This window comes from Schistocerca americana, chromosome 1, assembly GCF_021461395.2.
Source record: "Schistocerca americana isolate TAMUIC-IGC-003095 chromosome 1, iqSchAmer2.1, whole genome shotgun sequence".
Taxonomy (NCBI): domain Eukaryota; kingdom Metazoa; phylum Arthropoda; class Insecta; order Orthoptera; family Acrididae; genus Schistocerca; species Schistocerca americana.
In genome coordinates, this window is record NC_060119.1 from 521,499,866 (window position 1) to 522,653,298 (window position 1,153,433).

Here is a 1,153,433-nt window from a genome sequence, read left to right on the forward strand (position 1 = left end):
TTCCCTTTTCATCTGATACGAATGAATGGCATATCATGGATGAAGTGCGTTTCGATTTCCTACAAGAAATCAAGTGACACTGAAGTACGCTCTGAATATCCTCCTGCACTTGACGTAATCCTGTCAAAAATACACTCCTGGAAATGGAAAAAAGAACACATTGACACCGGTGTGTCAGACCCACCATACTTGCTCTGGACACTGCGAGAGGGCTGTACAAGCAATGATCACACGCACGGCACAGCGGACACACCAGGAACCGCGGTGTTGGCCGTCGAATGGCGCTAGCTGCGCAGCATTTGTGCACCGCCGCCGTCAGTGTCAGCCAGTTTGCCGTGGCATACGGAGCTCCATCGCAGTCTTTAACACTGGTAGCATGCCGCGACAGCGTGGACGTGAACCGTATGTGCAGTTGACGGACTTTGAGCGAGGGCGTTTAGTGGGCATGCGGGAGGCCGGGTGGACGTACCGCCGAATTGCTCAACACGTGGGGCGTGAGGTCTCCACAGTACATCGATGTTGTCGCCAGTGGTCGGCGGAAGGTGCACGTGCCCGTCGACCTGGGACCGGACCGCAGCGACGCACGGATGCACGCCAAGACCGTAGGATCCTACGCAGTGCCGTAGGGGACCGCACCGCCACTTCCCAGCAAATTAGGGACACTGTTGCTCCTGGGGTATCGGCGAGGACCATTCGCAACCGTCTCCATGAAGCTGGGCTACGGTCCCGCACACCGTTAGGCCGTCTTCCGCTCACGCCCCAACATCGTGCAGCCCGCCTCCAGTGGTGTCGCGACAGGCGTGAATCGAGGGACGAATGGAGACGTGTCGTCTTCAGCGATGAGAGTCGCTTCTGCCTTGGTGCCAATGATGGTCGTATGCGTGTTTGGCGCCGTCCAGGTGAGCGCCACAATCAGAACTGCATACGACCGAGGCACACAGGGCCAACACCCGGCATCATGGTGTGGGGAGCGATCTCCTACACTGGCCGTACACCACTGGTGATCGTCGAGGGGACACTGAATAGTGCACGGTACATCCAAACCGTCATCGAACCCATCGTTCTACCATTCCTAGACCGGCAAGGGAACTTGCTGTTCCAACAGGACAATGCACGTCCGCATGTATCCCGTGCCACCCAACGTGCTCGAGAAGGTGTAAGTCAACTACCCTGGCCAGCAAGATCTCCGGATCTGTCCCCCATTGAGCATGTTTGGGACTGGATGAAGCGTCGTCTCACGCGGTCTGCACGTCCAGCACGAACGCTGGTCCAACTGAGGCGCCAGGTGGAAATGGAATGGTAAGCCGTTCCACAGGACTACATCCAGCATCTCTACGATCGTCTCCATGGGAGAATAGCAGCCTGCATTGCTGCGAAAGGTGGATATACACTGTACTAGTGCCGACATTGTGCATGCTCTGTTGCCTGTGTCTATGTGCCTGTGGTTCTGTCAGTGTGATCATGTGATGTATCTGACCCCAGGAATGTGTCAATAAAGTTTCCCCTTCCTGGGACAATGAATTCACGGTGTTCTTATTTCAATTTGCAGGAGTGTAGTTACGGCGGCATGAGCGCGAATCTTAGCTGCCCATATACTGTACAAGTATGATGTACGGCTTCTTGCGTTCCTGCACCTTGAAGCCTTGCGTCATTAATACTGTCTGGTAGTTGTTCGTAGATAAATTCTCCAATCAGCGGCTGCAAACGCTTCGATATGCGATATGGCTTCTCAGAAACTTGAGCACTGCTTTCTGCTGATTTGCAATTTTGGGTAATACGCGTCGTGCATAACTTGCCGCTCACTGCGTTGCAGATGGCTCACTTTACTTCGTTACGCAAATCATTCATGGTAAGCTTGTGGCTGTGGTCGGTATATGAGCTGCCCATATCATCTTTCTCCAAAATATCGATTATGGCGATCATTAAGCCTTTCGGTAGATTCGTACATACCGAAATTATCCAGGCTATCGGGAATCACATTTTTTTTTACGTTAGAAACGCGCTCTACCCTTCTTCGCAGAAAACAGAAACAACGCATTTCAGGCAAATGCTCGTTATTCTCCATTGGATCAACGATGCATAACATCTCCTGTGCCAAGTCTGAAACCACGGATACCCGTGCGTGATCGAACACTATCATGTGGAACCATTTTCAGCGTGCGAGGCAACACCTCCATGATTGGTGTGCCTTGCGACATTGCCTCGCTTGGAGTGGTATCGCCCGCGAAAACAAAGTACCTCCAAGTTCAGCTCTACGCTGCGAAATTTTGATTTTGGCGTATTATTTAGTAAGGAAATTAGGGGCGAGAACCACAGAATACTCCTGCTCCGCTTGTGGCAACGTCTTCATGTGCTCAGGAAGAGTCTTAGCTCTCACGTTGACATTGAGATGTATGGTCTCCATTGAATCTTTTTCATTGTTTCCCACTCCACGTAATTGATAATGAGGAGCTCCTAGTCTCTTCGTAACCAAGAGATCTAGTGCAACAACCGATATATGCTTCCCCGTATATAATTAAAATCTATTTTCCTCGCTACTAACAAAACTGCACAAGCAAAAATTCGTCTCTGCATCTAACTATGCAGTATCACATTTCCACAGGCTTATACGTTCCGGTTCGTGTTTAACGAACGTTTGTCCCGAGATTGATTCTCTCGTTTCTTAGCCCTGCACTCCCACTCCTTGTGACCCACTGGTCCACATTCAAAGCATTTAGGCTGAAAAAACTTTTTCTGGAGATGTCCGACATGTGTGCAACTGTGACAGTTTACTGTACAAGCTAGGCTAATACAAAAAGGGTACAGAATAAAATTTTGGATGGTTTTTTGAAGCGAAGTTATTTGTGTTCAGTTTATTCTGCTTCTTATTTCATTGGTAAGTATAAGACATCTGAAAACCAAAAACTGAATCACATGTCTAAATTTATTTTGGGTCTCTCATATATATAAATAAAATTTTGACTTTTTATTCACTTTCGAAATTCGTCCTGATACAGTTGATTTAAACACACGACGATCACAACGCTGCTTGGACGCTGTATCTAAGTGTGTGGCTGTCCGCCTCGATAACTGAGTGGTCAGCGCTTCCGAATGCTGTGCAAAGGGGCCCGGTTTCGATTACCGGCTAGGTCGGAGATTTTCTGCGCTCAGACCATGGGTGTTGTGTTGTCATTCATAAATTGGCCATACGAAGGTAAGCTTCGTCAGAAGATAGGCAGTTATGTCCTCCGTTGCCTTATCAACAAAATGTGTTATTATACTGCTATAGCTGGGTGAAATGAAATGAAATGTCGTGTGACGAGGGCCTCCCGTCGGGTAGACCGCCCGCCTGGTGCAAGTCTTTCGATTTGACGCCACTTCGGCGACTTGCGCGTCGATTGGGATGAAATGATGATGATTAGGACAACACAACACCCAGTCCCTGAGCAGAGAAAATCTCCGACCCAGCCGGGAACCGAACCCGGGCCCTTAGGATTGACATCTGTCGCGCTGACCACTCAGCTACCGGGGGCGGACTTATAGCGGGGTAAAGGGAGGATACACTCCGCGTAGTTTTAACTTCTTGAAATTGTCTCTGTACGTGTTCTTTGTCGTGCTGAAGTGCTGCTCCCTGGCTTCTGTAATGTTCCCATTCCCCACATTTCAGCTCAAGCGCAGCTTGTAAACTGCCATCTCATTCCATCATAGTGACAAACAATCATTCGTATTAGCGGAACATGTTTCCATCGGCATTGTGGGTACTCTACTACTGCCTAACCAAATAAATATACAGTACAAATCAAGCGATCACCAAGTTCAAATTATTAAATACACAGTACGAAAGGAGATACTCCAGTTCTTCCGGCGTATCGTTCGTTACAGTCCCATGCCAAATGACATCAACGTGGCAAGGAAAACATCTGGCTGGGATTGTCTTTGTGCACGACAAATGATGTTTGCAAAATGCACACCTGACGGGGTTCAAGTACGTTTCATTACAGTTTCCTCTGAACTCGAATAGATTAGGAGGTTCACAGCACTGTTCAGATTGGAATCAGAATCTCTGCGATCTACCACGGCCAACAAATTACACATGAATGTTTCTCTCAGCACCCCTCATTCTGAAGCACAGGCTGCAATATGAGCGAAGCTGATTGCAGCGATGTCGATTTAACGAACAGTTGTGAAGATGTTGGCTTCGAATAATCACCGGATGGAATGGTGACAGGTGTCGAGAGGCCCACTTCGTTACACCACTTGTAACAGTCACCACTCTCGTATAAGGAGATTAGTGGATATCGGTGTAGGACAGGTGAGGCAGTGATAGAGGTAATGCTCTGAAAAGACAGAAAGAGAATGCTGAATCATATGATTCCGCACTTAAGAAATAGTTCATACGACAGAATCGCACAGACATACCGTCGTTAGGCTGGCGCACAAACTTCCGTATGGAGGACATGGTAATTGACGTCCCTGGCAATGACAAGCGGCTGAACAAGTCGAAAACTCATGAACCGAAATAAGTCACCGCTCAACATGGAATCACAGTTCGGTTTCACAGAGAGTACTCTACTGCACTGAACCCTTACTTTCCTTGCATTTATCCCGAATCTCTCGTCTAGCGCAGTCCCAAGCGACTGGAAAAAAAGCGCAGATGACTCCTGTATATAAGAAGGGAAAAAGAACGGACCAGCAATATTACTAATAGATATCCTGAACATAGGTTTGTGTTCCGGCGTGACGACAAGCAGCGGCGCGAAGATCAAGAACGTAACCGCAGAGTAGGCTGTGAGACGACGTTAGCCAGTGGTACGCTGACTAGGACCACACCACGACAGGAGAGACCTCTACCTGAAGGGAATATAGGTGCCGCTCCTGCCAGCCTAGGCGGACAGTAATTGATCGGCACTAGTAGACCCGTAGATCCGAACGCTAGAAGAGGGACACTAGTAGACCCGGACTAGAAACCAGGCACTGTAAGAGAGGCACTATATGAGCCCTGATTAGTGATCCATATGAACTTGTGTGAATTACGTGTATGGACATTGTATACAGCGGCGGATATTTTTTATTTCCATCTCGCTAATTGCTTGCGACCTAAAGTTAAGAATTGTCAATCTACTTTATTGCAATAAAAACCATTAATGTGATTTGCTTGAATTGTTGTATAGCTACCATATCCGAGAAAGCAGCATCTTCTAGGCATCCTATAAGAGACGAGTGGGCAGGACACCACAGTTTCCTCCAGAAATATTGAACATTTTCTGAATTGGAATGAAAGAAATTTGACTGAGAAATACTTCTGCCCACAGACAAGCAAGGATTTAGAAAGCTTAAGAAAACATAGCTCGTGCGAAACTCAGTTTGCCGTTTTCTCCTATGATATACTGCGAACAATGGATGAAGGGCAACAGGCAGATTACCTGTTCCTGGATGTATAGGGAATGTTTGACACAGGGTCCCAATGCAGATTATTTAATAGTGTCCGAAAAAACGGATTATGTTCCCAAAAATGTCCGTGGCTCGAAGACTTCCTAAGTGATAGAACCCACTTCGTTGTCTTCGACGGCGAGTGTTCATCTGATGAACACTCGCCGTCGAAGAGAAGGGTATTGTCAGTAGTGCCCGAGTGAAGTATGATGGAACCACTCATATTCCTTAAACTCACAAATGATCTGACGGCCAGGACCAGCAGCAATCTACGACTTGGCGTCTTAATTTTCGCATATGTTAATACATTACCTGTCCATGAAATGGGATCAGAGTATCGCCCGTACAGATGAACCTATTCAACAAGTTACAGACATCTGCTATTCGTGCCATGTACATCTACATTCGGCACGGAGCAAGGCGTAAGACTCCTTGTACCTAGAGCTGCGCTCTACCAAAACTACGGTTCGCTAATTTTGTTACAGTACATAAATGATGTAGTAAATGGTAGGATTACCCGTAGAATTGGTAGCATTGGTAGGGAAAGAAAAATAAATATCTGCTTTTTTCTACATGTTTTACACGTGATTAGAGCCGTACTTCACTCAGTGTTAGTACATTGTATATTTTTAAATTCTTTCAAAATATAAATTACATATTATAAGTAATAAAAATTAGCTACTAGCGTAACATCTGCGCTTCTATGTAACCAAACCAATAACTTCTGACGCAAGTACAGTTTACATGCTCAAACACAAAAACAAAATCTGTATGATTATTATTGTTATTTTGTGCTCTACAGAATATTCATCGTCATGATGAAAGAGAAGAACTTCCTGTTATAATTCATAAGCGCTAAAACTGTTTAGCCATAACAGAAACATGTCTTATACAAGCTCGGAGAAGTTTCTAAATTTATGTTCTACTAATGAAATTGCGTTTTCTGATGCTGTACTATAAATCTCTATTTTTTTATTTATACTGTTATATCCCTCTTTTTCAAGTTACAAATAAACAATTTTCGAATAAAATTTCGATTAAACACAGTAATTTAAATTCTGCTATAAATGCTGTTTGCATTTAAGTATCAAATAGGAAGACAATTGTGTAGAACAAAAATGTTCTGTAGATTATGCGGCCCTTTATATATCCTGAATCAGCAGTTCCCAGCTTCCAATTTCTGAGGGGAATCTGGTATGACACTGATCGAAATGAGTTAACGTGACTGAAATGTGGTAGCGCCCAGTAGTGTCGTGCAGGTAATGCGCTTACGATCTTAACCAACCAGAGCTACTAGGAAAACTAGCGGAGTCTACGCTTATTTAGCCTACAGCGGTCTACAGTAGTTTCAGAACATTGGTAACGTATCTAGCAGTATGCTTCTCAATTGCTCCCATTTCTTCCCTAATCCGACCTGCTGGTGTCCCAAACATTCGAGAAGTGCTCAATATTGGCTCACTCAAGTTGTAAGTAGGCTGTATAGGTTTTTATGTTGGTAACGCCAAGTAGCGCTGTGTATGAAAATCACTGACTGCGCTGTGTGCAGTCTGTGGCTGGTTGGACTCGTTGTTGGAATATACGCACTTGGATGTGAACAGCCCTTAGTGTTGGGCTCTTGGAGGTGAGCCGCCAGCAGTGGTGGCTGTGGAGAGAGGTGCCAGAATTTTGAGATGTTAATGATCTGGACGTGTGTCCGCCAGAAAAAGAAATTCGTTAAACTGGATGTCACGCATATATAATGACTTTGGAACATTATTAAGGTAAATACATTGTTTGTTCTCTATCAAAATCTTTTATTTTCTGACTATATTCCAGTCAGTAGTTAGTGCCTTCACTAGTTAGAATCTATTGTCTAGCTGGCAGTATTGGCGCTATCTGTATTGCAGTAGTTCGAGTAACGGAGATTTTTGTGAGGTAAGTGATTCATGAAGGTTATAGATTATTGTTAGACAAGCTTATTCTTTTGTAGGGATTATTAAAAGTCGGATTGCGTTGTGCTAAAATATTGTGTGTCAGTTTCGACAGCCTCAGTACGTTCAGTTTCATTCTGGAGTTTGAAAATAAGTAACATAGCAGTTTTACCAGCACATTCATTCTTTACATTTAAAGAGTGTAACCTCCCCACAATAATATAATAAATATTATGGATAATGATTCTGATTTAGTGTAACCTCAAAACAAAATTCTTTCACAGTGTAACCTCCCCACAAAATTCATTTACATTTAATCTACCCACAAAATTCTTTCTGATTTAATCTAAGCTCAAGATTCATTCACATTTAGCGTAACCTCACAACAGAAAAATTCCTAAAACTATCAACAGTAAAAATTATAATTATGTCGTTCACTTTCAGAGCAACGTCCCAATAAAAAAAAAAATTCAGTAACCTGGTAATAAAACAATGTAACTAACCTCTCAATTAAGTTGTCGCTCACTTATGACTTTTCAATAATTCACTGTGAATTTAACCTGGTAAATTCTGGACGACAGCAGTGCTGCGTCATGGCCCTGAAAGATCATTCTGAATAAAAAAAGGAAAAATTCTTACCTCAATGAAGTCGCCGGATATATCTGCTCTTACAATAAATTTTTCCGGCACAGCTCTGTGCAATGCCGGCCGACCTATCTGTCATTTATGAAAGGAAGCAACTGGTTTTTCTATTGCAATAATCGGGATGATCATGGATGGGAGAAATTAGTAAATTCTTTAAATTGAAATGAATGGTTGTTAAAAGTTATTTTTTATGAGGAAGATTGTTATTACGAGAGTTTCAAAACATTTACATGCGACTTGAGATAACATTACTACATATGCGCGAGGCTGCTTTTTACCTTATACAATAATACTCAGGTTCCGGCATCGCTGCACCGTGACCGGGCCAGCCAACACGATACACCAGACCAGACCAGAGCAGATTCCAGACTAGCAACAACTTACTGCTACAGCTACACAGTTCCTACTGCAGTCAACACTGTTCTCTGGTGAGAGACCTTGCATATCGCAGGCAGCGCATGAGCAATACATCGAAATTACATCTGCTCGGACCTCTTCCATAACCCTCCACTGGGGGGCAAAAATTTGGCAGCAACGGTGAGTCAATTGGACTTGCCATGAGCAACAAATTTTTCTAAAATTTACTTGATTAACTAAGTTTGCACTCACAGAGTATATACATATATACAAACATACAATATATATATATATATATATATATATATATATATATATATATATAAGGGCAGAACATGAAATGAAATAGAGTGCACAGGCACTTAGTACAGAACATATCAAGCAATGACAAAATGTATACACAATGAGTACAAAACACATTAACAAATGACATAAAGTGCACACCCACTGTATATATTTTTTACCATTTTACAAGAACTAGGATACGCAATGAGTACAAAACGTATTAATGAATGACATAAAGTGCACACGCACTAAAAGTCCATATCTTTCAACAGAAGCACAACACCAAGTGAGACAATCTGAAGTTCTCTTCCCTGGAGTATGAATCAGTGTAGCCAAGACACTGAAACGTCGTATTAATATTCAATGTTATCATTTTGGTAGTAGATTAGGTACACCAAACAGTGGGACCATAATAACATCTCTATCGTTCAAGGTGGTGGACAGCATGATGTGTCAACACCACATTCTTGTAAGATACACCAACGTAGAATTAGTGCAAAAACCAAATATACAGCTCCATGATCATGAGGATAGACAGGACAACCGGATATTGCAGTAATTTCTGGTAATTAGGTCAGAAGGTGTAGGATATTAAGTCTTGTGCTAGTCATCATTGAGAATTACACTAGTCTATCAACCGATCTGCGTAATTGTTGGCACTTATTGCCTAGTTACTAAACATTTCTGTACTATGTATGGAGTATTACAGAACATTATTCGTAAGTCATCTGATTACACTAAACATTGGCACTCATTGGCCAGTTACAAACCATTTTTATGCATTATTCAGAAGCGATCATTCAAAGCAAGAGTTAATTAATGGCATACCATTTACATAATTCATCTAGTTATAGTAATCATTGGCACTCATTGCCCAGTTACAAACCATTTTTATGCATTGTTCAGAAGTCATCATTCAAAACAAGAGTTAATGAGTGTAGCATCAACCTACTGGTATTCATATATAATAGCATGTAAGTGACATAAGACAAATTTAAAATATAAGAAACAGTGGCATTCATTGGCCAGTTACAAAGTATTCATACAGTTTTATCAAACATTATTCAGTATTATTCAGGAGTCATTATTCAAAATAAGAGTTAATTATTGGCATAGCATTTATAGAGTATAACAAAAATATTATTTACAGAAATTATTGGCATAGCATTTATGCTTTATTACAAAACATCATTCAGTATTACTCAGAACTCATCATTCAAGTGACATAGGACATGTTTAAAATGTGACACACATTGAAATTATTACTCCAGGTCTGTGTTCCAATAATACATAAATATAATGGATTCAATACATCTGACAAATCTACATTATATTTAGTACTATAAATGTCTCTTAAACTAGTAGCATTAATTGGGACTGGTAATACATTTTTTTTGTGCTAGCAACACATTGCGTTGGGATCGATAATTAATTGCTGGGGGGATGAAAAATATTTGCTTTTGACTTATTGCTGGAAAGAAGGATTAATTACGTCATTCGTCATGAGTCAGCTGTAGCAAGGCTATGAAACAAGTAGAGCAGGCGCGGCTCGTAATTAAAGGCTCTGAAGCGGAGCCGCCCCAAAATATATGTTAAAGTAAATTTCGCAAGAACATATTACAAAATTTAAATTATCAGGAAGAATTTCGCACATTTCCCACTCCGATTAAAATAACGACGGTCAACGTTTTTGGGACTGTTTGTATCGATAGATGTTTTCGGAACGGTTAGTAGTGTTTAGGCTGCGCCTTGGAACGTCCGTAAGCTGCATGTAGTAGCGGTTTGGGGGCGTGGCTTCTACATAGTACCGCTCTTTATGGGCGACCCGAAGGCTCAGAGCTTGCAGCCTAAGGGTGTCATACCAACCACCACACGTTTTTCACGTTCCACTATCTATGTAATAAAGGAATGCAGAGTGGCCGAAACTTCGCTATCCAATCTCTGTCTCTGCACATCTCTACTACGCTTCGATGCGTCATTAATCGACGTTTAGTATTATTGTTTTGATAATGTTTTACATTGTTGTTTTGTTTCTACCATTGGCTATTTTATCCACATTTAGAATAAGTTTGCAAATATCCCGCCAGAGTGCACTAGACTACCGTAACTACAGGCTCTCTAACCGTAACAACAGTACTGCCATCTAGCGAGAGTTTCATAAGTGATTAGAGGACAAAGCGCGCGAAATCTGTCCCGTGACTTTACTTTCCTTGCTTGCTGATGCTGACTGCTTTTGTTGATATCGTGTGATATTAGCAAGTTTCTTTTTCGGAGTGTATTTTGCAAGATTTTAGTGAGTTTTACTTGCTTGTGAAACCAGCGCAATATGAATTCAGTGTGCAATTCAATAGGTAAAAACTTGGAACACGGCCATAGGATGCAAGTGAAAGAACTTTGTGCACCCAGACCCGATCTAACGATCAATCAAGAACAGAAACAGTGCAAATCTAGGCAAGGATACAACCGCAGTTTTAAAAGAGCAATGTACGATGCAGCCGAGTGGTTGTGTGGTTGTGAAGTGAAAAATGCATTTTTCTGTTTCACCTGTCTTCGTACAAATAGTACTGACAGTGCCTGGACTGAAACTGGTATCACTGACTTAAAGAATTTTCACGCAAAGGTGAAAAAACATAATTCCAGCGAAAAACATTTAACTTCGAGCTTTGGAGGTAAACTACATTAAACGCCTTAAATTTAGAACTGAAAACACCAAAAATATTAAGCAGCCGCAAAGTTAACATTCATCGCATTAAAGATCTCTCCGAAACGCGTCTTTTCATATGATTTGCTGCAAAGTGTCAGAAAATGTAATGATGACGTATAAAAACACTAACCAAAGATTTTAACTCGAAGTTAGCCTCTAATGATATTTAATAAATACCTGATTATAGAAGACACAGTACGTAAAATTATGGGTAGAGAGTGATCTACCCACCCCCCTTCCCCTGAATTCTTAGTTGTTTATGTCAGACTAATTTGTAACGTAACCAGAGGTCTATATTGGCTCCGATTGATAAATGCCGCAGCCTTCCCCAGTATAGAAACCACGAGCCGCGCCTGAAGTAGAGTATATGTGATCACATTCATGAATGACACACACAAATGGGTAAAAAATAAAATGCAAGTACTAGAACAGGTTTAATAGCTAACTGCTGATAGCACATTAATTTCATGAATAGCTTCTCCTGGAAAAAATACAAAATGGATTATTCAGCTGAAAGAAGAAACGCATATTATGCTGAAAAGTAGTGAACTTCGAATTAACAGGTAATGAAACGTGTGCTCAATATGTATGTACTCTAGCTGTCCTTTCCAAAACATTCAGTCATTATACCATGCAACATAAGACATACTGTCAAAACGAACTGCAACAAATACTTAAATAACTACATAGCATCTCTTAGCTGATAGTAAATATATAAACTTCATCATTATTCTCATCTGCAACGGAAAACTTCATTATTCATATTACCATAACTTCATTACTATCATCAGCTGCAAAGAAAAACCTCATTATTCATATTAGCATATTCTTCATATAACTATTCATCATCATTCATTATCATCTGCAAAAAGACACTTCATTATTCATTATTCATATTACCATTTACCTCATAAGCTATTGATAGTATAGAGTTTCTTATTTCTAGCATATTTCATCACTAAAACTAAGATGTGTAGTTCTGTCTGACAGCCTGCATCAATCGCCTCGTATTCTGAAAGAACAAAATTAGTTAAGACTGCTATCATACGATGTGTATAGTATATTCTTGTTAATGCTTGTTAATTCTGATCCATTTACTCTTCATCACAAGGTATTCCATTTTCTTTCGTTCATTCCGAAGGTCAAATTCCCATTTCATAGTAATCCACTGTGGTTTGTTTAAGTTATTTCTTTTACACGTTATTGCTTCCTGAAAATGATGAAAAAGGATTAATATCTTGCATTTAAATCGTATACCCATTAAATAAAAACTGGTTTCTAGTGATATAATTAAGCATACAGCATAGCATGACAGAAAACGTATTATGTCAAAAACATAGACGGTTTTCAAGTGCAAAAAATGTACACAGAGTATCATAATGCAGTAGCAAAAAAAAAAAAATAAATAAATAAATAAAAAAAAATTAAAATAATCACGATGTTGAGATATCATAAGGCAAAATGTCAAAGTCAACTGGTGTTTGTTATATCTTAAAGATTTCGTAGTGCATACAAACAAAAGAGGAAAACAATCATACATACACGAAAAATGGAAAATGTGCACGGTCTGATATATAACGACAAGAAATGACTTTCTTTGTGTTCAGCTTGTATGTTGTGTAGTTGATAGAGGCGAGAGTTGTAGACTTTAATAGAGAAAGAATTTGATAAAATTAATATGTCACTAGATAGAATTGCATAATTGGTCACAAAATATGTAAGTTTATCTGGAAAAATGTGCACGGTCTGATGTGTAATGAGAAGAAAAGCGACCTGCTAACCTTACCTTGCCAGGCACTTGCCAAGAAAAAAATATGATAATCATCAGTAAGTGTTCATATAAATATCTGCAAATGGCTTTACAGTGTGATAAATCTTAAAGTATATTCATTGAATAAAGGGTTTAATATTGGAGACATGGTGATTGCCTTTACTTTTTCTGGTTCTCAGAGTTTCGACGTGTACTACATTGGGGTGAGGAATGCTGCGAATTCTGTATGGACCTGCATATAGAAGCTCAAATTTACTGCATCTACTCTTTCCTCTGTTGGATAAATAATGAGTGCGTACTAATATCTTCTGTCCAATGTGAAAGTCACGGCGTGTCCAAACCTGTTTTTGCTGCTTTCTCCGGAGCTCTGCGGCACGTTTGATGTTGTTCAGCGCAATGTCAATTATTTCATGGTGTCGTAGTCGACGAGATGTAGGAAAGGATACTAATTCTTTAATTTTGTTAGGTGGTTCAAGATTTTTCAGTATAACAGTCGGAGATAGCATAGTAGAGTCATTTGGTATGGAGTTAATTACATCCTGGAATGACAGCATGTGTGTATCCCAATCAATATGTTTTTTATGGCAGTATATTCTACATAGTTTACCAATTTCTTTCATTAGACGTTCACAAGGGTTCGAAGAAGCGTGATACTTGGATATATAGATCGGAGTAATGTTTCTTGTTCGTAACATACGTGTCCATATAGCAGATCGATTTGGTCCATTGTCGAAAATTAGTTTCAATACATGCCCTACATAAAATAGAAAATGTTTTACAAATGCTTTCGAAACAGATTTAGCAGTAGCTTTGCGTAACGAAATGAAGGTAACAAATTTTGAAGTGAGTTCAACAGCGACAAAGATGTAGCAAAAACCTCTATTAGGTCTGGGAATCGGACCAAAAATGTCTACAGCGGCCATGTGTCTCAATTTAACAGGTACAATGGGATGTAACGGAGGAATATGTGAAGTCGTGTCTGACTTAGCTTTCTGGAAGATCTTACATGACGCTAAAACTCGTCGAATACGTTTCTCCATGTTGGCAAAATAACAGTTCTGTCTCAGTATGAGGAAACATTTTCTGGCTCAATAATGTGCGTAACTTAAATGAGTACACCAAATTAATTTGTTAACAAGCTCGTCAGGAATACATAGTAACCAACTGTTGCTGTCAAGGTGAGAGCGGCGAAACAGAATGTTATTGCGTACAGTGTAATGGTTTCTAATGGTAACATTATTCCTATCTTGCCAAAGGTGTTTAATTTCTTTCCATACGTTGTCGTTGCTCTGCTCCTGTGCTACATCTCGTAATGACGACGAAATGAAATTTTCAAATGCAACTTGTTGAATATACATGACGCTGAAATTTGCTTGGCAGAAGTTGGCTGCGATGTCTGGCTGATTGTTGCTGAGAGAACGGGATAGTGCGTCTGCTACAATATTTTGGGTACCGGGAATGTGAACAATTGTAAAATTAAATTCCTGTAAATAAAGTTTCCATCTGCTTAAAATGTCATGTGTAAATTTTGCTGAAAGTAAAAACTGGATAGCTCTATGATCTGTATAAACGGTCGTATGTCTTCCATAAAGAAAATGCCGAAATCTCGTAAATGCCCATACAACACATAATGTTTCAAGTTCTGTAACAGAATAATTGCGTTCAGCAGGTGACAGAATGCGACTCGCAAAGGCGATGTTTTTAATTACTGTAGAACCATCTTCTTCAATTTCTTGAAAAATGTGTACGCCTAAAGCGGTGTTAGAACTGTCGGTGGCAATGGAAAAATTTCTAGTAAGATCTGGATGTGATAAAAGTGGTGCGTTCAACAAAGCTTGTTTCAGAGTGACAAATTCAGACAGCGCTTGGCTATCCCAGGACCAAATAGTGTTTTTACCCGTCAATTGACATAATCTAGGGGTGTCTAAAGCAGAGTAATGAATAAATTTACGAAAAAAGTTAATTCAACCCAAAAAACTGCGTAGTTCTTTCTTCGTCGTAGGAACAGTAATGTCACGTAAAGCTTGATGTTTTTTCGGGTCAGGCCCAATGCCTTCTGCTGAAATTACATGACCAAGAAATTTTATGGAAGTTTTACCAAAGTGCGATTTGCTAAGATTAACTGTGAGTCCTTGTGCACGAAAGGTTTGTAACAGTTTTTCAAGAATCAAATTGTGTTCAGACCAGTTAGCTTCTGCAGTAAGAATGTCGTCTACATACGTTGGGATTCTGTCTTTTAATTCTGTCGGAAGTATAGTATTCAAACCGCGAATAAATGCTGCTGAAGAAATAGTTAAACCGAACGGTAATTTACAAAATTGATAACAGTCACCAAAACAAAGAAAAGCTGTGTACTTTCTGCAGTTTGGATGGAGCTGAATTTGCCAAAATCCCGATTTCAAATCTAATGTGGAATAAATAGCAGTACCATGAAATTTCTGTAGAAGTTCTTCTAGTGTCTGTGGGCGATCTGTTTCATTAATAATAATGTCATTGATGTGACGCGAATCAAGTACGAGGCGAAGTGAACCAACCTTTTTCTTAACAATATGGAGCGGGTTTATGTACGGACGAACTGCCGGTTCAATAATTCCTTGGTCAAGCATAGCTTGCAATTCTTTCTTAACTTGTTCTCTGTGAATGTATGGAATAGGATAATGTTTGGCTTTAAACGTGTCGTGCTGTTTAACTTGAAATTCATACATAAATCCGGACATAGTACCAGGGATGTTGTCAAAAACTGGAGCTTGTTGTAAAAGAATTTTGTGTAGTTGAGTACGTTCGTCGTCTGTATTTGCACTGTTCTGTTTAACTTTATCAGAAATCATCTGTATAACGTCATAATCGCCTTCGTCTGGAGTATTATAGTTGTGTACGTACGTATCTGTGAACAATGTGGAATGACAGTCTATGTTACGTGATGCAGAAATGACCTCTGTCCGATTAATTGTTTGTTCTTCTGCAGATAAAGAGTGCTGAAATTCTAATGCCAGTTGTACATTTTCATCCTTTAACATTAAATAGGAATTTTGAAAGTCAATAATTGCGTCGTGTTGTACCAGAAAATTCGTACCTAAAATAACGTCTGTTGTCAATAAGGGAACAATCCAGAAATTTTGAGTGAAACGTATGACCTGCAATACAAAACGATAAGTGTGTCTGTAATTTTACATCTACTCCTTTGCCAGATACTGCTCCTTTTACTTTAGTTTTGCCTAATGGTAACGTAGGATAGGTATTCTCTTTGTTACACTCGTTGAAAGTTTCCTCATTTATAACTGACATAGGTGATCCAGAATCGATTACTGCTGAAAATTTGGATGATCCAATCTTTACTTCAATGACAGGTTGTGAAATGGTTTTTTGAATAACTGGTTTTTCCTGCAAAAGAGGGTCTCCAATGTCGTCAAAAGTAATAACATTTTCGTGAACAAGATACTGTGTGTCAAAAGTATTGCTTGCGTTGCTGGAAGATTCATTCCGCACTGTATCTAGTCAAATTCTTTCTGACGTGCTATTATTTGCTGGAGGATGCTGTGGCATTTCGACTTTTTGTACTGTTCTGTTATTTCGTCCTGACGCATTAGATTCGGGATGATACCGACTGTCTGATTCATTCATGATAATCTGTTGTTGCGGATGATTTTGTTGCTGGTAAGACCGACTGTTATTAAACGTACGCTGAAAGTTGTGCTCATTACTTTTACATCTGTCACGATAGTCATTTCTATACGGTGCATTTCGATATGAGTTGAAATGGTGTGTTTTCCGTACGTACTGATTTCCTTGTTGCTGTGCGTTACTATTTGGCGGAGCCGACGCTATACGTGTAGGTGCCGAAACATTAAAGCTTGGTTGACCTTGCACATTACATTGTTGGTTAGGTATGCTAACCGGCTGGTTTTGTTGCTGTTGTGGGGAAAAACCTCTATTGTTGCCAAAATGCTGTTCCTGATAATTTTGACGATTGCTGAAAATGTTGTACATACTGATGATTACAATTTTATCTATTATTAAAATTACGGCGGTAGTTGTCATTTCGGGAGTGTCTAAGGAAAACTGTCACTTTCGGTAAAACATGTCATATCACGTTTTTGTTACTCATTCTTAATCCTAGATAAATCGATAGTTGAAGAGCTGTTTTGATAGATATAAAGGATAGTAGAAGAGAAGGCAGCAGTGCAGAAAACTAAAGATGAAATAGCACTACTACAGCTTGGGGCCCTGTGCACGCTTCGGCACATATTCATCGAAGTGTAATGAATCCCCTGAGATCTATTACGAGCTGCAAATAAATTTTAGTTTCTGCATTACAGGCAATGCCGGTGAAAGATCAAATGCAAATCGTTGTATCCAATCCAAGGGGTGAATCTGTATTCTGTCATTTTTAAATACTTTAAATTTTCTCACGGATAGAAAGTGCTTGTAATCAAAATTTTCGTCTCTGAATGTCTGAACAGGTTCAGGACTGTATGTTAATCTGTTTGTCTGTGACTGTTCGGAATATAAGTCACGTACTCTCCGTAAATTACCTAAATTATACTGGGTGTGTGAGTCTGACAAATGTTCAGAAAGTGGCATATGCTGTGATGTGTTAAAGGCTGAAATATTTTTCATCTCTGTCACTTCTTGCTGTAAATATGACAATTTTCTACGTAATTTATTATTGGACGAACCTCTCTCACTGATCGTCTGCTATAAATTTTGGAATTTGGGTGTTTGATTAAGCGAAACTGGTGATGTTGTAACAACAACAACGCTGTACTATTGTACATATAACAATTTTTTTCTGATTTTTCGATAAATTAATCTAATCGATGTTCTACTTTCATTTCTTTTTTTTTTTTTTTTCATGCCATTATGTTAAAGAAACTGTAAACAATTTTCGATGTGAATATTAATGTTTATGTCAAATTTCAAGCAATATTGTAATAGAATTGAAGTGTAACAAATGTTGTAACTGTTGTAAGGTGTTAAAGTTGTAATTGTGCGTCTGGTCCATACATAGGCAATGTATTAGGATATGTAGAATGCAAAACCTCGGGTGAATACCCGGCTTGTAAGGGAGCGGTAAAAGGTGGATGGCAGGCGAGCGCGGGAGAATGCACACGGGCGCTGCACGGCATAACGGGCTCAGCAGTAGTAGTCGGAGTTGGGCATTGGTCTGAGCAAAATGTTCTGGATCGAGGAGGCTCTCCTGGAAGACGACGTTTCATTGAGCGTCGGATATGCCGTTCCGACGCCTATACAGCATGGCAAAATTCCATAGGCACTAAATGGAAAAGTATTGTGACGCTATGAAGAAGTAAAGTGCCGATACATCAAGAGCCATTGCTGTGGTTGTATGTGTGCTCTGTGCCTCACCATCTCGCCGCCCGCCAACCGTCACATTGATACAAACAGGTTGAAACTTTAAGGACTGTATTCGTGTGGACCAGTGTTACTTTTGTTCCATACTGTTCAATAACAACTTAAATTTTACCAGAACAGTCCTATCATTTAATTATCCTCACAACTAACCTAGATGGGGTCCTTTCCAAATGTTGCACAATCCGAGTGTCCCGAAATGAAGAATTAAAGTTTATGTTAATAATAATTACCTGCAGACCTAGCTATATTAGAATGATGTTTGAAGAACTTTTTTTGTTAATGAACTAATAGATGAATAACAAAGGTCTGACAAAGTTGGAAGATAATTTTGATACTGATTCAGTAATGAAGCTTAATTATTTCGAGACAAATATAATGGTATTTAAATGAGTAGAAAATAAGACAAAATGAGTAGTAAATCATATATTGGAAATCTTGAGGGCATAATGATTTCAGTAATTAATTGTTTTAATACAGTGATCATAACAGTTTCAGGTTCCCCCCCCTTTTTATTCATTTGAATTCTGAAGTGTTCTAAACTGATTTGACCAGCAAAGTCAAAGCCAAAATAGAAACCAAAATTTATCAGTGTTTTACCTTTATCAAAATTGACATTGTGTGTGTGTTTCGAAAGTGTTATTTCTAGGGTAACCTATGCCCAATTTTAATCAGATCAATAGACAGTACGAAGTTTTGTAGTAAACATTAAACATTATAGTGTAATGTTATGTATTTATGGTTTATCGATATTAGTACAGAAAGTGACATTATCAGTTCAGTAGATTTTCTGGTTCTAATATTTACCATATTATGCAGTGTTATTACGTGTTGTTTTGTATGAACGTACATCAACTTGTACAGGGAAGAAACTCAGTTAATGCCTAATTAGGCTGGCGACCGTATTATTAGCAAATTGGTAGCATATTCTGTGTTGTTTCTTGTCCATCCTGACATGTAGTTGCATTTCGGACTTGCTTGACGTATCATTGTTATTACAGAGTGGGTGTAAGTCTGATTTGCCTCCATTCAGGTACACGCGGTCAATTTCCATACAAAAATCCTTTCTCATAAGGTGAATCCCGTCAACTTACCATAGCACAGGCTTTAAAGAGTATTGTGTGCCCCACGCGCACGTTACAAGTGGCTCCTGGTGACAGGACATCCAGTTGTTGTCGGTCACAAATCAATGCGAATACCGAACAGTGGATGTTCAGTGGCACATATTGCAATAATATTTAGTAAAGTAAATAGCAGTGAACGTCAAGTACGGTGGAGAGGTGTAATTTGCATTCAGTATGGACAGGGACGTAGACACAGTAGATGTGCCGAGCGTAATGGAAAATGCGGCTGCCAATAGCAGGAGTTTACGTGGCCAAATAACAGATGGCGTTAGTGGTAGACTATTGGCATACATACAATAACACGAACATGTGAACGAACAGATTGAAATGTCGAGATTGCCTCGAACACAGCAAGGAATAAAACAGGAAGTAGAAAATGACTTTGTAGATGATAGTGGGTATGTGAACGAATCCACTGAGATGTTTGATTCACCACAGATAAAGAAAGAAGCGAAAGAAAATTTTGATGTAGGATCAGAACACACCGATTTCGTAGAACAAAACAACGTGAAAATTTTAAGCATGAACAATTTATTTGAGCAACTAACCAAACAAATTGCAGGACAGAATGATCAGCTTAAAACACATGTTGATGAGCTCAAAACACAGTATGATCAGCTTAAAACACACATTGACGAGCAGCTCAAAACACAGAATGATCAGCTTCAGAAACAAGTCAGTAATCAGGTTAGTCAGCTTACAACACACGTTGATCAGCAGCTCAAAAAACAAGTTGGTCAGCTTAAAGCACAGGTCGAAGAACAAGGAATTAAAATTAGTAAACAAATAGAACAGGTAGAACAAAAAGTGGGTAATTTAAGTTCTGTGGTAAATACTATCAAATTTGAAATTGACACAATTAATAAAAATATGGATACTATGCAGGGGAAACTGACAACATTAACAGTAGGTTTGATGTTGAAATTCTCAGCATCCAAGAGAAAGTAGAGCCTCTGGTTGAAACAAAAGTAGACGAAATAGTTTTCGGTCTTAACACTGAGATCGTAAACGAATGTCAACACGGAATATCACAGTTGAAAAGGGCAGTTTCAGACACTGAAAGAAATTTAGGCGAAAAAGTTACCGGATGTGTACAAAAGTGTGAACAAAATACATCGAAAATTCAAGGCAAAATTTTCGATCTCGAGAGTAAAATCAAAGATAGGCCTGGTGTTGTCTGTAATGGCACACCACTTACGAAGCTGTTGGAAGGTGAGGAACGCTTCGATCCCGCCAAGAAACATAAAGGATGGCATCCGTTGGATTTCATCAAAAATTGCGAGAGAATGTTTCCTGAACACTTGTCTGGTCAGGAAAAGATAAACGTAGTAATTAGCGCCTTAGCAGGTGACGCTAAGCGATGGGGAATTAATTTGAATACCGAACAAATGACGTTCGAAGAATTTAAGCAAAAGTTTACGGAAGAATATTGGTCCGAACAAAAACAGGATCATTTGTGGCGCAAGTTTATCATGGCCAAACTTCATGATAACAGGGGCAGGAATTCTTTGAAAGATTTCTGCGAATATTGGTATAGAAAGTTGACGCATTTAAGAGGGAGAAGATCCGATTCTGAAATAATATGGGAGCTATATAAAAAGCTTCCAGAAGATTCAAAGAGATATGTAGGAAGCAATCATCGTAGCTTCCAAGCGTTTCTCGAGAGGGTCGAAGACGAAGACCATTGGCGTAAAAGTCGTGCCAATGATCAGAATTTTGGTAACAGAAATATTCGCAATGATGACGAGAGAAATGATGGCGAAGGGTTTCGCGTCAACGTGATACAGAGAGGAAGAGGCAGAGGAAGAGGAAGAAGGAGTTATCTATGTCGCGGTAGAGGGTACACCGCGCAGAATAATAACGGCACGGGAAACTGATTTCCACGAACTTTGCGGGCCAAACGGAAGCGGACAGTACATACCGGCCCCGATTTAAGAAATGTTACCTTACTGACAGTAAAGTTATGAGACAGGTTCTAGACAGGCGTGGAACGACGCAACGTGTCGTTGTGGAACAAGCGTCAGGTGCGCGCACAGATGACTCATCTTCGCCGCGCAGAGCGATGCATGTTAACAGGCGAATAGAGCCTCAGAGGGCAACGGCCCAGCCTAGCAGAACAGCTATTCAGAGAGAAGCCGCTAGCAATGCGGCAGCATTAGGTACGAACATTGCCGTAAGAACTGGTGAATACATTACGAGTGGTGATTCCGTGGCGAAGGAAATAGTGGATAGAACAGTGGATACACAGAGAGGTGTGGTTAGCAGTGTTAGTAATGAAGTAAATGGCGAGAATGAATTAGCAGAAGTAACTGATTGGCGTGTGCAGATCGACGATCTGTACAAAGGCCTCAAGCAATGTGAGTGGGAGGATTGTAAGAAGGAGTATGAGGCAAGGAGGTTAATTAGTGGAAAAGGAAATAGTAGGGACGTCGAGAAGGTGACGTGGCCCAAATTTGAAGAGGAGAGAGTAAATAGCGCCGCGCAAAGTACGCGTGCTGCCGATAGGACAATAATTAAAGATAGGAAGGAATTGGAGGATGAAATCCTAAGCATTGACAAGGAAGTAACTTCTGTTAACGATCCGCCAACAGTACAAGCTGCTACCGAAAGGCTCCGTGGAGAAGGGGCAGGTAATTACCTAAAAGTAATTGAAGTCCACGAGGATCACACTAAATATGAAGTAACAGTGCATGTGAGTAAGGCTGAGAATGAGGTCATTTTGCCGAAAGAGGATACTGAGTTAAAATTAAAGCCTGACGAAAATGCAGAGGAAGAACTTAGTGCCTGTCTCAGAAAAGCTTTTATGTTAGAACCTGAAAGCTATCCAGAATGGTCGGATTCGGACGATAGTTCAGATGACGAATATTTCGGTACTAGTGAAAATAATGGGAATACAGCTAATTGCGATATTGTACCTACCAATGATGAAGTGTCAAAACAAAACCCAGATGTTGAGGCTGAATACAGAAAGAAAGAGCCACCTGACGACTCAGGGTCTATTGTACGAAGAGTTCAAGTAATTAATGACTTTGAACTCCCGGAACCAAAGAAACCGCCAGATATAGGTGATATGAATGTTAAAAGCATATCTTGGGACGATGTTATAGTCGACCCGGATTTGCTCAGGGAAGACCACAACAATGAAAAACATTTAGCGGTTAAACAAACTGTAATACCAGTTGAAATTTATAATGTGAAATTGCAGGTACTTCTTGATACTGGATCTCAGATAAGTGCAATCTCCCAGTCGTTTTTCGAACACATTTGTGATAAGCCTGGACTAGTAATCATGTCAGTGACGGGTGTAAAAATTGTTGGTGCTACTGGCAAGACTAGCAAGCCGGTAAAGAACCAGATTTTGGTTGAATTTAGTATAAAAGAACAAAAATTTGAACACGATTTTTTGGTTGTGCCAGACTTGAGCACTGAAATGATTCTGGGAATAGATTGGTTAGATAAAGAAAAGGTTATTATTGATTGTAGCCAGGAAGTGATCAAAATTAATAATGCATCTATGAATTTGGAATTAAAATTTGAGGAAAGTGGGAAGGTGTTCGATTCAGAAATTGATTCTTTATTGTTGGAGATCGACCAAGGGAATGATGGTTTGACAAACATGTATGAGGTGTACCATGTCAAGAGGTTAATAGATGAGAGTGACAAGCAGGGGCATGATTTTAAAGAAATTGTGGAAAATTTGAAGGAGGTATCTCCTGATCAGAAAACAGAATTGCTTGATATTTTAGAAAGTAATAGCACCGTATTTTCGGACAAACCTGGCCTAGTTAAGAACTTTGAATACCAGATTGAGACATTAGAGCATAAACCTTTCTTTGTAAGACCGTTTTCGGTACCCATATCAAAGAGGCAGGCTGTTCAAGTGGAAATAGATAAAATGATAGAATGGGGTGTAATCGAACGGAGTAGCAGCGAATACAATAGTCCCCTGATCATTGTGAATAAAAGGGATGGGAGAGTAAGAGTAGTTATTGACGCCAGGACTTTGAACAAAATTGTAAAGAAGGAAATAGACAAACCTGAAAATCTGGACGAAATGGTCCAAAAGTTTTATAATGTGAAGTATTTAACCAGTCTGGACATGACCGCCGGATACTGGCAAATCCCATTGAGCAAAGAATCCCGTAAATATACCGCTTTTCTATTCGCCGGTAAATGCTATCAGTATAAAGTGGTGTCATATGGGCTTAGCACTTCTGTGGCAGTATTTATTAGGGCACTGGACTTTGTATTAGGGAGAGAATTGAGTTCCCAGCTAACCATTTATGTAGATGATTTACTGATTGCTACAGAAGAATGGCAAGAGCATTGTGAATTATTGCAGAAAGTTTTTGTTGCTCTACAAGCAGGGGGCATGACACTTAAGTGGAAAAAATGTGAATTCGTGAAGTCGGAAATAGAGTTTCTGGGGTACATTATTACTACGACCAGTATTGGCAAGGACCCGGAATAGTTAAGTGCAATAGCAGGATGTCCATCTCCTAGAAATAGAAAACAGTCGAAAGACTTGTTAGGTTTATGTGGGTTCTATAGAAAATTCGTCAAGGGGCAAGTTTTTAGTAGTCCTCATTTGAATAATCTACTTAAAAAAAATAGTGCTTTTGTGTGGACTGAAGAGTGCATGAGAGATTTTGAAAATTTAAAAAGTGAACTTTTGAATGACAATATTTTGCATCACCCCATACTGTCAAAACCTTTCCACATGAGTACTGACAGCAGTGCTTATGGAATTGGTATGGAAGTTTTCCAAGAAATCTGTGATGGCAAAGAAATCGAACACAGGACTATCACGTTTGCAAGTAGAACTCTAACAAAATACGTGAGAAACTACACTATACCGGAAAAGGAAGCTTTAGCTATTATATGGGGGTTAAAGAAATTCAGAAATTATCTGTAGAGCCATAAGCTCATCATACATACTGACCACAAAGCCTTAACTTTTCTTAAAGATTATCGTTTACTTAATCGCAGGCTAACTCGTTGGGCTTTGTACCTGCAACAATTTGATTACGAGATTTGCTATGTTAAGGGTACTGAAAATTACATGTCAGATGCTTTATCTCGATTGCCTAATGGTATGAGTGAAGTGCCCAATGAAAATGGTGAAGAGGGTACTTTTCAGATAAGGTATATGAAAGAGATTTCAGGAAAAAGGAAAATTAAGCAAATATGTAAAAATATGAGATACTATCAGAATGAGGATCCGACATGGAAATCTGTGAAGGTAAATTTTGACAGTGTGCAGTATCCTCAAATTAAGAAGTATTACAAAATCTTTAAAGGCATTTTATATGGGAGGAAAGATTTAGTCACTGAGGAATGGGGAGTATGTTGGCCACACCAGATTGATACGGATGTCATAGACAATTTTCATTTAGCATTGGGGCACAGTGGGCCAAAGAAATGTTCAGATAAATTGAATAATGTAGTAGTGATTGCTGGTAGTGTCAGTAAGAAGGTAAAGGAACGAATTAAGTCGTGTGATGTCTGTCAAAGGGCCAAAGTACCGAACAGAACTAGTAGAGGTCCAATGCAAAGTACATTACCTGAAGACACCCTAGAATTATTATCAGTAGATTTGTATGGTCCCCTCCCAAAGACTTCGGGAAATTGTGCATATATTTTAGTAATTTTGGAAGTATTCTCAAAGTTTGTGAAATTATACCCCTTGAAGAAGGCAACAGCAAAAGCTGTATTTAGTAGGATGATCGAATACTTCAGAACCATTGGAATACCCAAGGCAGTACTATCTGACAATGGACCCCAGTTTATATCCAAAATTTGGAAGGAAGGAATGGAGCAAATTGGAGGTTAAATATATCTCAGCATATCACCCAGCTAGCAACCCGGTTGCAAGGTACATGCGAGAAATCGGGAGATTGTGTAGAACGTACTGCAGTCATAACCATAGAGCCTGGGGAAGGCTTATATCGGACTTTGAGAATGTCATGAACACCTTACATCATGAATCGACTGGGTTCCCCCCGGAAGAAATTCTGTTAGACAGCAGAACTAAAAGTTTAATTGAGGAAAAACTAGAGTTTCCGCCTTGTACAAGATTGGGGTTGAGTCAAAAGAAAGAATCAGTCGGAAAAAGGGCAAAGCAAAAAGCTGAATCTAGATCTAAAAGACATGATAAAAATCTGAAAGTTTCAAAATTTAAAATTGGCGACTATGTTCTTTTAAAAACCCACGAAAAATCTAGTGAACTGAACCATGAAATTTCCAAATTTAAATATATTTATAATGGACCGTATATAATACAGAACATTCAACACAATAACGCTTACTACCTGATCTACCCAAAATCCAAGAGACCTTTAGGTGTAAGAAATGTTGTGGACCTGAAACTGTATATTCCTAGGAGTGAGTGACTTAAGTACAATCAGAAAGCAATCTGCAGTAAATGTGCTGTATCTTATGCTGAAACTATTTTATTCCAAATGTAACAAATCTTTGTAAATATATGTATACCAATATCAGTGTATTAATGTACTTATGTAAGTTTCAGATTACCAAATGTACTATAAATGTAATGACGTATGGAGAAAAGGACCGAAAAGAAAGGGTAAATGCTGCAAGCCAAATAAAAGATGGGACTGCCAAAAACCAAAGTGGGTAGTAAATGAGTCATAATATAAAGGACTGCCAAAAATCAAAGAGGGCAGATAAATAGTCAAAGGAGAATTGTAAGTGTGGTACAGGTGATGTGGTAAAATGATGCGAAATGGACTGCCCAAATCTGAATAATAGGCAGCAAATAGCTGTAGTGATTTTTCTAAATAGTATTGTGTGTTTATTAGTAGATAACGAAATGGACTGCCAATCGATGCAAGCAGCAACAAATTGTCTTATAGTGTATATAGGTATTTGTATTTGCTTTTGTAGCTAAGTGTTTGTGTTCCAAAATTTGATTTTATTTTTCTGAGAAATTTAATAATAATGAGTAATTTGCTATTTAAATCATGTTGTGGTAGGAGGTTGGACTGTGCCAAAGGCACTTGAGCAAATGATAGGTAAATGTTCTTGATATGTTAAAAAGTATAGATCTATATAATGTGAGTGAAGGGAAGTTGTGGTAAAAACTTTTATGATGGCACATTCATGCAAAGATTCAGAACCCCTGTATAAATATATAGTTCAGTGTTCCCATCAAATTTGCACTTAGTGAAATTTACTGGAAACAGGGGCATGTGTAACAACAACGCTGTACTATTGTACATATAATAATTTTTTTCTGATTTTTCGATAAATTATTGTAATCGATGTTCTGATTTCATTTCTTTTTTTTTTCATGCCATTATGTTAAAGAAACTGTAAACAATTTTCGATGTGAATATTAATGTTTATGTCAAATTTCAAGCAATATTGTAATAGAATTGAAGTGTAACATATGTTGTAACTGTTGTAAGGTGTTAAAGTTGTAATTGTGCGTCTGGTCCACACATAGGCAATGTATTAGGATATGTAGAATGCAAAACCTCGGGTGAATACCCGGCTTGTAAGGGAGCAGTAAAAGGTGGATGGCAGGCGAGCGTGGGAAAATGCACACGGGCGCTGCACGGCATAACGGGCTCAGCAGTAGTAGTCGGAGTTGGGCATTGGTCTGAGCAACACGTTCTGGATCGAGGAGGCTCTCCTGGAAGACGTAGTTTCATTGAGCGTCGGATATGCCTTTTCGACGCCTATACAGCATGGCAAAATTCCATAGGCACTAAATGGAAAAGTATTGCGACGCTATGAAGAAGTAAAGTGCCGATACATCAAGAGCCATTGCTGTGGTTGTATGTGTGCTCTGTGCCTCGCCATCTCGCCGCCCGCCAACCGCCACATCGATACAAACAGGTTGAAACTTTTAGTACTGTATTCGTGTGGACCAGTGTTACTTTTGTTCCATACTGTTCAATAACAACTTAAATTTTACCAGAACAGTCCTATCATTTAATTATCCTCACAACTAACCTAGATGGGGTCCTCTCCAAATGTTGCGCAATCCGAGTGTCCCAAAATGAAGAATGAAAGTTTATGTTAATAATAATTACCTGCAGACCTAGCTATGTTAGAATTATGTTTAAAGAACTTTTTTTCTTAATGAACTAATAGACGAATAACAAAGGTCTGACAAAGTTGGAAGATAATTTTGATATTGATTTACTAATGAAGCTTAATTATTTCGAGACAGATATAATGGTATTTAAATGAGTAGGAAATAAGACAAAATGAGTAGTAAATCATATATTGGAAATCTTGAGGGCATAATGATTTCAGTAATTAATTGTTTTAATACAGTGATCATAAAAGTTTCAGGTCCCCCCCCCCCTTTTTATTCATTTGAATTCTGAAGTGTTCTAAACTGATTTGACCAGCAAAGTCAAAGCCAAAATAGAAACCAAAATTTATCAGTGTTTTACCTTTATCAAAATTGACATTGTGTGTGTGTTTCGAAAGTGTTATTTCTAGGGTAACCTATGCCCGATTTTAATCAGATCAATAGACAGTACGAAGTTTTGTAGTAAAAATTATAGTGTAATGTTATGTATTTATGGTTTATCGATATTAGTACAGAAAGTGAAATTATCAGTTCAGTAGATTTTATGGTTCTAAAATTTACCATATTATGCAGTGTTATTACGTGTTGTTTTGTATGAACGTACATCAACTTGTACAGGGAAGAAACTCAGTTAATGCCTAATTAGGCTGGCGACCGTATTATTAGCAAATTGGTAGCATATTCTGTGTTGTTTCTTGTCCATCCTGAAGTGTAGTTGCATTTCGGACTTGCTTGACGTATCATTGTTATTACAGAGTGGGTGTAAGTCTGATTTGCCTCCATTCAGGTACACGCGGTCAATTTCTATACAAAAATCCTTTCTCATAAGGTGAAGCCCGTCAACTTACCATAGTACAGGCTTTAAAGAGTATTGTGTGCCGCACGCGCACGTTACAACGTATCGTCTGATTTGGTGTCACTATTACTTTCGATAACGTCAATACAACTGGCCAATTCATCATATTTTTCAGTCAGTGCTTTTACCTGATCATCGCTTTTAGTATCACAAGCATTAATTTGTTTTGTATTTTACGTGTGATTTTGTTCAACTTTTTAACGTCTGCTTTGATGGCATCGGGATTCTTTTCAAGTCTGTTGGTCATTGTCTGAAAGTCTAATGTGTGTGTGTCTGTTTTTGTTTTAAGATCGGAGATTTCATCATGCAATTCGGTGTTCAACTGTTTGATAGTATTAATTTAGTTTGATACTGTAGCAATATTGTTGTCTGCGTATGTTTTTGCTTTCGTAAACAATTTACGCTTATCTTCCGTCTTTGTACAGTAATTGTTTCCATGACTCGTTGCTTTACTTTATTCTGTTCCTGTATAAATTTACTGTAACGCGTTTCACTGTTGTGTAGGTGGTGATTAAAACGTTCGTCAATTTGGCTGTTCTGTTGGTCAAATTTCGCGTCTACTTTCGCATCCAGCGTGCGTGAAAGTTCTGTTGACATTAATTGAGACTCGTCGCGTAACTGTGTTGCGTTTTCAGAACATTGTTTAGCGACTGTACTAATTTCGTCTCTAAGTAATTTAGTTGTGGCTGCATGTGTATTACTTAATTCTTGAGCCACAGATCTAATTTCTTCACTACTGCTCCTAGCACAAGCCTTAATCTCCTCACGTAATTGTTCTTTAGTATCACGACATTGCGCGGAAACGGCTGTAATCTGTTCACTAAGTTGTTTGTTCTGTTCATTAAGTTGTTTGAAATTGTTATCTTGCTTTTCATTCAACTGTTTGGAATTGTTGTCTAGTTTTTCATTAATTTGTTTGTTCGATTCATTAATTTGTTGTTTGAAATTTTCATTAAGTTGTAGCAATAATGCCATAACTTGATCCATGCCAATATTACCTACTCTATTCTCTGTGCTGTTTGATGGCGTACCTACAATTGTCACGTTTTGTGTAACCATTTGGTCATTCTGTGATTCTCGAAAAGGTTTGCCAATCGGATGTGCACTGTGGGTCACTACCTCGAAATCAAATAAATCTGAAGTATTTTGACTACATTGCTCATCTTCGTGAGAAAAATTTATCTGTTCACTACGCAAATTTTGCAAATCAGGCGTGTCAAATTGGGCAGCGTTCATTGTATCAGAACGTGCCGCATCATAAATTGTTACATTTACTGTGGACATAATTGAATTTGTTTGTTCATCATTAGGATCAAATCATTACTAGTGGTAGGTACGCACTGATTATCAGTAATTAGAGGGTTATCGCTATTACACTGAGTGTCGCAAGTATTGTCGGTCAAATTATTACCCACAAAATTCTTTCTGATTTAATCTAAGCTCAAGATTCGTTCACATTTAGCGTAACCTCACAACAGAAAAATTCCTAAACCTCTCAACAGTAAAAATTATAATTATGTCGTTCACAGTCAGAGTAACGTCCCAATAAAAAAATAAATTCAGTAACCTGGTAATAAAACAATGTAACTAACCTCTCAATTAAATTGTCGCTCACTTATGACTTTTCAATAATTCACTGTGAATTTAACCTGGTAAATTATGGACGACAGCAGTGCTGCGTCATGGCCCTGAAAGATCATTCTGAATAAGAAAAGGAAAAATTCTTACCTCAATGAAGTCGCCGGATATATCTGCTCTTACAATAAATTTTTCCGGTACAGCTCTGTGCAATGCTGACCGACCTATCTGTCATTTATGAAAGGAAGCAACTGGTTTTTCTATTGCAATAATCGGGATGATAATGGATGGGAGAAATTAGTAAATTCTTTAAATTGAAATGAATGGTTGTTAAAAGTTATTTTTTATGAGGAAGATTATTATTACGAGAGTTTCAAAACATTTACATGCGACTTGAGATAACATTACTACATATACGCGAGGCTGCTTTTTACCTTATACAATAATACTCAGGCTCCGGCATCGCTGCACCGCGACCGGGCCAGCCAACACGATACACCAGACCAGACCAGAGCAGGTTACAGACTAGCAACAACTTACTGCTACAGCTACACAGTTCCTACTGCAGTCAACACTGTTCTCTGGTGAGAGACCTTGCATATCGCAGGCAGCGCATGAGCAATACATCGAAATTACATCTGCTCGTACCTCTTACAAGAGGAAGTATCATAGTGTTTACAGGTGGTCTCTTTCACAGACAAACTACATATTCCTAAAATCCTTCCAATAATCCCAAATCGACCATTCGCCTTCAGAACTACTGTCCTTAGTTGCTCGTCCCATTTCATACCGCTTTGCAACCTTACACTCAGATATTTAATCGATGTGAATATGACAAGCAGCACCCTACTAATGCAGTATTAGAACATTATGGTGTTATTTTTCTTATTTATCTTTGTTAACTTACGTTTCCCTATTTTTATAGGAAGCTGCCATTTATCACACCAATAAGAAATTTTATCTGTCTCGTATCTTCCTACAGCCACTCAACGACTCTGTCCTATACACCACAGCATCATTAGCAACCTGACGCGAATTGGTGCTCACCCTGTCCATTTCCCTCCGTTCGTTTCCTTCTATACAAGTTTTTATTTTTCTTGTGGAGGAAAGAACAAATTTATACTTCTGCTAGTGAGGTACAAATGAAGCCAAACTGCGACTGTGCTATAAAAGTTACATTTCGCATCGTATCATCCTGTTTGTTATATTCTGCGACCAAACAAAATTTCTCATCACTTCCTGCAAGACGCTGTATGGCGGAAGCGCGTCTCCTAGCCGGAAGCCGGCCCCCGGTAAGAGCAGTTTCTTATTACGGGAGGGGCTGCCGCCCACGGCGGGGGCGTCGGCCGCTAATGGGCGGCGTGGGGCGGCGTGGGCAGCCTAATGGCGGCCATCGCGTAATTAAGGCGATCTGTCAGGCCGGGGCGACCATTACACGGCGCGCCGGCACAATGGCCTTTGTCCGGCCGCCGCCGCCGCCGCCGCCGCCCCCAGACGATCCGGCCCGGCCGCCGGAGAGCGCGCGGCCGCGCGGTGACAGCTCCGGCTTCCGCCGTCATGGGACGGGGACAACGCTAATTATGCGGCCCGCCTCAGTCGCTTACCGACGTCCTAAATCCCCCCATTGTGCTGTCATTCACCTGCGATCGTAATTATGCGTGAGCTAGTTCTGTCACGGGGCTCAAGATGAAATCGTTAATTAATCCTGACACGGTCGCCATATGAGCCCGAAGGCCAAATGCCTTATTACTCTGCTGATGTATGAACATACTTTCTATGTACCTCAGAAAGTACAGTGTTGATACTGATCTAGACACAGTCTACAAATTCGTTCAAAAACCGAGTCTGAGCCTCCGTGAAACTCGCTGCAGGGCGCAGATGCAGGAATTTCAGGTAACGTGTTGTTCTCTGTTCCAACGGCCTTGCCGAAGTGGTAACAGCGGTTCCCGTAGATCACCGAAGGTAAGCGCTGTAGGGCTTGACTAGCACTTGCATGGGTGACTGTCCGGTCTGCCGAGCGCTGTTGGCACACGGGGTGCGCTCACCCCTTGTGAGACAAATTGAGGAGCTACTTGACTGAGAAGTGGCGGCACCATTCGCGACAACGGCGTGGAGAGCAGTGCGCTGACCTCATGCACCTCCGTATCAGCGTCCAGTGACGCCTGCAGCCCGACGATGACTTGGCGGTCGGTCAGTACCATTGGGACTTGTGAGTCTTGTCCGGACAGAGAGAGAGAGAGAGAGAGAGAGAGAGAGAGAGAGGAGTTCTCTACACCAGCTGTGAGATGTAACGCTGCTGGTGGTACAATGTGACAAGTTTCCTTGACACATTGTTCGACGGGTGTTGGGCTAGGAGTTCAGTGATAAATACGATTCTTTAGATATTCCCACAAAGATAAATGTACAGACAGCCTATTCCGAAGACCCAAGACGTCCCTCAAACAGCACATCGAAGAAGCCTGTCGCTCGCTGTAAGTCGTTTACAAAGCGCAGTGAGTTGTGCATTCAGGAAAATGGACATCCGCTTGAACACCTCGTTTAAATGAACATTCCGCCACCAGAACATCTGTCTCATCACAGCCGCCACTTCTGTACTGGGTGTCGCAACCACCAATAAAACTCTGAATGTTTCTGGCTCCCAACGTAAATCTGACTAAAACTGATTTCTATCCATTTGGTGTATAGACATCAGCTGCACAATAGGAAAAGTTATTTTTTATTTGAAAAATTATAAACTGTTGCTGTAACTCTCAGTAAAGTACGTAATAGACGATGTTGATGACTAACCAGAAACAGTAACAATTTTTAAGTTTACTTATCTAAATAAATGTTCATTTCACCTAGTATTTTGAAAGTCAAAAAGAAAAATCCATTGTCTGAAACACCTTGTATGCAGATACAGTGGTGGCGTATAAGTCTAATAAGTCTATTGCGCATTTCCGTTACCCAGGTATATGTTCAAACTAAATTCGTTGTATTCTCTTCGCGGCGTGAAGGGCCATAATCTTAGACGAAGGTCGGATATACTATTCAGGATGTAAAGTGTATTTTTCGACCTACTTATAAGGTTATGACCGTTTTAAGAATGATCTTAGTTTGTGCAAGGCGGATGTCTATAGTATCTTCTAATTAAAACATTTCAGTATCAGCTGTTATCAAAATCTACAGAGGACTTATAATGGATTATACTGAAAATGATGAAAGTATGTGAATGCAGCTTGCTGCTAACTTGGTGTAATGTCTCTCACACATAAACCTGTACAGTAAAGTAAGGGCCTCCTGTTTTATCTTTAGGCTGATCCGTGATAAGACAGGCAAACAATTATACTAATGGAGGATTCTGCGTATTTTCTCTAATTTCATCCGCTCTCTCTCTCTCTCTGTCCTTTATCTATATACAGTTTTAAATATAATATTTCATTACGTGAACTCAGCCCAATAGAATCTCTGGTGGAGCCCTTCGTCTTAATATTCAGCGGCTGGCTTGCTGTAAAAGATCTTTATATCTATTATTATTGTTAAGCGCTGCATTCAGTTGGGAAAATCGATCGTTTGAACAATTCGTTCATTTTACGATAGATTTAGAATTTCAGATGTGTCCGAAGCCTTTTTGGAGGATTTTTATAAAATCTCGGTGATTGCAGGCTCTCTTCGTCACAACTGAAACTTCCCCACTAATTACAGGGCCAAGACAATCATCAATGATTCAGACAGAGAACTCATTCGTCATTCACTCTAGAATAAAAGGGTCACAAACCTTATTTCTGAGGAAAATTGTATATTCAATCCATCTCCATTACATGTTCCGTTTTCTGTTGATTCCCAGTCTTACTTAATTTGCGTTTACAATTTTTCTCTCTCTTCAAATAACCCGCTAGTGGCACAAACGTTAATAGCTCGCTTTAGCGAGAAGAAGAGCAAATATGTCTCTTTTAGCAACCAGACAATCTTCCAACAGATCATTCCGAAGCTGTCCTAGTTATCCGTCTATAATAACCATGGAGAATACATATATGTACCTCTGTTATTCCAAAGAATAAACTTACTAGAAAAATACCTTGGCGTCGACGAGCTGTCGGCGCATATATTACTAGAAAATCCGATCAGATACTTTTCAAAAGTGAATAAATGTGGATGATTTGATTGACCATTATTAATTATTGCGTGGTAGAGGGTAATTTTCCGTGGAGAGATTACAATGCCCCTCGCAGCGAGCGAAGTTTGTGAGCTCAATTTTGTTTTACCGAACACACTTCGCGAGCTATCTATTAGTGTGGATAACCCGGAAGTGATGATTGTCAGTCCTCCGACTGAAAAAGAATATTCTGTTTAAGACAGACGAAGAAAAGAAATGTTGAAAACAGAAGAAATGAAGAGACAGTTACCGCGGCTGTATTGCTTTTACGTGCATCTAGGTGTTATGTTTGCTGTGCACAACCAAGGAAGATGATCTTTCATGAAACTGTTATCAGGGTCTACCCATTTGGGAACTTTCTTAAGCAGGGAAACCTTGGAAAACCTCTTAAGCCTAGACCCCCAGCCTACGGTACATAGAAGATAGGAAAGCCTATAGAAGAAAAAAATAATTTTGAAATAGATCTCTAAAGGAAAGACAGGGATCAATTTATATCACGATTTGGAGAAGAGTGATTTGTGCCTCTAGCAAAAAAAAAAAAACATTTTACAATAAATAACGTGAATTTTCGTTTTACAATCTTGTTCCTAGGACAATATCTTGAGGTGCTAAAACTCCCCCGGGTCTTGCATGTCCCCGACGTCCACATTTGTAGTCGGTCTTCTACGCGGCCCACTTTGTAGTCGGTCTTCTACGCGGCCCACAATGGGAAGAGTAGAAGGGACAGGGATACTCGAATTCACATGCAACATTCATTCCAAAAGAATTAGCAATGACCAAAAGGGAAACTCTTCCTGTAAGAGAACTGGTTAGGTTGCACAGTCCAAGATTCTCCTTTTTGAAAGCAAAATCTTTATGGCTTCATGCATCCTTTTTGTTACGACGTACTTCAAGGAATTTAGCCATTAACTAATGATGTTGCCAAAAGCATCATCATATTTACTCTCGTTTGAATACTCTTTTTGACTTTGCATCCCCACTTGTGCTTATAAGTCCAAAAGTTCTGACACATTTTCTATCACTGATTTGTTCTTCGTAATTTAAAGGATTCATGTAACTTACAATAGATTTTGGATTCAAATCACCGAATAATGGAAAGTGTAGTTCATGTTATACACAGGCATAATCCATCATTTCCTTGAAAAGTCATATAATTTATCTATACTCAAAAACTTTTTATTCTAAATACATATATTTCTCCGCTTGATTGCTGTAATGTAAAAGTTATTAGGATTGAGGAATGCGGATTCACTTCTTTCATTTATTCTCTGATTCATACGGCGTTCATACATGCACATATATGGAAATGGATTTTCAAACACAATTCCAAAACGAACACGAACCATTAAATAACTACTAATTCTATGAATATTACTTTCTTTAATCATTCATTAATAAATTAAAAACTCTTAACTTCTAATTATAACACCTTTTCTTTTTAAAGTTCAACATGAATCAGTTTACCCTCGCGTTTGATGCGAGTCTCTTACAAAGCATATCTGTGTCGTCTATATCGATTTTAACTCTCGCGCCGACGTCAACTGTTTTGCGCGGGAAATTATCTTTGCGGCGTTAACCGTCACTCACGATTCACTGCCTCAACACATCCCTTCACACGTTTACACATCTAAGCGTGCACTTGAGATTATATATGAACATTCACTCGGAACCTCTTTTGATTATTCAGCGTCATTTACGGGAAACATTTCATTGTTCTTGAAGGTCTGTTAGATCCTTTATAAATCTTGATGACATTAGCAATGTTAAAGTTCCATGTTCACCCAAACACAGGTGAAGCCTATCTCCACTATCTTCTTTGCAACACTCGATAGTAATAGTTAGTCACTATTTCTATAGTCTATGTCACTGATTAATTATTTCAATTTAAAGTTTTCTAACACTACACACACAGTTTATTGTTTTTTTTTATTTTATTTTATTTTTTTTTTTTTTTTTACGAGCGTTCATCTCTGTCACTCGCAACACCATTCCTCCCTATCTTCTAATCTTCATTAAATTTCTTCAAGTCGTTATGGGAAAATAACCCTTTTATTTTGTTCGATCCCGTGTATGCTAATAGATAAGTCCCAGGATTCGGAATTTGTAGGATAATGTATGGGCCAGTATATAGTAACTCCCATTTCTTTATACTTTTCTTTATTAAGGATGATTTGGTATGTCTTTTGACTAATACCTTTTCTCCGATCCGGTATGTCTGTACCCTCTTGATTAATTTGTCAAATTGTTGTTTTCTCTGATCAGCTTTTTTCGTCATATTTATGATGGCTTGTCTTACTTTTTCTTCCCAAGGCATTCCAGTTTCCTGAGTTTTGGGCATATGGTCAGTCCAGAAGCTTTCCTCTTTTGCTTCGAACATCAATTCACGAGGTGTATATCCAGTTGAGGAGTGGGGCATGTTATTGTATATCTGCTCAAACTCTTCCACATAATTTGCCCACGCAGTCTGCTTATTATGGCAATACGTCCTCATAAATCGATTGAATTCTCTAAAAATTCTCTCAACCAAATTGCCTTGTGGGTGGTAAAATGATGTTAGTATGTGTTTCACACCGACTTGAGACAATGTCTGTTTCCATCGGAGTCCCGTGAATATTTTAGCATTGTCTGTTATGATCGCCTTAAGTGTACCAACATGTGGAAGATAATCCCTTATCAATCTTAATACAATTACTTTGGCTGTAGCCGCCTTTATCGGGTATAGCTTTACGTATTTCGTACACACATCGAGAAATGCCAACACATATTTAACACCACCTCTTGAAGTAGGTAACGGTCCACACAGATCGCACGAAATTAATTCTTTTGGTTCTTGGACTAATATAGAGCATAGTGGGTGCTTAGTCCCTTTTGAATCCGGCTTTGTTTTTTGACAGATTATGCATTTCTTTAAGACCTCATGCACTCTGCGCTTTATGTTGGGAAAATAACAGTACCCATTTATCTTGTCTGCACATTTTGTCGCACCGAAATGTCCCCAGGTTAAACGGGTGAACCATACAAGTTTCTCTATTTGCGCCTCAGGTATACAAACACACCAACGGACTTTGTTTGGCCTTCCACAGCGGAAAAATAAAACGCCATTTACCAGTTTGTAATAATTTGCCATCTGATCCGAAGGTTGGTGTTGTAACCTTTGAATTACACTTCCCCATTGAGCATCTCTTTTCTGTAACTGTGCCATATGCGCACACAAATTGACGTAGTACGTCTTAAATGGATTTTCCTGCAGCAGCAATACAGGGAATTCAGAGTTATTATTTACTTCAATCTCTTTAGTCAAACCCTGCGGTGACCTTGATAGAGCGTCAGCAATAATGTTTTGCTGTCCTGAGACATGCACGATCTTAAATTGGTATTGTTGCAGAGCTAGAGTCCATCTAGCCAGTCTGGGATGTAACAGTTTACACGTTTGTAAAAACGTTAATGATTGATGATCGCAATATACGATAGTCTTTGACCCATATAGATAATAATGAAATTTTTTAAAACCCCAGACGACTGCAAGAGCCTCGTGTAAGTTCGTTCACAGTTGGACAAAACACGACTGGCAAACGCAATAGGACAGAAGGTGAGTTGTCCATTTATCTTGCGTACTTGGAAAAGGCACGCTCCAAGACCCACATTCGACGAATCTGTTGACAAGTAAAATTCTTCTTGCATGTCCGGATGGTATAAAAGCGGTGCATTTACTAATTGCTTCTTTATCTCTTCGAATGCTTCTTGACACTCTAATGTCCAGAGCCAGGGCACATTCTTCTTCAACAGACTATTTAGAGCTGCTGCGTTCATGGCCTGATTTGTTATAAATCTTCTAAAAAATGAGGCAAGACCCATAAACCCCTTTAATTGCCTCCTATTTCTGGGTGTTGGAAACTTACTAATCGCAATTAGCTTCTCCTTGGTTGGTAAAATTCCCTTTGCGTCAATTATATGTCCCAGGAACTTGATTCTGTTTACTGCAAAATGGGATTTCTGTAGGTTAGCAGTTATTCCCATGGTTTTGAACACGTCCAACACCCGTCTCAGTAAGGTAATATGCTCCTCCCAAGTCTTCGATGCAATAAGCAAATCATCAACAAACACTGTTATCCTGGTTCTTAGTTCTGGGCCTAGTGCATAATCTAGAGCTGCTATAAAGATTCCAGCACTAATGTTGAGTCCGAAAGGAACTACAGTAAATTGGTAACTTCTTCCGGAATAAATGAAAGCCGTATATTTCCTTGATAACTCATCCAGCTTGACTTGCCAATAAGAACTCCGGAAATCAATGCTCGTCAAATATTGGACATCCTGGAACCGTTGTATAAGTTCGTCTATGTTTTCCGGATGTGTTCTCACTGGAATTATGATTTTATTTATTTCTCTGGCGTCGAATACCAGTCTCACAGTCCCATTTGCTTTTGGCACGACCCACAATGGGGAGCAGTATGGGCTTGTAGAGGGTTCGATCAAACCCCATTTCAACATGCGATCTATTTCTTTCTGAACTTGAGCCTTTAACCTCCAGGGAACAGGATAGAAAGTTCTACAATACGTTTCGTGCGGCTTAACGTAGAGATGGCATATGTATCCCTTAATAACTCCTGGCCTTTCATCAAACACGTTTTCATACGCTAATAATAATTCTTTGAGCTGCTTCTTCTGATCTTCAATAATGCAGTCGGATTCATTTAACTCCTCATACACTAATTGACCGAAATCTCCTTTGATTTGGAACTCATTAATTACGTGCTGTTTAGAATTTTGTGCCGTCCTGATTACTTGCACACTGATCCCACTATTATATTTTCTGGTAAGGATTTCTTTTTTCAACAAGTCCAACTCAATTTCTTGTTTATTTACATTTAACCAAATTTTTCCTGTTTTAAAATCTATTCTGCATCCGTATTGACGTAGGCTGTCGACTCCGATAATGCAGTCTACCACCAAATTTTTCACAACAAGGAATGTGCTTAAAATTGCTACATTTCCGACTTCTACACTAAGTAGTGACTGCACTTTTACATTAGCCGATCTAGCCCCAACGGCGCCTATTATTCTGCAATTTTGAACTGGAAAAATTGGTACTCGTCTTATATTTCTGATCTTGTTGAATAGTGCCTCCGAAATAACATTTGTGGTTGCAGCTGTGTCTAAAACCGCCACTATAGGTACAGTCTCCAAAATGACTTGCACTTCGGCTACTGTCACCTGTTCCTTATCCTCATCCTGTGGTTCTAAGTCCTCGGTCAATTCATCTGCCAGTAATCGTCCATCATTATACGTTAGCATGGGTACCCATATCCTGTTGCCCCTCAACCAATTGTTGACCGCTCCTCCGGGGCACGAGTGGGTCCTTACAAATTTGTTGGATTTTGATTTGCCTGCTGGTTGACATCATCCGTCACTTCGGTAATTACCGGTTGATTCGTAGATGTCCGTCCCCACTGATGTTGATTATTTCAATTCATTCCCCCCGGTTGATTCCACTTTCTATTACTGTTATTATTCCAGGCTTGGGGTCTGAAATTCCTTTCGTTCCTCCACACGGGATTGTATCTTTTCCCATTCCTGTTGTTCCTTGGATAGCCCCTCGAAAGACTATTGCCGGTATTACTATTGAGATTTTGAGGGGTTTCTCCGCTATTTAACGATCTCTGTCCATTCCCTTGCCTACCGTTTGGCGGAGGTTCTATCTCCCTATATTGGAATCTGTTATTACGTGCTTTCTGGTTGTTCTCTTCAATAATATCTATATGGTCTAACGTCGTGAGGAACGACTCCAAGTCTTTATCATTGCCGTAAATCAATTGATTCCGGATGCTAATTGGTAGTCTTGCCTTAAGTATGTTTATTATGTCTGGCAAGGGCATAGGTCTGTCCCAGTATCTAGTTTTATTTATATATTTTTCAAAATACTTCCTAAGGCTTCCTTTTGAAAAGGAGAAAGGCTCTGGGTAGAGCACCTCCTGCCTTAGGCGTTCCTGTACCCCTTCTGGCCAGAACTTTGCTAAAAACGCCTTCTCAAAATCGTCATATGTCGAGCAAACAGAAGTCATGTCCGAGGCCCAAATCGCCCCCGAACCTTGTATATATCCTGTAACGAAACTGATCTTCCGCCACTCCGACCAATTTCTGGGTAGCACTCCTCTGAAACTTCGAATAAAAACAATTGGATGGACCCCCCTTTTGTCAGTGTTAAAAATCTGGAATTGCCGATGCTTTATCATTTTTTCTTCGGCATGGCAAAGGCTTTCGTAATCTCCGTTAGATAAGACTTCACGCGAACAACTAGCTCGAGGCAATTTAATGTTTGAGTTACTTACACAAGTCGGTATCGTGTGCGAATGTGCAGTAACTGGCTCTATAGTCGCTGCCAACTCTGCTGCTGGCCTGTATTCATTTGTTCTGAGGCTTGTTGTGAAACGCGCATCGACTCTTCTATCGTTTGTTTCCAATGCTCGAAATCAGCACCTAACTGCTGTCGCACTTCCTCAAGTCCTTTCGCAAACAAATTCTCTTCCTGTTTGCCAGATAGACTCTGGAATGCTGCCTTAACATTTTGCTCAACGTTTTCACACATTAGCCTTTTGTTTTCTAATGTGATTTCGGATAATTTACCCGTTAATACATTAATTTGGTGGTCTATAACATCTTGACGCTCTGTCAGATGTTCAACACTTTCCTTTAGGTTAGTCTGCGTACGTGCCAATTCAGGAAGTTGCCCAATTGCACATGACATGGCATCTTGCTTTTGTACTAATTGCGGAACCATTTCCACCTGTTCCCGTACGGTATCTATCTTAACAGCCACATACTCCTTCATTTCTACACGTACGCGGTGAGTAGATTCCTCACATTGAGCTTTCACCAATTCTATTTGTGCAGTTAATTTTCGTTCCGTCTCTTCGGCCTGATCTTTAAGTTCCTTTGTCTTCGCCTCTATCCGCTGCTCTAATTCGGAAAAACTGTCTTGTAACTGTTGCTTAATCTCAGTTTTCAAATTTTCCTGCCCTTCCGTAACTGAGGCTAATTTCGCGTTCAAATCATTTTGCCCTTCAGTAACTGAGGCTAATTTTGTATTCATATTATTCATGCTCTCGGTTATCATCTGCATCTGTCTCATGATAATGACCAATGGATCTAACCCATGTTGCGTACTTGCCGTTTCATCTCCAGCCGTGTCTACAGGGCGTTCTCTTGCGCTATCTGTAGCGATCGGTTCTACAACACTTCTTACTACATCATTATTATCAGTGCTAACAGCTGAAGGCTGTTGCGTGCTGCTCTGCTCTGCTTGACTCATCTTAAACATTGCCCTAGTTAAAACCATATAAATGTTCTACCGTCAATATATATATCTCTCCCTTCTACTGTCACTATATGTAACTCCGTTCACACAAGGGTGCTTCTTCTTACTACATCATTATTATCAGTGCTAACAGCTGAAGGCTGTTGCGTGCTGCTCTGCTCTGCTTGACTCATCTTAAACATTGCCCTAGTTAAAACCATATAAATGTTCTACCGTCAATATATATATCTCTCCCTTCTACTGTCACTATATGTAACTCCGTTCACACAAGGGTGCTTCTGTGGCTAGTTTCTTACTGTGCTTATACAAATAAATGCAACTGGGGCAGGTCAATCAAACTATGAACACAATTTTTCAATATTCAAATATCCATTCTGTACCAGCAAGCTTTAATAAGAAAATTATAGATCTGGCCTTTTCTCCTTCCACTGTCATACGGAGTATGTCACCAACAACGGGCAGGGGCTAACCAGGGCTTGGTGCCCGCTCTTTCGCAGTAGGGGGCTTGATCTGCATACCAGGTTCCGCATATACCGAGCAGTGATCCTGCTTCCCCTCGCGTATGGATCTGCTGCATGGGCCGCGATTAGTGTCACCAGGATGCGGTCATTGCAGCGCCCGCAAAACAAGGTGCTGCGCCCAGCGTGTTGTTTTATGTTCTTATTTGTAGATCCACTTAATGTGACTGCGAGTATTTCTTCTCTTTTCCAAGCGTCAGTTAAGTTGGCTCGTCATAGTTCACATGAAACAGAGAACAAAATTATTTTAACAACGTCCAAAAACGTGTCCTGTCACGGATTGGCCATTATAATGGATTATACTGTAAATGATGAAAGTATGTGAATGCAGCTTGCCGCTAACTTGGTGTAATGTCTCTCACACATAAACCTGTACAGTAAAGTAAGGGCCTCCTGTTTTATCTTTAGGCTGATCCGTGATAAGACAGGCAAACAATTATACTAATGGAGGATTCTGCGTATTTTCTCTAATTTCATCCGCTCTCTCTCTCTCTCTGTCCTTTATCTATATACAGTTTTAAATATAATATTTCATTACGTGAACTCAGCCCAATAGAATCTCTGGTGGAGCCCTTCGTCTTAATATTCAGCGGCTGGCTTGCTGTAAAAGATCTTTATATCTATTATTATTGTTAAGCGCTGCATTCAGTTGGGAAAATCGATCGTTTGAACAATTCGTTCATTTTACGATAGATTTAGAATTTCAGATGTGTCCGAAGCCTTTTTGGAGGATTTTTATAAAATCTCGGTGATTGCAGGCTCTCTTCGTCACAACTGAAACTTCCCCACTAATTACAGGGCCAAGACAATCATCAATGATTCAGACAGAGAACTCATTCGTCATTCACTCTAGAATAAAAGGGTCACAAACCTTATTTCTGAGGAAAATTGTATATTCAATCCATCTCCATTACATGTTCCGTTTTCTGTTGATTCCCAGTCTTACTTAATTTGCGTTTACAATTTTTCTCTCTCTTCAAATAACCCGCTAGTGGCACAAACGTTAATAGCTCGCTTTAGCGAGAAGAAGAGCAAATATGTCTCTTTTAGCAACCGGACAATCTTCCAACAGATCCTTCCGAAGCTGTCCTAGTTATCCGTCTATAATAACCATGGAGAATACATATATGTATATCTGTTATTCCAAAGAATAAACGTACTAGAAAAATACCTTAGCGTCGACGAGCTGTCGGCGCATATATTACTAGAAAATCCGATCAGATACTTTTCAAAAGTGAATAAATGTGGATGATTTTATTGACCATTATTAATTATTGCGTGGTAGAGGGTAATTTTCCGTGGGTAGATCACAGACCTTTTTATATAATTTATACAGGGTGATTCAAAAAGAATACCACAACTTTAAAAATGTGTATTTAATGAAAGAAACATAATATAACCTTCTGTTATACATCATTACAAAGAGTATTTAAAAAGGTTTTTTTTTTCACTCAAAAACAAGTTCAAAGATGTTCAATATGGCCCCCTCCAGACACACGAGCAATATCAACCCGATACTACAACTCGTTCCACACTCTCTGTAGCATATCAGGCGTAACAGTTTGGACAGTTGCTGTTATTTCTCGTTTCAAATCATCAATGGTGGCTGGGAGAGGTGGTCGAAACACCATATCCAAAACATACCCCCATAAGAAAAAATCGCAAGGGGTAAGATCAGGGCTTCTTGGAGGCCAGTGATGAAGTGCTCTGTCACGGGCTGCCTCGGGTAGTTTGGTTTTCAGCCTAGTCAACAGCGCCTCAAGCGAACAAATGTACAACTAAATGAAACTTTATAGCTCCTTTAATTCTCCGACAGATAGTGCTTAGCTCTGCCTTTTGTCGTTGCAGAGTTTTAAATTCCTAAAGTTGTGGTATTCTTTTTGAATCACCCCGTATTTCTACTGCAAAAGGGTTAGAGCGAGATGGTTCGGATCTGGCCCATTTGCAACATTTGGATGGCAATGACCATATCCGGTATTTGCCTTCTAAGTAGAAATCTTAATACATCGGTCAGAGCCTGGAGATTCTACTACTTTTAATATAATTCTGGGACAATGACATCCATCACTAATCCAGACAACAAGTTGAAATTTATATATATATATATATATATATATATATATATATATATATATATATATATATATACATATCTGTGTGTGTGTGTGTGTGTGTGTGTGTGTGTGTGTGTGTGTGTGAGTACTGCCCAAAAATATCGGAACGAAACGAATTTGGCCGGCCGGGGTCGCCGAGCGGTTCTAGGCGCTACAGTCTGGAACCACGCGACCGCTACGGCCGCCGTTTCGAATCCTGCCTCGGGCATGGATGTGTGTGACGTCCTTAGGTTAGTTAGGTTTGAATAGTTCTAAGTTCTAGGGGACTGATGAGCTCAGATGTTAAGTCCCATAGTGCTCAGAGCCATTTGAACCATTTCTTTGAAACGAATTTCGATCGGAACGATTTTTATGTAGCCCACATAACTAAGCCTTAAAGCAGATTTCCTCATCGCTCCGCAATAAAGTCTTGTGGTTATTCTAAATTGTCATCACAGGAGAGTAAAACTGGGAGTACTGTTTCATGTGAGAATCGATGTAGATGGAAACTGATATGTGATACTTACATCGATTTCTAAATGAAAAGTAGAAAACAACTGTTCACTCCAAGTTTGAATAAATTTCATGTCCAAACTAAGAATGGTCACGAGTCACAGCAATACTACGTAAAATTTATACCCATTCATTCGAACTGCACACGAATCAGATAATTACTATCACGCCATTCCACTCTCAAAGAAATGTGGTGTCACGTGTCGTACTCTCTCCTCTACACTGTCATCTTCATGTAAACGGACCCTTAACGTTGGTAACAGGACTTTCTTTCAGTGAATGAAACATCTGAGAGAACAAATACGGTAATTCTATCTCACAGTTTGTCGGTAACCCTGGCCTAAAATGAAATTATATGCGGATAAGAAATTATACTGGAATAGCTGGACTGCTATACGACAGTTAGGTTTTTTTTATCTTTAAAGGATTGCTAGTCTCGGATATTTCTTAAAAATTTATCGAAACCTGCTCTTCTTGCTACATAAAGTAAACGCTAGTTCACGTAAGTCGTGAGATAGACGTGGACTAGAAGCGGATGTCGGCGACCGTCCTCCCCTTCAGTAATCGCTGACTCGAGTCTCATGCATAAGAAGGAAAGGTATGCTCCTGTCGTGTGTCTGCTTCAGAGCAGGGACTGGAAATTAACCGTTGCCCTCTTTGCCAGTCACCTATTAACCGTCGTTCCCATAGCGAGCGGTTTAACGTAAATTTGTTGATCAATTTACCCTATAGAAAAATCACGAATTACGAGTTGAAGTGTTGTATGAAAACCTCACAATCCTCCTATTATTAACAGATTCTTACGATTAACTTCCGGAAGTCGTGTATCGTCCCGTCTTTGCTTGATCAAGCAGATTTCGTTTGCTCTCTTGTCGAAATCATCTTCCGTCTTTGTTATCAAGTTGGAAGTGACGTCCTATATCTAATGCGCTCAACAGGAATTAACTGCGTGCTAGCTTGAATGTTACTTTTATTTATTGCTTCCACAACTAGGCGATAATATGTTGCGGAAAAAATTTAACCTTCTACAGAAAAATCTAGCACAGATCGTATTGCTGTGACTAACTAGCATGAAAATGGTCTGTATCGTGGGTGGGGTACAAATGTATTGATCCTCTTCACAGGCTGTTGCGTAGTTGTTTAATTAATTTTGGGTTATAATGCGGCGGACTGTGACCGCTATTACAAAATGCTTGTAGTATGACATGAGGTAGCAGTACGTCCCCACACGTTCCAGCATCAACTGCCCTTTTTGTCGTCCCCTGATCTTGCTAAGTGGTGTTGTGTCCAAATTCCATTACAAGCAGATTTTTTAAAATCTCTTTTTTAAAATATACCGTGCCATTGAATCCATCAACAGAACAGAACTTGGTTATCTTGCTATTTACCACTTATTGTATCAGTCTGTTCTACAGATTTCTCCTTTATCAAACTCACACACATATTGCTATAGCTTACTGGTATCGTTGATATGAGACCATCAGACAATACATTAAGAGCAAGCTGCGCCAGCTTGAGGTGCTGCGTTGAAAATCGGCCCCACGATCAATTACGGGACCCTCTTATTGCAAATCTGCTTTCTTTCGTAATCATACTCTAAAATCTATTGCTCAGTTTTTTATGGGCCAAGCATCAGCGGGGCATATTTTGTAATAATAATGTTAGACGTTATTTTGATAATTATAAATTGAAAGACAATTTTGTATAATGCTGACTTGTGGAACACGTTACAGTCAACAAAAAATGGTATCCACGTTTTCACTTTCGAACTGTTAAGATCAGAGAACGCATCGCTGTATACCACCTAGTGCAATGGCTTGCGAAATCGTTAAAATAATATGGCCCATTAAACTGTATCAAATGCCCAACGGAAGTTTATATCACGATTTCAACACGATGGTCCAGGGAATGGATTATATGAAACGTACAGTAATTATTTTTTAAGAATGGAGTGCTATTGTCAGTATTCTCACAGGGCTTTGGTAAAGATGGTGCAACGCACATGAAGGGAAAACAGAAAACGAATTGTGTCCCATGAAATAATCATTTAGTATCTTGTCAACTCTGATTTCTTAATTTGCTCATCGTGTACCAAAACGCCGGCCGCTGTGACCGAGCGGTTCTAGGCGCTTCAGTCTGGAACCGCGTGACCGCTACCGTCGCAAGTTCGAGTCCTGCCTCTGGCATGGATGTGTGTGATGTCCTCAGGTTAGTTAGGTTTAAGTAGTTCTAAGTTCTAGGGGACTGATGACCTCAGCTGTTAAGTCCCATAGTGCTCAAAACCATTTGAAATTTGTACGAAAGTAAGAGCAAAATTATTGATGTGGTTCCTTAAAGTGGGCTCTTTTTCCAGTTAACGTCACCATCAGCAAGGCATCTTTACCCAGAGGAAATAATTCTCTGATGCACTTTGGAATATAGTAAGCTATAACATTCGTAACATCCAAGAACTGACACTGACTAAATAAGCAGTTACAGGAGAAAAGTACACAGGATTCGTACTGCAATAATAAACGTCAATCCATTCTGCTCACCTATGATCGTTCTGATTTCATGTGAGGCTGAGAACTTGATCGATGAAATCACACATACCTCACAATCAGGAAAGCGACAGGTCTTAGGAAATTCATGGCTTCATTCATTACAAAAGGTCATTTATTCTCCTGGTGCCCGAATTTAAAAGAAAAACGCAGTGATTGCCTACATTGAACTACAAATTAACTAACGTAACCTAACCGAAAAGAACTCATACTAGGTGGGCTCGAAAGAATGTTGTCTTCGTTTTGGAAGTGTACTTCACCCGCATCTTGATAAAGTGGGGACCATCCACCAGGAAAACGCTCAAGAGGTGCAGCTGCTTACCTAATCAGGTGGAAGCTAGCAAACCGCTTAGAAGATAACAGGGGAAAATTTGAGCACAGGAAGCAGTGAAAATTTCCAGCTTCCAGCATTGATTTTACTTGACTAATCACAAACCGTACTTGAAAAACAGAGGGACACACATTCTCCCCAACCACCTCAAGTCGAGACAGATCTGAAAAAAAAAAAAAAAAATTCAACGGAAATATATCTAGCCTCTACACAGAAAGAATAAAGCGAAACTACCCTGAGTCTGCAGTTATAAGAACTCATCCAATTACTGGCTCATCCACATATTACAGAACTTTCCCATGGTGGAGGTTACGGAGAGAGGGAAACAGAGGTTACTAATGTGAAATGAAGAAAAACAAAATCAGTAAGCGATGGTTTCCTATGCAGTCCTTCACCCCGTTATGATTCATATGCAACAGCAGAAGCGTAATGTGCTAGACTAACTGAATATAAATTAAGCATTCGAGATATAAATTACATAAAACGGGCTGAGAAAGGACTCTTTCAACATACTGCGTTTCTGTTATTACTCCCTACTTTCAGTTCTTTACGCCTTTTCGGCATGATTTCTCGATCACTGAGCAATACCTTTCACACTATTGATTTCAAACTTTGTATTGTTTGCTGGCCACGGAATTATGTCGTGCATTTTGATGTTTCGTTTTGCAACGTGTAAAAACAGCAATTTTTACCTATTACATAAACATTGGTAGAGATTTAAGAACAGTATTCAACATTCACTAAGAGAGGTATTGAACAGAATTTCATTGTGTATCATTAATTTACAATTTGCAAACATACCCTATTGCTGGAAATGTGCAAGTACAGCAGCTTGTGTTTGAGGTATAGACTCTCAATAAGTTCTCATTAGTGAAACAATTTTGCTGAATGGGATAAAGAGTTGTAGAAGGAACGGATGAACAGGAATGTGAGAACAGAATGGTTAAGTTCTGGATGAAGAGTTCTGGACGGAGGAAGTTGTTGTGAAGGTAGCAAATAATACGGTTGTAGAAGATGAAAGCGGGAAAGACATTGACATTTATGTTCTAGTTATCTAAATGGTGCAAATGTCAGCTTGAAGACGGCGGGTGAAACAAGAGATACTACTGCGGAAAGATTAATACCTTTTGGAAGATCCACTAACAAGTATTTACAACGAAAGAAACAAGATATCATAGAATCATGGTATAAGGAGTTAATTGGAGTTCGAAAATTAAACTTTGTGTTTGCAAGAGTGGTGCAGCAGCAAGCGCCAGAACTCGATTAGCAACTAAACTGGAAGTAGTAGGGGAGAAGGAGCAGCAGACAGTTTCCGTAGACTATACAAGGTACCATTGTATGTTCCGAAGCCAAAGGTTAAGAGACCACCTGACAGTCAGGTGAAATTATCAAGTACGAAAGGTCTGTTAGGATGGTCCATTTACGAATAAAAGACAGTATATTAGGAGAATTTGTCTGAAAAGAAGGGTTTTAAATTATTAGTCTACCATTTTATTTTATTGATGTGTATAATAGAGATTCAGTTCAGTAATATTTATCAAGAGAATGAATAAAGGCCTATGACATTAGAGCCAGTTCTGCAGTTAAGTCAGTCAGGCCCTCGTGAATTCTGTAACATTGGAAAGTGTCACACTTGATCGCTGAAGAGCAGACGATGGTTTACCTGTTGTCTTAAAGCACCAGAAGCAACAGTGGTGAGTATACTGGTAAACAAAGAGGGGGTACCCGAGGCGGTCCTGTTGCAACGAAGAGACTGAATAACTGAAGAGACTGAATAACTGCAAGCAGTTACAAAGACAAGATAGAGAACACCTGAAAGGGGTGTGCACGAGCTACAGCCTTCATTACGATAGGAATTAATGAAAGAATGTGCGAGTGTATGTGTCTCATTTCAACCCTGTTATCGTGTTCTGTTTGTAGGTAATTCTAATAATAATAAATTGTTCTTCAATATTAGGAGGCGTATGTAATGGACATTTTTTCAGCCGTGTTCTGTGATTACCCAACAGCGTCTCACCATTTTAATATGTACCAGAAATGTATTGGTTCAAATGGCTCTGAGCACTATGGGACTTAACTGCTGTGGTCATCAGTCCCCTAGAACATAGAACTACTTAAACCAAACTAACGTAAGGACATCACGTACACCCATGCCCGAGGCAGTATTCGAACCTGCGACCGTAGCGGTCTCATGGTTCCGGACTGTAGCACCTACAACCGCTCGGTCACTCAGGCCGGCTCCAGAAATGTATTACACATTTGTATTTTGATAATCTCTTTCCATTACTTATTTTATGAGTTTATGTAAATGAAAATATAAATAAAAATGTTGCATGAGTTGGCAACATTGTTCTGTCAATGCAGTTACATGTAACATCTGTATAATTTAGGTCTTTGGTCCGAAAGGACACGTTTTATCCATAAGAAATGTTCGTGAGCGCGGACGTGACAAGTAAAGGCAAGACTCAGAACTGTTAAGATGGTCTGAAGTGGTATGTGTGATTATTAGTGGAGAATTGGTTGTATTTTGCAAGAAGGAGATGTTTCCTTAACACTCCAGAGTGCATAACTTAAGGACGAAAATAAGTCACTGAAAAGTAACATAGCTCGATGAAGCGTTGATCACACATAGAAAGGACTGTTAAAGTATAGTGCAGGACATAAATGGAATACACAATGAGACGAACTGAAATGACACTTTTATTCAAAGATAATAATTATACTGGAGTTGCCGTGATTTATGACAGTCCCATGGACAATAGTTGGGGAACGGTTCTTCTAGGGTCTTTGATCACTGTTGGCGGTAGTGCATGTTTCGTAACGTGCCCCCTGACGGCTAGAAGTTTGGTAAGGAGTTCCATTCTTCTACTACCGCGGTTGACAACTGCTGAATGGTTGCTGGTGCACGTGGACGCTCTGCAACATGTCTCCCCAACGCATCCCATATGCGCTCACTGTGATTTAGGTCGGAAGGTTGGGGGGACGGGGTAAGCCAGTCGATTCACCGAATATCCCCTCTTTTCAAGAGTACTCCACCTGCGCAGTTCGATGGGTTCGCGCATTGTCGTCCATAAAAATTAGGTCAAGACGGATGAACCTCTGGAAAGGTACACATAGGGAAGGAGCACAGTGTCGCAATAATGGTGACTGGAGCGTATAAACTGTTCAAAGATTTGGAGGCCACCACGCCCCTGCACCCGTGATCTAGGGGAGCGTCTTTGATTAACAGTCAAAACGTACTTCGTTGCGGGTTCGAAACTAGCAACCATTTAAGTTTTGATTAATAATAAAAATTGGCGGATGAAGACTTCCGGAATAAAAAAATCGCCAACATTCTGCCAACGGACATTTCAAACAGGACGGAGGAGGGGACAAAGTTTTAAGGCACTCTCTGGTCTTTGGAATGGATAACTGCCCCTAAAGGCGGAAGAATCACCAATAATCAAGCGCATGAGGATCCCGTACACAATGAAAGCCACTGTATTAATGACACATAAAATGTATCCCAAGGACATGTGACCTGTAATTCAAAAAGTGTCATGATTATACGTCCATTGGCAAAAGATCCCAGAACAGTCTGACATTCGGATTTCCGGGAGGTGATCATGAGAAAGGGATTGAATAAACAATGAAAGGATGACGCTCTACGAGTCGGGGCATGAATTGTCAGAAGCTTGAACATGGTAGGGAAGTTAGAAAACCTTAAAAGGGAAATTCAAATGCTCGATCTATATATACTAGGTATAAGTAAAATGAAATGAAAAGAACACAAGGATTTCTGCTCAGATGAGCATAGGGTAATAACAACAGCATTGGAAATTGGTATAACGGGAGTAGAATTCGTTGAGAGTGGGAAGATAGAACAGAGAGTGTGTTAGTGTGAACAGTTCAGCGATAGGGTTGTTCTTATCAGAAACCTCAGAAAACCAGCACAGTCAACGATAGGGGCTTGGGACAAGGATTGCGAGAGGAGAAAGGCTAATTTTCTTTAATAAATTTCAGCTAGTAACAGCGAAGGACGTCTACATGGAAAAGGTCCGGTGATGCGGGAAGATTTCAGTTAGTTTACATCATGACGAGCCAATCACAGAATTTCGACAGAAAAACGTATGTACGATGACGGTAAGTACGAAGAAACCATGGGTAACACAAGAAATACTTCAGCTGTTCGTTGAAAGAAGGAAATACAAAAATGTTCAGGGACGTTTAGGAATACAAGTCACTGAGGAATGAAATAAATACAAAGTGCAGGGAAGCTAAGACGAAGTGGAAATCGAAGAAGTCGAAAAAGAAATAATTGTCGGAAGGACTGACTCAACGTATAGGTATGTGGAAAGATACATTGAAAGCCTATATGAGAGGGAAGATTTGTTCGGTGCGATAGAACAAGAAATAGGACTCGATTTAGAAGCGATAAGGGATCCAGTGTTAGTATCAGAATTTAAGAGAATTTTGGAGGACTCAAGATCAAATAAGGCAGAAGGGATACACAACATTCCATCAGAATTTCTAAAGTCATTGGGGAAAGTGGCAACGAAAAGAGTATTAACGTTGGTATGTAGAATGAACGAGTCTGTCGACATACCATCTGACTTTCAAAAAATATCATTCACACAATTCCGAAGACTGCAAGAGCTGACAAGTGCTAGGATCATCGCTGCATCCGAGTTGCTGACAAGAATAATACACAGAAGAATGGAAAAGAAAATTGAGGGTGCGTTAAATGAAGATCAGTTTGGCTTTAGGAAAGGTAAAGGCACCATAGAGGCAATTCAGACGTTGCGTTTGATAATGGAAGCAACACCAAAGATCAATCAAGACACTATCATACGATTTGTCGACCTGGAAAAAGCGTTCTGCAATGGACAAAGGTGCAAGATGTTCTAAATTATGAGAAAGTAGGGGTAAACTGTAGGGAGAGTTGGATAATATACGAAAGGTAGGTCTTAGTTTGATGAAGAAATTTCTGAGAATATACGTTTGGTGCACAGAAGCGTAGTGCAGTAGAACATGGACTGTGGGAAAACCGGAAAAGAAGAGAATCGAAGCATTTGAGATGTGGTGCGACAGAAGAATCTTGAAAAGTAGATGGACTGATAAGGAAAGGAATGAGGAGGTTCTGCGCAGAATCGAAGATGAAAGGAATATGTGGAAAATACTGACAAAGAGAAGGGACAGAATGACAGGACATGTGTTCACGAAATGACTTGAGTGGTGCTAGGGTGAATTGTAGAGGGTAAAAACTGATGAAGAACACAGGGATTGGAATACATCAAGCAGATAATAGTGGAAGTAGGTTGCAGCTACTACTCTGAGATGGAAAGGTTGGCACAGGAGAGGAATTCGTTGGGAGTCGCGTCAAACCAGTCTCATGACTCATTGAAAAAAAGAGACGCAGCTTTATGCCTCCTCCCATATAACGCATAAAACATTCAGAGAAATGGGTCCTGCGACACTTGGGACATTTATAACAAATGAATTAATGAAACTTTTCCTCTTCCCCATGGTACATTAATTAGGTCGGAATACTGCTGCAGCAGCAACGAAAAAACCTTAAGACATTTAAAAGACCACTGAATTGCCAAGAAGCTCGAAACTTAGCCCGGACCTCAGTGCGAGATGATTTTAATAGCTTCCACAACGGAACCCTGTTTCGAAGTCTGACAGAAAATCCAAAGAGATTTTGACGTATGTAAAGTACACAAGCAGCAAGATACAATCAATACCTTCACTTGGTGAAACCAAAGGTAGAATTACCGATGACATCGCCACCAACGCGGAGTTATGAAACAGTTTTATGAAATGCCTTCACAAAAGAAGACAACATGTTGCGGGTGCTGAACAGAACAGCGGGTTGGGAATCTACAACTGGACGTCTTGGGCGGCAACAAGCCGGACGGGTGAGGTCCACAGATATGAACTAAGACAAATTCAGCCCCATTGCCTCAGTCCATTCCCATCTCTGACGTTATTTACACAGTCTCGTCTTGAAATATCATGCATGTTTCGCAAAATGATCCCATTTGTCCTCATGAATTTTCGGTGCACAATATTCACAAGGGAATCTAATAATTACAGTAACCTATAAAGTGGATACGGCACAAAGTTATCAGTTATCTCTGACCCGCAAAACCCTACGATGTTCTAGTCTCGACTTAGGTTTATATTCCAGAGCGCCGAGGTTAGGCTAAGAACGCTGGGTTTGGTTGGCCGCTCCTTGAAGAGAGGGCGTGACGGGCTGCGCGGGTTGAGTTGGCACGGAGCATTGTTGCAGTGAGTTGGTATAGCGGAAGAGCAGTGGCGGCGCGGGGCGCGGCTGTATTTCTTGAAGAAGAACTGGAGTTTGGCAGTTGTCGCCAAGCAGATTCAGTCACTTTTCGTGGGCTGTTTGTGCCTGATTGCGACCGCAGTAGCCTGTCCTGGATATGGTGCAGTTCCAGAGCGCCGAGGTTAGGCTAAGAACGCTGGGTTTGGTTGGCCGCTCCTTGAAGAGAGGGCGTGACGGGCTGCGCGGGTTGAGTTGGCACGGAGCATTGTTGCAGTGAGTTGGTATAGCGGAAGAGCAGTGGCGGCGCGGGGCGCGGCTGTATTTCTTGAAGAAGAACTGGAGTTTGGCAGTTGTCGCCAAGCAGATTCAGTCACTTTTCGTGGGCTGTTTGTGCCTGATTGCGACCGCAGTAGCCTGTCCTGGATATGGTGCAGTTGTTGCTACCTTCCTATGCCTCTGCTGTTGCCGAGTGGAGATTGTGATGAATGGAGAGCTGACTTGTTCCCGCAGATCTGACCTTCAAGTGGGTTCGTGCAACCGCGCAGTTTCTGGCGTTGGAATAATTTTGCTCAATATTGGTTGAATTGCTCAGACAGCGCCGTGGTTGTTATTTGAAAGTTGTGCTTAATGATTCAAAATTTTTCATTGTGTTACTGTTTGTGAGGACATCTAAGATTTGGTAGAAATATGTCAGTTACGTTACTTCGCTTGTCACTGGGGCTCAGATCACAACTGCAGGTAATTCTACTCCAATCAATGAGATTTCAGGCCGAAGACGTGTCTGGAGACGCCGCAGGCAGCGGAGAGTAAACAAGCTGACTGTCACCCGCTATACAGCCGACCAGGAGTGATGGTGTGAGCTCACATTTCTTTTCACATCAGTACCGCTTTGGTTGTCATCCGCGGCGTTCTTACAACGTAGCGGTACGTAGATGATAATCTACAACCCGTTTTGTTGCCTTTCGTTGCAAGCCATCCTCAGCTTATATTTCAGCAAAATAATACCCGCCCGCACACGGCGAAATTTTGTACTGCTTGACCTCGTGTTTACCAAACCCTACCTCGGTCAGCAACTTCCTGAATCTGTCCCCAACTGAGGACGTTTGGAGCATTATGGACAAGGCCCTTCAAAAATCACGGGATTTCGACGATCAAACGCGCCAAGGCACAATATTCCTCAGGAGGAAGTCAAACAACTCTGTCTGTGCCTAGCCCAATAACCACTTGCATAAGCACTACAGTTGGACGAACGCTTTATTGACTTTTTCAATTTGTGAAGCTCTTTCTCTCGGATAAATCATCAAACTTTGTGACATTGTGATCATATGTTTGTATGTGCGTGTTCATCACATCCACTGTTTTCCATCACATTCCGATAATTCCTTCGTGGTGCACGTTTTTCTTTTTGCCTTAGAGTATTATACACTTAGACAAATTAAGCTTAATTTATGGTCAACGTGTTGTATGCTTGTGTGATGCAAGTCGACCTCTCTGGTAGACAGAGTAAACCAGCAGCTATAATCAGGACTTTGTCGTCTAACTCTTTCATGAGCCTCATCACGTACTTGATTTCAATTCATTCTATTTCCAGACGGAGTTTAGTAGGGATCCTTCAGAGTTGCTGGGTGTTCATGCATTACTTTTCAACTTACTTGTAGCTCCATCCATTGTATTCCAGAGGATGGAACAAAGTGACGCATCTACAAAGTAGTACTTAAGGCATAGACCCAACTAACAACAAACATGAAAGGGACATAACCGTTCGCTGAGCGCTAGACTGCGGCCGACTTTTCATTTACGAAGATGTCTGTGTCCTTGCTCGACAGCCATGGATGCAGCAGTGAAAATGATATAGGCTATTGAGAAACAGGACGGATGCCTACTAGGTATCAAAGGTCTAGCTGCCTGTGATCCTACCACTACCATCCCCAGACCCAGTGTCACCAACAAAAACAAGCTACGGGAATCGACATCTTGTTGCAAGAGAACCTTGCCCCTGGGTAGAAGCTGCTGTTTCATTGTTGCCTGCTACTCATATGATAGTGTAGCACGGGCAATAGCCATTCATATAGCCACCCATAGAGACATATGTTGTCTGACTCTTATGTTACATGCTGGCCAGTTCTGGCCGCAGAGACATGAGGTAAATTCTCCAGTAGTGCGCCAGGTGCAGAACCTGGAACGTTTACTCACCAGGATTATTCTTGAGTAGTGGACATCTCTTACCTTATACTGAGTCATCGGGAAGTGGTGACAGAATTATGCAGTTGTAAAAGGAAAAAGTTGCAACGGTCTGTCGAGCCAGAAATGGTTATCAGGTCACACTGCAGTGAGACAAGAGCTGGTCAGTGACCAACGTGCTCAGTGGACGGACACCTACTCCACGTTACGAAGCCAGGCTAGTCACTGGGTAGTACTTCATCCCGACCCCCACAAACTGTCGTTGCCTCTGGATGTCTAATCAAACACCTTTCAGCCGTCTCATTTCCTAACTGTTATTTTATTAGGCTACCAGTTTCGGCGATTTAGTATGCCATCTTCAGTCTCCCTGACCGACGTGTAGGAAGACACCAACCTCGGTTTCGTGCAATATAAGGGGCCAGCATTAAAATACCGGTAACTGTAGATTTCTGCCTGATACAGCGATCACTTCAACCTTTATCTGCCGACTCGCCCCTGTTTTGACCGGTACCGAGGTTGGAACCTCCGAACACGTCGGTCAGGGGACGTGAAGATGGCGTAGTAAATCGCCGAAGTTGGTAGCCTAATAAATTAACAGTTCGGAAATTACACGAATAAGAGGTGTTTGATTTGACATCTTGTACTGAACAGTCGACTTCAGCATCCATATCTGGATAGACGGACGTAGAGAGAGCCGTTCCCCGTGTTCCAGATAATTCGGCGTACACACAAACGCCGCCGCTACCGCAAAAGCATGGGGGAGCAGCAGCATTTAAGGCCGATCGATCTAGTCAATCAGAACTCGAGCAGCTCGAAGATATGTGACACCGAGTTCGCGCTTCTCATTGCCATTGCCATTTCGATGACACAGACATGTGTACCACAGTCAGGACACATACAGCTGCCTGTTGCCAAAGCATCTGGGTGCAAGGGCTGCCCGGCCTTCCCACCGTCCCAGGAGGATGACGTGAGGGTCACTCATCCCTGCCCTCGCTAGAGTATCAACGGAGGACCTCTATGCTTCGGGCACTGGGTGGAGACACAGTCAGACGTTATAGTAGCATATGTCTACAGCCACACATTTTCTGACTGGAGAATCCGAGAATCTGGCGCTGCAACAGCAGCAGCAGGAGTAAGAGTATGCCGCCAGCAGATGATGGCAGACGCAATGAGAAATGTCGTGATACTCACCTAGCGAGCCATCATTACTTGTAGTCCCATCCCAATGATTGTGAATAAGCTACAGTAATGAAAGTGTTGTAACTTTTGCCATACTTTCTTTAGTTGCACACCACTTCATTCTTTAGCAGAGAACGTCAGGCCACAATTAGCTATCCCGGAAATCCTATCGCAACAAATGGTGCAGAAACCAGCCATCCTCGGCACCGTGACACCGCCGTGTGTTAGCTCCCCAGTGCAGCTGGGCTAGAGGGCGGTATTGGTGTGCATCGAATGCAGTAGTAGGTGCAAAGGCCTCACACGAGAACCAGGCTCTTTCGAGGCAGGCTGCAGTGTTAGACAAAGCCATCCAGTGGGTAGTCTCTCTTCAGCAGCTTCCGGAACCATCAGGGCCAACCGATGGTTCATAAATCAGTGGCCTTCCCTAAGTGATGATGCTGCTGGATTGGGCTACAGTGACTGAACCGCACATTCGACCATTGACCGACACGGGGTCTTTGCCACACCGGCCGGCTGACGGGGTTAAAGTAGTGATTCGTGTAGCTCAGGTTGATTCTGCAACACATGAAATCTGATGTACATTAATTCTCCTAAAACGCAGTAAATACGTGTGCCGTGATTTGTCATTTATTGCATCTGTGCTGAATCGAAGTTCTTATCGATTTCATCATACCTGTCGTGTAATGTGTTAGCCGTAAGCAGTTAAAAAGTAATTTTACTGTGTGATATGGTGGCTAACTACAGCTTAGGATTAAAATCCAGAGGCCTGGGGTAATTCCCCGGTCGGGACTGGTAATTGTTTCTGTCATCGCTTCTTCCACCTCTGGTAACGACCTTCACATGTAAGAAAAGCGAAATTCCGCCTCTTACAGAATGCACGTTAAATTGTAAGTGTTCTCCGTAGCTGGTTGGGTGCATTAAAACGTCGTAGAAAGCGAAAGGCTTACGGTCTGCAACAGTATGCTGCCTAGGAGACCAATGCGATTTTCAAACCGACCTTCTAATTGAAGACGGCTTCACTTTATAATTTTATTAGTTATAGTCATTTTCCTGCGAAAAAGTTAAACGGTCTTAAACATTGTGAAAGTAGTGTGGCTAGAATTGTGATATTCTCCACCTGATAACAACAGTAACAAAACTGCAGAGACCCTGTCTGATGCATGAGGAAGAAAACTAATCAGTCGTAATGGTGTCAGCAGTGTTACGTAGAGCAACCCCGCTGAAGAGTGGGAGAACAGTTGCCGGCCTAGCATTGTGACCGCTGCGACCTCCTCACCCTGAGCCTGGGGGTTCTCTTGTGGACAGTCGGAGAATATGTAAAAAAAAGCTCATACGACAACCATACACGTTTATGAACATTGGTAATGTTACAGCGATGCTCCAGGTCGACGTGCAGTGAGTAGGATGGGCATCGAACCTACATTCCTTGGTGACGGCTTGCTGTCAGCGCAGTGTGGTTCAGAGCGGAACGTTCATGCTGGGCAGTCGTCCTGTGCGGCTGCAGCTATTTGGTGGGGTTGCGCACGAGAGAGAGCGACAGCTCGGTGCCTTCTGCGTGGACTTTGCCGCACCACCAGTGTGCGCTGCCTCCGCCGCCATAACTTGAGCTGCAGCTGCTGTTATATACTGGATACCGGCAATGCAGGGATGAGCGTTACACCGACCACCGAATAGATAGATTCCAGAAAGGAAAGCAGCGAGCTGCTCCTTTGATTTGCAAGCTGTCGAGCGTTGCGCTAGATGCCATGTTGAAACCGAGTAGAAGCAAAACGATTGCCGCCTACTACTACGATTTGGAATGGGCGTTCTTACGAAACGGAAGTAATCTAAACTGTTAAGAAACGGAAACGCTAAGGGAACAAGGCGTGATAAATCTTTAGCTTTTACATTCATTTCTGTTCACGTGTGCATTCCATGAACCGCCACTGCTTTTAGCTCCAGATGACAATGAAGCAACTGTTTTGTAGCTATCAGTTTTCTCCTTGCAGGAAATTTGTTTTACTTCTTAATCTTTCTTTTCTGGGGCTTCGATCTGTTCAATTAACTTTACTTCCAATAAAAACAGTTGTTGTGGGACAATCTGCAGGAATCAGTGTTTGTATCAGTACCGAAATTTTAATTTATGTTTCCAACCTGAAAGTAACACTTTAAAAGAAGACAGTAGGCGGCATCAAAATTTAATTTATAAATATTTTTTTTAATTGGGCAAGGGCCTTGAGGCAGTGAATACACCGGCTCCCGTCAGATCACCGAAGTTTGGCGGGCATGGCCGTCACTGGGATGGGTGACACCCGGGTCACCATGCACTGTTTTCGGGGTGCAGTCAGCCTCGTGATGCCAATTGAGAAGCTACTCGACCGAATAGTAACGACTCCGGTCAAAGAAAACCATGATAACGACCAGGAGAGTAGTGTGCTGACCCCAAGCCCCTCCTATCCGCAGTTGAGGATGACACGGCGGTCGGATTATCCCGATGGCCCACTTGTGGTCTGAAGACAGAGTGCCTGTATTGCTTTTGAATTAGTGCCAGACGTATAAATGCACTCCAACGTATTATGTAATATGACTCATAATCCTTATAAAACGACGAATGATAAACGTCGCAGTTAAACTTTTATCAGGTTTTGTTCTAAATACGAATATGAGCCGCGTTTCAGAATTTCCATTATATGACTGTTGGCGTAGAATGTCTTCTTCTTCATCATCATTTTCTTCCAGCAGTCAATGCAAAAACAAATCGCGATCACCAATTTGAGAAACGTCATTCTACTTGCACTAACTGTACACAATTGACCTCCAGAATATTTGCACTTGGCGCTGTCAGGCAGCGCACTCCAACAAAATAATTTAAATTCTGTTTCTCCATGCTGTAGACAGATGTGGCTTTCCTTTCAACTTGAAAAACAATTTCGGTATGTTAGCTACATTTAGTGTACAGCAACACCTAGAATGAACCGAACGTAAAGCTTCCTGTGACGTCATTTTTCACTGCAAACACTTCAAATTCTATGCTGCAGAGTACTTCGAAATTAAATACCACAGTAATTATGACCAGTACCGAAAACATAAACACTCCATCATCGAGCTGTGATATAAGGCACGAAAGAAAACAATTTTATGCGGTGATTAGTTTCCTCTGAATCGAATAAGAGGTATTCTACACTGTAGTGAAGAAAATGCCCAAATGAGAAACAAGAAGTATTTAATTTTTTAAAGGAAAAGGAGAACGTCTGTTCAGAAAGTAGCTACAGTAGTTGCCGTACTTTTCCTTCATTTAGGAAGAGTATTTTTACAATTCATTGGCCTTTTGTCGTTTAGAGGAAGAAAATCTGGAACTCAGCTAGTTAATGGAAACCGCCTGTTACTTTCCTGAGGCTTTTTGTCTTACTAACGTTCATAATATATCTCTAACAGTGTATGAAACAACTGTTCAGCTCCAGGTAGACCCAGCAACTAAACTCCACTACTAATAAAATAAACAAAACTTATCCTTCCGCCTCTGGCTTCAGACCTAGCTGTTTACCTGGTTTTAATATAACAGACTTCTTGAATGTGCACTAATTTAGGCACATGGATTGCAGCCGAGTGGCCATTCTTTACACTCTCTATTCTGTGACTGGGACACTGTGTCTGCTTCTGTCTCTCCCCGGTAGAATTAATACAGTCGGTAAGCCATCATTCTTGCTTCTTAACGGAATACGTGCATGTTTGCTTTATGTTACCTTAACCTAAACTGATATTAAAATGAACTCTGTGTGTTTTATATGTGCCCCAATTCACGTGCTACTAGCAGACGAAGCAAGATAAACTAGGGATGATTGTCTGGAAGGTCACGTGGTAAATCTCTTTGCCTCACTATAGCGCTAGTTACGCAGTCGTGCATCAAGGCTGGACAGCAACCGAGTGATTTTGCTAGCCATCCCAGAAGCCGCTTGCGTCGAACGCAATGTTTTTCAGGCAGCGAACTTTGGCTCTCGAAGTCTGGTTGACGGCAGTTCCTAAGCAGCGGTGAGTAGCACGGTTCCCGTTCGAACCTCGTGCCCTTGGTGCTAGGTGCAGGATTCCACGGTAAACATTTGCGTTGAATGATGATGACACTGACGGTCGCACCAACGGATGATGATTGAGTGACGATGCTTCTTCGGTCTCACACCAATTACCTGTTCACCAGCAGTCACCAACTCGGTGCCTTTTCTCGGCTGCGTGTGTTGCCGTTTGGATGTTCTGCGATGTCATGTAGTCCTTATAGCAAGCGGAAGGTAACCGTACTGCACAGGAAGCCTTTTCCTAAGCTTTTAACCTAAAACAAAAGATTAATAAGATAACTCCGACAAAAATGTAATAACTGTTCATGTTGACTCAGCTGAAGAGGGGGATATACTAATCTAAGATGTAGTTCTCTATAAAAGGACTAAGTCTGAGCCACCCACAAAGCGAAATTCACTTTTGACCTTCTACAGCGTCTCATCAGCCATAAAGGCTAAGGCAACTGCGCACAGTGCACGAGAGCAAAACTATGATACGTTACCTGTAGAGCAGAAACATGTTCAAGTACCGCTACAAAACATTCCATAGGGCCAGAATGATTGTACATCACGTAGATAAAGTAACTGCTCCTCTGCGAAATAGGATTCTAACCTGACAGACTCCCTATTGGTTACAATTCTGTCGCAGCTGCATATGCGCTGGTACCAAGATTCTGCAAGTGCCATGACAGTAATCACGCCAAAAGGTACTGAACAAATAAGCGTAAGTGCGCTCGCTATGGCAGGGAGGTGCACGAGTGGAAAGAATGTCACAGACTAAGTGGAAGCCACGTTGCTTTACGTGCAAAAAACGGGGAGAGATACGCCTCCCCTCTGGCCGTGTCTGGAAGACCTATGAGACGTTTGCACAGAGGCTGATCCAACGCACTGATTATGGACAGTAGTTTACAATCCTGTATGGAAGACAGGAGAAAACACAACCCACCAAATAAACGGAGGAGAGATGCAACCAGCGCGCAGAAACCTAATAGAGGAGGAGATACACCCTCTCCTAAAACGGGTGTGTTGTCCAATACTCAACTAGCTTACACGAACTGTAAAAGCGATTCGAGGATCCGGCAGTTACGAACCACGGCCTTATAGCACATTGTGCGCTTGAGGCACCTGAATGGAAAACGTATCTCCTTTCTCGTGATGGAGGCAATCCAGAGATACATTTGAAGTTGATGAATCTCTAGACTGTCCAAGAGGATCTGATCCAGCTGGTAATAGTAGTCTTCCAAAGGAGAGGCGAATTATGTGACACCAAAGAGATTAATAAACAGGCGAACCGCTGCCAAGGTACAGTTTTTTTTCGATTGGCGGAAGCAATCTCCGAACTGCAATATCCGTATTTACCGTTATACCTAATAAAATTAAAATAGCACAGTTAACGTCATTAGGAACATACTGATTTAGCAGTAAGTCTGGAGAGCGAAAGGAGAAACTATGTTTTTCTGTGTTCAGGATCCATACTCTCTCTGATCCTATGCATTGCTGTCTTTTTTTATGTTATTTTTTGTTTGGTTTTGTGGTATCAGTTTTCTCACAGATTTGGTGCAGCTCGCCACGAATTTCTGCTCCTGGGCTGCACTTGCACTCTACGACCTCAGTTAATAGTTGGAAGCATTCCAATCCAGGCCTCCCTCTACAGTTTCTAACCTCTACAGCGCCATGGAACTTATTCGCTGTTGTCATAACACATGTACTATCATTCTGTTCCTTCCTTATGCAGTGTTTTCAGTATATTACTCTGTTTTCCAATTCAAGACCTTATCAGTTCACCTAATTTTCAACATTCTTCTGCAGCACTACATCTCAGACGCTTCCATTCTCTTCTGTGGTTATCCCACTGTCCGTGGTTTTTCTAACACTGTGTTCCAAAACTACATTCTCAGAATTTTTTTTCTCAAATTAAGACCTATGTTTGATACCAGTAGACTTTCCTTGACCATGAGTGCCTTCTTTGCCTCGTCTAATCTCCATTTCATGTCCTCCTTGCTTTCTCCATCATGGATGGGATATTTTACATCCAAAGTAGCAGAATTCCTTTTCTCCGTCTGCCTTGTGATCACCAATTTGGTACGAAGTTTCTCGCTTTTCTGAATTTTGCCACTTCTTATTACTTTTGTCTTTTTCAGCTTCACTCTCAATCCACGTTCTGTACTCAGGCTATTCATTTCATTTAACAGATCTTGTAATTATTCTTCACTTTCACCGATGATAGCAAAATTCACTGCGAATCTTATCATTGATATCCTTTCAACCGGAATTTAAATCTCGCTCTTGAACCTTCCCTTTTTTTTCGTAATTGCTTCTTCGATGTACAGACTGAATAGTAGGGCACCCCTGTCTTACACCGTTTTTAACCGAGCGCTCAGTTCTTAGTCTTCCAGTCTTATTGTTACCTCTTGGTTCTTGTACAAACTGTGTTATTATTCATCTTTCCCTCTAGTTTCTCCTATTCTTCTCAGAATTACGAAGTTCTTGCACCATTTTGCATTGTCAAACGCCTTTTCTAAGTCAATAGATTCTATGATCTCGTCTTGATTATTCTTCAGTATTTCTTCCATCATGAAATGCAATGTCAAAACTGTCTAGCTGGCGCCTTGACATTTCTTAAAGCCGAACTGATCGACTTCAGACAGCTCCTCAGTTTTGTTTTCCATTCTTCTTCTTCTTCTTCTTCTTCTTCACTGCAAGACGTAGATCTATAGCCTGTTCCGTCTTCACGAAGGCTAGGTTTCCCTCAGCTTTCCGTTGGTCTTCCTGTACCTCTCATTTCTGAAGGTCTATAGTTACTTGCGGCGTCCGCTGTGTTATTCAGTTGTTTGGTATTTAACTAATTTGTGAATGAAAATGATAATCTTATTTCATTACAGTGAGTAATTACTAAATAATTTTATCTCTCGGCTAAAGATTTAGTCAAGTTGATAAAGAACTCCAAGTTAACGTTGTGTTAAAGAGTTGTCTGTAAGTTTTGTAAGTGTCACTAACTCACAGTTCATACAACAGATTCTATACAACTATTGATTATGATGGAAACAGTTATCTTCAGCAAAATGATCATTAAAACCACCGATTATCAGCCGCGCACAACACTGACGTATGTTACCTGAAACAATATTCTTCGCAACTCGAGCGTAATTAATTTCGGCTCCATACATCAGCAAGAAAAGTTTGTTATATGGATCGTGCTGTGAGTACTGTTTTTATTTTCACACATTTTTATTACCTTCGGCATTTATGTCTTCAGAGTTGCGTAATTTGAATTTGCCGCTGAGATAATTGTTAAGATGGCGGCAGACAATTGATAGAGACTTTCTATTGTTAGAGCAAATTTCCTTTTAACAGGATCAGTATTTGAAATGATTATTAAACTTTACTTTCATATTGTGCACTATGTAGACTAATTTTGATCAAGCAAACCTTTGATACTTTCGTAAGAAACAGATAAAAACGCGATACAAATCGCTATCATCAATGGCTGCGCTCCTTGCAGCGGAAAGAAATAACTAACACAGATAATGCTTATTGAGAGAGGAATTAAGGATACAAATAATTATTCATTCATATTTATAATAATAATGAACTCTATTCTCAAGTAATAATTAACAAATAATTACAATTTTTTAACAGACCTCAGTTTGATATGCGCCTTGCGTCCGCAACCTACAAAAGCCAACCAACAAAAGGTAAAATCAAAGGAAGACAAACGCAGATCATAAAAGGAATTTACAATTATCATTGTCTTTGTATGATACACATCGATATGTCCAATTACATAATAAAATATTATATAAATACTTAATATTTATCATCATTTTATTTCACTGTTTTTTCATATGTCGGTTAGATAATGTTTATAACTGTTAGAGGAATAATTTCCTCTCGTCGCACTGTAGGTAAAATTTATCTCGTGGATGTTACATGCTACATGTCTGAATTTTCTTTCTGCCCCCATTCTTTCAGCATACTCCTTCCATTCTGTTATTCAGTTTCTTATCCTTTAATTCAACCAAAATGTATTTAATTCTTTCCTTATTTGAGAAACCTTTATTTGGCGTCACAGAGCGTAGCCCGTTCCTTTTCCAAAAATTTCATATCAGTTTGCTGTATCCTTCTTTGATCTGAGTTATTTTCCAAGTCTCACTTCCGTATGTGAGCGCAGGTCTTGTCACCCCTTTGTACAATATTGTCTTTGTGTGTTTCCTGGTTTTATTGGCTAATGTTCTATGTGTAGAACTACATACCATTTGCAAATTATTTAACTTTTCGGAACTGTCATTATCATTTTCATAACTTACATCACATCCTAATAGCTGAAAGTGAGAAACTAGTTCTACTGATTTTCCATTTCGCGCTGTTTTAGAGGGTACTACGTATTGCTTTTTAAAACCAATAACTTTGGTTTTATTTTCTGATTTATTTATTTGTTGATTTTGCGTATAGTACTACACATCAGATATAATCAAGACTACATACGAATACGTAAACAGACACGAATGCAGTTAATGCATTAGAAACAAGTGCTTTATTTTCTGATGTATGCAAGTTACAAAATTTGCGTTTGAAGCCCTAGCGCTGTAGAGCAAATTGTAAACCATCCTCTGTCTTTTGTAAAATTGTTTCGTCATCAGCAAAGAGTTAAATATTCAAATTTACTTTTCTAGGAATTATTTTTATTGCTGAATTAACTTTTTCAAATACAAACTTTTTATCACTTTTATTAAATGTTTACGATAACCTCGTCTTCGTATTATATGCCACAGCATATACCCATTCACACTATCGAAGGCTTTGTCATAGCCATGAAACGCAATATGAACTCCCAGATCTCGTCGATTTTCGGTTATCTGCCTCACTATTGTACGAGGGTGTGCTAAAAGCAATGTCTCCAATTTTTCTAATCTGTTCTCAATATCGGTTGAGGCACTACACGTCATGCATATTACATGACTGACTTCCCCGCTTCATTGAAGCAAATTGCAACCCTCTGCCGGCAGAGGTCTCCGAATAGTAGCGTCTAACATGACGATGTGTAACAAGTGCTACATTCGAAATTCTAACAACGAAGAAGTCCGTCCACACATGGAGCACCCTGTCCTTCAGTATGATAATGTCAGACCAAAGACCAGCGCTGCGACGTCCGACACCTTGGGTTCCCTGCCATCGCTCACACTCGGTATAGTCCTAACTTTGGTTCATCCGATTTTAAACTGCTTCCAAAGCTTAAAAACATCTTCAAGGACTTCTTTGAAATTATGACTGTAATACAGAATTTATAATCGACTACAATTTCTTCTTCTATCAAGTCATCGAACAAGTTCTCCTCCTCATAGAGGCCTTCCCTATACACTTTCCATCTATCCACTCTCTCCCCTGCGTTCAACAGTGAAATTACCATTGTACTCCTAATGCAAAGGAGTAAAATAATATCACAAATTTGCCACTGTTTCTGTAGTGGTAGAGGTCCGATTACCCGCGCCAATGAAGGAAAAAAGAAAAAATGATCGTGTGGCACTGATGGCCAGGAGGTCTCGTCCGGGAAAGTTCGGCCGCCGCGTGAAAGTCTTATTTCAAGTGACGCCACATTGGACGATTTGCTCGTCGGTGATGATGAGATGATGATAACACAACACCCAGTCAAGGGCGGAGATAATCTGCAACCCGACCGAAGATCGAACCCGGGCCAGCTGCATGGTAGGCAAGCACATAACCACTCTTTCTTTTCCCAACCCCTTTTTTTCTTGCTTTGTATTTTCGGTCTGTTAGGGCCACAGGCAGCTACAGATTGGAGGAGACGAGGTGCGCAGTGGTCAAATCCCGAGGCCTGTCCGCGATGCCTCCCCGTTTCCGTAGTCGTGCTGCACCTCCACACTGCTCACATTAATTTTACTTATTTATTTATTTCATTTTTTTCCACATATCTACATCTACATCTACTCCGAAAGCCACCTTAATGTGTGTGGCGGAGGATACCTTGAGTACCTCTATCGGTTCTCCCTTCTATTCCAGTCTCGTATTGTTCGTGGAAAGAAAGCTTGTCGGTCTGCCTCTGTGTGGCTCCAATCTCTCTGATTTTATCCTCATGGTCTCTTCGCGAGATGTACGTAGGAGGGAGCAATATCCTGCTTGACTCCTCGGTGAAGATATGTTCTCGAAACTTCAACAAAATCCCGTACCGAGCTACTGAGCGTCTCTCCTCCTGCACAGCCTTCCACTGGAGTTTATCTATCATCTCCGTAACGCTTTCGCGACTACTAAATGGTCCTGTAACGAAGCGTGCTGCTCTCCGTTGGATCTCCTCTACCTCTTCTATCAACCCTATCTGGTACGGATCCCACCCGGGTGAGCAGTATTCAAGCAGTGGGCGAACAAGTGTACTGTAACCTACTTCCTTTGTTTTCGGACTGCATTTCCTTGGGATTCTTCCAATAAATCTCAGTCTGGCATCTGCTTTACCGACGATTAATTTTATATGGTCATTCCATTTTAAATCTCTCCTAATGCCTACTCCCAGATAATTTATGGAATTAACTGCTTCCAGTTACTGACCAACTATATTGTAGCTAAATGATAAAGGATCTTTCTTTCTATGTATTCGCAGCACATTACACTTGTCTACATTGAAATTCAGTTGCCATTCCCTGCACCATGCGTGAATTCGTTACAGATCCTCCTCCATTTTGGTACAATTTTCCGTTGTAACAACCTCTCGATATACTACAGCATCATCAGCAAAAAGCCTCCGTGAACTTCCGATGTTATCCACAAGGTCATTTATATATATCGTGAATAGCAACGGTCCTACGACACTCCCCTGCGGCACACCTGAAATCACTCTTACTTCGGAAGACTTATCTCCATTGAGAATGACATGCTCTGTTATACAAAGAAAAACAAATTAGAACTATTCTACCCGTCCGGAACCCTAGAAATCTCGCATCTTGATACAGAATGGTAGGTGGGCCGAGTCCAACGTGTAAGCGTGTCATGTTTCATTTCGAATCGGGCAGGCAGCTGCCACGACGGGAACAAGCAGAGTTAGCGGAGACTTGGTAAAAACAATGTTAAGATAATTGGCAAAATACGCCCGATAGCAAGATCTGCGTGCAACCTCGACATTTGCAATCTGCAAGAATCGCCAAAAATCAATGCGGGAGTGATGAGCACTCTATATAGATATGCCAAAGCCCCGCCCTGCATCCAAAGAACCGACCGACACTTCAAACCACTTGGTACAGAAAGCACTCGGAGTCAACAACATGCAGCGGCACTCGTAGAGAACGCGTGACCATTTGTCGCCACAACAACCAGACATTCACAACGGCTACACAGTTGAATCTGTGATGATCATCGCTGACACTGCGACAGACAGCGTGGAGGGAAGAGTCCGCCAGTCCTACGACATGGAGCCGCTGATTGGTTTCATACTTCCAGCAGGTCACATGTTACCAAGTAGATCTTATATGCGTCTGAAAGAAACTGTGATGAATGTACCGCCAAATCACAGTCCGCCGCAACAATGGTAATTTGCCTCCTAGACATTACAAGCGACACAACGCAAGAAAAGGATGTGGAAATCCTTCGCCCGCGGCAGGTGCGTTTGTGGGAGATCGGTGAGAGCACATCCCAGTTCCACAGTGAAGCCTGCGATGTGTGCAAACGCAGGCCTGATTATACCAACCGAGGCCGGAAGATTGACGGGTATTGGCACAAGAGCGGCAAGTAAATGGTGCGCCATGTAAACTGCAGCCGCACGATAGCGGATGTTTGTAAGACCTAACCCCCTACACTCGTGGGTGGAGTGAGTGCGTCGCAGCGAACTTTGGATCCAGCCGTCAGAAAATATCTGAATTCCGCTTGAATACAACGTCCTATCGTAATCAGTAGCGGTAGAATCTGCGCAATATGAACCACTCTGGATGCTACAAAGGCATTCAGGCAGGCAAAGCGCTGCAAAGGTTCGAGACAGGGTAGGGATCTGTGACTGATCATGATATGGGTAATTCTCAAAACTCGACGAAAGTTGACCGCCGCTGTACGGCGCGTTGACGAAGTAAAGGTGATACCAAGATAACTGAGATGTTGGACACGGGATAGCTAGCGACCAATAGACAGCGCTGTGGATTCTCTGCTAGGCAGGCGGACACTATTGACGGAAGTTAGCCGGAATATCCTGCCGAGGCTATGGGGCGATTATAGTAGGGAGAGCATTCTAACTATACTCGGTCGGTAGGTTTGTTAAGCATGAATAACATGGCAAAAACTGCAACATAACTATTAATATATTGAACTGTAGATTGATAATTAACAATAAATAAACACTGTTACAGAAATATGCAGTAAAATTTGTACACAGCCGGGATAGGCAGCCTTTGACGAGGTATGGATATGATTCACATGCGTACCTAAGCTCATGGGCCACCTTCTCACGTAACATAACAGAAGCGCTCCGGTACACGAAGTCAAAACTATAACGACTGTAAGGTGAATATTTATGGAGCGACGCACTGATATGAATGGTACCCATTTTCTGACAGCCCAACAACTTACGCTTCAAAACATTTTTGAGAGTACATTCCTTTTATATTCATTCCTTCTTCAGGTATTTACATTCATTTACGCTTCGAGAACTTTGTTTCTTTACTAACGATGTTTTACAATATTAGTCTTAAGAATTTCCGTTGCAGAATTCTGCAATGTTGTTAGCAAAGAAAGGATGTTCAAGATGCGTAAATAAAGGGAAACATCTGAAGACGTAATGGCAAGCACCTTGATACATCATAACAGAAAATCAAACACCTTTAGCAAACAACTGGCTGCAGCAATTCGTCTCGTTCTCCTGCGGACAGGATTGAAACAAATCGAGGTCTGACCCGTCCACCCGTGGTATACATTGTAGATCCCGTTAATGTAGTAAAGTGTCCGGCTACTTATTGTATAAAAAATTAGAAATGTCCCTTTGGCATGACGCTTAAGTGGCATCCCGAATTTTGGTAACACAACTGGTTTCTGAACGGTGGCCGCACCAACATGCTAGTACCTGATGATAACATAATGTTGCTGCAGCAGCATACAGGAACCGGCAGCAATATGTATTCATCAGGCGATGATCTACAAGCGTGGTGTTACACAAAGTGTCTCCAGTCCATTCCTGGAGATGGTTTACCTCTTCCTGTTCTACGTGTTTTAGGATGAGTCGAATGAAAACGAGACAGATGTAATACATATAAGCCAACTGTTTATTATTTCAAAAGTAATGGCCACAACTGTTAATATATTTTTACCACTGAGAGAGGAGACGACCAGTGTTTAAAGTTGTCTACGGAACCATGACTGTAGCCAGGCGTACTGCTCTTCGAAGCAAATCGACCGCCATGAAAGTCTTCCTTCAGCGCTCCGAAAACAAGGAAATCGCATTGGGAGAGATCGGTACACTACGGAAGGTGTGTAAGGCCTTCTCTGCGAAACTTCTGCAGCGTACTCAAAACAATCATGGCAACATACACTCCTGGAAATGGAAAAAAGAACACATTGACACCGGTGTGTCAGACCCACCATACTTGCTCCGGACACTGCGAGAGGGCTGTACAAGCAATGATCACACGCACGGCACAGCGGACACACCAGGAACCGCGGTGTTGGCCGTCGAATGGCGCTAGCTGCGCAGCATTTGTGCACCGCCGCCGTCAGTGTCAGCCAGTTTGCCGTGGCATACGGAGCTCCATCGCAGTCTTTAACACTGGTAGCATGCCGCGACAGCGTGGACGTGAACCGTATGTGCAGTTGACGGACTTTGAGCGAGGGCGTATAGTGGGCATGCTGGAGGCCGGGTGGACGTACAGCCGAATTGCTCAACACGTGGGGCGTGAGGTCTCCACAGTACATCGATGTTGTCGCCAGTGGTCGGCGGAAGGTGCACGTGCCCGTCGACCTGGGACCGGACCGCAGCGACGCACGGATGCACGCCAAGACCGTAGGATCCTACGCAGTGCCGTAGGGGACCGCACCGCCACTTCCCAGCAAATTAGGGACACTGTTGCTCCTGGGGTATCGGCGAGGACCATTCGCAACCGTCTCCATGAAGCTGGGCTACGGTCCCGCACACCGTTAGGCCGTCTTCCGCTCACGCCCCAACATCGTGCAGCCCGCCTCCAGTGGTGTCGCGACAGGCGTGAATGGAGGGACGAATGGAGACGTGTCGTCTTCAGCGATGAGAGTCGCTTCTGCCTTGGTGCCAATGATGGTCGTATGCGTGTTTGGCGCCGTGCAGGTGAGCGCCACAATCAGGACTGCATACGACCGAGGCACACAGGGCCAACACCCGGCATCATGGTGTGGGGAGCGATCTCCTACACTGGCCGTACACCACTGGTGATCGTCGAGGGGACACTGAATAGTGCACGGTACATCCAAACCGTCATCGAACCCATCGTTCTACCATTCCTAGACCGGCAAGGGAACTTGCTGTTCCAACAGGACAATGCACGTCCGCATGTATCCCGTGCCACCCAATGTGCTCTAGAAGGTGTAAGTCAACTACCCGGGCCAGCAAGATCTCCGGATCTGTCCCCCATTGAGCATGTTTGGGACTGGATGAAGCGTCGTCTCACGCGGTCTGCACGTCCAGCACGAACGCTGGTCCAACTGAGGAGCCAGGTGGAAATGGCATGGCAAGCCGTCCCACAGGACTACATCCAGCATCTCTACGATCGTCTCCATGGGAGAATAGCAGCCTGCATTGCTGCGAAAGGTGGATATACACTGTACTAGTGCCGACATTGTGCATGCTCTGTTGCCTGTGTCTATGTGCCTGTGGTTCTGTCAGTGTGATCATGTGATGTATCTGACCCTAGGAATGTGTCAATAAAGTTTCCCCTTCCTGGGACAATGAATTCACGGTGTTCTTATTTCAATTTCCAGGAGTGTATGCGCGGACGTTACCTGTCAACACTCCTGAGTGTTTGGACTTGATGGCGCGCTTAATTTTGTACCAAATGTTCACGTACAACTGTGCGTTAATTGCAGCGACGTACCTGTTGTGTTACCCACGCTCCAGAAGCTTCACTGGAAAGCCCAAATACATGCTCTACAGACGATTCCCATATTTTTGGAGCCCAAAGAAAGACATTCGTGGCCGTCGATTTTCTATGGAGGAAGAGGTGCACGCGTGGGTACATTCTGGTTCCCGTAGACAACTGCAAATATTTTTCCATAAAGATACCGAGTGTCAGGTCTCACGTTGCAAGTGTATTGACAGCTAGAGCGATTACTTTTGAAACAATAAACAGTTCGCTTACTTTTTCTCCTTCTATATTGTTTTCAACTGACTGCCATCAAACACGGTCCAATCACATGAATATGGCGACCGGTAGCAGTGGAGGACATATAAGACATAGAGGGGGAACGCGGGAAACACTGCTGTCGTAATGCGGAAGTGGAGCGATTTATGTGACGTACAAAAGGACATGATCATTGGCTATCGGACAACGGTGGGAAGCATTTCCGACATGGCTAAGTTTGTGAATGTTCACTTGCTGCTCTGCTTGAAGTGTAGCAAGCGTGGCAAAATGGCGCCATCCAGAACTGGCGCAGATGGGAATGTGGTGCACCACGCGCCGTAGAGGGCAGGGGTGAGTGACAGCTGCGGACACGTGTACGGGCGAATAGACGTACAGCTCTTGAGCAACTGACCGGCCAGATCAACGAAGGGGCTACAAACAGTGCCTCCTCAACAACCGTTCAGATAATGTTCCCAGAATGAGATTTTCACTCTGCAGCGGCGTGTGCGCTGATATGAAACTTCCTGGCAGGTTAAAACTGTGTGTGGGACCGAGACTCGAACTCGGGACCTTTGCCTTTCGCGGGCAAGTGCTATTTCTGCAAGGCTCGCAGGAGAGCTTCTGTAAAGTTTGGAAGGTAGGAGACGAGGTACTGGCAGAAGTAAAGCTGTGAGGACGGGGCGTGAGTCGTGCTTGGGTAGCTCAGTTGGTAGAGCACTTGCCCGCGAAAGGCAAAGGTCCCGAGTCCGAGTCTCGGTCCGGCACACAGTTTTAAACTGCCAGGAAGTTTCGTTCAGTTAATGTTCCTGCGTACGGGCCATCGCATCGGGCGCCTGGTTCACGCTCCCACGCTGACTGCTTATCAGCGACGAAGACTGAAATTTACGCACCATTACTGCAACTTGACGCCCACTGAGTGAAGACGGATGGTCGTTCTAGATGAAGCAGATTTTACACTCCATCGGGCAGATGGCAGATGGCCGTGGGCGTGTACGGCCCTGCAACAATCGTCGGATGGTGCAGGCCGGAGGGAGTGTTCTGGTCTGGGAAATGTTCTCGTGGCGCTCCCTGGGTTATCCAGACACGGCTCTGGAGTCGGTACGACTCCACATCCCTTTCGGTACCTTCCAGTACGTTTTTCCCTCCTCAGAGATCATGCGATTGACTACTGAAGGTTTCTGTCTTCATCGACAGACAAGGTAACGTCGAGACATGAGAGTTTCACGTAGTGGCCAGCTCTCCTCGACTCATGATGTCTCCTCTTGTGCAGAGGATAAACGCGTGTAGTGTAGAGCTTTGCTCTTATTCAAGTGGAAGGAGAAGGAAATCCGGCTGAAGCTTGTTTTTATGTTTTGGCAATATTAAAACGAAACGTTCCCTCAGACTTCTTTCAGATTCTCTCCCTGGAAATGGAGAGAGATTTAAAAAGAGCTTATAACAGTGTAAAATAACTTGGAAACGGCTTCCGTTCGCTTATTGGCCCTTGTGCAGCTACTTTAACAGCCCAGATCCTCGGGGAACTGCAAGCCGGGCTGGGCGCGGCGCGTCTGCCGGTCCTTAATGACGCCATTTAAGCCGCTCAGCCGTGGAGAGGCAGTCCTCCAGCAGCGCGCTTAGGGCGGTCGCCACTCTTCGGCAACCACTCCTGCCCACGCGTATTTTACTGTCTGACGACTGTTCCTGTTTGCATACCTTCTTCATTTCTCCTTCACATTCAACCGTATGCGACGACTCTGCAAATAAGCTTCCTGGATAAAATATTAGTCACCAACTTCAAAGAGCCCACCGGTCGTTTTGCGTCGCTGTACACTATATAGAAGTGGTACCAGGTAGTCATATGGCTCCCCACCACTGTTATAAGTGTTGGCAGTAAAGTGGTGTATATTTTCGAAGTGGTGCATACCGTTTTGGCCCGAAAATGAGCAGTACTTTTTATACAAATTTCATCCAAGAAAGCTCTATGTGCATTCACTGGTTGTAGACTGGTGGCAAGGCATTTTATTATGCGGTAATTGCATTTTAGATCCATATATCTACTGACAGTGCAGCTATCATCAGAGCGTTATAAGCACTCATGCAGACTGAATGTAATTATAACTACAAACGGACTAATGCTTGTACATGTCTGAGTTAGATTGGAATGTGTCGTTATAGTTACGCTCAGTCTACGTGCCTACTTATAATAACGCACTGAAGATAACTGCATTGCCCATTGAAATATAGATTTGCAATTCAATAAAAGGGACAGATCACATCATGATCTGTGCTTATCTTCTTTCTTTCCTGGATTACATCACAGTCCTGGTGCACAATATTTTCATGGAATCAAACATGATTGGTGTCAGCATTGTGTAGGGCTACCAATCTCGTTTCGTTGCCTTATACTTATGATCCAGTTTTAGTTGGATACCGGTAAGGAAGTCTGATTTATCTCAATATGAACGACCATTTAGCAAAAAAGAATCACCAGTACAAGGAATTCGGCAACGTTATGATGCAAGGTTCAAACTTACATTTGTGCGTTATGCCAAAACTATAACGAACAGAGAGGCCAGAAGAAAAAGTGAACTGGACATACCTAATGTGCGACTGGTTTGTTTCAGAAGGTAAGTGGAGGAACGTAGTTTCAACGAGAAAATTCTTCAGGGAACCGAAATGTGGCAAATAACCGGAACTTGAAGTTAAGGTTCTTTCCTGTGTGAAAGAGAAGAGGAAAGACGAGATGCCTATCTCAAAAGAAGTAATCCAACTGAAGGCCTTTTAAATCGCAGGAACCTTAAATGACCAACAAGGAGAATTCCTTTCGTTACATCTGTTTATGCGAAGAAATGGCCTTACCCCCCCCCCCCCCCCCCCATCAAAGTACTATACTAGCGCAAAGAATACCTGCAGATTTCGAGGAGAACACTGGTTAACTTCTTTTTTATCACACTGGCAGTGCTGACGGAACGCCAGTTGCGAAAGTGTCACTCATATCCTTTTTATCAGACTGGCAGTCCTGACGGAACGCCAGTATTTTTTATAAGCCGATCAGTAGGCCATTAGAAATGAAATAAGTTAAAGGTATCCCGTTAAGCTGAACCAGGAATGAATAATATAGAATAACGGTATGTTACCTGTTACAGCAGACGGCGGAAAGGCGTCCACTTATGTCAGTCTCAAAAAAAAAAAAAAAACTATACCCAAAGAAATCTTCCCTAATGGCTTAGTGACTCGCTGCGAAGAAAAGGGCTGGTTGACAGCTCAAGTAATTGTCAACCGGCTGTCTACTGTTTGGAATCACAAACCTGGGGCACTGCTCGCGGAGAGCCATGCTAGTTGTGAATGTCTTTAAGGAACTTCAAACTGTTGCACTAAAAAGTGAACTTACTGCACAAAAAACACACCTTGCGATAATACCTGGAGGAATAACTTCAAAACTACAGGAGCTAGACGTAGCCATGAACAAGTCGTTCAAAGTCAACCTCCAAGAAATGTATTCAGATTCCCCCTGAAAAAAGATTACATCCTAACATCATACGTATGGACTGAAAATGGATAAATCCATTGAGATAAGCGACTCAAAGGGCAGATTATTATTATGCATAGGCCTGTAAACAAGAATCTCGAAAACGGTGAAGCTGGTAGAATGTTGAAGTCCTACCGTCGTGAAAAACTGCGGAAAGAGGTAGGTGGATACTGAAACTACCACTCGGCGCCAAATTTAAACGGTTGAACGTCCACGAGTCTTCACAGAACGTGGGGTTCGGAAGCTCCTCCCCCCGGTAAAGTAGGATAGATGGTGATCTGTGGCAGCTCTACCGAAAGAGCACAATGCTGGAGCACGCATAAGTGTTTCGGAGTACGTTGTGCATAGCTGAATTTGGATCTCCGAAGCAGACCACACCTACGTGTTCCATGTTAGCACAATGACATCGTCAATCACGATTGCAGTGGGCACGAAACCATCGGGATTCGATAGCCGGTTAATGAATCACATTTTTGGTACACTAGGTTGCTGGTTGTCTCCACAAACGCCGTCATCGAGGTGAACGGCAGCTCGAAACGTGCAACGCGTCGCGGATGTAGGCTGATGGGAGCAGTGTTACGCTCCTGCGCTTACATGGGACCTGTGATAGTAATCGAAGGTACGCTGACTGCTGCGAACCACCTGCAGCCCTTCATGCTTGATGTCTTCCCCAACGGCGATGTTGTCTTTCACCACTATCATTTTTAGTGTCTCGGAGCCAGAAACGTGCTACAGTGATTTGAAGAGCATTGTAGTCAATTCAGGCTGACGTTTCGCCTACTAGATTCGCCTGATGTGAATCTTGTGGAAACGATGTGTGTCGCTATCGGACGCCATCACCGCGTGTGGAAAAAGTGGGCCGTTAAGAAACTTCCTGGCAGATTAAAACTGTGTGCCGGACCGAGACTCGAACTGGCAGAAGTAAAGCTGTGAGGACGGAGTGTAAGTCGTGCTTGGGTAGCTCAGATGGTAGAGCACTTGCTGGCGAAAGGAAAAGGTCCCGAGTTCGAATCTCGGTCCGGCACACGGTTTTAATCTGCCAGGAAGTTTCATATCAGTGCACACTCCGTGGCAGAGTGAAAATCTCATTGTAAGTGGGCCGTTATTTCAGCAAACTTCATGGCCTGTCCGTAGATACCTAACGCCACATACCTCCACAAACCTAACAACAAACTTTCGGATTCCTGACACGCAGAAGCAGTTCCAAAGGCGGCGAAACAAGCTATTAAGCAGTTAGTATTACTGTTTTGGCTCATCAGTGTATGGTACTAGTGTATTAGGTGCTGCTGTTGTGGTCTTCAGACCAGAGACTGGTTTGATGCACCTCTCCATATCTTGTACAAACTGCTTCATCTCCAAGCAACTACCGCACCCTTCATCCTTCTGAATCTGCTTAGCGTATTCATCTCTTGGTCTCTATCTACGATTTTTACCCTCCGCGCTGCCCTCCAGTACTACATTGGTTATCCCTTGATGCCTCAGAACATGTCCTACCAACCGATCCCTACTTCTAATCAAGTTGTACCACAAATTCCTCTTCTCCCCATTTATATTCAGTACCTCCTCATTAGTTATGTAATGGTACCATCTAATCTTCAGCATTCTTCTGTAGCACCACATTTCGAAAACTTCTATTCTCTTCTTGTCGACTAGTTATCGTCCATGTTTCACTTGCATACATGGCTACACTCCATACACATACTTTCAGAAAAGACTTCCTGACAGTTAAATTTATACTCGATATTAACAAATTTGTCTTCTTCAGAAACGATTTCCTTGCCATACCCAGTCTACATTTTATATCTTCCCTACCTCGACAGTCATTAGTTATTTTGCTTTCCAAACAGCAAAACTCATGTACTACTATAAGTGTCTGATATCCTAATCTAATTCCCTCAGCATCAGCTAACTTAATTCGACTGCATTCCATTATCCTCATATTGCTTTTGTCGATGTTCATCTTATATCCTCCTTTCGAGACACTGCCCGTTCCTTTCTGCTGCTTCCGCAGGTCTTTAGCTGTCTCTGACAGAATTACAATGTCGACGGCAAACCTCAAAATTTTCATTTCTTCTCCATGGATGTTAATTCCTACTCCAAATTTTCCTTTTGTTTCATTTACTGCTTGCTCAATACACATATCATTACATATATATATATGTCAGACAAATGTTTACGGTAGATAAACTATGTGAAAAAAGTATCCGGGCACATGGCTGAAAATCACTTACAAGTTCATGGCGCACTCCATCGGTAATGCCAAAATTCAGTATGGCGTTGGCCCACCCTTAGCCTTGATAATAGCTTCCACTCTCGCAGGCGTACATTCAGTCAGGTGCTGGAAGGTTTCTTGGGGAATGACAGCCCTTTCTTCACGGAGAGCTGCACTCAGGTGAGTTATCGATGTCGGTCTGTGTGGCCTAGCACGAAGTCAGCGTTCCAAAGCATCCCAGAATTGTTCTATAGGATTCAAGTAAGGACTCTGCACAGGCCAGTCCATTACAGGGCTGTTGTAGTCGTGCAACCACTCCGCCACAGTCCGTGCTTTGTGAACAGGTGCTCGATCGTGCTGAAAGATGCAATCGCCATCCCCGAATTGCTCTTAAACAGTGGGACGCAAGAAGGTGCTTAAAACATCAGTGTGGGCCTGTGCTGTGACAATGCCACGCAAAACAACGAGGAGTGCAAGATCCCTCCATGGAAAACACGAACACACCACTACACCACCGCCTCGGAATTTTACTGTTGGCACTACACACACTGGCAGATGACGTTCACGGGGCATTCGCCGTACGCACACCCTTGCCATCGGATCGCCACGTTATGTACAGTGATTCGTCACTCCACACAACGTTTTTCCACTGTTCAATTGTCCAATGTTTACGCTCATTACACCAAGCGAGGCGTCGTTTGGCATTTACTGGCGTGATGTGTATCTCATGAGAAGCCGATCGACCATGAAATCTACGTTTTCTCACCTCTCACATAACTGTCATAGTACTTGCAATGGATCCTGATGCAGTTTGGAATTCTGTGTGATGGTCCGGATAGATGTCTGCCTATTATACATTACGACCCTGTTCAACTGTCGGCGATCTCTGTCAGTCAAGAGACGAGATCAGCCTGTACGCATTTGTGCTGTATGTGTCCTTTCACGGCTCCAGTTCACTATCACATCTGAAACAGTGGGTCTAGGGATGTTCAGGAGTGTGGAAATCTCGCGTACAGACGTATAATACAAGTGACACTCCATCACCTGACCACTTTCGAAATCCGTAAATTCCGCGGAGTGCCCCATGCTGCTCACTCACGGTCTCTAATGACCACTGAGGTCGCTGATTTGGAGTAACTGGCAGTAGGTAGCAGCACAATGCACCTAATATGAAAAGTATGTTTTTGGGGGTGTCCGGATACCTATGATCTCATTGTGTACCTATGTCTTTATTTTATGTTATTTTCTTTTGGATCGTCAGTCTTTTGACTGGTTTGACGCGGAACGCCACGGATACCTCTCCTCTGCCAACTTCTTCAACGCACAGTACCAATTTGAACCTACGTCCTCAATTATTTATTGGATGTCTTCAATCTTTGTTTTCCTCTACAGTTTTTATCCTCTACAGCTCGATCTAGTACCATGTAAGTCATTCCCTGATCACTTAACGGATGTCCTATCATCCTGTCCCTTCTCCTTGTCAGTGTTTTCACTTATTTCTTTCCTTTCCGATTTTCTGTATAACCTCCTCTTTCTTTATCACATCAAACCACATAATTTTCAGTATTCGCCTGCAGCACCACATCTCAAATGCTTTGATTCTCTTCAGTTCCGGTTTTTCCCACAGTCCATGTTTCACAAACATACAATATTGAGCTCCAAACATACATTCTCAGAAAATTCTTTCTCAAATTAAGGGCCATGTTGGATACTAATAGACTTCTTTCACCAGGAGTGCCCTTTGCGCCAGTGTTAGTTTGCATTTGCTCTGTCCGTCATTGGTTATCTTGCTGTCTAGGTAGCAGAATTCCTTAACTTCATCCCCTTCAGGACAATCAGTCCTAATGTTAATTTTCTCACTGTTTTCATTTCTGCTACTTCTCATTACTTTAGCCTTTCTTCGATTTACTCTCAGTTCATATTCTGTATTCATTGTTCATTCCTAACAGCAGATCATTGAATTCTTCATCACTTTCAATCAGGATAGTAATGTCTTCAGCGAATCGTGTCACTGATGTCCTTCACTTTGAATTTTAATTCCACTCCTGAACCTTTCTTTTATTTCCATCAGTGCTTCTTCGATGTACAGATTAGATAGTAGGGACGACATCCCTGTCTTAGATCCGTTCTAATCCGAGCACTTCCTTTTTGCTTGTCCACTCGTATTAAGCCCTTTTGGCTTTTGTATGTATTGTATTATTACCCCTCTCTCCCTAAAGCTTACCTTTATTTTTCTCAGAATTTCGAAGATCATGCAAGATTTGACATTGTCGAACGCTTTTTCCCAGACAGGTTCTATGAACGTTTCTTCACATTTCTTGAGCCTTGGTTCCATTACCAACTGCAACGTCATAATTGCATCTCTGGTGCCTTTAATCTCCCTAAAGCCAAACTGATCGTCATCTAACACATCCTCAGTTTTCTTTTCCATTATTCTGTATATCATTTTTATCAACAAGTCGGATGCTTGAGCCGTTCAGCTGACTGCACTATAAGTTTCGCACGTGTCATCTCTTGAAGTGGAAAGAATTGTGTGGATGATATTTTTCCTAAAGTCATGTGGTATGTTGGCAAATGGCTCTGAACACTATGCGACTTAACTTCTGAGGTCATCAGCCGCCTAGAACTTAGAACTAATTAAACCTAACTAACCTAAGGACATCACACACATCCATGCCCGAGGCAGAATTCGAACCTGCGACCGTAGCGGTCGCTCGGCTCCAGACTGTAGCGCCTAGAACCGCACGGCCACACCGGCCGACTAGGAGATGTAATGGCGGAAGTTGAGCTGTGCTTAATGTAGAATTGTAGAACAAATTTTATGCTTGCGAGTATTGACTGTATGTCGGCAGACTCATGTATTCTTCACATCAACATGAATAGTCGTTTTGTTGACACTTCCTTCAATTACTTTAGAAATTCTGAAGTTGTGTATCCCCTGCTCTTTATTTGATCTTAAATCCTCCAAGGCTCTCTTAAATCCTAACTCTAGTACCGCATTCTTTATCTCTTCCAAATCCACTCCTGTTTCTTCTTCTATCACATCAGACAATCCTCCTCCCTCATAGAGGCCTTCAACGTACTCCTTCCAGCTATTCGCTCTCTCGGCTGCACTTAACAATGGAATTACCGATGCACTCTTAATGTTACCACCTTTGCTTTCAATTTCAATGATCCTTTTTTGACTTTCCAATATGCTTAGTTAGTTTTCATGCAAATATTTCATCTTACGTTTCCTGCACTTGCTATTCATTTCATTTTTGCACTTCCTTCTTTCATCGATCAACTGAAGTCTCTCTTCTGTTGTTCACGCTTTATTCGCAGTTACCTTTCGTGTACCTATGTTTCTCGTTCCAACTTCTATGATTGTCGTTTTTAGAGATGTCCTTTTCTCTCCAACTATACTGCTTAGTGAGCTGTTCCTTATTGCTGTAACTATAGCGTTAGAAAAATTCAGTCGTATCTCGTCATTCCTAAGTAGTTCTGTATCCTACTTCTTTGCTTATTGGTTCTTCTTGACTAAACACTTGAGCCAATCTTCATCACTACTACGTTGTGATCTGAGTCTATATCAGCTCCTGGGTACGCCAGTATCTGATTTCGCAACCTCTGTCTGACCATGACTTAATCTAACTGAAATCTTCCCGTATCACCCAAAAATTTTCTGAGTATATCTCCTCCTCTTGTGATACTTGAACAGAATATTCGATATTACTATCTGAAATTTATTACAGAACTCAATCACTCTTTCTTCTCTGTCAGTCCTTGTCCCAATCCCATATTCTCCTGTAACCGTTTCTTCTACTCCTTTCCATACAACAGCATTCCAGTCCGCCATGACTATTAGATTTTCATCTCAATTTACAGACTGAATTACTCGTTCTATATATTCATATACTTTCTCTATCTCTTCATCTTCAGCTAGCGACGCTGGCATGTACACCTGAACAATCGTTGTCGAAGTTGGTTTGCTATGGATTCTGACAACGACACCCCTACCACTGAACTTTTTACAGTAATATTCTCCGCCCTACCTTCATATACATAACGAATCCTCTTCCCGTTATACCATTTTCTGCTGCTGTTGATATTACCCTATACTCATCCCACCAGAAATCATTCTCTTCTTTCCATTTCACATCACTGACCCCTACTATAGATTGGGCCTTTGCATTTCCCTTTCCATATTTTCTAGCTTCCCTACTTCGTTCAAACTTCTGACATTCCACGCCTTGTAGAACGTTATCTTTCCGTTGGTTGTTAAATCCTTTTCTCATGGTCACCTCCAACGTAGCAGGCCGCTCCCGGAGACCTGAATGGCTGACTACTCCGGAACCTTATGCCAATGGAGAGATGATCATGACACTTTTTCAATTACTGGCCACACGTCCTACTGATAAACGTTATTTGTCTTTAATGCAGTGATCTCCTTTGCGTTCTGCATACTCATGCTGTTGATCAATGCTCATTCTTCCGCCTTTAGTGGCAGTTTCCCACCACATGGACAGGAGAGTGCCTTGAACCTCTGCCCACTCCTCCACTCTCTTTGACAAAGCTGTTGGCAGAACGAGGGTGACTTCTTATGGGGAAAGTTTTCGGCCGCCAATGCTTATTATTGACCAGAATTTTGGTGTCTGGGTGTTTCGACCGCGGGACAGACGATCTTTTGATTGTTAATCAAAGACACTACCCATAGACGACGTGTGCAATCTTACTGAAAGTAAATGTCTGGGAATATTTTTCTCTCAATTATTTTCGCGCAAAATACATTTTTTAAATTTCTTCCTCAAAAGTAAAGGGTACGGCTTATATGCAGTAGCGGCTTATTATCGGGAAAACACGGCATGTACAATCATGCTGAAAAGTATCCGAACGACCTGAATTGCATTTCGCCTGATTCGCACGCAACAGTCATAACGCGGCTATCTAGCAGGTCCTCTAATCGCTCCTTGGTACAGTCGTTTGACTATTGAAAATGGTTCCAACAAGTCACCACTAGAAAACACTGCTCTGTGTCACAGTAACCCAAGATGTAAAGTAATACCACGATGCTACAAATATCAGGGAACACCTTATCACAGATAAGACTGTCCTTAAGACTTGTAAGCTCACATTTATTACAATAAATGACATACCTGAAATGTTACCACTCTCATTATTACGTCAGATTGGCTATACACGTACTAAGTTCGTCGTATTCATGACTTCCTCTTCAAAGTAACATACAGTACTTATTATTAAACACAAAATGACATTAAAAATTTAATTATCCACGAGCAGCTAGTTGAGAATATGTATGAAATTCAAATGACACGACGAACCGTCTCGTTCTGCATATGGATTCAAACCCAGGTCAGGCAGACTGAGCAAAGATTTCGTGACTGACGCAAACTAACAGTCACTCCTGATTAGGCATACAGAAAGTGATGTACCTCGATTTTAGACAGTATCACTTAGCAAATATCAACTTTAAATTACATAACGCTAACATTTTTAACGGACGCGAATTCCTACCCAGCATCTCTTGTCCCTGTTAACGAACTACGAGAGATGTTAAATATTGCTTCTTCACAAGTAACTTACTTGAAATTCCGTGAGGTAAAGCCTTGTGTTGGACAGGGATTCGAACCCAGAACCTAATCGGATTGATATCGAAGCACAACCAACTGTGACATATCGGATTTTCTCGGCACTAACTAGATGTTTTAACTGAAATGACGAGACGAAACATTAATTTTTTCCTTCCCAGGACTCCAGCCCGCCACCTATCGCTGTTATATTCTAGAGAAAACGAACGTTAAATATGGGTTTGTTGCACCAGCAGCGACATGTGAGCATGTTTGAGCTAGAAATAATATGACGAAGAGTTCAGTGCTCACAGGGAATAGAGCCCCACATATATCGTTGTTGACTACACACAAAGAGACGTCAGCTACCGAATTTTTCTCCACCAGCAGCTCGGAATAACATCTTGAACTTACAGTGATCTCGCAAATAGTTCTGTGTCCCACTGGGAGTCAAAAACGTCAGATATCGTTAGTGTTGACAACGAATGAAAATACATTAAAAATCAAAATTATTATCCACCAGCAGATAGGTGTTCTCATGCTAGAGCTTGATAATACATAGTGAAATCATTAGTGCTGGGCCAGGATTCGAACTCATTCACGCGTAATATGTGGAGATGTTGAGGAATCTGCAGTTTTGAACAAACAACAAATTGTAGCCGAGCTGTATTGTCACGAAGGGATCAAATTCCGCGTTAAGGGCGGTCTGCGTTGCATTTTCAGTTCACAACCAATTTTATCGACATACAGAAGCTCAGACAAAAGATGGAATAAGTGTCCTGTGACCCTACATAACGTTTGTTTCGTCACTAGAAATAAATAACTAGTATAAGAAAGGTTACTGGTGATAGAGTTTCTACATGTCGCCACTCCAGACTTTATTGTGGTTCAACCTAACGTCTACATGGCAGCGAAGGAATATCATTTTTAACGTTAATTTCAGACCACACTGCCATTATATCTCCTTCACTTGGTGTAGCCGCAAGAGAATGGAATCTTTCTCTCCCTATCTAAAATCATTGACGGAAGTGGGAATCGAACCCAGACCACAGGTAGAAGCATCTATCATCAGTCCAAAGGACCACCAAATCCTCAATTCCGTGACTCATTTTTCTACCATAACACCGTTGCGCCACACTGGATGAAAATTCTGACACACAGGTTCCCTGTAGTAGATTGTAGCATGTTCAGTAAATTCATTTACTTGGTTGACCGAATCACCATGAACTAGCTGCCTCGGCTACCCAGTTCATACATTCGACCCTATTTTGTAATCACCGAAATAAAATCACGTAACTGCCACCTACACAGAACTGCCAACAGTGTAGGATGCAGAAATTTAAATAGGAAGTGTCCCTTTCCACTTGAGCTATTGTATTCCGCTATCGGTTTGCAGAAAACGTCGTGCAGCGCAAAAGAAAAACTGTAACTGTTTCTCTCAGAAGTCTAGACCCGGCCATTTGCATTATCTCGCAGCGTTGTGGTATGCAGAAGTTCTGGAGGCATTGTTGTTCAGCTCTGGAGCTGTTGTAGGTATGTGTCAGCTACTAGCGTAATGGTAAGTGTCGTTCACCGTAGATAAGATGTCGCGACTTCGATTACATTTACTACTAAATTTTTGTAAAGCGCAATTTTGCTGTCTGCTGAAGTTACCAATCTAATGGAACTTTGAACATAATTCCCTTCACTTCTCAACCCAAAAGAGTCATATGTGGAAAAAGGGCTAACTTCTGTGACATTTTGTTCTTTTCACGTTTAATAGACATGCAGGCAGCAGATGCATCTCGAAGCTTTTGTATTATGTATAGGGAGAGCGCATCGTGTCCAAATACGCCAGAAAAGTATTTTCTACATTAGCTGTCGTGTGGTAGTGGCATTTTATTCTTATCCAAACATTGTTTGACAGCTTTAACTCAGAACAAGTTTTCTACATGCATGTAAACAATAAACTGCATGTGCATTGTCAGACTGTTATAGATAACATCAGAGAATTTGCATAAATCATTGATGATTAATTTCGCTCTCATGTTTACTATTGTTTCAACAACACTAAAGGAAACCTTACGAAAATTGTGTACTGTATTATAAGAAATGAAATGAAACTACCCTCGTTAACCTTACGACGAAAGTTTGTTTCAATAAAACTCAATATCTGTATACAAGCGTGCCTCTATTGACACGAATTAGCAAAATACTACTCACTTAAATTTTGATTGGGTCTGTGTTTAATTGGTATGCTGTGTCATACTCAAGAGGTATACAAATGTGGCATTTCATAAATTTAGTTATATATTCTAGAAACCCAAAATTTGCTTGTCGCAGCGGAAAGAGGCGTTACCTGTTGTGCAGCCTTGTAAGTTTCTCACCATTGCACTGTGAGCCGAAAGTATTTTCTTGTGATTTCCTTATTGTTGTTTGATCTGACTGCTTGTAGCTCTTTCACAGAAGGGATAGAAACGTTGCAGTCAGTGCGATTTTAACTGCGAACCATAACAGGAGCTTTTTCACAGATCAGCACGTTACCACAGAGTTAGCGAAGAGGTATGTGTCTCACCTTCCTTTTACGAGGACAATACAGGCTAGAACACATAAACCGATATTTTAAGGACGCGATTAGTTGCGATTTCCACCTGTAACGATTTTCCTAGGCTGAAAACTGTAAGTTTACAATCTTTTGTTACAACTCATGCGATAATAACTCAGATTATTCAATGTAAAAGACACGTAAAATCAAATGAACTTTAAGGCTTAATTCTGTGCACACCAGGAAGTAACTTCTTTTTTTTTTTTTTTTAATCCCCTTCAGCTACCTTTGTTTGCAACATGGCTTGAATAAAAATAAATGTAAATTCCATTGAGAAGGCAGTCACATAATTGTCATGGAAATGTAACTGCATCTGTAAATTTCGTTCTCCGTGCGTGGATAAACGGAAAGAAGCAAACTCATTATTGCTGATAAGTAAAATTCTCTTCTTCAGAAAGGTAATGATTTAAAGTAGGCCTCTGCTGCTTGATTTTACACATAAGTAACATAAATATGTCTTCCTGTGAAACGTAGGAGTGAAAGAAAGAAACTAAATAAAGGTTAGATACCAGTTTCATCACTGTGTCGTATGCTTCCCTCAAAACAAAGTAATATATACATATAGGCTTAACTGGTTTAAATTTATGATCTTCTCTGATTACTTGCTGTTAGATATCCTCCTCTTGCTACGTGAAGTGGAACCTTGTACCACAAAGCATTCGTCTAATATACGTAATGCTTCGGTGGAGCCGGCCGCGGTGGTCTAGCGGTTCTAGGCGCTCAGTCCGGAACCGCGCGACTGCTGCGGTCGCAGGTTCGAATCCTGCCTCGGGCATGGATGTGTGTGATGTCCTTAGGTTAGTTAGGTTTAAGTAGTTCTAAGTTCTAGGGGACTGATGACCACAGCTGTTAAGTCCCATAGTGCTCATAGCTTCGGTGGATAATGTAAATTACACACTTCTATTGGTTACAGTATTGTTTTAGTTAAAAAATTTGCGTAGTTTTCCTTGTATTTTTTAGTATACATCAACTTTTGGTGCTCAGTTGTAAGGTATACCCAGAAGTCCTCCCTATTGCTTGATTCTTTTGCTAGGATGTAATGCATCGTTTGGCCTTTCAACCAGTTGATTGCGATTTTAGGGTAAGGTATACTGTCAGGGTTTAAAAATGCAGCAGGCGTAACGGCGTTGGGTGTAGTTCTGCTGACGCACGCTATCTTTTGCCTTATGAAGAGCCATATGTCTTTTACCTTATCACAAAACAATCTATGCTCTTCGGTATCTGGTATATTACATAATAAACACAGCGGTGACTCGGCCAATCGAATAGAGTGCAGTTTAGAGCTCGTCGTAATTTTCCTGTTTACAGCATAGTACCAGGTCGATCTAACAAAGATTGGCAGGTTCCGGCAGTGAATATTTTGCCATATTGTTTCCCAGTTATAACAAGGATACTTTTGTTCTACGTCGTTTCTGGGTTTGTCTTTCATCAAGTTACTGTAAAGTTCTTTCACTTTCATGACGTCTTTTTTCAGGGATCCTTGCCTGTATGTAGCTGTATTCCACTAAAAAGTATTTCAAGTGGTATAGTCCGTTGGGTATGTGTTGGACATTTATAGGTGCACTGATGTCAGCAGGAGCTATTTCATTAACAAATGTGCAGCAAGGGTGCCACGTGGAAGTAACTCGTCGATCACAGAGTTGCCAAACATACATTGCCTTGTTGCCAAATCTCAGTTACAGTACCAGCAGGAAGAAGACGAACCGATGTGATCCTACAGCGGGCTGGGAAGTGACCATAGCTGGTGTCTCCAAGTCGCAGCTGCTACGGCCTGGAATACGTAATGCCTCTGATTCGCATTTCTGTAGCTAGATTTAGGGACTGGAGCGTAGTTACTAATAATACTCAGAATTGACTGCAAACTAAGCACCATAAATCAGTATCTCTCATAGTTGTTTTTATATTTCTTTCATTAGTGTGCTCAAAAGTAAGAAACTCATTCACAGGCGTTTTCATGCCTCGCCGATAGTCGAGCACAACAAACAAATAAAAATAAAAAAAGAATGTGTGTGTATATGTGTGTGTGTGTGTGTGTGTGTGTGTGTGTATGTGTGACTGAGGCATAGAGAGAGAGAGAGATAGAGAGAGAGAGAGAGAGAGAGAGAGGGAGGGAGAGAGAAGAGAGAGAGAGAGAGAGAGAGATAAAAAAGAATGAGGGAGAGAGTGTGTGTAAAATATTGTTGTAAAGAATTTGAATCATGGTATGTAAATAAATTTTTCATTTAAAATGACATGTTCCACATCATTACGAAATGTCGTATTCATGATCTATGGAACAAGAATTAATCTAATGTAATCTAATTTAATCTAATCACATCATATTGATCACTAGCCATGAAGAGTCATGAATTACCGACATTTTTGCCAATACCAGTAACCAAATCTAAACTTGAAAATATAAGACGACGATTTTTGTAATAAACCGGGACTCCTATCAAGACCCTTTCGTCCCTGTTAGCTAACCACAAAATATGTCTGATATATCTCCATTCTGAAGTAACAAAGTGTGCATGCATTTAAAGATGAAGTGCATGATGTGAAGTTCTGTGACGAAGATACGAACCCAACACGTAACCTGATTGTTAACTAAGAAAAATCAAATGTTACGTATCGGTTTATCTTACGAACTGCTAGGTGTTTGAATCTAAAATAAGGATACAAACTTTTGTGCCTAAGTGACAATCGAACTGCACAACTAACGTGCATCCACGAATATAGCTTAAGTATCGGTTGCTTACTCACCAACAGTAAGATGTGTGCGTGTTCGACCAGCAATAACGACACCTACTGCGATTGTTGGCAACACATGAACAGAGATTAAAAATACACGTTAATTTTCACTAGCAGGTGTATGTGCACTTGATAGGGCTTGAAATGAAATTATGAATATTTTTGTACTGAATCCTTTGGAGAAGACCTAGAGAAGTTTGCAGTCTTGGGAAAAGGAACGAAATGATTGAACTATACTGTTCCGAGAGATTTAGATCCTCGAAAGAGGAGGTACGATTTCGAATCACAGTCCAGCACCAAATTTTTCAAGGTCTCTAGTTCAGTCAAGTACAAGTAAAATAAGAGCTCTGTTCCTTTAAATGGCTATCGGTTCATCAAATAAAATAAAATTTTCTAATGTAAGTAAGTTTACTGGCGACTGTATTTCTGTTTGCTATGACTTCCGCTATGTCATTTTCCAACGTAAACCGGCTCTGCCCAGTTGGTAATGAAGGAACGTGATGTTTATTGCGGATTATTGATTATAACGTGTTTCTCTTGAGGTTACCAGAGGTAAAATCAATCTGTTCTGCCTCTTAAGAGTAAATGCCTGAACCCACGCACTGCACCTGTGATAATTCGTTCCACAAGACCATTGTGGCCCCATTTCCCAGCCTCAAGAGTGTGCTGAAACGGATGACGTGCTTAGCTTACAAAATTAGTCACGGTGGAAAAAAAGGTGAGTCTATGAAATGGTTAAGTAGAAGCAAGCTGCTGACGCGGAGATTATGCTATTCTCACGTCAGCAGGATGTAAAGACTCTTCTAGGCATCATAGGCTCGAAGTAAAGCCATTTTGAATTTTCACAAATAGAGCAAATTTCTTAGTTCGAGAAAATCCACTGTGAAGTTACCGGATAATTCGATTATTACCGTCCTCATTACTGTCATTTTATTCACACCGCTGCTGGAACACATGTGCTTGAAGTCCTTTACATATCGGTTTATGAGTTCTCGTCTGTATTGGCCTCGTAAAAGGAAGGTAAGACACATACCTCTTCGCTAACTCTGTGGTAACGTACTGATCTCTGAAACAGCTCCTGTTATGGTTCGCAGTTCCAGTCGCACTGACTACAACGTTTTTATCCCTTCTGTGAAAGAGCTACAAGCCGTCAGATCAAACATCAATAAGGAAATCGCAAGAAAATACTTTCGGCTCATAGTGCAATGGTGAAAAACTTACAAGGCTGCACAACAGGTAACGCCTCTTTCCGCTGCCGACAAGCAAATTTTGGGTTTCTAGAAATACATAACTATTTTTATGAAATGCCACATTTGCATACCTCTTGAGTATGACACAGCATACCAATTAAACACAGACCCAATCAAAATTTAAGTGAGTAGTATTTTACTAATTCGTGTCGATAGAGGCACGCTTGTGTACAGATACTCGGTTTTATTAAAACAGACTTTCGTCGTAGGGTTATCGAGGGTAGTTTCATTTCATTTCTTATAATATAGTACACAATTTTCGTAAGGTTTCCTTTAATGTTATTGAAACAATAGTAAACATCAGAGCGAAATTAATCGTCAACGATATATGCGAATTCTCTGATGTTATCTATAACAGTCTGACAATGCACATGCAGTTTATTGTTTACATACATGTAGAAAACTTGTTCTGAGTTAAAGCTGTCAAACAATGTTTGGATAAGAATAAAATGCCACTACCACACGACAGCTAATGTAGAAAATACTTTTCTGGCGTATTTGGGCACGATACGCTCTCCCCATACATAATACAAAAGCTTCGAGATGCATCTGCTGCCTGCATGTCTATTAAACGTGAAAAGAACAAAATGTCACAGAAGTTAGCCCTTTTTCCACATATGACTCTTTTGGGTTGAGAAGTGAGGGGAAATATGTTCAATGTTCCATTAGATTGGTAACTTCAGCAGACAGCAAAATTGCGCTTTAAAAAAATTTAGTAGTAAATGTAATCGAAGTCGCGACATCTTATCTACGGTGAACGACACTTACCATTACGCTAGTAGCTGACACATACCTACAACAGCTCCAGAGCTGAACAACAACGCCTCCAGAACTTCTGCATACCACAACGCTGCGAGATAATGCAAATAGCCGGGTCTAGACTTCTGAGAGAAACAGTTACAACTTTTCTTTTGCGCTGCACGACGTTTTCTGCAAACCGATAGCGGAATACAATAGCTCAAGTGGAAAGGGACACTTCCTATTTAAATTTCTGCATCCTACACTGTTGGCAGTTCTGTGTAGGTGGCAGTTACGCGATTTTATTTCGGTGATTACAAAATAGAGTCGAATGTATGAAGTGGGTAGCCGAGGCAGCTAGTTCATGGTGATTCGGTCAACCAAGTAAATGAATTTACTGAACATGCTACAATCTACTACAGGGAACCTGTGTGTCAGAATTTTCATCCAGTGTGGCGCAACGGTGTTATGGTAGAAGAATGAGTCACGGAATTGAGGATTTTGTAGTCCGTTGGACTGATGATAGATGCTTCTACCTGTGGTCTGCGTTCGATTCCCACTTCCGTCAATGATTTTAGATAGGGAGAGAAAGATTCCATTCTCTTGCGGCTACACCAAGTGAAGAAGATATAATGGCAGTGTGGTCTGAAATTAACGTTAAAAATGATATTCCTTCGCTGCCAAGTAGACGTTAGGTTGAACCACAATAAAGTCTGGAGTGGCGACATGTAGAAACTCTATCACCAGTAACCTTTCTTATACTAGTTCTTTATTTCTAGTGACGAAACAAACGTTATGTAGGGTCACAGGACACTTATTCCATCTTTCATCTGAGCTTCCGTATGTCGATAAAATTGGTTGTGAACTGAAAATGCAACGCAGACCGCCCTTAACGCGGAATTTGATCCCTTCGTGACAATACAGCTCGGCTACAATTTGTTGTTTGTTCAAAACTGCAGATTCCTCAACATCTCCACATATTACGCGTGAATGAGTTCGAATCCTGGCCCAGCACTAATGATTTCACTATGTATTATCAAGCTCTAGCATGAGAACACCTATCTGCTGGTGGATAATAATTTTGATTTTTAATGTATTTTCATTCGTTGTCAACACTAACGATATCTGACGTTTTTGACTCCCAGTGGGACACAGAACTATTTGCGAGATCACTGTAAGTTCAAGGTGTTATTCCGAGCTGCTGGTGGAGAAAAATTCGGTAGCTGACGTCTCTTTGTGTGTAGTCAACAACGATATATGTGGGGCTCTATTCCCTGTGAGCACTGAACTCTTCGTCATATTATTTCTAGCTCAAACATGCTCACATGTCGCTGCTGGTGCAACAAACCCATATTTAACGTTCGTTTTCTCTAGAATATAACAGCGATAGGTGGCGGGCTGGAGTCCTGGGAAGGAAAAAATTAATGTTTCGTCTCGTCATTTCAGTTAAAACATCTAGTTAGTGCCGAGAAAATCCGATATGTCACAGCTGGTTGTGCTTCGATATCAATCCAATTAGGTTCTGGGTTCGAATCCCTGTCCAACACAAGGCTTTACCTCACGGAATTTCAAGTAAGTTACTTGTGAAGAAGCAATATTTAACATCTCTCGTAGTTCGTTAACAGGGACAAGAGATGCTGGGTAGGAATTCGCGTCCGTTAAAAATGTTAGCGTTATGTAATTTAAAGTTGATATTTGCTAAGTGATACTGTCTAAAATCGAGGTACATCACTTTCTGTATGCCTAATCAGGAGTGACTGTTAGTTTGCGTCAGTCACGAAATCTTTGCTCAGTCTGCCTGACCTGGGTTTGAATCCATATGCAGAACGAGACGGTTCGTCGTGTCATTTGAATTTCATACATATTCTCAACTAGCTGCTCGTGGATAATTAAATTTTTAATGTCGTTTTGTGTTTAATAATAAGTACTGTATGTAAAAATGTTTGCGTTATGTAATTTAAAGTTGATATTTGCTAAGTGATACTGTCTAAAATCGAGGTACATCACTTTCTGTATGCCTAATCAGGAGTGACTGTTAGTTTGCGTCAGTCACGAAATCTTTGCTCAGTCTGCCTGACCTGGGTTTGAATCCATATGCAGAACGAGACGGTTCGTCGTGTCATTTGAATTTCATACATATTCTCAACTAGCTGCTCGTGGATAATTAAATTTTTAATGTCATTTTGTGTTTAATAATAAGTACTGTATGTTACTTTGAGGAGGAAGCCATGAATACGACGAACTTAGTACGTGTATAGCCTATCTGACGTAATAATGAGAGTGGTAACATTTCAGGTATGTCATGTATTGTAATAAACGTGAGCTTACAAGCCTTAAGGACAGTCTTATCTGTGATAAGGTGTTCCCTGATATTTGTAGCATCGTGGTATTACTTTACATCTTGGGTCACTGTGACACAGAGCAGTGTTTTCTAGTGGTGACTTGTTGGAACTATTTTCAATAGTCAAACGACTGTACCAAGGAGCGATTAGAGGACCTGCTAGATAGCCGCGTTATGACTGTTGCATGCGAATCAGGTGAAATGCAATTCAGGTCGTTCGGATATTTTTGAGTACGACTGTACCATTCGTTTGCATGGAATGAACAGTGTAAGATGTAATTCTTCAGGCTTTCCCGGCGTGGCGTTGTGATGTTGATTATTCTGGTTTCTAACAGTTATTCGCGTCTTTCCTGCACGACTCGCAGTCTTCTTCAGGTGGTGTCTGATACTCATTCCACTTTGGAACGAGTCCGATATTTATGCCTACGTTCTGCTAAGGCGTTCCCTCTGCGGTTCGCGCCGCATCTGGCGCTCTGTCCTTGCTATGCGCCGACCAATAGCAATAGCTGTAGCGTTTTCTTCTAGCCGTGGCTGTTACGAACGCTGTGGCTATTATCCGTTGTCAATACAGCTGAATTAAGTTCTGAATGTCGTCCACGCTGTGCTAGACGTTTTATCTGCCGATTGTCGTCATTTGAGTCCTTCTGTGAATTGAGACGTTCTCGGTACTAGGCGCTTCAGTCCGGAACTGCGCGATTGCTACGGTCGCAGGTTCGAATCCTGTCTCGGGCATGGATGTGTGTGATGTCCTTAGGTTAGTTAGGATTAAGTAGTTCTAAGTTATAGGGGACTGATGACATCATGTGTTAATTCCCATAGTGCTCCGAGCTATTTGAACCATTTTTTGAGACGTTCTGTTACCGTGGTGTGCCTTTAAGCGTTCCGTCTGAAGTTCTTGTCCCCCAGGAACGGCTGCAGTATCATTTTCTGGCCAATTCTGTCCAAATTGTCACTCGAGACTCGGAAGAACGCCCTCAGATACTGTGTCTGTTGTCTGAGGTACCATTTCACGTACGTCCTTTGTTACATGTACTGGACTGTTACCCCTAATTCCATCTTTATACTTGTGTCCCTTGGGGTCTGGACGTTTCCTACGTTACTTCAGAAGATAGAGTGCTGGGTTCCAAGCCGAGCTCAGATGGAAACCGGTGTCCCGTTTAATGAGATTCTCCGCGACGTTAATCTCAATAGGTTTTTTGATGACGCTGTCCCAGGATCTCGATGTTTGTGTTAAAATATTGACATCATTATCCTTCATAGAATGATTGAGTTCTAAATAATGTTCGTCAATCGCTGACTTGGTCGCCTGTCTCAGCCTGGTGTGCCTTTGGCGCTCTTTGCACCTGATGGCAACAATCCTGGTTGTCTCGCCGATGTATGCTGTTGTGGCGTAGCAAGACAGCCACGCCACGGAAGTAGCCGAAAGGCACGCGTTTAGTTCACGCAGGCAAGAGATAGGTCTGTAACAGGATACGTAATGAATGCTATAAAGAAAAGTACGTAGCTTCTGCAATACTTAACTTTAATCCATCCTTGGTACATCGCTATTGACGATATAAGTAAGACTCCATAGATACATGCAATGTGACTAGTGGCGCCTTGTTAGGTCGTAGCCATTGACTTAGCTGAAGGCTATACTAACTATCTGCTCTGCAAATGAGCGAGGCTTCGTCAGTGTGCATCGCTAGCTACGTCGTCCGTACAACTGGGGCGAGTGCTAGTCAGTCTCTCGAGACCTGCCTTGTGGTGGCGCTCGGCCTGCGATCCCTGACAGTGGCGACACGCGGGACCGACATGTACTAATGGACCGCGGCCGATTTAAAGCTACCACCTAGCAAGTGTGGTGTCTGGCGGTGACACCACATTCCTCCCCCGCAAATCGGCGAACGGTCGTGTTATAAGGCTTCCGCCCACCGTGGGGAGGACCCCATGTTGACGTATGCGAAGAGGTGGGGAGCCTAACAACAGGCGAGGCTGTGGCACCCGCACCCGGCCATTCGGTCCGAGGGGACTTAGGAAACGCCTGAAAACCTAGTCCAGGGTGCACGTCAACATGCGGTGTATGCGCCCGTAAAGAAGCAGGAGGGGCCGAAGGGTCGACCTCCATTGTGTCGGGGTACTCGACGCGCGAAGACGCCATGTGGTCCGGAGCGGGCAAGAGTTCCATGGCGGAGGACGGCTGGTCACGGGAAGCGATGGGCGGCGCGTGACCCAGGGAGGCGCGTGGCGGCTGCAGCGAGGCGTCCACTGCGGGCGGCGCCGGCTGGAGGACAGGCGGCGGCGGCGGAGGCGGCAGCGGCGCGTCGCCATGGGGCAAAATGGAAGGCATCGTCGGTAACACCTGGGGATGAGGCGAGCCAGTAGATGGGTCCCCAGGGCGCTGACCGGACGGCACCGTCGCTGAAAGCAGACGGGGAGCGGCAGAACCCGTGCGACGACAGAGGCGCAGCTGATTGAGACGCCGACGCACCTCACCAGAGGCCCCCAAAACCAAATACATCGCGCGGCCGAGGCAGCGAAGAATGCGCCCTGCGAGCCAACGCCGTGAACCTCGATAGTTGCGATAGAATACAACGTCGCCTGGAGCAAAAGCAGGTGTCTGCCGCTGCACAGAAACCTGATGCGGTGGATGCAGCAAAGACATCAAGGTTCGATGAGGACGACCGTGGAGCAACTCAGCCGGCGAGCGACCATCTTGGGGCGGAGAGCGATACGAAGACAAAAAGAGCAACAACGCGTCCTCCCGAGAATGCGACTCTTTTAACTTCAACATCTGTGACTTGAAAGTCTGGACCAATCGTTCAGCGGCACCGTTTGACTGAGGCGAAAACGGCGCGGATTTGACTTTCAGTTCCAAATGTACTTCATAGTTCTTAGCGCAACCAAGGCCCAGTGCAAAAATGTCTGCAATTTCTTCACATAGACGAGAAACACTGGCGGAAGGCACAGTCTGGTTCACTGATAGGACCTGATTGACTATAGACAAGTTAAACAACTGAAATAAATCTAAACCAAGCAAGTTCACTGCAGTAGAAGAACGACACAATGACACAAGTTTTGTTTCTCCCTTGTATGTTGCAAGAAGAGTGCACTGTCCTAACACAGGGATATTCTGACCTGAATAACTAGTGAGCTGAACATTTGCGGCACGCAACGGAGGTGTGCCCAGTTGTTTGTACGTGTCGTGATTGAGCAATGAAACTGCAGCTCCGGTATCGAGCTGGAATGGTACGACCTTGCCATTAAAGTCCAAATCTACAAAAAGTTTGTTGTCCTGCCGACGACAAGAGCGACTGTCTCGTGCAATAGGAACTGATACTGGTACAGAAGCACTCGCGACTTGACGGGATTTCCGGCGACGTCGACGCACACGTTTTGTGGGACGAACACAGTCACTGTTAGAGAAAGTGGCACTGGACGAAGTGGAATTAACTACATGAATGTCCATGGGCGAAGGTTCACGTGCCGGAGTGTCCGTGGTTCGATTCCGGCGCGAAGCAAAGGGCCTGGAATGATTAAGAGTGACTGATCTGAGCTTTTTCTGGCAAACACTTTGAACATGTCCTTTTTTATTACAGTAAAAACAAATAGCTTGGCGTGACGGGCAATTGTCACGCGAATGTCTAGTTGCACACCGCGGGCATGATTTCACTGCATTTGTATGCTTGCGCGGCACACGTGGAGAGCTAGGCGGCAGCTGCGCGGACGAGCGCAAGGGCACTTATCGGTCCGTGCAGCGCGCCCGGCGGGCCGGTTAATGTGACACACGGCTGGCGAAGTTTCAAATGATTCCTGTGCAAAGTCAAGTGTGTCTTGTCTATCTAATATGTCTATCACTTGTTGAAGGGAGGGATTGACGAGTTTCAAAATCTGTTCCCATATGCGAACATCAGAAACGTTCTGTGCTCTTGCATCACGTACCAAAGTATCTGAATAAGGGAGTCCACATTCACACTCAAAAGCACAATCCCGAGTAAGGCCTTGCAATGTTGCAACCCACTCCCTATTAGTCTGACCAGCCGTACGTTTTGTACGAAAGAACGTATACCTTTTTGCAACTACATTAACTATTTCAGCCGGCCGAAGTGGCCGCGCGGTTCTGGTGCTGCAGTCTGGAACCGCGAGACCGCTACGGTCGCAGGTTCGAATCCTGCCTCGGGCATGGATGTGTGTGCTGTCCTTAGGTTAGTTAGGTTTAACTAGTTCTAAGTTCTAGGGGACTAATGACCTCAGCAGTTGAGTCCCATAGTGCTCAGAGCCATTTGAGCCATTAACTGTTTCTTTGAAATAGGCGTCCAAGGCCGACAAAATTTCTTCGTGGGACAGAGTTGCTACGTCGCGTCGGGGAAATAATTTCACTATCACACGGTACGTTTGCACCCCTACACACGCCAATAAATGAGGCTGCCGCTCGTTACCTTGAATTCTGTAGGCGGCGAGATGAAATCCAAACTGGCGTGACCACTCCGTCCATGTTTCCGTAGCTGGTTCATAGGGACGAAATGGGGGTGCAACTGCATGTTGTGGCTGCGGTAGCGGCGAAGTGGCGGCCGCCGCATCGATTTGCATTGCACGTTGACCCTGGACGAGCTGTCCAAGGGCATCCAATAACGCCTGCGTCTGCTGACTCTGCAAGCGATAAAATTCGGACAGTACATCTGGCGAAGCCATGACACAAGTAAATGTAAGCAATTAGAAAGAACAAGACCCTTTTTTGACTCGTCGCCAACTGTTGTGGCGTAGCAAGACAGCCACGCCACGGAAGTAGCCGAAAGGCACGCGTTTAGTTCACGCAGGCAAGAGATAGGTCTGTAACAGGATACGTAATGAATGCTATAAAGAAAAGTACGTAGCTTCTGGAATACTTAACTTTAATCCATCCTTGGCACATCGCTATTGACGATATAAGTGAGACTCCATAGATACATGCAATGTGACTAATGGCGTCTTGCTAGGTCGTAGCCATTGACTTAGCTGAAGGCTATTCTAACTATCTGCTCTGCAAATGAGCGAGGCTTCGTCAGTGTGCATCGCTAGCTACGTCGTCCGTACAACTGGGGCGAGTGCTAGTCAGTCTCTCGAGACCTGCCTTGTGGTGGCGCTCGGCCTGCGATCCCTGACAGTGGCGACACGCGGGTCCGACATGTACTAATGGACCGCGGCCGATTTAAAGCTACCACCTAGCAAGTGTGGTGTCTGGCGGTGACACCACATATGCCATCCCACATTCACATGGTACATGCTAAACGCCCTGTCGTGAGGTCAGTCGCTTGACGGCGCGTTTCGGCGGGGGCCCGCCCGTTGCCGGCGCGCCGTAAGGCACGGTGGCTCGCACTGGGGCGTATCGCTTCCCAGTCGGGTGTGCCGCGGCAGTCCTCACAGGGGAAGTGAAGCGTCTCTTACAGCCTCTCATTCCCAAGTGGCTCTTTCCGCCTTCCCGTGGTGCCAGACGTTAAGCTTGGCATTCTGCCTTGCGACGAAAGGGAGAGCTACGACCCAACCCGATGCGAAAGTGAAGGGTGCGTGGCACAGGGGCAGCTCTGTCAAGGGACCGAACATCAGTCCCTTTTGTTCGCAGGGTACAGACCATCACGTGCCCTGCATGCCGGCGATCTCGTTTGTCGGCGTGGGATCGCGGCGCGAGTCGGCAAGGGTGCTTCGCCGCGCCCCTGGGTAACCGGGGCGTGTTCTGCCAAACCCAGGTGGTGGTGACATCGCCTGGGCCAGGTTAGATGGGTCCAGACCGCCGAACGTCTGGGGGACCGGCCCGCCACCTGAGTGGGAGTGGGTCCTTGGCCAGGAGGTGGAAACTCGGGCAAGTAGGCGGCGAAGGGCGAGAGGTGCATCCGCCTCTCCGGAGTGCGGGGTGCAGTTGCGGAGGAGCGTCGCGTGAAATCGTCGATGACGGGGACACCGAGGAGGACCAGTGCACTGGTGACGGTGCGCTGAACCTGGCAGCTCGGAAATGCCCTTGACCTAGGGGCGAGGTCGGTGGGCGAGCTGCAGAAGTCCCCCCCCCCCCCCCCCCCCATGCCAGAGAAGCCGGTCCGGGGCAAGAGACGGGCTCCCACCCCTTTTTTATCACTCCTTAATCATGGCTACGTACGAAACGAGTGATTCTTGTGCGCCTCTACGAGCTTCCTTTGCGCCTGATCCCTCTCCCCAGGACGAGCAGGGACAGGCAGAGACTGAAACAGTCATGGAAAGGTATACGAGAATCATGTCGCTCATGGAGCAGCAAATTAAAAACGGAAAGATAAGCCAAGCAGGACTTGCCATTATCAAGAACGAGCTTTCAGCTTGGGCTATTGCCCACGCTAAACTAGAAGGTAGGGTAGAGGAACTCGAAAAGGAGAATAATAGATTAAGGAGTCAACCGACAAAGACGTGGGCGGCTGTGGCCGCGCAAGCGCCCACTAAGCGCCCACAAAACACGACAAAAGACACCATTGAAAGAATGACAAAGAGAACAGACACAGCAGTCTTCCTCAGGACACTGCCTGGGCAAGACACAAGTGTGAAAAAGATTCAAGAATTATTTACAAAAAGCATAGACTCTGTGAAAGACAAAATCAGAATCAAGAAAGTAAAACCGAGTAGAAACTCTGTTATCGTAGAAGTAGCCTCTGAGGAAGATAAAAATAAATTGCTGAACAACCAAAAAGTGAACTCGGTAGTCAAATGCGAACCACCGAGGAAAAGAAATCCTCTCGTCATACTATATGACGTTCCAACAATAATGACCAATGGCGAACTCTTAAATACAATTAGAATGCAAAACTTTGACGAAATAGACGAAGAGGAATTCAAGAACTGTTTCAAATTAAAATTCAAGACCGGGCCAAGGGGTCGTGATGTTGTACATCACGTCGCCGAGGTATCAGCGCAGATGTGGAGAAAAATAATAACAATGGGCAGAATATATGTTGGCTTTCACGCCATAAACAGAAGGGATTATGTCGTGGTACCTCGTTGCCACAACTGTGGTGACTTGGATCACGTCTTAAGGCTGTGCACCAGGGAGCCGGCATGCACCAGGTGTGGGGAGCACGGTCACAGCCGCAAAGACTGCAAGGCGGCGGCAGTCTGCATACCATGTAAGAATCGCGGGAAGAAGTCTTGCGGAGCCACAGGCAGGAATTGCCCGACATACAAAATGTTGGAGCAAAGGTTAATTTCTAGAACCGATTATGGCTGAGCCCGGCATACCGAACAGGATGCCAAAGCGAAAGTCCCCGAGCAAAAGGAGGAGGGACGCCATGAGGGCAAACAGATTCAAGGATTTCTTGAGGTCGCTCTCGGGCGCCACCAAAACTGAAATAATAGATAAAGCAATACAAACCGAATTTCCAACTATGGACGTTGGTACACAAACCGATCTCCCCCTCATGGCCGAAACTCTCTCCTCTGGAAGCCGGGGAACAAAGCCGGAATTACACCAGCAACGGCAAGGGCATCCTGTGGCTGTGGCAACGCTTAAAGACAATCATATCAACCACACAAATCAACAACCCATACAAGAAAATACAGTAACAAGCTCAAGTACGAGCCCCACTGTACAAAGTTCACCAATAATCAGACTGCCACCAGTTGATCTAGTCAGGGTGTACCCCAACTTGGAGTACACCATGCAACTATCCAGATTGGAGCAGCCGGCTACCCTGACCACTGCCTTGAGACATGTGGTCCGCGTAGGACATGAAGACGGTAGAAAGATAACCTTCTCGGTTATGGAGGCTGTCGACAGAATCCAGCTAAAATCAGTGAATCTTCCCACCGACTTCGGAGCCTTGCGAGATCTGCTCAAGAAAGTTTTTGAAAGACGAGGTGAGAAATTTGACCTTGACGACATTTACAAACAATCAGTAATAGCACACGGACGGATTGCATTCGACTGGAGTAAGACTTGGCCACATGACCGAACACATACGTACTTCCCCTAATGACGAAAATAACTATTGGACAGCTTAACACTCACAACAGCAGACTCGTTATGCAAGAGCTCCGAAGGGAGGTGGAGGAGAGGAGACTAGATGTACTCTGTCTACAGGAGCCATACTCCCTGGCCGGAAAAATAGCATTTGCTGCTGCGAGCTGGCAAATAGTCAGCAGAGGGGACGACCCGAAGGCAGCAGTTATAATTGCAAATAGACTCTTGAGAGTCACCACGCTCTCACAATTCACAACGAGCCACTGTAACGTCGTGGAGCTTCAAACCCCTATAGGGATCATAACTCTCATAAATATGTACTTCCAGTACGGGGATAGTATAGAACATCACATAGACCATCTAGCGAGAGTTACCACGGTGTTACAGGGAAGAAAGATCGTGATAACAGCTGATATCAATGCCAAATCCCCCCTGTGGTACAGTGGCACAAGAGACGCTAATGGCGAAAAAGTTGAAGAATTTATAATGGCATCACAACTTGTGGTTGCAAATAGGGCCGGCAATCCTCCTACCTACGCTGCAGGGGGAGGACAGGGCACAAATATTGATGTCACCCTTGTAACTCCAAATATGGCAAACATCATCCAAAATTGGAAAGTCATAGAGAACGCCACCACAAGTGACCACAATCTAATATGTTTCACCTTGGGAGAAATAGAGTGCCACTGGGCCACGGGGTGGGAGGTGCAACTGGACTACAGGAGAGCAAATTGGGAACGTCTAGCGAGGGAGTGTGACATTCCTCCATTACCAGAAGGTGACATGCAACTGGACATAGACGTAGACCAGAGAGCAGAGGAACTGGTGAATGCAGTGACAAGAGCGGTGAAGGCAGCTGTACCGACAAAGAGGAGGGCCAGAGCGGCCTCTCCGTCACCATGGACTGCTGAACTGGGAGAACTGCGTCAATCTGTCAGAAGGCTGAGGAAGCACTACCAGCGCAGTGTCGTCTGGCAGGAACGACAAAGGTGGCAGATGCTATACAGAGAGGAAAAGCGGAAGTTCCAAAAGGAACTGCGCGAAGTCAGGATGAGAAGCTGGGAAAACTTTGTGCTTAACCAACTAGTCACTGACCCATGGGGGCTTCCGAACAAACTGGTAAGGGACTAAATCCGCTCTCCTCTGGAACTATCAACAGTCAGGCACGGGGACGGGATGACGGAGTCCTGGCAGGAGACTGCAGGGGTCCTCCTCCGGTCCCTGTTGCCTGACGATAATGCGGATGGGGAGACAGAGGGGCAGAAGCAACTAAGAGACGAAGATCATGAAGAATATGTCGATGAAACGGCTGTCTACCCCTTCTCGGAGGAGGAGGTGGCAACCCATATAAGATCACTGAAAAAAGGAAAAGCACCTGGGCCAGACGGCATTGTGGCGGAGGTGGTGCAGTTTCTGGCGCCTCAGATAATTGCGCCACTAACACATCTATATAACGAATGCCTCAGACAGAGAAGATTCCCGAAGAAATGGAAAATGGACAACGTAGTTATTATAAAGAAAGGACTAGACAAGGACCCTGCAGAAGTAAAATCCTACAGGCCGATTTGCCTGTTGGACGTATTTGGTAAAATATTAGAGAAATTATTGGCTGACAGATTGACAGCACACAGAGTGTTGTGTGGGATGAGTGACAGGCAGTTCGGGTTCAGGCCGGGGCGATCGGCATCTGATGCAATTGCCCTGGCGGCCGAGGTCTGTGACTCGACCCCGCACAAATACGTGATTGGCATCATGGTGGATATCAGTGGCGCCTTTGACAACCTGTGGTGGCCTTCGCTCTTCTCCTGCTTGCGGGAGAAAGAGTGTCCAGAGCCGCTATATGGTTGCCTGAGGAGCTACTGTAAGGATCGGGAGGTCTGGTTATCATCGTCTAGCGAAAGAGTTGGGAAGGTAATTACCAAAGGATGTCCCCAAGGTTCTGTTTTAGGACCCCTCTTTTGGGACATGCATATGGAGCCTTTATTAGATAGACTGCAACAAAGTAATGAGGTGCTAGAGGTGATAGCCTACGCAGATGACCTCCTTCTGTTGGTCGGTGGCCGTAGCCGCGAAGACATTGAACCAAAAGTAGAGACAGCATTAGACAAACTCCAACAGTGGTGCCACACGACTAAAATGACGATTTCACCCAGTAAATCCACCTACTTACTACTAAAAGGACAACTCATCAGAAACCCGACAGTAAGAATAGACGGTTCACCAGTTCTCCGACGACGAGAGACGAGAGACACGCTACCTGGGAGTAATCATTGATGAGAGGTGGAACTTCGGAAAACACATTGATACTGTCACCCAAAGAGCCCTTCAGATATTAAATAATCTCATTTCAATAGGTCACAAAAGATTTCATCTTCCTCCACACTTAATCAGACTCTATCACAATAGTATTTTAACCTCAGTTGTGGGCTATGGCTCAGGAGTCTGGGCGCACAGGCTCACGAGGGTTGTGCCCGCCATGGCCGTGAGAAGGGTCCAGAGAAGTATGGTACTAAGAGCAGTAGGCGCCTATAGAACATCTCGGGGGGGGGGGGGCTATTAGCCATAATGGGGCTCTGCCCCCTAGACATAAAGATAAGAGAGCAGGCGGCATGGTATTGGGCCAAGAAGGGAAATCATGAAAAGATTGCTGATATTATGGGTATTAGAGTGGGGGATAAGAGAGAGATAAGGAAAAGAGCGGAGGAGCTCTGGCAGCAGACTTGGGAGGCAGAATAGACGGTACGAAGAACCTTCCAGATCCTACCTGATGTCAGGGAACGACTTGGAATGAAGTACTTCGAGCCTACGCGAGGGTTGATCCACTTTCTCACTGGCCATGGACCCTACCCGACTTATTTATGTCGATTTGGGAAGAGGGCAACACCAGCGTGTGACTGTGGTGATCCGGTGGGTACACCCGAGCATGTAGTTTACGAATGTCCCCTCTTCAATGATGTTGCCAACACACTACGAGACAGACTACCCAACCGCGTCACATACCAACTACTCAGACAAGAGGGAACATTTCAGACCTTAAACACCTTGGCTAACGAGGTATCTCGAAAAGTTCTCATTGACTATTTAGGCGAGATACAATAACCACCAATTGCGTCTAGGAGCCCTACTCCCATGCCGCCTGTGCGTGGACTGGCCGACTACATCTAAGTTGGAATCCGCCACGTGCAGGACTAGGGGGAGTGGGGAACAACCACCGATCGTGACACACACCGGATTTGACGTAGGATAAGTTAGTTTGTAGGACTTAGTTATGGGAAATTAAGATAGGGACTGCAGCGAATAAACATCGAGGCCCGCCCAGTGCCAGGGGCATGCTCTTCGGGGTTAGCTCGAAGAGCAAGACCAATGCAAGTAGGTTTATATCTTTACTGACACACATGTGACGCTGCAGTATAATTAAATTAGTCATAGGAATAGGAAATAAATAGTATATGTAGATATTAGATGCCCATTGTTATTAACATTAATATTAACTGTAGCTCACCAACTAATACTAAACTAGCTGCAACATTTCAATAAAAATGTATAAATGTTTAGGACCCACTAATGTAGTAAGGTAGTGGGTTAGTTTGTATAATTAAAATGGTTTTGATAATAAAGAATTTTTTTTTCTTTAAAAAAAAACAAAAAAAAACGCCCTGTTTCTGTAGACGCAGGTCATCCTTCACACTGCCTAGCAGAGCCTTAATCTTGGTGGCTGGATGGAACACGCTTTTAATGTTATGTCTGAGGAAAATTATGATGATTTTGGCAGATATTGGCCCAACATATGGCAAATGTGTACCGTTTTGCATTTCTTCTTGTATCTCTTCAGGAACCTCTGGTGGCGAAACAGGGCGCAGCCCATTTTGAACATCTAAGGAAGAGTATCCATTTTTGTAAAACATAGATTGTAGATGTTCTACCTCCATCGTCAAATTATCCGGAACTGACAGGGTTTGTACCCGGTGAATCAGTGTTCTGAGTACACCTTTTTTCTGTGCCGGGTGGTCGCAACTGGTGGCTTGCAGGTACAAGTTGATGTGAGTGGGTTTGCGGTACACACTGTGACTGAAGGTACCACACCCTTTCCTCTTAACTGTGCATATAGAAAAGGGAGTAGTCCATCTTTCTCGAGTTCCATGGTGAATTTAATATTAGGGTGGCGTGAGTTTAGATGGTCCGAGGAAACATCGAGCTTTTCCCTCTCCTGCGGCCATATGATAAAGGTGTGATCCACGTATCTGAAACAGCATTTCGGCTGATCTGGGGCCGATGTAAGTGAGTCCCCTTCAAATATTTCCATAAAAATTTGGCCACCACCTCTGAGAGCGGGCTGCCCATTGTCACCCCTTCCGTTTTCTCGTAGAATTGACTCCCATATAGGAAATACGTCGAAGTCAGTATGTGTCTGAATAAGTCCAGGAGAGGACCGTCGAACTTTTCTAAAATCAGCTCAAGTGCATCACTCAGTGGTAAGCGGTTGAATAGGGATACCACGTCGAAACTGACCATTTCTGAATTGCGAATGTGATGGGCGCACTTCCCCTGCTATGGCGAGAGCATCTTCTTAAAGTGCTGAGCAGTGAGATATGTGGCTGCGCCAGTATTGCTGACTATTTGACGTAGAGGAACCCCTTCCTTGTGCACCTTAGGCAGGCTATAAAATCTGGATGGTACTGGTGCTTTAGCAAATCTTCCTGAACAAGCTTATCCATAATGCTTTGAACTTCCGTTGTTATTAGAATTTGTTGTTTTAACACATTTTAACGAACGTTGTCTCTGCTTAGAACGAATTTTCACTCTGCAGCGGAGTGTGCTGCGATATGAAACATAATGACAGTTTAAAACTGTGTGCCGGACTGGGACTCGAACTCAGGTCCTTGGATTTTAGTAAATCAAGCACGACCCGTCCTCATAGTTTGACTTCCACCAGTACCTCATCTGCTACCCTTCAAACTTCACAAAAGTTCTGCAGCGAAACTTGTTCTACTAGCAATCCTGCAAGAAGTAAAGCTATGAGGACGGCTCGTGAAATATGCTTGGGTAGCTCAGTTGGTAGCGCACTTGCCCGCGAAAGGCAAAGGTCCAGAGTGGAAGTCTCGATCCGACACACAGTTTTAAACTGGCAGGAAGTCTCGTCTCTGTTTCATGAATGAACGCTGATGATGTCGCAGTTCAGCTCACTAAAGTACTAATCACTAACTAAATGTACTTAACCACTTGAATATAATTTGCTGTTTCAACTCGTAAATAATAGCTCTTAGATCTTATGAGAAACTGAGAAGAATAGAGCAGATATAGTGACTAAATGATACGCAATATCAACGAAGTTTCAGTGCCAGTCACTTGACAAGAATTAACTTGTTACGCTTCTTTAATGTTTGAATTTGTTCTTGTAGTATTTGTTTTCGTATATTTTGAACACCCTTGTTTACAAGCATATTTCAGCTCGTTTCACTTTCCAAGTGCCCTACGTTTCAGTTCTATGCAGTACTGTTGATATGCTGAAGACATTAAACTACCTGAACACTTAATTTTCTACAGGACAGAACACCACGACACTGGCAACTACATGGAAGAGCATTCTATCAGTGAGATACCTCAACGATGAATCATCAGTAAAGAAACTATGGACATATCATCGACTGAGTGGCCGCACACATCACATGATTATTCCTTTTTCAAGAATTTCTGGAACATACTGTATAAGTGCCACCCTTCCAAACAACTTTGGGTGCAATGCCACATGCAGCAACAGTGAATGCCTCAATTCCAGACATGTATACAAAGGTAAGGAGCGACTTTAGCTTGCGTTTGGAATTTTGTTGGCTATCCGGCGGACGGTACACGGAACATTTGTGATACGTAAATGAAAACTATGGTCCTGAATGTAGTTGTAAAAAGTACTCCAAGCTTGTGCATGCATGTACGTGCAAACTCCGCGTGCGAGAAATGGACTGAACTGAGTCATAACTAACCGTGATACACACACACACACACACACACACACACACACGTGAGCCCCGAATCTGGTTTAAATGAACACAATGGCTGGATTAACGCTTTGAGAGATAGTGCCCCTAGTAGTTAACTTAAGGTCCCGAATATCCTTTTTGTCGTTGAAAAGTATTAAATGTGATGATGAAGACAAGAACTAAATGAACTCTTTAGTTAATTACGAAACCACTAGAATGGATAAGAATCTAAATAAGTTATGAAATCACTACACTTACAAACGTACAATTAACCACGAGGATTAGACAATGGAACTATCGGTTGGCAAAGTTACTTAACCGGAGCTCATCTGACTTTGTGAAATTTATCTCAACTTGTTTACTCAACAATTAGTCACTGCTTGTCTGAAAAGAGAACCAAAGAAGCCCATGCATCTGAGGATGCGCTGATGAACGTTCGACAATGAATCAGGTCATGAATCTGAATTTAGAACTTGTGAGTGTCCTAACAAATGGGAGCTAGCTACGTTCGCGACTCCAATATCGTATCTCAGCAAGCTGTTCCATTTGAGGATGCCACCAGCGGTAAGTTCAGAGATGACGTCTCTGTTTCTAGTTAGTGAAGAACTGACTGCTGCCCACTTAAAAAAAAAAAAAAGTTTCAAATGGGTCTGAGCAATGTGGGACTTAACATCTGAGGTCATCAGTCCCCTAGAACTTAGAACTACTCAAACCTAACGAACCTAAGGACATCACACACATCTATGCCCGAGGCAGGATTCGAACCTGCGACAGTAGCAGCCTCGTGGTTCCGGACTGAACCGCCTAGACCCGCTCTACCACAGCAGCCGGCTGCCCACTTTTCACCAATAATCTGAGAAATCAATACTATTTAAAGTTACATCACCCCATCAATGGTGTGAATGTTTGCTTAACGGCGTATCCCTCCAAGAAGGCATGAAACGCTAAACAGTCAGCGATCTCAATTTCGTCCCCTCTTTTTTAAAAGACTTCCCGCTACATGTTACATCCTCCTGACATAACACCAGTTTGATCAGTTGATGGCCTCTCAAGCAGTAACTAGCCTTGCATTTAAGACCTGGGAAAAACAAAAAATTGTTCTTGAGGCTAGCTATCATTTCTGTAGCGTTTTCTGAACTGGTAGTATTCCGAGCTGTTTCTACATGTCATTTTTTTCAGGGGGGTGGGGGGGGGGAGGGGAAGAGTAGGAAGCCAGGAGATGTTTATCTGCTGATAGCATTTTTATGAACATGACTCGAACGCGTGGTAGCAGAGTTTCGTGTCCAGAATGAATGCTTTCAGCTTGGTCGTTAAAAATGGACACGTGCAGTAAACTGCACAATAACCCGGGCGCCAGTATGACAGTAGCCGAACCGACTTTCTCGACTTCAACATGAAGGTGGCTTCAGTTGTCGCTTTCCTGGCCGCAGTTCTACAGAAAGCAACGTTCGCGTGTCTTACACGAAGGGCGTTTTGGCCGATCTACAAGCGATCTGGTCTGTATCCGCAGCGCTCCCCACCACTACAGCTCGCCCAAACAAGAAACTAATATAGCCAGCAGCAGGTCAGATTAAAATAAATAACAAGAAAACAATATCAAGTCAGCACATACAACCACTGTAACTCAGTAATCAGTTTTTACTTTTATATTGTCAGAACCCGGTAAATGCAGCTCCCAGCCAGTCGAATCTTTTTTTACCACAAACGAACGAGAAAAGAGGAGCCAAATTGCTTGTACCTTTCCTAAAGTAAAAAAAAAAAAAAAAAAAAAAAAAAACCTCGTAAAATCGGAACGTTCTTTAGAAATCTGAAACTTTCGTAAGCGCAAGTAAAAATTCACCTCAAATTTCTAAATACATTCCTGTAAAAGATCTAGTCATCTGATGAAGGATGCATCTTTTTGAAACTCTTCGTCTTGGAGAGCGATACAAGATTTGTTCGTCGATTTTTCGTTGGATGTTTTTAAGAGGAACAATAATAATCCAATTCATCAGTCCAGCTCAGCGGTTGCACAGAAGGAAAAAGAAGTAGTCTAGTTTCTGGCATTGTTGCCTGCCAGACCTCGACACTATAGTGGAACGTATTATTGTTTTTTTATCTCTTCGCTAACATTCTTTTCTTTTCTTTCTGAAACTGTGCATGTGTGTGTGTGTGTGTGTGTGTGTGTGTGCGTGTGTGTGTGTGTGTGCGATGTCTGAAACCTACTGTTTAGTTTGCCAACTAGTGTGATTGTGACACACGAATATTCTTATTGTGGCTCTACAACAGAGGCATTGTGCCTTACGGAGAGGTTATATGCTGAAATTTCTAGAGTATATTTCAAGAAGAGCAAGCCTTATGTTATTTCCTCACACATACGTCTCGCGAAACGGCTGCATCGAGGAAATCTGAGCAATTTGAGCTTACACGGTGGCTTACTGTCAATCATTCTTCCCACGCGCCATTCGTGAATGGAACAGGAAAAGAGGGAAAGATATTGATATCAGAATGGCTTTCGGAGTAGTTGTAGATGAAGTGTTTTGACTGTGATTTTGCCGGCGTAGGGAGACAGTTAAATCTGATTCTGGCACTTAGCCTTTTCATCTCAACCAGCAACATCAGGGCAGCAGAGCTTAATCCCTCCATCTGATGGTGCGAACGCCATTAGCTTTGTCAGATGCCTTCATTTCATGAGACCCTCATTATCCCAAAACACGGGCGTTCAGCTTGGTGTCCAGTACTAGTCACAATATTTTCATCCACCTATTTAGTACCGTATTAATCCGCCTTCGGACCGTAGTACAGTAGCGCTTCTGCGTAGGATGGATTCGGCTAGGCAGTGGATCAAGTGCGCCTGTCACGAGAGACGCTCCACAGGCAAAACGCCGCCAACGCCCTCTCGACGGCAAGTGTTTAGGCTGCCGCCGCTGACCGGAGGGCCTCACTTGCTCAGTCGCTCAGTCACTGACGCACTAACTCACCATCCAGTTTGGCGTCTGTCATTCATTCGCAGATGGGCTTAGGCTACATAGCGACCAGAGTGGTGCCTATAGTGGGAATTGTACCTCACCAGCAGGGAGGCTAACTTGGACTATTACTGATGAGCTTGTACTATAGCACATGCTCTCTATTAAAGTTAAGTAGGAGCTATCTGTTCATTTAAATAAATAACCGTATTAATACACATGTACATTTGTATTGTAGAAATAGGATACCAGCCACTCATAATAAAATCCTCTGCCTTACTTCCTATGGTACGAGGACACTATAGTGGCGACGAGTAAACTACACTTTCTATGCCGGTACTGTACTTTATTCACTTCATTCGAACTTCCAAACTTCATATTTGCAGTTACGTTACTTCTTTTTCTTATTCTGTCTCTACTTCTGTAGACTGATGATAGCATCAAATACACCATTTTGATGCATATTATCTGTTTTGTAGCTCTTTCATGAAGACCCATGGTTAACTTCCTTACACTACGTTACGAATAGCGACTTTCTTATTTCTCGTTATTTCCTATTCTTAATTTATCCAGTTTTTAAAATGCTTGTATTAAATTATATCAGTTCACCAGTGTTGTTTGGGTATTGCTAAGAAAAATTGTGTGCTGGGATTTTGAATGAATTTATTCTGTCTGCTTTGTGTATTTTCAGCCGTTATTTTATATCTAACAATACCGTCTACTAAATTCCTTCGCTGCGGTTCCATTGAACAACATCGTCAGTAACGATCAAGTAGAGCTGAAAAGTGACTATTTGTACCAATTGGTCAATGTCAACCATTATCTTAGAACGAATCTTTCGGTTTTAAGCGGAATGTGCAATTATTTGTAACGACCTGGCACAATCAAACTGTTTCGTACCAGCACTCGAACATGAGGCCTTGCCTTTTTTCAGGCAATATTTTTACTTACTGAAATATCCAGGCATTAATCACGATCCCCTTTCACAACGGTAACTCTCTACTACCTTCTAAACATCACGGATGCCATGATTACTTTGAGGGTTCAAAAAATGGCTCTGAGCACTATGGGACTTCAAAATGCTTTTTTATTCCAGTCTCTGATCACAAATGAATTCTGTAGACGATGACCGGTGTCAGTCTGTAATGACCACCTTCAGATCTTTTTTACACCATGTCCTAAAGTGATACGGCCATAATGGCATCGCCAAAACATATAAATATAATTAGTATAGCATCGTCACATAGATTTAAAATGTGTGACGATGCTATGGTGATAATATTTATATGTTTTGACGATGCCATTATGGCCGTATCACTTTAGGACATGGTGTAAAAATGATCTGAAGATGGTCATTACAGACTGAAACCGGTCATTATCTAAAGAATTCATTTGTGATCAGAGATTGGATTAAAAAAGCATTTTACAGTATTGGATCACTGTTTGTACACGCGATTATGTCGCAGTTGGTGAAACTATGGGACTTAACTTCTAAGGTCATCAGTCCCCTAGAACTCAGAAATACTAATACTAATTAATCTAAGGACATGACACACATCCATGCCCGAGGGATGAGTCGAACCTGCGACCGTAGCGGTCGCGCGGTTCCAGACTGTAGCGCGTAGAATCGCTTGGCCACCACGGCCGGCTTACTTTGAGGGGACTAGCACTCTTGGAAGACAGTATATTTGATACCTATGGGTCACACAAAACGTGGAGGACTATTTCACTCTGCAGCAGGTTTGATCATCAGTCCACCAAATTTTAATCTGCCCAGAAATTACAAATTTAATATTACGCACATAGCGTGTGAAGCTCTTAATGTTTTGGTTTTGTTGACTTCCATGTAAAAGAATTTCAGCCCAGATTAAATATAGAAGAGGTGAAAGAAAACAAGATACTGCTGCCATAAGAAACTGTCGCACGCGTTAAGAGCAGTTATTTGTCTAGCTCAACAGTACGGTTTAAATGAAATTTTGCACCCGCCGTAATGAAAGCAGGAGAGCAGAACACCAATGGAAAGCGAAGCTCTTGGGCCTTGCTCGGTATGTGCTTGTAATTTAAAAAATTCGCAGCCACCTCGCTAACGCTACGGTAGCATAACGTGAGAATGACGTCACGGGAGGTGTAGATTCTCGGTTCGCTGCCGATCGGCACAGCTGCAGCCAACTTCCGCCGGCCGCCGAAACGGTTGCGTCCTATATTTGCATGCGCACAAAATAAACACTGTTTTATTCGGGCGGATATTTGCGCACGCTGTCACCAATGCGGCCGTGCAGCCGAGGTATTAACGCTCCAGGAAGCTCCATTTGTATCGAAATCGATTTCGTGTGTCAGCAGCCGATTGCGTGGCAGAGGGCGATGGAAACGGCGCCCAAGTGCTGCCTCAAACACTTGCCCATTCCTAACGAACAAACTGTTCATTGCTTTTTTGAGAAGATAGAAAGTTTTCACTAAAAAGCGCATCTGCGTGTGAAAGGGTTTATTCGACGAAATCAAATGGAAAACTCACTTCCGGCAGCTTGCATTCGCGATACCGATAACAGGACGAGCACGTGATTACTAGTGCAAAATATGATAGTCCTGCATAGAGAAATAGCTACAGGGACTGCACCAAAATATGGAAACTTCGGCAGAAATGTATGCATCGACATAAATGAAGGGTAGTAAAAGAGGTCCCCAAAACTACCGTCCAATATTCTTGACATCGATTTGTTGTAGAATTCTTGACATCGATTTGTTGTAGAATAACCAACTGAATATTGACTTCTGTCACGGGTTCTTCGGCGGACGTTCATCTGATGATTTTACTGACGTTTCGCCAGCACGAGTGGTTGGCATTGTCAAAACATCACCCTCCATTTCCGGTGGTGGACTGAGCCAATAAGCAGTTTGTCAACAAGGGCCACGAAGGCCTTAACAGTTTTGTATTGCTGCAGAATCTTAGAACATATTCTGAGAGCAACATAATGAGGTATCTTGAACAGAATGACCTCCTCAATGCCAAGCAGCACGGATTTCGAAAACATCGATCACTTGAAACCCAACTCCCACTTTTCCCACATGACGTACTCAATGCTTTGGATCAAGGCAGTGAAGTAGATGCAGTATGTCTTCATTTCCGAAAACCGTTTGACTCAGTACCGCACCGAAGCTTATTGTCAAAAATACGATCATATGGGGTATCAAGTGAAATTTTTGATTGGACTGAGAAGTTTTTGATAGGGAGGACTCAGCATGTTATCTTGGATGAAGAGTCATCGTCAGATGTAGAAGTAATTTCGGGTGTGCCTCAGGGAAGAGTGGTGGGACCCTTGCTGTTCGTATTCGATGCTAATGACCTTGCAGACAATAGTAAAATTAGGCGTTTTGAAGATGATGCAGTTGACTATAATGAAATATTGTCTGAAAAAAGCTATGCAAATATTCAGTCAGGTCTTGATAAGATTTCAACGTGGTGCAGAGATTGGCAAGCTGCTCTGAATGTTAGTAAATGTAAAATTTAGCCCTGCACAAAACGAAAAAACCGCAGTATCCTGTGACTACAAAATCAATGAGTCAATACTGGTATTCAAATACCTGCGTGTACCACTTTGTAGGGATGTGAAATGGAGTGATCGCATAGGTTCAGTCGTGGATAAAGCAGGTGTTAGACTTTGGATTATTGTTAGAATATTGGGGCAGTGCAATCAGTCTACAAACGAGACTGCTTATAAATGACTCGTGTTAGCGCTTCTAGAATATTGCTCAAGTGTTGAGACCCGTACCAGACAGGACTAACAGGGGATGTTGAGCTTACAGAGAGTAGCGCAGCACGAATGATGACGGGTTTATTTAATCTGTGGGAGAGTGTCGCAGAGATACCGAAAGAGCTAAACTGGAACACTCTTGAAAACAGGAGTAAGCTATCCCGAGAAAGACTGTTAAAGTTTCAAGAACCGACTTTAAACCCCCAGTAACCTCGGAATAAAAATCTGACGAACCTCCCAATGAAAATGTTACTCATATATAGCCTTTCAATAATTAACTGACTGAGAATATAAACAGGAAAATCTAGACGTCAGCAATGTTGCGCCATGGCCCTGAAAAGTCATTTCGAATAAACTGAAGAATCTTACCTCAATTATGTGGCCGGATTACGCGTATACATCTGCTACTGTAAGAAATTTTTCTGGCACAGCCCAGTACAATGCTGGGCACTAGATTTTGTGACGTATAAAAAAAAGTGCTTGTTGTTTACGATAATTGGCATGACTATGGATAGGAGAATCAGTAAAAACTTTAAATTCAGATGAATAATCGTCAAAAGTTATCTTTATAAGAAAGATTATTATTGAAAAATTATTGAAAATTATTTACATGTTACTTGGATATAACAATAGTACAAAATGAGTTGTTGCATATTACATATGCGCGCGGCAATAAATAATAATAATTTATGCTTTTACGTCATACTACATCGCTCAGGCACCGCCATCGTTTTTCACGACCGGCCTTCGTAATTCCATACAGGACACAAGTGCTCTCTATGAGCTACACAACTGCTCTCTAAGAGCGACCTGACCCCACCGCCTGACTGCGAACTACTACCACTACTGCTGCCGACACTGCTCTCTGGTCTGCGATTCTATTGTAGCATATCTATTGTACATATCGCAGGCAGCGCGTCAGCAGTCCATCGAAGTTACGTCTGCTCGAGTGCTCTAGCAATAAATTGCTTAGTCATGGACCTCTTACACCCCTATTTATCGCACACATAATGATCGTGAGGATAAGATTGGCATAATTACTGCACTCACAGAGGCGTTCAATCAAGCATTCTTCCCGCCCTCCCCACGTAAAAGAAACCCTAATAACAGGTACAAAAGAATCTATCCTCTGCCATGCACCTCACGCTGGTTTGCAGAGTGTAGATGTAGAAATACACATGCTGGCCACGCCTGACACTAATGTATTTTAACATGAACGCTATCCGTGCAACGTCCTCCATCTTACAAGTTTTATTAGTGATCAGAATGTAGTTCTGTATATTCTCGAAAGCGTTATGTGGGCTTAGTGCTCTCGAAAATGGCGAAATTGTTGGTGCTCGTAGGGTGGATGCTTAAGCAACTAAGGGATCCGAAATGTTTCATATTTCAACAGGCACCGTGTCAAAGATTTATACCACATACAAGGAACACGGACAAATGTAATTTGTTAAGTCATAACGTGCACAAAACTGCGTGTTGAGTGATCGTAACCGACTATCATATGAGGAGATAGTGACAAAAAATAAGAGCCCGATAGCTGCAAAAGTCACTGCAGAACTGAATCTCGCACTCGTGAGGCCGGCCGCGGTGGTCTAGCGGTTCTAGGCGCTCAGTCCGGAGCCGCGCGATTGCTACGGTCGCAGGTTCGAATCCTGCCTCGGGCATGGATGTGTGTGATGTTCTTAGGTTAGTTAGGTTTAAGTAGTTCTAAGTTCTAGGGGACTGATGAGCACCTATAGTGCTCAGAGCCATTTGAACCATTTTTGAACCGCACTCGTGAAATCTTCCAGCAACAAAACATCACCAAGAGAACTCTATAAGCTAGGAATTGGAGGACGGTGTTGAATTCCAAAACCACACATCAGCGACGCAGGTCCCCGTAAAACGTGGTGCCAAGACTATAAAAGACTAATAAACCAATGGAAGACGCTTGGCCGGATTACTCTTGTTCCGCGCTGTTTCCAGCTTCCGGATGGCTTTAAGTCTGGCGTACACAATTCCAAACCTATGGTGCAGACTGACATGGCAGGGGTATACCAGTGGCCACACGGTTATTCTTCAAGGTCGCATTACTGCTAAGCTTTATGTAGCCGTCCCAGTTACGGAGGTACTGACAAGGCACTGTGCCCAGGAAACGGACAACACAGCTAAAACTTTCCAGCATGACAGAGTAAAAAAAAAAGGAATGGGAACAAATGAAATGTGGTGCACATAAAGCAAAATGGTTCAAATAGGTCTGAGCACTATGGGACTTAACATCTGAGGTTATCAGTCCCCTAGAACTTGAAACTACTTAAACCTAACTAACCTAAGGACATAACACACATCCATGTCCGAGGCAGGATTCGAACCTGCGACCGTTGCGGTCTCACGTTTCCAGTCTGGAGCGCCTAGAACCACACGGCCACACCGGCCGGCACATAAAGCCACGGAAAAGATAGTTGGTAAAACTAAATCCAAAACAAAGGAAATTAATTACAGCAGATGTTTTTCAGCTTTCCGTAACGGAAGACTAAGCAAAAATGTAAACGATTATCAAGGAAATCTGAATACAGAAGACCAAAGAATTTAGTCAACAGAGAAGTTAGGAAACCGAAAGAAAGTTTTCTTGCAGAGAAGTGTAGAACATATAAGAAATGGCAGAACTGATGTAGCCCATCGAAGGGCAAATAATTTTTTTAACAAACGCAAAACAACAAATTCATCAGAAGACAAAGCGGAAAAGTGCTGTTTGTTGCAGTTGTGGTGAATAAATGGAAGGAATGCATTGAGGAATTGTATGATGGAACACCTCAATAAGTCCAATTCTTCAGTTCAGCAACCTATAGAGAAATTTTGTGAAGCTGCTCAGGTGAGGATCAATGGGCAGAAGGTAGACGTGTACCGTTACACAGATGGTATTGCTGTGTTCACGGAGACGAAAGATCTAGAGGAAGTCCTCGGCAGAATGGAAATGATCTTCTGCAATTAGTATGGCATGAGAATGTGTTGTTGCTGTTGTGGTCTTCAGTCCGAAGACTGGTTTGATGCAGCTCTCGATGCTATTTTATCCTGTACACGCTCTTCATGTCCGAGTAACTTTTACAGCCCACATCCTTTTCAATCTGCTTACTGTATTCATCTCTTGGAATGCCTCTACGATGTCTGCCCTCCACACTTCCCTCCAGTACGACACCGGTGATCTCTTAATGTCTCAGCATGTGTCCTGTCAACCAATTCCTTGTTCTATACAGGTTGTGCAACGAATTTCTTTTCTCCACAATTCTGTTCAGTACCTCCTCATTAGTTAAGTAATCTGTCCAGATAATCTTCAGCATTCTTCTGTAGCACCAAATTTCAGAGCCTCCTATTCTCTTCTTGACTATGCTGTTTATCGTCCATGTTTCACTTCCATATATGGCTACAGGCCATACAAACACTTACAGAAAAGACTTCCTGGCACTTAAATCTATACCCGATGTTAAAAAATTTCTATTCTTCAGAAATGTTTTCCTTTCCATTGCCAGTCTACGTTTTATATTTACCTATTTCGTCCATTCGTCCATCAGTTATTTTGCTTCCGAAACAGCAAAACTGATCTACTACTTTCAGTGTCTTAATCCATAATCTAGTTCCTTCAGCATCACCTCATTTAATTCGACTACATTCCATTACCTTCATTTTGCTTTTGTTGATGTTCATCTTATATCCTCCTTTCAACACACTGTTCATTCCGTTCAACTGCTCTTCGAAGTGCTTTGCTGTCTGACAGAATTGGAATGTCATCGGCAAACCTCCAAGTTTGTATTTCTTCTCCCTGAGCTTTAATTCCTATGCCAAATTTTCCTTTGGTTTTCGTTACTTCTTGCTCGGTGTACAGTGTACAGATTGAATAATGTCGGGGATATGCTACAACCATGTCCCGCTCTCTTCTCAACTACTGCCTCCCTTTTATGACTCTAGACTCGTAACTGCCATCTGGTTTCTCTTCAAGTTGTTAATAGCATTTGGCTGCCTGTATTTCAGCCTTGCTACCTTCAGAATTTCAAAGAGAGTATTCCAGTTAACATTTTCAAAAGCGGTATGGGAATAAATAAGCGAAAGACTAAAGTAACGGTATACAGTGCTAAAGAAGAACATGAATCTTTAACAATGAGAATTTTGAAGACAGGGGCTACAAATGACAGAGGATTTACGTATTTGGGAAGCAGGAATACAGGGAATGATAAAAGTCGGAAACAAACTGTGAGTAGAACGCAAAGGCAAAAATTGCATTTCATTTAAGAAAGAGCTTACGCAAGAACAGCAGTCTGGAAATAACGAACCTGGTTATGAAAACACTTATTTAGAGTGCGGCTCTATACGGGAGTGAAAGCTGGACAGCAGGAAAACTAGAGAGAAATCGGGTAGAAGCCCTGGAGATTTGGTGCTACAGAAGGATGATGAAGATCGGCCGGAAAGACAGTGTTGCCGATGGAGAAGTGTTGGCAGGAGTACAGTGAACGTCCGCAGCTCGTGGTCGTGCGGTAGCGTTCTCGCTTTCCGCGCGCTGGTTCCCGGGTTCGATTCCCAGCGGGGTCAGCGATTTTCTCAGCCTCGTGATGACTGGGTGTTGTGTGAAGTCCTTAGGTTAATTAGGTTTAAGTAGTTCTAAGTTCTAGGGGACTGATGACCATAGACGTTAAGTCCCATAGTGCTCAGAGTCATTTGAACCATTTTGGACGGGGAACCACACCTGTTTGGAAGCATATCTAGAGGAAGAAGAGATAAACACATAGGACTAATTTTAAAATACAATAACATCATTGGAAAAAGCGGCAAGAGGAGGTATTAAGGGAACCAATCATCGGGGACGTCCTAGAAAATCACACACGCAGCAGATGACGACTGATGTGGGATCCACTACACACGCGGCAATGAAGGGGAAGGCAGACAGTAGAGGGGAATCGTGTTGTTGTTGTTGTGGTCTTCAGTCCTGAGACTGGTTTGATGCAGCTCCCCATGCTACTCTATCCTGTGCAAGCTACTTCATCTACCAGTGCTTACTGCAACCTACATCCTTCTGAATCTGCTTAGTGTATTCATCTCTTGGTCTCCCTCTACGATTTTTACCCTCCACGGTGCCCTCCAATGCTAAATTTGTGATCCCTTGATGCCTCAGAACATGTCCTACCAACCGATCCCTTCTTCTAGTCAAGTTGTGCCACAAACTCCTCTTCTCCCCAATTATATTCAATACCTCCTCATTATTTATGCGATCTACCCATCTAATCTTCCGCATTCTTCTGTAGCACCACATTTCGAAAGCTTCTATTGTCTTCTTGTCCAAACTAGTTATCGTCCATGTTTCACTTCCATACATGGCTACACTACATACAAATACTTTCGGAAACGACTTCCTGACACTTAACATACTACACTCCTGGAAATTGAAATAAGAACACCGTGAATTCATTGTCCCAGGAAGGGGAAACTTTATTGACACATTCCTGGGGTCAGATACATCACATGATCACACTGACAGAACCACAGGCACATAGACACAGGCAACAGAGCATGCACAATGTCGGCACTAGTACAGTGTATATCCACCTTTCGCAGCAATGCAGGCTGCTATTCTCCCATGGAGACGATCGTAGAGATGCTGGATGTAGTCCTGTGGAACGGCTTGCCATGCCATTTCCACCTGGCGCCTCAGTTGGACCAGCGTTCGTGCTGGACGTGCAGACCGCGTGAGACGACGCTTCATCCAGTCCCAAACATGCTCAATGGGGGACAGATCCGGAGATCTTGCTGGCCAGGGTAGTTGACTTACACCTTCTAGAGCACGTTGGGTGGCACGGGATACATTCGGACGTGCATTGTCCTGTTGGAACAGCAAGTTCCCTTGCCGGTCTAGGAATGGTAGAACGATGGGTTCGACGACGGTTTGGATGTACCGTGCACTATTCAGTGTCCCCTCGACGATCACCAGTGGTGTACGGCCAGTGTAGGAGATCGCTCCCCACACCATGATGCCGGGTGTTGGCCCTGTGTGCCTCGGTCGTATGCAGTCCTGATTGTGGCGCTCACCTGCACGGCGCCAAACACGCATACGACCATCATTGGCACCAAGGCAGAAGCGACTCACATCGCTGAAGACGACACGTCTCCATTCGTCCCTCCATTCACGCCTGTCGCGACACCACTGGAGGCGGGCTGCACGATGTTGGGGCGTGAGCGGAAGACGGCCTAACGGTGTGCGGGACCGTAGCCCAGCTTCATGGAGACGGTTGCGAATGGTCCTCGCCAATACCCCAGGAGCAACAGTGTCCCTAATTTGCTGGGAAGTGGCGGTGCGGTCCCCTACGGCACTGCGTAGGATCCTACGGTCTTGGCGTGCATCCGTGCGTCGCTGCGGTTCGGTCCCAGGAGAACGGGCACGTGCACCTTCCGCCGACCACTGGCGACATCGATGTACTGTGGAGACCTCACGCCCCACGTGTTGAGCAATTTGGCGGTACGTCCACCCGGCCTCCCGCATGCCCACTATACGCCCTCGCTCAAACTCCGTCAACTGCACATACGGTTCACGTCCACGTTGTCGCGGTTAAAGACTGCGATGGAGCTCCGTATGCCACGGCAAACTGGCTGACACTGACGGCGACGGTGCACAAATGCTGCGCAGCTAGCGCCATTCGACGGCCAACACCGCGGTTCCTGGTGTGTCCGCTGTGCCGTGCGTGTGATCATTGCTTGTACAGCCCTCTCGCAGTGTCCGGAGCAAGTATGGTGGGTCTGACACACCGGTGTCAATGTGTTCTTTTTTCCATTTCCAGGAGTGTAGATGTTAACAAATTTTTCTCCTTCAGAAATGCTTTCCTTGCCATTGCCTGTCTACATTTTATATCATCTCTACTTCGACCATCATCAGTTATTTTGCTCCCCAAATAGCAAAACTCCTTTACTACTTTAAGTGTCTCATTTCCTAATCTAATTCCCTCAGCATCACCCACCTTAATTCGACTACATTCCATTATCCTCGTTTTGCTTTTGTTGATGGTTATCTTATATCCTCCTTTCAAGACTCTGTCTATTCCGTTCAAATGCTCTTCCAAGTCCTTTGCTGTCTCTGATAGAATTACAATGTCATCGGCGAACCTCAAAGTTTTTATTTCTTCTCCATGGATTTTAATACCTACTCCGAATTTTTCTTTTCTTTCCTTCACTGCTTGATCAATATACCGATTGAATAGCATCTGGGAGATGCTACAACCCTGTGTCACTCCCTTCCCAACCACTGCTTCCATTTCATGTCCCTCGACTCTTATAACTGCCATCTGGTTTCTGCGCAAACTGCAAACAGCCTTTCGCTCCCTGTATTTTACCCCTGCCACCTTCAGAATTTGAAAGAGAATATTCCAGTCAACATTGTCAAAAGCTTTCTCTAAGTCTACAAATGCTAGAAACGTAGGTTTTCCTTTCCTTAATCTTTCTTCTGAGATAAGTTGTAAGGTCAGTATTGCCTTACGTGTTCCAGTATATCTATGGAATCCAAACTGATCTTCCCCGAGGTGGGCTTCTACCAGTTTTTCCATTTGTCTGTAAAGAATTAGCGTTAGTATTTTCCAGTTGTGACTTATTAAACTGATTATTCGGTAATGTTCACATCTGTCAGCAGCTGCTTTCTTTGGGATTGGAATTATTATATTCTTCTTGAAGTCTGAGCTTATTTCGCTTGTCTCATACATCTTGCTCACCTGATGGTAGAGTTTTGTCAAGACTGGCTCTCCCAAGGCCGTCAGTAGTTCTAATGGAATGCTGTCAACTCCCGGGGCCTTGTTTCGACTCAGGTCTTTCAGTGCTCTGTCAAACTCTTCACGCAGTATCGTATCTCCCATTTCATCTTCATCTACATCCTCTTCCATTTCCATAATATTGCCCCCAAGTACATCGCCCTTGTATAGACCCTCTATATACTCCTTAGACCTTTCTGCTTTCCATTCTTTGCTTATAAATGGGTTTCCATCTGAGCTCTTTATATTCATACAAGCGGTTCTCTTATCTCCAAAGGTCTCTTTAATATTCCTGTAGGCATTATCTATCTTACCCCTAGCGAGATAAGCCTCTACATCCTTACATTTGTCCTCTAGCCATCCCTGCTTAGCCATTTTGTACTTCCTGTCGATCTCATTTTTGAGACGTTTGTATTCATTTTTGCCTGCTTCATTTACTGCAGTTCTATATTTTCTCCTTTCATCAATTAAATTCAATATTTCTTCTGTTACCCAAGGATTTATACTATTCCTCGTCCTTTTACCTACTTGATCCTCTGCTGTCTTCATTACTTCATCTCTCAAAGCTACCCATTCTTCTTCTATTGTATTTCTTTCCCCCATTCCAGTCAATTGATCCCTTATGCTCTCCCTGAAACTCTGTACAGCCTCTGGTTTAGTCAGTTTATCCAGGTCCCATCTCCTTAAATTCCCACCTTTTTGCAGTTTCTTCAGTTTTAATCTACAGTTCATAACCAATTGATTGTGGTCAGAGTCCACATCTGCCCCTGGAAATGTCTTACAACTTAAAACCTGGTTCCTAAATGTCTGTTTTACCATTATATAATCTATCTGAAACCTGTCCGTATCTCCAGGCTTCTTCCATGTATACAAGAGCGGAATCGTGTACTCCTCCAAATCAAACTCAGGGGTGATCGCTACAGAGAGGAACATCCATCGCTTTTACAATATTTTTCCCCAATGGTCATAACGGCATGAAATTTAGCTGAATATTCCTATTTCCTTTCTAGAGTGTTGGTGTGACCTGTAACAATATCCAATCTTCGGGCACGAATCTTTCGTCGTTGTAACCGACATGACGGCGAAATATGGATCTATTTCGTCAGCATACTCTGAAAGGAGTGTAATTGGTGTACAATCTGAAAAGGTAGACTTGCTTTTATTAGGTGATTTAAGCTGCTTCGCTACACTGAGGAAAATATTTCTAAGTTACAAAGGTTGTAAACTGCCACTGACTCAAATTCAGGAATATTTACTTCGTCTTCTTTGATGACAGAATTCGAAAATCCGTGTCAAGTAACTCAGCTTTAGTGACAATGTCATCGGTAATATTACCACTGAGGCCTCCAGCGAAGGTATTTATTATGTCTGGCCGTTGCTGTACTTATATACAACAAGCATCTCGTTGGATTTCCTGTCAGATTTGGAGAGTGCGTTTAGTTGTGGAAACGATTGAAGGCATCTCGCTTAGAAACCCACGCTACATTTCAAGTTTCAATAAGACATCGCGAACTTGGACATTTTGCGTTCTTTTAAAGTTGGCACGATTTTTTTTTCGTTGCTTCTGCTACAGTTTTCTGACTTGTTTTGTGTGTCATGGAGGAACAGTTCCATTAACTTATTTGGTGTAACTGTCAATTGCCATCGATATTGTTTCTTTGCATTTACGTCACATCTCGTCTACATTTACATAGTTTGGGCGCAGTGGACACTGTCTCCTAGGAGGGCAACAAGAGAAATTTTACCTGTTTGTTTTAAATAGTTATGATGTGCGTTGATTTTTGGTGGATTTGGATATTGCAGTATTCAGCATCGCTATAACGGCCTTGTCCTCACTAATCTCTGTTTCCGCCCAGACGCTCTCTATTTTTTCTGGGTTACTAGTTGCTGTCAGATCATGTACGTTTCCTCTAACACAAGACGATTCAGCGCATTTGGACATCCCATTCCATCGTTATCACACACCAGCGATTCCGCACCGCACTCAGAAAAATTAACAGTACCATACGACAAAAATTCTTTATTTCTTCTTTTAAGATCTTACGTAGAAAAAAAAAAACATGATAATTCCATTCCATTCAATTAGTTTTGTTAGTAACATTGTAAGAGAAAGTCTATAATTGTTTAATTACTCTTTTAGGCTATATGGTAGCAAAACTAACCCCAATGTAGCTGATAATAATCCACCACGCTGGGTTCCAATATATGTCAGACACCGAAATTTAAGTTACCAGAGGTTTCCCACAACTGGCTTTTGACGTGTCCCTTGAAGTGACAATGACGACAAGTCTAAGCAAATGTAACTCCGTACCAAATTACGGCTTGGCCCTAATGAATTTTCTGAATTGTCGGAACACACTGTCATATGTCCCACTTTTGAGATGGCTGTGTGGGCACATCTCTAAAGCCAATAAAAAAAACTAACAATGGCCCTAAACATTCTCTTAAACCTTTGAATAATTACTGTGAATTTGTGGGATTGTGCAGTTTGCTTCTTTGTTTGAACTGTGATAATAACATCATTTTACGATTTATCTTGCACTGCAATCTCTAAATTATTTACCTTGAACTGAACCATTGCAGAGTGAAAATGAATTTATAGTTAGTAGACTGTGATATATTAAAACACGTATTTTAATATTCACGTATTACTTCCTATGCAGCTGGAAGATCGCTGGCTATACGTGATATTTGTATAAGTACCGCTGGGACATCTATACCGGCAGCAAATTTCAGTATTCATAAGCTCAGACTGCAGCTACAGCGGCATTAATTTTCAAATGAGGCATGGGAAACATACTAAATGCATGGATATCCTATCGTGGACTGTACTCCATTACTATATTATTCACAGTTCTTGATGTAATTTATAATTTGGAACTCTTATTTATTCAAGCAGTACGTTTAGTTAACTCTGCAATATCTGTCAAAATCTGTCTGATGAAACTGCCAAACTGCTGTCGGAAATGAGTAACTGTTGGTAATTCCTCACTAATCGGTACAGAGAGAATATGTATGAGCAGTAAATGTGCTGTATCAACCGTACGACTGAATTATTAAAACGCTTTGGAGAGTGTGTTGTGCGCTGTAGAAGACAAATGTGAACATACACGTCGACAAATATGCCAAACTTAAGTCAGGTCTTACGAAACGAAAACGTATTACAAAGACAACAATGAGGCGAGAAGTAAGCAGCAGATGTATTGCCTTCCGTGCGGGCAGAAGCAAATTTTGTATCAAGAATACTTTGACGAAGTATAAGAAATGGAACCTCTATAAGAGTTGACAAGCGACATTACATTAAATATTTAAGGTACGGTAAAACAGCTTAGCATGCATCTTTTCAAGTGTCTTACTGTTTTGGTAGGCCTCGTAAAGTTTTTAACTGAAGTATGTACTTTATTTCTTTACTGTACTACACGCTTCTTTGAACGAATTCGCGGATTTAGCAAAAAAGGCATACGAAGATCTTTTTGCACAGCTGAATTTACAAAGCGTTACCGAAAGTTTTTGTAAAAGACACGAGCTTAAGTTGCGATATAAAGTCTGGTAAAGTGATCTGTCGACCGTTATGTAAACTCTCAGTATGTCTTGTGTCACTGATTTATTAGATCGTGAATCATCACGTCACTTCTTGTAAAAATTACATTCACTTTCAACAAGTGATCTGCTGATTTTTGTGACCAACAAAGCAGTTATATAAGGTATATTCAAAGATTCCTTGCGAAATATAACGAATATATTATTAGTGTACTGTTCTTTAATGATGACCAACAAAGTGCGCAAATCCGTTCAAAAATGGTAGTTGCTTGAGTCTGAGGGAGGATAAGAAACACAACGTACATTTTCAGTTTGTAAGGACTCACACCAAGAGTGATTATCAAGAACAACCTAAAATGGAACGACCACATAAAACAAATAAATCTACAGCTTCATCTACATGGTTACTCTGCAATACACTTAAGTGCCTGGCAGAGGGTTCATTGAACCATTTTCATACTACTTCTCTACCATTCCACTCTCGAATGACGCGTGGGACAAAAGGAACACCTAAATCTTTCCGTTCGAGCTCTGATTTCTCTTATTTTATTTTGATGATCATTTCTCCCTGCGTAGGTTGATGTCGACAAAATATTTACGCATTCAGAAGAGAAAGTTGGTGATTGAAATTTCGTAAATAGATCTCGCAGCAAAGAAAACCGCCTTTGTTTCAGTGACTGCCACCGCACTCGCGTATCATATCAGTGACACTCTCACCCCTACTGCGCGATAACACGAAACGAGCTGCCCTTTTTTGCACTTTTTCGATGTCCTCCGTCAATCCTACCTGGTAAGGATCCCACACAGCGCAGCAATATTCAGCAGAGGACGGACAAATGTAATGTAGGTTGTCTCTTTAGTGGGTTGGTCGCATCTTCTAAGTGTTCTGCCAACAAAGCGCAGTCCTTGTTTCGTCTTCCCCACAGATATATCTATGTGGTCTGTCCAATTTAAGTTGATCGTAATTTTAATTCCTAGGTCGAATTGACAGTCCTTAGATTTATTCGATTTATCGTATAGCCAAAATTTATCGGATTTCTTTTAGTACCCATGTGGATGACCTTGCACTTTTCTTTGTTTAGTGCCAATTGCCAATTTTCGCACCATACAGAAATCCTCTCTAGATCAATTTGTAATTGGAATTGCTCGTCTGATGATTTTATTAGTCGGTACATTACAGCGTCATCTGCAAACAATCTAAGGGGGCTTCTCAGATTATCACCTAGATCATTTATGTAAATCAGGAACAGCAGAGGGCCTACGACACTACCTTGCGGAACGCCAGATATCACTTCTGTTCTAGTCGTTGATTTACTGTCTGTCACTATGAACTGTGACCTCTCTGAGAGGAAATCACCAATTCAGTCACACAATAGAGGCGGTACTCCATATGCACGTAATTTGATTAATAGTCGCTTGTGAGGAAGGGTATCAAAAGCCTTTTGGAAATCTAGGAACGTGGAATCGATCTGAGATCCTTTGTCGACAGCACTCATTACTTCATGGGAATAAAAAGATAGCTGCGTTGCAGAAGAACGATATTTTCTGAATCCGTGTTGGTTATGTATCAATGAGTCATTTTCTTCAATGTGATTCATAATGTTCTAGTATAGCATATGCTCCAAAGTTCTACTGCAAATTGAGGTCAGTGATATGGGTGTGTAATTCAATGGGTGACTCCTATTTCATTTCTTGAATAATGGTGTGACCTGTGCTACTTTCCAGTCTTTCAGAACAGAGCTTTCGTCAAGTGATCGGTTGTATATGATTGCTAAGAAAAGCGCTATTGTGTCTGCTTACTGTGAAAGGAACCTGATTGGTATACCATCTGTACCGGAAGACTTGCCTTTCTTAAGTGTTTGAGTTGTTTCGAAACACTTAAGATATCTACTTTTATGTCACTCATGCTAACAGCTGTTCTGGTTTCGAATTCTGGAATATTTACTTCATCTTCTTTCGTGAAGGAATTACGGGAAACTGTATATAGTAACTCCGCTTTAGTGGCACCATCATCGGTAACATTTCCATCGCTATCGCGCAGTCACGGTATTGACTGTTTTTCTCACTGGTGTACTTTTACAAACGACCAGAATCTCTTTGGGTTTCCTACCATATTTTGAGACAATGTTTCAGTGAACAAATAACAGCAAAGGACGTACCAGTCTTTCATACCTAAGGAAATTTAATTGATGCACGAAGGAAGTGAATTCGACCAATTGCTATGCCCTGTTTTCAGTCTCGGAACCTAACAATAAAGGGTTAATACAGTAAGTAGAAAATAAGTATGAGCGGCGTGTTTCGTCAGGGGATCGTTTACTCAACACAAGAGTCATATGGATGCTCAACAAATTACAGTGGCAGGTGATACAAGAGAGGTGTTGTGCATCCTGGAGAGATTCACTGTTAATATTTTTAGAGCGTACATTCCAAGAAGAGCTGAGAAACATATTACTTCCTCCCACACATATCTCAGATAAACATGGCGAGACCACAGTTTTGCTGAAATAATTCTTCCTTCGTCCCATACATCAATGAAACAGCAAAGGGAGAAAAGATAGCGGTACCAGAAGTATGCTGTACCACAGTAGTGTTCCTCTACATGTCTGGCGCACTTTGTACTTAAAAGACCTTGAAAAGTCCATGGGGCACAGAAATTCGATCGCCGTACTACCCGTCACGTCACTAATCCGATACGGCGGTTGGTGAGATAACAAAAAGGCAAGATGGCGGTAAATACAAAACAATTCAATATAAAAATAAAAAAGGGTTCAAACAGTCCAGGATGGTGAATCTAGCTTACTTGTGGTTTGCAACAACCACACTCCCATGCTGCCTTCCCCCTTCCTCTCCCCTCACCTTTCCACCTATTACATACAACATACAAGTATTTCAACAACTATTAAAATAAAACAGCCCATGACAATGTAGCCCAAGAGCAGCCACCTAGGTTTAGGGGGACGCCTATTCATTACGTGAGCTAAAAATGAAGGATGGAAGGGGAGGGGGGGGAAGAAAAATCTCACCGAACCTCATTTAAAGAGGGGACGTGAGAACGGAAAATCCCACGTCAGCTTTTTAATTCGAATAATATACATTATTATAATAGATAACCATCAACGTTTTCATTCAAATAATATACATTATTATAACAGCTAACATGTTGCTTTGTAAAATTAATTACAAGCAAATATATTAATTAAATGCCCATCAATCCTTGTGGCTTCTCTGAGCTGAACTGAGTACTTTACAGGCGTGTATGCATGGGATTTTCCGATGTGAAACAACTGCAGCACAAATGTAAGATTATTCAGGGAGTTCCTGCTGCGCTAGTCTAAATCACTGCACATTGGTCAGTTAGTCAGTTGTGAGATTCTACAATGAATACAAAGCCAATTATCTTCCGTTCTACAGGAACCTGTATCAAAACTTGTACAATGCGTGTATTAAACGGCGTGCCGAAAGGTCGAAACAAATGCGTCAGCAAGGACTATATCGTTTGTGGAAGGGAGCCAAGCTTCAGGATTTGCAGCATCATCCTTACTTCGCGTGTGAAGCTGCAGAAAAAAACGTCGGAGCTACAGGCAACACCTGAGCACTTGTGATCTGTCGGACATGTGCGGTTAAATATCGGTCTGAGGAGCTGCTATAATCCGTGAGTGATGGGCTGGAGTGACTGCACAACAATATGTGCATTGGCTGTCTTCTTGTGCAACCAAGACACACAGATGTCATGTGCCCACTCATTTCAATAGAGGAAGCTCTTGAATTTTCATGGACATAGTTAAGAGAGAAAGTGGAGTCGCAATCTGTTTTGTATTTGTCAATTTGTAGAAACTGTTTGCAAATCCAATACATATCGAACCATTTGGAAACTTTCAAGACAATTAACTTCATTGAATTCGTTATACTGTGCCTTAAATGTAGTTACCATTTTAACCTTTAATTCAACAGAAAAAAAATGTAGTACATAGAAATATGCTTTAGGTGTTTCAAGTGGTATGAAGCACAAACATGAAGATGTCAAATAAATTTAGTTATGTAATCATTACTGGGTAAACCTCATGCGAGGGGGAGGGGAATGTGGTTCCACCACATCCCAAAAAATATTACGAAGGGGGAAACTAGTTTGAGATTCAGGAAGGAAAACCTCACATAATTAGTGGATGTGTCCTTAGATCGATTGTATACTAACGACCTGAATATTTGCACATTATTCGTAAGTACTGTTGATGATGGGGTCATTCTGCCTTCTGCGCCCAGCGGACAGGTCGTTGCTTACGAGCCGGCCGGGGTGACCGAGCGGTTCTAGGCGCTTCAGTCTAATCCTGCCTCGGGCATGGGTGTGTGTGATGTCCTTAGGCTAGTAGGGTTTAAGTAGTTCTAAGTTCTAGGGGACTGATGACCTCAGATGTTAGGTCCCATAGTGCTCAGAGCCATTTTGAACCGTTGCTTGCCTATTCGCTCCGCCGTAGATTTCCAAGTGTTTGGGATTCTGTCGCTTCAGTGGTGTTTCTGCCTTTGTGTGTGTGACATTGTCGTTGTCTCGTTCATCTTTTGTTCGGTGTGAATCTGACAGTGGCCTAGTCCGCTCCTGTTTGTTTCTCATGGCGTCACAAGTCGACATGTAGCGTGCAGCAGGGTTCTTCAGAAATCCGTGACTTGTTACCTGACACATTCCATGTTAGTTCGGAGGAAGTACATACCGCCTAGACTGATACTGAAAATCACGTATTCTTTGTGAAATTCGTAGCTCCCTTACAAGTAGACAAGTTCCTTTTCAAGCATGGTACTCGGGTTCTCTTCCACATAGAGATGGTTCGGTCAGTATGGTGCTGGTTGAGAATGCGGACATTGAATATATGAACGTTTGAATTTTCTGTCTTCCTCCTGAGGTATAGGATATTTATGTCAAGGAAGTTTTGGTCAATATGGTGGCGTGAGAGGCATTCGCCGTCAGTGTTGACACAAGCTACAATGTTATAGCGGTATCCTTTCGGTGGAAATGCTAATTAAAAAGAACGCTGCGTTTCATTTCAAAGTTTGTAGCTATCGTGCACATATTACGTATAGCGGAGAGGTGGGGACCTATTTTCTGTGCAACGATAGTGGCCATCTTCTAACTAAATGCCCGCCGAGAGTATTTGTTTTACGGTTTCCTTGGAACAGAGTCGCAGGTTAACGATTACTGACCTCCTCCCATCTAGTAACGAACATATAGTTATCTCTTCCCTCGTTTCTGGAGATCATCTGACTGTTTCCGATACCACTGCGGGTAATTTTCCACCGTTGCAAGCAAAGCCTTATCCCGTTCCCGCTACTGCTTGGACGGCGACGTGAGCGATTCATGATAAGCAGCACCGCACTCAAGGTGGTGAGGAATTAGTTGTACCTTCCTCTGCCGCACCTTCCCGATGTTTTTCTATAAATGATACCAATATTTTGGTACCACTTTGCCCTGGCGAGGTGGAGATCGGGCAGGCAGTATTAGGTATTCCTGCTTCTTCAGGGTGGCTCCTACGACACCGCCCCGGAGGGAGTATTGTCGGAGTCGTCTCCCTAGCAGCCTCAATCACAGGTCCAGCCGGTAATACAGCAATGACCTCCTGTTGCCCTGTCTCCTCTCAGTGATGGAGATCGTGATTTGCTGCATATTACGACTCACGTTGCGGAATCTGTTACCCTATAGTTCCCTCCCACTCTATGTGAGGTTCTCTTTGATAGCCCTCCATTAGGGAGTCAGTATGCTTGCAGCTTGACTCTTCAGCAGGGTGGACCTCGGACCCAGAGCAGTCACGGATTGTTGTGGATTTGGTGCAAGATCCGCCTACGCCACCTACTGCGGAGGCTATTGCGCCTCCCAGCCGGCTTAAACGACGAGTACAGTCGGTACGTGCAGCGGCGCGAAAAAACACGCAAGGGTAAAGATTCAGTAGGGGCCGGTACTGTCTCCACCGCTCTCGGATTAGTTACGGACCTTGGAGTGATGACTCAGGCGTATACATTTGTCACGCTAAATGTTAACAAACTCGTTTCATAGTTACACCTAGCTTCGCTGCGCCCGTTTATACATAACTTCTGCGCAGATATAGTGTTCCTGCAAGGGGTTTTATTTACCATTCTCCCTCTTCCTGGATTTCGCATTGCTTTTAATGTGGCGCCTGAATTTTTGACGTGCACTACCCTATCTTTTCGAGAAGATAAGGTAGAGGTTTTAGAATGTGGCAGAGATCTAGGCTATAGGGTTTTTGATTTCACCTTGGTTGTCTTATATGCTCCGCGTGGTTCTGGTCACTCAGTGGAACGTTCACATTTTTATAAAGAGGTGATTATTTATCTTTTACGCAGCAGTCCTCGGTGTCTGTTGTTGGCTGGTGATTTTTAACTGTATTCTGTGTCCTGTTGATCAGTCTCCCCATTTTAATTACTGTCGAGATTTAAACGATATGAAACGCTCGATGCACTTGAAAGACGCTTCGGAATGTAAATATCCGACCTAGGTTAAATTTACGCTTTTCACTGCGACTTGTAGTAGCTTGATCGACCGATTCTATTTATCGGATCTGATACTTGATCGCACTCTTGCAGTCGACGTTATCCTTGCTAGATTTTTGGTTGCTGTGCTCTGGCCTACACTCTCCAACTTGTTCGGCAACCGGTGAAGCTACACGCTAAATGTCGTTCACTTAGCAGATCCTTCTCTCGTTGATGTGATACACAATGTGCGGGGGCTTAGTCTTCGATCCGCTGGGATGTACCACTATGGAAAGGTGGGCCGCCCTGGCTAATCTAAAGCTCCATCAGACTTTTACTTTGATTACGTATTGCGCTGCTAGGGGTAGGATTTTTCTCTTGCACCACTTGTGGAGTGCAGATGTACGATGCAAAGTTGTTGCAGCTGAAGCGGCAGCAGATGGAAGGGTTACGGATACGATCGAAACCACGATCACTAGTGGCGGAGAAATTGGCTTCGTTATGCCATTTGTTTCTACATCAAATGCTGCGCCGCCTTTCGCATTGCTTCTCTTACAGCCACTGACGGCCGTCAGCTAACAGCTCAAGCTGACGTACTTAACGTCTTACATCAGTACTATGTGGGTCCCTACGACGTGGATACACCTAACGGCTTTCCCTTCGACCGGCGGTTGAGACCCTAAATATGACAGTCACGACTCAGTAAACACCGACTTCTTGGCCACCTTTAACCAATACAATGTTCGCGATCTTATTGTTACTACTCCTTCTCACAAATCGCCAGGTTTGGACGGGCTCTCCAAGGAGTTTTAAGTGTCATGTTCGCCTAACGGCTTTCCCTTCGACTGGCGGTTGAGACCCTAAATATGACACTCACGACTCAGTAAACACCGACTTCTTGGCCACCTTTAACCCATATAATATATGCGATCTTATTGTTACTTCTCCTTCTCACAAATCGCCAGGTTTGGACGGGCTCTCCAAGGAATTTTAGTGCCTTGTTTGCCTCTCTTCGGCGTCAAATATACGTCCATGTTGTACGAGGGGATCAGGTGCACTTGTACCCACTCTATTCAAGATGGGGAAAAGTGTTTTGAAACCTAAAACTGGCTGCTCATAATAATGTAGATAATTTTCGTCCTCTCACGTTACCAAAGTTTGATTATAAAACAGTGGCGAGAGCGGTGAATCGTAGGATGTCTGGGATGTCTGCCTTGCTGTCAGCCCTACTGTTGGTGAGTATCAGAGTTGTCTCTCTGGTCGCTGTGTTCTTACTCCTGTGGCCGAATACCGTGATGCGGTTCCGGTTACTGCCGCTGCTTCTGTCCATTGTGCCTTCGCTTTTTGAATTGTAATAAAGCTTTAGATCTTGTAAATCCTAGCTTTCTGCACCAGATTTTGAAGATAATCGGGTTTACTACTGAGGCTCGTAGAGTGTTATCGAATACGTTCATAAGCTTTGCAGCTTCGGTAGTTGTGAATGGGCAACTGACACGCCTGATTCCCATCCGTCGGGTAGTGCCACAGGGTATTCCGCTCTCGATGTCTTTGTTTGTAGTATCTCTGGAGTCGCTGCTTTAGAAGGTCGCGTCCAAGCTTCAGAATCGGACACTTTCTGGAAGGACCCTCGGTGTTTGCGCGTACGCCGATTATGTGATCGTTTTACTCCGTCGACGTCCAGAAATACATCTCCTGAAGGCGATCATCGATGATTACTGCAGTGCCTCAGGAGCGCTACTGAACTAGGACAAAAGTAAACTCCTTAATTTACTGGATGAGTAGTAATCGCGTGGACTACTGTTGTGGATCATAACACGTGTTGTTATTGATGGCGGTCCGCTCAAAATGGCGACTCTCAGTTGGAAACTGGATACTTATCAGATTCTGGGGCACTACTGGTATATGTAGGTCGCTCTCTTACCCTTCTTCTTTTGGGTACGTATGTGTTGTGCAAAACCCATTACGTCGCACAACGTTCCCATTTCCCTTTATGATGGCTAAGAAACTGAAGCAGTTGTCTGGTCGCTTTCTATGGAAACCTCATATCTTCAGCTTGCAATTCGAGACCGACGAAACTGCGTTCCCTCAGCGGATAGGGCCTTTCTCAGATTACGAGGAAGGCGCACCATTTTGATGATTACTGAGGAGCAGCATACCTTTACGTCTCGGCTGTATATCTTAGTGCGTCCAGCGAGTCTTGATCCCCCTGCTGATGTTTCATATTGAGACACATTTGAGAGCTCCACCTGGCTGTGAGCTGTATGGGGACTGAGGTGGTGCAGTGGTCGGTACTCACGACCAAGTTTTTGTTGATCCGCTGGGAAGGGATTCCATGCCTCAAACCTGTGGAACAATTATCACTGCGTATTTCCTGGAAAAATTGAGTGGGTCGACATCAACCTCCCGGTAGAGAGTAGTCAACAGCTTGATTTCCACCAACGATCGTGTATGTCGTATCGAGGCTACTGACACCCATAATTGCAATAGGTGTGCGACCTAGACAGCCTACAGCTTTGGGTTGACTGGCATGGTCACCTAGCCAACTGGTCTGGGCTCAGGAACTAATTGGCTTTCCTCACTCCGTATGATGAAGCTGCATACTCCACTGATACCATTTTGTGGCCGGCTAATTTTTCCTTTATCCTTTTTTCTGAGGACAAAGACTAAATCGCCAGTTTTCTGCTTGGTCATTTTGTTTGTTTTGTCGTTGCTGGTGAAGGAGGTGATGACGATTTCGCATTCCACCAGTTTACGTCTACAGCTTATTGGTCGTGTTTGCAACTGCTCCGACTTCGAGAACTCTTTGCCAAAATGCTGAATCTTACCTTTCAGAGACAGAGCATCGGACAGTTCTAGCAGCATCAGCTGCAGTTCTCATTGTGCTTTTGTTTACTTGTCTCTGTTTCTCCTCTGTCTTTCTTCCTTTCTCGCTATTGGTATTATTTTTGGGTTACTTAAACAAAACGAAACAAAAAAAGAAAGAGAAAGATATGAAACTATGTGAGAGGACATCTCAGTGACAGGGGAGTGGGAGGCATTCTGGCAATGCCTCGGGATTCTATCCTGCCCACTTTGTTTCCACCAGCCTCAATCTGCCTGTTACTATTAATGCTAGATTTTTGTAAAACGTATTTCCCAATTGGACGAATATTCAGATACTTCTATTGGGCATTTCCCAATTAAATCTAATTTCCCACATTTAAGTTGTGTTATGATTACTGTCATTATTTCAATGTAAGTTAACTGTGCCAGTCACCTATCTATATCCGGATCCCGCTCCAGCTATTGCCAGGTCTGGGTGCTGACGAGTCCTTTCCTTTTGGCTCGGTCCTTCCACCACTTTTCTTCCTCCACTTGCTGCCAGGTCATGCCTCTCCTTTCCACAGATATTCTCACTCCCGTTTTCCTCCATGTTCTTGGGCGCCCTCTAGGTCTTTTTCCATTCGCCTTTAGTTCTTATCAAAACTACACTACATATGTTTTTCCAAATTTATACCTTTATGAAGTGGCCATATGAAAATCCCCATACAAAATACTTACATACAGTGTATTGTACATTCGCCAAATATCAACAAGTTATAATTTTAATAAAAATCACGCATCTTCATCATAAGTGATTTCATTTTAGGATACACAATATTACATTCTAAGGTACGTATCACTTGATACAGTGCTGTCTCGCTTCAAATAATAAATCATCATGGGTTGCAATAAGTTAAATTACACTGCGCATTGCAGTTCACTTTTTTTTAGATAGAAAATTTCGTTTACTCAATATTTAGAATTTTTCAACAGTACTTTCACACTTTTAATGAGCTTTTACCCACTTTTCCACCAAGTTGTCAATGCCTTCAACAGCTCCAAGTAGCAGTTAGTAAGGAAATGCACTGCTATCAGTTCCCTTGGAGGTGGCTCTCCTCTGCCACAATACATGAAAAAAATGAGACAAAATACCCTACTTTAGTACCCTTACTTTTACTTCTAATTTAAGAATAAGAAAAAAATGTTTAACACTAATGGAAAATATTGGTCATTACTTCCTAAATAAATAAATTACACAGTTGTCAAATATTACAATAATCTGCACTAAAATTGCCTACAGTACAAAAGGTATGGACTAGAAAAAATTCAAAATCAAGTACATTTTACACTACAAAACATTAACTCATAATTGTCTAAAATGGGTTAAACTTGAAAGAATTTTGTTTCTCTTTCCCATCTGCAAAAGAAGCAAAAAATCAGGATGTGCAGTAGCACAGATTTACTAATATTTACTGTATGAAAAAAGAGCAGAGTTACCATTACATAACTTAATTAGGGTTAAGGGGATGGAAATTGTACCAAATCAATGCCCTACTTCTCTGCTCTACTCTGAACACTACTCTCATTCAACCAGAAAATTAAATCGTCACAAAATCACTAAATGTTACCAAACAGTTGACCTGTCAGAATTACTCACAACAGTTTAGTACCACAGTTATCAGTTAATCAGCAGACATATTGTTCTTCATTCCAGTATTACCACTTTAAGCTCATAATTCCTAAGAGAACAGAGTTTTCAGACAACCTATAGATCGGATAAAGCCGAGTTACATGACTTGTACCTCACTAAAATATTGTTCTTTCTGTTGTTAATCATTTCTGTCAACACTATTATTTCACTCACATTTCTGTCAACACTATTATTTCACTCACATTTTAGCTTGCTAGCCTGTGGAGTGCATTCCCAAAAAATATCCCTACTGTAGAGACAGGATCCCTAACCATTAAGACTCTAACATTATTCATTATTATATTATTCCTTATTGTTTCACTATCTAATAAATGAAACCTGCTCTGTTTATCCAATGCAAATTTCATTCCACATAAAAACTCTCCAGTAACAGATCCTTATGCAAAGGCAAACTTAACTCTCATTACCGATCAGGCAAAATTATCACTTAGAAAAATTATCATTTTCATGCCATTCTAGCCTGAAGGGCGACATACACACTACTCTTGCTTATTCTTTCCACACATTACTCAAGCAACTCTGTCTAAAATTGGAATTCCTTAATGTTAGAAAAGGCTGTACCATGACACGGATAGTTATCTCTGTATACTGATTGCACTGAACACAAACACTTCTATAATATCACAATTAATATTAAGATCTCCTATTTAAGATGGTTTTACTGCCTATTACATCTGCTGCTGCACTCATTAGCTGATTACTTCAGATGCTAATTATGCACAACATATGTGGACACCTTTCATTTTCTGTTTACCTTACCTTCTTGACAGAAATTCTTTAACCATGGTACCAATTTACTTTCTTCCATCCTCTTATGATTCCCTTACTTAGAACTAACACAACTTAATATATACATAGATAACACTGGATAGAACTTTTCTAAAATATTTCTATACTTAAGCATCCTGCTGTACAAAATCACATGAAAGTCGGAGTAGAATGTTTCTGATTCACTTATAATCTACAGATAGGATAGGAGAAGATTTTGACTGCCTCAGGAATCATGAAAATTGAGACAGACAGCTAGGGTATGCATTATAGCCACATAATGAATCCAATATAGAATGCTGAACCCCATACTTGCTAATTGCACAAGGAATTAGTCCCAAACATTACATCAGTGGTGAGATTTTGTGTCACCAACAAATTGCAGTTCAACAACTGTCCTGTCAACTCCATAGTTAGTAGTACCTCTTGTTTCACACTTTGATAGCTTACCAGTAGCACCAATAATCTTTATTTCAGAAACATACTTGACTACTATACCCTCTGTGTTCTTAATAGATTCAAAAAATGCATGTGAAATGCCATTCAAACCAGTACCACTGCCCAGTAAGCACTTAACATCTCGTACACTAGCTGTTATTACAGGGTGCCACAACTGCTGTTTACTTACCTCACTGCCATCATTATCGATGGTAAATTCAAATACCCCATCCTCATCACTACGGAATTTGTCATTGCTATCATCATTACAACTGCTGTCTGAATTAGACCCACTTTCACTTTCTCTATACGTTGTATCTGGTACCTCCTCCACGTTTATCTCCATTTCAGCCAATTTTGAATCTATTTTAATATACTTTTATCAGTTTTTCCTTTGCCACTACTCCACACTTGGTTTCTGCCTCTGTTTCTAAATCATTTTTAATTTTATCGGTTTAGTTCCCAAGTTTAACACTGTTTTGAGCAGCAAATTTTTTTGGCAGCTTGTACTTCATCTTTACACTGTTTTTCAGAAGCCTCCACCTTCCTACTATAGTCATTACATAGCTTCTTTCTCTCTGCTACATATTTACTACTCATTAACATTAATTTATCTTTAGTACTGTACCGAGCGGGGTGGCGCAGTGGTTAGACACTGGACTCGCATTCGGGAGGACGACGGTTCAATACCGCGTCCGGCCATCCTGATTTAGGTTTTCCCTGATTTCCCTAAATCACTCCAGGCAAATGCCGGGATGGTTCCTCTGAAAGGGCACGGCCGACTTCCTTCCCAATCCTTCCCTAATCTGATGAGACCGATGACCACGCTGTCTGGTCTCCTTCCCCAAACCAACCAACCAACCATCTTTAGTACTGTGCTCTACTTTCTTTATCTTTTCATCACAATCACTCCCTACTACCTCAACCTTCTTATTTAATGCTTAAAGGCTAGAGCTAACTACCATAATTTCCTTTTTAATTTCTTTCTTCAGTTTATCTTTTAGGCTAGTCATGTCAGTTTTAACACTACTAACGTCTACTTTCATATTACTGATCTCTTCTTTCATACTGTGTTCCACCCTACCAATGTCTTCTTTCGTATTCATATTTTTCAAACAACTCAAACTACTCATAATTCGCCTTAGCATTGCTTCCGCATTTCCGTGTGCCACAAACTTTTGCCCTTACTGACTTTCGCTACTAGGTTCCTCCCTCTAAACCTTAATTATTTCATGTACTTCAGTACTGTTTTCGTCCATTTCGCTCACATCACCATACAATGTATATGACGCTTTTATCATTCCATCTACAATAGGACTTTCGTGCTCATCATTCAAAGTTACATTCATATTTGATTTATAATCACTATCGTCTACAGAACCAGTCCCACTTAGGTTTTTCTGTTCATTTAACAACTTAACCGCTACAAATGGCTCTGAGCACTATGCGACTTAACTTCTATGGTCATCAGTCGCCTAGAACTTAGAACTAATTAAACCTAACTAACCTAAGGACATCACACACATCCATGCCCGAGGCAGGATTCGAACCTGCGACCGGTGCGGTCGCTCGGCTCCAGACTGTAGCGCCCAGAACCGCACGGCCACTCCAGCCGGCCCAACCGCTGCAGCTTTGTTCTCAGTCACACTGTCTTGTTCGTTAAGGTCACTTATTATGTATCACTTAATACAAAACAGCTTTTGCAATGAATTACCTTGTTTCTAATCACTCGTCTGCTGCCGCTCTGCTGTGGTTGTCATCGCGACTCGTCGTCTGCTGAAAGTTGTATTTCTCTCGGCGAGTCGGCCTGTTTACCTCGGTCAGCTGTGCCCCCCCTGCATGCTTCTTGGCTGCTTCTGTACTCAATCTCAATGACTGCTTCCATAAAACCCCCTCGCTGACTGGCTCCTGTCCCACTGTGGCCATGAAACCCCAGCGTTGATTGGCTGTAGCATGTCTTACATTTAAATCACTGTAAGCCGCTCGAGTTCACACTTCACTGTCGAAATTCGTGAGTCTTAGTTCATTGTGCCAAAATACAATAGTCCTAACTCGTGACACCAAATACGACGGTGCGCCCGCTTTTATTTCTTCGTTGATTGTCCTGGGTGTCGACGTACTGGCTGAAATATTAGGGACTGTGAAACGTAACTGTGCATTTGTTGGCGACATCTTTTACAGTAGACAGTACTGCACGTCCACCTCCTATTTTTTCAGCCAATACGTCGAACTGAATACAATCAACAAAGAAATAAAAGTGGGCTAACCGTAACGCCTGGGGTGGGAAACTAGCCCTAAAATGAGGAGGAATCATCAATAATCTACGGTAGGAGGATGCAGAAGCCACAGGAAACCACTGCATTGAAGACACGTTATATCTATCCACAGGACATATGGTCTGTAATTCTAAAAGTATAATGTGTCTCCATTAGCAGAAGATTCCAGACGTTCCTTATTTGGATTATGGCAGGAGGCTGCCAAGGTGGACGTAACCATGAGAAAAAACTGAATAACCAACACAAGGGTAATGTTCTGCAAATTGAGAAGTGGACAATGAACATGCTAGTAAAGCTATAAAATCTGAAAAGGAAAAATCTATGTCTGAATCTAGGTGTAGTGGGGGCAGTGAAGTGAAATGGAAAGAAGTTAAAGATTTCTGTAATGGGAATAGGTTTTGTTATGAACTGAAAGGTAGGATAGAGAATGAGTTTGTGTGAACAGTTCAGTGATAACTGTTCTCATTAGAATCGACAGCAAACCAACAACAGCAACAGTATTCAGGTATATATGCCCACATCACAAGCAGAAGGTGAAGTGACAGAGCCAACATAAGGATAGAGAAAGAGTAATTCAGTACGTCTAATGTCATTGGTGACTAGAATACGGTTCTATGATAAGGAATAGAAGAAATGGTTACGAAAGAATGTGGGCTTGATAGTTGGACTGAGAGAGGGGAAAGACTAATTGAGCTCAGCAATAAATGTCAGCTAGTAATAGAGAATGCTCTGGTCAAGAATCACAAGAGTAGGAGATATACTTGAAAATCGCTGGGAGATACGGGAAGATTACAGTTAGAGTACATGAAGGTAGGGAGATATTCCGAAATCACATATTGCATTGTAAGGTGTACCCAGAAGCAAATATAGACTCAGATTATAATTTAGTAATGCCGAAAATCAGACTGAAAATTAAGAGACTAGTCAGGAAGAATCTATGGACAAATAAGTTGGGTATGGAGATACTAATGAATGAGGAGTTACACTAAACTTCTGTGAGGCTATAAATACTGCGTTAATAAGTAGCTCAGCTGGCATTTCAGTCAGCAGGAATGTACTCGTTCACCTCTTAAAAGGGTAGTCACAGAATTTGGAAGGAGAAACTTAGGTACAAAGAAGGTAGCTGCTAGGAAACCATGTGTAACAGAAGAAATACTTCAGATAATCAGTGAAAGAAGGAAGAAAAGCGACAGCTAACATACAGTATGAACAAAACTAAGATGTAACAATAAGACTGGTAGACCAAGAACGACATGCTCGAATTAAAAAAGGTTGAGACAGGGATGTATTCTTTCACCTTAACTGTTTAGTCTATGTATCGAAGAAGCAATGATGAAAATAAGAGGGAGATTCAAGAATGGAATTACAATTTAGGACGAAAGAATGTCAATGACAACATTCATTGACATCGCTATCCTCAGTGAAAGTAAAGCTGAAATTACAGGATATGTTGAATGAAATGTACAGTCTAATGCCTACCAATACGTATTGAGAACACATTGGAGAAGGCGAGAGTAATGAGAACTAGCAGGCAACAGTGCAATGAGAAACTTGATAGCAGATTTGGGGATCACGGCATGGACGAATTTAAGGAATTCAGCTACCTAGGAAGCATAATAACCTGTTACTGAAGTAACAAGGAGGACATAAAAAGCAGACGAATATTAACAGAAAGGGAATTTCTGGCAAAGAGAAGTCTGTTAGTATGAAACATATACATTAATCTGAGGAGGAAATTTCTGAAAATGCACATTTGGCACACTACAATGTATGGTAGAGAAACAAGGACTGTGGGAAAACTGAAACAGAAGAGAATTGAATAATTTAAAATGTGGTGCTAAAGACAAATGTTGTAAATTAAGGGAACTGAAAAGGTAAAGGAATGAGGAAGTTCTCTGCAAAATCGGGTAGGAAATGAATGTATGGAAAACAGTAACAAGGACAAGGGACAAGGTGATTGGAATGTGTTAAGATATCAAGGAATAACTTTCATGGTACTAGAGGGTGCTGTGGGGATAAAAACTGTAGAGGAAGACAGAGATTGGAATACATCCCATCAATAACTGGTGACATAGGTTGCAACTGCAATTCTGAGCTACAAAGGTTGTCACAGGAGAAAAATCCGAAATGGGCTGCACTAAGGGCGTCAGAAGCCTGTTGACAAAAAAAAAAAATTTAAAAAAACGAAATGTAATGTGCGTATCTTGTAGTATCTCCACATTTAAACTACAGTACATATACACACAGAAATACACACACACACACACACACACACACACACATATATATATATATATATATCCACAGATCTGTCAACTGTCAAAATTTGTGCCCAAAATGGTTTTGAATCCTCAAATTAAGCGTCGAATGCAGTATTCATGCATAACATGTGTGGCTAAAAATTACATACCAATCTGGCAATTTATCTTCATGTTTAGGCTTAATTTACTCGATGCAGCAAAACTAACCTTACCAAGCTTACAACTGCAGGCAACACTTGTTCACGAAATACTAAATTAAAGCGGCAGCACAAGAAAGATAGGCAGTCTGAATTACTGTTACCCACTGGAAGCATATACTTTATTCCATTATTTAAGCCTATGCATGACTTCAGACATGACACATCTTCAAATTAGACAAGTCCACATCTAAATAACGGTTGTGTGATGCTTATTAAGATATACAGTGGCATCTCCACATCTTAAATATATCAAGGTTGCTATTATTTCAATCTGAGACAACACTTTTTAGGCTTGCTGAACGAACTCTTATCACATAGCTATTTTGCAAGTTGTCAGTAATTCTCCTCCTTAGCAAGCACCTATTTAAAAGGGGCAAACATGTTACTGATGCTAACAAAAGCCTAATGTTGCTTCCTCCTCGAGTTTGACATAGTCATACTAGAGATTATATACAAAACGAACTTTTGAGGAATGCTGTAATAATCACCAATCGGAATTACGCTCCCAAGATTCTCTAAAACCGCCATAGACTTTATTTCCTACAATCAAATACTAAATAATAGCAAAATATAATCAGAATATGTGATGTAAACACAAATATAAACAAAACACAGACAAAAGACAAATGTACTGGTTAAACATGTTTTTAGAAAGAAATGAGCTAAGAAAGTGTCCTGATGTTATTTTTATTGTGTTGGAGCACTTAAATTGCTTATTTTCGCAGTTAACAACGAAAACTTTTGCGATGTTTACGTTTCTCACAACAAAATCAAAGATGGTAGTTGAACAGTATAGAGATATTACTTAGCCAAAGAGGATTGTGCAAAAAGGCATTGAAAATAAAATCTTTTCTACTGATATATAATTATTTATCATAATAAGTAACGATTTCAAGTACAAAACACATGGTGATTGCTTAATTTAGTATGAAAGTACATTTAGAAATTGCTGATCACAAATAGAAATCCAAATGTAGCACCAAATTTAAATATACCATTTCGCAAAACATGCAAGATATTGAGCAGATATGTTGTTTATGTGGTAAATAACATTGTGATATCTGACATGAATATGCATACTTTATACTGGTGACATATTTTTAGAGATATTTTAAACATGGAAAGGAAGATAGTGACATTTCACAAACACATAGAACAATTTAGATGTAGAAAATAATGAATTTACACCTTCATTTTGCCCTCTACTATATACTGTACAGAAACTGAAATTTACACATTCACTAGTGATGCTTAACATTTACATTAATGATATAATCATTTGTATGTGTACATTTTGTGTGTGTGTGTGTGTGTGTGTGTGTGTGTGTGTGAGTGTGTGTGTGTTTTTGTTTCGGATGTGGAAATTCTACATGTATCTTTAACAAAATTCGTATACTTTTTATCACAAGATAGCTACTAAAAGACCTCAAACCTCTCATTCTGCAACCCAAAACTAACTTATGTAAGAAATCTAAGATATTTGCTTCCATATGAGTGGTATTACGATGTCCTAGTTTGCTGAACAACTGGTTATTTATATATATATATATATATATATATATATATATATATATATATATATATATATATAACCAGTTGTTCAGCAAACTAGGATATTGTAATACCACTCATATGGAAGTAAATATCTTAGATTTCTTACATAAGTTAGTTTTGGGTTGCAGAATGAGAGGTTTGAGGTCTTTTAGTAGCTATCTTGTGATAAAAAGTATACGAATTTTGTTAAAGATACATGTAGAATTTCCACATCCACAACAAGAACACACACACACTCACACACACACACACACACACACACACACACACACACACAAAATGTACACATACAAATGATTATATCATTAATGTAAATGTTAAGCATCACTAGTGAATGTGTAAATTTCAGTTTCTGTACAGTATATAGTAGAGGGCAAAATGAAGGTGTAAATTCATTATTTTCTACATCTAAATTGTTCTATGTGTTTGTGAAATGTCACGATCTTCCTTTCCATGTTTAAAATATCTCGTGTGTGTGTGTGTGTTTGTGTAAGAATAATCATGTTTTAGTTTAAAATACGTGTGCTGGAGTAGTTTGTTATTTGAATATTCAAACATGGCGGAAATTCTAAATCTTTAACTCGCCAAGAAGGAAGAATGTTATACATGTATCAAAGAAGCTATTTTCATGACAAGTGGGTTACTTATCAAACTTTCTTTGAAGTTATTTTTCTTATAAGTTTATAACTAACACTTTCGATATCCATGACTTCAAATGGAAATAAAATTCAACAAGTAAATTTCGATAGAAATCCACTGTATGAGAAATAATTAAAGTTTCTAAAAGTACATAATTAATTAATATTTTGTATTACGCTAGATTCTTGTTTGAACGCATACTCAGTACACATCTGCTTAAAAATGTTAATTAGACTCATTAAAACTTTACAGAATGTAAAATTGCAGTTCGAAACCAATCTGTTTCGTATGGTTTAATTTAGGATGAGTTTCAAAAAATACACTTATTTCTATGTAAGAGGAAGTACTATACATTGAGAAAGTTCAGCTATTGATCATTTACACTATGGGCTATACTATAATGTGCTGTTTAGTTTTAATGGACTGTGAAATGCTGGGATGTGATTGGAGGAGCGGAGAGGGAGCAGGAGGGAGAGGAGGGAGGTCAAAGAGTAGTGTCTGGTAACCACAACTGGAATAGTTTCACTCTTGAATTTTAAGAAATTTTGTAATTTTTCAAAATTTATGATTTTCTTTAATTTCCTGCCATCTTGCTTTTTTCAATTTCCCACAAGTGCCATCTTCCGTTTTCTAACGTTCCGCCATCCGTTATGTCTGATTTGTTACATCAATGGTACTAGGTGTTTTAAGTGTAGCTTGGCCAAAACAAACATAATTATACTGCTCAGCTCACACCATAGCGGGCGTTACAAAGTGTAGATGCAGATGTGAAATACTTATCCAAAACCGTGTTTCAGTACTGTAATATAATTCCATAGAATTATTCGTTCTTTATCTGTCTACAAATGTTCGCTGGGATCCGATCTACATACAATTGATTACTTCATATGGAAACCTTTTGTTTATCATAAACTTAATTTCCATGTTACATAATTTGTTTCTGATATAGAAAAACAGACACATACTCAGCAGCAACATAAAATTATATGAAGTTATATGTCTCATTTGATACCAGTCATTCACATTTAAATGGAGTCCGCACTCATAATCTGCCTTAAGTATATACTGATGGTTTCTGTCGTAGTAATTATGGCTAAGGTTCCCATCGTTTATTGGAAGTCAGACCAATGTCTTATCAGTGAGATAATAGATTTTGTAAGGTACAGCCTTCATAAAGTAATCATATGACACCATTTCTCAGTTTAGTATTGACAACTTTTGAAAAGAGCATTTTGAAGCTTGAAGTATCTCATTCAAACAACGAAGTCAAAACTGGTCGATTCACTTAACTAGTTTCACAAAAAAGATGATGTTGTAATTAGTACTAAAATACAATAAAAACATGGATAAAATGTATCGATAACTTTCGAAGGATTCTTTCGTAGTTAAATTGGATTTCAAATTAGTTCTCTCCTAATTAAATACAATAATTTTATATTCATTACAACATTCAGTTTAATTCTTAATTTCTATCTCTGTAGTGATGTTTATTATCGTATGTTTTCAGCCATTGTATCCTCACGTCATCTCGGTTCAATCATGATATCATAATCTTGATTTGCGTTTGAACAGCATCAGCATTCTATGAGATACAGGGACTTTTTATTACGATGTGCTGAATATGCCATGGAATTGCCTTCCAGCGTCATTTGAAAGAAAAGGTGACCTATTACAAGAGACATTTCGTAATTTTGATATTGCAGTGACTATTATTCTAATGAGGATGCACTGGGGCGACCACAGTCGTTACGAAAGGCATTAGATGAATTCGCAGTTGCGAGTAAGGACTACCATCAGCTGTAGAATGGAATGACGACAATGAAAATTTGAGCCAGACCGGGACTCGAACCTGGATTTCCGGCTTACCGCGAGCGGTCGCCTTACCATTTTTTTCTTTATTTTTTGCTGCTGATCTTATTTTTGTTCTATACTGTTTGTTGAATTGGTTCGGGGTGGACGTCCGGTGACATTCGTTTAGGTTCTTCGTTGATCCATTCACTCAGTTTTTTGTTACAAAGGTTAGCTAACCCTCTGATCGAACACTCTGAGCTACCGTGCCTGCTAACTTTTGGCTATACATGCTCGACTCACGGCCAAACACAAACTTCCGTATGTCGTCAACCACACGCCTACTATCTGTACTCACATATCCATTATGTGTATTCCCGTACAGATCAGGCGCTGTGCTTGAAAGTCGCACGCCGGTATCGGAAGATACTTTCAAGCACAGCATCTGATCTGTACTGGAATACACATATTGGATGTGCGAGTACAGATAGTAGGCGTATGGTTGACGACATGCGGAAGTTTGGGCCTGGCCGTGAGTCGTCCACGGATAGCCAAACTGTAAGGCGACCGCTCGCGATAAGCGGGAAAAGTGAGTTCGAGTTGGTCCACTACAAATTTTCATCGTCGCATTTCATTCTACAGCTGATGGTAGTCATTATTCGCAACTGCGAATTCATCTAATGTGTTTCGTAACGGCTGTGGTTGCCGCAGTGCATCGTCATCAGAACAGCACAGTCACTGTAATATCGTATTTATCTGCCGATACAGTGCGTGCGACTTTGATGCACAGAGTCTGATCTGTACGAGCTTAGACATCAATCGGCGTTTGGCCTTGGAGCGGCGCGATACGTCCCAGCCGCTCCGTGTCCTTGCGTTGTTTTTTTACCGAGCCACTGCGTTATCGTTGAGTGTTACAGTTGCGTTCCTGACATCCGATAGCTCTTTCGTATCGGAAAGCCACGATCAAGCTGCAGTTCGACGCTACGTACTCTAGACCCAAGGCATAAGAACTACAGAGATTTTTACGCGATGTGATTCACGTTGACCAGAAACAGCTGCTAGGTATCCGCTTATCTATCGTCTCCAGCATTTTATATCTTCAGTTGTTTGATAAGTAGGTCTGTGACAAATTTCTCAGACGCTCAACGGAAGTTTATAAGTTCTGCATCTCTGACGGAAACATGGGTGTGGTAAAACTTAACGTCCTGGACTGAGAATACAAAATGGGCGCTTGTTTGAGCTACCATTTGAAGTTCCACAGGATTTGGTCACCCTTGCTCTTCGACCCTGTGGCACAGTCCTCGGCCATACGGCCGAAAAATGGAAGACCTTCAAAACTTATCCTGCGCTTAACGGGATGCGACAATCTGATTCGAGCGTCAATAGCGACCTCTATGCCGATTACGAACGTTGCGGAGGCGAGACGCCAAACGCCAGCTGTCTATGACGACCCTTCTGTGTTGGAGGCAGCTGCAATCGTTCCTGAGGAGCCTCCGGCGTCTTACAGCGCCGATGCCCCTGTTGCCCTCTCGTCGAGTGTTCTCCAACGCTAGAATCCTGCTAACGACATTGTACGACGCCACCCCAACGTCGACTGGACGCGGGTTTGGCGAGCCATGCGACTTTAGCGCAGACTACGTGGTATGTGGTCACTAACGAGAAGTTTCCGACCCGACGAAGTCTACGTGCCATTCACCTAACTGACGATCCTATGTGCCCCCATTGCGCGACGGTATACACTAACGAACACAGACCGAACTGTGGCCACGCACGGGAGTGCTGGAAACTGATCCGCCAGATACTGCCTTCTTTTTTTAGCCAACCCCATGTTCATACCGACGCCGTCTATTTCCCGATGACCCGGACTAATGCGATCATTTGGGTACAAGGAATAGCGATACGCTACATGTACTGCGACGGCGAAAAGGAAGTCCTCGATTTGTAGCAATACATGATCGACGAGTTCCTGGTCTTAACGAACAGAACACAATACCGGATCCTTTTTGCTAACTATTTGGGATCGTAATTCATGGACCCTCCGCCAAGCTGGGGTGTGCCGCGTGTGAGAAGAAATTGACTTGCAGACATGTTTCCACGCTTCCTCTACGATAAAAGAAAGACTCTCTGACTGTGTGCAGCGGCCCCGGACGCTCCGACGGTTGATGACTGGTGAAGTCCATTGCAATGACGACCGCCTCTTACAGGCCGCCTGCTTCGATAACGCGACCCTAGCGGGTAAACTTGCCCCTTTGTAGTTCACATTATCGGCATAAATTTTGGCATATTTCTCCCTTTCTTTTGTTACTTACTATATAAAAAAAGTAAAATGAGAACCAGAAAAATGTGATGATGCGCTTCGGTGGTGGGAGGAGAGAGACATCGTGGCCAGGCCTCGTAATTCGCGATTTTCGGGCCATGCATTTATTAAAAAAAGAAATTAAATGAAATATCGTGTATCTAAATTCTCCAGTTGGGTATACCTGTCGCCTGGTGTAAGTCTTTTGAGTTGACCCCACTTCGGGGACTTGCGTGTCGAATGTTTTTAATTTATTGTTCCTGTTCCATAAATAAGAAGTAGAAGAAATGCAATAATCATTTTCGTCAAGAAGCAAACAAAAGTGTTAGTAGAGCACCTGCCCGTGCAAGCAAAGGTGAAAAAAAAAAAGAAAAGTTAACGTGATCGCTCGCGATAAGCAGGAAATCCGGGTTCGAGTCCCGGTCCGGCCCAAATTTTCATTGTCGTCATTCCATTCTACCGCTGATGGTAGTCGTTATTCGTAATTGCGAAATCATCTAACATGTTTCGTAACGGCTGTGGTCACCGCAGTGTGACTATCTGAGTAACACAGTCACAGCAATGTCGTATTTATTGGCCGATACCGGGCGTGAGACTTTCAAGCACAGTTTCTGATCTGTACGGGAATACACATAATGGATGTGAGAGCACAGAGAGTAGACGTGTGGTTGAAGACATAAGGAAGTTTGGGTCTGGCCGTGAGTCGTTCATGGATGGCCAAATGGCAGTCTGCCTTTGGCGGTTCTGCGGAACGGACGTCTGTTTACGTCCCTGCCGTGGAAGTTCGGGCGCAAGTGGTTGTTTACCTACTCGGCGTACTGGCACGTTTCGAAGACTCGATATAGAATGGTACATGCATACCAAAAGTCGACTCTCAAGATTAGTTTTTCGAATGAATATCAGAGGCCGAAAGCCTATAAAATTGAAAGGTTGCTCCGAGACGAAGTTAAACTTGACTACAACGAACTTATTGGAATACACCTCTCCATAGTGAGCAGTGTCGTCTGCGTCAAACTGATTAACGATGCAGTGTGTGACAGAATGATTCGAGATAACATGGACTCAAATTTCGTCACTCTGATGGACATGTTGGAGAAGTAACTATTAATCACGCAGGACTGCGATTACGAAGCATACTTATTTTCGAACTTCCCTTCGAGGTTCCGACTGACTTGTTGATTGACGCCTTACTCCCATATGGAAGAGTGCTTAGACACGTCGAGGAAAAATGTACCAGTTTCACGAACTACTCCGTTCTCTATATGACGCGACAAATCAGAATAGAACGGACATAACATGTACCGTCATATATGTTCATCGGCGGATGCAGAGCAATAGTCATCCACGATGGACAACCCAAAACACGGCCGGTCGGTGTGGCCGTGCAGTTCTGGGCGCTTCAGTCTGGAACGGCGTGACCGCTACTGTCGCAGGTTCGAATCCTGCCTCGGGCATGGATGTGTGTGATGTCCTTAGGTTAGTTAGGTTTAAGTACGTCTAAGTTCTAGGGCACTGATGACCACAAATGTTAAGTCCCATAGTGATCAGAGGCATTTGAACCATTTGAACCCAAAACACGCTCTGGATGCGGGAAAGAGGGGCACGTCCGTTCAGAATGTACGCAGCGGAGGATTGTGCAATTTTTCAATTGGCGAACCCGTGCCTACGTCCACGCTGACGTCGCTGGCACTAAAGTATGTGAACGCGTTTCGGACGTATCCCAACTCGAAGAATGACCAGCTCCAACATCCTGACAGTTTACGGCAACCGACTGCAGCAGAGACCGCCGCCTGTGACGAAACGACGCACATTTCTGCCACTCCGGCGCCAACGACGCCGTTAACCTACCTGAAAGGTTCGGTAGGAGGTATGAAAATTGATTCTACGGTTGTGGTGACAGCTGCATTGGTCCCTGAGCACCAGGAGTCACTTCCGTTCTCTAACACGGAGACGCAGAGGCGCAAACAACGATCACCGAAGCGCCACAAGACACCTGCTTAATGCATTTCACGTGAGACGGAACTGCGTGTAACGACCATACAGAGAGTCTGGATGCGCAACGCGAGGTTCAACCTCCCACACAGCAGTACGACGCGAATCAGACGATACGGGGGCTGAATACAGACCCACCGGATGGAGAGCCATCGGTAGGAGTCCCTCCAGCCACCGTAGCAACACCTCCGCCTTCGGTCAGCCCGCCCGGAGAAACACAGAGAGAGATGTAGCTCCAGCACAGGAACTGGGTCGATGAATCCGACACTGATCCACAGATCGACGACGCAGCCGCGATGGCGAGTGCGGCGTCCACCGGATGTTAACCGCGCACAAGACGCAGACTGTCACACAGAATGCATTTCACCGAGCAATAGCACACAAGTTAACATACGCGTCCATGTGCGCTTTACGCACTGAGGAACAGCGGCGGGTGTACTGAACAGCCGCTATTAATATTAACACAATTAGAACGCCGGTCAAATTACAATTTGTGCGAGACATGCTGCATGCACCAGACGTCGACATTGTCCTTCTGCAGGAAGTATGTGTCGAGAGCTTCCCCGACCTCTATGAGTACGATACATACATTACACCCACAACAGACGGCGCTAGTGGAACAGCGAAACTTCTACGTGGCGGCACAGTGGCCGAGGACGTGGTGTACCTGCCGTCAGCGCGAGGACCGGCGCTCACTGTGCTCGGAGTAGGGGTAGTTAACATTTACGCACCGTTGGGGTCCGACAGACGGCGCGATCGATCCCAATTTTACGCAGCGGAGATTGCACCGCTTTTCTTAGGCCAGTATGAACATATCTTATTTGGAGGCGACTTCAACTGCGTGTTCGCACTAAAGGATCAGCAGCCATGCGATATCTCATGCCAGGTGCTGCGGCAAATGATACAGTACATGAATGTAATCGATACATGGGATAAAATATATGGTGACAGACGCGGATACCTATGTCACAAGTCACTCTGCAAGTCACCTCGATCGAATTTACGTAACACGTCGTCTCGAGTCTGCGATCCTCGATGCAGAATTGTGAGCCGTCGCCTTTTCCGATCACCATCATCATAAATGTACCACGTTATCAGAGAAAAACAACGTAGTCGCAGAATCTTAACACAGGCGGTCGTACTGCCGGACGGTCGCCATGTCAACGCAAAAAGACATCGCCAACGCCTTTGTCGAACAATACGGTCATCTCCATGAAGAAGCGGAACACGATCAGGCAGCCTTTCATGAGGTCCCAACGAACGCTATCCGCATGCTTCGGCACGACGGCCGATCGAGAGTTAAGGGGAGAGATCACAGGTGGCGACGGAATAGAAGCGCTCGATAAGGGAGTGTCGAACAAGACCCCGGGGCCCGACGGATTTCCGTTAAAGTTTTATAGCACACTTAAAGATCTCATGACCCCGCGGTGGACTTCCATGTACCGCGAATTGATGGCTCCCAATGTGTCTCTCCGACCCTTCTTCGTGGATGCAATGATCATCCTTATCGAAAAACCATCTGGCGGCACAGGGATACAGGCCTACCGGCCACTAACCATTCTTAATTGCGACTACAAGATCTACACCAGGATACCTGCAGCATGCTTTAAACGCGTACTACGCCAAGTGATATTACTCGACCAAACCCAGCTAGGAGGGGATAGCAATACACAAACGGCACTCAGCGATTACCGCGTTGTTATGGCACTGGCAAAAACATGTCGTCTCCGGGGTGCACTGGTATCGATAGGCTTCGATCGCGCCTTTGACAGGGTGAGCCACGCATACCTCGTGGAAGTGATGACGCATATGAAGTTTCCAGAGAGTTTTGTCACCGTCGTTATGCGACTTCTCCACGGCGCCTCATCCAGAGTGCTCATCAAAATGGCTCTGAGCACTATGGGACTTAACTTCTGAGGTCATCAGTCCCCTACAACTTAGAACTCCTTAAACCTAACTAACCTAAAGACATCATGCACACCCATGCCGAAGGCAGGATTCGAACTTGCGACCGTAGCGGTCGCGCGGTTCCAGACTGTAGCGCCTAGAACCACTCGGCCACCCCGGCCGGCTGCTCATCAATGGACGCATGGTGGAGCCCATCATCGTCTTACGGTTGGTCAGACAAGGGTGCCCGGTGTCGACGATGTTGTATGCCATCGTTGTCGAGCCGCTGCTCTGTGGGCTCCGAAATCGATTCCAAGGCATGACGATAAGACACACCAAGTTTATATGCAGAATATACGCGGATGGCCTAGTGTTTTTAGCACGGTCGGGCCACGAAGCAAAAGCAGCCTTGCATTGCATTACTTTTTATGGTATGCCAACGGGAAGTCGTATGAACATGGCGAAGTCGGGAGCGATAAACATAGGGAGAGGACTACCGACGGGAAGCGTAGCACCATTACAACCGATAAAGAAGATGAAATGTCTGTGAATTATCTTCACTTCAGACGTTCGACGCACGGCAGCATTGAGTTACAGACATCTTCTGCAAACAATTCAAGCGAGCGTCCGAAGTCACAGGTTAAGGGCTCTGGACAGGATACAACGGGTTACCTTTGCCAAAACTCTCCTAGGTTCTCGCATACCCCACCTGGCCCAAGATCTTTCCATGCCGGGGGTTTTGGCGCGGTGAATCCCGGCGGCATAAGGATATTTTTTGAGCATAGGTCTGCTTTTTAAGGTCGGATACGAAACCCTCACCCTTCCTAATAGTCGTGGAGGTCTTGAACTAGTCCACATCCGCGACCGAACAGTGGCTACTTCCGTAAGCACGACGATAAAGATGTGGACACGACAACAGACAAGTTTGACTGACACCTCGATAGACGAATTAGCTCCATGTTCTCGTTTGCTACCAGTAGTGGTGGCTCACATCTCACGATCACTTGTCCACATAGAACCTTTTTTGTGGAACACAGTTACGTCCATATGGACCTACCGACTACAAGGACAGCAAAGGAACGAGATATAATCGCATCTTTAATCGACGGCGGCCGAATAATGCCGTAGAGCGCCGACAACCAGCCGTGACATGGTCAGTGGTAAGGCGTACAGGTTTTGTTTGTTCTGTTTTGCTTTACGGAGCAAAAAGCAACTGGGGTCATACGCGCCCAAGTCAGAACTATAGAACACGAATACAGAGAGAAGTTAAACGACTATACGTTAGTCCCAATGGACAGAATAGGAGATAACTAAAAACGGACAGGGGGAAAAAGAATTGAAAGCAATACCACGCAGAAATGGAGGTCCAAAACTAAAAATGAAATGGCCTTCACCATATTGCTTCGGCGGATAAAAAGTAAAACGTGGTCAACAGCCCGCGCGTCATTCACTAAAACGGCTGATAAATCAGACGGCAAACCCAAGCTGGAACGTAAATTGTTAAAAAAGGGCATTCCAGCAAGGAGTGGCGGACAGTTAAAATTTGGGCGCAATGTGTACAAAGTGATGCCGTAGTGCCACTTAGCAAACGACAATGGCTAAAAAGGCCGTTCTCAATACGTATCCGAGTTAAAATAATCTCCTCCCCGCGGGGGAGCCGAGAGGAAGTCGCCCAAGGAGCTGGGAGAAGCTTAATGAGCCGAAGATTTTTCCCGTGAGGGGAGGACCATTGGCGATGTCAAAGGGACACCACCTCCTTGCAAACGCCAACCCAAAGATTATCGGAGGGAACATAGGTACTCGCAGGCTGAGGTACGAGGACTGCAGCCTTGGCAGCAGCCTTGTTCCCTGGCAGGCTGGAATGACCAGGGACCCACAGAAACATCACACTGGCTCCACGAAGAGTGAGAGTTTTCCTGGGCCTGCTGCACTAAGGGATTAGCATTGTACAGCGCACATAGACTTTGGAGAGCACTGAGTGAATATGAGTAGAGGACACAACTGGAAAGCCTGTGTCGTTGGATGTACTCCGTGGCCTGATACAAGGCGAAGACCTCGACTGTAAATACTGAGGAGTGTGCCGGAAGCCCATATTGAAGGACACGGATGCCAATGACGAAGGCACTCTCGACTCCATGGTCAGTCCGAAAGCCATCAGTGTAGACAAAGGTATCATTCCGAAGTTCCATGTGAAGGTCCTGAAACTGGAGGTGATAGACAGAGGATGGAGTAGCGCCCTTAGGGAGCGAATGAATGCCAAGGTTAACATGGGCCGCTTCACGAAGCCAAGGTGGTGAAGGGTTCACTCCCACCAGATAAGTTACAGGTAGTGTGAACTTAAGCCGCCGTTGGAAGTGGCGAAAGCAGACTCCAGGAAGTAACAGAGAAGAGGGACGAGCTCCATACCGACGATCAAAGGAATCATCAAAGAAGGAGGCATAGGGGGAGTGGCCACCTGCTGAGAAGAAAGTCACGGCGGTATGACAGTGGGAGTTCAGCAGCTTTAGCATACAGATTCTCAACCGGGCTTGTGTAAAATGCGTCCATGGCCGAACAAATGCCATGATGGTGGATAGTGTTGAGACGGTGTAAGAGGGATGGCCGTGCAGACGCATAAACAACGCACCCATAGTTGAGTTCCGAACGGATAAGGGACCGGTACAAACGGAGGAGAGTGGTTCGATCAGCGCCCTAGGAAGTACTATTGATGACACGTAGGAGATTGAGAGACCGAGTACAGTAGGGTACCAGGTAAGACACATGGGAGGACCAAAAGAGTTTCCTATCGAGCATGAGCCCCAGAAATTTCGTAGTTTCAATGAACGGAAGGGCAACAGGCCTAAGATGTAGAGATGGTGGGAGAAACCATTTGCGTCACCGGAAATTCATGTAGACGGTTTTGTCAGGGGAAAAGCGAAAGCCATTGTCGCTGCTCCAGGAGTAAAGACGATCAAGACAGCGCTGAAGACGCCGTTCAGTGAGACAGGTCCGTGTAGAACTGCAAAAGATGGCAAAATCGTCTACAAAAAGAGAGCCGGACATGCCCGGCAGGAGACAGGCCATTATGGGGTTAATGGCGATAACAAAGAGAACGACGCTCAGACGGTACCCTGAGGCACACCATTATTTTCCTGGATAAAGGTGTCCGACTAGTCAGAACTAACATGCACCTTGAAAACTCGGTCTTGTAAAAATGCCCAAAGAAAACAGTACAGGCGCCCATGGGAGCCCCACGTTCTCCAGCAGTTGTCATAGGCCATCTCCAAATCGAAAAAAACGGCCGCAGTCTGGGATTTCCGCACAAAACCATTCGTGGCATGGGTGGACAAAGTAACGAGATGGTCAACTGTGGAACGCCGTGCTCGAAATCCACACTGTGCATTCGTTAGTAAATGTCGAGACTCGAGCCACCACACCAGCCGGGCATGAATCATATGTTCCATCTCCTTGAAAAAAGGCAGCTGGTAGGAGAGACGGGTGGTAGCTAGAAGGAAGGATTTTGTCCTTGCCGGGCTTAGTATGGGTACGATGGTGGCTTCATGACAGCGTCCGGGAAATGTGCCCTCTGCGCAGATGCGGTTGTTCATGTTAAGCAGAAAGTGCTTGCCCGCAGGAGGAAGGTGCTGCAACATCTGAATGTGGATGGCGTCTGGCCCTGGGACGGAGGATTGGGATGAATTGAGAGGATTATCGACCTCCCTCATAGTGAGCACTCACGATCCGGAAAAGAGAATGGTATCGCCGAAGCCTCCTCCGCTCATTTACGATGGAGGAAGGCATGGTGATAGTGCGAAGAGCTCGTAACTTCCGCAAAATGGTAGCCCAAGGTGTTGGAGATAGCAATAGGGTTCAAAATAACATCGTCTGCTACCGTCAGGCTGGATATTGGGGAATGGATCTTGATCCCAGAGAGCCATCGGAGGTTGGCACACAGGACAGAGGAAGGGGCAGAACTCTTAAAAGAACTAGTGAATGAACTCCAGCTACTTCGTTTGCTATCCCGAAGGACGCGAAGATACTTTGCACGTATCTGTTTATAATGAATGTAGTTTGCCATCTTAGGATGATGATCATCGAAGATCGCCAGAGAGGAGTAAAACTGCCAGTCAGCCTTAGTAAACTGCCATTTGGGCGTGCATGCGGCTGGAGTAGGAGTCAGCAAACGGAGAGCACACGGGAAATGGTCGTTCGAATAGGCGTCAGAAAGAACGGACCACTCATGACGATGGGCAAGCTGGGCAGTGCGAAAGGATAGGTCCAAATAGGAACAGGTGTGCGAGGAGTCAGAAAGGAAAGTAGGTGCTCCAGCGTTAAGGCAAAAGAGGTTGAGTTGGTTAAGAACGGGGGAAGCAGCTGCCCAATAAGGTGAAGAAAGGCTGCCGTGGTGATATCGAAGGGCAGAGGTACATAAATGGTGCAGAGGAAGAAAGTCCGGGGGGGAAGGAAAACGCGAACTGCAACAGCTTGTAGACGGATAATCAGGGAGATTGGTTGACAATGAAGGTCATGCCGTATGAGCAGCATGACGCCCCCGTGAGACGGAATGCCGACCTCAGGGGGAAGGTCAAAACGAATCGGTAAATAATGTCAAAGCACAAACCAGTCGTGAGGGCGCACTTTTGTTTCCTAAAAGCAGAGTACTAGGGGATGCTACAATGCTAAAAGCAGCCGTAAATCGTCTTTGTGGGACTGAAGGCCGCGAACGTTCCATTGGAGGACAGTCATGAGGAAGAAGAGATGAAGGGGTGTCAACTCGGCGGCCACCGAGTGACAGCCGGTGTAGAGTCGCTACTACACGGCACAGAAGCAGGAGGATCCTGCTCCGTGGGTTCCACAGAAGAATCAGCTTGCTTGTGCGGTAGGTCAGTTGAGTCCAACGCTGAAAAGCGGTCGTTGGTGGGCACTGGCAAGACAGAGGCTGGCTGGACTAAGGTAGCATGTGGCGACACCATCGAACAGGATCTTCCAGTTAGCGAAGGAGAAGACCGTTGACCTTTAGCGGACTTTTTCGAACCTTTCCGGTTAGAGGAAGACTCGGGTGTTGTTTGGTTGAACGGACAGAGGAAGACTTGACAGGAGTAAACGAGAAAAGGATTTCACAGGGCCAGCAATTGCATCAACACCTTTCTGAATTGATTGAGGCGAAGGACTGCATCTTCAGTATGTGAGACCACAAGGAACCGTGGTGCAGCGGGAAGGGTCTACGAATCAACAGCCTCATTACGTTTACGTTTTGTAGAGGTGGATTGGGAAGATGGGTGACTCATTGCGAGAAAATCCCCCATGATTGGCAGCGCCTCCGATGGCGCACTCCTTCCAACTGGGGGATCCTTCACAAGGGAGCACACCCACCTTAGGTGATTGTTCACACCTCAGGTCACACGTCCCGAACATCTGACACAGGTACCAATCGGCAATTTGGGAAGGCTGCAGCTCATACAATCAGCCCTCCCTTTGCCTGTCCTGTACCATGGGGTACGTGCAAACCCTACCTGTCGACCTGGGGCTGGGAATTACGCGTTATCTAGTCACGTGGGCTGCCCTTCAGGAGCGCACAGAGGGGAGAAGAAAAAAGAGGATCCTCTAACGCCGGAGCGGAGGAACGCGAGGAGAAGGGAAATAAAGAAAGGAAAAGGGAGCCAAAAATAAAGCCGAGACTATTCGTACGTCGGCTACAGAATGCAGAACATTCCCAATAAATACACAGACATGTTCCCAAAGGGAGGGGAGAAAGAATAGCAAGAGGGTAGACATGTAGCACGTAAGGGAAAAGATGCTGCAAAGGCTAGGGCCCCGTGGTAGCCAAGCCCGAACCCTCCGAAGAGTGTCGAGCACCCTGGGGGAAGGTGTACAGTGCACCACGTACACCTACATACGGGAACGCACGCACTGTGGTATCAGGCAGTAAAAGGAAAATACATGACTCGTTCCAGGCTGCATACAATTCATATGGCGGATGCGCTCATGTGGCCACAGTGTGCCCACAGTGCATTGTTATAGACGCAGAAGAACATCGCCTAATATGCGACCCTTCGGCGGACGTGTGGTGTTTTGTCCAAAAAATGATCACCTTCCTCCTTAGTGTGGTGCCACAAGACATAGAACCACGGATACTACTTCTCCCAGATGTGACATATTATCCCCAAACGAAGGCAAACGCAATTACTTGGATTCGGTGTCTGACTGTGCTTTACCTTTTCCGAGTGGACAGTAAGAATATCCTCGAGTTATGGGCCTTACAACAAGAACATCACTCACAGATGATGAGAAATCCGTGATATAAACAGATTACGCTAATTCTCTATGGAGTGACTTGCTTGTCGCGCATCCAGTTGTGGTGTACCAGACAGCAGAATGTACTTATTACCTGTAAGTATTGAGAGTAAGAAAGGACCGGGACATTGGAGAGGATCTGCCACCATACGTGAAGACGTACACGGCACCAGCGCGAGGTACAACGGGATTAGCGAGAAACACCCCCAAGAAAAGGGAAATGTTTGTTATTGTTACACCATTATGTAAAAAAAGGAGTCCACTTATTTACGTTTTCCTGAAATATTTTATTTCATAAAGAAGAAAACGGTTAGGCGACCACTCGCTATATGCTGGAAATCCGAGCTCGAGACCCAGTCCGGTACAAGGTATCACTGTCGTTATTACATTCTACAGCTGATGGTAGTCATTATTCGCAGCTGTGAATTCTTCTAATGTATTTCGTAATTATGGCGTACAGCATACTTAACGGATTAACGGTGACATCACAGGCCACTGTCACGAAATTGGTGGCCTCACCTTAAGGTGGTATGATTATGGGCAGTGATGGTGTTCGCTGACCTGACAACAAGACCGTCAGTCCAGGTGACACTGTAGCTTCTGTTTCAGTAATGGTATAGTTGCAACACTGATGGTTGCCATGTCTGAACGATAGTGATACACCTTTTTACCAGAGTTGAAAATTGAAAATAAACTAATCTTCCGAAAAGTCTTTGTTTTACTCAAACTTCATTATCATCCCTGGCACTAGTTGCAGCCGTGGAGCTTTGACTATGGACGAAACATTAACTGGCATTCGATCTACATCCAGCAAATTACTTGGGACTATGTCTTCGGCTGCTGGCGTCTGGGTATCGAATCATTGGACTCTACCGGTTTTAAAAAACACACGTAAGAATATTTCAGAGCATTGACACTTACTGAAATATTATGTTTGCACGTCATGCACACACGTAACTTCAAAATGTTCTAGGAGATGCAATGAACTGTAAAAATTTGTGTAATGAACGTGTCCTTTAACTCTACAAAAGCAACAGTTATTAGGTTACCAAATCTCTGTCAAGCAATACACAACAAATTGTATGGCATTATGTACGTGAAATTTCTTACGGACCACTTCAGATAGGGTCATTACCACGCAAAGTAGCAGCAAGGCATTACAATAAATGTAGATATTCTAACTGTGGCGTTTTGTTAGCTATTCTGGAAACCTAGAAAATCTCGCGCGTGTACTAAATAATAAATGGTACATACACTGGATTCAGTTTTCTTTCTATAGTCCATAGTGGAGTTTAACAGTTTCATTTAATTTGTTTTGATTTTATCTCGCATATAATTGTGCGCTACATATTTGTTTTGCTAAAATAACTTACGACCATAATTTATGCAGCGACTAATTGCATGTTATGATGAAAAAATAACAAAGAATTGTTTGGTTCCCTTCGGAATGTCCTACAGTACTGAGTTTCTGGCTGGGGTGTATGTTCGGCCGTTTAATTACTTCACTATCTTAATAATTTACACCCTAGTTTAATTAATTATGTAGCTAGTTAATTTACAGTATCTCTTTATAGTTCTTCAGTAAAGTCTCATATTTTCTCAGTGAGTAAGCTATAAAGTTTTGAATCCTTTCCTGTTTCATCCAAGAAACTATGCAAGTTAATTTATATATCGGCTCTGGTGAAATCGGCAGAAAGAGGGAGAAGATGAATTAATAAGGAGTGAGAAGGTTCTCTGCAGAATTTGCGAAAAAAGGAATATGGGGGAAACGCGGACAAGAAGAATGGACAGTGTGACAAGACATTTGTTATGATCTGGGGGAATAACACCCACGGTACTAGTGCAACTGTAGAGATACAAAATGTAAGACAAGACAAGACTGGAAAAAATAATCGAAGATGTAGGGTACAAGTGCTACTTGAAAATACGAGGCCGTTACAAGAAAGGAATTCGTGACGGGCCGCACCGAACGAGTCAGAAGACCGATAACTCAAAAAAAAAAAAAAAAAAAAAAAAAAAAAGGTTGTAGTAAATGCGGCGAAAACTGGAAGAATGAGTTGTCCCAGCGAGATTCTGACTTCGGAAAAATGGCGAAGCTTGGTGGGCTCATACCCGGGCTGTACTTAGGACATCGTTTGCATGAAATTACGATAATGAACTGCAGGGACATCAGCTACCCATGGATCTAACAACCCCCTGTGATCGGAAGAAAATATCACAGTTGTTTAACCTTTAGCAAAAGTCATCAGAGGAATTTTACTAATGAGGAAGACGGAGGACATCTCCAGTAGATGAACTGTTATTTCAACTCCAGCTACGTGTTTTTTATGTAAGAGTGATAGTAAGAATGGTTTTTCCAGTAAGACTGCGATGACCATATGTTTCTATTATTTCTCATCCTTCAGTTGAAGAAGCCACCCGACATTTTTCTCTTATTTGAATGATTGTAAAGTTTTAGTAATATCTGAGGTGGTAAAACCGCCACAGTAGCCCCACCTCAGTTACACGATTCGCAAAAATTTAGAAAACTTTTGCTCACTTTCACATGAACAACACTAGACACAGATATATTCAGTTTCTGGTGGCGACAGGAAGGGCAAGAGGCCACCCCTAAACCCGTTCAGGCCTGAATTTTATCTGGCAGACTGACAACTTTTCTTTATGTGGTAAAGATATTAGGTGATATCTTCATGATTCTGGCTGCAAGATTTGAAATAGCTTATGCAGAAGAACATGCAAGCAGAGTAATTGAGCGGCACTTCGATACTCGAACATTAGACGAAACCATTCACAGTTGGCGTACAAGTAAAGAAGAACTGAAGAAAATGAGGAATACGAAATGTGCAGATGGAGGACTGAATGCAAAATGGCCAAAACTAGAAGATTACTTATTGAAATGGATTCATGGACACCGTCAAAATGGCACTGGAATTAATACTAAATTGATTGAAGTACACGTTCGTAAGCTAGCTCTAAGTGGAACTCAAGCGACTTTAAGGGTAGAGTTTGTTGGTGCTAGAGGTTTACGAAGCGTCATGAATTAAGCATGGGAACCAAAACCAAAATGTCGTAGAAAGCCGGCCGAAGTGGCCGTGCGGTTCTAGGCGCTACAGTCTGGAGCCGAGCGAGCGCTACGGTCGCAGGTACGAATCCTGCCTTGGGCATGGATGTGTGTGATGTCCTTAGGTTAGTTAGATTTAATTAGTTCTAAGTTATAGGGGACTGATGACCTCAGAAGTTAAGTCACTTAGTTCTCAGAGCCATTTGAAACATTTTTTTTTTTTTTTTTGTCGTAGAAAATGCCACAAGAATATGAAGAGAAAATATTGTCTTTCCATTGCTTTATCATCCAAAATCGAAAGAAAGCCAGTGTGGAACTCAGCTAAATGAGGAATATGGACGAAACTACCCTGACATTTGATATGCCAGGACTGTTTTCATGAAAGCTACTAAAACTGTAAAAGCAAGTGGATATCAAAAAATTCGCTACAGTGTTACCGCTTCACGTTGTACTGACAGTGCTAAACGTAATCTAATGATCATTTTCTAGGGCAAAACAATGCCGAAACCTCGTGAAATACGACCATGTGCTGTTGTTCCCGTACATGATAAGGTTGGAAGGACGAGGCTGGTATGAAATTATGGGTCAATGGAGTGTGGCAGAGAAGGACAGGTGCTTTATTGAGGAAGTGTTCTCTTCTTGTGCTAGGTCAGTTTAGTAGTCATTGGAAAAATTCTGTGGAAGAGAGATTGATAGAGGGAAACACACAGCTTGCTGTTATTCCGGGAGGACTTACTCCAAAATTGCAACCTCCATAAATAAACCATTTAAGTTGCATATGCGAGAGGAATGGAACAAATGGATGGTAGATGAAACCCAACGTGAATTCACGCCCAAGGAAGCTTTAAAACGACCTACAATCAAACAAGTGTGTCAGAGTATAGAAAGGGCGTAGTCTACAGTCAAAAAAGACATTGTTGTAAACTCTTTCAAGACAATCCTATGTATGAAAATGATGATGAAGGCGAGGAAGAAAACGAAGAAGAAGCAGAAAGGTTACATGACGATTTTCAGGGATTTTAAAGGTCAATTCGGTTTTATAAACTAAGAATTTTATAAATTCTAACTTTGAAATCTTATTATAAATACGGTAAAAATGTTATTATTTAAAATGCCGTCTTATAGTAAGTAAAATATTGTATTCGTTTTCAATACACACTTTGTAAACTTGGCTTCATTTTATGAACTAAAATAACTAATTACGAAATATTCCCTAGCGTAATAAATAGTAAAATGATCGTTCACAAATGATATAATCTGCTACATGCAAAGTACGCTGTCAGTTTAAACTAACAATACGTTTTATGTGTCTACACCCCGCTGCTGTGATAAAGACATTCGAAACTAAGCGACAACTGTTAAAATTTTTCTTGCTTCCTTATTCAGTTTACAATATATTTCAGTTTATGAAAAACAACCTGACACTAATAGCTAAATTTATATTGGTAGGTGAACGTTCGGTGCATAGTGGAGCATACTTCTAGTACCACTACATTTTAAAGAGCCATTCCAGTATCTAATTTTACACAACAGTTGCTCAATAATTTCAATAATTTATGAGAGTTTATACTTCTGTAACTTTACTCAGGAAAGCCCACGAACATTTATACATAACCATTCAGTCGGTAGACAGTTCATGTAGCAAATCACTTTCCGGTTAACATATTCTATGCAGTTTACTCAATAGATGTTAGTAATTAACGTTAGTTTTGACTCTTATAATTGCATGCAGTAAGAGACCAGCTAACTGTATTGACACCCAGCAGTTCAGTGGAATCTGGACAAACAACTTATCTCTCAAAATAGCTACATAAATGACATTGTGTTTTCATGTTTGTTTCTTAAGCTGTGTAAGTGCGATTGTGTGGATGAGTGTATGTGTTACGTCATCTGTCATAGACAAGAACAGACGTGAGGTTCAACAGAAGGATTGGCCTAGTAGTAAATTATTTTGGGTCAAACAGTAGTAGAAGAACTGGTAGCCTTTCAAATGTTTGCCATTGAAAGTGTCGGTATATAGTCATCCAAACGTGTTTCAGTGATACGTCGTGCGTCTTCAGTCGTACGAAAGTGGCAACAGTTCCAGTATTATTTACGCAGGTAGACAGGCATGTTACTGATATTACACCAAATAAAACAAAATATTTTAAACGTTTTAATATAAGTACTTCACAGTCACAGCTTCGTTCTATTGGCCAATTTTAATTTTCTTGTCCGCAATCACTTACCTGAGTATTGCGTTTCGGTGTTCATTTGCCGATGGAATGGAAGGAAAACATTACCATTTTTCGTTATGAAACAGCTCCAGTAAAAGAAATTGAACATTTTGTTATTCTGCCTATTGTTTAATTTCGTTTCTAGTATAGTAATTGTCCTGTTGAATATATTTCTTAAATAACACTGTAATTTTTTATTTTCACTGCTGGCCAATTTCTACTGTCTTGTTATTTTCAAGTTGTAGCTGATTACTGGTTGGAACTAATTCTATTGACGTTATTTTGGCACGTATCACAATTGGCCAGTTTCGATTTTAATGCCATTTTCAAGTGGTAGTTGACGTGCATGAGCATAAGACACTCAAACTTTACAAGCACCAATATTTTGCAAGTAAAGATAACTCTTATGACAAATGGTCATGCTTACAGTTTTGTGCCAATTGTACACATTCCTACTTGCCATATGTTTTCTGGGAACATTCTTCAAAACAGTTGGACAGGTAATTACTTATCATAAGTTTTGTTTCTGCCCTTCATAAGTTGGAGGCAGGATATCCCGGTGGCTAGTGCACAGCACGTGATCAACTCCGGAATGAATCTTCTCTGTGAAATGGAGTGCGCGCTGATTTGAAATATTCTGGCATGGACGATTCGTGAATCGTGCTTGGATGTTAAATAGTTAGTTAAATGTTCCATACATAATTTGAACGATACGTTTATGAAAATGTTGTGGAACGAGTCAGTTTAAAAGGTATTTATACACGATTAGTGTTAACATTATTGAATTCATTATTATATCTAGTCCTACTCATGCAAGTGAACTTTTACTGTCCGAACGTTACCTGCCAGACATTTTATGCTATTGGGCAAACGCTCAAAAATTATTGTTGCTGCATATTGACAGGTTCTTCCCTTTACATCTACATCTACATTTATACTCCGCAAGCCACCCAGCGGTGTGTGGCGGAGTGATGTTGTTCTTCTCAAATTGTGATGGTTTAGTACGAAGAATTTCATTAGCGAATGCATGTAGAGCTAAAACGGCTAGCACTTTGAAGACGTAGCTTCATGTCCGTACATGAACCCCGTATGTTATTTTTATTGCTCGCTTTTTTTGCAATAAATACTTTCTTTCTAATTGATGAGTTACCAAAAAAATTATTCCGCACGACATTGCTGAGTGGAAATAAGCAAAATATATCAGGAGGTTGATACGTTTGTTTCCAAGATTTCCAATTATACGAAGAGAAAAAGTAGCGGAACTTAATTCTTTGAGAAGCTCAGTAATAAATTTCATCCAGTTCAAGTTTTTATCAGTTTATGCACTCAGATATATCGAGCATTCTATCCTGTATACTGACTCTTGGTCAAATGCTAGATCAGTTGTTGATATGATGCTGTTTGTTGTACAGAACTGAAGAATTTTAAGTTAGGGAGAGTCCGCTCCAGACGCTCACTCGCTGGTGCATTTTGCTGCGAAAGGATAATGTCTCAGGCTCGAGTCCCGGTGCGGCTCACTGTTTTAATCCACCAGGAAGTTTCAGGTCAATTTCTGTTAGAAAATGGAGTAATAGCCAAAAGTAACCAACATTGGGAAATAAGTAAGTACGAGTGTGTCTGTGAAATCTTATGGGACTTAACTGCTAAGGTCACCAGTCCCACACCCATGCCCGAGGGAGGACTCGAACCTCCACCGGGACCAGCCACACAGTCCATGACCGCTCGGCTAATCCCGCGCGGCAGTAAGTACGAGTACAAAGATGCGAAATGTCGTTCCATAAATTCCATAGGTCTGTGGCACTTGGCCAAAGATCTGTATCGAGATGGTACCACGTAAGGCATTCAGTGGGACCTGGAAAAGTCATAATATCTGACCTAATGAGATCAGTCTAAAACGATCGGTCGTCCTTGATTGAAGTGAGCTTGTACTCGTATTTTATAATGACTTCCTTACGACGCAGGCCCGAGGGGCTGCTCGTCGCACTCTGGTTATGGCTGATATGCACGGAAACATGCCATTACGCCCTGTAGTACAGCGCCGTCCACAGAGGAGCGGCATTGTTACCGGCAGAAGATGCACGCTCTGATGGTGCCTCCTCCACCTGTCCCAGTCTCTGTAGCGCGTGCTGGCTCTGCAAATTTCTTTGAGCATTAGCCGCGCTTCTGCGCTGGAGGTGTTGCTAGCGAGCGGAATTGGTCCATCTTGAGGCCGCGTTCCGCAAGACGCTCGTTAGGGCATTTCCTGGCGAAGTCTGCCCTGCCTTGCCCCTCGCAGACCAAGTTTTATTACAGACACGCTCACGGTTTCTCGGTCTGGCAACATAGGCGTCCCTCCTTTCCATCCCCACACCCTTGCTTGATAAACAGGAGTCCGCAGCTCAAGCAGTGCGCTTCGGGGCACACCAGACTGACGCAGATGTGCGGAAACTTTTCTCTGGATTTACGCCTGCCTTTTCAAAGAAAAATGCGACGGGAACATCCGCTGAGGCGAGGAGGACACGCTCAGTGGCGGGAACGTCGTTGCAACTAGGCTGCTAATACGCTGCCTGAGCACTCCACTTGCAGTGCAAAGGGGTTCTGGGACGTACTGATCTGTAAAGTGCAGTGACACATAAGAGTTTTGTCCGAGCAATGCCAGTATACGCATAGTGATGGTTATAGGAGGGAAAAATTGTAAACCAATAATTTTCCTTGATCTTGGGTGCAGTAGGGTTTTGGAACATATACTGTATTCGAACATTATGAAGTACCTCGAAGAAAACGATTTATTGATACATAGTCAGCACGGATTCATAAAATATCGTTCTTGCGAAACACAACTACCTCTTTGTACTCATAATGTAATGAGTGCTATCGACAGGAGATATCAAATTGATTCCATATTTTTAGATTTCTAAAAGGCTTTCGACATCGTTTCTCGACAGTGTCTTCCAACCAAACTGCATGCCTATGGAATATCGCCTCCGTTGTGCGGCTAGAATCGTGATTTCCGGTCAGAAAGGTCACAGTTCGTCGTAATAGACGGAAAGTCATCGAGTAAAACGGGAGGAATATCCGGGGTTCTCCAAGGAAGTGTTATAGGCACTCTATTGTTACTGATGTATATTAACGACAAATGAGACGATCCGAGTAGCCATCTTACATTGTTTGCAGTTGATGCCGTCATTTACCGTCTTGCAATGTCATCAGATGACCAAAATGAATTGCAAAATGATTTAGATAAGATATTTTTATGGTGCGAAAACTGGTAATTCACCTGAATAAAGAAAAGTGTGAAGTAATTCATATGAGTACTGAAAGAAATCAGCTAACTTTCCATTACGCGATAAGTCACACAAATCTTGCGGCTGTAAATTCAACTAAATACTTAGGGATTACAATTACAAATAACCCAAATTTGAACGATCGTATGGATAGTGTTGTGGGTAGAGCAAACAAAAGACTGCGATTCATTGGCAGGACACTTAGAAGGTACAACAGGTCTACTAAAGAGTCTGCTTAAACAACGCTTGTCCGCCCTATTCTGGTGTATTGCTGTGCGGTGTGGGATCCGCATCAGGTGGGACTGACGGAAGACATCGAAAAAGTACAGAGAAGGGCACCTCGTTTTGTATTCTTGCGGAATAGGGGAGACAGTGCCACAGACAGGTGAATTGGAGTGGCAATCATTAAAACAAAGGCATTTTTCGTAGCCACGGGATCTTCTCCTGAAATTTCAGTCCCCAGTTTTCTCCTAGGATTGCGAAAACATTCTGTTGACACCCACCTACATAGGGAGAAATGATCACGACGATAAAATATGAGAAATCAGGGCTCACACAGAAAAATTTAAGTGCTCGTTTCTCTGCGCACCGTTCGAGGGTGTAACGGTAGAGAGACAGCTTGAAGGTAGTTAATTGAACCCTCTGCCAGGCACTTTATTGTGAATAGCAGAGTAATTACGTAGATGTAGGTGTAGATGTAGACAATTGTAATGAGTTCTTAAGCGACTCTTAACAGCCTTCAGTTTTTAATTTTTAGCTCATGGATGTGTGTCAAGTGGTTGAAGTTTCGTATCCTGCACCTCGAGTGTGACTGTGTGTCTTAGTGTTATATGTGATTCCAACCCTTTGACATGTCGAAAAACTGTAGTTTCACATTTTAAGTACGCAAATGATATCCGCCCTACAGAAGTACTAGGCTAATAGGCGTGCATCATTAACAACACGGACAACAGAGCTGTATGGTAATGCTGAAACAGGTTATGGTAATGTAGCCACTGTGAAAAGGTGGAACCACTTTCTCAGTTGTATGGCTTGGAAACAAAAGCACGTTATCCACCTCTCTCTCTCCCGATTACGCCTAAAGCATCGAAATCATTTCTTACTACAAGCGTATTTCGACTAGTTTGCGTTATCACAGGGGAACAGATCCGAAGTGAAGACAGATTATGGACTAATTTGAAAAAAGAAAAAAAAGTCTCAAATGCCTCTGAGCACTATGGGCGGCTCCCTGCCGCCGTTGGATAAGCAGCTGAGCAGCAAGTCGTATACTCCTAGCTCACTCATTTGTTACATAGTTTAATTCTTAATTTCTTTGCGTGTTTTTGGTACTTGCATTGTTTAATTCATAAATTTCGGGCGTATTGTAGTATTTGAGAGTTGTAGCATCGCGTTTTAGTACCTGAATAGTGTAAATTCGCGTAGTCGTTTGTCTTCTGTTTTTGTTTTGAACGGCCAGTGTCGGTTGGTCACAGTCAGTGTGCTCCCTGCCGCCGTTGGATAAGCAGCTGAGCAGCAAGTCGTATACTCCTAGCTCACTCATTTGTTACATAGTTTAATTCTTAATTTCTTTGCGTGTTTTTGGTACTTGCATTGTTTAATTCATAAATTTCGGGCGTATTATAGTATTTGAGAGTGTAGCATCGCGTTTTAGTACCTGAATAGTGTAAATTCGCGTAGTCTCTTTCCGCCGCCGAGCAGTGTCAGCAGTGCGCAAGTAGCAGCATTACTGCATTTACTAGGCAATCTTGTATTTCAATAACCGTTTAAATTTTGTTGATTTGTTTGCGCACTCTGTAGATTAGCTCAGACGTTCTTTGCAAAACAGTTTTTAGCATGGATAGGGACTGCAACTGCTGTGTTCGGATGCAGGCTGAGTTGGCATCCCTTCGCTCCCAGCTTCAGGCAGTGTTGGCTTCGGTCACACAGCTTGAGCTGTTGCCAATGGGCATCACTGTGGGGGTCCGGATGGGGGTTTGTTGGGGACGGCCAGTTCGTCCCACGCATCCCCTGATCGGACTACGTCTGTGGTTGCCCGGGATACTGCCCGCATTGAGGCTGATCCCTCACCTGTGGTAGAGTGGGAGGTCGTCTCAAGGTGTGGCAGGGGGCGAAAGACATTCCGGAGGGCTGAACGGAAAGCCTCTCCAGTTTGTCTGACGAACCGGTTTCAGGCTCTGTCTCAGGCTGATACTGATCTTCGGCCTGACATGGCTGCTTGTCCTGTTCCAGAGGTTGCCCCTCAGTCTGCAAGATCCGGGCAGTCGCAGAGGGTGGGCTTACTGGTAGTTGGGAGCTCCAACGTCAGGTGCGTAATGGGGCCCCTTAGGGAAATGGCAGCAAGAGAGGGGAAGATAACCAATGTGCACTCCGTGTGCATACCGGGGGGAGTCATTCCAGATGTGGAAAGGGTCCTTCCGGATGCAATGAAGGGTACAGTGTGCACCCATCTGCAGGTGGTCGCTCATGTCGGCACCAATGATGTGTGTCGCTATGGATCGGAGGAAATCCTCTCTGGCTTCCGGCGGCTATCTGATTTGGTGAAGACTGCTAGTCTCGCTAGCGGGATGAAAGCAGAGCTCACCATCTGCAGCATCGTCGACAGGACTGACTGCGGACCTTTGGTACAGAGCCGAGTGGAGGGTCTGAATCAGAGGCTGAGACGGTTCTGCGACCGTGTGGGCTGCAGATTCCTCGACTTGCGCCATAGGGTGGTGGGGTTTCGGGTTCCGCTGGATAGGTCAGGAGTCCACTACACGCAACAAGCGGCTACACGGGTAGCAGGGGTTGTGTGGTGTGGGCTGGGCGGATTTTTAGGTTAGATGGCCTTCAGCAAGTACAGAAAGGGCAACAGCCTCAACGGGTGCGGGGCAAAGTCAGGACATGCGGGGACCAAGCAGCAATCGGTATTGTAATTGTCAACTGTCGAAGCTGCGTTGGTAAAGTACCAGAACTTCAAGCGCTGATAGAAAGCACCGAAGCTGAAATCGTTATAGGCACAGAAAGCTGGCTTAAGCCAGAGATAAATTCTGCCGAAATTTTTACAAAGGTACAGACGGTGTTTAGAAAGGAAAGATTGCATGCAACCGGTGGTGGAGTGTTCGTCGCTGTTAGTAGTAGTTTATCCTGTAGTGAAGTAGAAGTGGATAGTTCCTGTGAATTATTATGGGTGGAGGTTACACTCAACAACCGAAATAGGTTAATAATTGGCTCCTTTTACCGACCTCCCGACTCAGCAGCATTAGTGGCAGAACAACTGAGAGAAAATTTGGAATACATTTCACATAAATTTTCTCAGCATGTTATAGTCTTAGGTGGAGATTTCAATTTACCAGATATAGACTGGGACACTCAGATGTTTAGGACGGGTGGTAGGGACAGAGCATCGAGTGACATTATACTGGGTGCACTATTCGAAAATTACCTCGAGCAATTAAACAGAGAACCGACTCGTGGAGATAACATCTTGGACCTACTGATAACAAACAGACCCGAACTTTTCGACTCTGTATGTACAGAACAGGGAATCAGTGATCATAAGGCCGTTGCAGCGTCCCTGAATATGGAAGTTAATAGGAATATAAAAAAAGGGAGGAAGGTTTATCTGTTTAGCAAGAGTAATAGAAGGCAGATTTCAGACTACCTAACAAATCAAAACGAAAATTTCTGTTCCGACACTGACAATGTTGAGTGTTTATGGAAAAAGTTCAAGGCAATCGTAAAATGCGTTTTAGACAGGTACGTGCCGAGTAAAACTGTGAGGGACGGGAAAAACCCACCGTGGTACAACAACAAAGTTAGGAAACTACTGCGAAAGCAAAGAGAGCTCCACTCCAAGTTTAAACGCAGCCAAAACCTCTCAGACAAACAGAAGCTAAACGATGTCAAAGTTAGCGTAAGGAGGGCTATGCGTGAAGCGTTCAGTGAATTCGAAAGTAAAATTCTATGTACCGACTTGACAGAAAATCCTAGGAAGTACTGGTCTTACGTTAAATCAGTAAGTGGCTCGAAACAGCATATCCAGACACCACGGGATGATGATGGCATTGAAACAGAGGATGACACGCGTAAAGCTGAAATACTAAACACCTTTTTCCAAAGCTGTTTCACAGAGGAAGACCGCACTGCAGTTCCTTCTCTAAATCCTCGCACAAACGAAAAAATGGCTGACATCGAAATAAGTGTCCAAGGAATAGAAAAGCAACTGGAATCACTCAATAGAGGAAAGTCCACTGGACCTGACGGGATACCAATTCGATTCTACACAGAGTACTCGAAAGAACTTGCCCCCCTTCTAACAGCCGTGTACGGCAAGTCTCTAGAGGAACGGAGGGTTCCAAATGATTGGAAAAGAGCTGTATAGTCCCAGTCTTCAAGAAGGGTCGTCGAGCAGATGCGCAAAACTATAGACCTATATCTCTGACGTCGATCTGTTGTAGAATTTTAGAACATGTTTTTTGCTCGAGTATCATGTCGTTTTTGGAAACCCAGAATCTACTATGTAGGAATCAACATGGATTCCGGAAACAGCGATCGTGTGAGACCCAACTCGCTTTATTTGTTCATGAGACCCAGAAAATATTAGATACAGGCTCCCAGGTAGATGCTATTTTTCTTGACTTCCGGAAGGCGTTCGATACAGTTTCGCACTGTCGCCTGATAAACAAAGTAAGAGCCTACGGAATATCAGACCAGCTGTGTGGCTGGATTGAAGAGTTTTTAGCAAACAGAACACAGCATGTTGTTATCAATGGAGAGACGTCTACAGACGTTAAAGTAACCTCTGGCGTGCCACAGGGGAGTGTTATGGGACCATTGCTTTTCACAATATATATAAATGACCTAGTAGATAGTGTCGGAAGTTCCATGCGGCTTTTCGCGGATGATGCTGTAGTATACAGAGAAGTTGCAGCATTAGAAAATTGTAGCGAAATGCAGGAAGATCTGCAGCGGATAGGCACTTGGTGCAGGGAGTGGCAACTGACCCTCAACATAGACAAATGTAATGTATTGCGAATACATAGAAAGAAGGATCCTTTATTGTATGATTATATGATAGCGGAACAAACACTGGTAGCAGTTACTTCTGTAAAATATCTGGGAGTATGCGTGCGGAACGATTTGAAGTGGAATGATCATATAAAATTAATTGTTGGTAAGGCGGGTACCAGGTTGAGATTCATTGGGAGAGTGCTTAGAAAATGTAGTCCATCAACAAAGGAGGTGGCTTACAAAACACTCGTTCGACCTATACTTGAGTATTGCTCATCAGTGTGGGATCCGTACCAGATCGGTCTGACGGAGGAGATAGAGAAGATCCAAAGAAGAGCGGCGCGTTTCGTCACAGGGTTATTTGGTAACCGTGATAGTGTTACGGAGATGTTTAAAAAACTCAAGTGGCAGACTCTGCAAGAGAGGCGCTCTGCATCGCGGTGTAGCTTGCTCGCCAGGTTTCGAGAGGGTGCGTTTCTGGATGAGGTACCGAATATATTGCTTCCCCCTACTTATACCTCCCGAGGAGATCACGAATGTAAAATTAGAGAGATTAGAGCGCGCACGGAGGCTTTCAGACAGTCGTTCTTCCCGCGAACCATACGCGACTGGAACAGGAAAGGGAGGTAATGACAGTGGCACGTAAAGTGCCCTCCGCCACACACCGTTGGGTGGCTTGCAGAGTATAAATGTAGATGTAGATGTAGAACTTCTGAGGTCATCAGTCCCCTAGAACTTAGAACTACTTAAACTTAACTAACCTAAGGACATCACACACATCGATACCCGAGGCAGGATTTGAACCTGCGACCGTAGCTGTCGCACGGTTCCGGACTGTAGCTCCTAGAACCGCTCGGCCACTACGGCCGGCAAAAAAGAAAAGGTAGGGCCACAATTACGTCAATAATGGAATTGATAAAACATAAAACGGCACTAAAATTGAGGGAAAGGTGCCTTGAAACAACACAGAGATTACAAGACTGAGAGACAATGCTTGGTCAGTCGAGAAATAGTGTATGCATTTTTTATTAAATGACCCTTAACAAGGGGATAAATAGAACACACAACTGAAGACCATTCATTCATGGCATTAGAGCAACGTAGTTTACCTTTGTGGGTGCCTGGAGGCGTCGGTGGTCCAGTCGCGATTACAGTTACGTGTGTGTATTGTCTATTGAACTGGGGACCTAGACACGACGGAGATGCTGCGACCCGCTGTAGGCCTGGGTGGTTCACAACCCCACAATAGGCCTCAGCATTCAACCCATCCAGCCGCCGCCCCAAACTGTCCCAGGGTTATTGTGCAGTATCGCCAACAGTGTGACTGAGGCGGAATAAGGGGAACCATCCCGCATTCGCCGAGGCAGGTGGAAAGTTGCCTTAAGAACCATCCACAGGCTGGCCGGCACACTGGACCTCGACACTAATCTGCCGGGTGGATTCGTGCCGGGGACTGGCACGCTTTCCCACTCGGGAAATAGCGCGTTAGACAGCGCTGCTAGCCGGGCGAGCCATAGTTATGGGTAGCCATCACAATATTACTAGCAGGCAACCCTGCATGGACTTATTCTCCCACTAATCTGTAAACTAGATTGACATCCCGGTGCCAGTAGACACCTAAATGGTAGGGCTGTGAAGTTTGGACTGATTGTATTAATCACGCAAGCAAACCTAGAGTGCAGAACAACTCGTGTCTGAATGAAGAAGAGCGGGGACTATTTAGCAACGGCTGACTGTGCAGAAGGTTCCTCTACTTTTCACACCTAACGTAATAATGCTCATTTTCATAGTTTTGGACAGACTTCAAGGTCAGGCTGGCTAGCACTGTCTTCATCTAATTGCCGCGACCGTGATGTGTTGAAACTGGGCACCAAAGGCTCACTTGTAACAGAAAATGCCAAGTCCTAAATTTATGGGAAACTCTAGCCGCAAAACTTACAGACAATAATCCTATACTGTGGCATCTTCAGCGTCTATTTCTATCCAACTTCCGTCCTCGTAACCCATGTAAAATCACAAAAAACTTATACTGATATTTTAAGGTGGCGTGGTCTCCTGACATTCATTTCTTACATATTCTGTCCTCACAATCGTATTCTGCACATCAAGACGCTTCATTCGAATCCAAACTCGATAAGGTAGTGTCAATTTTGTATGACTTCATGTAAGCGATATGCAAAATCTAATAAGGAAATTGCAAGTGCGTACCGAGGTTGAAAAAGTAATTGCTGGCGTACAGGACATGATGACCAAAGGAATTTTCGTTCTAAAGAGGAAACCAGCCCTCTGGGAAGACCATCCCTTCAGAGGGCTGGGTCAACAACATACCTACTTCGGCTGAAGCGACCGCCCAGAGAGAAATCAGCTTTTGCTGGAGCAAAGGGATAACGACACCCGTGTTCGACTTAAAAGCAAATTCCGCTACATTGTGTGGGAGTGCCCAGAAGATGCATTTTTCCATGGACTGACTGCATAGTTACAGAGTTCTCACAGGAGGACAGTATACACCTTCAGATTTCCGCATTGGTCGACCTGAACGAACCTCATTCTCCACTTTAAAAAGCAACGCTGATTGGAGGAATATTTCTGACGCAAAGAGTCGGAGGAGTGAGGGTAGGCAGCGAATGATATACCCTTGCAACTTTTCCAGGAAAAGAATCGTTCCGTTGTCGCTCTTGGAGCGGGAACACGTAACGAGAGCGAGTGCGCTCGTATGTGAACGCAAAGAGCGAGGAACAAAGTCGGTCCTTGATACTACACTGGGAGAACACCTCTGTCGTTAGCGAATCGGAGTGACACTCTATATTGAGTCGCTCGCGATTAAGTGTTGTTCACTCCGTTGGCTGCCACACATTGTGCAATGTGAACACGGACAGAGTACTAGTTAAACGCCTGCAAGCGAGTACTGAGTGGCATCGGAGTGGCTTGGTTATCTGACCGGTGTCCCACGCCAATAGTTAGACTAGGGGCGGATAGGAGTCCTTGACTTCACCAAGGAATGGGGAGAGTTTCACTGGCGAAGGTCAATCCAGATAGAAAGAGATAGTTGTGTTATTTGTCAGCAGTGAGCGATGCAGGCAGTAGTCGTCACAGCTCACGGTATTGTGCGCTACAGCGTATGCGTACCCCATCTGTTCTCCATAACAGTACACTCCTTTACATTTCTTATGTGATTGCCTTGACCGTGCCCAAAAAAGTTACTCAAGTTGTGTAGGCAAGGCTCTCAGCCATTCTGTTGAGTAAATGACATAATTAAAGAAAAGAGAGAAAAGAACCTAACCACATTTTGTAATATAATAGCATTCCTGTCCGTAAGAGGCAATCTACTGTTCCGAATAGAACTTGGAAATTTATTACTTTTTTTTACAACAAAAAGTTCCACTTGATTTCTCAGAAGTTTTTGTAATAAATAATATTTTTCGTTCGTTTAATGTTTTTCTTACACTAACTAGCAATACTCCCATACCCAAGTATCCCACTAATTACGTAAGAATATATACATAATATTTTTGTGTCATTTCCTTACAGCAGACGACTCCAGAAGATATTTGTTGCTGAATGTTTTTCAAGCAGTTCCTGTTGGTACATTAGGAGCGTCTGTCTGACTTCTGTAGTAGTGTGAGGTGGAAATTGTTTCTTGCAGGAGTCAAAGGGTACTTCTTGGATCAATCCAGTGTGCAACTCGACAAAATAAAATCCACGCACTCACCGAAAATGGCGACCCTGCCAGGATAGGTAAAACTACCAGGATTGGTAAAACTGCCAGGATAGGTAAAACTTTCATGATAAGTAAAATAGGTACATTACCAAGATAGAAAAGTGTCAGCATAGGTGATATATGATAGTTAGGCATGGCAGGTCGCAGCATTATCACTTTGGAAAAGAAATTCTTTCATGTATTAAGGAGTTATTTGCAAAGATGATGGATTAGAATAGATACAAGTAGCGAGGAAAGTAGAACTGTAGGGACACGGTCGTGTGTCATTGTATTGGAAAATTTTGGATTTTTACAATTTGTGAGTAGCTGTTAGGGCATAGGAATTTCAGGTGATAGACTTAGATCCGGAGTGATACAGAGACGCAGAGCGATGCATTACAAATAAGTTAGAATTAAGAAGCAAAATTTTTCTCCCTTTGCAAGCGCAGAGGTGGAGATTGGAGACTAGCAGAGCAGACAGAACAGCGGAGAAGTCACGACCTTGTCGTTGTTGGTTCAACCAACTGGTAAGTGGTTGTACAGTTTTGAATATAGGGTTGTGGTGTGTTGAAAGATTTTCCATGTTACCTAGAGCAAAAGCTGGAAGGTTGCGTGATAGACATCAGGTACACAAGATGGGGCAAAATTAATCAAATAAACAGCAAATAAACGAGCTTGTTGAGAATAGGATAGATGGTGAACCTGAGAACAGGACACACGGTGGATCAGAGAATAGGACAGTCGGTGAGCTGCAGAATCAGCAGGCTCAGTTAGATTGGGATAAAATTGAGACAGATCAGACAGATGGGAATCGAAGGGATGAGAACATCGAATTTCCAGAGTACGAAATTCCGTTTATGGCACATTCTGAGCTAGAAATAGAGAGCCCACGCAGGAAATGGCAAAGATTAGCAGCGAAACGAGCTAAAAAAAGTGTTTGTTTGGCGCATATTCAGAGACAGAATACGCGTCAATACAGTCAATGAATCGGCAGTTAGCTGACTTCCAAAGAGAAGTAGACAGTGATTAAGAGGGGGAACATTTACAATACGTCGAACCTCTCGTACACATTCTGAATATGCCTCAGCAACAGGCACAGAATTTTGTGGAGTTACGAGCGCCACGATAAGGTTCCGTAACAGATGCAACTGTACCTGCAAACACAAGACAAACACAACAGAGGGAGCAGTGGGAGTAGTTGTTTGCGCCAGTAGTGGTTCAATGACATACGAAACTAGTCCTCAACACAAAGGACAACACAGGGAGAAGCCTCACGGATTGTTGCAGTTATCAAACTTAGAAACGCCACAGCATAGCCCAGTAAACGACGTAACTGACAATATTTTTCGTTCGTTTAATGTTTTTCTTACACTAACTAGCAATACTCCCGTACCCAAGTATCCCACTGGTTACATAAGAATATATAGAACATTTTTGTGTCTTTTCCTTAGAGCGGACGACTCCAGAAGATATTTGTTGCTGAATGTTTTTCAAGCAGTTCTTGTTGGTACATTAGGAGCGTCTGTCTGATTTCTATATTAGTGTGAGGTGGAAACTGTTTCTTGCACGAGCCCAAGGGCACTTGTTGGATCAATCCATTGCCCAACTTGATAAAATAAAACCCACAAACTCACAATATTAATAACCTAACGTAAGTAAATCTTTAAACGCCTTATAGGCTTGTTATGGTCTAATCCAGATGTGCCGGCAATAGTTTCCTCTACACGGAGGGTGGAGCAGCACATTACTTGAAATCTTTGTCTAATGCAGATATTTCGACAGACAAACACCTCTTCATTTTAAAGGTTCATACGTATTGCAACAGGTGAACATTCTGAAATTTTCCAGGTACACACATCTGTGTATCGAAAGAGAATGTATGTTGAGATATCGTCGGATGGTGAAGATGCCACAGGGCTGCTTTCCTTTCAATCTTCTGAATATTCTGTACGTCGACAGAAATCCACGTTTCAGAGTGTGGCAGTATTTGCCATTGTAGAGCTTCTTGACCAGACACCAACGAATAATAGTTGAAAAATGTATAAAGCACTACGAGATTTAACATCTGAGTTCATCAGTCCCATAGAACTTAGAACTACTTAAACCTAACTAACCGAAGGACATCACACACATCCATGCCCGAGGCAGGATTCGAACCTGCGACCGTAGCGGTCGCGCGGTTCCAGACTGTAGCGCCTCGAGCCACTCGGCCACCACGGCCGGCAGCTTTAGTAAGACATAATGCCAGACCACTTAGAAAACCAGCCAACAAACTTCAGAACAAAGTGATCTAGCGACAGGACTACTGGTATTCGGTTTTGAGCGGTTGTTGATGGACGGGTAGCTCGCTTGAGGATTTTGAAGACCGCAGGAAACGTTTCCAATACAGCTCAGAGGTTGATTGAATGACGCTATTAAATCTTTTCTGTTTGATGATGAATATGACGCAGGCGTGCCGAACTGTGAGGAATATATAGACAAATGCGCTGTACAGAAGGCTAAAAAAAAAGTGATTAGAAGCTTTCGCCCTTAACGTCGCAAATGAGTAGCACCTCGCCTATAATGTCCACAGACGCTATCGAATTTCACTCTGCCAAGCCACCAACTATTAAGCTTGAGCCATTTTTTTAGAGATTTCGAAATGTCTCCATCTTTTGGAAACAATTTTCATCAACCATTGTGAGATATCCATCACTTTCTAAGGTAAACGAACGTGTTTTTCTTCCAGGGTATCTGTCAGGCGAATCGTAGTTCTTAGTGAATGGATTATATTTAAGAAGTGACCATACGAGAAGATAAAATGAAAATCTTACGGAATCGGCACAGAGATAGCAGCCACATTAAACAGACACATCTTGATTGTCTGGACATACCAAATCAGTCAACGACACCTGGAACGCTGAACTGATCATTCCTCTAACTTAACAACCACTGCAGCTACACTTCAGATAAATTCAAAGCCAGCCAACAAATAGTGAAAACGTAAAAGTGAAGTACAACCATACTGTGTATTTTGTGAATCTGGCACTCTTTTGGGTCAAGGCTGTAATACAGTGCTTGACAGCCAACGTACTGATAAGCTAAAACCGACAATCATTATTTTGTATGCTAAAAATTGCAGTTAAAAGGGGAAGGTCTCGTGTTCCAGGTACAAGAAACGTCATCACAAAGTTGTCTGTAGTAACATTGCAACCTCTACTCCATCTTCTCAGGACGTTACCAGTACTCGCGTATGGAAAATCGACTTAAGTTCAGCAGGTTTTTGTGTGTCGATCATTTTGACTCGAGGTCTGGGGTGCACGGCCGTTCACTATTGTAAGAAAATGAAATGCCTACAGTCATCCTTATGATCTTATTTCTTGTGTAACTACCATTTTCGGCACTCCAGGTCTTAGTTAATGCTGATGGTTTTCGCAAACTGTCTGTAACTGTGATTCTCCAACCATCTGGAGATAATGGTCGGAGAGACAACTTCACAGTTACAAATTGTCTGTGTACAACAGTTATGCTGGCTACTGATTCATCGTACGTGTAGAGCCTGATAACCCCTTCAGCATCAACTAAGACCTGAAGATGGCGCACTGAAGCGCTGACAGTGGTAGCTACACAGTATATAAGATCATAAGGACTGCTGTAAGAGTTTAATTTTCTCACAATATGTTCATCAGATGTTGCTTATCATGAGATTTTTATCATGAGACAGCTCGAGTTTGGTTAGGCTGACTATGACGTTTAAGCAGATTTACTCGCTGCGTTACGTACAGGGGTAGCTAGTCAAGATTCATTTCCAATTTCCTCACTGATGAACTGGATTCTGAAGCTGTTGAACATCGCGACCTATTAGTTAGTGCCTTTGAAATGTCATCCGCAACTTCGATGCCTAATGGAGTTTGAGAAATCACTATGAACGGGATCTAAAAAATTGTTCAAATGTCTCTATGCAGTATGGGACTTATCATCTGAAGTCATTAGTCCCCTAGACTTAGAACTACTTAAACGTAACTAACCTAATGACATCACACACATCCATGCCCGAGGTCGGATTCGAACCTGCGACTGTAGCAGCAGCGCGGTTCCCGACTGAAGCGCCTAGAACCGCTCGGTTACAATGGCCGGCTAACGGGATCTGGACAGGTTCCACGACATCTGTAACTTTATTTCAAAGCACGTACTCATATGCGCCCAGTCGAAATGTACCTTCCAATACCGAAAAATAGAGTGCTCATGGACCCTTCAGTTGGCGCACACTCAAGGACGTAGAATATCTTGCCATGGGGTTTCTTATCGGAGCAGACTGCTGCACGAAATCGTTGAAGATTCAACTAACGTCATGTACTGTGCTGTTTGTTTCTTTTCTAGATTGTATCCTTAATGGGAGCAAGTCTAGCACCATGACAAGCCCTGAGATGTTGGACTGCATCAGTTTAGGAACAGCGACGCCAGTCAACGACCTTCACGCGTCTTTCTGGAATTCAGACAATGATGATCACAGAGAAGCAAACAAGAACTCCTAATCCAGGGAAATTGGCCTTATTACAAGATTTCTCAGCGTCCTACAGAGTTTACAGTAATCGTAGGTCAACTAAGACACTGTATTACAACTGACGAAAGAATTACGTACCACTTCACGCATACGGTTTCTTCTTGCATTCATGCTGAAAGAACCTGTTACAATGCACAAAGCAAATGTGCCACCTACAAACACACACCGCCGATTTGATAGTTCAGAGCCTTCTCTATTCCCACCATACTCCGTAGAACTATCCCTAGACAGATGTGAGTTATGGACGTCTTAGAGCTCAAAACTTCGTATTACTTCAACGGGGCGTATGTGTCACATCAACCACGAAAGGTTTGAAATCCATAAATGTATTTTTCACTGTGTCACCTTTCTAAAAATTCTTGTATTACTAACGAATCATGCAAGCTTTAGTGTGCAGATACGGAAATTTCGATTGGTCGAGAAAGCCGACCGAATCTCTAATTTCCACACAAACGTGACCTAGTACAGATACCGAGGCCAGCATTGTTTGTAAAAATAACTTCAGTTTAAAAATTGAGCAGCTGAAAGTTCTCAGGGCTGCCCAGCTAGCCGAGTGGTCTAAGGCGCTGCTTCCCGAGCGGAAAGGCGTACTGGTTCCCAGCACGAATTCGCCCGGTGGATTAGTGTCGAGGTACGGTGTGCCGGCCAGCCTATGGATGGTTTTTAATGCGTATTTCAATCTACCTCGGCGAATGCGGGCTGGTTTCCCTCATTCCGGCTCAGTTATACTACGTCGGTGATTGCTGTGCAAACACTGTCTCCACGTACGTGTACACCATAATTACTCTACCACGCAAAAATTTTGGGGCTACACTCCCTTGTATGAGACGTTCCCCGGGGTTGTCCACTGGGGGCCGAACCGCACAATAACAGTAGGTTCGGTGTGGGGTAGCGGTGAGGTGGGTGGACTGCTGTGGCTTCTTGTGGGATTGTGAACCACTGAGAGCTACGTCGTTTCTAGGTCCCCAGTATAATACACAACACACACAGGGTGCTCAGACTACTTGAATGAAAGAACAGAGGAATTTTACTATACAATACTGCAGTGCCTGTGTTATTCCGAATTATGATGGAATGTTCCTTCGAATGTGCACGCATGTCCGAAGGAACAGCCACAGCAGCTACTACTGTTGTTATAAAATACATGTATTTCACACATGTGTTTCATTCATGTACTTGACTGTAGTCGCCACAGTGCTAATTCCTTCAGAATAACACAGGCACTGCAGTTTGCAGTTTCGTACTTTTCTGTCGACACCGGGCAAGCGACTATCAAGTAAAATGTCTCCCCTGTACGGGAACATACGTATTGTACGTAAGAGTACAAACTGTAGACATGTTGTTGACGACATATGGAAGTGTGGGTCTAGCCATGAATCGTGCTCGGACAGTTATGTGGATATGTGGAGAAAACCAAAACAGTAAACACTCTGCCGTCCGGCGGCACCACAGTGGTGTCGTGCGCAAAATAGTGGTCAACGGCCGGTGAAAAAATGGTTCAAATGGATCTGAGCTCTATGGGACTTAACATCTGCGGCCATCAGTCCCCTAGAACTTAGAACTACTTAAACCTAACTAACCTAACGACATCACACACATCCACGCCCGAGGCAGGAATCGAACCTGCGACCGTAGCGGTCACGCGGTTCCAGACTGAAGCGCCTACAACCGCACGGCCACATCGGCCGGCCAACGGCCGGTGACACTGCAGCGGTGTCATGTGCACAGTATCGGCGACAGCACTTTCGTACTTTTTGCATTCTGTTGGTGTTTTGTTTACGTAACAATAAGTTACACACGTCCACTAGTTCTTTTGTTTTTACAAGTATTTGTGTCCTTTCATAGTGGCAGACGAAGAAACGATACGATTATTTACGATGAATGCGAGGAGCATAACTTGGAAGTTGCCACTACATCGCATACGTCTCATCATGATCCGGTTGACAGACTTTACAGCCACATAAAGCAATACCAGCAAATAGGCTTTTGTATTTCCGAAACGATAAACGAAAACGAAGAAACTGCCATATATTTTCCAAAAACAACAAAAGAACAACGAACTTAATGTCCAAGTCCTGTCGAGTTGCGTTACATCTTGGAGACTATTTTTCTACATATCATATGAAAGATAAATAGTAAGTACCAAAGACAATGCAAATAAACAAATATACGAAACAAACAAATTTTGTATTTTATTTACGTATGTATATCTTCGAAATTTCATGACAGTATGGAAACAGGGTTGAGAACTTAGGAGAACTAATGATGAGATTAGTAAAACGTAACAATTGACAATCTCTCGATAATGTTCAGAACGGCCGGCGACAAGCCAAGTAAGCCGCATTAGCCCTGCCGGCGCTAAGAGAATAAATTTGTACGAGACGCGAGGACGGTAAAGTGTTAACTACCGTAAAAGGAGCTCCACTTCAGTCGGGAAGACCTCAACCAACAAAGCATAACTGCTCATGAATTCTGTTATACGACTACCACATTGGCTTTCGGGTAGGTAATGGCACCAGAGAAGCAGTCCTGACATTGCGCTTGATTATGGAAGCAAGACTTAACAAAACTCAAGACACGTTTAAAGGATCTGTAGACCTAGAAAAAGGGTTCGACGATGTAAACAGCTGCAAGAAGTTCCAAATTCTGAGAAAAAGAGGAGCAAGTTATAGGGAAAGACGGGCAGCAAACAGTATGTACAAGAACAAAGGTGAAACATAAGAAACGAAAACAAAAAATGAAATGTCCTGATTAAAATGGGAGTAAGGTGGGATGCACTCTTTCGACCATACTGTCCGATCAATACACAGAAGAACCAACATAGAATGCAAAAGAAATGTTCAAAGAAGGGATTAATATTCAATATGAAAAGCCATAAATAAAAAGATTCGCTGGAAGTTAACCTCAGTGATAGTTAAAATACGAATTACAGGACTGTTGAATGGAATGAACAGTTTAGGGAGTACAGAATGTAGTTACACAGTAAACTAAAGAAAAAAGGAAGTATATACAGGAAAATAACATTCGCATTTTGTGACAACGAGTTTGAAAAAGAATGAAAGGTGCTATATCGTTGACAACTGTTGCATTGCAAACAGAGCTTGAACAGTTCACTACCAATGCAAGCAACATGATTCAGAAATGGAACGCAAATCAGTGTTATCAACTTCGGGAATCATTTTTCTCTCCCATTTACATGTCACAGCCTGTAACATTTGGTTCAATACACAGAAAGTTTGTGTTATTCTGCCACCTAATTCTGGACGTCGAAGTGCTTAAGAGCCACAAACACAAACTCTCTCTCTCTCTCTCTCTCTCTGTCTCTCTCTCTCTCTCTCTCACACACACACACACATACACAGTCAGAATAGTGGCCAACAGTGGCTCTCACACAAGAAAGAGGGGTCGACAAGCTAGTACTACAGAGAATGGCCGAAGTTAACTCAATGTAAGAAGGCACAAGTGAAAATCTGCATGTAGCAATGTGAACCTTCTAGGATATATTTAACAGCGGAAACTTCTAAGAATATTAATAGAACAAAATAATTACACACCTCTGGAGAACTGTATTATAAGTGAGCCACGCGTCGTTTTCAAGCTGGAGACCACACAACGAGATCAAAACACATTCTCAGCATAATATCGGGAAATCAACATACGTAGAATCACCCACAGAGAAGAATCTCAATGTTTTTGCCACAAGTGGCAACCTCAACGCCTTTGGCTGACGTATTGGTTCTCATTTTACTTGTCTGACGCGAATAAAAGTGTAAAAACGTCAATAAAGTACGAATCTTTGATAGGCAACAGGCGTTAACCGTCACGTCAGCAGACGTTTCCACGGAAACCACGCTTGCTATTGTCGAGCGCTTATAAAAGACAGGGCACTCGGCGGAATTCCATTGTTTCTCTTCCAACAGTTCCTGAGTAAGGCAGTTCAGAGTTGGTAGCGCTCTGCAGAAGTCGAACTCAGTTCCTGCTGATTCCGGCGACTTCGCAGCCTAACAAGATGTAGCAATGCTGTGGTGGTCAGTTGAAAAGAGGCAGCAGAAGAGCGAAACCCTCGATACGTCGGCATTTACGGCAATCCGCGTGGAAGACTGCGTGCTTAGGAAATTTCGGCGAAGCATCTTCGTGCTGCTTTGTAGTGTGTCTAATCGAAATTTCAGGTACAAAAATATTTCACTACGGTTTTTTACTTTCGTTCGATCGATACGAACTTAAAAAAAGAATTTTTGTGTGTGAGTGTGTGTATGGATTTGAACCTGTCGTCTGATATATTTTTCTCTTTTTACCGATTTAGTTGGTTTCGGTATGTGCCCATACATCCACCTCAAGTGTGGAACGTCAACTATGGCGATACGCATAAACGACGACACAACAGGCACTCCCGGAGTGGAGAAATTTTCCCACCCGTCTGGGAATCGAACTCGGGCCCATTCGGTCGGCAATCTACCGAGCTGACTACGCAGCTACCGAGGCGGACGCTATCTGTATTTGGACCTGTTATTTGCGTTCGCCTGCTGCTTACGTGCAAGAATATGTGACCTGAACCTGTATTTGTATTTGGATCTAAACTTGCATTTGTCTTTTACCAGTATTTGTTCGTGTTTTCTCATATGTTGGCGTTTTGGTATATGAAATTATGTCTATATTTTGTATCTGTACTTGCTATCACGTTTTTAATGTGTGTGTGTGTTCGAAATTTTGTATCTATATTTGTATTAGCACTGTAATTCTGTTTTGTATTTAGTGTCTGTTCGTGTATTACGTACATACAAAATAATAATAATAATAATAATAAAAGATACCCGTGTGAGGGAAAGCCTCCCAGATATGGGTGGCACCGAGGAAATCAAATACTCGGGGCGGACCAAAACTATCACATCCTCGAGGATAAGTACCCGGAGTGAAAACCGGCGAAACGAAGAAAACTAACACAAAAGCCCAGACACGTCTGTGTGGTAACCACCGGTACTCTGGCCAGCGTCTGTCACCAATGGTGCGGCTGATACGAGCTCCAGGAACTGAAAATCCCTGGTTCTACCAAACTGGCGCAAGCCAGACGAATTACAAGCATAATGGCAAGTACACCTAAAAACAACATTACCCCAGGTGGACGATCCACCCGTCGCAAGACGGCAACCAGGCACTCGGATTCTGGGGGACCTGGAGATGTACTAAAGGGCGAGTCGGAGCGCTCTGGCAAACTACCCAAGAAAACACACACATACTTTGGCACCTTCAACATACAGGCACTAATACAAACGGGAAAATTACACAATCTAACAACGGAACTCAACAGTCAAAAGATCTCGATCCTAGCGCTACAAGAAACAAGATACACGGATTCAGACACAATAGACTACGGAAACTACAGATTCTTCAAGAGTGGAACCAACAGGAAAATCGGCAAAGGAGGAGCACTCCTCGGCATGGCCTTCGCAGTAAACAAAAACATCCTAGACTCAGTAAAAGAAGTCAACGCGATCAACAACAGGCTCATGACCATGCGAATCAAACACGCCAACAAGAACTATACCCTCATCAACGTACATGCCCCCACGAACGCAGACAACAAGGACAAATCAGAAGAAACAGACAAATTCTGGGACAAACTCGAAACCACCCTGGCAAAAATACCCCAAGACAACGCGAAAATTCTACTAGGCGATTTCAACGCACAAATCGGCAGAGAAAAACGCTACAGAAATACAGTAGGAAATTTCCCTGCACACAAATTCACCAACAAAAACGGCACCAGACTGATCGAACTCTGCCAGCAAAACAACCTCAAAATCATGTCAACCTCCCTGATGAAAAAGCCCAAGAAACAAAAGACGTGGCGATCACCAGTCCACTCACTAGGCGAATTCCAGATAGATCACGTGGCAATCTCCTATGAATACCAGAAAGAAATCCACGACGTCCAAGTGAGAAAAGGCGCCAACATAGATTCGGACCACTACCTAACAAGAATCAAAATCAAACTCACACCAAGAAGACAACACAAAAAGAAATTGACCTCACCGAAATTTGATACAAGGAAAATCAGAGAATCGAACATCACAGAACACTGGGAAAAACAAGAGGCGAAAGATTGGACCAGCTTTAAACAAAAAATTGTGAACACAGCCAAAGAACTGATCCCGCTGACTAGAAAACCCAGGCACCCTTGGTGGAACACTACCTGCGAAATCGCCCTACAAAATCGAAGAACAGCTTTCACAAACTACAACAGCAACAAAACACAAGAAACACAGGACAACTTCTATGAAATTCGAAGACAAACATCGAAAACAATAAGACAAGAGAAACGCAAATACATAAACGATCAGCTAAACTCCATCGAAGAAGACTTCAGAAATTTCAACACACGGGATTTCTACAGGACGTTCGCCAACCAAGTCAAAGGATACTCACCACAGAACCTCTGCTTCAGGAAAGAAGACAGAAAACTGGCACTTACCAACAAAGAAAACTGTGAAGAGCTCGCGAAGTACTTTTCAAAATTACTAAATTGCCCGGAACCTAACTCAACCTTCGAACCCCGAGAACCGGCCAACGCACCGGAAGACTCACCATCACCAACAAAAGAAGAAATCCTCCACTGCATAAAGAAACTGAAAAACAACAAGGCAGCCGGTGAAGACAGAATAACGGCAGAACTGCTGAAGAACCTAGGACCAAACTCGCTAAACGAAATCACACAAATCATACAGAACACCTGGACAACCGAAATCATACCTGACGACTGGAAGACCGCACTCATTCACCCGCTACACAAGAAAGGTGACAGGACAGACACAAACAATTATAGAGGAATTTCCCTGCTACCGGTCATCTACAAAATTCTATCAACCTGCCTTCTCACCAGAACGCAAGGACAACTGGAACCCGCCATCTCGGAATACCAAGCGGGTTTCAGACCCAACAGAGCCTGCCCCGAACAAATCTTCAACCTGAAATCAATCATAAAATCCCACATGACAAGCCCCAAAAAAATCATCTGCACTTTCGTCGACTTCAAAAAGGCTTACGACTTGATCGACAGAAAGTCCCTCATCCAAATCCTCAGAGAAAAAGGCCTAGACCAAAAGACCCGAAGACTAATCGAACAGACACTAACCAATACAAAATCCAAAGTCAAATTCATGGGCGAAATCTCGGACCCCTTTGAAATTCACACTGGCCTAAGACAAGGAGATGGACTATTCCCGCTATTGTTCAACATCGTCCTGGACAAAGTAATGAGCGAATGGGAAGCTGAAGTCAGGAGACAAAACACCTGGAGACCAGTCACATTAGGAAGGAAAAGACTGGAAATCCCTTACCTAGCATTCGCAGACGACCTAGCGATACTGACCTATGACCCAACATCAGCAAAAACACAGATCGAAATCCTGAAAGAATGCGCCGAGAAAGTCGGCCTACAAATCTCTTTTGAAAAAACGCAAGTCCTAACAAGAGAAGGCGACGACATCACAACCAAGTACGGCAAAATTAAAGGGGTCACACACTTCAGATACCTAGGCGAAATCATCGAACCGACCGGAACAGAGAAACTGGCTTACGAAGACAGATAACAGAAGACACGGAAATCACTAGGCATGGTACGAAACGTCTACAACAAACAATGCATTTCCAGAAACACCAAGATCAGACACTATAACACAGTGATCAAACCCGCCGTACTGTATGCCAGCGAAACACTAGCACTCAACAGAAAAATCAAAATTGAAGAAATCAAGAAAGAAGAACGCAAAATCATGAGGAGAATTTTAGGAGGAAGACCAACACCAGATGGCTACAGACTACAGAAGAAAACAGTAGAAGCATATTCGAACATCGAGAACGATATGAGAAAAAGGCGCCTTAAATTCTACGGACATTTAGATAGACTCCCTGAAACAAGACTCACCAAGAAAATTCTAGAACACATCAAGACACTTAAAGTCTCGACACCCTGGATGGAAGGAGTCCGAAAAGACCTACAAGCAATTGGCACCACAAACACCACAGACAGAAGCACCTTCCGAAAACACATAGACAATTGGGAAGTAAAGTCAGAAGCGCTAAAACAGCGGACCAAACAAGAGTGGTCTGAGGAGAGAAAAGAGGCCGTCTCCAAGAGAATGAAGGAGTACTGGAAGGACAAGAAGAACAAGCCTTCAAAGTCATAAGCTTAACGATTTCCTTTTAGGGAAAATCCGCCAACAATAATAATAATAATAATAATAATAATAATAAAAGATATCTCTCTCTCTGTGTGTGTGGGGGAGGGGGGTCTTCCTGTCTGTATCTGGACCTCGTGTCCGTATTCTGACTTGTATTTGTGTTCGTGTGCTATTTCTGTGTGGAAACCGTGACCTGTATTTGTATTCAGATCTGTATTTGTGTTTGACTTTTTATATTTGTGTGTGGTATCAATTTTTAAATGTTACTGTGTTTAAATTTTATACCTGTTTTTATTTGTATCTGCATTCCGTATTTGTGTCTTGTGACTATATATGTTGCTTCTAATAAAGTTTCCCGTGTGGAGTTTGCTAGTCTCCCATCGGGCGCCTCCCCAGGTGGCGCTAGGGGAACGCTCGCAATATGTGGCGGGTACCGGGAAAACAAAACTCCCGGGGCGGACCAAAACTAGCACTAGAGCAGATGTGGATCTAGTTAGCCGTGGAGGAAACAGTATAAGAGAGGGACTGAAATTCTCAAAGATAAATTTCGGTGCTCCACGTCGGGAGTACAAAGAAGAGTGCCATCCAATCACAGACAGATAAACTACAGCGATGGAAGCTTCGAAAGTTTATAGAGATTATAATGCTTATGAACATTGTAATCATCATAATAAAGTTAACATGTTTCAATTTTTTTTTCCTTCTGTGATCACTGTAGATGTAGGTAAAGATAAAGTAATTTTCTGAGTTTCCCAGAATGTTCACCAGAAACGTTTCTCGGCTGACCCGTGCCGTTAAAAGTTCTGAAGTAGGTTAATGTGTGTTTGTCTCAATGACCGCTATCATCTCCCTGCTATGCAAACCGATTCTCAAATACAGTGTTTGCGTCATCTATATGCTTTGATCGGGAATAGCCATGTTTATTTGCTTTACTGCTATTCAAATCATCTACCTTAGCAAAATAAAACTGTCACGTCCTCACCACATTCCTTTATACTTAAAAAGTATTCAAATAATCAGTGTTGCCCCAACAAAGTTATTGCTTTACTATAGAATCAAATAACACCGTAGGATTTCTGATCAACATTATTAGTAGTTTGTGGACCTATTTTGAAGCAGCAGCAAAAGGACTCGTGAAATCTTCCGGAGTAAGTCATATCACTTATTCGGCTATTACTCTTTCGTCTATTAATCGGTATGAGTTGCATCTGTTCTTTTAGTAATCAACTCACTATTTAACATTATTTCAAATATTTTTTACGGTTTTTACTATTCGCTTGTAACAAACAATCCTTATCTATAACGGGAAATAAGTTAGAATTCGCTACTTCTGCAGTGCTTGTGAAATTCTGCAGCGCACACTAGTCTTTATGTAACACGTCAACCTGCAACTGCAGAGCATAATTGCTACACAATCACTCTACTGACTTCTTCTGCTATCTGTGTTACTTAAGGCAGCAAAAAACTGGTTATACGACTGAATTCTGAATTACGAATTACTTATTCCATACCAAAATTCATATGAAATTATTTCTGTATGCAAAAATTGTAAATGTACTTGGATATGGACATAAACAGACATTCTTCTTTCTCTCCTTATGCTAATAGAACGAAAAGAAACCCCACGTTCTACAGAGCTAAGTACTATGACGGACAAAAATATAGAAACAGCAGAAACACCACATTAGAAAATCTAATACGGTGTAGGAAAACCGTTGGCATTCAAAACATCTTAGTCTCCGCTGCATTGTAACTTGGGTTTGTAGCTCCTCGTAGATACTATGGCGATGTCGACTATCTGTTACTTGAAATGCGTTGTGTATTCTAGGATGTTAAGTTTTTTGGAAGAAGTAACCGGACAACGAACAACCTCGTATAACAAAAAACGTAATTCATCGACCGGGCGACACGTTTCCATTGAGCAATGGTTTCTATTATTTCGTGTCCACTGAAATTGCAAGGTAAGGGCGTATAGGGATCGTCTCACCGTCCTTCATTCATTTTCCTTGGGTGCCTACATCAGCAGTACGTGGGCAGCAGACCATCTCCGCCGTCTCCGATGTGCTCGTTCCCAGGACAATCGCAATTTGCTGTTTGTCAAAGCCGCTTATGTGAGTGGATTTTCTCAGTGTCGGCACATTTCGTAGCTAGAATTGCAGATCTGGACTTGTTAAGTATAAAAATCAGTACAAATGTACAAATCTCAAATCTTGTTTTCTCAATTCAAAATGTATCGTAAGTTATCGAAGCATTAGGATCGCTCTTTTATTTAATTAGTGTTGCCTAAATCACAGCTTTTTAATTGAGGCTGATTACCGATATCTATGTATTTCGCCCTTACACATCGTCTGTTTTTGCTTCAAAGTATTTTTCAGAGAAAGTGTTGATGACTGAATTGAGCTGTCTTTTCAAGTAATGCTTTGTGGGTTACGAGGAGGCCATCGCTTACAGTATCTTTTAAATCACTTGAAAAATGTTTGTTGTTCTGGATAATTTCTCAAACGGAAACTGAATGTGAAAGAATTAATCACAGGAAGGAATCATATAATGTACATATAAGTAAAAATATTGATATCAAAGAGACTTAGAAAGATGCGTGTATTTTGAGTATAAGTGTCAATCACTATCAGCGACAGTGACCTGCAAGCCCTGATATGATAGAATAAGTACAGAATAGCATACGTAAATAAACAAAATCAGGAAAACAACAGCTGCTACAAAAGCTATGTTAGCTCCTCACTTGTAGCGATACGCAACGAAATGGGACTGCTTCCCCGAATGTGCACTCATCTACTCACAGCAAATGTAGCAGCTAAGCATCTGAATAAGAACCGCTCAGTAGCAATACTTCTCGTACGTAAAATTACTTACACGCCGCGCGGAGTGGCCGCGCGTTTTGAGGCACCTTGTCACGGATTGCGCGGCCTCTCCCGCCGGAGGTTCGAATCCTCCCTCGGGCACGAGTGTGTATGTTGTTCATAGCATAAATTAGCTGAAGTTGTGTGTACGTCTATGGACCGATGAGCTCAGCAGTTTTGTCTCTTAGGAAATTACAAACATTTGAACATTTGAAATTACTCTGAGACACAGTGTTACAAAACGTAATAGAGATAATTCAAAAGCCATGATCGCTTGAATACTCATTACTGGATAACCGGTTTCAACTCACTAAAGGTGCCATCATCGGATCTGAATGCAGCTTAACATTTACAAACCATTTGGATATAACGATACATGAGGCAGACCAGCGGATATAAAATCATTGTAACAAAAAATAAAAAAAACTGCTCTTATGAAAAGAATGACCACAAGAGCAGTTGATTTTTTATTTTTTGTGACAATGATTTTATATCAGCTGGTCTGCCTCATGTATCGTTATATCCAAATGGTTTGTAAATGTTAATCTACATTCAGATCCGATGATGGCACCTTTAGTGTGTTGAAACCGGTTATCCAGTAAACAGTATTCAAGCGATCATGGGTTTTGAATTATTTCTACAACAGAGTGATCGCCCCATTACGCACTATGTGTTCACTGCAAAACGTAATAGCCTGATGTCCAGTAACAGCAACTCACCTATCTCAAAATAACCAACTACCATGCAGGGATAATGTGTCAAAATTTGTCATCTGTTTTTAACCTTGAATCACAATATACACTCCTGGAAATTGAAATAAGAACACCGTGAATTCATTGTCCCAGGAAGGGGAAACTTTATTGACACATTCCTGGGGTCAGATACATCACATGATCACACTGACAGAACCACAGGCACATAGACACAGGCAACAGAGCATGCACAATGTCGGCACTAGTACAGTGTATATCCACCTTTCGCAGCAATGCAGGCTGCTGTTCTCCCATGGAGACGATCGTAGAGATACTGGATGTAGCCCTGTGGAACGGCTTGCCATGCCATTTCCACCTGGCACCTCAGTTGGACCAGCGTTCGTGCTGGACGTGCAGACCGCGTGAGACGACGCTTCATCCATTCCCAAACATGCTCAATGGGGGACAGATTCGGAGATCTTGCTGGCCAGGGTAGTTGACTTACACCTTCTAGAGCACGTTGGGTGGCACGGGATACATGCGGACGTGCATTGTCCTGTTGGAACAGCAAGTTCCCTTGCCGGTCTAGGAATGGTAGAACGATGGGTTCGATGACGGTTTAGATGTACCGTGCACTTTTCAGTGTCGCCTCGACGATCACCAGTGGTGTACGGCCAGTGTAGGAGATCGCTCCCCACACCATGATGCCGGGTGTTGGCCCTGTGTGCCTCGGTCGTATGCAGTCCTGATTGTGGCGCTCACCTGCACGGCGCCAAACACGCATACGACCATCATTGGCACCAAGGCAGAAGCGACTCTCATCGCTGAAGACGACACGTCTCCATTCGTCCCTCCATTCACGCCTGTCGCGACACCACTGGAGGCGGGCTGCACGATGTTGGGGCATGAGCGGAAGACGGCCTAACGGTGTGCGGGACCGTAGCCCAGCTTCATGGAGACGGTTGCGAATGGTCCTCGCCGATACCCCAGGAGCAACAGTGTCCCTAATTTGCTGGGAAGTGGCGGTGCGGTCCCCTACGGCACTGCGTAGGATCCTACGGTCTTGGCGTGCATCCGTGCATCGCTGCGGTCCGGTCCCAGGTCGACGGGCACGTGCACCTTCCGCCGACCACTGGCGACAACATCGATGTACTGTGGAGACCTCACACCCCACGTGTTGAGCAATTCGGCGGTACGTCCACCCGGCCTCCCGCATGCCCACTATACACCCTCGCTCAAAGTCCGTCAACTGCACATACGGTTCACGTCCACGCTGTCGCGGCATGCTACCAGTGTTAAAGACTGCGATGGAGCTCCGTATGCCACGGCAAACTGGCTGACACTGACGGCGGCGGTGCACAAATGCTGCGCAGCTAGCGCCATTCGACGGCCAACACCGCTGTTCCTGGTGTGTCCGCTGTGCCGTGCGTGTGATCATTGTTTGTACAGCCCTCTCGCAGTGTCCGGAGCAAGTATGGTGGGTCTGACACACCGGTGTCAATGTGTTCTTTTTTCCATTTCCAGGAGTGTATATCAGAATAACTTTCTTTTCGGCCGCTATTGTCTGTTAGATCAACAATACGGCGATGCTGTATGTTCAGTACATTTAACCTAAAACATGAATAAAGGAATCGATGTACAAGGAAATAGATGTGTAATACATTCAGTTAAAAAGTACATGTTGCTCTTCAAATGCGTAGGGACAAATTACAAGCGTACAATGAGAATTGTATGCCTATTCAAGCCTACAAAAAACCTAACATCGTCAGAAGAACAATGCAATAATATTATTTTTCAAGGTGACCTTTCTCTTCTCACAAAATTTTGGATGGAGGGATAGAATACGAAATAGGATGAAATGAACTTAGAAAAATCGCAATTCCTTTTATCAGTGTTCCGGCTCGATTTGATTCTCGCGCTGATCACGCTTGAGATTTTCGCTACACATCTGTTTCCTTTGGTCGCCGTGTGGACACCGGTGGCGTGGCAAGTGGGTAATTAGCGCCTATCGCGCCTGCGCAGAGGGAGAGCCGGTCGCTTCCCGTTTAGGACACCGGGAGGGCAGTTGGTGGACGGAAACACGGCTGGACTTCAACGTGGGACTAGCAGTGCTACTTCTTTGATGTGGGTCGAAATATTGCCTGGACGATTAAGTGGAAGCTCTTGGCCCAGGTCGCTCCTGAGTACACTGTACATTACGTGACTGGCCGTGCTCTGATTCCATGCACTTTCCCAGTGAAAGTGCGTTTATTTTTAACGCCCAGGGAAGGTATTAGTTCAAAAATGGCTCTGAGCACTATGGGACTTAACATCTGTGGTCATAAGTTCCCTAGAACTTAAAACTAATTAAACCTAACTAACCTAAGGGCATCACAGACATCCATGCCCGAGGCAGGATTCGAACCTGCGACCGTAGCAGTCGCGCGGTTCCGGACTGAGCGCCTAGAACCGCTAGACCACCGCGGCCGGCTTAACTAACCTAAGGACATCACACACACCCATGCCCGAGGCAGGATTCGAACCTGCGACCGTAGCAGTCGCGCGGTTCCGGACTGCGCGCCTAGAACCGCTAGACCACCACGGCCGGCAGGTATTAGTTGTTACCATGATTGACTGTTATATAGAAATACCTTCAGCAGTCAGTTTCTGAATTGTGCAGGACACTGACAAAATGTTGTTGTCTGATTTGCTTCTGAAATCCCGCAATATGTATCGTGTGCTGCATTGCCGTTGTGTTAATTGCTTTTTTCTGTTGTAGTAAGAGGAATGTCGCTTGATTATTTGTACTAAGCTGGGTCCCATGAACGGTCGGACGAGCGTGTGAGCTATAAGGATCACGGCGACATTTCACTTCTTCGTACAGAAGCCAGCTCATTCACCACTTTTGCTCATGTATTTCTTACTATCACATTTTCTCCCAGTGTAACAGATGTACGTAATGTGAAGCATATAAGAAGTCTGCGTAAAAATTTCTTAAAAACAACTCGGAAGTAATGCTTTCGAAGTATTAAGTTTTATCGGGTTAATTAAGTTTTATGTCAATTCATATTGAATATTCAAAGGTTCATGAAAGCCCATTTGCTTGAAAACACGTAGATTTTCTTAATTTCGTCTTTTGTTTTAGCTGAAATCTTTCATTTAAAACTAAGACAAAAACAGTAACAGCGGATATGAGCACATTTGTTTCTTGATTTATTTACTTGATTCTATATATAACGGTTACTAACCCGCCAGGGTAGCTGAGAGTGCTAACGCGCTGCTTCCTGGACTCGGATAGGCGCGCCAGCCCCAGATCAAATCCGCCCAGCGGATTAACGATGAGGGCCGATGTGCTGACCAGCCTGGATGTGGTTTTTAGGTGGTTTTCCCCATCCCGCTAGGTGAATACTGTGCTGGTTCCCATGTTCCGCCTCAGTTGCACGGCTCGCAGGCATCTGAATACTTTGACACTATTCCATGGATTACACTCGACGCAGCCAGTTGGGGTGGCGGTAGGAAGGGCATCTGGCCACCGTTTAAACATTAACATGCCAAATCCAATTAACAATGGCTGACCCTGCGTAACTGCGGGACAAGGCTCAAGCGATAGACATAATGGTTACGATTGTACTAAATTTCCTTTTTCTAAAAACAGAAAGAGAAGAAACAAAACGACTCTCGGAAATAAATGTGTCACAGTTTAACACAAATATTACTTTGTGGCTAATCAGCTCTTGCCACTTCCGTGCCCTTGCCTTTACCGTCCAGGACAATTTCAAACCTGCTTATCAGTATTGGATAAATTGGCACCCTGTCTCAACCTACATCACTGCATGTGAATTCGGGTGAGTGAAAATCAGAGATCAGAGGAATACAGAGTGACGAACTAACTCGCTTCAAACGGTGGCAGAGAATTCCGCACAATAAATTAACTTTTAACTTCCTTATGGGTAGTTTTGCGCAACGTTCTGACTATTCAACATCATACTTCTCCACCAGACAAAAGTAATTTCATCAGAACTGCATGTTATATCAAATGCAGCTCCACAACCGGATATTCTGAGCACTTTCAACACGCTACACTAGAACGAAGAAGTAAGGTGCCTGACACAATTTAGAATATAAATTCTCCCCTCTTACAGATAAACTGAGATGTGAAGGATCAAGACGAGAAACCTTGCAGAACCGCCGACTCTCCACCATCCCAGTTACCTGATAGCATTCTTAGTTGGCCCATATGAGCTATGACATGTCTCTTAGTAATTCGGTCCTAGATAAGACAGCTGACCGGGCATACATCATAAAAATGGCTCTGAGCACTATGGGACTTAACAGCTGTGGTCATCAGTCCCCTAGAACTTAGAACTACTTAAACCTAACTAACCTAAGGACATCACACACATCCATGCCCGAGGCAGGATTCGAACCTGCGACCGTAGCAGTCGCGCGGTTCCGGACTGCGCGCCTAGAACCGCGAGACCACCGCGGCCGGCATACATCATAAGGACGCACCCAACACAGAAGCATTTTAGCATTGATCTTCTCGCTTCCCTTACCCTAGGGCCGGAAGACTTTTTAGAACAAAACATCGCCAGCTCTCATCGAGACAGGGCGCATGCTCGTATCGTAACTATTTACTCCCCTCCAGTGCGCCGCATGTATGTTATTCCTATATGCTACACAGTTTTTCTTAATGATATTGAGATTAAAGTCTTCGGGGAGAAGATCCCTTAATCATCAAAGGTTTAATAAAGGGGAACTAATTTTGATAGCAAACTCGACACGACAAGGTGGTCTGGTGACTGTCATGTACCGCCGTGTTGAAAGCAAAATTTATTCAAGCAATTGACTCATCCCACCTAGTATGCGAGATGTCATGGGATTTAATTAAGGAGGACTTCAAGTTTCGATTCACACACTTGGCGAAAGATAATTGGGGATAAGAAGCGATGGTAGTACTGTGAGATATAGCAATGTTGAAATAGAATTTTTTTAAACCCTGTACACAAAATTCGGGGCATTTTCGCTCATCAAAACTATCGGGGCCCAAATATCGAAAATACCCAACTCAAATGTTTCATCGTGACCTCGGCCGTGGCTCTCTTCCCACCTATCAACCGACATCCTAACATCTGTAGACAACGTCAGCCATTTAAAATGTTCCTAGATTTTCATCTCTGTGTTCTAAATCCCTGATGTCGCCCGCAAACTGAATGGTGGAAATAACTATCGGCTCTATAGAATGACAAATGTCCTTTTGTCATACCCAGTATGGTAATGCAGCAAACTCCTACTAACGGAACACCTAGACACCTCTTCATCTGCTGCTTGAGTGTACTCAACCGGAGATCCGCATCTTGCTTTTCCTGCAAATAGCCGATGAGACACGGAATTTCCCCCGAGATCACGGATACACGCACACACTCGTCGACCTCCTGCATGGTCCCAGAAAAAAACAGCATGTGCTTCCATTTCATAAACTAGGTTGTTCGTCTCAGCACCCGACAAAGACTTCTTGTGAAGCCTCACAGCTTCTCTTCCAGAATTGGATGCATCCGTGTGCTGAACGAACTCGCGGCCAATTAGGTACGGCCAACACCAGAATATTACAAAACCCATGCTTCAGTGGATCAAATGAGGGTTCTTGGCTATCAAATGGTTCAAACGGCTCTGAGCAGTATGGCACTTAACATCTGAGGTCATCAGTCCCCTAGAACTTAGAACTACTTAAACCTAACTAACCTAAGAACATCACACACATTCATGCACGAGGCAGGATTAGAACCTGTGGACGTAGCAGTCGCGCGGTTCCTGACTGAAGCGCCTAGAACCGCTCGGCCACCGCGGCCGGCTCTTGGCTAGCAGTCCAAAGAAATGTTTCACCCCACACCTAATCTGTCTTGATGTCACTAGTGAACACTTATTTTATGTTATTTATTTATGTATTTATTTTATTTTTTGAGTCATCGGTCCGGACTGGTTTGATGCGGCCCGAAACGAATTCGTCTCCTGTGCCAACCTCTTCATCTCAGAGTAGCACCTGCAACATACAACCTCAGTTATTTGCTGGATGTATTCCAATCGCTGTCTTCCTTTACAGTTTTTTCTCTCTGCAGCTCCCTCTAGTACCGTTGAAGTCATTCCTTGATGTCTGCAGAAATGTCCTATCATCCTGTCCCTTCTTATCAGTGTTTTCCACATAGTCCTTTCCTCTCCGATTCTGCGCAGAACCTCCGCCTTCCTCACCTTATCAGTCTACCAAATTTTTGACATTCGTCTGTTGCACCACACCTCAAATGCTTCTATTATCTTCTGTTCAGGTTTTAGCACAGTCCATTTTTCACTACCATACAATGCTGTCCTCCAAACGTACATTCACAGAAATTGATTCCTAAGAATTACGGCCTATAGTTGATACTAGTAGACTTCTACTGGCCAAAAATGCCCTGTTCACCAGTACTAGATGCTGTTGATGTCCTCCTTGCTCTGACAGTCATTGGCTGCTGTCGGAGTAGTTGAATCTCTTAACTTCATCTACTTCGTGTTCTGCAGTCCTTATGTTAAGGTTCTTGGTTTTCACATTCCTGCAAAAAAAAAAAAAAAAAAAAAAAAAAAAAAGGTTCAAATGGCTCTGAGAATGTGGGACTTAACATCGGAGGTCATCAGTCCCCTACAACGTAGAACTACTTAAACCTAATTAACCTAAGGACATCACACACATCCATGCTCGAGGCAGGATGCGAACCTACGACCGTAGCGGTCGCGCGGTTCCAGACTGAAGCGTTTAGAACCTCTCGGTCACTGCCACCGGCACATTTCTGCCATTTCCCGTTACTTTTGTCTTTCTTCAATTTCCTCTCAGTTCATATTTTGTAGCCATAAGACTTCATTCCATTCAGTAGATCATGTAATTCTGCTTCACATTCACTCAGGATAGCAATGTCATCAGCGAATCCTAACATTGATATCTTTTCATCTTGAATTTTAATCTTACTCCTGGACCTTTCTTTTATTTACATTATTGCTTCTCTGATGTCCAGACTGAGCAGTAGGGGTGAATATATCCCTCTCTTGCAGCTTTTTTAATCAGAGTACTTCGTATTTGGTCGTCCACTCTTATTATTCCCTCTTGGTCCATGCGCGTATCGTATATTACACTTCTCTTGCTATGGATTACACCTATTTTTGTCTGAATTTCGAATATCATGCACCATTTTACATCGTCGATCGATTTATCCAGGTCGGCAGGTCCTATGTACGTGTCTTGATTTTTTTTTTTACTCTTGCTTCCATTACCAACCGCAACGTCAGAATTGCCACTCTGGTGTCTTTATCTTTCCTTGCCAAACTGATCGTCGTCAAATACGTCCTTTTTCTTTTGCCCCTGTATGTCCATCGCTTTAGCGATGGTTGCGGGACCCGGCTGTTCTATACAGGACGTCTTACTCCTTTCAGCCGTCAATTTTAACCTTGTTTTATTGAACAATCAGTTACAGCGTTTTACAACGCCATCTTCAGGCTCCTGACCAGCATGTAGGAATAATCTGCCTCGCTTGTGATCAGAACAGGGGCCTGCAATACTGGTATTAATAGATATTTGTGCAGTGACCACTTCAATCATCACCTGCCGTATTTGATCATAGGTCCGCCAAAGCTCTCTTCTATCCTGATTCCAATACTGGATATCCTATCTCTTCGAAATCGATTTCTGTTTCATATTCTATCGCATCAGAAAAATCTTCCCCATCATGGAGGCCTTCAGTATACTCCTTCCACCTATCTGCTCTCTCCTCTGCATTTAACAGTGCAATTCCCGTTGCACGCTTAATGTTACCAACCTACCTTTTAACTTCAAAGGTTATTTTGCCTTTCCTATAGGCTGAATCAGACTTTACTACAATAATATATTTTTCGACTTGTTCACACTTTTCATGCATCCATTTAGTATTAACTTCCCAGCAATTCCTATTTATTTCATTCGTCAGCGACTAGTATTTCTGTGTTCCTGAATTTTCCTGAACATTTTTGTACTTCTTTCATCGATTAACTGAAGTATCTCTTCTGTTACCCATGGTCTTTTCGGAGTACCTATGTTCCTCTATGCAACTACTGAGTTTGCCCTTTTTAGAGGTGTCCATTCCTCCTCAACAGTACTGCCTAGTGAGCTATTCTTTATTGCTGTGTCTTCAGCCTTGTAGAACTTCAAGCGTAATTCGTCATTCATTAGTAATTCCGTAAACCACTTCTTCGCATATTGATTCTTCTTGACCAATCTCTTAAACTTCAGCCTTCTCTTCATCACTATTACATTGTGATCTGAAGCTCTATATGCCCCTGAGTACGCCTTACAATCCAATATCTGATTACGGAATATCTTTCTGGCCATGTTTTAAAGTACCTGAAATCTTCCTGTGTAGCCCGGCCTTTTCCAGGTATACCTCCTCCTCTTGTGATTCTTGCACAGAGTATTCGCTGTTACTAGCTGAAATTTATTACAGAACTCAATTAGTCTTTCTCCTCTCTCATTCCTTTTACGAAGCCCATATTCTCCTGCAACTGATTCTTCTACTCCTTCCCTATAACTGAATTCCAGTCCCCTATGACTATTTGATTTTCATCTCTCAATATATACTGTATTACGCTTTCAGTATTCTCAATTACTTTTTCTTTCTCTTCATCTTCTGCTTGTGACTTCGGCATGTATACCTGAACCGTCTATGTCAGTGTTGGTTTGCTGTCGATTCTGGTAACAACAACCCTACCACTGAACTGTTCACATATCACACTCTCTACCCTACGTTCCTATTCACAGCGAATCCTATTCCATTTATACCTGTTGATATTCCCTGTACTCATCCGACCAGAGATCGTTGTCTTCTTTCCATTTCACTTCACAGATCCCTATTATATTTTGTGGTGTGCGTACTGTAAGACCTTCGGTACACACACCATCAGATTATTTGACTTGTCGCGCTAACGAAGTAGGCGAGTGTCAGCAATATGTCTCGTGGTCTTATCGTGGCGTGTTTATCTTCTACCGTTAGGTCAGACGATAGAAATGCCACTTGCACGCTGAGAGTAGCAGATTGACGGTGACCAACTTTAAACAGAACTTGATTAATTTTCACACACATTTATTAAAATAATAAAAGGCATAGACATTACATAACTTGATTCTGGATGCTGAAGTTCCTTTGGTCTTGGCACGTTAATCTTATTCTCACATATCTCTGATACTTGACAAAGTGTCTATTCATTTATCTTCATGGCTATGTACAGGAATATGGTGATCTTATTAGGAGCAGACTGCAACTTGACTATAGACTGGTACAGACTAATGCAGACAAATGCAGACTGACTAATCGGAGGTCTGTACACTCGTTATAATACCTCGTGCGTTCAGGTATCACTGCACGAGTGTGATCCGCGAGGAGAAAAGGTTCTACGTTAGCAGCAATCTCACTGGCTGCATTACATATTAATACGTGGATCGGCGGAAGCAGAATTTGGTCCGTCTCTAATGCAGCGTCATCTCGTAGTGCGGAGATGGACGAGCGCTGCGCCTGCGCTGTTGTGCTTAGTGGGACGCGCTCTAGTGGGAAAGTTGTGTACATGCTGACTACACGGAACTATGTACACAACATATTTAGATTGGGCCTTTGCATTTCTCTTTTCAATTTTTCTAGCTCCTATGAAGTTTAAGGCTCTGACATCCCACGTCCTGACACCTAGAACGTTATCCTCTTGTTGGTTATTCAGCCTTTTTCTCATTGCCACTTCCCCTTTGGCAGTCTCCTACCGGAGCTCCGAATGAGGGTCTACATCGGAATCTTTTGCCAGCGGTAAGATCATCATGACGCTTTCAATTACAGGCCACATGTCCTGTGGATACACGTTATGTGTCTTTAATGCAGCAATTTCCATTGCCTTCTGTACCCCATGCCGTTGATCGTTGGGGAGACCATGCGGCCTGAAAAGAATAGTTTGTAATGAGCCAGAACTACCACCAACCATCAGGCCATCACGGAATTGACATAAAACTCGATGCACATGATTGACATGTCCTTCAAACTTCATCTACATAATTATAAAAATAATCCAACTTCAGATCCCTATCACTTAATCTAAGAGGTGTGACAAACTGCTGCTCCGGTTGCTAGGCCAAATGATACTCGGTTATAATTGAAGAGGTTCCTATCTGTACAGAATGCCGTACGAGACTTAGACTCTACAGCCAGTGGGACCAGATAATAAGCATGAATTAAGTATTGTAAACATTGTCCCCCTGAGAACCATGTAAGGCGGTTGTGAAAGTCACATAAAGACACCGATTCTAAGACAACCTTCTGGTTCAGCAGACAACAGCCAACCGCTGACCAGTACGCCTTAACAACCGACTTCGGCACCAAGGAAATGTTAGATTCTGTTGTGTACATAGTTCCGCGTAGTCAGCGCGTACACAACTTTCCCACTAGAGCGCGTCGCTAAGCACAACAGCACAGGCGCAGCGCTCGTCCATCTCCGCACTATGAAATGGCGCTGCCTTAGAGACGGACCAAATTCTGCTTCCGCTGATCCGCATATTAATATGTAACGCAGCCAATGAGATTGCTGCTAACGTAGAACCTTTTCTCCTCACGGATCACACTCGTGCAGTGATACCTGAACGCGCGAGGTATTATAACGAGTGTACAGGCCTTGTCTGCATTAGTCTATAGCAGTCTATAGTCAAGTTTTAGTCTGCACCTAAGAAGATTATCATATTCCTGTACATAGCCATGAAGAGATATGTATAGACATTTTGTCAAGCATCAGAGATATGGAGAATAAGATTAACGTACCATGACCAAAGGAACTTCAGATTATCAATTGTAAACAGCACCCAGAATCAAGTTACGTAATGTCTGTGCTTCTTATTCTTTTAATAAATGTGTGTGAAAATTAATCAAGTTCTGTTTAACGTAGGTCACCGTCAATCTGCTACTCTAAGCGTGCAAGTGGCATTTCTATCGTCTGACCTAACAGCAGAAGACAAACACGCCACGATAAGACCACAAGACATATTGCTGACACTCGCCTACTTCTTTAGAGCAACAAGTCAAATAATCTGATGGTGTGTGTACCGAAGGTCTTACAGTACGCACACCACAGATTCCTAAGAGGAAAAAAAAACCGGATCACACCAGCCGAAAACCGTTGATCTATGATCTTCATTAACTCCCTCGTTCTAGGATGTGACTGCCTATAAGGTAATTGCCAGACAGTAGTTTGATCATTCAATTCGATTTTGTACCCCATGCCATTAGTTACTCATACCTTGATCCTATTACTTACTTTAACTTGTCAGTGAAGACATCCACGAATTCACCACCTGACATGTCCAACAAATAATGAGGAACTTTTTATCTAAAAGGGCTAAACTGAAAGGCGCCTGATCAGTTTTAACACTGCACAAACGTTCGAGGAGACCATACTTACACAATCCATAAATTGCACCTGGCTCAAATTACCCATTAACTTTCTGCTACTATAATGCAAAATACACCCATCGTGTTCAAAGAATCACACCCCAACAATACTTGGGTAAATAAACCCCTCACTACAAAAAAATCGGTCGGCCATAACAGCTCCTACATTCTTAAATTTATATTAATTTGCTCCACAGTCGCCAAAAACTCCCTGTTGACTGACTGGCATTGTGTGTGTGCTTTGTGCAACTGAGGTAATTCACAAATCGTAACAAAATGGTAGCACCACCTGAAATGAATCAAATGTACATTACTACCCGAGTGGAGCAGGGAACATACAGGTTCGTGATTCAGGGTAGCACAAAGGACCGAGAAGTGAGCTCGTGAGACAGCTTCAGCCATACTACACGTGTTAATAGCCAACCTAGTTTTTTTAGGGTTGGGTATGTTTCCTTTGCGTAAGCTTTGCTTTATCCTTCCTCGTGATACCGCGCTATCGCATTCCAAGTGGCCTGCCTCATTCCACCAGTAACAAGTTCTCTCATTTCTTACCCTCACCTCAGATGCACCGCGCTGTGGGACGCCCATTTCTACCAGCGGCTCGGTTCTACAGCGACTAGCCTTGCGCTTCTCATTACCAAAATGAATATTTGCTATGCTGGCCACTACCCTACCTAAATCAGAAAATTTTTTCGCTTTCATAGTGAAAAGAATGTGTGACTGGACGTCGGGTCTTATCCCTTCCATAACACCAATAACTACCTCTGCTTCAGTTAACCTAAGCATACACTACCTGCTACAATACACTTCTACACTACCTTCGCAACATAACAAACTAACTTTAAGTTGTAACTGAATAGGTTTTCTCGACAAATACTTGAGACACAAATCCTGAATGTGATTACCCAACAAATCAACTTATATTCTGAAAAGCTGTGCACATGTAGGAGCACTACGTAGAAAAAGTTAGATATTGGCCTGGACACCGGACAACAAGCTATCACAGGCAGTGCAGGTGCCACCTAACTCATTAATTGTGGCAGCGGTGATAAACAGATGGCAGTCCAATGCACTTCATAAGTGCTTGCTTAAATCTGTCAGGCCGCCTCGCACTGGCACATCTTATACCACGAGGCCAAATTGCAACTACACCTTGTTCTAGTAGAAGATCACGATATCTGAAACAAAAAAAACACAACAATGTACACAAGTAAGACAACTTTTCCCCATCTAAGCTCAGGATAGGAAAACAGCCACCTAAACGCAACCACGTTCTGCTACTGCTGAAGTGGTAAGGAGCTAGGTGGTCGAGTGGTAAGTTGCTGGGCACAATTTAATGTAAATATTACTTTCAGCGTCAATTTATTTATTATAAATAAGTAATAACACGTTATTCTGTTTTCATAATTCACTTTTTACAGATGGCAGAGTAGTTTGAGCCCCAGCTTCAGAGTTGCAGGATCCCTCCGGCAGAAACAGTAACCAACGGCTCCGAGAAGGAGAACGAACCTCACTGCGGGTAAACACATTCGTTACACACCTAAAAGCGAACAGTATCAGTGCACCAGTCCCTCGGCCATAATGCGCAACCATGATGCACTGCAAGCCACTTCTGCCAATGAAGGCCAGAAGCATCATCTTCACTCCACGTGTGGATGCAAAACAGCCGATAGTTCGTCAAAGGTCATAACCAAACAGAGGCAGGAATCGGTAGTATCTCCAACACGGCTCAGTAATGGCTCTCAGCCTTTGAATGAGGAAGGTACGTAGCATGTCTATGACCAAATCACGTGATGGACTGAGAGCCAACGGCTCACGAAAGGTAAGATTTCTGATACAGTGGTTACGCAAAGAGTTTATGAAAGTATCAGAATCGATATGTATTCAAGCTGGCTGGCTTAGTATCTCAGAAATAGTTGAAAATGAATATAATGTATCTTAAAAAAGATAAAAAAGCTAGCGAGAAAATGAAGTAGCTAACAAAACGTACATGTAACATTACTGTTTATGTTGAAGGTTAATGTGTCTTAAGGTACGTTAGAATTAACTTTTCCATGCACTGACATAGTTAGCACGCTATGAGTTGTGAGTACGTGCAATTGATCTTCAGTTGATGAAAAAGGGTGAAGAATTAAATAGAATTATACAGTGTGAAACACATTAGGCTGAAAGGACGATTGCAAAATGACATAGTTCTGGAAAATGTTCACACAATCCCAATGTAGGAGTAAAAACTAATAATTTGGTGTAGCAAAGATCGAATTACGCATGATATTTAGAATTAATTTTAATCTATTTTCTTGGTATATATAAAAGCAACAACCAATATGTGGTCGAAAATTAAGTGAAACAGAGCTAAATATAAACGGCCCGTACTTATTTGCTAAAAAGCTCGAGAATACGCTGTAGAACTTCAATACTTCCACAAATCACTGTGACAAGTCAGTTCTCCCCAGGAAACTGTCGTTGTTAGGGGTTTCGCTACAAACTAAAAACCCTACTATAAGTGGGCCGCCTGATTGTGAAAGACCTGTTACTGATTATGGCTTGAGGCACTTAATAATAAAACCTTGAAAGGGGGTCAAAGCACCTGGTGCCCTGAGTAATAAACTCTAATTGTTTATATAATTAACAAAATTCGTTCCTTGTATACTGAAATAGTTCTATTATTCTCAAATAAATCCTTTTGGTGGAAGTTTTCAGGTGAAAGCCGGGTTTCGTGAGTTCACAGAAGGAAAAGATCCTTGAACGTCAGCTGTGCGTTGGAAGTTATCCAGCAGTAAGGATACTTCTGTGACATTCAGCGACTAGATGAAGAAGAGCGCAACAAATATTTCTGCGGTTCAGTTTTGGACAATAACAACCAGTAAAATGCCGTAACATCTAGAGCCTCTTGTTCGCTATGAGGTACAGAAACTACCACGTACACGTGAGCCAGTGTCTGTACTATACCGGGAGTTACACCTCCAACATGGCGAACGTTTCTATTGCCTACAGCACTGAAACTACCTGAATCTGCAGCACGGCACTGTGCCAAACCGTCACACTTAGGTGCATCATATGGTGGAATACTCCACAGCCTGATGTCTACTAGCACTTTCCCACCCAGTTCCCCACATCCCAGCACCATCAGACCTCAGACTTAGTGAGCACTTCTAGGTGACAGTAGAAAGAGCTTTGCTTGCCCTGGACCCAGCATCGATCATTCTTAGAACCCGTGGTCGGGGTTGAATGGTCGAGCACCAATTTGGCTCCCCCACACTTTTGATGAGTTGTAGAGTGTAGGCCACTCCTCATTGCAGGCGTCGTCAAGGTGTGAACGGTTGTTACTAGCTACTAGGCAACTACACGCAATTCGTGTGCGAGAGACTAAGAAACCGGTACCGAATTTAATACCCAAGCTTTCTTTGTCACGAAAATTAGTCCTACTACTCATTGGAAGTACCATAACTGATTTGGGACAGTAAAATTAATCTTTCATGATACTGGTAAGGTATTGGTAAAATGACGTATATTTGTTTGAATGTGGAACGTGTGTGTAAGGAAACTGATAACTACCATTAGGAGTGGAGAGAGGCAGGTATATTCATTGTCTCTACATCCAATATACCACTGAGGAAGCTATAAAACCATTACACAGTACATAAAACCGATGCATCAGCGAAAAGGCAAACAAAATTACCTTTAGTGGTGGCATAGTGGCAGTTACAGGCATAGAAAATAGCTGAACAAAAAGAGATGACGGAAAGTAAACATATACAGGAGTTGGCCAAAAATATGGAAATACCGCGAAAAGTGTATGAGTGAACACAAATTGAGATATTAGCCAAGCGTGCAGGCTGCGCTGTTCTGTTTGAAAACGGACGGCACCTGCGTAATGCCCTTAGTGCGTCACTGGTGTCGGTCGTGGTCAGCAAAGTGTTTTTTGTAGTTGTGAGTGCATTACGTCGGAAATACGTGAATTCTAACGTGTGCAAATTGTTTGTGCTAGTATGGTGAGTGCTTTGCTTCAACAGGCAAGGTAGCCCACATGAGTAGGGCTTCAAGTGTAACCACATCGGAAACACATATAACACATAGCGAAAGTACTGAAACATCATCCGGTAAGTCACAACGCGAACGAAAGCGTGTGTTTTATGAGATCATAATAGTGACGAAAAATAGGACGACAACTGATAAAGTCAGTGCAGAGCTCAATATTGCACTCACGAACCCTCTAAACACCAAAACAACGCTTAAGGAACTCCATAAGTAGGGAACAGCAGAGCAAGAGCGAGAATTTGAAAACCACTCATCGCTGCAGCAAATGTCCACAAGAGGAAAACGTAGGCCGTGCGACTGCTACGGTCGCAGGATCGACTCCTGCCTCGGGAATGGATGTGTGTGATGTCCTTAGGTTAGTTAGGTTTAAGTAGTTATAAGTTCTAGGGGACTGATGACCACAGCAGTTGAGTCCCATAGTGCTCAGAGCCATTTGAACCATTTGAAAACGTAGGGCCGAAGGCGTATAAACTTCTCTGTGTAGTAACGGAAGGAAGCCTCTTGGCCGGACGAGTAATGTTGCATGTTGTTTAGAGCTTTTGGCCAAGTGAAAAGCCCCAGGAGTTCGGTGATGATTTGGTCAGCCATGAGTACTCTTGGAGGACGCATTACTGCCAAGGGCTACGCTACTATTGTGGTTGATAAAATCGATCTCATATAAAATTTGTTTACCATTGGTGATGCTGTGTACCAAGACGACACCTCGCATCGTCCAGGACTGGTTTTCTGAGCACGTGGATGAAATGTTGCATGTCCCCTGGCAAACACAGTCAGCAGATGACGGTATAACTTAGCCCTTGCAGCTTACTTTGGAGAGAAGGGCGCGTGATCGCGTTCCACGTCCATCATCGTTACCTTCATCAGCCATTTAATTGCAGCAAGAATACCATATCACTCCTTTGGAGACCAAACAGAACATATAATTATAAACTCCGAAACGACTGGAATCTGTTTTGAATGACAAAGGTTTTCCTACGCCGTATTAGACATCTTAATGTGTTCTGTTTCTGGTGTTTCCGGAGTTTTGTCGCTCCTTTTTAACTAAATACATATTTTGTTAACAATATGGTACTTAGCTCTGTAGAACGTGGGGTTTCTTTCCGTTCTAGTCGCGTAAGAAGCTCAGGGAGAATGATTTATGAGCTACCATATCACCAGCTGGTGTGACCGAGCGGTACTAGGCGCTTCAGTCTGGAACCGCGCGACCGCTACGGTCGCAGGTTAGAATCCTGCCTCGGGCATGGATGTGTGTGATGTCCTTATGTTAGTTAAGTTTAAGTAGTTTTAAGTTCTAGGGGACTGATGACCTCGGATGTTAAGTCCCATAGTGCTCAGAGCCATTTGAATTTAGCTACCATATTGATTTATATTTACGGCAGTTACGTACAGAAATAATTTCATGCCAATTTTGGCATGGAATAAGTAAGTCGTAATTCAGAATTCAGTAGTACAACCAGCTTTTTGCTGCCGTACATAACCGAGATAACAGAAGAAAGCAGTAGCGTGATTATGGCTCAAATGGCTCTGAGCACTATGGAACTTAACATCTATGGTCATCAGTCCCCTAGAACTTAGAAGTACTTAAACCTAACTAACCTAAGGACAGCACACAACACCCAGTCATCATGAGGCAGAGAAAATCCCTGACCCCGCCGAGAATCGAACCCGGGAACACGGGCGCGGGAAGCGAGAACGCTACCGCACGCGTGATTATGTAGCAATTAATTATTCCGTGAAGTTGCTGGTTGACAGGTTACGTAAAGGCGAGAGTGTCCTGTAGAATAGTTTCAGAAGCTTTACAGATGCAGCAAAGGAATTCTAATTTATTTTCCGCAAGAGCTTAGGATTGTCTGTTACAAGCGAAGCTTAAAAACCGGAAAAAAAAGAAAATTGGTAGATTGTTAAGTAGTAAGTTAACTACTGAAGAAGAGATGATCTCATACGCATTAATAGACGAAAAAAGTAATAGCCGATTTAGTGTTAGAAGCTACACCGAAAGATTTGAGTTTTTTTGCTGCTGCTTCTAAACAGGACCACAACCTATTCATGATACTTATCAGAAATGCTAGGGTGCTACTTGATTTTATCGTACAGCAGTGAATTTTTCGGGCCAAGCTGAAGATTCGCATACTTTTTAAGTATAAAGGACGTGATAGCTTTATTTTTCTTGCATAGATGCTTTGTGTAGTAGCATGGCTACTACGATCAAAGCAAGTAGATGACGCACTGTAATTGAGAATCGGTTTTCATAGCATGGAGGGGAAGGTCATTTAGACAAACTCACACGTATTGACCTATATCAGCATTTTTAGAGGCACGTCTCATTCGAGACTCAAAGAACTACATTGCCTACTTTTATAGTCATGACAAATACAGGATGTTTCAAAAATGACCGGTATATTTGAAACGGTAATAAAAACTAAACGAGCAGCGATAGAAATACACCGTTTGTTGCAATATGCTTGGGACAACAGTACATTTTCAGGCAGACAAACTTTCGAAATTACAGTAGTTACAATTGTCAACAACAGATGGCGCTGCGGTCTGGGAAACTCTATAGTACGATATTTTCCACATATCCACCATGCGTAGCAATAATATGGCGTAGTCTCTGAATGAAATTACCCGAAACCTTTGACAACGTGTCTGGCGGAATGGCTTCACATGCAGATGAGATGTACTGCTTCAGCTGTTCAATTGTTTCTGGATTCTGGCGGCACACCTGGTCTTTCAAGTGTCCCCACAGAAAGAAGTCACAGGGGTTCATGTCTGGCGAATAGGGAGGCCAATCCACGCCGCCTCCTGTATGTTTCGGATAGCGCAAAGCAATCACACGATCATCGAAATATTCATTCAGGAAATTAAAGACGTCGGCCGTGCGATGTGGCCAGGCACCATCTTGCATAAACCACGAGGTGTTCGCAGTGTCGTCTAAGGCAGTTTGTACCGCCACAAATTCACGAAGAATGTCCAGATAGCGTGATGCAGTAATCGTTTCGGATCTGAAAAATGGGCCAATGATTCCTTTGGAATAAATGGATGCCCAGACCAGTACTTTTTGAGGATGCAGGGACGATGGGACTGCAACATGGGGCTTTTCGGTTCCCCATATGCGCCAGTTCTGTTTATTGACGAAGCCGTCCAGGTAAAAATAAGCTTCGTCAGTAAACCAAATGCTGCCCACATGCATATCGCCGTCATCAATCCTGTGCACTATATCGTTAGCGAATGTCTCTCGTGCAGCAATGGTAGCGGCGCTGAGGGTTTGCCGCGTTTGAATTTTGTATGGATAGAGGTGTAAACTCTGGTGCATGAGACGATACGTGGACGTTGGCGTCATTTGGACCGCAGCTGCAACACGGCGAACGGAAACCCGAGGCCGCTGTTGGATCACCCGCTGCACTAGCTGTGTTTTGCCCTCTGTGGTTGCCGTACGCGGTCGCCCTACCTTTCCAGCACGTTCATCCGTCACGTTCCCAGTCCGTTGAAATTTTTCAAACAGATCCTTTATTGTATCGCTTTTCGGTCCTTTGGTTACATTAAACCTCCGTTGAAAACTTAGTCTTGTTGCAACAACACTGTGTTCTAGGCGGTGGAATTCCAACACCAGAAAAATCCTCTGTTCTAAGGAATAAACCATGTTGTCCACAGCTCACTTGCACGTTGTGAACAGCACACGCTTACAGCAGAAAGACGACGTACAGAATGGCGCACCCACAGACTGCGTTGTCTTCTATATCTTTCACATCACTTGCAGCGCCATCTGTTGTTGAAAATTGTAACTACTGTAATTTCGAAAGTTTGTCCGCCTGAAAATGTACTGTTGTCCCAAGTATATTGCAACAAACGGTGTATTTCTATCGCTGCTCTTTTAGTTTTTATTGCCGTTTCAAATATACCGGTCATTTTTGAAACACCCTGTATAAAAAAATTCAGACGTGTTAGCTTTATTATGATCATTATAATGTTCATAATATTATGATCACTAGCAACTTCCCAGGCTTTCGCTGCAGCTGAGCTGCCAGTGATTTGATGACGCTCTTCCGTACACTCCCGACATGGAGCATCGAGTCTTATCTTTGAGGTTTTCCTTCCACCTTTTGCTTTGCTTCCCCAACTGCTGAGTAGGTCAACCTATCTTCTACTGCTAGTTTTGGTCCGCCTCGGGAGTTTTGTTTTCCCGCTACCCGCGTCTTGGGCGCATTTCCCTATCCGCCACCTGGGGAGACGCTCGATGGAAGACTAGCAACCTCCGCACGGGAAATGTAATTAGAAGCAACAGGTACAAAATTTAGAACGCAGCAACATTTAAAAATTGATACCAGGCACAAATGCAAAATATAGACAAGGAACACATATACAAATGCAAACGTAGTGATATGATAATCACACACAAATAAAGATTAAAAGTCAAACGCTAGTACAGATCTAAATACAAATACAGGACAGATCGCTTCTGCACATAAAGAGCAAACGAATGCAAATACTGGTCCATAAACAGACACACAGATAGATCTCTATTTTTTTTATTTTTTTGTATGTATGTACTACACGAGGAGACACCAAGTACAAAATAGAAATACAGGGCTAAATACAAACAGATACAAAATTTCGGACAAACTTTCATTAAAAATCTAATAATAAATAGAAATACAAAATATAAACAATTTCATATACAGAAATGCAAACATATGTACATTTGAACACAAAAACACACAAATAAAAATAGCAAGACAAACACAAGTAGAGACACAAATGCAAATAAAGATACAGGTCGCACACTTGTGCACTCAAGCAGCACACAATCTGAAATACAGATCCAAATACAGGCATCGTCCGCGTCGCTAGCTGCGTCGTCAGCGCTGTGGATTGCTACCAGAAGGGGCTCGGGTTCTGTTCCAGGCCGCGAGGGGATATTTTTTCCAGACGGGAACTGGATGGTGTGTTTTCCCTACGTTAGTATCATGAAAATTAACATCCCCCAGATGAGATGGTTGCATAGGCACGTACCGAAGCCACTAAATCTAAAATGCAAAAAAAAAAGCAGTCATTAGTTCCTAATGCACGCAGACTCACAAAAAGCACCTCTTTTATATGTACGTAGAAGTCGAACGAAAGTACAGATGCGTAGTGAAATATATTTGTACCTTAGTAGCACACGAACATAGTACAATTTTGCTGCAGCGACGCTAACTTCTCGTCTGGTAACGGCATCTTCCTGGAACTTCGAACAGGCGCGCTGCGAAGCGGCACGGAGATGCGTCGCCGAAATTCTCGCGGATTATTTTGCGTTCCAATGCATCCGACTTTCCGCTCTTTCGCTGCCAATTTTAAGTGATAACCACAGCACTGCGGCATTCTGTTCGGCTGCGACGTCGCCGGAACCAGCAGGAGCTCAGGTCAACTTACGGGGAGTCATCTGTGAACTCTGCTATTCTGGAACGGTTGCGTGAGAAACAAGGGAATTCTGCATTGCGCTGTGTCTTTTATTGGTGCTCTACAATAGCAAACCTAGTTTCCGTGGAAACGTCTGCTGACATCATTGCTATGCCTATTGTCTATTAAAGATTCATACTTAATTCACATCGTTACGCAGTTATTCGAATCAGCCTAGTAAAGTAAGCGGCAATACGTCCTCCAAAGGTTTTACGGTTCGCTTCATTGTTGATTTTCTGATACAATCATGAAAACATGTTTTGATCTCGCTGCGTTATATCCTGAATAGTAATGATGCGTGGCTCACTTTTAATCAATGTTGCAATGTTGTTTGATTATTACCGGCCTGAATGGCCGAGCGGTTCTAGGCGCTACAGTCTGGAACCACGCAACCGCTACAGTCGCGGGTTCGAATCCTGCCTCGGGGATGGATGTGTGTGATGTCCTAGGTTAGTTACGTTTAAGTAGTTCTAAGTTATAGAGGACTGATGACCTCAGAAGTTAAGTCCCATAGTGCTCAGAGCCATTTGAACCATATATTTTTATTATTTTGCCCTATTACGATGCTAAGACATTTACATAACTGGATGTATCCTAAGAGTTTCACATTGCTAAATGGAGATTTTCACATGTGCTTTGTTACCTTCTGTTAACCTCGGGCATTATCTGTAGTATTAGCTTGTTGAGACCTTCTATGTTGCGCGAAAATCGCTGCTTCTGAAATGGCGTGTGTGTTTGATTTTTAAGCGTTACGACGTCGAGAGGTAGATGGCAGAATAACATAAACTTCCCATCTATTGGATCTAATATAACAAGGTGTAACATGTAAATCAGAGACAACAATAATCTGGAAGGTGGTAATGTCGACTTGTCTTCTTTTCTTTGTCATGTTGCCTGTGTAGGTGGTGGACTGTCCGAGCGTTGTTTGCAACACTTGTCAACCAAATAACACCTTTGATTCTTTTTCTTTCAGAAGCTGGTCGTCCCTATAAAACATATGCAGCTAAACTTTTTCTGTTTTTTAATTTTAAATTTTTTATTTTTCCTAAGCCATAGGTCTTCTGATTGGTTTGATACGGCGCGCCAAGAATCCGTCTGTTGTGTACAGCGTCCCCAGTGCTATATTACGAAAAGACTAAAAAAACAGTATTTATAAAGAAGAGACATTTAAAAATTGAATAATATATTTTTATCATGTAGCCGTAAAACAATAATTTCTCTGTCGAGAAATGCAAGGAAATGCAATGCAAAGAAATAATTTATGACAAAATGATCTAAAGAGACGACAAGATACGCTCTTTTGTTAATTTTTTTAGTCGACTTGACTTCCTATCTTGTCTTTGTTGTGTATAGGCGGACATCTTTCAAGTGCTGGCAAATGTAAGCATATTTGTATGAGTTAAGCAGATAATATATTAATTGAATATTATTGTGCACTTTTAATTTGTAAGAGGTGATCCCGATTTCATGTCCGCCTTCCTTGAATTAACCTGCATTCAAGTAATTTACAGTTCAACAATCGCAGCGGCCGATGCAGCCAAACGACGCCATTACGTGGCGATATTAACTTATGAAAAATTAGCGGAAGCGGTAAACTCGCCCGCTATTAACATAATATTAATTTTTCTCCACAGCCGCACGAAGTTGCAGAAATACGTAGCTTTAAAAAAATGGTTCAAATGGCACTGAACACTATGGGACTCAACATCTTAGGTCATAAGTCCCCTAGAACTTAGAACTACTTAAACCTAACCAACCTAAGGACATCACACACACCCATGCCCGAGGCAGGATTCGAACCTGCGACCGTAGCAGGCCCGCGGTTCCGGACTGCAGCGCCAGAACCGCTCTGCAGCGCCAGAACCGCTAGACCACCGCGGCCGGCCGTAGCTTTAAGACTCTTATTTTCAGTACCATAGCCGAGAGCCAGAGCCAGGACTCCGACTACAATACAATGGTTAATGGAGGTAAGAAAAATACTCTCGCGCGTGTGTGGGCCGCAATTGTAATTAATAACTAAAGATCTTTTGCTTTAAAGTGAACTGACTATCCGAGGAAATTAATATGAAAAGTGTATTACATTGTTCAGCTTGTATGCTCATGTTTTAAGATGCAGCGAGTCTAACATTCATTAACGTAACAAATAATTTTAGATTAATATTGTTAAAAAGGAGAACTTCAGGAAAGCATTTAATCGTAAAATCAAAATTAAATGAAATATCATTTTTATTAAGGCCCACCACGTAAGTCGGCAACAATCAAAAAATAATAATAACAATAATAATATATTAAATTACGACGGCCGACGGACGCGAGATTGGCGCCGCAACTTTGGGGCCCGATCAAAGAAAATATGAAATTTACTAAATCTGACTCTATTGTAATGAATGTAATTATGTATGTGTCTAATTTTTGTAAAATATTAATGCTTATATGAATTCTTTTACATGTACAACAACAAAACCACACCCTGAGGAGATCTGGAGAAGAAAAAGTGTAGAAAAGAAAAAGGATTGCGAGAAAGAAAAATAAGTAAGGTAAGGCCTATTGTGCAAGCATCCTGTGTAGCTCTGTGCGGAATATCGAACCCATGTGCACATGAGATACCTTCGGTGTTTTGTGTATTTATGTGTTTATTTTTGGAGGGGATAATTATACGTTTTGTTTATTTATATGTTTATTTTTGGAGGGGATAATTATTCGTGTGTGTATCGGTGTTAAAGATTCGTCAGTGGCTTAAAGTGAATTTATTGTGGGTAAGATAGGACAAGCTAAAGCATCCGTACCAGACGAACAAAATTTTGTTAATATGGAAAGTGAGGGTCATTTGCAATACGCAAACGAATCCCAAGCCACCGCCTCGGGTAACATAATTTCCGGAGCGGGGGGCGAGGATCTGTGGACGGTGAATGACGCTCCACAGCAGAATGGGAATAGAGTCACAACTCCACTGCCTGGGCAGTGGGGCCAATCGAGTGCTAGATTAAGCGGGGCACCAGTATGATCACCGATTGCAGACCCTTTTGCTGAATTTCTGCGTAGTCTCGAAGAAAGAGATAGGGAAAGAGACGAAAAACTGGCTCAGATGCTACGTGAGCAAGAGCAGCGCAATGAAGCGAAACTAGATAGGATCCAAAGCGAACTTGCCGAGATGCGGGGCGCTTGCAAAGAAATCCCCGATCTTGTGCAAAGCTTAGCCGGCGAGATGCAAAAATTACAGAATCGCAGGCTAGGCTTGAAGATAATGTCCAGACTTTAACCAACCGCATGGATAATGTGGAGATAGATGCACGGAAAAGTATTGACGCATATTTGGAAGTGCAAGCTCAAAAAGTAGAAAAAGAATTAAATGAATGGCTAGAAGTAAAGGATCGCGAGATATCTGCAAAGATTGAAAGCGACGTAAAAACAGCTGTAGAACAAGCGACTGCGGCCGCGAGTGTAAATATTGACGCTAGCGCTGCTGCACTACATGCCCAATTAACGCAGATCAAATTCCGTGTGACTGTGGAGTTGCCAAATTGGCAACAGGAGGTCGCGCGGAGACTGTCTGCGTTGGAAAGCAATGTAAACAGTGGCGGACAGATCATGAATCCGACTCCGCGTACTGATTACTACAATAACGCTGACGGTAGGCAGGGTGCGAGTGCGCAACCGCAACCTAATGCGAATTATGAGCACGAACAACATGCGATACCGTGCAGCGCACATCACGAAGTAATGAATGTCACAGAATGTAGCAAACAGATGTGCAAAAAAGAGGACAATGTAATAAAACACATGACATTCCAACCCTTCAATAGCGAAAAACGGAATGTCCACCCTGTTGTATTTATTAAGAGCTTCAGGAATGTGTTTCCCAGGACATGGACGGAAAGACAAAGAATACAGTTCGTGGTCTCCTTTATTCAAGGTGACGCGGCACTGTGGGCCACCGACGTGTCCGAAAAATGTCTAACGATGCAACAGTTTGAAGGTGCTTTCTTGCAAAAATTCTGGTCCGATAGCGTCCAAGAAAGACTACGAAAGGAGTTGTACAGTCCAGAAATGTACAATCCTAAGATGGGAACGTTACGCAAATATTTCGAAAAGTATATAAACAAAACCAGGTACTGGGACGAGCCAATGTCCGATCGTGATATAATCAGATTAATAAAAATGAAGTTGCCCAGTGAAATTAAAAGATATTTCATCAATGTGCCAGAATACGATATAGAACAATTCATGGAATTAGTGGATTCTGTTGACTTATTGATCGAAGATATGAAAACCGAAAACAAGTGGAACCATGCAGGCTGTAATCAACAAAAAGCCGATTACAATAGCAGCCACAGCAACGGTAGTAACTTAGTACCAAATGGTAACGGAAATAGGCAAGAGCACCGGCAACAGAATCGAGGCACAAACAATGGCAATGGTTATAACGACAACGGTTATAATCGTCAAAATCGAAAGAGACATCATGATGGACGCATGAGTAGTGGATATAATGGTAACGGCAATCCGCAATGGCAGAATAACCGAAACCAGTGGCGTGGTCGTAACGAACCGACACCACAGTGGCAACAAAACACAGCGCCACAATGGAACGCCAACCCAGGTCCATCACGGAGCATGTCAGGAAGTTACAACCGACCACCGCAAAACCAGAGCCATACACAATATCAAAATAGAGCCATACATAATATCAAAATACGCCATCGGCGAGGCAGGGCGGCCAACCCAACAGTAGCAACAACAACAACCAGAACCACAATGTGAGGTTAGTGGAAGTGACAGACAACTGTCAACCCACTAATGCTCATCCGTTAAACTAAGGACAGCCACAATACGCTCTCCGTTGTTGGCTGCAAGATTGTGTATGGAGGGCACATTCACGGATGACAGCCATAAACTTTGTATGCTGAGATACAATGAAGGAACAAAAATAGAAAAGGAACTTGTAGACATACCGCAGAAATGTAACCGAACTGACAAAAGTGTTGTGCAGGCTATATTGCAAGCAGATATGTACGGAGCACCAATACAGAAATAGTCGATACCGGTGCGTCAACCAATGTCATGAGTGCAAATTTTTACAAGTACTTGAGTCAAAATAATAGAATACCAGTATTGCCAGTGAAGAATTGTCGTGTAACAGGTGCACAATCTCATATCATAAAGCACCAGGTGCAAGTCGAGTTTACAGTAGGAAATGAAGCAATGAAAAGCTCGTTCCTGGTAGTTAAGGGATTAGGTGTTGCTTGCATCCTGGGGATAGAATTTTTACGCCAGAGGGACGCAAAAATCGACCTCTTGTGCGGGGAAGTAAGCCTTATGAATGAGGGTACACGTGTAGTTTTGCCGTTGTTGAGGACACGGGAAGTGCACGGTAAATATTGCCGGAGCTTTCAGTCGAGATTCGACGGAATACAGGTAATGAATTTATATTCTGACTTAAGTACAAGACAAGTATATTTTAAAGATTTTATTACTGAAGACAAAGAGGAGAAAAGGAAACGGATAGCCATGAAAGTCAGGGAGTCAGAACATTTGACTGAAGCACAACAAAACGAACTGACTCAACTACTCACAGATTATGAGAATGTGTTTTCGGAAAAACCCGGTGTTATCGAGGGCTACACCTGTAACATCGAAGTGGTACCTCACGATACTTTCTGTCACGCAAACTACACCATCCCGTGGTCAAAGAAGGAGGCAATTACGAAAGAAACAAGAAAAATACTTACAAAGACTTAAAGAAGTTCGCTGAGTAGAGTAACTTTTACATATGTGAATAATAGATTAAGTTTATAGTGTATTTTTCTCTGTGTGTGTAAATGTTCAGATTTTAGTGTACATTTAAAGACAATGAGGCACACAAGATTAGTGCGATTCAGTTTTGTAGATGTTAAGGAATAATAGTATTTTTAAGCAATTGCATTTTGAAAGAAAAAAAATGAACGTAGGTTTAAGAATATTTTGCAAATTTCATGTTTACAAATGCTTTAAAAAAATATTTAAAAAAAATTCAACAGCATTTAATGATGAAAGAATTTTTCATTAGTGTGTCATGAATATTTTTGAACTGTAGTAGTAATGAAACTTATGAAATTCAATATTATAGTGTATATGTTGTTCCATGTATTTATGTCTATACCGATCTTGAAATATGCTCAATCATAATTTACTAAACAATATGAGTGCAGGGTGTACATCACCCAAGGTACCTCATGTGTTGTGGACAAGGTACAAAGCAAATCAGTAAACGCGACTACCGCTAAGCACGGTTAAAATATATTGCCATCTGCTAAGGCAGAGATTTGCACGAATTTGTAGTGTAAACAAAAGTCACAAATCTAACATTAATCTAGGAATTTGCACGCTAGGCCTAGATTATAAAATGTCTACAATAATGCGAGAGGCAAAATTTTGTACAGTCGAGCCTGGCTCTGGAGGGCAAGTACGCAATGAGTGGGCAGACATGACATGGGGACTTACCTCAGATGAGACGGAAATACAATTGTATAGTCAAGAAATCTGAAGGCAAGTACGACTCTAAGTGGAAAATGAAGAGAGATAATTAGTGCGAGAGACTGGTAAAATCCAGCACGTGCCAAAATCCAGTTCAGACTGAATGAAATACATTAGTGTTTGTGAACTAATCGAAACAGTTACTTCAAGCAGTGTGAAAAACTGTGAAGGTGAAACTGTGATACGGACAGTGAAGTGCTAGTATTGAATGTTCAACAGCGGTAAGGACGCCAAACGCCAATATTACGCACGAAAAACTGTGAATTTGCTTCTAAATGTAAACTGTTAACGTGAAGTGAACCCACAGTAAATATTTTTGGGACAGACTGTAATTTCAGTGAGTACAACAATGCGAGATTGGAATGCGATGCGTGGACTGTTGCAAAACAGCGACCGCAGAAACGGCGAATGTTTGTGCTAAGCTCGTATTGGGACACTCACCAGTGCCTGCGAGTGCGGCGAAAACATAAATAATTTTGTCAAGACAAAAACTGACGTGTAATGGAAACAGTATTGCATCAAAACGGCATTCACGGGAGAAGATCCATGTCATGTATTCTGCAGGACAGTGCTGGCTTGACACTCGGAAACTGGCGAAAGCTTAACAACAACTGCCGCACTAATAAATGCTTCTTTCCCACTAGTGTAACCATCTGCAGCGGGAAACAAATATTACGTTGGTTGTGTGTATGTTTCATGCACTACGTCGGAGATGCGTAGCAGAGCAGACTCCTGCCAACAAGAGCGGGGGGCGAATATCATCCCACTCCGCCACGCCCGGGCGAGACAGAAGCGCATCGCCGACAGTGCAGCCGATCAGCTGATTCTGACGTTCCGCGACGGCGAGAGACACGCTGGCGTCGAGCGGGCGTTGACCTCTCCGCAGCCGCCGCGACCGCCGAGCACCGAACACACCAACCGACGCCGTCGCGAGCTAAACGCCGCGGCGTAGATCATCAACGACACCGCAATCAATTGTTATAATGACCTCATTTCTTTGCATAGAGCAACAAAACATTATTTGTAATGTATGCACATCCTGTACTCCAATGACATCCCAGAAACATTTAAGTGAAGGTGACCCAAGCAGTTAGTCTGTCGCTCCGCCGAGGTTTTCCCCAGGTTTCCCTACGGCCGCGCCAAATGGGGAGCGAACAGTTGACACCCCTTGGACTTCAAATATTCCGGACTAACTCGTGCTTGTATACCTTTGAACACTGCAAAAGTTGCAAACCGAAAAAGAAGCAGCCAAAATAAAATTAATTGTATTCTGTGTCCTTTTGTATAAGACTGTATAGGTAACCAATTGTATATTATATTGTTATGTAGATAACGTCATCTGTATTACACTTATGTGTGCAACACACCTCAGTAATTACAATATACGATGTGACATATGTAAACTGTGAAAGAAAAATCTGCGTGTGGACACTGTGGACATGAAAGAGGAAATATTTATGTCAAAAAACACGAACATTTTTTATGACATATACATTTCGGCGGACAATATAGCTATATTACGAAAAGACTTTAAAAACAGTATTTATAGAGAAGAGACATTTAAAAATTGAATAATATATTTTTATCATGTAGCCGTAAAACAATAATTTCTCTGTCGAGAAATGCAAGGAAATGCAATGCAAAGAAATAATTTATGACAAAATGATCTAAAGAGACGACAAGATACGCTCTTTTGTTAATTTTTTTAGTCGACTTCACTTCCTATCTTGTCTTTGTTGTGTATAGACGGACATCTTTCGAGTGCTGGCAAATGTAAGCATATTTGTATGAGTTAAGCAGATAATATATTAACTGAATATTATTGTGCACTTTTAATTTGTAAGAGGTGATCCCGATTTCATGTCCGCCTTCTTTGAATTAACCTGCATTCAAGTAATTTACAGTTCAACAATCGCAGCGGCCGATGCAGCCAACGACGCCATTACGTGGCGATATTAACTTATGAAAAATTAACGGAAGCGGAAAACTCGCCCGCTATTAACATTATATTAATTTTTCTCCACAGCCGCACGAAGTTGCAGAAATACGTAGCTTTAAGACTCTTATTTTCAGTACCATAGCCGAGAGCCAGAGCCAGGACTCCGACTACAATACAATGGTTAACGGAGGTAAGAAAAATACTCTCGCGCGTGTGTGGGCCGCAATTGTAATTAATAACTAAAGAGCTTTTGCTTTAAAGTGAACTGACTAGCCGAGGAAACTAATATGAAAAGTTTATTACATTGTTCAGCTTGTATGCTCATGTTTTAAGATGCAGCGAGTCTAACATTCATTAACGTAACAAATAATTTTAGATTAATATTGTTAAAAAGGAGAACTTCAGAAAAGCATTTAATCGTAAAATCAAAATTAAATGAAATATCATTTTTATTAAGGTCCACCACGTAAGTCGGCAACAATCAAAAAATAATAATAACAATAATAATATATTAAATTACGACGGCCGACGGACGCGAGATGTGCCAACCTAGTCATATTGGAGCAGCGCTGTTATCCTACGTCCTCACTTATCCGTTGGCTGTACTATAATCTATGTCGGCCTCTATAGTTTTTCCCTTCTTCAGCTGCCTTCACGATGAAGCTAATGCCTGATTTCTGAGCACATGTTCTATCGTGTTGTTCCTTCTTCTAGCCACCGCTTTCCCCACGTACCTTTTCTCTCCGTTTCTGAGAAGAACGTCCTCATTCCTTATATTAGCAGACCATCTAAAGTAGACATCTTTCTATAGCGTTGACTCTTCGATGCTTATGTTTTCCAGTTTTCCCTGGCACCACCCTTCGTGAACATATACTCTCAGAAATTTCTTCTTCAAATTAATGTCGATGTTTCATAAGATATGCCTTTTTTTGACCAGCAATGGTCTCTTTACGTGTGTAACTACTTTTTATGTGCTCCTTGGTTCGTCTATCATATTATTTTGTTTGCATAAAATCTAATTACCTAACTTTGTCTATTTCGTGGTCAACAGTTTTTGAATTTTACTGTCAATCCATATTCCGCACTAACTGGACTGTTCATTCCACTCAGTAAGTATTCTAATTAACTTTAATTATCACTGAGAATAGCAAACGCCATCAACCAATCCTAGCATCAATATCATGTTGCCCTGAATAATAACCCCTCTCCTGAACCTTCTTTTTGTACCCGTCATGGCTTCTTCGACGCGTCGGTTGCATGCCTGTCTTACACATTGTTTAACGTGGGAGCTTCGCTCTTGGCTTTTCATTCTTCTTGGTTGTTGTAAATATTGTTAATTATGCATCTTTTACCCTTATTTATCACATTTGGACCAATTTACTATGTTGAATGGTTTTCCCATGTCGAAAAAACCTATGAGCGTATAGTAATTTTCCTAACTGTTGCTTTCACTATCAGGAGACGTGCCTTTACCTACCGGAAAACCAAACTGATCGTCATATAACAAATCCTCATTTTTCTGTTCCATTATTTTCTATATCATTCTTGTCAGCTGCTTGAATGCATAATCTGCTAAGCTCTCCTGCCTGATGCTTTCTCAGCGGACTAGTTGTAGATTTTCGGACAATAGTGTTGTTACATGGCGAAAACCTACTATGGGCAAATACAAAATTTTCTTAAAATCTTTGGTGGAAGGGCTATGCTGTCGTCCATCTCCACACCGCGCAAAGCTGCTGATGGATGAGTCGAGCGCACCCTTTGATCTCCACGAGAGTGGTCTCGTAAAGCACAGTGGCCATCTTGTTGTATGGCCAATATCAGACGCCAACCAGGCTCATCGCCCGCCCGGCACCGTGTTTATGAGAATGGACATCGCCGGGACCACGTATTCTCAAGATTAAAAACAGTTCAAAAATGAAGACTTCTTTAGTTGATGTTTGACTTTTGCCCACAAAATAATTTTTAAAGATCTGCTGATGTGTGAGTTAAGTCAGGAAACTGAAAATGTTGAATATGATATTGATCTGGGAATGTGACACACACTACTAAAACTAATTTTTGAGTTAAGACTGACTGGAATACTTAAAATAAATGTGGTAGCCAGTACGAGAACTCTAAAGAAAATACATGTTTTTTTTTTCAAAATTTAAAATACACTACTGGTCATTAAAATTGCTACACCATGAAGATGTGCTACAGACGCGAAATTTAACCGACAGGAAGAAGATGCTGTGATATGCAAATGATCAGGTTTTCAGAGCATTCACACAAGGTTGGCGGCGGTGGCGACACCTACAACGTGCTGACATGAAGAAAGTTTCCAACCGATTTCTCATACACAAACAGCAGTTGACCGGCGTTGCCTGGTGGAACGTTGCTGTGATGCCTCGTGTAAGGAGGAGAAATGGGTACCATCACGTTTCCAACTTTGATAAAGGTCGGATTGTAGCCTATCGCGATTGCGGTTTATCGTATCGCGACATTACTGCTCGCGTTGGTCGAGATCCAATGACTGTTAGCAGAATATGAAATCGGTGCGTTCAGGAGGGTAATACGGAACGCCGTGCTGGATCCCAACGGCCTCGTATCACTAGCAGTCGAAATGACAGGCATCTTATCTGCATGGCTGTAACGGATCGTGCAGCCACGTCTCGATCCCCGAGGCAACAGATGGGGACGTTTGCAAGACAGCAACCATCTGCACGAAAAGTTCGACGACGTTTGCAGCAGCATGGCTGCGGTTACCCTTGACGCTGCATCACAGACAGGAGCGCCTGCGATGGTGTACTCAAAGACGGACCTGAGTGCACGAATGCAAAACGTCATTTTTTCGGATGAATCCAGGTTCTGTTTATAGCATCATGATGGTCGCATCCGTGTTTGGCGACATGGTTGTGAACGCACATTGGAAGCGTGTATTCGTCATCGCATACTGGTATATCACCCGGCTGTGCCATTGGTTACACGTCTCGGTCACCTCTTGTTCGCATGGACGGCACTTTGAACAGTGGACGTTACATTTCAGATGTGTTAGGACCCGTGGCTCTACCCTTCATTCGATCCCTGCGAAACCCTACATTTCAGCAGGATAATGCACGACCGCATGTTGCAGGTCCTGTACAGGCCTTTCTGGAATGTTCGACTGCTGCCCTGGCCACCACATTCTCCAGATCTATCACCAATTGAAAACGTCTGGTCAATGGTGGCTGAGCAACTTGCTTGTCACAATACGCCAGTCACTACTCTTGATGAACTGTGGTATCGTGTTGGGCAGCTGTACCTGTACCTGTACACGCCATCCGAGCTTTGTTTGACTCAACGCCCAGGCGTATCAAGGCCGTTGTTACGGCCAGAGGTGGTTGTTCTGGGTACTGATTTCTCAGGATCTATGCAACCAAATTGCTTGAAAATGTAATCACATGTCAGTTCTAGTATAATACACTTCTCCAATGAATACCCGTTTATCATCTGCATTTCTTCTTGGTGTAGCAATTTTAATGAACAGTAGTGTATAAGGTAACTGACCAGATTGCAGTATTTTCGATAGGTCGACACGAGGTATTCCCCCCTCCTCCCGCCCTCCCCTCTCACCATTGGTATTGGAAGGGTTAAGGTATTCATCGTTTTTTTCGAATTTAATTACGTATCACTATAAATGCGTAACTTCTACATTTCACAATCTCTTCTAAGTCACAGTGTCGCAGAAACTGTCTTCTGAGCTTTGTTTTTCTTTCCCTCTGACTCTGGTCACTAGAGCTACCTACTAGACAACGTGGTCGTTTGCACTCTGTTACTCATCTCACTTTTCTACTACAAAAGCGGGATTTTAATAATAGCGGAATTGTTTTCTGGTTACGAAATGTATACAGTTCATACGGAAATATAGCATCTGTTCATCTACCAAATTGCATCGGAGAAACACATTCTTCATGGTGGTCGCTTGACGCTCCTTTCTGCCATGTGACAACTGTAGCGTTTCTAGGCGGTGGTACTTGAAAGAATAACAGCGGATGTGTCCGGCGAGTCCTATCAGTAGCCAACAGAGGGGCAGAAGTGGGTTTGCTCGTCTGTCAGATTCGCAAGCGAGCAACGAGTGGATTTCAGTGTCGGGCGCGGACCGCCTGCCAAGCCCGCTCCGGATTGCTTCCACCCACCACACCCCCTCCGCCCTACGCACCACCCAATTCCCGCCCCCTCTCCCCCCCCCCCCCCTCCCAGGCCCCTTCCTACACCAACCGAGGCCCGGCCCGACCCAGCACAACGCACGGCAACAGGCAAGAGTTTACTGCGGCATCCGGCACGCGGCTGATCCAGTGCCCATATCTCCTGCGCTGCGCCCTGCCGTGCCGGCTCTGCTGCAGGCGTGTTTTGTCTTCCCTCTTTATAGCATCTCCAGTAGTCCATTTCCATGATCCCGGCTCTCATGGTATACTTTTTACTGCCGGCTCGGAGTTTAGCTTGGAAGATGTCCAGTCACTGCGTGGCCCCCGGGTTATTATCCAACGTACTTACGAGCCCTCGTTTCCCTGGAAAGAGATCTTCCTACGAAATTTTCGTTACAAAAGATCACTGTAACTACCCTCGAAAACATCACAACATAAGGTCGTGTGCCCACATTTGCTTTCAAACGCTTCGCTTACTGCAATGCAAGGAAAGGAAAATCTTCACAGTGGCACTATCCTAATGACCAGTTTTAGTCTGTTGGAGGTAAATCTTTCAACACTGTAATGAATAATTACTTAATGTAGTAATATTTACTATAATGCTCTTATCTCGGTCATCAATTTTCAGGGTAGTAATACGATCAACGAGTCTTATCAGACAGTTTTACACCGAATTTTAATCTTCCTTGTAACAGTCATGTGTAATTGCTTCTCTTAATGATCAAGATCGTCTTAGAAAATTAAGCGAATCGTTTCCGAAATAATAACTGGTCATCGAGGTTAGTGTACAACAACGTACTTCTGAAAATAATTCGCATCACTTTCCCCTTCAGTAAATTTTGCATGATCACTATAAAACAGTGTAAATCACATATAACGAAGACTACGGAAAGTGTATTCAAATTTTGGGTTACCCACCACAAATTAATTTTAAATTCCATGGCCAGTCCATTTGGACAAAATCTGTTCAGTAATGAAATGTTTACAAGAACAGTAATTAGTACGTAACTTATCAGAACAAACGTATGATGTCGAAGTCGTTCGCACTCTAAACAAAAATAGTTGCTTTATTAAATAACAAAGACAAATATTAAAAATTGTTTTAAATTACTAAAGGAAATCAAAGTCATAATTTGGAAAACATTTAAATATTAATTTTGCAAATGGTTAATTCGTGAGCTCTCATAATAAGCGAAAGTGACGTTTACATGCACAAGCAAAACTCAACGACTATGTAATTCCCTGTTTTAAATGATTTACAAGTCTTTCAGTCGAGTAATAATAATCAAGATGTCAATTTTCTAAAGTCCTGAAACAGCGAGCAAACAACATAAAGCACTTTCACAATCTCAGTCATGAAACGTCCGCCTGCTTAACTTCGCCGGGTCCGCAGCTCGTGGTCGTGCGGTAGTGTTCTTGCTTCCCACGCCCGGGTTCCCGGGTTCGATTCCCGGAGAGGTCAGGGATTTTCTCTGCCTCGTGATGACTGAGTGTTGTGTGTTGTCCTTAGGTTAGTTAGGTTTAAGTAGTTCTAAGTTCTAGGGGCCTGATGACCATAGCTGTTAAGTCCCATAGTGCTTAGAGCCATTTGAACCAGTTTTGAACTTCGCCAGCACGGTAGCTCAGCGTGTTCGGTCACAGAGCTGGCTGGCCTCTGTAATAAAAACAACTGAGTGAAAAGGTCAACAAAGAGCTTCGGTAGATGTCATGTGATGTCCACTAGGACAGAAAAAGAAGAAGAAGAAGCTGGGTTGTAACGTGCTCGCCTCCCACCATGCAAGCGGGCCAGGGCTCGATTCCCGGATGGGTTGGATATTTTCTCCGCCCGGGGACTGGGTGTTGTGTTGTCCTCATCATCATTTCAACCTCATCACCGACGTGCAAGTCGCCCAGTGTGGCATCGACTGCAATAAGACTCGCACTTGGCGGCCGAACTTCCCTGAGAAGGGTCTCCCGTCCAACGATGGCATTTGCTCATTTTATTTCAGTTCAGTCAAAGTTTTAGTTTGCCAGTGTTATTCCCTTGGAATTGTTTTCCTGCTAGTTTAACAGCACTTTGATTCAAGCTGTGCCGGCCGTTGTGACCGAATGGTTCTACGCGCTTCAGTCCGGAACCGCGCGAGTGCTACGGTCGCAGGTTCGAATCCTGCCTCGGGCATGGATGTGTGTGATGTCCTTAGGTTAGTTAGGTTTAGGTAGTTGTACGTTCTAGGGGACTGATGACCTCAGAAGTTAAGTCCCATAGTGCTCAGGGCCATTTGAACCATATAAACTGCAATGATTTTCTCAGTGATTGTTATGTAGAAGACATTGACTTACTGATTAATACATTATTACTGAAAAGCTTAAATTGTTTTCGAACAAGACAGAAATGGCATAATTTTAAAATCTGTTTCTTTGTTTAGTCCAAAGGTTAGATATTCATTAACGGCACTCCACTTTACAGATATTACAGCAGGAGAGATGCAGGATACGAGTCAAAGTACCAATGACAGACATCATTGAGAAGATCAGGAATTCAGAATTTTATATACACTAAACAAGATTTCCATTCAGTTTTCTCAATGAAATTCACAGTGCAGCTTATCGACCATATTTGGTTAAAAAGTACACCATAGCAGATGTGAGTTGCAAGAGAGCCAGCCACAGACAAACAACAGTGTTATACATTGATACATACTGAAGCAGAACATGACCGACAGGCATTGCCTAGCCTTTGCCATGGGAGAGGGCTGTCTACCCTGAGTCATGATGGGCCACAACTGGAGCAAAGACCTTCTGCTCGCTGGAGTGAGGTCGCGGCCGCCCCCACAGCACTGTCGGCTGTGTTGCCATAGTTTCATCACAATGACATCCAGAGACATCGCTGAGAGTGCCATTTGAGTGGTTCCATGCTCAGCAATGCTGGATGTCTACTGTTACACATTAGAGGCAACTGGATGCCTCCACCAAGCTGTTCTTGATGTACTACGGCCAAGTAATGGAATAAAAAGTTGTTGATGTTGTGGTCTTCAGTCCAGAGACTGGTTTGATGCAGCTCTCCATGCTACTCTATCCTGTGCAATCTTCTTCATCTCCAAGTACCTACTGCAACCTACATCCTTCTTAATATGTTAAGTGTATTCATCTCTTGGTCTCTCTCTACATCATTTAGGTGAAGCCATTGCCGGCATAGAGAGGTCGCGATTGGAATCTGTACCAAAAGATGAACTAATTAAACTGCAAACGATGACACTAAGACTTGATTCGCATGATTGTGTACCAAAGGCTAACGGGAAATCACTTTGCGTCGGTGTTGAGTCTAGCTTGCTGGTAGGCATTTTGTGTGTAGTAGAACCGTTAGAAGAGAATGAAGTGTTAGATCAGGCAGGTTGGTTAGTGAAAAGAGATATTGTATGCATACAATTAATTGCGGGTGAAATGAGATTACAGACATAGGATTAACGAAGGCGTTGTTAATCGCGAATACGGATATCCTGGAGGAAGAAGAATAGAACACGAGGGGTGCCAGCCATGGATAATAGTCAGATGCATTAGGAGGAAAGGTGAAGCATCTAGAGGGAACCAACAGGGAAATTACTTTTGGAATTTAAGGATTTGTTTTTTCCAAAAGGGTCATTACCAGCTAAGTACATTACACAGCACCACACACCAAAGGAAAACGAATCACCAAACAAACTACCTAAATATTTACAGTCAATTTTGGACGAAATTATTGATCAACAGCTGAAAGATGGAATAATAATTTAAGCAAGTAACAGTGCATGGGGGACAGGAATAGTTGTCGTGGCAATGTGCAAAATTAAAAAAATAAAAGTTAAAATTAAAAAAAAAATTAACGCCTCTCCTTTGCCAAACAGCTATGCACTCTTGGATCAATTAGAACAATGCTAATATTTCTCAACAATGGATTTGGAAATTGGCTATCACCAAAATGAAGTTTTCACGTGGATAGGACACAAAACAGCATTTCTGGCACTCTGGGGACACTACCAATTCACGAGAATGCCGTTCAGATTTTTAAAAAAATTAACCTGTAACGTTTCTGAAGTTGTTGTACAGAGTACACAGAGGGTTAAAACCACTGTAATGCTTAGTTTATCTCGATAATATAATCGTCTATGGGAGTGATATGGAACAGCATATACAGCAATTACTGGAAGTATTCCTACGTCAAAAGCAGCGATATTAATATTGAGAACAGTAAAGTGCAGTTTTTAATGACGAAGACGCATATACTAAAGACATATTATAAAATATGAGGTTAAGAGAGACCCAATATTAATAAGAGCTACACGTTAACTTTCTGTACCAGAACCTGTAAATAAGTAGTCACGAACTATTATCGCCGGTTCGTAAAATGAGTTACAGATATTGTTGGACCATTGACAAGATTTTTAAAAAAGGGTACTAAATTCGTATGGTTAGAAGAATGCTAGTATGCTTTTAAGGAGCTAACAGCAGATTTAACATTGAGTCTGATATTGATATTTCTGAATTTTACTAGAGAACTGGTTTTATCATGTGATGCATCAAATCATGCACTAGGCTGTGTGTTGTCACAAGAGGTTAGGCGTAGAGTATCTGGTAGCTTAAGCATCAAGACCACTAAATTCTGCGGAAAGAAATTCTTCCACAATGGAGAAAGAGATGATGTTATGCCTTATTTATGGAATCACATATTTCCAACACCATCTGTACAGTAAAAAGTTCAGAGGAATAACAGATCACGTGGCATTAAGATGATTGCTGGCGTTAAAGGATCCTCCTAGTAGGTCGACACGATGGGCAGTAACGCTAAATGAATTCGATTTCGAAGTCATGCACAGACCTGGGAAGAAGCACAGAAACGCGGATGGCTTAAGTAGAGAAGTAGCAATATTGCATAATATTCTGAGTAATGAGCATAAGGAATGGCAAACTGCATAGAGTGCGGATGATTAATGTAAGAAGTATTTTAAGCAGTTACTTTTTAGTATATAGGATGGGTTTCTACGTACAGGAACCACATTGGGACCACAAGTATGTGGTAAAAGCGAAACTAAGGAAGAGAGCGCTACAAGAAGTTCATGATCAGGTGTTATCAGGTCATGGAGATTGCAAGTCCACCAACAGAAGAGTAACAGAAAGGCATTGGTGGAAGAATATTCCGACTGACAGTATGTGCAGAATTGCATACAGTGCGCCCAGAGAACGAATTTGTGTCGAAGAGGAGTGCCATCACATAGTTTACCTGAAGCATTAGCACCATTCGAATTTCTGGGGATAGCTTTTTTAGGTCAATTCAATAAAACATCTGCAGTGGATAAGTACATACTCACAGCCATGCAAAATTTTTCAATACATGTGGAAATGGTAGCGACATCAAACGAGCAGGTCGCAGCAGTGGCACAAACATTTCTGAATATTGGATACTGGAACAATACTAATAGACTGGGGAGCGAACTTTATGTCAGATCTGTTCAATGAATCGTGTAAGTTATTGAATGTGAAGCTGCAAAAGACGAGTTCTCTCCATCCACAATCCAATGGAAGAAATGAAAGAGTGCATAGCACAATCGTGAAAATCCTTGGATACTTCGTTGACTTACATCACACCAACTTGGAGGTCTATTTGAAGCATGTGGTCTCTGCCTACAGCTCCAAATAGCATACGAGTACATGATTACCACCGTATAAAATAGCATATGGTCGTAATATGCCATTACCGTTCGACGTATTTAAGACGATGAAAGGGAGGACAGAGTCTGTTAAGGAATTTTCCAGATTGATTAGGGAAATCTGGAAGAGAGTACAGAGAGCAAACACATGAGCGCTGGAGAAAAAGGAAGAAACAGTGCAGCAAGAACGCCACAGTGTAAGGTTGGTCAGATGATGATGCTGTCAGGCTCGTATAATCCGAACGAAAAGCCAAAGTAGGTTTTTTGGAAAGAATCAGGGGCCATGCCATACCAAGTGGTACAGACTATGTTGCCAATAAATGCCAGAACTCAGCTGCCGACGAGATTGAAAGCTGTGCATGTTGGATGGTTGCTATCTTTTCAAGGGAGTCCGGAAGTTATTCCAGGGATAGAAGATGCGGACCAAAAAGGGGGTGTGAGGAGAAAGGTATCAGAAGATAAGCAAGAGATTGTGAATGAAACGGTGACGAGGAACCCTTATGGATTGAGGCCTATGAGATAGTCATTTAATATCTTCTTAGGTTGTATAGATTTAGTGTAATTACTAGAAGCATCTGCGGAGTAGCAAAGAATTTAAGGGGAGGAAAGCAATAGGTATTTCTGCCCTTAAATGAGGTGTGGAGAAGGCGAGAGGATGCGTTTCACAGTGGGACTACTGATCTTCATCGGGGTGGAAGCATTACGGAACCAGCTCCCGGAAGGGCGAGCGCTGTTTGCCAAGCAGGAAGACTTAGTGATCACCAGTCGTTGCTGGGTTATACGAGTGGTATTCATAGCATCGGAGATGCATAATGAAGTATGGAAGAGCATTCGAAAATGTTGTCAGGAAACGAAAAACAATGAATCATACAAAAAAAAGCGGGGATATGTGAGAGAGTACATGGAGCGTACCAGAAGTTGACCCAGGTATTCCACATACGCGAAGGAAGAGGGGCTGGATCGACACTGGAGGTCAGCTTATGAAAACGGTATGTGGCACTGCCGATGAGGAAGAAATTCGAAGATCGACACCATAGATCAGCTTAAGCAGAGACCGAAAGGGAACAAAGCCGCGAGTGATTGGCACACTAAGCAGATTGCAAGTTGAGAGAAATACTTGAATAATATATGACTACAACTGACTGGAGAAGAGTCAGTTAATCACAATATCAGGGAACTACTAACCGAAGCAGAAGTCTTAGAGCCGCGCGGGGTAGCCGTGCAGTCTGGGCGCCTTGCCACGGTCCGCGCGGCTCCCCGCGTCGGGGTTCGAGTCCTCTCTCGGGCATGGGTGTGTGTTGTTGTCCGGAGCGTAAATTAGTTTAAGTTAGATTAAGCAGTGTGTAAGCCTAGGCACCGATGACCTCAGCAGTTTGATCCCATAGGAACTTACCACAAATTTCCAAAAGATAGCGAAGTAATAATGGCAAAATGGTTGCGGTCTGTAGAAGATAGTGTCTAGGAAGCACGAGGGAAAGCACAGATGGAACTACTGCCAGAGTTGGGGTTGGTTTTAGAACCTGAGCACAAAAATTTATCTATTTACTTCAAGGTAGCCACAGTACCGGAGAGAATCACAGGAGTGAAAGTTTACATTTCTGTTTCTATACCAGTAGCAGGAAAACTAGCACCTTACGAATGCCACATAGCTCATGAGTACCCTGTCAAGGGGGGATATTGAAGAAATTGGTGACAGCAAAAACGCAGCGACTGTTATTAATTGAAGACGGCAATGGAAGGTACATGAATAAAGGAGGAAATAAAGTTACAAAAATGATACTGAGGAGTGACATAGCCCCGCACGCGTTAGCTGGGATACATACGGGGGAAAACAAACAACGCCCGAAAGCCAATATCTTGCATCCGTGGAAGTTGTGGGGAGTAAGCCCAGGCTCCGTTTCTCTAATAAAAGTTTTATTTTTTACCTTTAAAATTTTGCAACTTTATTAACTTGATTTTAAAATAGTAAGTGAACATTCGTTATCATGAACAGCAAGATCCCCAATATAGTTTGTTAATGAAAGTTCCTGAAGCATTATTTAAACAGGTCAAAGAACAGCTCTCAGAATCAATTTACAATGCTTAAATCTCAAAGTCCCTATTTAAGCAAAGAAAAAAATTACAAATTGCATAATGCAAGGTGAAATAAAAGATTATAACGCCACATGGCAGTACCACAATTTTCCTAGGTATCAACTGTGATCTCTAAAGGCTATAAAATACTGATCACAAAATTTTAATTAAAACAACAAGTTAAATGCAATAAAATCTGATATCTATCAACGTCCTCTCAAACCACGTAACCACTGCGATACGCACCGTATCACAAAACATTTTCCTTCCTTTTAAACACTTTACAGTATAAAACTCCCTACATATGATGCATACTACATCCAACGAATTGTGACAATTAAGCATAGATGTTATATTTAACCTGCTATGTAAATCTTTTCCTTTCAAAATATATCACAAGAACACACAAATCAACTCTTAAGTCATACGCTGTTGTGCACCGTGCTCTCCTTCAGGGTCACGTGCGACACGGGAAAGATTTTCCACGATGTACGAGTACTAAACGTTATCAGGGCCCAACCAACTTACACAAATTGCATACTCGGATTATAGTCCATGTGGGTGCGGCCCACAAATCTTAAAACCGGCGAGAGAGTAGATGCGCACCAAACAGCAGTACGTTGGGGTAAACAAGAAACAAATCAACAACCTCAGCAAGGCAGTAAGAAAATATTTGGTGCTTTAAACTCTTGGGATGGCCACACCAAACCACAGAATGACGTCCCAAGCTAAACTGTGAAGATACTATCGGCGATTTCGCCACGATAAGTAGAACCGTAAAATACCATTAGAAGTGAACTGTAATTAATACTTTTCATAAGCGTCCGACTGAAAAGCTCCACAGTCAATCTTTCCCTTACTACAAACACTTAACACTACCTCGAAAGTTCACTCGTGGACGCTACCAGAGTGTCGATTACTTCGTTATAACTACAGATAACAGAGTTTAACATGCTGGAGGCCGACTTAGGTTTCTTAATAAGACAAGCAAATATTCGGTCCCTCACTTGGATTCACCATCGATCCGAAACAGTTGTTTGCTTTAAAGCAGCTAAATAGATGACAATGCTGATATCAATGCTGTCCTCCCACGCAGCTCTCTAACTGGAGACTGCAATACCGAAGCCAAGCCTACACCACTCACAAGTCTGATATAAGAGCCACCAACGTGCACCTTTTTAGAATTATTATGTTCACCTTATACACCAAACGTACGGTAATTCTTCGTCGAAATCCGAGGGAAGACCCAAGAAAACACTTCTCAGCCTTTGAATGACCACACGATAATCGCCATCGGGGCAACACCGGCCATCCACACTAAGATCTTCGAGCCCACGGCGTTCCGTCCCCAACCGACTGCTTCCGCGGGGCCCACCAAACAAGTAGCCTCGTCCTCCGACACCGACGTCGCTCAACACATACAATCCAGAGCTAACTCACAGTAATCCCTTCTTCCTCGTTTCGTCGCCTCGAGGCGCGCGGGAAGCCCATTCACCAAAGATATGCGGCGACCAGAGACTCCAATCCGATCTCGATACTGACATCGCGGTACAGATGGTCCCAACCACATGCCGAATGGACCGTTCAGAATTGGTATCACGTCCTCTTCACCTGTGAGTGTGGCATTTTCCTTCAACCAATAGTCTGAGACGCGTTTGGAGGCAACCCGTTCTGGCTGAACACCTTAGACACTCTGTCCAGCGAGTGCAGCAAGATGAAGGTTCCCTGCTGTGTTTGGGTGGCATTATGTGAGACCAACGTACGCTGTTGGTGGGCATGGAAGGCTCCGTAACAGCTATACGGTGCGTGACTGCCTTCCTCCGACCGACAGTGCATCCATATCGGCAGCATATTGGTGAAGCATTCGTCTTCGTGGACAACAATTCGCGCCCCCACCGTGCACATCTTGTGAATGATATCCTTCAGGATAACGACATCGCGCGATTAGAGTGGCCAGCATGTTCTCCAGACAAGAACCCTATGGAAAATGCCTGGGATACACTGAAAAGGGCTGTTTCTGGACGACGTGACCACTCTGAGGGATCTACTCCGAATCGCCGTCTAGGAGTGGGACAATCTGGATCAACAATGCCTTGATGAACTTGTTGCTTGTATGCCACCACGAATACAGATATGCATCAATGCAAGAGGACGTGCTACTGAGTATTAGAGGTACCGGTGTGTACAGCAGTCTGGTCCATCATCTCTGAAGGTCACGCTGTATGCTGGTACAACATGCATTGTGAGGTTTTCATGAGCGATAAAAAGGGCGGAAGTGATGTTTATGTTGATCTCTATTCCAGCTTGCTGTGTTGGTTCCGGAACTCTCGTAACCGAGGTGATGCAAAACTTTTTTTATGTGTATATGCTATTCTTGTCAGCAATTTGGATACATGAGTTGTTAAGCTGATGGTGCTATAATTTTCGCACATGTCGGCTCTTGTAGCCTTCGGAATCCTGTGGATGTTGTTTTACTGAAAGTCAGATAATATATCATATATCGCGAGACTCATACATTGTCATAAGAACGTGAATAGTCATTTTCTTGCCACTCCCCCCCCCCCCCCCCCCCCAATGGATTTAGAAATTCTGTGAAATTTCATCTATATCTTCTTCCTTATTCGATCCTAAGTCTTCCAAAGATCTTTGAGATAGTGATTATGATGTTGGGTCCCCTACAAAATATTCCATTTTTGACGGTTTCTTGCCGAAAAGTTGACAGTGCCCTGTTGTGAGCAGTCGGCCATAGACCTCGCGCGCAGCGTATGACATGGGAATGCTGCGTGGTCGTTCTGGGCGTGGCGGCGGTGTCGGGGATTTGGGCCGGCGCCTCGCCTGCTGCCCTCCCTCTGCCTTCAGAGGACTAATGCAACTGTTTATAAAGTAAAAAGAGGCCCGGCACATCAAAGGCAGCGGCGGGCCGCCGGGGCGGCTCCGGTGTCGCGTTACCCGCCGGACGCCGCGTCTGTTTCCACAAAGCAGCAAAAGGCCGGGCCCGGAGAAAATAATAAAAATGGAGAGCGTAAAAAACGAATCTGCGGAACACGAATTGGGAAATATGCTCGGCGGCCTCGCAAAGGGGTCGATGCTTTTCATGCGCTCGTGTGTACGTGGGTGCGTGGAATTATTACGTGTTGCCACTGTAACAAAATTGCACTGTGCGTGTCAGAGAGAGTGAACGTAGATGAAATTCTGTATCTGGACACGGGCTCTTTTGTCACTTGACACACTTTCGTGCTGTCACAGAAAAGTAGAGGACGCTCGTAGCAACGTCAGACAGGAAATTTTATGAAAATGATATGGAGACAGAAGGTGAATGAATCCTGTTTCTATAATAATCTGAAAGATTTTTTTCTAAGAACAAAAGTATTTCGTGTCAGATTGCTGTCATGGTGTTTGCTACTGTAAGGTTTTCATAGTTTTCTGCCATCGTAATTATTTTACCTTTACTGTACTTGGTGAACGAGCGCGCTGCACGCATATTGTATAAGATCCTTGACTGCGCTCAATGTAATCTGGGCGGGCTCGGTGGCCAGTCAGTTGCACAGCGCTAGGGCATTCTTGTTAGAAGATCAGCAGCGAGCTGTTGAATTTTACTGTGGGAGATCTGATAACTGTGAATCTGGGGGGAAATTTTCTGGAATACTCTTTTACAGACAAATTTTCTTGACTGTATGGATGGAGAAGATTTTAGGAGGAAAATTTCAAGCTAACTGATGAATGCGCAAGAATGAAGTAATTCTTAGCTACAACTATTAAATGAAGGAAATCTTCGTCGTTTAGATAACTAATAATATTCATGATTAGTGTTAATGTGATCTCTTTGCATTCATTATGTCCCACATAACAACTCTTGTTCAAGTGTCTGTAATTATTGTAATGAGTGAATTCGCAATTGATGCAGTTCTCTTATACATATTTTTCAAGAACGCGTTTCTTTAAAGTGAAACCCTAATTCATCAGTAAAGTTTTAAATATTTTGTCGTGTAAGCTTTGTACCTTACACCACAGAGTCAATACGTTATTTTTCTTTAGCTGCAGCATTTGCTGATTTCAGTTTGCTTTCGAGAACGTCAGCACACAAGACACAAAATTTCATGCTGAGCAAGGGATAAGTTGCTTTTCTTTGGATGCAGATCTCACTTGTATCTTTGTGAGCAAACAGAATTTAGTCAGAATTTTCAGATGTTGTGCGAAGTTAGCAGATTATTTTACAGTGAACACTGAAGGCAATCTTAAACAGTTATTTTCTTCCGAATTGAGCTGTATTTTATCTTGTGGGTGTTTCAAGTCAGACATTGCACTTCACGTAACGTAACTTTCATAACGTTCTTCAGTATTGAGTTTCAGCTAAATAGTTTTCACTGAGTACACGAATAGTTTATCTTGGGTTATAAGTGGGTTATTTTTCGTTATTTCAAATTCAGCTTTTCACTAAGTTTAAAATTTTCTTTTACGACAGTGTTCACAAGCACAATACAAGAATTACCAAAAATCAGTACTGCTCAGGGCTCAAATGGTTCAAATGGCTCTGAGCACTTTGGGACTAAGGTCATCGGTCCCCTAGAACTTAGAACTACTTAAACCTAACTAACCTAAGAACATCACACACATCCATGCCCGAGGCAGGATTCGAACCTGCGACCGTAGCGGTCACGCGGTTCCAGACTGTAGCGCCTTTAACCGCTTGGCCACCCCGGCCGGCACTGCTCAGGGGATGAATATGATATCTTAACGACTCGTTACTCGAGGAGAATATTTTTGAGAAAGAGTTTTCAGTATTTCATATATATATAAATTACATGGAAATCTTACACTGCCAAGGGCGATAGTACGTCAATGATAAGATTCACTGATATTGCTATCTTTAGTGAAGATTGGTTCAAATGGCTCTGAGAACTATAGGACTTAACATCTGAGGTCACCAGTCCCCTAGAACTTAGAACTAAGCTAAAGACATCACACACATCCATGCCCGAGGCAGGATTCGAACCTGCGACCGTAGCGGTCGCGCGGTTCCAAACAAAAGCGCCTAGAACCGTATCTTTAGTGAAAGTTAGGAGAAATTATATGTGGAATAGAATGAACGGTCTAATGAGCACACAATGTCAATACGTGTCTTTCAGAACTGACACCAAATATTCAGATAATTGCGCCTTCTTCATTGCGGTTGCACAACTGCGTATGACCTCCTGCGCGAATCCCATAGTAGCGACCGTGGAGGACATGGATAAGGACTGCGGATAGGTGGCGCTAGGTGTGAGTGTTGGTCGGTCGAGAGGCGTGTCGAGATAGCCTGCGCAGTTGCGATCCCGGTTTCAAACCCCGGTCGGGTACGCATAAATACTCCTCGCCCAAGATTTCGTGCGAGATCCTGATGCTACTGACGTCGATAGTCTCTTTGCTTTTTTTTCCATTTCCCTTCTCGCCGCTCTACAGATTTGCACTTACACCTTCAATTTAACAAAAACGAGATTTTCGATAATCATAAAAAGTGGGAAAGATGAATTAGCCGAAATGAAGGCATTCTGCTACCCTGGACGCCAAATAACACTTGACGGAGAAAGGAAGAAGGAGATAGGAAGCAAACAAGCTCGGCAAAGATACCATTCCTGGACTAATAAGATACATCATCCTTAATGTGCCGAAGACATTGCTGAAAATTTACATGTGGAGCGCAGAATTCTATGGAAATGGATCACGGACTGTGGAAAAACCGGGAAAGACCAGAATCGAGGCGTTTGTGATGTGATGCTTTAGAAAGATGCCGAAAATTAGATGGATGGATAAAATAAGGAATTGGGAAGTTCTTGGCACAAGCGATAAGGGGTCGTATCCGAAACACCGGTCGGACGATTAGATATAATGTCAACAGATCGCCGGGAAAGCCTGAAAAATTATAGTAGATGCGCTAAAAGATCAAGGAAAACCTTCCACGATCCTTGAAAGAGCTGTAGAAAGTAAAAACTATGGGAGAAGACAGGGGTTAGAGTACATCAAAGAAATAACTGAGAACGTCGAAGGTGCAAGCGCGATCTGAGATGGAGAATTTGGCACAAGAGAGAACAAAAAAGGGGTGGCACCATCTAGCCAGGAGTAGTCAGTTCGAGTGACTGTCGTGGATGTCATGTGTGCCATCTGAATTTGGTCGACAAAAGGAATGTTTATGGTATAGGGTTTCAGAACCATAGACTTCCTACACTGTCGTAGTTTCAAACGAATTGTCATCGTAGAGTAACCATAGCGAGTGTTTATGACACGGTCGAAGAGTCTTCCGTCACTTGAAGCAATGGACGCTTCTGGCCCCTTAGGGTACCACAACAGGATCAAACAATGTTCCTGTAGTGGATTTCACAACATGACTTCTCTCATTGTAGAAATGACCATACACATCGTCTTGTCAGTCACAGAAACAATACACTTACACAACTGGCATATGCGACGCACTGCCAGCTGAAGTGACGTTAAGACAAAGCATATGCATTTATACAGATCTTCCCTTAATCCGCCAGGATAGCCGCATGCGTTAGCACGAAGAACGCACTGGCCTCATATTCGCGAGGACGACGGTTCAAACCGGCACCGGTCATTCTGTTCACGTTTTCCATGATTTCCCAAAACCGCTTCAGCAAAATGCCGGGATGATTCCTTTGAAAGCCTATGGCCGACTTCCTTCCCCATTATTCCATAATCCGATGGGAACGATGACCTCGCTGTTTGGTTCCCTCCTCCAAAATCAACTAATGAACGAGGAAGAGCGCGCCAGCCCCGATCGAATCCGCCCGGCGGATTGAGAATGGATGCGTCGCCACGGCTTGGTGTGGTTTTTATCCGGATTCCCACTTGTGACTAGGAGATTACCGGGCTGGAACCCACGTCCAGCCTCAGTTACATGATTCGCAATCATTACTTAATCGTTCACACAATTTCGCTTTAGATAAAACTACACGCAGACAGTTGGGATACACGCATTGTCCGGGTAAGAAAAAGGGGGTGGCGACAGGAAGGACATCCCGCCACCACCTGCCACAAACATTGCGAAGACCAATCATTAAGACGCTGACCCCGTGAAGACACGTGATAAAGGCCAACAAAAAGAAGACGAAGGTACACGAATTTTCTTATCCTCATAAAATCATTTCCATAAGACGCTCTGTTACATCTGATCACTCATTCTTCACATTTTTTACTATTTGTAATGGTACCGTGTATATAATCAAACATGTCGACGTAATACTAAAAGAAAAAGTAGAATCAGTAAAAGTTTACGTTTGTTTGCGTAGAACAATAGAGATAATTTTACAGATAGTAAAATTTTGTACTGTAGTCTGTGAGAGCAACGGGTGCGAGAAAAGAAGTTAGGGAAAGTGATTAGAGGAAAGTACGAAATATCGGAAAACAATAAAGAAATGAAGCGAATGAAATACAGAACAAAGTAAATGAATGTTTAGACTTAAATGTAAGAAAAATATGTGGCTCTACGTTAAATTTCGAGCGAGACGTTCGAGAGTAACTAGATAAAGAACCTGAGAGTTTTCTTAAACATATAAACGCAGCAGGGGACTGAAACATGTGTGGAGTGCAGGGTGAATTGTTCCGAAAACTTCGGCGAGCGATGAAGATAATATTAGGATTTTTATTTTAGGGACAGGAACAATTGTGATACTGGATGTCTGTGAAATGGCAGTGGTGGAGCAGTGAGGGACTGGATTAACTAATAAGCACATTGTAGTTTAAAACACGTTTATGAGAGATAAAATTTGCCAAAGATAAACAGGTCCTGAATTACACCTTTAATTGATCACGTCTACAAAGGAATTACGCACGCAAGCATTACAAACAAAATTCAATCACAAACACGCTGTTAAAATTTGAAATGTTCATTTAACTTCAGAAAATTACTGCGGCTACAAGCTAAAGAGTTATTACAGTGACAAAGTTTACTAGTGGCCAAAGTAAAATTGCGAGACACTAAACAAAGTTAAAAACCAGCTAAAAGTTTACGCTGCATTTTATCAAATGAACTACTTTCGGAGTCACTTAAGGGATTAAGTTTCAAACGTGAGTAAGGCGGCGCGTTGTCACAATAACTAAAGTAATAACAGACTTAGCCATCACACGCAGAATCAGTGGGTCGTAGTTACTGGCATCAGGTGACGGAATAATTACGCATAGGGGTAACAAAGGACCAATAAACTATGACGTACGTAACGCTCGTTCGCCATCAGCACAAGCTTTAGTATTTGCAAGCCACCAGAAACACATGAAATAGGTATAAGCGCAGTCTCACAACAAACGAACATACACATTTTAAAAGGAACTCGTTCAGCGCTGCCATATCACAACAGCCGCGCTGCTCCCAAGGAGAGCAGCAGAGGTTTGGAGTCAGTTATGCCCCGGGGCAGCGAACCCTCTCCACGCGACACGGCTCAAAACACCACGGCCATGCAGGCGTGTTCTATCCTTTTTTAGAGACTCAAATTTGTAGCAAGTGCCCAACTACTAGGAACGCACCAGATCTCACGCCGTCTCAGCAAGCGAAGTTCAGTCTAGTTTTACTGTCGATTTCACTAACTATGATCTGCTCCCCTCCATCATACCCTCTGTTCGCAACCAAAGAAATGACCACTGTCGCTATATATGGCAAAGAAGATACGAGGGTTATTCGGAAAGTAAGGAACGATCGGTCGCGAAAACGAAAATACACTGAAAATCTGATGAGGCTTTGCACAGGTGCGTTGGGCACTGTGCCTAGTCCGAAGAGTTGAATTATACTCCTGAAAAATTGTCACTTCAAGATGCAGTTCTTTAGGGTGTAATGAACGAATTGCAAACCGAGTGAGGTGGCGCAAGGATTAGCACACTGGTCTCGCATTCGCGAGGAGGACGGTTCAAACCCGCATCCGGCCATCCTGATTTAGGTTTTCCGTGATTTCTCTAAATCGCTTCAGGCAAATGTCGAGATGGTTCTTTCGAAAGGGCACGACCGAGTTCTTTGCCCATCCTTCTCTAATCCAATGGGACCGACGACCTCGCCGATTGGTCCCCTTCCCCCAGCCAACCAACGAATTGCAAAAGGTAGTATGGTTAACTAATTGTAAAAGTGCTTTACAAAATACAGAAATTTGACCACTTCTGCTTGTATTAACGATATAGTGAGTTCAAATTATACCACGACATACGCGTCAATGTCGTATACTTCACTCGGCACTTGGCCATAATAGGCAACGAGATAACAAACAAAAATGTTACGTCAGAAAAATTTCAAAAATTTCACTTCGTTAACAATTTAGTTCCGCTAATACGCCAACAACTTCTGCCAAATTAGGTCAAAAATGGACCGCACCGCTAAATAAAAAGGGGGAATGTAGTCCCGGATGTAGCTCAATCTGCAAGGGAAAGTATTGTCTGTCGGACTGAAAATTAAATGACACCAGCGAATCGTAGTACCTATATTGTTAGATATGGTTGTCTCACTCAGTTCCACAACACTAAAATTTTAGTCTTCTCCACACGTAGACATGACGGTGAAGAAAACTCCGATTTGAAGGAACTATTATTAGCATACATAAAATAAGCGCACCGCAATGTAAACAAGCTTTAGTTTACGAGCTACATTACCTTATTTCCTACTGAAGCCTCGAATCTGGCTGACTCTAGTTGATTCTGGCTTTGTTAAAAAAATTGTGGAATTCCTCTTCAACAAACTGTCTAACCAATCTCTACCATATATACACGCAACCGGGTTGAAGCTGTTCATTTTTTTGTTCCTTTCTGTAAATTCAAATGTCGTTCCTCAAAGATATAGAATACAGGTGCCATAAGACATGTCTGCCAACTTCTTGGCACTATCTACTATTTCTTTCACCTGCTGAACTTGCGACCCATTGCAGGGGCGTCCTACATTTCCTTCTCTATTCGCTCCTGGAGGATGCTCAAATGAATTTCTTGCTCTTTTGCCACTGACCTTATAGATTTCACATTTCTGCAAGCCTTAATAGCATCTTGCAGCTGTTCTTGTGTCCAGGCTGTCTTAATCGAAATTCTTTTTTCGATTTCTAGCCATATAAATGAGAGTAAATGCAAAACTTCATGACCTATCTGACAAGTTAGATGAAACATTGCAGTTCAGCTTACACATCAAACTGATTTCCTTTATGTAACGAAGATATAAAGAACAAGTATTCTACAAAACTAATAAGTGTAATCATATTTCGCTCTGCTAAATTCTACAGCTAGAATTGAGGAAATTGAGAAAATCTTTAAGAAATACCTTATCTCTAAGCGGTACCAACAGACAATGGCTGATGGAGTTGTGTTGGTTCCTACTGACGTTCTGTAGATGGCTGTACCATCCAGGACACTTCGGAACGACTTTTTTACTACGTCGTCAAGTGACCGGCATTATCTCCAGGACCGGGGTTTCCCCCAATTCCCCTACTCTCCTTCAAGTTTCCGGTCGACAACGGCTGATCATGGCAAGGGAGGACCATCGTGCAGCGCACCAAGAATTGCACATCGTGACCCCTCCACATCTGTGTCTGCTATCCCTGTATAACGAACAGACAACATTCTGTGTTGAAAGTTGTCTAAATTGCAGTAATATGATTGTTGTCAATCATTACAAATTTTGCTTGCTGGAAGCTAATGTTAACTTTCAGCCTAGGTATTCGATTTTGAACATAAGAATTCGACTGCGAGAACGTGTTGTAAAATCTGAGTGCGAGAAAGTAACTTGAAAGTGCCAGTTTTGGTTACCTCTCTGTTTAAACATTCGCAATGGCAAGAATACCGTCTGAGTTCAACACTGTGAATCATTAATCTCTTAAACTGATAAACTGGCCTTGGAAAAACTGAATGTTACCTTTTCTTTATTATTTACTTTTGGCTTGCCTGTTGCACAACGGAAGCACTGTGAAACTCGTCTTGTAAGCGCGTCCCATCTGTTGGGCCACAACTAACTAATGAGATACGCCTGGTTAATGTTCTCCCATTCTTAAAAAAAGAGCAAAACGTAATTGGTTCATAAAAAATCTAAATAAGTAAAAATGATAACTCATATTTTGGCACGGGCTTTGGATGCGGACAATGACTTTGGATAAATTATAACATAAAATGTATTTAGTTTTCTCATTAGAAAAGATCTGTATTGCAAAATTACCTATTTCTTTGCTTCACAAATATTAATACATAAGAAGATTGCAGTCCTTGAGAGCACAAACGTAGGTAGTCTTTAACATCAAATGTGATATTTTCAAAAATGCAACTCATAAAAGGAACATTAAATATTCAACAGTTATTCCTACCCCAAAACTAAGATTGAAAATTAAGCATGACTGTTTATCTTTCCCTATACTCAAGTCTCTGGATATCTGAACCAAGAATGCGTAACTACTTTCAAAAATGGTACGAATGGCTCTGAGCACTATGGGACTTAACATCTGAAGTCATCAGTCCCCTAGACTTAGAACTACTTAAGCCTAACTAACCTAAGAACATCCACACACATCCATGCCCGAGGCAGGATTCGAACCTGCGACCGTAGCAGCAGCGCGGTTCCGGACTGAAGCGCCTAGAACCGCTCGGCCACAACGGCCGGCTGCGTAACTACAATCTGCCGCAATAAAGTACAAAATTTGAAATTAATTAACTTAAATTACTTATCAAAATAGCCATAATAAAATATTCCTCTCAAAATATTACAATCTCTTTCCTCATCTCAAATATTTAATCAGTAAACCAACAAGTTCCACTTACTCAGAATATAATTACAACGACTCAACTCGGCCTATTTCGTACTATTACTCATGCCGCATCACTGTCGACAACTGTGTCTCCTCATGTCATGATTAACAGTGCACATCATCTCCCGCGCGCCTTGCAAAGCAGAGATGGTGCAAGCAAGCCACAAGGCGACACAGCATCTCTAATGACTCTGCGCGCATATAATTTCAAACGCGTTCATGACGTCCCAGTACTACTGTCGTATTTATGGTCAGTTGAAATAGATTAATATAAGTTTCTTACTCATTTATTGTAATAAAAGAACGGGGATCATTTACCAAAACCAGCTGGAGGAGGTGCCATCATCACTCACAAGGTGACACAACTCATTCTTTTACTACATGTGATTTGCTTGTATGTTAATCAATTTTTACACATGGAATACGACCAGTAATGCAACTGATTATTTACAATACTTGTAAATACAAGATAACTTATACAATCAATGAGTATCTTAAAGGCACCTGAGATATGTCGCATCTATCTTACTGACCTTTTGAAATTTGATTATGGATATGAAAGAGGTGAGTAACCCGTCACTGCCATGGGTACAACGCTGAAAGGAATGCATCAGAATGTTAAAGACTTACTCGAACACTTCTGATAAGGTTTTGATACCTGTTATAAAAGGACGTCGGCAGGGAAGTTAACTTGCCTCAACACGTCTCTCGATAAACTCTTTAGAGTTTAGGCCAACGACAAATGTTCGAATAGCGTCTCCTAGTACTTACAGCTAACAAAGCAGTTGTACGAAAGGGGGGCAATATATAAATACCCTCGTTTCTCTGTCATGAGCGAATACTTATATTTTTTATGCTTCTTAGAGAGTAGTTCCTAGGCCGAGGTAAAAGTGGTGTGTCCGATGGTTATAAAAAAATTCTTTTAGTACTCTGAGTCTCTCAGTGAGTTATTGTAGGAAAGCATGATCACAGCTAAATACAAGATCAAAAGAATTTCGTCATCCGTTAGCAGGAAAGCACGCAGTTTGATATCGGCTTCATATGTTTTTTGATCTCGTACAAAAAGGCTACTGATGGCAACGGCATCTGACATAACACGGACAGCTACATTGGTCGATTGTCAACTTTATTCGCTCTTAGAATGGGGTTGTTGGCTGATATGGTGTGTGGGCTTTTGTTGCGTTTATGTTTCTTTCTACTCGCTGATTTCCTTTATTACACACAGATTTCAAAATATGTTTCTAGTGGATTTAATCTGTCACGACTTGGATCATACTTCGTTTTGCAAGGCGATCACATGGTAATAAAGCCAAAAAAGTACCACTTTTTATGAACACTTGGTGACCCTATCTTTCCCAGAGGTCTCCTGATGGAGAAACGATGCGCTGTCGTTGTCTCCAACTTGTATCATTGTGTCTGGGGACATCAAAATTGCATCGTCTATATTAAAAATGCTGATATGTACACAATTAGAGACGTGAAAATGAATCCACATATGCTTAGGAAATTTGAAACATAACTAATTAGACTACTTTCGTGATATGCATGCTGTGTCAGTGAAACGAAGGCTCAAACGATGGGAATATTTCTCGCTGTTGTCACGTCGACAACCATGTTGTTGTTGTTGTTGTTTTCAGTCCGGAGACTGGTTTGATGCAGCTCTCCATGCTACTCCATCCTGTGCAAGCTTCTTCATCTCCCAGTACCTACTGCAGCCTACATCCTTCTGAATCTGTTCAGTGTATTCATCTCTTGGTCTCCCTCTACGATTTTTACCCTCCACGCTGCCCTCCAGTACTAAATTGGTGATCAGTTTATGTCTCAGAACATGTTCTACCAACCGATCCCTTCTTCTAGTCAAGTTGTGCCATAAACTCCTCTTCTCCCCAATTCTATTCAATACCTCCTCATTAGTTATGTGATCTACCCATCAAATCTTCAGCATTCTTCTGTAGCACCACATTTCGAAAGCTTCTGTTCTCTTCTTGTCTAAACTATTTATCGTCCATGTATGGAGTGTAGAGATACATGGCTACACTCCATAAAAATAGTTTCAGAAACGACTTCCTGACACTTAAATCAGTACTCGATGTTAACAAATTTCTCTTCTTCAGAAACGCTTTCCTTGCCATTGCCGGACTACATTTTTTATCCTCTCTACTTCGACCATCATCAGTTATTTTGCTCCCCAAATAGCAAAACTCCTTTACTACTTTAAGTGTCTCATTTGCTAATCCAATTCCATCATCATCACCCGACCTAATTCGACTACATCCCGTTATCCTCGTTTTGCTTTTGTTGAAGTTCATCTTTTACCCTCCTTTCAAGACACTGTCCATTCCGTTCAACTGCTCTTGCAAGTCCTTTGCTGTCTCTGACAGAATTGCAACGTCATCGGCGAACCTCAAAGTTTTTATTTCTTCTCCATGGATTTTAATACCTACTCCGAATTTTTCTTTTGTTTCCTTTACTGCTTGATCAATATACAGACTGAATAGCATCGGGGAGAGGCTACAACCCCGTCTCTCTCCTTTCCCAACCGCTGCTTCCCTTTCATGTAACTCGACTCCTACAACTGCCATCTGCTTTCTGTACAAATTGTAAGTAGCCTTTTGCTCCCTGTATTTTACCTCTGCCACCTTCAGAATTTGAAAGAGAGTATTCCACTCAACATTGTCAAAAGCTTTCTCTAAATCTACAAATGCTAGAAACGTAGGTTTGCCTTTCCTTAATCTTCCTTCTAAGGTAAGTCATAGGGTGAGTATTGTCTCACGTGTTCCAACATTTCCACGGAATCGAAAATGATCTTCCCCGAGGTCGGCCACTACCAGTTTTTCCATTCGTCTGTAAATAATTCGCGTTACTATGTTGCAGCTGTGACTTATTAAACTGATAATTCGGTAATTTTCACATCTGTGAACACCTGCCCTCTTTGGGATTGGAATTATCATATTCTTCTTGAAGTCTGAGGGTATTTCGCCTGTCTCATATATCTTGCTCACCAGATGGTTGAGTTTTGTCAGGACTGGCTCTCCCAAGGCTGTCAGTAGTTCTAATGGAATGTTGTCTACTCACGGGGCCTTGTTTGGACAACCATATGACAGGGGATATAAAATGGCATTTACATACACATTTATCGCGAAGACCACAAACTTATCTCTTGCCTAGAATGTTGTTGAAGTACGAAATATTGTGTCCACTCATTGATGTGTCACGTACACATTCATATGTAAGGTGTACGTCGAAGTTCTAACGCTTTTAGATGTCCGTTATCAATTAAAAAACTTTGTTTGCTATCTGTAAATGTGACCTTTTCTAAAGTTTCTAACGTTTTTCAATTACCTCACATATTTCATTCTAAGTATTGAAATCATACTTTGAGCAGCTTTTTTATTAGCCTCTGTGGTCAATTTCCTCAGACGACGTACTTCCATTTCCCACAGACGTTGCTGGTCTTATTATTTTTATCCAACTTCGTCAGTGCTTTCGTTTTATGGATTTGCCCGACCCTACAGCCTCTTATTTGTTAGGCGGCTGCCTTGATGCTGTCCTGCTCTTTGTTATGTCTCGGTTTTGAGTTCATTCGCAGCAGAAAAATGAACGCTTCCTCTTAAGATTGTTTTCCATTGTTTGACTGTAGACGATTCATGCAGCTGTTTCTGTCTCGTCTAAGATATTGTAAAATACATGTATCGGCTATTTCCTGCAACCAGCCTTGGGAATTTACGAAACATCTGATCAGCGATATCCACACCATATTTCGTGGCGCTGTAGAAAGTAAAGAATCCTGGTTCCTTCTATCTTAATTCGTTCACTGCTGCTTCAGGATGTACTGTGCCGAAAATAGTGAGAGTACTACTCGTCTTCCATTGCTACACTATCACGCTGCATTGTGGCATATGTATTTTTCAAGGTGAAGGTGGAATGTAAGTGGGAACTGTTCTTCTTCAAGGAGTTTGGGATTTAGTGGAGACCCTTGAGCATCGTATCCAACAACCACGTTTTCGCCTGTTGGAGGTTCTTCGAAAGCTCTGAGGTTGTGAAGACAGCGTCAGTTGTTATGTTCCTATTTTTGTTTGCAAATGAAAACATTTGGTGAAGAACTACATACTCTGCCATCGTCTTGTTGTCTGGGCCACTTTCCTCCTTACGAAGATACGCTAAGGAATTACTATTGTGTGAGGGAGTCTTGAAAAGTAATGCTGCTGAAGTTTCTATGTAAAAGCCCTTAAAACTTGTTAACTTTCTACATCTATATTTTTCAGCTACGAACACAGTTCTTCGAGTGAGAGACCAGTTTGTCTATACCGCCAATGTAGAATGTTTGACTTGTTTGACGGAGCGAAAACCTCATCTCCGCTTACACCGCTTCATCACTATCAAAGCGAAGTGCTTGAAGGTGTCCTTTACGTTTTAGTAACAGATGAAAATCGGAAGGGGCCAAATCGGGACTGTAGGAGGATGTTCGATGCAGTGAACTCAAGATCACGAACAATCCAAAGTCAGACGTTATTGATGTCGATATAATCATCACCTCGCGCAGATTTCAATAGATTTGATTCTCGGCTCTGGTTCAAATGGCTCTGAGCACTATGGGACTTAACAGCTGTGGTCATCAGTCCCCTAGAACTTAGAACTACTTAAACCTAACTAACCTAAGGACATCACACACATCCATGCCCGAGGCAGGATTCGAACCTGCGACCGTAGCAGTCGCGCGGTTCCGGACTGCGCGCCTAGAACCGCGAGACCATTTGATTCTTCTACTGATTTCAGTTGGAAGCACATTTTTCCCGTTAGAAACATTCACGCAGTACACTGTTTCTCAGCCACCGACATCGATACGTTACGCACCGCGATGTTATACGCTACAATTCGGAGCCGTCTAGCCGTAGATGTATGTAACTTGCGTCAGCGATACTGGAAATTGATTTAGTAATATGCACGACATGTAAAACCTCAACCGATACTGAGAACAGAATGAAAAATTCGGAAGTATTACTTCTCAGCGTATTACTTTTCAGCACGCCGTTTTACTTGGATGGCACGTCTACAGCTGTCCAAAACTTGAGTCTATATTTGTACGGCTTGTTTGATTAAACCGATTAAATCTGTAACTTGCTCCTACTGCAAGTAACTATTCAGCCATTGCAATATGTTCTCCAGGGAGGCAACAGCGAATGCAGTTTCCACGAACTTTTTCAACATTTCCAAAATAAGAATTAACTCAGCAGCTATACTTTGACTCCTAGATAACTTCTCATTGAAAGGGAATTTATTTCTTGTCATTTTATCACTGATAAAATTAGGCTGCCGAAATTGTGCTCAAAGTTCATCCAAGGAAAATGGAGAAGTATGTCTCACATATATGACCATCGTTGCCCTCAGTTCCTCCAACGTAACGCTCTAAACGGTGCCGCACATTTTATTCCAGTCTTTTTTTTTGTGATACGCAGCATTGAATCGTCAGAAGTCTGAGGCACGGACGATGGAGCTATCCACTCTGTGGCAAGCGCAAACAGTGGACCTTCCTCTCTACTCTAGAACGTTCAAACAAGGCTTCCTTCCAGGTGACGACGTGTTAGCTATCTATCACACGGTTCCGTTTGTAGCAGCTTTCTTCAGTGTTGAGTCAGTTGGGTCCTGATATTGTTTTAGGAGGAATTGGCTGTAATTTCGCTTCAGGTTCTCCATCTTCATCTTGTTCCTGGCATATAGAGAAACTAATAGAACCTTTCCTTGGGGGAGGTTACTTTGGGTTATGGATAAATTTTTGAACATAAGAGGCAACAATGACCCTCGACTTACCTTAGAAGACAGTTTAAGGAAAGGCCAATCCGCTTTTATAATGTTAGTGGTTGTTACGTTGCCATTGTTAAATTAATGTTAAAAAACAAAAGTTGACCCTGTCTCTGACATTTGTCAATTAATCACCCTCCAAAATAGTGAAGTAGGAGTCCTATGTCAACTACATCAGAGAAGAATTGCAATTATTTATATTTGTTATGAAAAAAATTTGCATGAAAATTTGACAATACTTATAGGAGAACACCTTGGCATATCTGACATAGAGGTGGGGCGAAAAGATTCTAATAATTGTACAAATGAATTAATTGCAATCAGAAAATTGATAGTGATAGCTATGATTTCAATCGAGAGGCAAACGATACTGCATGAGGTAATGTGTTGTACCTATGATCGGAGTTGAAAGCTGACTGTTCATTAAAGAAAGAGTGCAAGTTTCCGAAGTGAAGCTGGAAGTGTTCAGAATGTTATGAAATGACTTTCAATTCCCTCCACATCATGTCACGGGTGTGGTTAGAACTCACCATAATCTACATCTACATCCATTCTCCGCAAGCCACCTGATGGTGTGTGGCGGAGGGTACCTTGAGTACCTCTATCGGTTCTCCCTTCTATTCCAGTCTAGTACTGTTTGTGGAAAGAAGGATTGTCGGTATGCTTCTGTGTGGGCTCTAATCTCTCTGATTTTATCCTCATGGTCTCTTCGCGAGATATACGTAGGAGGGAGCAATATACTGCTTGACTCTTCGGTGAAGGTATGTTCTCGAAACTTTATCAAAAGCCCGTACCGAGCTACTGAGCGTCTCTCCTGCAGAGTCTTCCACTGGAGTTTATCTATCATTTCCGTAACGCTTTCGCAATTACTAAATGATTCTGTAACGAAGCGCACTGATCCCCGTTGGATCTTCTCTATCTCTTCTATCAACCCTATGTGGTACGGATCCCACACTGCTGAGCAGTATTCAAGCAGTGGGCGAACAAGCGTACTGTAACCTACTTCCTTTGTTTTCGGAGTGCATTTCCTTAGGATTCTTACAATGAATCTCCGTCTGGCATCTGCTTTACCGACGATCAACTTTATATGATCATTCCATTTTAAATCACTCCTGATGCGTACTCCCAGATAATTTATGGAATTAACTGCTTCCAGTTGCTGACCTGCTATTTTGTAGCTAAATGATAAGGGATTTATCTTTCTATGTATTCGCAGCACATTAAACTTGTCTACATTGAGATTCAATTGCCATACCCTGCACCATGCGTCAATTCGCTGCAGATCCACCTGCATTTCAGTACAATTTTCCATTGTTACAACTTCTCGATACACCACAGCATCATCTGCAAAAAGCCTCAGTGAACTTCCGATGTCATCCACCAGGTCATTTATGTATATTGTGAATAGCAACGGTTCTATGACACTCCCCTGCGGCACACCTGAAATCACTCTTACTTCGGAAGACTTCTCTCCATTGAGAATGACATGCTGCGTTCTGTTATCTAGGAACTCCTCAATCCAATCACACAATTGGTCTGATAGTCCATATGCTCTTACTTTGTTCATTAAACGACTGTGAGGAACTGTATCGAACGCCTTGCGGAAGTCAAGAAACACGGCATCTACCTGTGAACCCGTGTCTATGGCCCTCTGAGTCTCGTGGACGAATAGCGCGAGCTGGGTTTGACACGACCGTCGTTTTCAAAACCCATGCTGATTCCTGCAGAGTAGATTTCTAGTCTCCTCTGTAGAAATCAGCATGGGTTTCGAAAATGTTGAGGGTGGAGGCTGGAAGGACTGCAGAAACAGTCATTAGCAGCGTCAACAACCCTCGCCATTTGGTGATGTGCGAATCACCCCAAATTTTCTCTAAATTCCCACCCGGCACTGATAGTGACAGGATGGAGGCACGTCATGAGAGTTGAAGTTTGGAGCAGAAGTTGTCAGCGAAATAGATGAATATGAAGAAGTTACTGGACAAGTCTTCAGACTGGTTGGGCTTCAGATCTTCCAAGTGCTGCTCAATGAAATTGCTCCTTAGCAAATGCTATTCCCTTTCCCTGGGCTATCCTCCCTTCGCTTAACCAGTAACGTGCATTCTAACACTTTACACAAAAAATACATCTCTCTACATCCCTCTCTTTGACCAATGGGATCGCCCTCATCAGCATTGCCGAATATCTTTACCTAAACATTTGTTTATTTACTTATGGCAATCCCTGTGATTGTTATATCAAGTACATATTTAGTTTTCATTAAGTCAATGCATCCAGCGGCATCTCATGTTCTCGAATTCCCAAAACTGTGGGCCCTCATTCCATTTTCGAGATGTCTACTGTGTCATCCAGTGCTTTATGGAGAACAACTTAGCTTTATACTTTTGTGTACAGAAGTGCCGTCTGCTGAAACATTTCTCCTTCTTCTCCCATTCTCCAGGGTTGTAAACTTTCTTTCTTCAGGGGCTCTTGCACCACAGGACATCCCGGTGTGGCCAATACGAAGAACTGTCTAGCCTGAGGGCTATTGACTCATCCGTTCATTGGGTGTCCTTCGGCAAAATCGCTCAGTGTGAGATGGGCTAATTTTATTCCTGTGGCAGCCTATGCACTTCCGCACTGCCCAGAATGCTTTCAACATCCTCAGCTATATAAGGCATGCAAATCTGAATCAAGCGCAACAGAAGCCTAAGGTTACATTATTCAATTGCTGATAATCGTCAGTATAGCGGTTTACCGTATTTTTCAATGTCAATTAAATATTACGATCAAGTGTGTCTTTCATTATGAATTTATACGCGTTACATGACCTTTTCCGGAAAAACGGTCGTGTAACAATAGTATTTGTAGGTAAGCGCGAAGATTTTGACAATATATTTTTAAATTTCTGGAGGTATAAGATGTAAAATACAGGGAGCGGAAGATTATTTAAAACTTGGACAGAAAACCGACAGCAGTTATAAGAGCCGAAATACATGAAAAGGATCGAATGGTTCTGAGCACTATGGGACTTAACATCTGTGGTAATCAGTCCCCTAGAACTTAGAACTACTTAAACCTAACTAACCTAAGGACATCACATACATCCATGCCCGAGGCAGGATTCGAACCTGCGACCGTAGCGGTCACGCGGTTCCAGACTGAAGCGCCTAGAATCGCACGGCCACACCGGCCGGCACATGAAAGGGGAGCAGTGGTAGAGAAGTGAAGGAGAAAAAAATTTGTAGCCTATACGAGTACAGTAAACAGGTTGAAATGGATTTAGGTTGCAGTAGTTGTTCAGAGACAAAGAGATCTGCACAAGTTAGACAGTTGTGAAAAGCTGTATCAAACCAGTCTTTTGACTGAAGACCACAACAGCAAAAATGGTTCAAATGGCTCTGAGCACTATGGGACTTAACATCTGAGATTATCAGTCCCTAGAACTTAGAACCACTTAAACCTAACTAACCTAAGGACATCACACACTTCCATGCCCGAGGCGGGAAGCGAACCTGCGACCCGAGTAATCCAGAAAACGCTAAATCTCTTCATTATTGACACCGTGCTGACACGTTACAATTATCGTCATCTGTTACAGGTAACAGCTGTTTCAATATCTATTTCACAAGGCGAACAGCAACAAGAAGACACGGGACATAACAGAAAACTTACGTGACGATGTCCAGCATGTAATGTATGTGTAATTATTTGGTGCTGTGCTTCTTGACCGTAAGAAAATATTCAAAACGCAGCGTTGTAAAAATGGAATTAAGCTAGGGATCAGCTGACCTCTCCCATTATTCATTCCATGCGTCTGATTGAAAACTATATTTGGGGTCAACTCTTCTGTTATACTATCTAAAATCGTTGACATTATCAGTCCCGTCGCTCCGTTTTACGGAGTCTGTTGACGGTGGAACATACCAATAAAGTTTTTTTCAATTGGTTCATAATTTATTTCACTAACACCATGAGTGTGTCAAATTTGTTTTGCTTATCCATTATGTGCAATGGATTTCAAGACCATACAGTCTCACCATCGGATGGAGAATACGGCTCAAAAATCGTGTTTCACAAGTTTCAACAAAGTTCATCCAGGAACAGGAAGATGACTTTAGGAACACCAGTAAGAGTGTAGTATTCAGCGTACCGCAAGTTCAAAAATACAGTACTATTCCGCGGTAGCAGAGTGTCACATGACGACTGGAAGCAATACTTTGTTACGTTACAAGCAGTAGGGCACATACACGTATTGATCGGGAAACGGAAGGTTTAATTAAGCGATATGAAGCTGTCCAGTTGCAGTGTTTTGGGCGGGCCCCACCGGTAAACAAGAGCAGTCGTAGGTCTGATGTGCTGCAGCGAGCGAGGCGAACCAGTAGGCTGGTATCTGGTCGGTCAGAGGGCGGATGTGGCTTGGATTTTCGCATGGGATAGAGCGCTGTAGCCAAGCCAACGGATGGCTATGAACGTTAGCAGCATGGTGACGTTCCGACTGTGTCTAAAACTCTAAAACTTTGTCCCAAAGCAAAGTTAAAATAGCAATAAGGAGAGAATTCCTATAAAATTATCATTATATTTGTACGATAAATATTAACAAACTTATGAACGTTTGTACGTGATACACCACGTTAACACTTGACATCAGCTACAAAATGAGTGAATTTGATGTACATATAAAGAAACTGCCAATTTAGTATAAATAAAAAAAACATATATTATTATTACTGAGGGATAAAACAAAACATGGAGTTAGTGGCAATTAAGGTAACGAATAGTTTATGCTATTGTTTATATTCATTTAATACATTTGTCGATTATCATTTACAAGAATGCTTCTACATAGAAAAACAGTGCTAAAGCAACAAGAGAAAATCAAGGTGGGCAGTTGACTAGCAGGATTTTAATTTTACTAAACTAGCAAACTAAGATAGCTTCCCAAGCGTATAGCTGCCTGAAATACATTTCAGCGCATGCCCAAAGATGCTCAAAGCAATGCTTCAACTCATTCGAGAAAAATCTTAGATGAAAATTTTCGTTTTCCAGTTCGTACAGAATACTGAACGTTAACTTCCTGTTAATAATTTTACAATGTTAACTAAAAGTTATTACTGTCCAAATATATACACTGATCATCCAGAACATTATGACTAATACTCGATACGTCAAAATTTCACACGGATAAAAGCGGCAACGCTTAGTGGTCTATAAGCAGTGACGCCTTTGTAGGTCGCTGGATGAGGCTGGCACCACATCTCCACACACAAGGCATCTTATTCCCATACATTCCGGGAAGGGGAGCGGTGAGCTCTGTCGCCACGCGGCCAGCACATCAATTGGAACTCGCCACTGTTTTACTTGAACCACTTCATCACAATCATGCCGTTGTAACATGGCGCATTATCTTGTTGAAAGTAAGCCACGACCGTCGGGAAACATGTTAGTCACGAAGGTTTGCAACCAGTGTACTATATTGCTTCGCCGTAATGATGCCTTGCAAGAGCTTCACTGGAACCATGGAACCCCACGTGAATGTTCCCCAGAGCACAGTGGAACAGCCACCACTTGGTCTCCGTCACGCAGTCCAGGTGTAAAGGGGCCATTCCATTCCCCTGGAAGACGACGGATCCGCGCTCTCCCATGGCATGATGAAGAAGGAATCGGGATTCATCACACTGTTCAACGCTCTGCCGCTGCCCCAATGTGCTGTGCCGATGGTCAGGTGCTCATTTCAGTAGTAGCTACTGATGTGTTAACATTGGCACATGCATGGGTCGTCAGCTGCGCAGACCCAACGTTACGAGTATTCAGTGCACTATGTGCTCAGATAGACTTGTGCTCTCCCCAGCATTAAAGCTTGGTTTTACTTCCGCCACAGTTCACCACCTGTCCTGTTTTACTGTCTGCCTAGCCTATGACGTCCGACATCTGCAATGAGGGGTGGCTTCCCAACCCCACGACATCTGGGTGTGGTTAAAGACACTCAGTACAGTACTCCTAGAACACCCTGTGGGGCAGCGGGTTACATAGTATTCTTCACCACCATCTTAAAAGAGCCGGAAAACTATTTTTGTGGTCAGCCAGAAAGCAATGGAGGACATACTGATCATAATTTTCAGTCTGCGAGACCACACTCTACTTGTATTACTTGTGGTGTCACCGCCAGACACCACACTTGCTAGGTGGTAGCTTTAAATCGGCCGCGGTCCATTAGTACATGTCGGACCCGCGTGTCGCCACTTTCAGTGATAGCAGACCGAGCGCCACCACACGGCAGGTCTAGAGAGACGTACTAGCACTCGCCCCAGTCGTACGGACGACGTAGCTAGCGATGCACACTGTCGAAGCCTCTCTCATTTGCAGAGCAGATAGTTAGAATAGCCTTGAGCTAAGTCAATGGCTACGACCTAGCAAGGCGCCATTAGCAGTATATTTTCTGAAACTATAGAGTCTCACTTGTATCGTCAATAGCAATGTACCAAGGATGGATTAAAGTTAAGTATTCCAGAAGCTACGTACTTTTCTTTATAGCATTCATTACGTATCCTGTTTCAGACCTCACGCCATCCTGCGTGAGCTTATAGCATGTATTTCGGTCTCCTCAAACCACACTGTGTCGGCACTTCTGTCGACACATCATTTGGCGACGAGAGTAAAAGCGGTCTTCTTTATACTTGCTTTGCTTACATTTGCCTGTCATGGCTTCGCCACAATCTCCAGATGTACTGTCCGAATTTTATCGCTTGCAGAATCAGCAGACGCAGGCCTTATTGGATGCCCTTGGACAGCTCGTCCAGGGTCAACTTGCACTGCAAAACGATGCGGCCGCCGCCGCTTCATCGCTACCGCAGCCACAACATGCTGTTGCACCCCCGTTCCGGCCATTTGACCCGGCCATGGAATCCTGGACGGAGTGGTCACGCCAATTTGGATTCCATCTCGCCGCCTACAGAATTCAAGGTAATGAGCGGCAGCCTTTTTTATTGACCTGTGTAGGTGTGTCCACCTACCGTGTGATAGTGAAATTGTTTCCCCGACGCGACGTAGCGCCTCTGTCCTACGAAGAAATTTTGTCGGCGTTAGATGCCTATTTCAAAGAAACAGTAAATGTCGTTGCAAAAAGGTATACGTTCTTTCGTACAAAACGTATGGCCAGTCAGACTAATCGGGAGTGGGTTGCAACATTGCAAGGCCTTACTAGGGATTGTGCTTTTGAGTGTGAATGTGGACTCCCTTATTCAGATACAATGGTAGGTGATGCAATTGCACAGAACGTTTCTGATATTCGTATACGGGAGCAAATTTTGAAACTAGTCAATCCCTCCCTTCAACAAGTGATAGACATATTAGATAGGCAAGACACACTTGACTTTGCACAGGAATCATTTGAACCTTCGCCAGCCGTGTGTCACATTAACCGGCCCGCCGGGCGCGCTGCACGGAACGATAAACAGCCCTCGCGCTCGTCCGCGCAGCTGCCGCCTAGCTCTCCACGTGTGCCGCATAAGCGAGCAAATGCAGAGAAATCATGCCCGCGGTGTGCGACTAGACATTCGCGTGAACATTGCCCGTCACGCCAAGCTATTTGCTTTTACTGTCATAAGAAAGGACATGTTCAAAGTGTTTGCCAGAAAAAGCTCAGATCAGACAATCACAACCATTCCAGGCCCTTTGCTTCGCGCCGGAATCGAACCATGGACATTCAGGCTCGTGAACCTTCGCCCATGGACATTCATGTAGTTAATTCCACTCCGTCCAGTGTCACCTTCTCTAACAGTGACTGTGTTCGTCCCACAAAACGTGTGCGTCGACGTCGACGGAAATCCCGTCAGGTCGCAAGTGCTTCTGTACCTGTATCAGTTCAAATTGCACGAGACAGTCGCTCTTGTCAGCAGGACAATAAACTTTTTGTAGACTTGGACTTTGAAGGCAAAGTGATACCATTCCAGCTCGATACCGGAGCTGCAGTTTCGTTGATCAATCACGACACGTACAAACAACTGGGCAAACCTCCGTTGCGTGCCGCAACTGTTCAGCTCACTAGTTATTCAGGACAGCCTATCCCTGTGTTAGGACAGTGCAGCCTTCTTGCAACTACCAAGGGACAAACAAAACTGGTGTCATTTTACGTTCTTCTACTGCGGTAAACTTGTTTGGTTTAGATTTATTTCAGTTCTTTAACATGTCTATAGTAAATCAGGTACTATCAGTGAACGAGACTGTGCCTTCAGCCAGTGTTTCTCGTCTATGTGACGAATTTGCCGACATTTTTGCACCGGGCCTTGGTTGCACTACGAACTATAAAGCACATTTGGAACTGAAAGTAAACGCACGACCGAAATTTTTCAGAGCGCGCAATGTTCCCCACACATTGTGTGATGAGGTAGCAAGAACATTACACGATTTGGGATCACAAGGTGTGATTGAATGTGCGCAATACCTCTTCTCTTTCAGCTCCGCTTCATCGCTTACGCCATAAAGGTGTTCCGTTCGTCTGGACGACGGAATGCGAACGCGCCTTTCGCCAGTTGAAATCGGCGTTGCTTTCAAATACATGCCTTACGCCATTCGATCCCCAGAAACCCCTTTTGTTGATGGTCGATGCATCGGATTTCGGGATCGGTGCTGTGCTTGCGCACAAAGATGGATCGCATGATCGCCCTATTGCATGTGCGTCAAAATTGCTCTCATCTGCGCAAAGAAATTATTCACAGATAGAGAAAGATGCTTTGGCTCTCGTATTTGGTGTTACTAAGTTCCATGATTTCTTGTATGGTCGTCACTTTACCATCATCAGAGACCACAAACCTTTGACATCACTTTTTCATCCGAACAAGCCTGTAACTCCATGTACAGCGCAGAAATTCCTTCGCTGGTCTATTTTCCTCTCGCAGTACCGCTACGATATCTTGTATCGGTCCACTGCTAAGCACGGAAACGCTGATCCGTTGTCCCGTTTGCCTGTTGCTGAGGATAAAGCATTCGATTCTTCCGAACTTGCTTGCATGTTCATTGATTCGGAAACCGATGACGTGGTCGAATCGTTTCCGATTGATTTTCGTCGTGTAGCTACAGCCACAGCTGCTGACCCTGTCCTTGCTACGGTTTTGCGTTTTGTTGCTACGCAATGGCCCTTGTCAAAGTCGCGGATCGAGGATCCGCTGGTTCGCCGATTTTTCGCTCACAAGGAGAGACTTTTTGTACGACGTGGTGTTTTGTTGTTGCGTTCTGATAATGATCAGTCCAGAGTCGTGGTCCCACGTTCGTTAAAGTCCTCTGTCTTACGGCTTCTCCACCAAGGACATTGGGGTATAGTGCGAACGAAACAACTTGCTCGTCAGCATTGTACTTGGTTCGGAATCGATGCTGCGATTACGAATATGTGCTCTTCTTGCATGGCGTGTGCCGAACAACAATCCGCACCGCCGCGGAATTTCTTTGCATGGCCACAAGCCACTTCCCCTGGGCAACGCTTGCACATCGATTTTGCTGGCCCATTCTGGAATGCTCGATGGTTGGTTGTGGTGGATTCTTTCAGTAATTTTACTTTTGTTGTCCGGATGTCTTCCACGACGTCATCTGCCACCATCCAAGCGTTATCCGCTATTTTTTGCATTGAAGGCCTTCCACAGACTATTGTTTCCGACAATGGCCCACAATTCACGTCCGCAGAATTTCAGTCATTCTGCACGGCCAATGGTATTCAACATCTGACATCCGCGCCGTTTTCGCCTCAGTCAAACGGTGCCGCTGAAAAATTGGTCCGGACTTTCAAGTCACAGATGTTGAAGTTGAAAGAGTCGCATTCTCGGGAGGACGCGTTGTTGCTCTTTTTGTCTTCGTATCGCTCTCAGCCCTGAGATGGTCGTCGCCGACTGAGTTGCTCCACGGTCGTGCTCATCGAACCTTGATGTCTTTGCTGCATCCGCCGCATCAGGTTCCTGTGCAGCGGCAGCCACCTGCTTTTTCTCCAGGCCACGTTGTATTCTATCGCAACTATCGAGGTTCATGGCGTTGGCTCGCAGGGCGCATTCTTCGCTGCCTCGGCCGCGCGATGTATTTGGTTTTGGGGGCCTCTGGCGAGGTGCGTCGGCATCTCAATCAGCTGCGCCTCTGTCGTCGCACGGGTTCTGCCGCTCCCCGTCTGCTTTCAGCGACGGTGCCGTCCGGTCAGCGCCCTGGGGACCCATCTACTGGCTCGCCTCATCCCCAGGCGTTACCGACGGTGCCTTCCATTTTGCCCCATGGCGACGCGCCGCCGCCGCCTGTTCTCCCGCCGGCGACGCCCACAGTAGACGCGTCGCTGTAACCGCCTGGCGCCTCCCTGGGTCACGCGCCGCCGATCGCTTCCCGTGACCAGATGTCCTCCGCCATGGAACTTTTGCCCGCTCCGGACCAGATGTCGTCTTCGCCCGTCGGGAGCCCCGATCCAATGGAGGTCGACCCTTCGGCCCCTCCTATATCTCTCAGGGCGCATACACCGCATGTTGACGTGCACCCTGGACTAGGTTTTCAGGCGTTTCCTAGCTCCCCTCGGACCGAATGGCCGGGTGCGGGTGGCACAGCCTCGCCTGTTGTTAGGCTCCCCACCTTATCGCATACGTCAACATGGGGTCCTCCCCACGGCGGGCGGAAGCCTTATAACACGACCGTTCGCCGATTTGCGGGGGAGGAATGTGGTGTCGCCGCCAGACACCACACTTGCTAGGTGGTAGCTTCAAATCGGCCGCGGTCCATTAGTACATGTCAGACCCGCGTGTCGCCACTTTCAGTGATAGCAGACCGAGCGCCACCACACGGCAGGTCTCGAGAGACGTACTAGCACTCGCCCCAGTTGTACGGACGACGTAGCTAGCGATGCACACTGTCGAAGCCTCGCTCATTTGCAGAGCAGATAGTTAGAATAGCCTTGAGCTAAGTCAATGGCTACGACCTAGCAAGGCGCCATTAGCAGTATATTGTCTGAAACTATAGAGTCTCACTTGTATCGTCAATAGCGATGTACCAAGGATGGATTAAAGTTAAGTATTCCAGAAGCTACGTACTTTTCTTTATAGCATTCATTACGTATCCTGTTTCAGACCTCACGCCATCCTACGTGAGCTTATAGCATGTATTTCGGTCTCCTCAAACCACACTGTGTCGGCACTTCTGTCGACACATCGTTACTGAAAGAAAATGTTCCTTTCTCTCTATTTACTCAGCGTAATCAGGAACTATGATTATAAATAAAAGTTCTGAATTCTAACTGATTCATACATTCAGTAAAAGTTCACACGCACAAACACAGTGATATTCCTGACGACGATAATAGTAATAATAATAATGCCCCTATCATAAACAGCATTACGAGCAGTTCAGAAGTGACGTCTATGGTAAGTTCCTATTAAAACGATCTTTCGTCCTGACTTCTAACCATCAAAGTTAACAGCTCGTTACAAAAGTGGAAAATAATCTCACCACCGGCCATGCAGTTAGTTATGGTAACATTACGGACTGCACACAAACGGCTACTTTCGTGAAATCTAAGCGATCCAGGACGGTGTAGAGTCCTCGCGAGTTCACTCCCTACTTTTGCCAAACACGTATTTAGTAGAGGCACAGTGTAAGCCGGCGTTGAATGACGTGGACCCATTGATAGCTGGGTGCTGTGTATGTTTGTGTGTGTGTGTATGCGTGTGTTTGTGTGTGTGTGTCCACCGCTTCTCTGGCCGTCGTTTTATGCGAGCGCAGCGGACGGCTGAACGTAAATCTGCTGTCAACCGCTCTGTGCCCTGGTAGTAGCATCTAAATGGCTGTATCTCGGACACATATTATTTAATAGCTCTGTTGCTTCTCAGTTTTTAATGTTCGTAATTTTTATGTGAATTAAGTTGGCTTAAAGTACAGAAAAAGTTTCAGGTCAGCTGCATTAACCTTTGCCGGCTAGAATTTTTAGAACCGAACCGACAGTAGAACATGATGTCTGAACTACTTCTTTAAGAGTTCTTGCATTGACTATATTTACACTGAAGTCTTGAAACTTGGTACAGATGTAAACAAGTGCTGTAATTAGAATTCTGTATTACTGATACAAATGATACTTAATCTATTATGAATAAGGACATTTTTGTTCCAAATTTTCAGTAAATTACTTGAAAACTATTAGAGGTAGCTTAATGGAGTCACGTAGGTAATGGTTTTATATAAAACTGAAGCTTCATACGGTTTTTCATCTTTCTGAATGTAATATTTAACGCCTTCAAGTTTTCGTAAAAATGCCGATTTTGACCAAAATATTGCTCTGACCAAGTTGAGACTTGTAACTGTTGCTTGTGACATACATCTGCACATTCTGAGCAATTTTTAGCTTTCTGTCTGCATTAATTAGCGCCACTTGATTTTTGAAAAGAACATTGTACTTAGGGAAACATGTTTATCTGATCATTTCGAGATTTAACAACTTTAATATTTATACACTGAAGCATACGTTGAGAAAGTCTGGAAAAGTTACTTTAATTTTTAATTTAATTCTTAGATTATGGTGCAATGCTTCTTACGCTACACACTACTCGTAGGCGCGTTATGCTGATTTCGCACACGCTCGCCTCTGTATCTCTCGAATGATACAGCGCTTGTTTCGCCACAACACGGGTCGTGTAGTTTCCGAAATGCTCGTGCCGAGCCTCTGGGCCATCACAATCTGCCCTCGGTCAAACCCCGATAGATCGCGCGCCGTCCCCAATCTACACATGGACAGTACGCTCAGTTATAGTCCATGCACCTTTCATTTGTCTAGCAGTCATTCCTCGCCAGGTTCAGATGAAGTTGATTTCGCCTAGACATATCTACATCGGTGGTCATAATGTTCTATCTGATCACTATATATATCATGGTCTTTTGGTCGCTGTTCTTGGTCGGGCAATATCGTATGAGCTCATGTGTGTTAAAGTGCTAGAGTAATATTTCTGGCTTTGCAGCCGTCATATTCGGCTACAAGAAGCAATTGAGACGGCAGCTGTGGCAAGATGTAATTTGGTGCGAGGTACGGGTATAGTGAGAAAGACGGCCTAAATTATGGTCCTTCTCTGCGACTGGCTGCTGCGTTCGGAAGCTGCGTGCCACATGGTTCAAATGGCTCTGAGCACTATGGGACTTAACTTCTGAGGTCATCAGTCCCCTAGAACTTAGAACTACTTAAACCTAACCAACCTAAGGACATCACACACATCCATGCCCGAGGCAGGATTCGAACCTGCTACCGTAGCGGTCGCGTGGTTCCAGACTGTAGCGCCTAGAACTGCTCGGCCACTCTGACCGGCTTGCGTGTCACAATGGTAATTTTCTATTAGTAATATTAGATAAATTAAACAGCGTATTTAGTTGAATTTTAAGTTAAGGCATCTCTCAATCTGTCTTTTAATTATTTTACAGGAATTAATAACCAGAAGAGTAACAAACAACTGCGAAACAAAAACGCAGACGAAGCACTTCGGTGATTTCCGTATCGCGCCTAACTTCGATGGCGGACGAAGTGGTTCGGCTGTAAGATCAGAGCTCGTTCGGCAGTCTCGGAGAACTGACATGTTGTCCGCCGCGGTATCAGCTAAGACTTAAGTTACGATGTCTAGTTGTGAACAGTGTGACTGTAATTACCGTAATACGAAGTTAATTTTTTTTGAAGAGTAGATTCTACAGTGGAATTTAATTTTTAACTTTCTTGCGTTCTGCCAATAAAAAGCGAGTGGCATCTCGTATAAACAAACTGATCGAGTAATTTAATTGTTTCCAAAATAACAGTTCGTCGCTAGGAGTTTCTTACGGACTCAAGATTATGGACTCACGACCTACGTGCTGCATTCTGCGCAGGGGACAACAACTATAGAAGACTGTAGGTTGCTGAACATTTATTAGAACTTATGCATTCCACTCAGGGCAGGAGAAGCAAATAGGCGCCTCGCGTGTACTGCAATCGCAGTACACATGAGATCAGTGACACATCATCTGTGGTAACACAGAGGAGGTATGTAGAAGAAAAATATTTTTCAGGGAAGGGGTTGATTATACGAACGTATATATCACTTCGCTTCTCCCACACTCTTTTTCTCAACTTGCCGTACTAGTACGGGGTACACAATGATCAATCGAAATCATTTCAATGCAACAGTTTGAAACTTGATAATGTGTGGTAATTGCGAGCTAATATAGACTTATGACACTGCACTTCGTTGTTGGTGAACTGGCATTCAGACACACTGGAGTTAACAGTTAAACGTAGAGTGTTTCTTCAGGCTAACTGCACAGTGCAATTGGCTCACTCAAGTTACACTCCATGTGTACTATCTCCGTGCTTTAACTGCACTGCTATAGCAGATCATAATATGCTACACTGTGTAGAATATTTGTCCCTGTGAGGTCACTATTGAATGCAACTTGTTTACATGAGCTAAATGAGACTGAGATTGTATATTATACCATTGTCAGGCTACGTCCTTGTCCTAATGGACTGCTCCTACATCATCCCGTTTATTATTTGACAATCATTTGTGCTTATTTATTCATTGACTGTTCGTTAGGCCGAGCGTTTATGATTCAAACGATTTCATTAGTGTACAGTGCAACAGTGCATAACCATACCGGTAGACTAGGATTCGAGCCATTAATTTAGTGAATGGTCTTGCGTTCGCCCCTGTTGGTTGGAAAGTAATAAATTAGTTCATTGGACAATTAATATCACTAGATAATTTTGTTAATACATACCACTGCGGTATGTTGCAGTTTTGTGCGACAGTTACAGAGTAACACCTTCTCTGCAAGGGGATCATATCAGAAACATCAATGCATTTCAAACCTTTCAGTTTCCTTTGTGGCAGCAAGTTAACAAAGAGCAATGTGGTTAGTATCACTAGCATGTTGGGATTGTATTTTTCTTTAACGGAATTAACAAAGAAATGATTGCCTTAAAATTATGCATATCTTATTTTTTGACTATGTGAAACATTTGACACCGTAATTGAAGGACTGTGTCATTTAAAACAAATTCATGAATATTTAGTTAGTCAACGACCACAACTATGGTGGTGCAAGATATTAGTACAACGTGGAAGCTTAGCTAATACGACTGCGACTGTTATCGACCTCGTCCATTTCTTACCGTTGTAAAATATGAATAACGTTTGAACACATATTCTCAGAAAACTAAATCAATGGTGTTGTTTGAGAAACCACAGGAATATTATTCTTGATGGGTGATTTGTAACTGAATGTGGTTCCTCCAAAATGCGATTCCAGCTCGTTATCCTCTGCACCGACTCACTTCATTAAGAAAAACAGTGGAGATGCAGAATTTTTATACGTTTGTGAACTATGCTAGCAACATATCATTAAACATGTAAACCTAAATACGAGTATAAGAAAGATGCCTCGAGAACCGGATGGGCTTCACACTGAAACAATTGGAGATCTGAACGAAGTCGCTTTGAATATTTCTGTGAAGGACCTTCACTGAAAGCCAAAAGAAAAATGGACTGCTCTGTGACGTCCCTGTAGACTTTTTATTGAGAGTAAACTGAAATGCAAGTTATGTTCTATCGATTCCTTTAATTCTGTGTGCTTTTTTCCTGTGAGACCGACGTTGCGTTCATTAGTCAAATGGAACATACTTCATTAGAACGTATATCCAATGAAACTTATGAGTTACAGGCACATCCCTGATAACGAGCTAGTACCTTTGTGCTGCCGCCTGAAGAAACAGCACGTCTCTGCTCGTTAGCGAGACATTAATTATTTTGGAATAGATAGTGTATTGCACGAAACTATCGATGGGGGTGATGTTGAAATCTTGGTTGGGTGCATGATTAAGAGTACACGCTTGTCGGGCTGAAGTTCCAGTAACACAACAAAGCACACCACTGTAGCTATCATGTACTCCGTATTTACACAAGTATGTTTCTCCTGCTTCTCGTAGACAAAATTATACCTTGAGTCTCGTGTTCCATCATGAAAAAGATGTGACTCTAGTTATAGAATTTTTTGTGTGTCTAAATACAAGGGGCTGTGTAAATACAAGGGGCCGTCAAACGAAAACAGATGGAAAAAATAAGTAAACTGTTTGTCATGTCAATAGTCATCACCATAAATGTTACTAAATTTATTCCATTGTGAGACAAGACGGTCACCGACCTCACAAGAAAACATTTGCTGTAGCCTATGGAGCCATGATTGTACCCAGCCGTGAACCTCTTCGTCCGAAGCAAACCGACGGCAACGAATGTCTTTCTGCATGGCTCCAAAAACATAGGAATCACGTGGGTAGAGGTCGGGACTGTATGGAGGATGTGTAAGTGCTTGCCAGAGAAACTTCTGAAGCTTAGGTCGAAACCACCTTGACAGAATGTGTGACGTTGCTGTCTCACATTGAGGTAAATATATTAACAGTTACGGCGATTAGTCTTGAAATAAGTAGCTGACACTTTTTTTAACTGATATCTATGTGTCAGTGAAACTGGCTGGAACGAAAGTATGTAAACTGTTTATTATTTCAAAAGTAACAGCCATAACTGTTAAGACATTTATTCTCTTAATAACCAAACTATGGTCTTTCTTGTAGGAAATCATTAAAGAAACAACAGAACTACAGATGAAGCTAATATTGTCATATTGCGCCGTGTATTAATCTGTAAAATGAGTTAACACAACACAGTGTGGCCATGTTACTAGCTTCACAATGTTAGCAGTACGATTCTCAATTAAATATTGTCACTTTATCTGTTACTGCATATGAATCGGTGCAATTACAAACAGGAAATGAATTATGTTCAGCTTTGATAAAATGACACGAAGTCCAAAATGTTTTCGTCTTTGGCACGTATTCAAATGAGTCTTTCGTTACGGCAGATAACCACATTTCTTGCGCTTTCTAGACATTTTGTTGTACACGAGACAGAAACAGAGGTGTGTACCAGTCTATCACATTTCACCATCACCAGGGTATAACAGCAACTATGCTTAACAGTAGTTGCTACGTCCAAAGCGTAATAACATGGTAGTAAAGCGAAATGCAAATAACCGTTATGGTGTTGAAATGGGATGTGAGTGGAACTAATGATGCTGATTGTCTAACGCTACAGAAGAATACCTTCAGTGCATACCTCAGTACTGTGCACTATTGGCACATGTATGAGTATTAGTTGGTCACAAGTATAGTAAATATCAGATTCATAGTGTTGTGTACATAGTTCCACGTAGTCAGTGCGCCCCGCTAAGCACAACAGCACAGGCACAGGCGCAGCGCTCGTCCATCTCCGCACTACGAGATGGCGCTGCCTTAGAGACGGACCAAATTCTGCTTTCGCCAATCCATGTATTAATATGTAACGCAGCCAATGAGATTGCTGCTAACGTAGAACCCTTTCTCCTCACGGATCACACTCGCGCAGTGATACCTGAATGCACGAGGTATTATAACGAGTGTACAGGCATCTGATTACTCTGTCTGCATTTGTCTGCACCAGTCTGTACCAGTCTATAGTCAAGTTTCAATCTGCGCCTAATAAGATTACCGTATTCCTGTACATAGCCATGAAGATAAATGTATAGACATTTTGTCAAGTATCAGAGATATGTGAGAATAAGATTAACGTACCCAGACCAAAGGAACTTCAGATTGTCAATTGTAAATAGCATCCAGAATCAAGTTAAGTAATTTTTATGCTTGTTATTGTTTTAATAAATATGTGTGAAAATTAATCAAGTTCTGTTTAAAGTTTGTCACCGTCGATCTGCTACTCTAAGTGTGCCAGTGGCATTTCTATCATCTGACCTAACGGCAGAAGATAAACAAGCCACAATAAGACCACAAGACATATTGCTGACACTCGCCTACTTCGTTAGAGCGACAATTCAATAATCTGATGGTGTGTGTACCGAGGGTCTTACAGTACACACACCACACATAGCAAAGAAGGTCTTCCTTTTCATGTCCGAACACAGTTTGTCTCCATAGTTTCTCAATTAAACCACTGTTTACCCGTTTTTAAATATTTCATTTGTCTCTAACGAAATATTCTCTGTCAAACAGTTTAACATCTCTTTCTCTGTTCTTCATTTAGTAATCAGTGTCAAAGACGAGTTCTAGGATGGAACTGGCAGAAATTTTCGTAGTCTAATGAAAACAGTTGTTTGCTATGTGATATTCATCTGGATAGTAGCTCGAGTCAGATCTCACACGTTTCTGTTGTCTGCGTCTCTTCCTCAGAGTCGTGAACCATTACTTTCGGGAGATTAAAAATTTCAGTCTGAGTCTTTTAATAGAAGTCACAAAACTATTTTTTCTCGTCTCTCTACTAATTTTGGTAGTGTTATTGCGAATGTATTGACATAACCTATTCGCTACAGAATAAACATTATTTCGTTCATTGCTGTCCACTAGGGTTCTAACGGCAACCATAACTCTTTCCGCAAGTAACTATTACTGACGGAGCAACGTCGCTTGAGTTTGCTGTTAATGCTGTATCTGGTTTACTAAATAAATAGAACTTTATATAATAATGGCATGACGCGATGTGAACCCAGCTCCTCTTGAAAATAAGTTCATTGTTACAATAGTTACATATCGGACTTTTGTGATCACAAAAATTGATGAGGGTATGTGGATTTTAAATGCATAGCACCGTCGGATTAATGAACTAAGTTTTTTAAACTGACTCTGTCGCACACAACTGGGAGAAGCTAAGTACTTTTATACTTTCTTTCAGTGTGACAATAGCTCGCGTTGGTTAACTTCACATTTAAATTTGAATATACTACGTTGAGTTTAATAGGTTATGAGCAACAGCTGGAAATCATACCAATTCTCACTCAACCTGTTTAATATTTAAGACTCGTTTTGAATATTACAATTGAGTTTCAGACGAATACATCTGTTATGATACACCGAAGCGCGCTGTAAAATCGAAATGGAGCAGTAATTTGTAACGTTCGTGTATATAAATTAATTTCAACATAATCTTGTGCTAATGTGAGGGTTTGAGAACAAATAAAAATTTTGGTTCTTTGGAGCTGTTACCTTTCTCAGTGCCCACCTTCATACAATAATATGAAACAGCGCAACGCCAAAAATATCTCTTTGCATGAACTCCGCTACGCCTTTCCATCGGAAACTTGTGAAAATATGCGACCATTGCACTAACAAAGAGGGTTTCTCTCCTGTCATCCTGTCAATTGCCGGAAAAGAAGAAAGGAGGGAAGGTTGTTGAGAGTGAATGTAGATTCTTCCGCCGTACACTACTGATGTAAAGCTTTCGGTTTTCCACCCGGATGACAACGTAGAGGTACCGTGACCTTTCGGTGAGTGCTATAGTCATCAACATCTGGCGAACTCTCAAAATACTACGAGTGTCTCAAAATATAAGGGACTTTAATACAGAAACGAGCCGGAGTCTGGAATGCACAAACTGGTGACAGGAGGGTAATATCGTGGTGTGTGTAACGAGGTGTGGTTTCGAACAGAGTGGAAGCTCATAGCAGGTCGCCGGAGGGCACGCGTGCACGTCACGTGACTATACAGAGCTAGCAGCAGCTTGCATCAACCGTCCACTGCTGCCAGTTACATTTCAGACAGTGACACGGAGGCGTCAACAGAAGAGCAAGAAGATGTTGTTCGTTTTCTGACAGCAGGAGGAATAGGAGGAACGGACAATCATCGACGATTGTCGTTAAGTGTACGGCGAACACTGCATACCCCTTCCAAGCGTCAAGGCGCGGCAAAAGGGCTTCAGGGAAGGACGGGTGTCGTTAGCCGATGATGCACGGTCTCGAGCATCACACTGCATTACCGATGACATCATCCAGCTGGTGTATGCACTCATTACCCAGGTCCGCCGAGTGACAGTGAAAGCCATAGCCGCTGTTGTCGGATTGAGATTCGGAAGTGTTCACACTATCATGAAGGGACGACTGCACATGCACAAAGTGTATGCCCAATGGGTGCCCCACAGTATTCAACCACACCAGGAAGCATGTCTAATGGCCCACTGTCCTCATATGCAGTGCTATGCTCGGGAAGGGAAAGCGTTCCTGTCACGAGTGGTGGCTGGTGATGTCATGGTGTCATCACTCCGAACCAGAATTACATCATCAAAGTCTCCAGTGGAAGCATCCAGGGTCACCACCACCAAAAAAGGCCATCCGCACGAGTGCAGGAAAGGTTATGCTGACGTTCTTCTTTGACCAAGATGGCTCCCTTTCAATTCACTTTGCATCACGGGACAACAGTGAATGCCCAGCGTTACTCGCAAACCTGGACCACCCTTCTCCAGCGGTCAAATCAAAATGACCAAGTAATCTCACCCGTGGGGTCATTGTGCTCCACGACAAAGCAAAGCCTAATTCAAATGGGGGGGGGGGGGGGGGGGGTTCTCTGCCATCCTGCATACAGTCCGGACCTATCTCTCTTTCTGTGATCACGCCGTTTTTGTCCCCATTAACAGGGCTCTTGGGAAAACAATTCACCTCGGATGACGACATCCAGCTGTACGCGCAGAGCTGGTTAACATCGCAGCCCCGGGAATTTTATGAGACAGTAATTCACCGCCTTATGTCACATTGGGACAAGTGCCTCAACAGCCAGGGTCAATACTTCTAACATACAGGTACTGATTTCTGTAGTTATGCCTCCGGCTCGTTTCTTTTTGAATACCCCTTACATATACTTGCGATAGAAATAATGTCAATAGGAAGGCTGCCAAATTAACTCAGTATAGAATTCCGCATTATCGGCATTACGACGAGAGCACGTCCAGCCCAGACCAGCACGAAGGACGCATCCGTAATGCCCAAAGACTCAAGTGCAACTTCCAGCCCTCCCACCACGCCCACCCGTGTAGCCTGATACCCGCAGGTTGCCTAGGACAGCGGCAGCCAATCATGTGGTATAAATATTGAGGTACCCGCAACATGTCGTCAGTTCGTCAGACGAGGAGTCACGGTAGGTTAACTACGACACCTGGACGGAAACCCTTGAGCCTTTCCTGAGAAAGATGTGTGTTTAGCATACTGTGGACGATTTCGAGAGCTGCTGCTACGGTCGCACGTTCGTATCCTGGTTCGGACACGGATGTGTGTGATGTCCTTACGTTAGTTAGGTTTAAGTAGTTCTAACTCTAAGGGGACTGATGACCTCAGATGTTAAGTCCCATAGTGCTTAGAGCCATTTGAACATTTTTTGACGATTTCGAGACAGAAATGAAGCTTGGATTGGAGAAGGATGACGAAAGAAATTTTTCGTTTCTTTCCAAAGGCACGAACGTGGCACTTGTCTTAAGTCATAAAGGGAAATCTGAATGGTTGGTGGTGGATTTTAGCCACCGTCTTCTCGAATGTAAGTTCAGTGTCTTAAAAAATGCGCCACCTCACTCGATGGGGAAGAGGAAAATGACAAAAACTGTTTTATTGGAGCTGTGAAGTGCAGCCGGAAGTTTCTGCATTCAGTAATTATCTACAAGAGCTTGCGTTTTGGCCGCGCTATGAAGGTACGTTTTGCAATGGTTCTAGACGCTGACGCGAATATCACTTAGAAAATTGTGTCTCCTGCACCTTTTCTGAAAGATGAACAATAAAAGAAATTGTGGCGATGTGTTTACTTGCAACGACACAGTGGAAATTTTTTTACTCTTCGAATCCCTATTATCTACATTTTTGTGGGACTAATATTATTGGGGAAGACTATTCTCCGCATGAAACGGGTCCAGAGACGGTGATGTTGTCCAGCTAGATCCCTATTGAACGTGAGACGGATAACAGAACCAACAAGATCTCCTGCTAGATTAAATTAGACCAAATTCAGTTTTAGTTCCACAGACAAAAAAATGAGAGGATTCTTGTGGGTCTGGGACATGTTAGAAAGTACCTACCCTGATCTTTTGTCAGGAGACTGTCAAAACAGGTGAATACGTTACGGTAAACTGGAACTAACAACATTTACAGATTGAAACATAGCTATGCATGCACTTTTAATACATTTATCATACACAAAATGCCTAATCTTGACTGTTGTGACCAAGTGCTGTCAGAACTGAAATCTAGCTGACATTTTTACTTAAACTGGTATAATAGTCCCTGTTGAGTTCTTCATCTACAGAGCAGGAGTTTCCTATCAAAAAGCCTTCAAACTCTGTTAAACTGTGCGTTACCTGAAACCATATTTTTAATGGTTGCTAACAATTTATTGAAAATGTGTGTCCCTGAATATTGCACCCCTTTTTGGGCCAACATAAGTGATTTTAGGACTTCATGCATGTTGTTCTTATTTCTAGCATTGGTACTATGAATTGAGCTATTGGTTGGAAATAGAGACCCAAAGAAACTGGTACACCTCCATAATATGGTGTAGGGCCCACGCGAGCACGCAGAAGTGCCGCAACACGACGTGGCAATTACTCCACTAATGTCTGAAGTACTGCCTCCCAGATATGTTCAATACTGTTCGTGTCTAGGAAGTTACGTGCACAGCGGAAGTGTTTAAATTAAGAAGAGTGTTCCTGGAGCCACTCTGTAGCAATTCTGGACCTGTGGGGTGTCGCGTTGTCCTGCTGAAATTTCTCAAGCCCCTCGGAATGCACAATGGATATGAATGGATGCAGGTGATCAGACATGATGATTACGTACGTGTCACCTGTCAGAGTCGTATCTAGACGTTTCAGGGGTCCCATATCACTCCAACTGCACACGCTCCACACCATTACAGAGCCTCCACCAGCTTGAACAGTCCCCTGCTTACATGAAGGATCCATGGATTCATGAAGCTGCCCCCATACCCGTACACTTCCGTCCACTCGATACAATTTTAAAAGGGACTCCTACGACCAGACAACATGTGTCCAGTCTTCAACAGTCCATTGTCGGTGTCGACGGGCCGAGGTGAGGCGTAAAACTTTATGTCGCGCAGTCATCAAGGGTACACGAGTGAGCCTTCGGTTTCGAAAGCCCATATCGATAATGTTTCGTTGAATGGTTCGCACGCGGACACACGTTGATGTTCCAGCATCAAAATTGCAGCAGTTTGCGAAAGGGTTGCACTTTTTTACGTTCAACGGTTCTCTTTAGTCGTCGTTGGTCCCGTTCTTGCAGGATCCTTTTTAGGTGGCAGAGCTGATGTTTTACCGGATTCCTGATATTCACGAAACACTCGTGAATTAGTCGTACGGAAATCCCAGTTTCTTTGGTGCTTCAGTATACTACTTGCGAAAAATTTCATCAGGAAATAAATTTACTCAGAAACAGTGGCTAAACACAAAATTTCTTGAACAGGTGTCTAGATGATATTCTTGAATTTACACGCAAATGATTCTTATTACACGCTTTTGCACGCTACAAACATTTGCTCGGTTTGATGGGTTACCACAGTATATGATCCCATGTGACATAAAAGAACAACTATAAGCCACGTATGCAAGTTTTCTTGTATTTGTATATCCTACATCTGACATCATCCTCATTGCAAATAAAAAGTTGATTAGGTGCTTCAGCAATTCTGTGGTATTCCCTCCCCAAGTGAATTGTTTATCGAGTTGTCATCCAGAAATTTAACACTGTCAATCTCTTCGATCTGCATGTCTTCATATGTTACACAGATGCTGGAAGGAAATTTCTTACAAGTTCTGAACTGCATTTAGTGGGTCTTTTCAAAGTTTAATGACATTGAAATAGCTTTAAACCATTTATTTATGGCAGTGTAAGTTTGATTAGTAGCTATTTCTAAATCTGTACTTGACTTGCTGCTAATTGCAATGCTTGTATCGTCTGCAAACAAAACAATTTTGGCATCTGGCAATGTAACAGACGATAGGTCATTAATGTACATGAGAAGAAGCAACAGACTCAAGATGGAACCTTGAGGAATACTACATGTAGTCAATTCGCATTCAGATGAAGACTGACTGCTTACTGCACAGTTATTCCGCAACAATATCCTTTGTTTCCTGTTACTTAGAAAAGATTAAACCATTTCGCAGCATCGCCACTGATATTGTAATTTACTTAAAATAAAGCTGTGATTCACACAATCAAAGGCTTTTGACAGCTCACAGAAAATGCCAGTGGCCTATCACTTATTATCTAATGAATTAAGTACATTTTCACTGTACATGTAAATAGCTTTCTCTCTGTTAGAACCCTTAAGAAACCCAAACTAAGACTTGGATAGTATGTTATTTGCAGTCAGATGCTTAAGGAGACGTTGAACACTACCTTTTCAAATATTTTTGAAAAAGCCAGCAAAAGTGAAATTTGTTGGTAGTTTGATGGTATCTCTTCATCCTCCTTCTTGTTAAGAGACTTAACTTCACCATATTTTAGCAAGTCTGAAAACGCTCTACTGATAAGGGATTGATTACACAAATAACTTAAGATAGAACTCAACTCACATGAATACTCTTGACTAACTTCATTGTTATTTTATCATAGCCACCAATGTACTTAAATTTTAAAGATTTTATGATTGATGCTACTTCTTTCGGAGAAGTGAGTATCACTTGCGTTTTACTGAAGTTATTTATAACATCAGGTCTCAGATACTCTATTGCACCTGTTTCTGTCTTCACCACATTGCATACAGTTTTTATTTTGCCGCCTGATGTAATTATCTTTTTCTCATAACAAGGTGCCATGATTTACGTATTACTTGCTTCAAAATTTTGCAGTATTCTATGTAATACATTATAATACTAGCACCAGAGCCGTTCCTGGATGGTACATACAGTCTCCTTTTTGTTCCACATGACATTTTTCTTCCTTGTGTAATCCAAGGTTTACTTTTGTTTGATTCGAGTTAACTTTACGGGAAAACAAGTTTCAAAAGAGGAAGCAGCCTTATTAGTAAATGGTTTCTATTTTCCATTTGAGTCAGAAATATAGTAAACATCTAACCAGTTCATGTCTCTGAGAAATCTCATAAAATTCTCTATTTTGACTGATCTATCACCCTCTTTTACTCAGATTTAACATAGTTTTTATCCTGAAAAGTTTCAACATTTAACACATGATGCTGGATGTGATGATCAGAGAGCTCATTTACTACTGGTTTTATGATATTTTTCCTAGATTTGTCTCCAAAGATAGCAATCTCAGAGGACTTACATAACCTGGTTGCAAAATTCACAGTAGGCATTAAATTGAATGAAAGTGTTATTGACAGCAATAACAGTTCACTGGCAGAGCTTTTCAACAATTCCACATTAAAATTATCAGCAACCACTATTTCCTCGTTTGTTCCTGTGAGATGAGACAACAGGGCTTCAGGACTTTTTATGAAGAGGTTAAAGTTTCCTGAAGGTCCTCTGTATACACTTACTATTATAAAGAACTTATTATGAAATACTACTTCTGTTGTTCAATCTTCTAAGGTTTTCACCACGCATTTCCACTATTATTTAGCAGCTGATATTTCTCCATCTACGTGCATACACAAATTTTATCTTCATTGACACGCAAGTCACTGAAGGGGCATCAGGTAAAAAGACTTACACCATACAACCAGTCTATCTAACAGGAGGCCTTAGCCAAATGCCTGTTTCGTTTCACTATCGTGTCGCCTCTTTTTATCATTGTTTTCCATACATTCCTTTCTTCGTCTATTCTACGGAAGACCTCCTCATTCCTTATTTTATCGGTCCACCTAATTTAAATATTCTTCTGTAGCATGATATCTCAAATTCTTTCATATCTTTTGTTCTGGTTTTTCCACTGCCCACGATTCACTACTACATGATGCTGCGCTCCGAAGGTGCATTATAAGATGTCCTCTTCAAATTAAGGTCTACGTTTGATATCAGTGGACTTTCCTACACCGTAAAAGCCTTCCTTGCCTAGGCCAGTCTGTTTTATATATCCTCCTTGCTTTGTGCGTTATGGATTGTTTGTCTTTCAACGTATCGGTTCAAATGGTTCAAATGGCTCTAAGCACTATGGGACTCAAGAACTGAAGTCATCTGTCCCCTAGACTTAGAACTAGTTAAACCTAACTTAACCCAAGGACATCACACACATCTATGCCTGAGGCAGGATTCGAACCTGCGTCTGTAGCAGCTGTGCGGACTGAAGCGCCTAGAACCTCTCGGCCAACGCGGCCGGCAACGTAGCGGACTTCCTAACTGCGTCATACTTGTGATCACAAAATTTAATGTTTTCTCGCTATTTTCATTTATGCTATTTTTCATTACTAATGCCTTTCTACTCTCAACCCGTAGTTGGTACTCATTAGACTGTTCATTTCATTCAGCAGGTCCTGTCATTCTTCTTCACTTTCACTGGGGATATTAATGTCATAGTGAATCTGGTTATTCATATCCTCTCGCCCTGAATTTTCTTCTCACAGTCGAATCTTTCATTTCCTTCAATAAATTATTCTTCGATGTACACATACTGCGCCCCTGTCTTACACGCGTTTTGTTCTTGGTATACCTGCTCTCGATTGTCTCCCGCATGTGCTGTATATTAGTGTCCGCTGCTTGCAGTTCATTATTCTCTCCTACATCTTACACAGTCGAACACCCTTACTAGGTTGACGAATCGTATGAGTATGCTAGGATCTTTCTTCGGTCTTACTTCCATAATGAAGCTCAACGTCAGAACCACTCCTCTGATACCTTTACCATTTCCTAAGCGAAGCTGATCGTTAGTTACTAAGTTTCATGTTCCTTAGATCTCTTGAATGATTCTTTTATCGAAATGATGTGGAACCTGTGTGTTCACAGGCTATGTACACATGGCTATTGTTAACGTTAATGAACATATTATTTTGTGTCCTACTCATGGAACTACACTTAAAAAAAGGTGTCCTCTTTTTAAAAAGAGAAAGAAAAAACTGGCTACCAGTTTCTAAGTAAATATTCGTTAATGGATAGAAGGAATTGTCTAGAAGAAACAATTTTAAGTTAGATTTAAAATTTGGTCTGCTACCAACATACATGGGTAATAAAGATCCTTTTCCCTCTAGTGTCGTAGGTATGGACATCACTTTTATTCCAAATTGTGATCCTTTACTTATGACGGATTTCATTAGCGAATATATTCAGTGAAGTTAGATTGGCTAGCTCCTTGATGTGGTACCTACGTGACGTCCGTGGTGAACACATTATTCATACTGCTCGCACTTTGTGCAATCAATACTTTCCTAGTAAGTGATGAGTTACCCCAGAAAATTATTCCATAAGACATTATTGAGTGGAAATATGCCAGGAAGTAGATTTGTTTGTTCCAAGATCGTCAATTATACGAAAAGTAAGAGTGGCTGATCTTAATTGAGATCAGTAATATGCATCTTGCATTTCAAGCCGTCGTCGATATGTACACCGAAAAATTTAGACCATTCTACCCTATTGGTACTGTATTGCTTCTCATGTGGTACCCTGCTACTTCTCATGTGCTACATCACTTGTGAGTACGTACAACTGTTTGTCGCACAGAACTAAATACAATGTGGTTTTTCATAATTTAGGGAGAATCCATTTTCTGACAACCACTTTAAAATTCTTTGTAAAATATAATTTAACATCTGTTCCTTTCCCTCTAACTGCAATTTTTCTAGCACTATTGTCATCTGAAAAAGTACCAATTTTCCTTGATGAATGTTAAGAGGAATGTCGTTCAGGTATAAGGAATAGGAACGGACCCAAAATTGAGCCCTGTGAGGCTCCATTCATGATTTCCTTCCAGTCAGTAAAATTTTATACCCTTCCGACATTGTTTGAACTTTTCAGCACACCATTCTGCATTCGGTTTGTTAAGTATGGTTTAAATCAGCCGTGCTGTCCTAACAGGTTCTCAGTTGAATCTTCCTGGCAGATTAAAACTACGTGCTAGGCGGAGACTCGAACTCAGAACCTTTGCCTTTAGCGGGCAAGTGCTCTACCAACTGAGCTTTTCGAGTACGACTCACGACCCGTCCTCACAGCTTTATTTCTGCCAGCACCTCCTTTCCTACCTTCCAAACTATACAGAAACTCTCCTGCGAACCTGCAGAACTTGCACTGCTAGAAGGAAGGATTCATATCACCGCACACTGCGCTGCGTAGTGAAAATTTCATTCTGGAAACATCCCCCCCGGCTGTGGCTACACCATGTCTCCACAGTATCCTTTCACCCAAGAGCGCTAGTTCTGCAATGTTCGCAGGAGAGCTTCTGGAAGGTTGGAAGGTAGGAAACGAGTTGCTGGCAGAAATGAAGCTGTGAGGACGGATCGTGAGTTGTGCTCGGATAGCTCAGTCGGTAGATCACCGGCCCGCGAAAAGCGAAGTTTCAGAGTTCAAGTCTCGGGCGGGCACACAGTTTTAATCTGCCAGGAAATTACATATCAGCGCACAATCTGCTGCAGAGTGAAAATTTCATTCTAGATTCTCAATTTTCTTTTCGGTTATTCAGACTATTATTCTTGTGAGGAAATTGGAAGCATGAGCTGTTAATCTGATTGCGCTATAGTTCTCTCATTTATCCTTCCTTTCTGTCTTCGGAATTGTGTCGACAATATTTCTCCGAAAGTCTGATTGTATGTCGTCAATCTCATAGATTGTACACAACATCTTGAATAGACGTTTGGTTGCCTCTTCTCCCCAGTAACTTTAGACAGTCCGATGCAACTGTATCTATTCGTTCTGCCTTTTGATCTCAAACTTTCCAGAGCTCTTTTTAATACTGACCCTGATATTGGATCCCCTCTGTGTTCTACGTCGAGTCCTATTTCTTTGTCTATCACGTCATTATGGAAAAGCTCTCTCCCCCCTCCCCCACATAGGCCTATCAGCTCTCTCTTCTGCGTTTAGCAGTGGGATTCCCACTGAAATCTTGATATTACAATCCTTGCTTTTAATTTCGCTGAAGGTTGTCTGATATTTTTCTTCACATCTACCTGGCGTCTATTTCGCCTCGGCCGCCCTGCACATCCTATCTGTTTCATTTCAAAGTCCTGCCTTTCCTTCAACAGTTTTATACTTCCTTCCTTCTTAGATCAATTCAAGCATTTCTTCTGTTAGCCAAGATTTCTTCACAGTTACCTTCCTTGTATCCACGTTGGTTTCCCAACATTTATATTTGGCATTTTTAGAGATTTTGAAAGGCAACTTGTTTGAACTATTTAATTGATTGAGAATGTTGGCAAAATTAAGTGCACTAACAACATTTATTTTAATAAACAAGATATAAATTATACTAAACAAGTTATAGACTGAATTCCCTAAACAATTAACAGATGATTTAATATTCCACTGGGTGGATCCTGGTTGACAAAGGCAGTTTAACTAGGTGATCAGTCAGTCAAGTACTGTGCCCCTAAAAATGTGGATAACGCAAGCTGAATAGATCTGCCGCTGTGCAGACTTTGATCAGCTCTCTCTTCTGCGTTTAGCAGTGGGATTCCCACTGAAATCTTGATATTACAATCCTTGCTTTTAATTTCGCTGAAGGTTGTCTGATATTTTTCTTCACATCTACCTGGCGTCTATTTCGCCTCGGCCGCCCTGCACATCCTATCTGTTTCATTTCAAAGTCCTGCCTTTCCTTCAACAGTTTTATACTTCCTTCCTTCTTAGATCAATTCAAGCATTTCTTCTGTTAGCCAAGATTTCTTCACAGTTACCTTCCTTGTATCCACGTTGGTTTCCCAACATTTATATTTGGCATTTTTAGAGATTTTGAAAGGCAACTTGTTTGAACTATTTAATTGATTGAGAATGTTGGCAAAATTAAGTGCACTAACAACATTTATTTTAATAAACAAGATATAAATTATACTAAACAAGTTATAGACTGAATTCCCTAAACAATTAACAGATGATTTAATATTCCACTGGGTGGATCCTGGTTGACAAAGGCAGTTTAACTAGGTGATCAGTCAGTCAAGTACTGTGCCCCTAAAAATGTGGATAACGCAAGCTGAATAGATCTGCCGCTGTGCAGACTTTGATCAGCTCTCTCTTCTGCGTTTAGCAGTGGGATTCCCACTGAAATCTTGATATTACAATCCTTGCTTTTAATTTCGCTGAAGGTTGTCTGATATTTTTCTTCACATCTACCTGGCGTCTATTTCGCCTCGGCCGCCCTGCACATCCTATCTGTTTCATTTCAAAGTCCTGCCTTTCCTTCAACAGTTTTATACTTCCTTCCTTCTTAGATCAATTCAAGCATTTCTTCTGTTAGCCAAGATTTCTTCACAGTTACCTTCCTTGTATCCACGTTGGTTTCCCAACATTTATATTTGGCATTTTTAGAGATTTTGAAAGGCAACTTGTTTGAACTATTTAATTGATTGAGAATGTTGGCAAAATTAAGTGCACTAACAACATTTATTTTAATAAACAAGATATAAATTATACTAAACAAGTTATAGACTGAATTCCCTAAACAATTAACAGATGATTTAATATTCCACTGGGTGGATCCTGGTTGACAAAGGCAGTTTAACTAGGTGATCAGTCAGTCAAGTACTGTGCCCCTAAAAATGTGGATAACGCAAGCTGAATAGATCTGCCACTGTGCAGACTTTGATCAGCTCTCTCTTCTGCGTTTAGCAGTGGGATTCCCACTGAAATCTTGATATTACAATCCTTGCTTTTAATTTCGCTGAAGGTTGTCTGATATTTTTCTTCACATCTACCTGGCGTCCATTTCGCCTCGGCCGCCCTGCACATCCTATCTGTTTCCTTCAACAGTTTTATACTTCCTTCCTTCTTAGATCAATTCAAGCATTTCTTCTATTAGCCAAGATTTCTTCGCAGTTACCTTCCTTGTATCCACGTTGGTTTTCCAACATTTATATTTGGCATTTTTAGAGTTTTTGAAAGGTAACTTGTTTGAACTATTTAATTGATTGAGAATGTTGGCAAAATTAAGTGCACTAACAACATTTATTTTAATAAACAAGACATAAATTATACTAAACAAGTTATAGACTGAATTCCCTAAACAATTAACAGATGATTTAATATTCCACTGGGTGGATCCTGGTTGACAAAGGCAGTTTAACTAGGTGCTCAGTGAGTCAAGTACTGCGCCCTTAAAAATGTGGATAACGCAAGCTGAATAGATCTGCCACTGTGCAGACTTCGATTGGTCAAATCTACTGACGTTTCTCTACGTAGGTGCAGCTGAGAGCAAGTAGCGATTGAGATCTGTACGCCCTGACAATGCCGGAGCGGCAGTACGTTACCCTGTTTATTTCGTGCGGTGACGTGACTTGCAGCTGGCAATGTGTGTGGCGGAGGAGGTGAGATGTGGAGGTAAAACCCGTGAATCGATCGCGACCATGAAAGAAACGCTACAATCTGACTGTCTAACGGTCAGGAAGACAGATCGCAATTTACTCTCTACCAGAGTCCTCTCTACCAATGACACATGCCAGAGCTTCGACCAGAAGTCCTCACCAGACCAAAGACCCATACCCCAGAACTTCTCACCTCTACACAAAAAAAAAAAAAAAAAAAAAAAAAAAAAATCCATTTTCCCACAAGATGCATGAACGACACCGCCTTCACACCATCTTGAGCCAATCACAAGGCTTAGAGGCGCCAAATCTCCCCTCCCACACGACAGCACAAACTCATGTCGAACCAGGGCAAGAGTTGAGAAACCTGCATATTTTTTTTTAAATAGAAATTGCTAAATACTGGCTTTTTTTAAGTTGTTGCACAGGGGGAAGAGATGATTTTCCCCAAGGTCATGTCACTTCCAACAATAAGCAAACAGATACAATCTCAAAGATCTTTATCTAAATCGCCTGTACCTTGGAGATTGTTAGTCCTAGCTAGGTCGTCTAATAAAGATTCTGTCTCTAAACGTTTCCCAGAGAACATGAAAACATGTGAATTTTTACTACATGTGGCTCTGCACACAATGCCTGGCTTACGACTCCACTGGGTAGACGCATTCCTTAAACCGTCGCCCGTGTGAAGTCTTCTGCTGGTGCCATGGCAGGTATAGTGGCATTGTTCTGTTTGAGCCCTGTCTCGATAAGGGGCTACCCTGTCTGCCCTGTATGGCTGTGGGACTGTCTGATAAGATTTACTGAGGGATGGGCTCGCCGTCGATTGCTTTCAACTCCAAACAAGCCATTTCTATGAGCTAAGAATCATAACAATACCTCATGCTTTAAGTGCCCTACCAGGCTCCATCAGCATCTGCTCAGGCCATAAAATTTCTGGACTCTTGCTCAAGGTGTGTCAGGTTATAATAAAATCTTTAATAATTTTCCATATGTGAGAAATAGGTGAGAGAGTAAATCGTCCTCTCTCAACGTCCACTCCCCTTCAACGGAAATGCTTACTCCAGTATTTCTTATCGTAGTATCCACATCCTTAGCGAACTTCAAATGAGTCTCATCATTCCAGTATTTCAGTACCACACTTCCTTCTACTCTGATTCCTCCAGAGGATTCTCTTAAACTTCAGTCTACTCTTCATCATTACTAACTTGTGATATGAGTCTGTACTTGCACCTGGTTATTTGGAAGCATTACATACTGTTTCCTAATCAAATAAAAACTCAAGATCAGAAAGAAACTGTGATGCAACAGCATTAAGTAATAGGCTGAATGGACTCAGCTCTACTGCAGTCCACCATCACCTTCACTGATGGAGTGAATGGTTAAAATAAAATATGGTTGCTTGTCTAAACGGCGGACCATGTACAAAGTATATTGGTATTTCCTACTGCAGCTGGTACCCCTAAAACTTTGCAGCAGCTTGTGAAATAAAACACACTACTGGCCATTAAAATTGCTACACCACGAAGATGACGTGCTACAGACGCGAAATTTAATCGACGGGAAGAAGATGCTGTCATATGCAAATGATTAGCTTTTCAGAGAATTCACACAAGGTTGGCGCCGGTGGTGACACATACAACGTGCTGACACGAGGAAAGTTTCAAACCGATTTCTCATACACAGACAGCAGTTGACCGGCGTTGCCTGGTGAAACGTTGTCGTGATGCCTCGTGTAAGGAGGAGAAATGCGTACCATCACGTTTCCGACTTTGGTAAAGGTCGGATTGTAACCTATCGCGATTGCGGTTTATCGTATCGCGACATTGCTGCTCGCGTTGGTCGAGATCCAATGACTGTTAGCATAATATGGACTCGTTGGGTTCAGGAGGGTAATACGGAACGCCGTGCTGGATCCCAACGGCCTCGTATCACTAGCAGTTCACGATTAAATGCCTGACAGGTGGTTCGTCGAATCAACTTCACGCTCCTTCTCTCCGTGCCACATTACAAAATAACATTTAAATCTTCCGTGCAAGCTCTGAAATCTTTTATTTTATGATGATGATCATTTCTCCTTAAGTAGATGTTCACTAACCAAATATTTTCACAATCTGAGGAGAAAGCTGGTGATTGAAATTTCATGAGAAGATCCTCCCACAACTAAAAATTGCTTCATTTTAATGATTGCCATCCCAATTCGCTTATCATAAGTAATCTGCCAGTAAAACGCATTCTTTGATGTGCTTTACCCACAACATTGTATGTATGATCGTTCCAATCTAAGTTATTCGTAATCTTAGTACCTGTGTATTTAGCTGAATTTACTTCAGATTAGAGTTATTTATCGTGTAACCGAGATGTAGCGGATTCCATTGTGGATGATTTCACACGTTTAATTATTTAGACTTAATTTAGTAAACGAGAAACTTTTTTTCGTTTAATCGTTTTGCAGGGGCCGTTATCGAGAAAGAGTTCCGTGGAGGTCCGAAACTACGTGTAAAGTTTGTTGCAAACCACTTAGTGCCTCAGTTCTCAGGACCTGGATGTATGTACCCGTTAGTTATGCTGCCTGAAAACTGTTTCTAACTGTAATACTTGTCTTACTGTGTTAGACAACTATCGGTGAGTAGACTGTGACAACTTTTTGAATTTTCGAACTGAAAATCACGTTTTCGTTCTGTTGCTCTTGAAACTCATTATACAGGGTGTTACAAAAGCTACGGCCAAACTTTCAGGAAACATCCTCACACACAAAGAAAGAAAATATGTTATGTGGACTTGTGTCCGGAAACGCTTACTTTCCATGTTAGAGCTCATTTTATTACTTCTCTTCAAATCACATTAATCATGGAATGGAAACACACAGCAACAGAAAGTACAATCGTGACTTCAAACACTTTGTTACAGGAAATGTTCAAAATGTCCTCCGTTAACGAGGATACATGCATCCACCCTCCGTCGCATGGAATCCCTGATGCGCTGATGCAGCCGTGGGGAATGGCGTATTGTATCGCAGCCGTCCACAATACGAGCACGAAGAGTCTCTACATTTGGTACCGGGGCTGCGTAGACAAGAGCTTTCAAATGCCGCCATAAATGAAAGTCAAGAGGGTTGAGGTGAGGAGAGCGTGGAGGCCATGGAATTGGTCTGCCTCTACCAAACTAAAATGAGCTCTAACATGGAAATTAAGCGTTTCCGGACACATGTTCACCTAACATCTTTTCTTTATTTGTGTGTGAGGAATGTTTCCTGAAAGTTTGGCTGTACCTTTTTGTAACACCCTGTATATGTACCCTGCAACTGGAACCAGGTTACCTGTTTAATGACATAAATTATTGTGAAACAGTCCGTCAAGAGCCGTCCGTGACTGTGAATCGTAGGTTAGGGATATTTCTGTTACTGATACCTTCCAATGTTGTAAGCAATAAACTTATTACTTTATTGCAAACATTTAAGTGCAAACTTGTAAGGAACGCCTCCACCTACCCCCCCCCCTTTCCCCGGTTGGTAACAGTTCTCAGAGATATTAGAGATACTCATTCTTTATAGCGTTTTCTGTTGATAAAAAATAGCTTCGTGTCCAATTTTGATATTGCATGATAGTGGAGTGCTTTGTATTGTATTCAAAACTTAAAGCTCAGGTTTCTGAAAAGTGGGGCGAATTGCCGCAGAGGTTTTGTAACTAGATCTTATAAACCAGACAGAAAGAGAGAAAAAGAGGAAAGAAGGATATATAAAGTCTCTTTACGCTGCTTCTATTATTTAAAGCTAAATATAACAAAAATTGTTTATAAAATTGCCCTCCGGTATTCTGGGAGGCGTGCTGGCTCCTGATTGGTCCGTCCAGTGGACCAATGACGAGGGCAGGTGTGCCGCAGTCTGAAAGTCATTTTCAGGTGGTTTGTCACATCCGAGTAGACAAATACCGGGCTGGTATCCACATCCCATCTCAGTTACACGATTCCCAAACATTTCGAAAACGTTCGCACGCTTCCAGATGGGATAAAACTAGACGTAATCAAATAGGGTGCAGAAATTCGGTCACAGGGTGGAAGGGGTAGTCACATGGAGAGCATCTGGCCACCATCTACCACTAACAACGCCAAATCCAAATTAACATGCCGAATCTGTGAAGGTACTGGATGAAAGAATAAGGGCAAATGGAGAAGGTTTTTACCGATGCAGAAAGTATACATTTTTTGCTCAACGAAGTTGATGGACAACAGTGCGAAATCCAGACTCGTATTCTGACCCCATGAAGATACGGTAGGAAGGAAGATGAGCAAATGTAAGACATTCTCACCGATGCAGAATGTCATACCCAACGAAGATGATGAACTTAAGAATACGTAACGTCCGGAAAAGTCAAATGTCAACGAGAGCGGAGATGCTCGACCAAAATGTAAAAATTAAATATTGCAACTGAAGACGACGTTTTAGCAGAAAGGAAATATTTTCAAACTAAGCAGCCTTATTTACGTTGTCTCTGTTTCTCAGCGTTCATCAGTTATACTGTGTAGAGCAATTGTTCCCATTTGCCAATCCAGTGCACTTATGAGCAAATGTACGTGAAACATGGGAAGCGAAGAAGCAGCAACTCCGAAGGAACAGAGCAATGTAAGCCGACTGTGTCCTCAGAGCTCCGGCTGCGATGCAGTTTCACCTTACCTCGTGACCCTTTTAGCGCCGTTACAGAGATATGCAAGGCGGGCAATTCAGGACGCGCGTCTTATCTGCGCGTTCCAGGAAGCACACTTGTTAGCAGCGGATGGGCCCGGAAGCCATCGTGCTTCGCGCGTGCGCACTGGCGCAGAGTCTGCAAGTCCGACTCGCACACGGATGCAGCCCTCCATCAATTTCAGCGAGAAGAAGCAGCCGCCCCTCGATTCGTGGCTCCATCAGCGCCGCGCCGTGGCTCATTTCGGCGCTATTCACACCACTGCAGACTACAGCGGAGCGGGGGGGGGGGGGGGGGGGGTGAGGAGCGAGCAGAGTGGGGGCAGGGAGGTTCTCTGTGCTGCACGTCATCACTCTGCCTGCCTCACTAATCCACTGCTCTTTTATTCCCCCACGACTCACCCCTCGTTCGCACATCAGCGGATACAATATATTGGCCAATCTGCATCCGTACACCTATATACCACGACTAACAGTAATGCAAAGTAGAGCTGTAATTACTTTTGTACAGGTCAGCACTGCCATATTACCTTTGTTAGCAATCGGCCCAGGTTGGGTCGGTACACATACAAGTTTTCAAATGGGCTGACTAAAAATCTTCTCCAAACTTTTTTTTTAATTTTTTTTTTTTACTATCTGCAAAAGCTGACATCGCCTGAGCTTCAATTTCCAGCCTGTGTACATGAGTCTGGATTACTTCATTAGAAGCTTCTGACTAAAGAATTTTATCTATCGAATTAAGTGACTAAATGCTCTTTTTTATTCGTTACATCAAACGCAGGAGAGCATTTGACCTTGTGCTGCGCATTTTGCCTCTAAATTTAATATTCATCCATTCAGTACGTTTTCATGAATGTGAACTTCCTTTAGGTTATAGTGTCTATGTTTTAAGTATTTGCTTCTACTCTTAACTGCAAAATCTGTGTTCAAAATTTTCTTACTAAGTGATTTAAGTGATCTTCATGTGTGACGTAGTGATGAAAAGTAACGCCTCCGAATATGCAGAAGACCGTGTTCTGCGATTAGAAGCTCGATTGCAGCACACTGTTTCTCACGCATCGACATAGTCATGTTACACACCGCCATATTGCACTGTCAGATTCGGGGCCCCTCTAGCGACAGAGGGTTGCAACTTGCGGCGAGGTAGTCAGAGTGATACACATCAGATACAATACCGATTTTGATAACGGAATAAAAATTTCGGTTACATTACTTTTCTGCATGCCCAAATAATGTAATGTAATGTGGAATGTTTCGTCAAGAGCATAGCGATACTACAATTCAATGACTTAATGCTGAACACTACTTTCGATACGCATTACTCGGATGACAGTAATGAAACGTGTAAAAATAACGTTGCGATTACTATACATATAATCTGCTTTGGTGGAAAAAGTTCAGTTATCAAGGCTGATGAGTCATGATATAAGAATTAATAATACACTGCGTAAAAGGACCAAAACCCACACAATATCAATCACTTTTTCCGTGGCTCTTACTAGCAAAGTGTGTCTCCTAACAGCATTGTGAGCGTATGGGTGCTGTTCTGCCATTCTGCGCAATGGATTAATCTGAGATGTACCCTTTACCCTGTGGCTCCTGCAAGATGCAATTTGCACCCCCTCACTACTACAGAAGTCAGACAGACGCTCCTAACGTTCTAAAGAGAAATGCCTGAAAAACTTTCAGCAATAAATATTTTCTGGAGTCGTTCGCTGTAAGGAAATGACACAAAAATTCACAAAATTTCTTACGTAACTAATGGGATACTTAGGTACTGTAATAGTGCTAGTTAGTGTAAGAAAAACATGAAATTAATGAAAATTATTATTTATTTCTCAGAAATTCTGAGAAATCACGATGGTACTTTTGGTTATGAACTGAACAAGTTATTTCCAGGTTCTTTTCGGAATGTGAAGTTACCTCTTAAGGATAGGATTCGCTAATGAAATTTCTATACAAAGTTTAAGATTTATAAAACTTTGAACATAGCTGCTAGGGTTCAGTGACTGTGTCAGAATTATATTGGAAAAAATAAGCCCTCGGTCACAAATATTAAGTCAAAATATAATATTAGTGACCGAGGGCTTATTTGTTCCAATATAAAAGTTTAAGATTGTTATTGACTTGGCAGAATGGCTGAGAGCCGCGCCTACACAACTTGAATAATTATCTGTTAGAATGTTGCTAGGTATGGTCGAGGCTGTTGCGTGTGAAATACAGTGAAGTGTACTGTTCTGGAGGAAACATGGGGCTCGCAAGAGCTGTACTGCACAATACCGTAAGCTGCGAAGACTGCTGCCTGCACCGCTCGCTGCTGACAAATAAGATAACTCTCGTTCTATCTGTATTGACCTTCGCCAATCAGACTCTCCCTACGCCTTGATGAAGTCAATGACTCCTATTCGCCACTCAAAAATTCGCTCACAGGCGTTTAACTATAACTTAGTCTGTTCACACCGCACAATAAGTGTGGCGGCCAACACAGTGAACAATGCTTAATTGCAAGGACTCTATATAGAGTCGCACTCTGATTCGCTCTCGACAGAGGAGCTCCCCAGTGAAGTACTGAGGAGAGACTTGTTCCTCGCTCTTTGAGTACACATATGAGTGCACACGCTCTCGTTACGTGTTCTCGCTACAAGAGCGACAACAGAACAGCCCCTCTCCACGCAAGACATGAAGGAGTATATCTTTCAGTCTCTTCCATTACTCCTTCAGCATAAGGCGTCAGAAATACCATGTGCCAATCAGCATTGCTCTTCTAAAACGGGAGAATGACGTTTCGTTTAAAGCGACCAATCCAGAAATCTGTAGCATCTGCGTTTGGCGTTTGCTGTCTCTCTGTGAAAACCTCTGAAACTGCGTGCTATATTTGTAAAGAATGCGTAGTCTGGGCGCTCCCACACAATGTAGCGGAATTAGCTTTTAAGCCGAACACAGGTCGTTGGCCAATGTAGGTAGGTTGACTGGTCCTCAAGAAGGGACCAGCGTCCTGGTATGCGGTTTGCCTCGCCAAACTAAAATCTTTTGTGACCGTCGTGTCTTGTATGTGTGTGTGTGTATGCCAGCCTCGAGTATTTCAACCACGGTGCGCACTTGTAATTTACTTGATATTTGCATATCGTTTACATGAATTCATACAACATTGACTTTATCTGTCGAATTTGGGTTCGAATGAAGCGTCTTGCTATGCGGAATATGATTGTGAGGGCGGAATATGTAAGCAATGAAGGTTAGGAGACCACGACGTCTTACAGCATGAATAACCATAGATTTTCGTCTGAGTAGGAGGCGACAGCCATCTATTTACGGTTCCCTGCTAGAGGAGCACGTACATCATTGTTCACTTAACTAGCATATGTTGTGCGGCAAACAATAATTTACTGAGGCCACGGTGATAATTACGTTTCTAATAGTATTGAATGTAATGACAGAAGGAGAGAAGGCCGCATCTTTTCTGCCGAAGATATAGCTCTGCTCTTACAGGGCAATGGCGACCACTTAGTAGTAGGCAGAGATTCAATTGTGTGCTCAGACCATCCTACCAGGGGCCGCACTATACCACCTGTCCAGCATTTCAGGCACTTGTAAGGGACTTGGTTTCGTTGGATACTTTGGTCATACAACACGGCGACCTAAGGCATACAACTACTTTACTAGTCATTCCGCCGTTTGGATCGAGCCTAAGTTACATGCGACCTGCGGTCGGCAGTTGCCGACGCTCAGATGTGGCCGTCAGCGTTCACTGATCTCCTAACGTATGTGTGTACTCTCGCCCTCTCCCGCCAACGCGTCCGACGAAGTAGAGGTCCGTGGCGCCTCGGTGTGGCCCTTCTTGATGAGGTAAATTGCAGACGCAAAGTTGAATCGACATGAAGCAAATGCCACCGGCGATTACCTGCCTACGGCTCCGTACTTCAGTGGTGGGTACGGTGTGTCAGAGCCGCCTTGTGCCGAACATTAGCCAGCTATAGACGAGATAGAGCGCACTGGTATACTGCGAGCACTGCTCCCTACTACCCTACGCTCCGCGAACTGGCTGTGCAACCACCGTCGCCGGAACGACAATCGGCGGAAAACCACGTCAAGTCACAGTTGCAACATATCGCCGCCGTATGTCTGGTGGGTGTACGTGCGTTCACACAGTCATATACACTTCTCTACGAGAGAGAGTAAAACATGGATGTACGAGTCAGGGAAGTCCTCTCTGACCCACCCATGTCTCGGAACCCACAACGATCTTGTCGGAGGGGACTTTTGAAGAACTACGAGAGGCTATGTTGCGTGGTGCTCCCAACAAATCGCCAGTCCCTGACGGACTCCCTCTTTATTTTACAAAAGGTTATTTGATCTTATGGGCCCAATGTGGATCAGGATGTACAGAGAATTCCTGAACCCCGATTTTCAGGTACAATCTGAATTCACTGAGGGTCTCTTGATTCCGGTGCCGAAACCCGGAGGAGGCTGTCGCCTAGCTAATTTTCACCTGTTGAAAATGCTAAACACCGACTACAAGCTGTTGACATGCATCCTACATGTGAGGCTCAGATCTACGTCAATGGCGGCCTTTCACACTGATCAAACTCGCCTCGGAGGCGACACTAATGTGTTTACGACTTTAGGCACCTATAGATACGTGGTGACGCTCATGCAAACATACCGCTTCCATGGTGCTCTTGTTGCGCTGGATTTTTACCATGCTTTCGATAGCGTCGAACGTGGTTTCCTGCTTGCAGTTATGAATCACATCGATATCTCACGCATGACGACATCTATTGTACTTCGTGTGATCCACGGGCTGGTCATGAGGATTATGGTAAACAACTATCGGTCAGTGTCCGTCCGTGTCAACATGTCTGTCCGACAGGGTTGTCCTCTATCTGCCATGTTATTCGCCATTTCCCTCGAACCAGCTTTTCACGGACTGCGGAGACGCTTGTAAGGTCTTAGTCTCCGCTCATTGACCTCTAGATGTGGTGCATACGCCGACGATGTGATGTTCTTAGCACGGAGTGGTGACGAAATACAAACGATGCTTTTCCGGCTCCAACAGTATGGCAGGAGGCAGGCAGTGTGATCAACCGCCGGAAATCACGCTACATGGAGGTGGGACGAGGCATGCCTGCAGAACAGGATGTGCCCCTGACAAAGGTCCCAATGCTGAAATATTTGGGATATCGCTCCATCGACAAATACAACGTACGGTGGCCTTCAAGTATCGTAAGTTATTACGACGACTCCGCATAGATTCTCACCTCAACAAGTTCAGATCGTTGGACAGTTTGCAACGGGCTCAATACGTCTACGTGTACATGGCTTCTCACCTTAACCATTACGCCCACTTATTGCCGATTACATACACGATAGCAGTGTTTGGACACGTGGTGAACGCTGGTGCCGTTTTTAAGATCTGTTTTGTTGCTCTTATTTTATCCTCCCACAAAGGAGGCATTGGACTCACTCAAGTCAAGCATAGGGCATTGGCACTGTACCTTCGCTCAATGCGGTGACTCTGGCTTTCACCAACAGACAGTCTTACTGGCATCCTGATAGCAAAGGCAGAGTCGCACACGCTGTGCCCACGGTACCTGTTGAACATTTATCACTCTCGGTATCACATATTAGGATGTTTCTCGTGGAGCACAGCTATATGTTGGGGCTTATATCGGTGACATGGAATCCGGCAGCAAAGACTTATTATAGCGTTCTCCAACGCTGGAATCCAGCTAACGACATTGTACGACGCCACCCCACGGTCGACTGGACGCGAGTTTGGCAGCCATCCATGTGCCCTTCCTCTCAACGTTATTGCAGTGGACGTAGTATGTGGTTGCTAACGATAAGTTTCTGACCCGACGAAAGCTACATGCCATTCACGTAACTGACGACCCTATGTGGTCCCTTTGCGCGATGGTAGACACGAACGCACACACCCTGAACTGTGGCCCCGCACGCGAGTGCTGGAAACTTATACGCCAGGTACTGGCTTTCCTGCTACGCTGCCCCTATGTTTTGCTTGTGCCCCTGGACCTCTTTCATCCAGACGCCGCCTGTTTCCCGATGACCCGGATGAATGCGGTCAATTGGGTATAAGGAATAGCGATACACTACATATACTGCGATGGCGAAAAGGAAGTCCTGGATTTGTAGCAGTACATGATCGACGAGCTCCTGGTCTTAACGCACAGAACGGAATACCGGAGCCCTTTTGCTAACTATTTGGGATCGTCATTCACGGACCTATGGCCCAGCTGGGTGTGCCGGGTGTGAGTAGAAATTGACTTGCACACGTGATGTTTCCACGATTCCCCCACGGTAGCAGAAACAGACTGTGTGCAGCGGCCCCGGACGTTTCGACGGTTGATGACTGGTGAAGTCCATTGCAATGACGACAGCCTCATACTGGCCGCCCGCTTCAATAAGGCGATCCCAGCGAGCAAGATGGCCTTGTTTAGCTCACATTATCGGCGTAATTTTTAGCGTGTGGCTCCCTTGTTTCTGTTGCTTCTTATATAAAAAATACAAAAATACAAAAAAAAAAAAGAATTAATGTTGCACTTAAATGGCAGGAGGGGAGAGACATCGTAGCCTCGGAATTCGACCCCTACCCTCCTTGCCTCCACCAACCTTGGTCAGCAACACGGGTTAGATATCTGGGCGATCAATTTGTTTTTAATTTATTGTTCCTTTCCTGTATACAAGAGGTAGAAGAAATGCAGCAATCGTTTTAGCCATAAAACAGACAAAACCTTTCTTTTTCTTTTTTTCGAAAAAAAGTCTCATAGAGCGTCTGCCATGTAAGCAGGAGATCTTGGGTTCGAGTTTCAGTTGGGGCACACATTTTCAACAGTCTCCGTTGATATTTATCGATGCGTGCAAGCAGCTAGTGGTCTGGATTTCATTGTAATTTCATTGTCAATTTGCGTGAATGGAGCCGCTACTTCTCAGTCCAATAGCTCATTAATTAGCCTCACAATATCTGCGTCAAGGGACTAAAGGTAAGAAACACAAAATGAGAACAGCTTTTGCTTGGCTGCAGCGAGGAAAACAATCATGTAACTTCTACCTCCAATGATGATCACATTTACAAAAAGGCTTCGAAATTTACTCCGTGTGCTTCAATACAAGTGCTCCATCGCTTAACCGTTCCTTCACGGACGTGTAAATAGAGATCGTGCGAAACTCAGCTCGCTCTGCCGGCCGAAGTGGTCGTGCGGTTCTAGGCGCTGCAGTCTGGAACCCCGAGACCGCTACGGTCGCAGGTTCGAATCCTGTCTCGGGCATGGATGTGTGTGATGTCCTTAGGTTAGTTTGGTTTAAGTAGTTCTAAGTCCTAGGGGACTAATGACCTCAGAAGTTGAGTCCCATAGTGCTCAGAGCCATTTGAACCATTTCAGCTCGCTCTGTCCCTACCTGAGGTCGACAGCGCCATAGGCAAGGGCGCTCAGGAAGGCATGTGACACCGTCCCGCACTGCCGTTTAGTGAAAAACAAATACGAGCTTATAGAGTATCAGAGCAGATTTGGGTCTGGATTCAACACTTCCTTGCAGACAGAACTCAGCACATCTCTCTTAACGTAACAAATTCGATAGATGTAAAGGTAATTTCGGTATCACCCCAAGGAAGTGTGATAGGACCATCACAGTTTACAATATATATGGGAAAATGCTGTAGTAGAAAGGGTCCGATGCTCTTTGTTCGCAGATGATACTCTTGTCTATAACAAAGTAACTACACCAGAAGGTAGTAACAATTTGCAGAATAACCTCCAGGGCATTGATGAATGGTAGTTGACCCTGAACGTAGATAAATGTACTACACTGCGAATATATAGGAAAAGGAACCTGCAACTGTACAGCCGCACTATTGATGACAAACCGCTGGAAACAGTATCTGCCGTAACATTTTTAGGAGTGACTGTCCATAGCGGTATTAAGTGGAATGACCTGATAAAGTAGGGAAAGCAGATGCCAGACTCAGATTCATGTTAAGAATTTTAAAGGAAGGTGACTCATCCACGAAGGAAATTCATTATAAAGCGCTCGTTCGATCAATTCTTGAGTACTGTTCATCCGTCTGGGATCCCTACCAGGCAAGACTAACAGAAAGTGTAGAGAACGTCCAACGAAGAGCGGCATGTTTCGTCACGGGATCGTTCAGCCGGCGTGAGAGTGTTACGGAGATGCTCAACAAATTCCATTGGCAGACATTACAAGAGAAGCGTTGTGCATCACGGAGACATTTACTATTGATATTTCCAGAGAACACTTTCCGGGAAAAGTCGGACAACATAGTACTTCTCCCCACGTATGTGTCACGTAATTACTACGAGGAGAATATCCTAGAAATTTTAGAGCCAATACAAAGTCTTACCACAATCATTCTTCCTAAGCGCTGTTCGCGAGTGGAATAGGGTTGGAGGAATCAGTGATACAAAAGCACCCTCCGTCACACACCATCAGGTGGCTTGCTGAGTATTATGTAGATGTAGATAAGCCTTACTACAAGTGTATTGGAATTAGGAATATCATAATAGAGATTCATGTGTGCAAGCTTGTTAAATGTAAGCCGACTCATCGTAGTCTTCTATTACCACTACAGCGAGCACTACCATATCACATCGGATAATAAAGGAAAACAAAGTCGCCTAGCGTATCATGTGTAACAGCGCCCCTGCAGCGAGGGTGGGATCGCTCCACGACCGCGAAGAACATCACCTGGAGACGTCACATGTTCAACTTCTGTCGTCCATTTGTAGGATATCTCACGACATTTGCAGCCCCATGTGTCTTACATTAAATTACTTGTCTCAGCATAATCTATCTCTCCTCGGGAGTTTTTAAACATTGATAAGAGTCACCCTGTGTAAATGTGACGTTTTATTTAGGCTTTACCGTTGAAAAACTCCCTTATTAAATCACCGTTATCAACTGGTGACCGCGTGCGACTGATAAAGGCTGATCGGTTAATATTTGAATGGAAATTGTTTCGTATCAAATCCAACAAAGCTAATTAGGATATCAGGTGGCAATAATAGATACATACTTCTTTGTTACGGCTCAATATCTATTGTCTAAGGAGCATGAATGAGGCAGTTACTCCCTTCGACTGACAAAGTAATATCAGTTAACTCATCACAGGGCGCCTATTAATATCATCGTAAACCAATATTTTCCACGTGGCACTGAAAACACAATACTTACTACAATTCAAATTGTGGGAGCCCGGCGCAGTTGTCGCGTAACCACGGTGCACAAATGAACACTTATAAACGTCAACAAATCACTCAGTTAATGACATTCATGTATTTGCTGGAGGTCAGGCTCACGACGTTGGATGACACACACAGCCGTTAAACACCTGTAAACGCCGTCGGCCGTCCTACCGAAACCCGCCCTGCTCGTTTAGCAGCCAACAACTAAAAGTCTCAACACAAACTCCTGGGCGCACCGGCCGCTTGGCTAGTAGTACCTACTGCGACCTGCATGAGGCAAAGATATATTGTTCTCAATACGCAAGGGGCGATTGACCCCTTACACCATGACTGTTATTGATACTAAATGAAACAACAAATAAATTGTGACTGCGTTACAATACCCTTGTTCTTTCATTTTGTACAATCAACAAGCAACACAGATTCGTAAGTTTACTGCTGTATATTTACCATGCCAATTCCCTAATTTGTTATTTCCCTTGATATTTGGTATGAGCACTCCAGAACATACGTTGTTTATAGCATGAAGTATGGGTATTTAATAAAGCGTTGAGCACCCCATTTAGAGTCACATTTTGTCTCTAAACAATTTGTTACTGGAGAGTTACCCCATGTGTGGTGTACTTTGTCGGACGACTTTGGTTGACTCATTTATGTGATGATGGATTCTAGCCAGCTTGTGGAGATACTTGGCATGAATTATATTTATTGACTGGAAATAGTGAATGCAAAATCATCAAATTGCTGTCAGGCATATAAAGGAAGTAAAATAATTCAGTGTGGCATGTGCAAACAATAAAGTTAAATGATTGTATGTGGCACCAGAAGGAATTTTATTAAACAACATGATATTTGCTGTTCTTCCACATAAATTATCCAGATTAGTCCTTCGCTAAACTTGTGTTGTACCCTTTATGAAACTACTTAATAGCTTTATAGTAACATCATTACATTAAAAATTAAATTGAAGAACAGTAGTACGCACATTCCATAAATTATAATACCACAGTCTGTTTCCTGACTGTTGTTTATTAAATGGAAACAACAGGAAAACTTGTAGACTGTCCTTACGTTATTGCCAGCTGATGTACAGCCAATTTATGCAGATTCCATAAATGGTAATACCAGAGTCTGTTTCCTGGCTGTTATTTATTACATGGAAACAACAGGAAAATTTGTAGACTGTCTTTCTGTTATTGCCAGCTGATGTACAACAACCAATGTACTAGTGTTGACTGTACCATGAGGCTGTGGAGGGGGTGGGGCCTATGCACTGGTGCACAGAGTGAGGCCTGTATAGCGTCATAGTCTGATGAGGTGCGCACATTGTATGGGGTCCTGCCCGCTCGTCTCTTATAGGGCGCCTAGGAAGCTGTTTTCTCGGATAGCTAGACAACATAACAAGCAAATCATATTAATGGAGTTTATTACAGCAATTGAATTGAGAATACTTAATTTTTGTTTCTACAATGACGTGTCGCACGGAATTGGCGACGTGCAAATGATCAATGGCATTCGGTATATACAATTTCCATGCAAGTAAATAATACTGTCCACCAGTCATGGCTCGTCTTCTTGCATGGCTCTTCTAGAGCGTCTTCTAGTGCAGGACTTCGAGTGCGGCCGTGGATAGGCGGCGCGTCGCTTTTGTCCTCTTCGTGTAGATGCCCTTTCAGTCGTGGTGTCTTCCTAGTCATCGTGCTATTGGCTGCCGTCGTCTTGCAGCCCTTTCTGCTCTTGCATTCTTGACCTTCGTGCCGGCGCTTGTCGTTACGATGGAACACATTTTCGTTTTTGTCTGCATGTATTTGGACAAACACATCACATTGGGGTAACTAATCAAGTCAAGCTAAAGTTATCCGATTCCAAAAACGTGTTGTACGAATTACTTGTGGCGTGAACTCACGACCGACCTACAAATACATGTACAAGAAACTGGGGATATAACTGCTGCTTCCCAACATATCTCTTCCTTAAAGAAATTTGTAATAAATACTATATTCTTTTCAAAATAACAGCTTGGCTCATAGAATCAATATCAGAATTAAGAATAGTGTTTAGAAAGATTTCAAATCACTTACTTCTGTCTAGAAAGGTGTCGGTTACTGTTGTTGTTGTTGTGGTCTTCAGTCCTGAGACTGGTTTGATGCAGCTCTCCATGCTACTCTATCTTGTGCAAGCTTCTTCATCTCCCAGTACCTACTGCAACCTACATCCTTCTGAATCTGCTTAGTGTATTCATCTCTTGGTCTCCCTCTACGATTTTTACCCTCCACGGTGCCCTCCAATGCTAAATTTGTGATCCCTTGATGCCTCAAAACATGTCCTACCAACCGAACCCTTCTTCTAGTCAAGTTGTGCCACAAACTTCTCTTCTCCCCAATCCTATTCAATACCTCCTCATTAGTTACGTGATCTACCCACCTTATCTTCAGCATTCTTCTGTAGCACCACATTTCGAAAGCTTCTATTCTCTTCTTGTCCAAACTAGTTATCGTCCATGTTTCACTTCCATACATGGCTACACTCCATACAAATACTTTCAGAAACGACTTCCTGACACTTAAATCTATACTCGATGTTAACAAATTTCTCTTCTTCAGAAACGCTTTCCTTGCAATTGCCAGTCTACATTTTATATCTTCTCTACTTCGACCATCATCAGTTATTTTACTCCCTAAATAGCAAAACTCCTTTACTACTTTAAGTGTCTCATTTCCCAATCTAATTCCCTCAGCATCACCCGATTTAATTTGACTACATTCCATTATCCTCGTTTTGCTTTTGTTGGTGTTCATCTTATATCCTCCTTTCAAGACACTATCCATTCCGTTCAACTGCTCTTCCAAGTCCTTTGCTGTCTCAGACAAAATTACAATGTCATCGGCGAACCTCAAAGTTTTTACATCTTGTCCATGAATTTTAATACCTACTCCGAATTTTTCTGTTGTTTCCTTTACTGCTTGCTCAATATACAGATTGAATAACATCGGGGAGAGGCTACAACCCTGTCTCACTCCTTTCCCAACCACTACTTCCCTTTCATGCCCCTCGACTCTTATAACTGCCATCTGGTTTCTGTACAAATTGTAAATAGCCTTTCGCTCCCTGAATTTTACCTTGCCACCTTCAGAATTTGAAAGAGAGTATTCCAGTTAACATTGTCAAAAGCTTTCTCTAAGTCTACAAATGCTAGAAACGTAGGTTTGCCTTTTCTTAATCTTTCTTCTAAGATAAGTCGTAAGGTCAGTATTGCCTCACGTGTTCCAACATTTCTACGGAATCCAAACTGATCTTCCCCGAGGTCGGCTTCTACCAGTTTTTACATTCGTCTGTAAAGAATTCGCGATAGTATTTTGCAGCTGTGACTTACTAAGAAACACAAATTTTCGATAACTTGCCAGCAGGCATAAAAAGTTTAACTACTTATGAAGTTTAGTGTAAGACTACAATGAAGGATTTACTGTTGATCAATTCTTACCCTACTAATGCTTTTCTTGGTATAGCTGACTGACATAGATATATTGTTAATGATAACAAATAACTTGAGTGTTAAGTAAAATCTGATATATTCGTCTTTAGCTCAGTAATGTGATCAATGTTAGAAAGGTAAACTTGTTTTCTATTTAATGGCTTACCCTACGTAAAAATTATTACGTGCTCCACAGTGTATTGTATATATATAAAAATTTTGTAACATATTTACTATCACGATTTAAATGAAAATACGATAAAAATTTTATGACCTAGTCCACATTCATAAAGACCATTTCACTTGTGATGACGATCTCACTTGTGGTCTGTGGAAGATAAATTGCCGTATCTATTTTCTGTTTAAAATGTGTATTATGTTACCTTTTGCGACATATAGTACAGCCTTGAGGATCCCCTCATTATGGTTCAATGGAACAAAAAGTACAGCTGATGTAATTTAAAACACAAGTTGTTATTATTGAGCTATCAGTTATATCGGGATTAGGGTAAGTAACTATTACAGTCTCTGTGTTCGAATGTTTATACAGGGTGTTACAAAAAGGTACGGCCAAACTTTCAGGAAACATTCCTCACACACAAAGAAAGAAAATATGTTAAGTGGACGTGTGTCCGGAAACGCTTAATTTCCATGTTAGAGCTCATTTTAGTACTTCTCTTCAAATCACATTAATCATGGAATGGAAACACACAGCAACAGAACGTACAGCGTGACATCAAACACTTTGTTACAGGAAATGTTCAAAATGTCCTCCGTTAGCGAGGATACATGCATCCACCCTCCGTCGCATGGAACCCCTGATGCGCTGATGCAGCCCCGGAGAATGGCGTATTGTATCACAGCAGTCCACAATACGAGCACGAAGAGTCTCTACATTTGGTACCAGGGTTGCGTAGACAAGAGCTTTCAATTGCCCCCATAAATGAAAGTCAAGAGGGTTGAGGTGAGGAGAGCGTGGAGGCCATGGAATTGGTCCGCCTCTACAAATCCATCGGTCACCGAATCTGTTGTTGAGAAGCGTACGAACACTTCGACTGAAATGTGCAGGAGCTCCATCGTGCATGAACCACATGTTGTGTCGTACTTGTAAAGGCACATGTTCTAGCAGCACAGGTAGAGTATCCCGTATGAAATCATGATAACGTGCTCCACTGAGCGTAGGTGGAAGAACATGGAGCCCAATCAAGACATCACCAACAATGCCTGCCCAAACGTTCACAGAAAATCTGTGTTGATGACGTGATTGCACAGTTGGGTGCGGATTCTCGTCAGCCCACACATGTTGATTGTGAAAATTTACAATTTGATCACGCTGGAAAGAAGCCTCATCCGTAAAGAGAACATTTGCACTGAAATGAGGATTGACACATTGTTGGATGAACCATTCGCAGAAGTGTACCCGTGGAGGCCAATGAGCTGCTGATAGTGCCTTCACACGCTGCACATGGTACGGAAACAACTGGTTCTCCCGTAGCACTCTCCATACAGTGCCGTGGTCAACGTTACCTTGTACAGCAGCAACTTCTCTCACGCTGACATTAGGGTTATCGTCAACTGCACGAAGAATTGCCTCGTCCATTGCAGGTGTCCTCGTCGTTCTAGGTCTTCCCCAGTCGCGAATCATAGGCTGGAACGTTCCGTGCTCCCTAAGACGCCGATCGATTGCTTCGAACGTCTTCCTGTCGGGACACCTTCGTTCTGGAAATCTGTCTCGATACAAACGTAACGCGCTACGGCTACTGCCCCGTGCTAATCCATACATCAAAGGGGCATCTGCAACTCCGCATTTGTAAACATTGCACTGACTGCAAAACCACGTTCGTGACGAACACTAACCTGTTGATGCTACGTACTGATGTGCTTGATGCTAGTAGTGTAGAGCAATGAGTCGCATGTCAACACAAGCACAGAAGTCAACATTACCTTCATTCAATTGGGGCAACTGGCGGTGAATCGAGGAAGTACAGTACATACTGAGGAAACTAAAATGAGCTCTAACATGGGAATTAAGCGTTTCCGGACACATGTCCACATAACATCTTTTCTTTATTTGTGTGTGAGGAATGTTTCCTGAAAGTTTGACCGTACGTTTTCGTAACACCCTGTATAATATGGATATTCAAAGATATGTGACATTAATACTGAACTTGTTAATATGTAATCCTTCTCTGACCTTTTCTGACAGGTTTACGGACATTACGAGAAGTGCATTGTTTGGAATGGGTATTATTTGGTAAATGTTGTTTGTTTTAGGCTACTGTTCACTGAATGCCTTTTGTGCAGCTTATATTTAACTACTATCATATCTGGAAAATATCATGCCCTGGCATATGTCTCGAAGTACCTACTTCAAAACTTTGCTAGGGATGGTCTCAAGAAGTCAGTAACCTTATTTTTCATTGATTCTCACAGTGTTTATTTACCTTCTTTTCGAATACCTATTCATATTTACATGTTACAGAGAATTAATATTAAGAGAGATGTTTTGAAGGCGACTGCCGATAGCTAAGAAAAAGAAATCAAAGTAAAGACAGAGCTGTTTATTGCAATTCATGCTGAAAGCTACTAAAACATGTTACATAAAACATTTACTCTAGACATGAAAATAAAATGGATTCATACCACAAAAGTACAGATGCACAAGAGTACGATGAAAAAAAAATAGTACCATCTCAGAATCAGTTGTGTGAAAAGGGTAATAATATAAATTGGAATATAAGTATGTATAGATAACGGACAAATGGAATTTGTGAGTAGTAACATTATGTGAAAGACAATAATTACCACCAAGTCATATAAGGAGTGCCACACTTATTTTTAAAATTAGACACGTTGTAGAAGTATGTGAGACACCAGTAATTACAACTCAGTTACGTCCCAAGTGTTGAACACTTTTAGAAACATAAAGTATAAGTAAAATACAACAAATTTTCTCATGAAGTACCTTAAATACATGAAGCGCTTAAATTCATTGCACAACCTCATATACCGGGTGCCTCTCCTATGGGTGGTCAGTAGCATTTTCTCTGGTGTTTCGGCAGATATATGCAATTTTGCTTTTGCAACACATAAATCGAGTCAGCCCAAACAAATGCCGCCCTTTACGTCTTTTTAAGACACCCGGGGTAGATGTAAAGTGTAGGCTTTTTCTCATTACAAGCAAACTGGTTTTAAGAAGTGGCTTTTATGGGACCATTCGACAGAGCAATCCGACATCGGTCTACCGCGATGTTTGTTTCATAGATATGCTTTACCACGCACACTGAAACGGATGAATAGCAAGAACTGCAGCAGCGACTGAGCACCATGTCTCTGCATGGCGGTGCGGCGGTAACAGTCTGCGGTGCTGTCACCGCTGGGGTACTCATTATTCATCTGTTTTAGTATGCGTGGTAAAGCATATCGATGAAACAAATATATTGCTAGACTAATTTCGGACCGCTGTGTCGAATGGGCACGTAGAATTTCTCTTTACAAATGAATCGTTTATTTCCGAAACAACACTTGTCTTCTCAGTCACATTTCCTAGGAAGAAAAAAGTCTGAAAGGGAGAATCTGGTGAGGAGAGCTTTGGGCTTTTTTTGATTTATCTACAGCCGAGTGCAAATATTTTTACGTCTTGTTCGTTGATATGAGACCAATATAAAATCCTACAGAATTTTTGTAAAAGTGAAGGAGAAATGCTGTTTCTGAAATACCTTCCTGTAGTAAAGACGGTTTGGAGATATCTAACCAGTGCTATTTTTATATCACCTGGACATCCATTTTGTAGGAGCCTAGTAGAACTTCGTAACTCACTGTTAATGTCGTGTAAGATAAAATAGCAGAATTCATCCGGAGTTTTATTAGCCTATCTCGCATGACATATATAAAAGTCTGCAATATTGATCTTCGCGTTGTGAATATCAACTGCATTAATGCTGAGTTACTTACAAAAGAACGCTTCCTTTGGTGATATCTCAGGCAAACATTTACAACACAAATAGCATCTCTCCAGGAGAAGTGACGTTCCTGCACAAAGCTGAAATTTTGCATGCTGTGTGTACGTCATGGACACATGGTAGACGCGTTCCTTCTGTATAAAACTGTAGGTATTTATTCTATAATCACGAAAATATGAATAACTCATATAATGTATATGAAGGAGAGAAGTGCTTTCTGCACCATATCTTAACTATTTTCTTTCTAATGGGAAACAAATGATTATTTTCCATCGGCAGTGGGCGTCGTATGAAGGATGTGATGAGCAGCATTTGTTTTGAATGACTCCACCCACACCTTTCGAAAGCTAAACTGGAAATACTTGTCGAAACCCCAGAAAAAATGCGCATGACGGCTCTTAAGAAGACACCCTACGTAAATGATTTTAATTTATGCTTATCTGGTAGTTTCACGCTTTTTTTCTGTGTGCAGATACTGTGATGCAGACTATCAACGGGAATCGGCAGTGATAATATTGGACACATAAACGGCTGCATGTGGTAAGTTTCGTAAAACTCTGCACTATACTTTCTACCACACTTTCGTCCTAAAATCATAGCCACAGATAACATGTGAAATCTGCAGCTTTTGCAGGCTCTTGCCCCTGAATTCGCTGATGGTTGATGTAGTTCTCGCAGAGAATTCTTTTCAATTTATTTCATACAATAGTCCGGTTCCTTTCGTTCTCCAAACAGGATCCTTGATTGTACGAAACGCAATACTCGGGCACCGGCAGAACGCGAAAAACTTCCGCAAGAACGACTTGGGGGAAAAAATGGATGTGGTGAGTGGCTGGGAGGTCGGCGCTTCCTTCTCCCTCCCCCCGCCCGTTCGCTCGCTCGCACGCCAGCCTTTGCGTGGCCTGGCCTCCTCTGCTCTGGCCCCAGCCCTAACTCTTCAATTGAGGCGGCCACGAAATTGCCGGCAGTTACGGGCCTTTCAGCGGCACAGACCGGCGATCGAGAACCGATTGCTAGCGCCACAAGAGGCAGATGCGGTGCGCGGGCCCCGCCTGGTTTCCCGCCGCAGATTAACGTGCAGACACCGCCAGCGGGCGTGGGACGGGGCTGCGAGCTGCGACCAGTTATTCTCTCACTCGCAAGGATTTCTACAAGAGCTGTGCAGCACTTTCGTTCACGAGGGTACAGATCAAAAAAGCATCGTCTTCGTACATCTATCTTCAGACAGGCAGAGGACAGCTAGCTGTTGGTATGGTTTGGAGAGTTAAGCAATCCTTCTGATGTATTTAACACCATCAGCACCAACACATTTTCCATAATGGATGCCATCAAGGGGAGTGCGGTAAGAGGGAGGGGAGGTGTGGGGGGGGGCACTTTATGTCCACCACAATTAAAAAAAACTAATTTCGTTAATTGTAGCTATCGAGCGGGGTGGGGGGCAATAAAGGAAAGAAAACAAATTTCGCTAACTGTTGTTAATTTTTGCTGACAACATGACTTTTAAACAGGTGCTGAAGTACAGGAAGATTCGAGACCCTGAAAATATCCTTCAGCACAATCTTTTTTCACACCACAAAAAAATTTCTAAAAATTCAGATTTCCTTAACTATCGTTAAATGGGTATGACGGAAGAGAACTCTGGATATAGGATCTGTGATGACGGTAAAAAAACTGCATCACACCTAATCTTCGAATCCATGGCATTGGAGAGTAAAAGATACAGAATCTTCGGGACAACTAGACCCGAAGAAATTGTGTCCAATAAAAAACTGGTAGAGGGACTCCCTGCATTACTAAAGGGCACTGGTTGGCTTTACTAGATACACAGGTAGCGATACCACACAATAAACCTAGTTTCGGTGCGGGCAGTGGCGGGTCAGACATAAGCTGTTGTAGCTTCCCTGTTAAAATCGTTAAATTGTATTCACAACATACTTTTTAAAGTTGTTTAGATGTATAAGAAGGTCCTGAATTAGAAAATATCAGTGTTTGTTACAAAAACTCACATTTACTTTTTTTTTATTTTAGTCATCAGTCTACTGACTGGTTTGATGCGGCCCGCCACGAATTCCTTTCCTGTGCTAACCTCTTCATCTCAGAGTAGCACTTTCAACCTACGTCCTCAATTATTTGCTTGACGTATTCCAATCTCTGTCTTCCTCTACAGTTTTTGCCCTCTACAGCTCCCTGTAGTACCATGGAAGTCATTCCCTCATGTCTTAGCAGATGTCCTCTCATCCTGTCCCTTCTCCTTATCAGTGTTTTCCACATATTCCTTTCCTCTCCGATTCTGCGTAGAACCTCCTCATTCCGTACCTTATCAGTCCACCTAATTTTCAACATTCGTCTATAGCACCACATCTCAAATGCTTAGATTCATTCTGTTCCGGTTTTCCCACAGTCCATGTTTCACTACCATACAATGCTGTACTCCATACGTACATCCTCAGAAATTTCTTCCTCAAATTAAGGCCGGTATTTGATATTAGTAGACTTCTCTTGGCCAGAAATGCCTTTTTTGCCATTGGGAGTCTGCTTTTGATGTCCTCCTTGCTCCGTCCGTCATTGGTTATTTTACTGCCTAGGTAGCAGAATTCCTTAACTTCATTGACTTCGTGACCATCAATCCTGATGTTAAGTTTCTCGCTGTTATCATTTCTACTACTTCTCATTACCTTCGTCTTTCTCCGATTTACTCTCAAACCATACTTTGTACTCATTAGACTGTTCATTCCGTTCAGCAGATCATTTAATTCTTCTTCACTTTCACTCAGGATAGCAATGTCATCAGCGAATCATATCATTGATATCCTTTCACCTTATATTTTAATTCCACTCCTGAACCTTTCTTTAATTTCCATCATTGCTTCCTCGATGTACAGATTGAATAGTAGGGGCGAAAGGCTACAGCCTTGTCTTACACCATTCTTAATACGAGCACTTCGTTCTTGATCGTCCACTCTTATAATTACCTCTTGGTTAGTGTACATATTGTATATGACCCGTCTCTCCCTATAGCTTACCCCTACTTTTTTCAGAATCTCGAACAGCTTGCACCATTTTATATTGTCGAACGCTTTTTCCAGGTCGACAAATCCTATGAAAGTGTCTTGATTTTTCTTTAGCCTTGCTTCCATTATTAGCCGTAACGTCAGAATTGCCTCTCTCGTCCCTTTACTTTTCCTAAAGCCAAACTGATCGTCACCTAGCGCATTCTCAATTTTCTTTTCCATTCTTCTGTATATTATTCTTGTAAGCAGCTTCGATGCATGAGCTGCTAAGCTGATTGTGCGGTAATTCTCGCACTTGTCAGCTCTTGCCGTCTTCGGAATTGTGTAGTATATCGCCAGACCCATATATTCTACACACCAACGTGAATAGTCGTTTTGTTGCCACTTCCCCCAATGATTTTAGAAATGCTCGTGGAATGTTATCTATCCCTTCTGCCTTATTTGACCGTAAGTCCTCCAAAGCTCTTTTAAATTACGATTCTAATACTGGATCCCCTATCTCTTCTAAATCAACTCCTGTTCCTTCTTCTATCACATTCGCCAAATCTTCACCCTCATAGAGGCTTTCAATGTATTCTTTCCACCTATCTGCTCTCTCCTCTGCATTTAACAGTGGAATTCCCGTTGCACTCTTAATGTTACCACCGTTGCTTTAAATGTCACCAAAGGTTGTTTTGACTTTCCCGTATGCTGAATCTGTCCTTCCGGCAATCATATTTTTTTCGATGTCTTCACATTTTTCCTGCAGCCATTTCGTCTTAGCTTCCCTGCACTTCCTATTTATTTCATTCCTCAGCGACTTGTATTTCTGTATTCCTGATTTTCCCGGAACATGTTTGTACTTCCTCCTTTCATCAATCAACTGAAGTATTTCTTCTGTTACCCATGGTTTCTTCGCAGCTACCTTCTTTGTACCTATGTTTTCCTTCCCAACTTCTGTGATGGCTCTTTTTACAGATGTCCATTCTTCTTCAACTGTACTGCCTACTGCGCTATTCCTTATTGCTGTGTCTATAGCGTTAGAGAACTTAAAACATATCTCGTCATTTTTTAGTACTTCCGTATCCCACTTCTTTGCGTATTGATTCTTCCTGACTAATGTCTTGAACTTCAGCCTATTCTTCATCACTACTATATTGTGATCTGAGTCTATATCTGCTCCTGGGTATGCTTTACAATCCAGTATCTGATTTCGGAATCTCTGCCTGACCATAATGTAATCTAATTGAAATCTTCCCCTATCTCCCTTCCTTTTCCAAGTATACCTCCTCCTCTTGTGATTCTGGAACAGGGTATTCGCTATTACTAGCTGAAACTTGTTACAGAACTCAATTATTCTTTCTCCTCTTTCATTCCTTGTCCCAAGCCCATATTCTCCTGTAACCTTTTCTTCTACTCCTTCCCCTACAACTGCATTCCAGTCGCCCATGACTATTAGATTTTCGTCCCTCTTTACATTCTGCATTACCCTTTCAATATCCGCATACACTTTCTCTATCTGTTCATCTTCAGCTTGCGACGTCGGCATGTATACCTGAACTATCGTTGTCGGTTTTGGTCTGCTGTCGAATCAAAGAAGCTACCCCTAGACCACGGGTGATGTCACATTTACTTAGCGAGACTAAAATTACTGGATTACGTTCAACTGAAAAATTCAAAACAGTTACCGAATCTCGTATTAAAAAACCATTATCTTGTGAATGTAGTGGTTTCCATTGCCTTCTGTATACTCATGCCATTGTTCACTACTGATTCTTCCGTATATAGGGGCAGTTTCCCACCCTAAGGCCGGTCGCGGTGGCCAAGCGGTTCTAGGCGCTTCAGTCCGGAACCGCGCGACCGCTACGGTCGCGGGTTCGAATCCTGCCTCGGGCGTGGATGTATGTGATATCCTTAGGTTCGTTAGGTTTAAGTAGTTCTAAGTTCTAGGGGACTGATGACCTCAGATGTTAATTCCCATAGTGCTCAGAGCCATTTGAGCCACCCTAAGGTCAAGAGAGTGTTCTGAACCTTTATCGCTCCTTCGTCCTCTTTGAAAGTGCCGTTGGCAGGAGGAGGGTGACTTCTTATGCCGAAGGTCTTCCGCCACAGATACTTATTTTTACTCAGAATTCAGGCGGTGGTGGGGTTCTAACAGAGAACCCTAGGAGGTTTTCATTACCTATAAGAGACGCTACCCCTAGACCTCCGGTATCTATACCATAAGGATAACAAATATAAAATATTGTGACAACAGGATAGTCAGCAATGGCTTAATCATGAAACATTTTACCTAAACGAGTGCCAAATGTGAAGAAAACCCAGAAACGAAGCGTGTACTCTGATAGACTGATACCATAGAGGTGCAGGGAGTAAGTTAACGACCTACACGATCTAGAAATTGAGAAATTCATAATACAAAAACCATTATTCTTGTAAGTACTGTACAGTCATTTAACTTTTTGTCAAGGAGCATCGAACAAATTTTCTACGAATCCGAAGTTGCTCCACTCTTCTATCTCTGTGCTCTAAGTATTTTCATACACTGGAAGTATTCTTTTCGTAGTATAAATGACGTGTGTTCACGATAACAACGTTTTAGGACTGTAACCTACTCACAGCTTTTGGGAGAAATATACATACATGCCACTACGATACAAGGTATTCTATATCATAATACCCCTAACAGCAGCTAGGTGCTATACGAAATTTATGAACAATCTCATTTAAATGGCCTTTCTCGACGTCGTTAGAGATATAGAACTTGCCCTGATTGGGCTGTAGGTATGGTTGCCTATAACTTCACAGAGTCTCGTGGCCCTTTTTATTGATAGTAAAATGAATATTCAACCATCCTCGGACGCCAGAAGATTTCGCAAGGAGATCCCAGTAGAGGGGCCCAAATTTCTAGCATTGCGGAAGTTTGAAGATGGATACGATATGGTCTGATACCTCAAATGGTTTTACCGTCTGTATGCTTGTTACTTGGAATCAAAGTAAGGTTTAACAGAGGAAACAAGGAATGTATCATGTAAGCTCCCCCCCCCCTCCTATGTCTCCCTATATGAAATTTAGGTAAATATTTACCTCCTAGTCTATAGAAAATCCACGCATTACCAAAACTATTACCCACAAAGTGTTATCAAACCTGAACTTATATGCTAACCTTTGACTAAACAGGACCCAATTTGAGCTGAAGTGTAACTGGGTTGTTTTTATATTAAATGCGCAACTGTGGGACGGGGAGAATAACTATATCTATGAAATGATATTCCAAGCCAACTGTTTTAGAATGTCTTGGTATACAAAAGACAGAGTAAAACTTCCCATGATAGTCACGCATAACATTGGTCTAGACAATACTAAGCTTAATAAAGTGAACAATAAATTACAGTGGGTACAACGTTAACAGGAATTTCTATAAAAACAAAACAGCTCACTCCGTTGATATGTTACTGTATTAAATCATTCAGACATACTAGAAGCACAGTGCTGCTGTCTTACATCAAAACCTTCCTTAAAAAAAATCAAAATTTATATTATTTTCGTCTTTCAATATAGACTTCATATTCATCCTTTCTGCCTTGTTGTCCTTTACAATAAATCTTAATACATCGAATAAATATCATCACAAGTCAACACAGTACTATTGAATACGTCCAACATGTCCGTCGCGTAAACATTGCGACGAATGTCTCTACCGTTTTCCTTCTGCGAAATCTTGCTTCCGGGCAGCGCTAAAGATTATATCCGCTGTCACGGTTGAACTTCTTCTTGTACATTCTTATTTCCAAAGACTCTTTAAATAGAGAAGCCGATTATGTAGGAGCCTTGTTTCATAAACAGTATCTAGTATTTGCTTATGAGGCTGTGTTCAACAACTTCAGATTTCTACAATTTTCGACTTTTAATATGCCATTGATGTTGACCTCAGCGGTCGAAAACGATTCGGTGCGGCCATCAGCGCTGACGTTATCGCCATCTGTGACAGCATGACATAATTACTGATCAATCAGGAGCCGTCCATGGACTGTATATGATCACCACAGCAACAGTTTAGAACCTCACTCCATCCTTCTTTCCTCCTTCCCCCTTCGTCCCCCTTGCTGACCTCAAGTCGCTCCTGAGGTTCTACAGTCATACTCATCATCGCACCCTCATCATGACAATTATTTTCATGTATCACCTAAAGTTACCAATGCGAAATGGCACCATTAACATTCATCAGGGACTATATTTTAACTATAACATAAAACTGTCAAGCGAAATTTAGGAACCACCAATGTTTTCCATCTAGCCTGTGTGTGTCTTACAAAAACCTTGTTTACTGTCATTTTTTTGTAAAACTCGTGAACATAGTTCACCAACGTGTGTTTCTTTTTTTAATTATCTGTTTTTGCCAGCTTTTTACGTATTTTAACGATCTTTTGAATATACATTTACGTAACTTTTGGCTGAAGAGCGGTTTTTATTATCCACTGCTAGCCCTTTGTAGGCCACTGAAAAAAAAAAAAAAATTAAACTTGCTCCTGAAGATGGAGGGGATCATCTAAAGCTCGAGGCTGTACCCTGAAGTGACGCGGTAAGAAGTCCCAAAATATGTTACACAAAGATATAACTTACCTGACAAAAAATAAAACTTACAAATTACGGTACGATTGATTTGTGGGTAGCAGGTACCTATTACAATTTGGGAGCACTAGCGTGCTTGATGATCGATAAACACAGTTTCTCCATATCGTTCAGATTTACTGTGTAAGAAAGTGGGCCCCTTTTCGTCTGACACATATTACATAACTGCTGAGAGTCACTCTGCTCTCCTTGTCCCCCCCCCCCCTCCTACCCCCTGCCCCTACCCACTTCATGTCACTAGCAATGCATATGATCGTTTCCCTGCTGTAAGCAAAAATGGTCACAATCACTGGTTGCGTCACATTTCAAATGCTTCCAGCAATTTTGCTCTTTTTCAAGAGCCTGTAAAATTTTTTTCAAGTTTTCCATCACATTAACCATTTCCTCTTCTATATACCTTGATCGGCTTGAAACATGCCAGGAATTAATTCAGGTATGGCATAATTCTCATTGTCAGCCACATGCAATTCGGATGATCTTTTGAAATCAGAAAAATAAACAAAAATTAAAAGTAAAGAAATCTCATAAACTGTTATTAGTCGCCGCGTCAGCTAACTTACTTTATGGAATGTTATGTGTTACCCACATAATATTCTGGTTTTAATTCATTTACATTGCAATTATTCTCAGTTTTGTTCTATTAACATTGAAAATAACTTCATTTCATTAACCGGAATCTATGTTTTTTTTAAGGTCTGGTACTGTGTCATTAATGATTTGAATGAAAGAATACTGCATGAGTTGCGCTTTTTGTACGCATAGTACGACACGTTCAGAGAATTTATGCTCATTATGAAGCACAAATATGAGGGTTGTTCGGAAAGTAAGGAACGATTGGTCGCGAAATGGAAACCAAAGTGAAAATCAAAACTGTTTTCTTTACACATTTAGCTACACCCTCCAGATACTTCTCTACACAGTCGCCGCTCCGACTTAGACATTTGTCGTAGCGTTATTCCAAATTTCCAGCACCATCGTCATAGAAGGCCGCCGCCTGTGCTTTCGATAATTCTGTACGCTGGTCTATAGCGCGCAGCCTGCGCCCAAGTGTTATCTTCGTATCCAGCTTTTCATGTGAACATAGATGATACACAGGACGAGCTAATTGGGGCTGTGTTGTGGGCGATCGAACACGTCCCATCGAAAAGGCTACAGGAGCATCTTCACTGCCCCTGTAGAGTGCGACTGAGAATTGCCGTGGAGAGGGAAGCGTGTGGTAGTTGTAAGGTGGGCTGCATTCATTAAAGTGAAGCCTCTCAGCAGGCCCTCCTACTTGGTGGGAGACATTGTTGTTCTAGGCACCTTTACTCGCTCACAGTGCGCTCACAACTGGAAAGAGCGTCTTGATTCGATCGACGGGCATACTAGAGACACTGCCCAAAATGTCTGTGAAGAGCCTCGTCGGAATGTCACAGTGGTTTCCATTTCGAGACCGATCGTTTCTCACTTTCCGAACAGCCCTCGTATTTACACTGGTATTTTACGTGATGTCTAAGTATGCGTAGTTCAGCCTGTCCTGTCATGTAGTCGCCTTCTTGTGGTTTTACAAGAAACGAGAAGTCAAAATTATAAATTTTGGGATTTGCTGCGGTGGTAATGTTTGAAAATAGTAATTTTTGTATGTCTGCTTAGAGGTGCCGTGCCTCCTCCATTTTGCAGAAATCCACACACACTCAACCATCACATAGTTTGGCTTCCGGAGAGTTTGGATGGAGTAAGAGGTGTTGCATTTTTGGTGGATTACATTGTTAACATAATGGTAGCATTTACACTAAAGATCATTTCAGGTACCGATAAGCCTTAATTTTCATTTTATAATAAAATAGGGCATTCCTGCCAAGACAAGTCTACTAGTATCTGACATAGGTCTTAATTTGAGGAAGAAGTTTCCGAGAATGTACGTTTGGAGAACGGTGTTGTACGGCAGTGAACCATATTCTGTCGGAAAGAAGTATTTGGCGTGGCGCTTTCGTTCACGTTGTGGCTTAAAGCATGATGTTATTCTGCTTTCCCTGTATGCGATTTAAATCTTCGTTTCGCTACTTTGGTTAAGGAACCACCCACCATACGAGCAGTATCTACTCCCCCACGTACGAATTCACTGAGGCCCGGCACAGTGTCCGGTGATTACTCCTGACTCCTGACCACAGTGGTCGAGATAGGCATCGAAAGCTCACCAATTTTACTCAAACTGACGCGCCTTGAAGACAGAGACGATTTGATTCACGTAGTCCGAATACACTGGATGCGTTTTAAATAATGTTTAACGTTTAAAGTCGGTGTCCTTGATGAGTCCTTCTACCACAGCGAAATTTAAAAAAAGTAAGAGGTCCTAACCATGTAAATATACAAAATGTGTGAATTTTTATCAGTGTATTCGATCCACATCTACACATGTATCATCAAAACGACAGGTTGAACATATATCAAACCTAAATTTAACTCCACATATATCATGGGGCTAGAGAAAGACCTTGGAAAATAGGCACACAAAAATGAAATGAACAAGGCAGCGTACATATTTGGCTACAAGAGGAACCATTGACTGAAAAGGGAGCACATGTTGGGAAGTCTGATAAAATATCAACCAGTGGTCCCTTTGGCAGTATAGTCAGTAGAAGAATGGTGAAAATTTAGGAAGATATACGACTGCCGTAAGAAGGAGGTGATGAAAATATTAACACAAAAGTCCTTACAAGCATTAGAAATGTTGCTCAGTGTTCTGCACGTTAGGCTAGGCTATTACTTGGAATGGTAAGCAGGACAGAACGCCTGTCATAAACTGTCGGTTCTCATATAGAGAACTCTGTGCCTCAGATGGCGCTTTTCCAACATCAGTAGACATACCTGATTTTTTTCGGTTGGATTTACTTATTTACGTTATCTCAAAGCCTCTGATGGTGTATTTACTTTAAAATAAATACACGTACACCTCAAGAAACTTTCGAATACGTCCAATCCGAAATGAAGATGATAATATACTTATTTACTTATTTACGTTATCTCAAAGGCCCTGATGATGTATTCACTTTAAAACAAATACACTTACACCTCAAGAAACGTTCGTATACTTCCCATCAGAAATGAAGATGATAATATACCGGTTTAATTCCTCGCAATTATCTTTGGCTTAACAGAAATTAAAATGGAGAAATGCCGTTTTAACTTAGACATTCCTTTCGAATAAGGAAAATACTGGCTTCCTGACACCTTACTCCGCGAAGAAATGAGCCAGTATTAATCTGGAGGTGGTGCCGGTTGATGCTGTAAATAAGTCAGCGAGAATTATTCAGCACGTCGGCTTTTATTTCCGGGCAGCTTCTGGTATTAAATCTTAATCTTCTAAAGTTCATTAATCTCGTGAGTCAGACATACAATGGATATAAAGAGGCTGAATAAAAACGTAGAACAATGGAGGCTGGCTAAGCAAGATTTATTGCGTTCGAGTAAGCAGCGAGGCGTGGAAGGGGGGTCTGGGGCAGCTCTCAGCACGCCAGCGCAACGATCTCAGACGCCTGCGTAATTACCCACGCAATGCGACAACTGACTCAGGTGTGCAGCAATGCATGCGTTAACGTGCAGAGACCACAACGCACCAGAAAAATTCAATACTTACTGAATATATCTGTCTGCAGCACCAGTTTAGAGGACATACATTAATTATTAACGCAAGTACCGAATATTTCCGCTGTAGTCTACAGTTAGTTGGTTTCAAGGAATATTGCCGCCAGGCAGTTCTACTCCTCAGAATATATCGGCTTCTTCTCACAGTAAGTTCCACTCTTACAACGCAGCACCTTTTTTTTCCGTGAGTAACAATTTTATGCCTTCCCATTAAATATTTCATACAGGTGTGGGGTGTATTTCCAGTTGTATTTACATCCAAGCGGTGCCGGAATCTACCGATTTGAAATTGATGGAAGAAAGGAACTATGTTTTCTCTTTCAACAGGGACTCTAATGAAAATCTTAAGTCATGCTATTATGAAGCGCTGCTGCTGAAAGTGATCCAGGCACCTTTTAGTGATTATAAAATATATTTTAACTGAGGTGAGGTATTATAACATAATGTGTACGGAAAACGCAGCTCAAGATTTTTTTTCCATTACAGTGATCTTCAGTAACGCGTTTACCACATAACGGAGAAGGCATTTTGTGTCGTTCATGCTGCAATTGCAAGAGGAGAGTGATAATGTCTTTTTTCAACAGGGTGGTGCTTCACCGCAGTTTCACAAACATATTCTTGGATGCTGAGTTCTTAGATGCTGAGCTACTAAGACGATGGATCAGTCGTACTCCTGTTACTGTAATGGCCTCCAAGTTCTCCGGACCTGTTTCAGTGTGACTTTTACGTGTCGCATTGTGTCAAGGACATTGTTTACACTCCTCCGTTTCTCCACAACGTCGCTCACTTCCGAAGACGTGTCACGGGACGTCTGAAACAAAATGGAATGGCCGTGAGGCACTGACGACCTGGAGTCCCTACCCCCGTAAGTACGGCCTGGGGTTACAAGTGGGTGGATTGCTGTGACCTGTTGTGGGTTTGTGAACCACTGAGGGCTACGGTGGGACGAACCCTTTCCATCATTTACAGGTCGCCGGTTCAATACACAATGTATACCTTACCTCAGTACAAACACCTTTACAATTATCTGAAAGTATCTGTATAATTTTGAATAACGTTCTATTATTCTTTCATGAAATTTGTCAATCAAAATACATCTCTTTTTCAAACCAGTAGTGCAGTTTATGAAATAAGTACTAGAAAGAGAAATAATCTCCAAAGAGGAGTCTGTTGTTCAGGAACGCATATTTTGCCACCGCCCATAGAAAATTTAACTATAAATACTGTTCAGTTCAAGTGGAGCGTAAACTATTTGTTTGTGGCCAACTCCTCTTCCACTGATGCATTTCTTTGTGAACTCATGTGTATGTGTTAATACCAAATAAGGCAAGTATAATCTGACTTCTGTACAAATTCAGAGGAGTAATACGATCACTGTAAATCACTGTTACAAAATGATTTTTCTATATGATGATGCTTTGCTACAGCAGCCTAAGAATTTCCATATGAACCTCAGTCTGTTGCACATTTACGTGTTTTGTGACAGTTTTTTACTGTCTCACAGCAATTGTAAACCAGCATGTTTGTTTTTCTTCTTAAATATTTACTATGTGTTCTTGTTTTTCTGACATTTTCTACATCCTGGACTATCTCCTCAATATGTATCTACTGCGACCAAAAATACATCTAATCTAATCTAACGCACACATCAGCCAGATATGGCTTCTGACGTATGCCGTTGGTTATCAATGCCGTTTTGACTGAATGTAAGATGTCTGGCAGTTGGTCTGTGAGCATGCTACCCACAAGAGCTATACACTTAAAAAAAAGCGTTTCCACCGGAAGCCATCTGTCTTTAGGCCTCAAGCGGATGCGGTATGGAGGGCCATGTGGTCAGCACAGCACTCTCCCACTCGTTGTCGGATTTCTTGACCGTGGAGCAACTACTAATCGGTCAAGAAGCAGCTGAGTTGTCGTCTTTAGACTGACTGCGCCCCGTCCAAGTCCTCACACCAAGGAAAATTCCTTGGAGGTACCGGGTGGCATGTATGGCCCTAAATATGCATTGATGGGTACTGCAAGCATTACACCGTGACTAAGCTGAGCGACCGCTACCAAGATGATGCTATAGTAGGGGGTACCAGTGAGCTTTGTTGCCTAAAATAGCCTACTAGTGTAGTTAACAATTTTCGCCGAAGAAAAAAGAAATACACATTACCTGAACTTTGTTTTACTTACCTGTTGCAATGCAGCAAAGAATTTTTTAGGCCCATTTATAATCCATTCACCTTTTCTAAATTTGCAGCACAATTCCTATCATTTCTATTATATTCCTAATAACAGTATGATAACTGGAAAGTCGGGTGGGAAGATTTGGCATCGGATCGCCGTAATGGAAGGACTAGAGCCCCCACATACCTGCTTCAGCGTCCATAATTATAATACGTAACTTGCCTTTATTAAAGTGAAACGAGTTCTAAAAACAATCAACAATGAAACTGACTAAGCAGACTTTAGAAAAATGACTTTTATACAGCTGCCTCTAATTATAAGCCACCAGTCACCACAGACCAAAAGTACAGAATTCTAAAAACAAGTAACTGCAGTTAGCAAAATTCACTGACCAGTTTTTTCAACTAAATGACCTTCAAAAATCTGCCATTAATTATGAACCCAATGTCACTCAGTAGGAAGCAAAGGTACAGAATTTAAAAGAAATTAAGCACTGAATAGTTAGCTACATTTAACCAAAATTCCCTGTTCAGATTTTAGGCAAATGATTTTTAAACAACTGTTGTTTATTATGAACCTACTGTCATTCAGTAGACACTAAAATACAGAATTTAAATTAAAATTAATATTCACTTATCTGCAGTTAGCGAAAAATTCACTGATTAGATTGTAAGCGAATGGCATTTAAACAGCTGCTATCAATTATTAACACACTGTCGTTTTGTAGACAGCAAAATGCAATGCAGAATTTTAAAAACAATTAAGATCTTTGAATAAATGGCGACAGTTAACCAAAATTCACTGATCAGATTTCAAGCAAATTACTTATGAGCGGCCACTATAATTATGTACCCACTGTTTTTCAGTGCACACACTAGCATGAAACATTAACAACATGGCCTCAAATTACTACCCATGCGCTCAGAAAAAGAGGGCTGGGGGGCAGTAAGGAGTGGTGGTAATATGCCTAAAATCAAGATCGAAACAAAATCTTCTTAATTCCCTTGATGAGAGTGCTGGGCCATAATGACTTACTCGACAAAGACAGCAGAGATTTTTGTAAGATGCTCTACAGAGTGGCTTCTAGTGACTCTGAAGCTGGGACTAACCACTGAAACGGGAAAAACAATCCACCATCCCACAACCCGAGTACTAGGAAGAGATCCTGTGTACTCCACAAAGAGAGGTTCCATTCCGTATGCCTGCTTTCACCAGTACACTCGAGAAGACTCTTGCGTCGGTTAGAACTGGGATTCTCTTGTTTGTAAAACTGATATTCCCTTCCCCCACTAACCGACGTATATCCTCACACATATACGGCCAAACGACATGTTGTCCAGTTTGCGCCAAGGTATTTTGGAAACCTAGATGACTGCTCGCTATAGAGCTATGAAAATACCGAAAAACAGCAGGAAGCAATACCTGAGACAAACAAATTTTGAGTGTGTTGTCATTTTTCGCCTTTTGACACACAATACCTTTATTGAGGACCTACCCGTCTATGAGCTCAACACTTAAAAGCCTTTTATTACTTGTAAAATACGAGAATCCTCTTCACGTCTCCCCTTGAGATGGAAAAAATGTTCAAGAACTTCAGCCAACACAGCGCCGCCAAAGGCAAGGTGGCAACCATCCTCCGCATAGTGCAGCGAGTCGCAATCTCATACATGTGGCCTAAAGAGTCGGCCACGTTGTTGTCTGGACTCCTGATATGATGAAATTTAAAACGAAATGCGGAGATGCAGACTGCTGAATGAGCAACCCTACCAGTTTTTCTGGGGTCGGTCAGTACCCAATTCAACGCCTGATTATCAGCCCCTAGAACAAACTCCTTATGGTATAGGTAGAACTTAAACTTCTCCAGCGTGAACAGAACTGCTAAAGCTTCCCATTCATACAACGAATATTTTAATTCAGCGGGAGATAAACAGCGACATGCGTAGGCGACTGGACACCGCTGCCTTTGATGTTCTTGGAGGTCTGGACAATAAAGCGCTTGCTGAAGCCGGGATAACTAACACATGATGGTTGCTAGGGACGTCGAAGGAAACTTGATGACCCTCCCCCTTAGGAAAGGCTCTCCTTTCTAGCACAAGTTATTCGAGGTCGCCTGTAATTGGGCCACATTAGGAACAAACTTCGGAAACAAATTCACCATTCCAATAAATCTTGACACTCCCTTCTTGCTCTTAGTGGTGGGATGTCACGGAACGAACGAAACTAGGTGACTCAAAAGGGCTATAAGGAGACGAGCCAAGCTAATCTTAGAAAGCTTGAAAGCAAGCCCGGCCTTTCTAAGACGTAACAGAACTTCTTCGACGTGGTCTAAATTCTCGCCGAATTCTTCGCACTCTAAACTGCCACAGCTTCAAGATAGTTATAAACATGGTACAAAAGACGAGACAACACGGCCGCGCCTGCAGACAATCCGAAAGGAACGTTATTAAACTCGTAAAGTTTCCTGTCAGTACAATGAGTTACTGGTTCGGAATCTTCAGTCAAGGGTATCTTGTGGTATGCTTCATTGAGATCCAGTGAAGAGAACTAGCCAGCAAACCAGGTGAAGCGATTGTGAAGGTCGGGCAACGGAACTGATTCCAAGATTACCTTCTCGTGGAATGCCCTTTAATCGGCGACTGGCCACTTTGTCCTTTAAGAACAAGGAAAGTGGGTGAGGCATAGCCTATACCATCCACAGCTCTAAACCTCTCGTTCCCCAGGCCGACTCGCTCCGCACGCCACACACTCACTTTCGAAAGTCTAATGTCATCATCCCGAAGCATGTTATTAATTATCCGTTTAAAATCTTCGTCTTGGATGGAATAATCTGCAAGGACCTGACGAACAGGAATATCGTCAAAAAAGCGAATCATATCTCTGATCTTACCAGTGCCGCCTAATTTATTGGCGATGACATCGGGAAATCTGGATAACACACTGAACAGCTGCCTATCCTCACCTGGTTCCAAACGATCAGTGCTAAGCGCAGACGACCCCAGCTGTACATTTCTAATCGCTTGAGAGCGCCGACATGAACACAGTGCTAACCTTTCATTAGAGCAAAAGCTGAAATAAAAGATGAGAGCTTCATAACCAAGAAGCAGAGCGGTGCGCTCTGTGAAATCTCAGCCCATTATCAACTGACAAATTCTTAGCAAGCAAAAATTTGACAGGTCGTGTAAAATCCAGTAAACCTAACTTGCCCCGGAATTCTCCTGCCAGATGTAGCACTTGTCCATTAACTACACGACATCTCTGAATCTGAGTTGGGCGCGGGGGGAGAGGGTTACAGAGGAAGCATTCTACATAAATTCCCAAATTCAAGACGCCGAAAAGGGAGCACTAGTTTTCGCTCTGCTCTAATGTGGGAGCAATTCTTAACAGGAAGACGTGTACCTCTTGTCAGCAATGTCCTATGGCTTCACCCGACATGACCGCACAAAATGTCTATTACCGTACCTGAAACACGCATTAGGTTTAACCTCACCGAGCGCAAAGCGGGTGACCTCCTGCTGGTTCACCTCAGACTGAGTAACTAGGTGACCATCTGCCTCCCGTTGCTTATCACTAAATCTTAACCCTTCCCACTTGTCAACCAACGTATATAATTCCACGAAGGTGGTGGTTTTCCTAGAAAACGCCAGACGTAACCTGTCCTCAGGCTTCATGCCTTCTAATGAGGTCTTGACAACATCAGCTTCAACTACTTGCAACGCCGGAGCTGTGTAGATCTCATCAAAGTATGTAGGCAAGGACTCGTGCCGGTATTACACATGCCAAAAATGCTTGAGCTCCAGCTCGTGCCTCATCGAAGGTGCCAACATTAATTGAATTACGTGCTGTCTTAAATCCCATTATTTCAGCGAAAATCTTGCTTAAAACCCCGCAGGTTAACGGATAAAGAAGCTCAAGAACAATGGCGTGTGAAATGCGCAATGCATCAGCATGAAATTCAGACCGAACCGGTAACCACAATACAAATTTACCCCGTCCATCCTACTCGATTGACAGCTCATTAATCCTCGGTAGTGGATGAAAAATGAAGTTTGGAAACCTAGCAAAAGCACTGGAGGAGACCACATTTACTGACCCCTCGGCTTTCTGCCATGGTCCCGGCGGCACAGATTATCACCTACAACATCCCTCTCGCAAACTCTAATTAGGTCACCTAACGCGACAAGACGTACATTTACCTGTAGCTCCATAAATTGAATAATTAAACTATCAACGGCAGCACTTTCGTCGGGCTTCAGTGATGCCTGCTTTAAATCGTCGAGAAAATTCACCCAATGTGAAGCTTGCACTTGAACCCTTTACACACTTTCGCACATAGACTGGCTGTCCCGTAAGAAGTTCACGTTTTTCCGCAGTCCTACCAACGCAGCCCAACCATCACAGAGCGCAGCACCTACCACGACATTGCACCCGAGGCTGAGGTCCAAGTCTCTCCCCAAAGCGCCGCGAAAACGAGCAGCCAATTCACGTACTGCGCCTCGACCGGTTGCTGCCGAGTTCGTACAAAAAGTGGTCTTTCTTGGTTATCTTTAGGTATGTCCTGGCTTCCGTAGTGACTATTGCTTCCTGGAAAACAGTACGTAAGTAACCAAATACTGTTAACACGAGTAAGGTACTAACTGAGAACGCTGTTGCAACAAGGGAGAGGATGGCTACTTCACCCCCCCCCCCCCTTGGCTCTTTCCAGGAAAAGGGGAATAAGCATTCCCTGCTACCAGTTGCTAACTAGGAATTCCGGTCGGAAGCTTTTAGATCGGGTCACCCTAATGGAGGAGGACTGGGATCCCTATGTAACTGCTCAGCCATTATCATTTTTTATACATGACTTGCCTTTATTAATGTCAAACGACTTTTAAAAACAATCAACAGTAAATTTGATGGAGGAAACTTTAGAAAAATGACAACTACCACTAATTGTGAGCCATCATTCATTAACCATAGACCAAAATTACAGGATTGGAGCCGCGCGGGATTAGCCGAGCGGTCTAGGGCCAGTCACGGACTGTGCAGCTGGTCCCGGCGGAGGTTCGAGTCCTCCCTCGCGCATGGGTGTGTGTGTTTGTCCTTAGGATAATTTAGATTAAGTAGTGTGTAAGCTTAGGGACTGATGACCTTAGCAGTTGAGTCCCATAAGACTTCACACTCATTTGAACATTTTGAACAGAACTGGAAAACATTTAACTACAGTTAGCAAAATTCACTAGGCACTTTTTTAACTAAATGATATTTAAACAACTGCCGTTAATTACGAACCACTATCACTCAGTAGGCAGCAAAATTACAGAATTTTAAAAACAATTACAGTCATTGAATAAGCAGATACTTTAACCAAAATTCATAGATTAGGTTTTAAGCAAATGACCTTTAAACAGCTGCTGTTAATTTTGAGCCCACTGTCATTCAATACACACACGTTACAGAATTTTAAATCAATTACGAGTCACTGAATAGGCATCTGTGATCAGTTTTTAACCAAATGACTTTTAAACAGGTGCTATTAATTATGAGCGCTGCCCCACCAAGGGGGGGGGAGGGGGGGGGGGGGAGGTGGAGAGAAGCGCGAGTGGCATCCACGGAAATAGCCTGGAGACGATGGCCTCCGTACTTCAACTCCTTAAGTCTGCATGAGACCGGACCAGGTTCACTAGCGTACGACCGGCCATATAACCTACAAGCCTTTGGCGTGTTTTCGAAAATACCAAGCCCAGGCACGGAAATCGCCGGGTAGGCGATAACCAACAGTCAAAACTTGTCTCGGCGCCTTCACAGGAGCCGATTCGTTTTCTCTTATACCATCCAGAGCTCCAAACCTCTCGTTCCCCAGGCCGACTTGCTCCGCACGCCACACACTCACTTTTCAAAACCTTCCTGCTTCGCGGCTTTTGTCCCGTCTGATGGTGCTACCGGCGTACCTCCAAAGTTATCCAGACAAGTTTTTTAACGAGAAATCGATAGAAGGCCGAGCCCACACGGCTCGCAGTGTGTCTTCCACTCCTGTTTGCACCCCTATACATTTCTTTTATTTATCTGTTTCCACTAGCAAATATCAATTTGCATCCTTCATAAATTTAAATGGTTGTTGCTTTCATCACCCACGTGTCGCTGTCGTGTGTCAAAATTGGCAATACACACTTATTGTTAACTTCCAGTCAGATACATCATATGCTTCATTTGTAAACACTATTTACTTTACCAGAAGGATTCCTGGTCATTGCTATTTTCCTACTAACTTTTCCAGATGCTGGACATTGTTGAGAACCTCCTGTTGTCGAGCCGGACTATCGTCGGTCAGATTTTGCCACATGAATCAACTAATTGGTGACTGCTAGTGAAATAGTAGGCCAACGACCTCGTCGCAGTGGTAATGCCGGTTCCCGTCAGATCACCGATGTCAAGCGACGTCGGTCTTGGACGACCGACCCTTCGGGTCTAGTCTGCCAACACTCAGCCCTTGTGATGCCAATTGAGGAGCTACTTGACCGAGAAATAGTGGCTCCGGTCACAAAAATCGAAAAAATGCCGGGAGAGCGTTGTGCTGAGCAGATGACCCTCCACAACCGCATCCATTGACATCGTCGTCTGAGGATGGCGCGGTGGTCGGTCGGTGTCGTCGGGCCTTGAGGGGCCAGTTCGGACGGAGTTAAGTGAACTGATACAGTGATGTACTGCACCTTGAAGAAACAGCTGTGTGCTGGTGCACTTCAAACCGGTAGAAAATTACAAGCTAGCTCATTCGTTGAAGAATAATAATTATACTGCAACAATGAGTACCAAATCGTGGAACTAGAAAGTAACAACTGTGTGAATGGATTTCATCGAGGATACTTCGTAGCTACCTGGAGTTAAATGCTCTCAATTAATTCACACAGTAAATAACCAACTGCCTTTCCTAATTTTTACATACGCCCTTTATGGGTGCTACTTTGTTGTTACCTAAAGATAGTCCATTATGACTAACTCAGGCATGTAACGAAATTTATGCTAGTAAAAGCGATTTGTGTGCTTGTGAATCTTAAATATTGAATTGCCTTACCATGGAGTCAAGAATATGTCCATTGCTGTCATCCTCTGGTTCCAGATATTACATAACGTTGCGAGCCGCGCTTGAAATCAAATCCACTATCACAAATTAGTTTCATTGCACGTATTTGCAGTTCTGTTCCGAATAACGGCAGTATTTATTAAAACTGAAACGTGTCCACTGGGAATATTCGATGGAGTATCCAATAAATCAAATTAATTTAGGTCGCTTTTCGTGTTCGCTCCACGTAATTTGACGCACGCGTCGGATGCTAGATAGAATATTTTATGACCTGGTTCACCCAGCCTGCGATATATTTTCAGTACGAAGCAGAGTAGACGCAGATGAGGGGGTTGGCAGCACGAACAAATAACTCAACTCTCAACACGGAGTTTTGTTGTTCGTGAAAGTTGCCCTATGGACAAAGGCACCCTTGCGATCGCTGGGAATGCAGCTGTTTCAAACTATATTTCGGTTATCAAAGTTTTTGTCTTTTCTTTTCGCGGAGTGATTTTGCAACCCACGTATTCTTTTCTTCCACTTAGGTAACACGTGTTTTCCGATAGTCGATCCTCATATCAGTCTGAGTTTGACTCTACTAATCCTAAAAGCAATGTTACCTTCTCATTCTGACGTGGGATCTAAAGCGCGAAATTTACTCCTGTTCAGGCACGTTCGCGTATTACGTGGGCACCCTAGAGTCACTTATGTTGATCACACGTCCTCTGCCCATTTATCAATGTTTCTGCTTCTGCCATTGGTAACTGTGTATTTGCATATTTATGGAACGAATGCTTCAACTGATATCTTTAGTAGTACTTGTATCTTTCACTTGCAGCTTCCCATACGAGTTACGAAGGACATGAATATCAATAATAAGTGGTGGCTGTCCAGGGTGCACAGCACGGCTCCTGGAATTAGTTAAAATTATTTCTTGGGCATATCAGGCAGTGCGTTCACTAAGAGAGCATGATTAAATATTGAAACACGTATGTAACGCAGCAGCGATGGTGAGGCACGTTAAAATCTCTGACCAGAGAGCCATTTATCGTAGTTAGTCTGCGCTTGACCGCGCGAGTGTTGCGAGCAGTTCGCTAGTAGTAGTCGTGCAGTGCAGTGCAGTAGTAGTCGTCATGTAGAGCAGTACGCTAGTAGTCGTCATGCAGAGCGGTCGGTCAGTGGTAGCAACCCAGTGCGGTTGTGTGATGTAGTCTGTCGGCAACACTGGTCAAGAGGCTGAATGAGGTATACTGTTAATTAAGATAATCATCGGATAATGTAAAGTTTATTTATTGTAATTAATCTCCAACAAGTGCCCCAATAATAATTTTTATTTCAAAAGCATTTTTTCAAAAATTTAATTTTTTATTGAACTAAAGATTTCGTTGCACTTCCCATTTCATTCCACTTCTTTTGAAGAAAAATTTCAGTAAAATCACAGAAAAAAGGAATATTATTATTTGCAATGCAGTTCCTCCAAGCCGTGCGCACGAATAAGAGCAGAAATTTGACTACCAGTTACAATGAGGTAAGACTTTAATTCTGATTGTTTTACACAGGGCCAAAGACCGATATTTCGGTTTAATTGAATTTTCGTATCACTGAATAGAACTTAATTTTTTGTGAAGAACTTATATTTGAGTCAGATTGCTAATTTTTGTTTAATTGTCATTGTCGTTAAATTTAATTGCTAGGGGGGTTACGCTTTGGCTCCATTTCTATTAAATAATATTGTTCATTCTTTTAAATTTTTATGGGGAGGTTACACTCGGCTCTCATTTGTATTAAGTATTGTCCTTTTCTTTTAAAAATTACGGTGGGGAGGTTACACTTGGCGACACCCAGTCCAGGATCGAATTTCGTTGAGAGTCTTTTGAACAACAGTCAGATATCTGCTCTTATTTGCTTAGATATAATTAGGATTTGGCGCAACGCTTTTATTAACTTGTGACTTTCTTTCTACAGGTCAACGGCAATTCGTTGCTCTGTTGTATTTGTGTGTTGCTTTTGCATTGTGCTTATTTATTTTGTGAAAAATTGTGACTATTGTAAAAATGCCGCGAAAGACTGTGAATAGTGTATCGCGAGGTATTGTGAACGAAATTACCGACTTAAGCAACTTAACTGATAGTAATTGTGACACGCAGTGTAATGATGTCAATCCTGCGTTCACTAACAATCAGTGTATTCCAACCACTAATGATGACTTTTGTCTTAATGATGAACAAACGAACTCGATTGTGTCTTGTGTTGATTTGACGACAATTGATGACGCGGGACGCTCCATTGTAATGAGCGCTACCCAGCTTAACACAACCGGTTTGGAAAATTCAAGTAACATACAAACAAATTTTTCGAATGAAAATGGTCAGTGTAGTGAAAGTACGACGGATTTATTTAATTCCGAAATAGGGACTGACAGTGTATGTTTAACTGGCAAACCTTTTTGTAAATTACAGAATGACCAAATGGTCACGCAAAACTAGACAATTCCAGATCGACCATTGAATAGCACAGAGAATAGAAATGCTAATTTTGAATCGGATCCAATTATGGCATTTTTGCGGCAAAATTTCAAACAGTTTAATGAAAAATTTAATAAAAATGACGAAAATCTCAAACAACTTAGCGAACAGGTCAAACAACAGAGTGTAGATAGCAAACAAGATAACGAAAATCTCAAACAACAATTTAGTGAACAGAACGAAAATTTTAGACAACTTAATGAACAGGTCAAACAACAGAACGAAAAACTTGACAATAATGCCGAAGATCTCAAACAACTTAGGGAACAGAACAAACAGCTTAATGAAAAATTAGACGACAATTCCAGACAGCTTAGTGAACAAATTAGAGCCGTTGCCGCGCAGTGTCATGACACTAAGGAGCAGTTGCGCACGGAAATTGAGGCTTGTTCACAAAAAAATAGCGAAGAAATTAAGTCTGTTGCGCAAGAATTAAGGGAAATGCAAACAGCCGCAGCAGAAACACTCAGAGACGAAATTAGCGGAGTCGCCAAACAGTGCTCTGAAAAAGCTACACAATTACGGGACGAGTTTAAAGCAATGACGGTAGAACTTTCGCGCACAGTGGACGCAAAGATAGACGCGAAATTCGAACAGCAGAACACTCAGATTGACGAACGCTTTAATCTTCACATACAAAACAGTGATACGCGTTTCCGTAAATTTATTCAGGATCAAAACAAAGTAAAACGACAAGTCATGGAAACAATCACTGCTCAAAGACAAGAAGACAAACGTAAAATGTTTGCGAAGGCAAAAACGTATGTAGACAATAATATTACTACAGTGTCCGACAAAATTAATTCCATCAAACAGTCGAACACAGAATTACGTGACGAAATTTCCAATCTTAAATTAAAAACAGACACACACACAGTAAATATTCAAACAGTGACCGACAGATTCGAACAATTAGAACTAGCACATGATTCAGATGTCATCAAAGCTGATGTTAAGAAACTGAATGAAACTACGCGTAAATTGCAAAAACAGATTAATGCCACTGACACTAAAACCGATGATCAGGCAAAAATACTAACTGAAAAATATGATGAATTGGCCAGTCGTATTGATGCTATCGAAAGTACTAATGACAATAAATCAGACGATACTGCACCGATTTCATTTAACCAAACACCTGAATTTCAAAATTTACAGCAGACAATTAATGAGATCGATTCGTCTAATAACACGTTGCATAGAAAATTGTCGAGTTTACAACAAGAAGTAACAGAGATGAAAAGTATTTCAGTTAATAACACAGCAGACGCCACTTTGCGAGCATTTATCAGAGTCACGCAGCGCGTATAATGTGAGCAATTTACAGAGACTACGAGACGTAAAATCCGAAAAGCCACGCGACTTAAAATCTGAAAAGCTATGCAACTTGAAATCCGAAATGACACAGACAAACCGACTTTCACACAAACCTGAACGTGTTCTCAAATTCAGTGACGAGAACGTTGATAATAAGCAGTTTGCATTTGTAAGAAAATGTAAAGAGTTTAATAATGACAGAACACAGGTACACGCTTTGAGCTGTATACGACAATTTGTTTTTATGCTTTCACCGCTATTACCTGTAATGCAGAAGCTAGCTTTGAACCAGATGCGACAATTTATTTTTGTATTTTCATCAGCATTACGTATTATGCAGAAACTGGAATTAGCAAGAATACAGCGATTTACTTTTGGAATTTTACCGCTATTGCTTGCAACGCAAAAGCTAAAATTTATTTGCAGTGCGTAATTGACCTCAGGGGATTCATTACGCTTTAATGAATATGTGCCGTAGCGAGCATAGGGCCCCGAGCTGTAGTAGTGCTGTTTCATCTTTAGTTTTCTGCACTGCTGCCTTTTCTTCTACTATCCTTTATATCTATCCAAACAGCTCTTTAACTATTGCTCTATCTAGGATTAAGAATATGTAATGAAAACCGGATATGACAAATCTTTGCCGAATGTGACAATTTTCAGTAGGCACTCCCGTAATGACAACTACCAGCGTAATTTTAATTACAGATAAAATCATAATCATCAGTATGTGTAAAATTAACAGCAAACGCATTTTTTTGGTAACAATAGACCTTTTCACCACAACAGCATGAAAGTCAGCCGCTTAGCATACCTAACCAACAATGCAGTCTACAAGGTCAACCAAACTTTAATGTTTCGCCGCGTGCACGTATAGTCCCAGCCCCAACAAATAGTAACGCATGGCAGCAAAGAAATAACTACGTACAGATAACACACTATTTCAACTCGTATCGCAATGCGCCGTATAGAAATTACTATCATGACAGACGTAAAAAAAAAAAAAAATGATGAGCACAATTTTCAGCGTACATTTAATAACAGTCGATCTTATCAGCAGCAACAACATCAGCAACAACAAATAATCATGAATGAAACAGACAATAGGTGTCATCCATAGCGTAACACGTCAGTAAGAAATAACAGAACAGTTCATATAGTGGATATGCCACAACATTCTCCCGTAAATAATAACACGTACGATAGAATTTAACCAGATACAGCACAGATTGCATATTACAGTAACGCAAACATTACTTTTGACACGCAGAATTTTGCTCACGAGAGTGTTATTTGAAACATGCTCTGTTGAATGCACCACTTTTATCGCACCCAGATCTTACCAGAAATTTTTCCATTGCCACCGACAGTTCCAATACCGCTTTAGGCGTACATATTTTCCAGGAAATTGAAGAAGATGGGTCTACAGTAATTAAAATCATCGCATTTGCAAGCCGCATTCTGTCACCTGCTGAGCGAAATTATTCTGTTACAGAACTTGAAACATTATGTGTTGTATGGGCTTTTACGAGATTTCGGCACTTTCTTTATGGCAGACATACCACCATCTACACAGACCACAGAGCGATACAATTTTTGCTTTCAGCTAAATTTACTCACGACAGGTTAAGCAGATGGAAACTTTATTTACAAGAATTTAATTTTACAATAGTTCACATTCCTGGCACACAAAATGTTATAGCAGACGCACTATCGCGTTCTCTCGGCAACAATCAGCAAGACGTAGCAACCAACTTCTGCAAAACAAATTTCAGTGTCATGTACATTCAGCAAGTTGCATTTGAAAACTTTATTTCATCGTCATTACAGGACATAGCACAAGAACAAAACAAAGACAATGTGTGGAAAGAAATTAAACACCTTTGGCAAGATAGGAAAAATGTTACGATTAGGAACCACTACACTGTACGCAATGACATTCTGTTTCGCCGCTCTCATCCTGACAGCAACAATTGGTTATTATGCATTCCTGACGAACTGGTTAACAAACTAATCTGGTACACTCATTTAAGCTACGCACATTACGGAGCACGAAAATGTTTTCTTATACTGAGACAGAACTGTTATTTTACCAACATGGAGAAACGTATACGACGAGTTTTAGCGTCTTGTAAAATTTGCCAGAAAGCTAAATCAGACACCACTTCACATATTCCTCCTTTATATCCCATTATACCTGTTAAGTTAAGACACATGGCCGCAGTAGATATTTTTGGTCCGATTCCGAGAACTAACAGAGGTTTTTGCTACATTTTTGTCGCTGTTGAGCTCACTTCAAAATTTGTTACTTTCACTCCATTACGCAAAGCTACTGCCAAAACTGTTTCGAAGGCATTTGTAAAACATTTTCTATTTTATGTAGGGCATGTAATGAAAGTAATTTCTGACAATGGATCTCAATTTCGTAGTAGCGTATGGACACGCATGTTACGAGCCAGAAACATTTCTCCGATTTATATATCCAAGTACCACGCTTCTTCGAACCCCTGTGAAAGATTAATGAAAGAAATTGGTAAACTGTGTAGAATATACTGCCACAAAAGACATATTGATTGGGATACACACATACTCTCATTCCAAGACGTAATTAATTCCATTCCAAATGAATCCACTATGCTATCTCCGTCTGTTATACTGAAAAACGTTGAACCACCAAACAAAATTAAAGAATTAGTAAAACTCCCCAAATGTCGGCGACTAAGACACCACGAAATAATTGACATTGCGCTGAACAACATCAAACGTGCCGCAGAGCGCCGGAGAAGACAGCAAAAACAGGTTTGTACACGCCGCGACTTTCACGTTGGACAGAAGATATTAATACGTACACACTATTTATCCAGCAAATTAAAAGGTAAGTGCAGTAAATTTGAACTTCTATACGCAGGTCCATATCGGATTCGCAGCATCCCTCACCCCAATGTTGTACACGTCGAAACTTTGAGAACCAGAAAATCGAAAGGCAATCACCATATCTCAAACATTAAACCGTTTATTGAGTGAAACCACTGTATGATTCAACACACTATGATGCCATTTACTAATGCAATTATTTCACCTGACTAATTACTGATGATTATCATATTTTTTCTTGGCAAGTGCCCGGCAAGGTAAGGTTAGCAGGTCGCTTTTCTTGTCGTTACACATCAGACCGTGCATATTTTTCCAGATGAACTTACGTATTTTATGAATAATTATGCAATTCTATGTAATGACGTATTAATTTTATCAAATTCTCTCTCCATTAAAGTCTTTAATTCTCGCCTCGATTAACTACACTACATACAAGCTGAACACAACGAACGTCACATTTTGTCTTTTTTATGTACGATTGTATTCCAGTTTTGTTTATATGCACTGTGAAATAGTTAAATAGTTAAGATATAACACACACCAGTTGACTTTGACATTTTTTTTTTTTTTTTTTGCCCTATGACATCTCAAGATCGCGACTGTTTTACATTTCTGCTGCTGCATTGTATTATTCTGTGTACATTTTTGCATCTGAACACTGTCAATGTCTTTGACATATTACGTTTTCTGTCATGTTATGCTGTATGCTTAATTGTGTCACCATTAACCAGTCATTATTTAGTGGGTATATGATTTAAATGCAAGACATTAATCTTTGTTCATCAATTTCAGAAAGAAATGATGCGTGTAAGAAATAAATTCAACAGAAATGGAATTTCACCTACGGAATAAACGAAAGGAGATGCAATAACTTTATGGGGAAGAGTAAATGGATCAGGATTAACAAGCATTAACAAGAATATACTATACTCATCATAGAATAGCAGTCTTAACTAATTTTTTCTTTCAGAATACAAGGTGATTGATGCAGGCTGTTAGACTGAACTACACATCTTAGTTTTAGTGATGAAATATGCTAGAGATAAGGAATAGTTGTATAATGAGTAATGAAGTGATTTTTTTGCAGATGACAATGAATGCTGATGAATAATGATGAAGGATATGATGTTGTGAATAATGAAGTTTTTCTTTACAGGTGATGATAATAGTGAAGTTATGATGATATGGATAATGAAGTTTTCTTTACAGATGAGGATAATGTTGAAGTTATGTATTTATGGTATGTAGTTATTTAAGTATTTGTTGCAGTTTGTTTTGACAGCAGGTGTTATATTGCATAGTAGGATGACGGAAAGTTTTGGAAAGGACAGCTATGGAACACATTTTTATACACATTTCACTACCTGTTAATTCGAAGTTCACTACTTTTCAGCATAGTGTGCGTTTCTTCTTTCAGGTCAATAATCCATTTTGTATTTTTTTTTCAGGAGAAGCTTTTCATGATACTTACTAAACGTGTTACTTATTATACCTGTTCTAATACTTGCATTTTTATTTTTTACCCATTTGTGTTTATCATTTATAAATGTGATCACATATACTGCCTTGTTACATAATCTTGCTACAGCTGACTCATGACGAATGACGTTACCTATCCTCATTTGCAGCAATAGGTCAAAAGCAAGTAGTGTTATGCCTCAGCAATTAATTATCGATCCCAACGCAATGCATTGCTAACAAAAAAAAAATGTATTACCAGTCCCAAATAGTGACAACAGTTTGAGAAAATTCTGAATAATACTGATCAACTCTGAATAGTATGTCACTTCAGTAATGACTTCTTAATGATACAAAAAAGTATATATATTTAATAATGCTTTGTCACTAGTTAATAACTGCCACTGTTTATTGTAATGAGACTACTTATAATGCCAGTGATTATTAATGCTATGACTGTAATTAACTGATTTTCATAATGACTTTGTAATGATCTGAATACTACTGAATGAGGAACACTGTTTATTGTAATGAGTACTTATAATGCCTATGATTATTAATGCTATGACTGTAATTAACTGATTTTTAATAATGACTTCATAATGATCTGAATAATACTGAATGATGAACTATGTTTTATTCTATTCAATACTTGCTGGCCACTGAGTGCCAATAATTAATGTCACTTGAAGAATTGTTATTAATTATGCCATTGATTAGCTCTTGTTTTCAATGTTGATACTTTGTAACTGGAAAAGAATATGATTGTTTCATAATGCTTTGTAATTAGGAGAAGGCTAATGATTCTTACTATACTAGAATGACAAATGATTAATTAACTGTAATCAGGAAAAGGCTAATGATTATTACTATTGGAATGACAAATGATTAATTAACTGACAAATGATTAATTAACTATGCCATACTTTGTAATTGAAAAGGAATGCGATTGTTTAATAATACTTTGTAATTAGGAGAAGGCTAATGATTCTTACTATATTGGAATGACAAATGATTAATTAACTGTAATTAGGAGAAGGTTAATGATTCTTAATTATACTTTGTAACTGGAAAGGAATGTAACTGTTTAATAATGCTTTGTAATTAGGAAAAGGCTAATGATTCTTACTATATTGGAATGACAAATGATTAATTAACCATGCTATACTTTGTAACTAGGAAAAGAAGGCTACTGATTCTATGTACAACAATTAATGAACATTTTTCTGTAATACTACATACTTGGTACAGAAATGTTCAATAACTGGGCTATGAATGCCACAAACTACTAATGAAGACTGTAATTGTCAATATTATGTGACTTAATGTCCTTCACCTCATGAGCTACTACCCTGAATTACTGCAATGTCCATTTGTCCTGTTTATCCTAGTGATCATGGAGCACTATATTTGGTTTTGCACTAATTCTACGTTGGTGTGCCTTGTAAGAGCGTGGTGTTGACACAACATGCTGACCACCACCGTGAGCGGTGAAGACGTTATTATGGTCCCACTGTTTGGTGTACCTAATGTACTGCCAAAATGAAAACATGGAATATTACTACGACAATTCAGTGTCTTGGCTACGCTGATAAATTCTGATGGGAAAAGAACTTCAAGTTGTGTCACTTGGTGTTGTACTTCTGTGGAAAGATATGGACTTTCAGAACAGCTGTGTGCAATCTAAAGTGCTACAACCATGATGCAATCCTTCCCTTTCCTATCCTAATTCTTGTCACATAAAGAAAAAAAATTTTTTTTTGGTTAACATCATTTATGTTCATGGGTTATACATTTTAGATTTGCTGAACTCCAGTTCGAGTACACTTATGTCACTTGTCGATATGATTTTTTTTGCCATTATGTTTATTTGTTGTGAAAATGCTAAAGACATTTTTCGATTTGTTCGGAAGTACAGTATATGTGCACTCTTGTCTTTTATATTGTATATATATATTTTTACTTTGATGATATGTTCTGAACTACAGTGCATGTGCACTTATGTTATGTGTTAATATGTTTTCTACTGAACTTCAGTGCCTGTGCACTTTTCTCATTTTTCAATATGATGTGTACTCATTCTGTATGTTCAATACTTCAGTGCGTATGCACTTATGTCATTTGTTACTCATTGTATATACATTTCGTCATTTACTGATATGTTCTCAACTGCAGTGCATGTGCACTCATGTCACTTGTCAACATAATATTTTTTGCCAGTCTGTTTATTTGTTCTGAATATGCCAAAGAATTTTTTCATTGCGTGTGCACTTTGTTATCTGTCAAATAATTTGTATATACATTTTTCTGATTTGCTACTATGTTTTGTACTCACATTTTGTCTTTGTCTGATATATTTTGTACTTACTGCGTGTGCACAACATTTAATTTATGTACTACATCTAAATATTCTGTAAATTGTAGAAGTTTATTAATTAGAGAAAAAATTTTGCCGCGATTGGCAAGTCCAAATGACTCACCATCGCTGCCAAATTTTTGCCCCCCCAGTGGAGGGTTATGAAACACGTATGTAACGCAGCAGCGATGGTGAGGCACGTTAAAATCTCTGACCAGAGAGCCATTTATCGTAGTTAGTCTGCGCTTGACCGCGCGAGTGTTGCGAGCAGTTCGCTAGTAGTAGTCGTGCAGTGCAGTGCAGTAGTAGTCGTCATGTAGAGCAGTACGCTAGTAGTCGTCATGCAGAGCGGTCGGTCAGTGGTAGCAGACCAGTGCGGTTGTGTGATGTAGTCTGTCGGCAACACTGGTCAAGAGGCTGAATGAGGTATACTGTTAATTAAGATAATCATCGGATAATGTAAAGTTTATTTATTGTAATTAATCTCCAACAAGTGCCCCAATAATAATTTTTATTTCAAAAGCATTTTTTCAAAAATTTAATTTTTTATTGAACTAAAGATTTCGTTGCACTTCCCATTTCATTCCACTTCTTTTGAAGAAAAATTTCGGTAAAATCACAGAAAAAAGGAATATTATTATTTGCAATGCAGTTCCTCCAAGCCGTGCGCACGAATAAGAGCAGAAATTTGACTACCAGTTACAATGAGGTAAGACTTTAATTCTGATTGTTTTACACAGGGCCAAAGACCGATATTTCGGTTTAATTGAATTTTCGTATCACTGAATAGACCTTAATTTTTTGTGAAGAACTTATATTTGAGTCAGATTGCTAATTTTTGTTTAATTGTCATTGTCGTTAAATTTAATTGCTAGGGGGGTTACGCTTTGGCTCCATTTCTATTAAATAATATTGTTCATTCTTTTAAATTTTTATGGGGAGGTTACACTCGGATCCCATTTTTATTAAGTATTGTCCTTTTCTTTTAAAAATTACGGTGGGGAGGTTACAATATAATGAACGACTATAATAATAATATTATTGATACAGCTCTGTTTCAGAAAGAAAGGACTATTTAAATTACGGAATACGAAAAGTCTGAGAAATAAGACAATGAAGAAATAAAAAAAAAAAAATGAAAACAACGTCCGTATATGATGTCCCGTCATTATCAACATCATTACTACGGACAAAATACTGGCTTCGGTACACAAATGATGAATGTGAAGGGGCCACATCAGTCTCTTTACTAGCGTTGATCACGTCCTACGGTGTCGACAGTTCAAATTATGTCGTGAAATTATATTGATTTCAACTTTGCCACTGACGCCGGTTAACCTAATGGAAGGAGATCGTGTATGTCATTTGTTCGTCAACTGTGTATTGTGCTAGTGCAGCATTTTAACAGTTTGTGTATTTTCTGAGATGGGTATTTGAGACAAGTCCACATTTACTTAAACCACAATGAAAAACCGACTGAAACCACAGTTGGACTGGCTGTTGAAATCGATCCGGGTCTGCTTCCCTACCTATCTAGCCAAATAGTGCACTGCACGTTAATTTATACGAGAAGGTCTCAAAGAGGACTGCAAGTTTCATAAAAAGAGGTGTAATCTCTAGGGACGAGATCCAAGCGACAATAACTGGAATAGAAAACAAAGGAAAGGTACTCAGATTAAAAAAAAAAAAAAAAAGACGTTGTTTTCTGTATGATAGAAATAAAAGGAAAGTTGAACATGATATTTGACTTTAAGGATGCAAGGACGATAAGGATAATATTCGCTAATGATGCTGTTATCTTCAGTAAAATGCTTATAGGATCTAATAGAAGGAAAGTGCACTCTAAAGAGCACGGAGTGTGCAATGGTAGTAAGCACTGATAGTAAGCCAAGGAAATATGAAAGTAATGAGGGGTAACATAAAAAAGATGAATGATTAGCTTAACATCAAATTTGGAGACGATGAATTAGGTGAAGAAAAGGAATTTTTCTTCAAAAAATGGTTCAAATGGCTCTGAGTACTATGGGACTTAACATCTGAGGTCATCAGTCCCCTAGAACTCAGAACTACTTAAACCTAACTAAACTAACCTAAAGACATCACACACATCCATGCCCGAGGCAGGACTCGAACCTGCGACCGGAGCTGTCGCGCGGTGCCGGACTGAAGCGCCTAGAACCACTCGGCCACACCGGCCGGCAATTTTTTTTTTTTTCTACTCTCGACGGACAGAGCAAGGAAGGCACAAGAAGCAGACGAGCACAGGGAAATAGGTCGTCGTCCCTCTAAAAGAAGACTACCTATACCAGAAGTACCACCTAATTTGAGAAAGACACCTACAAGAACGTGTTTGGAGAAACACTGAACAGCATCCTATGAGTGTGAAACGTGGATTCTGGGACAAAACGGAAAGTAATGGAAACGAATCCATTGATGTGTAGCGCCACAGAAGAGCATCGAAGCTGTGGTGAACTGATGAGGGGGGGGGGGTTTCTCAGCAGAATATATGAGATATTCAAGGGTCGTTACCACCCCCGCCAGTCACACATATCAATATATTGTAGTCCCTACCTATATACCCTATATAAGGTAGTTAATTCCGTAGTTCCATTTGTCTTTAGAGACATGGAGAGTCCTCGTCTACAGAGAAGTTTCAGAAACCTACGGCGATCCCTATAATAGCACAGACATTTAGATGCTGCATCTAGCTACATGTGTAAGTGCAGTAAGATGGTGCCAATGAGGCACGGAAACTGGGCGTCAAAGAAAATAGTTCATAAAATTACGTCTATCGGTATTTATTTTCTTCATGTCATCTTATTGGTTGAGGTTATTGGCACACCCTGCTTGGTTGCCAAATCTCCTCAAGACGGCGAATCAAGATGTCGGAAAGCCAAAAGGTGAACAAGACCGCTGCTTCAGTTAGCTATCTCGCTGAATTGTCTTCAAGTTTACCACTCTGATGTCAGTCTGATGTAAAAATGGTGAAAAATCCAAATGAGATAGCTTGCCTATTGCATGGTCTTTTTACTAAAAACCATTTAGGAACGTTTATAACGAGCTGCATATTCTTTAAGTGCATGTATGTGGGAATATTTCATTCGTGAAGTGTGACAAGCACTTTACACGTCGCGTGGCCTATTTATTTAAAAGCTCTGGTGCAATTCAACATTTTACGAGGTATGTGTATAGTAGTATTTTGTAATAAACACGATGCAGGTTTCATGTTATATTTACTGAAATGTTTTGGAAGTCTCGTTGTTACAATGTTTAAACGTGATCACCAGGGATTACAGTAGTGTCTTGGTTGCAACTGCCTGCTGGGTCTTACTACATATGGACATTGTGTCCGCCACTAGGGACTGTGTCCGCACTGCATGCACCTCCAGTTAGACAGCCGCAGCTGCTATCTACCCAAACACTTGGCGGCACTGAACCTGCACCCCATTGCTTTCCTTCCATACACGAACGGAATATCCCAGTAGCTCTAGCACTGTCCATAGACATCGAATATTACGTACGTTACTTGCTTGAAAAATACTTTTAAATATAAAATTTTCCGATTCGTCATTAAGGCCGAGACTCAGACGACGTACGACGATTTTTCAGGTCATACGCTGGTGCATATGGAATATGCCACATATGCAGGAATCGCTAGTACTTGCAAGCCACTACGCTGTCCATCTGGCAGCGATGAGACAGCTGACCGACCTCCATCAGCGTGTGGCGCTCCACCGTTCGATGAGTCGCTGTGTCTTGTTGCAGGTCGGATACTAGCTCTGCAGTTTATTTAAACACAAGCAGTTTCGGCTCAAGTTTAGTTACTACAATCAGCGGTCACACAGCATCAATGTCTCCTCATTTTTAATGCACAGACGCAAACAGATTTCTTAGCTATAGTGGTATTATTTTTATTGCGTCTACCGGCCCACACAATCGACGAGGATACAGATGAGATCAGATACTTAACACACTTTTCAACTTTTCTGTAAGAGTATGTCCTGTAGTCAGCTGTGAATTATATAGTAACTTCCTTCACTTACGTTTGTAATATTTATACATTGCCTAGTTTCACAACACCGGCCAACATTATTTCACATATCTTCTTTTGAGATGACAGCAGAATGTACAGGTACTTAAAGAGTGCGAAAAGAGTTAGGTATTTAATACATGCGTTGTTCATTTTTTCCCAATTGTTGTTAGAGGGTAGAACGGCCTAAATCACAAACTTTCATACCAGTTTTAGCTGAATTAAGACGCCTGTGTGAAAATAAATACACATTTTATACATGGGAATAGTTTGGTACAAAGGCAAAACCAGTCCTGTCAAGATCGGTAGGGTGGGGTTGATACGGGAGAGTGGTGGGGTAGGGGAGAGGGGGGGGGTAGTTAGGAACAAACAGCGAAGTCATCGGTCCCCTCGGGTTAGGGAAGGATAGGGAAGGAAGTCGGCCGTGCCCTTTCGACGGAACCATCCCTGCATTCTCTGAAGCGATTCAGGGAAATCACCGAAAACCCAAATCAGGATGGTTTGTACCTTCGTTCCGAATGCGAGTTAAGTGTGCTGACAACGGTACCACCTCTGTTGGTAGTCCTGTCAGCAAATACACTCTATAAGTATTAGGGAATGGGCACTGACAACTTAAAAACACTGGACGCAGCTTAAAAACAAAGTCTAATTTCTAAGTGCTACGAAACTTATTCATCGTACAGTTACATCACCTCAAAACAAAGGGAAGGTAAGGATTGGATATAAAACCTAGGTGTAATAGGTACCGCTGTTGTAACAATATCTGCAGAGCCATTCGAGAATTTCAATAACATTTACCTTGCAACAACTAAGGTCTAAATAAATGTGTAGAGGGAGTAACGCACACACAGGATTGCAATGTGACTCATATATGTCTCTCACATACAGGAATCATTTACTGGCTGGCGAGGAACACCTGGACATTGCAAACATTGCAAAATGTGGTCTTCGGAAATTTGAGTCACAGATGCGTGTTCCAAATCGGTAGCACATTTAAAAAGAGTAATACTCGTACAGAATGCTACTTCCATAGTAATGCAAAAGTCATAGTAAACAATTCTCACATTATTATTTACAGAGCATTGCCATTCTGCCACTGAATCTTTTGCTTGTAATAGCAGTAACGACTCCATTTCTGAAGAAACTTGGAGATGCTGAGTTTTTTATAAGAAAAGAATCATACATTTATCATTGCTACGTAGTTTCCATGCAACATACACTGTTCAGCCAGGACATTATGACCACCTACCTAATAGCGAGTAGGTCAAGCTTCGGCACTGATAACAGCAGTGACGCGTCTTGGCTTGGAAGCAATGAGACCTTGGTATGCCGCTGGAGGGAGTTTGCATCACATCTGCACACACAAGTCACCCTGTTCCTCTAAATTCCTGGAAGTGTAGCAATGAGCTCTGACGCCACCTTCAGTCACATCCCAGATGTGTTCGATCGGAATGAGATATGGTGAGGTGGAGGCCACAACATCAATTGACACTCGGCACTGCGTTCTTCAAACCATTCCATCACCATTCTCGTTGTGTGACATGGCGCATTATCTTCTTAAGAAATGCCACTGCCGTCAGGAAACGTGATCGTCATGAAGGTTGAAATGGTTCAAATGTCTCTGAGCACTATGGGACTTAACATCTGATATCATGCCTTAGGACTACTTAAACCTAACTAACCTAAGGACATCACACACGTCCATGCTCGAGGTAGGATTCGAACGTGGGACCGTAGCAGCAGCGCCTAGAACCGCTCGGTCACAGCGGCCGGCTCGTCATGAAGGGGTGTACGTGCTCTGCAATCAGTATACGATACCCCTTGCACGGGCTCTACTGGACCCATGGATCCTCACGTGATTGTTCCCGAGAGTATCATGGAGCCATCGCCTGCTTGTCTCCATCCGGCATTGGAGGTTTCAACGAGCTGTTCTCCTGGAAGATGACGGTTTTGCGACCGCCCATCAGCATGTTTAAGAAACTGTTGGGATTGATCAGACCATATACAGCAGGCTGTTCCAACCGAGCTCCAGGGAGCCGGAGAGCTCCAGAGCGCTCACTGCGGCAGCTCGGAGCCCACGTGGAGGGGGAAAGCGAAGTCACTGCCCCCTGGCCGCATGCAGCCGCAACTGACGCAATAATCCGTGTTCAATGACAGTTATGACTAGCCGCGGGAGCCCTGTACCTCCATTGGAGGACACCTTTCTGTTCATTGAGAGGGAGGGTTGTCCACAGTGTCTTGTATGTCATAAAGTACTTAATTCTGCGAAGAGGTACAATATACTACGACGTTATACACATCTTCACACAGCGCACTACGATCAGGTAGGAGGCGTTGTACGCAGAGAACTGGTAGCCAGGCTTAAGAACGACATACCAGGAGACGCAAGTTTAAAAACGGTTTCGTAGTACGGAGGGTATCGAAACATGCAACATAGTTAGTGTTCTGTAATGCGTTTACAATTTTCAGGTGAATGAGAGCGGAGAAAACACTACTGAATCTGCAATTCGAGCAAGCTACAGGGTCGCTCATATCATTGCGACGAATGGCAAACCGTTTTCGGTGGGACCACTCGTAAAATTGTGCGTGGTAGCAGTTGCAGAATGTTTGTTTCCAAGGGAGGTGCAGGCAATTGAAGTGGTTTACCTGTCTAAGCAAACAATGTCTCGTCGAATCCTGGACATGGCAGCGGATTTAGAGACACAGCTCAGCAAAAGGCGGAGAGCTTTGTTCCATTTTCGCTAGCGCTTGACGAAAGCACCGACATATCGGACTGTGCTCAGCTTGCAGTCTTTGTGCGTGGTGTCGACATGGAGCTGCTAGTAACTGGAGAACTTTCGGATGTTATACCACTCGATTACACCGCAACAGGACATCACATTTTTGAAGCTGTTTGTGAATCAGTGGACAATACGAATTTTTCGTGGGATAAGCTCCATTCTGTACCGACAGACGGTGCACCACAAATGATAGGGCGTCACCACGGTTTTGCTTCTCGTTTGAAAAATAAACTCAGGGACGAATTCAGGAAAGACATTTTGACTCTTCATTGTTTTATTCACCAAGAGGCACTGTGTGCTGAAACAGTAGAGCCAGGTGGCGTAATGAAAGACGTCGTGAAGTGTGTGAATTTTGTGCGGCGTCACGGTATGAATCATCGCCAGTTCAAAGGATTCCTGAAAGATATGGAAGCGGAGTATGTTGATATACCTTACCACAGTACAGTTCGTTGGCTGAGTCGGGGAAAAGTTCTTGATGTTTTCTTTGCCATTCGTGAGGAAATATCCCTTTTTCTCGAAATGAAAGGGGAAGAAATGCGTTGTCTGAAAGATATAAATGGATATCAGACCTGGCGTTCCTAGCTGACATGACTATGCATCTGAATAATTTAAATCTGACATCGCAGGGCAAAGGGCAGCTAATCGTTGACATGCACGACCAGATAAAAGCGTTCATGGAAAAGTTACGTTTATTTGAGAGGCAGATGGTTAATGGACATTTAACGTTCTTCAAAAGTCTTGCTTCTTTAAAAGTACCTGAAGGTACTACTTTCGGCGATTACCAAGCAAAGTTAAAGCAGCTCATTACGTCGTATGAAACACGATTCAGAAACCTCGCTGGTTTGGAAATGGAACTTACGGTGTTCAGCACTCCTTTTTCAGTTTTTCCCGATGACCTGTCATCGTCACTTCAATTGGAGATTATTGATTTGCAAAATTCAACTTTGTTGAAAGAGAGGTAGGCCTACTACAACACGATGGATTTGTCACGATCGTATCGTTCATTACAGCAAAAACACTTCACAAGCTTCACAACAATGCAGCTCAGATCACGTGCACGTTTTGATCTACGTATTGTTGTGAGCAGCTTTTCTCAGCAATGAAAAGAGTAAACAGTAAGCAACGATCGTTTCTTCAGGATGCAACAATAAAGGCCATCCTCCGCATTAACGCTGCGAACACTTTGACGCCTGATATTTCCGTGGTCTAGGGGTAGCGTCTTTGATTCATAAGCAAAACGTCTTCGGTCCCGGTTTCGATCCCCCCCACTGCCTAAATTTTGATAAATAATCAGCATTGGCGGCCGCAAACTTCCGGCATAAGAAGTCAGCCTCATTCTGCCAACGGCCTTGTCAAAGAGGGCGGAGGAGCGGATAGAGGTTCAGGGCACTCTCTCGTCCTAGGGGTGGGAAATTGCCCCTAAAGGCGGAAGAATCAGCAATGATCAACGACATGAGGATGCAGAAGGCAATGGAAACCACTGCATTAAAGACACTTAACGTGTATCCACAGGACATGTGGCCTGTAATTGAAGAAGTGTCATGATAATCTCTCCATTCGCAAAAGATTCCGGAATAGTCCCCCATTCGGATCTCCGGGAGTGGGCTGCCAAGGGGGAGGTTACCATGAGAAAAAGATTGAATAATCAACGAAAGGATAACGTTCTACGAGTCAAGGTGTGGAATGTCAGAAGCTTGAACGTGGTAGGGAAACTAGAAAATCTGAAAAGGGAAATGCAAAGGCTCAATCAAGATGTAGTAGGGGTCAGTGAAGTGCAGTGGAAAGAAGACAAGGATTTCTGGTCAGATGAGTATCGGGTAATATCAACAGCAGCAGAAAATGGTATAACAGGTGTAGGATTCTTTATGAATAGGAAGGTAGGGCAGAGGGTGTGTTACTGTGAACAGTTCAGTGACCAGGTTGTTCTAATCAGAATCGACAGCAGACCAACACCGACAACGATAGTTCAGGTATACATGCCGACGTCGCAAGCTGAAGATGAACAGATAGAGAAAGTGTATGAGGATATTGAAAGGGTAATGCAGTATGTAAAGGGGGACGAAAATCTAATAGTCATGGGTGACTGGAATGCTGTTGTAGCGTAAGGAGTAGAAGAAAAGGTTACAGGAGAATATGGGCTTGGGACGAGGAATGAAAGAGGAGAAAGACTAATTGAGTTCTGTAACAAGTTTCAGCTAGTAATAGCGAATACCCTGTTCAAGAATCACAAGAGGAGGAGGTATACTTGGAAAAGGCCGGGAGATACGGGAAGATTTCAATTAGATTACATCATGGTCAGACAGAGATTTCGAAATCAGATACTGGATTGTACGGCGTACCCATGAGCAGATATAGACTCAGATCACAATATAGTAGTGATGAAGAGTAGGCTGAAGTTCAAGACATTAGTCAGGAAGAATCAATACGGAAAGAAGTGGGATACGGAAGTACTAAGGAATGACGAGATACGTTTGAAGTTCTCTAACGCTATAGATACACCAATAAGGAATAGCGCAGTAGGCAGTACAGTTGAAGAGGAATGGACGTCTCTAAAAAGGGCCATCACAGAAGTTGGGAAGGAAAACATAGGTACAAAGAAGGTAGCTGCGAAGAAACCATGGGTAACAGAAGAAATACTTCAGTTGATTGATGAAAGGAGGAAGTACAAATATGTTCCGGGAAAATCAGGAATACAGAAATACAAGTCGCTGAGGAATGAAATAAATAGGAAGTGCAGGGAAGCTAAGACGAAATGGCTGCAGGAAAAATGTGAAGACATCGAAAAAGATATGAATGTGGGAAGGACAGACTCAGCATACAGGAATGTCAAAACAACCTTTGGTGACATGAAAAGCAACGGTGGTAACATTAAGAGTGCAACAGGAATTCCACTGTTAAATGCAGAGGAGAGAGCAGATAGGTGGAAAGAATACATTGAAAGCCTCTATGAGGGTGAAGATTTGTCTGATGTGATAGAAGAAGGAACAGGAGTCGATTTAGAAGAGATAGGGGATCCAGTATTAGAATCGGAATTTAAAAGAGCTTTGGAGGACTTACGGTGAAATAAGGCCGAAGGGATAGATAACATTCCATCAGAATTTCTAAAATCATTGGGGGAAGTGGCAACAAAACGACTATTCACGTTGGTGTGTAGAATATATGAGTCTGGCGACATACCATCTGGCTTTCGGAAAAGCATCATCCACACAATTCCGAAGACGGCAAGAGCTGAAAAGAGCGAGAATTATCGCACAATCAGCTTAACAGCTCATGCATCGATGCTGCTTACAAGAATAATGGAAAAGAAAATTGAGAATGCGCTAGGTGACGATCAGTTTGGCTTTAGGAAAAGTAAAGGGACGAGAGACTCAATTCTGATGTTACACCTAATAATGGAAGCAAGGCTAAAGAAATATCAAGACACTTTCATAGGATTTGTCGACCTGGAAAAAGCGTTCGACAATATAAAATAGTGGAAGCTCTTCGAAATTCTGAAAAAAGTAGGGGTAAGCTATAGGGAGATACGGGTCATATACAATATGTACAACAACCAAGAGGGAATAATAAGAGTGGACGATCAAGAACGAAGTGCTCGTATTAAGAAGGGTGTAAGACAAGGCTGTAGCCTTTCGCCCCTACTCTTCAATCTGTACATCGAAGAAGCAATGATGGAAATAAAAGAAAGGTTCAGGAGTGGAATTAAAATACAAGGTGAAAGGATATCAATGATACGATTCGCTGAAGACATTGCTATCTTGAGTGAAAGTGTAGAAGAATTAAATGATCTGCTGAACGGAATGAACAGTCTAATGAGTACACAGTATGGTTTGAGAGTAAATCGGAGAAAGACGAAGGTAATGAGAAGTAGTAGAAATGAGAACAGCGAGAAACTTAACATCAGGATTGATGGTCACGAAGTCAATGAAGTTAAGGAAATCTCCTACCTAGGCAGTAAAATAACCAATGACGGACGGAGCAAGGAGGACATCAAAAGCAGACTCGCAATGGCAAAAAAGGCATTTCTGGCCAAGAGAAGTCTACTAATATCAAATACCGGCCTTAATTTGAGGAAGAAATTTCTGAGGATGTACGTCTGGAGTACAGCATTGTATGGTAATGAAACATGGACTGTGGGAAAACCGGACCAGAAGAGAATCGAAGCATTTGAGATGTGGTGCTATAGACGAATGTTGAAAATTTGGTGGACTGATAAGGTAAGGAATGAGGAGGTTCTACGCAGAATCGGAGAGGAAAGGAATATGTGGAAAACACTGATAAGGAGAAGGGACAGGGTGATAGGACAGCTGCTAAGACATGAGGGAATGACTTCCATGGTACTAGAGGGAGCTGTAGAGGGCAAAAACTGTAGAGGACGACAGAGGTTGGAATACGTCAAGCAAATAATTGAGGACGTAGGTTGCAAGTGCTACTCTGAGATGAAGAGGTTAGTACAGGAAAGGAATTCGTGGCGGGCCGCATCGAACCAGTCAGTAGACTGATGACAAAAAAAAAATTCCGATCTTGGAATGACAAGAAAACGTCAAGCTACAGAGGCCCAATAAATTTAGTATGCCATTTCGTATTTGCTGGTGTTGCATGTCACCACGTCTTAACAGCGAAGAGTATGAGGTTGTCGATCTTGAAAGACGCAGCTGGAACACCAAAACGCTTGCCTTGCCGCCTGCCGCAGCCAGCCGTGCCACGTGCGGCCCACTTGAATGGTCACAGCGAGCGACCCGGCTCCCTGGAGCAGGGAGCGCTCCGCAGCTCACGACGGAGCCGACGAGCTGGAACAGCCTGATATACAGTGTCTGACTACCTGTCATTCTGTCATTACTCTTCAGGTGACGCTTCTGTCGCCTGGACGGGCTTAAATCGGTAGGTCAATGGAAACACTATTCATGTTGATCAACATACGTGTTACTGGCAAAGACTGATAGTTTACAGGTAAACAGTAAGGTGCACATTAGGATTTGAGAACATACGGTACCTTGTTTGTATTTATGCAGTCACTGGTTGAAAAAAGAGTTAGATTATTTTCATGTAGTTTTAAATTATAAGTAAAAAATTGATCTGCATGTTATTAAAACTGCATCACACAAATATAAAGGGAAACTTTTCTTCCGTGTATAAACTTATGTATAACTCGGTAAGATTATGGACAAGCATATTTGTGATTATTATGATGATTAGATTCTCCTGGATGTTGTACCACGTTATGTGAAGAATATTTGTTTTCTTACTCGCTTCTCTGTGAAACATCTTCAAAATATCTTATTTTGTGTGCTTGTGGATGATGATCTTAAAAACTGAAAGTCTGTAGTTGGCTGATCTGTCCGCAACTAGATAGCCAAAAGTACAGTAATATGAATAGGATAGACGGAGGATAGGGGAGCGGAAGGGGCAGGGGCAATAAATCGTTGACAAGGATGGGCGTGGTATGGCAATAATGTAGGGTGTACCAGAATCAGAAAAAGCAGCATATTGATATCTACTTATAAGTCAGGGAGTGACTTTCCAAGAAATAGAGGTAAAAAACTGTAGGGGAGGCCAGAGGTAAGACTATGCCGAACAAATACAGGGAATACAGGGTGTAAGTGCACCTCTGAGGCCGGCCGTTGTGGCCGAGCGGTTCTAGGCGCTTCAGTCTGGAACCACGCGAAAGCTACGGTCGCAGGTTCGAATCCTGCCTCGCACATGGATATGTGTGATGTCCTTAGGGTAGTTAGGTTTAAGTAGTTCTAAGTTCTAGGGGACTGATGACCTCAGAAGTTAAGTCCCATAGTGCACGGAGCCATGTGAACCATTTTTTGAACTCAGTAAAGCTTAATTATTTTTGGATAGACCCCATCCACACCAGTGACAATGGATTTTGCACATTGCTATTTCAGTTTTTTTTATTTTATTTATTTTTTGTTCCGTGAGACCAAATTAAGGAGAAGTCTCCATGGTCATGGAACGAGTCAATACATGAAATTATAACACGATAGTAGAAACAGATAAAATGAAATATAAGAAACATATTCAGGCGACAAGTCGTAAGTTTAAATAAAGAAAATCAACAATGTAACACTGGAATTTGCTTAACTTTTCAGCTCTTCCAGGAGCTCCTCGACAGAGTAGAAGGAGTGAGCCATGAGGAAACTCTTCAGTTTAGACCTGAAAGTGTTTGGGCTGCTGCTAAGATTTTTGAGTTCTTGTGGTAGCTTATTGAAAATGGATGCAGCAGAATACTGCACTCCTTTCTGCACAAGACTCAAGGAAGTGCACTCCACATGCAGATTTGATTTCTGCCTAGTATTCACTGAGTGAAAGCTGCTAACTCTTGGGAATAAGCTAATATTGCTAACAACAAACGACGTTAAAAAAAGTATGTACTGTGAGGGCAATGTCAGAATTCCCAGACTATTGAATAGGGGTCGACAAGAGGCTCTCGAACTTACTCCACATATAGCTCGAACAGCCCGTTTTTGAGCGAAAAATACCCTTTTTGAATCAGAAGAATTACCCCAAAAAATAGTACCATACGTCATAAGAGTATGAAAATATGCGAAGTAGACTACTTTTCGTGTTGAACTGTCACTTATTTCAGATTCCGTTCTAATGGTAAATAAAGCAGCATTTAGTTTCCGAACAAGATCCTGAACATGGGCTTTCCGCCTAGGAACTTGAACTGTTACGTCTCGCTTATAATATGCCATTCTGTCTGTTCAAAATATCGGTTCTCGTTGAATTGTGAATTACAAAATGCAAAAACTGAGCCTTACTGTGATTTAGCATCAAATTACGAGTATTTTCCATAATCCACGAAGTTATTTCATGAACTACATTATTTGATACTGTTTCAATATTACTCACAAGATCCTTCACTACCAAGCTGGTGTCATCAGCAAACAGAAATATTTTTGAATCACCTGTAATACTAGAAGGCATATCATTTATATAAATAAGAAACGGCAGTGGCCCCAGCACCGACCAATAGGAAACAGCGCCCCTAGTTGCTTTTGTTACTAAAGATTAATGATGGAGGTACACGACGTCCACAAAAGAGCACCAGTCATACTTTTCCTAATCACTACAGTTCAGTGTCCAGAAATGTCCTTCTAACACGGTTCCAGGCCACAGTGAGACAAAAGGCCGTTTAGAAGTGAGGAGTGAGCTGGTGTCCCGTCGCCTACAGCCTGAGTGGGCGCTATTTGCCGTCCGCCTCGGCCACTGTGTACCAGCAAGAGCGTCGCCGGCCGGCCGTGGACAGAGCCGGCTATTTGCCTTCGTCCGTCCAAGATGGCGCTTAGCGAGCGCACACAACAGCCGAGCAAAGCCGCCGCCTGGCAACTACGCTCTCCGTGTCTGCTCGCGGCCGTTCCCTGTTTTGCTGTGCAGCGCAGCCGAGGCGACAGGGGCGCGCAGGCGACCTGGACACACAGCCAGTTAACTGAAGCCCGTCCTCAGGGCACCAGAGCGGCGTAATCGAGCGTGCTGGTGCAGGCTTTCTGCTAGGTAGGCACAGTTTCAAACTGAACTTTTATGTTCGAGGGAAGTCCGAAAGCAAGTACATACAACACTTGAGTTCTAGAAGGTTTACTGACAACACATTCAGTATGGGAAATGCGAGAGGTAGACTTAAAGTTTTAACTATCTTCGCGAAGAAAATATGGTTGTGGAGTTAACATTTTATTTATTCATGCTTCAATTTCCGTGCCACACACCGTAGCAAGGTGATACGCCCACTGATAAAAACCAATTAACAGCACCTCTTTATTTTGGCTCATTTAGTGACCTGGTAACGGTGACACGCCAGGGTAGCCGAGAACAGTCTGCCGCCGGCAGTGCTGCGAGGCGGTCACGCGCCAGAGCGCTGCGGGCGAGGCGCGCACGGTGTGTTTGTGTTTACTTCGGCCGCTGTAAGTGCCGTTTTCCTTCTAGACCACCATGGCGCACAACTATCGGAAGAAGACATTACGTTTCAACTTTTGTTCCGACTTCGCCCGACCCAAGGCCCTGGAGGTAGAACGATTTATACGCGATGAAGTTGAAATATCACCAACGGATCTAATTGGTATCCACTTGTCCATAGTTAGCAGTACCGTCTACGTCAAAATGATCAACGATGCGGCGTGCGACAAGGTGTTTCAAGAGGCAAAACGTGGACTGCACTTCTGTCATTCCGACGGCAACGTCGGACCCGTTACCGTCGATCACGCAGGTCTCGGCACACGGACGATAAGGATCTTCGAACTGCCGTTGGAACTACCTGCAGACGTCGTCATCGAGGCGCTCCGTCCCTATGACAACGTTCTGGAACATGTTGCCGAACGATGGGTCCAATTTCAGACCTATCCAGTTTTAAACGGTGTTAGACAAGTCCGCATCGAGTTGCAGAAACACGTGCCTTCCTATCTAGGTATCTGAGGCTGCCGTGCCATTATAATGTACGACGGCCAACCTCGGACCTGTTCCGGTTGCGGGAAAGAAGGTCACCTACGGTCTGAATGCATTCAACGACGTGTCGCGCAGCTCCCGTTGTCGGAAGCGTCCGTCACTCCCACGATGACCGCCCTACCAGTCACTTACGCAGCGGCTCTTGCCACGTCTACAGTTTCGTCCAGTCCGTCGCCCGGTCCTTCCGATCGTCACGTCCCACCGTCCCAGTCACCAACGGACGGTGCAGACGTCCCACCTGACAACCTTGCCGCCGAACAGGCTCCCGCACCGGACGCTGAGGAGACCAGTACATCTTCACAACACCTGTTTGACAATTTCATTGTACCTACCGACGCCTTCGAACCAGGTCGACGCTCCTCCTTGCCGTCGTCCGACACTGAGGAACACGTGCGCAAACAACGCTCGCCACATAGGCGCAAACGCCATCGCCATTCACCCACGGGCTCTCAGAGCGTTGCCACCCGCGACGACGAAGACGACACCCAAGCAGCCGACATTTCCACGCAGAGGTCGGCGGACAACTTTCACGATGAACAAGACGTTTCGCAGGACGGGACCACTATGGAGGTCGCCACGCACAATGTAACGATCGGTGCGCCGGTTGAGACGCCTGTCTCCCCGCCGACAACTCCAGATCTCTCTCAACACGACGCAATTCCCATGGACATTGGACAGACCCACGGCACAGGAGCATGGGCCGACGACATTGAGGAAGGTACGCCCCCTCCTCCGGATGAGTTGCCTCCGCCGGACGAGGCTGCCTGTTGACATCAAAAGCGAGGCATTGCAGCTGATGGGACGGGACTTCCTGTCGGTGCCCTCCTCTTACTTCCCTTGGTGATGGTACGAGGGGCGTTCAGAAAGTAAGCTCCGATCGGTCGCGAAATGGAAACGACTATGAAAATCCGATAAAGCTTTGCACAGATGTGTTGGGTAGTGTCTCTAGTATAACCCCAGTTAGCATCACGTCGCTCTTCTCATTTCTGAGCTCGCAGTGAGTGCGTAAAGATGTCTAGAAAATAGTGTCTGCCGCCAAGTACGAGGGCCTGGTGAGAAATTTCGCCTGAAGCTATGCAGCTAACATTACATAACTGTCGTGCTGTTTCGTCTTCACGACAATTCTCAGCCGCATTCTGCAGGGGCAATGAAGATGCTCCTGCATCGTTTTCAAATGGAAATGTTAGATTACCCACAATACAGTCCGCAATTGTCTCCCCCTGAGTTTCATCTCTGGTCACATGAACCGCTGTCTTTGAAGACAACATTTTGACACAGACAACGAGGTGTAGGCCAGCGTGGAGAATTGGCGGAAAGCACTGGCGGCTGCCTTCTATGATGAGGCTATTGAAAAGTTGGTACAACGCTATGACAAAAGTCTAAGTCAGAACGGCGACTACGTAGAGAAGTAGCTGAAAGGTGTAGCTAATTGTTACAAGTAAAAGATTTCTGATGTTCACTGTGGTTTCAATTTGGCAATCAATCGGAGCTTACTTTCTGAACAGGCCTCGTAGATGCGCGTCCACCACCACTGAAACAAACGTACCGGTTTGCCACACTGAACATCAACATGATCGGCACTGCACCCAAGCTGCAACTCCTATGTGACATGCTTCGGGCCTCTGACGTCGACGTCGCCCTTCTTCAGGAAGTACGCGTTGCCACACTACCACCAGTCTACGGCTACGACTCATACACGTCCACATGTGATCCATCAGGGCGTGGAGTGGCTTTCTACATACGCGAAGGAATCCCACTCACGGACACGACAATCCTTCCCTGTGGAAGAGGCATGGCTGTTACCATCTTCGACACGCGCGTCATCAATATCTACGCCCCGTCTGGCTCCACGAACCGTCGGCAGCGGTCCACTTTCTTCGGACATGACGTGGCGCCCCTGTTTTCTGGACGCTATGATCGCCTTATCATGGGAGGCGATTTCAACTGTGTCCTCCATCCGCAGGACCAAGTGCCTGGTTATTCGCCATGCCGGCGCTGCTCATCTTAATCAAAGATTTTCATCTATTGGACGTTTGGGAGAAAATTCATGGCAATACCCCCGGTTTTACCCATTATACAGCACATTCTGCGAGCAGACTGGACCGGTTTTATGTCTCTGCTCACCTCGGCAATGAAGTCGTCCAAGCTGAACGATGGCCCCTTGCATTTTCGGACCATTGCGCCGTCATTTGCTCCCTGGCTCTGCCACCTCAGTCAGTGTGGCGCAGCAGAGGTTACTGGAAGCTTAATACCTCCCTCCTTAATGATCCACACTGCCGACAATGTATTGCCACTACATGGGCGTCTTGCGAAAGACGCCTTCCGCAGTACACATCCACGTTCCATTGGTGGCTCAAATGTGCCAAACCTGCGATCAGAAAGGCCTTCATACAATGTGGCAAGGAAGCAGCAGCATGGCATCGAGACACCACAAATTTTCACTACGCCGTCCTCCGTGAGCTCGATGCGCTCCCTCCATCACCAGACACCCACAGGGAACGACAACGTACTAAAGCTCGTCTCCTCTCTCTTCAACGTGCACGACTGCATGGTGTCGTGGTGCGTTCCCGACGACAAGACCTCCTCCACGACGAAACCCCATCCACCATCCATGCCGCATCCGACCATAGTCGTCGACGTCGGCTTTTCGTCCCCAACATCACGACCTCCGATGGTGTTCACCACACAACACAGGCGGCAGTTGTGTCTGCCTTTGCTGAACATTATCGCCAATTTTATGATGATGAACCGATGGCGACGCCCATTCCTGATGATCTCCGTCCTTCCCCTGGTCGGACCCTCACCGTAGCGGAGTCAACGTCCATGATGTCTGCAATCACCGCAGAAGAGGTGGTAGATGCGATCAGCAAAGGGGCCAAGAACAAATCACCCGGACCAGATGGTCTCCCAGTGGAGTTTTACCGGACGTTCACCACGTTAATGCTTTCTCGCTGGACGGAAATGATTCAGGAACTCTTTACTCCGTCCTTCCCAATTCCACCTGAATTCGTCACTGGCATTCTTCTACCTGTGCCTAAACCGAAGGGAGGGTCTCATGTCTCTGCATATCGCCCCCTTACACTCTTGAATGCAGACTATAAAATCTATGCACGCCTCTTAGCAGCGCGCATACGCACCGTCTTACCTACGGTCCTTTCACCTGAGCAGACTGCACGTGGTTGTGGGGCCACCTTACAAGCAGCCCTAGGAGAATGCCGTGACCTCATTGCACTTGCGTCGGTTTGTCGCCTTCGTGCAGCACTGGTATCCGACGATTTCACGAGTGCGTTTGATCGCGTTCGACACCCATTCCTCCTCATGGTGGCGACACGTATGGGGTTCCCATTGCTTTTTGTGGATGCCATTCGCCGGTTACTACTTCCCGCGGTCTCGATGGTACAAGTCAATGGGAGGCTTGTAGGACCGATTCCTATACGCCGCTCTGTGCGTCAAGGATGCCCTATGTCTACTTTACTATATGCCATTGCACTTGAGCCCCTCATCACTGGACTTACCTCTAGACTGCAGGGCCTCACTTTGCGTGACCACACCTTTCACTGTAGGGCTTATGCGGACGATCTCCTCTTTCTCACCTGTTCCTCCACGGAACTCAATGACGCCATCCAATGGATCCACCAGTATGGACGTCTTTCTGGTAGCATTCTTAATGTCCGTGAATCGACTATGATGCACATTGGGCGCGGACTCCCGGCTATGGTGCCGACCCCACTCCCAGTCAGTGCTACCCTTCGTTACTTGGGTATCGAATTTACGAGCTCCACACACCGCACAGTGGCCCTGGCTTACCGGCGGCTTTTGCAGTCGATTCGGCACCATGTCCGTGGTCAAGTGCACCGTAACTTAAACCAACTCCAACGTGTGTCCTATGTCAACATCTATGTCGCCCCTAAACTGGTACACGTCGCCCAGATCCTACCAATGCCGTTACTCCTTGGCCGCCGCATCCAATCAGCCTTTGGATATTTCGTGTCAGCAGGGGCACTTTTCAAAGTCCGCTACAACACTCTAACACTGCCTCCTGCAAAAGGTGGCCTCGGACTCATCAACGTGCGGGCACGCTCTTCTGCACTCTTTGTCTATTCTCTGTTGCGGCACTGGCAGGGGCCGGACCCGTCCTTAACACGCAGTCTCTTAGATATCCTCCGACCAGCTTCTCTCGATCCACCGATCAATGTGGCACCTATTTCTCCATTATTGTACTACGTCGCCAATTGTTTCATAAAACTCAGCTACGTTCGGGCCGATCTTCCAGTCACCCGTCCCCACCGTACAAAAGATTACTATCGTTTGTTTATGCTGTCCAACCCTTGCGACCCCATGGTGCTACAGCATCCTGACATTAACTGGCGCACGGTTTGGGGGTGTGTGCATGCACCCTTTTTACCGTCGTCTGTGTCTGCACTCTGGTATGTTTTAGTCTATGGCAAATTCCCGACTAATAGTCGACTTTATCGCATAGGACTGGCCACCTCCCCACTCTGCCCTGACTGTCAGCTCGAAGACATCGACGAGCACCGTCTTACGTGCCCCCTGAAACAAAACGTATGGCTCCTTATCCAACGAATCGTGGGCTTTTACCTCCGTGCCCCGCCAACGACGGTAACCCCGGATTTCCTGTCGTTGCCCCAGACATTTCACTACCCTCTTGCTAAGCACCATACCCTAATCTGGTTTCGAGGACAAGCTTTAGAATATCTCTTTCAGAATGGTCCGCATACAGTCCTTGACTTCTGGTACAAAGTTGTGACCGCGCATAGCACCCTCATCCGAAAACCATCTTACCGACAAACTTTTGCCGGTTATCTCCGCAGCGTCTTCCTTGACCCCCCTCAAAGTTGGGGTGTACCATGCCTACCTGTCACATGATGCACCACCCTTATCCACGTTCTCATGCATCGACCACAAAAAAACACAATTTTTTTTTAAAAAAAGGACGAAGACAGAATATGTTATATTTTGTTGTATTTAATGTTTTTCTTTTTTAATATTTTTTTTGTTTAACTAACAGTCATTTGTATATTTTTAAATGGTACCTTGAAGACCTCTTGCATAGTGAATATATATGTACTTTTAGTTTGTTCAATACAAATTTTTAAACAAAAACAAAAAAAGAACAAAAAAAAGGAACACAGGATATGTTCTATTTTGTTGTATTTAATGTTATTCTAATAATTTGTTTATGTTTAACTGGTACCTTGAAGAACTTTTTCTTTGTGTATATATATATGTACTCTCCGTTTCTTCAATTAAAAAAAAAAAAAAGTCGGTAGAGCACTTGCCCGCGAAAAAAAAAAAAAAAAAAAAAAAGCGCTAACGCGCGGATTAACGACGGGGGCCGCTGTGCCGGCCAGCCTCGATGTGGTTTTTAGGCGGTTTTCCACATCCCGCTAGGTGGATACCGGGCTGGTCCCCATGTTCCGCCTCAGTTACACGGCTCGGAGACATCTGAAAACTTTCTCTCTATTCCATGGATTACACTCGACGCAGACAGTTGGGGTACACTAATTCCGTCCCGGGAGGGTACGGGGTGGCGGCAGGAAGGGCATCCGGCCACCCCTTAAATATTAACATGCCAAATCCCATTAACGATGGCAAACCCTGCGTCACTGCGGGACAAAGCACAAGCGATAGATAGTGACCTGGTAACGGTGTTTAAGAGAAGATTTACATAGTATTATTTTTTCTTTTTGCTAATTTAAACTACATGAATGCACCTAATTCTAGTTACACGGTGTCTGTCCAAAAGATGAGATGTTCCCCTCGTATAATTTAGTTTACCACTATTTACGCATTGGAAAGCAGTTAGATGAGATGCAATACATACAGGGATTTTACAGAACTTCCAGCGACATTTTCAGCTATTAGCTCAGAAACGTACGCTATAGCGGTTCAGCGGAATTACTTGCAGAATCATTTGAGATACTGTAGTACTATTTCAACTAATATGAATCTTACGAATATCCGCACTAAACGACATATGGGTTCGTCTCATAGTTTTCTTTATTAATTACAGAGATATCGGTGCCAAATTTACTTTTTCCAGCAGAATGATTGTAAACTACCCCATAAGCTAACTCATTTACTCGATTACAATTTAATTCGCGCCCCTGTACAATATGATCCAAAACCACGCAGTGTGGCTCATGGGTATTCGTTTGCAGAGATGTTGCCCTAGGTAAACATACCGATACTAGTAGCCCATCTCTAACAATGCTCCTAATTATGAAACGTGACCCTGGGAGTATGAAAGAAGTCTTGGAACGATCTCTGGAGCTACCTTATTTGTGTTTGCATCCAAGTCATCTCGCCGTCCTCTTGCTCCGCCAGTTTTTTCCGGAATCCAGCACAGTCCAGAGAGCTATTTTATCACGGAGAAAAGATATACAACCGGATCTTTCGCGCCAGGGATCATACCGAACACTCTCCCCCATGCAACCATCACAGTACGTTTGTGCCCTAATGAAATTCGTCTCATCTCAAATTGCGAAGAATAGTGATGTCCATACCTACAACACTAGATCAAAGCTACCAATGTCTCAAAAAGGAGTTCAATATGCAGCAACTAAAATGTTTGATCATTTCCCCAATACTATAAAATGTACGAGAGCGAGCAAAGGAAGTTTTAAATCTATCCTAAAACCATTCCTCCTGGACAACTTCATCTATTCCACGGGCAAATTTTTATTTAATAACTGATACATAGTGGGTAAAATAAAGAGAACTACTTTTCAAGTGTAGCTGCATGACAAGGATTAGAAATTGTACGTTTACTAAAATTAGCACTAATCACATATACATATTCTATAAAGTGACTCGTTCCGAATCATTTCGACAAAAGAATCGTTCCAACGATCTGTTGAACACTTAACTAACTAACTCATTCATTATAATGAAGTCAGGCAGTTAAAGGTGACATAACCACTACACTGAGCAAAAATGGCTGTGAGCATGCCAAAGTCTACAGCTTGAAATATTGCCGCGTCACATGATGTTAGCAGTCCTATTTGTGGCACAGAAATAGAAATTTCCCCTCTTGGGCTGCCTTGCGACCATGATGCAAATATACATAACGCGGCGATGGAATCACGTGGCATCCAACGGAATAACAAAAGCGTTTTCAAGAAGCTCAAGAGTTATGACGGTTTTGGAGGACGAAAATCTCCACTGTAAAATCGAAAAAGGATTCTGTTAACAGATACATTCAGAAATTCAGCTACCTCTGTTCCCCCATGATATCAGTAGAGCTGAAGAGAGAGCGCACAAGTTTTGCCGTGTTCCTTGGGTTCAGGAAGGCATTTGACACTATCCCGCACTGTCATTTAGTCAATAAAATTCGAGCTTATTCAAATAGGATCACATTTCCCATTGAATTCAAGACTTCCTTGTAGACAAAACTCAACATATAACTCTTAACAGAGAAAGATCGACAGCGCTAAACGTTATTTTCGGAATTTCTAAGGAAGTGTGGTCAGGTGGTTACTGTTTATAATGAATACAGTGTGTTTCAGAATGATGTTTAAAAATTTAGAGATAGTTTCTCTATACCAAAATAAGAAAGAAAAAAAAAATACAGTAAACATGGGCTCTAATATACATACATTGGGAGCTGTGAGAACTTTTTCATCCTAGATACTGTGAGACGCATCTCTTGTACTGTAAGCTTCTTTTCCTCTCCATATTCTGGGATGGGATAGTATGAACCAGAACAAGAAGAAAATGTCAGTAAATATGGCATCTAAAGTGCGTCCCGTAAGAGCTACGAGCACTTTTTCCAGTAGAAGAGATGTGTTTCACAGTAGTGAATGAATCGATACAACTTAAATTTTATAAAAGATTTGTAAAACATTTTTTATTAAGCAAACACTTTGAAAAACGATGCATCAGTTATCAATTGTATCGAGACGTTAAATTTGTGTGCCTAAGAGTTATAATAATCACAAAGGAATATTTGTTTATTTAACTGAGATTAAAACTCTGAATGTTTATTAAGAACGTAAAGACTGTAATATTCACGACTTAATTTAAAAATGTAAAACAGTTCACCTCTGTGAATGGAAAGAAAGAGGATCCACTATAGGTTTTGAACCTGACGTTGTGTGGACCTTGGCACACAGAGTGTACGGGCAGAAATGAAAAGAGGCAGGTGGAAACAGTTTAAGTAGAACTACAGATGAGGAGCCTGGATTCCTATCGCAGAGAACAGGATACTGATCCTCGACTATGTGAAACAAAATATCAGCTTAAGATAGGTGAAGAGGTGCCAAGCTATTTGATTAACAAGGGACTACTTCGCTTCTGCGCCTGCTATTAGGACAAGGATAAAATCTGAGTAACCCTCGAGCTGATCGCTCTTTTGTTTAAGTACTTTCACCATTCATTATGTAGAGGGTACTTAGGGATCTAGAATACTACCATGTGGATCAAGGAGTATCTCACTTGCCCTGCTTTTCATGGCGATGATCGTGAATTAATAGGCCACTAAGAGTAATGCTTGAGAGCAAAACCCAACCCCAACACATGGATGGGGAAGCTTAGCTCAGATGGAGCGAAACATTGGACAGACAAGGTGTTCATCGATTACCTATGTCCCATACTTTATCTACACTACTACGTAGGTCCCCTACAGTATATTAAACAAGGAAGTTGGTATGTGTTGGTCGTGGTGGACGACTTCTCCCGTTTTGTTTGGCTACTGCTAGCTAAAGCAGGTACTAAAAGTGTAACCATTACAGGCCATACTTATGATTTCCCTTTCTCTGGGATTCCAAAAGTTCTGATTTGTGACCATACTCAAGTTTCTGATTCTCGAGAATTTAAGAAATTCTGGTTTACCAGCGCTGTTTCTCATGTAACCCTAACCTCCTACTATACACAACAATCTTTTGTTTAGCGTGTGCACCGCAACCTGAAACCTGCCTTTGTCATACACCATGTGATGTCGCAGACAAGATGGAATGAGAAGACTGAGTGACATAATTTTGCTTCAGCACAGACGTGATTGAATAATCAACGGAAGGATAACGTTCTACGAGTCGGAGCGTGGACTGTCAGAAGCTTGAACGTTGTAGAGAAACTAGAAAATCTGAAAAGGGAAATGCAAAGGCTCAATCAAGATGTAGTAGGGGTCAGTGAAGTGCAGTGGAAAGAAGACAAGGATTTCTGGTCAGATGAGTATCGGGTAATATCAACAGCAGCAGAAAATGGTATAACAGGTGTAGGATTCTTTATGAATAGGAAGGTAGGGCAGAGGGTGTGTTACTGTGAACAGTTCAGTGACCAGGTTGTTCTAATCAGAATCGACAGCAAACCAACACCGACAACGATAGCTCAGGTATACATGCCGACGTCGCAAGCTCAAGATGAAGAGATAGAGAAAGTGTATGAGGATATTGAAAAGGTAATACAATACGAAAAAGGGATATGAAAATCTAATGATCTTGGGAGACTGGGACGTAGTTGTAGGGGCCGGCCGTTGTGGACGAGCGGTTCTAGGCGCTTCAGTACGGAAGCGCGCGGCTGCTACGATCGCAGGCTCGAATCCTGCCTCAGGAATGGATGAATGTGATGTCTTTAGGTTAGTTAGGTTTAAGTAGTTCTGAGTCTAGGGGACTGATGACCTCAGATATCAAGTCCCATAGTACTTAGAGCCATTTGAACAGTTTTTAGTAGTAGGGGAAGGAGTAGAAGAAAAAGGTTACAGGAGAATGTGGGCCAGGGACAAGGAATGAGAGAGGAGAAAGACTAATTGATCTCTGTAACTAGTTCCAGCCAGTAACAGCGAATACTCTGTTCAAGAATCACAAGAGGGGAAGGTGTACTTGGAAAATGCCGGGAGGTACGGGAAGATTTCAGTTAGATTACATCATGGTGAGACAGATAATCCGAAATTAGATATTGGATTGTACGGCATACCCAGGAGCAGATATAGTCTCAGATCACAATGTAGTGGTGATGAAGAGTAGGCTTAAGTTTAAGACATTAGTCAGTAAGATCAATACGAAAAGAAATGGGATACGGAACTACTGAGGAATGACGAGATATGGTTGAAGTTCTGTAAGGCTATCGATACAGCAATACGGAATAGCTCAGTCGGCAGTACAGTTGAAGAGGAATGGACATTTCTAAAAATGGTCATCACAGAAGTTTGGAAGGAAAACATAGGTACAAAGGAGACAACTGCGAAGAAACCATGGGTAACAGAAGAAATACCTCAATTAATCGGTGAAAGGAGGAAGTACAAAATTGTTCTGGGAAACTCAGGAATAGAGAAATGCAAGTAGCTGATGAATGAATTAAATACGAAGTGCAGGGAAGCTAAGACGAAATAGCTGTAGGAAAAATGCGAAGACATCGAAAAAGAAATGATTGTCGGAAGGACAGACTCAGCATACAGGAAAGTCAAATCAACCTTCGGTGACATTAAAAGCAAGGCTTATAACATTAAGAGTGCAACGGGAATTCCACTGTTAAATGCAGAGGAGAGAGTAGATAGGTGGAAAGAATACACTGAAAAACTCTGTGAGGGGGAAGGTTTGTCTGGCGTGATAGAAGAAGAAACAGGAGTCGACTTAGAAGAGATAGGGGATCCAGTATTACAAACAAAATTTAAAAGAGCTTTGGAGGACTTAATATCAAATAAGACTGAGGGGATAAGTAACATTCCATCAGAATTTCTAAAATCATTAGGGTAAGTGGCAACAAAACGACTTTTCACGTTGGTGTGTAGAATGTATGAGTCTGGTGACATACCATCTGACTTTCGGGAAAAAAGCATCATCCACCCAATTCGGAAGACAGCAATTTCTGACGATCGCGAGAATTATCGTGCAGAAGAAAGGAAAAGAAAATTGAGGCTGTGCTGAATGAGGATGAGTTTGGCTTTAGAAAAGACAAAGGCACGAGAGAAACGATTCTGACGTTGCGGTTAATAATGGAAGGAAGACGAAAGAAAAATCAAGACACGTTTATAGGATTTGTATACCTTGAAACAGCGTTCGGAAATGTAAAATGGTGCAAGAGGTTCAAAATTCTGAGAAAAGTAGGGGTAAGCTATAGGGAGAGACGGGTCATATACAATATGTACAACAGCCAAGAGAGATTAATTAGGGTAGACGACCAAAACAAAGTGCCTGTATTAAAAATGGTGTAAGACAAGGATGTAGCCTCTCGCCCCTACTGCTCAATCTGTACATCGAGGAAGTAATGATGGAAATAATGGAAAGGTTCAGGAGTGGAATTAAAATTCAAGGTGAAAGGACATCAGTGATATGATTCGCTGATAACATTGCTATCCTGAGTGAAAGTGAAGAAGAATTAAATGATCTGCTGAACGGAATGAACAGTCTAATGAGTACACAGTATGGTTTGAGAGTAAATCGGAGAAAGACGAAGGTAATGAGAAGTAGTAGAAATGATAACAGCGATAAACTTAACATCAGGATTGAGGGTCACGAAGTCAATGAAATTAAGGAATTCTGCTACCTAGGCAGTAAAATAACCAATGACGGACGGAGCAAGGAGGACATAAAAGTAGACTGCCACTGGTGAAAAGAGCATTCCTGGCCAAGAGAAGTCTACTAGTATCAAACATAGGGCTTAATTTGAGGAAGAAATTTCTAATTATGTGCATCTGGAGTACAGCATTGTATGGTAGTGAAACATGGGCTGTGAGAAAACCGGAACAGAAAGGAATCTAAGCATTTGGGATGTGGTGCTACAGACCAATGTTGAAAATTAGGTGGACTGATAAAGAAGTGAATGAGGAGGTTCTGCGTGGACTAGGAGAAGAACGGAATACGTGGAAGACACTGATAAGGAGAAGAGAGAGGATGATAGGACATCTGTTAAGACAAGAGGGAATGACTTCCATGATAATAGAGGGAGCTGTGAGGGCAAGAACTGTAGAGGAAGACAGAGATTGGAATACATCCAGCAAATAATTGAGGACGTAGTTTCAGAATACTGATGAAAAAAAAAAAAAACAAAAAAAAAAACGCACATGAGACTCACAAGACCACTCCCTCCAATCTTACCTTCATATTTCATGTTAATTCATCTCTTTCCAACCTGTGGTCAGTTAATGACCTTCTTCTTGAACTCAGTGACCCTAAGGCCATTGAGAAAAATTGGGAATATGTAAGAAATAAAATCAGGCTTCCACACTAGCAAAGTCACTTGGTATAACAAGGGCAGGCGTCCAACCTCACTATGACCAGCAGACAGAACTTTTGGGCACAACGCAAAGGCGGATAGTTTGTCACATCTGATATCTTACCGAGACAAGTAGTACCACGCAAGGTGGTCCGAATTACTTCCCTAGTGAGCTTTCTAGTGCAGAACCTTTTCACCACTAAAGTTGTGAGCGTTCACATCAGCCAGGTGAATGTTGCCACTGGGAACTATGATACGAGTGCTAAGGAACCTTCTCATATATTGTCTCTTCCGGCCCACAGATACGAGCTAAAGAGGGGAAGATTTCTCTGTGTATGCATGGCTAGTATCGACGCAATCACATTAGATCTCAAAATGGTTCAAATGGCTCTGAGCACTATGGGACTCGACTGCTGAGGTCATTAGTCCCCTAGAACTTAGAACTAGTTAAACCTAACTAACCTAAGGACATCACAAACACCCATGCCCGAGGCAGGATTCGAACCTGCGACCGTAGCGGTCTTGCGGTTCCAGACTGCAGCGCCTTTAACCGCACGGCCACTTCGGCCGGCTAGCCACATTAGATCTGTTTCTGGCCAGTTGCTGGGAGACGTGAGGACGTTTCGTCGCAAGAATGCACGTGTCAACACCGACGGACAGGATATAAGGCCGTCCTCGGATGGCTATTTGCAGCAGTGGCAGTTGAAGGTCCATGTTGATTCTGGATGTCTGAGTACTCCATGTTGACCGAAAATTGCTAAACGGCGGCCGCCTCGTCTGCGGAGTGTTACTGGTGCCACCACGCTGGTTAGGAACTTGAAAGTCATCTACCAAGTATTGAAGGAACTGTTGCCAGTCCATATTGTGGAGTATGGTGAGATGATTTGGTAACAGGTATTAAAAAGTGCTCTTTGGTCTTTTGATATTGACTGTGACGAATGTGTATCAAGTTAAACATTTGTTATTCATTCTACACGTTACTGAGTAACGTGGTTGTTTCACGATGAGTGTAAGACAAGCTTCCTGTTATATTTTTTGTGGCGTACCTGCCCTGTACTTTTGTCTCAAGTTGGGCAGTGTTTTTAATGCGTTTGGTATTTCGTTAGGAATCTACTGCTTAGATTACCTATATTTTGTTTGCTCATATATTATCTGGTGTCTTACATTTTATGACAATGGTGTGTACTCAATTCCTTTCGCTAGTCTTTTCTGTGAGTGTTGAACTTATTTTACTTAATGGTTCGGTTTCACGGACCTCAGTGTACAGTCACCAAACTGATTTTGTAATAAATCCGTCAAAAGAGATGTATTGTGATAAGACAGCCGGCTAATTGAGAGTGTTAAATCATATCAATTCTAATTTACGTTTTTTTTTTACCTGGTCTTCTGTCTGTTTATTTTGTTTTTATTTGTTTGTCATGCTGCTAGGTGGCCCTTGCTCCCTTTGTCTGTGTTTCTGAACGACTGCTGCCATTGTCTGCAAGACATGAAGTTAAAGGTTGGTCTCGCTAAGAATTTTTAGTTTTTCAATTCATATGTGGTTTATTTTAAAGAGTGTCGTTAAACCTTTATGTACAGTCGTGGACAAAACGAGCGAGACCCCTCGCCTTTTCGTTATACTGATCCGCACAGCTTTAAAGTCTGCTACACAGCATAACAGGCAAGGCGACGAAGTGCTACCAACATACTACGCACAGGCGTGAAATTGAAAAACTATCGGAACTTTGTCAGACTGTTTTCAATCATGTGTAAGACTGTATTAATGCTGAGTTGTGTGTTGAACATATCACGTAGTAAGATATAAATGAAAGAAGAAACTGTAATTAGTGTGAACTGTACTAATAAAAATGAATTTCAGCTTATCGAGATGAGCTATAGTATTCCTGCTCGGTATGGAATCCTTGACAGACGTGATTGACGCTGCACGCCAAAAACGCCCAAGGAACAGTAGCACGATTTGTAATGTCACGGAATAGGGGAGAGAGAGTGCCAGAGTTGGGGTGACATTCATGAAAACAAAAGCGTTTTTCTTTGGGGTGAGATTTTTCACGAAATTTCAATCACCAACATCTGTTCTGAATGCCAAAACATTACTTCCACGGGAACTGACACAGGAAGAAATGACCATAGTTATAATGTAAAAGTCTGGATTGCAAAGACATCCTGTAGATGTAGTCATGTAGATGTAACAACGAAATTATGTTGTAACTGCGGCATGTGAGTTACATTTGATTTGAACATCGAAGTTGTTTGCTGTTTACTTATTTTTTGTTCATTATTTTCAGCCATACACAAACACCTAAGTGTATTAAATTGATACTGAAATAAAGTGTCATGCATGGATCAATAACAATAGATTCTTAACTACTTGTGATGGTACTGCAGTATCTGCCAGCGTCTTCAGAAGTGGATATCGCATACGACGTTCATAGGATGTTTATAAGTGGATATTGCAGACGACTTCGAACAAAACTTGAATGTAGTTTTCGTAAAAGTTCCGTGATCAAACATGAGGTGGAAACGGTTTCGCCGGGTGCGGTGGCCGAGTGATTCTAGGAACCTCAGTCACGAAGCGCGCGGCTGCTTCAGTCGCAGGTTGGAATCCTACCTCGGGTACGGATGTGCGTGATGTCCTTAGGTTAGGTAGGTTTAAGTACTTCTAGGTCTTGGGGACTGATGACCTAAGCAGTTTGGTCGCATAGTTCTTAGAGCCATTTTTTGACTTTTCGCGTAAATTTTCTTCACATAAACGGCCGTATCTTTAGATTGCATTGACATAGAAGCTCAACAAGGGGCCGTATACAGCAGGAAGTGCGATACGTTTCCGCTTATTATGTCTACCTGTATTCGAGGTAAACGGTTTTTAAGGGTTGGGTGGACAGACAGACAGTTAAGAAAGTGAGACTAGTAGGGTTCCATTTTTACCGATTTAGGTGACGAAATCCTGACAGCAAAAATAGCTACGACAGTTACTGGACATGAGGGCCGCATAAGTAATTCCCCCTTCTCTTTATTCTAAATGATCTAGTTGCAGTCGATACATCAGCATATTAATCGTAGCTACGCTTTCGATCCAACTCACGTTTACAGGAATGCAAATAAAATTCGTTTGCCTATACAAGTAGATCCCAGTATTAATGCCACCGCGTTTTAGAAGTGCGAGCATTCTCATTGCTAGCTAGCTTAAAACACTTCGGCTAATGAACGTTTTCTGGCTGTGGCGAATGTAATGGAGAATTCGAAATATTGTAGAATATGTTTGGCAGCTATGTCGCCGTTTATTTCCTGGCGTAGTGCAGAATTATCGTACTAAATTTACTCGCTAATAACAGTATCTTGTTATTTCGAATGATTGTCACATAAGCAGTGACATAAAGGTAGAAAATTCATGTTTTTCAGTCCAGAAAGCTCTATGCAACAGAAACCAGATCAGTTTGACATTTTCATTGCGAAATTGCCGGCTTATTCATAGCTGGGGTAATAATAGTGAGCTGTTTGCCTGGGTTGTCTGCTAGTGTGGTGAAAGGTGTTTTCTACTGCAAGGGAGGTTTGTTTTCGGTTCTAATCTCGATGGAGGCAGATGGACTATCAGTAAAGCAATTTTAAGAAATTCTCGCGACCTCAATACGTTATTGCTACTTTTATTCTGTACTGGTGCCCTGTGGATGTCAATATGAAACTCTTTTAGACTTCCATACTTGTTACTGCCTACTTTTTCCACTTCTGTCAATAACTGAATTGACTTAAGTGTGGCACTGAACGATTTTTAACTGAATTTCGTTATGAATTTTCACGCATTGTTAAATTTGGACACTTTCATGGTAGGTCAGAAACGGTAATCCAGTATGACTGGTCTGAAAGTTGACACAGACCGTTTCGAGGCCGAATGCGCTTAATATTTTGCTAATTCGTAACGATCTGGGGTACTTTGTCTTACTAAAACAGTTATGTTATCTCGATAAGCTGAAATTCATTTTTATTAGTACAGTTCATACTAATTAGCGTTTCTTCTTTCATTTATATCTTATATCTACGTGTTGTGTTTAATACACTAATCAGCATTAATATAGTCTTACACATGATTGAAAACAGTCTGACAAAGTTCCGATAGTTTTCCAATTTCACGCCTGTGTATAATACGTTGGTAGCACTTCGTCGCCTTGCCTGTTATGCTGTGCAGCAGACTTTAAAGCTGTGCGGATCAGCATAACGAAAAGGCGAGTGGTCTCGCTCGTTTTGTCCACGACTGTACATCTAAGAAATACCACATAAGGGCGTCGTTTAGTATACGAACAGGCTAGTGTTTTTCTTGGCCACTGTGCACAAGAACCTGTTCTATAGTTACTTACGTACTTCTCGAATTTTCAAAAATGTCAAGCGAAATCCTAAGAAATGTTCGCCAATTGTAAGGTTCGCCTTTTTGGCCGCAGCCCATTAATTCTGTACATCTCTTTCCTTTAAGATACAGTTAAGAGTTCAGTGTAAGAAAAGTCTTAATATTTGGTTCTGGCTATAATTTAGATTTAGTACTTACGTTCTTAATCCGAAACTGTTCTCGGTATTCTCACTGCTACCACTTACTTCACTGTGACAAGCCATTGGTGCAGTTGCTAAGATTAATTTTGGATTTACCTTGCAACTGTATCTTGTTAACTATACGATGCTATATTTCAGTCTCTGCTCCCTTGGTCTAGGGGCAAGATATTTTGGCATTCTGTGACTTGCGTTGTGTTCAGGCGGAAATTAAAGATAGTAATATGTAACAAGGTTGCTAAATATCGTGTGGTGTAGTAGTAGAATTTGAGCAAAAGTACATTAACGTGTGAGACATGGATACTATCGAAGTATCACGTGTTTGCCTGTGTGGTGTGTGGTATCAACGAAGACGCATGGGCGGTTTACGACGATAGAGGAGAGAACCATGTGGTTAGATATTCCACACCATAGGCTACACCATTTTAGAGTTTTTTTATATTTTGACGACTACGTGGAGATGCACCTTGGAAGACACGGCTGCAACAAGGGAAGTAACCACGATGTTTTAATTTTATTATCAATTTTATTGTGCCTGATGCATGTTCCATTTTAGCGAGTTTTAACAGGTTCTTTTACTTTTTATTACTCTGATGATGGAAGCTTGACTTCCGAAACGCGTCAATCTTAGTGTTTTACACTGAGCCGATATATTTTTAACATTGACATTCACAACCACGACCTCTCATCCAGTATGGATAAAATCATCGATGACTTGTGTTGAATGTTCTAAATTCATTTGCATTATCAAACGTGCTTATAAAAATGCTTGAGCTATTTTGAAGTACGTTTGACACTTGAAATATGCGTGGAGACTATCATATATTGTGCTGTTGTCTAAGTCAATACCTGCGATCATGCTTTTGCTTGTAATATCAAATGTCATGTTTTAGCGAAAGCTAAAGGCTTTGTCAGACATGTATTCATAGTTTAGATACAATTTGTTAAGATTCTTCCAAAAGTGGTATTCTGTTAAAAATTCCAGTAAATCCAACTTCATAACAGAAAAAAAGGATAGCGTCTTCCATTAGTAATCACAACGTCATCAGTCCCAGGTTCTAATCTCGCCGCCGCTTAAATTTTGACTAATAATTAGCAATGGTGGCCGAAGACTTTCGGCATAAGAAGTCATGCTCATTCTGCCAACGGCCTTTTCAAAGAGGGCAGAAGAGCGGACAGAGATTCAAGGCACTCTCTTGACTTTTGGGTGGGAAATTGCCCCTAAAGACTGAAGAATCAGCAATGAACAACGGCATGAGCATGCGGAAGGCAATGGAACCACTAACATGTGTCTCCATATGACACGTGGCCTGTAAATAAAAATATGTAATGATGGTTTCTCCATTGGAAAAAGATTCTGGTATAGTCCCACATTCGGATATCCAGGAGGAGACTACAAAGAGAGAGCTGACCATGAGAAAAAGATTGAAAAACCAACGTAGAGTAAGGTTCTACGAGTCGGGGCCTGGAATAACAGAAGCTCGAACGCGGTAGGGATGATAGGATATCTGAAAAGGGAAATGCAAAGGCTGAATCTAGATATAGTAGGGGTCAATGAAGTGAAATTGAAGGAAGACAAGGACTTCTGGCCAGGTGAATATAGGATAATATCAACAGCACCAGAAAATGACCGAGCGAGGTGGCGCAGTGGTTAGCACACTGGACTCGCATTCGGGAGGACGACGGTTCAATCCCGTCTCCAGCCATCCTGATTTAGGTTTTCCGTGATTTCCCTAAATCGTTTCAGGCAAATGCCGGGATGGTTCCTTTGAAAGGGCACGGCCGATTTCCTTCCCAATCCTTCCCTAACCCGAGCTTGCGCTCCGTCTCTAATGACCTCGTTGTCGACGGGACGTTAAACACTAACCACCACCACCAGAAAATGATGTAACGGGAGTAAGATTAGATATGAATAGGAAAGAAGTAGGGCAGAGAATGGATTACTGTGAACAGTTCAGTGAAAGTGCTGTTCTTATCAAAATCGACAGCAAACCAATACCGACAACGACATTTCAGGTATATATGCCGAAGTTTCAAGATGAAGATGAAGAGACAGATGAAGTATATGAGGATATTGGGAGAAAATAATCCAAGCATTTGAGACGTGGTGCTACAAACGAATGCTGAAAATTAGATAGATTAGATGTGGTAAGGAATGAGGAGGTTCTGCGCAGAATCGAAGATGAAAGGAATACGTGGAAAATACTGATAAGGACAGGATGATAGGACATCTATTAAGACATCAGGGAATGACTTCTGTGGCACTAGAAAGAGCTGTAGATGTGAAAAACTGTAGCGGAAGACAGAGGTTGAAATACATCTAGCAGATAATTGAAGACGTAGGTCGCAAGCACTACTTTTAGATGAAGAGCATGGGAGGCATTCGTTGTGAGTCGCATCAAACCAGTCAGAAAACTGATGACTCAAACAAAAAAACAAAACAAAAAATATGTAAAGAAACAAAGAAAAACTGCATGCCTCTCCCTGTGGTTGGAGACATCGAGTTGACGCTCGACAGTGTTGCAGAAATGATTCACTGGCTACACGTCAGCCAAACGTAGTGGCCAAGCCATCAATGTGAGTACATTGCCATACTTTTCAAACCACTGCTTGCCACACGTCAGTTAGCCTCATGCAGGTGGTACAGAGTAATGTTCACGTTGTATACAGAGTGATGGTGCTGCTATCACCGCAGGTTCCGTGCCTACACAGGTGAATTTCTCTCATAGCACAAAACTGCCGCCGCAAGTCAGACCATGAGCAGCTTTTCCCTTGAATGACTGCGTATTCAGGCACGACCAACGAAGTAGTGTATATGAATGGTGATTCATGAGACCAGGAAATATAGTTCCATTGACCCGCCGTATCATCTTGCTGTATACCGTACTTAGTGCAATCGTCATTGATATGTCATCGTCATTGATAATGTCATCGAGAGGGGCACACTCAGGTGTCTGTTGCGGATCCCCATGCTCGACAATGTGCACTGAACGGTGTGCTAGGAAAAAGTTGTGGCACTATCGGTGTCGTACTCTCTGTTGAGATCTGCCACAGATCGCCATATATCCCACTTTGAGTGGGAAAACCTCCTCGTTCTTTGATAAGACTTCGATACCCAACACCTTGTCGCCAACGACAAGTTTCATAGTACTGAAAGACGTGCGTCTACCTTGCACTTGTTTCACTTACCTACGATTTACGATATTGTTGTCATATTATTATCATTACTAATACGGCAATAGCATGCTTGCTACTCTGCTGATTTTTATCAGTACGACAGCACAATGAAACTGGAGAGAGGATTGGAGCAAGGTACTTTTATTTTATTTTCATATTCAGTAGTCTCCATTAGCTAGCCAAGTTGCTTTTCTTTTCCCGCGCTGATCTTTGAGCTTGAAAGCATGGGCCGGTAGTTTGAATTACTTGGAGAAGCCAAAGTAGACGTTCCTCTTATTCTTCTAAGTAGTGGTACCAATCTAAAACTCAGCTTCTCCTGCACGTTTGGCCCTGACTAAATTCTATCCAATCACGAGTCACTCAGCTAAGTCAGGAATGTCTGCTTGAACGGCTGCTAGTTCGGCGACAGATCCGTGCCCCCCCCTGACTGGCCAGCGTAAAGTGCACCAATTCCCACCCCCACAAGGCCCGGCTCCGCTGGAGCAACGGCCGGTGGGCGGTTAGCAGTCGTGGGGAGTTGTTGGCGAGATCTACATCTACATGATTACTCCGCAATTCACATTTAAGTGCTTGGCAGAGGGTTCATCGAACCACAATCGTACTATCTTTCTACCATTCCACTCCCGAACAGTGAGCGGGAAAAACGAACACTTAAACCTTTCTGTTCGAGCTCTGATTTCTCTTATTTTATTTTGATGATCATTACTACCTATGTAGGTTGGGCTCAACAAAATATTTTCACATTCGGAAGAGAAAGTTGGTGACTGAAATTTCGTAAATAGATCTCGCCGCGACGAAAAACGTCTTTGCTTTAATGACTTCCATCCCAACTCGCGTTTCATATCTGCCACACTCTCTCCCCTATTACGTGATAATACAAAACGAGCTGTCCTCCGTCAATCCCACCTGGTAAGGATCCCACACCGCGCAGCAGTATTCTAACAGAGGACGAACGAGTGTAGTGTAAGCTGTCTCTTTAGTGGACTTGTTGCATCTTCTAAGTGCACTGCCAATGAAACGCAACCTTTGGCTCGCCTTCCCGACAATATTGTCTATGTGGTCTTTCCAACTGAAGTTGTTCGTAATTTTTACACCCAGGTACTTAGTTGAATTGACAGCCTTGAGAATTGAACTATTTATCGAGTAATCGAATTCCAACGGATTTCTTTTGGAACTCTTGTGGATCACCTCACACTTTTCGTTATTTAGCGTCAACTGCCACCTGCCATACCATAAAGCAATCTTTTCTAAATCGCTTTGCATCTGATACTGGTCTTCGGATGACCTTACTAGACGGTAAATTACAGCATCGTCTGCGAACAACCTAAGAGAACTGCTCAGATTGTCACCCTGGTCATTTATATAGATCAGGAACAGCAGAGATCCCAGGACGCTTCCCTGGGGAACACCTGATATCACTTCAGTTTTATTCGATGATTTGCCGTCTATTACTACGAACTGCGACCTTCCTGATAGGAAATCACGAATCCAGTCGCACAACTGAGACGAAACACCGTAGGCCCGCAGCTTGATTAGAAGTCGCTTGTGAGGAACGGTGTCAAAAGCTTTCCGGAAATCTAGAAATACGGAATCAACTTGAGATTCCCTGTTGATAGCGGCCATTACTTCGTGCGAATAAAGAGCTAGCTGCGTTGCACAAGAACGATGTTTTCTGAAACCATGCTGATTACGTATCAATAGATCGTTGCCTTAGATGTGATTCATAATGTCTGAATTCAGTATATGCTCCAAAACCCTAGTGCAAACCGACGTCAATGATATAGGTCTGTAGTTCGATGGATTACTCCTACTACCCTTCTTAAACACTGGTGCGACCTGCGCAATTTTCCAATCTGTAGGTACAGATCTATCGGTGAGCGAGCGGTTTTATATGATTGCTAAGTAGGGAGCTATTGTATCAGCGTAATCTGAAAGGAACCTAATCGGTATACAATCTGGACCTGAAGACTTGCCCGTATCAAGCGATTTGAGTCGCTTCGCAACCCCTAAGGTATCTACTTCTAAGAAACTCATGCTAGCAGCTGTTCGTGTTTCAAATTCTGGAATATTCCATTCGTCTTCCCTGGTGAAGGAATTTCGGAAAACTGCGTTCAATAACTCCGCTTTAGCGGCACAGTCTTCGGTAACAGTACCATCGGCACTACGCAGCGAACGTATTGACTGCGTCTTGCCGCTTGTGTACTTAACATACGACCAGAATTTCTTCGGATTTTCTACCAAATTTCGAGACAATGTTTCGTTGTGGAACCTATTAAAGGCATCTCGCATTGAAGTCCGTGCCAAATTTCGCGCGTCTGTAAATTTTAGCCAATCTTCGGGATTTCGCGTTCTTCTAAACTTAGCATGCTTTTTCCGTTGCCTCTGCAACAGCGTTCGGACCTGTTTTGTGTACCATGGGGGATCAGTTCCATCTCTTACCAGTTTATGAGGTATGAATCTCTCAATTGCTGTTGCTACTATATCTTTGAATTTGAGCCACATCTCGTCTACATTTGCATAGTCAGTTCGGAAGGAATGGAGATTGTCTCTTAGGAAGGCTTCTAGTGACACTTTATCCGCTTTTTTAAATAAAAATATGTTGCGTTTGTTTCTGGTGGATTTGGAAGAAACGCTATTGAGCCTTGCTACATCGACTTTGTGATCACTAATCCCTGTATGAGTCATGATGCTCTCTATTAGCTCTGGATTGTTTGTGGCTAAGGGGTAAAGTGTGTTTTCGCAACCATTTACAATTCACGTGGGTTCGTGGACTTACTGCTCGAAATAATTTTCGGAGAAAGCATTTAGGACAATCTCGGAAGATGTTTTCCGCCTACCACCGGTTTTGAACAAGTATTTTTTCCAACATATCGAGGGAAGGTTGAAGTCCCCACCAACTATAACCGTATGAGAGGGGTATTTATTGGTTACGAGACTCAAATTTCCTCTGAACTGTTCAGCAAATAAATCATCAGAGTCTGGGGGTCGGTAGAAGGAGCCAATTATTAACTTACTTCGGCTGTTAAGTATAACCTCCACCCATACCAATTCGCACAGAATATCTACTTCGACTTCACTACAAGATACAGCACTACTGACAGACACAAACACCCCACCACCAATTCTGCCTAATCTATCTTTCCTGAACACCGTCTGAGACTTCGTAAAAATTTCTGCAGAACGTATTTCAGGCTTTAGCAAGCTTTCTGTACCTATATCGATTTCAGCTTCTGTGCTTTCTATTAGCGCTTGAAGCTCAGGGTCTTTCCCAGCACAACTACAACAATTTACAACTACAATTCCGACTGTTCCTTGATCCAAGCACGTCCTGTATTTGCCATGCACCCTTTGAGGTTGCAGCCCACCCCATACTTTCTCGAGGCCTTCTAACCTAAAAAACCGCCCAGTCCACGCCACGCAGCCTCCGCTACCCGCGTAGCCGCCAGCTGAGTGTAGTGAACTCCTGACCTATTCAGCGGAAGACGAAACCCCACCACCCTATGGCGCAAGTCAAGGAATCTGCAGCCAACACGGTCGCAAATCCGTCTGTGCCTCTGAATCAGACCCTCCACCCGGCTCTGCACCAAAGGTCCGCAGTCGGTTCTGTCAACGACGCTGCAGATGGCGAGCTCTGCCTTCATCTCGTAAGCAAGACCGGCAGCCTTCACCAAATCAGATAGCCGCTGGCCTCCATAGAGAATTTCCTCAAATCCAAATGCGACACACGTCATTAGTGCCGACATGTGCCACCACCTGCATCTGGCCGCACCCTGTGCTCTTCATGGCATCCGGATGGACCCTTTCCACGTCAGAAATGACTCCACCTGGAATGCACACGGAGTGCACACTGGATTTCTTCCCCTCCTTAGCCGCCATATCACTAAGGGGCCCCATTACGCGCCTAACATTGGAGCTCCCAACTACCAATAAGCCCACCCTTTTTGATTGCCTGGACCTTGAAGGCTGAGAATCATCCTCTGAAACAGGGCAGGCAGCTGTATCTGGCTCAGCCAGAGGCAGTACCTGAAAGCTGTTTGTCAGACGCACCCGCGAGGCTTTCTGATCAGCCTCCGGGAACGTCTTTCGCTGCCTGCCTCGCCTTGGAACGACCTCCCATTCAACCACTGGCGAGGGCTCACCCCCACTGCGGGCAGCAACCGGGGCAGCCACAGCGGCAGACCGATCTGGGGACAGACGGGACGAGGTTGGCATCCCTGTGATACCCAAGTCCGGCTCCCCACAGTGGTGCCCATAGGCAACAGCCTCAAGCTGCACGACCGAAGTCAGCGCCGCCTGCAGCTGTGAGCGAAGGGATGCCAACTCAGCTCTCATCCGAACACAGCAGTCACAGTACTTGTCTATTCTAATCGATGTTGAACAACAGTTACTGAAAGACGAGTGCCTAGATAACGCAAGGGAAACTCGCAAAGAATGTATGAACTAACCTGTACAAATGCCTAACGACTGCGCTGCAATCTGCCTGAATTTACGATTACGGTAACTAAAACTCGAAATTACACCTCCTATACGAAACTCACACGCAATTAAAGTAAGAAGCTACGAAGTAAACACAGAAAAGAAGCTATATACGTATCTTTCTGCGCTGTCGATTTGCACCAACTGGGAGCTCAGGCGGCAGGCAGCACACTGGCTGTGACCAACCGACACTGGCCGTTCAAAACAAAAACAGAAGACAGACGACTACGCGAATTTACACTGTTCAGGTACTAAAGCGCGATGCTACAACTCTCAAATACTATAATGCGCCCGAAATTTATGAATTAAACAATGCAAGTACCCAAAACATGCAAAGAAATTAAGAATTGAACTGTGTGACAAATAAGTGAGCTAGGAGTATACGACTTGCTGCTGGCAGCTGCTTATCCAACGGCGGCATGGAGCAGAAGAAGACGGTTGAAAGTTGGTAAATAGACGTGCTCTTGCTAGATTCAGAAGTGGATTGAGTCGCAAATGTTAAGTGTTAAGTGATATTTAATTTCAGGAGAATTTGCACCTCATTGCTTTTATTTCTTCCTCATTTTGCTATTTTGTTTTTGGACTCGGCGTCAGAGCCTGGTCGGTTGCAGTATGTAAAACATACGTGGGACTCTCAGTTACCTCGTTCTGTATCGTTCAACCTGCCTTGTAACCACTTCGCCATCCACGAATGTCTTTCCTTCTCCAATACTCCGTGATATTAGTGGACATCTCATAACGGCCTTTTGTGTGTTAGGTTTTCCCTTCTTTGTCTCCCATGTGTGAACACGTGGCGTGTAGTTCTGCATACGATATCTAAATTGAACCAGAAGTAGCACTGGCCGCTTTTCTTGTTATTTGTATTCGTAAATCAGGGTGCTGGGAGGGCGAGTTTTATGAATTTTATTACTTTGCGGACGGGAGGCCGCTTTAATAACGTGCATCCACAAGTAGTTCATATCTTGTCTTTTCAATAATAGCTAATATTTACGTAAGAGACGGGATTCAATAGCTAATATTTGCATATTACCTATTGGATACCGTCTCTTACCATTCACCAATTATTAGAGCAAATTCTTTTTTGGATGGTCAGCTGTCATCTTTCCTTGTCCATTTCGAACACTAGTATTGTGGGTGACTGCTGAATTTAGGCCATATCCCCCTATGCCCCTCAGTCTTGTATTTACGTCCATAGGTAACAAAATATGTATAGTCAATAACTGTACTTCGTTTTTACAAGTGTAACTTCGATTTATAATAAATTGTTGTGCTTTTAATCCGACATTCAATGAAAAGTGTTATCCCCATTAATAGAGATATCGAGAAAATGTTAGCGTTGCAAGGGTCCCTACTGAAAACGCTCCTCTTAAGATGATAAAATTAATAGTAAATCCAATGAGTAGGTTTTCTTTGATCGTGGTAGATATTTTTTATGCAGTGAGATAGACGATCCTTGTGCCAGGCCCTAATCCATTCTGATGCGCCGAGGACTCTTGTATGTAGTAATCTGTATGAAATTCAACCCAGTCCTCCCTTCTATATAAGGGAAAGTCACACTGATAGGGAAGTTCTGAGCAAAATGCACGTTATGTGGTGAAACGGAGGCCCTGGCATTCCCGATCCCTTTTAATTGGCAGGGCACCTCTTTTAGTACTTCAATCATTTGCTATAGAGGCTCACAACAGCAGTATGCGAGCAGCAACCAGTCCTTATCGTTTCCGTGCTGCTCGGTCATAGGCACCGGTCGGCTATAATCTGTACTTTGTCAAGGTTGCTTATGTGAATGGGTTTCCCCATTTACGGAGCGTATCGTCGCTATAATGATTCACCATTCGTCGCTGTTGCACTTTTACGGTTTCCTCACCTTGTGAAGTGCCCGCAACGCCTCCAGGCGTCATTCACCGTCACGGTGGGCAATCGTTGTGATGTTTAGATTCATCAGTTCACGTAGTGCTGAAACAGCAAGTGTCAACAGAGCATCTTGGTTCGCCTTCTTATGTAGCACCAAATGAAACGCTTTTAAGTATTGTCGCATGTAGATGGTAGAAAAAAAAAAGAAGCTGTAGTGGCCAGGATTCTTACAACAATTCATGACAGGAAGCTTTCTGCAATGTCATCGCTGATATTCACTGTCGGACGATGAGGGAGACTTACAAACAACCTATGGGAATGGAGGTGGATGACGTCATCGACAACCACCGATATTTTCAAGGCAACACTGTAGCAAGTAAGCTCTGCGCAAGGGAATTTGAAACTTGCCCCGGGTGAGCGATGATAATATCAGTGTGGCACATAAATCTATGGAGTTTGTGCATTAGGCAGGGAGTATTTAGAACGGGATTGTTCGTATCTTACTCGGATATAATTCGAAGGGTGTTTTTCGATCGGCATCTGAGATCAGAGTCCCATTGGGATCCGTAAAGGATCATCCTGGTTTGCGTAAAGCGGGTGTCAGCCGTATTCCTAACAGTTGTGGCATGTAATGTATCGGTCAGAGGGCGGCGTAGCCGAGCGGTCTGTGGCGCCTTGTGACGGTCCGCGCGGCTGCCCCCATCGGAGGGTCGAGTCCTACCTCGGGCATGGGTGTGTGTGTTGTCCTTAGCGTAAGTTAGTTTAAGTTAGATTAAATAGTATGTAAGCTTAGGGACCGATGACCTCAGCAGTTTGGTCCCATAAGATCATACCACAACTGTCCAAAAATATCGGTCAATCAGGACCGTGAAAGACCATTGGGCTGAGCATAAGTGGCACACATGGTTAGAACAGCCGAGCAAAGCCACCATTGTAGAACACGGTCTTGGTACCGGTCATCCAATTGGAATATAACAACGAGATTCTGGCGTGCCCCTCCAGATATTTGGATAGTATTATTAGAAAGCTGTTCCAATTACTTTAGCAGGTAACCTTCAAATAGGCACGGTGGTTTATGTTTAAATTCTCTGTGGCATCCAGGTCTCTCCTTTGTCAAATCACAGAGGGACAATGTTTACACTACCTCGCCCGTCGATTATTAATTTCACTATCGGTAACTTCTGACGTCGGTTACCTGTCATTTGTGATGGCGCTAGTGCTTACAAGGGAACCTCCCCATCGCACCCCCTTCAGACTTAATTACTAGTTGGCACAGTGGATAGGCCTTGAAAAACTGAACACAGATCAATCGAGAAAACAGGAAGAAGTTGTGTGGAATTATGAAAAAAACAAGCAAAATATACAAACTGAGTAGTCCATGCGCAAGATAGGCAGCATCAAGGGCACCGTGAGCTCTGAAGCGCAGTGGTCCCGTGGTTAGCGTGAGCAGCTCCGAAACGGAAGGTCTTTGGTTCAAACCTGCCTCGAGTGAAAAATTTTTTATTTTCAGACTATTATCAAAGTTAAGGCACTCAAACATAATCAACTTCGCTCTCCAAAATTCCAGGACATGTTCAGATTTGCTGGGACACATGCAGGATTTGACGGTTTACACACGGAAAAATTTGAAAACGTTAAAAACATATGTTTTGACAGAGCACAGGGAAAACTGTGCGACTGTGAAACTGTTGCAGTCATTTGTTGCAGTTCATGTGACAAACTCTTATGTTTTCATCACTTTTTTGGGAGTGATTATCACATCCACAAGAAAACCTAAATCGGCAAGGTAGAAGAATCTTTTTACCCATTCGCCAAGTGTACAAGTTAGATGGTTCGACAACATATTCCTGTCAGGTGACGCACATGCCGTCACCAGTGTCGTATAGAATATATCAGACGTGTTGTCCTGTGGTGAACTCGGTTGACCTATGACCTTGCGAGCAAATGTTTTCGGTTCCCATTGGAGAGGCACGTCCTTTCGTCTACTAATCGCACGGTTTTGCGGTGCGGTCGCAAAACACAGACACTAAACTTATTACAGCGAACAGAGACGTCAATGAACGAACGGAGAGATCATAACTTTGCGAAAATAAAGAAAATAAATAAATTTTTCACTCGAAGGGAAGACTTGAACCAAGGACCTCTCACTTCGGAGCTGCTTACGCTAACCACGGGACCACGGCGCTCCTGAGCTCACAATGTCCTTAATGTTGCTTGTGTTGCGCATGGACTACTCAGTTCGTATATTTTGCTTATTTTTTTCGTAGTTCCACACAACTTCTTCCTGTTTTCTCGATTGATCTGTGTCCAGTTTTTCAAGGCCTATCCACTGTGCCAACTTATAACAAAATCTGAGGGGGGTGCGATGGGGAGGTTCCCTTGTTAGAGTGGCTGTGTTATCTTTCGGGGTTTCTCTACAAACCTGGATTTTAAATTCTCTTACACAGTTCTCGTTTGCTGCAGTTTTTCCCTGAAAATTGGCAGGTGTGCTCCTGTCGAAATATCGGTGATAGTTGACGACGTCGCCCGCCTGCCTTCCCTAAGCTATTTGAAACTATATGTGCCGGATAAACTGAGGAGCCATACGTACTTCACGAAACAATACTCGATAGTTTCAGGATGTGCAAGCAGCTGGTGCAGAAGAACATAAAATGTGTAGTAACGGAGGCTCCCACTTCCGATCTTGGAAGTGAGTGCAGTCTAGCCCAGTGTGACTCGTGAAACCGGAGCGCATGCAGCAGTAGCGTCGGAATGGAGGGTTCCCAGCGGAGAATACAAGTTCTCCGGCATAATGCGTCCCCGGTGGCAAACTTAACGCGCGCCCCAGAAAAAGAGTGCGCTGCAGAATTTTACTCGCCTCCGTCGGAGGCTCCGGGTCCTGCGGCGCTCCGATAAGGGTCCGGGCCCTGATAATTGTTGCGGTCGCACCTCGGCGCGGGGGCCGTGGCGGCGGCAGTGGAGGCGGCGGGGGCAGCGGCGGCGGCGACAGGCCGGGTGGCGGCGTGTAATGGCCCGTCTGGCAAGTCGACAAGGCAAACATTCCGGCCGTAATGGAGCGGCGCGAGCGTGCCAAGAGCGCATCCCGCCCGCCGCCAAATGGCCCGTCAGCGAGGGAGCATTACCGCGCGCCGCCGCCGCCGCTGTCTCGCCGAGGAGGAGCGCCACCCGAGGAGGGCACTCAGTCTCCGGCCGCGGCGTAATCTGCGCCGCAATCCACGTGCCTCTCCGGCTGCTCCGTACGTCACACTGAAACACTTCTGGCTGTGTCACACCGCCGTGGTGTAAAATACACTAACGGAAAAATATCGCTACACCAAGAAGGTGTTCTGCGACGTAAACGAAAGTTGGTAGGCTTGTTTTTACACCTGAAAGATGACGTCTGTTCATATTTCACACCAGTCGCATAACAGTGAAGCTAGTAGCGCCACTGAGAGGACACATATTAGGTTTGCTTTAAATACGCGCTCTAGACGTCGTGAGCGTTAGTTGCCTCCGAGTATGGACGTGGTGAGTTCGATGTCTCACTCGGTACGGGCTTTTGTTAAAGTTTAGAGAACATACCTTCACCGAAGAGTCAAGCAGCATATTGCTCAGTCCTACGTATATCTCGCGAAGAGACCATGAGGATAAAATCAGAGAGATTAGAGCCCACACAGAAGCATACCGACAATCCTTCTTTTCACGAACAATACGAGACTGGAATAGAAGGGAGAACCGATAGAGGTACTCAAGGTACCCTCCGCCACACACCATCGGTTGGTTTGCGGAATATGGATGTAGATGTAGATGTAGATGTGAAGAATGCCTTTAAGGCGACAAAGAAGCCATTATCGACACCTCATTGACTTAAACGGGGTCGTGTAATTGGGCTACGTGAACCTGGACGTTCCTTCTGCGATACTGGAGAAAGACTTGGCAGGAATGTAGCCACTGTACGTGACTGCTGGCAGCGGTGGTCATGTGGCACTAGCGAGAGCGAAGACCATCGTGTTCGGTGTATGGCTCTGTCGCAGCAGCAATTTGAACAGCAGTTGGCAACACAGTGACACAAAGAACTGTTACAAGTTGGTTACATCAATGACAACTAAGAGCCACACGCTCTGTAGCGTGAATTCCACCTAACAAAGTTTCAAGAACCGATGGTTCTAGGAATATTCTACAGTCCCCTACTTATCGTTCACGCAGAGCTCGTGAGGATAAGATTAAAATAATTACTATACACACAATGGCATACACGCAATTATTCCTCCCGCGCTCCACTCTTGAATGGAACGACAAGAAACTCTAGAAGCTGGTATAGTGAGACGTAACCCTTTATCAAGTGTCTCACGGTGGTTTGCAAAGTATACGTGTAGATGTAGACCCCAAACCATCCCCAACTGGGACTTCAGTAGTATCAAGTGAGAGCTCATTGGAGGGCACAGTGGAGATTTGTTGCATTTCCTATTGTAACCTGGTTCTGCCCCGGCACCAGTGACGGCTGTATGTTACAAAAAGGCCAGTTGAAGGTGTGCAACCAACCTGCCTGCGTGCGAGACACGCTGGACCTACACCTGGAGTTATGATCTGGAGTGTGATATCGTATGGCAGTACGGGCGCTCTCGTGATTATCCCAAGCACTATGACTGCAGATCTGTACTTCTGTCTGGTGATTCGACGTGTTGTGCTGATGTTGACGAACAGCTTACCAGGAGGTGTTTTCCAATAAGATAATGCTCGCCCACGTACCACAGTGTTAAGCCAACATGCTCTACAGAGTGTAGACATGTTAGCTTGGCTTCCTCGATCACCATACCTGTCTCCAGTCGAGCACATACGGAACATCATCGGACTGCAACTCTAGCGTCATCCATAAACACCATCAAACTGTTCCTGTATTTAGTGACCAAGTGCTACAGGCATGAAACTCCATCCCACAAACTGACAACCGGCACGTGTGCAACACAACACATGCACGTTTGCAAGCTAGCATTCATCATTCTGGTTGTTACATCGATAATTAATGTACCAGAATATCCTATTTCCAACGGCTTATCTCGCGCTTACATTGACCTTTCATTTTGCAATCTTCATCACTTAAATACATCACCTACAAAACTGTGTTCCAGAAATTTCATTACTCTACGTTAATAATTTTTTGTTTTGGGCTTTTTTCCATCAGTGAGCGAGTGGTGCCCTGTAAGTCCTGCTACAGTGTTTTTATCGGCCAGTTTCGGTCGGAAAAATGAGGAATTTGCTGTGGAACATCATGGAATATTCCTGTACAGCATCTATAGTGTCATGAAGTTTCGCTAGGTGGCGCGCTAGATGTAGCCTTCAAAATGGCGCCTTTTAACGAAGGTACTTTCCAAGGATAGAGCCGTTATTGAGTTTCTTTTGGCAGAAAACCAAAGTGACGCAGATATTCATAGACGCTTGCAGAATGTCTACGGAGACCTGACAGTGAACAAAAGCCCGGTGAGTGGTCCGGCGAGGCGTCCGTTGTCATCGTAACAAGGTCGCACAAAAGCGTCCGACCTCCATCCAGATACCCTCAGGAAACTTAAGAAAAGACTTCGTGTTCGTCGCCACAAATATGCGAACGAATTTCTCCATCTCCATGAGAACGCAAGGTCTCACACAAGTCTGCGCCCCAGAGATGCGCTCACAAAACTTATTCTTACTGCTCTTCTCATCCACCCTACAACTTGGATCTCGCACATTTCAACTTATATCTGTTTAGCCCAATGGAATGCACTCGGCGGGAAGCAGTACGTGTATGATGGGGAGGTAGCTGATGGAGCGAGATGCTGGCTCCGACGTCGACCAGCAGAGTGGTGCCATGCAGGCATACACGTCCTGCCAGTAAGGTGGCGTAAAGATGGCGCACTGAACGGAGACTGTGTTGGAAAGTAGGGTTTTGTAGCCAAAAGCGTGGGGAATAATATGGTGTACTGGAATACTGAGCAAAAATAACCTGCATTCAGAAAAAAATTTGTTGAATTACTTATTGAGCATCTATCATATTCATTTCAACAGTTAAAGCAGGAGCTTGTGCACTGCTGGCGCCAGTCTCCATCGATTGTCATCCTGATCGTTGTGAGTCGATTTTCGATGCCTGCTTGTCCTCTTCGCATCAGTTGTGTGGGCGACATTGACGTGTGGCGCTGCGGATTCAAAGTTTTAACGACCATCCCGATGGATGACTGTAACATCTCAACATCTACATCTACGTCAGAACTCCGCGAGACACCCTGTGGCATGTGGCGTAGGGTACTTTTCCTACCACGAACTGATCCCCGCTTCTCTGTTCCACTAGTGAAGCGTGAAGCATGAGCATCTCTCCAACTCTCTCGCACTGACTAAACGATGCCGTGAGGAAACGCTCCGCTCTTCCTTGTATCTTCTCTATCTCCTCTATCAGTCCTACGTGGTAAGCGTCGCAGAGTGATGAACAGCACTCACGATCCGGTCGTACAAGCGCAATATATTCCATTTATTTTCGTTCAGGGTCAACTGACAGAGAGTGAACCATTCATCAGACTGCTGTAGGTCATTCACCTATACCGTCTTCTCGAACTACTACTTCCTCATACATAATTGCAACATCTGTAAGTAGTCTTAAAGAGCTTCTGACACTTTCTACATCATTTTGTACATTGTAAACAGTAACCCATCTTAGGATCTACGGAAATTAATTTGCATTTGTCGATTTTGCTACATTAAGGGCGAAGCGTTGAGTTCTATCTTGAATCCGGTCACAATTCTGGTCTGACACTCAATAAGCTCGTATTTTTGTCACCAAACGGCAATGTGGTATGATGTCAAATACCTTCCTGAAGCCAAGGAACACGGTGTCAACCTAAACGCCGTTGTCTACTGCGCTACGGACCTCATGGAGATCTGATTGTGGAATCCTTGTTTTTATATGGGAGATTTTCGTTCTCAAGAAAGTCAGAATTCTTGAGCGTAAAACATGTTCCACAATTCTACAACTGATTGACGTCAACGATATGGACCTATAATCATGTGCATCTTTCCTACGAGCCTTCTTATAAACGGGAGCGACCTGTGCTTTTTTATAGTCGCTAGGTATCCTTCTTTGCTCTTGCAAACTACTATAAATTGCTGCTAGAATAGAGCAAGTATTTTTTGCATAATCTATGCGTAATATTGACGTACGTTATATTGTCCTGATACCTTCCTTATAAACGGGAGCGACCTGTGCTTTTTTATAGTCGCTAGGTATCCTTCTTTGCTCTTGCAAACTACTATAAATTGCTGCTAGAATAGAGCAAGTATTTTTTGCATAATCTATGCGTAATATTGACGTACGTTGTATTGTCCTGATACCTTCCCTTTATTAAGCAACTGTAATTGATTTTCTATTCCGCGATCTGTTTTCTCAGTATCTACCATTTCCACGTTCGTATGAGGATTGAAACGACTGTCTGTATTACGATCTTTCGCGATGAGACGATTCTGAATGACCGAACTCAATATTTCAGTCTGCTCTCGGTTATCTTCCGTTTGGGTGCCTCTAAGGTCACTGAGTGGCTGAGTAGGTGATTTCGAACCATTTACTGATTTTCCGTAACACCAAAGCGTCTGAGGGTTTCCAGTCATATCGGTTGACAAAATTTTACTTTTAGTGCCATTGAGCACTTCTCTCATTGATTCCCTAACCCCCATTTTCACTTCTTTTGGGTTTTGTTTTCCTGCTAGCTGTAGAATTCAATCTTTGATGAAGTTCTCTGTTTCTACGTAGCAGTTTTCTAACACGATTGTAAAACCACGGTCGATATTACCCAACCGTTAAGACCACGCTCATCTTCAGACAACTCCCATGTGCTCTTCTTCTTCTTATAGACAAGGCTGGGATCAAGCGGAAGGAGGCTTTCTTCATCGTGGAGCTGATGGACTGGTATTTTCCCTAATCATCCCAAAAGGGTTGTGGGCGGAGCCAGCTAGGTCGCTTTTAAGAGCACTTTCCTTGTGACGGCCCTTATTGGCCGATATTGGTGGCAACTGAACTTCTGAGTGTACTGCCAGGAACCAGTATTTCACAGAACCGCTGTTAGTAGGAGTAGGAAAAGGCCAGTAAAAATGAGTAGATTTGATTGGCTGAAACGCCCATGTGTCACACAATGTCTGGCAGTCGACCGGCAGCTTCCGTGGGGTGCGGAAGAGGTGTAGCCTTCAGGGGCTGGCTGTTTTCATTGCGTGTTTGACACAGGAGAACAATTCGCGGCGGGCTGCATCAAACCAGTCAGAAGACTGATGAACTAAAAAAAGGATTTGAAGTCTATAGTCTGTGATCCTTCGTGACCAACATAGTTGTTACTGCTTTACTGAAGACTGAAAGTATCTTCCGCAGACGCAGGGGCAGAATTCTGCTTAGAAACATTCCTGTTTTTCACGGTAAATGTTGCGATATAATGAATGTCGACTCGTTCTGTAAAAAGTCAGACCTCAGACTAGAGCGTGTAGCCACTAGCTTCCTTACTGGTAGAGATTTTTGTAACGCGCCAGAGAGAGAGTGAGGAAAGTGCAATAACTTTCTGATGAGATCATTAATTCACCTCCACGTGACTATAACTCAATTATACTACAACTCAGTTGCATGGCCTTAAGATAAACCACCAGTTACGGACAACAGCATGGTATCACATTTACCAAACCAATCACTTCCCTGCCAACGCTACATAGATCACTGACAACATCACTCTTGCAAATTAAACATTTAACCGTCATTTTTATAGGATTTTATTTTACATATAAGCTCATTTAACAAATGCAAACAAAGTACTTGGCTTAATAAAGTGAAAGTAGCTCCACTACATTAACACGAGATAAGTGAAGTTACTTTGTCCGTTCACATAAGAGAACTGGACAGGATATGTTCGGGAGGAACGGCCTGTCAGTAAACCGAAAAGCGAGTAGCGCTCGTTGTGAGTATTCAGCTTTCTCGAAATAACGCCACAGCTGCCGTACAGGATGACTAACATTCAGTTTCCGTCTAGCAATGTAGGACAGCGTGCCAGTATTTATGTAGATTCTGTCCACATCCATCCCTAGCGTTAGTATTATTGGATACCTCATGTCTGTATTTCATGTAGAGTTGACACACAGGTACACTGCGACGCCAGAGATTCATTAGTCGTGCTGCGGAGGAGTCATTATAACTTTGTAAAACAGTCTATAGTAGGATCTTGTGACGTACTGGGGTAGGGTAGAGTGAATGAGAAATTGCCTGCTCGCTCTTCAGTTATGCCATTAACTTAATGTTTTTAGTAATCAGGGGTTTTTCCGGCCGTTGGAACGCGGAAACTATTAATTTTTTTGTATGTTCATCCAATGAAGACCGCGCAGTGAAGCGCCGAAAGTGGCTGCAACAACATAAATAAAATCATAACGACGGCTGTAGGCGTTTTATTTTCTCACAACGTAAACTATTAGTCCCAGAGATAACTGTGTATGACTTTTTTCGTGGGAAATGTAGTTTAATTTTGTACTGCGGAACTTTTCGCTAGAGGCTGCTGTTTCCGAGATTTGCAAGAAAAACATAAAAAAAACATAAAAAAGTGATTAGATTGGAATCCATATGGTCCCGTTGTGGACAGCGGTCGCTGAACATAGACAACTAAAGTAAGAACAGCAATGGTTCGCTAAGTCCAACGTTTTATTACGGCAGATTTAGGTTTCAACTGTTACATAGTCATCTTTTAGTGCAAAGTGCCAGGTAGTAAACTACATTGGTTGATGCAGAAGATACAGGTGTCTATCATGAGCGCTTATGTTCTACATATAAGTGACAGGTCTAATGTCACCTGTTACATGCACTGAAGATGCATGAATCTAGATCTGTTGTAATAAAATGACAGATTTCGCTATCGATTATTGCTGTTATCTTCGTTATCTCCATTATCTTTACGCGTCTCCAATCCAACGCTCAGAGCTCACCGGCCGGGATTTTTAGTATGATGCTCTGCCTCGTACCACTGTACAAAAATTTGCCACTGTACGAACTTGGCACTGAAGAGCACGGGGTTTATCGCCACGGCCGCGATGGCCGATCCGCGGGACGCCACGAAAACTCCGGAGAGTGGACAAAAGGAATGGTTCAACTTCTGACAGAGCTCGGTTGTAGAATGCATTCTGGCTGTTCAGGAAACGTCAACCTCGAAAATGTTTTTCGTAATTCTCGGTATTCCTGCCAAGCAATGGTTTCTTTATCCAAGGAAAGAGGTAGAAGTCACTGTGCCAGTATGTTACGAGAATAAGGAACTCCACGAAAAATTTGATAAACAAAAGGAGCAGCATGTGGGTCTTATGAGGAATGAACCGTGGCGTTTTACAGAAAAAATGCATTTTAATCAGCTTCCCGCCACACTTCGTCTGGAGAGCACCCAGTAAGCTGGATTTCGGCAGTTTCTTTCCGTGACGGTTTACCCCTTACGAGCTTGCTAGCGCCACGCCATGTCAGCATCGCCGTGCTCAATCATGTTCGTGCCTTCACCGTTTTCGATGGCAGTGAATCTAAATACATCCAGTGCTTTCTGTTTTCCTTTGGGTCATACTGATGCGTTCAGCATTCGTTCATGCTGATTATACGAAGTCATCTCGGCTAATCTGTCGTAGCTGTAAATTTTAAGCTGCTGGAACTATGGGCCGCATGTAAAAAGGGTGACCCGGCTGAGTCACGCAATTTGACTCTTAGTCTGAACACGAGGTGTGGCCATTGATTTCACGCGTTGATCACGTAGGCTGACGTGAGTATCAATGAACTATACTTGACTGGATGTATCTGGAACATCTTAGGTCATTACAAAGTTAGTAGACAGGAATACAATTAAATACTTAGCTTTAATTCAGCATCAGCGGTGAACGTCGATCTTGACCTTGTACAATAACATTTACAAGTGCAGTTATAGACTGAATTGCAAATACTTCTTTACAATTTTGATTGCTTCAAACGTATAGATTAATTGTGAATGCATGAACTGTATGTGGCGCCTGGCTAGGTCGTAGCTACTGACTTCGCTGTAACTAGCGTCTCTGCAAATGAGAACTCTGAAGCTATAACAAGTGAACCATACCTATTAAAGTCGGCTGTAGAACTGGCCAGTGCGCTAGCTTGTCTCGTAAGACCAGCCGAGTGGCGGCGCTCGGTCTGCAAGCGTCGACAGTGGCGACTCGCGGGTCCGATGTGTACTGACGGACCGCGGCCGATTTGAAGCCCACAACCTAGCAAGTGTGGTTCCTTGCAGTGACACCACATGAACAGTCAAAATTCCACCAACACAGAATGCAGAAAACAAATTACCGCACGATACTATACATCAACAACCAACTTTTACCCTGTTTGTCTCCTCTGGCGGTGTGCTTCGGTACTGTAGCATAGGATTTACAAGTGTATCAAGACTGCGCATAATTAACACTTGAACCATAGAACTATTAATTTTGACGATGAAATAATACGCATTTCTACCACAAAGGTAACTCTAATTGCGCAACACTGCTAAATAAATTGCATTATATTTGATCATTGCTAATTTATTTCGCTACTCCATAACAATCACATACAAAGAAAGCTAGGTAATTCTTTTAAAAAATCTTTAATTTCACGATACAACTGTTTATAGAAAATAAAGTATCATCGAAACGTTTCACACTCAGTTCAGTTTTCCTTTTCCTTTATCATCTGCTTCGCTATTCATTCTATTTGTCAGGATAAGGCGATGTAAAACATTCTCAGCCTGCCGGTAAAAGACTGCGTTTTTCAGCTGCAAGTGCACTGGTGTTTCGAAGTACTGCCGTGAATGTATCTTATACTTCGCTTTCCCACTGAGTACATTCCGTACCTTGGATAAATTTGATGTTTCGATTTAGTGTGTTTTGTTTGATCAGTGACATGAGGGATTTGGTGAGTGTGGAGCAGGTAACGTAATCCACATGCTGCTATAGCTTTATATGTTTCAACTCCAATATATCACAAAAACACACGGTTTTGCCCATTTTCTTAAAGTGCAATGAACTAGACGTTTTCCCGTGACGTTGCTTCCGGAGAAGTTCCACACGCATATGACACACATCTGCTGCCCCCTCCCCCATCTCCCCCTCCATCTTTTCTTCTGCCCATCTGTGTCCTTCGTTTGCTGCCAATTTCCTCCTCCCTCCACATATCTCTCTATCCCCTCCTTCTCCTCCATCCATCGCCTCCTCCCACCTCTCTCTCTGGCCATTGCCTCCCCGCCCTCTGTTTATTTTCTCCTGCTGCATCACCCAGGTCTCTCTTCTCCTGCCACATCTCTTTGTCCATTTCCTTGGCCCCTTCTCTCTAGCCTCCCTCCTCCCATTTCCCCTCCTCTTTACCCTTCTCCTCCATCTCCCATCTATTCCCTCCCGCCTCCCTCTCCCTATTCATATGCAAGCATCTCCTCCTCTCTGCCCATCTCCTCCTTCCACCCTCCCCCATTTATCCCCTCTGGTTCCTGATTCCCTGTCCATACTATGCCCTTCTCCCTATTCATATCCTCCTGCCCCGGCTCTCTCTGTACAGCTTCTCCTCTACCTTCTCCCAGCCGTGCCATCTACATAGGTAGCGCCTGAAAAACAGGTCGATAAAGCAAGCTGATGCTACTCTCACAGCATGATCATTCTGTTGGGCAGTCTCGCATGAGGGCGTGAATACAAATTCTTTGTACTACGTGTTGCTCACAAGTGTCAGGAAATGATATTAGCTCCTAAACATGCAACCTATAGATCATATCTTAGAGTTAGCTTATTCGTTTTATATTATTCTATTGGTTTTTTCTGTTTTTTCTTTGTAGACCTATATCATCCCCTCGTCCCTTAGTGGTGAGTGTGTGCTGGCTCTGTCCTCCAGCTAAAGGGGTTTAAAATTTACAAAGATGGAATGAAAATTTGTGAGTGATGAACTATATACAATGTTTGAAAATACATAAAAGAGTTCGTTCATTGACGATATTGAAAACAGCACATAGAAAAAGCTGTCCTACATGCAAAAGTCTGTGAGTTAACAAGGGTTAAAACAAGCATTGCACTATATTACAATTCACTACCACCTGACAGGAGGGACATTTAGCCACGCGGAGTGGCCACGAGGTTTAGTGCGCCATGTCACGGATGGCGCGGCCCCTCCCACTGGAGGTTCGAGTCCTCCATCGGGCATGGACATGTGTGTTTTTAGCGAAAGCTAGTTTAAGTTAGTTTAAGTAGTGTGTAAGTCTCGGGACCGTGACCTCAGCAGTTTGGTCCCTTAGGAATTTATACACATTTGAACATTTTGTGGGACGTTAATTAGGGAAAGTACTGGGGAGAAGAATGGATCGTTCCGTTCGGGTAGTTAGTTTATGGAGCTACTTAGTTCAGGTGGGTTGAGTTTTTGTGGTATAGGTATAACGTGGAAGGATTCGGCATACAGATAGAATCGTGGGGGAGGGGGGAATATTAAGTTCAACAGGAGGGAAGAAAAGGGGGGGTTAGGGTCTGAAGGGAAACAAACGTGCAAATGTCAGCTGCTAAAGCACTCAGCTAGATCTCTTCACTTCATGCAGAAGCATCTTTGCCTCCACAAGGATCGCTGCCCACCCAGCAGGAAAAGATGTCAACACCTTAACTTTATGCCCATCTTTTGCTAATAGTGAACCTTCCATTTTAAAATTTAGGAAAAATGTTTTTATTGTTTTTAATGAACTCAGTTTTGAAATTAAACGTTATTCACACATTCGAGGTCTAGCCCCATTAGTAGTAGACGTTTCGCAGCGAAAGTCATGTTCAATATTTTGAGGTTCTATGCCACACTTACACATCAGTTTATTCTTGACTCCAGGCTCAGGTTCGCGTTCACCTTGACCTCAGCTCGCTCCCAAAGGAGGCTACCCCAGCTTCGGTATACCGCTCCCGGTTTGTAGAACTTCGTTGGAAGTTCATTAATATGATCTTCATTTATACAGATGGCTCTAAGACACATGACGGTGTCGGGTATTCGTTTATTGTCGGGGCACACAGTTTCAAATACCGGCTCCATGGCCATTTTTCGGTCTTCACAGCTGAGCTATTTGCCCTCTACCAGGCTGTTCTTTACATCTGCAGCCACCGACATCTGTTTATGTCATCTGCTCTGATTCCCTGAGCGCCATCCAGAGCCTCAGTGATCCGTATCCGGTTCATCCTTTCGTGCACCGGATCCAACGCTCTCTTCAGCAGCTGGCGGACGACGGTTCTCCGGTTACCTTTATGTGGGTTCCTGGCCATGTCGGTATCCCTGGGAAAGAAGCTGCAGATGCCACGGCCAAGGCTGCGGTCCTCCAGCCTCGGACAGCTTCTTGTTGTGTCCCTTCATCTGACTGTAGCAGGGTCATTTGTCAGCGCAATTTATCGCTGTGGCATGCGGATTGGGCTACCCTTACGGACAACAAGCTTCGGGCCTTGAAGCCTCTTCCCACAGCTTGGACGACCTCTTCACGCCCTTCTCTGCGGGAGGAGGTCGTTTTGGCCCGGTTACGAATTGGACACTGCCGGTTCAGCCATCGCCATCTGCTGATGGCTACGCCGGCGCCGTTCTGCCCATGTGGGCAATTGCTGACGGTACGCCACATTTTAACGTCCTGTCCGAATTTTAACACACTGCGCGTTGATCTTGGCCTGCCATGTACTCTGGATGCCATTTTAGCTGATGACCCAGGAGCAGCTGCTCGGGTACTTCGTTTTATCCGCTTGACAAACCTGTCTAAGGACATTTGATTATGCTGTTTTTTAATCCTATGCCTGTTAATGTGTCTTTTATAGTGTTGTCCCTTTTAGTTGCTGTTTTAACCTTGTGCCTCGCAGTGCATTCCTAACTTAGTCTGGGCGCTAATGACCATTGTAGTTGTGGGCCCTAAAACCACAAAAAAAAACAGTGGCTAGTATACTGCTAGTATACTGAAGCGCCAAAGAAACTGATATACGCATACGTATTTGAATACAGAGATACGTAAATAGGCAGAATACGGCGTTGCGGTGGGCGACGCATAGACGGGGTGTTACAAAAAGGTACGGCCAAACTTTCAGCAAACATTCCTCACACACAAATAAAGAAAAGATGTTATGTGGACATGTGTCCGGAAACGCTTAATTTCCATGTTAGAGCTCAATTTAGTTTCGTCATTATGTTCCTCCACCTACGCTCAATGGAGCACGTTATCATGATTTCATACGGGATACTCTACCTGTGCTGCTAGAATATGTGCCTTTACAAGTACGGCACAACATGTGGTTCATGCACGATGGAGCTCCTGCACATTTCAGTCGAAGTGTTCGTACGCTTCTCAATAACAGATACGGTGACCGATGGATTGGTAGAGGCGGACCAATTCCATGGCCTCCACGCTCTCCTGACCTCAACCCTCTTGACTTTCATTTATGGGGGCATTTGAAAGCTCTTGTTTACGCAACCCCGCTACCAAATGTGGAGACTCTTCGTGCTCGTATTGTGGACGGCTGCGATACAATACGCCATCTCCAGGGCTGCATCAGCGCATCAGGGGTTCCATGCGACAGAGGGTGGATGCATGTATCCTCAATAACGGAGGACATTTTGAACATTTCCTGTAACAAAGTGTCTGAAGTCACGATTGTACGTTCTGTTGCTGTGTGTTTCCATTCCATGATTAATGTGATTTGAAGAGAAGTAATAAAATGAGCTCTAACATGGAAAGTAAGCGTTTCCGGACACATGTCCACATAACATATTTTCTTTCTTTGTGTGTGAGGAATGTTTCCTGAGAGTTTGGCCGTATCTTTTTGTAACACCCTGTATAAGACAATAAGAGTCTGGCGCAGTTGTTAGATCGGTTACTGCTGCTACAACTGTAGGTTATCAAGATTTAAGTGGGTTTGAACATGGTGTTACAGTCGGCGCACGAGTGATGGGACATAATAGCATCTCTGAGGTACCGATGAAGTGGGGATTTTTCCATACGACAATTTCACGAGTGTACCGTGAATATCAGAAAGCAGGCAACACATCAAATCTCCGACATCGCAGCGGCAGGAAAAAGATACTTGAAGAACGGCACCGACGACGACCGAAGAGAATCGTTCAACGTGACACAAGTGCAACCCTCTCGCAAAATGCTGCAGATTTCAATGCTGGGCCATCAACAAGCATCAGCGTGCGAACGAAGCATCATCGATACGGGCTTTTGCAGACGAAGGCACACTCATGTGCCCATCAAGACTGCACGACACAAAGCTTTACGCCTCGTATGGGCGATAACTTGAAACATATTTCCTGGTCGGACAAGCCTCATTTCAAATTGCATAGACCGAGTGGACGTGGACGCGTTTGGAGACAACCTCATGAATCCTTAGACCCTGCATGTCAGGAGGGGACTGTTCAAGCTGGTGGAGGCTTTGTAATGATGGTGTGAGGCGTCTGCAGTTTGAGTGATAAGGGGCCCCTGATACGTCTAGATACGATTCTGAGAGGAGACACGTACGTAAGATCCTGTATGACGACCTACATCCATTCAAGTCCATTGTGCATTCGGACGGACTGGGGAAATTCCAGCAGCATAATGCGACACGTCATACGTCCAGAATTGCTACAGAACGGCTCCAGGAACATTCCTTCTGAGCTTAAACTCTTCCGCTGCGCACCAAACTTCCCAGACATGAATATTATTGAGCATATGCGGGATGACTTACAGCGTGCTGTTCAGAAGAGACCACCTCCCCCTCGTACTCTTGTGAATTCATGGACAGCCCTGCAGGATTCATGGTGTCAGTTCCCTCCAGCCCTACCTCAGACATTAGTCGAGTCCATTCCACGTCGTGCTCCGGCACTTCTGCGTGCTTGCACGTACCCTACACTATATTAGGCAGCTGAACCATTTTCTTTGGCTCTTCAGTGTGCATCATGTCTCTTCCTGCTCAAAGCCCGGATTTTTCATTGACGAAGAGTGTTGCGTTGCAGGGTTGGTTGGTTGGTTGGTTGATTTGGCGGAGGGGGCAGAAGAGCGAGGTCTCCGGTCCCATCGGAATCAGAATGGACGGGGAAGGAAGGCGGATGTAAGCTTGTAAAGGGACCATTCGGACATTTGCCTGAAGCGATTTACGGAAATCGCGGAGAACCTAAATCAGGATGGCCGGATGCCGGTTTGAACCATCGTCCTCGAGTCCAATGTGCTGATCACTGCGTTAGCTCGCTCGGTGTCTTGCAGGTCCAACGTACTGACCAGATGGTACAAACGCTGCAAGGAGTAATGCAGCTTGCTGTCACGCCACAGCAAGAGCCAACCCCAGTCTCAATACCGCCAGTGCATGATGTGGCCCATGCACCGAAATTCAATGCACATAAAGTAGTGGTAAAGAGGAAGACTGGACCTTTAGCGCATTTCCACGCCTACATCAGAGGTACCCAGCGCATTCTTCATTATCTTTGCACGTTACATGCGGCAGTGTATAGAATCACAGTGAAACTTTCCCCTTATATCAGTCCACACGAAGTGCCATACATCATTTTTGTGCGTAAACGGTCAGAGTATTTTGAGTCTGAAGTTCATGTGGCACCTGCAAGACACAAGTTTTTTTCGTTTAAAGCAGCAGCCTTGTCAATCTTACAAGCCATGGGCCACAGAGTTGCGTTGGTTAATAAGAAAGTGTCAGTTTAAGTGCTCGTGCGGTTTAAGTTACAGTGACATTACACTAGTAGGCACCTTTACTCAACATGCAGCCCATGCACGTACTCACGCTTCTATTCTCACATTGCCGAGCCTGCAATTGCAAACTGTTTTCTCTGTTACTGAGTCTCAGAACATAGCTGATGTTACAGAAATTTAAATGCAAGCTCCAGCAATTTCATTTGTACAAAGTAAGAAAAGACATGAGACAATCCCTCCCCTCTCCTCATAGAATCGCCGTAGACCCTTGCCTCAGTTTTGTGCTAGCTAGTCGCTCAATTTGCATAAACAGCCGGACTGCCGTTAAGGAAATCTTGCCCTCGCTGCTATTGCACGCACCAACGAGCAAAGTGCCCTTTTCGTGAGGCGACGTGTTTCTCCTGCCGAAAAAGAGCCCACAGAAACAAAGTGTATGCAGTCTTCCGCGAACTGGACAGTTTCTAAGTCTAGTTGGAACTACGTCCCTTACAACGTGGACATTGTTTCTGCCAAGCCTGTCCACTCGGAACCATTCAGTGGCTCAACTCATTTGCCGTAGAAACCGTTCCTCAGTGATTACACGGCAGGAAAATAAACTGTATGTACATGAACGTGCGGCAAATCACAATGTTAAATTCCATTTCGGGACCTTTGATTCCGTTACACTGATGAATCGTGTAACTTTTGAGCGTTTAGTTATTCCGCCGCTACGGCAGCCACTTGCTATACTTACAGGCTTTCTATCGCTTGAGCCTTGTCCCGCAGTGACGCAGGGTCGGCCATCGTTAATCGGATTTGGCATGTTAATGTTTAAGGGGTGGCCGGATGCCCTTCCCGCCATCACCCCATACCCCGCGGGAATGAATTAGTGTTCCCCAACTGTCGGCGTCAAGTGTAATCCACGGAATAGCGCGAATGTGTTGAGATGTCTGCGAGCCGTGTAACTGAGGTGGAACATGGGGACCAGCCCGGTATTCACCTAGCAGAATGTGGAAAACCGCTTAAAAACCACATCCAGGCTGGCCAGCACATCGGCCCTCGTCATTAATCCGCCGGGCGGATTCGATCCGGGGCCGGCGCGCCAACCCGAGTCCCGGAAGCAGCGCGTTAGCGCTCTCGGCTACCCTAGCGGTGCCATACTTACAGGGTTTAATAGACAATATATCCCTGTGTTAAGTGTGTTCAGTTTGCCTGTTTCTTCTCATGGCACTCAGAAAACAATTTTTTTCTTGTGTTGTGTTTATGTGACAGCAAGAATATTATTGAAGTGGACAATTTTGATTTGTTTCGTTATAACATTCATGGCAATATGTTGTAAGTTAATTCAGTTGTGCCACTTCACAATGTTCTTAACCCACTCATAATGACTTGGTTTTAACGTTCGCTGTCGCATTTCTAACCTCCATCGCAGAGGTGTCGAAAGAGGTTGTGAAATACGGGTAAGTGGATCTATGACGACCTTTGACACGTCCACGATGGTGTCTGCCATAATTTTGTTGAAATTTTGTGCCAATGTGACATGATTAGGTCACTTTACACGTCGCATAAACTTCTGTGCTCCGGCCCTTTTCCCGCACGTGCCAGCATGTTGCTGTATGAAGCGTCTTCGAGACCAACAGTTTTCAGGATTGATAAGTATATGGGTAGTGTAGAGTAAGGCCTCTGTGTCTTCATGTGTGTGACCACTACATGCTAGTTAGCAGTAGCAGGGAGGCCGCGGCGTAATGGATGCGTGTTGACGATGACGTTAGGTGGCCTGCCCGCGCGGCAGGAATTCCCTTTCAGCGGCGCTCTCTGAGGGCCTGGCGTCTAGCCGTGTCTGTGCCTGGAAGTCACTCAGCGGGGACGTGCGCGTCCCGTGTGGACATAACTAATGGCAGTCAACAGCTCAGCCGACGGCCAGCAGCGGCCAGGTGCAGCCCGCGCCTCCGCCTCGGTATTTACCTGGCGACATGCCGCTACAAATTGCCTCTAAATCAGGCGGTCGCTCCCCTACTTGCCGGTCGGGGTCAATTTGCAGCCGGGCAGCGGCGACGCCGCGTTCGGGGGTAGGGACGTGGGAGGAGGGACATACATCACCGCCTCGGCTCGCCTCACCGCTCTTCCCGGAGGCCTCCTCGGCCGGCCACCACTGTGCGTCACCCCCAAACACCCCCAAACTGCTGGCCGCCGAGGCAGCGGGCACAGGCGCAGCGCTCAACAGCGCGGAAATCTAATTTCGATCGACAAGTATTCGACGAGCCCGCTACTTTTGAATACAGTCTTAAACGAGGTGATATACAAGTATTTGGCAGGTAGTGGTTATAGAATGTGAGACGAAGAAATAAATATCATTTGCTATGACGACGTGCAGACCTGCTGCAAACAGTGAAGGTAACCTGCGGATTCTTTTACACAGAAACGTAAATAGGGTCACACCCACTCAGGAAGCCAAATGTATGTGGGATCAATTAGATGCAAACTACGAGGGTTGCCCAGAAAGTAATTGTGGTGTGCGTACTGTAAGACCTTCGGTACACACACCATCAGACTATTTGACTTGTCGCTCTAACGAAGTAGGCGAGTGTCAGAAATATGCCTCGTGGTCTTATCGTGGCGTGTTTATCTTCTGCCGTTAGGTCAGGCAATAGAAATGGCACTTGCACGCTTTGAGTAGCAGATTGACGGTGACCAACTTTAAACAGAACTTGATTAATTTTCACACACATTTATTAAAATAATAACAAGCATAAAAATAACTTAACTTGGTTCTGGATGCTATTTACAATTGACAATCTGAAGTTCCTTGGCTCTTGGTACATTAATCTTATTCTCACAGATCTCTGATGCTTAACAAAGTGTCTATTCATTTATCTTCATGGCTATGTACAGGAATATGGTAATCTTATTAGGCGCAGACTGAAACTTGACTACAGACTAATGCAGTCTGGTACAGACTGGTGCAGACTGACTAATTGGAGGTCTGTACACTCGTTATAATACCTCAAGCATTCAGGTATCACTGCGTGAGTGTGATCCGTGAGGAGAAAAGGTTCTACGTTAACAGCAATCTCATTGGCTGCGTTACATATTAATACGCGGATCGGCGGAGGCAGAATTTGGTCCGTCTCTAAGACAGCGCCATCTCGTAGTGGGGAGACGGACGAGCGCTGCTCCTGCGCTGTTGTGCTTAGCGGGACGCACTCTAGTGGGAAAGTTGTGTACGCGCTGACTACGCGGAACTATGTACACAACTGTAATGAACCGAATTTTTTTCTTGGCTTAAAACAATGATACGAATGCAGAACGTTGAGTATGTATTATTTGAAGTCTCCTTAGTGAGCGCGCCAATTTTCCGTCACTTCTGACAGATAGCGTAGCTGCCGTACACTTTCAGAATGGCATCTGCAGATGATGTACTTTACAAGCAACGTGCCATCATTGAATTTCTCACTGCAGAGAAAGAAACCGTGGGGAATATACACAAAAGCTTGTCCAAAGTCTATGGAACGTCTGCTGTCGAAATACAGTTAATCTCTGGGCACAGAGGGTGAAGTCATCAGAAGGCGGTTCGGCGAAGTTACACGATTTGCAGGGGTCGGGGGAGACCATCCACGGCTGTCACATCTGACACGTTTAGCGTTTGACTTTCGAGAGATATCTATAAACTATGGGGTATTAGCTAGGTAGAGAAATTATTTCTACACGAATAACTACAAACGAGACAGGAGGAAGGGTCCTTCAGATGCATTGCATTCTGGCTACTAACAGCAAAGACACTTTTCGAAAGTCGCAAGAGGAGATATGCACATGAAAAGAGAAAAATGAGGAGAGATTCCGTATGGACTAAGGTTTTTAAAAAATAATTAATTCAGAAAGGGATTGCAAGGCCCAAGCGGGAACAGTTAAATACATAATTTAATAACGATCAAATTAAAGGTAATGGTGGTGAAAATCTGCCTACAGAATTTGATACAGGATTATCGAGCATACATTATGTACGTTTCAAATTCTTTGAGGCGTTACACATTGCTCTAGTGAACAACAAGGCTGCCAATCCAGTTGCAGACGGATGAACATCCCTAAAGTTTGGAACAAAAAGGGCCGGATATTGAAATATAGGTAAATGGAAGACTACTACGAAAAAACCGTGGGTAATAGAGTAATAGAGGCAATACTTCCATTGCTCGATGAAGTCGGAAACACAAAAATGATCAGAGAAAAGAAAGGAATGCATCAAATTACGTTACTGACTAACAGCTATATATATATATAAATATAGCAGCGGTGTTCCGGACTGAAGCGCGTAGAACCACTCGACCACAGCGGTCGGCTTATATTGGTGGTGAGCATATAAACCGACCGCTGTGGCTGAACGGTTCTAGGCGCTTCAGTCCGGAACCGCGCTGCCGCTACGGTCGCTGGTTCGAATCCTGCCTCGGTCATGGACGTGTGTGATATTCGTAGGTTAGTTAGGTTTGAGTAGTTCTAAGTCTAGGGGACTGATGACCTCAGCTGTTGAGTCCCTTAGTGCTTAAAGCCATTTGAACCATTTTTTTGAACCACCAATATGGAGGGTACGGGGAAATAAAATTTCCCAGGTCGACCAAAACTAGCGGCTCCTGCCTTGTAGCGTGATACTTTTATAGCGTGATACTTTTATCATTGGCTAGAGGAAGAAAGCCTTGAGAATAAACTACCTGGTCCTCTAGGCCTGGGCGCCCGGGTTCCCGGGTTCGATTCCCGGCGGGGTCAGGGATTTTCTCTGCCTCGTGATGACTGGGTGTTGTGTGATGTCCTTAGGTTAGTTAGGTTTAAGTAGTTCTAAGTTCTAGGGGACTGATGACCATAGATGTTAAGTCCCATAGTACTCAGAGCCATTTGAACCTTTTTTCAACCTCTAGGCCTGGGGTTGTGCAGTGCGCCAGCTCCTTATTCACGTGAAAAATTTAAAATTCTCAAAACATAATAATATGCCTCGGAAAAACTGGGATCTTGGACGAAGAAATGGCGAAGAAAAAACGAAAATGACATGTCGATGTCATTCATTAAAAGACTGTGGGGAACTGTATCGAACGCCTTGCGGAAGTCAAGAAACACGGCATCTATCTGTGAAGCCGTGTCTATGGCCCTCTGAGTCTCGTGGACAAATAGCGCGAGCTGGGTTTCACACGACCGTCTTTTTCGAAACCCATGCTGATTCCTACAGAGTAGATTTCTAGTCTCCAGAAAAGTCATTATACTCGAACATAATACGTGTTCCAAAATTCTAAAACTGATAGACGTTAGAGATATAGGTCTATAGTTCTGCACATCTGTTCGACGTCCCTTCTTGTAAACGGGGATGACCTGTGCCCTTTTCCAATACTTTGGAACGCTACGCTCTTCTAGATACTTACGGTACACCGCTGCAAGAAGGGGGGCAAGTTCCTTCGCGTACTCTGTGTAAAATCGAAGTTGTATCCCACCAGGTCCAGTGGCTTTTCCTCTTTTGAGCGATTTTGTTTCTCTATCCCTCTGTCGTCTATTTCGATATCTAGCACACAGAAGCATACCGACAATCCTTCTTTCCACGAACAATACGAGACTGGAATAGAAGGGAGAACGGATAGAGGTACTCAGGGTACTCTCCGCCACACACCGTCAGGTGGCTTGCGGAGTATGGATGTAGATGTAGATGTAGTGTATTGCCAACAGAAATCGACAGTTTCAAAATGGATGTTTTCGTACTTTCTGAGACCAGGCGGAAGGCAAAGGAGAAGAAGAACGTGATAATTACGAGTATGTACATATTTGGAGTGGATGGTCGAAAGCAGGAAGAGCCAAAGTGGGAGACTCCGTTATGTAAAGAAAGCATGGAAAAAGAGAATCACAAGTTGGAAATTTATTAATGAACTTATTATTGTGGTATAAATGACTTTATTTGCTAGAGAAGTTGTAATTATTGGTATATATGCACCCACGAATGATGCAAGAGAGAAAGAGAAAGAAGCTATCTGGACAATCCTTAGGGAGACTACAGAATAAAGTCCAAGGAGGAAGAAACTAGCTATTATGGAAGAGTAGGAATTGAATAATCATGTCAAATAGTGTGAAAACATGGAAAGACAGAATATAATGACAATGAAATTCGACTGATTGAAATTTGTGAACTGTTTGATCTGAAAATTACTATCACATATTTTAAGTACAAGGATATTCATAAATATACTCATCAACAAAATACTAGAGAATGTCATTCTATAATAGATTACATCATCATTAGGCAGACAAGTAGTTCCAAGGCAGCAGGTGTTAGATCTTATAGGGGAGCCCAGTGTGGATCAGACCATTATTTAGTAAAAATGAAGAGTTTTTGGCCATGGAAAAACGCAAAGAATTATTCTAAAACATGAAAACGAATTGTGCTGAGACTTTTTTTTCTTTATTGTGATTTTGATCACCTTACACAAGGCGGGCTGTCAGCGGCAGAGCACGCAGCTCTTCAGCCTTGAGTTTTACAATAAGTAATACATATAGGTGGCACAGAGAATACAATCAAAACGGTGGGCAAAAAATGTAGACACTAAAAAACAAAAAACATGGAGCCGTTCACGCTGGACGAGAAACATCACTAACACTAGTTGACACGGCGCACATGACATGGATGATGGCGACGGTACACATGAACAGTGGTGGCGTGACGGCGAACAAACACTAAACACAAACGAAGGCACACACACGAGACACTGATGGTGATGATCTCCGGCGCGCGAATGTTTACTGAGCGTGTGCGAGTCCGGGGACCTGCCAAGAGAGGAGGAGGGCGAAAGGGAGTGAGAGAGAGCATGGCGTTCAAGGATTTGAAGGGATTTATAAAAGGTAGGGGGGGGCGGAGATCCAGGCCGGATGGGCGTAACAAAGGATAGGGCGGATGAGGGATTTATAGGTGTGGACGATGGTGGAGGGGTCCAGACCCCACGTACGGCCGGAAAGGAGCTTGAGGATACGGAGTCGGGAGCGTGCCTTGGCAGGGATTGTCCGGAGATGGGGAGTCCAGGAGAGGTGACGGTCAAGGGTGACGCCAAGGTACTTAAGGGTGGGAGTGAGGGCGATAGGACGGCCATAGATGGTGAGATAGAAATCAAGGAGGCGGAAGGAAGGGGTGGTTTTGCCTACAATGATCGCCTGGGTTTTGGAGGGATTGACCTTGAGCAACCACTGTTTGCACCAAGCGGTGAACAAGTCAAGATGGGATTGGAGAAGGTGTTGGGAGCGCTGCAGGGTGGGGGCAATGGCAAGGAAGGCGGTGTCATCGGCAAACTGGAGAAGGTGGACGGGGGGTGACGGCGGCGGCATGTCCGCCGTGTACAAAAGGTACAGAAGGGGGGAGAGGACGGAGCCTTGGGGCACACCGGCGGAGGGGAAAAAGGTGTAGGAATCCGTGTTATGGATGGTGACGTAGGAAGGATGGTGGGAGAGAAAGGAACCCATCAGACGGACGTAGTTAATGGGAAGGGCGAAGGTTTGGAGCTTGAAGAGGAGACCGGAATGCCATACACAGTCATAAGCACGTTCGAGGTCCAGGGAGAGGAAGGTTGCGGAGCGACGGGAATTAAGCTGGTCAGAAAGGAGATGAGTGAGGTGAAGGAGAAAGTCGTCGGAAGAGAAGGACGGCCGAAAGCCACACTGGGTAACGGGAAGGAGGCGGTGCTGGCGGAGATGCTGGTGGATGCGTCAGGTGAGGATAGATTCCAGGACCTTGCTGAAGACCGAAGTAAGGCTGATGGGACAGTAGGAGGAGACGGCGGACGCCGGTTTGCCAGTTTTAAGGAACATCAGGATACGGGAGGTTTTCGACAGGTCGGGGTAGTAACCGGTAGATAGGACTACATTGTAGAGCTGGCTAGAGTGGAGAGGAAAGAGACAAGAGCTTCACAAAGGTGACGGTAGGTGACACGATCGTGACCAGGAGCAGTGTTGCGTTTTGTGCGGAGTGTAGCAATGAGATCCTGTGTAGTGATAGGGGCATTGAGTTCCGTGTGTGCAATGTTGTCTAAGTACTGGAAACCAGGTGCGAGGGGAGGGACAGAGGTGTCAGTTCGATTGCGGACATCCGGGAAGAGGGAGTAATCGAACTGGGGATCATTGGGGATGGAAAACACATTGGAGAGGTAGGTGTGCAATGTTGTCCAATTACTGGAAACCAGGTGCGAGGGGAGGCACAGAGGTGTCAGTTCGATCGCGGACATCCGGGAAGAGGGAGTAATCCAACTGGGGATCATCGGGGATGGAAAACACATCGGAGAGGTAGGAGGCAAAGTGATTGGCCTTACTAAGGGTGTCAGGGAAGGGGTGATCACCATGGAGAAGAGAATAGTAGGGGGAGGGTTTAGTTCCGGTAAGGCGACGGAAGGCTGACGAGAACTTGGACGAGTTGATAGGTAGGGTAGCATTTAAACGGGTGCATGTCTGTCGCCAGTCCCGGCGTTTCTTAGCCGCGAGCAAATTACGAATGTGTCGCTGGAGTTGCCGGTGGCGTCGTAGTGTGTCCGGGTCACGCGTGCGGAGGAAGGCACGGTAGAGACGACGGGATTCACGGAGGAGGAGGACGGCCTGTGGGGGTAAGGTAGGACGGGGGGGGGGGGATGGCGACAGTAGGGACGTGGGCCTCCACGGCCTAAGACAAGGTCTGCGGGAGAAAGGAGGCGGCATGGGTTACATCGTCAGGGTGGTGGTAGGTGAAGGGGTGGCTATCGACCAGGCTGGAAAGGGATCTCGGTAGGCATTCCAGTTGGCACGGGAATAGTCATGGACGTACTTAGGGGGAGGGTCATTGCGAGGGTCGGGGCGGGGGCGACGACCGTCTGAAACGGTGAGGAGGACAGGGAGATGGTCGCTACCAACAGGCTCCAGTGTGCTGAGAAAGCTCAAAGTCTATACTTCAGTATTGATAGCTCGCAAGATGAAAGTATACGAACATTCTTTGCTGCCGGAAGAATCATTTGAAGGAATTAAAGGGAAATGTATGATTACAAAAAAATACAATGTTAAAAATATAGCTGTTCCGGCTTAACATAAAGAACAGGCACGTAGACTTGAACGAAACAGCAGAAAAGACTGTGAGATTTCCGGCAATAGAACGCTGACTAGGACGACACCACGACAGTAGCGGCATCTATACGAAGCGGATATAAGCGCCTGTCCAGCTAGCCTCGGCTGCACTACCAGAGCCGTACTAGAAACGAGCCGTGATTCAAACGATTAGCCGTGACTTGTGGTGTATATTAATTGCTTGCATGGAAACTGTATATATCGAGTGGTACTGATTATTGGCATGTCGCCAACTGCTTGCGATACTTCATTGTAAAATGGCAAAATTAATTGTTGTCAATTCATTTTACTGTAATAAACTACATTAATAAGATTTACTTGAATTGTTGTTTAACTCTCCAAGAAAGACGTTTCCTAGTCACCCTATATTACACGAGTGGGCAGGATCCCACAATAGCAACAGAGGTGCTGGGCATAAGGGGAAGTATGGGGAAGGACATGTACCACTGTCAATAGCAAACAACAGTTTGAGTACGAAACAAGCGCGGTTTGCATTAAAAGGACTCCGACAAGAGACAAAAGCCAAAACCAACCTCCAACTGATAAAACCAAAGGAATGGGAAGAATATTTCCCGAAATTATTCAATGAGAATAATAGAGAGCACCTAGAGAAAGGAACAGTGGAAGAAAATGAGCAGGAAGGGGAACATATCCCGGTTTAGAAAGCGAGGTATTAAGCATAGGGAAGAGTGGTAAATCACCTGGACTACGTAATGTCAATCTGGAGCTCTTAACATAAGGTGGTGACAAAATTGTGAAACTATTAACGCGATTATTCAATAAAATTATGTGTGTAGCCAATTAGCAATGGAATACATAAACTGAGATTGAAGGTTAATTACCAGGAAACAGGAAACCTCACTAATGATTCAGATGACTTATACGTAGACAGAAAGAAAATTAAGACGGTGAATACTTTCTGTTATTTGGAATCAATTTTAGAGTTGCAGGGAAAATCAGAGGTAGAGATTAATAAAAGAATTAGCAGTGGAAGTATGGTCATTGGGACGCTCAACTAAATCTTATGGAGCATAAATATCATAAACCGAACCAAAAAAATTAATATATAAATCGATACCAGAGAGCATAGTTTTGTATGGAGTAGATACTTGGACTACAAATTTGAAACACCTAACAAGCTGCAAGCAGTGAAATGGACTTCTGAAGAAGACAAGCAAGAATTTCCGGAAAAGAGAAAGTAAGCCGCGCGAGATTAGCCGAGCGGTCTCGGGCGCTACAGTCAAGGACTCTGCGGTTGGTCCCGGCGGAGGTTCGAGTCCTCTCTCGGACATGGGTGTGTGTGTTTGTCCTTAGGACAATTTAGGTAAAGTAGTGTGTAAGCTTAGGGACTGATGGCCTTAACAGTTAAGTCCCATAAGATTTCACACACATTTGAACATTTTTTTTTCAAAAAGTAAGAAGCGAAGAAATAATGAAGACAATGGAAGTAGCAGAAAGAATACATGACGTAGTGGATAGAAGGAAGTTATGTGGTCATGTAAGAAGAATGGAGGAAGCCAGAATTCCGAAAATGATCCTGGAATGGGAACCAGGGAGAAATAAGAGGACGCCCTATGACCACCTGGCTCCAAAATGTGCGATTAACAATGAGAAGACTTAGCACAGAGGAAGAACATATACAAGATCTAACCACCATGAAAGCCATCTTGAGGAGATACATAAAGATCTTATGTAAAAGATGTAATAATTTCCGGGTATTTGTTACGTTGTAGAGAAACTTTTGCATAGAGGAAAATCTCAATAAATAAAATAATTATATATTATTCTGTAGGACGCCATTCTGACCAGTGCTGTTATTTCTACAGCATTTTGAAAGTAACGTTATACATATATATATATATATATATATATATATATATATATATAGGGTGTTCCATTGATAGTGACCAGGCCAAATATCTCACGAAATAAGCATCAAACGAAAAAACTGCAAAGAACAAAACTCGTATAGCTTGAAGGAGGAAACCAGATGGCGCTATGGTTGGCCCGCTAGATGGCGTTGCCATACGTCAAACGCATAACAACTGCGTTTCTTAAAAATATGAACCCCCTATATTTTATTAGATATTCGTGAAATACGTAAAGAAATAGGAACGTTTTAGTTGGACCACTTTTTTCGCTTTGTGATAGAAGGCGCTGTAATAGTCACAAACGTATAAGTACGTGGTATCCCGTAACATTCCGCCAGTGCGGACGGTATTTGCTTCGTGATACATTACCCGTGTTAAAATGAACCGCTTACCATTTGCGGAAAAAGTCGATATTCTGTTGATGTATGCCTATTGTGATCAAAATGTCCAACGGGCGTGTGCTATGTACGCTGCTCGGTATCCTGGACGACATCATCCAAGTGTCCGGACCATTCTTCGGATAGTTACGTTAGTTAGGGAAATAGGAAGCGTTCAGCCACATGCGAAACGTCAACCACGACCTGCAACAAATGATGATGCCCAAGTAGGTGCTTTAGCTGCTGTCGCGGCTAATCCGCACATCAGTAGCAAACAAATCGCGCGGGGATCGGTAATCTCAAAAACGTCCCTGTTGAGAACGCTACAACATCGGTTGCACCCATACTATATTTCTATGCACCAGGAATTGGATGGCGACGACTTTGAACGTCGTGTACAGTTCTGCCAGTGGACACAAGAGATATTAAGGGACGATTACAGATTTTTTGCACGCGTTCTATTTAGCGACGAAGGTTTCATTCACTAACAGCGGTAACGTAAACCGGCATAATATGCACTATAGGGCAACGGAAAAGCCACGATGGCTGCGACAAGTAGAACATCAGCAATCTTGGCGGGTTAATGTATGGTGCGGCACTGTGTGAGGAAGGATAATTGGCCCCCATTTTATCGATGGCAATCTATATGGTGCAATGTATACTGATTTCCTAAGTAATGTTTTACCGATGTTACTACAAGATTATTCACTGCATGACCAAATGGCGATGTACTTCCAACATGATGGATGTCCGGCACATAGCTCGCGTGCGGTTGAAGCAGTATTGAATAGCATATTTCATGACATGTGGATTGGTCGTCGAAGCACCATACCATGGCCCGCACGTTCGCCGGATCTGAGGTCCCCGGATTTCTTTCTGTGGGGAATGTTGAAGGATATTTGCTATCGTGATACACCGACGACGCCTGACAACATGCGTCAACGCATCGTCAATGGATGTGCGAACATTACGGAAGGCGAACTACTCGCGGTTGAGAGGAATGTCGTTACACGTATAGCCAAATGCATTGAGGTTGACGGACATCATTTTGAGCATTTATTGCATTAATGTGGTATTTACAAGTAATCACGCTGTAACAGCATGGGTTCTCAGACATGATAAGTTCACGAAGGTACATGTATCACATTGAAACAACCGAAACAAAATATTCAATCGTACCTACATTCTGTATTTTAATTTAAAAAACCTACCTGTTACCAACAGTTCGTCTAAAATTATGAGCCATATGTTGGTGACTATTACATCGCCATCTATCACAAATCGAAAAAAGTGGTCCAGCTAAAACATTCATAATTCTTTACGTACTACACGAATATGTAATACAATGGTGGTTCCTATTTAAAAAAACGCAGTTGATATCCGTTTGACCCACGGCAGCGCCATCTAGAGGGTCAACCATAGCGCCATCTGGTTTCCCCTTCAAGCGAGACAAGTTTCGTTCTTTGACGTTCTTACGTTTGACGCGTATTTCGTGAGATATTTTTCGCCCAGTCACCATCAGTGGACCACCCTGTATATATATATATATATATATATATATATATATATATATATATATATATATATATATATTACCGTGAATGACCGAAATTGGAGAATGTCGACTTTCACCGGTGAATGTCGACAGATACCAAATACGTCAGTGAAAGATCAATTATTTCATTACATTGTAGTACATTCGGACCCTCTCTGGTGTGTGTCGATAATCACAGATATGCTCTGGTGAAGGTCCAAAACAGAAGAGTCAAAAAACAAGCGACTCGCTCTCTCCCGCCAAATCCTTTGTTCTGCTCGGAGTCAGCTTTGTCAGTCTTATGCAAGCTTTGATAACGCGAGCAACGTTTTTTTAATTTTTTTCCGATACCCCAGTTTATACTAAATGGATACTGCAGTAAATCGTGATCTTTTTAATGAAAAGTTTAAAGCATTAATTGCGGATAAACGAGAAGACAATTTTTTTATTTTTCTCAAAAAAAGTATTCTAAAATATTTTCTGAAGTGGTTTCTGCTAAAATTAAATGCAGTACACCTTTAGATTACAGACGATTAAAACGTTTTGACGTTTTAAAAATTAATGATGAAGAGAAGTTAATTGTACCATTAAAACCAGGGGAAACAAACATACAGTATTATGCCACCAACGAAGAATTGCACAACTCACATAAGAATAGACCACGGAGGAAGAACACGTATGCTTAAAGAGGTGCAAGTTAAATACAAATATATTACATATGAAGTTGTAATGTTGTATTTAAATTTATGGAAACAATGTCAGATGAAACACAGTGTACCGGCCGGAGTGGCCGAGCGGTTCTAGGCGCTGCAGTCTGGAACCGCGCGACCGCTCCTGCCTCGGGCAAGGATATGTGTGATGTCCTTAGGTTATTTAGGTTTAACTAGTTCTAAGTTCTAAGGCACTGATGACCTCAGCCGTTAAGTCCCATAGTGCTCAGAGCCATTTGAACCATTTTTTTGAAACACAGTGCACCTAAGAAAGGTATTGTTGTGAAGCCAATGGTTAGTTCTGAATAGTTCTGAATTAAACTCAGGATGTCATATTGATCTGGTAGATCTGCAGTCAAACAAAGATGGCGAATATAAGTTCATAATGGTGTATCAAGATCATTTAACTAAGTTTGTCCAGCTGCGACCTTTGAAAACTGAAAGAGATGAAGAAGTAGCGCATCACGTTCTTTCAAAATTTTTAACATTTGGTGCAGCAGCAATATTGCAGTCAGACAATGGTAGAGAATTTAGTAATCAAGTCATATCCGAAATATGCGCTATGTGGAAAGATGTTAAAATAGTTCATGGAAAGCCTCACCACAGTCAAACACAGGGCTCAGTTGAAAGGGCCCATCGGGATATACAGAATATGCTAACTGCATGGATGAATGATAACGATACAAATAAATGGTCAGATGGTTTATCCTTTATCCAATTTGCCAAGAATACTACATACCACGATGGAATACGAAAAAGTCCTTATGAAGCCATGTTTGGCGTTAAAGCAAAAAGAGGCATAGCATAGTCTTCTTTGCCTGGCGAACAAATCGCAAATATTGAAACTGAAGAACAACTCGAAGAAATTTCCAATACTTCTGAAACCGAAGAACAGCTTGAAGAAACTGTTAATGCATATAAAAAGAAATTTGAGCGGTGGTCATACCGGAAACCATATTCCACAGAAAAATATTGAAGAGGACCTACAACCTACAACGTCTCCACATCAAATTCTGTATGAAAAACATGGGATTGCTGAAAAAAGAACGGCCGCGAAAGAAAATCTTCTACTGCAAGCAACAAAGATGTTACGAACCTCACAAAAACAATTTCCTACTACTCAAATTGGCGATAATGTACGAATACAAGTCCTTGATGTCGACCGTACAGATAGGCGAAATGCGTTAGAGGTTGTTGTTGAAACAGAAGACTGCGACTTCTATAAACTGGCAAATAAAAATGGTACCCTCAAGCAGCTTTACACACGTGACGTGTTATAGCGATTGAATTATGGAGAAGAAAATATAAATCTCCAACATGTTCAACATTCACCATTAGTGCATTGTGAATGTCAACATTTACCGGGGTAAGTCAGAAATAAGGGTATTTAGCAAATATTTCGGACATACACTAAGCGACTATGTGAATGTTGACATTTACCGGTGAAAGTCGACATTCTCCAGATTTCGGTGTTTCACTGTAATATATATATATATATATATATATATATATATATATATATATATATATATATATATATTGGTTGATTATAATTAAAGGTAGACTTTCAAAATGGTATAGAAATAACAGCACTGGTCAGAATGACATCAAATTGCAACGGAATAGTATCGGAGAAGGGGGACAACGAAAAAATATAGTGTTAAAATTGATCAATGGATGGCGCTGAATGTGTAATAATACGTAAATAAAAACACCTGTCACGCGCACGACCCATTGAAGTTGGTATTAACACGCCGGGTACAAGCCTTTTCCTCCTTTCGCGTGTGCGATGTTCGTCATGGCTGTCTCAATGCAGGATCACGCTCTGCTTGTAAAGTTGTATTACAAGAAAGATGACTGTACACACGCCGCTCTGCAGAAGTTCCGGACATTGAAGTATTTGAAAAAAGCCGTTGGTCCGATGACTGCCGTGGATCTGGAGAAAATGATTCGGAAATTCGAAAAGACGGTTTCTTTTGGTGTGCAACCTGGTACAGGAAAGAAATGAATTGATTAGATGTCAGTGGAAGCAGTGACCACAACAATGCAGGAGACGAGTGGTGGCGTGCAAACGTGTAGTGCACAGAGAACTGGCGGAGCATTGGACATAAACGTGAGAACGGTGCGTAAAATCCTACAAAACATCCTTCTTTGCTCTCCATTCAAAATTATCCGTGTGCACGAGTTGCTTCCTGTTGATATGCCAGCAAGAGTAACCTTTGCTTTAGAATTTCTTTCTCGCACGAAACTCGACAATGACTGGCCGTGGAAGCTCACTTCCACCTGGCAGGATATGTCAATACACATAATAGTCGAATATGGGCAACGGAAAATCCACATGCAAATCAACCACTACTGTTTCATCCTGAAAAGGTGGCTGCGTGGTGCAGGTTTACGGCATCATTTATCACAGGGCCATATTTTCTCGAAGAGACAGGTCCTTCCGGTCCTGTTACCTGTACCGTCACTGGTAAGTGCTATGAGTGTCTTTTGCGCAACCGCGTCATTCCAGCTCTCCAACAGCGTGGATGTTTGGATGAGATCATTTTTATGCAAGATGGCGCACCTCTGCACACTGCAAATCCAGTTAACCATCTGCTGAAGAGCCATTTTGGAAATGTTTGAATTATCAGCCGCCATTTACCCGCAGCCTGACCGTCCCGGTCACCTGATGTCAATCCGTGTGACTTCTGGCTGTGGAGCTATCTGAAAGATTCTGTGTTCAGTGTTCCGATTGCAAATTTACCTGCCTTGAACGCATGCATTGCGCACCACATTATGAACGTGATATCGGAAACACTACGATCAGTTACGGAACATGCTGTTCCTCGATTTAAACTTGCAGCAGAAAACGGTGGACAGCATATTGAACAAGTTTTGCGCCAGTCACATGGATATTATTAATCCGATTTGATTTTGATTGATGCTTTTTATGCGGTTTTTGGCCCAAGGACAGCTAAAAACCGGTGTGATTTATGCGTTTTATGCGCTTTTTTGGCCTCAGGACAATTAAAAACCGATATGACTAATGCTTTTCATACGGTTTCTGGCCTCAGTACAACTAAAACACAATGTGAGTAATGCTTTTTGCCTCAGGACAAATAAAACCGGTTTTTCCCATGCGATGTGATATGACCTTGCTGCGGTGGATGGGCTCACGTAACGAACAGTGTCACACATGCACACTCGTGCACACTCAGTAGTACAGTTTGCTTAACGTCAAACGTACATATTAGGCATTGTTGTATGATTCCTTTGTCATTTGTAGTCTACCACTAATAAATTATGATGCTTTGCTACATTTTTTAACTATTTAATTTTCTTCTGCCATATGTTTCCCCCTTCTCCGATAATATTCCGTTGCAATTTGACGTCATTATGACCAGTGATGTTACTTCTCCAGCGGTTTGAAAGTTTATAATTAACATATATACATACGGGGTGAGTCACCTAATATTACCGCTGGATATATTTCGTAAATACTGACGAATCGATTCCACAGACCGAACGTGAGGAGAGGGGCTAGTGTAATTGGTTAATACAAACCATCAAAAAATGCACGGAAGTATGTTTTTTAACACAAACCTACGTTTTTTTTAAATGGAACCCCGTTAATTTTGTTAGCACATCTGAACATATAAACAAATACGTAATCAGCGCCGTTTGTTGCATTGTAAAATGTTAATTACATCCGGAGATATTGTAACCTAAAGTTGACGCTGTTCGATCGTGTGTATCGGAGAGCACCGAATTACGTAGGGATCCAAAGGGAACGGTGATGGACCTTAGGTACAGAAGAGACTGGAACAGCACAATACGTCCACATGCTAACACCTTTTTATTGGTCTTTTTCACTGACGCACATGTACATTACCATGTGGGGTGAGGTACACGTACACACGTGGTTTCCGTTTTCAATTACGGAGTGGAATAGAGTGTGTCCCGACATGTCAGGCCAATAGATGTTCAATGTGGTGGCCATCATTTGCTGCACCCAAATGCAATCTCTGGCCTAATGAATGTCGTACACGCCGCAGTACATCTGGTGTAATGTCGCCGCAGGCTGCCACAATACGTTGTCTCATATCCTCTGGGGTTGTAGGCACATCACGGTACACATTCTCCTTTAACGTACCCCACAGAAAGAAGTCCAGAGGTGTAAGATCAGGAGAACGGGCTGGCCAATTTATGCGTCCTCCACGTCCTATGAAACGCCCGTCGAACATCCTGTCAAGGGTCAGCCTAGTGTTAATTGCGGAATGTGCAGGTGCACCATCATGCTGATACCACATACGTCGACGCGTTTCCAGTGGGAAATTTTCGAGCAATGTTGGCAGATCATTCTGTAGAAACGCGATGTATGTTGCAGCTGTTTGGACCCCTGAAACGAAGTGAGGACCAATGAGATGGTCGCCAATGATTCCGCACCATACATTTACAGTCCACGGTCGCTGTCGCTCTACCTGTCTGAGCCAGCGAGGATTGTCCACGGACCAGTAATGCATGTTCCGTAGATTCACTGCCCCGTGGTTTGTGAAACCCGTTTCATCGGTAAACAGGTAGAACTGCCACGCATTCTCTGTTAATGCCCATTCACAGAATTGCACTCGATGATTAAAGTCATCACCATGTAATTGCTGATGTAGCGACACATGAAACGGGTGAAAGCGGTGACGATGCAGTATGCGCATGACACTACTTTGACTCAGTCCACCGGCTCTCGCAATGTCCCGTGTACTCATGTGTGGGTTCATGGCAACAGCAGCTAACACACCAACTGCACCCGCTTCTCCTGTGACGGGCCTGTTACGGACCCGTTTGCGTGCTACGACCATACCTGTTGCATACAGTTGGCGGTAGATGCTTTGCAATGTGCGGCACGTTGGATGCTCTCTGTCCGGGTACCGTTCTGCATAAACCCTGCAGGCTTCAGCTGCATTTCGTCGACACTCGCCATAGATGAGTATCATCTCCGCCTTTTCAGAGTTCGAATACACCATGGTCACAGTTCCTACAACACTACACTATCACAGACGTCTGGTAACACGGTGTACTACAGTTGGTCTGCGTGCGGAGACGAATGCAGAATAACAACAGCAGCAAGCGCTACATGCGGCCACTGCGACAGCTAGACCAAACTACAACAGTGCACTACAGCCACACTCGTAAACACGGTCGTCATCGTAAACATGTCCCTGCAGATGCTGCTCGCCGACCATGGCCCGTGTTTGTTACAACACGCAACTGAACGTCGGAGGTTTCAAGAGTCAAATTTAGGTTACAATATCTCCGGATGTAATTAACATTTTACAATGCAACAAACGGCACTGATTACGTATTTGTTTATATGTTCTCATGTGCTAACAAAACTAACGTGGTTCCATTTAAAAAAACGTAGGTTTGTGTTAAAAAACATGCTTCCGTGCATTTTTGTATGGTTTGTATTAAACAATGACACTAGCCCCTCTCCTCACGTTGCGTCTGTGGAATCGGTTCGTCAGTATTTTATGTGGTTTACGAAATATATCCAGCGGTAACGTTAGGTGACTCACCCTATATGAGAGAGAAACAAAATCGACATGGTTGGAAGAAGAATGTGACGAAAGCAAGAAAGGAGTGGTGTTAAGGACAGATTCAGCATGCAAGTAAAAAAGCCAACAAGTTTCGGTGCACTCGAGAAGATGGGTCCGAACACTCAGAGAGAAAAACAAATTTCACTGTTAAACACAGAGGAGAGAATGAAGTGGCGAAACGTAATATTCAGGGCCTCAGCAGTGTGAAGAAACTGTCTACAGGGACGGATGTAATGGGCGTCGATGTAGATGACACAAGGAAAACCCCACTGTAAGACGTGTAGTCAAATAACATTCACCACGAATTTCTAAAATCATTTGGAAAGTAGCAATCAAGCGATTATTCATGTTAGTATCTTGGTGCTGTACATGTAATTGAATAAAAAATTCAGGATACGTTAAACAACAAGTTATTAGAAAAATTTGGGGAAGATAACGGCTCAAGGAGGGCAGTTAAAACGTTGCGTTTGGTAACGAAAGGAAGATTTATGAGAAGTCAAAACACTTTCTTGGGATTTGTAGACCTGTTACACGAAATCGACAACTTAAATTGGAGCATACTACTTTAAGTACGTAGAAAAAAAGTATAAGCTGTAGAGAAAGACAAGAACAAACAAGAACCATAAAAACGGAAGACCAAGGACTATGTGTTTGGATTAAAAACCATATACGACAGGGATGTAATCTTTCACTTCTATTGTTAAATCTATCGATGAAGCATTGATGGAAATAGAGGTTCAGGAGTAGGATTACAAGGTGAAAGGATATCAACGACAAATTTCGTTGAAGTGAAGGTTTTCTGCTACTCTGGAGTCAAAATAACAGTTGTCGGACAAAGAAAGAAGCATAACGTATGGTATTAAAAGGAAAGAGGGCACTCCTCACGAAACTACGTTCAGTACTATCAAACAAAGGCCATAGTTTAACTGAGAACGTACTGTGATTATATGTCTGGAGTACAGGCTATATGGAAGTCAATGGACTGTTGAAAGTCGGAAGGGAATCGAAGTGTCTGAGATCGTTCAGACTACTGGTAAGGTAAATAAAGTTTACAATAACAAAAAATATCGAAATTTTGAATACGGCCTTGTGTCAAAATGGGACATCGAATTAGTAGTGTTTCATCTGGACAAATGAAAACCAGTATTTAACCATGCTGTATGGACTGTGTGGCCATTATCATAAATTATTCACCTATTATATCCTCTCATATGTAAAACAAACATAATGATAATGTATCACCTTCTAAATCACCTAGCAGAGAGAAGTAGCAGTTTTCGCCTGTCACAGATGGAGCATCTCACTTACATCATGTACCTAAGTGACGTAATACCGTACCCTGCTTCCAAAATTATTGTATGATTATTTTTGACTATGACTATAGAAAATTTTAATGTTATGTTCTTTCTGACATTTCTATAATTTCAAGACATAAAGAGGTCAAGAAATATATTAACTCACAATGACTAAATAAAGCGGTTGTGATTTGTATGCACTTATTACGATTTTTAAATTTGAAAATGTAGAGTTTTGGACATAAAACCTGGGTGCAGGTCTTCCGTCACAGTCCTTTAGTCAAGGAGCAAATAAAACCGGCCAACCCTCAGATTTCTACATCCCGCCATATTTATGATCTGGCAACAAGTAGGATGCGGAGGTGCCTGGAGGAAATTTTGTCTTCAGCTTCGGCTCTTTCAGCATTACATCAGCTCGTGACTTTGTGCCAACCATCTGTGATAAAAGAATGAAGTGAAGTTCTCATTGACAGAATGTGAAGATGTCATGCGATATAAAGACAAAAGAAAGAGAACAGTAAACATCCCGCAATGTAGACAGTAAGTCACAACTTCGAGTCCACTCCTCCTCCTTTGTTTCTTTTTTTTAGTCATATTTCGATTTCCTGCTAAAGGTATCAGTTTGATGGAAATTCAGAGATAATTCTCTTCTCTAAAACAGCCCGTAGCTGCATCAAGATGAGAAAATTCCACGCTTGAGAGTTTCCTATCATACAGCGGACTCTGCAGACACGTCAAAAGCTTATCATGAATCGCAAGGTCTTTACGTCAAACCTATCATACTTCGATGTCTCAAAGAAAAAGGCAATCTTAGATACTGTGAAAAATATTTCCTCTCTTTCGACCTCTTTGCTTTCAATATCTTGGGTGGAGGCAGTGTAGGCCAAAACAAGAAGAAAGTGTCCAACAGAGAGTCAGTTATCAGCTACGCAATGAAACCTTCATTTGGTTCATAATGCCGGTTTCGACAGTTTAATCTGTCATCTTCAGACGTGAAATAGGCTCAGCCAACTTACAATTAAGAATCGGACGGTAGTGTTCTTTGCTACAATAGCAATAAAACAGGCTGACGTTGCTAAGAAATGTGATATGTGCGATGAGTGGCCAACAATTAACTGTCAAATCTCGAGTCGTTCATGGTATTTGCGATGAAAGTCAGCCACCATCAGTCTGACAGAATGCGACAAATGCCTAAACTCGGATGCTGATGATGATTATTGTTATTATTTCATTATCTATTCAAAGCTATTCCAGTCTGGTTGAAATGCTTTCTAGGAGATATGTATGTAAAATAGAATGAATACATGATTCATAAGTCATGCAGGCTTCTTATTAGTGTCATCATGACACAATAATAATATATACTTGTGTTGCAAGCTAAGGAAAGCGTACCACCTCTGCAATTCACAACTGTGTAAACAGTAATAACAGTGAACACACTGGAAAAAACCGCCACCAGACTTGTAGATCATTTTTTGTTAGAAAGCAATTCTAAAAATATACAAATTAATCTCCAAGTTAAGGATGCAGTACTTATAATACACTCTACGACCTCTTTGTTTCTAAAATAAGAAATAAGTAGACTGATCCTAGAAATTACAAGATGTCACTCACAAGAGAGAACGTACTCTATCTGAAGCATGTGAAAAAGTCATAAGAGAATTAATGCGCGTGGTCCGTCGGATGACAGATACGAGGGTTGGGACTTTATTAGTGACAACTATTTATTTACAGCTCGTACAGAATAGAGAAGTGTTTCAAAGTTTTACTGACCTTCAAAGTAGTCACCAGCATTGTGTATAAGCCGTTGCCAGCGATGTGGAAGTCGAAAAATGTGTGTGAAATCTTATGGGACGTAACTGTTAAGGTCATCAGTCTCTAAGGTTACACACTACTTAACCTAAATTATCCTAAGGACAAACACACACATCCATGCCCGAGGGAGGATTCGAACCTCCGCTGGGACCAGTCGCACAGTCCCTGACTGCAGCGCCCGAGACCGCTCGGCTAATCCCGCGCGGCGATGTGGGAGTCGTAGGATACTCTTAGCAATGCCAGTTGTATTGACAGTTCGAGCGACGCGGTCTATTGCCCGACGAATCTGTAGCAGTTCTTAAGCGAATGCCGTGAAGTGTTTCCTTCAGTTTAGAAATCGAGTTAAACCCACGAGGGCTTAAGTCAGGGGTCTGCAGTTGGTGGTATAGCACTTAGCAGCTCCACCAGTCAAACAAATCAGTAACCAATTGCACTGTACGTGCTTGAGCATTGTCCTGCGACATGATGGTCAGGTACTGCAGAAGGTGTCGTCACCTTTGTCTCTGAGCTGGTCTTAGGTTGTGTTCCAAAACTGAACAGCATAGAAACAGAAGTGATGACACTTTCTGCAGGACCTGACCATAATTTTGCAGGACAATGCTCAAGCATGTACAGTGCAAGTTGTTACTGATTTGTTTGACTGATGGGGTTGCTAAGTGCTATTCCACCTACCGCACTCCCCCGACTTAAGCCCTCGGAAATTTAACTTGATTTATAAACCGAAGGAAACACTTCATGGCATTCGCTTCAGAATTGCTACAAATTTGTCGGGCAATAGACCGCGTCGCTAGAACTGTCCACACAATTAGCACTGCTAAGAGTATCCTACGACTTCAACACCGCTGGCAACGTGTTATACACAACGCTGGTGACTACTTTGAAGTTCAGTAAAAGTTTGAAACACGTGTCTATTTTGTACGAGCTGTAAATAAATAGTTGCCACTATTAAAGTTCCAACCCTCGTATAATGCTCCTAACGTCTTTTCCTTAGTTAATGTGTGGTGTCAGATACGTTTCACTGAGACTCTACTCCTCTGTATATTCTTAAAAGCTTTTAGTGACTTGTTATCTAGTTCGGAGATAACGCTGGTTAAAACAAGTGTGAGTTGTAAATATGAACGAAACACCGGATCTCTATTAATTATCTTCACGGTATTAGACAACAATATCTTAAGAACTGTACTACCTTTCAATTTGGGGAAAGATGACACACATTATACAATAATAATTTTGAAACTGTACTTGGTAATAAAGCCTGGTTTTCAACAAGATAGGTGACAGCATTTTTATTTCTAGTTTACAGGTAGCACGCATTGACGAAAACGAGTATAGCTTGTTTTCTTGAAACGAAGTCGGTTATCCAATTGCAAAGATACTGTCAGACACAGGGTGGAAAGGAAACGTCGTTCCAGCCAACTACTCTGGCTTATTTTCTGGAAACAGGCAAGCAGGCAGTGTTCTCCACGAACAGGGCCGGGTCGTCCCTTTGTTTCAGACACCAACGTGGGCTATATGTACCGGATGTTTACAAGGAAATTAGTGCACAGTATCTTCCATAGGAAGTTACGCATTCAATCCACGAAGTGCAACGCTTATATGTTATCCAACGTTGACGCAATCAGTATATTTTTGGGAAAATGTGTCCACAGAACTGAACAATAATAACTTTCAAATATGGATATCACAGCGTCCTCGCGTTATTTGGAAGATTGATAGAGACTATCCTAAGGCCAATGTATAGTGATAATTATGCACACTTGCATCGTAAGTCTATCCTTTTTCGGCTTGTCTACAGTGATGTTTACTCGGACTAGTTTTATGCGTTTGTTGAGTTACAGTTTGAGCGCCTGCATCCTGACATCATATTCCAGAAGCGTGATCTCAAGATGTCGGTCAACTTTTCGGAGCAGTGGATTTGAAGAGATGGTCTGCTTTGGTGGACGCCACCGTCATCTGACCTCACTGAGCTTCGCTGTGAATCGATAGGTCACGTGAGGTTCGCAAGTGCACCAGAAGAGCGTAGCGTTCCAAAGGATTGGAAAAAGGCACAGGTCATCCCCGTTTTCAAGAAGGGACGTCGAACAGATGTGCAGAACTATAGACCTATATCTCTAACGTCTATCAGTTGTAGAATATTGGAACACGTATTATGTTAGAGTATAATGACTTTTCTGGAGACTAGAAATCTACTCTGTAGGAATCAGCATGGGTTTCGAAAAAGACGATCATGTGAAACCCAGCTCGCGCTATTCGTCCGCGAGACTCAGAGAGCCATAGACACGGGTTCCCAGGTAGATGCCGTGTTTCTTGACTTCCGCAAGGCGTTCGATACAGTTCCCCACAGTCGTTTAATGAACAAAGTTAGAGCATATGGACTATCAGACCAATTGTGTGATTGGATTGAAGAGTTCCTAGAAAACAGAACGCAGCATGTCATTCTCAATGGAGAGAAGTCGTTCTAAGTAAGAGTGATTTTAGGTGTGCCGCAGGGGAGTGTCTTGGGACCGTTGCTATTCGCAATATACATAAATGACCTTATGACCTTGTGGATGACATCGGAAGTTCACTGAGGCTTTTTGCTGATGATGCTGTGGTACATCGAGAGGTTGTGACAATGGAAAATTGTTCTGAAATGCAGGAGGATCTGCAGCGAATTGACGCATGGTGCAGGGAATGGCAATTGAATCTCAATGTAGACAAGTGTAATGTGCTGCGAATACATAGAAAGATGGATCCCTTATCATTTAGCTACAATATAGGTCAGCAACTGGAAGCAGTTAATTCCATAAATTATATGGGAGTACGCATTAGGAGTGATTTAAAATGGAATGATCATATAAAGTTGACCTTCGGTAAAGCAGATGCCAGACTGAGATTCATTGGAAGAATCCTAAGGAAATGCAATCCGAAAACAAAGGAAGTAGGTTACAGTACGCTTGTTCGCCCACTGCTTGAATACTGCTCAGCAGTGTGGGATCCGTACCAGATCGGGTTGATAGAAGAGATAGGGAAGATCCAACGGAGAGCTGCGCGCTTGAAGTTTCGAGAACATATCTTCACCGAGGAGTCAAGCAGTATATTGCCCCATCCTACGTATATCTCGCGAAGAGACCATGAGGATAAAATCAGAGAGATTAGAGCCCACACAGAGGCATACCGACAATCCTTCTTTCCGCGAACAATACGAGACTGGAATAGAAGGGAGAACCGATAGAGGTACTCAAGATACCCTCCGCCACACACCGTCAGGTGGCTTGCGGAGAATGGATGTAGATGTAGATGTAGATCTTTGGTCAAAGGGCGTGGCTGTCGGTCTGATCCACCGCCCGGAAGGGGCTCGCTCTCTTGAAGTCAGACAGCGAGGCTGGCAGGAGAGCAGCGCCCGGAGTGGGTCACAACATTATTCCCTACTGAGTCAAGTCACATCGTATCCTGGGCCGTGGTTCGCAGCCGAAGCCTTTCCTGGTGCACGTGGGGCGTGCTGCTGTGGCGACTTGAACGGGCGAGAACGGAGCCGGATGAATGGAGCAAGCCGCTTGCTGTTTATCGCTGTAACAGTGCTCCAGTGGGCAACAGCTAGCAGTGAAGGAGTTATACCAGTGGGAGAAAGCGGCTGTTATACGGATGTCAATCTGTGTTCTCTAGCAGCTTCGGGACACTTAATGCGGGTGTGCACGTTTCGGAACTTCCCTTGTGATTAAGTTCGTTGTGTTGCACGTTGTGGCCTTGTGGCAAGACAGATTGCTGTGCAACCAATTCTTTCAATTTTTTCAGTGGCTTTTACCGGCAGTGCTACGTATTCTGTCCCTTGTGTTGCTGTCTCATAAATTTTGTTTTCCGGGGCCGAACAAGAGGGTTTTAAATTTATAAACGTGATTACGGTGCAACTCAGCCTCCTTAAAGTACTTTTCGTTTCTGTTATTAATAAGCGTTTTTTTTCTTTTTCCTTTTTCTTTAAGAAACGTTCTTCTTTAAATTTTGCGGTGACGCACTCCCCATTTGCGTTTCGTCTGAATGGATAATTCAATCAGGCTAACTTGTGAAAATTAGGCAAGTAAATTCAGCATCCTTTCTGCCATCCTTATTTGGCACTTTAACTCACTGTGCGGTAGGCATCAAGTATAGTTAATATGACAAAGTGGATGTGTGGTTTCATTCATCATTTACTTTTCTGGCATGTAAGGTGTGTGTGCATTTAGCTCATTTATGAAAGAAGTTGATCTTACTGGATTCATGTTATTTATTCTAATAGTAGCTTGGACGTCTGTGCGTCTTTGTTTAGCTGCTGTCTCTGGAGAATTGTTTTAAATTAATTCGGGCTGAGCCCTGGAGTTTTAAATCAATTTAAGTATGAATTTGATTTTCCTGTTAAATTTGTTAAGTGATTGAAGTTTTTGTTTGAGCGCAAATGCTTTATCCAGAATTTTGACTGTTGGGTTATTAATCTTGATGCATATCTAGTTTGCCTTCTTAATATGTTGGTAATTTGGTTAAGAAGTGCATATTGCAAACTGTTTCGAGTGGATGTGCGTGGTTATATTTTTTTCTTTTTTCAGCATTCACTACACTCAAGAATACATTCAAATAGATTTTAAAAAGGCTCTTGTCACCAAATACAAAACGTAATCTGTTAATCTGATCTAGTGTTATTCTATGCATTGCAATGTCATTTTATGTGTATGTTTTAGAGTGAAAGGACATCTTAGTTCCTGGTCAGCCTATCTTGTGGAGCTTCACGGTTAGCAAAAGAGTCGGAACTCAAAATTTTAACCTTTAATTTCAACTGTTACTATTCACTAGCATTGTTAATTCCCCATTGTCAAGGAACTGGTTGTTGTAATAAAAAGTACTTAAAATTTCTCACGAAAGGTGTTCAATCGATGTTCGTCCAGTCGTTCCATCGAATCACGGATACAGATCTACAAGACTTTGATGTTCCACATTCTTGGTTGGTTGGTTTAAAATTGGGACGGGGAGGGAGGGAGGGACTAAACTGCGAGGTCACCGGTTACACAAGGGAAAGAAGAAAAGAAAGGAGACGTACAGCACATAACAGGAGAAAGGAAGAACCAGAACAATGACAGAAGGGCAACTAACACTACCATGGACAAAACAGGAACAGAAAACCACAGAGAGAAGCAAGAAACAGGTATAAGGGGTAGAAACAAGACAGTAGATGACCGCGGCTGGCCAACCACAAGAACAAAAAGGAGAAGCCAGTCACTCTGCTACAAATTAAAACATCCACCCTAAAATCATTAGAGTGGAGAACGCAAAGGGTCAAAGGAAATGCGCTAAAACTTATATAGAATGATAAAATCCACCGTCAAATTGTTGTTGTGGTCTTCAGTCCAGAGACTGGTTTGATGAAGCTCTCCATGCTACTCTATCCTGTGCAAGGTTCTTCATCTCTCAGTACCTACTGCAGCCTACATCCTTCTGAATCTGTTTAGTGTATTCATCTCTTGGTCTCCCTTTACGATTTTTACCCTCCACGCTGTCCTCCAATACCAAATTGGTGATCCCTTGATGCCACAGAATATGCCCTACCAACCGATCCCTTCTTCTAGTCAAGTTGTGCCACAAACTTCCCTTCTCTCCAATTCTATTCAATACCTCCTCAATAGTTATGTGATCTACCCACCTAACCTTCAACATTCTTCTGTAGCACCACATTTCAAAAGCTTCTATTCTCTTCTTGTCTAAACTATTTATCGTCCATGTTTCACTTCCATGCATGGCTACACTCCATACTAATACATTCAGAAACGACCTCCTGACACTTAAATCTATACTCGATGTTAACAAATTTCTCTTCTTCAGAAACGCTTTCCTTGCCATTGCCAGTCTACGATTTCATATCCTCTCTACTTCCCCAAATATCAAAACTCATATACTACTTTAAGCGTCTCATTTCCTAATCTAATTCCCGCAGCAATACCCGATTTTATTCGACTACATTCCATTATCGTCGTATTGCTTTTGTTGATGTTCATCTTATACCCTCCTTTCAAGACACTGTCCATTCCGTTCAGCTGCTCTTCCAAGTCCTTTGCTGTCTCTGACAGAATTACAATGTCATCACCAAACATCAAAGTTTTTATTTCTTCTCCATGGATTTTAATACCTACTCCGAATTTTTCTTTAGTTTCCATTACTGCTTGCTCAATATACAGATTGAGTAACATTGGGGAGAGGCTACAACCCTGTCTCACTCCCTTCCCAACCACTGCTTCCCTTTCATGTCCCTCGACTCTTATAACTGGCATCTGGTTGCAGTACAAATTTTAAATAGCCTTTCGCTCCCTGTAATTTACCCCTGCCACCTTTAGAATTTGAAAGAGAGTATTCCAGTCAACATTGTCAAAAGCTTTCTCTAAGTCTACAAATTCTAGATATGTGGGTTTGCCTTTCATTAATCTTTCTTCTAAGATAAGTCGTAAAGGTCAGTATTGCCTGACGTGTTCCAACATTTCTACGGAATCCAAACTGATCTTACCCGAGGTCGGCTTCTACCAGTTTTTCCATTCGCCTGTAAAGAATTCGCGTTAGTATTTTGCAGCCGTGCCTTATTAAACTCATAGTTCGGTAATTTTCACATCTGTCAACACCTGCTTGCTTTGGGATTGGAATTATTATATTCTTCTTGAAGTCTGAGGGTATTTCACCTGTCTCATATATCTTGTTCACTAGATGGTAGAATTTTGTTAGGCCTGGCTCTTCCAAGGATGTCAGTAGTTCTAGTGGAATGTTGTCTACTCCCAGGGCGTTGTTTCGACTTGGGTCTTTCAGTGCACTGTCAAACTCTTCATCTACCATCTCTTCCATTTCTATAATATTGTCCTCAAGAACATCGCCCTTGTCTAGACCCTTTATATACTCCTTCCACCTTTCTGTTTCCCTTCCTTTCCTTAGAACTGGGTTTCCATTTAAGCTCTTGATATTCATGCAAGTGGTTCTCTTTACTCCATTAATTTTCCTGTAGGCAGTAGCTATCTCGCCCCTAGTGAGATAAGCCTGTACATCCTTACATTTGTCCTCTAGCCATCCCTGCTTAGCCATTTGGCACTTCCTGTCGATCTCATTTTTGAGACATTTATATTGCTTTTTGCCTGCTTCATTTACTGCATTTTTATATTTTCTCCTTTCATCAATTAAATTCGACATCTCTTCTGTTACCCAAGGATTTCTATTAGCCATCGTCTTTTTACCTTCTTGTTCCTCAGCCACCTTCACTATTCCGTCTCCTCTCTCAAAGTATAAAACGTAAAACTAAACTGGCCGATGTGGCGTTGTCAGCTAAAATTAATGGCAACGAGTCCGGTAAATGAATAGTCCGTCGCAGGGCAGCCAAAGAAGGACAGCTCACCAAGATACAGGCCATTGGCGGCTGGGCGCCGCACCGATACTGAGGTGGGTCATCAAGGCGCAGGAGGTAACCGTGTGTCACCAAAGCGTGGCCAATGCGGAGCCGACAGAGAACCATAGAGTCCCTGCGAGGGGCCCGCATGGAAGACTGCCACACTTTCGTAGTGTCCTTAATGGCATGCAGTTTAATATGCGTGCTGAGGTTATGCCATTCTGTCTCCCAAAACCTTGCGGCGTAGTACTGAACGCAGGTCAGTTGCAGAGAAGCCGATCTCCATAAGCGGTTTCACGTAGCCTGTTTGGCCAGCCTGTCAGCAAGTTACCTGAGATTCCGACGTGACCTAGGGTGCAGACAAACACCACAGAATGACCAGACCGTTCCAGGGCAGAGACTCCTGGATGGTCGCTACCAAAGGATAACGACGGTAGCACTGGTCGATAGCTTGTAGGCTGGTCAGGGAGTCAGTAAAAATAAGGAACAACTTCCCAGGGAACGGATGTGCTCAAGAGCACGAGATACAGCCACCAGCTCGGCAGTGAAAACGCTGTAGCCATCGGGCAAGGAATGCCGTTCAATATGTCCTCCATGGACATAAGCCATGACCTGGGCTGATGAACCACCGTGAGTGGGAAAAGGAGATGTTGATTCGGATGCGCAGGTAAACTACGAACGTATGCAACGTAACTGGCCAGCAGTTGTGCACGGTTAAACTACAGTGAAGGGAATCTGGCCTCCAGAAGGACGCTGATCACCGGACTCGTCCTAAAAGCTCCTGTCGCTAGGCGAACGCCACAGTGGTGCACTGGGTTCAGTAAACACAACGCTGAGAGTGCCGCCAAACCATAAACCAGACTCCCATAGTCAAGGCGGAAATGACCGAGGGCTCTGTAGAGCTGCATCAGCGTAGAGCGATCTGCACCCCAGTTGGTGTTGCTCTGGCAGCGTAGGGCATTCAGATGCTGCCAGCATTTACACTTAAGCTGACGAAGGTGAGGAATCCAAGACAATCGGCCGTCGAAAACCAGTCCTAAGAATCGATATGTCTCCACTGTTCTGGTTCTGGATGAATGGGACGACGCTGACAGAAGTGCATAACACAAGACTTTGCCGCCGAAAACTGGAAACTGTGGGCTAGAGCCCATGACTGCGCCTTGTGGATGGCTCCCTGTAGGCGCTGCTCAACAACAGCAGCACTGGTGGAGCAGTACGAAATGCATAAGTCGTCTAAAAACAGAGAAGGTGAGACGGACGGCCCTACAGCTGTGGCTAGACCATTAATGCCAACTAAAAATAGAGAGACACTCAATACAGAGTCCTGCTTGACCCCATTTTCCTGGACATGGGGGGAACTATGGTAGGCACCAACTTGGACACGGAAAGTACGAAGCGTCAGGAAATTTTCGATAAAAATCGGGAGTGGGCCTCAGAGACCCCATTCGTATAATGTGGCAAGGATATGATGTCGCCAGGTGGTGGCATAAGCTTTTCGTAAATCAAAAAAGACGGCAACCAGGTGTTCGGATGGCAGGCTCGAGGGACACAAGATTATCAGTGGTAGAGGGACCCTGGTGGAATCCTGCCTGACATGGAGCCAACCGCCGACGCACTGTACATTCCAGCAGCTCACAAAGAACGTTGGCCTGATAGCTATCCACATAAAGCCGGTTTTTACCGGGTTTCAGCACCAGGATGATGGTGCTCTCACGCCACTGCGATGGAAAGACGCCATCGCACCAGATCCGGTTGAAGATGACGAGGAGATGTCGCTTGTAGTCGGATGAGATATGTTTAATCATCTGGCTGCAGATCCAATCTGGCCCAGGAGCTACGTGGGGGGGGGGGGGAGGGGGGGCAATGTGCAAGGGCAGTGAGGAGCTCCCACTCTGTAAATGGGGCGTTATAGGATTCACTTTGGAATGTAGTGAACGAGAGGACTTTCCCTTCCATCCGCCATTTGAGAGTGCGAAAGGCTGGAGGGTAATTCTCCGACGCAGAGGCTCGAGCATAGTGCACAGCAACGTGATCGGCAATCGCGTTTGCGTCGGTAGATAACACGCCAGTTATGTTAACACTGAGAACACCTTTTGGGGTCTGGTACCCGAAAACACGTTTGATCTTTGCCCAGACTTGGAAAGGTGACGTATGGCACCCAATGGTCGGGACATATCTCTCCCAACGCTCCTGCTTACGTCGTTTGAAAAGTGGGCGAATGTGGGCACGGAACGGCTTAAAGGCTATGAGGTGCTCGAGGGAACGGTGCCGCTGTAGAGCTCGCCGACGCTGCTCAATTGTTTCAGCGACTTCCGGCTACCACCAAGGTACTGCCTTTCATTGGGGGCACCCTATAGAGCGAGGGATCGTGTTTTCTGCCACAGAAACGATTGTTGTAGTCACCTGCTCAACCATCACATCGATGTTACCGTGTGGGGGAGATTCAACAGTGACAGCAGAAGTGAAAGTTTCCCAGTCCACCTTGTTTCAAGCCCACCGGGTAGGCGTCCGTGGGCAGTGACAGTAAGATGGGGAAGTGGTTACTACCACACAGGTCGTCATGCGCTCTCCAGTTGATAGATGGGCTGCAAATTGATAAATCAATGGCCGAGTAACTACAATGAGCCACACTGAAATGTGTGGCGGCCCCAGTATTTAAGAGGCAGAGGTCGAATTGAGGCAGTAAAGTTTCGACATCTCTGCCTCGGTCAGTAAGCAGTAAAGTTTCGACATCTCTGCCTCGGTCAGTAAGCACGGTGCCACCCCACAAGGGGTTAAGGGTGTTAAAACCTCCCGCAAGTAGGAAAAGTTGATCAATCAGTGATCTGACACCAGACGAAATGAACACTTCGCCGCTCTAAATTGGCGCGAAGCTCGTCCTCGTACTGCAATAGAAGGTACCCGTGTAATATAATAACCTGGACCATATTTAATTTCTTATGAGGCGTGATGGTAACAGAAAAATCCCCCAACTTGTCACAAGCGAGCATTGCCTGTGACTGGGCAGAGGATGCTGTTTTTATTAAGACTGACCCAGAGTGCATTTTGGACAAGCCCTCCACCTCCCAACATGATCAAGATGAAAAGTTGATCAATCAGTGCAGTTAATATATTCAGGGATACTACACCATCTGGAGGAAGATATATATTGCACACAGTTTCTTCCTGCGTCATCCTTGTTCTGACAGCCACAGCTTCAAGAGGGGTTTCAAAGGGCACAATTTTACTTCAGACTGAGTTTAGCACATAAACGCAAACTCCACCTGACACTCGCTTATAGTCTCTACGGTTCCTGTGGTATCCCTTATAGCCATGGAGGGCAGGGGTCTGCACTGCTGGGAACCAGGTTTCCTGGAGGGCAATGCAAAAAGCACGTTTGAAGCTTAACAGCTCCCATAGCTCAGTCAGGTGGTGGAAAAAACCGCTACAATTCCATTGGAGGAAAACATCATCGTGAGACTGGGAAGGTATGGATCATTCAATGAGGCAGTTTACACTTTAGGGTTACCTGCTGCCACATAATTTTCGTCTGAGCAGTCATTATCCATTGTGTCTGAGGGTTCGGTGAGATCTAGGTCCTCAGCGAATCTCCACCTCATCTACAGATGCAGAGCTTGTAGTTGTGGGTGCCACTGCAATTCCCCTGGTCTTGCGGGCCTCCTTTTTGGGTTTCCCTGGCTGGGAGAACTTCACTGACTCAGTCTCCAGGAATGAGGATGAGTGTGAAGCCCTACGACCAACTGCTTTTGGGCTCTTCAGCCACTAGCAGGTGTCATCTTTCCCACTAGCAGAAATCTGGGAAGGGAGTGACCCAAGGGACCCTTTCCTAGCGAGAGGAGCTGAAGAAGACAGGCTTCTCCAGTTCAGAAGTGGGGACTGATATCCCCGATGGTTGGGGGGGGGGGGGGGGGGGGGGCTGTGGCTCCCATAGTAAGTGGTGTGGAAGCAACAGGGAGGGAAGTGGCCCCAACCATCAAGGGGGCAAGTGTAGTCTTCTGTTTCTGAGAGGCGACAGCAATGAGAGGAACAGGTGGGGCCTCAACTGTTCACATAGTGGCGGCATAAGAGGAGGTCATAGTCACAGGATGTAGGTGTTTTAATTTCCTCTTAGCCTCAGTGCAGGTCAGTCGGTCCAGCATCTTATATTCCATGATTTTATTTCTGTAAAATCCTGCAGTCTGGCGAGCAAGTCTCCAAAGCTGATACTGATGGGAGATGGGGCATGTGGATTATTTGGACGTGATGGACGTCCACAATCTCGACATGTGACGCTGGAAGTACAGCGGAAAGACATATAGCCATACTTCTAGCATTTAAAGCACCATGTTGGGGGAGGGATATATGGCTTGATGTCACAGTGCTAGACCATCACCTTGACCTTCTCAGGCCATGTGTCACCCTTGAAGGTCAAGATGAAGGCAGCGGTGGTAACCTGATTATCCCTCAGACCCCGATGGGTGCATCAGATGAAATGAACACCTCGCCGCTCTAAATTGGCGCACAGCTCGTCCTCATACTGCAATAGAAGGTACCTGTGGAATATAATAACCTGGACCAAATATAATCTCTTATGGGGCGTGATGGTAACAGAAACATCCCCCAACTTGTCACAAGCGAGCAATGCCTGTGACTGCGCAGAGGATGCTGTTTTTATTAAGACTGACCCAGAGTGCATTTTGGACAAACCCTCCACCTCCGAAGCTGGTCCTGCAAATGTTCCAGAAAAAACTGAGGCTTCATGGACATGAGAGATTCTCAAACTCTCGTACATATGAGGTACCAGGGCGAATAAGCTTCACTGCCATCCTTAGCTTGGCATGCCTCCCATGTTGTGGCCAGGGAGGGGGACGATTTGGTGTCATATTTCTTACTACTGAAGTTAGACTTTGCCCACTTAGACTGCTGGTGGCAGACCGCCAGCAAGAGATTACGTACTACACTTCATGGTGTGTCATCCACCCTGATGCCACCCACTCTGAGCAGGGACCCTTCCCATAGGTGCCACCCAGTCACAGCAAGGGCCTATCTGACAGGATTGCCATTGCCAGTAGTCCCAATGCCCCAGGGAGATAGGCACCTACTCCATGGCAGGCATTAGCAGAGGAATCACTGTGTCGTCAGGGGGCTACAACCAACAGGGAATATGGCGGCCCCACCGCAATGGACTGTCTACCATGCTGGATACGTGGGGCAAGTATTCTATGGTTCTGAGCACTATGGGACTTAACATCTGTGGTCATCAGTCCCCTAGAACTTAGAACTACTTAAACCTAACTAACCTAAGGACATCACACACATCCATGCCCGAGGCAGGATTCGAACCTGCGACCGTAGCAGTCGCGCGGTTCCGGACTGCGCGCCTAGAACCGCTAGACCACCGCGGCCGGCAAGTATTCTATGGTCTTCGTCGGCGAAGAAAATGACACTGCATAGTGAGCGGAGGAAAATGCACCCAGGAAGGTGTCCTCGTTCAAGAGATGGAGGATGAGCGGGACCGCAATGCCACGACGAGAAAGTGGGGTAAAGATGTCAATGCACGATGGACACGATGCACCATATAAGGCGCCCTTCCCGAATTGTCTCGCTCTTCGAGAAAATTTTGAAAAATGGAGGTCAAACCTTACAGGGGACCATCACATAAAGGCTGAAAGGTGAGAGACTCTTTTTAGCCGCCTATTACGACAGGCAGGAATACCTCAGTCCTACTCTTAACTCCGGACCCGCAGGGAGGAAGGGGGGGGGGGATGGAGAGAGGGGGGATCCGCATTCTGAATGCATCTGAACATGTAGCCGTAGATTTCATAGAGCCGTCCGTACATGGAGAAAAAAGAATACCGACCACACGCTGTCCGCATCATTAGTACAGATACTGTATACTGACGTGTACGAAAGAGCAAACCCAAATCTATGAATTATCTTGTAACATGTTGATAACCAGCTAGAATTATGTACTGCAATTTCAAAGTTATAAAAGTGTAAAATTGTATAGATAATTTATAGATAATTTGTGGACACCTTTTTTTTCTTCTTCTTCTTCTTTTCCTTGTTTCTCCTCCGTGCAGCACACTTTCTGCGAGGACTACCAACTGAAAATGAGATGATCCGGCAAGTGATGTATGATTCAGCGAGTGTGCTAAGAGGCAGAGCACGGCTGATGAAGTCTAACGAAGTACTTTAATATTGTACTTAGTTCCGAAGTTCAGCAAGGAGCGCTTCACGCGTGACTTTGCGCCTAATCTGGCCTTGGGCGCCAGCACAGGTGACGCAGCTTAAACAGCTCCTCCCGTAGGCCACACATCTGCTGGCGGGGGACGCTGTGTACACGGTTAAACATTCACCCTCCCCCCTTCCCACCCCTCCGCCCCCCACGTTTACTTGCTGTGCCCACACCGCTCTTCCAACTAATGATGTTGTCGCGTGTTAACAACGTGTGTGAATAAAGTGCCAACACTGGAGGTAGGGAGTACCGTAATGCAGCAATGAAGGCATATTCGTCGCTTGACTTCTTGACTGACAAATGTTTTTTATTCGCATTTCAACTTTAGAACTTGATCGCTATTGTCTTAGCATCGTTTCGATGTTGAGTTTTTGCATTTACTTGTTCTGTACGAGAAATTCAGACACACTTAGCAATTTTGTCGATATTTTTATCACGTTAGACTCACTAAAACCTGTAATAAAGTAGTTGTAGCAAATTGGAAACAATACAGAATTTCCCTGATCGTGGTTTGGGATGAAATATATTTTCTGTATTTAACAAATTCGTTAAATATTACCCCCTTCTCCATTCAGATCCTGTAAGGAATATGACGTCTACATGATACAGGAATCATGCACTGGATAAATATAACTCGGCACTAATGTTGGTTTCTTAATGGTGCCTGAGACAAAGGTGTAGTGGTGTGACATAGAAGTCATTCTTGGGAAGCTATTATTCTATATAACCACGTCGTGAAATGCTTTATATTTGCGATTTATTGAATAGTGTCGAGGCTATACGGCAATAACATGAATAGCGTAATCTAAAATTACATTAAATTTGTAATCGGTTTCCCTCAGGGCAGAATTTTTCACAATTTATTTACCGTTAAAGAAGACGAGTACACAAAAAGTGAGCTTTCAAAAAACCGAATCACGCATTTAATAAAAGGAATATAAAAAAATTGAATCGTTGGTGTAACTCTACCGACTCACAAACATGTATAGGTAAAGTATAATGTCAGTGTCATGACTGAAACTTTCAAAGTATACTTCGTGATTCAGAATATTTTCATAAAGAAAGAGAGCTTTCATAAAGAAAAATCACTTGAGGAAGAATGTTGCTATGTGAATGCATGACATACATGACATATCACTCACAAGTCCAGTCAGTTTTTCAAATGGAATGATTGTGTATTTAGTGATAACGAAGAATTACATTTCTCAGGATTGTGGTGCAGCTCACAAACTAAAAAGCCTTTTCTGTCATCGTCCACCAGGTCACCAACTTGTACCACCTTCTTCCCTTTTTACCTACATCTACATAAACTTAGATACTCCGCACCAAACCGTACGGCGCGTGGCGGAGGGTAACCTGTACCACTATTTTTTCTTTCCTGTTCCACTCGCAAATAGAGCGAGAGACAAACGACTTCTGTATTCCTCCGTATGATCGCTAATTTCTTGTCTGGTTTTTATTTTAGTAGGCGAGAAGTTCGTCTATCATGCGACTCACCATAGAGTTAACACCTATAATGCTGAATTGGGTATTATCCTTAAAATAGGAAAATCAATGATATAATAAACTTAATCCCAATTTTTCTGTCAGTATACACCTCTGTAATACGTACATATATACTGTCCAGTCACATGCCGAGAGAAGTGCAGGAAGGGAGTGAAGGATGTTCTGTGACGTACCGGTTTGTAGGTGGAGCTATGCCGGCTCTAGTGTCATGGCCAGATGCGCTAGGTTTCTTGGATGAGGATCAATGGTACGAAGAACCTGGTCGACGTAGTCCCACAGATTCTCGATTGAGTTTCAGACTGGGTAGTTTCGTGGCCAAGGGAGAGCACTAAGCTCACGCTGGCGCTCTTCGAACTACGCTCGTACACTGCTGATACATGCCATCGCGCCCAGGAAGACAAATTGCATAAATTGCATTTGGGGGGGGGGGGGGGAAGAATGATGTTGGTCCCCCGAGCTTAGGCGAACATGACGAGATCAGACAGGGAATGCCTCGGAAACATTCCCCAGCCCCAAAGCTCCCTCCTAAGATCTGGACTTCCTAGAATCCATCTGTACGAGGGAGCGAAAACCGTCACTCATCTGAAAGGGCCACCTGTCGCTACGCAGTGAACGTACAGTTGCGACATTGACCAGATGTCAGCATGTGGGCATGAACCAGGCGCCTACTGCGGACACCCATAAGCAGTAACGTTCGCTGAGCGGTCGTTGAGCAGACACTGTTTGTAGCCATTTAGCTCATCTTGGCGACCAGTTTCTCAGCAGTTGAACGTCTATCCGCCCTTACCCATCCCCACAGCCGTGGTTCACCCTTGTCATCTACTGCTCGTGGTTCACCACTGTTACCTCGCCGGTTTTGGATGGAGCCATTTAGCCGTGCAACACTCAAACAGTTTAAAAACTTAGCCGTTTCAGAAATGCTTCCACCTTTGGCCAGTAAGCCTTTTGGACGTCAGTTAAATCGTTCCGTTCCTGCATTATGACAACGACTGCACTGTTACCTGTGTCACTGGACACGCTTTGTATACTCTCCATTGATAGTCCTGACACATACCAGTCGCTGAGCGCTGATTGCACGCTGTGGAATATAGGGTGTGGTCACATTAATGTGACGGGTCATTTATATGGATGAGTCAAAGTTATGTCAACATTATATGAGAGAAAGCGTTTACTCAGTGTTTTCGTATTACATAACCGGCAGCACGATTAATGCACTGAAGCTTACGTTCATCAGCACCCCAGGAAAATTATGTTACGACAACATGGCCACTGGTATAAAAATAGCTTACCGCAAGTCATTTGCCTGACAATGGCAGTTCCGCGCGGACCTGTTTCTCCCGAGCGGTGAAATCTTGGACGACATGGTCACGTGCCAAGACCCTAAGATAGAAATCGGTTCACTGTCCTCTGTGGAATTCCTGTTTCCAGACTGTAACATCTCCTCGATTATGAGGGTTTCCGTAGTATGCCCTCCTGCCTTGTAGCAACGTTTACTTCACTTTTGCCAGTTCTAGATCGCCCCCCTATTTCTTTAATAATTGTCTGCTACTGATAAATGGTAAATGCAATAAACTGTTAAATAAGTTTGTGCCTGTCTATCCGTAAATCGTCTTGAAAACCCTAGACGCCTTTTGTCGTTGACCGCACGACTTCCATTAAGCTTGTAAGCACTTTTCTCTGCTCCATTGTGAGCCTCCAGACATAGGTACTGAAATTCTAGAATAGAAAACGAAACAACATTAAGAGTGTTCACACAATTTTGACTCAGCCATGAGTACTAACAATATAAAACGAAACAAAGTCAAGATATTTCACATAATTTTGACTCACCATATGCATATTGCTGGGTTTTGTTTTGTGAGTAAGCAGTTTATCAGTCGCTAACGATTGATCGGTCAAAAGTCGCTATTTATATGAAATAACAATTACTGAAACATAAGCAATCATAGTTCAGTTTTATGTTTGCAATCAGCCGTGCTTGATAGCCGCCCGGTCTGAGGCGTATTGTCACGGTCCAGGCAGCTCCACCCGTCGAAGGTTCGAGTCCTCCTTCGGGCATGGGTGTGTTTGTTGTCCTTCCTAGTTTAAGTTATATTAAGTAGTGCGTAAGCTTAGGGACCGAAGACCTCAGCAGTTTGTTCCCATAAGACCTTACCACAAATTTCCAATTTTTCTATGTTCGCAATCCAAAACACAAACATTTCGTATAGCCAAAACTCAGCCTGTAAAAGCAGAGTTTGTAATTTCGCGTCATCTGCACGTCTCTGATTGTACCACAACTGATGTCACGCCTACAAGTTAAGAGTCGTATGGAAACACAGTTGTAGAAACAAGTCATTATAACATCCTATTCTTTAAAAATGACATGAGCATCCTTAGTTTACTACGAAACACAATAACAAAACTTCCGTGACGTCCAGTACTACCACCTTAAACTTAATTTCTACTGACAGTAGCCCCAAGAGCGTTCGTCTTCATGTTCCACTGCTGTACTTTTATCGCACCAGAAGGTTAGCAAAAAATATACGTGAAGAATGGAAAGACTGCACGTACTTTCTGAATACGTGTAGGAAACTTTGAAAATGAACCGTTGGCGAACATCAAGGAACAACTCGATATTTAGCGCAATATTTTTACATATTATTTAATGTATGTTGTAGCCCAAATGCACAAACGCCAGTAAACCTGCAGAAGCTTTAAGACCTCCTCCCATGAACCATGGACCTTGCCGTTGGTGGAGAGTCTTGAGTGCCTCAGCGATACAGATAGCCGTACCGTAGGTGCAACCACAACGGAGGGGTATCTGTTGAGAGGCCAAGCAAACGTGTGGTTCCTGAAGAGGGGTAGCAGCCTTTTCAGTAGTTGCAGGGTCAACAGTCTGGATGATTGACGGATCTGGCATTGTAACATCAACCAAAACGGCGTTGCCGTGCTGGTACGGCCAACGGCTGAAAGCAAGGGGAAACTACAGCCATAAATTTTCCCGAGGGCATGCAGCTTTACTGTATGGTTGAATGACGATGACGTCGTCTTGGGTAAAACATTCCGGAGGTAAAATAGTCCCCCATTCGGATCTCCGAGCGGGGACTACTCAAGAGGACGTCGTTATCAGGAGAAAGAAAACTGGCGTTCTACGGATCGGAGCGTGGAATGTCAGATCGCTTAATCGGACAGGTAGGTTAGAAAATTTAAAGAGGGAAATGGATAGGTTAAAACTAGATTTAGTTGGAATTAGTGAAGTTCGGTGACAGGAGGAACAAGACTTCTGGTCAGGTGAATACAGGGCTATAAATACAAAATTAAATCGGGGTAATGCTGGAGTGGGTTTAATAATGAATAAAAAAATATAAGCGCGGGTAAGCTACTAAGAACAGTATAGTGACCGCATTATTGTAGTTAAGATAGACATGACGCCCAAGCCTACCACAGTAGTACAAGTTTATATGCCAACTACTTCTGTAGATGAAGAAGAGATTGAAGAATTGTATGATGAGATAAAAGAAATTATTCAGACAGTGAAGGAAGACGAAAATTTAATATTCATGGGGACTGGAATTCGATAATAGGAAAAGCAAGACAAGGAAAAGTAGCAGGTTAATATGGAATGAGGGTAAGGTATATACTCGAAAGAGGCCTGGAGATACAGGAAGGTTTCAGATACATTATATAATGGTGAGACATAGATTTAGGAATCAGGTTTTAAATTTTAACACATTTCCAGGGGCAGATGCTGACTGACCGCAATCGTTTGGTTGCGAACTGTAGATTATAACAGAAGAAACTGCAGAAAGTTGAAAATTTAAGGATCTGGGACCTGGATAAACAGAAATAACCAGAGGTTATAGAGAGTTCCAGAGAGACCATTAGGGAACGATTGACAAGGACAGGGGACAGAAAAACAGCAGAAGAAGAATGGGTACCTTTGAGAGATGAAATAGTAAAAACATCAGCAGAGAATCAAGTAGGGTAAGAAGACGAGGGTAGTAGAAATCCTGGTTAACAGAATAGAAATTCAATTTAATTGATGAAAGGAGAAAATATAAAAAAGCAGTAAATGAAACAGACAAAAAGGAATACTAACGTTTCATAAATGCGATTGACAGGAAGTGCAAAATGACTAAGCCGGGATGGCTAGAGGATAAATGTAAGGATTTAGAGACATGTATCACGACGGGTAAGATAGATACTGCCTACAGGGAAATTAGAGACCTTGGGAGAAAAGAGAACTACTTGTATGAATATCAAGAGCTCAGATGGAAAATCAGTTCTAGGCAAAGAAGGGAAGGGAGAAAGGTGGAAGGAATACATAGAGTGTCTATACAAGGGCAATGTACTTGAGGGCAGTATTACTGAAATGGAAGAGCCGTAGATGAAGATGAGATAGGAATTACGATACTGCATGAAGAGTTTGACAGAGCACTGAAAGACGTAAGTCGAAGCAAGACCCCGGGAGTAGACATATTCTATTAGAACTACTGATAGCCGTGGGAGAGCCAGCCCTTACAGAACCCTACCATCCTGTGAGCAAGATGTATGAGACAGGGGAAATATCCTCAGACTATATTAATTGCAATCCCAAAGAAATAAATGTTTACAGGTGTGAAAATTACCGAACTATCAGTTTAATAAGTCACGGCTGCAAAATACTAACATAGACGAACGGAAAAACTGGTAGACGACGACCTCGGGGAAGATCAGTTTGGATTCCGTGGAAATATTGGACCACGTGAAGCAATACTGACCCTACAACCTATATTTTAAGGAAAAGCAGACTTACGTTTCTAGCATTTGCCGGCTTAGAGAAAGCTTTTGACAATGTTGCCGGGAAAACTCTCTTTCAAATTTTGAATGTGGCAGGAGTCAAATACCGGGAGAGAAAAGCTATTTACAATTTGTACAGAAACCAGATGGCAGTTATAAGAGTCGAGGGGCATGAAAGGGAAGCAGTGGTTGGCAAGGGAGTGAGACGGGGTTGTAGCCTACCCCCGATGTTATTCAATCTGTATATTGAGCAAGCAGTAAAGGAAAAAAAAGAAAAATTAAATTTGGAGTAGCAATTAAAATTCATGGAGAAGTAAAAGAAAACTTTGAGGATATAAAATGTTGACTGGCAATGGCAAGGAAGGCGTTTCTGAATATGAGAAATTTGTGAACATCGACTATAGTTTTAAGTCTCAGGAAATCTTTTCTGTACGTATTTGTATGGAGTTAGCCATGTGTGGAAGTGAAACATGGACGATAAATGGTTGAGACAAGAATAGAAGTTTACGAAATGTGGTGCTGTAGAAGAATGCTGAAGATGAGATGGGTAGATCACGTAACTAATGAGTAGGTACTGAATAGAATTGGGGAGAAGAGGATTTTGTGGCCCAACTTGACTCGAAGATCGGTTAGTAGGACACGTTCTGAGGCATCAAGGGATAATCAATTTAGTATTGGAGGGAAGCGTGGAGATTAAAAATTGTAAAGGGAGACCTAGGTATGAATACAATAAACAGATTCAGAAAGATGTAGGTTGCGGTAGTTACACGGAGATGAAGAAGCTTGCACAGGATTGAGTAGCTTGGAGAGGTGTTTCAAACTAGCCTTTGGACTGAAGACTACAACTACATCGACAAGCTTTAAAACTCTTTTCTTTGTAGTGTTAAGTGTGTCTGAAGTTTCGATGGGACCTCTTTCTAACTACGCACCTGTTTCAGTGTCCTACAGCATTATAGAAATACTTATTACATCACTACGTGTACTTGAACAACGATTAACGTATATAATGATGATCACTCTTCGCAATTTTTCTGTAGACATGGAACTACATCATAGACTGTACTTTTCATCAGATGTTTACTTTATAATTTTCAGTCACGTTTGAGACGCAGATGAAGCACACACTGTGCATTCGATCACATGAGGTGGTGGGCGTTGTTAAAGTGTGTATGAATATGACCCTACTGCCTTTAAAATAAACGTACCTTAAACCGTTATTCGCATACTGCACGTTCACGTGTACCACTGCTTACATGCGTACGTATATTTTTTAATTAATTATAATGCTTCCAATGGTTCACAACTATGTTAACCTTTATATATCGGTTTTACGAATCAGTGCATACAGGGTGTTACAAAAAGGTACGGCCAAACTTTCAGGAAACATTCCTCACGCACAAAGAAAGAAAATATGTTATGTTGACATGTGTCCGGAAGCGCTTACTTTCCATGTTAGAGCTCATTTTATTACTTCTCTTCAAATCACATTAATCATGGAATGGAAACACACAGCAACAGAACGTACCAGCGTGACTTCAAACACTTTGTTACAGGAAATGTTCAAAATGTCCTCCGTTAGCGAGGATACATGCATCCAACCTCCGTCGCATGGAATCCCTGATGCGCTGATGCAGCCCTGGAGAATGGCGTATTGTATCACAGCCGTCCATAATACGAGCACGAAGAGTCTCTACATTTGGTACCGGGGTTGCGTAGACAAGAGCTTTCAAATGCCCCCATAAATGAAAGTCAAGAGGGTTGAGGTCAGGAGAGCGTGGAGGTCATGGAATTGGTCCGCCTCTACCAATCCATCGTCACCGAATCTGTTGTTGAGAAGCGTACGAACACTTCGACTGAAATGTGCAGGAGCTCCATCGTGCATGAACCACATGTTGTGTCGTACATGTAAAGGCATATGTTCTAGCAGCACAGGTAGAGTATTCCGTATGAAATTATGATAACGTGCTCCATTGAGCGTAGGTGGAAGAACATGGGGCCCAATCAAGACATCACCAACAATGCCTGCCCAAACGTTCACAGAAAATCTGTGTTGATGACGTGATTGCGCAATTGCGTGCTGATTCTCGTCAGCCCACACATGTTGATTGTCAAAATTTACAATTTGATCACGTTGGAAAGAAGCCTCATCCGTAAAGAGAACATTTGCATTGAGATGAGGATTGACACATTGTTGGATGAATCATTCGCAGAAGTATACCCGTGGAGGCCAATCAGCTGCTGATAGTGCCTGAACACGCTGTACATGGTACGGAAACAACTGGTTCTCTCGTAGCACTCTCCATACAGTGACGTGGTCATCGTTACCTTGTACAGCAGCAACTTCTCTGACGCTGACATTAGGGTTATCGTCAACTGCACGAAGAATTGCCTCGTCCATTGCAGCAGGTGTCCTCGTCGTTCTAGGTTTTCCCCAGTCGCGAGTCATAGGCTGGAATGTTCTGTGCTCCCTAAGACGCCGATCGATTGCTTCTAACGTCTTCCTGTCGGGACACCTTCGTTCTGGAAATCTGTCTCGATACAAACGTACCACGCGACGGCTATTGCCCCGTGCTAATCCGTACATCAAATGGGCATCTGCCAACTCCGCATTTGTAAACATTGCACTCACTGCAAAACCACGTTCTTGATGAACACTAACCTGTTGATGCTACGTACTGATGATGCGCTTGATACTAGTATTGTAGAGCAATGAGTCGCATGTCAACACAAACACCGAAGTCAACATTACCTTCCTTCAATTGGGCCAACTGGCGGTGAATCGAGGAAGTACAGTACATACTGACGAAACAAAAATGAGCTCTAACATGGAAATTAAGCGTTTCCGGACACATGTCCACATAACGTCTTTTCTTTATTTGTGTGTCAGGAATGTTTCCAGAAAGTTTGGCCGTACCTTTTTGTAACACCCTGTAGTTTGAGTCTCTTACTATGGATGTATCGTGTCTAGTGAAATAACCTCGCGATGTTTAGCGGGAAGAACATTAGCCTGCCTGCAACTATTTTCGTTTGCTGTCTGTGACCAATAAATTTTATACAATTCACCGATTCCAATATTATGTTCATGTATATCTTATATCGGTTTTGTTGCACTGTATAACATGCACCTGAAGCTAAATTTTCGGTAGTGCTGTTTTGATATAAAAATCACTCGATACTGGGGAGACTTAACAATCCATTTACTGTACATAGTGCACGTCTGAAGTGAACGCTCACAATTGACTACTGAGTGCACACACACACACACACACACACACACACACACACACACACACACACACGGAGAAAATTGTAAAAGGCTCTGAGCACTATGGGATTTAACTGCTGTGGTCATCAGTCCCCTAGAACTTAGAACGACTTAAACCTAACTAACCTAAGGACATCACACACACCCATGCCCGATGCAGGATTCGAACCTGCGACCGTAGTGGTTGCGCGGATTCAGACTGTAGCTCCTAGAACCGCTCGGCGAGTCCGGCCAGCAAAAATGGTAAAGCTGGTGCACATTTCTGTGACCGATTCTAAGAGACCAAAGAAGTGTCAAGGATGCGGGTCGCAATAGTTACTTATTGGACCAAGGATGTCGCAGTCAATACCAGTACAATATGTGATAAGAAATGTAAGCAGTCAAATGTTTTCAGAGAGGCACTTTTTAACTTAAAGTGTGTCTGGCAGTTTTGAGAAAGCAATGGCATTCTTCAGGTACTTACAACGGATTTTGATGTTGTTTAACTGCAACGGAATTTTCTTGATTCTCTACGCTACGGTATAATAGGACCAATGAGATGCCAAAAGAAGCAACAGAAACGACAAAAATATCTATACTGTACTGTAGCATCATATCTGTTACCGTGTATACCAATAGCGCATAAGGTGAGGCGCAGTACAGCGATAGCTGCGGCCAGTTCTGTCGCACAGTCATGATTATACGTTTCGGCGACGTCTGAAGAGGGAGCTGCGGGCAGGAGTGTCCTACTTAGGGCTGAGCTGAGTAAAGTTTGTAACACGTAAGTCGCCCTGCAGACTTCGTAAGAAACGACCCTGGGACAACCCTGAACACTTCTACGAAAAGTAAGTACAAGAAACCGGAGTAAATGAGACCTTCTGGGCATAGTCTGGTCGACTGTTGTTTGCCTTCTTTGATGTCCGTAGTTACAACTTGAATATTTCTACGTATCTATAGTTAGCGTGTGGTGGCTTCGTGAGCCATTCAGCCCACAGAAACGCGGTGGCGATGCACTATATAGGAACAGTTAAAGAAAATGGCAACCTCATCGAGAAAAGAGCAATACTATTTATCTCTCGAGAGAAAGTACCTGTAGGCTAGAGAGCCCGAGATATTGATATCCATAGGCATTATGGCTGTTGCGAAACTGATGTTCACGAGGTGTCTCGGAAACTTGGAAATGCAGGATGTTTCGTGTATAATGCAAGTAATATGTTCTGTTTAGGTCATGAACCAAGACTTCCGAGGCAGGCGCTAATCAGTAGTTAAGTTCCAACAGATCACTCAGAATATTCCAGGCGGCGTAGCGGATGTAGTCGAAACAAGACTTACGAGCGACCTAGATATGAACTGGAGAAAGTCGTCGCGCCGTTTAGAAAATCAGACGGATGTAGCAGCAGTACCAGCTCAAAGAACTGTGCATAAACGCAGACTGAAACAACACAAAGTAACGGTGGTGTGTCGATCGCCCAGTTCTAATGCCGGAGGGTTTTTGTTCCCATCATCCTGTCAGGAAGATAAGCTGTTAAAGAATTTAGTCAAAAATTATTGAATTAAACTGAATCATATCATTGTCTGAAATAGCAGTTCTGCTTTATAATAATGAACCTATCGAGACACCATGCTAATAGATCACAAATCCAGTGTTTCAAGACTGCTACCCATTGTCAAAGAAAAGTATCATTATCTGTAGAAACTGAGGGTGTTCTGTGACGCAGAGGCCAATAATATTTTAGCAACATGCCTTCCTGGCAGCAAATTTATTGTTTTTTCAATCCCATTTTGTATTAGGTGATTTGCATAAGTAAGCAGTAAAACATGAGCCCTGTGATATACAAAAATCGTGATTTGTTAACTGTAATTTTAATACATGTGTTGCAATCACTGATTGATTGATTATTAGAAGTAATGTACTAGGGTATATAATAAGGCTACAATAGTTGAGACGCTTTAGTATCACACTGACTTACAAGGCATTGTAATTTATTCATGTTAATTCAAAATAAAAGCAGAAAATTGATAAACAATATTATTCTTAAGGGCCAATGAGTCACGAAAATACTGTATGATAGAGGATTAGACTTGCACAGGGATAGAATTTTATGGAGGGCGTTGCATAGGGGTTATCAAAAGAAATATGATCTCGATATCACATTGGATTCTGAATTTTAATGTGATTGGAGGGTTGCACTAGCAGACTTAAAATTTGTCGTAAAATTTAAAAATATTTTTATTGCTTTTAAAGAATTATAAGGAATTGCTATTCAGTGTACTGTATAAATTACAAAATCGTATATCAATAAATACTGAAACTGTTACGTTCCCAACTTCAAAACTGTTGCCCTGAAAAATCTATAAAATGGGATTAATCCCTTCTTCCCGTGTCGTCGTCAATTATTAACACTAAAATCCCTCAGTATGCGCATATAATACCCTGGCGCCACTAAATACAGTCCTTGAGAGTGTTCCACCTTTTTCTGCAAGTGTAATTGTATTTATTGGGGTACCAGAGCTCCGAAAACAGCCGACGCTGTACAGTTTCTCAGCAGTTGCACAAACTGCCTCCAAATAATGTGAAAAACTTGTGTGTCGTGCAATTACTGCAACCTTAATGTTAGAACCGATTCTTTTGCATGAGACCACAGCTTTTGATAGGTACAGTATATGAACAATACACTGCGAACATTTTTCTGAAGAATAAAGAGCTGTCAAAATTGTCTGATGGTATTTGACGCAGGTCAGTGCAAGAGATTTAATACGATCAAACAACTACTATAAAACACTTTCAGTGACAGTGACTGTTCTTGCAATACAGTAGACCGTCATACAATCAGGCTCTTGATGAAACGTGTTACCGAACTGAATCTGAAATTTGATACCATGCACTTCCACGATAGCACACTGATAAGAGATGACGAAAGTAAAGTGTGAATAATTCACAATAGCTACTGTCGCACCTTCCAGTCCGAAGACTGGTTTGATGCAGCTCCCCAAGCTAATCTATAATGTGCAAGCGCTCTCATCACTTCATTATTACAGCATCATACTTCAAAATGGTTCAAATGGCTCTGAGCACTATGGGACTTAACTGCTGAGGTCATCAGTCCCCTAGAACTTAGAACTACTTAAACCTAACTAACCTAAGGACGTCACACACATCCATTCCCGAGGCAGGATTCGAACCTGCGACAGTAGCGGTCGCGCGATTCCAGACTGTAGCGCCTAGAACCACTCGGCCACTTCGGCAGGCATCATACTTCAGTTTGAATCTGCTTACTGCAGTGAAGCTTTGGTCACCCTCCATGTTTTCTACCTTCCAATTATGCCACAATTACCCAGCTGACGACTTCATTTATTTGATCGGCATTTACAATGGCATTTGCCACATAATGTATTCAGTAAAATATTCTGACGACATGTTCACGCCTTATCATGTGTCCTATTACACACCAGATTTCAAACGTTTCTTATTTCTTTACCTGAACTGTCTATCGTCCTCGTTTTACATCCATACAAAGCATCACATAACACAAATACCGTCACAAAAGACTTGTTAACATGTGACGTTAACGAATTACTCTTTTTCAGACCTCATTACCAGTCTCCATTCTGTATCCTCTCGAATTTTGGCATCGCCTCTTATTTCACTGCCTTAATAGTAAAACCCGTCCACTAACTTTTGTGTTTCCTAATCTGATTCGTCAGAGTCGCCTGATTTAGTCTACTAAATTCCACTAACTTTATTTACTTTTCTTGGTGCCTGATAACTTCTTTTCAAGACACTGTCCATTTCCGTCAGCTATACTTCTAATTCCTTTACCGTCTCCAAAATAATAAAAATCTCACCCGCTTAACATCAAACGTTTAATTCCTTCTCCTTGAACTTTAATCCCCTTTTGAAATTTCTACTTCCTTTACTATCTGCTCAGTGAACAGATTGAGTAGCATCAGGCATAGGCTACAGCCTTGACTCATTCCATTTGAATCAACTGCTTCCCTGTCATGTATTTCAGCTCTAATATTTCTACTCTAATGACTGTAGTTTGGTTCCAATATAAGTCGCAAATTACAGCAAGTACCATAATTACAATGACTGTATTTCAGTCAACTGTTTCAAAAGCTGTCTTTCAGTCTATAAATACTATAAATGAATGCTCGCCTTTATTCAGTCAGTCCTCCAACATAAAATGTGTCAATATTTTACAAGCATGACTTATTAGTATGGTGGAACGATAATGTTCACTTTCTCCTTTATAGTTGAAATTATTACATTCATTTTGAGGTCTGAGGATAAATAATGTGTCCCATTCAGCATGTACAAAAGGGTATGACGAATCCTTGATGAGATGATAGAGGATGTAATTTGCTACTAAACGCTTTAATCAATTTTTTCGAATTCGTCATAGTTTTGAAGCTACATATGTAACTCCAAAATGTGGAGTTTCTCTTTCTTTTCAATAATAATCCCAATTGACGCATTTCTTCTATGATTCAATTTACTTTATGCTTCTAATTTCTTTAAGAATTACATTAATACGTATCATTGCCCTTGGTTCTCTTAATCCTATCGGAATAGATGCTCGCCACATCCACGAATACGAGCTTCAGCACGCCGACTGATCTCTCGCTGCAAGTTATGAAATCCCTGCTGACATATCGCCATGGCCACCGTTTGCTTCTTTGCAAAGAGCCCTTCTTTGCTTGTTATTTCTGAATTTCTGATCTGTTTACTTTCTCTTTGAGGAAACCCCACAGAAAAAAGTCCAGCGGCGTCCAAACGGATGACTGTGATGGCAAGGAACGGAACCGCCACTTCGAGCCGTTGTAGCTGATGAAAGGTCGTCCTACCACTGTCGTTCTCTTAGCCGGAAATATGCTGGACCACCATATTTGTCCGTAGGTGTTGTCTGTAGGGAAATATCAGCCAGTATTTTTGAAAACACGTCTTCTAAGAAATGAAGGTAATCAGCACAACCCATTCCGTTCTCCAGTATGAACGAGTCAAACAGTGTACCAGGGAGGATACCAGGTCATCTCGTTTAGAATAATGCGGAATGAGTTTCTCGACGATTCTCGTCAGCGTAAATGAGTAACTTGTGTTCGTTCATAATACCAATCAGTGTGTACCCTGACTCGTCAGATGATGTTCTCGAAATCTGATAGTCATTAATCAACTGAAATAAACACTGTCCATGATCATGAGGCTTTAATTCTTGTACAGTGATAAGATGGTACGGATGAAGACCTCTCTGATGAAGTAATAGCCAAACAGATAGCTGAAAGAGTCAAAAATTTCGCCCAAGACGCCTTATAGTGATAATTAGAGGTGCCTATACAACATCAAGAATTTTTTCATCACTATCTGGAGAGTGATCTGGTCGCCCAACATGATACGTAGGTTGAGGCATTTTTGTATCCCCTTGCCTTGGTGCAGTGCTTAAAATACCTGCGTCCTTGGATGGCGTAGTTGCGGAAATCTCTCTCGGTATTCTCTTTCATTCGTGGCCGCATTGCAATTACAGAAACCATAAGCAAAGTGAACATCCCTGTATTCTTCGTTACTAAACATTGCGGACGGTGCTACATGGGCTTAACCTATGCAACTGATCATCTCAGCTGTCTCGTCCAGGTGCACATATGACTAGACAAAAGAAACGCTACATGCGTAACATTGAACGTTGTACTTAGCTACATAAACGTACACAAGTAGTAGCTAAAGAAATAACGCTGACTGACAACGCACATCGTTCAATGCGGCGTGGAAAAACACCATCTCTGAAACGCTGCTTTTGACGTGTAGGGAAACGAGTATGGAAAAAAAATTCTAGTCACAGTTTATTTTGAAAATAAGTTATTCTATCGTCTTACCAAGGACTGACCTTACCTTTTAATACTCACTGCATTTCTCGCATTGTAGGTGAACTATTTTTGTCACTTCCCCCTTTTGCAGTCCCGTCCCCGAGATCCGAATATGGAGCCAGTCAAGTATCTTTTGCCAATGGAGAGACCATCACGACACTTTAAGTACAGAGGAAGTGATCTTTGCATACAAATAATTCGTCATTAATGCAATCATTTCTACTGCCTTCTGCATTCTCATGTCGTTAATCATTGCCGATTCATCCGCCTTTTAGAGCCAGTTTCACACTACAAGGACTAGAAAGTGCCCTGAACCTTCTGTCCTCTTTGACAGGACCGTTGGCAGAACGAGTGTGACTTATAATGTCTGCCATCTTCGGCCACCAATTGTTGATGATTTTTATTCAAAATTAAATCTGTGACGAGGTTCAAATCCGTGACCCAGAACGTTTTGATTACTAGTCAGATACGCTACTTCTAGACCAAGGGTTGAGAATAAAAACTACAGACTACAAAAACAGTAGTGGAAGAGAGAGATTGGTTTATATCCAGCAAATAATTGAGGACGATGGTTTAAGTTGCTAGTCTAAGATGAAGGGCTTGTCACAGGAGAGGAGTTCGCGATGGGCCGCATTAAACCAGTAGAAGACTGATGACTGAAGAAAAAATCCAAGAATGTCATTAGTTCTGATGGGTGCCGTCTACCCATGTGGCCTTGATTCGTCTTTGATCTTTTCATATTCTCCTATTTTCTCTTCCATTTCAACGATACGGACCGCGAGTTTCCCCCGTAAATAGTAAGGAATAGCGTTCCTCGACGGACGTGTGCTGCAACCTCCCCGCCCGCGGCGCCGAATCACTGCGACGTCCACAGGTGCTGTGTTGCGGGCGAGAAGAATCTCCAGGCGCCACCTGCCCCGTCGTTTGCCGGCCGGTACCCGACTCGCGCATTCTGTTTGTGCTGAGACGACACGCGGCGGTGGCGTTTCATAATTCACCTGCCAGATAAAACAGGCCGCTGTCAGCACTGGGTTGGCCCGCTGGCGCTGCTGCTGCATATGTATGTCGCAGTCTGCACAATGGCGGCACGTAGCGAGCTGCACATGTGGCCGGCGTGCCATACGCGCGGCGCGGCCGGCGTCGCACGCTGCTGCGCGCCTCGGGGTTTGCATCTCTCACCAGTGCCATCTTCCGTGCTCCAATCTCTACGGCCCTGAAACACAGCTGTAACACACAGGATGTCCTGTTTATCACTATCACACCAAATAACTTCATGTCCAGAAGCAAAATGAAAGTTGTATCAAGTAAATAACTGAAAAGGTATATGTTTGTGTCTAGAGTGGTAATTTATTATTTTGTCTACTAGCTACCTCAACCCACCCTGTGGCCAACAAATTCGATTTCATAACAGAACAGCAGTGCAAGAGCAACTTACAAAAGTATTATCCTTTGTGACAGCAAACGCATGATGTGTAGTGAACCTTGAAATGAATAGGTAGCCTCTTACCTCTGAAATGCAAACGTCACGACTGCAGACAAAAACTTATACTTTCTCAGCATCTTCCATCGAAACTAAGTCGGGAATGTTGTTTAGCTACCAGGAGCAAGATGAATGCCTTTTTTGTTAATTTGATGATTCGGAAGATATGAACAGTACAAAGCCTAATTTAAGTACAACCATACACGTTTTATTTGGTAATACACTTCCTCTCCTCAAAACCTGTTCAAAATCGTATCACATAGTACCGGTCACATAGACATTAAGCTGTTACAAACGTGACGCAAAATTGGTCTTCCGACAAGCACACAGTGCAGATAAAAATATGGACAAAAATGTGGGAAAACACAAACACAACGAAAATGGTTGAAATGGCTCTGAGCACTATGGAACTTAACATCTGAGGTCATCAGTCCCCTAGAACTTAGAACTACTTGAACCTAACTAACCTAAGGATATCACACACATCGATGCCCAAGGCAGGATTCGAAGCTGCAACCGTAGCAGTCGCGCTGTTCCAAACTGAGGCGCCTACAACCGCTCGGCCACATTGGCCGGCACAAACACAACACATTAGCATACCGTGTAAGAAAACTGTTGACATTCATAGCAGCTTCCAGTCATCTGGGAATGGATAAATAAAGACCCTGATTGGTTTTCAATGGAATCTTATGACGTTCAGTCCGCAAAACATTGGCAAGTTCAAGTAACGATCATGGAGGCGGACGGCGATCACGTAGCCTTCTTTCCAAAGTACACTAAAAGGCTCAGCAGTATTCGGATATGGTAATTTTGGTGGCCAGAGGAGATGCGATACGTCATCTTAGTGCTAACACAAACAGTCCTGGACGATGCGACCTGTATGATCAGAGGCTCTTTGCCTTGGAAACAACCTTACCATTGTGCCATGAGACAGACCTGATAAGCCAAACTGGTCAAATACTCCTTGGTAGTAACGCAACCTTATACAGAAACCACGGGTCCCATGGAGTACCACGATATGGCTGCCCAGATCACCACCAAATGCCAACCGTGTTTCACAGTTGGGAAGTAAACTCACCCAGAAGTTGGAAACTGTGTGAAACAAGACACATCTTACCAAATGACTTACTTCCGCTGCTACATGGTTCAGGTTTTATGACTTCGGTATCACCTTTCACCGACATTTGCATCTGTTATGAATGGATCTAGAACTGTAGCTTACCCTACAGTTCCCTTCTTCCGGGCCTCCCTCCGTGTTGTTTTGGTGCTAAGAGGGTTCGGGAGAGCGACTTTATGGTCCAGAAGCGACTTTTGCAGCTGTCACAATCCTCTTCAATGACCGACCGTCACGATCAATTAGCACACACTTTCGTCAGCATTGTGACTTAGCAGGTGATGTTTCTCACTTTCTCTGTGTATGGTATAAATCTGTCTTGCGGTACCTTTGAAACGGTTTGGCTACCTTTGCCCACGTTCGGATTCACTTAGAACCGACATGATGCACTGGCAGCTGTACTGTTCTGGCTACGACTGCACGTGAAGGGGACATTTCACAGGTTCCGTTGGCGGTCAACCTGCAGGCTTGATTAGCATCTGCAATTATGTAGAAGCAGCCATTTCTTACAGTTTTCCATATTTTTGTCTAACAGCTGCACTCAGGGTAACATAACTAGGCCACTTGTTGCAACTGAGTAAACAAGTGGAAACACAAGGAAAATGTACGACGACCATTCAGTCGCTCGTCTTCGCTTGAAAATAACATTATTAGTCGGATTAACATTCATATTTTAGTACTTGGTCTCGGTGTTCCAATATACAACAATTGCAATGTGTTAGTATAGTTAATGACATTTTCTAAATGAGGAAATTGTGGACAGAATATTCTTGTGACGGCATGTGTAAACTGTAGCGCGCTTGAACCTGGCGGGGGGGGGGGGGGGGGGGGGCGCAGCGATTTAGTCATAGGAGCGACTCAGGAACACATATTCAGTGGTTCTTACATGCAAAGGAACTTCTGGTTGAAGTACCCTCTTCCTTCTGCTTTCTGCTTAGAGTCAGATAGAAGGCGCCGGTTGGCAAAACAGGTCCCAGTTCGTCATGTAAGATGGCTGAATGACTTAAAGTGGGAGAAAGAAGCCGCCGTTTAAGAGAGACTGAGCCACAGATAAGGTACCGAGGTCCCATCTTGGTAGACGTTTTTTGCCAAAACGTGGCAATGATTACTGTGAGAACGACGCGTCCCTAGTTTAAAATGTCCTTTTTTCATTCAAGAGATATTTGGAGTCGCTGATTGTGCAGTGTGGGGGTGGTTTCGTTTTGCTAATTTGGCTACCGTATTTAGGCTTGGTGGAAAGTGGTGGTGATTTTTCGAGGTCTTTGTCTTCTGGCCGTTGCCTAGTAGAGAACTTCCATAGTGGGTGGGATTTGTGGTCCGTATCTTGTGATGCACTAAGAGCCTGTGAACTTATTCATTCCGATTCATCCATCTCACATTTGACAATTGCAGCACACACCATCGTGCCTTTTAGTCAAGTTGGTTTGGACAGACCAGGTAACTGGTGCACCTCACGCTGAAATCTGCAGAGATTTTAGTGCTCTAATAGCAAAGTTCCATGAGTTTTGATAATCAGAACATTATAGCTGCTGCAGCGAACGCTCCTCGCCCGCAGAACGCCATTTTCTGCTGCTGCTTAACTCAAGGTGAAAGGGGTGAAAGGGTAAAGTACTTCTGCACCAGCGTAGCGTTGACAGTTGATATTCACAGTTCCCTGTGCTCAAGTGAACCATAGTTTGTGGTAGAGCTGATCTTAGTTGATTCGATTTGAATAGAGTTGAGCCTCATGATGGGTTTGTGTAATCGAAGCCAGATTGCGCTGTAAAAGGAATTAATTTAGTGGAGAATTTGTGTAGCTTCCACCCTCAATGTATTCTTTGCCTGTCAGACACCGTTCCTTTTATAGTTTGTGTTCGTCTTTTTTGTGTAAGATTTATCAGCTAGTTGTAGTTACTAGAAGTTTAGTATACTTTGTCATTATTTGTTAACTGAAGTACGGAACTGTTATCATTCATGCTCCCTCTACTATTCTTTGTTCTTATTTGAGTGTGGTGGTACATGTGTAGCTTCGCTCGGATGTATATTTACGATTAAAGTGAGCGATGACTCGTGGTATATGCGAATAAATCAAAGCAGAGAAGTCAGAAATGCTACATATTGTTAAAAATACTGGCTGTACTGATATTATAAGTACGAAAACATTTTTGCAATTAAAGTTCTCCCAGCTTTCATTCTCCACAGACGACTAACATGTCTACCTTCACTTCGTCGCTGTACAGTTCCCTCACCATCGACCACTCCTCGTCTTACTGTTTCCTGCCTCTGTGACTCACCAGCGAGATGATAGGAATCAGTACCATAAACAACAAATGTTTCTCACACTTTGTTGAATTCCCAAGCCTCAACTAATTAGTTACCTAGTTGACCTACAACATTTGATTCTATTGCCCGAAAAGAGAGCTGGCGTCCATCAACTCGATTTCGCGATTGTTATCTGCGTTTACATGTACAGCAAATATAGTTCTGCTAACTGTCTCAATAAATGGCAGCAGACTGCTACAACTGTGGCAGCACTTTCAGAAATGCATTAATTGTTCAGTGAAGATCTAACATACGCTAATACAGTAAAATGTTTATTGATTCATGAATTCATTATTCAAGATGCTTTTTGGAGCGTTATTTCTCAGTGACGTTCTTCAGTGATTGGAAACGTTAATAACTGATAGGAGTTTCAACGACTTGTTTTCGGGTGTTTTAGTCGCTCTGCCAGTTATATGCACAGTCACAAACACAATCACGTACGCTCACGAGCGGAATGTTGGGAAGCGCAGACAAGAGCCTACTCTGCTGACTGCTTTGAGACTCGGCAGCTATGGCCAGACGCAGATACTGTGGCAGCCTCCACCCACCCTGCGCTTCCTCCAATTAAACTGCAACCTGATTTAGAGGCGGGGTGTTGCCTCCTGGAGGTACCTGCCCGCTGCTTTGATGTAAGGCGATCCATTGTCCTGTCGACAATAGCGGCCATCTCGCGCCGCGGGCAACACGGCCAATGCCATCGTGCATCCTCCTCAGTCTCCGCCGATAGCCAGAACATCCTCCTCTATTCCGGGGCCCTGCACACTGTTCACGGAAAATAAGATAATGTTTCTGCTTCTCGGAAGTAAAACCGGCACGTTTGCTAAATTAATTTTATAGTTTCTCGGGTGGACAGCACACTCAAGATGTGAAGACTTGATCATCATCAACAAATTATTATTATCATCATTCAGTGCAAGAGATTTTTCGTTGCTGTACTGGTAAACGTCTCTTCAGAGTTTCTTTATATTTGGAGGAAGATTCTTGTCACAATCACAACTTCATTAACTATTCTTTCTTCCATGGGTTCTAAACCGCATGCAAACTACAAAGATGAAACTTCGTGTGTGTCGAACAGTGACTCGACACTGGCACCGCTGCATTTCACGGCCACGTGTTCTATCAATTGAGGTACCGAAGCACAACTTACGAGCCGCCTTCACTGCTTTACCTCCGCCATTTCTCCAGTCTCTTACATTCCTAACTAACAGACGTTCTACTGCAAAACTAGCGGGACTAGCAACCCTGGCACAACGAGGCTTAACCACAGCCTGAGGGATGTTTCGAGAGTACACTTTTTCGCTCTGGAGCGGAAGTGATGAGAAAGTTTGGACGGTAGGAGCTGACGCACTGGTTGAAGTAAAGATGTGTGGACAGGTTGTGAGTAGTGCTCGAGGAGCTCTATTGGCAGAGCCTTACTCGTAAAAGCAAATATGCGGAAATTGAGTCTCTGTCCGCGCACAGTTTTACTCCAACACGAAGTTTCACATCAGCACACACTCCGCTGCATAGTGTAAATATTCATTGTGGTTATTGAAAAGATGCTTCTGTGCCAAGAAAACCATGGAAGTAAGAAAAAAGAAGGAAGATGACGCTAAAGACTAACGTTGTCCGTTGTTTTGAAGACAGAGTGGGTGGGTCTTGCCACCACCTGAAACAGCCCAAATCGTTACCGGACTACTGTCAACGGTTGCTCCTTGTTTATTATGTCTGTCGTGTGTGTCGTAAAATTTCAGTGCTTACGCGAATAACATAGTGTCAGGAAGGCAATTTGGAGCGTTTTTCTGCTCTTGAATGCATATTTGTTCTAGCAATACCACACTTTGGCCTCGTTAATATAGGTTGTTTTTTGTTGCTTTATTTCGATAACCAAGAAAAAAGGAAGTGAGGAAATTTCGAAGAATGATTGCGTAGCGAACGCGCCGGCCCCCAACAATATATATCTAATGCGCGACTCGATGTCGACTACACGACTACGGTGACGCGAATTATTGTAAATGTATAATGCGTAGTCAGAGGAACATAGCTTATCACTTGCTGATGAGAAAAGCATGGTTTCGTAACAAATTTAATTCCACTTTTACTGTATTTGTATCGATAGCAAATGGAGCTGGAACTCTGAAACCAATGCTTGTTTTCTTAATGATACTGCTTCTGCTTAGTTACATTGTCAGCTTTCACCTCGTATGCATAATATATTTAATGTTCGTGTTTGCAAAAAACTTACCTACATCTCCTTTGGTAGCCCATAAACGTATGCAATGAGGGAAAAAAAGGAGAAGAAGAAGGAAGGCGTGCAGTCGTATATTGTGCATGTCATCCATGTGAACCATTATTGAAATGTCAAAGAAACAGAACTGCATAGAAGAATCCCTAAAAGTAGAAGAGAGTTCTTGTTTTATTAGATTGTCAGGGCATTAGTTGCACTATAGTTTAGGCATCGTCTTATTCTGAAATCTTACCTACGATGCTTCATCCACTGTATGACCAATAACAGCAATTTACACGGAAAAAACCATACAATTTCTTTTAAAAATGCTCCAGCATTGTACAATACTGTAAATGCGATTAAGGGTGTGATCTGAAATGCTTAGATCGAGTAAAATAAATAGTTTGCTTTAAGATGTGTGTAAGATATTTTTTTTAAATAATGATAGTCTAACCCATGTAGCATATAGGACTACCTTTCCAAAAGTAGCCCATTTGCTTTCTTTCCCGGAATATTTCTCGCCAGTAACAGTCAGTTTTTTAGGAATGACCAAATACAGCAAAATGTTCAAATGTGTGTGAACTCCTTAGGGACCAAACTGCAGATCATCGGTCCCTAGACTTACGCATTAACTTATGCTAAGAACAATACGCACGCCCATGCCCAAGGAAGGACTCGAACCTCCGGCGGTAGTGGCCTCGCAACTCGTGACACGGCGCATCTAACCGCGCGGCCACTGCGGGCGTTAAATATAGCACAATTGGAGTATAAATCTACTTTAATCATCTGGCGCATTTTACTTTTGACTTTGATTTTGAGATTTACAAAGTATATATGCCTATACCTTGCTTTGTGATATATCAGTAGTTAGTTACTTTCATGTATTATGTAACACACGATAAATCGTAGGAATGTATAACGAGTCATTTTATATTAACATCCATATTCTAGTAAATATGGCTCAATGCTGATAATTTATTAGATTTTTTGTTTGTTGATTAATAACGGACAGATTTTAGTCATTAATTCCTACCCATCACCAACTACACATTATAATAAAGAAAAATCTTCTGCATATTTGAAGGAGTTGTGAAAGAGAAACGTTCTGAGTTTAGTTTCAAATTATACTTTCTTGTCTTATTACTGGGTAAGTTATCAAAAGTTTTGGTTGCAGCGTTGTGAACTTCCATGAGCTAAAAAAATGGGACTTAACATCTCAAGTCATCACCGCGGCCGGCTATTCATGCTACAGATAACCTTAATATGGAGTAACGAATGTCAATTTTTTATTCTGTTATTGTAATTACGTACATCATTCTTCCTATTGAAGTGCAGTGGATTGTCCACAAAAAATTTCGCGCGTGAATAGCAATGCGAAAATCTATATTGTGAAGTAGATATATTGCTGCTCACACTTCTAGCAGCAGGCAGGCACGGCGAACACTGTTTTCACGTAAGTTTTCGGCCATAGTTTTGTTCAGAAGGGAAGCAAAACAGACACAAAAACACACACACACACATTCATACAATCATACACACAACTCCCTTACACACACACGCACACACACACACACACACACACACACACACACACACACACACACACACACAACAACAACAACAACAACAGGTGCCTCCGGCTTTTCTAGCCAGAATTTATTTGAACAGGGAGCAAATATGAACAGTGACTAGGAGGAATTTAGGGCATGATACGCTACATCAGCAATCAGCATGGTCACGTAGCCGTCTGTTGTGTGGGAGCGGGACCGTTGTTACAGTGTGACTCGGACGTCGGAGTGTTTGCATTCTGGAAGGCAATGAAAAACACAGGAAAGAACAAAAGTAAACATCGCAACCATAATTTATGAATACAAAAGAAAATATTGCTTACGAATGAAATGTGATTCCTTTAAACTTTTGATTACAATCGGACTGATTAGTACACCGGTAAACGACGCAAGCTGGCATTTTTGATGAAACAAATAAGTCTCCACGTAATCAGAGCGTCAGATGCTATTTGAGATACAACCACAAAAGTCGATAGATACCCCCAACGGTAGAAACTGGGTACAGGCACGTCATAGTGACATCATCGAAAAATGCCACAGTGGTGAATCATGAAAGTACAATAGCGGTGAGTGTAATATGTATTGCCGGCCGGAGTGGCCGAGCGGTTCTAGGCGCTTCAGTCTGGAACCGCGCGACTGCTATGGTCGCAGGTTCGAATCCTGCCTTGGGCATGGATGTGTGTGATGTCCTTAGGTTAGTTAGGTTTAAGTAGTTCTAAGATCTAGGGGACTGATGACCTCAGCTGTTAAGTCCCATAGTGCTCAGAGCCATTTGAACCATTTTCACCCTGTATTTTGGGCCATGTAACATGGCGGGCGCCGGCTTAAAGTTTGTGACGTAGTCACGACTCCTTTTTTTACCTCCATGGAGCAAACGATCACTAATGGCGTTGCTGTCTTTGACGAGCTTAGAATTTATATCAGCTGGGCCAGTTGTGGGACTCACCATTGGGAAGTCAGGCCGACTACGAGCGCGACCTCGACCACGTGCTCCTCTGTGTTCCGCTGTGTGGAGGCCATTCGAACGGCTCAAAGGAGGTCGTCGAGTCTAGCGTAGTCGGACCTGGGTCTTCGTGTCGGTTTTCTCCAGGTGCTCCGGACCTGCTGAGTACGTGTAATGTATTAGATTGCTTTAAAGTCGTTTCTGTTGGCCATTCTCAAAGTACGTGTTGTAAATACATGGTGATACTCCGGCTGGTTAATTTGTCTGCAACATTCCCACATCATTAGTGTCGGTTTACCTATGTACACCCTCAACATTCATTGTTCTGTCAAGGTATTAGTAGTCAAGCCACGGTACAGAATCAGGTATCCATTGGTATGTCCAAGTAATAGGACTGCTGAATTAGATACACCTTTGCCTACTAAAGCATTTTTCAATGCATATGGATTTATCGTTAGTCAGTTCTGTTTTCTTTTTCTGTCATCCATTACACAAAGAGCTTTCTGTCCAGTCGAATGTATGCCTTATTGCAGAAGTGATTATGTTTTGAGATGAAATTATTATCAGTGACACACAGCTTAAGAAGTTTATTCCTTATCCCCTGTCACTGATAAATTTGTCCTGAATAATTCTATTACCTCTTTGGAATTGCGTGCACGTTAAAATCTGCATTAAGTTACAGCACGAATCTTTACACGTTCTCTGCCTTCAGCAGAACTACTATTCAACGTGATCCGCAGTTACAATCAGCATACACAGTTCTCAGAACTGCAGTTAGCCAAATGTTATTGCTGTTTCTTCGCGTCCTTTGCACCTCATAAGGTAAGTTCTTACGTGGAGCATATATAACAGCAAATGGAGTAGTGTTTCTGGGATTGAGATAAGCGTCGATATAAGTATATAATACCTAATGGCTTCTATTTTGAACGAGATATGAGTTATTGGAGTGGAGCATAAGTTCATAGCGTTTCTCTACAAGTCTAATAAACGCAACAGACATACATAACAGACATCTAAGTCTGCCAGCTATGGGATAACTTTCCGAGACCGTGACAGTAGAAATCAGGTGATTTTGATGCGAACTCACCGAGCAATATTCGGTGCGCATTTTCATCCGGAAAGGAAGCTCCTTGAAGGTTGTTCGAAAGAGCGCGGGAAAGGTGAAGAACTGAGTGGACAATAACGTGCGGCAGAATGACTCCCCAACCCATCTCCTGTGCAGTATTTATTGTCAGTCTAGCAGAACGCAGACGGACGTTATTGTGGATTAGCGTCACTTCGCGCAGTCTTCCTAATCGTTGTTCTTGGATTGCATCTGCAAGACGTCTCGTTTGTTGACAGTAAATGTCAGTATTGACGGCTAGGCCTCGAGGAAGGAGTTCTTAGTTAATCACAGCGTCGCTATTGCACCAGATGCATAACATTGTCTATCGTGCATGCGCGGAGGTCTTTGTGTAGGGATTTACTGCTTTGTTTAGGCTCAGCCAACCACTTCTTTTGTTGTGTTAAAACGTAGACACCACTTCTCGCCACCACTAATGATAGAAGATAAGAATGGTCGGTGTTGTCCACAAGCCAATTGACGACGAACAAGCTGAGGTGTACATGTGCCCTCAATCTGGTTTTTTAATTTTGGCTTAGAGCATTCGGAACCCATGCACCCGATTTATGAACCTTCCTCATTGCGTGCAAATGTAGCACCATAGTGGAATGATCACAGTTTATCACATTTGCCAGTTCTGGAGTGGATCATTCTGGATTAATGCGTTTAAGCGATCTTCACGGAACCCTGAAAGTCTTTCTGAACGTTGAGTCACTAATGTCAAAACGAATCTCCTTAAAACGAGAAAACCATTTTCTTGTCGTGCTCTATCGAACTGCATTATCACCATAAACGGTGCAAATGTTTCTGGCTGCCTCCGCTGCTGTCACCCCACTGCTGGACTCAAACACAAGAAAACATCAGAAATTTTCCGATTTCTCCATCTGGCACTCTGTTTTCTATCGTCCAAAACTCTACTCACTACCTCCAAATGTAAAAATGATATGTAAACTCAAATAACAATAGTGACCTACAAATGAAAAATGACAATTGATAAATAAACCCATTGCAACAGGAACGCCAACGTGCAAAATAAAAACGAAACTAATATGTAGACGAATAAATAAAATTCTTCCAAATAAAAATTCCCGTTTTATTTTAACGTGCCCTGTATGCTCCATGACTGACTGCAGCTACACTTATTATCGTAGCTCATCGATCCGTGAGATGTCAGATTATTTCGTTAATCTTAGGAACTCTCCTGGCGTCATAAATAAAACACTGTGCAACACCAATGCATGACTTCACGTTCAAGAAATAGGTTTCTGTATACTGTTGCTTCACGCAGAATTTCCACTTACAGTAGGAGACTATTAGAGGAAAATTTTCCACAGGCTAGGTTCACTTCCCAGGTTGCCAAAATCAGATTTCTTGGTTTTCATTGGTATGGCGTGCCACATTTTTCTTCTGTAAATTATGAACTCACGCCTTATAGTCAGTTCTTAAGAGATTTCTGTTACTCAGACCTGTTGGAGGGTTATCCTACCGGAGCATCGCGATATTCTCTCTGGAGAGATTCGAGATGTAGGAACGAGCAGCGCCCAGGAAGCCCAGTATCTCGACGTCGGTTAAATCGATCCCTTCTTTACTAATAAAAGTTGTATCGATTCTTGAGGGAAAGAATCGCCATGGAACACTAGGTAAGAAATACTCATCTTATTTAGAAAGCCCACGGAAAACATTCTTAGCGTAAACCCCAGTGTGTGCCGGCCGCGTTTGTCTCGCGGTTCTAGGCGCTCAGTGCGGAACCGCGCGACTGCTGCGGTCGCAGTTTCGAATCCTGCCTCGGGCATGGATGTGTGTGGTGTCCTTAGGTTAGCTAGGTTTAAGTAGTTCTAAGTTCTAGGGGACTGATGACCACCGATGTCATGTCCAATAGTGCTCAGAGCCATTTGAACCACAGTGTGTATTATCTTGAGGAAAGCGTTTTCGTTTATATTTTGTTGTTGTTGTTGTTGTGGTCTTGCTGCTCAAGAGCTTGGTAAGAAAATGTAAGAAACTTTACACACTTTTAATGAAATACGCGGATCCCAGAATTGACTCAGGGATCAACTTTCATAGGGCAATTACACCGTTGTATCACCTTCTTACTGATAATTAGAGAAAGGATTATATGCATTTGCATATGTCATGTTGTTGTTGTGGTCTTCAGTCCTGAGACTGGTTTTATGCAGCTCACCATGCTACTCTATCTTGTGCAAGCTTCTTCATCTCCCAGTACCTACTGCAGCCTACATCCTTCGGAATCTGCTTAGTGTATTCATCTCTTGGTCTCCCTCTACAATTTTTACCCTCCACGCTGTCCTCCAATACTAAATTGGTGATCCCTCGATGTCTCAGAACATGTCCTACCAACCGGTCCCTTCTTCTTGTCAAGTAGTGCCACCATCTCCTCTTCTCCCCAATTCTATTCAATACCTCCTCATTAGTTATGTGGTCTACCCATCTAGTCTTCAGCATTCTTCTGTAGCACCACATTTCGAAAGCTTCTATTCTCTTCGTGTCTAAACTACTTATCATCCATGTTTCACTTCCACACATGGCTACATTCCATACAAATACTTTCAGAAACGACTTCCTGACACTTAAATCTACACTCGATGTTAACAAATTTTTCTTCTTCAGAAACGCTTTCCTTGCCATTACCATTCTACTTTTTATAACCTCTCTACTTCGACCATCATCAGTTATTTTGCCCCCCAAATAGCAAAACTCCTTTACTACTTTAAGTGTCTCATTTCCTAATCTAATTCCCTCACCATCAACCGACTTAATTCGGCTACATTCCATTATCCTAGTTTTGCTTTTGTTGATCTTCATCTTATATCCTCCTTTCAAGATACTGTCCATTCCGTTCAACTGCTCTTCCAAGTCCTTTGCTGTTTCTGACAGAATTACAATGTCATCGGCGAACCTCAAAGTTTTTATTTCTTCTCCATGGATTTTAATTCCTACTCCGAATTTTTCTTTTGTTTCCTTTATTGTTTGCTCAAAATACAGATTGAATAACATCGGGGATAGGCAACAACCCTGTCTCACTCCCTTCCCAACCACTGCTTCCCTTTCATACCCCTCGACTCTTATAACTGCCATCTGCTTTCTGTACAAATTGTAAATAGCCTTTCGCTCCCTGTATTTTACCTCTGCCACCTTCAGAATTTGAAAGAGGGTATTCCAATCAACATTGTCAAAAGCTTTCTCTAAGCCTACAAATGCTAGAAACGTAGGTTTGCCTTTCCTTAATCTTTCTTCTAAGATAAGTCGTAGGGTCAGCATTGCCTCACGTGTCCCAACATTTCTACGGAATCCAAACTGATCTTCCCCAAGGTCGGCTTCTATCAGTTTTTCCATTCGTCTGTAAAGAATATTCGTCTGTAAAGAATATTCGTCTGTAAAGAATATTTTGTTACCTTCACTATTTCCTACCATAGAACTTTCGTTTTCAGCGTTTATGAAGTTTAGCTGTCTTTCTCATGACTCTTAAATCTTACGTGCTACGAAGTCATGATGTTAATAAGATCAGTAACATTCATTTCAGAATTTTCCTTATACGTGCATTGTCGTACTTACGACCTGCGATTTTTCATACTATACTCGCTCATCCAATGATCTGATTTGTATTCAGTGTGAATCATTGACTATAAACTCTCAGTAACATGTAAACTGTATAGTTGACTTAAAAGAACTCCACTACTCTTTGACTAATGTAAATGTCTAAAGATTGTTAGTTAGTACTTTAGTTGGGCGATCTTTCGCCTTTAACATAGCCTTTAAGAAGCCGCGAAATTCCGGTTGAAAAATTACGGAGCTTAACACTACATTCCCCCGAGTGCCATGTCAGCCGACATCCCAGAAATATTAATTCGATTCTGGCTCATCTATCGCATAGAAAGCACACATGTGAAGTGTAATGTCGAAGTTCATGTCGACGAATCAGGGACTGAACATTGTTAAATGATTCCTGCTAAATTTCTCTTACAGGTTACATGAGGTCAGTGATCACAAGAAAATGGAGGGTATGCTAGTAGACAAATTGAAAGAAAGTTTAGCGAACTAAATTGCTTACTAAGAGACATTTAAATACGAAGTGAAGTGTAATGGAGAACTATATTTAAAAACTAACAAGTATATAATGTGAACACTGCGTTTCCGTACGAGAAAACTGTATTAATCACTGTTATTAAGCGAGTGTTAGCTTGGCTCAGGAAAGCAAAATGGGCAAACGGATGCTCACACTAAAGAGTCAAACATTCACAGAATAACCGAAGGTGATATACACGATTTCCTAGGAAAAGTTGAGTGGTAAAACCATGGATGTCCCCCACAGAAAAGAGAAACTCGAAACACAGTGGGAATCACGATCCATTTTAAGTGAATTGTAACCAGGTAAAGAACAAGTACTGCCCAATCTAAATTTAGTTGAATGAAAGCAAAATTATCACTCGCGAGAACCCCATAAAACCTCTAACAAATCATTGTATAGTTACAGAAAGTTCGTAACTCTTATAATTCCTTTAAGTGTGACCAGGGACGGCACGTCATATTCGTCACTGACCAGCTCAGCAGCTCGTCTAGGACACACAAAGCCGTACAACTTGTCTCACTTCTGTGTACAAAGAACGGGAAATGTGAAGAGGGGAAACTGCACGAAGATGAAACTTTCATTGCAGTCAGACGCGTCCCCCAGTCAGAAGACAAAATTTTTCACCGGTTACATATACAACATTTGGAAAAAAAAGGCCACCCTCAGGTGCAGGTGAGAAGTAATCAATTGAGAGGACCTCCGTTACGAAAACCCAATCAGGTAACGACCCGCTTCTCGCCTCAAACCAGCTTTAACCGTTACACTCAACTGCGGTTCCCAGCCCTTTGCCGCAAACCTGAAGCAAGTTCGTCCATCCGAATTCTCCAGGTTATGCATCTTTCTAATTACACCCACATTCATTCATACCAGAAATCGTCTTTCTTTTGGACAGATGGTTACAAGTACATGGTACGCTGAGTAACAAATGTAATGCAAATCAAAATGAAACACAGTCAATTTCTGTTTACTGGTACAGGAAGAATATAATAAGGCAAAAGGAGAAAAAAGACTCTCGGCAGAATTTGATACAATTACAAAATTATTTGGAAGGTAGAGTGTCTGACACCTTTCAGACAATGCATACAAAACAGAGGAAATTTCGTCTTTTTCTGTGGTGTGTTGTCTCCAAAATAGAATTTCGGACGTAGAAGACTGCCATTATTAACACCATCTTTCATTCCGTCTATTTTTGTCCCTTGGAATAAGTGTAGGGAATGAAATCTAACAGAATTAAAGTAATCCTGAAATAAACATACTCACAATGTGATTCCATAACCTGAAAGAGTCGGAAAACTGAGCCGCGCGGGGTAGCCGCGTGGTCTGGGACGTCCTGTCACGGTCCGCACGGCTCCCCCCGTCGGAGGTTCGAGTCCTCCCTCGGGCATGTGTATGTGTGTTGCCCATAGCGTAAGTTAGTTTAAGTTACATTAAGTAGTGTGTAAGCTTAGGGACCGATGACCTAAGCAATTTGGTCCCATAAGATCTTACCACAAATTTCCCAATTTTTTCGGAAAATTTAAAAAAAGAGGAAAACCTGATTCAAAACGCATTTTATGTAGACGGTGACAATTATTGAACTATATGAAATAAAATCGTCATAAATTCTGAACGGTTTGCGTTAGGTCGTTCAAATTACACGGTTGGCCGCGGGGCCTTATGGGAATTAGTATGGTTTTATTTAGTGGTGAAGGCCACTTTCATTTGGATGGGTTCGTCAATAAGCAAAATTCGCACATTTGGGGGACTGAGAATCCGCATTTCGCAATCGAGAATTCTCTTCCCTCTCAACGAGTGACTATGTGGTGTCCAATGTCCAGTCACAGAATAATCGGCGCTATATCCCTTGATGGCACGGTGACTACTGAACGGTACTTGTTTTGGAAGATTATTTCATCCCCTTTATCAAAAGTGACCCTAATTTCGACAAGATGTGGTTTATGCAAGATGGAGCTCTACCCCATCGAAGCAGAACATGTCCTCGAGGAGCACTTTGGAACTGTATTCTAACTCTGGAGTACCAAGAGGCCACTGGCATGGTCATCGGTTTGCTGTCATTTCCTCCGGATCTGAACACATACGATTACTTCTTTTTGAGGATATATTAACGACAAAGTGTACAGTAATAACCTCATAACCATTTAGTTAGCTGAAAAAATCATTCAGGAGATAGTCGAAAGCATCGATGTTCCTAAACTTCAGTGGGTCATGCAGAATTTCGTTATTTGTCTGCACCACATCATCGCTAATGATGCCAAGCATATCGAACATGTCATAATCTTAATCTAAACATCTGTAGTGACGTTTACATTTTGAAAAAAAGTGTGTGCACGCCGTAGTTTGTAACTAATTTACGCTTTTTTCATATAGTTAAATAATTGTCTCCGTGTACATCAAAAACATTTAGTCAAAATAGATACATTCCTAACACTAAATTGTTTTGTACGCCATGTGCACGTTGTTGGCCTGCACAGCAGTCAAAACTGTTTAATAAACAAAAACGATAAATAGTTCTTGTCTCCTTGGCGTATCACAGTAACATACACTTGCGTACGAATATAAACTCTATACTTGCACCATTGTATATGTTGTCTGTTGTTTATGCTTTCACCTAGAGAACTATCAATTTGTGCCACTTGTTATAAATTACGACTGCCTCTGCAAGCTTTTGGAATCTATTCAAGTTATTTAGTGAATCTATGCGTTTCGGAACACATCTGGAGGCTTCCGCAGATTTATCGTCCACAAGAACCAGAACACAGCAAGAACAGATAATTGCGATATTTATCGTTCAATCATTTTAGCAAATTACACGTCGAAGTGTCAGTAATAAGTCTGGAAAAGAAAACTGAGGATTTGTTAAAGAAAAATCAATGACGATTTTCGAAAGCTAAAAGCCTTAGAGAGACTGTTCTGTGATTATACTTGATAATGGAAGAGAGAAAATTCGATACACGTTCAAATAATTTGTCGATTTAGATAAAGCATCGTAAATTTTTAAATACCATCTTTTTATTCTTTATTATAATGGCATGAAAAAAACTTACATCTGATGCACACATGTCAACTCCTCTATTGTTAAATGAAAAAAATTATATACATCAATAATGATCTTCAGCCTGTAGAAATAAATCAGTGTTTAATTTTCATTTTGATATTTGGCATTTTTGAACTAAATTTTATTACGTATAATCGCATTTTCATGCAAGCAGTAACTGTAAACGTGAATATTTCTATTAAAATATTCTATCTAAAATTGTGATTCAATATTTGTTAATTAACAGTATCATTTAATAATATAGAAGGGCTCTGTAGCGAAGCAGCTTAATAAAGGCAATTTTCTGGTCCAGAGTGTGCTAACATAATAGCTTCCACAGTAGTCTTACACAACCTCTTTGTCAATGAAAGATCCGTGTCTAAACACTGGAAACTTGCACAGGAAAAAATAGGAGTAATTCGCTGAATTACAGATGAGTATACTGACGTCGACTTTCAGTAGGATTTTGGAACACGTGCTGTGTTCGAGCATTATGAGTTACCGTGAAGTAAACGATCGATTTACCTATTGTCAGCAGTGATACAAAAAATACCATTCTTGCAAACTCTACTAAATCTTTATTCACATGAAGCAATGTGTGCTGTAGACAGGGGCTCTCAAATTGATCCCATATTTCTGGATTTCCAGAAGATCTTTGCTACCGTTCCTAACAAGTGGCTTCTAGAAAATCTGCGCTCCTATGGAGTATCAGAAATGTCACAGATCGTAGTATCTGACGGAATAAAACGTAAGTGATAACTGGTGCTTCCAAAGAAAGTGTTTTAGGACCTCTACTGTTTTTAATCTGCATACATTATTTAGGAGGCGAATAAAACGTAAGTGATAACTGGTGCTTCCAAAGAAAGTGTTTTAGGACCTCTACTGTTTTTAATCTGCATACATTATTTAGGAGGCATTCCGAGCAGGCACCTTAGATATCAGTGAAGAAATAACACAGCCCGCCGGTTGTAAATAATTGTTTAATACACTGACAGAGGTTTCGACACCTCTAAGTATTTCTTCATCAGAATGAAAATATAAAACCCTTAAAGATACATTATAGAAGGCGATAGTCAAAGTCTGATGTTATTCCTTGCGAGGTGCACATACCAAAGGCTGGAACGTTTTTAATTTTTGACTTGAGCATGTCTGCACTAAACTTTCACTGTTTCCTTCCCGCAATGCAACTTTACGGCTTTTTAATTTTCATTCTGAAGAAGACATTCTTAGAGGTGTCAAAACCTAGGTCAATGTATTAAGCAATTATTTGCAACCGGTTGGCTGTTTTATTTCATCAATGAAACTTACGTACGGTCCCTGATAGACAGCCATGTCTAAAACTGCATCTTAGATTGGTTGCAGATGTGAAACGTCCCCTTTGAACAATTATACAGGACTGTGCTTAACCTGACACACAATATTTTTAGCGCAACGCAATCTGACTTTCAAAACTCCCTACTAAAGAATGGCCCTGACAAACATTAAACTATACCTTTCACAAATCACTTACCTCACAAAAATCTTCGCTGCTCAAGCTACTGCAATACAGCGAGCGCCACTACTGCCAGCTAAATAAAAGATTCAAACTACTGAAGGCACTAACTACTGATAGGGGTAGTTAGCAAATGAAAGATATTAATAGAGAGCAAACAATGTATTTACCTTAATATCATCACAAATCATAATATATATATCAGTTCATGACAAATTACAAACCTCCGCCATCTCTCTCCCCACATCCACCACTGCTGGCGGCTCACCTCCAACTGCGCAACGCTACGCGCTGTTCACAGCCAGCTGCCTAACACTACAATGGCGAGTATTACAACAATGCAAAGCAGCCACAGACTGCACACAGCACAGCCAGTGATTTTCATACAGAGGTGGCGTTACCAATAAAAAAACCTAAACAGCCTACTTACATAAAGAAAACATAAACAGCCTACTTACATAAACATAAACAGCCTACTTACATAGCCCCGATGTTCCCCACAAAAAATTTTACAAAATATTTTTGGGCAGTGGCCAATAATGATTTAATAAAATTTTTCATAAATACAATAACAAAGAAATCAAATGCACACACTTATTTATACAATGTTGGTCAAAAGCTAAAAATTTCTCACAGTCCATAAAGACAGTCCTGATCATTCATTACGGTAATCACAGGTTTTTTTTCACAAAGTCTCATTAGTAAAAGAAATTGCACACAGAAGTAGTGGATTTCCATGCTCTTGAAGAAGTAGTGTTGTCCTTCCAACGGAAAGACAGTGCTGACTCTTGACATGCTGACAGGTAATGGGCCACAACAGAGCAAACCCACAGCAGAATTCATTCGAAGTTTTGAAGAGTATTGGTAGGTAAGTCATCACAGAGCAGACCCACTGTAGTCCTGGTAGAGATTACGGTATTGGTGGGCCACCAGAGGTGCAGACCCACTGCAGTCCTTGTAGAAATAAGGATATTGATGGATCATCAAAGATGTAGACCCACTGTAGTCCTTGTAGAGATAGCCAGCAGCCATCTGTTGTGACTGTGCAGGTGCACAATCACCATTGAAGAGTCTTGCGGATAATGTAGCAAGTCCATAAACCACCACTTGTGCAATCACAAAGTTTTTGGAATTGTCCTTAGAACCAGCAATGCTGTTATCCAGTCCCTTGCTGAATTATTAACACACGTGCAAACACTAACAGTCCCTACATCTCACGTATTGTCCATATACTATGACCAACAGAAACGTGTGCAGTGAAATGTTACTTAATTTGAAGAACTGGTAACAATTACAATTTGGTAACATAAAAATACAATAACAAAGGTACAAAATACATCATTAAAAACATAACAATACAGATAACATTTGTAGTAACACAGGCTTTACAAAAGAATCGAACTAACATATACATCAGTGGAATTATGACATGAGTACATACATAAAAGATCACAATAACTTTTGAAACATCAACTTCACACATGAGCATTGAACAGAACAGAATTAATAATGTCTAACATCTTTACAAAGTAAATAACATATTATTAATGCAAATTATATTTGAGGATAACAGTATTCCTCATCATAGTGAATGTAGCTTAATATTAAAAGAGGAAAAAATTCTATGAAACTACACAGAGACAGGAAGAAAACAAATACTCAAGGGTACACAAACACATAGTGGGATAACACCAATAGGAAAGGACAGGGTTCGTTTTCAGTGTAACATTTGGTACTGCAGTCCAACCCAAAACTTCATATATCTTTCCTCTTATTTCATCCTTTGTTTCCACCAAAAAAAATTCTATCTAAGCATGCTTTCTGTATTTATATGTTCACACATTTCTTACCTCAACATTTATTTCCAAGAAAATCCTACCTAAACCTGTTTTCTCAATGCATTTCTTCCAATTCATCGCAACTCATTCTCTTAGAGGCTACCCCCTCTTAAGCTAACTTAAATCTACTGAGCTCAGATGCTAAACTAAGGGACGAGGCAATGCAGCATCACATAACAAATCAACACAAACAGCAATGCAAAAAATGCAAATTGGCAAAGCTAGCAGCATAAATGAGCAAAAGTCAAATTCAATAACACTATGCCTGGCAAACAGCAGCAACTTATACCTAAACATGACATAGCGCAAGCAGAAAAAATATTACACTAAACAACAATGCAGATAAGGGAAATGTATATTCACATCTTAATGTCTATGTAATTAAACTGGTGCACCACAAGAAGTTATTCTACCAAAAAGTTACCAATTACTTGAAAAGAAAATTATGAATGCAGTTACTAGTTCCTTCTTATTGTTCTTTCCTTTCCAAGTGCTCCTTTTTTAAAGAATGTGGATCATAAAATAATTATTTAATAGATCTGTTGACAGAAAGTGTTCACATTAGCAAATGCATTTTATTTTATAAAAGCAATGCTGCAACACAGCTGGAAAACAGATGTCAAATGAAATAAGCAACTATGAAAAGCAAAGCATAAAAATATCATTCAATAGTCATGTGGCATTTCGTAAGTTAGTAGAAATTCTCTCAACTCTCATAGAAAGACGCTTGTCATAATCAGGTGTGCAGATGTAAAAATATTTCTTGTCATTTTATTAGGCATTTCAGTAAATATCGTAAATTAAGAGCTAGTGTAATCATATGTTTTCAAGTTCGACCGTGTCGTTTTTTGCGATGCTTTCTCTAAAGGAATGACAATGGCCAGGATAATGGCCTTCCCTTTCTTTTTTTTTCTTTCTTCCTGTGCTCTGAAAGGTACACGCTAATGACTTTTTCTCCAGGCGTCTGACACAGCTGGGTGCCCGCAACGCATTACGTGCAGGTGGTCACTTAACTTTCGTACGGAAATATTTACGACAGCAATTTTCGCTAAAGTGACAGTCTCACATAAAAATACTTCACAGGTCAAGAATTAGCGTTGCAAATCTGTAGAAACAAAATCCTATGAATATAAAAGTGTCCAAAAAATGTTCAGTGGCATTGTGATACATTCACACATGATTCACACATGTCATAACTCTTAAAGTACGATTCTTGGTTTCCAACATCCTTTTTCACAAGTCAAGAGTCCCTACCCACTATTCATTACTCCTTACCTTATTACACATATACGTATCCATCGACACTCGTCAATATTTCGTCATTATAAATATGAAGCATAATCAAATAACTCATATAGTAGCCTCAGCATATTAATCGTAAACATACCTCAGCAGCATAATACACATCGTCGTCGTAAAAATAACATCATAACACCTCTGTCAACTCTCAAAATCGTCGTAGCTTCCTCCAATAATTAAAAAAATTCTCTGCTCATGTCAAAAGTGTCATCTGCCTCAAACGTACTTTAAAAATCATAATCCCTTTACCAAATACATCATTCAAAGCTCTCATAGTATCACAATGGTTCCGAAAAAATATGAGCATTTCACAAAGTACAGACAAAATACAATTTCATAAGTGTGAAGTTATCCAACTGTGTAATTGCGTAAACATGTGTCACTGACATAGTAAAAAGAATGTTTGTTTCTCTGTCAAATAATCAGATTGCTGTGTAATTCTGTGTTAGAGAAATATGGTACCGATGTGTAAAGTTGTATAAGCAAATACCATATTAGCTAGGGTTCCTTGTGGTTGCCACACACATGGTACACAAAGTAAGCGTGTACCCCCCTGAGGATTAATGTAATTATACCCTCAGGTGTTACAGATTACAGCAATGCAATGAAATGTATCACGGAAAACTTTCTTTGTAATTCAAAAATCTTTAAAAATAAATGTTTTAAGTACAAAATTAATCACTCAAATACGTGTACTGTAGCGCTAAATGTGCGTCTTGTTGCAACATAATCTGTGTGGAAGTGTCGTAGTTATCGTCCTCCGAAAGCTAAGTTCTGCATAAGTCAATGTACTTACCTCATAATACACAAAAGTGAAATGCTTTGCGTATAGATATCGTAGTTATTACGCTTATTGTTGTAATGAAGAAAGTACTGTACAGTAACGTATTGTTATGCCACGAAAAAGGCTGTCTCATTGTTGCTATACCACAAAAGTTACTACTAAAACATGTTTTTCTTTCCAGAAGAATTCAGAAAACTGTGCAGATATAAAACAGATACACCGCAAAAGCAACATTGTAAATTGTCACTCATTAGTAGCGTCGTGATAAAAATCGTGTAGCTGTCACATAAACTAACCACTGTGTCCTCTGGTATCTCACAGAAAGTACTTTAAACCCAGAATGTATTTTCAAGTAAACCAAAAGTTGCATTAAAATCTCATTAGCAGTACTGGTAAATGTTCTAAGTATGTGAGCCTTATAGTCGTTACGTAATCGTGCAACAAACAAGCAAGAATGTACACACACAATAACACTGTGACGTCTGTTCACTATAACAATGCATTCGTCATTTCTGTTTAAATAAGTTCTCTTGGTTCTTGACTGGATATTTCACTTCAAACATTGTTACATGTTAACAGATTCTAAATCTGACAAAGCATATTAGTAATGTGAAGCGAAAAATTTTATGACAAAGACTAAGTTAAAAAGCAGATTATCTTTCAATAAACGGTTTTACATGTGAAATGCGGTGTAAACCTTTACTCTTCCTAGTACGCAGAGTTTCAACTTCAACGCAATTATCGTGTGGTATACGTCGTTAAACAATACTGGAATTTTTCTTAAGGTTAGCGTCTATGTCATTTTTCTCTGAGCCAGCCGGCGCAAGCGGCTGCCTGCGGTGTGAGTCATTGTCTGTTTCTTTGTTGGCGCGCGTCGTTACTGGGATTAGGAGGTCTAACTTCCACAAATTCGCCTTGCCGAGAGGGCCCAGCTCTGTTTAAAGCTCGCCAGTTCTGATAGAATTCAGGTCTGTCGTTTTGTCGGTGGTTTACACAGTTTCTTTCGTGTCGGTCACGTGGTGGAGAATTTCTCCCTGAATCGTAACTGCGCGCTGAACTGTTGCGTCTGAAATTATTCTGTCTCCCTTGATAATAATAGTTCTGATTACCATATTGTCTGTTTCTATGATTGTCTCTGTCATATTCATTACTACGGAAATGTGATCTTTCTTTGTAACTATTATTACTCTGCCAGTGGTTGTCATATGGGTGGTGTCTGTTTTGGTCACGATTTGCATTGTAAGAATAGCCTTGTCGTGTCCAGTTATTGTTTCTGTCATCGCGGAATTGTGACGTATGTGACCTGTAGTGATTGTTTTCCTGTTTTCGCATCCCGCGACGGTCTGTGTCAATTTCCAGTTCTTGTAACAGTCCCTGAAATGCTTCAATGTCGTCTTTGCAACGTCCTGCTAAAATAATGTGTCGTAAATGTTCAGGCAATTTGAGTAAGCAAATGCGGATGAGTTCTGAGGGGCTGTATGGGTTTGACAGGTACTGATTCTTGTGCAACATGTCTTCAAAATATTTCACAAGACTGGAAAATTCAGATTGTTCGAAATGTTTCATCATTATGATGCTATATTTTACCCGGTCTTGTGTGGCTTGAGACCAATATGCTGAGAGGAAGGCATGATAAAATTCTCCTTCACTGTGACAATCGTGAATGACCGATCGCATTCTTACAGCTGGTTCATTCTCTAAGTAGCCACACATAAATTCTAATCTGTGTTCTAACGACCAGTTGGGAGGAAAACAATGAGAGAATTGATGGAGCCATGCTTGTGGATGAATGTCGTTGCCTGAATTCTTAAATGTTTTGAATTTACGTGTAGTAATGAACAGCTTATAGTCAAAATCATCATGTCGGCGAGTCGCATATCGGTCATTGTTAGGTCGTGTCGGCCGTTCCATCTCGAAATTCGGTGCACATTGCCAGTTTCTTTCATAACTTCCGAAATGCCCTGTGTTATTATTTTGCGTCTTTTCCGTATTTCTTAGTCCCTCTTCCCGTGTTGGGGCGCGAGTGTCCTCTGAAATACGTAATTCTTGTATTACCTGTGTCAGCTGATCTTGTACTTCCCGGATTTCTCTTTGGTGTTGCGTATTAATTTGATTCTGATTTTGTTTGAATTTCCTAATTTGTTCATACTCTTCTGTGTCAGTGAAGGCTACAGGTGTTGTGTCATTCAGATCATCATCTACCTTTGTAGATAAGTTAGTGAACTGATCTGAAAGTTCGGCTACTTTATCTGATAGTGTACTTATTTCCTCAGTGTGTTTTTCTGAACCAAGTTTCAGAGTATCTACTGTGTCCTTTAAGTTTTCCTGAGTTTTTGCAAGTTGCGTAACCGAATCGGTAGATGCAACTGAGTCAAATTTAGCTTGCAAGGTCTCATGATTTTCATGAACAATAGTTTGCAGTTCTTTTATGGCTGCTTCGTGATTCCGTAATGCATTTTCATGCCGCGAAAAAATAGGTTGAAAATGCTCACAAATTTGAGTTTTTACGTCATTACAGACCTTTTGACATTTCGATTCAATGTTATGTAACTCAGCAGTTAAATCCTCACGTGTTTGTTCGAGAGTTTGTTCCAATGAGTCTAACTTTTTGAGATTTTGTTCCACTGTGTCTAACTGTTGCTGTGTTTGTCTCTGGTGTTGTTCCATTGTGTCTAACTTTTTAAGATTTTGTTCCACTGTGTCTAACTTTTGAAGCTTTTGCTGTGTCTGTCGCATTTGTTGTATTAATTGTAATAACAATGCATTGGTGTCTGAAACATGTTCCTCAGTGCTTTTCGGCAGTGAATTTACACCGGAAACATTCACATTTTGACAAGCAGAAAATGTGTCTTGACTTATTCGAGAAAACGGTGAGGATCCAAAACCTGAATCTACAGTATTTGCGAGATCGTGTCGTGTCATTTCGGCTTCCTGAGGCGAGCTATTGCCGACCGGTCGATCGATAATGCTTCCCTCTTCACTAATTGTTTCACTGTCCACGCCATTGTTTGACGCCCGCTCCATTTCCCTGTGCACAGTTACCAAATTACTACTTTGAACATTAGTAAATTCATTACTCGGCGGCGCTGATAAGCTACGCTCGTCATCACTATTATTTCTCAGTTTAGTTTGGAGCCTAGTGTTACGTTTTTCACACGCCATTATTGTCACAGTATTTTACACGACAACACAGAAAAACACAATTTGAAGATCAAAAATAAGAGAACACATTAACATAGCACTGAAAATAATATCTAGTTAATTGCAAGCGCAGCTGCGAAATACTTGATGCAAATCTACATGCATGCCACAACTGTTTTACTATACAACAATGAAAGACTGCAACTACAAAGGAAATTCTCTCTACAATTACACGCTAGCAATAAACAAAAGCTACACTAAATACACAAACTACAAGAAAAAATCAGAAGATTCCAGTGAGGTATCCTGGCAGGGTCGCCATATGAAACATCCCCTTTGAACAATTATACAGGACTGTGCTTAACCTGACACACAATATTTTTAGCGCAACGCAATCTGACTTTCAAAACTCCCTACTAAAGAATGGCCCTGACAAACATTAAACTATACCTTTCACAAATCACTTACCTCACAAAAATCTTCGCTGCTCAAGCTACTGCAATACAGCGAGCGCCACTACTGCCAGCTAAATAAAAGATTCAAACTACTGAAGGCACTAACTACTGATAGGGGTAGTTAGCAAATGAAAGATATTAATAGAGAGCAAACAATGTATTTACCTTAATATCATCACAAATCATAATATATATATATCAGTTCATGACAAATTACAAACCTCCGCCATCTCTCTCCCCACATCCACCACTGCTGGCGGCTCACCTCCAACTGCGCAACGCTACGCGCTGTTCACAGCCAGCTGCCTAACACTACAATGGCGAGTATTACAACAATGCAAAGCAGCCACAGACTGCACACAGCACAGCCAGTGATTTTCATACAGAGGTGGCGTTACCAATAAAAAAACCTAAACAGCCTACTTACATAAAGAAAACATAAACAGCCTACTTACATAAACATAAACAGCCTACTTACAGATGATTCGGTTATTTTCCGTCTAGTAAAGTTATGAGAAGGCCAAAACCAATTGCAAAATGATTTAACACACGACATCTGTATCGTGAAAAATGTGCCAATTTACACTAAGCAATGAAGAGTGCGAGGTCTTCCGCACTGCGTTCTGAAAGGAATTTGTTAAATTTCGGCTACACGATAAATCATACATATCTAAAGGCTGTCAGTTATACTAAATACCTAGGGACAACAATAAGGAACAACTTAAACTGCAACGAAGATGTAGATAACGTTATAGGGAAGGCGAACCAAAGACTGCGTTGTACTTGCAGAATACTTAAATGAGGCAATAAGTCCACTAAAGAGACTCTGAAGACTGAGACTTTCCCTCATTCGCTAGAGTATTCTTCTGTTGTATGTGATTCTTACCAGATAGGATTGGCGGAGGACGTCGAAAAGATTCAAAGAAGGCAGCTGGTTTTTCTACTATCGCTTAACAGGGGAGAGAGTGAATGCATATGACACTCGAGTTGTGAAGGCAATTTGTAAAACAAAGTCGTTTTCCGATGCGGCCAGATCTTTCCAAGAAATTCTACTCTCTAGCAAGGGTATCTTCCACAGGATGTGGTCTCATGCAAAAGATGACACGTCAAGATGGCTCCACGATTACAGATAATATCTGCCAAGCGCAGCATCGGATCGAAGACATCGGTATAGACAACCCCCCCCCCCCCCTTGTGTTTCTTTACACCGCCGCAACAAGGCCTTTTTTGCGTTCAGAACTTATCTGTTTAGCCATCTAAGCACTAGAAATGTCACACAAGTGTTGGTTTTGGCAATTCAGAGTATACATAGGTTTCAGGCGTACCCTGTATCGAATTTATATTGGCTTAACAAAGGACAGATTTCGACGTAAAACTAATTTTACGTCCTTTGTTTAGTGAAACCGGCAAACAAGCATTTTCGTGTCCGAGCGCAGTGCCGCTCAAGCCCCTCTCTATGCAATCAGTAACCTACTGTAATCATCGCCAACGACGACAGTAACGTCGCAGTGCAGATCCGGCTGCGTGCCACTGCAACAGTTATACTGAACTGTATGTTATGTTAAAGAGAAGTGCCGGCCGGAGTGGCCGAGCGGTTCTAGGAGCTTCAATCGGGAACCGCGCGACTGCTACGGTCGCAGGTACGAATCCTGCCTCGGGCATGGATGTGTGTGATGTCCTTAGGTTAGTTAGGTTTAAGTAGTTCTAAGTTCTAGGGGACTGATGACCACAGATGTTAAGTCCCGTAGTGCTCAGAGCCATTTTCACCATTTTTTTTTTTTAAGAGAAGTAGTCTCTATTATGAAACTTTCCTGTAATAAAGCGCTAAATGTTGTAAGAGTTAGCGACAGTGTCAGTTTCATGCCGGCCATGTGAACGAGTATGTATTATGTCCAAGTTTTAATAAATTACCTATATATTCTTTGTGTGCTGTAGTATCCACTCGATCTCCTACTGAACTAGCTACAGTATGCCACACCAGCTTTCTCCTCCGGAATATGTTGTTGACACCAACCTACCTAGGGAGTAATGATTATCGTAATAAAATAAGAGAAAACAGAGAACGCACTTAGGAATTTAGGCGTTCGATTTTCCAGCGTGCTGTTCTATAGTGTAACGTTAAACAATATGAAAGTGGTTTGTGAACCTCTGCGAACCATCTGTCTTGAAAGATTCAGCAACTGTGTAGATATTGAAGATGATTCTCAGCTATTGCTCCGTCTCAGTTGGACCTTTTTAATCAGACTACATGTTTCGGTTACTCTCGCTCATCTTCAGATCCAAGTTGTTGCGTCAGCGACGCGTCTTGTATACTCAGAACCATCTACAGGAGCTTTCTGACATGTGGTTCTGAGTAGAAAATACAGGTCGCAGACGCAACTGCTTCGATCTGAAGACGAGCCTGAGTGATCGAAAAACGTAATAAAAAGAAGAATTATCTTTTCCTTTTTACCTTTAAAAAGGAATTTTATTTTATTTTGTTATTTAGAACTCTATTCACCTCAAGGCACGGACGTTTAAATCGTATACGCATGCAGATTGTCACTTTGCAAGATGCAGAGATCTGATGGTCATTGTATTTATTGAAGTGTTATTATCAATAACAATGCCATAAACTATTTAAATCACTTTGAAATGTGTATAATGCAGCTTTGTATGTTTGAACTACATGTGGCCAATAAATAAAATAATAACCTTAAAAACGATTTGTTTCATCAGAATAAATTAATGAGCACGAGGCAAGCTCCTACTGCTCTCCACATATACTGGACGCCACTCAGAAAATTTTATTAAAATCGTGAAAGCCCTGCTGGTTTTTACACCTGTAGCTAGACATCGCCTCACCGGCTCTGCGGGTATCACCTGGCAGCTCAGGCTACTGGTAGCTGCTTCAGCAGGATTCTCGCCGGAGAGAGGCTAACGCTACCGCGGGTACATTAGCAGCCCGCGCCGAGCGCGTGTTGGCGCCGTGTTCCATTGTGAACCCTAAAAGGGGAGGCGTATTCTGCGACAGCAGCAGCAGTGGTGGGACAGCAAGATGACACCGCGGCCATAGCCGGTGGCTGCTGCCTGCTGGCTGCGCTGCGCTGCTCCCCATCCGGCCCTTTCGGCGCGCCCCACTGCGCTAATTGGAATGTCGTTAATGGGCTCTCTTTCAGGCGGCTCCTCCCCCACCCTCACCTCCGCCCCCTCCCCCGGCTCTGAAAAGGCTGGGGGCGGTGGCGACCGGCCGCGCAGCCGCCGGCGAGGCGTGCAGCATCTGCCGTGCCATCCCGTCGTGTTCCATTGATAGAAACTTTCCGAGGGGAAGTGTCCTCCACCTCGCGATACGTTTCAATAGGAGCAAATGACATTACGAGTAATGAGGGAAAACCGCATAAAAATGAAAGCGGAAGTAATTTTGTTTTTCAGTTTCGTTTGTGTGTGTGTGTGTGTGTGTGTGTGTGTGTATGAGTGTCTGTGTCAGTGTGTCTGTGCGGCGACTCACAAAACCGACTGCAGGATGTACCATCCATTCTTTCATGGCAGCAGTACAACCAACTTCGAGAAACGATGCAACCGGCAGGCAACAGCCTACTCGTGTTCAGCGTGTATAAAATGACAAAGCGACGTGAATGCATTGCGTTTTTCCTCATAGGTGAATATCTGCGCTCTGGCTAGCAGATAGAATATAACGAAACAAAATTTTCTGAAAGGCTGGCTTCCGAGTGACGCGTCGTTCAAAAACTAAGAGAAACACCCAGGGAAGCGCTGAAGGGGATACTGTATTTTTCAGCATGTTTACTGAAACAAAAAGGACCTTAAAGTACAACACAGGCTTGACATAGATGTAAAATTAAATATCCTTTCGCCACCTAGTTCTGAAAAAAATGGTTACTGAACTAAAAAGTAAAACTAAAACCCATGTCTTTTAGTCTCAGAAATTATTCAGACTATTCGAAAGGCCTGACGAAAAGAAGAAATGATATCTGGAAGATCGGCCTTAAGTGTTGCGGTAGAGTGCTTTTGATCTTTTGTCGTTGCGACTGGTAGGTGCAGCCCCAAGAAATCCTTTCTTGTGCAAGTATCGTCATCTCAGAGGAACGCTTGCACCCAATGTTAGCAGTTACTTCTGCAATATATTCTAATCTCTCTCTTCGACTATAGTTTTCAGTCTCCACGTCTCCCGCAACTACAGTGGATGGTATTCCTAGAACCCTTAACACATAACTTATCATCCCGTCCCTTGTTCTTGTCAACAATTCCCATATATTCTCCTCCTCATTTCATCAAAGAAGGGAAAGCAGAAAGGTGGAAGGAGTATATAGCGGGTCTATACAAGGTCGATGTACTTGAGGACGATATTATGGAAATGGAAGAGGATGTAGATGAATATGAAATGGGAGATACGATACTGCGTGAAGAGTTTGACACAGCACTGAAAGACCTGAGTCGAAACAAGACCCCAGGAGTAGACAACATCCCATTAGAACTACTGACGGCCTTGGGAGAGCCAGTCCTGACTAAACTTTACCATCTGGTGAGAAAGATGTATGAGACAGGCGAAATACCCACAGACTTCAAGAAGAATATAATAATTCCAATCCCGAAGAAAGCAGGTGTTGACAGATGTGAAAATTACCGAACTATCAGTTTAATAAGTCACAGCTGCAAAATACTAACGCGAATTCTTTACAGACGAACGGAAAAATTGGTAGGAGTCGACCCGGGGGAAGATCAGTTTGGATTCCGCAGAAATGTTGGAACACATGGGGCAATACTGACCCTACGACTTATCTTACAAAATAGATTAAGGAAAGGCAAACCGACGTTTCTAGCATTTGTCGACTTAGAGAAAGCTGTCGACAATGTTGACTGGAATACTCTGTTTCAAATTCTGAAGATGGCAGGGATAAAATACAGGGAGCGAAAGGCTACTTACAACCTGTACTGAAAGCAGATGGCAGTTATAAGAATTGAGGGGCATGAAAGGGAAGCAGCGGTTGGGAAGGAAGTGAGACAGGGTTGTAGCCTGTCCCCGATATTATTCAATCTGTATATTGAGCAAGCAGTAAAGGAAAGAAAAGAAAAATTCGGAGTAGGTATTAAAATCCATGGAGAAGAAATAAAAACTTTGAGGTTCGCCGATGACATTGTAATTCTGTCAGAGACAGCAAAGGACTTGGAAGAGCAGTTGAACGGAGTGGGCAATGTCTTGAAGGGAGGGTATAAGATGAACATCAACAAAATCAAAACAAGGATAATGGAATGTAGTCGAATTAAGTGGGGTGATGCTGAGGGAATTAGATTAGGAAATGAGACACTTAAAGTGGTAAAGGAGTTTTGCTATTTGGGGAGCAAAATAACTGATGATGGTCGAAGTGGAGAGGATATAAAATGTAGACTGGCAATGGCAAGGAAAGCGTTTCTGAAAAAGAGAAATTTGTTAACATCGAGTATAGATTTAAGTGTCAGGAAGTCGTTTCTGAAAGTATTTGTATGGCGTGTAGCCATGTATGGAAGTGAAACATGGACGATAAATAGTTTGGACAAGAAGAGAATAGAAGCTTTTGAAATGTGGTGCTACAGAAGAATGCTGAAGATTAGATGGGTAGATCACATAACTAATGAGGAGGTAGTGAACAGAATTGGGGAGAAGAGGAGTTTGTGGCACAACTTGACAAGAAGAAGGGACCGGCTGGTATGACATGTTCTGAGGCATCAAGGGATCACAAATTTAGCATTGGAGGACAGCGTGGAGGGTAAAAATCGTAGAGGGAGACCAAGAGGTGAATACACTAAGCAGATTCAGAAGGATGTAGATTGCAGTAAGTACTGGGAGATGAAGAAGCTTGCACAGGATAGAGTAGCATGGAGAGCTGCATCAAACCAGTCTCAGGACTGAAGACAACAACAACAACATTTCTTCAGAGGATTTCCTAATTTATTGTGTTATGAACTCACGTAATTTCCATCATCTTTGTTATTTTATTCATGGCTGTAATTTTCAGCAACTATCGTACTTTTTTAGGCAAATTCTCAGTCGTCACTTGCAAATACACTTATTATCCTTACCCGTTTGGACAAACTAATTTGTCAGCTTCCGAAGCAACTAATGACTGAAATTTATCCTGAAAAAAATTTCAGTAATTGTCTGTAGCCCTACATCTCTCAAATACATCTATATCTGCATGGAAACTCTGGAAATCACACTGAAGTGCCTGGCAGAGGGTTCAGAATTATTCGCCATTATTCCAGTCTCGAACACATGGGAAAAACGAACACCTATATATTCCCGTGCGAGCTTTGACTTACCTTATTTTGTTATATTGATCGTTTCTCCATATACATGTCAGCGACAAAAAAATATTTTCGCATTCGGAGAAGAAAGTTGGTAATAGAAATTTCGTGAGAAGATTCCGCCGGAACGAAAAATGCCTTGGTTTTAATTATGTCCACACTACATCCTGTATTATGTCAGTGATACTCTCCCCTATTCCTCGGTAATACAAAACGTGATGGTCTTCTTTGAACTTTCTCGATGGTCTCGGTTAATCCTACATCGCGCAACAGTACTCCAAAAGTGAACGGACAAGCGTAGTGTAGGCAATCTCTTTAATAGATGTATTACATCTGCTAAGTGTACTGCCAAATAAATTGCTTCTACTCTTTTCCTTTCGTGTTTTTCCGGCGGTTCCTGATTCACTGCCGTACAGTATCATGGTGCAAACATACATTCTCATAAATTTCTTCCTGATATGAAAGATGGTGTTTGATACCGAGAAAATTGTTATTGCTACTAACGCCACCTTTTCCTGTGCGAGTGCTTTTTAAGGGTTCCTTGCCCCGTCTACATGTTACTTTGGTTTCAAGGTAGCGCAATTCCTTCACTTAGTCGTCCCTAGTTACAAGGAGTTGATCGCTGATTTCATTTCTATGCTCCTCTTTAATTTTCTCGTTCTTCAATTTACTTTCAATCCTTAAGCTGTCAGTCCATTCAACAAGGCCAGTAATTCTGCTAAGTGTGTGTCTGGAGCTTATGAGCACTGAACGGCGAGTATATCAGCACCCTCACACATGTAACTGTGTAAAATTATAATAAGTGTATGTTTATATTAGACTAGTATTTGTGATGTCTGATGGTCAACAAGGGAAAAAAGTGAAACATGGTGCCAACACACAGACTAAAACTTTGAACTTAAACAAGGAGGCTACTGAGCGTAACGTCCGCATCTTTAGGATGCATCCGCATCAACAGTGTGACAGGCCCTCTCTCACAAAGGTCCTGTGGAGTGTGAACATACTGACACAAAGGAATGTCCTCCATGGAGGATACAACCGAAATAAAAAAAACACTTTAATACTGAAAACTCCCTTAGTGCTTGGCGAAAGGTACTAAGCGGTAGCTAATCCATGAGCCCTGCGGCCTTGGTCTAGGGATAACCTGCACGGTAGCTCACCGTGTTCTGTTGGAGGGTTAGCTACCCTCTGTAATAGAAGAACTAAGTGAACAGATCAACGATGAACGGGTCTCATGGGACGTCCGCCCCGGGCAAATACAGTAAACAAAATGAGTTAAGCAAAAACGGGAGTCGCGTCTTTGATTAGTACTCAAAATATCCACCGTCCTGTGTTCGAAACCCACCACCGCTAATATTTTGAATATTAATCAGCACTGGCCGCCGGAGACTTCCAGCATAAGAAGTCACGCTCACTCTACCAACGGCCTTGTCAAAGAGGGCGGAGAATTGGACAGAGGTTCAGCGCACTCTCTTTTCCTTGGGGTGGGGAACTACCCCTAAAGACGGAAGAATCAGCAGTGGTCAACGGCATGAAGATGCAGAAGGCAACGAAAACCACTGCATTAAAAACAAATAGCGTGTATCCACAAGATATGTGGCCTGTTATTGAAAAAGTGTCATAATGATCTCTCCATTGTAAAAAGTGTCATAATGATCTCTCCATTAGGGAATAGTCTGCCATTCGGACCTCCGGGATGGGACTGTCAAAGAACAGATGACAAAGAAAGAAAGACTGATTAATCGACGAAAGGATAAAGTTCTACGAGTCGGGGTCTGGAATATCAAAACTTCAACGTCATAGGAAAGCTAGCAAATTTGAAAAGGGAAACGCAAAGGCTCGAGCATGATGTAGCAGGGGTCAGTGCAGTAAAATGGAAAAAAGACAAGGATTTCTGGTCAGATGAGTGTAGGATAATATCAAAATGCTATAACGTGAGTAGGATTTATTGTGGATAGGAAGGTAGCGCTGAGTGTATGTTACTGTGAACAGTTTAGTGATACTGTTGTTCTTAGCAGAATCGACAGCAAACCAACGCCGACAACGATAGTTCGGCTATACATGCCGACGTCGCAAGCTGGAGATGAAGAGAGAGAGAAAATGCGTGACGATATTAAAAGGGTAATGCAGTACATAAAGGGAGTTGAAAACCGAATAGCCGTGCGGGACTGGAATGCAGTTGTAGGGAAGGGAGTAGAAGAAAAGGTTAGCGGAGAATGTAAGCTTAGTGCAAGGAATGAGAGATTAGAAAGGCTAATTTGAATTCTGCAATAAATTTCTGCTAGTAACAGAGAATACACTGTACAAGAATCACAAGAGCGTGAGGTATACTTGGAAAAGGCCTGATGATACGGGAAGTATCAGATTAGATTATGTCATGGTCTGACAGAGATTTCGAAATCATATACTAAATTGTAAAGTGTACACAGGAGCAGATATAGACTCAGATCACAATGTAGCAGACATGAAGAGTAGGCTGAAATTTAATAGATTAGTCACGGAGAATCAATACGCAAAGAAGTGGGATATGGAAATACTAAGGAATGACAAGATACGATTGAAGTTCTCTAAAGCTATGGGCACAGAAATAAGGAATAGCTCAGTAGGCAGTACAGTTGAAGAGCAATGAGAATCTCTACAAAGTCAATCACAGAAGTTGGAAATAAAAACACAGGTTACCTGTATCAAATTCACAACTGTTTTTCTGACATTACACTCGCTCCATACACTTTCGCAAGTGGCAATGAATTACTTTCAACGCTAGATCCGTCGCATTTTAAAAGTAGATCACGTACCCATCAATATCTCTAGCTTTGTAATTCGAAGTGCAAGAGCACACTTTCCTCCATCTGTAAGCAGCGTTCGAAATTCTGTCCGTATTATCTATCTGGACAGGGAATTTAATTCTCTTTTACAGTACCCTCGTATACAGTTCACAATGCATTGTAGACGGCATGGCGAAGGATACTTTACAGTGTCAGCGACTGTTGTCGTGTTTCATTTCCATACTGAGCGACGGCACGCCTCTGTTTGTACATCTCTGTACGCGCTCCAGCTTCTTACCTTAATTCTTATGGTCCCTACATGTGATATACGTTGCAAACAACTGAAATAACACTCGAATATAGTTTCCATTAATCCAAGCGACATCTATACTAGAATTTCTTATGCACTGTACCAAAATTTTACGATCTTAGTAGTGTTGTACCGGTCACTGTTTTCATGGTTACTCAATAAAGATGTGTAAAGTTGCCGCAGATGCACCTTCAGATGCTATAAGAATGTGCCAAGGAGTGGAATTTGCATGCTTGATTTCTTTTTTTTTCTTTTGAGTCGTCAGTCTTCTCACGGGTTTGATGCGGCCCACCACGAATTCCGGTCCTATGCCAACCTCTTCATCTCTCGCCGCGCGGGGTAGCTGTGCGGTCTAGGGCGTCTTGTCACGGTTCGCACGGCTCCCCCGTCTGAGGTTCGAGTCCTTTCTGGGGCATGGGTGTGTGTTGTCATTAGCGTAAGTTAGTTAAATTAGATTAAGTAGTGCGTAAGCCTAGGGACCGATGACCTCAGCAGTTTGGTCCCATAGTCCTTACCACAAATTTCCAAATTTCTTCATCTGGGAGTGGCACTTGCAACCTAGGGCTTATATTATTTGGTGGATGCATTCCAATCTCTGTGTTCCTCCACAGTTTTTGCCCTCTACAGCTCCCTGTAGTACCATGAAAGTCACTGCCTGATGTTTGAAACACATCCAACCATCCTGTCCCTTCCGTTGTCAGTTTTTCACGTATTTCTCTCCTATCAGATTCCGCGCAGAACCACCTCGTTCCTTACCTCATGAGTCCACTTAATTTTGAACATTCGTCTGTATCACCACGTCTCAGATGCTTCCATTCTCTTGTGTTTCGGTTTTCCAACAGTACATGTTTGACTACCATACAATCCTGTGCTCCAAACGTAAATGCTCAGGAATTTCTTCTCCAAATTAAGGCCTATATTTGATACTAGTAGACTTCCCTTGCCCAGGAATGCTCATATTGCCAGTGCTACTCTGATCTTGCTGTCCTCTTTGCTCCATCCGTCATTGGTTCATTTGCTGCTAGGCAGCAGAATTTCTTAACTTCGCTTCGTGACGACCAAACGTGATGTTAAGTTTCTCACTTTTCTCATTTCTGCTAGTTCTAATTACTTTCGTCCTTCTTTGATTTTATCTCGATGAGACTGAAGCAGATCATGTAATTCTTTATTCACTCTCATTGAGGACAGCAACGTCATCAGCAAATATACTTTCACATCGCAATTTAATCCCACTCTTTAACCTTTCTTTTCTTTCCATCACTGCTTCTTCGATGTACCGATTGAACAGCAGGGGTGAAACACTACGTCAGTCTCTTACACCCTTCTTAAACCGAGCACTTTATTCTTGGTCGTCCGCTCCTATTAATCCCTCTTGAATTTTGTACATATTGTGTATTACCCTATTCCTCTCAGAATTTCGAATATCTTGCACCATTTTCCATTCTCAGAATTGCTTCTCTCGTGCGTTTACCTTTACTAAAGTTAAACTGATCGTCATGTAACACATCATCACTTTCTTCCATTCTTCTGTGTCTTATTCTTGTCAGCAATTTGGATGCATGAGCTGTTAAGCTGATTGTGAAGTCATTCTCGAACTTGTCAGCTACTGCAATCTCCGGAATTGTGTGGATGATATTTTTCCGAAAGTCAGATAATATGTAACCAGACCCATAAATTCTACACACCAACGGGAATAGTCGTTTCGTAGCCACCTCTCATAAAAATTTCAGATATTCTGATGGAATGTTATCCATCCCTTCTGCCTCATTTGATCGTAGGTCCTCCGAAGCTCTCTTAAATTTTAATATTAATTCCGGATCCCGTTTCTCTTATAAATCGGCTCCTGTTCTACTACCACATCAGACAAATCTTGCACCTGTTTATTCCTTTCTCGATATCTTCACATTTTTCTTGCAGCCATTTCGTCTTCGCTTCCCTGCATTCCGGTTTATTTCATTCCTAAGCGTCTTGTGCTTCTGTGTTCCAGAATTTCCATTAACTTTTTGTACTTCTTTCTTTCATCAATCAACTGGAGTGTTCTTCTGTTACCCACGATTTGTCCGTAGTTACCTTCTGTAGAGGGCAAAAACTGTGGAGGAACACAGAGATTGGATAGCAATGAGCACTTCTGAGAGTTGGAACGCCCCTTGCCATCGGATAAACAACAGCCTGGAATGATGCACTAGCTGACTTCGTCTGCACCTTTCGCTGTTCATCGCCAACAGCCGTCGCCTTCTTCCAGTCATCTTCACCAGTCACCACATTTTGATAGTCGTCACCGTTAGTCACCCCTTTCGCCTGTTATCGCCATCAATCTTCGATATCCAACAATCACTATCAGACATTGTCTTCTACCGCTCACTGCCACGAGTCATGCCTGTCATCTCCACTGGTCACCACCTTTTCAGAGTCATCAGCTTCAGACATCACTTTCTGACCATTATCATTGCCTACAGCCAGCTATTACCATCATTCACCACCTTCTGTCAGCCATCGCCATCAGTCGTCACCTCCTGCCAGTCACAGCCACCAATCATCGCCGTCAGTTATCACCCTCACGTCCAGTCATCAATACTGTCATCGCCAGTCACCACCTTTACCAGAGTCATCACCATCCCTGCCAATCTTTGGCGTCAGTCATCGCCAGTCATCACTTTTGGCGTCAATGACTGCCATCACTGACTTTTCGCTGCCTGTTACAGCCTTTGCCATCGTTGCATTGCCAATATCTGTGATCACCTTCCTCGAGGTTATTTCTCCTTCTAGCCTCAATATTGCCACCCTTATAGTCTATAATGGACCAGTCCACGCCAACATTTTCGCTGCAGTAGAATGACCCACATCTCCATCAGTTTCAACTCAACCAAGGAAGTGACGCTACGATGTGAAATTCCATCCCACTCTCCATTCAATATCTTCACAAGACTCATCAAAAAATCGTCACAAAAAACCTAGCATCGATTCCTCACCCATTCCAAAAACCTAAGCCCTCCTCCCCCCTCCCCTTTCTCCCACTTCAGAACCTCATACAATGATTACCATCGCTGACTTTTCGCTGCCTGTTACAGCCTTTGCCATCGTTTCATTGCCAGTATCTGTGATCACCTTCCTCGAGGTTATTGCTCCTTCTAGCATCAATATTGCCGCCCTTACGGTCTATAATGGACCAGTTCACGCCAACATTTTCGATGCAGTAGAATGACCCACATCTCCACCAGTTTCAACTCAACCAACTTCAAGGAAGTAACCCTACGATGCGAAATTCCATCTCACTCTCCATTCAATATTGTCACACGACTCATCACAAAATCGTCACTAAACTCCTAGCATCGATTCCTCACCAATCGCAAAAACCTAAGCCCTCTTCCCCCTCCCCCCCCCCCCCCACCACCCCCTTCTCCCACTTCATAACCTCACACAATATAAACTGTGGACTTTGCTTCCATGACATCTCGAATATACACCATCTTATGGCATCTAAAATGTCTATCCTTCGAAATAAAGAACATTCCATACCTCACGAACTCATATCCTTCAAAGACTCTAAAGTCCTTTAACGTATAGTTCCTGTGCCGCTTGCTACACTGGCTTTCTGTCATGACTTTGTCTTAATGCCACTACCTTACGGCCCACTGCATCCCGCTACACCTGTCCTCTCTACCCACTAATTCTCACTGGTATGCTCTGTGATCACAGGGAACTTGAATGATAGATAAATTCCAGTCCAGACTCCGGAGTTCGGAAATGTTCCAAATCTGCAACAGCTCTGATCCCACAATCCTCATCTGCATTTCCTCCAAAGACCCATCCGCCAAAGATCATCACATTGAAAAGAAAATGGTTCAAATGGCTGTGAGCACTATGGGACTTAACATCTGTGGTCATCAGTCCCCTAGAACTTAGAACTACTTAAATCCAACTAACCTAAGGACATCACATATCACATTGAGAAAGGGCCTACATACATATACCGTCGTGCAAAACATGAGGTCGGAAATGACTTGCGTATGATGAGTTATTGCCAGATTCTCAAAACCCATACAAAAGCCCAAATCGCACCAATTTTTTTTTCGCACAAGACAGTCGGTTGAAACAGTCTTAGTTGTTATCTTCAGATCTTAAACATTTTTTTAGCAAAAGGAAACCCCAAAAAATGCTTTAAGACCTGAATATGACAGCTAAGACTGTTGAATCTGGTTTCCATGAATTAAAAAAAGTATTTTGTGCAATCTTGGCTCATCGATATTCTCATAACGAGAAAGTTCAGTCATTTTCAAATGACATAGCTCCATAGAAGTACACAATGACATGAATAGAAATGACATGTTCATTCAAAGACAATAATTGCAGTGAAATCTCTGCGACTTACGATAGCCCCACGGACGAGACATGGTTTTTAGTAGGGTGTGTGATCACCATAGAGAGCAGTACATGTTTGGCATCGTGCTGGCCCCTTGGTTGGTAAGACGTTCTTGCTGTAGGGCATTCAGTTCCTCCACCAGCGAGGTTGACAACTGCTTGATGGTCGTTAGTACAAGCAGACTTACTTCATGCTTCTCCAATGCATCCCACACATGCCTGATGGGTTTTCTTGTTGGGGAACAGGCAGGCCAGTCTATTTGACAATTATACTCTCGTACCAAGAGCCCTTCATCTACGCCGATCGATGCAGTCGTGCTACATAAAATTGAAGTCATGGATGGATGCACCCCTGAAAAGGCGCATAACGAAAGAAATACAGTGTCACAATATGCCTCCCCCACCATAGAACCTCGGCCGCCAAAGTGTAGATCATGGACAATATTTCTCACCATATGAGGGCACATACAGAATCACTACTTAGACTGAATCTGTTCTCTTCCATAACAGCACGCGACTCCAGTATCTATGATCTTGGGAATGCAAACGGTGCTGGCGATGTGTGAATGTCAAGGTGTACAATGTACGGTGGTTGGGCAAAGAGACCTCCGGCATCTCTCGGTATACCACTGTGGAGTCTTGAGATGTGTACCTTCCAGAATGTTAGACGTGGTTTCAATTCCAACCACTGTTTGACGTGGGTTTCTTCTTGCCTGATGCGGTCATCTAGTGCTGCAGTTGTGTTAGGTCGACACGTCCTCTCCTTTGGGCAGCCTGTGATGCTAATGGGTATGGAATACTGCTGTGACCAATACCTGACTCCTGGGCTACACTTCGCCCTTCCTCCACTTTACCCATGATTCTTCCCCTTGTCAAGTCATCCATTTTGCAATGATGAACACCACCACAGTGCACCGTCACTACGCGCTAATTAACAGAAACTGTCCTTTCCGCCGGCCGGGGTGGCCGAGCGGTTCTAGGCGCTACAGTCTGGAACCGCGCGACCGCTACGGTCACAGGTTCGAATCCTGCCTCGGGTATGGATGTGTGTGATGTCCTTAGATTAATTAGTAGTTCTAAGTTCTAGGGGACTGACGACCTCAGAAGTTAAGTCCCATAGTGCTCAGAGGGTTCTGAACCATCTGTCTTTTCTTCCCTTTTCCTTCAGGGCCAGCAACATATGGTGTTGTAGTCATTCTGACCTCATGCCACGTGCCGCCCAGATTTATGAGCATGATAGAGACCTCGGGCCCTCACGTTCATTTATTTTCACCGAGTAGTTAATGTGTTATTTTACTCTACCTATGTCACCTATAAGTTTTACAGAACGGCGTATTGTTAAATCATATCGTAGTAAGTCTCAGACCCCGAGGCTACAGTTGTAAAAACGCCTTAACTCTTGATTGTAGAAACACACCAAATAACTCCATGATTAAGTATCTATATTGAGCCGTGCGTGTGTCATATTCAAGCCCTACAAATGCGACTTTGATAGAAAGTGCTCTGTAGGGATGTTTTTAACTGGTTGCTGGGTAACTCGTGCGCTGACTATGACACCAAGCTCAAACGCAATTACATCCTGATAACCTGCCATTTTATGAGCAGTAACCGATCTAACAACTGCGCCAGACACTTTTCTTATATACGCGTTGCCGACCGCAGTGCCGTATTCCACCTGTTTACGTATCTCTGTATTTGAATACTTTCTTTAACGCTTCAGAGCACATTAAATGTATACACAGTTATGAATGTGGACCACCATCAGATACATAATGGTACGACGATAATGAAAATTTACTCTGGACCGGGATTCTAACACGGATTTCCCACTTATCGCGAGGACTCGCCTTACCATTTGGCTATCCGAGCAAGACATATGTCTAGACACAAACTTCCATATGTCGTCAACCATGTGTTTACATCATATACTCGTACATCCGTTATGTTTGTTCCCGTACAGGGCAGACTTTTTAGTTGAAAACTGATTGCCGGTGTCAGCGGATAAATACGACATTATACTGTCGGTGGTTGTCCGTATTGGAAGCTACGAATACATGTCATTTATTTCATGATGGCTGTAGTCACCTCAGTGCCTGTTACTTCCGACATGCGTGCATGTCCGAAGAAACTTTGCACCGTATTTCTGAATAACACAGGCACTACAGTATTGTATTTATTCGCAGACACTGGGCAAGCGACTTTCAAATAAAATATCTCCCCTGTACGGAATATACATAATGGATATACGAATACAGGATGTAGACACATGGTTGACAACATATGGAAATTTGAGTCTTTCCATGAGCCGTGCTCGGATAGCCTAATGGGAAGACGACCACACACGTTAAGTGGGATACCCGGGTTCGAGCCCCTGTCTGGCACAATTTCCATTGTCGTCATTCCACTACACAGCTGATGGTTATCTGGAACCGGCAGACTCTGGACATCTGCTCTGGACATCTGCTTTGCGGCTCTGATAACCTAGATGCTCTACCCCCATCGCCGGACAGACAATGAGAAGGAGACCGAATCGAGACTCACATATGATCGTTGAAGAAGCGCTCTCAGAAGGCGCTGACGTCCGCTCGCGACGACACGATCCAACTTCTGCAGAGGTCCCCACTAAGCACCACAGGGTGGCGGACTTGCGGCCACACCACCGACAGTGAATCACACGCCTTGATACCAGAATTCTACTGCACGAAAATACAGTGAATGACGTGGAGCATCATTTTCGTAATTTTTTGCAGGAAAGAGTCGTAGAAAAGGGGCTTTCTCTACTAATATCAATGTAAGTAGGCTGTTTATGTTTTCTTATTGGCAATGTTATGTGGCGCTCTGTATGAAAATCACTGGGTGTGCTGTGTGCAGTCTGTGGCTAGTTTGCATTGTTGTCTACCATTGTAGTGCTGGGCAACGGCAGCTGGATGTGAACAGCACGTAGCGTTGCGCAGTTGGAGGTGAGCCGCCAGCAGTGGTGGATGTGGAGAGAGAAATGGCGGAGTTTTGATATTTGTAAGAATGGATGTTATGGACTCCTATATATATTATGACTTTTGATGATATTAAGGTAAATACATTGTTTGTTCTCTATTAATATTTTTCATTTGCTAACTATCCCTATCAGTAGTTAGTGCCATCCGTAGTTTGAATCTTTTATTTAGCTGGCAGTAGTGGTGCTCGCTGTATTGCAGTAGTTCGAGTAACTAAGATTTTTGTGAGGTAAGTGATTTGTGAAACGTATAGGTTAATGTTAGTCAGGGCCATTCTTTTGTAGGGATTTTTGAAAGTCAGATTGCGTTGTGCTAAAAATATTGTATGTCAGTTTAAGCACAGTCCTGTATAATTTTTCTAAGGGGGCGTTTCATATGGCGACCCTGCCAGGATATCTCACTGGGATCTTCTGATTTTTTTCTTGTAGTTCATGTAATTAGTGTAGCTTTTGTTTATTTCTAGCGCGTAATTGTAGAGAGAATCTCATTGTGGTACAGTAAAACAGTTGTAGCATGCATGCAGTTTTACACCAAGTATTTCTCAGCAGCGCGTGCAATTAACTAGATATTTTTTCAGTGCTAGGTTAATGTGTTCTCTTATTTTTGCTCTTCAAATTGTGATTTTCTGTGTTATCGTGTGAAATATTGTGACAATCATGGCGTGTGAAAAACGTAACACTAGGCTCCAAAGTAAACTGAGAAATGACAGCGAAGACGAAAGCAGTGTGTTAGCGCCACCGTGTAACGAATTAACTAATGTTCAAAGTAGTAATTTGGTAATTGTGCATAGGGAAATGGAGCGGGCGCAAACAATGGCGTAGGCAGTGAAACAATTAGTGAACAGGGAAGCATTATCGATCGATCGATCGGCAACAGCTCACCTCAGGAATCCGGAATGACAGGACACAATTTTGGAAATACTGTAGATTCGGGTTTTGGGTCCTCACCGTTTTTGCAAATAAGTCAAGACACATTTTCCGCTTGTCAAAATGTAAATGTTGCCGGTGCAACTTCACTGCCGAAAAGCACTGTGGAACACGTTTCAGACACCAGTGCATTGTTATTACAGTTAATGCAACAAATGGGACAAAGGCTACAAAAGTTAGACACAACGCTTGAACAAAATCACAAACAAATAGGACAACATCTTCAAAAGTTAGACACAATGGAACAAAATCTTCAAAAGTTAGACACAATGGAACAAAATCAGAGACAAACACAGCAAAAGCTTCAAAAGTTAGACACAATGGAACAACACCAGAGACAAACACAGCAACAGTTAGACGCAATGGAACAAAATCTTCACACCACGCTTGAACAAACACGTGAAGATTTAACTATTGAGTTACATAACATCGAATCGAAATGTCAAAAAGTCTGTAATGACGTAAAACACAAATTTGTGAGCATTTCCAACCCATTTTTTCGCGTCATGAAAATGCATTACAGAATCACGAAGCAGGCATAAAAGAACTGCAAACTATTGTTCATGAAAATCACAACACCTTGCAAGCTAAAATTGACTCAGTTGCATCTACCGATTCGGTTACGCAACTTGCAAAAACTCAAGAAAACTTCAAGGACACAGTAGATACGATTTCAACACAAATGGACACTCTGAAACTTGGTTCAGAAAAACACACTGAGGAAATAAGTACACTATCAGAGAAAGTAGCCGAACTTTCGGATCAGTTCACTAACTTATCTGCAAAGGTAGATGACCTGAATGACACAAGACCTGTAGCCATCACTGACACAGGAGAGTATGAACAAATTAAGAAATTCAAACAAAATCAGAATCAAATTAATACGCAATACAAAAGAGAAATCCGGGAAGTACAAGATCAGTTGGCACAAGTAATACAAAAATTTCATATTTCAGAGGACACTCGCGCTCCAACATGGGAAGAGGAACTTAGAAATACGGAAAAGCCGCAAAATAATAACACAGGGCATTTCGGAAATTATGAAAGAAATTGGCAAGGTGCACCGAATTTTGAGATGGAACCGCCGACACGACGTAACAATGACCGATATGCGACTCGCCGACATGATGACTTTGACTATAAGCTGTTCATTACTACACGTAAATTCAAAACATTTAAGAATTCTGGCAACGACATTCATCCACAAGCGTGGCTCCATCAATTCTCTCATTGTTTTCCTCCCAACTGGTCATTGGAGCACAGGTTAGAATTTATGTGTGGCTACTTGGAGAATGAACCAGCTGTAAGAATGCGATCGGTCATTCACGATTGCCACAATGAAGGAGATTTTTATCATGCCTTCCTCTCAGCATATTGGTCTCAAACTACACAAGACCGAGTAAAACATAGCATAATAATAATGAAACATTTCGAACAATCTGAATTCTCCAGTCTTGTGAAATATTTTGAAGACATGTTGCACAAGAATCAGTACCTGTCAAACACATACAGCCCCTCAGAACTCATCCACATTTGCTTAATCAAACTGCCTGAACATTTACGACATATTATTTTAGCAGGACGTTGCAAAGACGACATTGAAGCTTTTCAGGGACTGTTACAAGAACTGGAAATTGACACTGACAATCGCGGAACGTGCAAACAGGAGCACAACAATTACAGGTCACATCCGTCACAATTCTGTGACGACAGAAACAATAACTGGACACGACAAGTCTATTCTTACAACGCAAATCGTGACCAAAACAGACGCCACCCATATGACAACCATTGGCAGAGTAATAACAGTTACAGAGAAAGATCGTATTTCTGTAGTAATGAATATGACAGAGATTACCATAGAAACAGACAATATTGGAACCAAAACAATTATTATCAAGGGAGACAGAATAACGTTAGATGCAATGGTCCAGCGCGCAGTTACGATTCAGGGAGAAATTCTCCACCACATGACCGACTAACAAGAAACTATGTAAACTACCGACAAAACGACAGACGTGAATTTCATCAGAACTGGCGGGATTCTAACAGAGCTCGGCAAGGCGAATTTGTAGAAGTTAGGTCTCCTAATCCCAATAACAACGCGCACCAACAAAGAGACAGACAATGACTCGCGCCGCAGGCACCCACGTGCGCCGGGTGGCTCAGAGAAAAATAACATAGAAGCTAACCTTGAGAAAAATTCCAGTATTCTTTACCGACGTATACTGCATGATAATTGCGTTCAAGCTGGAACTCTGAGTACTTTCAAGAGTAAAAGATTGTACCACATTTCACATGTAAAACCGTTTATTGAAAGATAATCTGCTTTTTAACTTTGTCTTTGGCATACAATATTTCACTTTACATTACTAGTATGCTTTGCTAGACTTAAGAAACTGTTAACATGCAACAATGTTTGAAGTTAAATATCCAGTCTAGAACCTAAGGAACATTTTTAAACAGAAATTACGAATGCATTGTTATAGTGAACAGACGACACAGTGTTGTATTTGTACGTTCTTGCTTGTTAGTTGCATGATTATGTAACGACTATAAGGCTTACATACTTAGAACATTTACCAGTACTGCTAATGAGATTTTAATACAACATTTTGGTTTACTTGAAATTTGGTGTATCATGTGGTAAGTACATTGGCTTCTGCAGAACTTAGCTATCAGAGGACGAAAACTACGACACTTCCACAGAGAGTATGTTGCAAAAAGACGCACAGTTTAGGGCTACAGTACACGTATTTGAGTGATTAATTTTATACTTAAAACATTTATTTTTAAATGTTTTTGAATTACAAAGAAAGTTTTCCGTGATACATTTCATTCCATTGCAATAATCTGTAACACCTGAGGGTAAATTACATTAATCCTCAGGGGGGTACACGCTTACTTTGTGTACTAAGTGTTTGGCAAGCACAAGGAGCCCTAGCTAATATGGTATTTGCTTATACAACTTTACACATCGGTACCATATTTTTATAATACACAAATTACACAGCTATCTGATCATTTAACTGAGAGATAAACTTTTTTACTACGGCAGTGACAGATGTTTACGCAATTACACAGTTGGATAACTTCACACTTATGAAACTGTATTTTGTCTGTACTTTGTAAACTGTTCATATTTTTTCGGAACCATTGTGATACTATGAGAGCTTTGAATGATGTATTTGGTATGGGATCATAATTTTTAAAGTACCTTTGATGTAGATGACACTATTGAAATGAGAAGAGAATTTTTTTTAGGTTTTGAAATTATTGGAGGAAGCTACGACGATTTTGAGATTTGACTGAGGTGTTATGATGTTATTTTTACGACGACGATGTGTATTATGCTGTTGAGGTATGTTTATGATCAATAAGATGATGTTACCATAAATGAGGAATTTGATTATGCTACGTATTTATTAAGATGAAATATTGAAGAGGTGTCAACGAATATGGATATGTATAATAAGGTAAGGAATAATGAGTAGTGGTTAGGGACTCTGATTTGTGGAAAAGGTTGTTGGAAACCAAGAATCGTACTTTAAGAGTTATGAAATATGTGTAAATGCGTGAATGTATCACAATGCCGGCGAAAATTTTTTGGACACTGTTATATTCAAAGGATTTTGTTTCTACACATTTGTAACGCAAATTCTCGATCTGTGAAATTTTATTTTGGTGAGACTGTCACTGGGTCGTAAATATTTCGGTAAGAAAGTTAAGTGACCTTCACATAATGTGTCGTGGACGCCAAGCTGTGCCACCTGCCTGGAGAAAAAGCCATTAGGCAGAGAAAAAAAAGGGAGGCCATTAACCACGCTATTGACGTTCCTTTGTAGAAAGCATCGCAAAAACGACATGGTCGAACTTGAAAACATATGATTACACTGTGGAGCTTTTAATTTATGATATTTACTGAAATGCCCAATGAAATGACGAGAAATATTTTTATGTCTATACACCTGATTATGACTACTGTCTTTCTAGTTGAGAGATTTTCTGTACTACCGTATGAAATGCCATATGGCTCATTTTCTTTAATATCTAGTTTCTAGCTGCACTGCAGCACTGGTTAAAATAGAATTTTATAGATGTACTAATATAAATATTTTCTGTCTACAGATCCAGTAAATACTAATTTTGTAATACACTTTCCAAAAAAATGAGGGAGCACAAAGACATTTACCTTCACAGGAACTGCATTCATAATTTTCTTTTCAAGTACTTGGTAATTTTTTTGGTAGAATAACTTCTTGTGATGCACCACTTTAATTACATAGACATTAAGATGCGATTATACATTTCCTTTATCTGCATTGTGGTCTTTAGTGTACTATTTTTTCTGCTTGAGCTTTGTCATGCTTAGGTATACGTTATAGCATTTAGTGCTGCTGTTTGCCAGGCATAGTGTTACTGAATTTGACTTTGTGTTACTCTGCTAAGCCAGTTTACTACTGATTTATTTTTCTTGTTTGCTGCGTATTGCCTCATATTAGTTGTAATGTTGAATTGCTTGGTAATTTAGATTTACTGCAGCTTGCTTTGCCAGTTTGAATTTTTTGTCATTGATGTTTTTGTTAATTGTTTTGTGCTGCTGCATTGCCTTGTCCCTTAGTTTAGCATCTGAGCTCAGTAGATTTAAGTTAGCTTAAGAGGGGGTAGACTATATAAGAGAATGAGTTATGACGAATTGGAAGCAATGCATTGAGAAGCTACAAGAAAATGGTCTGGCCATAAAAAAAATAGTGTACAGTGGAGAAAAACTGTATTTGAAAGACGATACGAACAAAAAAGTAGGGTTTAGTGACAACAGGTTTAGGTAGGATTTTCTTGGAAATAAATGATGAGGTAAGATAATGGAAAATAAATAATAAGGTAAGAAATGTGTGAACATATACATACAGAAAGCATGCTTGGATAGTATTTTTTTGGTGGAAACAAATGTTAAAATAAGACGAAGGATCTATGGAATGAAGTTTTGGGTTGGACTGCAGTACCAAATGTTACCCTGAAAACGAACCCTGTCTTTCCTTTCGTATTATTCCGCTATGTGTTTATGTATCCTTGTGTATTTGTCTTTTTCCTGTCTTTATGTGTTTAGCTAATATTATCAAATTGTAATTGTTACCAGTTCTTCAAATTAAGTATCATTTCACTGCACACGTTTCTGTTGGCCATAATACATGTACAGTATGTGAGAAGTTGGGACTGTTAGTGTTTGGACGTGTGTTAATAATTCAGCAAGGGACTGGATAACAGCATTGCTTGTTCTAAGGACAATTCCAAAAACTTTGTGAGTGCACAAGTGGTGGTTATGGACTTGCTATATTCTCCGCAAGAATCTTCGATGGTGACTGTGCACCTGCACAGTCGCAACGGATGGCTGCTGGCCGTCTCTACAAGGACTACAGTGGGTCTACACCTTTGCTGACTCACCAGTACCATTATTTCTACAAGGACTGCAGTGGGTCTGCACTTCTGGTGGCCCACCAATACCGTAATCTCTACAAGGACTACAGTGGGTCTACTCTGTGATGACCTACCTACCAATATTCTTCCAAACTTCGACTGACTCTGCTGTGGGTTTGCTCTGTTGTGGCCCATTACTTGTCTGCATGTCAAGAGTCAGCACTGTCTTTCCGCTGGAAGGACAACACTACTTCTTCAAGACTGCACGGAAATCCACTACTTCTGTGTGCAATTTCTTTTACTAATGAGACTTTGTAAAAAAAAACTGTAAATACTATTATGATGAATGATCAGGACTATCTTCGTGGACTGTGAGACAATTTTCGCTTTTGACCAACATTGTATCAATAAGTGTGTGCATTTGATATCTTTGTTATTGTAATTATGAAAAATTTTATCAAATCATTATTGGCCACTGCCCAAAACAATTCGTAAAATTTTTTGTGGGGAGCATGGGGGCTATGTAAGTAGGCTGTTTATGTTTTCTTATTGGCAATGTTACGTGGCGCTCTGTATGAAAATCACTGGGTGTGCTGTGTGCAGTCTGTGGCTAGTTTGCATTGTTGTCTGCAATTGTAGTGTTGGGCAGCGGCAGCTGGATGTGAACAGTGCGTAGCGTTGCGCAGTTGGAGGTGAGCCGCCAGCAGTGGTGGATGTGGAGAGAGAAATGGCGGAGTTTTGATATTTGTAAGAATGGATGTTATGAACTCCTATATATATTATGACTTTTGATGATATTAAGGTAAATACATTGTTTGTTCTCTATTAATATCTTTCATTTGCTAACTATCCCTAACAGTAGTTAGTGCCTTCCGTAGTTTGAATCTTTTATTTAGCTGGCAGTAGTGGTGCTCGCTGTATTGCAGTAGTTCGAGTAACCAAGATTTTTGTGAGGTAAGTGATTTGTGAAACGTATAGGTTAATGTTAGTCAGGGCCATTCTTTTGTAGGGATTCTTGAAAGTCAGATTGCGTTGTGCTAAAAATATTGTATGTCAGTTTAAGCACAGTCCTGTATAATTTTTCTAAGGGGACGTTTCAACAAGTTTGAAAGAAAACTTCATTCATAATTTACACTCTATTCGTTCCCCTTTAGAAAATTCTGGTGCCTACAAAATTGTCTGCGATACTTGGTCCTCTTACTACATAGTACAAACTGGAAGTGCCTTCACTATCAGATATAAAGAACACTTGCTAAGAAAAAATGGCACTACCCTCCAAAATTCGTCTTTTGCCCACCATCTTCTAATTACAGGTCATCCACTTACAGCCATCTGCGATAGCAACATTTTGCACAACGAAAAGAAAGGGCGTAGACTAGATATTCTAGAAGAATTAGAGATTTTCGAACATCTTTCTCGGAAAGATAGACTCATACTTAACGAACAGCTACAGCTACGTAACAAAACTTTTTTCAACGGTATAAAGCCGTTACTCGATATGTGACTTCGGGTCTCATTGTACAGATTGCCGAAATGTTCTTTTCCTTCTAAGGCAGTCCTATGTTTTATAATTATCAAATGTTTCTTGGCTGTATTTCACGTCAATATTTCTTTCTAAAAGTTGTCATTCAGTCCTATCTACCTTTTCATTATGATATCTTCATGTTTCATCTTACTGCTATAAACTTCGATGTAGACAAAATGTTATGTTGTATGCTACTATCAAACAAACATTGCTTTCCATTATGTACCAAATACTGTTCATTTATAATCATTTCTGAATATATTTCAATGTGAAGTAGCCTAATTGTATCTACGGCTACTAGATGGCGCGCTCGTTGCAGTGCCTGGCCGCATTTGTTAACGCGGGCACCTCAGTCCGTTTGCAACCTGTAACCGCCTCGGTAATGAGCAGCCCTTAGTGGCTCGCCATCACAGGTATTCATCTTAAATATCTTTGTGACTAATGCCCTTTTGGCATATTTATTATTATATAAATAACATATAAGTACTGCCAGTCTTTCACATTTATTCTTTACTTATACTCGGTATCATACGTTTTAGTCATAATTCTGTGACCATGTTATAGACCATTCTTTGATTTAAATTATGAGGAAGACACTCCTAGCAGAGTTGAAACCCGGTTAATTCGTTAAAAATTGTGATCGAGGGCTGTTTTTATGGGTTACAATGTTCCGCCAACTCAAGCCTCCCGGGCTACAAAATACCGCTTTCCTTCTTCGAAGGGCTTCTCGTACCAGTACACAAGCCAATAGGAGGTCTTCAACAGGCGTTTGGCAGGCCGCATTAAGATCCTCGTCGCAGAACAGACGTAGCAGGTGGCAGACGCCACCGGCGACTGCCGGGAAGTAATAACTATCATCTCGGCATGCCGCATACGAGTGGCCATCGTCTGCATTGATTTCAATCGGTCCTTTGATAGGGTATTTATTTCTCAAGTAAAGACCTGCTGCCTATTATTGTATAGTTGATCGTACGTTGTGTGATTTTACATGTTAAAATGGTTCAAATGGCTCTGAGCACTATGGGACTTAACATCTGAGGTCATCAGTCCTCTAGAACTTAGAACTACTTAAACCTAATTAACCTAAGGACATCACACACATCCATGCCCGAGACAGGATTAGAACCTGCGACCGTAGCGGTCATGCGCCCAGAACCGCTCGGTCACCCCGGCCGGCATTTACATGTTACATCACACAAAATTCAGTTCTATTACTAGTACATTGTTTTTGAGAATTTTAGAAAATGATAAAATAAAAAATAAGAAATGAAAATATATAAAAAGTACAAATGTGTTTACACAGTTTCATTTAAATTAGTTGTTAACTTAGGTAATGACAATAAATAAGATGTAATACGCTGTGGATGTATTTTAAATTAAAATTAAGTGTATTTAATGGAAGAAACAAGAGATGACAATTCGACTTCGATAGGGTGTGACGGTTCTTCCCTTTATACCTTCTATATGTATCGATGCATGTGTTACATATGTTGTCTTGACATTGGTAATATTTAATCAACAATCTATAGAAAAATTAGGTTACAATGTATTTCCAAAATTAGGGTAACCGTGGAGATTGGGAGTTGATTCAAATTGTCATAGCTGCAACAGGTGCGAGGGCCCAGCTAAACTTCGAGCCAGTCACACCTCATACAGCGAAAGAAGAGAAAATATCACATCTTTGCATAGTAGTACACGCTGTGACATGGTATAACAACCAACTACACAGAGAGATACGTTTTCAGATGGATTCGATTTAGTGCCGGAGAACCTTAGCTTACTTTTGCTATGTTTGCATCATGCTTATCTCGCCTTCACTTCCTGTGTGTGATATAGCATCCGATTCAGTGTCTGTGCCTCTAGCTGTGTCGTTTACTGTGTACTGTTGATCTGTCAGCTGTGGAGCCTACCTTATTGTAGTGTATGTTGTATGCCATATGTAGTGCTAGTGGTACTTCATCTGCGATGTTGTTTGTAGAGTTCCAGTCATCCTGTCTGCGTATTAACTGTCCTATGTCCTGGTTCGCTAAACTCGGTCTTACATGACCTAGGTCATCGCGGATGAGCCCTATGTGTTCAGGGGCGCCACTCTCAGCACTACCACAAGTGCAAGTCTTTTTTAGGCCAGACTTGTGACATGCATAGCACACTAGCTATGGCTCCTGAGAAAGTGCACCATTCCACGTGCTGGATTTATGTACTTCAAATCCATCCGCTCTCGGATACAGCGTAAGAAGGAGTAGACTCTTCTTCCTTTATCAGCTGTGTCCCGTTCTGTCTGCCATGTAGTAATTTGTCGGTTATGTCTTGTTCGGTTATTTCTCGTATTTTATCGCACCTTCTCCTCTTCAGCCAGTAGGCAGCTGATCTTCCGCGAATTGTAGTACCTATAGGTAAAACTCCCAGTAGCAAACACAGCACCTCAAATGACGTCGTGTGAAGAGCCCCTGAGATTCTGAGAAGAACACTCTTCTTGCAGCGACAGACAATGGTTTTATGCCCACCTACACGTAATCGATGTGCCCAAGCACTGGCCGCGAAACAAGTTCTTGACTTCAAGAATACTGTGTAATATGTCCTCATTGTCTGTAGGGGTAGTCTTTATCTTATAGTGCTCAGTCTTGCAAGTTTACGGATAAGTTTCGTTGCTTTGGTAATTCTTAGTCTGGCATGTCCATTACAGTGTAAATGTTTGTCAGTATAAATGTCGAGGTATCCTGTCATAGCTTTCCTTTACACGCATATGTTTTTTAACTTTGTAATTGAATTTCTTTTCAGTGTGGCGCAAGGAGCCGCGTCCCTTCACTCTCTAATTTGGCCTTTGGTTTGCAGTTGCCATGTCGTTGTGTAGTAGTGCATTCAGTAGTGGTTCTATGGTTCTGTCCCAGAAAATCGGTCCGCATATGGATCCTTGAGGACATCTCTTTCTTCCCCTCTTTATTACCTCTTGGCGGCCAGTCTTCCATTCCACTATCCTGTTTTTACAAAAATCTCTAAAGCTGTTGTATAGAATCTGCGAGATATTCGTCTCTCTAAGACAAGGTTGTAGAAAGCATCAGTTATGTCAGTTAGGATTGCTATTATGTATTTGTCATATATTCTCTGTGTCATTTCTATAGCTCTACTTACTGCGTCGCAGGTGGATTTATGTGGTCGGAAACGAAACTGATGTGGTCTAAGGCCGAAGAGCTGCCGATGCGATTGAAGTCTGTCTCTCAGCAATCTCTCCTGTACCTCTGCCAGCAAGTTAATGAGCCGTATTGGTACGTACCTCTTACGGCCAGTCAGTTCTTAGTTCTCTCCTGTCTTTATAATAACTGCATATGCTGTCTTCCATGTATTCCTTACTCGTTCTTCTAATAGAGTATCGTTCAGTGAGTGTGTCAGGTGTGATGCGATAAACGGAGCACCTTTTTAGGCGGATGGTTTCATGGTGAATGCCATCAGGACCCAGCGCCTTATGTTCTTTTATTTTATGTATGGCCAGTGCAATTTGCTCGTGAGCAAAGGGGATGGTAGAGCGTATCACCACTTCCTCTTACAGGTGATGGTTGGCATGGGATTTCCCCCTGGGCTCATTGACCCCTAGAGAACCATTTGACCCAAGCTGTTTCTCGAGTCCATCGCAACGGACGAACGGTGGGACAAACACTTTGCCGGCCGGAGTGGCCGTGCGGTTCTAGGCGCTATAGTCTGGAGCCGAGCGACCGCTACGGTCGCAGGTTCGAATCCTGCCTCGGGCATGGACATGTGTGATGTCCTTAGGTTAGTTAGGTTTAATTAGTTCTAAGTTCGAGGCGACTAATGACCTCAGAAGTTAAGTCGCATAGTGCTCAGAGCCAACCCAACACCCATCGATAGGCCTGTACGACAAGGCTGACCCCTTTCTACACACCTTTATGAAACAGCGCTCGAGCCACTTATCGGTGGCCTCAATCACAGGCTATCTGGATTCATCCTACAGGACACCACTTTCCGCTGTTAGGCGTATGCCAATGACTTCCTATTGCTGGGGCGATCCGACAATGACGTCCGCAGCGTATCGAGCGACATGGGCAGGCTGCTGGCAGTCTTCTGAACATCAACAAGTCGCTGGTGCTCGATATTGGGTGTTTCTAAGGACCAGGCGCTGTGACCACCCTCCCAAGAGTTTGGGAATCACGTTTACGAAGGATGTGCGCGGAACGCCTGCGGCAACTACAGACGTTACTTTACCATAAGTTGCACGCGTATTGGTGCGCCACAACTTGCTGCGGGACTTGAAGCAGAGGCAACGCGTGAAATACGGAACTACTCCGTGGCTTCCAAACTCAATCACGTGGCACAGGTCTTCCCCTTACAAACTGCGACAGGTTGCGGAATTCAAGCGGCCTTTGGTTATTTCCTATCCACAGGACCCTTTTTTAAAGTGCGTTATGAAACCCTCACCATCTCCCTACCAGATGGAGGGCTTGGAGAACAGGCAGTATGTGGAAGTGATGGCCCGGTCAACTCACCTACCTCGAGGGTCATCTATTGGACGTACTTTACTAATCCCGGTCTCCTACGTCCCGCCGGTTTCGGTAGAGCACGTCACGTCACAATAGTCCCGTTTATCGACATTCGTTCTGGAATACAGCTATTTAGCTTCGGATCCCCCACAAAGCGCCAACCGAAGGCGAAAGATTTTTGCACCAGCTTCCTGCGGGCAGTTCCTCGTAACGTGGTAGAAACCAAGTACCCAATTGTCAATTGGCCACAATTGTGGAAAACCATACATCACCAACTCTGCGGACCACTGTGCTACCGACGCAGTATCAAGTTACAACAAACAATATGCTACAAGACGCCGTCCACACACTACGGGATTAACGGAATCCCCACTTTGTCCCGAATTGCCTCCTGGACACCGATGAAAATCACTTTATGTGCATCTCGTCGACCTGCGTTTGACGACTGACACAGAAGATCTTAGCTTCTCATCTCTGTGTCCCACCCAACCTGATTGATCCTCGGTCCCTTCTGTGACCGGATGACTCTCCCTAGCCAAATATCATTCGCTTACATGGTTAAATGGAATGACAGTCGACTGTATCTTTGGTGAAGGGAAGAAAGTGGAGTCTGATTACTGATTGTACCTGCGAAACACTTACAACACTCTTGAACGCACACCGAGGTACCGTATGTCCTTTGCAAATTAACGCAGTGTTTTCGTATATCCCCCAGCTAGCTGGGGAGTACCAGGCTGTGTAACGTAACACGCAGCCTCACATCGAAGAGAGAATGACCTGAATTACAAGCAGTGCGGAAGGAAAGCGGTTGGCTGATTCAGGGAACGCTGCATTCGTTGAGGCAGTAGCAATGCAGCATGGGTCTGTTGTTGACATCTTGGATGACATTATTGGGAACAGAAAATGTCAGTGACAGTGGACAAGAAGACTCCATTTGCGCCATTACACAAAGAAGTGCCGCAAGCAATATACAAAAGCTATTTCACTTTGTGTTTGGAATCATATTTTTGTTATAACACTCTGTATTATGGCATTTTCGTTCCTCTTCATTTGCTTATTATAATCACGCAAATAAAAAAAAAACAACAAGGGATTTATAGAACCGTGGAGCCTATCCACCTTGGGAGAATTTTTGGAATAGTTTGAGACAACGCAAAAAATGGGTGGGGGGCGTGGTTAGCTAATGTCTGGATCCCTAGTTCGAATTGACCCTTAGAGAATCACTGCTTAAATCCTGAATAAAAATCTTCGGCAATGGCGCCAGAAGATTCACCAAAGGAAGTGACCCTCATTTCGCCAAGAAGCGGACAGAGATTCAGAGCACTCCCTTGCCCCTGGTGTGGTAGAATGCCCCTAAGGGGTGGAAAAATCATCAATGATCAACGGTATGAGGGTGCAGAAAGGCCATAGAAACCACTGATTCACAGACACATAATGTGTATATACTGAACACGTGCACTGTAACTGAAAGGTGTCATAATGATCTCTCCATTCGAAGAAGATTTCCGACTGGTCCCCCATTCGGATCTCCAGGTGTCGACTGTGGATTGCCAAGGGAGAGGTGAACATGAGAAAAATACTGAATAATCAACGAAAGAATAACCTTCTTCGAGTCGGGACGTGGAATGTCAGATGTTTGAACGTGGTAGGGTACCTATAAAATCTGAAAAGTGAGACACTAATGCTCGGTATGGGTACAGTGGGCTTCAGTGAAGAGAACAGAGAGTGAGTTACTGTGAACAGTTCAACGACAGGGCTGTATCTTCAGAATCGACAGCAAATCAAAACCGGTAACAATTCAGATATGTATATGCCGGTGCTGAAGGAAGCTGAAGAGATAAAGAAAGTATCTGACGATATTGTTCGAAACCCTGACTAAAACAGATGTACGCTATAGGAAAAGACGGGTAATATACAGTATGTATAAGAGCCAAGAGGGGAGAATAAGAATGGAAGGCCAAGAACGGATTGCACGGATTAGAAAAGGTGTAACACGTAAATGGAGATGAAAATTTAATACTCATAGGAGACTAGAATGGGATTGTCGGAGGAGGAGGAGAATATAGGCTGGCTAGCAGGAATGGAAGTGGAAAAGTAATTGAGCTGTGTAGCAAATTTCAGATGATAATAGCGAATACTCTGTTCAAGGATGATAAGATACAGGAAGATTTGAGACTATCATGGTCATGCAGAGATTCTGAAATCAGATATTGGATTTTAAAGCGTACCCAGGGGCAGACAGAGACTCAGACCACTGTTTGTTAATGATGAGGCATAGTCTGAGGTTTAAGAGATTAGTCAGGAAGAATCAATGTGCAAAGAAGTGGGATACCGAAGTACTACGGCATGAAAAACACTCTTGATGTTCTTTTAAGCTATAGATACTATGATAAAGAAAATATCTCTGTAGGTAGTTCAGCTGGAGCAGAATGGACATGTCTAAAAAAAAGGGAATCATATTAGTTGGAGAGAAAACCGTAGGTACAAGGAAGGTAACTGCGTAGAAACCATGGGTAACAGCAGTCAGACTTCAGTTGATCGACGAAAGCATGATGTACAAAAATGTTCAGAGAAATTCGGGTAAACCGTACACAAAGTACTTAGGACCAAAATAAACAGGAAGTGAGGGCAATTTAGGGCGACATGACTACCTGAAAAATGGGAAGAAATTGGAAAAGGAGTTGCTGTCGAAAGAACTGCTTCAATATATATACAAATCAAAACAAACTTTATTGAAATTAAAGGCAAGGGTGGCAACATTAGGAGTGAAAAGGGAATTTCACTGCTAAGTGAAGAGCAGAGAACGGATAGCTGAACAGAGTGCACTGAGGGCCTCTACGAAGGGGATGACTTATCTGATGACGTTAAAGAAGAAGAAGAAACAGGATTCAATAGGGAAGAGATAAGGAATCCTGTAGCAAAATCAAAATTTAGATAAATTCTGGGAGACTTAAAATCGAATAAGGCAGAAGGGATAGATAACATTCCATCACAATTCCTAAAATCGTTGGGGGCAAGAGCAGCAAACCAATTATTCACGTTGGTTTGTAGAATGTACGAGAGTAACGATATACCATGATACATTCGGAAAAATATCATCCATACAGTTTACAAGATAGCCAACAAGTGCACAAATTGCTGACAGGAATGATGTACGTAATAATGGGAAAGGAAGTTGAGGTTTTGTTAAATGACGATCAATTTGGAAAATTTGAAGTTTGTGGTACGTTCTTATGGGACTAAACTGCTATGGTTCCTAGGCTTACATACTACTTAATCTAACTTAAACTAACTTACGCTAAGGACAACGCACATACCCATTCCCAAGGGAGGACTCGTACCTGCGACGGGGAAAGCCGCGTGAACCGTGGCAAGGCGCCTGAGACCACGCAGCTACACCAAGTGGGGGTCAATTTGGCTTAAGGAAAAGTGAAGGCACCAGATCGGTTGTTCTAACATGGCGGTTGATAATGGAAGCAACACTGAAGGAAATATGAGACACGTTCATACGATTTGTCGACCCGAAAAATGCGTTAGGCTATGTAAAATGGCGCTAGATGTTCGAAATCCTGATAAAAATGGGTACGCTATAGGAAAATTAGGGTAATATACAACACGTACAAGAACGAAGAAGAGACAACAAAAGTGGAAGGCCAAGACCGAAGTGCACGGGTAAAAAAAGTGTAAACCAAAGATGTAGACTTTCGCCCTTGCTGTTCAATCTATACGTCGAAAAAGCTGTGACAGAACTGAAAGAAAGATTCAAGAATGGGATTAACACTGAAGGTGAATGGATATCACTATTAAGATTCACTAATGACATTGCTATCCTATGTGAAAGTGAAGAAGAATTGCAGGATCTGTTGAATGTAATGAACAGTCTAACGAGTACAGAATACGGACTGATGGTAAATTGAAGACAGACCAAAGTGATGAGGAGTAGCAGAGTTGAGGACAGCGAGAAACTTATCAGAATTGGGGACCACGAAGTAAACGAAGTGAAGGAATTCTGCTACCTAGACAGCAAAGTAATCCATGACAGACGGAGAAAAAGGACATAAAAAAGAGAATAGTACTGACAAAAAGGGCATTACCTTGCAAGAAAAGTCTGCTAGTATCAAACATAGGCCTTAATTTGAGGAAGAAATTTCTGAGAATGTACATTTGGAATACAGGATTGTGTGGTAGTGAGACAAGGACAATGTGAAAAGCGGAACAGAAGAGAAGCGAAGCATTTGAGATCTGGTGCAACAGAAGAATGTTGAAAATTAGATGGATTGGCAAGATAAGGAATGATGAGATTCTGTGCAGAGTCGGCGAGGAACGGGATATATGGAAATTTGAGGAAGAAATTTCTGAGAATGTACATTTGGAACACAGGATTGTGTGGTAGTGAGACAAGGACTATGGGAAAAGCGGAACAGAAGAGAAGCGAAGCATTTGAGATATGGCGCTACTAAATAAATGTTGAAAATTAGGTGGACTGGCAAGGTAAGGAATGATGAGGTTCTGTGCAGAGTCGGCGAGGGAAGGAATTATTGGAAAACACCGACAAGAACGAGGGACAATATAACAGGACATTTGTTAACACATCGAGTGATAACTTCCATGGTACTAGAGGGAGCAAATAATTCAGGACGTAGGTAGGTAGTTTTATTCTGAAATGAAAAGGTTGGGAAAGGGGGGGAGGGAAGGATTTGTGGTGAGCTGCATCAAACAAATCAGAAGATCGATGAAAAGAAACCTCGCAAATGGTATAAGTCGGCAAATTCTGACTTAAAATTTTCTTTAGTGTCTGTGGGTGTCGCCTAAATTCCATTGTGGTTTTCTGTTTACGTTGAATACAAGTCCGTGGTTCCCCACTTACTCCACACTTATTATTGGCCGCTGGTTGTAAATATTGTTCTTTTATTGCTGCTAATGATTCATTTGCCAGAAGATTTGACTATTTTCTTTAACTTTTGGAATTCTAGGTTCTTTTTAAATATAGTAATGAGAGGTTCGTGTTGTTAATAAGCTTATAATTTTCTCTGGTGCAGTAAGAAGAGCGACCAACTATCTTTCTAAATTACTTTCTCGGTCGAGAATTGTAATATTTATTTATTCTGCCTTGCAAGGCGTTTTCTCAAAAGATATAAAACCTTCCAAATTAAGTGATTACTGTTTCCTTCAGTAATTTTCGGGTTTGCAGCAGGATCACTTCAACAATCTGCCACGATATTTGGGCCGAGAGACGTTCAGCCATCCTCAGGTGATTACACGAAGTACTGAAGAGACCTTATGCAGTCATGGCATGTATAGCGAATTCCGCGCATGCGAATCGTACTGTCGGTTTACAGCGCATGCGTTAGGAGGTGATACGCGCGAGGCAGCCAAGTTGTGTCTGCTGCCTTCTGTAGTGAAGTAATCGCTGAGTATCGACTGAGCATGTCGATTCCTTTGTGACCGCATAATTTTAATAACTGGATTCCAATTTTTATCCAGCTGAAAGCTGATATCAGCAAGACATTTCCACGGATTCTTTAATTTCAGAGTCTCAGAAACTGGAAATCGGTGCTAAGAATTTGGTATTATTGTTTTCCATTGACTGTACCATGAAATGCAATAGTCTACCGCTGCTGGTTTTGAAGGTTGACGCAGATGGGTGTGTCTTTCATGTTCTACACAGCGTTCCAGGACCGTTCGTGTCATCTGACGTGTATATGCAGAGCCAGACTCACAGGGAATTTTATGAATAGCCGCCTTCCTCAATTGTAAATCGTCTGTAATGGTTCCAACTAAGGCCTTCTTCTTTGCTGGTGGACGGAAGATGACATTAATATTATTCTTCCTCAGCAATCTGCCTATTTTAGAGGACACGTTCCGGGCATGTGGAAGGAATGCTGTTGATTTATAGTCGTCACCAGTCTCCTCAAAGCGTTGATTCTTGTTATTGTAATTGTGCATGGCCTTCCGTATTTGACGCAAAGTATAGCCATTCTCTTTAAAACCCCTCTCCAAATGCACTAATTCTTCGTTAAAGCTATCAGCATTCGATATTACTTGCGCCCGATGAATTAAAGTACTGAGAACACCGGCGCTTTGAGCGGGGTGATGGCAACTGGACGCCTGAAGACATAGATCTGAATGTGTGGGTTTTCTGTACACGGAGTGTCCCAAAGAAAAGACCCATCATTCTTGCGGCGTACTAACATGTCTAGAAAGGGTAAAGTTCCATCTTTCTCAATCTCCATAGTAAACTTGATGTTCTCATGTAAAGTGTTTAAATCACAAAGGAAGTTTTCCAGTTCTTGTCTGCCATGAGGCCATACAACGAAAGTATCATCTACGTAACGCCGTAAGAACCGTAGCCTTTAAGGCGGACGACTTAAGAGCTTTATCCTCAAAGTCTTCCATAAAAAGAATGGCCACCACAGGGGACGAGGGACTCCCCATGGCGACACCGTTAATTTGTTCAGAAATTCGTTATTAAATACAAAATAATTTGAGGAGAGAGTATGTTCAAACAAAGCCGTCAAATCATCACTGAACACGTTACAATAAGATGTAGCGAGCCAAATAAAGGCACTTTGGTGCAAAGTGTGACCACATCGGGGCTAACTAGTAAATCCGAGCTGCTCAGCTTAATAGTTTTCAAACATTTGATAAAATCCTTGGAATTACGTAAATGGTGGCAGCATTACACACATACGGCTTGAGTAAGGAGGCCGGATCTTTTGCAGTCGAAAAAGTAGAAGCACATGCAGTCTTGGTGGAACAACATCGTGTGGTCTCAGCCTCTTGATAACTTTACAGTTTTTCTGGATATGCGGCTCGTTGGGTCCTTATCGATTTTGCAGTACAGAGAATCAGTTAACTATATATATTCTCGTTTCAGGCTTCCCTTGTCAAAAGGACCGTAGCATTATCCTTATCAGCCGGGAGTACGACCTCACCAATATCTTCACGGAGTTTGCGAAGAGTAGCTCTTTCCGCTGGAGGGATGTTACTCTGTTGTGGCGCACATTTCAGTAAGGTACGACACGATTCCCGACGAACTTCGTCTGCAGAATCCGCGGAAAGAGGTCTAATAGCCTCCTCAATAGAACTGATGAAATCCATTAAAAATGTGAAGAAGTTGTAGGAGCAAAGTTTAAATCTTTCGCAAGCATGAACATCGTCGATCGTCAAACGATTTCCCCATGAGATTCACAACGGATCGTCTAGAAGGAGCTTCTGCGGTTTACGTGTTGCGAGACGATTAAACTTAGTACTTTGTCTGTTTGTACTATACCTGTGGGCCCAGTCCGCCTTGGCCCAAGTTACACCATCAATCCAATCACAACTAAGGGACGAGCGCCTTGCCGCAATCTTCAGATGTGAATAAAATAAATCCTCGAAAGTCACCTCTAACTCTCGACGTGTAAAAGGGATTCGGTCTGTAACCAAGGCCATACTTGCCCTGCGCTTAATCGTATTTGCAGTAACACTATTAACAAAGTGAACAACCGTAACAAAAATTGGAATCAATTAATTGTCTCTACATTACAATAGGAAATTACGTGAGCACAGTAACTTGGCTCTTTTCTCAGGTAATTTATCCAGTCTGTGGATATCCTAAGCCTTCTCCTCCCCGTAGAGGTATTTGCTGTGACTTCTGAGATTTTTCCAGTGCATTTCTTCTTCCAGTAATTTTCGGGTTTGCAGCCGGATTCCATCAACAATCTGCCAGATATTTCGAACCAGAGTCGTCCGGCCATCCTCAGGTAAGCAGACGAAGTACTGAAGAGAACTGATGCAATCTTGGTATTTATAGTGAATTCTGGGCATGTGAACCATACTGGCGGTTTACGGCGCATGCGCTAGGCTGTGACATGCACGAGGCAGCAAGATGTGTGTGTTGGCCTCAATAGTGAAGTAAGAACAAACTAATCGCTGACTATCGACTGAGCATGTCGATTCCGTTGTGACCGCATAATTTTAATAACTGGATTCCAATTTTTATCCAGCTGAAAGCCGTTATCACGATTCATTAAATTATCAGCAAGACGTATATTCACGGATTCTTCAATTATTGGATTATCAGCAAGACGTATTTTCACAATTCGTTAATTAGAGAGCCCCAGAAGCTGGAAACCGGTGCTAAAATTTTGGTACTATTGCATACCGCCAGTACGATTAGCATGCACGGAATTCGCTGTAAGTACCATCACTGCATCAAGTCCCTTCAGTGCTTCGCCTACTCGAGAGTGGCCGGACGTGTCTGTTCCAAAATATCGTGTGTAATTTTAGTTGATTCTCTTATGCACAGATGGACAGTGATATTTTTTATTGCGTCACCCAGGAACGGTTTATGAAGGAGATTGGCGGAAATCGAGAGGGACCGCTTCCGAAAGGCGTCACGTTGTTACACGACAGAGCCAGTCGGCATACGACTTTCGTTGTGCGTGTTTGGAACGGCTTTTCTCAAGGGTTGTATTGAAACACAATCCATATAGTCCACATCTCGAAGGCACCAACCAATTCCGTTTCCTCGGACCTGTAATGAATCACTTCTCCGGTCACCACTTCAGTGTGTGTTGTCCTTAGGTTAGTTAGGTTTAAGTAGTTCTACGTTCTAGGGGACTGACGACCTCAGAAGTTAAGTCCCATAGTGCTCAGAGCCATTTGAATCATTTGAACCACTTCAGTGTTTCTGAGACGTGAACCATGATTTCCGTTATGCTGATTTCAACAGAAGAGGGAGGCTATATGGATAAATAATATGCACCAGTAGATTACTATGAAGAAGCAGATACAGGGGGTGGATAAAAATGTAGAAACACCAGAAACACAACACATTACCATGTCTTCTATTGAGCAGAGAAACCGTTGGCATTCAAAACAGTTTCTAGTTGTCTTGGAATGAATAAATACAGATCATGAATGGTTTCCATGGAAATTTGATACCATGTTTCCTGCGAAATAATGGTGAGTTGAGGCAATGATTTCGGAGCTGGATAGCTATCACCCTCCTCTTTAAAGCCAACCAAAAAGGCTCAATAGCAATGAGATCAAATTATTGTGGAGGCAATTCATCTTCGAGTTGACAAAACTATTCCTGTATAATGTTAGCTGCATGAACAGGGACCTGTCGTCTTGAAACAGAACATCACCATTGGAAAACAAACATTGTACAACGGGCTGGAACTGATCAGCTCAAATTGCCACGTAGTCTCTGATGATAATGAGGCCTTGTAGAGTAACCATGGACCCTCACCATATTCGCGTTTGGGACGTAAAAACGGCTGTAAACTGGAAACAGTGTGAAAGAAGACTCATCCGATCAAATGACATACTTCCAGTGCCCCACAGCCCAGGTTTCATTGCTTCGACACCACGGTTTCTCTTACGGGCATGAGTGACTTCGCAATTGCATCTCGCACTGCAATTTCCCTCTGCTGTGTTGGTGCTGAGAGGATTCGTGAGTGTGACTTTCAGTTTTTCTGTTAATTTTCGTCACAATCCTCTTCAGTGATTGTCCTTCACGATTACTCGACACACACTTTTGACCTCGTTGCGACTTAGCGGGTGATGTTTTTCTGTTTTTCCTGCATGCCGTATAAATCTTCGATACGGTGTCTCTTGCAACAACAAACACTTCGGATGCCTTGGTTACGGAAGCACCCACTGTTCGAGCAGCACAATTTGCCCACATTCGATTGCACTGACGTCCGGTAAAAGGCACTCACATCTATACAGAACCATGTTATTGCCACGACTGATACTTTCAACGTATTGAAGACAACACACACGCGCTGTAAGTGGTCTTATACAACAATACAGTCTGAACGGTGGGCTAGCGTCTGCATTTATGTTGGAACACGGTACTTCTCGCACTGTCTCCGCAGTTTTGTCCACCCATTGTAGATTATATCAGTCACGCTAAGCAGTTTCTCAGCATTTTAAATTTTACATCAAAAGTAGCTATCGATGTCATTATTTGACTTATATGGTTCAAATGGCTCTGAGCACTATGGGACTCAACATCTTAGGTCATAAGTCCCCTAGAACTTAGAACTACTTAACCCTAACTAACCTAAGGACATCACACACACCCATGCCCGAGGCAGGATTCGAACCTGCGACCGTAGCAGTCCCGCGGTTCCCGACTGCAGCGCCAGAACCGCTAGACCACCGCGGCCGGCCATTTGACTTATATCTTGATAGTAAATGCATCATATCAATAACATAATATTTTTCGAGCCACGATAGAAACTGCTTTTACCCACCGCAGAAAGGAGAAAATAATTTGTCACACAAATTATCTGACTTTACACAAGTGAAAGCCGATGAAAACATCTTCAGACGCGCCTACGGGTTCTATCTATTCTGATGTCATATTATCAAACGTAGCTCACCAGTATTTTTCCAAAGAGTTTTCAAAACTACATGAAAGAAGCGAATACTTTCATAAATCGTACTGCCGGAACAGATTTGTTTGCCGTATGAGAGAAAAGGTATCACCGATATATAAGCGTTAGATGTATTTTACGCAGATACCGCGAAGCAGCGGTTAGTTTCTGCAGTAGCTGGACAATCAATTTGGTTTAGAAATTCGGTTCATTGGGTGTGAAATAATTAATTGAGAACAAATGAAAAATCTCTTTGTGTGTATTTCAGTAGAATTGGCTCAGTAGGGTGGCAAAATGAGAATGAATTATTTCATCACCGGTTATGAAACATTCTGTGTGAATGGTTCTGAAATTAATGCGTTCGATAACAATGCGTCCGAAGAAATGAAAATTCACGCTCGCGTTTTGGGGGGGATAAGGTTCGCATACACTGAATACCAGCACGAGAGCAATTTACTGATGTATGCAGGTCTACAGAACAGTGATAAATAAAAGCTACCCCACAGTTAAGTGAAATTCTTCTGCCAAACTATTCTTATCGTTCGTGTGTCATTTTCCTTATTATTACTATAGGTAAGCCTCTTCTTTACATGTAGAAATATACAAACAATAAAGACTCTTGATTACTGCAGACTAAATGTATTTCTAGTGAAGCATTTAAATATTATTTATAGTTCCAGACGTGCGCTTTGAGTCAATACACTGTTCGTGCTATCACTACATTCGCGTCTTGGTGACGTTGCGTTCACTTCTTGTTTACCCTGCACAGTGAGAAAAATTCAAAGACTACTTCTGTTCGACCATTAGCTTGAAATAAACTTTGTAATGCCAGCATCACGAAATCCGCATCAAATTTAAAAAAAAATTATCATGGATGCACATGAAGCCTGATTTTCATACGATAGAATTGCTGCCTATGTGTATAGATTTCCTGATGTATCTGAATATTCTGAAATCCACATATTTACCAGTCTTATCATATTGTAAGGGAGGTTCCAACTAGCCTACATCATGGTCATACAGAGTTACCGAAATCAGACCCAGGACACAGATGGAAATTCAGCAGTGATGAAGTGTTGCCTGATGTTGAATGTCCAAAAGAATCAAAGTAGAAGGACGAGGGACACTGAAATACACAGGAATGACGTTAAAGTTCGCTAAGGATGTCGAATGTATTGTAGTGTATGTGAACCGGGGACCTTGAAACGACGGAGAGGCTCCGTCCCCGCCGCAGTCACAGTGATCCAGAACCCTACGACGGCTACCCCAGTCCACTTCACCCCTCCGCCGTCCCACAAGGTTATTGTGATGTTTGGCCCCCGATGGATCCCTCCCTCTCCCCCCCCCCCCTCCCAAGCTAACGTCTCACACCAGACGACACTAGACGAGTGGGTTGTGTACGCGTACATGGAGAACTTGTTTGTGCAGCAATCGCTGGCATAGTGTAGCTGAGGGGCAATAAGGGGAACCAGCCCGCATTCGCTGAGGCAGATGGAAACCACCTAAAAACCATCTACAGAGAGACCTGCTCGCCGGACCTCGACACAAGTCCGCAGGGCGGATTCGTGCCGGGGACCAGGCACTCCTTCCCAATCCGGAAAGCCGTGTGTTAGACCGAACGACTAACTGGGTGGCTAAGGATGTGTATACTGCAATAAGGGATACGGGAGTTGGCAGATCAATTGAAGGGGACTGGACATGTCTGAAAAGGGCAATCACAGATGTCGGCCAGACAGTCATGTGTACAAGAGACGTAACTCCGATTAAACCTTGGGTAACAGATGAAATACCTATGTTGATCAACGAAATAAATAAGTACAACAACATTAAGGGAAGGACAGGAAAACAGCAATATAAATTCCTTAGGAATAAAAGAAATAGCAAAGGTAAGCAAACCAAGGCGAAATGTAGGAAACATGGAGAAATCTAAAAGGAAACGATAGTCAGGAGGACTGATTCGGCATATGGAAAAGGAAAGCAGCCTTCGGAAAAATAAAATGCAACGGTGGTACCATAAAGAGTGCACTGGGCATTCCACTGTTAAACTCAGAAGAAGAGCAGGTAGGTGGAAAGAGTACATGGAATTCCTCTATGAGCGGGAAGACGTGCCTGTTTAAATGTTAGAAAAGGAAATTACAGTCGATAGGGATGACATAAGGGACCCATTGTTATGAACTCATTTTAAAATAATTCTTGAATAGTTTGGATCAAATAATGCAGTAGGGATGGACAACATCGTCATCTGTAAATCATTGATGGAAGTGCCTGGCACGGAGTACGTGCGTCAGGCTGTATGTGGCAGGAACGACAGGGCCAAATGAGGACTGAATATCATTCGTGTTATGAATTTTCTCTTTACGTAAACAGAACACCCTAAATTATATTTATTAAACATTTATTTAAAATAAGAACTCCATTGTTATTGGTTACGAAGAAACAGAATAAATTACAAACATAATAAATACAATAATAAAAAATGTAGCAGTGCAATAAGAGAGCTAAAAGCTCTTTTCCGAAAGAAACTTTAAGTGTTACAATCCAAAAAGGAACTATTCTGCGCAAATTAAGGCCATATAAGAAAATTACTGTACCGCCTGATAGCGGAGGTGCGCAAGGAAAACAAGAGAGATATCCAAAAAAAACTTATGTTAAATATTGCGTCCTGAATGACACAAAGGGTCAGTGAGAACCCTCACGAAAATAACAGATATTAAATCTGTTACTGTCTAGCCAGTTCAAAAACCAACAGTGCACAGGGAGTAAGATTTTTAACCAATCAGTTGGCCAAGTCACACACTGAAGTGAATAAATCTAGTAATTATTCAACTGCCAAATTAGCCGATTAACGCTTCAGAAATGTACATGAACTACAAATAAAAGGAATTGAAACGAGAACTGCAGTAGGAGCGCAGTTATTAAGATACAAATAAAAGGAAATTGACGTACTGTACAACCCTGCCTTGGCAAGGCGTAATGGGCTGGGAAAGATTAAATGGTGCAGGTGGCCGTTGGGTCGAGCGCGAACTTGACTCCGCTTTGGGGCGGCAGGCGTGCTGTATCAGTCAGGCAGATTTCACATACGTCCCGCCAAAAGAAACAGAAATGGTAACCTAATTAACAGAGGAATACAGAATTTAGAACCAGAAATGGGCCAAGCGTCTACTGCACACCGAACGCCTCCGCACGACAGTCAAAAGTACAGAGAAACTAGTAAATAGGTTTTTTTTTCGGTGGGTGAGTGGAGTCAAATGAATGAAACAAGTAAGGTGTCTAAACTCTACATACAGTTCCAAATTCAGTTGCCGACCGGGAACTTAGACTGCCTCGCCACGGGGCAAGGGCTAAACAAGTAACCGCCACAAGGAGCGGAGTACTAAACCCCAAGCAAATGTGTTTAGTTGTCAAACTAATCCCTGACTAATACCAGGCGAAACATAACCTTTCGTATAACATTGCAGCCACGTATAATACAGTAGTAACAAAAGCAAGATAAGGTCCCCACTGAAAGAGACTTAATTATTAAGGTAAAGAATCCCCACCTTTACAAACAGTAAAAAACACAGTGAAACTTGGTAGTACAATCACCCAATAAGACAATAAACGAGATTGTGCACCCAACTGATAGTTCATTCAGGGCACGGCACATTAAATGAAATGACTAAATGTATAAATGCGTGCCGCCACAAATCCGATGCCTTGCAGTAGCTAACTGGGAAGTAGAGATCGAATTCCGCAAATAACACTCAGACTGGAGCATTAAATAAAGAAACAAATTAAGGATTTCTGTAGGAGTGTACACGCAACTTCCTTGCCTAGAGACAGAAGCGGGATCAGTAAACAAGAGTCTAAAATGGAACCGGACGTGAACCTCTAACAAACTACCGGAACACTACCGAACAAAACAGTCACATTACTGGTACAGGAAGTGGCAGTTATACCTCCTGTTACTGCCGATGCTCCGCTCACTCGTATCCGGTAAACCAAATTGGAAGGTCACCAGACGAATCCGTACAACGGTCCGGGAAGGACAGTGTGGAGCCTCCACACGACTTCAAGACAACGGCGGTCCTCCGCGCGACCCCACGCCCGGCCAGTCTCTGAAACACTCAACACGCTCCTTCCATCGGTACGCGCCCCACTTGTCCAAAGGTATGCAGACGGTCAAACCGAGGAAATAATGGTTCACAATCCAGGAACCCTCCTATGTTTCTCTTCCTGGTATCGCTGCTATGCACAGGGCCGGTTACTATTAACCGCCGAACCTCTGGTAGTCGTGAAGCACCTCGTCGCCAGTTTCCAACTAGGCCCGAGAGAACCATTTCACCTTCCCGGTCTCACCGCCACTGCTCTTGCGCCTCCGATCTCCGGGCGAACCTCCTAAGGCAAAGATGTTCTACTAGAGACCATGGCGCAACCTATCGATGGGACAACGGCCAGTGGCGATCACACAACCATTCAAGCTTGTTTGTAGATCATATGAGATTGGCGGCGTACCATGAGACTTTTGGAAATACTTCATCCACACTATTCGAAAGATGACAAAGGCAGAAAAGTACGAGAACTGTCGCGCAATCAGTTTAGAAGCTACCGGCACTGTAGTTCAGCGTGTTCGATCGGAGAACCGGCTGGTCTTTGTAATAAAGAACTGAGAGAAAGAATGATGTGACGTCCGCTACGACCGAATACAACGAACAGTAACGGGCAGAATGAAATAAAAGTGGTCAGTGCGTCGGATTGTCATGCAAAGGGGTCCGAGATCGATTCCCGGCTAGGTCGGAGATTTTCTCCGCTCAGGGACTGGGTGTTGTGTTGCCTTCATCATCAAATCACCCAACGACAAGCAAAGTCGCCGAAGTCGCGTGAACTAAAAAGACTTCCACTAGTTGACCGGTCTATCCGATGGGAGGTCCCAGCCACACAACATTTCATTTTTTTCAGTTTAAAAGCTCGTGCATTTAAGGTAATGACAGAGGTAATATACAGAAGAATGGAAAAGAAAACTGAGTATGAGTTGCATTATCAGTTTGGCCTTAGAAAATGTGAGGGCACCAGAGAGACAGTTCGCATGTTGCGTTTGATTATGGATGCAAGACTGATTAAAAATCAGGGTTCACTCATAGCATTAGCCGACCAAGAGAAAGCGTTCGGAGGTGTAAAATGGTGCAAGATGTTCGAAATTCTGAGGAAAATCGTATAGGGAACGACGAGAAACATACTGAGCTGTGCTGTCTTGCCTCCGTTCATCTTTCGACCTGCTGGCGCTTGCGCTCCATGGGGTGGCTCTTCGGCTTTTGGCGAGCAGCCGTAGCGGCAGCGTGCTAGATGAATAGCAACTAGGCAGCGTTCCGGGCCGGAGGCAGGGCCTGGCGGTGCGCGACCGGCATTAAGCACATGTTGCTCTTTGTGTCTAGGCTTGCTTCTATTTCCTGTTTGTGGGCAGTTGGCGGGTTCATCGGCTGCTTGCCTTTCGAGGGATATACGCGCCTTGCTTATGTGACCTGATCTCGCTGGCTTGCTCTTATCGCCGAAGCATGACTTCGCTGGGTAAACCTTGTGGCTGTTGGTTCTGTGGTCCTGCCTGCCGTTACGTAATCTAACGTTGCTCGGGCCCCCATTGCTCAGAACTGGCTTGTATCGTACGGAACTGTGGACCTAGAAACGACGGAGAAGCTTCGTCCCCGCCGTAGCCCTGAGTGGTTCACAACTCCACAACAGGCTACAGCAGTCCACTCACCCCACCGCCGTCCCACAGCGAGCCCAGGGCTATTGTGCGGTTCGGCTCCCAGTGGACCCCCCCACCGCCGTCACGGGAACGTCTCACACCAGAGGAGTGTAACCCCAATTGTTAGCGTGGTAGAGTAATTACGGTGTACGCGTACGTGGACACAGTGTTGGCGCAGCAATCGCCGACAGTGTAAGTGAGGCGGAATAAGGGGAACCAGCCCGCATTCGCCGAGGCAGATGGAAAACCGCCTTAAAAGCCATCCACAATCTGGCCGCCCTGAAAGCAGTGCGTTAGACCGCATGGCTAACTGGGCGGGCCAGAACTGGCGGCTTAATCCATAAATTTGAAGGCGTCTCATTAATGTATACTTGATATTTGTAAAAGGTTTTTGCCCGCGTAGAGTGTCCTCGCGGCTCCCCTTCTTAGTATAAGTTAGTTTAAGTTAGCTTAGTAGTGTAAAAGTCTAGGGACGGATGACCTCAACAGTTTGGTCCCTTAGGAATTAACACACATCTGAACATTTGAATATAAAAGGTTTTTTGAGCGTACCATTGCTTCCGGGTGTGTTGTGCAACGGTTTGCTCATCTTACGTATCGCTTTAAAAACTTATTAATTTAAACTGTTCTTCTACATAAGTTTAAAAGATTATACTTTCTAAATTTTGTATTTATTATGGTCATTACCAGTTTTTAGTCAAGTAACTTATTTAAGTATGTTTTAGAAGTCCTTGTGCACCACACCACACATTTACTCACGTGTCCTATGGTTAATGTACTTGTATTATTTAAGGACAGTTCGAGGGTGTGGACTTATTGCCCGCGCCGCTGTCCTTCCAGTATTCTTGGTTCAAATGGCTCTGAGCACTATGGGACTTAACATTTGAGATCATCAGTCCCCTAGGACTTAGAACTACTTAAACCTAACTAACCTACTGACATCACATACATACATGCCCGAGCAGGATTCGAACCTGCGGCCGTAGCAGACGCACGGTTCCGGACTGAAGCGCCTAGAACCGCTCGGCCACCGCGGCCGGCTCCAGGATTCTTATTCGAGTGAATACCTTCAGGCACGTCTTTATGTAAATTTAATAAGGTCATTTCGTCTATTTATTTTACTGCTTGTTAGTTACCTATAGATGCTCTAGTGAAATGAAATGATCGTATGGCATTGTTGGCTGGGATGTCCCATTCGGGTTCGGCCAACAAGTGCTAGTCTTATTTCATTCGGCGCCACATTGGGCGAGTTGCGGCCGATGGTGAGGATGAAATGATGAAGAGGACAACACAACACCCAGTCCATGAACGAGGAAAATCTCCGATCCGGTCTTGAATCGAACCCGGGCCCAGTGCATGGGAGGCAAGCACGTTACCACAGAGCTAAGCAGGCGGACAGACGCTCTAGTAAAATGACGCTACTGGGACTTGGAAAGAAGTATGAGTAATTCGGAACCTTTCAAAAAAAAAAAAAAAAAAAAAATTCAGTTGTGTGTGACTTCCTGAGGGACCAAACTGCTGAGGTCATCGGTCACTAGACTTACACACTACTTAAACTAACTTGTGCTGAAAACAACATACACACACACACCCATGCCCGAGGGAGGACTCGAGCCTCCGCCGAGAGGGGCCGCGCCTTTTGTGACATGGCGCCTCAAATCACGCGGTCACTCCACGCGGCGGGGACCTTTCATTAGGTTATTGAACGTCGATTTTTTGAGTGAAGTGGTTTCACTTACGTGCCTTAGGCATTTATATTTATTCTTCAGGCGGAACTCACTGTAGCTTCCTGCCTCTTGTCGCGGAGTAGGACATTGTGTACTCGCGCGAGGCGGGCGCAGGGTTGGGTTTTAAGGGAGAATGTTTTATCCTTATGTTTTTAAAACGTTTTTATTTCACTTACATAGCAACTGTATATCTGCTGTCACCCATTTTATTCTAAACCCTCGTTGCTAGTATTATAAAGTCCTCGTCGCTACTGTTGTTATGGTACGCCGAGTCTGTGAGTTTGTCTAACGACTTCTGGTACAGTAAACCGCTAATACAATTATCCCCGTCACTATTATACAGCTATGCCTCAGGCTCATGTAACAGGATAGGTGAACGAAAGCCCAGCAACACTCAACAAATTATTAACTAAGTCACAGGAATGTACTATCTTTGTGACTTGTCGAATAATCAAGTCTGCAAAACTGCATGTAATATAACACAAAAAAGGCTTTCAATGACTAAGTGCAAATAATCGTATTTAAACTCCACAGTACACAGCAAATGCAATTTACAACAACTCTGTTTACTTCTAAGAATTCACTAAACGGGGTTCCCCTTCTAAGTCAGTTCTGGACAATGGTCTGTATACAAGTGGGTGAGAGCTGCCCTTCTGTCATCCGAGCAGGCTTCTAACCGTTGTCATCTGGTCATTGGCGGATTGTACTCGGCGGGCTATTAGCCGAGCTGAAGTCATATCTTCATTCTTAGCGCCGCCCGTGGCGCTGGTGAACTTGCGCAAGTGGCGAGTCTCTATGGCACTGGCACCAGCTTGCATCTCTGCGCCTGTGGTGCTTTTTGACCTGGTTGTGTCTTGTTATGACGACATAGCAACACAGGTTATCCTGGTAACGTACTGTAGTCGATTGTCCTTCCTTGTCAATTATTTCATTGTCAGGATTAACTGATTAATTTACTCGAGCTATTGTAATTGTCATTAACTATTCTTTTGACCTTATAAAATTGTGCCTGAAAAATTACTCTGTATCTGTTCTGGGGAGTTGTCCATTTATTGTTAGCAATAATTTTTAAGGGCGTTTCACTCGCCGCTTGGTGAAAGAATTCAGTTTAGTGCACTTAAATGCATATGATAATTCTTAGGTGGCGCCCAGTCCAAGGCGTCTTGTTACGGTTCGCACGGCTCCCCCTGTTGGAGGTTCGAGTCCTCCCTCGTCCTCCCTCGGGCATGTGTGTGTGTGTGTGTGTGTGTGTGTGTGTTGTCCTTAGCGTAAGTTAGCTTATGTTAGATTAAGTAGTGTATAAGCTTCGGGACCGATGACCTCAGCAGTTTGGTCCCATAAGATCTTACCACAAATTTCCAATTTTTTTCATATACCAATGAGCTCCACAGATGATGAAGATGCTGAAAGAATGTACGACGAGGTCAAATAAGGTCTTCTTATACTTGTGGAAGAGGAAAACTTAATTCTGGTCGTTGTCTAGAATTATGTAGTAGTAAGAAGCAGAAAAAGAAAAATACTAGGACAATGTGGATTGGGGTAAAGGAGTGAAAGAGGAAGCTGTCTGATAGAATGTTGCACAAATGATAATTTGATCATCGCTTATATTACGATTAACAATCGTCACATAATTTTGTATGCGTGGAAGAGACCTGGAAACACTGGAAGCTTTCAAACTGATAATGTAATAAAACAGAGATTTCATAACCGGATCTTAAATTGGAAGACATTGGCAGGGGGAATATGTTGACTCCGTCCATATATTATTGCATGAACAGTTGCGGTATAAGGAATGAAAGGGAAACGGGATGGGAGAGAGATGGAATGGAGATAATGACATGCTATAGCACAGAACATTGCTGCAATGTAACGGCGAGGAGTTGAATACCAATTCCGGACTGGCACTCGAACCCAGCGACTCCGCTTCTCTAGAAAGAGTACCTTAATAGCCTCGGCCATCTGCACACGATTACTGCCGGATCCAAAATCGCAGCTTCCCGCTCACCGTACCGCAACGACCCTAGCCAAATAATCCTCTACTCGCAGGGCTCTGATACCCGTAGGAAAATGTCAGTTGTGTATCCGCAGTGAAACTTTTTTATCAGGCAGTCGGTTATAGCAAAGCAGATATGAGTTGTGAATGTTCTGTTGGTCCACTTCTTAAGAACATGTGTTCTCCATAAAGCCTGGAAATAAGGACTAGTTGAGCCACTACCTAAAAAGGACATTGGCGCATTTGCATTCTTCCTGCTCTGTCTAAGGGCTTAGAATATTTATTTCAAAAATAACTAATGGACTACCTGAGTACAAAAAATCTAATAGGCTAATACCAGTAGCAACTCCAATTAGTCACATACCTGCTACAGCAACAATAATGATTACTACTGCCCATGTACGCACTCGTTACCCATGTACATCTTTCTTTCCTACCACACCTTCCTCATTTCCCAGTATTCATAGCTGGTGCAATGTCCTTAAATTTCCTTGTCACGGAACTCGCCATAGCAGCTTACAAACTCATTTTATATGTGCCACTACCATTATTTTTATTATTGCCTTTATTATTGCTATTATTATTATTTCTTTCCTTTCTCAGACGTTACGTCTGTTTAAAAATGGAAAGTGACGCGGACCTTGATCAAGCGCGACTTCCTTTTAACTGTACGGTATATGTTACATTGCATTTAGGAACTTTCGGGTAATTGAACATGTATCAATTACTACAGATTTCTGTAGTTGTATATATACGTTTAGATGTAGCTGTATTGCGTTGATGTACTGGTGGATATTGTGTGGTATGACTCTTGTAGTTGATAGTATAATTGGTATAATGTCAACTTTATCCTGATGCCACATGTCCTTGACTTCCTCAGCCAGTTCGATGTATTTTTCAATTTTTTCTCCTGTTTTCTTCTGTATATTTGTTGTATTGGGTATGGATATTTCGATTAGTTTTGTTAATTTCTTCTTTTTATTGGTGAGTGTGATGTCAGGTTTGTTATGTGGTGTTGTTTTATCTGTTTAAATTCATCATTCTCCAGTACATTTTGTGGTGCATACTTGTGTGTGGGAACGTGTTGTTTTATTAGTTTATGTTGTATGGCAAGCTGTTGTATTATTTTTCCTACATTGTCATGTCTTCTGGGGTATTCTGTATTTGTTAGTATTGTACATCTGCTTTGTGATGTGGTCTACTGTTTCTATTTATTGTTTGCAAAGTTTGCATTTATCTGTTGTGGTATTGGGATCTTTAATAATATGCTTGCTGTAATATCTGGTGTTTATTGTTTGATCCTGTATTGAGATCATGAATCCTTCCGTCTTGCCTTTTCTTAGCCATGTCTTGGATGCGTCTTGATCGATGTGTGGCTGTGTTAGATGATACGGGTGCTTGCCATGTAGTGTTTTCTTTTTCCAATTTACTTTCTTCGTATCTGTTGATGTTATGTGATCTAAAGGGTTGTAGAAGTGGTTATGAAATTGCAGTGGTGTAGCCGATGTATTTATATGAGTGTTTGCTTTGTGTATTTTGCTAGTTTCTGCTCGTTCTATAAATAATTTTCTTAAATTGTCTACCTCTCCATAATGTGGGTTTTTTATGTCGATAATTCCCCTTCCTCCTTCCTTTCTGCTTAATGTGAATCTTTCAGTTGCTGAATGTATGTGATGTATTCTATATTTGTGCCATTGTGATCGTGTAAGTATATTGAGTGCTTCTAGGTCTGTGTTACCCCATTTCACTACTCCAAATGAGTAGGTCAATAATGGTATAGCATAAGTATTTATAGCTGTTGTCTTGTTTCTTGCTGTCAATTCTGTTTTCAGTATTTTTTTTAGTCTTTGTCTATATTTTTCTTTTAGTTCTTCTTTAATATTTGTATTATCTATTCCTATTTTTTGTCTGTATCCTAGATATTTATAGGCATCTGTTTTTTCCATCGCTTCTATGCAGTCGCTGTGTTTATCCAATATGTAATCTTCCTGTTTAGTGTGTTTTCCCTTGACTATGCTATTTTTCTTACATTTGTCTGTTCCAAAAGCCATATTTATATCATTGCTGAATACTTCTGTTATCTTTAGTAATTGGTTGAATTGTTGATTTGTTGCTGCCAGTAGTTTTAGATCATCCATGTATACCAAATGTGTGATTTTGTGTGGGTATGTTCCAGTAATATTGTATACATAATTTGTATTATTTAGCATGTTGGATAGTGGGTTCAGAGCAAGGCAGAACCAGAAAGTACTTAATGAGTCTCCTTGGTATATTCCACGCTTAATCTGTATTGGCTGTGATGTGATATTTTTGAATTTGTTTGGATATTAAGTGTGGTTTTCCAATTTTTCATTACTTTGTTTAGGAACTGAATCAATTTAGGATCTACTTTGTATATTTCCAATTTTTGTAGTAACCATGAGTGGGGTACACTATCAAAAGCTTTTTGGTTATCAATGTATGCGTAGTGTAGCGACCTTTGTTTAGTTTTAGCTTGATATATCACCTCTGCATCTATTATCAGTTGCTCTTTACATCCTCGTGCTCCTTTGCAACAGCCTTTTTGTTCTTCATTTATAATTTTGTTCTGTGTTGTATGTGTCATTAATTTCTGTGTAATGACTGAAGTTAATATTTTGTATATTGTTGGTAGGCATGTTATGGGGCGATATTTAGCTGGGTTTGCTGTGTCTGCTTGATCTTTAGGTTTCAGATAAGTTATTCCATGTGCATCAGGGAATTGGTATGGGTCTGCAATGTAACTGTTAAATAATTTAGTTAGATGTGAATGTGTTGAGGTGAACTTCTTTAGCCAGAAATTTGCTATTTTATCTTTTCCAGGGGCTTTCCGATTGTGAGTAGAATTAATTTCTTGAGTGACTTCATGTTGCAAAATTATCACTTCAGGCATTTCTGGTATCATCTTGTATGTATCTGTTTCTGCTTGTATCCACCGTGCATGCCTGTTATGTTGTACTGGGTTTGACCATATGTTGCTCCAGAAGTGTTCCATGTCTGTTATGTTTGGTGGATTGTCTGTTTTAATGTGTGTGTTATCCATTGTCTGGTAAAATTTCTTTTGCTTTGTGTTGAATGTTTGGTTTTGTTTCCTTCTATTTTCACTTTCTTTCTATCTTCTAAGTCGTTTGGCCAATGCTGGTAATTTCTGCTTCTTTTCATCTAATTGCTCTATCGCTTCTAGTTGTGAGATTTTACCTAACCTTTTTCGTTTTTTTTTCTGACATTTCATTTCCTATAAATTGTGTTAGCTGTCCGATGTCTTTTCTCAGCTTTTCTATTCTGATCTGTAGCCTGTGTTGCCATGCTGGTTTTGTGCGTTTCTTCCATGTGTTGGTTGGTTCTGATCTCTGCCAAGTGTGTATATTTAGTGTAGTGAGTGCTCCTATATAAACCAGTAGTTGTAACTCTTCCATAGTTGTGTTTATTTTGTTGTGTATGATTGTATTGATAGTTTTTATTGTTGTTTCGACTTGTGGGTTATTTGGCGGTCTATGCAAGAATGGTGCAATGTCTGTATTTGTGTCTTTGTATTCTATATATGTCAGCTGAAATTTTTCTTCTATATCTAATATGTGTGTTACTTCGAGTTCTGTTTGTGCTTATTCTGGTGACTGTCTTAAGATTTCGTTTTCCTCTGATTGTTTATATGATGCGTGTTTTTCTTTTTTTGTTGGCTCTGGGATGTTTGAGTCCATTACTGTATTTTTTTCTTCTTATGATTGCACGTTATTTTGTTCCAGTATTTGTTGTACTTGCTGTTTGTTAGCAATAATATTTAAGGGCGTTTTACTCGTAGCTTGGTGAAAGAATTCAGTTTAGTGCACTTAAATGCATATGATAATTTTTAGGTGGCGCCCGGTCCAAGGCGTCTTGTCACGGTTCGCACGGCTCCCCCCGTTGGAGGTTCGAGTCCTGGGGGTATCCTTTTATTTTTGATTATTACACGGATCTGATCAGCTAGTTGTTTTTCTGTTAAAAATTATAATTCTGGGTATCTGATCATAAATGTTGTGTATACTTGTGATCTGTATCCAGTTGTGTTGGTTCCTGAGTTTGTTGCTTGGTAATAACAGAACATGAGGTGTCGATTAACTTCATCTGACCATCTCATCCTCTGTCTTCGTTTTCCTTCTAGGGTGGTTGCAGGAAGCATATGCTGCAAAACACCTCTATTTGGATTTAAATACACTTCTGGAAATGGAAAAAAGAACACATTGACACCGGTGTGTCAGACCCACCATACTTGCTCCGGACACTGCGAGAGGGCTGTACAAGCAATGATCACACGCACGGCACAGCGGACACACCAGGAACAGCGGTGTTGGCCGTCGAATGGCGCTAGCTGCGCAGCATTTGTGCACCGCCGCCGTCAGTGTCAGCCAGTTTGCCGTGGCATACGGAGCTCCATCGCAGTCTTTAACACTGGTAGCATGCCGCGACACCGTGGACATGAACCGTATGTGCAGTTGACGGACTTTGAGCGAGGGCGTATAGTGGGCATGCGGGAGGCCGGGTGGACGTACCGCCGGATTGCTCAACACGTGGGGCGTTAGGTCTCCACAGTACATCGATGTTGTCGCCAGTGGTCGGCGGAAGGTGCACGTGCCCGTCGACCTGGGACCGGACCGCAGCGACGCACGGATGCACGCCAAGACCGTAGGATCCTACGCAGTGCCGTAGGGGACCGCACCGCCACTTCCCAGCAAATTAGGGACACTGTTGCTCCTGGGGTATCGGCGAGGACCATTCGCAACCGTCTCCATGAAGCTGGGCTACGGTCCCGCACACCGTTAGGCCGTCTTCCGCTCACGCCCCAACATCGTGCAGCCCGCCTCCAGTGGTGTCGCGACAGGCGTGAACGGAGGGACGAATGGAGACGTGTCGTCTTCAGCGATGAGAGTCGCTTCTGCCTTGGTGCCAATGATGGTCGTATGTGTGTTTGGCGCCGTGCAGGTGAGCGCCACAATCAGGACTGCATACGACCGAGGCCCACAGGGCCAACACCCGGCATCATGGTGTGGGGAGCGATCTCCTACACTGGCCGTACACCACTGGTGATCGTCGAGGGGACACTGAATAGTGCACGGTACATCCAAACCGTCATCGAACCCATCGTTCTACCATTCCTAGACCGGCAAGGGAACTTGCTGTTCCAACAGGACAATGCACGTCCGCATGTATCCCGTGCCACCCAACGTGCTCTAGAAGGTGTAAGTCAACTACCCTGGCCAGCAAGATCTCCGGATCTGTCCCCCATTGAGTATGTTTGGGACTGGATGAAGCGTCGTCCCACGCGGTCTGCACGTCCAGCACGAACGCTGGTCCAACTGAGGCGCCAGGTGTCAATGGCATGGCAAGCCGTTCCACAGGACTACATCCAGCATCTCTACGATCGTCTCCATGGGAGAATAGCAGCCTGCATTGCTGCGAAAGGTGGATATACACTGTACTAGTGCCGACATTGTGCATGCTCTGTTGCCTGTGTCTATGTGCCTGTGGTTCTGTTAGTGTGATCATGTGATGTATCTGACCCCAGGAATGTGTCAATAAAGTTTCCCCTTCCTGGGACAATGAATTCACGGTGTTCTTATTTCAATTTCCAGGAGTGTAATTTTCCAGTTGGTTAGCAGTGTCGTTACCATTGTGGGCGGGCATAGGGTTCAAACGTCGTCCCCGACCATGACGGCGCTTGTCCGAGGCTTCTTTAGTTCTGTCCTGAACCAACTAATCACACTAAAAGGGGGGTTAGCCCTATTAGTGGTTTGTTCTTTTCGTCACCTTTTACGACTGGCAGAACATACCGGAGGCCTATTCTTTTCCCGGGCATCCACGGGTTTTATTATTATTATTATTATTGTTATTATTATTATTATAATTATAATTCCCATTTCAATATAGATCATCTCAACGTAGCACTGTCAGTGTGTTATTATTATTATTCCCATTTCAATATGGACCACCTCAACGTAGCTTGCCCCTTTGTTTTAGAGATGTGGGCATGTGAATACGGATATAAAACTCGTATAAAGGAAGACAACTCCGAAGCATATCCCGGAATTGTCATTTCCGCTATACATGACCAACCGAAAATGACCGGCAAATGCCTGCTGCAGACCTGACTACACGTTGCATGTTTTCGCTCCTGTGGAACCAGTCGGCAAGGTTGAGAGGGTGGCACGAGTAGCGAGTGATCTCAGTTGCATTTAAAACGCGTCTCAGGAGCAGTACCGTACAGGGAGATGACATTTCGTCCGACTGCAGCCATGTGGTATTAACAAGGGTAGCGGGTAGTGTATCGGTTTTAAGTCGGGTCAAATGGAAGTACGAACATGTACGGGAGCCAGGGGTGGTCAGTCTCCGCTCTTCAAGCTGGGTAGCTCTCAGTCAAGTTGGTACTGGCCCTTCGTGGGGCCGATTGTTATTCTGGGTGTACGGAACACTGAACTCGCTAGAAATCATCGGCATCATGTCAGCATCTGCTGAAAAAAAAAGAAGTATAAACGTTACAAATACCTGACATTTTCGGCAGGAGAGTCATCAGTTAATTCAACATAAAGAAAGCTTCTGATATGAAGTTTTTTATTGCGTTGATTGCCTATTTGTACAATGGTTTACTAATTTCGACAGGACTAAACTGCGATCTTCAGATCCATGTTACAGCTTATAAAATAATACTGTGCGATAAATGATCGATATCGCATAGGATGATTTCATAAACTGTACACTGTGAATCTGAAGGTGATAGCTTAGTCCTGCAGAAACTAGTAATACGGTGTAAATACATTCGATCAAGGAAATAAGAAACTTCAAATACGAAATTTTATTTACAAGTTATAAACATACCTGACTACGTGTTGGAACATGGAATTCTTTTATTCTTCACAATTATCTGAAAAGCTAAGATAGCCTGTACAAATAACATTCTCTTGTTTGGTAATAAATTTATATATCAACTATTTATTTCTGAAATTTAATTTTTTTAGTGCCCTACTTCTACTACTACAAAACTACAATATCACTTTTATCCAGTTACCCAATTACTAATACTACTACAAGCACAACAGTATCTGTTCTGTGTTTGTTCATTTACTTTGAAGCATTTAACCTGTTGATTATTACAAACAATCCTGTTGGAGGAATATCCGCAACCGAGCATTATACCAGAAGTCGAAAATACCCTTGCAGTTGTTCTGCGCGCGCTCGTAGCACACCGCCACTTGTACTCGCCCAGCACGGCTCTCGGAGTCACAGCACCAAGTTACGATGCCTGAAGATGGGCGTATAAGAGCCCGAAACCGGTTGGGTTCTAAATAAAAGAACCTTACTACTGTAGAGGCATTTTCAACCTTTGGCTGTTGATGGTTGTTTGCTCTACTGGCTCCGCTGTTATACTACCCCGGTCAACAGCCATTGCCTGCTGGAGTCCTTGGGCGTCGGAAAGCACGCCAGCAGCGGTTCTACTATAACAAGCAATTCCACAAATCACTGTTACGTCTTAAAGTCCACACCTCCATGATCACTTGCACCAACGCGACGTAAAATCTTGAGAAACTATTTCATTCGGTGGTCGCCGAACTCACCAGCCTTCTCTCCAACTGCAGGGTGTGTTGTCTAGCCGGGATGACAGCGTGCTGATGTGTGGTTGAATGCCTCGTGAACTACTCCTTGGGCTTCCTGGATACTGCGGCTGCAGTATCGTCCAAGATGCGCCATGTTGATTCGCTCCCTACTGCTGCTTTGGGGTCTAACACCCTTAACTTCCGACGACATTACACGACCATCTTAGCAGAGCGCGCAGTCCTATTATGTGTTTTCTGGTAAGTCCACACTGAGCTGACGTAGATGTAATTAGTCTTTTGATTCTGCACAGATACGTACCATGCGGGCCATGACCAGTGAGGTAGTGTATGAGTCCACTCTACGGGTTAAGAAATCTCATTTTGGTCTCTACCAGATGTTAGGGGGAAATTTGTATATTCTCTTGCCTGAGTGTCAACTGTACCACGCATTTGCCACAGTTGTAATATGCAAAACAGTCATCATCGACCTGGGATTAGGCTCAGTGTTGCTTATGAAACCAAGCTCCCAAATGAGGGTTCAATTCTGGAGGAAAGTTACACATTTCCTTGGAAGGGAAAGGGAGTTGCCTATCCCAGGAACCACGGTGTTGGCCTTTCCATTCTCAGCTATTACACACCACTGATTTCTCAGAACGCATCATGATTTTGCATTTGTCAACTAGCAGTGACCTATGGACACCGATAGGAGTATATGCACCATCTGAGCTCGACTGCATAATTAAAGGATCCGTTTTCCGAATATCTCAGCGAATTTGTGCAGAGATTGACCCCTGCTTACCGTCTGTGTATTGTAGGTGAATTCAGTACCCATATCGTGTGTGGTTCTGCTACTTCGCCAGACTGCTTAGGCACGCATGGAGCGGGAAAGATGAAGGAGGAAGGTTTACAGTTGCTTGAATTTAGTACCAAGCTATTTTTGAAAACATTATTTGATGTATCAGCGATCCAATTAAAAACTCTTAAAATAATTATAACAGTCTGTAGCGCAAGACACATTTATACAAAGGGGGAAAATTTCGATCATCACATGATCATCTTCAGACCTACAGCCATTTTGATGGACAATGGCTGTAGCTCTGAAGATGATCGCGTGATGTTCGCAACTGGTCACCTTTCAATAAACGTGCCTTGGATCCTGACTGTTATAATTATTTTCAAACTTCGAGTTCGTCATTAACACGTATTTTAGGCAGGATGAGGCACAAGATTCGCTGGATGCACTCCCACTCCAAAGACTGCAATCTGCTAGATCTTGTTTTAACTAAGAGGAAGAATCTCCGTAATTTTCTCCATGTCAGCTGCTTCCATAGTGCTGATTGTGACGTGATCATATAATAGTAGTAACAAAAGTTATCTTCGTGCCTAAGAAGATCCAATCTGCTAAGACACCTAGGAGAACCAAGATCAATGTTCGCAAAATCATGAACCTTGTAGCATTAGAAATATTTGGTAACAGATTTCGGAAAGAAGTTGCCACCTGAACCCCAAACGCACCTATTCCAGTACACTGGCTGACAATCGAGTCGTTTCTTATCTTTATTGCATGTGGTACATTGAAAGAGAAATCCAAAGATTGGTTCCTCCAGAATACTGAAGCCTTGATTCTCTTGATTCCAAGGCGTCAGGTGACTATCTACTGGCACTCAAGGAACGTCACCTGCTGAGTCTAGGACACGAACATCTGGTGGACTTCTCCCGTCTTCCCTGATGCACACTACTTTGTGAGATACATTCCAAGAGACCCGTTAGAAGACCTGCTTTACTCTTCACAGATGGTCTCAAGAGCGATATCCGAACATGACAAATGGGAGGAGCACGGCGAAGACCGCAGAAAATGGAGAAAAGTAATCAAGGATGGCAGGAACTTCCACATGACGTCTGGCTCAACAACTTAGCTGCGGCACAAGCGTGTAGAGAAGCCCCTCCGTCGAAGCACCCTTATGGTGTAGTACGCACCTGTGGGCGCTGAGTGCGCACTCCTATTGGACACCAAAAAAGTTGCTTGGTGTTGCTGCTTGAATCTTCTGTTAGGAGATATAAGCCATTGATGATGATGATGGTGAGTAATATTATTATTATAATTATCATTGTTAGAGGCAGCATAAGTAGTAGGAGTAGTGCTAGCATTAACTTTATTATTTCACACTCAGTAATATCTAGTTATATCATTACTATAATTACTCAAATCATTTTAATAGTACTTGTCATGTTAAAATCCTTGTTTCTGAGGTTACTACGGAGTAACAAAAAGCCGCTGTATATATGAAGTTCTGGTCCGATGTAGTAGAGGGTCTAACAGCCCTGATCAGATGAAGTTAAATAAATAAATAGCTTTATTTGCCAATCTTGAAAGTCTCTTCGGGTTTGCTGCCGGATCCTAAAATCAACTTGACTCGATATTTCGGCGATCCAACTGGTCGCCATCTTCAGGAAAATACTGCTTCTGCTGAACTAACGCAAGGTTTCCAGAATGAGATTTTCACTCTGCAGCGGAGTGTGCGCTGATATGAAACTTCCTGGCAGATTAAAACTGTGTGCCCGACCGAGACTCGAACTCGGACGCAAGGTTGCAAATCGACGTCCTATAGGCCTATAGGCCACCGTTCAGTACACGGCGTCCAAAAATCTATTAAGAGCACCACTTTAACTGTCTTCATCCCCACATCAAATTTACCATGGATGTTGAAAGTGATGGGATGCTTCCAGTTTTAGACGTTATGGTTTATAAAAAACCAGATGGTGCTTTGGGACACAGTGTTCATCGAAAGCCGACACACACAGATTGGTATCTGCATCCTAAGAGTTTTAATCCACCACACCAACGCAGTGGCGTCCTTAGGACTTTGGTACGGAGAGCATATGTCATTTCCGACGCAGACAGCTTAACCCAAGAACTTGAGCATTTGATGGCTGTTTCTAAGGAAAATGGATACACCGAGAAGCAGATTCGTCTGCTATGGAGTTTTGACCATCTGCGGAGGTGTATGAAGAGGAACATAGATCTTTGGCCTTTCTTCCTTATGCTGGAGGCTTATCGTTTAAGATTGGACGAATTTTAAGGAATTTTAACATTAAGAGTGTGTTCCGTCCACCTTCTAAGATTAGGGCTCTGCTCGGCTCTGTGAAAGATGATTTGGGGCTTAAACCCAGTGTGTACAAAATTCCTTGTCAATGTGGGAAAGCTTACATTGGCCGTTCGATTCGCACAGTGCATGACAGGTGTGTGGAACATCGCCGTCATACGAGGCTACAACAGCCCGAAAAATCGGCGGTAGCAGAACACTGCCTAAATGAGGGACACAGTATGAAATTTGATGAAACTGTGGTAGTTGCCAACATTTCCGGTTTTTGGAACAGTGTCTATAAAGTGGCGATTGAAATTAGGTTGGCTGATAATTTAATCAACAGAGACAATGGGTTTCCTCTTAGGAAGACGTGCAATCCTGTATTATCTCGCATCAAAACTGAACATTCTTCGGTGCGGCCTTGATTGCGATATATCGTTGCCAGCGGTTCATTAAGGGCGGCGCCACCTCCCTGACTTGGAAGGCAGAAACCGTGATGGGCGGCGCATGGGCAGTGTACTGAACGGTGGCCTATATAGGACGTCGATTTGCAACCCGGCGTCAGTTCTCAGCGGGACTCATCAGCAGAAGCAGCATTTTCCTGAAGATGGCGACAAGTAGGATCGCTGAAATAACGAGTCAAGTTGATTTTAGGATCCGGCAGCAAACCCGAAGAGACTTTCAAGACTTATTACGCCGGGAAAGCCTACGTAATCACATTATTTGCCAATGTTTTAAGTATTGACTGATCGTGTTTTCCTTTGATTTTTAGTTGTATGTGGATACCTGAAGACGGTCTGTTAAGGGCTGAAACTGTCTGGGTAATAGAAATTACAGCTGTCTGCAACCATGATTTTTCAACATTAATATTTGTTTATTACGAAACTGTATATAGATTATTAGGCCATCATCAGGTTACAGCTGAATACGATCCACAAGAGACAATAGTAAAAAACAAATGGAACATTCAAAACTGAAATTAATTCCTAGATACAGAATCACAGAATTTATGCTAAGCACTCCTGTTATTTATAAAATATGTTACTAACTTTGGTATTACTGTGTGGACGTAATTCAATCCACAGCCGAGTAGCCCAGTCACCGTTAACATGAATAAATTAATAAGAATATGTGAATTTCATGATGTTGATTGGTTTAAAATGATGTAACTTTTAGTGTGCATTATGTTGGATTACCGACGCAGGAAAATAATGCAACAGTTATGTAGGAATCAGATAACAGTTGTCAAAATATAAGAGATGAAAAAATTGCGACATTATATAAATAAAGGTGAGTAAAGGTGTTTTTCTGGGATGTAGCCTTTCCCCATAACTGGCTAAAAATGGCTCTGAGCACTATGGGGCATAACAGCTGTGGTCATCAGTCCCCTAGAACTTAGCACTACTTAAACCTAACTAACCTAAGGACATCACACACATCCATGCCCGAGGCAGGATTCGAACCTGCGACCGTAGCAGTCGCACGGTTCCAGACTGCGCGCCTAGAACCGCGAGACCACCGCGGCCGGCCCATATAACTCTTCAACACACAGGGTGTTTGGAAATTCCTGCTACAAAGTTCTATGAATTGTACAGGAGAATTAGTACATATACACTGCGTCTTCAGGCCACAAGTGGCCCACCGGGACCATCCGACCGCCGTGTCATCCTCAGATGAGGATGCGGATAAGAGGGCCGTGTGGTCAGCACACCGTTCTCCCGGTCGTTATGATGGTTTTCTGTGACTGGAGCCGCTACTATTCGGTCGAGTAGCTCCTCAATTGGCATCACGAGGCTGAGTGCACCCCGAGAATTAGTACATAATACTTCGAAATTCTCTACATGGCTGGAGCAGCAACCGTAGGATGAAATCATCTTGTAGAAATAGGTAACAGCCAATCAGTTGCAAAATGGAACCTTTATTACAGCCTCTTTACGATGGTTTCAATATTTATAAAAAAAGTCTGCAGAAGGAAATATTGACAAGTGGAATTAGTTGTAAATTGGTTAGGAAATACCATATGCCAACCATGTTGCGCATGTTTTAATTATTATGGAAATGAAGTTTTATATTTGATTGACGCCTTTCGGGTATATTTTAACGTATCTCTGACACAGCATGTAACCCAGTTGAAGACGTTGTTACAAAAGCTGAAACCATGGTAATGGGGTTTTAATAAACCCACTGTGCAACTGGTTGGCTGTTTACTATTTATAAAAGAAGATTATATTCTGAATAGGAACCCATGTCCGGAAACGTACCGTTTCCAATCTACGGCGAGTTCAGATGTTTAACTCAATCACTTCTGCTTGAGGAGCTGAACTAGGCGTGGTGCAGTGCAATTATTATGTAACAATTTGGAAGGAAGAAACATCCACTTGTCACTTAAGGACATTTGTCTGTATAAGCATTTTATATTATGGCAAGACAAAAAGGGAATCAAGCGTACTGTACGTGCAGAACGTATTGTTCGTGTATTGATACAGACAAAAGCGTTTGATAAATGGATCTTTCGTTCTGCTTTCTTTCGAGATGTTATCCAATAATTTCACTGCCTCAAGCTTAATTCAGTTCCTCAGGCAGAAGTGGATGACTTAAAACACCTGAACTGAAACCATCGTAGAACGGGAACAATTTTTCCGGACGTGGGTTCCTATTCTAAATATTATGTTTTCACTCCCCTCTACAAGTCCTAGAAGTTTGAACGGGAATTTCCGGACACTCTGTATACATGGACGATGCAATAAACGAATGTGAATATACATTTGATAAAGGAATGTTTCGCTTTGCAAAAGACGTAACAGTATTAGCTTAATCTGAACAAAAGTCGCCGTAGGACACAGACAGGTATTTTTAGAAAGTCGTAATACGAGAATAAATAACGTAGAAACCGAAGTAGTTTTATGCTGTAAAGTTGCAGCAGCAGTCAACCTATTCCAGGATACAGAGAATCACGTGCATTTCACCAACTCTGAGCACCCGTATAGCAGAATAGCAGAAACTAGTGCGTCATGCCAGGAGATGAAGTGCTGAACTTCACAAGCTACAACTGCATTCAGCAACAAGAAGAGAAGGAGCTACTATCGGTGGAAACATGAACTGTGGGGACGCTAGAACAGAGAACACAGCATACTTCTGTGGTATGGTGTTGGACAATTATCATGTAGATTTCATGGATACAGAGAGAAAAACCTATGTAAAAGTCTCCATTCACAAATGAGAGGAAAGATTGCTGTGGAAGGACGAAGAGACAGTTAGGTTCAACCCCTATACGGCATTTTCGCTTCATTATCAAACACATAGAAATTCAGGACTTCTATACGTTAGGCAGATAAGCAAGATCTGAAATTGACAACATATAGGGAAATGAAGAAACTTAACGGAAGATGTGGAAGGAATGAACAAAAGTTGCTTTCGACCAATCTACGGCTTGACAACAAAATATGACGAATATCACAAATTGCAGTAACTCTACCCAGAATAGATAAAACATAAAATTTTGTAGAACAGTTCCTTAGCCACAGTCAGTTGCCGCTTGATCTCCTGCCCCAGTCCTCTATATTACCCCACTCTTCAACGTCATTCCCCGTTCTGATATGCGCCCAAAAAAGGGACTTCGATTTTTTAACTCCGTTTTATTGAAAACCACCATTGTTCTCCACGTGTCCACCGTTCGCGCAACAGACAGCTCGCCCCTTCGACGCTGGCCATAGACTACTCGCGGAGCACGGTTTAGTCGCCGCCACCGAGGGCAGCGTGATTCGATATTTGGTGACGTGGGCATTGGGACTCCGGCTGCCGCCGCCCGCCGCACAGCGCCGCGGGGCAAGTATTTCATTACGGCGCGCGCCAATCACGCACCGCTGCCAACCTCCCGGCGCTAATTGCAGTTTGGCGAGTCCTGCCTTTAATTTCCTGCTGTCACATTTCGGGGTCGCCGCAGCAGCTGGCGAATCGGGATACGGTGTTGGAGGGCTGGCTGGCTGGCTCCGAAAGGGCACTCGAACTAATGACGCGTGTTTTTGCGAGGGGGTCGTCTACATCGCCCGCGACAAGCCGGGAAAGGACGGTGCGGCCGGGGCGACGATTGTGATATTCCGAGCGTGTAGTTGGTGCAAGCGGGAGGGGTGCGGAGCTCGCCTAAATGGAGGCAGGTCGGCGAGTGGGGTGGGTGGGGGCGGAGGTAATTAAAGGGGCGCTGCAGCACCGTCAATGCGCTGTAACGAACGGCGCCGCATCCCAGAAACGCAGCGCCAATCTTCCGCATTGGCGCTGGGGCCGTTCTGTGCGCCGCAGAATACGCCGATAGTCAATCGCCGATGGCGGTATCACCGCTCTGTGGCCGCTAATCAAGCGCTCTGTGTGCCGGTGCGCTCCCGTATCGCCCCAATACGGCACGGATCACGTGCGGTACTCTTCAGCACAATGGCGTGTCGGGCTGTTCTTTGTTTTCCTTTTCCTCTTTTCGTGGCTCCCTGTTCCATGCAAACTGTGGTCATTAACGGCCTTCTACGGGACTCCCTTCGAATTTAAACTCTCATGTAAATGGTAATGTCACTACATCTATATTAATTCCATAGGAAACGAAAATACTTACATCACATGGGACGGATCTTTATGGGCAATACCTCCAGTGGCTCCACAGCTGTGTTAGAAAGCTATTACATAAGAAAATTTCAGTTTAAGACAAGCGTAAGGTATTTATTGGTGGAGAGCTCCTTCTATTTCATTGATGAATTTCTTAGTACAGACAATTGATGTGTCTGCGTGTTACTAATACACTACTGGCAATTAAAATCGATGCACCACGAAGATGACGTGCTACAGACGCGAAATTTAACCGACAGGAAGAAGATGCTGTGATACGTAAATGATTATCTTTTCAGAGCATTCACACAAGGTTGGCGCCGGTGGCGACACCTACAAAGAGCTGACATGAGGAAAGTTTCCAAACGATTTGTCATACACAAACAGCAGTTGACCGGCGTTGCCTGGTCTACCGTTGTTTGGATGCATCGTGTAAGGAGGAGAAATGAGTACCATGATGTTTCCGACTTTGATAAAAGTCGGATTGTAGCCTATCGCGATTGGGGTTTATTGTATCGCGACATTGCTGCTTGCGTTGGTCGAGATCTAAAGACTGTTAGCAGAATATGGAATCGGTGGATTCAGGATGGTAATACGGAACGCCATGCTGCATCGCAATGACCTCGTATCACTAGCAGTCGAGATGACAGGCATCTTATTCGCAGTGGTGTAACGGATCGTGCAGCCACGTCTCGATCCCTGAGTCAACAGATGGTGACGTTTGCAAGACAACAACCATCTGCACGAACTGTTCGACGACGTTTGCAGCAGCATGGACAATCATCTCGGAGACCGTGGATGCAGTTACCCTTGACGCTGCATCACAGACAGGAGCGCCTGCGATGGTGTACTCAACGACGAACCTGGGTGCACGAATGGCAAAACGTCATTTTTTTCTGATGAGTCCAGGTTCTGTTTACAGCATCATGATGGTCGCATCCGTGTTTGGCGACATCGCGGTGAATGCACATTAGAAGGGTGTATTCGTCATCGCCATACTGGCATATCACCCGGCGTGATGGTATGGGGTGCCATTGGTTACACGTCTCGGTCACCTCTTGTTCGCATTGACTGCACTTTGAACAGTGGACGTTACATTTCAGATGTGTTACGTCCCGTGGCTCTACCATTCATTCGATCCCTGCGAAACCCTACATTTCAGGAGGATAATGCACTACCGCATGTTTCAGGTGCTGTACGGGCCTTTCTGGATACAGAAAATGTCTGACTGCTGCCCTGGCCAGATTATTCTCCAGATCTCTCACCAATTGGAAACGTCAGGTCAACTGTGGCCGAGCAACTGGCTCGTCACAATACGCCAGTCACTACTCCTGATGAACTGTGATATCGTGTTGAAGCTGCATGGGCAGCTGTACCTGCCCAGGCGTATCAAGGCCGTTATTACGGCCAGAGGTGGTTGTTCTGGGTACTGATTTCTCAGGATCTATGCACCGAAACTGCGTTAAAATGTAATCACATGACAGTTCTAGTGTAATATATTTGTCCAATGAATACCTATTTATCATCTGCATTTCTTCTTGGTTGTAGCAAATTTAATGGCCATTAGTGTATTATAAAATAGTTTAAGTATTAGTACAAATTCAAGGCAGTGATGCCAGCATTGAAAATAAGCATTGCAAAATGATTCTTCCAATCAGTGTTTATCTCATAAGTGATAATATGTTGCAGAATTATTTGACTCATCCCACATCCATGACGATCATTCCCCCTAGGGATCTGTGGAACCTACATCAGAATGTTTGTTTTTATTGTAAATACTTACTTTGTTTTCTTGTTCTTATGACGTATTCTTCATCCTGCAGGATGAATGGATCAAATGAAACTGATAGTACATCTGATCCAATATAATTTATAAAGAGCTTCAATATAATTTTAAATGTAGCCAAACAACCATAGCCAAGCAAAAACTGAACGGAGCATACTAAAGTAGCGTCAGCAGAGACATGAATTAAGCCTTCAACGAATTCCGAAGTAAAAGTTTACCTAACTATGTCACAGAAAATCTTGAAACATTTTTGTCTCATGTTAAATCGGTAAACTGGTTGAAGCCATCTGTCCATGTCCTCTGTGATCTTAGCAGCATCTAACTAGAAGATGACAGAAAGCAGGCCGAAATAATAAACGTCTGTTTCAGGAACTGTTTCACTAAGGAAAATCGTACTCTGCTTCGTCTTTTACATCGTCGAACGGACGTTATAAGACAGATATCGAAATAAACACGGAGCAGCTAACCAACCGAAAGCTCTCAGTGGCGGAAAACTTGAGGTGATACGAGTACGATTCTACACTGAAGAGCCAAAGGAACAGGTACACCTGCCTAATATCGTGTAGGGTTCCCACGAGCACGCAGAAGTGCCGCAGGGCTGTCCATAAATCCTTAAGAGTACGATGGGATGGAGACCACTTATGAACAGCAAATTTCAAGGCACCCAAGATATTCTCAGTAAGGATCATGACTCTGGAGTTTCGTGGCCAGCGCTAGTGTTTAAACTCAGAAGAGTGATCTTGGAGCCACTCTGTAGCACATATGAACGCGTGGGGTGTCATATTGTCCTGCTGGAATTGCCCACGTCCATCGGAATGAACAATGGACATGAATGGATTCAGGTGATCAGTACGTTTTACCTAAAAGAGCTGTATCTAGGGGTCCCATATAACTCCAGCTGCACACGTCCCACACCATTATAAAGCATTCACCAGCTTGAACAGTCCCCTGCTTACATGCAGAACCCAAGGACTGATGAGGTACCTCCATACCCGTACACATCCATCTGCTCCTTACAATTTGAAACGAGAGTCATGCGACCAGGCAACATGTTTCGAGCACCAATAGTCCAATGTCGGAGCTGAAGGGCCCAGGCGAGGGTTAAAGCTTTGTATCATGCACTGAGCGTGTGAACACGAATGGGCGTTTGGCTCCGAAAGCCAATTTCGATGATGTTTCGTTGAATTGTTCGCAAGCTGACACTCGTTGATGGTCCAGCATCGAAATCTGCAGCAATCTGCGGATGCGTCGCAGTTCTGTCAGGCCGAACGATTCTCTTATGTCGTCATTGGTCCAGTTCTTGCAGTATCTTTTTCCAGCCGCGGCGATGTTGGAGATTTGATGTTTTACCGGATTCCCGACTTTCACGGTACACTCGTGAAATGCTTGTACGGGAGAATCCCCACCTCAACGCTACCTTGCAGATGCTGTGACCCATCGCTCGTACGCCGACTATAACACCACGTTCGAACTCACTTAATTCTTGATAACCTGCGATTGTAGCAGCAGTAACTGATCTAACAACCACGTCAGACAGTTGTTGCCTTATATAGGCGTTTTCGATCGTAGCGCCATATTCAGCCTGTTTACGTATTTCTGTAATTGAATACGCATGGCTGTACCAGTTTCTTTGACGCTTTAGTGTGCACAGAGCATGCAATGGGACTTGCTCCTCTTTAAGCAGTAGTGTGCCGTTGGAAGATGTAGGAATGCAGTGTTTCTAACTGGAAAAGAAATCCAGTCATTCTCAAATGAGGAGAAAAAAAGTCGTCATTCTCAAAGGAGGGAAAAAAATTTCATACGTGGCAGTAACTTTGGCTGTTCTCTGACGGGTATTAAAAGGCTATTACCCTTCGCAATATGTACGCATGAACTACTGTATATCGTCGGACGTTGCAACATACATTTCACGTAGGGACCATGGCGAAAAGATAAGAGAGATCAGCGCTCTTGCGGAGGGATATAGATAGTCGTTTTGCCTCGTTCTTTTTGCGAATGGAACAGGAAGGAAATGACTAGTAGCACGCTACATCACTGGGGGGGTTTACTTTTATAACTTTGAGGGAATACGTTTCTAGAACAGTGAACTAATATACCGCTGCCTTCTACGCATATCTCGTCGAAGGGCTATAAAGATAAAATTACAGACTTCACACTGAGGCTTATCAACAATCATTCTACACACAAACCATTCGCAAGTAGAACAGGAAAGGAGGGAAGTGACAGTGCTACTTAAAGTAAGTAGATTAGACTCTGAAGGAAATGCTGAAACGACTAAATTAAGGACTGTCTAGCCTGATCAATGCTTTCTGGATCTCAGAGGTTCTATGTTAGTATGAGAGACAACAAAGATGGTTGAATCTGTTTTTGAACAACAAGCTAGTTGTAAATTTTGAATGCATTATTTAGAAATCAATAATAATAACGATTAATAGTGTTAGCAGAATTATGTAGTTAAGTGTAACCACAAATGTGAGTAAATGAAAGGAGATGATAAGAAAGGAGTTAGTAAGAATTGTGTTACTACGGAAGAAGTTAAAAAGGTAGGATGTACCTAAATATTTCTTGGTAAATAGTTTTGTATTAGTCATTAGGAAATAGAAATCTCATTTCCTTGATATTCGTTACTAATTAAAATTGTCGAATAATACAATACGACCACATCTGCAGCCTAATGGTTATTGTCACTGTCTTCGGCGTGCAACAACCTAGGTCTGATTATTATTTCAGAAGCAATCAGCATAACTGTTAATACATATATCCCACTGTGAGATTAGGCACTCGGTGCTTTCATGAAAAAATGTTTGCGGTTAGCCACGGAACCACGATTGCACCCAAGGGTGCGCCTCTTTATCCGAAGCAGGACGATGGCCATGAATTTTCCGCAGAGATAGTCACATGGGAGGCGATTGGGTCTGTATGGAGGATTTGCAAGAGCTTCCCAACGAAACAGTCGAACATATGATGGGCGGGCATTATCCTGCAACAAAATGATGTCGTCCGTCAACATTCCTTGGTGACTCGACTAGCCCGCATAGACACATTGAGAAACCTGAAGTGGACCACCACGTCCAAACCTCCGACAGAATGCCAGAGAGCGCACAATGTACATCGTGTTCAGACTTCAGTGATTCAGGCAATTGGTTTTGGAGTATGAAATTTCAGTCTACAACCGAGTATGAACTGAACAGTTGCAACTGTGTGCCCGACGAGGAGCCGAAAGCAGGTCCTTAGCCTTTCGCGGGCAAGTGCTGTACCAACTGAGCTACCTGAGCACGACTCAATACCTGCCCTCTCAGCTTTACCTCTGCCAGTGACATATGACTTTTGCCGTTTGGAAGATGGTTAACTAGCTTCTACTATCGACAGCTTAATTAGCGGATGATCCTTAAACCTCCCCATTCATTTTGGTCAGCTACACACTATTATTTTTACAGACACCGTTCCCGTGAAACTATTGTTTAAAAGGAGCAAGTGACATGGAATATCTCATGTATGCTGGCTGAAGAAGGCGGCACATCTCACAGATGACAGCGTTAGAGCATCATGTTATCACAAAGGCTCTAACTTAATATCTTGTGATTCATCAAGGAATTAAGGTTGTAAATTCATCCTAGGCATAACAGTGGGTACATGTGGACCCTAAAGTAACACTCTATTATTAGAGCATTCAATTGTCACAACACTGCATGTGGTTATGTTTCGCTTTGAATGTCATTTCGTAATGTGTGCAGCCTACAATATGAAAAAAATAATTAAAAAAAATATTTCATCAACTCCATGTTGAATATTTTTATTAATATTTTGAAATTCGTAACGTCTTTCACAAAGCTTACAATAAGGATTAATTAACTTTATCGTAGATAGATACTGCTGGAGACCGTGGCTGTCATATAAAATAGTTGATGGTATTGATGGCATTTGTTTTCGTGTGCTAAAATTCAAAATATGTGGTGCACATTGAAAAGTCATTTTGTGACTGAACGAAAGTCGATTAAATGCAATGTAACGTTTGTGACTGTGAAAATGCTAACATTCCTGAGAATCTATTTCATTGCAAGAAAACTGCTAATACAAACGCGCCAGATGGACATTTCACGACAACTCACGGGAAACCAGTGTATAATCTCTATTGATGAAAGCATGAAAAAAACCGTCTGATTATGGATTGTAGAAAATTCGAAACCTAAGGGTACATTTTGAACAAAGTAACATAAAACCAACTTGTGGCTGGCTGTTGCTCACCATCAACAACTTATTAAAATGATTAAATTCTTTTAACTGACACATTCATTAAAATACCTGGGCTATTAATTCAGGGGCTTAATGGATTTCTAGGGGAAACACAAATTTTCAGTGTCATCTTCAGACGCCGTCCTTAAGGGCGCCTGTTGCTTCTATAACAGCCTTGTGAGGATGTTAAGAAAATTAATTGCTTGAATCACAATTTTTGGAGGTGTAATACTTAAACTTTCTTGACCAGTGTAAGGGACTACAGGTCTTACACTTAGTAGAATAATGGAAATGACATAACACAAGAAGATTCTGACTGGTTGTCCATTATAATAACGTCTACAGCCTTTGAAGACTTTGGCTGCTAATCTATTGACACTCACTGGAATGTTGTATCAGTTCTCGTGTGATGCACGTGTGCAATAATTGTAACCTCCCCGCAAAAAGTATAAGACAATGATAATGAGGCAAGTGTAACCTCTCCACACGAAAATTAGTTAAATGTGAAATAATTAAGGAATGAAAATTGACCAAAAACCCACAACAATATTAATTAGATAATGAACCATGAATCGTATCTAACATCTGAAGAGAAATAATTAAACCTGATAAATTTTATAAGGACAGCAGCGCTGACCTTCGGCCCTGTATTCTGAATAAAAAAAGCAAAAATTCTTACCTCAATAAAAACTGCATCTATATCTGCTCTTATTTATCGACACGGCTTCGTGCAATGCTGGCGTATATTTAATTTTTGATTCTTGCAAGGAATGCATAGGAAAAATACTTTAAATTTAAATGAATGCTTTTTCTTCAAAAGAGTGGAAAAATTCTTTAAATTGTAAAAAAATTATTATTCGGGCATTTTTTGAACAAATTAATTACAATTAACATACATTACTAGATGTGCGCAATGCTGCTTCATTACCTTCTACAACAATACTCATCGTCCAGAATCCTGACCAGAGTCGCGAGCAGAGCACGCCGCCGACGCATGCCGACTCCCTACTACCGCATCCGACTGACTACTACTACAGACAGAGTACAACTGCTCCTGCCGACTCGCTACGTGGTACTGACTGACAGAGTACAACTGAACACTCGCGCGGCCAAGCGCAGACTAACAACGACAAATAAGTCTCTGGTCAGAGATTCTGTCATGCCTCGCCATCGCTGGTAATGAATACATACGTCTTTCATAATCCTCCACTGGGGGGGCAAAAATTTGGCAGCGACGATGAGTCATTTAGACTTGCCATGCGCAACAAATTTTTTTTTAACTAACTAACTTTACAATCACAGAATATACAGAAATGTAGGTGTAGAACATGAAGTAAATATAGTGCACATGCACCGAATACAGAACATATCAGGTAATGACAAAATATATATAAACAATGAGTACAAAACAAATTAGCAAATGACATAAGTGTAAATGCACTGTAGTTCAGAACATATCAGCAAATCAAAAAATGTATAGGTCATGAATACAAGTCATGTTAGCAAAAATAATGATTTTCACTATGTTACAAGAATTAGGATAGGAAAGGGAATGATTGCATCATGGTTTTAGCACTTTAGGTTGCACGCAACTGCACTGAAAGTCCATATCTTTCTACAGAAGCACAACATCAAGTAAGACAATCTGAAGTTCTTTTCCCAGAAGTATTAATCAGCGTAGCCAAGACACTGAAATGTCGTAGTAATATTCCATGTTATCTTTTTGGTGGTACATTAGGTACACCAAAGAGTGGGACCATAATAGCATCTCCATAGCTCACGGTGGTGGACAGCATGTCGTGTCAACACCACGTTCTTGTAAGGTACACCAACGTAGAATTAGTGGAAAAACCAAATATAGTGCTCCATGACCATGAGGATATACAGGACAAACGGATATTGCAGTAATTCCAGGTAATTAGGGCAGAAGGTGAAGGACATTAAGTCACATACTAGTCTTCATTGAGAATTACACTAATAGCTGGTGGCACTCATTGTCCAGTTATTGAACACTTCTGTACCATGTATGTAGTATTACAGAATAATGTTCATGAGTTGTTTTACAGAGAACATTTGCACTCATTGCCTAATTATAAACCATCAGAATTCATCATTGAAAACAAGAGCTAATAAATGACATAGTATTACAGAATAATGTTCATGAGTCGTTTTACAGAGAACATTGGCACTCATTGCCTAATTATAAACCATCAGAAGTCATCATTGAAAACAAGAGCTAATAAATGACATAGTATTACAGAATAATGTACATAAATCCTTTTACAGAGAACATTGGCACTCATTGCCTAATTATAAACCATCAGAAGTCATCATTGAAAACAGGAGCCAATAAGTGTCATAGTATTACAGAATAATGTTCATGAGTCGTTTTACAGAGAACATTGGCACTCATTGCCTAATTATGAACCATCAGAAGACATCATTGAAAACAGGAGCTAATAAATGACATAGTATTACAGAATAATGTACTTAAATCGTTTTACAGAGAACATTGGCACTCATTGCCTAATTATAAACCATCAGAAGTCATCATTGAAAACAGGAGCTAATAAGTGGCATAGTATTACAGAATAATGTTCATGAGTCGTATTACAGAGAACATTTGCACTCATTGCCTAATTATAAACCATCAGAAGTCATCATTGAAAACAGGAGCTAATAAATGACATAGTATTACAGAACAACGTACATAAATCCTTTTACAGAGAACATTGGCACTCATTGCCTAATTATAAAGCATTAGAAGTCATCATTGAAAATAGGAGCTAATAAATGACATAGTATTACAGAATAATGTACATAAATCGTTTTACAGAGAACATTGGCACTCATTGCCTAATTACAAACCATCAGAAGCCACCACTGAAAACAGGAGCTAATAAGTGGCATAGTATTACAGAATAATGTTCGTGAGTCGTTTTACAGAGAACATTGGCACTCATTGCCTAATTATAAACCATCAGAGGTCATCATTGAAAACAGGAGCTAATAAATGACATAGTATTACAGAATAATGTTCATGAGTCGTTTTACAGAGAACACTGGCACTCATTGCTTAATTATAAACCATCAGAAGTCATCATTGAAAACAGGAGCTAATAAATGACATAGTATTACAGAATAATATACATAAATCGTTTTACAGAGAACATTGGCACTCTTTGCCTAATTATAAAGCATTTTATATATATATTATTATTATTCACGTTTGGGCCCTACTGGACCACGCGAAGTACAATCACGGGGCATTCAGTTATTTTCTTTTAGACTTTCTCTCTGCCCAAATTGTTTTCATTCTCTCGGAATGAGCTCTTTTCCTTTCATCAGACCATGTGGTTCCCGTTTTCTTTGGTTTTTCAGCTTGACCAACTACCCAGTCATGAATTTTTTGCCCAAATAATTTTCTGTCTTGAATTTCATCTTGTTTTATATCTGCCTCTTTCATGTCCTCTTTTATAGCAGCAATCCATTTTATTGTCTCAAATTTAGCTTTACTTCGATTTTCGTAGAATTCCACTACTTGTTTAGTTAGTCTGGTAGCATCCATTCTTTTAATATGCCCATAAAATTTTAATCTGCGTTTTTTCATATCCGAATATATGCTGGTGTATTGTTGAATTTCACTATTTGCTCTTAGCCTGTATGTTCCTTCTTCAGTATATTTTGGACCTAGAATTTTTCTGATTACTTTTCTTTCTCTTTTTTGGATTTCTTGAATGTCCTTTTTTCTGTTTAAAATTAGCGTTTCAGCCCCATAAAGGCACTCTGGTTTTATGACCGTGTTGTAATGTCTCAATTTAGAGTACCTCGAGAGACATTTTTTGTTGTAGATGTCTTTTGTAAGTCTAAAAGCTGTCTCCATCTTTTGACAACGAATTTCATTTCCAATTTTTTCTAGACCAGTCTCTGAGATTGTTTCACCTAAATATTTGAATTGCGAAACTCTTTTGATTTTTCCATACTTAGTTTCCAAAAGTTTGGGTACCAGTTTGTTGCTAGTTATATACTGTGTTTTTTCAAATGAGATTTGGAGACCTACTCTTTCTGCTGTTTCTTTAAGAATTTCTATTTGTTTCTGAGCAACTTGGATGTCCTGCGTTAGAATAACCAAGTCGTCTGCAAAGGCCAAACAGTGTATTCGAATATTTGTTCGTCCTAATTTCACTGGTTGGTCAATTTTGAACTCCAATTTTCGTTCGCGCCACTCTTGTATTACTTTTTCTAGAACGCAGTTAAATAGCAACGGAGAGAGTCCATCACCTTGCCTCACGCCTGTTTTTATTTCAAAGGATTCTGAAATTTCTCCTCTGAACTTTACTTTTGATTTTGTACCAGTTAGCGTGTCTCTGATAATTGCCATGGTTTTAGGATCCAGGCCTTGTTTTTTCACAATTTGGAAAAGAGATTCACGATCCACTGAGTCATAAGCCTTTCTAAAATCTACAAAGGTACAAACTAGTTTTTTATTGTAAATTTTTTGATGTCTGAGAATTAGTTTGAGGACTAAAATCTGTTCTGGGCAAGATCTATTTGGCCTGAAACCTGCTTGATATTCGCCAATTTTCCATTCAAGTTGTTGTTGTGCTCGGTTCAGAAGACATTGAGAGAGGATTTTGTATGTGACTGGAAGAAGAGAAATTCCTCTGTAATTATTAACATCAGTTTTGTCTCCCTTCTTATGAAGTGGGTGAATCAAGGCGGTTTTCCATTCATCAGGATTTTTTTCAGTTTGCCAAATGTTTTGCATGATTAAAGTAATTTCTTTAACGGTTTTTGGACCAGCTGCCTTTAAAAGTTCTGCAACAATTCCATCTTCACCAGATGCTTTGTTGTTTTTCAACTTATGAATTTCTTTAATGATTTCCTCTTCATTTGGTGCAAGAGAAACTGGATTGCATTGTTGGGGAATTTTTGGTGGAAATCTTTCTGTGGGCTCAGGGCAATTTAGAAGATTCTTAAAATATTTAGAAAGTTCTTTGCAATTTTCTTGGTTGTTAAGAGCCAACTGTCCATTTTCCTTCTTTAAGCAAAGATTCTTGGGTTGGTACCCCTTTATTTTGGTTTTAAAAGTTTTATAAAAATTTCTGGTATTGTATTTCTGAAAATCTTCTTCAATTTCTAAGAGTTGACTATTCTCATATTGTCTTTTTGTTTGTCTAATTAGTTTTGAAGTGTCTTTTCTAGTTGTCAGGAATGTATCATATGTGTCTTCTGTCTTGTTGCTATTCCATGCTTTAAATGTCTCTTGTCTGGCTTTGATTGCATGATCACAGTTTTCATTCCACCAAGCATGTTTCTTGTGTTTTCGTAAAGGAATTTGATCTTGAGGTGTTTTGATAATCTTGGGTTTGAGTTGTTCTCAATTTTGTGCACTTGTTTTGTCAAATTCGTCTGCTAATAATGATGGTTGGATTTTACTGGTGTCAAATTTGGGGATTAATGGTGTCCTTTTGTTGAAATTTTGGGGTTTTAGCTTTAGTTTCACACGGGTTAAGTAATGGTCTGAGTCAATATTGGCGCCTTTACGAACTTGAACATTTAAAATTTCTTTGTGACATGGATACGAGATTGCAATATGGTCAATTTGGAATTCACCTATGTCCTTGTTAGGTGATCGCCATGTCTTTTGTTTTGAAGGTTTTTTCTTAAAATAACTTGACATAATTTTGAGATTGAAATTTCTGCAAAATTCTACCAGCCTCTTTCCATTTTGATGGGTCCATTTATGTGCAGGGAATTCACCGACCGTTTTTCTAAATTTTCTCTCTTTCCCTAACTGTGTATTAAAATCACCCATTAAAATCTTTACATAATTTTGAGGAATTTTGGAGACTGTATTCTCTAACACTTCCCATGACTTATTTACTTTTTCTGGATTTGTTTTATTCTCCTGGTTGATAGGCATGTGTGCGTTAATTAAACAGTACATTTTATTTGCACATTTCATGGAAATTGTCATTAGTCTGTTGTTTACTGGATTTACTTCGATTACGGAGCCAAGAATGTCTTGCGAAATTGCGAATGCAACACCCAGATGCGGAGTGTTTTTAAGAATTCTTTTGTCTGTTTTACTTTTAAACAATCGGTAGTTTCCAAAATCCATGGTATTCTCATCAGGCAACCTTGTTTCTTGCAGGGCTAAAATTTTGATATTTTGTTCTTTTAGTGTGTCTCCTAATTTATAGAGTTTTCCTGGTGTCAAGAGAGAGTTAATATTGATAGTTCCAAAAAATGTTTCGACCTTGGGCATGAGTCGGTCAAAGACTTCGATTTTCTCTGGTTTGGGATATAGCGTTTCAGCCTAGTCTCCCCAGAATCCGATAGACTAGTTGCGCCACTGATGGCGGAGGATTTGTTACCACCTGGGGTAATTTTGTAATTACTAAAACGCTCCATAATAGTACTTAGAATCAAAGGGTTGAGCTCAGAAAAGCTCAGTGGTTAAGACTGGAGTGGTTAGTTCCAGAATTTGTATTACGGCCACACCTCTGGTGAACAGACGCCGACCACAGTGCCGCTTGTTACAAGTCAGACGCAAGGTGGATTTATTGTATTATGTGCCTCTTCCGCTAGTTCCACCGTACCGAGATTCGTTCTCTCCGCCTTCACTACCGTTGAGGTCTTCGCTGTAACCCTAGCAAAGGGGCCCTGACAGAGTACTATCACCCGGGCCAGGTGAACTCCGGTTTTTTAAACGAGGTTGTTAATCCTCCCCCTCCTCCTTCCTCATCACTTGCATAATGAGGCCCCGGGCTTGGGACCGGTACAGCGGAGTTATATATATATATATTTATATATATTAAGCAATGCATTGCGTTGGGTAATTACTGAAGAATGAAAATATTTGCTTTTGAATTGTTGCTGCAAATGAAGATGTGTAACGTCATTCGTCATGAGTCAGCTGTAGCAAGATTATGAAACAAGTAGTGTATATGTAATCGCATTCATAAATGACATAGGTTTAATGAACAACTACTTATAGCACATTAATTTCATAAATAATTTCTCCTGCAAAATACAAAAATGGATTATTAAACTGAAAGAAGAAACGCATTTTACGCTGAAAAGTAGTGAACTTCGAATTAACAGGTAGTGAAATGTGTATAAAAAAAATGTGTTTCCTAGTTGTCCTTCCCAAAACCTTCAGTCATCATACTATGCAATATAACACATACTGTCAAAACGAACTGCAACAAATACTAAAATAACTACATAGCATAAATAGATAACTTCAACATTATCCTCATCTGTAAAGAAAAAAACTTCATTATCCATCACTTCATTATCTATATTATCATATCTCCATTATTATCATCACCTGTAAAGAAAAACTTCATTATCCATAGTAGCATATTCTCCATCATTATTCATCACCATTCATTATTATCTGCAAAAAAGTCACTTCAGTATTCATTATACAACTATTCCTTATTTCTATCATATTTCATCACTAAAACTAAGATGTGTAGTTCTGTCTGACAGCCTGCATCAATCGCCTTGTATTCTGAAAGAAAAAATTAGTTAAGACTGCAATTCTACGATGTGTATGGTATATTCTTGTTAATGCTTGTTAATTCTGATCAATTTACTCTTCATCACGAAGTTTTTTTTTTTTTTTTTTTTTTTTTTTTTGCATTTTCTTTCGTTCATTCCGAAGGTGAAATTCCCATTTTTGCTTAATTTATTTCTTTTACACGCTATTTCTTTCTGAAAATGATGAACAAAGATTAATGTCTTGCATTTAAATCATATACTCATTAAATAAAAACTGGTTTATAGTAGCATAATTGAGCATACAGCATAGCATGACAGAAAACGTAATATGTCAGAAATATAGATAGTGTTCAGAGGCAAAAATGTACCCAGTGTATCACAATGTAGCAGCAAAAAAAAAAAAAAAAAAAAAAAAAAAAAGAGGTAAAGTAGTCAAGATGTTGAGATATCATAAGGCAAAATGTCAAAGTCAAGTGGTGTTTGCTATATCTTAACTATTTCATAGTGCATACAAACAAAACAGGAAAACAATCATACATACATAAAAAATGGAAAATATGCACGGTCTATGGTGTACAACGACAAAAAGAGCGACCTGCTAACTTTACCTTGCCGGGCACTTGCCAAGAAAAAAATACGACAATCATCAGTAAGTATTCATGTGAATATAATTGCATAAGTGGTCATAAAAATTAGCAAATGGCATTACAGCATGTTAAATCATAAAGTATCTTCATTCAAGAGAAGGTTTGATATTGGATATGTGGTGGTTTCCTTTGGTTTTTTTGGTTCTCAAAGTTTCGACGTGTACAACATTGGGGTGAGGAATGCTGCGAATCCGATATGGACCTGTGTATAGAAGTTCAAATTTACTGCACCTACCTTTTACTCTATTGGATAAATAGTGTGCACTTATTAATATCTTCTGTCCAATGTGAAAGTCACGGCGTGTACAAACCTGTTTTTGCTGTCTTCTCCGGCGCTCTGCGGCACGTTTGATGTTGTTCAGCGCAATGTCAATTATTTCATGGTGACGTAGTAGACGAGATGTAGGAAAGTTTACTAATTCTTTAATTTTGTTAGGTGGTTCAACATTTTTCATTATAACAGACGGAGATAGCATAGTGGATTCATTTGGTATGGAATTAATTACATCCTGGAATGAGAGTATGTGTGTGTCCCAATCAATATGTCTTTTATGGCAGTATATTCTACACAGTTTACCAATTTCTTTCATTAATCGTTCACAAACGTTCGAAGAAGCATGGTACCTGGATATATAGATCGGAGAAATGTTTCTAGCTCGTAACATACATGTCCATATAGCAGATCGAAACTGTGATCCATTGTCGGAAATTACTTTCAACACATGCCCTACATGAAATAAAAAATGTTTTACAAATGCTTTCGAAACAGGTTTAGCAGTAGCTTTGGGTAACGGAGTGAAGGTAACAAATTTTGAAGTGAGTTCAACAGCGGCAAAGATGTAGCAAAAACCTCTATTAGTTCTGGGTATCGGACCAAAAATGTCTACAGCGGCCATATGTCTCAATTTAACAGGTACAATGGGAAGTTATGGAGAAATATGTGAAGTCGTATCTGATTTAGCTTTCTGGCAGATTTTACATGACGCTAAAACTCGTTGAATACGTTTCTCCACGTTCGTAAAATAACAGTTCTGTCTCAGTATAAGAAAACATTTCCTGGCTCCGTAATGTGCGTAACTTAAATGAGTATACCAGATTAATTTGTTAACAAGTTCGTCAGGAATGCATAATAACCAATTGTTGCTGTCAGGATGAGAGCGGCGAAACAGAATGTCATTGCGTACAGTGTAATGGTTTCTAATGGTAACATTATTCCTATCTTATAAAAGGTGTTTAATCTCTTTCCATACGTTGTCTTTACTCTGCTCTTGTGCTATGTCCTGTAATGACGACGAAATGAAATTTTCAAATGCAACTTGTTGAATGTACATGACGCTGAAATTTGCTTTGCAGAAGTTGGTTGCGATGTCTTGCTGATTGTTGATGAGAGAACGAGATAGTGTGTCTGCTACAACATTTTGTGTGCCGGGAATGTGAACAATTGTAAAATTAAATTCCTGTAGATAAAGTTTCCATCTGCTTAATCTGTCGTGTGTAAACTTAGCCGAAAGTAAAAATTGTATCGCTCTGTGGTCTGTGTAAACGGTGGTATGTCTTCCATAAAGAAAATGCCGAAATCTGGTAAAAGACCAAACAACACATAATGTTTCAAGTTCTGTAACGGAATAATTTCGTTCAGCAGGTGACAAAATGCGACTTGCAAATGCGATGTTTTTAATTTCTGTAGAGCCATCTTCTTCAATTTCCTGAAAAATGTGTACGCCTAAAGCGGTGTTAGAACTGTCGGTGGCAATAGAAAAATTTCTAGTAAGATCTGGGTGCGATAAAAGTGGTGCATTCAACAAAGCATGTTTCAGGTTCATAAATTCAGAATGTACTTGCTTATCCCAGGACCAAATAGTGTTTTCACCTGTCAGTTGACATAATCTAGGGGTGTCTAAAGCAGAATAATGAATAAATTTACGAAAAAAGTTAATTAAACCCAAAAAGCTGCGTAGTTGTTTCTTCGTCGTAGAAACAGTAATGTCACGTAGAGCTTGAAGTTTTTCCGGGTCAGGCGTAATGCCCTCTGCCGAAATTACATGTCCAAGAAATTTTATAGAAGTTTTGCCAAAGTGCGATTTACTGAGATTAACTGTGAGTCCTTGTGCACGAAAAGTTTGCAACAGTCGTTCAAGAATCAGATTGTGTTCAGACCAGTTAGCTTCTGCAATAAGAATGTCGTCTACGTATGTTGTGATTCTGTCTTTAAGCTCTGTCGGAAGTATTGTATTCAAACCGCGAATAAAGGCTGCAGAAGAAATAGTTAAACCGAATGGTAATTTACAAAATTGATAACAGTCACCAAAACAGAGAAATGCTGTGTACTTTCTGCAGTTCGGATGGAGCTGAATTTGCCAAAATCCCGATTTCAGATCTAATGTAGAATAAATAGCAGTACCGTGAAATTTCTGTAGAAGTTCTTCTAGTGTCTGTGGGCGATCTGTTTCATTAAGAATAATGTAATTGATGTGACGCGAATCACGTACGAGGCGAAGTGAGCCATCCATTATCTTAACAACATGGAGCGGGTTTATGTACGGACTAACTGCCGGTTCAATAATTCCTTGGTCAAGCACAGCTTGCAATTCTTTCTTAACTTGTTCTCTATGAATATATACAATGGGATAATGCTTGGCTTTAAATGTGTCGTGCTGTTTGACTTGAAATTCATACATAAAACCGGACATAGTACCAGGAACGTTGTCAAAAACTGGAGCTTGCTGTAAAAGAATTTTGTGTAGTTGCGTGCGTTCGTCGTCTGTATTTGCACTACTTTGTTTAACTTTATCAGTAATCATCTGCATGACGTCATAGTCAGCTTCGTCTGGAATATTATAGTTGTGTACGTACGTATCTGTGAACAATGTGGAATTACAGTCTATGCTATGTGATACGGAAATGACCTCTGTACGATTAATTGTTTGTTCTTCCGCAGATAAAGAGTGCTGAAATTCTAAAGCCAATTGTACATTTTCATCCTTCAACATTAAATAGGAATTTTGAAAGTCAATAATTGCGTCGTGTTGTACCAGAAAACTCGTACCTAAAATAACGTCTGTTGTCAATAAAGGAACAATCCAAAAATTTGAGTGAAAAGTATGACCTGCATTACAAAATGATAAATGTGTCTGTAATTTAACATCTACTCCTTTACTAGATACTGCTCCTTTTATTTTCGTTTTGCCTAATGGTAACGTAGGATAGGTATTCTCTTTGTTACACTCGTTAAAAGTTTCTTCATTTATAACTGACATAGGTGATCCAGAATCGATTACTGCTGAAAATTTCGATGATCCAATTTTAACTTAGATGACAGGGTGTGAAATGGTTTTTTGAACAACTGGTCTTTCCTGCAAAAGAGTGTCTCGGATGTCGTCAAAAGTAATAACATTTTCGTGAACAACATACTGCGTATCTGAAGTATTGCTTACGTTGCTGGAAGATGCGACCTGTACAGTATCTAGTCAAATTCTATCTGACTTATTATTATTATCAGGAGGATTCTGTGGTATTTCGACTATTTGAACTGTTCTGTTATTTCTTCCAGACGTATTACGCTCTGGATGATACCTACTGTCTGGCTCATTCATGAGAATATGTTGTTGCTGATTATTTTGCTGCTGGTAAGACCGACTGTTATTAAACATATGTTGATAATTGTGCTCATTGTTTTTACGTCTGTTGTGATAGTCATTTCTATACGCTGCATTGCGATAGGAACTAAAATACTGTGTTTTCTGTACGTAGTTATTTCCTTGCTGCCATGCGTTACTATTTGTTGGAGCTGAGACTATATGTGCACGCGGCGAAACATTAAAGCCTGGCTGACCTTGCACACTGCATTGTTGGTTAGGTATGCTCACTGGCTGGCTTTCATGCTGTTGCAGAGAAAAACCTCTATTGTTACCATAATGTGTTTGCTGTTGCTGATAATTTTGACGATACTGATAATTAAAATTTTGCCCATTATTAAAGTTCTGGTGGTTGTCATTCTTAAAGCGACTATTACCTTTGCTTTTGAAATTGCGTGGCTGATCGTAATTACTGTAAGTTTTTTGGCCTTGGTTATTATATGAAAAACTTTTGTTTAGAAAGGAATAATCCGATTGCTGCACTTCCAAAAGCTGTAACAGATCTCTGAATGCCGAAATGTTTTCCTTTTGATGACCCGTTAAAAGTGACACTCTTAATGACCGTGGTAATTTAGAAATACATAATTGGATAAGTGCAGATTCACTTAAGTACTGATTTTGTTGGACCATGTGCTCCAAAAATGCGTGACACTGGGAAAATTTTAGTTCTCATAATTCAGTAAACTAATTAGTTGATCCTTAATTCCGCGTTGTGTCATCTTTGACCAATACGCTGACAGAAAAGCATTCTGAAACTCTTCTACCGAATAGCATTGCCTCGCGATTGGCCTCATACGAGTTGCCGGTTCGCCTTCCAAAAAATTATAAATAAATTCAAGTTTGTGCGTTACGGGCTAAGTTGGTGGAAAAGCAAAGCTAAATTTTTGTATCCAATCCAGGGGTTGAATCTGTGTTCTGTCATTTTTAAATACTTTAAATTTTCTCAATGATAGAAAATGTTTGTAATCAAAATTATCGTCTCTGTATGACGGAACAGGTTCAGGATTGTATGAGAATATGTTTAACTCTGACTGTTCGGTGTCTAACTCACGTACTCTTTGTAGATTACCTAAATTATACTGGCTGTGTGAGTGTGAGAAATGTTCAGAATTCGTCGTATGCTGTGACGTGTTATTAACTGAAATATTTTTTATCTCTGTTACTTCTTGCTGTAAACTTGACAATTTTCTACGTAATGTATTATTAGACGAATCTATCTCATTGATTGTCTGCTGTAAATTTTGGAATTCAGGTGTTTGGTTAAACGAAATCGGTGAAGTATCATCTGATTTGTTATTATTATTACTTTCAATAACGTCAATACGACTGGCCAATTCATCATATTTTTCAGTCAGTATTTTTACCTGATCATCGTTTTTAGTGTCAGAAGCATTAATTTGTTTTTGTATTTTACGTGTGGTTTCGCTTAATTTTTTAACGTGTGCTTTAATGACATCGGAATCCTGTGTTAGTTCTAATTGTTCGAGTCTGTCTGTTACTGTCTGAAAGTCTGCTGTGTGTGTGTCTGTTTTCGATTTAAGATCGGAAATTTCATCACGTAATTCTGTGTTCAACTGTTTGATGGTATTAATTTCGTCGGACACTGTAGCAATATTATTGTCTACGTATGTTTTTGCTTTCGCAAACGATTTACGTTTGTCTTCCTGTCTCTGTGCAGTAATTGTTTCCATGACTTGTCGTTTTACTTTATTTTGTTCCTGTATGAATTTACAGAACCGCGTTTCACTGTTCTGTAGGTGGTGGTTAAAACGTTCGTCAATTTGACTGTTCTGTTGCTCGAATTTCGCGTCTATTTTTGTATCCAGTGTGCGCGAAAGTTCTGCTGCCATCAACTAAAACTCGTCGCGTAACTGTTTTGCTTTTTCAGAGCATTGTTTACCGACTGCACTAATTTCGCCTGTAAGTGATTCTGTTGTAGCTGTTTGCATATCCCTTAATTCTTGAGCAACTGACCTAGTTTCTTCGCTACTTTTCCTAGCACAAGCCTCAATTTCCTCACGTAATTGTTCTTTAGTATCTTGACATTGCGCGACAACGGCTGTAATCTGTTCACTAAGCTGTCTGGAATTATTGTCAAGTTTTTCGTTAATTTCATGAACAAGTTGTTTGTGATTGTAGTCTTGTCTTTCACTCTGTTGTTTGAAATTGTTGTCTTGTTCCTTTTTAAACTGTTTGAAATTTTCATTAAGGTTGTCTTGTTTTTCACTAAGTTGTTTGAGATTGTTGTCGTTAAGTTGTATAATTAATGCTATGAATCGATCCATGCCAATACTACTTACTCTGTTCTCTGTGCTGTGTGTTGGTGTATCTACATTTGTCACGTTTTCTGTAACCATTTGGTCATTTTGTGATCCTTGAAAATGTTTGCCAATCGGATGTGCACTGTTAATCACCACACTGGCATTAAATAAATCTGTCCTACTTTGAGTATACTGTTCATTTTCGTTGGAAAAATTTGTCTGTTCATCACGTAAATCCTGCTAACCGGGTGTGTTAAGCTGGGCAGCGCTCATTGCAACAGAACGCCCCGCGTCATCAATTGTCGTTAGATTAACAGAGGGCACAATTGAATTCGTCTCTTCATCACTAGGATCAAAATCAACATTAGTGCTCGGTACGCACTGATTGTCTGCAAATGGAGGATTGTCATCATTATACTGCATGTCATAAGTACTATCCGTCAAGTTATTTATGTCGGCTATTTCACTCATTATACATCGCGATGTACTATTAACAGTTTTTCGCGGCATTTTTACACAAATCACAATTATTCACAAATGAAACAAAGACAATGCAAAATCTAACAAAAACTGTTACAACAAAGAGCAACAAACTACCGATGATCTGTGGAAGAAAGATTGACAAATTAGAAAAAGCGTTGCGCCAAATGCTAATTATTTTTAAGTAAATAAGAGCAGATATATGACTACTTCTCAGAAGATTCTCAAAGAAATACGATCCTGGCAGGGTGTCGCCAAGTGTAACCTCCCTGCAAAAAATATAAGACAATGGTAATGAGGCAAGTGTAACCTCTCCACACGAAAATTAGTTAAATGTGAAATAATTAAGGAATGAAAATTGACCAAAAACCCACAACAATATTAATTAGATAATAAACCATGAATCGTATCTAACATCTGAAGAGAAATAATTAAACCTGATAAATTTTATAAGGACAGCAGCGTTGACCTTCGGTCCTGTGAAATAATTAAACCTGATAAATTTTATAAGGACAGCAGCGCTGACCTTCGGCCCTGTATTCTGAATAAAAAAAGCAAAAATTCTTACCTCAATAAAAACTGCATCTATATCTGCTCTTATTTATCGACACAGCTTCGTGCAATGCTGGCGTATATTTAATTTTTGATTCTTGCAAGGAATGCATAGGAAAAATACTTTAAATTGAAATGAATGCTTTTTCTTCAAAAGAGTGGAAAAATTCTTTAAATTGAAAAAAAATTATTATTCGGTCATTTTTTTGAACAAATTAATTACAATTAACATACATTACTAGATGTGCGCAATGCTGCTTCATTACCTTCTACAACAATACACATCGCCCAGAGTCCTGACCAGAGTCGCGAGCAGAGCACGCCGCCGACGCATGACGACTCCCTACTACCGCATCCGACTGACTACTACTACAGACAGAGTACAACTGCTCCTGCCGACTCGCTACGTGGTATTGACTGACAGAGTACAACTGAACACTCGCGCGGCCAACCGCAGACTAGCAACGATAAATAACTCTCTGGTCAGAGATTCTGTCATGCCTCGCCATCGCTGGTAATGAATACATACGTCTTTCATAATGTACCTTCGGAAAATGTTTACCACTTGTTCCATTTTCATAGACAAAGATGTATAATTGTAACTAGTTTTGAGAAACAATGCTTATTTCTGGATGATTATGTTCCAATACTTAAATATATGGGTTCGGGTTAGAAAACTAGATACCCCAAAAAGAGTACGTTATTTCATGTCATGGAGAAAGTAGTGGCCATGGATAGACCACGATATCTGTTATATCAATTTACTTCGATTTGCTGGGCCCACAGCTTTGTGGAAGTGCATCAATGATTCCAGGGAATTTTCTTTAAAATCTGTATGTGAAAAGAGAGAAGCAACTGAATTGGACAGAGATTTTTCATTAGGGTCAGACGATTCTGAGACAGGTTTTGGTGCTGAGCTCTTCCAAGATTTTGAAGCAGATGATTACCAAGCGTCATACTAATGTTTCTGCGAAGCCAGGCCCACGGCAGCCGTGAATATGACCATTCAGTCACTGAACTTATAGCTCTGGCTGTGGCGTGGGGTTTCTTGATGCTGTTTCTGATGTTGTTTGTTTGGCTGAGTGACCGAAAAATGTATACCCATCACCCAGATACGCAATCTTTGTAGAGTTGACTCATGCTTGCTTAGCCACGATTGAAGGTCACTATTGTCTATATTCTTAATAAACGTAATATCGTTGCTGATAGTCTTTCTCCTCTGAGCTTGAATAATAGGACCAAACACAACCTGAATGAAATTAATTTCAGTGTCTTGTATTTGAAAAATGTAGCATTTGATAATTTCATTATGTGTTCACTTAGGAATGCTTATTGCAAAGGAATTGATTAAAGATCTGTCTTGACGAAAAGGTGACACTGAAGAGGAGAAATCGGAATAGTGTTGTAGTTAGACAATTTTACTCCATTAAACATGAAACTTTGTTTTATAGAAGATATGTAAAAAGTTGATATTGGGATGTATGCATTCTTGGCTAGCTAATCAACAAACTGATTTGGCATACTCTGGTGAGTCACGCACATGTTGGGTCGAAGAAATGTTCTCACACGCTTCATGAGAGGTATTTTTTTCTAAACATGACGAAACATACTGGTAAGGTGAAGGCTTCATACAAACCTGGCCAGAAGACGAAACTGTCAACTGTGTCTCATCATGCCCGTTTGTTTCCTATTATTCATTTCTAAACTCAAAAGCAAAATGCACAGGTGCAGAAATTTACCAGTCATTTTCTTCATTTCATGCGAACAGTGATGTTATTGATGTCTGGCGTACAATATTACCAGAAAGGAACTTTTAAGGCACTTCAATTTTAATTCAGTTGTAAAGGGTGTAAAGTACTTGGACGTCATAAATGTAATTTTTTTGCGGAACACAAGAAATGTTTCTGATAATGTGTGTTAGGACTTCTGGTAGGCAATAATTTCCCCTCGTCGTAGGAAGTTACATTACAGAGCTGTTACGATGGAGAAAATGCAGTTTCCGGACGATGTCTTCGAAAGAAACATACAATAGCATGTGGTTCGGGTACTATTTTTCCAATTATTTTCGGGAGTCATTTCCAACTTGCTGTGACTTTTGGGAAGTTGTCAGTTCTCTGCTGTTGAACTCAAGTCACAACTAATTTTCCTCACTCAACTTATTTAACAAGTATAAGGGTTCATATCCAAGGTCGTATTAGTTTTTAATCATGGCCGCGCTTTAAGGCAGGCGACAGTGCTTAAGGTCTTTATTAAGAGTATGTACTATTAATGACTGGGAAACTGCTGAATGACAATATTTCAAATCATATGTCATGACATCTTTGAATTTATTATGTAATATACGTTATTTTCAAACTCTTAAAATGGCTGTTCTACTTTTCACACTCGTTAGTCCATTACCAGTGACAATTATTATACTCATTTCTCGTACTACATCCATGACACTATTAGAATTAATAATACCAAGTTATATTAAATGGGAGAAAAGGGAACGTGAATGCATATTTAAATTTTCTGCCAATATGCTGGGAAAGTGCTATTAATGTGTCAGGATTGGCGAGGAAAGGAAAGTAGTAGACACCCGTTGAGGTGATGAAGTTAAACATATTATGATAGACATGATGGTTTATTTCATTAAAACGTGGTTAAAGGCAGGCCTAGAGAAGACGCCAAAACTGAATGGGCTGCTGCGCAACAGAGCAGGAGAGGGGAGCGTCTAACTGGCTCGGAAACTGCCAGCAGAAGAGGACGGTGGGCGTGTCCGCTCCCAGCGGCTGGCTGCGGCTAAACCCCATATGACCAGCCCCGAACATCCCTATTGGACAGCCAAATTGTAGACGCGCAGTTCGGTAGTCTTACCTCGTCAGCGAAATTTGAGTTTAGCTACTGACGGTTCAACATGTGAGTTTCGAAGTGGTTCTCTCCGGTATAATGCAACGTGACATACGAGCTGAAACTAGCAGCCAGGTAGAAGGCACTGGCAAACATCAATTGAAATATAAAGAATAAAATGGTTATACTATTACATCCATTCAGTAACGGCCCCAAAGGTACAGTGCTTTGAGTCTGTCAGGAAAATGCACACAAGGTTCAAATGGCTCTGAGCACTATGGGACTCAACTTCTGAGGTCATTAGTCCGATAGAACTAGGTAAACCTAACTAACCTAAGCACATCACACACATCCATGCCCGAGGCGGGATTCGAACCTGTGACCGTAGCTGTCTCGCGCTTCCAGACTGCAGCGCCTAGAACCGCACGGCCACTTCGGCCGGCTGCACACAAGGCTGTGAGATATTTTACAGTAATGACCTAGTACTTGGAAGCATTTTCATGAGCACATACGAGCAAACATCGAAGTAGTTCATAGACGTTCTCGGTACAATGCAAACGAAAAACGCTAGTAATCAGTGATTCACATGTGGTTAATAGGAATAAACGCAACATTATTCTCTAGGGAAACTGAGATAAGTTTAAAGAACCGACAAATAATGAAGTCTGTATAACAAATCTCCCATTTCTGTAAATGGGAAGGAGCAACGGCTCCCTCTTAATCAGTCATTCAAATGAAGTAACTTTCTAGACCTGCTGAAACATTCTTCAATTTGAGTGGGTGGGCATGTGAAGTCGTTCTCCATGAATTGAAGTTGAGCACCAGAGCGCCAAGCGCTAATAGAAAGAACTGATGCTCATATCGTTATAGGCACTGAAAGCTGGCTAAAGCCGGAGATAAGCTCAGCCAAAATTTTTGCGACGGTGTTCCGGAAGGATAGGCTAAACACAGTTGGCGGTGGCGTGTTTGTTGTTATTAGAAGTAGTTTATCTTGTCGCGAAATAGAAGTGGACAGTTCCTGTGAGTTACATTGGACAGAGGTCATTGTTGGCAACCGGAATAAAATAATAATTGAAACCTATGTATCAGATGATACAGTTGCCGAAAGGTGCAAAGAAAACTTGAGAATGGTTTCAAACACGTACCCGACTCATACGATTGTAGTTGTTGGTGACTTTAATTTTCCCTCGTTATGTTGGCAACGATACATGTTCAATTCCGGAGGTATGCATAAAAAATCATCCGAAATTATACTGAACGCATTCTCTGTAAATTATCTCGAGCAGTTAGTTCATGAGGCCAAGCGAATACTAAACAGTAGTGAAAACATACTTGACCTCTTAGCAAGAAATAATCCTGAGTTAATAATGAGCATCAAAACGGACACAGGGATTAGTGAATTCAGGGCTGTAACGAGACTGAATATTGTAACTCCCAGATCCTCCGAAACTAAATAAAAATATTCCTGTTCAAAAAACAGATAAAAATTGACTTGACCCCTTCCTGAGAGATAATCTCCACTCCTTCCAAATTAACAATATAACTTTAGACCAGATGTGGCTTGAATTCAAAGAAATAGTATCAGCACCAGTTGAGAGATTTATACCAGATAAATTAACAAACGAAGCAGCTGATCCTCCTTGGTTCACAAAACACTGTTACAGAAACAGTGAAGGAAACATGCAAAATTTAAACAGATGCAAGATCTACAAGTTTGGCGATCTTTTACAGATGATCGAAATTTAGGGAGGACTTCGATGCGAGGTGCTTATAACAGTTTCCACAACGAAACTTTGTCTCGAAACCTGGCAGAAAATCTAAAGAGATTCTGGTCGTATGTAAAGTATGGTAGCGGCAAGATCCATCAATGCGTTCTCTGCACGATAGCAGTGTTGATACTATCGAAGACAGTGCTGCCAAAGCAGTTACTAAACACAGCCTTCCGAAATGCCTTTACAAAAGAAGACGAAGTACTTATTCCAGAATTTGAATCAAGAACAGCTGCCAACATGATTAACGTAGAGGTAGATATCCTTGGAGTAGTGAAGCAACATAAATCACCTAATAAAAGCAAGTCTTTTTGTCCTTACTGTATACCAATTAGGTTCGTTTCCGAGTATGCTGATGCAATAGCTCCATACTTAACAATCATATACAACTGTTCGTTCGAAGAAAGATCATTATCCAAAGAATGGAAAGTTGCACAGGTCACACCAATACTCAAGAAAGGTAGTAGGAATTATCATCTAAATTACTGGCCCATATAATTAACGTCATATGCAGCAGGATTTTGGAACATATATTGTATTCGAACATTATGAATTACTTCGAAGAAATCGGTCTATTGACACGCACTCAACACAGATTTAGATAACATCGTTCTTGTAAAACACAACGAACTCTTTACTCGCATGAAGTGTTGAGTCCGTGTTTCTGGATTTCCGGATGCTTTTGACACTGTACCACACAAGCGGCTTGTATTGAAATTCCGTGCTTACGGAAGATCGTCTCAGATGTAAGACTGGGTTTGTGAATTACTGTCAGTTAGTAGTAACTGACGAAAAGTCGTCGAGTAAAACAGAAGTGATTTTTGGCGTTCCCCAAGGTAGTGCTATAGGCCCTAGGCTGTTCCTTATCTATATAAACGATTTGTGAGACAATCTGAGCAGCCTTCTTAGGTTGTTTGCAGATGACGCTGTCGTTTATTGACTGGTAAAGTCATCAGAAGATCAAAAGAAATCGCAAATCGATTTAGAAAACATATCTGTATGGTGCGAACGTTGGAAATTGACCCTAAATAACGAAAAGTGTGAGGTCATCCACATGAGTGCTAAAAGGAATTCATTAAACTTCGGTTATAAGATAAAGGTCGTAAACTCAAACAAATTTCTAGGAATTACAATTACGAACAACTGAAAGTGGAAGGGTCACGTAGAAAATGTTGTGGGGCAGGGTACACAAAGACCATGTCAGGACACTTAGAAAATGTAACAGATCTTCTAAGGAGACTGTGTACATTACGCTTGTCCGCCCTCTTTTAGAATACTGATGCGCGGTGTGGGATCCTTACCAGATAGGACTGACGGGGTACATCGAAAAAGTTCAATGAAGGGCGCACGTTTTGTGTTATCGCGAAATAAGGGAGAAAGTGTCAACCAAATGAACAGCACTTCGGATGGGCATAATTAAAACAAGGAGGTTTTCGTTACGGAGCAATCTTCTCACTAAATTCCACTCACCAACTTTCTTCTCCAAATAGGTACATATTTTTTTGATGCTTACATACATAGGGAAAAACGATCACCATGAGAAAATAAGGGAGATAAGAGCTCGTACGGAAAGATATAGGTGTTCGTTCTTTCGCACGCTATACGAGATTGGAGTAATAGAGAATTGTGAAGGTGGTTCGATGAACCCTCTGCCAGACACTTAAATGTGATTTTCAGAGTATCCTTGTAGATGTAGATGCAGAGTGTTTTATCTTTGCAGAACATGGTTTACAAAACCCAAGGAGGATTAACTAGAACTAAAAGCTGAATAAGACTGCGAGTTCGGCTATTTAGCACTCTCTGTTTACAACACCATGTTGTCAGGTTGACTCTGCAGAAGCAGGTTACGTTGCGACGAGAAGTATATGTGGAATTAGTTAAATGCAGTGAAATGAAATGACTTGATCGGCAAGTATACCGTCCATTTATTTTCTCATGATATCTTCATTTTATTTTCAATATTTCTGACCGATTTTACCCGATAGCATTTCACTGCATTGGATCTTTAATAGTTGCAATAAGTGTAATTTAATTTATTTCAGCTCTTATTATTCATTTAATATTTATTTATTGGCAACCAAAGACCCGTTGCCTGTGTTGATATAAGAGGATGTTTCCTTTTTCTGGATAAAATTCACTTATCAGTTGCAAATAAATTTCATTATGCTTTATGTGTTTCGCATAATAATATTTTTTTGCAACCAATAACTCAATTTTATCCGGAAAAGTAATAAATTCATGAATGAAATAACATATTTTCATTACTCATTTTGTGCCATAACTGATAATTAAGCTCTCTAATAGAGTAGATAATGGTAATAACATAATGGAAGTGAACTTTTACAAACAGAAACGAAATTTAAAGTGAGACTCAATGAAGCGTACTTTTATTTATGATGGTTAAGGCAGAGAGGTCAGAGGAAAAAAATCATCTTAGAAAGATATGCCGGTATTGATGACTTTTTACCTCTTCTCAATTTCGATGCTTGCTAATAATAACTAGAGAAATATTTGCATCATACACCGTTTGATTACCTTTTTTTTCCAAGCAAGCTATACAGCATGTTCTGTGCTACCTTCAAAGAATTTTTTTTTTATTCCTCAACTGAAATGGTTGCAGAAACTTTGTGTTCTTCTGACAGATGCAACATCTAAAAAATGGCAGTTGCAAGAGAAATAAGTGTTTCAACACATCAGAAATAAAAGAAAGACGACAGCAGGATCCAAAGACCAAGTCAATCTGTAAAATAATTTGTAGGTATGAAACTAGCGACACACATACGCACACGCACACACACACACACACACACACACACACACACACACACACACAGTGAAGCGCCAAAGAAACCGGTATAGGCATGCGTATTGAAATAGAGAGGCAGAACATGATACTGCAGTCGGCAACGCATATACAAGTGTCTGGCGCAGTTGTTAGATTGGTTACTACTGCTACAGTGGCAGGTTATCAAGCTTTACGTGAGTTTGATCGTGGTGCTATGGACGGCGCACGCGCGATGGGACACAGAGGTAGCGATGAAGTGGGGATTTTCCTGTACGACCATTGCATGAGTGAACCGTGAATATGAGGAATCCGGTAATACATCAAATCTCCGACTTCACTGAAGGCGGGAAAAGATCCTGCAAGAACGGTAACAATGACGACTGAAGAGAATCGTTCAACGTGACAGATGGGCAAACCTTCCGCAAATTGATGCAAATTTCGATGCTGGGCCATCGAAAAGTGTCAGCGTGCGCTCCATTCAAGGAAACATCATCGATATGGGCTTTCGGAGGGAAAGCCCACTCGTGTACCCTTCAGGCTACATGACACAAAGCTTTACAACTCGCCAACACTGACCTTGGACTGTAGATGACTGGCGACATGTTGCCTCGTCGGACAAGTCTGGTTTCAAATTGTATCGAGCGGATGCATGTGTACGGGTATGGAGACAACCTCATGAATGCCTAGACCCACGGATCCTGCATGTCAGCGGGGGACTCTTCAAGCTGGTGGACACTATGTAATGCTGTGGGGCGTGTGGAGTTGGAATGATATGGGACACGTGATAGGTGTAGATACGACTCTAACTGGTGACAGGTACTGTTCACCTTGATCCATTCATATACATTGTGCATTCCGACGGACTTGATCAATTCCAGTAGGAGAATGAGACACCCCACACGTCCTGAATTGCTACAGAGAACACTCTTCTGAGTTTAAACACTTCACTGGCCACCACACTCCCCAGACACGAATATTATTGAGCATATCTGGGATGCCTTGCAACGTGCTGCTCAGAAGAGATGTCCACCCTCTCGTACTCTTATGGATTTATGGACAGCCCGGCAGGATTCATAGCCTTAGTTCCCTCCAGCACTACCTCAGACGTTAGTTGAGTCCATGCGACGTCGTGTTGAAGTATTTCTGCGTGCTCGCGGGGGTCCTACACGATATTAGGCAGATGTAGCAGTTTCTTTGGATGACAGCGTCAAGTGAGAAAGAAAGTAAATGAAACCCCCCGGGACACGTATAGAAAGCGGTGAACTTGTTTTGGGTAAAACAAAACTAATCAAATGACATCTTGAATTTTGTTATTTATTCCATTTTTCTGGGATTTGTCCTTAGTCGAGTGAGGGTTAATTAATTAGAGGGGCGGACAGATGCTCTTCCCGTTGCCACCCACGTACTCCCCAGGACGCATTATGTTTACCCTAATGGTGTGCATGTTGTATTATTTATGCGGAAGTGAGTGGAAGCTTTCTAATTAGTTGAAGGTAGTGTAAATGAGGCAGAACTTGGATACCAGCCCGACATTCAAGTGGTAGGAAAACAGCATACAGGCTGGCTGGCCCATTAACCGTCGTCGAGAGGATTCGATGCGGGCTGGTAAACCTTCCCGTCCCGGAAGCAGCACTGCTATGCCGCCAGGTGAAACGGTATCTTTAGTAATAATGAATGTGTAAATCATAGTGTCTGTCGGTCATTGAACACGCTAATATCCAAAACTATCAGACAAATTTTTGTAGAATTTTCTCAAGCAAATTGAGCGAAGTTTGGGGAACCGTATAGGCTTTCGTTCCACTAAATCGGACCTCGGAACAAAATGATACCGTGATTTACAGTTTTACTATGAGAGTCTGTCCGTTTCAAAACGGTAATCACCAAAACTGCTAACTGAATTTCCATGAGGTTTTCTCATGTTACTTGAGTAACGTTTTGGAAATCGTTTTCATTTCATCATAATCGGATCACGGAGAGGAAGATGTCCATAAGTATTGTAAAATGTATGTCCCGCGTCTCCTCCGAAATCACTGGACATTTCCATTTTTTACTGGATCCGGTTTCCGTCAAATGTAGTATACTTACCAGTTAACGTCTGCGAAAGGTAACTGTGGGGGTAGGGACTACGTATTTATCAATGGTCCGTGGAGTGAGGTGAAAAAAGAAGTGTAGGCCACGATTCGCGAATACCTGGACTTTATTCATGAAGTATTTGAGAACGAGAGAACGCAGTGACTTCCAAAATACCATACGCATAATGCAAAACCCTTAAGAAACTTTTTCTAGCTGACATCCTCCACAAAACGATGAAAGGAAAAAAGTTTAGAGCTTACTGTATTTTCGCTGTTCATTTTCGCATCAGAAATGATGCTTCAATGTGTTACTTCTTTACTATTAACAGACAATTACATCTTTACTTCTAACAGGCACTTACTTCCTTACTACTAACACTTTTTCAGACAGTGTTCACATACATCACTGAATGTACCTTCAAAATTATATCATTTTGCTACACCTCGTTCAGGATATATGACGTCATAAACACTTGCCATAACATTCATGATGTTAAAATTTATGACCACTAACCCGCTTGACCTACATCGATGAAATTTTCTAAGCAGATATCCGGAACATGGTGGAAGAACATAGGCTACTTTAGAAAGTGTGTAATGCAAAATACTCGTTGATTTGAAGGATATTACGAGAATTAGGGAAAAATATTTAATTTGACTTTACTAACCCCCCTGAATTGATTTGGATGAAATTTAGTAGCGAAGAAGTTGGAGTCTTGTGGAAGAATAAGGCTTCTTTAGGAGGGCATGTTATTTTAAATTGCCGGAAACCGCAGCCAAACTTCCCCATCTTGAAAGAAATAATCTGCCCTTGCTGTAGAATACTCTTTATTAAATGTCCGACCGGTTTCGCGGCACTAGAAGGCGAATTCGTAGGTGATAAAGATTCTTTTTGGCAGGTCTTGTGATGGAGTTTAGTACAAGATAGTTATAAGTTTGAAGAATATTACACGAACTAGGCAAAAATATTTACTATCTGACATTGAACTTGATCATATTCGTGAGACTGCTGTTATTGCTTGATATGTGCTACATGATACGATTTAAAGTAATGATACGATGCTTATGCAGTGTTCAGTGTGTGTAATCTGTACTTCCCCACTATTTCACTAACATGGTTCATAGATGCGCACTCCTGCCCATGCCATTTGCATGCACTGCGCGGCAGCGATGCAGCGCATGCCGACGTATCGTGTGCTGGGACAGCTTTGGGAGAGTGAGGAGCTATGCATACGGGAACAAACAGACACCTGAGGGCAGCTGGTGCTATTGCACTTACAGCAACTTAGTCACTCACCATCACACGTCTTAGTAAAACTACCCACTTCTGAGTGCAGCTGCTGGTGAAAGCTAATTTTGGGGTAAGGCACATTTTTCCCCACTATATCTGCATTGTTTTAAATGGTCTGGAATGGTCTCAGGGCTTTCTACCATTGCAGCTCTGCTCTGCTTACCACAACTTAGTATGCTAGGAAACAGCCTGGGAAGGGCACTGGGACAAGGAGCCAAGCGTGGCTCGTGTTCGTGCCATTATTGTTTGACATCTTGTCTTGGCGGTACTGCAATCTCGTTTTTTTATTCGATTTACTGGCATCACTAAGTTTCTGGCTTGCCTGCCTGTGAGTGGCAGCAGCAGCGTTTATCGATAAGAGCACTGTTATACTATCTTTGGAGCGACCGCTAATATTTTCGGGTCATCGCGTGTCGGGAGTTCAGTGGAGACGGAGCAGCAGTGAGGTCCAGACAGCCATGACTCTCCCGACCGTTGCCGGCACACATGACTTCAGTGGGGACGACCTTGGTTGGTCGTTCTGTCAGTCGTCTCATCGGACGACGTGTATATTGTCGCCGACTGCTTCCGGGTTCTCTTTGTGTGTCGACTTGTGATTGCTCCTAGTTGTTCCACAGTGACTGGTTTTAGTATTGTTCGAGTTTTTTGTGGAAGTGTTTTCGCGGAACCGTTTATAGCTTGTGTTGTTTTGACTGAGCAATAATTTTAATGCTGTTTGCGTGCTGGATTGAGGTGGTCAGTCGGTTGGGACAGAGCAGCGAAGAAGTCTCCATGGCGCGAGGCCAGGCCAGGACAGCTGGCGGTGTGCACGCACTGTAAAATCGTGAGGTACTAGCTGTGAGAGCTACAAAGTTAGTTGCCCACGGAACCTGGTCGCTGAAGTTGAGTGATCAGTTAATCTGTTATGAAGCCTCATCTATTGCGACATCTCTATATTCATTTGCAGGTTGTTGCTCCCTGGGCCTTTCGGGGTAGCAGCAACGTATGATGTGTTGGGGTCGGTGAAATCTTGCAGCTGTCTTCCTATATTGTGATTAATTATTAAACTGACTGTTACTTATCAGCGAACTGCACCAGCGGTATTTTCTGTCCTGTGGGCGTTAACGCCCCAGTTACCTGCCCTGGTCATTGGCGTAGTTTTTCAGCAGTGTGCCTTTCCTCGTCGTGTTGATGCTGTCTGGCACGGCGTGTAGTTCGACAGCTTTTTAAAATGATTGGCTCATATTTGCTTACAGTGGTTATCGTTCCCTTGGCTGTTTTTAAACGCCAATTTCTGAAGACGTAGTGCTGTTCGTAGCCTCGTCCTCGCCCGATATTTTCCATCGTTGTGCAGTTGATCGGTCGGAACGGAATTGGTTAAATTGTTTGTCGGTCCTTGGGCCATCCCTAGTTTGGGTTTCCATCCGATTATTTAACTTCAGCTCTTGGCTGCCTGCCTCACCTCACCTTATATTTGAGCTACCTTCTCAGGCAGACCCTTGGAGCACTTCTGAGCACCACTTGTTCTGTTTGTTTTAGATTGTGATTTTCATTTTAGTTTGAAGTATTGTGAAAGGCCTTTGTCTGTGTATTAATTCAGTTCTTTTTAAATTTTACGTAAAGGCTTTCAGCCGTGTGAAATTAAAATTTTGAAGATTCATTTTATTTCAAAAAAGAAAATACAAAAAATATTTTTTCCTTAAAGTTGGTTTTATCTGAAATTATCCAGGCACTAAGCCGTTAATTGTTCGATGTGTTATGTGTGGTCTTCAGCTGAGGATTTATGTGAACCCCTTTTAATAAGGCCTTCAGCCGTGTGTATTCTTTAAAGGAAAAATTTTAATAAGAAGGAAGGGGTTTATTTTAATATTGTTTTCCTGACTTGTTGTTCAGGCCTTCAGCTGATGTTTCAGATTTGTTTGTGGCCTTCATCCGTGCTCTAAGTTAATATTCCTTTAATTAGTCTTTCATCCGTTCTGTTGTAAGTTTAAAAGGAAATTTCTTGGTTGGAAAAATTGTTTATTAATGTGTTTTAATTATAGTTGTCCTTCAGACGTGTAGTGTAGGTCTTCAGCTGCTAATTGTTTTCAATTGCATGTTTTTTTTCTTTAAAGGTAAAAAATTACCTTCTGTTTTTAGTTGCTTTTGATTTCTAAGCCAGGTCTTCAGTCATTCTTGGTTTTGGTGTGGTGTTGAGCCTTCAGCCCAGAGAGCATCTCAAGTTCTTTAATTAGGCCTTCAGTTGTAGTGTTTAATTGTGAGTGGTTCTTAGAAAAATAAAGTTGTGTGTTTGATTGTGCAACTCACAGTAACTGTTTACGGACCTATCCACAATCATAACCTTATCCTGTGCGATCTGTGAGTACCTACCAACCTGGTTTCAGCTTTTTGTATCAAGCTTAATGTCTTAGGCTTCTTACTGGAGTGACAAGTTTGTGTCGTAGCAGACACGATTTCCAGGTGACCGCGATGTATTCCGCTACGACGGACAACCGTCGCCAATTTCACGATTTACAGATTTCACTCTTGACTACGGTGATTGACTCAATGGTAGCAAGTGCGGGATTTCATCGGTATTTGACGAGGAGAGTATAACGAAAAGTTTTTACCCGAGTTTTCCCGGTGACGTGGGTTTACATATCGGACAGCAGCAGAATGAGGATGTGTTGATGGGCAGAGGGGAGAAAATACGGCGTACTGAAGACGAATAAGGGTCAAATGCGGACATTAGAATAGAGGCTGGGGCGAGACAACAGGTATGGCAGCGCATAAACAGTGCGCGGTGTGGGAGCGTGTGCAGGTGCTGACGAGGGGTAGTTAGCGGTAATTAAAGCAGCGCGCCGCCGCCGCAACACGCTGTAACGAGCCGGGGGCGGGGCGCGGCAGTGTGAGGCGAGCAGGCGCCAGCGCCGGACCGCCCGCTCCAGCCTCCGCCACTCGCAAATAGGCCTGGATGAGACGCCGCGCTGTCTAACCAGCTCCGCCTCCCTCCGTAAGCGCCACTGCCGCCCTCTCCGATCCGTCACGCTGCCGTCCTCGATATCCGGCCTTAATTTCATCGATAATTTATTAACAGATCTCTGGAAAATTCGCGAACAAGTTATCGACAGCATACCCTTGAAATTTTAAAAATCATGGGTGGAAGGGGCAGCCAAGCGATTGTGCAAGTTGTTTGTAGATATCTGGGACGGAGACATACCATCATAATTTTGGAAAAATAGAATGTCGGAAAAGAAATCACAACATCAAAAGATAATTAATGTAGAGGAATGAAATTTCGCGAATATATGTATGTTGTTGTTGTATGTTAACTGGGGGCCTAGAAACGACAGAGAGGCTCCGTCATTGCCGTAGCCGCAGTAGTCCACAACCCCACGACGACTACCGCAGCCCACTTCACCCCTCCGCCGCCCCACACCGAACCCATGGTCATTGTGCGGTTCAATACCCAGTGACGCTATGTTGACTTTGCGATGGATGATGGAAGCTAAACGTATGAAAAATTTTTATAGGATTTCTTGATACAGAACAAGTGTTCATTGATGTTACACAGTGCACAATTCTCTAAATTCTGAGAAACATGTTAATAGGAAAAGATGGACAATACACCATTTGTCCAAGAGTAAAGAGTGATTAATAACAATTAAAGGCAAAGAACGAAGTGTTCGGATTAAAAATGTTGTCGGACACGGATGCACTCCTTCATCCGTACTGTTCAAACCATGCATTTAAGAAGCAAAGATCATCCTTGTAAATGTCTTACAGTTCAAAATTTCCGTCTTACCACTGTACGATCAATTTGAATCCTTCCGTCTCTACAGGGCTCTTCAATGTGTACGAACTTCTTTCATGTTTCTTATACAAAGTATTAGCGATGATTAAGTAACACCCTGATTTAAATTCTGCCTGCCACCTTCCTCTTTAGTTCCTTTCCCACAGACCATATCTCCTATTTTTTCTTCTCTTCCTTTTCCCACAATCAATTCCAGATCCTCTAGGTATCTGAATAATTATTGTATCACAATACACATGCTTTCTAATTCTTTGTGCTATCGTCCAAAGATCATAGCGCCACAAAATGGTTCAAATGGCTCTGAGCACTATAGGACTTAACTTCTGAGGTCATCAGTCCCCTATGACTTATAACTACTTAAACCTAACTAACCTAAGGACATAACACACATCCATGCCCGAGGCAGGATTCGAACCTGCGACAGAAGTGGTCGCGCAGTTCTAGACTGTAGCGCCTAAAACCGCTCGGCCACTCCGGCCGGCATAGAGCCACGCTGAAGTCACCATCCCGCATCGATATCACAGACACCAGAGGTGTTTCCCTGCAGGCCCCAGCGACGAAAGGAAGAGTTTAAAGACGACTTGCCTCTGTCTGCTCTGTTTGAGCACGTAGGCATAATATAGGTTGATATAGAGCCGAGCGCGGACTCGCTCCTCCCCCCCCCCCCCCCCTATGAAGCGGCCAGCATCGTCTGGTTGGAGCACCATTGCTATTCAAGTATCAGATGGAACTGCACTTTTGTAATTGTTGAACCTGTGCTTCAAGAGAAGGGTATATTATTGTGTGCATCATTACTGTTCGAAGATAGTTCTCAATATTCGACGAATACTTGTGGCTATGGATCTATAATATTAAATGATTTTTTATCATTGTTGTAATAAAATGAACTAATGTTTTATTGTTGCAAATCCGACCAGCCATTCCCTAGAGGAATCAAAGAAAGCACAGTTATGACTGGACAATTGCAGTTTTGTCAGGTCGTAACGCTCGTCATAATCTGAGCTGCTAGCTGGTATGTAAACTTGTACTACTGTGGTGGGTGCTGGCTTCGTGTGTACCTTGGCTACGATAATGCTCTTGTTATGCTTTTAATGGTACCTTACTTGCATATTTTTGAAACTAACGTTAACAACACTGCTGGGTGCACGTTGATGTAATCCGATTACTGGTAGTATAAATCCCGTGTTTCATAGTGTTTAACTGGTCATCAACCATAAGTGCTGTGGCCATTGCGTATTATAAGCAACGCTTGTGGTCTAGGGGTAGAGTCTGTGCTTTGCCCCCGGGGTCGAATCCAGCAACCGCTTAAATTTTCATTAATAATCAGCATTGGCGGCCAAAGACTTCTGGCAAAAGAAGTCACCCTCATTCTGCCAACTGTATTGTCAAAGTGAGCGGAGGAGTGGACAAAGGTTCTGGGCACTCCCTTGCCCTTGGAGTGGGAAACTAACTCTAAAGGTGGAAGAATCAGCGATGATCAGTGGCATGAGGATTTAGAATGCAATGGAAACCGCTGCATTAAAAACACCTAACGTCTGACCACAGGATATGTGGCCAGTGTTATGATGAGGTCTCCAGCCACAAGACGTTCTCGGAATACGTTTTACTATCCTCAGTACTAGTGTGTACATAAAGCTGGCGAATGACGAGCTGTGTGCCGACGTTTGCGGCGCCACGCTAAGTTCCGTTACTCTGACGTACACATAAGTACTGTCGTGGTTGACCACGCTGGTTTTGGCCTCCGAACGCTACGGGTTTTCAAACTCCCGTTTCAAGTACCATCGGTTGCAGTAATGGCTGCTTTTAAATCTTATGGCAATGTCGTCAGTCACATGGTTGATACGTGATAGACGTTTGAAACGTACCGTGTCTTCAATGGCGTCAGTCAGATAAAAACTAAACTACGGAAACACGTGCCTCCCTACTTGGTTATTGCTGGCTGCAAGACTGTTCAGGTTTTGGCCAAGAAGACCATGTCAGTTCTGAATGTCTCCGACGCAGACTGGTTCAGACGCCGTTCGCTCCTCCTGCGGCGCACACCTTTGTCTACGCGTCTGTGGCGGTGCAGCCTGCTACGCCCCCTCTGAATCAGTCGGTACCGATGTCGGCTCCTCTCGACGCTTCGCCTGCCTCTCCTGCTCCCCTGCCGGGGCAATTAAAACGAAGACGACCGTCAGCAGTCAGCCTTTCTACCGTATGGCCACATATCGGACGATAGCCTCCCGCAATCCGACAGGGAACAGCATGTTAGAAGCAACAATTGCTGAGGAAACTAAAGAGACAACCCTGTACCCTTTCTGATGACTGTGTCCACGGGAAGTCTTCACAGGATGACGGACGTGCTCCTGATGGTACACCGTCCTCCGACGCCCTGACGCCTGACAACCCGACTTTCTTCCCCGCTTCCATCTCCAGTCAGCGGCCACCTCTGGCGACCGACCTTCCCCCACCTGCGTGTGAGGCGGTTGCCACCCTTTCTGTGTCTGACACTACCTGTGGGCGCATCTCTGATAATGTTTCATTGCACTGGCCTGGTAACACGTCTGTCTCCTGGACGATCGACGTCGATGCTGAGGGTGGACATTCCGGAGATATACAGAATGCTGGACCCAACTTGGTGGGGTCGGCTCCCACCCGCCACAGTGATGTGCCTTTCCTTGGGGCCTAGCAGGAACTTCCCTGTGCTTCCCCCCCCCCCCCCCCCCTGTTTGAATCTCCTGTTCTCCTGGCGAAGGCGGGTTTTCAGCCTTATCTCATAGCAGTCAATGTCAACAGTAATCGCATGCACCAGTAACTGGCCTTACTTCATGGCAAGCTGTATGCCTCCTTCAGGAGGTGCATGTTGCAACTTTCTGCGCTCCCCGTGGATTTACGGCGCATGTCTCTCATGCTTCACCTACTTGTAGTGGGGTGACGATGCTCTTACGTGTCGCTATCCTCGCTGATGCCGTTGCCTCTCTCCGTGATGCCAGAGGTCATGCTCTGACGTTTAGTGGCGTTAGGATCGTCAAAGTCTGTGCACCATGTGGTTCAAGTCGCCGCTGTGAACGTTCCACCTTCTTCTCAGTCTCTCCTCTCTTCCTGGGTCGACAGGATGCATTGATCATTGGACGCGATTTCATCTACACCCAGGCACCAAAGATCAACTACCACGTCACTCTCGGTGTGCGGCGCTGGCGACAGTTCTCCAGCACATCACCCTAGTGGATTCCTGGAAGCATATCCATGGCGATCGTCAAAGGTTTATGGATTTCACTAACCATTCTTCTGGCCGACTCCATCGTGCTTACATCTCCCGTGATATTGGCAGTGGGTTGCAACCTGCTGAAGTTTGGGCCACTGCACTCTCTGACCATGACATATATATCTGCGCATTTGTCTCTGGCACTAAAGAATGTGCCGCGGCCGTTGACCATGGAAAATGAACACGATCCAGCTTACTGCACCCGACTGCCAGCAGCTCATCGAGATCACGTGAGCATCTTGTCATTGAAGCCATGATGCGTATCACTCTGCCCTGTCATGGTGGGTGCTCTGTGAAAAGCCTGCTCTCCGAAAGCCTTGATTGGTTATAGACGGTAGAGTGCGGCGTGGCGGCGACGGACTCAGGAATTCTATTTCACGTTTCTCCAGGAATTTAGTATGATGTCGTATCCGCTAGAGTGCCAGGCGATGGCGAATCGTGCCAAGGCATGGTTCGCATTCCTCTCCCGCTGTCACCCTGAAGGAGCTATGGCCAGGGCGCGCACACACGATAGGTTAGTCCACGAGCGTCCATGTACGTATCATGTCATTGCGGGATGCGGCCTCGGCGTAGGAATTTGATTAATGTTCTTACGACTGATGTTGGGCAGCGTTTTGATATACAACAGGATATCGGATCTGCTCTCCATGCACTATGCTGTACTCTGAGCAGCGTCACCACCCTGTCAACAATACGGCGGTCTCCACACTCTACTTTGGCTTGGTTCCCGTGGATGCGACAATGGATCTGCTTGCTAACATCACGGAGGAAGAGGTCCATGACGCTATCCAGGTATGTTTTACGAACAGGTCGCCTGGTCCTGACCTCCTCCCACTGGGGTATTGGACAACATTTCGTTCCGCTCACGCCGGCCGAAGTGGCCGTGCGGTTAAAGGCGCTGCAGTCTGGAACCGCAAGACCGCCACGATCGCAGGTTCGAATCCTGCCTCGGGCATGGATGTTTGTGATGTCCTTAGGTTAGTTAGGTTTAACTAGTTCTAAGTTCTAGGGGACTAATGACCTCAGCAGTTGAGTCCCATAGTGCTCAGAGCCATTTTGAACGTCCCGTTCAGGCGCCTGTGTGGACACAAATTTGTTAGGACCTTATGTCACATTTTGTGCGAATTCCAGACGGTTCTCATGATGGTTTCCTCGTTCTCATCCACAAGCCTCGGGGTACGCCATGGATAAGCGATTACGGCCGCTTGACGTTATTCAACAGTGATCAAATGATCTTTACCTGGCCATTGGCTGCACGGCTTAAATGGACAGCTCAGTACATGGTTTCCGGCTGCAAAACTTCTTTGGGAGGTACCAATAACATCTGCACTGCCCTATGCCACTATCGGGACCTAATCTCCCTTGCAAACATTCGTCGTGGGCCTGGACTCTGGCAGTTCTTGACATCAGCCAGACGTTCGATCGAGCCGATCACGACTTCGTGGAAGGTGTGATCCGCAATATGGGCTGCCCTGATACTAACGTCGACGTCGTAGTATGACTCCTCCGTGGAGCTATGTCTCATGTACCCTATAATGGCCGTATAACTCCTCCCATCTCGAACCGTCGGTTAGTGCATCGAGGCTGCCCGCTCTCTGCATTCTTGTATGCATTCGCCGTGGAACCGTGCAAAGCTTCCTACTTTCTTTTGTAATGAGGACTTCAATAAAAATGGTAAAAGTAATGTTAATCAGAACACAGGGAGAAGTTGTGATCTAAATAACAATAGATTTATTCGTTCTTAACAAGACAAAAAATTTGCTAAAGAAATGTCGCAGAAACATTTTTATTTGACAAACGCTTTCACTAATGGTTCAAATGGTTCTGAGCACTATGGGACTTAACATCTGTGGTCATCGGTCCCCTAGAACTTAGAACTACTTAAACCTAACTAACCTAAGGACATCACACACATCCATGACCGAGGCAGGATTCGAACCTGCGACCGTAGCAGTAGCGCGGTTCCGGACTGAGCGCCTGAACCGCTAGACCACCGCGGCCGGCAAACGCTTTCACTAATATGGGGTCTATGGTGGACAAAGTGATCAGCTAGGGATCAACACGCGACACTAAACAGAACACTAATTGCTTTATCTGACCTGTTACACGTGAATCCGGGTTATGGAACAAAAACTGCGCCACAGTAAAACATCTATACTATACTATTCCATAAAGAAAAAAATGATTACAAAGAACAGGGTACTGAAAAACATATATCAGAGCCTTACGCCGCAGCACCGATTACTTTACCCTTCTGCTGGTCAGGGCAGCACACCACGATGCTTTCGGCGACTGAAGTCATGGACTGCAGAAATCTGTTATTGATGGCGCGCGTCCGAGAAATGCAAGTACGTGGTCTCGCATTCGGCTAATTGAGAATGCAGGAACTTCCCTATGAGCTTCAGAAACCCCGTTTGATTCTAGTGTGAAGGTGGGCCCGTTTGTTGGTCTACCAAACCAATTTGACTCCGTCCCACGACTATGCGTGATGGAATATGTCAAGTTTTTAGACGGCCGATTCAAGACAAAAAAGTACAACCACGCATGACTCATTGTGTAAGTGATGCTAGAAGCAGTACCACTGACGGTTTAGAAGATGACTGGCACAGGCTGTAAGTGTCACACTAGCAAAGGACACAAGTCTCACCATTTAGACCTGCCGTTCTTCACTAGCGAAGCGCCAATACAAGAGTGTCCCTTCTCTATCTCTCTGCTGTCCTCGCCAGGTCGGTAACAAAGCACATGTACATCGTAGACTTCTCCCAGTTTAGCACATGCCAGTTACGAGCTGGAGCCTAGCATTCAAAGATGGGGGAATGCCCCTTGCTCTGCATACACACATCTGACCAATCAGACTCTTTAATGTTAATTGAGAGAAAAGGGAAAAAGACTAAGCTTTGCAGTCTTTTTCCTACGTGTTTACGCGGTGTCTTTTTTAACAACATGCCCTGGATGGAACAACAATCCTCCATTAAAAGATGTTTATCTCCCCTGTTGCATCCATTCCAAACCTCCGAAAGAACAGCCATAAACTCGCTAAAGGCCTCGTGTCTTCACAAATATGTTTTGTAACAGAGTCTGGACGTCTGGGCGCCAGTGAGTTGTCTCACTGAAATTCGCAGAAAACTCACACTCGTCTCATCGACTCCCTGCCTAACAAGGGCTCATCATCTGCTTTGTTGTCGGTCTTCAGTGCGCTGCCCATTGCAGTGGCGACTTCTCGGCGCTAGTCAGTCTGCCTGGACGCAGCCGCCGACCGACCGGCGCCACCCAACGCGTCTGCATAATGAGACCGCGGAACTCAACAGTCCGCAAATGTCACCCAGGTTCCGCAGGAAAAAGATACATTCAGCTATCAGTCGCCGTACGCTTTTACTGCAGTCGTTTAAATCGGCACCCTATTTCTTAGAATGCAGGTAAAGCTTACCGCTAGTCCTTCACTAGAGCACACAAGCAAGAGCGTTAACTGCCCACCATTTCATCATGATGTATGAAGTCAGATCGTATCCAGGTGTAGCAAACAAGTAATATAGATCAACTTCCCTCATTCGTACATGCGTTCGATACGGCCACTTGGTATAAAATACTTAGTAAGGAGGTGATGAATATTTATAATAAGATAAAGAAGAGGCAAATGAAACAAATAGAAGTAAGTTACGCCGCAGTTACGAGGAACAAAAACACGTGGCTCTCACTTAAAGTGGAAGAATTACAGATAAGATTGAAAGATCCTTTCGTAAATCCGACGTCAAAATAGGGTTCCGAACAAATAACACGCTAAAATTGAAGCTCCGGCACGAAATACGTAATAGTAGGAATAAATTTCAGGATTGAGATGTATGTAAGATCAAATGTGATGACTGCTGTAACCAACACATAGGGCAGACTGGTAGGAACTTTGAAACTAGATTCAGGGAGCACACCTACACCCAAAACAAAACAGCATTTGGGGTGCATATGGCTGCCTTAAAGCACTCAGTCACGAACATTGAACATAACGTAGAAATCCTACATAGAGCTCATAAGGTACGGTTTCTTAATGTTTTAGAAGTTGAAATACATACCCACAAAAAGAAAGACCCGGATTTAATCCTCAACGAGCAAAGCGAGATCAATCATAATGTCTATTTTAGTATTTATGGCAACTTACTGAAACGATCACTGTTGCGTATAGAAGAACAAGCCGAAGTATGAGAGAACGGGGAAACAGCTGGAAGATGCGTACAGCGACTAGAGTCGTTGACGGGACCCTGCTGCACGGCCCTCTTACCCACGGCGATGGACATCAGACGACTGAGCGGCTCGCGGCACAACACCGAAATAGCGGGAACCACGGAAGCAGACCATGGAGGAAAACAAGTCTACACCAGCGCCATGGACATAGATATGGCCCTTTGTTTTCTATCGTACAAAAACGATAATTTATTATGTATTTTAATTTTGACAGGAACAGATTTTAACCTTGACAACTATAGATCTTAACTAAGTATTTTTAGAGGTGAAAGCAAATTAGAAAAATCTGCTTAATACGGTAGGTGCATATGTAATGTAAAAAATGTACCAGATGCCACCTGTCGGTAAGAGTTTTATAATTAATATAGATGACGTACATTCTGCCAACGAATTTAATGTGACTCAGATGTGAAGGACGCTGAGTGTGGACGGGCTACTCCGGCAACCGAAATTTGCAGGTACGTTCTGGTACATTTGATGTTGATCAGATGGGACGAAATAGGCTTGCATTTGTGAAATAATAAATTAGTATAATTGTCATTCCAGATCTGAAGATGGTTCTAGAGGAACTGAAACCGGTCAAGTGAATAAATATTTTGCAATCAAGATGGATTATAAGTAACATTGCCAAAAAAGTGATTGCGGTATCCCAGCAGACATTATGTCTGTTTTTGCAAAATGATCATTTCCCCCTACGTAGGTGGGTGCCAACAGAATGTTTTCGCAATCGGACGAGAAAAACGTTGATTTAAATTTCATGAGAGGATACTGTCGCAACGAAAAACGCCCTTGTTTTAGTGATTGCCACTCCACTATCTCCCCTATTTCGCGATAATACACAACGAGCTGCCCTTCATTCTACTTCTTCAATGTCATCCGTCACTCACCGCACAGAAATACACCAGAACAGGGCGGACAAGCGTTGTGTAAGCATCTCTTTAGTAGACATGTTACACCTTCTAAGTGTTCTGTCAATGAATCGCAGTCTTTGGTTTGCTCTAACCATAACATTATCTATGTGACCGTTCCAGTTTAGGTTATTGATAACTGTAATCCCTAAGAATTTAATTGAATTTACAGCTTTCAGTTTTGTGTGACTTATAGTGTAATCGAAATTTAGCGGATTTCTTTTAGTATTCATGTGAATAACTTCACACTCTTCTTTATTAAGGGTCAATTGCCACTTTTCGCACCATACAGATATCTTATCTAAATCATTTCTGCAATTCGTTTTGGTCATCTGATGACTTTACAAGACGCAAATGACGGCATCGTCTGCAGACAATCTAAGACGGCTACTGAGATTGTCTCTTATGTCGTTAACATAGATCAGGAACTATGGAGGGCCTATAACACTTCCTTGGAGGACGCCAGATATTACTTCTGTTATACTCGATGACGTTCCGTGTATTACTACGAACTGTGACCTTTCTGACAGGAAATCACGAATCCAGTCGCATTTAGGCACGTAGTTTGGTTAAAAGACGTTTGTTAGGAGCGCTGTCGAAAGCTTTCTGGAAATCTAAAAATATGGAATCAGTTTGGCATCACCTGTCGATAGCACACATTACTTTCTGAGTATAAAGAGCTAGTTGTGTTTTGCAAGAACGATATATTCTGAATCCGTACTATGTGTCAATAAACCGTTTTCTTCGAGGTACTTCATAATGTTCGAATACAGTATATGTTCCAAAACCTTACTGCAAATCAACGTTCGTGATATGGGCCTGTAATTTAACGGATTACTCCTACTTCCCTTTTTGGGTATTGGTGTGACTTGAGCTATATTTCAGTCTTTAGGTGCAAGCGGTTGTATATAATTGCTAAATATGAAGCTATTATATCAGCATACTTTGAGAGAAACCTGACTGGTATTCAATCTGGATCGGAGACCTTGACTTTATTAAGTGATTTGAGCTGCTTTGTTACACGTAGGATGTCTGCTTCTATGTTTCTCATCTTGGCAGTTGTTCTTGATTAGAATTCACGAATATTTACTTCTTCTTCTTTGGTGAATGATTTTTAGAAAACCGTGTTTAATAACTCTGCTTTAGTGGCTCTGTTATTAGTGACTTCACCGTTGTTATCACTCAGTTTTGGGCATTGACTTCGTCTTGCCACTTGCGTTCTTTATGAATGACCAGAATCTCTTTGGGATTGTTGCCAGATTTCGTGACAGAATTCCGTTGTGGAAATTATTAAAAGCATCTCGCATTGAAGTATGCGCTGTATTTAGGGGTTCTGCAAAGCTTTGCCGGTCTTGGGGATTTTACTTTCTTTTAAATTTGGCTGCTTCTGCAGCAGTGTTTTGTGTACCATGGGGGATCAGTACCATCACTTATTAATTCTGTGGCACATATCCCTCAACTGCTGTCGATACTATCTCTTTGGAATCATTCCACAACTTTCCTACGATTACATGATCGGATCAGAAGGAGTGAAGACTGTCTCTTAAAAAGGTGTTAAGAGCCTTTTTATCAGCTTTCGACTTTGCGTTCCTTTTTGATGGTTGTAGGTGTTACGGAATTCAGCCTAACATAAACAGCCTTGTGGTCGCTAATCCCTGTATTCGTCACGATATTCACTATTTGTTCAGGATTATTTGTTGCTAAGACATCAAGTATGCTTTCGCAACCATTTACGCTTCGAGTGGGCTCATGACCAATTGTTAAAAATAAATTTCGGATGACATTTTATGCCTGCCGCCGACTTTAAACGTATAATTTTTCCACCATATCGAGGTAAGATATAAGTCACCACCGAGTGTAATTGTGTGAGTGGGGTACCTATTTGAAATGAGACTCAAGTTTCCTTTGAACTATTCAGCAACTATACCTTCTGAGTCGGGGTAGGTAAAATGATCCAATTAATAGTTTAGTTCGATTGTCAGGGATAACGTCTACTCATACTATTTTGCAGGAACTATCTCCTTCAACTTCACTACAAGGCAAACTACTTCTGACAGCAATAAATACTCCACCACCAACTGTATATAATCTATCATTTCTGAACTCTTTTAGATCGTGTGAAAAATTTCGATTGAACTTATATCGGGCGTTAGCCAGCTTTCTGTACTATAACTATTTGAGCTTCAGTGCTTTCTATTAGGGCTTGGAGCTCTAGTTCTTTCCCAAACAGCTACGACGATTTACAGTACCGAACGTTTCTATCTTACTGTGTTTTACCTGCCCCCTTTTAGGCAGACGCCATTTCTGTCGTTCCCTGAGACCCTCTAACTCAAAAAACCGCCCAGTCCCTTCCACACAGTCTCCATAACCGTCAGCCATTACTGCTACCTCTTAGCGCAAAGGCACTGGGAGTCCCATAGAGCCGGCCGGTGTGGCCGTGCGGTTTTAGGCGCTTCAGTCGGGAAGCGCGTGACCACTACGGTCGCAGGTTCGAATCCTGCCTCGGGCATGGATGTGTGTGATGTCCTTAGGTTAGTTAGGTTTAAGTAGTTCTAAGTTCTAGGGGACTGATGACCACAGATGTTAAGTCCCATAGCGCTCAGAGCCATCTGAACCAAGTCCCATATCTTTTCAGATGAACTGAACTTAAATATTATATTTTTATTAAAAACGAAACTCCTTCAGCTGTACTCAAGATTTCATATTTATTTGGCTACTAATTTCGACGTTGCGTCAACGCCATGTTGAGGCCCGTTCAATTTGATGATATCAATTGTGTGTGGCTGTGTACTAGAAGTCCGCGGTGAGACCAATACGTGATCCACATGGATGGCGGGCTAGTTACGGGCCTGAAGATGGCGTTGACGCAACGTCGAAACTAGAAATCAAATAAATATGAAATCTTAAGTTCAGGTGAAGGAGTTTCATTTCTAATAAAAATTGTACCAGCTGATGTCCCACCATAGTCCAGTTTAAATATGGATGTACGAAGATTAAATATTTCAGGCTATTTACAATGGGCAAAATGCAAATTTCGGAAGTTCGTAGCGGAGAAACATAAGACTACGTCTGTTCAAATGGTTCAAATGGCTCTGAGCACTATGCGACTTAACTGCTGAGGTCATCAGTCGCCTAGAACTTAGAACTAATTAAACCTAACTAACCTAAGGACATCACACACATCCATGCCCGAGGCAGGATTCGAACCTGCGACCGTAGCAGTCCCGCGGTTCCGGACTGCGCGCCTAGAACCACTAGACCACCGCGGCCGGCACTACGTCTGTACCCACCCAGTAACGAGCAGCAGAACGCCTTCCCCTCCACAAAGGTTTCATCGGCGGTCAGGGAAACCGGAAACGAGAGAGAGCTTCCGTCATCAACCTGACAGACAAACATACCACCTCAAAAAAGACTAGACCCCTCTGCCCAGGTACAAGGTTCCTGAGTGTGTCATCCTACTCTCCCCTCCAAGCAGCGAGTACACAGCTCTCGCTCCAGCACACGACGACCAACTCAATTTCCACCAGAAAAAGATGGAAGAGACATTCAAACACTCCTTTGTTCACATTCACACACAAGACGGTTCGTAGTAAGGAATAGGTATACATGTGGAAATGTGGACCGTAATAAGTGACATGATAAGATCAAACACTTAAGACCTTTTGCTAAGTACTTGTTTTTGTAGCACGAAAAAACTTTTTTTTTGCCGTCAGTCCACCTACTCAAGCCTTCTGGGGAGGTTCATACGCTCAACCACAGCTACACTGTTGGTCACATAATTCATAATTGCTTTAGTTAGTAGGAAATTCTTATGGAACGGCTCTATTGAGACGTTTCAATTGTACCTCTACTCCATGGTCCCTACACTTTAATTTGGTTGCCTCAACGTGGGAACGGGACATGGTGACCAGGCCTCGGGTGGCGAACCCACCCCACTTTACTCCCGCCCCTCCCTTTGGACACCGGGAGCGTACCTTTCAAAACAAAAAAAAGGGTAGCGTCTTTGATTCATAATCAAAACGTCCTCGGTCCCGGATTTGTATCCCACCCCCGATTAAATTTTCATTAACAATCAGCTTTGGCGGTCGAAGACTTCTGGCATAATAAGTCACCCTAATTCTGCCAACGGCCTTGTCGAAGAGGCCAGAAGAGCAAACGGAGATTCACGGCACTCTGTTCCCCTTTGGGTGGGAAACTGCCCTAAAGGCGGAAGAATCAGCAATGATCATGAGGATGCAGAAGGCATTAAAGACACATAATGCGTATCCACAGGACATGTGACCTGTCATTGAAAAAGTGTCATGGTAGGCTCTCCACTGCCAAAAGATTCCGGAATAATCACCCCATACGGATCTCCGGGACGGGACTGCCAAGGGGAAGGTGACCATGAGGAAAAGGTTGAATAATCAAAGAAAGCATGAGGTTCGGGGCGTGATATGTCAGACCCTAGAATGTGGTAGGGAATCCAGAAAATCTGAAAAGGGAAATGCAAAGGCTCAACCTACATATACAAGGGATCAGTGAAGTGAAATGGAAAGAAGGCAAGGGCTTCTGGTCAGATGCGTTGAGGATAATATCAGCAGCATTAGAACAGGAGGGGGAATCGTTATGAGTAAGAAATTAGGGCAGAGAGTATCTTACTGTGAACAGTTCAGTGATAGGGTTACTCTTGTCAGAATCGATTGCAAACCAACACAGACAACAATAGTTCAGTTATACATGCAGACATGGCAAGCTGGAGATGAAGAGTTAGAGAAAGTATTTGAGGATATTGAATGGGTAATACAATATGCAAAGGGAGATGAAAATCTAATAGTCACGAGAGACTGGAATGCTGTTGTAGGGCAAGGAGTAGAAGAAAAGGTTACAGAAGAATGTGGGCTTGGGACAAGGAACGAGAGAGGAGAAAGACTGAGTTCTGTAGTAAATTTCAGCTAGTAACAGCTGTTCAAGAATCACCAGAGGAGGAGGTATACATGGAAAAGGCCGGGTGATAAAGGAAAATTTCCGTTAGATTACATTATGATCAGACAGAGATATCGAAACCAGATTCTGGATTGTGAGGCGTACCCAGGAGTACTCAGATCACAATGTAGTAGTGATGAAGAATAGGCTGAAGTTTAAGGGATTAGTCAGGAAGAATCAGTATGCGAAGAAGTGGGATACGGAAGTACTAAGGAATAACGAGATACGGTTGACGTACTCTAAGGCTGTACATATAGCAACAAAGAATAGTCCAGTAGGCATTACAGTTGAAGGGGAATCGACATCCCTAAAAAGGGCGGTCACAGAATCTGGAAACCAAACACAGCCACAAAGAAGGAAACTAAGAAGCAACCGTGGTTCACTATCAGCTCGTCGGAGTGCTAGTATGTCTGTCGTTTGAATCAAACTTTAAAGCCAGAAACTTAGAGTCTTACCACTCCACTAGTAACAGAACTCAGCTAGTGGTCGCCCGGTCTGGGCGGTGATCCTGCATCTGAGTCTGCGCGTTAGGCCGCCAGTCTGCTCGAGTTGCTTGGACAACGGTCATTGGCAGTTGGATCGGTCGGTTGGTCGGTCGCGCACTGAGACACAAGATGACGTCCACCTTGAGCGTCGGCGCATGTGAGGTCCCCACGTGAGTCCAGTGGGCTGCGCCGTATAGAAAGGGGTAGTGGCTTCGCGGTCGACATGAGAGTAACAGGAGTCAAACCACGACTTCGGGCTGGCCGGGGCGAACTGCGACGCCGTGAGTCGGGAGATCCGCGCGCCTTCCTGCGTCCGTTGAAGCGGCTGGCAGCGGTCGGTTCGGAAGAGCGTTGGGGGTGCTGCGCCAGAAATCGCAGTTTATTAGAAGTTAAGTGATTGGAGTACCCATTGGGGTAAAACCCAATGGGACTCGGGGCAAGTAAGGCTAGCAACCTGCTTCCCTGGTACTTTAAATATGATGCTGGCAACAATCAGAGCCAAATTCCTCGGACCTTTGGAGGTGACGGAGTCCCACCTCTAGCTGACAAACCAGGGGCTCCTAAGATACGACTTGGCAAACAAATGGTAATGAGATGGGGAGCTATTAATATCAATGGGGGCTACTCTTGGAAGAAGGTAGAGCTGGCAGAGGCTGCAAGTAAGATGGGGCTGGACGTTTTAGCTTTTAGTGACATTCGGGTAAAGGGTGAGAAAGAAGAAGAAGTGGGAGAATACAAGGTCTACTTGTCAGGAGTCAAAGCAGGAATAGCACAATGGGGTGTAGGGCTTTACATCAGGAAAGAAATGGAACCCAGCGTAGTTGCAATAAGGTATGTAAACGAACGACTGATGTGGATAGATTTGACAGTGTCTAGCAAGAAAATTAGGATTGTGTCAGTATATTCGCATTGTGCAGGGACTGATCAAGATAAGATGGATAGTTTTTATGAGGCACTCAGTGATGTAGTTGCTAGAGTAAAGGACAAGGACAGTGTTCTGCTCATGGGTGATTTTAACGCCAGGATTGGAAATCGAACAGAAGGGTATGAAAAGGTTATGGGTAAATTTGGAGAGGATATGGAGGCCAACAGGAACGGGCAGCAACTCTTGGATTTCTGTGCCAGTATGGGCTTAGTAATCACAAACTCCTTTTTTAAACATAAGAACATTCACCGGTATACTTGGGAAAGCAGGGGAACCAGATCTGTCATTGACTATATAATAACAGATCAGGAATTCAGGAAGGCTGTGAGGGACACACGTGTATTCAGGGGATTCTTTGATGACACTGATCATTATTTAATCTGCAGTGAAATTGGGATTGCGAGGCCGAAAGTGCAGGAGGTCAGGTCCATATGTAGGAGGATAAGAGTGGGGAAACTTCAGGATAAGGAAATCAGGCACAAGTACATAACAGCGATCTCAGAAAGGTACCAGTTAGTTGAATGTAGTCAATTACAGTCATTGGAAAAGGAATGGACAAGGTACAGGGACACAGTACTAGAAGTGGCTAATGAATGTCTTGGAACAGTAGTGTGTAAAAGTAGGAGGAAGCAAACAGCTTGGTGGAATGACACAGTCAAGGCAGCCTGTAAAAGGAAAAAGAAGGCATATAAAAAATGGCTACATACTAGAACTCAGGTAGACAGAGAAAGTTATGTTGAAGAAAGAAACAAAGCCAAACAGATAATTGCAGCATCCAAGAAGAAATCTTGGGAAGACTTTGGAAACACGTTGGAGACATTGGGTCAAGCTGCTGGAAAACCATTCTGGAGTGTAATTAGCAGTCTTCGAAAGGGAGGTAAGAAGGAAATGACAAGTATTTTGGACAGGTCAGGAAAACTGCTGGTGAATCCTGTGGATGCCTTGGGCAGATGGAGGGAATATTTTGAAGAGTTGCTCAATGTAGGGGAAACTACGATCAGTAATGTTTCAGATTTCGAGGTAGAATGGGATAGAAATGATGATGGAAATAGGATCACGTTTGAGGAAGTGGAGAAAATGGTCAATAGATTGCAGTGCAATAAAGCAGCTGGGGTGGATGAAATTAAGTCGGAACTCATCAAGTACAGTGGAATGTCAGGTCTTAAATGGCTACACAGGACAATTGAAATGGCCTGGGAGTCGGGACAGGTTCCATCAGACTGGACAAAAGCAGTAATCACACCAATCTTTAAACATGGAAACAGAAAAGATTGTAACAACTACAGAGGTATCTCTTTAATCAGCGTTGTGGGTAAAATCTTCTCAGGTATTGTTGAAAGGAAAGTGCGAGTATTAGTTGAGGAGCAATTGGATGAAAATCAGTGTGGTTTTAGGCCTCTTAGAGGTTGTCAGGACCCGATCTTTGGCTTACGACAAATAGTGGAGAAGTGTTATGAGTGGAACAGGGAATTGTATCTATGCTTTATAGATCTAGAAAAGGCATATGACCGGGTTTCTAGGAGGAAGTAATTGTCTGTTCTACGAGATTATGGAATAGGAGGCAAACTTTTGCAAGCAATTAAAGGTCCTTACATGGATAGTCAGGCAGCAGTTAGAGTTGACGGTAAACTGAGTTCATGGTTCAGAGTAGTTTCAGGGGTAAGACAAGGCTGCAACCTGTCTCCACTGTTGTTCATATTATTTATGGATCATATGTTGAAAACAATAGACTGGCTGGGTGAGATTAACATATGTGAACACAAAATAAGCAGTCTTGCATATGCGGATGACTTAGTTGTGATGGCAGATTCGATTGAAAGTTTGCAGAGTAATATTTCAGAGCTAGATCAGAAATGTAAGGACTATGGTATGAAGATTAGCATCTCCAAAACGAAAGTAATGTCAGTGGGAAAGAAATATAAACGGATTGAGTGCCAAATAGGAGGAACAAAGTTAGAACAGGTGGACAGTTTCAAGTACTTAGGATGCATATTCTCACAGGATGGCAACATAGTGAAAGAACTGGAAGCGAGGTGTAGCAAGGCTAATGCAGTGAGCGCTCAGCTACGATCTACTCTCTTCTGCAAGAAGGAAGTCAGTACCAAGACTAAGTTATCTGTGCACCGTTCAATCTTTCGACCAACTTTGTTGTATGGGAGCGATAGCTGGGTGGATTCAGGTTACCTTATCAATATGGTTGAGGTTACGGATATGAAAGTAGCTAGGATGATTGCAGGTACTAGTAGATGGGAACAATGGCAGGAGGGTGTCCACAATGAGGAAATCAAAGAAAAACTGGGAATGAACTCTATAGATGTAGCAGTCAGGGTGAACAGGCTTAGATGGTGGGGTCATGTTACACGCATGGGAGAAGCAAGGTTACCCAAGAGACTCATGGGTTCAGCAGTAGAGGGTAGGAGGAGTCGGGGCAGACCAAGGAGAAGGTACCTGATGATTTTGAAGTAATAAGTTTAACATCAGAAGAGGCACCAATATTAGCACTGAATAGAGGATCATGGAGGAATTTTATAAGGGGGGCTATGCTCCAGACTGAACGCTGAAAGGCATAATCAGTCTTAAATGATGATGATGATGATGAAGTGATTGGAGATATGTTGATTCATTTACTTGCTAAATTCTACTTGTTTTCTTCTTGAGGTCACCAGCCGCTTTATTTTGGGGTCGTCCCACCATTCTTCTCCGTTTGCCCACCCGCGGAAAGGTGGTTATTTAAGAATCGGGTGGTCCGTTTTCCCTTGGGGAGTTGGGGCGGGTTAGAGCAATCTGCGATTCGGGTTGTTCAGTAATTCACCTGTCAATCTGCCATACGTTAATAGCTGCCTCTGTCATGTATGTCAGATTCGGTGTTAACGAATTTATTGCTTAAGGTGTAAAGGCCGAATTCCTGAAATATGTTTTTATCTTGCCTATCTTGGTGGTATATGCGTAATGTAGAGCATGTTGGTACATTTTATGTAAAGCTGCATTTAATGGATTTTATTTAAATGGTCTTTTTAGTATATGAAGTTGCCGCCCTTCCACCGTAAGAGTTCTTTTAAAAACTAGTTGCACTTTCGGTGGCAAATAATTTTTAATGACATTGTTTTGTACCTTTTCCATCCCTCTTAAGGGGTGCATAGTTTATGTGTTTGTGTGAGTTGTTAAAATTTTTAGTTTAAAGCAGATTTGCACCAGTGTAGTCTTTCAGAGGTTGTTGTGAGCGATCGTGACTACGGCCGTGTTAAAAGGGAGCGACAAAGTTCTCAGCCCGAAAGCTCATACTATATTTTAAAAAAAATGGTTATTTCTGCCTCTGAGTAAATTGTAACTTGATATTACAGGGTGCTTTCTGATTATAATTTTAAATCTGTTTAAAAAAAGACTTTTAGGAATAAAATTTCCATTTATTGAAAAAAAATTTTTTTTATTTGTTTCATCAGTTACCCATTGGCAACTACTTCCACGCTCACATAGTGTGATTAAATGTGTTAATGTTCTTAGTGAATAAAGTATATTCTTAAGAAAAGGTTTTGAAAGTAAATTCACGGTTCAGTATGGCTTGAATATGAACGATTAGTTTAATGTGAGGTTCGAAGGTATTGGCAGCCATAATTAGTAGTGGTTGTTTATACGGAGTCGTCTGCCCAGAGCAAACTGGAAGCTGCTTGTCTTCTGCTCTGGTGCAGGATGGCCAATTTTCAGTTTCTCAGTCTCTCCGTTCTGGACAGAGAGGTCCACCCCTTTGAAGCATCAGATGTTATTGTCAGTTTGGTAGAGGAAGTTGTGCCTCTGACTAGTTCCGGCGTTGCGTGAGGGTAGCGTGGTTTTGTGCAGAACGAGAGCGCCGTCAGTAATCGTCCGTCCTGAGGCTGGTGAGTACCTATGTTAAGGGAACGCTCTTTTAGATCATTGAGTTAGGTGCGATTGAGCATAATATAAATTCATAATGAAATATTTAAGTCACCTCAGATTAACTGAGGATTTATTATTCAAACCTGGAATAGTTGAAATTCGTACTTCGAGATGAATTATTTTAGCCCTACATCACCGAACGAAATTTCCCATGTCCAGACAGAGCGGTGGAATGGCGGAAAGACGTTAGGTGGGCTTGATGTATTAGTAGTTATCTTGATTGGTGTCAGTGTGGTGTGAATGGATTTTGGTACTTGAATTATCGTTCACTGTCCCGTTGAATGCTTTGTAGAAACTTCTGTGTCACTGAAACACGTGTTTCATCTGGTGTTCTGTAGCGCATCAGAGTCTGATACCGTTCATCAAACTATAGTGTGATTTAATTTAGCTAAACTGCTTTCTTCACGATTAAATGCTCGCACCCAATTTTCATGTCCTTGTTCCACTTTCCTGCCACTCGATCAAATAGTAGCCAAGTGGTGTTTCTTAAGTTCAGTAATTGATCTTACTTGCAGAATGAAGAGTAATTAACTTTACTAGATAGAATTAAGTGTTCAGTCAGATTAGGTAACGAATTCCAGTTCGCTCTAGAAAATCTAGGAAGAGCAATACTGATGGCGACCCTGTTTCTTCTCGTTGAGGTTTGAGATCTTGGTAGCCTTAACCACGTTCATAAAAGTTTCCGTGGGCTTGGACAGGGTACGAGAAGTAGCACTTACCAGTTCAGTGCTGTTAAGGTCTTAGACGTACTAGCGTTTTACACATGGTCGACCCATGCCGAGGATGCTATAGACCCACGTTTTTTGATAAGCAGATACATTAGTAGTTTGCTAATAATATATGTGTTTTCCTTTCCTACAGGATCAAACAACCTCTGTGTTGTTTGGCGAATTGTTCTCCGCGTTGTACGTGGCGTGTGTTGTTTGTGTTGCAAATGGAATTATTTTGTGCATTTTTTTGTTATTTGGGAGGGTGAGTTTTCTGTATCTTGTACGTCGCGTGTACGATCCTTGTTCTTTAATTACAGTGACTTATTAGCGTCACAATGGAGACGAGCATTCGGTCGAAGAGTGAAAGCCGTAGGAGTCGGGGAGATCCCGAACGCGAACAGTCTAATAGTAATTTAAGTGCAGGAAGCGAGAATCCAGGTGCAGCAGAGATCGAGGTTCACACCGAATACAAGTCAAACAATTACGAGTAACAACGAAGCCGAGGGTCGGAATGCGGAGGAACCTGTTGAAAACAGTCGGCAACCACAGAGTAGGAGCACGAGGAGTAGGGCAAATGAAACAGTGAATAGTCAAAATAGGGGACATGAGATAATTTCAGTCGAACTTTTGCTATGCATGCTTGCGAGGAAAATGCAAAAAACTTCGACGAGTCTAGGGAGGAATTGCGTATTGAATTGAAGGAAATGAGCACGTGCCTTGATGATTTTGAGGGAAAAATGTACAACGGGTAAAGGTTTCTAGGAGGGCAAGACAAACGCAGTTGAATGATGTGGACCAGAAACTAAGCAATATTAAAACGGAGATACTACATGAAGTGAATAGTAAAGTTGGCGAGGCAATACAGCATGTGGATCAGCGATCGCCCACGTGGAGAACGAGCAGCTGAGGGTAGACAAAGCGTTATCAGACCAGAGCCAGACACTTAGGGGGAGGAGTTGCGGGCCTTGTAACTGTGAGCTCAGGGGCAGCGGGACGCGCTTTTGTCTAGTGCGCAGGTAACCGCCGAACAATGTCCGGAGGCTGTCAAAGAGCAGGTCGGGGTAAACACCACCGCCATACGCACACTGGAACGCGAGCTCACTACTAACAAGGAGCAACTTGTCGATAGCCAAAGGGGTGGAAGTGTCGAACAACAGCTCGGTTGCAGGCAGTGAGGAGCCCATATTGCCGGGTGCAGTGGGTAATGCAGAGAGTGCACGACACGCAGGGAAGGCTACAGAGAAGACCTTTGGAAACGAGGTCATGTACTCTGAGGTAGAGCATGAACTATGTGAGCACGTGGCGCATCTTCAGGCTTACGCGATAGGTAGCCAAAGCAAAGAGGCTAAGGTCAAAGGACGCAGGGATAAGAGTGAAGGAAGGGACTCTGTCCACAAAGGGGAGTCAGGACTTCGTGATGATGGCGGTATTAGAGATGCGCGAGGCAAAGAAGGGAACGCCGCGAGCGCTCGCCAACAGACGAAACTGAAAAATGTAACTTCAAGCATTTCTTGTCTTTGAGGAAAGTCTAGGTATTCAAAGACAGGAGTGATGGAATAAATCCCGTCACGTGGGTTGAGCAGTTCGACCATACGATACCATGCCTAAAGTCCATAAAGTGGAATTCATGTGTGGAGTTTTCGCAGGAGAATCAGCATCTCACATGAGAGCTCAGTGAGGGAGTTCATTCAGGCTTTCCTTGAAGCATATTGGATGGAGATGATTCAGGATAGGGTAAAACATGTGCCAGGTTTTGCTCTATTAATTACAATCAAAACTGTAATAAAAATGGCAAAGGTAATGTTAATCAGAGCAATGCTAGTAGTTGTGATCTAAATAACAATAGATCTATTCATTCTTAACATCACAAGACAAAAAAATGGCTAAAGAAACAGCACACAAACATTTTTTATTGGACAAACGCTATCAGTGATAATGGGTCTATGGTGAACAAAGTGATCAGCTGGATATCAACACATGACACTAACCAGAACTAATCACCTTACTTGACTTCATACATGTGAATCCGTGGTATGGCCAAAAAACTACAGTAATATCAAGCACCTATACTCTACTATTCCATAAAGAAAAATATGGTTCCAAAGATCAGGGTGCTGAGAAGCATATATTGGAGCCATACACCTGCTAGCCAGGGCAGCACACCATTATGCGCTTGACGCCTGGAGTCATGGACGGCAGCAATCTGTTATTAATGGCGCGTGCCCTAAAACAATGTACGTATGAAGTCTCTCGTTCAGCTAATTCAGAATGCAGGTACTTCTCTATGAGTCTGTGAAACCCTGGTGGATTCCAGTGTGCGGTTGGACCCGTTTGCTGGTCCGCCAAACCAATTTGACTCCGTGCCACGACAATGCATGACGGAATATGTCAAATGTTTAGAAGGCCAACTCAAAACAAATAAGTACACCCACGCATCAATGGTTGTTGATGCTAGAAGCAGTACCTCTGATGGTTCAGATAGTGACTGGCACAGCCTCTAAGTGACACACTAGCAAAGGACACCTCATCATTCAGGTAAGAACTGAGCCGTGCTGCGGCCCACGCTGGGGCTGTTTCTAGGTTTCGTTTAGTTGACATGGTTGCTGTTGTTTGTCTTCTTCTGATGTTGACTGGCGCCACTTGGTTTCGCAAGTGTTGCCTGTCCGCTAGTGGCAGCAGCGGCGGTTATCGATATGTAGTAACTGTGGCCCTATCTTTGAGGCGACGTCGTGGTTCTTCCAGGTCATGTGAGTGTGTAGTTCGGTTAGGGACCCAGGATGAGCCAGGTCCGCGCAGTGCGAAAACATGCCAGGACCGATGGCGGCATGCATGGACTGCTGGATGGAAGGCTGCAAGACCTCGTCGTAAACCGGATATTGCAAGTTTTAAATTGAGTACATTTGGATTCAATTAGAGAAACCTGCACCATTGTGAGATCTTGCGATTCTCCAGTGACTTGGGTTCGTGTTGCTGTTTATAGAGTTGCTGATGCCAAGAGCAGGGAGTGGAGTGCTTGAGGAAGGCTGATCTGATTAGCTTCCCTGGACTTCTAATTACTGTTTATTGTGTTCAGTTTTGTTACTATTTGTTAAGTTCAACCAGCGGTATTTTTCCTGACTGGTGCCCACCAACGCCCCAGTTACCTGCCCTGGGAGTTAGTGTATGTAATGGTAGTGTACGTTTCCTCACCTTGCCACTGCTGTCTGGTGGGGCGTGTAGTTTTGACAGCTATCTTGATTGTAGGTTGGTTGGCGATTCTTCTACTCTGGTGGTAGTGATTTCTTTCTCGTTCCAGGCGCTCCAAGCACAGTATTCTGTGGGCGGAGTCCAGACCACCGGTTCTGGCTTTGGCGTATTTTTACATCTTTGCATTTGGTTTATTGGACGTCAAGTAGCCTCAGCCAGATTATCATTAGTCATTCGTCAGACTGTCACTGGTCTGAGTTACCATCTTGTAAAGTGAATGCAACTTTTGGCTGCCTATCTCATCGCTCGCGAAAGTATTTTTTGCCGGACCTACTCAGAGGTCGATTCCTGGCCCTTGTGTTTTATTATTGTATTGGCTGTTTTATTTTACTTTTCGGAATTTTCTATATAATTGCCATTCTTGGCGTTAAAGCAGATTTAAATGGTTGTGCTACCAAGTTTACCACCATTTTTTCTCAACCGTTTGGTGATCAGTTGTCTGTCTTTTTAAATTAACCTTGCTATTGCATTGCTGTTTTACAGTATGTTTGTTAATTTTTTTATAATTACCGTTCTTGGCGTTAAAGGCCTTCAGCCGTGACTGTGGTCACTTGCCTTAAAATTGTAATTGCGACCACATTGGCTTGTTGTTAAAACATTATTTCCTATGTCTTTATTTTAGGCTCATTTGGTAAATTGTAACGTACTGAAATCACTATTAATTACACAGTTGTTTAGTCCTTCATTAATAATGTGTGATATCATTATTTATTGCTGAGTCCGGAATTAATGTTTTAAAATAAATAAATGTGTCTAATTGCAAAAGGGAACCAACAGTAAATGTTTATGGCCCCATCCACAATCGTAACCGACTCCTGCCTTCCTTGACTTATCAGGTTTCAAAAACCTGCAGTTCTTTATTAGCGACCGTTCTTGCAAGAGAGTCCTCTTCTCTTTCTCTCAGTTTTCATCGCCAGCTCGATAGCATAGCACATTTACATCTTAGACTACCCCACTTTATCACAAGCCGATCAAGAGCTGGAGCACGGCATTCGAACCTAGGAGACGGCTCCTTGCTCTGCATACACAGATTTGACCAACCAGCGACTTTAAAAATTAATTGGGAGAAAAGGAAAAAAAGATTAAACTTCACAGCCTCTTTCCCACGCGTTTATGCCATGTCTATGCTAAAAGCATGACCTGGATAGAACTACAGCCCTCCACAGAAAGATCGTTATCTCCCCTGTGGCATCTGTTTCGAACTTTCCAAATAATGGCCATAAACTCGCTAAAAGCCTCGTGCCTTCACAAATATGTTTCGTAGCAGCGTCTCAACGCCTGGCGCCACTTGTTCCGCGAAAATTCGCAGAAACTGACAGTCGTATCATCAGCTTCCTGCCTAACAAGTGCCCATGCTCTGCTTTATTGCTGGCCATCAATGCTCTGCCCATAACAGCAGTGACTCCTCGGTGCTAGTTAGCCTACCTGAACGCGACCGCTGGCCGACCAGCGGCATCCAATGTGTCTGCACAATGTGACTGAGGAACCGGGCAGTCCGCAAGCGTTTATACCCCTCTATCTTTGAATGCAGGTGAATCTTACCACTAATCTTTCACTAGAGCACACAAGCAAGAGCGTTAACTACTGCCCACCATTTCATCATGTGAATGAACTCAGATCGTATCTAGTATAGCAACCAAGTAATAAAGGTCTTATTCCCTAAGAATATTGAGCGGCATGACACCGTATCAGAAGTGAGGGTGCCCTGCAGTCTCTCACAAGGAATTTTAATGGCACTGTTCTTGAAACATTCTGGGTTTCCGAGCGCAGTGCGCAGTGTGGAAATGTCATGTGGCTAGGGCCTCCCGTCAGGTAGACCTGTCGCTTGGTGCAAGTCTTTTAAATTGACGCCACTTCGGAGACTTGCGTGTCGATGGGAATGAAATGATGATGATAGAACGTAACACTCAGTCTCTGAGTGGATAAAAACTCCATTATGCAACAGAACCAGTATCTGTACGATCCGTTTGGACCGGCAGAGTTAATTCGTATATGTCTGACTAAGTTGCCCTATCAGGTATGTCATATTGTTCTTGCCACGAGGCGTAAGGACGGTATCGACAGTTTTGAGGCGATACTTCAGGAGCTCGAGTTTGAGGCAGGAATGCAGGCGTGTAATTAGGTGGCCGAGCCTTGGAATGAAGGAAACCAAAATGATTCAAAATGATTGGCGACAAAGAAATAACAATTATCAGCTGTCCAGTGGGAATAATGGTGTTAACAGGCGAAACCGGAGCCAGCAGGTAGGGAATAATAGACGACAAACCAGTGGTCAGACAAATCAAGGGACAAATGAGAACAGGGATGGGGGAACAGTAATCGAAATAGTGGTGAGCAATCATGAGGCAAAGATAGGAACGCTGCGGTGCCTCCACCCGGCGTGGACATCAGAGGACGATATATGTGATGTCGTATTTGTAGGTTACTTGGGGTAGTCAACTTATCTTCTGTATTCAGTTTTGTGTTAGATGTAACATGTGTGTTGATATTTCGGCGTTGTACATTCTGTTGTTTAACTATGTTTACCACGTCACCAGAATTATGTTCATACCACTCGGTGTATTAGAAAACCAATTTTGTTAGAAGAAGAAATATCTTATGAGAGGAGCATTCGTGTCCCAAGGAAATATTTACGCTTGTACTAAGTAGAGTTATGGAATGTATGGCAGTGTCACGGATTCAAATGATACAATAAATTAGTACTATTCCAGATAATTATTATTAACTGTGGCTGAAAAGAGTAAAGTTTGAAAACGTCCCCATTGAGGCAAGAGTCATATTAATTATTTGAGTGATAATACAGAAATGCAGTTGGACACTGGTTAGGGAGGAAAAGGAAGTATGATCTTTGCCCCAGGATCAGAACCGAGGTAATAGTTACGCCAGTGCTTACTGAAAAGACTGCGCTTCAGGATATTTTGCCGCCCGTCCGAGGAAAGAGGCTGTTGCCCAACGCACAAAACGGAATGGTACTCGTCTGAAGTGGCCGATGCGAAAGGTGTTACAGTAGAGACTGGACTTGATGACTTATTTTGAGTTTCATTGAAGGAGAAAAGTGCCATCACCCGAGAGTATGAGGCATAAAGAAACAAGCGAAGTGGAAAGTTCAGAAGGATGAGCGAGCGGTATTTTAAACCTTGAAGTGCGCATCGTGGTAAGTGGTGTGAGAAACGAACAGGAACGACTAAGATCACGGAGGAAATAATCTTCAAAATGTCACTGGTGGTAGAAAAGAATCGAATTTTACCGTAGATAATTAATGTCTTCATGCTTAGATAGGGGTGAAGGTAGTTTTGTTACGAGGAATGGAGACCACAGTAGCCGTAAGTGTAATGAATATGGAGTAGCTAAGAAGCGTTGTGTCGTAGCTTGGAGTATTCTAGGGGAGTGGTAGAGTGTAAGCCCTCTTCTTGATCCTACTCAATCCTCCAACGTCGCAGAATGTGATCGCATCTTCCTTGTCCATCACAATTTGTTTAAATAATTAGCGTATTTAAGTAATTGAATTAAGAAGATATGTCTCATGTTTTGTCGATGTGTACTACTCTTGACGTTATTTGTATGTAATCACTCTGTGATGTGAGGAGGATCTTCAGTCCGGTTGTTTAATTAAGTAAAACTTCTCAGGCATAAATAATCGTAAAATAAAATTCGTTTTCCTTAGTACAGAGACTGTCATTGAATTTAAATTGTGAGTACGTTTTATAAAGTCAGTACCGGTACTAGAGTTAAGTAAGCTGTTAATATAATTTTAGAGGGGAATATCAACTAGGTATTTTTGTTTTTAGAATAAACTATTTGCAAAGATAAGAATCATATTTTGGAGGGGTGAATTAGGCGTGCGGTGTCGATCATCGTCATTCGCGAGCAGAGAGAGAGGATGTGAAGGAATGTTAGGTGGATATTTACTCTTATTATTTTGACGCCACCAAGATATTTTCAGCGCGCGCCAAGGCTGTTGACAGTCTCCCGGGCTGCCGTGCGAATGGTCGCAATGGGCAGAACAGATGTCTGTCCTTTGCTGCAAGTTGGGGGTGGGGGTGCCCAGGAGCCTATTTAGTGCTACCCACGCGCGAGGACAGTCCGCCTAGAGTCCATAACTGCCGTGCAGCAGAAGAAAATAAACGTGTCCGTCCTGCGAGGCGACGCGCTGAAGAGCCCCTGGTGTTGCTCTGCGAAAGGTTACAAATTAAACCTAAGTTCTACAAACTTCACGAACTTAAACGATTAAAGTACTCAGTAGCGAAGTCGCGTTTTAAAAAGGGAGAAAAAGATAATGTAGACAATTTTAGACCTATCTCTATGCCATTAATGTTTGCTAAAGTTATTGAAATGGCTGTGTATGTAAGGATAATTGACCATTTTATATCACACGATTTGATATCAAATGTACAGTTCGGCCTTAGAAGTCTTTTAACAACCGAAAACGCTATATTCTCTTTTCTCTGTGAGGTACTGGATAGGCTAAGAAAGAGGTTTCGAATACTAGGCCTATTTTTTTATTTAACTGAGGCGTTTGATTGTATTGATCACAAAAAATGCTCCAGAAGTAGGACCTTTACGGAAAACGGGGAGAAACTCACCATTGGTTCACCTCACCTCTTACTTTAGCAACAGACAACAGATAGTGTTGAGAATGGCTGTGATGTGGGGTCTGAGTGGGATACGGTCTAGTCGGGGGGGGGGGGGGGGGGGCTCAGTGTTGGGGTCACTCTTGTTCCTTATTTATATAAATGAGAAATGATATGCCCTCCAGTAATACAGGTTACTAAAATATTTCTGTTTGCTTATGTGCTTATGACACTTGACTCCTACTAAAGGATGTTGTGTGTTACATTGGCTCTGTTTCAAATAGTGCAGTTCAGGATATTAGTTCATGGCTTGTAGAAAATAAACTAATGCTAAATCACAGTAAGACTCAGGTTTTACGGTTTCTAACACACAATTCAACAAAACGTCACGCTTCAGTTTCACAGAATGGGCATATGACTAGTGATACTGACCAGTTGAAATTTCTAGGTGTTCAGATACTAAACCGTCGTGGAATGCCCACGTTCAGGATCCTGTTCAAAGACTTAATGCTGCCATTTTTACAATTTGAGCGGTATTGGAAGTGAGTGATCGTTCGAAGCGAAAATTAGTCTATTTTGGTTATTTTCATTCGCTTATGTCGTGTGGCATTATATTTTGGGATGATTGTTCCATTCTAAAAGGATATTTTTGGCTCAGAAAGGAGTGCACGAACCTCTTGTCAACCCCTATTCACGAGTCTTGGTATCTGGACATTGGCCTCTCAATATATATATTCCTTACTGTCATGTTAACAATATTAGCATATTATGTAGAATAAGTAGTGTTCACTCAGTTAATACTTGGCAGAAATCAAAACAGCTTTTGTATCGGACTCCCTTAACTATTGTGCAGAAAGGTGTGCAATATACTGCTGCATCCATTTTCAATAAGTTGCCACTAGAATTCAAAAATCTTAGTAGTAATCGACGCGCTTTCAATTTTAAATCGTAACTGAAGAGTTTCTTCATAGGTCACTCCTTCTATTCTGTCGAGGAGTTCCTTGAAAAATTAAGGTGACTCTTTTATATTGTTGATTGCATTTGATTAAACTTATGGCTGGACTTTTTTCGGGTTCGTCAACGTTTTACTTTTATCTGTTATTGTTTTTATGTTGCAATATCATGTACTGACACGTTCCATGATATCGGAGATTCGCTCCTCAATTTGGTCCTACGGAACTTGACACGTAAATAAAATAAAATCTATTCCATGAAGTTTGCCTCCCTCGCAGGTTGACGTCCGTGGGAACACTTGCAGAAGTGAATGGATGTAAGGAGCACAAGGCTGTATCGACTCAGTTTTGAGAATTCGCTGCGAGCTGTGTCAATAGATTGCATCTGTTACTGTATTATTGTATGTGAACAAAAGGACTATCGCAAAGGGATTAGTGATCACAAGGTCATTGTAGCGATGCTCAAAACCATATCAACTAAAACCACTAAACGTAAACGCAAAAATATCTATTTAAAACAGCAGATAAAAATTCTCTTGATGGCTTCCTAAGAGAGAGTTTCCATTCCTTCGAAGCTAATTATTTAATGTATACTAGATATGGCTCAAATTCAAAGATACAGTATCGACAGCAATAGATAGATTCATACCACATAAGTTATTAAGAGACGGGACTGATTCACCATGGTACACAAAACACGTCAGAACACTGTTGCAGAAGCAGCGAAAAAAGCATGCCAAATTCAGAAGAACGCAAAATCCCCAAAAGTGGCTAAGTTTCACGGGAGCTCGAAATTTAGTTTCCACAATGAAACATTGTCTCAAAATATGCTAGAAAATCCAAAGAGATTCTGGTCGTATTTGAAGTACACCAGTGGCAAGAAACAGTCAATACCGTCGCTGCGCGATAGCGATGGAAATTTTGCCGATGATGGTGCCACTAAAGCGGAGATACTAAATACAGTTTTCCGTAATTCTTTCACGAAAGAATACGACGTAAATTTTCCAGAATTCGAAACCAGAACAGCTGTTAACATGAGTGACATAAAAGTAGATATCTTAGGTGTAAGTAGATATCTTAGGTGTTGCGAAACAACTGAAATCACTTAAGAAAGGCAAGTTATCCGGTCCAGATTGTATACCAGTAAGGTTCCTTTCAGAGTATGCAGACACAATAGCGCCTTTCTTAGCAAACATATACAACCGCTCACTTGACGAAAGGTCTGTTCCTGAAGACTGGAAAGTAGCACAGGTCACACCAATATTCAAGAAAGAAAATAGGAGCAACCCATTGAATTACCGACTCATATCACTGACCTCAATTTGCAGTATGATTTTGGAGCATATACTGTACTCGAACATTATGAATAACCTTGAAGAAAATGACTTATTGATACATAACCAACACGAATTCAGGAAATATCGTTCTTGTGCAACACAGCTAGCTCTTTATTCCCAGCAATTAATGAGTGCTGTCGACAAGGGATCTCGGATTGATTCCATATTCCTAGATTTCCAGAAGGCTTTTGATACCGTTTCTCACAAGCGACTATTAAATTGCGTGCATATGAAGTATCATCTCAGTTGTGTGACTGGACTCGTGATTTCCTCTCAGAGAGGTCACAGTTCGTAGTGACGGACGGGAAATCATCAAGTAGAAGAGAAGTGATATGTGGCGTTCCGCAAGGAAATGTCATAGGCCCTCTGCTGTTCCTGATTTACATAAGTGATCTAGGTGATAATCTGAGCAGCCCACTTAGATTGTTTGCAGAGAACGCTGTACTTTACCGTCTAGTAAAATCATCAGACGATCAATGCCAATTACAAAATGATCTAGAGAGTGACTACGTAGTGATCTACGTAGTGATCTAGAGAGAATTTCTGTATGGTGCGAAAAGTGGCAATTGGCACTAAACAAAGAAAAGTGGGAGGTCATCTACACGGATACTAAAAGAAATCCGATAAATTTTCGCTATAGGATAAATCGCACAAATCTAAGGGCTGTCAATTCGACTAAATACCTAGGAATTACAATTACGGGTAACTTAAATTGGAAAGATCTCATAGACAATATTGCGGGGAAGGCGAAACAAAGACTGCGCTTTGTTGGCAGAGCACTTACAAGATGCTAAAACCCACTAAAGAGACATTCTACATTACACTAGTCCGTCCTCTGCTGGAATACTGCTGCGCGGTGTGGGATCCTTACCAAGTAGGATTGACGGACGACATCGAAAAAGTGCAAAGAAGGGCAGCTCGTCTCGTGTTATCGCAAAACAGGGGTGAGAGTGTCACTGATATGATACGCGAGTTGGGGTGGCAGTCACTGAAAGAAAAGCGGTTTTCTTTGCGGCCTGATCTATTTACGAAATTTAAATCACCTACTTTGTCTTCCGAACGTGAAAATATTTTTTTGACACCCACCTACGTAGGCAGAAATGATCATCATAATAAAATAAGAGAAATCAGAGCTCGAACGGAAAGATCTAGATGTTCCTTTTTGCCACGCGGCATTCGAGAGTGGAATGGTAGAGAAGTGGTATGAAAGTGGTTCTATGAACTTTCTGGCAGGCACTTAAGTGTGAATTGCAGAGTAACCATGTAGATGTAGACGTAGAGGTAGTGAGAATAGTGGGAAATATAATTTTGTGTTGCCTAGTTACGCAAAGATGATAAAGTGAATGTAGCAACACTATCATGCCGGGTGCTGCCAGGGATGAACAACCAAAGCAGTCAGAAGATGTTGTGATTGTTCTTTTCAAGAACATCAATTTTGTACTGTTGATTGTGTATATAGATACTTGTTTCATCCTTCGGATAATTGAATTTCGCATGGTGGCACGTTGCTACGACATTGTGCTCATTGCTTGGTGTATAGGATTGTTTAGTATATAGGATTTTTCTTGAGATATTGTTTACCATGTAATCGATTTATTGTTCACATTACATAATTATCTTACAATAGAGGTTGATTTCTAGTTATTGAACTTAAGAAACACCACGTGCCTGCTATTTGATCTAGCGCCCCCAGGAAAATTGCTGTATAGTTGCCTTGCTTTTAGATAATCATTGTTGCTGTCCGAATGAGATCATTACGTAAATACTGTAAATTGACACCAACCCCATTAATAATTGAATTTTGCATTGTGGTACCGTGTTACAACATTGTTCTTTTTATATGGCCGAGTGAGGCCCAGCAGTAACTTCAGTAAATTGGTACTACCATATAATGTTACTTACGCTCATTCTTTAGGGAAAACGATGTCTCATGTTTCTCCAATCCGTTTATATGCCTGGTAGCCTGTGCTTTCCTATGTCATTTTACATGTTTTCAAATTAAGAAAAAGAATTAACGTTTGCTGACAGTGATGACTTGCCTACAACTATTGTTGCTTTCTGGCCGAATGAGGTCCCATCTGGCACCACAGGTCAGTGTTTCTTAATAGTTGTTGAACAACAAGGAAGTCAAGTCTTTCAAATAGTCTAAATTTCATTTTCGTAAACTTGTTTATTGTCCTTAGCTTTGGTTACTGAAAAGATGTTGGGTAACGTCTTAGCATGGCCACGAGGTTCATTGCACAGTCTTTTCGTGGGGAGGGGGGGGGGCAGGATTACGTGTGATGAAATGACTGAATGGAGTCGCTACATAACGCGATTGATTATCGTGTAAATTCATAGTGAGATATTACATTCACTTCAGATTAACTGAAGATTTATTATTCAACCTTGAATAGTTGAAATTCGTACTTCGAGATGAATTATTTTAGAGCTACCCCACCGAACGAAACTTCCCAGGCCAAGACAGAGCGGTGGAAATGGTTAGTTGGCCTTATGCGGGCTTGATGTATTATTAGTTTTCTTGATTAGGTGTGAGTGTGGTGTGAATAAATTCTTGTACGTGAATTATCTTTCCTTTCCCTCTGAATACTTTGTAGATTCTGTGCCACTGAAACACGTGTTCTGTAGCGTATCAGAGTATGATACCGTCATAAAATATGGGTGTGATTTGATTTAACTGAACTGCTTTCCTCATGATTTACTGACCGCCTCATGATTTACTGACTGCACCCAATTTTCCTGGGGGCGCTAGATCAAATAGCAGGCACGTGGTGTTTCTTAAGTTCAATAACTGATCTTTATTGTAGAATGAAAAGTAATTAACTTCACTAAGTTGCATAGCGTGTTCAACCAACAGTCAGATTAACTGACGAATTCCAGTTCGCTATAGAAAATCTAGGGATAGCAATACTGGTGGCGATCCTGTTTCTTCTTGTTAAAATCTTAGCTGGCTTAACCATGCTTATAAAAGGTTCTGTGAACTTGGACAGGGTACGAGAAGTAACACTTACTAGTTCAAGATTAAGTAATGGTGCTTAGACGAACTGGTGTTTTAGAAATGTTCCGGGAACTTCAAGAATCTAGAAATACAAGTCTCTGTTGAAATAAACGTGAAGTGCAGGGAAGATGAGACGAAATGGATGCACGAAAAAGTGGAGAGATCGGAAAAGAAATAATAGTCTGAAGGACTGACTCAGCATATAGGAAAGTCAAAGCAACCTTCGATGAAATTGAAAGCAAGAGTGGTAACATTAAGAGTGCAACCGAATTCGATTTTTAAATACCGAAGAGGGAGCGCACAGGTGCAAAGAGAACACTGACGACCTCTATGAGGGGGGAGATTTGCCTGATGTGATAGAAGAAGAAACAGGACTAGATTTAGATGAAAGAGGGGATCCAGTTTTAGAATTAAACTTTAAGAGAGCTGTGGAGGACTTAAGATCAAATAATGCAGAAGGGATCGATAACAGTCCATCAGAATCATTGGGGGAGGTGGGAACCAAACGACTGTTGACATTGGTCTGTAGAATGTATGAGTCTGGCAATATATCGCCTCGCTTTCGGAAAAATATCATCCATACCATTCCGAAGACTGCAAGAGCTGAGAAGTGCGAGAACTATGGCACCATCAGCTTTGCAGTTCATGCATCCAAGTTGCTGGCAAGAGTAACATACAGAAGAACAGAAAAGAAAACTGAGGATATACTAGATGACCATCAGTTTGGCATCAGGAAAGGTGAGGGCACCAGAGAGACAATTCTGACGCTGCGGTTGCTAATGGAAGCAAGACTAAAGAAATATGAAGACACATTCATAGGAGTTGCCCAACTGGAAAAAGAGTTCGAGAATGTAAAATGGTGCAAGATGGATGAAATTTGAGAAAAATAGGGTGAAGTTATAGGGAGAGGGGATGATATACAATCCCTGTACGAGAATCAATAGGTCATGACAAGAGTGAACGACCAGGAACAAAAATCTTGGATTAAAAACGGTGTAACACAGGGATGTAGTCTTTCACCTCTACTGTTTAGTCCGTACATAGAAGAAGTAATGATGGAAATAAAAGAAAGGTTCAGGGGTGGAATTGAAATTTAAGGTGAAAGGATATCAATGATACGATTCGCTGATGACATTGCTATCTCGAGTGAAAGTGAAGAAGATTTGCATGAGCTGCTGAACGGAATGAACACTCTAATGAAAACAGAGTATTGATGTCGTTTGCAGACATTAGATACTCTAAGGAACTCATCGCAGCAAAACATTCCAGGGAATTTCGACCATCTCTACAAGGCCACTGTACTGGTTATGTTTGGCCACGACATCTCACACAGTCGTGGCCCAATGTGGTCGTCATGCATGTTGTTTTAGGTTAAGAACAAGGCGTTATTGTAAGGCCAGCAGGCCTGTGGCTGGTCACTTTCAGTGACAGAAGTGAAAGATTTTTCCTGTGAAAACAAGAACAGTCTGCAACACGGGCAAGCGCTACATACTGGTGCACGTTCACGTACTACTTCCATTGTGAAGTGTGGATTCTTTGTACCACAGGTACGAGCATGATACTTGTAAAAATACGTTCATCCAAAAATGCTACCTAATTCAGTAGGACTCAGTGTGATGCTAACCAGCTTTTACATAACATAACAGCGATTTTTCCAGATGTTTTAGGATGTTTAACTAGGAATTACGCCAACAGTTGATGCGTTTTATTTGTGTATGACGTCAATTTTTCTGGTGACTGGTTTGAAGTCTTTGTAATCAAACGCAAAAAAAATAGCCATCCGGTGAGCTTCGGCAAATGTACGTTTACTTCGCTTCTAGCGAGATGATCCCTTATTCGCATATGGAGGAATAAAGTTTGAACAGTTTGATGATTCGTAAAGAAGTAAGGGAAAAATGTATCGAAATACGTTAGCAAGAAACTGTTGACAAATATCAGTGAAAATGCAATCCGTTTCGGTGTGTATTTCACGGGAGTTTCATAAAAAGAACTCATCGCCATGCTGTAGTAGTTCTCAAGCAAACTAGTTGGAGCATAGACAAATATTGTGAGCCAGTGAGAGTAGCTGCCCTCCACCCGAGAGAAACAGAAAGATAGTCTTCACCAGCCAAACTCGCAATTGATTCCATCAGACGAGTAAATACAGTATCAGAAGAAAGTCATAATGTCCCACGTATGCTGACTGGTACCAAGTGGACCTGTAGCTGTAGTAAAAATCTGAAAACTAATCCTATTTCGCTGGTCGTGGCGAGTGTAATACAAGTGCCCTGCTATTTCTCACATCCAGAAAAATTAATTACCGTGTGTACTGAGAGTAGAGGGTTCCTTTTTCATAAAAAAATCAATGTGTGAAAATTCGGTTTATTGCGTATAAATATTTTCAAGTGCAAATGATTATATCTGCCGTGCTCATTGTGAATGATATTGACTGTCAGTGTTTCTGAAGAAAAGAGTGGAAGTAAGGTAGGGAAACGAAACCTCACCAATATCCACTGCCTGTTGAGCCAGAAATAAGCAGCAAGGGAAGAGTCAAGGTTAAATATGGAACACTTCACAGTAATCAAGAAAGTGCGCTGGGAATGTGGCCCTCTAGGTAATTAGCACAGCGCTGCCTACGTCTTCCACCTATTGACCGAGTAGCAGGCGCGCCTTCACCCATTGAATTATTAGCAGCGCCCCGTACTGGGTTAGCTGGGGAGGGGGAGGGGTGGGGTGAGGGCTCACGCGAGAAACTTGCGCTGCTAATTATAGAAGGCGAGGCGGGACTGGGCGGGGTGAAGCACCGCTGCCCACAATTTACACGACTCGCCTCTGCAACGGCGAACGCGCGGCCGGCCAGCGAAAGACAAACAACACTACGTACCAGTTATTTGGGCGTGCCTTGTAACAGCACGGATCGCTAGGGTTGCATCGGATTCCCTGTCGTTATTGTACGGCGAACGATAACAAGTAACCTCCGGTAACTCTCTCCTCATCGCTAGTGCTAAATCTGAGTGGATCCGTATAGTCGGCTCATCATTTACAACTTGCAGTCGTCACCTCATCTTCAAAGAATTTCCTCTGCACCACTTTCCTCACAATCAACAATACCTGTTGTCGAATACCCGAGTGACAGGTATTGTCGTTCAGTGATGACAGTATGCCGTAATGAGTATGTTAACCTACGGCTGGTATTATGTACGATGTTGCAGAAGAGAGAGTAGATATTTAACTAGATAATAGAGGAGACTAATTCGAATAAAACATTCCAAATGTGTCCGTATTTTATTGGTTACGTAAATATAGCTGTTAGAATCTAAGCCACATAATGTAACTCGCAGAAGGTATATACTGATCAACCAGAAGATAATGATCACGTACCAAATAGCCGATAATCCACCTTTGACACTGATAACAATGGCGACGCGTCTTGTCATGGAAGCATTGAGACCTTGATTGGTCGATGAAGTGAAATGACACTGCATCTGCACACACAAGTCACCTAATCCCCGTAAATTCCGGGGAGGAAGAGGATAATCTCTGACGCCATGTTCAATCACATCCCAGATGTGTTCCGTTGGGTTTAGGCGCGGTGCAAGTTGGTGGACCAGCGCATCAATTGGAACTCGCCACTGTGTTCCTCGAATCACTCCATCACACTCCTGCTCTTGTGATATGGCGCATTATCTTGCTGAAAAATATCACTGCTATTGCGAAACGTGATCGTCATGAAGTGGTGTACATGGTCTGCAACCAGTCTGCGCTTCTCTTTGGCAGTAGCGGTGCCTTGCACGAGCTCCGCTGGATCTTTCGATGCCCACGTGTATGTTCCTCAGACCATAACGGAGCCACCGCCAGCTGGTCTCCGTCCCGCAATACAGATGTGAAGGAGCTGTTTCCTTCGAAGACAACGGATTTGCACTCTCCAATGGCACGATGAAGCAGATATCGGGATTCATCAGACCATGCAACGCTCTACCACAGCGCCAATGTCCAGTGGCGATGGTCAGGTACCTGTTTCAATCTTAGCTGCCGATATTTCGTTGTAAACATTGGCACTTGCATGGGTAACCAGCTGCGGTGTCCCATAGTTAGGGATGTACCGTCACAATTCGCTGTCTGTCCTGTTTTGCCATTTTGCTTAAACTGCGAGTCCGACATGTGTCATGAGGGGTGGCCGTCTAAGCCCACGACATCTTTACGTCGCCTCACCTCCGTTTCGCCACTGTTGAAAATACTCACCACAGCACGCCTCAAACACCCGACAAGTGCAGTTTCCCAAATGCTCGTGCCGAGTCTCCGGGCAATCACAATTTTCCCTCGGTCAAATTCAAATACACTCCTGGAAATTGAAATAAGAACACCGTGAATTCATTGTCCCAGGAAGGGGAAACTTTCTTGACACATTCCTGGGGTCAGATACATCACATGATCACACTGACAGAACCACAGGCACATAGACACAGGCAACAGGAAATGCACAATGTCGGCACTAGTACAGTGTATATCCACCTTTCGCAGCAATGCAGGCTGCTATTCTCCCATGGAGACGATCGTAGAGATGCTGGATGTAGTCCTGTGGAACGGCTTGCCATGCCATTTCCACCTGGCGCCTCAGTTGGACCAGCGTTCGTGCTGGACGTGCAGACCGCGTGAGACGACGCTTCATCCAGTCCCAAACATGCTCAATGGGGGACAGATCCGGAGATCTTGCTGGCCAGGGTAGTTGACTTACACCTTCTAGAGCACGTTGGGTGGCACGGGATACATGCGGACGTGCATTGTCCTGTTGGAACAGCAAGTTCCCTTGCCGGTCTAGGAATGGTAGAACGATGGGTTCGATGACGGTTTGGATGTACCGTGCACTATTCAGTGTCCCCTCGACGATCACCAGTGGTGTACGGCCAGTGTAGGAGATCGCTCCCCACACCATGATGCCGGGTGTTGGCCCTGTGTGCCTCGGTCGTATGCAGTCCTGATTGTGGCGCTCACCTGCGCGGCGCCAAACACGCATACGACCATCATTGGCACCAAGGCAGAAGCGACTCTCATCGCTGAAGACGACACGTCTCCATTCGTCCCTCCATTCACGCCTGTCGCGACACCACTGGAGGCGGGCTGCACGATGTTGGGGCGTGAGCGGAAGACGGCCTAACGGTGTGCGGGACCGTAGCCCAGCTTCATGGAGACGGTTGCGAATGGTCCTCGCCGATACCTCAGGAGCAACAGTGTCCCTAATTTGCTGGGAAGTGGCGGTGCGGTCCCCTATGGCACTGCGTAGGATCCTACGGTCTTGGCGTGCATCCGTGCGTCGCTGCGGTCCGGTCCCAGGTCGACGGGCACGTGCACCTTCCGCCGACCACTGGCGACAACATCGATGTACTGTGGAGACCTCACGCCCCACGTGTTGAGCAATTCGGCGGTACGTCCACCCGGCCTCCCGCATGCCCACCATACGCCCTCGCTCAAAGTCCGTCAACTGCACATACGGTTCACGTCCACGCTGTCGCGGCATGCTACCAGTGTTAAAGACTGCGATGGAGCTCCGTATGCCACGGCAAACTGGCTGACACTGACGGCGGCGGTGCACAAATGCTGCGCAGCTAGCGCCATTCGACGGCCAACACCGCTGTTCCTGGTGTGTCCGCTGTGCCGTGCGTGTGATCATTGCTTGTACAGCCCTCTCGCAGTGTCCGGAGCAAGTATGGTGGGTCTGACACACCGGTGTCAATGTGTTCTTTTTTCCATTTCCAGGAGTGTAGATCGCGCGCTTTCCCCGTTCTACACATGGACAGCACGCTCATGCAACGTGCGTGTGTCTGACTAGCAGTTATTCGTCGTCAGGTGACGCAACTATTCCCAGACGAGTTTAAGTCGATAGCAGGTCGGTGGTCGTAGTGTGCTGGCTGATCAGCGTGACTTGGTAGTCTTCCACATTCGATTTTAATGCTCTCTCTTCACAAGTTGGTGTTAAGCTACGTATTGAGCCAGAACGATTAATTCGTTTCTTGTGTTTACTTCTTCTTTGAAGACTTCTTCAAAAAATTGTTTAAATGGCTCTAAGCACTATGGGACTTAACATCTGAGCTCATCAGTCCCCTAGACTTAGAACTACCTAAACCTAACTAACCTAAGGACACCATACCCGAGACAGGATTCGAACCTGCGACCATAGCAGCAGCGCGGTTCCGGACTGAAGCGCATAGAACCGCTCGGCCACAGCGGCCGGTAAAGACTTCTTCTTTCAATCATTCCCACAGGTAAAACTCTAAAGGTGCAGTAATGTAGGGGAACATGCCCAAGAGACGAGGCTCCTAAGTATCTTCTGCGAAATGCTAGTTTTAGATGACTGACACTAGAATGTGCAGCAACCTCGTCACGCTGGAAGAACATACCCATTATTGTAGGCAAAGGAACCGCTCGCAATAATGCTGAAAGACCGAATTCAGGGCAGTCTGTACAACGGGGCTATGTTAAGTCGATGTTGTAACACAATAGGTCCGATAAATTGATTATCTGCGCAAAAGACTCTCATAACGTTTACGAGCGGCGATATAGGTAACAGGACTCACCTCATCAAAAAATATGCCATTGCTAAAAACGATGCCGTCAACCGGCGCCACACAGACACCTCTGCAGAACGAAGTGTTACCGGTTGATGTGCGTGCGGATTTTCCGTTGCCCATATTCTGCATTTCCTCTTTTTGATGTCCTTGGAAGTGGGCTTCATCTGTCGACACAATGCTTCATGTCCATTCATTGCCCATTTCCATGTGAGAATGGAATTCCAGAGCGAACGTTTGTCTTGCTGGCAGGTAAGCAGAATACATCTCGTGCACACAAGTGATTTTCTATTGATAGAAAAGCAGAATATTTGGCAAGATTTTAAACACCGTGCTCTCGGCATGTTTTCACACCACCACTTCATCACACGTGCAGTGCTGTGGCCATATCGTCGACAGACAAGCAGCACCACGCGATCATACATGGAGACAGTCACGTTGGGCGCCTCGGACACATGCTGAGGAACAGCCGTGTTCCGCGCGTTTGTTGGTATTCATATGACGCTTACATTGCCAATTATTGCTCAATTTTTGTCCATGATCTCTCTCCCTGCGTCAGTAATATTCTGTTTAAATTTGACATCATTATGGGTAGTGGTAGCGTTTTTATTATGAACACCCAATAAGTACACAATGTGGAATTTTATTGTTATTGTGTTTAGTGTTTTAGTATTAATGGGCGATCACATGGCGCTCAGTACGCCTGTCTATGCGTCTTCTGTTTTGGCTCTGCAAATAGTAACTCCGCTGAGTTCAGAGATGAAAAGTATGCTCAACATTTATTTCAGGGTACAGCCGTGGCTCGCTGCCGAGTATGAACTCCAGCTGAATAGCTTCAACCATTTCAAACGTTCTTTCAGAGAGGTATCGACGAGTTGCTGCACGTGTTGGGCACAGGATATGGGTGGTGTGTCGATGCTTCCAGCAGTGAACTGTGGAACATTCCCCTCCCCCCTTCCCTCCCGCCACCCAGATACCAGATTCTGGACGTCCACGTAGTAGAGACGCATATCAAGACAGACGCACTTTGCGAGCAGCGGTGGTCGGCAGAACGTCACTCCGGGAAGAAATCTGTGAAAGTTATGCAACTGATGTGTCCCCAACGGCTACTGGGAACTATGTACTTGCAGCAGGGCTATGTTTTATTCCTGTGGTCAGGCTACCACTGACATCACGACACCGCCAACCACGGCTACTCTGTTGCCTTCAATATGGAAATGGAAATGCCGTGTGGCTAGGGCCTCCCGTCGGGTAGACCGTTCGCCTTATGCAAGTCTTTCGATTTGACACCACTTCGGCGACTTGCGTGTCGATGAGGATGAAATGATGATGATAAGGACAAGACAACATCCAATCCCTGAGCGGAGAAAATCTCAGACCCAGGCGGGAATCAAAACTGGGCCGTTAGGTATGACATTCCGTCGCGCTGACCTCTCAGCTACCAGTGGCGGACGTTGTCTTCAGTGATGAGATAGGCTCTGTTTGTATGCGACTGATGGACGCAAGGGTGTACAGCGTACACGAGTTGCCTACCCTATAGCGTATTCGCCCACGACACACAGGTCCCATCTCATTCTTCATGCGGTGGGAAATGATCAGTTACAATTTGCGGTCACATTTGGCGTTTTTACAGGGTAAGGTAACCAGTGTCCGCTGAATTGCACAGTTTGTACTTCTGTGCTTCTTTCATTTCTTCGACAATAAGAGGACGTGCTTTTTCAGCAGGACAAACGTCCCCACACAGCTTCTGCGACAGAACTTGCTCCTCAAGGTGTGCAAGAACTGACCTGTTAAGTAAGATCATCACAGCTCTCGCCAATTGAATGCATATAGAACATGGTAAAGTTGGAACTCACTTTTTCTCCAGCCTCCAGGAACCGTTGCCGGACTGCAAAAAAAGTTGCAAGGTGCTTGGGACAATCGCAGTATGGCATTCGGCGCCTTTACGATCTTTTGTATGAAAGACTACATGCCCGCATTCCCGCCAGATGGGGCTACACGCTGTATTGATGAACTGTTTGTGTACCCTTTACCGCGACGTTTGTGGCTCATTTGTTCTGAATGTGTTACAATTTGCTCCTATAATGGTGAACTACAGCCGCGTGGGATTAGCCGAGCTGTCTAAGGGGCTGCAGTCATGGTCTGTGCGGCTGGTCCCGGTGGAGGTTCGAGTCCTCCCTCGGGCATGGGTGTGTGTGTGTGTTTGTCCTTAGGATAATTTAGGTTAAGTAGTGTGTAAGCTTAGAGACTGATGACCTTAGCAGTTGTCCCATACGATTTCACACATATTTGAACATTTTTGATGAACTACATGTAACATCACTTATCAACAAAATGTCTTTTTTACCTTAAGGGTGCTACATTTTCCGGCAGTCTATAACAGTGTTTGAAGAATTATTGCACTGGAGACGATGTGATGCATATCTTCTTGACATGATTCTAAAACATTCCATTGACATTAATACTTGTATGTTTCAATTGTTTTGGAAGAAAATTCCAAAATATATACGCGCAGCAGTTTACAGTGATTACAGTATTTTACAAACCTTAAGATGCACCTTAATTTTTAAGCGCTTTTTGAACAGCATTTTTGTTATTAGACTGCAAAACCCGACTAAAAAAAAGTTCTTAGCTTATAGAACTTAGCGGACCTTTAAAATCATCATCTGAAGTTTCTTGTTCTTCTTCTTCTTCCTCTTCGTCGTCATCGTTCTTTTCTTTATTGATAAGATGGTCTTCACTGCCATCGAGAGCGTTACTTATGAGGCATTTCTGGAAAGATTTAACAATAATGTCTTCTCTCACTCTAGACCACGACTGTTTTATACACTGACACTTGTCTTTGATTGTAGCTTTTGTGTGTCCATGCTTCTCGCAGGAAGTATTTCGGACGATGACCTTTTACTACTGTGAGAATCTAAAACATCTACAGCCGTCGTTACGATTTTATTTTATTTGCAACCAGTTTCGACGCTGGTCTGCGCCATCTTCAGGCTGTAGTTGATGCGGGACGGGTTGCTACCAATCTATAAGTATCATATCACCCCGTTGATGCGGAACGGGTTGATACGGTCCCTATATATAGATATCAACCCGTTCCACATCAGCTACATCAAATGTTTGAATGTAGGTCGTTTTAAGGCTCCCTTCGAAATGAATTCATGTTTATGTTTTATCCGTCAACCCTATGTTCCATTCTTCTCTCATATACACTTTAAATGGTTTGTTTATAGAGAGGTCAAGGCAGCAAGCTCTGTATTTCGCTGTCTCAGTTTCTCTTTCACAGAATTTTTCAAATGACTACTAAACTGATCCTTCACAAGAAGAGGACTCGTTTTCAATACAGCGCCTTTCCTTCTGTCCTACACTCTGTTAATCCATAATTTAGTACCAGCCTCGTCTATCCAACGTTTGTCATGTACGTGAACAACACCTGGCGGTATTTCAGAAGGTTTTGGCATTGTTTTGCGCTTTAAAATGATAATTTGGTACCGTCACCACAACATGAAAGAATGACAGTGTACTGCATCTTCCTCATGTCCACTGGTTTTTATAGCTACAGTTTTAGCACCTTAATGGCAACAGTTTTGTTACTCGGCACATCAACTGTCAGAGGAGTTTCGTCCATACTCGTGATCTGGCTTAGCTCCACACTGGGTTTCTTTCGATGCTGAATAGTAAAGCGATGGAAAGATAATAACTTCATACTCTTGTGGAATTTGTGAAGTATTTTGTTGTTGGGTCGCATGTAAGTCCATGGGCCTTCATAAAACCTGTAGCACCAACGAACTCCACCCTTAAGGTCTAAGTTCCACTGTTGCGTTAACATACAGCGCTTATTTGAATAATTTTTGTATTTAGTTCTACTGTCATTCTGATGGTATGCTTGAATCCATTTCAATACGTCATCATCTGTTAACGGCTGTTTTAGATTCAGTCCTCTGTTTGCACATTTAGTCTTCTCCATTTTTTTTCAGTTCTTCTTTACTAGCCACCCACCGCGAATGGCCTTTTTCTGTTGATGGAGGAACGAAAAGCCGCTCCCCTGCCCTGTTTCGATGTTCTTCTGTGTATACTATTACATTCAGTTTATAGACCGCATCATATGAATCTATTTTTTATTTATTTTTTTCGTTACGAACTAGCTACTAACAAAAAGATTGTACTGTTACCGATAACTAAAATAATTTTCGATTCAAGTTTACTGGCACCAGTAGGCAATGATGATCATTGTTCTGCGTTTGTGATGGCGGGGCGGGAGGGAGACAGTGTTAGCTACCCTGTGAATCCCTCATATTCATGGCATCGGTTGACTGCTTCTGCCAGTTGAATCCAATGTTGCCACATAGAGAAATATAATTGAATGGTAAAAATCTGGAAATAGGAAGTGGACTTGTGTGTTACTGTTCGCCAACATTGGCCAAGGGGACAGATTGGCAACAGAGCAGGACATGCAAGTGTTGTGGGTAGTCTAGCCGCTCACGAGAAGGCGAGGCATGCGGCGTAAGCGACGGTCTGATTGACACTGCGAGCAATAACAGCGCCCACATCTATCTCCTACCGATTACGTTGGTCGGTATTATGTATCGTAGCTAGTTGGCATAGGGAAAGGAACGTGAGGAGGGGCTGCACTACTGTACGTGCGTGATTTATAATTTGGTTTTTGTGTCCCAGGCTTAGTTGTAAGAAACAAGTACATAGATGCAGAATACAAACTACTACTACACAGGTATGTTGCATTAAATATAAACGAATACAATACAGCTGTACAAATCTAAACTAACATAGAAACACATGAGCAGAAGCTGCAGTGGTGGTTTAAAAGTACTGTTTGAAATGACTGCCACGATGTGCATGGCAAAGCTGAACTCTTCGCAGGAAGGATTGCTGAATACGATCCAATATGTCTATATTTCTTTGCGTAATATCACAGGCATGTTGTATTCTGCGTTGAAGGGTGCTCACATCAACAACCTCTCCTTCATAAATCACAGATTCCAGATGGCCTCACAAAAAGAAATCCAATGGATTCAAGTCTGGCGATCTTGCTGGTTATGCTGCAGTGCCTCCACGACAGAGACATTTCGAAGGGAAGGCCTTGCCCAGGTGACCTTGCACGGTGCCGCTGAAGTGAGCGGGGGCACCATCATGCATGTACCACAGGTTCATACGAGAGGCCAAACTAACGTCTTCCAACAATTCCGGTAATGTAGCATCCAGGAAACGCAGATACCGCTCCCCTGTGAGCCTTTGTGGCAGCACATGTGGCCCTATGAGATGGTGATCAATAATACCACACCAGACATTGACACCGCATCGTTGTTGGTACCCTCGTATCACCGTGCTGTGAGGGTTTTCTTCCGCCCACTCGTGCCAATTGTGCGAATTCACTATATCCTCCTTCGTGAAATAGGCTTCGTCGGTGAACAGTATTGTTCGTGAAAAATGTTGGTCGTGGGTCTGACGCCGCAGGAGAAATTTGCAGAAGTCCAGCCTCCTTTGGTAGTCTTCCTGCAATAATTCCTATACCTTCTGCACGCGAAAGGGATAGTAATGATTTCTATGGAGTACTCGCATGACAGTAGATTGTTACACTCCGACCTCAGTGGTGAGAGACCTTGTCCTCCGCAACAGTTTGTAACACATTTTCTTCGTCGTCCGCAATATACGTCGACGGTCGGCCACGACTACTAAATCCTGGAGGTGCTACACTTGCACCATACTCCTTCAAGAGCCTGTCCACAGAGTAAAACGTTTTTGCGGATGGAAGGCGCCGGTTAGGAAACCTCTCGTGATACAGTTGCCTTGCAAAGTCAGCTCTTCCATCTGCAAGCACGTAGGTGAGGTGGATGTCGGCATATTCCTCCTTAGTGAAACTTGCCGTGGTACTGTAGTAACACTGCGACGCGGCCGTTAGCAGCTGTCGACACGGCGAGTATCGGGCAGAGTCAGCATCGCAGAGGTGTTGTAAACACGTCATGGACGCAGCAGTTTTACTTCCGCCGTTGACCACTCTTTCCGAATGCAGGACACACATTCCCTAACGTGGGACTGTATACTGCGTTACCGCCGGCAACGTGTGATTCACAAGTTATGATACAATTTCACATACATTACGATGGGATATGTTCTTTCCCGTACCTTTCAAACGCTGGCAGATACACATCAACTCATTGGTGTGTCATGTGTTGTATCTGTGGGTGAATGACGTGTCGTGATCATGAGGCTCGTCGGTATCTCGTTCAATGGTTAACAGGTGTTTTTGTATTACGTACACAGTACACCGAGGAGAAGGAAATTGACAACGGTGCGTCACGTGTTACGCATAGCAGCATTTTTCCTGGTTTATGACATCCTGTATGACCATTTCTGACCCTGGATGGAATTTTCAATCAGCATTGGACATTTTTACATTATAGTCCGTAAAGTTTTCTACTTACTGAGTGAGTGCCACGTAACCGCCCTTGGTAACAATTCAATTGGTAACTAAACTGAATAGGTAATACATTAGCTTCCACCGGTATCTCCAGAGGAAAACTTCATCATCCCTGCATATGGCAAAGCTTAGTGCGCAGATATTCTTCCTTTTGTTGCTTAATTTCATAATTCATTTCTCACAACTGTATCACACTCTATACTGAATTAACCTCGACCTACTTAACACAAGACTGTTATAGATCCATAATGTAACCAAGTGCTACATAAAATCCTCTTTTATGAAATAATTTCGCACCGACTGAATCGAGAGTATCACTGTGAATCTGAGAAGCAAAAACTGACTAGTGGTAATCACTGTTCCATGTTTCACGGCCTCCCAAACAACAGAGTACATTTGCTATGCCAGTGATGCAGTCCATTTGGAGAAGTTCGCACGAGTGAGAGCCGCGAACAGCAGCCTTCATCAGTCAAAACGCGATATCGCTTGCAAATTTTGCCGCTCCGGCGAGCGCCAGTATCATATCCGTCCAGCGATTACATCCGAAAAGTCATCGTCAGCCAAATCCCATTGTCGCATGCCGGCGGCAAAAAAATGTCCGCCCTTCCAGCTGTAACTTCGGCACAATTTTTTATCCGTTATCTGTTGAGATGTTATCACCACAACTCTCGGTTTTCACATTTTATTCGGAATAGAAACAAATGTATGTTGCAGCGAAGTGCGACTAGAGGTACATGTGTACAGATGGTTATGCTAAATATAGTGAAAACCTACACAAAAATTAAAAGGCATATTAAACTAAAGCGTAAGTATTGCATTAATCACATTAAATAATTCTAGACATTCTAGAATATGTTAAAAGATAAAGTTGTACCGGGAAACATACGCTCAAAAACTATTTTTATGTTACAAGGAAAAGAATATTTAATCAAGTTTCTACATGTCAAACTGAGTTTCTGAAAGTTTATCTAATAAGGTATGAGTTTTTATTGGTGTTAGTGAGCATCAAACCAGCCTTATCAAAGTTCTAGTGCTGCCTTTCCACAGAAGGCATCAGTCTCTGAATCATATACAACACACATTTCATTTACATTAAGGGTAAAAAATAAATGTAGCGACCAAGCCGTTCTTTCTATCAAGGTCGGTAAACACTTTGTGAGTAATCAAACTAAACACAAACATATGTGTGTTTGGGTTTACAGTATGAACCATAGCTCTCCGGACAAAATTCGGGGAAATTTTCCGACTATTTTGATCGAAGCGACTCGCGGTTTCTGGTGGCTAGTTACATACTAATTGGATTTCTTCACCCCCATTTATTTTTGTATCCACATTATACAAAAAGTATCTGCACAAAAACGCAGACGTTAACAGTATGCGCTGTGTGTCTTGTTTCGAAATTCGTCCCACTCAGTTTAAAACTTATAGGAGACAGCTATGGGAGGTGAGCAGTTTGATGTGTTATAAGGCCGTCTTGTTGGGTTTTACACGGAGAGAGAGCGCTCTGCTTGAAGGAAGTTCCTGGTTGCAGCGGGCTGAGCAGGCCGTTGTAACCGTACTGGGAGGCGGCATTTGGTGGTTTCTAAAAATGGAACACGATCAGTGCTAAGCGCCTTTAGTTGGGAAGGCGCTGTGCGTTAACGGAAACGCTATTCTGTATGGACGAACAGAACTGAGCGTTGCTTCTGCATGACATGAGAGAGCACTTGCAGGTCCATAAAACATTGTTCGTTGCCTGTGCTTTACTGGCTTGGCGTGTTCTGTCCTACTCTTAACAGCAATGAGCTTTATTAGCCTTATGTTAATTTGGTACTTCAATTAGTCGGCTCCTTTTCAAAAGAGTTTTTATTTTTATTTTCATATGTAAGTAACGTTAATTTTAAATCATTTGTGTTATCTCAATTTTAATGTGTGGGCTTAAGTGGGCCGAGTTTATTGAAACACACTCTTGTTTAGTAACCTTAAATTTGTAATGATTGGCCTGTTAGGTTGTAGCAACAACTGTTCACTAACTGTTTATTGCTGGACGGCTGTTGCTAACGTTTATTTCCCTTTTCAAGTAAAGTAACTCCTCAGTAATTTTTCAGGGCCATTTATTGATGCCATGTCTATTGTATTTAAATTTGCGTTTGAAATTTTCCTTGGAACTATTTTATTAATTATAGTCATTGCCCTCGTGTTGCACAATCCTGCCTGAGTCCGAACGTAATGTTGTTCGTTGTTCTTGGGCTGTATTTCAATCGCGTGTCAAGGAAGTTTCAGTGTTAGAAGAGAAAATAGATATACCTTACGATCGCAGACCTCACCAAATGGTGAAACAAGTGGGTGTTAATGGCCCACTTTGCAACTGAACACAAGAAAAAGAAATGTATAGTTGGCTGACATTGAAACGTCAAGCCGTCAACATGTAATCCTCAAAAAGACGTGAGACTCTACACCACGAACTTGTACTCCGTGTCTTTTCTGGCAATGTACTGACTGACTAAACTGTCAAGGTACGGCTCAAAACCTGGCAGTACCAATTCAGTACCTCAACACTTGGCTCTATGGACTGTGGACGCATTTAGACTTAAAGTGTCTGATTAAAAGTATCATCCCCTTCCCCTATTCCCCCCCCCCCAAGGTAGTGCTGCGGAAATCGCAATTAGATGTTCAGAAATGGCTCTGAGCACTATGGGACTTAACATCTGAGGTCACCAGTCCCCTAGAACTTACAACTACTTAAACCTAACTAAGCTAAGGACATCACACACATTCATGCCCAAGGCAGGATTCGAACCTGCGACCGTAGCGCAATTAGATGTCATGACAGGAGGATCAACTAGTATATAAGGAGGCGGTGGGTATTGTTTTGGCTGTAGGGAGGCTGTAACAGAAGACTTGGTCGATCAGGAGAACTCGGTGATATCACCTCAGTAACAACCGGCCGGTGTGGCCGAGAGGTTCTAGGCGCTTCAGTCTGGCACCCCACGATCGCTACAGTCACAGGTTCGAATCCTGCCTCGGGCATGATGTGTGTGATGTCTTTAGGTTAGTTAGGTTTAAGTAGTTCTAACTTCTAGGGGACTAATGACCTCAGAAGTTGAGTCCCATAGTGCTCAGAGCCATTTGAACCATTTTTTGTGAGAGCCAGATGGAAGGGTTTGAGTTAGACGAATTACTGAATAACGTTACGTGCCATCATATGCAGTGCCAACAGTGAAGTACAGAGAAGGTGGTGTTACTTTGTGCGGTGGTTTTGGTGGTTGGTCTGTGGTCCCGTGTGGCTCCTGATAAAACGTTATATGTGGAAGGAAATTATTTTACAGTATCGTGTACTACATACAGTTGAGGAACAGTTTGAAGACGATAATTATTAGCATGACCTGAGATGTTGTCCCATACTGTTCAGAGCCATTTGAACCATTGACCTCAATAACATCTCCACCAGCGACATTCCAACTCTCCTCAAGCTGACTGCTTGTGATGTGTCTGTGAAATGGAGAAGATAATGATGTCCCTTGACCCACAGCTTAACTAGGAACACACAGCCTTCACGTACTGATGGACAGGGACTCTCACTCATTGCGGAGGGTGGCTGTAAAAAAAATCACATGAAATCAGCTAAGGAATCACTCGTGCGCAATCCAGTTAGCACGGTGACTTGCTTAGGGTGCTAAAAAGAATGGGAGTGGCCGAGCAGTTCCTCATAAAGCAGCGCATTTCTATTGTCAGTGTGAAGCAACGCTTGAGATGGTGTAAAGGGCGACGTCGCTGGGTGGTGGATAACTAAGAACGAGGACTTGGAGCGACGTATAGGCTATACACTGTGAGAGCCAGCCGGCCGAAGTGGCCATGCGGTTCTAGTCGCTGCAGTCTGGACCCGTGAGACCGCTACGGTCGCAGGTTCGAATCCTGCCTCGGGTATGGATGTGTGTGATGCCCTTAGGTTAGTTAGGTTTAACTAGTTCTAAGTTCTAGGGGACTAATGACCTCAGAAGTTGAGTCCCATAGTGCTCAGAGCCATTTGAACCATTTTTTGTGAGAGCCAGATGGAAGGGTTTGAGTTAGACGAATTACTGAATAACGTTACGTGCCATCATATGCAGTGCCAACAGTGAAGTACAGAGAAGGTGGTGTTACTTTGTGCGGTGGTTTTGGTGGTTGGTCTGTGGTCCCGTGTGGCTCCTGATAAAACGTTATATGTGGAAGGAAATTATTTTACAGTATCGTGTACTACATACAGTAGAGGAACAGTTTGAAGACGATAATTATTAGCATAAGTAAGACAAAGCATCCTGTCATAAAGCAGAATCCGTGAGACAATGGTCTGTAGATAATAAGATTTCTGAAATGCACCGGGATGCTCAGAACAATGGAACTTATTTGGAAAGAGGTAAAACGTTGACTCTGCTCCTGACTGCAGCGTCTAACAGCACTACCTTCTCTGTTCTTGGATCTTGAGGAGGGGTATGCTGCCTTTCATCCACAAAGGTGGAGGTCTGTGGGTCGCGTATTGGCTGCGGCAGTGACGAAAGCGGCGACTCTGTTTGACACAAATTGTATGTCACATAACAGTCCAGCTCATCGCAGTGACAGATGGTACAGGCGAACTTAAATACTGCGATAGCTCGCTGACTTTATGGGAGGAGCGGAGTTAGTGCGTCGCGCCGAATTATTTGGTATAAAGGCAATGACTGGCGTCGTAAATCGCAGTTCTTCCTGATGACCAGCCTAGTTCTGTCGTGCAGACAGCTGTGATAAAGAGGTAGTGGAAGTCCACTCAACTGGAGTGTCGCTGACCATCACCTGCATGACTCCATTGTGTGAGTTAATTACAGTTCCAGCCCTCCATCGCTGGCTTCGACTTCTTCCCTTTACGCAGAAATTAAATTTTAAAAATTCCTTTTCAACTCAAATCCAATCTTTACAGCAAATTCTCGAAATTCATGCCTCCAGCATAGGTAAAAAGTTGACTTCATTGAAAAATTTACTGTCACACCTTCTCGAAAAATCCCGGTGCTACTAGGCGCGCTCTAACACTTTCGCTTACGGGCCAAACTTCCGCGTCCTCTCCCACGATTTTATGGTCGTAAGATATAAACCACCGCGACGGAAGTGAAAATGGTGATCAACGCTAACAGAAGATATCCGCAAGATGGAGTTTTGGTTCCTGCTGTTGTGGAGGAATTGGAGAATGAACTCATTAAAGAGCCAAATGTTAGAGGTCCCTTCCAGCAAGATTACGCAGAGGATTTAGTCATAATAAAACTTTGCAAATTTGCAGGAGCTTCGCCAAATACACTCTAAACTCTGTGCAAAGCTTGTGTAAGAAGCAGGATCCAAGGATCAGCCCGAGGAAGACCGTTGTAGTACCGTTCGTGAGGAACCATATCAAGGACACAAATTAGAAGCATAATACCTATTCACCGCAGTTCTAACGATAGAGCAGGGAGGGGGGAGGGGGGAGTAGTGAAGTATCCAGAGGTAATCCTTGACGCGAAACTAACAAAAATCCTTCACATAAACAATGTAGGTTCCAAGGCAAGGGTGTACACTGAGAAGTCTTGCGGAAAAGGACTGTGTGTGTCCCAAGAGAATGTACTGGGTGTAAACCTCTGTAAGAAGACCTATGATAACTTACGATTCTACCGTATAGTTAAATAAAACAGAACAGAACCTGTCTGCTAGGGATCTAGAGAACTTGCAGATAGTGGACTATCTAGCCGTAACAGCACACCTACTGCTAGGACATGGCCTCATTACACCTTTGGGTTACAACTGAGACAGAAACTATGGCATACATTTTAAAAACTGAAAAAAATTAGAAGCATTTAAGAGATCCAGAATCCCAAGATTACAACAAGTATGATAAGTGAAGGAGTGGTCATGTGAATGGCTAATTGTACAATTGCTTCCATCTGCCTCAGTAAAAATTTCTGTATAACAGCTGCAAGTAGGCAGTAGTAGAGGAATGACATAATCTGGTTTCCTGAAGAGTCGGAAATGAACGTAGATAGTACCGCTGGAATACCTCTCTAGGGAAGCCTGTTCCGATATATTACTCTAAGATATTTGTTGTCATGCCAAGGAGAAGAATCTAATTAGGTTCAACAAACAATAGCATCCACATTCATTGACACAGCGAAGTAGCTCTTAAATCACTATCAGCCCCTGCAACGAGATCAATCTCTCATAACGATACGGGAGAGCAAGTGGACAAACCTGCTTTGGGTTCCCTGTCGCTCAGATATCACGGTTAACGAACACTCTGTTAGGCTACCAGGACAGGGCGACGATCCATTTGTTGTATCAGAATCTGTCCTAATTATACCATGTTACTGCATCAGAAGGCAGCAAATACTACTTTGAACAACGAACCAAAAAATGATACATGGCAAGATAGTAATGCGGAAACCATTTTTAAGGGACGTTCTACAATCCTGGGCTTGGACAGTTAAACTCATGGTAAGTTTAATGACAGGCCATGGGAACATCAAGAAACATTTATATATTATGGGGCTAGAGAGAGAAGCCGATACGTGTAGATTATGTGGCGAGGGGGATGAGATCACCCTACATTTAATCTTCCAGTGAGAAGAACTTGAGGGCAGAAGACGCAAAATATTATTTATTTGTAAGTGGCAAGGACCTTATCGACCATACACCTGTCCTACAAGCCTCTTCGGTTTACTTCTGTTGAGTGCACTGTTTGTGCACTCAGAGTTCGTGTTCATTCTAGTTGTGTCCTCCCTGGTGTTATCTCTCCACCTACTTCTCTTCTGGGTCTTCCTCTTCCTCTCGTTCCATCTGTTGTCGTTACTAATGCTATTTTAGGTAGTCTCTTTTCTGTCGTTCTTGCTATATGGCTTGCCCAGTACAACCTTCTCTTCTTTAGCACATCTACAATGTTACGGTGTTTGTAGAGCTCTCGTCATTCATTTTTCCTTATCCTCCATCCCATGTTATCTTCATCATATACTGGACCAAAGAGCTTTCTTAGTATTTTTCTCTCAAATATTAACAGTTTTTCTTAATCTTTCTTTCTAAATATTAAGGCTTCACATCCGTATAATGTTACCGGTATAATGGTCGACTGATACAAACGAATTTTGAAGTTCGTACTAAGTGATTTTTCCTGTAAGAAACTGATAAAACCAAAGAGTGTCTTGTTCACTATTGCTAGACGGGCATCTACTTCTATATACATTCCACTATAGTTACTAAACAGACTACCTAAGCACTTGAAGCGGTAAACTGTTTTGAAATGAATCCATCTACAGCCAAAGGTGGATCACTTTGGTTTCTCTTGCTTATGACCAGATCTTCTGTATTTTCTTCATTAACATGTAATCCTGTTTTCTCAGCAGTTTTGTAATAATTGTGCATCATTTCGTTATTTCTGTTTTGGAATTAATTATTAATGCTACATCATCTGCATAGGAAAGTTTAGTAATACTTGGTTTGTAAATAATACCGCCTTTACTGCTGCCCCTTAATTTATTTATCCCAGACGCGTTTCGCCTTTTCCTTGTTCTAAGGCGTCATCAGTGGGATCCATAACGATACAGTTTTGTTATTTTTAAATTATTAATCAGTTCACGTCACGATTTTTTATGTAAAAAGTAATTTCATATGATTTGCTGATCTGCGTTTCCTCTCGTCTGGTCTGGAGGTTGCACAACCCCTTTATTACTGACACATAAGCACAACTTTGCGTTCTGACCTTCTTCACACCGTTCACCATATTTCTCCTTCCTTTTATGGTGTACTACTGTTCTTTTGCCACTCGATATAACTACTTCGTCGGACACTACCTTTTACAACGTAAATATTGCAATAAATTAAGTGGTAGCAGGAAAAGACGGTTTTATTTACAAAGCAAGTATTTCTATGCTTGCTGCGGAGGATCGCCACGCAAACAAACTTGTTAAGTTTAGTAATGTTCATCTCCTGCATTTGGATGCCTTGTGGTTTAGTTTTACTAAATTCTCTATCGATCTTCTCTAAGACTAGGTTAAATAAAATAGGTGAAATGGCGTCTCCTTGTCTCAATCCAGTGAACAACTTAAAATTTTCTGTTTCTCCTACAGGTTTCTTGATATGACAAAGATTCATCTGTACAGATTTTAATTAATCTGATTAGCTTTGATGATGTTTCAAATTCCCTTCCTGTCAGTGTATGCTATCGTAGGACTTTTTGAAATTTACAAATAATACATTGAATTCCAACGCGTTTTCAGTTATCTATCTTAGAGTGAAAAGTTAATCTAATGTGGATATACACTCCTGGAAATTGAAATAAGAACACCGTGAATTCATTGTCCCAGGAAGGGGAAACTTTATTGACACATTCCCGGGGTCAGATACATCACATGATCACACTGACAGAACCACAGGCACATAGACACAGGCAACAGAGCATGCACAATGTCGGCACTAGTACAGTGTATATCCACCTTTCGCAGCAATGCAGGCTGCTATTCTCCCATGGAGACGATCGTAGAGATGCTGGATGTAGTCCTGTGGAACGGCTTGCCATGCCATTTCCACCTGGCGCCTCAGTTGGACCAGCGTTCGTGCTGGACGTGCAGACCGCGTGAGACGACGCTTCATCCAGTCCCAAACATGCTCAAAGGGGGACAGATCCGGAGATCTTGCTGGCCAGGGTAGTTGACTTACACCTTCTAGAGCACGTTGGGTGGCACGGGATACATGCGGACGTGCATTGTCCTGTTGGAACAGCAAGTTCCCTTGCCGGTCTAGGAATGGTAGAACGATGGGTTCGATGACGGTTTGGATGTACCGTGCACTATTCAGTGTCCCCTCGACGATCACCAGTGGTGTACGGCCAGTGTAGGAGATCGCTCCCCACACCATGATGCCGGGTGTTGGCCCTGTGTGCCTCGGTCGTATGCAGTCCTGATTGTGGCGCTCACCTGCACGGCGCCAAACACGCATACGACCATCATTGGCACCAAGGCAGAAGCGACTCTCATCGCTGAAGACGACACGTCTCCATTCGTCCCGCCATTCACGCCTGTCGCGACACCACTGGAGGCGGGCTGCACGATGTTGGGGCGTGAGCGGAAGACGGCCTAACGGTGTGCGGAACCGTAGCCCAGCTTCTTGGAGACGGTTGCGAATGGTCCTCGCCCATACCCCAGGAGCAACAGTGTCCCTAATTTGCTGGGAAGTGGCGGTGCGGTCCCCTACGGCACTGCGTAGGATCCTACGGTCTTGGCGTGCATCCGTGCGTCGCTGCGGTCCGGTCCCAGGTCGACGGGCACGTGCACCTTCCGCCGACCACTGGCGACAACATCGATGTACTGTGGAGACCTCACGCCCCACGTGTTGAGCAATTCGGCGGTACGTCCACCCGGCCTCCCGCATGCCCACTATACGCCCTCGCTCAAAGTCCGTCAACTGCACATACGGTTCACGTCCACGCTGTCGCGGCATGCTACCAGTGTTAAAGACTGCGATGGAGCTCCGTATGCCACGGGAAACTGGCTGACACTGACGGCGGCGGTGCACAAATGCTGCGCAGCTAGCGCCATTCGACGGCCAACACCGCGGTTCCTGGTGTGTCCGCTGTGCCGTGCGTGTGATCATTGCTTGTACAGCCCTCTCGCTGTCAATGTGTTCTTTTTTCCATTTCCAGGAGTGTATTTCTGAGGAAACCTCATTGATAATCACCAATTAATTCTTCAGTAATTGGAACCAGTCAGGCATGTCGATAGGATTTTACAAGTAACATTCAGTAAAGTAATATCTCTATGGTTGTCGCACAAAAGGGGATCATTCTTGTTATATATGGAGCATATAACTGCGGTTTTCCAGTCTGCAGGAGTGGTTTCTGTATTCCAAATTGTTTCTATTAAAGGTTGTAGATCAACTTTCAGTTGTGGTCCTCCATTTTTAATAACCCAACGTATACCTGGTCTTCGCCGCAAGCCTTGTTATTCTTTAATTTCTTAATGGTTTGTTGTATTTGATATACTGATGGGGTGGTAACTTGTATATCGACGGTATCAGGTTCTTCAAATTTAAAGTAAGACTGTGGATCATTGGAGTTGAGTAATTGTGCTAAGTACGTCTTCCATTTTTCTTGTATGTCACTCTTGTTGGTCAGCATTTTCCCATGCCGATCCTTTGTAAACTGTTCTATTTTAGTAAATTTTGCCAAAGATTTTTTTTTATATTTTGATACATCTGCCTTGCTCTGTGGTGCTTGAAATCAACCTCTGCTTCTTTTATCATATTGTTGCACTCTTTCCATTTCTCTTGTCTTAGGATTCGTTGTGTTTCCTGGTGAATTTTGTAATATCTTTCCTTCAGTGCCATATTGTTCCTTTCTCTAATCCACACTTTCCTCGCATTTCTTCTCTCCAGAACTTTTTTTGGCTCTTTTTGTTAAACCATATTTTGTTAGATCGTTTTCTTGTTCCTGTCACTTTGGAAGATACTTCTTGAATACTGTCCTTTAGGTGTTTCTATCCGCTTTCGACATTTTGTTGTTCCCTGTTGAACAGTCTAGTTTTTGTTAGCTTGCCTCCCATTTGTTTGCTAAAGTTATCTTCAGTAGGTTCTTCAATCAAATTTCCTAAGTTATATCTAGTAATTTCCGCTATATTTCGATTTATTTTTCTTTTCAGTTTTATTTTCATTTTCGATACGATTAACATATGGTCTTTGTCACAATCGGATTCAGTAAGGGTTCTAATATCTTTAATAGTGTTCTGGAATGTTTTCTGGATAGCAACATGGTCAATCTGATTCACTACTTCTCCATCTGGTGATATCCATGTTCCCAAGTGAATGTGTTTGTGTTGAAATTTTGTGCACCTTAGCGTGAGATCATTTGTTGTTGCAAAGTTTATAAGTCGAACCCCACTATCAGAACTTTTCTCGTGTAAGCTGAAAGTACCAGTGGTTGGTTTGTAAATTTCCTCGTTTCCTACTTTGACATTAAAACCTCCTAACACAACTTTTACGTTATGTATACGTATTGAGTTGTACGTGTGGTTCAACTGGCTGTTGAATTCTTCTTTCATATCACTATCCTTATTTTCTTTCGGTGCATGTGCATTTAGAAATGTAGTATCTAACCACTGAGTCTGAATTGTGATTTATGATATTCGATTACTGACATGTTTGAATTCACTTAGTGAGTCATTTATTGATTTATGAACGTAGAAACCAGTCCAAATTAATGGCGTTTACTGCAGTCTCCATACATCATAGACCCGTCTCCTATTTTCAGTTAGCCAGTTCCTTGCCATCTTACTTCTTGGAGAACTACCAGTTGTACCCTGTATTCTGTAATTCAGTTATTACTATTTGAGCCCTTCCAGGGAGGTATAGACTTCTGATATTCCAAAAACTAAAAGAGAAATCCTTGTAGCTTTGCCAAATTTTGTTCCAGTATATTCTGTCCTATTTCCGAGGCATTCATTGAGTATCCTGAGCGGTCAGCATTTTTACATGAGTGGGTTGGTAGCCTTCAACACAACCCCCAACCTACAAGACAAAGAGTTTTGATTTTGGGGTTCTCCAACCCTAGGAGAGTTGCCTTCATCATGGCTTGGAGAGACTCTTCTTCCCATGCTAGTTTTGGTCCACCCCCGGGTATTTTATTTCCCCAGTACCTTACATATCTCGAGAGCTTTCCCCTATCCGCCACCTGTGGAGGCACCTGATGGGGGACTAGCAAACCCCATATGGGGATCCAAAATATTAGGGTAACTAATTTCAGAAGACATTGTTTCTAATAGAGATCAATTTAATGAAGGCTTACTTCTCTTCAGGGTTACTGGTAGGCTTTAGTAGAATAACAGAGAGAGAAACAGAACAATAAACCTAGTTTCGGTGAGGGCAATATGGAGTTCAGACCACAGGTGTTTTGTTTCCTTGATCCAATCAAACAGAATCCATGCCCATAGCTTCACAGTGGTGCGTTTCCTGTATAATTATTAGGAGAATTTTACTCGACGTCCCCTATTTTGTTATTGTCAACGTCATTGTCGACATTCTGTTTACGTCTTTTTAGGGTTCTGTACCTCAGTCGGTAAAAACGAAACTCTAATAGAATCGTTTCGTCCCCTTTTTCCCGAAAACGAGGAAGTTATTGAAGTTCAAATTTATGTCAAAAACTAAAGCATACGAGCGCTTGGCGGTGTAAAAAATTGAAGCTTCTATGTCAGTGTGATCAAAATACACAACCATTTATGTCAAATATTTACATACTAGCAAACTCACTCAAACTCATACTTTGGGCGTGATGTTCTAGCAATAAAGTACATGCCTGGAAACCAAGAAGACGAGGTGTCGAACCTGGGTTGGACCACCGAATTTTCAGTCATAGTTTTAGTTGAGCTTTCACCACACAACGATGTGAGGATTCGTCGGAAGCGACACCTGGTTCGCAATCCCCGGTTGAATAAGTAGGGTCGGGTAGGGACACGCAAGCCACCGAAGTGGCGCCGAACTGAAAGACTTGCACCAGAACATTGAGCCACACAAATTAATATTATGTTTCTCTTGACAGATCATCCGCAACTGTTGATATTCATCATCAGTGATAAGATCCGTTACAGATGTAACATTTTTTCTTTCCAAGAAGAAAAGCACAACCCGATTTCAGGACCTATGTCCCATCTTCAGGTCGATCTGTAAGATTATAAATAGATAATGTCACCTGCTAGCATGAAAATATTTAAAGAGAACTTTTACTATAATTCTCAAGGAAAACCCTCATGTAAGTACATCATTAAGTTTGTACAAACCCTCAGAGTGCGATTCTTACACTTGTCTGATTTTTCTCTTCAGTTGAGAATCTTCGACCATGAAGTTGATTATAAAACTTAAAGATTCGACACACGTAAATCATTTTAATTGTACGAAGGTGAAAGAAAAACTACGTTTTTGGCAATTCAGTTTTGCGATAATATCTGTCATACATACCTGTCAGATAAAACAATGGTAAAAACAGATTGCAGTCAAAGTTGTCGAGCACAGAGGGCCGCATATATGCGCCGCTCGGTAGTCTTGGAAGCAGAGGAGGTAAACTGCTGCGCCACCGTTCATTAAGCTAGGCCATGCTCTTCGCCATTTCTCATTGCGCCGGATGAACAGTAGTAAATTACGGACAATAATAAAATTTCAGCAATAAAACGAGCGATAAAATGGCGCATTTCCTGACAAAGATTATAGCTGTGCGAGCGCAATTGTTAATATTTTACGTCTTGGCTTCCAGGTTGTAAAGAAGATATATATATATCTGTACATTTTTACTTCCGTTTCGCCGCCAAACTAAGTGTAAATAGTGATGGATTTGAGGAAGACCCGTGTCGTGACTTTCTTATGCCATCATCTGCTCCTTTGCTTCAGTTAAGTGAGTGGTATTTCATCAGTAAGTACTGTCATACAAAAATAGTTCGGCTGTATTGGTTGTGTGGTGGTAGATACCTTTTCATTACTTTATGTTTAGTATTCGCAGCATGATTTGTGATCTAATGCAGTGTAATTTAATATTCTCCAACGTATTTGGTAATTATATGAAAAAAATAAGAATGTGGAAATGTATATGGCATACTCAGAAATGGAAAATATTTTCTAAGTGTAAAATGGGATAAACTGAAGTCATCGTCTTCGAGCATGGAAAGAGTACGTGATTCGATAAAGTTGTTAGTAGTGGAAAGATAAAATCACTGTACGAGATTCTGAGGTTAGCAAGGGTGCAGAATTATCACATGGCTTATATAATTTGTGCGTATTCAAAGTTTGATGCGTAATCAGTTAACACATGCGTAAAAGTAATTATACAAGAATACATTTTTTAAGAAGTCATTGATCCTGAGACCACGTTATTCTTAATTAATGGTATCACGATGTAAAGATACAGTACGACCGTAAATACTTGTAAGACCCAGGTTAAGACGTGCTTTAAAAAGGAATGAATTAAAGTGCTGATTGATAAAACGTGCTTTAAAGAGGACTGAATTAAAGTGCTGATTGATATAAAGAACGTACAGAGAAGTGAGACTAGCAGGGGTCAACTCAGTTTAAGAATCACGTTAAATCCCATAAGAAACAAATACTTTTCACACGAAGAAAAGAACTGTAAAGTTCCAGTAACTCACGAAATTAGCTTCCAAAACCGCGTGGATGATGAAATTTTGCGTGAGACTATGAAACTTGAAATATGATTCTTTATTGTACAAATGCTATTAACTTTCATTTATGTAAAAATTTTAATAAACACACTACACACAAGGCATTACTTAACTAAAGCTCTCATCATTTGCACTGTGACATAGAGACAATGTTCTTTCTTTGTCTTATCATTGGACTTTCGTAATTTGGAGTTATGCGATCTGTTTCGTTACAGCTGTGAACTCATAAAGAACCCTCAGTAGTCAAGACTGCGAATATAATTTTATTTGATTACTAGTTTCGGCTTATCTACAAGAGATTTTAAGATCATTATAAAATACATTGAATAGCGTACAACTGCCAGACTGTGTGTCCCGCCGATTGTCAGTTGTGCACCAGTCAGCGTACTTTGTTATGATCTGGTGATGGCTTGTAGGTGAGTCAAAGCTAGTAATAAAATAAAGTTATATTTGCTACCGTAACTATTAATGAATGATGTGATATATATTGCGAGGTGCTCGGCTTATGGTGCAATGATGTCTGCTGGTGGGTTGGTGAAATCTCTTGGCTGAGCATATTCGGTGTTGTAGTCTGTGGGCTGCCATCCTCAAGTACAGGTGGCGTAACTGGAAGAAATTTCACAATGAATTAGACCCTTTTGGAATTACAACAGGCAGAAACAGGAGCAGTCACTGAAAGCTACGATTAAAAAGTATACAAACCACAAATCGTGCCTCGTACTACACTCCTCACATTATAATAATTATGCCTTCATTACTTATACCGGATGTCTCTCCCGCGGGTCGGCAGGTGCATTTCCTCTGATACTCTAGCACATATTTGCATATTATTGTTATTTCAATGTGTACCCGGAGTCAGCCTAAAGAAATTCTGCTCATCCTGTCTTTCAGATACGCCCATCATCGACACTACAAACCAAATGATTTTTAAAGTAGAATTTTACGCACGAATTCAATAGAACGGTCCCAAATTAGTCTATTGCGTTACTCTTTTTATCGATAAGTATTAACAGGAACAGTAAGACGCGAAGAATAACCGATACTCCAGCAGCAACGGCACTGCCCCGACCGGTGCTGACTGCTAAAACGAAAAACGCACTAAATTAATTTGGGATGCTCTATCGAATGGGAAGGCAAAAGCCAACTTTAAAAGCCATTTTGTTTTCAACGGGAAAGAAACAGACCTTCCCTTTGACGCTCGGCATCGTATGAAAGATGAACAGGATCTGTTTGAGCTGACTTCGGCTGCACGTTACAAAAAAGAAATGGAACTATCTGACGGAACACTAGAAAAATTGGGGACTGATGACCTCGGAAGTTAAGTCCCATAGTGCTCAGAGCCATTTGACCCAACCAGAGCCGGCCGGGGTGGCGCGTCAGTCTAGGCGCTTCAGTCTGGAAGCGTGTGACCGCTACGGTCGCAGGTTCGAATCCTGCCTCGGGCATGGATGTGTGTGATGTCCTTAGGTTAGTTAGGTTTAAGTAATTTTAAGTTCTAGGGGACTGATGATCTCAGATGTTAAGTCCCATTTTGCACAGAGCCATTTGAACCATTTTTGAGCCAACCAGAAAAATTCGCATGACCACTCTTCGGAGAGAGAACCGGTATATTAATAACGTCTCCACATCAATAATCGATACATACGTGATACATGCTGACATGGTAGTACCGAGAGAGGTGGCGTGTGGTTAGCTCACTGGACTCCCACTCAGCATGACGACCGTTCAAGTCCCCGTCCGTCCATACAGATTTAGGTCGACCGAGATTTCCCTAATCAGCTATAGGCAAATGCTGGGATGGTTAATTTGAGAAAGGACATTTGTGCTTCTCTCTAATGAACTGGCTATCTGCGGAACGTTAAACCCCTATCTTACTTCCTTTCTTCCTGCCTTCGCCTCGTTAGTAAACCAGATGTCCATCAGTGTTATTCCTACTCAAAGTGCTTGAGAGCATGGTTCGTTCGAGAATCAACAATATTAAGCTCGAACTATAAATTCATTTTCCAGATTAAGTCCTTCAGTTCTCCATTGGCCGTTGGTAGAATACTATTAACGAATATAGGTGTAGAAATGAGGTGAATCAACCACAGAGTAGCTCATCATTCTTTCGGAGTCGATAGTGAACCACCACATTGAGGTTATATGGCAGATGAATTTCTTGCAGCCGTAGATGTGCACCGTAAGAATTGGCCACCGAGGTCCCCAGATCATATTCCAGCTGAATACCGATGATGAGTTACTGAAAGATATTGCTGGGACACCATGCCAGACGTGTGGTGTCGAGACGCCTGCCATCAAGAGTGCAACACCGTAAGGTGGAATGCAACAAAGTCAAAATGGCATGAAGTGTACTGGCTGCTCGAGTATGCAGATGACTGGCACTTAAGGAAAAACGTGGAGGAGTAACGTCATCTGTTTTAAGCAAATAACTAACAATTTCTTCTTTTCGTATCTTCTCGTCCTGTAGTAACATTGTACGTTACCAGTCCTTCGGTTAAATTCGTATTACATTATGTCCTGAAACATGCCCTGAACAAATTTCCTCTTCAGCCAATCGTTTTTTATCCAAGAAATGATATTGTTGCTCTAGCTCATTACAATAATTTAAAGTAATAGGACACATTGCGCAAAAGTTTTAGGTTTACTTTACGCAACAAAATTACAATGTGCGTACACTAAATACTAGTTTGCGACGTGCTCATGGCCAGGTTTCAGCAGTGCTCAAGTAACCCGCCTTCTGGGCAATTTACGTGCAATCAGCATGGCTGGAACAGTCTGTTAATCTAACATATTATATTTACAAATGTGAAACCAAGAGACTCAAGCCAATCATGCCGTGAATGATGTTTTGAACCGGCAGCTCTCTCTGAGTCTTCGGTTGATGACTGACCTTGTGGCCTGCAAAGCAAGCAAAGAAATGGCACGAGCGTACTGATGACTGGAGTATTGAAAATTGCATATACGCGATCGTGACGAAAAGTATCGCCTCAGAGCTTTTTATTCATTCCTCAATATCGGTTTAGGTATTACATGTCACGTCTATTACTCGGTCGACTTTTCCGCTTCGCTGACGCAAGTTGAAACCCTCTACCACTAGAGGGCTCTGAACCGTAGCGTGTAACATGGCGGTGTACAGTGCATGTGCACGGGAAACAGTATGCTGTAATGTCCACGTCAGCTCGAGAATGCCGCATCACACACGAGCGCTGCGACATCTGCAACAGTCCGACACCATGGGTTCACTGTCATCGATCGTCATGTATACAGTCCCGACGTGGCACTATTATCTCGTTGGGAGAAATGTATTCGTCGTCAGGGTGACTATGTTGAGAAATAAATATGTCGAGATGAATAATAAAGATGCAGAATCTTATTGAAGTTTGTTTTGTTTAAAAAGCATTAAGAGTTTTCACATAAAAAATTCGTAGCCATTAAGATTAAGAATGCTCTCGTTCTTGTTGTAATAGTGGTGCAGTATGACTGGTATCTCTGCTAAAGGCAGAAAATCTGTAACATTACATGAGACAGCTCGATGAGAATTACAAAGTACGCATTCTAGTGTAAAGATAGTAGAGCCGTTAGAAAATTGGAAATTTGTGGTAGGGTCTTACGGGACCAAACTGCTGAGTTGATCGGTTCCTAAGCCTACGCACTACTTAATCTAACTTAAACTAACTTATGCTAAGCACAACACACACACCCATACCCGAGCGAGCTCTCGAACCTCCGACAGGGGGAGCCGCGAGGACCGTGACAAGGTGCCCATGACCGCTCGGCTACCCCGCTTGGCGTAGAAGCATTAAACGAAGAAAATAGATCACAAATATACCACATAAACTTTGATTCAAGAGATCGTAATTTCGCCAAACTGAAGCGAACCGTCCATACATAAAACACGTGGTTCAATAAATCACAAGAAAAGAAATATTTAGACAAAGAGAATTTCACATATATTAGAAAGTATTGGACACGGTTTATCAGAAGAGCGTGTGTTGAATTCAACGACCTTAGTATTCGGATGGACTAAAGCAAATGAGATTGTATACCATGCCTCGAAAAATGACCGTCTCACCGAACAACGAACGTCAAGTTTCAACACAGATAAACACACTCTAAAGATCTTCAGATCCCGCAGATACTCCTATACCAAGCCGCGTAAAGCAAGCCAGAATCTCGCTATAATATGTAACACTATAACTGAGAATGATCATCAGTATGTGAATTCCAATGCACTTAATATATCACTCGATCATAACAGCGTACCTGCACTCCGAAAACGCTGACCGGGACCTCAAAAAAGACTGGCCCACGCTTGTCCGTTTAGCCCTTTCAGACGGTGTGGCTGTGTTTGAAGCCCCCTAGGATTTTCTCATTCGGTCGTATGTGCGCAATATCTACATCTGTAAGACCCTTTATGTCGCCAGCAGATGCTGCCCTGTAGCGGTTCCAGCTTGAACAACTTTATATGTTTCGAATCTTAGCAGTTAGGCGAGTAAATGCAGTGCACGATTGTGTTTTCAAATTGTGATTGAATTTGTCTCTATAAGGCATATTTTGCGCATGGATTAGGTACAGAAAACCTGTTGAAATTTATCCCCTCTATATTGCGATTATAATTATTGTCGTTGTTTCTTTAAAACCATTGTGGTTCTAAGGGCAACACGAGTATCTTTGACATGTCTTTTTTCTTCGTTTCACAAGATGTATATCCGCAGAATAACGAAATAGGAAATCGTGATGTGCCTTTTCGAAGGGATTTCTTTTGATACCAACTCATTCGGACGGTAGCATTGAAATTGGAGGTAATGTGTTAGGTGATGACAGTATTCTAGATCTTCGCACAAAAAAGTAACTGTGGCCCTTCATTATTTCAGAGAGTGAGACCAAACAATCATTAGAAAGAAAAAATTGTTGTTCCAGTTGTAAAACATGCAACAGAAGCAAAGTGCACCGCCTGTGCATGGCACATCAAGGCACTGTGCACGATGTAGAGTAAAGGAGGAACACCACAGATGCAGATGGAAGACTGGTTCCTCTCAAATAGCCCTATGACTGTCTGCAGAAAAGAACTGCATTTCACCTTATCACCAAAAGTAACGAGATTTCATGAACAGTGGCTCGATTTGAAACCACCCCGTATGTGTTCCATTAATGTATGTGACACTAATTTTTCCCATTGGTCTGTCTCAATGTATGTCTAATAATCCAACAACGGAAAATTAAAAAAAATTACCTTTTAATGTTTCGAATCTGAAACAGTTAAGCTACAAGTTCCCAGTGGAACAGGCAGCGTAATCGATTCTGATTGGCTGGTGTTACAGCTTGCCAAAGTGTTCGCTAGGTGGCTTCCCAGCTAAGTTTATTTAAGATTTTTATACTGTCAGTGATATATTTCTACGTACAGAATCAGCTCTTCACAGTTTTGCGATTTAGAGTACGTGGAATAAAATTCCGTTTTGAAAGCTGTTATGGGAATCTTTCAGTGAGTGGGATTGCATGCTAGGCAGTCTGATTCTTCATACGTCTTACTATTACGATTATTGGAAATTGTACATTATGAAACCAAGTACTATCATATGTGTCATTTTGTTTTGAAACATACGAATGCATTATCTAATTCTACGAGATCAAATTCGAAGTGGAAATTCGCTGAGAAATTCAAGCAGTGGGTCGATGAATGAGTGTAAAAACAACGTACGCTGGACTAAAGCTTTTCCATTCTTCACAACATAATTAGCGTCATGTAACGCGTAGAGGACGTTAACTTGCAAATGCAGAACCGTCACATCCCACTCGCTCCCTGACGGCCGCCCCATAAAAATGGACCAGGCCGAGCTATCTGCAGTGTCTCGCGGCTGCAATTTATGAAGGCGCGTCGCAGTGAGTGGCGCGCCCAATTAGAGTCCCGTGTCACGCGCAACGATGTATGGATGCTAATTAAGAGGAATGAATCAATGCCAGATCAGTGCGCGTCATCAAATGAATGCGCCGCTGCGAAAGAGTTGAAAAATATACGACCTCAGGCTGCGGCCCGCCAGCGGCACCACTCTGATTTGTACGGCCCGCAAGACGAATAAATAGCCCGCCCCTCGCCCCTCGCTGCTGTGTGGTCCATCCTCCCCTTCCCCTACCCCTCCCTGGCAGGAACAAAAATCAACTCCCATTGAGACTGATTTCATTGAAATGAGCGATTTCACTGGGGCAATACTTCCCGTTTACGGTGCAGCTACCGATGGCGTCTTCAAATGCATTTAGAGTTTTCTGATTGTCATATTTGATAGTAATCAAGAAAGTCGTTTGCTATCTACCTATGCTCTGTTTTTATTTATTCATGCACTTATTTTACCTGGCAAGATTATGGTCTTCAGGCCCTCTCTTACAACTAATCAGGCATACTCAGATTAAACGAATTTCAGATTGTACAGAACATTATCGACATACCACGTTATACAGTATTAATGTTAAAGAAAATAATAGAGATTATAACGGAAATATAAGGTTCATTATAACAATAAAAAAATAATTATAACAATCAAGAATAATAATAATAACAATAATAATAGTAATGACTATGTATATGAAAGTAAACATATTTTTCTTTTGTGAATGTCAGTCCTATTGCTAGTTAGGAATTTTCTCGTTATGTTCTTGCAGCTTGTGAGCTATTCACATCGAGCAGAGACGTAAGAATATAGAATGGGATGAAAGAGATACAGAAGAGGAAGCTAGGTTAGAGGAAGAGAAATAGAATGGTAAAATTCGAAGCTATGATGGAGAGGAGAAAGAAAGAGATGAGAGGGGCACAACAATGGTGGCCATACCGCCCCTAATATGTAAGTTTTGAGTTCCCTCTTGAATGTTGAGTGGTTCTGGATAAGACGCAGATCACAGGGGAGCGCGTTAAATAGCCGTATGGCTGAGATGGAGAATGACACGGAGAAAGATTTTTTGTTATGTAGAGGTACGGCCAAGATGCTAGACGTATCCGATCTGGTATTACGGTTGTGGAATGATGATGGGTGTTTAATGTGAGAAGATAAGTATTTGGGGCACCAGTGACTAAGAAATCGATGAAGTAAGCACATCGTTTGGAGATCGCGTACCTTATGTGGGCGTATCCAACCTAGCTGGGAGTATGAAGGACTGATATGATCATACAACCGTATATTGCACACGTATCTAACGCAAGCATTCATCACTAGCTCGAGGCGTCTCGAAGTTTCACTATTTGTGCCGTGTTGAACTACATCACAGTAATAAAGATTAGGCAAGACTAGTGTTTGGACTAATTTTTGTTTAACATAAGGTGGAAATATTATTCTATCTGTTGCCAGTTTAAGTATGCGTCATTGTCATGATTCGAACACAGATGTTTTGCCTTCCATGGGAAATGTTGTAACCTAAGTTTTCTGAAAAAAAATTCTTTTCAAGAAATTTTGCCATGTTTCCTTAAAATTGTCAACACTTTCCGTATCCTCTGTTATTTTTACTTCTAAATTGAGCATTACACTAATATTCTAGCTTTACACGAATCTTCTACGCAATACTACTTTCATTTGATGCAATGCTGGACCATAAATCAGGCCCTGTGATACATTTTATTTTCGCTTTGTTACTTACTGCTGCGACAGCAGTACCTTCAAAGTTCCTCAGGAACAGATTCCACTGAGTAATGAAAACTGCAGGTGTGCTGTATGGCGGGACCGAGTCGATATGCACCTTGCTGTTCATCCTTTAAATGTCTACGAGCTCCCAGCCTCGTAGGATCATGTCGTTACTGGTAGATTGCCTGCAAGCTAACAGGATCGTAGTTCTGTGTTGTTTTAGCTCTTGCGGTTCATCAGGAGACGGCCTACGAGTTACAGCCTCGCGAGAGCGTGTCCTTATCTTCCCTGCACTCGAGACTTCACTGTTCTCATTTTCTACACACACATCAATCTACATGATTACACTGCAAATCGTAATTAAGAGCCTGGCAGAGGGTTCATCGAAACACCTACAAGCTCTCTACCGTTCCAGTCAGCAGCGCTCGGGAAAAACGAACCCTTATTCTGATGATCACTTCTCCCCATGCACATGGGCGCCAAGAAAATATTTTCACACTCTGTGGACAAGTTGGTGATTGTCATTCCATGAGAAGATCCTTCCGCTACGAAAATCGCATTTCTGTTAATGATTGCCACCCAAATACGCGTATCATATCGGTGGCACTAACTCCCCTCTTTCGCTATAACCTTTTCAACGTCCTCCGTCAATCCTATCATACGGGTACAACACGGCACAGCAATGCAGCAGAAGAGGGCGGACAAGCATGGTGTGAGCATACTCTTTAGCAGACCTGTTGCATTTTCTAAACATGCTACCAACAAATCGAAGTCTTTAGTTCGCTTCCCCAACATTATCTACATTTCAATTTCAGTTATTCGTAACGATAATCCCTAAGTACAAACATCAAAAGAAGTTTAGCATCACCCTGGTTCTCAGAACTCCCGGAAGATAGACGTTGACCATGGATATTGTATCACAAGACACAGTCCCCTTGACCGTTCAGAGGTGTCACTAAACCCACCCAAAGATGTAAACAACCACGCATAAGTAGCGCCTATTAGCCGATCAGTTCCAGTCATTCCAGTACAAAAGAGGTACATGGCTTGCGTTGTCTATAGTTCAACCATGCCTAGACGGTCAATAGCGCGCTTCGACCGCGTCCACATTGCTACTTTGTACCAGGAAGGGTTCTCAACAAGGGATGTGTCCAGGTGTCTCGGTGTGAACCAAAGCGATGTTGTTCAGACATGGATGAGATACAGAGAGACAGGAACTGTCGATGACATACCTCCATCAGGCCACCCAAGACCTACTACTGCGCCGGCCGCGGTGGTCTAGCGGTTCTACGCGCTCAGTCCGGAACCGCGCGACTGCTACGGTCGCAGGTTCGAATCCTCCCTCGGGCATGGATGTGTGTGATGTCCTTAGGTTAGTTAGGTTTAAGTAGTTCTAAGTTCTAGGGGACTGATGGCCACAGATGTTAAGTCCCATAGTGCTCAGAGCCATTTGAACCTACTACTGCAGTGGATGACCTCTGCCTACTGCTAATGACTCGGAGGAGCCCTATCAGCAACGCCACCATGTTGAATAATACTATTCATGTAGCCACAGGACGCCGTGTTACAAGTCAAACTGTGCTCAATAGGCTGCATGATGCGCAACTTCACTCCCGACGTCCATGGCAAGGTCCATCTTTGCAACCACGACACCATGCAGCGCAGTACAGATGGGACCAACAACGTGCAGAATGGACCGCTCAGGATTGGCATCACATTCTCTTCACCGATTAATGTCGCATATGTCTTCAACCAGACAATCGTCGGAGACATGTTTAGAGGCAACCCAGTGAGACTGAACGCCTTAGACACACCGTCCAGCAAGTGCAGCAAGGTGGAGGTCCATGCTGTTTTGGGGTGGTATTATGTGGGGCCGACGTATGTCGCTGGTGGTCATGGAAGACGCCGTAACGGCTGTACGATACGTGAATGACATCCTCCGACCGATAGTGCAATCATGTCGGTAGCATATTGGCTTCATGGACGACAATTCGCTCCCCCAACATGCACATCTTGTGAATGACTTCCTTCGGGATAACGACATCACTTGACTAGAGTGGCCAGCATATTCTCCGGACATGAAGCATATCGAACATACCTGGGATAGATTGAAAAGGGCTGTTTACGGACGACGTGACCCACCAACCACTCTGAGGGATCTACGCCGAATTGGCGCTGGGAATGGGACAATCTGGACCAAGCGTGCCTTGATGAACTTGTGGATAGTATGCTACGACGAATACAGACATGCATCAATGCAAGAGGACGTACTACTGAGTATTAGAGGCACCAGTGTGTACAGCAGTCTGGACCACCACTTCTGAAGATCTCTCTGTATGGTGGTACAACATGCAATTTGTGGTTTTCTTGATCAATAAAAAGGGCAGAAATGATGTTTATGTTGATCTATATTCAAATTTTCTGTACAGTTCCCAGAACTCTCGGAACCGAGGTGATGCAACAGTTTTTTTTATGTGTGTATTTTGTTTTGTTTATAGCCTTTAGATTTGTGTGATTTGTCGTGTAACTGTTATTTAGCGGATTTCTTTCAGTACTCATGTGTATGACTTCACACTTTTCATTATTTGGAGTCAATTGCCACCTTTCCCAAAATACAGATATCTTGTCTAAATGGTTCTGCAATTTGTTTTGATAATCAGACTACTTTTTAAGACGGTTACTGGCAGAATTATCCGTATTAAATCGAAGAGGTCTGCTCATATTGTTTCCTAAATTGTTTATGTGTATGAGGAACTAGAGAGGGCCTATAAAACTTTCCTGGGGCGCTGGATATCACTTCTGTCTTACTCGGTGACTTGTCAGTTACTACAAACTATGATTTTTCTGACAGGAAATCACGAATCCAATCACGCAACTGAGAATACACTTTATAGACACACAATTTGTGATTAGAAGTCGCTTCTGAGGAACGTATTAAAGTCATCTGGAAATCCAGAAATATGGAGTCAGTGTGACATCCCCGGTCGATAGTACTCATCACTTCACGAGAATAAAGGTATAGTTAAGTTTTAGAAGAACCATATTATCCGAATCCCTTTCGCGTGTTTGTCAATATATCGTTCGCTTCGAGCTAACCCGCAATTTCCGAACACAGTATATGTTTCGAAATCCTACTGCATACCGATGTTAGCGATATGGGTCTGTAGTTCATCTGATTAGTCCTATTTACTTTCTTCGGTGTTGGTGTGACTTGGGCGACATTCCAGTCCTTAGGTACGGATCTTTCGGCGAGGGAACGATTGTATATGACGGCTAAGTATGGTCCTATTGTACTAGCATGCTCAAAAGGAACATAACGTATACAATCTGGACTGCAGGCTTTGCCTTTATTAAGTGATTTAAGCTGCTTCTCTACTCCGAGTGTATCTGCTTCTAAGTTACTCATGTTCGCAGTTATTCTTGTTTAAAATTTAGGATTTACTTCATCTTTTGTAGTGAAGGAATTTCGCAGAACTCTGTTTAGTAACGCTACTTCAGTGGCACTGTCGACCAAAAATCACCGTTGTCATCGCTTAGTGATGGCATTGATTGTGTACTTTAAATACTACCAGAAGCTCTCCGCATTTTCTGCCAGATTTCGAGATAGAGTTTCGTTGTGGAAACTATTAAAAGCATCGCACTAATATTTGTGCTAAGTTTCGAGCTCCTGTAAAACTGAGTTGTATAAATATTCATATTCAGAAGTTGTGTTTAGTTTGGTTCTAGTAATAAACAGTAGTTATTTCAGAGATTGCATCTCACAACGTATAGCCTCACCACTCAGTAAAAGATAGAACAGCGGATGTTATCCTGTTCTTGAAATGTGATTTTCGCATTTTTCGGTGTATCAACAATCGTGTCACGAATCAGTCGCAGGTAAGCGGTTGACACGATTCCTACTGCCTGTAGATAAAATACATTTTGACGCCTATGGTAGAGCTCGCCCTGTGTCACTGCCAAATCGGTTGCTTTAAATGAACTGGTCACTTGTTTAAAAATTTATAGTGATACTTTTCGGGCGCAGCTCACTTCCAAAATGGCAAAGAAACTGCCTTCATACAGAGCATGGCGTCACATGTGTACGTCCTCAACGGCAGTGTACAATTAAACCCGTCAGTATAATTATTTGAGCACCAAGTGACCAGTTTATTGAAAGCGAGCTTTTTAGGAATCTGCCCTCCACAGATATGAGCGTGGTAAAAATTAATGGGAATTTAAATTTTGTGGAAAGAATTCTATTCAGTAGTCTAAATCAATGTTATCTTACTAAAAATAGTACCCATTAGACGTTATACCCTGCCATAGACATTTCCAATCCCCGAAACACTCGTGGAACCCGAACTTTGGGATGGTTTTTAGCTGCCTGAGCGAAGAACTTTTAATCTCATGTACGCTTGCATGACGACGGTTCTTTAAGGTTCTGTTAGTAGTTAAAACAGATTCAACAGAGTTTCTGTTGACATTAAAAGAGAAAACAGACTCCACCACAGTAAACGATCAACTCCAAACATAAACTGCCGTTTTCGGAAATGATTAAACTCTAGTAGTAATGTCTACCAACAATATCACTTGTCTACAATGCAAACGAGGGGCTGAGATCCATAATGGCTTAAGGCACATCTTTGTGATACCACATTTAATCGAATATAGGGGAAATCAGTGATACAGTTTGTTATATCCTAGGCAGTAATGCCAACCGAGCCCGCTGCCAAAAGGTTGGCAGCATCAAAGTCCGGACGCCGTCCGCATAAGCAGCGCCAGCGATACAGGAAATCGCCGCAAGTCTGCGCGCGCCACCGCTGGCTTCTGGCTTCTTAAGCGCTGGAGTCGCGAGCGCTAGGACAGTTCTGTATTTGCCGCTCTGTTGTATACTCGCCACCGATTTGTGTACTTGCTAGTCAGTTGTGTGTTCATCGCAGCAGAGTTGTTGTTTGTCGTCAGCCGACGCTGACCTAGCCGCTCCGACTCAAACTAGACAGATTTCTGTAGACACCGAGTTCACTACTGTGTTTCTGTATCTTCATGAATAAAGATAAGTACCGACTTATTTAATCAGAGTGTTTGGGGTTTCATCTTTCTGTTTACTGTTCCAGCGGACCGGTCGGCCCGCTATTAAAAGTGTGGCGGTGACTTCGTAAGCCATTTCTACAGCCAAGTGTTTGTCGCTACGAACACCGCCACAAAACAGTTTTTTGTGAATGTTGATATATACAATGTGGGACTACAGCACAGATAAACCTGACCCACCATAAGATCAACAGATTTCAAAAGAATGAATAAATGCTACAACGTCACATTTCAGTGCCTCAAATGGATTACTGAATGATAAAATCCAAAACTAAATCTAGATAATACAGAAATGTACTGAACAGGTCTTACTGTCGGTATATCCCGGGTTCGATTCCCGGCGGGGTCAAGGATTTTCTTTGCCTCGTGATGGCTGGGTGTTGTGTGCTGTCCTTAGGTTAGTTAGGTTTAAGTAGTTCTAAGTTCTAGGGGACTGATGACCATAGATGTTAAGTCCCATAGTGCTCAGAGCCACTGTCGGTATAACATTTACTGATATCTGATCTAATTTTACTATACAGTGGTTGTATTGGCATATCTAAGGACTGTGCTACCGTCCAGTGGGATTTATGCCAAGCAAACGAGGATAAAATTCTTCTGTATTATGCTACCACCTGGTGGCACTGATGTAAACTTGTGGTTGAGTAGTAAGGACTAGCTGCGCACTCCGTGAACCGTGTGCATTGTTTATCAAATATGTATGCTTTTAGTGCTTTTAGCCCATTAGGCAATGACGTCACACCAGCTGCGCATGTGAAGAAGCTCCTTAAAACGTGCACAACCAACGACGTGCATGCAACCCTGTCGGCAAGTTTCATGAGGTCTAAAGGAGTAGCAATGTTGCATAGCGCGGTAGATTTAGTGTCCTGTATTTCAGATTACCGCATGTATGTCATGTCATGTCATGTCACGTGTAACAACCGGCAAAGGAAAATAACTAACAGATCCTTAAGATCTCAAAAGTAAGGGTGTTCAGGCACTCTTGTGCTCTTACACACCAGTCGCCACAGACCAAACAGCTTCCATTCGCTGTTTTTGTTCGAAATTCAACAATTTTTGATCAAATTTTGCTGTCAAACGATTCATATTATAAAACTCCGCAAACATTCACAGCATGAACCAGTTGATGAGCCATCGTCATAAGCGACTTCTCTATGACATGATGATTGCTGACAATCATTTATTTCACATTCCTCCTCAAGGGCTCTCGTCTTCTCCAATGTCTTCGCAGCCTTCTTAAAGATGTCCATATACTTTACCACTGTCACACACGCTTAAAAAAGAAAGCCATGTACACACTCTTCAGGTTACTCTCTCTCTTTTATACACCCACACACTTCAGATCACTCACCCTCTCTCTCTCCCTCTCTCTCTCTGTCTGTCTCATTCACACAGACACACACACACACACACACACACACACACACACACACACACACACACACACACACACATGATATAAACATCATTAGTAGAAGTTGGTTTTGAACATATACTTCGTTAGGTTGGCAACATTTAAGTAGACAAACCAAATAGGAGGAAACACGTAATGAAGTCACAATATTTACTTTGTTAAAATCACAGTGTCCGAAGAACTAGCTATGTCGAGTGCAAAAGAATAACAGTACACCACAGAAAAGGAGAAATATGGTGAACGTAGTGAAAAAGTTCGGAGTACAAAATTGTGCTTAAGTGTTGATAATAAAGTGGTACTGCGACCCACCAGACGAGATGAGAGGAAACGCAGATCACAGCAAACCGTAAGTAATCACTTATTTACATAACAAATCGCGACTTTAACTGTTCGACAATCTAAGAATAACAAAACTGCATCGTCGCACATCCCATTGATCAGGCCTTAGAGCAAGAAAAAGGACAAACGCCTCTCGAAACATAAATTAAGTTGCAGCAGAAAAGACGGTTTAATTTACAAACTAATTATTTCTGTCCTTGCTGGAGGGGATGACCACGCAAACAAACTCGTTCCGATATGTTTTTTTACTCACAGAACACTTACAAAACCAATTATCTAACATTTATAAAAACAATATAATGAAAGGTCTAGTTGCTACTCACCATATAGCGGAGCTGCTTAATCGCCAATAGGTTAAAAAATTAATAAAAATAGAAAAGCCTTTAGGCCGAAAGCTCTGTTTGACAGTCTTTTTGTGGTACCTATGTGCAACTCAACATCTCCTCTATATGGTATCAACTATACTTTTCGTAAAATTGTTATTATTCCATCCTAAATTTTCCATTCCTTAACATTTGTAAAACAATGATGAACTAGAAAGTTATCTATTTCGACGTGTGTCTCTAAGTGACAGCGAATCTGATAATGTGTGAGAATCTGTTGGTAGCTTAAGGCTAACTGTCCGTGTGGAAAACTCAACTACGAGAATGAATGGATAACTCTATCTAGTCAATGCAAAATTGGTCCCTGCGCAATTTGATTACAAGAAGAACTTGCTAACTGAACAGTTTTTTTTTTTTGAGTCATCAGTCTTCCTACAGGTTTGATGCGGCCCGCCACGAACTCCTCCCCTGTACCGACCTCTTCTTCTCAGAGTAGCACTTTCAACCTACGTCCTTAACTATTTGATGGATGTATTTAAAAAAATAGTTCAAATGGCTCTGCGCACTATGGGACTTAACATCTGAGGTCATCAGTCCCCTAGAACTTAGAACTACTTAAACCTAACTAACCTAAGGACATCACACACGTCCATGTCCGAGGCAGGATTCGAACCTGCGACCGTAGCAGTCACGCGGTTCAGGACTGAGGCGCCTAGAACCGCTTGGCTACAACGGCCGGCAGGATGTATTCCAAACTCTGTCTTCCTCTATAGTTTTTGCCCTCTACAACTCCCTCTAGTACCATGGAAGTCATTCCCTGATTTCTTAACAGAAATCCTGTCATCCTGTCCCTTGTCTTTGTTAGTGTTTAGGGATATTCCTTTCCTCTCCGATTCTGCGAATAACGTCTCATTCCTTCCCTTATCAGTACACCGAACTTTCAACATTCACCTGTAACACCCATATCAAATGTTCGATTTTCCTCTGTTCCGGTTTTCCCACAGCCCATGTTTCATTACCATACAACGTTGTGCTCCAGATTTACATTGTCACAAATTTCTTCCACAAATTAAGACCTATGATTGATAATAGTAGGCTTCTCTTGGCCAGGAATGCCCTTATACCAGTGCTGGTCAGCTTTTGATTTCGACCTTGCTCCGTCCGTCATTGGTTATTTTGCCGCCTGGGTAGCAAAATTCCTTAACTTCGTCTACTTCGTGGCCATCCGTCCTGATGTTAAGTTTCCCGCTTTTGTCATTTCTGCTACTATCATTACTTTCGTCTTTCTTCGATTTACTCTCAGTCCATATTATGTACTCAGTAGAATGTCCATTCAATTCAGCGGACCATGCACTCGTAATAGCAATGTCATCAGCGAATCATGTCATTAACACCTTTCACCTTGAATTTTATTCCATTCCTGAACATTTCTTTTATTTCCATCGTTGCTTCTTCGATGTACATATTGAACAGTAGAGGCGAAAGACTACATCCCTGTCTTGCGCAAGTTTTAGCCCGAGCACGTCGTTTTTGGTCGTCCATTCTTATTATTCCCTCTTGACTCTTGTACATAATGTACATTACCCATCTCTCTCTATAGCTTACCCCTACCTTTCTCAAAATTTCGAACATCTTGCACCACTTTGAACTGTCGAACGCTTTTTCCAGGTCAACAAATCCTATGAACGTGTATTGATTTTTATTCAGACTTGCTTCCATTATCAGCTGCTATCTCATAATTGCCTCTCTGATGCCCTTACCTTTCCTAAGGTCTAACTGATAGTCATATAACATATCCTCAATTTTCTTTTCCATTCTTCTGTGTATTATTCTACTAAGTAACATTGGTGAATGACCTGTCAAAGTGACTCTGCGATAATTCTTGCGCTTGTCAGCTCTTGCAGTCTTTGTAATCGGGTGGCTGAAATTTTTCCGAAAGTCAAATGATATGTCGCTGGACTCAAACATTCTACACACCAGTGTGAAGAATCGGTTTGTTGATTCTTCCCCTACTGATTTTAGGAATTGTTATGGAACGTTATCTTTCAGTTCTGCCTTAACTGATCTTAATTCCTCAAAAGCGAATACTGGATTTCCTATCTCTTCTAAATCGACTCCCGTTTCTTCTGCTACCATATCAGATAAATGTTCCTCTCCATTTTGGCCTCCAATGTACTCTTTCCACCACCCGCTCTTTCCTCTGCATTTAACAGTGGAATTCCCGTTGCACTCTTAATGTTACCGTCCTTGCATTAAATGTCACCAGAGGTTGTTTTGAGTTTCCTGTATGCTGAGTCAGTCCTTCCGACAGTTATTTCTTTTTCGATGTCTTCACATTTTTCATGCAGCCATTTCGTCTTAGCTTCCCTGCACTCCCAATTTACATCACTCCTTAGCGACTTGTATTCCTGTATTTCCCTGAACATTTTTGTGCTTACTGATTTCATCCATTAACTGAAGTATTTCCTCTCTTACCCATGATTTTGTAGTTACCTTCTTTGGACCTATGTTTTTCTTTCCAACTTCTGCGAATTTCCATTGAAGAGATGTCCATTCCTCTTCAAATGTATTGCCTACCGACCTAATCTTTGTAGCAGTATGTAGCGCCTCAAGGAACTTCAAGCACGTCTCTTCATTCCTTACCATTTCTGTCTCCCTTTTCTCCGCATATCTCTTAAACTTCAGCCTACTCTTCATCACTAATACATTGTGATCTCTGTCTCTGGGTACGCCTTACAATGCAGAATGATGTAATCTAACTGAAATCTTCCCGTATCTCCCAGCCTTTTCCAAGTATATCTCCTCCTCGTGGGATTCTTGAAAAGAGTATTTGCTGTTACTAGCTCAAATTTATTACAGAACTCAATTATTCTATATCGTCTCTCATTCCTTGTCCCCAGCATATATTTTCCTGTAACCTTTCCTTCTACTCCTGCTCCTGTAACAGTATTCCAGTCCTCCAAGACTACTAGATTTCCATATCGCTTTCAATGTTCCCATATACTTTCTGTATCTCTTCATCTTCAGCTCGCCACGCCGGCAGGTATACCTGAACTATCCTTAGCGGTGTTCGTTTGCTGTCGATTCTGATAAGAACAATCCTATCGCTGGGCTCTTCATATTGGCACTCTCTCTGCCATACCTTCCCATTAATAAGGAATCCTTCACCCGTTATACCATTATCTGCTGCTGCTGATATTACCTTATAAGCACCTTACCGGAAATCTCAGTCTTCATTCGAGTTCGCTTCATTGACCCGTACCATATATACACTCCTGGAAATGGAAAAAAGAACACATTGACACCGGTGTGTCAGACCCACCATACTTGCTCCGGACACTGCGAGAGGGCTGTACAAGCAATGATCACACGCACGGCACAGCGGACACACCAGGAACCGCAGTGTTGGCCGTCGAATGGCGCTAGCTGCGCAGCATTTGTGCACCGCCGCCGTCAGTGTCAGCCAGTTTGCCGTGGCATACGGAGCTCCATCGCAGTCTTTAACACTGGTAGCATGCCGCGACACCGTGGACATGAACCGTATGTGCAGTTGACGGACTTTGAGCGAGGGCGTATAGTGGGCATGCGGGAGGCCGGGTGGACGTACCGCCGAATTGCTCAACACGTGGGGCGTGAGGTCTCCACAGTACATCGATGTTGTCCCCAGTGGTCGGCGGAAGGTGCACGTGCCCGTCGACCTGGGACCGGACCGCAGCGACGCACGGATGCACGCCAAGACCGTAGGATCCTACGCAGTGCCGTAGGGGACCGCACCGCCACTTCCCAGCAAATTAGGGACACTGTTGCTCCTGGGGTATCGGCGAGGACCATTCGCAACCGTCTCCATGAAGCTGGGCTACGGTCCCGCACACCGTTAGGCCGTCTTCCGCTCACGCCCCAACATCGTGCAGCCCGCCTCCAGTGGTGTCGCGACAGGCGTGAATGGCGGGACGAATGGAGACGTGTCGTCTTCAGCGATGAGAGTCGCTTCTGCCTTGGTGCCAATGATGGTCGTATGCGTGTTTGGCGCCGTGCAGGTGAGCGCCACAATCAGGACTGCATACGACCGAGGCACACAGGGCCAACACCCGGCATCATGGTGTGGGGAGCGATCTCCTACACTGGGCGTACACCACTGGTGATCGTCGAGGGGACACTGAATAGTGCACGGTACATCCAAACCGTCATCGAACCCATCGTTCTACCATTCCTAGACCGGCAAGGGAACTTGCTGTTCCAACAGGACAATGCACGTCCGCATGTATCCCGTGCCACCCAACGTGCTCTAGAAGGTGTAAGTCAACTACCCTGGCCAGCAAGATCTCCGGATCTGTCCCCCATTGAGCATGTTTGGGACTGTATGAAGCGTCGTCTCACGCGGTCTGCACGTCCAGCACGAACGCTGGTCCAAGTGAGGCGCCAGGTGGAAATGGCATGGCAAGCCGTTCCACAGGACTACATCCAGCATCTCTACGATCGTCTCCATGGGAGAATAGCAGCCTGCATTGCTGCGAAAGGTGGATATACACTGTACTAGTGCCGACATTGTGCATGCTCTGTTGCCTGTGCCTATGTGCCTGTGGTTCTGTCAGTGTGATCATGTGATGTATCTGACCCCAGGAATGTGTCAAGAAAGTTTCCCCTTCCTGGGACAATGAATTCACGGTGTTCTTATTTCAATTTCCAGGAGTGTAGACTGAGCCTTTGCGCTTCCCTTCTCAGATATTTCTAGCTCCCCTAACACGTTTAAGCTTTTGACATTCCATGTCCCGACTCGTAGAACATTATCTGTTCGTTGGTTATTCAGTCTTTTTCTCATGGTCATCTCCCCATTCGCATTTCTCTCCCGAAGATCCGAATGGGGAACTATTCCGGAAACTTTTGCCAATGGAGAGGTCATCATGACACTTTTCAATTGCAGGCCACATGTACCGTGGATTCACGTTATGCGTCTTTAATGCAGTGGTTTCCATTGCCTTCTGTATCCTCATGCTATTGATCATTGCTGATTCTTCCGCATTTAGGGCAGTTTCCGACCTCGAAGACAAGAAAGTGCCCTGAACTTCTCCCTGCTTTTTCGCCCTCTTTTACAAGCCTGTTGGTAGAATGAGTGTGACTTCTTATACCGGAAGTCTTCGGCCGCCAATGCTGATTACTAACATCTACATCTACATCTACATGATTACTCTGCAATTCACATTTAAGTGCTTGGCAGAGGGTTCATCGAAACACAATCATACTATCTTTCTACCATTCCACTCCCGAACAGCGCGCGGGAAAAACGAACACCTAAACCTTTCTGTTCAAGCTCTGATTTCTCTTATTTTATTTTGATGATCATTCCTACCTATGTTGGTTGGGCTCAACAAAATATTTTCTCATTCCGAAGAGAAAGTTGGTGGCTGAAATTTCGTAAATAGATCTCGACGCGACGAAAAACGTCTTTTCTTTAGTGACTTCCATCCCAACTCGCGTATCATATCTGTCACACCTTCCCCCCTATCACGTGATAATACAAAACGAGATGCCCTTTTTGTTTTGCACCCTTTCGATGTCCTCCGTCAATCCCTCCTAGTAAGGATCCCACACCGCGCAGCAATATTCTAACAGAGGACGAACGAGTGTGGTGTAAGCTGCCTCTTTGGTGGACTTGTTGCATCTCTAAGTGTCCTGCCAATGGAAAGCAACCTTTGGCTCGCCTTCCCCACAATATTATCTATGTGGTCTTTACAACTGAAGTTGTTCGTAATTTTTACACCCAGGTACTTAGTTGAATTGGCAGCCTTCAGAATTGCACTATTTACCGAGTAATCGAATCCAACGGATTTCTTTTGGAACTCATGTGGATCACCTCACACTTTTCGTTATTTAGCGTCAACTGGCACCTGCCACACCATACAGCAATCTTTTCTAAATAGCTTTGCAACTGATACTGGTGTTCGGATGACCTTACTAGACGGTAAATTGCAGCATCATCTGCGAACAACCTAAGAGAACTGCTCAGATTGTCACCCAGGTCATTTATATAGATCAGGAACAGCAGAGGTCCCAGGACGCTTCCCTGGTGAACAACTGATATCACTTCAGTTTTACTCTATGATTTGTTGTCTGTTACTACGAACTGCGACCTTCCTGACAGGAAATCACGAATCCAGTCGCACAACTGAGACGATACGCCATAGGCCCGCAGCTTGATTAGAAGTCGCTTGTGAGGAACGGTGTCAAAAGCTTTCGGGAAATCTAGAAATACGGAATCAACTTGAAATCCCCTGTCGATAGCGGCCATTACTGCGTTGCACAAGAACGATGTTTTCTGAAACCATGCTGATTACGTATCAATAGATCGTTCCCTTCGATGTGATTCATAATGTCTGAATTCAGTATATGCTCCAAAACCCGACTGCAAACCGACGTCAGTGATATAGGTCTGTAGCTCGATGGATTACTCCTACTACCCATCTTAAACACTTGTGCGACCTGCGCAATTTTCCAATCTGCAGGTACAGATACATCTGTGAGCGAACGGTTGTATATGATTGCTAAGTAGGGAGCTATTGTATCAGCGTAATCTGAAAGGAACCTAATCGGTATACAATCTGGACCTGAAGACTTGCCCGTATCAAGCGATTTGAGTTGCTTCGCAACCCCTAAGGTATCTACTTCTAAGAAACTCATGCTAGCAGCTGTTCGTGTTTCAAATTCTGGAATATTCCATTCGTCTTCCCTGGTGAAGGAATTTCGGAAAACTGCGTTCAATAACTCCGCTTTAGCGGCACAATCGTCGGTAACAGTACCATCGGCACTGCGCAGCGAAGGTATTGAGTGCGTCTTGCCGCTCGTGTACTTTACATACGACCAGAATTTCTTCAGATTTTCTACCAAATTTCGAGACAATGTTTCGTTGTCGAACCTATTAAAGGCATCTCGCATTGAAGTCCGTGCCAAATTTCGCGCATCTGTAAATTTTAGCCAATCTTCGGGATTTCGCGTTCTTCTGAACTTTGCATGCTTTTTCCGTTGCCTCTGCAACAGCGTTCGGACCTGTTTTGTGTACCATGGGGGATCAGTTCCATCTCTTACCAATTTACGAGGTATGAATCTCTCAATTGCTGTTGCTACTATATCTTTGAATTTGAGCCACGTCTCGTCTACATTTGCATAGTCCTTTCGGAAGGAATGTAGATTGTCTCTTAGGAAGGCTTGCCTTTTTAAATAAAATTAGGTTGCGTTTGTTTCTGGTGGATTTGGACGAAACGGTATTGAGCCTAGCTACAACGACCTTGTGATCACTAATCTTTGTATCAGTCATGATGCTCTCTATTAGCTCTGGATTGTTTGTGGCGGTTGCGGGTATTGAACATGTGAGTGAGGTCATTAGTGATCAGAGACGCTACACCTAGATCACAAGAACAGACTACCTTTAACTGGGTGCAATCTGCCCTCGAAGCTGTAGTGCGTCTCGATAACAAAGCTACAAAATCTAACAAGGGAGGCACGCAGAGTTGTAATGCGTACTCCAAAAACATTGCTGTTATTTATTATTCATAATCATTGATAATGGTTTTTAAATCAACTGAATATTACTTGACTCTTGAGATGTGGACTCCGACATCCTTTAACGTTACAACATTTAATGAAATTCAAAAAATATTTTTTTTTGAAATCAGTTAACAGTAACCCAAAACAACAAAAGTTGAATTTCACATGTACAATTTCTCCTTAAACGAAATTTCTAAATCTAATTCTTACATCCATTTCTCTTTCGCGGTCAATAGCTCTTACCAAAAATTCTAAATCCGAAAGGTTCGTGATCGGGATATCTGACGAGCCAAGACTGCTGCACTATCAAGCCGCTGTCGCAAATAAAACATACTTAGTTATTACCTCTAATCCATTGCCCACAAATACAGTCGTACCAATGGGTAAAAATCAATTCTTCTTCTCTCTGTATTAAGCGTTCTATTGGCTCACGATAAAATTCCAAAAATTTCCTTCGTCGGTTCCTTGCTCATACAGTTATGGTTTTCAAGTCAGTGTACATAGTATTTCATTTTGTTGTTGTGGTCTTCGGTCCTGAGACTGGTTTAATGTAGTTCTGCATGCTACTCTATCCTGTGCCAGCTTCTTCATCTCCCAGTACCTACTGCAACCTACATCCTTCTGAAACTGCTTAGTGTATTCATCTCTTGATCTCCCTATACGATTTTTACTCTCCACGCTGCCCTCGAATGCTAAATTTGTGATCCCCTGATGCCTCAGAACATGTCCTACCAACGGGTCCCTTCTTGTCAAGTTGTGCCACAAACACCTCCCCAATTCTATTCAATACCTTCTCATTAGTTATGTGATCTACCCATCTAATCTTCAGCATTCTTCTGTATCACCATATTTCGAAAGCTTCTATTCTCTTCTTATCCGAACTATTTATCGTCTATGTTTCACTTCCATACATGGCTACACTCCATAAAAATACTTCCAGAAACGACTTCCTGACACCTAAATCTATACTGTTAACAAATTTCTCTTCTTCAGAAACGCTTTCCTTGCCATTGCCAGTCTACATTTTATATCCTCTCTACTTCGACCATCATCAGTTATTTTGCTCCCTAAATAGCAAAACTCCTTTACTACTTTAAGTGTCTCACTTCCTAATCTAATTCCCTCAGCATCACCCGACTTAATTCGACTACATTCCATTATCCTCGTTTTGCTTTTTTTGTTGAAGTTCATCTTATACCCTCCTTTCAAGACACTGTCCCTTCCGTTCAACTGCTCTTACAGGTGCTTTGCTGTCTGACAGAATTACAATGTCATCGACGAACCTCAAAGTTTTTATTTCTTCTCCATGGTTTTTAATACCTACTCCCAATTTTTCTTTTGTTTCCTTTACTGCTTGCTCAATATGCAGATTGAATAACATCAGAGAGAAGCTACAAACATGTCTCACTCCCTTCCCAACCACTGCTTCCCTTTCATGCTCCTCGACTCTTGTAACTGTCATCTGGTTTCTGTACAAATTGTAAATAGCCTTTCGCTCCCTGTATTTTACTCCTGCCACCTTTAGAATTTGAAAGAGTATTCCAATCAACATTTGTCAAAAGTTTTCTCTAAGTCTACAAATTCTAGAAAGGTAGGTTTGCCTTTCCTTAATCTTTCTTCTAAGATAAGTCGTAAGGTCAGTATTGCCTCTCGTGTTCCAATATTTCTACGGAATCCAAACTGATCTTTCCCGAAGTCAGATTCTACCAGTTTTTCTATTCGTCTGTAAAGAATTCGTGTTAGTATTTAGCAGCTGTGCCTTATTAAACTGATAGTTCGGTAATTTTCATATCTGTCAACACCTGCTTTCTTTGGGATTGGAATTATTATATTCCTCTTGAAGTCTGAGGGTATTTCGCCTGTCTCATACATCTTGCTCACCAGATGGTAGAGTTTTGTCAGGATTGGCTCTCCTAAGGCCGTCAGTAGAAATCAGGATACGTATCAATTACAATCCGGGCAATAAAACTACGAATTTTTGAAACTCTTTTACAACAATTGATCCACTGAGTTTCGCGACCGAGTAAAGCAGTGAAAGAAGAAGTCTTCCAAGTAATTTCTGCTGCTCCTCGTTAGTTTTGTCTCTCTTAAGTTTCCTGTACACGGTATGACCAATTCGGCCTCCTGAATTCCGCTTAACTAAAACATCCAGGAATGGAAGCTTGTCAAGCCTCTCCAGTTCGGCATCAATTTACTGGTGGGATGGACACTGTTCATGTGGTAGACGCTACTGCAGTGCATTTTTACCTCAAGGCCGTATCAAGGAGATAACTTAGGAAGCAAGAGGGACGCAACGTCGCCGACTTCAGAGCTTGTTCCTCAAAGTATTCCATGAAAAGGTTCATGAAAGTTGGAGTCAGTGACGACCCAATGGTTCTGCCATCCATCATCTCCTAATATTCTTTGCGGTACAAGAAGTACGTAATCCTTAAGGAATGGCGAAACAGCTTAACGATTCCAGGTGGAATCTGTTGCACCAATAGATCCATCATGTCTTGTACCGGCACCCTCGTAAACAATGACACAACGACCGCATACGTCCTCTTGTCGTGTCTTTATTTTCTTGCTTTTCTCAACGAATGGCAGCAACAAACTGATGTTTGCAGTGTTCCAGTTTGGGTTCTAATAAACCCGCCAGAAGTTTTGCTCATCTGGAAATCGGTGAACTAATTACACTAACTGTAGGCCTTAGTTGAATTTCTTCCTTGAGTATCTTCGGTAATCCATAAAGAATGGGAGGTCTGACGTCAAGTAGTATTAATTTCTTCGTCACTTCTTCTCGCGTACCAGAGTGCTTTATTATCATCCTCGTCTTTCTGATGATGGTCTGTACTGTATCGCAACCAAGCTTCCGATATGTATCAACTTCTAATAAATGCACGACCTTCATGTGGTGTTCTTCATTTCAGTTTTACCCATATCAGATATTTGGTCCTTTGTCAGCTATGTAAGCGTTATTTGTATTTTGGTAGTAAAGGCTATTCATTCTTTCTTCTAAAAATAAATAAGAGCATTTGCTGTACGAGCGGAATAAAGTGTGAAAAGTGGGCGTGTGTGTGGTGTGTGGTGTGTGTGTGTGTGTGTGTGTGTGTGTGTGTGTGTGCGTGTGTGCGTGCGTTCATTTTTGTAGGAGTTTTTCTTCCGGATGTCGGAAATCGCGCTCGTAAGGTTTGATTTGCTCAGAAATGTGAGCTCAGCCTCGACAGAGATTCGCATTCTCTGAAAATTATTTCGAGCAGTTAGTTCATGAGCCCACGCGAATAGTAAACGGTTGTGAAAACACACTTGTCCTCTTAGCAACAAATAATCCTGAGTTAATAACGAGCATCAATACGGATACAAGCATTAGCGAACGCAGGGTTGTTATAGCGACATTGAATATTGTAACCCCCAAATCCTCCAAAAATAAACGAGAAATATACCCATTAAAAAAAACTGATATGAATTCACTTGACGCCTTCCTGAGAGACAGTCTCCAATAATTCCAAATTAATAACATGTGTAGAGGAGATGTGGCTTGAATTTAAAGAAATAGTATCGGCAGCAATTGAGAGATTTATACCAAATAAATTAACAAACTACGGAGCTGATCCTCCTTGGTACACAAATCGGCTCAGAACACTGTTGCCGAAACAACGAAACAAACATGCCAAATTTAAACAGACACGAAATCCCCATGGTTGCCGATCTTTTGCAGAAGCTCTATATTTAGCTTGGATTTCAATGCTAGAGGCTTATAACAGTTTCCACAAGGAAACTTTGTCCAGAAATCTGGCAGATAATCCAAAGTGATTCTCATCGTATGTGAAGTATGTTAGCGGCAAGAAAAAATCAATGCTTTCTCTATGCGATAGGAATGGAGGTACTATCGAAGACAGTGCTGCCAAAGCAGAGTAACTAAACACAGCCTTCCGAAATGTTTTCACAGATTTCGAATCAAGAACAGCTGCCAAAATGAGTAACGTAGAAGTAAATACCCTCGGAGTAGTGAAGCAACTTAGATCACTTAACAAAAGCAAGTTTTCTGGCCCAGGCTGTATACCAATTAGCTACCTTTCAGAGTATGCTGATGCATTAGCTCCATACTTCAATCTCATACAACCGTTCGCTCGACGAAACATCCGTACACAAAGACTGGATAGTTGCACAGGTCACACCAGTATTCAAGAAAGGTAGTGGGAGTAATCCACTTAATAACAGGCCCATTAAATTAACGTCGATATGCACCAGGATTCTGGAACATATACTATGTTCGAACATTATTAATTTACACACAGTCAAGAATGGTTGAGAAAACATCGTTCTTGTGGAAAACAACTAGCTCTTTACTCGCATAAAGTGTTGAGTGCTGTTGACAAGGGATTCCACATCAATTTCGTATTTCTGGATTTCCAGAATGCTTTTCACACTGTAACACACAAACGGCTTGCAGTGAAATTGTGTGCTTATGGAATATCGTCTCAGTTGTGTGACTGGATTTGTGACTTACTGTCAGAGAGGTCACAGCTCGTAGTAATTGACGGAAAGTCATCGAGTAAAACAGAAGTGATTTCTGGCGTCCCTCAAGGTAGTATTGTAGGCCCTTTGCTGTTCCTTATCTATATAAACGATTTGGAAGACAATCTGAGCAGCCGTCTCACGTTTTTTTGCAGATGACGTCGTTTATCGAGTAATAAAGCTATCAGAAGATCAAAATAAATTGCAAAACGATGCAGAAATGATATATGTATGATGCAAAAATGTGCATTTGACCCTAAATAACGAAAAGAGTGAGGTCAGCCACATGAGAGCTAAAAGGAATTCCTTAAACTTTGGTTAGACGGTAAGATAGACAAATCTAAAGGCTGCAAATTCAACTAAATACCTAGGAGTTAGAATTACGAACAACTTAAATTGAAAGGAACACATAGAAAATTTTGTGGGGAAGGCTAACCAAAGACTACGTTTTATTGGCAAGATACTTAGAAAATGTAACAGATCTACTAAGGAGACTGTCTACACTACGCTTGTCTGTCCTCTTTTAGAATACTGCTGCGCGGTGTGGGATACTTACCAGAGAGGACTGACGGAGTACATCGAAAAAATTCAAAGAAGGGCAGCGGGTTTTGTATTATCGCGAAATAGGGGAGAGAGAGTCACTGAAATGATACAGGATTTGGGCTAGACATCATTAAAAGAAAGGCGTTTTTAGTTGCGACAGAATCTTACCACGAAATTCCAATCACCAACTTTTTCCTTCGAATGTGAAAAGATTTTGTTTACACCGACCTACATAGGGAGAAACGATCATCACGATAAAATATGGGAAATCGGAGCTCGTACGGAAAGATATAGGTGTTCGTTCTTTCCGCGCGCTATATAAGATTGGAATAAAAGATGATTGCGAAGATGGTTCGATGATCCCTCTCACAGGCACTTAAATGTGATTTGCAGAGTATCCGTGTAGATGTAGAAATGCTGAGATGCTGCGTCGTGAAGATGTGAGTGAGAGATGATCTTTGGTCTGCGTAGCTGTTGATCACAAGGAGAGGAGAAGTGGGAGAGTTAATTGAGCTTTGATGTGAGATGCCAACTGTCGAGTTTGGTTTAGTAGCGTCAAATGAATCAGACAGAGCACATCGACTGCTGCAGATGTGAGTGTGTCGATTAGTGGCTCCTTACTCACTGTTATGAACATACACAGATCTGACAGGAGTGGATTTGCTCTGACTGACATGTTTGACACCTCTGTTCCTTGCTAATACAATTATGGCTATTATTTTATTGCACTTAGTGTTGCATGGTAGTGTGTTTTCTGTGAATTTTCCTCCAGGATTTCATTGGCCAGACGGCAATGTGCCATATATAGGGGAACGGCGATATAATTTTCGTAAAACTAGTAGTTAGAATGTGTGTCAAACGCCATCTGGGCAATAAAACTTCTTTTCAGAAAGCCATTTTAGCACTGATATGGCGGTCGCTCTCCTTCTGACAATTTCAGGTAATTACATATCATTTGTTGTCGCTGACGTGTTTTGGGCGCTGCCCATCGTCCAAAAATCCTGTAAGTGCTTTAATATTTTGTACTGGGACATGTATTTACAGTCTCGACATTGGTGACTATGTAACACAGAACTAAATATTATATAATTTTATTTTATATTCTGATACTAAACTATGTCTTAAACGCGTCATAAAATACGAATTTTATTCAGTGGTGTGTTGTTTTAGTGACTTCTTAAAGCAGTCACATAAGACATACTTAGATCTTTCATATGGTTGCAAGCCTCCTGAATGATTCTATATGGTAATTTAAGTCAGCCGAAATGAGATTAGCGATAAGCTTGGAACCGAGAAGAAGGGAAATGTGATGCTTTGGAAGCAAGGTTGCACCTGACAGACGAAGTGAGGAGGACATAAAAAGCAGACCAGCTGTGACAAAAAGGTCATTCCTGACCAAAATAAGTATACTACTTTCCAAAATAGAGTTTAATTTGAGGAAGAAATTTTTCCGAAAGCACGACTAGAGCACAGAATTTAATGTGAACTACAGGATGTGGAACAACGGAAAAAGAAGAGAATCGAGGCGTTTGAGACGTGATGCTATAGAAGGATGATGAAAGTTAGATGGTATAAGGAATGAAGTGGTTCTGTTCAGAATTTAATCGAACTACACTACTTTGAAATCACTGATAAGAAGAAGACACTTGTTGATAAGACGTGTGTTAAAAGATCAAGGGATAGCATGACGGAGCTGTAGAGGGTAAAAAGTGTAGGGAAGACAGAGATTGGGCGTACAAACAACTGAGGTCATCGAGCGCAAAAGCTACGTAGGCACAGGGCAGGGCACAGAAGTTGTGTTACATCGAACAGGTCAACAGACTAATGACACCACGGGAAGGTTGCTCTGTCCTGCTCAAATGACTTGTAGGTGAACAACTGTCCATAAAGCATAGAGTATTGAGAGCGTTCGATTGTGGTACTCACGACGCCCCTTTCGGTCCCAAGTTTTCGATCCACAATGACTTTAGAGTCACAACCGTCATTTTATGAATTGATTTATCATATAGAAGTAACAAAAATTCGCATCAAAACCCAGTAGACTGTGAACCCTGAGCTACCACCATGATTTTCACCCTCAAAGATTAGATCGCGATTCAGTTCTCGGCATGGAAGATGAACTTCGTTTTTCAGTCTGGTAGTCAATCTCCCGTACTCTATTCATGGTTACTTGTTCGAATACTAATCGATTTATGTTGCTATACTAGCGCCATTGTTTTCCTCCATTTCACAGCATCGCGGCTCACGTCGAAGTGCTATGACACACCGACAGCGCTATGGCGGCTTCCTTACGACCCCACATATCTGTTTCTCTACGCTCATAAATCGCTTGCATTATCTGAACAACTTTACTGGATCGTAATCACACGTTGCTTAATGCACGTGACTATCACGTGGGAGACCCGTGTTACATTTCAGGTACTGCCAGAGATTATTACTTGGTGGGCGAATTGGAACAGTGTGCATTCAGCCTTGTAAGCCCAAATGAACTACTCGAAACTCTAGTTGCGGTTCCTAGGTTCAGAAACCTGACAAAGACAGGGAGAGAGGTGTGCTAACCACGTACTCCTCCATGTTGCACCCAATAACGCCATTGCCAAAAGATGACATAACGTTATGTTGAGCCCGTTTGGCTTGTCTTGGGTCGGGATGCCGAACTTTAATTTTACCTTTGCTTACCTTTTTCACTCTCTCTTAATCCTCGAGCTGTTCATATCCTCTTAGTCAAACAGTCAGAATGCAGAACATGTCTTGTGAGCCCCTTTATTTCTCACTTTTCCTCCATTATTCAACCGTCCGTTCCTCTGATGTCACATAAATGTTAATTTCTCTTGGTATAGCACCTGCAGAACAGAAAATATACGTGTAAAACACATGCGTACAAACACACAAATTTATATATTTCACCTAACGGATTGTATTAATTAAAGAAAAAGGAAAAATCCAAATAAACGTGCAACGTACAGGGATATAATGAACATGAAACTTCTTGTATCATTACTGCTATCTGACCTCGGCTCTGTTTAAATGCGCGAATATACCCCCAGTATCGTCTGCATCGAATTAATATGATAATTTATTTTATTAATAAAACTCTTATTCTCTCAGTATTTTGCTACCTACGGAAGTAATAGTGCTTTGATTATGGTCTGTTATTAAATGTTACATTTATTCATTAAAAACAGGATGAGCAATATTCTTAACCTAAAACATTACAATGAAATTAATTCCCTAAACTAACTATCCTACCATTGGCACAATAGAGACTATCACTAATCGTCCCTTTCCCTAACTAACTTAGGTTAATACTGGCCACGCAAGTGGTTTTACTGAAGTTACACCTAGGCGGACACAGAATCAGAGAGCTCAAGGCCGGTTCGGTGGCAGAGCGGTTCTAGGCGCTTAAGTCCGGAACCACGGTGCTGCTACGGTCGCAGGTTGGAGTCGTGCCTCGGGCGTGGATGTATGTGATATCCTTAGGTTAGTTAGGTTTACGTAGCTCTAAGTGTAGAGGACTGATGACCTCAGATGTTAAGACCCGTAGTGCTTAGAGCCATGTGAACCATTTGAGAGAGCTCAAGCAAAGAGCTAGTGGAACGTGTACGCACTTTCAATTATAATGCCCTACTTTGCCAGCTGATTGCTCTAATACCACCATAATTCCGCACGTAGATTACGTCAGTCGTCCCAGGCATCAGCGTGATGTCGCCTTTCCCCTGTACGAGCTCTTATGGAGCAGGCCCTCAGCGTCCCCATAGCTCCACCGCCGACACCAGCTCGCCATCTTGTTGCCGCCAAGCTTTGCCGTTATTCTCGCATGTATCCCTACGCTTTTCGGCTTTTCGCGCGGATCTCCCACCTTTCATGGGCGCGACGTATTTGTATCCCGTTAGTCGCAACGGCGGGAAACAATCTCTCGCACGTACGCCCTCTCTCTCCTCTTCCACCTGTGTGGTCCCAGGCTCCCCCAGTACCCCCTGTAGTCACAAGAGCCACTCAACCGACAAAGCAGCTGCCGTGTAAAGCACCGGTCTGCTGCCGGCCACCTCGCTTGTTCGACGTCACAAACAACTCTTTCCTGTGTCCGTCCAAACCAGCTCTAAAATCTTACGTACCAGCATTAACCTTGACATGCTTGATACGTCGTGGTACGGGAAAACTTAAACAAAACGTAAGGTATGCAGAGCTCAAAGGCTGCAGGGAGTGAAAGTGTAGACCCAAATGAGGTTACAGTTTCAAACACAATTCAATTTTATTAAACATTAAAAAAACACTTGTTCACTGGTACAAATATATATAATTCAACATAAGAGATAATGTCGGTCTGAAGGACCCAACTCTTTTGATTAATTATTGACCAATACAATAAGTTACTGAAAGGAATGACTTTAATCATTCGGCCAGAAGGGCCAATCAAATATAACCACAAATGCTGTTTTTATAATGCTACAAGAATGCGAAACCAACAGTTAATTCACTTCGTCCAAAGACGCAGTAAAGACCAAAAGACAAATCATATACCAAAGATTTTTTTCTTTAAATGAAACAAGCTAACAAGATAAATTTAATAACCCAAAAGGGGCAGTGACGTCGCCACTCGGCGTGAAGGGCCTGAATATCAGTAGTAATAAATATTGGAAAATTGATGAAGTTAGTGAGTTGGCACTTAAAACCAGCCCGTGCTCCTCACCAATAGGAAAAATTTACAATCAGCTGTGCTAGGACTGCCTGCTTTAGCAATATGGCACACACCGTCAGAACAACTAGAAACTTCACCAACGTGGCGAATCGTCCACATAGAGCATAACAGCAAATCTCTACAACACATAAAATAAAAATTACTAAACATTGAAACACATGGTTCAAAATATAACGCCTATCTATGCAGGAACTGTTAATGACGCCCACTGGCCTTCGTAAATCTTCGACTTAGTGAATGTGACGGCCAGTACTAAATAATAATAATAATAATAATAATAATACTCCACAAATTGTAAAATACAAACCGTTATTGCACCACAGATAATATTTTAGGTTCAGTTTATTGTGTTGGCAGAAGTGCCAACACCGTGTTACTACAGGAGGCCGAAATTCACGCGTTTTAGCTCACGCAGGCTGGCGTGAGGAGGGAAGAACTATACTGTTGTGAGGTCTGGAACATGACTAGGAATTAGAATTCAGAAACCGGACGTTAGTGGTTTGATACTTAACTGTAATCCATTAATGATGAACGTCGCTCTTGACGGTACATGAGTCACAATATTATCTGTTCAGAAGACATAGTAACTGAATATGGCGCCTTGCTAGGTCGTAGCAAATGACGTAGCTGAAGGCTATGCTAAACTGTCGTCTCTGCAAATGAGAGGGTATGTAGACAGTGAACCATCGCTAGCAATGTCGGCTGTCCAACTGGGGCGAGTGCTAGTGAGTCTCTCTAGACTAGACCTGCCGTGTGGCGGCGCTCGGTCTGCAATCACTGATAGTGGCGACACGCGGGTCCGACGTATACTAACGGACCGCGGCCGATTTAAAGGCTACCACCTACCAAGTGTGGTGTCTGGCGGTGACACCACACAGTTATTAAGGCACAGACAGTTAACAACCTTTTCTAGTGATAGTTACACTTGACAATATAACAGCAGATCATTGAATCGGGATTTCGGGCACGCCTGAGCCTACTAAAATAGGGAAACACCATGGCACACGACCTTAGAGCAAAACACACCCGACGACACGGGCAGAAATTGAGTGAGACACACCAAGTCAAGAAATTCTCACCGTTAGTCCAGAAGGCAGACAAGCATTCGGCGACAGGTTGCAACCAGCACCAACTCGAATTACGTCAATCGCCCCAGTTGCGCCACAGCAAAGCGGACACGCCGCGTCAACAGTTGCCACGCCGAGCTCCCTTATCATATAGCCCGTCCAGAACGACTGCCGCCGTCCCAAGTACACACCCTCGTAGCAATCACGTGCGTTCACAGGAAGTTATACCACGTTTCCCGCAACATTGCGCTGCCACACAACCGGAAACTAAACTCCCCGTCTCACTCCGGCACCAGCACTCGATACTCTCGTCGTCAGCAGGTCTCTCCACAGAACGCAGCAAACGGACCAATCGCGGCAGAGCAAAGCCAAGGCTCCGAAAGACGACACACCACACCTAGGCAAAGATGAAGATGATACAGTTCAATGCTGATATTAGTATGTTCTGTCAAACGGCTATCTCTGTCCGCGTGGTACTTGTCATATATTATTTTCTGAATAAATATCGAGTAAGGTATGCAGCTACAGGTGGGTGGCCACCAAGAAGCATGCAGGGAACTAGTGTCATTCGACAGCATTACGTGCGTTCTCCAGTCACATTAACGTGACCATCTATGAAAAGGCTAATAATCACTTTTGGCAGCGTGGACGTACGTGAAGACAGTCAGTGAGGTTTTGGGAGGTACCGACAAGGCTTCGAAGCGATACTGACTCGTGTCTTTGGCAGCTGCGCTGAGTGCCTCGGTTGAGGATCCAGCGCGCGAACAGCCCGATCGACGTGATCCCACAGATTCTAACTTGTTTTTAAATCCCGGTAGTTTAGTGACCAAGAAAGTACGGTGAACTCATCTCGGTGCTCTTAGAAACAATGAAACGAAAAACCCAATATGAGCTTTTCGTACAACCTCGCTTCACAAAAGAGGCTCAATTAATTTCACAAGGAAAGAGTAATAGTAAATGCAAAATTCTGATGCATTGCCTTTCAGCGCATTTGAAATGTGTACATTTGAGACGTGTTTATTCGAAGCCAGAAGAACTATTCTTTTCCTACACGCATGCCTCAAGTTATCTTGACAGTATCTGATCGAATGTATTGCATTTGGTCACATGTGAGAATAGGAAGAAATGGTTACCACTGGATATATTTCGTAAACCACAACAAATACTGACGAACCGATTCCACAGACCGAACGTGAGGAGAGGGGCTAGTGTAATTGGTTAATACAAACCATACAAAAATGCACGGAAGTATGTTTTTTAACACAAACCTATGTTTTTTTTAAATGGAACCCCGTTAGTTTTGTTAGCACATCTGAACATATAAACAAATACGTAATCAGTGCCGTTTGTTGCATTGTAAAATGTTAATTACATCCGGAGATATTGTAACCTAAAGTTGACGCTTGAGTACCACTCCTCCGCCGTTCGATCGTGTGTATCGGAGAGCACCGAATTACGTAGGGATCCAAAGGGAACGGTGATGGACCTTAGGTACAGAAGAGACTGGAACAGCACATTACGTTCATATGGTAACACCTTTTTATTGGTCTTTTTCACCGACGCCCATGTACATTACCATGAGAGGTGAGGTACACGTACACACGTGGTTTCCGTTTTCAATTACGGAGTGGAATAAAGTGTGTCCCGACATGTCAGACCAATAGATGTTCAATGTGGTGGCCATCATTTGCTGCACACAATTGGAATCTTTGCCGTAATGAATGTCGTACACGCCGCAGTACATCTGGTGTAATGTCGCCGCAGGCTGCCACAATACGTTGTTTCATATCCTTTGGGGTTGTAGGCACATCACGGTACACATTCTCCTTTAACGTACCCCACAGAAAGAAGTCCAGAGGTGTAAGATCAGGAGAACGGGTTGGCCAATTGATGCGTCCTCCACGTCCTATGAAACGTCCGTCGAACATCCTGTCAAGGGTCAGCCTAGTGTTAATTGGGGAATGTGCAGGTGCACCAGCATGCTGATACCACATACGTCGACGCGTTTCCAGTAGGACATTTTCGAGCAACGTTGGCAGATCATTCTGTAGAAACGCGATGTATGTTGCAGTGCTCTCCGATACACGCGATCGAACAGCGGAGGAGTGGTACTCAAGCGTCAACTTTAGGTTACAATATCTCCGGATGTAATTAACATTTTACAATGCAACAAATGGCACTGATTACGTATTTGTTTATATGTTCAGATGTGCTAACAAAACTAACGTGGTTCCATTTAAAAAAACGTAGGTTTGTGTTAAAAAACATACTTCCGTGCATTTTTGTATGGTTTGTATTAACCAATTACACTAGCCCCTCTCCTCACGTTCGGTCTGTGGAATCGGTTCGTCAGTATTTGATGTGGTTTACGAAATATATCCAGCGGTAGCGTTAGGTGACTCACCCTATATATATATATATATATATATATAGTAAAACAATTGCAATATATGAAGACACGGAAATGTCATATCTTCAGGTAACAAAATAAGGAAAGAAAATTACAGTACAATAGATGGAAATAGGAGGATATGCATTTCCGTCGTTACATGTATGAAAGACTGAGGAGGAATTAAAATAAGAAATTAGCAAGTTGTCAGTGCACTGCGTGTGAGATTACACGGCCGACTGTGTCGACAGGCGTAGCTGCCACAGTTAACAGAAATCGCTGTGGGACACGTAAAAGTACTGCTACGGTGTGCAGTCTGAGGCACGGACCTCAGGACAACACACGAATAATTGAACGGCTGAGCAGAAAGAATGCGTGCGTCGTGCACCTGAACGAAAAGCAGCGGGGTGTGAGGAAGGGCAGTGGAATGCGGCGCCGCCCCCGTGCTCATCTGCCGCCGGTGCGGAAAGAGCACCAGCAACCGATGTATAAATCAGACCGTGCCAGCGGGCTGGCGCCAGCGCTCTGGCGCCCTAATTAAAGTTAATGCCTCCGCGAGCAGCCGGTGGCCCGGTTCGCCTCAGCGTTTGCGGTGGAGCTCGCTGCTCTGCACCCATCTCCGCCGCTGTTGCTGGCGGCGTCAAGCTTGTGGGACGATCTCAGTGGTAGCTGCTCCGTTTCACATAACATACACCTCTGTCGAGTCCCCTTATGGAGAAAGGTAGCTTTAGACAGACGCGTCAGCTACAATATCGTGTTGCATACGCTCCGAGAAGGGTGTCGGAAGGGAGCGGAGAGTACTCCGCTTTGGTGGGGCAGGCGAAATGTTCGTGAATTATGAAGGACACTACACTGCCGGTTTTCATGAGACTACGGCTTGTGTTACTAGAACTTTCTTATTGCTTCACAGGTGAGTTAAATTCTGCATCATCATGGTCTCCATTGTAGCACAAATTATTCGTAGGATCCACTTGTTCAACATCGACCATGTGGCTTTCATCAAGTGGAAAACTGAGAAAATCTTAAAAAACATTAATCATGCGTAAGTTGACCTCAACCTTGGTCCCTCAGATGTCACCACGTTCGTGACACCCTCAGTAGAAAGAAATAAAACTAGTATCTAATGAATATATATCTTTTTTATCACTGAATGAATATGTTGTATTATTAAATTACTTCCTTATTTTACTTACTGATGTAACGCGATGTATTAGCAAGAATATTTGGCAATATTGTCACTGCTGCACTCTGAAAACTGCGGCTACAGATTACTCTTCCATTACCTCTCCCCCTTCGTAAAAACAAATTATTTTCACCCCTACCCAACCCCCCTATTTTGCTTACGCTCCTCAGCACTTCGCACACTTACCACAAAAAAACAGACCACGATATATCTTTATCACTGTCTAATTATTTTAACTTTCAGTTACAACAGCAGCAACAATAGTAATACTAATTATAATAGTAACACTAATAATAAAATAATAATAATTATTATTATTACGAATTGTCATTCTGCACATCAGATGCAACCTTTTTTCCTTTAACTTATCACACACTTGTATTATTCAGAGATTGTGCAAGATTTCAAATACAAATAGGTTAGAAGTAAATATGGCTTTGAGTGCCGGTATTGTATAATGGAGCAAATATGTGTAATTCGTTACGTATCATTTTACAAATTATGTCACAGCATCGTTAGTTACTTAAAATTTAAATGTTTTCATCCAAAGAAAAACTGGGAATGAACTCTATAGATGTAGCAGTCTGGGCGAACAGGCTTAGATGGTGGGGTCATGTTACACGCATGGGAGAAGCAAGGTTACCAAAAAGGCTCATGGGTTCAGCAGTAGAGGGTAGGAGGAGTCGGGGTAGACCAAGGAGAAGGTACCTGGATTCGCTTAATAATGATTTTGAAGTAATAGGCTTAACATCAGAAGAGGCACCAATGTTAGCACTGAATAGGGGATCATGGAGGAATTTTATAAGGGGGACTATGCTCCAGACGGAACGCTTAAAGGCATAATCAGTCTAAATGATGATGATGATGATGATGATGATCTGTAATGCCTTCAGTTCATTTAGAAAGTTTTAATATTTGAAAGACCACGACGTACATTTAACGACAGAAAAACGTTCAACATTTAATTGCCAACTTGAAAAATGTTATGTTCAAACTGATAGACCAAAAAAGGAAATAAACAGGTGTAAAAGTGCACACGGTTTAAAATTCTGATAGGTTTTTGGCATTTGCACATTTTTTGTGCTGTGTGAGTTTCTTCATAAGAATAAAGCAGATTCAGCCTCGGTTGGATTTTTGAAACAGCAACTCGCAGATCCCCTTCCAGCTACAGTCGAGGCCGATGTTTAGACCTGATTAATGCCAATACGTTCAAGCGGAGAGTAATTACACATTCACTGCCTCTCTTGCTAAATTGGAATTATCATACCGAATATGCACCCAAAAATTTTCAAAAGACTTCGACTTAGATTCGTTATCAGGTTCTCTACCACTATAGACTTCTATTAGTTCAACCTGTTGTACTGTTAACATGTGGTCCGTTATGATCATATCGAACGGATTGTGGATTCAGTCACACTTAGATGCAGGTTCTGGAAATTTATTCTTGAACTGCCGACTAAAGTTTCTGAGATATTGTATATTAATTCTACCAATATCCTACTCATTTCGCTCCATGAAATCATTCAGCCAAGAAAACATTTCGCAGTTATCCTTCGCCATCAGGCCAAGTTTTTTGTTAAATGCAAGCACTTTCTTGCCTAGAAAGATATTACTATTTCAGCCTTAAAAAATACGTTAAGGTCTTTTGATCTGCCTTAAATTCATCCAACTAGCACAATTTTAGAAGGCGTTCTTCATCCAGAAACTGAGTCAAAACAGTCGGGCTGTTGTTCTGTTGGAAAAGATCAAGTTCATCTTTCACTTCCACAATCTGACCAAGACGTTTTGCCATGAGACAACCAGTGCACCTACATGTGCGACAGAAGCGAATCATGGGTGGAACCCATCTTCTCGCAAGGAATGTAAGATACACTCCTGGAAATGGAAAAAAGAACACATTGACACCGGTGTGTCAGACCCACCATACTTGGTCCGGACACTGCGAGAGGGCTGTACAAGCAATGATCACACGCACGGCACAGCGGACACATCAGGAACCGCGGTGTTGGCCGTCGAATGGCGCTAGCTGCGCAGCATTTGTGCACCGCCGCCGTCAGTGTCAGCCAGTTTGCCGTGGCATACGGAGCTCCATCGCAGTCTTTAACACTGGTAGCATGCCGCGACAGCGTGGACGTGAACCGTATGTGCAGTTGACGGACTTCGAGCGAGGGCGTATAGTGGGCATGCGGGAGGCCGGGTGGACGTACCGCTGAATTGCTCAACACGTGGGGCGTGAGGTCTCCACAGTACATCGATGTTGTCGCCAGTGGTCGGCGGAAGGTGCACGTGCCCGTCGACCTGGGACCGGACCGCAGCGACGCACGGATGCACGCCAAGACCGTAGGATCCTACGCAGTGCCGTAGGGGACCGCACCGCCACTTCCCAGCAAATTAGGGACTCTGTTGCTCCTGGGGTATCGGCGAGTACCATTCGCAACCGTCTCCATGAAGCTGGGCTACGGTCCCGCACACCGTTAGGCCGTCTTCCGCTCACGCCCCAACATCGTGCAGCCCGCCTCCAGTGGTGTTGCGACAGGCGTGAATGGCGGGACGAATGGAGACGTGTCGTCTTCAGCGATGAGAGTCGCTTCTGCCTTGGTGCCAATGATGGTCGTATGCGTGTTTGGCGCCGTGCAGATGAGCGCCACAATCAGGACTGCATACGACCGAGGCACACAGGGCCAACACCCGGCATCATGGTGTGGGGAGCGATCTCCTACACTGGCCGTACACCACTGGTGATCGTCGAGGGGACACTGAATAGTGCACGGTACATCCAAACCGTCATCGAACCCATCGTTCTACCATTCCTAGACCGGCAAGGGAACTTGCTGTTCCAACAGGACAATGCACGTCCGCATGTATCCCGTGCCACCCAACGTGTTCTAGAAGGTGTAAGTCAACTACCCTGGCCAGCAAGATCTCCGGATCTGTCCCCCATTGAGCATGTTTGGGACTGTATGAAGCGTCGTCTCACGCGGTCTGCACGTCCAGCACGAACGCTGGTCCAACTGAGGCGCCAGGTGGAAATGGCATGGCAAGCCGTTCCACAGGACTACATCCAGCATCTCTACGATCGTCTCCATGGGAGAATAGCAGCCTGCATTGCTGCGAAAGGTGGATATACACTGTACTAGTGCCGACATTGTGCATGCTCTGTTGCCTGTGTCTATGTGCCTGTGGTTCTGTCAGTGTGATCATGTGATGTATCTGACCCCAGGAATGTGTCAATAAAGTTTCCCCTTCCTGGAACAATGAATTCACGGTGTTCTTATTTCAATTTCCAGGAGTGTAGTTACTGTTTAAAGCTCGTGCTTTCATCAAATTTACAATTCCACCGTTCAGCATATAACTTCCGTCTGTACTACTTTAGAACCCAATGCGTCCCTGTGTATCATGCAATGTGTGAATTTTACAGAAGGAGAAACAGCACACACTCTCGCCAAGACATCCTTTTTAGTTCCAGTAAATGCTGCCACATCATCGGTACACACACCAACAATATTTATGACTGACACATTGTTGTCAACAGGAAAGGAATTCACAAGGAAAACAATATCTTTACCTGTACTAACCCTTCCACACATTTGCAAATTGGAAAATCCTTGCCCATTTCATTTTCACAACAGAATCTTGAAACATTTCTTGATGTCAATAGTGTCATCAAGTTGAGAAATGAATTTTGGGCTTATGAGAACCTAGTAGCAATTTTTTTTCATGTGAGTTAGCGTGCCATGGTATCAATGAGAGTGGTATCGACTCCACACTAGCCAAACCTTTCTCCTTGGATGATTTTGCATGTTTTTACGGTTGCGGAAGACATATTTCTCACGCATAATATGTGGTGATTTGAGTTTTCCAATCAAATAGAATACCTTCAGGGGTCATCTTAAGGCTTTGTGGGGAAATGGTACCTGATTTTTGATGAATCTGACATTTCCTTTAAGCTGTTGCTCAAGGGGTTACCTGCATGGTGTGGACGTTTTGTCTACAGATGTTTAGTTTTATGGGCTTCAGCCCAGAGATAGTAAGGTCTCCAGTCAAAGTACACACAGTGATCGTTCCTCATTATTCAGGAGAACATTGGTAAAAATGTCAGATAATCGACTTAAAACTTACGCACATTGGTGTTGTGCCTAGAACTGACGTAGCTGATAGGAACAGGAAGAGGCGGAAGAATAATTTACCTTTGTTAAACTATAATCTTTTTCCTTACTGGAACTGCATACTTTCGAAAGACAAGAGACATTCAGTAATTCACTTTCAGCGGATCTTTCGTTACCACTGTGAATCAGCCACCTATCTACGGGAAGAGCGGAACCTTTATTCCACTAAACACGGAAGAAATCCACTTCTATCTCACTATCTTTGAGCTGACTCCAGAAGCCCAAATGAAATCTTGTGGACAGTCGAAATGGCTGTGAGTAACAATTTATTGTATTCTTGTCGTCAGTGCTGTAAGGAAGTGGAGATCATTTTCAACCGGTTTATTGCGATTAGTGGCTGTTAAATGATTGGTAAGCGGAAAATCCAGCGGGTGATCAGTGGCAGGGTGACAAAATATGACTCTTGACGTTTCTCGCCGTTCCTGCTGACTGGATCTCTTAGTCAGCTCTTGTGAAATAAGAAAGAAAATTAACGATGTACCAGCTTCCTAGCTTGGTTCATGGAAATAAGAGTCTGACGCTAGCAATATTTGTTCAGCAGAAGTCTTTATCTTAAATAATATGAAATATAAATATTTCATTGAAAGCTGGCGTCCCCCTCTATTACTCTCTGCGAACTCCGGGGCTGCTCTAGAGCACAGGTGGGCAACCAGCAGTCCGCGGGCCGGATCCGGCGCGCAATCGGTTTCATTCCAGCCCGTGGAAGAAATTCGTGGACAAGACAGCGAGACGCTTGCTGTTTACTGCGCCAGTGGCGCAGTTTGGAATGTACGTTTTCCATGTCGGCAACCGGTAATTAGTCTGTGCATATGTTTTGTGATAAAATCGCAGACTGGTCTAGTAGCTGCTGATACCTGTTTTTTATGGAATGACTTACTAACGGTTGGGTCTGCACACGATGTTATCATTTCTTTATCGTAGCCGAGACAGCTGTTTTTCGAAGAGCCATCAGGAGTTGCGCATTGGTCCAAATTATAATGTCTATTACTGATTTTCTGTAATTATTTAAAATTATTGACGGATCTTCCAACATCCCTTCCATTTGATGATGCCAAGATAAGTGCCTCATTGACCGATGGGAGATTGTAATGGCTTAAAGTAATCAAGCCTAATTTTCCCTGAAATGCCAGTCATCATACCGGTACTGATTGTACCTTGATCCACAAAAATGAAGAGAGGCATTTAAAAGTAGCTCTATAAGTTTTTAGATTATTTTGCCACAAACATGAAAGAAAATTTAAATATGCATTTCCGGATAACCGCGGTTCCACTGTTCGCGCTACTCTAATTTGGCTTCGGCGTAATACAGCTAAATTCAAAGGATTTAAACTTTTACGCTTTTTAAAATGAACGAAGAAATGATGGCTTAGTTTGTCCACCGTTACGGAAACAACCCATGCTCATGAGATCGTCCGAAATATTTCTGAACAACTGCTTAGAAATACTTGCTGATGGTATTTGTGGATATTAACTCATTAAATTTCAGCCACACTCATGACCTGCCAAAAATCGAAAAGCTACTACTAATCGTTAAACGTAAATGTCGTGTGACAAGGGTTCTGCCGTCGGGTGGACGGTTTGCCGCGTGCAAGTCTTTCCGTTCGAGGCCACTTCGGCGACTTGCTCGTCGATGGGAATGAGATGATGACGATTAGGACAGCACAACACCCAGTTCCTGAGCGGAGACAATCTCCGACCCAGCCGGGAATCGAACCCGCGCCCTTAGGATTGAAATTCTGTCGCGCTGATCACTTTTTTGTATAATTACGTAATTTCATTTCTTCTTTTTTTCATTTTGTTCGTTGTTGATCGTTGTCTTTGGTTGTTGCGGACGTCACATGACATCCGTTCAAGTTTGATTATTGATCATTCCACTCAGCTTTTTTTATTACAGAGGCCAACCAGCTTATGACCGAACACGCTGAGCTACCGTGTCGGCAAAACCATCCACAGAGTGGCCGGCACACCGGACCTCCTCACTAATCCGCTGGGCGGGTTCGTGCCGGGGACAGGCACGCCTTCCCACTCGGGAAGCAGCGCGTTAGACCGCGCGGGTAGCCACGTGGGCCATCACTCAGCAAGCGCGGGCGGACACTACTAAATGTTCGTCGACTTGGATTGCCTGTCTCACTGTCAAATTTTTTTCTGTTGATTCTTGTATCAACATAATAATTCTTGTCCATTGTGGTCGTTTCAGAGCACCGCAGCTGTTGAAACTGAAGGAAATTTATGACCAAGGAGTAGCAGCTAGTTTGCTTGTATAGGTGTTTATTTTTCCATATATCAAGGTCTTCAGATGTTTACATTTACTTTCTTGTCTTGAACACTGTTTTTTTACTAACGGAGTTGCATAATTTTGCAACACTAGTTTTTAAAATAACTATTGTAAAACACTATTAAGTAGAATGCCCGGGTTCCCGGGTTCGATTCTCGGCGGGGTCAGGGATTTTCTCTGCCTCGTGATGGCTGGGTGTTGTGTGATGTCCTTAGGTAAGTTAGGTTTAAGTAGTTCTAAGTTCTAGGGGACTGATGACCATAGATGTTAAGTCCCATAGTGCTCAGAGCCATTTGAACTATTAAGTAGAGAAACGATGTTCACGAAGCGTAAATGAATGTAAGCATCGGAAGATGGCGTGAACATGAAATCATGTGCCCTCAGAAATGCATGTATTCAGGCATGATTTGTTGGCTTATTGGTAAATGGAAGCCATTCAAATCGGTGCGTTGCTCCATAAACATTAACTTAATGATCACTTTAGTTTAGAAATTGTGTAGTAGGAGCGCTTCCGTCGTGTCAGTCTACGGTACGGTACATTACTATAAATTGTGCCGCCTTATTCTTGCTTAACAAATCTAACGATCTAAATTACAATGTTTTCCCTACTCTAATAGCCTCTTACCCTCGTCAGGCTGTTCCGGACGAGGTTCCATCCTTACAGCCACACCATCCCCCTAAAATTACAAGACTGTTACTATATCAAAACTAGAGGCGGTTTTGCTACACAGTTAGTCAGCTGATTAAGGACAAATATGAATGTCACTGATGCTGTCTTTTGTTTAGTTCAGTCTGAATTGTTTTAATTTGACGTTTGACACCGGATAGTCGGCCGAAGTGGCCGTGCGGTTCTAGGCGCTACAGTCTGGAACCGCGTGACCGGTACGGTCGCAGGTTCGAATCCTGCCTCGGGAATGGATGTGTGTGATGTCCTTAGGTTTGTTAGGTTTAAGTAGTTCTAAGTTCTAGGGGACTGATGACCACAGCAGTTAAGTCCCATAGTGCTCAGAGCCATTTGAACCATTTTTTTGACATCGGATAACAAATGACCAAAAAAATATTTTTTGTGATATAAATAAAAATTTACAATTTTCGGATTTTTTTTCTTTTCTTGTACTGTGAAATCTCATTTGTTACCAAATCATATTATTCTAACCGTGCAGGAAGTTTTTATGACTGAGTTTGCGAGTATCAAATGTGTGACGTGAATGTCCCTATCTTTTCAATACACTGCCTCAGCTAACATTTATTATACCATCGAGGGACCATACAGCTAAGCATGTGATATACGTTTCAGTTTCATACGACTGTCCGTTCCTGAGAGTTTTTTTTACCAGTCGAACAGAAAGGCAGGCAGACAGACAGACATCAAAGCGAACCTATGTATTGAATACAGTCACATTTTAAGCTGCGAAATATGAATAAAACCACACTATAAGGGTTTCGTTTTTACCGACTGAGGCACGCAACCCTAAAAAGCTATATCGAAATAACTATTTTTACAAACAAGAAATTGCATTTCTCAGGGTTAATACAGAAAACTATAGCGTAAAATTCAAGAAGAATCTTATTTAGAAATTATGTCAGGAGTCAGATTAGAAAGTCTTGGGGCAACCAAAAAGCAATGAATACGACAGGCGTGATGCTTTACTTGTTATCTGATGCAAAGAGGAAAAAGTGACAGATTTAAGCAGGAAGCCTTATAACAGAAATCATAACTTTACGGACAGTCAAGGTCGGTTGCAAAGATTTGCTGCGTGAAATGTCAGTGTCTCATGAAACCATCCCTTATTATGTCGTTAACTGCCAAGCAAAAATGGATTCGAAAGTGGTATTTCCTATGATTCGTTGACGTTACATAAACTTTTCTAAATTCCCAAATCATCCGAATCTTGTATAAAGTTATATCGGTGGCCAGACGAAATTCTAAGGAAAACATCTAAGTGACATTTATGCAGTGAATTCAGTTTTGTCATAGTTGTCGTGAGCTCAAACGAATGCTGTCCTGTGGTCGTGACACGCCGTTGCTGCAGTGCATGGTAAACATTAATTCTCCTACTTAGTCTTTTGTGGAGGGAATGCAGAGGGCAGAAGTAGTACCTGTGTGGCAGGCCACAGAGCTTACCTGAGTATACGACGGACGTAAAACCCGTGAAGTTTTAATAACGCCTCTGGTGCGTGACTCGGCGTCGTTGTCGTGAACACAAAGTGCTTACCGCGCGGCTGGCTGCTAGCGTGGTTTGCCCTCAGCTTTTAACCTGAGGCCCAGTTCTGCCTCTGACGTACGGCTAACGGGTGGGCGTCCCTTCAGAGAAACGGAGAATGTGCTAGTAGGACGAACGAGGATCCGTACAGAAACCGCAGACTGTAGGAAAACAGAAAACAAGTTGCAGCTCAAATCGGTTTCCATATTTTTCCTCAGGTTTGAAATGTCAATGCGGGCGCTATAGATGAAGGGCGCACGCTCGCGTGGGCGCTCGTGTGTGTGTGTGTGTGTGTGTGTGTGTGTGTGTGTGTGTGTGTGTGTATGTATGTATGTGTGTGGAGAACCTGTATGAATTGGCGTATAGATATAGAGAACGTTTGTTCGAATGCTGGTAACGTTTGTGAACTTTTATTACAGTCGTAGATCTGACTGAATTGTGAGGTAGATAATTGTGAGCTACACTGTCGTGATCTTCGACTTCAGTCGTCATGTTCATGTAGGAGAAACCGAGAGCGAACCCATCAATTACAGTTCTCTCCCTGGAGCTGCCAGCTGGCGCGCCATAGCTGCTTAAGACAGGTTCTTACCTTAAACCAAATACACGAGGTTTATTGGGAAAGCAAGGTCCGACGGTTGCTATACAGAGATCACAGTGAAAATCAAAAATGTTTTATAGACAACAATTAGCTCCACCTTCCAGCTACTTCTCCTTATAGTAGCCGCCCTGACGTACATATTTTCCCTAGTGTTCTACCAGTTTTGCAATAATCTTTTCATAGAAGGTAACAGTCTCTTATTTCCACCACGTTTCTTCCCTGGTCTGTAGTTTGTAGTCTGTGCCAAAATGTTGTCATCATAGCCCGCGGCTCAAGTGAGGACAGATGAAAAGCAGAGGTAGCCAAATCCGGTCTGTATGGTGATTAACCAAACATTTCCCATCGAAGACGCTGCATTGGCCCTTCAATGCGCGGCCGAGATTCTTATGAAGAAGGAAGTATAGGACATTTATGTTATGTGGAGTTGCATGAAATCAGGCAAAACCTGCAGCAAGACTTCACACTAGGTGGGAGGAACTATTTTCTAATCACCTTAGCATGCTCACCCTGCGCTCAGTACCGATAGGACGAGGTGACGCGATTTATGGGTATAATGCAGACACTGTCTAACACGTCTATGTAAAGCTCCAGATTCTCACTGTGATTTCCATTTCGTGACCGATTGGACCTCACTTTCCGAATAAGCCTCGTGTTTTAAGAAGGTGATGCCCCACAGCTCTTAAATAATTGAGGAACGTCATGGGATACCGCTAAGAGCTGTTGATAAGATTTCCTTACGGAACATCCAACATGCCAGTTTGTTCGAGAGTTTTATGTTTGCCACCGCATGTTTACTGTTAGATTTTACTTTGGACGGCGTCTGAATTCATAGAATCTTTAAGGTAAGTCACCCAACAGAACGTTATAATATATTCCTATATGGTTGTCAGTACGTGCAGTCTTCCGAAATATTAATTGGTTTCCCTGTTTGGTGGCATTTGCTAATGGGATAGTCCCGCAATGTGTAGTGGTAAAAATATCACATATTTGACAACTGACGGCGTAACGTTCTCAGTATGGACTCATGAGACAGTTGAACACTGGATTCGCAATTGAGATCGTTTCTAATAACCTGGACTTCAACAGCAAAATAAAGTCTGAACACCCAAAGCATAGTGAGTGACCCATTTAAAACAAGTTTAATAATTCTTGACTGTGAGTTTAAATGCATGCAGAATCCTGTAGAACAATAATGATGTTAACGTGCGGACGCAAAACAATAGAACAGATTATTTAGATTAGAATAATTCGGCGGGGAGGGGGGAAGGGAGGGGGGAAGGACTGGAGTTCTTTCGTCTTATTAATTTGGATTTTGAATAGGGAAAAGCAAAAACGAAGTTCCAAAGATTTTTAACTCGATATTCACAAACAATTAAGGGAAAACAAATACTTATTGACGATTTTGGTTCAAATGGCTCTGAGCACTATGCGACTTAACTTCTGAGGTCATCAGTCGCCTATAACTTAGAACTAATTAAACCTAACTAACCTAAGGACATCACACACATCCATGCCCGAGGCAAGATTTGAACCTGCGACCGTAGCGGTCGCTCGGTTCCAGACTCTAGCGCCTAGAACCGCACGGCCACTCCGGCCGGCTATTGACGATTTTCACAGAGTTAAGAAATATCTACGATAATATCTCACGAGTGACATCGACGCCTAAGCTGACGAACTATGGTCACCACAAAGGATTTGCCGTAAATCTAGAACACCGACAAAGCGTCACCAGAAATGGTCTTCAAACAATCGGACCGCAGATGACGAGTGTTTCCCTGACGCCAGGATGCTTTTCACTCCATTGCCTTTCAATACGTACAGTAGGGACTTAGATTGCTAGTGGGGGATAACAATAAAATCTAGCAACTTGCTCACGATGTATGCGTTAATGCAAATGGAGAGACATTAAATCTATGTACTCACACATTAGGAAACCTGATGGAGAGTTTCCGATGTTCGCTGCTAAACACTTCACTCCAGTTATCCTCTACTAAGACCTCCATTTGAGTATTTACTGGACACAGAGATGTGCCAGCTAGAATCAAATAAACGAAGTCAAGGAAACTTCAAGTACTAGGTGGTTATAATTAGACTGGCAGTGATCTGAGTGCTGCAGTGTGGGCTGTATACATTGCAAGACACTGAAACGAAGTACGTAGTTATGTTCGTTAACTGGTGCGCGCAAGCAGTATGCTGAAAAAATTAACAGTTCCATATCCTGCCACCAGATGGAAACATGGCCCTGCAAGCAGTCAGAAAGTGAACGATTTCCCGTTTTGATGTCACTATGTTGTTCGTCGTATGGTGACGCGTGTTAATTTTTTTGGAGTAGCGACTGTTAGTGTAAAAGGCCTAGAAGGTCGTAGTTTTCCGAATAAACGCAGTGACTATCGAGAAGAAAGAACATGTACTTCTGATAAAGCTGTTTTATCACAACGGGAGCAACAGCAGCGCTGCCGTGGAGCTAAAGAATGTGAGATAGTGAGTTAACATTCATAAACATGGCTGTTACTCAGCAACTAAATTCTAGTTTCAACGTAGGATTGCACAGGCAACCGGTTGCCCATAACTGGTAGATACATTGACCTAGGTTTCGACACCTACTAAGGCTGCCTTAATAAGAATGAAATTATAATAAATTCTGTAAGATAATACGAAGAAAATTGTTGTTGTTGTTGTGGTCTTCAGTCCTGAGACTGGTTTGATGCAGCTCTCCATGCTACTCTATCCTGTGCAAGCTTTTTCATCTCCCAGTACCTACTGCAATCTACATCCTTCTGAATCTGCTTAGTGTATTCATCTCTTGGTCTCCCTCTACGATTTTTACCCTCCACGCTGCCCTCCAATACTAAATTGGTGATCCCTTGATGCCTCAGAACATGTCCTACCAACCGATCCCTTCTTCTGGTCAAGTTGTGCCACAAACATCTCTTCTCCCCAATCCTATTCAATACTTCCTCATTAGTTATGTGATCTACCCATCTAATCTTCAGCATTCTTCTGTAGCACCACATTTCGAAAGCTTCTATTCTCTTCTTGTCCAAACTATTTATCGTCCATGTTTCACTTCCATACATGGCTACACTCCATATGAATACTTTCAGAAATGACTTCCTGACACTTAAATCAATACTCGATGTTAACAAATTTCTCTTCTTCAGAAACGCTTTCCTTGCCATTGCCAGCCTACATTTTATATCCTCTCTACTTCGACCATCATCAGTTATTTTGCTCCCCAAATAGCAAAACTCCTTCACTACTTTAAGTGCCTCATTTCCTAATCTAATTCCCTCAGCATCACCCGACTTCATTCGACTACATTCCATTATCCTTGTTTTGCTTTTGTTGATGTTCATCTTATATCCTCCTTTCAAGACACTGTCCATTCCATTCAACTGCTCTTCCAAGTCCTTTGCTGTCTCTGACAGAATTACAATGTCATCGGCGAACCTCAAAGTTTTTATTTCTTCTCCATGAATTTTAATACTTACTCCGAATTTTTCTTTTGTTTCCTTTACTGCTTGCTCAATATACAGATTGAACAACATCGGGGAGAGGCTACAACCCTGTCTTACTCCCTTCCCAACCACTGCTTCCCTTTCATGCCCCTGAATTCTTATAACTGCCATCTGCTTTCAGTACAGGTTGTAAGTAGCCTTTCGCTCCCTGTATTTTACCCCTGCCACCTTTAGAATTTGAAAGAGAGTATTCCAGTCAACATTGTCAAAAGCTTTCTCTAAGTCTACAAATGCTAGAAACGTAGGTTTGCCTTTCCTTAATCTTTCTTCTAAGATAAGTCGTAAGGTCAGTATTGCCTCACGTGTTCCAGTGTTTCTACGGAATCCAAACTGATCTTCCCCGAGGTTGGCTTCTACTAGTTTTTCCATTCGTCTGTAAAGAATTCGTGTTAGTATTTTGCAGCTGTGACTTATTAAGCTGATAGTTCGGTAATTTTCACATCTGTCAACACCTGCTTTCTTTGGGATTGGAATTATTATATTCTTCTTGAAGTCTGAGGGTATTTCGCCTGTTTCATACATCTTGCTCACCAGATGGTAGAGTTTTGTCAGGACTGGCTCTCCCACGGCCGGCAGTAGTTCCAATGGAATATTGTCTACTCCGGGGGCCTTGTTTCGACTCAGGTCTTTCAGTGCTCTGTCAAACTCTTCGCGCAGTATCATATCTCCCATTTCATCTTCATCTACATCCTCTTCCGTTTCCATAATATTGTCCTCAAGTACATCGCCCTTGTATAGACCCTCTATATACTCCTTCCACCTTTCTGCTTTCCCTTCTTTGCTTAGAACTGGGTTTCCATCTGAGCTCTTGATATTCATACAAGTCGTTCTCTTATCTCCAAAGGTCTCTTTAAATTTCCTGTAGGCGGTATCTATCTTACCCCTAGTGAGATAGGCCTCTACATCCTTACATTTGTCCTCTAGCCATCCCTGCTTAGCCATTTTGCACTTCCTGTCGATCTCATTTTTGAGACGTTTGTATTCCTTTTTGCCTGTTTCACTTACTGCATTTTTATATTTTCTCCTTTCATCAATTAAATTCAATATTTCTTCTGTTACCCAAGAAAATTAGGCATCACAAAAACACATTAACCAAGATGACAATTTTCGTGACGAACAAAGGCTAATTACGTAAAATTACATTGCTAAAACGAAATGGCCAGAATTTAGTGAAAGAAAACATTCTATGCTTTGCCATGTGCACCCGACAGGAACGACATCAGACTGATCGGTCCAGTGGCTCACATTGCTGCCACGAAAACAATACGAATTGTGCCGCCTATCAGACGCGGGCAGTGACACGTGCCCATTTGAAACATTATAAAAGAAATAAATCAACAAAACGGTAGTCTTGTCGTGTATTGCTCGTGGAAAAGGCAACTTTGAATCCATATTTTTTAATCAGGAGAAGACGAACAAGTCCTAAAAATTAAATCGAGGAAACATTTTTCTAATCATTACTGTCAGGAATAGCACTCTGGCTAAAGTGGTCATCTTAGCGTCAGTTTTAACTTTAAAGCTTTTGTCAGCTAACATGGAATCACAGCTATTATTAACTGCAAAATCTTTTATAATGTTCATCTCTTCATCAAGCTTGTCAGGTGACGAAGGTACAGAGACTGCACGATGAATGACTGACTGGAAAAATGCTTTCATATGGGAATGAGGATGCACTAAAGTCGCGGGCACGATTTGATCTGTTTAATTGCTTTTCAAAAAATACCGAAAGATAGAATGTCATGGTCAATAGTAATACTGAGGTGCAAGTAATTAAGCTACGCTTGTTATATTCTAATTCAAAAGTGTAGCTGATTTTTCATGAAGACTATTAAAAATTCCAAAAAATTCTGTATTCCTTCCCAAGAACCAATGTACACTATCAGAACATCACCTACATACCGAGCGTAAGACAAAACACCAAGATCAGCAGCTGAAAAATTAGTGAAGACATCAGACAATGCAAGGATCCAAAAACTTTTCAGTCCCTACTTTAAAAAATATTTCCAACAAAATCAGCGTTTTGAACGAGACAAAGGATACGTTAAGTGAAGAGGCCTATGTTTTCTATCTTGAGCTTACAAAATTTTTCCGCTTATTTTTTTAATTTTAAAATTGATGCATTGTGGTATTTTATTAATAACGGTTGGATAACTGTAAGAAATATACCGGAAAATGATACGAGAAGAAAGTGCCTAACCTTAAGAGCTTTTTACCTTTAAAACAGCCTGTTGTTAGTAGTTTTCAAAGTCTGAGCATAAATTTTTTAACAGAATACACATCAGAAGAAACTGCCTTGTTGCGAAAGGGACTTAAATACAATGTAATGCCAAACTTGTCAGATAAAATTTGTGGAAACTATCATTTCAGATCTTAAAATAGGCCGTGATAGAATCGAAGTAGACGCTTATCGAAAAACGAGGATAGCTCATGATGTAAGTAGTATTTTTGAGAAAGACGCAGTTAAAAACTCGTGTCAATATGATTGTTTTAAAAAAAATTGATTTAAAATATTAATGTCAAGTTAAAAGAAAACAATACCCTTATAATGAAGTCTGACTATGGGAATGCTGTAATCATTGCTACTCAGAGCGAATATTTGTCTAAAACTTTACAATTTTTTGAGGAGAACGAAGTTTCGGACCTCCATGATACAAAAAGAAATTAGGCTTGCCGTTAACTGCGCTACGCATTTGCTCAAACAATTTCATAAAAAGCAGTTTATTAACATGAATCCACGGGGCTCAAAATTGCTTTTCCAGTTTAAAGTACATAGTAGTCACCATCCGATACGTCCGATTGTGAACAGTATGAACAGTGCATATTATGACTTAACAGGGTTTCTTCACGAAAAATTAAAAAAAAAATCGTTCGTTTCTCGAAATAATTATTCTGTCTGCAGTGGTCAAAATCTAGTCAGTAAAATAAAAGATCTGCAGAGTGACCCAGACACTAAATTGTTTTCATTAGATATTAGGGAATCTATATACTAAACTGTTCAAACAACCATTGATGTCGTTGAAATGAACCATCGTAGTTTTAAAAAGGATATTTCTGATGAGCAGATCACTGACTTAATTCGTTTGCTAAGTACAGTAGTAAAATACAACAAATTTGTTTTCACTGGCGAATCATACCGTAAGAGTGACGGCCAGGAAATGGGTCACCAACTGACAGGCATCTTGGCCAATATTTTCATTAATTCGCTGGAAGAGAAATTCTTCAATAATTTTGTAGCTGCTTATCTTGGTGTTTTGTCTTATGCTCGATACGTAGATGATATTGTGATCAGATACAGTCGTTCCCGGGAAGGAATTGAGCATCTGTTTGAAATTTTTAAGTCTTCATGAGAAAATCAGCTTCACTCGTGAGTTAGAAACTAAGGACCATTAGTTTAAATACTTGGACCTCAGTATTGCTATTGACAACGACAGACTCTTTCGGTGTTTCTCGAATATATATACACAGTATACATATAGTTAAGGCTCACCGGCCACTTGGCCATCTTCTTCTTCTGTGCGAATGCACAAACAGTGCTCGAACTCTTACCGGAATCGGCAACGCGCCGCGAGTAATGAGTATAATGGCCGGGGCACTACGAATGTAGTGGGGGACAATACGTTGAGTGTGTGGGTTTCGCGGGAGGCGTGCCATAGATAAATCCCCGCAGTCGCGTTGTCCTCGTGTCCTCGGTGGCTCAGATGGATAGAGCGTCGGCCATGTAAGCAGGAGATCCCGGGTTCGAGACCCGGTCGGGGCAAACATTTTCCTCTGTCCCCGTTGACGTATGTCAACGCCTGTGAGCAGCTAAGGGTGTTCATTTCATTGTAGTTTCTCTAATAGCCACTAACACAGACACAAATTGTACCAGCTAGTTCAGAGTATCCTCATTCCCGTAAGAAAGCACATTTCCGTTCAGCTGTTCATCGTGCAGTCTATGTACCTATGTCACCTGACAAGCTCAACGAAGAGATGAGCATAATGAAAGCTATGATCCCACGTTTGTTGACAAGATCTTCAAAGTTAAAACCGACTCCAAGACGACCACTTTAGCCACAGTGCAATTCCTGGCAGTAATGAGTACAATAATGATTTCTCGGCTCCAATTTTAGGCCCTATTTCGAAAAAAATTCGGCGGCTCCTGATTAAAAAATAGCCTTTTCCACGAACAATAGCTTGGAAAAAATTTACTGTCGTTTTGTTCAATCATTTCTGTTACAATGTTTCAAATGGGCGCATATTACTGTCCGCGTGTGATAGGCGGTGCAACTCGTCTTGTTTTCGTGACGTTGATGTAAGCCACTGGGTCGATCAGTCTGATGTTTTTCCCAGCTGGGTACACATAGCAAAGGATAGAACGTTTCCTTCCACTCTCGACTTGAGGATAGCTGCTGTCAATTCTGACCATTGCTTTTTAGCAATGTAATTTCACGTAAGTAATCATTCTACGTCATGAAAATGTCATCTTGGTTAATGTGTTTTTTGTCACATCTAATTTTCTATGTTTTACTTTATTGAATTTATGACAATTTCATTCTGATGAAGAAAGCTCTGGTGAGTGTCGAAATCTATGCCAACATACTGACCAGTTATGCGCAACTGCTTGGCTGTGTAATCTTATGTCGATAATGAGCTAAGGATTATGACCAAGAAATTTTAAAGAACAAGTGAATTAGGTGGTACATTGCAGTTGTTGATGAAGTTTCTGTATCTGCAGTTGACCCTGCAGCACATTCCTCAAATTTGGCAATCATTGCTAGAAAAGTGTCACGATGATTGTCCCCTCTTTGGTCAGCAGTTATAAAGATTCTGAGCCCTCCAGAATCAGAAAGTGGTCCATGGTATATGCTTCGTTTATGAGTTCCATTCTATAAATTACTGTATACGAAATTTATAGTCTGTAGTAGAAGACATGACGTTATGGCTATACATGTGAGGAAAAATTTCAGCTGAGAACAGAATGGTACAGTGTCCTTTTTTGTGCGTACCAGCGTATGGCTTCATTTGGAGTGTGCTTCGATGGAACTCTCTGGTGATGATGATGTTACAGATCATTCATTAGTCGCATGACAATAAGCTTAGTAATTTACGTATCGGTAGCGAATATTCATTACGGTCCTTCACAATTCAGTTTCCTTACTTTTAAAACTAATTAATGAATTAACTTCGTTAATTAGGAAATCCATTAGTGACTATATAATTTACGTTCGCATAAATCGGAATTTGCCCGAAGCTGGTTCGTTAAATGCAAGTGCGATGCCAACCAATGAACCGTAGATGTGAATGACGTCAGCGGCGACCAGCTTCACGGCATTAGTGTTTTCACGCCCACAAACAGTAATCGGATTTTATCTAGACAGAGTCTTTGTAATTAAAGGATATGAGTGATAAAATGAGAGAAATAAACGATAAGAAATACGTTACACTTGAAAACATTTTTAAAAATGTGTGTAATCTGTTAACCTGTACATGGAAATTGGAAATTCTTCCGAGGCTAGAGATAAAACAATTGTGGCATGGTACCTAAGAATGAATGTTCTCATATTATGGGCATACTTTCCCAATAACTGAATTTGTCTGCTAAGTTTGTGAATGAGACAGTATACATCAAAACTACGTCATACTGAGGTGGACAAGAATATGTAAAAGCAAGAAGCATAGCACTTCACCACGTTTAACGTGGTGTAGCAAAGTCGTTGCTGTCTCGGAATGGATAACTATAGGCCCTGTATGATTTTTCAAGAGAATTTAATTTCTTCCTGCAAAATAGTGGCAAGTTCAGGCAACGATGAGAGAGGTGGATAGGGATCATGCACTATTCTCTCTAAAGCAGACCACAAAGGCTCACAAATACTGAGACGGGATGAGTGTGGTGGGCAGAGAAGGTGTGACACTTCATCCCTGTGTTCACAAAAGTAGTCATGGAAGACGCCGTCGGCTGTGTGAACATATGACCTGTATGAGATTTTCACTCTGCAGCGGAGTGTGCGCTGATATGAAACTTCCTGGCAGATTAAAACTGTGTGCCGGACCGAGACTCGGACTCGGGACCTTTGCCTTCCGCGGGAAAGTGCTCTACCAACTGAGCTACCCAAGCACGACTCACGCCCCGTCCTCACAGCTTTACTTCTGCCAGTACCTCGTCTCCTACCTTCCAAACTTTACAGAAGCTCTCCTGCGAACCATTTCTCCGCAATATTCATTCTTTCAGGAGTGCTAGTTATGCAAGGTTCGCAAGAGAGCTTCTGTAAAGTTTGGAAGGTAGGAGACGAGGTACTGGCCGAAATAAAGCTGTGAGGACGGAGCGTGAGTCGTGCCTGGGTAGCTGAGTTGGTAGAGCACTTGCCCGCGAAAGGCAAGTTCGAGTCTCGGTCCGGCAAACAGTTTTAATCTGGCAGGAAGTTTCAGATGACCTGTATCTTGGAAGACAGTATCACCACTCTGGAACAAAAATGATACTGTGAGATGGAACTGATCAGATAATATAGTCACTTAATCCCCGCCAGTATTGTGACTTCACAGAGTAAACAAGGGTCCCATGCAATACCATGATATGGTTGCCCAAATCATCACGGAGCCCTCGCCATATTTCAAATTTCGGACGTAAAGTTGGGAACTGTGTGAAACACGCTGTACATCAAAATCACTGTATTGCCTATGCTCTCGGGATTAATTTATTCAAGTTAACCGGTTTTCGACATACAAGGACAGCGTCAGACTTTAACATTATCGTCTCTAAAGAAGTTACTGTGTCTGTAAACAAGGTTGTAAAATATGTTACTAATTTAGAAAGAGGTACAAATATCCAGAAAATGACGTCTTTGGCAATGCCGTGGTGATGCAATGTAAAAGGCAAAAGAAATTGAACAATAAATAGGTACAAATGAGGAAATAAGAAAAACATTAAGAGTAAACTCGAAAAAACACTATGATTGTATAACAATTCGCATGTTTACAGTAAATAAACCAACCTAATAAAATAAAATGCAATAATTATTTGACTACTTAAGAGGTATTACGCATGGATGGCTATACGGCAACGAGTTATAAAAAAATTAACAATTGTAGCAACAGTTGTCCTCCCAGGAAGCGAAAGACTATTTACAACTTGTACAGAATCTAGACGACAGTAATGAGAGTCGAGGAGCATGAAAGTGAAGCAGTGGTTGAGGAGGGAGTGAGACAGGGTTGTAACCTCTCCCCGATCTTTTGTACATTGTACAAGCACTAAAGGAAAACAAAGAAAAATTAGGAATAGGAATTAAAGTTTCAGGAAAAGAAATAAAATTTTGAGGTTTGCCGATGACATTGTAATTCTATCAGAGACATCGAAGGACGTGGAAGAGCAGTTGAACGGAGTGGACATTGTCTTCAAAGGAATATACGAGATGGACATCAACAAAATCAAAAGAAGTGAAAGGCATTGTAGTCGAATTAAATCAGATGATGCTGAGGGGATTAAATAAGGAAACGAGGCACTTGAAGCAGTAGATGAAAAAATGGTTCAAATGGCTCTGAGCACTATGGGACTTAACAACTGTGGTCATCAGTCCCCTAGAACTTAGAACTACTTAAACCTAACTAACCTAAGGACATCACACACATCCATGCCCGAGGCAGGACTCGAACCTGCGACCGTAGCAGTCACGCGGTTCCGGACTGCGCGCCTAGAACCGCGAGACGCAGTAGATGAGTTTTCTTATTTGGGCTGCAAAATAACTGGTTATGGACGAAGCAGAGAGGATATAAAATGTAGACTGGCAATGACAAAAATAAATAAAAATGAAAATACTTCTGAAGAAGAGAAATTTGTAAACATCGAATATAGATTTAAATGTAAGGAAGTCTTTCCTGACAGTATTTGTCTGGAGTGTAGCCAAGTGTCGAAGTGATACATGGACAATAAACAGTTTAGACAGAAAGAGAATATCAGTCTTAGAAATGTGGTGCTACAGAACAATGTTGAAGATTAGATGGGTAGATCACGTTACTACTGATGTGGTACTAAACAGAATTGGGAGGAGAAGAAATCTGTAGCACAACTTGACCAAAAGAAGGGAACGGGCGAAAAAATGACACTTTCTGAGACATCAAGGGATCATCAGTTTAGTATTGGAGGTAAGCTTGTGTGTGTGTGTGTGTGTGTGTGTGTGTGTGTGTGTGTGTTTATACAGTGGGGGGTGGAGTGTAAAAATCGTAGAGGTAGACCAAGAGTGTCCTCGGTGGCTCAGATGGGTAGAGAATCCACCATCTGGTAGACCGAGAGATGCATAAATTAATCAGATTCAGAAGGATGAAGGATGTCTGTTGCAATAACTTTTCGGGGATGAAGAGGCTCGAAAAAAGATAGAATAGCATGGAGAGCTGCACCAAACCAGTCTTCGGACAGAAGAGTACATGAACAACATAATATATAGAGTATACACATTAAAATAAATTAATAAATACAGAAAATAGAGAAATAGGAAGAAACAGGCGGCGTGGGAAGTCGTCTCCTTATTTTTCGTGACAACTTTCTGCAGTGATCTTCCATTGCGATCACTCGACACACAGTTTCGTCCGTGTTGTGAGTTGGGAGCTGATGTTTTTCCATTTTCCCTGTGTGCCGTATAAATCTTCGATACGGTGCCTCTTTAAACAACAAACACTTCGGCACGAGCTCGAGCATCCACGGTTTGCCCACGTTTGGAGTTGCGCAGCTCTACATATTGCACTAACAACTACACAGGACACTGTTCTCACGATGGCTGAGTCTTGCATCGTATTGAGGATACGGTACAGGTGTCTTCCGCGATCAAATACAACAGTGCAACCTTCAGGCTAGGCTAGTAGCTCCATTTATGTTCAAACATGAATCTCTCACGTTGTTTCAATGTTTTTGTCCAACCCCTTCACATATACTAACGAGCCAAAATATTACCGCCACCTGTTTAATAACTTGTTGGTCCATAAAACGTTACCTCCATTGTTTCACGGCATTACCTTCGGAATGAATCAGAAAATATGCACTCTGGAAACAGCGTCTGCACGTGGGAACCTCAAACAACCGGTGCAGATGCATGGCCACCGCTACTGGCTCGCTCACCATTTTGTGTAGTAAGGGGAGGTCGCACACATTTGCTTGAATACCCTTGTATACACATAAGAAACGATATGTAGGTCTAATAGTTTATACACGCGTTTGAAAATAATTAATATTAGAAAACGAATTAATATATACCACATGGTTAATTAATGAAAAATTGGTGTTTTATCTGCATACCCTATCTTTTCTCGTAATCTCCAACCCATTCTATGACTTTCCTCCAGCGCGAAACAAATCCTAATCCTGGTGGTGGGGCAAATGCTGTGAATCATCTCCTCATCGTCCCCAAAAGTCTTCCACAAATGGCATCCTTTAATGGCCCAAACAAGTTGAAGTCCGAAGGGGCTAGGTCAGGGCTGTAGAGTGGATGGGGTAAGACTGTCCAACCCTGTTTTGCGATGTGATCAACCGTCCTCAGATTTGCGTGGGACTGAGTGTTATAGTGTAGCAGCAAAATATCTCCTGGGTTGCTGTGGCACCGAAGTCGCCGGAAGCGCCTCTTGAGTTTTGTTAATATGTTGACGTATGTTTCTGAATTAATGGTACCGCCTCTTGGCACCACATCAATGAGAATCAGACCTTCACAGTCTCAGATCGCGGTGATCATGACCTTACCGGCGGAAACAATTGCTTTGAATTTCTTCTTCTTCGGGGAGTGGGAATGTCGCCATTCTATCGACTATCGCTTTGTTTCGGGCTCGAAATGGTGAACTCATGTTTCATCACCTGTCACATTAGAGGACAATAAGGCCTCCCCCTCAGCTTGAAAATGTTGCAATAAAACAAGACACGATTATTTATCTGTGCAATTTGTGATCCACCGTTAGACACCGCAGGACCCATCTTGCACACACGTTTGAATATCCAAGAATGCTTTGCTGATTGACAGATGCAGCGCCAGCTGCCCAGTCGTAACGCATCTGTCCTTGCGAAAGACAACATCAGCTCGCTGCGACATGTCAGGTGTGACAGCCGTGGATGGTCTCCCCGACCGCTGCAAATCGCGGAGCTCCGCCGAACCGGCGACTAACTGCACTTCTGTCGACAGCAGATGCTCCACAGATTTTGTACAAGCGTTTTTGAATATTCCCCACTGTTTGCTTTTATACAAAGAGAAATTCACGGACGGCACGTTGCTTGTAACATACATCAGCCACAGGCGCCATTTTGAAACAGTCCTGCACTACGCTATCTGTCGGAATTGACGAACGCTTGGCGCGCTTACTCAGGAGACCTCAAATAATACATACGTAAACTTTCGCATTCGTAGCATTATTTTGGCTGATAAAAAGCGATACATTACTTTCTGGGTAACCCTCGTAATAATTCATTAATGTGCCGCAATGCAGCGTAAAGAGGAAAATTTCTCGGCAGATTTTGTTTCTCAAAACATTTACTATAACAACTCATCAACCACCCAAAATCCAGAAACACACTTCTTTCGCTAACCATGACGAGAAACATTCGTCATTAATCTGAATAATACTCGTAGATATAAAACATACAATCAAGTACATCACGTGCAACGACTAAAGTTAACTGTAGAAAAATGTTCTTAGTTTCCAGCTGCCTCGATTCTCACAAACGCAAAATTCGTACAACCGTTCGAAAATCAATCACTGCAACTGCGTTCAGAATATTCTAAGTCGCGCACGAAGTTAAAGTAGGAGCCTGAGCTAAGTTGAATTAATCCTAAGTTCTGCACCTGGAGAAAGTTTGTTACTGCCATCTTATGTGTGGAACTTAATTTTGCTGCAATTGCAACAGCTGTATTACGTTAAGTACCCAGTGACTAACGTTACAGTCCTCCCAAGTCGTCCCAGACCCTCATCTCCCGCACGGGGTGGAAATAGCCCCAGCGGAGTATGGTTACCTGAGTTGTAGGTAATAGGGCTCCTGTGCAATTTTGATATCAAACTTATATGCAAATTAATTAATGTAATCAATTAATTACCCCACCCCCACCCCAGGATGATGCCATGGGCTTTCCCCAACTGACACGTGGGGCCATACCCTGTCTGCCCCATTGGCGGGAATTTCGAATTTTGGTGGGAAATCTGAATTTTTGTGATAAAATAGGATTTTCCATGTAAAATTCAGTTGTCAATTCAGAGGACGCAATATTAACGAAAATTATATGTTAAATGTTTTATGAAACAGTGATAGGTGTGAGAAATCGGAAAAAAAATCAGAAGACAGGAAATCGGGGAATCACGTACTGCAGAGGAGGTAATTTGCATTTTGTAGAACATGGATGCTCTTATTTACCTGCCGATCACAACGTATACAATGGTCACTCCCTCAAACAGTATACACGGCACGCCACTCGGTCGTGAGAGTCTAGTGGGGGTTTCACTCACACAGCAGTTTGTTGTTCTATCAGTAGTAATGCGTGCCGCACCACATGCTCCACTTGCCGTGGTATCTGGCGGCCCGTAGCAGAACCATGGGTGCCACTACCAATACCGGATCGTCCCACGGGACATTACCAGACCACACATACTGGGTCTGCCTTCCATTTCCATGCAGCGCGACCCATCCGCCCACACAAGACAGAATCCTCGCAGTCCCCAACTGCGCAGCACCACTGGGGGGTCGGCCAGAGTGGCCGAGCGGTTCTAGGCGCTCCAGTCTCGAACCGCGCGAACGCTACTGTCACAGGTTTGAATCCTGCCTCGAGCATCGATGTGTATGATGTCCTTAGGTTAAGTTAGGTTCAAGTAGTTCTTAAGTTCTAGGGGACTGATGACCTCAGAAGTTAAGTCCCATAGTGCTCAGCCACATTCGAACCATTTTTGAACCACTGGGGGCCCACAGATGTGTAGTGGCCAGTCAGCAGTCAAAGGAAGTCGGCAGACGATTGTAATGTGAGCAGCTGTTCCTGAGGCACACTTAGTTGGGGGTCTACCATGAACAATAGATGTGGTTTTGAAGCTTAGTATCTTTCTCTCACAGCTGTGCCCTATCTGTCCCAGAATGAAGAAATCAAGTATTTCTAAAGATAGCAGCTGCGTCAAATTTTCCAACCACATGCACTCACTTGCCAGCAAACAAAGGATGTTTTCGAAAAGTCCCTCGATGTGTTTGTCCCAGAAACTTTTTCTCCCTAACAGCAGCATTCTGTTTCTCAGCCACCTGCACCAAGCTTACTTCAGTCTGCTTGAAGAAACAAGAAAGCAAGTTATAACTTTCTGATATGGCATTCTGAGCTCCTATTGGACCTCTGCTAAATAGAGGGTGAAGTCGGAAGGTATACAAAGACGAAGCCCCATCATCAGTCTTCCACACTGCTCCGTTGTGTCAGTGTGATTCATGCAGTATGAAATGGTCAGCCAGTAGCAAGCAGTAGAGATGGGATACGACCAAAGGTGGGGAATTTCCAATGTAAGTGTTCATAAAAAATTATGAGTACAAATTGTGACGGATACAAAATTTCAGAGCCAAGTACTCAAATTCTTTGAGATTGTGATACATTCTTGTAAAAAGTGCTTATAAAAATTCTTTTTTCCTGCTATTTGAGCATTCATTTTCGAAATGCTCGCTGAATTAGACTGTCAGTTGGAAGCTGAAAGTCACCAGCACCAGCATACCAAAGAGGTTATGCTACCATCATATAAGTACATCTCAAATTTCTCTGTGTGATAGTTTACACGTTGAGAAAAAATCTCTTAAATTATTCAAATCATAACAAGTGCTTATAACATTTTTACAGCTGTTCTAGTATTGGAGAAGCTACACCCAGATGGTGAAAGTCAACAGAAGCAGCAAGTAAGTACATCTCCATGTTCTGTGTGATAGTTTGCATGTTCAGAATGATGCACTCAAATCGTAACAAGTGTTTATAAAGCTTATGATCTCACTGCTGCATCATTAGAGCGGCAGCCGACCGACCTTTAAGGCCTGCTAGAAGCCGAAATGCAGCAGTTACGTTTGTAAATTACTGCTATAGACTTTTTTTCATCATGTGCAGTTGTGTGGGGCATATATCCTTCATTGATGTAGATATTGCTGTGGAGCAGGTGTATGCATCGAGAATGATGGCCAGAAGTCATCACTTCCTTCTGGTATGACCTTTTTATAATAATTTTTCTAGCTGTGTCTAATCAGTATCTTGCTGTAGGTGACGGACAAAAGAGGGTCAGTTAAACCACTCAGCGAAATACCACACTTTGTATTGTATTGTATTATGTGGAAATGGAGACCTAGAAACGACAGAGAGGCTCCGTCCCCGCCGTAGCCCTCTGTGGTTCACAACCCCACAACACGCTACAGTAGTCCACTCACCCCTCTGCCGCCCCACACCGAAACACCACACCCAGGGTTATTGTGCGGTTTGGCTACCACTGGATACCCCTCCCTCCTGGGAACGTCTCACACCAGACGAGTGTAACCCCAATGTTTGCGTGGTAGAGCGATTACGGCGTACACGTCTGTGGAGACAGTGTTTGCACAGCAATCGCTGAAATAGAGTACCTGAAGCGGAATAACGGGAACTAGTTGGCATTCGCCAAGTCAGATGGAAAACCACCTAAAAAACCATCCACAGACTGGCCGGCATAACGTACTCCGACACTAATCCGCCACGCCTTCCCGCCCGGAAAGCAGTGCGTTATACCGCACGGCTAACTGGGTGGGCCACCACACCTTGACAACCACATTCATTTCAATGATCTGTTAAAAGGAGAGGCCAGTTATCAGTACTGGAAAGTAAAGTAAAAGTTTGTTTCAGCCAGTATTATTTGTACTACTATTTGTAAGACCAAGGACTGTGTATGAAGAATCGCCAAATAGTACCAAGAACTGTGAATTTAAAGCAATATTACTTCGTGTATTGAAAAAACAAGATTTGTGAATGTAAAGCAGTGTTACTACTGTGAATATTTATATCCGAATAAAAAAATTTTTTGTTCTTACCATAAGTCTTTGATGTTATTCCACAAATCCCTGCCCTTATGAATGTATATAAACGTTGTACAAGATGTTCAAGGCGTTAGTTTGAAGCATGAGGGAGGTGACACTTAAGATGGAGCAAAACATACTAAATGTAATGATTGCGTGGGATTCCGATTATGCTGTTGCATACATAGAATTTTGGGCACAAGCGGCACATGATAGTGTTCGCTTCCAAAGACATGCAGCAAACATGTCCTAAATTATATCACTTCTACTTAAACAAAGCCATAGACCTAGGGTCTGGGAACATCTGCTCACTATTACAGTGGGAGAAAAACACAGAAACTGAGATAAAAAATTCGTTTATTTTCTTTAATCCAAATTAAAATTAATTCTACATTTTCGTAAGCAGATACAACACTGTTTTCACACAACCTCTCGTTTTTGAACTGATGGATAGCAGGGCGCCGGCCGAGGTGGCCGAGTGGCTCTACGCGCTACAGTCTGGAACTGCGCGACCGCTACGGTCGCAGATTCGAATCCTGCCTCGGTCATGGATGTGTGTGATGTCCTTAGTTTAGTTAGGTTTAAGTAGTTCTAAGTTCTTGGGGACTGATGACCTCAAGAGTCCCATAGTGCTCAGAGCCATTTGAACCATTTGATAGCAGGGGACCGGTATAACTGCAGTTTTTGAATAGATGCATACTTGAAGATTTGTCGCATCCATGTGATCTTCTCCTTGCCTTTGACGTAGATGACGGTATCAGGATGATTGAACATTCGAAGTGACGTCGAGGTATCTTTATAAGGTATACCAGGATCGTCACTGTGGAGTCCACGGAAGAATCGTGTATACCACTTTGCACTCTTCCGAGTTTTAGCCCAATTCACATTCTTCCAGGGACTCGGTGATTCAGTGCTTGCTGAGAATGCCTCTGTTATACCGACATCTTCCGTGTATGCTATGAATGCAGCATCTTTAAATATGAATTGTCTGCCTTCATAATCATGGAAACCGTCCCTTACAACTACATCTACATCTAAATTTATACTCCGCAAGCCACCCAACGGTGTGTGGCGGAGGGCACTTTACGTTCCACTGTCGTTGCCTCCCTTTCCTGTTCCAGTCGCGTATGATTCGCGGGAAGAACGACTGCCGGAAACCCTCCGTGCGCGCTCGAATCTCTCTAATTGATCAGATGGTCATGTAGAACTCAAACTTTGCAGTGTGTTCTGGGAAATTTGAGGAGGATTCAAATTATATTCGTATATCTATTCGTCCTGTTTTAATTATCTCATTCCAGTTAATACAGCCTAAAACGATGAATAGTGCCTTCTAGAATTTCCGTCGACTGAGTAGGCATCCTTCGTCTGCCACACCTTCATAATACGAAGCACGGAACCTTGCATCCTTGCATACGTGTCATATGCTAGACAGTATACATTCTGCTCCCACTGGAGCAGTAAATTGTCATAGATATACATTTCTGAATTTAAGCGGGCTCTTGTATTAGTTAATTTTTTTTTTTTTTTTTTTTTTTTTTGTCATCAGTCTACTGACTGGTTTGATGCGGCCCGCCACGAATTCCTTTCCTGTGCTAACCTCTTCACCTCAGAGTAGCACTTGCAACCTACGTCCTCAACTATTTGCTTGACGTATTCCAATCTCTGTCTTCCTCTACAGTTTTTGCCGTCTACAGCTCCCTCTAGTACCATGGAAGTCATTCCCTCATGTCTTAGCAGATGTCCTATCATCCTGTCCCTTCTCCTTATCAATGTTTTCCACATATTCCTTTCCTCTCGGATTCTGCGTAGAACCTCCTCATTCCTTACCTTATCAGTCCACCTAATTTTCAACATTCGTCTATAGCACCACATCTCAAATGCTTCGATTCTCTTCTGTTCCGGTTTTCCCACAGTCCATGTTTCACTACCATACAATGCTGTACTCCAGACGTACATCCTCAGAAATTTCTTCCTCAAATTAAGGTCGGTATTTGATATTAGTAGACTTCTCTTGGCCAGAAATGCCTTTTTTGCCATAGCGAGTCTGCTTTTGATGTCCTCCTTGCTCCGTCCGTCATTGGTTATTTTACAGCCTAGGTAGCAGAATTCCTTAACTTCATTGACTTCATGACCATCAATCTTGATGTTAAGTTTCTCGCTGTTCTCATTTCTACTACTTTTCTACTACTTCTCATTACCTACGTCTTTCTCCGATTTATTCTCAAACCATACTGGGTACTCATTAGACTGTTCATTCCGTTCAGCAGATCATTTAATTCTTCTTCACTTTCACTCAGGATAGCAATGTCATCAGCGAATCGTATCATTGATATCCTTTCACCTTGTATTTTAATTCCACTCCTGAACCTTTCTTTTATTTCCATCATTGCTTCCTCGATGTACAGATTGAAGAGTAGGGGCGAGAGGCTACAGCCTTGTCTTACACCCTTCTTAATACGAGCACGTCGTTCTTGATCGTCCACTCTTATTATTGCCTCTTGGTTGTTGTACATATTGTATATGACCCGTCTCTCCCTATAGCATACCCCTAGTTTTTTCAGAATCTCGAACAGCTTGCACCATTTTATATTGTCGAACGCTTTTTCCTGGTCGACAAATCCTATGAAAGTGTCTTGATTTTTCTTTAGCCTTGCTTCCATTATTAGCCGTAACGTCAGAATTGCCTCTCTCGTCCCTTTACTTTTCCTAAAGCCAAACTGATCGTCACCTAGCGCATTCTCAATTTTCTTTTCCATTCTTCTGTATATTATTCTTGTAAGCAGCTTCGATGCATGTGCTGTTAAGCTGATTGTGCGATAATTCTCGCACTTGTCAGCTCTTGCCGTCTTCGGAATTGTGTGGATGATGCTTTTCCGAAAGTCAGATGGTATATTGCCAGACTCATATATTCTACACACCAACGTGAATAGCCGCTTTGTTGCCACTTCCTCCAATGATTTTAGAAATTCTGATGGAATGTTATCTATCCCTTCTGCCTTATTTGACCGTAAGTCCTCCAAAGCTCTTTTAAATTCCGATTCTAATACTGGATCCCCTCTCTCTTCTAAATCGACTCCTGTTTCTTCTTCTATCACATCAGACAAATCTTCACCCTCATAGAGGCTTTCAATGTATTCTTTCCACCTGTCTACTCTCTCCTCTGCATTTAACAGTGGAATTCCCGTTGCACTCTTAATGTTACCACCGTTGCTTTTAATGTCACCAAAGGTTGTTTTGACTTTCCTGTACGCTGAGTCTGTCCTTCCGACAATCATATCTTTTTCGATGTCTTCACATTTTTCCTGCAGCCATTTCGTCTTAGCTTCCCTGCACCTCCTATTTATTTCATTCTTCAGCGACTTGTATTTCTGTATTCCTCATTTTCCCGGAACATGTTTGTACTTCCTCCTTTCATCAATAAACTGAAGTATTTCTTCCGTTAGCCATGGTTTCTTCGCAGCTACCTTCTTTGTACCTATGTTTTCCTTCCCTACTTTTGTGATGGCCCTTTTTAGAGATGTCCATTCCTCTTCAACTGTACTGCCTACTGCGCTATTCCTTATTGCTGTATCTATAGCGTTAGAGAACTTCAAACGTATCTCGTCATTCCTTAGTACTACCGTATCCCACTTCTTTGCGTATTGATTCTTCCTGACTAATGTCTTGAACTTCAGCCTACTCTTCATCACTACTATATCGTGATCTGAGTCTATATCTGCTCATGGGTACGCCTTACAATCTAGTATCTGATTTCGGAACCTCTGTCTGACCATGATGTAATCTAACTGAAATCCTCCCGTATCTCCCCGCCTTTTCCAAGTACACCTCCTCCTCTTGTGATTCTTGAACTGGGTATTCGCTATTACTAGCTGAAACTTGTTACAGAACTCAATTAGTCTTTCTCCTCTTTCATTCCTTGTCCCAAGCCCATATTCTCCTGTAACCTTTTCTTCTACTCCTTCCCCTACAGCTGCATTCCAGTCGCCCTTGACTATTGGATTTTCGTCCCCTTTTACATACTGCATTACCCTTTCAATATCCTCATACACTTTCTCTATCTGTTCATCTTCAGCTTGCGACGTCGGCATGTATACCTGAACTATCGTTGTCGGTGTTCATCTGATGTCGATTCTGATTAGAACAACCCGGTCACTGAACTGTTCACAGTAACACACCCTCTGCCCTACCTTCCTATTCGTAACGAATCCTACACCTGTTATACCATTTTCTGCTGCTGTTGATATTACCCGATACTCATCTGACCAGAAATCCTTGTCTTGCTTCCACTTCACTTCACTGACCCCTACTATATCTAGATTGAGCCTTTGCATTTCCCTTTTCAGATTTTCTAGTTTTTCTACCACGTTCAAGCTTCTGACATTCCACGCCCCGACTCGTAGAACGTTATCCTTTCGTTGATTATTCAATCTTTTTCTCATGGTAACCTCCCCCTTGGCAGTCCCCTCCCGGAGATCCGAATGGGGGACTATTCCGGAATCTTTTGCCAATGGATAGATCATCACGACACGTCTTCAGTTACAGGCCACATGTCCTGTGGATTACAATTATCAAATTCGGTGGAATTATTTGCTAAATTTCCCCTTCTATTGGTCTGAAATGCAAGTACGATGAATCTCGGTGTTTCCAGCTGCACGGACGTTTTAATAGCCCATGATTGCTCGCTGCTAGCACTGGATATTCAAAATCTTCTCATGAGCGGGAAGTTAAAGTCGCATATGTGCCTGTATTCTGAACATTTAAAAGCTTCAAACGCTCCTCGTCTGCCACAGTGATGTACGACATTTTCCATATATTTGTTTGACAATCATCTTACTCTCCTCTTGACTTCCTTGAATGTACGAGTTGCTATCTGTTGCACTCCATGCCAAAATAAGTTCGTGTTTGCCATTCGCAATAATTCCCTCTATGTCCGCAAAGTAGACCATAAGCACTTTTAGAGATATGCATGCGGTAAACCGGCGGTACTCTTCTGCTGTTCGGCCCACAAGCTCTACTATGAGCCATCATGAATTTTCAAAACCTTTCAAATCCGAGGGTTACGATGAGACATGTATTTTAATGGTTGATGCATATTACGTGTGCGATCAGTCACTACCTCATTAAGTTCATAGTGTATTTCTTGGAACAGGAATGCTAAAGCATTAAGTGTAAGCTTTGATCCCACTCTATGACAACCAGAATCCACTCAATTACATGAACCCATGCGTGGGAGAGTTAAAGCATGTCGATGCTAGATGACAGTCGTAAATTCATCGTTCTTGTTAAATGTCGTTAAAACAAATGTTTATATGAGAAGCATTTCTACCGTATGATTCACTCATCGTATACCACTGTGTGTGATGTAATAAGCGACGACGTTATTGCGAAGTAACAAGGCTACTGATTTAAGAAACTCATTATTGGCACGTGTTGTCACCTTGCGGTTCAGATACGAAGTGCTGTTCTGTGCATTCTGTACGATGGTTTTATGCCTTATGCCCATCCTGTCTCAGATGTAGTCGTACAATGATTTCCTCACCACGAAAGTCAATAAACTGGTTATTCTGGTCCACAATACGCAGCTCCAGGTAGTCCAATGTCTCAACTGTCACTAGGAGGTATGAAGCTTTGGTATGAGACTCAACGATCTTAGAGCCTGTTTCAGATAATGGGAAGAATCCATAAACTGAACGATCCAATCTATCGTTGAGGTATGAGTTCGTTACAATGTTACACTCAACACGGATTGTACCGAGAGGGAGAATATCCACTGTCTCATCAGATTTGTAAAATTTATAGCGATCCGTCTTCAAAACCTGTTCCTTTGTGAAACCCCGTAGTGGTCCTACTGAATCTTTCCGCTTAAGTCAGTCGATGCATTCACCCTACTTATTTCAGATTTACGTGGACTGAAGTCTGCACGGAGCTTAATACCTTTTCCGGACTGTTTTGAAACTTCGTTTAAATCGTCGATATCGTATGCACCAAGTTTAATTTCCAGAATTTTTTTGCCGTTAATTTCAAGATGCAGTTTATATTTGGCTTCTGTGATATCTGTGATGGTGTTGTATGTCTCCAGTCCAATCAGTGCTTTACTCCAATCTCCAAAGATAAAATCCAATGGTGGGAAGTAATTCGCACGTAATACAGATGATCGTTCTTGTAAAGTTAGAATGTATGACATTGTATCTAAACATCAACTTGTAACCTCCCCACAGTAAAATAATATGAATAATATTCACATTTAGTGTAACCTCCCAAAAAATAAATTGCGTAACCTATCAATAATAAAATGTGACCAATCTCTCAATAAAAAATTGTGGCTCACTTATAACCTTTCAATAATTGACTGTGAGTTTAAACTGGGAAATTTAGGACGACGTCAGCAGCGCTGCGTCATGGCCCTGAAAGATCATTCTGAATAAATTGAAAATTCTTATCTGAATAAGGTCGCCGGATAACGCATATATATCTGCTCCTATAAGAAATTATTCTGGCACAGCCGAGTGCAATGCTGCCCGATAGATTTGTCATGTATACAAAGAAAAAACTGATTTTTCTTTTCAATAATCGGGATGACCAAGGATTGGAGAAATTAGTAAATTCTTTAAATTGAAATGACTGATTGTCAAAAGTTCTTTTTATGAGAAAGATTATTATTAAGAGATTTTTTTAAAACATTTACATGGGACTTGATATAACAATACTACATATGCGCTATGCTGCTTTTACATTATATTATATCGCTCAGGCTCCGCCATCGCTCCCCACGACCGGCCCAGCCAACTCGATACGTGCGTCTTCTAGCTAGCAACTACTTACTGCTACTGCTACAGACACTGCTCTTACTACATACAACACTGCTCTCTGGTCTGAGATTCTCTTATACCTTACATATCGCAGGCAGCGCATGAGCAATCCATCGAAATTTCGTATGCGTGAGTGCGCTAACAACAAATTCCTTAATCATGGACCTCTTACATAATTCTCCACTGGAGGGCAAAAATTTAGCAGCGATGGTGAGTCAACTGGACTTGCCATGAGCAACAAATTTTTATATAATCTATTTAGTTACTAAGTCTACAGTCACAGAGTATATACATTATTGATAAGTGCAGAACATATTAAGAAATGAAATAGAGTGCACACGCACTGAGTTCAGAACATATTAAGAAATGACAAAATGTATACACAATGAGCAAAAAATATAGTAACAAATGGCATAAAGTGTACACGCACTGTATACGTCTTCAGCATATTTAGGACAACTGGTCATATTAGCAAATGAAATGAAGTACAGACGCACTGTAAAAGTCTTTAATATTTTTATATGAATTAAATATGTCAGGGAGTGAAATAAAGTGCACTCGCACTGTAGAAGTCGTTAGCATTTTTACAAGAACTGAATACATTAAGAAATGAAATAAACTGTACATGCACTGTAAAAGTCTTTAGCATTTTACAAGAACTGGATACATTAAGAAAAGAAATAAAGTGCACATGCACTGTAAAAGTCTTTCGCATTTTACAAGAACTAAATACATTAAGAAATGAAATAAAGTGCACATGTACTGTAAAAGTCTTTAGCGTTCTACAAGAACTGAATACATTAAGAAATGAAATAAAGTGCACACGCACCATAAAAGTCCTTAGCATTTTACAAGAACTAGGAAAGGAATGGGAAGGATAGCATAATGGTTGTAGCACAGTGGGTTGCTCATAGCTGCACTGAAAGTCCATATTTTTCTACAGAAGCACAACACCAAGTGAGACCATCTGAAGTTCTCTTCCCTGAAGTATTCATCAGTGTAGCCAAGACACTGAAATGTTGTATTACTAGTCAATGTTATAATTCTGGTAGTACATTAGGTACACCAAACAGTAGGACCATAATATCTCCATCGTTCAAGGTGGTGGACAGCTTGATATGTCAACAACACATTCTTGTAGAATCCATATCCTTACAACAATGCAGAATTAGAGCAAAAGCCAAATATAGTGCTCCATGATCATGAGGATGGACAAGACATATGGATATTGCAGTAATTGCTGGTAATTAGGTCAGAAGGTGAATGATACATTAAGTCTTATGCTAGTCATCATATAATTACACTAGTGTATCAACCGATCTGAATAATCATTGGCATTCATTGGCTATTTACACAGCATTTAAGTAGTATATATGGAGTATTACAGAACATTTTTCATAAGTCATCTCATTACAGTAATTATTGGCATAGCATTTATGCATAAATCATCTCATAACAGTAATTGTTGGCACTAATTGGCCAGTTACAAAGCTCTTTTATGCATTATTCAGAAGTCATCATTCAAAACGAGAGTTAATTATTGGCATAGCATTTATGCATAAGTCATCATATACAGTAACCACTGGCATCTTCAGTCATCTCATTACAGTAATTATTGGCATAGCATTTATGCATAAGTCATCTCGTTACAGCAATCATTGGCATAGCATTTATGGAGTATAACCACATATTATTTACAGAAATTATTGGGGGCCGGCCGAAGTGGCCGTGCGGTTAAAGGCGCTGCAGTCTGGAACCGCAAGACCGCTACGGTCGCAGGTTCGAATCCTGCCTCGGGCATGGATGTTTGTGATGTCCTTAGGTTAGTTAGGTTTAACTAGTTCTAAGTTCTAGGGGACTAATGACCTCAGCAGTTGAGTCCCATAGTGCGCAGAGCCATTTGAACCATTTTTGAAATTATTGGCATAGCATTTATGCATAAGACATCTCATTACAGTAATTATTACAGAACATTATTCATAAGTCATCTAATTACAGTAATTAATGGCATAGCATATTCAAAACTCATCTCATTACAGTATTTATTGGCATCATGTCATCTCATTACAGTTTACAGTAATCATTGGCATTGCATTTATGCATAAGTCATCTCATTACAGTAATCTTTGGCATCATAAGACATCCCATTACAGTAATCATTGACATCATAAGACATCTCATTACAGTAATCAATGGCATTCATTGGCCAGTTACTAAACGTGTATCAAGTATTGAGTATTACAAAACACTATTCATAACTCATCTGATTGCAGTAATTATTGGCACTCATTGGCCATTTACAAAGTATTCATATAGTTTTACAAAACATTATTCAGTATTATCCACAAGTCATCATTCAAAACAGGAGCTATAGAGTGTAGCATCAAGCTACTGGTGCTTATATATGATATCATTTAAGTGACATAAGACATATTTAAAATGTAAGACGTTGGAATTATTACTCAAGGTCTGTAGTCCAATAATACATAGACATAAGGGAATCAACACATCAGAAAAATTTGCCTTTTATTTAGGACTAGAAATATATCTTAAACTGGTAGCATTATTTAGTTGTATACTGGTAAGAGTTGGGACTGGTAATAATTTTTTTTTGTGCGAGCAGTGCATTGCGTTGGGATCGACAGTCAATTGGTGGGGCATGAAATATTTGCTTTAGACTTTTTGCTGGAAATAAGGATTAATAACGTCATTTGTCATGAGTCAGCTGTAGCAAGGTTATGAAACAAGTGCAGTATATGAGATCACATTCATAAATGATAAACACAACTGGGTAAAAAAAATGCAAGTACTGGAACAGGTATAATAATTAACTGCTTATAGAATATTAATATCATGAAAAGCTTCTCCTGGAAAAAATACAAAATGAATTATTGACCTGAAAGAAAAATGTATATTATGCTGAAAAGTAGTAAATTTCGAATTAACAGGTAATGAAATGTGTACTTAATACATATGTACTGTAGCTGTCTTTCGCAAAACTTTCACTCATTATACTATGCGACATGAGACAAACTGTCAAAAGGAACTGCAACAAATACTTAAAAAACTACATAGCATTTCTTAATTAACAGAAAATATATAAACTTCATCATTATCATAATCTGCAAAGAAAAACTTCATTATGCATATTACCATAACTTCATCATCTGCAAAGAAAAATTAGATTATTCATATTACTATGTACTTCATACAACTATTCATCATCATTTATTATCATCTGCAAAAAATAGACACTTCATTATTCATATTCATATTACCATTTACTTCACACAACTATTCATTATCATTCATTACTTCATATAGTATAGAGCTTCTTACTTCTAGCATATTTCATCACTAAAATTAAGATGTGTAGTTCTGTCTGACAGCCTGCACCAATCGCCTCGTATTCTGAAAGAAAAAAATTTGTCAAAACTGCTATCATACGATGTGTGTAGTATATTCTTGTTAATTCTGATCCATTTACGCTTCATGACAAGTTATTGCATTTTCTTTCGTTCATTCCGAAGGTGAAATTCCCATTTCATAGTAATCCACTGTGGTTTGTTTAATTTATTTCTTTTACACGCTATTGCTTTCTGAAAATGATAAATATGGATTAATATCTTGCATTTAATTCATATACCCATTAATTAAAAACTTGTTTCTAGTGATATAACTAAGCATACAGCATAGCATGACAGAAAACTTATTATGTCAAAAACATAGACAGTTTTCAAGTGCAAAAAATGTAGACTCAGTATCATAATGTAGTAGCAAAAAATGTAGAATAGTCAAGATGTTGAGGGATCATAAGGCAAAATGTCAATGTCAACTGGTGTTTGTTACATCTTTAAGATTTCATAGTGCATACAGCAAAAAAATTCTACTTTCGACAGGAAAATAATCATACATACACAAAAAATAGAAAATGTGGACGGTCTGATGTCTAACGACAAGAAAAGCGGCCTGCTAACCTTACCTTGCCGAGTACTTGCCAAGAAAAAAATACGATCATTATCAGTAAGTAGTCACATAAATATAATTGCATAAGTGGTCGTATAAATATCAGGAAATGGCATTACAGTGTCATAAATCATAAAGTATGTTCATTCAACAAAGGGTTTAATATTGGAGACATGGTGATTGCCTTTGCTTTTTCTGGTTCTCAGAGTTTCAACATGCACTACATTGGGGTGAGGAATGCTGCGAATTCTATATGGACCTGCGTATAGAAGCTCAAATTTACTGCATCTAATTTTTCCTCTGTTGGATAAATAATGTGTGCGCACTAATATCTTCTGTCCAATGTGAAAATCACGGCGTGTACAAACCTGTTTTTGCTGTCTTCTCCGGCGCTCTGCGGCACGTTTGATGTTGTTGAGCGCAATGTCAATTATTTCATGGTGACGTAGTAGACGAGATGTAGGTTAAGATACTAATTCTTTAATTTTGTTAGGTGGTTCAGCATTTTTCAATATAACAGTCGGAGATAGCATAGTAGATTCATTTGGTATGGTGTTAATTACATCCTGGAATGAGAGTATGTGTGTATCCCAATCAATATGTATTTTATGGCAGTATATTCTACGTAGTTTACCAATTTCTTTCATTAGTCGTTCACAAGGGTTCGAAGAAGCGTGATACTTGGATACATAGATCGGAGAAATGTTTCTAGCTCGTAACATACGTGTCCATACCGCAGATCGAAATTGTGGTCCATTGTCGGTAATTACTTTCAATACATGACCTAAATTAAACAAAAAATGTTTTACAAGTGAATTCGAAACAGATTTAGCAGTAGCTTTGCGTAACGGAGTGAAGGTAACAAATTTCGAAGTGAGTTCAACAGCGACAAAGATGTAGCGAAAACCTCTATTGGACGAATACGTTTCTCCATGTTCGCAAAATAACAGTTCTGTCTCAGTATTAAGAAAACATTTTCTGACTCCATACTGTGCGTAACTTAAATGAGTGTACCAAATTAATTTGTTAACAAGCTCGTCAGGAATCCATAATAACCAGATGTTGCTGTCAGGGTGAGAGCGACGAAACAGAATATTATTGCGTACAGTATAATGGTTTCTAATGGTAACGTTATTCCTATCTTGCCAAAAGGTGTTTAATTTCTTTCCATACGTTGTCTTTGCTCTGCTCTTGTGCTATGTCTCATAATGACGACAAAATGAAATTTCCAAATGCAACTTGTTGAATATACATGACGCTAAAATTTGCTTGGCAGAAGTTGGTTGCGATATCTTGCTGATCGTTGCTGAGAGAACGGGATAGTGCATCTGCTACAACATTATGTGTACGGATATACGGAATAGGATAATGTTTAACTTTAAATATGTCATGCTGTTTAACTTGAAATTCATATATAAAACCGGACATAGTACCAGGGATGTTGTCAAAAACTGGAGCTTGCTGTAAAAGAATTTTGCGTAGTTGAGTACGTTCGTCGTCTGTATTTGCACTGCTCTGTTTCACCTTATCAGAAATCATTTGTACAACGTCGTAGTCGGCTTCGTCTGGTGTATTGTAGTTGTGAACATTACGTGTCTGTGAACAATGTGGAACGACAGTCTATGTTACGTGATGCAGAAATGACCTCTGTACGATTAATTGTTTGCTCTTCTGCGGATAAAGAGTGCTGAAATTCTAATGCCAGTTGTACATTTTCATCCTTTAACATTAAATAGGAATTTTGAAAGTCAATAATTGCGTCGTGTTGTACCAAAAAACTCGTACCTAAAATAGCGTCTGTTGTCAATAAGGGAACAATCCAAACATTTGAGTTGAACGTATGACCTGCAATACAAAATGATATGTGTGTCTACTCCTTTACCTGATACTGCTCCGTTTACTTTAGTTCTGTCTAATGGTAACGTAGGATAGGTGTTCTCTTTGTTACGTTCATTGAAAGTTTCTTCATTTATAAATGACGTAGGTTATCCAGAAATGATTACTGCTGAAAATGTGGATGATCCAATCTTTACTTCAATGACAGGGTGGGAAATGGGTTTTTGAATAACTGGTTTTTCATGCAAAAGTGTGTCTCGGATTTCGTCAAAAGTAATAATATTGTCGTGAACAAGATTCTGTGTGTCAAAAGTATTGCTTACGTTGCTGGAAGATGCAAACTGTACTGTAGCTAGTCAAATTCTTCCTGACGTGCTGTTATTTGCGGGAGGATGCTGTGACATCTCGACTATTTGTACTGTTCTGTTATTTCTTCCTGACTTATTAGGTTCGGGATGATACCGACTGTCTGGTTCATTCATGATAATCTGTTGTTGTTGTTGATTCTGCTGCTGATAGAACCGACTGTTACGCAGAAAAATGTGCTCATTACTTTTACGTCTGTCATAATAATCATTGCTATACGGCGCATTGCGATAAGTGTTGAAATGATGTGTCTTCTGTACGTAGTGATTTCCTTGTTGCTATGCGTTACTATTTGGTGGGGCTGACGCTATACGTGTAGGCGGCGAAACGTTAAAGAAGCTTGGTTGACCTTGTACATTAAATTGTTGGTTCGGTATGCTAACCGGCTGCTTTTTGTTGCTGTTGTGGGGAAACCCTCTATTGTTACCAAAATGTGTCTGCGATTGCTGAAAATTTTGTACATACTGATGATTAAACTTTTGTCTGGTATTAAAGTTCTCGTGGTTGTCATTTCTGGAGCGTATAATGATAACTGTCACTTCAAGTAAAACTTGTCATATCAGGTTTTCTTTACTCATTCCTAGTCCTAGATAGATCGATAGTTGAAGAGCTGTTTTGATAGATACAAAGAATAGTAAAAGAGTAGGCAGCAGTGCAGAAAACTAAAGATGAAACAGCACTACTACGGCTCGTGGCCCTGTGCGCGGTACTGCACAAATTCATCGAAGTGTAATGAATCCCCTGAGTTCTTATGCGCTGCAAATAAATTTTAGTTTCTGCGTTACAGGCCAAGCTGGTGGAAATGCGAAAGGAAGTTGTTGTATCCACTCCAAAGGGTGAATCTGTGTTCTATCATTCTTAAATACTTTAAATTTTCTCACGGACAGAAAGTGCTTATAATCAAAATTATCGTCTCTGAATGTCTGAGCAGATTCGTGATTACATGATAATCTGTTAGTCTGTGACTCTGTAAATTACCTAAATTGTACTGGCTGTGTGAATGTGACAAATGTTCACAATGTGGCGTATGCTGTGACGTGTTAGAGGCTGAAACATTTTTCATTTCTGTCACTTCTTGCTGTAAAGACGACAGTTTTCTACGTGATGTATTATTGGACGAACCTATCTCACTGATTGTTAGCTGTATGTTTTGGATTTCAGGTGTTTGATTAAACGAAACTGGTGACGTATCGTCTGATTTGGTGTCATTGTTATATTCGATAATCTCAATACGACTGGCCAATTCATCAAATTTTTCAGACATTGCTTTAACCTGATCATCATTTTTAGTCTCACAAGCATTAATTTATTTTTGGATTTTACGTGTGGTTTTGTTTAATTTCTTAACGTCTGCCTTAAGAGCATCTGGATCCTGTATTAATTCCAACTGTTCAAGTCGGCTGGTCATTGTCTGAAAGTCTACTGAGTGAGTGTCTGCTTTTGTTTAAAGAGTGGAGATTTCATCATGCAGTTCAGTGTTCAACTGTTTGATAGTATTAATTTCGTCTGATACTGTCGCAATGTTGGTGTCTACGTATGTTTTTGCTTTCGTAAATAACTTACGCTTATCTTCCTGTCTCTGTGCCGTAATTGTTTCCATGACTTGTTTCTTTACTTTATTCTGTTCCTGTATAAATTTACGGTAACGCGTTTCACTGTTTTGTAGGAGGTGATTAAAACGTTCGTCAATTTAGCTGTTCTGTTATTCGAATTTCTTGTCTACTTTCGCATCCAGTGTGCGTGAAAGTTCTGCTGACATTAATTTAAACTCGTCGCGTAACTGTGCTACGTTTTCCGAACATTGTTTAGCAACTGCACTAATTTCATCTCTAAGTAACTTTGTTGTGGCTGCATGTGTATTACATATTTCTTGTGCAACGGATCTAATTTCTTTACTACTATTCCTAGCACTAGCCTTAATTTCATTACGTAACTGTTTTCTAGTTTCGTTACATTGCTCGGCAACGGCTATAATCTGTTCAGTAAGCTGTTCAGTAGAGGTGTCAAGTTTTTCATTAATCTGTTTGAGATTTTCATTAAGTTGTTTGTAATTGTTGTCTTGTTTTTCATTCGACTGTTTGAGATTTTCATTAAGTTGTTTGTTCAATTCATTGAGTTGTTAATTGAGATTTTCATTAGTTCTTGTTTGAGATTTTCATTAAGTTCTTGTTTAAGATTTTCATTAGTTTCATTAATTTGTTGTTTGAGATTTTCATTAAGTTGTAGCAATTATGCCATAACTCGATCCATGCCAAAATTAGCTGCTGCATTCTCTGTGCTGTGTGATGGTGTATCTGCATGTGTCACGTTTTGTGTACTGGTAACCATTTGGTCACTGTCTGATTCACAAAAAGGTTTGCCAATCGGAATCAAATAAACTCGACGTGTTTTGTGTGTATTGTTCACCTTCGTTAGAATCATTTATCTGTTCACTGTGTAAATTTTGCAAATCAGGTGTGTTAAAACTGGGCAGCGTTCATTGTAACGGAAAGTGCCGCGTCATCAAATGTCGTTAAATTAAATGTGGACATAAATGAATTTGTTAGTTCATCATTTGGAATAAAATCATTACTGGTGGTCGTCACGCACTGAATGTCAGTAATTGGAGGATTATCATTAAGACACTGAGTATCGCTAGTATTATCCGTCAAATTATTCAGGTCGGCTTTTTCGCTCATTGCACATCGCGATGTGCCGTTAGCAGTTTTTCGCGGCATTTTCACAAATCAAAGGTAAGCACAAAATCAAACAAAGACAAAGCAAAAATGGAACAAATACAATTACAACAAAGAGCAATAAATTGCCGATGATCTGTGAAAGAAGGAGTGACAAGTTAGTAAATGCATTGCGCCAGATGCAAACTCCATTTAACATTAAATAAATAAGAGCAGATATATAACTGACTACTTCTCAGAAATTCACAAAAATATGATCCTGGCCGGTTGTCGACAAGTTTAACCTCCCCACAGTAAAATAATATCAATAATATTCACATTTAGTGTAACCTCCCAAAAAATAAATTGCGTAACCTATCAATAATAAAATGTGACTAATCTCTCAATAAAAAATGGTGGCTCACTTATAACCTTGCAGTAACTGATTTGTCATGTATAAAAAGAAACAACAGATTTTTATTTTCAATAATCGGGATGACCAAGGATTGGAGAAATTAGTAAATTCTTTAAATTGAAATGAATGATTGTCAAAAGTTACTTTTTATGAGAAAGATTATTACTACGAGATTTTTTAAAACATTTACATGGGACTTGATATAACAATACTACATATGCGCGAGGCTGCTTTTACCTTGTACTACAATGCTCAGGCACCGCCATCGCTCCCCACGACCGGCCCAGCCAACTCGATGCACACGACTTCTAGCCAGCAACTACTTACTGCTACTGCTACAGACACAGCTCTTACTGCATACAACACTGCTCTCTGGTCTGAGATTCTCTTATACCTTACATATCGCAGGCAGCGCATGAGCAATCATCGAATGCGCTAGCAACAAGTTCCTTAATCATGGACCTCTTACAAACTGCTGAATGGATGATTAATGCCCATCCATATATATCACTCGTAAACGTCAGGAGGATAATGATGCATACAGGCCACACATGAAGCGTCGAAAATTGTGGAACACAGTGAAGTATCGTAATTCTTCTGGAAGTTGCAGGTCGCCGAAACAGTCGAAATAGTAGACATTAGTTCTGTTTCTATTTTTAGTTATACTACCCAGTGAGTTTAAGGTCCTCCTGGTACATCTAGATTCAGAATTCCGCATTCTCCTGATTCCCACATACTTTTCGGTAATGTATTCCGCATAAAGACACCTCAGAACCTCGGAATGTTGAATTTGCCCTTAAAAAAAACTTAAGCGGGTCTGTGTTTGTATGTGTCTTGTTTGATAAGACTTCTAAGAGAAATTTTTTTGTTTATGAAGACACCTTGTCCTTTCTTTCACAGTTTCAAGTGTAACCCTTTCCCGATGGCTGCTGCCTCCATCATGAGGTTATGTCTCCTTGCCTCCTGAAGTTTCTCTTGAGAGCTTTTAGCTGCATACATCGCTGTCAGGATGCAGTTTCTCATGCACCCTTTGGTTGTCATCTTCTTCCTTAGCGCCCGACGTGCAGCGCTCGTAGCTTGGCTGAACTTGTTCACACACAAGCTCAGCTTAATAACGTATAGCTTTTCCAGCTGAAAATGATGCAGTGCTTTGACTTATACCAGTATCCTTCCTCGCACGCACTGCCTTATCCTTAACAGCTAAAATTCGATAACCTTTGTGAAGATCTTTATTCGTTGCGTACGCGATTCCGTGTTCCATACATGCCTCGTAAAGCACATTCATCTCCTTGTCACCACATGGCAATCGACTTAGAAGATTTGTCCCAGGTGTACAGTAGTTACATCCAGGAACCTGTAATTCCACTGCTAGTTTGTCGAGAACACCACCTATAACGCGTCTCCTATCTGTAACGGATCTTTTACGTTTGGATAAATTTATTGTAATTTTTGTTAGATGTTTTCGTTAAATAGCTGAATAAATTGTAATTAAGAATAATTTAACTAAGCAGAGTAGAAAATATAAAGGCAAAGAGATGTTCATTGGGCGGACATTGTCGTAATGAAACGTCATTGCGTTGTTCGGTTGTTGAAACAAGTCGTTTGTGTTCCGTTCTGCCGTTCGGTCGTGCGCGTATCTGAAAGGAATTAATTCGGGGACTATAATAAACTTTCACATAATAGTTACGATTCGATGTTCCGACAAAAGGGGTTAACTCCAGTGTTAATTTGAATTGTGGGCGACAGGATTAGTTTTGACAGATAGGTGAAAACGGACGTAACGAAAGTTGTTCGCATATCATCCGTGAACGTGACTTTTTATTTAATTAACGACTGCGAGCTCATTAGAAGCTATTATCTCATGATTAGGATCAATATCTCTTTCCTCCTAGATAGTGATCATTCATTAACATTTACGTCATAAGAAAAAGGATTATTAATAAAAATGATGTTAAATGACAATTACTTGTTATTCCGTTAGTGTGGAACCGACGTAATATCTCTGAAATGACATTGATATATAATTTGCGTTAAATACTGAATTGAGATAGGAAGTAAATTGGAATTAGTGAACATTTGATACTGAGACTATAGAAGCAGAAGCGCTTAAGGTTTCTCTTCTCTAAAATGGCAAAATAGGTACGAACTCAATAGTCGACATTATGTATTGCAAAGACATTAGCATTTCATACTTATTTTGACGACGCGCTGTTAAACAAAGGAACGTTGAGTCTCTGTACGAGTAATAAAATTAAATCTAAAAACATAATTAATAACGGCGAACTCCGCGTTAACAAACTGTATTGCGTGTCGTCATCGGGCAATAACTGCTCAACCCTGGAGACTTGTGTGGTGAAATTAGAAGTCGGACATATAAAACAAACTTAAAAATCCATTCAAGCTACAGTGGTGTCGGCACAACATGACGTGGGCAGTTATATATCGCACATGTTATGCTACTGAGGTGCTTGTGGTCTGTGTGCCATTTATATATCAAATCGTCATCGTCGATCCACCTGTTTTGTGATGCGGGAAAACCAAGCCATTTAACTAACACTGTATTCCCTTGACGCTGTATGACCCTCTCTACGAGATACACATCTGATTCGGAGCTCTTCTGAAAATCTTCTGTGTAAAAGCTTCCTAAAATTTCAGTCACTGCTGTCCTTTAAGAGGTCGTTTCTCGAAGTCGTTCTCTGCATTTTGGAAACTGTGAATATCTTGGTTGACCAGTTTGGCATGTATGACTTTTAAAATGATGTGTTTTGAAATACATACTAAATCGCCAACATTAAATTGCTGTTCGCATGGGTCTAAGATTTCAGTACGATTGTATACTGTATCTAGAAGTCTGTTGTAAACAACGACTGGTCTCATTTTTACTGTGCGATGTTTGGTTAGATTATACTGTGCAATTATTTGCGGGAGGATGTAAGTCTATTTGTGAGCCACGAAGACTGTATCGCATCCAGATTTGGGCTTCCTCTGTTCTGTCCAGACATTCCACTATATTCGCCTTCGGGTGGGTGAATGTCGAGTAGTGATGTATTCCATACCACTCCATTACAGTGTTGAAGTATATAACGTAAAACTCGAAGCAGTGATCTGTTGAAGGTTGTCTGGACTTCGCTTTGTCCCTCTCTGCAGCAATTGCTCGAACACATGCACGACATCCCTCCCTGTTTTGCTTTCATGAATAATGCCCAGGTAAATTTAGAATAGGTATCAATGACCGTTAAAATATATTTGAATCTGTTATTCACAAATGAATTGCCCTCATGTCGACGGGATCCAACTGCCACAGGTTGTCCAAGACATTGATAAAAACATACCTACAGGGGGTGTGTTTTGCATGCTGGTTTGTGCAGTTCTCGAACTACAATCTCCATACCTATTCGATGATATCCCTCTCTCTAAGCTCAGGGAGTATTAAAAGAAATTCATTTGAATGTGCTGTATTACCAGATGCACGTAATGCCACGAGCAGTCATGGCAGCTCTATTAGCTCATTGCGGTCGTCGTAATATATAAACTACGGCAGCTGATTGCTCACTCTTTTATGATGAATATCAATACCATCACGGCTGCCAATTTTTTCACCATCTAATGCAGGTTAATAATGGATCTGTGTTCCAAATTTCAATATTTCACGTCACATTTCCAGATCTTAAGGCGAATAATTTACAGCTTTTGAGGGTCTTAGCAAATAAGGTTCGGTAAACCAGGTGTTCTTCGAAATTCCCTACTCCCTGCCAGTACTGTTTTCGCATTTGAAGTTATAGACTGCATGGCCAACCACTAACTCGGAATGTTTTGTCTATCCTAGCGTCACTGTGGCGGTTAACGAAACTGGTGATAGCGTTATGATCGCCGTTGTGGAATTTCACTGAGAGTTCATCGACAGATTCAGTAACAGGTTTAAAGCTTCTCGTGGTTTCTGCTCCCACTTCAAATGCTCTAACTTAAATGCCATAACTTCAGCAACCGTAACTTCTGTCGAACGGCCTTACAAGCCTCGATGACCTTATGCTTAGTCGACATCTTGTAGTATATTAATCAGACTTTCGTGTAGAGTGAGGATGTATGCATCCTCTCTTCTTTTTATGCTGCTCCCCGTTATCCGTAACAGTTTCCATTTAGTTAATCACCCACATTATTTTCAGTTGCATTAACCCGTTCGTAGAATGTTCGCTTCTCAATAGCAGATATTTACCCTTTGGTTAAGTCCTTTACTTTGTTTTAGACTGCGTTAACCCGATCATTCAATGTACTGTGCAGTCCCAGAAGGATATGACAATACATCTCTAGTTCCTTGTACACACCTCCAACTTCGCGTACGAGAGTTTAAATTTTAGCGCCTATATATGACCGAACGTTTGTCTGTGCGCACCCATCAGACTGAGCTGTTGTGTGATTCTAGCAATCTGCACATATCTTTGCAAAATCATTGAACAATGAGTCGATTCCGACATGCGACTGGTAAATGAGTTTTAAATTCGGATTGTCCTGTTTGACTGCTACAATTAGGTTTGCATTATCCCTCACCAGCTGTTTTGGGATTCTGGTATATGTCTCAGATAAAATGCATCAATAGCCATATGGCGACTGACACAGAAACATCGTCGAATTTGATCTTGCTTACCAACAGCAACATAATGAAATTTAGGCACTCTGTTTGGCTTTACTTTCCCTAGTGGGGTGACATCACTGTTTTCATTGAACGTCATGTATATCACACTATATACTCCCTGCAATATATCCTGTAATAGTTGGTATTTGGATTGAGAGAGTGTTTCTGAAAGTACACACACATCCTCAAAGTGGACTCCATCTAGATGTGTTAGCAGCGACATGAGAACATTTGCCTTGCCACAGTTAGAGGGACCTTCAAATATGGCACGTAAGTAGTAGGGAAGGAGTACTCCATTCTTCTTCTGATGTTCTTGCATGCCGTCGAAGCTCGTACCACTTACAACAAAATCTTGATGCTTCACCCACCCCGCCATGATACATACTCTGTCAGATACCGGTGGGCAATGGGTTTTTATAGAAAATAATGAACACTATGCCCTGCCATGATACCGACTACGTCAGGTATTGGTGTGCAATGGGCTTTTACAGAAAATTTAGTTAAATGACATAATTTCCTGCTGCTGCATGTTTGCAGTAAAAATAATGGTTGCAATAGTTTTATAATTGCAGTATAATGAGACGTAAGAAATAAAACACATACATGGTTATATATAATCATACATGGGATGCAATAAATCAACACGTTCTTTCTTTATGTTAACACCAGTAGAGAAGATAGAAAATAAAGCCTTGTTGTAAGAATAGAATTCTGCATGTATTTCTCTCAAACTTATTGGCGGTACCTCAGTTTCCGTTTGCAACATATTGACCTACTGTTTGAAGTCGTCTACATGCACACTGTTCATATGGAGGTATTCTTCAGTGTCCCTATGCACAGCTTTAACACATGGCAGCCATCTGTTGTCTTTCCATCACAAAGGACAGCATCATCCATAGATCAAACAAGTTTGCAACGGTGGCGCGCGTAGATAAATGGATGTGTCACCGAATTTCACTTGGAGTGCAGTGTCACTATACACTGTTGTAATGGATAGAGTTAGAGCAACACAGTAAATGTTTCGAGGAAGACGACTCAGATAATACTCGGCAATCAGCTTCTGCTTGATATAGGCTTTTGCACAACGTAGTTCATTCCATTCCACCTCTGTAAACCTCACTAACACTTTCAGCTCCTTTCTCAGTCTCTATCACAACACGCCAGTCTTTGTCTCCAGATGCTTCTATAGCAATATGTAAACGCTTCGAACCATTACCGTTTAAATTATACACAGATATGAACAGTAGTGGTGCACATGGCGTAATTGGTTTCTTCTCATCCACTATATCCTCACTTTGTCTATGCAGTAGCACCAGAATATTCTGTGATGGTGCTTATGATGAGATCCATTACCAACTGTTCCATGCTGATTAGGACGCTCAGTGTGCTTCAGTCGTCAGGGGCTGGCTGAGTGTTTTCAACCAACAGTAATAGCTCACTGTCCTGCTGCAAAGAGCTGATAAGATGTGCAACAGGATTCGACGGTGGTGCCTCTGCTGCGGAACCCGACAGGCTGGGACACGTTGATTCTGCAGACACTGACAGGCTGGAGGACGTCGCATCCACCGAAGAAGAGTCGTTGCAAGCGATTATGGCAGCACAAAGACTTCATCTTCCCGACACGACAGCAAACACAGACATTAAGCAAGGCATATTTACTCTTCATGGCTTCTGCTTATTCTGGTGCAGCTGCAGCTGGGCAGCACTAGACAATCTCAGCTGGCACTTCATGCAGACTGACTGACTGACTGCAACTGAGCCTAGATAGCTTCCGGGTCTGCCTTATATCACTGATGTGGGTAGATACTATGTTCCTATTGGCTACTGTCGATTTCAAGTGCCTCTGCTGATATAATTGTGTTGGGATGTGCACTTGGGCTTTCCATCCATAAGGACTGGGGTACAAGTACCAGAAAAGGCACCACCATCATGAATTTCCCACCAATTCCCAGGTGGGAAATGTGGTGGGAGTTCAGCACAGCTCTGGGACAAAGAAATTACTGGCATTTTTTAAATTCCCACCAATAGGCAAAATTCCTGCCAATAGGGTAGGTTGGGGAGGTGGGGAGGCTGGGGAGACCATTTGACATAATCCATGGGGTTTGGAAGTGGGGTGCAGTTTGATATCAAAAGTGCACCAGAAGTGCTATCTCACTACTACTTGCCTGAGTCACCTGACTGCTGACGTTGTCTGCCGCTACCAGGTAATGTTCAGCTACTGACAAGATACCCTGTGTTCCTCACTCTGGACAAAACGTCTCATTCACCTCTCGAACGCAATATAGCACCTGTTCTGCTTGGCATGTATTCGACATGTTCTCTGTAGTTTTCCACATGTTCGTGACACCAAACTGTAGAGGTCTAGAACATTGCGGAAATGAATTGCAAGAAATATCAGTTTATTCTGACCTTGCAATTTTCTCTTCCCAGGACCGTCGAGGCATTGCTTCTCTAACTGCAGAGAATTAGATTTATAGACAGTTGACCCATTCTGAGAATCGAGGAACTCAAAGACTTTTACCTCTTAGCGGCATTTATACTGGCAAGGTATCGGTCCCAGCGATTCCAGGACTTTCGAAAATGTTCTAATTTGAAGTCTGAAGCCGGTAAACAAATGACTAAAGAAAATATTTTTCGTTTGATGTAATTAGAAATTAACAATTCCTGTTTGCCTTAATAAGTTTTTAGTATCGAAATTTGACATGAACTGCCCTATCTTTCGATTGCATTGACTTAGATGCTTAGAATTTTTGCATCACCAAAGATCTATAGACCTCGGTATTGAAATTTCAACTTGATACGTCTAGCCGTTCCTCAGAAAAAGTAATCGTCACAGACATACATATGGACGGACGGACGGACAGACAGTCAGTCGGTCTGATAACAATTTTTTTTTTTTCGTTTGGTACAACTACTAATTGACAATTGTCAGGTTTTTGCCTTTGGTTGTAGTATGACACCTTGCTTCTTGCCCACTTTCATGATTCTAGGTCATCGGGCCACACCCTGTAGATTCTGATGATTTAGTTTGCGAGTATCAAAAGATGTGACATAAACGGACGTATCTTTTGACTGGAACAACTGAGATGCTAACGTTTCTTATACCTTTGTACTTGGCTTAAAATTCAACTTGTTGCACCTACCTGTTCCTCGGAGTCTGATAATTTTTTTTTCGTGTGATATAATTACAAATCAACAACCGTCGGACTTTTGCCTTTGGCTGCACTGTGAAATATCCTGAAAGTTTTGATGACTGAGGTTGAGATTATCAATATATGTGACGTACATGACCGTATCTTGTGACTGCACTGACTCAAATGCTTCACTATTTTACATCACAAAGGGACCATAGATCTTGGTATGTGACACAAATTTCAACTTGATATGTCTGCCCGTTTCTAAGGAAAGGGTTTTGAACAGTCGAACAGAGAGACAGACTGACAGACAAGGAGACGGGCAACAAACTGATCCTATTAGGGTTCCGTTATTACCACCTGAGGTACGTAAACAGAAAAAAGCCGTTGTCCAGTGCCTGCAGCGAGTGCTGATGAGGAAATTCGAGAAGAGTCTTGAAACTTCAGAATCAGGGAGTAAACTAATGAGCTATGAGTAATAGCTAATCGTGAGCAAGCAGAAAGGGGCAGCGCCACAAACTTAGTGTTCTAGCACAGAAGCTACCGTGAAGCTAATTCCTCTGAGTACAAATCGCATATTTGTAGCTTAATCAGAGACGGATGTGCTACGAACTTCTACCACGAATGTCTTGGTTAAAGCTAAATGTAACTATGCATGGTGGCTTCCGAGGTGTTGGAAATTAACCCATGCACACGAAACAGGTAGCAGCCGTAGCACCAGTGCTAGTCGAGAAGTGATACGTACCTTTTCTTTTTACCTCGGACGTCGCACAGCCGTGTGCTTCCTTCAATAGCAAAAGGCTTTCTGTAGTCCTCACGACAGTGGGAGGAAATATTGATTGTCACTTAAGCTTTATGCTGAGGAACAGTTGGGCTCACGCACAATCTGGTGGTCCTGGGGTGGCGCAAACAGCCCTCTGACCACGGAAAAGGCTGGTGTCCGTCCACGCCACCATCGCCTTGATTTGAATTTGGACGTAATGGCCAATGGAGCTTCTGTATTTAATGAATTAAATGAATAGCGATCGCGAAAATTGCTCTCAACATTCGACAGTCCTCTACTTACGAAACTGTCGATAGCTTTGGATGGTTACTATGCATGTTTTAAATTCGTCGACTTTTTAAGTAATTGGTGAACAGCCTCCCGTCATTTAACTCATAATTACATAAGCAGTCCGAATCTGTGATTGGAAACGCGGTTATGATTTTATGTTAATTTCTCTCTCTCTCTCTCTCTGTTTGTAGTGGGACCGGGCTGGGCAGCTACTGAGACATGGACACGTGTTCTGAGAATCCTCGATAAATCTCTGGGTTGCAAGATGTGTGCACACGGTTCACGTAAATTGCGGGTCAGCGACGCATGAGCGTGGTAATGATGACTGGTAGCGTCCCGAATCTGTTCCACTGGGTCCAGATAAGGCGAATTTCCTATTCAAGGCATCCACAGGAGTTCACTATGAAGCTAATGAAACCATTATTGCCTTGTGACAAGAATGACGTTGAGTATGCCACCCCGTTCGGGAAAAACATCAAATAATAATCACTTCGTCCATAGCTGTTATGGCGTCTTCAGGTATTACCACAGGTCCCTTGTAAGACCAGGTGAACGTTTCCGTAATATGATACTGTCCCCAGAGGAGGCGGTACATACCTGTATTTCCATCAGCTGTTCACCTGGAAGACGGCGCATTTAACCAAGAAACCTTACCATCAACTTAAGACATAAATTCTGTGAATGAGTCCACGATCATCTTGCGGCACTATTTGTAAAGATTCATCTTGTTCACATAATTTGGACAGTTGAAAATTATCGGTTTCGGTCATTGCCACATTCACACCATAAAAGCACTCTGCTTCAAATATCAACGCCAATCTATGCACGCAGGTGAAATTAGCTCGAAGTTATTTTTCTCCTGCAACCCGTGTGTATTCGTATTTATTATTCGCTCTGCTAGAGCACGTACGAAACTAGACATAGTTACCTCTCTAACAATAATTCAACAGTCATTCGCAATAATAACAATAGAACTACAATATTGCTCCTACAAGTATTAAATAAATCAGCTCTCAAGTATCTGACTGCGAGTTTCAAAATATTCTTGGACTCTTAAAAACTATTCTACCGTATAATGCTCTTGTACGCGACGGATAACCTACCTCGTCTTGCCGTTGCAACTGCGTGATCGACAACATGCTAGATGTATTTCAAAAGCAATACTGCGATCCATGCAGAGTGCAATGCATGGTCATTATAACTGCAACATTTACTGCTGTTTTTACAGAGAAATTTGATGGAAGGGTTTGGTCAACTAAACTCAAAAGGTGCAAAAATAAAATGAAAGAGGCCAATAAACACTTTAATTTACTATTTTCGTAAAATGGCTAATTTAAACACTGACAAACTTAACACAGACTTAATTATTCCACAACGTCCATACTCAACAAACACGTCTTTGGCCACAACAAAGATCCGAATATTACTCTCAATCTATAAAATCCTTTCCAGTGCGCAAGCAAGCAACAACCGTGTGCAGCAAAAAGGCATATTAGCAAAATTCGTCAATTAATACTCGCTGCGTCCAAACTATTAGTCCTATAGAGGAAATTAACATGATCTTTTTTGTAGGAAGTTTAATGTACTTAAATTTTGTCCCGGGGTAGTTTTCGAGTTATTCTAGAAAAACGTTCACACTTGACCTTCTGTCGCACCCCTACTCCCACACTCAAGCTCCTCTATTCAGCATTTCTAATAGGCCTATGTTGTTCGTAGCACTCTCTCCAACCACTGTATAAATATATGCGACTCTACGAGTTATTTCCCACACTTGGCCTTCTTTGATGATGATGATGATGATGATGATGATGACGATTAGTTTTTTAGGGCGCACAACAACGAGGTTATCAGCGCCCATTCCCAGAATGTTGACGAGTGCAGCCAAGAGCTGTTAAACAAGGATAAATTCAGAGCCGATCTTTGCGAGAATTGTAAATGTTCAAATTTCAAGATTGGACACAGCACATCAAAACAGGTATATAAAACTAAAAATAAAATACCGGGGCAAAACAGGTAAAAATAATTAACTATGGCCGGGTGACCACTTAGAAATAATGGCTGACCAAACCACTTTACAACACATTAAGATCTCAATCCCAATATTTTGGGAAGAAGTCCAGACATCACACAAAAAAAGGAAAACTCTAGCCACACTCGCCTCATTATTAGTTAAAATAGAGGGCATGTCTGGTGGGAAACTTACCCGCATATAAAACACATTCAGTTAAAATATGTCGTATCGACAGCTGTGTCCCACATGTCTGACACGTTGGTTGATCCCCACTACGTAACAGGAAACCATGTGTCAATGGACAACGTCCTATGCGAAGCCGTGTAAGGGCGACTTCCTCACCTCGTCGTGGTCGGAAGGAGGTAAGCCACGGTCGGACAGAGTCCTTCACCGCTTGCAACTTATTATCCCTCACTTCCAGCCACTGAGCCTCCCACCAACGCATGACCTTCCGAGTCACGAATGATGTTATTGCCTGCCTGCAGGGGGACGGAACAGCGAGCAGGAGGTGGGATGGAGCAAGCCTCCTTGGCAGCCGCGTCTGCAAGTTCATTTCCAGGAATTCCGATGTGTCCTGGAACCCAACAAAAAATTACATCCTTACCCTGCTTTTGCAAGAGCAGGAGTGCGTCCTGCACTTCTTGCACCATCCGATCTGCTAGGTACATCTGTTCAAGAGCGTGTAGAGCACTTTGGGAATCTAGGCAGATGATGAATTTCTTGCCATGATGTCGTCGCATATGCTCCAATGCTTTCAGAATGGCAAACAGTCCTGCACAGTAAACTGAGAACTGCTCTGGGAGCCCTATCCTACGGACAGTACCGGGAAACACAGCAGAGCAGCCCATAAAATCCCCCTGTTTAGACCCATTCGTGTAAACAGTAATAAAATCTGAATGGCGGTCTAAAATCTCAGTAAATTTAATTTTAAAAAGGTGGTCCGCGGTACAATTCTTCTTGTAAGCAGCCAGATCAAGAAGTAATCTCGGCCTTTGTAGTAGTCAGGGAGATCCCCTACTCCATCCCTGGTTGAAGACCTTAATGTCCTCCAGGTGTACTGACTCGAGACTCTCCTTTGCGTGGATGCCAAACGGCTATGTTGCCTTCGGACGGTGGCAGAAGAGGCGGGTTCCAGTGCTGGCTGGGAATAGGTGTTGGACGTCAACGAGATAGGAGTGGACTTGGCCCTGTATGCTTGCCGTACCACGAGGAGAAGACGCTGAATGGACAGAGGAGGTTCTCCAGCCTCGACACATAGACTAGCAACAGGACTCGTGCGATAAGCCCCCGTTGAAAGCCTAATACCCTCATTGTGAATCACATTCTACATTTTGAGGTAAACCGGTGGACTGGAAATAGCAGCTGACTTTCAGGCCAAACGAATTTCTCATTATTTCTGAGTAACAAATTTAACGGAGCTGCAAATTGCGCAAAGTTTGGGGCAAATGTGCGGAAATAATTAGCCATCAATACAAATCGGACAACCTACCTCTTATTTCGTGGCTGCAGAAAATTCCCGATCGATGTTAATTCAGTCCCCGGACACCAACTGACCCAAAAACGACATCTGGCGCTTAGCCAAGGTTATCTTTGAAGGTTTCACAGTCAGGCCCGCGTCCCTGAGTCTGGATAGTATCTTCTGGATGTAATCTAAATGCTCTTCAAAGGAGGCACTGAATATGACCACATTGTCCAAATAATTGAAGACAAAATTAAACTTTAAATCACCTAAAATTTTATCCAATAAACGGGATAAAACTGCTGCACCGATTGACAAACCAAACGGAACCTGGTTAAACTCATATAAATTCCAATCCGTGTCAAAGGCAATGAGATGCCTAGATTCCTCGGGTAAGGGTATCAGATTAAGATCTAGGACCGTAAAACAAGATGCTCCAGAAAGCCAGGTGAAACAGTTGTAGAGATTAGGCAATGGCACCGATTCCAAGATCACCTTTTTACTGAGAGGCCTACAATCAACCACAGGTCGGAAATCTTGCCTCTGATCTTTAGGTACTAAGAAAATGGGGGGGGGGGGAAGAATAGGAGGCGGACTGTCTTATCATTCCGTCTTTTAACAAGCCCTCGATTTTGTGCCGCAGTACCTTTCTCTTAGGTGGTGACAATCGATATGGAGACTGGCGAACTCTCACCTCATCCATGGCGTGAATATGGTATCTAATTACCTCTGTGACCCCCAACCTGTCACAAAGTACGTAAGGAAATTCTCACAAAAGTTCACTTAACTGTTTTTCTCGTTGGTTAGAGAGGTGCTCTATCACTAGCAGGCAAATGTTACTACCGGTGTCACGTTCTATCCCCTCATGATTATATAAACAAAAGCCTATTCGATCTTTGGGGAAAAATTTGAATTAAATGGTCTGGGTACCAAAATCTAAGAAAGACCATATCGGTCTTAAGGATGAAATCATACTCTAGTATTAAGTCAGGCATCAGTCCATTGACCAATAACTTGACAGGAATTGAAAATTCACACACGGAAAGATTTCCCTGCACACAGGTTACTCTTGGCCGTTGGCCTCCTGACATCTCAATCGAGGGACGTACTGGAGATAATCTGCGTAAGTGACCGTATTCTGTAAACCACTCGCAGTGAAGGAGTGGCTCAAAACTGCCTGAATCTTGTAACCCTCACAATGGCTCATGCCCTACAGCAGCACATACAAATGGTAAGGTAAGCGTGGTGGGTGCCTACACAATCCCTGTCTCCGAGGATGCGACCCACCCCCGCCTGGCGAAATTTCTCAGCGCGAGGCGTCCTTGGAACCGGGCGTCTCGTACTAAATGGTCACGTGAGCCGCATCGAAAACAAGCCCCTAATTTCATTGACCCGCACCTTCTCTCTACCATGCTACCCTCTGGATCGGAGGTAGATAAGTTTTGATGTTCCCTATTAACTCACTCCGCTAGTTGTCGGCAAAGGATAATTTCATAAGCGGTTTAACCAGATTCTCGAACTTACGTATAGTGACCGGACAAGAAAAGAGTGCGATACGAGACCCACCTTCAGGCTGAATACCTTCCAATACATTAGCAACTAAATTCGCCTCGGGAACATCCGTACGTAGTGCCAATACTGCCTCACGAACCCGCTCTACATACTCAAACAACGATTCGTGGGAGTCCTGCACGTACCAATAATATCTACCACTGTAGCTCTTTCGTGTTACCCTGCTGTAAGGTTTCGGATAAAAGATAAGCTACCGCGTGGTAACGGGTAGAGTGCGAAAAGTACTACGTGATGGGGGATCCTTACTCCGTCAGCATGTGACTCAAACTTAACTAGCAGGCACGATATCTGTTGTATATTTTCTAAGTTTTCAATTAACAATTCCCGAATATTATTTACGAGACACATCATCCGTTTAAGGAGGCAGGCAAAATATTCCCCAGACCGATCGCTTGAACCTCTGGCGACGGATCCACTTTCGGCTATTGGATTGTGAGAAACAGATTCTAAACATCTTATCAGCCCCACTTTCTAATTCTAAAGCTTCAGTTTTGATTTACAAATCAAACAAAAGATTATTTAACCTAATGACACGTGCTAACTGCCCAGGGCTCGGATCTATAAGTTTAAGATCCTTTACTCTACTGCCCAGGTGGACTAATTGTACGTGAATGTGCTTCACCTGCCTCACTGTTTGTTGATTATTTTGGAGAAAGGAGAGATTTTCTTGTAACTAATGCAATACTACCATAATAGTCTGTAAATTTTGGCTCACCCCGCCAACCGTGCTGACAGAAACGGAGACTGGTGTTTACAATGTTTCCCGTAGCCTGGCTGCTAGCTTCCCCACCATACCGTGAAGATTGTGTTACCTAAGGTTCAGTTGATACTCGAGCTCATCCTGTTAGGTATGAAATACCGGGACACTGAGATGGATCCATGGTGCGGATATGAACAAAACAGAATAATTAGACAATGTCCCAAAAGAATAAAATACAAAATATGAACTGAAGTAGGTTGTGTGAAATGAAACTCGTGACAACCCCCCACTAACGGGTCGAAAATCACGCTCTGCTACCAAAGATACGTGGTACTTACTGGATTAAGGAAAACTTGGAAAGGAGGACCCATCAATACAACTTTTCTTCACACGACTTGTTTCTTGAACATTACATAACCATATCATTTTCCTTACTAAAATTAACAAATTTGCAACATTCTTTTGACCTTAAACCTTAAGCTGAATAAGCTTTTGCAAAAGAAACCTGAAGTGCTGTATCATAAAACAGAAAAAAAATGTGACAATGATTAAAATACTCCCGGAACTCCAGCCTGCCCATTATCGGGTGACACAGCGGTGTTTACTACCGCACTGGACACAGTCTGTCTTATTAAATGCCCTCCTGCAGTATATGAAAACTATGTAAGCACCACTTATGAAAAGAGTGATCCAATTACTCAAAGCAGATGACAACTTTTAATTAGAAAGCTGTATGTCGAAAGGTTCGGAGTTAAGATGCACACCTGTGCTTAAAGATTAAACAGATTAGGAAACAATATTACAATAATAACGCTTACTTCAAAGCAATCAACCTCTTAATTTCGATTGGCAACCAAGGTGCGACTGGATCCCAACACGCCCTTTCTGACAATTTAATTTTTGACTAAAGCCCTGGTGACAGTTGGGTGTTAATATTTTCAAAGTTAAACTGATAGTTATTGAGACTGCTCTGAAGGAACGTCTTAAAACATTACTTGTGAACACTTATTACAAGAGAACTCACTTGGCAGAACCACAAGATCCAGCTAAAATACATTAATGTTGGTTCATTCTTACAAAGAAGAAGACAGAAACCAGCCACTATTAATACCAGTATTTATTGAAGTAAATAGCGCTATTTACTTAAGTAGATAGCAGTATTAATAGTGGCTGGCTGCTGTCTTCTTCTTTGTAAGAATCAACCTACATTAACTCACAGCCACAGTCTCACTATGTCAATTTTAGACAAAATAGCGTTAAAGTATATTAATAATGACCTGGTCTTTCGAACGCAGCAACACATGGCTTAATACAACAGGTTGTTCAGATGACTGAGAAATGCAATTACAATTATAGAATTGAAATGGTTAACATTTAAATCTAGCCACAATGTCCAGCCTTTGTTTAACAGCAACCTGTGCCTTAGTATAACTGGTTTGGCTGTATTTATGACCAGCCACTGATTCATTAGAACATTAATGACTAGGTACAAACAAGAATGGAAAAGCAATATTATGGCGGGAGAAATTTTCAAATGACAGCTAGCGTCATAGTACAATATTACAGCCTACATTTACAACCAAAGAATTGACCAAGTAAAGCTTCAAGGGTCAGGTAGTAACTGGGTAGGTTGAGTGCACTAGGGGATTATTTACTGAGAAAACCTACCACCCAGAGAAACAAGATATAAAAAATAAAATCAATAAAAATGTATTCAAGTAATGAACTCCAGTTTGCGATAGTCGTTAACATTACTCTCAGTTATCTTCATTCCTTTACACTTTGGTTTAATATTACCGACTTAAAAAATTTAAAGTCCCAGGTACTTTTTGTTTTATTAAACCTATCTGGCAACATAATTTTAAATTTATTATCAAGCTCCATACAAATTGTCTCCCTATATCTAGTTTTTAAATGATCATTATCAGTAATGTCATACAATTCATTTACTTCTAGCTTACTAATCATTTTAAACAAATAAAAATTTCTTGCATTAATTAGCCTCTTCAGTGGAATATGCATTTATATAGAATAAAATTATGGTAGATAAATTAAAATTCTATAGCACTCTGTATATGAAAATATAATTTTTGTTTGAGAAACTCGAGATAATGGCCTTTATTTCTTCCTACAGTTGCAGTGCTCAAATTTTTATCTCCTGGAATTTGTTTTAAAAAGGCACAAACTAAAAATTTAGGCCCTAGAATAGAGGAAACCTGAAATTCCATACTTAATGAAACCTCGTTCTATTTGTTTAATGTTTTCAGTTGTCATGATGCCGGCCACTAAAATCCTATAACACTCTGTTAATTTTTCAGAGGCAAACTATTTAGCACCTGGTATTCTGTCTCAAATTTCCTTAATAGTGTGTCATTAAAGATTACAATTTCTTTTTTATGAAGTTCTTATTGTACTGCCAACTCATAAATGAGATTAAAATTAGACAGTAAAAATACTAGCAATAGGATAAAATTAGGAGTGTAAATACCTTATCTACACATGTATCTATAATACAGCAACAAGAGAGAGGATTCATTTATTACAGAATAATTTTAATAAACGTAATGAAAAAATTCTTTCAATATGTGGAAGTGTTTGTATAAAGAACGTTATAAAATGGTAGGAAGAAATACATATAATATTAAAAAAAGAACGTTTTAAACAGTTTGTACCTATTGTAAAAATCCTTTCGAAAAGTTTAAGGATGTGAAAGATTTTCTTTGTTTTTGCAATCAACAGGAGTAAATAGAGAATGACAAAGTGAAACTCGTAGAAATGTGTGGATTGTCAAGAAATTAAAGTATTCAGTTGCGTTTACTTTACTCACATGTCTTGGGACAAGATGTGAAGTAGATTCAAAGTTTGTCAACTAGAAAATATGTGAAAAAAGAAAAGTGAGTAAGTGTGGAAAAGTGGTCTCAGTAAACATTTATGGACAAATAGAGACATCAAAGAACTGAAAATGCAATCACTACATTTTTGCAAACCTATGTTTTCTGTCCTTAAATAAGTGCAAGCCTGCCAGGGTGTTTACAGTCACTCATCTTTATGATTATTGCAGAAGGAATACTTTATGAGTTTATAACAGGTATAGGGAAGCTGATTTCATTAATTTCATCGTTTCAAATAATTTACTTCCTCCTACAAGAACTCTCAATAATTTGAAAGGACATGAACTTAAAACTAGAGCTAAAAATCTTGGTATTACCAGATACAGTAAATTGAAGAAATCAGAGTTAGTTAATGCTGTTGGGTTACAGTAGTTTAAATTCCATGCAGAACTATTCCAAAACACTAGATCAAGGCCTAAATGAGTACCTAACATAAATTATTTTCACATATTCGATGATGATGATATTGAAAAAGCTTGACCAATGAGACAAGAAAAAATAGTGAGACTGGATCAGATTTATCCGTTAAGTAGCAAATTATGTGACCAAGAAATTGAGATGAGCCATCTAAACAGTATTTATTTGAGATTGAAGAAACTAAATCGAGATTTTATGAAAACTTTAAAATATGGTCTGTTGACTACCAAATCGTTTTTGATATTGTCATTATATCCAAACTAAGTACCGTCAGTGATAAAACAGATTGTATAATGAAAGCACACAATTCTATGGTTGATGTAGCTAAAAAGAGAACAAATTTCAGGAAATGAGATAAGTTGAATTTAACAATAACAACAGAAAAGTGTTTTATCCAATTTCAACAGGATACAAAGCATCAGGTAACACTCGAGGATGTGTTCAAGTTTTGTGCAATAAAATGAGAGATATCTTAACACCTGATGAGACTGTTGATATAACAGACAACTCATTTAACATTCAGATGATAGCAACTGCTAGAGGACTAGATGGTAGAGGGAAAAAAATAATAAATCTTGTCGAAGACAAGACAGGAGGTGCGTCACAAGAATTAAGAATGATGATGATCTGTGCTGTCATAGAGCAGTAGTAGTTGCATTAACATACTATACAAATAACATTTTGGGTAGAGAACTAACTACGGGTGAGATTAAGAAAATTAGAGAAGAAAATAAATACAAATTGTTAACTGACATATAATGTAATCAGTTGGGTGAATACAATGAAGAAGGGTTTATTCTAGATGACATTAAAAATATTGAAGAGTTGTTGGATAGACAAGTAAATGTTGCATGTACAGAGAATTTCAAATAAGTTATCTTTAAATGTCCTGAGAAAGAAAGATTTACCTCTACAAGGATAACAGCCACTTTGACAGTATGATAGCTTTCCTAGGATCGTGTATTGCTATAATAAACGTAACAAACCATCTAACAACAAAGACGAACATAGATGTAAAATAGAGAAAAAAGATGGAGTATTATGCAAAATGTGGAAACACGAATGTACAGAAAACAAGAGGTACTGTGAAAACTGCAGTAGATATAGTGATAATGAAGAATACTTAAACAATAACCCTCTACATAAACATCTACATGATTACTCTGCAATTCACATTTAAGTGCTTGGCAGAGGGTTCATTGAACCACAATCATACTATCTCTCTACCATTCCACTCCCGAACAGCGCGCGGGAAAAACGAACACCTAAAGCTTTCTGTTCGACTCTGATTTCTCTTATTTTATTTTGATGATCATTCATACCTATGTAGGTTGGGCTCAACAAAATATTTTCGCATTCGGAAGAGAAAGTTGATGACTGAAATTTCGTTAACAGATCTCGCCGTGACGAAAAACATCTTTGCTTTAATGTCTTCCATCCCAACTCGCGTATCATATCTGCCACACTCTCTCCCCTATTACGTATTAATACAAAACGAGCTGCCCTTTCTTGCACCCTTTCGGTGTCCTCTGTCAATCCCACCTGGTAAGGATCCCACACCGTGCAGCAGTATTCTAACAGAGAACGAACGAGTGTAGTCTAAGCTGTCTCTTTAGTGGACTTGTTGCATATTCTAAGTGTCCTGCCAATAAAACGCAACCTTTGGCTCGCCTTCCCCACAATATTTTCTATGTGGTCTTTCCAACTGAAGTTGTTCGTAATGTTAACCCCCAGATACTTAGTTGAATTGACAGCCTTGAGAATTGTACTATTTATCGAGTGATCGAATTCCAACGGATTTCTTTTGGGATTCATGTGGATCACCTCACACTTTTCGTTATTTAGCGTCAACTGACACCTGCCACACCATACAGTAATCTTTTCTAAATCGCTTTGCTACTGATACTGGTCTTCAGATGACCTTACTAGACGGTAAATTACGGCATCATCTGCGAACAACCTAAGAGAACTGCTCAGATTGTCACCCAGGTCATTTATATAGATCAGGAACAGCAGAGGACCCAAGACGCTTCCCTTGGAAACACCTGATATCACTTCAGTTTTACTCGATGATTTGCCGTTTATTACTACGAACTGCGACCTTCCTGACAGGAAATCACGAATCCAGTCGCACAACTGAGACGATACCCCATAGCCCACAGCTTGGTTAGAAGTCGCTTGTGATGAACGGTGTCAAAAGCTTTCCGGAAATCTAGAAATATGGAATCATCTTGAGAACCCCTGTCGATAGTGGCCATTACTTCGTGGGATTAAAGAGCTAGCTGCGTTGCACAAGAACGATGTTTTCTGAAACCATGCTGATAACGTATCAATAGAGCGTTCCCTTCGAGGTGATTCATAATGTTTGAATGCAGTATATGCTCCAAAACCCTACCGCAAACCGACGTCAATGATATAGGTCTGTAGTTCGATGGATTACTCCTACTACCCTTCTTAAGCACTAGTGTGACCTGCGCAATTTTCCAATCTGTAGGTAGAGACTATCGGTGAGAGAGCGGTTGTATATGATTGCTAAGGAGGGAGCTATTGTATCAGCGTAATCTGAAAATCGGTATACAATCTTGACCTGAAGACTTGCCCGTATCAAGCGATTTGTGTTGTTTCGCAACCCCTAAGGTATCTACTTCTAAGAAACTCATGCTAGCAGGTGTTCGTGTTTCAAATTCTGGAATATTCCATTCGTCTTCCCTGGTGAAGGAATTTCGGAAAACTGCGTTCAATAACTCCGCTTTAGCGGCACAGTCGTCGGTAACAGTATCATCGGCACTGCGAAGCGAAGGTATTGACTGCATCTTGCCGCTTCTGTACTTTACATACGACCAGAATTTCTTCGGATTTTCTACCAAATTTCGAGACAATGTATCGTTGTGGAACCTATTAAAGGCATTTCGCATTGAAGTTCGTGCCAAATTTCGCGCGTCTGTAAATTGTAGCCAATCTTCGGGATTTCGAGTTCTACTGAACTTCGCATGTTTTTCCGTTGCCTCTGCAACAGCGTTCGGACCTGTTTTGTGTACCATGGGGGATCAGTTCAATCTCTTACCAATTTATGAGGTAAGAATCTCTCAGTTGCTGATGCTACTATGTCTTTGAAAATGAGCCACATCTCGCCTACATTTGCATAGTCAGCTCGGAAGGAATGGAGATTGTCTCTTAGGAAGGCTTCTAGTGACACTTTATCCGCTTTTTTAAATAACATTACTTTGCGTTTGTTTCTGGTGGATTTGGAAGAAACGGTATTGAGCCTAGCTACAAGGACCTTGTGATCAATAATCCCTGTATCAGTCTTGATGCTATCTATTAGCTCTGTATTGTTTGTGGCTAAGAGTTCAAGTGTGTTTTCCCAACCATTTACAATTCGCGTGGGTTCGTGGACTAACTGTTGTTGTTGTGCTCTTCAGTCCTGAGACTGGTTTGATGCAGGTCTCCATGCTACTCTATCCTGTGCAAGTTTCTTCATCTCCCAGTACCTACTGCATCCTACATACTTCTGAATCGGTTTAGTGTATTCCTCTCTTGGTCTCCCTCTACGATTTTTATCCTCCACGCTGCCCTCCAATACTAAATTGGTAATCCCTTGATGCCACAGAACATGTCCTACCAAACGATCCCTTCTTCTACTCAAGTTGTGCCACAAACTTCTCTCCTCCCCAATCCATTTCAATACCTCCTCATTAGTTACATGATCTACCCATCTAATCTTCAGTATTCTTCTGTAGCACCACATTTCGAAAGCTTCTATTCTCTTCTTGTCCAAACTAGTTATCGTCCATGTTTCACTCCCATACATGGCTACACTCCATACAAATACTTTCAGAAACAACTTCCTGACACTTAAATCTATACTCGATGTTAACATATTTCTTTTCTACAGAAACGCTTTCCTTCCCATTCGTAGTCTACATTTTATATACTCTCTACTTCGACCATCATCAGTTATTTTGCTCCCCAGATAGAAAAACTCTTTTACTACTTTAAGTGACTCATTTCCTAATCTAATTCCGTCAGCATCACCCGACTTAATTCGACTACATTCCATTATCGTCGTTTTGCTTTTGTTGATGTTCATCTTATACCCTCCATTCATGACACTGTCCATTCCGTTCAACTGCTCTTCCAAGTCCTTTGCTGTCTCTGACAGAATTACAATGTCACTGGCGAACCTCAAAGTTTTTATTTCTTCTCCATGGATTTTAATTCCTACTCCGAATTTTTCTTTTGTTTCCTTCATGGCTTGCTCAATATACAGATTGAATAACATCAGGGATAGGCTACAACCCTGACTCACTCCCTTCCCAACCAATGCTTCCCTTTCATGCCCCTCGACTCTTATAACTGCCATCTGGTTTCTGTACAAATTGTAAATAGCCTTTCGCTCCCTGTATTTTACCCCTGCCAACTTCAGAATTTGGAAGAGAGTATTCCAGTCAACATTGTCAAAGCTTTCTATAAGTCTACAAATGCTAGTAACGTAGGTTTGCCTTTCCTTAATCTAGCTTCTGAGATAAGTCGTAGGGTCAGTATTGCCTCACGTGTTCCAATATTTCTACGGAATCCAATCTGATCTTCTCCACGGTCGGCCTATACCAATTTTTCCATTCGTCTGTAAAGAATTCGCGTTAGTATTTTGCATCCGTGACTTATTAAACTGATAGTTCGGTAATTGTCACATCTGTCAGCTCTTGCTTTCTTTGGGATTGGAATTATTATATTCTTCTTGAAGTCTGAGGGTATTTCGCCTGTCTCATACATCTTGCTCACCAGATGGTAGAGTTTTGTCAGGACTGTCTCTCCCAAGGCCGTCAGTAGTTCCAATGGAATGTTGTCTACTCCCAGGGCATTGTTTTGACTCAGGACTTTCATTGCTCTGTCAAACTCTTCACACAGTATCACATCTCCCATTTCATCTTCATCTACATCCTCTTCCATTTCCATAATATTGTCCTCAAGTACACTGCCCTTGTATAGACCCTCTATATACTCCTTCCGCCTTTCTGCTTTCCCTTCTTTGCTTAGAACTGGGTTTCCATCTGAGCTCTTGATATCATACAAGTGGTTCTCTTTTCTCCAAAGGTCTCTTTAATTTTTCTATAGGCAGTATCTATCTTACAACTAGTGAGATAAGCCTCTACATCCTTACATTTGTCCTCTAGCCATCCCTGCTTAGCAATTTTGCACTTCCTGTCGATCTTTTTTTTGAGACGTTTGAATTCCTTTTTGTCTGCTTCATTTACTGCATTTTTATATTTTCTCCTTTCATCAGTTAAATTCAGTATTTCTTCTGTTACCCAAGGATTTCTACTAGCCCTCGTCTTTTTACCTACTACATCCTCTGCGGCCTTCACTACTTCATCTCTCAAAGCTACACATTCTTCTTCTACTGTATTTCTTTCCCCCATTCCTGTCAATTGTTCTCTTATGCTTTCCCTGAAACTCCATACAACCTCAGGTTTAGTCAGTTTATCCAGGTGCCATTTCCTCAAATTCACACGTTTTTGGAGTTTCTTCAGTTTTAACCTACAGTTCATAACCAATAGATAGCGGTCAGAGTCCACATCTGCCCCTGGAAATATCTTACAATTTAAGACCTGGTTCCTAAATCTCTGTCTTACCATTATATAATCTATCTGAAACCTGTCAGTATCTCCAGGTTTCTTTCATGTATACAACATTCTTTTATGATTCTTGAACCAAGTGTTAGCTATGATTAAATTGTGCTCTGTGCAAAATTCTATCAGGCGGCTTCCTCTTTCATTTCTTAGCCCCAGTCCATATTCACCTACTAAGTTCCCTTCTCTCCCTTTACCTACTACCGAATTCCAGTCATCCATGACTATTAAGTTTTCGTCTCCCTTCACTATTTGAATTATTTCTTTTATTTCATCATACATTTCTTCAGTTTCTTCGTGATCTGCAGAGCTAGTTGGCATATAAACTTGTACTACTGTAGTAGGCATGGGCTTCGTGTGTATCTCGGCCACAAAAATGCGTTCACTATGCTGTTTGTAGTAGCTTACCCGCACTCCTATTTTCCTATTCGTTATTAAAGCTACTCCTGCATTACCCCTATTTGAATATGTATTTATAACCCTGTATTCGCCTGACCAAAAGTCTTGTTCCTCCTGCCAGCGAACTTCACTAATTTCTAACTACTAACTTCTGAAAATAATTTTCGGAGAAAGCATTTAGGACAATCTCGGAAGATGTTTTCTGCCTACCACCGGTTTTGAACAAGTATTTTTGCCAACATATCGAGGAAAGGTTGAAGTCCCCACCAACTATAACCGTATAAGTGGGGTATTTATTTCTTATGAGACTCAAATTTCCTCTGAACTGTTCAGCAACTATATCAATGGAGTCTGGGGGTCGGTAGAAGGAGCCAATTACTAACTTAGTTCGGCTGTTAAGTATAACCTCCACCCATACCAATTCGCATGGAGTATCTACTTCGACGTCACTACAAGATAAACCACTACTGACTGACACAAACACTCCACCACCAATTCTGCCTAATCTATCTTTCCTGAAGACAGTCTGAGACTTCGTAAAAATTTCTGCTGAACTTATTTCAGGCTTTAGCCAGCTTTCTGTACCTATAACGATTTCAGCTTCTGTGCTTTCTATTAGCGCTTGAAGCTCAGGGACTTTCCCAGCACAACTACAACAAATTTACTACTACAAGTCCGACTGTTCCTTGATCCAAGCACGTCCTGTATTTGCCATGCAACTTTTGAGATTGCAGCCCACTCCGTACGTTCCTGGGGCCTTCTAACCTAAAAAAACCGCCTAGTCCACGTCACACAGCCTCCGCTACCCGTGTAGCCGCCAGCTGAGTGTAGTGAACTCCTGACCTGTTCGGCGGAACCCGAAACCCAACCACCCTATGGCGCAAGTTAAGGAATCTGCAGCCAACACGGTTGCCAAACCGTCTGAGCCTCTGATTCAGACCCTCCACCCGGCTCTGCACCAAAGGTCCGCAGTCGGTCCTGTCAACGATGCTGAAGATGGTGAGCTCTGCCTTCATCTCGTAAGCAAGACCGTTAGCCTTCACCAAATCAGATAGCCGCTGGAATCCAGAGAAAATTTCCTCAGATCCAAAGCGACACACGTCATTAGTGCCAACATATGCCACCACCTGCAGCTGGCTGCACTGTGTGCTCTTCATGGCATCTGGAAGGACCCTTTCCACATCAGGAATGACTCCACCCGGAATGCTCACGGAGTGCACACTGGATTTTTTACCCTCCTCTCCCCCCCCCCCCCTTAGCTGCCATATCCCTAAGGGAGCCCATTACGCGCCTAACATTGGAGCTCCGAACTACCAATAAGCCCACGCTCTCCGATTGCCTGGACCTTGAAGGCTGAGAATCATCCTCTGAAACAGGGCAGGGAGCTGCATTTGGCTCAGCCAGAGACAGTACCTGAAACCTGTTTGTCAGGCGCACTGGGGAGGCTTTCTGATCAGCCTCCAGGGACGTCTTTCGCTGCCTGCCACGCCTTGGAATGACCTCCCAATCAACCACAGGCGAGGGCTCAGCCCCACTGCAGGCAGCAACCGGGGCAACCACAGCGGCAAACGGATCTGAGGACAGACGGGAGGAGGCTGACATCCCCGAAATACCCAAGTCTGGCTCCCCACAGTGGTGCCCGTTGGCAACAGCCTCTAGCTGCGCGACTGAAGTCAGTGTCGCCAGCAGCTCTGAGCGAAGGGATGCCAACTCAGCCATCATCTGAACACAGCAATCACAGTCCCTGTCCATTCTAATCGATGTTGAACAACAGTTACTGAAACACGAGTCGATGCCTAGATAACGCAAGGGAAACACGCAAAGTATATATGAACTAACCTGTACAAATGCCTAATGACTGCTCTACAATCTACCTGAATTTACGATTACAGTAACTAAAACTCGAAATTACACCTCTTATACGAAACTCACACGCAAATTAAGTAAGAATCTACGAAGCAAACGCAGAGAAGAAACTATATACGTATCTTTATGCGCTGTCGATGTGCACCAACTGGGAGTTCAGGCCACACTGCTCTGAGAGCCTACTAGACAGACAAGTGCCACTGACATACCAAAACAAAACAAATGCCTAACGACTAGACAGACAAGTGCCACTGACGTACCAAAACAAAACAAATGCCTAACGACTGCGCTACAATCTGCCTGAATTTACGATTACAGTAACTAAAACTCGAAATTACACCTCCTATACGAAACCCACACGCAATTTAAGTAAGAATCTACGAAGCAAACGCAGAGAAGAAGCTATATACGTATCTTTCTGCGCTGTCGATGTGCACCAACTGGGAGCTCAGGCCACACTGGTCTCTGAGAGCCTACTAGACAGACAAGTGCCACTGACATACCAAAACAAAACAAATGCCTAACGACTGGACTACAATCTGCCTGAATTTACGATTACAGTAACTAAAACTCGAAATTACACCTCCTATACGAAACTCACACGCAATTTAAGTAAGAATCTACGAAGTATATAATACAGATTACAAGTTGGAAAGACGCAGAAATATTTCTTTGAGATATAAAGAACATAGATGTGTCTTTGAACTTTGAAGGAATTGTAAAGAAGCAATCAAAATTGAAAATGTTACACACAATAGAAATTGCAAAAGTAAGGTATCTGTGAAAGAAAATTTGGTGAGGATTCTATAGTCCATGATTGCCCAGGTTGTAATAAAGAAGGATACTACGTTAATGGAGAATTTAAAGACTGTTATATTTACAAGTGCTTCGAATCCAATAAAATAATTGCAGGTAAAGTGTTGAAATGTTGTGGTAAAGGCAATTGTACCTATACTAAGAGATACATATGGTCTCACTACGAAGCAACTAAAGAAACTGGACAAACGTTCCAAATCTCATAATTGTTCACAATTTTAATGGAGATACTGTTTACAAATTTAAGACAAATGATGAATTCTGTCATTGGATGATATCTGAAAAAAGAAAAACAGTTATTACAAATTCATAGAACACTATGAAAAGATTACAATTTCTGATTCATTTTGAAGTACTGTGTTGAAAATACAGTAAGCCATATACCACCTACACAGGAACTATACTGATGTTTTTGGAGATCAAGTTAGGCCTAAACATTATAGACAGCAGTAACTTCATCCAAGGGGCACTTAGTAGGTTTCTGAAAACATTGAGTTGAAGAAGGGATATGTCCCACATTTGTTCAATACACAGAAAATGAAAATTACATAGGATCTATTCCAGATAATAAATGTTTTTGTGTCGACACTATGACGCCAAAAGATGATGAAGCATTTCCCAAATGGCATAACTCAAGGGCTAAAGAAAATTGTGTGTTCAATATGAAGAAAGAAATTAATGAGTACTGTAATTCTGATGTAGATATGTTGAGGAGACTCTGTTTGGAATTAAGAAAACAATTTCAGTAGCTAATATTGATCCATTCTGTTTTTTGAAAATTTCTGGAGTTTGTTTGGCTATTTACAGATCTAAATGTTTACCTGAAAATGCAATTGCTGTATTGGATAAAGAACAGAAAGAGAAATGTAGTATAGAACCCATAGCTTGGTTAAACAGTTTAAAAAATAAAAGCATTCAACATGTTCTTAATGGTGGAGATGTAAGAATTGCAGGTGCAAAGTTGATGGATTTCATAAAGAAACTAATACTTTTTATCAATATCATGGTTGCTTCCGGCATGGCTACAAAAATGATTCAAAAGTGAGACGATTAACAACAAAAGTAAAGAAACAATGGATGACCTTTATCAAACGATCCTAATGAGAAGTGCAGAAATACGAATTGCTGGATTCAATTTAGGGGAAATGTGGGAATGTGATTGGCTTAACTCACCAGAGTATAAAAAGCTTATGAAATTAAAAAAAAGGACAGTGGAAGTTGTGGAGCCATTGAATCGAAAAGATGATGCTTTTTATGGTGGCCAAACGAATGCTGTAAAATCAAGAATTACAGTTGATGGTGTTAGCACAAAACAAGACATGATGAGGTATGCAGCCTTTATCCAACTGTACAATACTATGACTATTATCCTGAGTGAAATGAAACCAGAATATATAGATCAAGATATTTTATTAAAAATGGTATGGCTTTATAAAATGTAAAATATTGGCGCCTAGAGGATTGTGTCACCATCTTTGCCTGTAAGAATCAAGACAGATGAAAGTGAAAAAGTGCTGTTTCCAATATGTGTCAAATGTGCACAGTGAGGAAGAGAGAAGTTTTTTTGGAACTTGGGTAACAGCAGAATTAAAACTGGCTGTGGAAATGGGATACAAAATTTTAGATGTCTGTGAAGTATGGGATTAAAAAGTAAGAACAACAAGTTTGTTAGAAATTATGTAAAGGAGTTTGGGAAAATAAAACTCGAAAGTGGTCCACATAATTTGAAAATGATGAAAAGTATATCAAAACAGTTAAAGAGAAATTGGATATTGACTGGATTGTGACAGAAGAAAGGAAAATAATGGAAAGTGAGCTGTTACTAAGATATATCTTAACTCATTATGGGAAAAATTTGGACAAAGACAAAATATGAGCAAAATTGGTGTGTCACACATTTACAGCAATTTGATAAGAACTAATGGATGTAAATTTTATTACTGAGTGCATGGTACAGATGAGGTACAATTTCAAGGATTATTATGTAGCACACAATGCAGCTACAAACATCTTCATACCTGCATTAACTACGTCAAATGTCAGACTTACATTGTATGATAGGTTAAATAACTAGGAAGCTAAGTTATTTATTTTGACACTGATTCCGTATTGTATATTCGTAATGGCAAAGTCAATTTAGAGAAAGGCTCTATGTTAGCCGAAGGAACTGATGAGTTAGGAGATAATATATGGATTACAAAGTGGGCTTTGAATGGACCAAAGAGATATTATTATGGGGAAAAGAATGAAGTTCTGTGTTGAAAGTGAAAGGATTCTCATTAAATTACAAAATATTCAAAAGTTGAATAGCCAATCTATAAGGCTAATAGAGAGTGAAGTGAAAGGAAAGATACAGTTAGGGTACAATCAGATAACTAGAGATGTTGACACTAAACATCTGGTCAACAAACAGGTTAAGAAAGAATTCTCATACCAGAATGATAAGACAGTTGTTCTAGAAAATTGATAAGTCCCTTATGGATATTAAAAATTGAATAATTTATCTTTGTCTTCTAATGTAAAGAAAAAATTCATACCACATTCCTTCCACAAATAGAATAAATTTCTTAGTTTCTTTTTGTTCTATTCTCTTATGGCAAAATTTTTGATTAGAGAGTGAAAAACTTTTAAAATTAATGAGTAGGCTTTAATGTCATTTTTTAATATGTTTAGTAAATTATTTATAGGTAAAAAACGATTTGCTTTTACTTTTAGAGTCATAAAAAAGAGAGAATCTGAGTTTTCTTTTTAATCCCCTTTTTCTATATCACTTATTTTCACACCATGGTTCCGCCTTGTGAAATATTCTGTAGTAAAAGATGGTTTAAAACATTGGTTGCAAATATTACATTCAAAATGTCTCTCTCTCTCATTGTTATTTATTTGTATTGATAAAAATTTCAAATTTAAATTCATCCTATAAATCAGTCACATTTCAAATTCAAAATTTGAAATGATTATTAAAATTGTATTCTATATATGTGGAGACAATTTCATCAACACGAACTTCACCCATGTAGAATATTTCTGAATTCATTCAACAGAAGAAATATGAATTTAGTTTAGGTAGATAGTTTGTAGATATATAGTTTCCATTATTTAAAAAAAGATGTTTTGCTTATAAATGCTATGTTATGCTTATTAATTTTGGAATGTCAGGTATCTCTTTCGGGAACTGAGGAATTATCAAACAAATGAAAAGACATTTACTTAGTTCTTTACCAAATTATGGTCTTGAATACAAGGAAATCTAACATGATAGTCCACTGGCCTTAGAATATGAATAACTTTAAAATGAAATAAAAACCTTAACATCCAAAAATTTAGTTAAGAAACATGGATTTTACTACTTGCTAAAAACTTCAAGAATCTTGTATTGAGTTTAAGAACTAAAGTAGCTAAAGAAATAAGAGATTACTACACCTCACTTGAAGAAATATTTCTTGAATATGCCAACTATGTAAAAGAATATAAAGCTATTCGATCTCAAAAAATTTTTGTACAACAGGCTAAAGAATTAAAAGAAAAGGAAAAAGGTTGTCTTCACTTAATTGATGTAATTTCTGACGTAGTAGAGATGAAGAAAGAGCAAATTATTTACATTATTTCATCTATGCAGTATGCCAAGAAAACCCATTTCAAAGCTGGTGGCATATTATCGAAAATCATCTGTCAGGAAGATTATCCAGATATAATAGTGGAAGACCTAAAGACAATTAAATATTTTATATTGGCAAATACAAATGTACAAATTATAAATTAGTAGAGAATTTGCTTAACACTTATGTTGGTATACACAGAGTAGACAAAAGAAAAGAAATATACAATATGCACTTCAACAGTCTGTCTTACTTTGTTGATAAATTATGTGGCTAATCCAATGATATTGTTGATGATACAAATGAGAATTGAAAAAAATATGGCGAAATTTTGAATGTGCCCACTACAGAATTTGTCTACTATATTCTATACAGGGAGCGAAAGACTATTTACAATTTGTACAGAAACCAGATGGCAGTTGTAAGAGTCGAGGGGCATGAATGGGAAGCAGTGGTTGGGAAAGGAGTGAGACAGGGTTGTAGCCTCTCCCTGATGTTATTCAATCTGTATATTGAGCAAGCAGTAAAGGAAACAAAAGAAAAATTCGGAGTAGGTATTAAAATTCATGGAGAAGAAGTAAAAACTTTGAGGTTCGCCGATGACATTGTAATTCTGTCAGAGACAGCAAAGGACTTGGAAGAGCAGTTGAAAGGAATGGTGAGTGTCTTGAAAGGATATAAGGTGAACATCAACAAAAGCAAAACGAGGATAATGGAATGTAGTCAAATTAAATCGGGTGATCCTGAGGGAATTAGATTAGGAAATGAGACACTTAAAGTAGTAAAGGAGTTTTGCTATTTAGGGAGTAAAATAACTGATGATGGCCGAAGTAGAGAGTATATAAAATGTAGGCTGGCAATGGCAAGGAAAGCGTTTCTGAAGAATAGAAATTTGTTAACATTGAGTATAGATTTAAGTGTCAGGAAGTCCTTTCTGAAAGTCTTTGTATGGAGTGTGGCCATGTATGGAAGTGAAACATGGATGAAAACTAGTTTGGACAAGAAGAGAATAGAAGCTTTCGAAATGTGGTGCTACAGAAAATGCTGAAGATAAGGTGGGTGGATCACATAACTAATGAGGAGGTATTGAATAGGATTGGGGAGAAGAGAAGTTTGTGGCACAACTTGAGTAGGAGAAGGGATCGTTTGATAGGACATGTTCTGTGGCATCAAGGGATCACCAATTTAGTATTGGTGGGCAACGTGGAGGGTAAAAATCGTAGAGGGAGACCAAGAGATGAATGCACTAAGCAGATTCAGAAGGATGTAGGTTGCAGTAAGAACTGGGAGATGAAGAAGCTTGCACAGGATAGAGTAGCATGGTGAGCTGCATCAAACCAGTCTCTACATCTACATCTACATCTATACTCCGCGAGCCACCTTACGGTGTGTGGCGGAGGGTACTTATTGTACCACTATCTGATCCCCCCTTCCCTGTTCCATTCACGAATTGTGCGTGGAAAGAACGACTGCTTGTAAGTCTCCGTATTTGCTCTAATTTCTCGGATCTTTTCGTTGTGATCATTACGCGAGATATATGTGGGCGGTAGTAATATGTTGCCCATCTCTTCCCGGAATGTGCTCTCTCGTAATTTCGATAATAAACCTCTCCGTATTGCGTAACGCCTTTCTTGAAGTGTCCGCCACTGGAGCTTGTTCAGCATCTCCGTAACGCTCTCGCGCTGACTAAATGTCCCTATGACGAATCGCGCTGCTTTTCGCTGGATCATGTCTATCTCTTCTATTAATCCAACCTGGTAAGGGTCCCATACTGATGAGCAATACTCAAGAATCGGACGAACAAGCGCTTTGTAAGCTACTTCTTTCGTCGATGAGTCACATTTTCTTAGAATTCTTCCTATGAATCTCAACCTGGCGCCTGCTTTTCCCACTATTTGTTTTATGTGATCATTCCACTTCAGATCGCTCCGGATAGTAACTCCTAAGTATTTTATGGTCGTTACCGCTTCCAATGATTTACCACCTATGGCATAATCGTACTGGAATGGATTTCTGCCCCTATGTATGCGCATTATATTACATTTATCTACGTTTAGGGAAAGCTGCCAGCTGTCGCACCATGCATTAATCCTCTGCAGGTCCTCCTGGAGTACGTACGAGTCTTCTGATGTTGCTACTTTCTTGTAGACAACCGTGTCATCTGCAAATAGCCTCACAGAGCTACCGATGTTGTCAACTAAGTCATTTATGTATATTGTAAACAATAAAGGTCCTATCACGCTTCCCTGCGGTACTCCCGAAATTACCTCTACATCTGCAGATTTTGAACAGTTAAGAATGACATGTTGTGTTCTTTCTTCTAGGAAATCCTGAATCCAGTCACAAACCTGGTCCGATATTCCGTAGGCTCGTATTTTTTTCACTAAACGTAAGTGCGGAACCGTATCAAATGCCTTCCTGAAGTCCAGGAATACGGCATCAATCTGCTCGCCAGTGTCTACGGCACTGTGAATTTCTTGGGCAAATAGGGCGAGCTGAGTTTCACATGATCTCTGTTTGCGGAATCCAGTCTCTGGACTGAAGACCACAACAACAACAACAGTTCTAATTCTATATGAGTGGATTCAATTGTAGACCTAATCAACAACAAGCTTGCATGTAATAATATGCAAATTCTGGGGATTATTGATAAAATAATATTCTGGGGTGTAAAGCAAAACACATTGCTGAAATTCTTGAATATGAAAATACTAGTAAAACCGTCAGAGTAAATGTAGAAGCAGACAATAAAGCAAAATATCAATATATTTCTAAACTGCTACCCAATAGCACACAAACTTATAATGAAAAAAGAACAATATTTATTAATGAAGAAAGATTTTAATCACTAAATTTATCTTCAACGAAAGAGTAGCAAAACAATTTAAATACTGGGCTACTCACGAAGTTCTACCAGCAATTTGTAAGACAGATGAACATAAATTACAAAATAAAATTAATTATTTAGAAAGTTAAGTTGAAAGTATGAGAAACATGGTATTGTTTCCAGAGATTTAATTCAAGAGAAAAATGAAATTATTGACAATCATACCACTCCTTCAACCATTAAACGAGATGCACATATGAATTCATTCTAATCAGAAAATATCATTTGTGGGAGTATCCTTATTATATAGTAATTAATCGAAATTGTTCCATAAATTCTAGATTGATTGAATTACAGGCAGATTATCCAGAAATTGAAATAATTTTGAGATTCAGGAATCGAAACTCAATAAATCCATATAATTTAATCAAGGGAACGTTACCAACAATTTCTCCAGGATATCATCTTGAAACAAGTTTAAATGAAGGTATTCTTTTAAGGGAAATAATGACTTTTAAAACTGAGCACTTAATAATTACTTTATTTTTATCAATCCAATTGTCATGTGAATTTTCAAACTCCAACCATTAAACATAGTCCTGGTCCCCTTTCTTTCTCAAAATTTTTTCAGTGTGATAAACATCTGGAAAATTCGTTTTCATTAATTGATAAAAATTTCTGTCAGTATCTTTCGATTTGTATGTGACTCGATTAGAATGAATAACATTTAGAATTTTGAAAATTTCTGTTGGCTAATTGGCAGTATATCTTTCTCAAAAATTCATTTAAGTTTACTAATTCTAACTTTATCTCCTCTTTTATAGTTTGGAGATGCTAGACCCACCTCCCAGATTAGCCTCAAATTTTCACTTCTATGGGTTTCGTTTTTATAGGTGAACGTTTTGTGTTATTATATTCATCAAGTAAATTTTTAAATCAATGCACTTATAATCTCCATAAAGAGCAAATCTTTGTCACATCTTTTCCTTACATGTTCTATTGAATCATTCAATCAGATGCTTTTAAATCACTAAAAGTTGCATAATGATTAATGTTATAATTCTTCATCAATTCGTTAAATTCATTATTGTAGAGTTCTTTTCCATTATCTGTTTGTTAATTTTTTTGGCTTTCTAGTGATGGATATTTTTTCAAAGGTGTCAATTATATGCTTACCTGCTTTTATCTTTAACTAGGATAGCCCAAGGAAATTTCAGAAAAGATGTTGACAATATTTAATAAGTATTTATATTCTTGATTTGTATTCGAAATTCCTTTCAATTATCCATTTCGACTAGATCGGCATACCATAGATCATCAGTACCAAGAGAAATTACATCTCTTTATTTAAAAATTTTTCTCGTCAGTTTATGTAATTCATTAATGATTTCTTCACAAATATAAATGGGCCTGGTGGACGTCCTTCACTGATTGCTGAAGCAGACCTACAACTTTGTTTGCTGACCAAATATTTTTGAAGAATGTACACTTTCTGCTTTCATATACTGAGCAAAGATCCCTGTTGTCCCCTTTTAGTGGTGAATCTATGAGGAGTACGAGTAAGAAACTTTTTTACACTTCAAACAGCAGATGTGATTCTGATTATCCATTAATATAGAATAAAATTTTTAATAAGATTTAAATTATTTCACCTGGTGTAATTAACTGTACATCAACTGCTACAGTTTTAATAGTATGTTCTAATCTTAGGGTGAGAAAATTTGATTTGTTGACCATTATTGATTTATTACTATTAATTATTTGGTAAAGTTTATCAGCCACACCTACAGTGATGTCAGAGTAATCAGAGTTTAATTCTCTACTTATATTCTTACTACCCACAATAATTCTTTTAAGCCTGAAATCGTATTCAAAACTGTGCATTTTTTGTTTGCCTCCAGTCATGAAAGTAAATTCAATAGTTTGTTTATCATATACTTTATCTTTAAGATCACTTAACTCATCCAAGTATGGAGTTAAATCTGTTTTTGAGAAATAATCTGAAGAAGCTTATCCTACTTCATTTTTGGTAAAGTAATTTGATAAACCATTTTTAGCGACATAGTTATTCAACTGTGTTAGAATACTTGTATATTCAGGTTTTGTAACAACATTTTATAACTCATTACGTAAATAATGTTAGTTCACTACATCCTTTGCATCAATTCGGTCACTTATATACACAATTCTTCTCCCTTTAAAGCCAATATAACATCAAGTTGCTTTAAAAAAGCATTAAATCCTTCATGAAATTGTTTAAATAGGTTATTTATTTTTTGAGCTATTAATGATTTGAAATCTTTCAGCTTCGATTCAAATTCCGAAATTTATTCATTATCAATTTTTGGCTCTGATGACTGAAAATCCTTATGAGCTTATTTCCAAAAATGTTTATTTCATAAAGTGAAACTATCATTAAACTTCTAATTATCTGACAGCAATGTTAACAGAAATAGTCATAAGTGACCATAAATTACTGCATCGAAATTTTGTATTCTCTCAGCATTGTAGTGCAGATCTTTTTCCTAAATAATGAAATAGTTCAGTTTGTATATTACTGCCAAATGATCAAAAACTAGTTTAACATCTTTATTTGTATATCAACAATTCCAGTGAGAGTGCACATGATCACATGTATCGAAATTAACTATTCCAGATTTGTATTCTGTAGGATGACATTGTAATTAATCAGTCATACAAATGCTACACAAATGTTTCATTTTTAATTGTTTAACTAATTTTTCTATATCGAAATTACTTAAATATAATATTTTTCTGAAACATTTATACTTGTGTCTTTTTTGTTCTGCCAATTCAGCATCACCTTTTTTGTTGTTCATTACTGCATAGTTGATAGAAAAGTTATTCATTTTTATAGACTAAAACATTTATGAGGATTAATATTTTTTACACCCTCCAACCATTGTCATCCATCCTTAAGCCCATATTTGATTTTCTCTTTCCATACATGATTCTTCAAACAGCTATAGCTTCAATTTATTTTCCTAATGTTATATCACTTTCATGCATCATTTCTTTTGCAGCTAATTGAAGTTCTATATCAGCTTCATGTCTAGGTTCTACATCTTCGGTAGTTGCGATAAACAATGTCATCGCATTTGCAAGTATTTTCTAATGGATTAATTCCTTGATCTATACATGATAATCTTTCTTCTAGATTAGTGAAAGGCTCACAAAATCTATATCCTGGTAGATGCATCTTGGGTATTGACTAATCCCTTTCTATGTTTTTCGCTTTTCCATAACAAATAATTATTTAATGCTCTGATCAAATATGGAATTCGTTTTGGATTGCTGATGATGAAATCACTAAATTTAGTTGTCAACATTTGCATTATCTCCACAGTTTCGGTGTGATTATTTTTATTTCCAGGTAATTCTTCCCTATGTACCAAAGGTAATCTATCAATTAACTGATGGACTTCTTCGTCCAGATAGATTAGATAGGTTTTTTCTGAATGTTTTATTACTAAGTCTTTACCTACTTTTTCTCCCTCACTTTGCAATGAATCATCTAAATTTCTTTTCTCAGTGCTGGAAAAAACTCATCAACAATTTCCTTTATCAGATATTTGTATTTAATTTCTCTACTCGATTTTATTTTATTTGTATTATTATCATAATATAATGCTCCTGAATTGTATAGTAGTAGTAGTAGTAGTAGTATGGTATTCTGCCTTACAGCAGGTATTGTCATGGGTTAAGCCTCTTCCACTTTTGTCTATCCGTATCCAGTATTTTCATTTTTGGATATCTCTCTCCTTTGATATTGTTCAGCATTTGACATCTTCTTTTTCCTCTTCCCCTTTTTTCTCTCCGCCATTCCTTCTATACCTTGCTTTAATAAACAGTCCCTCCTCATACACTGTCCAATTCAGTTCCATTTTCTCTGTCAGAGAACTTTCAGCATGTTTCATTCTTCTCCAGCTCTTCATAATACGTCATTCCCTACTTGGTCTTCACGTTTTCCATTCTTCTCCATATCTATATCTCTAGTGCCAACAGTTTTCCTTCGTCATCCTTCCTCAGCGTCCAGTGCAGCGCTCCAGATGTAACATTTGGCAAATATTTTCCACAGATCTTTGTTTAGTGGTCTGCAAAGTAATTTCTGTTTCCTCTTGAATCCTTCTTTTGCCACCGAAATTCGTTTCCTAATTGAGCAATGCGTATCATCCATTACTACACTTCCCAAGTAATTGGAGTTATTCACTTGCTCTATTTCGTCTCCCTCAATTTTCATATGACATTTTCTCCCCTTTCCTCCAATTACCGTGCTGTCCGTTTCCTTTTAGTTAATCCGAATTCCATTCTCTTCTAAGTTTGCGTTTAGGTCATCTATAATTTGCTCCACTTCTCTTGCTCTCTCTGTTGTCACAAACATCTTATCTGCAAGTCTTATACAAAGCACTCTCCTACCCCCTATACAAACTCCTCTCCTTCCATCAAAAGTTTCATTAATAATTTACTCCACACAGATAGTGAACAGTGTTGTTGATTAGGAAAACCATGTCTTACTCCTCTTCCTAGTTCAATTTCTTCCTTCACACACCTCCTACTCTTAGTCTTGCTCTCTGGTTCAAATATAAATTTCTACCTAGCTGTCTATCCATCCAGTCAACTTCAAGTTTCTTTAGGATTTCCATCAGTTTGTCCCATCTGACATAGTCAGTAGGCTTGTCAAGATCAATGAATACAACACACCTTCCTTTTCTTCTGCATGTACCTCTCAGTAGCCCAATGGCATCTCTAGTTCCCACTCCTTGCCTGACACCAAATTGCTCATCTCCTGTTACACAGTTCAGTTTTCCATATAGCCTTCTGCTGAGTGTCCTCAACAAGACTTTGGCTGCATGTGATATCAGGTTCACTGTTGTATGTTCCTTTTTACTGTTCTTTTTCTTTTCTATGGGTATTAAGATACTTTCTGTAAAGTCCTTTGGTCATTTTCCTATCATGTATATTTGGTTCCACAGTTCAGTCCACTCCCTTCTCCCTTCTTTCTCCAATGACTTTAACAGTTCCACAGGAATCTAATCAATTCCCTGTTGCCTTTCCATTTCTCATTTCCTTCACAGATGCTTCAATGTCACTAGTTAGTACTGCCTTTCCTTTGTCATCATCTGCAAATTTATCTTCTTCTATCCCAAGCTCTTCTTCACTTTGTCAGCTCTATGCAATATATAGCAATTCTATACATTCTCCCCGTCTTCTCATTATTTCTTGGGGTTCACTCACAATTTTACCATGTGCTGTCTCTACTTCCTTTAGTCCATTGTTGTTTCTCTTTTACCTGAAAGTCAAATCCATTGCTTCTTTGTAGATCAAACAATATTTTCCTATTTCTCCAGTTCCTCTATCTTGTCACATGTGTCTGTAAGCCATGACATATCTGCATAATTTGTAAAATCAGAAACTGTAAATAATGTGTTCATGTCTTAGATAGTTATCTGTTTTTTCATTGAAAGATTCATTAATCAGTTTGTTGCTTCATGTGTCCTATCGCCTATAGTTAATTTATTCCATCAAATTATACTGGTAATTTACCAACGGATTTTAATAAACAAAAAGGTCTTCATCCTAAAACTTTATCTCCATTATGATTAATATATTGAGACATTATTTCACTAATTTTTTTTTACATTTTTATCCTTTTCTCTCTCTTCTCCATATTTCATTGATAAATATTGTATTTCTGCTTTACTTAAAGTATAGTTTTACTGTGGACTTTCACATTGTTTAATTGATGGTACATCATTAAATTCATCTAACTGATAATGCAGATAGGGAACCATTTGCTTTTCAACTTCTCTGTTTTCTTAAATAGCTTTCAAAACATTATAATCTAATGCTTTGATGCCTTGATTAACTTTTTCAATTGCATCGATAATTGGTTGGTCTTTTTTATATTTTTCATACTATGTTCTTGGTTGTTTCTTCCATTTTCTAAATTCATCTCTTAAGTCTTCTTTTACTCGTCTATTTCACCTAGCTTTTTCTTCACAATGCCTGGCTCATATTTTGCAAACATTTGTAAGAGAAAAAAAACATTAATTTAACAATATTTTAAAATTTGCGTTTAAAATTCACATTTGTGTTTATCTTGAATGTTTATGTTGTTATGAAATGTTGTTTCCAAATTTATAATTCTAACATTTACTACACATTTCTTTAAAATCAGCAAACTTCAAATCTCCACCAATGAACTCATGGTCAATGTGATTTAAATTTTTATCATATTGTCCAAAGGTATTGAAGAAGTTTAAATTATCTCTGACTATCTTTTCTGCTATTTTTGAGTAAGTTTGAGCTAAAGAAAAGCAATCTAGTCCTTTATGTCTTCCTCAAGTAAAATATTCTGTAATTATATCCTGATTTTCAAGAATTAAGTCATGAAATACCACTACTGAATTTTCTTTACATTGATGTAATGGAATAATTCCTTCATTATTTTCAGTAAAAGCAGCAATTTTTTGTTGTGATTATCTTCAATTTTTAACATCTTTTTATAAATTTGCGTTAATTTGGTTGATCATATTTTCAGAATAAATGTACAAATGGTTAATTTTATTCCAGTTCAACCATCCACATGCTACAATATAATTATAGATCATTAATATTGTTTTTCAGCAACCACTTGGTCCTAAGATTGTACATCAAATAGCATTTGGTAAAAGTTTACCATGATTATTTTTCGTTTCTTTCCTGGAATTCTTATTTTTGGTTCCCAATCAGTATTCATTTAATAAAAAAATTAATAGTGAATGAGTAGATTATTTCAGTTGGGTGTTAATTCCTCTGTTCTTTAAAGAGATTAATTGTACTTGTATGCGATAGCTTTAGTAATGCCACAGTGGTTGGTTTTTATTCAGCATTTTTAACTCCAAATATTACAATGAAAAATTATAAACTATATTGTGATGGCGAAATGATACAATTTATTGCTGACCAATATAGTTCAAAAAACTTGGAAAACTTTATTCATTTGATGAATTCTAATATTACATTAAAGCTGATGAAATTTTAAATAGAGTTGTCATTGAGAGTGATGTTAAGTTATATAGGGATGTAAGTGATAGTATTGGAAGTGTACTTGGATTTAGTAACCAAATTGTTGAAGATAATGAAAAGACTGTTGCTAAGAATGTTCCGAAAACGATTCCATTTGAATCAAAGAATATAATTTTTAATGTGGAAGATGGGATATTTGTAAAGCATACTGTTCATTTTCATTGAGGAACTAACATTGTTGTCTTATTCAAGCCTAATGCAGAATTTGGAGGACCAATAATTCATGAACCACATTATCCTGTAAATATTCCTGTGTTTGATCCATTTCAAAATTTAGACATTACTGTAACTGATGAAAATGTTGATCTGATTGACTTTAATAGTGCTTGTGTAACCATTGTTTTAGAAATGTTTTAATGAAATTTATTCTCATTAAATCATGAACGAAATCGAGAGTTACCAGTTTAACTCATTCCCTGTGAATGAGAAGATTAAAAATAATCTAAGTGTTCCCAATAAGAACCCTGAGATTAATCTAAACATTGGCTCCTCTGAATCATGCACATTATATATGAGTTTTATTATCATTGGAGCTGATGATACAGATAATCCATCATATGATGGAAAATCCAATAAAAAATTTGTTGATAACCATGTGGCAAAGCTGTTCAAGGTCATCACTATAAAGAAAGGACACAATATTTAGTCTAGAATGGAACATCCATTTATTTCTTCATGGGATGAACTTCGACTATAGCCTGTAAGTTAACTATGGGAGGTTATATCCTCAATAATGGTAAGATGAAAAGTAAGAATAATCTAGAGCTTTTTCCACTAGATTTATTTGGTGGGTTTTTCAAAGATTATAAGGAAGTGATGTGGGAAGGAGGTTTAAGAGTAATTTGATCTTGGAGTTCAAATGCTGGAGATGCTATTCTTACATGGGCTGATAAAAAAATGATGGAATTGAAATAAAAGGTACACTTCCAAAAGAAGGGAAAATTGTAGTAGAATATATGGAAATTCATTTTCCTGTCATAAAGTCATAAAGTATGAACCAGAATATTCACTAGAGCTAGAAGAAGGAAGGTTAAAGAACTCATAAATTCTAATTTCCTTCTTTGAATCACAAAAAATTGGATAGGCCAGATTAGAAGAAAAAAAGAAATTATGAACTAGATATTACTAGTTATAATTCTTCAGAATTTGAAATGCCTTACTTTATTTTTGTTGTCTTCCTAAATAATGGAAAAATAATCAACTAAATGATTCTTCTTTATTCGGTCACGTTAAATTACAAAAAATCTATGTGAAAAACAGAAGAAATGAAGTTCTTCCTCAAGAATTTTGGAATGTTGATCCAAGAAATAATTATCTGAAAGTGTATGATGCCTTTCTCGGTTTCAAGGGAATCACTCAACTGAATGATGATGTTAATATAAATCTCTTCAGTTTTATTGAGAATTATCCTAGTTTAATTATAAATATGTCTAGGTGAATGAATGTGCTAGCCACACAGAAAACTACAATGAAATTGGTTGCCACTTTTAATGATAAAATTCCGAAAGATACAGTTGCCTACATAGTCATATATGGTAAGAAAAATTTAACATATAATGCTCAGCATAGAATTTTGAGTGAAAGTTTTTAATATTATTTTTTAATGACATATAAATTGATTCTCTACTGAAGAAGATAAATAATGCAAGCAGTTCTGATAAATTTAAAATTATTTTGCAAAGCGTGTTTAATAAAGTTATAAGTGACTCAGACTTTGAATTCTCTGAAGATGGTGAAATTAAACTAAACTATAACATATTGAAGAGAGCTAAAAATAATGATTACGTATTTCACGAACTAGAGTTCATTATCTGATTAAATTTTTATTGATTTAATATTTTATATGTTTTTTTTCTGGGTGGGTTTGGCTTGCTCAGTACATAATCCCCTAGTGCACTCAGTCTACCCAATTACTACTTCAGGTACTACAATTGTTGCCAACCAACCGACGGGATGTCAGTCTGCTGCTTGTAGTCGACGCTGAGCCAGGTGAAATACTCCGGTATCTTCGCTCTGTGCAGTCATTCCTTGCACAGCTCGTGGCTTCGTCCACTCGGATCTCGTGACCACCTCTTGTCGTGACGCTACGCCAATCCCAAACTTCATGCCTCTCTCTTGGGCCAGCGGACCCCGTATGTATATATACCGGTAAGCAAAGAGCTTCTAAGGGCACACCTGACAGATACCAACTCTTCCTCATAGATATTGGCAATAGAGCCACAAGAGGGATAGTCGATACTAGACCTGAGCCAGTGACGCCAGACAGAACAGTCTAGTAACTCCATGGCGCCATTGCTCACTAACCTAATCTGACAACTGGCGGTATTACATAACATAAAGGAAGCAAATTTGGTGAACAAGTGTGTCAGTAACTTGCGTCAAGCGACGAAGTCTTTTTGGTGCTACATGCAGAGCACCAGCTTCACTAGCTGTACACGAACAGCATTTAAGATTTATTAAGCGGAAAATGCCCAGGTGAGAAATGTTTGCTACTTGTAAGTAACTTGAAATAGCCGCACAGAGATAAAAAAGTATATGCATTTCAGGCCACTGATGATGCCTTAATATTTTGAGTCTGACCAAGAACTGAAGGAAAGATTTTTTAAGATAAGACTTTTTTTGATTGTGGTCCAGAGTAAGTGAGTGGAAGGGCTAGGTTGAGGAGGGTGTGATACCTTCCTTTAAAACGATTATCAATTTTGTGTAAGAAACTCCCATTAAATGAAAATATCCAGTTCCACAACTTTTGCAGTAATTACTAAATCTCAGTACTGTAGTTAATGAAAGACATAATACTAAATAAATTCATCAAAACAAGTTTATGAATTCCCATTATCCATGAATGGAAAAATACTACTGTGGCATGGATGACATTAAGTCACCGTAAGATGAAGAGAATTTAATTTTTAAATGGACCACAACCATCTGACTTTATCTAACCAGCACTGCTACGCACGCAGTGAGGTGCACTGTTCCAAACGGGCGATCATTGCACACTGGATCACTCGATGGAAGGCGCCGCCGTTGAAAACATAGAACCAGCAAAAACAAACACGTCCAGACTGGCTGCAGCAAAATTGACTACGTCGATGGTCTCAGTTGGCTCCAGCCTCGCGGTGGAAGTGAATTGCTGTCGTCACTCTGCAGCGGACGAGGGCCACAAAAAATACGGAGGCCGCAAAGAACCTGTTACGTCAGACTCGTCACCTTGTCCGTCGTACTTCGCGAACGCTGGGCTCCGTGCGGGGTCCACGGGAAATCATTACGTCAATAAAAACATTTTAGAGTGTTATCGAGAGCTTGCATGCAATTAAAGGCGCAGTGTAGAATTATTAAACTCGTCTGAAGTAGTTAATCGCTCCTGGCCGGAGACGGCTGCTGACACTTGCCAGACTTGCAGTGTCAAGTACTGTGATGTACGCACCGCGGCCTGTATTCCTCCTTGGCCTTGGCAGCAAATGGCAGGCAGCTTCATTCCGGAGGCGCCACACTCAACTGTGTCCATGGCGCTGACCAACAGCGCTCGCGGCAGAGCGCGCGGGATTTTGAATGCACCGCAGAAGTGGCGAATTTTGAGTCTGTTCGAATGTGTAACAAGAAAGCTGTGGTTTGTGTAATAACTGACTTGTTTCTGGCTTTGCACATTTCCACAAGTCACTTATTGCAGGGAACAAAATTTTTTATGGATTGATGTATCGAAAAAAATGTGGACAAATTAGTGATAAAAATGGTTCATGTGAAACATAGAATCCGTTTGGTGTGGGCCGTTCGAATTACGTAATTATACCTAAATGTATCTTATAACCACATTAAACATGCCACAGTTGGAGTTACATCTTAGACTATCAAGCCAATGTACATTGAGGCGATAAAAGTACTGGGATACCTTCTGATAACACGTCGGACGGTCTGTTGTCAGACGTAGCGCAGCAGCTCGACATGTCATGGAAGCCACTTGAAGAAATAATGAGCCATGCTGCCTCTACAGTTGTCCATACCTGCGGAAATGTTGCCAGTGCAGGATTTTGTGCACGAACAGATCTCTCCATTACATCCCATAAAAATTCGATAGGATCCCTCCTGGCCGATCTTGGCTGCCAAATCACGCGCTCTAAATGTTCAGAATCTTCTTCAAACTAATCGCCAACAACAGTGGCTCATGGATCTCCAAGTAGCCGAACATAACCGTTTCCATTCAATGATCGATTCAGTTGGACTAGAGGATCCAGTCCATTCCGTGTAAACACATACCACCATATGGAGCAGCTACCAACTTGCACAGTGCCTTGTTGACAATTTAGGCGTATGGCTTCGTGGGGTCTGCGGCGCCACACTCAAACCCTTCCGTCAGCTCTTACCAACTGAAATGACGGCTCGTCTGACCAAGTCACGGTTTTCCAGTCGTCTAAGGTCCAACCAATATGGTCACGAATCCTGGACAGGCGCTGCAGGCGATGTCGAACTGTTAAAAGAGGCACCCTCGTCTGTCGTATTTTGCCTAGCCAATTAAAGTTTCGCCGCACTGTGCTAACGGATACGTTCGTCGTATGTCCAGCATCGATCTATGAGGCGACATCACTTACTGTTGCTTGTGTGTTATTACTGACAATTCTACGCAAATGCCGCTGTTCTCGGTCGTTAAGTGAAGGCAGTGTCCACGATGAGAGGTAGTGCCTGAAACTTGGTATTCTCGGCCCACTCTTCGCACCATGAATCTAGGTATATTGAAGTCCTTTACGATTTCGGAAAGGTTCAAAGTCCGTTGATTCCCGTCGTGGGGCCATAGTCACGTCGGAAGCCTTTTCGTATGAACCACCAGAGTACAAGTGACTTCTCCGCCGCATCATTACTGCCGCGTGCTTTATGTGTGGATATCGCTATCCCATGCCTTTTTGTCACCTCTGTGTACGTGCCTGATACACAGGGTGACCGAAAAGTCTTTCCCTGTTTGCATAAATTGATAGCTCAAGCTAGAAGTAAGATACAAATATGAAACTGGTGTCTAATTGTTTAGAAACTATCAGAGTTTTTCTCACACATTAGTAAACTTCCACATGAGCACCCTTGGTAGCACGTAGCAGATCTAGGCGATATTTAATTTCCGTCCACACATTAGCCAACATCACTGGAGGGATCGATTCAATGACTGTGGTTATCCGTTGCCGCAGGGTTTCAAGATCTGGTACACGTGTTCGGTAGACCTCGTCCTTGACATAACCCCTATTAAAAGAAGTCTAATGGGGTTATGTCAGGAGAGCGTGGAGGTCAAACCGTTGGCCCATCACGACCAAGCCATAGCCCAGGAAAGGTCATATCGAGATAGGCACGGACGTTCAAACCCCAATGAGGCGGTGCACCGTCTTGCTGAAACAAGACATCGGGGTGATACTGAAGCAGCTGAGGAACAGCATACAGTTGCATCATGTCCAGTTACACTGCAGAAATGATAGTAGCCTCAGCGAAGAAGAATGACCCGATAATTCGATCGTGCAATAGCCTATGGTGCACTCCATGACCTCGCCAAGGGGTTGTGAACCCCAAATGCGCACATTATGGCGATTCAGTGCTCCACTGACAAAAAAGGTCGCTTCGTCGGAAAAGGCAATTCGTCTGAGATAACCATTATCGTCCTCAATACGTGATAGCATTTCGATGGCAAAGTCATATCGACGTGTACTTTCATTGGGTAACAAGGCCTCAACGATTTGCACTTTGTATGCACGAAACAGTAAACGTTTGTGTAAAATGTCATGGAGAGAGCTTTTTGGCATCTATAATTCACGTGTGGCTTTGCGCACCGATTTCTTCGGACTTCGCAGAAAAGACTACCTTACAGCTTCCACCCTGTCTGCTGAAGTTCTTCTTAGTCGACCAGACCTCGGAAGATCAGCAACCGATCCCGTGTTCTTGAACCTCTCATACCAGGCTTTAATCCTCTTGACATCAGGTGGATTCCTTCCAAATGTTGTCTGGAAGTGTCTCTGCACTGTGGTTGATGATCGTGTCTCATGGCACCACAGGACACACTGTGCCTTCTCCTGATTGGTTAACATGGCGTCTTGGGCACTGCATCTCATCCACTACTTAAGTACTGCGAACCTAAAACAGAAAAAAAACTTTGATAGTTTGTAAACAATGAGACACCAGTTTCATATTTGTATCTTACTTCTAGCCTGAGTTATCAATTTATGTAATCAGGGAAAGACTTTGCGGACACCCTGTATATTTTTCCCTTTGTTTCCTTCAGTTGAATACAGACTGTTCTATCCTAAAAATCATTAACGGAGTATTGATAGCAACTAAGAATTGGTATATCTGCATTAAAGATTTACATTGGGTAATGAAAGAGGTTGCTATCACTTTGCTACTATCTGCGATGCAGCCCTCGTATTTCCATCGTAGCCCCAGCTGAACACTCGCACTTTCAAGCCGGCGTGGACGCTCCCCGGCTAATGCAGTGCAGGCGCAGCGTACACACGGCAGCGACACCCTAGGCTAGCGCTTAACGCAGCACGGCCTGTAATACGATTACGTGATTGCGGAGGGGGGCCGACCGTCTAATTGAATGCCCGCTTGCGCTCCAGTGGGACGAGCGCGAGGGCGGTGGCGCCAGGCCGCCTTTCTGCTAGCAGCCAGTTACCTCGTGCACAGCTTAGACTCGCCCCCACTCGCCTCCACCGCCGTCTCCACCACCCACTGGCGAGCAGCTGCGCCGTGTACTGTAGTGGAGCAGGTAAGCCGCGCCGACCTCTTCCCGCCCGCTGCTGACGCCACGGCCGCTGCTTCGCTCGCAGAGCTCACGTGATAATTGCGACGTTAATATTTAAGAGCACCGGCCGGCTCTCGCTCCTCGGAGAAGAGCACTGCAACATTTGTGTTGCCGAGGATGTCCGTGCGGGTCCAAGCTGAAACGACCACATTTCGGGAGCCCTCACCGCTTCTCTGAGTGCAGTGCTGCAGTTCCCACAATCTCCTCCAAAGACTGGGACTACCTGTCGTCGCGATAACTGGGAGACGTGTACCCAGAGAACGAATAGCAAAGACAACAGATACAGTCGTTAAAGGAAGGCAGGCATGACTTCAATAAAGCCCGTGTAGAGAGATTTTTTATTACCGGACTATAAGACGTACTTTTTTCTTCGAAAAACTGCCACCAAATTTCACGAGCGTATTATGCTCTAAATTAATATAAATATATGCAGAGTTTCATTAAAATTTCTGCCATTCTTAAAAGTGGCCATGTATTCGATACCACCGGAACCTCTCTCTATCTGGCAACATTGAATTCAACTGACACCAGCCGTGCACGGATGCGACGGAGTTGGGGGGATTCACAAACTTACTAACAGTGTCTCCCTCTGGCTCCGTCATCACAAATCGAGAACACTGTCTAGCCCGTGATTGCAGTCTACGAAGTCAATGAACGTGAATTGAAAGTGATCTGTGTTATCGCTAACAGTACAATAGAATGGAAAGAAATAAAAGACGTTCTTATGATGCGGGCTCCAAACTCAAGGTAGTAACATATGCGGTAGAACATGGAAACAGAGCCGCTGATCGGCATTTCGGCCCTCCACGAACAGAGAAAACCATTCGCGAAGAACTGAAAAAATGTGGAATACTTAATGTGAAAATAGAGCAATGGCCAAAACTAAATGGTTACTTATTGAAACGGATTCTAGAACGTCGTCAAAATGGCGTTGGAATTATTATAAAAATAATTCAATTACAAGCTCGTAAGCTAGCGTTACAGTGGAACTTAACATACTATAAGAGCAGAGTCGGTTGAAGTTACAGGTTTATGAAGCGTCATTGACATAGTATGCGAACCAAAACCAAAGTATCTCTGAAATCTGGTTTCGCAGGACAGAGCGGATCAGGTTGTGGAAAGGGGCCCAAATCAGTCGTTGTTAGTTGCACAGACATCTAGATTCTATCTTGCTAAAATACTTAATCACACATGCCCTTAAAAGAATTAAGAAACAATACGGCTGAAGGCCAGAACACAAGTTATTAAGGTTGCCTTAAGGAATACACATGGCGGAAGGCCTTAGTTACAAAACAGAAGAACCGACGGCTTAAGGCCTGGATAAAAAGAAGTTCAGTAAGAATATTTTAAATGGTTTTAACCAAATGACCTTTCAAATTTCAGTTTAAGACAACTGAAGGCCTAATCTTACAATAGCTCACATGAAGTTCGGCTGAAGGCCATATACTGAACATAGAAAAACTCAAGGCTTAAGACCTGGATAGCAAAATTAAGATGGAGAGGAAAATTTTCAAATTTTCAAATGATTTTTAAAATTTTAATTTGAGATGGCTGTAGGCCTTATCTTAAAATACTTCACATAAGGTTCGGCTGAAGACCATATACTGAACATAGAACAAACAAGTCAAGGCTTAAGGCCTGTATAACAAAATTAACATAGAAAAGGAAATTCTCAAATTTTCAAATTTTCAAATGGTTTTTAAAATTTTAATTTAAGATGGCTAAAGGCCTTATCTTAAAATATTTCATGTAGAAGTTCGGCTGAAGGCCGTATCCCGAACATTACAACAAACTAAATTAATACATGGCTGAAGGCCTCGCACAGTATTTGAGACTAAAAGAAAATCACAACCCAAAACAACAGAACAGTGGTGCTCAGAAGTGTTCTAAGGGTCGGCCTGAGAAGGTAACTCTAAAACAAGTTTCAGTGAGACAGGCAGCAAAGCGTAATACTAAATAATCGGATGGCAACATGACCTACGGACGGCTGAAGAACCAAGCAACAACCTAATCAATTCCCTTCCACCCAACCTATGGCACGACAACCGAAAATATCAGCGAGGACGAACATACCAGCAGCACTATGTCTTGACAACTGGCGTCTAAATATAGTCAAGGCACAATAACCACTAAAAAAATAAAAAAAATATGGACAACACCAATGCTGTCGAACTACACGCTGTGTCAGACAGCATCAACACGGCGAGGAAAACACACTGCCAGAAAACTACACTAACGACCAGGACAGGTAACCGTAATGTTAACAGCCTCAAGGCAGAAGATATACTGCTGGTGCATTTCACTAATAAGTTACAATCAGTTCAATGGTTAAACACCATACAGGAGGGTGGCTGAAAAATTTTGTCGACTCCAGCACACCATACGTTGCTGCTTGTGGGAATGGCCCACGAAGCAACAACCAGCAATGAACGAAGAGATGTCACAGCAGTTGAGGTTTCATAACAGGTTAACTGATTACTCAACTGCAGTATTCAGGTTCAGTGGGCTACAAACTTTGCAGCTATCGCAGCTAGTGCCTCAGAAATCCGACAGTGCGTGCACACCACCAGCGGCCCTGGCCTGACATCGCACTGCTGAGACTTCCTTGCTGCTCTGGCGCAATTGACTGACTGCCTAGGCAGACAGCATTAAAATTACTGCTCAGTCGAAATCACACAAGCTAGACACAGTTCCATGAAAACACTTCTACTAGAAGTCGAACAATCCTAAAAGCGACCACTGTGCAACAACAAGGACGAATCACAAGTCGACACACACAGAGATTCCGAAGCGGTTGGCGACCAACTATACGTCGTTCGATGAGACGACAGACCGAACGACCAACCCAGGTCGCTCTACTCAAGTCATCTGTGTCAGCTACGGTCGGGCGAGTCTTGGCTGTCTGGACCTCACTACAGCTCCACGTCTGGGTTAAGTTAAGTATCAAAGGTGGGTCAGATCTGATAGTCGGATGCTTCTATAGACCACCTGCATCAGCAACCGTAGTAGTTGAGCGCCTCAGAGAGAACCTGCAGAACGTCGTGAAGAAGTTTCGTGATCATACTATTGTAATAGGGGGAGACTTCAATGTACCAGGTATAAAATGGGATAGTCACACAATCTGAACTGGAGCCAGGGACAGAGACTCTTGTGACATTATCCTGACTGCCTTGTCCGAGAATTACTTCGAGCAGATAGTTAGAGAACCAACTAGTGAAGCTAACGTTTTAGACCTCATAGCAACAAATAGACCGGAACTTTTCGACTCCGTGAATGTAGAAGAGGGTATCAGTGATCATAAGTCAGTGGTTGCATCAATGACTACAAGTGTAATAAGAAATGCCAAGAAAGGAAGGAAAATATATTTGCTTAACAAGAGTGATAGGGCACAAATCGCAGAATATCTGAGTCACCACCATCAAACGTTCATTTCTGAGGAAGAGGATGTGGAACAAAAATGGAAAAAATTCAGAAACATCGTCCAGTACGCCTTAGATAAGTTCGTACCGACTAAGGTCCAAAGCGAGGGGAAAGATCCACCGTGGTATAACAATCATGTACGAAAGGTACTACGGAAACAAAGAAAGCTTCATCATAGGTTTAAGAGTAGTCGAATCATAGCTGATAAGGAAAAGCTGAACGAAGCGAAAAAGAGCGTAAAGAGAGCAATGAGAGAAGCATTCAACGAATTCGAACATAAAACATTGGCAAACAATCTAAACAAGAACCCTAAAAAGTTTTGGTCATATGTAAAATCGGTAAGCGGATCTAAATCCCCTATTCAGTCACTCGTTGACCACGATGGCACCGAAACAGAGGACGACCGAAGAAAGGCAGAAATACTGAATTCAGTGTTCCGAAACTGTTTCACTGCGGAAAATCGTAACAGGGTCCCTGACTTCAGCCGTCGCACGGACGCCAAAATGGAAAATATTGAAATAAACGATATCGGAATTGAAAAACAACTGCTATCACTTAGTAGCGGAAAAGCATCCGGACCAGACGAGATACCCTTAAGATTCTACAGTGATTATGCTAAAGAACTTGCCCCCTTTCTATCAGCAATTTATCGTAGATCGCTGGAAGAACGCAAAGTACCTAGCGACTGGAAGAAAGCGCAGGTCGATCCCATTTTCAAGAAGGGTCATAAATCAGATGCGAATAATTATAGGCCTATTTCGCTTACGTCAATCTGTTGTAGAATAATGGAACATGTTTTGTGTTCTCGTATTATGACGTTCTTAGATAATACAAATCTCCTTCATCATAACCAACATGGATTCCGCAAACAGAGATCATGTGAAACTCAGCTCGCCCTATTTGCCCAAGAAATTCACAGTGCCGTAGACACTGGCGAGCAGATTGATGCCGTATTCCTGGACTTCAGGAAGGCATTTGATACGGTTCCGCACTTACGTTTAGTGAAAAAAATACGAGCTTACGGAATATCGGACCAGGTTTGTGATTGGATTCAGGATTTCCTAGAAGAAAGAACACAACATGTCATTCTTAACGGTTCAAAATCTGCAGATGTAGAGGTAATTTCGGGAGTACCGCAGGGAAGCGTGATAGGACCTTTATTGTTTACAATATACATAAATGACTTAGTTGACAACATCGGTAGCTCCGTGAGGCTATTTGCAGATGACACGGTTGTCTACAAGAAAGTAGCAACATCAGAAGACTCGTACGTACTCCAGGAGGACCTGCAGAGGATTAATGCATGGTGCGACAGCTGGCAGCTTTCCCTAAACGTAGATAAATGTAATATAATGCGCATACATAGGGGCAGAAATCCATTCCAGTACGACTATGCCATAGGTGGTAAATCATTGGAAGCGGTAACGACCGTAAAATACTTAGGAGTTACTATCCGGAGCGATCTGAAGTGGAATGATCACATAAAACAAATAGTGGGAAAAGCAGGCGCCAGGTTGAGATTCATAGGAAGAATTCTAAGAAAATGTGACTCATCGACGAAAGAAGTAGCTTACAAAACGCTTGTTCGTCCGATTCTTGAGTATTGCTCATCAGTATGGGACCCTTACCAGGTTGGATTAATAGAAGAGATAGACATGATCCAGCGAAAAGCAGCGCGATTCGTCATGGGGACATTTAGTCAGCGCGAGAGCGTTACGGAGATGCTGAACAAGCTCCAGTGGCGGACACTTCAAGAAAGGCGTTACGCAATACGGAGAGGTTTATTATCGAAATTACGAGAGAGCACATTCCGGGAAGAGATGGGCAACATATTACTACCGCCCACATATATCTCGCGTAATGATCACAACGAAAAGATCCGAGAAATTAGAGCAAATACGGAGACTTACAAGCAGTCGTTCTTCCCACGCACAATTCGTGAATGGAACAGGGAAGGGGGGATCAGATAGTGGTACAATAAGTACCCTCCGCCACACACCGTAAGGTGGCTCGCGGAGTATAGATGTAGATGTAGATGTAGATGTCCGTTCAGAACTCGGGGACGCAGCGACCCAGGCACACTGGCTCGGCCCCAACCATGCGGAGGGAACACTTGCCACTTGGGCACCCGACATCTCTGCACAAGGAAGGAACCGATCCACATCCGGCAAGATGACCAACTGACGAGGCCCAGAAACGGTCAAAAGACCAAACACACGTCACCCGATGAGACGACCGACCGAACGACCAACCAACAGTCGTTCCTGCTCCAGTCTCGTTCCAAGGGAGAGTGAATGTGTGTCGCCAGCGCTCGGCGAGTACTGGCTGTTCGAAGCTCACTGGCGCTCCGTACCAACTGAACCGCTGATACACGACGAGCCGGAAATACTAGCGGTCGATTCAAAGACAATACGACAGTGCTCCTATCGATACGTGTTGCAGCTGCCACTCACGGGCAGGCGAGCCAGCAACTTAGTGACGCCAGTAAATCGAATAAGTAACGAGGCTACAGTTCCGTAAAGGGAAGTTGTCAAGCAAGAAACGGCATGAACACGAGCCGCGCATAGCTCAATCTCAGAAGAGAAAATTGTATCTTTCTATCGCTTAATTATTCTACGCTGAAAGAAAAGCAGTGTGGAATTAAGCCAAGTAGCGAGTATGGACGAACTCCTCTGACATTTGTTGCGCCTAATATCAGAACTGTTTCCGTGAAAGGTGCTAAAATTGTAAGTATTAAACCAAGTGGACATGAAAAAATGCAGTACACTGTAGTCCTATCATGTTGTGCTGACGGTACTAAACTTAATCCAATGATTGTTTTCAACCGCAAAACAATGACAAAACATTCTGAGATACCGCCTTGCGTTGCTATTCCCATATATAAGGGTTGGATGGACGAGGCTGGTATGAAATTGTGGACTAACAGAATGTGGGAGAGATGTAGAGGTGCTTTATTGAAGATGAGTTCTCTTCGTGTGCCAGATCAGTTTGGTAGTCATTTGAAAAATCCTATGAAAGAGAAGCTGAGACAGGGAAATACAGAGATTGCTGTTATGCCGGGATGACTTACCTCACAATAGCAGCTTCTTGATATCTCGATAAAAGAACCACACAAAGTATACATGAGAGAGTAAGCAAACGGATGAACGATGAATTCACGCCGAAGGGAACTTTAAGACCACCTACGATCAAACAAGTGTGACAGAAGATAAAATAATCGTGGTCTAGAGTGAGAGAAGACATTATTGTTAAATCTTTCAAGAAGTGCGCCATACGTAATGCTCTTGATGGCCGTGAAGATAATCTTATCTGTGAAGAACACAACGATGACGACGAAGAGGAAGAAGAAGAAGTGGCTTCAGATGAGGATTTTCAGAGCTTTTGAAGCTAGTTCGGTTTCATAAACCAAGAATTTTTTAAATCTGTCTTTGCAGTCTAACAATAATGGCAAAAGTGTAATTTAAAAAAATTCTTAAAAATTAAGATGCGCCTTAAAGTCCATAGTGTATTACATCCCAAAAAATACTGTAAAGGCAAACACAGGTGAGAGACTGCATTAATTTAAAAAAAATTGATTAGGACTGGCGTCAGTCCCTTAATGTGTTTACTGAATCTAGCCATTCTGCTTATGGGTGCAACAATATTTTTTGCGATTGCAATTTCGGTGCTAGTAGATCCTCCAGGACAAGCTAGATCCATGTCACGGTAAGCAGCTTGGTAGATTTCGCTGTGTCTCGACCTCGCAATAACTCAATAGCCCAGTGAGAAATCTCGGGTAGGATCAGCAGATATGCCGCACGCTCCAATTACACCTTGCATGCCACGGCCCTGTTAGCGGCGCAAGGCTATATTTGCAAACGAAACAGAACTTAAATTGTGGGTTCTTTTGATGAAGTCCTTACGACTGGCAACGAGCGGTCTAAATTACTGGTGCGGACAATGTTCAATTATCGTCATCATTACTTCCTTAGGTGAACTGATACTGTTATAATGGAAGGACCTATGATATCAAGGAGATTAGGCACTCTTCAGTTAAAACTTCCGGGCTGAGAGGCCGTGGTCGATGTATAAAATTTCCACCTAACGTTTCGCCTCCATCTGCGGGAGACATCTTCTGAGGTCATCCGGCTACTGCCACTGAGGCTCCAGGTACTCATGCATTTATAGAGCACATACAGGGCACCATGATCCTTCACGTGATGCCGACGGTATGCCTATCTTTGGAAGGCGTCATCATTCTCGATTAAGAGTAATCGATTGTCATTCTGCTGGCACAACGTCGACATCCATATTTTGTCTAACCTTAAAACTTCCTCTTTTCTATTAAAATTGTTATGGTGTTTGTGAATCTCTATTGCTTCTCTAACCATGCGCGCATGGCAATGTTAGTCACAGACGTTTCATACCTTAGTTCACAAGTACTCCAACATCGACAGATGCGAGTCTGCAGCCTATCGATATTAAACAATGGAGCTATAAGCAAGTATGAAACTGCACGCAGATTAAAACTGTGTGAAGGACCGATACTCGAACTCGGGACCTTCGCCTTTCGCAGGTAAGTGCTCCATCGAATGAGCTACGCAAGCGCGACTCACGACCTGTCCTCACAGGTTTACTTCCCCCAATACCCTGCTGTTTACTTTCCAAACTTCACAGAAGTTCTCCTTCGAAACTGGAAGAAAGGATATGGCGGAAACATTCCTTAGCCACCACCTCGGGTGAACCCTTTCTTCAAGGAGCGCTAGCCTTGCAAGTTAGCAGAACACCTTATATGAAGTGTGGAAGGTAGGAGACAAAGCACTGGCGGATGTAAGTCTGTGCTTGGGAAGCTCGATTGGAAGTCTGCGTCTGGCAGGGCAACAGTCCGGACCGGTCTCAACCTTCCCCGCCTCTGCGCGCGAAGTGTTTGTTTACTTATGAGTCACCGCGCTTGTAAGTCGAAGAAACTATCATGGCTGACTGTTACAGGAAGAACACTCTAAGTCCAGCTTTTCGAAAAAATACGCACGATCCGAAGCACTGGCAACCGAGCTCGTTCTACGTGATGATGTCAACATTCCCCTCCATGATCTCAGCGGCATTCACCTATCGATTGTCAGTAGCGTCGTTTATATTGAGCAGACGCTGCTTGTAATAACATTATCCAAGGAAGCGACACAGACTCAAATACCGACACTCCGACTGCAACATGGAGTCTATGGATGTGGACTTCAAGAGATCCGTGTTTTCGAACTGCCTTTCAAGGTGCGGGAAGACAAAGTCACTGCTGCTTAAACCCTTATGGAAAGGTTCATAGTCATCAACCCTATACAAAGGCACAGTTTACGACATATCTGGTGCTTAACCCACGGATACATGAGTGTTCGGACTGACGTTAATGTATGATGGGGGCCTCAGAAGTCCCCACTGAGATTTATATAAATATCTTTGTGTCTCAGCTTTGTTACATTATTTATTAAAAAATCTTACTGTTATAAAACATGATTGTAGGTAGTTTAATTAGAAAAATATTAAAGAAAAGATATGGACAATAATTTCGATGGAATAAGTTTTAATTTAATGAACACTAATTTTATTATTTCTGTATTCAATAATTTTTATTGATATTCAGTTAAACTATGAATAGTACATTAGGGAGGTACAATGCAAATCAGTATGCATGAAGCATCCAAATACAAAATAGAAGGAAAGGAAATTGCTAAGTTGCTTACAGCATGGGCACACCAAAATTGAGATTCACAACGCATTATACAAATAAGGCTTTGTCCGATTGTCACTACGTTTTACACGTTACTAGAAACAATCTTCACACACAAGCACTCTGTGTCAATTGCATACATTGTTAGAACATTTGAACAACACTGAACAATTGTCCTTTCCAGTTCAAGTGGGCACAAAAAGCATCTCCTTCTAGGCCATTTTCTTTGGTGGCTGATATCTATTTCCTGGCACCTTTTGACGTCACATATAGCCAATGCTTGTACGACATTCTTCAGGATGTTGTTTCGTGAAGAAACAGAAAGCTGAAGGTGCCCCGGGGGTCCCGGTCGCCTACGGTGGACTGGGAGCCGAGCGGTGACCTCTCCAGTTGTCAGGATGCTAGGAAATGACTGTGGACGCGTCAGAAACGCCAAAGAAACATTATTAATTCGTGACACTTTTATTCCAGCCAAGTACAATGTGGCCTCTGTAACAAAGGCCAGCTGGGCTTGGTCATATCAACGACCTTCCCCGAGTCCTCGCAGACTCGGAGTGATAACACCAGCTCCGAGCCACACCAGTCTTAATAGGGCAGCGCCGCGTGCTGTGACGTAGCAGTGGAATGCCCTTACTTCGGCCCCACGTGGCTGGTGGTGCCCGGCTGGCCGGCCGGCTCAGCGGCGGACAGCAGGCCACTGCGCGTAGGAGGCTCCTGGTTGGAGTCCTGGCGTTGTCGGCACGAGGGGTGTTCTCGTAGTGCGGTTGTACTCTATCCCACCCTGTCTTCATCCCTGCTCCTCCTGGTGGCTCGTTCATGGTGGATGGGCGGAACGGGTTGCAATCCTCCCAGTGTCGTTGTGATGGCGGATGCACAGGGCCTAGGCCCTGCACAAACTCGACTACGGCTCACTGATGTGGTCAGCATTGGCGGCGAGCGAGTCTGCCGTGATGTCTGATAATCCTGGGTTGATGATTGACAGCGGCAGCAGAGAGGACCAGAGCTGGTACTGTCTCCTCACATCTGCTGCTAGATGGGCCGCCATTACTGCAACATCTCCTTAATAAAGATTAACATGTCGATCACCGAGCTGAGCGCTACGCAGCGTCCCAGTACACATCTAACTGCAAGTCTAACTGCGAGTGCCTTGTTGCTATAAAAGCTGGCGTATTTAAAGGAAGCACGAGTGACGTCCTGACGTCATGCTCGTTTGTAATGAACGCATTCTTTCCACTTATACTGCTGATTCATCTGTCGTACTCGCCCCTTAGAGTTATGAAATGCAGTACAGCTGACGCTATACCTCTGTCTTACACTCTACGAAAGTCTCCCTCTAACAAAAACCCGCATGCTAAGCAATTCTCTCTCGCCTGTTGTGTGTAACCCGGCCACTGCCCCTCCATGACGACACATTTCGATACATGTGCAATCCTCTTACCTCTTGGCTAACCTACCGCCTCTGGCTCTCGGCATAGGCAACGAAACTTTGACAATATTCCACGATTCCAACTCTTTACTATTCCGCGACACTACACATCCCCCTCCTTCAAGAAAATTCGTCCCGCATTTTACAATTCTGGACTTACTGATTGTGCACGCCATACTTCCTTATACTTTACAGGTATCTTACAACTACTCCTTGAACACTGTCAAACTTTTCTTATCCGCTAATATTCTATTTACACTTAACACTGAGTCCAATCTTATCATTGGTTATCTATTTATATTACGTTCCACTATTCCCAATCCATCCCATAGGTATTTGATGTACGGTTGTTATTTCAGAACGAGACGTATTTTTCCGTATACAAAAGCAAGTTGCACAAATGAACACTAGAACTAAGATTATGCTAGTCGTTGACACACCAAATGTAATTGTGTTTTGCTTAGGTTTCTCCCGCTATTGCTGTACATGCTGCAGTAATTGATTAACTGAGATCTGCTCTTTTTCTGAGATAATCATGCTATCTAAAGATTTTAGCAATGTGGGATCCGAGGACTCGTTAATAAACGTTAGGTTCTGGCGAGGCAATATGTGTGGTGGTTCCTCTGGATAATAAAGGATGGGCTGTGTCACGTTAATCATTGTTGTACCCGTGAAAGTAGCTGGTAGGTGAAAATGCTTCCCCACTATTTCACATCCAGTGCCATTAATCAATGACCCACTGCCCTGTAATTCAAGCTTCGATATATCTGTCAATCTACCATTTCTGTAACAAGTGGCAACTATGGTCTATAGTTCGAACACAGAGTAAATCCAATGTTCCCCAACTTTCTGAAATTTCGATCTCGGAAGTAACAACTGCATCTCACACGAATGATTGGGGCTTGCCACCTCCTTTGCTGGACAAATAGAAACACTTTTCCTGAAACAGTCTGTCAGATCTTCTGTAGACATTATCACATGAGCACTCCTCCGTCTTGTCACTAACAACACTTACCGAGTTTACACTTGCACCCACTTCCCAAGTGGCCCCCATCTAATTGGATACGGGTGCACTGTATAACACTGGTACCGTGAATTGATACCCATCACTGGTATTTGCACTTCTACGTGTAACCTCGTCTGATCTGTAATCACTCTCACTTTAGACATGCGATAGAATAACGGTAAATTCCGTTTCGCCGGAGGCATGACATGGCGCACTCCTTCCGAGAATTCTTTCTGCGCTTTCAGCAACACCTTCATCATCTGATCTGGACCTAACAAAGTGGCACTCAATTGCCCATGCACTGTGTGATGCATAGCTTCATATAAAGCTTCTGATTCGACACGCGCATCATCCACCCTGTCTGCTAATGCCCTCAATAAAGCTGCTACTTGTATTTTTCCGTCTATTCGGCTCAATCTCGCCTGCATAGCCTCTAAATCCCCATTCAACACTTTCCTGGTATTTGCTGCATACCGTTCCAGGTCTGATGTCAACTCACGCACTCTTCTAGTGACATTCAATATCCCCTGCTCCATTTTACCTATACGTGTCGTGTGCCACTCCTACTTTCCACTTTGTCTCCTCCGCCAACTCCTGCACCTCCCCCACCGTACTATTTAAGGTCCTTATATATTCCTCGTCCGCGGTTCCAAACGCTGTTTTCAGCAATTATGCCCCTGCATCCAGCCACCTTCGTTTCCTGCGAACGAGCGTTTGCTGGACCACTTCCGATGCTTGTTGCAGCTGCCCTCTCAGCTTTTCGTATGAGAGCTTCAATTCCCAATACTCGTTCTGTATGCCTTGAAACAACCCCTCCTTCTCCGTGGCCGCCTATAGCGCCGTAAACCTATCCTGTAGTGTCCGTACATCATTCCTCACTCCCCATATATTATACGTGAACACAATTGTCCACCTGCGGCTTGACGATACCACATGTAATTGTGTTGCGAACAAAATTCCCTTATCTAGTGGTTGCACCTGCACTACCTCTCCTCTGAAACAGTGTAGCAGTACCAGACTGACGAAGAGTTTCAAGGGCCGCATCCTGGCACGGCACCTGAAGGGAAAGGAAGCCATGTCAATAGCTCCCTTCCTTACCACGTCTAAAACACACAAATGACAAGTAAAAACTAAACATACTCTATTACCTAATAACAATAAATTCGACATGTTCCTCCTCGAGTACACTTAATCTACTTACCCCTAGACCTAAGTGCATAAGTAACGTTCCTCTGCTGTTCTTTTAGCTTCGGTACCTGCACACCCTTTGTTACTGCTGGAGAATTCTGTAATAACGCATCCACTGCGCCCTTAAACTACTTAATCCTACTCACATGAACAACAGACGACTTGGTTGGTAACTGGAACTTTACGTTCACTGGAGACACTATTTCCTTTACCTGACACGGTCCCGAATATTTCGTCAAAAACTTCTTCGTTTTATCCTTCGGAACATAAGGATTAGCCAACAATACCCATTGACCAATTCTGTATTGCAGCAGTTTACCTGTTCTTTGCCCAATATTCTCTTGTTTCTCCAAAGCTTTAGTATTAGCACGCCGTACCTTTGCCAAATCTCTCTGAATTTCTTAGCAAAATTCTTCACTGACTCATCCTGTGAACCTACCTGAGGTTTGAGCACGTCAAATGGTGATGGCATTTTCCGACCATAAATTACCTTATACGGAGAAAGCCCCGTTCCTGTATGAACTTTCGCCTTATAAGCACTTGTCAACAGATGTAAATACACGTCCCAATCTGTGTGTTCTGAATTTACGTAATGACTAATCATCATAACTAATGTCCTATGAACCCGTCCTTTTCTTTCATCCGACTGACGATGAAATGGGTTTGTCCACAATTTCTTAACTTTCAATAAACGGCATAACTGCTTCATCAGCTCCGATCTACCCTGATCTGTAATTATAGTATCAGGCACACCATACTTCAGCAACCAGTTATTTACTAAGGGTTGCGCAACAGTGCTTTCCTTCTGATCTGGAATAGCTACCATTACCAGGTATCCGGAAAAATAAACTAATATTGTTAATACGTATCAATTACCCGCTTGGGTCTTATTAAATGCTCCGATTACGTCTAATCCGATGAATGCGAACGGGCGATCCGCTTCAGGTAGTCTCTGTAAGTGAAATTTCTGATGACTTAAATCTACTCTCTGCGCACACGGTATACAATTTTGCACATACTGCTCTACATCATTGCGACGTGTCTTCCACCAAAACCTTTCAGCTACCCATTTATCAGTCGTTCTTTTAGCACCATGACCCGACAATACATGGTCGTGCGCTTGTTTCAACACTTCTTCCCTCAGCGACTCCGGTACTACGACGCGTAGTCCGCACTTCGTCTTCCTGCAAAGCAACCCATCCTGCATTACAAACTGCGGTTGCGTTCGGAACAGTTGACACTATCTGTCAGTGGCTTGCGCCTTTATCCACTCCTTCTCACTTATGCCCACAACTTGTACAGCTGCTATTTTTCTACTAAGCGCATCTGCATTCGTATGTTTTACCCTTGGTTTGTGAATTACCTCGTAGTCAAATTCACTTTCTTTCAGTGCCCATTTCGTTAAACGACTCGAAGAATCTTTCAACCCCAACAACCACTTCAGTGCTGCGTGATCTGTAATCACCTTGAACTTACGCCCATATAAATAACAGCGAAAATACGAGATACCGTAAATCACTGCTAACATTTCTTTCTCTGTAGTTGAATAATTCCTCTCTGCCTTATTCAGCTGCCTGGAAGCATAAGCCACTGGATGTTCCTGTCCATTAACCCTCTGAGAAAGAATACAACCTAGAGCAATATTACTAGCATCACAAGATAGTATGAACTCTTGTTGGAAATCAGTAAGTATCAACACTGGGTCTGATGTTAGTATCTGTTTGAGCTTCTCGAATGCCTCCTGACACTGTGCTGTCCATTCAAATTTAACACCTTTCTTTAAGAATCTCGTTAATGGATGTGCAATTTCCACGAACCCCTTTACATATCGTCTGTAGTAATTACATAAACCGACATATTGCTGAACTTGTTTAGTGGTCTGTGGTACTGGAAAACCACGCACAGCCGACGTTAGACGAGGATCCGTTCTTACCCCATCCTGACTGATAATATGCCCAAGATAAATCACTTGCGTCTGAGCAGACTGACATTTCTCGACATTAAGCGTAAGATTTGACGCTCTTAGCCTACTAAATACTTCGTTCAGTCGTTCCACATGCTCTTCTATATTACGTGAAAAAGTAACAATATCATCGAGGTATACCATATCAATCTTCGGTTTCAGTCCCCGAAGCACACCATCTAACAGACGCTGGAAAGTAGCAGGAGCGTTTTTCAACCCAAATGGCATTCTGCGATACTGAAAGTGACCAAGGCTTGTTGTAAAGGCCGTCTTCGGTCTATCCTAGGGACCTACTTCTATCTGATGGTACCCACTCTTTAGATCTAGCGTCGAAAAATATTTACACCGACCTAGGTTGTCCAATGTTTCCGTGATGTTCGGTATTGGATACGCATCTGTTACAGTTCGTGCGTTCAGAAAACGATAGTCACAACAAAACCTATACTTTTTAGTACCGTCCAATGACTTCTTAGGAACTACCACTATGTTGGCAGACCACGGGCTTTCACTGTTCTCTATAATACCGTCCCTTAGCTGTTGATTAATAAATTATTCCACTAGTGGTTGTAGGTGCTTCGCTATCCTGTATGGTTTTCTATAGACCAGCGGACTATCGCCTGTCGGTATATGGTGCTGTGTAATAGGAGTTGCTGGTAATGGACCTTCTGAATTAAACAAATCTAAATACTCTAATAACAAAGCTTCCAAAGCTTTCCGATCACCATTCTCCAAACGACGAATCTTATCACGTAGTACAGATGCCTTGACGGTTTGCTTGACGTTATAATCACCTTGGGATGCACCTATATCCTCATCGTCGAGTATTTCCAAACTTGCTACCACTAAACCCTTTGGGAATTCCACTTCATCTGCCCCAAAATTATCTACACTGACCGGAATCATCAGTTCCCCATTTATATCCGTTACGCGCGCAACGCTCCTCCTAACAAAACAGTGCATTTCATCCAATGCTTCATTGCTCTGCAGTGGCTCCACCATACATAGTCTCTGCTGTGGCACATCAGTACCTACTGACAACCAAACTAACTTCCATGTACCAGAAGGCACTGTGACATGCGTAATCATCTCTAATGCCCTTGTACGCGGTTCAATTGGCGACATGTCAGCAACGGATGCACCTCGCGACGTAGAAACATTTACAGCTGTTGTACCCATGGAAAACAAGTTTCCACTAACTTCAACTGTACGCTGTGAAAGACTAATTTTGGCATGGTGTTTATCGAGGAAGTCCAATCCAAGAATCACAGAATACCCTTGTCCCACAGTTGGTAACACTTCCATTTGCTCTCCGAACTCTACAGTTCTAATCTTAAAAACGAGCTGTGTTGTACCCAATGATTGCAACTCATTATTACCTACTCCACGTAATCTATACCTAGGAGTACCTAGTCTTCTCCTACCCACGAGGTCTAGACTAGCAACAGATAGATATGCCCCTGTATCAATCAAAAACTTACATCTGTTATTCCTTACAACACCCATCAAGCAACAATCCGTCTCTGAACACTTCAGTTCCAGTTTAACGCTTTTTCCTGTTTATTCCCGTTACCATTCTGCTTACTACGACACTCATTCGCCTTGTGACCGTAGCGTTTACAAGCATAGCACTGCTGTCTGGATTGAGCCTTCACGTGACTTTTCCTCCCACAGCGGTAGCAATTCCTCTCCGACGCAAAGATGCGTTTGTCATTGCGAACCCTTGTTGCAATGTCTATCTCCTGCAGATGCGTTTCAATACGCAGTGCTGCAGCTAAATCCCCAGGATTCTCCATCCTAGCCCTACGAGAAAATTCTGCAGGAATTCCCCTGAGGAATACATCGAGGGCTCTGTTTTCTACTTCTCGTACCAATACACGATCCGCATCAGCATTACCCGATAATTCATAGGTCTGCGAATTAATTTTCCGTATCCTATCTGAAAAAGACTCCACTGTCTCATTGACCTTCTGTGTCAAATTAGCTAACTTCTCCCTAAAAATTCTTGCACTATTCTGCTTACGATATCTTTGTCATAACCCGTCTGCCAATTCTTCAAACGTGCTCAACGTCTTGGCTTCCCCTGCAAGTCGCAAATTTGCCATACGTAACGTAGTTACATCCGTCCAATTGCTCATTGCAGCTGTTGCCAAAACATCGTTAAATAACGCTGTGACATCCTCTGTTGTTTTACCCGAGAAAGGCGTGATCAGGTTAGCTACTGAAGGATTATTGCAAGGTTGGACATTGCTACTGACTTGCACTCACTTGAACCCGTTTGCGACTCTTGCGCCGAACGCAAGGTCTCCATTTGCGTCATTAATTCTACATGACGTAACTTATGCTGCGCATTCTCTTCCAACAATTTTAAGACTTGCTCCGTCAGAGCAGCTATACTCACTTCAGTACTGACGGATCTTGTTTCCGGCATGATTTGTGCAAATTACCAACGACTTGCTCTATACTGAATTTACTCCTCAGAACAATAACTACACTAGCTACTCTAGTCCTTTATCACAGTTGAGCACTACACACAAGAAGACAAACAAGACTCACAATGCACAACTAAACAAAATTGGTCAGCATTGGCGGCGAGTGAGTCTGCCACGATGTCTGCTAATCCTCGGTTGATGATTGACAGCGGCAGCAGAGAGGACCAGAGCTGGTACTGTCCCCTCATGTCTGCTACTGGATGGGCCGCCCTTACTGCAACATCTCCTTAATAAAGATTATCATGTCGATCATCGAGCTGAGCGCTACGCAGCGTCTCAGTACACATCAAACTGAAAGTCTAACTGCGAGTGCTTTGTTGGTATCAAAGCTGGCGTATTTAAAGGAAGCACGAGCGACGTCCTGACGTCATGCTCGTTTCCACTTATACTGCTGATTTATCTGTCGTACTCGCCCCTTAGATGTTCTTGTGACAGAGTTACGTGTTGTTACAGCAAACGTATGTGAAGTTATGAAATGCAGTATAGCTGACGCTATACCTCTGTCTTACACTCTACGAAAGTCTCCGTCTAACACAAACCGGCATGCTAAGTAGTTCTCTCTCGCCTGTTGTGTGTAACCCGGCCACTGCCCCTGCGTGACGACACATTCCGATGCTCTTACCTCTTGGCTAACCTACTGCCTCTTGCTCTCGGTATAGGCAATGAAACTTTGACAATATTCCACGTTTCCAACTCTTTACTATTCCGCGACACTACCTAGCTGCAACTTCCATTACATTAGTCCGTAGTACAAACAGCGATCTCTTTGTCTGTCTTCTGAAAATATATGTACGTACCTTTTGATCAAGAGAATCCACAACTGATTTTTTTTTTGTTTTGTTTTAAAACAAAATGGTCTGGTGCCCCCTTTTTATGAGTCTCTTCATCTGTGGCCTTGTGATGCGTGGAACTTAGTAGCACCACAGACAAATATTTTTTTTTGGTACGTAGCTCACAACAGTCAAATCATCTCTGAATCCGAAAGTTAAACATCAATCCTCTCGTGTCTTACACGGTTTCATTTCAGGTGGAAGTTGTGGTTTGTTATGGGGATAGGTGCTGACTGCTGGTATTTTATCCTTCAATAAATTGAAATGCAGTAGGCAGCTGGTGTTGAGTGGAACGCTACTGAGCCGTAATGAATTTATTAACGTCTGTAAAAATATTAATGAATTTACTTTTGAAAAGCAACAATTCAAGAATAGCATTAACAAATTGTCTTCAGAACTGAAAAGGCTATACTTAAGTAACACAACTGGTAGCAAACACGTCAAAACGGCTACAGTATAAAATCACTTTCTTTTAGTAAAGAATTTCTGAAAACTACCTCGAGCAGTTATGCAGAGAACCGACTTGTGGCGATAACATATTATACCTTCTGGTGACAAACAGACTCGAAATATTTGAAACAGTTAACGCAGAACAGGGAATTAGCGATCATAAAGATTCAAAAGGTTTCAGAGTATTTGACGGCTCAACACAAAAGTTTTATCTCAAGTACAGATAGTGTTGAGGATCAGTGGACAAAGTAGAAAAACATCGAACAGTATGCATTAGATGAGTATATGCCAAGCAAGATCGTAAGAGATAGAAAAGAGCCACCGTGGTACTCGTACAACAGCCGAGCTAAACATAGCCAAAGCCTTACAGACAAATAAAAATTACACGAAGCGAAATGTAGTGTGAGGAGGGCTATGCGAGATGCGTTCAGCGTATTCGAAAGTAAAGTTCTATGTACGGACTTGGTAGTCAGTCTTACCCATGTCCAGACACTCAGTGACCTAAATGGTACTGAAACAGAGGATGACAGTCTAAGGGCCGAAATTCTAAATGTCTTTTTCCAAAGCTGTTTAGAGAAACACTGCACTGTAGTTCCTTCTCTAGATTGTCGCACATATGACAAAATGGTAGATATAGAAATAGATGACATAGGGATAGAAAAACAAATTCGCTCAGAAGAGGAAAGGCCGCCGGACCTGATGGGATACCAGTTCGATAGTACACAGAGTACGTGAAGGAACGTGCCCCCCTTCTTGCAGCGGTGTACCGTAGGTCTTTAAAAGAGCGTAGCGTTCCAAAAGATTGGAAACGGGCACAGGTCATTCCCGTTTTCAATACGGGACGTCGAACAGATGTGCAGAACTGTAGACCTATATCTCTAAAGTCGATAAGTTGTAGAATTTTGGAACACGTATTATGTTCGAGTGTAATGACTTTTCTGGAGACTAGAAATCTACTCTGTAGGAATCAGCACGGGTTTCGAAAAAGACGATCGTGTGAAACCCAGCTCGCACTATTCGTCCACGAGACTCAGAGGGCCATAGACACGGGTTCCCAGGTAGATGCCGTGTTACTTGACTTCCGCAAGGCGTTTGATACAGTTTCCCCCATAGTTTAATGAAAAAAGTAAGAACATATGGACTATCAGACTAAATGTGTGACTGGATTGAAGAGTTCCTAGATAACAGGACGCAGCATGTCGTTTTCAATGGAGAGAAGTCTTCCGAAGTAAGAGTGATTTCAGGTGTGCCGCAGGGGAGTGTCGTAGGACCGTTGCTATTCACAATATATGTAAACGACTTTTTGGATAACATTGGAAGTTGACTGAGGCTTTTTGCGGATGATGCTGTGGTATATCGAGAGGTTGTAACAGTGGTAAATTGTACTGAAAGGCAGGAGGAACTGACCGAATTGACGCATGGTGCAGGGAAGGGCAATTGAATCTCAATGCCGGCCGGTGTGACCGTGCGGTTAAAGGCGCTTCAGTCTGGAACCGCGTGACCACTACGGTCGCAGGTTCGAATCCTGCTTCGGGCATGGCTGTGTGTGATGTCCTTAGGTTAGTTAGGTTTAAGTAGTTCTAAGTTCTAGGGGACTGATGACCACAGAAGTTAAGTCCCATAGTGCTCAGAGCCATTTGAACCATTTGAATCTCAATGTAGACAAGCGTAATGTGCTGCGAATACATAGATAGAAAGGTCCTTTATCATGTAGCTACAATATATCAGGTCAGCAACTGGAAACAGTTAATTCCATAAATTATCTGGGTGTAGGCATTAGGAGTGATTTAAAATGGAATGACCATATAAAATTAATCGTCGGTAAAGCAGATGCCAGACTGAGATTCATTAGAAGAGCCGTAAGGAAATGCAGTCCGAAAACGAAGGAAGTAGGTTAGAGTACACCTGTTCGCCCACTGCTTGAATACTGCTCACCGGCGTGGGATCCGTACCAGATGGGGTTGATAGAGAAGATCCAACGGAGAGTAGCGCGCTTCGTTACAGGATCATTTAGTAATCGCGGAAGCGTTACAGAGATGATAGGTAAACTCCAGTGGAAGACTCTGCATGAGAGACGCTCAGTAGCTCGGTACCTTCACCGAGGAGCCAAGCAGTATATTGCTCCCTCCTATGTATATCTCGAGAAGAGACCATGAGGATAAAATCAGAGAGATTAGAGCCCACACAGATGCATACCGACAATCTTTCTTTCCACGAACAATACGAGACTGGAATAGAAGGGAGAACCCATAGAGGTACTCAAGGTAACCTCCACCACACACCGTCAGTTAGCTTGAGGAGTATGGATGTAGATGGAAACGTAGATTAAATGAAGTAAAAATATATTAAAATTACAATCGGCAAAACATATGATCAAATGAATATGTCAGAAATATCAACCATCGGCTATTGCCAGTAATTTTCAAAACGCTACTGCCTTCTAAATAGCCAAAATGACTGACAAGTGTAGTAGAAACTTATAATGATAGAGCCTGTGGCAGAGGCGAGACCAGTAGCAATAATTCCTCCTTCTGTACTAACATAGGACGGCGGTTGCCACTATCACGGTAGTACAAACCTTCATGAGAAATTTCAGTCATGGTACATAGGCGTCTTTAACTACACTACTGTTAACTTGAGACACAATCGCCCTGGTCCCAGCGGAGGTTCGAGTCCTCCCTGGGGCATGGGTGTGTGTGTTTGTCCTTACGATAATTTAGGTTAAGTAGTGTGTAAGTTTAGTGACTGATGACCTTAGCAGTTAAGTCCCATAAGATTTCACACACATTTGAACATTTGAACAACGCAATCACCTTTCCTGTAACAATGAGACAAGTCGTTAATTATTCAGTAAAAATTCAAGACACTACAGATGCGTCAAAGTACGAACGTTACGCAGGAAATTTTAACGTGACTACTGAGTCATAAAATTTTCCTTTCGTTTTCATTTTTTTATTTTCTTTTGATGTAAACAATGCCGCCCGAAGTGGCCGTGCGGTTAAAGGCGCTGCAGTCTGGAACCGCAAGACCGCTACGGTCGCAGGTTCGAATCCTGCCTCGGGCATGGATGTTTGTGATGTCCTTAGGTTAGTTAGGTTTAACTGGTTCTAAGTTCTAGGGGACTAATGACCTCAGCAGTTGAGTCCCATAGTGCTCAGAGCCATTTGAACCATTTTTTTTATGTAAACAATTTAATAAACAGCTCGAGCTCTTGATACTTGCCAATAGGTAACTATAGACATGCATCGGAAACGAGGTAGATAGATTAAACAATTTCCATTGAGTATAAAGTGCCATTCGTAAATCAGATGAATTACATCTGCATTCTGTTCCTTTAGATTCTAAAATCAGTTTAGAATAATGACAGCCACAAGCCCCCACACATTGATAGTTGTGTGTGTGTGTGCGTGTGAAATCTTATGGGACTCAATTGCTAAGGTCATCAGTCCCTAAGCTTACACACTACTTAAGCTAAATTATCCTAAGGACAAACACACACACCCATGCCCGAGGGACGACTCGAACCTCCGCCGGGACCAGCCGCACAGTCCATGACTGCAGCGCTTTAGACCGATCGGCACATTGATAAAACCCTGACAAATAACACATTTATATACATAACAACGGGCCACGCGGATACGGAGTCAAAATAGCCACCACATGACGTGTACCCGAATCGGGTGCTCACCGTGATTTCTCGTAAAATCCAGCGCCCATTGTCAGATGCTTGCTTAGAGAGCGCCGAGAGAAGGATGCAACGAAGATTACTCGTAGTCGGAAACCCACTGGTATCATTCAGCAGACTTCACCGCGTCCAGTACTGCGGACGTCAGACCGGCTTCCAACCCGACACCAAAATGGCCACAAACTGCATTCAACTTCAATAGCAAATGGCTATGAGCACTACGGGACTCAACTTCTGAGGTCATGAGTCCCCTAGAACTTAGAACTAGTTAAACCTAACTAACCTAAGAACATCACAAACATCCATGCCCGAGGCAGGATTCGAACCTGCGACCGTAGCGGTCTTGCGGTTCCAGACTGCAGCGCCCTTAACCGCACGGCCACTTCGGCCGGCGTCTTCAATAGCAGAAGACACGCTGAATACTGTGAGTCATGCCGGAGCAGCTTTTAACGAGAAATGTTCACGGCGCGACTAGCACTAGGCCCAGACAAACCCACAGTGAACAAAGGCACGACGCCTGCCAACGGTCCACGGCAGTCGCTTGGCCACAACAACGCGCCACCTCACTTGCGCGCCACGCCACTCGTGCCACAATTTCCTTTCTCCAGGCCACCGCAGCCCTTAACTACCTTCTCCTCCAACTTGCACTCTACCGGCGACAGTGTAGGAATTGCGCGAAATTAAACGCGGGCGCGCGGCACATAAATCTTGAAACAGGGAAACACTGTTAAAGTGGTTGTCCATCGTGACGTTGCTTGAGCTTCCTCTGAGCATCTTTGCCAGAGCCTTCACCACATGTGCTGCAACATTAGCTTCACGAGGGCGATCTGGAATTTTTCTTGAGTACACCAGCTCATCAACAGCGTATGATGTCAAAGAGTCACAGAGTCAGAATATCTATATTCCATATTTTCCTGGTTTCCTCGGAATAAGCTGTAGAAATTTACAACGGCCTCTGTTCGTCTATTGTGCATTAGTCTTCTCGAAGAAAGCTTTGTCTGCATTTGCTTATTAATAGTTCTAATATATATAGCAATAAGCTGCCATATTATCATTTGGACGCCTAGTTTGATGAGTGTGTCTATCGTTGAACCTTACGGATCTCCTTATTTCTTCAAAACTAGCCGGCCGAAGTGGCCGTGCGGTTAAAGGCGCTGCAGTCTGGAACCGCAAGACCGCTACGGTCGCAGGTTCGAATCCTGCCTCGGGCATGGATGTTTGTGATGTCCTTAGGTTAGTTAGGTTTAACTAGTTCTAAGTTCTAGGGGACTGATGACCACAGCAGTTAAGTCCCATAGTGCTCAGAGCCATTTGAACCATTTTCTTCAAAACTGTTTATAGAAAATGTTGCCATACTAACAGGGTTGGCACGAGAGTCGTGAAATAATTCCCTTACTTAATCGCAATCTTTAAGATGCGTTCATAGGATTTGTCGTCTGGAAAATCTGTTCGATAATTTTAAATTAGAAAGCTGTAGAGGAAACACGGTCGTTATACAATATGTACGGCAACCAAGAGGGACCAATGAGAGTGGAAGAACAAGAACCATGCGATCGGATTGGTAAGGGGTCAAAGACAGGAACGAAGCCTTTCATCGTCTTTCTGCGTCCAATAGTGAGCAACATTTGAGCTCCTACATATGATTTAGCTAAACATCTCGCTTCCTTACTGAGACCTTTCGTAGGCAAGTGCTCACATCACATACGAAACTCAGCTGATTTTATCAATAGACTGGGGGCTCTTCGTGTTAGCAGTGTAGACCTTCTAGTAAGTTTTGATGTGGTCTCACTTTTTACAAAAGTTCCTCTTGCAGATTCTTTGACACTGATTGGTAACATGTTTCCTGTTGATATCATTGCTTTGTTCAGGCACGCTCTTTCCTCAACTTATTTTATGTTTAATCAAGAATATTTTGAACAGACTGACGGTGTCGCCATGGGTAGTCCCCTGTCTCCTTTGATGGCCAACCTTTTTATGGAGGATTTTGAAGAGAGAGCGCTTGAATCAGCTGCCCTGAAGCCAACAGTTTTTTGGCGGTATGTGGATGACACTTTCATAGTGTGGCCTCATGGAGAAGATAAATTAATGGTGTTTCTACATCACCTCAACTCCATTCATAGCAACATCCGGTTCACCATGGAAATAGAGAAAGATGGTTGTTTGCCGTTGTTGGATGTCCTGGTTCGAAGGAAGAATGATGGTTCTCTAGGACATTCAGTTTACCGGAAACCCACTCATACTGATTTGTACCTGCAGGCATCGAGTTGCCATCACCCATCGCAAACCATGAGTATGCTTAAAACACTTGTTCATAGAGCTCATACTGTTTCAGATCTAGATAGCTTACCTCAAGAACTCGCCTATCTGAAGACAGTATTCAGCGAAAATGGGTATCCCATCCGGCACATTAACAGGGCACTAACAATTAAAACTGAGAAGCCGGAAGTGAATAGAGAAGAGAACATGCCGGAACAATCTTTAGCTTTTCTTCCTTTCGTTGGCAACACTTCGTTTAAAATAGCAAGAATCCTCCGAAAATTTCAGGTAAAAGTGGTTTTCCGCCCACCATCGAAGATTGCGGACCTTGTGGGATCAGTTAAGGACAATCTGTTACTACGAAAGGCCAGAATTTACAAGATACCGTGCCAATGTGGTATGGCTTACATAGGTCAAACCACACGCACCGTGAAAGAACGCTGCACTGAACATCAACGTTACACCCACCTTTTGCAGCCAAGCAAGTCCGCTATTGCTGAACATTGTATTTCTACTGGACATTCAATGGAGTATGAGAAAACAATGATTTTGTCCACAGAAACGTCTTTCTGGGACTCCATTATTAAAGAATCCGTAGAAATACGACTGGCCGAAAATCTGTTAAACCGTGACAGCGGCTACCAGCTGGACAGTGCATGGAATCCCATCATCTCCACGATTTGCTCAAATCGAAGACGACAGAGTGCGTCGACGGCCGTGGCAAACAGCAACGCAGAGAGCGACTGAGTTCCGCTATTCCAACAGCGAGGGCGCTGCCGGCGGGGAGTGTGGTTCAACTATCAAGTTTTCGACGCATGCGCAGAATACTTACAGTACGCTATATATTGCGGAACGGAGGACGTTTTCGCCAGTATGCGACGGCTCATCTGAAGATGACTGGCATGTGCCCAGTTGAAATATCGTGCGAAGTATCGAACGACGACCGGCTGCAAGCCCGAAATTTGTTTGAACAGTCAATTCGCCGGGAAAATTTTAAAATTCACAGTAGTCTTTCATCATTCATGTTCTATGTGAATATAGAGGAAACAACGGCGGGTGTAAAGGAAAGGTTCAAGAATGAGGTCAGAATTTAGAGTGGAAGGATATCATAAGATTCGCTGATGACTGTGTTATCCTCAATGGAATTGAAGGAATATTGTAGGACTTGTTGAATGGAATGAAGTCTATTTTATTTATTTATTTGGTTGAAAAAGCTATCTCTGCGCGATGCGCGGTACCTGACTTGCTCTCAGTATCTGAATTCGCAAAAAAGCATGTGTCCACCGTGGTGCCGGGTTGGGTTCCTGTCTGCCAGTTTCAAGAGCCGGATGCAGGGACGTCTGGTGAATAGCATCCCTTGGTTCTTCATTCTTAGCAAACTCTTCTTAACAGCTACTTTATGGCAGTCCTTGGTCGAGCAGCTCTGAGCTTATGCTTCGATCTGCAAGGAATTATGGTGAGCGTCCGACTACCGTGTGCACGATTATGTTGCGTTGCGTAGTGGCTACTCAATCTCGCCATCCTGGTTATCCATCGTGACATGTAAACATCTTCATTTACGAACAATTTAAATGATCTCACTGAAGTTACTTCTTTGTGAACGCCTGTGACTAAACTATTTATGCTCAGACTCCAACTCTCGGCTGTGATCATAGTGCGTCTACAGAGCGGCAAGTTAAGTGTTTATCCTCTCCCGTGTTTTCCACGTGGTATATTTATTAAATTTCGTGCGTGGTTCCCCGTTTAAGAGGGTTAATCCCACGCTTTTGTATGTGTAAATTCATTCAGTCTTTAGCGCAATAGTTGCTCACTGAACAGCCAGCTACGTAGCACTTGAACACGTCATTGGTGACTTATCAAGGCCGGCCGCGGTGGTCTAGCGGTTCTAGGCGCGCAGTCCGGAACCGCGCGACTGCTACGGTCGCAGGTTCGAGTCCTGTCTCGGGCATGGATGTGTGTGATGTCCTTAAGTTAGTTAGGTTTCTAAGTTCTAGGGGACTAACGACCACAGTAGTTAAGTACCATAGTGCTCAGAGCCATTTGAACCATTTGACTTATCAGGAGGGTAGTAAGTCGCATATCTAGGATTGTCTGCTTTTAAAGTTCACTTTTCAGATAGTCTTGTAGGATGGGGTAGGGCGCGTGCATGCTGTGTGAGGACGCAGGAGGAGCTGGCCGCAGTCTGCCGGGGGGCCTCATCCGAGATGTGACGACGGCCTTGCTGGTGGCTATCGAGCATGCAGGGTGCAGTCATCTGCAAGTTTTGGCTCACGTTGGCACCAACGGCGCCTGTCGCATGGCTTCTGAGGCCATCCTCAGCTCGCACAGACGACTGGTGGAAGTGGTGAAGCCTGCTGGCTTCGCCCGTGGGGTGCAAGCAGAGTTCGCAATTTGCAGCATCGTTTCCAGAGTTGATCGGGGTCCTTTGGTTTGGAGCCGAGTGGAGGGTCCGAGCCAATGGCTTGGTCGACTCTGTGGCGGGTCTTGGCTGCAGATTTCCGGGCCTGCGTTATTGTGTGGGGATTTGTAGGACTGCCCTTGATAGGTCAGGAGTGCTCTATACAAAGGAAGCAGATGCTCTGGTAGCAGAGTACTTGTGCAATGCACATGAGGGTTTTTTAAGCTGGGCTGAAGTTTGAGGTACTCTGATGACCACTCGCCAGTTGATTCACAGCAAGGGAAGTCAAACGGCGTTCAGAGCAAAGACACTTCGACTGTCACAATTTTATCAGTAAACTGTCGAAGTATTCATAATAAAAGTTCCCGAATTTACTTTCCTTGCGCTCAGACTATTGACAGGACTGAGAGCTGACTGAAACCCGAAGTGGTTAGCTCTGAGATATTTAGCGAGTCGTGCAACATATATCGGAAAGACTGAGTAGAGGATGTAGGAGGGGGGGTGGGGGGGGCGCGTTCATTGCAGTTGACAAAAATATTGTCTCTACTGAGGTCGAAGTGGGTGTGACTTTGAAATCACCTGGTCACGTATAAGAGGTGTAGGTGAAACCAAGTTAATTGTTGGATGTTTTTACCGGCCACACGGTTCCGCTGTGGCAGTTCTAGAGTCATGTAAAGAAAGTGTACGGTCTATAGCGCGTAGATAATCATGCAATATCACTTGGAGGGGACTTTAACCTACCGTGTATAGACTGGGATGTCTATGGATTCATTGCGGGAGGTACAGACAGACAGTCACGCGAAATGCTTTTGAAAACGTTTTCTGGAAATTGTCTTGAGCAGCTAGCTCGGCAGCCCACGCAAAGGAAGTATCTTAGACCTTGTAGTTAAAAGTAGACGAAACTTATCCCAATGTCAGTATAGAAACGGGGACTTGCGATCATGAAGTCATTATAGTAACTATGTTTACGGAAGTTAATAAATCAGTCAAGAAGGCTAGGGGAATTTTTTCTAGATAGAGCAGATACGCAATTGTTAGCATGTTACTAAGACAGTGAATTGGCGTCACTTAGTACCAGTAAGATGTATGTAAAAGAATTGTATGCAAAGTTTAAGCAGACTGTAAATCGTGGTCTGGAGAGTTACGTGCCTAATAAGTGGATAGAGGATGGAAAAGACCCACCATGGTTTAGTAACGAAATTCATAAGGTGGTAAGGACCAAAAGACTGTTGCACTCTAGGTTCAAAACGGGGCGCACAAACGACGGAAAGCGAAGGTTAGTAGATTCGTGCATCTGTGAAAAGATCCATACATGAAGCGTACAACAGCTACCACCGTCACGAGTTAGTAAAATGTGTGGCAGAGAACCCTGGAAAATTCTTGTTTTAAGTAAAACCGCTAATCGGGTCTAAGGCTTCCATTCAGTCCCCTGTTGACCAGTCTGATGAGCCTGTCGAAGAGAGCAAAACGAAAGCATAAGCGTTAATTTTCACGTTCAAGAAATCGTTCACACAGGAGAACAGTACAAACCTTTCGTCATTTGACCATCGAACAGACTTCCGTATGGACGATATACAAATGAGCATACCTTAAAGATCTGAAAATAAATAAATCATTAGGTTCGGATGGAATCCCAGTTCGATTCTACAGTACTGTACGGCATTGGCCCCGTACTTAGCTTGCATTTATAGTGAATCTCTCGCCCAGCACAAAGTCCCAAGAGACCGGATAAAAAACGCAAGTGACTCCAATATATAAGAAAGATAAAAGAACGGACCCGCAAATTTAGAGACCAATATCACTAACTTCTGTTTCTGCAGAATCGTTGAACACATTCTCAGTTCGAATATAGCCAAATGTTTTGAGGCTGAGTAGCTTATGTCCACGAATCAGCATGGTTTGAGAGAGCATCATTTGTGCGAAACTCAAATTTCCCTTTTCTCACTTGATAGAACCATGCATGAATGGAAGCAGGCAGATTCCATATTTCTCGATTTCCGGAAAGCTTTTGACACGGTGCCCCACTGCTGGCTGTTAACGAAGATAAGAGCATAGAGAATAAGTTCGCAGATATGTGAGTGGCTCGAAGATTTATTTTGTCCTCGACGGCGAGTGTTCATCAGAGACAACGATATCGTCAGGAGAGCCCAGGGAAGTGTCATAGGGCCGCTGCCGTTCTCTATATAAATAAATGATTTATCTGACACAGAGTGCAACAGTCTGTCGTAGTTTGCTGATGATGGCGTGGTGTATGGTAAAGTTTCGAAGTTGAGTGACTGTAGAAACAGACAAAATTTATAGTTGCAGTGATGGTGGCCACTATCTCTGAATGTGCAAAAACATAAGTTATTAATAGTATCAGTATCACTAGTGTCCAGCTTGACACAGTCAAGTCGTTTGAATAACCTGGACTTAAGGTTGCAAAGCGATGTGAGGTGGAACGAGCGTGTGAAAAGTGTGGTGGGGAAGGCAATTGGTCGACTTCGGTTTATTGAGAGAATCTTAGGAAACAGTAGTTCACGTGTAAAGGAGACCTCATATAGGACGCTAATGTGACCTGTTCTTGAGTACGAGATCAGATTGAAGGAAGATATGGAAGCAATTCAGAGGAGGGATGCTGGATTTGTTACCGGTAGGTTCGAAGAGACCGCAAGCATTACGGAGATGCTTCGGGATCTCAAATAGGATTCCCTGGAGGGAATCCGGCGCTCTTTTCGGGAGACACTATTAAGAAAATTTAGAGAACTGGCATTTTAAGCTGACTGCAGAAAGATTCTACTGCCGACAACATTCATCGCGAGTAAGGACCACGAAGATAAGATACAAGAAATTTGGGCACATACGGAGGCGTACAGACAATAGTTTTTCCCTTGCTCTGTTTGCGAGTGGAACGGAAGGGGTACCCTCCGCCACGCACCTTAGGAAGGCTTGCGCAGTATATAAGTAGATGTAGATGTAGATGTATTCTCTGTATCATTTAGATTCATTGGCATTGTTGCTCTGGTTGGAGCGTTTCTTGAACATAAATTGTTCTGTTTGGTAACTGACAACCAGGCCTTGTTGGTTCTGGCCCGGCCTCGTAAGACGGGACGTGTAGGCTGTAAGAATCTCGGTGTGTCATATTATGGGGGACAGAAAATCAAGTTGCCCATGCGTTAAATCTGATATTTTCTACATCTACATCTACATTTATACTCCGCAAGCCACCCAACGGTATGTGGCGGAGGGCACTTTAAGTGCCACTGTCATTACCTCCCTTTCCTGTTCCAGTCGCGTATGGTTCGCGGGAAGAATGACTGTCTGAAAGCCTCCGTGCGCGCTCTAATCTCTCTAATTTTACATTCGTGATCTCCTCCGGAGGTATAAGTAGGGGGAAGCAATATATTCGGTACCTCATCCAGAAACGCACCCTCTCGAAACCTGGCGAGCAATCTACACCGCGATGCAGAGCGCCTCTCTAGCACAGTCTGCCACTTGAGTTTATTAAACATCTCCGTAACGCTATCACGGTTACCAAATAACCCTGTGACGAAACGCGCCGCTCTTCCTTGGATCTTCTCTATATCCTCCGTCAAACCGATCTGGTACGGATCCCACACTGATGAGCAATACTCAAGTATAGGTCGAACGAGTGTTTTGTAAGCCACCTCCTTTGTTGATGGACTACATTTTCTAAGCGCTCTCCCAATGAATCTCAACCTGGTACCCGCCTTACCAACAATTAATTTTATATTATCATTCCACTTCAAATCGTTCCGCACGCATACTCCCAGATATTTTACAGAAGTAACTGCTACCAGTGTTTGTTCCGCTATCATATAATCATACAATAAAGGATCCTTCTTTCTATGTATTCGCAATACATTACATTTGTCTACGTTAAGGGACAGTTGCCACTCCCTGCACCAAGTGCCTATCCGCTGCAGATCTTCCTGCATTTCGCTACAATTTTCTAATGCTGCAACTTCTCTGTATACTACAGCATCATCCGCGAAAAGCCGCATGGAACTTCCGACACTATCTACTAGGTCATTTATACACTCCTGGAAATGGAAAAAAGAACACATTGACACCGGTGTGTCAGACCCACCATACTTGCTCCGGACACTGCGAGAGGGCTGTACAAGCAATGATCACACGCACGGCACAGCGGACACACCAGGAACCGCGGTGTTGGCCGTCGAATGGCGCTAGCTGCGCAGCATTTGTGCACCGCCGCCGTCAGTGTCAGCCAGTTTGCCGTGGCATACGGAGCTCCATCGCAGTCTTTAACACTGGTAGCATGCCGCGACAGCGTGGACGTGAACCGTATGTGCAGTTGACGGACTTTGAGCGAGGGCGTATAGTGGGCATGCGGGAGGCCGGGTGGACGTACTGCCGAATTGCTCAACACGTGGGGCGTGAGGTCTCCACAGTACATCGATGTTGTCGCCAGTGGTCGGCGGAAGGTGCACGTGCCCGTCGACCTGGGACCGGACCGCAGCGACGCACGGATGCACGCCAAGACCGTAGGATCCTACGCAGTGCCGTAGGGGACCGCACCGCCACTTCCCAGCAAATTAGGGACACTGTTGCTCCTGGGGTATCGGCGAGGACCATTCGCAACCGTCTCCATGAAGCTGGGCTACGGTCCCGCACACCGTTAGGCCGTCTTCCGCTCACGCCCCAACATCGTGCAGCCCGCCTCCAGTGGTGTCGCGACAGGCGTGAATGGAGGGACGAATGGAGACGTGTCGTCTTCAGCGATGAGAGTCGCTTCTGCCTTGGTGCCAATGATGGTCGTATGCGTGTTTGGCGCCGTGCAGGTGAGCGCCACAATCAGGACTGCATACGACCGAGGCACACAGGGCCAACACCCGGCATCATGGTGTGGGGAGCGATCTCCTACACTGGCCGTACACCACTGGTGATCGTCGAGGGGACACTGAGTAGTGCACGGTACATCCAAACCGTCATCGAACCCATCGTTCTACCATTCCTACACCGGCAAGGGAACTTGCTGTTCCAACAGGACAATGCACGTCCGCATGTATCCCGTGCCACCCAACGTGCTCTAGAAGGTGTAAGTCAACTACCCTGGCCAGCGAGATCTCCGGATCTGTCCCCCATTGAGCATGTTTGGGACTGGATGAAGCGTCGTCTCACGCGGTCTGCACGTCCAGCACGAACGCTGGTCCAACTGAGGCGCCAGGTGGAAATGGCATGGCAAGCCGTTCCACAGGACTACATCCAGCATCTCTACGATCGTCTCCATGGGAGAATAGCAGCCTGCATTGCTGCGAAAGGTGGATATACACTGTACTAGTGCCGACATTGTGCATGCTCTGTTGCCTGTGTCTATGTGCCTGTGGTTCTGTCAGTGTGATCATGTGATGTATCTGACCCCAGGAATGTGTCAATAAAGTTTCCCCTTCCTGGGACAATGAATTCACGGTGTTCTTATTTCAATTTCCAGGAGTGTATATATTGTGAAAAGCAATGGTCCCATAACACTCCCCTGTGGCACGCCAGAGGTTACTTTAACGTCTGTAGACGTCTCTCCATTGATAACAACATGCTGTGTTCTGTTTGCTAAAAACTCTTCAATCCAGCCACACAGCTGGTCTGATATTCCGTAGGCTCTTACTTTGTTTATCAGGAGACAGTGCGGAACTGTATCGAACGCCTTCCGGAAGTCAAGAAAAATAGCATCTACCTGGGAGCCTGTATCTAATATTTTCTGGGTCTCATGAACAAATAAAGCGAGTTGGGTCTCACACGATCGCTGTTTCCGGAATCCATGTTGATTCCTACATAGTAGATTCTGGGTTTCCAAAAACGACATGATACTCGAGCAAAAAACATGTTCTAAAATTCTACAACAGATCGACGTCAGAGATATAGGTCTATAGTTTTGCGCATCTGCTCGACGACCCTTCTTGAAGACTGGGACTACCTGTGCTCTTTTCCAATCATTTGGAACCCTCCGTTCCTCTAGAGACTTTCTGAATACGAGTCGGGCGATTTTAGCATATGTAACCAGAACTGTTTTACGTGGGAGCAGTGTTAGAGGAGAATCCGGTGTTGTCTGGAAACCTGGGTGAGCAGCAGGATAAAGAAGCATCTGTGTGAAGGCGGAGAAGTTCCTCGATATTTCATTAAGATGCCGATTCTCTGTTTTCGTACTTCCTGTGACGGCAAAGACTAAAAGTGTCTTCTCAAGGAGTTCGTTCCTGTCATATTCCAATTCTTTCATAAGTCCTTGTGTGGGGCTCATTTGGGGAAGATACAAGACCGTCATGAATATAAAGCAACACCTAACCTGGCCTCCGTTAAATGGAGACGCCCGGCAATTAATAGGCCAGTGGCAAGAATGTTGTAACGCTAACCTCATCCAGTACACACATAAAAGGGAACGACATTCAACCCCGCAGGAAAACCCTATGGACAAAACTTTTGTCGATTATCTTGACCCTTTCTCACGTGATAGCCACTTAAATAGGTACCTCTTCGTAATAGCTGATGCCTTTTCAAAGTTTGCGTTGCTAATGCCGAGCAGGTTAGCTACGTCGGGAACTACGATTGAGCTTTTCATTCGGGTTTTTGCTGATTTGATCTAGAAATATTCATCATAAATTTTATTTTATTTCCAAACAACTTTTCCTGTGCAACGAAACTTTACTCATTTGACGTATTATTCCATACAATCAAACAGTGCGCATTACCTTACCACTATAATGAAAAAACTTTTGCCGGCCGGGGTGGCCGAGCGGGTCTAGGCGCTACAGTCTGGGTCCGCGCGACCGCTACGGTCGCAGGTTCGAATCCTTCATTGGGCATGGATGTGTGATGATCTCAGATGTTAAGTCCCATAGTGCTCAGAGCCATTTGATCCATTTCTGATGAAAAAACTTTTACTAATAGTATTATAATAAATAAAATATTAAGTTTATTCAATAGTTCAGCTAAAGAATAATCCCAGAAGTCAGCTAATCGAAATGCTGACATCAATATAACGGTCGGTCTGTACCATTTGTGGTCTAAGACGCTGTTGCTACAACAATAATAACGATGTTGTTGATACTCAGCTTCTGAGAGAATGTTCAACATCACAGTTCTGTTAAAGTATTTCTTGTAATATTCTGTATCATTGTTTCCTTTCTTTATTTCTTTGAGATGGCCGTCTTAATGTTTCGAATCCTCTTGAGCCTTTTACTCAGTAGTTTTTTCTATTTTATTGTTACGACGTGCTCAATAACAGATAAACTTCGACTTTTTCATACCTTCCAACTAAAAAAAAAAAAAATTGTTTGTTCTGAAAGAGTCACTCGTTTCAAGCTTCTCCCAAAATATTTGTAGTCATACGAGACAAAAACTTCATACAACACAGTATAAATTTTAATTTACTAATGTGTTCTGCCGTGATCGATCTCATATTATTTTTCAATAAGTCATATGACTAACAACTTTCCAGTATAAGATGCAAATGACACAACTGCTACGTAATGTTTAGTTAAAGTGATTTTCAGCATTCATTTTTATCAGTTTTCAGTTACATAACGTAGAAATAATGATCAGAGGGATGGTGAACTAAATATTGGTATTAATTCGCAGTTGCTACGTGTTGGCTGTCTGGGGCGTAAATGATCGTTTCCCAGCGAAGTACACGTGTTTTTTGGACGCCATTTAATTGCGTCACGCTGCATAACATTTTTGTAAGGGTTATTTGAGATCAATACGTCAGCAGTGGAGAATCGCAGTTTTTCAAATCCCGTCCACGTATCACAGATGCCTTGTTCCACATGGCGATTACAGTGTGTCATAACGCTTCAAGTACATTTAGAAACGTCGTATACAATCTACGGCAATAAACTTCCAACTGGAGACAATAGCGGCAGAAATAGCAGTCACGCTTTCATCACTGAGCTCAAAAGCTACTTTGGAAGTTGATTGTAACCTCATGCGTTCGATCAACGTGATAATTTATGTTTAGCTGATTTCTACCTTAATAATATTAATATCAAGTTGCAGACACTCTGTCTTGAAGTCCGCACCCCTTGAGTACACATGTCTCTTGAATATGAATTACAGTATTCCGTCTGCTTAAGCTGTCTGTGATATATGTATCAGCGACGGAAGCGATTTCATTACGAGTGGTCTAATGAACAGGCTAATCAGTTGGACTTCAAAATGTTCCACACGCACGCACGCTGCAGAATTTCAGAATTTTGATGCCGTGGGTGGTCCTTTCACCACGATCGCCCGCGCCTCCGGACACTCAATTACGGCTGTTGCAGCCCTACTTTCACACAATAGTTTTAATTTCGCCGATACCGTTCTGCGGCATTGTAATTGGACAGGGCGCTTGTAAAGCGCACTTTAATTAACACACATATTGAAGTGAGTTGGTGCAGTGTTTCCTGGGGACGCGCCTGCAAACGTATTAGCCACGAGGCCATACAGTTCCAAATTGCGAAAGGAAAAACAACCCGTTCTAATTATCGATCACTCGATTTCGGTATCGGTTCAGTCGAAGCGTATAGGTGCGTTTACAAGAGAATTTCCCCTCATTCCAACTTCAGCACTTCAGAATTTTTCTGGAAATTGGTTTGTTATTCGTCGGGTGAGTACGCATCCTTCAGATAAGAACACTCGCTTTTCTTTGTCAGTTTCCTCACAAACAGTAATAATTTATCGGTGACTGAAGAGACTATTTCACGCAGAAGTCCACAAAAAAAGTAAAAAACATGTGTTCTAAGTCTTGACGTGGTTTGAACTCTGTGCCTGACCACTGAAGTGTAGGCTTCAACACATTAATGCTTTATTATCTGATGACGTAGACAGGCTGAGGTACGTAACTTTTTAAATCGAAATATTTTAGACCCGTCAAAGAGATCTGTAATCTGTTTCTATTTAGATCAACGTTACCTAGGGTCTTGGAACATACAGTAATACTTCTCACAATCTCGTTAATAAGCGTGGTGCAGGTATCGATTGTGTCAGGAAATGCTTTGAAAAGGCACGGCCGTTTTCCTTCCCCATCCTTCTCTACTCATAGCTTGTGCTCCAACGAACTCATTGTCGACAGGAAGTTAAACACTAGTCTCCTCTCCCATCCTTGGCTGCATTTATTAATAGAAGTGTGGTTTCCTTTCTTTGTGCCAGAATCGAAGGTCTGGCTAGATATGTAAAAATTGTATTCCACGTCCTGGCCCTAGACGCACCAACTGGGCCCGACCGACGGCCATGTCATCCTCACACAATGGCGTCATTGGATCCGGTATGGATGCGCGCCGGCCGCTGTGACCGAGTGGTTCTAGGCGCTGCTGCTACGGTCACAGGTTCGAATCCTGCCTCGGGCGTGGATATGTGTGATGTCCTTAGGTTAGTTAGGTTTAAGTATTTCTCAGTCTAGGGGGCTAATGACCTCAAATGTTAAGTCCCATAGTGATTAAAACCATTTGAACTGATTTTGGTATGGAGAGGCATGTAATCAGCACACCAGTCTCCCAGTGGTTATCGGATTTCTTGACCTTTGAACCGCTCGTAATCAGTCGACTATCTCCTCAGCTGAACTCACGAGGCTAAGTGCACACCATACCATGCTCCCACCACGGAAAAAGACCTTGCAGTATCGGGAACCGAGCCCTTGACCAACGAAGGGTAGTCAGCCGCGATAATCACTCAGCTACGTAGGCGGAGGCTTACACAAATACTTTTACTTTTTTGCAATGTTTGCTCCGTTTTCTATAATACACATTTCCCATTTCTTTGTGACAAGTCGTCGCAGGTTTCGGACCATCACGTCCATTTTCAAACCATAGACTTAAACGTAAGTGTAGTCAAACAGTCTACCAATATGCATACGAGTAACAGATGTTCATAATCGTCGTTAGATATCATTACAAAATGTTAAACGTTCATTTGAGTACACAATATGATTTCTTTCCTATCGTACGCCGCAAACTAGACAAATTGTCATCTATGAGGGTTGGAACTTTAATAGTGGCAACTATTTATTTACAGCTCATACAAAATAGATACGTGTTTCAAAGTTTTACTGACCTTCAAAGTAGTCACCATCATTATGTGTAAAACGTTGCCAGCGATGCGGAAGTTGTAGGATACTCTTAGCAGTGCCAGTTGTGTTGACAGTTCGAGCGGCGCGGTCTATTACCCGACGAATTTGTAGCAGTTCTGAAGCGAATGCCGTGAAGTGTTTCCTTCAGTTTAGAAATCAAGTCGAACTCACGAGGGCTTAAGTCAGGGAAATGCAGTAGGTGGTATAGCACTTAGCAGCCCCATCAGTGAAACAAATCAGTAACAGCTTGCACTGTACGAGCTTGAGCATTGTCCTGCAAAATGATGATCAGGTCCTGCAGAAAGTGTCATCACTTCTGTCTCAAAGCTGATCGTAGGTTGTGTTCCAAAAATGAACAACATAGAGACAGAAGTGATGACACTTTCTGCAGGACATGACCATCATTTTGCAGGACAATGGTGAATCACGTACAGTGCAAACTGTTACTTACTGTTCGATTTCGAAACTGAAGGGAACACTTCACGGCATTCGCTTCAGAACTGCTACAAATTCGTCGGGCAATAGACCGCGCCGCTCAAACTGTCAACACAACTGGCCATGCTAAGAGTATCTTGCGACTTCCACATCGCTGGCAGCGGGTTACATACAATGCTGGTGACTACTTTGAATATCAATAAAACTTTGAAACACGTATCCATTTTGTATGAGCTGTAAATAAATAGTTGCCACTATTAAAGTTACAACCCTTGTCTTTTGTTGCTCTAACAAGAGAGAAATTCCCCAGTTAAAAGAAATGGAATATAGGGATTTTTGTGTTCCTCTTGCCGCAGTTCAATGGCCCACCGCCCGGTTCTTTACAGGAAGAAAGCTTCCATGAGGCCATAGTCTAACCGGAAAATGATTAAATTTCTAAAGAAATTTTAGGTCGATAAATAAATTCAGGAACTCTTGTGTTCAAACAAAGAACTGAAATAAGATCCAGTGAGCTATATCAGCGTGACTAGAGGTACAGCGAGATATCGTTTATTAAATAGAATTAAAGCCCAATTTTCTGTTACAGATGAACAGAATGGGAAGGAAAGTCGAACTCAACCTTTATGGTAAACGTTCACAGTTGAGAACCGTGTTGTGCGTATGAAGGAATCTCGAGCAGAACTGCAAGGCCTGGTCCAAACGTTAACGCAAAATATTCCATGTAAATCGTAAGTCTATACACCAACTTGTTCATACCTGCTACGTTTAATACAGAATCATTGTATTTCGCTACCAGATAAAACCATTACGCTCGAAACAGAATTTGTCTCCATGTAATGAATTAATATTTTTTCCCGATATTCGATTGTGTGTTTTTTTCAATTTTTTATTTTTTTAAGGAAAAGCGAGGCACAACAAGTCTTCTCATGTTGTTCCAACTGCCGTGCTATGAGGTCACGCACGTATCTAATATATTCTGTAACCTTACCTCAAATCCGGATTTGAGCTTAACTATGTTTTTATTCTCTAGTAATGTGACTGAACCTTTTTAGCAATCCGTATGTATTACAAAAATGGATGTAGGTACACTTGTGTGTATGTATGTTCCACATCTCCTAAACTACTGGATCAATTTAAACCAAATCTGGGACACATACCTCTTACTGTTTCGTTATCATCGCTGTGGGATAAGTATCACCTACCTATCAAAGAAGTGTGGGTGAAAAAGCTATGTGCCACACGACGTGTGAATACCCATAGTTTAGCCATCCATTGTTTGAGAATTAGGGCACTTAGAGTCTTTCAACAAACTTTACACATAATTTCAAATGGTTCAGATGGTTCTGAGCACTATGGGACTTAACATCTGAGGTCATCAGTCCCCTCGAACTTAGGACAACTGAAACCTAACTGACCTAAGGTCATCACATACATCCATGCCCGAGGCAGGATTCGAACCTGCGACCGTAGCGGTCACGTGGTTCCACACTGAAGCGCCTAGAACCGCTCGGCCACACTGGCCGGCCATAATTTCAAATCTCCACGATATTTTTCTTCGCTGACGACCAGCACAAAATTATGAAAGAGAAAAATTTTAATCGCTTGCTACGTTTTCGCTGTTTATGCAGTAAAGCTGCAGTAGGAAGCACGACGTTTTGAGTTATTACTTCTTTATTAACTGTGCTCACTACAAATTTTGCAGGCAGTATTCACATGTACCACTGAGTTTTCCAGAAAAGACATATCATTGTACGACACATAGTTGAGAAGGCATGACGTAATAAACATTAAGATACGTGAAAAATTGACATATCATTTATGACGTTTTAAATTGTTACTTCTTTGCTAGTAACTGTAGTTACAAAAAAATTTATCTGACAGGAGCCACATATACCACTGGACATGTATGCAAAATTATGTTATTGTGCAGCACGTAGTTCAGGAAATATGGTGTCTAAACAATGAGCTATGTGAAAATGAAACTGCAGGACGGATTCGCTAGAAATTAAAATATGTATTCAAATACGCATGGGAAATTAAATATATATTGCCGGGAAATAAATCGAAACATCAAAAAAAAAAAAAAAAAAAAAAAAAAAAAGTTGGGGTAGAGCATGAAATTTCAAGAATACGTTTGTCTAAGTAACATATTTAAGTCATTAACATTGTAAGATCACAGGTTAATATATGCGTGAGAGAAGGCATTGCAAATTTGGAATTATGGTACAGGGTGATTCAAAAAGAATACCACAACTTTAAAAATGTGTATTTAATGAAAGAAACATAATATAACCTTCTGTTATACATCATTACAAAGAGTATTTAAAAAGGTTTTTTTTCACTCAAAAACAAGTTCAGAGATGTTCAATATGGCCTCCTCCAGACACTCGAGCAATATCAACCCGATACTCCAACTCGTTCCACACTCTCTGTAGCATATCAGGCGTAACAGTTTGGATAGCTGCTGTTATTTCTCGTTTCAAATCATCAATGGTGGTTGGGAGAGGTGGCCGAAACACCATATCCTTAACATACCCCCATAAGAAAAAATCGCAGGGGGTAAGATCAGGGCTTCTTGGAGGCCGTCCAGAACTTTTCCCTTTGCACAAACACCCATTCTCTGTAAACTGTTTATACCAACGTTTAATACACCACCTATCAGGAGGTTTAACACCATACTTCGTTCGAAATGCACGCTGAACAACTGTCGCCGATTCACTTCTGCCGTACTGAATAACACAAAAAGCTTTCTGTTGAGCGGTCGCCATCTTAGCATCAACTGACGCTGACGCCTAGTCAACAGCGCCTCAAGCGAACAAATGTACAACTAAATGAAACTTTATAGCTCCCTTAATTCGCCGACAGATAGTGCTTAGCTCTGCCTATTGTCGTTGCGGAGTTTTAAATTCCTAAAGTTGTGGTACTCTTTTTGAATCACCCTGTACATTAAAAACCAACGTAACAGCCAGAACGTTGACTGAAAGCATGTGAACGTGGATACATCGTGTTGTACATGTGCAGACATCAGTCTGTGGGAAGGATTTCTATGCCTGTCGCACACTGTTGGTCAACGCAAATACCATTAATGCTGTTTATGGATGACGCTGGAGGTGTCGTCCGATGATGTCGTATAAGTGCTCGACTGGAGACGGGTCTGGTGATCGAACAGGCCAAGGCAACATGTCGACTGCGTGTAGAGCTTGTTGGAACACAACAGCAGTATGTGGGCGAGTGTTATCCTTTTGGTAAACACCCCCTGGAATGCTGTTCATGAATGGCAGCACAAGAGGACGAATCACGAGATTCCCGTAGAAATTTGCTGTCACGGTGTGTGAGATAACCTCGAGAGTGCCGTTGCTGTCATATGAAATCGCACCCCAGGCTATAACTCCAGATGTAGATACAGCATGTCTATCACGCAGACAGCTTGCTTGCAGGCCTCAACTGGCCTCCTTCTATAAAATTACTGGCACCGAGGCAGAACCAGAAAACACAATAGACCTCCACGCTGCCCTGGAATAAATTCTTGCTATACGCCACTGAAGTCGCAAATGGCGGTGGTTTGGAGCGTCCGTCTGGGAACTGTCCTTGAAGTAACCCATCTTAAGGAGTATGCTTTGTCATTGCTGCGCCAACTGCTTCACAGGTTGCTGCTGCAGATGCAGTGCGATGCGCCAGAGCCATAAGCCGAACACTGTGGTCATCCCTCTAAGTAGTGCCACGTGGCTGTCGCGAGCACCGTCTTCTTGTTACTCTACATTACCGTCACCACTGCTACCAACAATCATGTACAGTGACTACAGTCCTCTCTTGTCTTGCCGGCCAGTGTGGCCGCGCGGTTAAAGGCGCTTCCGTCTGGAACCGCGCGACCGCTACGGTCGCAGGTTCGAATCCTGCCTCGGGCATGGATGTGTGTGATGTCCTTAGGTTAGTTAGGTTTAAGTAGTTCTAAGTTCTCGGGGACTGATGACCTTAGATGTTAAGTCCCATAGTGCTCAGAGCCATTTGAACCTCTCATGTCTTTCTGCAGTACCGCGGTAGGAATATGCATCTCCTCGTAGCCCTATTACACGACCCCATTAAAACTCAGTGAGGAGTTTATAATGGCGTCTTCGTCGTCGTTAAGTCATTCTTGACTATGAACAACTTACCACGTCGAGTCTCAAAGGCAACTAATGATAACGACCGTTACTACGTGTATTTAAAGTCAACCTAGTTTTGCAACCTCATAATGGCGCTTCTAGCGCCACTCTTATGTGACTGATGCGAGGTTTGAGCAGACATCATCTTCTTATGTAGAAACGCTCCTACCATCTTTCGCTTATGTGACGCATCTTATTCTTGGTGTAAGCAATTTTTTCCGTGAGTGTAAGTGAAATATATTTGATACCTGCGTACGAGGGCAAAGCCACAAGTAAGAGGGTCACACTAAGTGCCTAGAACGATTTCAATCAAATTTGGTACTCACGTTATCTACAATCGGGAAGAAATATTTTTGGAAGTAAGATCCACCAGCCTCATCTAACGTCGAGAGAGAAGACGTGAGGATGAGATGGAATGACAGCGACGGGCACGGATAACGAGGAGGAGGAGATGGACAGAGAAAGAATGAGGGAAAAATGGCCACAGAGAGGGGACAGGAGAAAATAGTGGATAGAGAAAGGAAATAGGATGTGGACAGGAATAGGGAGAGAGATATATACAGTGATAGGGGGGGGGGGGGGTAGCAGGAGATGAGCAGAGAAAGGGGAGGAGGAGATTGCCCAATTGAAGACTAGAATAAATACTCACCCAGGCAACGCCAGATACTCAGTAAACTATAGAGCTTGTGTTAATGTTTCAGTGTGTTAAATTCGTTGGAAGGTGCTGTTTTGGTGACACAACTATCTCGCACCGTCAGTGTCCTATCGTTTAGGAATTTCCACTTCTCCAAGTCGAGCGCGCAATCGAGTATTCTTTACAAAGTCCGATTGTCACTGTAATTATCACGCAAACCCAGGAGTTACAGTAAAGCTAAACATTAACATGGTCTTGCGTCACCAAACATCAATGGCTTCTGCGTCTGATGACTCATTTACGTGAAGGCAACAGGTATCTACTGACCTCAAACGATTAGACGAAGCAAGAGATCTTGATTTCAGTTCATTAACTCTAAGACTTAGGTTCTACTTCTGTCGTCGATATGATACTTCGTTCTTTTTTCGTGAAGCATTTTATTAATAATTTCAAAAACCTTAAAAAAATTCCACAGTGGTCGAAAGAAACCCAGCATTATAGTTTACTTGATGCAAATTTAGGAAGACGAAAACCAAATTTCGGAAACCGTTCCTCGCCTCCATGTTTACATGTTGAGGCACGAAACTAATTGCTAGACAGATCAAATACAAATTTTCTAAACATCTGTTGTTTTACATAAACGGCTTCTGGAGGTCAGTTATTCTACCCACATCAGAAAGTGTTTTGCATCACCCCGGTTCCCAGAACTCCTGAAGATAGACGTTGACAGTGCATATTGTATCACAGAGACAGTCCCTTTGACTGTTCGGAGATGTCACTAAACCCGCTCAAAGATGTAAACAACCATGCATGGGCAGAGCCTATTAGACGAAGGGGGGTCCAGCAGCCGATCAGTTCCAGTCATTCCACCATGAAGGAGGTTCAAAATGGTTCAAATGGCTCTGAGCACTATGGGACTTAACATCGGCGGTTATCAGTCCCCTAGACTTAGAACTACTTAAATCTAACAAACCTAAGGACATCACACACATCCATGCCCGAGGCAGGATTCGAACCTGCGACCGTAGCGATCGCGCAGTTCCAGACTGTAGCGCCTAGAACCACTCGGCCATGCCGGCCGGCCAGGAAGGAGGTACATGGCTCGTTTTGTCTGGAGACAGTCAATACCGCGGTTCGATTGCGTCCGCATTGTTACCTTGTGCCCGAAAGAGCTCTCAACAAGGGAAATGTCCAGGCGTCTCGGGGTCAACCAAATCGATGTTGTTCGGACATGGAGGAGATACAGAGATATAGGAACTGTCGATGGTATGCCTCGCTCAGGCAGCTCAAGAGCTACTACTGCAGTGGATGACCCCTACCTACGTATTATGGCTAGGAAGAACCCTGACAGCAACGCCACCATAATGGCTTGTTACGACTCAAACTGCGCATGATGCGCAACTTCACTCCGGAATTCCATGGTGAGGTCCATCTTTGCAACCACGACACCATGCAGCGCTGTACAGATGGGACCAGAAACATGCCAAATGGACCGCTCAGGATTGGCATCACGTTCTCTTCACCGATGAGTGTCGCATATGCCTTAAATCAGACAATAGTCGGAGACGTGTTTGGAGGCACCCCGGTCAGGCTGAATGACTTTAAACACTGTCCAGCGAGTGCATAAAGGTGGAGGTTCCCTGCTGTTTTGCGGTGGTAATTTGTGGGGCCGACGTGCGCCGCTGGTGGTCATGGAAGATGCCGTAATCACTGTACGATATGTGAATGTCAGCCTCCGACCGATAGTGCAACCATATCGGCAGTATATTTGCGAGGCATTCTTCTTCATGGACGACAATTCGCGCTCCCATCGTGCACATCTTGTGAATGAATTCCTTCAGGATAACGACATCGCTCGTCTAGAGTGACCAGAAGGTTCTCCAGACACGAACCCTATCGAACATGTCTGGGATAGATTGAAAAGGGCTGTTTATGGACGACGTGGCCCACCAACCACTCTGAGGAATCTACGCCGAATCGCCGTTGAACAGTGGGAGAACCTGGACCAACAGTGCCTTGATGAACATGTGGGTAGTGCGAAAGGACGAATACAGGCATGCATTAATGCAGAAGGACGTGCTACTTATTCAGGTACCGAAGTGCACAGCAATCTGGACCACCGCCTCTCAAGGTCTCGCTGTATGGTGGTGCAATATGCAGTGAGCGGTTTACATGAGCAGTAAAAAGGGCGGAAATGTTTATGTTCATATCTATTTTAGTTTTCCTTACAGGTTCTGGAACTCTCGGAACCGAGGAGGTGCAATTATTTTGATGTGTGTAGTTTCATGCTTGGTGTAATACTTCTAATTCTTCTTTACCGCACAGAAACTCACTCCGCCCGGATTAGCCGAAAATGTATGAATACAAGTCGTAATCTTACAAACAAAAACATTTCATAGATTATTGCGTGATTACATGGCACTGAAAAATGACTGTGGGAGAGGAAAGCCACCTGTTATAAAAGAATTTACGGAATCGATGTTGGGTTGTTTAGATTGTCAACCAGAAAAGGCATTAGAAAATAGACATATGAAATGCTGTTTTGGGTGCTCCACACAAAAATACACTCCTGGAAATGGAAAAAAGAACACATTGACACCGGTGTGTCAGACCCACCATACTTGCTCCGGACACTGCGAGAGGGCTGTACAAGCAATGATCACACGCACGGCACAGCGGACACACCAGGAACCGCGGTGTTGGCCGTCGAGTGGCGCTAGCTGCGCAGCATTTGTGCACCGCCGCCGTCAGTGTCAGCCAGTTTGCCGTGGCATACGGAGCTCCATCGCAGTCTTTAACACTGGTAGCATGCCGCGACAGCGTGGACGTGAACCGTATGTGCAGTTGGCGGACTTTGAGCGAGGGCGTATAGTGGGCATGCAGGAGGCTGGGTGGACGTACCGCCGAATTGCTCAACACGTGGGGCGTGAGGTCTCCACAGTACATCGATGTTGTCGCCAGTGGTCGGCGGAAGGTGCACGTGCCCGTCGACCTGGGACCGGACCGCAGCGACGCACGGATGCACGCCAAGACCGTAGGATCCTACGCAGTGCCGCAGGGGACCGCACCGCCACTTCCCAGCAAATTAGGGACACTGTTGCTCCTGGGGTATCGGTGAGGACCATTCGCAACCGTCTCCATGAAGCTGGGCTACGGTCCCGCACACCGTTAGGCCGTCTTCCGCTCACGCCCCAACATCGTGCAGCCCGCCTCCAGTGGTGTCGCGACAGGCGTGAATGGAGGGACGAATGGAGACGTGTCGTCTTCAGCGATGAGAGTCGCTTCTGCCTTGGTGCCAATGATGGTCGTATGCGTGTTTGGCGCCGTGCAGGTGAGCGCCACAATCAGGACTGCATACGACCGAGGCAGACAGGGCCAACACCCGGCATCATGGTGTGGGGAGCGATCTCCTACACTGGCCGTACACCACTGGTGATCGTCGAGGGGACACTGAATAGTGCACGGTACATCCAAACCGTCATCGAACCCATCGTTCTACCATTCCTAGACCAGCAAGGGAACTTGCTGTTCCAACAGGACAATGCACGTCCGCATGTATCCCGTGCCACCCAACGTGCTCTAGAAGGTGTAAGTCAACTACCCTGGCCAGCAAGATCTCCGGATCTGTCCCCCATTGAGCATGTTTGGGACTGGATGAAGCGTCGTCTCACGCGGTCTGCACGTCCAGCACGAACGCTGGTCCAACTGAGGCGCCAGGTGGAAATGGCATGGCAAGCCGTTCCACAGGACTACATCCAGCATCTCTACGATCGTCTCCATGGGAGAATAGCAGCCTGCATTGCTGCGAAAGGTGGATATACACTGTACTAGTGCCGACATTGTGAATGCTCTGTTGCCTTTGTCTATGTGCCTGTGGTTCTGTCAGTGTGATCATGTGATGTATCTGACCCCAGGAATGTGTCAATAAAGTTTCCCCTTCCTGGGACAATGAATTCACGGTGTTCTTATTTCAATTTCCAGGAGTGTAGTACGACGTAGAAGATGTCTGCGATACGTTTCGTAAGATGGTAAGTAACAGCAAATTCCACAACCAGACAGTAGAAAGGGGGTGATCTTAGCACAAAAGTGGGACAAAAATTTAAAAAAAAAACTGATTTATCGGTGGTGAAATTCCAACACGAAGTCGCAGTGGTGGATATGTCTCGGTAATAATACCGGCCAAGAATAACTGTAGCAACCTACTCACACGTTTGCATAATTCAGGAAGCTTGGCCGGTTGTACAAGCTGCCAGGACACTGAATCGGCAGTCACAACTCAGCATCACGACGTCACACATCGCACTGCGGCCGATTCTGGCAGTGGTCGAAGGTTCACTGACGCCGACGGCTAGGACGTTGCTGAGAGTAACAAGACGGCCTACGCACGGGGAAAAAAAAACGGCCGCAGACCTTCCATAAAGAAGAAGACGTTGGCACCTGTCCCTTCAGGTAGCATCTGTTCTAAATACTGAACGTTGTAGACGTATTGATGTACAGGCTTCCAGCAATGTTGGACATGCCGTGGATGTGAACTGTATTGTAAAGAATGGTTCAAATGGCTCTGAGCATATGGGACTTAACTTCTGAGGTCATCAGTCTCCTAGAACTTAGAGCTACTTAAACCTAACTTACCTAAGGACATCACACACATCCATGCCCGAGGCAGGATTCGAACCTGCGACCATAGCGGTCGCGCAGTTCCAGACTGTATCGCCTAGAACTGCTCGGCCACCTCGGCCGGCTATTGTAAAGATCTCCACAGTAAATGTACAGGTTGAAATTTTTTCGTCTCTTGTTTATAGTGTTGTGATCAGTCTCTCAATGAGACGTTAACTCTAAATCGTGGTGGGGCTCGGCAGTTGCGTGTGCCTACCACACTTGCAACTTCAACATTCAGCTGTGGCGGCATCTGTGAGGGTTCGCACGTGATCCCATAGGCGGTTTGAATCGAGCGCCACAGGCTACCAGCCAATCAGAGGGCGCTAAGCGAACAGCGCAGCGGCTAAGTCCGCTTCAAGGTCACCCACCAAGCGAGGACCAAGAGCGCCCTACAGACCAAGTTGTAAGTGAACTTTGTTTTTAGTCTTTTTAAAAAAAAAATCTCACGAGATAGATAAGGATGGTTCTCGGGTAGGACAATCTTAATTGTCTGTAATACAACATACAATCACCATTAATCTTTATTTTACAATTTCCATTACCAATCTTGCATGGTTGCCCCATACTACAGCAAGAGTAAGCCATGTACTACCTCCGAAAACTGCTTGTACATCACATGTAAAGTTCAAATGGAGTCCACGAAACACATTTGGACCTCCAATCAACTGTTGTTTATTGAACTGTCCAGCCAAATCAATATCAATAGCTTTCAAACTGCGATACACTCCATTTGAACCTTACATGTGATGTACAAGCAGTTTTCGGAGGTAGTACATGGCTTACTCTTGGTGCAGTATGGGGCAACCATGCTGACTATGGTGGCCTTGAAGCCTTTCCAGATGGAAATATTTTAACATGGAAGACATGGAGTATAGCAGAGACAACAGGACTTCAATTGTGTTAAGGTGCCACAGCAATGCCTCGGCGACGTGCATGGCGTCGTCGCTGGCGGCGCAGCTTTCCTGTGTATTGCAGTTTGAAAGCTATTGATATTGATTTGGCTGGACAGTTCAATAAACAACAGTTGATTGGAGGTCTAAATGTGTTTCGTGGACTCCATTTGAGCTTTACATGTGATGTACAAGCAGTTTTCGGAGGTAGTACATGGCTTACTCTTGCTGTAGTATGGGGCAACCATGCAGACTATGGTGGCCTTGAAGCCTTTCCAGATGGAAATATTTTAACATGGAAGACATGGAGTATAGCAGAGACAACAGAACTTTTGGCTAAGCAGCCTTATGGTACAGTTGTTCCTAGTATGACATTTACTTTGAGTAGTCGAAGGAAGAAGAAATTGAATGCTGATGAGTATATTTTTTTATGGTGCAAGATTGGTAATGGAAATTGTAAAATAAAGATCCCTATCTATCCCGTGAGATTTTTTTTTTTAAAAAAGACTAAAAACAAAGTTCACTTACAACTTGGTCTGTAGGGCGCTCTTGGTCCTCGCTTGGCGGGTGACCTTTAAGCGGACTTAGCCGCTGCGCTGTTCGCTTAGCGCCCTCTGATTGGCTGGTAGCCTGTGGCGCTCGATTCAAACTGCCTGGAGAACACGCTCCCTAGTATTACTAGGAGCGTGTTGCTGGAGTTCCATTGATTTTGGCCCTCGCCGTATCATCTCCGCTGGGTTTTGTGTTCTCTCCAGGGCTGTTTGGTAGTGGATGGTGTGTGGGAAACTGAGCTGTATTGCGTGCCTGAGTACTCGGCGTCCTGGCGATTGCATCTAGTTGAAACCATTGACGTTGGATTTATGGGGCCTGCACTTTCCTGCAGAGTTGACCGTTGCTACCAGCGAGTTTAGCGGATAAGGATAAGCTCTCGTCGCCTGCAACCTGGTTATGAAGTGTATCAGTCAATTGTGGCGTGCTAAATACGCCGAAATACATTGCACACCTTGTTAACAGCTACGAGCAGAGCAGTATTATCCGGTTCTGAAGCTGTTGGCCTCCTTGACATTTATGAGGACTGTTCAGGGGGTATTGTACTTAAAGGTTGTTAAGTCTGCTCTGGTGTGAGCTGGCCAAGAATCAGGTCCCCTTATGCCTCTCAGTGACCACTTCTGGGGCTGTGAGCATCAAGCTGGAGGTTTCTGTAAACGTCAACTTAGTATCTCACAGCTTTGATCTGGCACTTGAAGTCACTCACACAATGAAGGCTTTCACGACCGGATGGTATTGTTGTTGATAATTCTTCCGGTTATATGGCCGTGGTCCATGGAATACTTGTATTCCTAAGGTTTCGTCCAATACTACGTTGGACATCCTCAGAGGTATGGCTGGTCCTGTTGAGTCCTGCCGACTGGTGTTGTGGATTGGCAGGAGAGCCAACACCGGGCTACAAGAGGAAGCCGAAAGGCACGCGTTTTAGCTCACGCAGGTTGGCGTGAGGTCTGGAATAGGACAAGGAAATTAGAATTTAGAGAAACGGACGTAGCTGGTGAAATACTTAACTTTAATCCATTAATGATGAGCGTCGCTCTTGACTGTACATTATTCACAGTATCAATAGTAACTGGTACTGGCGCCTTGCTAGGTCGTAGCAAATGACGTAGCTGAAGGCTATGCTAACTATCGTCTCGGCAAGTGAGAGCGTCTTTTGTCAGTGAACCATCGCTAGCAAAGTCGGTTGTGCAACTGGGCGAGTGCTAGGAAGTCTCTCTAGACCTGCCATGTGGGGGCGCTCGGTCTGCAACCACTGATAGTGGTGACACGCGTGTCCGATTTATACTAACGGACCGCGGCCGATTTAAAAGCTACCACCTAGCTAGTGTGGTGTCTGGCGGTGACACCACAGAAGTATTCCATGGACCACGGCCATATAACCCCGAAGAATTATCAACTTGAAGTCACTGTTTGTATCATTGAGTATCTGATACTACTGATTGTAATTTCAGTTTGTTGTAGATCTTATGGCCCCTACTGGGGCGAGTTGCACACACTACTTCTCCATGTTGAAGAGACCTTCCGATTATTGGTCTACGTTTTAACTACCACCTGCCATTTGGTGGGTATCCAAATTACAGTGTATATTAGTCCCTAAGAGGCACCTGTAGATGTATACCTTGACTTATTGCATACTGTTTCAATTATTATGGAATTATTCTTGCCGGCCGGAGTGCCCGAGTGGTCTGTAACAGCGCGACCGCTACGTCGCAGGTTCGAATCATACCTCGGGCATGGATGTGTGTGATGTCCTTAGGTTAGTTAGGTTCAAGTAGTTCTAAGTTCTAGGGGACTGATGACCTCAGCAGTTAAGTCCCATAGTGCTCAGAGCCATTTTTGAATTATTCTTTTAAGATGACTTTGTATTTTGTCTCTTTTTATTGCTAGGAAGGTTAACTTGCAATGTTAATGAGCGGGGCGCGCCTGTACTGAAGTTTTAATTGTCACTTTCATTGAAAAAAAATCTTTAATTGCCCGTTTAAGTATTGCTGTTTGTTCATTTATATCAGACTTATTAGCTGTTTGTTGTCGGGTATATGTTGACAGCTCGGTATTGGCAGAGCCTGACTCGTGGCTGTTCTGTTGCTCCGGGCCGGGGCGCGATTTCCCTCTGCTTGGGCGGATTTGCCGTCATCGCACGAGGCCTGTGTGTTGCCGGGTGCCATGCGCTTCTGCGGGACTCCCGTTCCAGCTTCAAGTTAGTTAGATGGAATAACCAGTGGAGATATGCGCATTTTAATGTCTTTTATTTAACGTTTGCTGAACTTTTATGCTCATTTCTGTTGTGGGATTAGCTCACAGTTGTGATGCTAGTACCTCGGACAGACTGCCACCGCAGATTTGTAATCGGACGTCCATTGTATTGCACAGTTGACATGTTTTTAGAGTACTATTTGTAGTTTTGTGTGTAATGCAAATATCCTTAAGCACTGTGATTTGAATTTAATTATCACAACTATTTATATCTATTTGCAAGAATCAAGGTAATAGTTAGTTGGCTTGCGATAGAATTGTTATTAAAAAAACATTTATTTGGGAATGATAAACGACGCATCAGGTTGGGCCACCCTTCTACGTGATTTCCTTAAATTAATCACGAGCCTTCTTCTTGGTTTCAAACGTCATAATGCTGTACCAGCGGTTTTAGTGCTCGTTACAAATCAGTTAAAAAAATTAACAACTATCTTAGAACCGTGGGCTCCTACTTTGCAACGGGAACACCGTCACAATGAGGCAATGAATTAGATATGCAGATGACTGACTATATTTCTTATCTGGGGATTATCTAGTGAGAATTTGTTGTAGAAATATCGAGTTTATAATTTCAAAGCAAGTGTGTACTGTGCAATATCGATTGATTTAATCAAATCTCCACAAGAATCATTGAAAATGACTGCTAAACAGACACTATCAAACGAACATCAGTTGCTTGAATAGTAACAGAAAACAGTGGCTAATTGAGAGCCTAATTACATGTGAACGTACTGGTAACACATTAGATGATTAGAGGATACCTCAAATCTAGCTGGAAGACTGCCTGGGAAGCGCTAAAGGCTTTCGTAATCTGCGCAGATCCCCACAACGCAAAGTAAACGAGTGCCAAATTCACGAATTCAGGCAAATAATCAAGTGACCGAATTTACGCAACAAATCCTGCGAATTGTGAGCTGCTCATATAACAGACAGTACTAACTGCGAGATGTCGAACCTACTTAGAACTCGGCAAACGTGTGGCACACTGCACAAGTAAGGCCTGAATGAAAACGGCAGAGATGGCGGCAGAGAGAGGCTGCCACCGTCGCCTTCTGGCGACACAGACGGCTTGCCCACAGTAAGTTCCAAAGAATACTCCAATACGAACCTAAGTCTCAACTCTTAGAGAAAATCTGGGTGGAGAGGAGGAGCTGCAGCCATTTCCACAATGAACGGAGAGAATTTCGCTTCCTTTTCCATAACGCAGGGGAACTGTGCACATATTTCCCATTCTTCGCTCACTGAATGTATTTTGACGTGAAGAAGGTTAGTATCGGCTTCTAGCCAATTTCCACTCATTGGTAGAGCCCTTCTTGACAAATGACGATGGCGGACAATATTCATATAATTGGTGAAGAAAGGTTTGGAGTGAATGCGACGGATTTTGCCATAGTGATCTACCAGCGCCGCGTCGGCCTTCTCTGCGAATTGAGTGCAGGAAAGTGAACCCGTCACTCAGAGCTATACTCTGCGGCTTGTCAGCAGCTCAAAGGAAAAGACCATATTCGCATCTGAAACGGACGGCCAGGATCTTACTTCAAATCGGTTCTGCAAAAAGCAGTATGCACGAGACTTACTAAAAGACTACCGACACTACGCTTTCTTGACCAATGCTGGGGTACTATTTCGCATATGGGATATTTACCAGATACGTTTGCCACAGGAGCTCGAAAAATTTCAAAGAGTTGAAATGTGTGTTGTTTTGTTGTGAAACAGACGAGTGACAGTCACGGATATGGTATGTGGCTTGGAGTAGCAATCATTAATACAGGCTGATTTTCGTTGGAGCGAAACCTTCACGAAACTTCAATCTTCTACGTTCTCTTTACAATGCGAAAATATTATGTTAACATTCACTTACACAGGCAGAAATGATCATTGTAAGAGTAATAGAAATCAGAGCTCGCACGGAACGGTTTAAATGTTCTGATTCCTCGGGTTAGGAACGATAGAGAAATAGTGTGAAGGTGGTTGTATGAAGCGTCTTCCAGCAGTTAAAAGTGAATTACGTAGAACTCATGCAGATTTAGGTCTACTTCCTTTCACCAGAGCAGAGTCGCTAGAATTTGTCCGCTCGCTGCCCACAAATAGAAACTGAAACCGTTCTCCAGAGCTAACCAGTCTTGAGCTTCTCTCAAACACAGCCAAAAATGAGCAAATGTAATGATTAAACATGGCATAGTGACATGTGTCCTGTCCCTAAGTAGCATCGCTTCGATGTACTGAACGCCTTGGGGATGTGGCTAAGCCATGTCTCCGCAATATCCTTTCTTTGAGGAGTGCTAGTTCTGCAAAGTTCGTAGGAGAGCTTCTGTAAAGTTTGGAAGGTAGGAGACAAGGTACTGGCAGAAGTAAAGCTGTGAGGACGCGGCGTGAGTCGTGCTTGGGTAGCTCAGTTGGTAGAGCACTTGCCCGCGAAAGACAAAGGTCCCGAGTTCGAGTCTCGGACCGGCACACAGGTTTAATCTGCCAGGAAGTTTCAAGTAGAGGGTAATATTAACAGAAAATAATATAACGGGTGTAGGATTCGTTATAAATAAAAATGGAGGACAAAGTGTGTGTTGCTGCAAAGAACTCAATGATGGGATTGCTCTTGTCAGAATCCACGGCGAATCAGATAGCTCGGGTGTACTTACCGACTTCGCAAGCTGAAGGTAGATAAGGAAAGGGGATTAAGAAATATGTTACGCCCCGGTAACGACAGCATACGTCTTCCAGTTCCTGGCCTGTATGGATACCCTGTGAAGGTGGTAACATTTACCCAGGTAAAAACTATTTGGATTGTTGTTGAGCGTTGTGCAGAACATTCGCGGGAACTTGGGAATGCAGCCGTGGCTGGACTCTGCACAGAAAGCGGGCTGCCTAGACAACGGGCATAATATGCATTTCGTGAAGACGAGGGTTTTGCCTCAAATACCGTTATTTCGGGATTCTGTTATAAAGAGGCCGGTCAAATTTAGACAAAACAGCAACAGAGACGAGAGGTAAATAGTTAGAAGGGCACCGGGGTGTGCTTCATTGAGCGAAAGCAAAGACTGAAGCTTCACGCTTATAGGGACGCGGGAAAGGCTGTTTCAAACGTTTTCCGCGGTGGAACGGAGCTGCTAGGAGCTGCCCAACTTGCGTTCCGTGCATGCGTCTCTCTGGCCCTCTGTGGAAGGTTCCAGACGCTTCTATTATATATGTATATCGTAATGACGATTGCCAGAACAGCTTTTTAAAGTTCGAGTGTTTTGTTCGAAGTAACTTTGTTTGCAAACCGAGAGGATTTTATTAAAGCTTCCCACCACGACAGCCTCCGAGGAGCATAGAATTTTTTCCTCATGCTTTCTGCGCACCCTTTATGGTCGATAACATTAAATTAGTTAAGTACAGCAAGGTCTAGGATGAGACTCACTTCACGTTACCACTTCTTACACCTGGCCGTACAACTTTAACGCCCCGCCCAAAACAAAAGCACCCAATCGTATGGCATTTATGGCCGGGAGTCCGCACCTGGGGAATATCGGCCATCGAGTTGCAAGTCTTTTCAGTTGACGCCACATTGGGCGACTTGCGCGTCAACGATGATGAAATGATAATGAGGACAACATAACACAAAGTCCACGAGTGGAGAACATCTCTGACCCGACGAGGAATCGAATGTGAGCCCGCTGCATGGCAATCAGACTACTCACTCAGGGTGGTGGACTAGTCGGTAGTAACAGCCACTACCAAACCAGAGGTGGCGTCAGCGAGTTCTGTACAATTCTTTTAAAACATTTTAACCAAGCCAGACGAGTTCAGAAACGAGGCCTTCAACAGCCAGTATGAAATTCACCTTCCCGGAGAAGGAATACACTCAGAAACACTCTAGTTTATACAAGCCACATTAGGTAATTGAAGAAACGTATTTACTGTACTTCGTATATCTTGGAATGTTGTATATCTACTCACAAAATATTTTCCCGTACTCCAATTTTTTGCTGTACTCGTTTAATACTATAAAGTTTCGTAGACGATTACAATTCGTACAGTACTGGGTGCTAAACCATATTCCAGTACACATGCAGCCCAACAACGTGCTGCAGAACACGTGGCAAAGAGTCGCAGCAGCACCACGGCACACTTATCTAACTCCGCCAGCTAACTGCAGCCAGCAGTTTACAAGTCTTCCAATCTCTAATTTGTTCAGTATCACACAAATTATGAAAACAGAGCCATCGAAGCTATGTCTGTGCTTGAACTACAAGATTAAAATGTCTGCATAATTTTACTTTTTTACCAACTCCCCAAAAAGCATATTTTGAAATTTCTGTGTGGTGACGACAAGTAAACTCTTAAGGCGTAATGTTATATATTTCAGGTAATGTTTGTCTACTGTTTGAGAAACCCTGAAACAAAGTCTGAGAATCAGTTTTCATTCATTACTTTAGCATGACAGAAATATATTATATTTCTTGCAAGATCGTTACATGCTTCGTATGTTGCTTTCCTAACCGCCTCATTTTGTCCAACTACTACTGACATAACATTTTGTTGAGCACGAATTATTTGTTTTTGATTTCCTTTCTTTGATCTGGATCCAAAAGAAAAGCTAGGGTAAATGAACTACACTTACTTGCGTTGTGCTGAAATACATTGCACGTGTTGACTCCCACAATCCTTTCCCAGCGCATTAAGTAAATAGCAGTACTTTCTTTCTACCTATGAAATTAAATTCGTCTTCAAGCTTTTCTTTGAAAATTCAAGTATCTTAATTTATTTTCCTCTTAGTGGATTCTTTTGATTGTACGTCAGATATTATTGATTCGAATAAACATAACCACAACACGAACTAGATCAGAGATACACACAGAACGTGAAGAATGCTAAAGCCGTCGGCACACGGACCGTGCATCCGAACGTTGAGCGTTGAGCGTGCCAAGTTTCTGACGTCACAGCATGGAATAGCACGCTCGGGAGTCTTTCCGAACGTGCAGAGCAATATCTGGCATGTCAGATATTCGCAGCGTGCGTCTGAGCGTTGACCAATGACATGGCACAACGCCACCTACGTCACACGCACGCCGTCTCCCTTCAGTATTGAGTTGTGACGCGCCATATTGTCATTCATTTCAAGCCTATGCGTATATATGCCGTTCCGAGCACCAGCAAATTGAGAATCACTGCAAAACTCATTGTTAACTGTGTGATTCGTTCCAATAAAATAATGAGAAACATCATATTCGCGGCAAAATAATTATTGTAACTTGCGTATAATGAGAGTAGGCTATTTGAAGGCAGCGACACACTGAAGATCCACTCAAAACGCATTGTTCTTGGTACAATGTGTTATAATTAAATTTCAGTTAATAAAATATCTACGATTAAAGTTTCTAGCAGAGGTAAGGTACTATCAATAGGCGCAACATACGTGATGTTGGTATAGCGTAATGAATAGCTTCATTGTATACTAATGAGGTTTTCTTTGTTGGGGCGGTGGTTCGCGTCCAGAGACGACAAATTTTTTTTTCCTAACATCCGTGTTTTTATTAGGTTCTGATACTTTATTATTAGTTTAATATAAGTATAGACTGTAATGTTTGATTTTATGTAAATACAAGTTCACCTTTTTTTTGAGGGGTGACTTTGTTCGATTGGCTTAATCTAAAGGACAGCTTACGCTACTTGTATAAAGGTATTTTTTCTCCTTTTTCTTTTACGCTTCGTAATTGACATGTTGCAAAGATTCTGCTACTGGGTACGAACAGTGATCAAGTAAGACTGACCTTGGGGTTTTACTAAAATGTGAGAATGATGAAATAATGTTTATCTTATGCGGAAAGTATTCCAATTTTGTAACGCACTGCTTGTAATGGAACTTTTATAAGCCTGTGTCCTTATTGATTGGACATGGTACTTTCCTTTTCGTGGACGATGGAAGAAATGTGCATTTTAATAGAGCTAATGTGCGAATATTACGCACCCGTTGAGTAAACAGTGTGATTAACGAACTAGAAACATCCCTCAACTGTCGCTTGAGTGCGTTGCGATCGCGTATACCACGTTGGGGTCCACGTACCGTATGCACAAGTCGCATCATTCCTGAGCGTTGAGCAGCACGCTGAACTGGGGACGCCCAACGTTAACGTTCGGCGGCACGGTCCGTGTGCAGACGGCTTAAGGGGCAGCCAAACGTAGTGCGCCAGTGACACTGACTGACCCGGCAGACCTGTGAGGGGGGTGGGGTGGGCGTACGCGGAGTCCGCCCAGTTCTTCGCTATCTCTTCGGGCAATCCCACCTAGATACGCCTGTAATGTTAATAAGTCTCTGTAGTGGGGATTTGAACTCGGGTCCTGTCAATGAGAACACTCTTGTAACGTAAAGAGTTCTATCTTCGTACACTACTGGCCATTAAAATTACGGGTATTCATTGGACAAATACATTATACTAGAACTGACATGTGCTTACATTTTCACGTAATTTAGGTGCATAGATCCTGAGAAATCAGTACCTGGAACAACCACATGTGGCCGTAATAACGGCCTTGATACGCCTGGGAATTGAGTCAAACAGAGCTTGGATGGCGTGCCTGTGCAGCTTCAACATGATACCACAGTTCATCAAGAGTAGTGACTGGCGTATTGTGACGAGCCAGTTGCTCGGCCACCATTGACCACACTTCTTCAATTGGTGAGAGATCTGGAGAATGTGCTGGCCAGGACAGCAGTCTGTATCCAGAATGGCTCGTACTGGACCTGCAACATGCGGTCGTGCATTATCCTGCTGAAATTTATGGTTTCGCAGGGATCTAATCAAGGGTAAAACCACGGGTCGTAACATATCTGAAATGTAGCGTCCACTGTTGAAAGTGCCGTTAATGCGAACAAGAGGTGACCGAGACGTGTATCCAATGGCACCCCATACCCTCACGCCGGGAGATACGCCAGTATGGCGATGACGAATACACGCTTCCAATGTGCTTTCACCGCGATGTCGCCAAACACGGATGCGACCATCATGATTCTGTAAACAGAACCTGGATTCATCCGAAAAAATGACGTTTTGCCATTCGTGCACCCAGGTTCGTCGTTGGGTACACCATCGCAGGTGGTCCTGTCTGTGATGCAGCTTCAAGGGTAACCGCAGCCATGGTCTCCGAGCTGATAGTCGATGCTGCTGCAAACGTCGTCGAACTGTTCGTGCAGATGGTTGTTGCCTTGGAAACGTCCCCATCTGTTGACTCAGGGATCGAGACGTGGCTGCACGATCCGTTACAGCCATACGGATAAGATGCCTGTCGTCTCGACTGCTAGTGATATGAGGCCGTTGGGATCCAGCATGGCGTTCCGTATTACCCTCCTGAACCCACCGATTCCATATTGTGCTAACAGTCATTGGATCTCGACCAACGCGAGCAGCAATGTCGCTATACGATAAACCGCAATTGCGATATGCTACAATCCGACCTTTATTAAAGTCGGAAACGTGATGGTACACATTTTTCCTCCTTACACGAGGCATCACAACAACGTTTCACCAGGCAACGCCGGTCAACTGCTGTTTGTGTATGAGAAATCGATTGGAAACTTTCCTCATGTCAGCACGTTGTAGGTGCGCCACCGGCGCCAACCTTGCGTGAATGCTCTGAAAAGCTAATCATTTGCATATCACAGTATCTTCTTCCTGTCAGTTAAATTTCGAGACTGTAGCACATCTTCGTGATGCAGCAATATTAATGGTCAGTAGTGTACGAAAAATTGCAGAAGATGTCTTGCAAGCTTTAACTTTCTCCAAAAATGAAAATAGGTACTGAGTAACAATTACATTATGTGTACAGCTAAGATCTGCACAAAGATTATCATTAGTTATTTCAGGCAAACAGATAACTAGAGAAACAGAAAATGCAAAAATAAAGAAATGTATTTAAGCATTATTTAAATAGTTTTTAAGAAATCCATAAGCACGATTCGCAACAGGTGAATGAATTTCAAGTTAAATGAGGGCAGAAGAAAACGATAAATGAGGTAAAATGAGAAAGACTGAATTTAATTTTAGCGATGCTGATAGGATAATTAATGGACGGAGCTCAGCGGTAAACAGTGACTTTCCTTTGCATCTGCTGGCGATACGGCCCAAGCAGCTACAAGTGGTGAGGAGCCCCTTCTTTTCTACTACCAAAGTACAAAATATCGTATTTATTTTGTCTTGTGATGTACATTTTTGGCTCCTGTTCGCTGGTAAGCAGTCCCCATGGCATTTTCGAAATGCAGAGTCTTTGATTGTGTTGTGAGACAGTATTCTCATTGTACTGGAATTAAAACTATTTTACAACTTACCTTTCGCAGCGCACCGATAGTTGCAAGAGGGCGCATATCGGACAGATGGCAACTACGCAGAGTTACTATGCTCGACTGTAAGATGTGACTGGCCCTGTCAGGTAACATCTGCCCTTAACTGTCAAGTGAAAAGTAATTTTAATTGCACGATTCTTCCAACAAACATCTACACCGCGTTGAGTAAACCTCTCTGCCTGTGATAAGCCATTTGCATGGTGACAAGTGCAGCGAGAAAATTTAACATAAAACCTCACCACCACAAGTCTTTATTTCTATAATTTAAATTCCACTTATGTAAATCTTGTTCACTTTTGTTATTGGTAGTATTGTTCCATAGCTGACACGTAAAATGTTAGTCAGCACGGCTCTATCCAGAACACTTCATGTTAACTGTGCTCTGTTTCAGATTGCTGCCAACCTTCGCATACTACCAGTTGTGATAGTGGAATTACGTGGTGAATTTTCTTTCCAGACTTTTGTTTTGTTTTGTTTTGTTTTACTCTCAGTGTGAATGATGTTGATTAATAACAGTATTCATATAAATGTTTGAAAGCGCTATTGAATGTGAGATACCATCACAAAAGTTTCATAAATGATTTAAATGCCTGTTCTCTCCTAGTTACCGTGTTGTACTAACACAGCCCGAATGAATTTAATTTTCTTTGTTACAAATAAGTACCGCATTAGAAAATGTCTGTCTCTGCAATGTACGTTCACCTATCCGTGTTACATCCGAGTCAGAATGTACATCATAACAGCTGATCAGTATGAGTCGTGCACGGCCTTGGGTTGTCAGTGCTGCAAGGCAAACAATAAAACATTCCCCCTCCTACATTCTCTGACTCTTCAGTGGCCAAGTGGCTTAGCCCTCTCCATAGAGCTCGCGGCTGAACTGATAAACATCAATTAAAATTAAGCACGGATTAAAATATAACTGACTCTTTAAGTATTTTTGTTCGTTACTAAGCAGGAAAACAACACCCTTAAGAATCTCTTATCGTTAGTTACAGTGTTTGTACTTAGCTGCTACTTTCTGGGTACATTATAGATATGAAGTAGTGCTGAGAACCACGGGCCTCACAAATATGTGATTAGGACTGCATTTAAGATCGTCATGTCCAAAAATAGAAAAGTTGGTGGCGGCGTTATGTTTAGTCAGATATTTTGCCCTAACATTCGGACTACCTATTTTAAACACAAATAGACTTTATCAGTGATTATTTACAGTTTTTTTGCGACATCAACCTAAAAAGTGGTTGATGATAAAAAAGAAAAAGAAAGAACAGTAAACAGCCTTATAACTTGGCACTTATAGCAACTGATTACTCACTCTTCATAACTGCTCAGTCTTCTTCGTAAAGTAATCTTACATCTTCATGAAACAAGATAAGCCATTATCTATCTTCTGTGACGGAAAACGAATCAATATTCAATAACTTCGGCCGTTTCAGCCACACTTATAAAGGAATAACAATAATCTGTTGTTGACTATTAATATTCCTATTTTGAGCCCACTTTATCAAGAACTTTGATTTTCTTCGAAATCCTTTCGTGGAATAAAATTTTAAATTACACAATTACAACGCCATCATTGTGGTTGTAGCTGTTTGCAAGCTACTGCGTCCCTATGTCCAGTTGGTATTTTTTAAAGAGGACACACTTTCACTGTTAGCATTATGGCCTGGAATTGTGCAATTATGTTCTGCCAATTCCGAATATAATTATTCGTTCTGCGTTATTCCCTGTGCTTGTTTCCTGGGGAAAAAGGTGCTGGTACTCGCAAAGATGTTAATCAAGTAACTTCAACAATTTATATCTGTCTTCGGATGTACATTCATCGTCCTCGACAGCCTCTTGGTTTTAGTATCAACAGCAGAATGATGATCTTGTAGCAACCATTAATATACATATTAGTTAGCTTTGGACAGAATCAGAGAAAGGCCCCTTGCTTCTCTTTCATTTAAGCGAAATTTTCGGGCTAATTTTCTAATTTCTGCTTCACCTAATGTCAGAGTCTACCCCAGAATTATCTAGCCAATATTTAGAATAAAAAATCTTGGCACAACCATGAAAAACAATATCATTTCCTTGAAAGCAAATGCTTTCCGGCAGCTTCTTGCAGACTTTTATAGAAATGAGATGACCTAATAGCCGGATTTTGTCTTTCATTCTTGTGTTCAGACCTTTTGAATTTCGTGATCTCCGTACTTTGAAGACATACTAGAACAGAAATGACGATTTTCAGTTCTTTCTTAAAAAAATTGGCAAGTGTTAATTATCTTCTTGTGTGCTTTGTGCGAGTGAATATTTCTCCGATGTAGACCTAGACAGAGTTCACTAAGTTCTTGGAGATTGTCATACATTTGGCCCAAATGGAGAACAAACTCCGATGGCTTATTTTTCTCGAAAGAGCTTCATAAAGACGGTCATCGGTTTTGCTTCATTTTCTGTCTTCTTTTGCTTCATAAAACTGATGGACGACGGTTTCAAACTCCTGTTGTACTACTGAGTCGGTGCGAACGATAGATGCAATCCAGCGAGTGCTTTAAATTCTGCCAGAGACAAGAATTTAGATCTGTAAAGTCGCTACACAACGCGCCAGTTCCAAGAGAAGTAGGAAGCCAACTTATAAGGACTGAAACAGGTGATTTGATCCACGAAGATAGTGGCGTTTACCAGGATAGTTGTAATATATTTTGCTGGAAATATGTCGAACACTTTTAAAATGTAAGGGAAATGTGTAAGTAAAAAGTATCGGCAGGAAAAAGCACTTCTGATTTCTCTCCTTAAGTCACTATCTTGAAAGAGGCATTTGTTGTGCTTTCTCTGTTCGACCGCTGAAAATCCTTACGAAAGGCGACTGGCTGTATTTGTATATCTTTCGTCAGATACGACCACAAGAATTCGGACGTACGCCTTGCAACAGCCGCATGCGGCCTGCAGAGCGCAGTTTAACGCCCACTAAGTCAGCAGATTACAACACCTAAGATTTCCCAATATATTTATTGTCGTCGCATCTCTAACTAAATTTTCATCTTTTGATCTAACCTAGACTTCAGGACTGATGTAAGGAGTGAGGAGGTTCTCCAGAGAACACTGACAAGAAGAAGGAACACGATGGTAGGACATCTGTCAAAGACATCACAGAATAACTTCCATGGTTCTAGAGAGAGCTGCAAAGGGTAAAAACTGTAGAGGAAAACAGAAATTGTGGTACATCCAGCAGACAATGGAGGGCGTAGATTGCAAGTACTACTCTGAGATGATGAGTTTGGCACAGGAAAGGAATTCGTGGTGAGCCAAATCAAACCATGAGTCAAAAATAAAGAAAGAAAGTGGCCTCGGGATATTCTACAGAATTCACCACAACCTAGTTCTGCAAAGTAAAGAAAATACTCAGAAACACTGTAGTTGTTATGTTCATAAATTGAAGGGGGATCAATGCTATCAGCTGCAGCTGGATATTAAACAGAATCAGTGGCGTCGAGAGAATGTGTAGTGGACCGGGATTCGAGCCAGGGATCTCCTGCTTACAAGGCAGGTGTTGTAACCACTGCATCATCCGGGATACAGCGTTATCGCAACTGCACGGACTATCTCCGTACGGCTCACGGTCGATCCACACTCCCATCAAGCGCCACCTGTCCGCAGTCCCTGTCCATTACACTCCTGTTCGATACTTACGAGATTCCCTCAGGAGGTCGGAAGTATTTGTAAATTATTATCTTTGTGTGGGTGGCTCTGAGGGATGAAGTAGTGAAAGCAGCAGAGGATCAAGTAGGTAAAAAGACGAGGGTTAGTAGAAATGCTTGGTTAACAGAAGAAATAAAAAATTTAATTGATGAAAGGAGAAAATATCAAGAGCTCAGATGGAAACCCAGTTCCAAGCAAAGAAGGGAAAGCAGAAAGGTGGAAGGAGTATATAGAGGGTCTATACAAGGGTGATGTACTTGAGGACAATATTATGGAAATGGAAGAGGATGTAGATGAAGATGAAATGGGAGATACGATACTACGTGAAGAGTTTGACAGAGCACTGAAAGACCTGAGTCGAAACAAGGCCCAGGGACTAGACAACATTCCACTAGAACTACTGACGGCCTTGGGAGAGCCAGTCCTGACAAAACTCTGCCATCTGGTGAGCAAGATGTCTGAGACAGGAGAAATACTTTCAGACTTCAAGAAGAATATAATAATTCCAATCCCAAAGAAAGCAGGTGTTGACAGATGTGAAAATTACCAAACTATCAGTTTAATAAGTCACAGCTGCAAAATACTAACAAGAATTCTTTACAGACGAATGGAAAAACTGGTAGAAGCCGACCTCGGGGAAAATCAGTTTGGATTCCGTAGAAATGTTGGAAGACGTGAGGCAATACTGACCTTACGACTTATCTTAGAAGAAAGATTAAGGAAAGGCAAACCTGCGTTTCTAGCATTTGTAGACTTAGAGAAAGCTTCTGACAATGTTGACTGAAATACTGCCTTTCAAATTCTAAAGGTGGCAGGAAAAAAATACAGGGAGCGAAAGGCTGTTTACAATTTGTGTAGAAACCAGGTGGCAGTTATAAGAGTCGACAGGCATGAAAGGGAAGCAGTGCTTGGGATGGGAGTTAAACAGGGTTGTAGCCTCTCCCCGATGTTATTCAATCTGTATATTGAACAAGCAGTAAAGGAAACAAAAGAAAAATTTGGAGTAGGTATTCAAATCCATGGAGAAGAAACAAAAACGTTGAGGTTCGCCGATGACATTGTAATTCTGTCAGAGACAGCAAAGGACTTGGAAGAGCAGTTGAACGAATTGAACAGTGTCTTGAAAGGAGGATATAAGATGAACATCAACAAAAGCAAAACGAGGATAATGGAATGTGGTCGAATTAAGTCGGGTGATGCTGAGGGAATTAGATTAAGAAATGATACACTTAAAGCAGTAAAGGAGTTTTGCTATTTGGGGAGCAAAATAACTGATGATGGTCGAAGTAGAGAGGATAATAAATGTAGACTGGCAATGGCAAGGAAAACGTTTCTGAAGAAGAGAAATTTGTTAACATCGAGTATAGGTTTAAGTGTCAGGAAGTCGTTTCTGAAAGTATTTGTATGGAGTGTAGCCATGTATGGAAGTGAAACATGGACGATAAATAGTTTGGACAAGAAGACAATAGAAGCTTTCGAAATGTGGTGCTACAGAAGAATGCTGAAGATTAGATGGGTAGATCACATAACTAATGAGGAGGTATTGAACAGAATTGGGGAGAAGAGTAGTTTGTGGCACAACTTGACAAGACGAAGGGACCGGTTGGTAGGACACGTTCTGAGGCATCAAGGGATCACAAATTTAGGAATGGAGGGCAGCGTGGAGGGTAAAAATCGTAGAGGGAGACCAAGAGATGAATACATTAAGCAGATTCAGAAGGATGTAGGTTGCAGTAAGTACTGGGAAATGAAGAAGCTTGCACGGGATAGAGTAGCACGGAGAGCTGCATCAAACCAGTCTCAGGACTGAAGACCACAACAACATGTTTATGTTGCACACTTACGGCGTCACATGTCAGGTCATCATTTAGTTACAAGGCGCAATCCACATCTGGTACCGGTAGGCTCATATGACCTTCATACAATGTGCTAAGAGAAGAAAATGAAAGTTGTTTGAACGAAACAAGTGAAAACCATAAAAAATGACGATCAAATGAAAACAGAAACGTATGCTGAATGCATACAACATTTCATTAGATGTCAAATGGCACAGATAAGTAAAAGCTTCTCCCGAATTTGTCTAGCAATTTGTACAGATCAAAAGACGGTCAAGAAACACAGATAGCTGGGAATGACAATGGCGATATTCCGCTGCTAGTGTCAGATGAGGAATACAAACTATTGGAGATACGAAGAAAGAGATGACAGCTTTCCAAGAGAAGTAATTACAGTTCTCCCGGTCGAGCACAAGAGCATGATATTGCGCATTGAAGGGAAGGGGGTGGGGAACCTTGAAAGGTCATAGATTTTAATAGGAAGGCCTACACGAAAATTATAACAGGCAGTATGGTTTCCTTATTAAAACCTTCCATTGAAATATGTTATTTCAATTTCGTACACAAAAGCTTTTACTTCTTCGTGACCAATTTTAAATCGCTCTTAAGTTTCCATTTATTTGGACAAATAATCGTAGAATACTGATACTGTAATTCGCATAAGGCATCTTAAACGATAAGAAAAGTCAAAAGGCTCCTAATATGAAGCTTGCAAAACGGATTCAGCTCGGTGCGTTATGTATGCAGCAGCTTTAGCCACCCGTAAGCTAAACAATAAACGTGACGACGACGGGTGTGGCGAGCTGCTAACGCAACTAATTTCGTAATTCAAATTTTGGACAATGGTTTGCCGTTATTGCTTGCCGAACAACGAGAACGGGACCAAAACTTCTATGGGTAGCATGAATCTGACTTAATTAATAGCGCTGCAGATCCATTCAAAATTAAACGTTTGGACAGCGCGCAATAGCGCCCCGCTGGCCGCCGCTGCGGGCTTTTGTGGACGGATGCGGCCAGCGCGGAACAGTGCTGCCAACATAACAGCGGCGCGCGGTGGGGGAGGAGGAGGCAGCGACGTGCCGGCGAATCTGAGCGATTGTGCGTTATTCGAGGAACAGCGGGAACAGGAACGGCGAGGTAAAACGAGGTTTTGCTTGGAAAAGCGGCCCAATTGCGTTGTTCTCGGGATAGTATTAATTCATTTGCAGCAAATATTACGTTTCCAGACACGAAATGGCACGCTAAAGCAGATTTAAGGACAGTTCGTGAATCACATCAAGTGGTAACCAAATCTGACGAGCCATTTTGTTTCACCAAGGTTTGTATCGATTTTACTGGAAGGGAAGTGCAGAAATAATTAAATCGGGCCAAGCTAAAAGCGAGTAATGTAATAAAGTTATAAATAGCATGGATGAAGCAGTACTTAAAGTACTTCACCTCTATTCAGATATCAATTATTTAAAACTCAGTACACAACAATGCTGCCTCTAGACGCTGGGAGCCCGTGTTTTATCCCAGACTGGTTCAAGATTGACTCCAGTCGGAGACTGTATGTTGTCCTCGTCATTTCATCATCAACGGCCGGCCGCGGTGGGCGAGAGGTTCTAGGCGCTCAGTCCGGAACCGAGCGACTACTACGGTCCCAGGTTCGAATCCTGCCTTGGGCACGGATGTGTGTGATGTTCTTAGGTTAGTTAGGTTTAAGTAGTTCTAAGTTCTAGGGGACTGATGACCACAGATGTTAAGTCCCATAGTGGTCAGAGCCATTTGAACCATCATCGACGACGCGCATGTCATCGAAGTGCCGACAGTGGACTGGACGACCTAACTGCCCTAATAGTGCTGTACTGTCACTTAATTTCATTTACAACTTGTCTGCAGATTGTACTCTGTGATACGCTCTAAAAGAAGAAACTATAAAAGGAATTTGGTCTGTCAGGATTAGAACGAAAGTTGCTTGAAGTGTGGCGCCGGGAACACGTAGTGGAAGAGGCTGTTGTGCTTGGTGAAGTGGAAGTTGGGGGATGGGGGGGAGGGGGGGAGGGGGGGCAAGTGTATGATTAACTGTAGTAAACGTACTGTTTGGAATGGAAACTGCCGCCGACCACTATCGGTACATAGCCGATAGGGCTCCAAACGGCTTTATGTTACCTAGGTGGTTTTGCTGTCTATGTAAGGAGGGTCACGCTTGTTCATGACTGTATAATACATATATATATATATATATATATATATATATATATATATATATATATATATATATAAGAACGACAAGATTCAGCCACAGAAAGTTATCGTTTACAAGCGTAGGCTTCCTTTGCCGTTGTTACAGTCAGTAAAACTGATCCTGGTGTGTGCCCGCCTTGTAAATGTGTGTGGGCAATATTCTTGACCAAGCAGGCATGAAGCCGATTTTTCGAAGTTCTCAGTTGGAGGAAAGACCCACTTGACAAGCGGAGTTTACGAAATCGGGTGCGAGTGTGAATTAGTGTATGTAGGCGAGGCGGTGCGACCAATCAGCAAAGGCGCGTCTGAAGATGAGAGATGCACCCGACTAAGACAACCTCAGGATGAGTACGCCAAAGAGCTGGAATTCCGAGAAGCCCACGTACTGTTGAATCAGCCTCTTACCTTCGGGAGGAAGATTAGTTCGGCGATAGAAATAGCCAAGCTACCGGCCATCATGAATAGAGTGGACGGGTACAAACTTACGGCGTCTCGGCTACCAGCAGTAACAGCGCTACGGAACGGCAGCTCATACGAAGCATGAGAAACATGCGAGGGATAGGCGACAGCGTCCGCAGGTACACTGAGTGCTGGTACGCCTTAGCCGGCACTAGGCAGTAAGTAGAAGTGCTGTGTCACAACTGCTACTCGTTTTTCATTCTTGTCTTTCCATCAGTGGCAAGCAGTTAAGCAATTACCAATCAAGGTCCGTTTCCACCAATGTAAAGAAATAATGCGAACAGCAATAAAGAATGACTAACAGACCTCCCTCCTCATCCTCAGTACACTAAAAGATTACAACGACAGCCTCTTATCCCAATATGTAAGAACAAAAAATTTTCTCATTTAGCAGTTAGCAAAAAACACGCTAGGGATTACCATTGGCAATAGCGGTCGAAGCATCGGAGAATGTTGCGTATTGACAGTGCGGTCACATACCTAGAAGAATTTTATTGACTTCTTGCTTGATTAGCACTGTGCTTCGTCTTACTCAACCTTCGTACACAGTTACTGTGCAATACCCTCCGGACCAAGTGATTTTCGTGCATCTGACTGTGCCCCATATTGCGTTACGTACAAACCGTCAAGTCATGAGTGAACTTGTTGAACAAAACGGTGCCTTGGCTACGTTTCAAATGACTCAACTACAACAATGATTAGTAGCCCAAGACGAAGAGAAGAAATGAAGTTAAACGACATAATAGAGGAGAGACAAAATGTCTTCTTGACAGGCTTCCGAAAAGGCACAGGTTACTGCACATCATTCTTTCAGAATAATTCCATCTATACCGCTTAGTATACTTATTTATATATTTGTAACGACGTTTCAGCTGCTTTCGTGTTCGAATCAAAGCTTAGAATCGGTAAAACAATGTTTGCATTGATGTAGAGGACTTTATTCACAGAAGTACACAATAATCACAGACTCATTCAGGAAATTTCTTTCTTTTATTATTATGTGTTATACCCGGACAGAAACTGGCCTTGAAATGAGATGAAAAGCGAAATATCTTTAGAGACGAGTTATGTCGTACGGAAAACAAATTATAGAAACTGTAGTTAGGTGTATAGATACAAAATGTATTAGTAAACGATAGAATGAGATGGAAGACCGTAATAAACCTTAGAAAAGACGAGCAAAGCTGAGAATGAAATTATCTGCAATATCATTTCACCAGAATAGATAGAACTTTTCTGCATTACACATCATAACTACAAATTGTCCTTTACAAAACCGATAGACACTGGAATGTGCCGCTTTGTCGTAACGGACATTGTGATACTTTACGTTCGTACATAACAGAACACTAGAAAACAAATCCAGAAGCTTCAATAATCTCAGATACCTGTCTCATGAGGTTTCAGTTTTCACAAGTTGTAGTGACTACACTCATATAAAGAAGTAAAACAGTAAAAAAAAATGGTTCAAATGGTTCTGAGCACTATGGGACTTAACTGCTGTGGTCATCAGTCCCCTAGAACTTAGAAGTACTTAAACCTAACTAACCTAAGGACATCACACACATCCATGCCCGAGGCAGGATTCGAACCTGCGACCGTAGCGGTCACGCGGTTCCAGACTGTAGCGCCTAGAACCGCACGGCCACTCCGGCCGGCTCAGTAAAATAAATGAAAATAATGCATCATGAAAGATTATTCGAATGGGACGAAAATCGATAGACGTGATGTACATGTGCAGGAGAACAAATTATTAGAATTTCAGAAGAAATAGATCATTCGACAAACTAAGAAAGTCAACAACTCGTTGGTCATCCATGACCCTAATGCAAGCAGTTATTCTGCTTGCCAGTGATTGATATAATTGTCCTCCTACGAGATATCGTGACATATATTACCCAACCGGTGCGTTGGATTGTCAAAATCTCTATCTTGTTGAAGAGCCATAATGCTCCCAACTTCGCACTTGGGGAGAGATCCGGCGCACTTGCTGGCCAAGGTAAGGTTTGGCAAGCACTTTATCAAACAGTAGAAACTCTCGCCGTGTGTGGATGGGCATTATCTTGTTGAAATGTAAGCCCAGAACGGCTTGCCGTGAGGTACAACAAAATGGGAACAGAATACCGTCGACGTACCGCTGTGGAGTAGCGGTGCCGCAGATGACAATCGAAGGGGTCCTGCTGTGAAATGAAGTGGCACTACAGACCACCACTACTGACTGTCGTGCCGTAGAGTGGGCGACATTCAGGTTGCATCACACCGCTGCCAGAGGCGCCTCCAGACAAGTCATCACTGGTCATCGTGGCTCAGATCCAAGCAGGATTCGTTACTAAAGATAATACAGTGAATGAGATTCCAAGGCCGAAGACGTTTCTGGAGACGCTAAAGACAGTTGTGTGGCACCAAATTGACTGTCTCGCCATACGGCCCGATGACCAGGAATGATGGTCTGGGGTGTCATTTCTTTTCATATCAGACTCCTTTCGTTGTCATCCGTGGAACACTTTCAGAAGTACGTCGACGTTATTCTATATCCCGTTTATTTGCCGTTGATAGGCAAGCCATCCTGGTTTAACACTTCAACAAAATAATGCCCCCCCCCTCCCCCCAAAACCCTATCTTGCAAAACCCTACATTGGCCAGCAGGGTCGCCGGATCTGTCGTACAGGGAGAACGTTTGCAGCATCAGGGACAGGGTCCACCAATCAGCTCGCTATTTTGACGATCCTAGGCTACAATTGGCCATAATTTGACGCGATATCCATCCAGATGGCACCCAATAACCCTATCAGTCAGTCTCAAGCTGAATAACTGCTTGCATAATGGCTATAGATGGACAAACGCATTATTGACTTGCTTAATTTGTGAAGCTCTTTCTCTTGAATAAATTATTGACATTTATAAAACTGTAATCAGTTGTTTATCAGTACATGTACATCAGATCTACCGATTTACGGCCAATTATGGTGTGCCGTTTGTTTGAGTCTTACGGTGTATTTTCTATCCCATGTAGTTACTATTGTTTAGCGTTTTATTAGAAACTCCCACGTTTCGCGTGCTGAGTAGTGGGAAACTCGATAATATTTTGCCGCCGCATGTCTTTAACGGTGCTGTCGCCTCAGAACGACTGGGCTATTTAGTATTCCTGCCTACAGCCTTAAAGACTGACACTTGTGAGTGATGTGTTTAATAACGGCGCCACAGCACATGGGGTGCTTATAGAAAGCAGGTTCACCGCCAACGTGTAATCGACAACCTAATGGCTTAGCCGTAATTAATCTCCACACACTACCGCTTCGTGTTTGGTTCTCGGCGTGTGCTGGTGACAGGCGCATATATCGGACTTTTCCTCAATCATACAGGTAAATTTTATAAATTCTGAATGTTCTGCATCCACATAAGTATTATGCATTCACACATAAAATGCTTAGCATCAATTTGTTAGCGCTCATGACGCTAAAACAAATTCGTTGTAAATGACCTGTAAAATTATCAGTGGAACTCCATGCTACATTTGCAACGATGGCCCTGTTTGAACTCGGTCCCTGCTTCCCCGTTAAATATAGCTGAAAGAATTATGACACTCGCAACAAATCCTTGCTTTTTCTTTTTACTTCGTTTCACTATGGTAACTGCATTCCGACTAGTGTCTGCATATTTATATAGCTACGCTGGAAGGTAGCTAATTAGCACGTACTCGTAATAGGGAATAGTTGCCTATATCACCTAAATGAGAAGTAACGACTCTAATCTATGATCATTTTCACCCTAAAGACATAGAAATGAAAGGCGTGGGACTTGTAAAATCTAATAGTACATGTAAAGGATAATAGTACACATCCAATCTGATCGAACCACATTTACTAATGTTACCATAAATACCTGTAAACTCAGATTGCTGAGAAACTAACTCAGCAAAACAAAATGCGTCAGAAATAAATTTCAATACACAGCACACATATTAAAATATTTGCCTTATATATGAGCAGCAGATAACAAATTAAAATGTATAGAAGGCTGGACTAAAAAGGAACGCAATGCACTACAAAGCTGCAGAGTAATACAGAAATTGTGTGTTTCATGTACGTTGGATTTACTATGAAAGAATTAACGACATTATACCATTGCTGTACATGTAGTGGATGTTGAAAACAGCTGCACCGTTGATATGACGATGTATTTAATGAAAACATCTGTTCGAACAACGGACGTTAACGGCAGCCCAGAGCAGCCCCACATAATCTTTCCTATAAGGCACTCTAGAACTAATGAGAATGTTGTCGTTTAAGGTCAAAGAAAACCTGAAATTTCCGTTAGAAATAGGAGAAAGCCCTAATACATATGTTGCATCTCAGAATGATATTTGACCTCAAAGTAAAACATATCCTATAAATGCAGTAGCTATAACTAAGAACAGAATTACTGTTCCATTTTACATACATGTAGGATCCATAGTAGATTCCTCGTCCTACATGCAAGTAAATGCAAATAAAAGATGTAGATGCTCCATTTGCCTGTTAAGTTCGAATGATTCAACCGTTATTTACGTCCCGGCAGATGTGTACTACACTACTGAGTGCTATTTCAATATTTGGTGTACAGTGCATAGCTAAAAATAGTCCAGTCACTATTTGAATTACTAAACACAGTCCTAATACATCTAATATTAATATCAATATTATGTTTTGTAACAGTCAAACGCAGGTAATATAGCAAATGAGCTTCTTTATGTTATTACTACGAAGTTTTGCAGTGTGTGATAATGATACTGGGGGTTATTGAGTAGAATGATGTTGTATGTTGGTAAAAAGCTATAGTTCAGTTATACAAGCGGACGTCGTAAGCGTAAGCTGGCAGATGTAGAAGATACGTAAGGATATTGAACGGGTAGCTCACTATGTAAAGTGAGATGGGCATCTAGTAGTAATTGAAGATTGGATTGCGGTTCCAGGCGAAGGACAAGGAGAAATATTTGTGTGAGGATATTGACTTGGTAGAAAAATGAGAGAGGAGAAACACTAATTGAGTTCTGAACAAATTTCAGATCGTAAGAGCTAATAGTCTGTTAAGGATTCACAAGAGGAGGAAAAAGCCGGGTGACGCGGGAAGATTTCGGTTATATTACATCATGGTCAGACAGAGATCAGATACTGGATCGTACCCAGGAGCAGATATAGGCTCAGATCACAATGTAGTACTGATGAAGAGTAGTCTGAAGTTTGAGAGACCTGTCAGGAAGAATCAGTGTCCTAAGAAGTGAGATACGGGAGTAGCAGGGAATAAAGGGATACTTTTGTAGTAATCTGACGGAATAGATACTGCGATAATGAATAGCTCAGTAGGCATTTCTGATGAAGAGGAATGGACATTTCTGAAAAGGACATTAACGGAATTTGAAAAAAAATAGGACATAGGTACAAGGAAGTAGCTGCAAAGAAACCATGGATAACAGAAGAAACATTTCAGTTGATCGACGAAAGAAAGAAGTACAAAAATGTTCAGGACAATTCAGGAATACAGAAATACAAATCAGTTACGAAATAAATAAATAGGAAATGCAGGAAAGCTAAGACAAAACGGCTACATGAAAAATGTGAAGAAATCGGAAAAGAAATCGTTGTCATAGTGACTCAGCATACAGAAAAGTGAAAACAACCTTTGGTGAAATTTTAAAGCAAGGGCGATAACATTCAGAGTGCAATGGGAATTTCAGGGCCAAATGCAGAGGAGAGAGCGGATAGGCGGAAGGAATACATTGATTACCACTATGAAGGTAAGGACTTACGACGAGATAGAAGAAGAAACAAGGGTCGACAGGAAAGAGATAGGGGATTCATTATTAGAATCAAAATTTAGAACAGCTTTGGAAGACGTAAAATGTAATGAGGCAGAAGGGATAGATAACATTCCAATGGAATTTCTGAAATCATTTTGGGAATATGCAACAAAACTATTATTCGCATTGGTGCGTACAATGTGTGAGACTGGCCATTCATCATCAGACTTTCGGCAAAAAACATCATCCACACTATCCCGAAGACTGCAAAAGTGCGAGACTAGCGCACAATCAGGATAACAGCTCGTTCATCCATGTAGTTGACCAGATTAATATATAGAAGAATGGAAAAGAAAATTTTTGATCTGTTAGATGACGATCAGTTCGGCTTTAGAAAGGGGAAAGGTACCAGAGAGGCAGTTCTGACGTCACGGTTGACAATGAAAGCAAGACTGAAGAAAAATCAAGACACGTTTATAGGATTTGTCAAGCTGGAAAAAGCGTTCGACATTGTAAAACCGTGAAAGATGTTCGAAATTCTGAGGGGAATTGGGGCAAGCTATAGAAAAAGAAAAGAGGGAATACTAAGAATGGAAGACCAAGAATGAACTGCAAGGACTAAAGAGGGTGTGAGACAGAGATATAGCATTGGGCCACTTCTGGTCGGAAATAAAAGTGAGGTTCAGGAGTGAAATTAAAATTCAAGGCGAAAGGTTATCAATGTTAAGAATCGCTGATGACATCGCAGACCTAAATGAAAGTAAAGAAGAATTACAGACTGTGTTGAATGGAATGAACAGTCTAATGAGTAAAGTATGTGGATAGAGAGTGAGTCAAAGAAAGACGAAAAGAACAGGAAGTAGCAGAATTGAGAACAATAAGAAGCATAACTTCATAACTGTTGATCACTAAAGACTTCTGCCACCTGGGCAGTAAAAGAACCCATGCCGGGCGGAACACGAAGGACATAAAAAGCAGACTAACACTGACAAAAAAGGGCATTCCTCCACAAGAGAAGTCTAATGGTATCATAGGGCCTTGTAGCCGAGCGGTTCTAGGCGCTTCAGTCTGGAACCGTGCGACCGACACTGTCGCAGGTTCGAATCCTGCCTCGGGCATGGTTGTGTGTGATGTCCTTAGGCTAGTTAGGTTTAAGTAGTTCTAAGTTCTAGGGGACTGATGCCCTCAGATGTTAAGTCCCATAGTGCTCAGAGACATTTGAACCATTCCATAGGTCTTAATTTGAAGAGAATGTGTGTTTGGAACACAGCATTGTATGGTAATGAGGCAAGAGCTGTGGGAAAACCGGAACACAAAAGAATTAAAGCGTTTGAGATGTGATGCTAGAGACGAATGTTGAAAATTAGGTAGACTGGTAAGATAAGGAATGGGGACGTTCTCCACAGAAATTGGAAATGGGGAATTTGTGGTAAGGTCTTATGGGACCAAACGGCTGAGGTCACCGGTCCTTAAGCTTACACACTACTTAACCTAATTTACGCTAAGAACGACACACACACCCATGCAAGAGTGAGGACTCGAACCTCCGACGGGGGATGGTTCTCCACCGAATCGGCGAGTGAAGTAAGGTATGGGAAACATTGACAAGAAGAAGGAACAGAATGATAAGATATTTGGTGACACATGAGGGAATAACTTTCATGGTTTTAGAGGGAGCTGTAGAGTGTGAAAGCTGTAGAGGAAGACAGAGATAGGCATATATTGCCTTTGACTAAAGAGCTAACAACGCCAGTGCCCTAGAAACCTCCTTTAAATTTCAGATCAGAAGAAATACGGGGTTATTACAAATGATTGAAGCGATTTCACAGCTCTACAATAACTTTAATATTTGAGATATTTTCACAATGCTTTGCACACACATACAAAAACTCAACAAGTTTCTTTAGACATTCATAAATGTTCGATATGTGCCCCTTTAGTGATTCGGCAGACATCAAGCCGATAATCAAGTTCCTCCCACACTCGGCGCAGCATGTCCCCATCAATGAGTTCGAAAGCATCGTTGATGCGAGCTCGGAGTTCTGGCACGTTTCTTGGTAGAGGAGGTTTAAACACTGAATCTTTCACATAACCCCACAGAAAGAAATCGCATGGGTTTAAGTCGGGAGAGCGTGGAGGCCATGACGTGAATTGCTGATCATGATCTCCACCATGACCGATCCATCGGTTTTCCAATCTCCTGTTTAAGAAATGCCGAACATCATGATGGAAGTGCGGTGGAGCACCATCCTGTTGAAGGATGAAGTCGGCGCGGTCGCTCTCCAGTTGTGGCATGAGCCAATTTTCCAGCATGTCCAGATACACGTGTCCTGTAACGTTTTTTTTCACAGAGGAAAAAGGGGCCATAAACTTTAAACCGTGAGATTGCACAAAACACGTTAACTTTTGGTGAATTGCGAATTTGCTGCACGAATGCGTGAGGATTCTCTACGGCCCAGATTCGCACATTGTGTCTGTTCACTTCATCATTAAGAAAAAATGTTGCTTCATCACTGAAAACAAGTTTCGCACTGAACGCATCCTCTTCCATGAGCTGTTGCAACCGCGCCGAAAATTCAAAGCGTTTGACTTTGTCATCGGGTGTCAGGGCTTGTAGCAATTGTAAACGGTAAGGCTTCTGCTTTAGCCTATTCCGTAATATTTTCCAAACCGTCGGCTGTGGTACATTTAGCTCCCTGCTTGCTTTATTCGTCGACTTCCGCGGGCTACGCGTGAAACTTGCCCGCACGCGTTCAACCGTTTCTTCGCTCACTGCAGGCCGACCCGTTGATTTCCTCTTACAGAGGCATCCAGAAGCTTTAAACTGCGCATACCATCGCCGAACGGAGTAGCAGTTGGTGGATCTTTGTTAAACTTCGTCCTGAAGTGTCGTTGCCCTGTTATGACTGACTGATGTGAGTGCATTTCAAGCACGACATACGCTTTCTCGGCTCCTGTCGGCATTTTGTCTCACTGCGCTCTCGAGCGCTCTGGCGGCAGAAACCTGAAGTGCGGCTTCAGCCGAACAAAACTTTATGAGTTTTTCTACGTATCTGTAGTGTGTCGTGACCATATGTCAATGAATGGAGCTACAGTGAATTTATGAAATCGCTTCAGTCATTTGTAATAGCCCTGTAGTTAAGCTGATGGGCATCCAAGTGCTTTACAGAGCCATGCGGGATTCATTTCACTGACCAAATGAAGTGTGCTTAGAAATTTGACGACAAAAGAGCTACTATGATAAATCACGACGGATATCTCAATAACAGGATTAGCACAACATGGAGCCAGAAAAGATCATCATACAAATGATGATTAATTAAAACGAAGTGGAAGATCAGTACTCTTTAAACTCAAACGCACCGGGAAATACTCTAACAAAAGATCTGATTATTAATCCTTAATGGAACTTACGATCAGGAATGCTGGCGTAACAGCTGGTTACCGTCAAGGCAACACAGTGTAATGGTTCAGTCAAATGCGTTAACAGACGCCAATAAATACTTTGTGGAGAATCGCGTAAAGGCGGCAAACATGACAAACTTATAACGACAATATTCTATGGCTTCTGCTTGATTAAATAGAACTGGTGGTGATAGTCTCCTATGGGACCAAACTGCTGAGGTCATCGGTCCCTAGGCCTACGCACAACTTATTATAACTTAAACTAACTTACGCTAAGGACAACGCACACACCCATACCCGAGGGAAGACTCGAGCCACCACTCCGCCCGGGGCCGTGTGATGGTGAAGGAGGGGGGGGGGGGGGGGAGGGAGCCACGCGAACAGTGGCAAGGCGCCTCAGACTAATTGAATAAGACTCATGCAGCCACACACATCGCACACTTGGCGCACAAACGAAATTACAATGCTCATTACCAAAAGAATGAAAAGAACACTTCTTCAGGGGGAAAAGTATTAAGGAAGCACACTCTAAAATACTGAGTCACAAAAAGGCACAATTCACCCAGAGGACGTAAAAACAAATTACACTTTAAAAATGTACACAAGAATGGCACTTCACGCTAGGAGGGTTGAGCAGTGATTACGATCCGGCCATTAATGCTTTTACTATCAGATCCGCAGAAGGCGACATTAATTGATCCGAGCAAAATTTGAAATGTGGCAAAGTGATTGCAGGGCAAACGGACTCGGGAAAAAACAGGCACACACGCACACATCAAATTCGCCACAAACTTTTACATGGTGTGCACGAAGCATTAACGGTATGGAAAGTTCTCAAAGCTGCTCAGTCGGTACAATGCAGAAACGGTACGGTAGGGGTGAAAAAGCCCTCAGCACCGCGTCCTCCTGCAAACGTGTACTGGAACCCCTCCCCAAGGTGATTTCTAGTGGAAGAATCGCACGGAGACTAACGATCAAGGTATTCCAGTAGGTCGGGCGGTTCCACATTGATCAGATTTCATTGCCATCACTAACCACCAACGAAGCACGCCCAACCTGCTCGGTGTATACATCATTCACGGACCTCGGGGTTCACAAAATGGGCCCATGCCACCACAACATAGACCGACCCGACTCTTACATTCTGTCGCTGTTGTGCCACCCTCATTCACCTGCTCTCACTTTCCACATCCCAGTCACTTTCCGCCATCTGCACGGACCACGCCTAGCGCCAAATTCCTTTGGCTAAATATAGCCACTCCAAGCATCTGATACGAGGCATCAAAACATAAAACATGGCACATCTAGGCCGCCTCCTCCGAAACTAGACATCCTCTCCCATAGCCACGTTCATAAACGCGAAAAATATTATCTACACCTGGCAAGTTTGATCTGACTCACGTGTACTTGGTAGTCATACCTGATCCCTTCATGGCAGATTTGGAGTTTCACTGGGGGGGGGGGGGGGGGGCACCTCAAGCATATTGCAGGGCTCCACAAATTGAGCAGCTACCTTCCCAACTCCTAAGAACCACAGCATCATTCATCAAACCTCTGATAAATACTAAGCCCCCGTTTCCAAATTGCCAGAATACCATCTATGTCTTTTATGTGCCTCTTCTATATTGATCCTAGCCTTATGTCAATTATACTTCAGAGACTTAGAAGTAATTCAGGCAACAGATCATGGAGACACCAGATATAGACAACGTATAGTTGAGAGGGGATGCATGCATTAGGGAAGTGGGGGTTGTCTTATGCGTCCGGCGGTTAGCGGTATTAATAGCAACGTTTAACCACCGTAAGAAGCGCGCTCACTTAGCTTGGTCCTCTGTGTGGAAAATGATTAATGCAGATTTCAAATTCCTACTCATCCCCTCCGCAAAGGTGTGATGAGGTTAGCAAGGGGTCATGTAGTAGTACGTTTGACCCAGCTCTGAAAGCAGAACTTCTGGAATTCCATTGACAAAGACAGGACGTTCGTCACTCATCATCACTTTAGCAGGAACAATCAATGAAGAACTCTTACTGAGATACTGGATGCTTCGCCCTGCCATCAGTTCGCTGCTAGGTACAAACCACATATGAACCAAAGGACTGGACTCGCATTCGGGAGGACGACGGTTCAATCCCGTCTCCGGCCATCCTGATTTAGGTTTTCCGTGATTTCCCTAAATCGCTTCAGGCAGATGCCGGGATGGTTCCTTTGATAGGGCACGGCCGATTTCCTTCCCCATCCTTTCCTCACCCGAGCTTGCGCTCCGTCTCTAATGACCTCGTTGTCGACGGGACGTTAAAACACTAATCTCTCTCTCTGAACCAAAGGTCTCTTCATCTGCGACAAAAATTTAATAGTGGCTGCACTGGGTGTGTGGCAGCGGCCCTACATAACCAATAAGAAAGTGTTCCATAGGTTTCACAGACCGGGTGAACTGAAGCAGAAACCTGTGCCCATCAAGATTGTTTTCTGGCGCCTAACATTACTGACACAAGCTGACCATCCTCCGCATGACATGGTACAAAGATGACCTGGTCAGAGATTCCCTGATGTTCTGGATAGCTCTGTAAACCTTTAGGTGACCACCAATCACTGAGTAATATCAGTACCTGAAGATGAATGGTATTTAAGCCGCGGGAAACCTGGAGAAGGGTGATGTTAGTGTTAAGCATCCGGAATATGAGTGCGATATTTTCGTTGGTTCGGCCTCCTAAAGTGATTGCTAATGACAACACTCCTGATTTTGTGTCAAGTGGTTTCTGGAGATTCTGTTTCCAGAGAGTGAAAAACATACCACTATGAGCAATTACTACCTTTAACCCCCTTCACGGAGTGGGTGATTTGGAATTTAAAATTTACTTTAATAATTTTGTACATAGAGGCCCATGCTAAACGAGATCGTTTCTTATTGGGCTAAACCTCACATTTAAAATCGCTAAAATGGTTCTGTGCACTATGGGACTTAACATCTGAGGTCATCAGTCCCCTAGAACTTAGAACTACTTAAATCTATCTAACCAAATGACATCACACACATCCATGCCCGAGGCAGGATTCGAACCTGCGACCTTAGCGGTCGCGCGGTTCCAAACTGAAGCGCCTAGAACCACTCGGCTGCTGCGGCCGGCTAAAATCGCTAAAGAAGAGACGCAAAGTGTGATCTCAGTTGCGTAACCTCTCAATTCTGTTATCTAACATCTGGTCTATCCAGGACCTGCTGCCTTAGGAATTAGTGCTAATCCCCTGTAGGGTAATTTGAGTAGATCTAGTGCCAATACAGAAGGAGCACATCAAAGGTAAGCAACGCGGTATAACAGCTCCTGGTGTCTCGGCAATTTTCAACAAGGAGGTTGTGGTACTCATGAAAGGTATGATGGACGAGTTTGTGTTACTCAGGGGTCAGGGAAGTGAGCTCTTAAATTTGTGAAGCCCTGTAAAGTGGCGCTCCAGATCTGCCATAAAGAGACCAGGTGTGATTACGTGAATGAGATGAATTGTGGCATTTGTAGATATATCTTCCCATATTTATGAGCCCGACCCCACGAGGGAGGAGGCCAAGTTGTGACTTAGGGCCTGGAGTTGGTTATCTTTGGCCAGAGGTAGTGGGCAACAGCCATGGTCCGTGGAGAGAGCGGGAGGTGACTGCTTTGTGAGATGGTTTTGGAATGAGGGTGGATGAAAGAGGGCGGCTTAGCGGCGACTTCTGGTAACGGTCTTGTCAGTTTGTGTTGCAATAACATGGGTCCATTCTGTGGATCCCGAGGTTCGTTCTTTGTCTGTATCCAAGCGCGTTGAACGTGCTTTGGTGATGATTAGTGAAGGCAGCAAAAACGCATCAACATGGAACTTCACGGCCAGCAGGAAAATATTGGTCGTTAGTTTCTGCCGCATCCTTCTGCCAGACATCTCCTTGAGGAGCAGTTCCAATACATTCATACAGAAGGAAGGAAGCCAGGCGGTGTGAGCTCCTTCATCCTTGTCTACGATCTCTCTATTTTACCGGTTAAGTAGGTTTGAGAACTTTCCACCTTACTATTAGTGCTTCCTGCTCACCATGAAAAACGTTGTGACAATATTATTGTCCCTGTGTGCGCGTGTCTTTTTTTCTGAGGCCATTTGGAATTCAGTCCCTACATCACATTTCGATTTCTTCTTGGAAACCTTAATTCTGTCTGTCTGACTGTTTGATAGTAAAAGTATTAATGGTCGGATCGCTAGCAGTGCTCAGACTTCCTGATTTGAAGTGCACATTTCTCAAGTGCTTTTTTTTATTTCTTTGCAAACGACTCCGCTAATGTGCCGATTATGTGTTTCCTTAATGTCTTGGCTCCTGAAGAAATCTTGTTGTTAGTTTATTCTTTGGTAATAAACACCTTCCGATCGTGGGTGTGCCCTGCATGTGACTGCGCGACTTCCATTTAATCATGTGGTAGCTCAAAACTATTGTCACCATGTGTTCGTCATGTTTGCTGCCTTTAGGGGATTCTGAACAAAGTACGTATTGGGGTCTTTTTAGGTATTCGAATGAATCGTTATACCGTGTTGCCTTGTTGTGAACCAGCTTTTACACCAGAATTCGTGAAAGTATATTCGATTAGGAACTAATAATCATTTCCTTTGATTAATCTCCCTGCGAGCTTAAGTACACCAAGAATACTGAGCTTTTACTCGTTTAAATTAATCATCACTTGTATCATCTTGTTATTTGACCGCATGTTGTGCTAACCCAGTAATTGGGAGTTTCCGAAGTGAGATATCGAAGTAGCTCTCTTGACGTAAAATTTCTTAGCACTCTTCATTTGGCCAGTGAAATAATTCCTGTTAATATTCTAGAGAGGAAAGGCCTGGCTTATGTACTTGAGTGCCCCTATCTGGAGACTCGGCGCTTGTTGTCAGCCATTGGCTGGGTGGTTCAATAGCAGAGTTTGTTGTATATGTGAATGTTTCTCTCCTTTTGCTAGTAAGTTTCCAAGCATTGATGTAAAATAATTCCTTTAGACAAATATTAGTAAGTTATATATTTGAATGAATTGTCTAAAACGAGTAGTAATATTGCTAGTAACTTGCCAAAAAACAGGCATTGAAATTTGATAATTTGTTCAGCCAACTATTAACCTTATAAAATAATTTGCTTTAAAACAAGTATTAATGGTGTTGAAATTTAACATAAAGTAGGCATTTGTGTAACTCTATAATATTCCAGCAAAAGCGCGGTTACTGTATTTTATAATTGTTTCAAAGGAAAGATCAATTCTTTTTATTAACTTGCCTCAATACAATGTTTAATAAATGCCGTTGTAAATTGGGTCGGTCACAAATTATATTATGTGCAAAGTATTCCATTCCTTCCAATCACAAGGCACCAAGAACTGGAAGCCATGTACCTAAATGATAGGCAGAGCTCAGTCGCTTTTGGAGGTGGGGTCCTCTACTTTTCGAACTGACTTGAAGGTTGATAATAACTTTCTGCTCGGAGAGTTCTGATAATGTTTCTTATTTTGTATGTTGTCATAATCTCTCTTTACTGTATATGTTAATGTCTAGTCGCTCATACTACGGTGGACTGGCCAGCCGCGGTGGCCGAGCGGTTCTAGGCGCTTCAGTCCGGAACCGCGCGACTACTACGGTTGCAGGTTCGAATCCTGCCTCGGGCATGGATGTGTGTGATGTCCTTAGGTTAGTTAGGTTTAAGTAGTTCTAAGTTCTAGGGGACTGATGACCTCAGATGTTAAGTCCCATAGTGCTCAGAGCCATTTGAATCACGGTGGACGGTATGGTACTTGGACTGGGCTGCTTGAAGAGAAAAGAGCTATGGTACCAACCTCATATTGATGGGCTGTCAGAGGAGGTGCATGTCACAGAAATGCCTGCGGGGCTTTGTGGAACAGCAGAAAATCTGGTTATAGCGGCCGCAAATAACCACGTGTGTGCTGCTGTCGAATATGGTATTGGCTCCGTTTCAGACTTAGAGAAAAATCTAGAATGCTTGAAAGATAATAGTCCATCCGGCGCAGACGTCTATTGTGTTCAGGCTCAGATCACTAACTGGCATCACCATATCGAGGATTTGGGTTTGATTCCTTCTGGTTCGAAAGTGAAGTCAAGTGTAATTGATTTGGCAGCCTAGTTGATGGAGTTGCAGCTTAGGTTAAGTGCCTTATTGTGGGGCGATAAGCCAGGGTTGAGTGGGAAAGAGAGCCCTCTCGACTTACAAAACATTATTAGTTCTGCTGGAGCAAAAAGCTTTCGTTCGGATAATGTCTTCTCCTACTTTGCTGAATTACGTAACCGTCTTTTGACTGTGTTTCATAGCAACAGCTAGTGAAACTTTTGTGGTCTACTGTAGATGGGGAAAGACAGGTCAGAGGTGACCGAGGAAGTTATTTTGCTACTTTTATATCCGTTGTGTCATGGATGTTGGCGGAAGCCCTTTACAGTCTGGGTGTGACATTAGTCTACCCTGACGCTGTCAGCAGAGACTAAGAGCCCCGAGAAAGAGATTTCCCAATGCGACCGATCGACCGTAAACAGCTTGACGGTCAGACCTGCTTCAGCATCTCCCACAAATGTTCCAGGTACATGTTACTACGTCATCCAGATAGCTGTATACTTGTTTATGGTTAATAGTCCAGTGTACCGAATTGAGAAGACTAGTCTGTACTGTCACCAAGGGACGCCAAATTCAGTTCATATATGTTTCAGTCTGCAGCAAATGTGATAACTCTTCAGAACTCTGGTTAACGGAACTGAGAATACGCCTTTTAAGATGGTGTACGGTAGAATACTGTGCCCCCAAAAACCAGGAAAAGCCGTTGTGTCAGCCAAGAAAATGGTGGATGCATATAGTGATTTCGAAGGCCTCATAAGCTCATCCTTTAACATCTGGTTTACAGGTACCAGCTAGACCTTCAGTTTAGTTGGGGAAAATCGGTATGGGGATTGTCCATATGGCCTCCTATTGGTGATACCTAGATTATTAGTTAAACTCCCGAAAAACTCTGAGCAAATTCTGTGCTTCATCTAGTGAAGAATCCCCTACTTTAAATTTGGTAGAGTCTATATCTGTCCCACACACGTCTGACCATCTAGTACGCCTTCTCCATGAAATAACATTTCTGCAAAATATCAGTGCCCGAACCCCTCGCTATGAACACATCAATAGGCCACAAAATTTATTTAATCTTACAGGATGTTCTCAAGAATTCCACCAAGGGATGCACTTGACGGTTCACCGTTGTGCAGATTTAACCACATGTTTGATATCGGGAAAATTACAGATATGTCAATTCTGAGAATACAGTCTCAGCTTCGGAAGAAAATTCTACTGCCTGAGTCTGACGGGGCACCTACGGGGTTATGAATGATGCTTACACAGAGAAAGATACTGAATCACCGATTACCCCTTCAGTGGATTGCACACATACGGCAAAGCAGACGCTAGTTTGCCCAGCATTCGTTCTATGGTGTCAGCTGTCTGATCACTTTCCGAGAAGTTTGGCACTGGTGGGCCAAATGACCAGGTAAACCACAAAGAAAACTATTTCCCTTAGCGGTACCAATGTTTCTGACTGAACCATGTTGCACATTAAAGAAATATTTATTCATTAAGACGCTTCTAACCCTAGTTGAGACCTGCTCTCTAAGGACCCTGGCCTAGGATTCTTACAAGCATCCTTTCAACTCAAGGACGACGTTCACCATTTCAGCCAAAAATTCACCATGCAACGGATATAAAAGTTGCAAAATAACTTCCGAAGACACCTCAAATACTCCGACGCGCCTTTCCATATACACAGTAAACCAGTAAAGCTACACCAGTCTTCTGACTAGCTTGGTGCCACGAATCCTCTCCTGTGCCAATCTTTTCATCTCAGAGTGCCACTTGCCGACCTATGTTCTCAATTATTTGCTGGAGGCATTACCATCTCTGTCCTCCTCTGCAGTTTTTGTCTTCTGCAGCTCACTCTAGTACCGAGGAAGTCATTCCCAGATGTCTTAACAGATATCCTATCATAAGGTCCCTTCTCCTTATCAGTGTTTTCAACATATTCTTTTCCTCTCCGATTGTGCGCAGGGCCTCCTCATTCCTCACCTTATTAATCCACCCAAGTTTCAACATTCGTCTGTAGCAACATATCTCAAATGCTTCGATTCTCTTCTGTTCCAGTTTTCCCATAGTCCACGGTTCACTACAATACAGTGCTGTACTCCAGACGTACATTCTCAGAAATTTCTTGCTCAAGTTAAGGACGATATTTGACATTAGTAGACTTCTCTTGGTCAGGAATGCCCTTTTTGCCATTGGCAGTCTTTTGATATCCTCCTTCCTCCGATCGTCACTGGTTATTTTAGTGCCTTGGTAGTAGCATTCCTTAAATTCGTCTGCTTTGTTACCATCAACGTTAAGTTTCGAGCTGTTCTCATTTCTGCTACTTCTCATCACTTTCGTTTTTCTTCGATTCCCTCTCTGTCCATATTCCCTACCCATTGGTTTGTGTATTGCATTCAGCAGATTATGTAATTCCCCTTCACTGTCACTAAGGATAGCAATATCATCAGCGTATCATTGATACCCTTTCCCATTGAATTATAATTCGACTCCTGAACCTATCTTCTATTTCCATTATTGCTTCGTCGATGTACAGATTAAACAGCAGGGCCGAAAGACTGCATTCGTGTCTTACAATCTTTTTAATCCGAGGATTTCGTTCTTGGTTGACCAATCTTATTATTCCCTCTTGGTTCTTGTACATATTGTGTATTACGAGTCCCTCCCTATAGCTTACTCATATTTTTCTGAGTTTCGAACATCTTGCAGCATTTTACACTGTTGAATGCTTTTTCCGGGTCGACAGATCCTATGAACGTGTCTTGATTTTCCTTTAGTCTTGCTTCCATTATCAACCGAAACGTTATAATTTCCTCTCTCGTGCATTTACCTTTCTCGAAGCCAAACTGATCGTTATCTAACACATCCTCAATTTTCTTTTCCATTATACTGTATATTTTTCTTGTCAGCAACTTGGATGCATGAGCCATTAAGCTGATTGTGCGATGCTATAATTCTCGCACTTGCCAGGTCTTGCAGTCTTTGGAATTGCGAGGATGATATTTTTCTGGAAGTCAGACGATATGTCGTCAGAATTATACATTTACTCAATGATTTTAGTAATTCTTTAAAAAAAGTTATCTATCTCTTCTGCCTTAGGTAGTCCAAAGCTCTCTTAAATTATTGTTCTAATACCGAATCCCCTATCTCTTCTAAATCCACTCCTGTTCCTTCTTCTATTACATGAGACAAATCTTCCCCCTCACAGTGGCCTTCAATGTACTCTTTCCACTTATTCGCTCTCTCACTTAACAGCGGAATTCCCGTTGCACTCTTTATGTTACCACCCTTAGTTTTAATTTCATCGACGGTTGTTTTGATATTCGTCAATGCTAAATCATCCTTCCGACGATCACTTCTTTTTCAATTTCCTCCCATTTTGTCTTAGCTTTCCTGCACTTCCTATTTACCTCATTCTTCAGCGGCCTGTGTATTCCTGAATTTCCTAGAACATTTTTTCCCTTCTTCCTTCTACCAGTTGAAGCATCTCTTCTGTTAACAGTGGTTTCTTCGCAGTTACCTTCCTTGTACCTGTGTTATTCTTTTCCAAATTCTGTGATTTCCGTTTATAGAGATGCCCATTCATCTTCAACTGTAATGCCTGCTGAACTATTCCTCATTGTTGCGTATTCAACTATAATGCCTGCTGAGCTATTCCTCATTGTTGTATCTACAGTTTTAAGAGAACTTCAAAAGTGTCTCGTTATTCCTTAGTACTTCAGTATCCCACTTCTTTACATATTGATTCTTCCTGAAAATTCTCTTAAACTCCAACCTTCTCTTCATGACTACTAAATTGTGATCTGAGTCTACATCTGCTCCTGGGAAGCCCTGCAATCCAGTATCTGATTTCGGAATCTCTGCCTGACCATGATGTAGTCTAACTGAAATCTTCCCGTACCACCTGGCCTTTTCCAAGTATGCCGCCTAATCTTGTGATTCTTGAATAGAGTATTTTCTGTTACTAGCTGAAACTTGTTACACTACTTCCCCTACAACTGCATTCCAGTCTCCCATGACTATTAGATTTTGGTCTCCCTTACATACTGTATTACCCTTTCAGTATCCTCATATACTTTCTAGATCTCTTCGTCTTCAGCTTGCGACGTCGGCCTGTATAACTGTACTATCGTCGCCAGTATTGGTTTGCTGTCGATTCTGATCAGAAAAACAATGTCACTGAACTGTTCACAGTAACTCAATCACTGCCCTACCTTTCTATTCATAATGAATCCTACTCCCGTTATAATATTTTCTGTTGCTGTTGATATTGCTCTATACTCATCTGATCAGAAGTCCTTGTCTTCTTTCCATTTCATTTCACTGACGCTTACTATATCTAGATGGAGCCTTTGCATTTCTGTTTCCAAATTTTCCAGCTTCCCTACAACATTCAAGCTGCTGGCATTCCACGCCCCGTCTGGTAGAACGTTATCCACTCGTTGATCATTCAACCTTTTTCTTATGGTCACCTCTCCCAGGCTTACCGACCCACAATACCGAGCGAGGTGGCGCAGTGGTTAGCACTCGCATTCGGGAGGACGACGGTTCATTCCCGCCTCCGGCCATCCTGATTTAGGTTTTCCGTGATTTCCCTAAATCGCTTCAGGCAAATGCCGGGATGGTTCCTTTGAAAGGGCACGACCGATTTCCTTCCCCATCCTTCCCTCACCCGAGCTTGCGCTCCGTCTCTAATGACCTCGTTGTCGACGGGACGTTAAACACTAATCTCCTCCTCCTCGACCCACAATAAGGCACGTAGCCTAAGCAGCTACTGCATTACTCGGGCCGCCAATCCATTACGATGGACGTTAATTTTAAATCAGAAACTGTCAAACCCAAATCCTCGTTAGGGTTAAACCGATTATGAACGTAAACCTGAACACGGTAGAACTCGGCGTGAGATGGCCTACTATCTTTCAACGACATTGTATTCAACAGCAGTACTACTTGCCCAGTTCTGGCCGCTCTCATCTGTACCGCAATTTCTCCATCTTCACATAGACCTGCACACAGCTCTGCGACATTGCGCTCCTCGGACTGCCCATGAATATGAACTTCCAAATGTAGCTGTTTCCTCTTCTTCAGGCAGCCAACTCCCAGTACTGCTTGGTCCACATATCCATTAATATGTATAAGATAGATAGATTTTGACAAAATACAAAAATTCAATACATTGTTGTATCTCTCCTAGCAGAATATTTCTATCAACCTTCAGGTCGCGAACGATACCCAGTTCAAAAGCCAGTAGACTCCACCATCAAAGGCAGCCGTGCTCCACCTGATATTCTGATTCACGGCTTCTATTCTTGGTTAGCCTTGTGGTTTGAAGGAATGGGAAAACGGTGTATCAGATATCATTTTTGATCCAACTACTTTATGACTGCATTTATCAAAGATTGTATGATGGAAGTTAATACAATATATTGATCTTTCCTATGAACAATTATAAAAGTTACGATGATAGTGGGCACTATGCACTGTAGATTGAACAGTTAGCTCGAGCCTTCACGAGCTATTTTTCGTCATAGGTTACCAACTCACACCTGTCATAAACTCAATTTTCAAGCTTAAATAAAATATAAAAAAACAATGCAGGCAGGTATTGTGGTGAAATTTAAAAATATTGAGTTAGTCACATTGATTTACAATATGAACAAGTAGTTTATTTCAGTTTATCCGCGAATACTCTTCAATACATTGACTAAACACCTAAAATGCAGACTGAGGGGCTTTTATGTAAGGCTGGCCGTTAGTAACAGATGCTACAACACTTCACTATAAAATTCATATGTTGCGATCACGGTACTCGACAGTCTGTTCACAGTTCAGAAAATACGCTGTTGTCTGCTGTCCTAAACCACTATACTGCGCTCAACTTGATCGTTTTCGAACGTCGCTGCATGCATACTTGCCCCGATCGTCGCTACCAACCCAGTACTCTCCCCAGTTGGCGGCATGTCTGGCTCTTCGCGTTACTCAAACTCAACTCGACCAAAGATACTAATTTGGTGATCCCTTGATGCCTCACAACATGTCCTACCAACCGAGCCCGTCTTCTAGTCAAGTTGTGCCACAAACATCTCTTCTCCCCAATCCCATTCAATACTTCCTCATTAGTTATGTGATCGACCCACACAATTTTCAGCATTCTTCTGTAGCACCACATTTCGAAAGAGTCTATTCTCTTCTTGTCCAAACTATTTATCGTCCGTGTTTCACTTCCATACATGGCATCACGCCATACAAATACTTTCAGAAACGACTTCCTGGTACTTAAATCCATAGTCGATGTTAACAAATTTCTCTTCTTCAGAAATACTTTCCTTGCCATTGCCAGTCTACGTTTTATGTCCTCTCTACTTCGACCATCATCAGTTATTTTGCTCCCCAAATAGCAAAACTCCTTTACTACCTTAAGTGTCTCATTTCCTAATCTAATTCTCTCAGCATCGTCCGATTTAATTTGGCTACATTCCATTATGATCGTTTTGCTTTTGTGGATGTTCATCTTATATCCTCCTTTCAAGACACTATCCATTCTGTTCAACTGCTCTTCCAAGTCCTTTGCTGTCTCTGACAGAATTACAATGTCATCGGCGAACCTCGAAGTTTTTATTTCTTCTCCATGGATTTTAATACCTACTCCGAATTTTTATTTTGTTTCCTTCACTGCTTGCTCAATATAGAAATCGAATAACAATGGGGAGAGGCTACAACCCTGTCTCACTCCCTTCCGAACCACTGCGTCCCAATGATGTCCCTCGACTCTTATACCTGCCATCTGGTTTTTGTTCAAATTGTAAATAGCTTTTCGCTCACTGTATTTTACCCCTCCCACCTGCAGAATTTGAAAGAGAGTATTCCGGTCAACATTGTCAAAAGCTTTCTCTAAGTCTACAAATGCTAGAAACGTAGGTTTGCCTTTCCTTAATCTAGCTTCTAAGATAGGTCTTAGGGTCAGTATTGCCTCACGTGTTCCGATATTTCTACGGAATCCAAACTGATCTTCCCCGAGGTCAGCTTCCACTAGTTTTTCCGTTCGTCTGTAAAGAATTCGCGTTAGTATTTTGCAGCCGTGACTTATTAAACTGATAGTTCGGTAATTTTCACATCTGTCCACACTTGCTTTCTTTGTGATTGGGATTATTATATTCTTCTTGAAGTCTGAGGGTATTTCGCCTGTCTCATACATCTTGCTCACCAGATGGTAGTGTTTTCTCAGGACTCACTCTCCCAAGGCTGTCAGATGTTCTAATGGAATGTTGTCTACTTCCGTGCCTTGTTTCGACTCAGGTCTATCAGTGCTCTGTCAAACTCTTCACGCAGTATCATATCTCCCATTTCATCTTCATCTACATCTTCTTCCATTTCCATAATATTGTCCTCAAGTACATCGCCCTTGTATAGACCCTCTATATATTCCTTCCACCTTTCTGCTTTGCCTTCTTTGCTTTGAACTGGGTTTCCATCTGAGCTCTTGATATTCATACAAGTGGTTCTCTTTCCTCCAAAGGTCTCTTTAATTTTCCTGTAGGCAGTATCTATCTTACCCCTCGTGAGATATGCCTCTACATCCTTACATTTGTCCTCGAGCCGTCTCTGCTTAGCCATTTTGCACTTCCTGTCGATCTTCTTTTTGAGACGTTTGTATTCCTTTTTGCCTGCTTCATTTACTGCATTTTTATATTTTCTCATTTCATCAATTAAATTCAGTATTTCTTCTGTTACCCAAGGATTTCTACTAGCCCTCGTCTTTTTACCTACTTGATCCTCTGCTACCTTCACTACTTCATCCCTCAAAGCTACCCATTCTTCTTCTACTGTATTTCTTTCCCCCATTCTTGTCAATTGTTCCCTTATGCTCTTTCTGAAACTCTGTATGGCCTGTGGTTTAGTCAGTTTATCCAGGTCCCATATCTTTAAATTATCACCTTTTTGTAGTTTCTTCAGTTTTAATCTACAGGTCATAACCAATAGATTGTGGTCAGAGTCCACATCTGCCCCTGGAAATGTGTTACAATTTAAAACCTGGTTCCTAAATCTGTGTCTTACCATTATATATTCTATCTGAAATCTGTCAGTATCTCCAGGCTTCTTCCATGTATACAACCTTCTTTTATGATTCTTGAACCAAACATTTGGTGTTTAAGTAGATGTCACGTGGTCACATGCAACACAGACTTAGGATACAAACGTATTTACTGTTCTCATTACCAAAAGATTAAAATACCAGAAACATTTCTCAAGGAGCTGAAGTAATAAGGATACACACTTTAAAATACTCAGCCACAAAAAGACCCACTCCACACAGCATCACACTTCAAGAAAATAAAAAAACAATCCATCAAAAGTATACATACTAATAAGCTAGGAAAGCCGAGTAATCGAAATACAACCACTGATATATTTACTATCAAATTCTTGGAGTTTCCGTGCACAAATCAAAGTAGCGTTGAGTGAGTATAGTGAAAACGGACTCACAAAAAAAAGAAGCACACACGCACACAAAAGAACTGCCACCAACTTTTACATGGTGAGCATTGAGCATTAACAGCGTGGACTGCTCATCTAGTATAATGCAGAAAGGACACGGTGGAGATGAAGAAGCCCGCAGCGACCAGTGTCCTCCTGCATGCATGTAACGGAAATACTCCCCAGCATGATGTCCGGTAGATAAAATATCATGGAGAATGACGATAGATATCTTCCTACTTGCCCAGTGGTTCCACATTCATCTGTTTTCGTTGCATTTACTTAACACAACAGAAGGACGACCCAAGCCCTCGGGCTGCACACCAGGCAAGAACCTCAGGATCCACAGGATACGCCCACGCGACCATTACCGTCTGTCGCTGATTAGGCGCTCTCATTCACCTATCCTTGCCTCAAACCCATCAGCGATTCCCCGTCGCTTCCCGCCTTCTCCACGGGGCATGCCTTGCGCCCATTTTCTGTGGCCAAAGATAAACACTCCCGGAGCATGACGCAAGGTTCTAAATCATGGTGCAGCTCGGCCTCCTCCCCCAAAACACTTCCTCCTCCTATAGGGTTGCGTTTATAAACGCGACAAGAATTATCTACACATGCCAGGTTTGACATGACTCGGCAATCACACCCGGACTCTTCATGAAAGATCCGCAACGTTACTGGGGAGATCATCTCGAGCACTTAGAGGGTTCCACAAACAGAGGCGCTAACTTCCCCGATCCCTGACGGCACTATCTGCTGCATCAAGCCTTTGATGTTTACTACATCACTGACTTTAAAATTGCTTGAAAGCTTCTGCTGTATACTAGGATGCTTCCCTTATGCACCCCTTCTACATTGGTCCTAGCCCTATGACAATTATTCTTCAGGTCTTAGGAGTACTTCCTCAGGAAGCAGGTGTCGGATTGGCCAGATGTCAGCTAACAGAGATTTGAGAGGGTACATAAACATTGGATAACCCGGCGTCACATTAAGCATCTACTGGCTAGCTGTATTAAATACGAGTTTTAACCATGGAAAGAAGCGATCTCGCTTTGCCTGGGTGTGTGAGAAACGATTAAAGCAGATTTAAAATTCCTCTTCAGCCGCTCCACCAAGAGGTCTGAGGGTAGTACGGGGTCATAGTGAGATGTTTGTTCCCACCTAGGAGGCAGAGCTTCCGCAATTCCCTTACCGCAACGTCAGGAGCTTTGTCAGTAACCATGACTCTAGTAGGCCCCAATAACGAGAATGTCTTTGTGAGATGTCGGATTTTACCTCATCGTGACTCCGCTGCTAGGCATTAACAAGAAGTGATCTACAAGAAACCATCACTGCGGCAAAAATATGCTGGTATCTGCCAATGGTGTGTGACAACGGCCGCACGCAATCAATTAACAAGTGCTCCATACTTTTTTTTTTCAAATTTATTCGACATTTCCTTATAACAGTCAATCCACAGTTGCAGCAAACTGCAGAAAGATTCGGTGCAGTTCAGTCACTATTATGAAATTGACAAGTATGAAATAAGTCTGCCATTAATTTTGAGAACCTGAAATATAAGAAGCACCTCTGTAATGCGAAACAGTACTGTGAAATTATCATATTAAATTAAACATCGTTATGCTGTAATGGCAAAGAAGCAACATCGTTGCAAGTGATCGCTGTAAAGCCATTATCTAAACAGAACATTAAAATTTTCGTCCCGTGTACGATGGATTACGATCGGAGTTGTCCAACTACCTGCAGAACGAACCTGACAAGTGAATACCTTGTGTTATTAAATTGAGTGATTCTGCTGTTATTATGAAACATACATCGCTTAAATATTAGTTGAAACCATAATCTGCAGTATCAGAATGAACTTTGATGAAGTTCATGAAATAAAAACACCAATGCATAAATACTGTACATTACTATCCGTACACAGGGTGTCCCATTTATCTTGACCATCCTAAATAACTGTTTGTTGAGATGCGAATTACAAAATGTTTCAAGCAAATGTTCTTTAGCCGTCAGGGGGAGATGAATCAGCATGATTGCCTTCGTTTTAGCATAGTTTTTTTACAAAGATATGAACAGCAGTATGACTTTTTTAAATGGCACACTGTTTTTTTATTCGGAAATTAATTTCCTGCCCTAAAGACCTATTCAAAAATGTATCACGGTGTACCATTCACTAAAACACAACATTATTAATTATATAACACAACATTGACTTTGAGCCCGGGATCACAAAATCGTCCACTTGCTGGAGTTGTCAGAAAACAAATGAAAACCAAGTAAAAACATAGCACAAAACTGACTTTGACTCTCCTGTATTACTGACCAGGAGTATAACATTCAAAGGTGCTCAAAGTGGTGAACCTTGACACCGATACACTGGTGCACTCCTTGAATGGAAGAATTATTTACTGCTTTCAATGTTGCCTGCTGAAGAGAATTAGAAGCAAGCAAGAACGTTCCTGCATGTCCTCTGGAGTTGTTGGAATATCGTGATAGACAACGTCTTTAACGTATTCCCAAATTAAAAAATCCTCAGGATTTAAATCAGGAGACCTAGCAGGCCAAGTAACTGTTCCTCCTCGACCATTCCATCTGGCAAGATACATTCAGTTCAGAAAACGACGTGTACACGAGGCATTATGTGCTGGACATTTGTCGTGTTGATACCACATAAGCATTCTGGTTCTTAGTGGCACTTCATGCAGAAGAGGAGGAAGAATTCGCCTCAGGAAGTTGGCATAGCTGTGAAGGGCCAATAATTGTAGTACCGAGCATCCAACACCAGACGTTAACTCTCCATTGACGATGATGTTCCACTTCTCTAAGCCATCGTGGATTGTCGCTGGACCTATAATGCTTGTTCCTTTTATGTACCTGTACTTTGTTTGGGAAGGAACGCTCATTGGTAAATAGAACATTGGAGAAGAAAATTGGGTTGGCAAGGATTTGCTACTGTGCCCACTGACAGAACTGTACACGATTCTGGAAATCATTCCGATGCAATACTTGATGTAGGTGTACGTAGTAAGGATGGAACCAGCGCCGTATATGAATACGATGTACACTAGTTTTAGGAATGCCAATTTGGTGTTCAAGCTGTCGTGTGCTCACATGTGGATTCATAGCAACGGAAGCGAGAACAGTAACTTCGGCAGGTCCGTCTGTCCGAGTGCAATGACGATTGCGTTGTAGTGGCTTGAAACATCCCGTTTCCTGAAGTGTCGCAACAAGACGAGAAAACATGCATCGGGAAGGTGGGTTCTTGTCAGGATATCGCTCTCCGAACAGTTCCGCTGCCTGCGTAGCTTTTCGCCTACCTTCAACAACGACAATAAAAGAAACGTAATGGCGATGCAGTATGTAGGAAGGACAGCCTTTACTGTTTGCCTACTCTACACAACAGTACTTAAAAAGACTAAACTACTGTACTAAATGTATCTGTACATAAGAAAACAGTATTGCAATTACTGTTATGATAACTTACATTCCCCATAGATGAGTAGCATTTCTACCTTCTCTTCGTTGGTGTACATCCTACTCACACGGCTCTTCCACTGACGATGGTTGACGAAATGACGGGTATGCATTCTATTATGTTTACATTTGTCCTCTGTCACGTCAGCACGTGGATGTGTTCCGTTCCGAGTACCTGCACAAGGCGCTGGGAGTCAACGTCAAATTTGTGTTTCAGTGAATGGTACACTGTAATACATTTTTGAATAGGTCTTTAGGAGAGGAAATGAATTATCGAATAAAAAATACAGGTTGCCATTTAAAAAAGTCATACCACTGTTCACATCTTTGTAAAAAAACAAAGCTACAATGAAGGCAATCATGCTGATTGATTTCCCCCTGACGACTAAAGAATATTACTTGAAACATTTTGTAATTTGCATCTGGACAAACAGTTATTTAGGGTTGTCAAGATAAATGGGACACCCAATATATTGTTTCCATACGAACTGGTCAACTCTAAGACAAAATCTCCGCATCTGAAGGTCTTAAAAATCAAAATACACAGCTTTCAATGTTGAACACAAGAAACTCTTAAACAAGGCTGCGAATCAACAACTGCATAAATCTGAAGATATTGAAAAAAATCAGACAAGAAGTTGCAAAACAAAAGCTTATTAGCTAGATTTCGATATTACTAAAAATATATTCTTCAGATATTTTTAAAAGTATCTTCATCAGAAGATATTTCTAAAAATATCATCTTTTGGAGATATTTCTAGAAATATCGAAATCTAGATCAAGGGCTAGTAAGCTTTTGTTTGGCAACTAGTTGGCTGATTTTTTTAAACTCTTTTGAACACAGCACTTAATGGCTTTGTGTCCAACAAAAACAGTTGTTTCTTGGACTCAGTGCCATTCAGTTATGTGTTCAACATTACAAACTGTCTATTTTTAACTTTAACACGTTGAGATGTGGAGATTTATCTAAGAGTCAACCAACTGGTTTGGAAACAAGTGTCAAGGATGTCACACTGAAGCATCGCTGGGACCAAGTGCAAAGGTCGCAGAAAATATGCGTTTTCGGACCAATTTGCAATGGTCTTTTTATTCATGTTGTGGTGTTGTAACGTTTCCGTCGTGAATTTGTAGCATAGGTGACAATACTATGAGACTATTATGCAATTCCGTCACGGGCGAGAGAGAAAAATATAGATAACTGAAATTAATGATTAGCGTGAAAAGATTCTATAATTATCAGCTTATCGAATACTAACATCAAGGCACAAAGGCGTCTTTCGACGTCAATGTTCGAAGGAAGATGACCTATCAACCTACCATTATCCTGACATAACAATTAGACGTAAGGAATGATCCGCTACACCCAGGGTGGTTGTGCTTAACGATACTGAATGTGTTCGGTCGTTCTGCCCTCGAACAATTCGACGCCAATTATTTGTTTATGGGCTCTGAAATGAAAGATGTAAATGGTTCAAATGGCTCCAACCACTATGGGCTTAACATCTGAGGTCATCAGTCTCCTAGACTTAGAACTACTTAAACCTAAGTGACCTAAGGAGATCACACACATCCATGCCCGGGGCAGGATTCGAACCTGCGACCGCAGCTGCAGCGCGGTTCCGGACTGAAGCGCCTAGAACCGCTCGGTCACGGCGGGCGGCTAAGATGCAAATATTCGGGTTTGATACTGCAATGAAATTCCACAAACACAATTCCAAAAAAGTATCCTATATTTTGCCTAAAGCTGCGATATGTAGGAAAACGTGTGAGTACTCTGTTACTGCCATGAAAAAAAAAGGGGGAAGATGAAAGACGAAGCAAAATGGCGAGAATAAGCAAATTACAGTATCATTTGCTTTACAGAAGAAAATATACAGAGTTCGTTGCCGCTTAGCCACAGAAAATATCAAAGCAGAAATTCACTACATATCACAGTATTAATATGTTTCTACTCGTATATTTCCATCTCACACTTTAGTTGCTATGAAGTTACAAGGGGACAATACATGTAGTAAGCATTTCACGGCTAGATTATATAATGATATATCGTGTTTACCGCCTCACATTATTCAGGACACTTTTGTATTCAGCTGCTATGAAGAAGTGTCCACGTCTCAGAAAGAATCCAATTCTGGAGCGCTGTTTGTTGGCGTTGTTCTCTTCCTTTTTATATATATATATATACTACCACCGTTCTTTTAAGTCCTTTGCTCTCTCTGACAGAATTACAATGTCATCGGCGAACCTCAAAGTTTTTATTTCGTCTCCAAGGATTTTAATACCTACTACGAATTTTTCTTTTGTTTCCTTCACTGCTTGCTCAATATACAGATTGAATAACATCGGGGAGAGGCTACAACCCTGTCTCACTCCCTCCCCAACCACTGCTTCCCTTTCATGTCCCTCGACTCTTATAACTGCCATCTGGTTTCTGTACAAATTGTAAATAGCCTTTCGCCCCCTGTATTTTGAACGGAATGGATAGTGTCTTGAAAGGAGGATATAAGATGAAGATCAACAAAAGCAAAACGAGGATAATGTAGTCGAATTAAGTCAGGTGATGCTGAGGGAATTAGATTAGGAAATGAGACTCTTAAAGTAGTAAAGGAGTTTTTATATTTGGGGAGCAAAAAACTGATGATGGTCGAAGTAGAGAAGATATAAAATGTAGACTGGAATGGCAAAGAAAGCGTTTCTGAAGAAGAGAAATTTGTTAACATCGAGTGTAGATTTCAGTGTCAGGAAGTCGTTTCTGGATGTATTAGTATGGAGTGTAGCCATGTATTGAAGTGAAACATGGAGGATAACTAGTTTGGACAAGAAGAGAAGAGAAGCTTTCGAAATGTGGTGCTACAGAAGAATGCTGAAGATTAGATGGGTAGACTATATAACTAATGAGGAGGTATGGAATAGGATTGGGGAGAAGAGAAGTTTGTGGCATACCTTGACTAGAAGAAGGGATCGGTTGGTAGGACACGTTCTGAGGCATCAAGGGATCACCAATTTAGTACTGGAGGGCAGCGTGGAGGGTAAAAATCGTAGAGGGAGACCAAGACATGAATACACTAAGCAAATTCAGAAGGATGTAGGTTGCTGTAGGTACTGGGAGATGAAGATACTTGCACAGGATAGAGTAGCATGGAGAGCTGCATCAAAGCAGTCTCAAGACCACAACAACAACAACAACACCGCTCAAGATTCTCGTCACGCTTTATTCGTACATCATGTATTCGAGAAGCCCTCTTATGCGTGTAAATAGTTTTTCCTGCAGAGGCGCAAGGGGAACTGAGGAGGAGAGGAGCGCACTGCACTGAGCGGCAGCGCTCAGAGCGCGAGAGCGCCACGGCTGTCCTGGTGGGGCAGCCGCTCTCCACCGCCGGCCTCGCAGCTCGTAAATATCAGGCGTGTGGGTGTGGGTGTGGGGGTGGGCGCGGGTGTGGCTGTGCCGGTGTGTGGGTGGACGCTCAGAGCGGCGCGGCGGGGCATAAATCGTGGCCGGAGAGATCGCTATCTGGCGGGCCGGACACCTCGCAGCCCGCTTGACCCCGGCTCACCCCGCCCCCCTCCACTCCTACGTCAGCGCCGCCTCTTGGTCTCGCCGCTGAGCGGACGCCTCTCGAGTCGAGGGTCACCGGGGACACGTCCCGCATAAGCTCTTTCCGTCCACTGTCTTGAGAAACCCTCACTCATCATTAGCTTCCCTTCTTTCTCACCTGTTAAAAGATTTGTCCGTTGTATCAAAATGACTTAATACGATTAGAATTCACCAATAGTGTATTCTCGATTGTAACTGGGTCTTATCGCTATTTTCTTTCGAGTCTTTATTCTTCTGACTCTTGATGCGGCCCAACGCGCCGTCATCTCCTGCGCCACTGCACCACCCTCTTCATATCAGAGCAACGCTCTCTAGTTTAGCCGGATAATGTTCAAGCTAGCTTACTCTACTATTTAATAGTATTCCAGTTCTTTCGTCATTCTGCACATAGTCTGACATGCAATAAACAACCAGAAACTCAAATTTCAAATCCAGTTCTTTTTTGTTCAGGCTGTTTCGTGCTTACAACAACCATTGTTTAGAATATGTGTTGTTACTATAAAGAAATTTCTAAAATTTCTTGAAAATAATCTTAAAAAATCCCTTACAAAAATTTCTGCAAATGAATGAAAATTTTACAAGGGCATATTAGCGTGTACGTAGGTCCCTGTATCAGCAAGACCAGCAGTTTCGCACCTTACAGATGCGTCTTCAAATGATAATCTGTCTTGGACACAAATAAGGTTGCCATAAAATACTGTATGATACACAACAGCAAAAAAGGTATCAGCTTTTTACTCACACCTTTAAACTTCATAAGGCTATAGAAAATGTACGACGACGCAATGTTCAGAATGTAAACTTATTAAATCAGTAATCTGTTGAAAGGTTGGCCTTCGAATGGCTAGACTTGGAATTTATACATCGTAAGGTGAATGTGGGAAACGTAAAAACTCATGCTCCAGTGAAATACCGCTCCAGATTGTATCATGCACAGCAGAAACGGTGGTAATGGACAACCAATGCTCATGTAAATGTACCCAGAGAAAGAGAGCAAATCATTACAACTCAAAACATACTCGTATAGGGCAGAGACACTTGTAATGGGCTCAATGTAGTGAAAGATGTGTCTTACCAAATCTGTATTATAATAGATTCAAAGTCTGCAAATTTCTTTAAAATAACGATATTCATTTTTCAAATTTCGTCAGCACAAATCCACACCACAAAATTAGGAATAGTAACACAAAATTTCTGAAAATACCCGCGTCTACCTCTCCACTCTGTGTTCACATCACAGTTCTGCCTCTGTTGGAACTCAATAACGTCTGACAACACAAGGAGCGCAAAGCCAAAGGTACTCTCGAAACTTCTCGACTGCAAAGGCATCACAAAACCACACAAAACATATTATGATAATATTACGCGCAAAGATCTATACTGACGGACAGCCGCTTGGTATGTTTCAAATTGCACATGACTTCCTCTAATACCTATTGACGATATTCCAGTCTTTGTCTTCCCTTGCAGTTGTTTCCCTTGACAGTTCCCTCAAGTATCGAGGAAATTATTACATAACGTTTTAATACCTTTCCTACCATTCTATAACCTCTTCTTCTCAATTTTTGCAGATATTGTATTCCTTATCGATTTTGCAAAAAAATACTTACATCAACAAAGTTTTGCACCACCCCAGTTCCCAGAACTCCTGAAGATGTGCGTTGACTGTGGATATTGTATCACAGACACAGTCCCTTTGTCTGTTCAGATATGTCATTAACCCCCCCCCCCCCCCCCCCCAAAGATGTAATCAACCATGCATGAGCAGAGCCTATTAGACAGACGGGGTCCGACAGCCGATCAGTTCCAGTCATTCCAGCAGAAAGAAGGTACACGGCTCGCGTTGTCTATAGTTCAACCATGCCTAGACGGTCAATAGCGCTGTTCGATCGCGTCCACAATGTTATTTTGTGCCAGAAAGGGCTCTCAGCAAGGAAAGTGTCCAGGCGTCTCGGAATGAACGAATGAACCGAAGTGATATTGTCCGGACGTGGAGGAGATGCAGACAGATAGGAACTGTCGATGATATGCCTCACTCAGGCCGCCCAACGGGTACTACCGCAGTGGATTACCGCTACCTACGCATTACGGATCGGAGGAACCCTGACAGAAACACCGTCACGCTGAACAATATTTTCTTGCAGCCATAGGACATCGTGCTTCGACTCAAACTGTTTGCAATACGTTGCACGATGCGCAACTTCACTCCGGACGTCCATGGCGAGGTCCATCTTTGCAAAAACGACACCATGCAGCGCTGTACAGATGGGCCCAACAACATGCCAAATAGATCGCTCAGGGTTGGTATCACGCTCTCTTCACCGATGAATGTCTCATATGTCTTCAACCAGACAATCGTCGGAGACGTGTCTTCAGGCAACCCGGTCAGACTGAACGCCTTAGAACACACTGTCCGGCGAGTGCAGCTAGGTGGAGGTTCCCTGCTGTTTTGGGGTGGAATTACGTAGGGCCGACGTTCGCCGCTTGTGGTCACGGACGGCGCCGTAACGGCTGTACGATACATGAATGCCATGCTCCCACCAATAGTGCAACCATGTCGACAGCATATTGACGAGACATTCGTCTTCATGGAGAACAATTCGCGTCTGCATCGTGCACATCTAGTGAACGACTTCCTTCAAACAACGACATCCCTCGACAAGAGTGGCCAGCATATTCTCCAGACATGAACCCTATCGCACACGCCTGGGGTAGATTTGAAAGGGCTGTTTATGGACGACGTGACCAACAATTTATTCTGAGGGATCTACGCCGAATCGCCATTGAGGAGTGGGACAATCTGGACCAACAGTGCCTTAATGAACTTGTGGATAGCATACCATGACGAATACACGCATGAATCAATGCAAGAGGACGTACAGCTGGGTATTAGAGTTACCGATGTGTACAGCAATGTGGAGAACCACCTCTTAAGGTCTCACTGTATGGTGGTACAACATGCAATGTGTGGTTTTCATGATCAATGAAAAGGGCAGAAATGATGTCTATGTAGATATCTGTTCAAATTTTCTGTACAGGTTCCAGAACACTAGGAACCGAGTTGAAGGAAAGCTTTTTTGAATGTGTGTATTTTTATCTTATGTCATTGTTACACGTAATTTTTAGCGTCCTTCTCTAGCGTTATTTCTCTAACGGTTCGGTTCTCTCTTTTTCATGTTTGTCTGCAGTCCATAAGAAAATCCTATTAAATACTGTGTTCGAAACTCTCATTCCCAGGAATCTTTTCCTCAAACTATGACTGATGCTTTATATTAGTAGGCTTCTTTTGCTCATGATTGTCCTATTTCCTTCCCTTTGAATATATTCCACTTGCTCCATCTCTGAAGTTTTATTTATATTCCAGGGTTGCAAAATCCTTTCACTTTGAACACTTCTCCAATTTCGATAATATGTTTATCGTTACTCTCGTTTCTACTAATCCTCATTACTTTCGCCTCTTTTCGGTTTATTCTCGATCCATGTTTTGTACTCATCATACTGATATTTCTATTTTAGGGACATCGTAAAACTTGCTCTACTTCACTGTGGACAGTATTGTCATCTGTGCATCTTATTATTGACATCCAGTCAACATGAATTTTATTCAGACTACTGAAGCTTTCTTTTATCGCTGTCATGGCATTTTCGATGTATAAGTTGAACAGTAGTGGCAAAGACTGTTTTCTGTCTCACACCCTGCCTAACCCGAACAGTTTTTTACTTCGTGTTCCAATTTTATATTTGTCTCTTTACTCTTTTTCACGTATTATATTACTCTTCTTTCACAGCTTATATCTATTTTCCTGAGAATATTTAAGATCTCAAACCTTTTTACTTTATCGAAACCTTTTTCTCGTTCAAAAAAACTCTCTAGTAATTAAAAATAAAATATTTATGGAATCTCCCGTCGCTTCTTGACAGAACAATTCCATATTTAGGGATGAATAACACTTAGGCAGTTCGTTGTTCTACTGATTTTTAATTGTATGAACTAGTTCTTGGCTTATTGGGCCATCTTCAGATAGCTACTGGCTATTGTTTACAAGGAGCTTGTGTTCTTACGAACCAAACATTCTGGACTAAGATACAACGCACTTACATACGATCTTTAGTATTATCTTTGTATTTGTCGAATGGGTCTTTTAACTTTTGTTCTGTAAAACTGTTCTTTAACTTAATAAATCACATTTTATGGTTTGTCAGTACCATTTATGATAACAATTACAATTATTTAGAATACACACTATTACAAAATTAGAATTTTTTGATATTTGTTGTGAACAGTTGCACTGGACACTAATTGTTGGTTGTACAACAGCGATGTTTCCTTTGGGGGTTACATTTTGATATTAGAAAAATTGTGCATTAAAATAAACCAAATATGATATTGTTACAGTTAGGAATGTAAACAAATAAGGAATATTACGTCATATTGGGGTGTGAATTTGTTTACTATTGGGACACTTTGCGGTTAGTACAAGGTTTACTTTATTGTGTAAACTTTAAGACTGGTGATGTACTCAGTTGCAATTGGTTATTTAGAACCAGCTGGGGATTTAGCGCTAGGTGTTTGTTAATTTTACCATGGAGCCAAGTGAAAAATCCATTAACTTTTTAGACCTTAACATAGATATCACCACAAACACACGTACTTTCAAAATTTACAGAAAACCCACAACAATAGACACAGTAATATCCTCATGTTCACAAACCCAATATCACACAAACATGCAGCTTTTCATTCCATGGTACATCGCCTCACATCCATACCAATGTCAATACAGAATTTCCAAACAGTAGTAGATAACATTAAATGTATTGCATATAACAATGGCTATAACCCAGAATTAGTTGACAAAATCCTGCACAAGAAACAAAGAAGGAAATTCTTGCCCTAAATTTATGTCTCTTCAGCAATAACAACCACACCAAAAGCCAACTGGTGTGCTATTCCATATTTAGGTAAGCTACCAGAGAAACTAGCCAAAACACTGAATCCCAAAACTATAAAACATCATTTTATGTAATAGGGACTACAGCTAATCTGCTATTCAACAGCAAGGACAAAACAGATAAACTAAGCAACAGTGAGGTCTACAAAATAACCTGCACTGACTGCAAGAAACTGTACATTGGTAAAACGGGCTGGGCTATATCGTCAAAGCTGGCGGAACATGAACGTAGCTGGAGATTAAATAGATCAGACTCCAGCTTTGCTGAACATGTGCTCAAAGAAGGACACAAATATCTAAGACACACTGAAGTGCTACATCATATAGCCAACAAAGGCAGAAAACTCACCCTACTAGAAACACTTGAAATTAATAAACACTTAGCCTAAATCCCCAGCTGGATCTAAATGACTAATTGCAACTGGGCACATCACCACTCTTAAACTCTACACATAAAGTAAACTAGCTACTAACCCCAAAGTGTCCCAGTAGTAAACAAATTCACACCCCAATATAATGAATATCCCTTATGTGTTTAAATTCCTAACTGTAACTCAATTGTAACAACGTAATATTTGGTATATATTAATGCACAATTTTTCTAATAACAAAATGTAGCCCCCAAAGGAAACATCGCTGTTGTACAACCAACAATTAGTGTCCAGTGCAACTGTTCACAACAAATACCAAAGAACTGTAATTTTGTAATAATATGTATTCTAAATAATTCTAATTGTTGTCATACATGGTATTGACAAAACATAAAATGTGATTTATTAAGTTAAAGAACAGTTTTACAGAACAAAAGTGGAAAGACCCGTTTGACAATGCCAAAGACAATACCACAACTAATAATCGTATGTAAGTGCGTTGTATCTTAGTCCAGAATGTTTGGTTCGCAAGAACACAAGCTACTTGTAAACAATAGCCAGTAGTAATCTGAAGATGGCCTAATAAGACGAAAACTAGTTCATACAAACAAAAGTCAGTAGAACAAACAACCACCTAAGTGTTATTCAACCCTCAATAAAAATAGAATAATCTGTTGTTGTAGTCTTCAGTCCTGAGACTGGTTTGATGCAGCTCTCCATGATACTCTATCCTGTGCAAGCTTCTTCATCTCCCAGTACCTACTGCAACCTACATCCTTCTGAATATGCTTGGTGTATTCATCTCTTGGTCTCCCTCTACGATTTTTACCCTCCACGCTGCCCTCCAATGCTAAATTGGTGATCCCTTGATGCCTCAGAACATGTCCTACCAATCGATCCCTTCTTCTAGTCAAGTTGTGCCACAAACGTCTCTTCTCCCCAATCCTATTCAATACCTCCTCAATAATCTATACCGCAGAAAATAATTTTACTTTTAAAAATTGTGATTGCTTTCGACGAATGTTAGATCTTCTTCAAACCGTTATTCCTTGGGCGGCCGGTGTGGCCGTGCGGTTCTAGGCGCTTCAGTCTGGAACCTCGTGACCACTACGGTCGCAGGTTCGAATCCTGCCTCGGGCATGGATGTGTGAGGTGTCATTAGGTTAGTTAGATTTAAGTAGTTCCAAGTTCTAGGGGACTGATGACATCAGATGTTAAGTCCCATAGTGCTCAGAGCCTTTGACCCAAGCCGTTACTCCTTGTTGACTGCTGGGGACGGTGGCATGGATGTGGAACTGCTCTAAGATGGCGTGAAGAACAATTGATTGTACTATATTTTTATTTTAATAGTATTTTACGAAGTCTGACGTCTCCAGAAACTATGGCTACTGGATCGTTACATCCAGTTTAGGTTCAAATGGTTCAAATGGCTCTAAGCACTATGGGACTTAACATCTGAGGTCATCAGTCCCCTAGACTTTGAAGTACTTAAACCCAACTAACCTAAGAACATAACACACATCCATGCCCGAGGCAGGATTGGAACCTGCGACCGTGGCAGCAGCGCGGTTCCGGACTGCTGCGCCTAGAACCGCTCGACCACACCGGCCGGCTCCAGTTTAGGGCTATGCACCTTGTCCACTATTTTTGTAGTGTAAAATTTCCAGCCCTTTTTCCGTCACATTTATCGAAATCCTTCTAATGGATAAATTCCATCTCTTCTTCAATCATTACACGTTTTCTGTAAAACACCCATCCATAGCTGCTTTAACTTATTCCTTGAACTCAAAATGTTTTACATCCAATGTTATTGTTTGATCTTCAGCTCTCCATGTTAATATGTCCCATGACATATAAAATATAATAAAATCCATTGATCTTCTCACCGTCCTAGAGCAGTTTCACCTTAATGCCTCCATCCCCAACAGTCAACAAGGAGTAACAGTCTGAAGAAGATCAAACATTCATCGAAAGCGATCATTATTTTTAAAAATAAAATAAGTCTCTATTACCATTAAACGTATACATACTTCAAGCTCCTTACTCTAGTCAAGGCTTGGTCCCTACAACTTTTTACTCTCTCCCCCCTTTCCACTACCACTTCTTTCTATTACCAAATAGACAAGAATGTGTACTATCAAGTAATATATAAACAAAATAGTTTTTTTTAATTCAATTAAAAGTTTCGATTGACAAGAATATCCCCTACTCTTAACTACCTCTATGAGTTTGGTCTGGTATCAATTCGTATTTAACTTGTCGCCCTCATAAATAAATTGTGCAACGTGATCTGACTAAAGGCTGACAAAAGGGGTGTCGTCGAGCTATAGCAAGAAAAGTAACCAACTCCCAAATGCATCTAGCAACTTTTGAATAAAGCACAGTGGAACTCAACGAATTAATTGAAATAAGGCCTCACATTCTGCCGAGCATATCCAAAACGACAGTGAAATCGACTGCTACTGATTGTCTGCGACTCTCGCATCGCCGGTTGCCGCTCGCTGCAATTCTGAAACCGGCCTCCTCACTTGGACTAATAACGTCCCATTTCTGTGAACTGCTCTGGTATTGTACCGTGTGAGAGTGAGATGAGCTGCTTGCCCAATGGCCAAAAAAGCAGAGAGTCTCACTACAAATACATGAGAATAAAGAGCAGTTTTAGTGCCAAACTGCTCTCAAAGCTTTTGGATTTCCCCACATTGCTTACAGAGCGACGAATGTACAGCTCATATTGACACGCTGGTACATCTTCTCGACAGTCAATCTAAGCACTTCTCTATTGTGCAAAAGATGGCGCACACAGAGAAAAGTCCTCTCCGCTAATGGAGAAGGCTCATACTCAGCTGCCCTTTACAGGAAACTAGCAGCTCTGATGTTGAGAAACAACAAGAGAAGGTGAGAGGTTGCAAGGCACTCTCAGTTTTGATACGATGTCATACTACTTAATGTTATTAGGGAAGATGATACTTATAACTTGGTTTCTATATTTGATACGATCTGACTTCATTCATATGATGAAATTCTTAGCAGTAGTTAACGCTCTTGCTTGTGTGCTCTAGTGAAGCCATATCGGTAAGCTTTACCTGCATTTAAAGGAAGAGGGTGCCGAATTACTTAGCTGCAGTAAAAGCGTACGGCAGCTGAGAGCCGAGGGGAGTGTTTTTTCTGCGGAGCCGGACCGAAAACGATTGCGGACAGCCAAGTCCCTCCGTCTCATTGTGCAGACATATTGGGTGACGCCAGTCGGTCGGCGGCCACGTCCAGGTAAATAGACTAGAGCTGAGGAGTCGCTGCAGCTATGAGCATAGCTACGTACGAAATGTGACCGGCAATAAAGCAGACTACGGGCCCTTGTTAGGTAGGAAACCGATGAGACGACAGTGAGTTTCTGCGAATTTCAGTGGGACAGGGCAGTGGCGGCCAGGCGTCCAGACTCTTCTGTAAAACAGATTTGTGCAAGCACGAGGCTTTTTATCGAGTTTATGGCCGTTCTCCAGGAAGTCTGAAATGGACGCAACAGATGAGATAACGATCTTTTTATGGAGGGCTGTGGTTCCATCCAGGTCATCCTTTTAGCACAGACATGGCGTAAACGAACGGGAAAGAGACTGTGAAGCTAAATCGTTTTTCCTTTTCTCCCAATTAATTTTTAAAGTCTGGTTGGTCAAATCTGTGTATGCAGAGCAGAGAGCGGTTCGCACCTACGAATGCCGCGCTCCAGCTCGTGATGGGCTTGTGCTAAAGTGGAATCAGTCTAAGCATGTAAATGTGCTTTGCTACCGAGCTGGCGAGTAAAGCTGAGTGGAAGAAAAGACCCCACTATGGTACTGGCGCTGTGTCAATCACCATCTGAACTGTCAGAGGTACGGCTTCTTGCATCACGCACACAACAAGTGATGCGTGGCTGTACTTATTTGTTTTGAGACTGCTGTCTAAGCATTTGACATATTCCGTCAAGCACAGTCGTGGCACGGAGTCAAATTGGTTTGGCAGACCAGCAAACGAGTCCACCTGCACTCTGGAATCCACCGGGGTTTCAGAGGCTCATAGGGAAGTATCTGCATTCGGAATCAGCCGAACGCGAGACCGCCTACTTGCATGTTTCCGGAGGCGTGACGTTAACAACAGATTGCCGCTGTCCATGACTGCAATCGCTGAGCGCATCGTAATGTGCCGCCCTGACCTGCATGAGGGTAAAGTATTCGCTGCTACGGCGCAGGGTTCCAATATATGCTTCTCAGTATCCTGTTCTTTTGAACCATATTTTTCTTTATGGGGTAGTAGAGGTATATGCTTGATGGTAGCGTAATTTTTGGAACAATCCACGTATTCACATTTATGAATTCAGTTAAGGCGATTAGTTCTGGTTAGCATGGTATGTTGTTCCGCAGCTGATCACTTTCTTCACCGTAGATCGCATATCATTGAAAGCGTATGTCAAATACAAATGTTTGTGTGACGCTTTTTAGCCAATTTTTGCATGTGATATTGAGAATGAATAAATCTATTCTTATATATACCACAACTCCTCCCAGTGTTGTAATTAATATTATATTTGAGGGTTTATTCCCCCCCATGAACCAAGGAAGTGCAAAATGGCTAAGCAGGGATGGCTAGAGGACAAATGTAAGGATGTAGAGGCTTATCGCAGTAGGGGTAAGACTGATACTGCCTACAGGAAAATTAAAGAGACCTTTGGAGAAAATAGAACCACTTGTATGAATATCAAGAGCTCGGAAGGAAACCCAGTTAAAAGCAAAGAAGGGAAAGCAGAAAGGTGGAAGGAGTATATAGAGGGTCTATACAAGGGCGACGTACTTGAGGACAATAATCTGGAAATGGAAGAGAATGTAGATGAAGACGAAATGGGAGATACAATACTGCGTGAAGAGTTTACAGAGCACTGAAAGACCTGAGTCGAAACAAGGCCCCGGGAGTAGACGACATTCCATTAGAACTACTGACGGCCTTGGGAGAGCCAGTCCTGACAAAACTCTACCATCTGGTTAGCAAGATGTATGAGACAGGCGAAATACCCTCATGCTTCAAGAAGAATATAATAATTCGAACCCCAAAGAAAGCAGGTGTTGACAGATGTGAAAATTACCGAACAATCAGTTTAGTAAGCCACAGCTGCAAATTAGTAACTCGAATTCTTTACAGACGAATGGGAAAACTGGTAGAAGCCAACCTTGGGTAAGGTCAGTTTGGATTCCGCAGAAATATTGGAACACGTGAGGCAATACTGACCTTACGACTTACCTTAGAAGAAAGATTAAGGAAAGGCAAACCTACGTTTCTAGCATTTGTAGACTTAGAGAAAGCTTTTGACAATGTTGACTGGAATACTCTCTTTCAAATTCTAAAGGTGGCAGGGTAAAATACAGGGAGCGAAAGGCTATTTACAATTTGTACAGAAACCAGATGGCAGTTATAAGAGTCGAGGGACATGAAAGGGAAGCAGCGGTTGGGAAGGGAGTAAGACAGGGTTGTAGCCTCTCCCTGGTGTTATTCAATCTGTATATTGAGCAAGCAGTAAAGGAAACAAAAGAAAAATTCGGAATAGGTATTAAAATCCATGGAGAATAAATAAAAACTTTTAGGTTCGCCGATGACATTGTAATTCTGTCAGAGACAGCAAAGGACTTGGAAGAGCAGTTGAACGGAATGGACAGTGTCTTGAAAGGAGGATATAAGATGAACATCAACAGAAGCAAAACGAGGATAATGGAATGTAGTCGAATTAAGTCGGGTGATGCTGAAGGAATTAGATCAGAAAATGACACACTTAAAGTATTAAAGGAGTTTTGCTATTTGGGGAGCAAACTAACATGATGGTCGAAGTAGAGAGGATATAAAATGTAGACAGGCAATGGCTAGGAAAGCGTTTCTGAAGAAGAGAAATTTGTTAACACCGAGTATAGATTTAAGTGTCAGGAATTCGTTTCTGAAGGTATTTGTATGGACTATAGCCATGTATGGAAGTGAAACATGGACGATAAATAGTTTGGACAAGAAGAGATTAGACGCTTTCGAAATGTGGTGCTACGGAAGAATGCTGAAGATTAGATGGGTAGATCACATAACTAATGAGGAGGTATTGAATAGAATTGGAGAGAAGAGGAGTTTGTGGCACAACTTGACAAGAAGAAGGGACCGGTTGGTAGGACACGTTCTGACGCATCAAGGGATCACTAATTTAGCATTGGAGGCCATTTTGGAGGGTAAAAATCATAGAGGGAGACCAAGAGATGAATACACTAAGCAGATTTTGAAGGACGTAGGTTGCAGTAAGTATTGGGAGATGAAGAAGCTTCCACAGGATAGAGTAGCACGGAGAACTGCATCCAACCAGTCTCAGCACTGAAGACCACAACAACAACAACGAGGGTTTATTAAAATCTTGATTGTAACGGGAAGTTTCGGAACCTTGCAATTGGCGAACTGCTGCAAGGATCTAGGTGGTGATGCTGTCATTTAGCCTCCTTGCCAAACAGCTACATATTATGTTTAAATGAAAAATAAAAAGTTGGTTCAGTAGTATGTTGTAGATACGTATTTCTCTGATTGTGTTGTTTGTGTAGTTATTTGTTTTATTTATAGTGCATTTGTGTCAGTGACTTCTGTGACTTGTTGACCGTTTTCCCGTCCTTTCCAACCGTATTGTCGTATTATTTTTGTAATGTTTACCACTGTATTCTTTTGTAATTGGTTGTTTGTCGTAGTCTCGGACTGCATACTGCTTTGCTAAGTTTTTTTTATGTAATTGTATTGTTCTGCTTGTATCTTATGAGTCAGATAATACGTTTGTCCACGTGTTGCACAGATAATTAAGGTTTGTTGTTGATAGAGATTCTGAATGATGACGAAAAGTAGACTGGGAGCGGGAAAATAAAGCATGCGTCATAGAGGAAGAGTGCAACGAAACGGTAGTAAAATGGCTCTGAGCACTATGGGACTTAACAGCTGTGGTCATCAGTCCCCTAGAACGTAGAACTATTTAAACCTAACTAACCTAAGGACATAACACACATCCATTCCCGAGGCAGGATTCGAACCTGCGACCGTAGCAGTCGCACTGTTCCGGACTGCGCGCCTAGAACCGCGAGACCACCGCGGCCGGCAAACGCACAGAACTGCAAGGATGAGAGGACGTGCTCAATTTGAACAAGAAGGTCGATAGCGTGGAAAAGTGGCACAGTCACTCAGAGCAATGCATCGACAAGAAATTACGCGAAATGTATGAAATGGAACGCTTTACGAAAACCATTCACGGTCGGAAAATTTCGGGAATAATGAAGCGGAACAACAAAAAGACTGGAATGGGAACCGCAGTAGTTATGTACTACGCAACAGAGGCTGGAATGGAAGTAGAAATGAAGGCTACAGACCACAAAACAAGAGATGGCGAAACCAGGGATCTAGTTTCAATGCCAATGGAAGATGTGCGCGAATGAACAACAGTCGAAACGGAAATGGAGGTCAGGCCGAGGAAACTGAGATTCGAGGACCAACACAGGACTAGGGGCGCGAGGAAATGTCAACTATCGTCAGTGACTGGTTGAATATGCAGAAGAGGCATAAAATGCATCCGCAACTGACCTCGGATCTAGCATCCTCAATGGTATTAGGTACGACAATCTTGAAGAAACTTTGATGGAAGTTTCCTGTTCTGAACAGGCCACAGGTAATTAATGGTTGGTGACAGCCGAACATAAGCACAGTAGCATAAATTTTGTTAAAGACAACAAGCATTATTTTGGATTTTTTTTTTTGTAACTCACTATGGTAAATATCACAGGAACTTCTCCCATTGCTGTAGTCGTAAGAGTTAGGTATTTTTAGAATTTCACTGTACAATTATTTCTTAGTCAAGTTTGTAGATGTACAGATGGTCATCCCAGACCTGACTAATTACAGTTGTTGAGAATAGAAATGTTCCGATTTCACGACGGAAACCTTATTGTTTATTTGCGCCCCATTTCGTGCGAGCTAATATGTTCTCATAGTAGTTTTACGGTTTACACGGAACGACAGAGTCAGGTGTCACAACAACGATAGAATTTTATGTCTTCGAGTCCGAAACAAGAGCGTCCAGCTACAATATTATTTCTTCTATTAATTGTGTGTGCATTGCAGTAAACATCCTTGTACGATCCCTTATACAATTCGTAGAATAGTGTGAGAGAGGGGGTCGTTGAGATTAGTTTGCGGGACCCATGGAGGAATTTTGCAGGATGGTCGTGTATTGTCCACACGAGAGCCAAGTTGACTTTCTTGTGTGTTTCATAGTGGTTTGTGTCCATTGCGCATTGGAGTGTGTCATCGCTGTCGGCTGATTAATGTCATCGCCTATGGCACAATGTATTTATGGTGTGAAACTTCCTGGCAGATTAAAACTGTGTGCCACACCTAAACTCGAACTCGGGACCTTTAACTTTCGCGGGAAAGTGCTCTACCGAATGAGCTGCCCAAGCACGACTCACGATCCGTCCTCACAACTTTAATTCCGCTAGTACCTCGTCCCCTACCTTCCAAACTTCACAGAAGCTCTTCTGCAGACTTTGCAGAACTAGCACTCCTGGAAGAAAGTATACTGCGGAGACATAGCTTAGCCACAGTTGGGGGGGGGGGGGGGGTGTTTCCAGAATGAGATTTTCACTCTGCAGCGGAGTGTGCGCTGATATGAAACTTCCTGGCAGATTAAAACCGTGTCCCAGACCGAGACTCGAAATCGGGACATTTGCCTTCCGTGGGCACGTTCTCTGCCAACTCAACTACCCAAGCAGGACTCATGACCTGACCTCACAGCCTTAATTCCTCCAGTACCTCGTCTCCTACCTTCCAAACTTCACAGAAGCTCTTCTGCAGACCTTGCAGAACTAGCACTCCTGGAAGAGAGGATATTGTGGAGACATTGCTTAGCCACAGCCTGCAGGATTTTTCCAGAATGAGATTTTCACTCTGCAGCAGAGTGAATCTTCCAGGAAGTTGAATAGTAGTATACAATGAACAGTGGATGAAGCCCGACCAACAGGCATTACATGCATTGATTAAAAATGATAGTGCATTGAGAATGGCTAGTTTCTAGCTGAAATCTAGATCTGCCAATAAAGTTTCAAACGGACGACTGATAGCTGAAATCTATTATGCAACAGCCCTCTGAATGGAAGGTAACCTGAGGACAGGTCGTCAGTCGTGCTTGGGTAGCTTAGTTGGTAGAGCATTTGCCTGCGAACGGCAGGGGTCGCGAGTTCGAGTCTCGGCCGACACACAGTTTTCATCTGCCAGGAAGTTTCATATCAGCACACACTCCGATGCAGAGTGAAAATCTCATTCTATTTGTGGTGTGTTTTTCGTCTACGTATGTCGCCTTTGGTGTGATGTCTCTTGGGAATGGGATACTTTATTCGAGTGTCGTTACACAGGTGAGCCATCGCCTGTTATGCGTTTGTTGTTCACTGTGGTTATTCGCTTGTTGTTTTCACATGTGATTTTCGGCACTATTGTGCGATGATATTCGCAATGGCTTTTGCGAGCGGTTCGCGAGCGCCTGAGTAGTAGACCTTGGGCGATAGTTCGTACTAAGTGGCGTGAGCACGGAATGTGACAGTTACTTTCGTATGTTTTTGCAGAGTGAGCGAGGTACACCATCAGTTTGTGTGAAAGAGAAGAATAGAAGAAATGTAGCTTGCCAGTCATACCTTGTGCTTTTTTTAAGTTTATTTCAGCAGCTGGATTGGAAAATTTGTACATGACCATGAGAAATTTTTGTGTCAGTTTCAGCAAAAAGAGAATTTTGCAGCCCAATTTTTTGGCCACATAGCACAAAGAACAGACTGATGTCGTTGCGCACTCATCGAAATTCACACCATATGCCAGCGTTAGTTTCTCCATAACGACTAAGTTACGGGCAAGTAATCTGTAATACCTTCAGTAGTTTGTATATCTTTTGTAGTACTTGCGTTGCATGAATAAGTAGTAGACTTAGTTGGTGAGAGAGTGATTGAAGTGAATGTGTAGGCTAAGCCAGCTTAGTACTTTGATTTGCATGTAAGGTTGTGGAAAATAAACACAACACTATCATACGTTGCAACACCTCGCAACTACTTAACATTATAAAGATTTAGGCGAAGGAAATTAATCATTTAAAATTATTGCTGTAATACAGTCAAAAAATAATTGTAGAATAGAATCAGATTTTATTTTTGTCAAAACAGCTCTGTAAACCATTTTATTCCCTTATTTTTCTTGGAGTAATCATTTAAAGCAATCCTTCTCAATTTCGTTATAATTCTCTCTATATTTATGCTACAAACACATTTGTAAGAACACAGCACTAAGCTCACATGCAAGCATTGTGCACACTATGGGAGCTGAGTGGATGGCGATGTATCAGGCAGTTGGAGAGGTCGCTGACACTGGGGCAACCATAGCAGCTGAGCAGATGAGGAGCGAAGTACTGGAGCGGCAGTTGAGGTCATTCACCAGCCCTGTGAGACGCAGGGGGCGCAACTCTCTGCAGGCGGCAGTGGCCCACACAGCGACAGCAGGGCAGCTGGTCGACATGACGTCATGGGGCTATATGAATGGAGGCAGGAGCTTACAAGCCTCTGCACGGTATGAGGTGCCCCGGCGGCACGCGAACAGTTTCGCTGCCGCTTCCTGCTTCTAAGGTCCCTTGAGACCAACCACTGAATGGAAGGTGGCATGCCACGAGGGCGAGCTGAGGAATGGTGAATTTACGTACTTACCTCTCTGGAGACACGGGTCGATGCAGATGGCGATGGTAAGGCGCGATTCACCTCAAACCTGGGTCCATATGCTCCCTGGTTCATCCCATGAACGTCTGTGACCACAGCAATTCATTGCCAACTACCATGTAATCCAAGATGGTCAATTAATCAAGGTGCCACTGATTGCATCCCACAGATAAGGTTGAGGTCCTGCCACACTAAGGTTGCTGCCTGTACTGTACATGCCAAGTCTCATCACACACAGCTGGCACATGTGTTACACAGCTGTTACATGCATGTATAGTGCTGCGTTTATTCGTGTGACAGTTGTAAAATTAAAAAAAATTCGACTCCCAAAAGACAGTTGAGATGGCAGTTTTAGGGGCTATTTGTTGTTTTCAATTAATTTGTTTTATATATGCCTTGATGTCTTCATTTTTACTAGATTATATGTTTTTTTTGTGATTTCTTACAAAGTTTTATTTCCTCTTAATTAACTCATGTATTATTTTTCGTTTTGTGTAAAAATTCACTTTTTTGTGTCATATGTTGTTTTGTTTTGCTGACACATCTTTGCATTAAAGGAACGGATTGACACATGTTAATGAAATAAGCTGAACAAATGACACATGTCACATGAACACCACGAATCTCTTATATTTGGTGAATGTAAGAACGTTGGTTATCGATGTTCTGTCGAGGAATGAATGCAGTCTTGTGTATAACTGAGAAGGGGTAGTAATTTTCCACGAGGCAGAGAATCCTCAAGACAACGATATTGTACTCTGGTTAGGAATTAACTTCTCTGGCCGCAGTTTCAGGGCCGGCCGAGGTGGCCGTGAGGTTAAAGGCGCTGCAGTCTGGAACCGCAAGACCGCTACGGTCGCAGTTTCCAATCCTGCCTCGGGCATGGATGTTTGTGATGTCCTTAGGTTAGTTAGGTTTAACTAGTTCTAAGTTCTAGGGGACTAATGACCTCAGCAGTTGAGTCCCATAGTGCTCAGAGCCATTTTTGAACCCAGTTTCAGGATGAATGAGTAGATAAATGTCTGCACGACCCTGTAACCGTTTAGTAATTGTTACCAAAGTCTGTGTCTACAGAATATGACCCAATGGTACACCCATCACATTTTTATTGCTCACTTTAATTTTGTAGGCATGCAGCAGAGAGTGTATGTATGACCCCTGGTTGAATGTGGTAAAGACAGGCTATCACATTGTGCTGGGGTTATAGTGAACAAAGATTGATTCATGTTTATTTCTTTCATAATGACCCACTATTAATTCTGTTCCATGTCACACTAACCATTTTTAGGTGTGACCCTCCCCAAGAATATATTTGAGAGGAATGCGGACGTTGTGAGAGGGCAGTTTCACTTTTGATTCGGTGTCATGCTGCTTAATGTTCTTATGGAAGATGGTCTTTATCACTTGGTTGCCATATTTGACACGATGAAATGCTTGGCAGTAGTTAACGCTCTTGCTTGCGTGCTCTAGTGAAGGTATAGCAGTAAGCTCTACCTGCGTTCAAAGGAAGAGGGTGCCAAGTTAATTGACTGCAGTAAAAGCATACAGTAGCTGAGGGCCAAGGGGAGCATTTTTTTCTGTGGAACCTGGGTGAAAACGTTTGCAGATAGCCAGGTCCCTCGGTCTCATTGTGCAGACACACTGAGCGGCACCTGGCGGTCGGCAGCCGCGTCCAGGGAGGCTGACTAGCGCTGAGGAGTCGCCGCAGCTATGAGCAGATCTTTGTATGAAGTGATGACCAGCAATGAAGCAGAGGATGGGCCCTTGTTAGGTACAAAGCCAATGAGACGACTGTGAGTTGCTGCGAATTTCCATGGAACAAGGCAGTGGTGCCCAGGTGTACAGACTCTGCTAAAAAACAAATTTGTGAAGGCACGAAGCTTTTTGCGAGTATATGGCCATTCTTTGGAAAGTGTGAAATGGATGCAACAGGGGAGTTTAATATCTTTCTATGGAAGGCTGTGATTCCGTCCAAGTCATGCTTTTAGCAAAGACAGGGCGTAAACGTGTGGGGAAAGAGGCTGTGGAGCTGAATACTTTTTCCTTTTCTCCCAAATAATCTCTTAACGACTGGTTGGTTAAGAGGGCATTCTCCCAACTACAGATGCCACGCTCCAGCTCATAATTGGCTTGTGCTGAAGTGGGAGTAGTCTAAGCATGTAAATGTGCTATACTACCAACGTGGTGAGGAAAGCTGAGAGAAAGTGAACATCTCACTCTGGTACTGGCGCTTCGCTAGTAAAGAATGGCAGGTCTTTACCTAGGTGGTGAGACTTGTGTCCTTTGCTAGTGTGCCACTTAGAGCCTGTGCCAGTCACCATCTGAACTGTCAGAGGTACTGATTCTTGCATCACGCACACAACGAGTGATGTGTGGGTGTACTTATTTGTTCTGAGTCGGCTATGTAGACATTTGAAATATTCTGTACGCATAGTTGTGTCACGGAGTCTAATTATTTTTGCAGACTAGCAAACAGGTCCACCTGCACACTGGAATCCACCGAGGTTTCAGCGGCTTATAGGGTAGTATCTGCGTTCCGAATCAGCCAAACGCAAAACTGCATACTTGCATGTTTCTGGAGGCGCGATGTTAATAAAAGATTGCTGCCGTCCATGACTGCAGTCGCCGAGTGCATCATGGTATGCCGGCCTGACCTGAATAAGGGTAAAATATTCGGTGCTATGGCGTAGGGCTCCAATACATGTTTCTCAGTATCCTATTCTTAGGAAACATATTTTTCTTCATAGATTAGTAGGGTGTAGATGCTTGATGGTAGCGTAATTTTTGGGACAATCCACGTATTCACATTTATGAAGTCAGATTAAGCGATTAGTACTGGTTAGTGTGGTATGTTGACCGCTTCTGATCACTTTATTGCCATAGACCGCATATCATTGAAAATGTATGTCAAATAAAAATGTTTGTGTAGCGTTTTTTAGCTATTTTTGTCATGTTATGTTGAGAATGAAGAAATCTATTTTCATTTACACCACAACTTCTCCCATTGTTCTGATTAACATTACCTTTGCCACATTATTAAAGTTTTGCCTGTAGTTGAAAGAGTCTGAACCTTACAAAGGACCTCACTTTCTTGTCCAATCACAGGGTTCATTCCTGAACAAGTGCCCCCTTCTGTCAGTCCGTACTACATCTGTAGGAGGTGAGTGGAAATTTCCAGCAGAACTCCCTCTCATGTCCAATTTTTCGGAGTGCTAATGGATTTTGGTGTTTTTCAAATTTAAGCTGTAAGCACTGGAGTTCGCCTGTAATTACTTCTTATAAGAGATCCATAAAATCCGACACCTTACATTACCCTCACTTCCTGTGATCAAATAACAAGAATGTTAATGTCTGATACAGAAGAAAATCGTCTTTATCATAAAAATAATTCCAAATAAAAACTATTGTTATTATTATTTTGCATGCTACCAACCAAACCATTATAATCATTGGTAGGATTCTGTACAATCATACCATTTATGTGCCTGGACGTAGAATTTCAGTTCTTTGCTTTTGAATGTTAGTTTGGCGTCAACATTTTTAACCAAACAATGTGGGTCTATTACTGTTCCATAATACAGCCTCCCACACTACCCTTTCTGGAATCAGAATACCAGAAATCTCATGCTGGACAAAATAATGACTGTTAAGCGCTGAGCGTGTATTAACAAGTACAAACACCACAAGAAAGATTACATAATACAACAAAAATTGGCAGATGCAGAATCATACCTCATATGAGCACTGGTGATACGCTATTTCACCTTTACATTACATGACTCCTATTAACTTTACAATGTTTATTTCAAAGCAAAGACAAAGCTGTAAAACCTCTCACTAATGATCCTCTTAATTAATATTACTCATTCTTTTAATTTCAGATTGGTGGCATGCATTTATCGTGTTTATATTCATGTAAATAAATATTCTAAACAATTATAAATCATTTTAAGCGATAAGAAATACATTTATCTTTTACAAACATTTCAGATCTACAGGTTTATAGAAGAGAATAAAAAACTGTTTCCGTCTGTGTAAGAAGACGCTGAAAAAAAAAAGCAATCGCGTTTGATTCGGGGGGTTAACTGTCTTAAAAGTGGATATTGGTCATTGTACTGAGTTTGGGGTACAAAGAAAAGAAGGCCTTGGTTCACGTACTACTCTCGCTGGGCGCTGATGTCGGCAGATGGCCTCGCTCAACTCAAATGAGGAGCTAAGGCACAGTTACTGTGCTAGCGGAGACGACTGCCACTGTCGCTGGTGCGATGGTGTTTAAGATGACATCCCAATGTTGGCCTCTCGTCGTTGTTGAGTTGCATACTGGTTGCGTCCGGCACTCGAGATCGATCACGACTGTCTGTTACTGGTTACTCGTGTCGACCATCTGTATGACGCATCTCTTGTCGCCTTAGACTGGTGAGAATCTGTGGGTTTTGAGATACCTGCGCGTTGAACTGACCTTGTCTGCAATTTGATGTAGGTCTCGAAAATGATATATTTTATGGTAATAGGTACATGAACTTTTCATGTATTGTCAAGGTGTATTACATCACCCAAACGTCCCAAATGTCATTTTTCTTTTGCCTCTTCTGTTCCTTTGTCTTGTAACTTCCCTTTTCTTCTGTTTTGTCTCTTCGATATCTGTGTCTTGTAACTTGTTTCTCTTCTTACTTTCCTCTCATGTCAGCTGTGATGCACTGGATCTATAACCACGTGGACTCAAGAACTTAGGTGAGAGTATTCATGCCAGCCAAGAGTCAGCGTTTATGAGAGGATTCTTAAAGAGTTCTGTGTGCCAGTGATTTGTGCACTGACGAAACTGTTGGTGTATTTGTCCCTAGTGGGACTATGCTGTGTTCGTCAACAGATGACGAAATGTTACAAGGCACTCAGGATCTTCTCTAAACCACTTCTAAGCTATTGTCTCTTTCACCTCTGGCACTATGCGCTCGTCAAGGCATCGCGTCCCCGACCCCCAGCAACGGTACTGCCCACCCACGTGTCTCGGCGGCAGTATTTACGCTTCGGTGCCGTCTGTCAGTTCCCTAGCCAGTGTCTCCCCACTGCGCCGTTTGTCCACTCCAGTCCGCTGCTCCTCCCACTCGGCGAACACTTTCGTTCCCAACTGTCTCCCCGACGTTTCGTTAACTCCCTGCCCATACTAAAGCCAGTGTTTTACTTCTAATGGCACACTGACGTAAAGAACTGGCCACATGACGGTACAAACCTACGTGTTTATCGAAAAGAATACATTTATCTTTTACAAATCATTCACATCTACAGATTTATGTCTTTGACTACAAATATGATTACTGATCAATAAATAAGATGTACCAATTTTTTTATAAATCTATCCATTATTGCAGCCTGTACATGAAAATACTATGAAATTCATTCATCCATTCACTCAGTCTTTGGGAAAGGGAGTGAGAAGGAATCAGCTCTTTTAGAAGGCCATTCAGGATTTACCCAGTATCCCTCGCTGTTAGTGACTTGCTGATATAACGCTGATTTTCAATAGTCCACTCCACCCTTCATAGTGCTGGCTCCTTCTTGTGTTGTTGTCTGGTTGTACATTACCCTGCGAACATAGACTTCCATGTACAACAAAACCAATTTTTTTAGAATTTGCGGTTATCGAGTCTACACATAATTAATTTACAAACTTATCATTAACTTATCCTAGCACCTTTACTGCCATACCATACCTTACTAATCTTATACCTTATCAATCTCCTGTGATCTAGTCTGCTACCCTTCAGATATGTGGTAATGTTGAACCAATACGTACCCACTGTTGTTGTTGTTGTGGTCTTCAGTCCTGAGACTGGTTTGATGCAGCTCTCCATGCTACTCTATCCTGTGCAAGCTTCTTCGTCTCCCAGTACTTACTGCAACCTACATCCTTCTGAATCGGCTTAGTGTATTCATCTCTTGGTCCCCCTCTACGATTTTTACCCTCCACGCTGCCCTCCAATGCTAAATTTGTGATCCCTTGATGCCTTAAAATATGTCCTACCAACCGATCCCTTCCTCTAGTCAAGTTGTGCCACAAACTTCTCCCCAATCCTATGCAATACCTCCTCATTAGTTACGTGATCTACCCACCTTATCTTCAGCATTCTTCTGTAGCACCACATTTCGAAAGCTTCTATTCTCTCCTGATAACGACGTCTTCTTGAGTAGTCCCCGCCCGGAGATCCGAATGGGGGACTATTTTACCTCCGTAATATTTTACCCAAGAGGACGCCATCATCATTTAATCATACAGTAAAGCTGCATGTCCTCGGGAAAAATTACGGCTGTAGTTTCCCTTGCTTTCAGCCGTTCGCAGTACCAGCACAGCAAGGCTGTTTTGGTTAATGTTACAAGGCCAGATCAGTCAATCATCCAGACACTTGCCCCTGCAACTACTGAAAAGGCTGCTGCCCCTCTTCAGGAACCACTTTTTGTCTGGCCTCTCAACAGATACCCCTCCGTTGTGGTTGCACCTACGGTTGCACCCACCATCTTACATTAATGATACTCTCCCCCCTTTTTGGTTCTCTTGTGAAGCATTAACCGATTATTAGAAATTTTTAACTAGAAAAGTCGACTTTACATGTAGAAATGCGTTTCTTTTGCAGCCAATAAACTATTTTGTCCATCCTCCTCCATAATGCTTACGCATCCCGAGAGTAAGCCCTCCAAATTCTCAGTAAACACACCCCGACATCTGCGGTCGGGTCACCCTAACATCAACACCACAAAATCCGCCGCAATGACTGTGGTTGGCCCACGATATCACCATTAACATACTTTCTTTTTCGACTTATCAACAGGAGAAAGATACAGACATCAAAAATAAGTCGCACTGACTTGAACATCAACCTAAGAGGACGCCAGTATATTCACAACAAAGAACTTTGGGCTTCTGCTGTGCCTCGTTACTCTGTATTCTATACGTATCGTTTTCTGTAGGTCACTGTGGTTTCTCAGCTTATTACATCGTTTCTTTTTTCTTTTTCTAAACACAGGAAGAATTATTTTGGCTTCGATAATCCGTTCTCCATTCAGTTAGTAAGTCTTTATCCTCATACCTCGCCGGCCGGTGTGGCCGAGCGGTTCTAGGCACTACAGTCTGGAACCGCGCCACCGCTGCGGTGGCAGGTTCGAATCCTGCCTCGGGCATGGATGTGTGTGATGTCCTTAGGTTAGTTAAGTTTAAGTAGTTCTAAGTTCTAGGGGACTGATGACCTCAGCAGTTAAGTCCCATAGTGCTCAGAGCCATTTGAACCATTTTTTTCCTCGTACCTCGACTGGCATATATTGTTCGCAATAACTGATAACATATCGCTTGTACAAGCATTCCTCTAAAGGTGGTAGGATCTCACAGAGCTCGCCATTCCAGACAGTAATTGCTTTCCATTATTCAATTCTAGAGCACAGAAATTTCCTCATCACGTTATTCTGACACGAGTGATTTCAATTTTTTACTTCCTCCAAACCAGATTCCCTTTCGTTAAATACATAAATGTATTGTACTCTTTTACAAAATTAATGAACGAACTTTTTCATATTGATCGATTGTTATTCCTTGATTACTTGCTTGATTGTTACGTCTATCATTCCAATCTTCTGATATTGTCCTCTGTATTGCTTTGTATTTCCTTGCCTGTCCCCATTATTATTTCAACTGAATGGCCCGTAATTGCTATCGTTTCTGCGGGTTTGGTTCTGGTTATTATGCCAGCCTCTGCTCATGTCACAATTTCGCTGCTCTCCGAGAATACTTCCAGTTTCACGGAACGTGGTTTTAAACTCTTCAGTGTTCTCTGTGAGCTGTCCTACTAGCACTTGTTTATATTCCAATGGGAACTTCGAGAAACAGAGACGTACAATTAAGCCACCCCTAGAGCGGCCGTCAAATTATTGGTTCTTCTTTGCAATTCCGTCCAGTTACTGAACTCCAGAGGTATTTCGAATAAAATGGTCTATATTTGGGGTTCCCGACAATCGCACAATGCCATTCCGTCATATTGTTCCAGAAATCGAATAGATCGCTTGGACCATCACTAAATAAGTTCGGACCTCATCACCTCATCGCCTAGGATCCACATGGCGTTGGTCCTGGTCCTTTCACTCAGTTGGTAGGTCTGCCATTTGGATTTTAAGTAGACCTTCCTGTGTGATCTGTTTCCTATTGACTGTCGCATACCAAGTGGAATGGACGTATGAGTGAAGTATGGCTGTGTGGACTGTCCGCCAAACGATTCGTTTCCACCGCCTTCGGTTGTTGCCTCTTTTGCAGGGCGCAGTAGGTATCCTTTTCTGTCGCTAAGAGTGGAGCCTGGAAAGTGATGAGTATGTAACTGAGTTTCAAGTAAAACGCCGAAGGCCGAAGAATGGTGCAGGTGTATTTTTCACGACACCGTGGGCTCGAGGCAGGCTGGCGATAAAGTTACCAGCAGCAAGATTGTGAGGCTGGTTGGGCAGCGATGCCATAATCTTAGATGTGAACTAACAGACAGGGTCCCGCTGTATTGTAAACGTTTACTAGTCCTAGTCCTCCCCTGTCCTTGGGGACAACATTCCTATACCGAGTACGAAGTAGCTGAGAGTCGCCATAATGTTGAGGGTCATTGGGTTCGTAACTGGAAGTACATGTGCCACGTACTGCATGTGTGAAGCTTGGTAGACATTGGCTTACCGTGTCCTTTGGAGGCTGTTCAAAATGCAGACAGTAATCTGCTATCCCTGATCTAATTTGGAGTAGGAGTTGCCTACAATTACGGGTCGTCGTAAGGTGTGCATTGATCGTGATATCTAAACTCAAGCATCTCATCTGGTCGCTGAGGTGGAAGGGAGTGACACGCCCTGGTGGTAAATCCCCATTTTTACGTCTATGTACTTTTCTACACAAATACGGCTACCCGAGGCTCCCTACCTGTTATGATTCATTCCATGCCGTTCATCATTGATACAGAGTACTACCATCAAGTCATCCACATACGCTGTACATTGGAAGGTGGCAGTATAAAGCATTATCCCAGTCACTCTAAGGTCAGATTACATTATATCAATGATAAAGGGCAGTCTTGGATCACCGAGAGAACTGGCGAATTCTATGTCAATAAAATTCGCCAACAGCCGTGTAACTTGAGATATTATTTTATTTTCTTGTGAAGGCTGTCAATTTCAGCATTTCATTATGTTATCTTCAGGCCCCATGTGAATCTATCCAAATAAACGAATACGTCATATAGAGCCATAAATCTCTGGATATCGGGAATTCAATATTGATACTATTGATTCATTCGATGATGTGTCTCCAGTCAAGTCCGCCTCCTATACCTGCAGTACTGAGATGCGGATCAACGTACCCTGAGGCGCCCATACCGACTGCCGTATCTGATCGCCAAGCCACATGCAGTCGAGTATAATCGTTATAAAATGTCTTGGAATTGTTGAGACGTCTTCTGTCCTCCATGTCGGTAATATGGACAAGCGACTGTTTCCGCCTTTTATGCTCTGTATGTGGTACATTGAATGTCGTTCTATGAGTATGTGTTTGTATGCATGCAATGGCTACTACCAAATGGAGGCGTATGGGAGAAATGATCTTTGCTGAGCCACAGTTGTCTGATGACTGTCTGTCTGGTGAGGCTGGCTCTGAGAATGGCAAAGAAAAAGTCCATTCCATGCGATCCTTTATAGCCATATCCCGATGACACGTCTATGGCATAGTTGTAGGCTGAATGATCCGAAAAAGCTGGTGGCCACAGTTCCACATCACAAATCGCTGCCTATAGTGTGCGAGTGACATAAATCATGTCGTCATCTAGGCTAGAGATTGATGAAGTGATTATAGCCAAGTCGGTCACCATGGATGTGGCACCATATTTCCACCAGTTGAACTTTGTGGATGAGTATGACAAGGTATGGGCACAGGAAATTGATTGTGTGCAATTGGAGTCCCTCTCCCTCTCCCCCTCCCCACCTGTCACTAGGTCCTCAAGCTGACCCTACGTGAGCACTACAATCGCCTCTACAAAAAAGCTAGACAATGCCCTCCATCGATCTGGACCAGAAATGGCATAAACATTGATGAGTTGGACTCCATACACCGTGGCGGCCATGTCCCATGCGCAATGGAGGTATCGAATGTCACTGGCTGCCAAGCCCTCTCTTAATAGGATGGCGACGGTTCATAATTTTAAATGGAACAAACAAACGGTAAAGAATTTTCACGCAACTCAAGAACTCTCTTGATTCTGGGAGGTCGTTTGCAGTGGCTCTGATGTTGTGTCACTGACTGACGGTGTCATTTACTCCTAACAGCCTTCATGGTTGTTGGCGATCGCTGAGAGCGTGGCCCGTCTGACAGCAACGAAAACAGACAACTTTCTGATATCGTTTTTGTGCATTATTCGGTGGTCGTATGCCAACAAGTTTTTCGTGTCTGTCTCCCTACACGGCCTATTCACGGTTTTAGATTTTTCGCCCGCATGCCTAACGTTTTCAACCGCTGACATTATGTCATGCAGATCAGAGAATGAGGTCGATTTACTGCGTAACACCACACATGAGCGATCATGCGGAGGCATTCTCTCGATGATAGTGCATACCATCTGAGCTTATTATAATGTCGCCGCGCGGAATTAGCCGAACGGTCTGGGGCGCTGCAGTCATGGACTGTGCGGCTGGTCCCGGCGGAGGTTCGAGTCCTCCCTCGGGCATGGGTGTGTGTTTGTCCTTAGGATAATTTAGGTTAAGTAGTGTGTAAGCTTAGGGACTGATGACCTTAGCAGTTACGTCCCATAAGATTTCACACACATTCGAGCATATTATAATTTCACCGACAACACATTATCAGTTTACTGAATACTCTCCACATAAGCTCTCAGCCCTTCTTACGCTCTGTGTACTTCAAATACATACTCACTTACCCGATACTTTCTAGTATGGGCACCCAACATAACTTGAAAAATTTTGTTATAGAAATCCTTTATTAAAATAACTTACTTAAGAGTCCTACAGTCACTTAATACAGTAACTGGAAGACAAAATTATCTGAAAGTCGTAAAATGGCCACCTGCTCCCCTAACCTGATAGTTAATAAAAGTACTTTCATAAACTTCTTCCTGTTTTCCATGGACAATTTTTTAAACCCAGTCATAATCGTTTGTAACGGTTTTTTTAATTTAGCAAAACCGTGCCAAACTTAATTTGCTTACTATTCGCTTTCAAAGCAGTACCTTGACTTAACTGTGGGACCTCACCTTCCATCGTCCCTTGCCAGTTCAATAAACTAATTCTCTACTGAGGGAACGCAAGTCACTTTGCAATTGCTGAATCTGTTCACGACATGAGACCTACCTATTTTCCAAACTGAAATTCAAAATGTAATTATATAAATAACTACAGTCTGCCTAAACACGCAAAGCCTGCCTCCTCCAAAGACTCACTAGCTCCAGAATTTAGGGGACTGATGACCACAGATGTTAAGTCCCATAGTGCTCAGAGCCATTTTGAGCTCCAGAATTTCAACACTCTCTTGGGCATCACACAACATCTAACAGCAAACAGTGAAAGCGATACTCATCTCCCCGACGGTGTTTACGGAAATGTAAACCAGTCGGCCGAAGCGACCGCACAACCGCTGATCAAGTTCGGAAACAATAGCTCGAGGCGAGACCTATGCAGACTTAGCCGGCCGTGCGTGCTCCTTTATTCTGCAAAATCACGACTGTGTCGCGTCCTAGCGAGGCAGCAGGGTAGCACAGCTTTGAGCGTGGCCCGAAATCTTTGATAATGGGTCACCGATTCCTAATTTTGCGTTTTCTTGATAATTAAAAAGTGTGTAAATCAGGGATGTAGACTTCCGCTCTTACTGTTAAATCCTGTAGGTTGAAGAAGCAGTGATGGAAATAAAAGAATGGTTAAGGAGTGGAATTAAAATTCGAGATGAAGGGATATGGATGATACGATTGGCTGATGATATTGCAACCCTGAGTGAAGTCAAGAGGATTTACATGATTCCTGAATGGAATGAGAATAGAATAGGGACTGAGAGTAAATCGAAGAAAGACGAAAGTAATGAGAAGTATCAGGAATGAGAACAGCGATAAATTTAACTTGTAGCAGATGTAACTAAGAAATTCTACTACCTAGGCAACAGAGTAACCAATGACTGACGGACCATGGTGAACATCAAATGCAGACTAGCACCAGAAAAAAGGGCATTTCTGGCCAAGAGAAGTCTGCTATCATCAGCCATAGGACTCAATTTGAGGAAAAAATTTCTGAGAATATACGTTTGGAGCACAGCATTATATTTTGTAGTGAAACGGGGACTGTGGGAAAACCGGAACAGAAGAGAATCGAAACATTTAAGATGTGATGCTAGAGAATAGGACGTTCTACACAGAATCGGGGCCGGCCTGGTTGGCCGAGCGGTTCTAGGCGCTTCAATCTGGAACCGCGCGACCGCTGCGGTCGCAGGTTCGAATCCTGCCTCTGGCATGGATGTGTGATGTCCTTAGGTCGCCACTGCTTAGAGTTCAGAGAGTTCTAAGGAGCGTGTAAACTGTGTGTCGTTTTTTGAATGATTTTAAATTCTGAACCAGTATGTGCACTGGTCCATTCTGGCAGTTGAATGTCATTATTGGACAGAAAGTACCATTTTCGCTACCGTAGTGAGTGAGAGTTTTGCCCAATAACCGATGTGCAAAGTAAGAGTTTCGCGCCTAATGGTAGTTTGCTGTCCATATAAGCCGGTGTCAGTTAATTGGTAAGATTGGAATGTTTTTGTGATCTCTCCAATTTTTTGTGGGCAAGAAGTTTTCTTCTCAGTTAATATTACGGGGTGATTTTTTCACTAAGACCCGATGTTTGTTGAACCATGGTGGCAAACACGTTTTCTTTCTCTCTTTTATTAAAAAATTAATGTCAACATAACGTTAAGCAAAGATTTTGTGCGGGCAGTTGTGAGGCAAGTAGGCTTAACTTGACTCATTTCAGCAAAAATCACGCCGAACATGTGCTACGTCTTCTTGAGGAATGTCCTGAGGTACTATACGATAATGCGGGAGTCACTAATAAGATCCAATACCTTATTCAGTTGACCGATCACATAATTGTCAGACAAGCCCCTTACTGGTTATCGCAATCAAAGATGAAGAAGTTACTTAGTATTGTGGTTCAGCTTTAGAATGAGGGAGTTGTTAAGGATATAGTCTCCCCCTATACGTCAGACATTTTCCTGATGGCTAAAGCAGGTGGAGCCGAGTACCGACCAGTAGTAGACTATTGCGTCTTGAATCAGAAAGTGGTGCTGGAATCTGTACCAACGCTTGAGTTACATTACTGTATCTCATTTTTTTCAGGATCTTGTTTTTACTACGTTACTGAATTGCACCAACCTATCAAAACCGCTTGGTGGAAGAGCGTAAAGCAGCTACCGATTTCTGTACTGATTACATTTTTGGGCTGGCTATAGAAGTTGCAGTTTTTTACGGTTGTTGGGCACTGTCTGGCACGATTTAAAGTTTCTGTGCATATAGAACTATGGTAATCGCATGATAATACGACACCTATGGTCAAGAATCCCACCTGAGGTAGTTCATCAGCAGAGTGGCAAGTCTTATCGGTGGCCACCACATTGGGCGACTTGCTTGTCGATGACGACGAGATAAGGTCAACATAACACTTACTCCTGAGCGACCAGGGCAGGGATCGAGCCCGGGCCTGATACACGGCAGTTAGACATGCTGATCACTCAGCTAATCTGGGACATCGAAATCAGGTCTCACATCTTTTTAGGAAAGCTTGCTTAAATTTAAGGCATCTAATGTAAACTTGGTTCAGAGTCAGATATTCTTCCTTGGGCACATTCTGTCGAACACGGGTGTAACGGCAGATCAGAGTCGAACGAAAGTTATTTATGATTTGAAGCGTCCTATGGACGAAAAGGGCATTAGCCTGCGAGACGCTCTGCTAAACCCACAGGACAGGACAGGTAGTTTAAGTTGTGGAAATGGGCCAAAATAAGCACCTGTCGGTTACATATAACCTCTTATTTGATGAAACTTTACAAGAGCCAAGAAAGAAATAAAAAAAAAAACACAACTTCAGTTTTGGAACTTAACTAGCAGCTGAATGTGCCGTACAATTTCATGCCTTAAGGGCAAGACCACTTTAATTTAAAAACGGCTGAAAGCCAGTAACTTAAAGCTCAACCAAAATCAGTAACTTAAAAGGCAAAGCCTTATCTCAAAGCAGTTCCTTAATTACGTTGAAAGCCTAAAGAATCTGACACTTAAGAGCAAACATCTTAAATTTAAAACCGGCTGAAAGCCCAACACTTAAGACTCAAAAACATTAATTTTAAAAATGCCAAGGGCTTTATGTAAAACAGTTCTTCAATTAGGCTGAAGACCCAAACCATCTGACGCCTTACGGGCAAAACAACCTTAATCTAAAAATCGGCTAGAAGCCATACAAGTACAAACAACAAGACCAAACAAGAAAACGCAGTACACCCAAGAGCGCTCGGAAGTTCTGGGGGGTCAGCCTGGAATTCAGACACTGACGCTCGCTTAGGTGAGACAGGTAGTCGGCCCAACCATTGTCCATCCGACGACAACCCAACTGACAGACATTCAACGGATCCACCTACAAGCTAACCTCTGCTTCACTTGACCAGCACACAATAGGAAATTCAGTGGAACAACGTAGAAGGTATTGGCACCCAAAACCAATTATACATTGAGCTGTCAAACTACACGCCTTGCTGGACAGTGACAACATGATGAGGAAAATACGTCAACTGCCAGGGCAGGTAACCGGAACGTTAACGGCCACAAGGCAGAAGATTCCGCTGGCGCACTTCAAATTCCAAATAACCAAGTACAGTTAAACTCCACCAGTAGTGGCTGAAATCAGCCAACTTGAAAACACACGTTGTAGCTCGCGGGAATATCCCAACAGCCGACAACGAAATCCAAACAACACGATGTGAACAGTCGTGACACATACAGCAAGTAGATTAAGTAAAAACTTAACTTTCGTGTCCTGGATGGGTGAGCCACAGACGTCGTAGCAGTGGGAACAGCACCACACACTCTGACCACGCGTAGACGCCACCAGTGGCCCCGGCGAAATCACGCGCCGCGGAGATTTTCTCGCTGCTCCATTCCAACTGACCAACTGCCCAGGCCCGGAATCGGTGAAAGGATCAAGTATACGACGGCCGGTGAGACGACCAACCGAACGACCAACGAACGATCGTCCCGCTTCAATATCCCTCCGTCGGACAGTTCATGCGTGTCGCCAGCGGTCAGCGAGCACTGGCTGTCGGCGTCTCACCGGCGCTCCATGCCCCGGCTTCACTGCTGATGTCTGACTGAACTGCTGGTCCATCCCAACCTCACCACCAGACACACGATGACCCAGAAATACTATCAGTCACTCCAGAGTTGCTACGACAGTGCACTTATCGGTACCCGCTGCTGCTGCCGCTCATGGGCAACTAAGGCAGGAAGTTAGCTATGCCAGTAAATGGAATAAGAAAACGGGGCGGCAGTACCATAACAGAAGATGACAGACAATAAATTGGATATACGCGAGCCATGCTCAGCTCACCCTGTTTATTGGGAAGGCCAAACTCTTCCAGAAGTTCATTCCAACTTGTCGCACCCCTTTATCAACCGTCTAAGAACGATCAAAGTTTTGCCGGACTCATTTTCAACAGACAGTGTTTGATATCCTGAAGAGAACTTTAGCTAGTTCTATTTCTTTGGACAATAGTTCAATAAAGCCTTTGTGGTGCAAAATGATGCCTTGAACAGTGGATGTGCTGCCACGCCAGAAGTAGACGTCCTCGTTGTAGCAAAGCAGCTTAAATCACTTATAAAAAAGGCAAGGCCCTGTTCCAAATTATTTATTAGTCAGGTACCTTTAAGAGTATACTGATGTAATAACTCCATATTCAGCAATTATATACAACTGCTCGCTCACAGAAAGTTCTTACCTAAAGACTGGAAAATTGCTCAAGTCACACCAATACCCAAAAAGGGAGATAGGAGTAATCCGCTGAATTACAAGCCCAATTCACTAACGTTGGTATGCAGTAGGGTTTTGGAACATATACTGTATTCGAATATTATGAATTATCTCGAAGAAACCGATTTATTGACACAAAGTCAACACGGATTCCGGAAAAATCGTTGTTGTGAAACACAACTAGCTCTTTATAGTCATGACGTAAAAAGTGCTATCGACAGGGGGTGTCAAATTGATTCCATATTTTTAGATTTCCAGAAGACTTTGGACACCGTTCCGCACAAGCGTTTTCTAACCAAACTGTGTGACAATGCAATATCGCCTCAGTTGTGCTACTGGATTCGTGATTTCCTGTCAGGAAGGTCACAGTTCGTAGTAATAGGCGGAAAATCATCGAGTGAAACAGAAGTCATATGCGGCGTTCCCCAAGGAAGCGTTATAGGCTCTCTATTGTTCCTAATCTATATTAACGAAATAGGAGACATTCTGAATAGACCTCTTGGATTATTTGCAGACGATGCTGTCTTTTATCGTCTTTTAACCCTAGGATGCATATACAGGGTCTCCAAGGCCCTTGTATGTCTTCATTTTTTTTAAAAATTCTGTAATTTTTTGTTTGATTTCAAACTGCTTTCCAGTACTCTTTCACTAACACTGTGACATTCCTCCTATCAAGTCTGAATGAGATACCTTTTTGAGTTTTTTTGTATAATTCAATACGTTTACCCATACACCGTGAATGCATAAGCAGGGCTTCAGAGGCCCTCACACATTTATACATGTTCTTTAGCCTATATTGTCTTCAACATTTGTTTGGGAGCAGTTATTAATCCTACAATAACTGTAGTGGTATTTCCAGCAACAGGGGTGCCAACAGCAGCGGTAGCTGTAGTAGTAATGGTATAACTAAAAAATTATACACACTACTTTCACATATTGGCGATGTCGGTGTATTATTGTTTTTTTTGCCATCAAATGTTTTATTATTCCATAGTATTGTTATCCTGTGCTGCTCTTGTCAGCCTCATTGTTACTGCAGTTTGTTTGTTGCTGCAAGGCCCATTTGTTACGAGTATGACTCGTTTAGTGCTGCACAAGCTGCTGTTCGAGAGACACGCCTTTTGCTATGCCTCCGACACGCGAAGCAAGAGTGTCAGTACGTGCAAATGCAGCTAATTGTGAAATTGTTGTGGCTCAGTGGTTTGAAGAAGATGATTCTTGCGAGGAAGGAAATATTTTTGAAGATGCAAGTAGTGACGAATCAGCCAATGAACCTGCAGATGTGAATATTGAGGCAGATGACAGTCCTTCCGATAATATTACTTCATCAGAGTCTGAAAATGAAGAACCACCACAAAAAGGTATAAAAGACCACACATACATTAGTCTGAATGGAACGATTTGGAAATTAGATCCTCCTGCAACTTTTCGTATGCCCGTCCATAATATCGTAAAGAAGGCACCTAGTCCGGCCCGTGGTTTGAAAACCTGTAAACCTAAGGATATCTGGTACTATTTCATCAATACTAGAGGAAATCATCAACTGCACAAATATTGAAGGCAGAAAGTGGCAGCTTTACGTGGAAAAACGTTTCGATTGCTGAAATGGAGGGTTTTCTTGGTCTTTTACCGCTTTCCGGTGTTGAGAAAAGTTGGGATGTCCCTATTAGAGAATTATTCTTGGATGGAAAGGCAAATCGTACATATAAGGCCACCATGTCAGTAAATAGATTCGAGGATATAAGGAGAATGATTAGATTTGATGACAGGCATACCCATGAAGCTCGATCTGAGGTTACAAACTTGCAGCTGTTCGCTATGTATGGGAACTCTTTCTTGCCAAGTGTAGAAATAGAAGGATTCCCAATGATTCGCTCGCAGTTGACGAACAGCTAGTCCCATTCCGTGGAAGATGCAGCTTCACCCAATATATGCCCCCTAATCCAGCCAAGTATGGCATAAAAATATTTTGGATATGTGATGCTACATCTGCATATGCTTTAAACAGAATTGTTTACACGGGAAGGAAGCCCCACGAACCTATTCAGAAAAATCTTGGATTGAATGTGGTGAAAGATCTTGCTAAAACCATTGAAGGATCATCAAAAAAATATTACTGTTGACAACTTCTTTACTAGTGAGCAGCTGGCAGAAGAGATGCTTCAGAAGCAAATTACAGTGTTGGGAACGATCAAACAAAATAAACCAAAAATTCCTAATGAGATGAAACCATCTGCCGCAAGAGCGATTCATTCCTCTTTGTTAGCATTTAGAGGTGACATTACAATGGTGAGTTATGTTCCCAAAAAGAAAAAGTCTGTAGTTCTCATTAGCACAATGCATCACGACAGAAACATTGATGAAACTCATGCAAAAAAGAAACCAGATATAATAAAGTTCTATAACTCTACGAAGGGTGGAGTAGATCAAATGGACCAGAAATTCGTTATTACACTTGCAAGAGACAAGCAAGAAGGTGTCCATTTGCATTATGGATGACTATGATGGACGTCGCAGCAATAAACAGTGAAATTTTATTTTCCGCCCCAACATCTGACATACCATAATGGAAGAAGTGATATAAGGCGTTTGTTCCTAAGAGATTTAGCAGAGGAAAAGGTAAGACCAGTAATGGAACTTCATATTCAGAACATGTCATACTGCCAAACCAACGACCTGTTTCTGGAAGAAAGAAGAAGATGCAATTATTGTCCATATAGTGAACACAGGAAAAGTGCTATGAAATGCATTAAGTGTAAAACCAACATTTGTAAGGAACATAGTGGCGTCCTTTGTGCTTCTTGTTTGTCACATGTTGAAAACTAAGAAAAATGCAATTTTATGTGAACAATGAATAATAACTTTTTGTCAAAATATTGCCTATTTACATAATATTGTGAATAATGAGTATGTTTTAATTGAAGAAATTGGTCGTAATAAATGTTATAAAATGTAAACTGCAACTTACAAGTGAATTAATAAAATTAGTAGTATATGTTGTATGTAAATGGATGTAACTAATAAAAATTCACTCTTAGAGTTTTTTTAAAAAATTAATAAAATGTTAATCAGGCCCACTAGATCCTGTTACTATATCTTAGGTACCTTTGAATATGACAATAAATTTGACAGAAATAAATTTAACGCCAAAGAATGATTATATGAAAAGAGGAAAATTTTAAATTAGGGCAGGGCATTGGAGGCCCTGCATATGCATTCGTGTGTGTGTTTTTGGCACCATGCATCCTAGGGTTAAAGTCATCAGATAACCAAAACGAATTGCAAAATTATTTAGATAAGATGTCTTTGTGGTGCGAAAAGTGGCAATTGACCCTGAATAAAGAAAACTGTGAAGTTATTCACATGACTACTAAAAGAAATCCGCTAAATTTCGATTACGCGATAAGTCACACAAATCTGAAGTCTGTAAATTCATCGAAATACTTAGGGATTACAATTACAAGTAACCTAATTAGGAACGATCATATAGATAATCTACTAAAGAGACTGCTTATACTTGTCCACCCTGTTTTGAAGTATTTCTGTGCGGTGTGGGATGCGCATCAGTTGTGACAGTTGCTTTATGGGGGTCAATTTTATGAGGAGTGGCAGTGGGTAGCCCTTTATCACCAGTGGTAGCCAACCTTTTCATGGAAAGGTACGAAGAGGAGGCACTTGCATCAGCCGCTCACCAATCCAAGTGCTTTCTTAGGTTTGTCGATGACACTTTTGTCATTTGGCCACATGGCAGGGAGAAGCTAGATGATTTTGTGGAACATCTAAGTTCACACAACCCAAGTATAAAATTTACTATGGAGCTAGAGAAGGATGGACAGCTCTCATTCTTGTATTTCCTGGTCAAAAGGAAGGCAGATGGCACTCTTGAGCACGGTGTGTATCGTAAGCCCACCCAAACTGACTTATACCTTCAAGCCAGTAGCTGCCACCACCTGACACAGAAGAATGGAGTCCTGAAAACATTAGTTCACAGGGCTCGAGCTCTGTCAGATACGGAAAGTCTGGCCAGAGAGATAGAACATCTACAGCTGGTGTTCAGCAGAAATGGATACTCCTCCACAGACATCCAAAGGGCACTTCGTGCTACCAGCCAACCACAGGGGACAGAAGAGGAGCCAAAGGAGGCGGAGAAAGTGGCATACCTGCCATATGCTGGACCTGTTTCTGCATAGATAAGCAGAATTCTTTCAAAATATGATATGAAGAGTATCTTCTGTCCACCCTCCAAAACTGGGACAATGCTAGGGAGTGTGAAGGACGACCTGGGGCTACGTGAAACAGGCATTTACAACATTCCGTACCAGTGTGGAAAGTCATACATTGGCCAGACAACCAGGACGGTGGACGTCAGGTGCAAAGAACACCAGAGGCACACGAGACTCAGACAGGCAACCAAATATGCCATAACGGAGCACTGTCTGGAGCTCGGTCACCCAATGGACTACAACAACACTAAAATTGTGACACAGATGCCAAAATTTTGGGACAGTGTCATAAAAGACGCCATCGAAATCAGGGTCACAGACAACCTAATACAAGAGGAGCGCCAAGCGGGCGCGGACCACGAACGGAACGCCAAACGCGGGTCCGGCCCCAGACAGCTGTCACGACCACAGATGGTGGACGAGCCGGGCGTGGACGTCCGTGGGAGCACCAGGGAAGGGGCCAAAACTTCAGGAGCAGCTCCAGGCGGGCGCGGACCGCTATGGGAACGCCCGACACAGGACGGGCCTCAGAGAGCATCCACAGATGGCGACCAAGTCGGGCGCGGACGTCCGAGGGAGCACTGGGGAAGAGACAACACCTTACCAACAGCGCCAGGCGGGCGCGGACGGCAAAGAGAGCACCCAGCGCACTCTGGGCATAAATACTGGACAAGATCCTCCAATATGACAGTCTCAGATAGCACCTGAAGAAGGCAACGAGTCACGTGCCCGAAATATTGTGCCAGAGCGACACAAACATCCGGCAGTAGACCCGATGTCAATTAAGATAATGGCTGGTCTCTGGCCCCCTCCCTCCTGCCCCCACAGGTGATTTTGAGAGGAGGAGGAGGTAGAGCTGGGCCATGATCGATACTCAAAGGTCTCTATTGCGCTCGAGACCGTGCTACCCTGCTACCATCCTAGGAGGCGAAGGAGCCACCACAATGCAACATACCGTTTTCGAGCTGGACGAGTAGTGTCTGTATATACTTATTTTTTACTGACATTATGACAATGGACTCATCTGTGTTCTGAACGTTTGCCCATGTGTCTAGGTTTGCTCAATTTATCGTTCGCAGAATTTAACGCTTGCTGAATGTAACTGGGCCCAGGTGTTTGTTAGTTTAAGAATTGGCTGCTTTAACAATAGCAGTTAACCTATTTCAATTTTATTGTATGTTTGTTGACACAATACATTCTAAACGTTGTTACTGAGGGGCCCATTTATTTTAATACCTTAGATTTCATGTAATTGTTTGAATTCGCGGTTCTTTAAGGGAGTTGCGAAAGATCAGAGCTACCTGTACAGCCTTGTGGTTCTCTGTCAGCTGGTTATACTGAGACGAAATTGAGTTTACGTTGATCTTGTATCTTAAAACAAAATGTATTTTCTGTTAAGAACCTCCTTTGGCTCTCCTGGCGGTAACTCTTTTAGCGAATGTTAAGTTTTATTGCTGGTCTGTACCCGACATGGGTTAATTTATTACGTGAAGGCACCGGTCAGCAAGGCCATATGGGCCATTTGTCGTGTGCCAAGTCACTGTCATGTGAAAATTCTTGTAAACTATTCAAGTTGTTATTTGTTGGTAGTTTATTGTTGAATAAATCTCTATAAGTTATGTATATTATTCTGCGCTTACACATACGGTCTTTCTACAGAAGTATTGTGTGTGCTTAAGTTTTGTCCAGTAGTACTACCAGAAACGATCAAGTGTACAACGCACCCTGTAACAAAGCAACATCTTTGAGACAATGGTTTCCAGATAATGAGATTCCTGAAAGCGACTGGCTTGGAAAAAATACCGATCAAAAACCAATGGAACGGTTTTGGGATGCGTTCGAATGTCGACTTCACACTCGACTGGAACGTCGTTACCTTCTACGATCGCGATTTTCGGCGAAGAATGGGCTGCAGTTACTCTACAGACATTCAGACATCACCCTTGTGGTGTCCCGGTCAGGGTTCAAGCCCTCATTAAGGTGAACTGCAGACACATCTCATCTTAGTGTCAACTAATAAGTGTGCAGAGACTTTTCATCAGAGGTCATAGGTTAGGTATCGCACTTCTAATTCCTGAAGGCTTGAACTCCATTCAGCACAGGACCGTGTCTTTCGCGGGTAATGCAGTATCCAGACCAGACTTTTAGTCCGCACTCACAACTGCAGCTCTGCCAGAACCTGTCTGTTCATAGAACACCTTATACATACCTTTCTTGGCCTGAGTTTTAGGAAGAATCGTTATCTCAGAGAATTAGCTTAGGGTTGGTTCGAGAATGATTCTTTGCAACGGAAGGTATGCTGTTTTGGAATTTCGTGACAGATGAAAAGTGTTGGCGATAAGCGACTTCAGTACAGCACCTTCCCGTCTCGGAAAAGAATGCTCCTACCCATTACGGTATACCGGCAACCTCGCCCTCGCATATTACTTGCTGTATCTAAGTGATGTTGCCCAAATCACGAAGTGCAAAACTCTGGGTGAGGGGCTAAATCCGATACATAGTTATAATCGATTGGAAAGTGTCAGAGGAGAACACACATTACTGCGGAGTGGAAATTTTACTCTCGTATTTACTTTTCAGAAATATAGTACCTGACGATCCAAAGAAGAGTAGCACGTTTCGTACTAGGTTCATTTAGCAAGTGTGAAAGAGTCGCGGAAACACTTAGCCAACTTCAGTAACAGATGTTGCCAGAGAACATGCGGTCCTAGAATGGTCAACCAACATGTTGCTTCCTACTCCTCTAAAATACTACACAGTTAAATTACAGAGATTCGAGGTCACATGGAGGCTTCCCAACAATCGTTGTTCCGACAATCAGTTCGTGATTGGAACTGGAAAAAGGGGTAAGTAACAGTCATACTCGGTGCATCCTCCGCCAAACACAGTAAGGTGACTTGTGGATTATGAATGTAGATGTACATTCCAACGAAAGGCCTTTGATGACGGTACATACGAGGAATTTGCAAAAAATTTATGCAAATGGCTCTGAGCACCGTGGGACTTAACATCTTAGGTCATCAGCACCCTAGAACGTAGAACTACTTAAACCTAACTAACCTAAGGACATCACAAACATCCATGCCAGAGGCAGGATTCGAACCTACGACCGTAGCGGTCGCACGGTTCCAGACTGAAGCGCCTAGAACCACTCGGCCACACAGGCCGGCTAGGAATTTGCAATAAAAACTGTTGAGATAGTACCATATTCAACTGATCTGTCTTACTTTGACTTCCGAGCATTTTTGCATGTGAAGGATTAGTTGCTGCAAAAAATATACTGGTTCGGGGAAGCTTTTCACTGAGTGCACAAATACTGCTGAAGTGTGGTATAATTTGGAGAGGGATCTTTTTCCCTAGAATGGTTAGATTCGCAAAAGTTTTATTACCTGTTCCGTCTGCAGGTTCAGAGGGGCAACACGATCATTTTTGTTCAATTTCTCTTCTAGTGAGGGTAACGGGCCGAATAATCACTCATGTTACCCGCGAAGCTATTGATACTAAACAGAAGTGTCCTTTTTTCCGAAAAATAGTAATTGTGGGTTTCATCCTTTGTTTGTTTTCTGTACTCAATTGTCAGTTTCTAAACTCTAGTACCATTCGCTTAGTGACACATATTTCGATATTCACTGTCCAGCGACTTCTGCTTGTGACGAACCGATTTCATTGCTAAACCATTAATGTCACTTATTATCTTATTGACTAAATTATGTCTTACCACATCTATTAATTTCATTTGGCGATTGTACCAGAAATCCTCTTATGTTGACTGCAACTGGTTCTTTCACCGCAAGCTACCGATTACGACCACGATTAAATCTATAGGATAACAGACGTTTCCTTCATGAGCATAGTTGGTTCACCTGCTGGTTTCATGGAGGCTCCCTGCAGCACTTGATGTGTCGTATGAGGGAAAATAAAAAATTACCTGGTCAGCCGAGCAAGCACTCGTAGAGCTGATGGTTAGTTTGCAAAACACGGGATTCTTGCACCGTACGCACAGAATGTACGACGATTAACCTCCCAACATCGTATACTTCTAGTCAGGATTGTGATAAGAGATATTAGGGCAAGTACAACATCTTTTCGCTGAATAGGGAAATATAACGTGGATGTTAGTAAATGCACCGTACGCCTAGAACTACTCTAGTAACCTAACAGCTCTCTGGGCCATGGATTGCACAGGATACACGCCCTCGTGGAAACTTGTATTTTATCCACTAGGTATCAATATGAAAGACAGCAATACTCAGTTCAGACAACTCTAGTACATCGTAGGACAATTAAATTGCTGTAGATTCGAAATGCAACAACAGGAAGCCTGGCATATAAGAAAACTTGTACTATGCGTATCCAATGCAGCAGGAAGAATACATAATTCAATTTATAAGTAATTTTGGGGTATACGGGATGCGACATTTTGTGTAGAGAGATGCCACATGTGGCAGTAACAAAGGCTGTAACTCGAGTGGGCATGAGTCAATCTGAGTTTGGATGATAGACCTGATTAGGTGATTCATGCTGTTACAACGTCGTGTCAGAGTCCATCAATTATAGTAACTTGAGAGTGGTAGCGGCAGTCCACGAAATGTTGTCAATATCAGGAACAAGAACAGAAATGTGCTGTCCAGGACAATAAATATCCTTTGCATCAAGCGCTGCGTGGGCGACGATGTGTCTTACGGTTTGTTAAAAGACAGTGCCACAGAGAACACGAAGACAGGGTCCAGCTACAACAACGAGAGGGGTTAATGCTATGTATCCAGTGGCATCCTATGCCATTGTGCAAGCAATGGCATGCTATGCGACAAGAGGCCCATATTCCGTTGTCTTCCGTGGTTCAACACAGGAAACGTAAATTGTGATGCTGCACGCAGAACGATGCTGAAAATGCGACATGTCACCACTCCTACGTCTTGAGTCCTGATTTTTCATCAGACACACCACAGTACTCGCTCTTCCCTCTGCTGCCGCATGAAGGGAAGCCGCTAGAATGCTCGCACTGCTGACAAAGCTTGGTGGTACAGAAGTCGCCGCAGTGTCCGTGTGGATACTTATTGCTCGAACAACTAGCACTGTCTGAACAGAAGTATCCAGACATCTCTTAGTAGACATTTACATGGCGCGTGCCCAGACTTCGCCTTTATGGCTGCTTGAGCTCGTCCAAGGCCATTCTAACGAGGGTTCTCTATGTCTGTGGGGGAATGTCAGCCGATTCTTCCACAAGAGCCGGAACCAGAGAAGCCTGGGGTGTGACGTAGACGTTCTGACGTCTTTGTATGCCCATCTTTTTAGACATGGTTGCGGGACTCGGCTATTAGATAGAGTATGTCAAATTAAAAACCTTTCAGCCGTCAATTTTCAACCTTGTTTTATTAGGCAACAAGTTTCAGCCTTTTACTACTCCACCTTCACGCCCCTGTCCGACGTGTAGGAATAATGTACCTCGGTTGTGACCAAAACAGGGACCAGCAATACTATTATTAATAGGTATCTATTTGCTACAGTGATCACTTCAACCGTCACCTGCCGACAGGCCGACGGCTGAAAGATGTTTAATCTCACATCCCCCTAGTACGATCTTCCATAGGATTCATGTCGGGACTCTGATTGGCAGGTCCTTCTATTCCAGGTTTATTACTGTGCACATGGCCTTGCCTCGCAGATGCCGTTTTATGACAGGGTGCATTGCCATGCTGGAAAATGTGCTCATATACTTTTGCCCCTATCGTCATCTTAAATGCAATAATGAGACAGTACAGCCCCGTATGATAAGTTATCCTCATCCGCAGATCGCAGATGCCACTGCACGTGATCGCTGTAACGCTATCTGTGCGTTCACTGAACCCAACCAAACCCATCCAACGGATTGCCACATAGTATATCGTGATTAATGAGTCAAAACATTCATTTCAAGTCATCCGTCCCCAACTCGTGGTCTCGCGGTGGCGTTCTCGCTTCCCGAGCACGGGGTCCCGGGTTCGTTTCACGGCGGGCTCAGGGATTTTCACCTGCCTCGAGATGACTGGGTGTTTGTGTTGGTCGCATCATTCCATCATGATTCATGAAAGTGGCGAGATTGAACTGAGCAAAGTTTGGGAATTTGCACGGGCGCTGATAACCGCGCTGTTGAGCGCCCCGCAAACGAAACGTCATCATCATTGAGTCATCCACCGGCGTCGTTCTCGTCTTCAAGCGTAACTCAGCACTGACTGCAAGAGTGTGAGCCTTAGCTGCTAGGTCAGTGTACCCCATTCATCTTAACTCCCTATTCACAGTCGTTGTGCCATCTGGACCGCTTGCAGCACTTCGGAACTCACAAGTGATTCTTTACGATGAATTCTTGCGATTATTTTCCAAGCACCGTTCGCAACGCTAGATTATCTTTGTTCCTTAGTACTTGAAGTCTGCCTGGTCTGGGGATATCTGTGGTTGATCGTTCGCATTCTCACTTCAGTGTCACCTGACCAACAGCCGTGCTTCCTCAGAACAGTTGTAATTTCTTTGCTGGATTTGTTACTCAGATGAAATCAAGTGACTAGTTTACGTTCGAAATCATTGTGTTGTCCAAACCGATCCATTCCGTTGTTATTGCTGGTTTACTCAGAACCCAATATTGTACGCCTCTTTGTATACCGGCGGATCAGCGTACCATGTCATCTGGAGGTGACTTCCACATTATGTAGGGGCGTGGAGGTACTTTTGAGCAGATATTATATATCCGGATCTAAGGTGCGTTACGCGGCTGTTGGATCCTACAAGGCAAGGACACAAAATATCTGTTTCCTCCGACGTTAGTCTTTCGGGGCCGTTGATATCCTGCGTAGTTCTTAGCGCAGCCACCGAGATACGATCGATTTCTCGATCGCATGAAAGCCGTGGAATTTCGACCAAGGAAAGGAGCTGTATCACCGAACAATAAATTTTTGTTAGGCCACGATTCAGTCACTGCACGTTACACGAAGTACAACACGGTCTTCTCACCACCGACTGACTTTAAATGCGGTTGTGTAAAAAGTACCAAGAACACCATCAGCTGTAATTTCATCTCCCATTTGTTTTGCCGACTACCAGTTTTGGCGACATAATGCGTCGCCGTCAGGCCCTCTGTACTAGACAGTGGCCGAATTTTCCATTAAGAAACGTATGTACGTCATATACGATTACGAGCGTGCAGAGATTCGTGAGAAGACTGGTTGTTTTCTAATACGACATACATAATTGGAAAATTCGGCCACTGCTGGCATAGACGGACTGACAGTGGCGTATTATATCGCCGAAACCGGTAACGTATAAAATAAATTGGAGCTACAGCTGACGGTGTTTTTGATATTTTCTAAATACATATCGGCTATTGTCCTACGACTGATCAAAAAAAGAATGGATGCTATTTGTGGTGTATGAACCAGCTGTGTAAACTTTCCTTATGTAGAGATGGCAGACTGCATTAGTCCAACGTATTTTCTTCGGTATCGCTGAAATGCAAATCATTTTCACATCCGAGCTTATAATGCGCGTCATTTCAATGCGATGTTTGTTGCATGCTGCCACCACGGTTTTGCAATTCTCTAATTGACAGCAGTGTGTATGAGATGATAGTAGCCTCCGACGGAAAGATAGCTGTTCCAAACGGAAACAGTAATGGAGTCATTAAAAGGAAGTGCATTCCATATTGCAAATGAAATGCCGGGAGGCTAGTTTAATTTTTCTGCCCACTGGTTCACAACTCTCAGTTCAACTGTTTGACATTTTTTTTTAAATGTGAAGCCCGCATAACCTCTACCAGCTGTAATTCAGCAAACGGATTATGCAAATTTAACAAGTCGATCTGATGAACACCATACACCCGATGCGGGTCATTACGTTGCTGCGTAGACAACAAAAAGTAAAATTATGACTCCTATATTGTGATGAGGATCAGCAAAAAGAGTATTCTGAAATATCATTCCGCCACAATACCACGCACCGTAGCTGGGCTTTTATATCTCGCGCACGAAATTCGCTCTTGCATTTCAGGTTACACTAAATGAATTAAAATTACCGAGCAACATCTGTAAATGTTCTCTTTTTTCGTGCTTTTTTTTCAACAGATATGAAAGCGGAGGTAAGCGGCAGAGTGGCTTATCCTGCTAATGGAGGATCGCATTAAACTGCGCTTCCATTAGCACCATGCGGGGATGGGTGTGAGCGGTTATGCAAGGTATTCGTTGTAGACTACTGCTGTGGATCACCGAAGAATCCGGCGTGCATTCCTGTGTCTGGTAGACTGTAGGAGCGAGGCTTTCGGAGCGGCAACTTGTGTTCTTTACAGTTCGAAAAGGCATCATTCAGCCACATTTTGCGTACCTGTAGAAGGGTCAAACATATTTGACATCACTTCCGCTCTGTTTCTGGACATCGGCCTTTCGATAACGTGGTACCCTTAGGCTGAATGCTTGTTGGAGCTGCAGCCAGGAAAAATTTTGTGGTACAAAATTACAAAAACAGCATTTTGAAGCAGTTTTAGGATTAAAAGTTTTTAGAGCAGTATTTAAAGTATTTACATATAATTTTGGTAGACAGTTAATGATTTCATGAACTGAAGACATTAAAAAGGAAGAGAATTGAAATTCTTAACGTATTCAATACGTTTTATTAATATCTACCGTTTATCTTAAAAAAGGAAGAGATTCATGTCAATGCAAAAATCAATATGTGAGTGTTAAAAACAATGTATTGTTACTCTAATCAATCGTGTTTGTTAGTCAGATAATGGATTGCAATAGGGATGCAACAGCCAAATAAATTTTACATTCATTAAATTCAGATTGACGTTCACTATCTCGTTACGAAAAATATTGTCTGAAAGGGTTTTCTCCAGCTTGAATAGTCCTCTTCTGACGTGAGGGAGTAAAAATCATATGGATCCCGGTTTAGGTGAAATGAGAAAGAATGAAATCGGATTCCGGATATACCGAATTAACTTCAGACTGCCAAAATTTCTTTAACTGTTTCTTCAAAGACGAAGTAATTTTTGCCTTCCGAAGTGCCAAGCGTTGGAGCAAGGTCCACAGGGCAACTGATTTGGGCTTTGTAAGTTAATGCCGGTTTAATTCGTATCAGCTCTCTACTTCACGATCAGCCCATACCAAACAATTGTGTCTACGCATTTTACGATGGTCCACACCAAAGAATTAAAGTAAGAAAGAGACATTTCGTTCGGCTTTTTGGGTTGCCGGCTAATCGTGCAGCCTAGGCAGTAAATACGGCCTCGATGTGACAGAACGACGGCATTGCAGACGAGGTATGTTTCCGAAAATTGGGCCACTGTGCAGGGACGCAGTTCGAATGATAGCGAATATGGTAGACGAGTTCCCCACAGTTCGAATACAAGATGAAGACTCTGGTCTTTAGCATCGACATACACTCGTTTTGCTTCATAGTAATGTTTCGGAAAGCTGGTAATTTGGACCCTGTCCTCGGGTACTCTGTGACACTGTCTTTCAACAAAACGCAAGATATTTGGTCATGGATTGCCGCCCCACTCTCCAGCCACTGTAACTGATCAACTCAGTCACAGAGTTGTAACAACATGAATTGTCGTACCTGGTCTGTCATCCAAACTCAGATCGATTCGTTGCCCAGTCCTGCTATAGCTGTTGTTACTGTCGTAAATGCCATCTCTCTGCAAAAAATGTGGCATCCTGCACACTCCCAAATTCCTTACAAATTTAGTTATGTTTTCTTCCTACTACATTATATCAGCACAGTAAGTGAAGTTTTCTTATCTGCCAACCTCGCTGGTATTGCACCATTACGGTACAGTAGTGCAGTTGTCCTACAGCGTATCAGAGTCGACTGGACCAAACGCCACAGTCTTGCATAGTGATACATAGTGGATGAAAGACATATTTCCACGAGGGCACCTATTCTCTGTAATCCGTGGCCGAGAGAGCTGTTAGCTTACTACAGTAGTCCTTGGCGTAGGCCACATTTACAAACATTCGCTTGTACTTGCCCTAATATGTCTTATCATGATGCTGACTGGAAGTATGCGATATTGGTGAGATTAATCGTCGTGCATTCTCTGCATACGGTGCAAGAATCCCGTGTTTCGCAAACTGATCATCGGCTCTACAAGTGCTTGCTCGGCTGACCAGATAACTTGTTCTCTTCCCTGACACGACACATCAAGTGCTGCAGGGAGCTCCCGTGAAACCACCAGTCGTCTTGATGAACGAACTGTGCACATGGTCGTAATCGCTAGCTTATGGTGATAGAGCCCGTTACAATCAATGTAAGAAGTCTTTCCTTACAACTACCAAATGTAGTTAATAGATCTTGGAAGACATAATTTACTCAATAAGACAATAAGTGAAGTTAATGATCTGACAATGAAATTAAAATTTATTAATAGAAAATAGTACCGGAAGTCGCTGGACAATGAATACACAGCTATGCATCACTAAACGAATGGCACTACATTAAAATTTATAAATGGGCAGTTGATTGCAAAAGGAAGCAATACCCACTGTGGGGATGTTATTGAAAAGAAGGACACCTATGTTTAACATCAATAGCTCCGCAGCTTTCTCCACCATTAACTAATAACATAAGTAACTGTTCGACCAATTGACCTCATAGAAAGAGAAACAGAACTCTATTGCTCTTGCTGCGCCTCTGAACTTGTACATTGGACATATAATTGGACTCACAATCAATTTAATCGTTCTAAGTAAAAACGTTCCTCGGCTTCTGCGCCGATCTCTCCATTGCAATGCCATTTTACCAACGGTGGATTTGTCTTACAGCGGCAGGAAGTGCGGCTCTGAGCTCCACTAGGGTGTCACATTATCCATGGTTTTTGCAGACTCCCCTCTCCATCGTAGCAGATGCTTTGCCGAAATTAAATCTTTTAGGAGTCAAACACAAATGATCAAGTCACTTGCCGTCCAGGAATAAGACTGCGAGTCCTCGCCTTTCTGGCTCCCCATTTGAACTTGGAGCAGCGCTCGCGATTCTCCCTCGCGGTAAGTCGTGGGGCAAGCCTAAAACTCTCTTCCGATTGCTGAAAATTATCATGAATATCTGCCTCCTACCAAAGTGTTAACTGTGATCAAACCAACCAGCGACTTCTGCACGTCCGATTCCCTTGGTGTGGCCGTCACTCGCCTTCCTCGTGAGATTTCTCGAAAAAAGGTGCGGAAAATTTTAACAATCTACGTTCGCAAGGAAGACTCTATGTCTGTGTTCCGCAGAGCATTCTCGAGACGATATTATTTTGACAAGCGAGTAGCGTCCCACAGCCTCCATCTCACTTCGAACAGCAAATGTCCAAATGTGTGTGAATTCGTAACGGACCAAACTGCTGAAGTGATCGCTCCGTAGACTTACACACTGCTTAAACTTTGTTAAACTAGCTCATGCTAAGACCAATGCGCATACCCATGCCAGAGGGTACACTATAGTGCGAACTACCTTTTCACCGAAACTGCGGCCAAAGGTACGCTTTTGTTTCCTCTATGAGAGGCTTAGTCACGGTCTAGTGAGCACCACACTCTTCGTGTCTCGCCTGGAGGTTGCCTGCAGAAAGGATGTTATGAAAGCCCACATGCGTCAGTCCCGTTAGAGTTCAGAGGCCTTTACCGTAGTTCCAGAAACCTTTCCCACGTGCACAAATATTAGACAAAAAAATGTGGTACTGAAAAGAGCTTAAAGAAGGCTGTAATCGAGATAAAACTAACTACAGCACCGATAGAATGTCATGTTTCATGCCATCATTAATACTGAAATGGAAGATTGAATTATTCAACATCTACGTCTACACGATTACTCTGCAATTCACATTTAAGTGCTTGGCAGAGGGTTCATCGAACCACAATCATACTATCTCTCTACCATTCCACTCCCGAACAGCGCGCGGAGAAAACGAACACCTAAACCTTTCTGTTCGAGCTCTGACTTCTCTTATTTTATTTTGATGATCATTCCTACCTATGCAGGTTGGGCTCAAAAAATATTTTCGCATTCGGAAGAGAAAGCTGGTGACTGAAATTTCGTAAATAGATCTCGCCGCGACGAAAAACGTCTTTGCTTTAATGACTTCTATCCCAACTAGCGTATCATATTTGCCACACTCTCTCCCCTATTACGTGATAATACAAAACGAGCTGCCCTTTTTTGCACCCTTTCGATGTCCTCCGTCAATCCCACCTGGTAAGGATACCACACCGCGCAGCAATATTCTAACAGAGAACGAACGAGTGTCGCGTAATCTGTCTCTTTAGTGGACTTGTTGCATCTTCTAAGTGTCCTGCCAATGAAACGCAACCTTTGGCTCGCCATCCCCACAATATTATTATTTATTCGTGATGCAAGTTTATGTTGATTAAAAAATACAAGGAAACGGTCAAGGAGAGGCTGCCGCCTCACAACAGGTTCCCCAAATTTACTCTACAGGATTTCGCGAGATCTCTGTTTCCCTACTCTTGCAAGATTCCCATTTATATTCTCCGAGCGTTTGCGGTGAACTCTCGTCTGGACTATGACTCGTTACGGTCGTACCTGCGCTTCTCTGAAATCATTAAACGTCTGTTGTGATGCGTACTAGGTAAGGATACCAAAAACTGGAAAAAAGGTCGCACTGATGTCTAGTCTGCGATTTACTTTAAAGATGCATTACATGTTTTCAGAATACTTTCAAAAAAATCTGTCTTACATTCACCTTCTCCACCACCGATCTCACGAGGTCGTCGCATTTCATATTGTTTCTTAGCATTAACCGTAAATACTCATACGATGTCCTCTTAAGCCTTGAAACAGGTTTGAGGTATAGCCCGGCGGTAAAACTGCATCTAACAAGGCAAATGACGCCTCACCTGAGGCCCGTCTCTCTAAAAAGCGCAGAAGGCATGTTTTGTTTCTCAATGGAAGCTCCAACATTAGGCGGGCAAGGGAGCCTCTCAGGCAAATATCGTACAACTTAGGAAGGAAGGGCAGTTTCCACTCTTTGGCTTGCCGGGGATCTCGTTCAATACATGGGAGAGGCTATGCTAGTGGTGATGGGTGCGCCCGGCGACAAATCGTCGCTCTTATTGCACGAATTACACCTGACTGAGTTACGATGCTGCTTTTTCTACAGACAGCTGCCACTATGTGTAGGGCGGAAACAAAAATAGCGCATTAGTTCCCACAGCCGGTCGCTGTTCTCTGGTGTGCAATCGACTGTAAGGCTTAAACCAAAGACTCAGACGATTCTGTGATGATCTTGGAAGCGGATATCCCGACCTCGGATATCGAGGGTACTGTTATGACAATTCCCGTAACAGGTCGGGTGTGCACTACGGGATGCGGCTACTGGGGTAGAAGGATACATGTGGCTTGCAAAAGTGGGATTTTTTTAGGGCAGAGAAATCCCACCATAACCCCGATAGATTCATTCTGATTTTAGACAGAATTAATTAAAGAGAGCATCATGCGTCATAGTAGATCGGAGAAACATAGCACCCTCGTACTATTATTTCACTGCAGATGCGGTCATTGAAAAGCCCCAGAACTAGTCTCACATGCGATAATTGAGTCCACGTGCTACTGGGGACAGAGAGCTGACTGGTATCAGCTGTTAGCAGTAAAGGAAAACTTCCGACTGTGAAGAAAATTGAAAAGACAGTTTGAAATTCATTACAGAAGCTTATTTGAAGTTATAAATAATAGGATAGTATCAGGAGAGGTTAACGCAGATTGTAAATGCGAAATAATTAAGGTGACAATAAGATATGTTAACCGTTGATCATACATGATTATCAGATTATTTTATAGATTATACTGCCTACAGAACCATGATGTAAGATAAAAGAGAAAACTTGGAGGCGGTTAGGAATAGGTATCGTGATAATGTTACAGATTTAGGTGAAGATTTCAACTTACTATCTATAGACTGGGAGACTCGAGTGATCAGGGCAAGTATTAGAGCAACTAATAGAGCGACATAGGCTCGAGCTTTAGACCCAGTAAACGTATAACAGAGGATCAGTGCTCATAACGATATTACAGTTTTACCTTGCTTCAGATCGAAATGTAAAAGAAAAAGGAAGATACTGTTTTCCTTGGTAAGTCAAACAAAAAACGAATTTCAGATTATCTGAGCGGTCACATGAAACATGCACATCAAGAACTAGGAATGTTGAGCAATAATGAACGACGTTTGAGATTATTCTGCAGTACGCCTTAGGCCAGTATTCGGCGAGCCAAGTTATGAGGGATGGGAAAGACTTACCATAGTTCGACATAGTTCGAGTTAGAAAGCCTACTCCGAAAGCAAATACAGATTCATTGCAAATTTAAAATTAGCCAAAGCATCATACGCAAATCATACACAAAGAAACTGAATGATACAAAATTTTGCGTAAGGAGAACTATGATGCACTAATTCGAAGGTAAACTACCATCTTACGACCTGACACAAGATCCTAAGGAGTGTTCGTCTTATAGTAAGTCAGGAAAGGATCCAAATCGCCTCTCCGTATACTCTGTCATTAAAGTTTTGAAATTTATGATGATAGAGAAAATGTAAAAATAAAAAATTCCTCTTCAAAAAATTGCTACACTGAAGGAAACCATTCCGTGGTTCCACTTTTAAATCGTCTCACGAAAGTTAAAATTCCATGTAACGAAATGTATGACGGAGTTACAGAAATCAAGTCTAATATGTCAACAGAAGAAAGGCCCCTGGGAAGCGATGGGATACCTACGCGATTCTGCATGGGGTATCAGGAGATAAGCTGCTGATTTAAAAGACCTGATTCCAATGAATTTCAGTGAGAAACCACGGGCAGAATTCAACATACGAAAGTTCGTATTGACGCTCACGTACAACAGCAAATTTCCTGTGAGGGCAGTTGTCCTGTTCAATAACAAGGACCAATTCTTATAAATATCTTCCGAGCCAATTTCATACTGCCCCCACTTTGTATGACGTTGTACGAGTATATAGCGTCCGAAGTTCCATGAGACCTTTCGTGGACGACGCTGTTCTATACAGAGGTTTCGCAACATTAGAAAATTGCAGTAAAATGCAGGAATACCTGCACTGAATTGTCACTTGGTGCATGCACTGCCAGTTGACGTAAAACATAAACCAATATACAGTACTGCACACATAAAGGCAGAAAAAGCCAATATCACACACAAAATTGCAGGACATTTACAGGAAGAAGTTATATTCATAACATACACTAGTGGTCATTAAAATTGCTACAACAAGAAGAAATGTAGATGATAAACGGGTATTCACTGGGCAAATATATTATACTAGAACTGACATGTGATTACCTATTTACGGAGTTTGGGTGCATAGATCTTGAGAAATCAGTACCCAGAACAACCACCTCCGGCCGTAATATCGGCCTCAATACGCCTAGGCATTGAGTCAAACAAAGCTTGGATGGCGAGTACAGGTACAGTTGCCCATGCAGCTTCAACACGATACCAAAGTTCATCAAGAGTAGTGACTGGCATATTGTGACGAGGCACTTGCTCGGCAACCATTGACCAGACGTTTTCAATTAGTGAGAGATCTGGAGAATGTGCTGGCCAGGGCAGCAGTCGAACATTTTCTGCATCCAGAAAGGCCCGTACAGGACCTGCAACATGCGGTCGTGCATTATCCTGCTAAAATTTAGCGTTTCGCAGGGATCGAATTAAGGGTAGAGCCACGGGTCGTATCACAGCTGAAATGTAACGTCCACTGTTCAAAGTGCCGTCAATGCGAACAAGAGGTGACCGCGACGTGTAACCAATGGCACCCCATACCACCACGCCGGGTGATACGCCAGTATGGCGATGACGAATACACGCTTCCAATGTGTGTTCACCGCGATGTCGCCAAACACGGATGCGACCATCATGATGCTGTAAACAGAACCTGGATTCATCCGATAAAATGGAGTTTTGCCATTGGTGCACCCAGGTTCGTTGTTGGGTACACCACCGCAGGCGCTCCTGCCTGTGATGCAGCGTCAAGGGTAACCGCAGCCAACGTCTCTGAGCTGATAGTCCATGCTGCTGCAAACGTCGTCGAACTGTTTGTGCAGGTGGTTGTTGTCTTGCAAACGTCCCCATCTGTTGACTCAGCGATCAAGGCGTGACTGCACGATCCGTTACAGCCATGCGGATAAGATGACTGTCGTCTCGACTGTTAGTGATACGAGGCCGTTGGGATCCAGTACGGCGTTCCTACGGGTGCTGATAACCTCGTTGTTGTGCGCCCTAAAACTCTAATAATCATCACGGCGTTCCGTATTACCATTCTGAACCCACCGATTCCATATTCTGCTAACAGTCATTGGATCTCGACCAAGGCGAGCAGCAATGTCGCTATGCCATAAACCGCAATTGCGATAGGCTACAATTCGACCTTTATTAAAGTCGGAAATGTAATGGTACTCATTTCTCCTCCTTACACGAGGCATCACAACAACGTTTCACCAGGCAACACTAGTCAACTGCTGTTTGTGTATAAGAAATCGATTGGAAACTTTCCTCATGTCAGCACGTTGTAGGTGTCGCCATCGGTGCCAACCCTGTGTGAGTGCTCTGAAAAGCTAATCATTTGCATATCACAGCATCTTCCTCCTGTCAAATTTCGCGTCTGTAGCACGTCATATTCGTGGTGTAGCAATTTCAATGGCCAGTTGTGTATCTGGTAGAATGCATGAAGAACGATTTAAAGTTGAACGACGACATAAAAATATTTGCAGTGGATGGCATCTGCATTGAGGTTCATTGGAAGAATCCTTAGACGTCTGGATCACCCACAAAATAAGCAGCTTGTCATTCAACCAATATTTGAATACTGAGCATCGGTCTGGAATCCACACCAGAGAGCATTGATGGAGAACGCGGAGAAGATCGAAAATACAGCAACGCGTTTACTTACAGGTGCATTCGGTAAAAGTGGCAGCGTCAAGGAGATGCTTAGCGAGCAAGAGGGCATTCCGCGTCACGATATGGTTACTGTGAAAATTCCGAGAGCGTAGGTTCCTAGGTAAGTCAGCGAATATATTACTTCTTACAACGTTTACCTAGTGGAAAAAAACTGTTAAGCCAAAATTAGATTCGAGCTCACACAGATGCTTGTCAAACATTGCTCTTCCCTCGCCCCATTCGCGACTAAAACAAGAAAATCGAAAGTGGCAGTGGTACGCGAACTACTGACAGCGACGCTCGATAAGGTGGTTTGCAGAGTGTAGATGTTGATGTGCTCAAGATGTTCGCCAATACTATTTTAATCAGAGAGTATAGGTTATTTCTCTGTATAGTCAACGTGCCTAATATCTGAGCTTCTTACGAGTAGCAGACCCTCATATTCAAGGTGTGGCTGCCCGAAGCCCAAGAAATGTGTGGCAAAGGCAAGACAGACTGGCTCTGTCTTATTGTTACTGGAAGGTAAAGCTCAGGCTGGAACGTTCGAGAAATGGATCTAGCTATTTGACCCTGTCTCAAATCCAACTTTTTCTATTGAGACACGAGTACCTTCTCACCTGCACACGAACCATAAGATACAATCAAATGGCCGTCTCTACCGACCACTTCATCTGTAGGAGTAACAAACAAACTTCGCGCCACGTTTCTGCCCGCAGGGGATCATCTTGAAACTGCACCAACTGCTCAATTCTCAGCGCAGTTGCGAACCGAGGTGACAGTTGCCTACTTACATACTAACCCGTTCGCCGTAAAGTTCCCCATCAGAGTTACACAAGACCCATCGCGTGCTGCTTGTATCTAGATGACGCTATAACCCTACATCTCTCTTACAAACGAAACAAAAACCGAAAAAAGGAGTGTTGGGTTTAACGTCCCGTCGATATTGAGGTCAACAGAGACGTAGCACAATCACGTATTGTGTTAAGGATAGGGAAGGAAATCGTCCGTTCCTTTCAAAGCAACAATCTCGGTATTGGCATAGAGCGATTTAAGGAAATCACGGAAAACCTAAAAGTGGATGGCCGCACGTGGGTTTAAACCGTTGTCCCGCTAAACCAGAGTGCAGCGTACAGAAGAAAAAAAGAATAAGAAGCACTAATCAGGGTCTACAATTAGTTACTTCCAAAGAAAAGCATGTCAAAAAATAAGTATGTAATGTATGAATGTTAAATTATGACTGCCGAAAGAGACTTTGCTCGTAACTGTATCTTATATACTGTTGGAAACAGAAACATTGTTCTACTGAAAATAAAACTGTTTCTGTGAATAATTTCTGGAGTGGGTGCCGCAGACTGCAGTAGGCTACACACTTATAGTGACTTTGTGGGCACTAGGTCTAACTCCCTGCCATCTAGTAAGTAAAGTCTGTCACACTCAGTAACAACAAAACAGGCAAGTCGCTGGGTGTCACTAGAGATGGGGTCCCTCCACGCCCGCACCAACGTGGTGACCAAACCAAAAGTTCTACTGTCACCTCCGTAAACATGTTAGTTGTCTAGTAAGTGGATCATAGGATGCTGGGCTGTGATGTTGTCCGTGCGTCTGGGTAAGGCTACGCATTAACACGGTCCATCAGGTGATAGATAGGGGACGAAAGGCGAGTGAGGGTAGCGATTTGAAGAGCAGAGGGAAAAAAGTGCCATGGCTCGTGCCGTGGGAAAAAAACTTCTGCGACAGTGGGATGGGTAGTAAGAGCAGTAGTGGCTTACTAGCTGCGATAGCTCATGCAAGGTTGGATTTGTTAGTATAGGTATCATGCATCATTACCATGACAAGCGATGGCGATGTGTCCCAGTTGCTGCTGCTGCTGCATTCCTGGAACAATCAAGATCGTTATACAGTAGTGAGAGATCAGCCATAGATCATCTCACTGTGTGGGGGATGTGTGGAGCTTGTTTGCATGCAGTGCACGGTACGGCTTCCCTGTGTGGTGCCAGTTATTCGGCAGTGTATTCCAGCTGGATGTCCAGTAATGGCGTCTGATTAACAGGGGCTCGCCTGTGCCGTTATGTTTGCGTATGCTTGGCCATAGATGTTATGTCCTTACAAGTATGTCTTTTGGTCTTTTATGTTTCCATCTATGGTTGTGGTCGTAGTTCCCTAGATTCAGAATAAACGGGTTCTGGGAATGTCTGGAGTTTCTGTATAGTCTTGTGGTGAGTTTGTGGATTACCTCCGTGAGAGTCTCAAGTCGGTATTCCCGGTGAAGGTCCGCGATGCGTGTGTATCGTGGAGCATTGCTTATGATTTTGAGTACTTTGTTTTGTATGAGCTGCAGACGGCGCAGGCGTGTAGGCGCAGCGTATCCCCAGACAGGAGCTGCGTACGTCATCAGGGGTCGGATAAGTGTCATGTACATGGACCTCGACACCCTTCTGTTCAGTGTGCTACGCCTGTTGAGCATAGGAAAGAGCTGTTTGAGCCTCGCGCTAGCTCGGTTGGTCATGTGTTGTATGTGGTCCCCCCAGAGTAATTTCCGGTCCAGCCAGACACCGAGGTATTTGACTTTCTCGCGGAAACGTATTGGACGTGCATGTAGAGTTATTGGTCTAACAGTAGCGGTGTTTGCGCAGTTGCTTCGGTCTTCTAGTGAACAGAACGGCTTCGCACTTGTCGAAGTTAACTCTAACACGCCATTTCTCCAACCAAGGCTCTGCCACTCTGATTGCAGTCTGTAGGCGTGACGTAATGTTTGATGGTTTCCAATCTTGCGCAAGGATGGCTGTGTCATCCGCGTAGATTGCCATCATTGTGTTGTGTGTGGTTGGGAGATCGTTTATGTAGAGGTTAAACAGTAGGGGCTCTAGGATGCTTCCCTGGGGTACTCCCGCGTGTATACCGTGTCGTGTTGATTGTTTTCCCTGCACGTCAGTGTCGAAACTCCTGTCTCTGAGATATGAGTGTATTAGACGCAGCAGCCCGTCAGGGAATTCCGCGTCGCTGAGTTTGCGGATGAGGCCGTTGTGCCATAGACGGTCGAAAGCCTTTTCGATGTCCAGGAACACTGCCCCTGTAGCTTTGTTTATGTTGAAACCATGTGTTATATGTTCAACGACCCGTAGGAGTTGTTGTGTTGTGGAGTGGTGATTCCTGAAGCCGAATTGCTCCGGTCTCAGGATGTCATTTGTCATGCAGTGTCTAGTGATGCGTTTGAGAATCTCCTTCTCAACAATCTTACTGAGCGAACTCAGAAGGCTGATGGGTCGGTAATTTTGTGGGAGGCTGTGGTCTTTCCCCGGCTTCCTGAACATCAGGACCTTGGCCGTCTTCCAAAAGGCGGGGAAGTGTTGGTGTTTTAGTATGGCATTCGTTATGTGTGTTAGGTACTCAGTTGCTTTATCCGTGAACTCCTGGAGGACTGGGTGTCACTGACGTATTTGCAAGTATTTGGTACTCCGTTTGGTTTAAAATACTTTCATATAACGCTGCTCTTCAATAATCTCGCTTTAATTCTTTAGTTCATCTTTGCGTTCAACTACACTCCTGGAAATTGAAATAAGAACACCGTGAATTCATTGTCCCAGGAAGGGGAAACTTTATTGACCCCTTCCTGGGGTCACATACATCACATGATCACACTGACAGAACCACAGGCACATAGACACAGGCAACAGAGCATGCACAATGTCGGCACTAGTACAGTGTATATCCACCTTTCGCAGCAATGCAGGCTGCTATTCTCCCATGGAGACGATCGTAGAGATGCTGGATGTAGTCCTGTGGAACGGCTTGCCATGCCATTGCCACCTGGCGCCTCAGTTGGACCAGCGTTCGTGCTGGACGTGCAGACCGCGTGAGACGACGCTTCATCCAGTCCCAAACATGCTCAATGGGGGACAGATCTGGAGATCTTGCTGGCCAGGGTAGTTGACTTACACCTTCTAGAGCACGTTGGGTGGCACGGGATACATGCGGACGTGCATTGTCCTGTTGGATCAGCAAGTTCCCTTGCCGGTCTAGGAATGGTAGAACGATGGGTTCGATGACGGTTTGGATGTACTGTGCACTATTCAGTGTCCCCTCGACGATCACCAGTGGTGTACGGCCAGTGTAGGAGATCGCTCCCCACACCATGATGCCGGGTGTTGGCCCTGTGTGCCTCGGTCGTATGCAGTCCTGATTGTGGCGCTCACCTGCATGGCGCCAAACACGCATACGACCATCATTGGCACCAAGGCAGAAGCGACTCTTATCGCTGAAGACGACACGTCTCCATTCTTCCCTCCATTCACGCCTGTCGCGACACCACTGGAGGCGGGCTGCACGATGTTGGGGAGTGAGCGGAAGACGGCCTAACGGTGTGCGGGACCGTAGCGCAGCTTCATGGAGACGGTTGCGAATGGTCCTCGCCGATACCCCAGGAGCAACAGTGTCCCTAATTTGCTGGGAAGTGGCGGTGCGGTCCCCTACGGCACTGCGTAGGATCCTACGGTCTTGGCGTGCATCCGTGCGTCGCTGCGGTCCGGTCCCAGGTCGACGGGCACGTGCACCTTCCGCCGACCACTGGCGACAACATCGATGTACTGTGGAGACCTCACGCCCCACGTGTTGAGCAATTCGGCGGTACGTCCACCCTGCCTCCCGCATGCCCACTATACGCCCTCGCTCAAAGTCTGTCAACTGCACATACGGTTCACGTCCATGCTGTCGCGGCATGCTACCAGTGTTAAAGGCTGCGATGGAGCTCCGTATGCCACGGCAAACTGGCTGACACTGACGGTGTCGGTGCACAAATGCTGCGCAGCTAGCGCCATTCGACGGCCAACACCGCGGTTCCTGGTGTGTCCGCTGTGCCGTGCGTGTGATCATTGCTTGTACAGCCCTCTCGCAGTGTCCGGAGCAAGTATGGTGGGTCTGACACACCGGTGTCAATGTGTTCTTTTTTCCATTTCCAGGAGTGTATAATATTACTACTCAAAAGAAGGAGTTAATGTTTTTAAGCTGGTAATATTAAACTCGTTGTTACTAGACTAGCGTGCGTAGTGTCTCCGTTTGTATGCCTGTGAAGGACAATATCCTGAGTGGCGTCGACTACTCCCTCAGCGTACGTAATTTCGTACCCGTAGATAAATTACTCTCGTGGTGTAGAAGCAGCTGCCGACTCCGACGGTTGCCTGTAAAATTTTTTGAAATGTAAGACAAAGGAAACTTGTTTGGGATCTTGTCGAATTGGAACACTGTCATTATCATTTAGTCATTCGATGATTGTCTGCGAGTGAAAAGAATTTGTTTTAGCAGAGAAAACTTTCTCTATGATTTTGGCCGTGTTATTGAAGCAGGTTCTACAGCAAACACCGACCACCAAATGTTCGAAGACCTATACAAGCTTGTCGTACATAACAGCTCATCACAGAATACTTTGATCAAAATTAAATATGCGCAATTACCTCTGAAGTGCCACAGTCTGCATTATGGGTGTTACTAAACTGCATATTAACGTTACATATCGCTTGTGAAACGCAAAACAAAAAAAACAAAAACAAAAACGAATTATGCAATATGGTGGCTAACAAAGACGGTTTCATTGCACACACTTCATGTATGTCCTCTCGTTATCCTGTCTCGTAACAAAGTCCCGTCACATTCCTATTTTCTTACTTTTCTTCGCTCGCCATGATGGAGCAAGTCAAGGAATAAGTATTTCGCTCGAGCAGGCGAAACGCGCCACCTCGCGATATATATTAACTATAAACCAATAAAATTAGGAAGGTCGTTGAACTAAAAAGCCGATTGATCCACGACTTTTACCTGCTAATACAGGCCAAATGAGAAATCATTCAATACTTATATATTTCTAAAAACCTCAATGAGATCTTCACTACTAGTCGGCCATAAGTTTTTTAGAACTGTATTCATACCAGTACCGGTTATTACACTGAATTTTCTAGCGTTCTTTACTGTTAGTAGAAAACACCATTTCATTACATTCCTTGACATTATAACACAAGCTTTCCACTTTAGGTTGTACTCTGTATAACGATATTTTATTTCATTCTAAGCTCTATTTCTCACACTACTGTTTGGTGTATATTCGGTCCATCAACCAAAATTATTTTTTGTTTCTTCGATCCGTCAGTAGGGTGGCACTGATGAAACTGGTGCTATGTGTAATGATGTCTTTGGTAATCAGAAAACATTACAAAATATTTTAAATCTGTTGTTAGCGTCTGTTTTAAAAGTTGATAAAAAACAGTTTTATATTTTTGATTTGTGCATCGCTCACATGAATTATTTGTGACGTTGGATAGAACCGGGTTCAATATAATTTTGCCGCTTGTTGGCTTAGATCAAGCATCATTTTGTGTGCTAAAACAGTGAAACAAAAGATACAAGGTCTTTTAACTAAACTAATAAATGAACAACTCAAATTAGAAAATTTTCCTCAGCATTTCACACAAGACATATGCCTCTGCTTAGGTAAAGCAATGCAGAAGACGTAAATAACTACTTGCCCATTTCCCTGTCATCAGCATTCTCAAAAATTAAAGAATCAACAATGAAAAAGAGATTAAAGAACTGCTTGAATAAATAAAATTGAAGAGAATCACAATCTGGATTCGAAAGTGTGAGAAGTACAGAACTAACTAGAGTAGAATTGACAAATGTTTTTGACCATGATAAGTGTGTCATCGACATATTATTGTGTCTACCTGAGGCTTCTGATACTGTTAACAATTGGATTCGTCTTAATATGCTACCGTCATTATAAGTAAAAGGCGTATCCAATGATTAGTTCCACACTTAGCGCAAACGGTACATGAATATAAGAATTCCTCAGGGAAGCATATTAGAAACAATATTGTCTGTGACATACACCCATGAATTTCTCAATAATGTTAGACATGTCAAAAAGTCTTGTTGCTGATGATTTTAGTATCATAATCACTGATTAAGATACAGAAAGAAGATACAGATAGATAAAAAATAAATGCCATGAATCTCAATTTGGAGTAAAATGACACTGCTAAGTTAAATGCAAGTGATACCTCTATGAACTGCTTAATGAACACAAAATTTTTAGTAATGAAGTTCAAATCGCAGTTGAAGTAGTGTCGACTCGCAAATACGCCTGGAGAATAAACGTCATTAGCTTGGCATGCCCCTGGAATCATGTCATCACTGTGTAACAGCCAGTGTCTTTTTAGTAACATACTGACCACATTTATACTCCGCCCTCAGTTCACTTCTGGGGAACAAATGCTCAAAATATGAGCTCCGTTTCCGAAGTACGCAAAGGGGATAAAAGCAATAATAAAAAATAGTAGTCGGTTAAACCATCTAGTTCTGTTCGAAATTTAGTAATGATAGCTACACTTTGTGAGTGGATTTATACACATCAAAAATAAATTAGATACCTGCTGCACGAACAGATCTGCCCTTGACCACGAGACACGATCTAAACTTAATTTCCGTTTACCAAGAAATAATTAAAACAGAACTGGAATCAACATTTCATACCAGGGCAGCATGTTTTACAATAAACTACACAAGGACATGAAAGCAATTTCTAAGGCGATTGAAAACAAAACATACACAAAATAATATATTATACACAGTGAAGCAGCACATACATAAGACGAAGCAGGGAACTGGTAAAAAATGCAGTACTAGTAAATAATAGTAATAACGCCAATAACGACGGTAAAAGCAGAAAGTTGTTGCTCTATGTTTCTTTCCTTCTTTCTCTTTTCTCCAATACCTCACTCCGAAACCTCTGCAAAGAGCAATACTAACACGTTATTGCCTTTCCGAGTTCAACGTCGTACTCAATACGGACAGTTTTCAGTCTGGCAAACGGGAAGTTGCACCATACACAATAGCAAAGGCGTTTTTATGGGCCTGAAACCATTATGAAGTAATGTGTTTTCAGTGATTAGTAGTGATAAATGAATGAATTGTCTTGACTAGCTTATCATATTATGAAATAATTTCTTTGCAAAACAGTATTGTACTCAATGGATAAAATGAATGACGTTGAGCAGTTTTATAGAATTTGGACTTGTTTTCAGAAGATTGGAACCTAAAATCCCTATCCCGCCAGAATGATTTGTGCTTTCGTATGTTTCCCTTAATTACTTGAGGAATGAGCTATGAAACCGAGGAATAAAAATGCTACTGCTTGTATGTAGTTAACAGTTGTCCTTTGCCACGAAATTCTCGAAAATACCATGGAACAAATGTCAGAGCAATCTTACTGGCAGGGTATGTCTGTCTGGAAAGTCTCATGCTAGCAACAACGTAGTATAGAAAACGTAAGGTTAACTACAACTTGTACAGAGACCATACTACCGTTATTAGAATCGAAATACACGAAAGGGAAGCAGTAACTGAGCAGGAAGTGAAACATGGTGATAGCCTATATTAGATACTGTACTGATGTCCAAAATCAAATCAACGAACGGAAATTTTGCAAGGCCTTATTTATTTTGCCACAAAACAGTATAAACAAGTGATAGTAACGTAGAAATGATGTAAAGAATACAGAACGTGACCAACTGCTAGATGCATAACGGTAGACAAAAATATTCTTAGTTTTTTCCATCACAACGGATTTGCACACACCTTCTGACAATTGGGAAATGTGCTCAGAATAATATGCGAACATCTCTGACAGCAATACAGGTCTGACGACGACGGGGCATGCTGTGTATGATGTTGTCAGTCTCATGCTGAGCTAATTACGTCAATTCTTCCTGCAGAGCAGCTCACAATCTTGGAGAGTGGTTGGTGGATGCTGAAATGATGCAACCCGTCTCCCTAGTGCATCCCAGACAGGCTCTTTTGTTGTCACATAGGCAGAGCGACCAGACCACGCCATGCAAGCTATGTCTTCCGTTTCAAAGAGAACGTCAACCACCCGTGATTTGTGAGGTCGAGCATTATCGTCCAACGATACGAAGTCTTGGTCCACAGCACTTTGGAAGAACCGTAGATGAGGTTCCAAGATCTCGTCACAATACCTGACAGCATTTAACCCTGGTTGATTCACAGTACAATTTCACGAAGAGGGATTCGAGTAGCAAACATAATTTCTATCCATACCATTAGCGATCCTGCTCGATATCGGTCTCTTTCCACAATGTTTGGGTCCCGATATAGTGTTCCATGTCCCCTGCAGATGCGAATCCATCGGGAATCACCCTCCAGACCAAATCGGGACTCATCTGTGTAAAGACCATTGGCCCACTGTTCGACCGTCCAGGTGGCATGTTTATGACTGCACTCTGTAAGTTCCTATCTGTAAAGACGCGTCAGAGGTAGAAATCCGCATGTCTCCGACAATAAGGCCACTCTGTCGAAGTCTTCTGCACGCCGTATGCTTCGATACAACAACAGCAGTGGATGCTGAGAGCTGACATGCCAGTTGTCGTGGAGTACTAAGGCGGTACTGGCGTGCCCTTACCGCCAAATAACAGTCCTCTCTTCTGAAGTCACACGTGGTGGGCTCTGTTCCATGTCTCTTCCAGAACCACAGGACCGATTTCAGTCAAACTTTGTACTCATACACTTTACTGTCTGTGAAGAATCACTGTGATGGTAAGAAGCACCCGCTTGTTAAACGGGTGAAGGCGAGAAAGCTGTGCAGCCTATGACGCGAGATTACCCACACTTTACTTACCCAGTATTGGAGAATGGGAGCACTTAGAGACCACCAAAAGTCTTTACACATAATTTCAAACCTTCACGAAACTTTTCTCGCTGACAACCAGTGATATATACAGAAAAACCTCAGGGAGGGGGCGCTAAATATATCTGGAGCTACCTTTCCTTTTACCGTTTTAAAAAAATAATCACGTTATATGCAAAGTTTAAGAAAGTTTCATTTAAACTGATTATACACGTATACAAGACAATGTCATCTTATGATATAAAAAAGTTACAATTGTCGTTCCCTTCCTTAAATGATAAATTCTTTGCCCCTATTCTTCCTGGCAAGTTGGTTAATTACATCGTCAACAGAGCTAAGCCATTAAATCGCTCCTCCTTCATTGTCGGCCTCAGCCACGTCTTTGTACGCCACGATGTTGAAAAACTTCTTGCTACTGTAGCAATAGATGCAGGTAGACAAGCCAATATTTTGTACAGCGTGTGCGAAGTAGGGTAGTCAGATCCAGGACAAACAGACAACGCTTGTATACACAATCAGGATCATTAAGGGCGTTTATGCTCGTTTGCTTGTATTGGAGAATTTCTCCGATTAGTCTGTTTTTAGTCACAAAGAGTGAGTTTTCTTCAAAGAACGGTAGTTCTGTTAAGCACTGATTCAATTTATGTGCCGGATCATTACCGTCATGTTTCAGTAGTTGTGAAGACAAAAGTATGTTGAATTTTAAATGAAAATGTTTTTTTCTGCAAAACGCTCTCTCATGTCAGTCGTGAAATGGTTCAGTGTTGGAATAAAAACAGTCCTTTTCCAAATTTTCATAGTATCATCATTATTATTGCAGTTTTCCCTGTGTGTCTACCTGTAAGACGAGGAATACTCATCTTCACGTCTAACTCTTCCATCACTGCCTTCACCTCTTCAAAAATATGAGCAAAGTGGCTGTCAGCATTAGCCCTCATGCCGTTGTACACCTTGAGCGTCGAATCAAATTTTGATTTTGCCATCGCGACGTCCATGCTAGGCTCTTGTAAGATTTCGCTGACTGGATATGTCATGCTCTTAATGTCACTCATTATAAACAGAGTGATGATAAACTCGCAATTAGAGAGAGCTCGAAGGAGAATATTGGCTTTGGCAGCCGTTGTTCTATCCCTCCAACATTATATTTCTTTAAGAACTTTGCGAATCATCCGAGATAAGCTGCGAATTGAATAACAGCATTATGTCGCTCAAGCCATCCCGTTTGAAAATGTGACTACACCGAGTGTTTTAGGTGACTTTTTAATTTAGCGAACCGCTTGCTAGACGCTGTGAAGAACGATACTACTTCTTCAACAGTACCAAGCGAGTTTCCCACACTTTTAACTTTGCAAGTGCGAGAGACTGCGAGGTAGAGCTGATGACTTGGACATGGTGCTACTTGCGCTATAATAGCTTTCTTTTTTATTGTAGCCACAGCTCCTTTCAGATCTGACAAATTAAATGAGCAACCATCACAACCTATATCCGGCCTATGTCTCCAGTGACAGACAAAGGCTTTCCATTCTCCTTAGAAGCGTAGTACCTAATATTTCACAAATAACACTACACTCTTCATCTTGACTCTCTTGAGATTCATCGTCATCGTCTTGTTTCCACTACAATCATTGTCTTAATGGATGTCAACGACAACCTAAAATCTTTCGCCTAATTTGTCGTCAGAATCAAAGCATCTTGCAGCTAAACTCAGTTGGGCGATGTGCGCTATGCCCGTAGTCTCATCAAAAATTATGCTGTAATAACGAGCATCTTTGATTTCCTGCACTATTCTCGATAACATCACTGTTTCACAGCTTTAAAAAAGTTCGTTACACGTTGTTTTACTTATGTAAGTGGCATTCGGTTTAGTGGTCTCAAGGTGATGTTTTAATTGGAGGTCTCCAGCGTCTATTCTAAATCTTAGAAGAGCTCTAAAGATTCACTTGTTACTCACTATACTTCCACAATCATTTTCATTTTCCAAGAGATTCCCACATCTCTATGGCTCCGCAGAAGAATATTTTGCTTTCCATGAACTATGGTTCAAATGGCTCTGAGCACTATGGGACTTAACAGCTACGGTCATCAGTCCCCTAGAACTTAGAACTACTTAAACCTAACTAACCTAAGGACAGCACACAACACCCAGCCATCACGAGGCAGAGAAAATCCCTGACCCCGCCGGGAATCGAACCCGGGAACCCGGGCGTGGGAAGCGAGAACGCTACCGCACGACCACGAGATGCGGGCTTTCCATGAACTATGATTGTTTTTATTATAGGTAAAAGACGGTCTCTGTTTTCCGTAATTATTTCTATTCGGTTTCTAGACAATGGATTTATGACCACAAATTCGGGTTGTCTATTGTCAGCGCAAATTATTTCGCATATGTTCACGCTTGAACGTGGTACTTGAGCTGAGAATGCGTCTCAATGTCACTATCTTTACCCAAGTTCGGCAAACTTTGATAGTGGTTCAGTCATAAGTTTCTTGGCGATAGTGGATTTCTTTCCTACAACCATTTTATTATTCACCAAAAATTGAACATTTAATGCAAAGAAGTCCCTTCTTAACCTGTGAGATCACCAGCCATGGGTACTATTGAAAGTGATTATCGTGTACTTGTCTGCGTTCAACCCGGCTCCTGTTATTGTACTCGGAAGTACGAAATATATAACGCTTTTCAGATATCCTAGGAGCTGTGAGAAGCTTGCGTTTGTATCAACACTAATATTTCCTGGCGCTAATACAGTATATCCAAATATTTGCCAATATCCGTGGGATTAAAGGAATCAATCGATGAAGTTTGTTGTGGAAGTTTCAACGAAGTGCTGGGCTCTGCGTGTACATCTGGTGGTGTTTTTGCGACTGAATGGTGACCAGAATCTTCAGATGTTTCTACTTTTCTTTTTCTTGTTACATAAGGATTCATTTTATTAAATTTTTACAACGTATGTAAATTCGATGCCAATTATTCTCGAATAAACTATTCGCAGTGAAAAATGCAACGCTAGTACACTTAGCACTAAAACACACACCGTCACACTCCGCGTATTTCTAATATCACTAACCACACCGCTGGCTGAAGTCCATGGTGAAGGCCAATAATCGTAGTTGTTCACTTTTTATCACTTCCAAGTTACTGCGACGGTTGTAGATTTCAAACTGACGACCTGGCATCGACTCTGCTTCCCTTATATATGTGGCTCTGTTGTTTCGAGAACATTCGCTGCCAGAATGTTCGCTTCCAGACTTTTATTGAGTGTGTAAAATACCTACTGTGAAAGCGACAAACCAATATGTACCTTACGACATACAATATAAGGCCGGGTTTCCAATGATGATGAATTAGTATTATTAATACTTCACAATCAACTGATCACTCTCACTCTTGACTAATCTTCACATTTGCACTTGCTACAACTAGGACTTTTTACTTATTCATTCGTCAATCTTAATATTTTTTTGTTCTGAATGTAAACTAGCTTCCTATTCGGCGAATAGTCTGTATTTATAACGCTATGTATCGAAGGTTCTCTGTACAAGAAAACAGTAGAATATTTGTGACTTTTCTCGAACAAATGCCAAACAGAATAACCTATCGAGATCACTAGAATGGCCGCGACTTTTCTCGTAAGTATGTGTTGGCTAATATATGTGCCAGACAGAAACGTATACAGTACGATGACGCGGACGCACGTGCTACATAGGAAAGTACAACTACTCGATAACTCGATGCAGTCGAGTCGGCTGACGAAAGAAACAAACGAATAGCGCGCAGGCTGACTGGCAGGAGCGGCGCGGGTGGCAATGCGGGCGGCCCTGCGCGTCCCATCATATGTATCCGCCACTGCTGACAACCTCCGAAAAGGATGAATCGAAAATAGTTTATCGCTTATTACATTTTCGTTGTTCGTGCTGCAGAACTGCCACGTGAAGCATGACGTTTTAATTTATTATTTCTCTGCTACCAACTCCATTCACAATGGATTTTGCAGACAGTAGGGGCATAGACTACTGGATGTACATGCAAAATTATACCATTGTACGACACACAATTCAAGAGATACGACGTAATAAATACTGATGCGATTGAAAATGAAACTTCTGGTGGAAATTCTCTAGGTATACAGACGAAGTATGTATAGAAATACGCATAAAATATGTTAAATATGTGTGAAAAATATTTTACATGAGCTCGTGAGAGCAAATCCACGGGTAAAGAGCTCATCCTCAGCCAGTGGAGCGTTTTCAATCAAACTTAGTACACGTATTTGGTTTAATGTGGAAACGCTCTAGGGTTAAGAACCACCGGTCTCCTATTAGTATGAGTGTGATAGCGTCAAGAGAGAAGAGAGGACGAGGACGCGGAGAGATAGTAAGGGAAAGGAGAAGATAGACACAAATGGGTGGAGGAGGAGACAGCGAAGGGGGTAATGAACGGAAAGAGGGGAGGAGATGAGATGTAGAAAGCAAAGAGGAGACTGTGGACAGAGACAGGGGGAGTTAGATGCGGAAGAAGGAGGTGAGCAAAAAGGAGGAGGAAATGCACAAAATGGTTCAAATGGCTCTGAGGACTATGGGACTTAACATCTGAGGTCATCAGTCCCCTACAACTTAGAACTACTTAAATCTAACTAAGGAGATCACAAACATCCATGCCCGAGGCATGATTCGAACCTGCGACCGTAGCGGTCGCGCGGTTCCAGACTGAAGCGCCAGAACCGCTCGGTCACACTGGCCGGCTGGAAATGCACAGAGAAGCGGAAGAGGAGTAGATACAGAAAGGAAAGGGGAGGAAATGAAAAGGAAGAGCAGGGAGGACAATATGAACAGAGTAAGAGGAGGAAAGATGTACAGAGGAGGTACGAGCAGATTGACAGAGAGAGGGGAGGCGAGGTGCTGGACCGAGAGGACAGGAGAAGATGAGGACGTGGTGTGAGAGAAAGAATGGAAGAGATGGGCAGAGGGGCAGGGGAAGGATGGACTAATAGAAGACTAGAGTAAATGCATATCTGGGCAACGCCGGGTATTCAGCTAGTGCGGTAATAAAGGTAAAATCACTACGCATCTCCGGATTACATTCCTGTCTTTACATGATCAAGAACTTGCTTCATGAAGCTATGAGCCACATGAAAACTCGAATATATGACCTAAAGCATCCAAACGCACACACACACACACACACACACACACATACACACACACAAACACACACACATGCACATACACACACACTGCTTTTACTCTTTTGTGAGTGGAATGGGCAACTGTTTTTTTACACTCTGTGAAAGACACAAAATGTTAAGAGGTAATTACAGGCACTGTTTGTACAAAGTGAATAGCGTGTTGTGGGCGAGTTCTTCTCTCTCCATAGAGACAGACGTAAAGAGAGGCGTATACGAACTTCCACACATATGCACAAACAAACGAACACAAAAGTATATACTCACGAAAGCACTCTTTCCCGTATGCACGAAATAACCAGGAAATGCTCAAACGCTTGATGTATACGAAAAAAGATTAGACTGGAGAAGGGCGATTATAAACATAATGTTCATGAAAGTCTTAATGTACTTCGCAAGTAACATTGGTCAAAAGGGCATAACAACAGTACCACCTGTTCTTCCCCGTATTTTCACAATTGCTCTATTGTGCCCAAAGTTCTACAGCCACATTCGTGGGGAGTATGTCTCTGCCATGGTACACTGTTCAACATTTCAGTAGTGTGCAGATTTACGTTACGCTGAATTCAAACAGGCTGCTGTTAAACCTGTGGAAATCCGTTATATTGAAATGTGTAGCACTTGATCCCTGCAAAAACTAGTATTTTGGTAATACGATGCTTGACAAAAGAAAGTGAAACACCTAGAAGGCGAGAAGTGCATGAACTGAGACGTCATGGATTAAAAGGGTAAATGGTGTTATTTCAGCGATTACAAAATTGTGCCATATTGACAAATAACTTACCAGTATGACGTCTCAGACGCTCTGGCGTGCATGAATCCACACATTCGGTTAGGAATGGTAATATAACTCCATTGTATCCTCTCCTGAGCCAAGTTAGTCACCACACCGGTGTTACTTATGTTTTAATGTTTGACCTTTTGAAGAACATTATGTTTTATGTTTTAATGTATGACCTGAGCAACTCAGCTCTTAAATCACTGTACATCTTTGACGATATGTTCTTCATGTAATTACCTTACCTTCTGATGAAGTCACCCTTAGAGGTGACGAAACCTGGATATATAGAAAACCTATGCAACCAGTTGGCTGATTTTGACATATTTTTCAAATTTCAAATCTGCCAGAGACTTTTTTTGTCAAATGCATATGAAAAGACAGCCAATGGGAGCTGCACTGACTTTTCTGTTTCAATACAAGGGTGGCAAACAGTTTTTAAACCATATTGTTACATGTGACGAGACCTAGGATTTGCGTGGAAGTCTAGAAACTAAGCACCATGCAGTGTAACGGGGTCGTTCATGACAAAAAAAAAAAAAAAAAATAGGAAACAGGTACTGAACCCAAGAAGCTGATGTCCACGATGTATCCGGATCTGAGAGATGTACTAGTAATCGAAATCATAAATGCATGCTGCCACACGCTTCATCAACTTCGCCGTGATGTTCAGAGTGGTGTACTTTGTCGAGCGGCATGGTCCAGCATCACGAGAACCCTTGCCCAAATTCTCCTACTTTGACAAGGGATTTATTTTGGCATTTAAGGTGGGAAGATTTTGAAAATCCGCCTTACATCCCAGAGTTGATTTCAAACCGTCACAGTCTTTCTTTTTTTCGAAATGAATGATTTTGTGGGCGGAAATCTCTATGGACAGGACAACTTACTGAAATGGAGCCTTAGGGGCAGGTTCTACAAATTGTTACCAACAAAGTATGATGAAGGCAAAGGAAAGCTTGTGCATCACTACGATGAATATGTAAATTTGACCAGCCACTACATAGAAAACTAGATAAGGTAAAATATATTGCAAAATAATAGGTTTTCATCATATTGAATAAAAGTGTTTGGAGAAATATATGGCCATTACTTTTAGACTGTCTTTCGTATACGCATATACCTCTACCAAGGACGGAGAAGAGTTCGGCATGAGTGCAGTGCAGTGCCCTCACTTGCATGAATAGCTTTGTCGCCTCGGTGCACACATTCCGCGCTATCACGTCATGCTGTCTGAACAGAAAGTGGGAGAAACTCTGAATGCACTGGAGTTCGAAGAGAATTTCGTTACACAATGTACACTGTATGTCTCTCAAACAGCTTGGTTTCATGTTTCATGACAACATCGATTACTAAAATAAAAATTTATAACCACTTGGTTCTATCTGGCTCGATAAAGACCTAATAAAATTTATGTCTGGTACAGACTGTTGGCAAGTGGACAGATGCAGTCCATTGTCACGCAGTTTGCCCCATAGTCTTTACTGTAAGAGTTTCATAATCAACAAAAGCCTTTCAAAGACTCATATTGATCAAAACAGTGTATTTAATTTGAAAACTTTTCCCAAGTGAAACAGCGTAGAATTGCTGGACAGTTTTGTCATAAAAGAACTGGTCTTGTAAACGAGAATTGAATTGCAGACCGATCGGTTCCGACTGCCCGTGTATGTTACCGAAAAGAGCTCGAAAACAAATGTAGGACTGGCAGTATCCTCAAAATTTTTAGAAATCTAGACTCGTAATTCATTAAAAATTCGCGTTTTCTACAGCATTAGTGAGTTCAGGGAAAGGGAAAGCTTTTTTGTTAGAAGTTGCCCCCTCCATAACACAATTTGCCTTTTATAAGCGACGCCATAATTTCAGAAATAAGTACAATGAATAAAATTCCTCTGGGTCTGAGGCCGCATTGTCAACTATAAAATTCCGACGTTTCGGCGACTATTTCAAGACGACTTCTTCAGTGTGTACTGCTAACTGTAGCATGATTTTAATGATAGCGACAACGGCCGCGGAAGCCTACTTTGCATCAGAAATAAGTTGTTTCTCGCCTTGAAACGTGTTACTGTCAATAGTGGACAGGTAAGTCCAATTGAAACAGGGACGTCTGCAGTCTTCTTTCTGGATTTCCCACTCAATTTTAAGTTTGGGACGATGAGTCTCTAGGCTGTCATTTATTGTGTGAACAACCATACAGCCTATGAATTTCCATTAAATCAGGAATAAATAACGAATGATGAACAGCGCTGACACGACGATTCGTGGAACTGAGAAAAGTCGTGGCGACCGCAAATACCACAACCAATGCCGGAAGAAACAATGCCGCTTCACACTGCTACATGAAATATGGCTCCGTACCGAGCAGTCCCGAGAAGGGCCGCGCAAAGCATATGCGGGCAGAGCCCCGGATGTGTGGGTGAAATTTCGCACGTTGATCCATACTGTACATCCACACCCACTATAAGATGGGCACATGCTTTTATGCGGCTCGTAACTCGAAACAATTCAAAAACTTGTGTCTTGAAATATTTACCACTTGAGAAGATTCCAAAAACAACGCGTTATTCTCACTTTCCAATCAAGAGCAAGGGAATACCTGTGTTGTTCCAGTGCTGTTCACCTGCACGCGGCCGGTGTCGGGTCAACAAGAAGCGCAGCTCTCGCCCCTGTACAGGCCGGCAGCCCCGCACAGCGCATCCGGCGGCTGTTTTGCAGAACCGCGCGGAGCGGTGCGGCGTTCGTTACCACAACAGTGGTGCAGGCAGTTAAAGTTAATTAAAGGAGAGCGGTCGAAATTGAAATGCAGAGCCCTTCAGCAGGTGAAACGTGGCCTGCAGTAATCGCCGAGCCTGTGGCACCTGTTGGCACTCCGGCTCAATTTGTGTCTATTTCGACGTGCTGTCTATATAACCGTTACATACACCGTTGTTGAAATTTATTTCTTCGAGCTACGTTCTGGATTACCGCAGCCTAATATGATAGTTAAAATTTAGCCGCAGGAAAAGGATATATCTTGTACTGTAGATTTAAAAAAATATTTTTCGCATATAATCATTTTTAATGGTTTCCAACAAGTTGAAGAGGTCGTCGAACGTTTGGGTGAGATTTATACAATCTCCACCCACTCTATTCCCTAATATCAAGTATAGTATCATGATACAGGATGAAATATTATGTAACCCAATTTTGAATTCTTAACCGGAATACGTAGCTAACATACTTATAATACAATCGTGTTTTTGACGTCACCGATATGTACCAAAATTTACAAAATGGTTCAAATGGCTCTGAGCACTATGGGACCTAACTTCTGAGGTCATCAGTCCCCTAGAACTTAGAACTACTTAAACCTAACTAGCCTAAGGACATCATGCACATCCATGCCCGAGGCAGGATTCGAACCTGCGACCGTAGCGGTCGCGCGATTCCAGACTGTAGCGCCTAGAACCGCTCGGTCACTCCGGCCGGCCCAAAATTAAAGATCGGACACTGTTTCCTCCACATAATTGTGCCAAGAGTTACACCAACTATGAAACAACGGCGCAATTGATTTCATGCTTCTCTAACAGATCCTTCATTCCAAGTAAGTAATTTATGATTTGAATGGTTTTTGGACTTAATCACCACTATTCAGCAAAGACACAAAAAAACAAGAGTGCCTTTCCAAAAAATATTACACACAGAAATCGACACATCAAGTGAATCCAGAAAGTTTGTGCCTACTTTGAAGTTCAAGTAAGCACTTCGCCAGTATCCAACGCTGCTTTACTACGTGCATTCCAAGAGAAAGCAAACGTCACATGGCACTTCAGACGTAATAAACAAGACAAGAGAAAGAAACACGCTACATTCCAATCAGCACAAACACGCATCACTCAGATGTCCACGCTCAAACTACAAAATGGCTCTGAGCACTATTGGACTTAACATCTGAGGTCATCAGTCCCCTAGAACTTAAACCTAACGAACCTAAGGACATCACACACATCCATGCCCGAGGTAGGATGCGAACTCACACTACATTTGAGATAATTTACTTCTATCATGCCATCTACTTAAGTGCAGTGTAGTGACTGGTACGCAATAATGGCGGAAGGTTGCCTGAGAGTGGTAGGACTATAACAAATAACGGTTGAACATCATTTGTATGAAGATTTTTGTTAATACTCGGCAGCGAAATAATTTTATTAACTAATTCAACAAGACCTTGACATATTAGAACACAACTGTTAATTTAAATAAAATTACTTAAAAGCACCTGCCGACAATCGATCAACAATCTATCAAATATTTCAGTGAGATAAAATAACTAATGGTCATAGTGTTAATACGAATACTTGCTCTCACCTCTCCGTAAGTCACTCATGTCATCATGAAGAATGAAAATTTGTTTAGAACAATTGTTATTCTCTTTCCAAAACTATACAAATATTGTCTGCCACTGGTTAATATTGTTCGAATATTTTCAGCAAATTTTAATAACGGAAGCAAGATAATATTTCAACAAATGAGGTTACATAAACAATTTCATCGAAGGTTCTGAGAAAACAGTCCTCAGACAGGTAGTCCACAAGTATTTGGCTAAAATAAAAAAAAAATGAGGGTTATGTAGGAAAGGGTTCAATATGAAATCGCTAAATGTCGGGCAACAAGGTCCTGACGAATGGACCCGAAATTAATTAGGGCAGGTCCGATACGTTGCTCAATACACCCCTTCCTAAGCAACCAGCTTTAACACGCCCCAAGGCACAACATACAAAGACATCCTGATGACCAGAGAAGTAATTTTTCTGTGACACGAGTGAAAACCTAAGTCATCATATTTCACAGCATTGGGGACAAAACGGTTCTGAAAAGTTGCCTAGAGATGGTACGGTAACCGGCCGAGGCAACCAGCCACCTCTCCTCTTCACAACAAGTTGATCGGCCAACCAACGTTCATCTTCATATCACACCACAAAGTGAAAACGATAAAACTTAATCGTCGTGCGGAATGAAAGGTGGAAGGGAGTCGCAGACGTTTGGCTAATGAACCTCACTTATGTAAACACGACCTTGGTCTGGAAGTATAGCCCACCCAAAACACATGCAACAAGAACTGCCCCTATGAAGGACATAAGCCTGAAGGCTTCAAATAAGTGAATAAAGTCGACATGGCAGTTTAATGCACAACGTATCAGACGAAAAAAATATTTTGAACGTCCTAATTAGTGAAGCACTAAACATAAAAGCAATTTACGAAAGCGCAATAATTTAAGACACACAAAAACATCATCAAACAAGAACTCTGCGACAGATATTGCGATTTCTTACGAGCGACACATTCCTCGAACTGCCTGTCAAGACACAGGAACAGAGACGAACAACGACAAAAGGCTGAGCCAAATCCGATATAAAAACAGCAGGGCACAAGCATCCGCAGGACGCGAACCTGTCACAGTTATCACGCTCGCAGCAGGAGCAAGATCAGTCTTTACTAACGACGCTTGGCCTCGGCACCGAAGCAACGAATTGATTTTGACAGACAACTCCCCAACGACTCACCATGCTTTTGTTCACTGCCAGGTGACCGTAAGCATTCTGCCAGAGTGTGTGAATATCTGCGAAGCTCAACAACAGCTCTAAGCCTGGAAAGAGCTCCATTACAGACACCTTTTTAAAGGCTACGTGTAGCACCACCTCCGGTCAGACCTTCACGAAAGCGGGAATACTCCAATATTCCGCACAAAAATTACGAGATTTTTCCACCGAGACTGGCTGAAAATAATGTGTTGCATTAGTTATTGAACGTCCCTCGTATTTAAGTGCAACCCAATAACTACATAAAAAGCTTGTAGATTGTCTCATTAAATTGTTCCTTACTGGAAAGATAATTGTTTTTGTTGCCTAAAATGAGGGTGAGAGGAAGAGTTCTTGGTTCAGATGAGGAGGATCTGGACGTGATCGAGCTGCATTTTTATACCTCACTCTCAGTGCACATTGCTCTTGATCTACAATGCGGAGGAAGTTTGTGGGTTTTTACCAACAATGAATGACATTAAGTGAAGCTGTAAACGGATATTTATTGAAATATCTGTTATAGTTTAAGAATTACAGTATTTTGCTTAGTAGATGTTTTTATAACACACGTTCTCATTCTGGAACTGTTTTCTGGTCCATCATCAGTCTAATAGCATTCAAACTGTGGCAGGCTGCTGTCAACATTCGTAGGAACTCATTATGTCTCTCATTTTGTAATTTGGAGTACATCTGAAGAAAGAGAAAAACGCTTAGGCAGTAGGCTTTTACCAGAAATACTGCCCATTAGACAATGTGTCTAATAGTGTATTTTAAATACGACAATATGCCATCTTAGGCACTGTATAACATTAAAACACTAGATAATGGCACTTTAAAGCCGAAATCATGATCGTGAAAATGTACCACTGCAAATAAAAAACAGTGTAATGACGGCACTGACTTTATTTACTGGCCCCACATTATGAAAAAGAAAATAGCATTGACAACGTTCTGGGGCTCCTGGTTTTGGGTTACTAGTTCACTATCTTCTCGATTAAAGATGCTACTAAGGGCATCAGTTACCTCGTTCTCCGATCCCCGAATGTGTTGGAAGCGGGAAGCCGATGTCCAAGCAGACCAGCTCGCGATTCTACCGATTCTACGGGGCCTAGCCAATACCCAGCGAAGGGCTTCATTATCCGTTTCCAAAATAAACTGCTTATGTTCCAGGTAAAAGCTGAACTTTTCCAGTGCGAACAACACCGCTAGCGCCCCACATTCCCAGACACAGTAGTTGAGTTCCGGCTGTAACAGCTTCCTTGAGGCATGCGCTAACGGACGTCTTTCCCAGCTATGTTCTTTGAGCAGGACCGCGGTAATCCCAGCATGGGAAGCATCTGTTTGTACAACAAAGGTTGTTGCAAAATCCGGAACAGCTGAAACCGGAGGGCTGGTAATCGAGGTTTTAACTACTTAAAATGGCTAACTGTCTCCCCAGGTAAATTAAACCCGCTTCTTAGGCAAGGCATTAAGGGGGGGGGGGGGGGGGGCGGCCAGCTCCGAGGGGTTGGGGGCGAACTTCCGGAAATAATTCGCCACTCCGACGAACCTAGAACCTAGCGATTTCCCTATTCCTGGGTGGAGGGAAAGCCTTTAATCCTTGGTTCTTTCCTGGTCAATCCTTATTCCATCGAGAGAAACCAAGTGTCCCAAGAAGTATATTTGCGGCATGCACAAGGTTACATTGGAAGGCTTAACCGTCAAAACTGCCGCCCGAAATTTAGATAAGATTGGTCCAAGGTGGTAGAGGTGCTCAATAAACGAATGAATATAAACTACAACGTCGCTCAGATAATTATACACACATACAAACTTCAAATCTCCCAAAACCGCATCTTGTAAACGGGATGAAACAGTAGTGCCAGTAGCCAGACCATAGGGAACCCAGTTTACTCAAAGAGGTTCCAATCGGTGCAAAAGGCTGTCACGGGATTGGATTATTCCGCCAGGGGAATCTGGTGGTTGGCCTGATTGAGATTCAGAACCATAAAATATATTGCACCCGAAAACCAAGCGAAACAGTTACGGAGATCAATAGCCTTCTTATTGAGAAGGCGATAGACAAGAACGGTTCGAAAATCCTACCCCTGATCCTTGGGAACGAGAAATATGGGAGAAGTGTAGGGGCAAGTAGACGGCCTGATCAGCCCATTCTGTAACATGCCTCTCTCAGGATCCTCATCTTAGGAGGCGATAGTCTGTAAGGTGACTGACGGATCGGTACATTGTCGACTAATCGAATGTTGTATTCAACCAAATTTATAACACCTAATTTATAGGAAATCACGTCAGGATACTGTCCTAACAGCTCAGATGCTTGCCTTGCCTGATCAAGTGGTAGATGACTCAACTCAAACCCAGTGCCGTCACTACTAACTACATTAACCCACGAAGGGTGACGGCAAGAACAAAGGGAATTCTTTTGTGCTGGCGAAAATAGCACCACTCACATAGTCTAGGACCAGACCAGAGCGCTGTATGAAATCACAACCCAATAGTAAAGGCAATTGAAGATTCTATACGAAAACCTGATCAACCGGCGAAGGAAAATTCCCGACATACAAGTTGCCCCGAACCTTGCCCACTAGAGGTAACTCCCGCCTAACAGCTACACGACATCTCAGAGTGAAAGGACTTGCAGAAGAGAATTTACACAAATAGCGGAATTCCAAATACCACTGGTACTCTAACAACGACACCGAACTGCCAGGTTTAAGGAGTGCACCAACAGGTTCTTGTTCAAGTCAGGCCCATACATACGGAAGAGTCAGATAGTTAGGAACACCAACAGCCTTACAATCCCAAAGCCAGATACCCGGGAGTTTGCGACCCCGCCTCAGCTGGTAGATCTAGGATTTCTCATAACAGGATACTCGGACATTAAATGATCTGGCTCTCCACAACGATAACACCGTCTGTCATTAGAAACCCGATCTACCACTCGCGCCACTGGGGGTTCGTTACTCAAGGGCAACATCCGCGTTCCACCCTCCCTCTCGCGGTGTTCGTCTAAAAACGAAAGTGCCTCTATAGAGTTATCAGCTCTCGAAACTGATCAGAAGTACTAGACCGGTGGGAAAAGTTCAAGTGAGAGCGATCCTGAGGTCGCATGACGTCTAACATATTAGTTCAGTCACTGTCACAGGCACCCTGTTCCTCTCACCATCCTTGATAACTCCGATTCTGACGTTGGATAACGATAACCCTGTTAGGGCCACTCATAAAGCGTTAATGTCAAGTTGACCACTCGATGGGTGTCAGTCATTGTAAACCAAAACTGTTGATACATAAAATATTCAGTAGTTACGTTACCTCTTGCCTGAAATCTGAACTCCCACCTTCAGGAAGTGGTATCAGACTTCAAGTGCCACCGCCACACCACCAACGTGCACTCCAGTGATGACTTTGGAATGACATCATTGTCGAATAGAACAGTTTTAACATCCATCAAGAGAGTAACACCGTGGTCCACCGGTTACGCTGTATTATAACCTCCACGAAAAAGAAAACAATTGCAGCGTCCAGTGGCGGACACCCATCTGAAGATGGCTGGACGATAGCTAGCCGAAATATTGTGGCAAGAAGTCAACATGATCCGGCTGCAATCTTGAAACCTCAAAGATGAACAATAATTTTACTGACAACGAGAACGACAATTCTGTGTTAGAACCGAATGACAACGGTGTACTAGGGCCAAAAAGACGACGGAAGGTTCAAGTAAATGCTCCACCTATTTGCTTTTAAAGGTTTCCAGTAAGTACAAGCCATTATGCGCGAACGACGTAACATACAAAAGGAGTTCTCACGAAAAAATGAAGTACCGGAATTTAAAACAACTCTCCGTCCAAACAGGCCTTGGAAGGCACAACGGTAGCGACCGGCCGTCGTGTCATCCTCTGAGCCCAGGGGCGACAGTGGATGCGGATACGGAGGGGCATGTGGTCAGCACACCGCTCTCCTGACCGTTGTCACTTTCCGTGACCGTAGTCGCTACTTCTTAGTCAAGTGGCTCCTCAATTTGCCTCACAAGGGCTGAGTGCACCCCGTTTGCCAACAGCGCTCAACAGATCGGACGGTCACCCATACAAGTGCTAGCCCAGCCCGATTGCTCTTAACTTCGGTGATCTGACGGAAACCGGTGTTACCACTGCGGCAAGGCCGTTGGCCATCAGAATTAAAGCGGTCAATGATTTGTTTTTTACGAACTGTAGTTTTATGCACACTATACTGTGACTAAATGTAACAAAGTGACAACAGTGCCTGACAACATTTCATTCTTGTGGATGCTAATTTTCGTATTTAATTTTCCTCTGTGAATATAACAGGAATGCTCGGTCTATCAGGTACAAAGTAATAAAACAAAATTATAAGTACGATAAGGAAAGCAAAAATTCTGCCATTAATTAAGGAACAGCAAACTTCTCATAATTTCTTTGAGATAGTTTTGCAAGAAAATGATTCCCATTCTACTACCGCCATACTACTTACGCCTAAACGTTAGGGAAGTCGTCTGGAAACTTGCAAAGAATAAGATCCGTCGCTTGTTTGATTCAAAAACTTAATGACTGACGCTTTTTCCATTAACAGATAAATGCCTTCGTAGTGGAAGCCTTTCGAAGTAATTCTACTGCATCACCACGGTATTACTGCACTTGGCCTCCCATGACCTTTATCAGAAAAATGCAGTGATATTACAGTAAAGACGTGCATTGGTGATTAAGGTAAACACGTTGCACTGTGAATGTTTTCACGACACTTATGCATGTACCATGAAGTGTTTCAGCTTGTCCATGTAAAATATCAACATAAAAACTCCGGATGAGCGACCCAAACTCCCTCACTCCCAATATAACATTCGGGACGATTAATACTTAGCAAGTTATGCATCAATATCCCTGATTTTGTATTCATTGAGCTTCTCAGTTGGTGAGCAAATCTCCAAACTCCTTCCACACGTTTCCACGAGAGAAAAATATGAGGTCGCCAGCAACGTTATTGTCCAAAATCAGTAACTACCAGCCCACGAGGTCAACTTCATTTTACTTCCGTGTCATTAGCAATTACTGTGTGATTAGAAGACAAGGTAGTCTGTACATTACGGAATAAAGTGTGTAATGAATAGGGCTTGGATATTTATGACTCAAAAACATCTTCGTAATAATATTAGTATGGGGTAGAATTTCTGTTGAAAAATAAAGTAATCAGTTTGTGATCATGAACTACAATATAGATATTATAAAGAGTAATATACACAAAATTTGGAATTTGATGTTGCAGTATGCATTTTATTAACGTTATAAGAATATAATTAATGTACGATGTATTTTCTTTGTGAATCTTATTTTTCCTTCAATTTCTAAGCATCTTGTGCAAATTTTAGAGTAAGATAGATATCTTGCTTCCAGCCAACAAAGCCTTATATTTGTACATCAATCTAAATTTAAATGATTCTGAGATAACATTTCACACGAAAGTCATTGAAATGGAACGCAATGTGTGACACGTTGGTTTTTTCTGACACCATTTCCATTTTTTGGGCCCCTCTTTTTCTAATTCAGCGTAAACAGTTTCGGATTTATTTACAATTTTTTTCACTTACTCTCTGTTCTTCACTGATTACGCTAATGATTGCTCCAAAGCAGTTAAGGTAGAAGGAATAAATCCAAAATTTGACTTTATGCCTTTAATAATAGCTTTAAACACTAGTCCTTTGGTTAGTCCTCGTGAAGTGGCTTCATTGCTATCGAATGAATCAATGACGCCTTCCACAACCTTCTGGCAGTAGGATTTGCAAGCATCAATCTTTTCAAAATGGGAGATTTTGGTAATTAAACACCTGGAGCTAACAGCTTAAATGCTGCAACACCTGAAGATGCTTTCAAAAATACCTTTTTGACACATGCAATAAATTTGTCAAAAATCACTGAATTTACTACAAATATCTTCTGAAACTGTGTGTAAGGTGTTAGATAAACATGCCGGATGCATCATTTTACTGTATAATGCTTTTAGCGAACTATCAGCGTTACCTTATGAGACGAAGCATCCGTTACAAAGAGTAGTACATTGTCATGCGCAATGCCTTCGGTCTATATGATTGTCACAGACCTGTCTAAGATATTATTAATGGTGCAAACATTTACTTTTTATAATCGTTCACCGTTTATTAGCAACTTTTTGTCAAGATCATTTTTACCGAAGTTCCCACAAACGACATTTGCAATAAATCTTTCAATACAGACCGTGGTTTCATCAACCGTTGTCCAATTTGCTGCAATTTTTTAATGTAGCATCGGTTGATGTAGCCCTCTACTAATGTGAAGAATCGGGAAGAGAATCTACTCTGTATTTATTCAACGGTACACTAAATCTGTGGAGTGCGTACTGTAAGACCTTCGGTACACACACTTATCGCTCTAACGAAGTAGGCGAGTGTCAGAATATGTCTCGTGGTCTTATCGTGGCGTGTTTATCTCCTGCCGTTAGGTCAGACGATAGAAATGCCACTTGCACGCTTAGAGTAGCTGATTGACGGTGACCAATTTTAAACAGAACTTGATTAATTTTCACACACATTTATTAAAATTATAACAAGCCTAAAACCTACTTAGCTTGGTTCTGGATGCTATTTACAGTTGACAATCTGAATTTCCTTTGGTCTTGGTACGTTAATCTTATTCTCACATATCTCTGATACTTGACAAAGTGTCTATACATTTCTCTTCATGGCTATGTACAGGGATATGATAATCTTATTAGGCGCAAAGTCAAACTTGACTATAGACTAATGCACACTAGTGCAGACTGGTACAGACTGGTGCAGACAAATGGAGACTGACTAATCGGAGGTCTGTACACTCGTTATAATACCTCGGGCGTTCATGTATCACTGCGCGAGTGTGATCCGCGAGGAGAAAAGGTTCTACGTTAGCAGCAATCTCATTGGCTGCGTTACATATTAATACGCGGATCGGCGGAAGCAGAATTTGGTCCGTCTCTAAGATAGCGCCATCTCGTAGTGCGGAGAATGACGAGCGCTGCGCCTGCGCTGTTGTGCTTAGCGGGGCGCGCTATCTCTGATACTTGACAAAGTGTCTATACATTTCTCTTCATGGCTATGTACAGGGATATGATAATCTTATTAGGCGCAAAGTCAAACTTGACTATAGACTAATGCACACTAGTGCAGACTGGTACAGACTGGTGCAGACAAATGGAGACTGACTAATCGGAGGTCTGTACACTCGTTATAATACCTCGGGCGTTCATGTATCACTGCGCGAGTGTGATCCGCGAGGAGAAAAGGTTCTACGTTAGCAGCAATCTCATTGGCTGCGTTACATATTAATACGCGGATCGGCGGAAGCAGAATTTGGTCCGTCTCTAAGATAGCGCCATCTCGTAGTGCGGAGAATGACGAGCGCTGCGCCTGCGCTGTTGTGCTTAGCGGGGCGCGCTCTAGTGGGAAAGTTGTGTACGCGCTGACTACGCGGAACTATGTACACCACAAAATCCTTAGGGGTTCAATTTACTTAAGGGAATGTCACCACAAAAGAAAGCTTTACAAAGCTCTTCACTGAAATGTGAATGAGATTGTTGGGGTTCTCCTATGAGCTTTTGTTGTAGTGCTTTTCCATTTTCAGTCCGTTGTACCAAGCGTTTGTGTTTTGTTTTTCCCAGATTCTGCTGAAGGTTAAATGACTTCTCCGCAGCAACTCATAAGACCACAGTCTACGACACAGTACTTTACCATCTGCCGAAACTACTTTCTCTGGTACTGAGAAGCGAATTGCTGTAATGTTACTTGAATACTTTGCTTCCCTTCAGCATTTCTTCTGAACTATACAGCACAGATATCCGACTTCAATAAGGTTGAATAGCATGATGAGACAGGCTTAAGCAACTACCTGCTTATAGAGTAAGAGTAGGCAACCCAAACCCACAGTTGCGTAAGGTTGACGTCCATATTACGAATTCAAACGGAAAATGTTTGGGGGGGGGGGGGGGCGGGGGCAAGGGGACTTAGATATTTGCCATTTCCAGGGAAAGAAAACGAGATTCGAAATTCAGAGAAACGTAACACTGAAGAAACAAACTGCATGAGAAAGTTCATTTGTTCTTGAATACAAGGAATAGGAATGTTTAAATACTAAAATATGGCTTTATATGCACAAATACGATTTAAATTACTGTGATTCATATAGTTTTTTCATAACGAACATTTATATGTATTTAAGGAACATGTCAGTTTTACCGAAATGTGACCTATTATAAGAACCCTAGCACTGTTTATGGCCACTGGAGGAAAGTAGGAAATCGAGAATGTAATAAAATCAGTCAGCATAGACTGGAGCAGAGAGTCAGCCTTATCCTTGGTAAATGAAGCAGCAGTTGACAAATCAACTGTCACATCTATGGAAAATAGCTATATCACTGGGAAAGGTTGTTTTAGGGATACTGCCTGTGCTGCCAAGGTGAGATATGCTGCGCCCCCTATTTTCCTCTCGTCGTTAATAGGCAAATAGTTCATTGTCACGTACAGACTTGTAGGGCTCCACTTGTTGGATTACTGGAGTGTCCGCTGTTAGTACCACCCCACCATGCCACTCAAAGGCTAAACACGAGAGCGCTGCTATGCTGGCCAGGTGACCAGACCAGTTCACGAATGCTGAGTAATACTTATGGCTGCTATTGTAACAGTCTGCCTCCGTAGCTGAGTGGATAGCCCAGCTCACTATCATTCACATGACCTGAGTTTGATTTCCAGTACAGCTAGGGATGTTCATTTGGTGGGAGAAGTGATACTATGCGGACTCAGTCTCGTGAGGTCAATTTAGGAGCTGCTTGACCGAGTTGTAGCGGTTGCAGGTCACACACACTAACAGTGGCCAGGAAAGCGGTTTGCTGACCCCACCGCATACAGTGACACCATTTTCGGAGGATGATTTTGTGGTCGGTCGGTAATGATGAGCCAGCTATAGCCAGTGGACGGAGTTTACGTTTACGACACGTTTACATCCTGTGCTTGTGACAGGTGCTCTGAGAGGTGTTTCAGTATGCTCTTCATGTTCCTTAACATGGCTTTTAATGTTATGTATAACGGCTAACATTTTTGAGTGATGCCATTAGCAGCTTTATGCCACTCTGTGAGAATTTATTACGAATATTGCAGGTAGACTTTTGGTGTCAGATGGAAATGTTCATTCTGAATGGAACGCGATGTGGCGTAGTAAACGTACCTAGAATACAGTTGTGGAGGCTTTTATTAACATTACATTCGTAATTGTGTTTAATACAGGGTGTTCGGCCTTTAAGTATAAAATTTAAATGTAATGATTTAATAAGTAATCTAGATATTTATTGATGGTATGTTCCTCATGTATGGTAACTCAAAATGTTTGTTTACATACCTGACACACCTCGATATGCACACCATTAGTGATGCGGCAGACATCTAGTCCGCATTCCACGTCTCTCGAAGTGTCTGGCAATGCAGACGTATCATTTGCGATAGCTGTACAAACGCGATACTGCACACACTTGATTCTGGATGAACCCCCACAACAAAAAGAAAAAACAAGTAATATCTGGAACCCTAGGGAGCCAAGTAATCGATGAACTACCTCTCCCACTTCAACAACGTGGAAACTCAGGATCCAAGAAATCCCTCACAATGATCGCAGAATGGCATGCTGCGCCATCTTGTTGAAAGATATTCCTTACAGCAGTATACTACGCCATCTTGTTGAAAGATCACGTGACGTGGAAGTTGTGGTGCATCGTATAGCTGAACGTACATTGTTGCATTAACTCTGGGCTCCGCGAAGAGGAATGAGCCTGTAATCCTGTCCTTCAACAATTCACACCACACTCACTTTCGGAGAGTCACGTTCGCAGTCTCTGACTACGAGGGAGAGTTCAGTTCTCCACATGTCAGTTCCCCACATGGAATGTAGCCTTGTCCGAGAAACAGACGAAATCAATAGATGCGTCGTATTCATCCATTTTTGCCAGAATTGTCTCCGCGAATGCGTTCCGTCGCGACCTGTCCTCAGGCTTTATATTGTTACGAAGCTGCAGTTTTTACACCTGAAGGCGCAACATCGAGTGCTCTCGAACGAGTTAACTGCAACTGCCTACTTGTTTGTCGAACTGACTTACGAGAGCCCCGCTTTATGGACGTACCGATTAATTCAACAGCAGCCTCTCGAACTGCATGCCTGCTCGGGTAGCCCAATGTCGAAAGCCAATTCTCTGTTTCTTCTAATCCGCTTATCCCATTTCTTCATTTTCAGGTAAACACCAATATCGTCAGTGGCTCGCAGTGCATGCTCTCGCCGAAAACGACTTTTACCAGTTCAACAGAATTTATCTCCGCGAGAAACGGAACAACTTCTGCTATGGAGTCCATATGGCTCCAGACGCGCATTTACGTGAAAAAATCAGTTATGTACATGAGGATGAAGCACCGCTAGCAAGCACAGACAACATTTTGAGATACCATACTTGTAGAAGCAAACCGTCAACAACAAGTTACGTCTCAAATTGTTACATTTTATTATTATTATTATTATTACACACGTTACAGGCCTTTTATCAGACCACGCGAAACATTCATGACTAGTTGTTTTTCCTGTCCTTCCAGTACTCCTTCATTCGTTCACCAAACGCTCTCTTCCTTTCTTCCGTCCACTTTAGCCTTTGTGCTTTAGGTGCTGTTTTCTCTGACATCACTTCCAACTTGTACACCTTGTGTCGATAGACGCCTTTGTCCATGACGTCCGATGAATCTATCTGAGCTCTTTCCAGATCAGTTTTGACTTTTGTCACCCAGGGTGTGGAGGTCTTGAGTCTCTGGATGTACCTGAGGTTTCTGTTGGTGAGTCTGGTCCGTGAGGTCTTACATTTTATATTATTGGATGTATAACGAGGACGCCTTGTATGTGGAAGCGTGAGCAAAAGAGCATTACAAACAGGAGCACCGTTCAGCCGACTTTTAATAAGTAATGCGAGAACAGAAGCGCCGACGCGTCTGAGGCGCTGACAGAGCCGGGTAAGTGGTGCACTGCGCCAGCGGCAGCAGAGACGCTCCCCGGTGGCACAGCAGCGCCGCAGCGTCACGGCGGCAGCAGACGGCGTTAGGCGGCACGGCCGAGCTGGGAGCCATCACTCTGCAGCTCGGCCAGACCAGGCCCGCAGTCTCCAGGCTCGGCGCTGTCCCCAGGCCGCCCGCCCGCCTCGCCTAACGCAATCTGCGCTGCGCCGCCCAAACAAAGTGCCCGACTGCCGTGCCGGCATAGCCGCGCGCTGTACATAAACCCAGTTACGCCTGCTGAGAGCCGGGGCGCAGTAGCTTCTTATAGACTGCCGGCCGCGTCTCGGCAGAGACTGCCGTGGAGGTGGTGGGCTGCGAGAGGAGTCTGGAGAATTGAGCGCAACTACTCACGTCCCAGGTCACAGCACTCAGAGTTGACGCGGGGCTGTCTCCCACCACATCGTTAAATCTGGTGAAGGACTGTAGAAGAGTATGGCATTAAGTACGAGCGTATGCCGAAAATTATCCGCAACGTTGACTTAACTCTTGGCATCTGTCTTACTTTTATTGTAGGTAGAATATGGCTATTCCGTTAACGGTATGCGCCGAAGAGGATCAACGAGTGGTTATCCGATTTTTGTGGTCAGAGGGTGTTTCGGGGCCGGCCGGTGTGGCCGTGCGGTTCTAGGCGCGTCAGTGTGGAACCGCGTGACCGCTACGGTGCGGGTTCTAATCCTGCCTCGGGCATGGATGTGTGTGATGTCCTTAGGTTAGCTAGGTTTAAGTAGTTCCAAGTTCTAGGGGACTGATGACCACAGATGTTGAGTCCCATAGTGCTCAGAGCAAATTATTATTATTATTTTTTTTTTTTTTTTTTTTTTTTTTTTTTTTTTTTTTTTTTTTTTTTTTGTGGATCGCGAGCCATCAGTATCGGCACAATTTGAGAACAATCTTGGCGGAACGAAGGGTTTACAAGTTGATTGAAAAATTAAAAAAAAGAAAGGCTGCACAAGTGTAAAGTGTGAGGAAGGAGCGAGGTGACCATCCACGCCCACAAATGATGACAAGATTGTTCGTATACGTGACATGCTCAGGCAGACTGACGAGTGACTACTGATGAATTACCAAATCACCTGAAGGTTATTCATAGTTCTATCATCTTGAAAAATCCGGTTTTCAGGCGGTAACCTTCGTCGTACTTGCACGATATTTCAATTGCGTTTCTTAAAATCTTAATCAGGTGCTCCCAAGGAGGGAACGACTCACTGGGAAATTCAAGCACTTGAGTGTAATTTAGAGAGAAAGCATGTAAGCTGTGTACTGAATTATCCACAGCAGACTTGGGTTTCGTGAAGCCTGAACAAGATGGGTCTCCAAACAACACGCACTGCTGCGTAAAGAGACGTTCTTGGACATCTGCACAAGACATTCGGATCGCTATGGTAGTGATAGTTTCTTACAGAGAATCATCACTGGTGACAAAACTTAGGTATACCATTGTTCAAAATGGTTCAAATGGCTCTGAGCACTATGGGACTTAACTTCTGTGGTCATCAGTCCCCTAGAACTTAGAACTACTTAAACCCAACTAACCTAAGGACATCACACACATCCATGCCCGAGGCAGGATTCGAACCTGCGACCGTAGCAGTCCCGCGGTTCCGGACTGCGCGCCTAGAACCACTAGACCACCGCGGCCTGCTATACCATTGTGTGCCGGAGAGTAAATGGCACAGTAAGGAACGGAAGCCCCCACATTCGTCCAGCAGGAACACTGAAACTTAACGTTTTTTCGGACGCAGAAGGCCAATACTGGAAGATTATCAGGAGAGAAGCACAACAATAAACAGTGCGTGTCACACTTACACGTTTGCTGACAGGCTAAGGCCTGCACTTCGACACCAACGCTGAGGACCACTATCGAAAGATATTGGGTTGTTGCACGACGATGCCCGACCACTACAAAGCTGGAACGCTCTACAACATCAAACTAGACGTAATGACTCATCCCTTGTATGGTCCTGATCTTCCTCCTTCCGACTACAACATAGCTGGTACACCCTAAGAGGCATTATGGGGCCGTCCATTCACCTCGGACAAGAGGTGAACGATGCGGTGAATGCGTGGCTCGAGGCTCAGCTAAAAACCTCTCCTTCTGAGGGCATTAGGAAGCTTGTCCGGCGGTGGAACAAGTGCGCCGAAAATCAAATGGACTATACTGAAAAATCTGCATGCTTACTCTGCAAATCGCACTTAAGTGCCTGGCAGACGGTTCATCGAACCACCTTCACAATAATGGTCTATTATCCTAAAATCGAAAAACACACGGAAAGAGCGAACACACGTATCTTTCCCCGTGAGCTCTGATTTCCCTAATTTTATTATGATGATCATTTCTCCCTATGTAGGTCGTCGTCAGTAAAATATTTTCGCATATGGAGGAAAAAGTTGATGACTGAAATTTTGTGAGAAGATTCCGCCACAGCTAAAAACGCCTTTGTTTTCATTATGTACACCCCAAATTCTGTAACATGTCAGTGACACACTCTCCCTATTTCTGTAAAATACAAAACGTGCTGGTCTTCTTTGAACTTTCTCCATGTACTCCGCTATTCCCACCTTGTAAGCATACCAGACCACGCAGCAATACAGGAGAACGGAGAAACGTAGCGTAGGCAGACTCTTTAGTAGATGTGTTACATTGTCTAAGAGTTCTGGCAATAAAATTCAGTCTGTGGTTTGGCTTGCCAAAATTTTCTGTCTTCTGTCCAATTTTAGTTGTTTGTAATTGTAATTCCTAGATATTTAGTTGAATTTGGGGTCTTTTGGTCTCACTGATTTATCACGTAACCGCGGGTTAATGGATTCCTTAAGCACACATGTGGATGACGTCGCACTTTTCATTGTTTAGGATCAATTGCCAATTTTTACACCATACAAATTTCGTTCTGCAATTTGTTTTGGTCTTGTGATGACTTTACTAGACAGTAAACGATAGCATCATGTGCAAACAACCTAAGACGCCTACTGAGATTGTCTCCTAAACCCTTTATAGAGAGGGAACAGCAGAAAGTCTATAATACTATCGTGGGGAAGGCAAGAAACCACTTCTGTTTTACTAGATGACTTTCCATCAGATACTACAAGATGTTACCTTTCTGACTGTGAATCACGAATTCATTCATATAACTCAGACGATGCTCCATAAGAACGCAATTTGACTACAAGCCGCTTGGGAGGTATAGTGTCTAAAGACTCCTGGAAATCTAGAAATACAGAATCAATTTGAAATCCTTTGTCAGTAACACTCACTATTTCGTGTGAGTAAAGAGCTAGTTGTGTTTCACAAGAAAGATTTTTTTCTAAATACGTGTTGACTTCGTGTCAATAGACTGTTCTCTTCGAGGTAATTCATAATGTTCGAACACCATATAAGGTCCAAAACCCTGCTGCATATCGACGTTAATGATATGAGCCTGTAATTTAGTGGATTACTCCCACTGTCTTTCCTGAATATTGGTGTGGGCTGTGCAACTTTCCAGTCTTTGGGTACGAATTTTTCGTAGAGCGAGCCGGTCTATACGTTTGTGAAGTATGGAGCTATTGCATCACCATACTCTGAAAGACAGCTTATTGGTATACAGTCTGGACCGGAAGACTCGCTTTTATTGAGTATTTTAAGTTGCTTCACTAATCTAAGGATATCTACTTCTAAGTTACTCATATTTACAGCCGTTCTTGATTCTAATTCTGGAATATTTATTTCGTCTTCTTTCCTGAAGGAATTTCGGAAGACTATGTTTACTAACTCTGCTTTGACAACACTGTCATCGATATAGTACATCCATCGCTTTCACGCATAGAAGGCATTGGTTGTGTCTTGCTGCTAGCATATTTTTACATACGACCAGAATCTCATTGCATTTTCTGCTAGACTGCGACACGAAGTTTCGTTATGGAAATTATTATAAGCATCTCGCATTGAAGTCCGCGCTGAATTTCGAGATTCTGTAAAAGATCGCCAGTCTTGGAGATCTTGTGTTCGTTTGAATTTGGCGTGCTTTTTTCATTGTTTCCGCAACGGATTTCATAATCATTTTGTGTACAAGGGGCATCAGCTCCGTTGTAGGTTAATTTATCTGGTATAAATCTCTAAATATCTGTCGATACTACTTCTTTGAATTCAAGCCGCATCTAGTCTACATTTACGTTGTTGATTTGGAAGGGTTGGAGGTAGTCTCTGAGGAAGGTATCAACTGAATTTTAATCTCATTTTTTGAATAGGTTTTTTTTCGTTTAGTTTTGGACGATTTTAGAGTATTCAGTCTCGATACGACAACTATTTGTTCACTAATCTCTGTATCCGTATTAATTCTCGTTATTGCCGTAGGATTATTTGTTGCTAAGTGTGTTACCGCAGAGCTCCGTAACCTGTACAGAAAATTGGAACACAGATCAACATATTTTTCTGCCATCTTTATTGCTCATGAAAACAACAAATTGCATGTTGTACCACCATACAGCGAGACCCTCAGAGGTGGTGGTCCAGATTGCTGTACACATCGGTAGCTCTAATACCCAGTAGCACGTCCTCTTGCATTGATGCATGCCTCTATTCGTCGTGACATACTATCCTCAAGTTCATCAAGACACCTTTAGTCCAGGTCGTCCCACTCTTCAACGGCGATTCGGCGTAGACCCCCAGAGTGGTTGGTGGGTCACTTCGTCCATAAACAACCCTTTTCAAACTATCTCAGGCTTGTTCGATAGGGTTCATGTCTGGACAACATGCTGGCGACTCCAGTCGAGCGATTTCATCAACCTGAAGGAAGTTATTCACAAGATGCGCACGTTGGTGGCGCGAATTGTCGTTCCTGAACACGAATGCCTCGCCAATATGCTGCCGATATGGTTGCCCTATCTGTCGTAGGATGGTATTCACGTATTGTACAGCCGTTACTGTGCCTTCCATGATAACAGCGGCATACGTCGGCCCCACATAATGCCACCCGAAAACATCAGGGAGAACCTCCACCTTGCTGCACTCGATGGGTTGCATCGCGTCAGCATCCACCAACGACTCTCGAAGATTTGCGAGCAGCTCGGCAGGAAGAATGGGCGTTATTGCCACAACATGGCAGTGATGACCTTTTTCATAGCATACTATATCGTTGTCTGCACTATATTGCCAGCAGAGGTCCTCACAACACATAGTGAGCACATTAACCAGTTGTCGGAATCTGTGTGCAAACCTGTTTACGTTGGAAAAAATGAAGAACATTTGTCTACTGTTATATATGTTGCAGTTGTTAACATTCTGTATTCTTTACATTGGCTCTATTTTGCTAGCATCTGTGTCTTCTATTTTGTAGCAAAATAAAAGCAGCATTGCAAAATTTTGATTTGTTGTTTTATTTTTGGACATCAATGTACGTTTACAAATTTTTATTCCTCAAATTATGGTCTAAATTTGATACTTGTAGACTTATCATGGTCATGAATTCCATTTTTGCTAATGGTACTCCATTTTTTACTTCTTCCTCGTTCCGTCCATAATTGGTTAATTTTCTGCGTACATAGCACAATTTCTTAACTTCCTCTACTTCTTAATCCCCGATGGTGATGTTAATTTCTCGCTGTCTAGATAGCAGAAATCCCTACCTTCATCCACTTCGTGATGATGATAAGTTTCCGTCTGTTCTCATTTCTGCTACTTACCATTACTTTTGTATTTCTTCTATTTACTCTCAATCATCAGTTTGTACTCATTAGAGTGTTCATTCCATTCAACAGGTCCTGTATTCTTTCTCACTTTCACTGAGAATAGCAATGACATTAGCTAGTCTTATCATTTATATCCTTTCACCTTGAATTTCAATCCCACTCTCGAAACTTTCTTTTATTTATGATGTACAATTTGAACAGTAGTGCGAAGGAGTACATTCCTGCCTTACATCCTCTGTAATGTGAGAACTTCGTTCTCAGTCTTTCTGTCTTATTGTTCCCCCTTCGTTCTAGCCTTCCCAATAGCTTACCCGTATTTTTATCAGAATTTCAAACGTCTTACACTATTTTACGTTTTCGAGCGCTTTTTCCATATCGACAGATCCTATGTACGTGTCTTGATGTTCTTTCAATCTGGCTTCCATTGTTAGCTGCAGTGTCAGAACTGCCTCTCTGGTGCCTTTAACTTTTCTAAAGCCAAACTGATCGTCATCTAACAGATAATCCATTTTATTTTCCATTCTTCTTTGCGTTATTCTTGTGAGAAATGTGGATGCATGAGCTTTTAAGCTGACTCTATGATAATCCTCGCACTTGTCAGCTCTTGCAGTCTTCGGAATTGTGTGCATGATATTTTTTCGAAAGTCTCATGATATACTGCCACTTATACATCCGACACACCCACGTGGACAGTCATTTTTTCACCACTTCCCCCAATAACTTAAGAAATTTCAGTGCAATATTATTTACTCATTCTGCCACATTTGTAAGTAGTACAAAGCTCTCTTAAATTCTGATTCTAATAACTGATCCTCTGTCTCTTCCCTGTCAGTTCTTGTTTCTTCTTCTGTCACTTCATCAGACAAATCCTCACCGTCATGGAGATATTAAATTTATTGTTTCCGCTCTCTCCTCTGCATGTAATTGAGGAATTCCCATTGCATTCTTAACGTTACCGACCTTGCTTTTAATATGAATTTTCTGTATGATGAGTGCGTCCTGCCTACAGTATTTTTCGATTTATTCAAATTTTTTCAAGCAGCCACGTCGCCTTTTCGTCCTTACATTTAATTTCTAAGTGAGATATGTTCCTACATTCCTCAGCTTCTCTGAACATTTTAGTACATCCTTCTTTCGTCGATCAACTGATTTCTTCTGATACCCATGGTTCTTCGCCGCTGTCTTATTTGTATGTTCTTTGCCGTTACCTTCTTTGTACCCATGTTTTTCTTTGCATCTTCTGTGATTGCTCTTTTCAAAGGTGTCCATTTCTCTTGAACAGGACTGCCTACTGAAGTATTAATTATCACATTATTTCAGCATCAGACACCTTAAAGATATATCTTCATTCCTTAGTACTTCCGTATTGCACTTCTTTACGCATTGCTTCTTCCTTTACCCACACTTCATCATTACTATGTCTGCTACAGCGGACGCCCTGAAATCTAACATCTGATTTTGGAATCTCTACCTGACCATACTGTAACCTAACAGGAACCATTCCGTCTCCTCCGGCCCTTTCCAAGTATACCTCCGCCGCTTATGCTATTCATACAGAATATTCACTATTATTAGCTGAATTTATTGCAGAACTCGATTATTCTCTCTCTTCTCTCATTGCTAGTACCAGTACCACATTCTCCCGTAACCCTTGCTTCTTCTCCTTCCCCTGCAACCGCATTCCTGTCCTCCATGACTACTAAATTTCGGTCTCCATTTATGCATTGAATTACTCGTTCTATATGTTCATATACTTTCTCTATCTTTTCATCTATTGTTCACGACGACGGCATGTATACCTGAATTATTATTGTGAGTGTAGGTCTGTTGTGGATTCTGATGAGAACAGCACTATCACTGTTCGCAGCAACTCGTTCTCTGCCATACTTTTCTACCCATAACGGTTGCTACTACCGTTATACTACTTTCTACTGCTTTTGATATTACTCAGTACTCTTCTGACCAGGAATCCTTGTCTTCTTTCCATTTCATTTCACTGACCGCCTGTGTATCTAGACTGAGTCTTAGCATTTCCTTTTCCATAGTCTCTAGCTGCCCTTCCAGGTTCAAATTCCTTTCATTGGTTATTCAATCTTTTTGTTCTATTCGCCTCCCCCATGGTACTGCTTTCCTGGAAATCCGAATGGGGGACTATTCCGGGGCCCTTTGTCAGTGGAGAGATCATCATGACACTTTTTCAGCTACAGGCTGTGGATACACATTACGTTTCTTTAATTCAGTGGATTCCATTGCCTTCTGTATCCTCAAGCCTTTGATTATTGCTTAATGGGCAGTTTCCCATCCAAAGTGCCGGAATGTGCCCTGAACTTCTGTCCCCACTTACGACTTCTCTGGCAAGGCCATTTGCAGGATGAGGGTGACTTCTTATGCCCGAAGCCTTTGGACGCTCTTGCTGATGATTTTCAATCAAAATTTAAAAAGTGGTGAGAGTTGAACTTGGGACTGATGAGGTTTTGATTTGTAGTTACAGTTGTTACCCCTAGACCACGGGTGCACGTTTGTTGTATACTACGCACCCGAATTTCGGAAACTTCAGATCACTGATTACTGGTTAACAGTGCAGTATTGTCCGAGCACGCTAAACTAATAGATCCGGTGTGCAGTTTCCATCTGTTTATTTACTGGTTAAAGCTGCGTTCTTTGGCCACCGGGTCGCACGTTCTATACTTAGGGTGGCTACCAGCATGTGGACGTGCTATGTGAGTGATCGTAATAGTAGAAACTATGTGCTAGTGTACACTTTTACTTTAGGTAGTGTGTATCAGCATGGTCTCAGCAGCAGCAGCATTATTTTGCTAAATTACCTTCTTTTTTTATTTTTCTTTCTTCGGGTTCAATGGCCGGATGCAAGTCTTTCAATAGGATGTCATTTCGGAAATTTGCGAGTTCTTAATCTACCCGAGTCATTCAACCTGGGAATGGGGATCTGGAATTCAAAGCGGAATATGGACTATGTGTCGTTACTGGTGATTTCTCACATAGTTAAGAAGTGAAAGCTAGATTAAAGGCAGACTGAAAATTTCCGTGGTCCGTCTGGGATTCGGCAACGCGATCTCTCAGTTTCCAGGCACGCACTGTACCACTAGACCAACAGGCCCGTCATTGTAAAAGTAAGAACTAAGCAGAACAAAAAAAGACTTTCATTTTGTTACCTTCAGTCGGGCTTCATAGAATCAAATGTCTTTACAGTCATAAAAAACTGAAATTTGTACACTCCGTTTCCACATGTAGTACAGACTCTTTTAAATAATGTAAAATTAGAGAGATTTGACTGCGCACGGAGGCTTTCCTGCAGTCGTTCTTCCCTCGAACCATACTAGACTGGAACAGGAAAGGGAGGCAATGACAGTGGCACGTAAAGTGCCCTCCGCCACACACCGTTGGGAGGCTTGCGGAGTATAAATGTAGATGTAGATGTATCACATCCTACCTCCTTTCACTTAGGAAAATGAGCAGATTCCCGAAAAAACGTCGCCGCATTACAAAATCACCCGCAATGAGAAATGCCAATTTAGTATGTGTGCTTTGCTATGACAGAACGGAGACATAATAGACGTAGGTTCTACCATCGTGGCTCGCTGTTACTCCCTGTGCAGATACGGCGAAAGTTGCCTGTGTACCTGACTGCAACTTTCACTTATGTACATTCCACGTAACGCCGACCTTGCCTCGGCCGCCGCCGTTGCCAAGAAGTTTGGAGAGCTGTTGCTAACAAACAGCTTCGCATTGTGAGGACTTCTGCAGCTGAGTACACTCTACAGTGCGCCGTAGGTCGGGCGCTCACGACTCTCTTGTGTTTACCGCTGCTTAAAAAAAATACTCTTACTGAGCCTTTCGCTACATTCCTGTTGTTACGAGTGGTAAAACTCGCTGTCAGAAGAGAGGGAAAAATTCGTTGCATGGTGATCTCCGCTGAATATCGCTGACGCTGTTACGCTTCTTGAAGTCTTTCGATCGCTCAGTGATGTGCGTTTTGCCCCTATTGTCTCTCGCTTGGACTGAACTAATATGGTCATTGATAATAGTTACCTTTCTTCTTGTCAGGAAAAGGCAGCATTGTGTTTAAAGCTTTCTTGTAAATTATTTTTTCCACGATAGAGTATCTACTTGCATATTTGCGGCAACATGGTTTACACAATGATTTAACACTACCTTTGACAGCATTCTCACGTACTACCGGACTCCGAGGTGTTTCCCTGTTGAAACTCACTGTAGCATTACTGTTGCAAGTCTTAGGCAATGATGTGCTATCCTTACTGTATACGTCCTTTCTGCAGCACGTTCAGTATTGAGCCATATCCATTTAGATCGGTGCTAGGGAAGCATCTAAAGTTGCTATTACTTCAGTAAAAAATAAACCCGATTCATACAAGATAAAAATTATTCGTTATACAAGTAAAATTACTACTACATTAAACAAAAAGGAAAGAACTGGCGATAAAAGTAAATAAAAATGAATTTATATCAGTTGTTTGTAATCTGTTAAATTGGTGAGTAAATACATTTACCGAGAGAACCTTCGAAATTGTCATAAGGTTGTGACGAGAATGAAACACGTCTGCTAGAACCTTGTGTAATATCAGTCACACCTGGTCACACTTAGAGAGGGAGCAGCCAGCAATGGGACTTATCTAAATTTTGATGTTTATGGCACATGGCGTTGAAAACTGGAATATCACTCTCTTAAAGCATTTTGATTCGACTCCCAAAAACTCTCTAGAAAATCGACTTTTAGGAAAAACCTGAATCCACTGCCGTTAAGGCGATTTCCGCATAACTCACCCGGTAATGTTGGGGAACGGTAATGTGGTAACCATCGGATCTCTGGTTCAAATCCTGTTACGGTCTCTTTTCCTTCCTTTCATATTTATTGTTCAATTCGAATACCTACTTTGCTCTAATATAAAATTCATCCCAATTAACATATAATTAATCGTAATTTTTCATGGAAAATGCACATCTACATTTTTCTGATTATGTATTGTACACACAACCCTAAACTTCATCGAAAACGTATTTATTAACTAACTGCAATTTTTGAAAGATTGTTGATAAATTTTTAATGCTTTCTAGTTTAAACAATATTTATGGACAATATTTTGTAAAATTTTGTTCATTAAAAATTGTATTTGCAACACGTACAGTATGAAATCAGAAGCAACAACACGTGCATTTTTATAAAAATAATTCTCGTTAGGAATGTGTTAATTAGCATATTTTTGATGAATTTTATCTTTGAATGACGTAAGTATCCGGACTGAAAGGAAAAAGATTAAAACAAGAAAACAGAGTATCGCGAGATTTAAACTAGCAATCCAGAGTACCCAAATAACATTCCCCTACGCTACTGTGTGAGCCACGCTGCACAGTGTCATAAATCGTCTCAATTTTAATGAACCAAAGTTCTTCGAAAATCTTCAAAGCCGATTTTCTCGAGAACTCTTTAGAGTTGCATGGAACTCTTGTGGAAGACTGATACTTAGGTTCTGAAGTTTACGTACCACTCACTTCGTAGAACTATTTAGGCCAGCTATCGAACCGAACTTCAGTGAAGTTGCAGCGTGTCATTTACTTTGACTGCTGCGGGTAGATCAGTTCTGACATTAGTCTCAGGGCTGCTGGAAATCGTAAAAAAAGACTTCATGCCTGTTCCCTTTAGGATTAGGAGCATGTGGGATGTTATTAGACGCAGAACTGCATGCTGGTACCGTAACGAGTTTTGTACGTATAGTGGTGGGAAGCTGTTCTTTCGTTTTTGAGATAACCATGGCCATTTCAGGTCAGGTGTTTTGGGTTTGAACAATTATGGAAGTCAGCAGTCAGCGAGATCCAAACAGTTCAGTAGAGCTATTGTATTAACAACATGAATTTCATTACGCTATCTATGACCAGTAGGCCCACTCGTATTCTGCTCTCACTCTGGTGTCGATCACTGAACCAAGAAAAGAGAAAAAACTAAAAACATTCGATGAAGAAAGACGACTAGACTTGTCGGGTTCCTTGTTCTATTCAATGTAAGTTGGAATTTCCGATGTCGCATATCTACTAACAGTTGATGAAACCAGAGTCGTAAATCTGTAGGCCCCATCGAGCACAGATAAATAGAGCGATCGCTCCCAATTCTACGCAGAAGATATCATGCCTTTATTTCTGAGTAGATACAATCACCCCATCGTGGCATCTGTGTTCTCGACCGTACAGACCAATACCCACATAAGCCCACATACTCGGAACTTCGCTCCTAAACTATATATCTCTGAAACCCTACTATGCGATTTTCTCGATGTGGAATTTTAAATGTCTGCCTTTTCGGATCATGACATCTTCATCTGTACTATCATCCTACGTAGAAAATCTATATGGCGCAGTGCAGGATCTTGGGAACTCGAAGCGAGATTCCCAATGTTGACAACAGTTCGGAGACTCATGGCACGCTTGTGTTAAACGCATCATGAGTAACGAAACGACACTGCAGTTGTGGATACTGTTTACCCAACTGGCCATAGCCGAATGTTGGCACAATATAGTAGAACCAAAGCCAGGTGGAACCGACAAAAACAGATTATTACCAGAGCGCTCTACATGACCTCATGGACCATCCACTGCCCCCAGAGCATCAAAGAGAATTTCAACACATCTAGGCACAAACTTTTTTCTTGGCCATCTGTCGTCTGGAAAGAGCCATTACAAAAGCATGCCAACGAGACAGGATTAACGGTGAAGAAACTTCCAGGCGTCACATCGTTCATAGTATTCAATGACGTCGACAGGCATTAATCTACACTTCAGACGTACCTGATGGAGGACAGCCGACAACGCAAGTTGGAATTTCCAATGTCGCATATCTACTAACAGTTGATGAAACCACAGTCGTAAATCTGAAGGCCCCATCGGGTCTACTGACGTCTATCGAGAAGTACCAGCTCAACTATTGCCGAGGCTCCCCAGCAGATTTACCGTACATCAGATGCCTTACTATGGAAGTGACCATCGACGACGCTCTTGCAGCTGTGGCCAAAAGAGAACTTAATCGGTCTCCCGGTCCTCGCGTTTTACAGAACCTTCCAAAATATATGGTGCAATGAAGGAGAGACGCGTACTGGGAATTTTTGTCAGGGATAGCAATCCCACACCAGCAACGTTCATGGATCGTTTTCTTACTCCAGTCCCGCAGCCCGCCGAGGGAGCACGGCCCTATACATTGAGGGCCAAAGAAGTTGGTGCCCCTGTTTGATATCGAGTAGGGCTCCCGCGAGCATGCAGAAGTGTCGCAGTATGACGCAGCATGGACTAAGTAGTGGTGGAGGACACCATGAATTTTGCGGGGCTATCCATAAATCCGTAAGAGTACGAGGCGTTGGAGATCTCTTCTGAACCCCACGTTGCATGTCAACCACGAATTGCTCAATAATGTTCATTTCTGAGGAGTTTGATGGCCAGCGGAAGTCTTTCAACTTAGAAGAGTGTCCCTGGAGCCACTCTGTAGCAATTCTGGACGTGTGCGGTGTCGCATTGTCCTGGAATAGTCCAAGTCCGTCGGAATGCACAATGGACAAAGGACATGAATGGATGCAGATGATCAGACAGGATGCTTACGTACGTGTCACCTGTCAGAGTCGTATCGAGACGTATAAGGAATCTCATTTCACTCTAACTGCACACTTCTAACACCAATATAGAGCCCTGCTGACATGCAGGGTCCACGGCTTCATGAGGTTATCTCCGTGCCTGTAGACGTCCGTCAGCTCGATAGAATTTGAAACGAGACTCGTTCGGCTAGGCAACATTTTTCCAGTCACCAACTGTCCAGTGTCGGTGTTGACGGGCCCAGGCGAGGCGTAAGCCTTTGTGTCGTGCAGTCTTCAAGGGTACACTTGTGGGACTTCGGATCATGACATCTTCACCTGTACTATCATCCTGCATAGAAAATCTATATGGCGCAGTGCATGATCTTGGGAACTTGAAGCGAGATTCCCAATGTTGACAACAGAGCCTCCACCGGATTGGATACTCCCCTGCTGACATGCAGGGTCCACGGCTTCATGAGGTTATCTCCGTGCCTGTAGACGTCCGTCAGCTCGATAGAATTTGAAACGAGACTCGTTCGGCTAGGCAACATTTTTCCAATCACCAACTGTCCAATGTCGGTGTTGACGGGCCCAGGCGAGGCGTAAGCCTTTGTGTCGTGCAGTCTTCAAGGGTACACTTGTGGGACTTCGGCTCCCAAAGCCCATATCGGTGATGTTTCATGGAATGGTTCACTCGAATACACTTGATAATGGTCCAACATTGAAATCTGCAGCCATTGGAGGAGGGTTTGCAATTCTGTCACTTTGTACAATTTTATTCTGTAGTCGTTGGTCCCGTTCTTGCAGGAGCTTTTTCGGTCCGCAGCGATGTCAGAGATTTGATGTTTTACCGGATTCCTAATATTCACGGTACACTCGTGAAATCATCGTACGGGGAAATCTCCATGTTGTATCCCATTGCTCGTGTGCCTACTATAACACCACGTTCAAATTCACTTAAATCTTGATAACCTGCCATTGTAGCAGCAGTAACAGATCTAACAATTGTGCCAGACTCTTGTTGTCTTATACAGGGGTTGCTGATCGCAGCGCCGATTCTGCCTGTTTACATACCTCTGTGTATGAATGTACATGTCTACACAAGTTTCTTCGGCGCTTCAGTGTAGTTACCGGCCATTCACGTAATTAAATTCCGATTTTAAGATTTTCTCGCATCTTCTAGCTATGCGGCTCATACTTGTGTTTCGACAATTTGTGTTCCCTGAGTAGACATACTCCGATGACGATTATAAGAACCACACCGACCTCAGTGAACAGCGAAATGTGATCGCAGTGGCAACAAACTACCAACTGCCTGGCCTCTTAATTTCCATCGACTTCACCTATGCATTTGACCATGCCAGTTACGCCTTCCTCAGCACAGAAATGGACTGGGTGGCTATACCCCCCAATTTTACGCAGGTGATGATGCGACTCCCTTGAGAGCTGACATCCAGGCTTCTCGTGAACGGAAGACTTATAGAAGCTATTCAGATCGAAAGCTCAGTACGACAGGATTGCCCATTATCGATCGTGCTTTATGCCATTGCGATGGAACCATTCACATGCGGATTGCGGAAAAGCTTAATGGGTATTCCGTCCGGGAGCGCGTGATTCGCTCCGTGCCTTGGCCCTCGTCGTTGGTCCAGTGGCCAAAACACAAGCTCGATGCACTGATTACTTCTTCCACTGAAAGAGCAGGGAGCGTTATGATCGTCGCCAAATAGTGCTCCATGAAGATCGACCGTGGCCTTCTCACAGGCAGCGCAACACCCTTTCAATTGGTGGACATCCTCCCCTGTCTGGGAGTGGTGTACAAGCGCGGCATTCGCCGAACCTTAGCGATCAATTTTCGGCCGCTATAGCAGTGCATACGGGCAAGCATACGGCATTACGAACTACACCCGTTGGATATGTGCCAGAGGATCATCATTGTCACCAATGGTAGTTCGGATATCCGACGTCATATAGCTTCTGCCCGTCACTGCGACAATGGTGGCTAGACTGGAGGCTACTTTTGGGTATTTTATCTGTTCTGGACACATCTTCAGAGTCCAGTAGTATGCCCTTATGTTACCGAAGCGGATGGGTCTCGTTTTGGTGAACGTGAGAGCTAGAACCATGGCAGTTTACACCAGTGCAATGCTCTCGTGTGAAAGAATCAAGATATTAGTTTTACTGGAATGTTACCGTCCAGTTCGCACATATCGGACAGTCCTTTTTGGAATACTTCTGTTCGAGAATCACAAGTGAATAAGGTACACTTGGAAAACAACGCGTGATACGGAAAGATTTCATTTAGATTACGTTGTGGTCAGACAGAGGTTCCGAAATCAGATACTGGATTGTAACGTCTACCCAGGAGCAGATTCAGATCACAGCTATATAGTGATGAGGGGCAGGCTGAAGTTTCAGGGATTACTCAGGAAGAATCAATATGCAAAATAGTGGCATAGAAGCTTGAAGTTCTCTAGAGTTGTAGATAGAGCAATAAGGAATAGCTTAGTCGGCAGTACATTTGAACAGGGATCGACATCTATAAAAAGGGCAATCACAGGAGTTGGAAAGGAAAACGTAGGTGCGAAGAAGGTGACTGCAAAGAAACCACGGGTAACAGAAGACATATTTCGGTTCATCGATGAAAGTAGGAATTACAAAAATGTTCAGGGAAATTCAAGAATAGAAGAATATAAGTCGCTGAGTAATGAAATAAATAAGAAGTGCAGAGAAGCTATTATCAATTGGCTGTATGAAAAATGTGATGAAATCGAAAAAGAAATGATTGTTGGAAAGACTGGCTCAACATATAAGAAAGTCAAAATGATCATCGGTGATTTTAAAAGTAAGGGTGGTAACATTAAGAGTGCAGTGGGAATTCCACTGTTAAATACACAGGAGAGGACGGATAGGCGAAAAGAGTACGTTGAAGGCCTGTATGAGTGGGAAGATTTGATGTGGTAGAAGGAAAAAGAAGAGTCGATTTAGAAGAGACAGGGGATCTAGTGTAAGAATCTTAATTTAAGTGGGCTTTGGAAGACTTAATATCGAAGTAAGAAAGAAGGGACAGGTAACATACCATCACACTTTCTAAAATCAATGGGTAAGTGGCAACAAAACGACATTCACGTTGGTGTGTAGAATGTGTGAGTATGGCGACATGAAATCAGTCTTTCGTTAAAATATCATCCACAAAATTTCGACGATTGCAAGAACTGACAAGTGCGAGAATTATCGCACAATCAGCTCATGCATCCAAGTTACTGACAACAGTAAAATATAGAAGCATTTAACGGAAAATGAGGATGTATTAGAAGGGGGCCAGTTTGGCTTCAGGAAAGGTAAAGGCTCCAGAGAGGCAATTTTGACGTTGCAGTTGATAATGGTAGCAAGACTAAGGAAAGTCAAGACACGTTTACACGATTTCTCGACCTGGATAAGGCATTCGACAATTTAAAATTCTAAGAAGAACAGGGATAAGCTATAGCGAGAGACGGGTAGTATACATTATGTACAAGAGGTAAGAGGGAATAATAGAAGTGGACTTGTAAGGAAGAAGTGCTCTGATTATAAAGGGTGTGAGGCAGCGATGTAGTTTTTCCCCCCTACTGCTCAATCACTATATTGAAGAAACAATGATGGAAATAATAGAAAGGTTCAGGAGTAGAATTAGAATTCAAGGTGAAGAGATATCAATGACCCGATTCGCTGATCACTTTGCTATCCTGAGTTAAAGTGAAGAAGATGTGCATGAAAAGCTGGATGGAATGAACATCTAATGAGTACAGAATATGGACTGAGAGTAAATTAAAGAAAGATGAAAGTAATGAGAAATAGCAGAAATGAGAACAGCAAGATACTTGAGATGAGGGTTATCAGTCACGATGTAGATATAGATAAGGAATTCAGCTACATGGGCAGCAAAATAACCAATGACGGTTGGAACAAGGAGGACGTCAAAAGGAGACTAGCAATGATAAGAAGGGCATCAAGTCAAATATGGGCCTTAGTTTGAGGGAGAAAGTTTTGACAATGCACGTATGTGTAACGTCGTAGCTATTTACACGGCTTCAGAGTTTTGCGGTAAGTTTTATTCCGTTAGGTCAAGCTGTATTGGAGGCTGCCAATGACGCCTCTAGCCCTGGCCTTTGTGTGGTCGGCTGCTGGCATCATAATGCCATCTGTCACTGTGTGCGGACCGTGAGAACTTCTCTGTGTGGAGTGTACTAAGGTCACTTATTCCACTCATCTAAGAAACTAAATAACTATGATAAATATTAGTTTGGTTTTGTGGAACAATTTGTGAAATTTTGCAATTTGAAATGACGTAGATGCATCTACGAATGCCGATTGGAGTAAAGCGGTCTGCGTGCGAATTTGATTATGAAAGGTTAATCTGACTGGATGATCGTTTTGATCAACCAATGAGAGAAAAGTCTTTCCCGCGTTATTGAATGAGTAATATACCCTGTGAGCAGCGGCAGCCAGTCAGTCGAGGACTCGCTGTCGGACGAGAAGGTCATGTTAGATGTGTCCGAAAAAATTATCTGTAAGATGAAGAAATGACGGTTAAATCACACTCGGTTTATATCGCCGTGCTTTATTTCGGTGTAGTTTTGAGAGGTTTTGGAATATCGATTGCAGAATAAACTGCGTATGAAACTATCAGCCTTTGTGAATATTCTGTGTGGCGTGTTTCGTATGATCTACAGTACATTTTGGCGAGCATCTCCTTTCGAACAATCCACTGAAAAGGACCGAATGTGAACTCGTTTTGTAACAGCGTATTGCCTGTGTGAATCTCGTAATATTTCGGGTGGGACTTAGCTCATTTCTGATTGTCTTACGTGTGATATAAGCTGCACAAACTAGTAGTAGATGTACTACCAACTTAAATGTGGGATTGGTGACACCATAAATGAAAAGGACAGTAATAAAACATCAGTAACTGCAAACAAACACTTTCAATGAAGGGAAGAAGCACCCAACTTACGAGTTATTAATAGGGATTTACAGGTCTATCTTGTTATTTGTGTTACGCGGACTTTGTAATCGTAAGTATGGACGGTGGTTTTCTTCAACGCTACTTTTGTCATCCTTACATAGTACCTACTAATGCAGAGCAACGGGTGGTCAATGGACGCTATACTGAGGTAGGTGGACATCAATAATTAAATCACAACGCAGCCCACCCAACCCCGGCCCACCGCAATTGGTGCTGATCGGCTGGGAAATTAAATAAATCGTAGAATATAGAGTTCAGGAGAGTAGGAACTGTATATGAAAAACTAGCAGTGGTTAATTGTGCTCGTTATGTGATCACTCGGTGTGAAAAAAGGAACGGAAATGTTGGACTAAAGACACGTGTGCAGTTGAATGTTTGCTGAAAATATGACAACTAGTGGAACGACAACGAGTGGGACGACAAAGAGTGGAACGAGGCGGCAGATTTCGGCAGCAGCGACAGCGGAGCTACGAGAGGTAGCCAGGTAGACGGAGCAGTTGACAGCCGTGGACGGAGTGCTGGGCCGTAAACTGGATCGGTGGAAGCAGGGCGTGGAGAACGGACCCGCTGTGTCGCCTCACCGTGCAGAACGACAGGATGAAAAGATAAGTAGTATTCTACTTAAAGTATTATATGTGTGTGCTGAAAAACTGTCTGAAATAGCTGAAAACAATCAGGAAGTTGTAGATGAGAAAATGGAGGTGGATTTGAAGAAAGTTAAAGCTGAAAATGATTCCATGAGCAGTAATTTCAGTTTTGAAGTATCACAAGCAAATACGACTAGCAGCTTGACAGACTCAATGTGCGCTAATTATAGGGGGAATGGTGAACAAAATGTATCCGAACCTGGTACCTCGATAATGGCTGTAGCTATTCCAAAAACAAAACAGGAAACAATGTCAGTTACTAGTGTTCCCAAGGATAGTGTTTCCGAAATGTTAACAAATATTTTGACACATTTAAAGGAAATTGGCTTAGAACTTAATGATAGAGTAAGTGGAATGGGATCCAAAATACCAAAATGGGGTCAGACATACAAACTTCACTAAGCTCTGAAATAAATTAATTGCATTCCGAATTTGATCAGCGATTCAGTAACCTGTCAGTCGAACTGGAATCTAAAATGGAGGATAAAATGTCTGAGTTGAATTAATCTTTAAATATTGATATGACTTTGTACAGTAACAATGTTAAAAGTGACATTAATCAGGTCAGGCGAGAATGTAATGCTGCTATTGTATCTGTGAAAAGTGAATTACATTCGCGAATTGAGCAAATTGCTGAGGATAGTGAAAAAATAAAAGAGGAAATAAATCTAGATTTAAGTAAAGTAAATGAACAGGTTCACAAAGTAGAGAGACACTGTGAGGATAGTCATGTGGCATTGGAAACACAAATTAAAGAAGGGAAAGTTGTGTGTGCAAGATTTGGAGTGCAAGTGTCTAGGAAGATCACTAGCATTGAAAATAATATCTATCAATTTAGTACTAGCGTGAATGAGCAACTATGTAACCATGAAAGTAGATTAACAAAAGTTGAACAAAATGGTGGTAACAATAATGTTTGTGTTATTACTAATGGCGTTGTGGAATCTTCAGAAATTGCCTATGTTACGAATCGCCAGTTTTTGAAATTTGATCCAAATATGAAAGTTAACCCTAAAGAGTTTAGGAGTGATTTCGAAGACGTATTACCTGAAGTGTGGAACGAGAAACAGAAGATCGGGCTCATAACCTCTAATCTAATGGGAGAAGGTAGAATCTAGGGAAACTTGGCCTCAGATAAATATGACAAATTAGCGGAACTTCAGCAAGCCTTTTTTGAAGAGTATTGGGGAAAACGGTAACAAATGGAGGTTTTAAATAAATTTTGGTCAGGGGAAAAGTATGATTCAAAGAGAGAGGGTATTAAAAGATTGGTACAGAAATGGGTAACTACATTTTCATATTTAACTGCCTAGGTTGAAACAGAGCAAATTAGTATGGGGAAGCCGGCCGGTGTGGCCGTGCGGTTCTAGGCGCTTCAGTTTGGAACTGCGAGACCGCTACGGTCGCAGGTTCGAATCCTGCCTTGGGCATGGATGTGTGTGATGTCCTTAGGTTAGTTAGGTTTAAGTAGTTCTCCGTTCTAGGGGCCAGATGACCTCAGATGTTAAGTCCCATAGCGCTCAGAACCATTTGAACCATTATGGGCATCGAAAACAAGTTGCCATTGTATTGAAGAAATAAGATCATTTCGGCAACTAGGGATGACATTGATCGATTGTTCATTATCTTGAGCGAGTGGAAAACATCTTAAAGGAAGAGGAAATTGACCGAAGAGAGTACAGGCCTCCTGTTAGGTCAAACAGCAACAGAGTCGAAGTCAATGTCCACAGAATAGGTGTACAAAGAGGTAATGGTTACCGGGGTGCATACCGAGGGAGAGGAGGTAAGATGAAAGTCGGTTCATTAACCCAGACCGGCGTGCCAGCTACTGTCAGCTGAGAGACCATGACATATCGGGTCGGCGCGGCCCGACGGGTGACACAAACGTCAGAGGCAGTGATGTCACACAGGAGGAAAACTGTTAGCAGTCTGTAATGACACTAGCGTTTGCAGACTGAAATCATGATAAGTTAAACCCGCTAGCGATGGCCTTTACTAAGAAGGTACCGACTGGATAGCATGGGGGTAGCATAAATGAAAATAGAAGGGTAGAGGAGAATGACACTACAAAACTGTTTGATTATTCAGTAAATGTGGTAGGTTTTTGTGAAAGGGAGAGCTTAAACGAGCGGTGCAAGAACCATTTTGAGAAGGTACTAAGTACCGGAAGTGAAGACTCAGATCAGGAGGTGGGGGTAAAAACAGCATTGTGCAAACGACGTGAGACTACCTACAAACTGTGGAAGCAATGCTAGGGGGATACAAGAGGAGGTTGTGAATAGACTGAATCGAGTAATTTCGGAGAGTGAGGATGAAGGGACGGAAGAGGAAGAAAAAGTAAATGAGTTAAATAAGTCTGACAACACTTTGTATAGGGTTTCAGATACAGAGAATAGTATGGAGGGGGAGAAGTTAGAACGATGTTTTCATTTGTCTATAGTGGAACGGATAGTGAAAGCCGCCACTAATAATGAAGTGAAAGGGGTCCATTTAAATTAAATGTGCTTTCCACAGAAGGGATAAGTTTTGATAGGTGCAGGATTTACTAGATGAACCTGAGTCTGTAGTAAGAAAAGAATATATTGGACAACCTGTAATTGAGGTGATAGTGTTTAAAGAAAAGGTTCCTTGTTTAATAGATACTGGTTTGGAAGTATGTGCAGTGTCTCAGAATTTTGTGAATGCTCTCCCTAAAAGTAGGCATATTGTTATAATGCCTGTGAGTGGGCTGAAAATTGTAGTAGCCCCTGGGAAAAGTAAGAAAGTGATTAAACAGGAAATACTGATACCAATCATAGTAAGTGGAGTACAAATAGAATTAAACTTTTTGATTATTAATGGATTCAGTGTTGATATGTTGGTAGGTGTCGATTTCTTGCATAAATACAGGGTGAAATGTATTTAAACTTACAAACTCTGGTAGGTTGTAGGGCACATCAAATCAAAATTTTCTCCCTAATGTCATTTTTTCCTATGAGAATTATTTAAACCGGGGGAGGCCGTATTACGTACTACGTAGCGCACCACAACGGACGAGCTGCACAGCGGGTTTATCAACAAAAATTTCCTAATTGCCGTATCCCACATCATAGGACCTTTGCTGCTGAGTACCAACGTCTGCGTGAGACCGAGTCATTTAGCAGATTACCTGGACAGGGACGCCATCGCACGGTAAGAACGCTGCAACTTGGGGAAGCTGTCTTGCAGCACTTCTATCAGCACTCGTGCAATTGCACGTAACATGGGGACGATTCAGACGAATGTAAGAACAGCCCTTCGAGAGCAATTGCTACGTCCATTTCACTTACAACGTGTTCACAACCTGGAGCCAGTTGACTATCCACTCAGAGCACAGTTTTCGCACTGGTACCTGGAACAGTGTGAAATGCATCTTACATTTCCATCCTCTGTGTTGTTTACCGATGAAGCAACGTTCGGGCGCGATGGAGTCTTCAACATGCACAATTCGCATGTTTGGAGTGAAGATAACCCACATGCCAAAGTTACTAGCGCTTATCAAGTGCGGTTCTTCGTTAATGTGTGGGTCGTTGTTGTTGGGGACTGTTTAATTGGGCCATATCTGCTACCTAGGCTATTAAATGGCAGGCACTATTATAATTTTCTCACCAGAGCATTGCCAGAATAGCTGGAAGACGTCATGCTCCCTACAAGACAACGCATGTGGTTCCAATATGACGGGGCGCCGGCACATTTCAGTCCTCGTGTGCGCCGATTCCTGGACAGACGGTTCCCAGAATGGAGGCATTTCTGAAAATCTACTGTAATAGAAATTGGGTTGTGTTAATTTGTTGTCTCTTGGTCATAAAAAAATGGAAAAATGTTTGTTGGTTTAATTAATTTGCCGCCAGTGAAATCTTCCTCTACCGGTTTAAATACTCCTCATAGGAAAAAATGACATCAGGGGAAAATATTTGTTTTGATGTCCACTACAACCTCCCAGAGTTTGTCGGTTTAAATACTTTTCACCCTGTATAAGGGATGGGTTAATTTTGGGACAAATGATGTGATTATTAGAGTAAATGAAATCTGTAGTTATCCCCTTTATAGGTAAAAGGCAAAGTGTAAATGAGGAACGAAGTTATATTCCAATAAGATACTGTGGGACCACAGAGGTAATCGAGGGCCAAAATGAATATGGCGAAAGAAGGGAAGTGAATCCTACTGAGATAGAAAATGTCAGAATTAGGATCGACGAAAAATTGGAAGAATTAACAGAATTGACTGATGTGCAAAAGAAAAAATGATTTGAGACAGATTTTAAACAATAATTGTGGAGTGCTTTCTGACCAACCGGACCTAGTTCTGAATTATGAGTGCTATTTGACTGTAAATGAGGACGCACTTTTCTTAAACCATTCGCTGTTCCGGAAGTACATAAAGAAGCAGTGCGAGATATGATTCAAAAAATGCTCGAATGGGAAGTCATAGAGGGGGCGATTAGTGTGTATAATAACCCATTGGTTGTAGTACCTATGAAGGATGGTTCCATTAGGCTTGTTTTTGACGCCCGAGCGTTAAATAAAATTATATTGCCAGAAAGTGATAAGACCGAGAACACACAAGAATTATTTTAAAAAATTTAAAGGTGCTAAATTTTTCACGTCCATAGATGTAACGTGTGGCTACTGGAACTTTCATTTGGCGAAAGATTCTCGAAAGTACACAGCTTTCTTGTTTGAGGGGAGATGTTATCAATATAAGGTTGTGCCCTTTGGATTAAACATTAGCGTTTGTGCATTTCTTAGGGCAATGTCACAGGTTCTAGGAGACCAACTGCTGAGAAGAATTACTGTTTATGTGGACGATGTATTAATCCCAACTCCCATTTGGGAAGAGCACTGTATGTTGTTAGACAAAGTATTAGATGTAATTAGAAAGGGGGGAATGAAACTGAAGCTGGACAAAACAGAATAAGTAAAGAAAGAAATTAAGTTCTGTGACATATTGTTAGAGGCAAGGCGATCATGCCCGATCCGGAAAAGATAAAAGTTATTAGAGATTATGCAGCGCCGACCACAAGAAAAGAGTTAAGAGATATGTTTGGTCTTTTAGGATTTTATCGACAATTTGTACCTGGTCAGTTGTTTAATGCACCTTGTCTGAGGAAGCTCTTACAGAAGAACGCAACGTATAAGTGGACGCAGGAGTGACAAACCACTTTTTAAGAACATAAAGAATCTCTAGTGAATAGTAAACTTCTGGACCATCCTGATTTTTCTAAACCATTTTGTCTAGGATCAGATGCGTGTGGTTACGGTCTGGGGGTGGAATTATTCCAGATCCAAGCAACTGGTGAAGAATAGGTCCATAAATCAATACCTTTTTCATTAGCAATCATTTTTGGCTTACAGAAATTAGAACAATACCTGCTGGGCCATAAAGTTTTAGTTTTCAGTGACCATAGTGCATTAACCTATCTACAGACGTGCCAACTTAAACACAGCAGGCTTCGGAGGTGGGCCATGTATATTCAGCAATTTGATCTCTGTATAGAACACATAAAAGGCTCCGACAATATCATGGCGGATGCATTATCTCGGTATGTAAAGGAGAACGAACAGGACGGAGATTTCTTAGGAACACGCGATTGTGATGAAGTTTTGCTGGCGGTAATTCAGTTACAGGAAGAGCGCCCAATAAAACGCATTTGTAAAAATCTCAGGTAGGAACAAAACTAACACGAAAATCTTAAATTGGTAAAGAGCAACTTAGGTCATTCTGAGTTTTCTAAGGTAGCGGAGTATTACCACATACATAAGGACATACTTTTCAGACGGAGAAAGAATGTTGAGGAGAACTGGAGTAATTGTTTCCCCGAACAACAGTGGATTTACCTATTGATTATGTACATGGGAAATGTGGACATTATAGGGCCCGGAAATGTATTGCAAAATTGAGTGAGGTAGTAATTTTTGATAACATGTGGCGACGAGTCCAGAAGAGACTGGAATATTGTGATAGATGTGAAAAGTTGAGGGCAAATAATAAAATATTCAGGGGCAAATGTATTCAGTGGAACCTCAGAATAGGTTGGATATGGTAGCAGTGGACCTTTTTGGTCCTTTGCCAGTTTCAAGGGGAGGTTGCGAGTACGTATTTGTGTTAGTAGGTGGTTTTACCAAATATGTGAGATTTTGTCCTGTAAAAAAAAGCCAATGCTAAAGGAACTGCGAACAAACTAGAGAAAGACTATTTTGTGAACATTGGGGGGCTGAAAGCAATATTAACTCATAATGGGCCACAATTTATTTCTAAACGGTTCGCAGAATGCTTAAGCAAAAGAAGCATCGAACATATAAAAATTTCTACGTATTTTCCACAGAGGAATATGTGTGAGAGGATTATGAAAGAACTAAACCGTCTATGTAGAACATATTGTCACAAGAAGCGTTCTGCTTGGGTCAGTTCCTTAGAATATTTTGAGGAAGTGATTAACCATTTGAAACATGAAACCACTGGTTTTGCTCCAGTAGAATTAATGTTTGGAATTAGACCAAATAAAGTCTTATTTGACGTGATAGAGTTTCCTAGTCTGACTGATTTGGCAATGGAGCATAAGAAACGATTACCGCGAGCGAACATCAGAAAAAAGGCTCTGGAGAGGAAAAGGAGACATGATGCGAGGGCAAGTACAACTAGTTTTCAAATCGGTGACTTAGTGCTTGTGAAAACCAAAGAGAAATCCAAAAAGCTTACAGGTGAGACGAAAAAGTTTTACGATGTAAATGTGGGACCTTTTACGATTATAGCCGAACCTCATGCCAATGCTTCCAAAATAAAGTATGTGAAATCACACAAATAACTGGGTTTAAGAAATTCTGTTTATTTAAGAAGGTATGTACTGAAGAATCAATTAAATGACAGTAACTAAAAGCCTCATTGGACACGCATTCTTTGCGTTGTCAGCTGGTTAACGAGCACCGGGCAACACAAGTTGTTGGCAATACCGTTTCCTTTCTGTTCGTGTTGTCAACCTTCCTCTTCATCATTCAGAACTATCGCTATCGTCTTTCCTTCTTCTCTGGCGAGCCTGGGGGGAGTTCAAGAGGAGAGAGTTGTCGGTTTTATGTTTGATTTTTGTAATTGTCGAGAAAATAGCATAGTATAGTAGAACAAATAATGAAAGATACCAAAGAGATAAATTTAATTAAATCTAGGAAATACTAAGTTACCTTTTGGGGAACATAAATAATCACATATGAATCCTCCGAATCTCGTTTTATGCACTATTAACAACCTTGCTCTTCATCATTCAGAATTTGTATTATGGTTTTTCCTCCTTCCTTATAATGCTGCAGTTTAATGAAAAGTGTCGGTATAGTTAGAGAAAAAAAACATTACATCAAAAAAACTTATAAGAAACATAAAAAAGTCTCAAAGAAAATTTTTTAGTTCACTATGTAGTGTCTAACGTCGCAGCTATTTACACGGCTGCAGAGTTTTGCAGTAAGTTTTATTCCGTTAGGTCAAGCTGTATTGGAGGCTGGCAAAGAAGCCTCTAGCCCCGGCCGTTGTGTGGTCGGCTGCTGGCGTCATAATGCTATCTGTCACTGTGTGCGGACCGTGAGAACTGCTCTGTGTGGAGTGTACTAAGGTCACTTATTCAACTCACCTAAAAAACTTAATAACTTTGATAAATATTTGTCTGGTTATGTAAAACATTTTGTGACATTTTGCAACATGAAATGACGTAGATGCATCTGCGAATGCCAATTGGAGTAAAGCGGTCTGCGCGCGAAATTGATTATGAAAGGTTAATCTGACTGGATGATCATCTTGATCAACCAATCAGAGAAAAGTCTTTCCCGCGTAATTGAATGAGTTATATGCCCTGTGAGCGGCGGCAGTCAGTCAGTCGTGGACTCGCTGTCGGACGAGAAGGTCATGTTAAATGTGTCCGAAAAAATTATCTGTAAGTTAAAGAAATGACGGTTAAATCGCACTCGGTTTATATCGCCGTGCTAGCAGGTGCCCTTCCATAGATTTCGGTGAAGTTTTGAGAGGTTTTGGAATATTGGTTGCAGAATAAACTGCGTGTGAAACTATCGGCCTTTGTGAATATTCTGCGTGGCGTGTTGTGTATGCATATACAGAAAATTTTGGCGATCATCTTCTTTCGAACAATCCACTGAAAAGGACCGACTGGAAGCTAGCTCATTTCTGGCTGTCTTATGTGTGGTATAAGCTGCAAGAAACTAGTAGTAGATGTACTACCAACTTAAATGTGGGCTTGGTGACACCATAAATGAAAAGGACTTAATAAAACATCAGTATCTACAAACAAACACTTCCAATGAAGGGAGGAAGCACCAACTTTGCCCATTATTAATAGTAATTTACAGGTTTATCTTGTTACTTGAGTTACGTGGGCTTTGTAATCGTAAGTATGGACGACGGTTTTCTTCAACGCTGCTTTTCTCATCATCTACATAGTACCTACGAATGCAAGGCAATGGGTGGTGAATGGACGCTATACTGAGGCAGGTGAACATCAATAATTAAATCACAACGCAGCGCTTCCAACCCCGCCCCGCCGCAGTATGGAGCACAGCATTGTATTGTAGTGGAACATGGATTGTGGAAAACCGGAACAGAAGAGAACGGTAGCATTTGAGATGTGGTGCTAGAGGTGAATGCTATAAATTAGATGGACTGATAACGTGTAAGCAGGCTGTTTAGGTTTTTATGTTGGTAACGCCACGTAGCGCTCTATATGAAAATCTGACCGTGCTGTGTGAAGTCTGTGGCTGGTTTGCATTGTTGGAATATTCGCTTGTGTAGTGTTGTGCAGTTGGATGTGAACAGCGTGTAGCGTTGCGCAGTTGGAGGTGAGCCGCCAGCAGTGGTGGATGTGGAGAGAGAGATGGCAGAATTTTGAGAGCGGACGATCTGGACGGGTGGATTTGGGGAGAGAGATGGCAGAATTTTGAGAGCGGACAGTATGATGCCTTTTGAACATTATTAAGATAAATACATTGTTTGTTCTGTATCAAAATCTTTCTTTTGCTAACTGTGCCTATCAGTAGTTAGAATCTTTTACTTACCTGGCAGTATTGCCGCTAGCTGTATTGCAGTAGTTCGAGTAACGAAGACTTTTGTGAGGTAAGTGATTCATGAAACGTATAGGTTATTGTTAGTCGCGGCCATTCTTTTGTAGGGATTATTGATAGTCAGACTGCGTTGCACTAAAAATATTGTGTGTCAGTTTAGTGTTGATCAGAATAAGTAAAGAGAGAAATGTCTGAGTACGTTCAGTTCTGCTCAGCTGTTTGAAAATCAAATAACGTAAGAGGTTTATCAGCACAGTCATTCATTAATTTTTCTAAGGGGAGGTTTCAAAGGTAAGGAAGATGAGGTTACACACAGAATCGTTTAGGAAAGGAATATGTGGAAAACACTGACAAGGAGAAGAGACAGCATGATGGGACATGTGTAAAGACATGAGGGAACGATCTACAGTGACAGAACGGATCTTGTTCTAACGGCAAGACAATTTGAAGCAAAGCGCAGTGAGCTTTCCTGGTTTCCTCGCCTTCGTTTTTCTCTTCATCTTCTAGATATTTTTCATGTTTATTCAAGGATGGATTTCGATCTGCAGCCTTATTTTCTTTTGTACTTCATGTGCTATGCTATTATATCAATTTATTAGTCATGTAAAAACAGGAATAAAAAAGATCAGGAACGAACATAATAAACTCTGCGAAACGTCTCTAGTGCAACGCCGCATCACACAACTGTGCACGACGAAACGGACACCGACGGAACCACATCCACCCTTCCGAAGAATTATGAGGCGAGACCGCACGTTGAGTCTTCACAAGACGCTGTCCATGAACGTCTCTCAGGACCGATACACATGGAGGCGTCACGCCACGTTGCCACCTGCAGTGCTGCCAGTGAACATGATTTCCACGCTCGGAGTTCACAGTGATATTAGCAAGATTGTATTAGAGATGGAAGACAACATTACACTAGCCGCTGCTTCTGTACTAGAATGACCCGAATCTCTTCCTTCCTCAGACACCGATACACATTACTGGAGGCAAAAGTCGCCTGAACGTCACAAGAAACGCCGCGAGACCTCAGTTTCAGCCACTGAGCCATTTTCGCAGGACGAAGGGGAGGCGCACCACCCTGGCGGCATACAGAATAAATCTTTTCTCGCTGCCACGGAGACGCGTTCTCCACAAGACTGTGAGCTGTCTAGCAGAGATTGTGAGTAAAAACCACGACAAGAAGCCATGAAACAGCATCGGCTTCGTCGCCGTAGCTGTCGAGCCGAATCAGGCAGCGCCACCACCTCTCGCCAATACTGATATGTTCATGGACTCATGACAGTGATTTGTCATCTCCAACGGACGCGGAAATGAGATCTGTTCCTTCGTTAGACCAACACCGTGACACGCTGAGAGCAGCGGACATCGCCATCGCTCTGCTACAAGAACAAAGGACAATATCTTCTTCTGGGTCTTATGGATACGAGACGTACTTAGCCCCGACGGATACGAAACCCACATCCTCCTCCGACAAGGGATTGCAGTTCCAGTGTCGCGTATTTACCAACGGCGCGGGTCCCTGACAGATGGGGAAAACAGAATTACAAATCTGTACTCCCCTCCCCCTCTCCCTCCCCCATCGCACACAGATAAACGGAGGAATCGCTCCCAGTTCTACGCAGAAGGTATCACACCTTTATTTCTCGATGCCTACAATCACCTCATCGTGGGTGGAGATTTCAGCTGTGTTCGTTAGCGACAATCCAATACCAGTATATCATCATATGCCCAGAACTTTCCTTCCTCATCCGACACTTTCGTCTCGTCGACACACCCCCAGCCGATTCGATAGAAAATACACTCCTGGAAATTGAAATAAGAACACCGTGAATTCATTGTCCCAGGAAGGTTAAACTTTATTGACACATTCCTGGGGTCAGATACATCACATGATCACACTGACAGAACCACAGGCACATAGACACAGGCAACAGAGCATGCACAATGTCGGCACTAGTACAGCGTATATCCACCTTTCGCAGCAATGCAGGCTGCTATTCTCCCATGGAGACGATCGTAGAGATGCTGGATGTAGTCCTGTGGAACGGCTTGCCATGCCATTTCCACCTGGCGCCTCAGTTGGACCAGCGTTCGTGCTGGACGTGCAGACCGCGTGAGACGACGCTTCATCCAGTCCCAAACATGCTCAATGGGGGACAGATCCGGAGATCTTGCTGGCCAGGGTAGTTGACTTACACCTTCTAGAGCACGTTGGGTGGCACGGGATACATGCGGACGTGCATTGTCCTGTTGGAACAGCAAGTTCCCTTGCCGGTCTAGGAATGGTAGAACGATGGGTTCGATGACGGTTTGGATGTACCGTGCACTATTCAGTGTCCCCTCGACGATCACCAGTGGTGTACGGCCAGTGTAGGAGATCGCTCCCCACACCATGATGCCGGGTGTTGGCCCTGTGTGCCTCGGTGGCTTGCAGTCCTGATTGTGGCGCTCACCTGCACGGCGCCAAACACGCATACGACCATCATTGGCACCAAGGCAGAAGCGACTCTCATCGCTGAAGACGACACGTCTCCATTCGTCCCTCCATTCACGCCTGTCGCGACACCACTGGAGGCGGGCTGCACGATGTTGGGGCGTGAGCGGAAGACGGCCTAACGGTGTGCGGGACCGTAGCCCAGCTTCATGGAGACGGTTGCGAATGGTCCTCGCCGATACCCCAGGAGCAACAGTGTCCCTAGTTTGCTGGGAAGTGGCGGTGCGGTCCACTACGGCACTGCATAGGATCCTACGGTCTTGGCGTGCATCCGTGCGTCGCTGCGGTCCGGTTCCAGGTCGACGGGCACGTGCACCTTCCGCCGACCACTGGCGACAACATCGATGTACTGTGGAGACCTCACGCCCCACGTGTTGAGCAATTCGGCGGTACGTCCACCCGGCCTCCCGCATGCCCACTATACGCCCTCGCTCAAAGTCCGTCAACTGCACATACGGTTCACGTCCTCGCTGTCGCGGCATGCTACCAGTGTTAAAGACTGCGATGGAGCTCCGTATGCCACGGCAAACTGGCTGACACTGGCGGCGGCGGTGTACAAATGCTGCGCAGCTAGCGCCATTCGACGGCCAAAACCGCGGTTCCTGGTGTGTCCGCTGTGCCGTGCGTGTGATCATTGCTTGTACAGCCCTCTCGCAGTGTCCGGAGCAAGTATGGTGGGTCTGACACACCGGTGTCAATGTGTTCTTTTTTCCATTTCCAGGAGTGTACGTCGTTGATGTTCCGACATCCGACCTCCTCGACGTGGAATGTTGGTTTTCCACCTTTTCGGTGAAAGACCGTCTATATTACCATGCTACATAGGCAATCTATATGGCGCAGTGCAGGACCTTGGAAACAAAGATCCTCACTGTTGTAAGTACTGTTGAGACCCTCGACCACAGGTCACAGACTCATGGCAACGGATCTGAAATGGGGAGTACTGTGCTCGATAAAGGCCGTCAGCCGCGCCTTGACACAACATGGTAGCGCCAAAGCAAAGTGGAACCACCACAAAACAGATTTCTACTACAGTGCTACTACGCGACCGCATGAACGATCCCCCACCGCGGACCGTAGAAAAGAAGCTCAGCACATAAGAGCAAATATTGTAACGAAACCATGCGCTATATGGAAGGAGACACTATACAAGCAAGCAATCAAGACAGCGGTAGACATTATACTCATCATAGCGTTCAAAACGATCGACGTCGACAGGCGTTAATATCGACTTTAGACGACAGCTGACATCGCAAGCTCCAAGCGCCGATGCCTTCACGACGCACCACCGAGTTTAACGAGCAGTACCAGTTTCTACAGGGACTGTGGCCGAGGCTCGATCGAAAATCTATCGCACATCAGACGCTGCGGCATTAACACTCCTTCCTTCTCTCGCTGCTTTGGCCAAAGGATCACTGAATCGGTCTCCCAGACATAATGGTTTACTCGAGTTTCACAGCACCTTAAAAGATCTGTGGTGGCCTGATGGAGAGACGTGTACTGGGAATTATTGTCCGGCGCAGCACTTACTTATATCAACCCTGAAACTCACAGGAGGAGCACTGCTTTACAGTTACCTGTCCTTTACTTAACTAAATTTCGATTTCAAGATTTTCAAGCCTCTTCTAGATATGCGCCTCAAACATGTATTTCGACAATTTGTGTTCCAAGAGAAAATATCCTCAGATGGCGATAAAAAAAATCCAGATTACCCTCAGTGATCATCGAGATGTGATTGATGTGGCAACGCACTACAGACTGTCCTGCATTGTAATGTCATGTAAACCATGGGTCCACTCGTATATCGTAAAGGGAACCCAATCAGATTGGACTGTGATATTGCGCTGTTCGAAACAGAGAACAACATATTGCCGAGGAATGCTTAAGACCGAAGACTGTATCGTGCTTAGTTCGAACGAGCATCAATGAGGGGCACCGGACGACCCTCACTTAGAAGCATAAATGACGTTGAATCATGCAAAGAGGAGGTCACGAGAGGAGGAGACTTCGATTTATAAAATATGTACCGAAGAGTTAGGCGACTCGCACAGTCGAAGGTATGATTTTGTTACCGAGACGCCAGAAGAGGATATTGTACATGCACCGTGCAAAATCACATGGCAGTCAGAAAGACGACAAGAGGTTGATCTGCAGGCGGAGTTATTAACCGTGAATGACGGCAGCCGTTTTCTCTTAAGTGATGACAGCTTTGCAGATAGGATCATAGTTTTTAGCCGAAATGCCGGAAGAGAGGCTTTTAACACAAAAAAAATACTTTTTTATGGATAGGACCCTCAAATGCTGTAGCAAACAATTTTCGCAAATATATAATATTCATGCAGACTTCGGAAGATCAAAATACGAAACAAACATCTATCTGGTGGCTTTGGCATGCTTACCAAACAAAAGAAAAGAGACATATATCCGTCTTTTCTTTGATAATGTAACAGAATGGAAACTTAATAATGTCACCGTTGATTTCGAATTAGCAGCGATTTCTGCGCTAAAAGTCGTGATCCCGTCGATTCAAGTGCATGGCTGCCATTTCCATATGAAGAAATCTCTCTGGAGGAAAGTGCAAGACTTGCGAATACAGAGAAACCGAGGAAGAGAAGCTGCAAATTCGCATGTGTGCTGCTCTGGCGTTCCTTCAATCTGAAGATGTTTGAGATGGCTGGCTCGTGATACATTCACAAGCACATGTTATTTTCAAGTTTTCTAAGTTTTTCGACTATTTTGTAGATAGATGGTTGGAACATGACAAAAACCTGATCACTTTTGAACTGTTACAGACGGCGCCATCGTAACATCAACGCTGCAAAAGACTGGCACAACAAAATTCAAAATCTTCTCGGAAAACGAAATCCTAAAATTTAAGACGTGATCGAGTATATGTAGATAAAAGCAAAGTACTAGGCATGTGCATTAATGAGATCACAATTAAGTATGGAACACAAACGAAAGAAGACAACGTATACGAATCTTAATGAAAGGCTGGAAAAAATTAGTAGAAAACTATGAAGAGGATAGTGACATCAGGGCTTGTTTGAAACCAATCACTTACGTCCAAAAATTTCAATGAAGCCATATGTTATTGTTGGACGATATATATGAAAAGATTTTACAAAAAGTGAATACTCATAGCAGCTTACAAACTTAAAAATGACATATAAAATACAAAAAATTAAATACATAAAAGTAAGAAATTTAAAGAAATACAAAGAAATGATTTTAAATACGCCTAAATAACAGTTCCCTCTTGCTATTTAGCCAGCCCAAAGCCTGAATAAAGAGTGATGGGAATCTGTTATTATGAAAAATCCATAGACACAACGTTATCACTTCCTATACGAAACGACGTTTCATGTACGAAGTACCATGATTGATTTTTTTATTTTCACACTGACGGCATATTGTGGATCCGCAACTCAACATCGCTCCGTATATAACGCGTTGCGGATCCACATCCGAATGCTAACTCGGGGCTACTGCGGGTTCTGGGAGCCTCCCGCGAGGCATGAATACACACCGACATACAGAAAGCAGAACAAACGCTCTCCAAATGTGGAGGTCACTGGACACAGTCGAGTACAGTTCTATATTACGCCTCCCGAGCAGTGCATTTTCGGTAGGTTTTCACGGCTGTGCTACATTTAAAAGCAATTTTAGAACACAGAACGAGAGGTTATATCATGATCGCATGGATAGATCTGACATAAAATAGATATAAATTGATCCAGTGTCATGATCGCATGGATAGATCTGACATAAAATAGATATAAATTGACCCAATATACATCGAAATGCGGGGAAATTGAGGAAGTACTTGCGTATCTTCAGCTTGGCACCGAACGATTTGTACACAGGAACAAGTAAGCTTCAACAAGAGGAATCCGCGAAAAGGTCGACATCGAAACGAAGGGAATCAGAGAGGCAGTTAATTTTTCTCCTTCGAGGCAGCATTATACTGTATGTCTGTTGAGGGACCAGTGATACATGCGAGTTGACTACTGTATCTGATGCTTTTCAGGAAGACCGAGAACCATCCACCTCTAAACTTACTTGCATTTTCGTTAAAGGAAAGCAGAGAGTGGACGGGGTGATTGATTGAAATGGAGCTGTAACGAGGTATGATTTAATGGTTGACTGATGATGCATTCTACACGAACTTTGATTTATGTGATGTACTCCATCCCATGTCGCATCTTGGGTGTAAAATCGAGATTTAAGCGTTAGCGATAGGTGCTTGTGAGGCACTGTAATCCCGTGTACACGTTTGGCTGACAGGTGTGCTTTTTACAGAGTTAGAGGCGGAATTACCTGTAATTTTTACATGTCGGACGCTGCTGCTATGCGTTTATCTGTTTCCATGTAAGAGGTATTCACTGTTGCTAACAATCATTTTATATAGGGCTGATGCAGGCATAGTATAATTTCCGAACCGTGATGGGGTGTGAACCGTGGGCACTATACATCTCCGGAAAGCTGTATTGTACTCATATCACACAGAGTAAATGTTTTAAGGAAGTAGATATTACGTTTTACTGTTCGATAACATAGTTTATCGTAGTGAAAAGGGGAAGAAGGATGTATGTCCTGCGCCTGAAATATATTTCTTACACTGGAATATTAACACATTCCATGCGACTGATATGTTGGAAACGCAAGCGATCTAACATTACAGTCAGTTTTAAGTGCAGAACGTGCCTTAGGAGTGCGTGTGTTTATGCTCTCTCTTACCAATATCTTCCAGGTACCGACCCTAGGCTATATAACCAAACTTTAGAGTTGATAGTTGAAACTTCCGGGCTGAGAGGCCGTGGTCGATGTATAAAATTTCTACCTGACGTTTCGTCTCCCGCGGATGGAGACGAAACGTCAGGTAGAAATTTTATACATCCACCACGGCCTCTCAGCCCGGAAGTTTGAACTGAAGACAACATCGGCCGTGAAAGCCTACACTGTATGATTTTAAAGTGGATGGCTTGGTCGAACTCCATAAGTGTGGAGTTCCATCGAGCATAAAAATCATTCGTTTCTTATTCTTCTTAACCGTCTGCTTTTCCATCACGACATTTTGAAATCTGTTACTATACATCGATAAGGAGCGCTAAGCTCCTCTACATGGGCACATCTCGAGAAATCTCGGCACTTGTATAGGTGAGGGCTCAGAAAGCTCCATTCATTCACGAGATGTGGAGTGTAGCGGTCTTCTTCTGATCGGTTACACATTAATTCGGTAACGGTGCTGCATGGCGAGTAGGTCAATGACAGTGTGATGAAGGTCTTTCACTCTCTCATTTTAGACTAAGACAGCGAGATCGCTCTGTGACTCTCATACACAGCGAGATAGATCGTAAATTAAACACTGTGCTCGAGGTTTTAGAAATACGTAGAGTGCTGTCTGGTATACTTTGATGATCTATGTGTTAGAGAATTGACGCTGACGCTGAATTGACATACTGAGCAGCCATCTATTTACATTCGCAATGATACTCGCAAAGTAGGTAAGTGACGGTTTAGCTTTAATACTGAAATTGGGGGAAACATGGTGTCACACCATTGGCCGGTGTTGAAGTTACTGTAAAATTACTAAGACTTTTCACGCTATTAACCTTGATGCTTATTATTACAGTACATTGGTGGTGTCTTTTCCATCCCATCTGTGCATTGGCGCGCTGTTGGTTACCACATAATGATTGACTGACAGTGCTTGTGTGAGTTTGGGAACGAATTTTGTGGATGGGTGACACCTCCTGGGGGTTGCTACAAGCGAAACACTGATCGCGTACATGAGTGCAGTATGAGGAATCAGTCGAAAGGGAACGCAGAGACATCATCTATTCCGTCACTGTGGCAGATGAGTTTAAATGTAGAGGTCGTCAATCACTTTCGGACATCAGTGTGGAAACTCTCCTCAACGCAGCCAAACTCTTCCATTTTCCTTATGTTGTAACTGTCTTTTATTTACAATTATCCAGTGTTATTGTGACTGCAGTAATATTCTGGTTTACCCAGTGCAATGTCTAGATGTAGCCCAATTGACCTATCTTCCGTCCAAAATTCAACCTTCCCTCCATGGTGGTGGTGGGGGGGGGGGGGGATGGGGGAGGGGCTTTGGCAGTGGGTGTGTGGCACTTTACCTTGAGTAGCGGTACTCGCGTAATCAGTTGCTGTCACGGCACTCTTCTCAAATGATTTCTATCGCATCATCAGCCGATACTTTGGGGTGATGTCCTTGCTGCCTGCGAGAGGCTACCGATCAGGATGTATTAATGAGTGACGTAAATCACGTCATTAGCCGACCTCACAGCAGCTACCTTGGATGATGTCAGTCGCATCACAGTGCGACGTCTTGGATAACGCTACTTTGGGGTGATGTCCTTGTTGTCTGCCACAGGCAGTGGATCAGAACGACTTAATGTCAGTTTAGAACCTGAGTGAGACGTCGAAATCGTCGTAAAAAAACAAAATGTTTGGCAGTGTACAAAGCGTGCTAGAACAGAAAAAAATGTTTCAAACAACGAGACAGGTTTACAGGGTGCATCTCTTGCGGCTTACAGTGTGGTCTGTGGGATACGGTCATCCTCCTATAGTACAGGTGATGGAACTTTAAAGTGGCCTGGGCAGTTGATCAGAACCTGTATATTTAATATGATCGTCACATGTGCTCGATGCCTGCACCCATGCGGTATTTATTTTCAATATATGGGAGGAGAGAGATGCGGTAGAAATCTTATCTAGTTATCTATCAGATGAAGTTAGTTGAGCTTTTATAGGTCGTAATTTTTCCCTGATGGATGGTACAGAGAAACGAAGATAGCATGCTGGGGGATGTCTGTGGATGGACACGTATCTGTAGTATTTTTATGTAGTTTGGAGAAGCACCACAATGCAATAGCAAAATCCACATCCTTCACCCAGTTCCCACGCTGTCTTTTATAGTACTTCATGTTGCAGGAGTAAGCTTCGTGTCCGTCTAATGGTCAAAACACATTTCAGTCACAGTAACGTAGCTTCGCCTGTTTCTGCATGGATTGCAGGAAGTGGTAGAATAGCTTCCTCTGACCCCAACTCAATGCCGACTTACACTGGAATGATTATGTGCTCAGAGGTGCAGAGATGGTAGCGTATAGTTTGAGGAGGCACTTGCAGGATGCGTAGGGACTACCTAAAATGACATGGTAATTTTACTGTAGCAATAGATGCGGGAAAAGGGGATCGTTTGGAGATATGAGAGAGCCAGAAATTTGATTGAGTAGTGTTTCAAAAAATGGCGGAAGATGACGATTGGTTTAGTAACGTGTTGTGGACCAGTGAAGCTCATTTCACCCTCCCAAGGTCTGTCAACGCCCACAACTGCAGAATTTGGGCTATCGAAAATCCTAGAACAGTCGTTGAAACTCCACTGCACGACAAGAAAGTCACGGTATGGGTTGGATTTACCACATCTACCGTTATCGGGCCTTTTTTGTTCGAGGAAATGCGCGATTCTGGTTCTGTAACTGCTACCATGATGGGAGAGAGGTACGCAGATATGTTACAGAATCGCATCATCCCCATCCTGGCTGATAAACACCTGCTGGAACGTACGATGTTTATGCAGGATGGCGCTCCACCCCATATTGCTAGACGCATGAGAGAGCACTTACGCGCGTTGTTTAGTGATGATTGTGTGCTCAGCCACCATTTTCGTCATGCTTGGCCTCCCAGGACCCCAGACCTCAGTCCGTGCGATTATTGGCATTGGGGTTACCTGAAGTCGCAATTGTATCGTGATCGACCGACATCTTTAGGGATGTTGAAAGACAGCATCTGACGCCAATGCCTCACCATAACTCTGGACATGCTTTACAGTGCTGTTCACAACATTATTCCTCGACTACAGCTATTGTTGAGGAGTTATGGTGGACATGTTGAGCATTTCCTGTAAACAACATCATCTTTGCTCTGTCTAACTTCGTTATGCTAATTATTGCTATTCTGATCAGATGAAGAGGCATCTGTCGGACATTTTTTGAACTTCTGTATTTTTTTGGTTCTAATAAAACCCCATGTCATTCCAAGCACGTGTGTCAATTTGTACCTCTCTGTCTCCATTATTCCGTGATTGATTCAGTTTTCAAATTTATACTGATATTTTGATCACCTGGTACATCGAAAATGGTATAATATTATGGCAAACGATGTGGAAATACTTGTGCTCATATAATCAAAGAGTCTGGAGGTTGGTGTAGAAACACAAGCAAGCAGGCAGATCCGGACCAGAAATAGTAGGGCGTTTGTACAGAGGGGGAAATAGGCTAGTCTTTGCACAGCAGTTCCGAGAGTGACTTCAATTCACAAAGAACTTTATGATGTAAAATGGGTGATTTTGTATGATGTAGGATACTAATTGTATGTTTACTACATCGATATGGTATGCAGTAATATATTGCTGGGTCAGAGATCAGTTTCACGTTCTAATATTCAAGCTCCTGTCCTCAGTGGTCATTAAGTCTGTCATTAAATGTGTGTGAAATCTTATCGGGCTTAACTGCTAAGGTCATCAATCCCCAAGCTTACACACTACTTAACCTAAATTATTTGACGACATGTAGAGCATGTTGCAGGGTTTAATTGTCGATGTAATATGGTGTTCTGTGTAGAATAACCACTGACAGTCTTATCTGCAGAAGGAAAAAAGGCTGATGGTGCTTCCACACTGCTGGGATCAGTAATTCGGCAGGTAAATTCGATAAGAGCCGATCATAATGCTAGATTCATTCACAAGACAGCCTTTGTGGTGGGATGTAGGAGCGTCTACAGACTGATTCGAACAAGATGGAGGCAAGGTATGTTTGGAGAGTTCTGTAAAAGCAAGCGTTCAAAGACAACTTGAAGCATACCATCCATCTCTATCGGGGATTCCGTCACTCATCTGCCACTATGGCGTTAGGACATCTCCAGACCTGTACCTGTAGGATACCGAAAATTGATGACATTTTTCTCTCTTCTGTAGGGCAGTGCTTCGAATTTGGTTTGCGTAATTGTTCTGAATCACCCCCCATCTGTGCTTAGATGATAATCTATTTACAAAGAAGATGAATGCTCTTATGATTCAGGGGGTTTCTGCAAGTGTGCACAGGCTTTTATCTGTGTGAACGTTTAACTTTCCTGAAATGTATATTGGCAGAAGGACGAGCATTCCACCATGAGACATGAGCCACGTTGGGTATGCAGGCACGGCTAGACATGTCACGCTGTTAGAAACTGTTAGGGAGAAAGGAGCTTGCGCTATTCTGGAACAGATTGCTGCAGCATTGCTTGGCTATTAGCTCTTCAGCAAATTGCAGGCAGGGGGAGGTTTCACGCCTGCAGCGTCGAACACACATGTGCGCTGCTCACCTTGGAGCATCCGTGCATAGAAAATTGGTCTTCACTCCCGTCCGATCGCGTCATCAATGGCACCTAGGTGATCATGTATTTTGAGAGGAATTTCTCTGGTGTGTCAAGCATGATGGGGATTCCGCCACCTCATGCTTGAGGGACCCAAACGTGCCCCTGTGCGTGGCTTGACAGTTGGTGGCCATGTCACTTCATGTGGGTTGCCTCTAGCCTCCTCTGTGGTTCAGTGGACAGAGTGGCGGCGGGCGGTGCCTGTATATGTTGTTTGTGTGATTTGTATCAGTGTAATAAATATACTTCATCCTTAAATAACTTGTTCCAAAATAAATAAATTACTCTCCCTCCTCTCTCCACCAGCCCAGTCCAGGCTGAGTCCTTTTCTCACCAATCTCTAGGAAGAAATGGCGGTCAGGTGACTTAGGTTAATGGAGGTCGTCCAAGTGACCTATCTTCCTGCGATTTTCCTAGGTTGGTAGAGAAACCACAAGTGACCTTTCTTTACCGCCAAAATACAAACTTGGCACCAGTTCCTAGGAGGACGTGGCAGCCGGGTGACTTAGGTTAGTGGCGGTAGCTCAAGTGTCCTTGCCTTTGCGTCAGTTTCTTAGTTTAGTAGAGATACGTGAATTGACCTTCCTTCACCGCAAAAAAAAAAAGAAAAAAAAAACCAACTTGACACCAGTTCCTAGGAAGAGGTAGCTGTCGGGTGACTTAGGTTAGGGGGGGGGGTAGCATAATTTCGCCTTCTTTCCCGCCATTTTCTTAGGTGTGACACATTATCCTGTTGGAATTTCAACTTCCCGCCATTTTTCTGGGGATGGGGGGGAAGGGAGTTAGGTTAGTGAAGGTTTGACCTATTTTCCAGCCAAAATTCAAGTTTCCCACCAGGAGGGTGAGGCACTTGCATCATCAACGGATGTCACGGCCACCATCTTGGATGACGTCATAGGCTGTTCACGTTAGCACATGTAAGTGCATCTTAGTACACGTTAGTGCATACTAGTACACGTTAGTACACGCTAGCCTGCCAACGTGAATTGGTAAGGGGACGTTGCAGTCGGTTGATGATCGTGGTGGAGACTTTAACTGTTTCCTTACAAGTCCAAATGGGCGTGGCACTCGCGAAAATCAGACAAAATTTGAATTTCCCGCCTGGGAGAGTGGCGTGGCACTTTATGAATTTCCCACCGCCACCATCTTGGATGTGGGGTGGGAACCCTATCAGTATGTCTGTGACGTCACACGGCCGCATCTTGGATTTGTGGTGGGAACCCCATCATTCCAGTACTACTTATTATGTCTTATATAATCTTTGATGTATTCAGTTTACTTCGCGACTGTTTTAAGATCAACGACTGTATCCAGCGTGGAATAGTGTTCCATCACATCACAATTGCACAGTAAATATTTAATTTCCTGTCAGCACTATTTTAAAGCAAACATATTGTTTAATTTGTATTTCAATGAAATCTACATGCAGTAGTATTCTGCTGGTATAATTCGCACCGTATAGATTGCGATTCATATGCTGACGAAGGTACTCTTGAAGGTTCCTATGAATCGTGTGTAGTCACGTATTTGATGATTAATGCATGTTGAAGTGGCTTTCATGTGCTGATCAAGGTGCTATGTAAATTTTCTATGATTTTCCGGCTGCGCGATTCTGTTTGTTGATTTAGCAGTTGTTCTTGGAGCTTAGTGATGTGAATGTAGATTTGTATAGGTATTTCCTCGAGCATGTCCATCAACTGCCGTTTGAAGACGTCTGTCTGTAAAGTAGTGAAATTTCTCTCTATATTTTCAATGGATTGTGTATTATTCTCTGCTTTGCGTGCTGATGATTGATAGGTTTAATTTCGCTTCTGTTTATGTATCCTGCGTATCTCGTTTTAAGGAACCTGGATATCTACGTCTCGCTTCCATCGCGTGTTACTCTTGATCTACATGCGAGGGAACTTGCAGTTTTATACTAATACTGAACGACATTAACTAAAGCTTTACAAGGAAAGCTATATAATTGTCTCTTATAGTTTAAGAAATGCGATATTCTGTGTAATAGACGCTTCACATTGGGGGAATTTGGTGATCACAGCACAAGCCATTTTGAAGGTATATGTACCTAATGTCCTGAAAATATAGTTTGGAGAAAATTATGAGAAAAGGTTTTTCTCAGTGTGTTTGACTAACCGTATGCCGCTTTCAGAACATTCCAGCAACATTATTCTAGCTGGCCAGCTGCTTCTTCCTCTCCTGTAGACTGTTTCACGAATCTTTTCCTTATTCTGGACCGTTAGTGCTGGCTTTTTCAACCCTTTCAGCTTCAACTACTTACTGACAATCTTTGACATTCAACACAGCTCTCATATTATTTCCTGGTTGGATGCCTAATTTGTCCATTAGTTTTGTCTTGCTAATTACGCCATCACTGAAACAGATGACCTGAGTACTGTCAATCGAACAAACATTGCTTTTGGTACTCTGTGCCACAAGCAGCTGTTGAAACTCTCCTTAGCGTTTGGTGCATGACTATGTAGACATTTGGTAAGTAATTTTGTATTTCCAGGGTCCCTGTATATTGTTTTATTCTTTCCATCACTGTGGCAGGCAAGAAATGCTTATGGTGATATTCCTTGTGTGTAGCATGAGCGTGGCTGGTACGCAGACATTCGTTCAAAGAGCGTTTAAGACCAAATCAACAATTGAAAAGTAGATAAAAAAATACATTTTTGAAGCGAGACAAATTTGTCTTTTGGATGACGAGAAAAATAATTTTCGAAAATTTCAGTCATTGCACCTCCAGGTCCCCTTCAACGTCCGTCTCTCCAACGGAAGCTTTATTACATTCGTTACATTCCATTTTTGAACTGCCAGAACAGTTAAATCATTATGCTTTGTCTACTATAGAAATGACGTTGGTGTTTAGTATGTTTCTGTCAAAAGTGCGATACTGCCTGCAATATAAAAACCAGCGTAATCCGATGAGAACAAATTCTCCACTGTATAAATATATTACACATACCATAATGCGGTAATGTAAGGTGTAAATACAATTGTGATATTTTCGAACACAGATCTGAGGTACATTCAAGTGTTATGACATAAATAGAACTGTCCACACGAAATAAATCCTAAATACAAAATATCTAAATAGTTACCATAGAAACCACATTATTTATGATACCTTTGTTATCTAGAATCGACGCATCCACTCGTAACAGGTTTAGATCTGTATACGGAGTGACTTGTGAAAATGAGTGAAATCCGAAACTAGTCAACCGACACTAAATAATTAATTAGCAACTTTGTTGTAAATGTTTAAAAATATCTCTTATTCCACATTTTTGACCTGCCAGACATGACGCACTGAAAAATTTTATGTCTTATCTCTTATTTTACAACATATCTTTTATATATTATGTCTTACTTTATAGCTTATATCTTTGTAGAAGACATTTGCAGTGCTTTGGTGGAAGGGCTCAAACAATTTATTAAAGTAGTAGACCAGAGTTGACAAGAGTTATAGGACGTGCAAACTAATGTATACAACTGTATCAATAAAATGATAAGAGTTGGCAAATTGATGCCCATTTAAAAAGTGTGATCATGCTTCAAAAACGTTCAGGAATCTTAATAACCGATATAGAATAAAATTTCCGTTCAGTACTGCAGATCTTTTAAAACTATTGCATTGAGAACGTCCTTTCTCAGAACTCTTTTTTTGTTTACATTAGTTTCTGTTTCTTTCGCTCTAGTTGTAGATGTATTTACCACGTTCATAGATTTCTCGTTGGTTATCTCGTTTGCCCAATTTTGCATACCTGTAACTGCTTCTGTATTATAATTGCGTAGGCTTCTGTATTCTTGGGGCAGTGGTTCGTATAATTCATTAGATAAACCTAATCTCCAAGAACGAAATAATGCTGCTTCACGTGACTTGACACAGCAGCACCGTCGGCTGAGGAAGTAGAATGGAGGCTGAGAGTGAAAGGCAGACAAGAACTGAGACGCACATGGTCTGGGCATTGACGTGTTGCAGTAATGTTGCAGGCAACACACACACACACACACAAATTCGGCTCTCTTACCTGCATAGCGGCGATTCTACCTCTCGGCCGGAGATCGGATTGATTAAAGGACCTTTCCTCGACCTTTTCTGGGTGCGAATCTTACTGGGTGCAAATTTCAGAGCACCCTTTTTCATAATTAGCGAAAACTGACCCGTGCGAAGGTACGGGATGATACTAGGTGAAACGTTCCACGAAACAAACGTCCGCAAAAGAGCCATTTGCAAAATGTTGTGAATGTATGGTTACGATCCGTCAACGAATTCAGTATGAATTATAGGCCTGTTTAGTGAAAAAGTATGTTTTATTTGGGAGACAACTTCCAGTAGCCAAGATTAGATTTTATCGTTGACAATTGTCATCTTCTAGCATGTTACTGTTTATCGTGCGCTTTAAGAATTAACAAGCCCATGCGAGGGAAAGTTTGCGAACATGCCCATGTTCACAAGGCCCTTTCTGACTGTAAACGGTTTTATTTTTGACACATATGCTGTAGTTTATCCATCGCAACGTCAACATGGCAAGAGGTACTAACTCAAGATGGAACATATTTTACAACAAAAAAATTTTTAAAGACTAGAAGATGGCAGCTACAGCTGTCGAAAGCGGTTGTTAACAATAAAGCCTTTGCAGTCTTGGATAGTGCAAGTTTTTGCCTAGTAAACTGTTCTATTATACCCCCGTTGGATTGGGCTCGAATATCGCCCTTGAACTGCTTTAACAAGAAACGCGATGCAGCATGTTACAATTTAACGTCCGCTCGTACTTGTTACGTCGCTATTAGACGTGTTATAATTCAACGTAAGCTAAGGAGGTATTTCACATTAGTCTTTGTATTATGATGTAATAACACCTTCGCATCTACAGCGAGTTACGAATTATTTCAAACAACCCCAGGTCGTTTCGTAAACCTCGAAAAGACTGTTAATTTGCTGTAGAGAAAATCTCACGATCTTGGAGGCCGAAGTACAGGCTCGGATCCACCTATCCATTTTGGTTCGTACTGGAATGTTAAACGTCGTCTTACAACAACAGCAAAATATTTCGGTGCATCAAGATGCATGTGCGAGTGGCATTCGGTAAGTAAGGCACCACTCTTTTCTTCTCGCTGATTTACTGTTGAAAATTCGGAATTTGTTGTGAGACAACGGTGAATATTCTCGCATCAGCCCCTATAGCTCCATGATGTTCCGGCTGGTGCCGGCGCCTTGTGTAACCTTCAAAATGGTGTCTGTATCGGACGTGCGTTCGAGGCAGACAGTTGTCTTTGAGATGCCTTTGGCGAAAACCAGAGCATTGCAGATATTCCCACGAATTTGCAGAATGTCTGCAGAGATCTGGCAGTGAACTAAAGCACTTGGTGTCGTTGGGCGAGGAGACAGTCATCATTGAAACAATGTCGCTCAACCTCCCGCGTGCCAGTCGGTCGCACATAGCTGTGACTACTGCAATGTTGGAACGTGCGGACAATCTGATTTCGAGGTGATCGACAGATTACAATCAAACATTTCGCTGCATAACTGGACGTCTCTGTAGGTAGTGCTGACACACTCATCCACCAGTTGCGGTACTCAAAGGTGCGTGGCCGCTCCCCGCATAACAAAAAGACCATAAGCAGCAATGAAGAACCTACCGTGGACAACTGCTTGCGCTTAACAAGGCTGGTTGTGAGAGTATTTTTGTTAAACATCGTCGCAGGCGATGAAACCTGGGTCCACACTTCAAACAGGAAACAAACCTGCAGTCCATGGAAATGAGTCTCAGCACCTCTCCAAGTTCAAAGCCGCAGGCTCAGCCGGGAAAATACTGGTGCAGCGATCAGCTCTGAAGTGTATAGTGCCGTCCTCATAAGACTGATGAAACGAATTCAATATATTTATTGCCACAAAAATGCATACGAACTTCTCCTTCAGCAAGACAGCGCAGGGCCTCGAACAACGCTATGCATCCGAGAGAAGCTCACAAAAGTTCATTGAGCTATTCTTCCTCATCCACCTTACAGTCACGATCTCGCACTGTCCGCACTTATGGTCCAATGAAGGATGCACAGCGCAGAAGCGGTACATATATGATGGGGAGGGTACTGATGCAGCCAGATGTTGGCTCCAATGTCGACCAGTAGGGTGGTATTATGTGGGCACACAGGCCCTCCCAGTAAGGTGGCTTAAGGCCTTCGCACTGAACAGAGATTACGTTGAAACTAGGGTTTTGTCCAAAAGATTGAGTAATAATATGGTGTATAGGAATCCTGAATAAAACCAACCTGCTTTCAGAAGGAAAAAGGGTTGTATCACTTACTGAACGCCCCTCGTACCACATTCCGCGACAGAAGGTCATGGGTGAATCGTGGCCTCATTTATATGGTGGCTCAGTCGAAAAGTCTTCATTTCGAGTACATCTGTATACTATTTCATACTGAGAACAGTGGAAACATGTAACAGCACACTCATATCCTCACCGGAAACGGACACCCATACATACTGGATCTTTTTTCTTCTACTATCGTATACTTTCAGTTACTGTTAATTATTATTCATATGTTATAATAAAACGACTCGTGTATCTAATGTTCCTAAATATACACTCAGAAACATTGAAAATAGCGCACCAGGAGTGGAGTCACGGACTGAAACCAAATTTATTAGACATAATGAAATTAAGACAAGTACACAAATACAGTGAGTACAAGTAGAAAAATAAAGTGCAACATCAATAATTAGCAGTACCATACTCTGCTGCCATACACACAGTTCGGAACCGAGTTAAGCAGGCGTCTGATATACATGTCATAAATTCCCGTCTGAGGCCTGTGATCTTTTTATGTTAATAAATGACAATGAACTCATGAGATGTTCAATTGACTCTTATATTAGAACATGCTACCCGTTTCGAGATTACACCCATCTTCAGACATCAGAAACTTCAGCTCCTTCCTAGCCAACCAGGCATACAGGCATTGGTTAGGAAGGAGCTGAAGTTTATGATGCCTGAAGATGGGTATAATCACGAAACGCGTTACATCTAATAAAAGAGTCAATTGCGTATCTCATGACTTTATTGCGATTGTACAGCATTGGTTGCCGATTATTAAGCAGACATATGATGATGTCCTGAGATAGACTGATCCACAAATCTCGAACAGCTACCACCAAGTCATGCACAGAGCCATAGAGCGTATCTGGCGTTTCAACTGGTCGCATACATGCTCTTTAGGGGGCAAGTTCGGGGAGCCGGCCATGGAAGAGTCGGGACATGACGCAGGAAGTCTTGAGCAACTCAAGCTGTATCCAGACGAGCCTTATCGTGCTGAAAAGTGTCCCTCTTTAGGAAAGATCCCACATGGCGGTTGAAGAACATTCCTCAAGATTTAACGTAATGCAACTAGAGGGGACCGGCTATCATACGCTATGTCTCCCCAAGCAATTATACCCGTTGTGCGAGAGGCGTGGCACGACATTTTGGGTGGAACCGCGCAGTTCACCAGGCTCCCTCCACTCCCGTATGTGATTACCATCCGTCCCCAAAACTAACCGTGATCATACGGAACGCTCCGAACGGGCGACTGGGCGAGCCACACAGCTTGTCGACCAGCCTGTGATTTTCATGTAGATGGACAGGCCCCTCTCAAACTGCCTTACCGGCGAGGAAAGTCGTGTAACACGTGTACCTGGCATTCTGCGCCTACTAACATCCTCCTTGTGGTGTCACCGCCAGACACCACACTTGCCTTTTAAATCGGCCGCGGTCCGCTAGTATACGACGGACCCGCGTGTCGCCACTGTCAGTAATTGCAGACCGAGCGCCGACACACGGCAGGTCTAGAGAGACGTACTAGCACTCGCCCCAGTTGTACAGCCGACGTCGCTAGGAAAGGTTCACTGAGAATTACGCTCTCATTGGCCGAGACGATAGTTAGCATAGCCTTCAGCTAAGTCAATTGCTACGACCTAGCAAGGCGCCATGTATCTTTTGCTATGTATCTAATGAAGCATGTACAGTAACAAGACCAATGTCACCAATTGTGGATTAAAGTTAAGTATTCCAGCAGCTACGTACTTTTCTTTATAGCATTCATTACGTGTCCTGTTTCAGATCTCACGCCAGCCTGCGTGAGTTTAAGCGCGTGCCTTTCGGTTACCCGTCACTGTGGACTGGCTGTCTTGTCAGTCCACAACACTCCTCGAGTCGAGATGTGATCGACACGTTTATGACTCGCCTGCTATGTGCCGTTTAAATTGGTCTCCTCTCACTGCAGGGTCAGTGCGCTAGAGCATTGGCACCGAAATTTGATTATTTGCCTATCGGATCTCACTGCACTTAGTTCCAAAACCTCGCGTTTGTACCTTTCGTTGAATGTTTCTGAGTATATTAGCAATTCCTTTTAACTGATTTCTTTAATTTTGAGGATGATTAAAGAAGGAAGTTTTTTAATATTTAGAGAAACTCTTGTAGATGATTTCTTGACGGTGACCTGCTGTTCACGTTTGTGGAGCACGTTCGACGCCCTGCGGTGCTCCATCAGTGGACAGGTGCGACGTGTCGGTCCGTGCTCAGGGTGCGGGCCGAAGCGGCGGAGGCGCCAGCTGAGCAAACCGACGCCAACCGGCTTACACAAACACGGCGGCGCGACGCCCGGTTGTGACTGGCCGCGCGCTACAGGGGACGTCGCCGACCCTAACCCACCCACTGATCTGTCCAGCCCTCCTCAGCCCTTCCCTGCTGGCGATGGTCTATGTCAATATCATGAGCGGTATACAGTATTCGAACATTGAACCGATAATACATTATGTAAAGGAGATGAAAATCTAACAGTCATGGGTGGAATGAATGCAGTTGTAGGACGAGAAGAGTAAGAAAAAGTTTCCGTAGCATAAGGGCTTGGTAGTAGGAATGAGAGACGACAAAGACTAGTTAGTTATGCAATAAATTTCAAACGGTTAAACCGAAATAAATGTTGAAGAATCGCAAGATGAAATTGTACACTTGAAAAATGCCGGGAGGTACAGAAAAAAATTGAGATATATTATATCATGGTCAGTCAGAGATTCCGGAATCAGATATTAGATTGTAAGGCGTACCCAGATGCAGTTACAGACTCAGGCCACAGTCTGTTACTGATGAAGAGTAAGTTGAAGTTTGAGGGACTAGTCAGGAAGAATCAATGCTTAAAGATGTAGGATGTACCAAGAAATAAAGGGAGACACTTGAAGTTCACTAATGCTTTAGCTTCTGCGATAATGACAGCTCAATGGGTAAGTCAGTTGAAGAGAAATGGACATCTCTAAAAGGGGCAATCACGGAAGTTAGAGAGAAAATCGTGGGAACAAGGAAGGTAACTGCGGAGAAACCATTGGTAATAGACGAAATACTTAAGCTGATAGATGAAAGAAGTTAGTAGAAAAATGTTTAGTAGCCAATAAAAAATTTAAATTTATAAAAGCACCTGGTCCTGACGGCATTCACTCGGGGCTCTTAAACAAGTGGCACAACATTTAAGGCCATTTTAACGCAATTTCTAACGAAGCCTTAATACTGAGAATAATACTTTCAGTGAGGAATTTACGAAACAATAATCTTCAAGAAATTTGATTACAAACATCCTGCCAAACTGAAGTCGCGTAGACCAATTTGCCTGATTCAACAAAGGTCCAGGAGCGGCCTCTGTGTAGCTGATCATAGGCCCACAGGCGGCTCCCGGGTTTCAGTCCTCACCAACACAGGTTCCGCGATAATCAGTGGACGATTCAGTCTAACAGGCACTCCAGTCAGCACATAATACCATCCGCAAGTACACAATGGCCATTCTCGTAGACATCGTCGGGGCTTTTGATAACCTCCATTATCCAGAAACGTTCGCGAATAACAAGTACGACCAACTGCACAGATTACACTGCTAAACTACTACAGTAAAACAGTCGTATGGTGGGTGGGTCACTTGATAGTGATCAAGAGAATAAGAAAATCGGTGCCCGGAGGCCAGATTTGTACGCCATCTTTTGAGATATTACCATTAAACCACTGCGTCAAAAATGGGTGGGAATTGTCGTAAAAGCTGATGCCATGTTATTTGCAGTGTAAGTACACTCAAGAGGTGAGTTAGAAACCAAGGTCGCTGCATTCCACACGGGACGGGCAGGTGTTGCCTGAGAAACAAGCTCACGATGGCCTCGGATGAAATAGTCTACATATTTCTCAAAGGAAAACTACAGAAAGCCGATTGTAAAACTGCACAATGCAAATATACTTTAAGAGAAAAAAAGACTCACTAGGAACAAGTTGCATGAATGGGACAGGAACCTCGGTAAATGCCATTTATAATGGTATCCTTTTTGTTGACATGAGGCGCTCGAGCGTGTAAAACAGTGCTTTTCCGACTCGCATTCCTTCTTGATTCATATGGTAGCAGTTTCCGTCCTAGAGTAGACTATTGTATTCCTACCGGTTCTGATCATTGCATTTATGTCTAGTATCATTTTGATGTCTAGGAGCCACAGCTTTTTCCCTGTTCTGGCTGTCGGCAATGTAGCACAAAATCTTTTATTTAGTTGGTTATTTAAGTGGTAATGTAGGTTGATACTTTATATAAGTTGTTTCCGGAAGAGCGTGCGGAAATTTAGAGGACATAGAGGACACCCCACTGAACAATTTGAGATAAGGAACCTGCTGTCGGAGAACACAGATTAAGGAGACAATAGGAATAAAAACACATTACTGTGCACTTTTTATTTACATTAGATACAGTTAAATGGAAATACCGTCACTGACTCGATGTATGTACCATTCGTATTGTATCTTACAAAACGTGCTGAAACGAACGGTCGTCAACCTCAATGCAAGCACGGCATCGGTGAAAAAGATTCTGATGCACCCAGACAATTATTTCTGGTGTGTTTCGATTCACATCACAGGCAGTTACAGTTCTGTCATTTAATTCCATCTCCGTATGCACTGGAGGCTTACACACAAGTGAATTTAGATATTCTAACACGATCCATGAACCATGGGCCTTCCGTTGGTGGGGAGGTTTGCGTGCCTCAGCGATGCAGAAGGCCGTACCGTAGGTGCAACCACAACGGAGGGATATCTGTTGAGAGGCCAGACAAACGTGTGGTTCCTGAAGAGGGGCAGCACCCTTTTCAGTAAGTGCGGGGGCAACAGTCTGGATGACTGACTGATCTGGCCTTGTATCACTAACCAAAACGGACTTACTGTGCTGTTACTGCGAACGGCTGAAAGCTTTACTGTATGGTTAAATGATGATGGCGTCCTCTTGGGTAAAATATTCCGGAGGTAAAATAGTACCCCATTCGGATCTCCGGGCGGGGACTATTCAAGAGGACGTTGTTATGAGGAGAAAAAATAACTGGTGTGCTACGGATCGGAGAGTGGGATGTCAGATCCCTTAATCGGGCAGGTAGGTTAGAAAATTTAAAAAGGGAAATATATAGGTTAAAGTTAGATATAGTGGGAATTAGTGAAATTCGGTGGCAGGAGGAAAAAGACTTTTGATCAGGCGAATACAGGGTTATAAATACAGAATCAAATAGGGGAAATGCAGGAGTAGGTTTAATAATGAATAAAAAAAATAGGAGTGCGGGTAAGCTACTACAAACATTATAGTGAACGCATTATTGTGGCCAAGAGAGACACGAGGCCCACGCCTACTACAATAGTACAAGTTTATACGCCAAGTGGCTCTGCAGATGATGAAGAAATTGATGAAATGTGTGATGAGGCAAAAGAAATTATTCAGGTAGTGAAGGGAGACGAAAATTTAATAGTCATGGGTGACTGGAATTCGAGTGTAGGAAAAGGGAGAGAAGGAAACATAGTGGGTGAATATGTATTGGGGTAGAGAAATGAAAGAAGAAGCCGCCTGCTAGAGTTTTGCACAGAGCATAACTTAATCATAGCTAACACTTGGTTCAAGAATAATGAAAGAAGGTTGTATACATGGAAGAACCCTGGAGATACTAGAAGGTATCAGACAGATTATATAATGGTAAGACAGAGCATTAGGAACCACGCTTTAAATTGTAAAACATTTCCAGGGGCAGATGTGGACTCTGACCACAATCTATTGGTTATGAACTGTAGATTAAAACTGAAGAAACCGCAAAAAGATGGGACCTGGATAAACTGACTAAACTAGAGCATGTACAGAGTTCCAGGGAGAGCATAAGGTAACAATTGACAAGAATGGGGGAAAGAAGTACAGTAGAAGAAGTATGCGTAGCTCTGAGGGATGAAGTAGTGAAGGCAGCAGAGTATCAAGTAGGTAAAAAGACGAGGACTAGTAGAAATCCTTGGGTAACAGAAGAAATTTTGAATTTAATTTATGAAAGGAGAAAATATAAAAATGCAATAAATGAAGCAGGCAAAAAAGAATACAAACGTTTCAAAAATGAGATCGACAGGAAGTGCAAAACGGCTAAGCAGGGATGGCTAGAGGAAAAATGTAAGGATGTAGAGGGTTATCTCACTAGGGGCAAGATAGATACTGCCTAGACCTTTGGAGAAAAGAGAGCCACTTGTATGAATATCAAAAGCTCAGATGGAAAACCAGTTCTAAGCAAAGAAGGGAAAGCAGAAAGGTGGAAGGGGTATATAGAGGGTCTATACAAGGGCGATGTACTTGAGGACAATATTATGGAAACGGAAGAGGATGTAGATGAAGATGAAATGGGAGATACGATACTACGTGAAGAGTTTGACAGCGCACTGAAAGACCTGAGTCGAAACAAGGCCCCAGGAGTAGACAACATTCATTAGAACTACTAACAGCCTTGGGAGAGCCCGTCCTGACAAAACTCTACCATCTGGTGAGCAAGATGTAAGGCGAAATAACGTCAGACTTCAAGAAGAATATAATAACTCCAATCCCAAAGAAAGCAGGTGTTGGCAGATGTGAAAATTACCGAACTATCAATTTAAAAAGTCACAGCTGCAAAATACTAACACGAATTCTTTACAGACGAATGGAATACTGGTAGAAGCCGACCTCGGCGAAGATCAGTTTGGATTCCGTAGAAATATTGGAACACGTGAGGCAATACTGACCTTACGACTTATGTTAGAAGAAAGATTAAGGAAACCCAAACCTATGTTTCTAGCATTTGTGGACTTAGAGAAAGCTTTTGACAATGTTGACTGGAATACTCTCTTTCAAATTCTAAAGATGGCAGGGGTAAAATACAGGGAGCGAAAGGCTATTTACAATTTGTACAGAGACTAGATGGCAGTTATAGGAGTCGAGGGGCATGAAAGGGAAGCAGTGGTTGGGAAGGGAGTGAGACAGGGGTGTAGCCTCTCCCCGATGTTATTCTATCTGTATATTGAGCAAGCAGTAAAGGATAAAAAAAAAAAAAAAAATTTTGGAGTACGTATTAAAATCCATGGAAAAGAAATAAAAACTTTGAGGATCGCCGATGACATTGTAATTCTATCAGAGACAGCAAAGGACTTGGAAGAGCAGTTGAACGGAATGGACAGTGTCTTGAAAGGAGGATATAAGATGAACATCATCAAAAGCAAAATGAGGATAATGGAATGTCGTCGAATTAAGTCGGTTGATGCTGAGGGAATTAGATTAGGAAATGAGACACTTAAAGTAATAAAGGAGTTTTGCTATTTGGAGAGCAAAATAACTGATGATGGTCGAAGTAGAGAAGATATAAAATGTAGACTGGCAATGGCAAGGAAAGCGTTTCTGAAGAAGAGAAATTTGTTGACATCAAGTATAGATTTAAGTGTCAGGAAATCGTTTCTGAATGTATTTGTATGGAGTTTAGCCATGTATGGAAATGAAACATGGACGATAAATAGTTTCGGCAAGAAGAGAATAGAAGCTTTCGAAATGCGGTGCTACAGAAGAATGCTGAAGATTGGATGGATAGATCACATAATTAATGAAGAAGTATTGAGTAGAATTGTGGAGAAGAGGAGTTTGTAGCACAACTTGACAAAAAGAAGTGACCGATTAATAGGACATGTTCTGAGGCATCAAGGGATCACAAATTTAGCATTGGAGGGCAGCGTGGGGGGTAAAAAAAAATCGTAGAGGGAAACCAAGAGATGAATACACTAAGCAGATTCAGAAGGATGTAGGTTGCGATAGGTACTGGGAGAAGAAGAAACTTGCACAGGATAGGGTAGCGTGGAGAGCTGCATCAAACCAGTCTCAGGACTGATGACCACAACAACAACAACAACAGGGAATAAAAAAGGGAATTCAGATCAGGTGAACTCGCAGACGGTGGAATAGGACCTCCCATTCCGACCAAGCGACCATGTTGAGATGGCTACGGATATCCACACTGAAGTGAGGCAGTGCACCGTCTTGTCGTGTATGCATCCTCTCACAGACAGCCAAGTGCACTTTCTCGAACAACTGAGGTAGGTTTTTGCAGGAACCTCAAATACAGGTGGCCTTTCCGACAGCCAGTTAGAAAATATGGCCCAATGAGATTGTCGCCTACAATGCTGGCCCAGAGATTCACAGGAAAACGTACTTGATGGTGTGACTCTACAACAGCGAGAGGGGTTTCCTCATCCGACACATGGCTATTCCTGTAGGTCGAAATACCACCGCGATCCAAGTGAGGCTTCGTCAATAAACAGTTCGACTTAAAGGAAATCTAGTCGATCAGCCCCTTGTTGGAGCAGCCACTGACTCCTTGTGGTTCTCGGTGCAAAGTCAGTCAGAAGCATTGCGTGGACTCGCTGGGGCTAAAATGGGTGTAATTGTTGTTCATGGATTACTCGCCACACGATAGTACGTGCAGCGCCCACTACACGTGCAATATGACAAGCACTTATTGTGGGGTTCGCTGCAACACGTCACAGCACCCCCTCTTAAAAATCAGCGTGCGAGTGATCCTTATGTTATTAGGTCCCTCGTTTCTTCTTTCCAATCAACCAGTCTCCCACGTTCGTCGATCGAAAGAGAGAAATACTCTTAGTGACGGACGATACCCGTTAGGAAATCGTTTCCTGTGCAGCCTTTAAGCTGCGAGGGGGGGTTGGGTTGTTTGTGGGAAGAGACCAAACAGCGAGGTTATCGGTCTCATCGGATTAGGGAAGGACGGGGAAGGAAGTCGGCCGTGCCCTTTCAAAGGAACCATCCCAGCAGCGATTTAGGGAAATCACGGAAAACCTAAATCAGGATGGCCGGACGCGGGATTGAACCGTCGTCCTCCCGAATGCGAGTCCAGTGCGCTACCACTGCGCCACCTCGCTCGGTAGGCTGCGAGAGCATTGCAACTTACGTCCTCACATACAAGGTGCATGGAAGTGAGTTCTGCGAAATTGTACCGGTACTTCTCCATAGTACTGTACTGTACAGCTCTGAATAGCACCAAATAATGAATGGTCTGTCGTCGATTCATAGCACGTTCTGTCATGGGACGTGAAAATACGATTCTACATTGCCACCTTATGGATAAGTAAAGTAAACAACACCGGCATCATGACTTCCTACAAATCGTGCTCGTCATCTTGTTTCCTTGCAGGAAATAAAGAATTAACATGCAAATAAACAGCACAGTATGAGTAAGCTCAAATGCATGTTAGCTGTAAAGACGACGGAAAACAGTAATGCTAAACAAAGCGGTAGACAAGTTTACCTCTCCTGAAGCAGGCTTCTCCGACCCCAGGTTCAATACCTCAAATTGGTGAGTGGAGCATCCTCTATGTCCCGTTACATTTTTGCATGCTCTTACTGAAATACCTTTTATGTATTAAGGTAATATTCAGTCTAGTACAACTTTTTATTAAAGGAGACAACATAAACTATATCGTAAAAGCATTTTGAGCGTAGTTGATGTCGCATATTATTATAGTTGAAATTTTGTCATTTTAATGTTGTTTAAGAAAACCAGTTTCTGTTTCGTCAGGATGTTTGTAGTATATTTATGTTACTCTTAAAGTGTCCTTTGCCAAAGAGTACAGAATTTTTAAATATAGCATCAAACATTATATGGATAACTCCTTCAGACCTACACATTGCAGTGTAGGTAAATGTAAAACTAAGTAACTAAAATGGAGAGAAATTGGTGAACTGTGCTCCTTTGGCAAAGTAATGGTCCTTTTATTCTATTTTTTGGTCAATTGTAAACTGACGGCATCTGTAGACATTTATAACTCTGGGGAAAGAAAGGAACCACTGGTCTCATGTAGCTTTGTTGAAATAACAAGATTTTATACAAAACTACTCTGAGATATTTAAAATGCCTCTACAGGAAACTGGTTTGTAATGCATTGCATACACAGCAGCGACATTTTGAGAAGTGACCTCTTGTCGGCCAACGTTATTCACCTATAACGACAAGAGATCTGTTTTCATAAGACTGACACGATTGCTTTTAATACCATATATTCCTGTTGGGTTCAAACAACTTTGAAATCGATATGGTCATGTACAGAATGATGTAAATTATTATAATACACAGAAAAAGAAATGAAAGCGGATATTTTAGACACTACGAAGATGTTGTTTGTACTGCTAATTTCACTTCTCCGGCAAGAGGTTCATTTTCGCTTTCCGTCTCATATCTATACTGAAGACCGTTAACGCACAATTGAAGGCTATATTACTGAGGCTTAACCTCTTCATATGAACCCACCTTACGTGGGTGTAAATATCTCTAGTCTTTCGAGCACGGTTAGTTGCATTACCATTTATGTGACTAATTACTGTGGTTGCTTAACTTGTGATGTCGTGGGTAATGTAAAGTGGCCCTTCGAGAAAGATATAATACTCTATATCTGGTTCTTATTAATATATTTCATTTGTTGTTTGTCCATGCACGTTTCATATTCAGTCCGACACTGTCTACTGTTTCACGCAAGTTGTTCTCACATATAATACTCAACTTGGAGTGTTGATGTACACTTTTAAGACGTATGAAATTGACACCAACAATATGCATCTGAAGTTTATCGATGTGACATATAGAGACGTTTGAAATCAGTAACCTAGGAGACGTGCAAGCTATTAACATAAAATGAAACTTAAGGCTAAATTAACAACAGCAGATAGAAAAGAGACATTAAATATCCTACATTTTCACGGAACTCTGGTTTAATTCATAACAGATTTACACAGATGTTATTAGGAAATGTCCCTAGACACGTTATTATCAGTCAGGAGGACACGAGGATGAAGCAAAGCATAATCAGATTTGATAGGTGGAAAATTACCTGAGTCCCTCATTTTAGAATCATGCCATACTCAGGCGATATAAAAAAATGGGATATGGAATACGAAATTACTTGGAGAAAATTGTGACGGTAGCTATTTCTTTCGCCAGGAGGAACGTTCTTTCTCAATTTATGGTCTCGCAGGAAATCACACCAGACACCCGCGCTGTTTAATCAGTCACGTGCAGTTATCTGTCAGCGCAGAGGACGAAATTTCCCGCGGCAGAGGAGCACTATTTCCTTCCGGGTCTTCGCGAACATCATCAACTCGGACGCAACGGGAAGTTTTAAATTTTGCACGAGTTCTCGAGACAAAAGGAGCGAGAAATTCGACTGTAATGGAATCGCTAATTACACAAAGCACCGCCCCGTCCTTATAGAAATAATCTTCTATTTTTACAAGGCTTCGCATTCAGGGTGGGACACAAAAGAACTAAATTAGCGACGCCGCTGGCCAACTGTGCTCCCGCCTTCTTTTATGTTATTTCCTGGTCTTAATTGTATGCATACTTTGAAGGCGTTACTAATCTCTCACAGACTTTGAAAGGGAGCAGCAGCTCTTGTGGCAGACGAACTCTTATTGAATTTCTGTGCCCACACTTTGCACAATGGTCCTCTCACAAGATATCCTCTGATCCCACTGTTCTTTAACGGCAACGAAGAAGCGGCTGTAATCATTTACGCAGAAAAGTATAGAATTCGGTCACCTCTGCTACCCCCAGCCCTTACGTGCTCTGTAGCATTGCTCATGCTTGATACGTTTCTTCGAGTCGAGAACGAAACGAATGAACATTTAAGTATATATCGCTACCGTGCTAGGAAGATAGATCCAGACGCGAACATACGCGAGTAAATCGTCTTTCTGTTTTCCTCGTGTTTACCGAAAGTAATTCGGTAATGTGTGGGTACGGGATAAGGGGGTAAGTTGACGACTGAAGTATGATGACAGCAGTCTTGCTAATTATAGATTCACGCTGGAGGTCGAACGTAAACGTGAAACTGTACCGAAGGTTGTGCTTTCACTGCCCATCGAGACGAATCAGCTATTTCTGCACAAAATGAGAATGCTCCAGTTCATGTCGTAGCATCTGAAACTGCTGATTATCCTTCTGATGAACCTCAAGTAAAGCATAATGACGGACCAGGGGCTACAAAATGCTGCTCCCACGACGCCGAAACATTGTCAAAGTATTTTCCATTTTAAATCATTATGTGATGAAAGATCATGTGTGGAAAAACGAAAAGCTCTCAGTATTCAGTGTGCAAGCGCTTTGAAAACTATGGTATGAAGTCAGTATTGGATGTTAAAGAACCACACAAATACGAACAGAAACATTTAAAGGAACGAAAAAAATGCCAAAGAAAGTATAGTGCAGCGTCATGCGTGTGATGAAATCAACGTTCACCCTCTGCCTGAACAGTGGGTAAAATGTTGCAACTGCTACACATGCGGGAGGGGGGGGGGGGGGGGGGTGAAGACAGCTCAAATTTTGAAGAATGTAAAAAAACGTAATTTTTGTTAATAAAGAACGCTGATCAAGGGGTACATTAATTTTCATCACAATAAACCATTCTTCAAATTCTATTGAATATTCCCTATACATCACAAGAATATGAATGTATTATTTACCAGTATACTTACAGGATGACAGTTATAGAACTGTATGAAATAAAATCGTCATAACTTCTGAACTGTTTGTGATAGGACGTTCAATCTGTACGATTAACCGCGGAGTATAATAGGAATTAGTACGCGCTGTGTGGTTTGGTCTAACGACGAAGCCGATTTTCATTTGGACGGTATCGTCAATAAGCAAAAGTGGCGTATTTGTGGGACTGAGAATCCGCATTTCGTGATCCGAAATGTGAAATAATTTGGGTGAAGGTCACGGTTAAAGCAGGCTCAGACATGGTAATTGGATGTCTCTATAGGCCCCCTGGCTTAGTAGCTGCTGTGGCTGAGCACCTGAAGGATAATTTGAAAAATATTTCGAGTAGATTTCCCCACCATGTTATAGTTCTAGGTGGAGATTTTAATTTGCCGGATATAGACTGGGAGACTCAGACGTTCATAACGGGTGGCAGGGATAAAGAATCCAGTGAAATTTTTTGAAGTGTTTTATCTGAAAACTACCTTGAGCAGTTAAACAGAGAACCGACTCGTGGCGATAACATATTAGACCTCCTGGTGACAAACAGACCCGAACTAATTGAAACTGTTAACGCAGAACAGGGAATCAGCGATCATAAAGCGGTTACTGCATCGATGATTCCAGCCGTAAATAGAAATATTAAAAAATGTAGGAAGATTTTTCAGTTTAGCAAAAGTGACAAAAAGCAGATTACAGAGTACCTGAAGGCTCAACACAAAAGTTTTATCTCAAGTACAGATAGCGTTGAGGATCAGTGGACAAAGTTCAAAACCATCGTACAATATGCCTTAGATGAGTATGACCCAAGCAAGATCGTAAGAGATGGAAAAGAGCCACCGTGGTACAACAACCGAGTTAGAAAACTGCTCCGAAAGCAAAGGGAACTTCACAGCAAACATAAACATAGCCAAAGCCTTGCAGACAAAAAAAAATTACGCGAAGCGAAATGTAGTGTAATGAGGGCTATGCGAGAGGCTTTCCAAGAATTCGAAAGTAAAGTTCTATGTACTGACTTGGCAAAAAATCCTGAGAAATTTCGGTCTCATGTCAAAGCGGTAGGTGGATCAAAACAAAATGTCCAGACACTCTGCGACCAAAATGGTACTAAAACAGAGGATGACAGACTGAAGCCCGAAATACTAAATGTCTTTTTCCAAAGCTGTTTCACAGAGGAAGACTGTCGTACAGATGACAAAATGGTAGATATCGACAGAGGGACAGAGGAACAATTAAAATCGCTCAAAAGAGGAATGGCCGCTGGACCTGATGGGATACCAGTTCGATTTTACACAGAGTACACGAAGGAACTTGCCCCCCGTCTTGCAGCGGTCTACCGCAGGTCTCTGGAAGAGCGTAGCGTTCCAAGGGATTGGAAAAGGGCACAGGTCATCCCCGTTTTCAAGAAGGGACGTCGAACAGATGTGCAGAACTATAGACCTATATCTCTAACGTCGATCGGTTGTAGAATTTTGGAACACGTATTATGTTCGAGTATAATGACTTTTCTGGAGACTAGAAATCTACTCTGTAGGAATCAGCATAGGTTTCGAAAAAGACATTCGTGTGAAACCCAGCTCGAGCTATTCGTCAACGAGACTCAGAGGGCCAAAGACACGGGTTCACAGGTAGATGCCGTGTTTCTTGACTTCCGCAAGGCTTTCGATACAGTTCCCAACAGTCATTTAATGAACAAAGTTAGAACATGTGGACTATCAAAACAATTGTGTGATTGGATTGAAGAGTTCCTAGATAACAGAAATCAGCATGTCATTCTCAAAGGAGAGAAGTCTTCCGAAGTAAGAGTGATTTCAGGTGTGCCGCATGGGAGTGTCATAGGACCGTTACTATTCACAATATACATAAATGACCTTGTGGATGATATCGGAAGTTCACTGAGGCTTTTTGCAGATGATGCTGTGGTGTATCGAGAGGTTGTAACAATGGAAAATTGTACGGATATGCAGGAGGATCTGCAGCGAATTGACGCATGGGGCTGGGAATGGCAATTGAATCTCAATGTAGACAAGTGTAATGTGCAGCAAATACATAGAAAGAGAGATCCCTTATCATTTAGCTACAAAATAGGAGGTCAGCAACTGGAAGCAGTTAATTCCATAAATTATCTGGGAGTACGCATTAGGAGTGATTTAAAATTGAATGATCATATAAAGTTGATCGTTGGTAAAGCGGATGCCAGACTGAGATTTATTGGAAGAATCCTAAGGAAATGCAATCCGAAATCAAAGGAAGTAGGTTACAGTACGCTTGTTCGCCCACTGCTTGAATACTACTGAGCAGTGTGGGATCCGTACCAGATAGGGTTGATAGAAGAGATAGAGAAGATCCAACGGAGAGCAGCGCGCTTCGTTAGAGGATCATTTAGTAATCGTGAAAGCGTTACGGAGATGATAGATAAACTCCAGTGGAAGACTCTGCAGGAGAGACGCTCAGTAGCTCGGTACGGGCTTTTTTTAAAGTTTCGAGAACATACCTTCACCGAAGAGTCAAGCAGTATATTGCTCCCTCCTACGTATATTTGGCGAAGAGACCATGAGGATAAAGTCAGAGAGATTAGAGCCCACACAGAAGCATACCGACAATCCTTCTTTCCACGAACAATACGAGACTGGAATAGAAGGGAGAACCGATAGAGGTACTCAAGGTACCCTCCGCCACACACCGTCCGGTGGCTTGCGGAGTATGTATGTAAATGTAGATGTAGATCGAGAAGTCTCTTCATCCTCAACGGGTAACTGTGTGGTGTGCAGTGTCCAGTCACGGAATAATTGGTGTGATATACCTTGATGGTGGTGACTACCAAACAGTCCTTGACGGTTTCGAATAATGATTTCATCCTCGTTATCCAAAATGACACTGATTTCTCATTCTGGCTCTGGGACTCCCGGAGGCCACCGGCATGGGCCTCGATTGGCCGCCATATTGTCCGGATCTTAACACATGCGACCCCTTTTTGTGGGGCTATATTAAAGACAAGCCAAATAGCTATATCCCCAAAACCGTTGCTAACCTGACAACATTCAGGAGGTTATCGAAATCATCGATGTTCCGGTACTTCAGCAGGTTATGCAGAATTTCACTGTTCGTCTGCGCCTCATCATCGCTGATGATGGTAGGCATATGGATCATGTCATAACCTAAATTCGAATATCTGAAGTGACGTTTACATGTTGAAAAAAACATTTGAAATCGGTAGTTGATAAATGATATACGTTTCATTTCATATTGTTTAATAATTGTCACCCCACACCTTCTCCCTGCACCAATTTTTTTAAATTGGCAGAATACAATCTCATCGAATAGAAATAAAAATTTATGCAATCAGATATTTCATAACATGTGATCAGTTCATTAACATTTGCAAAGAAAAAGAAAGCATTTCCATAAGTACATCTATTAGAAACCATTAACCAGTAACATCGATAAGCTGTACTAGTCTCCCCCACAATGCACCAGGTCGAGCAATTCATCGAGTGCACTTTATGTAAACTGGAGGTGGAGGGGGGAAGAAAATAAAGTAACGGCAAGGAACTATTGGTGACAATTATGTCAGGATTTCATGAGAAATCAGCGGCAACAAGCGAAAATGTGTGCCAGACTGAGATTCGAACCTGAGATCTCCTACTTGCTAGCCAATTGCATTGACAGCACTGCCAAACTGACCAGTATTCATGGCTGTTTCGGAGACTTTCAATCCCCATAGATGCGAATCAGTTATATGAATTATATGAATACGTCGTGTCTGTTCTTCTGGATATATTGGAACGAAAGGACACCACGCATTCATAGGATTTATTCTCCTCAATGTTCCATGAGTACACCACATAGACTCCGGGTGCACAATTACGTCTGATCTAATGCAAGTATCTCAAAGTAACGAGCATGGAGAATTTGGACAGCGACTGCAAATAGGCGGCGCTTGATGGGAGCGTGTCAACAGAGACGCGTGTGGAGAGAGTTCGTGCAATTACAAAACACTCTGTGTCCTGGTGGCACTGTGGTTATCTCAGATGCGTAGTTAGCAGGAGATCCCGAATTCGAATCCCGGTTCTGGATACAGTTTCACTCTTCGCAGCTGATTCCGCACGAAGTGCTGATGCAGCTGACATCAACAGTCCGTTACCTTTCCTTTCCTTTCTAGCCCTCCCCTCCCTCTCTTATCTCCAATTGACATAATATGTATCACACCAAAGCTGCGGATTCCACGTGGTGCGAATTCTTTCCGGACATGTCCTAAATAAGACACTGAGCCGTGTGGCTCGATCATGGATATTCCCGCCGCCGGTGTGGGTCAGCTTTCCGGTGGTGTGGGCAGAGCGCGGTGGCCCCACCTACCAGGCCGATCGGGGAGCGAGGGGTAAGCTCTAGCAAGTAGCGAGGATTTTGCTTTGGGACGCCTAGCAGTAACGTCGTTTGGGAAGTCTGGCGGACAGTACAGGCCCCCTGCGCGGTAGCAGAAAGACCACGCCTAAAAGGGACTGTTTACCCGGGTGACGGCGCCGTAGCAAATATCGCCGACGTGAAAGCAGTCATGTTACTGGGACGCCGTTGGTGTATTTCGTTTCCTGCATGTCTCCTGGCACCGGGATCTGCGGCGGCTGACTTCGTCCAACAAGAAAGAGGTTAAAGGCCTTGCTTGTGCTGTAAATTGGGGCCGGAATCGACCGTTGGGTTCAGTGTTGTTGACTTCATTTTCATTGCCGGCCGTTGCTACTCCTACTGAGTCTGTCTTCGAATGGAATGTGTTAATTTCAATTTGTTTAGTACGCAAGGTTCTAGTGAGAGCTGTATATGATATGACGATTAACATTTACTTTTTGTGGGGCTATATTAAAGACAAGCCAAATAACTATATCCCCAAAACCGTTGCTAACCTAACGACATTCGGGAGGATACATTCTGTTTGTAGATTGCTACTATCAGTACTGAAAACAGTTCGGCTGGTCCTTGTCTATGTGCCGCCTCGTTATTCTATTTATATCACACGACGGTATTAAGCTCGCCAATTGCTATAGGTGTACATGGAGAAAATTTTCCGTGGATATATTTTGCTGCGAATTGCAATAACATTGCTGTTCCGTTTCTATCTGAAGTGATAGTACGTCTGAGAGACACGTGTCTAGTTCTAAACGAGTAGATTCATAAATTCTTACTAGTTACTGGGAGGCCAGTTGTTATTGTGTGTTCAAATAGTTTGAAACTTTTTCTATTAGAGAAAGTACAAGAATTCCTTCAATCACAGTATATGGATAAGGTAATTAATTCTGACTTAATCACAAATTTAAGTGTGGCTATTCGCTGTAAGTCAACTTGTGTTTTGCGTTGGGAGAGGGGGCGGTCTCGATATACCGTTAGCCTGCATTTGATTTCGTTTTATCGGGAATTCTGTTGTTTGTCTTAGTAGCGGGTGGGGGGTTCTGGGTTGCGTCATGCTTGTGCTGTTGTGTATTTTCCGCCCTCTTTGCCCGAGCGTGCCGGCTAGTCGTATATCTACTTCGCTCGCGGCTTAATGTATGATTGGCCTTATGCACATTTGTACTGCTTAGCTGATGTTCATTAATAGGTTGATTAATTCTACAGATGATTTGATGTAATGAATTATTGCGTTTCTAGTTACTTAAGGCAGATTTCAGTCTGTTGTAGATACCCAGTATTTCTGGGATTTTTCGTGCCTATTCTTGACCGTTGCTGCTCTTGTTTGGGGGACCATGCCGAGCATGTATCGTAAACAGCTGAGTGGGCGGGCGTCCGCTTCTGGGCGTAGTTTGTTGAATCCCACGAGGTTTCTTGGTCACATGAAATTTTATGCATTATATCCTACATTGCAAGGTGTCTGCCACTTAACTAACGTTGCTGAAAGGTCCAAAGAGAACTTGAGTCTGATTTCAAACACGTACCCGACTCATAGGATAATACTTCCTGGGTGAGTTTAATTTACCTTCAATATGTTGGCGAAAATACATGTTTAATTCCAGAGGTACGCATAAAATATCATCCGAAATTGTGCTAAACGCATTGTCTGAAAACTATTTCGAGCAGTTCATGAGCCCACGTGAATAGTAAACGGTTGTGAAAACACACTTGACCTCTTAGCAAAATATAATCCTGAGTTAATAGCGAGCATCAAAACCGATTCAGGGTTTAGTGATCACAGGATTGTCGTAGCGAGATTGAATATTGTAATCCCCAAATCCTCGAAAAATAAATGAAAAGTCCACCTATTCGAAAAAGCAGATAAAAATTCATTTGACGCCTTCCTAAGGGACAACTTTCACTCATTTCAAATTAATAATATAAGTGTAGACTAGATGTGGCTTGGATTCAAAGAAAAAGTAATGGAAGCAATTGAGAGATTTTTACCAAATAAATGAACAAACGACGGAGCTGATCCTCCTTGGTATACAAAACGGGTTATAGCACTGTTGCAGAACCAACGAAACAAACATGCCAAATTTAGACAGACGCAAAATCCCCAAGATTGGGGGTCTTTTACAGAAGCTCGTAACTTAGCGCGGACTTCAATGCGAGAGTCCTATAACAGTTTCCACAACGAAACTTTGTCTCGAAACCTGACAGAACATCCAAGGAGATTCTGGTCGTATGAGAAGTATGATAGCGTCTAGAAACAGTCAATGCCTTCACTGCGTGATTGCAATGGAGATACTGTCGGAGGCAGTGCTGTCAAAGCAATGTTACTAAACACAGCCTTCCGAAATGCCTTCACACAAGGAGACGAAGTAAATATTATAGAATTTGAATCAAGAACAGCTGCCAACATGAGTAACGTAGAAGTAAATATCCTCGGAGTAGTGAAGCAACTTAAATCACATTAAAAAAATCAGGTCTTCTGGTCCAGACTGTATACCAATTAGAATCTTTTCGGAGTATGCTGACGCATTAGTTCCATACTTAGCATTCATATACAACCGTTCGCTAGATAAAAGATTCGTACCCAAAGACTGGAAAGTTTCATAGGTCAAACCAATATGCAAGGAAGGTAGTAGGAGTAGTCCACTAAATTATAGGCCCATATCGTTAACGTCGATATGCACAAAGATTTTAGTACATATATTGTGTTCGAACATTTGGAATTACTTCGAAGAAAACGTTCTATTAACACGCAGTCAACATGGGTGTAGAAAACATCGTTCAGGTGAAACACAACTAGCTCTTTACTCACATTAATTGTTGAGTGCTATTAACAAGGGATTTCAGATCGATTCCGTATTTCTGGATTTCCAGAAGGCTTTTCACACTGTACCACACAAGCGGCTTGTAGGGAAATTGTATGCTTATGGAATATCGTCTCAGTTATGTGACTGGATTTGTGATTTCCTGACAGAGAGGTCACAGTTTGTAGTAATTGACGGAAAGTCATCGAGTAAAACAGAAGTGATTTCTGTCTTTCCCCAAGGTGGAGTTAGAGGCCCTTTGCTGTTCCTTATCTGTATAAACGATTTGGACTTATAAAGTCATCAGAAGATAAAAAAAACTGCAAAACGATTTAGAGAAGACATGAGAATGGTGCGAAAAGTGGCAGTTGACGATAAATATCGAAAAGTGTGAGGTCATCCACATGAGTGCTGAAAGTAACTCGTTAAACTTCGATTACACGATAAATTACTCTAATCGAAAAGAAGTAAATTCAACCAAATATCTAGGTATTACAACTATGAAAAACTAAATTTGAAGGAACACATAGAAAATGGTGTGGGGAAACCTAACCAAAGACTGCATTTTATTGCCAGGACACTTAGAGAATGTAACAGACCTACTAAGGAGACTCCCTACACCACGCTTGTCCGTCTTCTTTTAGAATACTGCTGCGCGTTGTGGGTCCCTTACCAGGTAGGACTGACGGAGTACATCGAAAAAGTTCAAAGTAGGGCAGCACGTTTTGTATTATAGCGAAATAGGGGAGACAGTGTCACAGAAATGTTACAGGATTTGGGCTGGAAATCTTTAAAAGAAAGGTGTTTTTCGCTGCGACGGAAACTTCTCACGAAATGGCAATCACTAACTTTCTCCTCCGAATGCGATAATATTTTGTTGACACCGACCTACATAAGGAGGACCGATCATCACTATAAAATAAGGAAAATCAGAGCTTGTACGGAAAGAAATAGGTGTTCATTCGTTCCGCACGCTATACGAGATTCGAATAATGGAGAAATGTGAAGGTGTTTCGATGAACCCTCTTCCAGCCACTTGAATGTGATTTGCAGAGTATCCATGTAGAAGTAGATGGTTGTGTACCATGGTTTCTGATTTGTTGTTGCCTGTACTCTAATTTACTTTAGTAATACCAATCACTGCAGTAACGAAAGAATATATATACACTTTAAATATTAGTAAGTTATTCTTCAGGTTGATCATAGTTTTTGAGAAAATAATTTCTAACTCATTTCAGTAAATGTGTATATTACTATTACACGTTTACCATAAGTGCTGTGGTTTATGAATGCTTAAATTTTGAAGTAACTTGCTCTCACCTAAATGGGAATTTTAAAAATGTGTTGATGGTTTTGTTATTTGCCTTTTTTAAATGTTCCAAATCAATGTGCAGTGCAACTGTGGATGGTGATTGCCTGATGTGTCACTTGGTCGCGTCCTACCACCTCACAGCGATTGTGCTGAGCTTGTGTCATTGTGCAAACGTTGAATTTCATGCTGTGGTGACACATCAGACACCATGCGTTCGTATAAGAGTGCATTTTAATACAGACCCTCGAGAGTGTCCTGGAAAGTACCCCTCTGAATTTTTTTTGTTAAAACCCGTCCACCTTCTTAGCTCTGCCACTATAGGGCTCCGAATTGTAACATGTAAGATGGAAGTGTACAACGTAACTATGCCATTATATGAAAACTAGCAAGCTGTATTCGAGCTTCGAATTCATAGTGTTGGTCCACATGGAACGCTGTCTCCCTAAATATAATAATTCCAGACCACACACGAGTGCTGCGACATCTGCAACAATCCAACGTTTTGGTTTCAGTGTTATCGATAATTCTCCATGCCGTTGTGCGACCTTCATGCTGCAGGCATAGCCACGGTTACTACCTGTGCCTTCTTTCTGTTTTCACCGGTTTCGCAGCACAGGCAAGCCATCATTCCTCTACTTAAGCGTAAGAATATTTCCACACAACTTTTCAGGTTTCTTACGCAGTGGTCCTGTTACGTCCTGAAAGGAGATTCACACAATTACACGGCCTACGATCAGTAATTCTTGGTTATCTTTTTCTGAATTACTCAACGTCCATTTTAACTGATAATCTCTATCCGAAATGTGACAGACCGGCCTATTTCGTTGGAGTAAAATGAAACTAGTGGTGTGAGTACTGCACTCCATCATTTTCTGGTTTAGGTAGCCCACATTTTTGGTATTATTAATTTCCTCGTAATCCACATTGCATGTTCTTGTAGATTTTTACCTGGAGATTCGATTACAGTATCGCGAAAGCGTTCGTGTATAACCTTGAACTGAATAACAATTGCTAATGTGGTTTTCAGATGTTTTTGTAAAAATTTATTTATTTATTTATTTGTTTATTTTATTTTATTTATTATTTTTTTTTTTTTTGTACGATCAAGGTGTCAGATCAGTGACGGAAGTTTGCCGGAACTAGCACAAAGGTTGTAGAACATTTTGGAGAGCCCGTTACACCTGAGTTAACAGGATGTAAGTATAACAGGTACGGCTGCCAAATACCTCCCCGTGGTGCAAGCCAATATTGAGTTCTTGCAGAACATCTGCCCGAGAGAATACTGCGTATTGAGGCTCAGTTTAGTCGCTTGCCTAATCACGTGCAAAATTTACACTGAGGTGACGAATGTCATGGGATAGCGATACGCACATTTACAGATAGCAGTAGTACTGCACCCACAAGTATAAAAGGGCAGTGAAATGGCTGAGCTGTCATCTATACCCAATTGACTCATGTGGAAAGGTTTCCTCCGTGATTATGGACGCACGACGGGGATCAACAACAGACTCTGAAGGCGCAATATAGCACGAGACAACATGAAATCCGTAGGGAATTCAGTATTCCGTGATCCACAGTGCCAAGGGTGTACAGAGATTACCAAATATCAGGCATTACCTCTCAACAGGGATAACGTAGTGGCCGATGGCCTCCGCTAAACGGCCGAGAGCAGCGGTGTTGGCATAAGATTGTCAGTGTTAATATACAAGCAGCACTGCGTGAATAATCGCAGAAATCAGTGTGGGACGTACGACGGTCGTATCCTTGGGACAGTGCGTCGAAATGTGGCGTTAATGAGCTGTGGCAGCAGACGACCAACGCGAGTGCCTTTGCTAATAGCACGACATCGGCTGCAGCGCGTCTCTGGGCTCGTGATCAAATCATTTAGACCCTAGACGACTGAAAAACCGTGTCCTGGTCAGATGAGTCCCGATTTCAGTCTGTAAGAGCTGACAGTAGGGTCAGAGTGGGGCGCAGACCCCGCGAAGCCATGTACTCAAGTTGTGAGGAGGGCACTCTGCAAGCTGGTGGTAGCTCTATAATGGTGTAGGCTGTGTTTACATGGCATGGACTGGCTCATCTGGCCCAACTGAACCGATCGTTGACTGTAAATGGTTATGTTCGGTCACTTGGAGACCATTTGCAGCCACTCATGGACTTCATGTACCCAAACTAAGATGGACTTTTTGTGGATGACATTGCGTCTTGTCAAGGGACCACAATTGTTCCCGATTAGTTTGAAGAACATTCTGGTCAGTTCGAGCGAATGATGTGGGCATCTATGGAACATTTAGCGGACGTGATGGAGAGGTTAGTTCGTTTATCAAATCCTCCACTGGCAACTGCGGACGCCTGTAGAGGCAGTTTGGCTCAGTATTTCTGGAGGTTGGAAAGGGGGGGGGGAGGGGGAGGCTGCTTCCAACGGTTTGTTTTGTCCATGCCACGACAAGTTGTGCACTACGCCAGGTAAAAGCAGGTCGAAAAGATATTACGGGATACCGATGAACATTTTCACCTCAGTGTATCTCCTCTTAGTACAGGTAGGAAGCAAATCCCAATTCTAAAACAAATGTTGGGTAAAGTGACGAAATTTCAGGCCTAGACCGATGGCTTGCATTTGCACTAAGGATTGAAGGCGGTGCTAATGCAAATGTAGAGCCCAAATTTGTGGCCGCAGGTTCTGGTAGGAAAGTGTAGCGTTGGATTAATTAACCAGTTTCCCAAAGCGACTGCTAGGGTGCCACAGGGAACAGAAGTTTTGTCAGTTGTAGATGGTGCTGTATCTGTGGTCAATAGCTACGTTCCACCAAGAAGTTCTTCAATTTTCTCTCAGTCTGCTTTTTGGCGTGGTTTATCTACTCGCCAAGTGTCGATTGAGTGGACATCTTGAGTAAATTATCTACGAGCAAGAGTCCAGAGAGAAAAGGTGTAAAATACTTGCTCTTCAAAATCTCTCCAGCAAATGTGAGGATGAGTTAACAAATAAGTATCACTTTAACGTCCAAGGAGAGGATTAAAGTTTTGTACATTACCTGTAGAATATCCGAGGAGATAGGCCTGGGTTATGTTGAGGAACTACAGAAAGCGGTACAGTTACTAACATTTTTGAAAGCATGCGGCCTGAAGACTGTTGAAGGGTTTTTCTTGCTGGGAACCTAGCAGTTCTGTGTAGCGTGATCAGGTAGTAGCCAACATGGGAGACTTTTGCTTTAAAGATGGAAAGTGCATGACAACGGTGTACGAATCCGTAGAGGCAAATCCAGTTAGTCTGTTGGACGAAACAGGCAAGGTCCTCCCCACAAGGGTTTTATTGTTTTCCATGCAATCTGCCATGGCTTAAGGCACGCGACTGTACATTTTGGTGAAGTAACCTGAAGAACAGCTGACGTTATCGGCCAAGCGCGCGGCTGATGAATGGTTGTACTAACTTTAAGAAGAATCAGCTGCTTAGTAATCGTTGAAATTTATTTTGCACGGTGTTACTAGTTTAGGTCACAGATTATTTTAAAGCATAGCAGGAATGTTATACCATGGTGTAAGCAATTTTCGGTTGCAGGCCAACATAGTCAGTAAAATTGTCAGCAATATAATTAGTCATTGACTTAAGATGTGAATAAGCCTTCTGGTGACAATTGCTCTGGACTTTTATTATATTGCTGACAGTTTTATTGACTATGGTAGGGCAGAAAAAACAACTTACAGTGTGACAGTTATTGAATTATGTGAAAAAATTAAGTTAGCTACAAATTATAGCGTGCACACACTTTTTTAAACATGTGAAAGTAGCTACAAACATTCTGACCTAGATTGTGACATGTTCGATATGCCTCCCATCCTTGGCGATGATGTGGCGCAGACAAATATCTAAATTCTGGAAGACCTGCTGAAGTGTTGGAATATCGATGCTGTCGATGACCTCCTTAATGGCTGTTTTCAGCTCAGAGAAGGCTTTGGGACTATAGCTTTAAACCTGTCTTTAATATAGCCCCACGAAAAGGAGTCTCAGGTGTTCAGAACCGGAGAATATGGCGGCAAATCGAGGACCATGCCAGTGGCCTCCTGGAGTTCCAGAGCCAGAATGCGGTCCCCAAAGTGGTCCTCCAGGAGATCACTGTCCTGGTACAATGGGGGACGAGCTCCGTCTTGCAGGACCCACATCTTGTCGAAACTAGGGTCACTTTGGATAATGCGGAAGAAATCATCTTCCAAAACCTTCGTACCGTTCGGCAAACACCGTGCCACTTAAAAATATCTCATCAATTATTCCTTGACTGGACACTTCACACAACATAGTCACCCGTAGAGCTGAAGAGATTCCTCGATCGAGAAATGCGGATTTTCAGTCCCCCAAATGCACCAGTTTTGCTTATTGGAGAACCTATGCAAATGAAAGTGGGTTTTGGCACTGTCCTGTTCGTCAGTTCTGTGCAATGGTGTTGGCGAAACAAAACTGCTCTTCCATGGCCCTGGAACTTAATGGCTTATTCGTTTGAATTTCATATGGGAAGAGATGCAGATCTTCAACAATTTGTCGCAGCACTCTCTGGTTGATTCTCACTCGTTCTGCAGCTCATCTGGTCGATTTCCGGGAATCTGATTTGAAACACAGAGCGTGTCTTCTCGATGTTTTCAGGCGTTTTCGCCCTTTTCGGACGACCGACATTAGCAACACTGTCATCACACACACTACCCTTGCTCTCAAACTTGTGAATCGAATTCTTGGTTGTTAGTACACTTGGACAGATTATCATCAACTTGAACCCTGTCGTAGATTTCCTTTGAGCCGCAATTGGGCTGTTATTGCTCACATAGTAGGCCTTAGCACGCTTGGAAGTAGATTATCAGCTAGTTGCTGGAGGATGGAGTCTTAAGACCCTCCAATTCGGCTTTTGCAGGTGATTCCCCTTTTGCTGCCACCAGTGGCATTCCTCACTTTTACGGCACACTCACCTCATATATGTAACGGAGTATATTAGGTGTATTAATTGGGTACCCTTGCCACGAATAGCTGATAATGTATTGTTATTTGTTTTGAGACCTGTTCATCTATGTTGCCAGTAACCACGTAATGACAACTGCCCTAGATAGAGCAGCTGCTTGTGAAGTAGTAAATCGCCGCTCCAGTTGCGTATTTAGAACTTTATTAAATTTACAAGACAAGATTCGACCTTTATGTTAGCCCGTTATCAATGGCCTCTAAAGTTATGTTGTAGGGAAGCAACAACAGCAATGTCATCCGAGCAAGCAGGAATTAATGATTACGAATTGTTGTTTCTTTTGAGACCTGTCTATCATTCTTGTAAGTAACCAAATAATCGGATAATCAGAGTTGTAACTGAAGCGAGTTACTTTACCCTTTTCTTGGATTTAAAATTGCTTCGATAAACGTATCTTCTTCGTTGAAGCAGTAATCTTAATGATTTTGACTTCTTCTATTTAATATCAGATGATGATTGGTGCAGGATGCTTTGATTAAACTGAATTTAATTAACTGGTATATATCTTCGATTATTCTGCCAAATTTTATTTGTAGAGATCACTGGAAAATGAAATTAAATATTGTAACAAAATATTGCTCAGCTTGAGCCCAATACCAACCGCTCCCCTGCTCCATGCAGTTGTCCCTATGGTATGTACCCTTCATCAGTTATAGGGTACTGAGAAGTTACATTTTCAATCTTAGGTATACTGGTGAGGCAATACTGACCCTAGACTTATCTTGGGAGATAGATTAAGGAAAGGCAAACCTACGTTTCTAGCATTTGTAGACTTAGAGAAGGCTTTTGACAATGTTGACTGGAATACTCTCGTTCAAATTCTAAAGGTGGCAGGGGTAAAATACAGGGAGCGAAAGGCTATTTACAATTTGTACAGAAACCAGATGGCAGTTATAAGAGTCAAGGGACATGAAAGGGAAGCAGTGGTTGGGAAGGGAGTGAGACAGGGTTGTAGCCTCTCCCCGATGCTATTCAATCTGTACATTGAGCAAGCAGTAAAGGAAACAAAAGAAAAATTCAGAGTAGGTATTAAAATCCATGGAGAAGAAATAAAAACTTTGAAGTTCGCCGATGACATTGTAATTCTATCAGAAACAGCAAAGGACTTGGAAGAGCAGTTGAACAGAATGGACAGTGTCTTGAAAGGAGGGTATAAGATGAACATCAACAAAAGCAAAACAAGGATAATGGAATGTAGTCGAATTGAGTCGGGTGATGCTGAGGGAATTAGATTAGGAAATGAGACACTTAATGTAGTAAAGGAGTTTTGCTATTTGGGGAGCAAAATAACTGATGATGGTGGAAGTAGAGAGGACACAAATTGTAGACTGGCAATGGCAAGGAAAGCGTTTCTGAAGAAGAGAAATTTGTTAACATCGAGGATTGATTTAAGTGTTAGGAAGTCGTTTCTGAAAGTATTTGTATGGAGTGTAGCCATGTATGGAAGTGAAACGAGGACGATAAATAGTTTAGACAAAAAGAGAATAGAAGAATTCGAAATGTGGTGCTACAGAAGAATGGTGAAGATTAGATGGGTAGATCACATAACAAATGAGGAGGTACTGAATAGAATTGGGGAAAAGAGGAGTTTGTGGCACAACTTGACTGGATGAAGAGATCGGTTGGTAGGACATGTTCTGAGGCATCAAGGGATCACCAATTTAGTATTGGAGGGCAGCGTGGAGGGTAAAAATCGTAGAGGGAGACCAAGAGATGAGTGCACTAAGCAGCTTCAGAAGGATGTAGGCTGCAGTAGGTACTGGGAGATGAAGTAGCTTGCACAGGTTAGAGTAGCATGGAGAGCTGCATCAAACTAGTCTCAGGAGTGAAGACCACGACAACAACTGGTACGAGGGCAGTTCAATAAGTAATGCAACACATTTTTTTTCTCGGCCAATTTTGGTTGAAAAATCCGGAAATTTCTTGTGGAATATTTTCAAACATTCCCGCGTCGTCTCGTATAGTTTCAATGACTTCCGACAGGTGACAGCGCTGTACGGAGCTGTTAAAATGTCGTCTGTAACGGATGTGCGTTGCAAACAATGGGCAGTGATCGAGTTTCTTTTGGCGGAAAACCAGGGCATCTCAGATATTCATAGGCGCTTGCAGAATGTCTGCGGTGATCTGGCAGTGGACAAAAGCACGGTGAGTCGTTGGGCAAAGCGTGTGTCATCATCGCCGCAAAGTCAAGCAAGACTGTCTGATCTCCCGCGTGCGGGCCGGCCGTGCACAGCTGTGACTCCTGCAATGGCGGAGCGTGGGAACACACTCGTTCGAGATGATCGACGGATCACCATCAAACAACTCAGTGCTCAACTTGACATCTCTGTTGGTAGTGCTGTCACAATTGTTCACTAGTTGGGATATTCAAAGGTTTGTTCCCGCTGGGTCCCTCGTTGTCTAACCGAACACCATAAAGAGCAAAGGAGAACCATCTGTGCGGAATTGCTTGCTCGTCATGTGGCTGAGGGTGACAATTTCTTGTCAAAGATTGTTACACGCGATGAAACATGGGTTCATCACTTCGAACCTGAAACAAAACGGCAATCAGTGGAGTGGCGCCACACCCACTCCCCTACCAAGAAAAAGTTTAAAGCCATACCCTCAGCCGGTAAAGTCATGGTTACAGTCTTCTGGGACGCTGAAGGGGTTATTCTGTTCGATGTCCTTCCCCATGGTCAAACGATCAACTCTGAAGTGTATTGTGCTACTCTTCAGAAATTGAAGAAACGACTTCAGCGTGTTCGTAGGCACAAAAATCAGAACTTCTCCTTCTTCATGACAACGCAAGACCTCACACAAGTCTTCGCACCCGAGAGGAGCTCACAAAACTTCAGTGGACTGTTCTTCCTCATGCACCCTACAGCCCCGATCTCGCACCGTCGGATTTCCATATGTTTGGCCCAATGAAGGACGCAATCCGTGGGACGCAATCCGTGGGACGCACTACGCGGATGATGAAGAAGTTATTGATGCAGTACGACGTTGGCTCCGACATCGACCAGTGGAATGGTACCGTGCAGGCATACAGGCCCTCATTTGAAGGTGGCGTAAGGCCGTAGCATTGAATGGAGATTACGTTGAAAAATAGTGTTGTGTAGCTAAAAGATTGGGGAATAACCTGGTGTATTTCAATGCTGAATAAAACAACCCCTGTTTCAGAAAAAAAATGTGTTGCATTACTTATTGAACTGCCCTCGTATATTGGTCCTGAAACAATCTCCAGCTATCTACTATTTAAGTGTTGAATCCCTTGGTGACCCGGACGTCATTGAGGCTTCCGATACGCAACATCTTACCGGTCCGTCCTCACTTCGGAGTGGGTGGCAGACAGTGCTGGGTTCCCGTGTCACTGGGCGGAAGGCGAAAGAGGGAGCAGGCCGTGCGGCTGGCTTCCTACGCCTTAGTAACAGGTGCGAGGTGCTTCTCCGTGTTGATGATAACTCTGAGCAAGCACGGGATGCCTCTCGAGCCAGAGGTCGATTTTCTTGCCAGTCCGCACAAGTACAGAGGGTGAGTATGCTAGTCGTTGAGAGCTCCAATGTTAGGCGGGTGATGGAGCCCATCAGGGAGATAGCAGGCAAGGCGGGAAAGAATTCCAGTGTGCGTTCGGTATGTTTGCCGGGAGGTCTCATCTGTGATGTGGAGGAGGCCCGTCCTGCGGCTATCGAGCGCACTGGGTGCAACCGGTGCATGTAGTAGCACATGTCGGCACAAATGACACTTGCCGCTTGGGTTCTGAGGCCATCCTTGGCTCGTTTCGGCAGCTGTCTGGATTGGTGAAGGCAACTAGCAACGCACGTGGGGTTCAGGCTAAGCTGTCTAGTTGTAGCGTCGTACCCAGGGTTGATTGCGGTCCTCTGGTTTGGAACACAATGGAAGGCCTAAACCACAGGCTCAGACAGCACTGCGACGGTATCGGATGCGAATTTCCCGACCTCTGCTACCGGGTACAGAATTTTAAGGTTCCCCTTATTAGGTCAGGCGTGCACTACACGCAGGGAGCGGCTACTAGGAAAGCGGACTACGTGTGGTTTGTATATGGGGTTCTTTTAGGCTAGAGGACCCCTCCCTTGGGAGCAAACTCGATTTTCCTGTTAAATCAGCCACAGCGACCTCAGAGAATCTTGGTCATCGCAGATCAGAGATAGAAAAATTAATATGATGTTAGTAAACTCCAGGAACATCCAACGAAAGGTCCCAACGAAATCCTAAGTTCAGACTGGAATGTTTATCGTAAGGATAGGTTAGTCGCCAGTGCTGGAAACGTGTTTATTCCAGTAAAAAATTCGATAAAATCTAGCGAGATCATCACGGATTCCGAAGAAGAATTAATATGGGCAAAATTGAGGATCAAAGAACATAAATGGTGATCGGCTGCTTTTGTAGCCCACCTGGGTCAGGATCTGTAGTTGTAGAGTGGTTAAGACAGAGCTTGCAGAATATCATTAGTAATTTTCCTGATCTTACCGTTGCAATAGAGGATGACTTCAACTTGCCAGGTATAGATTGGGAGTGTTATGCCAGCAAAACTGGTGCCAGTGGCAGGGAATCGTGAGGCATTGTTCTGGATGTCTTGCCCGAAAACTACCTTGAGTAGAAAGATGGTTCAAATGGCTTTGAGCACTATGGGACTTAGCTTCTGAGGTCATAAGTCCCTTGGAACTTGGAACTATTTATTTATTTATTTATTTAACCTGGCAAGAAGAGGGCCATCAGGCCCTCTCTTACATCTAACCAGGAATTCTACTTATTTTACATTCATATGTTTTAGTAGGCATGTTAAACTACATATAGTACAAAAAATGAAGTGAACAATTACAAAGGCACACCTGGAAGAATACATACATATTGAGTTTATATTCGTAGATCATTAGTACTGTTATAATTAGACATTATTTGAGAGACAGATTTTAGATAGGAGTGCTAGCAGCAGGGAGTATGAGGGAGACTGATGGTGAAGGGAGGAGAAGAATAGAAAAATGGTTCAAATGGTTCTGAGCACTATGCTACTTAACTTCTGAGGTCATCAGTCGCCTAGAACTTAGAACTAATTAAACCTAACTAACCTAAGGACATCACACACATCCATGCCCGAGGCAGGATTCGAACCTGCGACCGTAGCGGCCGCTCGGCTCCAGACTGCAGCGCCCAGAACCGCACGGCCACTCCGGTCGGCAAAAGAATAGAGACGTGACGAAACATAATTAAGGAAATATAAAGGAAAAGAAGATTGCGTGGCTAATAGAGATAGATGAAGAGGAAGGCATCTCAGGAGCAAGATAGGAGACACTAGCTTTGCTATTTGACAGATGAGAGGATTGGCCTTATACATTAACTTTGTGGAGAACGTTATGAGGATGATAGTAGGAAATGCTTCAACTTCTTCTTAAAAGCGGCAGGATATTGAATTTTGCGCAAGGTAAGGGGCAGTTTGTTCCAGAGGCGGACAGCGGCAACTGAGAAGGAGTTTGCAAAAGTTTTTGTTTTGTGAGTGGGCACAGTTAGGATACCAAATAAGAGTGACCTAGTGTTTCAATTATGATGTCATGACAGGTTTTTAATCTCTGAAGCAAGGTGCTGGGGTGCTTGCGCGACGAGGAGTCGGTGAAGTAGACATAGTGTGGTAGTCACGCAATTTGTCCGGCCGCAGCCACCCTAGCTCGGAGTATGAATCACTAACATGATCATATCGGCGAATGTTGCAGGTGTAACGCACACGGGCATTCATGATTAGTTCTAGCCGTCTTTTGTTTTCACTACTCATGCCTCACAATAGTGGAGGTTCGGTAGAACAAGTGCTTGTACGAGTTGGCGTTTCAAGTCCTGTGGAAATATGTTCCGAAACTTTTTGAGAGCATAGGCACAAGCAGACGTCTTCCGGCACACTGCGACTGTATTCTTTGCCCAGTTGAGATGCTCATACGAAGTTACACCCAAGTTAAACCTAACAAACCTAAGGACATCTCACACATCCATGCCCGAGGCAGGATTCGAACCTGCGACCGTAGCGGAGATAGAGAACCAGTTCGTGAGGATTAGGTGTTAGACCTCCTGGAAACAAACAGATCTGAGCTTATCGAATCAGTTAACGTAGAGGAAGGTATCAGTGATCATAAGGCTGTGACAGCATCTATGACGACGGGTCCTACAAGGAATGTTAAGAAACGTAGGAAGATATATTTGCTCAACATTCGCTGATGAGGACGAAGATGTGGAGAACGAATAAAAAAATTCAAAGGCATCGTTCAATATGCCCTAGACAAGTACGTTCCGATTAAGGTTTTAAGAGATAGGAAAGATCCACCATGGTTTAATAGCCGTGTTAGAAACGCGCCACGTAAACAAAGAGTATTTTATTTCAGATTCAAGAGAAATAAAAACCTACCAGGAAAACAAAAGCTGAACGAAGCGAAAATGAGTGTAAGGAGAGCAATAAGACAAACGTTCAATGATTTTGAAAGTAAGACGTTGTCAACCGACCTGAGTAACCTGAGTAAAAATCCTAAGAGATTTTGGTCTTATGTAAAATCAGTAAGCGCGTAAAAAGCATCTATTCATTCTCTCAGCGACTACACCAGCACCGAATAGGGAGATAACAGAGAGAAGACCGAAATACTGAATTCGGTCTTCCGAAGTTGTTCCACCGCGTAAGATCGTAGCACTGTCCCTCCTTTCGGTCGTCGTGCGAACGTCGAAATGGCAGATATTGGGATAACCGAACGCGGAATTGAAAAGCAGCTACAATCGCTTAGTAGTGGAAAGGCTTGGGGACCAGGTGAGATACCTATAAAATTCCATAAAGATTACGCGAAAGAACTTGCACCCTTTCTAGCAATTATTTACCGTAGATAGCTTGAGCAACGAAAGGTATCTAACGGCTGGAAAAAAAGCGCAGGTCATTCCCGTGTTTAAGAAAGGCCGTAAGATAGATCCGCACAATTATAGACCTATATCTTTGACTTCAATCTCTTGCAGAATTATGGAACATGTTTCATGCTCAAGAATTATGACTTTTTGGAAAAAGAACAGCTCCTGTATAAAAATCAACATGGATTCCGCAAACAGAGATCCTGCGTAACTCAGCTCGCTCTGTTCCTCCATGAGATCCACAGCGCAGTGGACAACGGCGCTCACGCTGATGTTGTGTTCCTTGACTTCAGTAAGGCATCTGTGTGCGTCCCACACTGCCGTTTAATGAGGCACTCGCGAGCTTACGGAGTGTCGGAGCAGACTTACTACTGGATTCAAGACTATCTTGCAGGTAGGACTCAACACGTCGCTCTTAACGGAACTAAATCGACAGAAGTAAAATTAATGTCCGAAGTGTCACAGGGAAGTGTGATACGACCGTTGCTGTTTACAATATATATAAATTATCTAATAGAAAGCGTCGGACGCTATCTAAGGCTATTCGCAGATGATGCAGTTGTTTATACCAAAGCAGCAACCCCAGAAGTTAGTAAGAATTTGCAGAACGAGCTGCAGAGAGTTGATGAATGTTGCAGACTCTTGCAGTTGACCCTGAATTTAAATAAATGCAAAATATTGCGCGCACATAGAAAAAGAAATCCACTACTGTACAGCTACACTATTGATGACAAACAGCAGGAGACAGCGTCTGCCGTAAAATATCTAGGAGTAATTATCGAGAGCGACCTTATGTGGAAAGACCATGTAAAACAGATAGTGGGAAAAGCAGACACAAGACTCAGACTCATCTAAAGAATCTTAAGAAAATGTAACTCATCCTCGATAGAAGTGGCTTTTAGGGCGCTTGTTCGCCCGATTCTTGAGTATTGTTCACCTATCTTGGATCCCTATTAGATAGAACTGATAGAGGAGATAGAGAAGATCCAACCAAGAGCGGCGCATTTGTTCACGGGATCGTTTAGTAGGCGAGACAGCGTTACGGAGATGCTAAACAAACTGTACTGGCAGACTTTACAAGAGAGACGTTGTGTATCAGGAGAGATTTCCTATTGATATATCGGGACAGCAATTGTCAGGAGGAGCCAGACAACATATTACTTTCCTCCAGATACATCTCGCGTATCGACCACGAGGAGAAAATTCGAGAAATTAATGCCAATACAGAGGTTTACCGACAATCATCCTTCCCACGCACTATTCGCTACTGAAAGGGGGAGGGATAACATAGTGGTACCGAAAATACACTCCGCCACACTCCATTAGGTGGCCCTCTGAATATATTGTGGATGTACTATCGTTATCCAAATTCTCGTGTGCCTGGAATAATATAAGATCAATAACGGCAAGGACATACACTGAAGAACGAAAACATTATGACCACATGCTTGGTAGCGTATTGCCATTATTAGAAACGCAATATAGTCGCGTTTCTGCATGGCATGTATTCAGAAAAGCCTCAATAGGCTTCCGGAAATACATGACTAAAGGCGGCGGCACATGTTACTTAATTCTTATATGTTGTGGATTGGCAAGAGAGCCAACCCACTATGAGAGGAAGACGAAAGGCACGCGTTTTAGCTCACGCAGGCTGGCGTGAGGTCTGGAACAGGTCAAGGAAATGAGACTAGCAAAAAAGGACGTAGCTGAGGAACACTTAACTTTAATCCATAAATAGTGAACATCGCTCTTGACGGTGCATGTTTTACAGCATTAATAGTAACTGGTAATGGCCCCTTGCTAGGTCGTAGCAAATGACGTAGCTGAAGGCTATGCTAACTATCGTCTCGGCAAATGAGAGCGTATTTTTGTCAGTGAACCATCGCTAGCAAAGTCGGCTGTACAACTGGGGCAAGTGCTAGGAAGTCTCTCTAGACCTGCCGTGTGGCGGCGCTCGGTCTGCAATCACTGATAGTGGCGACACGCGGGTCCGACGTATACTAACGGACCGCGACCAATTTAAAGGCTACCACCTAGCAAGTGTGGTGTCTGGCGGTGACACCACACTATAAATTTCGGTCGGTGATTTATTGATGCGCAGTAGTGACCAGCAGAGTCGCAGATCTTTGACTGGGTTCATATCAGAGAAATATGGTGCCAAACAGCAAAGTGAATTTGCAACCACACTCCACAAATCATTTAAGCACTGTCCTGGATTTGGGATCCTACTACAAGATGCCATCGGGCACAGCGAACACATAAGGCTTGAAATGCAGGTAGTGTGCGGTACTGTTGACGTAGTTCACGGGTGTCGTTGTGCCTTCGGTTACACTGCTACACGTCCCATGGAAGCCCACTGAAATACCTCCCACAGCATAACATCGCCACCATATGTCAGAGCAGCCGTTTATCCCAATGACGGCCTATCCGAACAAGACCATAGAACTGACGTGATCATAAATATGATTTGTCCGACCAGCCATCACGTTCCCATTAATCCGCGGTCCAATTTCCATGACCCTGTACCTATTGCTGTAGTAGGTACCGTATGTCATTACATGTAGGGGTCGTCCGTTGCCGGACCTTATGTTCTACGAAGTGCACTGAGGGGTGTGGGTGCACACGTCAAGATTCTGCACATACGCAACATGTCGCCGCCTATCTTGCTTTCCGGAGGGGGTAAGCCTCTGACCTTCACGTTCTGGGATGAGACGAGGACGTCCAACACCTTGTCCTTCCATCACTTTTCACACATGCTCACAACTGCTTGCGAAAGAAGTGAATGGGGGACATATACTAATTAAAGGGTTTCCCACCAAGTCCCGCGCCTCGAGGTGTCCCTTCTCCCTAGCATTCACCGACCCTCTCTCCCTCCTCCATTTACCCCTCTCCCCTAAACTTCAGCATCTTCCTTTCTCCTCCTTCCTCTCCCATATGCATTCTTTCTCTCTCATATACATCGATAAGCCACAATAATTTAAAGCTACAGGTCAAGACAAATCAAAACATTATACTTAGAAACTGCGCAAACGGCTTCAGGTCCAAGAATGAGGGCTTACCACGGCGAGGCCAAAAGTAATTTAAAGATACAAAGCATTTGCAGTGAAAGTAGAAACAGACAATACAGGTCGATATCATCAACTGATGAAACCAATATTTACACTTACAAATTACTCAAACACTAACAAAATTTTAATTTGCTAAAATGTCACATACAGTGAGCTTTAGGCATAATTGTATTTTAAAAGGAAATATGTACAACGTAACTGAATTTAACAAGAAGCCTTATTGGTCTTACAAAGGATGAAGGGGTTTCAGAATTGGCCTAAAATTTGGTTAATACATTAGAAGTACAGAAGCAGCTATGTACGAGCCCTTCATTCAAAGAACAACACGACGCATAGAAGCTAGAGCTCAGCACATGTAGTTTTAAACACGCTATAACTCAGGCATAGTGGAGTAGAAGTTGCCAGGCATACACTACAGAATTGCTCAAATATGTGCCGCAAATAATAAAAATCATCACACTCAGCGTGGAGATATCGGAACTTGTAAGGAACATTTTGTGTTCAAATCACATACATCAGCGACAGGATCTGTTCACTGTACGTGATACCCGCCGCACAGTGATCTCAATCTGACAACTTGTCAGCAGCCCTATAAGCAATGTGGTCCTATAAAGCACACTCGTAGTGCTCTGAATGTTACAACAATACGTAGTAAGGAGGTTCTCCGTAGACTCGGCAAGGAATATATCGAAAACACACTTGAAGAAGGGACCAGGTAGTAGGATATCTGTTAAGACACAACGAAATAATCTCAATCTTTCTAAAGGAAGGAATTATTGTTGTGGTCTTCAGTCCAGAGACTGGTTTGATGCAGCTCTCCATACGTACAGTAAAGCTGCATGCCCTCGGAAAAAATTACGGCAGTAGTTTCCCCTTGCTTTCATCCTTTCGCAGTACCAGCACAGCAATGTCGTTTTGGCTAGTGTTACAAGGCCAGATCATTCAATCATCCAGACTGTTGCCCCTGCAACTACTGAAAATGCTGCTGCCTTTCTTCAGGAACCACACGTTTGTCTGGCCTCTCAACAGATACCCCTCTGTTGTGGTTGCACCTACGGTACGGCCATCTGCATCGCTGAGGCACGCAAGCCGACCCACCAACGCAAGGTCCATTGTTGAGGGAGACGTACAGAACAAAAACCGTAGACGTTGACAGAGATCGGAATACATCCAGAAAATAACTGAGCGCGTATGTTGCAAGTCCTACTACTAGATGAAGACGTTGGAACTGGAGAGAAATTCGTGGCGAGATGCATCAGACCATTTAGAAGACTAATGAGTCGAAACACTCTTCTCTGTAACTGGTTGTGGATATTATCTTTTCAGTCCACCGGGTATAGACACTTCCACCCTACAGGCAGGTAATGACCGTGAGAGGTTGGCAATGTCCTGAATTTACCGTGGACTGCATAGCCTGCCCAGCTCCCAGACGCTGCGTATTCCAGCTCCATTTCCGTTTTGCTTGCGGCCAGTTCTAACAACGGCCTGCAGCAACGAGTAGACCTACTACGATACACCCAACACAAGTTGGGGCCGGGTTCGGAACTGCCTCGTAACTCGTCGGCAGCTACTCATCGCAACAAGAGATAAGTCTGCATTCAGAATAAAAATTTCTCGGGTTCCCAGCGGCGTCAAGTGATAGCAAAATTACACGAGCTGTCGGCCGAACAGCTCTTCACCACTGTCAGGAAGCGATAACATTGTCCGACTACTGCTGGTACATCCTTATATACTCTAACAGCCGGCTGTTACGTCACTGTGCTCGCGGCATCGCCATATACGAGCATATGCTTACGCGGCTTTCGATGTGCCCCCTTCAACCGCGCGGTAGCTTGATCACATGCCTCACTGAGCTGCAGGCCACCGTCACTATCGTGCTTGTTATGGGTGATTTTATTTCGGTGGCTTCTTTAATTAGTGCGAGCGACGACAGAAGTTTCGCCCAATTTTATCCGGTGGCCATTTTCTAAACCACGCTCAGATAAAGCGTATTTCTGGCGGTAGTGTAGGCTTCCTGCGTTGTTGCACAGCATGTACTGTTTGTCCGACGTAAGAATCGCCACACTCGCAGGGTATCCTGTAGACGCCAGGTGTTCTGAGACCAGCTGCAAATTTAACGAGTTTCAGTAATTGACAGACTTTTGTCGGAGGCGTGAAAATTCTTTTGATCTTGTGCCTTTTGAGCAGCTGGCTTACCTTGTGCGGCACGAAGCCACAGAAAGGCAAGAGCAAGTTTCTTCTCATGCTCCTCGTCAGAGGTCGTATTATGTTTGTTGTTTGTAATCATGCTTTATAAAACGGCCTCGGATAATATTTAACGAAACTTTTGGCGTGGGTCGCACTAACGGCTTCCGGGAGTGTATGATTAAAGAAGCCATAAAAATAAAAATTGCCGATAACACTTTAAGGAGAAACGGTGGCCTGAAGCTCAGCGCTGCGTAGGATACAGCGGTCGCCCAGCTGAAGCGGGCACATACAGCGCCGAGTCAACATATGCATATACAGGGCTATCTTCCGAGCACCAGTGACGTCACAATCGATAGGTAGTGTATATTAGGTCGTCCAGCAGCGCTCTGGCAGACATCCCACCTGACAGTTTGGCCATTGCCAGGTGGTATGTCTGCCAGTGCTCGCCCGAGATCTAATGCAGTTTTAATCACTTGGAGCTACTGGAAAACCGACAACTTCTAATTCAATATTGCAGCCGAGAGACACTGCATTCTTACAATTCTGTATTCTGACTGTAACCATGCGGAAGTCGTATCCATAAACTGGATAGAACAATAAATTTTACAAATATTGACCTACAAATACATCAATTAAGAGGCATATATCAGTATCCATGTAAAGCCTTGCATATTTTCCTCAGTCTGCGGTGACAGTGGTACCGACATCGTATTATTCCACCTACATCCGATATGGCTCGTAGATGGTGTATCTCTTCAAATCAATACGATAGTATGTGCGCAGTGTCAGTGCGACTGGTTTTTTATTTATTTTTATTTATTTATTTATTTATTGTTCCGTGGGACCACATTTAGGAGAAGTCTCCATGGTCATGGAACGAGTCAATACATGAAATTATAACACGATTGTAGAAACAGATAAAATGAAATATAAGAAACATATTCAGGCGACAAGTCGTTAGTTTAAATAAAGAAAATCAAGAATGTAACACTGGAATTTGCTTAATTTTTTAGCTCTTCCAGGAGCTCCTCGACAGAATAGAAGGAGTGAGCCATGAGGAAACTCTTCAGTTTAGACTTAAAAGTGTTTGGGCTACTGCTAAGATTTTTGAGTTCTTGTGGTAGCTTATTGAAAATGGATGCAGCAGAATACTGCACTCCTTTCTGCACAAGAGTCAAGGAAGTGCATTCCACGTGCAGATTTGATTTCTGCCTAGTATTAACTGAGTGAAAGCTGCTAACTCTTGGGAATAAGCCAATATTGCTAACAACAAACGACATTAAAGAAAATACATACTGTGAGGGCAATGTCAAAATTCCCAGACTATTGAATAGGGGTCGACAAGAGGTTTTCGAACTTACACCATACATAGCTCGAACAGCCCGTTTTTGAGCCAAAAATACCCTTTTTGAATCAGAAGAATTACCCCAAAAAATAATACCATATGACATAAGCGTATGAAAATATGCGAAGTATACTACTTTTCGTGTTGAAATGTCACTTATTTCAGATACTGTTCTAATGGTAAATAAAGCGGCATTTAGTTTCTGAACAAGATCCTGAACATGGGCTTTCCACAACAGCTTACTATCTATCCGTACGCCTAGGAACTTGAACTGTTCCGTCTCGCTTATAACATGCCCATTCTGTCTGATTAAAATGTCAGTTCTTGTTGAATTGTGGGTTAGAAACTGTAAAAACTGAGTCTTACTGTGATTTAGCATCAGATTATTTTCCACAAGCCACGAACTTATATCATGAACTACATTATTTGATAATGTTTCAATATTACACACAAGATCCTTCACTACCAAGGTGGTGTCATCAGCAAACAGAAATATTTTTGAATCGCCTGTAATACTAGAAGGCATATCATTTACATAAATAAGAAATAGCAGTGGCCCCAGCACCGACCCTTGGGGAACGCCCCATTTAACAGTGCCCCATTGGGAATGAACATCATTACCACTCTCAATATTGCGGAGGATTACCTTTTGCTTTCTGTTCTTAAAGTAGGAGGCGAACCAATTGTAAGCTACTCCCCTTACTCCATAATGTTCCAACTTCTGCAGTAATATTTTGTGGTCAACACAGTCAAAAGCCTTCGTTAAATCAAAGAAAACACCTAACGTTCGCAACCTTTTATTTAATCCATCCAAAACCTCACAGAGAAAAGAGACTATAGCATTTTCAGTTGTTAAGCCATTTCTAAAACCAAACTGTACATTTGACAGCAAATTATGTGAATTTAAATGCTGCAGTAACCTTGTATATACAACCCTCTCGATAACTTTAGCAAACACCGATGGCATAGAAATAGGTCTATAATTGTCAACATTATCCCTGTCTCCCTTTTTATAAAGTGGCTTCACTACCGAGTACTTTAATCGGTCAGGAAACCGACCACTCCTAAAGGAAAAGTTACAGATATGGCTAAGTACTGAGCTAACATACGTGGAACAATACTTCAGTATTCTGCTAGATACCCCGTCATATCCATGAGAGTTCTTGGTCTTTAGTGATTTAATTATTAACTCAATCTCCCTCTTGTCAGTATCATGGAGGAGCATTTCAGGTAACAGTCTCGGAACACTTTTCTCTAAGAGCGCTATATGATTCCCTGTTGGGACTAGGTTTCTATTTAGTTCACCTGCTATATTCAGAAAGTGATTATTAAATACTGTACATATATGTGACTTATCAGTAACACGGACATCCCCACTACGCACTGATTCTATATTCTCGACCTGTCTCTGCAGACCAGCCACTTCCTTTACGACTGACCATATGGTTTTAATTTTATCCTGAGACTTAGCTATTCTATCTGCATACCACATACTTTTTGCCTTCCTAATAACTTTTTTAAGCACCTTACAATACTGTTTGTAATGGGCTGCTGCATTTAGATTTTGACTGTTTCTAACGTTTTGATATAATTGCCACTTTGTTCTACAAGATATTCTTATCCCTTTAGTCAGCCACCCAGGCTGCCTGTTTGTGCTAGTACCCTGTTTTGAACGTTCTAACGGAAAGCAACTTTCAAAGAGCACGAGAAAAGTCTTGAGGAAAGCATTATATTTATCGTCTACTGTATCAGCACTATAAACATCTTGCCACTCTTGTTCCTTGATAAGGTTTACAAAAGTCTGTACAGCAACTGGATCAGCTTTCCTAAAAAGTTGGTAACTATATTTAACATGTGTTGCAGCACAAAAATCTTTTAGACTTAAAATTTGTGCATCATGATCTGAAAGGCCATTCACCTTTTTGCTAACAGAATGCCCTTCTAATAATGACGAATGAACAAAAATATTGTCTATGGTTGTTCTACTGTTCCCTTGCACTCTCGTTGGAAAGAATACGGTTTGCATAAGATTATATGAATTAAGGAGGTCTACCAGCATCCTTTTCCTTGCACAATCACTTATACAATTAATATTGAAGTCACCACATATAACTAACTTTTTGTATTTCCTATACAGTGAACCAAGAACCTCCTCTAGCTTTAGCAAAAATGTTGTGAAATCGGAGTCTGGGGATCTATAAATAACAACAGTAAGAAGTTTAGCTCCACTAAATTTAACCACACCTGCACAACATTCAAACACCTTTTCAGTGCAGTACTTTGAAACATCAATTGACTCAAATGGGATACCGTTTTTCACATACATGGCTACTCCCCCACACCGCAAAGAGCTCCTAGAAAAGCTGCCAGCCAACCTGTATCCTGGTAAAGGAAGCCTCTGAATTATCTCCTTATTTAAGAAGTGTTCAGATATACCAATACTACCCGAACGTACAGATTTCTGACTACAATCTGTAAAATTCAAATTAGTTTGTTCTTCAGTCTATTTGACCACCGCCCTCACACAGAAACATGGATTGTGAGAAATTTAAATTTAGTACTAGAAACTCTGGTCTACATCCACTCCCAAATTTATGCGATTAGTTCGCAATTCACAAATGAGTGACCTGCAGAGGATTCAACTAACCACCTTTAAGCTATTTCTCCACCGTTTCACTCTCGAACAGTCTTTCCGCGAGAACTCTGATTTCTCTTATTTTATTATGTTGTCGATTTTCTCCCTGTAAGTGGGAGCCAACAAAATATTTCCACACTCGGAGGACGAACTTGGTGACTGAAATCCCATGAGAAAGTAGTGACAGAACGAAAACCTCCTTTACTAACTGCCACCCCATTTCGCGTATCATGTCCGTAGCGTGATACAAAACTAGCTGCCCTTCTCTGAAATTTTTTCGATACCCTTCGTCAGTATCCTCGTACCTGATGTGGATCCCACAACGCACAGCGATCCCACAGAAGAGGGCGGACAAGTGTAGTGTAATCAGTCTCTTTAGTAGACCTGTGGCAATGTTAGGTCTTCTGGTAATAAAGTTTAATCTTTGGTTTGCTTTCCCCACAATATTATCTACGTGATCTCTCCAATTTGAGTTATACATAACTTTATATATAACAATTTAGTTTTTAGATACGTGTGATTTACTGTGTAAACGAAATTTCTGTGTAGATTGTGGTATCCTGAGGATGAGAAATGTAATAAAAAGGATTTGTATCGGAATATATGGTCCGAAATAGCTACTTTATTGGACACCACGCGTTTAGAAAAACTTAAAAATTCATTTATAATTAAGTGAATATTAGCTTGTATCACATTACGCGTGTTCTGTGACTGGCTAGACATTTCAGCCTCATGTCAGCACTTAAAACGTAGCATGTCATACAGGAAAAATGTGTATCCGAAATTATAGGCCCAGATTATAACCACAAAGCGTGTGCGTCAAGTCTGTAAGGAGGCGTATGTCAATTTTATGGCTTAATGTTACTCTTGTGAATTTTTTGAAAATCTGGAAATTTGTGGTAAGTTCCTACGGGACCAAACTGCTGAGGTCGTCGGTCCGGTCCCCAGGCTTACACACTATTTAATCTAACTTAAACTAACTTACGCTAAGGACGACCTAGACACCCATGCCCGAGGAAACGAACTCCCGACGGGGAAGCCGCGCGAACCGTGGCAAGGTGTGTCAGACAGCGCGGCTATCCAGCGCGGTGAATTTTTTGAGCTGTGTTCGGTAGACCTTTCGTGTCCAAGAGTTATTACTACTGCTTACTAGTGTTTTCAAGGCACTAGTGTGGTGACTGTCTAACATGAGTAGGTTTCTTCAACTGTGGCGTAAGTGTTTCCACTTTTCACTGCTTTAGGTCTCCCGAGTAGCTTGTTATGAAGTTTGTATTTGCCTTTCACACATACGATGATAGACAGACATTAAAGTTTAATTGACACATTTGTTTCGCTGCATTTGTTAGCAGTTGATAAGAGTTTTTGTAATCTTTCTTTTCAGTGTCAATACGACTCATCCTGAATATGTAGTTGAACATTTATCTCTTCTTCCTATATATCCACAAAACATGTCTGATTATTCCAGTAACTGAGGAAACAGTGTTCGTTCCCAGACGGATGTAAGTTATAATTCCTACATTGACGCCAAAAATGGCGGAGAAGATGGAACGCTCTGTGACAAAGGTGTCGGCTGATATTATCGGACGATACTTGGCGACGCCATCTGGCTGCTTTTGCCGGTGCCATTGTTAACGCAGCCTGGGTTGTTGTTGTGAGGCAATCAGCTCCAAGCCTGTTTTGATGCAGCATGCTAGTCTACGCTGAGCAAACCTCTCCATTTCTGTATAACTGCCGCAACCTTCATCCAGTTGGACTTGCTTACGATATTCAAATGTGGTCTCTACGATTTTCACCCCCCTCCCCCCCCCCCCCCCCCCCCAACATTGCATTCTGGAATTGACGATTCCTCGATAGCTCACGATCTGTCTTATCAGAAGATCTTTTTTGGCAAATTGTGTCACAAATTTGTTCCGCAATCTGATTTACCTATTTACTGTTAGCTTGACCGCAAATGTACACAGAAACTGCAAAAAAAGAAGCATTGAAATAATTATTTCTTAGTCAAGTCGAATAAATCAGCATTAGCAGATCACGCACTGAACTCAATAAATCACAGAATTCATTCCTCTCACACGGGGGTTGCAGCAAGATCTAATTAGTACTACGCTGTGATGCACAGAGGGAGACAACAGAAGTTCAAGAGCACAAATTCATATTCAGCAGAACAGAAGAAGAACTAAAATTGGGCAAGTTGGGGGCACTAATGCTACATAAAACAAACGGCGCCGTACCTTTTCCACTGCAAGCTCAACGCCGCCGCGACCTTGCCACCTTAGGCAGTAGGCTAATGACGTCACGAAGCGAGCGTTGCATGGATACATGTAAACAATTAGGCCTGCTGAGACTGCTCGAGAGTGTAACTAGTTTCAGGGTCTTTAAGGCCAATAATAATGTCTTCAGCATTGAAAGACGAAACGTTAGGCAGAGAACTGCGCTTTGGACCATGGCCCAATACCCATAAAACAATATCAGAAAAATTTTGTCTCTATCAGTCTGCACTCAGACCACCTTCTGATACTTTTTCGTCGGTCGGGATTCTGTATATGAAGGTGCATGGAATGTAAGAATCTGGCGATATACCATGTGACTACCGGAAAAACATCATCCACAGAATTCCCAAGACTACAATAGCCAAGTGATTGAATTACAGCATAATCAGCTTAATACCTCATGCATACAAGCTGCTAACAAGAATAATATTAAGAAGAATGGAAAAGAAAATTTAGGATGTGTTAGCTGACGATCAGTTTGGCTGTAGGAAAGGTAAAGGCACAAGAGAGGAAAACCTGACGTTGAGGTTGCTAATGGAAACAAGGCTGAAGAACAATCAAGACACCTTCTCAGGATCTGTCGACTTGGAAAAGGTATTCGACAATTAAAATGAGGCAAGAAGTTCGAAATTCTGAGAAAAATAGAGGTAGCTACAGGGAAACACGGTAACATATTATATGTATTAGGGCCAAGAGTGAGCATGAGAGTGCAAGACCAAGAACGAAATGGTCGAATTAAAAATGGTGTAAGACAGGGATGTAGTCTTTTGCTCTTACTGTAAGCATCGAAGAAGCAATGGCGAAAAGAGAAATCTTGTAGAGTGGAATTAAAATTCAGGATTAAACGATAACGTGAAGGCGGGACAGACGCCTCACATTTTTTCAAATTAATTTTTATCAATATATGAACTTTCAAATCACTATAAATTGGGGCGGGAATAGAGGTTTGAACATTGTATATTGTTAAAGAAGCTGTCGTTTTACAGAAAACTTTATAACAAAAGAACATTGTTATGATACACAATGGCTTTTATAATTCAAGAAAATATTGTTGTTTTTAAAGTTTGTTATTAAATCGTTCACACAAACGTGTTCTTATGGAGAGTGCGTGATTAATGAAGCCATCTAGGGTATCCTACACGTTGAATCCAATCACAGGTAGACGACGTTTCTTGATGAAGATCATGGCACTCTACAGAGTCGTGTTCTTCCAAATTTATTTCGTCGGATGAACTGCCGTGTAGGGAAATATCATCATTTTCTTCTGAAACTGTGCCTTCAAAAGGACGCTTCGTTGGCGGTTTTTTCCTTTGGTTTGGGGGATTTGATTTCTTCAGGTGCTACATTTTCTACTGCACATGATTATCCTTTACTCTTTCCTTCAGTGATTTACTTTCTTTTAATTACTATAAAGTCGTCGCATGTTAGACTCACTGCTACCTGTTTTCTTTCGGATTTACTTCTCTGAGGTAGTGCAGGAACACGTAACATCAACAAATTTGATTCAGACCGTGATGTTGGTGGTTCATCTGGAGTCGAATTCTCAGCGACATCTTCAGTACCTAGGAGTTTGGTCTCAGTATTATTAACGTCCGACACAAAGGCATAGTTAGGAATTACTGCTTTGTCTAGCAGGATAATTTAAGTAGTTTAAATCCTGATACACCAACTGGACAGATGCAGCACGAGTCCGTGCAACTCTCCAAACCGCTGCCTCGTAATTCTTCTCTCTTTGCTTACATTAGCTACAATCCATGACTGAAAAGTGTATTTAAAGGAAGATTTTGGCGGCTTGAAAACTTTCCGCAACGTGGCTGTAAAAAATTTGTCGTACAACCAGCAGACAGACTATCGAGACTTCGTTTTCAACAGCTAGATCCAAAAGGGTGACAAAAAAATGGTTCAGATGGCTCTGATGACTTAACTGCTGAGGTCATCTGTCCCCTGAACTAACTACTTAAACCTAACTAACCTAAGGACATCACACACATTCATGCCTGAGGCAGGATTCGAACATGCGACCGTAGCGGTCTTCTCATAACAACTGATCCTGCGGATATACTGTCTTCGGTATCTCCGTTTTCATTTACCCATTTGTAAATGCAGTAAAGTGGCATGAAATTTCCCTCACAATACAGCCGGCTCTGAGTCTTATTGTGTCTGATTATTTAGCAGAAATTATAACAAGGTCATCTCTACTTCCTTTTGCCGCCTCAACCTTCTCATGCTCGTTGTTTGACTGTACACCAGTTTCGTCTACGCTGTTGATACTACTTGGTTTATCCAAAAACCCGTTTTCCGTCAATGTTCTTGTCAATAAATCAAAATAAGAATTGACTTCGTCTCTGTTCATTCCAAGTGCTCTAGCAAAAGTAACCCCTTGTGCTTTTCTGATGCGTAACTCTGCATTGCGGCCAAAATATGAGAGGAGCCAATCTTCGCTGCAAGACTTCTCTTGATTGAATTTGTCTTTCAATCCCACCCGATAACCTAAAATGAAAGCTATTTGTATGAAGCCTGACGGTTTGGGAACAAAGTCACATGCTTACAGTTTCTTTACATGGGCAACTGATTTCCTTCCTGAAGCTACACCGAAGTATGACGATGGTCCACATCTTGTTATTCTTGAAATCGCGCGTGGCAAGTCTTCTCCTTAATATTCGTTCTGCTACATTTCTCATTCGAGCTGCTTTCCTTTTAGCATTACCTTCCTCTTTAGCTATTTTCACGACCTCTATTAGACATTCTGCAGTGCTGTCTATTGTCCTAATGCGTCTTCTCGGCATTTTTCTTTAAAGCAAAGTCGTATGGACTCCTGTTAAGAATAGGAAACACAGCGGCATCTGTCCCACAGTAAGGGTGCGCCACCTGTTCGTTTTCATGAGACAGAACCTGCACCCCCATTTTCACCATAAGTGTTAACGAAAGAAGCCACTACTCGACCCACATAAAATACAATGTTTCTACTGCGCAAACCAAACAAGAGGTATAAGATACGAGGCTCTTATCTACTAGGACCTGCTATTGAAACTTTCCTTGACTACTTTGATACAGAAATATATGGATTGAAACCGAAGAAAATCGAACATAAGGAGAAGTATCAGAAATGAGAACAGCAAGAGATTTAACATCAAGATTGGAGATCACGAAGCAGGTGAAGTTAAGGAATTCTGCTGCCTAGCCAGTAAAATAACCAATGATGGACGGAATAAGGAGCACATGAAAGCAGATTAGCACTAGTGAAAAGAGCTTTCCTGGCTAAGAGAAGTCCACTGGTATCAAATACAGGCCTTAATTCGAGAAAAAAATTTCTGAGAATGTACGTCTGGAGCACAGAATTGTTTGGTAGTGAAAAATGGTGTGTGGGAAAGCCGGAAAGGAACAGAATCGAAGCATTTGGGATGCACTGCCACCGAAGAATGTTGAAAAATAAGATCCGATAAGCTACGGGGATGAGGAGATTCTGAAGAGATCCGGCGAGATAGGGAACATATGGAAAAACTAACAATACGAAGGGACAGGATTATGGAGAATCTGTTAAAACATCACGGAATAACTTCGATGGTACTACCGAAAACCGTAGATGGTAAAAACTGTTGAGGAAAACAGAGATTGGAATTCATGACGCAAATAACAGAGGACGTAGATTGCGAGTGCTACTCTGGAATAAAGAGATTGGTTTAGGAGAGAAATTCGTGGCGGGCCACATAACATTGGTCAGAAGACTGATGACTCAAAACAAATCTTAAAATACGATACGTTCGGATTTACTTTCACCGGTAATCCAGATTTAAAAGCTATCAGTTACGCTACAATTTTAGCAGTTGGAGCAGAGGAGACACTTTCGAAGTTCGAAAGTTTGACTGTTTATTACACATTAGAAAAAGCCCCTGAAAGCTACTGAAACACACATTTAGAAAAAAAAATGCTACAGCCATATTTAAATTCATTCCTTATGTAAGGATTCAGTTATCATCGTTCGGTTTTCTTACGTAAGAAAAACTTTTTGCTTCACCAGTACATAGCATCAAGTGCACACTGATTGAGGAGTAACAAAAGGCCGTCACTTCCAGAAAATCTTTTAGACAGTCTCCTATATATTTATTAATTCAGTGATACAGAATTACTCAGCTTGTTTCGGAATTCGCTTTCTAATTTACCCGTACCTGAACTTAATTAAAACAGTCTGACGTCACACTCACGGAACAGAATGCTACAATGGCCCAGTGAAACATATAATAAAGAGAAGCCGACCGTGTGGAATTTAATTTCGTCCTAAATGAACGTATCTGTAATTTCCTAGGGTGTTTAACGCCAGTCAAATGAGAACTTAAATCTACTGCCTCTGCGCGCTTTGTAAAACGTTTCCAATTATCTACACTCATTGCATCCTTGCTGAGGATAACAGTTTTTTCCTACCCATTGTCGTTACTTTGCACTTTACATGTAGGTCTAGGAAGGTTCGAAGTTGGAACAGCGCTCGCAAATACATGCCAGGTAATAAATGACTTTCCTGTTTTACAGAATAGTTGTTTTACTAGCAAAATTGCTTTCGTTTATAACCTTCCTTAGTCTACACTTTTATTAATAGACTGTAGAAATGATTTCTACATTGTATGTCACTGTTAAAATACTTTCGATGTTTCCTATGTTAAACAAACCTGTGACCATATGTACGTCACTTCTCTATATATACAACCAGTATAGCTTGTTATTCCTATCTAGTACCGGTCCCACACGCTTGAGTAATATTCTAGAACCGGTCGCACGAGTGATTTGTAAGAAATCTCTTCTGTAGGATGATGGTACTTCCCCTGTATTCTACCAATAACCCGAAGTCAAGCACCTGCTTTACCCACGACTGAATCTATGCGATCATTTCATTTCATGACCCTACATAGTGCTACACACAGGTATTTCTATGAGTTGGCCGATTCCAACAGCGCCTAATTGATATTACAGACCTGGAATACTACGTTTCTTCGTTTGTGCAATGCAAAATTTTACGTTTCTGAACATTCCGAGCAAGTTGCTAATCTCTCTAGCAAATTGTAATCTTATCGAGGCTTGAGTCAATATTTATGGAGCTTCTCTCAGATAGTACGTCATTATATGTAACTGAACCATCTGTAAAAGCGTGGTTTTACTGTTAGTATTGTCTGCAAGGTCATTAATATATGACTTGACAGTATGCTATTTGAATAAAGAGTGAATTGGGTTTCACATGATCGATCCGAGACTGTCAGATGGAACTTTGGAACATACAGTTTTTCAGAAAGTAGCACATACCGAAAGATAATTGCATAAAAACTCCTATCAGCATCAACAACCAAACAGGGGTGTCATTAAAAGTCTTGTCGATAGAGCCGAACGCATATGCACATCGGAACACCTGGACGCTGAAATAAAACATCTGAAGCAGCCCTACGAGAAAATGGCTACTCAGGGAAAGAGGTAAAGAGAATTTTACGACCAAGGAACAGAAGACAGAAGGAGAAGAATGAATCACAACGACTGAAAAATACAATTTCTCTCGATTTTATTAAAAAAGTAACGGATTAGATCATAAGATTTTACATAAACATGGCATCAAACCGGTCTTCAGACCAAGAAAGAAAATAAGTACTCTGAACTGTGAAGGATAATCGCCCTCCTCTGTTGGCATGTGGTGTGCACAAAATTCCATGTACTTGTCGTAAGATTTATAATGGAACTATCAAGAGGAGTGTAAATACTCCGCTAAAAGAGCAGACAAGTCATTGTCGACTATGAGAAATAGAGCATGCTCTTCAGTCAGGAGACCATGAAGTGAAATTTTATCTACAACGTCAAATTACTATCCACGACTATGTAGCCATATAAAGTTATAAGCAACAGTATAATTTTAATAGGGAAGAGGAGGCAACATATAGACATTGTTGTTGTTGTTGTTGTTGTTGTCTTCAGTCCTGAGACTGGTTTGATGCAGCTCTACTTGCTACTCTATCCTGTGCAAGCTTCTTCATCTCCCAGTACTTACTGCAATCTACATCCTTCTGAATCTGCTTAGTGTATTCATCTCTTGGACTCCCTCTACGATTTTTACCCTCCACGCTGCCCTCCAATGCAAAATTTGTGATCCCTTGATGCCTCAGAACAAGTCCTACCAACCGGTCCCTTCTTCTTGTCAAGTTGTGCCACAAACTCCTCTTCTCCCCAATTCTATTCGATACCTCCTCATTAGTTATGTAATCTACCCATTTCATCTTCAGCATTCTTCTGTAGCACCATATTTCGAAAGCTTCTATTCTCTTCTTGTCCAAACTATTTAATGTCCATGTTTCACTTCCATACATGGCCACACTCCATATAAATACTTTCAGAATCGACTTCCTGACACTTAAATCTATACTCGATGTTAACAAATTTCTCTTAATCAGAAACGCTCTCCTTGCCATTGCCAGTCTACATTTTATATCCTCTCTACTTCGATAATCATCAGTTATTTTGCTACCCAAATAGCAAACCTCCTTTACTATTTCCTAATCTAATTCCCTCAGCATCACCCGACTTAATTCGACTGCATTCCATTATCCTTGTTTTCCTTTTGTTGGTGTTCATCTTATATCCTCCTTTCAAGACACTGTGTATTACGTTCAGCTGCTCTTCCAAGGCCTTGCTGTCTCTGACAGAATTACAATGTCATCGACGTTTTTCTTTCTTCTCCATGGAATTTATACCTAATCCGAATTTTTCTTTTGTTTCCTTCACTGCTTGCTCAATATACACATTTAATAACATCGGGGACAGGCTACAACCCTGTCTCACTCCCTTCCCAACTGCTGCTTCCCTTTCATGCCCCTCGGCTCTTATAACTGCCAACTGGTTTCTGTACAAATTGTAAATGGCCTTTCGCTCCCTGTATTTTACCCCTGCCACCTTTAGAATTTGAAAGAGAGTATTCCAGTCAACATTGTCAAAAGCTTTCTCTAAGTCCACAAATGCTAGAAATGTAGGTTTGCCTTTCCTTAATCTATTTTCTAAGATAAGTCGTAGAGCCAGTATTGCCTCACGTGTTCCAACATTTCTGCGGAATCCAAACTGATCTTCACCGAGGTCGGCTTCTATCAGTTTTTCAATTCGTCTGTAAAGAATTCGCGTTAGGATTTTGCAACTGTGACTTATTAAACTGATAGTTCGGTAATTTTCACATCTGTCAACACCTGCTTTCTTTGGGATTGGAATTATTATATTCTTCTTGAAGTCTGAGGGTATTTCGCCTGTCTCATACATCTTGCTCACCAGATGGTAGAGTTTTGTCAGGACTGGCTCTCCCAAGGCCGTCAGTAGTTCCAATGGAATGTTGTCTACTCCCGGGGCCTTGTTTCGACTAAGGTCTTTCAGTGCTCTGTCAAACTTTTTACGCAGTATAACATCTCCCATTCCACCTTCATCTACATCCTCTTCCATTTCCATAAAATTGTCCTCAAGTACATCGCCTTTGTATAGACCCTCTATATACTCTTTCCACTTTTCTGCTTGCCGGCCGCGGTGGTCTCGCGGTTCTAGGAGCGCAGTCTGGAACTGCTACGGTCGCAGGTTCGAATCCTGCCTCGGGCATGGATGTGTGTGATGTCCTTAGGTTAGTTAGGTTTAATTAGTTCTAAGTTCTAGGGGACTGATGACCACAGCTGTTAAGTCCCATAGTGCTCAGAGGCATTTGAACCATTTGAACCTTTCTGCTTTCCCTTCTTCGCTTCGAACTGTGTTTCCATCTGTGCTCTTGATATTCATAAAAGTGGCTCTCTTTTCTCCAAAGGTCTCTTTAAATTACCTGTAGGTAGTATCTATCTTACCCCCAGTGAGATAAGCCTCTACATCCTTACATTTGTCATCTTGACCATCCATGCTTAGCGATTTTGCACTTCCTGTCGATCTTATTTTTGAGACGTTTGTAGTCCCTTTTGGCTGCTTCATTAATGCGTTTTTATATTTTCTCCTTTCATCAATTAAATTCAATATTTCTTCTGTTACCCAAGGATTTCTACTAGCCCTCGTCTTTTTACCTACTTCATCCTCTGCTGCCTTCACTACTTCATCCCTCAGAGCTACCCATTCTTCTTCTACTGTATTTCTATCCCCCATGCCTGTCAATTGTTCCCTTATGCTCTCACTGAAACTCTGTACAACCTATGGTTCTTTCAGATTATCCGTGTCCCATCTCCTTAAATTCCCAACTTTTTACAGTTTCTTCAGTTTTAATCTACAGTTCATAACCAATAGATTGTTGTCAGGGTCCACATCTGCCCCTGGAAATGTCTTACAATTTAAAACCTGGTTCCTAAATCTCTGTCTTACCATTATATAATCTATTTGATACCTTCTAGTATCTCCAGGATTCTTCCATGTATACAACCTTCTTTTGTGATTCTTGAACCAAGTGTTAGCTATCATTAATTTATGCCCTGTGGAAAATTCTACCAGACGGCTTCCTCTTTCATTTCTCTCCCCCAATCCATATTCACCCACTATGTTTCCTTGTCTCCCTTTTCCTACTCTCGAATTCCAGTCACCCATGACTATTAAATTTTCGTCTCCCTTCACTACCTGAATAATTTCTTTTATCTCATTATACATTTCATCAAAAAAATGGTTCAAATGCCTCTGAGCACTATGGGACTTAACTTCTAAGGTCATCAGTCCCCAAGAACTTAGAACTACTTAAACCTAACTAACCTAAGGACATCACACACATCCATGCCCGAGGCAGGATTCGAACCTGCGACCGTAGCGGCCACGCGGTTCCAGACTGTACGCCTTTAACCGCTTGGCCACACCGGCCGGCTACATTTCATCAATTTCTTCATCATCTGCAGAGCTAGTTTGCATATAAACTTGTACTACTGTAGTAGGCATGGGCTTCGTGTCTATCTTGGCCCCAATAATGTGTTCACTATGCTGTTGGTAGTAGCTTACTACTATTTTTTTATTCATTAGTAAACCTACTCCTGCATAACCCCTATTTGATTTTGTATTTATAATCCTGTATTCATCTGACCAAAAGTCTTGTTCCTCCTGCAACCGAACATCACTAATTCCCACTATATCTAACTTCAACCTATCCATTTCCCTTTTTAAATTTTCTAACCTACCTGCCCGATTAAGGGATCTGACATTCCACGTTCCGATCTGTAAAACGCCAGTTTTCTTTCTCCTGATAACGACGTCCTCTTGAGTAGTCCCCGCCCGGAGATCCGAATGGGGAACTATTTTACCCAAGAGGACGCCATCATTATTTAACCATACAGTAAAGCTGTATGGAAATTAGCTCTGCAGAATCGCTAGACAATTTTATCTTTGACAAGGCGACAATCGATAGTTATGTTTTACCTTTGACAAGGATTATCTCTGTTCATCATGTGTTACTTCAACCGCTCCACATTTCCTACAGTATATATGTAGCTCAAGGACGTCCGACTGGTCAATCGTCAAGACTCAGCGGAGGAGCGCCTCTGAGAATGACCAGAACAGCCCAAGGACGAAACGATAGGGGTTAACTCAGCCAAAAATTCAGTATAGGCTTAACAATTTCAGCCGTTTCTCAACACCACTGGCACTAATACTAATTTCATTCATCTTTTCAGATGTAAGATGAGTAAAGTGCAAATCTCCTAGGTTTCCTATGTAAAGAAACTTTAAAAACGGAGTTAAGCATTTCAGTTTTTGCTTTCCAACCCACTATATCAGCTCATGTCTCAATCGCTATGGACTGGACACTAACTTTGGTGCCATGTAGTCATCCTCTGTCCGTATAAAGGGGTATTAATGACAGTCACTGAAGTTTTAGTTCCCTGCATCGATTTTTTTTATTAGTTTCCTCCCAGGCCATATGTACTCCAGTTGATAAATTTCTATGTTTATTCAACATTTAAAAGTGAATCTTATTCTGCTGTCACGTGTTTCTTGTAAATAGCTGGAAATTTTTTTACGATTACAGAATAATTTCTGTGAATTTATCCGTAATGAATGCAGCTGAATTCCATGACTGTAACTTTATGAGGCGTGGAGTAATAGTCGCTACATGCTAATAATAGTCCCTAATTGCGACTGGTAGAGCTTATTGTTCTAATCCCTTAGACCGATTTCTACTTTGCCATTTATTTTTCTTGGCCCATAATTTTCAACCCATTTTTACACTTTAGTAATATTTCTTTATTGTTTCGTTATTTGTTTATCATTTTAAGTCACTGTACTTAACACAGTAAGCAAACCTGTACAAGAACAGGATAGCTTGTCTCAAAATCTAGGAAACGAGTAATAATGTATGAAGAAAGACACCCGTCATACATAAAAAAAGAAAATTAGTAACACTCTCCCACTTTTACTAATTTGACTAAATTACATAATAAAAAGATTGCATCTGTTTGAAGGGATAATTACCGCTTTTCATGACGGAGTATTTCCAATCATAACTTTCTTCGGTGCTTCAAGTCTTACAAGGCGATTCTAAGGGAACAGAAAAATACAAAATCACGACAGTAAGAACAGAAAATCAGATAGTCTCAGTAAACTTTGTTCTTAACGATTTAATGGATTGCCATGTTTTAAGACATAGTGCCCAGTAGGCTAGTTCACCTCATACTACACTTAATGTTGTTTGTTTGTTTAAAGTAACCAACACGCTGCAGATATTGAGCGAGAATTATATTAATCGTACTCCCTGACTTCTTTCATTAACTGTGTTATAGATGTTTATACACTCCTGGAAATGGAAAAAAGAACACATTGACACCGGTGTGTCAGACCCACCATACTTGCTCCGGCCACTGCGAGAGGGCTGTACAAGCAATGATCACACGCACGGCACAGCGGACACACCAGGAACCGCGGTGTTGGCCGTCGAATGGCGCTAGCTGCGCAGCATTTGTGCACCGCCGCCGTCAGTGTCAGCCAGTTTGCCGTGGCATACGGAGCTCCATCGCAGTCTTTAACACTGGTAGCATGCCGCGACAGCGTGGACGTGAACCGTATGTGCAGTTGACGGACTTTGAGCGAGGGCGTATAGTGGGCATGCGGGAGGCCGGGTGGACGTACCGCCGAATTGCTCAACACGTGGGGCGTGAGGTCTCCACAGTACATCGATGTTGTCGCCAGTGGTCGGCGGAAGGTGAACGTGCCCATCGACCTGGGACCGGACCGCAGCGACGCACGGATGCACGCCAAGACCGTAGGATCCTACGCAGTGCCGTAGGGGACCGCACCGCCACTTACCAGCAAATTAGGGACACTGTTGCTCCTGGGGTATCGGCGAGGACCATTCGCAACCGTCTCCATGAAGCTGGGCTACGGTACCGCACACCGTTAGGCCGTCTTCCGCTCACGCCCCAACATCGTGCAGCCCGCCTCCAGTGGTGTCGCGACAGGCGTGAATGGAGGGACGAATGGAGACGTGTCGTCTTCAGCGATGAGAGTCGCTTGTGCCTTGGTGCCAATGATGGTCGTATGCGTGTTTGGCGCCGTGCAGGTGAGCGCCACAATCAGGACTGCATACGACCGAGGCACACAGTGCCAACACCCGGCATCATGGTGTGGGGAGCGATCTCCTACACTGGCCGTACACCACTGGTGATCGTCGAGGGGACACTGAATAGTGCACGGTACATCCAAACCGCCTAGACCGGCAAGGGAACTTGCTGTTCCAACAGGACAATGCACGTCCGCATGTATCCCGTGCCACCCAACGTGCTCTAGAAGGTGTAAGCCAACTACCCTGGCCAGAAAGATCTCCTGATCTGTCCCCCATTGAGCATGTTTGGGACTGGATGAAGCGTCGTCTCACGCGGTCTGCACGTCCAGCACGAACGCTGGTCCAACTGAGGCGCCAGGTGGAAATGGCATGGCAAGCCGTTCCACAGGACTACATCCAGCATCTCTACGATCGTCTCCATGGGAGAATAGCAGCCTGCATTGCTGCGAAAGGTGGATATACACTGTACTAGTGCCGACATTGTGCATGCTCTGTTGCCTGTGTCTATGTGCCTGTGGTTCTGTCAGTGTGATCATGTGATGTATCTGACCCCAGGAATGTGTCAATAAAGTTTCCCCTTCCTGGGACAATGAATTCACGGTGTTCTTATTTCAATTTCCAGGAGTGTATTTTCCTCTCCCACCCATCGATTTCATATCAGCATGACAGTCAGGAGATGCCAGCCAATATGAGTAACAGTGTGGCGGCACATTATACCACAGATCCGATACACCATGGTCTTGCCACTCTCAAATTCTGGAAGTGCAGGTAGTCATTTCTCTCTCTTTTACGAGGCATGACGCGATATTCTCGGTAATAACACTAAAATGCCATTTCTTAACTAGAAACCCACTATATAACCTGTTTGCATGTTTTATACGGCGATAGTTCTAGCTACTTAAGAGGACACGACTCCTCCTTGCAATCTAGGAAGGAGGATATCTGCTGCTGAGGTAATCACCGATAAAAATATCGAAGCGACATGGTGCAGCGTCATGCTGAAATCACATCGTCATGTGGATCACATGAGGCACAGTTTCCACATTTGTGCAACACAGACAAGACAGACAGACAGACAAGATTATTCAAAGACGGGGACAACAAGAAATGTGGTGCTCATTGATCTTATACGGTTCCAGTGCAGAGTCAACAGAAAATAATATTGGTAGTTTGAGACACCGGACACCGTTGTACTGCGAGAGTTGAAAATACCATGCTTCATTAGTGAACAATGTTCCACGAACAAAAGCAAACTAAAGGTTCAAGACCGTTTGGTCCTATTCCTTGCATCCTATTCCTTCTAAACACTTTCTATGATAAGAATGAAACTCCTGCTCTGCAACCATTCTCCAGACGTCGTGTTCTTGGATGTGTCCAGTTCAATGGGAAGCTGATGAGTGCTCATTTATGAATTTCCACATAATACATTCAGCACCACACTCTACATTTACCCCAATTAAAATGATTGCTGTTGTGAAATTATTTTCTGTGTATTTGTTCAGCTTTATGAGCACTACATCATGAGTCACCATTCATTATATACTTGTCTGCTTGTTACTGTAAGGAGTGATGTTCGACTTTTATCGGTCATTCATGAACACGGATAATCTTTACAGCATCATTATAATATGACCCTACAGACCGTACACGTGTACATAGACACACACAACTGATGTGTAGTTTATTGTTTAAAATTGACTAGTAGATTGTAGCGCTCAGAGTCAATTCTTTCTGGTCTTTCACTCTACCTTTAAATGCGTGGAGCGGGCAGTTTGATGCTTTGTTGCACAGTCAGAAGTCACACTTTCATAATAACCTCACTTCTTCAAGATGTGACCACAGCTCATTCATCTTGTTCAGATGTGCGAGTCTCGATAATCAACGATTTGGTAGACCAAACATTGCAACCTACGTCACTGTGTTTTTAATCTGGTGGATTGTTCTGAGGTGGACTCCAGCGTTTCACCTGAAGATCGACCGAAGGTGGTATTCATGACTTCTATACAGTTTGTGCTACTCCATCTTCCTTACATTCGGCCCTTTGCCGCTTTTACTCGTGGTACAGGGGCGGGGGGTGGCAATATCGGACGGAACAGACAATCATTGAGTGACTGAAGATGTTAACTGTCACTAATGGTCCTTAGGCCTTATTTAAACATAGACCCATCTGAGCAGTATGTGCAGCGTTTTTCCAAGAAGAGGCACATTGTTCAGAAGTATACAGCAAATGAAAAGGCGGCTCTACTTGCCATACCGGAATTTACTTCCCAGCTGCTTCCGTGATTTTTTTGTAGAGTAGATTTTCTCTTGAACCAAGCTTCTTTGAGAGGTTCGTGCAGTGCTGCTAAATGGCAGTGTCCTGTCGAGGAGCGAAATGCAGCAAGGCCTGCGGAGGATTGGCGCTTGGTGCAGCGATTGGCAGTTACCACTCAACGGAAACAAATACAAAAATGGCTGTGAGCCCTGTGGGACTTCTGAGGTCATCAGTCCCCTAGAACTTAGAACTACTTAAACCTAACTAACCTAAGGACATCACACACATCCATGCCCGAGGCAGGACTCGAACCTGCGACCGTAGCGGTCGCGTGGTTCCAGGCTGTAGTACCTAGAGCCGCTCGGCCACTCCGGCCGGCTAACAAATACAACGTATTGCCTATACGTAGACAGAGAGACCCACTATTGTATGACTACACTAATTCAGAGCAGTCACTGGAAGGAGCTATTTGCATAAAATATTTGAATCCAGCAGAATGGATTCGAAGGGTTTAAGTTGGAACGACCACATAAAAATTAACAACAGGAAAGGCAGACGTCAGTCTGAGATTCATTGAAAAAGTCCTCATGAAATGTAGTCTGTCATCAAATGGTGCAACTTACAAAATCTTCGTTTGATAAATACTTGGAAAGTGGTCGTCAGTATGGGACCCGTACTAGATGGGATTGATAGAGATAATAGACGTATGAAACAAGTGACGTCAAATCACCTGACCACGTTCGAAGTCAGTGAGTTCCGTGGAGCGCCCCATTGTGCTCTCTCACGATGTCAAATGACTACTGAGGTCGCTGATATGGGCTACCTGACAGTAGGTGGCAGCACAATGCACCTAATATGAAATACGTATGTTTTTGGAGTGTCCGGATACTTTCTATCACATAGTGTATGTAGCTCTTTATAGTTGAGATGGAACGTTGTGACCTCCGTTTTACTTGGGTCTGGTTGGAGTCCCCATTTGTAAATTTTCAAGTTCACTATGGTGAGATCACTTGAGAATGCGTTCTCCTATGCTTGACGTCGTTTTTATGAGATAACAGTGCCAGGTCATCTGCATATTGGATTTCCTTGGAGCCAATATCTGGTATTTCGTAGATATACGAAATAAACAGTGTTGGAGCCAGGATTGATCCACGAGGCAAGCCGTCGTAAGGTTGTCTCTCTGCTAGCTTTTCCGTTCAGAAAACTAGAAGTATTTGATAAGAGAGCAAATTGTTGAGTAACTTGCTAGCCTAAGATATGAAATTACATCAAAAAAATTAAAACTTGATCATTGAATCTTCTCTGTATATTGTGTTGTAAGCAACTGTCAGATCGAGGAAAGCTGCAGCCGATGAGGCCTTTCTGAAATTCAGATTATAAGAGTGGTGAGCGTTATGCAAGGCCACCCACCACGACTAAGATTATTATGATGACTTGTATTGGCTGAGAATTAACTTTTCCAATTACTGATATACTGGCTAGGGAGATTGTTCCATAGTTTGATGCATCAATTCCTTCTTTACTGGCCTCAAGATTGAATTGCCTTAACACTTTTAAACATTTTCGACATGATAGGGAAGCTCGAAAATTTGAAAAGGGAAAGACAAAAGCTAAACTGAGATAAAGTGGGTGTCAGTGACGTGAAATGGAAAGAAGGCAAGGATTTCTCGTCGTACGAACGCAGGATAATATGAACGACAGCAGAACATGAATAGGAAGGTTGGGCGAAGAGTGAGTTACTAGAACAGTTAAATGATAGGGTTGTTTTGATAGAAACGGCAAAAAACCAAGAGCGACAACAGTAGTTCAGGTATACATGGTGATGTCGTAAGAAAATGACGAAGAAATAGGGACAGCGTACGCGAATATTGACAGAGTAATTCAGTGCGTAAAGGGAGATGAAAATCTGATAGCCATCACAGCAGGAGGAGGTATACTCGGTAAAGGCCGAGAGATATTAGATTTCTGTTGGATTGCATGATGGTGAGGCACATATTCCGAACCCAGATAATGGATTGTAATGAGTGTCCAGGATCACACACAGACTCAGATCACAATTTAGTAGTGATAAAGAGTAGGACGGTTTAAGAGACTAATCGCGTAGAATCAATGTGCAAAGAAGTGGGGTACAGAAGCACTAAGGGACGAAGAGACTTACTTGAAGTTCTCTGAGGTTATAGATACTGCCATAATGCATATACCTCGGTAGTTTTCAGTTGAAGAGGAACGGACATCTCTAAAAAAGGGGAATTAGATAAGTTGGAAAGAAGAATACTGCGAGGAAACAATGCGCAACAGAAGAAATATTTCAGTTAGTAAGTAAGTGTCGTGTGACTAGGGCCTCCGGTTGACTAGGGCCTGCAGTGGGGTAGACCGTTCGCTGCGTGCGGGTCTTTGACGCCACTTCGGCGACTTGCGCGTCGATGGAGAGGAAATGATGATCATTAGGACAACACAACACCCAGTCCCTGAGGTTAGAAAATCTTCGACCCAGTCGGGAATCTAACCCGGGCCCTTAGGATTGAAATGCTGTCGCACTGACCACTCAGCTACCGGGGATAGAAAAATTTTCAGTTGATCGACTAAAGAAAAAATTACAAAAATATTCAGGGAATTTCAGCAATACAGAAATACAACTCACTTCGGAATGAAATAAATAGGAGGTGCAGGAAAACTAAGGCGAAACGCCTGCACGAAGAATGCTTGCAGAATGTTAATACTGGAGGTACTGTTACCCGTAACATTCCTGCCGTAAGACAATCTTCCCATTTTAATACTGTAAAAGTGCTACCTTTATTCATTTTACTTTCTCCAATAACGTGTCATCTGTTTTCCTCACTGCAGCATCTTTTCTATTAACCGAAGTTGATTTACAAACCATTCATATTTAATGTTCGTCTTGTATTCACATATTTGAAACGTATTGTAAATACTACATTTTTTGTGCTTTCTGACATAAAGCACATCCCAGGTAACCTTCCTGGAGTCCATGGATCGATGTAGAAGCTATTAATGATTTCGTGGTCCTTCTCTGCCTTCGAGAACAAAGCTACTGCTGGTTCTGAAACCTGTGTGCCCTCAGAGACTGGAAGTTTTGACGCAGCAAAAAAATGAGAAAAAGTTAGCAATAGCGTTATCATAGGTAGAGACGCTCGCAATGGACAAGATTAATTTGCACTAGGATATGACGAAGCTACGTGGCCTCCAGTGAAGACCTCCTCGGTGTCGGCAACCTACGACGTTGCCTGGTGGGCAGCAAAATAGCGTGACCACGACGCAAGGTAAATATTGGCCGTACGGCGCAGGCGCGGCCGGGCAAACACAGCCCGCCGTAATGGTGACTGAGACGGCGGCGCCACGTCTTGTGGCCAATTACTGGCCCTCATTAGCCGGGTACACAGCGGCCCGATCCGGCTGTTGACCGGCCGACTGGTCACCTTCCACCCTGTCCAGACGATCTTTTTCTTCCTCGGTAGGAAACCTACACGCGATGGCTACGGTGATACGTACTACTGTATGCAGGTAACATCTCTTACCAACTAATCATTCCTGACTCCTCACAGTGAGGCAACTCGCTTCAAATCCTGGATAGAACAGAAACAGATGTTGATGAGCATTCAGACTTTAGTCCTCCTGCGAAATCTTGAGTAGATGGTATTGGCGCATACTTGTCCAGTACTGCAGGAGAGCTATAGTCAAAAGCCGATATGATACTGGCCGTGACAGTTGACGGTAAACGGTGAATAAGACAACGACACAACTTTCAGATATTGTTTGCGTGGCCTGTTTAACATATTCAGGGAATCTGCCTACTTCACAGGATAAAATATGATGGAAGGTATGGTATGAAGGTATAGTAGGATGTTTTTAAACAGTGTAACGACGTAAGACATGTCACTACTACCCATATTGTCCGAAATCATTGGCTACAAAATTTCCTCTGCGTGGTTCCTCTTTCGTAATTGGTCTCCTACTACCACAAAATCTTAATTAACGAGCTCAGATGAATTTACATGCTCTTATTTTCGGGTTTTTAGTTACTGGCCAGTTCTCTACCATACAGAGTGCAACACGGTAGACAATTATTGTGAGCTAATGCACAGTACTGTGAAAATGATTGTGCAATAAGACACCTGTCATTCGGGTAGGCTACACATGAGAGCCTGAAAATACACTGGAGTCGTAAATTAAAGTAACAACTGGGATTTCTGCAAGGTTGCTTTTATTTTGCCACAAAACGGTAAAACCAAGTGATACTAAAGTAGATACAATGTAAAGAATACAGAACGGAATCGAGTGTAACAAACATAGAGGTTGACAAAAATGTTCTTCGTTATTTTCCAACGTAACTGATTTGCACACACATTCCGAGAATTGGTTAATGTGCTCAATATGGGGTCTTTGATTAGTAATCAAAACGTCCTCGGTCCTGGGTTCGAACCCTGCCACCGTTTCAATTTTGATTAATAAACAGCATTGGCGGCCGAAGACTTCCGGAATAAGAAGTCAACCTCATTCTGCCAACGTCTTTGTCAAAGATGGCGGAGAAGTGGACAGAGGTATAGGGAAGTACCATGTCCTTGGGGTGGGAAACTGTGGAAAAAGGTGGAAGAATCAGCCATGATCAACGGCATGAAGATGCAGAAGGCAACGGAACCCACTGCATTAAGGACACATAACGTACATCCACACAATATATGGTATATAATTGAAAAAGTATCATGATGATCTCTCCATTGGCAAAATATTCCGTAATAGTCCCCCATTCGGATCTCCAGGAGGTGGCTGCCAAGGAGGAGGTGACCATGACAAAAAGATTCAATAACGAAAAAAGGATAACGTTCTACGAGTCGGGCCGTGGGATGTCAGAAGCTTGAATGTGATAGGAAATCTAGAAAATTGAAAATGGAAATGCAAAGGCTCAGTCTAGATATAGTAAGAGTCAGTGATGTGAAATGGAAAGAAGAGAAGGACTTCTGATCAGATGTGTATAGAGTAATATCGGCTGCAGCAGAAAATGGTACAATTGGAGTAGGATTTTTTATGAATAGAAAGGTAGGGAAAAGAGTGTGTTACAGTGAACTGATCATTTATAGCCTAGTTCTTATCAGAAACGATAGCAAACCAGAAACGATAGCAAACCAGAAACGATAGCAAACCGTCACCGACAAAGGTAGTTCAGGTATAGATGTCGACGTCGCAAGCAGAAGACAAAGAGTTAAGGTTAATGAGGATAGTGAAAGGGTAATACAGTGTGAAGACAAAATTCTAGTAGTCCTGGGGGACTAGAACTGAGCTGTAGAGGAAGGAGTAGAAGTGAAAGTTACAGGAGCATATGGGGTTGGGACAAGGAATGAGAAAGGCGAAACACTAATTGAGCAGCTAGTAATAGCGAATACTCGCTTCAAGAATCACAATACGAGACGGTATACTTGGGAAACAGCGGGAAGATTTCAGCTAGAATGCGTCATGGACAGACAGAGATTCCAAAATCAGATACTGGATCATAAGGCGTAGCCAGGAGCAGATATAGACTTAGATCACAATACAGTAGCGATGTATAGTAGGTTGAAGTCCAAGAGATTCGTAAAGAAGAATCAAAACGCAAAGAATTTGGATACGGAAGTACTAAGTGATGATGAGACATACTTGAAGTTCTCTAAGGCTATAGGTACAGCAGCAAGGAATAGCTCACTAAGCAGTACAACTGATGAGGAAGTATATCTCTAAAAAGGGCCATTATAGAGGTTGGAAAGAAAAACATATGTGCAAAAAAGTAACTGCAAGGAAACCGTGGGTAACAGAAGAAACACTTCAGTTGATCAATGAAATAAGGAAGTACAAAAATTATCAGGTAAATTCAGGAATACAGAAATACAAGTGACTGACAAATGAAATAAAAGGAAGGGCATGTAAGATAAGACGCAGTGACTGCATGAAGAATGTGAAGAAATCTGAAATGAAACGACTGTCGGAAGGAATGACTCAGCAAGGAAGGTCGAAACAACGTACGGTGACATTAAATGCAAGGGTGGTAGCATAAAGAGGGAATTCCACTGTTAAATGCAGAAGAGAGGGCGGATAGAGTACACTGAAGGCCTCTATGAAGGTGGGGGGGGGGGGGGGAGAAGAAACAGGAGACCATTTAGAAGAGTTAGGGGATCCAGTACGATTTAGAAGAGATAGGGAATCCAGTATTGGAATCAGAATTTGAGAAAGCTTTGGAGGACGTAAGATCAAATAAGGCAGAAAGAGTACATAATATTCCATTATAATTTCTGAAATCATTGGGTAAGTGGCAACGATACGACCCTTCACGTTGGTGTGCAGAATGTATGCGTGTGGCAACGTACCATAAAATTTTCGGAAAAATTTCATCCACACAATTCTAAAGACTGCAGGAGCTGATAAGCGCGAGGAGTATCGCACAATCAGTTTAACAGCTCATGCATCCAGATGCTAACCAAGATAATATACAGGAGAATGGAATAGAAAATTGAGGATGTGCTAAATGACGACCAGTTTGTCTCTAGAAAACGTAAAGGCACATGAGATGCAACTTTCACGCTGCGTTTGATATTGGAAGCAAGACTAAAGAAAAATCAAGTCACCTTCGACAATGTAAAATGGTTCAAGATGTTAGATATTCCGAGCAAAATACGCGTAAGCTGTAGGAAGAGACCGGTAATATCGAATATATACAAGAACCAAGAGGGAAATAATAAGAGTGGACGACCAAGAACGAAGGGCTCGGACTGGAAAAGGTGTAAGACAGGGATGCAGTCTTTTCCCCCTACTGTTCAAGCTATACATCGAAGAGATAATGATGGAAATAAAAGTAAGTTTAAAGAAAGAAATCAAAATTCAGTGTGAAAGGATATGATACGATTAGCTGAGGACATTGCTATAGTGAGTGAAATTGAAGAAGAATTACATGATATGCTGAGCGGAAAGAACAATCTAATGAGTACAGAATATGGATTGAGAGTAAATCGAAAAAAGATGAAAGTAATACGAAGTAGCATAAATGCGAACAACGTGGATCTTAACATCAGGACTGAGGCTCACAGAGTAGATGAAGTTAAGGTATTCTACCACCTAGGCAACAAAATAACCAATGACCGACAGAGCAATGAGGACATCAGAAGCAGACTAGCACTGACACAAAAGGCATTCCTGGCCAAGAGAAGTCTACTAGTGTCAAACATAGGCTTTAATTTGAGAAAGATATTTCTGAGAATGTACACACAGCATTGTGTGTTAGTGAAATAAAGACTATGGGAAAATCGGAAAATAAAAAATCTAATCGTTTAAGATGTGGTGCTAGAGAGACGAATCTTGAAAATCAGGTGGACTCATAAGGTAAGGAATGAGGAGATTCTGCGCAGATTTGGAGAGAAACAGAATGTGTGGAAAACACTGTGAAAGAGAAGGAACAGAATCATAGATATCTGTTAAGATATGAGGGAATGACGTCCATGGTACTAGATGGAGCTGTAGAGGGAAAAAACTGTAGAGGAAAACTGAGAGTAGAATACATCCAGCAAACGATTCAGGACGCAGGTTGCACGTGTTACTCTAAGATGAAGAGGTTGGAACAGGAGAGGAATTCTTTGCAGGCTGCATCAAATCAGTTAGAAGAATGATGACCCAATAAAAAATTGTGTGCGACCACATATGGCACCAGAAGAGTCCTGAAAACGACAGGGTACGCTGTAAATGATGTCATTAAGTTTTTGTTGACTCAATAACGACAGTCTTCGTGCGAGGCGGCTCACAAGTCTTGGAGAGTGGTTGGTGGATGCTGACTCATCTCCATAGTGCATCCCAGACCTGCTCGGCGAGCAATACCTTCCATTTCCAAAAAAACACCAACCGCTGTGCTCAATGAGGTCGAGCATTATCGTCCTCCAGTACAAAGTCTGGGCCAACAGCACCACGCAACAACCGTGCATGATATTCCATATCTGCTCACGGTACCTGACAGCGGTTAAAACTTGCTTATTCACCCCTAAAATATCATGAATTGGTGTTCGAGTGGTCAACATAACCCCTGCCCACACCTCATCCATGTCTGTCTCGTTCTATAATGTTTCTAACCCGAAATGGGGTTCCACGTGCGCTCCAGATGCGAATCCATCGGGAATCGCTCTCCAGATCAAATCGGGACTCATGTGTGCAATGAATATTGGCCCACCAAGTGGCATGTTGACAGCTACAATCTAGACGTTCCCTTCTCTGAAGATACGTCAAGCAGACAGCAGGTCTTCAGCAATTAAAGGCCACTGTACTGAAGCCTTCTGTACATCGTTTGCCTCAATACAACACGTCCATTGGATGCTTCGACATCAGATGCCAGTTGCAGTGCAATACTAAGGCGGTACTGTCATGCACTTACAGCCAAATAACGGTCCACTACTTCTGATGTCACGTTGTCACCCTCTCCTAGTCTTTTGGATACGGGTTCCGTTTCAACAAACCGTTTCCTCATTCGAGAAAAAACACAACGATTCATATAAAGCCATTTGTCCATGTCCTGCTTTGAATCTTCCTACTGCCCTCCACAGCAGAGAGTCTGTAAGCGTCTTCTCTGTGCCATACTGGACCGCCTGTAACTGTGTACTTAGCGATTGTTGATGTGGGACTACCCTGCAAACACTACACCGCTTGATGAGTGTCCTGGCGTCGTTGCTGTCATGGTTGTCCGTTGATTAGAATGCCGTCTTCCACGCAGAACACGATCTTTACGACATCTGTTGACAGATTGTATGATTATATCGTGAGTTAGACACAGGATGGGGAACTTCCACTTCGTTACTTTAATTTGGGACACCCGTGTAGTTTATTTACCCATGACGTACAGGCCGCTGTAAAAAGCAAGGTGATAAAACAGGCTGATCTTACACCAATACAGTATGCTTTTCGTGCAGGGCAACCCACATGTAGGGTCCTGTAAAACCGTTTCTTCTTCTTAACATGTAGGCTGCCGTACAAAGCTGGTCGACTAGGCGGTCAATACTCTTCCACACAATGTGGCTGCCATCCAGGGCAGCCTATATACCTGGAGCTGGAAAAAGCCCGTTCTTTCCCGTTGCGGCGGCGCGGTTCCTTCCGTCCCTTTTCGACGAACCTGCACCTACCTGTGAACATTGTCTCAGCAGATCATCGGTAGGGCTGCCGAGTGAAACCTATTGTACTTCGACGTGAACCAGGCTGCAATTAAAGCCACTAATCTAGGTTTCGGGAGAAATTTTTCACACGAAATGAAAGGTTGAAAATTTTGTCCTTAATTAATATATTCTGAAACTTAGGTGAACAAGTATCACTGCCAAGCCCGTGCTAGTCTTAACACAGTCACTCAAAAATCCCTTTCACTCACATTAGCAAGTTTATGGTGTTGCATTTCCCGAAAACGCAATAGCTACAAAAATACGGATTGTTTTCGTTGAGAACGCTCACCAAATATTAAGTCTGTCGGTACCTAATGCAGTCACAGTTTTTAGCCACTGACCTGCTCAATACGCCACGCGGAATTTATGTCTTTTCTCGTCACAAAATTGACTTAAAAATTCCGAAATTTCTACACACACATCGGAATAATTATGCCGTCACTTTACAATACTTTTGATATATGAAAAACTGCTAGATCCGGCAACTTATCATTTCCATCGGAACTACTACCACACACGTCCGAACTGTTTCATGGCTAGGCTCCGACTCCTCTCTAGAATGCTCTAACTCTTCTCTACCAGCAGAGAAACGCGCGCGAAGAATATTGCTTTACCATTGGTCAGTCTACTCAACAGCCAATAGCAGAACAACATTGTTCCGCGTCAGTCCGCGCTTTTCATTAATAACCAATCGCAAAATAGTAAACCTAACGGCTGCACTTTTTACCGACGTAATTATCTGATATGCTTAAGTTTTGTTTATGCATAAAGTTATTTACTATTGTTATTTATACTTTAATTAACTTTCCCTTTACCATTAACTTATTTTACAAATCTTTCTACAAATATCCCCTTTGTCCACATCCATACTTCTTCGAAATGTTCCCACACTAAATCCCACTACATACGTCGTTAAACTATTATCTTCATATTAACCTTAAACCACACTCACGCATCATTCATACTGCTAAAATACATTTATAACATTTTACATACAAAAAACGACATAATAACACTTTATAAAAATACTAGAACAGTTTATGAAAAACATTCTATTACTTTAGTGCACTCTAGTGGGCACAATCGAAACTCAATCACAGCCCCTAACGAATACTGTCCTCTATCGGCTGATACATAGACTACGTGAGCGTCTAATCTCGCGTCACCATCTGTCACTATCCAGCTCTGAGACACATCTCCCACTTGACCGCCTCCAAGGCAGGATCGGTATACGTCGCTTCGCCTCACCGTGTCTCCGGTCGTATTCGAGCTAGAAAGCTATAAATCCAAAAGTGCTGATGTGAGGCCTGCGGTTTCTGTGTCAAATTGGCTTCAATACGATCCATACGATCCAGAGGGTTATCAGGAGCTTCGAAACGCACATACACAGATGTATGAACTCTGTTTTGTATGTATATATGATGCACATTAAGTAATAAATGAATTGGCAATCAAACAAACAACTGCTTGATTACTGAACTGGAAATTAATCCCTAAACAACGTACTGTGCATAATTATGTGAGGAACAGTTTCAATGATTTCTTTTTCGGCAATTACTTCCCATTCTCAAACCAATACACGCAGGCAAATACACTCCTGGAAATTGAAATACGAACACCGTGAATTCATTGTCCCAGGAAGGGGAAACTTTATTGACACATTCCTGGGGTCAGATACATCACATGATCACACTGACAGAACCACAGGCACATAGACACAGGCAACAGAGCATGCACAATGTCGGCACTAGTACAGTGTATATCCACCTTTCGCAGCAATGCAGGCTGCTATTCTCCCATGGAGACGATCGTAGAGATGCTGGATGTAGTCCTGTGGAACGGCTTGCCATGCCATTTCCACCTGGCGCCTCAGTTGGACCAGCGTTCGTGCTGGACGTGCAGACCGCGTGAGACGACGCTTCATCCAGTCCCAAACATGCTCAATGGGGGACAGATCCGGAGATCTTGCTGGCCAGGGTAGTTGACTTACACCTTCTAGAGCACGTTGGGTGGCACGGGATACATGCGGACGTGCATTGTCCTGTTGGAACAGCAAGTTCCCTTGCCGGCCTAGGAATGGTAGAACGATGGGTTCGATGACGGTTTGGATGTACCGTGCACTATTCAGTGTCCCCTCGACAATCACCAGTGGTGTACGGCCAGTGTAGGAGATCGCTCCCCACACCATGATGCCGGGTGTTGGCCCTGTGTGCCTCGGTCGTATGCAGTCCTGATTGTGGCGCTCACCTGCACGGTGCCAAACACGCATACGACCATCATTGGCACCAAGGCAGAAGCGACTCTCATCGCTGAAGACGACACGTCTCCATTCGTCCCTCCATTCACGCCTGTCGCGACACCACTGGAGGCGGGCTGCACGATGTTGGGGCGTGAGCGGAAGACGGCCTAACGGTGTGCGGGACCGTAGCCCAGCTTCATGGAGACGGTTGCGAGTGGTCCTCGCCGATACCCCAGGAGCAACAGTGTCCCTAATTTGCTGGGAAGTGGCGGTGCGGTCCCCTACGGCACTGCGTAGGATCCTACGGTCTTGGCGTGCATCCGTGCGTCGCTGCGGTCCGGTCCCAGGTCGACGGGCACGTGCACCTTCCGCCGACCACTGGCGACAACATCGATGTACTGTGGAGACCTCACGCCCCACGTGTTGAGCAATTCGGCGGTACGTCCACCCGGCCTCCCGCATGCCCACTATACGCCCTCGCTCAAAGTCCGTCAACTGCACATACGGTTCACGTCCACGCTGTCGCGGCATGCTACCAGTGTTAAAGACTGCGATGGAGCTCCGTATGCCACGGCAAACTGGCTGACACTGACGGCGGCGGTGCACAAATGCTGCGCAGCTAGCGCCATTCGACGGCCAACACCGCGGTTCCTGGTGTGTCCGCTGTGCCGTGCGTGTGATCATTGCTTGTACAGCCCTCTCGCAGTGTCCGGAGCAAGTATGGTGGGTCTGACACACCGGTGTCAATGTGTTCTTTTTTCCATTTCCAGGAGTGTATTTCATTTAGCGTGTGATATATGGGTAACAGACACTGGCAGTCAAGTCGCATGTGTACAGTCAAATTTGTATGAGGTTGCAGGCAGTTCATTTTAGTTGACTGCTGCAAGTGAAAAGCAATTGTAAGTAATTTCGTCAAATTTGTGGAGAACATTGAACCAGGCTCAATGGAAACGCGACCAACTTGACAGTGCCAGTAAGCAGAGGGTAGCCGGATACATTGTATTTTTGTTGAGTACCATCCGCATTCGTATTACCGTTTATTTCAACACTTAGTGATTTATATTAGTGTGATAAAATTAATTTTTCATTATAGAATGGCGTAGACACGGAATAGCTGTCCAGATAAAAGAGTGAAAGGAAGATGTCTGGCCGGAATCTATCCTCATCTGCTACACTACCGGATCAACAAAGGGTCGTGGGACGCTGGAACCCAGCACAACGGGTTTACGTCACGCAAATAAGTTTTCATGTAGATAGCACCCCTGCAGCCTCCAGTTTATCGAAACAGGTTATAACAAATACGAGAAGGCTTCTAAAGATACGCAAACACCAGCGCTAAAAGAAATATCAATGGACTTAGTTTTTAATGTTATTATTTCGGTTAAAATGATTAAAGTAACATTTCATGGTACAAGAAATGACGAATAATAACTGCCTTATGTCCGTAGATCCATGTTGCGCCGAAATATTGTCACATGAAAAACGTTGCTGTCTGTCAAAACCGAGTGTCAAGGTAACTGAGACTACTGCAGAAGAGCAACTGCGGGTAATGTAGGACTATGTTTCACTAAGAGCGACTGTCGTGGAGAAAACCAAATTAAACGCCATGGATTCCGACCTTGAAAATTTGAAGTAGGGCATCTTGAGGCTTTGGATGTATCATGCGCAGCTTTGTTTCTCAATCAGATTCGCATATAACAAGCATCATCATTGGAGGACTAGAAATAAAACGAAAAATGTATGTAGTGTATGCTGCCAAATGAGTAACATAAATATTGTATGTAGGAAGGGAGAATCACCAACAGTCCTTAGAAAAGCTGTACAGTGAAAAATTAAAACGACATTAACGTTAAATAGGGGTTGATCGCCTGTTACATGTAAACAAATGTCATGATGAGGTACACACAAACAGTAACCGTGACTTAGGTGCGATTCACGCAGGTAGTGTCATGAATAAAACATAACAAATATATATATTGCCAGAGGAACACCAAAGATGGTGTAACTAAAAGAATGTCAACTGCAAAAGAACGTGTGTCATTACAGATCAACGACCCTACTGTCAGTTCAAAAGTTGCTGGTCTTTGGTCTGTGGCGATAGACGTTCCTTTGCTTTTGATATTCTTTCATTCTACCATATTTTACGTTATATTGACAAAATATACCTGCCTGTTGTCTTCTATTCGTGACACTATCTGCGTGAATCGAAATGAAGTCAGTTTTATTGTTAGTATGTACTTCATCATATATTTATATAAAGCATGTGTTCACATCCTATTTGATGTTAACACGTTATAATTTTTCACTGTAGAGCTTTGTAAGTACTGTAGGTGATTCTCTCTTCATACATACAATATTTATATTTCTTAACTGATTGTGTATACTTTAGCTGAGTCGACGTTGTTTTGATCCCTGATAGTAAAAAGTGGTTCAGATGGCTCTGAGCACTATAGGACTTAACATCTGAAGTCATCAGTCCCCTAGAACTTAGAACTACTTAAACATAACTAACCTGAGGACATCACACACATCCATGACCGAGGCAGGATTCGAACCTGCGACCGTACCGGTAGCGCGGTTCCAGATTGAAGCGCCTAGAACCGCTCGGCCACAACGGCCGGCGATCCCTGATAGTCGCAATGAGCTGGGCGAGCCAGGATCGCGCGCCTACCGCAACCAATGAGGTAACGCGATTTTGTAAACATCTCTATGACTACGCATCATTGTTGTCACAGCTTTGTAGCTGGCTGCTGTTTTCACATGTAGGTGTTACCGCTTCGTAGTGGGAACCTGCCCACAGCTCTAAGAGTTTTCATCAGGATGAACCGTGTCGGCTATACATATATTTTCCGATTTATTTTACTTCTTTTCCACCAGTGATGACACTTATAATAAGTGCAGCCGATGGACAGATGAAGTTGTGCGTCTTCAGCTGAAGACTCAAGATATTTACTTCAGACACGGGTGACCGTGCAGCTCACTAGGATGAAATTACACTAGCAGCAGCTAATGGTATTAATTTAATTGCAATTTCATGCTAGAGAGCTTCACGGTCACCAATGGCATCTGTTCTTTCGGACATGTTTTATTAGTTGTCCACAGAGTTTTTGGCAACTGCCATAAGATGTGTGAAGCTCGCCAATAGCATAACGTGCGTCCACGATTACAGTGCTGCTATTGCCGTCATTATTTCACTTCCGCAGTGATGACACTTCCGCAGTGATGTGCCCCCAAGTAGGTCGCACCTTATCAGTGCGCCCCGACCATATCCTTACCAGCGCATAACCGCGGAACGGCAGTCTACATGGAACTCTCCATGCACAAACTCTCTGGGCTTTATGCTGACCACATCCACAGTCTATCTATCAGTGTCTCTCCTGGAAACACAAGCGACCTGCTCTCCGATGCGAACCGGTATACCAATCTTGAATCTTCACCCCCGACGCCACATGCAGCTGCTAGCAGTTTCCATTGTGGTACATGGAGACTTGGCTTCTTCCACGGTGGACCTCTAGGCCGTTGATATTATGGAGTATTGTAGTGTTTGTTTGATCAGGGACAATCAGTGTACCATCTCAGACATTAACTGAACTCTGTTACAAATTTTCGAAAATATTTTGGGCAAACGGCCAACGACTTCACAACTGCATTTAGAAAAATAGTATTGATCGCACAAATCACGTTCATGGTGACCGGTTTCAGTCCTAAATGGACCATCTTCGGTCCGTAGTCTAAAGTCGATGTGTGGAGATGGATCCACGTATCAGGAACTGGAGAAGTTTCTAAATAGTTCAACCGCTCAGCATCTACAGACCTCTGCTGTTCCAGATCCGTGGATCCATCTCCACATATCATCTTTGGACTACGGTCCGAAGTTAGCCCGTCATTGTACTGAAACCGATTACCAATAAACGTTATTTGTGCTGTCTGTAATGTTTCTCTAAGCTGCAGTTATACTCTATTAATTGTGAATCAGACTCACCAGATCTCACTCATGTTGCGCACCAACCATCGTTTGTTACGAATGTCCAAAGTTAGAAAGGAGATAGCAGCAGCACCAGCCGCAGGCGAGCACGGGAGTTGTACTTTACGCATTGTTGCAAGGTGAATTGGGTCACATCCTTCCCGTACCAGAGGCTTCCTAAATGTCTAATGTACATGTCAAGAGGCTTAGCGTAGGCCTAATATGAGCAGTGCAAAATACTACATGTACCCAAGCCATCTGAACTATAATGAATTTTTTCAGTACCACAGCTCTACCATCATGTGGGCTGTCGCCTGTCCACCATGGGGGATGCTTATGAAGGATCGCGGTTCATGTTTACGCCGGGGCAGCCCGCTTTCCTGTCATGGAGCAGCCGCTATAGAAGGCCAACGCCGGCCTAGAGTAGCAGTTGCGGTTATCAGCAAAGGGACAGTGGGTCACTGGTCTTACGTCACCCGTCGGCCACCTTCCTACACCATGGGGAGACGAAGCGAGGAACGCGCGCCGCTGAACGAGGCTGCTGAGAACGAAGAAACGTCGCTAGCAGAGAAAGAGGTTTCGTCTCGAATGTCACGGACGGCCGATGCCGTGCTCCGTTAGCAATCTTGTCGTCAAGAAGGATATGACGCAAATCACTGACATCCTATATGGTCTGCTGAAAGGTGCATCAATAAAGAGGATTAATTACGAGTGTATGAAGACTGTTTACTTGGTGCTGCCTGGCGTCCATCGACCGACACTATTACACCCAACTCAAGAGAAAGACGTGACTGTCCTAAATTTCTTGCCTTTGTGTAAATAAGCTCCATAATAGGAGAAAGGAAACTTTTATGCTTTTAATAAGCTTATTACTAACAGTCTACGTACAACTTTCTTGCCGAACATGACATGGGCCATAACAGAACTGATCATGTGTAACCGTGGCTTATAACTTCATCAGCACCAGTGCTTTGTAAACTCGTTTCAGCAACGTCATCTAATCGTCTCGCCGTTGGTTTCACCACAGGGAGATCTCCAGTGATCCTTCGTTATTGAGGATGTCGTTCGGTCTACTGCACATGTATCTGTTGACTGTCAATGTGGGCTAGATCATATCACAATACCATTTCACTTTACGTTTTCCTCACTCTACTGGAGCACTAATCTTCTCCTGATGTCAGCTTATCTTCACAAAGATAAGTATGCACAGATTCGTGTAAGAGACTCATAAATGCTATGTGTGCCACGGTGTCTCACGGAGGGGCTTTAGCATAGAGAGAAACACAACGATAAGAAATTAGCGATGAATGTCATTAGGGAAACAGCCTACACCGCCCAATAGTACTTACTGTTTGGCACAAAAATAAAATTTCACGTATCTCACGTGCAGTATACAAAGAAACTGAATATCAGTCACATGTCTGAGGCCGAAACTGACTTGAAGAATGTTATAAACTGTTTATGTGTTGCAGAGAGATTTAGAATATGAGTGCTATTTGCACTGCAACAGTTCATGCATCGTCCCCGAAAAGTGTAAGGACCAAAGCAAGACGAAACGTCGTCCACTGGAAGGTATTGCTAGAGTGGCCGACATTCTGCTCACGAACACATGGACCCTCGCAGTACCGAGGAGGTAGGGTTCGTTATGCTCACATATTGAAAATATTGTAAAATTTTAAAAAGAAATACTTGTTGTTTTTAATGTACTCTTCTACCAGATTTCATAAATGTGTTAATATCTTCGGCTGATCTTAACCGAAAAATTTAAGTATTTGTAAGAGATTCAACTTCCCCCAACGGAATATACGAAATGTGTTCGCAATTGCGAATAAGGAAAGCCATCGGCTGAAGACTGGAATCATGACAATGAAAAATTCTGCTGGACTGAGACTGGAACTCGGACTTCCCGCATATGGAGGCGGGTATCCTTATCGTAAGGCTGTCCGAACACGCGTCACGGCCAGATCCATAATTCCAAGTATCATCAGCCACGTGTCAGTCATGTGTCTATAATGTCAGTCATTTGTCTATAACCTGCACCCTTTATGTATATTCTCATATTGGGGAGACATTTTAATTGAAAGTTGTTTGCCCGTTGTCAACAGATAAATACGTTACTGCAATGCCTGTTGTTCAGAAACAGAGAGATGCATGCACGTCCGTAGGAACAACACTTTTGAACAACACAGCCACAGCAGTGTCGTATTTCCCAGTCAATGTCATAATCAATATTTTGAGGTTCAGAACCTTACTTCGATATCTTTTTAAAAATGGTGACAGCCAACAAAAATTAATGAAATTTGTAATTTTTAAATTTTCCTGTTGTTTTGCCATAAAGTACATCTACTGACACACGTCACTGGAAATGCGATGAAAGTGCTAAGAGTGTGCTAGAAGATACTTTCAGTTTCTTGACCCTATTCACACATTACTACCACTTTGAAAACTATGTTGTTCTGAGTCAACAATAATTAAAGGATTTTGTTTAATTTCTTTTATTTTTGTAGGCACGAAGTATACCCTCTCCACCATGGTTATGCACGTAATGGGAAAGATCCGTTGGCATTGCGAGGGTTCACGTGATTCAGAAGTTGGATACGTGAGAATGAACATGGCAGCCCTGTAGCGGTTATCGTATGAAAGCTTTATAAAAGTACATGTGGCTGCTTGCGTCCTTCAATAACAGCGTCAAGTAACTGTTTCCAAAGAGTGTTTCAATGACTTCCTCTTCTAGTGTGAATCACTACTGTTCCATGTAGGACTATGGGACACACTCTTTAAAAAAAGCTAAGAAAGAGAAACACACCGAGTGTAATATTGTGGAAGTCGTCTGTGACAGCTGCATAAAGAAATCTTGGCCTTTCCGCCGGAAGGCATATGCAATTCTGTAGTTAAAAGTTAATAAAAGGATCACAGAGTTACTCATGTTCCCGCAGTAATAACCGCACCGATAACTGATTGCTGGAATTTATATTTCACAATATTTGATTGTCATTAAACATTACTCCAATAGCCACTACATTAATTGTTTTGCAAATATTCATATACATCTACATGGATACTGTGCAAATAACATTTAACTGCCTGTCTGAGGGTTCATCGAACCGCTTCATGATTCTCTGTTATTCCAATCTCGTATAGCGCATGGGAAGAATGAACAACTATATATTTCCGTATGAGCTCAGATTTCCCTTATTTTATCTTGGAGATCGTACCTCCCTGTGTAAGTCGGTGTCAACAAAATAGTTACTCATTCAGAGGAAAAGTTGGTGATTGGAATTTCGTGAGAAGATTCCGTCGCAACGAAAAACGCCTTTGTTTTAATGATGTCTATCCCAAATCCTGTGACATTTCTGGGAGACTCTCTCCCATATTTCGCGCTAATACAAAACGTGCTGCCTTTCTTTGAACTTTTTCGATGTACTCAGTCAGTTCTATCTGGTAAGGATTCCACACCGCACAACAGTATTCTAAAAGAGGACGGACAAGCGTAGTGTAGGCAATCTCCTTAGTAGGTCTGTTACATTTTCTGAGTGTCCTGCCAATAAAACGCAGTCTTTGGTTAGCCTTCCCCACGATATTTTCTGTGTGTTCCTTCCAATTTAAATTGTTCGTAATTGTAATATTTGGGTATTTAGTTGAATTTACGGCTTTTAGATTAGACTGATTTATCGTGTAACTGAAGTTTAACGAGATCCTTTTCGTACTCATGTGGATGGCATCACACTTTTCGTTATTTAGGGTCAACTGCTACTTTTCACACCATTCAGATATTTTTTTCTATATCGTTTTGCAGTTTGTTTTGACCTTCTGATGACTTTATTAGTCGATAAACGACGGAGTCATCTGCAAACAACCGAAGACGGCAACTCAGACTGTCTCCGAAATCGTTTATATAGATAAGGAACAGCAAAGGGCCTATAACACTACCTTGGGGAAAGCCTGAGATCACGTCACGCCTGAAAGTGCTAAGCGTGTGCTACAAGATATTTTCAGTTTCTGGACCCTATTCACACATCACTACCACTTTGAAAACTATGTTGTTCTGTGTCAACAATAATTAACGGATTTTGTTTCATATTTTTATTTTTGTAGGTATGAAGTATCCCTGCCCCCCTCCACCAAGGTTATGCACGTAATGGAAAAAAATTCGTTTGCATTTCGAGGGTTAACGTGATTCAGAAGTTACATATGTGAGGATGACATGACAACCCTGTAGCGGTTATCGCATGAGTCTTTTAAAAGTACATGTGGCTGATTGCGTCCTTCAATAACAGTGTCAAGTAACTGTTTCCGAAGTGTGTTTAAATGACTTTCTTTTCTAGTGTGAATCACTACTGTCCGATGTAGGACTATGGGACACTCTCTTTAAAAAACCTAAGAAAGAAAAACACACCGAGTGTGATATTGTGAAAGTCGTCTGTGATAACTGTATAAAGAAATCTTGAATTCTTCCGCCGGAAGGCACATGCAATTCTGAAATTAAAAATGAATAAAAGGATCAGAGTTACTCGTGTTCCCAGTGTATTAACCGCGCCGATAACTGATTGCTGCAATTTGCATTTCACAATATTTCAATGTCATTAAACGTTACTCAAATAGCCACTACATTTATTATAATTCAAATATTGAGTAGTTATTATAAAGATGACCATAGAGTCAGCGGGTATTCAGCCACATAGTCAAGCAATTGTGTATGTCAAACTGACATTAAAGTATAATTTGGATTATTTTACCTTTGTTGCAGATATCTGCCACTGATGGATCGAACGAAGACATAGCTGCGTACTTTTAATTACCTGCACCTTTGACTACTTATGTAGGACTACTGATCAATTGTTCTCTCGTCGCTTCTACTAGCTATTGAACCACCAGGAGCATTTAGAAAGCAACGTTGCTAGGTAACTTAATTTTTTACAGTTTACCGGAAGAAAATTGTCTCTTGTCCAACACTGCGTGGTCTTACAGCGTGTTACCACATCGACCTTGTGTTGAAATTGATGCTGATAGCTGGGGCACTCAGAGAAGATTTATAATACTCCCTTAAGCGGCTTTGCAATGCAAATTTCCGGATCACTACAGCTCATTATAACAGAATCCACTCGCTCAACTTGAGGGGAGTAATCTTGTTATTTTAATCCATGGCAGCAGTTAGTTGTCGGGAAGAGGTTCCGCGAGACTATTTAGGGACGAAGTTGCGGAATTAGTCCACTGAGTTAATCTTCTCGGTTACTGCGCTGGATTGTGCGAGCGGGCTGATTAATGGCTGCGCTATTGAAATAAACTTGCGCTGTCTCCCTGTGGGTGGTTCACTCGCTTAACACGTCAAGTGGTCAGTGCAGTTAGGCCGCAGCGCCTGCAAGATGGAACACGCAACAGCAAATAGTCACGGCAGTGCCATCTACCCAACATTGTTGTACTCACCTCCGCTGCTTGTTGTGAAAGTGGAGCGATCGACAACAGAACAAAACGTGTGCCGTATTGTGAGACAATCTGAGGGCCAAGTACTGACTTCGGAACTCAGGGTGATCGTAATAAAGATGATTTTATCCTCATTCCAAAGAAGAAGATCAGTTAAGGAAGAAATATGACATAGAAACCTGCAACACTTGTAAAGCGTACCTGCTGAACAAATACATAATTTTGCAAGCACATTCAGAATTATACGTGGATACTATATGCAAAATGTGTTACGAATAGAGTCTGTAGTAAAGCAACAATAAATGAAAACGTCACGCCTGATGCTGAACTTTTAATTCACGAATGAATATCTAGTGATTTATTTATATGTCTCTTTTTTCTTTCAGAATTTTGTAAGAGGAAGGGGAAGGTGTATCAGCAGGAAAAGATTTCGAAAAGGTTTGTAATTCAGTGTCATATTCGTTGTAAGTAATTAAGTGTTCTGGTTCTCAAATACTGGATGAGTATAATGTGAGTAATTTCTACACCGTGATTTACAATGCCTCAAGCCTTTTACACATTTTCTAACTTTAACACCCACACTCATTCTGTCAAACCATTAACATAACATTACAAACCATGACGAACAGTTTACGACAGCGTTTAAAACTTTTAAATTCATTCGGTAATGATACGAAATACTCAAAATCAATTTTTGTTGCCCGTGGAAGCCCTTAGATAAGCAACTTGCATTTCAGTTCAGGGGAATAACTTACTCATTTGGTAATATAAATACTTTTAACCCGACTGAACTACACAGCGTTTGAGAACGTAGTTGCGAGTCCTTAAAAAACGTGTCTTCAATTATAAGACATGCCTATTATACTTGGTAGATGAGTGGCTATAAACTGAATATCCAAGGAAACTGGTACAGCTGCCTCATATAGTGTAGGCCCCCCTTGCAGCAAAACGACGTGGCATGGACTTGACTAAGGTCTGGAGTAGTGCTGGCGGGAACTGACACAATGAATCCTGCAGGGCTGTCCATAAATCCGTAAGAGTACGAGGGCGTGGAGATCTCTTATGAACAGCACGTTGCAAGACATCCCACAAACGCTCAATAATGTTCATGTCTGGGCGGGGGTTGGTGGCCAGGAGAAGTGTTTAAACTCAGAAGAGTGTTCCTGGAGCCACTCTGTAGCAGTTCTGGACGTGTGGGGTGTCACATTGTCCTGTTGGAATTGCCCAAGACCGACATAATGCACAATAGACATGAATGGACGCAGGTGATCAGACAGTATGCTCAGGTACGTGTCGCCTCTCAGAGTGTGGAGTGTCACATTGTCCTGTTGGAATTGCCCAAGACCGAGATAATGCACAATAGACATGAATGGGCGCAGGTGATCAGACAGTATGCTCAGGTACGTGTCGCCTCTCAGAGTGTGGAGTGTCACATTGTCCTGTTGGAATTGCCCAAGACCGACATAATGCACAATAGACATGAATGGGCGCAGGTGATCAGACAGTATGCTCAGGTACGTGTAGCCTCTCAGAGTCGCATCGAGACGTATCAAGGATCCAATATCACTTCAGATGCACGCGCTCCACACCGTTACAGAGCATCAACCAGCTTGAATAGTCCCCTGCTGACATGCAGGGTCCACGGTCTCCATACCCGTACGCGTCCATCCGCTCGATACAATCTGAAACCAGACTCGTCCGACCAGGCAACATGTTTGCAGTCATCAACATTCCAATATCAGTGTGCACTGGCCCAGGCAAGTCATACAACTTTGTGTCGTGCAATCATCAAGGTTACAATAGCATGCCATGGCTCACAAAGTTCATATCGATGATGTTTCGTTGAATCCTTCTCACGCTGACAGTTGTGAATGGTCCAGCATTGAAATCTTCAGCAATTTGCAGAAGGGATGTACTTCTGCCCCGTTGAACGATTCTCTTCAGTCGTCGTTGGTCCCGTTCTTGCAGGATCTTTTTCGGGGCGCAGCTGTGTCGGAGATTTGATGTCTTACAGGATTCCTGATATTCCCGATACACTCGTGAAATGGTCGTACCGTAGAATCGGAGATACTGATTCCAATCGTTCGTGCGCCTACTATAACACCCCGTTCAAACTCACTTAAATCTAGATAACCTGCCATTGTAGCAGCAGTAACCGATCTAACTTAAGTGTGTAATGATATGCTTTACCTGCTGTGAAGGTAAATCTAAGCTCCTGAAAGTTGCATGTTATGGTTTGCTAAGTGCCATACATTGTATGCTACGTGTGTACTAGTTTCGAACAATCTTAGCTGCCATATCTGCTCGGTGCTGCGTCGGCCAGGTAGGAGTATGTTGCCTAAACTCTTTGAGACAAGAGATTTGAATTGGGGGCTGTGAGTAACTACATATCTTGCAAGTTTTGAAACAGGACAAACCGTTCTTCTTGTTGTCTATTTTGTGTGGGCTTTTCTAGAATGAAGGTGTGTTCTAGCCTGTGTGCAGTATGGTGAGCTTCTGAGTAACACTGCCTTGAATTATACTGAGAAAGAATCAGAGCGACATATGAAAGTTTCTTATAGTTTGAATGCTTAATACGGCACTGAGAATTGTCCACAATTTTTTTCTATACGTCGATTCCAGAATAAAAGGCATTTTTTTATTTTTTTTATTTAACGACTTGAAAAGTCGTTCTGGGAAAGTAATAATCCATGGTAACTAATGTGGGATGAATAGCAGAGTGGTATTTTTGATTACGATTAATGTTGGGTAGCTTCCATTGTGTTTACATGTTGGATTGGTCCGTTATCAGGATTGACAAGCTGATATCTTATTCACGACAATTTTTTTGTACATTTTAATTCACAAGAATCCAGAAGAGTCGGTCGTTATGTGATAGATCTATGTGTGTGTGTGTCTGGTCATGTGGCTCATGTAATGTTAATCTTACTGCTGTGTGTAAGAGCACTTGTATTCACTGGGAGATTACAATCATAGATTAACAGAAAATCTCATACGTTTACTTCTATTTTGTTCCTTTTATGAATTCAGTTAAATTATCTTTTTTCTAGATGGTAGTATTTGTAACCAAAAGGTTTAGCAATAATGTCAAGCATAGGTATAACAAGGGATGCGATTTTATGCTTTCAGTTCTTTCATTAGTTTCACAACTATTTTTCATGCTGTAAGAATTAGGAGTTCTTTACTAGGCTTATGAGCCGTGGCTGGCTCATGTTGTGCGTTGGATTAAACCTTGGTTGCTATTCTGTGTTTAGTCCCCAGCGGATATCGCGATTATGCTGTTGTCATCTCTCTCCGCGAGTGGCTGCAGCGGTGTGTATCGATATTCACACCTTGTACTATCTTGCACAGGACGCTGATTGGTTCCGGCTGTGCTGTGCGCGAGCAGTTGGTCGGTTGGCGTGGAGCAGCGAGGAAATCCACGCGGCGCGTAGTTTGGCCGAGGCCGCTGGCGGCGTCCACGCACGATCGGAGTGTGTAGTGCTGCTCTCATTCCTACGAGGTCCGTGGCTCACCGATCCTTGGCATGAAAGTTGAACTTTGACTTAATCTACCAGAAAGTCAAGGCTGTTCACATTGCGTCCTTTGAATTTCAAAAAATGGTTCAAATGGCTCTGAGCACTATGGGACTTAACATCTACGGTCATCAGTCCCCTAGAATTTAGAACTACTTAAACCTAACTAACCTAAGGACAGCACACAACACCCAGCCATCACGAGGCAGAGAAAATCCCTGACCCCGCCGGGAATCGAACCCGGGAACCCGGGCGTGGGAAGCGAGAACGCTACCGCACGACCACGAGATGCGGGCCTTTGAATTTCGTTGTCGGCTGTTGGGACATTTCCATGACAACAACGTGTGTTTTCAAGTTGGCGAATTTCAGCCACCCTCCAGTGGAGTTTAACAGTACTTGGTTATTTTGAATTGAAGAGCACCAGCGGAATCTTGTGGCTTGCGGCCGTTAACGTTCCGGTTACCTGCGCTGGCCGTTGAAGTAAATTCAGGCAGTGTATTTTCCTCATCGTGTTGTCGCTGTCCAGCACGATGTGTAGTTCTACAGCTCAATGTATAATTGGTTGTGGGCGCCAATATCTTCTACGTTGAAACTTCCTGACAGATTAAAACTGTGTGCCCGACCGAGACTCGAACTCGGGACCGTTGCATTTCGCGGGCAAGTGCTCTACCATCTGAGCTACCGAAGCACGACTCACGCCCGGTCCTCACAGCTTTACTTCTGCCAGTATCTCGTCTCCTACCTTCCAAACTTTACAGAAGCTCTCGTGCGAAAGGCAAAGGTCACGAGTTCGAGTCTCGGTCGGGCACACAGTTTTAATCTGCCAGGAAGTTTCATATCAGCGCACACTCCGCTGAAGAGTGAAAATCTCATTCTGGAATCTTCTACGTTGTTCCATTTAACTCCCTGCTGTGTGCTTGTCGGGTGGAGCCGAAGTTATCTTGTCGGTGGGTCCGTTGACTGTCTGTCACTTGGGTTGTCGTCGGATCGAAAGTGGTTGGACCGACTGCCTGTCTCACCTACGGGAGCGTTAGTGTTTGAATTCCAGGTGGACCTTCGGAAACTTCTGAGCGCCGTTGGGTGTACTGCCTTTTCTTGTTTGTTCTTGTTGTTTGTACTTGTATGGCTTCTAGCCGATTTTTAAATTAAGGTTGTTTTGCGCTTAAGGCGTAAGATTGTTTGGGCCTTCAGCCTAATTAAAGAAACGTTTTAAGATAAGGCCTATTGGCGTTAAAAAATTCTGATTTTGGTTTGAGTCTCACGTTTTTAGCTTTCAGCCGATTTTAAATTAAAGTGGTCTTGCCCCTTAAGGCATAAGATTCTATGGCGTATTCAGCCGGTTATTAAGATCCCAAAATTAATGCTGCGCTTTTTTGTTACTTTCTTGGCTCTTGTAATGTTTGGTCAAATAAATACGGTTGCATGTGCGAGTGTAACTGACAGCCACTTATTTTGGCCCCTTTCCACAATTTAAACTACCTGTGCTGTCCTGCGGGTTTAGCAGGGTGTTTCATATTACTTTAAAAATTTGTTTCCAGTTTTCAGGAAGTAAGTTCATCTGGAGAATTCTAGACCATTAATTTTTCGCCGTATCAATACGATGTTTGGTGGGAATGATATACAACGGCGCGTTGAGAAATAATGCCTCCGTAATTTTTATTCCGTTCTCAATGTCGGTAGAGGTATTACATGTCCGACTTCCCCGCTTCAGTGACGCAAGTTGCAACCGTCTTCTACTAGAGGACTCCCAATTTTAGCGTGTAGCTTGCTGTGTGTGACGTAACTATATCGGTGATTGAGAAGCAGCACCCTCTAAGCGAGTTCTGAATTAGACATAAGACTGACCTTCAGCGTGACAGTCCCTGACTACACACGAGCATTGCGGCATCTGCGACAATACAACACCTTGGGTTCACTGTCATCGATCATACTCCATACAGCCTTAACGAACGTCTCGAGAACTTCGCTTTGACAATGATGAAGCGGTGGAAGCGGAGGTGAGGTTGTGGCTTCATCAAACATCTTACACGGACGGTATCAACAAACGATTCCGCTTTGGGAGGAATGTGTTCGATGCCAGGGGGTTAATGTTGAGACATAAATATGAGACACGAATAATAAAGATGTAGAAGGTTAATAGCATATGTGTTTGTTAAGTAGCTTTAAGCGTTCTGACATAAAAAATTCTAAGGCATTACTTTCCAGCAGGCCATCGTATTATCAATTACAAATGTTACCGAATGTAATCGTATCTACTACAAGTATATGGTACATGTCTTGCAACTAGGTGCATGCAGGACTGTGCTTGTGGGATCCAAGATTAGGTTTAGTGATGAGAATTTGGTCCATTGACGATAATAAGTAATTTCAAACAATAACCGTTGGGTGATTGTCAGTATCGAATAATACTTGAAGAACATTCTGTTCGCAAAATATTATTATCTTTTGGGTTTTTTGAAGACGGTAACTTAAAACAGAACCATTTTACGTGGAACACGCGACCGTAACTACATGTAACGCATATATTACATGTGTCAGTAGGCTGTTTAGGTATTTATGTTGGTAACGCCACGTAGCGCTCTGTATGAAATTCACTGACTGTGCTGTGTGGGGTCTGTGGCTGGTTGGCATTGTTGAATATATGTATATAATGTGTGTGAAATCTTATGGGACTTAACTGCTATGGTCATCAGTCCCTAAGCTAACACACTACTTAACTTAAATTATCCTAAGTACAAACACACACACCCATGACCGAGGGTGGACTCGAACCCCGCCGGGACCAGCCGCACAGTCCATGACTGTAGGGCATTGCTGAAATATTCGCTATTGTAGTGTTGGGCAGTTGGATGTGAACAGCGCGTAGCGTTGCACAGTTGGAGGCTAGCCGCCAGCAGTGGTGGATGTGGAGAGAGAGAGATGGCGGAGTTTTGAGAGCGGATGATCTGGACGTGTGTCCATCACAGACAGTAAATTTGTAAGACTAGATGTCATGAACTGCTATGACTTTTGAACACTATTAAGGTAAATACATTGTTTGTTCTCTATCAAAATCTTTCATTTGCTAACTATGCCTATCAGTAGTTATTGACTTCAGTAGTTAGAATCTTTTATTTAGCTGGCAGTATTGGCGCTCGCTGTATTGCAGTAGTTCGAGTAACGAAGATTTTTGTGAGGTGAATGATTCATGAAACGTATAGGTTATTGTTAGTCATGGCCATTCTTTTGTAGAGATTATTGAAAGTCAGATTGAACTGCGCTAAAAATATTGTGTGTCAGTTTAGTGATGATCAGAATAAGTAAAGAGAGAAATATCTGAGTACGCTCAGTTTTGCTCAGCTGTTTGAAACTCAAATAACTAACGGGTTTATCAGAACAATCATTCATGAATTTTTCTAAGGGGAGGTTTCACATGCATCGTGCAAACCTTAATCACAAAAGTTCATTGCGAGCTAAGGTATGTTGTTTCTGTATACCGTATTGAAGAAAGGTGAAGAAAGATATTTTTAATACATTCTAAAAAAATAAATCAATGAAAAAAAACTTCCCATCATGAAGGAATCATGTAAATTGGATGGCCAGGAATCGCACTGACTGGAGCAGAATTGTCTTCAGTAATGAGTCCCAATTCGAAATGAGCCACGATGACCACCGAATACGTGTCTGGAGGTACCACGGACAGAGGTGGGGCCCCAGTCTGTCACCCGCCGTACGTCCCACAACCAAGAGTAACGGTCTGCGGTACCACTTCATTTCATAGTAGTAGCTCTTTGGTTAACATCCACAGCACCCTTGCATCACAGAGGAACGTTGAAGAATTTTTACGTCACGGTTTGTTCCCTTCGTGTTAAGCCATCCTAAACATGCACTTCAGCAAAATAATGTCCCACCGCGCATGGCGAGTGTTTCTACCGCTTGTTTTCGTGTTCGCCATAACCTTCCTTCGCCCGCAAGCACGCCGGATCTCTCTCCAATTGAGAACTTTAGGAGCATTATGGCCTGAGACGTCCAATCAGCTTCGAATGTTGATGATCTCGGGCGCATATTGGACGATTTGGCAACATATTCCTAAGGCTAAGATCCAGCAGCTCTGTCAAACAGTGCCTAGTGGTATATCTGCTTGCATAAGGGACAAAGGTGGGCCAGTGAGTTATTGATTTGCTCAGTTTTCGAAGCTCTTTCTCTTGAATAAATTTTCTGAAACTGTAATCATTGGTTTGTCTGTACATGTACATCGCATCTATCGATTACAAAGAATAGACTGCGTGGTGTAGAATTTCTGCTTTAAAAGACTTCACGGATCCCCTGTCAATTTCAAACACTACACTGCCCAGTCAGTCTCTCATTCTCCCTTACAACGCTGAGTTTACCTCGTCGCAAAACCTTCCACTACAGAAAAATGATATCTGGCACAAATTGATACCTGGGAGAGGAATCAGTAGGCTTTAAAGGCATTTAACATTTTCCTGGAGGGTGGCACTGTTGACAGAAATGAATGTGAAATCTCAATAACTAGTTAAGTGTTGAAAATGATTCCACAATGTGATGAGAGAGACGTAATGGTAATGATTGTAAAATTATTCAACAATGTAAAAAAAGTGGATTCAACAGCATGAGAGCACAATTGTTGACTATTATTGTATGGACAATGTTAGGAATGAAAAAAATGAAGGGGACTGATAAAGTAAGAAATCAGACGGTTTTACATAGAATCGTGGAAGAATATTTAGCAACACTAACCAAAAGAACCGTTGGCTGAAAAGACTTTTATGAACACAAATTTTAGCGCTAGGCAACGTTTTGACCTCGCGTACGGCTGCCTTGCTGCATGTACGTGTACAAATCCCCAACACTACCCTCACTTATTCTCCAAATCATCTCCCAAAAAACGTGAAGTGACTCTCGCTATCAGAGCACAAATCCCGCGACAGTGGATGTAAGGAACCCCTCATCATTACAAACAACAGGATTCTCGCCCTCTCCTGCCGTTTGCTTTCCCCATTCCCTTCCCAACTCTGTATTTCGTTATGCACTAGCAGGTAATTTCTTCCATCGCTTTCTCCAATATAACAACTCTCCCGACCCCATAAAACCGAGCACCTTACACCTGCCCTAGAAAGTCATTTCCCTCAGTCACACCTCTCCTGATCCAAATCGACGCAGGTCCTTAGTGATACAACGTAGTGCAGTGCATCTTTTAAAATCTTTCACTATAACCGTTGTAAACGTAAACAGGGTCCACAATGCATCGTGTGACTGAAGGCGCTTACGTTCATACGTCCTGTGTATTGACTATTGCTACGTTTGACATTTGCAAAAGACGGATAAAATTTGTTTTGCGATTGATCCAATCGCATTTCTCTGAAGATAAAGAGAGAAATATGGTAAGAAAGTCAAGAAAAGCGTTAAAGGAAGTTCGTTTCGGGTAATGTGAAAGTTAGAGAATAGATTATGTGTGAAAATAGTTGTAAAAATCGTCACCAATCTATTGGTTCTTTCTTACGCCACTTGAAAATTAAGCATCATGGATAGGAGAGTGTCACAAACATTACAAATATGTGAAACAGTATATTTGTATCTGGTTGTTATTGCAGCGAGTTTTGTGTAATCAGATCCATATAAAGATAATGCGGAGAAAATGTTTAGTCTGATTGGCTTTTAATACTAAGCAGAGGAAGTTATTAATGGTTTCATCTGAAGTTATCTGTTACTTTGCGGAAGAAAGTCAATCGTAGACTATGGAGTGCTGAAATGTTTTTTCCAGCACAAACCTCAGTCTTCAGAAAAAGATGTTTTCGTGATTCTTGGTCCGTAAAGGAATTGCTGGCAACTGTAGCACTTCTTGCAACAAGCGCCCACCTTCTTTCTCCATTCCCTCTTCCTATTGCCTTGCCAGATCCACAGCTCCTCTACTTTCGCGGCGAAAACTTTTCGTCCCATTGATTCGACGCCAGTGATTTGTGGCCGGAGTGGTCAGTGCAGGGCCTGGAACAATGGAGACATTTCCGCAGAGGGAGGCGGCACGAGACTATCTGGAAACGTTCCGTCCAGCAGCCAACGGCTAAAACTGCACAACGCGCGAGACCCCTGCGGTGATTCGCAAGTACATTTCGACGCTCAGTTTCTTAACATCAAGTTGTCTCTCAGTATTCAGTATATAATTACATGAAACAGTGTCGAAGCAATTGATGTAAGATTAGTATTTATATATTTAATTTATTTAGTATCCTATGACAATTCCGTATATACTCTTTGAAGGTTATTACTTCCGAACCAGTCCGTTCAGTACCGATCCAATGCTGGCGTCCTTATCATGTGACGCAGGCAGTTATTTGAAAATGAACGGTCTCTTACTAAACCCTTCACCATTAAGGAACATATACGAAAATGTCTCAGGAAACAAAAAAATAGTAAAATCTAGAAGCTAGTAATTCATGCCAATGCAGTGTAGGACTTATAATAATATTACTACTTTATTCCATTACAAAGAAATATTAATGGGTGGGAAATACTGGTACCTGTCGTTATCTTTCTTACATCAGACGTTTGTGCTCTCTTATATCGAAAGAGGGCAAATAAACGAGCTGAAGCAAGTTCAGCGAACGTAGTAAAAATAGGAGGACGAATGATGTATTTGTGGCTAAGAGGTGCGAGTGAGGAAATACTTCAGGTACGTACGGTGTGTGCCTTCGAATCAATTCTACCATTGAAAACCACCTTAGAATTTCGATAGGGTGTGACTGTCAGTTTCTCGATGTGTCCAAGTGTACACCAGAGCACATTTTTTTGTGATCCAGTACTATAATTACAAAAGTCTTCGTACATCGCTAGTCACTTATTAACGCAAGTAAAGCAGATTCTGTAGCACTATGTTCATGGAACTTGTGGAATATAGTTGTTAATCCAGTCACGGCCAAACATACGTTCACACCGTATACTTTACTTGGCTCGAAAGGCGGCTCATGTCTCAAAGGCCGTTTGAGTATGTCAGAATATATTTCTCCCTCTCACAGGTATATTAGCTCAGCTTTCTAGGAAATGGACTACAGCTCGAGTGCGGTCTCAGAAGACGCAAACAGGTTCTTAAGCCTTTGGGAGGCGTACGTTTCAAGACTGCACCAAAAGCACTTTACGTATTTTCCTATTTTAATAGAGAACGTTTTTCTTTCACATAATAATCAGTGTTTAAATAATCATTTTAGAATATTGTAAAGACGAAATTTATAAAATTCAGGAACCATGTTTGACGACTAATGAATAAACCGCTACTCACTTCCACACGGAACACATTTAGTTATACTGTTTTTTAGTACACGTTTACGTTCTGTAGTTGTAGTGGTTGCTACATATGCAAAACGTTAGAGTGTTCTCCTTCCTGAGGCGACGGACCTTCGCACCTACATGTCGCTAAAAGACAAGTGTTGAAATGTGTGTGTGTATTCCTTAGGGACCAAACTGCTTAGGTCATTGGTCTCTAGACTCACACACTACGTAAACTAACTTAAGCTAAGAACAACACACACCCATGCCCGAGGGAGGACTCGAACCTCCGGCGGGAGGGACCGAGCAGTCCGTGACAGGACGCCTCAAATCGGTCGGCCACTCCACGCGGCTCACTAAAAAGACGTGAGCGGCTGTTGGAAGTATTTGGAACAACGCTCATTGTTTCAGATAATTTTGTATCAGATCAAGAACCACACGCATAAGAGCTACTGTCTTCTGTCAACATTATCAGGGTTGCTGAACCTGAAATTTGTGTTTGATTCTGTACCAGAAATATGGAGATTAAACTAAAGTGTAGTTGCTTGTTGCGTAATTCTGGAAGTGGTGTGAAATTAAAGTACTTCGTCTGCTGTATGTGGTCGACCTTCAATTATTCTTCAGAGAATGCACTTAATACTTTCACTGTTTCTTCAGAATGCAAAATCGGATAGGACCGGATCAGTAAATTCTTTTTCTCCAAATGCATACTTTAAGGGGATCTAAAAAATTGAGTATAATAGTACGATAATCCTGGAAAACATTATTCAAGGTCATATTGAAACAAAATGAAATGCACACATTTGAATAAAATGCTCATCATAACCATCAATCGAAACAAGTGGAAAACATGTTAGAAGCATATAATGTACACGAAATGTATTCGCTATTGAGAATACGAACAACTATCCGCTGAATGAGGTAATGATGACAATGAAAATTTGTGTCGGACCGAGACGCGAACCAGGATTTACAACTTTATGTGAGCGGTCGCCTTAATTACTTTGGTATTACACACGTCGCCATTCCTGCATCACTATCCGCACTCGTACATACGTTATGTAATTCCTGTTCTGTCTGCTCGCTTCGGCGAATAAATACGATACTACAGTGCCTGTGTTGTTAAGGAGAAGTACGCATGGGTGTTCGGTGGAACAGGCGCTTTGGCGACAACAGCCGTTACGAAACACATGAAGTGTATTCGCAGACGCATATACGAGCAACCATCAGCTGTGTAAGGAAACTGCGAAAACGAAGATTTGTGCCGAACTGGGACTCGAATCAGGTTTTCCTTCTTTACGCGAGCGGTCGCCTTAGCCGCATTTGGCTATCTGTATACGACTCACAGCAGGACCCAAACTTAGGTATGTCGCCATTTCTCCGTCACAACCCTTACTCGTACGCCTACTATGTAATTCCTCTACTGATGAGGACACTTCAATGGAAGGTCGCTACCTCGTATGGTTGGTAGATACGATATTGGAGGGCCCGTGTTGTCAATAAGGGTGCAATATTTCGTCGGACACTCATGCAGAGGCGGCAGTATCGTATAGTGCAGCCCACGCCAACTCGAGCACACAGTGCTTCAGTGCACCGGATCTGCGCCGTGCTTCTCCACAGCCTCCACACTTTCCTCCCGTGTGGTGGCGTTAGCAGCACGTGTGTCACAGAGACAGCGCTCGCTCTCGCGTCGTCCAGTGAGCTGAAGTACCCGTTCGAAATCTCTTCAAATCGGACATTATTAATCTGTCCTGCGAGCGTTCAGCATGTGCAAAAAAGGTACCGATTTAGGTGTACCATTTTCAATGCTCAACGGGAAGATTCGCATTTGTTTGTAAAGTCCCATGGGGAAACACTGTGCTTAATATGCCACTCCACCGTAAATATAGAAGCATCGACAATGCGCCGTCACTATGAAAATAAACGTCCCTCAAAACACGAGGGAAAAATGTAGGACGAGATAGGAGCGAACTGATTACTAAAGTAAAATCAGAATTGACACAATCTGAAGAGGTAAGACTTCTGTATACTGCTCGTTCTAAAAGAAAGACTAAAATATAATTTTTTTTGTGTCCACCTCTATAGAAAATTGCCCTATATCTCTTTAGGTATTGTTGTTAAACTAAATTATGGGACTGTTTTGTGTGGTAAGACTTAAAAGTTGATTATTCCTGTCTTTGTCCCGCAAACATCTGATTGAACTGCATATCTGAAAACGCAGTTCGAGCAAGCTACATTGTTACACTGAAAATTGCAAAAAGTGGAAGACCTTTTACGGACGGCCAATGTGCAAAAGGGTGTTTGGAGAGCATTCGGAGGTAATATGTCCGTCTGTAGTGGCCCACTTTGCAATGTTTAGCTGGTCTGAACATACAATTCCTTGAAGAGTGCAAGAAATTGTTGCGGAATTAGAGGAGCAGTTGCGCAATAAATGTCAGAACTTCGCAGAGCACTCGATTCTCCTCGATGAGAACACTGACAATCGCGGCTAGCTCGAATCGCATGTTTCGTAAGGGGTACCGAGAAAGATTTCACTGTTACCGAGGAACTGTTGGATGTTATTACTCTGAAAAGTACCACAACCGGGGAAGATATTTTCCTGGCTGTAGAGGAGGATTTGGACGATATGCGGTTGTTACTCGACTGCCTGTTCACCTTTACAAGTGGTGGAGTACCTGGAATGTTGTCGGAAGGGGTAGGTTTTGTAGCAGTATGAAAAATAAGTGTGCAACGCTGGACTTCCCCAGATTTTGGCAATACACTTCCTTTTACATCAAGAACAGTTATGTGCAAAACTTTTTCCACAAGCTTAGGTGCACAATGGATAAAGTTCTAAAAATTGTGAATTTTTGTGGAAAGCACGGCTTGAATGATCTGGACTTTAGAGGACTTTTGGAGGATATCGAATAAATTGTAAAAGACATTCCTTTCTATTGTGCCACACGATAGTTAAATTCCTCAAAAGTGCTCACAGTCTGTTTAGAATTAACATAAGAAATAGCTTTGTTCGCTCATAAGAAATGTTCTCCACAGTCAGATTTGGATCTTGAGCAACTGATATCTGACCTCGCTGTCTTGAAAGACGTCATGGGGTGGTTACATGTTTTAAATGTCTCGATGAAAGGAAAAATAAGTTAATCACTACAATGCTTCAGAGTATTGAAGGTTTTTGCTTTTTAAAAGTCGGATTCAAGGAGAAAACTTGGACTATTTTCTCTCTCTAAAATCCTACTTACAAACACATCAATGAGTAAACAAAAGCGTGGCCAGCCGGAGTGGCCGAGCGGTTCTAGGCGCTACAGTCTGGAATGGTGCGACCGCTACGGTCGCAGGTTCGAATCCTATCTCGGGCATGGATGTGTGTGATGTCCTTAGGTTAGTTAGGTTTAAGTAGTCCTAAGTTCTAGGGGACTGATGACCTCAGAAGTTAAGTCCCATAGTGCTCAGAGCCATTTGAACCATTTGAAACAAAAGCGTTACAGTCATTGCATAAGGAATTTGAAGATAGGTTTGAAAAAATAAAACAAGTAAAACCTGCACTAAAAGCTGGTATAACGCTTGTTTTCGGTGCGCCCAGATGATGCCCCGTCAAGTCTCCGAGTTAAGCTGATAAAACTACAATGCGATTCAATTTTGACAGACCGCTACTACCAATACAATGGTGATTTGATTTCATGCTACAATGCCATGGATCAACAAGAATTCTGGAGGGTCCATGCCCATGCCCAGAAATGTATTGCTATGCTCGGAACAACGTTCGTTTGTGAACAAATGTTTCCAGTTATGAATATTAACAAAACAAAAACAAGGTTACATTTGTCTGAAGCTTCGTTGGAAGCTAGGCTTCGAATTGCAACTGCCTAAACAATTCTTACAAATGTTGGAAAATTAGTGAAGTTAAAGCGATGCCAAAGATAAACAAATAATATTGTAAATTATTTCAAAATAAAGGTCACAATAAAACTGGTCTTTCACTCTGTACACAAAATTGGCATTATTATGATTACTATTGTTATTATTAATTGTTTTGATACCCGTATGCCACTTGTCACGTGGTGATTTGCCCAGACCAGTTGAACAACACGACTCTCGCCTCTCTGAACGCTGCCACAACACTTCCCTCTCCTACCACGGCCACAACGACGCTGTGTCTGCCTCCCTCACTTTCCCCCACCCCACCGACTCTGCAGCAGAGCACCGGTGCTTTTACTTGCCGTCATTGCTTCTTCGATGTATGGACTGAACAGTAGCGAAAGACCACATCCCTGTCTTACATCCGTTCTGATGTGACCACGTACTTCTTGGTCTTCGAGTCTTGTAGCTCCTTCTTGGTTCTCCAATATATTTTATACAGTATTCATGTCTTTCCTGAAGTTTTCTACGAGTCTTTCCAAAACTTCGAACATCTTGTGTCATTTCACAGTGTCGTACGCTAACTTTAGGTCGACAAATCCTAAGAACGCGTTTTGATTCATTTAAAGCCTTTCTTCAATTATTAAGGGATATCCTATAGCTGTGTGTCTGTATCGCTACATTTTCGAAAGTGAAACTCATAATTATCTAATAACTTTCATTTCCATTCATCTGTATTTCACTGAGCTATTCACCATAAGTCTCTCTCTTCCCTATCTTCCTATTCATAACGAATCTTTTTCCTGTTGCTCCATTTTTTGCTGTTGCTGATGCTAATCTGTACTCGCCAGATCGGTAATCCTTATCTTCTTTCGATTTCACTTTCTAAGGACCCTCCGCCTTTCTGTTCTCACATTTCCTAGCTTTCCTGCCACGTTCAGACTTCTGATATTTCACTCTCCGACTAGAAGAGTGTTATCCTTTCGTTGGTTAATAAATATTTTTCTTATGGTTACCTCCCCCTTGACAGCTCCGGTCGGTGGTCTGAATGGGGTCTAGCCTGGAATCATTGGGCAATTTAGAGATCATTACGACACACTCTCAGTTACATACGACGTGAACGGTGAAAACGAGCTATGTTTCTTCAATACAGTGGCTACCATTGCCTTCTGAATCCTCCTGAACTGCTAATCCTTCCACCTTTAAAGGCCAATTTCTCTCCCCAAGAACAAGTGATTGACCTGAAACTCAACTCTCTTCGTCGCCTTCTTTGACAAAACATTTGGATGAGAGAGACGATCATTGGCAACTACTACCGATGATCTTTATTCTAAATTTAGTCAGTCTCTCCTGGATTCAAAACATTTTCATTACTAAACTATCGAACTAAAATACCTTCAGTAGTGTAAATTTCCAGTTGTGATTTTATTTGAGCAACAAGTTTCAGCAATACATTACGCCATCTGCCGGGCCCCTGACTCACGTGTAGGAAGAACCTCGCCTCTGGTACAGTCAAACTAGGGGCCAGCATTCAGTAAGTGGTGTCCGCAGACTTTTGACACACAGATCCCTTCGATCATAACTTTCGGACTCGATTCGGTCAGGCAGCCTGAAGATGTTGTAACGTATCACTCAACATGGTTGCTCAAATAAAATGACAACTGGTAACTTAAATTCCTGAATGTGTTTTGATTCGAAATTTTGTAGTGAACAGCCGAGGTCCCAAAACCATCTGTATAAAGTTAGATTTACAGAGATTTTCATTATTAATGAATGACGCTGCCGGTAAACCACGAGTAGATACATTCTACAGTCCACCAAGGAAACTGCTGTTATACGATGATTGCCACGGTTTCTCAAGCATATTCGTATTCGTTAATTATCAAGAGAGCCATAACACGTAGCTTAGTTGAAGCTTTTCAGTTTTTCAGAGCGTATCTTGAGTCGAATCCGCATTTAGCTACGTAAACTATTAGTATAGACACATAACCTCCATGATCTGTAAACATTACATTGAGTTCGAGTCTGAAAAGCCAGTGGCGTCGTAGAGAGCTTTAAACAGACATTACAAAATTGGCCTTACGGAACGCCATTAGTCTGCCTGCCTTTATTAGCGCTGGACGCGAGTCATTGATGAGGGCCAATCCTGGCTAGTAGCTAGCAGCAGTCGCGCAGCAGCAAATGGTGGGTAACTCGACGGTGTCTTCTTCTTGCTCTTCGTCCTTACATCTTTTCCTTATTCATTACTCTTCGCCTTCTCGAAAAGTCTGCCTTTTCCGTAGCGTGACGATTGCCATTCCGTTATTAATTAACGTTACACATCGTAATTGGCCGTCTTTGTTATTGCCGTGCCTGCCCGTCAATTCGGCGCACGCTTTCGTCCCAGCGAACAGCGGCGAACTGTCCCAGAATTTGATTGTCTCTTCACCGACTCGGAACACACTAGGAATTAATTAGCAACTTCCAGGTCGCGTAGGCTCGAGCTACGACGGAGAAAACTAAGTGGCAGGGGGTGGTGACGTCATGGTGCGTAAAGGGCCAGCAGAACTCAGCAACGGTGACGTCTTCGGCACGCTAATTAGGAATGCCGCTGTTCTTATGACAACTGTGAATGGCCGCACGGAGCGGACGCGCGGTCTCAGGCGCCATAACACTGATTGCGCGGCCCCTCCTGTCGGTGGTTCCAGTCCTCCCTCGAGCATGGATGTGTATGTTGTTCTTATCATAAGTTAGTTTACGGTAGTTTAACTAATGTGTAACTGTAGGGAACGATGACCTCGGCACATTAGAACATTTGAACAACTGTAAATGAGGTAGCAAATTTGTGTTCCGGAAAGATGCGAGCTTGCTGACAAGATGAACGTCACTGCATACAACATAAACACAATTAAAAGAAAGTGGAGAACGTCAGATCCAAGCTGCTGAATGAAGGTCAGTGCTCGCGAAAAATTAAAGCTTGCCTACGAGATGAACATTACAGCAGATAACATAATTACGAGGAGCATTCGCGGAGAAATTGAATTCTAAGCGGCTGATTTTACAAGGATTTAACGGATTTCTTTAGGTATTCAAAACAACGTTTGTAAAGGAGGTGTGGTCACACAATACAAAACTTGAATAATATGAGAAAGAACATCATGTAATTTCCTGATCTGTTTCAAACAATGGACACATAATTTCGTTTCTACTACATTTCACATTTCCATTTCACAGAGTCGACTTTCCTCATTTTGAGACGAGATTTGCTCGGTAGGTCGTCTCCTTGCTATATAGGGTGTATCGGATTTCGTTGCAGATATTTCTGTTGGTGACAGAGGACGGTGTACTTTACAACATTACATCAGTATTAACGTCGTTTACCCAGGTATTATGGATCGTATGTTTTTGTGTTAGACACTATTTCCAAGCAGTTCCTCTAGGCAGCAAGTCTGTTGTTGAAGTGTGGACGCGTGGACGCTAAACGATTAGTCTCTACTCGCAGGCTTAGTCCTCTTAGTGGTGCAGCTGCGACTGTACCGAAAACATCAGATCATAAGGTTTGTGACGTGTTTGTGGGATGACTGACGTAGAGGAAAAACAGCCAACTGACTGATATGTGTACAAATTAAGGCAGCAAATATAAAAATATCGGCACGTACACATGTTACACCTGTACACCTGATTAGAGGTATATTTCTATTTGGTTGACAATGTAGTGACCATAAAATATCGTCTTGTATCCGTCCTGCTGATTCTGTAATGGGTGCTGTTCTCAAACTACACCTTATGACGAAGATTTCAAACTAAGAGCAACAACCTGCTTATGATAGAGAACACTTTAAATCAAAACTGTAGCTTTGCGGTACTTGGTTCGGTTCAGATATCGGAAGTAGAACGGTACATGTGAAGAAACTTTTCTTCAATAAAAGAGCTTTGTTGCAGATGTTGATATATAACTGAGAAGGAAATATAGGATACGCTAGGTGCCAGGGCAGATTCCATAAAAATTTTCCACACAAGCAGCGTATCATCCGACAGTGCCCACCTCCATTACTACATAGTTGCACCACTTAGAAGACATTCTCACGGTCTGCAGGACGCAATCATCAGTGCTCCATGTTTCCGTGGTTCATCTAGCCGCCACCTCCAGGTGAGAATTATGATCCTAATCTCACCGGAACTGAACGGTCAATGGCGGCCCTTTTATACTATGGTGTCTCCTAGCGCAATGTAAGTATAGCGCAGTGATGGTGAGCGTTTGGCAGACACGGCATATCATATTCCAAACATTACTTAACGCGTAACCATTGTCTCTATAATGTTGTCTGTCAGTCTAATTTTGATAGATTCTTCTAAATCACAGTGTCAATAGCGAGACGCACGGGCAGCCATATTGGTCTCGTTGCATACTGACTTACCAAGGGACACTGAATATTATATTATAGGCCCTCATTTTGGGAAATATAACTTATGATATAAGACCACGTCATTATGAGACACTGATGCGTCTAAACCGCCGACAGGTCGATCGACTTGTAGTTGTCCCGTTCAGAACGGTTAACTGCTGGATACCATATATACTGAGATGCCGAAAGTCATGGGATAGCGATATCCACATGTACAGATGACGGTAGTATAGCGTACACAAGGTTGAGAGGGCAGAACATTGGCGAAGCCGTCATTTGTACTCAGGTGATTCATGTGGAAAGGCTTCCGACGTCATTATGGTCGCACGACAAGAAGTAACAAGTTTTGAACGCCGATTGGTAACTGGAGCTAGACGCATCGGACACTGTTTCGGAAATTGTTAGAGAAATCAATATTCCACGATTCACAGTGTCAAGGGTGCGTCGAGAATACCAGATTTCAGCTATTACCTCTCACTATGGACAACGCAGTGGTCGACAGCCATCACGGACAACAGAGAACAGCAGCATTTTACCTAAAGTTGTCAGACAAGCAACACTGCTTGAAAGAATGGCAGAAATCATTGCAAGACGTGCGACGAACCTACCCCTAAGGACAGTGCTGCAATATTTGGGTTTAGTGGGTTATGGCGACAGACGACCGTGGTGACAGCCTTCGCTAACTGCTCGATATCGCCTGCAGCGACTCTAAGTTGGACCCAAGGCGACAGGCAAATCGTGGCCTGGTGAGATGAGTCCAGATTTCACTTAGGATAAGGTTCGAGTGTGGCGCAGAATCACAAAGCCGTGGACTCACGTTGTCAACATGGCACTGTGTGAGCTGTGTGGCCTGTGCTTACATTGGATGGACTGGCTCCTCTGGTTCAACTGAACCTATCACTGACAAAGCAGTTGTGTCGGGCTACTTGGAGACTGTTTACAGCCATTCACAGGCTTCATGTTCCCAAATAACGATGGAATTTTTATGGACGACAAGACACCATTTAACCGAGCCACAGTTGCCCGCAATTGGCTAGGAGAACACTCTGATCAATTCGAGCGAATGGTTTGGCACCTCACATCGTCGGACGCGAAACTCATCGAAAATTTTGAGGACATAATAGAGAGGTCAGATCATGCACTATTGCGCAGTTGTGGATCGCTATAGAGGTAATGGATCAATATTTCAGCAAGGGACTTCCAACGACTTCTTGAGTCCATGCATTACGTCGGGCGAAAGGAGGTCCAACACAATATTAGGAGGCATCCCATGACTTTTGCATTCTGACTATATATTGTCTACTATGGTTACCTCGTGGTAACCGAAGTCACGTATGTGCGGTATCAATGGAGAATTTGAAAAGAGGCTGCTGTGGAGAGAATGGCTGCACGATAGGCTATTGCCTGTGTTACTGTAGTAAATGATTGGTAGGCCACTCTCATTTGTGATTCGTAGGTAACAGCAAATCGACAGACGTTGTCCGCCGGACTGAGATCGCTGGCAGCCTGGCCATAAGGAGCTTGCGACACAACAAGACGTCAGCTGTAGCTGAACACCACCAGGAATACAGCTCTTCTACCAATTTTCTGGAATCTCGCGTTCTTGCTCGGCTGCCCTGGATGCAGCAATGAAACATAAGAGAGGCTATTAAAATAATCAACGTCCTAACAGTATGAACAGGGAGAATGGCCTTGTCCTCATGCAGGATGAAGAAGAAGAAGAAGAAGAAGCAGAAGGAGAAGACATTTTAAAACGTAGCAAAGACGCGAGTGTGTTACAAATGCGTATTTTGAATTCTGGAATTTGCAATGTATTTCACATAATATCTTACGAGCAAAACCGACGGTAGGAAATCTAGAGACCTATGGTATCGCCAGTACGCCGATCAACGATTTGGAAGATGTTGCTTTTAAGTGGGAGAACTTCCATATCCCAATGTGGCGGTGCCCCATCTTGCTGAATGATGTGATGTGTGGAGTCCGTATGAGGCTGTGGTGTCAGCCGTTACTAAAGTGCGCCCAGATGAATGTTTGTTTAGCTCATTGAAGAAAAGAGGACCGTACAATTTTTTTTGTTACATTGTACAGAGCCCTTTAACCATTGGCGACTCCCATTCATGTCCCATTACAAAAAAGTGACCTAATGATACTTTTCCCTTTGCACAGACATCCTGTTTCTTCGTACCGTCAATGACCTGTGCGAATGTTGTTGGTATTTAGAAGTGCTTGATGGTCCCGCTAATGAAATGTGCTTATTCCACGGATCTTTTCACTTAAGTTTCAGTGCACTGCACTAACGTCGGATTGCTTGTGTAACAGTCGCAATTTCTGGAGTTTCCTGTTACATTCTATGCGATTCTTATCGATAAAAAAATGTCTCGTGACTAGGGCCTCCCGTCGGGTAGGCCGTTAGCCGGGTGCCAGTCTCTCGATTTGACGCCACTTCGGCGACTTGCGCGTCGATGGGGATGGAATGATGATGATCAGGATAACACAGCAGCTAGTCCCTGAGCAAAGAAAATCTTCGACTCAGCCGGGAATCGCACCCGGGCAATTAGGATTGACATTCTGTCGCACTGACCACTCAGCTACCGGGGATGGACATTCTTATCGATGTATCACAATGCATGAAATGGTTTAAACCGTTTGCCATTAATATATATAAATTTTGCATTCACCTGTAAGTCTAGTCTCCTAAGTGTCCATGAATGAGGCAGTAACTCCTTTACTTGTGTAGGCTAACAGTGATGTAGTTGCAGTCACTACCTGAGGTGGAAACACTTCAGCCGGACGGAGTGGACGAGCGGTTCTAGGCGCTTCAGTCTGGAACCGCGCGACCGCTATGGTCTCAGGTTAGAATCCTGCGTCGGGCATGGATGTGTGTGATGTCCTCAGGTTAATTAGGTTTAAGTAGTTCTAAGACTAGGGGACTGATCACCGCAGATGTTAAGTCCCATAGTGCTGAGAGCCATTTGAACCATTTTTTTAAACACTTCCGTGTTCCTTTTAAGTCGTCACCACCCTCAAGGAAACATCACCCATCTCTATCCCTCATAGCGTCCCACGCCAACATCGGAACGCTCTTCAATCACACGAGGCAGCAAAGAGCAAAGAAAGGGAGTAAGCAGCTGAAACAAGACATGGCATTGGCTATTGAAGCCTACAAACCACACCACACTTCTGCAAGTCAGAGAGCGAGCATATCATATGAATTGGTCCATTCTTCTCGTTACATAAGCAAATTGGCCACTGGGCCTAGTAGTCTTATGTAAACAAACTACTGTAATTTGTAAGCCTAATAAAAACAAACCACTGACCTATCCACTTAGTAATCTTTATTTACGGTCAAATTAATGACCACATGCTTTTAGTTCTATGACTGTAATGTAAACATACCACTGACTTGGCTGTGAATTTAGATATAAGCAAAATACATAAATGTACCGTGTTAAATAATTAAAACAGTGTGATACTTTAATAAGCACTCTGATACCCTACATTAAACAATTATCACAGTGTAAAAAGTACGCTCTGAGCTACACATCGGATCTCAGTTACACTGCAGCGAACTGATCATTTCATTGTTAGTAAATTAAAAACAATATCACTGTCAAGTCGCCCAACAAGAGGCTAACATCATTGCATTATTGATAACTTGTAAATATCGTGAGCAATCCAAATGAGGGTATTTCTACACATGCAAATCCATACATCCACCCACCAATGCTCTCTCTCTCTCTTTCTCTCTCTCTCTCTCACACACACACACACATATATATATATATATATATATATATATATATATATATATATATATATATATACCCCACTCCTGCGCTGCTGCCACAACGATTGGGCTGGGACTGTAAACTTATAGGTATGCTCTTTACATACAACAACCAAAATATGCCAGGCATGCAACACTTCAGCACTGTATGAGGTCGGTGACGTCACCACCACATAGCAGCACCACCACAACGATGTCCTCTCTATCACCTCTGTAAAGAGTCTCCTGACCTTGCCACAGCCACTAGTCCTGCACTGGACTAGTGCTGCTATGAATGCATGTGCCATGGGTGAGTATATAGACAATGAAACCAACTTCTAAAGCCCAGAGCATAGGCCCTCAATTTTCCTGTCGCAAAGCAGGCTGCAAGCTGCCGCAGGGACTAGCAGTCTTGCAATGTAAGAAAATCCTCTGAGAAAAGTATATATATATATATATATATATATATATATATATATATATATATATATATATATATCACTGAACAAAACTATGTTTAATTACAAAGTCATTTCAGCGAAGCACATGCATGAATTTGCTTCCTTCCGAGGGCGCACGTGGACAAACATGCATATGCACTTGCCTAGCCGCACGATCGTATGCTTGCCTGGAACAAAGGCTTCCTGTCTCGAAACATCTTGTAATTCTTCCTACATCCCATTTCCTTTGTGCAGTTATCTCTCCTCACCACTTTCCCATCTCTTCCCGTGACACGTAGGGTGGAGTGGTGTTGGGGAAGGGAGTGGGATTGGATGTGGAGCGACTGTCGAGTGGAGCGCACGTGTTACGGAGCTCGCACTCGATCGTAATGCCCTCTTAGGGCTGTCTCTCCTTCCGAAGTGTTGGTTCAAGCAAAATTGTCGTGCTTCGAGTTGCACTGGAACCAAGTTTCACCTTGACAGATTCGCATTTTGAGTGTGTAGAGTTACCCCTCGCCAGTACACTGGCGAGTGCAGAGGCTGCGGGTGAAAATGGCGAAATTGTGGCGCTGGCTTCTTGAGTCGTCGTTGTCTCGCTTCTCACTTTTCTTGCCGCTCCGGGTCATCCTCCCTGCTCCTGCTCCAGGCGTTTGGTTTTAACAAGCCAGGGCCTGTTGCAGTACATAGTGACACGCGTTTCTTGAGGTTCAGGGCTGGCTGTGATGTAGATACCTGAATTATGGAGGTAGGAACCAAGCGTCAACCAATGTCCCATGTTGGTGCCACAGAAACTCAGACGACCTGCATGGTTACGGCGAATGCTTCGAGGGACTCCTGAAAATCAGACCATTGTGCGTTATTCGCACGAGTGCCTGAAACCAGAGTAAGGCCGCGCATACAGCATTTAAACGCAGAGACTGCCATAGGCCAGCGTCGGTACGAGAGCAGTTAATGTTCGGTCTCGGACTAGCATAAGAAGTCAGAATACAAACGCTGATAGGGAGTCACAAGGGAGAGGTGAGGCAGACGAAGAGCAAGGGCCTGCAAACGTACCATCCTGTAAGAAGCAGACGCGGAAGGAAGCAGTCACATATAGATAGTCATGCGAAAACAGGAGTGGGCTCTGCCTGTCTTTGCCTACCTATGTAGGGGCAGTTCTGTTCTGCTAAAGGAGCTACAGGGAAAGTTAGAGAGAAAACTCAAGGTGGTATACCGGCCAAAAACGACGAAAATACGGACGAGGTGGTAGCAGATTACAATCTCATAAAAGATACACTTCCATGCGTACTCTGTGCAGCTGCAACAAGCCTTATGGATGGTTCTGAAGCGTCTGGTACACGAAGAACGCGCAGATGGTGGGAGGGAGTTGTAGGAGGGAGTTGTTAGATGAAGACTTTCTGGTATCCTCAGTCAACAGTTTTCAAAATCGGGCGACGGGACAGATGGCCGAATAAAGGAGACAAATCTCTTAACGCTCCTAGAAAATAACGAGGTCGCGAAAAGAGTATTCAAACTCTGGTATCTACTCAGTTTCTGGGTAACTGTAGAGAAGTACAACAAATCTCAAGCTCCAGGCCAGTGTTAACGGTGCCAACGTTTCAGCCACACTAACAAACACTGTGAGTTACAACAACGATACGTGAAATGCGTAGGTCCTCACCTCACCAGTCTTTGAGAGAAATGGTCGACAGATACCCTCACATGCATGAATTGCAAAGCCCCCGCCTGACGAATTACTGACTCTGAAAGTCTACCAAAGACTACTGCAACGCCAAAGGGAGCGGAAACCTGGCAATGCCGCAGTTTCCGGGACTGCGGCCAAGTCGGTCCGTGGACTGTTCCCTCCAGTTCCACTACCAACATATCCCCTCCAGCGATCCCAGAAGCAAGTCCACCCCCACTACTGGATCCCCAGCACCGCATGCGCCCACAAGTAGAGACGAAGCTGCCAGTATAGCTCAAATTGCCACACCAGAGACACCCCAGATTGCTCCAGAAGCCGCACCAGAGACATTAGTCACTGTCAGGGATCTCACCTGTCCGCTGAAGGAATACAGAGAGATTAAGTCGCTATTCACAGAGCTAAACTTGAGTACAATGGTGTCAAAAATTTTGAGGGATGCCCACTGCAGTCCGCGCAGAAATAGGCCGGTTTTCAAAAGTCACTTCTTTGGTTGGTTTCTTATAGAACGCGGACTTATTTTAAGCTGGGAGGCCTATGGCACTACCCAGAAAACCTTTCAGTCTCACGAATACCGCAAATACGGAACGGAAGAGAATTGGATTCGTCTGTCGAGTATGTAACAAAAGTCCTCCAGACTGTACTCGAGGGACAGGCGCAGTCTGACTACAAGACCTGGTGCTAGGGAAATGATAGGCAGAGCGTGAGGGGGGATTGGCAGACACATCGCGCTCCCGCAGATCGTCGCCTACTTAGGCGGCTAGAAGCCCAGGAAAAGAGTACGTTACAAGAGGACACGGGCCTCAGTTGGGAAGAAAAGCGCAGAGGCGCCGAGCATTACATGATCCAAGAGTAGAATGTTACGAAAGCTCTGAATGCAACTACCTGGGTAGAAAGGCCACTCCGAAAAGAAAATGGATTCGTATATGGAGAAGAGCAGAGGAAAGAAATATTGGTAACATCGCCAGTGTGACAGTTTCGACTCACGTCGTTCAAGATGACGAGGGTGATTGGCGGAAGGAATAATAATAGGATCAGTGGGTCAGTGAGGCAAGAGCGGCCATGCACGTGCCTGGCCCTGAGAAGGACCGTGTCCCTTACCTAAAACACCTTCCCCCTGTTGCAGTCACATACCTCACTTCCATATTCAACTAATTCCGCTCCCTTACCTGCTTTCCAACCACTTAGAGAACTGCTCAGGTTGTAACCCAAACCCCATCCTTCCCCAATGCTACAGACCCATTTCATGTTTGTGCATCCTAGGGAAAGTACTGGAGTGCCTTATCGACAGAAACCTTAATAATTCCTGAGTGGAAACAATGTAATCACCCCTGAGCAGTTTGGCCTCCGTCCCAAACACAGTGTGATCGATCGATCTCTGCATCTGGTAGAACACATATGCAAGACGAGGGATAGGAAACGGCCCAGGAGCTGTACTTCTCGACATCGGAGAAGCGTTCCATCAAGTCCGAAATGATGGCTTCATTTTCTAGTTATCCCAGTTAGACAGTCCAGGCCACATAATGCACATGTCTGACTCGTTCCTGGCGGGGAGGAAATACTCAGTTAGTTGCTTCAAATTTGTTAGTACGATCAGGGATGCCGTGGCCAGGGCCCACAGGCCTCGTTTCTGGATCTCACACTATACTCACTGTATACAAAAGATGTGCCACAACTGGCAGAAAATAGCTAGTATGGTACGCTGACGACACGGTTGTTTACAAAAGTAGTTGCTGTCTCAGATTCAGCGCTAGGAAGCTACCTAAATGAAATCGTTGAAGGGCCAAAATCTGGACAATTAAAATAGTTCCAGTAGCTGTCATGTTCACCAGAAAGTTAATCTCCCAAGAAGGTAGATTTCCCTACACGGCAGAAACATCTAGTGGAACAGTCAATAGTCTACGTAAGCTAGACAAATAACTGACATTCGTCAAATTCACAAATAGCGCCTACAGTAGGGGCTGTTCTCCACGAGCATGAGGGCGAGGTGAGGGGGTTGCTGACAATTGGAACAAAATTAAAACTATACAATGCTGTCACCTTCCCAACGTTATAAAATGGGTCCGAAATTTTGCAGATGATGGCAGATAGCCATCTGCACAAACTTCAGACATTGAAAAACAGGACCCTCCTTTACCATGGCTGACGCAGACCCATACAAACCCAACAAGCACATTACAGACTTTTGTAGGCGAACTGTCGATGCTGACATGCATCAATAGAAAGTCAGACACACTCTGTTAGAGGATTGCAGCTTCAACCCATCGTCTTATCCATTAGTCAGGCACACAACACCCGACACTTCAGATAAATTATCTCTGCACTAATCAGACAATTTAGCTAATAACAAGTACAGGTACACAGTTGCGTAAACACCAGAACAAAAGCCATCTTCAATCAATGATTCAGCCATACTGCAAGTCATACAGACAAAGCCCTGAGGTACTTCTTGAGAAAAAAAATACCGACAATGCTGCAAGACGCTTATTCTACAGGTATCACATGAAGATGTCGGCGAGGTACACTGCCGAAATATGGTGCAATAAAGTCGATTGCATCTGGTTGGACACCTGAGAAATGTACAAACAGTCGATTCTCAAGGAAAGCTTAAGATCACACTCCTTATTTATTGTTACATGCATGAGTAGCCATACAGATATTCACATGTCATAAACTAAATAAATTGCAATGTTAATTCTGTAAGAATGCATGAATAGCGGTCAGGATCAGTTTTTAGCTGTTGGACTGCGGTTCTTTCTGCGGAAGTAAAGTTAGGTTGCATGTTGAGGGATTTGGGGAATGAACATGAAATAAGGTTTGAGGTTAAGAAATTCTGGAATCTTAACAGGGGGTGAATTGGGGGTGTGGGGGTGGATTGCTGTTCGATCGAGGAGTGAACTTAATTACACAGGGTTCAGTATTGATCTCTGGTTGAGTCTGACTGGTAGGGTAGGTGGGGCAGAAATGTTGTCACTGTAGGGACTGGGAGAAGGAGAGATGGTTTTTAACATGTCCTGCATTACTTAATTTGGTAGTGACGCAAAAACTTGAGGCCTTTGGAAAGGACTGATATTTTTGTGAGTCAAGTGCTTCTGTAGGAAAGTTTCATGACTGTGTTACGGGTCTGTTTAGGTTTTGGATTCTGCATCGTGGTGAGACTGAGGTTTTAAGGGTGGGATTAGTAGGTTCGGAAGACTGTGTTTGTCGGCTGTGAGGGGATGTGGGGGAGGTTTGGATGTTGTTGTCGAGGTGGTGGGCAGTGGTGCTCCAAGGCGTGAATATTAAGTGAGCAGGGTGGAGAGGTGTTTGAGGTGGCTTTGTGCATGTTGCTCTAGTTCCTTGCAGTGCGAGAGTTTCAATGTATGTTATGGGATTAAGGAATTTGGGATTGCATATTAGAAGTTTGAGGATGAAGGGAAGCTGCTGCAGGGAGGTTTCATCTTGGTTGATATGGTTTTACGGAATATGAACTGATGGGGGTCATTGTGGAAAGAGGGGTGGTAGCCAGAGAATGGTCATTTTGTAGTAAGGCCGTTAGGGGGATTCCATGAGCAAATCAACAACGCAGGAACAGTATGTGGGACTGGATTCTAGCGAGAGACAAGGAAACTTTTCTGTACTGACACAAACGGAAGGATCAAATATCCATGGTGGTGGAAAAAATCCGACAAATTATGTAAATAACGTAGAATTATGTTCGAAAATTTTCGCAAAAATACACCCAAATACGCTTGAAAATTCACGAAATGGATGAAATGGATGCAAAAGGAGGAACAATATGACGTCTCAAAGAGTCGAAGATCTCCAAAGGCCCACGAGTCCTACCCTTGGAATAACTTCCGCAGTCCCATGAAAAGGTTTTAGTCGCCTTGCATGCACAATTGTCGTTCTTGTTGGCAACTGAATCATAACATTTACTGGCGACTTATTTTCTATCTCTTCGTATGGCCTTTGATGCTCTGTAAAAAGTTCTTTGTCATTCCCTTTGGCGTATATGAAGCTGATAGCATCATCAGGTGACTAACCTGTGGCATTCTTACTGTAAAGCCGGCTGCTTCTTCCTGTTTCTCCTGTGCTTGTGTATTTGCCGTATGTACTCTGTTCCAAATGTCCCTAATCACTCAGGCAAATTATTTAATAGGTACTCCTGCCCTCCCTTTCTTCGTTTAATATATCGAAGACTGATGGAATTTTACGACCATTTGCTGCTGCATCTGGCCATAATCCTGTACTCACGTCCTGTTTTGAGTTGTAGGTGGAAACGATATTCTTAAAATAGACATCCCACTTTGTGTGATCTGACTCAATATACTCTCCAAGCATATTTCCGACTGTCCTACGCATTCTTTCAGTATCTCCACTGGGTTGCGGATGGGAAGACTAGTCCTTAACTTAATCGCATTCAGTAAATTACACAATTCCTTGAACAGATCGGAAAATTTTCGTTGTTTGTGGTAAGGTCTTATGGGACGAAACTGCTCAGGCCATCGGTCCCTATCTTACGCACTACTTAATCTAACTTAAACTAAGGACAACACACACACCCATGCACGAGGGAGGACTCGCACTTCCGACGGGGGGAGCCGCGCGGACCGTGACAAGACGTCTAAGACCGCGCGGCTACACTGCGCGGCGTGAACAGATCGGACATGAAGTTCGTTCCATGGTCTGTTACTCTTGTTTCAAGCACTCCAAATTTAAGTATCCAATTTTTTAAAAGCGTTTGTGCCACTGTTACTGCTTGCTTGTTTGGTATTGCGACCATTTCTACATAAAGCTAATGTATAATTTGAACATGTATTTATTCCCTGCACATGTCTTCTTAAGTGGATCCGAAACATCAGTCCATAAAAATTCGAATCTTGCTCATGCTTGAAGTAAAGTCTACAATGGTACTCTTGTTCGACACAAATCCCCTCTCTGCATGCTCTGTATGCAATTCCAATCAAACTGGTAAATGCCGCCTGCCTGTTCCTCCACCAGTACTTTTCCGCCTCTCGTCTGTTGGTAAATGTCCAATCTCCATGACCTGTCAATATGTGATCATGAGCCTTTTGTAGCACTCTATTCCTCTGCTTCACTGGTGGTCACCACTTGGTTTCTCTGCATAAGAACCCACCCTGCATACAAAACTATGACAGCTTAAAATACTTCCTACATTCGTTATTCGTTCCCTGTGCAGTTATGCTCATTACCCCCAGTATGTAATACTGCTACTTTTCTACTTAAGCCATCTGCATTTCCGATCTTCCTCCCAGAATTATGCATAATTTCAAAATAAAGTTCAGTCTCTCTATCCATCGTGTCAACCTACTAGAAGGATCCTTTAACCTCAACAACAATTTTAGTGCCGCATGATCTGTTATTACTCTGTTCTTCTTATGGTACAAATAGGTAGGGCGTCACATCTCTTTCTCTATTACGGAATAATTTCTTTCTGCGGTGTTTAGTTATTTTGATGCGTAAACTAATGGATACTCTATGCCTTGTACCTCTTGTGACAACAAACAGCCACGTGTGTGATTTGATGCATCACATGATAAAACAAATTCTATATTAAAATCTGGACGTAGAGGTAGCAGTATTGGACTCTATGTTAAAGCATCTTTTAGCTCGTTAAAGACAGCTGGAACGCTTCTGACCACAAAAATTTAGTACCCTTTTTTAACAACTGTGTCGATATGTGTTGTCGCCTAGAAATTGAAAAAGTGCTAAACAAATATTTTCTTCCATATAGAAAAACGCTGTTCCATATCACTACCATACACCATTATGTCATTGAGATACATGGTTTTAAATCTTTGAATACTCCATGTAACAATCTCAGATGTTGTAGGTGCATTTTCGAACCGAATGGCATTCTTCTGAATTTGTAGTGCCCCTAGGATGGTGAAAAAGCTGTTTTGTGTTGATCGCGCGGTGAAACCTCTACTGCTGGTAGCAACTCCTTAAATCCATTGTTGAAAAATATTTGCATTACCCTAAAAGATGCAATGTTTCTATGACGTTTAGCAAACGGTAGGCAATCATTATGGCTTTACCATTTAGATGTCTGTAATCACAGCAGATCCTACATTTTTGTGTGCCAGCCTTTGTCTCTTTTGGCACATTGATTATTCCGGCTCCCACAGATTATTAATTTCTTCAGTTATTCCACCTTTCAGCTGTTGATCGGTAAGTAGCTCCAAAACTGGCTGTAAGTACGTAGATATTCTGTGATTCATTTCCCATTGGTATGCAGTGCTGTCTAATACGTCATATGGTAATGGCCTTTATGGAAAAAAGAAATCCTTAAATTCCAAAAGTAATTTTTCATCCGTTCACTATTGTTTAGCATTTCCTCGTAATTCAGTTTCAATGGGGTCCAGCGATCGTTCATGGCTGACACCACTCATATCCCATTCTTCTTCCTCTAGGATATCCGTATTAAAGATTGACTACCCCTTTGTTAATCTAATGTCCTCTGCATTAAAGGTATCTATGAAAACAGGTACCTTCTTTTCACTCTTTATTAGTTATAAGTGTACAATACTTCTCTTAACTATGCAACCCACGTAATATAATACTTCATTCTCTTCCAACGGTTTCACCACACAAAAGATCCTACACACAAGCTAGACTCAACACTGACCCAAAGTGATTTCCCAGTATACCCTCAGGTACATAATATTGCGAATCAAGTCTTTGTGTCATTCGCATTTTAATCAGTTTCTCTTTCGTTGCAGATTCCCCTTACGACACCGCTACGCTGGCAATCACTTCACGTAAGTGGAAGTTTCTTCCATCAAGTTTCACCATATGTTGCTGAAGATCAGTTAAGACACAAAGCTGATATCAGAAATAGAATCTTAGAACCATGTCACAGCCCTCACTCACATGTGCCACAATTTTCACACATCGTTTAAATTGAACAATACCTAGGAAAAAGTGTATGTCCACCGATCCTAATGGAGTGAAATCTTTATCCCCCATTCCATGTAGTCTGTGATGTGGTGGGTGCCATTGCTTTCGTTCCACCATATCATTACGGGTGACCAAAACATATGCCCCTGTGCCTAATAATATCCTGCAACCCTTTTTTCTTACTATTTCTCTAATGCACAGTCCATCTCTGCGTAGGATTTCGTAGCATTCAGTCTTACTGGGAACGGGCGTGAATGAGGTGAGAAGTCGTTACACCAACTATGAGGTTGGTATGAGACACCCAAAACTCTGATAAGAAATTTTTGATACTATAATCGTGTATTAAGTGCTTTTTTTCAAAATTTTGAATGTCAATAATGGTGTCTATGAAACAAGATGATTATGCAAAATACTATACTTAAGATATAAAACCCTTTTTTGGGTGAAATAATGAAGTGTCTATATTTTCTAAGAAAAAGTACAAGATTCAGAAGTTTAACAGCGTTTCACACAAAATTCGAACAAAATTACAGTTTCTCTGATGAATTAACATAATGATATTATCTTCTAATAACTTTTACACCAGGAGAATTGATAATAATATTCTCTGAACGAATACGAATGCTTTGTCTAGGACAGTCATTCATCTATTTTGTACCGTCTTTGCGTGTATAAAAAATCCCACGTACCTCAGGTTACTGACTAGGAGCCCCTAACCCAGATTTTGGCTCTTCCGAATAATACAAAACATCTCCTTGCTCCGAATCACTTTCTTCACTTCCTTGGGAAACTTTGTCAATCTCTTCTTCACTCTAAGAGTCACAGGAACAAGCATTTGAACAATTTTCTAAAACTTCTTCAAGCAGCCGTCGTTGATTTTCTTCATAAGATATCTTGATAAATATAAAACCTAAAAATAAATTAAAGACTACTATAAATAACTATATATTTCATAAACTTGCAAACAGCTCAAAAATGTAACACCGTCTACGAGGTCGGGTGTGACGTGTATCTCCCTCTGACGCTGGGGCAACAATAAACTCAACACTTCATCTTACCCCGTCTACCTTACTTCCATTACTGTGACAGCAAGATTTGTGTGGAAACAATGACATTCAATAATCAGCACTTCAAAACACCTCGGAAATGACATACCTAACCCACCTCACGCCAGGTTAATTCCTTGTTCTTCCCCAGCCCTCTAATTCAAAAAATTATTATTTCTTCTTACTTTACCCACATGACCCTGAGGATTGCGAACCTCCCTCCTTACAGACCCCATTCGTCCATACCGGAAACATTTTTTACTTGCTGCGAACACTGTACGTTTACCCTGCATCACAATGGACAAATCGATCTCCTCACACTCTATAGCTAACAGCACTACTGTGTGCAAATCTGTCAGACTGCCTGTCATATACATCCATTTCCGAATGCAACACTTTTAAAAAAGTGTCCAGCACCCTCTGTGCAGCTTCATTCATTTACTGCAGCATCCTGTTACAATTCATAGGTACATTCATTAATGTTCCTTATCCTAACCGAAAATTGCACTACAGTTTCCGTATTTCTCTTACTTATTACACGCAATTGCTCAGTATAGTGTCGGGCACTATTTCGTTTCGTATATCTCTTAAATGAACCTTCCTGAAATTCTTCAAATATGGTGGCTAAGAGCTTCTGTATACCCTACGTAAGTCTTATCTTCACCTATTAGACTCAGTATTACAACACTGAATAATTCCTTATGAGACCAAACTTCCATCTCAGCCATATTTCCAAGGTCTCTCAAATATACCACATATCCTCTGTTTCCTTGCCAGAAAAAAGAGGATTTAAACTTGTGACTGATAAATCTACACCTGTTGTGAGGATTGCGATTCTATCAACCCAGGAATTTCTGTATTACCTGCTGTTAATTGTGCTACATTTTCTAACAATAAGCATACTGTGTCTCTGGTTCTGTTGAAGCTTTGTTTTTGACAACACACGTTTTGAGAACCAAGTACATTAACTTAATTCTTAGGCCTAATCATGAGCCATCTTGACTCCCAGCATTGCCTAGCCCTATGATCCTAATCAATGCGTGTATACAATTTCACTGGAACTGACTCTGTACGTTGTGCAGACTAGCCCCCAAGGTTACACTCTGCACATCTAACGGGCACTAGCCAACTGTAACTTCCATAATCTCTAAAACTAGACAAATCCACAAGTTCTCTTCTCGCAATAAAATCTACTATACAAAATGCACGAGCGTCAGACCTTTTCTCCATGACCAAGATAGAGTTTCTGGACTAACCATACCGTAAGCTGTAGGTTCCGATGCTCTAAAAAGGTAACGTCATTGATCTGACACCAGTGTTATATGATCCTTTGAGTTTCATCCGTTGAGAGTGAAATAAGACGTCAGGGTGACAGTAGATTTGTTTGGTTAACTTCTTTATTCTAGCCCTCTGCCGAAGTACATCATGAACAGCTTGATGGAAGCATGCACTTGCCTCTCGTGGGAAAATTAGACGCCTGTGCACTGGCGACTACGCAAGAGCATGGCGTCATTCGAATGCCGTTGTCAGCAAAAGCTTCGACTGTGACCGTGATGACAGCATGCACTGTAGCCGACAGCACCACGGAGGTGCCCATGACCTCTTTCCAGCGAGCAGGCGGCCATCTTCTCCAGTGGTGACTCACGGCAGGCTGCCCCATCCCATGGTTGACCAGCAGATTCTGTACTACGCTATACGATGTCACCCTGGGTGTCACAGGCTCGTGGTGTAGGCTCCGAAGCTGAGACGAGAATATTTTACGTATGAATGGCTGAGTACTTTCATGCGCCAGATATGTTTGTTTAATGATTAAGGCATTTACTCTAACCACTTTTGTGGAACAAATGAGGAAAGGTTTCCATCCTTCCGCTAGTGTACAGCAGTGTCGGCTGTTGCTATACGGCACGCAGCTGACTCTGCTTCTCGACGCTTGTCTGCCGTGTTTTGCTTCGCAACGCAGAACACTCTTGCTGTATTGCAACTCACTTCCGCTCTGGCTTATTTTTTGACCAAATACGGTAGATACGCTGTAACACGTTGTGAGACTCTCACAATCTTTGCGTAGCTATTGCATCCTACATCCATTTCAATGTCTTCCTGCATTCAATATTTGGTCTCCTTCTGCTACTTTTACCTACGTGCCTCGCTCCATCAGCCAACTGACGATTCCTCGAAGGTTGATGAAATTTCCTTTCAACCAATACCTTCTTCCAGTACAGTAGAACCGTAAATTTCTGTTTTCACCTATTTTATTCAGTACCTCCTCGTTAGTTATTAGGTCTACACATCTAATCTTATTCTTTTTGTAGCGCTACGTCTCAAAAGTTGCTGTTGCCTCCTTGTTTGAACTGCTTATCACCCACGTTTCACTTATGTACAGGTTTGTACTCCAGGCCAACACCTTCAGAAAAGAAAAACTTCCTAAAACTTAGCTTTATATTCACTGATAAGAAATTTCTCTTTTAAAGAAATACTTTTCTTGTTGTTGCAACTCACATTTTACGTGTTCATCATATCGGCCATCACTTTTCTGAACAAATAGCTGAACTCATGTGCTTCTTTCATTTCCTAATCAAATTTCCTCAGCTTCGCCTGATTTAATTCGACTACATTTCAGTAAACTGGTTTCACGTTTGTTGATATTTATCATATAATCTCTTTTCAGGGGTTCATAAAGTTTTGTTCAACAAGGTACTAACAGAGAAATTTCATGCTCCTCTGTCAAGAAACTCAGATTATTTCCCACGTTTTCTTAGATTCTCATTACGAAAACAGCAGAGTTGCTAGGATGTATGTTTATGTTTAAACAGCGACCAGTTTCGGACTTCAGTCCATTATCAACACATCCATATGGGAGCTACCATCATGCGTGTACACCGCCACATTGCTTCCATGAGTTGCGATGTGAAGCATTCCTTGCATACAGCATTCCATGCTGCGTGCAGCAAAACATATACAGCACTGCACTGTCGTTTGCAAGTAGTACCTTGCACTTAGCCCCTCACACATGCAACGTGGCCAGCGTAGACTCATTATGGTTGTACCTATGTTGGTGACTGGATAATGGACTATTGTCCGAAACCGTCGGCCATTTAAATAAAAACAAGATTCTGTGCATCACTGACGTTTCCGTAATTTCATTGCATCGTATACATCACGCTAGAGGCATGAAGATTCTCATAATGCCTGACATAAAGTATTTACAGTTTATTTTTTCTAGAAAGCTAACAAGCAGGTTATTTGAGATTTACGGTGGTAATCTTACCAAATGGTACAACTGAAATGAAATGTAAGAAATTTTCCTGTCTTTCATCCTCTGGTAGTCTCATATTTTTGATGAATGTGTCGGAATTTGTTGCAGCAATATTTTCTTAAAAGAAATTCAATGAACGTTGTCAGAAGAAACGTGAGCGGTCGCTCTGGCGGATTTTGCATTTTGATTTCCCCTGAGAATATTGCGCTCTGCGGACTGAGTTACCTGTGCACTACTTGTAATGTAAACATCATGAATAGTGTAACGTTGAGTGTTCTGCTTAATGCAGATTGTGCTAGGCGGAATATTCATTTTTCAGATTACCTGAAATGGAAATTCTGCTCAGGTGAAACACCAGGAAATATTAATAGACTCGGACTGGTTTTAATCGAAAACGGACGGAAAAAAGCGTTCCGTGATAATTCTGTGTATCAGGAGAGTCGCAAAAAAGAGGATAAAGAAACGAATGACACCAGAGTCCAGTTGTTTTAAAAATTTACACAAATCTAATTCTGTGAACTGCATACAGGGCACTCTTGCACACTGGGTCCCACAGTTGTTCTGTCCATCGTCTAAACATACTATGTTACTGCATTTTCTAAACGTCTGTTTCATAAGACGTGGAAGCCAGTTCCGAGATCCGTTTCAGGTATTCTGATCATCCACCTGACCACTCAAATCAGGAATTGGAATTCCTCTTCTGATATACTAATGCGGACATGCTACACTTTAAATGAGCTGTGCAACAATTACTTTTCATTGCACTACATCGTACAAAAAAATTCTAAGAAGTTTTCCCAATATTACACTAAACATGGTGCGTTACGGAGAATACAAGCTTTTGACATCTGACCGAAAAAGACGCAACATAAAGCCGTATCCATATATCCCGAAATAATCGGTTTCCTGAATTGTGAAAGTCGTGTAGGATTATACTGTGATAACAAAATAAAGATCTTCGTATGTACATCTTTGTAGCAGATGGCTAATAGGGCCTTCTGCTGTTGAGTATGAAAATTAAAACATGTCTGCTGTTGTTTTAATTTTCATTTCATAAAGTAATAATGTTCTGCCTACTAATATAACAAATAAAGTAGTTTGTTTACCATATTATGATGTGTAGCATACCTTAAAACATTTACAACCCTGGTACGAGTATTTTGAGATGAGAGACTAGTGACCGGGAATGAATATTCGGTTGTGTACCGTTTTTTTTTTAGTTTGGATGAACAAACCTTGTCGTAATGCTATAAGCTAATAGCTTTGGCTCAAAATGACGTGCATGCAACACAGCACACCACAGCGAAAGAACTGAGCTCCTGATTGAAAACAATTGTACCCCATCGTACGCACACGTCTTTTGGGGCAGGATTGTAATTTACGTTTCACTAGTAGTCTACACACTGTATTCGTTGAATTATGCATTTCACGATAATATGACGTGTGCTTACTGAATTTTGTCTGACTCTATGCAACACCACTTGCATTAAAAGGTAAACTTTTTTCCCCAAGATCCTTGGCAGCATGCCAGCGGCTGGAATGATTCAATTTCTGGCCACGGCGAAACATTCCGTTCATGGAGGATGACGTCTGGACCAAAAACTATTTCTGTACATCCTTTCGTATTCCCAAGCATTACACGCGCTGCACTGTACGTTAAACATCCGTGTGCAACGTCCTATTTCGAAAGAGGAACGCTCCTCCTCAGACTACTAGTTATAAACCGTAAACAAAGTTAAATTACGTTATGGACACATAACTTAGAGTGGTTTGTTGTTCTGCAAGGTAGTAGCGCAGTCGCCAATGGTGTAAGAATTATTGTTATAATTTTTTTGTATTAAACGCATGCAGCTTACAGACACGTATATTACACACGGTGTTTACTCAAGACCTTGTACCGACTGAAAAATTAGTTTCTGACCATTAATCCTTTGGCTCGAAATTATTCAGTTTCCCTTAACAGAAGGTGAAGAGCACCCTGCATTAATATTTTAATATACACTAGCGAAATGGCCCAGTTTCACACGGGTAGCAGTGAGGTGCATTTTGTTTGCTGGCCACTGTGTAAAGCAATGAGTATCATAAAGTGAACTGTGTTAAGTAGGAGCTATCTAGCTGACTACTTCTTCAGTTCAATAAACTTGCTACGAAGAATTTATAAACCTTCCTCATGAATTGGGCTACCTATTAATAAAAACTGTGTCACAATCTTTATAGTAGCTCCTGAGATTACCCCAAATATACAAAAAAGGTGCGATCTGGGGACTACAATTTACACACGTAGAAAATTTGTGGCATATCATATATTGGATGCTACCTAATCAAGTTCGGAGAGAAAAACGCTTGACGTAGATGTGCAGGCCGCGATGGCACGCCTGTACTAGACCCTAGTGCGCTTCATTGTTGAGACTCATAGCCGCAACTTTGTGTCGCGGGTTCTGTGTGGCTGACTTTTACGCCCCACCACGCAAAGCATCGATGTGGCGTTTATATTTGATTCAAGGAAAGCAGAAACCATAAAGTTGAGTCATCCGCATCGCTGCAGCTAAGCTTTCTTTATACAAAATGAAGCAAAACTGCAACCCAGTCGAGGAAAGAAGTGCTACAATGCAACGTAGAATGAAAGCCACGTTTCATTTCTGGCGGATCTCCACATCACTCAGACGTGTATGCTAAGTTACAAGGAAGGGCGGAAAAACGAGCCCTAACTTGCATTAGATCCCTCCGATTTTCAGATTCAATCCACCCGCTCAACCGTTAGCCTAACACACCACATAGGAATCTGATTATGCCTACTAGTCCCTCGGGTCACTGTTGTTTTGTCCACTAGGTGGCAATGGTATCGGCATCGTTTTCGCAGCGGCGAGGAGATTTAGTTCATCATAATACAGACAATTTCTACCAAACGTTTATAAATTACGTGCAGAACCATTCCTTGGTGGTCAGTGTATCTATTAGTCGTAACCAGATCAAACTCCCTAGAACAGATTCTGAGATTAGCCTTCCTATGCAAATGGAAGGGAGCTGACTATTCCAATTTATATATACAGAGTAAACATTAATAAAATCGACAAACTGCCAGATTTGATACCTAACTAAAAAGAGGAAGAAAAAGGATGTTATGAACATATGTCTAGAAATGCATCGTTGCCACATTAAACGGCGCTGACGAGTGATAGCTCCACTGACCACGTGCCGTGTGTTCCTTGCTTGTTGCACGCTGTGTGGTTGACGTAGCGTATCCTAAGTAGTAGAACGATCCAGTATTCATACCTGGAATAAGCCGAGATGGAGTTCGTCTACGGCCAGGCAGATGGAAATGTAGAGAGGAAGCACGGCTATGCCAACACAAGTACCTCCACAGACACCAACCACATTACGTAACATTTCAAACCTTTTTGGACGTTTGTGTGACCATAGAGCCTTTCAGACAGGCGAAGGTGCAGGGTAGCGGCGGACTGAACTGAGCGTAAACCAGATTTGGAGGACCATGTTGAACAGGATATTGAGACGAACGCTAGAACAAGTGACCCGTCTGCATGGTATAGGCCGTCCGCAGCTCGTAGTCTATTGGCTAGCGATGCTGCCTCTGGGTAATGGGGCCCCTGGGTTCGATTCCCGGCTAGGTTGGAGACTTCCTCTGCCCGGGGACTGGGCATTTGTGCTGTCCTTATCGTTTCATAATCATCATCATCATCATCATCATCATCATCATTCGTGACAGTGGCAAGATTGGACTGTGTAAAAATTGGCGCTGATGACCTCGTAGTTGAGCACCCCACAAACCAAACATCACTATCTCACATAATGGTATAGGCCAAAGTACGATAACGTGTATCCCGCGTGACAAAGGATCACTTTGGAAATCTATTGTGTCGCAGATAATATGAAGCTCTGCACCGTGTTCTGGGACGATGTTATCGTTGCATATACTCTTACCTTTTCAGGACATGTGTTCATAGGTCATCTTCCCCTCCATAGACATATAACCTCTTTTCTTCCATTTTCGGCCAGGAAACTGTCCCAGTGGGTTGTCGACTATATTAATGATTGTGAGTGTAGGAAGAATTCATTTCATTCTTGACCAATGTAGGCAGAAAGATATCGTAATAGACGTCAACCATCTCGGCAATTATTTATCACCTTGTTCAACTAGTTATGTGAAAGTTGTAGTGCAACACCTCGACCACTTAACAGAAGGAAATTAGTGACGACAGAAGCGGGGGAAATTAATGTTCTTGCTGCTATTGCAGTTGATCGGCTGGTTATCTCTCGTGCAATCGCTCTAGGAAGTTGTAACGGTTATGTCTAAAGTAAGGTGTGATGTCTACGTCCAACAAAGAAGAGTTATATCCAGTGGTGTCCTGACTGCGTATCTGATTATGTGTAACTGTATATTTACTGGAGCCTGTTATAAACATTATGTCTACTAACAAGGAAGCAATACCAGTAAACCTAAGCTAATTAAAACATATGTGCAACAATGACAAATTACAAGTAAGTACATTCAAATCTACTCGATCTTACTACGGCCTTGCAAATATGACTAAGTACAAAAGTAGATCCTGTGTGAAAATAGATAAAATGTGTGAAATAAATTTCTTATCTAGTTTTGGTGTCGCCTTTGATAATGCATTGTTCAGCTCTCAGAACTGCTAAACTAACTACAGTTGCAAAAGCCAAAATGTAAGATATTTGACTCAGACATATTTAGAATTTGTTTAAATAAAAACAACTTGGAACTGGGAGGCAGAACATGATTGACTATAATCACCGTAATATCTTACTTGAAAATCTTACTATATTGTGAAACTGGCGTACTGTTGTTAAGCCATATCATAATGATTAGATTTACGCATACAATTGATCTTTACAAAAAAAAAAGAGCAGTAAAGAACTTGGGGTTAAAAGCAAAGCTGGTCTCATTCAGATTCATTCTACAGCAAAAGCGCATAAATATATGAGTATTGATTACCGTATCTGAACCGATGCAACAATATATAGAAAGATTCTTGATCAACATTTCATAATATTTGCAGCATTTTCTTAAATAATTTTACTTCAAATCTTATTTCTTCCATAGATCATTAATACACAGAACTGAGATTATTGGACTAAATATTTAATACTAAGCGATTGCCACCTCTGGAGCATCTCAACAGACACTGCTGCTTCTGCTACTCCTATTGCACGACAAAATATAAGGTCTTCGTTATGCATACTCAGCCTCAGTAATAGCTGCCTCGCTGCTTTCTTTCACACTTACATCTTTGCAAGCAATATATCACTTATGCTCTTGGATACTGCGATAAAATTTACTATTTTCATAATATGTACATATTTCACAACCGTACAGCCACCCTGATAAGAATTTGGCCTGTATGTTATGGCTTGTATCCATGACAACCCAACAAATTTTTAATATGCAATAGAAAAAGTGTTACTGATGTAAAATTGTGTATAAAATAATTTACCTACGTATGTAGTTGTTTTAATCATAAGGGAGACTAACAAAATTCATAAAAAGCAACTGACTGTGATATTCAATTGCGCTGTAATTGTCAAAATATTATCTAAAGCTTATAAAACACTTTGCTACTGAAAAGTTATACTTAGAAGCTACAAAATAGTGACATTATATCATATGTGTATCATGGTTCAAATGGTTCAAATGGCTCTGAGCACTATGAGACTCAACTGCTGTGGTTATCAGTCCCCTAGAACTTAGAACTACTTAAACCTAACTAACCTAAGGACATCACACACATCCATGCCTGAGGCAGAATTCGAACCTGCGACCGGAGCAGCAGCGCGGCTCCGAAAAGGAAGGCCTAGAACTGCACGGCCTCCCCGGTCGGCTATGTGTATCATGTGTGACTGAAATAAAAAGTAAGCTAATATTTACATTATTCGTTGCAAGTAGTGCTCATGTGCACTATAATTCTTGAAACATATCGCACAGTGGCAAATGGGCTGGCATATGGCTCATTAACAACATATGGCTTCGACCCCATTTAGTAATGTCAGTGCAAAATGTGTCATAACAGAGCAATGAACAGAATAAAGACTAAATCAGGACAGAAGTCAGTCATCGTTTAAGATGAGGCTGATTTCATGCACTCCCCACATTAAGTGTCCATAAACAGTGGCTGTACCACATCATAATCAGAAGTGTAAGTATAATAATTCATTTCACTTGAAGTTCATTACACAAAGTCGAATGAAGTTGTGTGTTGTTGTGTTGATAATCTCCAATGATGTCTGTGGGAAACCATAGTACCCATTATAGCTCATCCATCCGACACACTCAGAGGTCTAATTCTTGATCCAATGACATGTATCAGCACAGCTCAAGGTTTATTGAAGAATCTCCTCAATAGCATGTCATCGCAGTTTTTACAATTGTCAGCATAGATCCATGTGTTTTGGCACACGGATTTATGCCGACAATTGTGAAAACGGCGATGGTACATTAGTCCTTACTAATGTTAAATAGCTACCTTCTTAAGAAGACAAATTTATATTTGTCGAAACCTAGGTAAAGAATTTCTTTATCCATTGCAACTGGTCGGCTGTTTATAATTTTATTACTTAAATTAATTCCCGGAATATTTAATACTAAGCGGCTGCCCACTCCAACCAATCTCAAAAGACGCTGCCCGCTTCTGGTGCGCTACTCAGCTGCTCTTCAGCAACTACCGGCCACTACTGTGCGACTTAAAATCAGCTGTTTGTTACACACAATCTGACCTAGAGATAGCTGCGTTACAGTGTTCTTTCATGCATACATCTTTGTAATCGATATATCGCTTATGCTCTTTGATGATACGTTCCAATTTACAATTTTTATTTTGTGTACCTATTTAAGTGTCCTATACATTCTCTATAGACATAGATTCCCACCCCCCACCCCCCTCTCCATATACCTGCCTCTATCAAGAGCTGCATGGAAACGATTATTAGAATCGTGTTAACTTCTGTACATTTGCATTAACACGGAATAGTCCAGATGTATGATGTCTCTTTTGTTAGTGACGAAGCTTACCAATCATGGCCAGGTAAAACGCCGGCTAATGCGATATTGATCTGGCGGCAAATCCCATTGTCTTCGTCAGGTGGAACGTCAGCATCCATGGAGTGTAAATATGTGGTGTGGGATAGTGAATCATTAGCTCATAAGCACGTATTTCGTAGACAGAACACTGAAAGCGTGCATGACAGCTTCTCAACAGACGATCTTCCACTGATACAACAATACTTTCTTCTGCAGACAGGAGGAAACTGTGGTACCGGCATGCTGGCTGTCCAGTTCATAGTACACCAAGTACAACAGCATCTATTCACAAATTGTTTCCAAATCGTTCGATTGAACCCAGTTGTCATGTACCATGGCCAGCTTATTTTCCGGATTTGACGCCGATATACTTCTTTCTCTGTGGAGAAAATCGAAAGACACTATCTACAAGGACATATCAACAACACAAGCTGATATACAGTGAGGTGCTACTGCAGCTCGCTCGGACATCTCTGCTGGAATGCTAGCCCATGTGCAGCAGTCGTTCCATACCAGTTTGGAAGCACTTATTGCCACTGCCGGTGGTCATTTTGAAGACGTCATTTATCTCGTTACTGGTGACAATCTACATAATTAGTGTTTGGACTTATGTTGCTCTTTAGTGCGTATTACCACAGGTATTAGACCAATTTGGGGTGGAAACTTTTAAAAACACGATGTCTCGTAAATGATTCGCAGTAGAATCCTGCAAAAAACACCAGTGGCTTTATATCTTATCCTGCTATTAGTGTGTTAATGTCAATAGGCATCATTCAATTTAGAGAACTGTATGTTTCCACAAAAAGTACCTTTCTAAGTATTATTAGAATGACTTGATTGACTAATATTAGGGGCCCCTGACTACAAATCCATTCTGGGAAAACCGCTCGTCAGTAGCATTTTCCATTTCACTGATGATTCTGGTGAACGTTTAAGCTGAATGATCTTGTATGTAGAAGATGAGTCTTGGTGATGGGTTTTATCCAGCCCGCAGTGACTTCAGACACCATCTCTAGGACTTTCATCTTCTCTCGCTCGTCATGTGCAGACTGTCGATCGTACAGAAGGAATGGACGGGACCATTTGTAAGAAATTCACTGCAGTGAAATTTTGTAGTGGCACTTGTTTTTGCTTGAGTCCGCAGTTATCGAATTATTCGAGAAAAACCAACTAAAGTCACTTTCAAACATGGTGTTCTCGAATAACTTGAAAATCGCTGGCTTCCATCGAAATACATCCCAGTATAAAAATTAGCTACATTAAATTTGCGACAAAAATCCTGCACTCATTATAGGACCAATAGTTTGGGCCTAGCGATCGAGGGAGTGTGAAAATTTCGCACGTGGTTTTTCAAATAATTGTGGGTTGCATAAAAAATGTGTGCACCGTTGTTATCTCTTTCTTGTCACATGGCCAGTAAACTCCTACACCTACCACCTGCCTCGTGCGTCTCATCCTCCACACCTTTTTCTGTCGATTTCTCTTCTCCCGTCACTCTGTCCATCTCCTCTACTCATTTCTACCTTTCCCCTACCATGCTCATCAGCACATGTAGCCCCTGTAATACGGTTCCTTAAAGCTAGCTGATACTACACCCACAAAACATGTCGTTGATGGCTGGTTCGACATCAAAAGCTCGAAAATTATTTACTTGTCCCTTATCTGCAGGCTTCCTTGCAAAGGAGGTCGATAAAGCAATCCAATACTAATCCGACATAGCATCCTGTCATGCAGGGCTGCCTACTGTACATTATATACATCGTACTTTTCCACAATTCATCACAGCAATATCGTATTTATCAGCCAACACTGAGAAAGTGACTTAAAATTTCTGCGATGTACAGAAAAATACATAATGGATGTATGAGTGCAGGATGTAGACACGTGGTTGACAACGCATTTACGTTAGGGCCTGACTGTGAGTCGTGCTAGGATCAACTAACGGTAAGGTGACTGTTCCTGATAAGTGGGCAATCCAGGTTCGAGCCCAGGTCTGACACAAATTTACATTGTCTTCATTCCGTTTTATGGCTGATGGTTGTCCACATTCGCAACTACAAATACATATCATGTATTTCAAAATGGCTGTAGGTTGCAGTCGCTGCAGTGCCTGTTTGTTCGGTCATGCATGCAAGTCGGAAGGAATATTGAATCGTACATTTGAACAACACAGGCACTGTAATATCGCATTTACGTACACATCTGGTCTTCCTACCTGAGTTCTGAGAGTTTTCCCAGGAGTAAAATTTACATTCAGTGATTACACTTTCTTAATTGTTTCTCTAGTGCTAGACAAAAGCATAGGATGTTTACAAAATTCTTAATGAAAAGTTGTACTGGGTTATTTACTGTAAAGTTAAAAATCACATCTGGTATCTGCATCGTCGTAATACGAACGTGAGTCTCAAATATAAGTATAATAAAAAAAGAAAATGAAAGTAAGAGAAACAACACATTATAAAAATATTAACAAGACGGATCAGCCAGAATAAAGTACAAAAAAAGAAGAAACAGTCTCACCTCAGCGATGGACAAGACAAAATTTAGAAAAATGGGGAGATACAGCGTAGATTTTCTTAGGGAATATATACATTCTATGGTACAAGAACAAAGTCTTATACATAAAAAACTTGTATTCAGATATCAAAAGCATTACGATCTGTGTCTGAGGCAGATACATGTGACAAACAATTAGAACAGTAAATTAACATCGCAGCACATAAATATTCTATACCAATATAATTATGGAGCTTCCAAAAATTGCTGTTAGGAAAAGTAATAGAATTTAATTTATGAAGAAACTTAATCATCATCATCATCATCATCATTTAAGACTGATTATGCCTTTCAGCGTTCAGTCTGTAGCGTAGCCCCTTTATAAAATTACTCCATGATCCCCTATGTAGTGCTAACATTGGTGCCTCTTCTCACGTTAAACCTATTACTTCAAAATCATTCTTAACCGAATCCAGGTACCTTCTCCCTGGTCTGCCCCGACTCCTCCTACCCTCTACTGCTGAACCCATGAGTCTCTTGGGTAACCTTGCTTCTCCCATGCGAGTAACATGATCCCACCATCTAAGCCTGTTCACCCAGACTGCTACTTCTATAGAGTTCATTCCCAGTTTTTCTTCGATTTCCTCATTGTGGACACCCTCCTGCCACTGTTCCCATCTACTAGTACCTACAATCATCCTAGCTACTTTCATATCCGTAACCTCAACCTTGTTGATTAGGTAACCTGAATCCACCCAGCTTTCGCACCCATACAACAAAGTTGGTCGAAAGATTGAACGATGCACAGATAGTCTTGGTACTGATTTCCTTCTTGCAGAAGAGAGTAGATCGTAGCTGAGCGCTCACTGCATTAGCTTTGCTACACCTCGCTTCCAGTTCTTTCACTATGTTGCCATCCTGTGAGAATATGCATCCTAAGCACTTGAAACCGTCCACCTGTTCTAACTTCGTTCCTCCTATTTGGCACTCAATCCGTTTATATTTATTTCCCACTGACATTACTTTCGTTTTGGAGATGCTAATATTCATACCATAGTCCTTAGATTTCTGATCTAGCTATGAAATATTACTTTGCAACCTTTCAATCGAATCTGCTATCACAACTAAGTCATCCGCATATGAAAGACTGCTTATTTTGTGTTCACATATCTTAATCTCACCCAGCCAGTCTATTGTTTTCAACATATGATCCATAAATAATATGAACAACAAGAGAAAGGTTGCAGCCTTGTCTTACCCGTGAAACTACTCTGAACCATGAACTCAATTTACCGTCAACTCTAACTGCTGCCTGACTATCCACGTAAAGACCGTTAATTGCTTGCAAAAGTTTGTCTCCTATTCCATAATCTCGTAGAACAGACAATAACTTCCTCCTAGGAACCCGGTCATATGCCTTTTCTAGATCTATAAAGCATAGATACAATTCCCTGTTCCACTCATAACACTTCTCCATTATTTGCCGTAAGCTAAAGATCTGATCCTGACAACCACTAAGAGGCCTAAACCCACACTGATAATCATCCAATTGGTCCTCATCTAATACTCGCACTTTCCTTTCAACAATACCTGAGAAGATTTTACCCACAACTCTGATTAAAGAGATATCTCTGTAGTTGTTACAATCTTTTCTGTTTCCATGTTTAAAGATTGGTGTGATTACTGCTTTTGTCCAGTCTGATGGAACCTGTCCCGACTCCCAGGCCATTCCAATTATCCTGTGTAGCCATTTAAGACCTGACATTCCACTGTAATTGATGTTGATGAGTTCCGACTTAATTTCATCCACCCCAGCTGCATTATTGCACTGCAATCTATTGACTATTTCCTCCACTTCCTCAAAAGTGATCCTATCTCCATCATCATTCCTATCCCATTCTACCTCGAAATCTAAAACATTACTGATCGTATTTTCACCTACATTGAGCAACTCTTTAAAATATTCCCTCCATCTGTCCAAGGCATCCACAGGATTCACCAGCAGTTTTCCTGACCTGTTCAAAATACTTGTCATTTCCTTCTTACCTCCCTTTCGAAGACTGCTAATTACACCCCATAATGGTTTTCCAGCAGCTTGACCCATAGTCTCCAACCTGTTTCCTAAGTCTTCCCAAGATATCTTCTTGGATGCTGCAATTATCTGTTTGGCTTTGTTTCTTTCTTCAGCATAGCTTTCTCTGTCTACCTGAGTTCTAGTATGTAGCCATTTTTGATACGCCTTCTTTTTCCTTTTACATGCTGCCTTGACTGTGTTATTCCACCAAGCTGTTTGCTTCATCCTACTTTTACACAATACTGTTCCAAGACATTCTTTAGCCACTTCTAGTACTGTGTCCCTGTACCTTGTCCATTCCTTTTCCAATGACTGTAACTGACTACATTCAACTAACTGGTACCTTTCTGAGATCGCTGTTTTGTACTTGTGTCTGATTTCCTTATCCTGAAGTTTCTCCACTCTTATCCTCCTACATATGGACCTGCCCTTCTGCACTTTCGGCCTCAAAATCCCAATTTCACTGCAGATTAAATAATGATCAGTGTCATCAAAGAATCCCCTGAATACACGTGTGTCCCTCACGGCCTTCCTAAATTCCTAATCTGTTATTATATAGTCAATGACATATCTGGTTCTCCTGCCTTCCGAAGTACACCAGTGAATGTTCTTACTTTTAAAAAAGGAGTTTGTGATTACTAATTACATACTGGCACAGAAATCCAAGAGCTGTTTCCCGTTCCTGTTGGCCTCCATGTCCACTCCAAATTTACCCATGACCTTTTCATTGTTCGATTTCCAATCCTGGAATTAAAATCACCCATGAGCAGAACACTGTCCTTGTCCTTTACTCTAACAACTACATCACTGTGTGCCTCATAAAAACTATCCATCATGTCTTGATCTGTCCCTTCACAATGCGAATATACTGACACAATCCTAATTTTCTTGCTAGACACTGTCAAATCTATCCACATCAGTCGTTCGTTTACATACCTTATTGCAACTACGTTGGGTTCCATTTCTTTCCTGATGTAAAGCCCTACACCCCGTTGTGATATTCCTGCATTGATTCCTGACGGGAAGACCTTGTATTCTCCCACTTCCTCTTCTTGCTCACCCCTTACCCGAATGTCACTAACAGCTAAAACGTCCAGCCCCATCATACTTGCATCCTCTGCCAGCTCTACCTTCTTCCCAGAGTAGCCCCCATTGATATTAATAGCTGCCCATCTCATTACCATTTGTTTGCCAAGTTCTATCTTAGGACTCCCTGGTTTGTCAGTTAGAGGTGGGACTTCGTCACCTCCAAAAGTCCGAGGCATTTTGCTCTGATTGTTGCCAGCATCATATTTAAAGTACCAGGTAAGCAGGTTGCTAGCCTTACTTGCCCCGAGTCCCATTGGGTTTTACCCCTAACGGTTGAGGGACTAACTGGTGGATTTGGTAGTTTTTGCCGTATGAGCACAAAGGTGACCACGACTCAGAATATGTCCGAGATACCCAGCCTTCTTCCAAAGTAACTGGTATCCTGACTGTCGGGACCACTTACTTGGCCACTCATACGTTGCCCGTGGTTCATGAACCAGGACATGACTACAGGAACCCACACCATGAACTTAAATGGGTCCATAATGACAGAGCATTTGGTCATAAATACCAGGGATGTGGAACAAATATAAAGATGTTGGTGAAGTACATAAGTTTTAATGGTTGTATTACTTGCAAACATACAAAGTAAATAGATGTAGATATGATGAAGCAACAGAAAATACACAAAGTGAAATGTAATTGAATGGGGACTTAATCAAAAGCTCTAACTTACATCAATCCACTGAAGTATTCCTTTTAAGTTCATAAATATATCGTTGCCAAATAACAATTGATAGTTCCAAGTTGGTAATAAGTCATAAAAGTGTATCAGGGCACAAAGTGAAATAAAGTGGAGAACATGATCATTAATTACACTGTATGGCATTCTCTTAAAAATAATCTATAGCCAAGTAATATAAAGATAATAAATACATTAATGTGTAGTGGGAATTAGTAAGAATTGATGCTAATTCATTACTGAAGAACATAATGGTAAAATAAAAATCGATGAAGGTAACAGAGTACATCTCTAAGATACAGTGATACGGAAACAGAACACACATCTTACTGTAGCCAATTACAGGCTAAAAAGGTACCATGTATTATCCTTTATTTCTATTTTTGTGGTAAACAAAATTCAGGATAAAGTAGCATCTTACAGTGGTCACCTATAGTAAGCTATTATTCTTACAGTGATCACCTATAGTAAGCTATTATTCATACAGTGGTCACCTACAATAAGCTATTATTGAGATAAAGCATAAGTAAAGATAACTAATAAACATATAAACCACAGAAGGACAGATTAGCTGTAAAAAATAAAATACCTACAAATTACAGTCTCTACAGGGAATGTGGAAATAAATGGTTTAAATTAGTACAGTGGTAAGAGGAATTTTAAGGACAGCATGTTGACCAGAATACGTATTATTGGAATGACATACTAGACCCAAATTTAGCTGTAATTTATTTATACCTTATTACATATTACAAAAATTTTGGTAGGACACTGTCACTTGACGTGTATTACATTAAGCTCGGTTCTAGACTTGTCACTCCATCTACGTACATTCTGGTCAACATGTCTTCCTTTTAACTTTCTCTTAACACTGTACTAACATAAGCCACATATTTCCACACATCCTACAATGGGCTGTGCAACGTGGCAGGCTACAGTCAGTCTGACACCCGACCGCTGTCTGGAGCGTGTCCAGCTAGGTCTTCAGCCGGGAATCCCATCGAATGGAGTAATGTTGTCTTTACTGATAAGTCACACTTCTAAGTTGAGCCTAAAGACGTGTCTGAAGACTGGCGCCCATCACACAGCCCAACAATCAAGAGTTAAGATCTGGGATGTTATTTCTTTGCACAGCAGAATCCCTTTGTTTGTCATCCACGGTACCCTTACAGCACAGCGCTACTTCGAAGGTGTTCTACTTCCCTTTTTTGCCTTTATTAGGAAGCCATCATGTGCTTACATTTGAGCATGATAATGCTCATCTGTACTCGATGACAGTTTCTACTACTTGTTATCGTGTTTGCCAAGACCAACCTTGGCCAGTGGGGTCACCGGATCTCTCTCCAATTGGGACCGTTTGGAACATTATGCACAGGCTCTCCAACCATTACAGGATTTGAACGACTAAGGCTCCATTTGGAGAGAATGTGGCTCTATAACCCTCAAGAAAACAACTTTATCAATGAATATCAAGCAACATAACTGCTTGCCTAAGTGCGGCACACCAACGTGTATTTGACTGACTCAGTGTTTGAAGCTCTTTCTCTTGAATAAATCATTCATATTTTTAAAATGTTATCATTTATGTGTCTCCAGATTTACATCAAATTTACCGATTTCCGTCCCATTCGGATAGTTCGTTTGTGGTGCGTCGTTGTTTCTGCCTTAGAGTGTAGCTTTTCTGAGACAAGACTTTCGAAGTAGTTGAGAAGCCTTAATATGAAATATTCAAATCGTAGAACACATAACAGAAAGTAATGCGAAAACCTTTAGCTGCAGAAACACTGCGGTGCGGTTGCTGTCTGTGTCGGGTCGTTGTGCTGCTCTTCCTCTGCAGTCCGTGAACCCATACACCACTATTCACAGCACTCACTGTTAACACACAACTAACACTGCCAGAGAGCAAAACCTTAGATAGGACGGAGCAGAACTGAACGCAGACCTCAGGGCAACTAGCTTAAGACTTGTCAATAGCAGTTCCATTAGCGAACTGAACACACAGCACATATCATCGATTTTTCCGATGATACGCCCTATTTTCAGTGCAATACAGGCACAAAGCTAAGTATGACAAAAAACCAAACGAAATGCTTTACCACCATAGAGAGCCGCCGGAGACGGTTGGTCCATTAAAAAACAAACAAAAAAACTCTGATAGTATCCCTGACAAACGTCCGGAAGTTTGTCCGTGGTGTCTCGTTCAACCCGTATACACCCTTTCACAGCCACAGATTATTTCACAGACTCCCGTCCTATGAGGGTAATACCGCTCGTCCGTTTTGCGTAGAAAAATGTCTTGCAGTTTGTTATGAATCAGAAATGATGTCACTATGCCGTTTTGCTGTAGAATTCTGTTGAAGTGCTTAGTAACTCTAGAAACAGATAGTGACCTAACAGAGCAGGAAGGTAATTTCTCGTCATTCGAAGTAGCATAATAATTATTTCGTTCGGAAGCCCTGTCTAGGGACAAGCCCTTGTTCCTGTTGGTCTTCATTATCTTCTTTAAGAAATCCAATTCCAAGCAGTTATTATCGCTGATACGGAAGGAAGGAAAAGGCAGAATTAATGAAAAGACGCTGCAATTGTTTAGTCAGAACTTTATTCAGTCTAGACGACTGGGTTTGTCCATTATATTAGCCTATCGTCGAGTATATCCGAAACTGCAAAATGTCAATACGTAATATTATGGCTGTGTAAAGGCCTTTTTAATAGCAGATGAGAGTATACATTACTGATTGACCATTCGTGCAGTGAAACACAGATATTTACATTCATTTGTTAAAACATTTAAAACATAAAACTGATTGAAAAGTACAATAGTCCGCACTAGCTGTTTTTGTTGAAGGCGGTTAGAGACCCCCGCAACCATTTTCGTAACCTTTAAGTTGTATCTTCTTGTGTATATTACGCTATGTCATGTGGTATAGGAAGCTGTTGTAGAATGTCGCAAAGGAACAGTTGGCGTGGCTAGGCATAGTTCTTAACATTCTTCAATCGATAAAACCATCATCATTGCAGAATGTCCAGTCTGTGTTAACATCAGGACGAATTGTCAACACGGCTGAAATATTATAATTAACACACAGGAGTGGGTTTTCATTAACTGACTAACAGTTGCGGAATCAGTATCATCCAAACATGGAGAATTATTAATGAAAGCAAAACGTTGAGCACTTCTTGCTCCTGGGCTGGGTGATATTGAGAAGTGGAATGTAAATATCTATTTATGCTAGCAGGCTTCCTATACAAATTTTGTGCTAGAGTGTTCTCGAAACTTGTTTGTACCGACTCATCCACCTGTAAGAACAGCACACTAACCTCACCATCTACCTCCACGGTGAAGCTGATTTTAGAGTGAAACTCATTTAAGAGAACGTGGAAAATCATAAGCTCTTCACTGCTTTGTGGTCATATACGTGTCATCCACCTAGCAGATCCAACAGGAAGGCTTCACTGAGAGATAGATCCTTGGTAATAGAGCCAGCCTTTCTGGAGATTGATAGCAGATAATTTTTCTAAAAGTGATTCTATTTATATTGCCACTTTTTAACATCTGCTAAACATGATCAGCCTATAACTGTTCCTTCTTCTTCTGGTATTCCATGGTACCCATTACAATTTGTAGCATTTCGCTTATCCACGACGTCCACCCAGTGACCATGTGACTGCCTTCTCCATTTCTGGAAACACCTGTATTACAGTTTTGGTCAAAGTCCCCAAACCATGTTCGACTCTGCTGTTTCGTGTAGTTATGTTTAACATGACCTGGTCACCCACGTTTAAAACTAATATCTAAATGGAATATTACTTTGTTTCCCCAAAGTTTGATGACATCATTAATTTTGGTTAATGCTGTTGCAGTGCCTAGATTCATATAATGTCTTCGGGAGTTCCATGCATATTCTACATGAGATTTCTAATTAGATTCCACAAAACATGCATCAAGTACTCTCTCGCCAGCCTCTTGTTATATGGCCTTACTGGTAGTGCCGTCAAATAAATTCACACACTGCCGTTACAAAAGTCATGGGATACCTTGTAATATCGTGTCGGTCCTCCTTTTGCCCAGCGTAGTGCAACAGTTCGATGTGACATGAATTCAACATGCCGCTGCAGAATTATGGAGTAAAGCAACCCCTACAGCCATATGTATGCAAAGGTATGGCCAGTGCACGTTTCTTGTGCTTGAACTGTCCTCTCGATTATGTCCCATAAATATTCAATGGGGCTCTTGTTGGGCGATGTGGATGGCCAAATCAGACGCCCGAATTGTCTAGAATGTTCTTCGAATCTATCGCTAACAATTGTCACAGATCGACATGACATCGTTGTTTGGGAACAAGAGGTCCATGAATGGCTGCAAAGGGTCTCACAGGAGCTGCAAATAACTGCTATGGCAAGATACCATTGCACACGTCAGTAAACCAGAGAGAAACGGTGACGATGCAAGGCGGAGGACCACCTGCCGATGGGACTAAAACCAACTATGAAGTCGAGCACCTGGGCTGACCAAACGGCAAGAGGAAGTCAATAGCAACCTATGCAACAACGAAGGGCAACGAACTTTCGACACAATGCTGTCGACATGTCAAGCACGACCCACAGTCCAAATCGAGACCAAAGAGAAATACGAAGAGTAAAGCAAAGTTGTCGACGAGTCATCAGTAGTAAAAAGAGACAGTATAGGACACTACCAGACAAAGTACATGACTGACTGAGTGGTCGAGGTGCAGTGCTATTTATGCTGGCAGCGTTGGACACTAATGGCCAACGTATTGAAGTGGCAAGTCAGTGGGACACTCGCAAGGAGAGTGCAGTGCTGCAGCGTCACTGCCCTCTGTCTTCCATCGAGATGCATTTGCTCTGGGGGGAATTCAACTTCCGCACAAACCAAACAGATACCAGATCTCTCTCTCTCTCTCTCTCGCCCCCCCCCTCCCCCACCCCCTAAGTACCCAAGGCATATGGGCAGTGGCAGGCGAAACGAAGGTGGGAGATGGTAGCATTTCGTCGACTGTAGGCTGTAGGGAAGAAGTGATGTCACCAGTGTCCACTGTTTCATCGCTGGAGGTGGGCGTGCAATAATCCACAGGGAGGCAGAGAGGAGGACCGGGTTCACAACGGGACAACCACAGTAGGTGATAGAGGTTCTGGTCATTGTGTCACATCAATACCAGAAGACAGCATGAGAGGGGGCGATGGGGAGGATCCTTGTGTCTGAGGCTGTAGTTGGCTGATGTGATGGCGTTTGAGCCCCTTCTGTGTTTCGACTAATGTACCTGGTCAATGGTTGGATACTACCGTTCTCGCTTCCAAGGCTCAGCACTCGCATCGGAGCATACCCACACTGCTGTGACACGGGAGTAATGCCGAGAGCGACACGAACAAGGTTCCAATGGCAATGTTGTCAGACTATGCCACGAGGCCTGAAGCTGACAACCAGCATGCTGGAAGTTTATAAATCATGGAGGAGCTCCATGGGGCTATGATCATTAATCAGTGTGGTGCGATAAGTGCTAAAAAGCAAAGTAAGGGTCACCATAGTGGCAGATAATTCGATAGCCTTCTTCATCTGCTTCCCAATCAGATGTTCAGTTCACCATTCGAGGAGGGGTGGAACAGAGGGCTACAGATGTGTTTGATGCCACTGTTGGCACAAGAGTCCTTGAAGACAGAGACCAAGGCAACACTTCGATGGTCAAAAATTGAGATAAGGCAGTAAGGATGGCCTCAGTCTTGTTGCATGCCATGTGGACTTCATAGGAGTATTTCTAATAAGCATCCACAATGAGAATCCAAGAATGGGCTTGCAAAATAGAGATGGACGCAATCCCAAGGGAGGCGAGAAGTAGAGCAGGGGCGAAAGATTGAGGGGGCTCCATCTGGTTCCAGGTGCAGGCTGTGCCACTACATATCATCTTTCCGATGTCGCCGTTGATCGTGGACCTGTAGCCATGCCAGTGTGCCAGTGTTTTCATAAAGCACATGTCCCAGTGACCCCAGTGGAGGTAACTCAATTCCGCTTGAATAACCACTTGATGTGCATCTGTCTCAGTATCCAAAACCGAGATGGGATGAGGAAGCTGTTTCGGAGGGCAGAGCTCTGTCACCAACGAATGAGATACATAATGGGGCAATTCATGGATTACACAGTGAAGGACTTGTTACAGGATGGGGTCCCAACGCATTGCAGCGTCAACAGACATGACTGTAAGGAGACATCTGTCGAAAGTGTGTTGACGTTCGGCATCAATGTGGAAACAGAGGGACTCCTGTTGGTCGAAATCAGAGTCCACGCCAGCTGGTAGACTGCACAATGCATCAGCATTAGAATGCTGTGCTGTCAGCCTGTACAGGATAGTGTAAGTCTAGGCGCTGAGGAACAACGCCCATAGCTGAAGTTGTTGTTATCTCCGCTTGTAACGAGGCCTGAATAACGCCACCTACGGATTGAGACCCATAATTACAGATAACTGTGCCTCTATAAGTTAGAAAAGAATTTTCTTGACTGCAAACTTTATTGCATAGGCTTTCTTTTTGACCCGAGAATAGTTGCGCTGTGCTGGGATCAGAATATTGGATGTGCATATTAAAGGATGTTTGAAACGATGCCTATTCCTCAGTGCCAAGACCACTCTGATGCCCGGGTGATAGGAAGAAAAGAGTGTGGTCAGGTTGCAGGCAGGTGTGCTGGAATAAGGAATCTCGTTTCTGCGCAACTGACTGGGAGGTCGCGCAATGTGGGCATAGCATAGTAGTTGAGCCTGCCCAAAATGCTTTTAATTCAGGTAAGTTTGTTGGGAGGGATAAAATAATGATGGCGGCAATGTTCTGATTGGTTAGATGGATTCTCTCTTTAGAGAGCCAGTATCCGAAGTAATCCACCCCTGGCTGAAACAATCTGCACTTCTTCAAATGCAATCGTCAATGCAGGCCTGGGTCCCACGGGGCCATGAACAGAGTGTAGAGGTGTCCCAAATGCTGTGGCGGGAGGACCTTGTGACACTAAATGAATGACACAAGCTACAATATGCTGCATGAACTATTCCAGAAATCGTTAGAATATTGCAGGGGCTTAGGAAATGCCATAGAGAAATCGGTTGTGCTTATACAACCCAAACAGCATGTTAACGATGACAATGTCTAGGAAAAAGATTTCCCCCAGGAGCATGTTTGGAGTAGAGAATAGGATAGGTTTCCACCTACAACTGAGCATTGATGGTCCTCCTCAATTCTCGACAGAAGTGAAGAAACTCATTCGGTTTCTGGATGACGACTACAGGCGTGGCTCATGCACTGGATTTGACATTTTAGATAACCCCAGCTACATCCAGACGATCGAGCTCTTGCTTCACAGTAACTCGCAAAGCCACCAGAATCAGTCTGGTGCGGTAAGAACGAGGCGTGACATTCAGTGGAGACCAAGTTGACTTCATCCGAGATAGAAATCCGAAATGCCATGAAGATATGGAGACCGAAAACGTTGGCGAGCGACTGATGGTCGACGATAAGAATGTCAAAATCCGGCTAACCCATTTGTATGTTGCCGCAGTTGAGAACTGATGGTGACAAGTCAGGTAAACCCAGTCGGTGCCTGATTGGTCAAAGAGACAGTGGCCTCACTGTCCTCCTGAAAATGTCCTTGTAACAAATGCAATGCATGAAAAACAGTTTCCGTGTGAAGGGGTCGCCCAGGGGGCTACTGCCTGCGGCGTGTGTACAGTGTTCAGGTATCCTCACGGCGCAGGGTGGGGCCGCGTAGAGTAATTGCAACATACTGAGTGGAGGTGGCCCTCCTTCGTACAGCATGTACCAGATTCGCAGCAATCTGGACAGTCTGCTTGGGAGTGAGAGGAGAAATGCTGCGGACACGAAGGGAGCGGCCGCCATAGCCGTTACCGAGTAGCGACTGGAGGCGCAGAAGTCATAGACATGGGACAAAGATGAATCACGACGTTGCTGCAGGCTGGCGGTCGTACTACTTTTATGATGCTGAGGCGCCGCACATGGTGGCGCGTGAACTGTCACTACTTGCGGCTTTGCCATGAGTCGTCCGTTAGCCACCTGTGCCATTTCGAATGAGTGGAGCGCAAGATGTCCTCGACGATTTATTCCTGTTTCAACGTCACCATGGGAGCCTCCGGGTCAGGCACCAGTTGAACAATCACATCACGAGTCAAGGAGTCGGTGCAGGAAGTCTTACATCTTTGATCGGACCATGAAAAATCACATTTTTCGCTGAGTACGTATAACACAGCGACCCGCGAGCGGTGGAGTGTAATGGTTATTTATGGTACTGATGAAATTCGACACAGTTGCCAATTTTCAGAGAAGGAAAAAAGTGTCCGACCTGCCCAAGACAGAAAGAGCGATCACTGCAATGAATCATCCATGACTTGAATAGTATTGAAATGTGTCCCAGACCTCCATAGCGTCACTGAAAGGAGGAAACCGTGGAGGACGGCTAGTGGAGTCTAGTACAGGGGACGCCGGACCTGTGTCGCAGTGGCCTCCTGTACACAAAGATTTTCCGTCAAAATCTGAAGCGAACTTTTGTAACAAGTCCGTCTGCATCTGCTGCTGGTACATCAGATGCTGCTGTTGCTTGCGCAGGCTAACCAGCTTAGCTACCATGCTACGAAACAACTTCCTTTGTCTTCATCACCAACTGCTATATCCGCCAGTGGTCGGATGCAACAATTGCACATGTCGGAAAACCAGAGAGAAACGGTGATGACACAAGGAGGGTAGGCCACCTCCAGACGGGACTGAAACCCACGCAAGAATTGAGCACCTGAGCTGACCAAATGGTGGACCCGACACAACAAGAGCAAGTCAGTGGCGACCAAAGCATCAACTAAGGGTAACGAACCTTCGACAGAACGCTGTCAACGGGTCACGTACCAGAGATAATCAAATTAGAGACCAAATAGAAAAACCAAGACCAAAGAGGGGTCATCCACGATTAGTCACTAGTATGGTGGATATAGTATCGAACTCTGTCAGACGAAGTACACGACGGACTGAGTGGTCAAGGTGCAGCGGTATTTATGCCGACCGCGAGGGACACTATTGGCCGATGTATTCACGTGGAGAGACGGTAGCGCACTCTTTAGGCGAGTGTAGTGCTGCGGGGGCACTGAAATCCATTTGCTCCGGCTGGTATTCAACTTCCACGCATTCGGATACCCGAATAGTCATGTCCAGTCAATGATTGGTTCAGATGGACCAGACGATCTAGCCTATTCCACGCAAACACAGCTCACATCATTATGGAGCCACCACTTACTTGCACGGTGTCTTGTTGACAGTGTGGTGCTATGACTTAGCGGGGTCTATGCCACACTCGAACACTGTTGCCAGCACTTACCAACTGAAACCGATACTCATCGACCAGACCACGATTTCTCAGTTGTCTAGGGCCCAGCCGCAATGTCACAAGCCCAGGAGAGGAGCTACAAGCGATTTCGTACTGTCGACAAACGTGCTCGCGTAGGTCATCTGGGATACGTTCGCCTTACGTCCCACATTGATTTTTGTTGTCTTGCTGACAACTCTACAGAACCGACGCTGTTCTGGGTATCAAGCGATGCCCCTCGGACACTGATTAGTCCATGGTGAGAGATAATGCCTGAAATTTGGTATTCTCGGGACACTTGACACTGTGGATCCTGGAATACTGAATTCCCTAACGATTTATGAAATGGAGCCTCCAATACACCCAGCTCGAACTACCTCTGTGCGTTCAAAGTCCGTCAACTCCCCTTGTGCGGCCATAACTACGTCGGAAACCTTTTCGCACGAGACACCTGAGTAGAAATGACAGATCTGCCACTGCATCGATATTTCAAACGTTGTGTACTTGATACTTCCGTCATCTGTATATATTCGTATGCTATCCCGTGACTTTTGTCACCTCTTAGTGTTTGGTAATATATTATTCTTCCCAGCTACTTCCATGAACCATGCACCTTGCCGTTGGTTGGGAGGCTTGCGTGTCTCAGCGATACAGATGGCCGTACCGTAGGTGCAACCACATCGGAAGCGTATATGTTGAGAGGCCAGACAAACGTGTGGTTCCTGAATAGGGGCAGCAGCTTTTTCAGTAGTTGCAGGGACAACTGTCTGCATGATTGACTGATCTGGCATTGTAACACTAACCAAAAGGGCCTTGCTGTGTAGGTACTGCGAATGGCTGAAAGCAAGGGGAAACTACAGCCGTAATTTTTCCCGAGGGCATGCAGCATTACTGTATGGTTTGATGATGATGGCGTCCTCTTGGGTAAAATATTCCGGAGGTAAAATAGTCCCCCATTCAGATCTCCGGGAGGGGACTACTCAGGAGGACGTCGTTATCAGGGGAAAGAAAAATGGCGTTCTACAAGTCGGAGCGTGGAATGTCAGATCCCTTAATCGGGCGGGTAGGTTAGGAAAATTAAAAAGGGAAATGGATAGGTTAAAGTCAGATATAGTGGGAATTTGTGAAGTTCGGTGGCAGGAGGAACACGACTTCTCGTCAGGTGAATACAGGGTTACAAATACAAAATCAATTAGGGGTAATGGAGGAGTAGGTTTAATAATCAATAAAAAAATAGGAGTGTGGGTAAGCTACTACAACCAGCATAGTGAACGCACTATTGTGGCCAAGATAGACACGAAGCCCACGCCTACTACAGTAGTACAAGTTTATAGTCAACTAGCTCTGCAGATGAAGAAATTGATGAAATGTACGATGGGATAAAAGAAATTATTCAGGTAGTGAAGGGAGACGAAAATTTAATAGTCATGGATGACTGGAATTCGATAGTAGGAAAAGGGAGAGAAGGAAACATAGTAGGTGAATATGGATTGGGGGAGAGAAATGAAAGGGGAAGCCGTGTGGTAGAATTTTGCACACAGCATAACTTAATCATAGCTAACACTCGGTTCAAGAATCATAAAAGAAGGTTGTATACTGGAAGAATCCTGGAGATACTAGAAGGTATCAGATAGATAGTAAGACAGAGATTTAGGAACCAGGTTTTAAATTGTAAGACATTTCCAGGGGCAGATGTTGACTCTGACCACAATCTATTGGTTATGAACTGTAGATTAAAACTGAAGAATCTGCAAAAAAGGGGAAATTTAAGGAGATGGGACCTGGGTAAACTAACTAAACCAGAGTTTGTACAGAGTTTCTGGGAGAGCATAAGGGAACAATTGACAGGAATGGAGGAAAGCAGTAGAAGAAGAATGGCTAGCTCTGAGGGATGAAGTAGTGAAAGCAGCAGAGGACTAAGCATGAAAATGACGAGGGCTAGTAGAAATCCTTAAGTAACACAAGAAATATTGAATTTAATTGATGATAGGAGAAAATATAAAAAATGCAGTAAATGAATTAGGCAAAAAGGAATACAAACGTCTCAAAAACGAGATCGATAGGAAGTGCAAAATGGCTAAGCAGGCATCGCTGGAGGACAAATGTAAGGATGTACAAGCTTATCTCACGAGGGATAAGATAGATACTGCGTACAGGAAAATTAAAGAGACCTTTGGAGAAAAGAGAACCACTTGCATGAATATCAGGAGCTCAGATGGGAACCCAGTTCTAAGCAAAGAAGGGAAATCACAAAGGTGAAATGAGTATGTAGAGGGTCTACACAAGGGCGATGTACTTGAGGACAATATTATGGAAATGGAAGTGGATGTAGATGTAGATGACATGGGAGATACGGTACTGCGTGAAGAGTTTGACAGGGCACTGAAAGACCGGAGTCAAAACAAGGCCCCGGGAGTAGACAACAATCTATTAGAACTACTGATAGCCTTGGGAGAGCCAGTCCTGACAAAACTCTAACATCTGGTGAGCAAGATGTATGAGACGGGCGAAATTCCCTCAGACTTCAAAAAGAATATAATAATTCCAATCCCAAAGAAAGCAGGTGTTGACAGATGTGAAAATTACCGAACTATCAGTTTAATAAGCCACAGCTGCAAAATACTATCACGAATTTTTTACAGACGAAGGGAAAAACCGGTAGAAGCCGACCTCAGGGAAGATCAGTTTGGATTCAGTAGAAATATTGGAACACGTGAGACAATACTGACCCTAAGATTTATCTTATAAGAAAGATTAAGGAAAGGTAAACCTACGTTTCTAGCATTTGTAGACTTAGAGAAAGCTTTTGACAAGTTTAACTGGAATACCCACTTTCAAATTCTAAAGGTGGCAGGGGTAAAATACAGGGACCGAAAGGCTATTTACAATTTGTACCGAAACCAGGTGGCAGTTATAGGAGTCGAGGGCATGAAAGGGAAGCAGTGGTTGGGAAGGGAGTGAGACAGGTTTATAGTTTCTCCCCGATGTTATTCAATCTGTATATTGAGCAAGCAGTAAAGGAAACAAAAGACAAATTCGGAGTAGGTGTTAAAATCCATGGAGAAGAAATAAAAACTTTGAGGTTCGCCGATGACATTGTAATTCTGTAAGAGACAGCAAAGGACTTGGAAGAGCAGTTGAACGGGATGGACAGTGTCTTGAAAGGAGGGTATAAGATGAACATCAACAAAAGCAAAACGAGGATAATGGAATGTAGTCGAATTAAGTCTGGTGATGCAGAGGGAATTAGATTAGAAAATGAGACACTTAAAGTAGTAAAAGAGTTTTGCTATTCGGGGAGCAAAATAACTGATGATGTTCGAAGTAGAGAAGAAATAAAATGTAGACTGGCAATGGCAAGGAAAGCGTTTCTGAAGAAGAGAAATTTGTTCAAAAATTTTCAGATGTGTGTGATATCTTATGGGACTTAATAGCTAAGGTCATCAGTCCCTATTCTTACGCACTACTTAACCTAAATTATCCTAAGAACAAACATACACACACCCATACCCGAGGGAGGACTCGAACCTCCGCCAGGACCAGCCTCAGAGAACTTTGTTAACATCGGGTATAGATTTAAGTGTCAGGAAGTCGTTTCTGAAAGTATTTGTATGGTGCGTAGCCATGTATGGAAGTGAAACATGGTCGATATATAGTTTGGACGAGAAGAGAATAGAAGCTTCCGAAATGTGGTGCTACAGAAGAATGCTGAAGATTAGATGGGTAAACCGCATAACTAATAAGGAGGTATTGAATAGGATTGCGGAGAAGAGGAGTTTGTGGCACAACTTGACAAGAAGAAGGGACCAGTTGGTAGGGCATGTCCTGAGGCATCAAGGGATCACATATTTAGCATTGGAGGGCAGCGTGGAGGGCAAAAAACGTAGAGGGAGACCAACAAATGAATTCACTAAGCAGATTAAGAAGGATGTAGGATGCAGTAAGTACTGGGAGATGAAGAAGCTTGCACGGGATAGAGTAGCATGGAGAGCTGTATCAAATCAGTCACAGGACTGAAGACCACAAACAATAACAACAATCTTCCCAGTGCCGTCTACCACACTTTCCAATGATTTTCCGTGCTTCAAAAATACCCTGTTAAGCTGACGACGATAGTCCCTTTATATAATTTTGCACCTACACAATTCTGCTACCTCTCTTTCAAGTCCTCAAACTACGGAGTATCCGTTAATTCTCATGCCACATTAAATAAGCTCTACCGTTTCCTGCTAATTTGCATCTAGCTACGTTTAATGTTCATGACATCAGTTTCCCAACCTAGCAGCTATATCCAATTTATCAAAGAAAATCATGATTTACAATGAATGGAGTTAACCAGCGAAATGGTGATAAGTTCACTACGATATGAACACTCCATTTTTTTCCTTCCTGAGTCTTTAATTTCCATATGCAAATCTAAGTTACCCACCTGTAACTGAGTTGTTTGATCAAGCAGATGTTGAATCGCACCCTTAACCACAATTTCTTAAGCCATTTTACCAACTTAGTACCTGCGGCCTCCATAGCTGTATGATCAGCGTGGCTACTTCACGGAGGACTTAGTTTCAATTCCTAGTATTGCCGTAGATATTTCCTTGGTGGGATGCCAACTACGGAGCTGCTCGACCGATTAATAGTGCTTCTGAAGTCGCGGAATGGACTTGGAGAGTGATGTGGTGACTACATGACCCCCATACCGATCCCGGTTGGGCCGGTTTGTCCCATCTAGGTCATTTATAGCCATGGGATGCTATCTTGTGCCTTACACACACCCATCTTTGCTAGATATTCACACGTCCACTACAAGACATTTTGACACTCTGTCACTTATGGTGTCAGAAGAAGCCTTCTATGCTACACTCGTTCCCGACAGCAAGTTGGACCGCGCTTCGCAGGTAATGGGATGGCGGGGTTCAGTGATTATTAAGTAGCCATGTCGTGGTACTACATGGGCCACATGTTTATTCTACACTATCGCAGTGCCACAGAATTACGTGATCAGTTTTAACCGGTCAGGTGCATCCCAAAGCTCTATTTTCGTCCTCGAATGGTTTGTTTTGTATATTTTTGCTTTAGGGTGCAAAAAACAACTGGGTCGTATGCGTCCAAGTCAAAATTCTATAACACGAAGACAAAGAGGAGTTAAGAAATGGCTGTACATCAGTCCCAAGTGACATTAGAGAAGACAGCTAAAAACAGGGACATGAGAAAGGGCTAGTTAAGACATCATACAGAAACGGAGGCCCAAAACTAAAAATAAAGTAACCTTCCCTGTATTGCTAAGGCGGATAAAAAATAAAATACGATCGATAGCCCCCGCGTCATTTGCTAAAACAGCCGATAACTCCGACGCCAAAACCAAGTGCGAACGTAAACGGTTAAAAAATGGACATTTCGTGAGGAAATGGAGGACAGTTAAAACTTGGGAGCAATGCGTACAAAGTGGTGCGGTAGCGCCACTTATCAAATTACGAAGTCTAAAAAGGCAGTATCCAGTACGCAGCCTAGTTAAACTGACCTCCTCCCGGCGGGAGGGCCGAGAGGAGATCTTGCAAGCCACTGGGAGCGGTTTAATAAGCCAGAGCTTATTCCCGTGAAGGGAGGACATTTGGCAATGCGAGAGTGACACCACCTCTTGACAGACGGCAACACAGAGATTATCAGAGGGAGTATAGGTACTGGTAGGCTGCGGTACGAGGACTGGAGCCTTGGCAGCAGCGTCAGCAGCCTCGTTTCCTGGCAGACCGATGTGACAAGGAACCAACATTAACACCACTGTGACTCCAAAAAGACTGAACAAGTGAAAGTTTTCCTGGACCCGTGGCATTAAGGGATGGGCGGTGTATGGCGCACATAGACTTTGAAGGCCACCGAATGAGTCTGAGCAGAGGGCACTATTGAAAAGCCTGTGTCACCGAATGCACTCCATGGCCTGATACAGGCAAAGAGCTCGACTGTAAATACCGAGCAGTGTGCCGGAAGACGATATCGAAAGACAAGGGCACACACGACCCCAAGGTCAGTCCGAGAGCCATCAGTGTACACAAAGGTACTATCGTGAAGTTCGATGTGAAGGTCGTGACACTGAAGACGCCCGAGCCAAGCTGGAGTTGTGTCCTTAGGAAGCGAATCAAGGCCAAGGTCCACACTGGCCACTTCACGAAGCCAAGATGGTGAAGGGTTCACACCCTCCAGGATAGTTGCACATAGTGTGAAGTTAAGCCGCCGTAGCAAGTGCCGAGAGCAGACTCTAGGGGTAACAGAGAAGAGGGACATGCTCCATACTCGCGATAAAGGAAATCATCGAAGAAGGACTCGTAGGATGGGTGGCAAATCATCGCAGACAAACGGCATGCATACCTTCTGAGGAGAGACTCATGGCGGTAGGACATCGGTAGTTTAGCACCTTCAGCATACAGACTCTCAACCACGCTAGTGTAAAATGCACCAGTGGCCTAGCAGATGCCACGATTGTGGATAGTGTTGAGACAGCGCAAGAGAAATAGACTTGCAGACACATGAACAAAGCATCCATAGTCGAATTGCCAACGGACGAGGGGCCGGTACAAACGGAGGAGGGTGGTTCGATCGGCACTCCAGGAAGTATTATTGAGTACAAGTAGGACATTTGGGAACCGCGTAAAGCGGGTTGCAAGGTAAGACACTTGGGAGGACCAAGAGAGTTTCCCATCGAGATTGATCCCCAGGAATTTCGTAGTTTCAACAAACGAAAGAGCAACAGACCAAAGATGTAAAGGTGGAAGAAACCATTTGCGCCTTCAGAAAATCATATAGACGGTTTGGTCAGTGGAGTAATCCTTCTGCCCTTTCTGGCTTACCAGTTGTGTAACTGGTGGCTTCAGCCCTTGAGGCGACAGTTTGATGGCTTGTTGCACAGCTGGATGGGCGGATGGCGATGCTACCTGGGAGAGTTCCCAACCTCAGAGCTGAATTGGAGGTCGCATATCTGCGTGGCCATGACCTTCATGGAGTGTGGGGTAACAAAAACAGAACTATAGGTGCCAGACTGTATAATGTAGGGTTTGCGACTAGCCTATAACTTGCCAGCAACGAGCCGGCGTCTGCGGCCGAGCGGTTCTAGGCGCTTCAGTCCGGAACCGCGCTGCTGCTGCGGTCGCAGGTTCGAATCCTGCCTCGAGCATGGCTGTGTGTGATGTCCTAAGGTTAGTTAGGTTTAAGTAGTTCTAAGTCTAGCGGACTGATGACCTAAGATGTTAAGTCCCATAATGCTTAGACCCATTTGAAACATTTTTTTGTCGACAAGACACTGTAGTGTGGTTGAAACAATGACACTCGTAGCATCACATCAGGTTCAGAATTTTATAGCCTGCTTTGGTCTTGGATGGAAGCACCACTCTATCAAAGGTGAGAAAAAGGTTGTGGGTGGGCACTAAGGAGGAATCATTACATGGTGGACTGCAGTGACACCGTGACCACAGAGGTAAGATTGGATTTTGGCCTCACTTAGACCATCGAGAATCCTAGTGTAAATAACACCACAGAATTCAATGTTCTGTGGGCCTTGACACGAACAGTTAAGTCATGGAGAAGCGAGGCAGCAACCAGATGTTGAGCGTGAGAATCAGAAGTAGTCTCCAAAAGCAAAGTGCCATTCCATAGACGAGAGCAGGATTTCACAGGGCCGGCAACTGCATCATCACCTTTCTGAATAATAAACAGATTTACCGTGGCGAAGTACTGACTGTCTTCAGTATGTGAGATCACGAGGAACCGTGGTGCAGTGGGAAGGGTCTTCGAATCGTTAGCCTCATCGTATTTACGTCTCGTAGACGTTGATTGTGAAGATGATTGACTCATTGCCATATAATCCCCCACGATAGCCAGCACCTCCGATGGCGTGCTCCTTCAAACTGGGGGCTCCCTTCACAAGGGGGTACGCCCACCTTAGGTGATTGTTCACACCTCAGGTCACACCTCCCCAATACCTGACACAGGGAGCAATCGGCAATTTGAGAAGGTTGCAGCTCAGGCAGTCACCCCTCCCTGGGCCTGGCCTATACCAGGGGTACATGCGAACCCTAACTGTCGACCTGGGGCTGGGAATTACGCTTCACTACTCACATGTTATGCGTCAGGCACGTGGGCCGGCCTTCAGGAGCGCACAGGGAGGAAGAAGGAAAAGAGGGACCTCAGACGCCGAAGCAGAAGAACGAGAGGAGAAGGGAAACAAAGAATGGAAAAGGGAGCGAAATAAAATGGTGAAACTCTTCTTATGTCATCCACAGACAATGAAGAACATTCCCAATAACACTTCAGACATGTCTTTCAAGGGAGGGGATAAGGAACAACAAGAGGATAGACATGCTGCACGGAAGGGAAAAAGTGCTGAAAAGGCTGGGGCCTCGCGGTAGCCAAGCACGAACCCACCAAAGAGTAGGTAGATCCCTTGGGGAGGGAGGAGTGGGGGGTGGGGGGTCGTGTTTCTCCAATGGTGATGCTGTATTCTAAGACGACAGGATCCATGTTCATACAGTTCGCATCATCCAGGATTGGTGTCGTGAGCAAGAGGAATAGCCTTTGTGGTCTACTTTGGTCAGAAGTACGCGTGGTTCTAATTCGTCATCATCATTACCTAAACTAGACACTGCCTTACAGGAACAGTGGTATAATATGTCCTCGGAAATCATGCAGAACCCGCATTTCTTCATTTCGAGACGCCTGAAAACTGCTTTGAATGCCAGATACTTTCCTACACCGTATTTGGTAACATGTTGTATTTCCTTGTTTCCAAATGTTTGTCCACTCCCCGTACGTCAGGATCCCCAAAGTGCACCAACGTAGGCTTCCATGTGGTCACCAAAGTTAGCAAATGTATGATTCCTAATAATTTTTAAATCAACTGAAAACTTTTGATTTGCAAGTCCTTTTTCTGTACTGTTAAAACAGAAAGGATATTTCAAATATAATTTCAAACTCAAGATCTTCATTTATCACAAGTACAAAATTTAATGGGCATGCACTGAAAGCAGTGTTTATATCTTTCGTTAAGCGTTTTTTCCAACGCTTCAGGACGAAGAATTAACCAGATGATCTCCATGAAACCACATAATTATTTCCGACAAAAACTATTACATTTTGTTAGCTCTGTGCAACAAATCTTACTATGTAACGTCGTCCCAATTGAAAACTAGAAGTTCATTCACATCAGTTTATTTTAGACGAAGGTTGCTATGTTGTTCACAACTAATTGGCCTTTAACTCTGCTTGAGAATTCTCGAGCGCAGGGTTTTAGAGGAATGTACGAGCTGTTTTACTACAAAACCCTCTATAGCTTGTGAAGCTAATAACACAATACTAAGGATCGTAAATTATCTGCATAGGAAAGAAGTTGCTGACAAAAGTAATATCCACTGAAGCACCAAGGGAACTGGTACAGGCATGCGTATTCAAATACAGTAATATACACTCCTGGAAATTGAAATAACAACACCGTGAATTCATTGTCCCAGGAAGGGGAAACTTTATTGACACATTCCTGGGGTCAGATACATCACATGATCACACTGACAGAACCACAGGCACATAGACACAGGCAACAGAGCATGCACAATGTAGGCACTAGTACAGTGTATATCCACCTTTCGCAGCAATGCAGGCTGCTATTCTCCCATGGAGACGATCGTAGAGATGCTGGATGTAGTCCTGTGGAACGGCTTGCCATGCCATCTCCACCTGGCGCCTCAGTTGGACCAGCGTTCGTGCTGGACGTGTAGACCGCGTGAGACGACGCTTCATCCAGTCCCAAACATGCTCAGTGGGGGACAGATCCGGAGATCTTGCTGGCCAGGGTAGTTGACTTACACCTTCTAGAGCACGTTGGGTGGCACGGGATACATGCGGACGTGCATTGTCCTGTTGGAAGAGCAAGTTCCCTTGCCGGTCTAGGAATGGTAGAACGATGGGTTCGATGACGGTTTGAATGTACCGTGCACTATTCAGTGTCCCCTCGACGATCACCAGTGGTGTACGGCCAGTGTAGGAGATCGCTCCCCACACCATGATGCCGGGTGTAGGCCCTGTGTGCCTCGGTCGTATGCAGTCCTGATTGTGGCGCTCACCTGCACGGCGCCAAACACGCATACGACCATCATTGGCACCAAGGCAGAAGCGACTCTCATCGCTGAAGACGACACGTCTCCATTCGTCCCTCCATTCACACCTGTCGCGACACCACTGGAGGCGGGCTGCACGATGTTGGGGCGTGAGCGGAAGACGGCCTAACGGTGTGCGGGACCGTAGCCCAGCTTCATGGAGACGGTTGCGAATGGACCTCGCCTATACCCCAGGAGCAACAGTGTCCCTAATTTGCTGGGAAGTGGCGGTGCGGTCCCCTACGGCACTGCGTAGGATCCTACGGTCTTGGCGTGCATCCGTGCGTCGCTGCGGTCCGGTCCCAGGTCGACGGGCACGTGCACCTTCCGCCGACCACTGGCGACAACATCGATGTACTGTGGAGACCTCACGCCCCACGTGTTGAGCAATTCGGCGGTACGTCCACCCGGCCTCCCGCATGCCCGCTATACGCCCTCCCTCAAAGTCCGTCAACTGCACATACGGTTCACGTCCACGCTGTCGCGGTATGCTACCAGTGTTAATGACTGCGATGGAGCTCCGTATGCCACGGCAAACTGGCTGACACTGACGGCGGCGGTGCACAAATGCTGCGCAGCTAGCGCCATTCGACGGCCAACACCGCGGTTCCTGGTGTGTCCGCTGTGCCGTGCGTGTGATCATTGCTTGTACAGCTCTCTCGCAGTGTCCGGAGCAAGTATGGTGGGTCTGACACACCGGTGTCAATGTGTTCTTTTTTCCATTTCCAGGAGTGTATAATCAGCAGAATACGACGTCGCTGTCCCGACGCTTGTAAAAGACAAGAAGTGTCGCGTAGTTATTAGATCGGTTACTTCTGCTACAACGGCAGGTTAGAAGGATTGAAGTGAGTTTGAACGTGGTGTTACAGTCGCTGCATGGGTGATGGGTTACAGCTTCTCCGAGGTAGCGATGAAGCAGGGATTTTCCAGTACGACCATTTCACGAGTATATCAGGAATCTGGTATAACATCAAATATCCGACATCACTGCGGTCGGAAAAAGGTCCTGCAAGAACGAGACAAATGACGACTGAAGAGAATCGTTCAGAATGATAGAACTGCAGCCCTTCCTAAAATTGCTGGAGATTTCAATGCTGGACCATCGATAACAGCTTGGGAACCATTCAACAAAACATCATTGATACTGGCTTTCGGAGCAAAAGGCCCACTTGTGCATCCTTGATGACAGCACGACACAAAGCTTTACGCCTCGCCTGGGCCCGTCAACACCGTGATTGAACTGTTGATGGCTGTAAGCAAGCTTTCTGGTCGGACGAGTCTCGTTTCAAATTCTGTCGAATGGACGGACGTGTACGCGTATGGAGACAACTTCATGTATCCACGGACCCTGCATGTCAGCAATGGGCTGTTCAAGCAGGTGGAGGCTCTGTAATGCTGTGGGGCGTGCGGCTTAGAGTTATATGGGACACCTGATACGTCTAGGTACGACTCTGACAGGTGACACACACGTAAGCGTCCTGTCTGATCACCTGCATCTATTCATGTCCATTGTGAGTTCCGATGGACTTGAGCAATTCCAGCAGGACTATGCGAGACACCACATGTCCACAATTGCTACTGAGTGGATCCAGGAGTTTTAACACTTCCGATGGCCACCAAGCTCCCCAGACGGGAATATTACTGACAGGCAGGATTCGAACCTGGGACCGCAGCAGCAGCGCCGTTCCGGACTGACGTGCCTAGAACGACTCGGCCACAGCGGCCGGCTTCGGAAGAGATCGCCACCCCGCCGTACTCTTACGGATTTATGGACAGCCCTGCAGGATTCATGGTGCCAATTCCCTCCGGCAGTAACTCACACATTAGTCGAATCCATGCCTCGTCGTGTTGGGGCTCTTCTGCATGCTCGAGGGGGTTCTACACGATATTAGTTAGATGTAACAGATTCTTTGGCTGCTAAGTGCATAAGAGGGGAAATATTATTGAGGATCTTTAAGATGATCGTCAATGTTGCTCTGGAGTAGTGGTGCTTCAGCATCGATGGCTTGCACATACGGTATTATCGATAGGCTCCTTAAAACTGTTGATGTATCGTTTAACTATCGATTGTCTTGTGCATGTCCTTGAAATGATAAATAGCTTTCTAAGAATTTTTTATTGATTAAAAACAACAATAAAAGATATGCGAATGTTGTTTTATAACAACTAAGATACTTTAATTCTGGTCCTTTAGTCTGCTGTTTAAAATACAACAAAACAATACATGCAAATTGTGCTTTATAAAAACTGAGTTATTTAAATTCTTCTCTTTTATTCCTTTGCGTTTTCATTAGTTATTTCTCCTGTCCTAGAGTAAAGCCTCTGTGCAGGAACTGAAGTCGATGAACTGCACAAATATTTTGTGGCCATTACATGCAACATACATTAGTTTTTACGTAATGTTCTAATACAAAAGCATGTTTGTGTATTACATAGGTCATAGGTTAATTATGGAATCACTGATTGATGTAACGACATCGCCGTTACACTATTGCTAATTAGGCAAGAAAAATTACATCATCCGACTCGAAACTGGTAGACGTATCAGCAGACTTATCACTGACACTTCTGTTTCAGGTATTATTCTGGATTTTGATGGGATGGTAGCAGCGTCCTGTTTCTGAAGTAATTGTGCAGCGATACCTGCCCCTTGAAATGTCCTTAAACCAAGTTTTTAATCCTAGGATCTAATAATGTTGCAAGCGTATTAACAGTCCCTGTGTTAAATGGTTTCAGTCTTTCATTGACTGATTTAATCAAGGAATCCAGAACACTTCGTGCGTCACTGGTTGTTAAGGTGCTTTCCGAGTCTGACAACTTTGCAGAAATATCTTGTATAAGAGGTATAATTAAGGAAGAAGTGACGTGTTATTCCCATGAGATCGTCGTTGTTGCTTCTTCAGAAGATTCAAGATGGCATATTTTCTGTTATATGGCTAAATAATTTTCTGTTTTGAGGGAAGGTGATGGTTTTGAACTATCATTAACCGCAATTGAAAGCTGACTTTGTACTTCCAACATTCTTTTGAGCATGTAGTTTTTGTTTGCTCTTTTCTGAGCATTTTGCAGTCTGTCACTGGATAGTGTATAGTTTTGAAAGAAAGTCACGCAGTCTCCTTTACTTTCAGTAAAATTACGCAAAATGATTCCACTTTGAAACAGTCTTGCACCGTTAAGTTGATACAGTGGGTAAAACAGGGTGAATGTTGAAACCTTAAGATTTCGACAGTTCTTTTCACATCCGCAGCGCTGTGTGTAACCACTACCGTTGTCTTATCACGAATATTTTATTCTGGTAAGATTTGGTTGATATACTGAAAAAATATAATGTTAAAAATAACTGCCAAAATAACCGAAATTTTTCATAATTTCTCAAAATCTAATTTTTTTGACGTCTTTGTTACGTGAAAAATTACTTTCACATATATAAAAAAAACTCATGAAAATCGTGGCAATATATTACTTGTCGATGCTAAGTTGAACTTTTGCGTCTTAGATGCACGGGGAAAGTAGGAAGAAAAAGAAGAAGAAGAAGAATGGGATGAAGGTCACGACGAGTAAGGAAAGGGAATGAGAGAGGGGAAATGTTTATTGGTCTGCCATACAATGCTGTTACCTAAGTGTTCATGCTGGCTGACGAACTGCAGCAGATCTTGGTATAAACTCCACACAGGAGTAAGAATGTATAGCGAAAGCGCACTGAGTGTTTCTCCGTTGAGTTGACACTGAACATAAAATAATAGGGCCATCACTCTGCTGTAGTGCTACAGCTCCTACATAGCTGAGGTCGGCAGCGTTCGTGATCTTAATACAGTCGACGTAAAGTTGTGTTACCTTGGGGAAGTTTCCTTGGGAGTTTCGCCGTTCGCCGAGGGAAGAGCACGGAGCGACATAAAGAGCACAATGGTGAAGGATAAGGAAAGGTGCGAGGAGAAACAGCATTGCTGGCACCTTCACTCATCATACCGGTGTATTACTGTAATACTCTTCGGCGGCTCAAAGTTCGCACTTCACAGGTCCCGACATAGGGGTTTCGTCAGCTTGACTAGAGTTACAACACAAAAGCTTAAAAAAGGAATAAATATTTGTAGCTCCGTCATACGTTGCACTAATAAATGTCTGTTTTTTATTTCTTGATAAAAAGTCTAAATGTGGACCTATTTTTCACCTGCAGCAAGCTGCAAGTTCGTAACAACAGCTTAAATTACACCGTAGCTGAAAGATTTCCATTATCACTGAAAAATTCCAAGTTGGTATGGCCTATATTTGCAGCTTGCTATGGTTAGCCTTTTTGGGCGAAAGATTTGCATTAATGTTGGCACCATTTTATAGGCATCAGAAGTTTTAATTCTGTTCCGACTCGCTAACACACTGGAACCACTTCTGTATAAATAGCACACCAAAGCACGTTGTTTATATACTCACAAGACAGCAACAAAATATTCGTAACGCCACGGACAGCTGATTTTGCGATGCAGTATAAATTTAGGTTCAGACGGTGTTGGGGTTCGAATTTGTTTCTCACTTGTTACTCTGTTATCATACAAACTAGAAATGCTCGTCGCAAGTGCAAATCTTAGGCAGCCCGCTATGAATGGCGCGCGGCAGTAACAATGTTGTGGGAAAGCGGTTTACAGAGAGATACACGTTGGAATGTGTTACTTATTTGCACTAATGAATAAGACAAAATATTTAGCCTGTTGAAACGCAATTATCTAATGCCGTTTTAACCTTGACAGTGTGCGTAAATAGCACACAAATGAACTACGTCGTCTTTGTTTACTTTTGAACTAGTTTCGTACAACTGACTACTGTTAAAATAATATTTTATAGAACTTCTCGATTTTTTGGAAGCACCTCACTAGTTGATCCCTCACCCTTCAGTTTCATTGCTAATCCATGGTTATCTAGTTTTGGTTCTTTTTAAGTGTTTTTTTTAAATTAGTTGTGTTCTCTGAATGTTTATGTTCTTTACCGTGGACTTCACAAACTGACTAGTAAGCCCCATCTTCTTGAAAACATTCCACACAGATGATTGATTTTTACGATTCATTTTCAAAACAATAAACAAAAGCTCCATTTATGCACTTCCCACACAAAGCAGTCTTCGAAGCGCGGGTTTGCCTCGGCCATCAGAGACTATCGGTGGTGCACGAAACTGATAGTTTCATGAAACTTCCTGGCAGATTAAAACAGTGTGCCGGACCGAGACTCGAACTCGGGAACTTTGCCTTTCGCGGGTAACTGCTCTACCAACTGAGCTCCCAAGCACGACTCACGCCCCGTCCTCACAATTTTACTTCTGCCAGTACCTCGTCTCCTACCTTCCAAACATTACAGGAGCTCTCCTGAGAAAATTGCGGAACTAGCACTCCTGAAAGAAAGGATATTGCGGAGACATGGCTTAGCCACAGACTGGGGGATGTTTCTCGAATGAAATTTTCACTCTACAGCGGAGTGTGCGCTGATATGAAACTTCCTGGCAGATTAAAACTGTCTGCCGGAACGAGACGCGAACTCGGGACCTTTGCATTTCGCGGGCCAGTGCTCTACCAACAGAGCTACCCAAGCACGACTCACGCCCCGCCCTCACAGCTTTACTTCTGCCAGTACCTCGTCTCCTACCTTCCAAACTTTACAGAAGCTGTCCTGCCAACCTTGCAGTACTTTTTTTTTTTTACTGACTGGTCTGATGCGGCCCGCCACGAATTCCTGTCCTGTGCTAACCTCTTTATCTCAGACTAGCACTTGCAACCTACGTCCTCAATTATCTGCTTGACGTATTTCAATCTCTGTCTTCCTCTACAGTTTTTGCCCTCTACAGCTCCCTCTAGTACCATGGAAGTCATTCCCTCATGTCTTAGCAGATGTCCTATCATCCTGTCCCTTCTGCTTATCAGTGTTTTCCACATGTTCCTTTCCTCTCCGATTCTGCGTAGAACCTCCTCATTCCTTACCTTATCAGTCCACCTAATTTTCAACATTCGTCTATAGCACCACATCTCAAATGTTTCCATTCTCTACTGTTCCGGTTTTCCCACAGTTCATGTTTCACTACCATACAATGCCGTACTCCAGACGTACATCCTCAGAAATTTCTTCCTCAAATTAAGGCCGGTATTTTATATTAGTAGACTTCTCTTGGCCAGAAATGCCTTTTTTGCCATAGCGAGTTTGCTTTTGATGTCCTCCTTGCTCCGTCCGTCAATGGTTATTTAACTGGCTAGGTAGCAGAATTCCTTAACTTCATTGACTTTGTGACCATCAATCCTGTTTCACGCTGTTCTCATTTCTACAACTTCTCATTACCTACGCCTTTCTTTGACTCTCAAACCGTACTGTGTACTCACTAGACTGTTCATTCTACACACCAACGTGAATAGTCGTTTCGTTGCCACTTCCCCCAGTGATTGTAGAACTAGCACTCCTGAAAGAAAGGATATTGCGGAGACATGACTTAGCCACAGCCTGGGGATTGTATCTAGAATGAAATTATCACTCTACAGCGGAGTGTGCGCTGGTATGAAACTTCCTGGCAGGTTAAAGCTGTGTGCCGGGCCGAGACTCGAACTCGGGAGCTTTGCCTTTCGCGGGCAAGTGCTCTACCAAGCAGATCATTTAATTCTTCTTCACTTTCACTCAGGATAGCAATGTCATCAGCGAATCGTATCACTGACATCCCTCCACCTTGTATTCTAATTCCACTCCTGAACCTTTCTTTTATTTCCATCTTTTCTTCCTCGGTGTACAGATTGAAGAGTAGGGGCGAAAGGCTACTGCCTTGTCTTACACCCTTCTTAATACGAACACTTCGTTCTTGATCGTCCACTCTTATTATTCCCTCTTGGTTGTTGCACATATTGAATATGACCCGTCTCTCCCTATAGCTTACCCCTACTTTTTTCAGAATCTCGAAAGGCTTGCACCATTTTATATTGTCGAACGCTTTTTCCAGGTCGACAAATCCTATGAAAGTGTCTTGATTTTTCTTTAGGCTTGCTTCCAATATTGCCTATAAGGTCAGAATTGCCTCTCTCGTCCCTTTACTTTTCCTAAAGCCAAACTGATCGTCACCAAGCGCATTCTCAATTTTTTTTCCATTCTTCTGTATATTATTCTTGTAATCAGCTTCGATGCATGAGCTGTTAAGCTGATTGTGCGATAATTCTCGCACTTCTTGCAGTCTTCAGAATTGTGTGGATGATGTTTTTCCGAAAGTCAGATGGTATATCGCCAGACTCATACATTCTACACACCAACCTGAATAGTCGTTTTGTTGCCACTTCCCCAATGATTGCAGAACTAGCACTCCTGAAAGAAAGGATATTGCGGAGACACTACTTAGCCACAGCCTGGGGATTGTTTCTAGAATGAAATTATCACTCTACAGCGGAGTGGGCGCTGATATGACACTTCTGGACAGATTAAAGCTGTGTGCCGGGCCGAGACTCGAACTCGGGAGCTTTGCTTTTCGCGGGCAAGTGCTCTACCAACTGAGCTGCCCAAGCACGACTCACGCCCCGTCCTCACAGCTTTACTTCTGCCACTACCTCATCTCCTATCTTCCAAACTTTACAGAAACTCTCCTGCGAAGCTTGATGAACTGGCACTAGTCAAAGAAAGGAAATTGCGGAGACATTGGCTTAGCCACAGCCTGGGGGATGTTCCAAGAATGAAACTTTCACGCTACAGCGGAGTGTGCGCTGAAATGAAACTTCCTGGAAGATTAAAACGGTTTGCCAAACCGAGACTCAAACTCGGGAAATTTGTCTTTCTGGGGCAAGTGATCTACCAACTGAGCTACCCAAGCACGACTCACGCCCCGTCCTCACAGCTTTACTTCTGCCAGTACCTCGTATCCTACATTCCAAACTTTACAGAAGCTTTTCTGCGAAACTTGCAGAACTAGCAATCATGAAGGAACGGATATTGCGGGTATATGACTTAGCCACAGCGTGGGGGATGTTTCTGGAATGAAATTTTCACTCTACTGCGGAGTGTGCGTGATATGAAACTTCCTGGCAGATTAAAGCTGTGTGCGGGACCGAGACATGAAGTCGGGACCTTTGTCTTTCGCGGGCAAATGCTCTACCATCTGAGCTACCCAAGCACGACACATGCCCCGTCCTCACAGCTTTACTTCAGCCAGTACCTCGTCTCCTACCTTCCAAACTTTACAGAAGCTCTCCTGCGAAACTTGCAGAACTAGCACTCCTGAAAGAACGGTTACTGCGGAGACAAGGATTAGCCACAGCCTGGGGGATGATTCTAGAATGAAAAGTACACCCTACAGCGGAGTTTGCGCTGATATGAAAGTTCCTGGCAGATTAAAACTGTGTGCTAGACCGAGACTCGAACTCTGGAGCTTTGTCTTTCGCGGGCTAGTGCTCTACCAACTGAGCTGCCCAAGCACGAATCACGCTCCGTCCTCACAGCTTAACTTCTACCAGTGACTCGTCTCCAACCTTTCAATCTTTAGAGAAGCTCTACTGCGAACCTTGCAGAACTAGCACTCCTGAAAGGAAGGATATTGTGGAGACATGGCTTGGCCACAGCCTGAGGGATATCTGTAGAATGAAATTTCCACTCTACAGCGGAGTGTGCGCTGATATGAAACTTCCTGGCAGATTAAAACTGTGTGCTAGACCGAGACTCGAACTCAGGACCCTTGCCTTCCAAGACTCACGCCCCGTTCTGACAGATTTACTTCTGCCAGTACCTCGTCATGTACTTTCCAAATATTACAGAAGCCTTCGTACGAACCTTGCAGAACTAGCATTCCTGAAAGAAAGGATATTGCGGAGACATGGCTTAACCACAGCCTAGGGGATATTTCTAGAATGAAATATTCGCTCTACAGCGGAGGTTGCACTGATATGAAACATCCTGGCAGATTAAAACTGGTGCGAGACCTAGAGTCGATCTCGGGACCTTTGCATCTCGCAGGCCAGTGCTCTAGCAACTGAGCTACACAACCACGACTCACGCCCCGTCCTCACAGCGTTACTTCTGCCAGTACCTCGTCTCCTAACTTCCAAGCTCTCCTGCGAACCTTGGAGAACTAGCACTCCTGAATGTAAGGATATTGCGGAGACATGGCTTAGCCACAGCCTGGGGGATGTTTCTAGAATGAAATTTTCACTCTACAGCGGAGTGTGCGCTGATATGAAACTCCTTGGCACATTAAAACTGTGTGCTGGACCGAGACTCGAACTCGGGAACTTTGTCTTTCGCGGGCAAGTTCTCTACCAACTGAGCTGCCCAAGCCCGACTCACGCTCCGTCCTCATTGCTTTACTTTTGCCAGTAACTTGTCTCCTACCTTCCAATCTTTACAGAAGCTCTCCTGCGAACCTTGCAGAACTAGCACTCCTGAAAGAAGGGATACTGCGGAGACATGGCTTATGCACAGCCTGGGTGATATTTCTAGAACGAAATTTTCACTCTACGGCGGAGTGTGCGAGATATGAAACTTCCTGGCAGATTAAAACTGTTTGCTGGACCGAGACTCGAACTCGGGACGTTAGCCTTTCGCAGGCCAGTGCTCTACCAACTCAGCTACCCAAGCGCGACTCACGCCACGACCTCGCAGCTTTACTTCTGCCAGTACCTCGTCTTCTACCTTCCAAATTTTACAGAAGTTCTCCTGCGAACCTTGCAGTACTAGCACTCCTGAAAGAAAGTATATTGCGGAGACATGGCTTAGTCAGAGCCTGGGGGATGTTTCTAGAATGAAATTTTCACTCTACAGCGGAGTGTGCGCTGATATGAAACTTCCTGGCAGATTAAAACTGTGTTCTAGAGCTAGACTCGAACTCGGGACCTTTGTCTTTCGCGGGCATGTGCTCTACCAACTTTTTTTTAATTTACATAATAGTGAAAAACATATATCCTGCTTCCGTCAGTACAAGACAATAACGGTCTACGTTCTTCTTTTGTGTCCGTACCTCGCTAATCCCGTTACACCTCGCGTTGGTGTCCGGTACGTCTTCGCGTGTGTTTGTGGATCCTGTCCATTGTCCTGGTCCTTTCTAGTACTGATACTTATAGACAATAATTACATTCTCCGACCCGGTACTCCCCAACTGTGTGGGGGATCAAGCAAGGCACCCCCTAAAAAATTTGCGTAATATGTTCGATATCTTGGATGTCTCATAAGTTGTGAGTGATGTTCCTGTAGTAAGTCTCAAAAGTCGAGCACATCATTACTGCCGTCTCGGAAAAGATAACGCTCAGTCAAACCTCGAATCCAAGTCACTGCGTTGGTCTTTGTTCGGGGATAATATGTCCTATCTGGGAGAAGTAGTGTGCGTGGTTCTATTGTTTGCGGCCCCACCCGAAGGAGGAAGGCGATCATTCTTTTGACCAAACACCATACGATCGCCGAAGGTCCGCTTATCAGGCGATGCTCCTCTGTGTCTATAACATTGCACTGCGGACACAGTGGCTCATCCGTTAAATGAATTGTATGCAACCTGGAACGAGTCATGTATTTCCCATTTATCACCTGATACCACACTGCGCGCTTTCCCGTATCAAGGTGTGGGTAGTGCACTGTACGCCATACCACTGACCGCGTAATTGTTGGTTGGCGGCGCTCTACGGCATTATTCGGCCGTCATCGAGTCAAGATGTGATATATATCACGTGCCGTTGCCGTCCTGGTAGTCGGTAGTTCCATATGTACATAACTGTGTTCCACAAAAAAGGTTCGCATATGGGCAAGCGATGGTGAGATGTGAGACACCGCTACAGGAGGCGAGCGAGAAGGTGGAGCGAGTTCGTCTATCAAGGTGCCCGTCAGACTTGTCTGGTGTCGTGTCCACATATTTATCATTGTGGTTACATAAATAGCCACTGCTCGGTCGCGAACGTGGACTAGTCCAAGAGCTCCACGACTACGAGGAAGGGTGAGGGTTTGGTATCCTCCCTTAAAAAGTAGACCTGTGCTCACAAAATATCATAGTGCCGCCAGGATTCGGCGGGCCAACACCACCGGCATAGGAAGAACTTGTGCCAGGTGGGGGATGCGAGAAACTAGATAAGTGCTGGCAAAGGTGACCCGTTGTATCGTATCCAGTGCCCTTAACCTGTGACTTTGGACACTCGCACGAATTGTTTGCAGAAGATGTCTGTAACTCAGTGCCGCCGTGCGTCGGACGTCTGTAGTGAAGGTAATTCCTAGGCATTTCATCTTGTTGATCGGCTGTAATGGAGCGACACTTCTTGTCGGGACTCCTCTCCTGATGTTCATCGCTCCTGACTTGCCATGTTCAGGCGACTTCCCGTAGCCATACAATACAAATTAATCCAATGTAAGACCGCTCTTGCCTCGTCGCCTGACCGTGCTAAAAACACTAGGTCATCTGCGTATGTTCGGCATATAAACTTGTTGTGCCTTATCGTCATGCCTTGGAGTCGATTCCTGAGCCCGCAGAGCAGCGGCTCGACAGCGATGGCATACAATATCGTTGACAGCGGGCACCCTTGTCTGACCGATCGTGAGATGGTGATGGGCCCCACCAAGCGTCCATTGATGAGCACTTTTGATGCGGCTCCATGGAGTAATCTAATGACGACGGTGAGAACACTCTCCGGAAACTTCATTTTCGTCATCACGTCCGTGAGATAAGCATGACTCAGCCTGTCAAATGCGCGATCGAAGTCTATCGATACCAATACACCCCGGAGGCGACATGTTGATGCCAGTGCTATAACTTCACGGTAGTCGCTGAGTGCCGTTTGTATATTGCTATCCCCTCCTAGCTGGGTTTGGTCGAGTGATATCACTTGGCGTATTACGCGTTTAGAACGTGCTGCAAGTATCCTGGTGTAGATCTTGTAGTCGCAATTATGAAGGGTCAGTGTCCAGTAGGCCTTTACCACTGTGTCGCCGGATGGTTTGTAGATGGGGATGATCATTCCTTCCACGAAGGAGGGTTGAAGAGGCACGTTGGGAGACATCAATTCGCAGTATATGGCAGTCCGTCGTAGAGTCATGAGATCCTTAAATGTACGATAAAACTCTAACGGAAACCCGTCGGGCCCCGGCGATTTGTGCGACGCTCCCGTATCAATCGCTTCCATTACGTCGTCGACTGTGACTTCACCTGTTAACTCCTGGTTGGCCGTCTCATCGAGACACGCGGAGAGCGTTCGTCGGACATCATGAAAAGCTGCCTGATAGTGTTCCGCTTCTTCATAGGGATGACCGTAGTGTTCCACAAAAGCGTTGGCAATGTCTTTTTGCGTTGTCATACGGCGACCATCTGGCAGTACGACCGTCTGTATTAGGGTTCTGCGTCTACGTTGTTTTTCTCTGATAACGTGATACATCGACTGTGATTCTCCACGGACTCGTTCAAAGGCCCTTGCACGGATTGCGACACCCTCCAGACGGCGGCGCGTTATGGAAATTATTTGGGCCTGTGCTCGTTTTATACCGGCACGACGCTCCTGTGAAGGTGCTTGTACAGAAAGTTCGCGGAGCATCGTGAAATAAAATTCCGTTGTGTGTCGCCTCCATATCATCTGCTCTCTTCCATATGCAACTAACGCTCGGCGCAATGCAGGCTTAACGCATTCCAGCGACCACCGCAACCTCGTCGGATATGACGGGAGGCGTCGTTCACACACATGCCAAGTGTCTTCGATTAAGCGTCTGCACTCAGGTTCCCTGATGTGTGCTGTATTCAGTTTCCAAACACTGCGACTCCTCCACACTTGTTGACGACGCACGGAGACCGTGCATATATATGCTATGTGATCTGAATAAGCGACAGGCTACAATTCCGCATCGAGGATCGCAGGTTCCAGACGACGTGTTACGTAAATGCGATCGAGACGACTTGTGACTCGTGACGTAGGTGTATCCACGTCTGTTGCCATGTATCGTCTCCCATTTATCAATGAAATTCATGTCCTGTATGAGTTGCCGCAGCTCCGGGCATGAAGTATAACGTGGGTGTTGATCTTTTGGTGCGGGGACGCAGTTGAAGTCGCCTCCAAATAAGACATCTTCATACCGACCTAAGAATAGTGTTGCAATCTCCTCTGCGTAAAATCGGGATCGGTCGCGCCGTCTGTCGGACCCCGACGGTGCGTAGCTGTTGACGACCCGTACTACCAGCACTGTGAGCGTCAGTCCTCGCGCTGACTGCAGGTACACCACGTCCTCGGCTACTATGCCGCTACGTAGAAGTGTCGCGCTGCCGCCGTCGGTAGTAGGTGTAATGTACGTATCGTACTCATAGAGGTCGGGGAAGCTCTCAACACATACTTCCTGCAGCAGAACGATGTCGACGTCTGACGCATGCAACATGTCTCGTAATAATTGCAATTTGACAGGCGTTCTGATCGTATTAATATTAATAGAGGCTGTTTGATATGCCTGCCGCTGTTCCTCAGCGCGAAAAGCACACATGAACGCTTATGTTAATTTGTGTGCTGCTGCCCGGTGACATGCTGTCTGTGCGTCAGTCTGCATCTTCTGCGCGGTTAACATCCGGTGGACGCAGCACTCGCCATTGCGGGTGCGTCGTCGGTCTGTGGGTCAGTATTGGATTCGTCCGCGCAGTTCCTATGCTGGAGGTCCAGCTCCCGTCGTGTCTCTCCTGCCTGGCTGACCGAAGGCGGCGGCGTGGCTGCGGTGGGTGGAGGGACTCCTTCCGTTGGCTTTCCGTCCGGTGTGGCTGTATTCAACCCCTGTCTAGCCTGATTCGCGTCGTACTGCTGTGTGGGAGGCAGAACCTCCCGTTGCGCATTCGGATGCACTGTATCGACATTACACCCAAGTCCGTCTGACGTGGACTGCAGTAAGCAGGTGTCCGACGACGCCAGCCGTCGTTTCTTGTGGCGATCGGCGATCGTTGTTTGCGCGTGTGCGCCTCCGTATCCGAGTGCGGAAGTGACTCCCGGTGCTCAGGAACGAAAGCAACTGTCGGCACAACCGCAGGATCAATTTCCATACCTCCTACCGATCCTTTCCGCTCGGTTACGGGCGTCGTCGGCGCCGGAGCGGCAGAAGTGTGCGTCGTTTCGTCACTGGAGGCGGTCTCTGCTGCAGTCGGTTGCCGTAAACTGTCAGGATTCTGTAGCTTGTCATTCTTCGGGATGGGATCTGTTTGAAATGCGTCCGCATACGTTAGTGGCAGCGGCGTCAACGTGGACGGAGGCACGGGTTCGCCGTTTGGAACTTGCACTATCCTCCGGTGCATACATTCGGAACGGACGTGGCCCTCTTTCCCGCAGCCTGAGCATGTTTTGGGTTGTCCATCGTAGATGACTATAGCTTTGCATCCGCCGATGAACAAGTACGAGGGTACATGTTGAGTCAGTTCTATTCTGATTTGACGCAACCCATTGAGAACGGGGTAAGTCGTGAAGTTGGACCATTTTTCCTCAACTTGACTAAGCACTCTTCCATATGGGCGTAAGGCGTCAACGACCAAGTCAGACGGAACCTCGAAGGGAAGTTCGAAAAGACGTATGTTTCGTAAGCCCAGTCCTGTGTGATCAATAGTTACTTCTCCAACAAGTCCATCAGAGAGACGAAATTTGAGTCCATGTTTAGTATCTCAGATGATTCTGTCACATATTGCATCGTTAATCAGCTTGACGTAAACGACACAGCTCACAATGGAGAGATGGATTCCGATAAGTTCGTTGTAGTCAAGTTTAACTTCGTCTCGTAGGAACCTTTCTATTTCGTAGGCTTTCGGTCTCGCATATTCATTCGAAAAACTAATCTGGAGAGTCGACTTTCGGTATGCATGTGCCATTCTATATCGAGTCGTCTAAACGTGCGAGTACGCGGAAGAGGTAAACAACTGCGCGAGCGCGAACTTCTCCGGCAGGGACGTAAACAGACGTCCGTGCCGTAGCACCGCCGAAGGCAGACTGTTGAGCTACCCCAGCACCACTCACGCCCCGTCCTCACAGCTATACTTCTACCCCTACCTCGTCTCCTACCTTCCATACAGAAGCTCTCCTGCGAACCTTGCACAACTAGCACTCCTGAAAGAAAGGATATTGCGGAGACATGGCTTAGCCACAGCCTCTGGGTGTTCCTGGAATGAAATTTTCACTCTATAGCGGAGTGTGCGCTGATATGAAACTTCCTGGCAGATTATAACTGTGTGCCGGACCGAGACTCGAACTCGGGACCATTGTCTTTCGCGGGCAAGTGCTCTACCAACTGAGCTACCCAAGCACGACTGACGCCCCGTCGTCACAGGTAGGAGACGAGGTAATGGCAGAAGTAAAACTGTGAGAACGGGGCGTGAGTCGTGCTTGGGTAGCTCAGTTGGTAGAGCACTTGCCCGCGAAAGACAATGGTCCCGAGTTCGAGTCTCGGTCCGGCACACAGTTATAATCTGCCAGGATGTTTCATATCAGCGCACACTCCGCTGTAGAGTGAAAATTTCATTCCTGATCGTTTCATGTCGGCACCATTCGGAACACTTCTTGGCGACTGTGCTCTTTGTCTCACTGCTGCCAACAATTGTCTCACTTTAGTTTCGTTATGAAGAATAATCCTGCGGTTGTGTGGCGTTTAAATAACGAAATAAATGACGGAAAAACCAATGTTGACATAATGACGTTATCTCCTACGATACCCCGAACAACTAGAAGCTTTAGATGCAGCATTCTTCCTCTTCACTCTCGAAAAATTATTAATCATATCTCAGAATGCCTTAAAATCGGAAACTAAAAAAATAATGGTGAGTAAATTCACCCACTTCACAAATTTCAAACAAACGGTTTAATCATTAATGGGCAAGAGGTTAAGAAATGTCTACAAGATTAGGACATTTTACATAAACATTCCCGTTCTTCCACCATCAACTCCTGGCAACAAGAGGTTAATTTTCTCTCACATCCATAGAAACAATCACATTTTGCCGGAATGACTCATTAATATGGACTGCAGTACTGTGAAAGCAGACAGTATGTAAATACAGCTGTACATTTTATTGATTATGTCCAGGCACCATACAAATAAAGAACGTGACACTCGACAGGCTGTACTTTTGGTATATTCAGTTTTACGGGAACTCGTGCGTCCTAGAAGGAACAAGCTCCACTAATCGAACACAACACAGGTAACCAACGTATGAACGATATCTGCAGTTCTACCAAACCAAAAGTGACTCCGAGTAGAGTAGTTAGAATTGCATCGATGTTTTGTGTTTTCGAGTCGCCTTATACATGTACAATTGTAAACACTCGTAAATACGATGTAGATTCAGAAACGGAAGAGGACAATAGCGGGCCAATTTAATTAGTAGCGATAATAATCAGATATATTTTAAAACTCATGATGCAGTACAATCACAAGCACTTAAGAAATCTTTAAAATATCACTTTTCTCATTTACTAACTGCGTTGTATTACAACAGTCTTATTTACATTTGTATTCCTTGTTACTAGAAAGTATTAACACACAATTGAAGATGACCATCTGTATAATTCCCATTCATGAATCCATGTTATTGACGTGTATAATTTTTACCATAAGCATCTGATCGGTACTACATGCGTACGACCGTGGGTTGTCATCACTAGAAGACAGACAAGAAGATTCCCTCTCACACGTTCCCTCCACCTCAGCGGTCAGTCTATTAACAACATACGTTTATAAACAGCATATACTGGCTAAGACGCTACATTATTGGACGTTTACTAAATACCACCCTGCAGTGTACATTCCCTCAGCACTCCACACGCCACGAAGGTAATAGGATCCGACAATTCTCGCGCGTCTGTTATTGAAGAATTCAATATAAATAACTATCGATAGTTAAACTAGACTACCGATAGTGACGACGGTGCCGTCGCTATTGATTAATCGGTAGTTTATCGGTATTTAAGTAACACTTCTTTGGAGAAAGGCAAAGGCGCGAAATAGACAGTTCCGAAATTTGGAAATTTGTGGTAAGACTTTATGGAACCAAACTACTTAGGTCATCGGTCCATAAGCTTACGCACTACTTAATCCAACTTACGCTAAGGACAACACACACCCATGCTCGAGGGAGGACTCGACTACAACCTCCGACGGAGGGGAAGGGGGGGGGGTGAGATCCGCGCGGACCGTCACCGTCACAAGTCGCCCCAAGACCGCGCGGCTAGGCAGTTTTGCGCTTGTTAATGGAAGAAAGACACACATAGGATTTGTCGATCTAAAAAAAGCGTTTTTCCACAATCTAAAATTGTGCAAGATGCTCAAAATTCTGAGGAAAATAGAAGTAAGCTACAGGGAAAAACAAATGGTACAAAATAGGTACAAGAATCAAGAGGGAATAATAAGACTGGAAGATCGAGAACGGAGTCCTCGGATTAAAAAGTGTGTAAGACAGGAATGCTGTCTTTCAGCCCTACTGTTCAAACTGTACAAGACGGAAATAAAAGAAAGGTTTAAGAAAGGGATTAAAATTAAGGGAGAAGGATATCAGTATAACAGTCGCTGATGATGTTACTAACCTCACTGAATGTGAAGAAGAATAATGGATTGGAATGAACAGTCTAATGGGCACAGAATATGGATTGAGAATAAAAAGAAAAAAAACAAAATTCATTAGAAGCAGAAGAATTCAGAAAAGCTGGAAACTTGACATCATATTTGTGGTCACGGATGCAGAATAACCCCGGATGGACGAAGCAAGGAGAACATATGAAGCAGACTGCCATAGGAAAAGAGTGCATTCATGGCCAAGAGAATACTTATGGGATCAAATATAGGCCTTGAAATGAAGAAGAACTTTTTCAGAATGTACTGTGCGTTTGGGTAGTGAATCACGGACGGTGGGGAAACCGGGACAGAAGAGAATCTAAGTGTCTGAGACGTCGTTTCTGCTGAAGAACTTTGAAAATCAGGTTTACTGATAAGGAATGAGCAGGTTCTCTACAGAACAGACGAAGAAAGGAACATATGTAAAAAACTGACCAAAAGATGGAACAGGGTGATAGAAGATGTGCAAAGGCATCATGGTACAACGTCCATGGTACTACAGGGAACCGCAGAGGGTAAAGCTGTAGGAAAAGACAGAGATTGGAAAATATACAGCAAATAACTGGGGGTCGTAGGATGCAAAGTGCTGCTGTGCTACTGTTGCACCAAACCAGTCACAACACTGATAAAGAAACAGGGCTTTGAATCTTCCTGGCAGATTAAAACTGTGTGCCGGACCGAGACTCGAACTCAGGACCTTTGCCTTTCGCGGGCAAGTGCACTTGCCGGCGAAAGGCAAAGGTCCTGAGTTCGAGCCTCGGGCCAGCACACAGTTTTAACCTGCCAGGAGGATTCATATCAGTGCACACTCCGCTGTAGAGTGAAAATTTCATTCTAAGAAAAGGCATTTGTTTGACCAAAGCGAGTTTCGCTTTGTTTGAATGTATGAAATTCGGTGAAATTGTCAAATTTTTACATCGCCTGGGAGTGTTCTCTTGGCAGGAAGCATTTAATCAACAGTTTCATTGATTTTCCGTAGTATGCTCGTGTGTAATTATGTTAAGGTAAAAAAAAAGTGTTCTTATTTGTTTATCGAAAGTAAGGTCGGTAAATGCATTATATATATATATATATATATATATATATATATATATATA